The sequence below is a fragment of the Tenrec ecaudatus genome, chromosome 6 (genome assembly GCF_050624435.1).
Source record: "Tenrec ecaudatus isolate mTenEca1 chromosome 6, mTenEca1.hap1, whole genome shotgun sequence".
NCBI classification, from domain to species: Eukaryota; Metazoa; Chordata; class Mammalia; order Afrosoricida; family Tenrecidae; genus Tenrec; species Tenrec ecaudatus.
The window spans coordinates 132,529,585-133,541,820 of NC_134535.1; the positions used below are offsets into that span (position 1 = coordinate 132,529,585).

General features: G+C 43.0%; 7 protein-coding genes, 1 long non-coding RNA gene, 3 other non-coding genes and 5 pseudogenes across 26 annotated transcripts; 8 read left to right on the forward strand and 8 right to left on the reverse strand.

Annotated features, from left to right (window-relative positions):
- The first annotated feature begins 2,093 nt into the window (after positions 1-2,093).
- On the forward strand, positions 2,094-137,212 carry WNK1 (WNK lysine deficient protein kinase 1). Of its 7 annotated transcripts, XM_075552230.1 has the most exons (29): positions 2,094-3,910; positions 48,952-49,124; positions 60,918-61,138; positions 63,770-63,927; positions 87,182-87,270; positions 89,085-89,304; positions 90,308-90,632; positions 91,605-91,792; positions 99,932-100,015; positions 100,855-101,001; positions 102,532-102,990; positions 103,865-104,146; positions 104,282-104,335; positions 104,826-104,923; positions 105,041-105,203; positions 105,511-105,627; positions 105,948-106,121; positions 106,309-106,366; positions 106,500-106,622; positions 107,277-108,688; positions 109,670-109,753; positions 114,008-114,091; positions 114,663-114,723; positions 119,574-119,650; positions 121,530-122,188; positions 124,438-124,640; positions 126,867-127,061; positions 133,363-133,550; positions 134,262-137,212. In XM_075552230.1, the coding sequence occupies exons 1-29, from the start codon at positions 3,095-3,097 to the stop codon at positions 134,577-134,579; spliced, it is 7,230 nt and encodes a 2,409-aa protein (XP_075408345.1). In that variant the 5' UTR covers positions 2,094-3,094; the 3' UTR covers positions 134,580-137,212. The 7 variants fall into 7 exon arrangements, with proteins under 7 accessions (XP_075408345.1, XP_075408346.1, XP_075408348.1 ...); XM_075552231.1 differs by lacking the exon at positions 104,282-104,335; XM_075552233.1 differs by lacking the exon at positions 102,532-102,990.
- LOC142450578 (spermine synthase pseudogene) lies at positions 110,457-112,208 on the reverse strand (annotated as a pseudogene).
- On the reverse strand, positions 136,646-170,818 carry RAD52 (RAD52 DNA repair protein). Of its 2 annotated transcripts, none has more exons than XM_075552239.1 (12): positions 170,666-170,818; positions 157,071-157,172; positions 155,773-155,874; positions 153,548-153,641; positions 153,321-153,388; positions 149,238-149,356; positions 147,631-147,706; positions 140,374-140,555; positions 140,135-140,241; positions 139,492-139,581; positions 138,733-138,945; positions 136,646-138,329 (listed from the first exon to the last, which is right to left on the reverse strand). In XM_075552239.1, exons 2-12 carry the CDS (start codon positions 157,155-157,157, stop codon positions 138,268-138,270), a joined length of 1,200 nt encoding a protein of 399 aa, XP_075408354.1. In that variant the 5' UTR covers positions 157,158-157,172; positions 170,666-170,818; the 3' UTR covers positions 136,646-138,267. The 2 variants fall into 2 exon arrangements, with proteins under 2 accessions (XP_075408354.1, XP_075408353.1); XM_075552238.1 differs by lacking the exon at positions 170,666-170,818 and adding an exon at positions 166,248-166,560.
- Positions 150,418-150,609, reverse strand: LOC142451969 (U2 spliceosomal RNA). The gene has a single exon (XR_012785062.1). It is a non-coding gene; the product is annotated as a U2 spliceosomal RNA (small nuclear RNA).
- Positions 170,819-170,859: 41 nt separating the features above from the next.
- On the forward strand, positions 170,860-177,701 carry LOC142450388 (tRNA (cytidine(32)/guanosine(34)-2'-O)-methyltransferase). The gene is made up of 2 exons (XM_075552240.1): positions 170,860-171,149; positions 176,254-177,701. Exon 2 carries the CDS (start codon positions 176,281-176,283, stop codon positions 177,160-177,162), a length of 882 nt encoding a protein of 293 aa, XP_075408355.1. The 5' UTR covers positions 170,860-171,149; positions 176,254-176,280; the 3' UTR covers positions 177,163-177,701.
- Positions 177,702-197,519: 19,818 nt separating this feature from the next.
- On the reverse strand, positions 197,520-197,625 carry LOC142452058 (U6 spliceosomal RNA). The gene has a single exon (XR_012785122.1). It is a non-coding gene; the product is annotated as a U6 spliceosomal RNA (small nuclear RNA).
- Positions 197,626-244,064: 46,439 nt separating this feature from the next.
- ERC1 (ELKS/RAB6-interacting/CAST family member 1) lies at positions 244,065-723,247 on the forward strand. 8 transcript variants are annotated; one of them, XM_075552242.1, is made up of 19 exons: positions 244,065-244,154; positions 279,594-280,418; positions 343,179-343,595; positions 375,763-375,837; positions 383,473-383,628; positions 387,542-387,625; positions 391,195-391,362; positions 411,853-412,020; positions 438,208-438,345; positions 439,825-439,965; positions 440,954-441,094; positions 449,101-449,294; positions 471,948-472,083; positions 499,427-499,558; positions 528,487-528,647; positions 599,764-599,908; positions 638,342-638,440; positions 678,545-678,733; positions 718,017-723,247. In XM_075552242.1, the coding sequence occupies exons 2-19, from the start codon at positions 279,750-279,752 to the stop codon at positions 718,152-718,154; spliced, it is 3,351 nt and encodes a 1,116-aa protein (XP_075408357.1). In that variant the 5' UTR covers positions 244,065-244,154; positions 279,594-279,749; the 3' UTR covers positions 718,155-723,247. The 8 variants fall into 8 exon arrangements, with proteins under 8 accessions (XP_075408357.1, XP_075408363.1, XP_075408359.1 ...); XM_075552241.1 differs by having other exon boundaries at positions 244,103-244,313; XM_075552244.1 differs by lacking the exon at positions 499,427-499,558 and having other exon boundaries at positions 244,101-244,313.
- LOC142451257 (MOB-like protein phocein pseudogene) lies at positions 288,985-289,953 on the reverse strand (annotated as a pseudogene).
- LOC142450580 (RNA transcription, translation and transport factor protein pseudogene) lies at positions 321,781-334,833 on the forward strand (annotated as a pseudogene).
- On the forward strand, positions 521,367-521,529 carry LOC142451932 (U1 spliceosomal RNA). Its single transcript, XR_012785035.1, has one exon. It is a non-coding gene; the product is annotated as a U1 spliceosomal RNA (small nuclear RNA).
- Positions 723,248-724,002: 755 nt separating the features above from the next.
- LOC142450393 (uncharacterized) lies at positions 724,003-783,051 on the reverse strand. The gene is made up of 3 exons (XR_012784934.1): positions 782,880-783,051; positions 769,286-769,426; positions 724,003-724,180 (listed from the first exon to the last, which is right to left on the reverse strand). It is a non-coding gene; the product is annotated as an uncharacterized LOC142450393 (long non-coding RNA).
- WNT5B (Wnt family member 5B) lies at positions 778,389-905,642 on the forward strand. 2 transcript variants are annotated; one of them, XM_075552250.1, is made up of 5 exons: positions 778,389-778,526; positions 891,330-891,478; positions 893,146-893,393; positions 898,771-899,063; positions 904,122-905,642. In XM_075552250.1, exons 1-5 carry the CDS (start codon positions 778,521-778,523, stop codon positions 904,578-904,580), a joined length of 1,155 nt encoding a protein of 384 aa, XP_075408365.1. In that variant the 5' UTR covers positions 778,389-778,520; the 3' UTR covers positions 904,581-905,642. The 2 variants fall into 2 exon arrangements, with proteins under 2 accessions (XP_075408365.1, XP_075408367.1); XM_075552252.1 differs by lacking the exon at positions 778,389-778,526 and adding an exon at positions 783,801-783,928.
- Positions 826,210-826,520, forward strand: LOC142450581 (thioredoxin pseudogene; annotated as a pseudogene).
- Positions 844,147-847,705, reverse strand: FBXL14 (F-box and leucine rich repeat protein 14). The gene has a single exon (XM_075552249.1). It carries the CDS (start codon positions 846,951-846,953, stop codon positions 845,751-845,753), a length of 1,203 nt encoding a protein of 400 aa, XP_075408364.1. The 5' UTR covers positions 846,954-847,705; the 3' UTR covers positions 844,147-845,750.
- A 43,140-nt stretch (positions 905,643-948,782) lies between the features above and the next one.
- ADIPOR2 (adiponectin receptor 2) lies at positions 948,783-1,010,573 on the forward strand. Its single transcript, XM_075552253.1, has 8 exons — positions 948,783-948,993; positions 986,580-986,836; positions 994,482-994,601; positions 999,172-999,343; positions 1,001,538-1,001,724; positions 1,001,967-1,002,154; positions 1,005,247-1,005,440; positions 1,007,910-1,010,573. Exons 2-8 carry the CDS (start codon positions 986,663-986,665, stop codon positions 1,008,036-1,008,038), a joined length of 1,164 nt encoding a protein of 387 aa, XP_075408368.1. The 5' UTR covers positions 948,783-948,993; positions 986,580-986,662; the 3' UTR covers positions 1,008,039-1,010,573.
- Positions 974,022-974,343, reverse strand: LOC142451685 (ragulator complex protein LAMTOR4 pseudogene; annotated as a pseudogene).
- Positions 1,010,574-1,012,236: the final 1,663 nt, after the last annotated feature.

Genomic DNA, 1,012,236 nt, shown 5'->3' on the forward strand with positions numbered 1-1,012,236 from the left:
GAGCAGACTGCCACCAGTTCTCCCTCCCATGAGCGACTGGTGGGTTCGAACAGCCAACCTTTGGTCTAATTTGCAACAGTTGAGCAAATTCTACAATGCAGCCTCAAGAAGTTCATTAAAAGTATGCTTTTGACTCGATGAAGGTGAGGTGTGGTTTACAGTCATTTCTTCCCTTGCTCACCTAAGTTTAGGTTGGAGATAAAACACTAATTACACCTACCGCGAGACTTAGGATAATTAGATTCATTCGTGGCAAATTTGTGTAAAATAGATTCTCTAAAACAATGAGGCTCTGATATTCTAGTGCTCTAGTTGCCCCCTTAGTATCTCTGGTGTCACAATGGTGAGCTTGCAGCCTCACCGAAAGGTCAACAGTTTGACTCCCCCGGAAGGAAGAAAGGACGTGGAGATCTGCCCCCTGTGAAGATGTGCAGTCTAGGAAATCCTCCGAGGCAGTTCTACTGTCTTCCAGGGTTCTATGATTCAGAATCCATTCGGTGGCACAAAACAACAGTGCGCCAATTAAATTTGACTTTACACTGTTCAAGCTTGCAGCGAAAAAGCTAATGATTATTGGTTAAAATTTTTAAAAAATAAAGTTGAGAAAGCGAACAACCATTGGAATAAAATAAAGCTTTTTAAAAAAATAAAGTGTAGCTTTTGGTAAGCATACAAAAAATGAAACATAAGTCAGCATAAATATTGTATGTATCAGGTGAATATGGACTGGACAGCCAGAGAGATTGTGGGCATTTCCGCGGAAACGAATCTTCTGTCAAGACGCTTCCAAGAGTCTCGCTCCAGGATGGGCTTCGGCTAGAATGTGCGCTTCCGAGCTCGTTCTACAGCGGGCGCTAACGGGAAGCAGCGGCGCATTGACGCTCTGATGCGGTTGCGTACGTTTAAATGCTTCCCGCTCTTACCCGTTGGGCTAATACTTTAACTGCCGCCCGACGCCCAGGTCTGGTTTCCTGCTCTGTCTGGTGCCCCCTGGTGCTCATCACCTCCACCCGCTAGAGAAGCTGCAAGGAGCCAAAGGGGTCCCAGGAGCTAAAGGATGCTTTTAAGAAAAGCGTTCCATTACAACTAACTGTACGCGTCCAGATTTCCCCTGGGTAGAAATTACATGTATACATTCAGCCACCTCTAGAAAACCAGAATGTTGTTTCACTAAGCCAGCACCCAAAAGCGAGATGGAAAATAAGTTTCCACCAACGACAGAAACAGAAGGCAACTACGTTCCCTCAAGTTTGTGATAAGAGTGGCAAAAACGTGTAGACCTTATCTTTTGATGGTCCTCCTCCCCACGTTCTTTTCCTGCAAACAGTCCACCATGATTCTGGATTTCAGTGGGGGCAGCCTATCTCTGAGAGCCAGAATATCTTGTCTTGGAGACAAGCTGAGAATGTGGCCTTACTAGTCATGGAAGGGAGGACAAGATGTCTATTCCTGCCTCCTCTAAGCCACTTCATCAATATTAATCGCATGCGCAATCCTCAAAGTTTCTTCTACCCTACGGAAGGAGTCTTTGGCTCCCCTGGCCCTCTGAGCTCAGGCTGTGGTAGTTATCCTGCTCTGCTCTTCCCATCCACCCCCACACCCCTACAGCCACTCAACACTACTGCGGCTCTCCATGAAAGAACAACAGATCATTTTTCATTGCATGGTAGCCCAAAGACGTAAGACAGCTCTCGCCTCAGCAGAGCATGATGGGAGTCACTCCTCCAGTTCTCCCTCCCTCTTCTTCCTTTTTCCCTTTCTTCCACAATTAATCCCCAAATAATGATTTTCCTAGCTAGCGCTTTCAGGATGCGATTTAGCGACCCACGATGACGCTCCCATCAGCCTTCCACAAGGGGCGGTTTCTAAAGAGAACTACAATTCCCACGAGGCATTAGTCTCAAACGACCGCAGGGCATCACGGAAGTCGTAGGCCCCTTCCTCTTCAGACCCTTTCATTCCTCGCATTCCTAAACTACAAGTCCCAGGAAGCCGCAGCGCTGGTACGCCTGCGCAAGAGCCCGGAGACTGAGGTGGGGGTGGGGCTGCCCCGGGCGGCAGGGGGCGGGGTCGGAGCGGGCTGTGTGGAGGCTTTAGACTCCCGGCGCCATTTAGCGCGGAGAGTTTCCCGGGCGGACTCGGCTCTTCTCTCTCGGCCACTTCGCACCCCCGTCTTCGGTGACAGAAGGCGCCTGGTGGGGGTGACTACTCTTTTTTCTCCCTATCCCCTTTCACCCAGTCCCCCCAGTCCCCTCTACTCTCGGTCCAGAGAAGCAGCAGAGCTCGGGCCCCGCTGTGAGCGGCCCTCCCCTCCCCACCGTTCCCTCCCTCAGTCAGCCCCGGGCACCGACCCGGGAGGAGACGAGGGTTTGCCAGGTCCGGGGCGGGCGGGGAGGCCTTGGGGAAGGGGGGGCCGCTCCTCAGGCACCGGGACTTCGAGGCTCAGGTCCTTCCCTCCGGGCGATGGACGCCCTGTGAGACCGGTCCCCCCCCCCCCCCCTCGCTGGGGGCGCGAGAAGGAGGCGGCGTCTGACTGACTGCCCGGGAGCCCTCGCCGCCGGCTTTGCCCGGGTCTGCCGCCGCCGGCTCCTCCCACTGTCTTTTGCCCCGGAGCTGCCACCGCCGGGGCGTCCGCGCTCGTCCCGTGCTCGCGGCGCCGCCGCCCTCAGGGCCTAGCCCGCCCAGCTCGGGAGGCGGCGGCGGCGGCGGCGGCGGGGAGCTTGAGCCGCCGCCGCATCTGCCGCATCCGCTTCCACTCGGAGCCGCCTCCTGGCCCTGCCCCTCATGACTGCGGCGCCTCCGCTGCTACCGCCGCCCCTCGCCGCAGGATGGATGCGGACCGGGAGGCGCTAACCCTCGTGGCTCGACTCCTGCCTCGCCCGCCGACCAGCCGGCTGCGACTGGGCCCCGAGTCCCGCCTCTCCTCCGGGGCGGCGTGTCAGTGCTGAGAGAGGGGCCCCGTCCGGGGCGACCCGCACCCTCCGGGGAGAGCCGCGGGGGCCCCGCCGAGCCGTCCCGCGCCTCCCGGCCGCGCCTCACCCGCCTTTTCATTCACCCAATCCAGCCGGCTCGCCTCCCGCCCGCCCGCCCGACCATGTCCGGCGGCGGCGGCGGCGCCGAGAAGCAGAGCAGCACCCCGAGCGCCCTGTTCCTCTCTCCGCCGGCGCCCTCGCCCAAGAATGGCTCCAGCTCGGATTCCTCCGTCGGGGAGAAGCTGGGGGCGGCCGGCGCCGACGCCGGCCCGGGCCGGACCGAGGAGTACCGGCGCCGGCGCCACACGATGGACAAGGACAGCCGCGGGGCGGCGGCGACCACCACCACCACCACGGAGCACCGCTTCTTCCGCCGGAGCGTCATCTGCGACTCCAACACCACGGCGCTGGAGCTGCCCGGCCTCCCGCTGCCGCTGCCTGCGCCCCGCGCCCCCGCCGTGCTGCCGCCCAGCGCCCCGCCGGAGCCCCACCGCGGGGAAACCCTGACCGCCGCCGTCGCCTCCCAGGTCGCCCGGCCGCCGCCGGCAGACGCGGGCCCCGCCGCCGCCACCGCCACCACCACCACGACTACTACCACCACCGCCGCCGCCACCGCTGCCACCACCACCACCGCCGCCGCCTCCGCCGCCGCCCCCAGCAGCGCGAGCCCCGAGCGGCCGGCCGCCCAGCCCAGCCCGGGGGCCAGCAAGGAGGAGGCTCCGGCAGGGCGCAGTGGCAGCGGCGGCTCCCGGGAGCCCCCGGAGGACCGGCACCAGCAGCAGGATGACATCGAAGAGCTGGAGACCAAGGCCGTGGGCATGTCCAACGACGGCCGCTTTCTGAAGTTCGACATCGAGATTGGCCGGGGCTCCTTCAAGACCGTCTACAAAGGGCTGGACACCGAGACCACGGTGGAGGTCGCCTGGTGTGAACTGCAGGTACAGCTCCGCTAGTGGCCGGGGGACTCGGGGTGGGGGAGGAGCATGCCTCAGCCGCTGCCTCCAGGGCCCCGGCCCCCTCACTGCTGGAGGGGAGACCGGGGGCGCCGCGAGGAGCAGGAGAGCGGTTTGGACCCCGGAAGGTCTTTCAAGAAGACAGCTGTTAAGTACCTGGTTTGAAAAAAGGGGGCGGTGAATGCCTTCTTCCCAACGTGCGCTCTCCTTGTGGCTATTGTCATGTCTGGCAAGAAACGTGAAGTTCGTGGGGAAGTTGGGGAGTGTCATGTCACCTCCGGCTCTGCAGAGAGGAGCTGCTGCTGGTGTGTCGGAGGCTGTTCCACTAGAGAGGTTAGGTGTATTTTTTCAAACCAGGTACTTAACAGCTGTCTTCTTGAAAGACCTTCCTGGGTAGATGTCCTAGTTAGTTGTTGCACAGGCATTTAATATCAAAGCCTTATTTAAACCACACTTTCCTACTCAGGGCTTGTTGGAGACTTTGGGGCCAGGAAAGCACAATCAGTGTTAGTGTTCCACCTCCTAAGCCTTCTGGTAGCTGGCAATGATCTGGTAGGATTGATGGAAATGACGGTTTTCAGCTTCTATGGGGGACAGTAAAAGTGCCCGCACACAAGTTTGTCAGTGCTTTGAGAGTTGGAATGTCCCCATCATTGTCTTCCTTTTGTAAAAAAATTCCTAAGCTCAACTTTCCCAAGAGTCCAAAGGAGTCAAAGTGTTTCCGTTTTTAACTTCTCAGGGAGGTTTTCCTGGTGTGTCATTCTGGTTGACAAAATATATCCTAGGTCCAAACAGCTGAAAGGGGCCCGCTTCTTGCTTGTCCAGTAGCGGCAGCTTGAGTGAATGTGGCTCTCCTCAGCAGGAAGTGAGCCTAGGGAGAAGGAGTGCTCCCCTGAATGGGCAAGCCAGCTCCCACTCTACATGACAAATGCCATGCTGCTTGCCAAGAAATGGCCCAGCTGAAATAAGGATGTGAAAGTAACCAACTGATCTAGGGACTTATTTTATCCATGAGCTACTGTGTTGACACTTAACCCTTTAATGTGAGCTGCTAAACAACCAAGGCCATGTCTAACATGGAAGAACACCGTTTGTGGAAGTCAACGTTAACAACTTGACAGGCGTGTTAAGAACATAATACATTCTAAAGTGTTGGAGTTAATGATATATAGAACTTCCAAGGCATTGTGAAATAAAAACTAGTCATTCATTCTATAGTCATTTTGAGTTGGGAAGATGGCAGGCTTTTTGAAAAATTACTTATTTAACTAAACTTTATTCCTGATCATCAGCCATATTCAGAAATTTAATTCTTGATTCTGGTGGCTGCTGATCCTGGAATTTAATTAATCTGTTATGTCATATTTGAATAGGTACCTTTTCACTTTTTTTCCCCATTCCCTTTAATCTGTTATACAGAGTCTCCTAAAATTAGACCTAAGTAAATGTTGGCCAGTTTATGGGTTAATTTTGTTATTTGCAGTTGTTTCACTTTTAAGACTTTTCAGAATGTAACTGATATATTTTCCTTTATCATCAGGGACTTTTTTTTGATACTTTACTATCTTGGAGTGAATGATACATTGGAAAAAACTCAATTTTGTTTAAGCTCCGACTAAACTTATTTTTTTTCTTAGAACTCGTGACTCTTGATTTTTAGTTCTCTGTCTAGTCATGGACCTAGTCTGAGGAAACTGATCTTGCAGTATTTTAAAACCAGTTCAGGATTTGACTATGGAGTCAAGTTTGTCCTAGCTTTATTGAGTGGTATCTTGATTTAATGAAAAAACTTGTATAGGTCATTTGACCTGGCAACCACACTTTTTCAGTTTGGTTTCTAAATTATGAACATCTTAGTCCAAGAATTCTTTGTAACAGTAATTGGGGCAGTATTTTACCCCATGGTACTTAACAGCTTCATAAAGTCTTTCAGCCTTTGCCTTTTGATAAAGAAGGACAAGTTTCAAAGGATTACGGAAGCAGTGGGAAGAAAGACAAGCCCTTTTCACTAAATGCATACTTCTGATATACATATGATATGCATGTCCATCTAAAAACACAATGTTTATGTAATAAATGGATTTGTACACATTTTTCTAGACTGGAAACAGTATTGTGTTCGGTTGCTGAGTTAATCTTGGTATATTAAAGCTAGAAGTTCTCCAACTACTTATTTGATAAGAACTTGAAAATCAGAGAGGCAGGTATATGTCTTGCTTAGGTTTGTAAAAAAAAAACAAAACTTAAAACTGGTTAGTATTTAAGAGTGTATGGACCATGTTAAAGTATTAGAAGTCTATCAGATGGCTAATTAGTAAGTCTCAAGGGAAGCAATACTATTTTGGGTTGAAAATGAAGGTCAAATTTTTGGAGAAATCTAGTCCTATAACAGTAACAAATATCAGGCTTCTGTTTTGGTTATTGATTTTATCATTTCAAATGGTGAAATGTGCTTTTTGGGTTGAGGGTGGGGGGATGGGTGAGGGTGGAGTTCAAATCAAACTACTTTCTGCCCAGTTTATTTTTTAGTCACAGATTATTCAAATAAGTCACAGCTGTTTATTCAAATAAACCTCAATTCTCAATAAATAATACCAAGGTAATAGTTTGATACCACAATCTAAAGGGATAACTGAGCTGTTTGAAATGCAGATTTCTCTGGCTGGCATATGGTGTGGCTTAAATTTAATTCTCATTTGCCTTGTACAGAAATGTTACTACTGGACTTTACCTGAGTTTAAACTGTTTGATTGGTAACTTATTTGAAATAATTTTATGTTCCCTCTAAATCAGACAGAGAGGAGTTCTGGTGGCCTAGTGGGTTATGTATTGGGCTGCTAACTGCAAGGTCAGCAGTTCAAAACCACCAGCGGCGCAGAAGGAGAAAGACAAGGCTTTCTACTCTAGCAAACATCAGAAACCCAAAGGGACAGTTCTGCCCTGGCCTATAGGGTCACTCTGAGTTTCAGTCAAATCAGTGGCTGAGTTTGGTATTTTAGTTTTCAAATAGGGCAGAATAGAATTAGATAGTTTAGTTAGGTAAGATTTGATTTAGAATACATGCAGATATTTTGTTGTAAGAAATAACAGTGTGGTCTAGGAGTTGAGGGTTAGGTTTAGGTTGATTTCCCTTCCAACACCGCCCCCCGCCCCCAGTCATACCGTTCCCACTTAGTCTCAGAGATTTTAATAATATTTTCATTTTCCTTTTATTTACCATTTTTTCTTGACCTTTAGTACCACAATTGTTCCCAATATAAGAACTTGTAAAGAGTGCTGTTTTTGAGTAAAGCAAATTAGGAATCGGTTGTTGCCTAAGGATTGGGTTTTCTGATAGTTTTAAATTTTTTAGGTAATGGTTATGCCATATTCATAACTTCTGAAAATGTTAGCATGCCATGAAAAGATTCATTGCAATCAATGGGTCTTTGCTGTGCCTGCCCTTAATTAAACATAAAACCAGTCTGACCTACGGAAGTAGGTGAAAGTAAGCATGACCTGAATTTTGGTTTAAATAGAGCATCCCTTGTGTGTAGTATATCCTAGTAAAGAATTAGACTGCTTGGATTAATATCCTGACTTGGCTACACCATTGTGTCCGTGTCATCTTGGATGATTTATGTGCTAGGTTCCCCTCTCTAAAAATATGTGTAAAAGACATGCCTACTTTATATTGTTTTCATAATTAAGTTACTATATATATCACGAAGGGCAGAGCCTAACACCTATTAGCAATTAACTAAGGTGCTGTATCTTTTTATGGCATTCCTTTTGAGGGTATCCATGAAGATTTTGCTTACTTTTTTTTTTTAATTATCTTGTTTCAAAAAGTTTACTATTGTTAACATTTCTTGTGGGAACATTGAACTCTTGGACACTTTGTTACTGATAATTTCAACTTCCTTAGTTTTAACTGTCCTCTGCCTAACTTGCCAACTCAGACCTGTCACTTTTTCAAATGTCAGTCTTTCTGAATGGTTTCTTTCCAGGATTGCTAAGCTCTTTGTCTTGTCTCCTTTATCCCTTTTAGTGGATTCCACGTGTCCTTCTTATAGTATTTATCTAGTTGAATTGAAATCATTTACGTACTGTGTGGAGTAGTAGTTTTTGAGCAATTTGAACTCATAAATTGGTTCTCAAATAGATGTCAAAAGTTTTTTGCTTTTCTGTTACTAAGTTAGAAATAGTTGTAGCTCTTGACGTTTCATTCATCTTCTTTGCACTCTTTTTAGTCCAGAGCAGGTTAATTATGTACAATTATTTGTAGTTTGCCTACAGTTTATTAGAATATTATAATAAAGTTACTTTGGAGAAGCCAGAATCTTTATAGCCATGGATTGTCAATTTGCTACAAGTTAATTGAATATTTTAAACTTTATTAAAGTTTGGCTTTTAGGCTATTTCTCAATTTAGGAATTTTATCAAATCTTAAAAGGGTGGGGGAAGCAACTTTTTTAACTGAAGAGAAATTGTCTGAAGCTCTTCTTGAGGTTATTTATATTTGAAAGAGGACTGTTGTGCCATTGAGAGGTAACAGGCTTAATTTTGTTTATGGTTTTAAAAAAGATTGGTTATTGATAACTTTATGCATGATAGGGGAAATGCCAGTAATTTCCCTGGTTTTATGCTTTCACTCAATTGATGATACCATATCTCTAACTTAATGTTTATTACAGTATATAGTTGAATATAAGCCGACCCAAATATCAGCCGAGGCACCTAATTTTACCGCAAAAAGTGCATTAAAAATATGCTGAAAAAACCTGGCTTATATGGATTGTGATAGAGTTGTGTGAGCCCCTAATAAAATGTTTTTAAAAAAACCTGGCTTATACACAAATGTATATGGTAATTTTGATTTCTTTTAGTGTTGTGATTTGAGTCTTGGTATTTATAAGATTATGTTATTAAATAAACTGTGCTTAAGGATAAAAAAAAACAAACCTTAAGATAAATCTCTTAGCTATCACTTTTTAAGCTAGCAAATAAACTTGCCCCAGAATTTAAGAATGGTTTACTGCTTTGAAATATGCCTGGTATAATCATATTCAGGTTAGTTTTTTAAAATGACACTGTTATTTCTGTAGATCGCTTTTGAGCAGCCAAGGTTTAGCTGTCAGGCTTTTAGTTTTTTTGTCAGTTTATTCTTGTGTCAGTTAATACATAAAAATAATTAACCACAGACTAATGTATAGACCAAATACTGGGAGATAAAACAAATAATTATTGATAAGCATATTTTCTGTATTAGTAGATATAGGTAAATTGATTGCTTGGGATAACAAGGAGATCATTTTCTTGGCTAATGGGAATTAAGGTAAATTAGGGAAATTTAACAGATAGGAGCATTTTTAAATGGTCTTTGAACTCTCTTCTTCCCCTTGTGCTCAGATGTTAATTGGTCAAATTTGCTAGTAGTTTTCATGGTGGCTTACATGCTGCTATGATGCTGGAAGCTATGTCACCAGTATTTTCAAGTGTCAGTAAGCTCACTTATGGTAGGCAGACCTCAGCAGAGGTCTGAGACAGACTAGAAAGAAAAGCCTGGCAATCTGCTTCCCCAAATTGACCTTTGAAAAATCTATGGATCCCAACAGAATATTCTTAAAAGATAAGGTCCTAAGGAGGAAGGCATTCAAAATATATTCTGGCATCCCCAGTGGTTTCAAACATTGAAGTGATGGTGAAGGTGGTACAGGACCACGCACCATTTTTTGTAAGGTTGTCTTGAGTTGGAGTGCACTCAAGTCAACTAACAACTACAGGGATTAGTTAGACTGAAATTAGGTAAGAGATCATTTTAGGGTGCTAATTGTGGTAATTTTAGGATGGAATCTTAAATGTAGGAAGGAATCTTAAAATAATTAGGAGATAAAAATATTCAGGATTTAGTGATTAATTAGTGTTTATAGGAAAAATGAAACATGGATTAGAATGTGGTGATAGATGGTGATATTAGCTACTTAAGAGCATAATAAGAAAGGGTAAGGTTCTTTTGAAGGAGGGAGAATGTAGAGATCTATTCAGTTTAACGTTGCGTTTGAAGTACCATTCATAAACCTAATCCAATCTGTAGCCAACAGAGTAGAACTACTCATTTTTTTAAATCATTTTATTGGGGCTTACACAACTCTTGTCACAATCCATACATACATCAATTGTGTAAAGCACACATATACATTCGTTGCCCTCATCATCCTCAAAATTCGCTTTCCGCTTGGGTTCCTCGAATCAGCTCCTTATTTGAGTAGAACTACTCTTTAATGTTTCTGAGACTGCACATCTTTATGGGAGCAGACAGCTTAATCTTTCTCCCACAGAGCAACTTGGTGGTTAGTAGTCCAACACTCAACCAATAGCGCCACAAGGGAGGGCTCTGTCATTTAAGTTATTGTAATTGTGAAATAGGGAAAATTTGAATATTAGCTGATGTATTACTGGGACTCAAAGAATAGGTCTGAATAGGTAGATATAAAAATGGATTTTTCTCAAATATCTGTAATAGTTGTAGTTGAAATATGGAACTGGATGAGATTTTCCAGGGAGAGAGAATGTAATGGTTCTAGTGCAAAACAGAAATAGTGGATGGACAAGTAAAAAGAAAAGAGCCCAGCAGTTAAACAGAAAACTTGAGAAGTGGTGGTGTTGCTTACCAAGAGAACACAATTTCGCATGAAAGGAAGGTAGCAGATAGGTATAATTTACCTAGTAGTAATTGTGGAGGGTGGATTTAAGAAGTAGAATGGAAGTGGAGAGAAGACTAGTATTATGGCTCCTGAGATTGTATTTGGCTATTCAGCCATTAAAATTTAGGATTATGTAAGTGGAACGGGGAGGGTTGATTAAGGGAAGAATTCTGTGTTGTTCCTTATCTGTATGGCTACTTAAATTTAATTAAATAAAAACTTTAAATGTCAGTTTCTCAGTTGCATTAGCCACATAGTCGTGTGTGACTAACAACACATTGGGTGCTTAGATTTCCATCACTGCAGAAAATTCTATTAGAATGTCTTGGATTTTTTGGTGTGTGTCTGTGTGTAAGGACCCTGGTAGCATAGTGGCTGTGAGTTGGGCTGCTAACTACAGGATCGGTAGTTCAAAACCACCATCTGCTCCAAGGGGGAAAGAGGAGTTTTCTACTCTTGAAAGTAGAAAGTAGTTACAATCTTGGGAAACTCACAGGAGCAGTTCTCTCCTGTACTATAGGATTACTGTGAGTCAGCATTGACTCCATGAGTTTAGGGTGAGTTTATTGTTTTGTTTTGGCAGGGAGGGGAGGGATTGTTTTAAGTAACAACTTTATTGAGATATAATTCAAATACCATAGAGTTCACTTGTTTAGTTCTTCACAATGATACTTTTAACATTTTAAAAATATATCTTCAATTAATAATAAAAATTTATTGTAAGTACAGTGTTTAGGTAGAAAGAAGCCGCTATCTAAACATACACATGCAAAATTAACAGGTTGTGTTAGTCTGGGTACATTACAGAAACTCAAATGTATAAGAGAGAGTTTTATATAAAGGGTAAGTGCATATCAAGAAAACAGCCCAACCCAGTGCTGCCCAAGCCCACAAGTCCAACATTAGCCCATATGTCCAACACCAATCCACAAAGTCCTTCTCCATCTCACAAAACACATGCAATGATGCCGACTGCAGGAGGAAAGCGGAGTCCGTGAACATGTAAGCATCTCAGTGCTGGCAGGGGTCTCCACACAGCTGCTCCAGCACCCAGGGCTGCATAGGTCCATGTGGCTTCTCCTCAGGGATGTCTTGTAGGAAGTGAGCCTTCCCAACTAAAGCAGGGAACTGGCTGAGGCAGCTGCAACCTGGTCCGACCATCAGAAAGCAAGAGACCCAAGAACTCGAAAGCGCAAGGCTCCTACCAAGCCATTTATCTTTCTACCCTTTAATTAACCCTACATGTGTTTATTGGCCAGGTTGGCACAATAAACATTAACTATCTCACAGGTCAACATGTCACATTTGCTTTTAACTATTTGGTGATCTTACAGTTTTAGAAGAGTAGAAAAATTGCAGTAGGCTTAAGGGAGTGGCTTAGAAAGGTCATTAGGTAGAGATATTAAAGTGTAAGCCACTTAACTTTGACAAGTTTGAGTGCACATGGGACAAGGAAGATTGGATAAGGAGAAATCAAGGATGAGATGGATTGATGAGCAAGGAAAGATCATTAAAAGTTGAAGTATTGAACTAAATTTCATATGCTTTCTCTACCATATTATCTATTTTAATTACTCTTAACTACCACTTCAGTTTTGGTCATTCTTTGTTCATTTCATCCCAACTAAAATTTCATACTTCATATCATTTATCCGCTTATTTCAAGAATCCTCACTTAAGCAATAATCTGTCCAGAGAAATGTGCCGATTCTTTAACAGTGTCTCCTAGAATCTCTGGCATTCACACTACACTTGCATGCTAGTATGTGTGTGTAAGTGTGAAATTACTAATTTCTGTACTTGAAAAAACTCAAATACAAATGAAATTCCATTACAAAGAAAGTACTGCATTATATTTTCTTGGATGTTGTCAAAATGAACTTTTGTGCAACACTTTATGCAGGCCTAATCTTTATGTTTGTAAAATAGTGTTTACCAATCAATTTGGAAAGGCAGCAATAGTTACCTACCTACAAAGAAGCCTTTTTTGTGTGTGACAAGTACAGAGTTCTCTGTATTCACATTTTATTCGTAACCCTTACAACAATATAAAGTAGATATTTTCATATTTTATGTTAAGATCAAACTGACTAAGGTATTTAATTTGTTTAAGATCATACGGTGTATCTAAGTTCTTGTTCTTTGTACTACAAACCAAAAAAATAAGTTACTGTCGAGTCTGTTTTAACTCAAGGTGAATGACTATTTCAGAATCAACCTATGTTCAAAAGGGATTTTGAGAACTTACTTTTTTGGTATTAGGTCCTTAGGTATCTCTGGGTGGGTTCAAACTCCCAGCCTTTTGGTTAGCATCTGAGTTCATAAACCAAACCTACTGTCATTGAATTGATGTCTATGTAAAATGACCCTGTAAGACATAGTAGACTGCCCCCTAGGGGGTTGTAAAGCTGTAAATCTTTACAGAAGCAGACTGGCCTCTGGTGGGCTTGAATTGCTGACCTTTTGGTTGTTACCTGAACACTTGAGCCTCTGCCTCACCCAATTACTCCAAGTCCTTTTGATCATTTTATCAGTTGTATTTTATCATTGAGATTTTTTTATGTGTTCACTGCATAAAACAAAACTACTTACCGAATATACTCGTGTATAAGCCGAGTATTTCAGCAAAAAGTGCTGAAAAGCTGGGGTTCGGCTTATAAACGGGTCAGTGGTAGTGTTAGTAATGCTATGGATGGCAGTGAAGACTCGCTTTGTATGAAAATGACAGCAGTGATGGTGATGACGGCGTCTATGATGACCCCACACCAGCTGAAGCTCTGCACTGGGATTCGGATGATGGTGGGGAATCCAGTTTTGAAGGATTTTAACTCTACATTTTAGCTTGGTTGCTGATTGAGCTCAGGGAATAGTACTCTTAAGGTATCATTGTTGATAACTTATTGTTTTTGTCGAACCTATGTTCCACTTACTGTGCTGGTTTACTAATGTTAAATGACTTGTCCTTTTATTTATGTTTTTTATTTAAAATAAGTATTTAAAAACATTACCCCACTGATTTCTCAATTTTTAGTAATTTTATTTTCATTTGTTTTGATTATTGAAACTCACCAATAGCTTCTGCATTTTCCACCCTAGGCTAATACTCGAGTCAATCAGTTTTTCTGGTTTCCCAGGTAATAATTAGATACCTCGGCTTATACTCGGATCGGCTTATATTCGAGTATATACGGTAAATGGTTTGTTAGCTTAACATTGTACATCTGTAAATTCTATAAAAAAGAGAATAGAGAATTTATTAAGTTAACTTTTTGATGTGTTTAGGGTTTGGGGTAGAGTAGGTTGTGCGTATGGCTGGGCTGTTAACTGTACGGTCAGCAATTCAAAACCACCACCATTCTGTAAGGGGAAGATGAGGTTTTAGAGTCAAAATATGTCAGAATAGATTGATGATTGATGACTGTGAGTTTTGATTTTCTTGAGTTTTTCAGTTGCTAAAAGTGAGGAGTATTTGAAGTACTTGCTGATAAAGTTCAAGTATTGCAGATTTCAGTGTGGATTATAACTCAGTGTAAAGAAGACCAAAGTCCTCACAACTGGACAATAAATAGGTAAATATGATAAATGGAGAAAAGATTGGTTATCAAGGATTATGTCTTGCTTAGATACACAATCAATGCTCTTGGAAGCAGCAGTCAAAAAAAGATCAAATAATGCATTACATTGGCTAAGTCTGCTGCACAAAAATGAAAACAAACGAACCAAATTCACTGCCATTGAATCGTTGCTGACTCATAGCCAGCCATCCTATAGCACAGGGTAGAAATGCTGCACAAGTGTTGAAAAACATAGAGGTTACTTTGAGGATTAAGGGGTGCCAAACCCAAGCCATGGAATTTTCAATGGCCTGATATGCATGTGAATGTTGGACACTGAAAAAGGAAGACTAAAGAAAAATTGATATGCTTGAATTGTGGGGCTTGTGAAGAACATTGAAGGTACCTTAGACTGCCAAAGGAACAAACAAATCTGTCTTGGAAGAAGTTAGACAGAATGCTCCTTAGAGGCAAGGATGGTGAGACAAATTATGTCTCACGTGCTTTGGACATTGTCAGGAGAGACCAGTCCCAAAGTAGAGGGGCATAGACGCATGGGGTATTGATGAGAGAAAGGCCCTCAACAAGTTGGGTGGGCTCAACATATCAATAATAAATGTAAAAACCTCGTTGCCATCTAGTGAATGCTGATTCATAGCAACCCCCTGTGGTTTTCCCAGAGTGTATCTGTTTATGGGAGTAGAGAGCCCAGTCTTTCTTCTGTGAACCTGTGTTTGTTTTGAACTGCTGACCATGCAGAAGCAGTTAATGAGTATCAGAATTCCATAGCATAGAAATTGAATCGATGTAGTTGATAATAACATATGCTCTTGTCTACAAGCTCCAAATAGAATTCTCATTAATATTATATAATATTTTATAATCCTTTTGGAAGTTTAATTTATTTAGCGTTGTTATTAGAATAAGGAGCCCTGGTGGTAGTGTGGGCTAGGTATTTACTAAGGGCAGGATTGGTGGTTTGAACCCTGCTCTGGTGGAGGTCTCTAGCCTTGGAAATCCTGTGGCATTTGGAAACCCTAACTTCTAAACATCACTGAGTTGGAATCACCTTGATGATTTGGTCTTTTGGATTATGGGAATAAGGTGTTCCCTGGATGGTGTCGCGGTTACGTGTTTGGCTGCAAACCCACAACATTATTAGTTTGAAACCACCCCTCGGGAGGAAGAGTAGTCTTTATGCTCTTTTTTTTTGGAAACCCACAGGGGCAGTGTCTATCGTGTCTTGGAGGGTCACTGAGTTGGCATTGACCTGATGGCAATAAGTTTGGTTTGTTTTGGTTCACATCCCAGTTAATAGGTATGAGTAAAATTTCATGAGCCTTAATATATTGTCACAGGGGGCTTGAAAAAACCCTGTGGGGAAAAATGACAAGATAATAGAACTTTTCCATGAGCGTCTTTCATATTTGTGTTGCTCGGGCCTGTCTGGCTTTCTGGGTTTGAGTGTATCTTTACTAAGTGATACCTGTCTGTGTAAGTAAGATGTTATGTGACCCTCTGAGATGGTTGCTGTTTTATTTCGTTAAGGTATTTTATTTGGATGAAAATATTTTAAGACTAGTATTATTTGTTGTTGAGTAGCAGCATCGGGTTACAAAAGACAGGCTTGAGGTTAAGATATTTTTTCTTTTTCCTGATATGTTTTTTCAAAGATAAGCCATGGCATGTTATTAATCTCTAGGATTCGTGATCATTTAAATTTTATAAGTGATAAAAGTATAGCCTTTATGACCTTTTTATCAGTTTAGTATCAGTTATTTGCTTACGTCTACCTGCACAAACTAATAAACATATCATCTTATATGCTTGTTTCTAGATGTTCTTTAGACTAAATGGTTCACTGAGGTCAGTCTCAAAGCGTATTATACCAAAGTTAATTCACATCTGGCACACTAAATATCACCTGAAAATATGCCTTAAAATATGACGGATTAAAAAAAATAATGACAGATTTTTCAAAACAAGCCTGTTGTGATTAGATAAGCTAGATCTGGAGGGATTTTCAGCTTTAGCTACCACACTCCCTCTTTTACCCCCAGATCTAGATTTAGGCTCTCATCCTTCCCTTTACTGTCCCTTCAGGGTAGAGGAGAGACTTTCTTGATACAGCCTTCAAAGTCTGTCATAAAGCTTCTGTTTGCTTTAAATTTTAAAACTAAAAAAAGTCACGGGAGCCTCAGTTGCTACTAGAAGATTTTTGGCCATTTTTGCATACTTCTCCAAACCTCCTCTAGCTCTCATCACTGCCATCAACTCATGACCCCAAAGAGCAGGGCTCCTCAAACTTTTAAAACGGGGCCAGTTTACTGTCCCTCAGACCCGTTGGAGGACTGGACTATAGTTTAGGAAAAAACCCAACTATGAACAATTCCTTTGCACACTGCACATCTTATTTTGAATTAAAAAAAAAAACGGGGCAAAAACACCCAGCGGGCCAGGTAAATGTCCTTGGCGGGCTGTAATTTGAGAACTCCTGCCTTAGAGCAGCAGTTCTCAACCTGTGGGTCGAGACCCCTTTTGGGGGGTGGACCGACCCTTTAACAGAAGGCCCAATTAAGTATTCTGCAGAAGAAAGAAGATGGCTTCTGGGTACTTTGTTCTTTTCTGGAAAATTAGTCTTTCAACTAAAGGAGTGCTAGTGGGGTAATGGTTAAGCACTTAGTTGTTAACTGTTACACATTGTTGGTTTCAACCTACTGATGCCTTCAGAGAGCAGGTAACAGACTTGGCTAACTGCTTTCATTAGCAGCACAATCTCGGAAACCTTAAGGGGCATCCTACCCTGTCCTTTAGGGTCATTCTCAGTGGGAACCCACTAACTGGCGCCCTGTAAAAGCACCAGTTTTGTAACATACTTGTTCTGCTTAACTGTGTCCCACTTAAGGGTGCTAGTTTAACTTTTACTTTTGGTGGGGAAATTGTCTGTGTTGCATTGTACCAGTTGGTTTATGTTTTCATTTAGACATCAGTGAAGGGCAGTAATGATGCTGCTGGCAAGCATTCTAAGACTAAAACATAGCTTTGATTTCTGTGATGAGAATCTTGATTATAAAACGGAAGTATCACCCCAAACACCACTACTTCAGGGTTTCACAAGTCTTTATTGTGTGCATATCTTCTTAGGTTAATGTTTTAGACATTTGTCCTTTCATCAGTAAAAATGACTTCTACAACCAGTATTTTACAAAATATTACAGAAGGTCATTATCCCTCTTAATCTTACTTGAACTCTGGTTTGCTTTAAAAATAAAAAGCTGTTTACTCTGAAATCAATTAAGATGCAACAGTTTTCTCAGATTTGGCCAGTGGGAGCCCCTTCAAGCTGCATCCTGTGTCCTTGATATATTCAGGTCTCTATCATTCTTTCTCAGATTCTGCACAAGATATTGCAGATTCTTCATATTCTTTTCCTACCCTATCCCTGAATCCCATTCTTTCCAAGGATCCCTGGTTCTTTTTAGTGAAAAGGAGTATGGTAATTAAGAAACCAGATCTGGGACCAGGTGTGCTAATGAGACCTGAGTTATTGCTGTTTCCAGGCTCTCTCATTGGAGAGTTGGGAATTGCAGGTTTGTATGTACATGTGTATATGCTTTCAGATTTATTTTCCATCTACTTTATATTTAAAGCCAATTTTAATTCAATATTAATACTCCTGTTTCCATAGTTAGATCTTTGCTAAGATTAGGATCCCAGGTAGCACAGTCCTTAAACATACTGAGAAGGTCAGTAGGTAGAATTTAACATTGCTTCGCAGAAGAAAATACTTGATGATCTGCTACTGTGTATAGATTACAGCCTTTGTAAACTCTGTGGGGTTACTTCTACCCTATCCTAAATCGTCTGTGAAGGATAATTTTTGACTTGATATGTAGGAGCTCTGATGGTGTAGTGGTTACACATTGGGCTGTGAGCCCAAAGGCCAGCCAGTTCCAAACCGTTAGGCACTTAAAGGGAGAAAGCTGGGGCTTTCTACTCCTGTGAAGAGTTATAGTCTCAGAAACTCATGGGGCACTTCTACCCTATTCTACAGGGTCACTATGAGTTAGCATCAACACTGACAGTGAGTTTTGAGTTTGAGCAATGGGCTTAGTTTTTTTCTCTGTTTTCTCTTAGGCTTATTTGGTAAATGAGGGCTGGCCACATCTGACTTCCTTATTACCATGGGACAGGTCAGACCTGCTTTCACCCTCCAATTTCCTTTTCCTATTTTGACACTAATTGGTCATCCCACAGCACCTTGCTTTTATGCTGGGTCTGATAATGTGTTAGTGGCCACACCACTCACAGACAATACAATGAAGGGGGCTTTATTAGGGAATCTAGAGTAGTCCTGATAGCCTAGTGGTTAGGCATTGGGCTAACTGCAAAGTCAGCCGTTCTAAACCACCAACTGCTCTGAGGAATAAAGAAGGAGCTTTCTGTTTCATAAAGAGTTACAGTCTTGGAAACTCATAGGTACAGTTCCTCCCTATTCTATAGGGTCATTATGAATTGCCATGGACTTGTGGCAGTGAGTTTTGTGGTTTTTTTTTTTAATCATTTGGTGGGAGCTATAGAGATGGATAGAGAAAACACATACATATTAAGAAATTTCACTCTGCCACACTGAAGAACCTGAGTGGTACAGTGGTTAAGCACTAAACCCCACCAGTAGCCAGCTACACAGGAGAATAACACTTAGGAAACCCTAAGGAGCAGGTAGTTCTACTCTGTTCTACAGGGTTGCTTTGAGGCAGGATCAGTTTAACAACAACGGGTTCTCTAAGACTGAAAAACTCACTATAAATAGATGTATACATTTGCACAACCTACCTGTGTATTCCCTTGTATGTAATTGTTTCCAGGCCTCTTCCTGCTGCGGGGTGCTAACCCTTCTTGCTCTGGCACTTTCCCTTTCTGGCAGCCAAACTCTTGAAATTGTTGTTAAGTGGGTGGGCCTCTGTGAGATAGAACTTAAATACTACCCAGTCCTGTGCTGTCCTCACAATCTTTGTTATGTTAGAGCTCCTTGCGTTTTTGTATTCTTTCTGACACTGCATTTGGAGGTGTGATGCAGTTTTTTAATTGCAAGGGACTTTTAATTACCCTGAATTTTGTTACTTTGTAGAAGATTGCAATAATAGAAAGTGTGTTTTTTTCCCTTCCACAGCACATCCAGAATCATTCCTTGTTAATACAGATAAATTATGATTCTGATGTTTTAGTATTAAGTTTCATATGCAAAGGATTGGTTCTTTTGTTTGTTTTGGATAGCATCTGTTTTCTACATTGTATGCATCACACTGTTTATTCTCTTTGTGTGAGGGCCAGCTTTAGAAGAAACATCCATTCATTTTGATACAAAACTATTCTAGGGATTGTATTCAGTTAGTCAGCTTACAATGTGTGTAACATTTAAGATTTTACTGCTCATGGTTGCCACTAGCTTCCTGTGGTTCTTGAACCCTGGACATGTGACTAAGGAACAAGATTTTACATTTTATTCAATTTTATTTTGATTAATTTTTTAAAACACATTCAATGCAATTTTTTTTAAACCTCGTCTAATTTGAGCAACTAGACATTGTGAATATACTTATTTGACTAAGTTTTATAGCATCTAAATGCATATCAATTATTTCAATTGGGAAATTTAACATTCAAATTGTTATGTGCTATATATAAAATCAAAACTGAAATTTGAAAACAATACAAAGATGTGAACTTTCAGTTTTTAAGATCGTGATTACATTGTTGAATATGTTTTGCACATTTTGGGTAAACACTAATACTAATTTTACCTGTGGGTTGTTTTTTTTTTTACTTTCCTAAATGTGGCTACTAGAGAATATAAAATTGCACGTGTTTACACATATTTCAGTTACTCTCTGCTGACTTAAACTATTCTATTGAAATAAAATGCTGTAAAAGAGCTGATGTTGCAGTAAGCTAAGTTTACTACTTCCTTTTTAAAGGTATCTTTAGCACCTTCCTTTTTGTGGTTTCTTCATTTGTACCCTTCGGAAGCCATAATTCTTTGGCTGTTGCTGAGCACAGAAATTTAGGTCCTTAAAAGCCTTTTCCTTTTTTGTTTGTGGAGCTTTTAATAACTGAATTTTGTAAAGGTTGGTATCCATACTAGGTAAGAGAACATTTGCTATGTCAGTATTCTTCACATGTCCGACCTTTTGACATTAAAATAAGAGACTCTGTTCTAGCAAAGATTTGCAATCCCCAAACCCTATATGTAGACCATTATGAGTTGTAATGGACTTATTTGAGTGTGGGTCTTTTAGTGTGGTTAAACATTGCCTATTTCAGTGTCTAAAAGTTCCTGTCAACCTTAATTGAAGTTCAGTCCTCCTCTTCCCCTCAGGGATCCATATCTTTTATCTTTTATCCAAATTTTTATCTTTTCTTTTATAATTTGTCAGCATATCTGGATTAGAAATGATAACCTTAGGTTTTGTTCTGAGTACTTTAGTTATTGCCAAGAGCATATTAGAAGTCAGTTATTACTGAGTATATTTAGACTATATACAGTTTAACTACAAAATTTAAGAACTTTGGCCCATTGAATACACCTTGCTAACTGCAAGGTCAGCAGTTGGAAATGACCAGTGACTTGTCCAGAGAAAGATGAGGCTTTTTACTCCCTTAAAGGGTCTCTGAAACTCACAGGGACTGTTCCACCCTGTCCTATACAGGGTCACTATGAGTCGGCATTGGTTCAATGGCATCGGTGTTTGTTTTGTTTCTCAACTACTAAATTACATTAAATTCTTCCAAAATAGTCGTACCTGTACAGTGAGTGCTAGTTGTGCAATGGGTTAAGCAATCAGCAGGTAATCTCAAGGCCAATGGTTCAAGCCCACCAGCTGCTCCATGAGAGAAACATGAGGCTGTTCTGGGAAACTCTGAGAAGTTCTACCGAGTCCTATATACGATTGCTGTGAGTTGGAGTAGACTTGATGGCATTGAGTTTGGTTTTTGGTTTACCTGTCATCTCGTTGCTCCAGATGACACAAATGGTGAAGCACTCAGTTATTAATTGAAGAGTTAAAGGTTTTGAATCCACCCATGGGTTCCACAAAGGAAAGGCTTGGCAATCTATTTTCAAAAGATCATAGACATCTGAAAACTCTGTAGAATACAGTCTTCACTGCTGTAGATTCTGGCTCATAGTGACCCTAAAGGACAGGGTAAAACTGCTTCTGTGGGTTTCTGAGACTTAACAATAGTAGTAGAAAACCTTATCTTCTATGGAGCAGTCTAGTGGTTTTTTTGAACTGCTGACTTTGAGGTTAGCAACCCAATGTGTAAGTGGTAAGCCACCAAAGCTCCATAGAATACAATTCTACTTGGACACAAATAGGTTTCAGTGAGTAATAAAGAACTTGTTGGCAACTGGAGTTTGTGTTTTCTTTTTGTATAGTAAATATAAAAGGGGTGGGGGGTGTGTGAAAAGATGTTGGTATGAAACTTGCTGCTTTATTTTACTAAAGTTGCAATATATTGAAATGCCACAATAATATTTTTCAAACTCTGAATGGTAATTTAATCACATTAAGAGACCTACTTTATTTTCTTATAAGGACCTTTGATACTCATTGATTATAACTGTGCTGATTTGGCTTTATCTTAGTTATAAACTTACTTCTATCTTAGTATATAGTTAAGTATTGTTTCTGGTTGTAACACGTGTATCTTCATGGGTGTCTATTTTTAATAGTTGTGATCTTACTGTATGCGGAAACAAAATTTGCTTGTTATGTTCATAGCAAAACAGTTTTCCATGTTAGAAAGTTGGAAAAAATTACTGTGTTGTTTTTACACTATTGTTATTTTTGATGATTTATAGTATATCACATGCACATGTGACGTCAGTTTTATCTATTTAGATTTTTATACTTTGAGGTTAGAATATAAGCAACACTTATTCTTGAGTGTGTATTATTTTCTCAATTCTGAATAAAAGAAAATCATTAAGTATTTTTGTTTCACAAATGCAAACATGTAGTTAGAACTAGATTTAGGAATTGCTAATTGGTGCATTTGATCATTCTCAACAGTTTAGTCAGGGCTGAAAATATTGGAAAGGCAAATTGTTTATTCCATTTTCAGCCTTTGATCAGATATTTGCATTCATTTATTCACTGTATTTCATATAGCTAATTTGGGGTATTGTCAAAGTACTTTAAAGCAGTAATTTATTTTTAGAACAGTGTTACCGTGGTTGTGGCTTATGAAAACCAAGTGTTAAGGGATTTAATTAATACATTGAAAGTTCTGTGAGGAAGTTTTGTTTTATGTATTGACTAAGCTGGGGCAGGGGGCGGGGATATCTTAGTGTGCTTTTCCCATTTGCCTTAGTGTGCTTTCCCCATTTCCTACTCAAGAATAAAGGAACTCTGGTGTCAAAGTGTGGTTAAAGCACTCGACTGCCAGCCAGAAGAAAGATACAGAAGTTTGCTAAACAAATACTTTTTGAGAAATGAAAAATTGTAAAATATTTAGCTTTTGTAGTTTCAACATAAGATTGCATCACAGTTCTTTTAAAAATTATTTTTGTCACAGACTCAGAAAACTGTGTTTGGATTACAACAACTTACAGTATTTGTTACCCACCAGCGGATGTCACAGATTGGTGCTGTTAAACTTCAGTATCAAGCCGTATCTCATTTTCTGTTGTTGTGAGATGCTGTTGAGTCAGTTCTGACTTAACTGCAACCCATTAGGCAGAGTAAAACTGCCCCAAGGATTTCTAAAACTATCTCTTTGTTGTTAAGTGGTAGTAAACCATTTCCAATTTATAGGACCCTATGTAAAACAAAATGAAAATACCCCATGGGGTTGGCAGCACTATCAAGCCATATTTTCTAGGATCTTCCACTTTTTTTCCTCTTCCCTTCTGTTCTACCAAGCATGGTGTTCTTTCCAGGGACTGGTCTCTCCTGATACCATGGTCAAAGTACGTGAGACGAAGTCTCGCCTTCTGGTACTTCTTTAAAACAGATTTGTTTGTTCTTTCGATGATTCATGGTACTTTGAATATTCTTCTCCAGCACTGGAATTTAAATGCATCGATTTTTCTCTAGTCTTTCACCGACATATAGTAAAATCTGACTCTTCACACATAACTCAAAACTTTTGGTGGTGGATACTTTTTTTTTTTTGGTCGTGGTGGATACTTTGATAGTTGCTTGAGAAGCATTTTAAGTCTCACTTGTTTTAGTGTCCAATAAATTAAGAATTTCACCTAAGAACAGTTACCTACCAACCAATTTACATCTTGGTTTATGTTGTTAGGTGCTGTTGAATCAGTTGAAAGAGGTCTTTTGTAAGGCATATTTGCCCAAGTATCATTTAATGTTTTTGACGGCTGCTGCTTCCATGAGTGTTGATTGTGGATCCAAGTAAAGTGAAATCGTTGATAACTTCTGTCTCTTCTGTGTTTATCATAATGTTATTTATTGGTCCAGTTGTGAGGATTATTTTTTCAGGTATAATCCATATTAAAGACTATAGTCCGTAATCTTCATCAGAAAATGCTTCAAGTCCTCTTTCATTAAATTTTAGAAATATAAATGAGTGAACTGTGGCAGCTCTTTCATTTTCCATGTGAGTAGTATTTGCTTTCAGATTTAGAATTTAAAAAAGAGGGAGCCTTGGTAGTGGTTATATAATGAGCTGGGATCCACCTGGCCAACAGTTTGAAACCACCAGCCCACTCCAAGGGAGAACAATGAGGCTTTTCTACTCCTGTAAAGTGTTACTGTCTCAGAAACCTACAGAAGCTGTTTTATTCTGCCCTTATGATTGCTGTGAGTGAGAATTGACTTGATGGCAGTGAGTTGAAAAAGTAATCAAATTTATATTGTTTGAGTATAACCAAAATGATTTCCTTATTTATCCACCCGTATTTGTTTTTACTCAAACAACCTTATGAACTGATTTGTTTTGTGGATTGAAAGTACTGGACTTTATTTCCCCAAATAGCTACGAGACATTTTCTCCTTGGGTGTGAAGGACTTTTGAGCTTCCCTTTCTTCAGCCCTGCATTTGTTGGCATTGATAGAGACTTCACTAGTTTGAGTCTCCATGGTGGTGTCAAGTAAGCATTGGACTGTTTAACTTGAAACTGGCGGTCCAACTTTACTACCAACTTGTCAGGAGAAGGATGAGGTGCTGGGCTTCCTTAAAGATCTACAGCCTTGGCTGCCCTATGTAAATAGAGTGGTGCAATGGCAAGGAGGTTTGGTTTTGGTTTTCACTAGTTTTATTAGTCAACATAAGGTTTAGAAGTCAGAGAAGTAATAGCCATATAGCTCTGTCATTCTGAGATTTAGCTCTATTTGGAATTTAATTAGAATTACCTGGAATTTTATTGGTAATCATTAACAGAATTATTAAAAGTTAGGTAAAGTTCTTTATATAAATGATTTGAGAAAATATAGAAATTATCATTTAAAATCTGAGCATGGCTATTCATTCCCAAATACAGACTGTTACATTCCCAAATGTAATGTGTTGCATGCACTACTGAGCATAATGGGAAAAGAAAAGTGCCATAAAAAGCTAAGTAGCATGTAACTACCTGGAGAAAAGCTCTTAATGGGAGAGCAAGCATGGTCATTAATCTGATAGAACAGGAAAGGTTGCATGTGTTAAGCTGCAACTGAAATAGAAAATTTAAAATGAGCACTTAAATGCCAATACAGTTTTTTTGTTTTTTAAATCTTTTTATTGGGGGCTCTTACAACTCTTATCACAGTCCATCCATCCATCCATTGTGTCAGGCACATTTGTACATTTGTTGCCATCATCATTCTCAACACATTTGCCTTCTATTTGAGCCCTTGGAATCAACTCATTTCCCCCCTCCCTTCCCTGCCCTCACTCAAGAACCCTTGACAATTTATAAATTATTATTTTTTCATGCCTTACACTGACCAGTGTCTCCCTTCACCCACTTTTCTGTTGTCCGTCCCCCAGGAGGGGGTTATATGTAGATCATTGTGACCGGTTCCTCCTTTCTCCCCCACAATCCCCTTACTGGTATCTCTACTCTCATTATTGATCCTGAGGGGTTTATCTGTCCTGGATTCCCTGTTTCCAGCTCTTATTCTGTACCAGTGTACATGCTCTGGTCTAGCCAGATTTGTAAGGTAGAACTGGGATCATGATAGTGGGGGAGAGGAAGCATTATAGAACTAGAGGAAAGTTTGTATGTTTCATTGTTACTACACTGCACCCTGACTGACTGTCTCCCCCCTGTGACCCTTCTGTAAGGGGATGTCCAGTTGCCTACAGATGGGCAGTTGCCTACAAATGGGTTTTGGGTCTCCACTCTGCACTCCCCCTCATTAACAATGATATGATTTTTTGTTCTGATACCTGTTTCCCATCGACACCTTGTGACCACACAGGCTGATGTGCTTCTTCCATGTGGGTTTTGTTGTTTCTGAGCTAGATAGCCACTTGTTTATCTTCAAGTCTTTAAGAACCCTGGCGCTATATCTTTTGATAACTGGGCACCATCAGCTTTCTTCACATTATGCATCTGCTTTGTCTTCAGTGATTGTGTTGGGAAGGTGAGCATCATGGAATGCCAGTTTAATAGAACAGAGTGTTTTTGCATTAAGGAAGTACTTGAGTAGAGGCCCAATGTCCATGTGCTATCTTAATACTAAATCTACAAATTTATGCTCATAGATCTCTTCCCCATTGCCATATATAAATATATTTACATATGTACATGCTTGTAGTTAGACTTCTATAAATGCTCTTTGCCTCCTAGTTCCTTCCTCTATTTCCTTTTACTTTCCTCTTGTCCCACTACCATGTTCAGCCTTTATTTGGGTTTCAGTAATTCCTCTCGGTTACATTGCCCCTGATCAAGCCCAACCAGGCCTCCAACACCCTTCTCACCATCGATTTTGGATCACTTGTTGTTCCTTTGTCCCTGGGGTTGTTAACACCACTTCCTTTCCCCTGTCTCCCATATCATCCCCACATCCCCCAACCATAGGTCCTGTTGTTTTTGCCTCCAGATTGCTTATCCGGACTATGTTATCTATGTAGAACCACAGAGATAATAATATGCACACAAAACAAGACTGAGCAAAAGAAAGCAACAAAAGAAAACAAAACATGAACAAAAAACTAGCAAAAAAAGAGAAAAGCTTATAAATAGTTCAAGGTAAGTTGACCTTTAGGAATGTTGTCAGTTGAGTCTGATGGGGTGCCACGCCCTGGCCCCACAGTCTATTTTTGGTGCCAATACAGTTTTTTTGGGTTCTTTAAACGTTTTATTAGGGGCTCATACAATTATTATCACAATCCATACATACATCAATTGTGTAAAGCACATCTGTACATTCATTGCCCTCATCATTTTCAAAGCATTTGCTCTCCACTTAAGCCCTTGGCATCAGGTCCTCTCTTTTTCCTCCTCCCTCCCTGCTTCCCCCTCCCTCATGAGCCTTTGATAATTTATAAATTATTATTTGTCATATCTTGCCCTGTCCGATGTCTCCCTTCACCCCCTTTTCTGTTGTCCGTCCCCCAGGGAGGAGGTTACATGTAGATCCTTGTAAATCAGTTCCCTCTTTACAACCCACTCTCCCTCTACCCTTGCAGTATCACCCCTCACACCTCTGGTCCTGAAGGTATCATCCGCCCTGGATTCCCTGTGCCTCTAGCTCCTATCTGCACCAGTGTACATCCTCTGGTCTAGCCAGACTTGCAAGCCAATACAAGTTTTTTTTAAAAAGAATTTCTATAACCGAAATAAGTGCAAAGAGAATTAAAAAGATAGGCTTAGTCTAAATGTAAATTATGGAAGAATGACCTTGGATAAGTCTGTTGTCCTAATAGTATAATATGAGTGAAATAGTATAATATGAATGGTGAAATTATATTAGGCAATTGCCTTATATAGGCATTTTATTTCCTAACAACAATAAAAAAGTCAGATTTTACATTGATTGAGTCTAATTCTTCCAAGTCCCTCCCAAATTATTTTTATAGTGTGTTTGTTGTAGAGAGAGATTACAGGGCATGATCTTAAAACCTTTTTGACTGAGACCTGCTATAAGAAATATATTCCACATCTGTACTCAGTTCATACACCTATAAGAAGACAAAAGTCTCACAAAATACTTCTCTTACCAATGTGGATTGTTTTTCTATTTCATTAAAAAAATTTAAGTTCACATCCCACTCTGAACAAAAACTGTGTTCTGGGTGTACATTTTAAACTATAGATCCTTGTTTTAATTAAATCAAGTAGTAAGTTGTTAATTATCTTTTGCCACAGAATGAAAAGTCTAGAAGTTATAAATTTTCGCTCCTGCCATTGTTCATTAATCATACATGATCTGTAAACATGGTGGCTTTTTTTCTTTGAAGGAACAAATGATTTTATGTACTAACTTAAATTAACACTACTGCCAGCTGGTCAATTCCAATTCATAGCAACTCCATAGGACAGTAAAACTGCTCCATAGAGTTTTTGAGACTATAAATCTTTATGGAAGTATGAACTGCCTCCTGCCCAACAACTCAATGGTTAACCTACTGCACCACCATGGCTCTATAATTAAAGGTGTTAAGTGCCATCCAGTTGGTTCTGATTCTTAGTATCCCAATTTAAAACAAAAAGAAACACTTCCCAGTCCTGTGTCCTCCTCACAATGTTCCTATGCTTGAGCATGTCAATGTAACCACTGTGTCAGTCTATCTTGTTGAAGGTCTAACTCTTTTACACTGCTGTACTACATTTTAGTGAAGTTACCCAGGGTGTGTGTGTGTGTGTGTGTGTGTGTGTGTGTGTGTGTGTTTTAAGGGGTATATTTTTACAGTTGCTCCTCTGTTGGTTTGTTGGTTTTATTTTTGCTTTTTACTAGGTGTCCTAGTAATTGGCATAAAAGCATTAGCCATAATGCAGATTAATAGTATAACCCTCTAAAGCACCTTTTTGATTTGAGTTTTGGTAGATATTTTGTGGAGGGAGACGGAATTTAATTTTTTTTTTTTACGGAATTTAATTTTAAGACATACATAGGTTATTATTTTAAATGTGTTTTTTTGTTTGTTTTTTAAGTTAAACTCTCCAGAATACTCTTCCTTCCATCATTTTATGATTGAATGCTTTGGGGAATTTGTGGCTTTTTAAATTTGAGAATCAAAATAATTTGTGAAAATATTAATACCTATGTGATCCTGGAGAAAGGACACACAGATTTCCCATCTTTGTTTCCTTGATGTTTTATAGTTCAAAGTTTTACATTGATATCTGTGATTAATTTCAAGTTAATATTTGTATATGGTGGTATTATGTGCTATGAGTCTATCTGACTCATCATAGCTACCCTATGGGGCAGTTGAACTGCATTGTCAGGTTACCTAGGCTGTCAACCTTTACAGAAGCAGGTTGTTAGGTCTTTTCTCTCTTAGAGCCAATTGTGGATTAGGGCTACTGACTTGGATTAGCAGCTGAGTGCTTAACCATTTGTGCTACCGCAGCAACCCATTTCTGAGTCGCTTCTGATATTTAGCAACTTTATAGGACAGAATAGAAGTGTCCCATAGGATTTGCAAGACTGTAGGTCTTTATGGAAGCAAACTTACCACATGATATGAGGCATAAATTGAAATTCATTATTGTTACAAAAGATCCAGTTGTTCCAGTACCATTTCATAAAAGGACAATTCTTCACTTAATTGCTTTGAACCTTTGTTGAAAATTAGTTGGCCTTCATTGATTTTTTTTCAGATTTTTATTACCCATTTAAAGTGTATATTCACCGAGTTGTGCAGTTACCACCACAATCAATATCAGAACATTGTAATTGCCTCCAAAAGGAATCTTGTACACATTATCAGTTAATCCTTACTGCTTCTTTTCGATAGCCTTGGCAACCACAGATCTACTCGTGGATTTGTCTCTTGGGCATTTAATATATAAACAGAATCACACACTAAGTGATCTTTTGTAACTGGTCTCTTTGCCTTTAGCATAATTTTTTAAGGTTTGTCCATGTCATAGCATGTATCATAATTAATATTTTATTATTGAATAATGTATAGCATATATATGAGCATGTATGTATGCGCCAAGTGTTTATCTATTACCTATTTCCCTGTTGATGGAGACCTGGATTATTCATACTTTTTGGCCAATAAGAATAATGCTACTATGACTATTCATGTAGAATTTTTAATGTGTAATATACTTTAAATTCATTTTAATGTCTAGTTATGCCCACAATTGTTAGGCGCTGTTGAGTCCGTTCCAACTCATAGCGACCCTATGTACAACAGAACCAAACACCACATGGTCCTGTGCCATGTTCACAATTGTGCTTAATAAGCCCATTGTTGCAGCCACTGTATCAATCCATCTTATCGAGGGTCCCCCTTTTTTCTATTATCACTTTACCAAGATAAGTTCTGTGAATAGGTCATATGTGATCTGGAGATTGTGAGAACAGTACCTTATATACAGCCACCTTAGGTCACACCGCTTATATGAAGTCACAGGCCTGAGCCCATGCAGTTGTTCTGTGCAGCTACATTCTCCTGGTTGATCCCTTCCTACTTCAGCTGTTGAAGCATGGGCTGGACCCTGAACTTAAAGCAAGAGTCTACAGCCCTATGACTTACATCCTTACACACACACACACGTGCTCAGACAAGGGGCATAAGGGTCCCAGGTAATGCATACCCTTAGGTGGCCTCAGGAAGATAGTAGTCCTAGAGGGGATAATCAAGAGTCTCCTCCTATCCTACCTCCTTTCATGATCTCACCACCACCACAAAGCCCTTTTTTTACTTCTGTGATCATCAACATGACACCCTCCCTAACCCTGAAGTGCTCTGAGACTTTAGTCTTCAAGCTGTTCAGGAAGTTGATATCAGAAGAAACAACACCTAGCTGAATCCTAAATTGAAGTCTGAGAGGGTGGCACCATCTCCACAATCAGATGTTCCTGGGGGTGGAGAGGGTCAGGGCACAGGGGTGCTGAATGGAGAGCTTGCTAAGATCCAAGTGTTGGAACAGTTCATTGCTTGCAGGACTACAGATGGACATTTGAGTGAACAAGGAGTGTTAGTGGCACATAACTATCTCTAGGAGTCGAATTGCTGGGTCACTCTTCAATACCTGTCAGTCAATCTGTACCATGTTGGCTTGCTTATTACTGTGATAGGGCTATCTACAGTAGACAGGCTTCAGCAGAATTAGGAAGGTCTGATGATATACCCCCCAAGTAAAACTGGGAATGGACTTGGAGTCCTTAGTGACAAGTTCATTTCAAACAAAAATTAGCCATTGACTAATGGCTAATTTGGATCACACAATATTGCCTTATCCAGTACTGAAAGTTGAACCCCCTACAGTGTTGGAAGGCACTCAAAATATACAGTGGCTAAAACAATGAACTCAAGAATGCAAATGGTTGTGAAAATGGTATTAGGACAGAACAATGGTTTCCTTCTATTAGAATGGGGTCACTGTGAGTTGGAGCCCACTCAACTAACATTGGGTATTTTCATTTTAGAGGTGAAGGGCTAGAAAAGGTCAACATCTAATTTATTTACTCTAGTACTACTCCCAAGGTAGCACTCAGGAAATCACATGATGTATTGCATTGGGCAAATTTATTTTCTGAAGATCTTTGAAAGGCGTTAAAATAACAAAGTGTTGTCACTTTGAAAATAAGTTGTGCCTGACCCAAGCCATGGTATTTTCAGTCACCTCATATACAATTTGAAAGTTGAACAATTAGTAAGGAAGAATTAATGCCTTTGAATTAGGGTGTGGAAGAAGAATGTAAAATATATCATAAACTGCCAGAGGGACAAACAGATCTATCATAGAAGTATAGCCAGAAAGAATGCTCTTAGAAACGAGAATAATGAAACTTCATCTCAGGTACTTTGAACATGCTACCATGCTTGGGAAAGGAACTGTCATTGAGAAAGAGGAATTTCCTCAACAAAACAGATAGACACAATGGCTATGGCAGTGAGCTCAAACACAGCAACAATTTTGAAGATGGCACAGGATCTGGGAGTGTTTTGTTCTAATTGTATGGTTGATATGAGTTGGAACCACTTTGATAGCACCTAACACAAGTGCCTGCCTTCCTCTGAATGCTCAGTTTCCTAGGCCCTAGGAGTTGGAGACTGGATGAAACCCCAAACTATTTCTTCAATTGACTATTGTGCCTAACACTGCAGTGACTAGTTCACCTATGACTGACTGCAGCCTCTTAACCATTCGTTTCCTTTGACCATCTCAATTTATATCAGTAAGAGTTGAGTCTGACATTTCAAATTTCAGCTGCATGTTTTTCATGCAATAATGCATTATTAAATCCTGGATATGTAAAATGAATGAAATTAAATATTTGCATACCTACAGTGTATATGTGTGAATTAGCTGAAGGTTTAAAGAGCAGATCCATTTTCCATTCAACAATACACACACAATTTGTTTCATGTCATTGATTACAATTCCTACAGTGTAATATCATTTATCTTTCTGTCTCTTATTTCTTACTTTTCATTCCTACTCCTTTCCTAGTGTTTTTGAACTTTTGTCTTAAAATGAATCCTGCACTTTTAATTACAAATAGTTGATGGATTCCACCAGTCCCAGAACAGTAAGTCTAGCCTTTTTTTAATGATTTGGGTTTTGTTCCCACATTTTTCTCCTACTTTGTCCAAGGCCTCCTAATATGGTCCCTTTTGAAGAAGTTAGTTGTGACAGCTGGGCACCATATATATCTCATCTCAGAATTATGTTCAAGTATTTCATTAATGCTTTAGATTAGATTGTTTCTGTATGTCTTCTGTTTTCACAATTCTTTGTTCTACCCAGGGAGAGAGACCAATAGTTGTACTTTACATAGCTGCTCATGATCTTTTAAGAACCTAGTCACTGCTCACCAAAGTAGACTATAGGATATTGTCTTGGTGGACTTTCATGTAGCTGAAGTTTGTGTGTACCATGACTATGGTGCTGATTCATTAGGCCCAGTGAGTCATTCCCTTGAGATGTTTGGCTATATCTAAGAAGTTTTCATAACTTCTATGCCCTACCACATTCTTATATATATTTGTAGCAAAGATAAAATACTCATGTAGATATTGCCTGTCAAACATATATATTTGTAGGTACACTCTCCCTCTCATACCTGTTTATGACTATATGCAAGCATCTACTCATAGATTACCACTTTTGCAGGATTGTGTATATAATTGTATTTACCTCTATTGCTTTAAGCTCTTGCACATCTTCCACTGTAAATCTGCTTCATTTTCTCACCATCTGCACTACTCCTTATATGTACTTCCTGGTTGTTTTCATTAAAAATTGATCCTCATTTCCATTCTTATTTACTGTTATTTAAAAAAAAGAATCTTAAGTGTTTTTTATAAAAACGCCTAAAATAATAGAATGTAGAAATGAGATACAGGAATAAAGAAATGTTAATGTAAATGACAATATAAAGTAGGGAATTAGTTAAGAAAAATTATTTTAATGCATATTTTATAATGGTAAGACAATCATTAATGTAATTCATGTGCCTAGCTTGTATACAAAATAATACATAATTCTATAACATTAAAAAAATTAGAACTACAAAGAGAAATGAAAAATCCACAATTATTTTGTAAGGTTAATATAAGTTTTTCAAATATTACCTACTTATAGAGTATCAAGGAGCCCTGGTGGCATAGTGGGCTACACATTGATCTGCTAACCACAAGGTCAGTGGTTTAAACCCACCGACTGCTCAGATGAAACTGGCCACTCCTATAAAAATTTAAGTATTGCTAGTCTCTTAACAGGGTCACTATGAGTCATAGTCAACTCTGGCAGTGAGTTTGATTTGGAGTTTGGTGAATGTGGTCTATTCCTATAAAGATTTACAGTATCAGGTATCATATATAGGGATCGGGATCCATATGAGTCAGAATCTATTTGATGTCAGTGGGTTGGGTTGGGTATTTGTTTGCAGGAAACTCTGGTTCTATTCCTGATTCATAAAATGTATTCACAACCACCACTCATCTCTCATTGGGAGTTGAGCCATAATGTGTTGATGTAATGAACAGGTTTCAGTCATTTCCAGACTAATAGAGATGAGGAGGAAGACCTGGCAATCTACCTTAAAAAATCAACTAAAACCAATGTATCACAGTGGTCCAATCCACAACTGATCATGGGATGGTGTAGGACCAGGCAGTATTTCAATCTGTCATGGAAATAATGTCATGAAGTATCAGGGGCTGACTTGACAGTAGCTAACAATAGCAATAACATTGCCAAACAAAATTGACACGTTGCAAAGTTTTTAGCAATCATTGTTTCATAAAAGTTTGCCTTTATTTTACAACCTTTTAAAATAACTTTAAAAAATTATTGTGTTTAAAATGACAAAACAGAACCAAACCCACTGTTATTGAGCCAGGTCTGACTCATAGAGAGCCTAGGTAGGGTTCCAAGGCTGCAGATACTTAAAGCCAGTAGCTTCATATCCCAATGAGTAACTGGTGTATTTGAACTGCTGACTCTGCAGTTTAGCAGGGCAGTATTTACCTCACAGCATCACCAGGACTCTTTGAAATGATCATAATCTTGCTAACATGAAGTCAATTTATGTGTGAATGGATTGCATTCTAAACGTTTGCAGGTCATTTGACTTCTGAGTTACATAAGCTTAACGATCCCAGGAATACAAATCGTTCCTGCTATAGCCATCAAACATTGATAGCTACATGGTAGAACCTAAGATATATTACATCTGAAAGAAAGAGTAGTATGCTTATCATTGAAAATGCCAAACACTAAATGCTGTACATATGTTGGTGCCCCATTTATTTAGTTTAGATTATCATCTTGTCTTGGTATTTTGATCATCTGACATTTCCGTGTGCCTCTGCATTACCCCTACAGGTGCCTAAACTGCCCTACACAGTCCTATATACAAATCTTTAATTTCCCATACTGCCAACAGTCATTTTTATGGAACAAACTCCTCCATGTTGTTCATACTGCTCTACATTGTCTTTTGTAAACTCGCGTTAGAATTAAGAATGATAACACATCTTGCAGATTCTAAGAAGGCCTGTGTTGAAGAAACGGGTTTAACTTAACTTGCTTCACAGCATTTTTCAAGTGCATTTGGTACTCTTTTGATTCTATGTCTTAACCACGTATTTCATACTAATACTCCTTTTAGTTGTATCCTTGGGAATCACATGTATCCTAAATAGAATTCAGCAGCAGAAGTTTTTTTTTTTTAAAGAATGTCTCTGGTCTCTCTGGCTAGAGTCCATGCCCATGCCCATGCCTAAATTAAGTGCTGGAAACCAAGGAGAGAGATCCTGCTTTTCTTGTAGCTCAGGATAAATACTTGAATAGAGTAAGAAATTATGATTAGCAAGTAGAAAATTTGGGCCTGGTTGATAGGATATTCTACCTAAGAGTGGAATTGCTAAGCCATAGACCAATTGCATTTTAAACTTTTACAGCATCTGCCAGGCTGTTTTTCTTAGTGGCCCGAACCATTTAATATTCCTACAAACAATGAATGAGGAACTGTGTGTGTGTCCTTGCCAACATCTTCTAGCTTTCCCCCACCCTTAAAATAGCCATCTTACGGGGTACAAGGGAGAAAAGATGTAAAGTCTCAGAAAGCCACAGGGACAATTCTGTCCTTTCCTATAAGGTTGCTATGAGTCGGAATTTATGGCAGTGAGTGGGTGTGAGGTGATATCTTATTGTGGTTTTGATTTGCATTTCCTGAATGACTAATTATGTTGATCTTACCAAGTACTTATTGACTATTTGAATATTATATTTGGTGAAATATTTAGTCTGATTCTTTGACCATTTTAAAATTAGATGGTTTGCTGTTTTATTGTTGAGTTGTAGAAGTTCCCTTTATATTCTGCATATTAGACCCAGTGTTTATGCTCTGCCCTACCTTCCTCTTCTTTCTCCCACCCTATTTCCTTTTCTGAACAAAAATTCAGTGTGTGTTTTGGTTCTTTTGGCCTGATATTATCCCGAACTTTTCAGGATTACAGTGTGGAAATCCAAAAAGACTTAGTAATTTGCTTGAGTTCATTTACCTAGTAGACTTAGGTTTAGAAGCCAGGTCTTCTAGGAAAATGAATTGTAGCTGCAGTGTTAGCACTGTACTTAGATTCTAGGGATAAATTTCTTGGGGGGGGAGGGGTGTGTGTGTGTGCCCGCCCCCCCTTGTGCACATTCTCTCTAAACCCAAGAGATATTTTTTGTAAACGATAGAATTGTATGTGTAACGAGTGGGTGGGTTTTAGGTTTTGTGAATATCATAGTGCCACAGATACAGCTATTAAGTAACATACTTAGAATAGGAATCTAGAAATATCAGCAACAGAATTTTTCCATTTGTTTTTTAATGAACATTCAATAAAGGTCTTTCTTGTAACTTAAAGAGAAAGAATTACTACATGAATAGCAAGACCCAGCTGGAAATTTTTGTCTGTATACACACAGTTTCAGTGGTTGATCAATGTGTTTGTTATAAATAGTGGTTTTCTATAACATTTATGTGTAAAGAGCTTTTTTGTTTAATATGGTCTTGTGCTTTTTGGTTATATCATCCATTCTCGTCTGTTTTAAACTTTTTATTTGCTCAAGAGACTCCTATTTTGAAAGATTTTTAAAAAATAAAATAAAGAAATGGATGAATGCCACACTTCATAAATAACCTGGAAGTACTTATTAATGATTTACTCTGAGAAAGATATTGAAGGAAGCAGATGAGAAAGTGTCTATATTTACAGCCTACTTAGTGCAGGACTTTATACTTAAAGTCTACTAGTTGCCTTCAAGTCACTTCTGATTCATGGTGATTCCTTGAGTATCACAGTAGAAGTGCGCTCCGTTCGGTTTTCAGTGGTTGGTTTTTTTCTGAAGTAGATTACCAGGTCTTTTTTGCCAGGCTAATTTGTGTGAACTTGAATCTCCAACCTTTTGTTAGTAGCTGGACACATTCACTGTGTCACTCAGAAGCTGGTACAGTTGAAGTATATACCACTACCACTTCAAGTATATAGCACTATTGATATAATGACCATTCTGTTCTTAAAGGAGTCCTGGTGGTGTAGTGGTCACGTATTGGGCTGCTAGCCTCAAGGACTACAGTTCAAAACCACCAACTATTCTGAGGAAGAAGGATGGGCCTTGCTATTCACTTAAACCCTCTCCTATAGGGTCACTTGGAGTCAGCATCCACTTGATGGGAATGAATTTGGTGTTTTTATACCTTTCCTGATAAATTCTTATCTACTTTTCATCTTAAGTTAGGGTTAGATTTTTTTGACATGAAAAAATTTCTGTAATTTTGGTGATGTGTGAGTCCTTTATTATTCTAATTTTAAAATAACTTCATTCCATCCACACTTGCAGGCATCAATTAGGCATGGAGGGTTTTTTATATTCTATTCAGAACCTGGAGTCAGAATCCCCAGAATGAAGGAAGGCCATCACACTGATTACCTTCTTCACCGCTTAGACTGAAAACCAGGAACTTTCTAAATTGTTTTGGTAATCCCTAATCACTGCTAGCCCCCTACCTCCAGCCTTCTGAAAGTGATTGAGCTTGTCAAGGAAGTGTTTTCTGGAGGAAGAGATTAGCCACATGAAAAGGGAGAGTTGTAGACTAAGGAAGAACAAAGGTCTAAAGCAGCTGTTCTCAACCTGTGGGTTGTGACCCCTTTGGGGGTCAAATGACTCTTTCACAGGGGTCACCTACTTCATAGTAGTAGCAAAATTACAGTGATGAATTAACAACGAAAATAATTTTATGGTTGGATGGTCACCACACCTTGAGGAACTGTATGAAATGGTCGCCGTATTAGGAAGGGTGAGAACCACTGGTCTAAAGGTAAGAGAGTTTGGCACAGTACTGGAACATTAGTACATGTATTAGTTCTGATTAATAAAACGGCTGGTCTCATTTTGTATTAATTGTTACTCTTGTAAGAAAACAATGAGTAAAATAGGAATACATTAAAAACAGGAATACATTTACTTTTAAAGATTAAAACAAACAAAAAAACCCATATGAAAATATTTGCCACAAAAAGTTTCTCCTTACTCCTGCTCTTTTGCTTTCTTCCCGCCTTTGCTCAAAGACAGTCATGTTTGTGTATGCTCGTAGTTGTCTGTTCGTGCATTTATATAAATGTGTCCACATTTCTTAAAAGGTTATATAAATTTGTTCTGTGATATATTTTATTCCCTTAATTCTCACTCATGGTCCAGAACTCTGAGGACAACGAACAACTTTGGATTCAAATACTAACAAACCACTTAGCTAGCGTCTTTTCATTTGTAAAGTGAGCATAATGATACACCTACCTTGTGCCAGATTATTATCCGGGTGAAGAGTACAGAGGACATTATACTTTAAAAAGTAGAGGGTCAGTGAAAAAGAGGAAGACCCTCAACAAGATAGACTTGACAAAAAGTCTGCAACAATGGTCTCACATGTAGCAGCAATCCTGTGGATAGTGCAGAACCCAGGCAGTTTCATTCTGTTGTGGAAATAAACTTGAATAAGTCACTACCAGTAAGTCCATTCTGACTTCAGGATGGAGTAAAACTGCCGCTGTGAGTTTCCCAGACTGTAATACTTTACAACAGTAGAAAGCCCCTTCTTTGTCTTTCTCCTGCCAAATGGCTGGTGGGAACTGCTGAATTTGTGGTTAGCAGCCCAATGCGTAACCACTACCAGGGCTCCCTCTGACTCAAGTCGTACTTAACAACATATCTTAGATGGGTAAAAAGTTCTTGGTAAAGTCAAAGAAAATACTTGTATTTTTAAAAGAACATTTGTGAAGGATTGGCATTAACTTTTTTGGCGGGGAATGGTGGGATTGGGGGATGTTTCAGTTTGCCAGTGAAGCCATCTGGGTCTGGGCTTTTCTTTGCAGCAGGTTTGTTATTATTGTTCCTCTTGATTACTAGTTCTATCTCCTTATTTATTCTAGATAGTATTATTCAGATATTCTCTAAATCAATTTTTATAGTTTTAAGTTATTCTAAGATCTCCCCCCCCCCAGTTTCACCACATTTTCTAATTTGTTGAAGTGCTTTTCATAGTATTCTTTTGTAATAAACCAAAAACCAAAATCACTGTCATCAAATTGGCTGATTTGACCCTGTAGGACAGGGTAGAACTTCCCCAGTGAAGATCATTGTCGCTGGGCCCATCTTTGCTGCTGGTTTCATAGTGCTGCCCTTCTAATTAATTAGTAGTCCAATGAGTAACCACTGTGCCACCAGTGCTTCTTTGTAATAGGCCATTTGAATTTAAATAAGGTTTTTAATAGGTTTTTTAACTTTCTCTTTTCATTTATTTTTGGGAAGTCTCTTATATTTATTTAACTTTTTGTTGTTAATTAGTTGAAGAGTAAATCAGTATTCCATTCAACAATTCATACTTACTTTGTTTTATGCCACTAATTGCAACCCCCCTAATAGAACATCACTTATTCCAAGCCCTCCTTGTGTTTCCCTGCCCTCTGTTCCTCCTGCTTCTGAACTCTGTCCTTAAGAAAAGTCTAGCCTCTTGATCTCATGGTTGATTTTTCTGTGGTATATCTGCCTCCCTAGTGTTATTTATCATATACACTTCTCTTGTTTGCTGAGTATGTGTATTGTTTTATTTAACCCCACCCCCAACCCACCCCACTCTCCCTTTCTGCTTTTTAGGGAGCCCAGGTGCCATGGTGATTACACATTGGACTCTGATCCACAAGGTCTGAAGCTTGTAACCACCAGCCCCTCTTTGGGAGAACACAGGGCTTTCTACTCCAGTAAACATTTACAGTTTCAGAAATCCACAGGGGCAGTTCTGCCCTTACTCTATACGGTCTTTATGAATCAGCATGGCATTGAGTTTGGTCTTTTGGTTTTTGCCATTTGGGTTTATCTCCAACATTAACCCAATATGTACCCATTCTTAATATTTTTAGTAGTTTCCCAAGGGCTTATCAATGAAGATTTTTAATCAATCAATGTTGGGCTTCAAATAATTTTATACCTGTCCGTAGTTTATTGACTTCACAATAATATAGTCTCAATTCCTTCTTATCATTTTTTGTGGAGTTTTTTTGGGGGGAGGGGGGTGAGGTGGAGAGAGTTATAGATTTCTTTTGTAAGTTTTAACACAAGGTCATGTATAATAGTTTAGCCCTGTCAAATTAATTTTATTTCAGTGAAAATCTTTTTGAAATATGTTAATTGCTAAGTGTTCTGAGTTTGGGTATGCAATGGATATTGTAAGTTAACTTAATGAAATGGTTTACTATTTTCTTTTCGTTTTTAAAAAATTATTTTATTAGGGGTTCATACAACTCCTGTCACAATCCATACATACATCAGTTGTGTAAAGCACATTTGTACATTCATTGTCCTCATCATTCTCAAAATATTTGCTCTCCACCTAAGCCCCTGGCATCAGGTCCTCGTTTTTTCCCCCTCCCTGCTCCCCCCTCCATTATGAACCCTTGATAGTTTATAAATTATTATTTTGTCATATCTTGCACTGTCCGAGATTTCCCTTCATCCACATATATGTTATCCATCCTCCAGGGGGGAGGTTATATATAGATCCGTGTAATCTGTTCCCCCTTTCTCCCTCACCTCACCTCCACCCTCCTGGTATCGCCACTCTCACCACTGGTCCAGAGGGGATCATCTGTCATGGATTCTCTGTGTTTCCAGTTCCTATCTGTACCAGTGTACATCCTCCGGTCCAGCCCGATTTGTAAGGTAGAATTGGGATCATGATAGTGGGGTGAGAGGGAAGCATTCAAGAACTAGAGGAATGTTGTATATTTCATCATTGCTACACTGTACCCTGACTGGCTCGTCCCTTCCCTGTGGACCTTCTGCAAGAGGATGTCAAAATTTCCACAGATGGGCCCCAGGCCCTCTCTCCACACTCCCCCTCATTCACAATGGTATGATATCTATATATAGATATCTATTTTGGTCTTTGATGCCTAATACCTGATCCCTTCCACGCCTTGTGCTCTCACATGCTGGTGTGCTTCTTCCATGTGGGCTTTGTTGTTTCTCAGCTAGATGGCCGCCTGTTTATCTTCAAGCCTTTAAGACCCCAGATGCTATATCTTTTGATAGCCAGGCACCATCAGCTTTCTTCATCACATTTGCTTGTACACCTGTTGTTTTCAGAGATCGTGCCAGGAAGGTGAGCATCTCAGACTGCCAAATTGTTAGAACAAAGTGTTCTTGTGTTGAGGGAGTATTTGTGTAGGGGCCCACTGTCCCATCTGTTTCCTTAATACTGAACCTATAAATATATGTAGATAGATCTATTTCCCCCTCATTGTATATAAATATCTTTACATCTCTACATGCCTGCATTTAGGTCTTAACTGCCCTTTGCCTCCTAGTTCTTTCCTCCATATCTTTGTACTTTCTTCTTGTCCCACTATCATGTTTAGCTTTCATTTGGGTTTCAGGAATTCCTCTTGGTTACATTGCTCAAGATTCAGCCCTGCCAGACCTCTTACACCCTCCTTTCCACTGATTTTGGATCACTTGTTTTTCTCATGTTACCCCAAAACTGTCATCCCGTTGTTCTCTCTTTCGGCTTGTTTATCCTTCCGATCCCTTCCAGGTAGACATGCAGCAGCAACAAGATATCTTTTAATTCTGGTGTGGTTTTTGTGCCCCTTAAAAGAAGTTTGGGGGACATTCTGTTACACTCCCAATTTACATACTTGAGACTGGATTTAGGAAGTAATTACAAGTGCCCAATAACTATAAATTATTTAGAAAGAAAGGAATCTGGTAGTACAGTGGGGTAAAGATAGGGCTGTTTACTGCAAGTATGGCTGTAAAAATCCATCAGTCTGGTCAGGCAAAGGTTGACAGTCTTGGGAAATCCTGTTTTAGAGTGGCTGTGGATTCTGTGAGTTGTATCAACTGTAGTGGGCATTGAGAAAGCACACTCCTGTCTTTATTTTGTAAGTGAATTCTGCTTTCATGCTGATTTGAAATAGAAAATCCTCTTGTAACTAAGTGAAAGAACAAATAAAATTGGACCAGATTGGGAAGAAAGGACTGATGGGAAAGGAATGAGGTGGAACCACCATGTCCTTTTCTTTAAAAAACGCTTATTGATGACCCTTCTTTTACTGGAAACAGATACTATTCCAAAATAATATTTAGAAGACTCCATGGAGAAGCAAGAATACAATACCATATTAAAAAATTCCTCCTCAGGAAGTTGCCATGCGTTTCACTTAAGGAGGAAAATTTAACTGATGTAGACTTGACCCTATGTAGGCTAGACACAGTTCCATCTGTAATGGTAAAAATCTGAATTGAAAGTTTATTTTAATCTGCCAATTTGACCACATAAAACATGTGTTTAATTTTCATATTTCAAATCAACTTAAAAGATGCCCTTTTTGATTCTTGCTTAAAGGATTTTTATATGAGGAACATTATTTTGACCTGATTAGTTATTTTTCTCACTTTTCTTCTGGCTTTCAATCTAATTATACTGACATTATCAAGGAGGATTAAAGCTACTTGTAGCTTAAAAAGTCAACAAAATGCTTTTCCTATCATCTTTGAATTGCCATAGGATTATGCAGACTTGAGCAGAGGTAAATGTGCTAACAAAGAACTATTTTAAAACTTTTTTATGTTAACTAAAATCCATCTATACTGGAAAGCAGTTTCAAAATGCACTGTGTTGCTTGAAGACAAGTTTGTATTTCTATACTCCAATATATGTCAACAGTATCATTTTGAAAGTTGCAGTAGATGCCCAGGTTTTTGCTAAGTCAGTATGGTGCTGAAAGTGATAAGGAGGGAGGACTCAAATATTAACCTGAAATATTGTAATCAAGGAGTTCCAGATACTTCTCTACTCACATTTTGCTATGTATGCTTAGTACCACATGTAGTATTAATTTTGCAGTAAAACCTTTAATATTGCTTCAGATACAATGCCACAGAAGTTTAAATGGAGACAAGACTTATGGGGCAGCCAGATCTTAAATCTTGAATACAGGTGTAAGTCAGGTTTAGTTAATGAAAACCATTCTCACACTTGAAGAGTTAAGAAATAGAATGAGATAGCTACATTAGAAAATAACAAGATATTGAATGTTTAAAAGAGAGAAAATACCTATTAGAGAATATTTAAAATAACTTCTTAAAAGAAACTGGTGAGATGCAAATTGTTTTGGGGCCAATATTTCAAATATTATCATTGTCTTTACACACAAGAAGTTACATCAGCAAATACTATACTGAGTCCTGTTCCTTAGACGGTACTAAGATGAACAATTGTTTTGCTTGTTATACTGGTTCCCTGCCCTACCCTCCTAGAGTCTGAAATTGTGCATTATGAAAGGTCATGTGACAGTGATCCTTGGTTTTTTTCATTCAGCCGGTGAAAACAATTTGATGTAGGTGGAAAGGAATGAGTGAAATGACTACAGTGGGTTGGTTTGCATCAGTTCTTTCTTATGCTGAAGGTAATGAATACTGCAGTTAGGATAGTGTGTCCTCTGGGTCATTATCCCTCTCCCCCAACCCCCCCAACACATTCCAGCTTGATAATGCTAGGGGGAGAGAAACCCACTACCATTGAGTCAATTCTAACTCAGTGAATCTATGGGGTAGGGTAGAACTGCCCCCTATCGATTTCCAAGACTTAATCTTTATGGGAACGAACAGCCTCATCTTTTTCTGGTGAGTTCAAATTGCTAACCTTGCGCTTAACCAGCTCCATGTTTAACATATTACTACCAGGGCTCCTTTTTGACTCACAGATACTCTAGCATTTCAAAGCTTTGAAAATTCTTCCAGAGCTTCCAGACAGCCTCATTTTTCTCCTGACATGTGCTGGCTAGTGAGTTTGAACAGCTGACCTTGCAGTCAGCAGCCTAACTTTTACCCCAACAACTCCACCGTCTTATTTTTGCCTTTAACTATGACTAAGTACCTTAGTCATTTCAATTATCCACAATTAGTAACAGAAATATCTACTGAATCTTCTGAGAAGAAAATTATTTATAGGAGCTTTAGAACAAATTCAAGATATATTTATGTACTACATTTATGTACTTTGAGCCAACTTGTTACTTTAACTCTTGGTTCTGTTACGCTCACTACTATATCACCAATAAATATTTACAATATTTTGGCTGAAAGATGGACAGATTTACAAAGGTAAAAGTAAATGTGTGGAAACTAGTCATTAAATTATTGCAGGATTCCAGAAAAGATCATGACCATATGCAATTGGATGATGTCAGTAAAGAAAGTCATAAATATTACTTTGAATAGGCTTGTAACAGAAAGAATTTACAAAAATAATAATTTATAAATCTTGGGCACTTTAAAGCATTTTTGAAAACTTAGAATTGTAAGTATGATAGAAATAAATTTTTAAGTAGATTTTAAATTAACAGCTAAAGCATAATCGTGTACAATGATTTGTAATACACAGTTGTCTTTCACAGCCAGTGGCAATTCCTGGCTGAAATTATAAGTTAAGAGACAGCATTTCATAATTGAAGGTGTATTATGTCTTAAAAACTATATATGGATTCCCTATAGAGAAAATTGGGAGGTTGGTGTTATAGTGGTTCGGAGTTGCGCTGCTAATCACAAGGTCTGCAGTTTTAAACCACTCCTGTTTGGTAGAAAGACGGGGCTTTCTACTCTCATAAACAATTACTGTCTCAAAGGGCCCTCCAAACCCTGCCCTGTGGGGTCGCTATGAGTCAACAGTGACTCAATGGCAATAAATTTGGTTTGGGGTTTATAGAGAAAATTAAGTAGTCCTGATTGTTTTCAGTGGTTAAACCTTTAGCTGCTAACTAAAAGGACAGTTGTTCACTTTTCTCCTGCTCTGAGGAGAAAAGTGTGGTAATCTACTTCTGATAATATTATAGTCTTAGAAACCCAGGGCAGTTTTATCTTTGTTCATACAAGATCACTGTGAAATCAGAATTTGTATGGCAGTGGTGGGTTGCTTTAATATAGACACACACCAAAAAAAAAAACAAACACTTAAGATGTTTTTGTTTTTTTATGAATTAGGGGGTTACATACCATTTTGCATTCAGTGACTTAAATAATTTATCACTTCTCATGGAGGATTGCCCTATTCTGTACCCCCGTCTCCCTCTTTTAGACTATTGCCTTTCCATTCTCCTAACTTTACATTTATCTACCCTATAGTCTATTTCCCCTTCCCTTCTCATCCCTGGTAACAATCAAAATATGTTTCTTACTGTATGAAAACCTTTCTGAATTTTTTATGTCAATAGTCTTATACAATACTTGTCCTTTAGTGATTGATTGAATTAAGCTCACTCAGTATTGTCCTCCAAATTCATTAATGTCCTCCAAATCCATTCATGTCATGAGGTGTTTTACACTCTTTAGTATTGCTTAGTATTCCATTGTGTTATGTACCAATGTTTGTTTATCCATTCTCCCACTGCTGAGGTTTTAAGTTTCCATCTTTAAAGGAAAATTTTAAACTTAAAAGTTTTTAATTTCATGTTTTTATAATAGTGATTGTATTTACATACTTCATAGTCAAACTATTTTTTAAGGAGTGAACAGGTACCATTAAAAATGGTTTCTGACTCCTCTCACCTAATCCAAGTTTCCTTTAGCACTGTTGCTAGGTTGATGTGGGCATATGTATTGTAACTAGAACTGTATGAGCATACCATGATCTGACTTAATCCTTGAAGTAACCTGCTGATACGGCTTGCTGTCTTCTTACCTGATTAACTCTACCACTTACACACTTAAGCAGAGTTGGGTCTTTTGGTACATATGTTACAGCCTCCCATTTCTCCCCTTTATTTTTCTTATACCATAAGATCTAGGATGTCAGACCTTGTCTCTGATATTTATCCTTTCCTATTATTATGTGACACCTTAGGAGTCCTAATGGCATGGCGGTTACATGTTGGACTATTAACTGCAAGGTCAACAATATAAAATCAGCCCCTCTGCAAGGGCTTTCTACTTCCTTAAGAGTTGCAGTTTCATAAATTCACAAAGGCAGTTCTACCCTGTCCTATTGGATTACTGTGGGTGGCAATCAATTTGATGGCAGTGAGTTTGGGTTTTGTTTGTTATTGTGTGATTTAGAAGAGTACTGGTGGGTTACGCATTGGGCTGCAAAACAAAACAAAAAAAAACCACCAAAATCTATTCAAAATTACTAGCTGCTCCACGAGAGATAGATTTCAAATATCCCTTACTAACTGCAAGGTCAGCAGTTTGACACTACCATCCATTCCCTGGGAGAAAGACTAGGCTTTCTACTCCTGTAAATGGTTAACAGTCATCGAAACTCAGAGGCAGTTCTACCCTGTCCTAGAGGATTGCTATGAGGCAGCACCAACTGAATGGTAGTGAGTTTTTTGGTGTCTTGTGTGACACAGTGCACTCGAGTATTTGTTGAAATTTAAAGAAACAATTATAAAGATACATAATAATTACTAGACCTAATGTTCATTTTGTGTGGTACAGACAATAAGAGCAGTTCTCAATATAATTATGAGAACCGATTACATATTGAAATATAAAAATTGACGCTGGAGAATATTATGTTGTATTATGGTTAATGTATGCTAGTTATTTTGAGATGGAATTAAGTTTTAAACTTTCGTTAAAATGGCTAAAACCAAGCTCATTATATATTACCTACATATTTTAAGCTACAGCAACAACCTGTTGCCACTGAATTGATTTTTGACTTATATTGACCCTAAAGGACAAAGTAGAGCTGCCTCATAGAGTTTTCAAGACTGTCTTTGGGGAAGTAGCCTACCACATCATCTACTGTGCCACCAGGACTTTTCTTTAAAATAAATTTTCTTAATTTAGCTCTAATGCAATTGAATAATGTATAAGAGTGGTCTAGACTTTTCTTTTTGTTAAGCAAGTAGAAAACCAGACAAGCTGAAAATGTCTTACTATAGAACATCTGATAATTTGAAATTTAGAATATTGTCTTAGTGTAGTAAAAATAATATAAAATATAATTCAACATGTTCACATGTATAAGTCAGTGATCATAATTATGCTCATCACGTGTACAACCATCATCACTGATTGTTTCCAGATTATTCTACCATTAACAATCTCAGTGTCCCCTGGCCCCCATTCTCCCACTGGTAATAACCAGTAACATTGTTATATATACATTGAGAATTACTACTTTAGAGGGTCACTGTGAGCCAGAATTGATAGAAGTGGAACTTTTTGTTGTTTGATTATTTTTACAGTTTTATTGGCTTGTAATTCATATACCATATAATTATTCAGTAATATTGAGTTGTGAAATCACCATCACAGCCAATTTTAGAAACTTTTCTTCCATACTCATTGTTGGTGAATCCTCATTTCCCCCTAACCTCCTCGGCCATGTCCCTAGGTAGTTATTAATTCAGTTACTGTCTGTAGAGATTTACCTGTCCTGGATTTCATAAATAGGAAGTCATACAAAACACCCCCCCCCCCAAACAAAACAACACAACACAACGAAACAGAAAAACCTCAATCAGAAATAAAGCAGGAAATATTAAAAGCTGAAACAACTTTCAATGGGTCAAACAGGACATCTGGTGATAAGGTGTTCTATTTTTAACCTAACTACATCTACCATAATCAACTTTACAATGCTTTCTGTTGCAAAGCAGTTATTCACATCCCTGGACTATGGTGAGAGGGGGGGTTCATCAGACACTTAATCCACGTGGGGACCAGTATTCAGCGTTTTACGGTTCATACAATTCCCTTCTTCACATAAGGATTTTACTATTTATAATGCTTGGATCACACAGGTTGGTGTGCTTCTTTCATGTGGCCTAAGTTGATACTGATGCTTGCTTGAAGACAAGCCTTTAAGACTAGTAGATAGACACTATTCTTTTTGTTAGTGGAGTATCACTTGGTTTCTTCACACTTTGTTATAGCACACTTATCTTCAGTGATCTCTTCTTAAGGGTGAGTATCAAGTAGGGCCATGTCATAAGAATTACTATATATACTTAAGTATAAGCTGACCCGAATATCAGCCAAGGCACCTAATTTTACCTCAAAAACGGCATTTTAAATGTGCTGAAAAAGTCAGCTTATACACGAGTATATACAGTAATTGTTCTTAATTGGGGCTAGAGTACAAACCCCAGATCCATTCATTTATCTATTTATATATGTTTCTGGTTCATTTGAGAGACAATTGTTATCATTTATGATAGAGGATTTTATAAATAATTTCCATGGGGCATAGGGTGATTCTATTGATGGTGTCATTAATTTCATCAGTGGCATAGAATTTAAAACATTGTTGAGAAAAGGAAATGGTACATGTATAGAAATACTTTTCAGAATGCAGTATATAAATTGTTGACTTGTACATACAGAATAAATGTTTAAGTAACTGGACACTATTTACATGAACAATGGGGGTTAGAGGTTTTTTGGTGTGTGTATGTGTGTTTAGTCTGTATGTTTGTCTGCCTTATCTAAGTGTGATCATGTGTAATTTGTCTATTTGTGACTGACATTCCACTCACTGTAGTTTTCAACCCTCATCCATATTGTAGCATGTGTCAGGACTTCATTTCTCTTGAGACTTGTTTGGAGGTTTTAGCAGGGGAGTGCAGCTACTCGTACACCCTTGACCGAAGGTCGAAGTTCGGTCTTCCTTCTTATCGGGGAAGGTCATCCTCTTCAACCGAGCGCGCAGCTTCGGGAGGGATGCACATGGAGCCGTGAGGGAGGAAGGGGACACCCGCCTAGCCAGCCAGATCAGCCGAATCAACCCTGGCGGTCAATGGGGTGACAGATGTCACAGCCAGATCACCTTCACATCCTCATTTCTCTTTATGACATATTTTACCTATCCATTTATATAGTGATACTTTCCATTAAAATAACAACTATCTTTTAAAAATGCATAACTGAGCTTGCAAGGGTAATCCCCAAGGTCTAGGAATTTAAGAAAAAAAACAACCCTACAAACCAGAATGGGGAAATTGTGAATCAACAAGACTTTTCTGGGAACGTTGCCAATCTTTCAAACGAAGACACTTGTTTTTTACCATCTGTGTGAAGATAGATGAAAATCTCAAGCCCTAGCAGGTATTGGAACTGAGATCCAATAAAATCAGTTTCCTTGAAGTGCTACACGTTTAATGAGAGAACAAACTAAAGTTAAATATTTCGGACACTGAAAAGACAAAGAATGCTTCTCCAGGTTAGCTGAGAATTCATAAACAAGGACTTGTATTAGTGAAATTTATGTGTAGGTATTTTAATTCTAAATCCATACTCAATCCATGGTACTGAATTGCATGTCTTTAGCAATAGGTATCTTATTTTGGAAGTAGAAAGTTAATTACAAAGTGAAACTCAGACACACATCAACAGTAAAGACCCTAAACAATATCAAGTGTGACTCTATAAACCAAAATTCTCTTTAAGCACAGAGTAATCTGTTCTCACCCTTGCCCGATTTACTGATGAGCTATTATTAGTAGCTTATTGTATTAATAGTTGTTATAGTTCCTGTTTTGTTCCAACATTATCGATCATTGTGATGTACTAAATGTTTAGCATCTCACTATATGTCTCATTTTCTAACATATAAAATCAATCTATTTTGGCTTTTGCTTTTAGGATCGAAAGTTAACAAAGTCTGAGAGGCAGAGATTTAGAGAAGAGGCTGAAATGTTAAAAGGCCTCCAGCATCCCAATATTGTTCGATTCTATGATTCATGGGAATCTACAGTAAAAGGAAAGAAGTGCATTGTTTTGGTGACTGAACTTATGACATCTGGAACACTTAAAACGTAAGTCTGTCAATATATTTAAACTTCTGAGAAATTGAGGATTTGAGTTTTCATATTTCAGATCCTAGTCTTTACTTATGTTGTCCAGCCTAGGCAGGAGTATACTAGCACATTTTCCTGCCCACAAAGCCTTCCTGTGAATAAAATGAGTTGATAATTATTTATTGTAAGTATTGAGATAAATTACTGCAGAATAAACCTAGTTATTTTAAGTCATACGGAATATTTTATAAAGAGTGGCCAAGGGCAGAAAACAAATGACAAGGTAGCCCTCTAGTGGTTAAAGTGAGGTTATCTCAAACCCCTGCCACCGAGTGGAATCCAACTCAGTGACCCTAATAGGACCCACTATTTAGGGTTTCTGAGATGATAAATCTTTACAAAAGTAGACAGTCTAATCTTTCTCCCATGGAGTTGCTGGTGAGTTTGAATCACTGACCCAATTCTTAACTCACTGTACTACCAGGGAATTTATTTGAATAAAGTTATTTTATAATCTTGTATTAGGTAGCTTTGCTGTATCTGTGCAACTGATGCATCAAATGCTTACATTAGTATATTGTAAAAATTATTCATATGAAATACTTGTAGTTCCATTTTCTATAGCATTAGAAATTGAAGCCCAAAGCTAATCTCTTTCAAGGAACTCAGCAAGGATCAATTGCAGAATTTGCATGTTCTCTCTTATAGAGAGCTGTAGGTAAAATGTAGAGTACACCTTTGTGATTCCAGGTTTCTTAGAGTATATGTTTGTACTCTTAGAAGAAGCTCTGGTGTAAATAACAGATTGGGATTTTTTTTTTTTACAACAGATGAATTAGAGTTCTAAAAATGGTGACTGTGATATATATTTCATTACTTGCCTTAAAGAGTTGACTGTATATCTTGAATACATTTATTCACTTGTCTATGCACTTGAGAATGTACAGAATTACATGTTGAAAGCCAACTGATCATTTCCTTCTTGCACATGCTAATCTCTTTATCCGACTGCTCTAACTCTGTGGTAACACCGTTTTCATAGTCCTCAAAGTTTGAGTTTTTCAAACCATGTTTTGATTTATCTTTTTCCTCTATACCTACTCATGCTGTGTGACTGGTCTACAAGGATTGTTAATTTTGAAAAATACTTCACTTCAATCCAATTTTATTTCTCATTACTATTACCTTATTTCAAATTTTATTGTCTAAAAATTTTACTATTATACCAACTTGACAACTAATTTTTAGATCCCTAGATACTCATCTATGAAATATGCCAAGGCATTCGACTGTGTGGATTATAACAGCCTATGAACAGCCTTTAGAAGAAGGGAATTACAGAACACTTCATTGTGCTCATGCTGAACTTTTATATGGATCAAGAGGCACTTGTGCAAATAGTAAAGGCATGTGTGGTTTAAAATCAAGAAAGGTGTATATCAGGGTTGTATCCTTTTACCATACTTAGTTAATCTGTATGCTTACCAAATAATCAGAGAGTTGCATTATATGAAGAAGTATGTGGCATGAGGATTGGGGTCAGACTTATTAGCAACCTATGACATGCAGATGACACAACTTGAAAGTGAGGAGGACTTGAAGCACTTGCTGATGAAGATCAAAGATTGTAGCCTTCAGTATGGATTACAATTCAGTGTAAAGAAGAACAAAATTCTCACAACTGACCAATAGGTAGCATCATGATAAATGGAAAAAAGATTAAAGTTGTCAAGGATTTTACTTGGATCCATAATCGGTGCTCATGAAGGCAGCAGCCAAGAGCTCAAATGATGCATTACGTTGGATAGAGCTGTTACCCAAGACCTCTTTAAAGAGTTGAAAAGCAAGCTTGTTACTTTGGACATTGAAAGGAAGACCAAAGAAGATTCGGTAAGCAAATCTGTTTTGGACGAAGTAAGGCGAGGGCTCCTTAGAAGCGAGGATGGCAAGACTTTGTCCTACATACTTTGGACATGTTGTCAGTAGAGACTAATTCCTGGAGAAAGACATCATGCTTAATAAAGTAGAGGGGCAGCAAAAGGGAAGGCCCTCGACAAGATGGACACAGTGGCTGCAACAATGAGTTCAAACATAGGAACAATTGTGAGCATGCACAAGACATACGGTTGCTATGGGTGGAGACCGACTTGATGACAACTAACAACAGAAAACTCAATACTTTCCAGTCACTGACTCATAATGACCCTGTAGTACAAAGGAGACCCACACCTTTCGAGGGGTTTCAAGGGTTTTAACACTTTATGGGTATAGATAGAAAACCTCATCTTTTTCCCTTTGAGCAGCAGGTGGTTTTGAACTGCTTCTCTTGCAATTAATAACCCAGCACATAACCACTACTTATTTAACAAACTCCCCTATCATTTTGGTAAGAACCTTTAAAAAAAAATCACCCCAGCCCATTGAAAGGGATCATGCCTTAAGGAGTCCTTAAAAATCTCTCCCTTACCCCCATGGTTTAATTTGCCATCTCTATGCTGATTTGCTAAATCATGACTTCTATACTGTTTTCCTGAGTTCTAGACCTATACATTTGCTAGCTACTGTAGATATCTATAGCCACTACCTCATTATGACCCAAACTAAACTCCTTTTATATAGTCTCATACCTTCTAGTCTTCTATCTCAGCAAACTGGACCTTCTCTTAAAAAAGAAAATACTACTAAATTGTGGATTTAGGGGTACATTTAAGTTCTCATTTGATATTTTCTATACAATTTGTTCATTGAAAATGATGAAGATTTTTAATAACATGTCAGCATTTTTTATGTGTTCTGGTTCAATTCTAGTATTCTAGTGATCTTTACCCTTTATCTTATCTTTGCTTTAAAATAATTGCTAACTTTGGTCGTGTGTGTGTATATGTGTGTGTGTGTGTGTGTGTGTACGTGTGTGTACACCTTTAGGTAGAGCACTATACTTTTTTGTGTGTAACTCAAAATCCTAAAAGGTGTTCCCAGAATAGCTTCAGTTTAAAGTTTAAAGATTATTTCAGGGCAGTTACTTCAGGTAGTCCTCTGGTCTCAACTGGTTTAATAAAATGCCATTGAATTGATTCTAACTCATGGCAACCCCAATGTGGGTTGCCAGTCTGGTGTTAACATTTAGTTAGTCTTCCAGTTTTGTTGAATAAATTCTATAATTATTCCTATTTAACAATGTATTGGTTATCACTTTTTGTGAAATATTTTGGCACTAAAAGCTGGTTAGTTCTGTTTATGAAAGTGAGCCTTTTTAAAATTATTAATCATTTTATTGGGGGCTCTTACAAATATAAGAATTCATACATCAACTCTATAAAGCAAACTTGTACAGGTACTACTGTTTTCAAAACATCTTTCTACTTGAACCCTTTGATATCAGTTCCTTTTTATTTCCTCCCTCCCACCCTACCACTCAACGAACCCTTAATAAATTATAAATTATATATATATTTTTCATATCTTACATTGTCCAATGTATCCCTTCACTCCAAGTTCTGTTATTCATTCCCCTCAAGGGGGTTATGCATCCATCATTGCTATCAAAAAACAACACCCCCCCCCCTTTCCATACCTTCATGAAATCATTGCTCCCATTACTGTTTCTGACAGGTTTGTCTATCCTGGATTCTGCGTGTTGAAAGCTCTTTCTGTACCAATAGACTGGCATATCCGTACATATGCCAGTCCAGCAGGATTTGTGAGGTAGAACTGGGGCCATGATGGTGTGGGGAGGAATCATTAAAGAACTAGAGGAATGTTGTTTCTTTGGTGCTATACTGTACCCTGGATGAACTGGTCTCTATTGTGTGACCCTTTTTGTGAGGGAGTCTCTAATTTGTCTCCACTCTGATCCCCTCTCTGCATCAATAAAATTGTTTTTGGTCCTCTGATACCTAATTCCTTTGACACCCCATGATCACAGAGGCTGGTGTGCTTCTTCCATGTGGACTTTGTTGCTTCCCTGCCAGATGGCCTCTTGTTTACCTTCAAAGCTTTAAGACCCCATGCACTATATCTTTCAATAGCCAGGCACCATCAGCCTTCTTCACCACATTTGCTTATGCACCCATATTATCTTCAGTTCTTGTAGCTTTTATCTCTGTTAGTTGTGGTGGTTTTAAACTGTCAGCATCACATTTCAATCCTGCATTACCTTCTTCAGTCTCGAGCCATCCCATTTTATTATATGAGACAAACTGGATTCCCTTTAAATCAGTGCTATAGGAATCATACTTGTACATATTTATTTCTCTAAAATAGATAACTAAAATTGAAATTGTAGAGTTAAAATGTATGTGTAGATTTCACTTTACTAGCAGTTCGGAAGAATCTATGTTCCCTTTGTGTGGGCTGGGGTGATTTATTTGAAGGTCCTTAACAAAATGAAATTGTTTAAATATCCATCTATGCTCGTGAAAGGATGAACAGGTAACTTCTGCAAGTGGATAGCTGCTATGAGAATAATGTAAAAATACCTTAAAACTGTCAAACTAACTCTGACACATAGCAATAGAACAGAAAGAACTGCTCTAGGGTTTCCAATTCATAACCCAGCTACTGCCATTGAGTCGAATCCAACCTAATGCTAGGGTTTCTCAGATGGAACATCTTAAAAAGAGGACAACCTCCTAGGAGTTTGAACTACTGACCTTATAGTTACAGCCAGGGCTCCTTAATGTGAAATAGTGAAAATAAATCTAGCTGTGTACTAACCCATTTGGTTAAAAATCGATAGCTAATTAAGAGGACTAATAACAAGATTAGTACAGGAGATAAGGACATTTTATGCCCCCTCCCCCCAAGGGCCGTTTGGATATTTATGACATAATTCTCAGGCCCTACAAAAATCATCAACTTAAGAATTATCCTTCTATAATTAGCCAAACATTTGATTTACTCCCCTCTAATGTGGGAGAAAGATGGGCTTTCTACTCCAGCAGATAGTCTTTGAAACCCACAAAGGCAGTTCTGCCTTGTTCTGTAAGGTCTCTGTGATGACAATGAGTTAATGTAATGGCTTTGAGGAACATGGTGATGTAGTGTGTTCACGTTGAGCTGCTAATAACCACCTATAAAGAGTAACAGTCTCAGAAACACACAGGGGCCATTCTAATCTGTCCTATAGAGTTGCTGTGAGTTGGAATGGACTTGATAGCAGTGAGTTTAGTTTGGGGGATTTGTTTTTTGTGTTCTGGTTTTAATGTGATGGCTGGAATAGCTCTCTGGTGAGATAAGGGATGATACAGTATTGATACTGCTGCTATTCGGCAACTGCTTTTCCAGGTTTGAGGTAGTCAATCAGGTGCAGTTGACTCTTTGAGACGGTAAATTTTCAAAAAGAACTGCTCCGAGCAGTAAGTTGTTCTAAACACTGCTGCATGTGTGTTTCATTACATGTCTCCTCAAAGTGGAAAATTCACATTGCTTATATAATGTTAATAGAATTCAAGCTGTGGCAGGTTGTTGGACCTACCTTTCAGCTTATCATCACTTTTCAGCTGAATGATTTCATGTTTTAGCTCTTTGGCACATCAGCTGGTTCCACATCCATACTGAATGGTTTAGCACAGATGTTTAATTGCATTTGTTTACTTTTCATTTTCCTGAGACTTTATTAAATATCTAAATTAATTTCACACATTCCCTAGTATATTCAATTGTTGTAGAAAGCTTTTGTCCTTTTTGTGTGGGAAAACGCACCAGTTTATTCCTTTTGAGTTGGACTTTCCCCAGCCTTAAATCAGCTTCAAAGGATTTTACGAGGGGAGCTCTACATTCAGCTCTGAGAGGTACTTGGTAATGACCACCATGAAAGGTAAATGACACAGCCACACACTATCATTAAGTTCTCTGATAAGTTTCCCATCTCTGGGAACTGCTTGACTTCATTTCGCAGTTCATAATCAGCATGTTCCTGAGACTTAATTAACCACCGCACTTAACAGTGAAAAATAAGATCTGTCATACTCAGTCAAGATCATTCTTAAACCCTCTGGAGGCTCTTAAACCCTCTGCTTTTGACAAAATTTGTACATGAAACTACTATTGACATCACATTGTTGAGCAATGATGACTGTGCACAGACTTTCTTCTGCATTAGTTAATAATTCAGTCACTTGTATCAAGACGGAGATGATTCAGTTCTTTTTGCGAGCCAACCATGTCTGGAGCTCCACCTGTAGTAAGGTTTCTTAGCTTTCCAAATGTTAGCTCAAGTTTTTTCATGAATAAAAAAGTCTTATAGTGTGCCATGCATGGTGAGGTAGTTAATTTATTGTACCAACCTGGCTGATAAACACATGTGGGATTAATTGAAGGGTGGCAGGATAAATGGCTCAGTGAACCACGCCTTTCAAGTTCTTTGATCTTTTGCATGGTGATGGTCGGACCAGGGTGCAGCTGCCTTAGCCAGTTCCCTGCTTCATCTGGAAGGCTCTTTTCCTGCAAGACATCCCCAAGGAGAAGCCGCATAGACCTACCATAATGCAGCCCTAGGTGCTGGAGCAACCATATGGAGACCCCTTCCAGCGCTGAGATGCTTACACATTCACTGATTCGGCTTTCCTCCTGCAGTAGTATTATAGTGTGTGTTTTGTGAGATTGAGGAGGACTTCATGGATTGGTGTCGGACATATGGGTTAATGTTGGACTTGTGGGCTTGGGCAGCACTGGATTGGGATGTTTTCTTGATGTGCACTTAGCCTTTATATAAAACTCTCCCTTATGCATAAGTTTCTGTGGATTTGTTTCTCTAAAGTACCCAGACTAGCACACATGGTTTTCAGTGACAGCAGTTCCTCTCACTTGTCAAAATATGCGATTGTCCCACAAACGAAAATGGCCAATTGGGCAGTATCGGTTATTTGTGTTCTCTAGTTACAAGTGAGATGGAAAAATTGGACATCTCGAGGAATTTTTCAGTGTTTTAAAGATATATGCTGGTAGTTCGGGAAGGGGAGTGGAGCGGCTGTAAAAAAAGAAAGAAAGAAAGAAAAAGAAATATGCTAAGTAGCAATTCGATGTGAGGCTATACTCCAAGAATAACAACTGTGAAATACTTTTGCTTCAGTGCTCACAACTCTGCAGCAGTCAGCGTGCTCTTGTTTACAAACTCTCCCTCTACAAGCCATCTCAGCTTAACTCCACTCACTACATAACTTTTCTGAATAAAATTGTCTCTGTTACGAGACTTAGTGAAAATGACTTTTTGTGATTCCAAACTCCACTGAAGAGTACTGATTTTGTACAGATGTGTATGGCCTCTCAATAAGTTTAACATTTTGAGCCATAGTGTTGCTCCAGATTGGCTATTTTCATTATTGCTACCGCATCACCACAAATTAGGCACACAAGTTTGCCTCTGACTTCAAGGGGAAAAGATTACTGGGTCACTTCTCTTGGAAAGACACTGAAGCAATTTGTCTTTATAATCGCTTGTAGGATGGCACAGCACCTAAGGTTTAGTAACTATCCAATGTGTGTGGACAGTGACATGATTATTTTGCTTCGATTGCTATTTGGAAGATATCCAGTATTTGTATCAAGTCTTGAAGACGTTTTTGTGTGCTGTAATTTACGTAATCTTCATGTGAAATTTCAGTTTTTGCATGGCTTGTTGATTGTGAATGTGTGGATAAATGTTTAATTGTCTTTGTCGACAAATAAGTACATCATCAATCAAGGGGAGTCAAGGCCATCGGTGTCACAAAGGATCATCTCATCACATTTCTTCTCATTATCACTGCAACACTTTAGTTTCGCCACATGTGTTAACACTTCTGTACCTGCCTGACACTGACTGCCCTCTGAGTCACTGCACTACAGGTTGGTGATCCATGGGCGGCAGACGAGAGACATACGTGTCTCTCCTGTCATGTACTCATATCCTGCCTATCCTCTAATGGACATTCCTTGTCTGTCTTCAAAATATATATTACTAATTTGTGTTGCTATTAAAAAAGCTTAATTTACTGAATTTTGAGTCCTGCCTGCTGTTGCCTTGCTTGGCACGCCCAGACCAAATGATTTAGCAGGGCCATGAGCTAGATGTCCCTCGCCCCTCCTTTAGAAGATAAGCTAGGGAAAGAAACAATGTGGAGAGTTTTGAATACAGTGCAAAAGATTAGTTTTTGCTGTTAATTTAAAAGTAATAGGAAAGCACTTGAGAAGTTTTTTCCCTGTGTTTTTAAAAATACTTTTGTTGAAAATTTATCAGACATACACCAATTTAATAATTTCTACACATACAATTCAGTGATATTAATTACATTCCTTAAGTTTACAACCATTTTCACCCTCTTTTTCTGACTTAATCTTCTCAGTACCCCCCCCCCCTAAGTTTTTGAAGTTTCCCATCAATAGAATTAATACCGTCAATTTGATCCCATATAGATATAGTGGACTCAAACATAGGTTGTGAATATGGCACAGAACCACGCCATTTGTTCTGTTGTGTGATAGGATTACTATGAGTCTTTACCCATTCTAGGCACCAAAGAACAACAAAATCACATGCTTAAGGCAGACTTTTCTTTTTTTTTTAAACTAATTAAGATACACTATTTGGTTTAAAGAAGACCTTGAGATACTTAAGTTTAAAGGTTTTGATTATGATTTAGCTGTGATACAATGTGTTAAATTGAGTCAGAAAACATTGAATTTCTGCTCTGTTAAGTCTATGTTAACAATCCTTTGGAAAGAATTGTCTAATGGTAGTATGGGATCCCTGGATAACACAGATGAGTAAGCACTGTACTCTGAACTGTCACAGCCTTGGAAAAGCTCTGGATCATTTCTACTCTGCACACTTGGGGTCTCCATGATCCAGGGCCTGATTTGCCATTAATTAACAGTAACAATGTATACAAGAGTGATAGGATAGGATAGTTGGTCAATGTTAGCAATCCAAGCTCTTATTTTGGAATAGCTGTATGGCTATGGATTGACTGTCCTTATTAATATAATAGGAATAATACTTGGTAAGAACACTGGTCCTGGTTAAAGTGCTTGACTACTAACCAAAAGGTCAGAGGTTTGAACCCATCATTCATTCCACAGGCAAAAAATTGAGTTTGCCTCAGTAAAGGTTTGTACCCTTGGGCACCCTATAAGCCAGTCTACTCTGTCATATAAGGCCCCCTAGTTGCTGTGAGTTGACGATTAGACAATAATGGATTTAAAGTTACTAGGCATTGGTGGATTAGTGGTTTCTGCTAGGCTACTAACCACAGGTCCCACAATTAGAAAACACCAGCTTCTCTGAGGAAGAAAGATGAAGCTTTCTACTCCCATCTACCCTGACCATATGGGTCACTATGAGTTGGAGTCAACTTGATGGCAGTGAATAAGCGAGGCATTGGACTACTAACCTCAAAATGGACAATTAAAACCCACCCGCCAATTCAGTGAAGAAAGATGAACCTATCTGCTCCTATAAAGATTAAAGTTTTGGAACTCCTACACTGGTTTACTATGAGGATTAAATTAAATGTTGTAGGTGCAATCGAGTAATTTCCAAGATGTAGATAGATAATGACTGATACAGTAGATGCTCATTAAAAAAAACTAAAGAAATGGGTGGATCAGTGATCAGTTTATTGTATTAAGCCAGCACAGCACTCATACTAAAAGCAGGGGGTGGGAGGGCTAGGAAAGGGACAGGCCAATTTGCATCATGAATATAAATATTTTATTGTTTTTTTCCACTCAGATGCAATTGTTTTAACAAAATATTTTATCAAATCTTTTAAATTGAACATTTATAATAAAATCTTACCTGTATCCTAGGAGTGTAAGGTTGGTTTATTGAATGAATCATGTAATTCACTACATTAACAGAATAAAACAAAAAATATCACTTCAGTAGATACAGAAATGATTATCAAAATTAATTGCTTATTCATAATTAAAAATTGTTAGTAAGCCAGGAATTGTAGAAAACATCTTTAATATACAGCATCTATGAAAAACCTATGGACCTGGTGGCATAGTGATCTTATGCATTGGGTCATGAGTTCAAACCCACCAACCACTTTATATTCCCATTGAGATTTACAGTCTTGGAAACCCACTGGGGATGTGCTACCCTGTCCTGTTGGGTCTCTGTGAGTCAAAGTTGACTTGATGCCAGTGAGTTTGGTTTTGGGTTTAATGCCATACCCAACTCTGGATGATTTTCCCAGTAAGATGAGTTTAAGGAGAAAAAAACAGTGATACTAGCAAGGATCCAGCCACAGTAATAAGGCATAAAAACAGGATAAAATTGTGAAAGGCATTAAAACTGGAAAAGAAGAATAAAACTGTCTTTATTTAGAAGATGAAAAACCACAAAGATTCAAGGCAGCAATTAGTTCAAAGTCTAGTGGACCACATGAAATATACACTTAAGTAATGGCCACTGGCCCATAAAAAAAGAAAACCAAAGGATGGCATTTTCCCTAAAACAAAGATGAGAAGACAGGAAGGAATAGAGAATCCAGAGGAAAGGCAATATGGACCCTAGAGTGGAAATAGGGAGAGAAGTGACACACTTGAGGAATACCAGCAGTATAAGTTTTTACATAGAAAACTATGTAGAATCTATGAAACTAATGACTTTTGTATCATTATGAGGTTAGTATGAAAACAATTTTATGATATCTTCACTTAGAGATATGAAAGAAATACAGTAAGTTAGCCACTTTTCTCTGATACTTTATTAAAAACTATATAGAAAATATTCTATAATTATTAACTTTTGATAAATTTGCCTTACCACATCTGTCTGTCTTACCATTCCTCTTAGAATTCCAAAATAGGTTGAAAATACCATTATGTTTCATCCATAAACACCTTAGTATGCTTATCAATATGCATTATATCAATATCAATTATATTTGTGTTTTTTTTTCTCGCAGTAAAATGTTCATGCAACAAAAGCATAAGTCAATCATAACTAAACAACTTGATGAATTTGACAAAGTTCATTCTCTATTGAAATACATTGTTACGAGTCAAAATTGACTCAATGCAGAAAGTTATATATATATATATATTTTGTTTATGTTTCATTCATATTATCTGGACAAACTATTATGGCCCCTTTTAGAACAGTCAGTGGTGGTAGCTGAGTATTATTTAGTCCTTCTGGTATCAGAGTAGATGAGGTTGTGGCTGGTGTAGACTTGTTATTTTGGTGATGGGAAAAACCAGTACCAAAGATGATAATAGTAAGTACAGTTATACCAAAGTAAAAGTGTTTGAGTACACATGGGTGCAGGCAAATTGGTATACAGGTAGATAACATAGGTATAGATGTGAACAAATAAAATTATCTATACCCGTTGTCATTGACTTTATTCCAATTCATAGTTTAGTACATTTTTGTCTAGAGTTTGAAATAGTTATATCTATTTCCAGGATGATCTACCATTATACCAAAAGGCACAGAACCACCAGTGAACTTTTAATCACTTTAGTAAGGACCTAATTTCAGGGAATTCAAATTTTCTTCATTCTCAGTTATTTAATCAAGTACTTAATTATTTTCTACTGTGAAGTATTTGTACTGCTATTTCTGATACAACCAAGTTGAACCCAGTTTTTTAATAAAAAGTATTTAGGAAACTTATTTTCTCTGAATCCCTTTATATGTGTGTGTGTGTATAGAGAGAGTGTGTTTAAAACTATCTCAGTCCCTTTAATTTTGTTAAAAGTATCACTAACTTTGAAGTTTATTGAATTTTAATATTCTAAATTTGATAACCCCAATTCAGATGTCCTAGAATGAAAACTTATTTGATGAACCTTGCCCTTTTTTTTCCCCTCTAGGTACCTGAAAAGGTTTAAAGTGATGAAAATCAAAGTCCTAAGAAGCTGGTGTCGTCAGATCCTTAAAGGACTTCAGTTTCTTCATACTAGAACTCCACCTATTATTCACCGGGATTTGAAGTGTGACAACATCTTTATCACTGGCCCTACAGGCTCAGTCAAAATTGGAGACCTAGGTCTGGCAACTCTGAAGCGGGCTTCTTTTGCCAAGAGCGTGATAGGTATGTTTCAAGTGTAACTTGGAGTCTGACAGGCCTTCGCACCAAGAGTCTTATTATTTAAAAACCAGGCCTTCTCTATATTTTTTTATACTCCAGCCCCCCTCTCTGAATTTTTTTTTCATCTCATAATTTTTATAAGTAAAATAAACCCTCAAAAAAAATCTTTTTGAAACCAGGAAGTGATCAGTTCTACTTATGAGATGTTTGTGGAGTTCTCCATATTTATGCTTCTAGAATCATTATGCAGAATTGATGTTGTATGTAGTTACATAGAATGGAAAAAGACAGTTTTGTTGACAGAACCTAATGGTAGTGATCAGTGTTACTGAATAATTCATTGATACTTGATAGGAGGTACTCTTTAATAATATGGTATCTTATTTCCCATCTAAAAGTAATGAAATTCATATGTAATGTAGTTTCTAAAAGGGTTGTTCAATATATATGTATATTTAAGAATGCCTGCCTCTTAAAATTTTGTGCACCGATGTGAAAAATATAAGTTCATGATCTAAAACAGAATTCCTCAACCTTGGTAATACTGACGGTTTAGACTCAACACATCTTTGTTGGAGAAGGACTGTTTTCCTTGTTAGATAGTATCATCCATGGCCTCTACCCACCAGTAGCTTACCATCTACTATCTCCCCACTGGTAACAATCGCAGATGTTTCCAGCTAATGCCAAATGTCCCATGGGAAGCAAAATCACACCTTGTAAATAGAATCACTGATCTATAGATTAGGACTATCCTTTCAGACTTAGAACTATGTATATACCCCAGCGGTTTTCAACCTATGGATCGCAACCCCTTTGGAGTCGAATGACCCTTTCACAGGGGTTGCCTAAGACCATAGGAAAATACATAAATATTTCACAATATATAATTTCATATTGTTTTGTGATTAATCACTATGCTTTAATTATGCTCAAGTTGTAACAATGAAAATACATCCTGCATATCAGATGTTTACATTATGATTTATAACAAAATTTTATGGTTGGGAGTCACCACAACATGAGGAACTGTATTAAAGGGTTACTGCATTAGGAAGGTTGAGAACCACTGGTGTAACCCATTGACGTTGAATGTATTGTAATTCCTAGAATTGCCCCCCATAGGAGTACTAAGGCAGTAATCTTTACAGACAAAAACCGCTCTGTCTTTCTCTCTACCCGAGTAGCTAGTGTTTTCAAACCTGAGCTTTCTGTTAGTTGTTGAGCACTTAACAGCTGTTCCACCAGACTAACTCTTAGAGGAGAAGGCCTCATTTTTCTCTCACTGAGTAGCTGCTAGTTTCAAACTGCTGACCTTGATATTAACCACCCAATGTGTAAACACTATGTCACTAGGGGTCCTTCAACTACGTACTAGAGAGTAGTAACTAGGAAAATAATCTCATGCACATTAGTTAATTAATTTGAAAAACTTTCATTTTCTAAATGAAAGTGTAATTTAAAAGCTTGAAATCTTCACAAATCTCTGCTCCTCTTCCCCCAAGATAATAATAGCAACAAAAGAAATCCTTGGATTTTTAAAGTAGATTAAAATGCAAGTTTTAATAGAAAGGGAAACGCCTAAGACATTAATGACTTGAATATCTTTATAAAGTGTGGATCTTGGAATTATTATGCAACTTGAATTTGTAATACTGCTTTTGTGTTTCTTATAGAAGATTAGGAAGAATTACTTTAAAGCTAAATTTACTTTTGCTTTCCTTATAGATACATCTTTTAAAATTATCCTTGACATCTTAAAATCTCTGACCCAAAAAAGAATTTTATCTTTTTTTTCTATTTTTAAATCAGAGCCTGCAAACTTGCTTGGGAATCCCTATAATTTGAAACATACACTTTAATTTTGCGGGGAACATTGCAAAACCTGATTTTGTGGTTTTACACATATTGTACTTATAATTCAGTCTCTGTATTTAAGTGCAGTGTGTGTGTGTGTGTACATATATTACTTCTTTTTTAGGATGTTCCTCACTTTATTTCTTATATCTGAAGTAGCCTTATTGTGTACTGCAGGTGTGATGGTAAGTAATATGAAGAAAAAGGGCTCTGGTGAGTGACTTTTTATAGTCAATTAATGTTGTTTTAATATATTTTAAACCTTAATCATTTTACTGCAAGTCATCTTTAAAAGTATAACTGATTGGATAGAGCATTAATGGCAAAAGACTAGCAGTAAATGCTACATACAGTAGGGGGCAGACAGGTATTTTGAGCTTTTTCAACTTAGCATCTTATTTCACAGGTTAATTCCATTAGATTTACTTTATTTTCTGTTAGTCTCTTAAATTTTCTTTCTTTTTTTAATAGGAGTTATTTTAGCTTATTTCTTACCTAAGGCTCTATTTCAACATTGTATCGTAGAAATCCACTTAAAACCATAAACAAACACTTGACTCAGTTCTAATTTCTTATAAAGACGTTGGTGTGGAAGATCTAGCTGACAGTTGGTGGAACAGACGGACTAAGAACACTTCCTCCCTCTTTTGTCTCTCCTTTTCTTTCTTTTTTTCCCCTTCCACTTTCTTTTCTCTCACAGATCAATTCTTCTGCTTCTCATGGTGAGTAATGACTGCAGCTTCTCCCATTGAGTCTGAATCATTCTTTTAATTTTAGGTACCCCAGAGTTCATGGCCCCTGAGATGTATGAGGAGAAATACGATGAATCTGTTGACGTTTATGCTTTTGGGATGTGTATGCTCGAGATGGCCACATCTGAATACCCTTACTCAGAGTGCCAAAATGCTGCGCAGATCTACCGTCGAGTGACCAGTGTAAGTCTTCTCCTAACTGATTAATGAGCTTGAGTGACATCTAACTGAAAAATCCCACGCTGGATAACACCAAACCTTAGTAGACATAATAGGCCATAGTTGAAAGTGTACTGAGATGTTTGGGATTGTTGAGATGCATGCAAAGTATTGCTCATGATATAGTGAAAGAAAACAAAGGATCACAGGCTTACAGATAATCTGGACCCTTCTTGCATTCACTTAAGCCCTTATTATGAGATCTATTTATGTTTAAAATCATGACCTACTTTTAAACCCCTTGTTTATTTAAATAACCTTTTATTCCCTCCCACCATAACATTTAATTTCTGAGGTAAAAGTATGGCTAACTTGAACAACATGAGTTTGAACTGTGTGGGTGCGTTTATACACAGATTCTTTTTTTCCATTTAACAGTTACTGCTACTCAGACAGAGATGGTTAGTCACACAAGATTTTAAGCTAATGTTCACACCCTGGAGCTCACTCACCTCAATGGCAATAAGGGAAAAAAAAAAATCTGCATTTATGTAAGACCAGTTCAAACCCATGTTATTCAAGTGTCAAATGTAAAATGTACAGTGATTTTTGACTGCATAAGAAGTCAGTACCCCTACTCCCATTTTATTCATAAAGTTTTCAAAACTGTGGCCTTTGGGAAACATGTTGCCAGGCCTTTCCTTTTAGTTGCTTCTGGGTGGGTTTGAACCTCTTAACTTTTCTGCTAGTGCACATCAAGCACTTAGACACTTTTGCCACCCTGGAAAGCTCATAATAACCACTAATAAATGTTGGTCTTTATGCATTTGCCTATGAATGCTGAGTAATTGGATACCAAACAGACTAGGAATGAAGTACACATATAACCATATACCTAAGCATTCTTTGCTCCCTAATTTGGAACTGGTAGGTTTCATTGTGTACCAGCAGACAATGACTCCACTGTTTCGTAAGCTGCTGTGGGTATGGTATGACTAGGTGGTAACTGGACTGTTTCCATTATTTAGTGATAAGTGCCTCTGATTAATCTCATGAATGCAGCTCATGATTTCTTTAAACAAATAAAGATTTCTACCTAAAATGTTTCAGATTAGCATGAAACTTTAGTGTTTCTTGATATAAGTGTGACATTTTCTCGTAGTGGCAATTTATTAATGCAGATTATCTGGAAAACTGATATTAAATTTTCTCCCCATTTCATACTCAAAACAAATAAGATTCTCTGGTTAAAAATAATGACTGTGCACTCCCTCAATGCATGAATACTTTCTTTTATTAAATTGGGACTCTATGATGCTCACCCTCCCGGCACAACTGCTGAAGCCAAAGCAGGTGAACAAGTAAATGTGGTGAAGAAAGCTGATGGTGCCCGGCTATCAAAAGAGATAGTGTCTGGGGTCTTAAAGACTTGAAGATAAACAAGCGACCATCTAACTCAGAAGCAACAAAGCCCACATGGAAGAACACACCAGCCTGTGTGATAACGAGGTCCCGAAGGGATCAGTTATCAGGCATCAAAAAACAAAAAATCATATCATTGGCTGCATACCTCCATTATACAATCGCTGAAGACAAACGGGTGCATAAGCAAATGTGGCGAAGAAAGCTGATGGTGCCCGGCTATCAAAAGAGATAGCATCTGGGGTCTTAAAGGCTTGAAGGTGAACAAGCGGTCATCTAGCTCAGAAGCAACAAAGCCCACATGGAAGAAGCACACCAGCCTGTGCGATCACAAGGTGCTAAAGGGACCAGGTATAAGGCATCATGCAATATATATATATATATATATATATATATATATATATATATATATATATACATATACATACATACCGTAATGAATGAAGGGGGAAGTGCAGAGTGGAGATCCAAAGCCCGTTTGTTGGCAACTGGAGATCCCCTCACAGAGGGGTTTAGGAGAGGAGATGGGTCAGTCAGGGTGCGATGTAGTAACCGATGAAGAACACAGCTTTCCCCCAGATCCTGGATGCTTCCTCCCCCCAACTACCATGATCCGTATTCTACCTTGCAGGATTGGGTAAGGCAGAGGTTGTACACTAGTGCATGTGGGAGCTGGAGGCACAGGGAATCCAGGGTGGATGATACCTTCAGGACCAGGGGTGTGAGGGGCGATACTGAAAGAGTAGAGGGTGAGTGGGTTGGAAAGGGGAAAACGATTACAAGGATCCACATGTAACCTCCTCCCTGGGAGACGGACGGCAGAGAAGGGGGAGAAGGGAGACTCAGGATAGGGCAAGATATGACAAAATAACAATGTATAAATTATCCAGGGCTCATGAGGGAGGGGAAAAAAAGAGGACCTGATGCAAAGGGCTTAAGTGGAGAGCAAATGCTTTGAAAATGATTAGGGCAAAGAAAGTGCGAATGTGCTTTATACAATTGATGTATGTATATGTATGGATTGTGATAAGAGTTGTATGAGCCCCTAATAAAATGTAAAAAAACAAATGACTAAGATGAAAAGGTAAAAAGGACACTAACTTATATGATTCAAAAGTGGCCTATGAGGGGCTTAGGGTTAAGAACAGTGCCTGTGAGAGAAATTCAGACAAGGCATTACCAGAAGGAAAGGTTAACATAAATTTCTATGATTTGGTATGGGAGCTACTATCTATTAAACAAATGCATCTTTATTTTCACTCAATTGAGAAGAAAATCTCATTTCTTTGGTAATAAGTTTAATATAACCTAGGAAGTTTAATATCACTATGTATTCATAATATAATGTACAATTAGTGAGTTTTAGTTTATTGACAATGTTATGTAGCCATTACTATTCTAAAAGCTTTGTTATACTACAAAAAGAAACCTCATACCCATTAGCTGTCTCTCCTTTCTTCCCCTTTTCCATAGTTCTCTTCTCTAGGCAACCAACTAATCAACTTCTGTTTCAATTCTGTTTAAGTTCATCTATGTATTAATATTTATTCCTTTAGTAATCCATTGTATAGGCATGTCACATTTTGTTGTGTTTAACAAGTTTTACTTTCCTTTTATTGAGTAGTTTTTCATTGTTTTCTCATTCCTGAACCTTTGGAACCTATTGTTATTGTTACCTGCCATCCACTTGGCCCCTGACCCAGTGTACAATAGAACAAAACGTTGCCCAACCCTGTGCCATTCCCATGATCTGTTGTAGAGCAGACCATTGTGATCCATAGAGTTTTCACTAGGTGATTTTTAGAAAGCCTTTCTTTCCTGGCCCATATTACTCTCAAAGTTCTAGAAACCTGCCTGGCATCATCTATAACAGTGTTTCCCCAAATGGGAGATACCATCCCCTGAGAGTTGGCTGGAATGACCCAAAGGGACTACAAAAGCAGATACATCAACTTTGTCCTGAATTATGATCTATAGTACAACAATTTTTAATTTCTAGGTTGTTTCTGAATGTATTATTTTCTTTTTTTCCTTAAAAAGGGACAGTAGGCCAAATAATTTTGAGGGTCAATGATACAGCTACATCTTAATCTGGAGAGGGATTTGGAACAAGAACAATGAAAATTTTATTGTGCCTTAAAAGATTGTGTCCTGGAGCCTGGTTCATTAAATTTTTGTTTATATTATCATGTAGGCCATGGAGCATTTTAGGTACTCAGTAATACTTATAGGAATTATGACTTAAAGATTCACAAATTTATTTGGTCAAATAAATTCACTGTATAAATGTTAGAAATGTTTTATTTATCCTGTGAAAGAAATAAATGTAAGATGACCTTTGAAATATTAACAGAATTATCCTACTAAAATGAAATTAAGTAGTGGAAAATTCATTGAGCAATTCATTGTAAAGGATGAGAATAACTGCCTACAAATACAGCAGAAAATAGTAACTTTGGCAGATAAAGACATAATTTCAGGACTAAGCATGTAGTTATCTATTCACCTACTACTCTTCTATAGAATTACAACTCTCATAGTTGTAATTTATTTTTTTCTAACAGTTTTATTGGTACTTGTTCCATATGTCATACAATTCAATAGCTCAATCATGTCAAGAAGAGTTGTACGATCATTACTACAATCAATTTTACAGCCTTTTCTTCCTTCCTTGTTCTCATTGTTATTATTGTTAATGTCTTTATTGTGTCAAAAATATACACAACAAACCTTTTCTACTTCAACAGCATGTATAATTCAGTGCCATTGATTATATGCTTCATGTTGTACAGCCATTATTGATATCCTTTTCCAAATTATTCTACCAATAAGATAAACTCAGTGACCCTTAAGTAGTTGTAATTTCTGAACAATTAGTTTCAGTGCCTTTCCATTACTTGCCTAGTTCTTTGTTTTGTGAGTGGTAAATGAATAATGCAAATGTCTAAGTGCTATACAGCTAACTGAGGAGTTGGTAGTTTCCGACCTCCCTCATAAGGCCTGACAACCTGCTTCAGTGTGGTCGCAGCCTCTAAAACCCTGTGGAGCAGGGCTCCTCAAACTGCGTCCCGACGAGGACATCTATCCGGCCCGCCAGGTGTTTTTGCCCTGTTTGGTTTTTCACTTCAGAATAAGATATGTGCAGTGTGCATAGGAATTTGTTCATAGTTTTTTTTTTTTTAAAACTATAGCCCGGCCCTCCAACGGGTCTGAGGGACAGTGAACTGGCCCCCTGTTTAAAAAGTTTGAGGACCCCTGCTGTATAGCACAGTTCCATGCAACTCATGGGAATTGTGTGTGTATGTATGCTTTGATATGTCAAAGTTTCCCCGTAATCTTTACCGTGCTATTTATTATACTTGGTAATTCCTCATGTGTTCAACACAGTGATCCTGATGTTATTTAGCCCATTCTTAAGTAAGCCCCCTCCTGCTCAAATTTAAAACTATGTATTTTGATTTTTTAGAAGAAATTTATATACATAATTGGAATAGGGAAATGGGCAGCATTTTGTTCTTTTTCCAAAAGATAATAAATAGAATGGGAAGAAAACAGTAATTGTTAATAAAAAAAAACTTTGCAAGGTTTAACATTTGATCTGACAGAAGACATGCAGATTTTCACGGATTTAGTCTATTACCGTATGTTGAGGTGCATGAAGAAAATCTGACAGTAATAGAAATGTAAAGGTAGTTTTAAATGACTGTTAGTCACAGACTCCCTGAAAGCATCTTAGGGATACTGAAGTAGCTCCATTCTGTATTTTGAGAACCACAATTTTAGTCCTTTGTTATGCAGAATATAGTCTAAATCAATAGCATCTACATCTCAGAGTAACACTTCAGGGCACTTATTAAAAATGTAACACTTTGGCCATAATTTCCGACCACTGAATAAAAATATGCTTTAAAAAAATCATTTTACTAGGGGCTCATACAACTCCTTTTACAATCTGTACATACATCATTGTGTCCAGCACATTCGTACATATGTTGCCTTCATCATTCTCTAAACACCTGTTTTCTACTTGAGCCCTTGGTATCAGCTGCTCACCCTCCCTTCCCTCCTCCCCCCTCCCCCTGAACCCTTGATAATTTATAAATAGTTATTATTTTATCATATCTTACACCATCCGACGTCTTCCTCACCTAATTCTCTTCTGTCCGTCCTCCAGGGAGGAGGTTACATGTAGACTTGTCATCTGTTTCCCCTTTCTCCCTCACCCTTCCTCCACCTTCCCGATATCGCCACTCTCACAACTGTTCCTGAGGGGCTTATCGGTCCAGGATTCCCCAAATTTTCAGTTCCTATCAGTGCCAGTGTACATCTCCCAGTCCAGTCGGTTATGTAAGGTAGAACTGGGATCATGATAGTGGGGGGGGGGGAGGAGAAGCATTCAAGAACTGGAGGAAAATTGTATGTTTCATTGTTGCTACACTACACTCTGACTGGTTCGTCACCTCCCCACAGCCCTTCTGCAAGGGGATGTCCAATTTCCCCCAGATGGGCCCTGGGTCCCCACTCTGCACTCCCCCTTATTCACAATGCTATGATTTTTTTTTTCTGTCTTTGATGCCTGATACCTGATCCCTTCGATGTCTTGTCATCTCACAGGCTGCTGTGCATTTTCCATGTGGGCTTTGTTGTTTTTCGGTTACATGGCCCCTTGTTTATCTTGCAGCCTATGGGACCCCAGATTCTATATATTTTGACAACTGGGCACCATCAGCTTTCTTCACTGCACTTGCCCATGTACCCGCTTTGTCTTCAGCATTCGCATCGGGGTAGGTTGGTGTGCTTCTTCCTTGTGGGCTTTGTTGTTTCTTAGCTAGATGGCCGCCTGATTGTCTTCAAGCCTTTAAGACCCCTGATGCTATATCATTTGATAGCTGGGCACCATCAGCTTTGTTCGCAACTTTTGCTTATGCACCGCTTTATCCTCAGTGATCTAGTTGGGACAGGCTGTTGTGTTTCTTCCATGTGGGTTTTGTTGTCTCTCAGCTAGATGGCTGCTTGTTTATCTTCAGGTCTTTAAGACTTCAGGTGCTATATCTTTTGGTAGCTGCTTTTTAACAAGGTTCATGTTCCCTTGATAGTTTGAGAAGTATGAGCTGGGTCAGTAATACCTTCTAGCCCCTTCAATCTTACATGCCTTATTTTGGTTATATAAAAGTAGTCTAGATAATGCAATACCAAAATTATTTAAGTGAATCCCTCCTCCAACCTTCGTGAAACTTCTTTGGCTTTATGCATATAATACCATTTCCCGCATTCTGGGTTGCTTTCTTAAAGCAATAACAAGGCAAGCTTGACACTAAAAGCTTGAGAATGTCTTTTAAGTTCATTGGCTGAATCTTCAGTTTTTGAGGATACTTACAGGGGGTGTTCATTTGTGCTCCACTTTTTTCTCTAACCTGTGAAAATTTTTATCTGGGTAGTTTACAGTTCTTTCTTTTGTACTTGTCTCAAATGTGATCGTGACTTCACCATTCCCATCTTCTGGCTTCCAATCAAGAATGAAAAGGGTTTTGTTGGTGTTGAGATAAATGTGGAAGATTTTTATACGTCTTGAAGAATTTTTTTTTCTCTTAAGTTGGCTTTGAATGTGTTTTTATTTTTACAATAATTTTATTGAGGGCACGTACAACTCATCACAATCCATACATCCATCCATTGTGTCAAGCACATTTGTACATTTGTTGATATCATCATTCTCAAAACATTTTCTTTCTGCTTGAGCCCTTGGCATCAGCTCCTCATTTTTCCCTCTCCCTTCCCGCTTCCCCCTTTCCTCATGAGCCCTTGATAATTTATATATTATTTTGTCATATCTTACACTGACCAACGTCTCCCTTCACCCACTTTTCTGTTGTCAATCCCTCAGAAAGAACATTATATATAGATCCTTGTAATCGCTTCCCCCTTTCCACTCCACCTTCCCAGTATCGCCACTCTCAGCACTGTTCCTGAAGGGATCATCTGTCCTGGTTCCTATCTGTACCAGTGTACCTCTTCTGGTCTAGCCAGATTTGTAAGGTAGAACTGAGATCATGAATAGTGGGGTCGGGTAGGGGGAGGAAGCATTTAGGAACTAGAGGAATGTTGTATGTTTCATCATTGCTACACTGCACCTTCACTGGCTGGTGGTCACCCCACGACCCTTCCATAAGTGGGGATGTCCAGTTACCTACAGATGGGTCTTGGTCACCAATCTGTACTTCCCCTCATTAACAATGATTTGATTTTTTGTTCTTTGATGCCTGATATTTGATCCTATCGACACCTCATGATCACATAGGCTGGTGTGCTTCTTCCATGTGGGCTTTGTTGCTTCTCAGCTAGATGGCCACTTGTTTACCTTCAAACCTTTAAGACCCCAGACACTGTCTTTTGATAGCTGGGCACCATCAGCTTTCTTCACCACATTTGCTTATGTACCCATTTGTCTTCAGCGATCGTATAGGGGAGGTGAGCACACAGTGATACAGATTTTTGTTCTTTGATGCCTGATAACATCCCTTCAGCACCTCATGATCACACAGGCTGGTGTGCTTCTTCCATGTGGACTTTGTTGCTTCTGAGCTAGATGGCAGCTTTGAATGTCTTTAACAGCCTAGAATTTTCTTTAAACCTAAATATCATAGAACTCAGGTTGCTTGAAACTTAGTTATTGGTTTCTTTTAAGTTTAATAATTATTTACTTGTTTAACTTATGGATAGTTTATATGTCAGATTCTGGATATAGCAGCGAACAGGTTTATGCTTGTGTCATAGGTAGTGACTGAAAGTCACAGACACTCAGTCATTTGTGGAATGTATGTGTAAATACTGAAAATGTAGAAGGTGAAACACTAATGTCTATTCTTGCTAGGTACAGGGCTGCTAACCTCTAAGTTGGTGGTTCAAACCCACCAGCCACTCTCCTAGACAAAATGTGCTTTCATAAAGATTTGCAGTCTATGTAGGGTTGGAATCTATTTGATAGCAGTAGATTTTAGGTTTTAGGTATGTTTTTAGCTTTATATTCAGATAATGGACCCCAGAATTGGGTCATCTTGAGTTCAAATCACTGCAGTGCTGTTTCCCAGCTGTGAAAACCGGGCAAGTTTTTTACTTCTGAGCATAAGGTGAGTCAGTGCTTTTTGAGGATTCAATGACAAATGCATATAGCAGAAAAGTGGCTGGCATACATTTCTGTCAGTAAATGTGATTGCCATGGTCACTCACCTCATTATGATATGCTTCATAATAAAGTTGTATATTTTCTTTTTAAAAGAAAGCATTTATTTGCAATATTACTTCTTGAAATCACTTTACAAAGTGCTTTACATGCACTCTGTTAATTTTAATATTTTTTTATCTTAAGTAGATAATAATTTCAATTCTCAAGTAAGACCACAGACTATAGTTAAACATCTTGTCCAAGATGATTAAAGAAAGTAGCAGTGGAATAAAAAATCAAGTATCCCTCACATAATATCAATTCAAATTTTAAAAAGTTTGTTTCTCTTTTGTTTTTAAGCCGTTTTTCCTAAACTTTTAGGGGTTTTCAGAAAGTAAAGTTGGGGCATATGAGTCGCACAAATATAGCACTGGTGTCAAAGTCTTGAGCCCTTTGTAAAGGTTCATGAACTGCTCAAGAGAAGAAACTTTAGTTCCATGTTCTACTTATAATCTTGCCCCACTTACCTTGAAAATTTATATAATCGGTTACGAGAAGGCCCAAGTAAAAAGAGTGATGATGGACTTAGCAAAAAAAAAACAACTGTCTGCTGTATAAGGATATAGGTATCAGCAAACAGTGGCATTACATTTTTATATGAAGACATGTTCATTTGATGTTGGAGCAATGCATAAACTTTCGTGTATCTAGAGAGCAATGAGCCTTGGGGAATCATGAGGTAAACTAATAGAGCTAATTTGGATAGAGCTAGCTAGATTTGGTAGGGAGTTGGAAGCGGCTTGTTTTCCAATGGGATCATAAGGTATGTTCAAATTCCTGTAAACTAATGGTTCATACCAGTAAAAATCTGGCTGAATCCAGCCTTATAACAACCAAGTTAAAAATAATGGGATCTTTTAATTACTTTGTTTGTGTAATTTGACTTTGTCACCGATTCTAGTAGCCTTTGGATTGTGAAGTTTGAACATTCTGTCTGGGACAAAGAATGAGAGCAGTTAGGGTAAATTCCTTTTAGTTTTTATATAACAGATTATAATTTAACCCTACTTTTTCACAGAGACAAGTGAGACTGATTTCTGATTAGATAAGGTTTAGAAAGTTAAGAGAAAACTTTCACAGTTCGTTCTTAGGTAGCTGGATGTTTTAGTGCTATCCCAGAGATCTAAATGCACTGGAGTTCACTGAAAAGGTTTTAAAATAAATTAGAATATTTTCAATGATGAAACATACAACTTTCCTCTAGTTCTTTAATGCTTCCTCCCCCCCCCCCCCACCCCTCACCATCATGATCCCAATTCTACCTTACAAATCCAGCTAGACCAGACAATGTACACTGGTACAGATAGGAACTGGAAACACAGGGAATCCAGGATGATGATCCCTTTAGGACAAGTGCTGAGAGTGGCGATACAGAGAGGGTGGAGGGAAGGTGGGGTATAAAGGGGAAACCAATTACAAGGCTCTACATATGACTCCTCCTGGGGGATGGACAACAGAAAAGTGGATGAAGGGAGACATTGGACAGTGTAAGATAATGCAAAATAATAATTTATAAATTATCAAGGGTTCATGAAGGAGGAGGGAAATGAGCTGATACCAAGGGCTCAAGTAGAAAGAAAATGTTTTGAGAATGATGATGGCAAGAAATGTACTTTACACAATGGATAGATGTATGAATTGTGATGAGTTGTATGAGCCCCCAATAAGAATTTTTTTTTAATTTTTATTTTTGCACCCACCCAGTAAGCTTAGGTTGAAAAGGTGAAAGAAAACTTTGCAACTCAAGGGGCTGCATTTTGAAAATCATGTGTATGATTTTCAAAGAAATTTTAGTATACCATTGATTAATATGATGAGGATGGATGTTAGATGCCCTCAAGTCCTTTGGTTACAAATCATAGTAACCCTATGAACAATGAGACACTTCTGAGGTCCTGTGCCAGCCTCAGAATTATTTGTATGTTCAAACCCCTTGATGCAACCACTGTGTCAAAAATCATCTTGTCAAGGGCTCTCCGCATTTTAGCTGCCACAGTGCTTGACCAAGGAAGCATGATGTCCTCCATGGACTGGTCTCTCCTGATATGTTTCCAAAGTACATGAGACAAATCTTGCCATCCTTGCCTCTAGTAAGCATTCTGGCTGTACTTCTTTCAAGATAGACTTGTTTGTTCTTTGGCTGTGGTTCCTTTCCGTATTCTTCACCAGCACCATGATTCAGATGTCTTCATTCTTCTTCAGTCTTCCTTATTCTCATACAGATGAGGCAATTGAAAATACCTTGGCTTGAGACAGGCACATCTTAGTCTTCAAGTAACATCCTTGCTTCTCAACACTTTAAAAGAGGTCTCCTATAGTAGATTAACCTAATACAATGTTGCTCTTGACTGCTACTTCCATGAGCATTGATCGTGTTACCTGTTGAAAGGTTTTACTTCTCTCTACATTGAGCTGTAATCTACACTGAAGACTGCAATCCTTGATCTTTTATCATCAAGTCCTCTTCACTATCAGCAAATAAGGTTGTGTCTTCTGCATATCGCAAGTTAATAAGCCTTCCTCCGATCCTGATGCAACTTTCTTATTCATATCATTCAGCTTCTTTGCTTATTTTCTCTGCATGGATTGAGTAAGTGTGGTCAGTGGATACAACCCTGACATACACCCTTCCTGATTTTAAACCACACAGGAGTCCCTTGTTCTGTTCCTATGCCTCTTGATCCTTGTACAGATTTCGTATGTATACAATTAAATGTTTTGGAATTTTCATTCTTCTCATGGCTATCCATATTTTCTTATGATCTAAACAGTCAAATGCCTTTGCATAGTCAAATAAACACAAGTAAACATCTTTCTGGTGTTCTCTGCTTTCAGCCAATATCCGCTGTTCCACATCTTCTAGATTCGGCCTGAACCGCTTTCATTATATTGGGGGCTCTTACACCTCTGACCACAATCCCTACATCCATCTATTGTGGCAAGCACATTTGTACATATGGCGCCATCATCATTTTTAAAACCTTTTGCTTTCTTCATATATTGTGTGCTTGATGTCCTCCCAGAGCTCATCATGTCTGCTGTCATTAGTGTTTAATGTAGCAGATCTGTTCTTAAGGTGGTCTCAGAATTCAAGTGGGATAGACTCAAGGTCGTATTTTGCCTCCTGTTTTAGTTAGGTTTTTTTTTTTTTTTTTGCTTCAACCTGAACTTACACGAGAGCAATTGATGGTCTATTTCACAATCAGCCCCTGGCCTCATTTTAGCTGCTGATATTGAGCTTCTCTATAGACTCTGCCCACAGATGTAATTTCTGTATGTTCTATCTGGAGAAGTCCACAAATACAGTCACCATTTGTGGTGTTGAATAAGAGTATTTGCTATGACGAAGTGTTGGTCTTGCAAAATTCTATCATGCGAATCAGCAGCTTCATTTCTATGTCCAAGACCATATTTTCCAACTATTCCTTCATCTTTGTTTCCAACTTTTGCCCTCCAGTCACCAATAATTGTCTATGTATCTTGATTGCATGTTTGATCTACTTTAGACTGAAAATGTTGGTAGAATTCTTCAGTTGGATCATTAGCTTTAGTAGTTTGTGCGTAATAATTTGAATAATAGCTGTATTTACTAACTAGATTTCCTTGTTTGCGTATAGGCATTACCCTATCACAGACAACATTGTACTTCAGGATCTTGTAATGTCCTTTTTGACAACGAATGCAAATGTAATTCCTCTTTATTGTCTCATTCCCAGCTTAGTAAACTATATTATCTTAGTAAACTATATTGAATTATCTCATTCAAATTGGCCAAACAGTCCATTTCAGCTCACTAGCATCTAGAGTGTCCATCTTTATCATTAATAACTGAACTTGGAATGTACAAAGTATGAAGCTGTGAAAAATGAAATGGAACGGATAAAGTTCTATTTCATTTTTTCACAACTTCATACTTTGAACATTCCAAGTTCAGTTATTAATTGATAATTACAGTCATCTCTTCTCATTTTGTCTTATCCCATAACAAATGAAGGCCGCAAAAGCTCTACTCTAGTGGTTCTCAACCTTCCTAATGCCATGACGCTTTAATAATGTTCCTCATGTTGTGGTGACCCCCCCCCCCCCCCGTGAAAGGGTCATTTCACACACATGTGCGCGCGCGCCCAAAGGGGTCGCAGCCCACAGATTGAGAACCCCTGCTCTACTCTGTGCACGTCATTATAGTAGACTCTTATTTGATAAAGCAGCTCTTCCTTAGTTGTGTTTTGAGTGCCTTCTGGCTTGAGGAACTCAACCTCTGGCACTATATCTGGCAAAATTTTGATGCTATCCATAAACCTTTCAGTAGCTATTTCTCCCAAAGTAGACAGCATATTAGTTCTTTGTTTTTCTGTTCTTAGGCAGTTTCACTGAAACTGTTCACTGTGGGTGGCTCTCCTGGCATTTGAAATACCATTGACATAGCTTCCAACATCACAACACATAAGCCTCCACAGTATATCAAAGCAACAATTTGCGATTGATTAAAATATCGGTCCCAGGTTTTTGTGCTAAAGAACAATTATAAAATCCTTTTCTTAGAATTTTCCAGAAAAGTTGATTTTACATATCTATACTTAATATTGATCTACAATTAACAAGGCAATAGACTGACTATGGAATAAAAACTAGTGGTATGTAGAACGATGTTCCAATTTTCCTATAAAGCTTATGCTAATGAAAATGAGGGCTCATTTAGAAAGAAAATGTTATGAGGATGATGGCATCAAATAAATGTGCTTGACACGATGGATGGATTGTGATAAGAGTTGTACGAGCCCCCAATAAAATGATTTTTTTTAAAAAAAGCTTATGCTAAATGCCAAGTAGTTTGTGTAGATATTTTATAATTTTAAGTGATTTGCTGTATACATTGTAAAAGGGACTATACAGAGGACTCAGTTGACAACATGAAGGAGGAGGAGTATTCTTTTCACTGGAAATATTCATTAAGTGTTCATTTAACAAGTAACCACTGTGACTAGATTTATTTGGGGTGATAGAGTAGAGAACTAGGTCAAAGTTGCATTGTGGAAACTTTATACACCTGATAGTGGTAATTAAAAGCCCAATAACATGGGCTAATAATAACTAACATTGCACTCTACTTTGGAAAATCTGTATTCTGTTTTTTTGTTTACTGACTAGTCCATTATCCACCAGAATATAGACTTACTGTCTTATTCTAGGTGCAGGCTATATAGCAATGAACCATGCCTGTTGCATACTAGATTATACCTCCCATAAACACCAATTCAGTTAGAGAATTCTGAATTTGAACATGGGCCACAGGTTTTTTCTTTATATTTTTACTAGGAGAAACTCTCAAATTCTTTCTAGGTATGTGATTCTATGACTATTTTGTAGATTCTGGATATTAACCCTTTTTTGAGCAATGTGATGTGAGTTAAATATTGTCAAATAATTGAAGTTGATTAAATCAATTGGTTCAACTGAACATGGTGTAAAGAACAGAGTAAAGAGAACAGAAATTGGCCAATTGCAAATATTCCTAAGGGGATGAAGTATCCATCGGATTCTTGTGGTCACAATAATAGTGCAAAGAAACAATGATTTACAGACAGATCTTTATTAGAGGAGCAATCGGAGTTCTAGTAGCTGTACGGTTTACTGGCAACTTTAAACATTTAATACTCACCAAACCCACGGGTGCAGGGTTCATTCCAAATCATGTTATGGGAGAAGAAGCATTCAAGAATGACTGAGGTTTCGGTTGTGTATCATGGAATTGATACCAATGAAGGAAATCGGGAAGTCTCAACAAGTGCACTAACTTTGTGAGAAAGATGAATTAGAACTTAGACTTGTAAATAGTCATCTGGAAGTGAATGACATTTTTATTGTGTGAGGAGACTTTTTTTTTAATCATTGTATTGGGGGCTCATACAACTCATCACAATCCATACATACATCCATTGTGTAAAGCACTGTACATTTGCTACATTTGTACATCATTCTCAAAACATTTGCTCTCCACTTAAGCCCTTGGCATCAGCTCCTCATTTTTCCCTCTCCCTCCCTACTTCTCCCCTTCCTCATGAACCCTTGATAATTTATAAATTATTATTATTTTGTCATATCTTAAACTGTCCGACGTCTCCCTTCACCCACTTTTCTGTTGTCCATCCCCCAGGGAAGAGGTTATATGTAGATCCCTGTAATCAGTTCCCCCTTTCCACCCCACCCACCTTCCGGAATTGCCACTCTCAGCACTGGTCCTGAAGGGATCATCTGTCCTGGATTCTATGTTTCCAGTTCCTATCTGGACCAGTGTATATCCTCTGGTCTAGCCAGATTTGTAAGGTAGAATTGGGATCATGATAGTGTGGGGGAGGAAGCATTTTGGAACTAGAGGAAAGTTGTATGTTTCATCTTACCTACACTGCACCCTGAATGGCTCGTCTCCTCCCTGTCACCCTTCCGTAAGGGGATGTCCAGTTGCCTACAGATGGGCTTTGGGTCCCCACTCCCCCTCATTCACAATGATAATGATTTTTTGTTCTTCAATGCCTGATAACTGATCCCTTCGACACCTCTTGATCACACAGATTGGTGTACTTCTTCCATGTGGGCTTTGTTGCTTCTGAGCTAGATGGCTACTTGTTTACCTTCAATCATTTAAGACCCAGGTGCTAGATCTTTTGATAGCCAGCACCATCAGCTTTCTTCACCACATTTGCTTATGTACCCATTTGCCTTCAGCGATCCTATGGGGAGGTGAGCACACAATGGTATGATTTTATTTTTTGGGGGGGGGTGTTCTTTGATGCCTAATTCCTGAGCCCTTTGGCACCTCATGATCATACGGGCTGGTGTGCTTCCATGTGGGCTTTGTTTCTTCTGAGCTAGATGGCCGCTTGTTTACCTTCAACTCTTGAAGACCCTATACGCTATATCTTTTGATAGTTAGACTTCATCAACTTTCTTCACATTTGCTGAGGTACTCGCTTTGTCTTCAGTGATTGTGTCAAGAAGGTGAGCATCATGGAATGTCAGTTTAATAGAACAAAGTATTCTTGCATTGAGGGAGTACGAGTGGAGACCCAATGTCCATCTGCTACTTTAATACTAAACCTATAAATATATGCACATAGATCTAGTTCCCCATCCTCATATAAAAATATATTTACATATGTACATGCCTGTATTTAGACCTCTATAAATTCCCTTTGCCTCCTAGCCCTTTTTTCTATTTCCTTTTACTTCCTCTTGCCCCATTATCATGCTCAGCCTTCATTTGAGTTTCAGTAATTGTGAGGACACTTTTTTTAAAATTGTGAAAACATCAAATTAAAGATTATTAATTTTTTCCCACAAACTTTTTGAAGCCCCCTTGTACATTCAAAACTCTTATTTGATTTACAATACAAAATCTCTTTATATAGAACCTACATATTTATACCTACATTATATCTTTGTCCCATAAAGCTACCTTATTTGGGTTTTACCCAATAGAGTTAAAAAAAAAACAAACTTCCTATGTCTTTAAAAAAAAGAAGAAACAACTTGCTGCCGTTGAGTTGGTTCTGATTCCTAGTGACCTTATATGAAACAGGGTAGAACCTACCCCTGGGTTTCCAAGGCTCAATTTTTATAGGAGTAGAAAGCCCCTTCTTCCCCTTACCTCTTTAGGTGAACCTTATGAAGCAGGAAACAGGTACCTGTCTTACTTTTTAAAAAACTTTATTTTTAATTAGGTAAATGGTTACAGAGCAAATCATCTGTTTTACACTCAAGAATTCATACACATCTTGTTTCAACTCATCCCTTTCAATATCCTCAATATATGCATCATCCTTTATTCCACTTCTTGTCTTTCCTGATTTCATTCCTCTTCCTTTCCTACCCCTCCAAACTTGGTCCTCAGGTAAAATGCTGCCTTTTTAAAATCTTTAGTGGTTGCTTATTCTAACACAGAGGTGAATTTCATTCCCTGACCAGAAAGGTGACTAAAGTCCATAGTCTTGTGAGGTCTCTCATGATTTTCAGATCTTTGCTATATCCCCCTGTCCCCCCCAAACACACACGCACTCTATGCAGGATCTTCTAATATGGTCATTTCCAGAGCCCTTAGTAATGGTAGCTTGGCATCATCTAGGTCTTTTGGTTTTGTTGTAATAGAAACTTATTTGCATGGTCCATTAGTCCATGGGACTAGTTGTTCCCATCTGTCTTTAGATTTTCCTCCTTATTTTTCCTTCAAACAGGGAGAGACCAATAGTTGTACCTTAGATGGCTGCTTTAGAGGCTTTTAAGACCCTAGTTCACTGACCAAAATATGATGATGTGGAACACTGTCATTGTGAACTATGTTATGCCAGTTGACCTTGGAGTCCTGAAGACTTGGTCCTGGTCTCCAGGCTGATTAATTTATTCCCTCAAGTTATTTAGTCTTATTAGGTTTACTTAAAAAACACTTGATTTAAAGAGAATACTAGGCCTTGTTATGGACCAAATACCTGGTATCTTAGAGTGCCTGCTTAGTAGCTGAACTGTATTGAGCCAGTCGTGACAAATGCTTTGAGATAGCAATTAGAACGAAAAATAGTCCTCAGAGCAGGAGCTTTCCTACAAAATAGCTTCCAAACCCCCTTGTCTTATATTACTATTGAATAATTGAAGCCTTTGTATCCACTGCTTGAAGGAGAATACAGGCTTACCAAATTACAAGACATGGGACTTTGTTACATACTTGTAAACAGTGGGACCAGGAGTTCTTTTTCTTGTTTATGTGATTTTTAAAGTGGTGATGTTAAGGTATGTCTTCTCATCCTCTAATATTACTTTAAATAACGCTGCTGTGATTCTCAAACTCAGAAGAGATCAGTTATCGAGTTCATTCTTACTCAGAGTGACTTCATAGGGGAGAGTCAGGAAGAAAAACATTACTTAATCATTAGAATCAAAGTAGTTCTTATTGGTATCCTTGGCATCTTCCTGGACGATGAAACTGTAGATGTGCACATTGAGGGAGAAGAGAAAGACTAAATTATACTAATCACAGCTTCCGTGATGTGATTACAATTGGGTTAGAACCAGAAGGCCACCCGCTTGAAGACCACCAGTTCTGCAAGAGAAAGACAAGGCTTTCTTCCCCCGTAAAGAAGTACAGTCTCCAAAACCCACCGGAGCAGTTCTACCCTCCCCTCTGAAGTCACTTTGAGGTAGAATGGACTCAATCACAGTGATCTTTTGAGTCTGAGAATCACAGCAGCCTGTTGTTTAAAGTAATACTAGAGAATGATACGACATACCTTAATATTGCTGCTTTTAAATTATATAAACAAGAAAACCATTATGTAAGCTAAGGGTTATAGTCAAGGTCACACAGACAGTGTTTAAGAGGGTGAACAGAATGCAACTCCGTGTCCTGTGTTTTTTGGGTCACATTATCCTGGGTTTATTATATTTTGGACACTGAACTCAAACTTCCTTTTCTTATAAAAGAACAATTTTTGCATGTTTGGGGGAACAGAGTTTAGGTAAATTTCTAGTGTACACAGAGTTAAGATTCCAAGTTGGTTTTGACGTCAAGGAGACTGAACTTGTGAATGTAGTGGGTGGAGCTCAAAAGGCATATAAAAATCTCATTTTGCCTGACCAGCAGTCTGTTGCTGTTGAAGGAGGAGCAGCACCATTTCCCTGCTGCACGGCATGTAGATTTGTTTGAAGGAACCATCTGGAATAAGTAGATTGTTTCCTGAGCAGAGCAAATCCATGTCCAAGAATTGGGAAAGCATGGCTACAGTGAAACAAGAAACTATGCTTCAGACTGACTTTTATACCTGCCTTCCTTATGCTGTGGGCTAATTTACTTTAATTTGCAGCGTATCTATTTTCTTTTTATTTTCCTCTTATCTGTAACAAGTCTATCTTGCCTTTTCTGATGGATTTTACAAAGAAAGATTTTTACTCAGTATTTGTCATTGTAAATTCTCATTGTTGCTGTTGTCCTCAAAAGGATGGTGTAAATGAGGTATGTAAGCAATTTGCATATATATATATATATAAAAGATTTACTGTTGCCATTTGGTGATACTTGTAGAATGCTTTAATGTACTAGAGGAGTTGACTTCAGAATGCTTTAAAAATATTCAAAGCTCTGTAGGTTAGTTGACTTAGTTTGGGGGTTTTTTGGTGGTGGTGGTGGTGGTGAGGGTGGAGTTCTTTTGTTTGCACAAAATGTTCACAAACATTTAATAGAAAGGGGAAAATATTTGGGGAATTTCTCATGCTATAATCTCTGTAAGAACGTGGTGGGAGGCTTTTCTCTGTTCTGAGTGGTACAGAAAAATAACACTGTCATCCAGGAATAGTTAAAGGTTACCCTAGCTCATTTAAGCAAAAGGAGCAGATGCAAATACTCTTTAAGTGCGGGATTATTGAACTAGAGAATTCCATATTTTGCTTCACTCTTATTTTGCCAGCAGGTTACTTAGATGAATCTTTACTGAGCAGAACATACATGCATAGATCTCAAAAGAAAACATAGAACCTGTAAAATATGTTTATGTGTGTGTTGGTTTTCTTTTGTTTTTGTAGTTCTCTAAGACAACAAAATTTACCTTAATGACAATTTTTTATGTACTCTTAGGAAGTCACAATTGTTAAAAAAATTTTTGCATACCATTTAAGATTGTGCCCAAGTGGCCTTTGTTTTTGTTTAAGAGAAAACACATATATTTCATATAAACCCCAAAATAGTGTGAGGGGGTTATGAGGTGCTTTTAAAGTTCATTAAAATTATAGTAATAATAATAATGAAATGTTATGCATGAACTTTTTTTTCTCATGAACTTTTTAAAGCCCCATCTTACATTAAAATTAACTGCCATTTAGTCAATTCTGATGGGGCAGGGTAGAATTGCCCCTGTGGGTTTCTGAAACTAACTCTTTACATTTACAGGAGTGGAAAGCCAGTCTTTCCCTCTCGAAGCAGTTGATGGTTTTCAGCGGCAGCCCAATGTATAACCAGTATACTACCAGGGCTCATACATTATATTCAAAAATTAGTTGTTTAATGCAGAGAAATGTGCTACTGCTCTCAGTCAAAAATGTAATCTAAAGCTATTGCTGTGGGAAATCCTGGATTTCTAGAGCCAGTGGGTGCTGCCCACTGGAGGAGTAGAATAAGAAAGTTGTAGTTCCTTAACTAAATAGTTTTGTTCTATGTGCTGCATCACTTGTGGGGGGGCTGTTATTTTTTAGTCTTATTCAAAATAGATCAACCATACATTGTCTAAACTGGGCAGAGTAAGACCTGGTGTGGCTAGGTCAGAGAGTAAAAGAAAAGGGGTGATGCAATCACATTAGGAGGATCAGTGGACTAACAGAAGATGATCAACTTCAAGTCCACAAGTAAATGCACTAAAATAAGATGAACTGTGTATCTTTTTAAAATTCCATTCTTAATTGAGAGTTAATGCATATATCACTCCATAGTAAAATCACATCAAGCAGAATTGTACAATTGCTACCAAAGTCTCCAAGCATCATTTTTCTTTCTGGACTCCTTGACATCGTCTCCCTTTTACCCCAACATCACCACTGTACACTCCCTCTCCACCCCGTATTCTACTTGCTGTCCCTATAAGTTCATCAACCCTGGGTTTCATCCAACACAAAGAAAACATAATACAATTTCAAGAGAGTGACCTCCAATGACATAAAACCTTTGAGGTATACCCTAATTAAACTGTTTCTCATTAAAACATTTTCTTAGCCTTCCTTATTAGCCTGGTACTTGAAGTTATGTTTTAAGATCATGTAAAACCATTTTTTATCTATTACTTTTTAAAGCATGAGTTTCTCATCTCTTTAGCATAAGATTCTATTGGTGTGCTGAATATATATATATTTGTATATGTAATTATATTCATTTAAAACAGCTTTTTATTTCTGTCCCAGGTGGCTTTTCTGTAGGTTGTTTTCAAGGTCATCCCCTACATACTTAATTAGTCATCTTTTTTATATTCCCAAAATATGTGTGCTTCTTTGATAAATCTGACTTACTGATGATGACTGATAGGTGAAACTTTTTATGTTACATTTTGGCTCTTGAGATTATTTAGTATCTATGTGGGTAGCACTAAGTCGTTTTAATCTTTTAATACCAGCTGCTAGACTGGTCAGGTGTGTCTCAGTTTTATTGGCTTCCTTGGCACCCACAATCCTTTTTTTTTTTTAAGTAGCAGTAGCAACTGAATGTGTTTAGCATTTGGGCTAGAATTTTCTATACCTACATCTTGGCTATAGAATAGAATCTAGTAGATGAGGTTTACATTAAAAAACAAACAAACCCAAATTTACTACCATTGAGTCAATTTGGGACTCACAACAGCCTTATAGGACTGGGTAGTTTCTGAAACTAACTCTTTACAGGAGTGGATATCCTAGTCTTTCTCCTGTAGAGCACTGATGGTTCCAAACTGCTTACCTTGGGGTTAGCAGCCTAACATACAACTAACTACTATACAACCAGGGCTCCTTGAGCTTATGTAAGGCACAGTTACGGTTTTGCTGCCATGACCTTTTATATCTCTTATTTCAATTTGTATTTCTATTTGTAAAGTATAAAGAAGGTTGATTGTTTATTACTAAAGATAAAAAGTAAATTGCAGTAATTTAGGATTGACAGATTGTCTTGGAAGAAGTATCTTGGTGATTGTTTTTCAAGAGAATTCTTCATTTAGTGTTAGTCCTCTTGTTTTTGTTATTAGTTGCCCTCAAATTAATTCCAACTCATGGCAATCTTGTGTGTGCAGAGTTTTTAAGGCTGTGCTCTTTCAGAAGCGGATCTCCAGGCCCATCTTCTGAGGCACTTCTGGACAAGTGCAAATCACCAGCCTTTCAGCTAATAGTCAACTATTTAACTATTTGTGCTACCTGCTGCCAATTTTAGCCCTGACTTTTATTCTTTTTAGTGATTTCCATTGAGTTCAAAGATGGCCTTTAAGTCAGCTAATTTAATAATTAACAACCTAGGTATCGTATTTTATTCCATCTGGCCTGCATCTAGGAAGGTGAGTTGAGCAAGTATTCATATTTAAAATTCTCATCTTCTAGCAAGGAATCCGAACCTTGGAACTGCTTCTACTTGTCCGTTTCACATGGAATTTAAGTCTCTGTTAAATCCTTTTAGCTTTCTAATTCTATATCAAATCAGAAAAAATTTAAAACATAACCAGTGTCTGCTTTATTAACTTAATATGTTGATTTTTATTGCAGTAAGCCATATTCGTATAAGACTTATGTGCTTGTGGGAAGAACACTCTTTTTCCTCAGCATATCTTTTCAAACAAAGGCCAACTGGGTGAATATTCAATTATACTAAGGAAGAGCCTTTCACATTTTCTAGCAATGGTGAATGTTTAATACATAGTATTTTAGAGTGCTTTCCATTTCAAGGTTTTTATGTTTATGATAGATAAATGAAAAAACGGATGAAAAGTTTTCAGTTTTTTCGACTATCAGAACTTTTAGTGTGTGTCTTCCTCCCTACACTTCCCCTTCTTAAAGCAGTAATTTCTTAAGGCTGGATTTAAACCACCAACTAGCTTGCTCAACTAAATGAACTTCTGCGTCAATTTTTTTTAATGTAAGATTATTATGTGAAGACCAGGCATGATGGAGAAATGTATCTGGATTTGAAAAAATTAAGATTTCAGCAAATACAATAGTGATCCTTCTTGCTATTACTCAGAAATTAGAGTTTATATGTCTTTAGAAACTTATGTAATCACTTCTCTAATTCTTGCTTACTGTGGTTTATCTGTTTATAGATGCATGGTGCCACTTGGCATCATATCCATGTAGCTACTTCAACTTTAATCCATATGGTCACATAGATGGAGTGAGAATAGATAATAAGGGATATTTATCTCCATCTCTCAGTGGCATTTTCTTTTCTTACATTTTGAGTATATTGTCCACACATGGTTGGCAATATTTTAAAGGACTCTATAAAGATTCTAAACTATATTCTTGTAATAAATAGGATTCTTCCAATTATATTTAGTGTTGTTTTCTTCTAAAATTGGAGAGTTTTTTTATGATTCTGATCTGTCACTTTAATTTATGTCTTCAGTTACTGTGCCAAATCAGCCTAAATCCTTAAAACTTCTTCCATACTTTTGGAGTTCCTTAATGAATACTATAACAATACAAAACTTGCCAAAAATGCTGAGCCATGGATTCATGCCACATGTGGGTTAACTGTTCAAAATCAGTTAAATGCTATGTTGACTAATGTGTGAGCAAGCCTGCCTGAACAAAAGATGTTCTAACCAATTAGAACACTTGGCATTCTTGTTAGCCAATAACTTCCTTTCCTGAAACAGCCGCAGATGTTAATACCAGAGTGAATTTTTCCATAGCCACATATAGAAGCCATGGAAGTAAGTGACCCCACTATCTAAATTGTTCTTTGCTGTTTTCTTCTGCAAATTCCCACTACTCAGCTCTTAACCTGCCTGAGCCAGGTTCTGCAGGCAAGTCAGGGAAAAGCCAGGATGGTAAGAAAGCACCCTAATAGAAGGATGGGAGGAAATTAAAAATTAAATTCCAAGGTCATGCCTTCATTAATGTTTCTTTTCCTCTTCTTATGGCTTTCAGGGGGTGAAGCCTGCCAGTTTTGACAAAGTAGCAATTCCCGAAGTGAAAGAAATTATTGAAGGATGCATACGGCAAAACAAAGATGAAAGGTAAATTGCGTCTTTTGACCTTCGTGTTTCTTAAACAAAAACCTAAAATAAGAATGTGCTTTGATTACAGTAATAATCAATCCAAGATGTATGTAATACTTTACTTGTGATTAGTCTCTCTATGCCATATGACATTTTTTAGAAGTAGGAATTTTGTTCATTGAGGTCATATTCAGATTTCATATTATGGAATGCTGTGAAAATGTGGTTCAGTGGAATTTAAGTAAACCAGAACTACTTTAAACATAATAGATTTGCTAAGAACTGCAAAAGGCCTTTAAAAATGTAAATGGAAAAGTGCCATTATCCTTTTTTTGGCCATTATCTTAATTCTGCTTTTCCACAAACTTTTTGAAGCCCCCTTGTATATAGTTACAACATTAGCATGATTTATAAAACTCAAAGAGTTCAGTCTCTCCAACAAAAAAAGATTTGTTTCTTAGTTCTTTACTCATTGAATTCTACAAGGTGAAGTGAAATCTTGGCTCTTTGAAATCAACTAAACTATACAGATCTTGAATTGCTGTCATTATGCCAGAACTGAAGAAGAGCTAAACAACAAAATTCCGTAGAGTAAAAGGAGAAGACTTCGCCTAAGGCTTGGGAGGAGATATGGCTTAGTCATTTGTACTAACCGAGGACTTTTCTCAGAGGAGTGGCAAGTATCTGATCTGCCATATAGCTGATTCATCACCAGTTAAACATGGAAAGGATCCAGTGTCTGTTTTTTGAAAACTAATCGGTCTTTGCTACCCTTCTAACCGCTGCCCTGACCCCCCCCAAAAAAAGAAAGAGTAAACTAGTCATTTCAAATATAAATGGTAAATTGAGCATAATCTACCTCCTGAAGAATGTGAGGGTTCAAATGTATCAGTAACGACTCCCATATCTTCACTTCTCCAGTCTCTTGCTTCTCTCATAACTTGGTTGTTTGGAAGAGCTTTAACATGATGATCTTCAAAGCACTTCAGTAGAAATTTAGTTGGCGTTTCTATTTTTATATGCACTGATTGGAAAGTTGAGCCCTTAATCTTTTTTTTTTCTTCACTATAAACAAAAGAATATTTGTTTCCAGTCTCAGAACATATTACTGTGTTTATTTTCTGGATGGAAAAGTTTGCTAGATTATGGTATTTTGAGACCATTTATCTGAATTGTTCTATACTCAGACTTTTTGCTTAGCACACAAATCGTTGACAAATCGTTGAACGAGGAACTTAAGAGAATGTATGGTTACTATAGTAGAAATTACTGCACTAGAAACTAGAGGTTACTTTTCTTTCCTTTTAAAATGTTTTTCTTGTGAATTAGGTGAAAATTTCAAAAGCAAATAACTGTTAAAACTGAGCAAGATTCTCAACCTTTTTGAGACTACATTTCCTTAATAAGCAGGGAATTATGTCTCATTGGATCAGGTGAAATTACATATTTACGTATTTTTGTTGTTGTTAGCTATGAAGTAACTAACTGGTATTTTTAAAGATATGATATTTATGTGTAGTTTGCTGTCATGGTTACATAATTAATGTGAGATTAAACTTCGAGGTTTGAAAATGACCGTTCTTAGGTCTTTTAAGCATAAACAAGATTAAATTTTGATTTTTTTATAATTTGAGAATAGAACTGTGTAATAACCATTGAAATAAAGCAAAGTAGAAATTGATTAAAGGCATCCCTTATTTTTCCTTTCACGGTCACTTTTCATTTTTTCAAGTAAAACAATAATTAGCCATACTTGAAATATCATCTTTTCAGTCTAATGGAGTTTTGCTTTGTTTTGTTTTTTTTCCTTTTTCTTTCCCTCTCTTTGAAAGATATGCAATCAAAGACCTTTTGAACCATGCCTTCTTCCAGGAGGAAACAGGGGTACGGGTAGAATTAGCAGAAGAAGATGATGGAGAAAAGATAGCCATAAAACTTTGGCTACGCATTGAAGATATTAAGAAATTAAAGGGAAAATATAAAGATAATGAAGCTATTGAGTTTTCCTTTGACTTGGAAAGAGATGTGCCAGAAGATGTTGCTCAAGAAATGGTAAATTAAAACCAATCAGCCATTTGAAAACTGATAAAGATTTATAGACATTGGTATGGAAAAATCATGAGATTGTTTGACAGAAACTCAGTTTATGAAAGTATATTTATGAAGCCCTGTTTATAGTATATCCCACTGATATAAAATTATGTTGATTAATGTTCCCACATTTTGTTACCTTTGAATGTGTGGAATATACTAAGATTTTTTTTAACCATTTTTGGAGGGACGTTTGTTTAATTACTTTTATTTTATGGAAAGATATATGTAGACAGAGAGGAAGATATGGAGGCAAGAAAAGAGAACTCTAGAATTCTGGAGTCATTTTGAAAATCTGTATGGTAATTGACTTACTTTAATATGCCATTAGAATGATGTTTGTTTTTTTAGAATCCCAAATATTGGTATATGAGTCATTCATCTATCTAGTGGGTAAATCCTAATAAGTAAGCAAAGGATCATAAATTATTTTGATTTGATGTAGGTAGCCTTTGCTATATTACTTTAAATGTGTGTGTATGGGGGAAGAATCACATTTTAATAAGGTGCCTAATGTAGCTATTTATGCAAAGATATTAATAGAATATCTTTATTAAAATACATAAGAACCATTAAATAGTAATTGTCTCTGGAAAAGGTCAGATGTAGAAGCCTCACTTTTCATATAAATTACTAAAATTATCTGCCTATTGATGATTTGATAAAGTGAATAGCATGTCTTATTTGGTTTAGGAAGTACAATTTTAGGTGCCCCATTATTTTGTTGTTCTTAGTTAAAAATTAAAGGCACATCACAAGAGTCTTCAGAAAGAAAATGGGGAAATGCATAACAGAGACTTTAAATATTCCACAATTTAGATAACACCAGACCTGGGAGAATTCCTTCTTCATTCTCTCTACTTTTATATTTTGTTTTGTTTCTCCACCACCCCCACCCCCCAACCATTTTCTTCTTTTTCCTGTCTTTTCTTTGGCTTTCCTAATGCACCCTCTTGCCCTGCAGGTAGAATCTGGTTATGTATGTGAAGGTGATCACAAGACTATGGCTAAAGCCATCAAAGACCGAGTTTCTTTAATTAAGAGAAAACGAGAGCAGCGGCAGTTGGTGAGGGAGGAGCAAGAAAAAAGAAAGCAAGAAGAGAGCAGTCTCGAACAACCATCAAGTGCTTCCCAAGCAGGAATCAAGCAACTGCCTTCTACTACTAGTACAGGCATAGCTGCTGTCGCCACCACGTCAGCTTCAGTTTCTACCCAAGTAGAACCTGAAGAGCCTGAGGCAGATCAACACCAACAACTGCAGTATCAGCAACCTGGTATATCTGTGTTATGTAAGTATTTCAGGAACTGCATAAGTATTCTAATGATGTTCCGGTGACTTTTTATCTGCTTATATTGCATTGACTTCTTGACTTTAAATGATGACATAAGGAGGATACAATAAGAAATTTGAAAGGAATGCCATCTAACTTTTCTTTTTATTCTTCATATTTATAACAAATAGAAGAATTGAATATGTGAAAATATGATTAGCTTATAAAGTAATTTAACACATTTGAGCATCTTGGAAATTCCAACATATTATTTTAAAGCTATAATTAATCATGGAAAAGCAATGTCCATAGCTTAAAATTACTTGACATTGAGGCCATTAATCTGGTTCTTTTTTTTTTTTTAAACAAAGCTGAGTTTGCTGTAGGCTTTGAAAAAACTAATGATACGGCTATTTATTGATTGAATTACCTGGAAAACCAGTGGTCTCCAGAGTATGAATTTGGAAGCTGTTTCCAAATTTCCAGTATTAAAGCTGACAGAGTTCCATTTTCTCTCTCTTATCCCAGCGCTTCTCAACGTGTGGCGATCCCTTTGGGGGGGGTCGAATGACACCTTCACAGGAATCACCCAATTCATAATAGTAGCAAAATTACAGTGATGAAGAAGGAACGAAAATAATTTTATGGTAGATTGTGATAAGGATTGTATGAGCCCCTAATAAAACGATTAAAAACATTTAAAAGTTTTTAAAAAGAAAATAATTTTATGGTTGGGGAGTCACCACAACATGAGGAACTGTATTAAAGGGACACAGCATTAGGAAGGTTGAGAACCACTGTCTTACCCTTTACATGATAAGACACTATAATAGCCAAGGAATTTTAAATATTAAAAAATTTTTTCTCAATGCATTTCTTTGTTTATATATATATATATCTACTTAGTATACTACCAGTCATTTTTGTTTAGTTCAGATCTATAGAAAGAAAAAACATCTGAAATGTGAACTTCCTTCATTTCTTCTTCAGCTGATGGGACAGTTGACAGCGGCCAGGGATCTTCTGTCTTCACAGAATCCCGAGTGAGCAGTCAACAGACAGTTTCATATGGTTCCCAACATGATCAGGCACATTCTACAGGCACAGTCCAAGGGCATACAGCTTCTGTTGTCCAAGCACAGTCTCAACCTCATGGGGTATATGCACCTTCAAATGTGGTAAGTAGATGCATGAAAGAGTGAAGACTACAGTGAGAACCAGTAGAGAATCTGCTACATTCAGATCCCATTCCCCCCCCCACCCCCACCATTATCCAAGTAACAGTTTCAGCCAGAAGTCAGAAATAACAAGTGGTGTATTTCTAAAGGAAGTAGGTTGATTATACAATATAATTGTACTAGTTCAGGTAGGGTAAGATAAATTGATCTGTAGAAATTTAGTTCAACTTCCTTTGTGAAGACAACTATGTACAAGATATCAACTAATCTGCATTTGATAGTTGAAATTAAAACAACATAAGCTGAAAAGATACCAGTTTGGGGAGTAAGAGTTTTTTAAAAGCTTACTTGTTAAATTAATTGTTTTCTATAAGATTTCTTACTATATAAGATAAAGGTAAGAACTGCAAATCATTCTAGAATGTTGCATGTGAGTACTCTCGAGGCAAGGAATCCTTTATATGTATGAATTTAATTTAGTGCTTATGTTTAGTTAATCATCAGTTGCTGTGTGTTCCTGCCTTAAAGTCTTATGTTGGACACAAGTTCCTTTCCCAGTACATGTTCATTTGCTTTTTCGCTTTATTTGATATCTTTTATTACTGATTTATTTTTATAATCAATTTGAGGGGATTGTTTCCAGAAATATTTTAGCATATGTGTATAACCACATACACATATTACCCTGTTTCCAAGAAACTGCTCTTGCTTTTCAGACAGATAATGTTATACTTAGTTCTTTTATTCACTTTCTGTGAGGTCTTCAGAAAAAAGGATATATGTTATCCACATTTTTTAAAATTAGAGAATAACTGGTCATGGAATTGAACTTGCTTAGTGATATTCTTAGGTAGGCAGATTTTTCTTCTTTCTCAGAAAGTTTTTGTGAGAATTCTTACTCTTCATTAAATAAAATACTTCCTCTGTTAATTAAGAACATACTTTTGCTGTCTTTGGTCTTTCGTTCTACAACTTGGAATGAAAGCTGTTGGTTTGTTTCACAGTTCATTCATCAGTTTTGCTCTGGCCAAGTCTCAGATGAATGACAATAGTAACACAAGAAATAATACTAATATACTGATTTTTTTTAAAAAACAATCTAAAGGCAGTCCCCAGGTTACAAACATGGACTTACAGACAACTCATACTTGCCTTTCAATGGAAATGTGCCCTCATTTTGAAATGGTTGTACTAGCTCCTGTTAGCCAGAAATTCATCATGATCTCTTTCATATTCTGCATATGTAGCTTTTAAATTATTGAAAGAGTTTTGAGCAATTTCTAGCAGGGAACAACCCAAAACACACTGCAAATAGCAAGCTACCCTATAGGAACTGCTTCCTAGGGGTTTTGAGGCTGTAAATCTTTACAGCAGCTGACTGCCTCATCTTTTTTCCATGGAAGGGCTGCTGGCTCCAAACCTGACCTTGTAAATATGATTACATAAGAACCCTATGTACCTGTTCCAACTTACTACAAATTCAACTGAAAGACATATCTTGGCATAGGTCTTATTTGTAACCTGGGGACTGATCATAATTTACTTTTAATCATATTAGCTAGAGTTAAATGTTATAAGAAGTTATTGGTATGGTCTGACAATATTACTTGTCAGCATTTCTTGTTAGTTTCTACTATTTTTGTTCTAATTTATTTTTTCTGAGTCACCATAACTAGGTTTTTAAAAAACTTTTCATCTTTTCACTTACTGTATCTACTCGAGTATAAGCCGACCCAAATATCAGCCGAGGCACCTAATTTTACCACCAAAAAATGCATTAAAAATGTGCTGAAAAACTCAGCTTAGGCACAAGTGCATACGATAGCACATTGGGGAATGGTCATTTATGGAGATATTAAATATGAGGCATGAACATGGCTATCATTATGAAGACTCTAAAAGCTGACAATTTTTTGCTTTCTAATAGTTTTTAAAAGAAGTATCATATTGAAATATTTAATTTTTCTTATTTTTATAGTTTTACTAAGAACCTATCTTATTCCAGAAAGAATCTACAGTGATTTATAGTAATATTTTAAGGGAAATGAAAAACATGAGACACTAAGCTAAACATAGTTGGATCCCATCCATCTCTTGATACTTATACACTTGCTACTGATGTGCTACAAATTTAGCTCAAAGCATGCCATGCAGAGAGGAAAATACAATTAATTATATAACTCACAATATCTAAAAGGAAATAATAGACTTGCTCGGGACAACCTTACAGTTTTAGACTTAGTGCTTTGTAGCTGATTGAAACTTTTTTGGTAAGATACTTCAAACTTTGTAAAGCTAAATTGAATTTCTAATAAGCAGGAAACATTTTAAAAGTTATTCTTTAGAGATTCAAAATTAAAATAATGCTCCATCGACTTTCTTAGTAAAGGTTCAGAAAAGGCTCAGAAAGTTTTCTATATCCAGTAGTAAATTTCTAGAATGCTAAACCTTTTCCTAGTAGATGACGTTTTACCTTTGCAGGTAGATTGCCACGTATAATAATGATAAGGAAGATACTGTGAGCAACAACTTTTGTTATTCGGTGCTTTCCTAGAGTGCCTACAAAATAACCAAGTCTGAAAATCTTCTATAGCCTATAATGTATTTTAAACTAACATTCTTTCTTATTGATCAACTGAGATTATTAGCTGAAATTCATTGTTTTCCCTATCTGTTCTGTCTTCAGGCAATCTATCATTCTTATTCATACACTCATAACAGTTTATTCTATTACCCTAGAATACTTGGTAATAATTGATTGTATTTGTAGTAGTACCTTAAAAAAGAATATACTTGACCAGAATAGCAGCAGTCTCCCAAACATGGTTTGTGGAGTTAACGCTGTCCTCAGAAAACTTGACTTAGCAAAAATTGGGAATGGTGAACCTTTTCTTTTATGTTAACTATGCCCTGTTATCATTGGACGTTTGGTTATTTTGTTTTCAAGTACTGTGTTTTTTCATGTGTGTTTGTTTTCTGTTTAGCCTCGTCGTGGCCGTAGCATGTCAGTTTGTGTTCCCCATCTTTCTGCTGTTCCCTATCTGTCCCGCATCTCCCCCAGTGCTCCTTCTACCCCACCACCAGTGCTGTCTGCACCACTTCCTCCTTCCCTCCTTCGGACTGCCCCTGAGGAAACTTTTGCCGAAAAGCTTTCTAAAGCATTGGAGAGTGTCCTGCCTATGCACTCTACCAGTCTGCGCAAGCACCGACGCTCCAGCCTGCCCTCCCTCTTTGTCAGTACTGTATGTAACCATAAACTTCCTGAAAAATGAAAAATTATTACCAATGAATACATCCAGGCACCAAGAATTTTAAAACAAATTTAATAAAGACAGGACCAAACCTGTTTATGCTTTTAGGATACTAGTTCTTCCTGTGATAAATGTTTTTGTAATAAGGCTTTGAAAGGGGGTTTTAAAAGCTAGGTAATAAGAGATAGTAGTTATAAAGCCATTGGTATATATCAGTATGTGCCCTATAAAATGTTAACATTATTATATTCTACCTCCTACATATCTTTGTATTTCATGTCCAAGTTTTTAAAAGGATTGATTTTAAATTCATTGCTAGCTTAATCAAAAGCAAAATTTTCCTTTATTAAATATGTACAAATGTTTCTCCTCACTTTATTCAAAAGATACACTAATGAAACTAAATGAATTAATTTTCTTTTCCATAGTCAGTGAATAATTGAGGAATAAAAATTGGCTTTAACTTGCTTACTGCTTAAAATGATGTCAGCAAACTAAAAGGCCGTATAATGTCCCCTCATAGAAATGTTTTTTTCATAGGTTGAATAGGGTGCTAATGAAATGAGCATCCATCATATACATAGTTTGTATGACTTTCTTTGACCCCCCTCATATCTATAAACATTGTATCTTTTTAATTGTTTTAAGTTCTGTGGAACCTTGCTGCTGCTTTTCCAAATAAAGAATATAGTTAAGATTCTGCTCTAGCAACCCCCAAATTTTTTGATTCGTATTTAGAACATTGTTTTGGTTTGGGGATACACCTTGAACAAGCAACAGCGAATTGGATCATTTCTGATTCTACAGTTTGAAACAGCAATCTTCTCTCTGTTCTGAAGAAGTAACTTTTGAGCCATTTTACTAGCTTAATATTAGCCTAACATTTTTAAAAACTAGGAAACTTATTTACTCTTTTAAAAAGAATGAATTATTAGTTTAGTGTGCTTTGTTTGCATCTGGCAAGCAAAGATTCTAAGTTTAGAGTCTTTTGAACTGCTGTGAACAAAAAGTTGTGTTAGATCAAGCAGGCTGTTGTTTATGTTGTCCCTTTCGCCCAATTTGGACACCAAATATCAAAATCAGAAAATTCAGTTATTAAACCCAGGTGCATGTAACGTGTTTCAAGTAGTGAAACTGCTCACTGTATCTAGTGTGGGATAGACAGAGGGGAGATATTATTATCACTATCACCTGTTACACTAACAGAAGATATGCTACTAGTTGATAAAGTAGTACAAATCTCTTTAGAATAGTAAAAATATTTTGGGCATAATTTGAAACCTTGCAGCAATTTTAAATATATATATATATATATAGGAATGTAGAATATTGGAGGAGTTAATACAGTAGGTTAAGTTGAAGGATACATTGTATAAAATAGTTGTGCTTGTTGCCTTCCTTTCACTCCTCCTCTGTCTTTATACTGCTTTACTGTTTATCGTCCTAGAGTGAGCATGCTAACTGTTAGAAAGGAGTTGGAAAGCAGCTCTTATCTAATGCAGAGTTCCACAGACTGGTGACATTGGCCCTGGATGTATTTAGTGGATTTCTACAGTACACTTAATTCATAAAAGTATTGTTATTTTTAAATTAATGATAAATTTGGTGTAACCATTTCATAGGGTTACACAGCTATCCAGTTGTGCATGTCTAATGTAATTTTACATATGAATGTATGAATTACTTGTCTTATTCATGTTGATACAGCCTCAGTCCATGGTGCATCCGTGTGGGGGGACCCCAACATACCCAGAATCACAGCTACTTTTCCAAACTATTCATGAACGTCCAGTTTCTTTTTCACCACCTCCTACCTGTCCACCGAAGGTAGCCACTTCCCAGCGGCGTAAGAGCACCTCCTTCTTGGAAGCCCAAACTCGCCACTTCCAACCCTTCCTGAGGACTGTTGGCCAAACTCTTCCACCTGGTAGCAGCCCAGCTAACTGGACACCAGAGACAGTAGTAATGTTGGGTCCAACTGCCAGTAGAATAACTGGCGAGCCATGTGAGATACAGGTCCAGCCTATGTTTGAACCAACTCAAGTTTACAGCGACTATAGAGCTGGACTAGCACCTCCAGAAGAAGCTCACTATTTCATTCCTCAGGAAACAGTGTATTTAGCAGGGGTACATTACCAGGCACAGGTGGCAGAACAATATGATGGCATTGCATACAACTCATCAGTACTGTCAAGTCCTAAGAAGCAAATATCTGAACAGAAGGCAGTACAAGGGGGCCCTCCAAGTTCTGTCTTTGAATTTCCATCTGCACAGGCTTTCCTGGTAGGACACCTTCAGAACTTAAGATTAGATTCTGCAGTGAGTCCAGGATCTCCCCTCTCTAGTATTTCTGCACCTATCAGTACAGATGCTGCACGTTTGAAATTCCACCCTGTCTTTGTTCCTCATTCTGCACCTGCTGTATTAAGTCATAGCAATGAGGGCAGAAGCAATTGTGTATTTGAATTTCATGTTCACACACCAAGCTCTTCTTCAGGAGAAGGAGGTGGAGTTGTACCTCAGCATGCCTACCGAAATTGGCAGGTTGCAGTGGACTTGAATCAGGACGAACCACCTCCTCAATCAGTTGGATTACATGGCCGCCTGCAGCCTGTGACTGAAGAACAGCATAATTACCGTTTCCCAGAATTGAACATTTCTGTGGCAGAGCCTGCTGGGCAGAACTGGCCAATAGGAAGCCCAGAATATTCGAGTGATTCCTCACAAATTACTTCTTCAGATCCCAGTGATTTTCAATCACCTCCCCCTACAGGGGGAGCAGCTGCGTCTTTTGGCTCTGACGTCTCATTACCCTTTATCCGTCTGCCTCAGACAATGTTACAAGAATCCCCACTTTTCTTCTGTTTCCCCCAAGGAACCACATCTCAGCAGGTCTTAGCTGCTTCATATCCTACAGGAGGATCTGCACTCCGCCCACAGGTTATAGGAGAACTTCCACAATTATTTTAAACTACCTTATTGTGCACTTCTACATTTAAGTTTCTCTCTCTCTCTCTCTCTCTCTCTCTCTCTCCTTTTCCTGAATTATGGATGTATGTGGAACATTGTTTAATTTTATTAGTAGAGTTTTCTCATCTGTCGGGGGGTTTAAACTGCTTGTACCTAAGAATAAAACATGAGACACTACCAAATTTACCTATAATATGTGCAGGCCATTGGAATGCAAATCATTGAAATCTAGAATTTTAGTCATCTTACTCTTCAGAATCACTGTTTCATAACCATTTCTTAAGATATTTTTAACTAGTAGTGAAAATGCAAGTGTCTATAATGTTGGCACTGATTATTTAGGAATAATAATATGAATTTTTTTCCTAGAAAGAAATGTAACTACTTTAAATAATAAATTTTTCCCCTACAAAATAGAAATTTGGAGCAATTTCAGATTACTATTAAGAATACACAAAATCTTTAAGCCAATAAGAAGGAAGGCAGTGTAAGGATTTATCTTAACAATTGAAGACACCTTATTGAAATGGCAACAGTCACATCACTGCATTATTTGTCCAAATCAGATGTTAATCCACAGAAGAAAGATCTAATTCTAATTTTCAGCAACTAAGTTGGAATCTAGTTGGTGATGCTTTTATTTTTGTGTTAAGAATTTTTGGTACAAGTTACAAGCTAAGAAACATTAACTATCTGGGGTCTTGTTTTTCTTAAGTTTATATTCAGTGATTTATGTACATAAGCACATAAAAAAATTTTGCAAAGACAAAAGTATCCAAAATAATCATGAAAGAAGTCAAGACATGGAGTTACTATTGCCTACTTTATATATTCCCTTGATATATTTTGTCAAATGTATGCCTTTTAGGAAATCTGTACAGGAGGATATGCAATTATATATTAAAAACTTACTTGGATTTTGAAACATTCTGAGTCTTTATCAAAAGTACCAGATGTTTTTATGTTTTACCTATATTTTCACCCCTTTAGGATCATAGCAATGCGAGAGAATATATATAACAATTTATAATATTATGAGGAGGGAAAGATCCAAAAACTTGAAAACTGTGTTGTATGGAAATGTATTGTGCTCACATGTCATGATCCCTAGTGCAAATCTTAATATATTGCTGGCCATTCTCCTTTAAACATTCCAAAGTCATTTGAATATAAAACATTAAACAGGGTGTCAATTGTAGACATATTAAAGCATGAATGAATACTTAATAGCAGGTAGCTGCCACAAGTAAGCTTCAAAGAACCCCCTTCTTAACTGAACGGGGCCTTTTTATTTCCTTAACCTACCTGCCTGCTCCATCTTCCTTTCTCATTTCAATTTATTGAACTTTTAGGCATCTTAGTAAGATATAATCTTACCCTCAACACTATTCTCATTTTGGACTGGGGATTTCTTTGTTGTGGGAAACTGTTCAGTGTATTGTTGGATGCTTAATAGGATCCTTGGCCTCTATCCATTAGTTGCCAGGAGCACGAACTCCCCCAGTTTTGGCCACCAAAATAAAGGCAACATGGCACTACAAGAAGTAGCAAAAGCTAGCATTGATTTTTATCAGGTACAGTTTAAAAAAATTATTTCACACTGATCAGCTTGTCACTTTTTTCCTGATAATTACATTTCTAATGACAATTTCATTTGACTCTTGCTAGTATAACAACCAACATTAATTTTGTTTTGTTTTGTTTTTCCTGGGACGTAGAAAGTGTTTCATGATATGATCGCTCTAAATTCTTATTATAAAAAGATGTCCCAGCGACCTTTCTTTCTACATATACTCAATCAAGCTAATGTTTCATTTTGTTCATTCAAATTTGTAGACATTTATTGCAAAAGCTTGTCAACTGTACACTTAACTTCCATGTACTTCTGTAATTTGTTATGTTCACTTCTTTCCTTCAGGTACAGGGGCAGAGCCAGGGTCAGCCCCCCTCAAGTAGCTTACCAGCGATGCCACCTTCTCAACCTATACAACTTCCTCAACAGGTGAGAGCAATGTGTTGCTAGATTTTATGGATTCACAGTGGCTAAAGCACTGTTACATCTGTCATGAATTTGATTCCTGATACTGAATGGCTTGCTAAGTTTTTGAAAGGAAAATTAAGAGTTAATATGTCTCTAGTAGCATTTTAGAAAATCTCATTTTGCTATATATTTTTTAATGTAATAAATTAGATGTACATTAAAGTTTCAAAGAATCGCTATTACTGATCTTTTATAAATTTATTTGTCTTATATAATACTGTAATAAAGAATATCAATTTGTTTTACTTATGTATGTGACTTTTAAATGTTCTGGGTTGCACACAGTTCTTTTATAAATTGAGGGCTTAGTTTTCGTCTTATAAATATAAATAGCATGCTGTATTTAAAGTCAGCCACAGCATAAGAGTATCCAAAACATCACTAAATTGGAAATTATTTATATTACAGAGATTGAAATCTACCCCCCTTGCCTCCCAGAAAGTCAGCTACCCTAATTTTTTTAACCTGACAGTTATAGAATAGTGAGTGCATGCACAAATTTTACAATATAAAAAAGAAATTTGTTTTGGAAAAAGGAAAACGGCACATGTAATTTATATTCTTATTAGTGGCTGATAATAAAAAATAAATCAAACTTGAGGTTGGCAAAACATATGACTAATTAAATTGAATCATTATCATACATAGATTCAGATACCTGTAAGGGAGGCGGATGAGTTGGATTTCTGCATGTCTTGATTACTAAAAATGGACATTTATAGCTCTATGGTAAACATACAGCCATAAAAACATGTTATTATCTTAAAAATGGAACCCTTATATTTTATTGACATACACAGGGAATACAACAGGCAGCCCCTCCTCAGCAGATAGTGCAGTATTCACTCCCACAGCCACCGGTCTCCAGTGAGATCACTGAATGTGTACAGCCAGTGCATCAACCTCAAACTCCACAGGTCTTGCCTCAAGCATCAACTGTAAAACAGGTAAACTCTTAGTTTCTGAAATACTAAAATGAATCCTTATGTAACTTGTCCTTGTGTGTGAATAGGTATTTTTCTTACTGTGAAATTTCTACTGAAGATCATTTATATCACTGAAATAAAATTAACTAAAAGTTGCTTCTTTTGCACATATGCATTGGTTAATATAAATGTGTGCAGACTGACAGTGATTGTCCAAAGATTGTCTAAAATAGATTTGACAAGTAATGAAACTACTGAAGGAGCCCTGGTGGCACAGTAGTTAAGGGTTCAATTGCTGTATGAAAGAAAGGTCAGTGGTGGGAACCCACCAGGGAATAGGCCAAGTTAAAAAAAAAAAAAAAAAGATGTGGCAATCAGCTTCTGTCAGGGTTTACACTTAAAAACTGAAAACACAGGGTAGAAATAGCATGAATGGCATTACGTTGTGGGCATTGCAATGACATGGAACAAATTTATATGAATAGTAAGTAGAAAACTGATGTGCTTTGTAAAAAAACTTGTTTTTAAGATACACATACTAGGAAACCCTAAGGAACCAGGCAGTTCTTCTGCTCTACCACATAGGGTCTCAGTGAGTCAGAATGGCTCCAATGACAAGAGCAGGTTTTTTTGGTTAGGGCTTATGAGTTAAACAAAGGTATTTTGATCTGAATGCTCTGGCTTTCTTTACATTTGTGGTTTATAGCTACTATTCGGGGTTTGCTACTATCCTGCATTTTCATGTAGATTTCTCTACATGAAACTGACAACAGTGACACTTCAAAAATGTCTAACGTCGTCATCGGACTCCCTCATCGTCTACGGCCATTATTCATAAAAATCCTTATATGGACTGATATTTTTATATTCCTATCAGTGCTTTAATCCCTAAAGCCCCCTGGAGGAAGTGTGCTTTTCTGAATGATCTTTGTTCAGATTTTTCCTTGGTACCTTTTGTGCTTGTATGTTTTGGCACAATGTACTGTTATCATATTTCATTGCATCTGAGTTGTGATTCATTTTTTTAAGATCTTTCCATTTTTATAGATGTTAAAATGGTAGAGACCAGGGCTTGCATCCCATAATCAGTGAAGTATGGCAATTATATCTATTTTTGTACAGCTGTGTTAGGTAGAATCAAGAGTTTTGGCAGCAAATCTTATTCTAGTGAGAAGGAATCAAATCTCACTACTGCGTAGAAGTTAAAGATGGAATGCTAGCAAACCTGATGTCTGTGGATTGTGGGGTGTGGAAATAGCTCAGAGCTATTAAAAGAAAACACTCTTAGAATCCTTCCTTTCCTTTTTATTGTTGAACAAAGAAGCATTAGCAAAATATTCTGCAATTCAGAGTGTAGACAGTAGCCAATCTAATCTAGCAACCTTTGTCTCCTGCTATCCTTTCCCTTTTCTTATATTCATATTAGCTTACACTAATGTATGCAGGGGTATTATGTGTTTCATTCTTTTTTTTTTGCTAATATATAAACCTTGCTTTGGCCATCTTGCTTTCTAAAAAAGTCTATATCTTCTTTTTTATTTACTTTCCCAGCTTCCAGTTTCCCAGCCAGTACCAGCTATTCAAGGCGAACCTAAGATCCCAGTTGCAACACAACCCTCAGTTGTTCCAGCCCACTCTGGTGCTCATTTCCTCCCTATGGGACAGCCACTCCCTGCTTCCGTACTTCCTCAGTACCCTCTCTCTCAAATTCCCATATCAACTCCTCATGTATCTGCAGCTCAGACGGGTTTCTCATCCCTTCCCATTACAATGGCAGCTGGCATTAATCAGCCTCTGCTCACCTTGGCTTCATCTGCTACAGCAGCTGCAGTCCCAGGGGGATCAACTGCCGTTCCTAGTCAACTTCCAACCCTTCTGCAGCCTGTGACTCAGCTGCCAAGTCAGGTTCACCCACAGCTCCTGCAACCAGCAGTTCAGTCCATGGGAATACCAGCTAACCTTGGACAAGCTGCTGAGGTTCCACTTCCCTCTGGAGATGTTCTGTACCAGGTATTGTGCTAGCTAGTTCTAAAAAAGGGTACCAGAGGGTTTGGTTCTAATAGTAAATTATCAAGGACTTGAAACCCTAGTAATTGAATATCAGAAGAACTATCAATAACAAAAGTTGCTGGTATCTACTAGAGAAGTGAAAACAACCAATTTCTGGAAAAGGATAAAGCAATCCTGATGATTTTTATCCTCTCTTTATTTCAAGATACTGTATATACTTGAGTATAAGCCGACCCAAATATCAGCCGAGGCACCTAATTTTACCACAAAAACTGCAGTGAAAATGTGCTGAAAAACTAGACTTTCAAATGAGTATATACGGTACTTCTTGGAAGAAAAAAATGTTTCTTTCAGTATTTAGCGTAAATTAACCGAATGCTATGATTAATAGCAGATTCCATAAAGTTACTCTTTTTTTTTAATAGGCAAAGATACCAGCATAATATATTTCTTTTTTAAAAGGCATCCTGGTTTAGATTTAGATTGGCAGGTCATAGATGACCAGATTAACTGATACCTTGAAGATTTTTTTTCCACCGGCCATTCAAAATTGGCTAGAAAATAGATACGGTTCTAGAAGGAATTATTAAATCTATTCCCATTAAAATTATCTCCAGGAGGGGTAAAACCAGCAGTTTAAAGGATGGTTATAGAGTCCTGTAGTCTTATACTCTAAATTGGAACCAGTCTATCATTTAATTTCAAGAATTATCTTTATATAAAATGTTCCTTGAGGTACAGAAATAGAGAAGTTTGACTTCTACTCTTCTTGGCTGTGTGCTCATTTTTCCTTTGCTTGTTTTGGCATGTCTTGCAATTTTGCTAATTTGATGACCCAACCTGCACTGACTCACCTTCCTCATTTCTGTCGCAGGGCTTCCCATCTCGACCGCCACCACAATACCCAGGAGATTCAAATATTGCTCCCTCTTCCAGCGTGGCTTCTGTTTGCATCCCTTCTACAGTCCTATCCCCTCCCCTGCCCGCAGAAGCACTGGCTGCACCAGCTTACTTTCCTACAGTGGTGCAGCCTCATGTGGAATCAAATCTTTTGGTTCCTGTGGGCGGTCTAGGAGGACAGGTTCAAATGCCCCAGCCAGCAGTGAGTTTAGCACAACAAGCCCCCCCTACATCCTCCCAGCAAGCAGCTCCGGAGGTAAATGGAATTACTGCATGTTTCTATATAAAATACAAATGTGAGATTAAAGTGATAAATAAGAATCATTGCCTTCCCTGGTTTAGAATGTATTGGAGACTTTTAAACTAACTTCTGAATGACTTTTTCTTCCAGCAGAATGAAATGCCAATGTGGGGGCCTTGTTGCCACTGGCTGTTCTGTTGGGAAGTGAGTGTGTCTTGGGAAGATTAAACTTGTTAGCACTTCACTTCTCTAGCTAGTACTTTAGGCAATATTCTTACCGTTTCACAGACTCTTGCCATTTGGCAGTTATAAAAGTATCTTATCTTGCTGTGCTCCCAGGAGTCATTTTCGCCCTACTGGGAGAAAGTTCTGAATCATCTTCACACTTTGCTCTGCCTGCCCTATTGCACAGTTCTGGTAAGACGCTGGCTGCATGGCAAGTTGTAGTGTCACACTGCCTAGCAAATAGGTTGGCTGATCTCACCGTGCAGCCTACACAAGATAGTACTGGCTTTAGAAATTTCTTGGAATTTAAGACCACTACCTCTGTGCTGAAAATTAAAAATCACTAGTAAGTTTAGTGCTTCTATGAATTAAGGGAGGGATAAGAAAAAAGATACAAGTAATTTATTGGGGATGATGACTGATGAAAGCTTGTTACTACCAAGATTTCTATTATCTTTTCCATTCACAGAGTACCCAGGGAGTTTCTCAGGTTACTCCCCCAGAGCCAGTTCCAACAGTACAACCACAGCCTACCCAGCTTACCACATTGGTCTCCTCTATAGACAGGTATGTGAAGCTAAAAATCTCATTCTTTGATTATGTATAGGATGGTGTGAAACTTCAAAATAGCAGAACTTTAAGCTTCACTAGAAACCACTTTCTTTTTTTTTTTTTTTTTTTTAGTGCACATTCAGATGTTGCTTCCGGTATGAGTGATGGCAATGAGAACATCCCATCTTCCAGTGGAAGGCATGAAGGGAGAACTGCAAAACGGCATTATCGAAAATCTGTCAGAAGTCGTTCTCGGCACGAAAAGTCTTCACGCCCCAAATTAAGGATATTGAATGTAAGTATTACTGTTTTTTAATGGGTTCATAAAATAATCATCTTCTAATAAAAGACTTCTATTGCTGTTTGACTTTACATTGCTTCAATGGGAGATAAATGAGTAATCGAGAGGCAGATAACTTTTTCAATGGTTTTCTTGCAATACTAGTTTAAGAAAAATAAATGACAGTGGTGCAAGTGTTTCCTCAGGCATAAATTCAAGGGATATTGTGCATTACCACCTCAAACTTGAGTATAACCATTTTCATAATTGAGAATAGCCTTCTGAGATGAAATTTCTCTCTCACCCCCACCTCCCGCCTTAGGTTTCAAATAAAGGAGACCGAGTAGTAGAATGTCAATTAGAAACTCACAATCGAAAAATGGTCACCTTCAAATTTGACCTAGATGGTGACAACCCTGAAGAGATAGCAACAATTATGGTATGTATGCACTTGGATTTCTAAATTCTACCTTAGTACGTGATTTTAATATCTACCACTGTAGGAAAATGTGCTATATTTTGTTATTTGTTCTAATAGTTACATATTTATTTCATTTTAACTAACATATCAAGCTTCTGATTTACGATGGTTTTTTCAAGGGTATATGTTAAGTATTGGAGTTGTTTAAAAAGCAGAATTAATGAGCTACCCAATAAATAGTCATATAATTAGGGCAGATGTTATGAAAGTGGTTGGTGGGTAACTTAAGATATGTGAAGCCTTACGTTAATCAGACTAACATTACATTTCTTTGGCAGGTGATTAATGACTTTATTCTAGGCACAGAACGAGAGTCATTTGTGGATCAAGTGCGAGAAATCATTGAGAAAGCTGATGAAATGCTCAGTGAGGATGTCAGTGTGGAGCCAGAAGGTGACCAGGGATTGGAGAGTCTTCAGGGAAAGGATGACTATGGTTTCTCAAGTTCTCAAGTAGGTTCCCCTGTCTCGAAGTAAAATACGTACAATCAGTTTCCATGCAGAAATACTCAGTGAGATCACCACTTCGTGCCTGTTAACTGAGATGATCAAACATTCTTACTGCCATCGCATGTCAGCATTGATTGCGACTACCGTTTGAGGTTGCATTTGAGAATGAATTATTTTTTGTTTGTTGTAGAAACTGGAAGGAGAGTTTAAACAACCAGCTCCTGCATCTTCCATGCCACAGCAAATAGGTGAATTGCTTTTCTTTCCATATTGGCTTTTATCATGAGGAAGCTGTGTGCTAATAGTGAAACCTTGCATCCTCCTATTGGTAACAGAATAAGTAGTATGATGTTTTTAAGTGGTTTGCTTCTTTTTGGCTAGGTGTCCCAACCAGTTCTTTAACTCAAGTTGTTCATTCTGCTGGAAGAAGGTTTATAGTAAGTCCTGTGCCAGAAAGCCGATTACGAGAATCACAAGTGTTCACCAGTGAAACCTCAGATATGGGTAAGAACTCGATTCCGCCACAGACTGAGGCAAATCACACAGCATCTCTGCTGTGTTTGGAGGTTTGTTCATCAAGCGGTAGTCCTTAGAATAGAGTGATGAGGTTCTTACATGTGAAGGAGGAAAATATAATGACTAGAGGGATTCAAGATTGCCCAAAAAGCACAGTCATGCAGGATGCTGGTCAGCGTGTATTTCTTTCTCCAATTAGTATTATTAGGTAGGCTTTAGGGTTACTCCCTGTTTTGAGGGAATTTTATTTTGTTTTCAGAAATAGATACTCATGACCAAATCAAAAACTGTAGGAGTTGCTGTCAAGTCAGTTTCAACTCATGGTGACTCCAGAGTGGAAGTGTGTTCCATGGGTCTTTCTTTCGAACTTCTGAGCGGGCTCAGATTTCCTGTCTTTCACTGAGCAGCCCAGTACCCACCTGTTGATAATACTCAGGGACAGTTAACTTATTTTGGAAGTTAACCTATTTTGATTTAACTACAGTTTTAAAGTCTCTCGTTTTCTTGGAAGCAACTGTAAACTTTGCCTGGTGTGTGTCTTGTTGGTAATCTAAAAATAGATTGTCAGAGCAGTCTTTTGAATCCACCCTTTTAAAATGGCCTGTTCTTATTTTTTATTGTCTTTTTTTTTTTCTTTTATAGTTGCTGCCTCTACATCTCAGGGCCCTGGAATGAATTTGTCACACTCTGCTTCAACCCTCAGCCTACAGCAGGCCTTTTCTGAACTTAAACATGCCCAAATGACAGAAGGACCCAATACAGCACCTCCAAATATCAGTCAGAGAGGACCAACATTTCCAGTAGTACCGCCTCCCATGAGTAACATTACTGGAGTCCCAACCACAGGAGCAGCCACGGCATCAGTGTCCGTCCCTGCCACTGACATACCCACATCAGTAATTCAGTCTGAGGTTACGGTACCCACTGAAAAAGGGATTACTCAGGTTGTAGTAACTTCAAGTGGTCTCCCTATACCATCTGTGTCTGAGTCACCAGTACTTACTAGTGTGGGTTCAAGCATCACAGCGCCTACTGTTGTCTCAGTATCTGCAGCATCCCAGGCCGTTCTGGCCCCCACATGTGGGAGCACTGCTGCTGCTACAGGCACTCTCCCCTGTGTAACAGTTTCCATGGCTTCCACCCCTGCAGTCAGCAGCACCACTGCCCCAGATGCTAAGCCTCCAGCTGTATTACCTCAGCTTGCTGCAAGCAGTACGACTGGAATAGCCACACCAACAGCAGTTTCTACCATTACTTCATTCCCAAGCATGGCTTCACAGCCATCCCTTCAGCTTAGCAGCAGCAGCTCTGCTCCTACGCTAGCTGAAACAGTGGTGGTCAGTGCACACTCATTAGATAAAACATCTTATAGCACTGCCTCTGGGCTGGCTTTGCCCCTCTCTACACCATCCTCTTCCTCTTCCTCTGGTCCAGGAATTTCTAGCTCTGTTACTCAACCTGGTGGGATACATCCTTTGATTGTCCCGTCAGCTGTGGCTTCTGCTCCTGCCCTTCCCCAAGCAACTGGACCTGTTGCCACACCTTTATTACCCCAAGTACCCAATGTCCCACCATTGGTACAACCTGTTGTCAATGTGCCTGCTGTACAGCAGACACTAATTCATAGCCAGCCTCAACCAGCTTTGCTTCCCAATCAGCCCCATAGTCACTGTCCTGAAATAGATGCTGATGCACAACCCAAAGCTGGGATTGATGACATAAAGACACTGGAGGAAAAGCTGCGGTCTCTCTTTAGTGAGCACAGTTCATCTGGAACTCAGCATGCCTCTGTGTCCCTGGAGACATCACTAGTAGGAGAGACCACTGTCATGCCAGGCGCCCCAACCACTGCTGCCGCACCAAGCAAGCTCATGACTTCCACTGCAAGTAGTTGCTTGCCACCAACCAGTTTGCCTTTAGGAGCAGCTGGATTGCCAGTGGTCACACCGGGGCAAGTTTCTACCCCGAGCAGTTATATTTCAGCCCCAGTCAGCACTACAGCAGGAGTGAAACCTGGAACAACTCCCTCAAAACCACCTTTAACTAAGGCTCCGGTAAGATCCATCGGAGATTGATTTTTAAAGGTGCCTTACAGTAGGAAACTCAATAATTTATTGAATAAATAATTGAGTGCTTTTTCGGAGGCTGTGTATTAGGTATCGTAAACAGTGTTTTTATATTTTTAACAAAGGGTTACTTTTCATGTTGAATTATGGGCTTTTAGAGGTTAATTTTAGTTGCTGCATTATTTGCTATGCATACATAATATTCCGTAAAATGCAAGCATTTCTCCCTAATCTTTAATCCAAAGATTAAATTGCTTCTGGCAGCAGTTCACAATCTTAAATTCTATGAGAATTTTTTTTTTAAGTTTTCTGATGTGTATAAAGGTGCAATTTGGGTGTTAGAAAAATGTTAATTTGGTGATTAAATTAATAGGAAGGAGAAAAGAATGCAATGCGAGGCATAAAATAACTAGTATTTATTCTGTAATTCTGTGGTGGCAGATAGCAAGGCCATATTTTGTCTAGTGTACTGTATAGTCATCTTTCTACATTGCCACTGGTAAATATTCTTTTTATTATAAGATAATACAGAGACTTCACTCAGACTAAAATTCCATCATAGTATTGGATTTCTGATGATCTTTATTAATTTGCCTCTTGCTTAAATGAGGAGACAATGACTTATTAGAAAAATCTTAGCAAAAACCTAATAACACTGTATCAAAGAAGTGCCTTAGTATCTATAATGTGCTGCACATATATGTGATGTATTTCCTATTTTATTTTTAAAATATCCTTTGCTATATTTTACACATTTTATAGGTCTGTCGTAGAGGCGCCTATAATAGTACGAATGGTTCTAATAGCCTTTAAGAGAGTCTCCCCAGAGTATAACCTAGATGACAAACGATATTATGTACAGTTTTTATTCTTATGCTTCCAAATTCACATTAGATTATTTGCTCTTTTAAGTATGCCATCTCTGCTATTCATGTGTCTGGAAACTAAATTTACTTTCATTGTTTATAGGTGCTGCCAGCAGGTACTGAACTTCCAGCTGGCACTCCACCTAGCGAGCAGCTGCCACCTCTTCCAGGATCTTCCCTAACACAGGTGCCCCAAGACTTGGCAGACTTTGTTCTGTGGCCCCTACTCTCTTTACAAAACTTGTTTTAATTCTCCATTGCATGATTTGACTTGCCATTTGGCTTTGACTTAATAGTACCTTAGCTCAGTGGTCTAGTGGGATCAGTTCTCTTTGTTTGAGTCAGAGAATTGGCATAATAGAATCCTAAAAATTTATCTTGTACTTCTTAATACGGTGAACAGTGTCTGACAAAGCCTACAAGTAGCTATTTAAGTAACAACTTCATTCATTGGAACAAAAGAGAAGGAAAGAGACCCAAGAATCGGAGGGAAAAACTGGAATGCAGAACTAATTGTCTTGATGAACCGTTGCTTCCTCTTCCTTGAGACAGGAACAACTAGTTGGGGTTTTTATTTCTTTCCTTTTGTAAAGGTTTGGACAGAAGAATACGTTTATTCAAACCCCGGGTGGAGGGTGTTAAACAAAAATCACATTCTAGGGGTTCATTGCATGTAGCAGCCTTGACTGTGCTGCTGGATTGTCCTTAAGCTGACTTTAAAAAATAAATAAAGACCACCCTAGTGCATCAAAAGAATATATTTTCCATTTGCTTTTTAAAATTAAAGATAATAATTTTTTTTTAAACTTAAGGAATTCACAATCAATTGCCCAACTCATTCAGATGCCATCACATATGTGGACGTCATACATGATGGGTGACGCTCATCTTCAAAGCTTAGTTGTCTTCCACACAGTGTAAAATGCCCACAGTTCCAAGTCTGAAGGGACACAGATGAACTCCTTGGGGAATTCCACAGGACAATAGAGGTGCCCGAGCTATTCTTCATAGAGCGACAGGGCTTCCGTCAAATTGACACAGTTTCCCTGTGTAAAATATTTCCCATCTTGTTTCAAGGCTGTCATTGAAAGGTCAAGAATCAGTCTGAGAAACTACCAGGTGGAGTCTTCTTCTGGAGACTTGGAGATAGAAACAGCTGTCAAATCATTAATCACACAATCAAACATTCTCCCTTTGACATACCTCTTTAGGACGGGAATGCAGTCTGCTATTAGAACCTGAAAGAATTCTCCTTTAAGATTGTCTAAGACTTCACCACATGTTCTTCTCATATATTTCTTACATCCATCAATCACCATTTGGTCAATCTCTACCATCGTGACCGTCTCTGGTTTCAGTTTCACTATTTTACATAATGTGCCCCCATCTTCACCTGCCAGAATCAGTACATCTTTGCTAGTATAAGCTTTTTCACTGCCCATAATGGCCCAGGTATATGCCAAGTCACTGCCAAATTGACATCTCTGCTGAGGATGAGAAGACTATTTCCAAATTACTTGAAGAGTAGAATTTTAATGTCCTGATAAGGTGACGCCTCCTCATACAGCACCTCGTAGATGTTGCACTCCACCAGGCGCTCGTCGATAGTGGGCCAATATCTGTCGATGGCTCGTCCTTGAACAATGAGTGGTAATCACTTCACCCTTGCAGTACTTTCCTGATTCGGTTCTTTCATTCATTCATTCTATTTTGTTCAGAAGACTGTCAAATTCTCTTTTCCCTTGCACATCACTGTCGTAACTGAATGTCCAGCAACACCAATCCGTGGGGGTAAATTCTCAAATTGCCAAAGCTGCCATTTTTGTTGGTGTGGGTTGCTAAGTAGCCATAATCTTTCCAGGTGCACTGACTCAGTCATTCCCTGCTCCTGGAAAATGGACTGCAGGCCTTTGAAAAGGGTTTTTCCATCAGCAGCCTTCTGAGTTCCCTGCCTTGCCCCAGTCCCTGCCCCGGCAGCCCAGAGTTGTCTTCACCGTCACCCTCTTATCCTCGTCCCTGGCCCTCCAGTCCTTTCCAGGGGATCTGCTCCCCCACCCCAACCCCCCGCATTGGGCTACAGGAAGGACAGATTCTTTGATTCTTAAAGAATCCAGACTTAAATGAGCCTATGGAAGCTAGAAGAGTCCCCCAGACAATGCCCATATGTTGCTTTTCAAACCTTGAATTTGAAACTATCCCCTGAAATCACCTTCCAACTAAACAACCGTTAAGCACAGCAAGAAAGATAGTTGGTCACCTTTGAATATTTTGCTACTTTTGAAATGATTATCTGTGTAAATCCAAAGACTCGGAAGCTATTTTGGTCTTACAGTTGAGAAGCTTGGCTGAGGATAAAACAGGGAGACACAACAAATAGAAATGAAATGGCTGTAATAGAAATAGCAAGACTTTAAGCAAAATGTGAAGAATTTCTCTGGTTATGTTTAGAAAATACAGTGGGAGCCATTTTAGCTCTGTATATTTATACCAATTATCACGGTTTTGAAAATTTGGATGAAAGTTTAGCAAAACTAAGATACTTCATAGTTCTTTTGTTTGTAATCTTACAAGTTACCTAGTGCTGCTCTAACAGAAGTAGCATAAACAGTGGCTTTAATAAGCAAGTTTATTTTCTCACACATCATCAGGTAGCTCTGATTCAGGGTGCTGGCTCTTTGGCTTTCTCGCTGTTGACTCTGGTGGAAGGTCCTTGTCTGTTCCGAGCTTCTACTTGAGGGCTATATTTTCTAAGCCATAAGACACAGCATTCATCCTGCGTCATTAACATAACGGAGACAACCCATTCCCAGTGGGATTATCATCACAACATAGTTGGGGTCAGTGGAGCAGAGACCACAAGTAAACTTAAAAACACTAATATTGTTGCAAGCCATCTAAGAAGCATTTGGTTATATAATTCTTAATACCTTACATGAAATAAAAGTTAAGGTGACACTTCTTTAGAGAAATTTTTTTTAATTTTATTTGGGGCTCGTACAGTTCTTATCACAATCCCTACATATATCCATTGTGTCAAGCACATACGTACATATGTTGCCATCATGCTCAAAACATTTGCCTTCTACTTGAGCCCTTAATATCAGCTGCTCATTTTCCCCCCTCTCTCAAGAACCCTTCATAATTCATAAATTGTTATTTTGTCATATGTTACACTGTCTGGCGTCTCCCCCCCACCCTCTTCTCTGCTGTCCATCCCCCAGGGAGGAAGTTATATGTAGATTCTTGTAGTTGGTTCCCCCTTTCTACCCCACATTCCCTCCACCCTCCAGGCATTACCACTCACCACTAGTCCTAAAGGGGTCATCTGTCCTGGATTCCCTGTGTTTCCAGTTCCTATCTGTATCAGTGTACATCCTCTGGTCTAGCCAGATTTGTAAGGTAGAATTGGAATCATGATAGTGGAAGGAAGAAGCATTTAAGAACTAGAGGAAAGTTGTATGTTTCTTCGTTGCTACATCGCACCCTGACTGGCTCATCTCCTCCCTGCGACTTTTCAGTAAGGGGTATCCAGTTGCCTACAGATGGGCTTTGAGTCTCCACTCTGCACTCACTCTCATTTACAATGATAGTATTTTTGGTTCTTTGATGCCTGATACCTGATCCCTTTGACACCTCGTGGTCAAACAGGCTGGTGTGCTTCTTCCATGTGGGCTTTGTTGCTTCTCAGCTAGATGGCCGCCTGTTTGCCTTTAAGACTCAAGACGCTATGTCTTTTGATAGCTGGGCACCATCAGCTTTCTTCACCACATTTGCTTATGTACCCATTTGTCGTCGGCGATCGTATAGGGGAGTTGAGCACACAGTGATATGATTTTTGTTCTTTGATGCCTGATACCTGATCCCTTCAGCACCTCATGATCACACAGGCTGGTGTGCTTCTTCCATGTGGACTTTGTTGCTTCTGAGCTAGATGGCAGCTTTGAATGTCTTTAACAAACAGGTCACACAGGCTGATGTGCTGCCTCCATCCTTATAGCTTCTATTCTTTCTTTTTTAGAGCAGTAAAATAATCATAAACATGAGAATAGGTTTCAAATCATTGTGGAAGTAATGGATTATATGCGACCATTAACTTTTGAAAGACCTTTATAAAAGGCACCACATTGATAGCTGTTACATCCACTTGTTAGAAATCCAATGCAACAAGCTTTGTTTCGTTTTGTTTTCCTTCTAATCTTGTGCATTTCTTTCATTGACTTCCAAAGGAAGTCATCTAGGGAAGTCAGGGGGGTGGGTCATTTCATGAAAAAATATGTGCCTAGGTATCTCTTTCAGTTAAAAAAAAAAAACAAAAATACCTACCTCAGTCAAAAGCTAATATTACAAGAAATAGTCACTGTTGTGTCAATCTAAAACATAAAATAGCATCTCTGTGTAAGTTTACTATAGAGCTGTGTTAACTATATTCGTTTTTGTTTAGACCCAGCAGCCTCTGGAAGATCTCGATACTCAATTGAGAAGAACACTTAGTCCAGAGACTATTGCTGTAACATCTGCAGCTGGTGTAAGTTTCAAAAATTACTAAAATGTTCTTCCCATGACCCTAATGTGTTATATTTCTGCAATAAAAGCTGTGACCTGCTATTAATACATGTAACAACATTTCAGAAAAGAGTCCCTGCTTGTTCCAGTCAACAAAAGTGAGATAGATTAAAGAGATTAATTAATACCCAACAGTGTCATTGTGGGAAAGATCTTATTAGAAAGTCCTTTTTGTTACCCTTTCTTTGGTTGGAAGTATATCACAGATTAATCTTCACGCATTTTGTTTTTATGCTTTGGAAAGGGCTATCTTTTTAAAAATATGCTGTTTAACTTTTTCCATTATGAGATAATAAGGTTCTGATGAAAGTTATTTTCCTATGAATATCCAAATTATGCACAAACCTGTGAGAAAAGTTAAGAAAGTAATTGAGAGTGAAGAGTTCAGATTTCTTTTAAAAGCTGCCTTTACTGACTTTGTTGAATAAAAAGAAAGAAAATGTCCCCAAAATCAAAGGAAAGGCAGCAAGAACAGAAATTTCAGATGGACTGCAGCTAAAGATTTTGTGGTATCTGTGTGTGTGTGTTTGCAGCCTGTGTCTGTGGCGGCTCCAACAGCAGCTGCGGAAACAGGAGCACATCCTCAGAAGGATGGTAAGAAGCAACCTTCTTATATTACTACTTCCAGTCCTGCCTATGGTTGATTATGAAGACACTATTATGCATTCTTGAGACGATAGATGTGTTTTGAGACTTTATTGTTGTTTTAATCATTTTATTAGGGGCTCATACAACGCTTATCACAATCCATACATACATCAACTGTGTAAAGCACATTTGTACATTTGTTGCCCTCATCATTCTCAAAGCATTTGCTCTCCACCTAAGCCTGTGGCATCAGCTCCTCATTTTCCCCCCTCCCTTCCCGTTCCCCACTCCCTCATGAACCCTTGATAATATATAAATTATGATCTTGTCATATCTTACACTGTGCAATGTATCCCTTCACCCATTTTTCTGTTGTCCATCCCCCAGAGAGGAGGTTACATGTAGATCCTTGCAATCGGTTTCCCCGTTCCTACCCACCCTCCTTCCAACCTCCCGGTATCGCCACTCAAAACACTGGTCCTGAAGGGATCGTGGATTCCCTGTGTCTCCAGTTGCTATCTGTAGCAGTGTACATCCTCTGGTCTAGCCATTTTTGTAAGGTAGAATGGGGATCATGCTAGTGGGTGGGGAGGGAGCATTTAGAAACTAGAGGAAAGTTGTGTGTTTCATCGTTGCTACATCGCACCCTGACTGGCTCGTCTCCACCCCATGTTTGAGACTTTTATAACATGTTGTACTCATGACTAGACAGTATGGATATTGCCTAGAACATTGGCAATTTATAAATATTTGATGTTTGTAATTTTTGCGGGGTAGAAGATCGTAATGGTGGTTTTAACACTTTGTTATTGGCTACACCAGACTCTCGCTTGGACAGATTATGAAATCTGAGCATATTTTAAAGATAGGCATGTCACCTCTTGACTTTTGTGACACTGCACATATAGAGAATGAGATAAGTTTGAATGGCCTGACAGTAGACACAGATATAAAAGATTTCAATTAATCAGGTTAAATACTTTTTAAAATCCTTTTTCTAGAGTATTTAGAATTGGCATATTGACGAGAACTTTTGTTGTTTTTAAACTTTTCACTACATTAGGCATCAGTCCCACCTAAGCTCTGTAGGGGCTTTAAAAGTTCATGGGAAAGTTTCATTATCTTTCCATGCTATTTTCCACGCCTTTTTTGTTTGTTTTTTAATGTTTTAATATGTCTGAAAAACAAAGCAAGCAGTGAAATGCTTTTCTCCCACCCTTTTTCCCTTCCACATCATCCTCACTGCTCTATCCTTGCAACGTAATTCATTTTAGTTTTTTCTTTTCCAATAGGTTAAGGTTTACAGAGCACATCATCAGTTTTACATTTAATAATTCCTACACATTTTGCTTCAACTCATCCATTGCAATTCCATCAATGTAATATCATTTATCCCACTTATTCCCTGTGTTTGCTGTTTCTAATCCTTTTTTACTAACCCTCTGAACTTTGTCCTTATGCAAATGCTGTCCTTTGTATGATAAATGGTTGATTATCCAACATTGGTGAGTTCCGTTTCTGATTTGAAGAGTTAGTAAGGGCTATAGTCTTAGGGGTTCCACCATTATCATATAACCAGGAAGCCTGGCATCTCTTATGATTTGGCGTTTTCTTCCACATTTTTCTCCCACTCTATCCAGGACTTTTCTAATGTGATCATCAGAGCAGTTCATAGTAGTAACTGAACACACTCCCCCACCCCCCTTTAGTTTCTGTTTTTTACTGGATCTATTTGTTTGTTGAATTCATTGTATCCATATATCTTAGGTTTTTTTCCATTCTTCTTTCTTCTGGCTAGGGAGAAACGAGTCCTTTCACTTTAAAGGGTTGCTAATGAGCTTCTAAGACTCCAGTTGCTACTTAGGATGTAGAACATTGTCTTTAGGGTGAAAACTTTTTCTTGACACTTTATAATAATTGTCCCATGCAGTATTTGCCCTTTTGTGATTGACTAATTTCACTCAGCATATCTGTCAGGATATGAAAAAGTTGCCCTTTCAAATTGGTGAGTTGAAGATCGGGTATTTCAGTAAATTATTTGAGACAACTCCATATGCTAATTGGAAACAAGCAAAGGTAGATCATCCCTAGCTCAGACCAAAATGATTTTCAAATAAAGATATCATTAAATAATACTTTAAGAAAGCATTTGAGGAATTATTTTTCCTTTTTTTAAACTATCTGTAACAGCAAACTTTCAGTACCGAGCTAAATAGTACATATTTTTTAATTGTTTTATTAGGGGCTCATACAACTCTTATCATAATCCATACATACATCAATTGTGTAATGCACATATGTACATTCATTGCCCTCATCATTCTCAAAGCATTTGTTCTCCACTTAAGCCTCTGGGATCAGGTCCTCATGTTTTCCCTTCCCACTGCCCCCTCACACATGAACCCTTGATAATTTATAAATTATCTGTAAGGGGAGGTCCAGTGGCCTACAAATGGGCTTTGGGTCTCTACTCCGCACTCTTCTCCCCTCCCCCAATTGACTATGATAAGATTATTTTTGTTCTGATGATGCCTGATACCTGATCCCTTCCACACCTCTGGTCTAGCCAGACTTGCAAGGTAGAATTGGGATTAGGAGAGTTGGTGGGGGGGGGGGGGGAGGAGGAAGAGGAAGCATTTAGGAACTAGAGGAAAATTGTATTTTTAATTGTTGCTACATCGCACCCTGTCTGGTTCGTCTCCTCTCCGAGACCCCTCTGCCAGAGGATCTCCAGTGGCCTACAAATGGGCTTTGGGTCTCCACTCCACACTGTCCCCCTCATTCCCTATGGTAAGATTTTTTGTTCTGATGATGCTGTGATACCTGATTCCTTGACACCTTATGATCGCACAGGCAGGTGTGCTTCTTCCATTTGGGCTTTGTTACTTCTGAGCTAGATGGCCGCTTGTTTACCTTCAAGCCTTTAAGACCCCAGATGCTATTTCTTTTGATGGCCAGGCACCATCAGCTTTCTTCACCACGTTTGATTATTCACCCGCTTTGTCTTCAGAGGTTGTGTCGGGAAGATGAGCATCATAGATTGCCAATTTAATAGAAGAAAGTATTCTTGCATTGAGGGAGTACTTGAGCGGAGGCCCAATGTCCTTCTGCTACCTTAATACTAAACCTACAAATATAGGTACATAGATCTACTTCCCCATTCTCATATATAAATACATTTGCATATGTACATGTCTATCTAGACCAATAGTAAGTATTTTAGGCTTTGTAAGCCATTTAGTCCGTCTCTGCCACAGCTACTCAGTGTTCTGGGTTTGCCTATAGATCATAGTTTGCTTACCCTTAAATTAGGGAAAGGTTCTCAGAAATTTAATATCAAACTCAGAAGCCATAATTAATATGAATGTTTTCGTATGAATAGAAAAATGTTCAAAGACAAATGAAAAAGAAGATAGTATATTTCACACACATATACATACTAGTTTTGCTAATATAATAAAGAGTTTTATAATTTACCATGGGCCAAAGGAAATCAAAATATAGAGAAAAAGAGGCTTAAACAAAAATGTCTCTTTTTAATCATTGGTTCACCTCTGTAGAGATCAGTTTGGTAATATCTATGAAATGTTATAAATGGAAATGACTTGGTACTTACCTAAAAATATTTATTAGATTACTTTTATAATATCAAGAAGTTCTGAATGACTTAAGTGTACATCAGTCGAAGAAGTCTGGTGCAATTAAAAATATGTGCTGCTTATCATTACCATGTAGCCATTTAAAAGAATGAGACCAATATGGAATAATCTTTTAGATTATTAAATGAGAGCATCAAAAGCAGGAATATTCTACCAGTGGTTTAAAATAAATATGTGCTGGCATATTTGTACAGTATCTCTAGAAAGAAACTCAAGTTCATGGTTGGTCTTTAGGGAGAATCTAGGTACCCTAAAAGTTGCCTTAAAATGCTTAACTAAGCAATCTGAAATAGATCTTTATCTTATCTCTGAATTCAGTAATAAGTAAGTTCTTACTGCTTATTAATAGTTATTATAGTATCTCTTCATTCACAGTCTACCCACTCCTTGCTTATCAACATAGTTAGGTTCTTGGCTGTTACATGAAAATTGGTTTTATGCAAAAATAAAAGAATGGCATCAGATTGCAAAATAATATTTCATCAATACAAAACTGCCAAATTATATAGCTGCCAACCCACTAAATTCATGGCCCAGTCAAGTTGATAAGTGAGGAGTAAGTATATAATCGTTCTTTCAAAATGTGGCTGGTGGTATCAAACTGCTGACCTTGCAGTTAGCCAAACTCATAACCACTGCACCCTTAGGACTCAGAAAAATGAAGCTTTGTAGTCTCATAAAGAGTTACAGTCTGAGAAACGCACAGTGACTGTTCTACCCTGTTAGATGGGATCGCTAATGCGTTGGTAGATTGAGTCACCTCTGTGGAGATCAATTTGGTAATATCTATTAAAAGTTATAAATGGAAATGACTTGGCACTTCCATTGAGTGTGTGTGTGTGTGTGTGTGTTTTAAGTGTATGATTGCTCTATCAGTAATGTATTCCTTCAGACAATGCAATATTACCTGTACATGTGAAAAAGGAAAGATAGGGAGCTAATGATAAATTTCAGGATTTGATCATTTTTTATAAAGAATGAAAATCTCAAAATGAAGATAGCTAGTTGATATTTTAACTAGAAGTTAAGCAAACAATAACTGGGTTTCCTGTGTTGGACAAAACTTAAATGAAAAGTGGTAAGAAACTTTACTTTTCACAACTTCCATCATCTGCATTTCTGACCATCTGATCTGAAAAAGAAATGCTAGTAAATGCTGAAGAAGAAAAGCTGTTCTCCTCTCTCTTTTTGTTTCAGTTTCTCAAGGCGCAGAAGGCCCTGTTCTAACAACTAGTTCAGGAGCTGGAGGAATTATTAAGATGGGACGGTTTCAGGTAAATCAGTTCCTCTTTTTTATTATACTTCCCTCATTAAGGGGAGCTGTGTATACCATTAGGAGCCCTGGTGGTAGTGTGATTTCTCGCCAGTCTGCTATCCAAATTGCCGTACCTGGAAACCACCAGTTAGTTACTCCTCAGGAGGAAGACTGGGCTACTCTTATAAACAATTGCAGTCCTAGGAACGTTGTTATGCATCAGCATTGACTTGATGGCAGTTAGGTGTGTGTATAATTTAAACGTTGGTGGTGCCATGGAATTAAGGCTTATACTGCTAATGTCAGGGGTGTAACCCACCTGCTGTCCCAGGGGAGAAAGATGAGACTAGACTGCCTGCTTCCATGAAGATTGATAGTCTCAGAAACTTTACATAAGTCACTGAGTCAGAATCCACTCGATGGCAATGATAATTAAAATTATCACCTACCTATTTGGGACATAATTATCAATTTGATGATATATATCCTTCTTTATCTATTTTCCCCGCTACTGAAGGTAATGCATGCAACAGTTTAAATTTGTCTTTCCATTCTAAATAGAATAAAAGGAATATGTGCTAATTGAAGAAGATGTAAAATATTTACAAGGTAGAGGGAAAAAACACTCAGTCCTATTACTCAACTATTCCCAACTTTTCCTCTGTACATATTTGTAGCTAAAATTAACCTGCTTCTCCAAATCAGACATTTTTTCCTTTTGTCTCCCTATCCAAGTAGTCTATTCTATTGCTGGTCATTCATGTTGTTTGTAATTTCTATAACTTAATACATAGTATTAAGCATCCTTGTATATAAAAATGTTTTCCATGTATAAGGCAATATTCTTAAGATAAATTCCAATAGTGAAAGTGCTTAGTCAACATCAGTTATTGCCGTATAATTTTATTTTCCATGCTGGCCCAATTAATGAAGAGTTTCTGACTCTTAGTATAGTTAGCTAGCTAGTTTGTTTTTCATGATTTCACAACTATTTTCCAGTTATTCTTAAGGTAGTCCTTAGGGATACCAGGTGACGTTCTTTCAGTTGGAAATGGGGATTCTTAACACTTTGTAACTCTGTTGAATTAGTAATAAAAATACACATAAGACCCATAACAAGGATCTAGATCTTGCGTTTCGTTAATTACGCCTTCCTATTATCTCGTTATCTTGCATTTACAACAGTGGTAAAAGTTGGGCTATTTTTTCTTGCACACTGATAACTTATATCTGGCAGTAACAAACACAGGTGCAAGGCAAGAGTAGTTTTGGCTGTGATGGTTAAAGTTGTGTCATCTTGACTAGGTCATGGTTTCCTAATGGTGTGACAGTTATGTAATGATACAAGAGCCCTCTATTTGTGAGCTGATTGATTGATTGTGATTGAAACGCTCATTCTCCACTTGTGCATAATGCCAATTTTCATGTGTCAACATGGTCTTAGGAACATAACCATATCTGTAAGTAAGGAGTGAATATGATTAATTACATTGATTTTGAAATTTAGCTTGCATTTGCTTTTCATTTGATTTAATCTTTGTCATTTTTTATTTACAGCAATGTTCAAGATTTCACCCTCCTTTATTATTTAAATTTGCTTGGCTAAGGCATGAGTCTTAATCCTATGCATGCCATGAGATGTGAACACAGATCATTTCGGTTGTAAATCCCTGTTCATGGCAGAGGATATAGAATCAAATCATTTCAATATTAAGCTTAGCCAGCCACTCAGCATCTGCGTTATAGAACAAGCTATTTCTCTGTTAGCGTGTTCCATTTATTTTCACCGCTAAGGCCAGAGCGTGTGTGTGAAGAGAGACTCTGATTAAAATCTCTTTTTAAAATAAATAAATAAATAAAATCTCTTTAATTCTCAACTCAGTCTCTTTTCTTGTTAGGTTTCCGTTACAACAGATGATGCCCCCAAAGAGGGTAAAAAGTCAGAAGATGCAAAATCTGTTCATTTTGAATCTAGCACTTCAGAGTCCTCAGCGCTATCAAGTAGCAGTCCAGAGAGCACCCTGGTAAAGCCCGAGCCTACCGGGATACCCATCCGTGTCATCGCTTCAGATGTGCCAGACGGTGCCCACAAAGCCCCTGCCACAGGGGCAAAGTCAGAAACTGGACAGTCTACCAACATTGGACGCTTTCAGGTAACAACTACAACAAGCAAAGTGGGTCGTTTCTCTGTATCAAGAACTGAAGACAAGATCACTGTGGCAACGACACAGGGGCCCACAGCATCTCCTCCTTATACGGATTTGGAACAAGCTGCTCTTCCTTCTGTGATACCAAAGAAAGAGAAGCCTGAACTGGCAGAGCCTTCACATCTGAATGGACCATCTTCTGACCTGGAAGCTGCCTTCCTAAGTAGGGATTTGGATGACGGTTCAGGTAGTCCACACTCCCCGCAACAGCTGTGCTCAAAAAGCCTTCCTATCCAGACCCTAAGTCAGAGCCTTAGTAATTCATTTAATTCCTCCTATATGAGTAGTGACAATGAATCTGATATTGAGGATGAAGACTTAAAGTTAGAACTTCGTCGACTAAGAGACAAGTAAGTATATTTTCCCCTGTGAGATCATGTGTAATATCTAAGAAACTTTGAAGATGAACTTTTATTTTTTACTTTTACCAGTTTTGCTGACATTTAGTTCACATACCAGACAATTCAGTGGTTTAAATATACTAAAAGAGTTGTGAAATCGTCACCAGTCAGTTTTAGAACAATTTCTTCAATTTTATACTCATTATTATTAGTTCCCCATTTCCCCACAGCCTCTCTACTGCCATAACCCTAAGAAACTGATTTACCAGTTTTGCCTCTGTAGATTAATTTATACTGGATTTTATATTTTTAAAAAACAACACCTAACAATGACCAAACAGTAAAACATTAATAATAATTTTTTTAAACAATGAAAACTAGAACAAACGTTAAGTGTGTCAAAGTGGAGAACAGATGATAAGGCATTGGATTTTAACCTGACTACACTGGCATTAATCCACTTCCCAATGCGCTCTTTCTCGTGGCAACTCTATTCACACCCCTAGGCAGTAGGGATTCTCCAAAGGCTTAATCCATGTAGGGATTCTAGAAATGGATTTCTGGCTGTCCCTGTCCTTCATATCTTTCTTCTGCAAACTCAGTATTTGAGTTCGATTACAGTGCCTCCTCTTGTCCGATCACTTTCCGCCCACGGTAGAACAATGTAAACATACCCAAAGCGAGAAAGAAAACAACAAATCCTAGAGAGAGCGGAAAAATGAAAACTCTTACCTGCTGGTGGGTGTGTAAGTGCATAAAACCATTGTGAAAACGATACGGTGCTGCCTCAAACAACTGGGAACAGAAATCCCATAATCCAACAATATGTCTCTACTGAGTATATACTCCAAAGAAGTAAGAGACACACGTGAGCAGACATATGATGGACTCTGTTCCTCGCAGCACAGTTTACAATAGCAAGAAGTTGGAAACACACACCCCAAATGCCCATCAGAAGAAAGGATAAAGAGGCTCTGGTAAACACAATGAAAGTACACTTCATTCCTTAAAAACTGTAATGAAACTACAAAGCACCCATGATATGGAAGGGCCTAGAAACGGTAATCCTGAACCGAGTGGTAGTCAATCATTAAAAAAGGAGGCATATCTTTTATGAGGCCATTACTGTGAGGGTAAATAAACACTAAGACACGAGCAGACACCTGTTCTCTGCTCGTCAGGTTTCCCACGCAGCGTGGCAGTGGGCCTGCCCACTGCGTATCACCCTTCTGTGTTTGCACAGCTTCATAACCACTTTGACAGAGAAGGCCTCACATCAGCTAGGGTCGGTTCCTCCTGTTGAGACAAGATGAACTTGTGAGGTAGTCTGCAGACCTCCCCTTATTTTTAAAAAATGAACATCATGTCCCTATTTTCTTGGTTCTCCTGTGAGTATTCGCTTCACTGCAATATGCTGGTCTTCCATTTTTTTCAGAGAAAGTGAGAGCCAAAAACTAAAGTTATTTCAGTGTAGTTCATTAAGTTCTCTTACATTCTCATACCATTTCTATTTCTAAAGCTGCTTTGATGCTTTCATGTTATGGTAGCATTATTATTAGAACTTTAATTGTTATTAACCATTCTTAACTATTTATTGATCTACCAGATGAATCTAATTGTAGTGCTCTTGGGTTACATTGTGAGGTTTTATTGGTTATAATTGGCAAATAAGATCAGAGTAACAAATCTTTTCTTGAACAATGAATCAAGAATGAGGAAATCTTTTCTCCTAATATGTCATCAACCATTTGATAGGAACATGTTGGAATTTGGTGTAGAATGTATTGGTAGCTTAGTGGTAGAATGAATTTCCATGCAAGAAACCCAGATTCAGTTCCTGCTAGTACACCTCATGTGCAGCCATCATATATCTGTCAGTGGAGGTTTGTGTGTCTCTGTGATGGTGAATAGATTTCAGCAGAGCTTCCAGTCTAAAGAGTAGGAAGAAAAGACTGGGTGGGATACTGAATAAAAATCAACCAGTAAAATCCTTACGGATCGCATCAGGTCTAACCCACAGTCATTCATGAGGAGGTGTAGGGGAGCGCTGAAGGACTGAGCAACATTTCATCTCTTGTGCATGAGGTTGCCATCAGTTGAGGGCCATCTCACTGGCAGCTAACGACAGCAATGGAAGCTAGTCAACTAGAAAAAGATTCATAAGTAAATACTTGTGAAGGTTAAAAAATATGTTGTTGATTCTTGTTTGAATGAGATGGTTATGATATTTTCGATTTTTGTCTGATTATCTTTTGTAGGCATCTTAAAGAGATTCAAGACCTGCAGAGTCGCCAAAAACATGAAATTGAATCTTTGTATACCAAACTGGGCAAGGTTCCCCCTGCTGTCATTATTCCACCTGCTGCCCCCCTTTCAGGGAGAAGAAGGCGACCTACTAAAAGCAAAAGCAGTAAATCTAGTCGTGGCAGTTCCTTGGGAAATAAAAGCCCACAACTTTCAGGTGAAAAAAAAAAAAATGTCACCAGGTCATGTCTGACTGTCCCATTTGGTCTCTCTAATTAAATTTATAACCTATTGGAGATTTTTCATCTTTTCCTAAATTACATTGAGTTTGAATTTCTTAATGTTCTTAGTTCCATGTCTTCTTTATATCCTATAATCTTTAGTACCTTATTTAGATCTCTAGGAGGAGACTGGACAAGGATACTGGTTTATTTCATTGTAATCCATATTTTTATCAGCTGTTTTCATGTATAGTTTTTTTTAATGGGAAACAAAGTACCACGTAATTAATAGCTGAACAGCAGTCTATATTCTGTTCCACTAAGTGTAGTTGGGTTTTTTTTTTTTAATCATTGTATTGGGGGCTCGTACAACTCTTATCACAATTCATACATCCATCCATTGTGTCAAGCACGTTTACACATTTGTTGCCATCATCCTCAAAACACTTCCTTTCTACTTGAGCCCCTGACATCAACTCTTCATTTTTTACCCTTCCCTCCCTCCTCCGCCGCCACCCCCGCATGAACCTTTGATAATTTATAAATTATTATTTTGTCATGTCTTACTGACCAACATCTCCCTTCACCCACTTTTTCTATTGTCCGTCCCCCAAGGAGGACAATATGAATGGTTATTCTTAAAGGGGGGAAAATGTAGGTATTGCAGTTAACTCCTGTAACTCACTTTTAACCAAATTCTTGCCGAGGAAGGGGGTTGTCTGTTTTTTTCTTTTTCTGTGAATGGGTTGGGTGTAAGTGCAGCTGGAGTAAATGTATATGTCTTAAATATCGGAGTGTCAGAATAGTAACCTCATTGTTCTATATTGGAGTAGAGAACTTATTAGTGATCAAAGAAATAATTCAGTCATAACCTCTTGGTGTAAGACTATATATTGTGTCTATTTGATTGTGATAGATGTTAGGGACTTCAAAAGGTTCATGGGAAAATGGAATGGAAAGATCATGGAGATTGCCCATGAACTTTTTGTGAAATTAATGTGACCTATTAATTTGTTCGAAAGCAGTTGCAAGCTTCTTAACTGCTCTACACTTGACAGAAGCTTTCAGAGATGCCCACACCTTTTCTTTCCTAGTCTTCTACCGCCAGTTCATGCAGCCCATTTGTAGAAACGAGATTAGAAAGAGTATCAACTAACTTAGATTTCTATTTGTTTCGTGTCTTTTTTTTTTAAGGATTTTCATTTAGTAAGGAGCAGAGCAATGAAGTCATTTTCAGCATAACTGACTTAGTAATTGAAAGTCATCTACTAAAAATAATTTTGATGGCAATGGGTGGGTTTGTATATGACCTGATGGATGCTTACAAGAAAATCTGATTGACTAACACACCTTTATACAGTGACCCAACATCCTTTCCAATAGGGGGAAAGCAATCATGAAATTGGAAAATGGAATCCTCTTTTATATTTTAGAGTTCGTCTAGACAGAGGGCAAATGTGACTTCACATAGGTCAAACCATCTGTTGTTTGGTGCCAGCTAGTCGGTTCCCTATATACAACAGAATGGAACATCACCCGGTCCTGCGCCGTCCTCACAAATATTCTTAGATTTGAGCCCATTTTTGCAGCCACTGTATCAGTCCATCTTGTCAAAGGCCTTTCTCTTTTTTGCTCCCCCTCCGTTTATCAAGTATGATGTCCTTCTCCAGCAGCTGGTCTCTTGATAACGTCCAAAGTACATGAGCCCAAGTCTCACCATCCTTCTCTCTAAGGAGCATTCTGCCAGTATTTCTTCCAAAACACATCCATTGTTCTTTTGGCAGTCTTTCAACACCATAGTTCTAATGCATCCATTCTTTTTTGATCTTTCTTAATCATTCATCAACTTTCACATGCATAGGAGGCTTTTTAAATAGGTCTTGTACCCATCTAGGTTATCTGAAACTCAAGAAGTTAGGGCATAGTTTCCTATGAAGCAATAGTCTCAGCCCTGTTGTCACTTGGTTCTCATGTCATTCCTTATATCCACTCATCAGGGGGGCCTTTGTTCTTTAATGAATTACAGATTTTTAAGGGGTTTTTTTTACTTTGATAAACCATGTTATTGGTGTCTCTTACAGCTCTTATAACAATTCATACATCAATTGATAATCTGTCACAGTTTTTTACCCAACATTAGACACTCAGTAAGACTAAAGGTACTTTATTAGGTACATTTGGAAAGGGTACTTGTTTCTTCATGGCACTTTATTTTTTGACAGGTAACCTGTCTGCTCAGAGTACAGCTTCAGGCTTGCATGCCCAGCAGACCCTCCACCCTCCTGGCAACATCTCAGAAACTGGGCAGAATCAGCTGTTACAGCCCCTTAAGCCATCTCCCTCCAGTGACAACCTCTATTCTGCCTTCACCAGTGATGGTGCCATTTCTGTACCAAGTCTTTCTGCTCCAGGTCAAGGTAAGAAGTCAAAGCAGTCATTATTTTCCAAAACCATTGCAATGGAGAGAATGCCAGACCTAGGACAAAAAGCCTGCTGAGTAAATAACCTATTGTTAAGATGGGCTGGGAAACCAGGTCGGGGTCTATATAGGAACTTGCTCAAATGATAACCTTATATACTTGAGTATGAACCGACCCAAATAACACCTGAGGCACCTAATAGTACCACAAAAACTGCATTTAAAATGTGCTGACAATGGATTGTGATATGAGTTGTATAACTCCCAATAAAATTATTTCAAAAATGAAAATAAATAAAAGTTATTTTTAATGTGCTGAAAAAATAGCTTATACCCGAGTATATACAGTAGTTCATTTGGGATTTGGAATATATGTTTTGAAATTAGATTGAGATTTCCTATCCCAGATTCTAAGGAGCTTAACAGTTTCTGAAAGCCAATGGATTTACCTAACTAATAGATAGCAATGTATAGGTAGAAAGCTGTACAATTTTAGTTTTTAGCCATAATCTATGTGACAAGTGGTTTTTCTAATTAAATTAGCAAACAAAACCTTCCTTCAGTGGAAAGTAACATTGGAATGAGAATTAGAAAGTGCTTAGGTGTCTGGGTGAAAAAGAAAGAAAGCAAATATAGATAACTCATTTAGCTTCCTTTGCTGCAAAATCACAGCAATTAGAGTTGAGACTGTCTCTTCACAAGATGGATAGACCTGCGTGGTAAGGAGCACAGACTTGGTTGCGTTATTTCAATGAAAAAAAGCTTCGCTATTCTGCAGTTGGAAGGAATTGAGCCCTAGTATTTCCTGTGCTGCGTATCTGCCCTTCCCCCGGAAGCTTATTCTTCTGTGTGCCATCTTAGTGCATTTCACCACTCCAGCCTCAAGTTTCTAACATCTTGTAGTTGTGTTCTGTCTCTTCTCCTCTCTCTGTTCTTCCCTGTTTTTCCCCTTCTCACAGGCTGTGCGAAGTTTAACTGTGCATCTGAGCAGGTGACATTCAAACCTGGTGGCAGGAGGACCCGATTTCTGAGTACGCCCTGCTTGGCTCTTTGTGTGTAACACCTTTACTCCTTCCTCGTCCTTGTTTCTCTGCTGCTTGCATCTGATGTTTCATGCAGTCCATTTCCATTTGTCTCTTTGTATATCATCTATTCAATGGCTTGGCTGAACTGTTACCCTCAGAAGTTTGGGTCCTCGTGTTAATTATGGTAACAGATGTAGGTTTCTATAAACTTAGATAAATTCTGTAGATTTTTTCTCTCTCCCATAAATCTTTGACAGAGACTAGCTGTGGTGTCGAGACTGCAGACCACTGGGTCATTTAGAATACTGGCACATTGCAGTCGTGTTCAGTCAGGCCTCAGTCTAGCATTGGGAGTGACAGGAAGCAGCATGACTGCTGATGCTTTTAGATCACGGCAACAGGTAAAAGATATACCTTACTTTTCCATCGTTCTCTTTCGGAGTAAATCAAACACCCACACACACATCTTTTTATTTCCTTTCTTCAGTTAAGCCTAAGTATCTACCAGTTGAAAAAATGCTAGACTCTCTTTTCATTGACTACTCCCACCACCATTGCCTCCGATCCCCATTAAGTCAGTAATTCCAAATACAATTTTCAGTGTGGTTATTCTGATAACTACAGTTATCAGAATAGTTTATGCTGATAACCACAGTATTCCTATTAGAAACCAAAGGCCAGCACCCACACATGGAAAATTTTAACATAACTGCTGAGATTCCTCAGTGCTGTCATTGAAAACAAGGCTCACTACCAAGCCACCCAACGTCTCCCACCTTCTCCCCCTCACATGTGAAATGAAGCAGATACCTATCCCAAAGGGCTACTATACAGATCAAATCAACTTATGTAGCACTTGGGCAGCACTCACAGGTCCTCTCTGCTTACCTGGCATGTAGTACTTTTAATATCAAACCTTAAGAACCAGCAAATCATCATTTAGTAACCAATAAATGTCTGATTTTTTTTTAGTACTCAATACTTAGGTAGAAAACTTGGTAGAATTTGGATAACGATCTCTGATAAGGCCTCAAACTTCTGATGTGGTTATTGAAGTGCTTTTAAAATGCATGTACTAAGGCCGTCACTGTTTTGGAGTATGGTTCAGAGGTCTTTGGGCCTCTTTGGTGGGAAGACTATATACTTATCCTTTGTTCTCTACAGTGACCAGATTTTAAAGGAAAGATCTGCCTTTTTGTATTACATTGAATTTCCGTTCTCCACATGTAATACTTCTGTTACCCCTGAATCAATAATGGGTTGGCTCCACTAGAGAGAGGGTTTTTGATTCCTTCCTCCACATATTACTATTTCAGGGCCATTTAACAAAACAAGGGGCAGGAGTTTTGTTTTTAAGTTCGTTCAGTGGATTAGTATTTCAAGCATGTGTGATTTTTGAGGACGTAGAATGGTAGCTTTTTGGACAGGGTCACCTGGGCTAAACATTACTGCTTGCTTTTGAATAAGCATGTAATGTGCATGTCCAGCTAGAAAGATGAAAGGATATTCATAGTGAGAGGTGGCCATTTAGAAGTAGAATGTGACATGCAGGTTCCATAGCCTGACATAACAGAGAAGAAAGAAAAGACTTCTTAGTGAAGGCACCACTCTACATTTATTAACTCCATAAATTCATGTGACACTGTATAAGGTAGAAATGAAAATTACTAGAAAGATTAAGTCATTTAGGTATAATTAGTGAGGCTGTGCTGACAGAAAAGCTCATGCTTTTTCTAATTTACTTGCTGCCTCCTGCAACTAGACCCATTTACCTGAAAGAGAATAATAGGTTACGGGTGCCATTATTTCAATATTAGCGCTTCCTTTTGGTCTAAAATAAGAAGCCCTTTCTCTCTTGAAGAAACATCAGTATACATTATGTAAGCCTCTATAAGCAAATCCCAAGAGACTGACTTAAAGGAAACATGGAAAGAAGATGAGTACTTATAGGGGTAGGTAGCTTACTGGACTTGATTGCATTATTCTGTGCTCTCAAAATAGATCATGTTTGGTAGCACAGCTTAGCTTAATCCTCTCCTTCTGTTCAGAGATTGCTTGGTTTCTACAGTCCTTTTAAAGATTTTTCGGGAAAGTTTGTATGTATGTCTACGTAGTATGGGAAATATTATCACCAAATTAACTTAAAACTGTAACTGGCTACTGTGGTAGGATTACTAATTCATTTGAGTGCTTTTTAAAAACCCAGCAGGAGAAACAGAAAGTGAGACAGGGCCAGTGTTTTAAATTCAAGCAGTGAGTCCTGAGAGGCTACATTTCCTCCCTTTCCCTATCCCTGTCCCTGTCCCGAACTCTGTCTCTTAGGCAGGGCATTATTCTTTCCCATACAAAGATTGAATGTGGGAACTCGACTTGTGTCAGCCAAGTACTAACCTATCATGTTAGGGCTAAGCCAGTTAGCCTCATCCCATGGAACTGAGTGTGTGATGAGGTTAATTATGTCCTACCAATCTGTCTCCCCTCCTGTTTTCTCTTGCTGGGCATGTGTGTGCTGTTTGGAGATTCTAAATATTTTACACTGATGTTTCTTTATCTTTAACACATTGCTCTCTCTTTGTGCTTCAGGGAAGATGGTGAAAAAAGTCTGTCCTTGCAACCAGCTCTGTAGTAATTATCTTTTCTGTTACCTTTGATCCTTGATTGCAAAGCCTGTCATCCATACGTTTTTTGAGTCCTAAAGTCTCACATACGCCTGATTCGTAATTTCCATCTGTTAATCTCCGCACCCTTTTCTAATACTTTTTTTTTTAACATGCTTAATTGGCTCACTACTAGCTACCCTTCCAGACTGAGAATTCACCTCATAGTCAGTGCTCTGCATGATGGCCCCTGTGAGCCTACCTCTGGGAGAGGCAGGGCTTGATAATGCCCATGGATATGTACAGGGAGATCTCTAGCTCCTGGGGGGCGAGGGTGGGGGTGAGGACACAGAATAGAGGCATGTAGGTGCCAGGCATTGGTAAGATGAGCCGTGATCAAAGCCTACCGAATCCATGCCTTCAGAGGGTTTGCATCAGAGGAGCGGTCTGTGAGATTGGTGGAGAAACACTGCTCTGTATTTGTAGAGCTGCCATCTTTTTAAGATGCAGGCCGCTCAGGACACCTCCACGCTTATAGGGAGGGTCAACAAGAGCGCTCTATATACGGAATTCTGAAGTCTGGAAATACAGCATAGCAGGAGGGAATTAAAAAGTGAATATGGATATAAAGTATTTGCTACTTTTCCACTCTTTTCAGTAGAACCATGATTAACCCTTAAGCTGTGGGAAGCCAAGCCTCTCATGTAACTTTAGAATGAAGTCCTCTTTTCCCAGGTGTTGGTTTCTGCTCAGAAAGCAGTCTGTTTATGCCCTTCATTAACAGGGTAGCCTGTTTTCTGAAGCCAGAATAACATTGGCTGTATGCTTGCCCCTCTCTCCTAACATTAGCCTCCCTTTCAGAATCTAGTCTTACAGAATAAAACAAAAGTTGAGATGGCATTAAGTCGTAAAGGGAAAACTAGCATTGGACTAGAGGTGTGACTCCCAGTGTGAGCCCACTGTGAATGAGATGAGCTGCTGCTTGTATTTGGCTTTATTCAGCTCTGCTCCCACTTAGGACAATGTCTGTCTTTGCATTTTCATTGTCTCACTCATCAACAGGCTTACTAAGCAGTATTCATTCCGATAGGATGGCAGTCCTCCTGCATGTGGTAATGCCTGCTTTCTGAATTTCCTCACTTTCCTGGCTGCCCATCTTCACTGCTTGTCCTTCCCATGTCATTTGAACTCACATTTGCTATTTGAGAAAGGCTGTTTCCTGTGCTTTTACTTTTCCAGGTTGGTTTTCTATACGGTAGGGAACTTAGCTATTTCCCTTCCACTGTATATGCACTAGCTATCCCTTTGTGGCTCCAGCGGGCACTAAGGGGTGAGCCGGTACTCACCTACAGTAGTTCCGTATCTTGCCATGGTGGTAAGAAGCATGTGACCCTCCTAACTGCACCTGCACCTCAGAATTAGCTCTTCCTCCAGCACAGGCATGCTTGTTTGTGCCGCTTCCTGCTGGGGGCAGGTTTTACACTGGGTTTAAGACCAGCAAAGGGCTTCTAGATGGTACGGCGGCTTCAGGTGTGCTTTTGTGCTTGAGTGCTGCTTTGACCTGAAAAGCAGGAAAACACGCACTTATTTAGCACCCGGTGCTGCTTGTGTGACTTAAGACCTGTTGGCTCACCACTTAGCTCTGTTAGCTTTTATGGTATTTTGCAGCAATTGTGAGAACTGGTAAGAAAGTGCAGGGTGGGGGGTAGAAAACAAGACAATGACTCTTCTTTCCCTCTTCCCTAACACTTGCCTCCTCGAATAATCTTCAGTGTGCCCTCCAGCAGAACCGAAATCAGGCAGGACACAGACTCCTTCTTTGTCATCAAACCACAGGAATAGAATAACCTTCATCATAGCTGCCTCCCTCTCCCACCTCCCCCCATGCACCCCTGCCTCAGCTGAATGTTCCTGCTTCTACCTCGGAGTGCTTGCTGTTCCGGGAAGAGTGGGGAGAAGGAGTGAGAATCCATGAACCATTTGAAACTGAGGTCATCTTCAGGAAAACCCGATCTTCCGGGGGAAATTAGAGGGTGTCGAAAGTTTCACTTCTCTCAAGAGTGTGTTGGAAAATTCATGAATATGGCTGCAGATAAAAAAACCGTTTGAACAGATCATGCTGCTACTTCTTTTAGTCACGTTTTATTATTAAGAAAGAGCTAAAGAATGTGGCAGTGTCCACATGGTTTAGGAACCTCACCTTCTTCTGGGCCAAGCATCTGTGTTTGCATTTCTTTTGTTCCTACTTTAACCCTGCCCGATACACAAGAAATCCTCTTTTGCCCTGAATGTTACCCAAAAAAAAAAAATCCAGAGCAACTGCCTCATTGACCCTAACTCATCTCCCTCAGCAGCCTGATGCTGAGAAAGTCCTGGCAATCAGTACCAGTACTTTAAGAAGCTCTGTGAGCTGAAGGAGGGCCCTGCTCCTGGTGCCTACCATCACACTGAGTTGCTCACCCTTATGGACCCCTCCCGAAGAGAATCCATTTCCCTTGCCCTTTTATGTCCAAGTAAATTGCTAAGCAAAACCTTGGAATCTTTACTTGCATGGCTTCCTAATTCATTCTCTTCCCGTTCTTTGGCTTGTCATCCATCATCCTAAAGTTTTCCTTCTTCTTAAAATTATAATGCAGCCTCCTTTTAATGCTTATATTGTTGCTTCTTACAACTCTAGGGACCAGCAGTACAAATACTGTCGGGGGAGCAGTGAACAGCCAAGCTCCTCAAGCTCAGCCTCCTGCCATCACGTCGAGTAGAAAGGGCACATTCACAGATGATCTGCACAAGTTGGTAGATAATTGGGCCCGTGATGCCATGAATCTTTCAGGCAGGAGAGGAAGCAAAGGACATATGAATTATGAGGTATGTCTACCCTTTTTGACATTTTCGTAGCAGAATATCAGATTGCATTCATCTGAATCAGACAAATAAACTACCCAGGCTGGTACTTAATATTTTGTGCTAATCACTTTTAGTAGCACATAACTTTTAACACTTGTAGTAAAATAAAATAAAAATTACAAATATATAATTTCACAGTTTGATTTATAAGCTAATAAGAAATATCCGTAAACCTAGCCTTAGGAGTCCTGGTTGGCAGAGTGGGTTATGCACTCGACTGCTTGAAACCATCGGCCACTCAACGGGAGAAAGACAGGGCTTTCTGCTCCTTTAAAGAATGATGTCCTTGGAAATTGAGAGAGGCAGCTTCTATAGGGTCACTTATGAGGATGAGTTGACTCCGTGGCTAAAAGCCATGATGCTTTTATGTAAGCTTCTGTCTACTCCTCATTCCCTATTCCATTAAGACCCTGATCTGTGTGCTTGGGGCACGCACACTCCTCCCATTTCAGTGAGAGTAGTTACTCTCATCTCTACCTGCTTAGTAATTTTCACCTCTACCAGGTAAGTGTAAAGAGTCCATAATTGTTATGGAGGATCTTGTTTTGCTATACCTTTTAAGATCATAACCAGTTTAGTTCTAGAACTCTATTTTAGTGCTACTCACTATACACCCATTGTTGTTAATACCCCTAGCACACCAAACTTCACATCTATTTATTTTGTTTTCAGGGCCCTGGGATGGCAAGAAAGTTTTCTGCACCTGGTCAATTGTGCATCTCCATGACCTCAAACCTGGGTGGCTCTGCCCCCATCTCTGCAGCATCAGCTACCTCTCTAGGTCACTTCACCAAATCTATGTGCCCCCCACAACAGTATGGTTTTCCAGCTGCCCCCTTTGGTACCCAATGGAGTGGGACCGGTGGCCCAGCACCACAGCCACTTGGCCAGTTCCAGCCTGTAGGAACTGCCTCCTTACAAAATTTCAACATCAGCAATTTGCAGAAATCCATCAGCAACCCCCCAGGTTCCAACCTGCGGACCACTTAGACCTAGAGACATTAAATGAGTACATTTGAGGGCAGGATATGGAATGGGCGTGGGTGGGGGGGTGGGAGAGTAGCCTACATACTAACTACTAGTGCTGCATTTAACTGGTTATTTCTTGCCAGAAGGGAATGTTTGTAAACAGCTTTGAGCCCTCAAAAGGGAGTCTCTCCCTCCTCCCCTTCATCATTTATTGGAGTGGGACAAGAAGAGCAGCTTTCTTGTGGTGGGACAGCTTCAGACTATGCTTTCTTGTTTCTCTATACTTAACAGTGAGGGCTACAGCAGAGAATTGGACTTACCATGAAACTACTAGAGAGCTCAATGTAAAACCAGGCCCCCTTGTATTTTCAAGTCACTGGAGCTCTTAATTTGGTATCATCCCAAATCCTTCACTCCTTTAAGACTCTAGATCACACAGCAAAAAACTACTGGGCTCTTTCCTACCCTGCCCTCTCCCTACCACCACCACCACCACTTTTTTTTTTTTTAACTCTTTGGAACCCAGTGAAAAACACCAGAGAACTGGGATTGCCACCCTTTCTTAAGATAGGTCATTAGTGCTTTGAGCAAAAGATATTAGCAGCTTTGACTGCAGCATCAGCAATTAGGAAAAAAGATTACGTTCCCTGCGGACATGTATCTTTGCCATCAGTTTTGATGTGGAAACACTGTGATATATAAATGTTGTTGGACAACAGTAGTTTTAAGAGTAAAATATGAAAGATTTAAAAGTTCAAAAAAAGCTAGCTCTGTCCTTTACTTATTGAGACACTTTAACTTTTTCCTTTGTATTTCCATTGTATTAGATAAATAAATGTGAATGTAAAATTGTATAAATTACTGTACTTGAATACTTCTGTTCTCCCAGTATTGCTTGCTGGATATTTTAGTGCCTTGGACTTCTACTGCTTCTGCCATTAGCATCAATTTCTCATCGGACCCCAGATCAGCAGAGGGCATGTGGAAGGAAATCTTAGGTCCAAGTGACCCCAGCAGTGGATATGCCAAAGGGAAATTGCGAGTTTTCTATTTTGTTTTTTAAAGTCATTCAATAATTTTGTCCAGAGCAGGTGTAAGATGAGTAGGGTGAGAAGTCAAGTTGACATCAAGGGGTGAAAGCAGGAAGTTCTGTTTGGGGAACAGCAAGGACAGATGTTAAAACCAAATGGGGCAATTGAAAAGGTCAGAGGTGATGTGTGTTAAGTGATAGAAAAGGAAAGACTAGAGAAAAGGAGAACACGCTGGTTTTGAAGCTTCATGATGCCTGGCCAGTGACTGCCATATGCCTTACTTACTTGAGCTGGGCTTAAACGGATCAGAGACCTAGAAATGGCTGAACATGAAGGGGGTTGAGGTCGGTTTTAAGTTGGGAAACATGATAGTTGAAGTCACAGGTGGAGAGAGTTGCTCTTTAAAAAAGTTTGGCTTGCTTTCCTGCTATTGCACATGTACCATGCATTTCTCAGCTTGGGGTACTATCCTTCCCTGGAAAGTAGGACCCACATTTGAATTAAAGAGTTGTCAGAAAGAATGTTTATTCCTACCCATTTCCTGTATGATGCCCAAATGGTTGCAGGTTTATAATCTATCATGCCACCTTAAATATTCCTGGAATTGCAACTGATATTCTCACATTTTCATGTATACAAATACTCCCCATAATAACTGCAACCAACCAGTATTATTTAGTGTGTTATGTTTAGTGATGGAAAGTTTTATTATTCACAAAAGCTTTCAGAAAGTACTCCTAATTGGCTGTCCATTAGGATCTTTCTTGTCTCTGAAGATGGAGAAAGCAGCTAGGACTCTTAAGTTTCTTGGGTGCTTCTCTTGACTGAGTTTGGAAATTAACGTGTTTCCAATCTCTGACGCCCCGCCCCCCCCCCCCCCCTCAGTGGCACATCCCAGGAATCACCACAAAGACAGGAAGAGCCTGGTGGCGATCTGGATCCTGTTTGTTCCTTGAGAAGGCCCTGCTTTAAGGCCTCAGAGAAGGTGAAAAAAGCTCAAGGTTTTAGGGAAAGTGACTGTGAAACGTGCAGGGGTTTCAAGCCCTCCTTTTGAAATTGTTTATTCTCTACTTATAATTCTTGGGGAGAGGATAAGAGTAAGGATAGAACAAAAAAGTGAGAAACCAGCCACCTACACGGATGCTTTCCACCAGAGGAACGAGGGAGCCAAATGCAGCACGTTGTTGTTTCATTACTTTGGTTTTAATGATTCTGAGATCTCTTCACTCACATACAAAAAGAACTGGCTTTATTTACTGTTGATTTATTTTTTTTTCCCTCCTGTGGATGAAATAACTGAAGCCTAGAGGAATGAACTAGTGCTACTGAACTGTTTAAATTATTTTTGTGTTAATAGTACACTTTTGAGTATCTTTTTCCACATTAAAAAAAATCTTTCTGAATTATAAATGTTTTCCTTACATTATTTAACAATGTACACTGTTTAAAAAACACAAATAAAATTAATTCAAACCTTGGGGGTTTCTCAGCAGCCGTTAATTGTACATTTTGCACTAACTCTGGGTGTTGCGCTTCTTGTAAGATTGCGCTTGTGCTTCAGTTTGTTACCTTTGTAGACTATTTAATGAGACCATTCAAATAAACCAAACCTGCTTTTGTTGAGCTGTGTGGTTTAATTTCTAGCAAACTAGTCTTAGATGTTCTCGGCGCCTCTCTATTTTAAATTGTATTCCATTTACATCTGGACCCCTGGTTCATTTTTTGTTTTTACCAACAGTTCTGTCCTGAACTAATATTCTGTTATGGACAAGACGACAAGGGCATTTTTCCTGGGGTAAAGTAATATAGACAAGAAGACGGAAAAGTATAACCAAACGAGGTACAGTCAAAGGTCTCTCAAAAGAGGAAGAAACTGGGCAAGCCGTTGTCTCTTTCCTATTCCTAAGGAAAGGTGCCTTCTGAGACGTCCTCACCTTGGGTTCACAGCTCCCCACAAATAGGTCTGTGAGCCCAAAAATGCTTTCAGATTAAAGGCACAGTCCCAAATGCACCTGCAAAGGTAATAGCTGCAAAGTAGTCATTTGAGGGAATTAAGAATCTAAGTAGCCTGGAAAACCAATTTGTTGAGGGCTATAGCTCACATCAGAAATGAGGAATACAGTCAGCTACTATATTTTCTATTAGAAAAAAAGATTTCTTATACTTTCCCAAAATACGGTTTCCATTGTCTTGGATCATTTCATTGGTTTTGTTTTTTTTAAAATAATAAATGCTGGCCTTGAAAGAATGCAGGGTAGGGATTTCATAAAACAGATGAGAAGTGAGGTTCGATGAGTAACCTGTTCTTGGCAGGATGCTCAGGGCTCCTGAAGGACTTTAAAAGCCTGGCGCAGAGTAAAGCAGGTAGAGAACCTTCATTTATTCAGTTAAAGCAAGTGCTTAATAGCATGGCTGTGGGGCAGTCGGCCAACAGTGATTCCCACCATTTCTATCTTTATTATGACCATAACAGGAATAAATAGTAAAAATCCTCTATTGCCTGATAAAAAGTATTTCCTCCTGTCCAGAGCTTCCCAAAGTCAAGTCTTCCTCTGGAAAATTCAGAGCCAAGCAAGGTAAATCCTTAAAAAATAAGCTCATTCCTTAGGAATGATGAGTAATTTCATGACCAAAAGGTATGTTTCCAAGATGACAGAGTCCAGTAACTTCAGCCTCCACTAAGTTGGATCCAATTTCCTTTTCTTCATGTCCTGGTTCTTCGTAGAAGAATCACAATCTCCTGTGGAGATAAAGTAGTTAGAATATGCTCGTAAAATAAAAACTAAATGGACAATCATTTCTTATTTAGATGATACCCTAATTTGTTAGGGCAAGTTACAATCGTGCTCCCTGATGGACCTACTTTTAGTACGGCGAAAGACCCCTCCTTGCAGTCATGCATGTGCTTCCTATTAGTATCATGGACTAAGAAGGAATTGGATTTAAAGTCAGAACTTCAGAGGACGAGTCCTGGCTCTTAATTCATTACCTTCCACTTACACTGCTTATTCCCTTGGAATGAGCTCATCCAACTACTCAAAATGCAATGCCAGTCCTTCACAATTTACAGAAGGAAATCGAGGTTGCCGCTTCCGTGCCCACCCTACCCCTTCAGTGTTTATTCGGAGCCACTTTCTTGTTACCTTTTGGGTATTGGTTAGTGGTGTGTGTTTGGGGATGAGAAGGTCCAGGTTCTGACTGTTGCTTCTGGAGGCAAAGTCTGTCTGAAATTCTGTTCCGCATCACCATGCGGTTCTTCAGGGCTGATGTGGCAACTGTCTGAGGTGGATCAGGTTTAGGCAGGGGTTTGATAATGTCTTCTAAATCTGGAGTCAAATCCCACAATTCAAGGTTGTCTGCAAGGATAGAAATCATAGACAAGTATAGTGTCCCCAGAACATGAAGCAATAGAAAAAATGGTCATAAATTCTATGCCTTAAGCATCCTATGATAATTTTTCAAACTCCTACCCCTAAAAGTAACAAGCGTCCCTAAGTTAGGACAATCAAGGAACATGAAATGTCCTAGCTACTGTAAAATTCTTAATCTTCCTCATCAACACTGGGCTATAAACCAAAGCCAAATTCGCTACCATCAGTCGATTCTGACTCATAGCGACCCTATAAGACAGTAGAACTGCCCCCATGGATTGCCAAGCCTTAACACTTCATGGGAGTAGAAAGCTCATTTTCCTTCCAGTGTGGCTGGTCGGTTTGAACTACTGACCTTATGGAATCTATGCCACAAGGACTCCCACAGGGCTATAGAAAACATGAAAAGTGGGATTTTTTTTTTTATGCCCCCTTTTCAAATGTATTCTGTGAGTTAAAAGTTTGAGCCTCCAGCACAGAAACTTAGCAGCTTTTCATCCATTTGTACTGGGTGACAAGCCAATTACTAACCTAGGAGGGAGTCGTTCTGAGTTGGCGGTTCTGGAGCAGCAGTTCCAGGAGTGCTGTGCTTCAAAGGAGGTGCTGGCAGCTCTGCGACAGCTGACACCAGAGAGGACAAATCACAGAATCACATAACTCATTTCAGAGATTAGGTCTAACTCCCCTCTTGGAATAGTAATTATTTGGGGGAAGCACAGCTAGATAGGACAATTCCTGCCTGTTTTCACTCCCCAAAATTAGTTATCTAAATATTCCCACTGAAGCTGAACTCAATCTACCAAAAGCCCCTGTCTTCTCCAAACCCAGTTGCACTTCATAGGTATCTAAAGATTGCTCAGAAGCAAACAGGCTATTTCTTAAGAAGTTCTACAGCCCCAAATTTCGAGTTGTGGAAGATTTGCTGATGGCCCGCTGCCCCAACAAGAAATATTAGCGTCTCAAAGGGAAGCTGCGTGACGAGTCTCCACTGCGTGCATTTTCTCGAGTTCCTCTGTCGCGCGTGATCCAAAAATCCTGAAGGAGTCTGGCTTGAACCTGGCCAGTGTTACCGGCAGAGGCGCAGATGACTCCATCCGCTCACCCTCCACCTTCACGCTGAACTTCCCCTTCTCCTCACACCCTGACTTTCTAACTGGGAGGGAAGACAAGTGACCTTCCTGCTGTTTCTCCATCTGCTCCCGGAACTGCTGTTGCAGCTGCTTTTGCCGGAGCTTCCGCTGGCACGTGGCATCACTATCCACAACAGAAGAGGCCAGGAACCTGGATCAGGAGAGACACCAGGTAGGATAGAGGGAGCAAACAAGCCAATTAGCTGGTTGTGCAGACAAGAAACCAGGCACCCTACACAATGTGAGCAGGGCAAAGGAGAGGAAGGGAACTTGGGCCCCTTACCTGGAACTGCTGTCCTTATCCCCCTGTATCACACTGTGGCTTGGTCTGCAAGGGGAGGTCACCTCCTGTGGTCTGAGGGCTGCCAGAGCCACGTTCTGTTGGCAGCTGCTGTATCTCGCCTGTTCCACAGATGGTTCAAAGTCTTGTCTCTTTGCTTTAGTTAAATCCACATCAGGAGGCAGCTAACAAAAGGAAAGGGAACACCGCCAGCCGTTACTCCCTCCCCATCTTCTCTACCAGCTCTAGTCTGTCTCTAGAACCCTCCATTCTCCATCCCTTCTAGGTCCTGAGAAACACACGGGATCCACAATGTTCCCAAGTCACGTTTATTATTAAGTGAAACAACTTTAATTACTACTCATACTCTTTTTATTAATAAAGTTTTGACATAAAAAAGGAATATTTCTTTGGTTTTGCCTTGGGGAAAATGGTACATGAAACGATTTGAATCCTTCCTAGGCAACTAGATGCATCTGATGCTGTCTCCTTATCCCTTTATTCATGGAAATGATCGGGCCCTTTTGTGACCTTCAAATGAGAGGAAGAAGGAAATGTGGAAAGCACTTGACTTCTGCTGCCAGCCCAGCTATAGGGAAGCTTTCCTGATTTGGGACAGTCCCTACATTTCCCCAAAGTGAGTAATACAGATTGGGTACTTCTTGGCAGAAGACCAAGAGCTGTACCCCTGAGCCGTGAGCACTCCAGAAACCCAGGGTCTCTCTCTGGGAGCCTCTTCCTCAATTCACATTGATGCTGACAGAGCAACTCTTAAAATGCAGAATGGAGATGACAAAATTTTGATAAAGATAACCCGAAAGTTACAGTGTGGGTGTCTTAACCTACACTGAAAAGTAAATGAGTAGGTTAAAAAGAAATGGAGCTTTGAAAAAATTTTCTAAATACTGACTAGGCCACGAGTTGCTGAGGATTTAGAACAATGAGAGTCCTCTGGAAAACCTGAAGAATCTGCTATCACTGAGAATGTACTCATTGTCAAGTCAATACCAATTCACAGCGGCCTTGTAGGACGGGTAGAACTGCCCGTGAGTTTCTGATACTTTGTTTCCTAAATCACCTAGTGGGGGCTCTTACAGCTCTTATCACAAGCCATGCACACATCCATGTGTGAAGCACATTTGTACATATGTTGCCGTCATTTTCAGAACATTTTCTTTCTACTTGAGTCCTTGGTAATCAACTCATTTTTCCCTCTCCCCCAACTGCTCTCCCTCATGAACCCTTTATAATTTAAGATTTTTTTCCCTTCATATCTTATACCAACTGCTGCCTCCCATCACTTGCTTTTCTGTTGCCCATCCCCCTGAGAGGGATTACATCTCATTCATTGTGTTCGGTTTCCCCTTACTCCCCCTGCCAACCTTCCCTTACCCTCTTGGTATCACTACTCTGAATTTTGGTCTTGAGGGGTTTATCCGTCCTGGATTCCCTGTGTTTCCAGCTTGGATCTGTACCCGTGTACATGCTCTGGTCTAGCCGGATTTGTAAGGTAGAATTGGTGTCATGATGTGGAGGGATGTGGGGAGGAGGGAGCATTAAAGAACTAGGGGAAGAGTTGTATGTTTCATCGGTGCTATACTGCACCCTGACTGGCTCATCTCTTCCTTGTGACCCTTCTATAAGGGGATATCTACAGATGAGCTTTAGGTCTCCACTCCCCCTCATTCACATTGATGATTTTTTGTGTTGGGTCTTTGATACCTGATCCCATCGAAAACTCAGGACCACACAGGCTGGTGTCCTTTCATGTGGGTTTTGTTGCTTCTCAGCTAGATGGCCGCTTGTTTATCTTCAAGCCTTTTAACACACCAGATGCTATATCTTTTGGTAGCTGGGCACTATCAGCTTCCTTCACCATGTTTGCTTGTTCACCCATTTTGTCTTCAGCGATCGTGTCAGGGAAGGTGAGCATCACAGAACGTGGATTATGAGAATAAAATGTTCTTGTATTGAGGGAGTACTTAAGTGGAGGCCCAATGTCCGCCTGCTGCCTTAATACTTAAACTAACTCTTTATGGGAGTAGAAAGCCCTGTCCTGTTCCCAAGGAGTGGCTGGTGATTTTGAACTGCTGACCTTGCGGCCCTACACTTAACCACTAAGTCACCAGGACATACCTATACTATGACCCAATAATTTCTAAGGCAGAATGGCATGTACAAGAATGTTAATAGCGGTCTTACTCAAAATAGCCAAAAGCTTTTTTAAAAAGTCCAAATATCGATTACAGAATGGAAAAAACAAATTATAGTATAGAAATAATAGAAAATAATACTGCTGCACAAAATAGGAATCTGGCACACATGTGGAATGAAATCTAGCCATCAAAGAACTAGTCTGTCATTAGAAATGGCTTTCCTCCTTATGCGGGGAGGCTGAGAGGCAGCGACTGCCAGGCAGAGACTGGAATCTGCCGATTCTTGTTCTAGACAGTGGTCACATGGTCAGACTTGATTTTAAAATTCACTAAGATGAACATTTATGCTACATGCATATATCCGCATGTTGTCTCTATAATTCCACTTGGAAACCTTTCATGAAAAGGGGGACCAGACAAGGATGCCCCGTGTCCCCATTCTTATTTAACATCATACTGGAGGTTTTCGCTAACAGCATAAGGCAAAGGAAATACATTAAAGGTATTCGTCTGGGGAAGGAAGAGGTGAAACTTATCGTTATTTACAGATGATATGATTTTATATATGGAAAGTCCCAAAAGCTCCACAAGGGGAGTCCTAAAAGCAATAGAGCAGTTTGGCAGAGTGGCAGGATACAAGATCAAACAGAAGTCCATCGGACTGCTACACACATCAGCTAAAACTACAGAAGAGATTAAAAAAAAAAAGGTGCTACCCTTCACAATAGCCAAGCACAAATTGAAATATCTAGGGATATACCTGACTAAAAGAACAAAAGATCTATACGGGGAAAACTACAGAACATTTTTACAAGAAACCAAGAGCGACCTCAACAAATGGAAGAATATCCCATGCTCATGGATTGGAAGATTGAACCTAGTCCAGATGTCAGTGCTGCCCAAGGCACTATATAAGTTTAATGCAATTGTGATACAATTACTCTCATCTTTCTTCAAAGAAATGGAAAACTGATTACCAACTTCATATGGAGAGGGAAGGAGCCCAGAATGAGCAGAGAAGGATACAGTGGGCGGCCTTGCTTTACCTGACGTTAGCACATATTACACAGCCACAGTGGTCAAAACCGCATGGTACTGGTACAATGACAGATACTCAGACCAATGGAAAAGAACTGAAAACCCAGAAATAAAATCATCAGCATACAGACAACTGATCTTTGCTAAGGACCCAAAAATATCCAATGGGAAGTGGATGCCCTCTTTAACAAGTGGTGCTGGAAAAAAAATGGAGATGTACCTGCTATCAGACACAAACACAGAGGAGGCACAAATTGACTAGTGGGATATACTGAAAATAAAACATCTGTGTATATCGAAAGAATTCACCAAGAGAGTAATAAGAGAGACCACGGACTGGGAAACAACTTTAGCAATGACACATCAGACAAAGGCCTTATTAAAATCTACAGTACTCTGCTAACTTCCAAAAAGATAAAAATAATTGTCCACTGAGGAGGTGGGCAAAGGACTTGAACAGAAGTTGCACAGGAGCAGAAATCTGACCAATAAACATGAGAAAATGTTCCCAATCATTAGCCATAAGAGAAATGCAAATTAAAGCAACAATGCGATACCACCTAACACCCTCAAAGATAGCCCAATTCAAAAAATCAAAAAGCAACAAGTGTTGGAGGGGCTGTGGGGAGACAGAAACTCTCATTCTTTGCTGGTGAACCTGTAGGTATATAAAGCCACTATGGAAATCGATCTGGGGATTTCTAAAACAGATGGCAATCGAGCTATCATACAACCCAGCAATCCCCCTACTGGGCATATACCCAGAAGAGGCAAGAAACAAACCACGGCCAGACATCTGTGCTCCAGTGTTCATTGCGGCACAGTTCACAATCGCAAGGAGTTGGAAACAGCCCAAATTTCCAACAACTGACGAATGGATTAAAAAACTTTGGTACATACATACAATGGAGTACTACATATCCCTAAAAAGCAGTGAATGTATGAAGCACATCGCCGCATGGGAAGAATTGGGGGAAATCATGGTAAGCGGAAGCCAAGCATACAAGGACAAGTACAACATGAATCCGCTGAGGTAAGCTTAGAAAGAAATGCAGAAGAGGCATAAGGAAAAAGCTACTGTATACAAACATTCCTGGGGTGAGGTCCAGGTAGTATGGCAGGGGCCAGACCAAATACAGGGATACATAAGGTAGCAAATTAAAAAGGAGGGGAAAGAAAAAAAAAGAGAAATGGGAAGTCAGGCAACAGGGCACTAACCCACCCAAGGGGAGGGTATTGTTTTTATCTCCACAGGGAAAGGGACCAGACTTCAACCCAGTGCTCCAAGATGTGACTGCAGCATGCCAGCATGCAGTAGGGAACCAGTGGAGAGGTTTGGGGGCCGGTCTCTATCCCAACTATGTGGACATCTGCCCCTACCCCCAGAAGAACTTATTTCAGAGGACAGCACTGAAGCTGCAGCTCAGGGAGAGGGGCATGTCTGATCAGAGCACACAGGAGCAAGTGAAGGGGGAGGAAGAGAGAGTGGAGCACATCCTGGCCCACCAAGGCTTGACAACAATATTCCTGCTCAGAGCAGCCAATCAAGAGAGACCCTATGGCTGGCCCCATGACAAGACATCCCTCACTGACCTATAGCCCTACAGGGGACAACACTGGAGACACAGTGTGGGAATTGTGCCCGATCTGATCCCACCACACTGAGGCAAACCACTAAGGCCGGGGAACAGAGGAACAAAGTCCCCAGGGAATACCAAAAATAGACTTTGGGCCAGGGCATGGCACCACATCAGACTCGACCGGAAAACACTCCTAAAGACCAACAAACAAACAAAAAAGACCAACAAACAGTCCTTGAACTAAATACAGGCTTTTCTTTTTTGTTGTTGCCATTGGCTTTTATTTTTTATCATTGGCTTTTTGTTGTTAATGTTTTGTTTTCTTTTTTGGTTGCTTTGTTTTGCTGTATTGTTTTTGTGCATGTTATTATCTCTGCAGGTCTGTCTAAATATGATAGGTTGGATGAACAATCTGGAGGAGAAAACAATGGGACCAATGGTTCCGGGGGGGACAGGGGAGAGGGGGAGGTTGGGGGGAAAGGAAGTGGTGTTAACAAACCCAGGAATAAGGGAACAACAAGTGATGCAAATCAGTGGTGAGGAGGTTGTAGGAGGCCTGGTAGGGTGTGATCGAGGGTAATGTAACCGAGAGGAATTACTGTAACCCAAATGAAGGCTGAGAATGATAGTGGGACGAGAAGAAAGTCAAAAGAAATAGAGGAAAGAACTAGTAGGCAAAGGGCATTTACAGAGGTCTAAATAAAGGCATATATATATGTAAATATATGAGGATGGGGAAATAAATCTGTGTGCATATATTTATAGGTTTAGTATTAATGTAGAAGATGGACATTGGGCCTCTACTCAAGTACTCCCTCAATGCAAGAACACTTTGTTCTATTTAACTGGCATTCCATGATGCTCACCTTCCCAACATGATCACTGAAGACAAAGCGGGTGCATAAGAAATGTGGTGAAGAAAGCTGATGGTGCCCGGCTATGAAAAGATATAGCATCTGGGGTCTTAAAGGCTTGAAGGTGAACAAGTGGCCATCTAGCTCAGAAGCAACAAAGCCCACATGGAAGAAGCACACCAGCCTGTGTGATCACGAGGTGTTGAAGGCATCAGGTATCAGCCATAAAAGAACAAAACAATCACTGTGTACAGATTGTGGACCCAAGAGCCATCTGTAGGCAACTGGACATCCCATTGACAGAAGGGTTGCGGGGAGGAGATGAGCCAGTCAGGGTGCAGGGTAGCAACGATGAAACATATAACTTTCCTCTAGTTCCTAAATGCTCCCTCCCTGACCCCACTATCATGATCCCAATTATACCTTACAAATCTGGCTAGACCAGAGGATGTACACTGGTACAGATAGGAACTGGAAACACAGGGAAACCAGAACGGATGATCTCTTCAGGACCAGTGCTCAGAGTGGCGATACCAAGAGGGTGGAGGGAGGGTGGGGTGTAAAGAAGGTACCAATTACAGGGATCTACATATAACTTCCTCCCTGGGGAATGGACAACAGAAAAGTGGGTTAAGGGAGATGTCAGTCAATGTCAGATATGACAAAATAATAATTTATAAATTATAAAGGGTTCATGAAGGAGGGGGCTTCAGGGAGGGAGAGGAAAAAATGAGGAGCTCATACCAGGGCTCAAGCAGAAAGCAAATGTTTTGAGAATGAGGATGGCAACAAATGTACAAATGTGCTTGACACAATGGATGGATGTATGGATTGTGATGAGTTGTACGAACCCAAATAAAATTATTAAAAAAAAAAAACTTTCACAAACAGGAAAAATAGGAGGCTAATTCTAAGAAGTTAGGAGAGTGATTTGGATTAGAAGAGACCAAAGCCCTAGCATGCTGCTAATGTTTCCATATCTGGCAGGTAAAGATCTCTGTTCACTGCTGACAATTTACCAGGCCACGCTTTTAGGATCTGTGCAGTCTTCTGTGTGTGTGTGCTGGAATTCAGTTCGAAGTGAAAAAAGAAAGAGCTAGAGCTTTGAGATGCCAACTCCCACCTCAGCAAGGGTTCCATGAGAAAAAGAATCCCTCAGATACAGAGGGGACGTTGTCAGCCAGCAGCGCTGCAGGGGTCTCCAAGAATACCCCAGGGAGAACAGCCACAGCACACCAGACACAGAACGTGACAGAGACCAACAGCGCCTGTGAACTGAGCGATGCTCAACCCAGACCCCACTCCTCAGAGGCAGATGCTCAGCCCCTCGGTGAGGCTCTGACAGGCTGAAGGAAGAGCTAAGCCTTACAGACTTGTGCTAAAAGGAAAGGCAAGAAGGTACTTCTCTTCTCTGCCTCAGTGTCTTCATATGTAAAATGAGAGGACTGATCTCTCCTAGCTGTACGGTTCAGAGAGGTCTGAAGTATACTTGCCAGACCAGCCCTCTAAAGCAAGTGAGTTCCCCCTCCCGCTCCCTCCCCCACCAACCCCTATCCTCCATATACTCAACCCATGAAGACAAGTCAGGACGAAACAGATGGTCTTGACTCCATCCACCTGTTTCCAGCATACCTGGCGTGGAAGTTTATTTAGCGACCTCAGGTAGTCTTTGTCCAAAATACAATTTCCAAGTGCATTCCCAAAACTCCTATGGGTAACAGATAAAGTAAAACAGGTTGAAAATTGTTATACTGATTCTCAGAGAGCAGAGTTACAATCTCTGTGCAAGTTGCTTAGGAAGTGGACCCTGCTAAAGGAGCACTGCTGGCGCTGTCCAAAAATCACTAAACTGCTAACCCCAAGGTCAGTGGTTCAAACCTACTAGTCACCGCATGGATGAAAGATGAAGCTGCCTGCTCCCATAAAGACGTACAGCCTCGGACCCCCAGTGTATGCTAGTACCAAGTAGGCACTGACTCAATGGCAGTGGGTCATGCAACGCAATGAATGCTTACTGAGCCTCTGAGTTCTTGCCCCATATTAGATGCTGAGAACCCCTCCCCTCAAAGACAGGCAGTGAACATGGAAAGACTGAACAATGATTCATAAGACCCCATACAGGAGCTACCTTTTGAGCCAGAAAACAAATTCCAGAACGGAGATTTTTTTTTCCAGAGGACTGCAGCAATTCCCCAGTAACAGTGGGTTACCCTCTTAGGGCTGGGGGAGAATTCCCCAGTAACAGTGGGTTACCCTCTGAGGGCTGGGGGAGGGGAGCTAAGGGCACACTCTCCGTGAGCAACGTTCTTAGCTTGGAGTAGGGTACATGGACACCCCCATGGGAAACCACAATGCAAATTTTAGTGCATATTTACTCATGTCATCTGCTGATTTGATTCAACCCGCAAAAGGTCTAACCTGTGGGTCGCGACCGCTTTGGAGGTCAAACAACCCTTTCACAGGGTCACCCAATTCATAACAGTAGCAAAATGACAGTGATGAAGTAGCAACGAAAATAATTTTACAGTTGGAGGGGTCACCACCACATGAGGAACTGTATTAAAGGGTCGCAGCACTAGGAAGGTTGAGAACCACTGCTGGACCCAAAAGAAGGTTTTAAAACCCCCCAACCTAACAAGAATATCACATGTTCACAATGGAGACCTGCTCAGTGCATGCAGAGAACGAGGGAGCTGTCCACGTGCTCATATGGAAAGGTCTTCAAGGTACTTTAAGCAACCACACCAAATCCACTGCTGGCTGCCAGGTCAACTGATTCTGGTTCACTGCAACCACACAGGCAAAGGAGAACTGCCCAGAAGGTCTCTGAGGCTGACTGCTTCCTCCTTCGCCCAAGGAGTGGGGCGTGGCGGGTTCAAACCAATGATCTTCCGTTAGATCCCAAAACTTGACCCACTGCGCCACAGGGGCTCTTTTGGGGGATGGGGAGAAAAGTGTGTATCCTGCCACATAAACAAGGGAAGATGTAGCATAAAATAATGCTAGGAAAATACAAAAGGGAGGAGGCTAATAAACAGCAGGAGTAAGACGGCCTTTTTAAAATGTTTTCAGGTTTGAACCCGGAGACAACGAGGGGCTTCAAAGAGTTTGCGGAAAAGTGAAATTCAAAGATACATGAATTTTTCTATTAACTTTTTGAAACTCCCTTATATAATACTTTTCCTTTAAAACAAACGGCTCTACAAGAGACGAAATGAAGCAGGGATACTTTGGCTTACCTGAGAGCTCGCTTCAGCCCATCGGTCACTGCCTCCTTCCGGGCCTTCTCCAAGGACAAGGCCTTTGACTTGAGACCCTCGCTGACACCATAACCCACATCTTCATGGAAGGAGCCGTCCTGAGGGAAGAAGACACGAGTGCTCGCTCCAGCACTGCCTCGCCTTCCACAGCGGTGGTCAAAGGAGCCTCGACCTACACCCAGGGCCTTGGGCGCACACAGTTGTCAGGAAGTTCATGTCCAGAACAGCAGCTTCCCAAGCCCTGTTTCTAGCCACATCTGCCTAGAAATGTGCTTGTGGTCAACATATGCAGACTGCTCTCCTTTGCTAGCTCCTCTAAGGCACAGCGAAACTCACTCTGCCATGTTATGTACCCCAAGTATACAAACCTCTGGGACCCCAAAGAGAGGAAGCAGGTGAAATGCCACAGGTAAGGAACGGATAGAAAGCCTTCATGCAAGTCAGGTGGCATCTACTTTTTGGCTTGATCAAGGTGACAGATAAAAGATAATTTTGATGATGGTGTGACAGGATTTATGGTATAAAATTCTGAAACTTCAAAGAAATGGATAACCCTGTGGTAGCAAAACTCTTTCCATCCCCAGCTACCTAGTTACATGAACAAAGTTTTTCTGTAGTGTTTATAAAAAAATAAGCCAGAAGAGTGTCAATGCTGAATATTTAATATAGAGATAAGTCACCGTCAACTATATATGTATAAATTAGCAAGCAAGCAAAAGCAGCACTAGCTCATTAAGAAATGTATTTTTTATAAAATTTACTTTTAATATTAAATTTTTGATCATTTGATCATTGCATTTATTTTGATATATACTACTAGTATGTGAATATGTGTATATGCATAAAAATGAACAGGTTTTTTATGAAAGTAACTTGTATTCCCTTGTGTGTATAACTTCAAGAAACAAACATATAAAGAAAAGTACCAAACAAACAAGTGGAAAGAGACACTGAGCCCATACATCTGCTAGGTGTCTGCCTGGCACACTAAAGCAGCAGGCCAAAGCATGGTGGGGTGTGAATGAGGTAAACGCCCGTATGGCATGGATGGAGCAAGAAAAGAAACAGGCTGGATGAAGTTAAAATAGTGAGGTTAAAAGAAATAAAGAGAGTTAACCTGAGGCTGCATGACTTACACTCTGACTTTGTAAGCAGACAAGAAATCTGCGCTGTTCCTAGAGGTACTGCAATACCAGGTCGATACATGGAATGGATGAAGCAAGCTCCTATTCCATCTCCCTACTCCAAAAATCTATTTAATATATTGTCCTCTGATAGAGGATGTATCAGATATTAAACTGATAAAGTACAGATACTACACTTGATCTTAGCCAAAAGGGTGAGAAACGATAAACTATTTCAGATTTCCAGTTACTTTAAGGTTTCAAAAGTATTTATAAAAATGTTCCTGGATTGAATTATAATTAGTTATTAACATAATTGATCAGATAATTGTGTCTGTTTGAAAGGATATACGAGGGGAATCCCCCCAAATGGAATCTTTCATCGTATGCAAGTATGGAGCAGCTCGCCCTGAGTGAGTGCGTCCAGGGGCGTTGCCTGGGAAAGCTCTCTCTGGTCACAGTGTGCATTTTTTCATAAAACCAGTTTTGCTCAAACCTTGTTTTTTATGATGGCCGATTTAAGAGAACAGCATGTGGCTAGGAAATTTTGTTTCCTGCTCAGGGACTATGCTGCAGAAACGGTTTTGAACTGCAGAAACACCGTTTACAAGGACAGCGCTATGGAAAATCTCAAGTTTACAAGTAGTTTTCTTGTTTCAAAAAAAAAAGGTGAAATGTTAATTGAAGACAAACCTCGTCCTGGATGTTAACTTCCTGAACAGGACAAAAATGTCAACTTGTAGTGCATTTGGAGTTTGTCAGGCTGTTAATCAAGTTTTTTTATTTTGAAGTTCTGAAAACATTGCGTAACTATGCCACAGAAAAGCAGTGATCTGTGGCAGATGGGGCACTGGTTTTGCCACCAGGACAATGCACCTGTTCATGCAGCCATGTCTGCACCAGTTTTGAGCAAAAAAACCGCATACCTCTCTTGCCCCACACACCTGACTCACCTTACCTCGCTCTGTGTGACTTTTTATTTCTGCGAATGCAGAGGGGCAAGTAAGGACGGCAATTTGATGACTTAGAAGAGGTGAAGAAAAAAATGAAGGAGGTGGTGTCAGCCATCCAAACAGATGAGTTTGAAAAATGCTTCCCAGAATGGAGTCGCACATTTGACAAATGTATTTATTCATTGTACTGGAGAGTAGTTTACAGGTGATGAGGTTGTTTGGTAAAAAAAATTTAAATCCATTGCTTTGAAAAATAAAATCCCAGTTTTTTTGGGTACCCCTTGTATTGTCATCCGTTTAAGAAAATACACATACGCAAGCTATTTTTCAGTGGTCAGAAATGTTACATAATTTTGTCTTATTTGAACTAATATTTCTATTCCACTATCCCATGGGCCTTTATCCTAATAAATATTTATAACTGAAAGTCTTTGATTGGTACTGTACAAGGGGGTACCCCCCCAAAACCCAGAATTTTTGTTTTTAAAACTATGTATTTAAACTTTGTTTACAAAAACAACCTTATCACCTGCAAAGTACTCTCCATTACACTTAATACACTTGTCAAATCTGTGATTCCATTCTGGGAAGCATTTTTCAAACTCATCTGTTTGGATGGCTGACAGCACCTCCCTCGTTTTTTCATCTCTCCTATGTCGTCAAATCACTGTCCTTTCATGTCCCTCTCTATTCGCAGAAACAAAAAAAGAAGCTGCACAGAGTGAGGTCAGGTGAGTCAAGTGTGTGGGGGAAGGATGGCATACAGCTTTCTGCCCAAAACTGGTGAACTGAGATGGCTGCGTGAGCAGGTACATTGTCTGGGTGGCAAAACCAGTGCCCTGTCTGCCACAAATCAGGCCTTTTCTGTCACACTGTTATGCAATCTTTTCAAAACCTCTAAATGGAAAACTGGATTAACAGTGTGACCTGGTGTAATGAGCTCCAAATACACTATGAGTTGACATTTTTACTTGTTTGGGAAGTTGACAGGCGTCCAAAATGAGGTTTGTCATCAATCGACATTTCACCTTTTTTTAATCAAGAAAACCCCTTATACACTTGAGTTTTTCTCATAGTGCTGCCCTTGGAAGCTGTGTTCAACATCACAACAATTTCTGCAGCATTTCTCCCCCAAGCAAGAAACAAAATTTCACACTCACACTGTTCTCTTAAATCAGCTATCACAAAAAATGAGGTTCGAGTGAAACTGGTTTTATGAAAAAATGCACTGTGACCAAAGAGAACCTTCCCAGGTGATGCCACTGGGTGCACTAACTCAGAGAGAGTTGCTCGATGCTACCAAGCAGGAAAAATGCATACCATGAAAGCTCCACTCTACCCAGTGCAATTCCAGGTTTTTTGGGATACCCCCTTCCTACTTCATTCCACTGCTATGTTTTGTTTTGTTTTTTCCACTGCTATGTTTAAAAGGAGCCCTGGTGGTGCAGTAGTTCTGCACTGGGTTGCTAACTCCAGGATCAGCAGTTTGAAACCACCAGCCTCGCCTCGAGATAAACTTCAGACTTTCTACTCCCATAAAGTTACAGTCTCTGAAACCCACAGGGGTAGTTCTACCCTGTCTATAGGGTCCTATGGTATCAACTCGATGGCAGTAAGAGAGAGCGTGGGGGGGAGGGAGGTAGGAGGAGCCTTAACAGCAATATCTCTGATTTATTTTAAAATTTCAAAGTTTAAAAAAAATTCATTTTTTGCCAAAAGAGATACCCTTTGCAGATACTTATACTAATGATGAAAACTCCTAAATGTCATCTTGAAAATGTTAAGGACAGGGTTTTAAAAAATTATTTTAGGTGACACAAGAACACCGTGCTAATGAGCATGGGCTGAGATACCATCTGGGAAGGCCTGTGGCCAGAGGAGCTAGTCCTCTAGGTTGTTTATGCCACAGGGAGGCCAGCTCCATGCCCACTCCCTTCCAGTCCTGCAGCATCCTCCCAGGCAGCAGGTTACTGCCCTGCCCTTACCTTCAACTGGACCCTTACAAACGCGCAGACACCCACGTAGAACTTGCCATTGTTGAGGTCAACAAAGTCTAGACGGGAAAGAGAAGTGGAGGAAGAAACTGACCCTGTGTCTCCCTCACATTCCTCCTGCTGGCAACGAAACACACCCACGAAACCCGATGGTCAGAAATTACACAATACCAAGTAAATGGAATGAAGAAGTCACCACTGTCGAGAAACATACGCACCCACATTCTGCTGTGTGATAGAATGTGCCCAGCCATTGTAACCAAACATCTCATTGGCCAGATTAATGACTCTGTGTCCCTCAATGTAACAGACCTGAGAAAAGTTAAGCAACAAAAGACTGTATTAGACTTGCTTGTCATCTTTAAATGTGGATCAAAATGTACCTATTACAGTCTTTATCTGATGTGGGGGGTCAATGATCCTTCAACACTCCAGGGACATTTTCTTTCTTTCTTTTTTTACATTTTATTAGGGGCTCATACAACTCTTATCACAATCCATACATATACATACATCAATTGTATAAAGCACATCTGCATATTCCCTGCCCCAATCATTCTCAAAGCATTTGCTCTCCACTAAAGCCCTTTGCATCAGGTCCTCTTTTTTTTCCCCCTCCCTCCCCGCTCCCCCCTCCCTCGTGTGCCCTAGGTAATTTATACATTGTTATTTTATCTTATCTTGCCCTATCCAGAGTCTCCCTTCCCCCCCTTCTCTGCCGTCCATCTCCCAGGGAGGAGGTCACATGTGGATCCTTGTAATCAGTTCCTCCCTTCCAACCCACTCACCCTCCACTCTCCCAGCATCTCCCCTCACACCCTTGGTCCTGAAGGTATCATCCACCCTGGATTCCCTGTGCCTCCAGCCCTGATATATACCAGTATACAACCTCTGCCCTATCCAGCCCTGCAAGGTAAAATTCAGATCATGGTAGTTGGGGGGAGAAAGCATCCAGGATCTGGGGGAAAGCTGTGTTCTTCATAGGTACTACCTCGCACCTTGACTGACCCATCTCCTCTCCTAAACCCCTCTATGAGGGGATCTCCAGTGGCCGGCACTTGGGCCTTGGGTCTCCACTCTGCACTTCCCCCTTCATTCAATATGGTGTGTGTGTGTGTATATATATAATATATATATATATTATATATATACATATCTTTTTTTTTCTTTTCACGATGCCTTATACCTGGTCCCTTTGGCACCTCGTGATTGCACTGGCTGGTGTGCTTCTTCCATGTGGGCTTTATTGCTTCTGAGCTAGATGGCCGCTTGTTCACCTTCAAGCCTTTAAGACCCCAGACACTATCTCTTTTGATAGCCGGGCACCATCAGCTTTCTTCACCACATTTGCTTATGCACCCATTTGTCTTCAGCGATCCTATCATGGAGGTGTGCAGCCAATGATATGGTTTTTTGTTCTTTGATGCCTGATAACTGATCCCTTCAGGACCACTTGATCACACAGGCTGGTGTGTTCTTCATGTGGACTTTGTTGCTTCTGAGCTAGATGGCCGCTTGTTTATCTTCAAGCCTTTAAGACCCCAGTCACTATCTCTTTTGATAGCCGGGCACCATCAGCTTTCTTCACCACATTTAGTTGTTCACCCACTTTGGCTTCAGCAGTTGAGTCGGGAGAGTGAGCATCATAGAGTTCCAATTTAATAAAAGAAAGCATTCAAGCATTGAGGGAGTGTCTGAGTAGAGGCCCAAGGTCCTTCCGCCACCTTAATACTTAACCTATAAATATAGACACATAGATCTATTTCCCCATCCTCATATATATATTTGCATGTACATGTCTTTGTCTAGACCTCCATAAATGCCCTTTGACTCCTAGCTCTTTCCTCCATCTCCCTTGACTTTCCTCCTGCCCTACTACCATGTCTGTCACCACCTGGGCTACAGCTATACCTCTTCTCTACGCAACCTTACCCTTGATCATTCCCCACCAGGCCTGCCACTCCCCCATCTCCACGACAGTTCCGGAGGGACTGGTGTTAACAAACACAGGGACAAGGGAACAACATGAGACATTTTCAATGAACTTATTTAAGACCTTCTTGGGAGCCCACCAGAATTACAGGTCTGTCCTGGGGGAGGGACCAGCATAAAAGGGAAGGATATCTATTCACTTAGAATAATACAATTTCCAAAAAGGTATGACTCGCAGGCTAACATATTTTATAGAAGACACTAAAGTTAAGTTTAAAGCAAAAGACAATTTTAAAAGATGGCATAAAGTATTTAACACTCAAAACAACGTTAGTGCCATTTTAGAGGACAACGCAGATTGAACTTTATCTTCTTCCCTTCCCCAAGGGCTTGAGCACTAGGAAATATCCAGAACAATGATCAAACACCTTCTGAACCCATGAGAACCCACCTCAAGAGGATGTCATAAAGACCATGAGTGCTCACTTTCCAGGCATTTAAATGCTCCTACCTTCTGGCCCCCTCCAGCCATGCGACTGCTGATATATTCCGGGCCGAGCCTCTGCCTCAGAGCATTCTGGATGGCCCGGTACTCTTCTGCTGTGTATTGGCACTACAAGACAGAATGAAAATATTACATTGCCATTTCTACCACTCCTTAGATCAGCAATTCTTCAACTTTTTGGTCTCAAGGCCACTTTACATACATTACAAAGTATTGAGGATCCCAAAGAGCTATTGTTTACCTTATCTACTCGAATATAAGCCGAATGGACTATCAGCCAAGGCACCTAATTTTACCACAAAAACTATATTAAAAATGTTCTGAAAAACTCGGCTTATAACACAAGTATATATGGTATATGGGTTATATCATCAGTATGTATCATATTGGAAATTAAAACTGAGCTATTATTAAGGCATGCATCCCACTAATCATCAAAGTACTGATGTGTGTGTTATGCAGTTTTTGGACAACGCCACCATCTACCTGTGGGAGAATGAGAGTAAAACAAGAAAATGATATTTGTACATGATGATGAAAATAATTTTGACCTCATGGGCCCTGAAAGGGTCTTGCAGCTCTTCACAGAGCCCCAGACCACCTTTTAGGACCACTACCTTAGAGGTTACTAGTGTCCTGACAAATTGTCTCTCGCTAGAAGTAGGAGAGTGAAGCGTCCAGCCCCAGAGGCTGTGTGGGCATTTACGGAGGGCAGACCTATGATAACGTCTGCTTCCACTTGTCCTCTCCAAAGTTTAGTACCCTCTTTTCCAATGCAACAACGCCACACACATACACTATTTGTTGTTTTTGTTCTTATTACCTTGGAAGTTTTCTTCTTTTCCTATTTTAGTGACATGAATACTCACAAACTGATCTCTGCTAAAGATGAAGGCAGAATTTGGGTGAGCAAAGCAATAGCCCCTTTTGTACGCACAGACGCTCTACAAAGACCCCATCACTTTGGGTGCCTTGAGAAAGAGAAGTGTGAGGCTGATGAGTAATGGGAAGGAGGGAGATTTCACGTATAGTCTTTGTTTTTGTTGTTAAGTTTTATACAGCGCATGAGTACATTATCTAACCAAAAATAACTAGTATCTAAATCTAAATGTATTCCCCTGTGTTTCCAGTCTTAATGCCAAAGTTCCAAAATTCATCAAAGACTCTCAAATAATGCAGGGAAAGGAAAATCCAATAACAGAATAATAAAATCCGTGCATATACGAAGGACGGTGCTCTACAAATGGCCTCATCATACATTTTCTCACTCAGCCTCATTCTCTCCAGAGATAAAAATTAGTTACCTGCCCAAAGCACAGTACCGAGTGGCCACCAGCAGAGGAAGGGCAACTGTCTCGGCTTCCAATAACTGCTTCCTCCAGTCCAGACATGTTGATTCTTGTGACCTTTAAGTAAATAAAGGTTAAAAAAACACCTAGGGGATGCTTCAAGTGCTAAAATGCCAAGGTCAACTGGCATAACATAGTTCACAAAGACAGCATTCTACATCCTCTTTTGGTGAGTAGCGACCGCTGTGTGGACAGCTGTCTAAGATGCAGCTGTTGACCTCTGTGTTCAGGGCACAGGGGAGTGAGGAAAACTGAAGGCAATGCACAGTGGTCTAGAACCATGTGACCCTCAGCCTCCACAGACCTGACACCAGACCAGGTGGTGCCTGACTACCACTGCCTTTCTTGAGGGGATTAACTCAAAAACAAACTCACTGCCATCAAGTTGATTCCAACTGACAGGGACCGTATAGGAGAGGGGAGAACTGCCATGTGGGTTTCTGAAACTGTCCCTCTTTATAGGAGTAGAAAGCGCCTGGTGGTTTCAAACTGCCGACCCTGTGGTTAGCGGCCAACACCCAACCCACTGCACCACCAGGGCACCCATCATGAACAGGAGAAAAAGTGGAAAAATGTCAATATTTTTGGAAGAAAGGAATGGAAATGTACCCTCTGAAAAACGGTGCCAGATGTATGGATTGTGATCAGAGTTGTACGAGCCCCCAGTACAATGATTTTTTAAAAAGAAAGGAAGAGAAAAATTGTGCCAGAAAGGGAAAACATGGGGCAAGTTTAGGATCTCATAAGACAAAAGGAGAATTTTAATTCAGAATACATCCAACCCATTTCAAAATCCCCTCCAAAAAAAAACCTCTTTCTTGTAAAGAAACCATTTTACTAAATTTACAAAATCATCGGAACTACTCTTGACTAGGTGTTCTTAAATCACCCAATCCCATCCATGAAATGCACAGGCACAAGCAGGCGCCTCTATCCAAAACTATTAAAAATGGGACATGAAACCCAAAATAAACTTGAGCCTAGGAAAATCCTCTCTCCCTAATGAAAGAAACCACAGAGAACTGTTATGTAATACTCAAAATTAAATTATCTAGCCTCCAACAAGCATCTTACCAGAGATAACAAAATACTTAAATTAGAAATGCAGAACTATAAACTCAGACAACATCTTGGAAACAACTATCTGAACACACTACAAAGCAATCAAAAACAAAGGCAGAAGGAAATCTACACTTGAGAGAAGAAAAGAACATCGATTAGGTTTCTGTTTTTCTAGTTTTTACTCAAAGGCCACCAGCTATGGAGAAAAGCTAAACCTCAGAAACCTAGTCTCATAGGCTCAAAAACAAATCCAGGGACTCCACAGCAGCGGCAAAGAGGAGAGAGAATGCTCGGAAAGGCGCGTGTCAGAGAACATAAGCCTCAACACACGTGGGCACTGCCAACCCGGCCGTACAGGGTAGAACCCTAGAAGCCCAGGGAAGGCAGAAACCAGAGCAGAAATGTATACTTCTGCCCACCACAGGTAGAGAGAGTCTGGATGCTGAGTCCAGGCAAGTTCATCAATTGCTAAAAAAAACAAATAAACACAACACTCTAGAAATCTGAACTGATAAACCTGTAGAGACAGCAAGTGGGCTAAAGGTTTCAGGGGGTGGGAGGTGAAGTGTTGAGTGGAGTAAAAGGGAGACGGTGTCAAGGAGTCCAAGAAGGAAAAGAATGTTTGCAAATGGCGGCCAACTACATTTCTGCTCAATGTGGTGGAATTGTGGAATGATACTGTTTGGGTCGAGTCTGAACTAGGCAGACCTGTTTGGACTAAGCTGAAGCAGGCCCGGGCCCTGCACATGCTTCCCTGCACATCCCGAAGGTCAGCAGCAGCCAGAGGCAAATAAGATAACCAGTAAAACCAGATGTTACTGGCTCAAAGAAAGCAGCAAGGAGTCAACAAACAATTCTCCCGGTTTCCAGACCCCATATGCTAACTGCCATTCATTCCTCACCACCCCTTTAAAAGCCATCACCCCCAGCTGCTGAGCACCACTTCCCTGACCTGTTGGCCTAGATCACAGAACCTCGCCTGGGAGCTTCCCCCACCAAATAAAGCTCTCCCTCGACCTGTCATGTCCATCTTCCTCCCTGTTCCTCAGTGTCATGTCCATCTTCTCCCTGTTCCTCAGTTTCGCCTTTACATTGGTGCCAAAACTAGGGAGAAGTAGGGACATGGGCTCTGTGCTGTCATGGCCCTACTTTGGCTGGGACACAGCCCATCCCTCTTCTCCTCTGGAACCTCCAGAGCCTGTCTGAATGAGCGACTTCTGGTCAGTATCTGTGTATGTTTGTTCTGTCTCGTTTGTCTTGTTTGTCGCTCTGGACACCAAGGACCAGCAAACTCATATGGCCATCTTTTCTGTGTCTACTTTGGCTCACGTGGCCTCCAGCCTTTTGTCTCTGTGCTCACCTCCTGGGACTCCTGCTGACAACAGGACTCCAAGCACTAAGCCCAGCAGAGGGGGTCTGAGCCCTTTCTATCTGTGTGTTTTGTGTTTGCAGCTCTGCAGTGCTTTCTCTAAAATGTTCTGCTTCCTTTTACTCTCAACCTGAACAAAGGCCTGACCAACCTCCATTTTTAACGACCATAAAGCAGGCCCCCCTCCCCCTCCTTGGCTTCCATTGTGTCTCTCTCTGATCCAAGGTCCCTGTTTGCCGGTTAAAGCCGCAGGCCTGCAACAGGGAACCTTCCTGTGGGAAGTCCAGGACTCTCCCACTGGGCCCCTAGCTCTGATTGGGATGCTGCTCAGGATTACCAGGCCACCTCCTGACCGACAGGTGAACAGGGACCAGGGGACGCCCTTCTCCTCTGTCCATACCCCCTGCAGTTTGAGACACAATGGGAAATCTTCTGCCCCAATCCCCTAAGGACGGTCCTTTGGAGTGCCCACTGACAACCTTAATGAATTGGGTTTGGCTCCTGATCTCCGCCCTAAATGCCTGGTCTTTTTCTGTAACCAAGTTTGGCCTCAATACCAACTGGACAATGAGTTGGGCTAGCCAGAAAAATAGCACTTTCGATTTTAACATTCTCCGCAACCTCAACAATTATAGTCAACAAACTCACAAATAATCAGAAGTCCTATATGTTCAGGTCTTATTCTCTCTTTGCTCCCATCCCTCTCTACTACCTGTTACCCTGCTCAAGGTCTATTAGCCAAACACTCTTAATCGGGCCCAGACAGTACTCCTCTTCCGTCTCCGGATCCCCTGACTCCTATCTGTGTCCCGTAAGGCTTCCTCCATATTCTGGATACCCCTCACCCATCACCTCCCCCGCTACCCCATCAACTCCCAAAGGCTGAGGCACTGTGCCTCCGACACCATCCCCTCCCCAGAGCCAGACCCCTCAGACTCCCTGGAGTCTCTCCCTCTCTCCCCTTCTCGGCTCCCTCCCTGCTCAGCCTCCTCTGAGCCAACACCGGCAGCCTCAGACAGACCTTCCAGATAGGGAGTCAGAGCACAAATCTATGGTTGCCAACCTGAGACCAGCAGGAGGGAGGAGTCAGAAAGTTCTGGTACAACTTGTCTCCCCTCCTATTCACCCCTCTCCCTATTCTGGCCACAACCAGAGCCCCGCACATCCTCTTCTCCTGATCTACCTGTCTCGCTGGAGGAACCCAAATCTGCACTCGCCCACGGCCTGGTTAGCAAGCGCGTGTGATCGCAGAACCCCCTTGTCTTTGTCCACTCCAGAAAGTGGCGGGAACTGAAACAGTGGTCCGGTTCATGTTCCCTTCTCCCACTGATTTATCTCAGATTAAAAAGCGTTTAAGCTCCTTTATAATGACCCCACTACCTACATTAAGGAGTTTCGATATTTAACTCAAGCTTTTGCTTTGTCCTAGCATGATATTTTTGGCATCCTTCCCTCTACCCTAACCGCAGATAAGAGGGAACGCATTTTTTTTCACTGTTCAGCAGCACCCCGACCAGGTTCATTGAACCAACCCTGACCTAGGCAGTTCCCAGACAAAAACCTGGTTAGAGTTATCAAATTAACAATCAAGCAGGTAGGGGCAGACATGCCTACCATAATAAAATGCTTCAGTGGGTCCTGGCTTGGCTTCAGGCCATTTCCCATATAGAAGTCAATTTTGAAGATCTTAAGATCACTGCAAAAGCCTGACAAGAATCCAGCCACCTTTTTAAGCTGATGCTTTACATTAAAAGCTTAAAAAGACGGAAGAAAGCCCTCAAACCCTGGTCCTAGATTTAGCGAATATGGCATTTAAGGTTTAAACAGCTGTGAGGAGCAGGCAGTCAGCCCATGATGCCTGGTTCTGACAGAAGGTAAATTTTCAACCCAAGCCTTAGCAGCCCTGCGGCTGGCGATTCCCCCAGGCCTCGGAAAGGCAGCGTGGGGCAACCGTGTATGGAACAACGACCACCACCTGGTGCCTGCTTCAAGTGCAGAGACAGGCACTGCTCACAGAAGTGCCCCAGACCTGGAGCTCCAACCAAATCCTGCCCAGTGTGCAGTCAAAGCGGACACTGGAAGTTTGACTGTCCTTGGAAAAGTGACAGGCCCTTTGCGTCTCCACATGAGGGGACTGTCCTTCCAATTCCTAACCTGCCGTTGGCCCTGCTGGGATTGGCCGAAATCTGAGGAGACCCGAACTGGACCCCCATCACCCTCGCCAAGCCTGGGGTATTGCTCAAGGTATTGGGTGAGTAAATTTCCTTCTTACACAGACTTGTCCTCATTTTCTGGGATAAGCAATCCTTCCTCAATCTCAGTCATGGATACTGATGGCAAGCCTACCTGCCCCAGGTGTACTGACCCTTTACTCATTCCTACTTAAAATCCCTTTGTGCCCAGTCCCTCTGTTGGAAAGAAACATTTTTAATTAGTTAGGAACCTCCTTACACCTTACCTGGAAGGACTGGCCCTACAGACCCTGTTGCTTCCCGATGTTAACCCATCATAGAATGCCTCCTTTCTAGCAACCTCATTACTCCTACCCACTCTCCCTGCAACACTCCAATCTCACCAGTAAAAAAACCAAATGGTACTTATTGCTTGGTCCAGGACCTGCGCCTCATTAATGAAGCTGTTACCCCCAAACACCTGGTAGCTCCCAACCCCTATACTCTTTTATCCCACACTCCCCCTTCCACTATACCTTTTGACCATCCCCCCCTAACCCAGCTTGTCAACATTCCTTTGCCTTTACCTGCAGCCCCTCCTAAAACAGTTCTAAAGCAGACACAGCCCAACTCCCTTAACTTCTCTTTCCCTCAAGACACACCTATCTCATTCCGCTGCTATCTGTTTCCCACCCCTACCACTCAGAGTTTAACTCTAAGTCAAAGCTGCCTTTAACAAACTCCGACACGCCCTCCTTCACCCTCACCCCTGTCTACCAAACCCTGCCAAACCTTTTTTACTCTACACAGGCAAAAAACAAAGTATAGCAGTCGGAGTCCTGGCTCAGCCCCTGGGGCCCGCTCTATCCCCTATAGCTTGTCTAAGCAACTAGATATGACAGTCAGGGTGGGCAACCCTGCCTCTGGGCCCTGGCTGCAGCCGCTGCCCTCACCAAAAGAGCCCTAAAGTTACCCCGGGGAAAGCCTATTCCCACAGGCTGCAGGACCTCCTCTCACACAGAGTCCTGCCTTTGCTGTCTCCAAGCCGCTTACAGAAAATCTATCACATGTTTATCGAAAACCCTAACATAACTCTACGCCAGGCTCCCTCTTTAAACCCAGGACCCTCTTGCCTCGGCTCCTAGACTCACTGGAACTTAGTGGTCACTCCTGCCCCCAGGCAGTTGAGGCACTAACACTGCCCCAACCCAGACTCTCTGATCAACCTTATCCTAACCCAGATCTAACTTCGCTTGTTGATGGAAGTTCAGTCGTAGATGCCCAGGGGAACAGCAGGATGTATGCAGTCCTCTCACTTGACCCAGTCTGGAAAGCTGCATGGCTCCCAATAAAAACGACTTCTCAAAAAGTGAAACTTGTTGCTCTCACTTGAGCTGTCCATCTGGCTACAGGAAAAACGGCTAATATATATTTTGAGTCTAATTAGCTCACGTATAGCTAACTTATAGCTCACTGTCATGCCACTGTCTGAAAGAAGCGGGGATTTTCTGACAACCAAAGGGTTCCCCATAGTAAACGGTAACTTAATAGTTAATCTCTTACAGGCTCTTCAGTCACCAGCAAAAGTAGCCAGCATCCATTGCAAAAAAACATCAAACTGGTAACTCTCTTGTGTCCCTCCAAAGGCAGTTAATATCCTTAGCACCAGTCACCCTATAATATCGCAGATATTAACAGCAGATAAAAGAGGACCATGCATGTTTCTAAGTAAAGACTGTTGTTATTGTATTAATGAATCGGGCATAGTTAAACAAAATGTTAAGGCACTCCGCACCAAGGCCAATAAAATAAGGAAACGTCACTGGAGCACCACCAGCTTCTCATGGTTTCCAAAGTTATGCCCCTCATTGGGCCTTGTGTACTTTTGCTTTTAGCTCTTTGTGTGTTTAGATTCTTGCAGGAACGGATGAAAGATATCCACCTGACCTTCAATCAGCTTCTTCACCCTTACAGTCCACTGCCCACAGGCCAGGCCCCGAACCTTCCAACTCTCAATCCCCTTCTTCGCTCTATCTCAGCAGGAAGTAAAGACAGAAAACGTCACCCCATTACCAATATTAAGAAGTTTGGAATGTTTGGGTCGGGTCTGAACTAGCTGGCCCCTGTTTGGACTAAGCTGCACATGCTTCCCTGCACATCCCAAAGGTCTGCAGCAGTGGGCAGCAAATAAGATAACCAGTGAAACCAGATGTTCCTGGCTCAAAGAAAACCTCAAGAAGTCACAAGCAATTCTCCCTCTCGGGCCCCAGACCCCATATGCTAATTGCCATACATTCCTCACCACCCTTTTAAAAACCCTTGGCCCAGCTGCTGAGCACCACTTCCCTGACCTGCTGGCCTAGGTCACGGAGCTCCCCCCACCTAATAAAGCTATTTCTGTTTCTGCTCTCTCTTGTCCTGTCATGTCCGTCTTCCTCCGTTCCTCAGTTTCGCCTTTACAGATATATGTACTAACTACCAATTAATAATACATATAATAAAATAAAACAAAAACATCTGTAAAAGTGAAAATAAAATGTAAAATGTTTTTTAAGCACGCTAGAAAAATATCACAAAATCCAGAACCTCCACAATACTATTTACACTATCCAGGGTATAACACAAAATTATTAGAGAAATGAAAACACTGAAACATGAAAAAAGGCACCTTACTTCTCACATACTTTTACTTACAGCACAGCCATGGAAATAATGGGCATACACATATAATTTGCACGTACATACACATATGAAACGAATACACAAGGAGGTCTCAAGGTTCATAAAAATATATAAGGTGTTATTTGCATAAAATACAACAATCAGTACAAACAAGACCCTGTGGCGACCCAGACATAGGATGTGGTAGGTAAGGACTTTAAAGAAGCCGGTGCAATCGTTAAGGACATAAAACGAATGAACAAATCATTCTGAAAACTCAGCAGAGTATTAGAAACCATTAAAAAAAGAATGAGACAAACACAAATTCTAGACCAACATAAAAATTGAAGTAAAATATTCAGTGGTTAAATTTAATACCAAATTAGAAATTAAAAAGAAGAGCTGCTACCCTGAAAAGCAGATCAATGGAAACCAAGCCATCTGCACAGGAGAGGTTATTGAGAGTGGTGAGAGACTCTGGTTCTGGTGGGACAATGTTAAAAGGTGACTCACATTCTAGAAGAGATAACACAGAGGAGACAGAAAAAATTTTATAGAAAAAAAATGGTTCCAAATTTCTTAAATCAGTGACAAATTAAATTTACAGATAGAAAAAGCTCAGATACCCTACACAAGAGAAATGCCAAGAAAATCTTACCTAGACACATCATAGTAACACTGCTGAAAGTCCAAAATAAGAGAAACTCTTAGAAGCAGACAGTGGCATATATACACCATATAGAGAGTAACTATGATGTAACTGACAGCTCTATTTTACAAGAGTTTTAAGAAACAGTATTTGAGAATACATTTAACAAAAGATATATGAGAGCTCTGCACTACAAACCAGCAAGCAGTACAAAAAAGAATACTAAACACCAAATAAAAGAGAAATACATCATAGTCACATATGTAAAGACACAACATTGTCAAGATGGCAATTCTTTCCAAATGGGCCTACAGATTCAATACTATCCCAGTTGTAATTCCACAAAGCTTTGGGGGAGAAACTAATGAATCTAATGATATGGAACCACAAAGGCGCTAGAACAGTCAAATCAACCTTGGGAAAAAAAATGAATCATCAAGTCAGAGGACCTACACTACTAGACTTCAAAGCTTACTTTAAAGTTATAGTAATTAGAATAGTGTGGTACTAAGATGCTTTTATTGGTGTGATTGAGTCTATTTCAACTCTGGACCCCATGCAGAAGAGAAGAAACCCTGCCTGGTGCTGCGCCATCCTCAGTTGTTACCCTGTTTGAGCCCATCATTGCAGACGCCGTGTCCATCCATCTCATTGAGGACCTGTACACAGACCAACAGGTACGAGTTCTAACAGAACAAGTGGATTCTGAATAGTCACTGCTGTTGAGTCAACCCTGATTCCCACAGCAACCCTAGCGTCAGGGCAGAACTGACCCTTTGGGTTTCCGAAGCTGCACATCTGCATGGGAATAGAAAGCCTCATCTTTCTTTCTGTTGTAAAGCATCAAGAAGTTTCAGACTGCTGACCTTTTGGTTAGCAGCCCAGGGCAAAATCACTATACCTCAAGGCCTCCTAGTGCCAACACAGGATTGACTAATGGATCAATGGGATATAAGAGAGTTCAGAAATCAACCTCCATTTATACAATCATTGGACTTCTAACAAGACCAGAGACGACATAAAAGGGGGTACCCCCCAAAAAAAAAACCTAGAATTTTTTTCCCAAAGCTACGTAATTTTTAATTTTTTTATTTTTTACAAAACAACTTTATCACCTTCAAAGTACTCTCTGTTATACTTAATACATTTGTCAAATCTGCGATTCCATTCTTGGGAACATTTTTCAAACTCATCTGTTTAGATGGCTGACAGTACCTTACCTCCCTCGTTGTTGTTTTTTCTTCACCTCTTTTACGTCATGGGATCTCTGTCTTTTCCTGTCCCTCTTCAGTCAAGGAAACAAACAGAAGTCGCAAGGAGCGAGGTCAGGTGAGTTAGGTCCGTGGCTGTTTCTTGCCCCAAACTGGTGCACTGAAATAACTATGTGAGCAGATGCACTGTCATGGTGGCAAAGCCAGGCCTTTTTCATGGCACACTGTTACGCAGTCTCTTCAGAACCTCTAAATAGAAAACTTGATTAACAGTCTGACCTGGTGGAACACACAAGTCAACATTTTTGTTCATTTGGGAAGCTGACGGACATCCAGAATGAGGTTTGTCATCAATCAACATTTCACCTTTTTGAAACAAGAAAAACACCGATACAATTGAGTTTTTCCAATAGCACTGTCCTTGTAAGCTGTGTTCAACATCACAACAGTTTCTGCAGCAAGCCCCCTGCCAGCCGAAAACAAAATTTCACAGCCACATGCTGTTCTCTTAAATCAGCCATCTCCAAAAACGAGGTTCGAACGTAACTGCTTTTATGAAAAAAATGCACTGTGACCACAGAGAACCTTCCCAGGCAACACAACTGGGTACAGTGAACTTAAGAGTGAGTTGCTGTATGCTCGCCTAGCAGGAAAAAACATGTACTATGAAAGCTCCGCCCAGCAAAGTTTTTTTTTTTTTTTCAGTTTCTTTGGTACCAGCTTATAAGAAGTCTTTCTAAAAAGTGGTGCTGGAACAACTGGATATTTATATGAAGGGGAAAAAAACAATTTTGAACTATACCTCACAGGAGTCCTGGTGGCATACTGATTTACAAGTTGGGCTGTAAACTACACAGTCAGTGGTTCAAACCCACCAGCCATCATAGCCAAAAGAGTAAAGCATGACTTCGAAGGTTAATGTAAGCACCCTAAAATGTTTGAACTTTACTACTTTGCAAAGCATGGAAGAGCAATAGAAACTTTTAAGCTGAGAATGATAAGATTATAATCTTATTGAGGATCTTCAATCAATGGTGTTAGCAAAATTGGATTTCTATTTACAGAAGAATCAAGCAGAGTCCGTATCATACTTCATGTACAAAAATGTACTCATGATGGATTAAAGACCTAAATGCAAACCCTAGAACTATAAAGATCATGGAAAAAGAGAGAGATAAAGTTAAGGGTGCTAACACATGGCAGAAGTATACTACCAAATACAATGAAAAACGCACACCCAGAAAGGAAAAGGGATGACTGGGACCTCCTGAAAATAAGACACGTACAACAGAAATATTTCATCAAAAGACTGAAAAGAGAACCTACAGACGGGGAAAATTTGAGGGGAATGATATATCGGGCAAAAGATTAATCTCTAAAATCTATAGAAAACTGCAGTACCTCATCAAGAAAAGGGCAAACAATCCAATTGAAAAATAGACAGAAGACATGAGCAGACTGTTCACCACAGGAGACCTCCAGGGAGTCAATAACTTATAAAGAAAGCTAGAGATCACTAGCCATTCAAGAAATGCAGATTTAAAAGATGTGATCCCACTTCACATGAGTATTGATGGGAAAGTTAAAAAATAACACCAGAAAGTAACAAATGTCGACATTGGATCCCTCAGATATTGCAGAAAGGACTATCAAATTGTACAACCACTGTAGAAAGTGGTATGGCACTTCCTCAAACAACTAGAAACAGAAATACCTTATCAGTCAGCAATCCCTCTACTCGGTATAGACCCTAAAGAAACGAGGTACAAAACACGAGCGGAGGGTGCATATCCATGTTCCCGGTAGAACTATTCACCGTGGCAAGAAGATGGAAAACACCAAAATGCCTATCGGTGGGAGAATGGCTCCATCCACATAATGGAGTATTACACAACACGAAAGAAGGGTGATGAAGCTGAAATACCTCATGGTATGGACGGAATTGGAGGGTATTACGCTGAGTGAAGTTAGTCAAAACACAAAGGGCATATACTGTATGAGGTGACATTACTAAAACATTAACGTAAGGGTCATCATACCAAAAGAAGTAAGACTGATGGTTCCAAGGGCAGTAGAAGGAAAAGAGGGGGAAGTAGTAAGGGAGAGCAGATAGGTGTCAAGCAGACGAAAGGAACGAATAGCTAAGATAAGGGAGATGGAATAAAAGGGGGGTCAAGCTAATGGGAGGGTTGATAAATGTTAAAATTGTAAAATATAAAGATGATCATCTGACATGTAAACTCCCACCTAATTCACAATAAAAAGTTGTTTTAAAAAAATGATTATAAAATTTCATTTGTGCGTCTGGCCTGGAACTGAATTCACTCCCATGTGACAACTTTCAGCCGAAGGAGACTGGCCTATAAAGCAAGCAGTAATGCCAGGGAGGCAGCAGCACCCATCAGAACATCAGCTATACAGAGCTCAAAAGGGTCAAACTGACTCAAGGAAAAAGCTCAGAAGGCAGGAAAGGATGCTGAAGGGAAGCGGTAGGAACAAGGAATAAAGTGGGGAAAGTGCTATTACATTGCGGGGATTGCAATCAATGTCATAAAATGCAATGAATTATTGAACGGAAAACCAATTTGCTCTATAAACTTTCACCCAAATCACATTAACGTTAAATAAATGATAAAAATGAAAAGTTTATGTATGCCTCAGAAAAGTTCTTTGCTAACAGTGACTAATTGAAGGAGACATCAATTAGGGGTTTCTCTGATAATAGTCCAGACAGGAAGTCAGAAGGGCTCAACGGTGGAAATGTAGAGAAAGAGATGGAGCCTGGCTCTGGATTATAAGTAGAACTGGCGAGACTCCATAAAAGGTGGGGCTCCACTGGTGTGAATCAAGAACAGCCTGATGATATAAGGAGGAGTATATACATGTATCAAGTGTTTTTAATTTACATTTAAGTCCATGCTTCTGCAGTGTGTGTGATCAACAAAAGTTTTAGCAACAGAGCTGAATATTTTAGGATACAAATCTTAAAAAGGCTATCTCCTTTTTGAGGCCTTATGTACCTCACCGCACCTGCCCACTCAGTGGCAACTAACAACTTATTCTCTGAGTAGAATTAACCCTGCGTTCCTCTAGCATTTTAGATATACTCAAGGTCTGCATTGCACTCCATCTTTCCCTTCCTACTCCATTAGCCTCAGTCCTTTGAGAACAAAGGCGGGGCAGGCTTACACTCAGCAATCAAGCCTTAGCACTCAGCAGTCCCCAGCCAGCAGAGTATGAAGAGCATTTTTGCTCCACTTCAAAACTGCCAGTAAGCTATTAAAAATGAATGACTTGAGCGGGAAATGTGAAAAAACTACAAAATATCCACACTGGGCTTTCTGCTCTTGAATAATTAAAAAGATTCTCCTTTTTTAAGGTAAAACCTATCTCCCATATCTAGCTCAGTTACATTTTTCATGCCCTAATCTCCACCTACACCCAGTGCCTGTCACAAGATGACGGGTCTGGGCACCTATTACCCAGCAGTGATCCCTAATGGCTTCTGCTTTCCCAAGAAATGCATGCTAACACTTCTCTGATCATCACCTTTGCACTCCACGGCCTGAGGGGTGCTGACCTGAAACAGAAGACTTTAAAATGGCACGCACTCCTAAAAGATACCAGTTTCGAAGGCACTAACATAGCTGACCCAAGTAAAATTTTCCAAAATTCTCGTTTTAAAGAGTTGGGTGCTTTCGTCTGCAAATTCTGTACAGGACTAGAACCTAAGTTCCCTGGGGGAGGACGGAGGAATGTCATCAAGAGATGGAGAATAAAGAGATGCCAAAACTAGAAACAAACAACCACATATGAAATGTCCAAACGGGCAAATGCGTAGTCAGAGACTGGTAGCTTTAATGTACTGAGGGAAGGAGCAGTGTTGGCGGGGCCAGGGTTTCTCTTTGAGGTGGTGAAATGGCCCGGGATTACATACTAGTAAGAGTTGCACATCTAGTGGATACACTAAAAAAAATATTAAATTGTACATTCAAATGACGACTATCACGGCGTATTAATTATATCTAATTCTTTAGGTTTAAGAAGGCTAACTACATGGCTGAGCTCGGTGTCAACTTCCTTTTAAATTGCGCCTTCCTTTCCCAACCTCACCCGAAATGCAAGCCAGCTACTGACACAAACAAGCAGCATTTACAGAACGTCCCGTTCTGTGCAGTGGGAATGCCACAAAAAAAGTAGGCATCAGCCCCTCGGGAGGTCCGGGGTGGTGGGTGGGTGGGTGGGTGTGTCCCTCCCAACTGGACTATTTCGTCTCGACCTCTGGCCTCAAGATCACTACGCTGGGCTCTACAACACAATCAACCACCGCCCAGGGTCTTCCACTCCGAATCTGAGGAGCCCCGCGCTCCGCATAAGGCCCAGCTTCGGAACCACCCCAAAATGGCCGGTCGCCCCTCACGACTTACGCGCCCGAGGGAGCGCGCGATGCACGCAGGGAGCAGGGTGTCGGCTAAGCGCAAGCGACAAGATCTTAAAACGAAGGCCGCGCAAAGGAGACTGGGAAAGACGTGCCCGGAGACTTCTGGGAAGAAGGTCCAAAATCCAGGGCAGGCCCTGAAACCCCCGCTGCGTTCCTCCTCCCGCGCCCCTTACAAAGGGAGCCGTGGAAGGCCGAGGAAAATGCCGTAAGGCAAGGCGGAAGAGGGAAAGAACCGCAAAGCAAGCTGTCGGAAGCCGTAAAGCGAGCTGAAAATGCGACATTGAGCTCGGGGATCCGCGGGCCTCTCCGCTCGTGGTTCCGCCTGCTCGGCCCTCAGCACGCCTTCGTTTCGCCTCGGACTGCGTCCTGATCGCTGCCCAGCCAGCGCGCCGAGTGGATGCGGTTGAAGGCGTTCGAATCCGCGTTTCCTGCGCCTTCTTCCTACAAAACCTCACTCCATTCCTAGCGAAGTAAGATCCCTGAGGTGGCTCTCCCAGAACCTGTCCTTGCTCAGTTGGGATATTACAAGAGGATGTAGCTCTCAGGTCCCTTCATAGATCCACCCCCAAGCCGGCACAGCGACCTGTGGACGTGTTTGTTCAGCAAGCCGGCTTTCTCCAACCACCAAACGCATCCAGACGTCACCTGCTGGCTCCCGAGATGGGGAGGGAAATCGGGCTGTGGGGACTTGTCGGGAAGGAGACTTAGAATGCCCCTTGGAGGGGATAACATCCCGCTGTTGTTGTTCGGCCCTGTGGCATCCTTTCTGACCCTTAGAGACCCTGAGTACAGCAGGACACACCGCCAGATCCCGAGCCATCTCCACAATTGTCATGTTTCAGCCCATCTTTGCGGCCACTCTACATGCATCTTGGTGAAATTCTTCCTCTTTTTCACTTACCCTGTAACTTACCTTCCCCAGGGACTGGTCTGATATCCAAGTTCATGAGTTCATCCTTTTTTTTTATATACTACTTTTATTGGGGGCTCTTACATCTCATCACAATCCATACATCACTCCATTGTCAAGTACATTTGTCGCCATCGTCATTCTCAAGAGTTCGTCCTTTTTAAGGAGCATTGTGGCTGTACTTCTTCCAGGACACTTTTGTTTCTTCTTTTAGAAATCCGTGGTATAGTTCATATTCTTCGCCATCATCATAATTCAAATACTCTAATTCTTCTCTGGCCTTTCTTATTCTTCGTCCAGCTTCCACATGCATATGGGGCCATTGGAAATACCATGACTTGGAGCAGGTGCACCCTTGCCTGGAAATATTATCGTTGCTCTTGAGCACTCTAACGGGTCTTTGGAAGCAGATTTGCCCAATGTGAAACATTCATTTGTTGACTGCTGCTTACTTGACTGATGATTGTGAATCAAGGTGAAGTTCCATGCTTGACAACTGCAATCTTTGTTTATCTTGGTCCATTACCACTGTGCACATTGATGCAGTTGGGAGGATATTTTTCCTTTTTTGTTTTGTTTTGGTTTGGTTTACTTAGATTTTTGTTTTCTTTATATTGAGTTGTACTCCAGATTGAAGACTATTTTTTTTTTAATCTTCATCAGTAAGTACTTCAAGTATGCTTTGCGCATAGCGGGCAAAATTATATCGTCCGTATATGGCTGGCAGGTTGTTAATGAAGCTTTTTCCATTTCTGACCATTTTCTTTTGCAGATAGTTCAGATTCTCAGATTATTTGCTCAGCATACAGATTGAAGAAATATGCAAAAAAGATAGAACCCTGATGCACACCTCTGCTGATTTTAAACCATTCAGTATCCCCCTGGCACTTGGTCTATGTACAGCTAACTCATGACTCAATTAAGTGTTCTGGAGTTACCATTCCTCAAGATGTTATCCATAGTTTGTTGTGATCCACATAGATAAATGTCTTTGCATAGTCAATAAAATATAAGTAAACATCTTACTGGTACTCTATGCTTTTAGATCCATATTGTCAGTAATGATATCTCACATTCCACTTCTGAATCCAGCTTGAATTTCTAGCAACAATGCTGTAACCATTTTTTAATTGGCTTCAGCAAATTTTGTTTGCATGTGGTATTAGTGATAATTTTTCAATAATTTTCACCACAGTCTATTGAGTCACCTTTCTTTTGAATGGACACAAATATGGGTCTCTGCCAGTCAGCCAGTTAGCTATCTTCCAAATTTCTTGGCATCGACTAGGTTCAGTGCTGTATCAGTTTATGAAAACATCTCAATTGTGTTTTATCAATCGTCTCACTAATGCCTTCCATGCAGCGTAGACTTCCTTCAATGCCATCAGTTCTTAATCATATATGACCTCCTGAAATGGTTGAACATCAACCAGGTCTTTTTGGTACAGTGACTGCATTCTTTCCTTTTCCTATTGATTCCTCATGCATCATCATTTAATGGTTTGTGAATAGAATCCTTCAATATTGGCCAAGATTTGAATCGTTTCTTTTGTTTTGTTTTTAGATATACTGAGCATGATCTTTATTTTGGGTTTTTTAATTCCAGGTCTTTGCACTTATCATTATAATACTTTACTTTGTCTTTTCAACCACCCTTTGACAACTTTTTTTTTGACAATTTCTATTTAACTCTTATACTTCATCTTTTCTTCCACTTGCTTTAGCTACTAATCATTCAAATGCAAGTTCCAGAGCCTCTTCTGACTTTTTGTTTTCTTTCCATTTTTATCCAGTTTTTAAAACTTTTCTGACAGCTCACATCAGCTAGCTGGATTCATTCCAGCTCCTTCACTGGGGCAGCTTTCAGCCTTCCCTTTATCCATCATGGCAAAGGTGTAGAGGCACCTGCTGCACTGAACCTTGAACTTCACATTGTCCTTATTTTTTAATTTTTTTCATATCTTTGACAGATTTGGAGTCCTTTCACCAAACTTTGAGCAGAAAATCCTTGATTTCCTCAATTTTTTGAGGCATGGTGACAAGGTGTGAACCAGCACAGCAAGAAGTGAGGAGGGCAGAAGAGCTGACATTCATTTGTATCTTTTCTTTCTTCCATGTCTTTTTCATGATGTTTTATTTTCTTCATGAGCGATGCTTGTGATGTCTTCTCCCTACTCATCTGGTCTTCGATCATTACTGTGCAATGTGTCAGATCTATTCTTGAGCTGGTCTCCCAAGTTTAGGTGGTATAAACTCAAGGTCATATTTGGGTTCTTATAGTTTTAATTTTCTGGAGCTTCAACTTGCATGTGAGAAATTGATCTGTTCCACAGTCAGCTGCAGGCCTTATTTTGGCTACAAATATCGAGTTTCCCTTATCTTCTCTTCCCATAGATGTAGTCAATTTTATGCCTGCATATTGTCTCTAGTAAGGCCCACATGTATAGTTGCCTTTTATATGGTTGGAAAAGGTACTTGTAGTGAAGTCATTGGTCTTGCAAAGTTCTGTCATGCGAGATTGTTAACTTCATATCTGTCACCAAGGCCTTCTTTCCTAGCTACTGATCTTCACTCCATGTTTCCAGCTTTCTCATTCCAATCACTAGTAATTATCAATATATCTTGATTGTATGTTTGATCTTCAGATTGAAGAAGTGAGCTGAATTCTTCAATATATCATCACTGGCTTCAGTGATTGGTATGTAAAGTTGAATGATAGTTGTAATAATTGATCTTCCTCATAGGCATATAGATATTATCCTATCACAGTCAGCATTGTACCTCAGAATTGATCTTAAAATGTTCTTTTTGACAATGAATGTGATGCCATTCTTCAATTTGTCATTCCCAGATTGATAAACCATGTATTTGTCTGATTCAAAATGACCAACACCAGTCTACTTCAGCTGTCTAATGCTTACAAGAGAAATCTTTGTGTGTTCTGCTTCATTTTTGACAACTTTCATTTTTTCCATATTCATACTTCATACATTTCATGTTCTTATTAATGGATTTTTACAGCTCTCCTCATTTTGAGTTTTATCCCATCGGCAAATGAAGCTCCTGAAAGCTTTACTGTAAATGCCTCCAAGGAAGATCAGTTGATCCTTCCACTCCTTCCAGTCAGCCACCCTGAGAGGCAGGCTTCCCCAGTTGCATTTGGAGTGCTGTCTCACCTGAGAGGGTCATCTTCCAGCACTCTATCAGATAAGGGACCACCGCCATTCATAAGCTTTTCAGTGACTAATTTCTTAGACGTGAACTGTCCATTCCTTCTTCATAGTCTGTCTTAGTCCCTTGAAAATGGTTGTAGACCTTGAAAGTCTGTGAGTTCAAGTCAGTCAAGAGGCTTCTCCTGATTCATAAAGCTACAAGAGTTACTTCATGAAATTTCCTCCTCGGGACAGAATCAAAGAGTAATAATACTTTAGCATTAAAGAAGAAATCTTCTAACATACCTAGACCCTTTTCATTGTTTCCTGAGGAAAACTTAGTATCACAATGTGTCCTCCTCAAGGGTAAAAACTTAATTTGATTTTTCATTGTTGACCTGGATGTTTATAAATTTTAAGGAAGACTTTGTGCATGTTTCAAGTATAAACACATCTGGACTAATTTTAGTACTGGTGGGGTGTGGTTACATGTTGGGCTGCTAACTGCAAAGTAGCCAGTTTGAAACCACTCACTTCTCGGGAGAAAGACAGGGCTTTCTGCTCCATCACGGTCTTGGAAGCTCACAGGAGGAGGCCTACCCAGTCTTGTAGTCACTGTGAGTAGGCTTCAACTTGACAACAGGAGTTCGGTTTCTGAATTTGGTATGGTTTTTATTTTTGCTGCTTTTTTGCAAGTTTGAAATTATTTACAAATTAAAAGTTTAAAATACTGTCTGTATATGAAATATGATTTTAAATTTGTATTGTATGTATATGTTCCTTTTCTTTAAAAATCCACAAAAATTGAAATATAGACTTAACCATATGACCCAGCAATTCCTTATGCATTTCCATCTGCCTCCACAGTAAACAAGGATTGTCTTTATTATCAGAAAAAATAATAATTTTAATGACAGCTGAAGCATTTTTGTTTCTACTGGCATATGTCTTCAGTACCAATACCTGTGGAACTAACACCTGTGGTTTTTGAACAACTTCCTTCTGAAATGCTCAGGTTTTTAAAATCATACTGTGTCCTAAGCAGAATCCTTTGAGGTGGAAACCGAGCATTTTGATTCATACTTCACAGCAGAATACTATTCCATAACCTTAAAGCACACTCCTGTGGGTTGTCCAGATTCTAACTCTTCCAGGACAGCTGGTGGTTGTTAGTGTGAATCTGCCTTCAAGCATACCCTCACATCTTGAAGGCAGACATACTAAAAATTAATTCCTCCTACCTGGGATGTCATCCCAGTGCAATGAGAACCAAATAATTTGCTTTTAAAACCAAAAGGGGAAGGAGGTCCCTAGGCCGAGAGGTTCAGATCCAGTCCAGACCGTTCCAGAGTCGCAGTGAGCCGCACTGCCAACTGCCTCGTTCCACTAATCCTGACGCTTGCTCGACAGGCATTTGTGTCAGCCAGGCCACAAACTGAAGCCCTTCGATTTTCTTTTGTGCTTTCGCTACCTCCTTCCTCTCGCACTAAAAAGTAAACTTACTGTTGGCAGGTCCCTGGACCAGCAAAAGTGCGTGACATGGGGCGGACGTCAAAGGACAAGCGGGACGTCTATTACCGCCTGGCCAAGGAGAACGGCTGGCGGGCCCGCAGTGCTTTCAAGCTCCTGCAGCTGGATGAAGAGTTCCAGCTCTTTCAAGGGGTGGTGCGGGCCGTGGACCTGTGCGCAGCCCCCGGCAGCTGGAGCCAAGTCCTGAGCCAGAAGATTACGGACGGACACGTGGTGGCTGTGGACCTGCAGGCGATGGCCCCGCTTCCAGGTGTGGTACAGATCCAGGGCGACATCACCCAGCTGTCTACTGCCAAAGAGATCATTCGGCACTTTGAGGGCTGCCCTGCCGACCTGGTCGTGTGTGATGGGGCTCCGGATGTGACTGGCCTCCACGATGTGGATGAGTACATGCAGGCCCAGCTCCTCCTCGCTGCTCTGAACATTGCTACCCACGTTCTGAAACCAGGGGGCTGCTTTGTGTCCAAGATCTTCCGAGGCCGGGATGTGACGCTGCTCTACAGCCAGCTACGCGTCTTCTTCTCCAGTGTGGTGTGCGCCAAGCCCAGGAGCAGCCGCAACTCCAGCATTGAGGCCTTCGTTGTCTGCCAAGGCTATGACCCGCCCGCGGGCTTCGTCCCAGACCTGACCAAACCCCTACTGGACCACACTTACGACCCAGATTTCAACCAGCTAGACGGCCCCACCCGCATCATCGTGCCATTCGTGACCTGTGGGGACCTGAGCGCCTATGATTCCGACCAGAGTTACCCCCTGGACCTCGAGGATGGCTCAGAGTACCAGTACACTCCACCCACGCAGCCTCCCATCTCTCCACCGTACCAAGAGGCCTGCACGCTGAAGAAGAAGGGGCAGCTGGCTAAGGAGATCCGCTTTAAGAGTCCCTATTAGCAGAGTAGACATGTTGCCCCAACCCATAGCTGCCCTACCATGCCACACCTAGCTGGCCTTTCAGGTGGAAGACAGTGATGTGAATTGTCATAGTAACACATTAAGCTGGTTGAACTCAGAAGCTGTTCGTTGTCAGGAGAGCCAGAATTTGTATTGATGAACTTGGTTTCCAATATTCTAATTTCCAATACCGTCATCTCATCAAGAGAGCCTGAACCTGTAAGCAGTCCCAAGTGGAAATAGCAAAGAAATATTGCAAACAAAACAAAAACTGTTGTTTTTGCACCACAGATGGAATTTTAGAGTGAGATCTTGCCTCTTGTCTAGATAAACCTTTCCAGATGTGTCCTATCATGTCCAGAATTTACCTCCGAAGTAGAGGTTCTGAACCAGGATAAAAGTTGAATATTCATGAACTTGCTGAAGAAAAATATTACGTCTTGATCGTCATTAAGAACTGAATTCCATTTCACTCCCAATTATGGATGCTGGCAATGAGTCGTAGTAATAAAAGTACTACTTGCAACCTTCTCACCTATGCAAATCGAGTCTTTTCTAGGTTACATTGTAGGTTTGGCAGGTATTTCCAACTGTTCTTCACACTCATTACTCTTACTTTGAATCCCTGTCGACATTGTGATTTGAATACTAACAAAGAAATCCATATATCACTATAAATTTTAAAAACCAGAAAGGAGGAATGTTCAGAAGGCAAGGTGGCAATCTGAAATATTTCAAGAGATTATTGATCTTTTGTTCCTGTAGCTCTTTGGTATCGTGGCACACGAGCAACTATGAAGTCTCCCCATCGCTCTATTTTTCTCTCCATCCCACCCCATCCTTGCTTCTACTGATTTAGCAGAAATGAACTTAATGGTCATTCTAAGACTAGTGAAAAATTGATAACCAACTAGCCACTGTTCAGGGTTTTTTTAATACCCCAAAACATAGTATATGTGGATTGTTTTGTTTTTTTAAAAAACATTTTATTAGGGACTCATAAAACTCTTATCACAATCCATACATACATCAATTGTATAAAGCACATCTGTACATTCTTTGTCCTCATCATTTTCAAAGCATTTGCTCTCCACCTAAGCCCTTTGCATCAAGTCCTCTTTTTTTCCCTCCCTCCCCACTGCCCCCTCCCTACATGTAGGTTTTAACTCCAGCAATAAGCCAAAAGATTCTTGTAAATTTTTTTTCTTGTACATTCTGTGGCCAGTTTTTTATCTAAACAAGCAATTTTGATAAAAAGTAGTAGTTATCCAGTAGAAATCTTCATGTTATGTTCCTTCAATAATTATTCACGGAGCCCACCCTGGGCATAATGTCTAAGCGTTAGGTTGTTGTCAATCCCATCTGGGGTAGATCTACCCTACTACAATGTGAAATATCTGTATCTAAGATAACGCACTTCAAGGGTGGGGGTTTAGCTGGATGCGAGGCAGTTTGGAGAAGCCCTGGCTCTTCCTGTTACTGCCAAATCAGTCAAGGTATAGAATGAAGTGGACCCTTTTCCTGTGATGTATCTTCGTATTTCTAGAAGTCCTGCGAGACAATAAAGTGGCAGAACAGACGTGGGTCAGCACAGAACCTGTTGGAAGAGAGAAACCAGACCAGGGCTGCCACATAACTTTTGATATTTTAATTTCCAGAGCTTTTTCATTTACCTTCCATTTCAGTAAAAGGAATTAAAGAGTCTGGTTTCGCAAGAAGTGATTGTGTGCTCATAGACCTTCCTCTGCTTTCATGCCATTGACTTAAGTGTATTTTCACCTTGAGGAAACCCTTACTTTTGCCATTGCCATAGCCTAACTGATCATGACAGCCCATGAGAAGCTAGATTAGAGAGTACAACTATTGAAAATAAGGAAGATTGTGATGGTGAGTTTATGTGCCACCTTGGCTAGACGATGATGCCCAGTTTGGTCAAACACTAGTTAAATGTGGCTGTGGGAGTGTTGTGTAGATGTGATTAACATTTAGAAGCAGTTGATTGTAAGGAAAGAAGACTACTCGATGATGTGGATAGGCCTCATCCAATCAGTTGAAAGTTGTAAGAGCAAAACTGAGGTGACACTGAGAGGAAGGAATTCTGCCTCGAGATGTGGAAATTCTGCATGAGTTTCCAGGCTGCCACCTAGCATTAGATGTTAGACTTGTCAGTCCCTACAATTATGTGAGTCAGTGTTTTAAAATAAATCTCTACCTGCCTTTCTCTTTTTAACAGTTGTTTCTCTTGAGAAACCTGACAATAGTAACTAAACATTTAAAAATATAGTAATAAGAGTGCTTATATGTGCCACATCCTGTTTTAAGAAGTTTGCATGTATGAATTCCAGCATTCTAAATGAAATGCTTTTTTTTTATTGAAATGCTTTTAAAATGGAGATAACCTCATGAAGTAAGAGCTACAATATTCATTGAATGTAAAATGTTCTAAGTTTTAAGGTTTACCATCATTTACCACCCAGAAGGAGGAGGGAAAAACCTCCCAAGCAACAAATACTTTTTTTTATATATAACTAATCCAAAAGTTACTACTCCACTGCTGTTTATAAAGGAGCCCTGGTGGCACTGTGGGTTAGACATTAGGTTGATAACAGTAAGATCAGAGGTTCAAACCCACCAACCACTCCATAGGAGAAAGATGAGGTTGCCTGCTCACCCTGAGTCAGAATTCACTTAATGACAATGGATTTGGCTATTTTACATAGGAGCTCTGGGAGGCTCAGTGTTCGACTGCTCACTTAAAAGTCAGCATTTTGAATCCCACAGCCACGCCAGGAGAGAAAGGATGAAGCTGTCTGTTTCTGTAAATTTCATTGATGTTGTTAACAGCTGCTGAGCCACCCGTGTGGTAGCCCCATCCACAGTGGAAGGAAACCCTGTTCTTCCCTGCACCATCCCGCAGCAGATTTCACATCAGACCACTGTGATTCATAGGGTTCTTATTGACTAAATTTTTTATTAAATACTTTTACTGGGGGCTCTTACATCTCTTATCACAATCCATACATTTTCCAGTGTGTCAAGCACATGTGTACATATGCTGCCAATCATAATTTTCTTTTTTTTTTTTTTTGCATTTTTCCAAATACACATTTTTAAAAACATTTTATTAGGGGCTCATACAACTCTTATCACAATCCATACATATACATACATCAATTGTATAAAGCACATCTGTACATTCTTTGCCCTAATCATTTTCAAAGCATTTGCTCTCCACTTAAGCCCTTTGCATCAGGTCCTCTTTTTTCCCCCTCCCTCCCCACTCGCCCCTCCCTCAGCCAATCATCATTTTCAAAGCACTTTTTCCACTTGAGTCCCTGATATCAGCTCCCCATTTCTTCCCCCTCCCTCTCCTGTCCACCCTCCCTCACAAACCCTTAATAAGTCATACATTATTATTTTTATATCTTACATGGTCCTCTGCCACCCCTAACCCACTTTTCCACTGTTCATCCCCCTAGGAGGGGGTTATAGGTTGATCCTTGTGATCGATTCCCCCTTTCTCCCCCCACCCTCCTCTAATCCTCCTGGTATCTCTACTCTCCTTGGCCCTGAGGGGTTTACCTAGCCTGGATTCCCTGTGTTTCAGGCTCTCATCTGTAGTAGTGTGCATGCTCTGGTCTAATCCAATTTGTAAGGTAGAACTGAGGTCCTGATAGTGGGGGGAAGGAAGCACCAAACAGTTAGAGGAAAGTTGTGTGTAGTTGCCAGGCCTGTCTTCTAGTTCATCTTAGTCTGGAAGCTCTGCTGAAACGTGGTTACATATTATATAAAAAATGCATACATACATATATAGGGAGTGAAAACATGGTAAAATGTTAACAGTTGGAGAATATGAGTGTAGGGTTTATGGATGCTCGTTGGACTACTGCAACTTTTTTGTTGTTGCAACTTTTCTTTAAGAATGAAACTGTACAAATGAGATGCTTTTAAACATAATACTTGCCTTACCCACCTAACAGAATTTGGGGAAGATTGAAGTCTCTTGAGGAGAGGAGCTTTGTAAGCTAAGTATTACAAACATAAGCATAATTATTGCTACTGAAAATAGCTTTAAAAAGTATGGAGCACTCTACAAATATAAAATGATTGTTTTTACTGCATTTTTGTAGCTTCTACTGAGAATAAGTTTAGTTCTATATCCATTAGCTCAATTCTTACTCCTTTGAGAGAAGGGTTTTTACAGTCAAAAAGGATTACCTCTTGGTTTTATAGCTTCAGGAAGGTCAGTGATCAATAGTAACTTAATTGCCTTATTTATTACAGAAAATCTATGCCCTGAAAAAGTATCTCTTTGTTCTGCATTCACTGCCTGAGACTAAATGGCCTCCTAGTCCCTTTCTAATACTGAAATGTCCCAATTCAATGAAAGCAATTCAGGAAAGCAGTTGGTGGAAGGGTTTGTACCATGCCCCATATCATTCCATATTTGGATATATGATATGCTGAGCCATTGCTTGCTGCACCTTAATGGCTATGTACATGTGAAATTTGTACTAAGTCTCCAATTTACAGAAAACAATGTACTATGGATGGAAATGCTCCACTTTAAAACCACTATGTCAGCGAATAACTGGGCAGAATACACCTTACTATGTTGTAACCAAAAAAGAAAAAGATAGGCATTCTCCCTTCAGGAGCTCCCAGCCGAAGCATGATGCTACTTTCTTTGATACTATGTGCTAACTGATTGAACTACAGGAGACCGCACATAGTAGGCACTCAATAATATTGAATAAATAAATCTTATGTACATAAGGGATTCTACACATTTGTTGCATCTCCTTTTTAATCATTTTATTAGGGGCTCATACAACTCTTATCACAATCCATACATACATCAATTGTGTAAAGCACATTTGTACATTCATTGCCCTCGTCATTCTCAAAACATTTGCTCTCCACCTAAGCCCCTGGCATCAGCTCCTCATTTTTCCCCCACCCTCCCCGCTCCCCACTCCTTCATGAACCCTTGATAATTTATAAATTATTATTTCCTCATATCTTTCCCTGTCCGACATCTCCCTTCACCCACTTTTCTGTTGTCTGTCCCCCAGGGAGGAGGTCACATGTAGATCCTTGTAATCAGTTCCCCTCCTTTCCCCTATTTCTGATGTGTTTCATCTTTTGCCTTATCCACTAAACCTTAAGAAGTAGCCTTTGGGGAAAAAATAGATATGTAAATATATACGTATATAGAAAGGAGCCTTAGTGGGGAGTGGACTACACATTAGGCTGCTCACTGTGTGATCAGCATTTTGAAAGCCCAATCTTTCTCCCTTGGAGCTGCTGGTGGTTTTGAACTGTCAACCATGTGAATTGCTGCCCACCACTTAACCACTACTCCATCAGGGCTCCATGAGTAAGAGTTACAGGAGAAAGATAAACTTTCTACTCCTGTAAAAATTTACAGCTAAAATAAAATTTTAAAAATTTTAAGTTACAGCCTCAGAAACTCAAAAAGGCAGTTCTACTCAGCCCAATAGGGTCGCTATGAGTCAGAATCTGCTTGATGGCAGTGAGTTTATATATATTAAAAAGATCAAGTATCAGCAATTTCAGGGTCAATCTGTAGCTGAACTAATCCATTTTATAAATCCATTGTATTGTAAGCTATCATCCATAGGAGAAAGGTAGGCTGTCTGCTCCCTTAAAGATTTGCAATTTCAGAAGCCTTATTGAGGGTCACTATGAGTTGGAATTAGCCTCATGAAAGTAGGGTTTTTTTGGCTTATCATTTATTCTAGCAATGATATATACAGATATATCTATAGCCCTGGCTTGTGGGGCAGTGGTTGAGCATTGGGCTGCTAACTGAAAGGTCAGCTGTTTGACATCACCAGTTATGACAAGGCAGTCTGCGCCTGTAAAGATTTACAATTCTATGTTACCCTGTAGAGTAATCAGAGTCAACATGACAGCAATGGTATACCTATCTGTATACATTTGATATGTTGGATTATCCAGACTGCTTGCTTTCCTTTCCTTCTGAATGATGATTTGGCTTTTCCATAGCTCATTAAGACCTTTGCCAGAAAGTCGCCAAAGAAGGACAACTCTTTTGCAATAGCAGTTCTGGTAAAACACTAAGTAGGTTGACATCATTGCCTTCAATATCATCTGAAAATTATCTGTAGATTTCAAGTCCGTGAAATATCTGTTCCCTTTGGTGCCAAGTAGAATCAGGAGTTGGTTAAATACAATTGATCTTGGGTTAGCAAAAAGAATCAGTGGAAATAATTTGCCTATCATTGGCAGAAAGAAAAGCTTAGGCACTATTGTTTAAGTTTTGAAAAAAATATCTGGAAGAATTTGGGCTCTGTGTTTGGTATCTTTTCAGTCTTTCTCTTTAACAAATACTTTAGAGCAACAAGTGATCCAAAATCAGTGGCAAGGAGGGTATGAGAGGCCTGGTAGGGATTCAGCAAGGGCAATGTAACCGAGAGAAATTCCTGAAATCCAAATGAAGGCTGAGCATGATAGTGGGACAAGAGGAAAGTAAAAGGAAATAGAGGAAAGAACTAGGTGAGAAAGGGTATTTATAGAGGTCTAAATACTGGCATGTACACATGTAAATATATTTACATAGAAGGGCAGGGAAATAGATCTACATGCATATATTTATAGGTTTAGTCTTAAGGCAGCTGATGGGCATTGGGCCCCAACTCAAGTACTTACTCAAATGCAAGAACACATTCTATTAAATTGGTATTCCATGATGCACACCTTCCTGACACGGTTGCTGAAGAAAAATGTGTGCATAAGCAAATGTGGTGTAGAAAGCTGATGGTGCCAGGTTATCAAAAGATATAGTATATAGGGTCTTAAAGACTTGAAGATAGACAAGTGGCCATATAACTGAGAAGCATCCAAACCCACATGGAAGAAGCACACCAGCCTGTCTGACCACGAGGTATAGAAGGGACCAGTTATCAGATATCAAAGAACAAAAAATCATTATTGTAAATGAGGGTGAATGCAGAGTGGAGACTCAAAGCCCATCAGTACGCAACTGGACACCCCCTTACTGAAGGGTTGTGGGGAGGAGATGAGCCAGTCAGGGTACAGATGAAACATACAACTTTCCTCTAGTTCTTAAATGCTTCCTCCCCACCCACTATCATGATCCTAATTCTGCCTTGCAAATCTGACTAGACCAGAGGATGTACATAGGCACAGATAGCAACTGGAAACACAGCGAATCCAGGACAGATGACCCCTTCAGGACCAGTGGTGAGAGTAGCGATGCCTGGAGTGTGAGGGAATGTGGGGTGGAAAGGGGGAACCAATTACAAGAATCTATGTATAGCCTCCTCCCTGGAGGATGGTCAGCAGAGAAGAAGGCAGGGGAGACGTCGGACAGTGTAACATGACAAAATAATAATTTATGAATTATGAAGTGTGCATGAGGTAGGGGAGAGTGGGGAAGGAAGGAGAAAATGAGGAGCCGATATTAAGGGCTCAAGTAGAAGGCAAATGTTTTGAGAATGATGATGGCAGCAAATATACATATGTGTTTGACACAATGGATGTATGTAGGGATTATGATAAGAATTGTCTGAGCCCCCCATAAAATTATTTTTAAAATACTTCAAATATATCTATTTACATGCAAGTATCCTCTTTAAGACTGAATTCCTGGTAGGAATTTTGTCTGGTGCTCAGCCCAGAGAAGTTAACCCTTAAACATCTATTATGAAAAATAATAATAATAAACTATTAATGCAAGGATCACTTTTGTCTGTTCAACCCTCCAAGGAACAAATCAAAACCAATCTGTTGGCATCCAGTTGAATGGCCCTGTAGGAAAAGAACTTACTTAATCTATGCCGGTGAAATGATGTAACTATTTTATCAGTTAGAGTCGTATCTGTTTACGTATCCCAGAAACCCTATTAGCTACCTACCACCATGGCCTTCTAGTTGATTCTGACCTATAGCAGCCCTCCCAGACAGAACAGGAGCCCCAGAAGCATACTGGGTTACATGTTGCCCTGCTGACAACATGAGGCTTCTGCTCACACAGAGTTACAGTCTGAAACCCACCGTGGCAGTTGTACCTGTTCTGTAGGGTCTCTATGATCCAGATTCCACTCGATGACAGTGATGAGATAGAACAAAGCAAGAACTACTACTCTGACCTCACTCACTACTAACTAACTACTACTACTAACTGACCTCACAGTTAGCAGTCCAATGCTCAGCCCACTGTGCCACCAGGGCTCCTTTAGAAACTATGGTGGCCAAACAAAATGGAAGTCAATTTTTCTCACTTGGTAGGGTAATAAGTCTAAAGCAGGTATTGAAGCTTCTTAGAGTCATTAATGTCTCACCTCTCATCTTTTGGACTTGCCATCTTTTTTTTTCTTTTTAAAACCATTTTACTGGGGGCTCGTACAACTCATCACAATCCATACATCCATCCATTGTGTCAAGCACATCTATACATTTGTTGCCATCATCATTCTCAATACATTTGCTTTCTACTTGCGCACTGGGTATTGGGCTTGCCTTCTCACCAGGTGACTGTTTGCCTTTTGGTCACAGTATGGCTGCTCCATCTCCAGTCTCACATCCATGTTCCAGACAGCAAATAGATGAAAACACGTTAGCTGAGCCTGGTTCGTATAAGAAACTTCATCAAGTCTTATACTTATAACTCAGTGGTCAAAATGGTGTCACCAATTCACACATTGTTAGGTTATCCAATAAGCAAGGTAAGCATAGATTTACTTGTGCTTACTTACTAAATCTGTGGTGAAAATGTGAAGTTCTCCATCACATCCAAGATTCTGCTTCTCAGTATGCCTGGCATCTCTCTCTCTCTCTCCCAGTCCCATAGCACTTTCCTAAAGAATCAAAGCCTCTTTTGAAATTTCTAACCACTGACAGGGAGGGAGTACCCAGTAAACAAGGTTAGCACAGGTTTACTTGAATTTATTAATCTGTAGTGAATAGTTTCCAAATGTCAGTGAGTAAGGACACATAAGCCGTTAAGTTAAACTAAAAGCAAATGCAATTTATGGAAGATTCAAACCACTTAGAAGAAGAAGAAAAAAGAACCAGATCACATCCTATCTCCCAAAGTGGAATCAAGTGTGCTAACATGGAGCAACATTAAAGGCGCTAAGTGGAGCAACAGAGGCATCTTTTTGAAGTAAAATCAAGAACTAAGGATGCACTATTCTATTGGAAATTGCAAGATCAGAGAAGCCAAAGGCAAGATAACTCAAAATAAAGCCTTCACAGTGACTGGTTAGAAACACAAATGTCCTCTATTTGCATTGGTTAGTTTAAATACCCGACTAAGGCAGGTTTGACAGATTGGTCCCCAGGGAAGTAGCTTAAAACATTTCCTGCAGGCGCCTGAGGAGATCTCTGATAGGGGTTTTGCGTCAACAACCTCCTGTAGGAACACTTTTTCCTTATCTTTACTTTAACCGCATATATACTTACATCTGTCTAAGAGCTTGATGGCTGCAAGAGGAATAGGCAAAAGCTGAAATGGAATTGTGGCTCGGAACTGTCGCCCTCATTCTGGTATGTCTTCACGTAGCAGACAGGGCCACCAGCGCACCTCCAGAAACTACAGGGCTAAGCCGAATGGAACCTACAAGGGTAAGAAGTCTACAGCTGGTCCTGAAGCTTCACGAAGCCATTCGTGCCTCACCTCGCAATGGTTCACTACAGATCAGTAAATCTGTACTTAGCTTGTTTATGGGAAAATCTGCTCCTGCAATCACCCCCACCATTCTGAACTACAGTAGGATTCGGTAGGTAAGAGAGAAGGGCAGAATAGTTATTGAGTCAGGCAACTGGAAGTGCCTGCCAAAATCATTTAGAATGTCTATACAGAAATCGTCTTTCTTCTTTTTCTTATTCCCCAGACTACTCCCTTTATTTCCATGAGCTGCCATCATGACCTTCCTCCACAGCAACAGCGGGTCAAACAGAACACCGCTGTGAGGGTGGTGCAGGACTGGGTGGTGTTTCGCAACCCACTCAATGACATAACATTACCCTAGCAATTAACCTGATGTGTTGAATGTATAACTATTTTGGTAAATTCTTAAAAATTGTGCACTTTGGCTTTTTGTATGTAATCATCTTTATTGAGGTATAATCTGTTGCCTTCATTTCCTACTGCTACTATAACAGAAATGGATAGCTTTAATAAGCATGCATTTATTTTCTCACTACTTAGGAAGCTGTAAGTCTGAATCCAGGACACTGGCTTTTTCTCTGGGGAAGATTCTGTCTCAGTTCCTGTAGTCTATAGGGATCACCTCATTTTCTTTCTTTTTAAAAAAAATAAATCATTTTATTGGGGGCTTTTACATATATTATAGCAAAGCATACATCGTTATCTCAAGAGGACATGTACAATTATTGCCTTCAACAATTTCAAAACATTATCTCTCTTTTGTTCTCTTTGACATCAGCTTTCCTTTTTTTTTCCCCCTTCCCTCCCCTACCCTGCCAACCTGGGGACCCTTAAATTAAAATAATGCTAACAATAATAAGTAGCTGTCTTGATAGGCCAACAAGTTTGGGAAAATGTATTTTAGGAAGGTAATCAGAATAATAGATTTCATGGACATATTTCATGGAAAAAGAGGGAAAGCAGGAAAAGATAATGGGTACAGAGAAAAGGAGGGACAAGAGAGACAAAAGATTTGGGTATGACTTCAGTGTGGGTGTTGAAGTTCTGTTGCTAGTGCACCATGTATACTGCAGAGGGGGAAGGAGGGAAACCCTTGTTTATGCGAGTGTGCCAGAATCTACAGGCCTGCCTGTGTTTGCCTGTGGGAAATGCATATTCTCAGGGGGGTGGGGTCACAACATTGAAAGAGGAAATAGGGAACTAGGAAAAAAATAAAACGTATTATAATAGAACAAAGTACAAAAAAAACCCAAAGAATATATAATAAAAACTAGAACCACCTTGAGGGCATGGATTCCTGTGCATACACGTGTGTAGGTTCAGGCTCCCATGGAGGGGAGGGGGAGGCATCAAAGAACAAAGCTGGAAAGAAGGAGGAAGGGAAGAAAATGGTGATAAGTGAAGTTTAGGTACTAATTACATCTGCTTCCCACTCAGTCTGTTATCCATCAGAATCCCCAGAGGTCAGCAAGGTAAGAAGTTTGACTGGCTCAGTTGCCTCAGGGGCCAGGAAAATCAGCTGTGCTGGGGAGGAGCTGGGCTCACAGAAGCAACCCACGCCCCATCAATGGTAAGCAGGAGTCTGTCAGCAGGTGGTGTTGCTCTCCACCTTAAGTCGGGTCTACTTGGCTTTCAGTTGAATTTCTCACTGTCAGGAAGTGGAGGATAGCCCTCCTAGTGAGTGGAACCTCCGGTAGTTTCTGAAGAGCTCTTCCTCTTTTTGTTACCTGCTTCTTGCCATGACATGAAGGTACCATCATTTGCTTATCCATTCTCTAATGAACTAGTATATAGACCCCTCTGGAGCAGTGGATTTCACATTTAACTTGGAACCGCACGGTGGTCATTGATTCAAGCCCACTGGTTCAAGCACAGCTACTCTATGGGAGAAAGAGGAGGCTTTCAACTTCCATAAAAATGTATAATTTCTGAAAGCCAGTTTTGGTCTATCCTATATAGCCACTATGAGTCAGAATCAACTTAGTAGCATTGAATTTGAGTTGACTAATTATAAAAAGCGCTGATGATGGCAATGTGTTTGGTTTATGAACATCCATAGTAAAGTGAAATTTCTTAGTATGGCTCTCCTAGATCTCTGTAACTCCCACCAGTTAATTGGGTGAAGCTATGAAAATCGGACACATGAAACTGATAAAGGGAACTGGTCGGCTTTGCCGTGCCCTTAGTTTTAAAAGTGATGCATCCCAGAAACCAGAAGAAAGAATTTTGGGGACCATTAAGAAAGAAGAACCAGGAGTGGAGTATGTTCAAGATTTCTTCTTGTCTGAGCGCAGAAGCCATGCCACTTCAAAGCGAAAGCCTGTGTTAAAGAGACCATAGGACAGAGCAGAGGAGCGGCACCCAGGCTGAGAGTGTGAGCAGAGCCTTCAAGTCCTAGAGCAAGTTTTTGTGTAGACTTGTTTTTCATTTCTTTTAGGTAAATAAGAGTGGTATGGTTATGTTGAAAGGCAAGTAACTTTATAAGGAACTACCCAAGTATTTTCCCAGAGTGACTGTACTGTTTTACCTTTACTAACAATTTATGACAATTTCTCTTATTCTACATCATCATAAACACTAGATATTATCAATCCTTTTAAGATCGACCTTTAAAAAATCTTTTTATTGGTGGTTCTTACAGATCTTATAACATTCCATGCATCAGTTGTATCAAGCATATTTGTACATGTGTTGCCATCATCATTTCCAAAACAATTTCTACTTGCGTGCATGGTATAAGCTCCTCTTTTTTCCCCTCCCTCCTCTCCCCTCATGAATCTTTGATCAATTATATACTGTTATTATTATTTCATATCTTACACTGTCCATTGTCTCTCTTCACCCACATTTCTGTTATTTGTCCCCTTCGGGGTGGGGGTGGGCTATATATCCAACCTTCTGATGGGTTCCTCCTTTCTCCCCGTTCCCCCTCCCCAACTATCTCCCTACTCTCATGATGTCTCTGCTTCCATTACTGGGGTTTATCTGTCCTGAATTCCACGTGTCAAGAGCTCTTATCTGTACCAATGTGTGTTCTCCAGTCTAGCCAGATTTTTTTTTATTTGTTTTTTAAATTTTATTTATTTATTTATTTATTTAAACAATTTATTGGGGCTGATACAATTCTTTTCACAGTTCATACATATACATACATCAATTGTATAAAGCACATCTGTACAGTCTTTGCCCTAATCATTTTTTTCTCTTTTCTTCTTTTACATTTTATTAGGGACTCATACAACTCTTATCATCATCCATACATATACATACATCAATTGTATAAAGCACATCCATTCATTCCCTGCCCCAATCATTCTCAAGGCATTTGCTCTCCACTTAAGCCCCTTACATCAGGTCCTCTTTTTTTTTCCCCCTCCCTCCCCATTCCCCCCTCCCTCATATGCCCTTGGTAATTTATACATCGTTATTTTGTCATATCTTGCCCTATCCGGAGTCTCCCTTCCCCCCTTCTCTGCTGTCCCTCTCCCAGGGAAGAGGTCACATGTGGATCCTTGTCTAGCCAGATTTTTAAGATAAAACTAGGTCATAGTAGTGGAGGCGGTGGGGGGTGGAAGCATTCAGGAACTCAAGGAATGGTGTGTGATTTGTTGGTGCTGTACTACACCTTGATTGAATTATCCCTTCCTTATAACCCGTCTGTGGGGGGATATCTAGCTGTCTATAGTTGGGCTTTGGGTCTCCACTCTAACCCTCTAATTTGCATTGATATAGTTGTTTGTTTGGGGTATTTTTTGGGGGGGGCGATATTTTGATACCTGATAGCTGATCCCGTTGACACACAGCTGATCCCCTTGTGATCACACAGGCTGGAGTGCTTCTTCCATGTGGGCTTATTTGCTTCCCTGCTAGGTTGCTACTTGTTTAACTGTAAGCCTTTAAGACCCCAGATGCTGTATCTTTTGATAGCCAGGCACCATCTGCTTTCTTCACCACATTTGCTTATGCACACATTTGTCTTCAGCAATCGTGTAGGAAAGGTGAGTATCAAAGAGTGCCAGGTTATCAGAACAAAGTATTCTTGTGTTAAGTACAGCCTTCAGTAGAGACCCAAAGTCCCTCTGCTAAGATTGACCATTTTAATAGATGTATCAGGATTGATCATTTTAATAGATGTATAAGGAGCCCTGGTGATGGGCATAGTGAGTTATGCGTTGGGTTGCTAACTGCAATGCCAAGAGTTCCAACCTTCTAGCCACCCAGAGGAATAAAAATGAGGTTTTTGCTCCCATAAACATTTTCAGTCTCAGAAGCCCAAAGGGGATGGGGACTACTCTGTCCTATAATCAACTATGGCAGTGACTAGTGAGTGGGTGGGTATGTAGTTAATTGTTTATCAATATGGTTTTAATAGACTTTTCTCTAATGATTAATGATAATGTTTTGTTATGCTTATTTGTCACCCTTATATATTCTGTAGTAGAATATTTGTTAAAATTTTTGTCCATTAAAATATTTGTCTTATTATTGAGTTATACAAGTTCTTTATATCATATCAAATTCTTTTTTATGTCATTTTGTTGAGAGTACTTACAGATAGAATAACATTCAATAGTTCAATCACATCAAGCAGTATTGTACAATTGCTACCAGTCAGTTTCAAAACATTTTTTTTCTTGAACGCCTTGATATCAACTCCTCTTTATCCCCTCCCTCTGCCATCCTCCCCCACCAGGAATGCTTATTTATTTATTTTTGCCGCATCTTACACCACCCAATATATCCATTCACACACAATTCTGTTGTTTACTCCCCTCAAGTGGGATTATATTCATCAGTGCTATCAGGTCCCCCTTCCAGCTCCGCTCACTTCCTGTTCCCTCAGGGAACCAGTACTCCTGTTACTGGTACTGAAGGGTCATCTAGCGTGGCTTTCATGAGTCAAACAATCTTAATCATACAAATGAACATATGCAAGCCTAACATGGTTAATGAGGTAAAACAAATAAAAACCATAATAGTAAGGGGAGAAAATATTAAAGAACGAGAGGATAGTTGTGTGTTTCATCAGTGCTATACTACACCCTGGATTTATCATCCCTTCCATGTGGCCATTCCGAGAAGGACTGTCCAGTTATCTTGCAGGTGGGTTTGGGGTCTCAACTTCATCTCCACCCCTACACATCGATTTTGTTGCTTGTTTTTGAACTTCTGATATCTTTTCCCGTCGATACCTCATGATCACACAGGCTAGTGGGCTTGTTTCATATGGGCTTTGTTGCTTCCCTACTAGACGTCCACTTGTTTGACTTCCAGCCTTGAAGACGTATGGTAGTTACATAATTTCATGTCCACTTGATAGAGTGAAGGGGTGGAATCTAGTCTGTTAATCAGGTCATAGCCTGATGATGCCTCCTGGTGGGCATGGCTTCTTATGAGGATTCTGGGAACTTCTCTCTCACTGCTTCACATTCCTGCTGTTGAGACACTCAGATGGAGGAACCATGTGCAGACCCACACCAGCGCCGAATTGCTTCCACTAGCATTGGATCTGCAAGACTTTCACCTACAAGTCTGTGATCTTCTAGCATTTGACATTATTGCAAGTTCTGCGTGAGTCTGAACAGGAATTTATGAACTAGTATTGCATATATGGCCTCATATTGGACTTATGGACTTGATCTGGACTGGACTGGGATGTTTCCTCAATACGCAATTGCTCTTTGATATAAAGTTCTTTCTTATACATATACATGAGTATCTTTGTATTTGTTTCTCTGAAACAAGACCTAACACAAGACCCTAGACGCTATATCTTTTAATTACCAGGCACCATCAGCTTTCTTCACCACATTTACTTATGCACCCATTTTGTCTTCAGCGATCATATCAGAAAAGTGAATCTCAAATTCTTGATTAGACAAATATTTTTCAATTGGGTCCTGCCAATGTTGTTGCCAAATCCTGATGTGGGCCTAAGTGCAAACTACGAAATCTATTTCTAACCCTTTTGTGAATTGTAAGTATCTTTATGGTTTAAATACTGTTGGCTGGGCTTTCAGTTATTTGTAGTTTTAATATATTCTGGTACATTATAACCTCAGGGCAAGATTCAAACATTAGTTTCTTTCTTTCTTTTTTTTAAACATTATTTTCTATAAAAAGATTAAATTCTCACTTCAGGGGTAGATAGTCTGAAATCATGTAAAAAGCATGCATTTTTAATTCAGGCAGGTTTGCAACTTGAGCAATTTACTTTAAGCTTCTGAACCTCAAGTTCCTTATTCTTAAAACTGGATTTAATACCTACTAGTCAGAGTTGAGGGATTAGATGAATTACCGTACAACACACAGCATGATATCTGACATGGAATAGATGTTCTAATAATGTTTACTGTACTCTTCCACATTTTCACATGTTAAAAGCTCATATGATAAAAAGAGAGATGCATAAGAATTTCATGCAGACAAAGTCCTTATTTGGGCAAATCTTAACAAAGAAGACAATTTCAGAAGTTAAGATATAGATATCTTTATATTGAAAACTTAGAACAAGCGAAGAAGGAAAATAACATTTTTATTATTATATTGTGAATTACCATTTAGCTTAGACCTTGGCAAAATTGGCTTCATAAAAGTTAATATGCATATTAATTTCCTTCTTTGGATTATAATAAAGTTCATTTGTTTGGAGAGGGAAAAGCAAATTATTGTGTTTATTAATTTCACGTTGGGTAGTGCCCAGCAGGGTGCTTCTTTTCTGTCCAAGGGAACAGCAGTTGAAATGGCCACTGGGAGCTGGAGGGTCCACTTATCAAGAAGGCTCACCCACATCTCAGCTGAGAGCTCAGTTGGCTGGGGGCTTGTGACATTGACGCCTCTCCATAGGTGTCTTTTCACAGTTTGGGATTTCTCGTGACATATGACTGAGTACCCAAGAGCGCCTGTATGACTTAGCCTCAGAAGTCACGCAGCATCTACAGTCACATTTAAAAAGGAAAAACAGAGCCCCACCTCTAAGAGAGCCGTGCCAAGGTCACATTGTAAGAAGAATATGTAGAAGGGGAAATATCATTCTGCCCCGGACTCCTGATCATTTGTATTCGGAAATGAAGTGGCTGGCAAGTCTGCTATGTGCTTCACATCTCAAGCGGGCTGAAATGTAAAGGAGTGGGGTGGTCCGGAATGGGAGTGGTGATTCAGAGATCCTTTTATGTAAAATGGAGCGGGGTGGGGTGACTGAGTTATATGGCTTCAGGAGGTTGGGTGGCATTTTTCTCAAGCATCTCTGTGCTGGTTTTAGTAACTGGGCCAGGTTCCAAATCAGTCAAACATTCTGCTTTTAAAAATTCTCCCATGATTCCCAAGGGCTAGAGCATTCTTTCTGTTTCCTGTCCTTGTCTATTGTCTGACGGCAGCTGCACTGCTTATCAAGCCACTGCCACTCAACTCCTCAGAGAAAGATGCACTCAGGCGTACGGTTTAATTCCCACAGGCATCCTGAGAAATGAAAAAAGTGTGACCGACATTAATGTTTACCATGTGCCAACAGTGGGCTAAGAGCTTAACATGGAGAATCTCATTTAATCTTCAGATGACTTTTAAGATCTAGACACTGTTGTTAACTCCATTTCACGGATGAACAAGTACGATGCAGGGGACTAACGAGGAGCTGGAAGACGGTTGTTGAGAGATGACTGTTGTCGTTAGGTGCCTCAAATCGATTATGATTCCCAGGTACCCTGTGCCCAACGGTAGGAAGCACAGTCCTATGCCGCCTTCAGTTAGTGAGCTTGAGCCCGTCATTGTAGCCGCTGTGTCAGTCCAGCTCTTGAGTGTCTTCCTCTTCACTGACCTTCTGCTTCAGCAAGCAAGATGTCCTCCTGCAGAGAGGAGCTCTCCTGACACTACATCCAAAGTACGTGACATGAGGTCTTGCCATCCTCACTTTTGAGGAGCGTTCCAGTCGCGCTTAGTTGAAGACAGATTTGTTTGTTCTTTAGTAGTCCACAATGCACCCTGCGACATTCTATTTCAAATGCATCAGCTTCTCTTTGATCTTCCTTCTTCATTGTCCACCTTTTATATGCATATAGACTATTGAAAATGCCATGGCCTGGGTCAGATGCACGTTAGTCTTCAAAGTGAAATCTTTGCTTTTCAACACTTTAAAGAGGTCCTGTGCAGAGATTTTCCCTGTTCAACACATCATTTAGTTTCTGGACTGCTGCTTCCGTGGGTGTTGATTCTGGATCCAAACAGAATGACATTCTTGATGACTTCGCTCTTTTCTCCGTTTGTCGTGAAATTGTCTGTTGGTGCCATTTGGAGGATTTGTGTTGAGTGGCAATCCATAGTAATGGCCGCAGTCCTTGATCTTTATCGGCAAGTGCTCCACATTCTCCTCACTTTCAGCAAGAGATGTTGTGTCATCTGCATATTGAAGGTTATCAATAAGCCTCCCTCCACAGTGTAGCACTGATGAAACACACAACGTTCCTCTAGTTCTTTAATGCTTCCTCCCCACACTATCATAGCCCCAGTTCTACCTCACAAATCCTGCTAGACTGGCGTGTGTACAATTAAGAGCTTGATACACAGAAAGCATGATAGATAAACCCCTCAGAAGCACTAATGGGAGTAACAATTTCATGAGGAAGGGAGGGGGAAGATGGGGAGAAGGGGGAACTGATGGCATTGATGGATGTATAACCCCCCTCGAGGGGGACAAATGAAAGAACTGTGGGTGAAGGGATACATTGTATGGTAAGAGATATGGAACAAATATATTTATTTATTTTATCTTTTAGTATTTATTTATTTTAAGCATTTTATTAGGGGCTAATATATATATATTTATTAAGGGTTCACAGGGTGGTAGAGTGGGGAAGGGTGGGAATAAAGAGGAACTGATATCAAGGGGCTCAAGTAGAAAGAAAATGTTTTGAAAATAATGATGACAGCATCTGTATAAATTTGCTTGATATAATTGATTTATGGATTGTTATAATATCTGTAAGAGCCCCCAATAATAAGATCAATAAAAAAAGAAAAAATAATCATCTTCCCTCCAATCTTGACGCTGAATTCTTCTTAATCTAATCTAGTTTCTTGGGTTATTTGTTCACCATGCAAGTTGAATAAGGATGGTGAAAGGGCACAACCCCGATGCACACATTTCATGATTTTAAACCATACAAGCATCCCCTTGGCATAGATTAATGAGTCCTTGCTGTGCTTTAATAGCTTGTTGAAACATCTCAGTTGGTATTACATGAAGTCCTAGAGTCTTTTTTCATGAGCGTAGCGTGGACATCTTTTTTTAAGAACCATTGTTTCTGAATCACATGCTACCTTTTGAAATGATCGAACATCAACCATTCTTTCAGATGTAGTGACTCTGTGCATTCCTCTCATCTTCTTTTGACCCTTCAACATTCTAATTCGAGACTGGCATTTTTTCTTCAATTCTTTCAGCTTGAGATATGCTGAGTTTGTTTTCCTTGCTGGCTTTCTCCAGGTCTTAGCACATTTCATTATAATACTCTACTTTGTCTTCTTGAGCTGACCTTTTGAAATTTTCTATTCGGCCCTTTTATTTTGTTATTTCTTCCATTTGGTTTAGTTAATATTCATTAAAGAACAAATTCAGAGTCTCTTCTGACATGCACTTTGGACTTTTCTTTCTTTCTTGTCTTTTTTTAAAAAACATTTTATTAGGGGCTCATACAACCCTTATCACAATCCATGCATATACATACATCAATTGTATAAAGCACATCTGTACATTCTTTGCCCTAATCATTTTCTTTCTTTTTCTTTTATTACATTTTATTAGGGGCTCATACAACTTTTATCACAATTCATACATATACATACATCAATTGTATAAAGCACATCCGTACATTCTTTGCCCTAATCACTGTCAAAGCATTTGCTCTCCACTTAAGCCCTCTGCATCAGGTCCTCTTTTTTTTTTCCCCCCTCCCTCCCCGCTCCCCCCTCCCTCATGAGCCCTTGATAATCCACAGATTGTTATTTTGTCATATCTTGCCCTATCCGGAGTCTCCCTTCCCCCTCTTCTCTGCCGTCCATCTCCCTGGGAGGAGGTCACATGTGGATCCTTTTAATCAGTTCCCCCTTTCCAACCCACTCACCTTCCACTCTCCCAGCCTTGACCCTCACACCCCTGGTCCTGAAGGTATCATCCACCCTGGATTCCCTGTGCCTCCAGCTCCCATATGCACCAGTGTACAGCCTCTGCCCTATCCAGTCCTGCAAGGTAGAATTCGGATCATGGTAGCTGGGGGGAGGAAGCATCCAGGATCTGGGGAAAGCTGTGTTCTTCATCGGTACTACCTCGCACCCTGACTGACCCGTCTCCTCTCCTAAACCCCTCTGTGAGGGAATCTCCAGTGGTTGACACTTGGGCCTCGGGTCTCCACTCTGCACTTCCCCCTTCATTCACTATGGTATATATATATATACAAACATACATATATACACACACACAAACATATATACATATATACACACATATGTCTTTAATGACCGTTTGCTCTCCTCATTTATGATTCTTTTTGTCATGCTATAGCTCATCCATTCTTCAGTCTTTAGTATTCAGTATATCAAATCTGTTCTTGAGATGTTCTCAGAATTCAAATGAGATATACTAAAGGTTATATTTTGACTCTCAGAGACTTGTTTTATTTTATTTTGAAATATGGAATGCTTCACGAATTTGTTGTCATCCTTGCGCAGGGGTCAGGCTAATCTCCTCTGTATTGTTCCAATTTTAGTCTATGTGCTGCCGAAGCGAGCACGACTTGTTTTCATTTGTATCAGCTTTAATTTTTGAACTTGCATAGGAGCCATTGATGATCTGTTCCACATTTGGTCCATGGCCTTGTTTTGGCTAGTGATATTGAGTTTTTCCTTTGTCTTTCTCATCTGTAGAGTCAGTTTGATTTCTGTGGGCTCTACTTGGCGAAGTCTGCCTGTGTAATAGCTATTTGTGGTGTGGTCAAAGAGTATTTGTAATGAAGAAGTCTTCGGTCTTGCAAAATACTAAAAAGCGACATGCATCTTGGCTTCTGTCACCAAGGCTAAATTTTCCAGCTACTGCTTCTTCCTCTTTGCTCCCAACTTTTGCATTCCTTTCACCAATAGCTACAGTTTATCTTGATTGCATTTTGATGAAATTCAGACTGAAGAAGTTGGTAGAATTACTCAGTATCTTCATCGGTAGTTTTAGAGGTTGAGACGTAAATTTGAATGATGGTTGTATTACCTGGACCTTTCAGTAGATGTGTAGGTAGTATATTATCTCAGACAGCATTGTACTTCAAGACAGCTCTTTAAATGTTCTTTTAAACTAGAAATGCAACCATTTACCTTAAATTTTCTATGTTCTTCATAGTAAACCTTATGATTTTCCAACTCGAACTGGCCAATACCAGACCAATTCAGCTTACTGATGCCGGGGATGATGATCTTTATTTGTTCCATTTCATGTTTGATGATTTCTAATTTTCCTAGATTCAAACTTCTTACATTCCACATTCCGATTATTAATGGATATTTGTAGGTGTTTTTTCTCATTTTACGTCAGGCCTCATCAACAACTGAAGATCCCCAAACCTTTAGTCCATCCACGTTATTAAAGTCAACTCTACGTGGAGAAGGAAGTTCTTCCCCAGCTGTATTTTGGGTGCCTCTCATCTTCTCGCACTGTAGCTAACAGTGTTTTGCTGCGATTCAAACGTTTTCAGTGGTTAACCCCCCGAAGTTGGCAGCCTGTTCCCTTCTCTGTAGCATGTTCTTCGTCTGGAAGCCTCACTGAAACCTGTGTGCCAGGGGTGACCTTACAGGCTTTTGAAATACTGGTGTAGAGCGTCCAGTATTACAGAGACCCTCAAGCTTCTACAGTTTGACAAAGTGACAGGGCCGGTGAGATGATGGTTTAGACTAAGGTCATTAAAAACAAGAAATAAACGAAGGGAAAAACTCAACAGCAATGACAAGATAAAACAGGAAACGCTTCATCTAAAAAGAAGCAGAAAATATTGCAAACTGAAACAACTTTAAAATGGATCAAAAAGGGCAATGAAATGATCGGGTGTTACACTTTAACCTGACTCCATCTGCCATCATTGACTTTACAATGCTCTGACAGCGACGACGGCAGTCACATCCCTGGACTGTGCTCAGAGGGGAGTCACCAGAGGTTTCAGCCACGTGGGGACCTGAAAACTGACTGGAGGCTTCCAGTGTCATTCATCGCCTTCTGTGCTATGAGAGCTAACGACTCTTAGATTGGGGCTAGAATGAAGTGGAGCCCCAACCCATTCACATGTGTCTGTGCTTGTAAATGTCTTTGATCCCTTTTAAAGACATCGTTGTCATTTGATGACAGAGCATCATACATAACCCTTTCTCCCGAACCCCACACCCCGCCCCACCGCCCCAGGTATAGTGTCTGTCATTAATGTAGCCAAGGGTATAGAGTTTAACACACTGTTGAGAAAAGGAAATTATACAAATATAGGCTGGATTTTCAGGCCACCAGTTTAAAAAAATTACAATGATATGTTTCCCCATCAGTTTAGCAAAGACAAAAGGAGAGAGAATATTCAGTGCTGGCAAAAGTATTATGTGAAAGCAATGCATCCTTTCTGAAAGGCAAATGGAATATTCTTTAATCGAGGCCTCTTTACTTCTAGGAATTTGTCCTAAGGAAAGTAATTAGAAAAGTATACTGAGGTAGTTTATTGTGTCAACCTGGCCTATAAACACATGTGGGGTTAATTGAAGGGCGGAGGGATAAATGGCTCAGGGAGCCTCGCCTTTCTAGTTCTCAGGTCCCTTGATTTCTGATGGTCAGACCAGGGTGCAGCTGCCTTAGCAGTTCCCTGCTTCAGCTTGCAAGGCTGAGTTCCTGCAAGACATCCCCGAGGAGAAGCCACATGGACCTACCCCGATGCAGCCCTGGGTGCTGGAGCACCCGTGTGGAGACCCCTGCCAGGGCTGAGATGTTTACAAATTCACTGACTCGGCTTTCCTCCGGCACTCGGCATCATTGTATCTGTTTAGTGAGATGGAGGAGGACTTTGTGGATTGGTGTTGGAAATATGAGTTAATGGGTTAATGTTGGACTTGTGGGCTTGGGCAGCACTGGGTTGGGATCTTTTCTTGATGTACACTTAACCTTTATATAAAACTGTATCATACATGAGTTTCTGTGGATTTGTTTCTCTAAAGTACCCAGACTAACACAGTATACAAATATATTCTCCCACACATACAAATGGAAGTTATTTTCTGTAGCATTGTTTGAATAGGGAAAAAAATGGGAAAACTACAAAATCGAGAAACAGATTCTAATCAAGCATAGTTTTATGAATTAATCTATTTGCTAGTTCATAGTAAAAAGCAAATAATAGAGCACACATGAAAAAAATTTAAATACCTACAATTAGCTGAAATATCTACTTTGCAGATTGAATTTCATATTTGGAACTATATGTAGCTGACTCATTCTACACAGTGCTTGTAACAACCAAAGAACATGTCCCCCTCTTCTACCAACTCTGAGAGCTCCTGGAGTGTCATCACAATCTTCTCCAAAATCCTGTTCAGAAAGAGAAACATTGCCCAGGAGCACAGTTAAAATCAGTGGGCCCTTTGTGGTCATCCCACAGAATCCAGGCTGTGAGGCCGGAGAATTAGAGGAGAAACGAAAAGAGAAAAAGATGGCTAGGATTCTGATTGTGTTTCTTCCCTTCTCCATATTTTCTCCATTACTGTTAAAAAAAAAACAGAGAAGAGAGTGGGGTGAGGTGGGGTGGGCAAACACAGCAACACCGCTGTGGAAAGTCATTCATACCTTACAATGTTTCAGGGATTGTGCTAGACCCTGAGGATTTATCAGAGAACCAGACCAGCGTAATCCCGGCCCTCATTAAGCTAACAGTTGAGCAGGGAAATAAGTAGATTATAAGAATGCTGACAATATGAAAGGGGTATGCTAGCCTACTCTGGTTTGGTAGGCTTTCATGTGCCATATGAACCAGACCTGAATCCTAAATAGGAACTAGCTAGACAGAGTGTTCCAGGAAGTCAGAAGAACAGATTCAAAATCTTGGAAGCAAGAGAAGACTCAGTGAATAAAAATTCAAGTATTGAAGTATGCTGAAGAAAACTCAGTAGTTGGATAAATTCAGTTTGCTATAAAAGAGAGTTCTAGTGGGAGAGAGATTGGGCTTTCTACTCCCTTAAGCAGTTAACAGTTTCAGAAACCCTAACGGTGTCGCTATGAGTCAGCATGACTCCATAGCAGCACACTGAGAAAGTTTGGAGTTTCTCAGAGAGGGAGTGCAGAAAGAGAGGAGGCTGGAAAGGAATATAGGGGAGCCTATAATCAGCTGGGAGTTGAATATGTCCCAAGTATGTCACGAGGATGTCACTTAATAGTTTATTTATGAATTCTTCAAAGTACTCATGATGACCCCACTTTATGTGTGAACTTATTGTCTGTCTTTCCCCGTGAGGGCAGGATGTTTGTATGCCTTGTTCTCCAGTGTCATAATCTATACTGGCACATAATAGAAAGTCGTTAAATATTGGTAGAATGAATAAAGGTTTAGTGACTCTTGTCCGCTACTTGTCCGTCAGCTTGTCGGATTGTGGTGGCTTGCGTGTTACTATGATGGCAGAAACTGTGCCACCAGGAGTTCAAATGCCAACAGGGCACTTGTGGTGGACAGGTTGAAATGCGTTTCTAAATGAAGAGATAGCAGAAGAAAGTCAGGGCAATCTACTTCCAAAAATTAGCCAATTAAAACTTTATAGATCACAACAGGATAGTTGTGTGAGGCCAGGTTGACTGGAGAAACAATTCCAGAGACACTCAAATGTATGTAAGAGAGAGCTTTATATCAAGAAGTAATTATGCATAAATAAAACATCCCATCCCAGTCCAGATCAAGTACATAAGTTCAATATTAGCCCATAAGTCTGGTATTACCCAATGAATTCCTCTTCAGACTCACACAGCACATGTAATGATGCTGAATGCAGGAAGATCACAGGCTGGTGGGTGGAAAGTCCTGTGGGTCCAGGGGTGGTGGAAGCATCTCCAGGCTCTGGCTGCCATCAATGTGGCTCCACGTGGCTTGTCAACAGGAATGTGAAGCAGAGAGTGTGTGTCCCGCCTCCTGAAAGGAAGAGAGGAAGTCCCAGAATTCTCATGAGAAGACCATGCCCACAAGGAGGGGTCACCAGGCTGTGATCTGATTGACAAGCTAGATTCCAACCTTTCATTCTTTATCCTTTTTCTCCCTGCATTCTTATTTATTAAGTTGACATGAAATTGTGTAACTATCACAATATTGTACCAGATAGTGATGGAAGATGGTCCTCGTTCATTGGGAGACACTCACAGCTGCAGGAAGCTTCATCATGAATGGTGGCACAGGGCAGGACTTTCATTTTGTGGTCTGTGGGGTCACTGTGACTCAGAGCCCACTGGATAGCAAATAATAACAACAAAGTCTGGCAGGAGTGAAGTGAAGAAACAGTATTGCCAATAAGTTTACGCAGTGTCTCTTCCTCCTGTTTTCTTGATTCAAACTGCACATCAGTGAGAACTGAGAAATACCTTCTTATTTCCCACCTCCGCCTCTACTTCCAAATAAAATCCTAATCTAGCCTTTACATGTAGAACCGTGTTCATTTTCGGATTGTTTTACTATCTTATTTTGCTCACTAGGGAACTGGATTTTCATTCTCCGCAGGTTAATGGCTTTGCAGTCAGAATGTTACCCAGAGTAAAATGAAAAGCAAAATGTTTAAAACCAAAAATGAAGTAACATTTCTTTTTTTCTCTCCCAAAGACTTACTAAGATTCTTGTTTGAAAGACTGGTCTATTAAGAGTAGTGGTTGGTAAAGATAATGATTTCTTAGGCTAAAATGACAACGGAAAAGAAAGAGTAACAAATTAGGACTGTGGAACATTGCTTTAGAAAGCCAGTTGGGAGTGGGCACTTGCGAGGAGGTGGTTGCAAGTGGTAGTTTAGAATAGCATTTGGTAGTAGGTGGTCCACGAGACAAGGCAATAGCTGAAGAAAGTGAACTAACAACTGAGCTATTTTGGATGGCCTGTTACAGCAATTTTGTTGTTGTTGTTGTTGTTGGTTACAGCAATTTAAATGTTTTTTCCTTGTCAGGGGAAGCCAGCCCCTAACACATCATTACGGGTCTGGTAGGTGCAATTGTACAGAGATAAGTAAAGATCATAGTAAAGTTACAGAGAGCATGAGAGATAGAAGTGAAGTATTGAAATAAATGGAGTCAGACACAATTCATAGTAGCATGCTCACCTCGCCCCACTTGGTGGTCCACGTGGAGGGAGAGAGACCTTTAATGCTAGCCCAGGCTTTTTATCTTCTCTGGGGACATGCAAGCCCCCTAATTACAGGTGAGGACATACGTCACAGGGAGGGGTTGTGCTATAGGTAATACAGTAATGAGAGGGGGTGGTCTAGGGACATACATGCAATACCTGTGATAAGATGGGCAGATAACTTAACTATGGATATCACAGAGTCAGTTTGGCCTGTTCCCTGACTCAACTGATAGAGATAATTATTGGTAGGGTGAGGACACTTGGTCGCTTGGTCGCAGGCCTCAAGGAGGAATAGTTTATTGTCCCCAGTAGCAGAGAGCGAGGCCTACCCTGTAGTCTGGTGACTAACTGCCCTCAGGAGGATGTCTGTAAGCGTCTGACCTCTCCCCACATCTCCTCTCCCTATTCTTTTCTCTTTAAATTTTCTTTATTTTGTTGATGAGAATATACACAGCAAAACACACACCAATTCAACAGCGTTGACATGTATAATTGAATGACACTGATTTCTTTCTAGATGTACAACCGTTTACACCCTCCTTTTGGGAGTTGTTCCTCCACCATTAACATAAATACATAGACCCCCAAAGTTCCTATATAATCTTTCTAATTGCTGTTGTCAGTTTGATCAAGTACATAAAAGAAAGTCGTTAAATATTGGTTGAATAAATAAAGGTTTAGTGACTCTTGTCCGCTACTTGTCCGTCAGTTTGTCGGATTGTGGTGGCTTGTGTGTTACTATGATGGCAGAAACTGTGCCACCAGGAGTTCAAATGCCAACAGGGCACTTGTGGTGGACAAGGTGAAATGCATTTCTAAACCAAGAGATAGCAGAAGAAAGTCCATTATAAACCCAAAACCAAACTCACTGCCATTGATTCTGTAATGCCTCATAAGGGCCCTATAGGACAGGGTAGAACTGCCCTGTGAGTTTCTGAGACCAGTTTTTCACAAGCGTAATAAGTCCCATCTTTCTCCCATGGAGCTGCTGATGGTTTTTAACTTCTGACCTTGCAGTTAGAAGCCCAATGCATAGCCACTATACCACCAGGGCTCCTTTTTTTTCTTAATCTTTCAATATTTTAGTAAAGTGTTCTGATGAACAAAAGCTTGTTTTTATTATGTCCCAATTATTTATATTATTTTTTAAAAAATTATTATTAGTCGGGAGTAAATATATCTAGCATATCATTCCATAGTTAATCATGTCAAGCAGTATTGTACAATTGTTAGCACAATCAGTTTCCAAACATTCTTTTTCTTTCTGGACCCCTTGACATCAGCTCCCTTTACCACCTTTATCTCCACCACCTCTGTACCCCCTCCCCTCCCAAAGCCCTTATTTTACTTGCTGTCCCTCATAGGTTCATCAGTCCTGAGGTGCATATACCAAAAAGCAGAACGGCATAGAACACAACTTCAAGAGGGTGACCTCCAATGACATACCACCTCTGAAATGCACCCTAATATCAACAAACAAAACACAAATACAGAAAATGTTAAAAACCAGATGACGTCCAGCCTTCCTCACAGGGGGAATCAACTGACAAAAGTTTTAACTGTTCGAGGCAGATGTATGTGTTTGCTCTTCAGTCCCCATCTCTCCAATGCCCTCTGCTTAGCTGCCCCTTCCCTCCCATCCCTCAGCGTGGAGAGCGGAGTTCACCTAGGTTGTTCCACAAAGGAATCTTAGGCGCCCGCTGGCATCCATAGCCTTCTGCAACCTGCCAACGCTATGCTATCTCCATCCCCCTTTCCCTCTCTCTGCTGTACCCTCAGGGAACCATGACTTCTCTAACTATTTCTGAAGAGTTTTCTATCTTGACTTTCATGTCCCGCAGGATCTTAAATATACAAACGAACGTACGCAAATCTAACATGACTAATGAGGTGAAATAAATAGAAATCATAATAGTAAGAGGAGGAGATATTTAGGAACTAGAGGACAGTTACATAGTTCATCAGTGCCCTACTGTACTCTGAATTTATCACCCATTCCCTGTGGCCCTTCTGAAAAGGATTGTCCAATTATTTTTCAGGTGGATTTTAGGTTGCCGCTGTATCCACGCCTTCACATCTATTTGATTGCTTCTTTTTGAATTTCTGATACCTCTTCCCACTGACACCTCATAATCACACAGGCTAGTGTGCTTCTTCCATGTGGGCTACGTTGTTTCCCTGCTAGATGGCCACATGTTTAACTACAAGCCTTTAGGACTCCAGATGCTATATCTTTTGATAGCTGGACACCATCAGTTTTCTTTAGCACATTTGCTTATGCACCCATTTTGTCTTTATTGATCACCCTGTCAGGAAGGTCAGTATCATACAATGCCATATTATTATTATTTTTTTTAATTTTAACAATTTATTAGGGGCTCATACAATTCTTATCACAGTTCATACATATACATACATCAATTGTATAAAGCACATCTGTACAGTCTTTGCCCTAATCATTTTTTTCTCCTCTTTTCTTTTTTTTACATTTTATTAGGGACTCATACAACTCTTATCACCATCCATACATATACATACATCAATTGTATAAAGCACATCCATACATTCCCTGCCCCAATCATTCTCAAGGCATTTGCTCTCCACTTAAGCCCCTTGCATCAGGTCCTCTTTTTTTTTCCCCTCCCTCCCCTTTCCCCCCTCCCTCATGTGCCCTTGGTAATTTATACCTCGTTATTTTGTCATATCTTGCCCTATCCGGAGTCTCCCTTCCCCCCTTCTCTGCTGTCCCTCTCCCAGGGAAGAGGTCACATGTGGATCCTTGTAATCAGTTCCCCCTTTCCAACCCACTCACCCTCCACTCTCCCAGCATCGTCCCTCACACCCTTGGTCCTGAAGGTATCATCCACCCTGGATTCCCTGTACCTCCAGCCCACAATGCCATATTATTAAAACAAACTGTTCTTGTACTGAGGTAAGATTTAAGTAGAAGCCCAAAGTCCATCTGCTTCCTGTTGCATATGCATCCATATACATATATAAACAAATACACACAAACACACACACACACACACACACACACACACATATATATACACATATTTTCCCTTCTACCCCGTTATTGTATTTACCCATTGTTCACCGCTCAGTAATTCCTCTCAACTACAAATTGGTTGAACAAACAACTAGATAAGCCATACTCCTTGCTGTCAACTTTAGAACACTTACTGTTCCCCTGTACCCTATCATTGTTGGTTCCTTACTCATTTCACTTCCTTCTCCTCCCCTCCCATGCCCCACTGGACCCATTGGTCCACTTGCTGTCTCTGTAAGATTGCCTATCCTGAATATTTTGTATAGATAAACACCAAACAAAAACATATGGACAGTCACAAGTCGAACAGGGATCATGACATAGAACAAATGAATATGAGGGGTACCCCCCCCACACACACATGAAAAACAAAGAGGAAAAAGCTCCACAGCATGGAGTTTTTGTAGTATGCATTTTCCCCCACTAGGTGAGCATTGAGCAACTCACTCTGAGTTAGTGCACCCAGTGGCATCAGCTGGAAAGGTTCTCTTTGGTCATAGTGAATTTTTTCATAAAAGTAGTTTCACTTGAACCTTGTTTTTGTGATGGCCAAAGTATGAGAACTTTATGTAGCTGTGAAATTTTGTTTCCTGTTCAGGAAAAATATTGCAGAAACTGTTCTGATGTTGAACACAGCTTGAAAGGACATCACTATAGGAAAAACTCAAGTGTACAGTGGTTTTCTTGTTTCAAAAAAGGTGAAATGTCGATTGATGACAAACCTCTCTCTAGACATCCTTCAACTTCCCCAAAAGACAAAAACTTCAATTCATAGTGCATTTTGAGTTCTCTCTACCAGGTCAGATTGTTGATCAAGCTTTCTATTTATAGATTCTGAAAAGATAGCGTAACAGTGTGCAACAAAAAAGGCCTGCTTTGTGGCAGACAGGAGACTGGTTTTGCCATCATGGAAATGTACCTGTGCATGCAGCCATCTCAGTGCACTAGGTTTTGGCAAAAAACAACATGCCTCTCTTGCCCCAAGCACCTTACTCACCTGACCTCACTCTTTATGATTTATGCTTGTTTCCATGAATGAACAGGGACATGAAAGGACAGTGATTTGACTAGAAGAAGTGAAGAAAAAAATGAGGGAAGTGCTGTCAGCCAAGCCATCCAAGTGGATGAGTTTCAAAAATGTTTACAAGAATGGAATTGCAGATTTGACAAATGTATGAAGTGTAGTGGAGAGTCCATTTTTTAGGGGTGGGGTACCCCTCATATGTCTGTGTTATATATAGCTAGGGACATGTTATAAACCATCCTTTCATTCCATATTGATAGTTTTTAAGAGAGCATAATTCTCAAAGCATGCTTTTTTTAAAATTAGTAAGCTAAACTGTTGTTAAGTTTTGAGAATTCAGGGAATATTTTGGGTTTAAGGTTTAAAGATGCTCTCAAATAATAGTTTCAGGGCCTCAGCTAGCCTTCAAAGGCTCTAGAAATTCTGGATTCCATGAGAATTTTAATTTTATTCTATATTTCTCTGGTTTTGATTAGGATTATTCTATGAAGTATTTGTAAGGGAAGCAGGGCATCACCCATTTCTTGGAGGCAGTTGTTCATGGAGGTAAGAAACCACACATTCCTTATCTCCTTTCTCTGTGCTTCCAGGTTGTGATTTGGATAGCTTATAAGACCCCAGGCACTATGCAATGAGTTAGCCCTAAATATATATTGAAACCAATGAACTTAATGTCTCATGAAATAATAGACCCTAAATCTTCAAACCAAGAAAACAAATTCCAAGAGGTGTTTTGTTGTAAGTAAGTAGCCTCAACAGCTACTCTGTTTTTTAAAGTTATGGTTGTAAATATAGCTATTGAACAACTTTTGTCAATTCAACTTTGTACAGGTGTACAACTTACCTAAAGAAATGATAATAATTGGCTGCACTACTATATTCTTAATCAATGTGTTTTTTTCCATCACTATTAATGACTTCTGTCCCTGTCTCTCCAACCTCTGGTTCCTATTAATAAATTTTGGTCTCCATATGTTTACCTTTTCTTGTCTTTTTATGAGTTAGGTCATACTGTGCAAGATATTGCATACCATCTCAGAGATATTGCAGATTCAGTGCCAGACCACTTCAATAACAAAGATACTGCAATAAAGTAAAGCAAAGGTTTTTGGTCCCTAGTTCATATAAAAGTATGTTGACACTATACTGCATGATTGACAGTTTAAAACTTCCTCAGGAGAAAGACTAAGCTTTCTGCTCCCATAAAAGTTAGAGTCTGAGAAACCCACAGCAGGTCGCTATACATCAGCACTGACCCCATGGGAGTCAGGGAGTCAGTGAGTCAGGGAGTCAGTGAGTCAGTGAGTCAGTGAGTCTATGAAGGAGCCTTGGCAGTGCTATTTGGTAAGCGTTGGACTGCTGATAGCAAGAAAACCTTGGAAACTGTCTATAGAATTGCTATGAGTCAGAATCCACACGATTGTAGGGGTTGGGCTTAGATGGATCGTCTATTATGTGTGTGATAGCATTGTGAAACTGTTTGAGATATTGTGAGGATTACCAACATCTGTCGTAGAAACACAAAGTGAGTATCTACTGTTGGAAAAATGGCACTGATAGACTTGCTTGATGCAGGGATATAACATAAGTTCAATTTATTTTTAGAAATGTAATATTGATAACCCTTGGTTAGCAATAAAGTGGCTCTCCTGCTCTCGCTCCCAGGCTCTTCCCATGAGGACCACCAAGCGGGGCTGAGGTGACCATGCTACCATGAAAAAAAAAGTAGTATTTGTGAAGCACGATACAGTAAAGTCCAATAAAACAAGGTATACCTACATTTATTCTTTTGTGATTGACTTATTTCCCTTAACATAATGTCTTCACGCTCTGTTTATACTGTAGCATGTATCAAGACTTCATTTCTCCTACTAGTTGAATAGTATTCCTTTGATTGTATGTGCCACACTTTGTTATTCATTCAGCTGTTGATAGGCATTTAGATTGTTTCCACTTTCTGGCATTTGTGAATTGCTCTGCAATAAGCATTGGTGTACATGTCTCTTTTTCTGTCCATACGCTCAAGTCTTTGGGCTATATACTTAGGAATGAAATTGCTGAGTTATGTTGTAATTCTTGACCTTGAATATATCTTATTTGGATTTAGAGACTATCCCAAGAGCAGATTTGATGCATTGAAGACCAAAGACAAGAGGCATTGTGAGATGACATGAAGAACATCATGCATGAATAAAACAACTTAAAAGACAGAACAAAAGAGATGACCAAAGTGGGTGTCAGAAGATACCCTGAAACTTGCTGGACAAAATTGTGATGAGCTGATCAGAAAATTTGAAAGGGTTGCTCAAGAAGACAAACCAAGGTATCATAGTGAAACAATGTGGAAAGACTTGGAGGTAGAAAACCAAAAGATGATAACAAACTCAGCATTTCTGAAGCTGAAAGAACTGAAGGAAAAAAAATCCAAGCTTTGAAATGCAATATTGAGGGATTCCTTTTTTTCCCCTTTCATTTTATTGGGGGTTTATACATCTCTTATCACAATCTATATATACATCCATTGTGTCAAGCACATCTGTACATTTGTTGCCATCATCATTCTCAAGTCATTTTCTTTCTACTTGAGCCCTTGGTATCAGCTCACTTCCCTCTCCCCCCAACCTCCTTCCCTCAAGAACCCTTGATAATTTACACTGACCAATGTCTCCCTTTACCCACTTTTCTGTTGTCTGTCCCCCTGGGAGGGGGTTATATATATATATATATCATGGTGACTGGTACCCCCATTTCCCCCCACCTTACCCTTACCCTCCTGGTATCGCTACTCTTCATTATTAGTCCTGAGAAATTTATCTGTCCTGGATTCCCTGTGTTTCCAGCTCTTATCTGTACCAGTGTATGTACTCCGGTCTAGCTGGATTTATAAGGGAGAATTGGAGTCATGATAGTGGGAGGAGGAAACATTAAAGCATTAAAGAACTAGAGGAAAATTGTATGTTTCATCAGTGCTATACTGCCCCTGGCTGGCTCATCTCTTCCTGTGACCCTTCTGTAAGGGGATGTCCAATTGTCTACAGATGGGCTTTGGGTCTCCACTCCGAATTCCTCCTCATTCACATTGATAGGATTTTTCTGGGTCTTTGATGCCTGATACCTGATCCCATCGACAACTCATGATCACACAGGCTGGTGTGGGCTTTGTTGCTTCTCAGCTAGTTGGCCACTTGTTTATCTTCAAGCCTTTAAGACCCCAGACCCTATGATCTTTTGATAGCTGGGCACCATCAGCTTTCTTCACCACATTTGCTTATGCACCCTTTCTGTCTTCAGTGATCATGTTAGGAAGGTGAGCATCAGAGAATGCCAGTTTATTAGAACCAAGTGTTCTTGAGTTGAGGGAGTACTTGAGTAGAGGTCCAATGTCTGTCTGCTATTTTAATACTTAACATATAAATATATGTACATAGACCTATTTCCCTATCATTATATACAAATATATTTACATATGTACATGCCTGTATTTAGACCTCTCTGAATGTCCTTTGGCTCCTAGTTCTTTCCCCTATTTCATTTTACTTTGCTCTTGTCCCACTATCATATTCAGCCTTCATTCAGATTTCAATAATTCCTCTCAGCTACATTACTTGATCTTGCCCCACTCGGCATCCTATACCCTCCTTGCCATCAATTTTAGTTCACTTGTTGTTCTCGTCCCTGGGTTGGGTGTTGAAAAATTCTATGGGCAGAATATTGAATGGTGCAGGAAGCATCAAAAGAAGATAGAAAGAATTCATTGAGTCACTGCACCAAAAATTAATTGGTTGAAAAGGTTAAAAAAAAAGCAAAAGAAAGAATTGGTTGCTATTCAACCATTACAAGAGGTACTATATGTTCAAGAACTACTAGTATTGAATGAAGAAGTCCAAGATGCATTGAAGGTATTGGCAAGAAAAAGGGCTCTGGAATTGGCATTATGCCATTAAAAATGGTTCAACAAACTGATTTTATGCTAGAAGCACTTAATTATCTTTGTCAAGCAATTTGAAAGATAGCTACTTGGCTAACTTACTGTAAGAGACCCATATTTTAGGCCATTCTAAAGAAAGGTGACTTAACAGAAGGCAGATTATTAATACTACATGTAAGTAAATTTTTGCCTTAAGATAATTTAACAATGGTTGCAACAGTCTATCGACAAGAATTACCAGAAATTTAAGCTGTATTCAGAAAGGGCATGGAACGAGGGGCATTTTGCTGACATCAGATGAATCATAACTGAAATCTGAGAATACCAGAAAGATGTGTGTGTTTTGACTGTGCAGACATTCAACTGTGTGCATCATAACAAGCGATGAGTAACACTGTGAAGGTGGGAATTCTAGAGCATTTCATTATGCTCACGTGGAAGAGGAAAATAGACCACGAGGCAGTTATTATTGCATAAGAACAAGGGGATATTGCATTGTTTTTAAAAAGCAGGAAAGCTGTGCATTAGGCCGGGTTGTATCCTTTCCCTATCTTATTCACTCTATATGCTTAATAAATAATCCAACTGGACTATATGAAAAAACAAAATCAGGAGTGGAGGACAGGTCATTAACCACCTTCGATATGCAGATGAGTGAGTAAGGCTTGAAGCACTTGCTGATGATGATCAAAGAACACAGCTTTAAGTATATATGACAACTCAATGCAAACAAAAATCTATACAACGGGACCAATGGAACAACCAAATCTGTCTTGGATGAAGTGCAGGCAGAATGCTTCTTAGAAGTGAGGATGACAGAACTTTATCTGAGGTACTCTGAACCTGTTAGTAGGAGGGACTTGTCCCTGGAAAAAGACATCATATTTAGTAAAGTTAGAGGTCCTTGAAAAAGAGGAAGACACCTGTGATAAGTAGGATTATTGTGCCAACCTGGCCAATAAACACATGTGGGGCTAATAAGGTTGTAGTTTAATGAAGGCCAAAGAGATAAATAGCTCAGCGAGTCTCGCCTTTCTGTCTCTTACTCTCTGCTGGTCAGAACAGTGTGTGGCTTCCTTAGCTAGTTCTCTACCTCAACTTGCGAGCTACACTACCTGTAGGACACCCAACCTGTGGATTGTGTCGCTATAGTTTGAGGTTCCTTCAAGAACTGCTTTGCCACACTGCTGGTATAAATTGACCTGGGGGCTGTTGGACCCTGTCATCTGGCTGACTGTTGGTGACTTGCCCTGCTGTTTGCTACCTGTGACCAGACTGCCTGTACTGTTCTACAGAAGATTCAGCTGTCTCTTTCCTTGAGTTGAAGGACTGCCAGTGTATTAACTGTCTCACAGAAGTGAGCTGAACTGAGCCCTCTGTACTGCTCTGTGGACTAATTCGCTGTTTATTTCTTATAGCTATCTATCTAAAATCATAAGTGTCCTGGTTTTGTTTCTCTAGAGAACCCTGTCTAACACAACACCCCTCCCCACCAAAAAAAGGAAAAAGAGAGATGAATTAACACAGTGGCTGTAACAATAGGCTGAAACATAACAAAAATTGTGGGGGTGGCACAAGACCAGGCAATGTTTCATTCAGTTGTACACAGGACCACAATAACTTGGCAGTACCTAACACAATAAAAATATAGTCATTCTATTTTTAGTGTTTTTTTCTTTGAAGCCATCACAGTGTTTTCCACAATGGCTATCCCATTTTGCATTTCTACCAGCACTGGGTAAGGGTTCTAATCTCCTTACATCTCTGTTAACGTTGGTTATTTTCTGTTTTTTGTTTGTTCTTTTTAATTTTAGTTATCTCAGAGGGAGCAAAGTAGTATCTCATTGTGGTTTTGATTTGCATCTTTCTGATGACTAATGATGCAGAACATCTTTTCAGGTATTTGAATGTCCTCTTTGGTGAAATGTCTATTCAAGTCTTTGTCCATTTTATGTTTATGTTATTTGTCTGTTCGTTGTTGAAGTTTTATATATATTTTGCTTATTATATTCCTGATAGATATGTGGTTTCTGATCTTCTTCTAGCTGGTAGCTTGTCTTTTCGCATTTTTGGTAATGTTTTAATGTTTTTTGATGAACTAAAGTTTTACATTTGTATAAGGTTCTATTTATTTATTTTGTGATTGTTCTCTATTTTTGTGATTATATTAAATAATCTATCGTTGAAAACTGGGCCTGAAAGTATGGTGTCTACATTTGCTTCCAGGAATTTTTTTTTTCTTCCAGGAATTTTATGGTTTGGGTTTGCTCCTTAGGTTCTTTATCCATTTGAATTAAATCTTGTGTATGGTGTGAGGCCTGGGTCTTGTGTGGATAGACTAGAGAAACAAATTCATAGACACTCATGTATATAAGAAAGAGCTTTATATATAAGAGCAATTGAGTAGTGAGAAAACATCCCAGCCCAGTCCAGATCAAGTCCATAAATCCGAGATTAGCCCATATGTCTGATACCAAGCTATAAATCCCTCTTCAGATTCATGATACACATACAATGACACAGAATGCAGGAAGATCACAGACTAGTGTGTGGAAAGTCTTGTGGTTCTAGTGGCAGTAGAAGTATCTCAGCGCTGGCAGGGGTTTCCATGGGGCTCCTCCAGCTCTCATGGTTCTGGCTGCACCAGTGTAGCTCCATCAGACTCATTGTCAGTAATGTCTCACAGGGAGTGAGCATGTGTCTCACCTCCAGCGAGCTATTTATCTCCTTAGAGCCTCCAAATGAGGTCCTAAAGCTGCGGCCTGATTGATTAGCTAAACCCCACCCCATTCACTCTTCAGTTTCAAGTTGACAACAGATTACATAACTACCTCAGTCCTGTATCACTGTTCTACAGGCGGAAATCAAATTTTCCCAGCACCATTTATTGAAGAGAATCATCTTTCCTAGTTGAATAGACTTAGCACTCTTGTCCAAAATCAGTTGGCGAGAGATATTTGTGTTAATTTCTACCTCTCAAGTCTATTTCATTGGTCTATTTGTCCATTGTTAACTGGTACTCAATGGTTTTAATTATTGAAGCTGTACCAAACCAAACCAAAATTCACTGATGTCAAGTCAATTCTAACTTAGGGACCTTTCATAGAGTTTCCAAGGCTGTTCATCTTTTCAGAAGCAGATAACCTCACCTTTCTCCTGTGGCACTTCTGGTGAGTTGGAACCATCATCCTTGTGGTTGGTGGTCCAATGCTTACCTGCTAGTCCCATCAGAGCTCCTTCACTGTCACTGTTCATTATGTTTGAAATCAGGAATTTGAGTATTCTTCCTTTGTCCTTCTCTTTTAGCATTGCTTTAGCTGTTTGGAACCTCTTGCCCTTCCACATAAAGTTGGGGATTGTTTTTTCTATTTCTATAAAGAAGGCTATTGGACTTGTTATTAAAATTCTATTGAACCTATAAATCATGTTAAATAATATTGACATCTTAACACTATTACACCTTCCCATACTTGAACAGGGAACATCATTCCATATATTTAAATCTTTTTTCATATCATAGTTTCATAATTTTCTCTTTTAATTAAAAAAATTAATCATCTTATTAGGGGCACCTACATCTCTTATCACAATCCATACATACATCAATTGTGTGAAACGCATTTGTACATTCATTACCCTCATCATTCTCAAAACATTTGCTCTCCACTTAAGCCCCTGGCATCAGCTCCTCAAGTTTCATCATTTTCATTGTATCTGTGTAATTGCATATGTATTACATCCCAGGTAAAATTTATTCTGGGTATTTTTTTTTCTCTTCGATGTTACTGTACATAGAATTGCTTTTCTAGTTTCACTTTCAAATTTCTCAGCACTAATGTATAGAAACCAAACTGATAATTGTTGGTTGACCTTGAACCCTATACTTTTGCTAAATTCTTTTAATGCTAAAAGTTTTCTTGTGAGCTCTGGGACTTTCTGTGTACAGGATCATATCATCAGCATAGATAGATCATTTTACTTCTTCTTACCCGTTATGGATACCTTTGATATCTTTTTCTTGTCCTGTTGCTTTGATTAGATTCCCAATACAATATTGAATAGAAAGGATGACAGTGGGCACCCTTGTCTTGTTTCTGATTTCAAGGCAAAAGCTGTCAGTCTCTCGTCATTAAGTATAACAATGACTATTTGCTCTTCATATATGCCCTGAATCATGTTGAAGATTTCCTCTTCTATTCCAAGCAAGAGTATTGGATTTTATCAAGCTTTTCCCCCCCCATCTGTATTGATGACCATGTGGTCTTTTTCTTTGTTTTCCTAATACTGAACCATCCTGAATTGCTGGAATAAATCCCATTTGGTCATGATATATAGCTCTTTTAATGTGCTGTTGGATTCTATTTGGAAGTGTTTTGTTGAGGATTTTTACATCTACAGTTATAAGAGATTGGCCTATAGTTTTCTTTTTTGTGCTGTCTTTCTTTGGTTTAGGAGCTCTGGTGGTGTAGAGCTTACATATTGGGTTGCTAATCACAAGGTCAGCTGTTCAGAACCACCAGCCGCTCTGTTGAAGAACGATGAGTCTTTCCACTCCCATATAGAGTTACAATTTCTGAAACCCACAGGGGCAGTTCTACCCTGTCTTATAGGTTGCTACAAGTCAGAATTAACTCGCTATTAGTGAGTTTGTCTCATTGGGGTATTAGGATTATGTTTGCTTCATATGAAAAATTTGAGAATACTCCTTCCTTCTCTATCTTGTGGAAGAGTTTACACAGTATTGGTTTTAATTCTTCTCTACATGTTTAGGAGCATTCCCTAGTGAAACTACCTACTCCAGGATTTTTTTTATTGTTGTTATTCTTGTTGTTATTCTTGTTGTTGTTATTCTTGTTGATCAGTGGTTAGATTTCTTCACTTGTTATGAGTCTGTTGAGACTTTAAATGTTCTCTTGAGTCAGTTTGGGGAGATTGAGAACTTTGAAGAACTTGTCTATTCAAGTTATCCAGCTTATCCAGTTTGTTGCCATGCATTGTTCTAATACTTTGTCAAAATTATCTTTATTTCTTTCAGGTCAGTTGTAATGTCTTTTAATGTTTATTTTAAGGATTTGCATCTTTTTTTTCCCTTTTCTTTGTCAATCTAGCTAAAGATTTGTCGATTTTATCAGCCTTTTCCAAGAACCAATTTCTGATTTTATTGATTCTTTTCTTGTTTTCAATTTTATTTATTTATGTTCTGATCTTTGTTATTTCCTTTCTTCTGTTTAAACTTAGTTTTCTAAATCTTGGAGTTCTGGAGTTGTGCTATTAATAAAGCTTTTTTTTCATGTAGGCATTTCTTGCTGTAAGTTTCCCTTTGAGTACTGCTTTCACTGAATCCAATAAGTGTTGGTATGGTATGTTGGACTTATCAACAGATTTAATCAGTCAGAAGAAAGTATCAGTGAATTAAAGGGTAAGATAGTTAAAATTATAGATGTTGTGGTACAATGGATTAAAAACAAAACCCATGGTGCAACTATATGCTGTTTTTGTTTAAACATTTTATTAGGGGTTCATACAATTCTTATCACAATCCATACATATATCAGTTGTGTAAAGCACATCTGTACATTCATTGCCCTCATCATTTTCAAAGCATTTGCTCTCCACTTAAGCCCTTGGCATCAGGTCCTCTTTTTTCCCCTCCCTCCCTGCTCCCTCCTACATCATGAGCCCTTGATAATTTATAAATTATTATTTTGTCATATCTTACACTGTCTGATGTCTCCCTACACCCCCTTTTCTGTTGTCCATTCCCCAGGGAGGAGGTCACATGTAGATCCTTGTAATCGGTTCCCTCTTTCCAACCCACTCTCCCTCTACCCTCCCAGTATCGCCACTATATGCTGTTTTTAAGAGACACACCTTAAATCTAAGGACACAAATAGGTTTAAAGTGAAAAGATATAATGAGCATCTCTAAGTATTATTTGCATGTCAGAAATATATGCCTGCTTGCATGATACATGCTGAGGCAGTAGTTCCCTCTAAAGTCAGGCTGTATACATGTATATGTAGAAGTGGATTTATGTACATAAGTCACCCATTTATTTTCATAGATTTTTAAAAATTGTTGCATGTGCCAATTAGAGATTTTTAAATCTTGGCAACAAGTTGGCAGAGTTGTTGGCCATTTTTCACTGCTGGCCTTGTTAGCAGCCCAACGTGTTCCCACGCTGCCACCAGACTCCCAGTATTAATGAATAACTAATACATTAATAGTTGCTGCACATAAATATAGAAAATAATTAATTTTGCTAGTCTTTCTTGTAAAATTTGGTGCAAAGTTTAAAAAACATACTACCAAGGAGAATCATAGAATATGTATTCTCTGCATAACTGGTTTAATTATTTTAGAAAGCTATTTGATAATTTTTATTAAAAGCCAAAATATACCTTTACCTCCTAATCCAATAATCCCATTTTGGGAATCTATGCAAAGGAACTGATTATAAAACATGGGAAGGAAAAATATTTATAAAACATGGGAAGGAGATGTATACATAAGACGGGAAGCAGCCTAAATGCTCCATATTGTTTGAACATTCATTCATTCACTCAGAAAAGTGTTTTTGTTGTTGTTGAGTGACTTTCATGTTCTAAGCACCTGGGGTACAAGGAAATAAAAGAGAGTTCTTGCTCCCATGGAACTTCATCTCCGTGGGGGAGATAGAAAATAAGCCAATTGACAAGTGTACTACATACATATATATAATAATGACATGCAGAGAATGTCGAAAGAAGAAAAATAAACATTTTTAAAGTGACAGGGAGCGCATGATTGCATAGGGAAGCCAGGCAAGTCTTCACTAATGGCGACGTCTGTGCCCTGAAGGGTGTGAGGAAAGCAAGCCTTGGAGCGACCAGGCAGCAGGCCGTGCCCCTTAGAAGGAGCGGGGTTTGAGGCAAGAGCATGGCGGGTAAGTCAGAGAAAGAAGACAGTGCCACTGGAGCAGAATGAGGTCAGGCAGGGATCCAGTGGTGGGTTTCTAAGAGAATGTCTTTTGCTCTGAGCAATATTGGAAGCTACTGGAGAATTTTGAGCAAAGAAATGACATAATGATACAGCTTTTGAGTCAGTGGTAGGAGAAAGCATGAGGCCAGTTAGGAACTTACTGAAATAATCCAAGTAAGAAATGATGGTGGGTTGGGACAGTATGGTAATGAAATAAGTGGTAAAAGTGCTTGTATTCTGAAAGTAGATCAGATAGAATTTATTAGTAAACTGAATGTCAGGTCTGAAGGAAAAAGTTAAGAAGTAGTACTCTGACATTTTTGACTTAAATAAGAGGAAGGATGGCATTGCTCTCACTGGGTTGGAGAAGATGTGGGAAGGAATCAGAAGGCTGGGTTTGAACATGTTAGATGTCACATGCAGTTCAGAGAGCTAGCAGCAAGTTTTAGTGGTCTGCCTATACACCTTGCCTGTACCACTTCAGTGTGCTTCTGACAGCAGGACCTTCAACTGCCAGCACCTCCCTTTTCTGGCCTGGGTGCTTTCCCAAACTAAGACAACCAGGAACAAACAAACAAGCAAAAGAGGCAGGGAGAGTTTCCCCTCTAATAAGGAGAGATACTTAAAATATGAGCCTTTTCTTACCCGCTGCTTTCTGCCTTTTGAGTTCCTTCGTTGCGCATATGATGATTGTTGGTGTAGCACTCCTTAGACAGAGTCCACAGGAATTAAAGAGAGGCCAATGCAGAGCCCTTGGTTATTTTGTTTTTCTTCAACTTTTTATTGATTTAAAATTTTACAGAAGCTCGCCCTGTGGTCTCTGTGGATCTGTGTCTTGCTTTAACAGTGTTTGAACGGAACAGATCCAGGGATTCCCTGCCTCCAACCTTCGACCACTCTCCGGTTTCCTTTCCTGGTGTAACCTTCGGGACCATCTTCTTAACCATCCCCTCTTTTAAGGGACCAGTTGACACTTTTGTGTGTGGTGACCTCCAAACCGACCAGTCATGAGCCCTTGTTTCGTAGCATGAACCAATCCTAGCTAGCACTTACTTCTGGAATGCCTTTTCCGTGAGACAGGCAAACCCTTCCTAATGAAGCCACTGTATGTCATGTGTTCTACTTAAAGTTGAAAGATGCCTATCTGGTTCACTGTCCAATGATGATCATAGCTAACACTGCCAAGTGCTTTTTATATAACACCTAACCCTAACCAATAGTAGCCAAGTCAAATCCTGATTCAGAGCAACTACAAAGGACAGAGTAGACGTGCCCTATTGGCTTTCTAAGCATATACATCTTTATGGAAGCCGACTACCACAGCTTTCCCTCACAGAGTGGCTGGTGGGATCAAATCAACCACCTCTCAGAGAGCAAACGAGCGCTTAATTACTATGCTCCCAGGGCTCCTTTATTATATAATAAGTATTTACTCTTCTAAGCACTTTTCTCATTTAATCTTATCAGTAGCTTTATGGCTAAATTACTATTATTAGCTGCACCTTAGATCAGGTCACGGTATGAACCTGGACAGTCTGACTACAGAGCCTTTGCTCATACTACTGTGCCACACTGTAGTCCAAGATTTGTGATTCTATCATTTGAAATGATGGAGTCCCTGGGTGTCATGAATGCCTAAATGATGGATCACGAACAAAAGAGTTAGTGTTCAAACGCTTCCAGAGGCGCCTTGTGAGACAGGCCTGGGATCTGCTGCTGAAGGGTCCCAGTCTTGAGAACCCTATGGAGCAGGTCTACTCTACACACCTAGGGTCCTCATGAGCCAGAATCACCTTCAGGGGAATGAATACCAACAAATTTGAAATAAAACCACAACTCTAAACTTTACTTATGTTGTGGAACATCATTTTCAACCATGCAACACTGGCATTTTATCAGGTGGCAAAACTTCCAATAAAGCGTCAGGATAGATACCGTTCCTTCTTGCAATTTTGAAAATACTTTAAAGTAGGTGTCTTCAAACTACGGCCCGCAGGCCACATGCGGCCCACCAAGGACATTTATCCGGCCCGCCGGGTGTTTTTGCCCATTTGTTTTTTTATTTCAAAATAAGATATGTGCAGTGTGCATAGGAATTTGTTCAGACCCGTCCAACAGGTAAACTGGCCCCCTGTTAAAAAAAGTTTGAGGACCCCTGCGATACTTGAAGCCAGTTTAATCATTTAGTCATTATGAAAATAAAATAGCTAATCAAGGAGGACCTAAAACTATTTTGTCAAAATGCTCATATTGCCTTGGGATAATCTTTAACCTTCAACCAGAAAATCTCCTACAGTCTTAAAGGTAAACAACATGGACAGTGTAAGATATGACAAAATAATAATAATCTATGAATTATCAAGGGTTCATGGGGGAGAGGGGAGGCAGGAACAGAGGCGGGGAATATGAGGAGTTGATACCAGGGGCTCAAGTAGAAAACAAAAGTTTTCAGAATGATGATGGCAACAGATGTACAAATGCGATTGACATAATGGATGGATGTATGGATTATGATAAGAGTTGTACAAGCCCCCAATAAAATGATTTTGAAAAAGTAAACAATGGTTTAGCTTCAGGAGCAAAGACTGTCTGCCTTGGGCATTGTGCTCCTTTCAACTCCATCAATATGGGATGAAACGGAGGACAGCATCTCAAAAGGTTAGGTAGGAAACGTGGTCGGGCAGGGCAGGGTGTGCACGTTGATGGGGAGGGACAACTGAGAGAAGAAAGATAAGAACGACAGTCACGACTTGAAGAATGTAGTCAAGGTCACTGAACTGTATATGTAGAAATTGTTTTTAGTTGTTGTATGTTCTGTTGTGCATCTTTTTATTTATTTATTTATGTTATTTTTAAATCATTTTATTAGGGGCTAATACAACGCTTATCACAATCCATACAGACATCAATTGTGTAGAGCACATTTGTACATTCATTGCCCTCATCATTCTCAAACATTTGCTCTCCACTTAAGCCCCTAGCATCAGGTCCTCATTTTTCCCTTCCCTCCCTGCTGCCCTCTTCCTCATGAACCCTTTATAATTTATAAATTGTATTTTGTCATATTTTTCCCTGTCCGATGTCTCCCTTCACCCACTTTTCTGTTGTACAGTCCCCAGGGAGGAGGTCACACGTAGATCCTTGTCATCGGTTCCCCTTTCCAACCCACTCTCCCTCTACGTTCCCAGTATCGCCACTCACACCACTGGTCCTGAAGGGATCATCCGCCTAGGATTCCCTGTGTTTCTGGTTCCTATCTGTACCAGTGTACATCCTCTGGTCTAGTCAGACTTGCAAGGTAGAATTGGGATTAGGAGAGTGGGGGTGGGGGGAAGGAAGAGGAAGCATTTAGGAACTAGAGGAAAGTTTTATTTTTAATTGTTGCTACATCGCACCCTGTCTGGCTCGTCTCCTCCACGAGACCCATCTGCCAGAGGATCTCCAGTGGCCTACAAATGGGCTTTGGGTCTCTACTCTGCACTATCCCCCTCATTCACTATGGTAAGATTTTTTGTTCTGATGATGCTGTGATAACTGATTCCTTGACACCTTGTGATCACACAGGCTAGTGTGCTTCTTCCATTTAGGCTTTGTTACTTCTGAGCTAGATGGCTGCTTGTTTACCTTCAAGCCTTTAAGACCCCAGATGCTATATCCTTTGATAGCCAGGCACCATCAGCTTTCTTCACCACATTTGATTATTCACCCGTTTTGTCTTCAGAGGTTGTGTCGGGAAGGTGAGCATCATAGAATGCCAATTTAATAGAAGAAAGTATTCTTGCATTGAGGGAGTACTTGAGTGGAGGCCCAATGTCCTTCTGCTACCTTAATACTAAACCTATAAATATAAGCACATAGATCTATTTCCTCATCCTCAAATATAATATATTTGCATCTATACATGTCTTTATCTAGACCTCTATAAATGCCCTTTGCCTCCTAGCTCTTTCCTCTATTTCCCTTGAGTTTCCTCCTGTCCCACCATCATGTTCAGTCACCACCAAGGTTTCAGCAATTCCTCTTTGTTACATTACCCTTGATCATGCCCTGCCAGGCCTCCCACACCCTCCTCACCACCAATTTGGATCACTTGTTGCTCCCTTATCCCTGGGTTTGTTAACACCACTTCCTTTCCCCCCAGTTTACCCTCTCCTAAGTCCCCCCGGAACTGCTGGTTCTGTAGTTTTCTCCTCCAGATTGTTCATCCAGCCTATCTTATTTAGACATACCTGCAGAGATAATAACATGCACAAAAACAAGACAGAGCAAAACCAAACAATATACAACAAAACAACAACAACAAACCAATGACAAAAAACAAAACACAACAAGAAAGAAAAGCTTGTAGTTCAAGGATCGTTTATTGGCCTTTAGGAGTGTTTTCCAGTCCAATCTGTTGGGGTACCACTCCCTGGCCCCAAAGTCCACCTTCAGCATTCCCTGGGGACCTCCCTGCTCCATTCCCTTGTTGTTCTGTTGCACCCCCTTAGTGTTTTGCCTAGGTGTGGCAGGTTGAGATCAGATGAAATTCCCACACTGTGTCTGGTGTTGTCCCCTGTAGGGCCATGGGTCAGTGAGGGGCGTCATGTCTCATAGTGGGGCCAGACATGTGGTCCTCTCTGTGGACTGGCTGCTCTAATTGGGATCATCGTCCTCAAGGCCTGGTGGGTCAGGGTGTGCTCCACTCTCTCTTTCTCCCTCTTCATCTGCTCCCATGTGCTCCAATCAGATATACCCCTCTCCCGGAGCTGCAGATTCAATGCCGTCTTTTGAAATAAATTCTTCTGGGGGGAAGGGGAGGTGTACACTTAGTATTTGGCATTGGGGCTAGCCCCCTGTGCATCTTTTTAACAACACAAATGAAAGAACTCATTAAAAATATAACTACTATGTCAGCCAGTATACCTCCTTCATTTACAAGCTTTATACCAGAAGTAGGTGAAGTCAACTGAAATTTTGGAAGAGGAGAAAGGCAGGCACACAGAGCATAGTGCTGACTTTATTCCATACCAGCTACTGACACATTTCAGTGCTCAAATTGGCGATGAAACCCCTCTAAGAGAATTGCTGATACCCACAACTTATACTTTCAGTCACTCTATACTCTTTTTGTAGCAACCAGTCAAGCTTTTGACCAACAAACTTCTCTGGTCAAGGTCCCCAATGATTTCCACTTCACTAAATCCAGTGTCAATTCTTAATTTTCCTCTGTGACTTAGCAGCCAACGATATGGTCATTAGTCGCTGTTCTTCCTCATCTTGCAGGTTTCTAACCATAGAAAGTTTCTGTGTTTGGACTTCTCTACCCACATTCACACATTTGGGGCTCACATCCTACCTCCGGAACCAGCTGGAGTCACACATTCCGCTGCGAGCATTGCAATCAACTCGATGGCACTGAGGGAGCTCTCCAGGCTCAAAGTTACAAATGCTGTGGTATGGTCAGGCATTGTCAGGGCTCTGAGTCAGTGCCGGCTCAATGACCTCTGGGATTGGGTAGACCTGCTACTAAGGAGCCCTCGGCTATAAGTCTATTCAGGAGCAGAAAGCCTCATCCTTTCCCCTCAGAACAGCCGGTGGATTCAAATTGCTTATTTCCTGGTTAGTAACCCAATGCCACCAGGGTTTCTTTATGATACGTTCAATAGCTACTTTTTTTGTTGTTGTTTTTGCGCACTTCCCATTAAGAAATAAAGACTTGTGTTCTCTCTCGGCAATCTCTGTGACTATTTTGACCAATGGCAGGAATTAAATTATACCGGTTTCTGGGTCTTAAGAAACTAGCAGCTTCTGCTTCACAGCTTTTGGAACCTGTTGGGAATCTTGAGCAACCATGTAATTAATCAGTGATGCTAGAGAAGTCACATGCAGGCATTTGGACAACAGTTCCAGCTGAGTCCAGGCTTCCAGCCATCCTGCCAGGGTGCCAGGTCAGAGAGTAAAAGCTACCTTGGACCTCCCAAATTAGCCTGCCTGGCAGATGGACACCATGGAGTAACCCAGGGTGATGCTGTAGAACAGAAGGCTTGCCCAGTTGAGATAGACTCACACTTCTGGTTAACAAACCTGTAAGCTGTAATAAAGTAAGTTTCAATTACTACAATTTGGAAACATCTGTCATGCTGCATAAGATAAATCAGGACAAATGCCATCTTTCTTTTTGCCAAGGAGTCACAAATTGCCTGAACTTCTCTGAATTTCAGACTTATACCTAGCTTCATCTCTAACATTCTCATTTGAATATGGTCTCATTTTGCATTCTCACAGAAGCAGACTCTAAGACAAGATTTCAAGTGCCAGTACTTTATTTGGGAAGCAATCCTAGGTAATTCCAGTGGAATAGTGAGGAAGTGAGACAGAGACAGAATGAGGACAAAAAAATAGCATCTTAACCACCCAGTACCACTAAAAAATGGAGTTTAATACCGTTAGTGAGCTCAGGGAATTAGTAGGAATCATAGTTTTTTAATTCACAGGGCGATGAAGTAGGACTATTTATATATTACCCCTTATCAGAAAAATCAATTCCCATCAAGTCAATTCTGATGAATGGTGCCTCGTTTATTTGAGAGTAGAACTGTGCTCACTGGGGTTTTCAGTGACTGATTTTATTTTTTAAAAATCATTTTATTGATGGCTCATCATACAACTCTTATCACAATCCATACATACATCAATTGTGTAAAACACATTTGTACATTCATTACCCTCATCATTCTCAAAACATTTGCTCTCCACTTAAGGCCCTGGCATCAGATCCTCATTTTCCTGCTCCCTACCCAATTCCCCCCTGCCTCGTGAACCCTTGATAATTTATAAATTATTATTTCGTCGTATCTTATACTGTCCAATGTCTCCCTTCACCCACTTTTCTGTTGTCCATCCCCCAGGGAGGAGGTCACATGTAGATCCTTGTCATCGGTTCCCCCTTTCCAATCCACTCTCCCTCTACGTTCCCAGTATCACCACTCTCACCACTGGTCCTGAAGGAATCATCTGTCCTGGATTCCCTGGGTTTCCAGTTCCTATCTGTACCAGTGTCCATCCTTTGGTCTAGCCAGACTTGCAAGGTAGAATTGGGATCATGAGAGTGAGGGGGGTGAGGGGGGGAAGAAGCATTTAGGAACTAATGGAAAGTTGTATTTTTCATCGTTGCTACATCACAACCTGTCTGGCTCATCTCCCCAAAACCCTCTGCCAGGGGATCTGCAGTGGCCTACAAATGGGCTTTGGATCTCTACTTCGCACTATCCCTCTCATTCACTATGGTAAGATTTTTTGTTCTGAAGATGCCTGATACCTGATCCCTTCAACACCCTTCAACAGCACAGGCTGGTGTGCTTCTTCCATGTGGACTTGTTTCTGAGCTAGATGGCTGCTTATTTACCTTCAAGGCTTTAAGACCCCAGATGCTATATCTTTTGATAGCCGGGCACCATCATCCTTCTTTGTCTCATTTGCTTATTCACCCATTTGTCTTTAGCGATCATATCATGGAGGTGAGCATACAATGATATGATTTTTTGTTCTTTGATGCCTGATAACTGATCCCTTCGGCACCTCGTGAACACACAGGCTGGTGTGTCTTCCATATGGGCTTTGTTGCTTCTGAGCTAGATGGCCGCTTGTTTACCTTCAAGCCTTTAAGACCCCAGATGCTATATCCTTTGATAGCCAGGCACCATCAGCTTTCTTTACCACATTTGATTATTCACCCGTTTTGTCTTCAGAGGTTGTGTCGGGAAGGTGAGCATCATAGAATGCCAATTTAATAGAAGAAAGTATTCTTGCATTGAGGGAGTACTTGAGTGGAGGCCTAGTGTCCTTCTTCTACCTTAATACTAAACCTATAAATATAAGCACATAGATCTATTTCCCCATCCTCATATATACATATATTTGCATCTATACATGTCTTTATCTAGACCTCTATAAATGCCCTTTGCCTCCTAACTCTTTCCTCTATTCCTCCTGACTTTCTGCCTGTCCCAATATTATGCTCAGTCCCCACCAGGATTTCAACAATTCCTCTTTGTTACATTACACTTGATCATGCCCTACCAGGCCTCCCACATCCTCCTCACCACTGATTTGAATCACTTGTTGTTCCCTTGTTCCTGGGTTTATTAACACCACTTCCTTTCCCCGCACCTCCTCCTTTCCCATGTCCCCCCGTAACTGTTGGTCCCATTGTTTTCTCCTCCAGATTGTTCATCCAGCCTATCTTATTTAGACATACCTGCGGAGATAATAACATGGACAAAAACAAGACAGAGCAAAACCAAGCAACAATATACAATAAAACAATAACAACAAACCAATGACAAAAACACCAAACCAAAACACAACACAACAAGAAAGAAAAGCTTGTAGTTAGTTCAAGGATCGTTTATTGGCCTTTAGGAGTGTTTTCCAGTACAGTCTGTTGGGGGCACCATGCCCTGGCCCAAAGTCCATCTTCAGCATTCCCTGGGGACCTCGCTGCTCCATTCCCTTGCTGTTCTGTTGCACCCCCTTAGTGTTTTGCCTAGGTGTGGCAGGATGAGATCGGATGAAATTCCTACACTGTCTCCAGTGTTGTCTTTTGTAGAGCTATGGGTCAGTGAGGGGCTTCATGTCTCATAGTGGGGCCAGACATGTGGTCCTCTCTGTGGACTGGCTGCTCTAATTGGGGTCATCCTCCTCCAGGCCTGGTGGGCCAGGATGTGCTCCACTCTCCCCTTCTCGACCTTCATCTGCTCCCGTGTACTCCCATCAGATATGTCCCTCTCCCAGAGCTGCAGATTCAATGCCACAGTGACTGATATTTCAGAAACAGATTGCCAAGTTTTCTTTTGAAAGATCATTTGACTGGGCTTGAACTTTTCTGTATGCAACATATCCTATTAGCCACTGGGACTCCACTAATTAGAATATGGCTTCTTCTTCCTGAGTTTCATTTTGAAACACAATAATTCCTATTGTTAGCTTACACAAAAGTAGCATATTGTACACTTTTGCATTCAGCCATAATCCCTATAAATCACTCTGCATCTGTCTATAGAGATCTTTCTTATTTTCAGTTGTGTGTATGCATCACATTTCCCCAACGGCATTTTTAGTATTTCATGCCTTCAAATAATATTTCAGTGACTGACTTTGTATATGTGTTTTAGAAAAATTATCATGAAAACATAGCCATTTTTAAAGTTATGATAAAAGTGGCATAACAGCCGCCATCTAGCTCAGAAGTAACAAAGCCCACATGGAAGAACACACCAGCCTGTGTGATCATGAGGTGCTGAAGGGATCAGTTATCAGGCATCAAAGAACAAAAAATCATATCATTGTGTGGTGCACACCTCCATGATATGATTGCTGAGGACAAATGGGTGCATAAGCAAATGTGGTGAAGAAAGCTGATGGTGCGCGGCTAACAAAAGGTATAGCATCTGGGGTCTTAAAAGCTTGAAGATAAATGAGCGGTCATCTAGTTCAGAAGCAACAAAACCCACATGGAAGAAGCACACCAACCTGTGCAATCACAAGGTGTTGAAGGGATCAGGTATAAGGCATCATCAGAACAAAAAATCTTACCATAGTAAATGAGGCAGGGAGGGAGAGTGGAGACCCAAAGCCCATTTGTCAGCCACTGGAGATCCCCTTGCAGAGGGGTCTCGGGGAAGAGACAAGCTAGTCAAGGTGTGATGTAGCACCGATGAAAAATACAACTTTCCTCTAGTTCCTAAATGCCTCCTCCTTCTCCCCCCCCCCCCCACTCTCATGATCCAAATTCTACCTTGCAAGTCTGGATAGAGCAGAGGATGTACAGATAGGAACTGGAAACACAGGGAATCCAGGGCGGATGATCCCTTCAGGTCCAGCGGTATGATTGGCGATACTGGGAGGGTAGAGGGAGAGTGGGTTGGAAAGAGGGAACCAATTACAAGGATCTACATGTGACCTCCTCCCTGGGGGATGGACAACAGAAAAATGGGTGAAGGGAGACGTCAGACAGGGTAAGATATGACAAAATAATAATTTATAAATTATTAAGGCCTCATGAGGAAGTGGGGAGTGGGGAGGGGAAAAATGAAAATAAAAAATGAAAATAAAGCCAAGGGCTTTAGCGGAGAGCAAATGTTTTGAGAATGACAAGGGCAATGAATGTACAGATGTGCTTTACACAATTGATGTATATATAGATTGTGATTAAGAGTTGTATGAGCCCCTAATAAAAATAACAAATTTACTATCTTAACTGTTTTAAAATGTGCAATTCAGTAATGTAAGTATATTTCCATGGTTGTGTAACCAGCCATCTATTTCCAGATCATTTGTATATCATCTCAAATAAAAACTCTACATCCATTAAAAAATGTGTAACAGTAGAATTGCCCCATGTAATCTTGCCCCTCACTCAAAATCCCTGCTACCGAGTCAATGCTAACTCATAGTGAACTGATAGGACCGACTAGAACTACTATTGTGGATTTCCAAGACTAAAGCTTTATGTAGCACTAGAGAGACTTATTTTTCTCCCATGGAGTGGCTGGTGGTTAGTAACCCAATGTGAAACCCATTAAACCACCAAGGGTCCTTTATCTCAGTGCCTAGCAACCGCTGCCATACTTTCTATTTCTTTGCATTTATCCTTTGTAGGTGACTTTGTAGGATAAGCCAGGGGTTGCTAACCATGAAGTCGACAGTTCAAAATTAACACCAGCTGCTTGGGTTCTCCAGTGAATTCATCTGCCGCATTAAGAGTTACCACCTTGGAAACCTAGATAGAGTTGCTCTGAGTTGAAGGAACTTAATGGCAATGGGCTTAGCGAACTCAGACACATGAAATCACGCAATAGTTGTATGTCTTGCATCAGGTTGCTTTCGTTTAACATCATACATGCCTTCAAGGTCCATCTTTGTTTCTGATTTTAAAGGGAATGCTTTCCATAGTTTTACAATTAAATTTAATGTTTGCTATAGGTTTTATTTAAATAGTTTGTTTAAAATTTTTATTGAGATATTCTTCATGTATGATACAATTCATGGTTTAAAATACCATATATTAAAAAGAGTTGTGCAATCATCACAATCAATTTTGGATCATTTTCTTCAATCTTGAATCCATTGTTATTAGCTTCCCATTTCTCTCCCATCTCCCCTGTTGCAACCCCAAGGATCTGTTAACCTAATTACTGTCTCTATTTAGCTATCCCACTCATCCCTTCTTCAGTCCTACATTTCCACAGAGGTTCATTGAACACCATTGTAGGAGTGTGTATTAAATTCAGGTGACTGTGGGACAATGCTATTTGGCAGAAACTACTTGGATTTGGTTATACTGTATTTCATATAGAGAAAATCATATCCACAAACAAACAAGCAAACAAACCCATCAGCAACAACAATATAAAACACAGAGAAACTTCAACCCACAGGAAAACACATGGATCAAAAAGGAAAACAAATCATAAAATGTTAAATTTTAAGCTTACTATATTCACAGTAATCAATTTTCTTTCTTTTTTACATCATTTTATTGGGTATTTGTACCATACACCCATACGTTGCATCAAGCACATTTGTTGCCATCATCATTTTCAAAACATTTTCTTTCTACTTGAGCCCTTGGTATCAGCTCCTCATTTCCCCCCTCCCTCCGCCACTCACCCTACCTCATGAACCCTTGATAATTATAAATTATTATTGTTATTTTTTCATGTCTTACACAGACCAATGTCTCCTTTCACCCACTTTTCTGTTGTCCATACTCCTGGGAGTAGGTAGATCACTGTGTAGATCATTGTGATCAATTCCCCCTTTCTCCCTGCACCTTGCCCTTCCCTTTCTGGTATGGATACTCTCAGCATGGTCCTGAGGGGTTCATCTCTCCTGGATTCCCTGTGTTTCCAGCTCTGATCTGTACCTGTGTCCATGCTCTGGTCAGCTCTGATCTGTGCCTGTGTACCTGCTCTGGTCAGCTCTGATCTGTACCTGTGTACCTGCTCTGGTCTAGCTGGAGTAATCCATTTTCTAATGCATTCTTTCTGAGGACAGAACTATTCACATTTATGGCCAAAGGGCTGAGGGAATTCAGTGGAGACTTAACCCATATGGGGACTCTGCAGATGGATTTTGTACCATCACAATCATCTGTAAACAAAGTGCTCAGAATTTAAGGTCTAATACAATTTCCTCCTCTGGTCTTGGATTTTATTATTTCCAATTCTTCGATCACATGGGCTGGTGTGCTTTTTTCCACGTGGACTTAGTGACACCTCTTTCAGATGGCTGCTTGTTTTAAGGAAAATCTTGAAGACCCAGATTCTACTCTTCCCACTAGCTGTGTATTATATGCTTTCTTCACCACACTTTGCAATAGTACCCATATGTTCAGTGATCACTTCATGAGGGCAATTATTAAGTAGGGCCAAATCATAAGAAGCAAGTTTTCTTACATTGCTTAGGGCTTACATTTAAGTGCAAACTCAAATCCCATTCATATAACTAAGGTTTATATATATCTTTGGCCCATTTTAGAGGCAGCATTTTCAGCTTCTTTAGAAATAATATAGGTAACCTGCAAGTGACACTTCATATTTCTAATAGTATCATTAATCTAGTCAATGGTATGTCATTCAAACTACTAGTAGAAAGAGGAAAATATACATATACAGAATACTATTAGACCAGTGGTCCTCAACCTTCCTAATGCCGTGACCATTTAATACAGTTCCTTGTGTGTGTGATGACCCCCAACCATAAAATTATTTTTGTTGCTACTTCATAATTATAATTTTGCTACTGTAATGAATTAGGCAACCCCTGAGAAAGGGTTGTTTGATGCCCAAAGGGATCATGATGCACAGGTTGAGACCCACTGTATTAGACTAAAATGCACAAAACGTTCACTTACACAGATTAAATAGTTAAGTGACTGAATACACACTGTTTGGGGAAAAAAAAGAGTTAGACACAAGGCAAAACGTTTTATAACACTCATTCACCAAAGTAAGATTATGCCTGCAAAACGAAGACATATCACAAAAAAACAAAGAAAATATGGAAATAGCAAATATGCTTGTCTTACATTGTCAAGTATTGGTAACCTTTAAAGCAGGATATTTGAACTAAAGTCCAATTCCTAAAGCCACACCATTGGGATAGTGACATTGGGAAGGTGGTACACTTTGAATAGCCAAAATCTAAAGCCCAGGCAGTCTGTAGCACAAGGATCGGATTGTGAAGGGCAGAAAAGAAATTCAGTTAAAAATGCATGACCAGCCACATGTTAGAGTGGATTCTCCCATTGGTGGTCTAGACAAGTAATGTTGAGAATTTTCTCCAGGAGTAGGCTGCCCCTCCCTAGCTTACCTACTAACAGATGTGAAGTCACCTTCTCAGGACATAAATTAATAAATATCCCCTCCTTTCTGCTCCTAAATTTTCTTTAAAAAATCATTTTATTGGGGGCTCATACAACTCTTATCACAATCCATACATACATCAATTGTATAAAGCACATTTGTACATTCGTTACCCTCATCATTCTCAAAACATTTGCTCTTCACTTAAGCCCCTGGCATCAGCTCCTCATTTTCCCCCTCCCTCCCTGCTCCCACTTCCCTCATGAACCCTTGAAAATTTATAAATTGTTATTTTGTCATATCTTACACTGTCCAATGTCTCCCTTCACCCACTTTTCTGTTGTCCGTCCCCTAGGGAGGCGGTTATATGTAGATCCCTATAATCGGTTCCCCCTCTCTACCCCACCCTCCCTCCACTCTCCTGGTATCGCAACTCTCACCCATGGACCTGAAGGAATCATCCATCCTGGATTCCCTGTGTTTCCAGTTCCTATCTGTACCAGTGTACATCCTCTGGTCTAGCCAGATTTGTAAGGTAGAATTGGGATCATGATAGTGGAGGGGCGGGGAGGAAGTATTTAGGAACTAGAGAAAAGTTGTATGTTTCATTGTTGCTACACAGCACCCTGACTGATTCATCTCCTCCCCTCTATAAGGGGATGTCCAGTTGCCTACAGATGGGTTTTGGGTCCCCACTCTGCACTTCCCCTCATTCACAATGATATGATTTTTTGTTCTTTGATGCCTGATACCTGATTCCTTCGACACCTCGTGATCACACAGGCTGGTGTGCTTGGACATGAATGAATAAATATCCCCTCCTCTTCTGCTCCTAAATTTTCATTGAGATTCATCGAACTTCACTGTAATACTATCTGTTAAATTGCGGAGACTTTAAGACATTGCTCTATGGCAGGAAATATTTGGACCTCTCCCAGGCCCAGCTAAATGAAATACTGATTCTAGCTGAGGTGGGGCTACCTCTGCAGAATGTATATAGCTTTTTATTAAATAAAGGAAGTTCTATAATTATTTTGCTAAGTACTTTAATCATAATAGGCATTAAATTTTATAAAATACTTTTCTACATCTATTGATATGATTGGATTTTTCTTTAATATGTTAATGTGAATTACAGTGGTTGATTTTCTAATATTAGATCACCTTTGTACACCTGGGTAAACTCAAATGATTATAATATGCTATCCTCTGAAGATGTTATTAACTTCACTGAATGAGTTGGCGTGGGAGTGTTTTCTTTCTCTTAAGACTATGCAAGAATTTGAATAAGTTTGAAATGAGGTATTTCATGAAAATTTCATAGAACTGATTGGCAAAACCATCTGAACTTTTGTCTTACCTTGGTGTATGGATAAGTTTGCTATCAGTTTAATTGTTGTTTCTTTGTAAAGTACTCTGAAGTTTTACCTTACTAATTTTGGGGGACTCTTTTTTTAAAAAAATGTTTTATTAGGGGCTCATACAACTCTTATCACAATCCGTACATACATCAATTGTGTAAGGCACATCTGTACATTCATTGTCTTCATCATTTTCAAAGCATTTGATCTTCACTTAAGCCCTTGGCATTACCTGACTGATTTTAAAGACGATTCTTTGTCTTTGATTGTCTCAGTTTACTGTGCATCTAAGGTAGATTACTTTTTACTTATCCTACTTAGTATTCGTAAGATTCTTGATATGTAGGTTTATGCCTTTTATCAGTTTGGAATGTTCTCACCCATTATCTCGTTGAATATAAGTTCTTTCCACACTCTACTCCTTCTGGAACTCTGGACAGATTTAAAATAGAAACTACTTGTTTGTCTGTCCTGCTTGTCTTTTGTGTGTGTGTGTTTAGTTTGGTTGTAATATTAATACTGAGTTCTAACAAGTTCAACCTCGATTTTTGTTTTTATCTCCTTGACTTTTTAATCCTGCATTTAGGTAATTTCTTTTGCTGTATCTTCTAAGTCATCTGGTCTTCAGATGCCTCTTAACTTAAAATGTTACTGTAGTTATATTACTATTAACTTAAAATTTTACTATACTTATGTTAAGTTGGTGGCAGAGATTGATAGTTGTTTCCTAAAGTCCCCTTTGTCCTTATTATTTCAGAAATAGAACTTTTCATTTTTACTTGGGCACAGGACCAGAATAAAGGCTATAAATTTAAAATACACCTGAGCTAGGAATCCCTGCATCCTAAGTACTTCCTTTTGATGAAGAACTGCCTGGTCCTGCACCATCTCCACAATTGTTACTATGTATAAGTTCATTGTTGCAGCCATTGTGTCCATCTATTTCATTGTGGGTAAGGCCTTCTCTTTAGCTTTAGAGTTATGTGTTTTTTTCTCTGCAGTAGATGGCCCTGTTCAGCTTCAAAACATGTATCTTCTGCCAACTCTGAAAACATTTCTTCGAATACTTTTTGGCAATTTTTGATCAATTTGTGTGTGTGTTTTTTTAATAATCCTGTCAGACTGAAATTTTATTTCTTTTATAGTTTCTCTTAAATTTTCTCTCATAGTTTATTTTTTTACATGTCTCTGTTCTTTGAGATTTCATAGATTTTATCTTTCACATTTCATTAATTATAATTTTGGCATAATTATAGTAACATTTAAATTTGAATATCTTTTATTCTAGAATTGATATTTCATCACAGTATGATATTTTTGCTTCATAGGCGCAATATAAGTCTATTAGATTACTGATTAGTTTTTGCTTGTTTTGAAGTTCTCTGAAGAACTTGGCTTTATGGCCACATTTTCTGTTTATTCTTCTCCCCTTGCCCCTCCTTAAAGATCTAATGATCTTTGATTGTTCATATTTAAGATAGGAATATTAATGATGATTAAGAGTCTTGTGAACTTGTGAAGGTCTTATCAACTTACCTAACTTTACTTTAGGAAATCATCTATCGTGTCAGAATGCTTTATTGTTAAGCATTAACTTTCTGACTCATAATAACCTTTTATTTCTGGGTTTCTGGGGCTGCAAATGTTTACAGAAGTAGATTGCCTCAGATTTCTCTCGGAATGGTTGGTGTGTTTGAACCGTAGACTTTGCAGTTAGCAGTCTAATACTTACATAATAGCACCACCAGGACTGCTCCATATGTTGCTGCTGCTACTGGATGTCTTTGAATCGGCTCCTACTCAGAGAGACTCTGTGAGAAAAATCCTGCTCACTCTTGCAGTCACCTTGCCATTTCATCTCCTTGAAGATCTCCCTCTTTTTCAATGATCCTGAACTTTACCATGCAAGATGTCCTTTCTGAGAAGCCTTGGTAACATAGTGAGCTACAAATTGGGCTGCTAACTGTAAGGTCAGTAGTTTGAAACCACCAGCCTCTTTATGGGAGAAAGATGGGCTTTCTACTCCTGTAAAGATTTACAGTCGTGGAAACCCACAGGTGCAGTAATCTATTCTATAGGTTTAGAATCAACTTGATGGCAGTGAGTTCTGAGTTTGATTTCTCCTGATAACAAGTCCAAAGTACATGAAATGATATCTCACCATCCTTGATTAGCAGGAACATTCTTCTGCCTGTACTTTTTCATAAGAGATTTGTTTGTTATTATTGAAATCCATGGTACTTGTAATATTCCTTGTCAACACCATTGTTCAAATGTATCAAATCTTCTGTGGTTTCTCTTAATCACTGTCCAACTTTCAAATGTATATTGGGTGATGAAAAATACTATGGTTTAGGACAAATTCACTTAAATCTTCAAAGTGACATCCTTGCTCTTCAACAATTAAAAAAGGTCTTGTACAGCAGATTTGTCCAGTGCAACACATTGTTTGATTTCTTGACTGCTGCTTCCATGAGCATTAATTGGGATCCAAGTAAAATGAAATCCTTGACAACTTCAGTCTTTTCTTTATGAATCATAATGTTGGCCCAGTTGTGAGGATTCTTGTTTTCTTTACATTGAGTTTCAACCCATACTGAAAGCTGCAGTCTGATTTTTATCAGCAAATGCTTCAAGTCCTCTTTGCTTTCAGCAAGTAAGGTTGTGTCTCTACATACTGCAGCTCATTACTAAGTCTTGCTCCCATCCTCATGCTGAATTCTTCATATAGTATAGTTTTCAGATTATTTTCTCAGCATTCAGATTGAATAAGTATGGTGAAAGGATACAACCCTGACTCACATCTTTTCTAATTTCCTGTAGCATTTCCTTGTAGATTGCCTTTTGATCAATGTACAGCTTAACCTTTGCAAGAACACAATAAGGCATTCTGGAATTCCCATTCTTTACAGGTTATTCATAGTTTACCATGATCCACATAGGTGAGTGCTTTTGCATAATTAATAAAAAAACACAAAAAAAACCACACTTCTGTTTTTCTCTCTTTCAGCTAAGATCCATCTGATTTCAGCAATGATACTTCTCATATTACATCCTTTTTCAAATCCAGCTTGAATGGCTGGCAGCACCCTGCTGATGTACCGCTGCAACTGTTGTTGAAATATCTTCAGCAAATATTACTTGTATATGAAATTAATTATATTATTAGATTATTTCTGCATTCTGTTGAGTCACCTTCCTTTGGAATGAGCACAAATATGAATCTTTTCCAGTTGGTTATCCAGGTAATTGTCTTCCAAAATTGTTGGTATATGAAGAAGTATGCATTTTCTCCCATTAGGTGAACATCTAGCAACTCATTTTGAGTTAGTGCATACAGCGGCATCACCTGGGAAGGTTCTCTCCGGTCACAGTGCATTTTTTTCATAAAAGCAGTTTTGGTCAATCCTCGATTTTTGTGATGGCCAATTTAAAAGAATAGCCTGTGGCTGTGAAATTTTGTTTCCTGCTTGGGAAAAATGTCACAGACACTGTAATGATGTTGAATGCAGCTTACAAGGACAGCATTGTGGAAAAAACTCAGGCATATGAGTGTTTTTCTCATTTCAAAAAAGATGAAATGTCTATTGATGACAAACCTCATTCTGGATGTCTGTCAACTTCTCCAAACAGATGAAAATGCCAGCTCTTAGTGCATTTGGAGTTCATTCCACCAGGTTGCACTGTTAATCAAGCTTTCTATCTAGAGGTTCTGAAAAAATTACATAACAATGTGTGACAAAAAAAGGTCTGATTTGTGGCAGGTAGGGACTGTTTTTTGCCACAACAATGCACCTGCTAATCCTGCCATTGCAGTGTCAGTTTTTGGCACACACACACACAAAATTATCTTGGCCCATGGACCTGACTCACCTGACTGTACTTCATGCAACTTCTGTATGTTTCCTTGAATGAAGAGGGACATGAAAGGACAGTGATTTGATGACCTAGAAGAGGTGAAGAAAAAACTGAGGGAGGTACTGTCCACCAAGCCATCCAAACGGATGAGCTTGAAAAATGTTTCCAAAAGTGGAATCATACATTTGACAATGTATTAAGTGTAATGGAGAATACTTGAAGGTGATGGTGTTGTTTTGTAAAAAAATTTAAATACATACTTTGAAAATATATTCCATGGATTTTTTTTTTTGGGGGGGTAGCCCCTTGTAGACAAGTGTTTCCAGTGGTTCATGAACTTGAAGTGTTTTGTTATTCTGTGAATTTCTGGTGACTTGATTTTGGTTAATGCCTTTATTGTAGCTTGTACTTCTTCCTTCAATTGATCATATGCTAACTCTTGAAATGTTTGAATATTGACCAGTTCTTTTTTGAATAGTGACTAGATATTCCTTCTTTGTCATTCAATATTTTGTCCATTGAATCTTTCAGTATTTCAACTCAAGCCTATTTTAAAAATCATTTTATTCAGGAATCATACAACTCTTATCACAATCCATATATACATTGTGTTAAGCTCATTTGTACATTCATGCCCTCATCATTCTCAAAACATTTGCTCTCCACTTAAAACCCTGGCATCAGCTCATTTTCCTCCCTCCCTCTCCCTCATGAACCCTTGATAGTTTATAAATTATTATTTTGTCATATCTTACACCCTCCAACATCTCCCTTCACCCACTCTTTTGTTGTCCGTCCCCCAGGGAGGGCGTTATGTGCAAATCTTTGTGATTGCTTCCCCCTTTCTACCCCACTCTTCCAGTATCGCAACTCTCACCACTGGTCCTGAAGGGATCATCCACCCTGGATACACTGTATTTCCAGTTCCTATCTGTACCAGTGTACATCCTCTGGTCTAGCCAGATTTGTAAGGTAGAATTGGGATCATGATAGTGGGGGAGGAGGAAGCATTTAGGAACTAGAGGAAAGTTATGTTTCATTGTTACTACACTGTCCCGACTGGCTCATCTTCTCCCGCTGCAACCCTTCTGTAAGAGGATGTCCAGTTGCCTACAGATGGATTTTGGGTCCCCATCCTGCACTCCCCCTCATTTACCATGATTTGATTTTTTGTTCTTTGATGCTGGATAACTGATCCCTTTGGCACTTCGTGATCACACAGGCTGGTGTGCTTATTCCATGTGGGCTTTGTTGCTTCTGAGTTAGATGGGCGCTTGTTTACCTTCAAGCTTTAAGACCCCAGATGCTATGTCTTTTGATAGCCGGGCATCATCAGCTTTCTTCACCGCATTTGCTTATTCACCCGCTTTGTCTTCAGTGATCATATTTGGAAGGTGAGCATCATGGAATGCCAGTTTAATAGAACAAAGTATTCCTGCATTGAGGGAGTACTTGAGTGGAGGCCCAATATCCTTCTGCTACCCTAATACTAAACTTATACATATATGCACACAGATCTATTTCCACATCCCTATATATAAATATATTTACGTATGTATATGCCTTTATTTAGACCTCTATAAATGCCCTTTGCCTCCTAGTTCTTTCCTCTACTTCTTTTTACTTTCCTCTTGTCCCACTATCATGTGCAGCCTTCATTTGGGTTTCAGTAATTCCTCTCGGTTACATTACACTTGGTCACGCCATACCAGGCCTCCCACACCCTCCTCACCACTGATTTGGATCACTTGTTGTTCCCTTGTCCCTAGGTTTGTTAACACCACTTCCTTTTCGCCCACCTCCCCCTCTCCCATGTCCCCCCAGAACTGTTGGTCCCATTGTTTTCTCCTCCAAGTTGTTCATCCAGCCTATCGTATTTAGACAGACCTGGAGAGATAATAACATGCACAAAAACAAGACAGAGCAAAACCCAGCAACAAAAGAAAACAAACAACAAGAACAATCCAGTGACAAAAAAATTAAACAAAATACAAGAAAGAAAAGCTTGTAGTTAGTTCAAGGATCATTTGTTGGTCTTTAGGTGTGTTTTCCAGTCAAGTCTGATGGGGCGTCAATGCCTGGCCTATTTTTGGTATTCCTTAGGGGCTTCGTTGCTCTGTTGCCCTTGCTGTTCTGTTCCACCCTCTTAGTGTTTTGTCTTGGTGTTGGTGGGATCATATTGGGTGAAGTCCCACACTGTGTCTCCAGTGTTGTCCCCTGTAGGGCTATGGGTCAGTGAAGGATGTTGTGTCTCATAGTGGGGCTGCCATATGGTCTTCTCTGTGAATTGGCTGATCTGAGCAGGAATATTGTCATCAAGGCTTGGTGGGCCCGGATGTGCTCCACTCTTTCTTCCTCCCCCTTCATTTGCTCCTGTGTGTCTAATCAGACACGTCCCTCTCCTGGAACTGCAGATTCAGTGCCGTTCTCTAAAATAAATTCTTCTGGGGAGAGAGGTAGGTGTTCACGTAGCTGGGATTAGGGCCGGTTTCTCAGACTCAACTCAAATCTTGACATTTTTTCAATTCTTTCAGCTTGAGATATACTGAACATATTCTTCCTTTTTGGTGTTCTCATTCCAAGTCTTTGTACATTTTATTATAATACTATACTTTTGTTTTCCTGAGCTGCCCTTTGCAATTTTTTGTTCAGTTCTTTTCCTTCATCACTTTTCCCATTTGCTTTTGCTACTGTATACTTAAGAATAAGTGTCAGAGTCTCTTCTGACATCCACTTTGGTCTTTTATTTTTATTCCCTTGTTTTCTTCATGTATGTTTTTGATGTCACTCCACAACCCTTCAGGTCTTTTGTCATTAGTGGTCAATGCACGACACCTATTCTTGATATGTGCTTTAAAATCAGGTGTGATATACTGTTATGATGTTAATTTTCTTCAGTTTCAACCTAAACTTGCATAGGAGCAGGTAATGGTCTGTTCCACAGTCAACTCTTGGACTCTTTTTACTAATATTGACTAAAATTTGACAAAATTCTCCATCATCTTTCCACAAATATAGTCAATTGGATATGTGTATTCCTGTTGAAATCCATATGTGTAGTTGCTGTTTATGTTGTTGAAAAAGTATTTGCAATGAAGTTATTCATCTTGCACTGTTCTATCATGAAATCTTTAGCTTTATTTCTGTCACCAGAGTCATATTTTCCAACTACCAACCCATCTTCTTTTCTATTTCAATCATTATCAAAGCATTTTGTTTGCATGTTTGATCAACTTCAGACAGAAAAGTTAGTTGGATTCTTCAATTTGAATAGAAGTTATATTAACTGGTTTTTTTTAAAAATCTTTTTATTGGGGCTCATAAGGCTCTTATCACAATCTGTACATACCTCAATTGAGCAAAGCACCCTTATACATTCGTTGCACTCGTCACTCTCATAATTCACCTTCCACTTGGGTTCCTGGAATCAGCTCGGTTTCCCTTTTTTTCCCCCCATCCCCCTCCCTCCCCGATCCCACCCCTGGTCCCTTGATAAGTTTATAAATAATTATTATATCTTATCTTACACTCCCCGGCGTCTCCCCTCTAACTGGTTTTTCTTTTAGGCATACAGATATTATCCTATCAAATATAGTATCATATTTAAAATAGATTTTGATTTGGAAATGTTGATGGCAATGTTTGTACAAGTGTGCTTAATACAATTAAATGATGAATTATTATAAGTTTTTAAGAGCTCCCCAATAAAATTATTAATAAGAATATAAATCTTAAAATGTTATTTTTGATGACATTCCTCTTGAATTTGTGATTCCTGGCATAGTAAACCATGATTGTTGGTTTCAAAACTGCTAATACCAGTCAATTTCAGCTAATTCTTAGGATATCAATTTCTGTACATTCCATTTAGTTTTTGATGACTTCTAATATTTCTAGATACATACTTCATAATTCCACATTTCTATTAATGGATTTCTAAAGTAATTTTCCCCCCTCATTTTGAGATATGCCCCAACAGCAAATGAAATCCTTATTGCAACCACCAGGCTGACTACTTTGAAATGGCAGCTCCTCCTCAATAGTATTTTGAATGCCTTCCAAGCGGAGGGGCTCATCTTCCAGCACTGTATCTGCTCTCTTGTTTGTATCTCAAAATCACAGACTTGTTTAAGCACCTTTGGGCTAGAATGCCTTCCCTGGCTCTAGTGTTCTCTGCACCTGTTCTATACTATGGCTTCTTTTGCTTTGTTTAAATAGAAAAAAAAGTCACTTAAGAATTTTCCTGTATGCCATATTAAAAAATAAAAATCAACGTCCTGTATGCCATATTAAAAAATAAAAATCAACGAATTGTCTTTTCCCCTAATGCCCCCTGTAATGGGTTCAACAGTGTTCCCCAAAGATTCTTATCATCCAAAACTTGTGAATGTGATTTTATTCAGAAATATGGCTTTGTATGCACGCTGTCATCAAGTTAAGATGAAGTCATGCTGAATTAAGCTAAAAAACAAAACAAAATTATGTCATTGAATTGATTCTTATAGTGATCCTCTGTAGAGTTTGGGGGCTGTAAGTATTTATAGGGGACAGATCTCCTCACCTTTCTCCCCTGGGAACGGCTAGTAGTTTTGAACTGTCAACCCTGTGGTTAGTGAAGAAACTCAAGAGAATGCTATGTGAGCACAGAGACCTTTAGAGTGATGTGACAACAATTCAACGCATGCCAAGGATTTCTGGCATCTAACAAAACAAACCCCCCCCCCCCCAAACAAACAAACAACCCAGGGTAGTGACTCGAAACAGATTTTCTCTTAGATCCTACAGAAAGAACCAATGATGTTTTGATTTTGGCCTTCTAATGTTTAGACCTTGGAAAGAAGACATTTCTATTGTTGTAAACTATTCCCACCCATTTGTAGTACTCTGTTATAGCAGACTGAGGAACCTAGTACGCCTTGTTTTCATTTTCCATTTTGTAAGGATTTTTATCATTTTTATTATCATTTTAATGAGATCCACAGGAAGTAGAGGTAATAAATGTATGCTGTTAGCCAACTTTCATAAAAAATCCTAAATGTAGAGTCTGATAAAGATTCCTGGGGCACGGTAGAGGATAAGAAAAACAACAGTCAATACTGTGGCAAAATAAAAAGAAATCTTAAACGCTTTCACTTGGCTATCCAAGATACAGCAATTGGTCTCTATTTTCCTGATCCAAGAGAAGTAGGGGAGCCAGGAGTAGGAGGAAATGGAATACATGCCTGATTGCTTCTATGAATTATTGCCTTCTGCTTATGAGTCAAGAAGAATTGGATGGTACCTGGCTATTACTGAATGTTCAGATAGAAGAATCTACAACGCATAATCTTAAATCCTCAAGGAGCCACTGAGCCTGGACGAACCCCTAAAAATATTGCCATGAGAAAAATCTTTAAATCCTAAGCCCAAATAGCCCCTGAAATTTTCTTTCAAGCCGTTTAGCCTAACTAGTAAGAATATCTGCCTTGAACATTGTACTGTTTTAAGAACTTTCTATATGGGGTCCAACTGACAAAAGCAACCAAAAATATTAGCTAGGAAGCTTAGTGGGCAATGAGTTTATATTCACAGGGAGGGACCACTCAGAATAGGAGGGTGAGAATGGCTGCACACCGTGAAGAGGGTCATCCGTATCACTGTGCTGTGTATGTGCGTGCTTTCACGTGTATATTCTCAACAGCAGCACAATAAAGTACGGGCAGGATTGCGGTGAATAATGTAGTGCTTAGCATGTTAACTCAGTTTAGGCATATAGCAGGGCTCAGACATCTAGTTAAAACGCCCCTTTACAGTTGAGAAAAGTAGGAGCCAGAAGTAATTTGCCAAAGATCCCACAGTTAGACACTGACAGAATGCAGAACAGAAATATGTATTAACTCCTGGTGTACTTTTCTTTCTACCTCACACTGGAGGGGAGCGCCAGGATCCACGAATCAAGGTTTGATGAGATAGGCGTTGACAAATAGTCCAAAGAGGCTTTTTGCTGGGTAAATAGCTAGGTGTCCAAGAGAATGCAGTGTTTTAGGGTGATGATTCGGTGACTTTACAGTCCTCTGACAACACAGAGGCTAACAATTGGTAGCCATATATGGAGGTAATGAAGGGGAGACTGTACAGCAGGGCCCGGAAATAAGTGTATGATGAGCCTGGTCAGGATGACAACAGGATTGGGTGAATGACTGAAATACTGCAGACAGATGGGAAAATACTAGTGAGATTCTGAAAACGGATTAAGTACAGGAGGCTGGAGAATGAGGATGAGGGCGGGAGGGGTTAAAGCTCCTTCCTCTCAAGAGCATGTTACATTATTTGAATAAACATTGGAAGATGGGAATAAATTAACTCACATCATCCTGTTAATGCCTGCAACTACCCTTTTTTCCCCATGAACCCGTCAAAAACAAACAAACCCCCAAACAAAAAAAGATAAACCAAAAATACAACCGGGGACCAGTAAGAAGACTGAGTTGCCTGAAACTAGGCACCAGTTGCCTGGCTTCCTCTCCCGCTGTGAGGTCCAGATGAAACGGCATCTGGCACATGGCAGGCATGAGCGTGGGCATGGATTTCGTCCACACTCCGCTCTCCCCCTGGCATAATCGCTCCAGAAAAGCCCACGTACACTGGCCCGTGTCCTCCAATGCCCACATTCTTCCCTCAGAACCGCGCGGACAGGCCTGCGTTCATACATTCCGCAGAAGCTAAGGGGGTGGTGGTGCGGAAACCCACCCTCCCGACAGAGGACGCCGGCGGCAGCAGTGGGAGTCCAGCCGCGCCTCCACGGGCAGCCTGGACCGTCTCCCGAGCGGGCGGCGGCCCCACGCTCCGTGTAACGGGCCTCGGGAAGGAGGGGTGGGGCTTCTCGAAGGTTGGGGGGGAAAGACGTTTCGACTCCCCAGAGTTTCCAGGCCACCGCTTCCTACGGGAAGCACAAGGAGACAAACGCCTCCTTTCCTCACTCCTACCTACCGCCTCTCCCCAGAGCCGGCTCCGGCGATCCCGGCCGAGGCCACGGGGGCCCTGTGGGTGGCGGGCGGGCGCGCGAAGCCGGGCGTTAGTGTGCACCCGTAGGTCTGTGTACGTGCTCCGCGCTCTGGGTGCCGCCGAGTCGGAGCCACCTCTCAGCTAGTCCCCCGAAGGCGCCCGAGGCCTGCGGGCGGCCGAGCGAGCTCCCTCAGGGGCGGGAGACGAGCCAGGCGGGAGGAGGAGCAGCGGCCGCTGGCGGCGGGGCCCGGGCCGGGGGCGGGGCTAGGTGTCTCGCGCAGGGGGCGGGGCGCGGTGACGTCGGCGGGCGCCCGGGCCGTGCTGTGGCGGTGGCGGCGGCGGCGGCGGCGGCGACGGCGGTGGTAGTGGCGGCGGCGGCGAAGGCGGCGGTGGTGTCGGGGCTCCGGCGGCGGCGGCAGCCCAGAGGAGGGTGAGGCGGCTGTGCTGGCGGCAGGTCGGAAGTCAGGCGGGACCCAGCGCGTCCCCGCCTGTCCCTGGCGCCGAGGCTTTTTGCCTTTCTTACCCGGCTGCTGCTTCACGGCCCTGGCTAGGGCAGGGCAGCGCGCCCCCGGGGAGGGCGGAGCTGTAGGTGAGGCTTCGGGACCCCTCCCCCTCCTCTCTACCGGGGGTGGGGTGGGCTGGGGGGATGGGGACGTCCGGGGAGAGGCGGACCCCACCCTAACGCACCGCTGCCCACCGGCGGGCTCCACCCTTACCGAGTTCCGAGACCGGGCGGGAGCTGAGGCTAGATGAGGGGAATCCGGGGCCAGAGGTGGGTGGGAATGGGAAGGTGGGGGTGTCTGGGCGCTTGGAGAAAGGAGGTTGGGAGGTGTACTGGGCTTGAGGTTGTGGGAGAAGCAGTGGGGAGACGGAGAATTTGGGGAGCCATGTGGTTGGGGCGCGGTCCGGCTGGATCTGTGGGTTTAGGTGACCGATGTCAGATGTTGGAGATGAAGATTCCTTTTCCCGCGCGTGTGTGTGCGTGAGTGTGTGTGTGTGTGTGTGTGTGTGTGTGTGTGTGTGTGTGTAAAGGTGCAGGTGATGAGAGGTTGAATTGCACAAGGAAGATGATGCCTTTGAGGCAGCTGCAGCAGCGATTGCACTGGGTCTCCCGTCTCCACGTTAGGATTTTGGGTTATTTTTCTTACTCCGGTCGGGCGGCCGGGAAGGAAGAGGATCCTCTTGCTTTGGCTGGGTGTGGGTAAACGGTGAGCATGGATAGATTTGAAGTTTTACACCCAGGCAGAGTGAGATCTTGGGTTAGACAACTTCATTCTGGCAGCAAGCGTTCGGGAATAGGTCGCGTTACATTTAGTTCCTTGAAGGTGTTGTCTTCCAGTGTTCTGTGACTAAAAGATCTTTTTATATCACATTATTTCTCAGCTTTATCCTGTCTTTTTAAACGAAGGCACGAGAATCAGGTGGTTGCTTTGTAAGTCCTATTTCTGAATAGTAGTTGCAAGTGGTTGTGGTTGACTGAATACCTAATGTAAAATACCGGAACGTTTCAAAGCATGGCTGTTTTTACAGCTCTGTTCCCCAGCTCAGCCCAGTAGACCTTGTTATTTAGACAGTTTGATTTCAACACTTATTGGAAGATATTTTTATTTCCCAGGTGAAGGCATATGTAATCTTTATTACATACTGTGAAAATGAAATAGAATACTCTTTTGGGGGTAGGCTCTTAGTTCTTCAGAAATGTTCTTGGAGTCAGGGTTTTTAAAATGCTGTGCTACAGTCCTCGGGGCATGGTACCTGTCACATGGAAGGACCGAAGGGGTGTGTTTCTAAGAGCAAATGACGTTCTTCACATCAGTGTTTCACAATAATCAGAGTCTTCTTTCTTGCTCCCTGCTCCCTATTAGGTTACAAGATTCACTGACCTTACCTATCAGTGTCATTTAGCGGATTTCTTGCTCAGAAAAGTGGCCCACTGATGGACATGTATTATGTAATGCATTAAAGTAGGCACGACTCAGTAATTCATCGATGGAGGAAGACAAACTGTTATGAGATGAAATCTAAGCAGTGATGTTCCCCAGGTTTACCCAATTGTTTTTTGAAAATTGGCCAGAGAAATGTTTGCTGGGTAAACCCCACCTCCCCACCCCGGAGAGAAATACAGATGTGTTTCAGTAGTTGTAAACCACTGCCTTTCTACAAGCCTACTTAATGGGCAGACTGTTCGCTTTTGCCAGATACCTATGCATGTACAGACTACTGGAAACAGGTTCATAGTAGCTATGAAGTGAGAAAGGATATGATTCCATTTTTAAAGATAGAAAATTTAACTGTATTCAGACTGGTTGAATTATATGTTGGTTCAAATGACTACTTTTTATTTTGGGTTAGTTATTAGAAAAAAATTTACCATATCCACTTTTGACTTATCAATTATACTTCGGCTTCCTTGGGTACACATGGAGGCATATGTGAAATAAGATACCAGGTGAAACCTTGTATACGCCTAGCATGGGCATTCCATTGCTTATAATAACTCAAAACAAAACAAAAATAAGCAAACACTGCCATTGAGCTGATGCTGACTCTGACAAGGCTTTCAACTCCGGAAAGATGTACAGTCTTGGAAACCCACAGGAACGGTTCTCCCCTCTTCTTTGGGGTTGCTATGAGCAGATGGCCTATGGTGGGATGTGATTATTGTACTTGAGATCCTCTGATTTTGGAGACAATAGACAGGTGTGGAAGGGGAACAATAACATTAGGGAGGTCTGCACTCCTAGGGATAATTAGCCATTGGAAATGAAAATGACAGAGTTTACCTAAGGACAAAGTTCAGAGGAGGTCGGATAGGAGGAGGAATAGAAACAGCGTATACTGGAAGGAAGTGGGATAATTGATTTGTAGGAATTTCAATCAATTACATTAAACAACGTGCATGAATTTTTTAAAACAGAAGTGTGATCTTTTGGTTATTAGCTAAATACATTGCATTGTATATTAAAAATTGACACCCAAATCACACACTGCCATCAAGTTGATTCCAACTCACAGTGACCCTGTATAGGGTGTCTAAAGAAGACTGTATTTCTTTATGGGAACAGACAGCTTTTTAAAAAAATAAACTCCTGGGAAGTGGCTGGTGGGTTTGAACTGCTACCCTTGTGGTTTGAGATCCAGTGCCTAACTCACGATGCCACTAGGGCTTCTTAAAAGTTGATAAATGTTATGAAAATAAGTAGGAGATGGGGATAGGCAATGAATGTGGAATGGGATGGACTTGTGGAAGTCTTTACTCTGAAAAACAGGGCACTATTTCAATGAAGAAATGATATAAACTGATTTATGTTTTAAAAGAATTGCTCTGGATACTGTGTAGGGACTTAGAATCAAGGACGCTAGTCAGGAGGTACATCACAATGTTTCAGACCAGAGTGACTGCTGAGGTGAGGTGGTGAGCAGTGCTTGGATTTTGGGTGTTCCGAAGATGGCTGCGCTAGTGTTTGGTGGTGATCGATCAGGGATGTGAGCAAAAGAGGATGAAGTTTCCAGTAAATGAGATGGAAAAGATTACTGTGAGAGTGACAGAAATTCAGGGGAAATACTTGGGATATAGTGAAATTTGTTGTCAGCTTCTATGTGGTATTTAAAATAAAAAATGAGTGAGCTTATCAGGGATTAATTTAGATAAAAGATCGCCACATCTGAGGCTTCAGGCACTGACTCATTATTCATTTATCCATTCAACAGTTATTTATTGAGTATGAGTCTGGGTACTTTTTTTTTTTAGGTATTGGGTTACAGCTGTCAACAGACCAATCCTGATCTCACTGTCATTGAGTTGATTCCAACTCAGCAATCCTACAGGACAGAGTCCAATTCGCCATTAGGTTTTCTGGGACTGCAAATCTTTGTGTGAGCAGACAGCTTTATCTTTCTCCCATGGAGTGACTGGTAGGTTTGAACCACCAACCTTCCATCTAGCAGCCCAGTGCTTAACACACTATGCCGTCAAAGCTTGTTGGCAGTGAACAAAGCTGAGAAAAATCCCTTCATGAAACCTACCTTCTAGATACGGTAGGGAGTGAAGAGGAACTCAGTGCAAAACAAAATAAATAAAAAGAGGCCATTGAATTAGGAGGAAAGCTGGGGGATTGTGATACCCTGGCAGAGAGAGAGAATGACCAACTGTGTCATTGCTTAGAGATGTGTCAGTGTTGGTGAGGAGAGGACGCTGCTTGATTAGACTGTCTAATCGAAACGACGATGCTTTTCAATGTGAGGTAAATGATAAAAGTATAAGACTTAAAAAAAATTTCTCTGGATTGATGAAAAACAAAAAACTTGAAAATACAAGATTGGAGGGAAGAGAGAACGGGGAGGGAGGGGAAAAAATGAGGACCTGATGCCAGGGGCTTACGTGGAGAGCAAACGTTTTGAGAATGATGAGGGCAGTGAATGTACAAATGTGCTTGACACAATTGATGTATGTATGGATTGTGATAAGACTTGTATGAGTCCCTAATAAAATGATTTAAAAAAGAGAAAATAATGATGGCAACATATGTACAAGTATGTTTGATACAATTGGTATATGGATTGTTATAAGAGCTGTAAGAGCCCCCAATAAAATGATCTTTTAAAAAAAAGCTTGATTTTTTTTGGAGAACAAAATAGCTTGGAAGTGTATGCTTGTACTGAGGAGAAGCAGATGACTTTTGGTTGTTCATAATTTGATGGATACTTATCTTTTAAAAAATAGCTAATATATGCACTAATCAGAAGGAATACATGAATGTACAGGAAAGAGAAAATCTCTCCTCTCCTATCCAGATCTCCTTTTAGGAGGCAGTCACTGCTTTTAGCTGTTAAATTTTCCTGCCTATGAAATTCTGTGCATCTGCAAGCTATAATATGACACCTAGCTATTTTAGAGTTGAATAAATATGAGCTGAAAGGTGTAACAACTATTTCCTATATGTAGAAACATATACATAATGGGTGGGGAGGAAAGACTGGTGGCCAGGGTTGACCAGATTTAGGGTTCTGGTTCACCCCATTAATTCAAAGGGCGGAAGAGCTCATTCTCTGTACGCAACTGAAACTCATCCCAGTATACCTTTCCAGAATCTAGACGAAAAGACAGGTTTATATTTATATAATTTATTTCTGTAACTTCAAAAACTTCAGATTATTATTTTGTGACAGATATTTTAATGGAGTTGGTATTATTTTAATCAGGACATGTATTTTTATTTCCAATTCTGAAACTGCCATCAAAAAGAATCTAGCTACATAGCAGACATCTCCTGGATTGATTGTACTGTTTCCGCTAACCGTTTGCTAGTTAGTTCACATGGAAGTCCCTAAACCATATTGCATTAGGAAAATACATGAAGATTCCTGTCAAATTATGCATTTGACCTCAGCCTAGTGGTTTGCACCTTTTTTGGTTCTAAATTATGGAGTAAGTTAAAAATGACAGGCGGGAGCAGTGATTTAAAAATCTAAGATGAAGAGATAAATTCAGGATATTTTATGGAAAATGACATGATAATTCTCGAGACTGGTTTTTGCCTAGTTGACTCATTCACTTCACTTAAGGGAATCGTAGGGTAGGTGTGGCACTTGGGGAAAAAAAAAAGCTGTGAAATGGATTGTAGTAGTAAGTGTACCACACTGCTTGATATGAGTCAACTATGGAATGGTATGATGTCTAGATTAGCTCCTTATAAAATGATTTGGGGGTGGGGGCTGTGGTAAAAATATATATAAGAAAACATTTGCCACTTTTACCTTTTTCTTTAAACATGTATTATTACTGGGGCACTAAGTACTTTATTGTACAGCTATCTTCACTATCTGTTTCTAATCTTCCTCCCAAGGTGCAACTCCCCCAGCTTGCCCTCTTTGGTCTCTGTGCCTTACATCAGTGTCTGTTTGAAACTCTTGTTCTGATCGCAGCCATCATCCTAGTTTTGCTCAGTTGGTTTTCAATGCAGGACGACCCAGGTGATTAGAGCAGATAGAACTTTGTTCTCTAGATTTTCATTGGCTGCTTTTTGGGAACTAGATCTCCAGACCCTTTTTCTGAGGTTCCCCTGGCTGGATTTGAACCAGTAACTTCAGTTTGAGTGCTTAACTGTTTGTGCCATCCGAGGACTTCAAACTGTGGCACACCTGGTTTTATTGTGCTTTGGGGATGGTGCGATTTTAATAAGCCGAGTAAGTCTACTGGCATCATTTTTCCAACAGTAAGTGCTCACTTTGTGTTTCTTTGTCACATTTGGTAATTCTTAAAACATTAAAAAAATTTTAAGTGTAAACACAGATTTTATAAGCACTGGTAAACCAAAACATTTGTATGGCTTGCCTCATACAAATATTTGCTTTGCTGAGGTAGTATGGGCCTGATACTGCAATGTCCCTGCAGGTATACCTTTATCTCATTGTGGTTTTGATTTACATGTCCCTAATGATGCATTAATAAGGTGGAGCAATGGTTAAGGACTCAGCTGCTTAGTGTTCTGAATGCATTAAAAAGGCAAACCCATTGCCTTTGATTTGATTCTTCCTTAGAGCAAGCCTGTAGGGCAGGGCAGAACTGCCCAGTGGGTTTTCAAGGCTGCATGCCAGGTCTTTTTTCCCCTGGTGCCAGCTCGTGGGTTTGAGTCGTCCTTTTTGACTGTCTGCTGATCATTTAACTGTTGTGTCACCAGAGCTCCCTAGATCACAGCCTGGAAAACGCTGTGGGGCAGTTCTGATATATCACATGGGGGTGCTGCGAGTGGTAAACTACTGGATAGTATCTAAAATGACGATAACAGTGACGATCTTATGATGCTGGGCGCATGTGGCCTTGTTGACCACATATTTGTATATCTTCTTTGGTGAACTGGCTAGTCAAATTCTTTGTACCCTTTTTGGTGGGATGTTTCTTATTGTTGCTAAATGGTCAGAGTTCTTTGTATGTTCTGGAAATTAAACCCTAATCTGGTACATAGCCTATTGCCATCGAGTCAATTCTGATTCGTAGGGATTATGAGGCTGTCATTCTTCTTGTTTCCCCCCCTCACAATCGGCTGGTGGTTTGAATCGCTGAGCTTTAAGTTAGCAGTCCAAAGTTTACCCACAGTGCCATCAGGACCCCGTCAGGGCTTCTTTATTAAATGCTTTCCCAGTCCAGCGCTCATCTCTCTACCTTGTTGAGTAAGTTCTTTGATACACAAAATTTTCTAAGTGAAATCTAACTTATCTTTGTTCCTTGTGCTTTTGGTATCCAGTCTAAGAATCCGTCAAAAACGGGATCCCCCAAAGCATTACTTCTTACCTCTACACTTTGTAGAGTTTTAGATTTTACTTTTATTTAGACCCAGGATCCATTTTGAGTTAAGTTTTGTGTATGGTGTGAGAGATGAATCGAGCTTCGCTCTTTTGCACGTGGAAATCTAATCTTCCCCGCTAGTACTATTTAAAGAGATGGTGACAGAGAATCACTGCTGTTGGGAGTCTTATTTTATGGGTATCACTTGCCCTCCTTCTCTGCTGTGTTAAGAGGGCAATGTAGTTGTTTTTTTTAAAAATCATTTTATTGGTGGGACTCTTAAAGGTCTTGAAGCAACCCATATATCCATTGTGTCAAGCACATTATTACATATATTGTCATTATTCGTTTCAAAACATTTTCTTTCTATTTGAACCCTTGGTATCAGCTCCTCATTTTATCCTCCCTCCCCCACCTTCCCACCTGCATGAACTGTTGATAAATTATTATTATTTTCATATCTTTCAGCATCCACTGTCTCCCTTCCTCTTTGTTTCTGTTGCTGGTTACCCTGGGTTGGGGTGTGTGTATTATATGATCACTTCCCCCTTTCTCCCCCGGCCTTTGCCCTACCCTCATGGCATCGCTACTCCCTTTATTGTTCCTTAGCGGTTTCTCTGTCCTGGATTCTGTGTGTCAAGAGCTCTTATCTGTAGCAGTGTACATGCTCTGGTCTAGCTGGAGTTAAAAGGTAGAACTGGGGTCATGATAGTGGGGGAGTAGAGAGGGGAAGCATTAAGGAGCTAGAGGAATATTGTATGTTGCATTGGTGCTATTTTGCATCCTGACTGGCTTGTCCCTTCCTTGTCTACAGATGGGCTTTGGGTCTCCACTTCGCCCTCTTTTGTTCCCATTGATTTTATTATTTGGGGTATTTTGATGCCTCATGATGACACAGGCTGGTGGGTGGTTCTTTTTATATGAATGTGTTGTAGGTGAATAGAAAGGAAATATACCTGTTAAAAACAAATAAGGTATCTTTAATTGAATTAATATGGATGATTGGGGTCAAGAGTAAAAATATATGAAAAATGTAAGTTATAGAATCTTCGGAAGGAAATTTTCTTGCATAATTTCTAAACATAATTCAACCTAATTAATAAACTATCATTGGCTAGTAATGCTACAGGAATTGATTTAGTAAAACTATTGGTTTCAAGTATAATTACTTAAAAATTATCTTATAAACAGGTAAAATAATTTTGTGATAATTTGCTTAAAAAGTTTCTGGATTATTTTTCTCACTGTATAACTTTGGCCAAGTTATTTTATTGTCTAAAACTTAATTTATCTATAAAATGAGACGAATATATCAATTTTTCATTGTTGTAAAGCGTAAATTCCCAAAGTTATATGACCTACTGCCCCCTTTTCTGGAAAAAAAAAATCACTCAGTGCTCCCCTGGCAATTAAAAGCTTTTGTACTATAGCCTATAGTCTAGGAAAAAGTGTGGGAAATTGCTTTTGTCGCTCCTTTGGATTGTTCAAGCCCCTCCCCCAAGGAGGTGGGACGATATTGTTCACATTTGGACACGCTGTGTAAAGAACAAGTGAGATAATAAGCAAAGAACTTTTAAGAAAGTGTTTGAATCATAAGAAATATTCAAGAAAAGTTAACGGCCATGATAGTGGGGTAAAGACAGTGATTTAGGGTATTGTGGAACCCCAACCATCGTTATCAAACGGGAGAATAGCACCTGCCATTAAACAAATTTTTTTTTTTTTCTGGGGAGAAAGATCCAACCACTGCCATCCAATTGATTTGACTCATAGCGACCCTGTATAGAATTTCCTAGGCTGGAACTTTGAACGGAGAGCCTCATCTTTCTCTTGCAGAGTGGCTGGTGGTTTTGAGCTGACCTATGCTTACCTAACAGAGCCATCAGTGCTCCTTAGGGTGGAAGGAAGGAAAGTGGATACCAAAAATTGTAGGGCAGTGCTATTCATAGGACTCTCTTTGATGTTGAACTGCCCTATATTGTTAATGTTCAATAACCATTAGTCACTTGTGGCAATCGAACATTTGACATGTAGCTATTGCGAAGGAGAAACAGAATTGTTAACGTTATTAAAATTCATTTAAATAGCTACTGTGACAGACCTGTTGAATAGTACAGTTAATTATACAGTTTTAAACTCTTGAATTGAATATTGAACTCTAGCAGTATTTTAACATAGATTGTGTAAAAGGTAGTTTTAGAGATCTTGACAAGGAAATCGTGATCAAGATCTGGTGTTGATTGACAAAGTCGTATCAGAAAAATCCAGTTTCATAGAATTAACATTCCACTAAATCTTTTCATGCTACTTTTGTGGGAAGTCTTTTTTTTTTTAAATGCCTTACATTTCATGAGTGTTCTCTACTGTGCAAGTCATAACTATAAGTAAATATTTTATGAGTGGTTGAAAGTACAATTTCTTGAAATAAAGACTTTCCAAATGACTTCACAGGAGACTAGAAAGTGACTTTGGAGAGAGTGAATTTGAGGAACATCCATGTACATTTTGAAGTGATCCATGATGTTGGCAGGAGTGATGGGGTAGACGATAGTGATATCTGTACCCTAATCATCAGATGCTCATGTTCTCACCAAGTGTTGGAATGATGATCATTGCTTATAGTGAAGAACCAAACAAACCTAAGCCAACCCAACCTACTGTCATGAAGTCGATTTGAATGGAGAGTGACATCGTACAGGATTTCTGAGACTACATCTTTCCAGTAGCAGACTGCTTTATCGTTCTCCCTTGGAGCAGCTGGTGGGTTTGAACTGCCAACCTTGTAGTTACCTGTCCAACACCTAACTCTAGTGAAGAAGAGGAGGTAAAAGACCATGTTGTTGAAGAGCATGAGAATCAGATTGACAGGGATTTTACAGGAGGATTCAGGAGAATACCAACTTGTATTGCCCAGTTTGAGAAGACTGACTGGGAAAGGTAGTTGTCATTTAAGGCAGTGAGGTAGTGAGAGCCTTCTCTGAAGTTGAGGACTCTTATAGGAGTCATTTGTAATGGAAGGTAGGTCCACAAGAGCCCCCTTTTTCCTTTTCTTCACACTATTGGCTTCTTTCTGTCATCCTTTATGTTCAGATCTCTATCATCCAACAGAAATGTCCTCTCCAATTTATACTCTCCCTAACTATTGTTTTAACATGCCAATTTGAATAAATGGTGTAAATCCGCTGCATTAGAGCCCAGGTGGTTTAGTGAGTTATGAGATTGGCTATTTGCAAGGTCAGCAGTTCAAAACCACTAGCCCCTTCAGGGGAGAAAGATGAGGCTGTCTTCTCTTATAAACAATCACAAGCTCAGAAAATCACAGGGGTAGTTCTCCCCCATCCTACAGTGTCACTGTGAGTTGAAATCCTCTTGATGGTAATGCATTTGGTTTTGTTTGCTATGCTGCCAATTTTTTTTACCTGCCATTTTCTTCTCAACCTATTTCTGTCTTCAGCAATTCATTGAAACCGCTTTGCTGGCATTTCTAATGCCTCTAAAACCAAGTGCTGTTTTTTGATCCTCATTTTATTTAACTTCTTAGCAGCTGTGTCAGCGATCTATTATCCTATAACAAATTGGTCCAACATTTGGTTGCTTAAAATAATAAACATGAAAAAAATCCCACATTATGTCAGTGTCTGGGTCAGAATTTTGGTGGAGAGCTTCACATTACGTTGCAGTCACAGTGTTGTCCTGGGCTGCTGCCATCTCAAGACTTGACTGGAAGGGTCTGCTTCAGAGCGCACTTGGCCATCGTTGGCACGCTTCAAGTCTATGCGGGCCGTTGACTGGCAAAATCAGTCCCGGATCACTTGAGGGTCCCTTTAGGGTCCCCTCAATATGGCACCTTCTGCAGGTTCCTGCCTCTGTGGGGAGAGAGGAGATGTTACCCAGGTCTTTTTAAACTTAATCTCATAGTAATATTGAAATGTATTACTTTTGCTGCATTCTCTTCTGAAGATGCGGGACAGAAGGTCCAATACATTTCAGGAACTCTGGGATTCTACAGAATGGAAGAGGGTGGTGGTTTTTGGACAGAGGATGTGGATCATTCTGAACCTTTTCAAGCTTGCTCACCACTGCAGTATTTGACCCAGTCTGATTCTCTTCTCTAAGAAGCTTGCTCTCCTTCTGAGGTCTGCAGATTGTTCTCTTCTATTTTCTCTCCTGGTTCCCTGGATTCTCATTTTCAGTAACCTTTGTTGAATCTATCTGTAAGTGATTTCCACCCCTTCTGTGCTAGTTTGGGTACTTTAGAGAAACAAACCCACAGAAACTCATGTATAAGAGAGAGTTTTATATAAAGGTTAAGTGTGAATCAAGAAAACATCCCAACCCAGTGCTGCCAAAGCCCACAAGTCCAACATTAACCCATATGTCCAACACCAATCCACAAAGTCCTCTCCATCTCACAAAACAGACACAATGACGCCAACTGCAGGAGGAAAGCCGAGTCAGTGGATGTGAAAGCATTTCAGCCCTGGCAGGGGTCTCCACACGGCTGCTCCAGCACCCAGGGCTGCATCGGGGCAGGTCCATGCGGCTTCTCCTCAGGGATGTCTTGTAGAAAGTGAGCCTTGCTAGCTAAAGCAGGGAACTGGCTAAGGCAGCTGCACCCTGGTCCAACCATCAGAAAGCAAGAGACCTGAGAACTCGAAAGGCAAGGCTCACTCAGCCATTTATATCCTCAGCCCTTCAATTAACCCCACATGTGTTTTATCAGCCAGGTTGGCAAAATTAATTAACGAACTCACCTTCTATTTAATTTTTGATCGGCAATGCCAAGTTTCTAGTTTTCTGTCATCAGCTGGTACCTATTTGCTAAGTCTAAGGACCAGTATATCCAAATTTCTGCTCAGTATTCCTATTTAGATGTCTCTTACACTCAGCACATCTAAAACTGAATATTGATTTCTCCCTTTCTTGATAAACGATGCCACAGGTTGATCAAGCCAGAAACGCATGTGTTCTTGATGCCTTCTCTTCCACTTTTCCATTTTACTATTTTCTTTACACTTTGGAAAAGTCATTTCCAGTGATCGTATGAGTTTTTGAAAAAAAATAGTGCATCCCCAGTCAGGGTCTAAGCATTGTTGGGTGTTTGCTCAGTGATTGACAGGATCAGAGCTCTGCTTTAGAAGCCTGTGCTCTCACTGATAAAGTGGCTCACCCAGTAAGGAAACCAAATCCTCTGTTTCTTTGGACTTTGTTTGCTGTGGTGAATCCCATGATGAGTAAAGAGCCCTGGCGTTTGCTGGTTACAGTGTCCAATGGCCAATTGAAAGGTCGTTGGTTTGAACTCTGTAGTTGCTCGGCAGGAGCAAGATGGGGCTGTCTTCCCTCCTGAAGATGGCAACCTTTGGAGTGCCAGGGGCTCTTCTGTCCTAAGGATGCCTGTGAGTTGGAATAGGTGGCAGCAGATTTGATAGGATGAGTAGGTAGTGGTTTTCATCTGAAAGCCCCTTTACATGGATATATTATATTTCTCTTTATTGTTTGAAAGGCATTTAATCAAAAAAGAAAAAAGTTTGAACAGTAGTTAAGCATGTCTGAAACTTTAAAAACCTTAAGACCTCAAAAACATTCCATGGAAGGAATAATTTCATGTTGAAGTCCTTTTTATTTTTCAGGGTGACACATATCTGTAAAAGTATAAAGTACAAATGCATAATTTAGTAGATTATTATAGAACAAACTTGACTAGGTTCTCCGATGTAGCGTTTGGTTTGTGAGATTTAGATTTGTTGTGTAGCGTTGTAGTTTGTTCATTTTCATCACTGGTAGTGTTCCATTGAATAAGCAGATCAAAATTTATCAATTATATTATTGATGGAAGATCTAGACAGTTTTCAGTTCCAGGGTGTCATGAATTATGGTACTATAGACATTCTAGTACATATTGTTTGGTGTATACATATGCATTGTTGATGGAATCATAGACAGGCATGTAAGTATTAGATTATAGGATACAAATACATATAATTTTAGTAGCTATTGCTGGACAGTGTTCTTAGGTGTAAATGTATATTCCCCAAGGAATTTCTTTCATCTTGTGTGCTGTTGCTGCTGCTGTTCTGCACTCCTAAGAGTTGTAGCCAGATTCCTCACTTCCCCCCAAGGACCCCTGGAACTCAATGTTGAGATCTATGTAATGAGTTTTCTGTTTATGCTCGTATCTATGTGTATTACTATGTTCTTTTTATAATTTTATTTATGTTCTTCCTTCTTTTTCTTAATCCCTTTAACCCTTCCTTTCTTTCTTTTCTTTTTTTTTCTCTACATTTTATTAGGGGCTCATACAACTCTTATCACAATCCATACATATACATACATCAATTGAATAAAGCACATCCATACATTCTTTTTTTTTTTTTAACAATTTATTGGGGCTCATACAATTCTTATCACAGTTCATACATATACATACATCAATTGTATAAAGCACATCTGTACAGTCTTTTCCCTAATCATTTTTTTCTCCCATCCGTACATTCTTTGCCCTAATCACTTTCAAAGTATTTGCTCTCCACTTAAGCCCTTTGCATCAGGTCCTCTTTTTTTCCCCCTCCCTCCCTGCTCCCCCCTCCCTCATGAGCCCTTGATAATTTATAGATTGTTATTTTGTCATATCTTGCCCTATCCGGAGTCTCCCTTCCCCCCCTTCTCTGCTGTCCATCTCCCAGGGAGGAGGTCACATGTGGATCCTTGTAAACAGTTCCCCCTTTCAAACCCATTCACCCTCCACTCTCCCAGCATCGCCCCTCACACCCCTGGTCCTGAAGGTATCATCCACCCTGGATTCCCTGTGCCTCCAGCTCCCATATGCACCAGTGTACAACCTCTGCCCTATCCAGCCCTGCAAGGTAGAATTCGGATCATGGTAGTTGGGGGGAGGAAGCATCTAGGATCTGGGGGAAAGCTGTGTTCTTCGTCGGTACTACATCGCACCCTGACTGACCCGTCTCCTCTCCTAAACCCCTCTATGAGGGGAATCTCCAGTGGTCGACAAATGGGCCTTGGGTCTCCACTCTGCACTTCCCCCTTCATTCATTATATATTTTCACACATATATATATATATTTTTGCTTGATGCCTTATACCTGGTCCCTTTGGCACCTCGTGATTGCACAGGCTGGTGTGTTTCTTCCATGTGGGCTTTATTGCTTCTGAGCTAGATGGCCGTTTGTTCACCTTCAAGTCTTTAAGACCCCAAACACTATCTCTTTCGATAGCCGGGCACCATCAGCTTTCTTCGCCACATTTGCTTATGCACCTGTTTGTCTTTGGCGATAGTATCATGGAGGTGTGCAGCCACTGATATGATTTTTTGTTCTTTGATGCCTGATAACTGATCCCTTCGTTACCCTCCCTTTCCCCCGACCCGGCTTCCCCATAACCATCAAAGTCTGCTTCTTTTGTGTGAAAACCATGAAACAATGATAGTTCTATAGTGCTCTCATACATTTGTTTTTATGAGATTGAGTAATGTTGCTCAGTATAATATCTTCCAGATTTGTCCATGTCATGAGGTGTGTGGTAGATTCATCATCTTCTCTAGAGGTGCATAATATGCCACTGTATGTTTGTAACAAAATTGATTTACTCACTCCTCTACCAACATGCATTTCTATTTTTCCATCTTCTTGCTCTTGTGAAGGTATGCTATGATAGCATGGGTGTGCATATTCTTTATTTCTTTATGGTTGGGTATATACTGAGTAGAGAGATTGCTGGATAATACGATATTTCTAGTTCCATGTGTATGAGGAAGTGATACACTGCTTTCCACATCAGTGATTGTACAGTTTTAGAGTCCCACCAGCATTGTATGAGTGCTCTTATCTGTCTACATCCTCTCCAGTACCTGCTATTTTCTGTGTTTTAAAATTTTGCTATCGCTGTTTGCGTGAGGTGTTAGTTTTTTTAATTTCCATTCCTTCTACCCTCCCAGCATTGCCAGTCTCACCACTGATCCTGAAGGGATCATCCACCCCGGATTCCCTGTGTGTCCAGTCCAACTGGAGTTTTTAATGTCAGTGTAAGTCAATTGATGTTTTCTCTATGAATAGTTCTTTTAGAATGAAAATAATTCTCTCTAGAAGAACTCTTTTACTTTGGACACATCTTTTACTTTGGATGTATAAATTTAGATAAGACCAGTTTCTAGAAAAGGACGTGGACATCAGCGAAAACAAGTGAAACCGTGGATGAGAGGGGTTGGCACAGTAGTCAAAGCAGTAGACTCACTATGCTCATAAAGAGGGCACAGGCTACATTTTGTTCTGTTTAAGGGAGGTTGCCATGAGACAGCCAAAGCCAGCGAGACGGGGTTAAGTCAGTGGCAACTAACAGAACAATGCCTTTACATCCTAGTTAAGAACTCTTTCCTGTGGTCTCTTAATACCTTCCAGAAGTGCCAGGGCTGTACCTTTCTTACACAATTCACCTGTTACTGATTTTTGTATATGTTATGAAGTAGGAGTTAGGGTTCATTTTTACCCTCATGTAATAGTTGATTTTCTCAGTGCTCCTTACACACAATTTCTTCCTTTCCTTACTGATTTATAATAAATTAAGGATCTCTCTTCTGTTCCATTTGTCTGTCTTACTCCATTTGTAAATCATGAAGGGCTGTTTCCAAAATATATAAAAAAATCTCTTACAACTGAGTAAGAGAAACAACCCAAAGGAAACATGGTACAAAGTCGGAATAGACATATCACCCAAGATGTTATAAACATGGCAAGAAGCACATGAAAAAATGTTTACCCTCATTAGTCATTACTTACTGTCATCGAGTCCACGTCGACTCACAGTGACCCTATAGGACAGAGTAGAACTGTCCCTGTGGGTTTATGAGGCTTTAACTCTTTCAGGAGTAGAAAGTCTCATCTCTCTCCTGAGGAGCTGCTGATGGTTTGGAACTGCCCACCTTGCGGATAGCAGCCCAACACATAACTACCACATCACCAGGTCTCCCTTTTAATTGTAGTCAGTAGGGAAATGCAAACTAACATCACAATGTGATACTGCTGTGCATCCAGTAGAATGACTATAATTAAAAGATTATAATCCAAGTATTGGCCAGGATGTGAAGAAACTGGAACTCTCTTACATTTGCTTGTGGGAAATAGAGTGTTATAGCCATTTGGAAAATGTTTGGCAATTTCTTACATTAACCGATCTGTACTGTACTGCACGGCTTCAGCCATTCGACTCTAAGCACATTTCCACAAAAAGATTTGCATGCAGCATTTTTCATAGTAACAAAAACTTTAGACAACCCAAATGCCCCTCAGCTGGTAAAGTGATAAAATACAGTATTTTCATACAGAGCTATATTACTCAGAAATAAGGAACAGCCAAAAAAAAACAAAAACAAATCCAACTGGATGTCAACAAATCAATTCTTATTTATAGCAACTTGATAGACAGAGTAGAACTGCCCCATGGGCTTTCCCTGACTGTAAATCTTCATGGAAACAGACAGCCTCATCTTTCTGCCTCAGTGGGATGAGTCTGCTGACTTCTTGGTTAGCAGCCATATAATTTAACTGCTGTAGCACCAGGCTTCTTTATAACTGAACAAACCACTGATACTTTTAACAATATAAATGAACCTCAAAAATTTTATACTGTGAAAAAAAACTTATTAGTTCACAATTTCATTTACATGAAATTGCTAGAAAGGGCAAGTCCATGGTTGCTGGGCCTGGGAGTAGGAGTGGGAATTAGCTGTATATGTGCATGAGAGAATTTTTGGAAGTGATAAAAGTGTTCCAACATTGCATTATAGTGATAGGGCCACTAAGAATATACTAAAGCTCATCAAACTACACACTTAAATGGACACGTTTTATTATGGCATATAAATGATGACTCACTAGAGCTATTTAAAAGAACTGTTTTGCCTATTTTTGACCTCTTGAATTCCTATAAATGTCTTAGAAAAAGAAATAATCTTGGAATTATAATTAGGGTTATGAGTCTGTAGATTAATTTGGATAGAATTATTTCTTTATAGTATATTATTTTTAATCATTGACTATGGTACTTCTGTAGTTTTTATTTCTCAGCAATGTTTATTAATTTTCTGTGCATTGTTCTTACATTTTTTGGTTAAATTTTAGAAGTCCAATGTGCTATCCATTGTGCAACAGAGCCAGATCATTTTTTGGTTAAATTTTAAAATATTTTGTTTCCACTTGATATTGGCATATGAAAGTAAAATAGATTTTTGAATATTGTACTTTGCCAAGTCTTATGAATTCTAATAATTTCATTTTTAGAGTCTTAGAAGATTATATATAGAGATAAAATGTTGCTTGTCAATAATTATGGTTTTGCATCTTTCTTTGCATTTCTTACACTTTTTCTTGCTTTAACTCGCTGGCATGTTATTCAATAAAGTGTTGATAAACTCATTCCATCGAGTCAATTCTTTTAAGTAATAAATGGCCTAAGTCAAAAGTAAAGAGGCCAGATTAGGCCATTTATTATTTACCAGTCAAACAAACAAACAAAAACAATAAATCAAAGTTGCCAGCTCCCTGAGATCCTTGCCCCCACACACCAGGAAAGCTAACATCAAAACCCACGGAGCCAATGTAGTGAGCTGTGGGGTGCCCTGCTGCTTTGGAGTGAATTCTTGACTGCCCCTCAGGAGGTTTTATTTTAGTGCAGCTCTGTTCTGAAGCAAACAGCCCCAGGAAGCCATGGGAAACACCTATTTCATGCCAGGCTCCAAGGAAGACAAAGAGCTGGCCTCGGGAGTAGCTCCTGACAGGCTTCCCATCTTCTGTTCTGGGAATCACAAGGCCCTCTGTGCAGTCCTCCAACAAGCTGCTGTCCAGGCCTTTGCCTGTGTGGAAATGTGTCAGAGTGCATCGACACCATGGCCAAGCTGCTGTTCAGGCCTTTGCCTGTGTGGAAATGTGTCAGAGTGCATCGACACCATGACCAAGCTGCTACCCAAAGGGTATTTGCTGTAGTTGCTTTTGCACATGCCCTTTATGAGTTTAGGAACACTTCCTTTTTTTTCCTCTCGAATTGTTAGGATCTTTAATAATTAATAACCATAAAATATTTATTCTGGATATATTGAGATGATCATACATATAATTTTTCTTTTACTGTTAATGTGACTAATGAGGTAGATTTAAAATTTTTGACTGGTTTAAGAATTTCTTACTGTTTTTTCCTTTAAAAGGTTTTATGTACTTGGAAAAAATTGATGTCTTTTTGTTCTCTGGCCTGGTTTCCGCCTTATGCCTACAGAATTCACTGTAATTGACCTTTTCATACAAGAAAGACTGTTCTGAACTGCACTGACTTTAACTCCTGCTAGTTAAAGATACAAGTGACTCAACAGGATACCTTCTGAAACAAATAGTAGCTACCCGGTATATTTTCCTGTCTTCCAGAATAGAGATATTTTTTCTTTCTTTAGCTGCCCCATATGGGTAGTTTTTCCACATTCATGCAATATTTGCTTCTCTTTCAATAATAATCAGATAATTTTGTTTATTTAAAATAGTTTTCATCCTGTTTGTAAACTGATGTATAAATATAGATTGACCTTTATGATTTTTCCCCTCTTGACATTTAAATAAAAAGTAGTTTTGGATAGTTACCAGTTCACTTGATATTTTCTAGTGCTTATCTGGTTGGCAGTTTCATGGTATTGCCAAGTTTCCGAATCCTTTCCGAAACAGTTTACGGTTCTGCTTCCCTTCTGCTGTCCAGTTGACTCGGACTCCGAGCAGTCTTCAAGGACAGGGTATATGTGCTCCGTAGAGTTTCTGATGTGGCGAACATATATACCATATATACTTGTGTATAGACCGAGTCTTTCAGCACAAAAAATGTGCTGAAAAACTGGGGTTCGGCTTATATACAGGTCAACGAGTGCCCATTATCTCGCGGGTGATTGCCGTTTCTCCACTGTTCATGGGCTGACACTGCAGGGCTTTGAATGTTTGTTTACTCACATCTAACCAATCAGAGCCATCCTATGATGTGTATCTTTGAATAAGCCTTTTAAAGACTGTGTGCGAAGGATGTGGCATGAATGGATGTCATCTGGTCAAGCACGACTAACAAAAGGAGGAAATCTCATGAAACCTGACATAGAGTTACTAGCAAAGTGGGTTCGAGATGCATGGGAAGACATTCCAGAAGACATGGTGCGACGTGCCTTCCAGAAATGTAGTATTAGTAATGCTATGGATGACAGTGAAGACTGCGCTTTGTATGAAAATGACAGCAGTGATGGTGATGACAGCGATCTCAGTGAGGACAGCGTCTATGAAGACCTCACACCAGCTGAAGCTCTGCATTGGGATACAGATGATGATGAGGAATCCAGTTTTGAAGGATTTTAACTCTTTACATTTTAGCTTGGTTGCTGATTGAGCTCAGGGAATAGTACTCTTAAGGTATCATTGTTGATACCTTATTGTTTTTGTTGAACCTATTTTCCACTTACTGTGCTGGTTTATTAATGTTAAATGACTTGTCCTTTTATTTAAAATAATTATTTAAATATATTACCCCACTGATGTCTCAATTTTTAGTAATTTTATTTTCATTTGTTTTGATTATTGAAACTCACCAATAGCTTCTGCATTTCCCACCCTAGGCTTATACTCGAGTCAATCAGTTTTTCTGGTTTCCCAGGTAATAATTAGGTACCTCAGCTTATACTTGGGTCGGCTTATATTCAAGTATATACGGTATATCTATTTATGTCTATCTATCATTTTATTCGGGGCTCAAACAACTCTTATCACAATCCATACATTCATCCATTGTGTTAGGCACATTTGTACATATGTTACCCTGATATGGTAAATCTTTTTTTAAAAACATTTTATTAGGGACTCATACAACTTTTATCACAGTCCATACATACATCAGTTGTATAATGCACATCTGTACATTCTTTGCCCTCATCATTTTCAAAGCATTTGCTCTCCACTTAAGCACTTTGGATCAAGTCCTCTTTTTTCCCCTCCCTCCCCGCTCCCCACTCTCTCATGAGCCCTTGATAATTTATAAATTATTATTTTGTCATATCTTGCCATGTCTGGCATCTCCCTTCACCCCTTTTCTGTTGTCCGTCCCGCAGGGAGTAGGTCACATGTAGATCCTTGTAATCGGTTCCCTCTTTCCATCCCACTCACCCTCTACCCTCCCAGTATCGCCCCTCACACCCCTGGTCCTGAAGGTATCATCCACTCTGGATTCCCTCTGCCTCCAGCTCCTATATGCACCAGTGTACATGCTCTGCTCTATCCAGACTTGCAAGGTAGAATTCGGATCATGGTAGTTTGGGGGGGAGGAAGCATTTAGGAACTGGGGCAAAGCTGTATTCTTCATCGGTGCTACATTGCACCCTGACTGACTCATCTCCTCCTCTAGACCCCTCTGTGAGGGGATCTCCAGTGGCCGACAAATGGGCTTTGGGTCTCCACTCTGTACTTCCCCCTTCATTCACTGTTCGTAATGGCATAAACTGCTAGCCTTTGGATACCTGTAATTTTTCATTTAAACTTAAAAAAGTTTTCATTTTGAGAATGATGAGGGCAACAAATGTACTAAAGTGCTTGATAATTGATGTATATGTATGGATTGTGATAATCGTTGTATGAGCCCCCAATAAAGTGATTTAAAAAAGAAAAAAAGATCTGTCTAAACAAGATAGGCTGGGTGAATAATCTGGAGGAGAAAACAACGGGACTGACAGTTCCAGGGGTACATGGGAGAGGAGGAGGTGGGGGGAAAGGAAGTGGTGTTAACTAACCCAGGGACAAGGGAACAACAAGTGATCCCAATTGGTGGTGAGGAGTGTGTAAGAGGCCTGGTAGGGCATGATCAAGGGTAATGTAACCAAGAGGAATTACTGAAACCCAAATGAAGGCTCAGCATAAATAGTGGGACAAGAGGAAAGTCAAAGGAAATAGAGGAAAGAACGAGGAGACAAAGGGCATTTATAGAGATCTGAAAATAAGGCATGTGCATATGTAAATATATTTATGAGGATGGGGAAATAGATCTGTGTGCATATGTTTATAGGTTTAGTTTTAAGGTATCAGATGGATATTGGGACTCCTCTCAAGTACTCCCTCAATGGAAGAATACTTTCTTCTATTAAATTGGCATTCCATTGCTGAAGACAAAGGGGGTGCATAAACAAATGTGAAGAAAGCTGATTGTGCCCGGCTATCAAAAGATATAGCATCTGCGGTCTTAAAGGCTTGACAGTAAACAAGCGGCCATCTAGCTGGGAAGCAGCAAAGCCTACATGGAGGAAGCACACCAGCCTGTGTGATCTTGAGGTGTCGAAGGGATCAGGTATCAGGCATCAAAGAACAAAAACTGATGTCATTGTGAATGAGAAGGAGTGCGGAGTGGGGACCCAAAACTCATCTGTAGGCAACTGGACATCCCCTTACCGAAGGGTCATGGGGAGGAGACAAGCCAGTCAGGGTGCAGTGTAGCAGTGAAGAAACATACAACTTTCCTCTAGTTCCTAAATGCTTTCGCCCTACCCTACTATCATGATCCTTCTACCTAACAAATCTGGCTAGACCAGAGGTTGTACACTGGTACAGATAGGAACTGGAAACACAGGGAATCTAGGACAGATGATCACTTCAGGACCAGTGGTGAGAATGGTGGTACTGGGAGTGTGGGGTGGAAAGGGGGAACCAATTACAGGGATTTCCATATAACCACCTCCCTGGGAGATGGACAGCAGGAAAGTGGGTGAAGGGGGTGGGTAAGATATGACAAAATAATAATAATTTATAAATTATCAAGGGTTCATGAGGGACGGGGAGTAGGGAGGGAGTGGGAAATAGCTGATACCAAGGGCTCAAGCAGAAAGCAAATGTTTTGAGAATGATGATGGCAACAAATGTACAAATGTGCTTGACACAATGGATGTATTTATGGATTGTGATAAGAGCTGTACAAGCCCCCAATAAAATGATTTTTAAAAAAGGAAAAAAAGCTTTCAGGCATGCAAAAATATAGAGAATTATATAATTAATTATATAATTAGTACATGTGTACCCATAGCCTAGTTTAGAAATAAAATTGGAGTTGAAACTCTTTGATTATAAATATCTTCACTTACTAGCAGATGATGTGATACTTAATCTTATAGATTATTTTATAGGGGACTTCACCAAGTTGGTAGAAAAACTATAATATCTTGTAGTTAAGTTTAATTTTTTTTAACTTAAGACCCAAGTTCTTTTGGCCCAGGATTCTAAAATTGTCCAACTCTTAGGAAGGTGATGTGATGCTTATAATATTAATGTATGTATACACTATCATCTTACTCTCCAAGCAGGATCTGGGGTAGGTACCTGCAACATCAAAACATTAATATTTCTGTCTATCAGTTCCTGGTCAGTGTTTGCAATCAGATGAGCTACAACATGTTTAGATTTTCAGAGATTTTTGGAATTTGTGGATAAGGAATTGTGAGCGAGGATATATCTATTTCAGTTTCATCCATCTGGAAGGATTTGTCAATATTTGGTTTAAGCATAATATAGTATGAGTGTGTGATATAAAATGCAAGATGACAATTTTAGAAGTCAGGGGATACCAGTGAGGACTGGAGGCACAGGGGAAACTTACTCAAGCTTACTCACTTGAAGTAAGTGGCACTTTGATGTAAGGAGAGACCAACTGATTAATGACCTTCACTTTCACTGGATTATCTACATGAGAAGATATTTGTCATGGTGAGACCTTTGCTAGAACTTAAAATTAACTTACTGATAAAATTTAGTAAGAACTAGAATTAACTTGATTGGGATAAACATGAGGTACCCTTTTGTAAAAAATAAAAATAATGAAATGATCACTAATGACAAGTTTTAAGATGCCGCCTTTTTGATTAGTAGTGTCCCTTTGATTTGATAGCATCCCTTTTTGCTTAGCAGAGGCGTTCTTTCAAGGAGATTGGTCACTGAAAGAGTAGTACATTAGCCAAAGTTTAATGGCTTTTGATCTCTAGTCAGTGTAGGAAAATCAGACAGAGGCCATACAACCTGATGCATGGTGCAACAAACTGATTACAGTCAATTCTCGTTATTCGTGGTGGTTAATGGTAGTTAAATTCTACAAAGCTACCATGGATATTGGATTAGAAAATACTGAAATATTGCTCTGCGGGAAAATGGAGGGTTAGATTCTTGTGAACCTCTGTTTATAGCATTTCCATCTTGTGATCAATATAGAACCCTTGTTTGATGTGTTTTTCTGATTAAAGATCCCTTATTTAATATATATTACTGATTTATTTAAATTCGTGTCCAACAGAACTGTAATTTATGTCTGAATGAAATTTATGTAGCACATTTTCTCTGTAAAGCATGTCACAGCCTTGCTAACTACAAGTTAGCAGTTCAGTTCCATCAGCTACTCTGGAGGAGAAAGATGAGGCTACTTACTCCCATAAAGATTTTTTATTTAATTTTTAAAAATTTTGTCAGTGAAGTAGAGGGGGTTACATTTCTGATCATCATTTTTGTCGTCAGCAACTTAAAACTATTCATCAGCTCCCTCAATAGTTTGCCCTGTCCCCAACTCCCTTTGATTTCTCTTTGTCCTCTTGTGGAATACTGCCTTCTCCTTCACCCAAGTTAACCACCCACTTGCTTCATCCTCCCTCCCTTGTTGCCATAAAGATTTACAGACTTTCTAGGAAAGCTATACGTCTGAATCAATTCAATGGCAGCGGTTTTGGCTTTGGGTTTTATATAGCACTTCAGGCTATGTTTGGTGGTAAATTTAAACAGCAAAGTCACAACAAAAAGAATTAAAACGTGAGAAACTTTCCAATAAAAAGCCAGAGAGCTGAAACAAGAAAGACACTAGAGCAGTGGTTCTCAGCCTTCCTAATGCTGGGACCCTTTCATACAGTTTTTCATGTTTGGTGACCCCCCCAACCATAATATTACTTTCGTTGCTACTTCATCACTGTAATCTTACTACTGTTATAAATCAGACGACCCCTGTGCAAGAGTCGTTCAACTCCCAAAGGGGTTGTGACCTACAGGTTGAGAACCGCTGTGCTAGAGTGTTGCCTTGTTTGAATCTCATCGGGGAGTGTGTGCTCAAAATTTTCACCTCTCTGTACATGTCCATGAATGACTGTGGAAGTACCCAGAGTTGATTGAGGGGTTATAAATAAATTTTAGTGCATCGGCAAAAGTGGGTAGGAGCCCTGGTAGCATAGTGGTCATACGGTGGGCTGTTAATTGCAAGATTTGAAGCGTAAAGCCTCCAGATTACTCTGCATGTTACTTCTATAACAAGTTAAGGTCTTGGAAACTCACAAGGGCAGTAGCTGCCCCAAAGCGTTGCTATGAACCATCATTGACGAAATGGCAGTGAGTTTGGTTTTTGTTTTGGGAGGCAGATTCATAAGTGCAGAACCTGAGAAGAAGAGATTCTATATTTCAGTTACGTGCTAAGAGTGGAAGCAGAGACACCTAAGCTTATGTTTTAAATATCTTTTCAACCTAGTACTATTTCCAGAATTGTTAGCAATCAACAACGAGTTTGACTACTGACTGAAAGATTCTAGGTTTGAGTCCACCTGGAAGTGCCTCAGAAGAAAAATCTGGTGATTTCTTTTTTCTTTTTTTTGGTTTTTTTTTTTCTGGTGATTTCTTTACAAAAAAATTAAACTGAAAACATTCCCTATGGAGCATTATTCTATTCTAACACACTTGGGATCACCATGAGCCAGAATTGATTCAATGGCAATTGGTTCAAGGTAGAATAACATGGAAGTCTTTATAGTTTATAGACTAAGGCCTTTTTTTTTTAATGCTCACTTTCTTAAAAAAAAAAGTTGAAAAAGCATATAAGCGGGAAGAAATGGCTTCCATTACCATCCATACAGAGAAACTTGTGAGACCTGGAAGTTGATGAGGCTGACTTATTTTTCCAGGTCTCACAAGCTTTCTGCCTTTGACCAGGGTGAACTATTAATCCTTTTCTTTCTGTGAGTGGAAAATATTTGAATAGGTTCAATTTTTCGCAGGTTTGACCATAATTCTTAGGTATATATAAAACATATGAGGTAATGCCTCTGTATAGGAAACATATGAATGTGATTTTGTACAGAAATAGAATTGTAATATGTGCATTCTTCTATAATTTGTTGTTCCCATTAAAATATATGCATGTAAATTATTGTTACCTAAATTTTAACCACATTGTGTTTTATAGTTTGGAGAGATCATAATTAATTTAACCAAACTTTTATTCATGGATAGTTAAGTTCTCTCACTTGTTCTTGCTGATGCAGTCAACAGAATAATATCCTTGAATCTGCCTATACATCTGACCGGGAGTATTTTTTAAAAGTGAAATTTATAATCAAAGGGTATGCATATTTAAAATTTGGATAGACTTCAAAATTGCCATAAGGTTTAAAATTTTTATCTTCACAGCTTAGACAGTAATTCTATATATGCACAAATATATTTAAAGAGGATCGGAAATGTTTAGAGTACAGTTCTTCTGGTTAAGAACTCTCCTCAGTCATGCTTACAGGCATGTCTCATCCTTGACTTTCAAAGCCCCTTGTCCTGTTTCCCACTCCAGCAAGTATGACAAAGCTCCTTTAGAACTGCTGATAAATACCCAAAGGGAATGTCATTCAGGTAAACTTCCATCTGAAAGCTCTCAGCTCTAGCTCCATGGGGCAGTCAGCCTACCTTCCTTGATTAAGTGCTGTGGGCACCCCATTATCCAAGTGAGCCTCTTGCCTGAAGTCGCTCAGCTTTCTTGCTCTGTGGGCTAGCAAGCCACCTCTCTACTCCAGCTCATGCTTGGTTTTGCTGCTTTCACTCAGTACTGCTGCTCCAGTGCCACCGTTCTCTGTCTCCTGGATCAGAGAGGCTCTTCTAGGTTTCTCAGATCCCAAATATGCAGTCCACTTCTGGTTTCTTCTTTCCTTTTTAAATCATTTTATTGGGGGCTCATACAACTCTTATCACAATCCATCCATCCATTGTGTCAAGCATATTTGTGCATTTGTTGCCATCATCATTCTCAAAACAGAGTCGTAGAGAGCTATAATTAACTTTTTAATCTGTAAAAAAAGAGTGAGAGACTGCTGTCTGCAGTTGTATGTTATGCTTGTAGCTATTTGTGGGAAGAGTGAGAATTAAGGGTTAGCGTACTATCATTGTATGTGGAAGTATTTTTATTTTTAGACACCTGAGTATACCCCAGAACTCCCAGTGAGTATATTTGGTGTCTGTGGGTGGTGTGAATGGCTTTTTCACATAACTTCCTCTCTCAGTATATGTTAGAATTGATGCTTTTTTTGTAGGGAAAATGATTTGGTGATTTTCTGATATTTTTCTTTTTGTTTCTTTCTTGGCCTTTCCTTCCTTTTTGTCCTCCCTTCTCCATCCATCGACAGATCTACCTATCCATCTGTCAAATAAGTTTAATGTGTTCTCTATGCCAGCTAGAATATAGTGAGAGCTGCAGACTAGTGAGCCAGATGCATGTGTAATTTTCTTTCTTAGAGTTTATGTATACGGTGTAGTAAGAAACAGAGGCCAAATAGGTAAGGTAATTATAAAATTGTGATAAATCCCTGGTAAGGGAATAGAAATAGCATTAAGTGCTCTCTGTGTATCTAATCTAAAGAGCCCTGGTGGGTCATTATGCATTGGCATTGACGTGATGGCAGTGAGTTTGGTTTAGTTCATAGTTCTAATCTAGTGGCATGTAGTGGTTACGAGTTGAGCTACTAACTACAAGGTTAGCAGTTTGAAACTATCAGCTACTCCATGAAAGGGAGAGGAGACATTTCTGTTCCTGTAAAGATTTATAGTCTCAGAAACCCAAGGGACAGTTTTACAACTCTGTCCTGTAGGGTCACTAAGAATTGGAATCAACTTGATGACATTTAGTGTAGTTCTGATCACCGATTCTGCAGTGACTGTGTGCATTATTATTATATTGCAAACCACCTACTGTTCTCTTTGTGGTAGAACTGACTTGTAGACAAGCAAAAGATGACTTGGTTATATATTAGAAAATGAACATCATATACCTGTACCTATAACAGTGTAAAAAGTACAGGTATAGGTAGGTGACTAGTGTGAATTAGTTGAATATGTTGGAAATGTAGATTATTTAGCTCATACCAAGATGAGTGGTGATACTGTTTAAATTAGCTTAAAGGTGATGGAGGAAAAAGGGTTGTATTATGGAAATATTATAGAGGAAACCATTAAAACAACTAACGATAAATTATAACCCAATAAAAATTGGGAATGAAACAATCATGAATTAAATTTCTCACTTTTTAAAAATCGTTTTATCAGGGGCTCATACAACTCTTACCACAATTCATATATACATCATTTGTGTAAAGCACATCTGTACATCCCCCTCCCTCATGAGCCCTTGATAATTTATAAATTATTATTTTGTCATATCTTGCCCTGTTTGATGTCTCCCTTCACCCACTTTTCTGTTGTCCATCCCCCAGGGAGGAGGTCACATGTAGATCCATGTAATCGGTTTTCTCTTTCTAACCCACTCTCCCTCTACCCTCCCAGTATCGCCACTCACACCACTGGTCCTGAAGAGATCATCCGCCCTGGATTCCCTGTGTTTCCAGTTCCTATCTGTACCAGGGTACACCCTCTGGTCTAGCCAGACTTGCAAGGTAGAATTGGGATCATGATAGTGGGGTGGGGTGTGGGGGCGAGGAAACATTTAGGAACTAGAGGAAAGTGGTATTTTTCATCGTTGCTACATCGCACCCTGTCTGGCTCGTCTCCTCCCCGAGACCCCTCTGCCAGGGGATCTCCAGTGGCCTACAAATGGGCTATGTGTCTCCACTCTGCACTCGCCCCCTCATTCACTATGGTAAGATTTTTTTTGTTCTGATGATGCCTTATACCTGATCCCTTCGACACCTTGTGATCACACAGGCCGGTGTGCTTCTTCCATGTGGACTTTGTTGCTTCTGAGCTAGATGGCCACTTATTTACCCTCAAGCTTTTAAGAACCCAGATGCTATATCGTTTGATAGCCGGGCACTATCAGCTTTCTTTACCACGTTTGCTTATTCACCTGCTTTGTCTTCAACAGTTGTGTCGGGAAGGTGAGCATCATAGAATGCCAATTTAATAGAAGAAAGTATTCTTGCATTGAGGGAGTACTTGAGTGGAGGCCCAATGTCCTTCTGCTACCTTAATACTAAACCTATAAATATATGCACATAGATCTATTTCCCCATCCTCATATATAAATATATTTGCATATGTACATGTCTTTATCTAGACCTCTATAAATGCCCTTTGCCTCCTAGCTCTTTCCTCTATTTCCCTTGACTTTCCTCCTGTCCCACCATCATGCTCAGTCCCCACCAGGATTTCAGCAATTTCTCTTTATTACATTACCCTTGATCATGCCCTGCTAGGCCTCCCACACCCTCCTCACCACCAATTTGGATCACTTGTTGCTCCCTTATTCCTGGGTTTGTTAACACCACTTCCTTTCCCCCCAGTTCACCCTCTCCTAAGTCCCCCCGGAACTGTTGTTCCTGTTGTTTTCTCCTCCAGATTGTTCATCCAGCCTATCTTATTTAGACAGACCTGTGGAGATAATAACATGCACAAAAACAAGACAGAGCAAAACCAAACAACAATATACAACAAAACAATAACAACAACAAACCACTGACAAAGAACAAAACACAACAGGGAAGAAAAACTTGTAGTTTAAGGGTCGTTTGTTGGTCTTTAGGAGTGTTGGGGCACCATGCCCTGGCCACAAAGTCCACCTTCAGCATTCCCTGGGAACCTTGCTGCTCCATTCCTTTGCTGTTTTGCTGCACTCCCCCAGTGCTTTGCCTCGGTGTGGTGGGATAAGATCGGGCGCAATTCCCACACTGTGTCTCCTGGTGCTGTCCCCTCCCCTGTAGGGCCATGGATCATTGAGGGGCGTCACGTCTTATACTGGGGCTGGCCTGTGGTCCTCTCTGTGGACTGGGGTCATCGTCCTCAAGGCCTGGTGGGCCAGGATGTGCTCCACTCTCTCTTCTCCCCCTTCATCTGCTCCCATGTGCTCCAGTCAGATATGTCCCTCTCCCGGAGCTGCAGATTCAAATGCCGTCCTTTGAAATAAATTCTTCTGGTGTGTGGGGCAGGCGGCCACTTAGTATTTGGGACTGGGGTCAGCCCCCCAGACCTCTCCACTGGTTCCCTACTCCACATCAGAATGTTTCATTCACACCTTGGGGCACTGGGTTGAAGTCTGATCCCTTTTTCCCCCCGTGGAAATTTCTCACCTTTTTTGAAGGAACTCAGGAATACCTGTTTAAAGATTATCAACCAAGAACTAGATTCACTTACTTATTTTATATTTATTGAGGACTTTTATTTGGTGAGCTTCATTTTTGGTGCTGAGATAGAGCAAGGAACAGAAAAAAGTAAAAATACTACAATCACGGAAATTTCTGGGACACTAACATTAAATGCAGTAGAAATGAAACAAATTGTATTTTATTTGGTGATACGCTATAGAGGAATAGCTTATTTATACTAAGAGAATCTGTTTTATGTTTCTCACACACACACACACACACACACACACACACACACACACACACGCACGAAGGGGCCTTAAAATTTTTGTGGAAAAATTGAATGAAAAGTAAGTTTTACACAACATTCCTTTAGTTCTTCAACGCTTTCTTTCTCCACCTCCCCACTGTCACAACCCCTGTTAAAAATCCGGCTAGACCAGAGTATGTGCACTGGTACAGATAAGAACTCTCGACACACAGAATTCAGGACAGATAAACCCTTCAGGAATAGTAATGGGAGTAACGATGAGAGTAGAGGGAAGGTGGGGGGAGAAGGAGGAGAAAAGGGAAACTGATTACAATATCGATGTATAACCCCATCCCCAGGGGAACAACAGAAACATGGGTGAAGATATGAAAATAATAATAATTTATAATTTATCAAGGGGTCACGAGGGTGGGTAAAAAGAGGAACTGATACCAAGGGCTTAAGTGGAAAGAAAATGTTCTAAAAATGATGATGACAACATATGTACAAATGTGCTTGATACAATTGATATATGGGTTATTGTAGCTTTAAGAGCCGCCAATAAAATGATTTATATATATCTATATATAAAGAAAAGGTGTGTTTTTCCATGAGCTTTTAGAAGTTCATACCTATCGTTATATGTCTGTTAGTAATTTTTAAACTTTAGTGTGGCAAAGAATTACCTGTAATGCTCCTTAAAAATGTAGATTCCTGTACCCATATTGATTAGCAGATCTTGTATTGGGGCTAAGGTTGCTTAATTTTAAATTGCTTCATGTGATTCTGCTGGTAGTCTATGAATTATACTTTGAGAAATCATGGTATATTGATCCTTTTTGAAAGTGAACCATGCTCCTGCATGAAAATAGCACATTCTAAAATTGTCTTTCAAAAAGGCCTGCATAAGCTAAAAGAATTAATGTCCTTTATCTTTCTAAGAAAAAAATACATATAGCAGACGTGTGGTAGAAACTTACTGCTTGTGTAGCATCCATTTGGCTCCCCCCTGTGTTGCCTTGAGAGCCTTGGGGTCAACAGGGAGCCTGTGCAAGCAAGCTGATAGCTCATGCTGCTGGTGTGCTGCGAATAAGAACATTCTTCATCCGGTATTCTACTTAGGAACAAGTATTAATTTTAATTTGTAAGTAGGGTAAAATAAAATCCTAGACTCTTCTTGACAATTTATACCTTTACCTCATAGTAATGTATTCTGTCAATAACCCATAGAGGGACTCTTAGTGCTGTATTCTGTTTATATTTTATTTTTAAAAAGAAATAAGTATATTGCAACTCATCAAACTGATTTCACAACCTCCTAATGGGTCATGACCCACATTTTTTAAAAATGACACAAACAAACATTGATTAGTGGACATAGGCAACAGGTTAGACAGTTGCTATAATTCAGATGAGGTATGATGGCTTACACCAAGGTAATTGTGGGAATGGAGGAAGAAGATTTAAGTGGATATACATCTTAATAATTGATGACATATACAGGATGAGGGAGATGTAGGTCTCTGGCTTGAGCAGCTAGAGCCCTTGATTCATGGAGGCAGGAGTATGCCACCATGTTCTTTCTTGTTTCCTGTGCCGGAACAGACGTGGAGGCATGGTGAGTGAGTGCAGGTGACATGTGTGAGTGGAGAGAATTAGGCGGTGGGATGGTGCTGGTGGTCAAAAGGGAAGATGAAGGCTGGAGATAGAAGTTTGACATCTTCATCATATAGATGGTATTTGATGCTCTGGGAAAAGCAGCCACAACTTTCCAAGTATAATATTGTAGCCCCAAGTACTTTGGACATATTATCAGGAGAGACCAGTCTCCGGAGAAGGACTTCATGCTTGGTGCAGAGGAGGGGCAGTGGGAAAGAGGGAGCCCCTTGAGGAGATGTATTGACACAGTGGATGCATACATGGACTCAAACATGACAGCTCTGAAGGTGGCACAGGACTGGCTGGTGGTTTGTTCTGTTCACTTAGGCTCGCTATGAGGCAGAATCGACTGGACGGTATCTAACAGCAACAACAATAATATTTAATATGAAAATAATGTGGAATTTGGTTATAGAATTCTTAGGATGACAAACATTTAAGGGAAGAATGTGCAAAGGGGTAGAACTCAAAGGAAGGAGAGTGTGAGAGAACAAAAACCAAGGGAAGAAGTGTTTCAAGAAGTAGGAGTGCTTAATTAAAGTGGGAGACTGTCTATATACAGAAGGGACAAAGTTAACAGGTAGGAAAATGTATCATTAAGATTTCTTTCTTAGAAAGTGTGGCTAGCTAATCTAGTAATATAAACCTAAACTTCAGTGCCCATTTTAGGCATTTGATGGAATGGGAAGCAATTCGCCTGTGCAAGGGATTAGCTTTAACTCCCGTCCATCAGAAAACAAGTTAAGAATGGGTGGTGATTTAAATAAATTTGTGGCAGGAGGAAATTGAGGTAGTTTTTGCCTTACTCTGTCTATTTCTCTGTGACATGGGAGGTGCATGAGATAATTTGCTCAAAGTGACAAGCATAAGGGGAAGGTGTAAAATGACTGTAAAAAATACTGGGTAGTTAGAGAGCTAACTTTTAGGACCTGGGAGGCAGAATTCAAGGTTCACTTGAAGTTGGAAATCAAACCTCAGAAGTGCTTCATGGTTTTGTTGAGCAGCAGCCAATCAGTGAAGGTGTTACTACTTTGGGATTAATCAAGGGCAAGGGAGTTTGGAATGTGTGAAAATTTCAAATGTTTATGGTATAAGTGATACACTTTTTAGAATGTAATATACACTATTTAGTGTATAATATACACTATTCGTTTTTTAGTAAAGCTTATAGTTTGGTGAGTTTTGAGACATGTATCCACCATCTCCCCAGTCAATGTAATAAATATGTTTATTAACCCCCCCACCCACCCCAACAGTTTCTTCCTTTTCTTTCAAGATCCATGCCTCCTTCCTCACTGCAACCACTGAGTTTCCAGACTTTGTATAAATGGGATTATGCTGCTTCAGGAGGCTTCAAATAGCTCATGGAAGAGAATTCCATTACCTTCTAATACTATTTTTTCCATGAACTTTTTGAAACCTCCTAATGTGTTTTTTGATAAAATTTTTTTTGTCAAATTGTTTAAGTCCAAGAATTATTACTACATACTATTGACACACCACCACAACATAATTACTGTGCTTTCCATAAAAGAGGACTTCAGTCTGAGCGTGTGGATTTCCTTTCCCTTTTATTTAAGTGAATGTAGTTCCAACAATAAGGAAGACTCCATATGCAAATGCCATTTTGGATCTGAAAGTGACTTGAACATGAGTGATCTTGCTAATGCTGAGCTTGATGTGAACCAAGTGTGAATTTAGCCTGTTCAGTGTGATTAAGTTAACGTGATTTCATGAAAACAAGTTCTGTACAAAAGCACTCTTGGAATTTTTTGTGTGGTTCTTAAAAGTTTGTTTTAAATTACTACTGTCTATTTTGTCAGTTTTACTTATTTTGTTCTTTTACCATCTCAGAAAAGATTTTCTTCTACTTAATAGAAAAAGATTATTTATATTTTACAACTTGGAAAACCCAAGTTTGTACCCTCAAATTTAGATTTAGACTGCTAGGTTAGCAGGACACACTGCTTTAAACAGAAAAGTGGTGGAAGGCCTGCCTATCCTATGGCTAATTAAGCTGTTAACTTTAGATGCAGATAGTATGTGCTGTACAAAAAACCTTAAAGACTCTGGAGTCAGGCCACCCTAATTCTGAATTTATTAATTTATAACTTAATAGCTGTAGATAGATCAATGAATCTCTATAAAGTCCAATTTCTTCATCTGTAAAATACAGATAGTACCAGTATGCTATAGGGGGATTGTAAATAATAAGTCTTTCAGAACTCATAGCACAATGGCTAGCATATAATAAGCACTCTCTAAATAGTAGCTTTTGCTATTATTCAAGGGATTTTAGTTAATGATGGATACACTATTTTAAACAACATTCACTTTACTTTAAAAAACAATTTTGCATTCTTTGAATTTTGAAATAGAATTAAACTTAATAATATATGGAGTGTTACTTGTTACCTACCTTACACTCAAATTATTCATTAAAATAAATTTTTGCTTCATGAACCAGGTTTGTCTCCAAAAGAAACCTACTAACATTGTCATTAGGTGCCATTGAGTCTGTTCTGACTCATAGCAACTCTGTGTACAACGGAAGGAAGCACTGCCCCGTTCTGCCCCGTCCTCACAGTCGTTCTTATGTTGAGCCCCATCGTGTCAATAATCCATCTTGTCAAGGCCTCCCTCTCTTTCACTGCCCTTCAACTTCACCAAGCATGTGTTCTTCCCCAAGGACCGATCTCTCCTGATATCATGTCCAAAGTACATGAACAAAGCCTTGCCATCCTTGCCTCTAAGGAGCATTCTGGCTGTTCTGAAACATTGTCAGGTACTGAAAGGCTAGTGAATAGAAGTAGGACATTATTAGCTAGTGCTAGAAGATTAATCCGTCAGGTCAGAAGGCACTCAAAATATGACTGAGGAAGAGCTATGTTCTCAAAGGAGAGTCAGTCAGAATAACATGAATGAGGCCTTAATTTGCTGATGGGACATGACCCCCAAATGAGAAGAAACTGCTGGGAAAAGCTACTAATAATTGGACTTTGGACTAGATGAAATATATGAATCTAGGAAAGTTAGAAGCCTTCAGAAATGAACTAGAATGCATAAAGATCGATCCTAAGCAATAGTGAGCTGGAATGGACCGGTATTGGCCATTTTGAATCAGAAAATCATGGCTTGCTATGCTAGGAATGACAGTCATAGAAGAGTGGCATAGCCTTCACCATCAAAAAGGACAGACATTTCAAGATCTCTTTTGAAGTACAGTGTTGTCTGTGATAGGATGACTGTATATATTCAAGTATAAACGACCTGAATATCAGCTGAGGCACCTAATTTTACCACAAAACTGCATTAAAATGGGCTGACAAACTTGGCTTATACTTGGAGTATGTGCACTCTATCTATAGTAACATTACTGGCAGGAGCTCAGTGATTAGATTTGGCACGGGTTGGAGTTGTCTCAGCTAGGCGAGAATTGGAATCTTTCTGAGAGCAGAAAATCTCATCTTTCCCCCATGGGACTGCTGGTGGTTTCACACCACTGACGCAGGCATGACCTGCTACACCCCCAGTGCTCATTGCAAATGACAATGATGAGCCTTGCTATTAGGGCATGTCTTCTTTCTTTGTTGCTCTTCTGCAAATTGTTTAGGTTATTTACGGTCCTTTACTCCCTGCATTTGAATTTTTTAGTCACTTTGCTGATTTATGTGTTGCAGCGTTGAGAGATTTTCATTGGGATTGTTCTAAGTGGTTGGAAGAGGGGAGAACTTGCACAGTACTGGTCTTCTTGTCCATGAACATGGATTTTGCTCAAGGACTCTTTCATGTGTTTCAGTTAAATTTTGTAGTTCTTTTTTTCCCTAAAATGATCGCATGTTTTTGCTATATTTATACCAAAATGTTTAAATGGTTTTGTCGCCAATCTGAATTATTTTAATTGAAATTATAAATTGCTATTCGTAACATACAGAAAAGGTTTAGTATTTATATATTTATCTTGGTTTCAGATCAACTTGTTGAGTTCTAATTTTAGTTTGCATAACAGGACTATTGATCATAGGTTTTCCAGTCAGAAAATCATATATGCATGAAGATTGAGTTTTCTGTCTTCCTCATCTATTTTTATGCCTCTTGTTTTTCTCTTTTAGTTGCATAGTATGTTTTGGGATTCACTTTTGAGACTGAAATGTTTTCTAAATAGTCTTTTCTACACATAAATTGTGCTGTAATTAAATTGTGAATGCATGAATAAGTAGATGTTAGAAGGGGGAGATCATTTTCAAGTGGGGTTAATGAAAAGTTTCTGTTGAAGATTTACTGTGTGATCTTTTCATTACAGATATGGCATAAGATATTTCTTCAAGATTGGACCGCTGAGGACCTGTCATTTTTTATTAGCCTTGAGCTAACTCATAGCCATAGAGAAACTTCACGGAGTCCGATTTTGTTTGTCTGCTTTTACACCTTTCCTGGCACCTAAGCTCACTGCGCAACCATGTATGGAAGTGCTCGCTCAGTTGGGAAGGCGGAGCCAAGCAACCAGAGCCCTGGGCGTTCACCGAGGCTGCCACGCTCCCCTCGCTTGGGTCATCGTCGAACCAATAGTACAGGGGGGAGTTCTGGAGGCAGTGTTGGAGGTGGCAGTGGGAAAACCCTTTCAATGGAGAACATCCAGTCCTTAAATGCTGCCTATGCAACATCTGGTCCTATGTATCTAAGTGATCATGAAAATGTGGGTTCAGAAACACCCAAAAGCACCATGACACTCGGCCGTTCTGGGGGACGTCTGCCTTACGGTGTTAGGATGACAGCTATGGGCAGTAGCCCCAACATAGCTAGCAGTGGGGTTGCAAGTGACACCATCGCATTTGGAGAGCATCACCTCCCTCCTGTGAGTATGGCATCCACGGTACCCCACTCTCTTCGTCAGGCAAGAGATAACACAATCATGGACCTGCAGACACAGCTGAAAGAAGTCTTGAGGGAAAATGATCTCTTGCGGAAGGATGTAGAGGTAAAGGAGAGCAAATTGAGCTCATCAATGAACAGCATCAAGACCTTCTGGAGCCCAGAGCTGAAGAAAGAACGAGCCCTGAGAAAAGACGAAGCTTCCAAAATCACCATTTGGAAGGAACAGTATAGAGTTGTGAAAGAGGAAAACCAGGTTAGTCACATATGTACGGCACCCTGCATTGGCTGGATCCGTACACAGGAATGATGTGAGTCATTCTTTGTCTTTCCTTCTTCCTTCGGATTCTCCTTTCTTGGATCATTATTTTCTATTACATCTTTTCTGTTCTCTATTTCTCAGCATATTACAGATTTGGTCTCCTATTTTCTTCTCCCTGTTTGCTTTGTCAGCTTGTTCTTCAGTCTAGCTCTTTCCTTGTCTGGCTTTCAGCCCATTTTAATGTCTTTCAGTTCTTGTGAGAATATAATTCCCCCCACAGTAGCATCCATTACCAAAATTACTGAGGCTTGTGGTGTAGTATTTAAAATTTGCCATAATAAATACCAATAGTCAATTACACCAAAAAACTACCAAAAGACAAATCACTGTTTTTTCTTTGCAGAAAGGAAATTAATCTTAGAAAGTTAATATTGATGAAATGAATCTTTGAAAGTGAATATTGATTATGTATATATTTATTAATTACCAGCAAACGAGTAGGAGTTGTTTCTGTGGACATTTATTTATTATTTTTAAATAATTTTATTGGGGGCTCGTAAAATTCTTATCACAATCCATACATACATCCATTGGGTCAAGAATATATGTACATTTGTTGCCATCATCATTTTCAAAACATTTGCCTTCTACTTGAGCCCTTAATATCAGCTGCTCATTTTCTCCCTCCCTCCCCACTCCCCCGTACCTCATGAACCCTTCATCATTCATAAATTATTATTTTGTCATATATTACACTGTCTGACATCTGCCCCCGCTTTCTTCTCTGCTGTCCCTCCCCCAGGGAGGAGGTTATACATAGATTCTTGTAATCAGTTCCCCCTTTCGACCCCACGTTCTCTCCACCCTCCAGGCATTGCCACTCTCACCACTGGTCCCGAAGGGGTCATCTGTCCTGAATTCCCTGTGTTTCCAGTTGCTATTTGTGCTTATGTACATCCTCTGGTCTAGCCAGATTTGTAAGGTAGAATTGGGATCATAATAGTGGGGGGAGGAAGTATTTAAGAACTAGAGGAAAGTTGTATGTTTCATCGTTGCTACATCGCACCCTGCCTGGTTCATCTCCTCCCCACATCCCTTCAGTAAGGACTGTCCGGTTGGCTGACATTGGGCTTTGGGTCTCCTCTCTGCACTCACCCACATTTTCAATGATAGGATGTTTTGTTCCTTGATGCTTGATACCTGATCCCTTTGACAACTCGTGGTCACACAGGCTGGTGTGTTTCTTCAATGTGGGCTTTGTTGCTTCTGAGCTAGATGGCCACTTGTTTATCTTCGAGCCTTTAATCTTTTGATAGCTGGTCACCATCAGCTTTCTTCACCACATTTGCTTATGTACAAGTTTGTCTTCAGTAGTTGTATCAGGAAGGTGGGCACCCACTGATATGATTTTTAGTTATTTGATGTCTGATAACTGGTCCCTTCTCCACCTCGTGGTCAGCCAAGCTGGTGTGCTTCTTTTGTGGACATTTATTGATATCATGAAGGATGCTTATGTAGATGTTTTCTTTGGATTCTTTAATTCTTCATATTTAGGGTGCTGGAAAGGCAACTTGATATAGTTGGTTCTAGAATATAATGGAATTAATAAGTTATTATAAACTAATGCTATTGTATTAGGTATATGCAGCATTTGATTTTTGTCTGTACTTTTCCAGCTTACATTTTGCTGTTCAGTAATAGCTGTGTCACATTCAGTGACGTATTTTATGACCAAAGATTTGATCAATCCAAGTTTTAGTAGTTAAAATTTGAAACACGAGACATTTAAAAAAATGTACGAGCTTGAGTCATTTACTCATTTAAAAAACTTCTCTTGGACTCTTAAATGGAGAGTTTCAAAGTTGGTGGTGGTTAGGTTTGGACTCACAGGAAAGACACACTGCCCGGTTCTGTAAAATAGCCTTGGGAGCCCTCCAGAGCGGTTCCCATCTGTCTTCTAGGATGTCTGGGAGTGAGACTCGACTTCAGGACAGTGTGTTACCTTTCAGAAAGAGATTGCCAGTATGTTTTCCTTTGTAAAGTAATTTGGTATATGTTGAATCAGCCTCCAGTGAGTTGGCTGGTGATGCTGAAAATATGCCCATCACTAAGATGTTGTTATTATCAGATGACTCAGAAATGTCCATTTTAATGAGGGGAGAAATTGGTGTACTTCTTTATTTTGAAATAATTGAGGCAACTGTCTATACCTGTAGTTAAAAAGGACTGTGTGTGTGTGTGTGTGTGTGTGTGTGTGTGTAGTTGGGGCCAATTTCCTTTCTAATTATGCAGCTACATTCAAGAGCAAAATATTTGAATATTCTGAAAAGACTATTGCAAATACCCAGCAATTCGTCCAATGAAGTGAAACAGTCCAGAGGATGATAATACCAAAGAACCAATATGTGCTGAAGAAGAGCGAACATTGCCTTATCTAGATTCCACCCCTTGCCCTAATTAAACACCAATTCTGGCAGGAGTTTTTTCTTCCTGCACCCACTATAATTACAACACAATCCTAAAATTGTATAACTTTGGTCCAAAAAAACGAAGGGTGCAATTTTAAAGTAGAGTGAACACTGGAATGAGATACAGAGACAGAAAATGCTAATGAATAGATTATAGTCAGCCAGCAGTTTGCCCTAATTAAACTCTGCATTCATTATACCCTCCACAGCCCTCAGAGGTCAGACATCTTCTACTTTATAAAGAAGATTGGTTTAATAGGATTTACAGTAATTAAGCAAATTTCCCATTTCAGTTTGAGACTAGGGATTTAGGCTCATTTTAAATGTTTAGTGTGATTGGGCCACAGAGATCTTGGACTAGACACCTATCAAATGTAAAAATACATTTGCTTAGCATTGCCTGATTGTGTGCTTTATTATTAAGTCTTTCTAGACGATTGTTTCTAAAACATCCAGCTGCTTTTATGCTTCACGCTACTATTGTTACTGGATTTTCAGATACTAATAGTTGGAGCGATTGAACAAGGAATATTTTACCAGGGAAGGCTCTTCTTCTTTTTAAATATAGGGAAAGGGAGATTTTAGGGGATATTTGCTTGATGAAGAGGAAAAAATTAGCTGTGAGCTTGGTTTGGTTTTTAGAGTCTAGACTTCTATTTTTTCATTTTTGAACTTGAAATTCTCTTAATTTCTAAAGAAATAAAAATCAGAAAACAAAATTCAGAATCTTAAATAATCTGGACTCAGAAAAAATAGTCACAAGTCAAAACTTTAAACTCACTTGCCAGCCTTAACTTTAAACATGATACATTCTGCTTGCACCAAATTCCAATGAAGGTTTGAAAATATTATTAAAATCAAACTTCCCACTAAGTTCAACATACAGAGTTATTAAAAGATATAACCAAGAAAGAAGTGTGTCAAAACTTGTCCCTTCAAATGGGTGCATAAGCAAATGTGGTGAAGAAAGCTGATGGTGCCTGGCTATCAAAAGGAATAGCGTCTGGGGTCTTAAAGGCTCGAAGGTAAACAAGCGGCCATCTAGCTCGGAAGCAACAAAGCCCACATGGAAGAAGCACACCAGCCTGTGTGATCACGAGGTGTCGAAGAGATCAGGTATAAGGCATCATCAGAACAAAAAAATCTTACCATAGTGAATGAAGGGGGTAGTGCAGAGTGGAGACCCAAAGCCCATTGGTCCGCCACTGGAGATCCCCTTGCAGAGGGTTCTAGGGGAGAAGACGAGCCAGTCAGGGTGCGATGTAGCAAAGATGAAGAATACAGCTTTCCTCCAGTTCCTAAATGTTTCCCCACCCCCACCTATCATGATCTGAATTCTACCTTGCAAGTCTAGCTAGACCAGGGGATGTACACTGGTACAGATAGGAACTGGAAACACAGGGAATCCAGGGCGGATGATACCTTCAGGGCCAGCGATGTGAGTGGTGATACTGGGAGGGTAGAGTGGGTTGGAAAGAGGGAACCGATTACAAGGATCTCTATGTGACCTACTCCCTGAAAAGTGGGTAAAGGGAGATGTCGGACAGAGCAAGATAGGACAAAATAATAATTTATAGATTATCAAGGGCTCATGAAGGAGGGGAGAGCGGGGAGGGAGGGGAAAAATGAGGATCTGATACCAAGGGCTTTAATGGAGAGCAAATGTTTTGAGAATGATGAAGGCAATGAATGTACAGATGTGCTTTACACAATTGATGTATGTATGGATTGTGATGAGTTGTATGAGCCCCTAAAAAAGTGTTTAAAAAAAAACAAGCTAAAAAAAAAAAGAGTTGTATGAGCCCCTAATAAAGCGATTAAAAAAAAAAGATAATGGAGAAATAATGACCAAAAAAAACCCCAACAAAACTTGTCCCTTGCTGGTTACAATAAAATTTTAAATATAAATAATCCCCTTTCCTGAAAAAGGGTCAGTACATCAAATAAGTTTGGGAACCTGTGTTGTAGATATTGATTGGTGGAGGGATGTATTTTCTAGCATTTGATGGGTGAGCAGTTTTACCAACGACTCTTCACCATGGTTAGAAATGACCACTGGGAGGCTGGCATGCTTTTTGCGACCTCTAAGGTCTTTGAGCTGTTTAGAATGTCTGACATGGTTTGGCTTACTGTGGCACTTTGCAGAAAGCCTTTCCATACATCCAGCTTCCTTGTGTCTCTCCCCTCCCTCCTTTCCTTCCTCTTTGCTTTCTTTCTTTATGACAGCTTTATTGAGATATAATTCAGTTCATCCTGAGAAGTATATAATTGTTTTCTTTCTTAATCTAAGTCAAGACGGATTTTCAGAAGTAGTAAGAAGTTGCCTTGGGAAGTTCTTATGGAGTGACTGACCTAATAGAAAATATTATTTAAAATATTTTACTTGACTGTGTTTATTGCACTCAAAACAGTGGGTGGAAGGCAGGCAGGCAAGAAAAGCAAGTGAGTTTATGTAGAAGGACTAGCTCAGCTTGAGTAATAGGAATTGAGAGAAAGGTGTATATCCTAGAGAAATTTTCAAAGAAATATTTGGATACAGACTATAAAGACCAGCAATAAGACGAAGACAAATTTTGACATTGAGATGGGAAATGGTTTTGCCATTGATTGAAAATGGAGAGAGATTAGAAGTTAACACTAAATTTAGAATAAGAAATGGTTTATTAATATGTGAGTGGAAGTGTTTCATAAGCACATGGCAGTGGATTAATGACTGTGTGACCTTAGGCACACAGGTAGATGTTATAGAACGTGTGCTTCTGAATGTACAGGAACATACTGTTCTCATTGATTCCGCGTCACCAGCTGCGCGTCTGCTTGCGGCAGTGTGCAATGAAGAGGAAAGAGCCGCTATTAGATGGTACGTGTTTTGTGTGAATTTTCTCACCAGCTCTTGTGCTTTTGTTCTCGCTCTTTGTTATGGTGGGTGATTCTTTCAGCTCTCGAAGATCACTATGACATTTAAAAAGCAATAATTGTTTATATTTCTGTGATAAGCCAGCTTTTGCTAACAATCGATTGCCATGGAGCTGGTCCTGACTTGGCCTTATAGGACCCAGGAGGTCTCCCTGCTGCAATCTTTGTGGAAGCGTACTGCCACATCTTTCTCCAATGGAGAACTTTGGGTTTGAACTACTGACCTTTCTGTTAGCAGCTGAGCACTTCACCACTGTATCACCAGGCCTCTTCTGCTGATAGATCAGTGACTTATTTCATCTTAACAAAAGCTCCTTGGAGACCGTGCACTTCTGCAGGATGAATCAGGCTCTGAGTAAATTTGTCAACAGAGAGAAATAGCCCAGAAAATGTGCTTTCACTGAGCAAATGATTTGACTTTGTATTGAAAATGTTCTGTTCTTCTCTTATGGCCAAGATTAGAAAGAATTCTGTGAACTGTATTTTTCTCATTTTTTTCTGCTGCCATATGCGTTCCAAAGAATATTCTATTTTTCTTTCTGGAGTTGGATAATTAGTCCTTATCATGTATCTACTTCTTTTATTTCCCAAGCAGTAATGCTTGTTGGAATCCCTCTTTTATAATTCTTCTGCATGAACCTCAGGTACCTCAGTGATATCCTCTAGCAATTTTCAAACTTTCTGTCCTCTGACCACTTATTAAGACCTTCGAACAACTTTTGTTTATGCAAGCTGTAGTTATCATATTAGATATTAAAAGAGAAATTTTAAATTTATTTAAAAATAATAATCCATTAATTGTTAACATAAATAGCTTTGTGAGTATCTCCAGTGTTTGGCTTAATAGAATAGCAAATCCACTTTCAGTGAGTTGATTCTGACTCATTTAAACAACAACAACATCAACAAAACAATTCGCTGCCATGAAGTCGATTCTAATTCATAGTGACCCTTGAGGGAAAAGTAGAATTGCCCCTTTGGGTTCTGAGAGTGAACAGCCTCATCTTTCTCTCACAGAAAGATTACTGACTTTGAACCCCCAACCGTGCAGTTAGTAGATCAATGAGTAGCTTTCCAGCGCTCAGTAGGCCCTATGTAAGGTTTCCAATACCATAACTTCACAGAAACAAACAGACTGCCTCATCTTTCTTCTGTGGAGCAGCTGGTAGGTATGAACTGCCAGTCTTGTGCTTAATGGCCCGATGCCTAACCCATAGTGATCTTATAGGATAAACTTAACACTACTCCTTAGGATTTTGGACGCTGTCATTCTTTACGGCAAAACTGGGTTTGAACCGTTGACCTTGTTGTTCATCTCCCGATGCTTTACCCACTGTGCTACCATTGCTCCCGCCAGTATTCTGTTTTCGGGATTCAGCCTTACCACTTTTGTGTTGCTGGTTTTCATGGAACAGATAGTATTTTCCTTCTCTGGTCGGTTTCTACCTGCCTCAGATGGCCTCTTCTGCATATCCACTGCCCCTTTTCTGTTGACTCGGGTTCTGACTCGCAGTCACTCCATTCTGTAGAAATTATCTTGTGAGTAGTGCCAATGCTTAAACATTGTAATTCTTTGACCAAGAATGTCTTGAATGTGAGATTCTATATAACCACTGTTAGTAGAATTCTGAGAGAGAGAGAGAGAGAGACAGACACACAGACACACTAGTATTGGCAGGCAGTACATAGCAAGTCGTTTTCATGGAAAACTTTATATAGCTTTTTATTACCCACTTTGTGTTTGGAATGACCTCAGTGGCAGTGGGTTTGGTTTCTGTGCTTGAGGAGTATATCATGTTCTTTCCCCATATTATGAGGCTTTAAAAAAATTACTCAATAATTTTATTGGTGGCGGGCTCTTACAGTTCTTATGACAATCCCATCCATCCATCCATGCATCCATCTATGCATCCATCTATGCAGACATCTATGCATCCATCCATCCATCCATCCATCCATCCATCCATCCATCCATCCATCCATCCATCCATCCATCTATGCATCCATCCATCCATCCATCTGTGCATCCATCCATCCATCCATCCATCCATCCATCCATCCATCCATCCATCCATCCATCCATCCATCTATGCATCCATCTATGCATCCATCCATCCATCCATCCATCCATCCATCCATCCATCCATCCATCCATCCATCCATCGTGTCAAGCACATTTGTACCTATGTTGCCATCATCACTTTCAAAACATTTTCTTTCTATTTGAGGCCTTGATATCAGCTCCTCATTTTTTCCCTCCCTCCCACTACCCTCCCTCATCATGAACCCTTGATACTTTATAAATTATTATTGTTTTCATATCTTACACCAACTGCTGTATCTCTTCACCCACTTTTCTGTTGTTTGTCACCCTGGGGGTGGTGGTGTTATATGTCGATCATCGTGATCGGTTTCCCCTTTCTACCCCCACCTTCCCCCTACCCTCGTGGTATCACTACTCTCATTGGTCCTGAGGGGATTATCTGTCCTAGATTCCCTGTGTTGTGACCTCTTATCTGTACCTGCCAGATTTGTCAGGTAGAATTGGGATCATGATAGTGAGCGGGTGTTGGGTGGGGGGAAGCATTAAAGAATTGGAGGGAAGTTGTATGTTTCGTTAGTGTTTTATTTTATCCTTGCTGACTCTTCCCTTCCTTGTGATCCTTCTACAGATGGGTTTAGGGTTTCCATGCAGCCTTGATTCGCATCAGTATGATATTTTGTTCTTGGTCTGTTGATGCCTGATACCTGATCCCATTGACACCTCATGATCACATAGGCTGGTGTGCTTCTTCCATGTAGGCTTTGTTGCTTTTCAGCTAGATAGCTGCTTGTTTACCTTCAAGCCTTTTAAGACCTCAGATGCTATATCTTTTGATAGCCCGACACCATCAGCTTTCTTTGCCACATGTGAAGCTTTCTTATATCTGAGTGTTAAGTGCTTTTGTGCAGCTCAAATAACTATTACGCATGTTCTACATGGATTTTTTTGTATGTGCAATTTCAGGCTAATTTATTTAATCCTTTTATTGGGGGCTCTAACAGCTCTTTTCACAATGTATACATACATCTATTGTGTCAAGCACATTGTACATATGTTTCCATCATCATTTTCAAAACATTTGCTTTCTACTTGAGCCTATGGTATCAGCTCATTTTTTTTACCAAACTGTAAATTCTTTTATTAACAGGCATTATAAACAGGTAACACTAATCTTATTTAAAAACCATGAGTGCCACACCAGTGAATGAATATACAGCTCATGAATAACTTAAAAAGTATTTCCCATTTTAAAAGGCAACACACAGCATACAAAAACCTGTACTAAACAAAGAAGCTATAATATGGGTACATGATTGATGTGTCAAATTATATACAGTACATAATTAATGCTAATTATGTGTCCAGTACATTTTGCATGACTTCCTTCATGCTTCACTTTCCCCAGAAACTGAGTTCTGAACTTCCTCTTCTAAAATTGGTACAATCAGGTTATCCTTGGACATCAAATTATATTTCATCACAAATTTAGTAAACCAGTGACACAAAAATGTTTCATTTTCATATTCATCAAATATCTGCCGGTGATGAAAATAAGCATGCGAAAATATTCTATAAATCCTATGGCATACTGATCCTAGTTTTGCTACCGAAGATTCCTTTATGCTAACCCTGCTAGGAAAATATTTATTGCTATTCAGAAGGCAGGCAGCACCATCAAGTGTGTGCCTAGTGTAGTCTATAGCAGGACACTCTTTTGGAGTTTTGTGAGCTGCACAAAGAAAAATCCACTGCTCAGTTGCTGTCATCTGAGTACATGTATCTGGATGGCACTCACTCTGAAGTTTGACAGCAAGTCCATTTAGCTCAAGGCAGAACTGCCTTAAATGTTCATACTTCCATACACCTTCATCTTGGCCTTCAGGTGGTTCAAGAATTTTGTCAATATTGGAGCAATCTGCCCTTATGTTTTGTTGAATATACTGCTGAACAGCCAATGTACTGTCCATCTCATCACAGGATTCATCAGGCCAATTATAGAAATCCTGAGCCTTGGTGCCCGGTCTGTTTCTCCTCAGCACTGCTGTCCCCTCTGCCATGACCATAGTGCCAGAGTCTGTGTGGCTGGAGTCGGTACCCGGATGTAAGGCTCAGCTCATTTTTTTAACCTTGATTTTTTAAAAAGGTTTTTCTCCATAGTGGGAAAAAAAAGAGTTGTATTTTTTTTAAACGTTTTATTAGGGGCTCATACAACTCTTATCACAATCCATACATATACATACATCAATTGTATAAAGCACATCTGTGCATTCTTTGCCCTAATCATTTTCTTTTCTTTTCTTTTTTTTCCTTTTCTTTTAAGAGTTGTATTTTTATTTCCTGCTTCATCTAGCATAGGATACAGACTCCATGGGTGGTTGAGGAATTTGCTGCTTACTGAAAGATTGAACATTCAAGTCCACTCAGAAGTGCCTTGAATGAAAGACCTTGGGGTCTACTTCTAAAAGATAAGCGAGTGCAAGGCCTGTGGAACAGTGTTCTGCCCTAACATCTATGGGCTGCCAGGAGTCAGGACCAACTTATTGGGAGCCAGCGGTTTAAGCATAGATAGGATGAAACTTCAGTAACAGTATTTTGTGGACTGTCACCATCTATTACATAATATATTTTACCTTCAAGCAGGGCCAGTTAACCGCCATGTTTTTCTTCATGCTATTGGATTATATGATGAGGAAGGAGCCTTTATCCTAAATGGAGAAGATATTTCTTTCTTTCTTTTTTTTTTTTTGAGAAGATATTTCTTACGGTTAAATTTCTTTGTTATTTTTTATTGAGTTTTTCTTCCATGTTCTGGGAAAGCTCAGTAGAGATAAACATGTGTAATTCAAGTATTTTCAAAGTGAAAAATAGAAGTAAAGGTACTTTCTGCTTGGTATACCTGTGTTGGTAAAGAGTTTGGGCAGGTATTGCTATTTATTATTCCTTAGTACACGAGCATAATTTCTGTGGGTTGTTTGGGGTGGTACAAACAATTAATTACTTGACTACCAACCAAAAGATTTGTGGTTCAAACCCATCCAGAGGTGTTTCAGAAGACCGGCCTGGTAACAGATCTGCGTACAAATGCTCACAGCCTTGAAAGCTATGCAGCAGTTCTGCTTTGCACCCATGAGTTGGAGGGGACTCTGCAGCAACCAGCAACAGCATCATATTTGTTGTTGGCCTGAGATAATGGTATTAAAATGAAAACAAAGTTGCCATGTTAGTTATTCATACACACTGAAGTACAGTATGCCAAAAAACATTTTAACACCATTGAGTTTTATTAACCTGGACTTCTTACATCATATATTTTACTTCAAAGAAAAATGCTTTTAGGAAAAATGAAAACTAGTGTGTAAGGTTTAAAGTTCATTGAGAAATTGGGAGACTACTGTATATATTTGTGTATAAGCCAAGTTTTTCAGCATTTTTTAATTTAAAAAATTTAAAAAATATTTTTAAATCATTTTATTGGGGGCTCTTGCAACTCTTACCACAATCTATACGTCCATCCATTGTGTCAAGCACATTTGTACATTTGTTGCCATCCTCATTCTCAAAACATTTGCTTTCTACTTGAGCCCTTGGTATTAGCTCCTCATTTCCCACCTACATTTCTGCCCCCCTCCCTCATGAACCTTGATATTTTATAAATTATTATTATTTTGTCATGTTTTACAGTGTCTGATGTCTCCCTTTACCCACTTTTCTGTGGTTCGTCCCCCAAGGAGGGGGTTATATGTAGATACTTGTGATCAATTCCCCCTGTCTCCTCCACTTTCCTCTACCCTCCCGGTGTCACCACTCTCACCACTGGCCCTGAGGGGTTCATCCGTCTTGGATTCCCTGAGTTTCCAGTTCCAGTCTGTACCAGTGTACATCCTCTGGTCTAGACGGATTTATAAGGTAGAATTGGGATCATGATAGTGGTGGGGAGGAAGCATTTAAGAACCAGAGGGAAGTTGTGTGTTTCATTGTTGCTACGCTGCACCCTGACTGGCTCATCTCCTCCCCGCTACCCTTTTCTAAGGGGATGTCCAGTTGCCTACAGGTGGGCTTTGGATCCCCACTTTGCACCCCCCCTCATTCACAATGATAGGATTTTTTGTTCTTTGATGCCTGATACCTCATCCCTTTGACACCTCATGATCACACAGGCTGGTGTCAGCACATTTCTAATGCAATTTTTGTGGTAAGATTCAGTGCCTTGGTTGATATTTGGATCGGCTTATACTCGAGCATATATGGTATATTAAGAAAAACCATTTTCTTTTCTCATGGATTAGTTAAGCTGGATAATTAGTAACTTTTTCTTGCCACGTGGCCGTGCATCATGGGTATTAGGGACGTAGAGTCGGTGCCACGTGTTAGGAGAGAAGCATCTTGACAGTGCTGCTTTCACGAGGGCTTCCAGCCGTCCCTGTTTTATCCTTTTATGGGGGTACCTTTCTTAATTCACAGTGGTACGATGTACACGGCATTGTCATGGGACGAAGCAGGTAAAAGAAAATCTACTTCAATTGTAGCAGAAGGGTTTCTGGCTTTTTCTTGGTATTTCTGATGATAGGTACTTACTCTCAAGGCACAGTGGCACACATTTTGAAACCACCGGTCATTCCTTTGGAGAAAGACGAGACTTTCTATTCCTCTGAAGCATTTCTTTGAGTCCTCCAAAGCCACAGGGTTCTGCCCTGACACAATGAGTCTGAATTGACTTTCCCGGTAGCACTGAGTGAATTTGAGAGTGAATGGGGACAGAGGCTATCTCTGGCATTTAGGGTGGAAAGGGTCAAGGATTGTTAGCTATTCCTTAATGCTTAGGATAGCCCTGCAGAGTGAAATATTCTCCTTCATTCCATATGAATTTTAGGTGTTTCGTGAGACACTGTGTTAGTCTGAGGAGGCTGGAGAAACAAATTTATGGACATTCATATGTGTATAAGAAAGAACTTTGTAGAAAAAAGCAATTGTATATTGAGAAACATCTCAGCCCAGTCCAGATCAAGTCCATAAGTCCAAGTTCAAAATTAGCTCATAAGTCCAGTACTAATTCATAAATTCCTCTTTAGACCAACGTAGCACATGCAGTCGTGCCAAATGCAGAAAGAAAGATCACAGGCCACTGGGTGGAAAGTCTTGTGGATCCAGTGGCAGTAGAAGCATCTCAATGCTGGTGTGCGTCTTCATGTGGCTTCTCCAGCCTCATTTCTCTGGCTCCATTAGCGTACCATATTTGGCTTTTCAGCAGAAAGATGAAGCAGAGAGTGTTGGTCTGCCCTTCAGTGAACTATTTTTATATCCATCAGGTCTCCAAATGAGGTCATCACGCTGCACCCTAATTGATAGATTAGACTCCACCTTTTGCAAGCTGACATATAACTGCCACACATAAGTGAAAAATCTGCACTTAGATTTTAATTTCTTAAATGTGCACTTTTTTTAATAGGCCATTTTATTGGGGACTCTTGCAATTCTTATAACAATCCATACATCAATTGTATCAGCCATATTTGTACATATGTTGCTATCATTATTTTCTAAACATTACTTTCTATTGAACCCTTGGTATCAGCTCCCCCACCTTGTGACCCCTTGATAAATTATAAATTATTATTTTCATATCTTACACCAACCACTGTCTCCCTTCCCTCAAGGTTTCTGTGTGTGTGTGTTTGGTTGTGTGTCGATCATTGCGATCAGTTCCCCTTTCCTTCTCTCCACTCCTGGTATTGCTACTTCTAATTTTGTTCCTGGATTCTGTGTGTCATGAGCTCTTCTCTCTTATCTGTACCTATGCACACAGACTTTTAAAGACTTTTAAAAACTGTTTTGCTGAGTTTTTTAGCAGTAGTACTACTGTGTAATACGGAAGATTGTACTTGGTTTTGTTTGGAGCTATACCTAGAATTTCCCAATATGGAAAATCACTTGAACACAGCTTCGCATTGATTGGTAATATAGCCACTTACTCTGCCTGCATTTATAGGTATGTATGTTTCTTGGTGTAGCTGTGTACCAGCATTTACTATTGATAATGTTATTAGTTATAAATAATTTCTTCAGTATAGTAAAGGATATGTTACACAGTTTATTTTACTCACATTTTTATTTGTTATAAAAAAACGGGAAGGGTGTTGAGGAACTTGGGAATCATGGTGCAATCAATGGCTAGGACACTTTAATTTCAAATCTGGATACCTGCATCTCATTTGATCTCGCCTCTGCCAGTTATAACTAGGTGTGTGTGAAAAAGGCTTTGAAGCCACTTCTGACTTCCTCTGGCTACACAAGGGAGAAGGAGCTTCTAACTCCACACACTTGCCATAAGGCAGAGACCAGGCATCCCCTCACCCTCCTTCCTTCCTTACCTATTCTGACACCATCCCTCCCTCCCATGACACTTGACTTTTCTATTTGATTTAACAAGCCATTGCCATGGCTACACAGAGTTCACAGACAATACTCAAAATCATGGGGGATTATTAGGGATGTTAACAGGTCACCACGTGTCAGGATCAATAAACAGTAAGAACACAGGCATTGGTCCATAACACATCGCTTGTCAGCCAGCAGTTGTCTTTGGTCCTCCGCGTTTCTGTTACATGGTCTTTCGGCCTCTGCCTCTGTAGGCCAGGAAGCCTGCCCACTGCTCTGCCTCACAGTCTCCTAGTCTCTGCATGGCTCCTCTGCTCTGTTTCATGGTCACCTTGCCTCAGCCTCTGGTCTCAGTGTGGCATGGCCTCTGCTGCCTCCACCATTTAATGCAGAGCTATCCCATGTGCTCCACTGGTGTTTCCTCTTCCTTGATTGTCCCAGGAATTCTCCTTTTTTGCTTCTGAGAGCTTTTTAAAAGCCAGGGGATTGACAACTAAACTGACCAATCCCTCTATTAGTGTTTCACATGCCTTATTTACATCTCATCATTTGGAGATTAGAAACATGGATAGAAGAGTTATAGTTGGGGCAGGAGGAGGGGCATTGGTATTAGGGAGCAATCAGTAGAGTTGATTAAGATGATGTATATACATCTCTTTTTAGAAGCGGTTTAACTATGGAAATGTATCATGTGAATATTATATCAAGAGAACTACTTGATATAAACTACTGGGAAAAAAAGAAAACAGACCAATTATCATTGGTGAAGGAGGCATTGCTTAGGAGTTCATTTTAATGGTAGTGGAACAACTTGGAGAGAGGGGCCTTATCAATAAGGTTTCACAACACAAAGTATAATCAATGGCACTGAATCATACATATTGAAGTTGTTGAATTGGTGAATGTTTTGTGTATATTTTTTGCCATAATTGAAAGAAAATGACATGAATAGCAATGAGTGCGAGGGGCAGGGGAAATGTTCTAAAATTGATTGTGGTAAAGAATGTACAAATCTTTGGTATGGTTGAGCTATTGAATTGTATGCTATGTGGATGAAGTCCAATAAAACTGTTTTAAAATAAAGAGCTATAGTAGGAAATTTTACTCCATCACTGCCTTTAATGATGGGCATGTTTTTAGTTTTCTTAATGGTTAAACTTAGAGGCTTGGCTCAAGTGGCCCCTAGAGATTCTCCTTGCTTCTAAAATTATTTGATTTTGCCTATGTCATTTATCCTAATGGAATTCTCCTAGATCCTTTTAATCTTGATTGTTGTGCCCAAATACTGATTCATATAATCAAATTTGGTACTTCTGGGAATGAGAATTAAATGACTATTGAAATTCTTTTCAAGACAGGCAGCATAAATTCAGCGCTTATGTATAGATGAACTTTCAAGTGAGTTTTATGAGTTATCAAATGGAAATAACACTCATGGTTATTGTGATAGTTAAATGAATTAAAGTATTTATATATATATAAATTATGGGAAAGACTACCAAATATAATGTCTTCAATTAATGTTTGTTACTTTCTAATTCAGTCTTAACTGAATTAGAATTAAAACTCAAAGGTTTCATAAATACAAATAATATGCTAATAACATTTCTGAAATATTCTAAAAATGAGCCTTTTATGAAATGGACCTTATAATCTGCAACCAGATAGCAACTAGTAGCATGAGATGTGTAAAGATTTTCCAGAGAGTGGGTCACAAATAGGCTTTATTCACTACTAGTTCAGCCTTAGTATTCCTGAAGGAGTTACCAGGAACTTTGAGAAATTAGCTCTCAGTACTTTCAGTTACAGTCATTTCCATTATTTAACATTTTTTTATTTCCACAATGACTCATCCATGACTTATAGAGTGCATTCTCAAAGGAATGTAATACAGCTGGAAATAAGTTTTTTTTTTAATTGCCCTATTTTCTTTCTGTGGTCAGGGGGATCCTGCCTGGCTACTTAGGTCCAGAACTCTTCACAAATAATTTTCGGTATGTGCTTTTGTCTGAGGAAAACCTCTACAAGGCAGTAGAGATGTTTAAAGAATGAGCAGCATAGATGCTTACATTCATTTATTCCATTTACCTTAAACGGTTAATTTATATACTCTGCTGTCGGTGTTCTTTTTCCCTTTTTCATTAGCTGATCCCATATCTAGTAAGCTATGTCACTGACCAGGTGTGTTCCCATCATTTTATTCCTGTTATTCTTTTGGTGTTTGCTAATGTAGCACATGAAATCGGCAATGGGAATTCAGACAATTACATAGCTAGGAATCGGTGAGTTTTTATGACTGGGAGGAGCTACACCAAAGAGGAGGGTGAGAATGATTGCACAATGCAGAGAATGTACCGTATATACTTGAGTACAAGCCGACCAGAATGTCAGCTGAGGCACCAAATTTTACCACAAAAACTATATTTAAAATGTTCTGACCAAGGGAGTGAGGGACGATGCTGGGAGAGTGGAGGGTGAGTGGGTTGGAAAGGGGGAACTGATTACAAGGATCCACATGAGACCTCCTCCCTGGGAGAGGGACAGCAGAGAAGGGGGGAAGGGAGACTCCGGATAGGGCAAGATATGACAAAATAACGATGTATAAATTACCAAGGGCACATGAGGGATGGGGGAGCGGGGAGGGAGGGAAAAAAAAAGCGGACCTGATGCAAGGGGCTTAAGTGGAGAGCAAATGCTTTGAGAATGATTGGGGCAGGGAATGTATGGATGTGCTTTATACAATTGATGTATGTATATGTATGGATTGTGATAAGAGTTGTATGAGCCCCTAATAAAATGTAAAAAAAGAAAAGAGGAGAAAAAAAATGATTAGGGCAAAGACTGTACAGATGTGCTTTATACAATTGATGTATGTATATGTATGAACTGTGATAAGAGTTGTATGAGCCCCAATAAATTGTTAAAAAAAATGTATGAACTCAGCTTATACCCGAGTATATACGGTAATCTGTGTCACTAAGTGATAATCTGGATGTTGAATCAACGTATGTTTTGTTGTGTATATCCTCAACAACTGAAAACATGGAATTAAGAAAAACAACACGTAACACTACAGGTGATGTTCCCTTCATCTGAGTGGACTTCTTGGAAAAATTGAGAAGACAAAGGAATTTTTCTATCAAATTTTTGAAGCTCCATGTAGATCACCTGCTTTTGTGCCCTTAAAATGCTCTGGAAGTTTTGTTCATGAAAGTGATGTATATAAAAAAAAAGCAAGTGATGTCTAACAGTGAGACTGTTGGTGGATACATCTATAATAGGGCACTGAATATAGAGACAGCAAAAGTGCTAATAATAACACACTAGAGACTTTCATGTACATTCTTGCTAATCCTCACAACAGCCCTGGAGGTAAGTGGTATGCCCTCATTTATAGGGGAGGAAACCAAAGAACAAGAGAGTCACCTGTTCAGGGGTCACATCTGACAGGTGACAGACCCAGAATATGAATTTAGGACTGTTTGGATTATATCACGAGATGCCATGGCATTATCAAATAAGAACAACTCGGAGATGTAGGTACTGTGTTTTAAAGATTTATTGAGAATTTAACATGTATTCAGTTAATTATTAAATATAAAAGACAACATTATGATCCCTTGTGTTTTACCTGGAGGGAATATAAAAATAGTGCCCTCATGGGGTGCAAAGTCTTCAGGGAAGAAGGAAACAAGGAATTAAGAATTAGTAGTCATACTGGACTCACTGCCATTGAGTCGATGCCGACTCAGCAGCCCTGTGGGACAGAGTAGAACTGCCTGCCTCCATGAGTTTCCAAGACTGTCATTCTTTACGGGAGTAGAAAGTCCCACATTTCTTCCAAGGAGCAGCCGGTGGTTTCAAACCTCGGCCCTTGCAAATCACAGCCCAGTGCCTAATCACTGCATCACCAGAACTCCTATAATCAAGGAAAATGTCGGGAAAGAGTTGTGGGTGATCATTTGAGCAGTTAGTAAAGGGGTAAATTAATTAATCAGTCTGTATCAGTGGGTGTAAATGACACGTGGGGATGTTTGATTAGACAGAAAACTTTAGGCTCATCAATCCTAGACTTGGATTTTACACACAAGATGAAATAACAAACCAGCAAACAACAGGCAGTGACAATGAACATATAGAAAGCTTGCATGGGATTGCCCTGGGTGGTCCAAACACTTAAGCACTTGACAACTAGTTAAAAGACTGGCCCTTTGAACCCATTGAGAGTTGTCTTGAATGACAGGCCTAGGGATCGAATTCTGTAGAGCATGAATTGGAATCTCGTTGGCACCTAACAACAACAGCATGGGTTTGTCAAAGACAATAAAACAAGATAATGACCATTTACTATTACTGTCATTTCAAAAAGGAAGGATATTATAACATCAAAGAAGTTGGCGTTGCATAATCTTAGACTAAATGATCTTCTGAAGCAAACACTGAGCATAGTCTAACTTTGTAGGTACAGTTTTATTGGTAGAAATCTAGTCATGGACTTTTGTCTAAGAAGTATCAGGATACTGAACAGCACCACTGTCCTCACTGCCATCGAGTCGATGCCAAGGAGACTCGGCAAGGCTGCAGGCCAAATCCAGCGGACAGGAGTGTACTTAGAATGGCTGTTAGATTTGTAAGTGGTTGGGGCGGGGAATCAAAAGAAGAATAATGTTTGTGACATGCAATTATGTGAAATTAAAATTTCAGTGTACACAAAGTTTTATTGACCATAGCCTTGCTTAAAAAAAGCAAAAAGCTTATTAACTCCTAACTGGGTCTACGACTGCTTTCACAGAGACCATATGTCCTCCTAAACCTGAAATATTTACTATCTGGCCTGTTGTACAGTTTGCTAACACTTGGCTTAGAAAAAAGAATATGTAGCAACAGTTAACACTCGTGGTTTTGTTTTTTAACATGACGAAGAATCAGGCCCCGTTTTAGGTGCTCTCTATGTATTCTTAGTAATGGTAAGAACATGATGAGATTTATATACTGTTTTCATACTGGTGAGGAAACCAAGGCTCAGAAAGATTAGGTCACGTTTCCAAGAGCATGCCATGCACACGGTGACTGAGGTTGGATTCAGGCCCTGAGAGCCTCCCCAGTCACAGCCTGTGCACGCTCTCCTTGTTGTTAGCTGATGTGAAGTCAGCCCCCAACTCACTGCAAACCCATGCCCAGCGGACACTGGGCACACCCCTCACATTTGTAACTTTTCCTGAAAGTAGAGGGTATAATTAATCTTGTGCTATGAATACTCAAAATCTCAGCATCGAGTAATTGAAAAAGAAAACCTAACACCAAACCCGTGACCACTGAGCCGATCCCAACTCCTGGTGGCCCATTCTAAGGTCACCAGTAATAGATTGTATTTTAAAACTGCTTTCTTACATTCTAGTGACTGTCTAAAACGATGATTTAACTAAATAAAGGGGCAGGGACTACACTTTTTTTCTGAACTAGACCTCAAGTCTTGAGATTTGAACTAACATCCAGGTAATTTTGTGATCTGACTTCAGAAACCTGTTATATGTGAGACGGGTTTGATTTGGCATAGGGTTATAGAGATGTTAGTACGCTTAAGACTCCTGTTCCAAATCTACTTACCTACCCCATACTTCACCTGATTAAAGCACAATCCCGACAGCTGGTACCAGGATGGTCTTTTGGGTTGTTTTGGTTTCTTTTGCCAAGGGTTGCTGAGGAGGTGTTAGAGGGCTGAGGAGGTGTTAGAGGGCTGAGGAGGTGTTAGAGGTTGATTTTGAAATTGCTCATTTTTACTTTTGCATTTATGATACTTCTTTGTTTGTTCATTTTGAAAATTTCAGTACATGTCATGGACTAGACATACAGTACAGAGACACCTTGCAGTGCTTTTCATCACAGAAGAGGTTAAATTAGTGTTCACGTTGATTTGTTTCAGTGTGTGTGTCTCACAGGGTGGTGGGGGTGCTTTGTTTGCTGTTCTGTTGCTTTTCCTAACTGAGATTAAGTGACCGTGTTGGTAGAATTACCGTGCTGGTTGCTTTTCTTTTTCTTATTCATTCCACTTATAATCCAACACTAATTACTTTGAAAACTGTTGCTTATTATAAGGATTATCTGGAGTTAAAACCTAAAACATGAATGTGTTAATAGTCCTTGCTAGCTACTGTCACTTCTTTTTCTTGTGACAGATGGCATTCCCTCCTGGTTGTAACTCAGTGCTGCTTTTTCCCTCCAAGAATGAATACCATGTGTTCCCGTTTTGGCTGTGGCTATATTTTGCCCACTCACTGGCTTCTGAGGAACTTGAAATTGGCTGTACTTGCTGCTGGCACTTATGGCAGGAAGTGGGTCCAACTGTGACTCGCTATGCCAAATGTTCATTTATTAGAAAAATTATAGCTTCCTTAGATTAAACCTTATTTCTTTGTTGCATCAAGAGGAAAGCTGAATTTTATTAACTTTTTAAAATGTGTTTTTACTTGATGATATACAGTAATTTTTTTGGGTGGCATATTTATTTCAAATGTTTTAAATCTGACTTTAACATGCTCTAAGATGTATATTAGATTTCAGTCTATATACGATTGAATAGATCTAACTGCACTGAATATATTTGTGAAAGGGATTTGTATCACAGTTTCCAGAAACAATTATAATTGTGATATGTGGTTTTGGACTTTGAGTTTATATTTGGTACATGTGAAAAACAGTATTTCTCAATTTTAGCTTTCTTGTTCACAATTTCACCTGTCCTTTGAAATAAATGGCATTATTTTAGACTTTGAACAAAACTATAAGTCTAAATTTGAGCTTGGTTAGTTCTGTGAAAACACTATATACATTTGAGGGGACTTCAAAATATTTGTGGAAAAGTAGAATTAATAATAAAGGAATTTATCTTTTAATTCTATTTTCCATGAACTTCTTGAAGCCCCCTCATAGTTGGAAGTGTAAGGTGTTTGACTTTAAAATAAATGCTTGCCAGTTCAGAGTAGATAAACTTAATGGTTCTTTATTTTTGGCAGAGAATATTTTAATTAAAATAAAGTTAAGCAATTATTTGCATATTAACTCATCAGTGTTGGGATTTAGAATTTCTATCTTTGGCATCAGATTCTTCTATATTTGGCTGAGGTCACCTATTTCAGGAATGCTGAAAGTGTTGCTCACTAAAAAACAAATCCCTAAATTCATCCTTACTATCGTTGTACCTAGATCATTGGCTCTCAGTTTTGGTTTATGGTGGTTCACCAGAGATACTCGTTTCAAAAATGGCTAGGCTTTCCTCCCTCTCTCCTCAGAGAGCCTGATTTTATTGAGTCTGGACTGCGGTTCTTAAGTGTAGGACCATTCGAAAATGAAATAAATTTGCTGTCATTGAGTCGATTCTAACGGCTAGAGACCTATAGGACAGGGTAGAACTGCCTTGTGGGTTTCTAAGACTGACTCTTTTTAAAAAATCATTTATTGGGGCCTCGTACAACTTTTATCACAATCCATGCATCCATCCATTGTGTCAAGCACATTTGTACATCATCATTCTCAAAACATTTGCTTTCTGCTTGAGTCCTTGGTATCAGCTCATTTCTCCCCCCTCCATCCACGCACTCCCCTCCCTCATGAACCCTTGTTAATTTATAAATTATTATTATTTTGTCATATCTTACACTGTTCGGCATCTCCCTTTACCTTCTTTTCTGTTGTCCATCCCCCAGGGAGGAGGTTATATGTTGATCCTTGTAATCAGTTCCCCCTTTACACCCCACCCTCCCTGAGACTGTGACTCTTTATGGAGGTAAAAAGTCTTTTTCTCTCATGGAGCAGCTGGTGGTTTTGAACTGTTGACCTTTCAGTTAACAACCCAGTGCATAACTACTATGCCACCAAGACTCATTGATGAGAACCATTAGCTACCACACCCATGAAACCTATTTGCCAGCCTGTCTGTTGAAGTGGTGGTGGATGAGGGACTTTCAAAAGTTTGTGGGAAAGAATTCTTTATCTTTTCACTCTGTTTTTTTTTCTATAAAAATTTGAAGCCAGCCCCCTTGGAGATGGACATTTAACAGCACTTTACAACTTGAATAAATCGAAGATGCTTTGTAACGGGAATTTGAGAGTAGAAGTAGAAACTTGGGTGATGAGGTTATGCTAACATAGGTGATATAATTATTTCCAAGGATAGCTAGGAAGAGGAATAAACAGCAGGAGTTTGTCATATTTGTATCATAATATGGAAGCTATAGAGCTGTTAAGAACGATGAGGGAGATGACAAAGAAAGCCTATCTCTGCTACTGAGAAAAGTTAAAGCATCGGAAACCCACACGATCAGCTCTACCCCCTGCCCAATAAAGTTGTTATGAGTCAGCATTGACTTAATGCTGCGAGTTGGAGTATAAACGGGATTCAGAGACAAGCCCTGGTGGGATTCAGAGACAAGCCCTGGTGGGATTCAGAGACAAGCCCTGGCTTCTGGGAAATTTGCCTTCTCCAAGTATTCTTGTTAGCTGCCATTGAGTCAATTCCAACTCATGGTGTTCCCCTGGATAACAGAACCTGTCAGGCACTGGCAGGCAGAGTCTAACCATCTCATGGAGGCTCTCCCTGCCCTGGTTGCCTCTCGCTTCGCCAGGCATGAAGTCCTCTGGCAGCAGTTGATCCCTCCTGAAGACTTGCCTAAAGCAGCTGAGTCAGTCAGTGTTGTGTGCGCCTTAAGGTTTTCCCAGGCTAACTTTTGGAAATAGATGGCTAGGCCTTTCTTCTGAAATTGTCTTAGTCTGGAATCTGCTGAAACCTTTTCACCGGGGTGACCCTCCTGATATCTGCAGTCCCAGTGACATCTTAGCAACATGCAAGCCACCCCACACAACAAACGCCAGGCTGAGTACTAGTCTGAGAGACTAGAGGCAGTAAAACGGGTTGACTGGGAAGGCTCCTTTTTACACCCAGACCTGCCTTGTATCAAATGGATCAAATTCCTTTGATTAGCTTCAGTGAGTAAATATCAGCTGACATTAAAACATCAGATTTCTTGACCCCCCTCCCCAGAATTTCTGGTTGACCAAGAGTTTGTATTTTTTTTTGTTTTGTCCTTTAAAAAAATGAGGTGGAAATATATGTATAACACACATTTGCCAATTAAACAGTTTTTACACACAATCATCCTGTGACATTGATTATGTTGATCACGGTGTACAACCATTACTGTTCTCCTGTTCCCAGTTACTTCACATAAAATTATTAAGGGAAACCCAGGGCCCGGGAGCAGTTCTCACCCTCCCTTCAACCCCCAGCGCCTTTTTTCATTGTAGCTACTGGTAAGCATCGATCTCCCTACCTTTATTTAATTGATGTGAGTGGGATCACACAGTATTTGTTCTTTTGTGACTAGCTCATTTCACTGAGCATACTGTTTTCAAGTGATCTCAGCGTATCAGGACTGTATCTTTTTCTTTCACTGAAAAAAATGTTTCATGGAGTTTTTGGTTACAGTTATAAAGCAAGTTAGTTCCCATTTGACAGTTCCTGAACCAATTGCTCGGTGACATTAGTTATGTTGTCTGTCAATGTTTTCTTTAATTTTATTCTGTTTAGTTTCCTTTCCAGTATTCTGGGTTTCCCTGCCCCCTTATCAGCTCATCTTTGCATTTGAGTAATTGTTGACCTTTTGGCCTTACATTGCTGATTTGTAAATGGGGCATCAATCTTAGAGGTAATAACCATTTGTTTTACGGTATCTTGATTTGGCTAAAAGGTGATCTCAGAGGATGGCTTGGTTTGAGGAGAACCAAGTTCATGGCAGTGGGGATATGGTACAGGAGTGCTGGTGGCACTGTGGGTTAAGTGGGTTGCTAACAGCAACTCATGGGGAATCTGCATAGACCAGAGTCAAACCTTCAAATGAAACAAGGGCATGCTACATGATTTAAAATCAGAAAAGGCATGTATCAGGGTGTATCCTTCCACCTTACTTATTCAGTCTGTAAGTGGAGCAAATAAAGTGAGAAGCTGGACGAGACGAAGAAGAATGCAGCATCAGGATTGGAGTAAGGCTCATTAACAACTTGCCAAGTGCAGATGACACAGCCTGCTTACAGAAATCTAAGAGGACACACTAGGTGAGGATCAAAGCCTACTGCTTTCATTTTGCATACACCTCAATATGGGGAAAGTCAAAATCCTGACAATAGACACTTCAGGATAAACGGAGAGGAGATTAAAGTTACCGAGGATTTAATTTTACTTGGATCCACAGTAAATGCTCATGGAAGCAGCAGTCAAGAAACCAGACCAGGTATTACTTGGAAACATCTGCACAAGACCATTTGTGTGTGTTTTTAAAGGGCATTGGGTATTTTAATGTTACAATTTCCATGTTAAGTTTTTGAATGAAAAATAATTTTATTGGAGCTCTTACAGCTCTTATAACAATCCATACATTAAAATTAGTGTTATTTTCATGTCTTACAGTCCGCTGTTTCACTCATGTTTCTGTTGGTTCTCCTTCCCCCATGGGGGTTATATATTGATCACTGCAATCAGTTCCCACTTTCTCCCCTCACCTTTCCCCTTGCCCTCAAGGTATCACTATTCCCATTACTGTTCCTCAGGGGTTTATCTGTCCTGGATTCCATGTGTTGAGGACTCTTACCTATACCAATGTACATGCTCCCATCTACCTGATTTGTAAGGTAGAACTGGGTCATGATAGTGGTTGGGATGTGTGTATGTAAGCATCAAAGAACTAGAAGAAAGTTATGTTTCATCGGTGCTATACTACACCCTGAATGACTTGTTCCTTCCTTGTGACCCTTCTGTGAGGGCATGTCCAATTGTCTACAGATAGGCCTTGGGTCTCCACTCCAACCCTTCTCATTTGCATTGATATCAATGATTGTTTGTTTTGATGCCTGATACCTGATCCCGTCAACACCTCGTGATCCCACAGGCTGGTGTGCTTCTTCCATGTGGACTTTGATGCTTCCCTGCTAGATGGCTGCTGCTTCAAGCCTTTGAGACCCCAGATGCTATATCATCTAATAGCTGGACACCGTCAGCTTCCTTCACTACCTTTGCTTATGTGCCCATTTTGTCTTCAGCGATTGTGTCAGGAAGGTGAGCATTACAGAATGCCAGGTTATTAGAACAAAGAGTTCTTGTATTGATGGGGGGCTTAAAGTAGAGGCCCAATGTCTGTCTGCTACATTAATAAACATATAATTATATGTGCATAAACCTATATCCCTGTCATTATATATTAATATATTCACATGTATCATACCTATTTCCTTTTACTTTCCTCATGTCATATTATCATGTCCGACCTTCATTCAGCTCTCCATAATTTCTCTCAACTACACTACACTTGATCAAATCCCACCAAATATTCTATACCTCCTTGTCATCGATTTTAGATGTCTTACTCCCTTGTCCCTGAGTTTGTTGGCTCCCCTCTCCCTTTCCCCCACCTCCTTCTCTCCCATATCCCCCCAGAACCGTCGGTCCTGTTGTTTTCTCCTTGGGATTGTTTATCCTGCTTATCTTATATAGATAGATATAGGGGAGGGGGCGGAAAGAGAAGGCCAAAAGAAAAAAAAATTTAAAGTCTACAAATAGTTTCATGCCAGTCTGAAGATCTCCTTAAAGTGTTAAAGAGTTAGTGTGAGGACTGATCCAAGTCGTGCTTGATCCAAGCCATGGTATGTTCAATTGCCTTTATAGGGGGGTGGGGGTGGGGGCTGGGTAATGTATACAGACCGGAGAAGAATTGACGAATTTGAATGTTAGTGTTGGCGACAAATATTGAAACAACCATGAGTTTCCAGAAGAACAAACAAATCTTTTCTGAAAGGCTTACGTCCAGAGTGCTCCTTGGAAGCTAGCAGCAAGGTACTTTGGACATGTTGCCAGGAGGGATTAGTACTTGGGGGAAGTACATTTTGCTTGGTAGACAGTCAGCCCAAAAGATGAAGGCCTTCAGTGGGTTAGATTGGCACAGTGGCTGTAACAACTGTCTCAGCCATAATAACTTTGAAGATAGTGCAGATGAGGCAGTGTTTGGTTTTGGTACATAAAGGGTCACTCTGAATTGATGTCAACTGGATGGCACTTAATAACATTTAGAATGGTAAGATCTTTTATCTAGTAGGTGATCCTCAAATTTAAGGATCAGAGTCACCCATAGACTTACTAAAACAGATTGCTGACCCCACTCCCAGAGTGCTTCTGTAACCCTGGGCTCCTGAAAGTGCAGTAGTTAATGGTTATCTACTAATTGATCTGCTTGAAACCACCAGTTCAAAATTGGAAGTACAGATTATAGCCTTGAAAAGCTTATGGGAAAGTTGTAGTCTGCCCTGTAGGGTTGCTATGATTTGGAAGCAACTTGACACACAATGACATCACCCTGGTACGGGCCCCAATATTTTGTACATCTAGCAAGGTGAGGCTGATGGCCCAGGACCACACTAGAGAGAACACTAGTCAACCAAAATAGAAACTTAAAAAATCAGATTTAGATTTATTATCTGTACATATATCTTAGCCTGGGTTCCCTAGAGAAGTCAAATCAATGAAGCTATATATTCACAGAGTGGTTTTATCAAGAAAATGTCTCTTACAGGAGTAGAGGCAGGCAAGTTCCAAATCCATGGGCCAGATGTCAGGCTTGAGGGTTCTCCTGACTGGCATAGTTGCAGAGCCTGGTGAATCCAGGATTGGCAGGTGAGATAACACATTCTGAATGCAGAGGCAAATGAATTCAAATCACTTGGTCAGGCTTCTGGATGCAGAGGCCAGTGACTCCAAAGTTAGCAGGTATGTAGCAGGCTGCTGACAACACCCAGGATTGGCAGGCATAATATAGCAGGCTACTGGCTCAAGTTCAAAGGTCCAGTGATCAGCAAAACCAAGCAAATTTTCCACAGTGTTCCAGTTATACTGGAAGTAGGCCATACCTTCAAGGCGATCTCTTCATGGTGGATGACTGACTGGTCTTAACTGTTAAACCACTGAGCATCCTGGCGCAGCCTAATTGACACAAACTCTTTTTTTTTTTTTTTGACACAAACTCTTAACTATCAGGAAATGTATGTAGAAACGTTTAAAAGTGATAGACTACATATAAACCCACGTTTCTATTATCCTGAATTAGCAAATATTAATGCTGTGCAGAGGAAATAATAATTATGAATTAATGTTTCCTTTTTGATGACAATAGGGGATCGCATTTTTATCATACTTTATGAGGAGGAAAAGACACATTTGTCTAGTTTTCTGGACTTGAGATCAGCACTCTAGACTAAATTGGTATAATTTTGAATATGTTTTTAAGGCAACAGTGTAAAATAAGAAAAGAAAAAAGCAATAAAATGCTATGTTTGAGAAAAACATTAAAACCGACTATATATGCCTATTAATTGTCAGATCTAATCACCTGGTTTTTAATTTTTGAATAATTTACTTTATTTGAATAGATCACAAAAGAAATAACCTGACTTCATTTAACTAGAACCTGATTGGAGGAATATGCTATTGTATATTATGATTTAAGAAATTTGATAGTGTCTTGAAAATGCAGGAGCTCAGAATCTCAGTAGCTTATTACATTATTTGTAAAATTTTAAGACAGTTTGTTTTCTTAAATATACCTGATATTCTGCAGAATACATGGGTCGGGAAGAAGAGGCTTTAATGGGCATGGTTCAACCAGTAAATATTGAATTTTATATTTAGTGTACCAAATTTCATTCTGTAACAGCTAAAATGGATTTGACTAATCTTGCCTAGATATTTTTTTTCACACTGAAGTATACTAATTAAAAGAAAACAATTGTATTGGGACATAATCCCCATATCATGTAATTCAATAGTTCCATCATATCAAGAAGAGTTGTACAATCATCACCACAATCAATTTTAGAACATTTTTCCCCTCGTACTCCTTGTTATTAGCTCCCCATTTCCTTCCAACCTCTGCTGCCATGCCCCCAAGAAACCATTAATCCATAGATTCACCCATTCTGGATCTCATGTACTGAAAAACATACAAACACCAAAACCAAACAAAAATGCTAACAAGAAGAAAATAAAATAGAGAAAAACTTCGATTGAAAAGAAAGCAGAAAATATTAAAACCAGAACAACTTTAAAATGGGTCAAAAGGGAGTTCAAATGATAAGGTGTTAAATTTCACCCTGGTGCATCTGCCACAATGCACTCTGCATGGTAGCAATTGCCTAGATTTTTGTTCTGCTTTAAAGTAGGAGCTTTCTTTTATACTTGCATTTGAAAATCTGTTCTTTAAAATAGGCCTGCCCTGCTAGGTAATCTCAGTAATCGTAGCTCATCTTTCAGTTTTCAAATTTTAGGACTGCCATCAACATGTGCTGTTGACATTACCTCCAGTGCCCTAGTCACATAGATGAAAATATCTATATATCTATAGGTTGTTATTGTTAATTTGATAGGATCTTGAGATTTATTGTTTTTGTAGGTGTCATCCGGTCGGTTCCGACGCATAACGACCCTGTGCACAACAGAACAAAACACTGCACGGCCCTGTGCCATCCTAAGAATTGTTCCCATGCTTGAGCCCAGTGCTGCGGCCATTGTGTTAATCCATCTCATTGAGCGCCTTGCACTTTCTCGCTGCCCCTCCACTGTAGCAAGCATGATGTCCTTCTCCAGGGACTGTTCTCTCCAATGTATGTAAGATGAAGCTTTGCCATCCTTGCCCTCAATGGAACATTCTAGCTGTACTTCTTCCAAGACAGATCAATTTGCCTTTGTAGCTGTCTGGGGAACTTTCACTATTCTTCTCTAGCACCACACCTCAGATTCATTGATTCTTCCTCAGTGTACAACTTCCACATGCTTACAAGCCAATAGAACATCCTGTGAGTTGGGTCAGGTGCATCTTAGTCTTCAAAGTTACATCCTTGCTTTTCAGTGCTCTCAAAAGGTTTTGTGCAGCAGATTTCCAAATAGAATCCATCTTTTGATCTCTTGATTGCTGTTTCCATGACCATTGATTATGGATGCAAGCAAGACAAAATCCTCGACAATTTCAACCTTTTCTTCATTTACTATGATGTTACCCATTGGTTCAGTTGTTAGGATTTTGGTCTTTACCTTGAGTTGTAATCCATGGTGAAGGTTGCAATCCTTGGTCTTCAACAAGTGCTTCAATTTCTCCTCACTTGTAGCAAGCAAGGTTGTGTCGTCTGCATTACCACAGGTTGTTAATTGGTCTTCCTTCAATCCTGATGCCACGTGCTTCTTCATATAAGCCAGCTTCTTTGATGATTTGCTCAGCATACGGATTGAAGAAGTAAGGTAAGAGGATACAGCCCTGATGCACACCTTTCCTGGTTTTGAACCATGCAGTATGCCTTTGTTCAGTTCACCCAACTGCCTCTTCATCCGTGTACAAATTCCTCAGGAGCACAGTGACAAGTTCTGGAATTCCTATTCTTCTTTATAAATTTTTAACTGGATTCCCTGTATTTCTGGATAAAGATATGAATATTCAAAAATGAAAATTATTTTCAATGTTTTATACTCTTCAAGAAGCCCTGTTGACATTGCCATGTATTTTTTGGAGTGATAGCTAAAAGGTTGGTGGCTCAAACCCCCCAGTTGATCCCTGGGAGACAGACCAAGCTCTCAGACGTGGAAATCCTGTACAGGATCTCTGTGAATTGGAATGATAATTCCCAGTTCAGTTAGATCTGCCAATTAATTACTGACTTCCTTCTTTTTAGAGGTTTACTATAAGACCAGATGCTTTCTAGTATCCAGGAAAATTGTGTCATAAGGAGCTTCACAGAGCAACTATACTTGGTCAGAGAGCTGCGCAGGTGCATAGGCTTTGTCTTGTGTGCTACATGTCGCAAGCCCTTTAAGACTTGTGTTTTTGCCTGTTGTTGTGTAGCACTAGGATTTCTATTTTTGTTACAAAAAAGTCACTTAGTTTGCACCTTGCCTTCTTGACTGCCATGTTTGTGTATCTAACCTTAGAGCAAAGTTCAGCATTTAAGCAAAGTGGTGGCAGTACCAGCTGTTTTGCTTGTGGTATGTTGCTGTGTCATCCGGGATGGAATGCTTTTTGAGTATCTGTTTGGTGAGAGAAGAGAGGTCTCACTGCGCTCACTCGCACAAGATGACCCTTGTTTTCTGTATACTCTCCGTTATAACATGGCATTGTCTGTCTAGCCAGTCTATCAATAAGTATTTATTGAGTACATTCTCTGAATGCCTGCAGCGTGTGTTGGGGGCTTTGAGGGATTTAGAAAGACACAGTGGGGAGGAGAGAAAGAAACAGAGCGACTTTGAGGAGTTTAAAATCGTGGTAATGTGGAATGTAAGTGCTCTGTTGTCTCACTAAGATAATGTTTGGAAGAGGGTGAGTCTGTGGCAGGCGTCCTCAAGCTATGGCCCGCGGGCCACATGCAGTCCGCTGAGGACATTTATCCGGCCGGCTGGGTATTTTTGCCCTGTTTCAAAATAATATATGTACAGTGTGCATAGTAATTTGTTCATAGTTTTTTTTTTTTAAACTATAGTCTGGCCCTCCAACAGGTCTGAGGGATAGTGAACTGGCCCCTTGTTTAAAAAGTTTGAGAACCTCTGATCTATGGTCTTTGAGTTACACTGGCTTCAAGTATTGCATTACTTAAAAGAGTAAGCAGAGTTTCCTCCCTGAGATGCAACTTGTTGCTGTATGTGGAATATTATTTAAGTAAAGTTTTTTTTAAGGTTTGGTATTTCCTGCCCCTTCCTGTCTTCTGGACTTTGTTTGTGGGCACATGCTGCCATTCTTCTACTTTCTCTCCTGTGGTGCTGGTCTCTGGAACTGATTGTACTGAGGAGGACATGCCTCTGGTGTTATTACTCACTGTATTGGCTCGTCTATTGTTTGCCTGAAAGTTGATCCCTGGGTGTTTCCTCTATTTTATTTTATTGTATTTTAATTTTTTTGTAGGCTTCTGTTAGAAACTTTTTTTTTTTTAGAGTGAGCTAGATCTGCCTCTCTGTAACTAATTACTTGACATTTGGCGTAGGTGTTCAGTTTGGAATAAATTGAATGCTTCTAGAATACTGGTGTAATCGAAAAGGAGTTTATCAGATGGATATTCAACAGCCCTAGGAGGCCTGGAGAAGTAGGGCTGAGACTTAACTTCGAAAACACTTCATATGAGCTGTTGTGCCACTGAAAACTGGGGACACTCTGTCACCTTGATGCCACTTCTGAGTCAAGAACTGACCTAGGATGCTGTCATGACCTCGCATGGTCTCCTTCCTCCGGATGATTTGTCTGTAACTTTGTTTTGTCTTTGCCCCTTTTAAAACTTAATAAATGTTCTCCTTAAATTATATTTGAAATTAAGTTGTCTTTTGAACCTTAAAACAAGTAACATCAGAAAACAAGATTCCAAAACTATCTCTCCTGCTGGCATCTCTGGAGTGTCTAGGAAACTTCACACACACCCACACACCCCCAACCCCCTCCCCCCCTCACATTTCCACAGACTCCTCACAAGGGTAAGCTCTCTTGGAATTACGAGCCTGTGTTTCAGGGCTTTCAGAAACTTTCTAAGTCCTGGGAAGTCTTGCTGTGTGTTTTCTCAGCTGTGCTGTAGCTCCACCTGTAACTGCGATGTACCAGTCTGTCACCAGTCATGAATCTGTAACGGTTTCCTTTGTTTCAGGCCTTATTTAGCTAGTGCCCTCTCAGTCCTTGGATGTAATTATGACCTTATGCTAATGACCTTCCTTGTCTGAATTGTATGTCTGTGTCCTTGTTTTGTCTTTGTTCCTTTTAAGACTTAAATGTTCTTGAAATTTTTTTTTTTTAAAGACAAAACCAAAAGGAATGGACTTTGTATTCACTGGGAAACGTCTGCTGTTCCTCAATACAAAGGCTGGATTCTTTTACACAGTAAAAATGAAAATGGAATCTCTTTCCTGATGATATTCTGCTCCATATCCATCTTACTGTGGGTTGTGTAGGCCTACAAGAGATTCTTGGAAATTGAATCCACAATTTAAAATTTTGGAAAACGACTTATAAAATGGGGATGTCTTGAAATACAGAAAACTACTTAAAAGATTATGAGCAGCTGTGAATTAACAAGGTATTCACTATGATGATGGCAGATGATGATAACGATGATGGTGGTAATTATAATGGCAATTCATTGAGCCCTTATTATAGGTTAGAGTAGTGTTTCCCAAGGTGGGTGATACCACCCCCTGGGGAATGCTGGAATGATCTGGGAGAGCTGCAAAAGCAAATACTTATTTCATCCTGAATTATGGGCGATAGCACAAAAGTTTCTAAATTGCCAGGGGGGCGCTGACTAATTTTTTCCAGAAAGAAGGGTCATTAGAACAAGGACATTTGGCAACCTATGACTTAGAAGTTTCACAAATAATGATTCTAATTCTCATGGCAGTATTGTAAGACTGATCATAAACTCCTACCACTGCTGTCTAATAGATTCTGCCCCATAGTGACCCCATATAAGACAAAGTAGAACTGCCCCAAAGGTTTTCTAAAACTGTAAGATAGATTTTAATACCCCCCTAAAAAAAACACGGAAAAAAACCAACCCCACCAAACTCAATGGCATCCAGTTGATGCCAACTCATATTGATCCTATAGGGCAGGATAGAGTCCCTGTGAGTTTTCCAGGATGTTTATGGGAGTAGAAAGCCCCGTCTCTTGCCTGAGGATCTGCTGGTTTGAACTTCGGACGTTGCAGATCCTAATAAAATATATTAGGAAAAGTGTAAGCAAATAATTATTTTAATTGGAGTAGAAAAGTCTTTACAGTTTAAAAATGTGGACTGAATCCTGTCTCTTTTTTTAGTTAAAAGAACTTTTTATGGACTGCATCTTTTTTAAACCTAATTTAACAATGAAGTTAACACTGCCCTTGAAATTTAATCGGAGGTTGATCAATAGGGAAGACTTGCTACCTAGTTTGCTCTGGTTATGTTTAGAGCATTTTGTAAAATTAAATTTGTTCAATGAATTTGATACTTTGAAGATTTCAGCTTGAAGCATCTGATTATAAATTTGTAATGACTAAAACTCTATATTTCATCTTTTCAGCACTGTAGTTCAAATGTATAGGTATTTTTCCCAAGAAAGAGGGTTTGTACTTGCAACTTCTTTTTTAAAAAAAATCATTTCATTAGGGGTACATGCAACTCTGATCACAATTCATACATACATCAACTAGATAGAGCACATTTGTGCATTAATTGCCCTCATCATTTATTGTGCATTTCTTACAAATAAATATATGCAGTATTTTTTTGTAATAAAATGTTAGCCAAAATGAGTTTTAACATTTTCCAAATCCTGAGTGATGGGACCAGATATTTCTTTGACTTTTCTCCTTACAACAATACTGTCCACTAACCTTTGTTTTTGTTTTAAATAATGTCATCCCAGGATTCCCCAAATTTAGCTGCCGTTCCTTGTTTTCCATGGTGCCGCCATGCACTGTAGATTTAGTTTGCGTTTTCTGAAGCACATTGGTGGATTTCTTCTTTCTTTTTCTGGATGTACCCTACTGTTGATTCATTGACATGGAACCATGGCCAGCAACACTGCAACTCACGCCGGAGTGAAGCTTATCTAACACGTACACTTGTATTTTCTCCACATCGCAGCCTTCTTGTGCGTTAGAATACTAAAGAGCACTGTCGCGCTACAGCGGGGGTCACATTAAATAGCTAAACCAGCAACAAAACCCAGAAATGTAGACATGTGACTGCGATAGTTTATTGTGCCAGCCTGGTCACTTCATGGGTTGAGTGCATGTCTGTGTTTGGTTTGGGATTTCTTTTTCTACGTACACATATACCTTCGTAATATCATTGTATTAGTGATATAATTTTATTATAGGAAAGTTAGTGATTGGGAGAGCCAACTGAAAAATACGCAACTTTGTAACCAGACCAAGTAGAAGTAAAAGATGGTAGTTATTCTTTTTTTTTTTTTTTAACCCTCACCCTCACCCTCACCCTCACCCTCACCCTCACCCTCACCCTCACCCTCAAGCAGTTATTCTTAAAGCCCCAGGCCAGGGGGTCATTGCCGCTGGTGGCTGACCTTGTAGATATTAAAGACACTGAAAGTAATTGAGTAGTCGTGTGCCTGCAGTGTAAGACAATGCAGATGGAACAGGAAGTGCAGCCTGTCCTGAATTTAGGACTGTGGTAGTGAAGTCCCGGGGGGAGGGGCGGGTCCTCCTGTATAGGGCACCCTGGATGCAGTTGCTCATTTGAAAATGTTCTTATACATCGACCTGGAAGGATTCCAGCCACGCTGAGGACATTGTCCTTTCCTGCCGAAGGCTGTAATTCTCCTCTGCCCTTCATACCTCCCTTGCCTAGGAAATATTGCATGTGAACCAACGCAGCCTTGATATACCGCATATACTCAAGTATAAGCCGACCCGAATATCAGCCGAGGCACTTAATTTTACCACAAAAACAGCATTAAAAATGTGCTAAAAAACTCTGCCTATACACGAGTATATATGATACTATTTACCCAGATCATGCATGAGCTAATTCACATGGTAAAAACACAACAAGACAGACTGCATGTGGATCTTCAGTTTGCCATTTCTACTCTGTTCCGTTTTAGAGTAGCTCCCATCTGTTTTTTAGAGCAGTTGCCATCGCTGGTTGTGTCAGCTTGACATTTTGATTCAAAGATCCTATTATAGTTTTGTTCCTAATGGTAAGCAGTGACTTCAGAGTTCCTAAACAATTGGCATAACTTCTCACTGGAGCGCTTGTTGGTTAGAGTTTAAGGAGATCTTAGTTTCTTTGTTATTGTATCTGTAGACTCAGTGTATGGTTTTAAAATGATTTCTCTTGCATATGGAGATCACATTTACATTGCTGCCTAGAGCTTACACTTAAGAGCGTTTTGAACTTGATTAGAACCTTGATAGCCCTGAGCAAGGGAAGGGCTTTTTCACAGCTGACTTTACATATAGACCAAATTTCAAGTAAAATTATGGAATAGCTTTGAAACGTCCCTCGAGATTGTGCAAGGGAACGTCAGAAAGCTGGTGGAAAAGTTCCATTACCATTGAATTTTACTTTTACATCACCATTTTGAAGCTTCCTTGTGTATTTGAAGCCTGAAAAACGTTCTTTTTGTTGACGTGGTTAGTTGGCATCTAGTAGGTAGTAAACATTTAGTCTTAAATGTTCATGCAGTTGCAACTGGTTTCTTCACTAGAGACAACTGCTGAGGGACTGAATTTGAAGTACGTGGAAGTGCTTATAGTCAGAGTAGCACTGTGAAGAATATTGATTTGTAGTGTTTAAGAATAATTCATTTACTGCCTTATCTCATAAGCACAACTGTGTCATGTTCAGGAAGCAGACATCGTATTTTAGCAACATTGTTTCTTTCTCTAAACATAAGGTAGATGTCCTCTTAATCTGTAGTTTTTTTTCTCATTAGAAAGTGACAAAGAGATATGGCAAAACATTTGAAGAATGCATAAATGTATGTATAAATGACTGTAATTCTATCTGCTACAGACATCCCCAATGGGGATTATACTTTCATGTGTTAATTTGAATGTACACACACATTTTCTTTATGTTACTTCTTACATTGTAATATGAGATGAATATTTCTCTGTGTTGTTCAATGTTCTGCAGAAACACCATTTATAATGATTACCTACAATAATGCAGGACTTTTAGCCATTCTTCTGTTATTGGATATTTGGAACTTTTCTGTTTTTGTTATCATATGTAATGCAGGCAGTCCCAGCACTCTAATGTGTTTGCTTTATGAGGAACTGAGTCTAAGCTTGTGTGCTCTTTGCTTTTTTTTTAATGTCCTGGCATTAGTCATAATGCACTATGTTGTAATGTGTAATTTTGTTGTTACCTTCAGGTGTTTGCTCACAAAGATCAGTGTTAGGATTTATTGTTCAAAGTACTATGAAAACTAAGAAAAGAAAAAAAAAGAAGCCCTGAAACAAAGCATTCAACTTATGTCATAACTGACAGATGATGGACTTGTTGAAGTGGATTTTTTTAAAACATTTTATTAGGGGCTCATACAACTCTTATCACAATCCATACATATACATACATCAACTGTAGAAAGCACATCTGTACATTCTTTGCCCTAATCATTTTCTTTCCTTTTTTTTTACATTTTATTAGGGGCTCATACCACTTATCACAATCCATACATATACATATATCAGTTGTATAAAGCACATCCGCACATTCCCTGCCCCAATCATTCTCAAAGCATTTGCTCTCCACCTAAGCCCTTTGCATCAGGTCCTCTTTTTTTTATCCCCTCCCTCCCCGCTCCCCACTCCCTCATGTGCCCTTGGTAATTTATACATTGTTATTTTGTCATATCTTGCCCTATCCGGAGTCTCCCTTCCCCCCCTTCTCTGCCGTCCATCTCCCAGGAGGAGGTCACATGTTGATCCTTGTAATCAGTTCCCCCTTTCCAACCCACTCACCCTCCACTCTCCCAGCATCTCCCTTCACACCCGTGGTCCTGAAGGGATCATCCATCCTGGATTCCCTGTGCCTCCAGCCCCCATATGCACCAGTGTACAACCTCTGCCCTATCCAGTCCTGCAAGGTAGAATTCGGATCATGGTAGTTGCGGGGGTGGAAGCATCCAGGATCTGGGGGAAAGCTGTGTTCTTCATCGGTACTACCTCGCACCCTGACTGACCCATCTCCTCTCCTAAACCCCTCTGTGAGGGGATCTCCAGTGGCCGACACTTGGGCCTTGGGTCTCCACTCTGCACTTCCCTCTTCATTCAATATGGTGTATATATATATATGTATACACACTAATACGTATACACACATACATATACATATATATATATTTTTTTGCATGATGCCTTATACTTGGTCCCTTCGGCACCTCGTGATTGCACTGGCTGGTGTGCTTCTTCCATGTGGGCTTTTTTGCTTCTGAGCTAGATGGCCGCTTGTTCACCTTCAAGCCTTTAAGACCCCAGACACTATCTCTTTTGATAGCCGGGCACCATCAGCTTTCTTCGCCACATTTGCTTATGCACCCATTTGTCTTCGGCGATCCTATCATGGAGGTGTGCAGCCAATGATATGATTTTTTGTTCTTTGATGCCTGATAACTGATCCCTTCGGGACCACTCGATCACACAGGCTGGTGTGTTCTTCCATGTGGACTTTGTTGCTTCTGAGCTAGATGGCCACTTATTTATCTTCAAGTCTTTAAGACCCCAGTCACTATCTCTCTTGATAGCCGGGCACCATCAGCTTTCTTCACCACATTTAGTTGTTCACCCACTTTGGCTTCAGCAGTTGAGTCGGGAGAGTGGGCATCATAGAGTTCCAATTTAATAAAAGAAAGTATTCATGCATTGAGGGAGTGTTTGAGTAGAGGCCCAAGGTCCTTCCGCCACTTTAATACTAAACCTATAAATATAGACACATAGATCTATTTCCCCATCCTCATATATATATTTGCATGTACATGTCTTTGTCTAGACCTCCATAAATGCCCTTTGACTCCTAGCTCTTTCCTCCATCTCCCTTGACTTTCCTCCTGCCCTACTACCATGCTCCATCCCCACCTGGGCTACAGCTATACCTCTTCTCTATGCAACCTTACCCTTGATCATTCCCCACCAGGCCTGCCACTCCCCCCTCTCTACCATTTTGGGTCCCATGTTGTTCCCTTGTCCCTGTGTTTGTTGACACCACTTGGAGTGGATTTTTACCATTAGTCAGACACTATGTATTGTTATGGCAATCTTTGTTAAAATTTTTCACATATAATTATTTTCTGGTGATGTATTGCTAGAAAATTAATGTGATCAAAGTGGGGCAGACGAGTCACATTCAGGCATTTGCTTGTAATGAGGAAAAAATAACCACAAATTTCTATATTTGCTTTTTTTTGGGAGAGAGAAACAACATTGCTAAAATATGTCTGTTTCCTGAACTTGACACAGTTGTGCTTATAAAATAAAAATGATTAAATTCAATATTATTTCTAAAGACTATGTATTTTCCTTTCCCCTAATTTAGATCAGCCCTGATATATAACCAGTGTAATGAATTAACTTGTTATACATGGAAGAGGGAACTGGCTATGAATTAAGTTTGGAAGAAATGAGGAAACAATCATTGACATTTCATAGAGCTCAATTCTTTTGCAAACCATTGTGGTAAAAGGCTGTTCTAGTTTATTTATTGACAGATTATGTTCCAGAAAGTTGGGACCACTTTATTTGATCACTCAGACTCACTGCCGAGTCAGTTCCGACTCTTAGTGAACATATATGACAGGGTAGAACTGCCCCTATGATTTTCTGACACCGTAACTCTTTACAGGAGGAGAAAGCCCTGTCTTTCTCCCATGGAGCCAGGTGGTTTTGAATTGCTGACCTTGTGGTTCGCAGCCCAAATCATGACCCCTGCATTACCAGGCATCCTAGTTGATCACCAACAATTTGTAAAAGTGTCTTTCTCTTCTGTTAATATATAATGCTATAAATTTTTTGTTTATTTTTAACGTTATTTTATCTGCACTCATTTGTTTACATTTGTGTTCATTAGCCATCTGGACACAGTTTATTAATGGTATATTCCTCTAGGACAGCGGTTCTCAACCTGTCGGTCACGACCCCTTTGGGGGTCAAATGACCCTTTTACAGGGGTCACCTAACACCATTGGAAAACACATACTTCCAATGTCTTAGGAACTGAGATACCGCTCCTTTGTCCATCTCCAGGTGGGTCTGTCCACATGCAGATACGCCCACATAGGAGTACCTGGCGGGAAGACTGTTACCCATGCTACACCGTGCTTAAAGACAAAATTTCATTTATGTGTCACTAGAAATAAATATTTCACAATATATAATTGCATTTGTTTCTGTGATAAATCACTATGCTTTAATTATGTTCAATTTGTAACATGAAAACAAATCCTGCCTATCAGATATTTATATTATGATTCATAACAGTAGCAAAATTACAGTGACGAAGTAGCAATGAAGATAATTTTATGGTTGGGGGTCACCACAACGTGAGGAACTGTATTATAGGTTGAGGAACGGCATTAGGAAGGTTGACAACCACTGCTCTGAGGTCTCTATGACTTGGAATCAACTTGATGGCAGTGAGTTTTGGGTTTAAGAAAGGAAATTATTGGTATTTCGTTAACTTGTACAATCTATTTATGTGGTGAGGATAAAGCGTTTTATGTTACATTTGTTGTAAATAGCAATTTTGAATGTTCACCCGAGGCTTTTGTTTGTTTTGTTGTTGAGAATAACCACAGTGGAACATAAACCAATTCAGCAATTTTTGCAACTGTAATTCAGTGACATTGATTACATTCTTAAATTGCACTATCATTTTCATAAGATTTTTGATGTATACAAATTATACAAATACCACATTTTTCTTCATAATTTCTCTTTTGCTTAGAAAATCAGTCTCTATTCCAAGATTATAAACTAAGCTTGTCTATTCTAAGATTGCTAAATAATTTTGTATTTTCTTATTTTTTATTTTGTAATTGAATTTTGCTCTTCGATCTGTAACCTTTTTGGAATTTTATTTTTTATATTTGTGCGAGGAGGACATATTGTGTTACTTTCTCAGTATTGAATAACACTAAATACCACTATGAATGATCAGTCCCTTTCCTGGTGCTTTGTGGCACTTTTTATTATTAGGTCTTAACAAAAAAGCCAAACTTACTGTCATCGAGTCAGTACTGGCACATAGTGACCCTGTAGGACATGGCAGAACTGCCCTTCTGAGTTTCTAAAACTGTAACTTATTACAGGAGTAGAGAAAGCTGTTTTCTCCACCTGGCTCATAGAGACCCTGTAGGATAGGGTAGAATTGCCCTTGTGAATTTGCAGACTGTAACTATTTGGGGAGTAAAAAGCCCCATCTATATCCAGTAGAGTGAGTTTGGAATGCTGACCTTGTGATCAGCAGCCAATGCCTCTATTCAGTCTGGTGGTGCTCTGGTTAAGCGCTCATCTGTGAGCCTACCAGCCATTGCACTTGCATTGCTACTGCTGGCTATGTGCCTAAGCCAAGTAAACGTTTCTCTCAGATACTTACAGGAAGATAGCTGAGTGGTTGTTACCCTGAAAGGGATGCTCAGTGACATTTCATATTCTCTTTACAGCGGCTAGAAGGCCTGACTGCATCAGGATCAGTGTTGTCTCTGCGGCTTGTGGGATGACCTTCTAGCCAGTGATTTTTGTTAGTTTGCTTAAGGTTGCAACTATGTAAACAATGGAGAAAAGAGCTACGTTGCGTCAAAATCACAGGGTTTTCTTTCTCATGACAAATTAAGTTGGCTTTGCTTTAATTATTTCTAATTCTCTTTTTGATATGCTTGTGTGGAGGAAAATGAAATACAACATTGAAGAAGAAAATCTAACCAGCTCTGTTGTATTGAAATTAGTACTTTTTGAGACTTTCTCTTAGTATCTTCTTTTCATAAGCTATTGATTATTTATAAATAATTACTTTTCATGTCATTACTGTGCCTGGGTCTATTTGTGGTAATAAGCCCAGATATTCTTAAATTCTGTCTAGTGCAGCTGAAAAATTTCAGGGACACAGCTTGATATGTGGCTCAGCTGTCCCAATAACTTGTCTTAAAAATTAAAAGGTTTGCAAAGCCATGCATATTTTATGCCTTAGATCAGCGATTCTCAACCTGGGGGTCATGACTCCTTTGGGGGTTGAACGACCTTTTCACAGGGGTCGCCCGATTCATAACTAGCAAAATGACAGTTACGAAGTAGCAACAAAAATAATTTCATGGTGGGGGGTGTGTGTCACCACATGAGGAACTGTATTATAAAGGGTTGTGGTATTAGGAAGGTTGAGAACCACTGCCTTAGACAATGGCTGTATTTTTCAGTTAGGACATAATTATGTACATTGGAATATCCTTTTCCACAATAACTTTGGAACTTACACTCCGTCCTCTTAAATTTTAGAATTTGCTTAACAGGAAGTCAACAGATAGCAGGCTGTATGTTAGAAAGGCTTTAATTATATCTTCTTTTTCACATATTTTAAAGTTGTATGCTTTTGAGTCAGTTTTGGGTTGCATATGATGTAAAGGAAATTTTGAGAAATTAAATAGGAGCTTATGGTGAATCAGTACTTGTTACTATTTTGATAACTCAACTAATTAAGAATGATAGTTGGATTTGGAAGATTTGGTGTGAGAGTAATCACTTGGAAAGGTTAATTTGTTTGTTATGTGTGGTGGCATCATGATTACGCGTTGGGTGGCTAACCAACCGTAAGGTCAGCACTTTGAAACCAGCAGTCACTCCGCAGGAGAAAGATGAAGTGTTCTCTCTCCTAAAGAGTTAGGTTCTTGCTTTAAAGGGTTGCTCTGAGTCCGGACTAACTCGAGGATAGTGAGTTTGTTCCGTTTCCGGGGTGGACACTGACAAGTGAGGTTCCCTGGTGGAGTGGGGGGTTATTCGTTGGGCTATGACCCAGAAGGTAAGCCGTTCAAAAGCACTAGCAGCTCTGGTGGAGAAAGATGGGTGTATCTTCTCCTGTAAACATTTACAGCTTTGGGGACACGTTGGGATGACGCGGCTCCATCCTGTAGTGTCGATGCCAATCTGCATGGACTCTTGGCAGTGAGGGGAAGTGAACAAGTAAGGAAATAGGGTTTTGATAAGTAATTGCATTTATTGAACACATTTGTTATAATAATGGGTTACTGCCTGTTTCCTATGCTGTGGCAGAGCACACCAACCATTTGTTGTCTATCTACGTCTGTGTGTTTAAAACATTAATAGATGATGTGGTCCATTTCTTTTGTCTTTAGCTTATGATTTCTTCTTTTGGATAAACTGAGCTAATTGATTTATGACCATGATTATAATTCTTATGATGAAGTAAATTTTGGTTATAAAATTATAAGATTAATATTGCACAGTGTAGTATTAAATGTGTTCTTTTGTTCTTCTCTTTCCTATATGATGTGAGTGAAGAAACGTTGCAAATTGTAATCTAGATGAACCAAAGGGACTACTGATGTCCAGTAAAGAGGTTTTGAAAAATTTGCAAGTTGTTGTTGTTGTTAGGTGCCATTCAGTGGGCTCTGACCTGTAGCAACCCTGCGCACACACAACAGAACCAGGCACTGCCTGGTCCTGCACCATCCTCGCAATTGTTCTTTTGCCTGAGCCCATTGTTGCAGCCACCGGTGCGACCTTCCTCCTTGTCAGCCCCTCCAGGGACTGAGCTTCCCTAAGCCTGTCATCATTGCCTCTAACGCTCTGGTTCTCCACCTTCCTCATGCCACGGCCCTTTCATACAGTTCCTCATGTTGTGGTGACCTCCCACCATAAAATTATTTTCATTGCTACTTCATAACTGTAATATTGCTACTGTTATGAATTGTAATGTAAATATCTGATCTGCAGGATGTATTTTCAGTGTTAGAAATTAAACATAATTAAGGCATAGTGATTAATCACAAAATAATATGTCATTATATATATTGCGAAATTTTTTTTTAAATTTTGTAGTTAGTTCAAGGATCGTTTGCTGGCCCTTAGGAGTGTTTTCCAGTCCAGTCTGTTGGGGCACCACGCCCTGGCCCCAAAGTCCACTTTCATCATTCCCTGGGGACCTTGCCACTCCATTCCCTTGCTGTTCCGCTGCACTCCCCCAGTGCTTTGCCTTCGTGTGGTGGGATCAGGTCAGGTGCAATTCCCACACCGTGTCTCCGGTGGTGTCCCCTGTATCGCCCTTGGTCACTGAGGGGCATCATGTCTCATAGTGGGGCCAGCCATGTTGTTCTCTCTGTGGACTGGCTGCTCTAATCAGGAACATCATCCTCACGGCCTGGTGGGCCAGGCTGTGTTCCACTCTCTCCTCCTCCCCCTTCATCTGCTCCTGTGTGCTCTGATCAGATATGTCCATCTCCTGGAGCTGCAGAATCGATGTCGTCCTTTGAAACAAATTCTTTTCGGGGGAGGGGCAGGAATCCACTTAATTTTTGGTGACAACTAAATGAAAATTTGTCTTGAAGCATGATGTGGCATGGGTAACAGTCTTCACACCGGATATTCATATGTGGGCATGTTTGCATGTCGGCAGACCCACCTGGAGACTGAGGAGCGGTGTCTCAGTTCCTAAGACATTGGAAATACGTGTTTTCCGATGGTCTTCTCAGGCAACCCCTGTGACAGTCATTTGAGCCCCCCAAAAGGTTGTGACCCATAGGTTAAGAACTGCTGCTCTAAGGGGTACTCTGGTCATACTTCTTCTAAGACAGGTCCATTTGTCCTTTTAGCAGTCTATGGTATTTTCAGCCTTCTTCAGCACCACAGTCCAAATGCATCAATTCTTCTTTGGTCTTCTTTATTCAGTAACCAACTTTTACGTGCATAATGAGGCAATGGAAAGAGTGGAACACATCTTGGTCCACCAAGCCCCAAGGATGATATTCCTGCTCAGAGCCGCCAATGTATAGAAGACCATTGGCTGGCCCCACCATGAGACACAACGTCCCTCACTGGCCCATAGTGCTTCAAGGTATAACACTAGAGGCACAGTGCAGGAATTGTGCCTGATATGACCCCACCACACTGGGGCAAGGCACTGAGAGTGTGTAAGGGGAGCAAAGCCATGAAGTTCCCTGGAATTATCAAAATAAGACTTTGGGGCCAGGGCATGGCACCCCATCAGACTCAACCAGAAAACACTCATAAAGGTCAGCAAACAGACCTGGAACTATTTATAGGCTTTTCTTTTTTGCCGTTCGTTTTTGCTGTTGTTTTGTTTTGACTTGCTTTTGTGCTTATTATTGTCTCTGCATGTTTATCTACTCAAGATAGGCTGGATAAACAATCCAGAGGAGAAAATAACCAGACCCATGGTGGGGCTTGATTAAGGGCAATGTAGCCGAGAATTACTGAAACCCGAATGAAGGTCGAACATGATAGGACAGGAGGAAAGTAAAAGGAAATAGAACTAGGAAGCAAAGTACATTTATAGAGATCTAAATACAGGTATGCACATATGTAAATATGTTTATATATGATGATAGGGAATAGATCTATGTACATATATTTACACATTAAGTATTAAGGTAGCAGACGGACATTGGGCCTATACTCAAGTACTCTCTCAATGCAAGAACCCTTTATTCTATACCCTGGCATTCTGTGATGCTCACCTTACCGACACGATCACTGAAAGCAAAATGGGTGCATAAGCAAATGTGATGAAGAAAGCTGATGGTGCCCAGCTATCAAAAGATATAGCGTCTGTGATCTTAAAGGCTTGAAGGTAAACAAGTGACCATCTAGCTCAGAAGCAACAAAGCCCACATGGAAGAAGCACACCAGCCTGTGTGATCACGAGGTGCCGAAGGGATCAGGTATCAGGCATCAAAGAACAAAAAATCATATCATTGTGAATGAAGGGGAATGGAGTGTAGACCCAAAGCCCATCTGTAGGCAAGTGGATATCCCCTTACAGAAGGGTCAAGTGTGGAGGAGACGAACCAGTCAGGGTGCACCATAGCAACAATGAAACATACAACTTTCCTCTAGTTCCTAAATGCTTCCTCCCTCGCCACTATCATGATCCCAATTCTACCTTACAAATGTGGCTAGACCAGAGGATGTACATTCGTACAGATAGGAACTAGAAACACAGGGAATCCAGGATGGATGAACCCTTCAGGACTAGTGCTGAGAGTGGCGATACTGGAGGGTGGAGGTAGTGTGGGGTGAACAAAGAGAATCGATTACAGGGATCTACATATAACCTCCTCCCTGGGGGATGGATAACATAAAAGTGGGTGAAGGGAAATGTCGGGCAGTGTAAGATGTGACAAAATAATAATTTATAAATTAACAAGGGTTCATGAAGGAGGGGGGAACAGGGAGGGAGGGGAAAAATGAGGAGCTGATGTCAGGGGCTTAAGTGGAGAGCAAATGTTTTGAGAATAATGAAGACAACAAATGTACAAATATGTGTTACACAATTGATATATGTATAGTATGTGATAAGAGTTGTATGAACCCCCAATAAAATGATTAAAAAAAGATTCAAGACTGACAAGAAGCAGTTGACTGGCTTCTTTGCTTAGCTGTTAGACTCAAGTATGGAGATGATGCTGAAAAATACAAGGACCAACAGTACCTGATAATTCAAAGAGTGCTTATAATGTAGCCCAGAATGCAGGGCCACTGATAAAATTGGATGTAAATAACCCTGACTTCAAGGCTGGTGTAATGGCTTTGGCTAACCACCTTCAGATTTAGCTCCATGACCATTACTTGGTGATCCTAAAGGCAATTCGGAGTTCGGTTCAGGAGCACCTGATGCAGGGTGCAGCTGCTAAAGTTCATTGAACAGAAGAGGGATTGCCTATTGCTTTAAATGAGCATAGTCTTGGTTTTGACGCAGGAGATGCAGTTCTTGACGAAGCTCCTCAGATTCTTCAATTGCTGTATGAAGAAGAACTCAGCTACAGACAAAAATTACTTTAGCCATAGTCGCTCTTCAGTCAATTATTGAGGATCTAAAGACAGACCATAGACTAGCAAAGTAGGAACACGAACACTTTAAGATGCCAGCTTCTCACCTAGGTAGTACACTTCTGCCACATGTTTGGAAATGTCAGTTTTGAGGGAAGAATCACAGAAAATAGGCTGTATTCTAGATATTTGCCATCATTGCTTTTTTTTCTTTCTAATCAGGTTTGGGCAAGTGGACAAAACCCCCCAAAACTTGCCTGTGTCCATCCATTGATTGCAGAGATACGTCTCAATGTTTTGCTTGGAAAACCATGTGTGTTAGTCTAGGTAGACCAGAGAAACAAAATTCACACTCATATTTTATGAATTTTATAGAAAGGATAATTGTACATTAAGCATCCCAACCCAGTCCAGTCTAAGCCCATAAGTCCGACAGTAGCCCCTATGTCTGACATTGATCTACAAAGTCCTCCTCAAACTCACAAAATACACGCAATGACACCCACTCCAGGAGGAAAGGTGAATCAGCATGTAAGCATCTCAGCGCTGGCAGGGGTCTCCATGAGACTTCTCCAGCACCCAGGACTGCATCTGTAAGTCCATGTGGCTTCTCAGGGATGTCTCACAAGTGAGCCCTACCAGCTGAGGCAGAGAACTATCTAAGGCAGCTGCATCCTAGTCCAACCATCAGAGAGCAAGAGACAAGACAGGCGAGGCTCACTGAGACATTTATCCCTCTGCCCTTTAATTAATCACACATGTGTTCATTGGCCAGGTTGGCACGAGAAACCTTAACTATCACACCATGCATATATGAAATGCAACCGTAATAGAAATACATTTTACCTTACCTGTGTGTGATTATTTGAGTAATGGCTATTGTACCTTAGCACGTAGTAGGTCCTACAATATTTCTTCAGTCAGAGAATGATTACTCATGCTGCAGTATTTTTCTTCTATTCTTCATTGGTTGGTGAAGCTTATTTCGAACAGCTCTGCTTCCCTGTCTTTCCAGGCAGACCTGTCTGAAATAGGCTCTTCGTGTTCTTGGTACATGGAACTCCCAAGATGACCAGCATTCTTTCAGAATCTGTCATTCTCCTGTTAATGAAACCGGCTGTCGGGTTCATTTTGCTTGGATAAAATACTGTCCTAAAGTTGTTGGTTCCATGTTTTTTGCACTGGTCTCTAGATTGAGATCTTTTAGTATCACACATTTGTTTAATAAATATATGTAGGGAAATGTAGATTATTTTGGCTTTTAAGTATTCAGGGCCCTGATCTCTAAAGTAATATTACAGAAATCTCTTGAGAGTAAAACTTTGGTACTAAGATGAAAGCCTTGTGCTGTATCTACTCGTGTATAAGCTGAGTGCTACAGGGCATTTTTAATGTAGTTTTGTGGTAAAATTACCGTATATGCTTGTGTATAGGCCGAGTTTTTCAGCACATTTTTTGTACTGGAAAACGGGTTCAGCTCATACATGGGTCAGTGGTACCCCAGCGAGGTGTAACATCTTGCGGATGATTGCCATTCCTCTGCTGTTCATTCAAAGCCCCGCTGACATTGCAGGGCTTTGAATGTTTGTTTACTCACATCTAACCAATCAGAGCCATCCTATGATGTGGACGCAGAAGCACCCGTAGTGATTCCCTTAAACCGGCAGCTGAACTGGTAAGGATGTGTCTGTGGCTGCGCTCCATCTCTCCCCTCTGGTCTCTGTGTTAATTCACATCCTGCATTTCCCACCCTAGGCTTATACTCGAGTCAATCAGTTTTTCTGGTTTCCCAGGTGATAATTAGTTATCTCGGCTTATACTCAGGCCGGCTTATATTCGAGTATATACGGTAGGTGCCTCGGCCGCTAATCGGGTCAGCTTATACTCGAGTATATACAGTATTTTGTGCAGTTCTCAGAAAAGAATGTCACAGGGAGTAGGGTGAGAGGAGAAGCAATAGAATGCTTTGCACTGTTTTCTGTTTCTTCTTGGATTCATTTTTCAGAGAGAGGCCAGAACTAGAAAATTGGGAAAGAAGAGGTAGGAAAGAACAGAGATGGAGAAGAGGCATTTAGGTTTTGTTAAATTTCATGGGTGGATGTCTTTATTTAAAAAAATTCTAAGCCTTAGAGAATGAATCTTGGGCTCTGCTAAAACACTTTCATAATTCAAACCTTTCTTTGATAATGTTCTGTCATTATTCCTTCTGATGGAATTGAATATACAACCATTTGGCTTTTTGGTATGTGAAATCGTAACATTTCCTCCAAAAGTTTGTGTTACATGATTTTTGGTACTGTAGCTATAAATGCAGGCTAGATATCTGACCCTTCTTTTTTATTTCCTTTTCTGAGATTAATTTTTATTTTAAAACACAAAAATTCTAAATGTAAATGTTAAAAGCTACAGAAGAACACAAAGCGTACATTTTAAATATTATATAAAGATAATTATTGCTAACATCTTACAATATTAATTATATCGTGTGTGCATATATATAGAGTTACATGATTCTGAACAACTATATGTCAGTTTATTTTGTACTTAATATATTGTGGGAAATTGTCCATGTCGTTATAAAACCTCCTATAACATAATTTTAAACAGCGTCCTAATAAAAGCAAGTATACATGATAGGGAAAGTTGATGATACACTGTGAAGTTCTGTATGCAATTTTATTTTTGTGACTGCTTGAAACATTTTTACACAATGCACAAGGAGAAGGAAGCACTTTATTACAGTGAGAAAATGTGTTTTCGAAACATAACTGTTCCTAAGTAGGTGGATAGATAACTTGGTGTTTGTTTATGTTAATGACATCCCTCTCTTCAAAATACTTTGTTGTATTTTGGGGTTTGGACGTTGAAAGGTAATCTAGTATACACTGAAAGGTAATCAGACGTTGAAAGGTAATCTAGTATACACTGTATATGAGGGGGTACAACCCCCCCCCCCCCAGAAATTGTATTGGGTGGAGTGGAGCTTTTGTAGTATGCATTTTTCCCACTAAGCAAGCATGGAACAATTCTAGCACCTTACTCTGAGTTAGTGCACCCAGTGGTGTCCCCTGGGAAGGTTCTCTGTGGGTACAGTGGATCTTTTTCATTAAAACCGTTTTGCTCAAACCTCATTTTTTTTGATGGCTGAATTAAGAGAACAGCCTGTGGCTCTGAAATTTTGTTTCCTGCTTGGGAAAAATGCCGCAGGAACTGTTGTGAAGTTGAACACAGCTTACAAGGACAGCGCTATGGGAAAACTCAAGTGTATGAGTTGTTTTCTCGATTCAAAAAAAAGTGAAATGCTAATTGGTGACAAACTTCATTCTGGACATCCATCAACTTCCCAAATGGATGAAAATGTCGACTCATAGTGCATAGAATGAACTCATATTTCATTCCAACAGGTCAGATGGTTAATTAAGCTTTCTATTTAGAGGTTCTGAAAAGATAGCTTAATGGTATGTGACAAAAAAAAAAAAAAGACCTGATTTGTGGCAGATGGGTGACTGGTTTTGCCACCATGAAATGCACCTGTTCACACAGCCATCTCAGTGTGCCAGTTTCTGGCAAAAAAAACCCCACAAAAAACAGCATGCCTTTTTGCCCCATGCATCTTACCTGACCTCACTCCATGCGACTTCTTTTTGTTTCTGCGAATGAACAGGGACATGAAAGGACAGTGATTTGACAACATAGAAGAGGTGAAGAAAAAAAAAAGTCAGCCATCCAAACAGATGAGTTTGAAAAATGTTTCCAAGAATGGAATTGCAGATTTGACGAATATATTAAGTGTAATGGGGAGTACTTTGAAGGTGATAAATTAGTTTTATTAAAAAAATTAAATACATAGCTTTGAAAAAAATTACGTTTATTTTTTGAGTAACACTCCAGTTAGAATCTGGGAAATATTGTGTAATACTCATATTGTGTAACACTTCAGTTAGAATCTGGGAAATACTTGTAGTAATCAAACAATAATTTTTATGCAGCAAACTTATAAATATTTGTCGTATATAGGGTTAATAGACCAAAAATTGCCTCATTGCAGTTGGGTCAAGTTTTTCCATTATAGAAACTATGAAAAAGATAGTGGGTCTATTAGAACTATTTAAATCTTAAAATTAGAGCTACACATATCAGTGTAGTTTTATCTCAAGCCCACATTATGTTGGGAACAAAAGCAAGTTGCAAAGAAACCTGTGTACAAATAGCACACTTTATATGAATTTTAAATGAAGAATAAGGAAGAGCGAGCAATTAGAAGCAAGTAAGGCAAATAGTTGGTAGCAATTTCTTGACCTTTTCATATGTTTGAGATATTTCTTAAGTAAAATATTCAAATGGCCTGAAGGAGTCTTTATAAACTGAAACTTGTATTTTAAAAACTTTTTAAAAAGATACTGTATTTTTGTTGAAAGTGTACACAGCAAAATTGTTTGCCAAAAAAACTTCCTGCACATTTTGTTCAGTGACACTGGTTGCATTCTTCACTGTATCCACTTGCTCGGATCCAGTCCTCCTCATTCTGCTCCCAGTAATACAGTGTCCCTCATGAGGTCTCATGTTCGCTTCAGAGTCTTGTTGACTGTCCCGTCTCCCATAGATGACTTTTTAATTATTCCTCACAGGTGATAAGTCTTTGTTATTAGTTAACTTGTTATTTTAGTATAAGGCAACTTCAGGGGAGAATTTTGGTTCAAAGGTATCTCAGGGAAACAGCCTCAGATATTTCTCTAATCTCAAATTGCTCAGTAAGTTTGGATTTTAAAAATAATATGAGATTCTTTTACAGTTTTTCCCCATTCTCTCAAAATCCACCTATTGTTGCCCTGATCAAACTGGTTGGGCCTGGTCACTGGGTATTATCTGGTTCTTCTGCTCTCGGGGAATGAAAAGATAATAGGTGTTTTCCATGTACTTTTTGAAGCGCCCTTGGTTCATGTAGACAATTAGTTCTGTAGAGTAATTTCTTTGAGCCTTGGGTTTCCTTTCAGAAATTTTGAGGTCTGTATTTTGGAGGTTAGACCTTTAATCAGAGGGTGTTTTAGAAGATTTTGTCCCCAAGGTTTTAGGTTATCTTCCTACTCTGTTGATAAAGTTTTTCTTTGAACACAATGATTGGATTTTATGAGGTTCCCGTTATGTAATTTGTTTTCTCTTATTTGTGGTTTTAGTTGTGTTTGATAATCTATCTTTAAATTCTCAGAGTTTTGACGGTAGGTTTTCCCTGAGAACATTGTAGTTTGACCCATTCTGTGGTAGTTTTTGTGTATGGTGTGAATTGTGGTCCCATTTCATTTTCCTGTATGTGAATATCTTGTTTTGTAAGCACTGTTTTTTGTGAAATTACTTTGACTCCTTGTCGTAAATCATTGCTCTGAGTTATATTACACTGCTCTGTGTGTATATTGTTAAAACTAAGGCCAGACGATTTCCATTGCCGCAGTGTGAAGCTCCTTGGTGGTGGTTCTTCAGTATTGTTTTGGCTATTCTGGGCTTCTTTCCTTTCCGTGTGAAGGCGATGATGGGCATTTCCATCTTAGTTAGAAATGCTGCTGGGGAAGAGACGTGACAGAAAGAGAAGAATTTCTAAATTATCAAGGGGACATGGGGAGGGAGGAATAAAATGAAGACGGATACTAAGAGCTCAAGCAGGAAGAAAATGTTTAGAAAAACATGGCAGCATAGATACAGATGTGTTTGACACATGGATGTATGTATAGATTGTGATAAGAGCTGTACGAGCCTCCAATAAATATTTTTTAAGACTAAAAATGCTGCTGTGATTTTTATCAGGATTACCTTGTGTGTATAATCAATATCTATTGAATAAGGTATCTTTATAAAAAGCACACTTACAGCAGTGTGACCAGAAGCTCGTAGGAAGCCAACCTTGGGCTTTCCCTCGGAGTAGTGCTCACACGGTGCTCATGCTGACTCTAGTAGAACCACCATGAACAACGAAAACCAGTCCTGTTCTTTTATTCAGTCCATACAGTCTCTCCTTTCATCATGTCCAAGATCTTTCTGATTTTTGCCTATGTTTGAATAATTATTAAGGGCTTTCCTTTTCAGTCTCATCAGAATCTGGTTAAACTTTTAAGCCATTGTGGCAGTTAGATTTTTTTTTTTTGTCAACTTGCACTTGTGTAGGCGTGGAGTCCAACCTTTCAGTCAGGTCACAGCTAGCAGATGTCTCCTGGAGGTGTGGCTGTTTTATAAGAGAGGCACTGGGGACCTCGTCCAGTGGGCTGCTTAGCCTTGGAGCGTACTTCTGAGCCTCTCTGCCATGTTCACTGACCTTGGATCCATGTGACTTTGTATCTGCCGACCTGTGATCTCCCGTCTGAAGAAGGCTCCGCCTGGCATTGGACGTATGGACTTGATTTGGACTGGGCTGGTATACTTTCATGATATTAAGTTATTTCTTGATACAGAGCTCCTTCTTATACAGATATGAGTGTCACTGGTTTTGTTTCTCTAGACAAACCAGCCTAACACAATTTGGTACCATGGCATTGGGGTGCTAGAGAAACTAATCATGAAGATGCAAGTGGAGGCTTGTCTGACCTCTGCCTCATGGAAATTGTGCGAAATTAGGTTTTCTTTCTCTTTCTGATGGCCAGAGAAGATCAGTTATGGCCACACACTTTACTCAGTTGATTTCTGCAGAGGGCATAGGACGTGAAACTTCTGATTCTTAGAAGCTGCCTTTGGTTATTCCTCCATTTCCTATGAAATGGAGCATAGGAATGTAATGAATCAAGATGTGGCTCAGGGAAGGATGGCTAGTAGTGGGCCAGGCCCTGGTTTGTATAGTCTAGATAAGAAAAGACTGCATTTTTAAAAACCGTTTTTTGGGGGAATATCATGCACACATCACACACTTCAGTATTTCACTTGCATCCAAAAGAGTTGTGCATTCACGACCACATCATTTTTGTACATTTTCTCTATTCTTGTACTTATTGTTATTAGCTTCTCATTTCCCCCTAACCTCCACTGTCATACTCCCAGGGAAGCATTAATCCAGTTACTCTATAGATTTACCTATCTTGGATTGCCTATATCAGAAAACATTAAAAAAACAAAGCAAAAACCAAACAGTAACAGAGTAAAGTGGTCGGAAAATTGTGTAATAGAATACAGTAGCAGGTAAACGTGACTACAGTAATATTTTCAGCTGCATCTGAAAAAATTCCCATATATACTCATGTATAAGCCGAGTTTTTCAGCACATTGTTTTAAAACATTTTATGAGGGGCTCATACAACTCTTATCACAATCCATACATATACATACATCAATTGTCTAAAGCACATCTGCACATTCCCTGCCCCAATCATTTTCAAAGCATTTGCTCTCCACTTAAGCCCTTTGCATCAGGTCCACTTTTCCCCCCTCCCTCCCCTTTCCCCCTCCCTTATGAGCCCTTGATAATTTATACATTATTATTTTGTCAATCTTGCCCTATCCAGCGTCTCCCTTCACCCCCTTCTCTGTTGTCCGTCCCCCAGGGAGGAGGTTACATGTAGATCCTTGTAATCAGTTTCCCCTTTCCAACCCACTGACCCTCTACTCTCCCAGCATCGCCCCTCACACCCCTGGTCCTGAAGGTATCGTCCACCCTGGATTCCCTGTGCCTCCAGCTCCTATCTGCACCAGTGTACATCCTCTGCCCTATCCAGTCCTGCAAGTTAGAATTCGGATCATGGTAGTTGGGGGGGAGGAAGCATCCAGGATGTGGGGGAAAGCTGTGTTCTTCATCAGTCAGCATATTTTTTAATGCGGTTTTTATGGTAAAATTAGGTGCTTTGCTGATATTCGGGTCGGCTTATACTCGAGTATATATGGTGTATCATAATTTTATGATGGTTAAAGTATACATAGCAAAAAGTTTGCCATTTTAGGTGTGCAGTTCAGTGATGCTACTCACTTTCAGCATGTCGTGTGACCCGTTTCCAAAAATCGTACAAAACTCGCTCCGTACCACTTCAACACCAGCTCCCAACCCCAGTAACTTCTCATAAACTCTCCTCTCTTCTTGATAGTTTATGTGTTTGTCTGTGTCTTATTTTTATCATAATGTATTCTAGTTGCATTTATGTATCAGAACCTTATTTCTTTTCATGATAGAGTATTCTACTGTATGTATATGTCACATTTTGTTAATTTGCTCCCATGGTGATAGACTCCACCCCCACCCTTTCTGTTGTGAGTAGTGTGCAGTAATGCTGTAACAAATATTGGTGTACTGGGCATGACTTTTGATCATGAAAAGTTAGGAGTTCAAGAGGAAATCTTGGTTGCAGTAGGATAGCTTCACGACGCGTAGGACACCTGGATGCTGTTTCTCTGGTTGTTTAATGAGGCCATTTGACTAAATCCTGTGAATAGGATCCTTAAAGTATATACTGGAATTTTTCAGGTAAAAGTTTTCATGTAAAAACTTGTCATTATACAGTAGGCTTACATCATTAGAGAATGAGATGGCATTCTCTTCTGTGTGCGAATCAGACTCTGTCTTTGGCTCATGTAGTGGAGCCTCATGCCGTATGAAGAAGAGCAGCACCCATGGGAGTTGAGATGCGTTGCTCTGGAATTCATCTGCCGTGATTTGCCTGTTGTAGTCTGTCAGTTTTCTAGTGTAGTCAATGTTATTCTGATTTGCTTAATAGCTATAATTGATTTTATTAGAAAGCAACATTACTACAATGTAAGTCGTGGAGAAAAATATGAATATTTTTGGTTGGCTTATTCAGGCTCACTGATGTTCTTTGTTTGTATTTTATGCTTTTCTTCTGTAGAAACCTGTTTCGTCTTCTCTACTAGAGTATTCTTTATAGAAATGATTTTGTTTGGTTTCATCTTTATTTTTTAAAAATTTGTGGTAGTTTATGTGAAAGCCCCTTAAACCTGTGCGTGAGTGCTTTTCAGTTAGTGGTGACATCATGGTCTCTTTGTTTTCTCCCTCAGCATCAATCTTCCTTACCTCTCTCTCGCTCTGGAGGGAAAGGTGGGGAAAGACAGTTAAGAGCATCTGATAAGATTTGAGTGAGTGTATGGTACTTCACTGTTGTCACAGCTTTGTAGGACACATGGGGTAGGGGTGGGGGGGGCTGCAGCTGCTCTCAGCAGGGACTCCCTCAGACAGCCACGCTTCTTGCCTCTAATGTGCCTTCATTCAGCAAAACCCATTCCTAGTAACGGTATTGCCAAGATGAGCTGTTAACATCTCATAGCGAGTGTTCTCACCTGTATCCTCTTTCTTCTGCTGTTGATTCATTTGTTTTAGAATTTTAGTGACTAGCCTTGGGGGGGTCTTGTGTCTCTCATTTATCTCTGAAACAGGTATTTGAAAATGTTAACTTATACGGAATGAAGCAAGAAATGTTATTTTTACTATTGGAGTTTCTGGCTTGGAGTAATATCTTACTTTTCTTCTTTCTGTGTTTTTCTTTCTCCACAAATTCACTCATTCCCTAAACCTTTTCTTTCTTGTTTATCCGTGTGTTAGCAGGACTGCTTGTGGTGAAATTAATTCCCGGGAAGGCTGCCTTAGAGCAGGGCTCCTCAAACTGCGGCCCTCTGAGGACATCCATCCAGCCCGCCGGGCGTTTTTGCCCCGTTTGTTTTTTTTTAACTTCAAAATAAGATATGTGCAGTGTGCATAGGAATTTGTTCATAGTTTTTTTTTTTTTAGACTGTAGTCCGGCCCTCCAATGGGTCTGAGGGACAGTGAACTGGCCCCTGGTTAACAAACTTGAGGACCCCGCCTTAGAGACTTGAACCTTAACATTTACGTGTATTGAGGAGTGTTACCTACGAGGTTGTGATTCAAACCCACACGCTGCTCAGTCGGAGGCTGCCTGCTCCCAGCAAGGGAAGTCTTGGGAACCTTGGGAGCCATTTTTACCATGTCCCTCTAGGGCAGCTATGAGCAGGAATTGTCAGTGACAGTAGGTCTGTTTTTGGTATAGAGGCTGTTGCTTCTTTGGGAGGATTCTTGACTTTTGTGTGAGAAGCCCGGCTTTGATTCTTGACCAGTGTACCAGCTGTCTCTCGTCCGTGGTTTGCATGTTTCTCTGATGTTACACAGGTTTCAGTAGAGCTTCCAGAAGACAGAGGCCTGGGGATGTTCTGGTAAAAGCAGCCAGGGCCGGGGAAACCTATGGATGCCATTGTTTTGATTCACAGCTGCTCATGGGGAGGGTACGGGACCAGAATGTGTTGGGTTTTTTCCTGCAGTTAGGTGCTGTAAAAAGTGATAACACCACCATTATTACCACGTTCTCTTCCTCCTCTTCCACTACCTCCACCACCGCAGTACTGTAGCTCCATTCTTATTCCTTCTTCCTTTGATAAACTGAAAGAAGAAATCTATCTATGATGTTGGTTACTTATTCGTTTAAGCAATTCAGCAAACCTGTTGTTGTCTTGAGTATCATCTGTGTCTTAGGCATGGGGCAATATGATAGGGATGCAAAGAGAAAGAAGAATTGATATTTGCCTTCAAAGGGTTTGTGTTTTGATGAAGGAGCTAAAGAAATAAAAATTATAATGTGATATTATGAGGGCCACAATAGAGAGACATTGTAGGCATAATGGGGAAATGCAGGGCTGAGGTACGGTGAATGATTTTTGTTTTTTCCAAAGTGTGGCCAAATCTGGCCATCCTTACTTTTTTTTTTTACATTTTATTAGGGGCTCATACAACTCTTATCACAATCCATATATATACATACATCAATTGTTAAAGCACATCCATACATTCCCTGCCCCAATCATTCTCAAGGCATTTGCTCTCCACTTAAGCCCCTTGCATCAGGTCCTCTTTTTTTCCCCTCCCTCCCCATTCCCCCCTCCCTCATGAGCCCTTGATAACTTATAGATTGTTATTTTGTCATATCTTGCCTTATCCAGAGTCTCCTTTCCCCCTCTTCTCTGCTGTCCATCTCCCAGGCAGGAGGTCACATGTGGATCCTTGTAATCAGTTCCCGCTTTCCAACCCACTCACCCTCCACTCTCCCAGCATCGCCCCTCATACCCCTGGTCCTGAAGGTATCGTCCACCCTGGATTCCCTGTGCCTCCAGCTCCCATGTGCACCAGTGTACAACCTCTGCCTTATCCAGTCCTGCAAGGTAGAATTCGGATCATGGTAGTTGGGGGGAGGAAGCACGGTGGATGGATGATTTTTCTATGGCCTTTGTCACTATGGTCCTATAACTCACATTAAATGATTGGGTGGAACTATGCTAATAAAGTTACTGTGACTTAAAAGGGGATTGGCCAGCTTGCTATTAATGCAAATTATTGGAGAAGGGAGCATTTAAAGGTAGATGGAGCCCTCAGAAGGAACTTGGTCCATTTTGCCACCCTATTTTAGCCTTAGAACGAGTTTTCCCAGAGGTAGAGAGAAAGGACAGTGACCCAGAAGAAGGGTCAGGAGCGGAACACATCTTTGGACCCAGGGTCCCTGTATGGGAATCTCCCAGACCCAGCAGTGACGTGGAGACAGCTGTCACACTGGAGAAGGTGAAAGATGTGAGAAACAGAGGTGGAGAACTGGCGGCAGCACAGGCAGCAGAACCAGGATACAGCATAGTGGACCTTCTATTCTAGTCCATGGACTAAGACAGCGGAGTCAGCCGAGTGCTTTTGGGCAGGGGTGTTGGCAGCATCGAGGCCCACTATGCTGTTTGCTGATTCTGCTGCCCAATTTCTCTGTCTCTGTGTAATGGGTTACCAGCTGGTTTACGGGAGAAGAGGCTTTCTACTCCCATAAAGACTTACAGTCTCAGAAACTCATGGGGCAGTACTGTTCTGCCCTATAGGGTCACTGTGAGTTGGAATTGACTCCGTGACAGAGAATTGGCTTTTTTGAGACCTTGTCCTACTTACAAGCAGCTTATTGTTACTTGAGTTGTTTTTTGGAGTCCATAGGCCCTTGAACTTCCCTATTTTGATATTATTGCCATTTAGTTTTTTAACTTCAATTCTGGGCTGTCATAACAGAGATGGATTATGTCCACTGTTGATAAAATCCTACTGCCAATTGTGATGTTCCCCAGGGATATTTTGTCACTTAGATTTCTATACAGGGTTCTTCTGAGAGGACAAAGATCAACACCATTATTTTTCCTGAATTTAATAGCACAGAGTAGTTGCTAGAGTTCTAGCATATTATTTGTTCATTTACTGGACTTGACTTATTTTTAAGAAGAAAATAAAATCTCAGTAACGTCAATGAAAATGTCAACCGCCTTAAAACATGCTTGTGAGTTTTAATGTGGTTCTTTCTTGCATTTTAGTTAATATCTCTAATTGGTGTGTAGACCAGTATGAATAGTCTGATATTTGAGCATTTACAGTGTGCTTTGTCCCTGCTGCCTACTGGACTGATGATCAGGAGAAATAATTTATCTCAGAGGTGGTTTTCTGTACTCATGAAATTACTTACTAAATTTTTTCTCCTAAAATAATAGAAAACAGAATAGCTTATTTTCATAAAGCTATTATTACTGACTTTGGAGTCCAGCTCTTAAAATGATCTTATAGGTTCTAAATCTAAAATTTGTTTGAATATATTATACATATAATAACTGCTTTGTTATATATGTCTTTTTTCTCTGCTTTGAATATTGCTTTTAGTTTAACATTGAAAATATCATACAGTACTGGTCTGTGAAGGCATGCATATAACTAACCTGCGTTTCCAAATTTGTAACTATAATTTTGGACAAAGACTATATTTGCCTGTACTTTTTGTGTTGTCATAACTGTATGAAAGATTCTCATTGACTGTTAGTTATCTAAAAATGACTCCCTTCTATAAAGGAAAACATTGGATAATCCCAGTATATGGCATTGACATTTTTAATAAGGATTATGTTTTATATTTTGGCCACTTTTTTTGGGGGGGGGAGAAGAAGTAGTTTGATTTTAAAATAAGATTATTTTTGTTGGCTTGTGACTAACTTGGTGGTGCTGTTGGGCAAGCATCGGACAGCTGACCCCAAGGTTGGTAGTTCAAACAAAGCAAGCTTTCTGTGGGAGAAAGATGAGGCTGTCTGCTCCTGAAAGACTTACAGCCTTGGAAACCTTATGCAGGGTCACATCCTACTAGATGGCAAGTGGTTTGGTTTGGGTTTTTGAGAATAACTTGTTAGTACAATGAAAGCAATTTACTCTATTATTTTATAGGGAACAGGGGAGTCTTTCAAAGATCTTAAACTGAACCTACTATCTAGGAACCATTTACTTTTACAATAGTTTCTTTGTTATGTCAATCTTTTATATGTGCCTCAGATGAAAAGCTCAGTCCTAGAAAGTTCATTGAGGACAGAGATAAATTATGGATCAATCTGGTGAGCACAGATCAGAGAATCAAATAGCCCGAGGAGTCAGAAGCTTTACTCTGGTGACTTTAATAAGAATTATAGACACTCTTTTGCACCTTACATTATTTATTTATTTTAAAAAATCATTTTATTGGGGGCTTGTACAACTCTTATCACAATCCATTATATCCATTAGGTCAAGCAAATTTGTACATTTGTTGCCATTATCATTCTTAAAACATTTGCTTTTTACTTTTTAGTTCTTTGAGCCCTGGGTATCAGGCTCCTCATTTTTTCCCCTCCCTACCTCCCAACCCCCCATGAACCCTTGATCATTTATAAATTATTATTTTGTCATATCTTACACTGTCCGACGTCTCCCTTCATCCACTTTTTTGTTGTCCGTCTCCCAGGGAGGGGGTTATATGTAGATCATTGTGATCGGCTCCCCCTTTCTCTCCGACCTTCCCTCCACCCTCCTGGTATCGCCACTCTCACCACTGGTCCTGAAGGGATCATCTGCCCCAGATTCCTTGTGTTTCCAGTGCCTGTCTGTACCAGTATATATCCTCTGATCTAGCTGGTTTTGTAAGGTAGAATTGGGATCATAATAGTGGGGGGTGGGGGAAAGCATTTAAGAACTAGAGGAAAGTATGTTTCATTGGTGCTATACTGCACCCTGACTGGCTCGTCTCCTCTCCACAACCCTTCTGTAAGGGGATGTCCAGTTGCCTACAGATGAGCTTTGAATCTCCACTCTGCACTCCCCGTCATTCACACAGATAAGATTTGTTTGTTCTTTGATGCCTGATACCTGATCCCATCGACACCTTGTGATCATCGCACAGGCTGGCGTGCTTCTTCCATGTGGGCTTTGTTGCTTCTGAGCTAGATGGCCACTTGTTTACATTCAAGCCTTTGAGACCCCAGACGCTATATCTTTTGATAACCAAGCACCATTAGCTTTCTTCACCACATTTGCTTATGCACCCACTTTTTCTTCAGCACTTGTTCCAGGAAGATGAGCATCATGGAATGCCAGTTTAATAGAACGAAGTATTCTTGCATTGAGGGAGTACTTGAGTGGAGTCCCAGTGTCCATCTGCTACCTTAATACTAAATCTATAAATATATGCACAGAGATCTATTTCCCCATCATCATACATAAATATATTCACATATGTACATGTCTGTATTTAGATCTCTATAAATTCACTTTGTCTCTTAGTTCTCTCCTCTGTTTCCTTTTACTTTATTCTTGTCCCACTATCATGCTCAACTTTCATTTGGATTTCAGTAAATCTCTTGGTTACATTGTCCTTGATCTAGCCCTGCCCAGGCCTCCTACACCGGCCTCCTCACCACTGATTTGGTTCACTTGTTGTTCCCTTGTCCCTGGGTTTGGTAACACTTCCTTTCCTCTGCCTCTCATGCCTCCCCCACTGTTGTTTTCTCCTCCAGATTGTTTATCCTGCCTATCTTATATAGATAGACCTGCAGAGGAAATATGCATAAAAAAACAAGACAGAGCAAAACAAAGCAACCAAAGAAACAACAACAGCACAGAACCAATGACAGAAAAAAAACAAAATCCTGTAAATAGTTCAAAATCTGTTTGTTGTTGACCTTTAGGAGTTTTTACTGGTTGAGTCTGTTGTGGTGCCACGTCCTGGCTCCAAAGTCTGTTTTTGGTACTTCCTCGGGACTTCCTTACTCTGCTCCCCTTGCTGTTCTATTGCATGCCCTTAGTGTTTTGCCTGGGTGTGGTGGGGCCACTTTAAATTAGTAATAAAGTTAATGTATGTGTACTTTTCAGATAAACTGTTCATAACATACTGCTTATATTGGCGCAGTGCTAGAACTTTCTCTTACTCTCATCACTTTAGTAAGTGGTGCATTGACTTCTCTGTGCGTATATAAAAGTGTTGTTTGTCATCATGACCATTTTCATGTTTCTGTGATATTCCAAAAATAGGGTTAGCAACATAGTTTTGCCCTTTCTGATATTAGGAAAAATTGGATATGTTTTCTTGCTCCAAAAATCTGATAGGTTATTTGTTGGAAATGTTGCTCTGAGAGATTCCGATAGTTATCTAACCAGCATGAAGGGCCGTTGTGCCCAATTGCGGTTGCTGTGCTGGTGTATTATTTTCCTAATAGGAGTCATAGTGCTTGGCATAGGTGTAAGATTTTCATCATCATCTTTGTTAATAATACCCTATCATTTCATTGAGACATGGTTTGGTGTAATAAGAGCACAACCCTTGTAGTTGGTAAAAGCAGTAGGCTCTTGGGTGCCTGTATAAAGTTAGAGATGTGAGAATTGTGAGATCAATTTGGAGGTGCCATGAACAGAATTCACAAACAGAGCATTTCTTAATGCCATGCAACTAAGATCCTCCTACATGCTTCAATGTGTCTGTTTTTGGTGAAATATCTGTAACTTGTGTGAATATGCTTACTTTATCTTGCGTATGAATATATATTGGTGAATATATATATATATATCCCAGCCGCTTCATTCTCCATCCAAGGGCGTTAGCAGGCATTCTTGTAGAGAGTAAAACCAGCATGAATAATAGCCTCAAGTAGGGATGCTGATTCATATTTCAGTGGAGAAAATGACTGCTAGTCTTCTGGGCGCCCAGACCAGCATTGTTTGAGTCCTACACCATAGTAAAATGGATGCCAGTAGGGCTGGACAGTAGACCCATTAGTAATTCTGTTTCTTTTTTCTTTGCCCCAAATAGTAATTGTCCTATTTAACCTCATCAGGTACACTAAAGTGTCTGTGAAGTTATGAGTGGCAGTCACACCTATTTGTCCTGAGTTGAATGAGTTGGTGATGAATGATCTAAAAAGGGAACAATTGATTGTATCTCTAATCCGTTTCCTGTTGAATTTAACTTATGGTATTCCTGTTGGGGATGAATTCAGAGTGTCTAGATATTTTGACTCTTAAAGGGGAAAAGGGAGGTTGGGGATTGGTTATTAGCTTCAGAAAATTAACATTTGGATACATCTTTTGTTTAGTGACAGTGACAGTTCAAAATGCACTTTACAAACAACTATGAATTAAAATAGCCTGTAATATTTTAAATTTATTCTTTGTAAGGTGAATAGTGCTTTTCAATTGTTGAAGAATACCAGCATTGAAAGTCCAGTACTTTAAAAGTATATTCTCTAAAACAAAACTGTTAAGGAAAAGTTAGTATATTTTAATTAAAAAAAAAGCTCTGTAGAAGTAAGCGTAAGTAACACAATTAAAAATGTCAGGCTTGGATGAATACTTTTAATAGACATAGCATTGTTTAGTTATTAGTGCTATCATTGTGTAACTTGGGTCCAGCTCAGCCTTAGTTTGTCATTTATGAAATAAAAATATTAGTATCTGTGTCACAGTTAGCAGTGAATGAACATTAAAGCAATTCCACAATCTAGAATATAGAAAAAGTATTCTGTATTACTAATTATGGTTAAGCATGAATACTTAACGAGTACCCTTGGATACAGAGCTAAGTGTGATCATCTGAAGTAAATACTGACTCTTATGGGATAAGTTTTCTTTAAATATTAGTGTGTATTATTTAAGGTGTCTAGTACCCGAGAGCTATCTTGTGCTTTTGATAGTCCTTCGTACTTTTTGGTGGCATTTTTTAGTGAATGTGCCCTTATTTCTATAGTTCTTCTTTGTCTTCCTTTTCCCCTTTAATTCAGTTTTATGCATTACATTGTATTAATTTTATGCAGTTGTCTTTATTATGTTTTATGCAAAACGAGAAGCTGTTAGTTGATCTAAATTTCTTGCGTCCTACTGAGGTATTGACATTTAACTTGAGGCATTGACATTTAACAGATTATCTCCTCTATTTTGAAAGGAAATGTAAAAAACGAGGTCCTGTGAATCCTCAGTTGCTGAGTGCAGGGTTCTGAGAACCCTTGTGACTACTCTGACTCCTCAAAGGTCGAGAGACTGCATCTGTTTTGCTCCTTGGGAAGGAACGCTGACGTGGAGCTTTCCTTTTGTCTTGGTTCTAGCACATGCAGATGACAATCCAGGCTCTCCAGGATGAGCTGCGCATCCAGAGGGACCTGAACCAGCTGTTTCAGCAAGAGAGTAGCGGTAGAGCTGGTGAGCCGTGTGTGGCAGAGCTGACGGAGGAGAACTTCCAGAGGCTCCACGCTGAGCACGAGCGGCAGGCCAAGGAGCTGTTTCTTCTCCGAAAGACTCTGGAGGAAATGGAGCTGCGTATTGAGACTCAGAAGCAAACCCTCAGTGCTCGGGATGAATCCATCAAGAAGCTTCTGGAGATGTTGCAGAGCAAGGGACTTTCTGCCAAGGCAACCGAGGAAGACCACGAGAGAACAAGACGACTAGCAGAGGCGGAGATGCACGTTCACCACCTAGGAAGTCTTTTGGAGCAGAAGGAAAAAGAAAGCAATATGTTGAGAGAGGTGAGTGACCACTTTCTAAGTCTGTCTGCCTGAACATCTGATTGGATGTCTCTGATTAGTCCAGCATTTGTTCTATAATGTTATTCAAAGAAATTTTCCTTTTGTCTTTAGTATCTCTCTCATTCCTATTGTGACTTTCTTGTGTGGGGCAATATTGTCTGATGTGAGGACTTCAAAATGCTTATGGAAAAGTGGACTTGAAAGATAATGGAATTTCCCATGAATTTTTGAAACCTCCTGTAGGATGATTGGATAAGTTTCTGAACCTTCTTTTCCCTTTCTGATTTCTATAGACTCATTTGTTGGTAGCAGGGCACATTATTTTATTTTGTTATACATATCTGGAGTTACTCAAAGATGTATATAACAAAGCCAGAATCTAATAGCTGGCTATGGCTCCGTTTTTAAAAATTAATAATGGAAAATAAGTATTTAGTAGGTATTTGCCTCTGTTTAGGGGTGCTTGTCCTTGTCAGCTGTAATGGTTGGACGTCTTGTGGTTTCCTGGAAACCATTGCCACCTGTACACGATGCTGTGGTAGAAATAGCTTGCTGCTGTGCAGGCACAGCTAGAAAGAATGCTGTAGAGAATATTCTAGGAATATAAATTCCTAGAAATGAATCTGCCTTTTAGAGAGGAAACCCAGACTTTAGCTAACTACTGGAATTATTTGATAATTTTTCACTTTTGTAGTTAATGCTTCATTTTGAGAAAGCATAAAAAATTAACAGCTAGAGCAAACTTCACACGTATTCAAAAAGCAACAGGTATATGGAGAGAAAAATCTCTGTTGTGATAGTATGCATCTAAATAAATCCTTTTTAAAGGTGATGTCTGAAGAAGAAAATTAAAGAAATGGAATACTCTCAAAGTGGCAAAATTAGCAACTTAAAAAATTTCACAATTTCTTTTTTTGAAAAAAATCAAATATTTATGTATATGATGGTATTTTTACTTTTATGTTTTTTTCTCTGAAAATAGACTTTATTATACAGAAATCATTACAGTGAATTACAGGTTTACTCACATTAGAAAATATGTGAGCAAGAACTTAAAAATCCAGAGGATTATTACTTAGTGATAATTATTGTTGACTTTTGAGGTCATTTTACTATGTATCCATTCTTCCATTTTCACTTTTTCTTTCTTTCAAGCTAGGATATGTGAACTATATCTAATAGAAATTTCTGTAATAATGGAAATAGTCTACATTTCATCTATCCAATATTATCATATGACCACTAGGCACATATGGCTGTTGAGCACTTGACATTTGGCTAGTGCAATGAAGGAAATGAGATTTAATTAACTTAGGTTAACTAAATTTTAATGCAAACATCTATATGTAACTACTGGTTACTGGTTTGGATAATGCAGTAATACATAATATAATGTTGCCTGGCTTTCTTTCTTAGTAATTTGCGTTAATTATTTTTAGTAAGTATATTTAGAGTTAGATACTTTGACTTTATAATATTTTATTACATCTATTTAACATCTCATAAAAAATTTAGACCACAATTAACATTTTAGTATCATGGAATATATCCTTGAATCTAACCCAATAACTGACAGCATCTAGTCTATTTGGACTCATAGTGACCCGATGCGTAAAGGCCTTCCAAGGCTATAATCGGCATGTGAGCAGCGGATAGGCTCATCATTCTCCTGGAAGTGGCACAAACTTCGGAGCTAGCAGTGCAATGCATACCCAATAGCACCAACAAGGCTCCATCGAAACTTTGTATTCCTAACCGAACCAAAACCATTACTGTTGAGGCAATTCTGATTCATAGCCACCCCGTGAAGTAGAACTGCCCCATAGGGTTCCCGCGGCTGTTCTGCTCTCAGAAGACCGTTCTCCTGCAGAGAGGGTGGTGGGTTCAAACTGCTGACTTTGTGGCGTAGCCACCGAGCCACCGAAGCTCATAGCATAGCTCTACATTCATCTATGTTTTTCTTCTTTAGGATGAGTGCCTCGAAATGAATTAATGCACTCAGAGTGTGTACGTTTCTAAAACTTTCCGGCCTGCAGAGTGGTTGGATGAGTTAGTCTTCGCGGGAGCTTATACTGTGTTCTTATGACTGATCCACAGCTGTGGATTTGTAGTGTACCTCAAGTACCTTTTCAGAGAACTCTGCAGAATGGAGGTTACAGGTACATACTGAGCTTCATTCAGTTTGCTCTAAAGACTTTATATTTTAATAAGACAGCTCAGAAATAGGCCACATTCTAATCATCTCAGTTAACACACAACATGAAGTTGTATGGGCATCATGATAAACTTGAATCTTACTCCTTGGGTTATCCTTTTATTTTATTTATATTTTTTCCTTGGGTTATTAAGATAAACCTATGTCGTTAAAATTAATAAATACACAATAGGTGAAGATTATGGAAAATCACAATATTATTCTGGCATCGAATAAAAAATATGGTGAGTTTGGAAAAGTAGTGGAAAAAGTGAGAACTCAATCAGAAGCTCTACAAATATCAAGTCCCAGTTAAGTACATAATGTGGAAAGAAGTGCAGACTTTACTATCACACCATCACATAATTTTTACTTATTATTAGTAGCACGGCATCATCTAATAGGAAACAGAGTCAGGCTAATTAAAATTATTTAAAATCAAGAGGAAATGATTGCTTCAAAAAACACATTTAATTAAAAAAAGGAAGAGAGAAACTTTTAGAATGCCTGTTCTTTCTGTTTCTTCGACTTGCCTTTAAGGCTTTACTCAAATTTCAGTTCATTGAAACTTCTCTGTGCTAACCGTGTTTTGCATGGATACCAACTGTTGTTATAATAAGCTGAAATGTAGGCAACAATATTTAAACCTGAGCAGACTTTTCATTATCTTCAGATGACAGAGTTAGTAACTAGATGATACAGTAGAATAATGGGCCCATTCATAGTAACAATGATGAAAACCATGAAATACCTAGATTTAAGCGTATTAAGGATTGCAGAGTTTGTCAGTAGGGTTGTTCTTGGTGTTTGGGGCCAGGCAATTCCATTGTGTTGGGGAACATTTAGCATCCATGGTCCCTGGTGGGGACAGATCGTAGTTCTGCACTAAGCAGTGTAACCACTAGAAGTTCCTCTCACACGTTAGACCCACTGCCATCAAGTCAGTTCCAACTCAGAGGCACCACGTAGGGTTTCTGAGGTAGATCTTTCCAAAAGCAGGAGAGCCTCATCTTTCTTCAGTGGAGTGGCTGGTGGATTTGAACAGCTGATTTTACGATTACCTGACACTACCCTCTAGGACTTCTTTAAAACTCTACTAGAGATACCTAAAAGACATCCTACTAAATAAAGGAATATTTTTTATTCTGATGTCTTAGTCTTTGCTTATTTGAGAATTTTCTGTTCTAAAGAACTCAAAACTTCTTTTCTCAGGGACTGACAGCATAAAAATGGGTGAAAGGTGACAGCGATCAGTGTAAGATATGGAAAAATAATAATTTATAAATTATCAAGGGCTCATGAGGGAGGGGAAAATGAGCTGATATTAAGGGCTCCAGTAGAAAGAAAATGTTTTGAAAAGGATGATGGCAACATGTAAAAATGCGCTTGGCACAATGGATGGATGTATGGACTGTGATAAGAGCTGTAAGAGCCCCCCATAAAAAGATTTTAAAATAACAAACAAATTTCCTTTCTCAAGACCTACCTGGTTGCTTAGAGATTCCCAGCTCTGAACGCCAAGTAAGACCCACTAGTCACTCTGGAAGAGACAACAGGCTTTCTGCTCTCATAACAGCTGGATAGCTTTGGAAACCCACAGGGCTCTTCTGCTCAGTTTTATAGAACACTGGGAGTCAGAAGTGACCCCAGGCAGGAAGTGGTGAATCAGACTGAGTCAATTGAAGCAGTGGGTTTGGTTCAATAAGCTGTGTGTATTGGCACCCCCTTGTGGTACTGAAAATGGCAGTAATAATCCTTGAGTAGTTGACACAGTGAGAGTCAGAAACATACCTTTGAAAGAGGTAATACAAAAAATGATGTATTTTAACAGGAATATGATGTGTTGAAGACAAAATGTTTTTCTTTGGTTCTTGACGCTTCCCCAAACCTCCCTTTGATGTCTCCACTTTTAGCCATCCTAAAACATATACTCAGGAGAGTAGATTGTTTTAGTTTGAAAAAGAAAGTTTTAAACACAGATATGGCTTGAATTGAGTTGTTTATCCAGATAGTCAGTCCCCCAGGCTACCTTAATTGATCCAGAGATGTTAGGTTTATTCCTTAATGTATTAGCAAGTTGGAAGGGGTGGTACAGTTCATGACTAGCTGAGCCCCAGGCAGTTTACAAGGCACAGGTCTGAACTGGATGCTGACAGAACTGTCACGGCTGAAGCATTCTCTAAAGCAAAAGCTTCAAATAGCTTAAAGTGAAAAGTGTAGTCATAGTTTCTTCTGAGCTGGACGTGTCAAGACCATGGATGGAGACAATATTAGGTGATCCTGAGAGAAGATGGAGAGATTGATGAAGGGTGATGTGTATTTTGCTCTCCAGCTAGGGAGGCCACTTTTCCTTAGCCAGGAATGGGAAGACTAACGTAAAGGTATCAGTATTTCACGTCATGCTAGTGCGGTGGTTCTCAGCCTGTGGGTCGTGACCCCCTTTGGGGTTGAACGACCCTTTCACAGGGGTTGCCTAAGACCATATTTCCAATGGTCTTAGGAACGGAGACACTGCTCCAATAGTTGTCTCCAGGCGGGTCTGCCCACATACTACGGGGGTCACCACCACAGAGAAACTGTATGAAAGGTTGAGAACTGTAGCAAGGTTGAGAACCAGTGCTCTAGTGGGAATAATCTTAACATGTACTAATGATTTTGTAGTATATCTGCAAGAGAAACAGTACAAGAGCATTTGGTTAAACGGATGAAGATGATATTTTTAAATCCATTGATATTAAAAAGGTGCTGTATTGACACAAAATTAGAGCGCTAAATCAATGACGCAACATAATATTAAGTATATGATGAATATTTATGAATAATGACCATTCACTTGGAAAAGAGTTACACCAAATTAAATTCCAGATAAAATACATGGGTAAGTCAAAAAGTATTGCTACAAAATATCATAGGCAACTTTATTAAACAACAATTTCAAAACGTGAAGAAGGTATTGGTTTTGAGTCTCACATCCACATAGGTGTAGACACTTCTGAAGGCGATGCCCTTCCCCACTGAATTCTGCACTCTTTGATTTGAACTATGTCAACATGGCAGGTTCAGTATCTTCAAGGAACATAAATAGTTTATGTTTTTAAACTTTCAGTTGCCCTTTGAATTTGGGGAGTAAAATGAAGTAGAAAGATCGGAGCTGTGGGGTAGATGCTGTAACGTTTCCCAGCGAGAATCGCACCAGATAGCTCTTGCTACTTCCTGTCCGAGGGTGAAGAGGTGCATTGCGATGAACCATTCCTTGACACAGCTTGACTGACCTTTTCCTCACTAATGCAATTGCCTATTTTCTTAAGACTTCTAATAAACCCCTATAATTATCCCTTTGAGGTCCCCCAAAACATTTGCCTTTGAACCGACCTCTTTGCCTTGAATTTAACTAGCCCACGATCTCCCTGAAAGCCACTGTTTTGATTGAATTTTGCGTTTGAAGGCACTCTAACGAGAAACTAACACCAAATAGATCAGTGAGATAATGTGTCTTCAGCATACAGTGATTACCAAAGCACGTTTAAACATGTTTTGTTGGTTATAAACCCATGCATGTAACCTGGATCTCTTACAGCAATACTTACTCTCCTGACAAGCTATTTAATATATAAACAAAAACCCTAGAAGCGTAAGTGCAAAACTTATAGTTGTCAGATAGGAAAAAATTCACAACAAGGAAAATTTTAAACTTGTTCATGTTAGAAAATACAGTTAACTCAGTTGCAATGATAATTTGGGTAAAGTTTTGTGACATGTAGTCAGGGTAATACATAAAAACTGCTTCCAAAATAGTAAGATGCTGGAGCCATTTGGTGTACACTACCTTCCCTTTTCTCACTTAATCAGCAAGTGTTTATTGAGCTTCTAGTGTGTGTCTGTAATATGGAGAAAGAAAGCCACAGGAAGGACATGCCCCGCATATTTAAGCTGGAAGAATTGAATTAAAAAAAAGCCTTGATTTGCAATATTGATGAAGTCTATGGGCAAAATAGGAGCTCTGATTGTGGCGGTGTAGTGATTAAACATTATGCTGCGGTCTTCAAGGTGGGAAGTTCTAAACCACAGCTGCTCCTCAGGAGAAAGATGGCCTTTCTACTCCTGTAAAAAGTTACAGTCTCAGAAACTCACAGGGCAGTTCCACCCTGCCCTATAGTTGCCCTTAAATGGATGACAGTGAGTTTGGTTTGGTTGGTGGGCAAAATTGCACATTGTAGAAAACATCAAAAGACTAGTACAGACTCAGTGTACCAGAAAGAACTGGTCAACATCTAGCCATTTCAAGTGGTAGTTTATGATTTAAGAAAAAAGATCTTGAAGGAAGAAGTCCAAATTATACTGAAGGCATTAATGAAAAACACCAATTGAAATGTTTCAGTAAGTAGATGCAACATTATGCCAAGAAAATCAGAAGACGACTTCTTGGTCAAGTGACTGGAATGGACCCATCTTTGGGCCCACCCCAAAGAAAGGTGCCACAACAGAATGCGGATCTTCTCCAACAATCGCATTAATAGCACATGCAAGTACAATTTTGCTGAAGATCATTCAAAACTGGTTGCAGTGAAGGCTGTGGATGGGAGTGGAGGCCTGAAAGACAGTTGCATGTATTAACTGGTACGTCCCCTCTGACCATAGTCCAGGGATGTGCTGTCATACAGAGAACATTGTTACATTGATTATGGCAAGGGTAGGTTACAATGTAACACCTTACCATTTTATCTTCCTTAGCACCCATTTTAAAGTTGTTTTAGTTTTTTTTATTTTCTGTTTTTTAATTGGGGGCTTTATTTGTTGTTGCTTGTTTTGTGAGATTTTCTGTCTATGAGATCCAGGATAGGTAAATCTGTAGAGATAGTAACTGGATTAATAATACTTAGCAGCATGGCAATCATAGGTTGTAAGGAAACGGGGACTTAACAATAAATATGAGAAAGAAAAAATGTTCTGAAGTGGATTGTTGTAATGATTGCATAATTCTTCTTAATATGATTGAACTACTTAGTTGTATACGAGGGAGCACCCCTGAAGACCGGAATTGAGCTGGGCAGAGTGGAGCTTTGGTAGTACGCATTTTTCTGTGAGGCGAGCATCATGCAACTCACTCTGAGTTAGTGCGCCAAGTGGTGTCTCCTGGGAAGGTTCTCTGGTCACAGTGCATTTTTTCATAAAAGCAGTTTTGCTCAAACCTTGTTTTTTGTGATGGCTGATTTGCGAGAACAGTGTGTGGCTGTGAAATTTTGTTTCCTGCTCGGGGAAAATGCTGTAGAAACTGTTGTGATGTTGAACATAGCTTATAAGGACAGCATTATAGGAAAAACTCAAATGTATTGAATAGTTTTCTCATTTCCAAAAAGGTGAAATGTTGTTTGATGACAGACTTTGTTCTGGATGTCTGTCAACTTCCTGAACAGATGAAAATGTCAACTTATAGTGCATTTGGAGTTCATTCTACCAGGTCAGACCGTTAATCAAGGTTAATCAAGCTTTCTATTTAGAGGTTCTGAAAAGATAGCATTACAATGTGTGATTAGAAAAAAAAGACCCGGTTTGTGGCAGACGGGGCACTGGTTTTGCCACCACAACAGTGCACCTGCTCATGCAGCCATCTCAGTGCACCAGTTGTTGGCAAAAAGCAGCCTGCCTCTCTTGCCCCATGCACCTGACTCACCTGACTTCGCTCCATGTGACTTCTTTTTGTTTCTACAAATGAAGAGGGACAAGAAAGGACAGCGATTTGATGAAGAAAGGGAGATGCTGGCAGCCATCCAAACAGATGAATTTGAAAAATGTTTCCAAGTCTGGAACAGCAGATTTGACATGCATGAAGTTTAATGGAGAGCACTTTGAAGGTGTTAAGTTCATTTTGTTTAAAAAAAAATTAAATACATAGCTTTGAGGGGAAAAAAAATTCCATTTTGGGTGGTACCCCTGTATGTGGATGTTTGCCAGTAAAACTATTAAGAAAACTAACAAACAAAACAGCGGTTGCAGCAGTGCACTGATAGAGAGCTGCCAGACATTCTAAGTGGATCCAAATGAGAATATGGAATTTATATCAACACTAATGTCAGCTGAATCTTGGCTGAAAGCACAGAAAACCAGAAAGATGTTTGATTGTGTGTGTGTGTGTGTGTGTATTGTCTCTTCAAAGGTAGTTTGTGGATCTTAACAAACTGTTGATAAGAGTGCGAATGGAAATTCTGAAGCACTCTGCATCGACCCAAAGGCAGTCGTTTGAACAGAATAAGCGGATATTGTGTGGTTTAAAATCAGGAAAGGTGTGCGTCAAGATTGTATTTTTTTAACCATCTGTATTCAATTTATATGCTGGGTAAATAATCTGGGAAGCTGGACCATGAAGAAGGTTTGAAGACTACTCATTAGCAATATGCAGATTAATACAACCTTGCTTGCTGAAATTGAGAGGCCTTGAGACCCTTGAATTGTGAAGGCACTTGAGGCTAATGAAGATCAAAGTCTTCAGTGTAATATGGATTACAACTCAATGTAAAGAAAGCAAAAATCCTCACAATTAGACCAATAGATAACCTTACGATAAAGGAACGATGGAAGGATTTTTTGTCTTACTTGGATCAATCTCGTGAAAGCAGTAGCCAGGAAAGCAAAGGGCTTCTTGCATGGGGTATATCTGCTGCAAAATAATTCTTTCAAGTGTTAAGAACATAGATGCTGCTTTGAGGACCAAGGTGTGCTTGTCCTAACCCAGCGTCCTTCCTATTGCTTCACATGCATATGGAAACTAGACCGAGAACAAGGAAGACTAGGTAAGAATCGATGCGTTTGAATGATCATGTCGGGGAAGGATAATGAATGTACTGTGAGCACGAAGAATGGTCACACCCCTCTTGGAAGAAATACAGCCAAGCTGCTGGAGTAGGAGCACGGTGAGACGCCATCGCCCTTACTCTGTGGACCTGCCAGCAGGGGGACCAGTCCCTGGAAAAGAACATCATGCAAAGCAGGTGGTCAGTGAAAAAGAGAAAGGGGCAGTCTGTTCTGTTTCACATTGAGTCTGAATCGGAACTGCGCCGACCAGTATGCATTTGATAGCGGCACAGGCACTGGGTGCACATGTTTTTCTCTCAGAACACATAACCTGTGCCTTCCTGCAGCGTAAATCCTAGCGGAAGATGGATAGCAAACTCAGTAAACTCCTAATTATGGGCTGACAGAAATAGTGGAGTGCTAATTATGTTGGGGGGGAGGAGGAGTTTCTGTTATAGAGTGCTCCTGAGGGAAGAAAAGGAGCCAGTTTGGTTGAGAGACGGGGTAAAATTGTTTCCTGCGGAAGGATTCACAGTTTCAAAGGAGTTTTGAGGGAACAGGAATGAGCCTTCTATAAGGGCATCCGGTCTAAGCCTTAGACTCTAAGGAGATGAGGGAGTGGTTAGAGGTTGGTGACATAGCCAGGGGCAGATTAAGTCCTCCCATTCATTCATCAGACTTTTCTTAGCCACCTACCCTGTAAAAAGGTACCCTGTCTCACAGTGGTTAAGCACTTGACCTCCAGTGGAAAGATTGGTGGTTTGAGTTGGGTGACAAGTCCTGACCATCTGCTCCTGTAAAGCTTCCCATTGAACCCCCTGTCATGGAGTTGAGCTGGTTCCAACTCAGAGTGGCCCTCTAGGCTAGAGTAGAACTGTCTCATAGGGGTTTCAAGGCTCCTCCAAGCCTTTAGGACAGCAGACCTGCCACATCTCAGGCACACAGAATGGTTGGTGAGTCCAAACCATAGGCCTTTCAGTGAGCAGCTGTACCACTGTATCACCAGGGCTATTTTGCATTAAGATTACAGCCCAGCATCCCTGCAACGCAGTCCCTCTCTGTCACATTAGGTTTGTGTGAGGGAAAACGGGCTCAGTGCCCCATAACTATTACAACAATGCTGCGAGAGGCCCTTGACTAGGGGTATAACATTGTGTGGGTGGGAATCCATGTTCTCTGGAGACCGAGGACTAATCTTTCATGATCCTTGCTGACCCAAGAGAAAGCTTAAAGTGTTCAATCAAGAGTGTGATACAACTCGTTCCATTTAAAAATTAGTGTTGAGAATAAATGGAAGGGGAAGGGTCAAGAGTGAATAAATAAGTAATAAGAAATTAAATGCTCTAAGGAGCCCAGGTGGTGTAATGGTTATGCACTGGATTGCTAACTGTAAAGTCAGCAGTTCGAAAGCACCAGCCAGTTCCTAGGGAGAAAGATGAGGCTTTCTACTCCGGTGCAAAGTTACAATCTCGGAAACAAGGGACAATTCTATCTTGTTCTATACTATAGAATCTATAGGGTCGCTGTGAGTCAGAATCGACTCACTGGCAGAGAGAAAGTGAATGAAAAGGAGCTCTCATGGCTCTGTTGGTTAGGCATTGAACCATTAACTGCAAGGTCGGCAGTTCAACCCCACCTGCCACTTCACAGGAGAAAGATGAAGCTGTCTACCCTCATAAATATTTATGATCTTGGGAACCTTATATGGGTCCCAAACAAATCAGAATCGACTCAGTGACAGTGTGTTTCTTTTTGTAATCTAGGTCAGGTGCATGGTGACTTACAATAGCCTGTTAGAAATGATATCTCTAGTGTATTAGGAAAGGCCAGGATAATTGTGAGTTGGTAACACCAGGTCCTCTGGAGGCTTAATGTTTTATTGGCATTATATTCCCACTATAAAAAAATGATAACCCTACGATTCTGTTTTTACCCACTTTGAACAATGTGAAATTGGGCTAAGTTTTACATGTGATAGTAATTTACAACCCGACAGCAAGCTATCAGTCCTGATGCTGTTCATTGGCCTATGTAGCCACAAGAATGGTTTTGACTTAATTTTGTCATCTTTTGAGCTAGCATTGTTATTCTTTATGTTGTTATAAAGTAGGTCTTTACAAATATTTCATGAGGGAGAATTGAAGCAAAGAGTGACTTAGGACAGTTAGCAATATGTGATGAAACTTTAAAAGTAGAGCCCTAAATCATTAAAATTCTACAGGATAAAACTTAATCTAAAAATGAAATTTGTAAAGGTCATATGTGGAGGCGTTTTTCCTCTTTTTCGCTAGCACATGAAAATGGGGAGTGTTTCGAAATTAATGATACCATAGGTTTGATGGAGCATGGTAACATTAAAGTTGCATTTCCATCAGTAACATTGGCATTGTTGTTCCTTTTTGCTTGTGAACATGATTTTGTAGTTAATAGGTAAATAACAACCCCCCAAAAAGGGGAAAAAAGCCAAATTTCAATTAAGCATTACTTAAAAAAAAGTGCTGAATAAAATTGTTAGGCAACTGTATATTCTTCTAACAACATTTCTTATTTTGCTGTCCCACTGTCCTCTGATTTATAGAAGAGTGGGGGCACCCAGTGGACAAGTCCAGAAGTACAGTCGGGATTGGTTAGTCAGTGCATGGGACTTGGGTTTAGTGAAGTTTCAACAAGCTTTATAGGTGATTCTAGTATACACCATAAGAACCTGGGTGGCACTCTTTGGCTTTGGGTTAGTAACCTCAAGGTCAGTATTTCAAAGCCACTAGACGCTCTGCAGGAGGCAGATGAGACTGTATGCTCCTGTAAAGAGGAACAAACACCGTGGGAACCCTGTATAGGGGAGTTAGAATAGACTTGATGACAGTGGGTCTTTTTGTTTGTTTTTTGTTTTATCCCATATTTACTTGTTTAAGTAGCCCTGGGGGTATAATAGATTAGGTGCTGGATTGCTAACTGCAAGGTTTGTGGTTCAAACCCACCAGCCACTTACTGGGAGAAAGATGAAGTTGTCTACTCCCATAAAGGTTTACCATCTTGGAAACTGTAGGGAACAGTTTTTACTTTGTCCCTTAGGGTTGCTTTGAGTTGGAACCAATTCAATAGTAGTGGGTTTATGTGCTGCTTTATATTTTAAAATATAGGTAGATGCTTTTGTGATGGATAAAAGATATAAATGCTTTAAGACCTTATCCATGCTAGTTTTTCTTGTCTGTGTATTATTTTAATCAGCAAACCTTGTGTCTACAATTGCTGCCATGTTTTGGTTTGCAGAAATATGTGTTTGAGTTTGCTTTTGTGTGCGTGTGTATATTTGAGTTTTTAAAGCCATAAGATTTGCACAGATTTTAGGCTAGGAATTCCCCATCAGACTAACACATCTAAGGCATGGCTATTGGCATGATATAAAGTACAAGCAGAACAGATTTGGAATAGAGATTTTATTAAGCAATAAGTGAAAAGATAGGCAAAACTAAAAAAGAAGGGGCTCACATTTAGTTTGATCTCTGAGATCTAGATTTTGGAAAACAAGAACATCTGTATATGCTATTTTTTTCAAGTTTCTCTCGCTCCTCCATTTAAAAAAAATTTTTTTTTTATTTTAACAATTTATTGGGGCTGATACAATTCTTTTCACAGTTCATACATATACATACATCAGTTGTATAAAGCACATCTGTACAGTCTTTGCCCTAATCATTTTTTCTCTTTTCTTCTTTTACATTTTATTAGGGACTCAAACAACTCTTACCACAATCCATACATATACATACATCAATTGTATAAAGCACATCCATACATTCCCTGCCCCAATCATTCTCAAGGCATTTGCTCTCCACTTAAGCCCCTTGCATCAGGTCCTCTTCCCCCCCCCCCATTCCCCCCTCCCTCATATGCCCTTGGTAATTTATACCTCGTTATTTTGTCATATCTTGCCCTATCCGGAGTCTCCCTTCCCCCCTTCTCTGCTGTCCCTCTCCCAGGGAAGAGGTCACATGTGGATCCTTGTAATCAGTTCCCCCTTTCCAACCCACTCACCCTCCACTCTCCCAGCATCGTCCCTCACACCCTTGGTCCTGAAGGTATCATCCACCCTGGATTCCCTGTACCTCCAACCCTCATATGTACCAGTGTACAGCCTCTGTCCTATCCAGCCCTGCAAGGTAGAATTCGGATCATGGTAGTTGGGGGGAGGAAGCATCCAGGATCTGGGGGAAAGCTGTGTTCTTCATCGATACTACCTCACACCCTAATTAACCCATCTCCTCTCCTAAACCCCTCTATGAGGGGATCTCCATTGGCCGACACTTGGGCCTTGGGTCTCCACTCTGCACTTTCCCCTTCATTTAATATGATATATATATACATATATACACATACATATATACATATATACACATACATACACACTTATATCTTTTTTTTTTGCATGATGCCTTATACCTGGTCCCTTGGGCACCTCGTGATCGCACTGGCCGGTGTGCTTCTTCCATGTGGGCTTATTTGCTTCTGAGCTAGATGGCCGCTTGTTCACCTTCAAGCCTTTAAGACCCCAGACACTATCTCTTTTGATAGCCGGGCACCATCAGCTTTCTTCACCACATTTGCTTATGCACCCATTTGTCTTCAGCGATCCTATCATGGAGGTGTTCGCTCCCCCATTTTTCTTGTGTCATTTTAAAATTCATTTCCATTTTGACAAGGTAAGTTTTCTTACAACTAGAGACAGTAAGGGGTCAAAATGCAATGCTGGTTGACATTTGACTGAGTTGAAGAAAGAAGCACTGAGTGAGGGTTCTTCTCGTTTTCCCCAGTCCCCAGGGGTGGATTATGTACTGAACAAGGTGAGCACGCACAGGGCATCAACAGAACAGGGCAACCAGTTGTCTAACGAAAAGTCCATAGATGTCCAGCAGACTGGACACAAGGAAAATCGTGTGCACAGTGGAAGGGAATTGGCAGGGCACTCAGGGGATGTACCAGTTAGATGTGAAGTTTATGCAGGTCACGAGAGCACGCGTGTGCAAGACTGAGTTAGGAGGTTCCTACCATTTCAACACGTTCATTGACATCTGCCTTCCTCATGTGTAATTGAAACTACTTACCGTGGTGGGTCTCTTGGGAGTGTAGTATTTCTTCTTAATAAACAAGAGTGGGGGTGGGTTGTTGAGTCTAAATTTTGCTATATTCACCCAGTATGCAATTGTATCTAATCCTAACCCTAAAGAGACCCAATACCCCTCAGCACATTATCACTATTTCAAGAAAGGCTAAATTCATGATCCTTATTATGTAGGGAAGTAGATACTGTTTGGCAACTCAATTGTAACAAAAATCATAAAATCAATTACAGGATCATTCTTTGTAAGAGCAAAGAATAAAAAGAAATATTTTTATTTTAACATGTTAGAAATAGAAGATTTACCTAAAAGTAAAATATAGTATTTGGTTGTAATATTTAATTTTCTGATCATTAAATTTTATTTTGTGTCATCTTTTCATTAATTCATTTATAATTTTAGTGGGTATTGTAAAACAGGCATCAAAATTGAAGTTCTGAGCCATTTAAAGCAAAATTGGAAAAAGTTAGTTTTTCATTGTGAGTGATCAGAATTTTATATTGATTGTTGAAATAACTCAGTTTATGGATTCATTTGTTGTAGGTTATGTTGAATATTATTTCCTAGAAAATATGGTATGTAGTAAAAATCTTAGTACCTTACTTCCACTAAAAATACTATTATCCAGTTTATCTCATTCCACTAAGCTGGCATACTACCTTTGTTTGTCATTTTGTCATGCTGTGATGCTGGAAGCAAAGTCACTGGTGTACCTTCAGAGTCACCCAAGGTAGACAGATATGGGCAGAGTTTCCAGACTAAGAAAGCAGACTACAAAGGAGTCAGCTGCTATCCACTTCTGTGGGACTAGCCACTGAAAACCTTACGAGTAGCAGTGGGACATTGTCCGATTGCGTGCTGGAAGACGGGCCCCCCACTTACAACTGGGGAAGGTGCTCACTTACAACTGGGGAAGAGCTGTCTCCACAAAGCAGTTAGCTTTAAGGATGCCGATGGCACAACACTGTCAGGACCTGTATTTTCTCATGGGGTGTGACTCAAAACGAGAAAAGAAATGGCTACACAAATCCAGTAGTAATTGGAATGTGGAACATGTCAAGTAGGAATCTAGGAAAATTAGAAATTCCCAAAAAGGAAGTGGACAATATAAAGATCAATAGTCCAGGCATCAGAAGCTGAAATGAACTGGTATTGGCCATTTTGAGCTGGACCATCATCAGGTTTACTGTGTCGGATGTCACACATCCACGAGGAAGACTGACGCATTCACCATGAAAAAGAACATTTCAAGATCTACCTTAAGTATGTTATCTGTGAGAGGACACGATCTGTATACATACAAGGAAATCCAGTCAATACAACTATTCAAATTTTGGTGCCCACCACTAAAACTCGTGGTGAAGAAATTGAAGAATTCTTACAGTTTCTTTAAGATATAAAATTGATCAAACATGCAATCAAGAGACAAGATAATTATTGATGGTTGGAATCAGACAGAAACAAAGTAACAGAAGTTGGAATGTACTGCCATGTTGAAACAAAGCTGGAGATCCCATGATAGAATTTTGTAAGATCAATGACTTCTTCCTTGCAAATAGCACTTTTCACAAATAGTGTCTGAGTGGACCTCTCCTGATAGAATACGCAGTATCAAATTGACTACATCTGTGGTTTGCAGAAGATGATGGTGAACCTCAGTATCAGCAGCCAAAATGAGGACAGGGGCTGACAGTGGAACAGACCGTCAGTTGCTCCATATTTAAGCTTAAGAAAATTAAAACAAGACCACAAGAGGCAAAATACCACCTTGAGTATATCCCACGTGAATTTTGAGGACATCTCAAGAATGCATTTGACTCATGAACACTAATGACTTGATGGGCTGTGGGATGCCATCAAGAACATCATACATGAAGAAAGCAGTCATTAAAAGCCAGGAAAGAAAGAAGAGAACCAAGGACATTACAATGGAATGTGCAGACTTAGCATTAGAGAACCAAGAAGGAGGAACATGCTCAGCATATGTTACACTGAAAGACCTGAAGAAAGCAAACCAAGTTGCAATACTGAAATATTCTATGAGCTAAATATTGAACGATGAAGGAGGAGTCAAAAAACGAGATGGAAGGAATATAGAGTTAGAGTGTCAAAAAGGACTGGTCAGCATGTAACCAATTCAAGAAGTAAGTAGCATGTGATCAAGAACGTGTACATCTGTGGATGTCTAAGATGCACTGAAGACATTAATGAAAAGCAAAGTACCAAGAATTGATAGACTGACAATTGAAATGTTTCAATAAGCTGATGAAACACTGGAGGCACTCACTGGTCCGTGCCTAGGACATTTGGAAGACAGTTCCCTGGCCAACCAAGTGGAAGAGATCCATGTTTTTGTTTATTCCAAAGAAAGGTGACAGCAGGACATGGAAACTATTGAACTATATCATTAATGTCACATGGAAGTAAAGTTTTGCTGAAGATTAATCAACAACAGTTGCAGCAGTATACCAACAATGAGCTGACAGAAAATCACGAGAGATTCAGAAGAGAACGTGGAATGAGAAATAGCATTGTTGACATCAGATGAGTCTTGGTTGAAAACAGAAAATACCAGAAAGATTTTTTACTTGTGTTTTATTGACTATGCAAAAGCATGTAACTATACAGATCATTAAAAAAAAACAATAAAAACAACAACACCAACCCAAGCAATTGTGAAGAAAACTGATGGTGCCCTGTTATCAAAAGATATAGCATCTGGGGTCTTAAAGGCTTGAAGGTAAACAAGCGGCCATCTAGCTCAGAAGCAACAAAGCCCACATGGAAGAAGTACACCAGCCTGTGTGATCACGTGGTGTCGAAGGGATCAGATATCAGGCATCATCAGAACAAAAAAAATCATACCATTGTGAATGGGGGGGGGGGGAGTGCAGAGTGTAGACCCAAAGCCCATTTGTAGGGCATTGGACATCCCCTTACAGAAGGGTCTCCGGGAGGAGATGAGCCAGTCAGGGTGCGATGTAGCAACGATGAAACATACAACTTTCCTCTAGTTTCTAAATGTTTCCTCTTCCCCCACTATCATGATCCCAATTCTACCTTACAATTCTGGCTAGACCAGAGGATGTACACTGGTACAGATAGGAAGTGGAAACGCAGGGAATCCAGGGTGGATGATCCCTTCAGGACCAATGGTGTGAGTGGCGATACTGGGAGGGTGGGTTGGAAAGGGGGAACTGATTATAAGGATCTACATGTGACATCCTCCCTGGCGGACGGACAACAGAAAAGTGGGTGAAGGGAGACGTCGGACAGTGTAAGATGTGACAAAATAATAATTTATAAATTATCAAGGGTTTATGAGGGAGGGGGGAACGGGGAAATATGAGGAGTTGATGCAAAGGGCTTTGGTGGAGAGCAAATGTTTTGAGAATGATGAGGGCAATGGATGTGCAAATGTGCTTTACACAATTGATGTATGTATGGATTGTGATGAGTTGTATGAGCTCCTAATAAAATGATTTACAAAAAAAGAACAAAAACCCCACAACTATAGGTAACACTGATAAGTATGGACATTTCAGAACTCTTCATTGTGTTCATGCTGAACCTGTATTGTACATGGAAGCAGTAGACAGCTGTTTGAACAGAATGAAGAGTACTGCGTGGTTTAAATCAGGAAAGGTGCATCAAGGTTGTATCCTTTCATCACACTATTCAGTCTGTATGATGAGCATCTATTCAGAGAAACTGCACCATATGAAAAAGACTGGCACCATCATTAGAAAAAGGCTCAAAAACCTGCTATATGCAGGTGACAGAACTTGTTTGCTGAAGTTAGGAGATTTGAAGCACTTGATGAAAGCTACAGGAACTGTAACTTTCAATATGGACGACAACCCAGTGTAAAGAAAACCCAAATCCGTACAACTGGACCAATAGATAGCATCATCATATATGGACAAGAGATTGAAGTTGTCAAGGATTTCATCTTGTTTGGATTCACAATGAACACTCATGGAAACAGCAATCAAGCTATCAAATGACCCATTGCACTGAACAGATTGGCTGCATAAGATCTCTTTAAAGCATTACAGAGCAAGGATGTCACCTGGAGGACTATGGCACACCTAATCCAAGCCATGGAGTTTCCATCCGCCTCATGTGCAAGCTAGACTTTGAATAAGGAAGGCTGACTCATGGATTATGGTCCCAGTGAAGCATATTGGCAGCCCCGTGGTCAGCCAGAGGGACGAGCAGCTTTGTCATGAAAGAAGCTGCAATGCTCCTTAGAAGAGAGGATAGCGGTATCAGAGGAGATAAGCCCCTGGAAAGGGCCATCAGGCTTGGGAAAGGGGCCGTGAAAACGAGGAAGACCCTTGAGGAGATGGACTTACATAGTGGCTGCAGCAACGGGCTTAAACGTAACAAGTGTGAGGAAGTGGTTCCTCCTGTTGTCCTTAGAGTTGCCATGAGGCAACAACTCTTGCATTCATTTGTTATTGTTATAGTCACATTTTCAGCGAAGTTACATCATGGAAAAAGATGCACACATCTTACAGTGTAAGGAATGGGAGCAAATGGGACATCTGATGAGTGCTTATTTCATTGCACCTGCTCTCCGCTGGCCCGACCGCCAGCGCCTTCATGTTTCTCTAATCTGGTTTCCCATACTCTGTGGAGGTTTGAATCTGTGAAGGGATTTTGCAAACAATCTGGGATTTCTACCCCCAAACATGAAACTGCTGGAGAGGGCAGGGGGAAGGTACATTTCAGATTTATCGCTTTGTACTAGTCAGTTACAAATATCTCCTTTTTCATAGTTGTGTAAGTAAAAGCTGCCTTATTTTTAAAAATAAAACCAAAAACCAAACCGAACTCATTGCCATCGAGTTGATACCCACTCCTAGAGACCCTATAGGACAGGGTGGGTCTGCCTGCGGGTTTCTGAGACTACTTGTATACGGGAGTAGACAGTCTTTCTCCCAAGGAGTGGCTGGTGCTTGGTTTCGAACTGCTGACCTTTTTTAGCACAACCCAGCAGCCCAAGAAGTAAACACTGTGCCACCAGAGCTTCCTATACAAAAGAAGGCTCGACTAAAGAAAGGGAGAGCATAGCATTTGGTGTCTAACCTGTTCTTAATAAATGAGAGAGAGAAAATGGCAGTTAAGTAAATCTACCATAGTTGACAGTTATAACAAGATCCTGGTAATTCTAGCTGTACCTTTTCCTTTTCTAGTTAATGAATGAAAAACGTCAGACCAAAAGGAGAGGGGAAAAAAAGAGCAAGTAGCATATTCTACCATTTGTTGAATGGTACATTCATTTCTGTTCCCAGTGTCTCTTCTTTATTAACAGGGTATGAGCCAGAGGCTTGATGTGCTCAGTGGGAAAGGGGAATTTCTCAGCTCACTGACTGGAAGATGTGATCATAATGAGCTTTAATGTGTAGGCCTCTGAATGCAAACCTGTTTCAAATGATAGGCTTTAAAATGTCTTAATGGGAAAGCTTATGCCAGTGAATGATTTAAAGTGTTCTAGTTCCTTCTTGTATGCAGAGAAGGACACCCACCCCCACACACACCCACATACCCTATATACCTATATAGAATTGTTTATATTTTGCTTCTATGCTTGCTAGGGTTTAAAATGAAATTGTAATAGTTTCATCATAGAGTAAAGCATTTTGAAATTATTGGTAACACTATTTAGGGAAGAGGTGTCATAAAATTAATCCAAAATCTTAATTGTGAGGCATTCCAAAGAAATACAATTTTCCCCCGAGAACAATTTATTTCAGAGAACAGCACTGAAGCTGCAGCTTAGGGAGAGGAGCATATCTGATGAGAGCATACAGGAGCAAATGAAGGGGGAGGAAGAGAGCGAAGCACATCCTGGCCCACCAAGCGTTGAGGACGATATTCTCGCTCAGAGCAGCCAATCCACAGAGAAGACCATATGGCTGGCCCCACTATGAGACAAGACATCTCTCACTGACTCTTAGCCCTACAGGTGATATCACTGGAGACACAGTGTGGAAATTGTGCCCGATCTGATCCCACCACACCGAGGCAAAACAGTAAGGGAGTGCAACGGAACAACAAGGGGAACAGAGCAACGAAGTCCCCAGGGAATACCAAAAATAGACTTTGGGGCCAGGGCTTGGCACCCCATCAGATTTGACCGGAAAACACTCCTAAAGGCCAACAAACAGTCCTAGAACTAACTACAAGTGTTTCTTTTTTGGTTGTTGTTATGTTGTGTGATTTTTGTTTTATTTTTGTCATTGGCTTTTTGTTGTTTTCTTTTGTTGCTTGGTTTTGCTCTGTCTTGTTTTTGTGAATGTTATTATCTCGCAGGTCTGTCTAAATAAGATAGGCTGGATGAACAATCTGGAGGAGAAAATAATGGGACCAACAGTTCTGGGGGGACATGGGAGATGGGGAGAAAGGAAGTGGTGTTAAATCCAGGGACAAGGGAACAAGTGATCCAAATCGATGGTGAGGAGGGTGTAGGAGGCCTGGGTAGTGTGTGATCAAGTGTAATGTAACCTAGAGGAATTACTGTAACCCAAATGAAGGCTGAGCATAATAGTGGGACAAGAGGAAAGTCAAAGGAAATAGAGGAAAGAGCTAGGAGGCAAAGGGCATTTATATAGGTCTAAATACAGGCATGTGCATATGTAAATATATTTATGTATGATAACGGGGAAATAAATCTCTGTGCAGATATTAATAGGTTTAATAGTAAGGTAGCAGGTGGACACTGGGCCTCCACTAAAGTACTCCCTCAATACAAGAATACTTTGTTCTATTAAACTTGTGTTCTATGATGCTCACCTTCCTGACACAATCGCTGAAGACAAAGCGGGTGCATAAGTGAATGTGGTGAAGAAAGTGAATGGAGCCTGCCTATCAAAAGATACAGCGCCTAGGGTCTTAAAGACTTGAAGGTAAACAAGTGGCCATTTAGCTCACAAGCAACAAAGCCCACATGGAAGAAGCACACCAGCCTGTGTGATCACGAGGTGCTGAAGGGATCAGTTATCAGGTTTCAAAGAACAAAAAAATCATATTGTGTGCTCACCTCCCTGATACAATTGCTGAAGACAAATGGCTGCATAAGCAAATGTGTTGAAGAAAGCTGATGGTGCCCAGCTCCAAAAGACATAGCCTCTGAGGTCTTAAAGGCTTGAAGGTAAACAAGCGGCCACCTAGTTTGGAAACAACAAAGTCTACATGGAAGAAGCACACCAGCCTGTGTGATCATGAGATGTTGAAGGGATGAGGTATCATGTATAAAAAAACAAAAAATCGTATCATTTTGAATGAGGGGGAGTGCGGAGTGGGGATCCAAAGCCCATCTGTAGGCAACTGGACATCTCCTTACGGAAAAGTCTTGGGGAGGAGACGAGCCATTCAGGGTGCAGTGTAGCAACAATGACACATAGAACTTTACTCTAGTTCCTAAATGCTCCTTCCCCCCCACCCCCATCACAATCCCAATTCTATCTTACAAATCTGGCTAGACCAGAGGATATACACTGATACAGATAGGAATTGGGAATCCAGGACGGATGATCCCTTCAGGACCAGTGGTGAGAGTGGCGATACCAGGAGGGTGGAGGGAAGGTTGGGAAGAAAGGGGAACCAATTATAAGGATCCACATAAACCTCCTCCCTGGGGATGGACAACAGAAAAGTGGGTGAAGGGAAACATCGGACAGTGTAAGATATGACAAAAATAATAATTTATAAACTATTCAGTGTTCATCAGGGAATGGGAGTGGGGAGGGAGGGGAAACAATGAGGAGCCGATGCCAGGGGCTTATGTGGAGAGCATATGTGTTGAGAATGATGAAGGTAACGAATGTGCAAATGTGCTTTACACAATTGATGTTATGTATGGAGTGTGATAAGAGTTGTATGAGCCCTCAATAAAATGATTTAAAAAATACAAGTTTAATCCTTTCAAATAGATACAGAAATATCAAGGACACTCCCCCCCCCCCACCGTGCACACAAAAGAATCTTACATAGTTTGTGGTACTTTATTCCTAGATCAAGACCACTTGAAATCAATAAAATTCATTTTACTTTTTCTTTTTAAAGTTTCCATTCATTTCCTGACCATATATTTTTGACCTATACACTGGGTGTCCAGTGGATCACCTTGTCAATGTGGAGACGAGAATGAGGACAAACTGGCGAGCAGGAGGAGTTTGAAGTCTGTTCACGGCTGGGTGAAACTATTTTGACCTGAACGTGTTAGGTGTTGAAGTGGAAAAGAAGAGATGGAAGCAAGAGAGTTTTGGAATTTCTTTAGTATACTGCAAAACAGATGAGGAAGATCATGAAATAGCTTAGTAAATTATAAAGTGAACACTCTTGTAATCACCTCAGTCTAGAAATAGAACTTTAATCCAAAAGCCCTCCAAGCACCCCAACCCAGTCATAGCTCTCTCCCTTCCTTCTGAAAGCAAGCACTATTTTGACTTGTAAAGTAGTTGTGCCTTTTCTCTTCAGGTTATTTATCAAATCTTTTTACTATTGTATACACTCAAATATAAGGCAACCTGAGTATAAGCCAAGGTACCTAATTATTACCTGGGAAACCAGAAAAACTGATTGACTCGAGTATAAGCCTAGGGTGGAAAATGCAGAAGTTATTGGTGAGTTTCAATAATCAAAACAAATGAAAATAAAATTACTAAAAATTGAGACATCAGTGGGGTAATGTATTTATTTATTTTAAATAAAAAATACAAATAAAAGGACAAGTCATTTAACATTAGTAAACCAGCACAGTAAGTGGAAAATAGGTCAACAAAAACAATAAGATATCAACAATGATACCTTGAAGAGTACTATTGCCTGAGCTCAATCATCAACCAAGCTAAAATGTAAGTTAAAATCCTTCAAAACTGGATTCCTCGTCATCATCCGTATCTCAATGCAGAGCTTCAGCTGGTGTGAGGTCATCATAGACGCTGTCCTCACTGAGATCGCCGTCATCACCGTCACTGCTGTCATTTTCATACAAAGCGCAGTCTTCACTGCCATCCATAGCATTACTAATACTACATTTCTGGAAGGCACGTCGCACCATGTCTTCTGGAATGTCTTTCCATGCATCTCGAACCCACTTTGCTATTAACTCTATGTCAGGCTTCATGAGATTTCCTCCTTTTATTAGTTGGGCTTGACCAGATGACATCCATTCATGCCACTGACCCGTGTATAAGCCGAACCCCAGTTTTTCAGCACATTTTTTGTGCTGAAAAACTCAGCCTATACACGAGTATATACGGTAATAAGGAGTCCTGCTGGCACAGCGGGTGACATGTTGGGCACTTACCACAGGTCAGCCATTCGAGCTCACCAGCCATTCATTGGGAGAAAGATGAGACTTTCTACTCTGGTAAAGATTTATAGCCTTGAGAAACCGTGAGTTTCTCCAGTGGGTAATTCCTCGGTTTTTGCCTTTGCACCATGAAAGAATTCATGCCGAAGTCCATTTTGTGATCCAGGTGGGTTTTTATGACAGATAGGACAAGTTTCAGCTTTTACTGTCTCAAAGGGGTTCACAACGGGACACGAGCACCCTTGTGGAAAAGAGCACCCACATGTGTGGAACTTGGGGGGGGGTTGTATCCCAGGGACTGAGGGTTTGAGGAAACAAGGGCCAAGAGGCTGCGGAGGCCAGAGAGCGAGGGGACAAGAGAGATTGTGGGCCCCAAGCAGGCCTGGAGTGTTTCCTGAGTGGGCACACCAAGGTGGTGGTGGTGGTGGTGGTGGGTGTGGTGGGTGTGGTGGTGGGTGTGTGTGTGTGTGTCCCCAAACTCTGACCTGCCACTGACCAGGAGCAGGGTAAAAGAGGAAGGCCATCCCACAGCCAGGGTATTTCAAAGCCTCTGGCTGGGGAGATGTAGTTGATGGTATTGGTTGACCCCATTGGCTGGGTTAAGCCCACCTGGGTGATGTCATGAGCCTGGACTTAGTTTGACCCACTTGGTTTGGGGGCTTGAGGATGAGCATTCTCAGGTTGGGGTCTTCATAGGTGTCTGATTGTTGCCTGATTTCTTTCCAACCTCCTCTATGGGGGCCTTTGCAGGCTACCTAACAAACCCAAAGGTGAGGCAATGCTACTCTGTCCCACAGCGTGGTTTTGAGTTGGCGTGAACTCAATGGCAGTGAGTTTGTTATGATACACTTAAGAACGAGCCCCCGTGGGGCTGTTGAGTAAACAAAAGGTTGCTTCACTTGTTCAGACTCACTGGCTGCTTTGCAGGAAAATCGAGACTGTCCTTCTGGGAAGTTAGCCAGTGTTGGGAGCTTTTACGGTGGGCTGCTCTGAACCAGAATCTCCTTGATGGCGGTGGGCTTGAATTTTTAAAATATTATAGTGCCATTAATCTCGATTGCATTGTGTTATGTATATGCTGTTAGTATTCTGTCTAAATATTAGTTATTAATTTGTCTGTCTTTTAAAACACGTCTTCTCAATCTTACATTTTTTAGATTTTCCCTCAGTTCTCACATTTTTTTCTTCGCAGAATTCAGAGATTTCTGTTTAATATTCTGTCATCTTTGTGGTTTCTGAATGTATTTCAGGTGATTGATTTTCCTCTTGGTTCTGGCGCTTAAACAACTCTTATCACATTATAAGGAGGGGGTCAAAAAGTTTGTGGAAAAATGGAATGAAAAGACAGTAGAATTTTCCCACGAACACAAACTTTGTGAAACAGCCTCATACTCAGCAACCTGATGAGTTATTTCAATGGGAGGGTGCAGAAAGAAGCCAGATTAAGTTGCTTTCCTCAGGAAAGGAATCTTGTCAGAAATATTTCCCAATCAATTAAAGTGAGTCAGTAGGGGATGTGAACGAAAGCAGCTGTCTTCAAGCTGAGCGGTGCATGTGTGGGAGTTAACAAGGACTTTCCAGGTATCTGGGAATAGTCTCAAAGGAAGTTCCAGGGTCTTAACTTCTGTTCATCCTATCTCCTACATTTTAGCTGGCTGAAAATATACCTGGGAGTTCTTTTCTGTTTCCCCTTTTGTAACTGCGCTCTGCCCACTTTATTCAGGAAGAATACATCCTCTTCAGCACTCAGCTGTTTTCTGGGAACCGCACGGATCTCTATGCTAGGTCAAACCAATGGCTGTTGATTTGATGACTTTTTACGTGTCAGAGTAGAACTGTATTGCATAGGTTACTCCCCCCTCTCCACTCCCCTGTAGGTTGCCAGGCCTTTTGTCTGAAGTACTTCCAGGTAGGCTCAAATCTTCACCCTTTCGATTAGCTTCAAATTCACGAATTATTTACACCACTCAGGGTCTCCAAGATTAGGGCAGAATCCCCTTAATTTTTCTACTAAAGTACTGTGGATATTTTCTGCTGTGTACTTTTCACATATGAATTACTGTTATTTTAAAACGTCCTTTATTCAATTAGCAGACAGTACTACTGTGTGCTGGGTGTTTGGTTTGTGCCAGGGAAGAACAGTGACAACAGATCCTTCTGGATGGAGAGACGAACAGTAGACAAACCTAAGTAAACCATGTGCTATTGAAAAGCATACCAAGCAGATAGCAACCAAAAAAAAGCAGATGTGGCCATATTAATCTCAGAAAAACTACACTTCCAGGCAAATAGCATAAAGAGAGATGAAGATAAACATATATGCACCCATGAAAGACTATCGAATCAAATCTCACAAAATTTGGAGAAAGATGTGGATAACTCAACAGTAAAGGAAATTTCAGTATGCCACGCCCAAGGAAAGACAGATCATTAAGAAAGACACTCTAATAAAGACACAAAACAAAACAGCACAGTCAACAAACTTGACCTTCTAGACATATGAAGAATACTCCAACAAGAACACAGTATACATTCTTCTTTAATACATATGGATCATTCTCAAGAATACACCATGTTCTAGGCTACAAAGCATGCCTTAACAAATTCAGAAAAATTGAGATTCTACTACCTTTTGTTACAGATCACAGTGCTATAAAGCTAGAAATTAACAGTAGAAGGAACAGAACTATAAAAACAAATACATGGAAATTGAATAATAGTCTTTAAAAAAGACTGGGTAATAAGTCAAATAAAGAATGAAATAGAATTCTTGAGACAAAAACAAACTATAGCATATCAAAACTTTTGGGACTCAGCAAAAGCAGTAGTCAGTCAAGGTCAATTTTTAGCAATCAATGTACACATGAAAAAAGGAGAAATTCAGAATCAACAGCCTAACAGCAAAAAAGACCCCCCAAAACCTCACTGCCATCGAGTTGATGGCAACTCATGGTGACCCTATAGGATAGAACAGAACTGCCCTTGTGCATTCTGAGACTTTTAATTGTTTATGGGAGTAGAAAGCCCCTTTTGTCTCTCTTGGAGTGGCTGGTGGTTTTGAACTGCTGACTTTGTGGATTGCAGAGCAACTCATAGCCACTTAGCACAGCGCCTTCAGAAATTGGAACAAGGGCAACAACATAAACCCTTGAACAACCGAAGAAAAGAAATCATAAGGATCAGAGCAGACATAGATGAATTGGAAAACAACACAATGGAACAATCAACAGGACAAGAAATTGATTCTTTGAAATGATAAACAAAATTCATAAACCATTGGGAAACTTAACAAAAGATAAAAAAGATGCAAGTACCTAGACTAAGATGAAATGGGTGAAATAATAACAGATCCTCGTGAAATAAAAATAACACTAATATAAAAAAACTGTCCAACAAATTTGATAATCTGGAAGAGATGTGGTAGCTACTTAGAAATATATCATCCATTCACACTAATGCAGACAGATATTGAAAATCTCAATACACCCATAACAAAAAAAATAAGAGAAGGTTATTAGGAAAACAAAAACTCAAATGCCAGCAAGTCAATACCAATTCATAGTGAGCTGTGTTATTTTGGTTGATGAAAGAAACAAATCCAGAGACACTCATAGGTGTTTAAGAAAGAGCTTTATATCAAAGAGAATTGTATATTAAGTAAACATCCCAGCCCAGTCCAGATCAAGTCCATAAGTCCGATATTAGCTCCTATGTCGGATACCAGTCTGTAAATTCTCTTTAGACTCACACTACACGTGCAATGATGCTGAATACAGGAAGCTCACAGGCCAGTGGGTGGAAAGTCTTGTGGATCCAGTGGTGGTGGAAGCCTCTCAGTGCTGGCGTTGGTCTCCACGCGGCTCCTCCAGCTCCAGGGCTCTGGCTTTCATCAACATAGCTCCATGTGGCTTGTCAACAAGAATATCTTGCAGGGAGAGAGGCAGAGAGAAGTGTGTCCTACTACCAGGAAAGAAGACCGGATTTCCCAGAATCCTCTGGAAAAGGCTGTACCCACACAGAGGCCTCATTGACTGTAACCTGCAGCCCTTCGCAAGTTGACAGATTATGTAACTGCCACAAACCACCCCTTGTCACCTTGACACTCTTATACAACTCTTTAGCCATCCATAATTTTAATAAAACAATAATAAAATAATATTTATACTCAACAGAATAAAACTAAAAAGCATACAATTCAATGTGTGTCATGCTCATTTAAACACAATCTGTAAGTGAACAAAACAATATTCTCCCCCCACAATGTTTATTTATTTATTTTAAAAATAATTTTATTGGGGCCTCGTACAGCTCTTATCACAATCCATGGTGTTAAGCACATTTGTACACATGTTGCCATCATCATTTTCAAAGCATTTTCTTTATACTTGAGACCTTGGTATCAGCTCTTTTCTTCCCTCTCACACCCACCCTCCCTCCTTTCATGAACCCTTGATAATTTATAGATTTTTTTTCATGTCTCATACTGACCTCTGTCTCCCTTCACCCATTTTTTTTTCTCAAAACAATATTCTATGCTAAACAATTGTAATTAAGTGAACACCTATACCATAATCCTATAAATATATTCCCCCACCTATGAAAGTTTGTAAGCCAGCCAGTTCATGCCTTTATCCTCGGTATTGTGGGTATCCAATTTCTATACTGCCCATTTGCATCAACCCCGTGCTCTGAAGAGACAATCATATTCTTTGACGTGAAGTATCTTCATTCCAGTTGGAATCTTGTGAGTCTTCATCCATAGCAAAGTCAAATCAGGACAGACCATTCATTAAGTCAGCAGCAATGTGCACCCCTTCACAGGCTCAAAAATCTTCTCTTCATCTGGTCAACTCAGTGTGGGCCGCCTCACTTAGCCTCACCAGGGTGCTCATTTGCTGCCTGGCCTTTACACCATGGGCCCCATCACAAATTCTCAGCAACCTATAGGACAGGGTAGGACTTCCCCTTTGAGTTTCTGAGATTGTAACTGTTTGCTGGAGTAGAAAGCATTATCTTTCTCCCTTGGAGACTGGTGGCTTCAAACTGCTGACCTTGAAGATCACAGCCCAACGTGTAACCACTGTACCACCAGGGCTCTGTTACTAAGAAACTTCCAACTAAAAAAGTCTAGGACCACATGGCTTCACAGGGGAATTTCTACCAAGTATTCAGAGAAGAGCTGTCACCAATTATACACAGACTAGCCCAGAATATAGAAAAGGACAACAAACTCCCAAACTCATTCTATGAAGCAAACATAACCCTGATGCCCAAACCAGGCAAAGACCCCACAAAGATAGAAAGCTACAGACCAATATCCCTCATGACTATAAAAGCGAAAATCCTCAACAAAATTCTGGCCAATAGAACCCAACAACATACACACACAAAAAAATTTACCATGACCAAATGGGATTCATATCAGGGATGCAAGGATGGATCAACATCTGAAAAACAGTCAATGTAGTCTGTCACATAAACAAGACAAAGAGCAAAACCCACCCAATTTATAAATCGTGTGCTGTTCTGAAATGGCAAATGCTGAGAAGCAAATAAAGCTTGGTTGGGGGATTGAAAATGTGAGTCAGAGGCAAGTTACAATCTTAAATAGAATGTAAGAATGGGATTACTTAAAACTCCATTGATACAGGGTGGGTGAAATAAGTTTAGAAAGGGTAGACCAGGAGTTAGGTTTTAGACATGTTAACAGTGTGATATCTTAGATATCTACATTGAGATGCTAAGAAGGTAGATGCATATACGAGAGTAGATTTCAGCAGGTTTACCTATGGGAATCATTGTGTGGATGGTGAAGAAATTCATGAGACTGGATCAGATCACCGAGAGGAGGAGTGTAGATGGCGAACAAAGGAGTGATGTCTGGGGTACTCTTAAAGGGTTGGGAAGAAAGGAACCATTAAGATAGGCAAGCTGAAAAAGAGTTATGATTTGAAAGCCAAGGGGAAAGAATACAATAAGGAAGAGGGTCTGATGAGGAGGAGAGTAACAGCTGTGTCAGTGCTGCTGCTTCAAATGCAGACTAAGATGAGTCATGGGATTTACTACTATGGAGGTCATCAGTGGCTCTGGTGAGTTGTTTTGATTATTTGATTAAAAATCTCTTTCCTTCACTAAGACAAGGTACAAAATTATTTTTTTTTCTCACTCTAACCCCCAAATAGAGCATAACTCCCAGCTTCAACAAATAGATAGGAAGGTTCCAGAATCTTTGTAGAGCTGGAGAACGGGGTTCAGAAATTCTTGAGACAAGAAGAGCATTGCAGATGAAACCACATATATCTCTCAAACTTTGTGGATGTTTTCCCTTCTGTATAACCGTAATGCCCTTATCACAACTAATGAGCCCACTCCTATGGGAAGTGCATTTGAAAGAAAACTTGAAGGAGATGAAGCCAGCCGGCAACTAGAGGAAGAGCATTCAGATAGGCAAGACCCTGGTACAAAGATTTTAGGACCTGGAGGCTGCATGGTGTATGAGAGGTGGATATTTTTCCTTTTAATCTGAAAGATTTTTATTAACTTGTTGAGGAACAGCAAGGAGACCAGCCAGATTGGCTGACACAGTGACTGAGGTTTCAGGTGGTAAAAGATGAGGTTCTCTGGGCTAATGAAACAACTTTGAATCAAATTGGGGAGCCTTGGCAGGACTTGGAGCAGAGGAGCGACAGGATACAATTTTTCCTGGGTCACTCAGACTATTCTGTTATTCTGATTAGACTGTAGAGAGATCAGAGACTATGAGTGCATTTAGGAGGCTGTTGCATTAAAAGATAAGTCTTTGCAATAGAAAAGTGGGTGAAAGGAGATGTTGGACAGGGCAAGATATGATAAAATAATAATTTATAAATTATCAGGGTTTATGAGGGAGTGGGGAGCAGGGACAGGTGGGGGGAAATGAGGAGCTGATGCCAGGGGCTTAAGTGGAGAGCAAATGTTTTGAGAATGATGAGGGCAATGGATGTACAAATGTGCTTTACACAATTGATGTATGTATGGATTGTGATAAGATTTGTATGAACCCCCAATAAGATAATTAATTCATGGTGAACTCCAGGAGGTAGCAGTGGAGATCGCAAGAAGTGGATAGATTTGGGATGTTTGGAAGGTAGAATTAACAGAATTTCCTGACTGGGTGGTTATGACTTGTGAGGGCAAGGGCAACAAGAAGAAGACTTGGATTTTGGACTTGAGTAATTGGAAGGCTGGTCTGAAGTCTGAGGTAGTTGCTGCACATACAGTGAGCTACTCAGTTGGCTGGAGTTGGAGCGAGGTAGCAGAAAGGATGGTGCGTATGCATAGTGGCTTAAGCCATGAGCAGCCAGATGGGGAAGGCGGGTGTTCATTCAATACTGGTCGACAGTTTATAATTGTAGGACTGCTCATTTGGAAAGAGGGAGCTCAATTAAGTTTGCAGTTATGTTTTCCTCAACTCATTCTGCCTTGGTAGGCACGATGAATTGATAGGTGAAAGATATAGTTAGAATATTGTTTTTCAAATCCTTTTTGTTTTGGTAGATCCATTACTAAGATGGAAAATATTCATCTGTGTGTTTCTGGGGGATACTAGAGACTGACCCAGAATACTTTGGAAGTACAAGGGTGCCCAGAATTCCAGGGAATTTGTTATTATTTCAAAATTCCATTTTGAGTTTCCATTATTGAAACTTCTTTTTACTATCTCAGAGTTATTCAGACATCTGACAAGAAAATAGTCTAAGATGGTCTAGTAACTTTCTGGGAACTTGGGTGTGATCCTTAAAGATTCTAATTCTGAGTTCACTAAAATTGGGTTAAAAGCCTAGCTGAACTTTTTCCTGCCTTTTTAAAAAGCATGAACTACTAAGGGAATTGAATTGCCAGTCTAATCTTCTTTCTACCTAGATAGCCCCACTGGAAAGAGATTTTCATCACAGGTAACCAGGTGGTTGCTACTCTAGGGGTTGCCTGCTCTGGAAAGGCTGTTGTCAACACAGCTGTTTTCAGTAGCTTTGTGCAGTGCAGACTGATTGTCTGCTTTTATTTCTCCCTTTAAAGAGGGAACATTTCCAGTCCCCCTCCTTTGGATCATTTGGAGTTCTGATTATACATCGTGGAGTCATGTGGAAGATTGACACACCAATCTGGAGACCGACTACTGTCCAAACTGTTATGGCAGCTGAGGTCTGGGTGGCTGATTTTAAATCGCTCCGTGTTCAGAGACAGGGAAGGCCAGGCAGACAGAAAGATGTCAAAGGGTCTCAGAAGGCTGGTGTCCTAGTTTTATAGTGCTGCTGTAAGAGATATATTCTAAGCAGACAGCTTAAAAAATATTTCTCATAGTTTAGACGGCTCGGAGTCTGAATTGGCTCAGGTCCTAGGAGAAGACTATCTCTGCTTTGGAGGAAAGTCTGTGTCTCTGAACTTCTGCTTCTGGCCAGTCTTCATGTGGCCTGGCATCTTTCTTCCCCACCTCTGCTTCTTAGCTTGATTGATTAATGTCTTTTATATCTCAAGATAGATGGAAGATACAGCCTACACTAAACCTTTACATGACAGAGATAACCCATTTCCAAATAGGATTATAATCATGGTGTTTATGACATATTTGTGGGGGGCACAGTTTAATCTATAACAGCTGGAGTAACCATCTTTTATATAAAACTACTCACTTTCCCTACCCTTTCTAACCAAATGAGTGAGAAAAATGGGCATTTACTGTCTGGTTTTGTTTCTCTTGCATAGGAAATACATCGGAGATTTGAGAATGCTCCCGATTCTGCTAAAACAAAAGCTCTGCAGACTGTTATTGAAATGAAGGTAAGTACGAATCTAAGGATCTTATGAGTCAGTTTACATTTTTAAATGATGGGTGTTACCTTTCACGTGTGAAAGGATGTGTGAAAAGCGAACACAATAAAATCCCACTTATTTTATAGATACGGGAACCTAGTAAGAGTTAATACAATATACATTTTAAAAGACCTTCTATTTCCTTTGAGTTGTAAATCATAAACCAAATTGTATCAGAAAATGTTATTCAGAATTTGTGTAAATCAATTTTTCTTAATTATTTTTCTCTTAACTTTTACTCGTATAAAGTGACAGGCTCATTTATTTCTGGGTTTTTAGTTATTTTTATTTTTGGGGAGAAGAAAGTCTGACAAATAACAAGTCTCAATAAACATAGTTTGTGTATCAGTAATAGTTGATCAAAGCAGCCAATTCAGCTTTCACGTCAGATAAGCAAAATGCTTTCACTAGGAATGGTCACCATACATAGTGGAAGTGCTGATTACTAAGTTTCCATTTTGTTGCACAAAATGTTCAAAAGACTGTACACAAGGACTGCGGTTTATTAAAAGCAATAATTTATGCAGCGTCACCAAGAACATTCTTAAAACAATTGTCAAGAACGGTTTTAAAATTTTAATTTTGTGAATGTCTAACAGTGAAGAATACAATAATTTCTAGTGTGGTGTGGGACCATCGCCTTGACGTGTGCTAAAACATTAATCACCTTCGCACCTTTTGTGCAAATGTTAATACCATGGCAAAGGTTTGTACTGTACTAATATTATGTAACTAGTTTTCACCACATAGACCACTTTTTGTTTTTTAATGTAAACGCTTTTTATTGTGAATTGGGCAAAGGTTTATAGAGTTTTCCATTCCATAACTTTCATATAATTGATTACAACCCCCACAATGTATTATCAGTGTTTCTGTTAGGTTCCTTGGCTTTGCATGAGAAAGAATTCACACTTAAGCCTAGCTTGTGATCCAAGTAAGTTTTTATAAATGACAGAGGTTTAAGGTTTTACACAGGGACCCTCAGGGCACTTCATACCCACCCGAGGAAACCTGGGGCCAGAAAACCCACAGCCCAGCCAAGGAGCAGCTGGCAAAGAGGGCCAGGGCTTTGGATTCTGGCTTTTCAGGGCCCTCTGCTGGGAGGCCTGGTTGACAGTACTGCTGACCCCATTGGCTGAATTAAGTTCACCTGACCCAGATTGGGGCCCACCCAAGTGTACCTCCCACCTAGGTGTACTGCCCCTTCCTGGCTGGGAGCCTGGATATGGAGCATGCCCAGTGGATACCCTGGTCCCTGTTCTGCTACCTAACATTCCCCTTATAGAGCTGTCTATTATTTGGCTGAAAACTCAGGGGTGAGTTGGAAGGTGACTAAGGGACCCCAGAAAACCAGGCACCATCATTGGGAAACATCTGCTTTAAGTTAATGAAAGGCTTACCGCTCTTTCATGTGATGCATATGGTGATGAAGAGCTCGCCGATCCGGAGTTAAACTTCCTAGATTCAGAGTCCCACTTCACGGACCAGTTAAGTTACTGTAACCTCTCTGCCTCAGTTTTTTAAATCAATAAAATGGCAATGATGATAACACCCATTCTCTGGATGGTTTTAAAGTGTAAATTAAAAAAAAAAAGTAAAACACTATGACCAGGACCCAGGACCTGGCAAGCATTCAGTAAATGTTGGCTGCTGCCTCAGCTGTTAGTTTTACTAACATGTATTTTCACAAAGCTAAAAACATCCGCCCTACCTGCTTTCGACTTCTTATGCCCAGAGCTTGGCACTACATCTGCATTTAGGACCTTTACTTAATATTTGTTAATACGATGGGAATATTTATTTATTGGTATATGAATCATGTAAACAAATGCCTCTCAAGCACAGGTAGGAGAACTAGCCTTCTTTGCTTCTATTGTTTACGTTTTCATTCTCACTGGAGAAGGAATTTTACCAAATAAATTCCAAATTAGCGGATTCTGGGTTCTTTGTAGTTAGATAATTAGTAGTCTTGACAACCATCTTGTAAAGAACCTTTTAGAAGAGTTTAATTCCCATCCCACAAGTATACTTGCACATGTGATCTTCGGAATGAAGCACATGAATGTGTGTGGAGTGAGAGATTTCTCCTTCCCTGGGCTTTTGGCAGCATGGGGTGTGTAATGGCATTTATTAGCAATGGAGCTGTTGTTGTAGGCTGCACCGGCCTTCTGCTAAGAGGCCCCATTGGATACTGTTGAAATCATAACTGTAACAGCTGAGTTATGAGTGTGGCATGAGCTTGAGAAAAGTATGTTCTAGAATAGTCTTTGGGGGAAATGGGAAGATGTAGTTGATACAACAGTAATCTGCACGGTAATGCAATTTTATTTCTCCTCTTCTCCCACCTTTCCTATTGTTCTGCCTGACTGCCTCCTTCCTCCTTCCCACTCACTTCCCCAATTTTGCCCCTCTTTCCTCCTCTTCCTCTTGCTTCCCTTTCCTTCAGCAGAAGGAGCCTTGGGGATGCTGTGACTTTGACCCTGCAAGGTCAAAGTCAACCTGCAAGGTGGTTCAACTTGCCAGCTTCTCTGTAGGAGAAAGATGGGGCTGTCGGCTCCTGTAAAGATTCACAGTCTTGGGGACCTTACGTAGAGCTCCTGTGAGTTGGAATTGAATTGATAGTGCTTTAGTTTGGTTCCCTTTAGCAGTAGAGGAATAGAATTACTACTGGTCTAGGGTAGGAGTTTGCTAGTTAGATGTGCTAGTTAGGAATGCATGTGAACTGGGGGTGATGGAGAGAGAGAGAGCGAGAGAGAGAGAGAGCGAGAGAGAGAGTTCTGTAGTTTGGTGGTCAATTCTGGAATGGAGGCTGGCTATGGAAGAAGAGCATTTAGATTGGGAGAATATGCCCTAGTTAAAAAGTGGAGAACTGTGGGGTTACACAGGAAGTAATGGGAAATGAGATTCCGACCACCCTGGACAGGGTGATTGTTATCACCCGTTGTCTCAGAGTCCAGTCTTCTAAACTGGAGAGGGGAAATAGGAGGATGAGAGTATTGGAATTAAAGAGGTTGAGGGAATGGGGGCATTGAAGTCCTAGCACGATGGTAAGATTAAAAGAGAAGATTGGCAGCCAGATGCCAGACTTCATAAAATGGGCTGAATGAGTGAGGGAGAGTCTCAGAGGCAGCAGAGAGGAAGGTAGAGTGAGAAAGACAACATCATTGTGGAGCCAGGACACCACCAGGCCTTTCCTCCTGCTCCTTTGTGTGCTGGGTACAAGTGGGTTTTGCTTGAGAGTGTTCAGGGAAATTATATCCTTCAGGAAAGAAAGGTTTTCCTTGGGGCAAGAAAACCACCTTTGTAAAAAGGTTGAGGATTTGGGGGATTTATCACTAAGTAGAGAATTTCCAGAAGCTCAGTGGAATTGCTTGCTCCATCGTAAGAGAGCTAGTGCCGGGGAGTTAGAAAACTACGCTGATGAAAGATTTGATTGGTTACTACATATCCTAGGGGAAAGTAGCGTGGTCCCAGGGACAGTCGTTCCTTAAGTAAACCCAGCTGGGGTTATTGTTGAGGTGCTGCTCGACCTAGCTGAGAGTATTGGGTGAATTTCCTGACCTGCTTCCAGAGAGAAGTCTGGCAGATTTTATTTCTAGGTAGCCAGTGCCAGCCACATGCTTTTCAGAGTTGTAACCATAGGCTCTCTTTTGGGCAGGGGGGGAGCATTTATGATGCAACATTTGGTATTAGGGGTGCTGATATGGAGAAGAGCTGCCTTTCTGTATTGGGGATGACAGAGAGGATGAAATGATATTTCACGGCAAGGCCTTTCATCTGGGCATATGTTGTCCAGTGAGTGTTGAGCTGCTGGTGTATGCGTGCCCTAGTGACCCCACAGGACAGAGTAGAACTTCCCCATAGGCTTTCCGAGGCTGTACTCTTTATAGAAGCAGACTGCCACATCTTTCCAGCAGAGTGGCTGGTGTACTTGAACTGCCAGCCTTTCAACCGTCAGCGCCCCCTTTTCTCTCTTAGCTGGCGATGATGGTGTCCTGTGTGGAGCGATTGTGCTGGAAACAAACCCTCCTCTGTATTCCCTTTCATTACCAGCAGGCCAAGGTGTGTCACAGGAGGACCCAGGTTTTACTTTCTTTGATTTGCAGGCTGTTGCTGTCTCAGTTGATCCAGCTCCTAATGACTTCGCAGGACAGAGCAGAACTTCCCCAGAGGGTTTCCAAGGCCGCGGTCTGTGCGGACGGACTCAGGCTTTCTCCCTCTGCTGCTCTGTGGTGCTGGGGAGGAGTGGGTTGTGATGGAGAGAGTTCCGGGAAGTTACAGCTTTCTCCTTTGAACACCTAGTGAGCGGGAACCGACGACCTTGCAGTTGGCAGCCAAATGCTTTATACAAGCAGCACCAGGGGTACTTTAATTCCTTTATTCCTATGCCGATGCCTCATATTCTAGTCGTTCTGGAGAGGCTTCATGCTAATGGTTCCACAAGGATTTATTGTATTTAAATGCAGATTCTCAGATAGGGCAGCTGAAACAGCTTATTCTTTGAGAGCCAGGAATTGCTTGAGGCTCACCAGTTTTACATGATGAATTAAAAATCCTGTTTCAGGTTTAGAGTGTATTAATTAAGTACATTTACTTTTGAACCAAATGTTGTTTTATTTGCCTAGCTAAGTAATGGAAAATTTTTGGTGTGATACACTTAAAGGTAATGCAGTGAACAAGGCTGAGGAGCTGTCTTCTCCCTTGAACCTGATAATAGCTAGTTGCGGTTGTTTTTTTCCCTTTGAGTGCTCTAGGTAACAAGAGCAGGGAAGTCTAAAAATAAATTCTTGGAGTAAAGTGGGAAAAGGAATCATTCTCTCAAAATGTTTTCCGAAAGTGTCAACAGTTTCTCTGAAAGTAAAATGAAGTTGTGCTTAATGTATACTCTTTTAGATCTCTCTCTCTTAGGTTTATAAACATCTACACTTAGGATATAAAAGTATTAGTTCTGTGTAGGAGTTTTTCTTAATTGATAGTCTAAGGAGCTCCAAAGCTCTGGTGGCATAATGGTTACACATTGGCCAACTAACTGCAAGGTCAGCAGTTCAAAACCAGCAGCTGCCCCTTGAGAGATGCTGTTTACTCCCCAGAAGAGTTAGTCCCTCCATTGCAGGCTAAGTTCTGATTGTAACTCTGCTCATGCAGACAGATATGTGGCCCCTGCTCACCCGCTGGAGCTCTCTCAGAGAAAGCCTTCCTCCCTCCTTTCCCTCTTCTCATCTCCAGCGAGGTCGCTTTTATCAGGCATGTATAATATGAATGCTTCCAGACCTGGATTCAATAAAAAGCCATGGGCAGTCTCTCTATCTGTTTTCAGCACTATATATTTAACCTATGAACTGAAGATTAATAAACATGTAATTGAAGGAAACTTGAAAAGCAAAAAAAAAAAGGCAGTACAGTCTTGGAAACTGGGGGGCAGTTCTACCCTGTCTTAGAGGGTTGCTGTGAGTTGGCATTGGCTCAGTGGCAGTGAGTTTGGTTTTGGGTGTTTTGAGGAGTCCTAGGATGGTACAGTTGTTAATGCTCGACTGCTAGCAAAAAGACCAGTGGATTGAGTCTACCCGTGACGACAATGGAGACAGATAAAGCATTCGGATTCCATACAGATCAGAGCCTTGGGAATCTGGTAGGGCACTTCTGGGCTCTGCTGTGCGCTGGAACCCACTTGTTGGCAGCGGATTTTGATGATTGTTGGCACAGAGGGTTTCACATTGGGCTGCTAACCTCAAAGCCAGCCGTTTGAAACCACCAGTCACTCTGTCAGAGAAAGATGAGGCTTTCTACTCTTGTAAAGGTTGACAGCCTTGGAAAACCACCGGCACACTATTACTCTGGGGGGAGTTGCTGCCAGTTGGAATCAGCTTATCTTAGTTGTGGTTACAATTTCTTTTTTAAGAACGATACGAAACTAGTCCAAAGGAGTTAGCAATTGAATAAGTCCCCAAAGTCCACCTCTAGCAAGATGCTAGTCTTCTCCATCCACCATCCCTTTCCCCCGAATGCCCCCCTTGACCATATCCCTTCCCATTTCTGAGTTTGGGAATTGCTGCAGTGCCCCCACAGAACTCAGGAAAGTTTGAGGGATGGTGACTGTCCCATCCAAATTCCGAAAGTCAGGCAGGGAGGGGTAAGTCAAATGCTGGGGCAGAGCACACACTCCACTCCCGCTCTTAGAGCTGGTGATGAGATCACCTCCTCTGTTTCTCAGCTGGCTCATTTTCTATGCAGCAGATGGCATTGTAGGGAATCCTATTCACAATAACTTACAGGTAAATTCCATCCGTCTCTCCCCCCACCTTCTTTACCAGATCCATGTGGGAGTGATACGGTGCAATCAGGTTTCACCCAAGTGTGATGGTCTATTTTACATCCCTGGACTGTATCTTAGTTATGCACATATGACTGGGGGCCTCTGGCAAGATGTTCCCAGTAGGCATTGGCCTCCTACAGATCTTAATCAGCCAGGCTCTTTCCCAGGCCACTTGAGAAACAGCTGTTCTCCTCTCAGCTGTAGCATATCATTCCCTACATTTATGACAAGCAGCAATAACCAGGATAACCATTAAACAAAGAATGGTCTGGTTCACACCCTCTATTAAGGTCAGATCTTAATCTAAGGTCAGATCTTAATCTCATCCTCTTCCTGTTGTTAGTAGATAATGTCTTCAAAAATGGGACTATAGCCCCAGGTGTGTGAAATTAAGAATTATATCACATAAGGGATTAGGGTTGGAAAGGCTACATTGAGCATAATTCACTGGTATTAAACTAGATATTGTTACAAAATTAAGATGCTCAGTGTACATGATGTTCCACTAGGACGTGATTTTGTTGATGATTTACAAGGACAGTGATAAAAAAATTATGAAATAGTTAAAATGTGTGGAGAAACATAGAGAATAAGATTTCCAACATTAAAAAAAACCCCAAAACCCTCAATCTAATTGCGGTTTTTCCTCAATGGGGATGTTATAAAATTTTTATTATAAAAATTGTTATGAACATTTAAAAATAAATCTTCGAATTCTTTTCACTCTTTCTGACCCTCTCTTTAGGAGTAGAAATATGCCTTACATGGGTCACCAAGTAAAATGATAGAATATTAGAGCTAGAAAAGATTTTACTGTAAGTTTTACACACTTTTTAAACAAAAAAATCTGTCCACCAACAAGTCCAGAGAAAACCAAATTTTTATTATATGTACTTTTAGATAATTGTTTAAACTTTATTTGAAAGAGTTCAAGACTAATGGAAGAAATAAAGCAAAAATCGTATTGGAGTATAAGATTTTTCCTCCTTCCACCCAAATGGCCATAATGGGTGTAGTTTAGAAGTAAAGCATCAATGCCATTTTTCTGCATCTTTGATTGTTTTTATTAAATATAACATCTTTACATGCAGATTGTTTTTTTTAACTTCTGTCTTTGTGCATGTGAGGAAGTCAGGGCTTCCTACTCTTAAACAGCTAAAGTCTCAGAAACTCAAAGTAGCCATTCTGTTCTCTCTTCTGGGGTTGCTATGAGTCAGCATTGACTCTATGGCAATGAGTGAGTTGTGTTTGTGAATACTTTAATAACTAAAATATTTTATTGTCCCCAGGATTCAAAAATTTCTTCTATGGAGCGTGGGCTCCGGGATTTGGAAGAGGAAATTCAGATGCTGAAATCCAATGGGGCTTTGAGTACTGAAGAACGAGAGGAAGAAATGAAGCAGATGGAGGTGTACCGGAGCCATTCAAAGTTTATGAAAAACAAGGTAAATGTGTGTGATACTGGGATTCTTAAAACGGATTTGGAAGGAAGTGGGTGTTAACAAACTCAGGGACAAGGGAACAACAAGTGATTCAAAATCAGTGGGGAGGAGGGTGTAGGAGGCCTGGTAGGGCTTGATCAAGGGCACTGTAACCGAGAGGAATTACTGAAACCCAAATGAAGGCTGAACATGATAGTGGGACAAGAGGAAAGTAAAAGGAAATAGAGGAAAGAACTATGAGGCAAAGGGCATTTATAGAGGTCTAAATACAGGCATATACATATGTAAATATATTTATAACGATGGGGAAATAGGTCTGTGTGTGTATATATATAGGTTTAGTATTAAGGTCGTAGATGGACATTGGGCCTCCACTCAAGTACTCCCTCAACTCAAGAGCACTTTGTTCTGTTAAACTGGCATTCCATGATGCTCACCTTCTCAACACAACTGCTGAAGACAAAGCGGGTGCATAAGCCAATGTGATGAAGAAAGCTGATGGTGCCCTGCTATCAAAAGATATAGCATCTGGGGTCTTGAAAGGCTTGAAGATAAACAAGCGGCCATCTAGCTCAGAAGCAACAAAGCCCACATGGAAGAAGCCCACCTGCCTGGGTGATCACGAGGTGTTGATGGGATCAGGTACCAGGCATCAAAGAACAAAAAAATAATATCATTGTGAATGAGGGGGAGTGCGGAGTGAGGACCCAAGCCCATCTATAGGCAACTGGACATCCCCTTACAGAAGGGTCTTGGGGAGGACACAAGCCAGTCAGGGTGTAGCGTAGCAATGATGAAACATACAACTTTCCTCTAGTTCTTGAATGCTTCCTCCTCCACTATCATGATCCCAATTCTACCTTACAAATCTGGCTAGATCAGAGGATGGACACTGGTACAGATAGGAACTGTAAACACAGGGAATCCAGGACAGATGATTCCTTCAGGACCAGTGGTGAGAGTGGCCATACTGGGAGGGTGGAGGGAAGGTGGGGTAGAGAGGGAGAACCAATTACAAGGATCTACATATAACCCCCTCCCAGAGGGTTGGACAACAGAAAAGTGGGTGAAGGGAGACACATCGGACAGTGTAAGACATGAAAAAATAATAATTTATAAATTATCAAGGGTTCATTGGGAGGGGGGGAGACATAAGGAGCTGATACCAAGGGCTCAAGTAGGAAGTAAACATTTTGAGAATGATGGTGGCAACAAATGTACAAATGTGCTTGACACATGGATGGCTATGGATTGTGATAAGAGTTGTATGAACCCTTATTAAAATTATTTTTTTAAAAAGGGGGTTTGGAAAGTTGCTGCATTTTATAATTATTACTAGGAATTTTTAATTTGAGGCAATTCTATGCTTCTAACTATGTAATATTTTAGTTTAACATATCACATATGCCAGCACCTCCAAAATGTTTCAGTGGAATGATTACTAGGTGGATTTTTCTCCTTTCTTAACTTGAGAGATCAGACATCTCTACCTGTTGTGAAGTAGTTAAAAAGAATTAAAACCCAGAGAATAACTCCCTCCCCCTGCCACACACACACCCTTTCCCCCTGAAATGGGTTAAATGAAATCATATCCTTGTTTCACACAGTTTCACAAAGGGAGGTCCTTTGCTCTATCCCTGGGAGAAGATCTATTTGCTGTCAGGCCTATTGCTTCCCACAGAGCTTATGAATTTACTCTTTAGCTATCTGAGTGGGTGGCCTTTGGCTCTATGAGGTGGTATCCCCCCCAAAATTAGAAAAGAACTCTTTTGGGAAGAACTTTTGTAATACACATTTTCCCTGCTAGGCAAGCATCTTGCTCTGAGTTAGTGCACCTAGTGGTGTCACGTGGAAGGTTCTCTCCGGTTAGAGTGCATTTTTTCATGAAAGCAGTTTCACTGGAACCTTGTTTTTTGTGATGGCCGATTTAAGAGAAAAGCATGCGGCTGTGAAATTTTGTTTCCTGCTTGGGAAAAATGCCATAGAAACTGTTGTGATGCTGAACACAGCATACAAGGACAATGCTATGGGAAAAACTCAAGTGTATGAGTGGTTTTCCCATTTCAAAAAAGGTGAAATCTTGATTTATGACAAACCTTGTTCTGGATGTCAACTTCCCAAACAGATGGAAATGTCAACTCAAAGTGCATTTGGAGTTCATTCCACCAGGTCAGACTGTTAATCAAGCTTTCTATTTAGAGGTTCTGAAAAGATTGTGTAACAGTGTGTGATAAAAAAGGCCTGATCTGTGGCAGAGAGGGGACTGGTTTTGCCACCACAACAATGCACCTGCTCACACAACCATCTCAGTGGTCCAGTTTTGGGTAAAAAAAACTGCATGCCTCTCTTGCCCCACACACCTGACTCACCTGACCTCACTTGAACAATGGCCTTTTGTTTCCGCAAATGAAGAGGGGTATGGAGGGACAGCAATTTGATGAAGTAGAAGAAGTGAGGGACAGAACGAAGGAGGTGCTGTCAGCCATCCAAACAGATAAGTTTAAAAAATGTTTCCAAGAATGGAACTGCGGATTTGACAAATGTAATAAATTTAATGGAGAGTACTCTGAAGGTGATAGGTTGTTTTGTAAAAAAATTTACATACATAGCTTTGAAAAATTCTGGTTTGTTTTGGGTACTCCCTCATATACGAGGGGGCTTCAAAAGTTTGTGGGAAAATTCAGTGAAAAAAATAATGGTGTTTTCTTACAATTTTAAAAAATAATTAAATCATTTTATTGGGAGCTTGTACAACTCTTATCACAATCCACACATACATCCATTGTGTCAAGCATTTTTGTACATTTGTTTCCCCCTTCATTCCCAAAACACTTGCTTTCTACTTGAGCCCTTGGTATCAGCTCCTCATTTCTCCCCCTCTGACCCTGCTCCCCCTTCCCCAATGAACCCTTGATAATTTATGAATTATTATTATTTTGTCATATCTTACACTGTCCGACGTCTCCCTTCACCTACTTCTCCGCTGTCTGTCCCCAGGGAGGAGGTTATGTGTAGATCCTTGTAATCTGTTCCCCCTTTCTCCCTCCCTTCCATCCACCCGGTATCACCACTCTCACCACTGGTCCTAAGGGGTTCATCTATCCTGGATTCCCTGTATTTCCAGTTTGTATCTGTACCAGTGTACATCCTCCAGTCCAGCTGTAAGGTAGAATTGTTTCCCACAAATTTTTGACGCCCTCTCACCTGGTAGAACAGGTACCCCTGAGACACATTTGTGTGTGTTTATAAAACTTAGTTATAATACCACTTCCCCATATTTAAAGTCATTTGGGTCTAAAAATTAGTTATCTGAGTCTATAAACTGTCCAATAAACTGAAGGATTTGTATTATTGCACTTACCAGCTTATCATTTTGCTGTGTATTATTTTAAAATTAAATTGTGACATTTTTGCTAGAAACTAAATGTTTCTAGAACCCAGTTGTATTAATTACTTCCTCAATTCCTCCCAACAGAAAATGGAAACATTTCTAACAGTGTCATAGCTCCCTTTCCAGGCCCCGGCATCTTACTCTGGCACATGTCTCTGCCATCGGTGTGTCTGTAGAGTATTTCTCTGTTATTTTAAGACTCTGTTATCGTTGAGTTCTTTGGCCAATTTCATAATAATTTTACAAGTAAAAACAAATACCCAACTCATTCTCATACCCCACTTCATAATCTGATGTTAAAATAGACTTCATTAAATTCACTATGGTTGTGCATCCTATGGGCTGATTAGCATTCCAGTCCTTTAGAAACCCAGTGGAAATAGAGAAGCCATCTAGAGAATTAGGGGAACAGATTTCATTGCGTCTTGTGAGTCATTATTTCCAGTAACTGCACTGACTAAAAAGCCGCTAACACGAAGACCTACGTTGATATTTGAGTGAAAAAGTTTAACAATGTCGTGACAGGTAGAGCAACTGAAGGAAGAACTAAATTCGAAAGAGGCTCAAGGGGAGGAGCTGAAAAAGAGAGCGGCTGGTCTTCAGACTGAGGTCTTTGCCGTAAGATTTATGTCTTGGGGGCCCGCAGGGGACCCTGCAAGCCCTGGCTTCTGGGTGCCTTACACTCTCGTTCTCTGTGGTTGGCACTTTGCCCAACACTAGTACTAACCAGCCTGCTCTGCTGCTTACCCTACCCCTTCTCACCATTTTGACCTGTGTCACTTTGTGTGCAGTGAGCCCTCCACCTGCTCTTCAGAGTTCTGTACCGAATCCTTTATTGTTGCGTTTGCCCCTCTATGAATGGTACTTCAGACTTTGTTTTCCTGCACTTCTTTTCCTGTTACTAGAAACTTGCTGATTTTTGTGAATGGTGCTGGTTGTTTTTTGTGTGGTACCCCCTCTCCCTGCGTAGATACAGGGATATGTATATGTTCCCAATGCATCACATGTATTTATTTAAACTAGAAGTTCATGAATAAAATGCTTTACCGTTTTGTGTAGATCTTAAGTCCTCATTAAGTGATTTTGTAGCAAATGCTTTTTTTTTTTTTAAGAGCAGATGTCTGGAAAGTAGTTATCTTATCTAGAGTTCCCTAGTAAATTAGAATTATCACGAGACTTTTGAAACTTTCTCAAGTCTAGTTCATTCTTCTGTGTAAGTAATGAACTAAAATTTCCATCTCTACGCATAATGAAAAAATACCTGAACACCGTATCACTTTTTATAAGCACCTTATAATGTGCTGAGGTAGATATAAAGTGAGGTTGGTAATACATCTTCCTCAGCAGACGAGGAAACTGAGTTAATAGATGGCACTCAGCAAAGTGTGTAGGAGGCAGAGTTTGATTTCATGTAGGCGTTCTGGTTCCAGAACCTACGTTTACACTACCCTGTAAAAAGCTGAGAGGTGCGAGGGGGCGGCCTCTGTCTGTAAGCCTTGGACAGGCAACCACAGGGCCGACAGAGCAAGCCTACCAGCCACTCCTCAGGAGGAACTTGAGACTGCTCCCTTAAAGATGTCCAGCCGCAGAAATCCCACTCAGGACTGTTGTGAGTTGATTCCACGACTATGGATGGGTTTTGTTCTGTTAAACTTCCTGTATTAGGCTATGCAAACAAACAGTTGTCAAAGTGTCAGGGAAAACTGTTTCTGAAAATAATTCTGGCCTAAGGTTAGAGCTCTGGCGATGTAGTGGATTATACACGGGGCATCTAATCCCAGGGTTGGAGGTTCAAACCTTCCAGCCGCTCTGCAGAAGAAAGTCTTTCTGCACCATAAAAATGTACAGCCTCAGAAAACGCCAGGAGAAAAAAAAAAAGAAAAGAAAACCCCAAGGACAGGTCTACTCTTGTCCTATAGGGTTGCTAAGAGTTGAAATGGACTCAATGACAGTGAGTTTGGGTTTTGCTTGTTAAGACTAGAATGGAGCATTAAAAACAACCATACAACAAAAAACAGCAAACCCTACTTTTATGTGTATTACTTATGGACCATTTTATAGTATAGATAAAATAAGTAAAAATATTTTGCCTGCAAAGGTCTAATTTGGTTTAATAACTTTTCTCATAGCGTTTATTAAATATTTCTATATCGTGTCAGACAGCAGGCTAATCATTTTCCATACATTTGTTCTGTAAGCCCTGAGCAATGGAGTGGCATTGGTATAACCTCTCCACATTACTGCTTAAGATCTCCAGCTTAGGCAACTCTGTGGAACATTTGCTCTCCGTATATGGTAGTTTCGCATTGCTCCAGCTTTAAGGCCACTTTAGCATTATTTGAAAATTATTCAATAATACAGAAAGTTTAGTTGCCTTCAAGTCATGGCTCTGTAGCCGAGAAAGTGATAGCACTTTGAGTGTTTCTTCTAACTATTCATTCAGACAATCGATGTGCTTTAGTGCAGTGTTGGGAGGGAATAGTAATCTGTCTCTTGGTTGGTGACGTAATCTCCCCAGAGGTCCTTGAGCATTCATCTCTCACAAGAGAAAAGAGTAGCCTCTTACCTTCCATGAATGTTTTTAGTATTCTTAAAATTTGTGCATATAATAATAATTGTAGCATGAATTATAACTATAAAGAGCCATTCCAGTATATAAAAAGGCAAACTGTATTTTAACCCTTACACCTCAGATTATTTGATGAAAATACTTAGAGAGAAACAACGAGAGCGTCTGACTGATAGCCATTCTATTGGACAGAGAGCGCTGCCCCCTAGGGCTTCACGGTGCAGCCTTTCCAAGAGCAGCCTGCCCGGTCCTCCCGCAAGCTGCTGGGTGTGCCAGCCCGAGGCTCTGATCGCTCTGCCAGGCGAGCGCTCTTTCCTGACCTCTGTCAAATTTTCCTTCTGAAAACTTCACCTTGCCTTTTCAGAAGTGTGAACCTACCCTCTGAGGGAAGAGAGATTATGGAAAAGCAGATCTGACTTCTGTTTGTGTGACATACATTTAGGATGTATTTCAGATGTTTTTTAGGAAAACAGAAATGTCCAGGAGATGTTTGAAATAAAGTCTTCTCTAACTTAAGAGAGAAATGTATGGGAAGATAACTTTGGCATTGTTGATTTATAGATTACTTTGTCAGAAGCCCAAACTTCAAAGTACTCATAAACATTTGCTTAGAATGAGATTGTATGCATGCATTCATTATTTATGTCACATGCTAGTAACATACTTAGTTACTAGTGACATGTAGGTGACAAGATTTTGTAGATGGAAATTTCATTTTTAGTTCAGTATCCTTAGTCAGCTCATTATTGAGTCTTTAAAATGTAAAGTAACATAAAAATTTTATAACAAACAAAATTTCTTAATTGTATGTACATTAAAAATAAAATATGTACATTTATTTTCACAAATGAGTACTTTTCACCAAGGATCAATATAAAGAATAGAAAACTTATATTTATATGTTATTTAATAATGTTTTATGAAAACATTTTTTTAACATAACATTAGCTCTTTTATTTAAAGAAGATTTTTGTGTGTGAATTAGATGAGGTTTTAAAACTTACTCAGTTTCTGAAACGCATTTTTATAATGGCAGCATCAAACATAGCTTTTATGAGATGAATTTCATGTAAACTTCTGAGGACAAAAATAAAAACAAACACAAAAATCTCGTGAAAAAGTGAAAATGGAACAACCATAAAAACCCAAACCAGCCAACCAGTAGCAGCTTCTTTTGAAGTTACTTCAGCAATAGTAGGTTTCTGTGTTTCCTTTTTGTGCTATTGCTTACACTGATTCTACTACATTAGATCCTTCATGTTCTGAAGAGGTCTGACTTAATCAAATAAATGAACATGGTTTTAGCCACACAGTGATGTTTAGATGCTTAATGATTTAATTGAATCAAGGTTTTTTTTTTTAACCTCTATTTTCCTAGAGGTTTCCATTAATACTTAGCTGATGCAATAAAAGAAAACTAGAAAATTTCCTATTTGTTGAATAAGCTTTGTTTGGGGATATGTATCTAAGGCTAGATGGTGGAAAAAATGTCTTTTCATAAATTGAATTCTGCATTTAGCTTCTTTGATATCTTGCCAACCATCAGCTGTAGCTTGGAGGAGCTTGTTTTATTTCTTCCTATCTTACAGTGCTTTCTTGTTCTCTCTAGATTGGTCAGGTGAAGCAGGAGCTGTCCAGGAAGGACACAGAACTCTTGGCCCTACAGACCAAGTTGGAAACGCTCACGAACCAGTTCTCAGACAGTAAGCAACACATTGAAGTGCTGAAGGAATCCCTGACTGCTAAGGAGCAAAGGGCTGCCATTCTGCAGACTGAGGTAAGGCGGAATTCTGGTATTTGTGGATAGGGAATTCTTTGGTATAATAGTGAATTCTTGTGTGTGCCAACTGTACTGTTTGTTACATTTAGAGTTAGAAATAATTTTATAATTCTTTGGCAATGTAATAATATAGTAAAAGATAGCCATCTTATTAGAACTAGCTAAGTAAAACTGGTGCAGTTTACATACATTTTTAATTCTTTGGACTTTGTGTTAGTCTGGGCACTTTAGAGAAACAAATCCACAGAAAATCATGTATAAGAGAGAGTTTTATATAAAGGTTAAATGTGGATCAAGAAAACATCCCAACCCAGTGCTGCCCAAGCCCACAAGTCCAACCTTAACCCATTAACCCATATGTCCACCACCAATCTACAAAGTCCTCCATCTCACAAAACAGACACAATGATGCTAACTGCAGAAGGAAAGCTGAGTCAGTGGATGTGTAAACATCTCAGCGCTGGCATGGGTCTCCACACGGCTGCTCCAGCATTCAGGGGTGCATGGGGGTAGGTCCATGTGGCTTTCTCCTCATAGATGTCTTGCAGGAAGTCAGCCTTGACAGCTAAAGCAGGGAACTGGCTAAGGCAGCTGCACCCTGGTCCAACTATCAGAAAGCAAGAGACCTGAGAACTAGAAAGGCGAGGCTCACCAAGCCATTTGTCTCTCCACCCTTCAATTAGCCCCACATGTGTTTATGGGCCAGGTTGACACAATAAACTACCTCAAGCTTCCATCAAGTTTTGACTTAAAAGTATATGGACAGCCCCTGGGTCTGAACAGTATCTGTTCCTAACCCTATCTTTAGGAGTGTGTAGGTTAGGTAGCTCAGACAGATGAGTATGGTTTCTGTTTAGCTTTATGCTAGTGCAGAGATTCTCAACCTGTGGGTTGCAACCCCTTTGGGGGTCAAATGACCCTTTCACAGTGGTCACCGGATTCATAACAGTAGCAAATTTACAGTTAAGAAGTAGCAGTGAAAATAATTTTATGGTTGGGGGCAGGATGTCACCGCAACATGAGGAACTGTATGAAAGGGTTGCGGCTTTAGGAAGGGTGAGAGCCACTGCCCTAGACCATAGGTTCCAACACTTATTTGGCCTACAGCCCCTCCTTTCACAAAAAGTACTACTCGGCCGCCCCTGATAACAAAAACGTTTGTGCTATAAACAGTAGTTCAGGATAAAGTGCACCCATCTGCTTTTGCAGACCACCTGGGTCTTTCCAGCACACCCCTTCCCCAAGGGGCAGCACCCCCACTTTGGGAAACATTGCTCTCGATCACTTTAGCTCTGATGCACAGATTGTTAGGCAGTGTGTCTTTGCATCCTGCTTGAAATAAAGATTGTTTGTTTTTAAGAAGTAATAGGCAGCACTAGATTGTCCCCCCTGACTTCTGGTAGGAATGCTCTAAAAGAATTCCTAATAGATGAGAGTCTTATTTTCAAGGGGACTTCAGAAAGTTTGTGGAGAAAATTCATGATCTTTCCATTCCGCTTTTTCAATAAGGAAAGGGATTGATGGTACTGTTAGGGTTTGCTGTCTGCATTTAAGTATTTAAAAAACTCGTAAAGTAAGAGATTTATGAATAGGTAAGTAGTTCTTTTCCACAGATGAAAACAGTTTTTGTTCTTGCTGTAAGCCAGCTCACAGGTGATGAAGGACCTGGTCTGATGGGGAGAAAGAAAAGGAGAGGGAAACGGAGGAACAGAAACCCCGTGGGCGTAGGAGACCGCAATCTCTGTAAGAAGGAGCAAGAGAAGGCAGAGCGAAAGGACGGAAACTTTATTGCACATGATGTTTTATTTTTGTGCAGTTTGGGGCCTTGTTGAAAATGTTTGTTTTGGATAACGTTTATAATGCTATATACATTTTGGTGACAGAATCTACTCTCATTTTATCCTGTCTGCTCCGTTCTAATCTCACAGGTTAGTTTATGTGTAAATTCTTGAGCTGCAGTAGTGGATCAGGCTCGGGCTCTGTGGAGTCATATTTACTTGTTTTTGAACTGGAATTTACTTCTCAGGCGTGTGTGATCTTGGGACGTTACTTAACCTCACTGTGTCCCACTCTCCATATCTGTATGATGAGAATAGAAGTGCTTGCCTCTTACAAATACTGTAAAAATTAAACTATATTCAAGGTACCTGCTTGGTTAACAGTAACACTCTTGTATGCTAGTCATTTTCATTCTATTAAAATTGGCTAACATATCTAAGCAGTTAGGATAGGATATTGTTAGAGAACATGGGTTTTCTCTTTCATTAGAATAAATTTTATTTTTTAAAATCCGATCTTTCATGTTTTATTAAACCAATTGTACATTTTATTCAGTTATTAATGTAGAATAATCTAGAAATGATTTCAGCAAAGTTGTTTTGCCGCTTAATAAGGATTTTTTAGTTGAGATTTAATACATATATCATCCCATGTTTCAGTCACATCACGTGGAATTGTACAATTGTTGCCACAGTCAGTTTTGAAACATTCTTTTTCTACATGAGCTCCTTTGACCCTTTTACCCCTCCACCACTACCGTACCCCCTCCTCCCAAATCCCTTATTCTTCTTGCTGTCCTTATAGTTTCATCAATCCTGGGTTTCATCTACCAAGAAATGGAAGAGCATATGACACAGCTTCAAGAGGGTGACCAGCCTCCAGTGTCATAACACCTCGGAGATAGACTCTACTATGAACAAAGACCAGACAAAGCAATACAAACCAAAAATACAGAAAATGTTAGAAATCAGATCAGGTCCAGGCCGCGTCATAGAGTGGATCCTCTGACAGAGGTTTATACCTTTGATCATCTAGACTCCTTTCCCTCCACGCACTCTGTTTAGTGCCTACTTTCCTCCCATCCCTGAATTTTAGACAGGGGGAGTTAGTTGTCTGCAGTCTTATTTCCTAGGTAGTTCTCCCACTGTCATCTTCTGCACACAGAGTATCACAGTTTAGACTGATACTGATCCCTCTTTCGACTCCGGATTATGTGGATTCCGTCCTTCGGTGACTGATGATGATGTGTTTCTTCCATGTGGACTTAGTTGACATCTCACTTAGATGACTGCTTGTTTAACCTTTAAGACCCCAGACGCTATTTTATCTGAGAGTAGGGCACCATCTAAATTCATCACATTTTGCTATAGCACCCATATCTTCTGCGTTGCTTTCCTAAGAGTGAGTATTGAGCAGGGCTGTGATGTAAAAGCTAATGGTTCCTAAGTTAGAACTAGGATTTAGTACAAGCCCCAAACCCATTTCCAGATCGATGCTTTAAAATTTTTATTTTAATGTGCTGTAACTTGGAAATTAATACATATGTCATATCATTCTATCATGTAATCACATCAGACAGAATTGTACCATTGCCTCCATAGTCAGTCTCCAACATACTTTTCCTCCCTGTACTCCTGGCCATCATCTCCCATGTATCTCCCCACCCCGTCTATCCCCCGCCCCTCTTGTTCTGTTTGTTTTTCCTAAAGGCTCAATGTGGGTTTCATTTACCGAAAAACAGAGAAACAACTTCGAAGTGACCCCCAATGGCGATGCACCTCTGAGGTACACCCTACTATGAACAAACATAAGTAAGATAAAACAGAATGTCCTTCACAGGACTGCCGGACTAACATGTAACTTAATATAGCACATTAAGTGTTGATGTGCCAAGACCTTTTTTGCCCACCAACCAACAACAGCACACCACTCTGGGTACTGCTGTCTTCTGTCTCCTCAGAAACCATGTATTTTCCGACTTAAGTCGCCAGGTTGCAAGTGTGTCTGAGGTAGACTCCAGTTCACCCAGTGGAATTCACATGGGGTCTCACCAATGCAGATTTTTCACAGCAATCATTGTGTGTGCCTGCAGTACTATTAAAGGGTCAGAAGAGGGTGCCAATGGGTTAGAGGTGAGCCTTACTTTCAAGTGTGCTTCAGATAGGAGCGGCAGGTGTGTGAACCGAAGAAGCAAGCAGTTGGTTAATGATAATGCAAACGTTTAAAAGCTTGTCACAGTCTAATAAATGACTTTTTCCTGTGGGAATCCATCCTTCTCTTTGGACCCCTCTCAAATAATGTCCTTATTAGCTAGGTCTCACCCAGATGGGCTTGTGAGTTCTTGCATCACAGAGAATAAAGTCTGTGTTTGTGGTCACTCTTGACTAGCTTTTGTATTTGTTTTTAGCCATTTTGGGAGTAGCCACGTCTGTCTCCGTGATTACCCCTGTAAGTTACTAGAACAACTGCTTTAAGCAGCCATCGCATCTCAAAAGAACACTGTGAAGCTAAGTACCTTTTGAATTGATGATTATTGTTAGCATGTTACCTTAAAATACAAAACAAAAATCAGTTGTCAAGTGCTTCTTGACAAGTTCTTTTGTTCCCAAAGCATCTTTCTCCTGTTAGATCCAGTAAAAGGCAGTTTGGACGTGCCTTTGAAAGTTCTAATGTATTTGTATATCCAAAACAAAACAAAAAACTATAAAGAGTTATCAGCCACTCCTTGGGAGAAAGATTGGACTTTATACTCCAGTAAAGAGTTACAGTCTTAGAAACTCACAGGGGCAGCCCTACCCTGGTCACTATGAGTCGGCATCAACTTGATGGCAGTGAGTTTGGTTTTGGGTAAAAGGAGTTTTATAGGTTTCTTCTATTTGATTTGCACAGTATTGCTATAAGTTAGGCACTGTAAGGACTTTAGACAAAATAAAGGCTTTCTTTTGTAGTTGATATGTTAGATCTCTCTGGGGAGAGAGATACCTCAATCCTTGGCTCCGCACAAGAAAGAATTCACGCCGTAGCCTGGTTTGTGATCCAAGTGAGTTTTATAAGAGTTAGAAGAAGTTTCAGGTTTACACAGGCACCCACAGGGCTCCTCATGAACGTGTAGCCTTCCTAGAAACCGGTCGGCTCTGGGCTCCTGCTTTTTCAATTATTCTGCGGAGAGGCCTGGTGGACAACCCTGGTTGACCCCATTGGATGAATTGAATTCACCTGGCCTAGGTGGGCCAATCCAGGTGCAGCACCCACCCAGTCGGGAAAACCTGAACCTTCCTGGTGGGAAACCTGAACCTCTGAGCATGCGCAGTGTGCCACTCCTTATTCCAGTAGCTTGGAGCTCTGGGCATGCATAATGGACGCCCAGCCCCTAAGCTACACTACCTAACAGGTACTTATATAGACTGCTTATTAGAATACAAATTTTGATTGTCATGTGAGGTCACAATCAGTATTAACTCTGGGACTTTTACTATTATAATATTTTCAGGTTTTTCTCCCGGGTGTTCCCTTTCTTGTTCCTATGTTGATACCATCCTGTGGACCTCAGTTAAGTTTCAGCGTACCTTTACATTAAAATGATGTAGACCTTACTGAGGAACCCTGGTGGTGTAGTGGTTCTGTGCTGGGCTCTGATTCAAAAAGTCAGCAGTTCAAAACCTCCAGCTACTTTGTGGGAGAAAGATGGGGCTTTGTACTTCCTTAAAGAGTTACAGACTCAGAAACTCATAGGGGCAGTGCTACCCTGTCCTATAGGGTTACTGTGAGTTGGTATTGACTTCATGGTAGTGAGTTCGATTTTTGGTTTTGGTTTAAGATCTTCCTGACTTTGCTTTCCTGGCTATCTACTGCCGGTAAAAATGTTAGAAAATACCTTGAGTGGGATATTAGAAATAGAACCCCCCATATATAAACCTTAAAAAATTAATAAGTATGATCCCATCAGATTGAAGCATTTGTAGTTGACAAAGAACACTACTGACTATGTACAAATGTGCTTTATACACTTGATGGATATATGGATTGTGATAGGAATTGTATGAGCACCCAATAAAATGACTTAAAAAAACAAAACAAACAAAAGAACACTGCTGACAAGAGTTAACAAAGGGTTGTCAGATTTGGAGAAGCTATTTTCAGTGTCTGAAATAAGGGTTTGGAATGTAGACTAAAAGAGATGCTTGCAATAAGAAAGACTGGAGGGAGAAATTTGAATAGGCATTTAACATACAAGGCCATCTTGTTAACAAAGATATCGTGAGATACCTTAATTTCACTGTAAACTGTTGTTGCGAGGTGGCTTCAACCGTAGCCCTCCTCTGGACAACAGGAGGAAGCACTGCCTGTCGGTGCACCGTCCTCACGGTTGTTCTCAACATCCCAGCCCCCCTGTGTCAGTCCATCTTGTTGAGGCCTCCTCCTTGTACACTGCCCTTCACTCCACTTGAAGAAGGACAAGGACCGATCTCTCCTGATAACATGGCCTACATACATGAGAGGTATGTCAGTCTGGGTAGACGAGAGGAACAAATCCATGGACACATGTGTATAAGAAAGAGATTTATATACAAGAGCAATTGAACATTGAGACAACATCCCAATCCAGTGCAGATCAAGTCCATAAGTCCGATATTAGCCCATATGTCTGATACCAATCTATAAAGTCCTCTTCAGACGCATGAAACACATGCAGTGATGTCGAATGCAGGAAGATCACAGGCCAGTGGGTAGAAAGTCTTGTGGATCCAGTGGCGTTGGAAACATCCCAGCACTGGCAGGGGTCTCTGCATGGCTTCCCAGGGCTGTATCAGGGTGGGTCCATGTGTCTTGTCAGCTGCTATGTCTCCCAGGGTGTGAGCAGAGAGTCTCTCACCTCCAAGGAGGAAATACCAGAATTCCCAGAATCCTTAGAGGAAGGCTATGCCCACACAGAAGTCTCATTGGCTATATCCTGATTGGCTCTACCCCTACATGCTTAATCTTTAAATTGACAATTATGTAACTACCACAGAGTCTTCACCATTCTCACTTCTAAGGAGCATTCAGACTGTACTTCTTCCAAGACAGGTGGTTTCTTCTTGTGGCAGTCCACTGCGCTTTTAATGCTCTTTGCCAGCACCATGATTCAAGCGTTTCAATTCTTCAGACTTCTGTATTCAGTGTCCAACTTTCACAGCCATACAAGACTATTCATAATATCCAGGATCAGGTCAGGAGTACTTGGCTGCTCAAAGTGACATCCTTGTTCTTTGAACACTGTAAAGGGGTTTGTGCAGCAGATTTGCCCAATGCAGTAAGTAGGTCTCTGGATCACTTCACTGCTACCTGCATGAGTATTGATTGTGGGTTCAAGCAACTTCAGTCTCCTATTGTCAGTATGTTATCTTCACAACTAGTTAAGTAGGTAACATCATGATAATTAGTTAACTGAAAGTGCACATTTAAAAGATCACGCAATATGATATGTTATTTATCAAATTAATAAAATACGGAAAATGAGATAGCCAAGTACTTGTTAAACTTTCTCAGCAGTCTACTGGCAGACATTTATTAGAAGGGTTATTACAGCATTATTTGTGGGAACAGATAATGCGGGGCAGACTCAATGCTCATGAGTTCTTGTTGTTAGGTTCCATGTGACAGAGGAGAACTTCCCTATGGGGATTTTCAGGCTATCAGCTTTATGAGAGCACATCGCAGTGTGTCCCTCCTCTGAGCGGTGACTTGGCTACGACCCCTCCAGTCCTTTGGGCAGCACCTGAGCACATAGCCATTGAGCGACCAGTGATCGTGACTGTTCACTGATAAGGATTTGGATAAGTCAGATGTAATGCATGTGTACCACACAGTGATTTGCCGAAGTCACAAGCCTAGGTTCACGAATAAAAGTAAAAAGCAAGGAGTTTGAAGAATGATTTGTTGTCGGGTGTCCTCAAGCAAATTCAGGACTCTTAGCACTGTGTACAACAGAATGTGCCATCCACACAGTTGTGGCTGCGTTTGAGCCCCTGTCCAGCCTCTGTGTCGATCCATTTCCTTGAGGCCTTCCTCTATTTCTACCGTCCACTGCGTGTAATGTCCTCCTCCACTGACCAGTCCCTCCTGGAGCCTGTCCAGCCTCTGTGTCGATCCATTTCCTTGAGGCCTTCCTCTATTTCTACCGTCTACTGCGTGTAATGTCCTCCTCCACTGACCAGTCCCTCCTGGAGCAAAGTCTCTTCATTCTCACCCACAAGGGACATTCTGGCCATACATCGTCCACCACAGATGTGTTTCCTCACAGTCCCTGGTATGTCCGGTCCTCTTCACCAGTGCTGTAATCCAGAGCCACCCGCTCCTCTTTGGCCCTCCTTCATCGGGCAGCTTTCACAAGCGTGCGCGGTGATAGGAAATACCATGTGCTGAGTCAGGCACATCTCAGTCTTCAAAAGTGACACGTGTCATTCATGTAAATTAAAAACATGTTCTAGTGGGCTTCAAAATGTTCATGGAATATTCCCTTATAGATAAAAACGGAAGGTGCACGGGCCCGCGCACATGTAAAACGCAACCTCTATTCTTTAAAGATCTGCCATTACCCAAAGGAAGGTTTGACCTTTGCTCCTGGGTCCTGGGTAGTAGTCTTTTAGTTTTTGAGCAATTGGAGTGCCCTTGTTATTAATTTATACTAAGCATCGCTTCTTGGCCTTTTGGCTAAGATCAAGTGTAAATTATACTAAGTAAATGACTCACGATAAGGGCTGCCCGTATCAGAAGGATTTACCATGTGATTTGGGTTTGGAGCTTTAATACATGCTTCAGTCTGAGCTGCAGGAATTGGGGGTTGAAGATCAGTTACATGGACAGTGGTTGCAGCATCATCATGTAGGCATGATTAGTAAAACTCTCTCAGGCGACTTTCAATTGTCAATATTCACAAATCATTTTGCCAGCCTGGAGAGATAGCCTGATTTCAGTAGGAGAGGACAATGGAAGCTCCGTGTTGGGGGAACCCCCACCCCCACCCCTACCCCAACCTATGAATCTCTGGCTGATTGGTATCCTTTTACTATTATAAGACTGTAATTACAAGACAGTGAGCTTGTTTGGGGGACTTTTCATATTCACATCTGGTTCTCTGAGTTCTTAATCAAATGGTCAGGAGTTAGGGCGGCTTGAGGAATTCCGAGCTTGCTGATGGTGTCCGAAATCTTGGACAGACCTCGCAGACTGTGTCCTTAACATATAAAGTTTGCCCTAACTCCAGGTAGTTGGAGTCATCTGCATATGAATATTCAAGAATAATTATTAGACACCGAAAAAGGCAGAGAATTGAAGGAAAATGGACATGGGGATTGGAAATGAATGGAAAAATAATAGTAAAATAAAAAAGTAGGGCTTCACATGGATCAATCATAGTTTTAAATTAATTGAGAAGTAGGAATGATTTGATATTTCAGATTTATAAAGAAGCAATAATTCTGACTAACTTCTGGAAGTAAACTGATATAATTTTTATTACCACATTGATTCTTAGATGTCCTTGTTTTTCCTTGTGCCTTCTACCACTTCTCCCATGACAATGTCAACCAGGATTCTATACTAGAGTTGTCCTGAAGGGCTGCTATTTTTGGAAACCAAGAGGCTTGGATTTCAGTGGTGACATGTGGATAGCAGATATGCCTTAATCCCAAATGAAATAGGACTTTGAAACTTAAACCTCTGCATAAATCCAGGACCCTGATAACAAAGGATAGAGCAGAAAACATTGCTGTTACCAATATTGGTTGAAAGCGACTTCTGGAATTTGCTTTTCATGCAGGTTTGAGTTGAATAGACAGGAGTGCTTCAAAGAGTGTGTGGAAAATATCCTCTTTTAATTCAAAATTTCCAGGAGCTTTTTGAAGCATTCTTATACTTTTAAGTTAGTCTCCCCACTCCACCACCATCTATTCACACCCCCTACCCCACTCCACCATCGAGTCAATTCTGACTTATAGTGACCTGTAGGACATAGTAGAACTCCCCCTGTGAGTTTCTGAGACTGGCTCTTTATGGGAGTAGAAAGCCCTGTCTTTCTCATCTGGAGTAGCTAGTGGTTTCAAACACACAACCACTGTGCCACTGGGAGTCCATTAGACTAGCAAATGTTAATTATTAGATATATGAAGGAAAGATTTAAAACATCAGCAAAGACCAAGGCACTGTAACACCAGACTTATTTTTAAGAGAAGCAAACAGAGTTTCAGGCATTAATTAAAATACACTATTTCAAATGTCAGAGTAGAGAAAGATCCAGGGAAATTAGTAATCTGATTTGTGCAATAGGAGATTTTAAAATACATGACCGAATAAAGAAAAGTTAACAGACCTGGAAATAGAAGGTCTGATTTATGTCTATGGGAGCTTAAAGGAGGAGAAAAAAGATATTGGTGGCAATTTTAAAGGAGATAATTGCAAAAAATTCTTCTGAATTGTTAAGAGGCATGGGTCTTTCTATTTAGGAGTAAAGTATTCCTGAGCAGGAAAGTATTCACAACCAGAGAAAAACACATTTAAAAGCCTACAGAGAGCAAAGATAGATTACGTACAAAAAAATTAGCAATTATAGGAATAGCTTACTTTCTAACAGGAGTGAAAACATGACCCAACAAAAGCTCCAAAGTGCACAGAAAAAAACAACAACCTGACAACTCAAAATTCTGTATCCAGCGAAGCTATCATTTATCCATAAAGATATATTAAGATATTTTCTCAGATTACCGAAAATTGGTAGTGTTTCATGCTCGTGAATCCACATAGAAAAAACTACCATGGATGTACTTTAGAAAGAAGGGTACTGTGTATCCTTAAGGAAGGGGTAAGATTCAAGAAGGAATAGTAGACAAGGCTTTATATATAACAAGTAGAAGAAAATAAAAAACCATTAGTTTGGTACAGACCTAACAGCAATAGTCCATTAAAGTCAAAACTTCAAGATCAGTTAAGATTTATGCACTAAAGGTGATTTTTAGGGACATATCACAAAGGAAGAATGCTTGCTGCCTCTGCTTATTAATATAGAGTTGGTAGATGTCGTGTTGACTAGGGCCCCAGATGACTTTTCTTCATATCCGAGAGAGTAGAACACTCCACAGGGTATCCAGGCTATACCCTTTCAGGAAGTCAGACTGTTTTCCAAAGGGTCTCTGGGTGAGTTTGAACGTCAAACCATTGGGTTAGTAGTTGGAGCACTTCAACATTTTGCTTAGTAGACCAAAAACTCACTGCCTCGATCGAGTTGATGCTGGTTAATAGTGATCCTATAGGACTGTAGAACTGCCTCAGGGTTTCCAAGACTAACTCTTTACGGGAGTAGAAAGCCTCATCTTTTTCCTGTGGAGCAGCTGGTGGTTTCAAACTGCTGACCCCTGTGGTTAAGCAACTCAGCGTGTAACAACTGTACCACCTGGGCTTCTTTTTGCTAGGTGGTAGAGCAGGTGAAATTCTATCTAGGTGGTTTCTGATCATAAAGAGAATGCTCGCAGGACCAAAAAGGCTGGTGAAATGTGCATTTCAAAAGTGGTACAAAGAAAACGATGCTCCAATTATATAAAATGAGAAACTATAGAAATCATCAAAGTGAAGCTCAATGACCGGCAGAATTGACTCACCTGGGAGATTGTTAGAAACATAAAATTGAGCCTTACCTCAGGCCTACTTACTGACTCAGAGGCTGCTTTTGAACAGGCTCTCCAGTTTGAGAAGCCCTGGAGTTTGTCTTTTGGCTAGGACAGTATAAATTCTAGATACAAATAGTCACTGATGTGCTACTGACTGCAATTGAGAAAATCATAAAAATGAGAGAGATTTCTGATACTGGCTGTGTGCGATGTCATTTTGGTTAAAACATAAAAGATTGCTATCTCTACATGCAATCTAATAGTTTCCCTGCATGTGATTTTAGACGATGTTAGGAGGCTTATGAGCAAGTGGAAGGCGATAAGTATGACCATATATACTCGAGTATAAGTCTACCCAAATATCAGCCAAGGCACCTAATTTTACCACAATAACTGCAGTAAAAATGTGCTGGAAAACTTGGCTTATACATGAATATATACAGTACTGTAAAAGAAAAAAGTCAGGTAAATTTGATATTTTTCTTTGGTAGCATTTTAAGACTGGTGGATTAGGAATGTATGAGAGATGTAGTCGATTTGTACTTTTTTCAAGGAAAGACAATTAAGTGAGGAAATGTAAGCTACATTTCTGTAAAATAACTTTCCCCCAATGGTGGCGTTTAATACTATAAGCTAAGCTACGTGGAAGTTTATAGTAGTAGTTATAGTTCATATCTGTAGCGGTATAACCTTGATCCTTGCCTTGATAAATGTTTTTATTAATGCAAAAAGGATGAGGGAAGATAATGTGTATGTTGGATGAGAAATACAGCATCCCTAAAGATCTTTACAGAACACAGTCTATCTAGAAGGATAAATCAATAGAATGACTATTAAAGCCTATATTTGCCATCTCTCCTTTTCTCCAATGAAAAGCTGGGGTGAGGTGGGTAGAGGGAGGGGGAGGGGGAAATAAAATCCATATAAAAATTAAGTAAGACAAAACAATCTACCTATGTAAGTAGTTCTTCAGTGTCTGGTTAGAAGGTCTCCCCTTCCCCAGGGGTGGGAATGTATGCACTGTTTGGTTGTTTCAAAAATGTTTAAACTCAGGAGGAAGCCATTAGACTGCACCTAAAATTCTATTTCCATTTTGGAGTTTTGTGTTATATATGAGGCTGCACTGGCAAATTTAAATGCCGCGACATCTAAAGAATCAGAAATATGGCACGATGAGGAACAGTTGAAGTATAGCTGACAGAAAAAAATACTTTTGGGGTCAAATGAGGGTCTTGCATGTATTTTAAAAGCTGTTATATGCATGAGAGTGGCCTTGGACCAATAGATGAAATTACTGGAAAACTCTTAAAATATATATATTTTTACTTCATGATAATAGATGACTTTTTACTATGCTATCAAAATTAAGAGTGTAGCATGCTGCTGTGGTAAAGAACCACGTATCTGGTTATTACTAGAAGTAGTCAAATGCTAGAGAGAGCTGAAATTCACGCAGTTTTTCCATAATATGTATTTTCCATAAAGTTTTTAAAGACGTTTGAACACTACTGTTTTTTACCATATAAGCGGATCTTTAAGGGTCCTTTAAGAGAGCAACTGAATTCACGGAAAGATCCAGCTTAAATAGGAAATCTCCTTAAAATCTTCAGCGCTGTAGAGCAGGTTGGATTAGGAATAAACATTTGGCCCTTTCATTGTGGAGGTGCTGATTAAAGCCTTAAGAGTGAATTGATTTCTCCAGGGGAAATGACACAAAGCAAGATTTAAACTGAGGGAAATGACAGGTGAGCCACTGAACAAAATGGGAAAGGTTATAATCAGAAAGTTAGAAAGTGGGGGAGGTCATATTGGCAAAGCCAAGAAGTGAAGTAAAAGGAACAAGCCATCGCTTTTGGATATCTCCAAACTTATGGTCATCCAGTCACTGCTGACTCATGGAGACAGACCCCCGTGGGTTTCTCCCAAGGAGCTGCTGCTGGTGACTTCAAACTGCTGACCATGTGGACTGCACCTCAACTTGTGACCCCACAACTTAGGGGGACAGTTAATGATTACCACTGATATGCAGTTAGCTTACTAATGTAAAAAGAAAAGAAAAACCGGTTAAGATAGATTGAGATCATCATTTTGTGATTAGGAGTGAGCGAGGCCAAGACAGCAAGGTTGCCATTTTTCTGTTCACTTCCGCATGTAGCGAGCCGTGTTCTGTTTTTGTTGAAGTTGGCATAGCCTGTTTCCCACAGGCCTTGATGCTTGGCATGCTGGGTGGATGCCGTCCTCTAGCTTAGTTGATGTGAATAAGCAAGGCCTTATTCCTTCTGCCAGGAATGGTGTTAGGGTGATGACTGTGCGTCCTGCTAGTCTGTGAGGGCTTTTCCTGAATGTTTTTTTGTGGTTTGTAAAATATGGACCTCACGCAAAATTAGACTACAAATTTAGTTTGCCCCAAACCAAAAGATCAATGTAGAATTCAAAGTAATTAATCTAGTAGTAGCAAAGTGGTTTTGTGGTGGTTTTTATCTTCCATCTCCAGACCAACACATTTAAATTCTGCATTGCACGAAACATTTGACCAAGAATAAGTGTATACAAGTGACTTAAATTCGAATACTTACAAAAGGAAAGATCTTTTAGTAAATTGGGTATGGGCTTGGAAATTTCTGTGGCTGGTATTTGTGATAGGATAGCTCTTAAATCAAAGGCTACATGTCCAGCCACAGTTAACATCAAAGGTTTCTCTTTTGTAAGAAGAGTTTTTATTTCATTATGTCTTCTACTTACCAATTCTTATGGATCCCTTATCTGACATTCCCTTAAAATGGGATGCAGATATTTATGACTGCCTAGCATGGACACATTTCCGGGCCATTGAAGTGAGTCAAGTATCTGTCTCATATAAAAGTGCATGCGGTTTGGATATCAGGGTACTTTTGAGAAAGAAGTTGCATGTGGGATCTCCAGGTCCTATCTATTGTGATGTTGGGACCATTGCAATGGAACACGCCTTTAAAAATGATGAGGGATGTTTTCCTGATGATAATGAACCCTGACTTGTAGATGAAAGCGTTTCTTTTTTTGGTTTGAACTCAGTGCTGAGTAGAAATGAGAAACAAGGAAAGTAGGCAGCGAAAACTTCTCTACAGGTAAAATGTCTAGGGTTCTGTGTCTGTAAAAAAATTAGTGTATTTAGAAACAAGTGATCTAAAATTAGTGGCAAGGAGGGTGTGAGAGGCCTGGTCCGATTCAGCAAGGGCAATGTAACCGGGAGAAATTACTGAAACCCAAATGAAGGCTGAGCATGAGAGTGGGACAAGAGGAAAGTAAAAGGAAATAGAGGAAAGAACTAGGAGATAAAGGGTATTTATAGAGGTCTAAATACAGGCATGTACATATGCATATATATTTATATAGGATGGTGGGGAAATAGATCTACATGCATATGTTTATAGGTTTAGTATTGAGGCAGCAGATGGACATTGGACCTCCACTCAAGTACTTCATGCAAGAACACTTTGTTCTATTAAATTGCCATTCCATGATGCACACCTTCCCAACATGATCACTGAAGGCAAATGTGTGCGTAAACATATGTGGTGAAGAAAGCTGATGGTGCCCAACTATCTAGAGATACAGTATCTGGGGTTTTAAAGGCAGGTAAACAAGTGGCATCTAGCTCAGAAGCATCAAAACCCACAGGGAAGAAGCACACCAGCCTGTGTGACCAGGAGGTGTAGAAGGGACCAGGTATCAGACATCAAAGAACAAAAAATCCTATCAGTGGGTGCCTACCTTCCTGATATGATCACTGAAGACAAATGTGTGCATAAGCAAATGTGGTGAAGAAAGCTGATGGTGCCTGGCTATCAAAAGATATAGCATCTGGGATCTTAAAGGCTTGAAGCTAAACAAGCGGCCATCTAGCTCAGAGGTAACAAAGCCCACATGGAAGAAGCATATCAGCCTGTGTGACCACGAGGTGTCAAAGGGATCAGGTATCGGGCATCAAAGAACAAAAAGTCATAGCATTGTAAGTGAGGGTGAGTGCAGAGTGGAGACCCAAAGCCCATCTCTAGGCAACTGGACACCCCCTTACTGAAGGGTTGTAGGGAGGAGATGAGCCAGTCAGGGTTCAGGGTAGCAAAGATGAAACATACAACTTTCCTCTAGTTCTTAAATGATTGCTTCCCCCCACTATCATGATCCCAATTCTACCTTACAAATCTGGCTAGACCAGAGGATGTACACTGGTACAGATAGAAACTGGAAACACAGGGAATCCAAGACAGATGATCCCTTCAGGACCAGTGCTGAGAGTGATGACACCAGGAGGGGAGAGGGAGGGTGGGGTTGAAAGGGGGAACCGATTACAGGGATCTACATAAAACTTCCTCCCTGGGGGATGGACAACAGAAAAGTAGGTGAAGGGAGACATCAGACAGTGTAAGATATGAAAAAGTAACAGTAATTTATAAATTATCAGGGTTTGTGAGGGAAGAGGGAGTAGGGAAAGGGAGAAAAATGAGAAGCTGATATTAAGGACTCAAGTAGAAGGCAAATGCTTTGGGAATGATGATGGCAACAAATGTACAAATGTGCTTGACACAATTGATACATGTATGGATTGTGATAAGAGTTGTAAGAGCCCCCAATAAAATTATTGAAAAAAAAAGAGTGTATTTAGGTGATGGTAGGTAAAATAACGTTGTTTTTTTTTAAAGTAAGTTTTCGTTTGGGATTGTATTATTTGCTAGGCATTTGTAATGTGGAAATATACTGTATACAAGTTACAGAGTTGTAAGTAGAAATTAGATGCAAGTGGTTAGCACGTGATTGCTTGATTTTAAAAATTTCTATAATGTGTAATTTCTGAGGAGTTCCCAGGTGGCACAGGTGATTACATGCTCAAATACTAGCCAAGTGACTGAGAGTTAGCACCCTCCCAAGGTGCTTCAGAAGATAGGCCTGGCCATATACTTGCAAAAGGTCGCAGCTTCAGAAACCCCATGAAGCAGGTCTGCTCTGTACCTATGGAGTCACCCCCAGTCTGTATCAACTCCACCACAATTAACAACACATACTTTTTCCAAGATCCTGACCTCCTTAACTTTGCAGAAGGGTCAAAGGGTTCAATAAGTGCCCTCATTACTCACCATGACTGATGCCCTGTAATGGATTCAGCTAAGCTAAGAGGAACCAAATCTGATACTGTCAAATAGGATTAGTAGCCTTGCAGGCTGGCTTGAGCTGTGCCTGAATACCAAGTGGCTAAGGGCCAGTGGGTCCTTTTGGCATCTTGAACAGCCTGGTTGTTGAATTAATATTCAACAATGGTCTTTGCTTTCTGGTGTCAGGCCTTTCCACATAGCTGAATCAGTATTCAATCTGCTCTGATATTTCTTTATTGGACTTTTTTTTCTTTCTTTGCAAGATGGAGTGTTTCTGATTTTGAAAGGTAGACAAACAATTGAGAGTTTTGTCATCTTGCACTTTAGGAAAAAACATTAGGTAGTTCATAGAATTCAACATTGTTTGCAGTGGGTTTTATTCTTAACCAACGTTGGTTGAAGTGTTTCATGCTGAATCTAGACACCCCAACTGGAAAGTTTAGTGTAACATCTCATGTATTCACAGATCGTGGACTCACTAACGTCCTGCTCTTTGATCAGGAATAAACATTTTGTATTACTGTTTAGGTTGGCTACCCGGACACATGTGACACTAGCTTACTATTCACAGAATACCCAAACATCCAAGGGAAGAACTAATTTGTTTAGCTTTTGGATTTTGTTCAGCAGCATTTTATTGTTTTATGCCTCTTTATCCCAAAAATGGAACTCACTGCCATGGAGCCCGTTCTTCCTCCTGGGGACCCCATGGGCAGAGTAGAACTGCCCCCTGTGGGTTTCCAAGACTGCAAATCCTCATGGGCGGAGAAAGCCTCATTTTTCTCCTGCAGAGAAGCTGGTGGGTTTGATCTATTGACTTTGTGGTTAGCAGCCCAATGTGTAACCCACTATACCTCCAGGACTCTTTATACTTTAGTATTATTTTTATTAAGAAATATCTTCGGCACATAAAAAATAGCTTCAACAACAAAAGAAACATTTTATAATGGTGTCTTGATATGCAGACGCTTACAATTTTTACCTTTGTATAGTACTGTTCTTTGTGATGTATCCTTTATGTGCCATTTTAAAGAAAAAAATTCTTCCATGCCTGTAAAGAGGAATGGATGTGGGGTGGCCTTTGACCTCCTCAGGCTTCACACAGGGAGAGGAGGAGAGTTGGCCCCTTGAGCACCAGCTGCACAAGGCTGATTCCTTTGAGTTTGAGGTCAGACAAGCTGCCGTCTTCCAGCCTTCTTTCCAGTTCTGACACTCACCATTCCTCACACAGCACGTTCTACTTCTCATTTGGATTTGATCACTCAACTCCCAGATGACACTCATGGCTATTGGGTTTCGAGAGGAATTGCCGTAATAGGTTACATTTGGGTGAGAAATGTCCTGGATACAGTTAATTAGCCGGGACAGACTTTTCTCTCGGCTGTGCCAGCAAGCAGGCCTCTCTTTGGCTTCGCCTTTGTCCGCTTGGGCAGTGTTACAAAGCTCTTTTAAAAGGCTGTCAATCAATGCTCAAAGGCACAACACAGCTCTGCCATATGCATCAGCCTGAAGGTACTCAGCTCAGCAACCCTAGCTTCCCCAATTCCATGCCTGGAGATGCCCTGCTCCACAGCCAGCCTCCTGCCCTGAGGGGCTTCAACTTTCTCTGTAGGTTTGGGAGGGGCACTGCTCTGTCTCTTGCTCTGGCTCTTGGGTGTGTTGCTGCTGCTACAACAACTGTCTCTTGGGTCATCTTACTGAGTTATGTTTTTATTCTCAGATATTTGTAGCTTTCTAGTTTCATCTTTTAAAGATACCTATATCTGTCTATCTATATCTGCATTTAGTGTCTTTATGTTGCATAGAGTTGGATAAAGAAAACTATCATACAGAAGTGAAAAGTTGTAAAGCAGACATGAAGGAAAGGTACCAGACGATAGAGGTGAATGATAAAAAAAGGATAGTTGATTTTTATGAATCGGCGCTTATACTGTGGACAAAGAATAGATTGAGTAAGAATAAATAAGATTGAGAGAAACAAATAAGCAGTATTTGATTTAGAAAAAGCAATATTTAGAATACTTAGGTGGACTTTTCTATAGTAAGGCTAGTCATATATGATATTGAAATAGAATCGGCGTTAAATTAGAGATAAAAGGGTTTTTATTGAGAAGGTATGGTAGAAACTTGTGGTGCTGATTTACAAATGGGAACTACAAAAGATTGCTTCCTCCATTACTTGCGTATGAGTGTGTTAGACCAAGTTGACTAGAGAAACAAATCCAGAGACACTCATATGGAGGAAAGGGATTTTTATTAAGAAATAGTTAGGTATCAGAAAAACATCCCAGCCCAGTCCAACTGAAGTCCAAAGGTCCTCTTCAGATTCTTGCAGCTATATGCAATTATGCAAAATGCAGGAAGATCACAGGCTGGTCGGTGCAAAGTCTTGTGGATCCAATGGCGTTAGAAGCATCACAGACTTGTGCAGGTCTCCGCTTGGATCGTAAACCGGAAGGTGAAGGCAGAGAAAGTGGCCTGCCTCTAGAGAGCCATTTATCTAGGTGGCACCTCCAAATGCGGTTATCAAGCTGCGACCTGATTGACAGGCTCAATCTCACCCATTATCTTCTTAAGGGTGCCATGTTGGCACAAAAAAATTCTTAACTGTCACAGTGAGTCTTGACAGAGAAATAGAAATGTGGTTAAACAAACAAACAAGCACAACAAACCCAATGTGGTTGACATTTAATTGATTATTACTTGATGTTACCTGTTTTTTGCATTTGAATGTATAATAGAAATTTTAAATTACATATGTGGCTAGCATATATGCCTTATATGTGTGTAAGACATCCCTGTCCTTGGTGAAATCAATCAATCAATCTAACTCTCTTTTGCTGCGATCAAATGTGTACATGTTAGTGGAATAATTATTCACTGGTGGAAAAGGAGAACATACACATAAAGTTAATGTATAGGGATACATGAGGTAACCAAAAGCTGAGTCAAATTAGTTGTCAGTGGATTGTAAAATATTAGATTTCTAGTTACGTCAATGTTTTGTTCAATGAAACCTGTTCAGTGTCAGGGATACAAGTAACTAGATAGCTGACTTTAGCTGATAAGTCTTGAGATCTACAAGTAGGCCTTTGCTTTTGCCTTATATGGAGGCCTACGTGCATGGTTAGATTCTCTGTCCTAAACGCATTACACCGTAGGGCTAAATTGAACCTAGTGCAGTAAGTGTCATACTTGTGATGGTTGTGTTTTTCCCCCTCTGGTTTTAAGTTTCTAGAGCAGAGATACCATCCTGCTGAATCAGAAAGTCTGTGTTTTAGTAAGTCTTCCAGGTAATTTTGATGGACACAAAGAGAAACTTTTTTTTAAAACCATTTCACTGGCACTTCATCCATATGTCCTACAGTTCAATAGTTCAGTCATATAGTTTAATAGTGCAATTATTACCACAATAAGTTTTAGAACATTTTCTTTTTCGTGTACTCATTGTTATTAATGTAGTTATTTTTTAATTGTGTAAAATAAACACAACAAAACATTCCCTGATTCACCAACTTCTTAACTTGTATAATTCAGTGTCATTGATTTTACTGTTCGTGTTGTGCAACCATTATTGATATCTTTTTCCAAATTTTTCCACCACTGTTAGCATAAACTCATTGCTCCCTAAGAAATTTTTATAGAATAGAAAACTCAACTTCTTTATAACCTCTTATTTTAATTCTCCATTTTGTGTCATTGATTCAGATCTATATATTCTCATAATCAATGTCACTGATTTAAAATATATTATTATAAAAATGCCCACAAAGTTTCAGACTTTAATTTCTAAATGATGACAGTTACATCTAGAGTAGTATCATATTTGATTCTAATTAAATGCTTACCAGACAAGTAGCATTTGGCCACGATAGACATCTGGAAGGAATTACATTAAGTTCTTTGCCTTTAATCTTTTGCACTGTTGTCTACGTTTGGAGGTGGACGCTCTCCGGCTGCGTTTAGAAGAGAAGGAGACCATGCTGAATAAAAAGACAAAACAAATGCAGGACATGGCTGAGGAGAAGGGGACACAAGCAGGAGAGATCCACGACCTGAAGGACATGCTGCATGTGAAGGAGCGCAAGGTCAATGTTCTTCAGAAGAAGGTAGGAGCCCATGGTACGACTTAGGATCATTAAGGTATACCTCAGAGCGGTCAGAATTTCTTTTCATCTCCACATTTTTGAGGTTAGTGGTCGACTATGTTTGCTGTTGATAGTTATAACTACTTTGCATACTTACTTAAACCGTTTTAAGTAGACATTATTAGTCTTTTCAGTGGTGTTTTCCGTGCTGTTGTTTCTGTTAGGTACCTTGTTAGTTGCCTGAGTGCTTGCATTGAATTTTTCTCTCTTCTGTCTTTTATTGGAACGATAGTGGCAGGATGGTTGCAGCTCCATCTTTAATAACATGACAAGTTTGAAGGGAAAAACAGGGCTGTAAATGTGTCAGCAAAGGGAAGAATTCCTTCCCTTTCTTGCTTTAACCATTAGGAAGTGAAGTACGGTGTGCTCTTGAGATAACAGTTGTACTAGCCAGTATGTATTGTCCATACCTGTCAGGTAATATTTTAGAAGAACTTCTCATCCCATTTTTATTATTAACTATTTTTAGTAGTTTTATTATCATTTCATCTAGATGTCATACAACTCAGTCCTAGAAGAGTTGTATAGTTGTCACCATATTCAGTTTTAGAACATTTTCTTCTTCCTTATAGTCATTGTTATTCATGTAATTTTTTTCCCTGATTGTGGTGAAAATATACACACCAGAACATTCTCCAATTCCACAACTTCTACTTGAATAATTCAATGCCATTGATTATACTCTTTGTGTTGTATGACCATTATTGATATCCTTTTCCAAATTATCCTACCACCACTGACATAAACGGAATGCCCCCTACACAACAACTTTTTCCCCTTCGCCCGTGGTAGCCATTGGTCAAGCTTGGTTTCTTTTCTTCTCATGATTTTCTTAGTATAGTATTCACGTGTCATACACTTCCATGTTTAAATTGCTTTAACAATGAGTTGTATGCACATCAGCACAATTAGTTCTCGGGCTCTTCCCTCCTCCTGCATTCTTTGTTTGCTCCCCAAATCTCCTCACCCTCCCTCTCTCCCACCACCCCTGCCTTTCGCCCCCAATAAACCATTGCATAAGTTATTGTCTATGCATCTACTCCTCGGTGCTTCACAAACTGGGAAACCCAACAGAAACAATAAAAACACAAAAAATAAAATGGTGAGGATAAAATAATAATAATATAAAGATAAAAATACAAATAATGAGTAAAAGAAAAGACCAATATTTAAACAGCCAGGGAAGGAATTTTTGTCATGAAACAAACAAGAAATATTTGAACCTAGAACAAATTCAGGTGGGGTCAAGAGGGAAGTCGACTGAGCAAGTATCAAGTTTGATCCAGCATAATCAAGTTTGCAGGGATCTCTGTGTGATCCGTGTGAGTCCCTTGCCTGTGGTTAGAAGGGGTCTGCCCTTAATCTGACTCGATACGCTTTCGATGGGTTTTGATCTCCCACTGCCCTTCATAGCCTTCTGTAAATTGGGTGTTTGCAATTTAACTTTTGATACTTTTTTCTTTGTCTTATTTGGGTTTTGTTATTGTCATATTTCACTCACATAAGCTAGTGTGCTTCTAACATGTGAACTTAGTTGACTCCTCACTTAGATGACTGCTTGTTTGAAGTACATGCCTTTAAGACCCCAGACACTATTCCAATTGATAACAGGGCACATCTGCTTTCTTCACCCGCTTTGCTGTTACACCCTTATCTTCAGTGATCATTTCCTGAAAGTGAGTATTGAGCAAGGCTATGTTATTAGAACTAACTGTTCTTGGATTGGGGCTAGAGTTAAGTGGGATCCCAGAATCCATGTGCTTGTCCATGGGTTATGCCTGACTGGTTTACTTTGGCAAAACAAAACCCCCTAAGACCAACAAAATTAACAACAGCAACAAATCAACCAGCAAACAAACAAAAAGCAGAAAAACATTGTCAGTCATGCCCCCTGGGGTATAAGGTGATTGCATTGACAACATCAACAGTTTTTTCCAGTGACACGGAACTCCAGACACTGTCGGTATGAGGAGTCTGTGTGAGCACAATCTACCGTAAGCCGCCCTGCACAGTTCAATCTCCCAATCAGCTGAGCTCAGTTTACTCTGAGCATGGGGATTGGTTCAAAGGCAAAACATCCTGGATCAATTCTTTCAAGTGCAAATCCCTGCCCAGCAAATAAATACCTGTCATATCAATGCAAAGGGGCCATCTAGGTATTAAATATATGGTAATTCTGGGACCCTTTCCAGTGATCACCCTCCACGCCAGTGGTCCCCCTCAAGGTCCAGTGACTGTCACTTCCACAGCCTGGGTGGCCACTCTCTGGTTCTACTCCCATCAAGAGTACCTCAGTCCTCAGTCTAAGGCTACTGGCTGCTTCAAGGCAGGGCTCAGTTCATTCGGTTGAGTACTTCTGGGGGATGCCATGCTGTCTGAAAGGCCAGTGTCAAAGGGCATCATGGTGTTTAGTCCATGGCATGGTTTATTGAGGGCTGGATACAAACATATTCATAGTGTCTGATCAGGAACATAAAATCTGGTCTTTATTTTGTTACAATAGGTTTCTCTACAATCATTGCTTATCATCCCTTCCCTATGTGAGATTGCTCCTCCTCATTCACTTACCGAACACTCACCAACAGAACTATCAGTGTCTCCTCCAAAATGTAGATGCTCCCCTCCCCTGCTCTGAACTTGGTTCTCCTTCCAGCCCTGTGGAGGACCCATTGATATGTCACAGCCTTGTCTCAATGTTGTATAGCATCTAGTGGATGTTCTCCCCTTGCCCCCCTTTGGGAAGGAGTAGGCCCAGCCATGGGAGGTCTCCTCTTTCAAGGTGGCTCTTGTGAAGTACATGTAAGGGAGGTAGTATACGGTTCCTGGTCAGTAGGACGCCTTCTCCCCTTTTGTTCAGGAATTGGTCCCTAAGATTTAATTGGCATCTCTCCTTGTAGTAGTAGACTCACAATATTTGTCCTCTTGTGATTGACTTACTTCACTCAGCATAATGGTTTCTAGGTTCTTCAATGTCATGTAGTATTTCCCACTTTTATCACTGTTTTTAGGAATGCATAGTGTTCTATTATGTGTATGTACTATAGTTTCTTTATTCATTCTTCTACTCTTGAGCATTTGGGCTGCTGCCAGTTTCTGACTATGAGAGAACATATGTTCACTTGTGTCCTATCTCTTCTTTCTTTAGGGTATATGCCTAATAGTGGTATTGCTGTCTCAAATGATAGTTAATTCCCACTTGCTGTATGTATCGCTGTATCTTTTTTCACAGTACCTATAGGTATCTACAAGTCCACTGACCATGTCTACGAGTTCCAATTTTTCCACATCCTCTCCAGCATTTGTTGTTTTCTGTTCTTTTGAATTGGACTAGCATTTGGGGTGTAAAGTGGTATTGTGATTTTAGTTCGCATCTCCCAGATGGTAGTGATTGTGAGCATTTTTTATGTGTTTGTTAGCCGTTTGCACTTCATTTGGTGAACTGTCTATTCACGTCTTTCCCCATGTCTTGATTGGCTCGTTTGTGATTTTCGTATTGAGCTCTTTGTAGAGTTTTATATATTTTGATAATTTGTCCAGTGTGTCTTTGTTAAACATTTTTTCTGATTCTGGAGCTCTCGTTTTATTCTCCCGATGAAGTCCTTTGACGTGCATAAGTGACGTCATTTCAGCATGTCCCAGTCATCCAGCTTGTCTTCTCCGGGGTGTGCCTCCTCATCATGCTTGGTTGTCTGTGTGTGCCCTGCAATGGGCCTTTTTCCTTTGTTCCAGCCTTCTCACTGAAGATCCTGACAGCTTTGCATGGATCAGGATGGTCCTTAATCCATCTTGAATTCATTCTTGTACATGGGGAAAGACCCAGCTTTTATTTCATTCTTCTACTTGTGGAAACCCAGTTTGTTCAATACCATTTGTTGAAGAGGCTGTCTTTTCTCCGTTGCTATTTCTAGGTGATGCACTTAAGCCTGGGTTTCCTGTTCCGATCCCTTGGTCTAGCTGTCTCTCATTGTAGCAGTACCAGGCTGTTTGGACTACGGCGGCTATGGTTTCAGGTTTCTAGGTCAGGCAGTGCTAGGCCTCCTAGTTGGTTCTTCTTTTTAAGAAGTTCTTTGCATTTCATGAGTATTTTGCCTGCCCACATGAAATTGGTACCATATATACTCGCGTATAAGCTGACCCGCATGTCAGCTGAGGCACCTAACTGTACTACAGAAAACTGCATTAAAAATGTGCTGAAAAACTTGGCTCATACATGAGTGTCTATGGTAATTGGTTTTTTCTATTTCTTTAAAGAATTTATTTGGAATTTAGATTGGCATTCTATTGTTTCTGTAGTTCATTTTAGGTAGTATTGACATTTTCACAATATTAAACTAGCCATTTTTATTTTTAACTTCTAAGGATTGCATAAAATTCTTTACTCAAATTTTTTACTTAAAACTCATTACTCAAAAAAAAAAAAACAACACCTCACTACTTTTCGATCCAGCTTTTCTGGTCTGTACATAGGATCATATATGCTGCAGTTTATCTTGGTTTGCTTTTCATGTGCTGTGTATGACATCACAAAAGTTCATCACTCTAAATATGACTTGACTTACTCTTCAGTTATTGACATTTCAATTTTAAAAGCCAAGTTGTTAGGTGAAAATGGAGGATAACTGTAATTGATCACAAAATAGAAGATGACTATATCATTTTCATAACTGCCAAACCACTGAGAGACTAGTGCAGCGGTATCCTTCCAGAAACATTCCAATTACACTTACGCAAGCAAAATTCTATTTATTTATTTAGTTTTGCTTCCCTACCTTTTTTTCTTAGTTATTATTATGGATATATTTGATAAGCAAGCAAAAAATATGTGTGTTTAAACAAATGGTGTCATTCCTCACTGTCAGTTCCTTTTTAATATTTATCAAGTAATTTTTTAAGCTACTGTAACATTTCAAAAGTTCTCTTTTAGCCTGTGTACTTCTATTAAAGTGTGCTCAGTACCACTCTGTCTAAAATAATAATATATACCTTAGTAATTAATGAGGAAAATACCTTGTTACTCTTTTGTTGGAGCTATTTTTCTTTGCCCGTTTTTAAAATCCGGAGTTTGGAATCAGCTTGTCTCCTCTCTTGGTCCCACTTCTTTCCTGCGCGCTTGTTGTTGGGACTGCATGATATTTGCAGAACGTATTAATGTAGGCAGTTGCCTTTTCAGGAGCTCAAGTTTTGTGTTCGACCAGACTTTTAAAAATGATCTTATACATTTTAAAAGTTGTTTACTAGGTCTTCTGTCTATTGCAAGTAATGGACAATTCTTCTCTGAATCTCCTCCTTCTTGCCTGTTAGCGTGCTGGTTTGGGAAGCTTGCCATTCCCGAGTCCTCAGGTTTGTGATTAGTTGCCATACTGATTATTTGAGGGGTTAGATCGATATTTTCGTGATTATTTTGCATTTTCTAAGTGTACGACAGGATCATTTTCAAATAGTCATGTTAATGTCTTCGATTTTAATATGTTACCTTGTTTCTTTCTCTTGGCTAATTGATTGTATATGATCTTTAACCAGACCTCTGCCTTTGGCTTGATTCTGACTTAGAGCAATTCATAGGACCGAGTGGCTTTTCTGACAGGTCCCATGGTGGCAGTCTGTTTTTCTCGCAGCTGTCAGCTGCAGTCACCAAGCAGTTAGCACCCAAGTGCTCACATAGCTATTTTGCTACTCGGGCTCCTCTGCTGGCTTACAGGCGCTAAGTCTTAGTTGAAGGTTGATGATGAACATCTTTGCTTTGTGTGTGGTTTGAATGTGCTTGCTTTTCATTTTCTCTCTTAAGTACGATACTTGCTTTAGGTTAAAATTGATATATCATGTTAAAAGATGTATTTATATATCAGATTTTTTTTCAAGGATTGAGACTTTAAAAGATAAAAAAATTATCTCACATCTTTTTGGCAATTATGAAAATTTTAAAAATCTTATAATAACATGGCATTGAAATAATAGGCTTTGTAATTCTGGACTTTTCTTTCATTTTCGATCCACTTGGTCATTGATTATTTCTCTCCTTATTGTGCTGCTTGTGCATGTAGCTATTATTGGGCACAATACTACGTCAGAGACATCTGAACAGGTAACATTTAACCAGTTAAAATCTATTAATTTATTTTAATGTGATTGCTAACAAATCATTAGCATCTTGAGTTTTTAGTGTTTTCCTAAAGCTTTCCTTTAATGTGGGATGTTTCTTTTAGGATCCTAATCGAAATGTTAGTATCCTAAATTTCCTTCAATATTGTGGTGATGGTGGAGGTGGTGAGTGGTGAGTTAATACACTTGGTGACATGTAATGCAAGTCCTGAACTCACTGTGATGCACAGGCAGTTTCACTGCTACATTAAGAACATCAGTGTGTGTTATAGGCCAAGAACACCTAAAATGTAGTGACATGATGAATTATTGCTTTTGTTAGATCATATTCTTAGGGCATGCTTTGTCTTTTCAGACATTTATTTTCTAGCCTCTTTTCCATTTCACTCTCGTTGCATAGGGCTACATCATTTGAAATCAAAATGGAGAAAGATTGCACGAGTCTTTCACTATCACGGAACTTTGCCTTTAGGGTCATAAGAACATGAGAGCAAATTTCTAAAAAAGTCTCCCAGTGATTAACGTCACTGGGAGAAAGAGTTAGGAACCAGTGGCTGCTTGTAAGTGAGCCTTTCTTATTACACGAGGGTTTTAAAAACTAAACTTTTTAGTAACTCTGAGTAGAGAGAGGTTGTTAGAATTTACTTCATTGTTCTAAAGATTCATGGTTTGTAAAAATAGAACCCTATGCTAGTTGATTTACATCTATAGTTTTGTTTAATCCTTACAACCTTGCAGCAATGTTTTTTTTAGTCCTGGCAGTTCTGTCACCAATGTATTTTAGAATATAAACATGTAAATATATTTTACTGTGTACACACACAGGTATCTACAAATAAGTGGCTCTGGTGGCATAATGGGTTAGACATTAGCAGCTAATCCCAACACTGATGTTTCAAACTCACTCACTGCTCCTCTGGAGAAAGAGGTTGGTCTCTGCTCTTATAAAGATCCACAGTCTCAGAAATGATATGAGTCAGAATCAATTCGATGGCAGTGGGTTTAGTTGGGTGTGTGTATCACTTGCAGGCTGTAACTGAAACTAAACTTTCACAACATATGCTTCGCCTTACTGCATCAGATGCACTCTTCTACTGTCGTTCATTCAAGGAAATAAAGAGATGCTAGCCCTGACTGACTACTCTGTTGATTGTCATAAAACACCTTTTCACTTGGTACCGCATTTCCCAATACCACTCACTCTTAAACCCCACCCTCCGCCCAAAGCAGAATCAAGCAAACAAAATAAGACCGACAACAACCAAGACAACACAGTTTATGTTAAGAGGGGGACCATTTGTAAAATTGTGTTTGACTAGAAAATGGTAGTTTCAGATTTCAACATGAGGTTAGTCTTTCTCCAGAGTGCAGCTTCTCCTACTGGAGCAGCTTTCCCATGGGAGCGTTAGACTTCCAGTGGGCTTCAGAAAGGTCTCAGAAAACGGGAATGAAAAGATGGTGGAATGTTTCACATAAACTCTTTGAAGTCCTGGTGTATGTGTTAAAACTGTGTGCCACTAAGACACATCGTAGGATATTATCTGTACTGTCTGCATTGAGCCTGTTCATTCTCACAGGCCGCAACAGAGGCCAGTAACTGTGCTGTTTCAACTAAGCTCTCCTTCACTGCATCGCCTCCATTTCCTCACGTTATAAACAGTGATTTGACTTGAAACAGCAATAGATAATGACACAAATACAGTAGAATCATGTGCTTCTTATAAGAATAGCTTTATATCTGTGTGCTATATTTTGTGTTTAGGATCTTTGTGTTTTGTCTGTAGAGGTTACTGTGTTAGCATGATCAGAATCAAATTTATGATATATTTCTTGGACAAATGTTTGCTGATACAATAAGCAGTTTACAGCTTTCAGTGGATGTGTATAATTTTCTTTATATTACAATGGCCATTAAAAAGAGCAGTTTGCATTTTAGGGTGGAGTAACAACTTTTTCCACACTTTTATTCAAAGATGAAGATGTCTAAACCGCATTTGTTACTTACACGCTAGCCATAACTTTAAACATTTTGTCAGATCAGGCAAGGAAAATTGATGCTGATAACTGGAACTTAGTTAGAATTCAATACTAAGTCTTTGTTTTATTTCTTGGTGGGAACCCAGTAGAAAAGTATACTATGTGGAGACAACAGCAGGAGAGAGACTGACAAATTAAAAAGCCTTAGAATTAGACTGTGTTACTTGAGCATTAAGAATTCAGACTGAGTTTTGTGTGTGTGTGTTAATGATTTTTGTCTGCTCTGTGGGGTGCTCGAGAATGGCCGTGGCAGAGAAGACGTTTTTTGGTTTTTTTTAAGCCATACTAATGTCTGGTGCTGAAGCCTCATGTCTATCAGAGACCCTAAGAAAAAAAATAATTACTGTTCTGTTTTAGGATTGGTTTGGATCTCTTTGGAGGAATGTAAGCACACTGTCTTATAAAGCATTTGGCATTGGATGCCTTGTTTGCCAGTGTGCGTCCCACCTTTAAAGAGAGTGACAACACAGCATCCTCCCAATGTAGGGATCCAGGTACAGTTTGCACATACTTAAATGTAGAAACAACCTAGGCCATACTTCCTTTTTTTTTTTTTTTTTAAGTGTAGGCAACCTTGAATAAGCTACTTAGGAAAACTGCCCTCCCCACTCCTCCCAGGTCAGAAACCGTTCTTCCGCTACTTAAGGTTTAGAAAGTAAAGTAGCAGAGCACGAATTTTCTCACAAACAGACTTTACTGGTAAGGAAAGGACAAATGTAGAGTTATTTCTAACAACTTTAATCTTTAAACAATTGCTTATAAGCTGACTAGATAGCAATAGGTCTAAATTGATGGATTTCATTTTGTGATTTGCATTTTTTTTCCTGGTCATGCCTCCTGCTTTTTACTTAGTAGGACACAGAGTTTTGAGATCTCTATTGAGAATGAGTTTTGAAAAATAATTTGGGTCAGCAGTGATAAGTCCTCCAACCGTGTGTGTCCCTGAAATGGCACTCCACCACTGTTGTCCGCCTCCCAGAAACTCACGCTCCCAGTCTAGTCATGAGAAAAACTGCAGACTAGTCCACATTGAGAAATATCCCATGAAGCCCCTGACTAGGCCGCCCTAAAATGTCTGTATTGATACTTTTAAAACATTAATTTAACAGCTACTTAATTTAAGAAGTGGGATTTCAAATAGGGTTGGGTTTATCTGGAATATATTTCCTGATATATTCCCTCTGTCCATTCCAAACATGATTTTGGTGCTTATGCATGCATGCAGGAATAATGGAATCATATCATATGGGTGAAGCAACTAGTTAAGCACTAGGCTACTCGTTGAAAACGTGGCAGTTCAAACTACCAAGTGGCACTTTAGATCATAGGCCTGGACATCTGCTTCTACAAGGCCACAGCCATGAAAACAGCCTTGTTCTAATCCGCACGCACTGTGTCCCTGAGTTACAATTGACTAGATGGCCACTAACAGTAGCAACATGCATGTGTTCATAGAAATGCATACAAGAAGAGCAATACACATGGAAAATGTGAAGAATTGTCCATCCTCAGTGCAGTTAGGTAAATGTAAAATAAGACCATGTTGAGATACCAATTGATACTTGTAATTTTACATTAAATTGGCAAAGATAAAAACAATACAAAATGGTGAATTTTTCACATACTGTTGTTTGAATTATTTAAATTTGTGCTTCTGCTTTGGAAAACACTCATCTTGTTAATTAAACACTAGTACCCCTTGGCTCCGGGAAATGTATAGGAAACCTCATAGTAACCATTTTGATTTTAGAAAGCCAAACATTTTTATTTTTAATAATGTACAATAACAAGAATGAACAAGCAAGGAACAGTCGACGTGAATGAACAATACCCAATAGTGAAATGCAACAATATAGAGGAAATCTTAGAAACACAATAAGGGGGTGTTGAGGGGGGGGCAAGTCATGAGAGATACTAATATTTCTCTAAGCTGAACTATAAGCAAAACAAAGCTTTAGGGCCACATGTAGCTAAGGAAATAGGATAAAATTCAGGAAAAGTCATACAAGTTTTTTTCATGTAATGATGCCTGGATTGTGAGCCACATGAACGTAACTCTCTCTGGCTTTGTCAGGACTTCCACTACTCAGCCAGGTTTCCAAGCAATGTATACACTTGAAAGTCCTACAACAGTCTGTATTTTTCTTCTTTTATCCCTTTTACCAAGTAATTTCTAGTTCCACAATAAAATTATGTTCATGCACAGTTCCCAGAATTTCTAATTTTCCTAAACAGCCTTCATCATGCATTCATTGTAGCACTTCCTGCCTTATGCTAGAAACTGTGCTAAGACGGAGACCTTGTGGTCTGAGATCTCCTGAGTTCTAGAGTTGAAGAATGTATGATAGAAGTACAAATGGTATAGATGAGGGGATACCCCCCCCAAAAAAAACCCTTAATGCTCATTTGTTTTTATGGTATGAGGGGAATAGTACATTTGGAGTTTGTTCCACCAGGTCAGACTGTTAATCAAGCTTTCTATTTAGAGGTTCTGTGAAGATTGCATAACTGTGTGTGACAAAAGCCTGATTTGTGGCAGACGGGTGGCTGGTTTTGCCACCATGACAATGCACCTGCCCATGCAGCCATCTCAGTACACCAGTTTTTAGCAAAAAAAAAACAAACCAAAACAGCATGCCTTTCTTGCCCCACTCACCTGACCTCACTCCATGCAACTTCTTTTTGTTTCCGCAATTGAAAGAAGGACATGAAAAGCCAGCTATTTGATGACATAGAAAAGGTGAAGAAAAGAATGAGCGAGGTGCTGTCAACCATCCAAAAAGATGAGCTTGAAAAATGTTTCTAAGAATGGACTCACAGATTTGACAAATGTATAAACTATAATGGAGAGTACTTAGAAGGTGATAGTTTTAGCTTTATAAACAAAATTTAAATACATAGTTTTGGGGAGATTGTTTTTTGGGGGGTACCCCTCATACATTTTCACAGAAAAAAGTGTTATAAATTTGACCTGAGGAAAAGGAATCTAAGAAGTCAAAGAGTTTTCTAGGTAGGTGGGGGTGGTGGGGGAAGTATGTTCCCCGCAGAGAACAGTATGATAAAAAATGGAGGAGGGTAATTTCCCGCAGTGCCATGCCCTGGAGCTAGACCTCTGTTCTTCAAACATTTTGAGATGTGCTTCTTAGAACTCTATGGTAGGGGTGTGTCTGTGAGGGCTTTTCTTTCTTACTGTGTAGTTTGAAATTTGTATATACTGAATTCTTAATGTAAATAATTTTAGTGAGTATAGTCATCTTTTTGCCCCATTAGTTTATCTTGCAAGTGAATAGATTGAATTCAACTTCCCACCCCCTTCTTAGTGCTAGGAGTGTTTCACTGGAAAACCTTAGGAATTTATCTGCAATGGAGGTATTGAAATTGGTCTTTTAAGTATAGCTTTAGCTATCTGTTGAAATGCCTCAGTAAACTGTTTGGCATTTAACCTCGTTTTCTTCTTCAACCAGACACTGCTTACGACACAGGGACATAGTAACTCTGCTTTCATCACTTCCTTGGTCTTTGGTCTCTTTACTTTCTAATTATTACTTTAATAAATATTTATAGTAGAAATGCCGTTGTAATGTTTAAGGAGGAATATTGAGAACACCGTGCGCCTTTGACTTTCATCTAGATACACACTTCAAAAATCTTTTTCGTTCCCTCTGTGCCTAATGGCTGGATTGTGAGTCACAGACCTGGTGTGTTTCTGGTTCTCTCTGGGCCTCCAGAGTCCAGCCAGAGCCTCCTCGTTTCTAGGTAGTGTGTATTTTTGCATGCGCTGGCATAACCCGGTGCACAATAGCAGACGGCCAAGCATGCCACACAATAGGATTAGTATTGGGCTCCTCCTTCCCAGGGCTCTCCCCTATGGCTTGAAGTAGTCTTGTGTTACAGTAAATTTCTTATCTTTATAATAAATCACTGACCTGGAAAATGTAATTGAGCATTTGACTCTGAGCTGCATTCATACTCTGTGTTAAAATTGTACAGCTTCTTGCTTGATTGATTATAAATGATAATGTAGCTTGGAGTGTAATTTGCTTACGCAGATGCTACCAACATTCCCTTCTATGCTCCGTAACTTCTGTTTATTTCACTTTGCTTGCTTCCCCAGTCCCCTGGTTTTGGATATTTAGAGTTTTAGATTTAACTGTAGCAGAAAGCTGATTTATATTTATATAAAATTAGAAGAGATTCTTTGTTCTAGGCTAGTTTCTACAAGTTTCCTCTGTTATTTTATTTGGGACAGGATCCGAATGACTGGGTTCTCTATATGTTTTGTTTTCTGTGGGGTCTTGGGTAATGTGCTTGTTATTTCCTTTACCTTCCTCATAAAAAGAAAAGGCAAGTATATTTTAGCATACAAATACCATAAAACCAATTTTTACAAAATTGTTTAGAGAAAATGGCTATTTCATTTTTTAAACACCATTTTATTGTTACCCAGGCTTTATTCTGATGTTTTCCAAATTTTATTCTTTTTAAGTCACAACCTATTACTGGCCAACATTAGTTAAGAGAAGGTAGGACTCAAGTCGGTTGAGTCCTAATCAAATTTTGAGTTTGAATTTATTTTATTTGTCTTTCTTGCTTAATAGAACTCAGTTTAATATGATATTTTTGCTTCAAAAATAGATGTAGACAAATCTTTGAAATATTTTGGGGGAAAATCTAGGCTGCACTCTAAAGTTAAATTGATGATGACAGGATTTTTACTGGTAGTAAAATTCTCTGTGCGAATTTATTTTGCTTCATGCAACATTTTCCCTTCTTATGAAATAAATCTTTAGGAAATAAAGGGTTAAGTATGGGAAGTTAGATTTAATGTCTAATGTAAAAAATTGACTATTTTAAAACAATGTGCATCTTAGCACAAATGATAGTGATTTTACCATGATTAAAAATTATTTTCTTTTTAAAAGGGATCTTAGTTTAACCTTGTTATGAAATACTGTAAAATTATTGAGTGCATGTAGCATGGTCCTTCTACTTCCAGCGTACTGTTCTCCCCAATTAAAACTTGAATAATGTCGATAGAATAAGCTTCAGGTGTGATTCATATGGCAGCAGTGATAGCACGGCTTATTGGTAGATTAAAACAAGAAAATCTAACTCCTTGCTGTGAGGTTGATTCTGACTCATAGTGACTCTATAGTAATCCTCTAGGACAGGGCAGAATTGCTCTGTAGGGTTTTCAAGGCTCTAATTTGAATGTAAGGATTGGCTTCTCAGTTTCTGCCAGATGCACTGCTCTGATCAGTACACCGGTGTTGCATTGGACCTGTACTGGTGGCATTGCATCTGTGCATTGCTTTGGGTAGTAGCGACATCTTAACAATACCAAGCCTTCCAGTTTAAGAACATGTTGTTGTTGTTTAACGTGGGCTTTTTGTTTATTCATATCTCCTTTTCTTTCTTCCAGCAATGTTTTAGAATTTTCAGAGTACAAGTCATTTACCTCCTTGGTTAAATTTACTCCTAGGCAGTTTGTATTTTTTAGATGCTATTTTAAATGAAGCCATTTTCAAAATTTCTCAAGTTGATTATTGCTGATATATAGAAATAGGGATAATTTTTGTGTGTTGATGTATATCCCTGCAATTTGACTCATTTTGTTAGCCATAGTAAAGCAGGCTTCTTGTGGAATCTTTGGGGTTTTCTGTACAAAGCAGGGTGTCATCTCCAACTAGAGAGCATTGTACTTCTTCCTGCCAGTCTGACTACCGCTTACCACCCTCATTTGTCCTGGTAAACGAACTTCTAGTACAGTGGTGAACAGAAAAAGATAAAATTTTTGTGCATTCTATATTTTAGGAGGAAGACTTCCAAGTGTTTACCATTAAGCATGATGTTAGTGGTGAACTTTTCATAGATGGATTTTAAGAGGTTGAGGAAGTTCATAAGAAAGTTGAGTTTTATCTCATGATTTTTCTACGTATGATCATAAGGTTTTCCGCCCTGACTCTGTTAGCGTGGCGTATTACATATTGAACCTGTCTTGCGTTTCTGGGCTAATGATGGCTGTCTTCTGAAGGAGCCTTGTATGTTCCTTCTGTAAGAGTTAAGAGGCTTGGTCCACCAACGTTGTCTTGGATACACAAGGAATGAAGAGTGGGTGTAACTTAGGATAAATGCTTGATTTTCAAGTGTTAATGGATAATGTGAGATATGACTCTTGACTTGAAGGACTTATATTGTAATACTTTTTATAACAAAATTAATTTGACTCCTGTTAAAACATAATTTTGAGGGGCTTTTTTAAGCAACGTGGAACCCTGGTGGTAAAATGGGTTCCCAAATGGATTGCTGACTACGAGGTCAGCAGTTCAAAATCAGAGCCAGCTGCTCTGAGAGAGAATGATTAGGCTTTCTACTCTTGCAGAGTTTCTGTTTTGGAAACCCATGTGGGCAGTTCTCTGTCTTATAGGATGGCTATGAGTCAGAATTGACTTGATGGAAATTTGATTTTTTGAGATTTAAGCAACTCAGTGAAAATTTTGAGGATTTATGTTTATTTTTGTCTCCTTTTTGGGTGTTTTTAAAAATATATCAAGAGACTTATTTAAATATTCCCAGAAAGTTATAAGATCTATCTCGTTCAACTTCTGTAATGAGTGATCATACTTTTTCAGAATGGATAGTCGTAAACACTTAATAGGGAAGAACCTGGTAGTAGGAGCTTATTAGAGTAATAAATGTGTATGTAATTGTCCAGAAAATTTGGGAGTGGGGGAGGAAACCTGCTTGATAGAAGTAGGTCTTTGAACTTGTTCTTTGCCATTCAGTCCTGGCCAGTGAAGTGAGATCAGACTAGATCTGAATTTGTACAATGTAGGTGTACCAGAATGGGAAAATGATAGGTTGACTTCTTGCTAGAAACTTACTTTCTTTCCTAGAAAACAAGAGCAGAGTATGTGTTGCGTAGCAACCATGACCAGCAGCGGTGAAAAAAGTGGTCTTGACCCAAAGATGTTGGTGATGCTGCGATTTATGTGTGTGTCACTTCTTCACAGTTCTGTCAGTAACTGAGCTGTGGTATCAGGCTCCTGAGCCACTTTACTTCTTTGGAGTCTCCATTCCAAAGTTTCAACCCATAATTTTTTTTAATTCTGATCCAGTCACGTTTTACAAACCCGAGTCTGTTCTGATCTTGCTGCATTGGCCATGTCTGAACCAGTTTGAAGCCCTGGGTCAAGGTTTTGAAGCACAGTCATTATATCCATATATGTTAAAACGGTTTATAACTTGACTTAAATTAACTTGGTTTGCATTCTCCCCTGTTGCAATTGCTCTTTGGCGAGGAGCCCATGTACCTGTCAAGTGTCGTTGAGAAATTAAAGTAATTAACCACCTGAAAAGTTATTAAATCAAGCTTTGATAAAGAAACATCTGTGCTCATCCTTTCTGCTCACACCCATATGTATATCCTGACCAGAAAATAGCTGCAAGCATTAAATACACATTTTGTTCTTTATCTCCTTTCTTCTCATGACTGCCAAGACTTCCTCCCTTTCTGCTCGTTTTTGCTTTTTTCACTAGAGAAGTTTGCTAGGATGAGAGAATCATTCAAATTTACTTCAAAACATTTTCCAAGTCATATAAGAGCTCCAGTGAATTATATATGAGGGTCTCCATAAAGTTTCTGGGGGCAAAAGGTCTCTAAATGGAATTATTTCATGGACTTTTTGAAGCCTCTTTGTAAATTGGTAAGGACTGGCATTTAGGGCTGTCTTTCCTACTCCCACCATTGCCACGCTCCAATTGCAGTATTTTTATGAAGCAGTTAAGGTAGAAACGTTCAGTGAAACGGACTTTTTAAACATGTCGTGTATTTGGAAAGGGTACCACCAAGCTGTGATTTTTCATAGTCCTAGTGGTACAGTGGGATGAGTGTTGGGTTGCTAACTGCAAAGTTGGCAATTCAAACCCTCTGTCTGCACCGTAGGAGAAAATTGAGGCTGGCCGCTCCGGGACATATTAAGTCTTGGGAAGCTCTACCTAGGATCATAATGAGTCAGAATCAACTCAATGGCAGTGAGTTTGCTGGGTTTTTTGCTATCTTTTTGATACTGTGATGAAAGCTATGGACTCCCTTCTGTGTAAAAATGCACATAGCTTAATTAGGTGAACGGTGATGTCATGTCACACCACTCAGGAGCCACAGCACTTCCCCCTTCAAAACTGTCATCATCCATGAAACACCAAGTTGATGTACAAGGACTTCTCGGTTTTACAAAGCCATACAATTATTTCTCTACATCTAGATACACACTCGCATTACTTTCTTCATTTCAAATACAAAATACACTGAGTGAAACTCCCAGCTCATGTTAAGTACAGCTTAACTAACTGTAGGGATGCTCTGATGAGTGCCCTGGATTCTTACTCTGGGTCGAAGTACTCATTCTCCTTGTTGCTAGAGTTACTGCCAACTGAAAACCCTTTGCTTTGAGTTACTGTGGAGTGAAGGTGCTTGATAGAGATTTCTTTGCCCCAGTCAGGTTCCTCTGTGCCGTAAAACTAGGGCTGGCTAACAAACATTTATTGAAGTGGTTGTGAGTTTAGATTAAAAAAAAGAGAACCCTTCCACTCCCTTCAGCCCTTATATTCAAGTCAGTTTTGAAGGTCTTGCTTTCTCTGCATATACTTGATGGTGCCAGTCTTTCTTTGGCCTGGCAGAAATCCCTCAACGTCTATGGGGGCATGATTGTGTAGTCACGAGCCTGTGGAAAGTGTGTGTAAATACATAATCCACTACACTCCTTGTAGAATCCTCTGCAGATTTCCCATGCTGACAGTGCCAACGTTGTTGATGGTAGGAGCCCTACTGGTGTAGTGGTTACACGTTGGGCTGCGATCCGTGAGGTCAGGAGTTTGAAACCACCAGCTGCTCCAAGGGAGAAAGACTGGGCTCTCTACTTCCGTAAGTCTCAGAAACCCACAGGCGCTCACCATGGGTCAGCATTGACTCGATAGGAGCCAGTTGTGTTGTTGTCATTGATGTTAGAGGTAATAAAACAAATAGTGGACCTTACTTTTGAAACTGAGCATTATGTGTTTACTTTAATAATTTCCTGTTTTAATTGGATCTCTTATCACTAAGAATTCATGAGCTGTTCAAACTGAAACCCTTCTGAGTATCTAGGCAGCCATTGTCGTTAATAGTAAAAGCCGATCTCAGAGATCATGCCACCTGGATTCCAGACCACCACAGCTAAGCTTGTCTTCCATGATTTTTTTCAGTTTCCTAATACATATAAAAGTTATGTTTATACAATACTGTAGTCTCTAACATGTGCAGGGTTGCGTCACTTTACTATTGTACAAAACCTACTGTTTGTTAAAAACACTTAACAGTAGAGGGCAGTGACGCAAGGTGTGTTTGTACAGCTTCGGGCAGTGCCAGTGACACAGCGGATAGGAGCTGAAGCCCCAAGTGCATTCTCATGATTACTACTGCCTCCCAAGGTTGCCTATGTGGACTTAATGTGCCCTCCTTGTCTTTTGAGCAATTCAGTACAGGGAGGTCTATCAGGATATTACATATACCCACCAGATGCGAAGAGAAGGATGTGCGCTCTTTCTGTAATTGCCTACCAAGCTGATCTTGACTGGTCATGATCTTTGAGCTTACCCAGCTTTTGTCTCATTTTTACAGGGTTTTTTTTTTTTTTTAAAGGGGGCCTAGGTCCAGGGTCCACCCAATGAGAAAGTCTGTTAGGGAACTTGCTTTCCTTCTCTAGCAATTAATAAGTTCTACCTGATGACTTCTGACTGTAGGCTTCTACAGTCATCTGACTATAAACTGAGCTTCCTAGCCCCAAAGTCAGTGGATTGAACCCAGTAGCTGCTCCAAAGAAGAAAAATGAGACTCTCTTTTCTGTAAAGATTCAAACTTCAAGGGGCCAGTTGTACCCTGCCCTTTAGGGTCACTGTGAGTTGAAATTGGCTCCGTGGTAATGAGAAGCCCCTGCCTACATCAGTTTAGTTGATTTGGAATAGTTTTAACGACTAACGTGGTAGTATGCTGATTATGTTGAATAATTTTTAAATGTACTCCTTTTTTTCAATCATATAGGAGCCTTAGTGGTGTTGGTGGGTATATATTGGACTGCTTAACCATAAGGTCAGCAGTTCAAAACCACTCAGTAGGAGAAAGATGAGGCTGCCGGCTCCTGTAAAGATATGAAAAGCCTCAGAAATTTTATATATACTATAGGACTAGTAAAATCCAGTAGGCAACCAAATCAGAAATAATTGATTGCCAACAAAAATGTTTCTTGAGCTATCAAAGGTAATTAGTATGTAGGAACTCTACAAAACCCCAATTAAGTTAAAAAGTTTAGAGTTTTTAATTACTTCCAGGGATGTCATTGGCTTAGATTAGTGGTTCTCAGCCTTCCTAATGTCAGGACCCTTTAATACAGTTCTTCATGTGGTGACCCCCCCCAACCATAAAATTATTTTCATTGCTACTTCATAACTGTAATTTTGCCACTGTTAGGAATCGGGTGACCCCTGTGAAAGGCTCGTTTGGCCCTCCCCAAAGGGGTTGCGATCCACAGGTTGGGAACCACCGGCCTAGATGATGTGAATTGTGTCTTCTGGAAACACATGATTGAGAAAGTGAAAAATAGAGTTTGAACAAAATCTGTTCTTTCGGGTAAATTGTATCTGTATCTCTAAGTACATGTCCCTGTGGTTGAGAGTGGTAGGCAATTGACTAGAAATCAGTATGTTTGTGAATTTTTCCTGTATGGATTTTGTTAATTGCCATAGTTCCTGAATAGTGAGCTGATTATGACCAGTTCCTGCCGAGTGCCCATGTACCATTTGATACTGACAGGTATTTCTAATCGATAAGATAAAGGCTCCATAGAGCCTCTCTGAACAGCGTGGTTCACTCGGTAAGTTTGCTGCTGCCAGCTGCTTGAAACACCTGCAGAAGGCACCCTCAGAGAGTTCCCTTTAGAGGGGGTTTTACGTGAGCGAGCCAGGTGATTGCGTTTTCCCCTAGAGCTGTGTCCTAGAGGAAGTCGCTCACCTCTTCTCTCCTGACGAGGGCCTCAAAGCCAGAGTCATCAGTTCCACTTGACTAGGAATAAATCACCCACAGGGAAACACGGGAGCCCTGACAACTGGACATGTTGATAAAGCCCAAACAAAAGACGTCGGTAAATCTGTGCCTGTGTGGACCTGGTGTGCAGATCTGACTCGTTCAGCATCGAGCATCACTTCAGCTTAGTGCCTCTGGTGTCTTCAGCTTTCCCTTGAAAAGAAAAAAACTATTGTAGCAGAAGGCAGGCTCTGTGTAACATTAGTAGGCAGTTTCTACTTCCTTTCCAACCCAGAAAATGGACCTTTGCTGCGGGCAGAGAGGTGATCATTTTAAGGAAAATGTCTTTATTTCAAAATAGTGATTTTAAAAACAGGCCATTCCTGAATTCTTAATAACTAGATAGATCTTCTAATGGTTAGTAAACAAGAAATATAAACCAAATCCACATTTACCTCCCCTGCCCACGCTTCTCATTGAGGATGTGCAGAAGTACATTATTTTATGTAGCAATCATTCGTAGTTTCCAATGTTGGAAATAAGTTATTTAAGTAAAAGAAGGGAAACTTATAGCCATTTTATTGTCAGGTATGGCTTGGTCTCCATGTTTGTAAAAAAAAACCTAGCTTTTGTATTTCCCTTGAAGAACAGACTAAACAGACTGTTTAAATAACTGTTACTGAAACGCTGGTATCAAGTATCTTTTGTTCTGCCCACAAGCTTTAGTGTGTTGTGTTTGGGTATGTCTCTCAAAAAGATGTCCTTTTATCCCCTCTCAGAAGGGCCACAAGGAAGAGACGAGCCAGTCAGGGTGCAGTGTAGCACTGCAGAAACATACAACTCTCCTCTAGTTCTTTCATGCTTCCTCCCCTCCCCCCCCATCATGACTCCAGTTCTACCTTACAAATCTGGCTAGACGAGAACATGAACCACTGGTACAGATAAGAGCTCTCAACACAGGGAATGCTGGACAGATAAAACCTCCCAGGACCAATAATGAGAGTAGTGATACCAAGAGGGTAGAGGGAGAGTGGGGGGAGAAAAGGGAACTGATCACAATGATCGACATATTAACCCCCCACCTACCCAGGGGGATGAATGACAGAAAGGTAGGTGAAGGGAGACAGAGATCAGTGTAAGAAATGGAAAAAATAATTTATGAGGGAGGTAGGGTTGGAAAAAAATGAAGAGCTGATACCCAGGGCTCAAGTAGAAAGAAAATGTTTTGAAAATTATGATGGCAATGTTTGTACAAATGTGCTTGACATATGAATGTCTGGATTGTGATAAGAGCTGTAAGTAACCAATACAATTAAAACAAAACAAAAAAAAGGTGTCCTTTTGTATTTTCAGTGGTTTGATACCGGAATCCTTCTTCTGTGATTCAGTTGACAGAACATGGGGATACATTTTTGCTATAAGTGATCATAGTAATACAGACTTTATTAATAAACACTATATTAAGGAGCCCTGGTAGTGCTATGGGTTAGATGTGTTGGGCTGTGGGTCAGACTTAATTGGCTACTCTGTGGGAGAAAGATGAGGCTGGCTGTACCCCTAAATCAGGCGTCCTCAAACTACGGCCCACGGGACACATGCGGCCCGCCGGGTGTTTTGGGCCCGTTTGGTTTTTTACTTCAAAATAAGATATGTGCAGTGTGCATAGGAATTTGTCCATAGTTTCTTTTAAACTGTAGCCTCGCCCTCCAATGGGTCTGAGGGACAGTGAACTGACCCCCTGGTTAAAAAGTTTGAGGACCCCTGCAAAGAGCAACAGCCTCAGAAACTGTGTCAACTTGATGGCAGTCAGTTTAGTTTTTCTATTTAGTAAGAAAGATCCCTGTTAGCACAATGGCTAAGTGCTAGACTGTTAACCAGAAGGTCATCAGTTCAAATCTATAAGCTGTTCTGGGAAGCAAGGTGTGGCAGTCTGCTTCATAAATTTACAGCCTTGGCAGTGTTACTCTGCCCTTGAGGGTCACTAGGAGTCAAGATCAAATTGATGGCAATAGATTGGTTTGTTTGTTTGTTTTAAGTGAGGATTAGTTTATGGAAAGATGCTTTGTCAACTTTTTGTGACTCACCATAAAAGTTTCAATTAAAACTGACTTCCAAGGGGATCTGCTGGGTCAATTCAATTCAAGGCAGAAAGGTCAGCTAAGAAGGTTATGGTGACTTGTTTTTTGAATTCTAAAAACAAACCAGCAAATAAATGCAAATTCACGGCCATCCAGTCCATGCTGACTCATTTCATAGTGACCCTACAGGACCAGGGTAGAACTACCCCTGTGAGTTTCTTTACAGGAGTAGAAAGCCCCGTCTTTCTCCAGAGGAGTAGCAGTTTTGAACTGCTGATCTTGTGGCTCACAGCCCAACTGTAGCCACTGAACCACCAAGGGCTCCTTTTTTGGAAATTACAAGGAAGTAATATGGTTAGATTTTCTCAAAGGAGATGACAGAGCGAGGGGCTTATTGTGAGGAAGTTGTTTTTGTTTGTTTGTTTAAATGAAACTTGCATTGGTGTTAAGAAGGCTTAGATTCATAATCAGCACACAAAGAAGCAGCAGTCAAGAACTCAAATGAGGTGTATTGCACCGGGCAAACTCCAGATGCACTGCCCGAGTCAAAGCCAACATGTAACCTAGCAGGCAGAGAAAGAACTGCCTCTGTGGGTTCCTGAGACTGCAAATCAGTATGTGAATAGAAATCCTCATCGCTCCCCCTCAGAGCAGGTAGTGGTTTTGAAGTTCTGGCCTGGCCAAGCTTTTAACCCATAAACTGCTCAAATCAAAGCAGCCACCTTGGAGACGAAGTATGCCCAACCCAAAGCATGGTATTTTCAATGACTTCATTGCATGGGAAAGCTGGACAGTGAATAAGGAAGATTGGAGAACTCAGGCCTTTGAATTATATTGTGACACGCGGGAGATACTGTGGGTTGCCAAAGGAACCCTGGTGGTGTATTGGGTTGCTACCCATGAAGTTGATGGTTCTCGCTCACCAAATACTAAGGGAAAGATGAGGCTTTCTACTCTAAGGATTTACCACCTCAGAAACCCACAGAGGCAATTCTATTCTGAGTCTTAATTGACTCAATGACAGTGAGCTTTGCGTTTTAGACTGCCAGAAGAGCGGGCAAATCTGTTTTGGAAGCAATACAGCCAGCATGTGCCATAGAAGGGAGGATGGCAAGACAGCTTCTCACACACTTTAGACATGTTATCAAGACACAGCCACCCATGGAGAAAGACATCAAAATGAGGAAGACCTTAAACAAGATGGATGGACACAAATGGCTGCAAAAATGGGCTCAAGCATAGCAGTGATTGTGAGGATGGCACAAGGCTTACATTGTTTCATTCTGTTGCCTGTACGGTCTCTGTGAGTCAGACTAACGGGACAACACCTCGCAACACAAAGAAACGAAAGTCCAAGCCTTAGGGTACTTGTGATACTGTATCCTGAATTTACCATAGTTCTTCATTGACCCTCTAGGACAGCGGTTCTCAACCTGTGGGTCGAATGACCTTTTCACAGGGGTCATCCGATTCATAACTGTAGCAAGATTACAGTTATGCAGTAGCAATGAAAATAATTTTATTTTATTAGGAAGGTTGAGAATCACTGCTCTATAAGAAGTTAAAGCAAAAACAAAAAAAACTTCATCGGTGGAATGAAACAGACCTTAAAGCGTTAGTACTAAATTGATTAATTCAGGAAATGTTTGAAGGTTGGTTCCTGGTTTGGGGGTGTGTGGAGTTGTACATCTTTTCTTAGCAGGAGTATATGTGCATGTCTAAATATAGTTAATAATGGATATTTCCCGAGATTAAACTTTTAAAATATTCATTTACTAATTAATGAACCAAAATTTACCTTAAACATTTAATGCCCAATATGAAGATACAAAACTGGTTTAGGAGTGCAGGATCCATGACTACTTGTGGAGACATATGAGACAAGCAAGTGATGAAATTGGGGACTAGGCTATATATGTGGTTAGAGTTAAATTCATGTGAAGGTAGTTATAGAGTAATGTGTAATGTATATCAAGGAGCTTTGGTGGTGCAGTGGTTAAGAGCTAAGCAGCTAATTGATTGAAAGCTCAGTGGCTAGGACCCACTAATGGCTTTAGATAGAAGAAAGTCATGTAGACTTGCTTCTGTGAAGCATAGAAAGCCATGTGGGGAAGTTCCTCTCTTTCCTGTAGGGCAGTGGTTCTCAACCTTCCTCATGCCGTGACCCTTAACTACACTTCCTCACGTTGTGGTGACCTCCCCCAACCATAAAATTGTTTTTGTTCCTACTTTATAACTGTAATTTTGCTATTGTTATGAATCAAGCGACTCCTGTGAAAGTGAAAGAACCACTGCTATAGGGTCATTCGGGTTGAGAACCGCTACTATAGGGTTATTATGTGTTAAAAACCAACTTTACAGCACACAGCAACATATATGTACTAATGTACAATAAGATCACAGTATTTCAATAGAAATGAAAATAAGAAAATCTTATCAAAGGAAGTAATACTTGTTATTTTTCAAAAGTCACATAGAATAAGCCAGCTAGTTATTTATTAGCTTAAGAGAAAACTATATATCAGTCTACTTCATTTTTCTCCATAGCATTTTCTGCACATGGTATATCCTAGTCTGTGCTGTTTAATCTGTTTGCCATATTAGAATGACAGGTTGATACAGGCAGGTATTTTCTATTCTGATTAATTCTGCATCTTCAAAACCTAAAAAAGTTTCCGGCCCATAGCAGGAACTCACGTAATTGTAGAGTAAATGGATGAACTTTCTAAGATCTAGAACAGTTGACTTGGTTATAATTTTCTCTCTGGAATTTAAATACCTGATATTTTTGCTGAATGGTTTTCATCATGTATACTTGAATACATTTTGGCACAGTGGTTCAGTGCTCTGTTGTGAGCTGAAAGGTTGGCTGTTTGATAGTAGGAACAGTGGAATTCATTTTTTACAATTTCAAAGATTTACATAAGGATTTACAATCTTAAACAACAACAACAAACAACCACAGCCTTAGAAGCGCAATCAGCTAGATGGCAGCAGGCTTATCTTGTGTTTGTATAGTTTAGTTCCATTTCCACTTTGTTTTCAAGTCCATCCATATCATCTCTTGTTGAGCTGGTCAGAAAACTCCAAAATGACAGCCATCAAGTCAAAGCCGACTCTAGACAAACCTCTAGGGCAGGTTTCTGAGCTGAGACGGTCACTATGTACAGGCGTGGAAAGCCTCAACACTGTTCGGAGGAGTAGCTCAAACTGTTGACGTTGAGGTTAGCAGCCCAACATGTAACCACTATGCTACCTGGACTCTTTGCTTGCTTGGACAGAGCCTCTCAATTGGTCTCTATGTCAATCTCCTTAAATTTCTACTCCCTGCCCATCAGTATGATCTTTCTAAAATACAAATCTGACCAGACCCTTTCTTTGCTTAAAACTTGATAATAGTTGCCATCTCTCATAACATTTGTGCTTCTTAGGATGACATGAAAGGCCGTTCACAGCTTGGCTTCAATGACAGAAACTTACTGTTTCATCATATAATAACATAGTAGGAACAGCAGAATTCATTCTTTCTTCTGAGACTAGTATCTGGCCTATAACTGTTGTTCTGTAAATCCTTTTTTGGCAAATTAATGCATGTAAATGTTTATGAAGGGATGAGTTACTACAATATGAAATTTCATTGAAAATTCTTGCGGTGATAAAAATTGTATAAAAATGTGACTTAACACCTAGCATTTAAGAACAATCTTTCCTTTATGTAGTTAGCTTGTCATTTTTACTGTCTACTGGTTACATTCTGTGTCTTCCCTTGATTTTTATGTCTAGGAAACTGTTAGGCTCAGTTTACTAGAGAAATCAGTCCAGCGACACTCCTATATGTGTAAGAATGAGCTTTATCTAGAAGTAATTTTGTATCAAGAGAACTCCAGTCCAGCCCAACTTAAGTCCATAAGTCCAATAGTAGTCCATAAGTCCCTGCTCAGACTCACGAAGCCACACGGAATGATGCAGAATGCAGGAGCATTGCCAGCTGGTGGGTGCGAAGCTCATTGCTGTGGAAGTGTCACAGGGCTCTGGCATGTATCAGAGTGGCTCGCCAGCAGGACGGTGAAGCGGAGTGAGCGAGAGAGGGGAGGTTCCCAGGGCCCTCCTTTTGAGAAGGCCACACACACAAGGGGATGCCATCAGACTGTGACCTGATTGGCTAGACTCTTCACCTACACTTTGACATGAAACTATGTAACTACCACAGAAACCCTCTTGGCATGTAGAATGCCATTAAGAAAAATTGTGTGTGTGTGTGTTTGTTGTTGGGTGCCATCAAGTTGATTCCAACTCATGGTGGCCCTGTGTGCAGCAGAACAAAACACTGCTTGGTTCTATACCATTGTCATCATTGTCCTTATGTTTGAACCCTTTGTTGCAACCGCTTTTGCTGGGTTTTTTTTGTATTTTAAAAATTTTGATAATGCATTCTTTTTTTTAATCGTTTTATTAGGGGCTCATACAACTCGTATCACAATCCATACAGACATCAATTGTGTAAAGCACATTTGTACATTCATTGCCCTCATCCTTCTCAAAACATTTGCTCTCCACTTAAGCCCTCTGCATCGGGTCCTCTTTTTTCCCTTCCTTTCCCACTCCTCCATCCCTTATGAGCCCTTAATAATGTATAAATTAGTATTTTGTCATATCCTGCCTTGTCTGACATTGCAGCCGCTTTTGTATGCTTTTTCTCTCTTGCTATAAATCCTAGATATGAAGTCTTGCATGCAATTATGAAACCTTTCGAATTAAATTATTTCTACAGAAAAGACACACACAATTTTGCTCTACTTGTTTCCATCCTAAAACGTGGCGATTTCTATTGCTTACCATTTTCTTCTCCCCCCCGCCCCCATGTGTACTCATACTCAGATTGAAAATCTCCAAGAGCAGCTGAGAGATAAGGAGAAGCAGATGAGCAGTTTGAAGGACCGCGTCAAATCCTTGCAGGCTGACACCACCAACACGGACACGGCCTTGACCACGCTGGAGGAGGCTCTTGCAGAGAAGGTGGGTGGCTTAATTGAATCTCTTCTGCTTTCCCATTAAGCCAAACGTCTTTCTAGTGAGGGGGCTTGGCTATAGAGTACAGAAGAAATCCCTTTGGACAAAATGGAAAAGAGCTCTTTCATGCTACTGCTGGCACACAGTGTAAGGGGAAAAGAAAATCCTTTTAGTTGTGCCAGTTTAAGCATTAGCTGCTGGGCAAGATGGATTCCACCCTAGCAGGCAGTGGCAGCATTTTTAAAGAATAGGTTCTCTGTTCTCCCATTTGATCTCTTCTGAAGAAAAATTAAAATGTAAAATAATTTATATGATCATCTAGAATTAAGGATATGGGAATTTCAGACACTGATCATTAGGAAAAGATACAGAAATAGACATATGTTTTTTCTACTCTGTAAAGAGTGACAGATCTGCAATGGATGGTGTATGGATTGTGAGAAGAGTTGTACGAGCTCCAATAAAATCACTGAAAACAATAAGAGTGATGGATTTGGAAGCACAGGGGCAGTTCTACTCTGACTTATAGGGTCTCTATGAGTCAGTATTGATTTGATGGCAGTGAGTTTAATTTTGGTATAGCTATATGTATTTATGTATGTTTGTGGACTTTAATTGTCAATACTGCCTAGGTATTGTTTTTTGAGGCTTGGCTTTGTTACTGCATTTGGCTTTTATGAAGTAGTCTACTTTTCCAGACTGACTAAAGAAATGACCCAATTGCCCAGTGTTAATGTCTTGAAAGAAAGTTTAGGATATCTACTTTAATTGGATTTAAAAAGAACAACAAAAAACAAGGATAGGATCACTGTTTTAAGTCTCAGATTCAGAATGCCTTTAGGCTGCCAAAGATCAAGAAGTAATGCCCAGAAATATACTCAAATTATGTCAGCTTTTAAATTCCCGAGTGTACGTTGAAGGAAGTCTTAATGGTTCTTTGCTTTACCCTATTTTATACTTTCAGCTCAACATATCATACTTCTATTCCTTTGTTTTTTTGTGTGGTGAATTTTGTCTTGGTTCCAGTGGCATCAAAGAAGTAATTGTGCCCATTATTAGGGTGTATGTGTGTGTGTCTGCGTCAGAGGGCTTCAATAAATTCATGGGAAAATGTGATTGAATTACTAGAATTTTTCTAAGAACTGTTTTGAAGTCCCCTCATATATGAGTATCTTAATAAGTGTTTGTGGTTTGGACTATTTAGAAATTAAATCTATAGATTATATTATTTCAAAAGAATACTTACGTATACCTAATAGTTGGAGAAATGAAGTGATAGAAAACCCTTAAAGATTCCAAAGATTAAAAAGCCTGGTCTTTGTGTGGCAGTCTGGAAAGAAAGCGAAATACCCTGAAAATCCATGATTGAAACTTAAGATTGTCTCTCTAATGGAGGCGGAGACGCATGCACTGCAAGCACAATTACGGTTGCATGATGTCAGTACCAAAAGAAATGTCCTCATGTATTGTTTGCTTTCTTATCAGGAACGGACAATTGAACGCCTAAAGGAGCAGCGGGACAGAGATGAGCGAGAAAAGCAAGAGGAAATTGATAATTACAAAAAAGATCTTAAGGACTTGAAAGAAAAAGTCAGCTTATTGCAAGGCGACCTTTCCGAGAAAGAGGTTAAGATTCCCGGAATGGAATTGCTTAGTGTGCTTAGGGGTTGAAGCGGGAATGGTGTGTGTGTTGGAGTGTTCGGTGTCCACATAATACAATTTATGTGAAAATAGAAGATTCTTACAATTCTTATAGGAAGCTTTTTGTGATGACTTTAAAGCTGTGTAGGGACATAATAGATGGAATGGTTTACTTCCTAAGCTTTATCTCCTTCACATTGTTATGAGTTAGTATCTTTCTTAGCATTTTTATAGATCCTGGAATACAGGAAACCCAGTTGAATTTGGGGGAAATATTGCACTAATGGTTAAAAAGGTGACAGACAAAAGGTGGGAAATTTATTTACAACAGCTTTTAAAGCGCTTCTGGACTTTGGCAGAGAGATCATAAGTGAATTAATTACCTTTAATGACCTAATAGACTTTGATCTTGATTTTGGAGAATCGTGTAAATGTGACTTTTAAGTAGCAAAGATACTTAAAACCGTGTGATCACATAAAAATGTATGAGCTTTAGGATCTTTCTCTGAATTCTCTAATCTTTTTAGGAAAATTTATGGAATTTCAAGTTCTTAATAGAATTTCTAAAATAAGATTTTTCTTTTTATGTTTGAGTTGGTGAAGGTTCTGATATAGGCTGCTTACATTCATAAAGCTTGAGTTTTTATTTCATGGGAATGGGAATGCATTGATAGAGATCTTTGAATAACTATTCAATTGGTATTTCTGGGAAATTCATCTTATTTCCCAGAATTTAGTGTAGCTTTCCATATGTATTTCAGATGGGTTTAGGATTTGATACTCGTTTTTAAGAGGGATAGGCTTACTTTTTCTTCAGAAAATTCCTAAAAGAAAAAGAAAGTTCCTATAGTTTTGTATTTTATGAATGTGTTCGGTGTGGTAATGAAAGAAATGACCAACCACCAGGAGGATGAAATGAACTCTCCACTTTACGTAGCCAGTGTTTATTCTCGGTGCACTTGGCTTCTTGCAGGCTGCGCTTTTGGATCTGAAGGAACATGCTTCTTCCCTGGCGTCATCAGGACTGAAGAAGGACTCGCGGCTGAAGACGCTGGAGATTGCTTTGGAGCAAAAGAAGGAGGAATGCCTGAAAATGGAGTCACAATTGAAAAAGGTTAAAGAAAGACTTCCCATCATCTTGCTTTGTTTTAAACTAGAACGTAGTAGAAAACTGCAGGCAGTTCAAATGGAGTAAATTACGGTTGGAATATGAATCCTCCAAAGTTTAAAATACCCATTTATACGTTTATTAATCATCCCAACATTTTACCCTACTACATTTTATTCATGAGATTCCTAAACGCTTTAAAAATTGCCAGTTTAGAGGAAGATTCTAATGTGTAGCTCCCTTACGTATCAAATAAGAGACCATACCATGTGAAAATCTCAAATGTCTGATATTTTTCTTTCATTAGAATCTGACTTTCGGAGAAGGTCATGTAACAGTGATAGCCACCCAGACATGGTATAGTTACCATATTTCTTTGGTTCATAATAATTTTAGTTGTAGCTAATGCAAACCGAGTAAGTTGGCTACTCCTCACTAAAGAGGTAATTTCCCATTTGACAGCTGGCCGTTGGTGGTGAAACTGTTAGATGTCTGTGTTTCAGCTGTAACCCACTGCTGTTATACTTAGATTCCCTAGTGGTGCGGTGGGAAGGTGTGAGAGAGGAGACGTTTATATGGTTTTAAGATTAAACCCCCAGTCTTTATGGGCTGGAGTTCCTGGCTGTAATCTTCACACATGTCTGAGCTTTTCACTCCCCACACGACCCCTTTTGTGAAACAGAAAGGCTAGGTAGAATAAGGTCATTTCTTCTCAAGACTCAGCTTTGGGAGCCAGAGTGAGGCAGGGATTTCTCAGCCCTCCACCTTGAGGGCTTGGTACAACTTTCCTACAGGTAAAACCCACGGCAATGTGAGGGGGCTCCCTAAGAGTGTGGCCCCAGGAGTGTCTCTCTCCCAGGCTGTCCACAGCCAGCGTCCAGCAGTTGTTCAATGTTACAATTTTCAGTTTTCCTTCCAGCTGCTTCTGCCACACAGTTAGTTGCCATTATCATTCTCAAAACATATTCTTTCTACTTGAGCTCTTGGTATCATTTTCCCCTCCCTCCCCAACCACCTCTCACGCACCCCTGATAATTTATAAATTATTATTTTGTCATGTATTACATTACCCAACGTCTCCCTGCACCCTCTTTCCTATGAGGATATTTACCTGAAGTCATTTAGAATAAAAATTAAAACAGTGACATAACAAGAACATAGCTTATTGCTTACATTTGTGAGTCAAGATTAGTTTTATTATCATGGAGGTATTAATTACAAAATTAAGTATTGATTAATTAGCATATAATATATCAGTAAATTACTTACTCCAAGGGATTTGAGAGATCAGATCACAAGGTTGGAACTTGAATTAACAAATGAAATTGAGTATTTTACCGTATTCTCAGAATGTTGCTTATTTTTACATTTACACTGGAACTTGCTTCCAATGGAATGAAAATCCTTTGACTTCAGAAATCCTTCTTAGAATAAATGAGAACATATTTCTTGAGTTGCAGTTAAAGTAGGAGGCAGTAAAATGTAAGAGACAATTGTTAAATATGTTTCAGATTTTACATCACTAGAGTATAGAAATAGTTCCCTAATATGTTATTTTAACAGCAGGGCAAGTATTGTGTGTTTTTATTTAATGCAATTTTAATTTTTATTAGTTGATCATTTGGCCTAGAATTTTAGCGTCTTTGTCTTAAATATTTGCAGGGGGGGTCAGTTATTGCTAGTTAGTAGATTGACATGATCATCAGCATATTTCTTACTGAAAACCATAACTGCCCTAATATTCGAGTCTTTTCAAAAGACTGCTCATCACTGAAATTTTCATGTGTAGAAAATTGACAAATTAAAGTAATTTTTTACCTGTTTATAGCTTAGGATTATATATAATATGTACTGAATTTTGATACTTTGTCTTAAAGTAAACTTGGAATTATTACGGAAAACTCAACTCTTTAATTATAAGAATTTTTAAAAATGCTAAAGATTTTTTTCTTTTGAAAGAAATTTCAATTTCTGATCTCTGGTTGTGGTTTAGTAGTTTGTTTTTAATCTTTCACCTTTCTCTCATCCATTTTCTTCTAAGCACTACCTGGTTCTTCTAGAAATACTGTTGACTCGCTCATCCAAGTAAAAAGACGCCATAACCCCAGGCTGCTTTCCCATCCTTTCTTTTGTAGGTTCCACAGCTGTCTTGCACTACTCCTAGGAAAGGGAATAACTGACCTTCTCTCTTTCTTGAGTAGGAATTCTTTATCTGAATGACTCCTTTGTGACATATATTGAGATGAATGCAAATTGGGAAGTTTCCGTGGGCTTTATTTTGTTCTGTAGGGACTGCTTTATCAAAGGTTGCCCTCTCTCTTTGCTATTGCATTTGCCATGGTGTAGCTGTTAAACCACTCTAATTTAGAGTAAAGGAACTCTGGTGCCGTATTGGGTTAAGCACTGACTTTATGTTAACCACAAGGTCGGGGTTCAAACCCACAACACTGTATGGGAAAAAGAGGGGGGCTGTGTGCTGCAATAAACACGCAGTCTCAGAAACCCAGCAGAGGAAGTAGTTCCGCTCTTCTTATGGGCCGTTGTGAGTCAGAATGGACTTGGTGGCAGTGAGTTTCAATTGAGAATTTAAAGTAGAATTTTGCTTAAATGTTGAAAAGATTTTCTGCTAATAAAATCACCTCTAAAAGGCACTCTTAGAAACTGTGGATTTTTACAACTTATAATTTCTTTTAAAAAAACTTCCATAAAAGATGTAATCTTAGAAAATATAGCTCTTACTTCCACAAAGCAGTTACCAAAAATTTATATAAGTATTTCAGTTACTCAAGGTACTTTGTGTCAAAGCTTTTCTAAGTATTCCTTGAATATACATATTTCCTTTTAATAATTTTCAAACACTATGAAGGGATTAAATAGGTATTTATTGTCTATTGCATAAGGAAAAATAGAACATTCAAACTTTTATATTTTTAATGTGTAGTCAACACACTTACACATCCATTGACTTTAGAGATTCATGAGAAAAACTTAAACCCTTAAAATTGAGTTCTTAATTACCAAAACCACTTTAAATGTCAGAATGTATTGAAGGTGGTATGTTACCATTTGCAATAGGATCCTGAATAAAAATTCCTTTCTCAGTTCTAGAGTAGCTCTTGATTTCTGGACTTCACTTGTCTATCCCATATTATCTTGTAAAATTCCCAATCCTTCGATCAGGAGTGGTACCAGGGTGTGGCGGTAGTCATTTTCTTAACCGGGCTCCCTGTTTCTGGCGTCACACAGGTAGTACCTGTATGATTCTCTGTGCTTAGGCCCATGTGACTCTCACTGGTCTGGTAGAGCAACAGCAGTATGTGGGAGAAGGAAAAGAAAGAGTGTAGTGGGAAGTAGCCTCAGCCTCAGTGCTGCCGTGGTAAGATCAGATGTGAATCTCTAACAGTATCTTTAGATATTATCATGGTGAGATCAGTAACAGTCTATTGGTAGGTCAGTACTTCTTACTAGATTCCAAATAACTATTGGTTTATAATAGTTTGACATACAATGAATTTGCAGAAGCCTAATTTTAAAAATTTTTAACTAATCTATTTGGAAACTATTTCTTCAAGTATTACTAAGATTGTTATAATATTTAAGTAGAGAAGACTTAAAATTAAGAGTATCTGAAAATTTATTTCAGCTGGATTATAAGAATTGTTTGATAATAAATTATATAATTAATTGGCTCTTAAAAGGATTTTGCTTTCCATTACTTTCCAGTTGACGTTCATTAGCACCGAGAGTTGTCTAACAGCCTTTAGCACTGTGAGACCTTCTCATGCGTTTTCTGTAGTGACCCAGAAATGGCCATGTCTCATCTGGTCATCTTTATAAAGGGGGTGAGAATCACAGCTAAGCCAGGAGTGCTACATCTATTATCTGCTGTAGTCAAGGAGGATCATAGAGATTATATCTCTGAATCTCTGACAGTTCTGTAAAGTTGACATTTACAGAGGAGGAAACTGAGGTCGAGCTAAATTAAATAGCATTCCCAGAGATGCATAACTGTCAAATTTGGGGGCCAGGATTTTATGCCCTGTCAGTCCTATCATAAAGTTTTTGCCTTATCTGCACTGGTGTTTGTAGCAAGAGGCAGAGGGGTTGTAAAATAAGGGTTCAATAAAACAAGCAAAAATTAATTGCAGCGAAACCTTAGAGGAGGTAGATCATGGCTTCTAAATATTAGTACTATTACCTGGACTATGTGGTCTCTCATTATAAATAGATGTTATGTCATTTACTGGGCAAATTGATGAAATACAATGCAGAATGCATTTTCTTATCTAATTGCTGCCCAGGTCATTTGTGCACCAAGCCACCTATAAAATTGTGTAACCTAAGGTCCATGCAGCAGAGAACTAGAACACAACCCAGCACTGATTTGCCAAGCATATGAATGAGCAACCTTGCAGTTATATCTGTGGCCTCAGTTCTCTAGGTAACTGTAGTCCCTCAGGATGGTTATGACACCTCACTGTAATGAGAGACCCTCTGCCAGAATCACCCAGCAAAGTCCTTCCTGGCTCGTGGCTCATAGGAACTCAATATGGTGAGTTGATAACCTGGTAGAAAGCCACCGCAGAAGCCGAGTCACAGACTTGGGTGGCAGCTGCGTTCTTAGACAAGCAGACATCGGTAGATGAAATTGGTCACATTAGAAAGTATGTAGAAAAATAATTTTGAGCACAGATGGTTTCTATAGGTCTCCCTAAACATGACTCCTGAGGAAGGTGTTGAAAGCATAATTTAAAAGGGAAGCTGTGCAGGAAAGGAAGATGACGAATGTCATGAATGTGGGAAATTATTCTTTTATCTTGCTCCCAATGAAACTCATCCCGGAATGACATCTCTGCACCTAATCAATGGGGAAAAGCGTCCAGCACAAGAACCGTGTCTCAGAGTCAGAGAACACACACAGAGCCCAGCGATCCACCGCCTGCAGACAGTGCCCGTCGAAGAGCCAGCGCCGTTGTGCAACAGACAATTCATAATGGAAAGGAGCTTGACAGACATTGTGACCATGCAAGAGGCTTCCCCCACGGGTCAGCCATCAGTGCACATCTTAGAACACGTGCGGAAGAGCAGGCTTACCGAGACTGTGATTATGGGAGAACCCTTAACCCAAAAGCACCTCCTTAAACAGCAGATTCACACCGAAGAGACACTCTCTGACTCTAGTAATGCAGGGAAGCCTTCGGACGGAAGACAGTGCTCATGAAATGTCAAGGTGAAACCCCAATAAATTTGAAAATGAGACGACTCCATCATATTTACACCTTGAGTCTACATGTCACATAATTCATCTTTTTCAATTTTTTTATCTTTGTCAATTTAATGAATGATGGAAAATCTTCTGATAAAAAGCAAGAAATATGATAAATTACCCAGAGTCAAAATATAGTATATATCAAGGATTAATAAAGGGATTAAGCTGTGAATATAATAAGAAATATATGCTAAAGTTAGCCATCAGTTTAATTAGTGGGAAATTCATGTTTTCATGTAAATTTAATATGAGAGCAATCGTGTGCTACACATGCCAGGCATTTTTGAAGAAGACTGCAGAAGGAATAAGCACTCATGCATAAAGTATATACTTAACTCACTGTGGAGGACAGTTATAATGCTATTGAAAGTTTAAATAGGAGACCAGGGTAATAATTACAATTATACGTAACTTCCTGAGACAAAAATCCCAGGCTCATTCTTACACAGATTGCTCCCTGAATAGAGTAGTTTGAAAGAGGATGAACTTTCCAGATCGTTGGAGAAAAGGCACTGAAGTAGGAGACCTTATGCTCTACTCTATGTGTAGTACAGAAATGCACATTCTTTCTGGAAAGACTATGTTAACTCACACCGTAATTTAGGCACAATTTTATTCTATTCTCTTTCTCAAAGAATAAGGGACCATGTGATGAGGCGTGGAGCTTCAGAATTTATACACGATTGTGTATATTATTCAGCTAGTCGGAATATTCAGGTAGTCGGAATATAAACAGTTTAATTATTAAAATATATACAAATGTCTATCATGTTTTTAACTTTATATTTGAGAAATGTATGTACTAGTGTTTATGTCCTATGTTTGGGACAAGATGCAGACAGAGAAAAACAAGGAAGGAAATCCAACCCAGAATATTCTACTACCATCGATTAGGTTCTGACTCCTAGTGGCCTTTAGGACATTTAAGAACTGCTTCTGCCTTTGTAGAGGTCTAGATAAAGGCATGTACATATGTAAATATGTTTATATATGAGGATGCGGAAGTAGATCTATGTGTATATATGTATAGGTTTAGTATTAAGGTAGCAGATGGACGGACATTGGGCCTCCACTCAAGTAATGCCTCAATGCAAGAATGCTTTGTTGTATTAAACTGGCATTCTAAGATGCTCACCTTCCCGACACAATCACTGAAGACAAAGCGGGTGAACAAGCAAATGTGAAAAAAGCTGATGGTGCCCGGCTATCAAAAGAGATAGCATCTGGGGTCTTAAAGGCTTGAAGGTACACAAGCAGCCATCTAGCTCAGAAGCAACAAAGCCCACATGGAAGCACACCAGCCTGTGCTTCACGAGGTGTCAAAGGGATCAGGTATCAGGCATCATCAGAACAAAAAATCATATCATTGTGAATGAGGGGAGGAGTGCAGAGTGGAGAGCCAAAGCCTATTTGTAGGCCACTGAACATCGCCTTACAGAAGGTTCTCGGGGAGGAGCTGAGCCAGTCAGGGTGTGATGTAGCAATGCGGAAACATACAACTTTCCTCTAGTTCCTAAATGATTCCCCTACCCCTATCATGATCCCAATTCTACCTTACAAATATGGCTAGACCAGAGGATGTACACTGGTACATACAGGATCTGGAAACACAGGGAATCCAGGACAGATGAACCCTTCAGGACCAGTGCTGAGAGTGACGACACCAGGAGGGGAGAGGGAGGGTGGGTTGGAAAGGGGGAACCGATTACAAGGATCTACATATAACCTCCCTGGGGGATGGACAACAGAAAAGTGGGTGATATGAGACATCGGACAGGGCAAGATATGACAAAATAATAATTTATAAATTATTAAGGGTTCATGAGGGAGGATATATAGCGAGGAGGTAGGGGAAAATGAGGAGCTGATGCCAGGGGCTTAAGTGGAGAGCAAATGTTTTGAGAATGATGAGGGCAATGAATGTACAAAGTGCTTTAAAAAAAAGAAGCCACAGTGTGGTAGAGTAGATTAAAGAAAAAACACATTCACATGGAGAGCAAATGTTTTCAGAATTATGAGGGTAATGAATGTACAAATGTGCTTTGTACAATGTATATGTATGGATTGTCATAAGAGTTGTATGAGCCCCCAATAAAAAAAACTGCTTATGGGGGTTTCCAAGGCTCTAAATACTTAGGGGAGCAAAAAGTTTCATTTCTCTTCTGACGGTGTAGTTAGTAGTCATCATATTTGGAGTTTGGAATTATTGGTGAAATTTTAGTTTATCTTTGATTAATATCAGAATTCAGTAAAATCTCTCATTATAGGTCTATTATTTGAAAGTCTTTTCCATTTTGATTATTTCTGAAATAGAATTATCCAGATAAACTCTGGGTAATGGATGCAATAAAATATTACTGTGTAGATTAAATACTTTACTAGTTCAACGAATACCGGAGGGCTTCAAAGAGTTTATGGAAAAGTGGAAAGAAAAACGAATGAAATTTTTCTGTGAAGTTTTTGAAATCTCTTACAAAGTGTAACTAATATTGTACCTCTCAAGGTCATTGTGGGAGTGCTTACATATACTATGGAAGCTCATAGTATGTTTTCGATTCTAAATTATTTTTAAATCGCTTATCAACCTATTTCTAATTTTTAAAATTTCAATTCCATTTGGAAAAGATGAAATAATCTGAAGTTTGTATATTTTTCAGGTGACTATTTGATGATCATATTGGAACATGGCTTGTCTGTTGTCTGTATATGTGCATCTGATAGAATTGAACACTTTCCTTGGTAGGCACATGAGGCAACACTGGAAGCCCGAGCTAGTCCAGAGATGAGTGACCGAATACAGCAATTGGAGCGAGAGATCACCACGTACAAAGATGATTCCAGCAAGGCACAGGCAGAAGTTGACCGTCTCTTGGAAATCCTGAAGGAGGTGGAAAATGAGAAAAATGATAAAGACAAGAAAATAGCTGAATTAGAAAGGTAAGAGGAGGAAGTTTAATCAGGGCTTACTAGGTTACAAGTATTGAAGTAAGATGTCAAAAGTCTGTACTTTGGGGGAGAATATTCTTCAATGTGCTCAATTTAGGTTGCTGTTACTCCATTGTTTACTTTTTAGTCAGAATCGGTGCAAGTTATTTTTTGTTGTATTCTCTAAGATGTAATATGGAATTGGGAATAAATGGGGAGTTGAGAGACTTCATTATAATTGGTTGGCACATAAAGTGTTCAGTGATTATGAAATTAAAGCTTTCTACTGGTTAATCAAGAAATAGTTACTTGCTCTATGTAATAAGCAAAGGAACCCCAAGGTCAAGGAGCTAATATTTTATCATTGATTCAGACCTTATTTGTTGAACTGATGCTCCTTGGGGCTATGAAGAGTTGGACTTTACATAATTTGTATTGTGAAGACATACATCACAATTGGAAGAAGGAGCATTAACTTTTATGTCATTTTAGGAGACTTGGATGTGATTTTTATGGAGCTCTAACTTGGAATTTTTAAAACTTGGCTGTTTCAGCAGATTCAACCAGACAGCTTTCAGAAGTTTCTTTGTCTTAAAACTTTTTTTTAAAGATTATTTTAAACTAAAAAGACACATACCTCTTTACCTCTCTGGACCCTTTACATGTCATATTTTACATAAATTCACAAGTGCAAAGAAGCAGCTCTCCCACTAGAACTTCATTAAGCAGTTTTAAGCACTCACATTCTTCTGGATACACAGGGCTGACTGACCAAATGAAGTCACCGTTCCATCCAACTCCGGGAGTCTGATCTTCAGCAATCATTGATGCTCATCCTCTGGAAGGTTTAAGAAATGTTCAACAATTCCTTCCAGAAACTGTTTCTTGAATTATACATGCTGAGAGTTACTGGTAGACTTCAGTATTCTCTTCTAGAAGTTCTTTCTGTCTGTTTCCATAGAACTTCGATTTTCAAGAAATCAATACAATCCAACCCTCCCAATTGTCCTTTACTTGAACAGCACAGGATGATTACCTTCTCACGTATTCTTATTTTGATATTCGTTCTGATCATTTTTGATCATAAGGTACATGATCAGAGCTGTACCTTTAAATTAGAATTAATGAGTTACAGGATCCTCAAATACGATAGCGTACCTTTTTCTGTTGCCTTCCTCCTGCTTCGCACTTACCTCTCCCTCTGCCCCACACAAGCAAACATGCTACGTGAATCTATACCTATCTTGGGTGCGGACCTGGGATTTTAAAATAGGGTCCTTTGATTGCTCCTTTGGTATATTTTCAAGATGAAACTTCACAAGAAGGCTCATCTTTTCAGTTTAAATTTTTTTCCTATGAGAAACCTACATATGAAACTATTGCTATTCCAGACCGCTTATATGAAAGCATTCCTGATTAAGTTTTGGCCATGACACTGATTTTGTGAGATGAACATTATTTGAAGGCGAATAAGAAATAGGACAAAATCTATATTTGATATCGAAAGCACACAAAATAGTGGGTCCTTTAGCTGCAATATTTTTCACTTTTTGAAAAAGATTTATAAATAATTTCTTCCCACAGACTATAAGATTGAAAGAGCACTGCACAATTTGGCCTGCTGGCCACGGAACGCTGTCATTTTTTCATAGAATTGGCCCAGTTTTTCTTGGCTACTAAAAACAGCAGCAGCTTAAAAATATTCTCTAAACTCAGTTTTTGCTACCAGCTTTGTAACTTGTTATTTGGTAACTTGCTAAGTATGAACAAACAAGAGATTCATAGCAAATCCTAGAATTGTCCTTCGGAAAGAAACCTTGGCGTGTCCTGTGGCATTTTGTGTAAGCAGAAACCAGGAGCCTGCGGAGTTAACGGGCACCGCTAGTCACTGTTGTTTGAAACTTCTCTACTCGTGTGGGATTTACCTTCTGCCCAATCTTCACCCAAGGTCTTCAGCAGAAATGGCCATAGTTAGGCATGGCTAGCAAGTCAGATTTTAATTTCTCTGGTGTCTTTGAATGTCATTTTTATTAGCTGACTTCTGCCTATTCTAGGATACAACCCGTGCTTTTTGCTTCACAGAACAGTGGGGATTGCATTCCACCTGTGTTCCCAGATTTAGTATTAAGATGCATGTGTCTGGCTGCTGTGTTTCTTACTAACCATGTGCTTCTTGTGTTGCCATTTCACTGTTTCCTTTATGTGGGTGTCCATCTCCCTGTACTTTATCATTTGAATTTGTTCACCTTTCTTTTCATTTGTTTGGTCATGGTCCTATTCCATTGGGGGTTTTGGTCTTTCTCTGTGTTTATTTGTGTGTGTCCCCTTTCCCCCGGCCATGCTGTTTCTCAGAAAGCCAGTCTCCCGCAAACTGTACCCTCCACGCCAGGTTTCTGTCCCTGCACCGTCAGGGGGGTTTGTTTGGGACTTCCTGGGAAAGTGAGTGTTCAGTAAGGCTACAGTCTTAAGCTGTGAACTGCTGCTGCTGCTGCTGCTGCTGCTCTTGCTACTGCTGGGGCTTGCTGGGAAGTTTGCTTGATCAGAATTAAAGAGCAACCAGTAAACTTGGAACCTCAGCGGTACAGTGCATATGGATAAAACCAGTCTGTATGCTCTCTGGTAAGGTTGTGATGTGCTGGATTATAATTGTGTTAGTCTTTCTTTTTAGCCCATCTTTTATGTGACTCTTCTTTTGCTGGGATATTCTTAAAGTAGCCACTTAATAGTGCAACATGTAATTCAGCATGCCTAATAAATTAATTTCCAAGCTCAGCAACCTGCAAAAGACAAAAGTAAAAGGAGAATGTTAAAATTATCCAACTAAAGAAACTTTAGTATTCTTACGAAATTCTTAGTGAAGAAGTGCAGAAGGTATTTTCTTTTTTCAAATATGTAAGTATTTTAAAGATGTTTTCACAGTAATTGTGAATTAGATGAAGGTTTCCAGAGTTGACCATTTTTCCATTCAGCAGTTTGTACACATTTTGTTTCATCTCTCTGATTGGGATGCCCACAATGTAACATCCCTGTTTCCTGTTTCCACTTCTCCTTTTGTCATGGTACTGGACTTTGTCCCTGGGGAAATGCTACCTTCCCAGTGTTACTGTTTGCAGAAAGTTTTGAAGCGCCCTGATAGATGTTTGTATATGAGCAAAGAGAACTTTTCTGTAATAGTTCTAGAAATTATGAAGCATACCCTCTAGGGTTAAATTTAATGGCGCAATTAAGGTGTTTTGAGCTTTCAATTTCTTTTAAAAGATTTCTGAAACTTTATGTAACAAAAATAGAACCATTTTTTGGGGAATTAAAAAAAATTGCTAGAAAGACAGATTTCCCAAAGAGTTGAAAACATATTTTTAAACTAGTGTTCTAGGCAGCATTATTCACAATAGCCACAAGATACAACTCAAGTGTCCATCAACTGATGAATAGATTTCTGAAATGTGGCATATACTTATAATGGAATATTACTCAGCCATACGCAGAAATAAGGTTCTGATATATGCTGTGACATAATTGAACCTTGGAAAATTATGATGCTTGAACTAAGACAGAAAAAGACAAATATTGTATGATCTCATTTTACATGAACCATCTAGAATAGGCAAGTACCTAGAGATAAGTGCTGATTAGTAGTCATGGGGAAGGAGTGCTGTAGGGAGTTGTTGCTGAGGGAGTATTGAGTTTCTCTTTGAGGTGATGAAGATATTGAAAGTGGGCAGTAGGGACAGTTGCACAATATGGTGAATGTAATTAACTCCACTGAATTGTAAACGTTAATATTTTAAATGGCCTTTATTTATTTTTGGTTATATGTGTTTTTAAAAAAACCTACATTTGAGTCCATGCTGACTCATGGAGACCCCTTGTGGGTTTCCGAGACTGTCACTATTTATGGGAGTAAAACCCCCAGTCTTTCTCCCATGGAGCTGCTCGTAGTTTTGAACTACCGGCCACGTGGATCCCAACCCGATGAGTAACCACTACACCACCAAGGCTCCTTTCTGAATGTCTTTACCACCATAAAAAAATGTGTTCACTAACTTGAATCATAGTTTATAGGTTTGTAATTTGAATGTTTGGCTTGGTAGTCTTAGATTTAATAATAGCTGTTTTCTTGCAAAATGGAAGTCGTATTAGAAGATGATTTTTTTCTTCTCTTTTTGACTAAAATTTTTTTCCTCTATTGGTTCGTGAGAATCTGACCTCTTAAAATTGTTTGTTATTCAAAAGGAAGCTTTCCTGACCTCCCTTCAGCAGTAGTGCCCCTGTGTTTTTCCCTGTGCTTTTCCTGGGCTCTCTGACTGTGCCCTATGACGGCATACGTTGACTGCCCTCCTCCTTTTCCAACCTCCCTTAGATCGTCCCTTCAGTTATCAAACAGATGGAAACGCAGCAGCCACTTTCACACTGATTATATGTAAAATGTTTTTATGTTCATTATGTGTAAACATTTTACTTTTCCTTTTATAAAGTAATATTAAAGTAATGTGCACAACATTCTTATATAATTGAATGGTATTACTTTTAGATATCAGTAAAACAGAGTATACTTTTTCTCACAATGAAATATTCTATTGTTTTTTACATTTTAATGTCTCTGAAATTGGGATATATGTACAAGTAATGGCATGGCATACTTGAATTGGTGTAATTTTTCTTTGTTAGTGGTACATACAGCAATAGTTCTTTTTTTAAAAATTTTAAATCATTTCATTGGGGGCTTGTACAATTCTAATCACAATCCATACATAATAGTTCATTTTCTGTGCTTAACGGATTGATTTGAAGATGCATGTGAAGAGAGTTAATACAATTGTTTCATTGAATGTGGGAGAGGAAGAAAGTAGTATTTCAAAATTAACATTTTTATCAGATATTCCATTTTAAATGTGTATCTAACTGTGTATTGATTATTTTAATTAAACATTTGCCTGTTTTAGAAGTTTATGTATTATAGTTTTAAAATTTTTAAAATTGTTTTCAGTGGAAAAAAATGTTGGGCCTGTGTTTGGAATTATTTTATATGTGTAATCAGATTATACTTAGGTATTTGATAGCATAATATATCTTGAAAATGCAATCCTAATTATTTAATTAGCATATTTATAATGGTGTTTTCTAAAAATATTTAATTGGTATTCAACTTAAATTTTTCTAAGATCTGCCATGAAGAAATTAATATTGAACTATTTAAGAATTGGCATAAACTGCTCTTCATTTTTTGAGGAAAATGGGTTCTTTGAGAATTTTTCTTTCAAATGTTTGGCGAACCATCTTTGATGGATGTCGTATAGCGAGAATTAGCAGTCAGTACAGTTGCAGGAGAAAGGGGTGGCTGCAGGTGGTGGGGAGTGAGGAGTCCTAGTGCTTTCACTTGAGTAAGAATGAAAAAGAAAAAGCAACAGATAGATGCCAAAGTTCTAGAACCAAAGATGACTGGTTCTTTAACTGATCCTGCTTGCTTCAGCTGACATCCTTTCGGACACTGCTTGTTTCTTTTGGCTTCCTCCTTGATCAATTTCACTGATTTCATTTTCTAGGAATAAATAACACAGCTTTGTATAAGCCAATTCTATTAGAGCATCTTCCCAAAGTTTCTTGTGGGCATAAAACCCTATCATTTGTTACTACAGTCTAATAGGACCTGGTGGTTAGTGGTTAACTACTGGCCACCTTAAATTTTTACTTAAAAGCTGTTGTAAATTTTAGAATTCTATACAGTGCTTCCATGTGTAGATCTTTTCTTTCTAAATGTATTCCCCAAGAACTGTTGTTTGAAGTGAGAATGAAACATGGCTCATTGAGCAATAAAATCAGTAAAAAGGTAATTAAAGTTGCTCTCTTCTTGTCAGGAAGGGGCTTAATATTTTTCATGTATTTTTCTTAGCTTTTATAAAACTTTGTGTCTGTAGGAGTTTCCATTCAGTGTCATTATTGCTCTAGAATTACTGTAACTTCCTTTATCATAACCAAGGAAGATTGAAAAGACCACTGGGGACAAGAGATTGGTCTCTTTTTGCCTGTAAACACTGCCAGCATCTTGCACTGTCTTACATCTGCTAAGTGCCCATGAATGCTATTGAGTCCTAAAGATGTATCATGGACATAAAAAAGTGTGCCAGGTAAGAGGTGAAGTGTCGGCAGATCTGCATTCTTCCCCTGGATCTGCCACTTCACTGTGTGATTGAGAGCAAGTGGTGTTCTTTTTCCTCTCCCTGCTGAGTCTCCTCCTCCACTGTTCTCACAGTAACTACCATAGATACTCGGGTATAAGCCGAGTTTTCCTGGCACACTTTATAATGCAATTTTTGTAGTAAAATTAGGTGCCTCAGCTGGTATTCGGGTCAGCTTTTCCTCGAGTAGATGCGGTATTGAAAACTCTGGTCTTGAGTACAGAATTAGACCTTTACTAAAATTTAGAAAAGATTGGAGTACAAATAGAAATGGTTCTTGCTTTCAAGAAACTCACTCTTTGCTTTCTTCATGTAAGATCTAGAAAACGAGGACAGCCCAGGTAGCTGTAACCATGAGAAGTAGGAGCTATTTAGAGGATAATACCCATTTCAGTGAAATTGATTAACTTGTGACAAAAGAAAATGGCCTGTTATTATAAGAGGCAATAATGAACCCCAGGGCTTCATGCTCCGTAGGAATATTAAGCATGTTACTTTGCATCTCCTGCTGAGCAACATTGGGAATGAAATTATATTTATAGAGCCCTATCTTCTTGTTCATTATTGCTCTTAGATTGCACCATTTGGAGTGGATTTTGGTAGGACTTGGAGTGAGCAAAATTGACTGTGATGAGAAGAAAAATTAAAATACTGTTTGTATTTGAGAAAAGATTTCAGATTCTTCCAAATAAATTCAAGTTCTGTGTTCTATACAGTAACTGAAACAAACACTTTTGCACTTTCGCTCTCAGCTGAAACTTGGATATTCTTAGTGAAGTGGTGTGTTGTCCATAAAATACAACTGGCTAACGTTGTAAAGTCACATAATGCCAGTTCTAGCTACTAAATGAGAAGGGGAGTTTCCAACCCATTTCTTTTGTGTTTAAGAAATGGATTTTCCCTGTGTTCCCTGAAGTGGTCAATTTTAGAGACAGTGTTTTCCTTTGGAACCTCACATTGAAATAGATGGTGTAATCTAATGAGAAAATCTACTTCTGAGTTGAAAATCTGAAATTACGAATTTTTAGTATCTGTACAGAATCTGTGTGACCCTCACCTGTTCTCTAGTCCTGTGCTTTGTGTTTTGTCTTTGTTCGTAACGTAATTTCTGTATATTGTCCTCATTAATTCTTTCTAACTTTCTCTTTCACACTTTCCCTCTGGATTTGCTGTTCTCTTCAGTCTCACCTCAAGGTGAGTATGCTTGTATTATTAAAACAAATCATTGTATACTACTCTTGTCTTGGGCTAATACAGAGAAGAAATGGCTATTTAGATGGGAAGGGGAGTGGCTCACCTCCTCTTCCTTTCACTCTGTGTGTAGGAAATGGGGTTTCTCGCTGTTCCAGGAAATGATCAATGTGACAGGACGTAGTCCAGGAAGGAGATGTCTCAAAATCCAGTTATGAATGAGTGCTACATATTTTGAGGAGTTACTAGATTTACCAGAAGAGCAGACTCAGAGCTCTGTGCTTCCAAGGACAGTGAGAGGACTGAGAGGAGGGAAAATTAGACTGACCTGGTTCTGATGGTGAGAGAAGGGGAGATGAGCCATCAGGGGAACAAGGAGGTGGCAAACCGTGTGTGCAAAGAACCTTTAAGTTTTTCCACTGAGATGAACCGTCGTGTTCCACCAACAGCCCTTTCCACCCTTGTTTTGTGATTCTGCAGACCAGAAAGTAGCACTAGTGATAACAGAGACAACACCACTGCTGTGTATCTATGCCACATGTACTGTGGTGGGAGTTTTATGTATTTTATTTTTGTTCGTCATCTCAGCCTGATACTACGTAGAAGGATTCATTATTTCTACTTTTTAGTTAAAACAAACTAACAGATACGTTGCACATTCAATAACTTGCCTATTGTTATTAGTATGGTAAGTAAGTTAGAAACACTGATCAAAATGATCCCCAAAGCTACACTTTTTTTTAAGCTGCACTTAAAAAAAAACAATAAAATAACTACTTTTACACTGGAGGCATGACCATGTAAATTAAGGGGTAAGAAGAACTCCTGCTGGAGTTAAGAAAATGAACTTGCTAGTGATAACACATAGGTTTTTTTTCTGACAGCTCTGTTCTACCTGTAATGATAATCATCTATAGTTGGTATTTATAAAGCACCTATCTCTCTGACTCTCACAGTCAGCATATGAATTATACAGAGGGAATGATGATTCTTATGAGGAACTAAGACTAGAGGAAGAGATTTTTAGAGTGTTTAAATTGAGGAACCCAAACACTTTCTGAGGGGGAAAATCTGTACCTATGACTGATTTAAAAATAAGGAATTTGCGTGGACTGTATGTATGTTGAAATAAAACATGAACCCTCTCTCATGACTGGTCGCTAACATAATTCATAAGGGGGGGGGGTATTCTGCATTGTTAGTGCCAGAGACGTCTTAGTTTTCTTTTACTTAAATTTGTATAGAGCTTCCATTGGAATTAAACTATGTCACATAAGAAGCCTTACAGTGGGAAGAAAAAAAAAAGAAATAGCAGCCTTACAGTGTTGGCAGTAAGAGTAGGAGTATGAACACTATAGTTTCGAAGGGATTTATTTCCCGCCCAAGTGCTTTCTCTACATCTGTAAAGTATTCGTCATTAGTAGGAAAACACTGTAAGATTGTTGCCGTGCATGCGGAGAACTTTGATCTCTTACGTTTCTAGCTGGTTCATGTGTTGGTGGAAAATGCTACCACTTTGCCCTGTATTTTCTCCTTTGTACGCCTGAGTCTGGTCTGTCTCTCTAACTGAAACCCTCTGAAGACCTCTCGAAAAATCGATGCAAGTCATTGGTTACACATAATTCTTTGCGTTACAAGGTGTGCTATAGTATCGTTAGCATATTTAGTAGCTTTAATCATAGTTACACATGCCATTAAACGATGCCTATTTCTCACATGTTTGCTGTCAATGAATACGAAACAAAAATGGTTTTGTTTTTTTCTAACACCTTTGTCCAAAGGCATAGGATCTCTGGTGGCCTTGTGGGTTAAGTGTCGAATCGCTAGACTGCAAGCCTGGAGCTCAAAACCACGAGGCACTCTGGGAGAAAGATGAGGCTTTTGCTCCCATCAAGATTTGCCGTCTCGGAAATCCGGTACAGAGTCTCTGTAGTGGGAGCCTACTCGAGGACAGTTGGTTTGGGCTTACCATTCAAGAGGTGAGGCTGTAAATGTCCACCCCTTCACTGTTTCTCAGCACTAAGCTTTAAATAATAACTAGCAAACAAAACCCCAGACTCACTGTCACCGAGTCAGTGCTGACCCATCCAGAGCCCCTGTGTGTTTCTGAGACGGTAAACTGTTTCCAGAGTTGAAAGCTCTTTTTCCCATGGAGCTGCTGGTGGTTTCAAATTGCACAGCCACTACATCTCCAGGGCCCCACAAGCTTTAAATAAGAGCTCTCGTTATTATTCCTGAAATGCACACAGTGCCCACCCAAACCAGCCAACCAACCTATTGACCTGTGTTTTAATTAGTAGTGACTCTTGCAGATTTGTTTTCAAAACAACTCTATAATCTAAGCTATATTTCCTACCAACTGCATTAAAACCAGAGCTTATCTATGTAGTTGTAGAGTAAAAGTTAAAATTTATTTTGTTCAAACACATTCCCATTCTATAAGTCTCTTTAAAAAGATGTATTTATTGATTTCTGAAATCGATCTTGGTCAAGTGGCAATTTCTTTCATCGAACGTTTTTAGTAACATTTTCCACACTATTGACTGACTTCAATACAAAAAGATACTTGTTACTAAACCCTCATAAGATTACCATTTACCAAAAAAAAAATAGAGATATAGTTGTATTTTTAAAGTACATAGTTATTTTCTTTCTTTTTTTAGCCAAAATATTTAGAACTTTCTAGAGCCTGGGTTCAAAGTTTCTAAAGTATTCCCCCTGGGAGGGCACTGGAACAGTCTGGGGGGCTGCAAAATCAAGGGCCTAGCCTCTATCCTGGGATTATCTAGGTTTGCAGCTTAGTAGTCTAACACAGTGCAAAAGCTTTTAATTGCCAGGGAGGTGCTGAGTAATTTTTCTTTTTTTCTGATAAAGGGGTCATAGGGTTGGGAGCCTATACTCTAGAGAGTTCTTAACCCTGTATATAGATCAAGGATGGGCCATATGGATTTTATAACATCATTCAAGAATCATACTGGACAAATGTTTACCCCTGTTATGTGGTTGGGACGGCTTCTCCCTGGTGAGGCACGTAATGTTGGCTGGCATTGATGGTGCCATAGGCCTTCTATGGCCCGAGTACCTGCTGTTTCCCACCTCTGTTAGAGATCCATTTATAGGGGTTGGCTCATGTGCAGGAGTGTATATATGGCCTTGGAGAATGGTCTGTTATTAATAGCATTTTTTGCTCTGCTTTTCATTCTTTTGGCATTCTTTGTTCCAAAAGTGCATTTCCTTTCAGTGAACAATATTGCCTTGTGTTTGGTGGATCTGTTTTAACAATAGCTCACACAAAGGCAGAGGACCCCTAACAATGTTGATGTGCATACTGCCCCTGTGATTAAACTACATTATCAGTATTTATGACATGCCTGCCCTAAAATTCTAGCACACACACACCCGTGTGGTCCCACACACATGCCTTCTCCTCTGTTGTCAGGTGAGAACTGCCCGTTTGACAGCTTTCAGGAGGGGAATATTAGGTGTGTTGCTCTGTTGATTCATCCATTTTCAGCCCTGCTCAAGGAAAGTTCTGTAACATGACAAATATTTTATTTATTGGATAATGTGCTTTCTTTGACACGGTACTATGGGCACCACTTTTCAAACTTTAATGTTATGGAAATCCAATGGGACTTGAAATTCAGTCTTGAGTTTTGATGGGTTTGGGCTGGGGTTTTTGTTTCTGTATTTCTAAAAGCCCCCCATGTGGTAGCGATGTGTTGTCAGCTTAGCCTGATTGGCAGAGCTTTAGAGCACTGGTAAAGAATTAACTTGTTAGGAGTTAATTGCTTTCTTTTCCTTCTTCTTTTGAATTCACAAGCATGGAATATTCTTATCCCTGTTGATTTCACTAACATGACAGCCTGTGTGAACTTACTATAGAAATCTTTCTCCTCAAGTTCAGCACACAGGGGCCACCCTTTGCCTCAGTTACAGCACTTCTGAGGGGTTTTTATTAATCATTTTATCAGGGGCTCATACAACTCCAATCACAATCCATACATACATCAGTTGTGTAAAGCATATTTGTACATTCATTGCCCTCATCATTCTCAAAACATTTGCTCTCAATGTAAGCCCCTGGCATCAGCTCCTCATTTTTCCCCCTCCCTCTCCACTAACCCCTACCTCATGACTGTCTGACGTCTCCCTTCACCCACTTTTCTGTTGTCCGTCCCCCAGGGAGGAGGTTATATGTAGATCCCTGTAATCGGTTCCCCCTTTGCACCCCACCCTCCCACCACCCTCCCAGTATCGCCACTCTCACCACTGGTCCTGAACGGACCAGTGTACATCCTCTGGTCTAGCCAGATTTGTAAGGTAGAATTGGGAACATGATAGTAGGGGGAGGAAGCATTTAAGAACTAGAGGAAAGGAGGGAAAAAAAAAAGAGGACCTGATGCAAGGGACTTAAGTGGAGAGCAAATGCCTTGAGAATGATTGGGGCAGGGAATGTATGGATGTGCTTTATACAATTGATGTATGTATATGTATGGATAGTGATAAGAGTTGTATGAGTCCCTAATAAAATGTAAAAAAAGAAAAGAGGAGAAAAAAATGATTAGGGCAAAGACAGTACGGATGTGCTTTATACAATTGATGTATGTATATGTATGAACTGTGATAAGAATTGTATGAGCCCCTAATAAATTGTTAAAAATCAAAATAAATAAATAAATAAATGTACATAGGAAAAAAAAGATCTTAGATGAACTGAAAAGAAAAAAAAAAAAAGAACTAGAGGAAAGGTGTATGTTTCATTGTTGCTACACTGTACCCTGACTGGCTTGTCTCCTCTCCGCGACCCTTCCATAAGGGGATGTCCAATTGCCTACAGATGGGCTTTGGCTCTCCACTCCGCATCCCCCTCATTCACAATGATAGTATTTTTTTGTTCTAATGATTCCTGATACCTGATCCCTTCAACACCACTTGATCGCACAGGCTGGTGTGCTTCTTCCATGTGGGCTTTATTTTGGCATAGGGACAAAAAGCAAGTCAGATTACCAGGAGTTTAGAGTAAAATACACTGTTTTCATTGGCACCTATTACCTTGTCACTTAAATGTATAAAAACATGTTGAGCAATATAAAAGATGACAAATTGAGGGTGGAGCAAGAGATTCACAGATTTGAAAACAATTGACTACTTAGTTTCACTGCTTAAATATAGTATTTGGACACCTTCCTTTAAAGCCTCCAGTTCATGATATCATTCGTACCTGTGCCTTCATGCTCTCTAGATGAGATTGGGGGAAACAGATGGAGACATCTGGCAGTTGGGAGATCTCTATCTCTAAGGAGTATGAACGGATATATTTGCATACACATTGGCTGTGCCGTCTCCGCAGGTGAGGTTGTATTTCACTTTAGCCATCCAGCTTTTGTCCGGGATGTCAGACTTAAAGAGCATGATAGCCAAAGAAGATCCCACAACTAGTATTCCTTTTTGCAAGCAGATTTCCTATTTAAGGAAAGTTGAATAGGAAGTTGACCCGACTTCTGTCATGGACAGGAAGAAATTTATTCATGACAGTTTTTTTTAACGTTTTATTAGGGGCTCATACAATTCTTATCACAATCCATACATACATCAATTGTGTAAAGCACATCTATACATTCATTGCCCTCATCATTTTTAAACATTTGCTCTCCACCTAAGCCCTTGGCATCAGGTCCTCTTTTTTCCCCCTCCCTCCTCGCTTCCCCCTCCCTCATGAGCCCTTGATAATTTATAAATGATTATTTTCACTTTTTATTTTTCCCCTCATTAAACCAAAGTCCAATCAAACTCACTGCCATAGAATTGATTCCAATTTCTAGCAGCCGTTGTAAGACAGAGTAGAACCGTTATTTAGGGTTTCTGAGGCTGTACATGTTCATGCATGAAGACGCTGTCATCTCTCTTCTGAGGGGGTTAAGTTTGCAGTAAGCAGCTGAATTCCTAACCACCAGGGATTCTGGTGAGGTCTCACTGTCATGAGATTTTCATTTGTTTCTGTTGTGCTTAGCACTTGTTGCCAATGGCCACCGATTTTTTTAAGATGCTAGATAGCTTTTTAGTCTAGAAACATGCAAAATTTATTGTTTTTATGAATTTTTAACTTCAAAAATAACTTGAGAAGCATGTTAAAAACTTAACTACTGTATATACTTGTGTATGAGCCGAGTTTTTCAGCACATTTTGAATGTAGTTTTGTGGTAAAATTAGGTGCCTCGGCTGATATTCGAGTCGGCTTATACTTGAGTAGATACAGTACTTTGAAGGTGGTGGTGGTAAAAATTGATGCCCTTCAAATATGATTTTGAAATTGAGATGTTAGAAGGAAAATTCTTAGCAGATAACTTTCTGATAGAACTAGAAGCAAAACCTGAGTTTGGGATGTATTAATCACAGTGTAGCTTCAACAACTTTATGAAAAATACCTTTCTTTGTCTTTCATTCCATTTTTTCCATGAATTTTTTGAAGCTCCCTTGTATAATCGGTTCAACACTTATCGAATGTGTTATGAAATGAAAACTCACCACAGACTCTTTTACCTAATTTTAAAAGAGATTAATTAAATACAGACCATGTCCGCTTGCTTACTTTCCATGATTAGTGTATCAGTGAAACTAGGGTGCAGAGATAAATTACTCCGTATCATTTTCTTTCCTGTCTTACTGAAACAGCTGTCTAGTTACCTCCTCCCCATTCCTTCGCCCACACACTCTACTTAGGATTTCGACTATTTTCATAAGTTTTGGAACCTGGTTATATCACCTTCCCACCTAAAGTCTTAGGAGTTAGGATAAACTCTAAATCCGTGCTGAGCCCCTGCTGCCGTTTGTTCTGCCTCGCCTCCCTCTGCTGGGCTCCTCCTATAGACATTCTGCCTGTGGTCAGGCTGAACTGCGACGTTTCCCTGCAGCGTGACGGACGCACTGCCTTTTGCTCAGGCCTCCGTTCACAGGCTCCTTCTGCTTAGTGCCCTGGCAAAGTTTAGCTAGTATTTTCCAGAAAGCTTTTTTTTTTTTTATCCACACCAACCACCCTACCACCAGACTAGGCTAGGGGCCCTTTTTGTCCACTTTCATTGCACTTGAGCATTTACTTGCCTGGGCGGTACTTGAGCGTGGCAGGTGTTTTATTCATGAGTTTACGCTCCAGTGTTTGATACATACGAATGAAACAGAGTGGTTCAGTGTGTATCAGAACAGAGTTGTGCTCGTAGGGTTTTCTAAAGCAGATTTCTTAGAAGTCAGTGCCAGGCCTTTCCTTTGGGGGGCCTTGCGGCAGACTTGATTCTTCAGCTTGGGCTAGCAGCCCAGCTCATTGACTGTTTGCACCGCCCTGATCTGTAAGAGGGGTGGTTTATCCAGTACTTGTCTATAATGAGAGAGCCTGCAGGCCATCAGTGCTCAGACATACGTGGACTTTCTTACATCTCAGAGCCGGCTTCCCTCCTGAGCAAAGCCGTGATCATGTGTTTGAGTCGGTGGATGAGAGACTGTTCTACTCTCTGATAAAGTTAATCTTCTTTACCGGTAGCCCAGCATTTGGTCTGTTTTTCTGACAACCATTGGACCTTGAGATCATTAGGGAATTTTCCCTAGATGTAAAATTCATTAGTGATAAAATTTTCCTTTTCCATGTAAGAGACCTGAATCTGATTTTTGCCTAACGGCCCCTACGTGCTGGCAGCACCTGTCTGTTAGGGTTGATTTTTATTGTGATGCTGCTGAACGGGTTCAGACGAGCTTCCAGACTAAAAGGACTAGGCAAAAGGTCTGACCATCCACTTCAGAAAATTGGCCAGTGAAAACTTTACGACCCCGGTTGCCAAGTTAGCATGGCATGGCAATAGATGGGCACTTTTCATTTATTGTGCATGGGATCACCATGAATGACGCCAGCCCATAGGCGGCTAACCACAACTTCTTCCTGCCTCAACGATTTCTTCCTTTAACTTTTTTAGAAGGTTACCCACAAGAAGTAAAAAATAATGATAGTGCCTTGCAATTATGTAATGCCTAATAATAGCTTATGGGAGAAAGAGGAGATTTTCTACTGGAGAGTTATATTCTCAGAAAAACTCACAGGGGCAATTCTTCCTTGTCCTGTAGGACAGAGTCAAAATCGACTCGTTGGCATTGAGTTTGGTTTTGTAATAACTTGCAGTACACTCTCACATTCACTGTCCACTCGAAATGATGAGATGGGTTTGGTGAAGAGCTAAAGGCACATCCTGTCACACTCAATCCTTCCAAGTGGAGAGAAAGTGTGAGCTTTCATAAGGCAGCCACTTCCCACCGCCTCACTGCCAAGTCACTTCAGACTCATAGCACCCCTGTAAGCATATTAAATGCCGGTAACTTTAGGGTTGAAGCCTGCTTTTAGAACGAGTCAATTGAAAGCATAAAATGTTTTTCAGAATGCTAAGATCATTGGATGTGCTGCCCTTTTAGAAACAGAGGGTGTGTGGGAGTGGGGGTGGGGTGGGATTGAAGAATGAACTTGCTTGCAAACAACGGAAACTAGGCAGTTAACCATGCCAGTAAAGTGCTGGTAAAGGTCACCACTCTGTAGAGCACTGTGTTTCCAGCTTTCTAATTTATTTCTCTGTCTCATGTAAGCCATCCTCATACAGTATTTAGTGTCAGAACTCGCCAAAGAACCGTTTCCCCTCGGCACGAGTATAGCAGAAAGGCAAAGGGTGTGGCAGCTGCAGTCAGACAATTAGATTGGAGTACCAGTCATGCAGTTTGAGGCTAATGATCAGATTTTCTTGAAGGTTTGATCTTTTCATATATAAAATGTAGTTAATAAAATCTAATTAAAATGTTTTGAGTAAGGAGATAAAACAATGAGATGATAAAACATTAAGGTGCTTGGTATATAAACTCAACTACGGCCATTAAGTCATTTCCAATTCAGGTGACCTTAAAGGACAAAGTAGAACTGTCCCTTTGGCTTTCTCAGACTGCCCGTCTTGACAGTGGTAGAGAGCCTCATCTTTCTCCCATAGAGCACTTGGTGGGTTCAAACAGCTGACCTTATTGTTAGCAGCCAATAACCCACTATACCACTAGAGCGCGGTATATAGTGAGCACTATTTTATATAGGATAATGTTGGACTTGGATTTAAAGCAAAATAAGTATATAGAGTAGAACTGCCCCTGTGTGTAAAAAACCGTGCCTTTCTTTTGAGTAGTAGGCTTTTATTTTTATTTTTTTTTATTTTTTTAAGGGAAAACAGAAAGACACTATATTTATTCCATTATAGATCCCAAAAGCTCTAAGTTGGTGTTTCGAGACAGGATTTTTCTTGGACTCTGTTTCTATACCACAGTTTTAGAATATGGATCTAGCGTGTATCATGTCCTTTTGATCTAGTTTTTTGTTTGTTCTTGCAATCAGATTTTATGAATTTATTTTTGAATATGAGGAGTACTAGATTATCATCTTTGGGGAAGGAAACAGACTTTTTTTTTTTTTAAAGAAAAGCAACTCTAAAATTATATTGGGCCATTTGAGAATACAGTAGGGGCTTCCAAAAATTTATGGAAAAGTTCCATTAATCCTCAATTCCATTTTCTCACAACCTTTTTGATGTCCCTTCATAGACTTCTTTTCTCCTGGTCTGCTGCCATTGTGGGCGAGGCCAGTTCTGTCGTTTGGGGAATTGTGCAGCTGTGTGGCTAGAGTCAAGTCTGCCTCTTTCCTGTGCACTTAAGTATCTGGAAGAGGTTGTCACCTGCCAGAAGTTCGCCACTGTCATTTGGTAACTCTGGAAGATGCTTCACAGCTCTGACCACCCCTCTGATACTTCGGGCCCATTTACTCAAGTCATTTCCCTCCAGTAAGTCTTTGAGCTCATTGGAAGCTTCACAAACAACCTGTATTCTCCCTCCCCTTTTTGTTTTGCCTCTTGTTTTTTCACTTCCTCCTTTACCTGGCTCAATTTCATGGTCCCAACACTATCATCTCTTTCTTTCTCAAATTGATGTTTTTCATTCATTTTTTAACAGTTTGATTGGTATATAATCCACATTTTATGCAATTCAATAGTTCAGTCATACCTATAACCATTTTCTTTTAAATACTCTTACCTTCTTTCATTCTTCTGTCATATGTGCCTTGGTAAAACCCCACACCTGGTTTAAAAATAAAGCAACAAACCACTCACCTTTACTGAACTGGACTGAAAAGCTGCAGAATGCTAGGGAAAATATCATATGTATGGCCATTAACCTCCATATGTTCCAGTTATACAGATAGTCCTGATACCTGTTACATTGGATTTCCCATTCCCAGTCCCATTCACTAGCCTGGCTTCTCTGGTCAAATCCCTCTCTTCCCACACGAAGCTGCTGATATCATGTCATATTACACAGAGAAAGTTCGAGTAATCAGATGTTACCCAACACATCTTTCTACCATTAAATCTACAACTTCCTCCATCTGTATCTACTTTTTCACCGTTGCAATAAAAATTTCAACTGTCAGTTGGCCATTCTTCCAAATTACTCAACTTTAGGACTCTATACCCTCAGTTCAAAACTTTTTTCTCTCCGGATTCTCACAGAGGCTCTGGTGGCAGTGGTCACATGTGGGGCTGCTCTCAGCAGGGTCAGCAATTCAAAATCACCAGCGCCTTCTCAGGAGAAGGAGGGGGCTTTCTTCTCCCATCAAGAGTTCCGGGCTCAGAAACCCGCAGAGGCAGTTTTACTCTGTCCCCTAGGGTCGCTGTGAGTAGGAATTGATTCAGTGCAGTGCCTGGGTGAAACAACATGTCTTAATGGCGCCCCTTCTAGCTCCCATCCTATTTGTCGTTCCCCTTCTCAGCAAAACTTGTTACAAGAATTGGCTTCGTTGGCTACCTGTGTTTTCCCACCTTTCTTCGATTTGTCAAATCGGGCTTCTATCTGTCACTCCCCTGAAACTGCTCTTGTCAGGTATTAGTAGCTACCTTGCTAGATCCACAAGTCATCTTTCTGTCTCCTGGTCTTGCCTTATGTATGTTTCAGCAGTATTCTATACATTATTCTATACCTGGACTAATGTATATTGTTTTGGCGTAGCTGACACATTTTTCTTTTTCCTCTTCTCTAATTGTCATTCATTCTCAGTCCTTTTGCACCTCCCACCCCTGCTGTGTACCACACTTGCTGCTAGTCTCATCTCTGAGCCGCTAGATGGAACTTCAAGGAGATGGTGTCACTCCTTGATTAGAAGCCCTGCTATACTCTCTTCACATACTTGGAATGAAACCCCAACTCTGTAGCTTACAAGACACTGCACCATTGGACTTTTTGTTCCCTCTGTCACCCATCTCCTACACCTTCCCTTCCCCTTACTCCGCCCACTTCAGCCAAGCTGCTTCTGTGCCCACGTCCCTTGTGCTGTGCTTCCCTTTCCTCTTCTCCCAGTTTTTTTTGTTTGTGTTTTTAATCATTTTATTGGGGGCTCATACAACTCCTATCACAATCCATATAACCATCAATTGTGTCATTCATTGCCCTCATCATTCTCAAAACATTAGCTCTCCACTTAAAGCCCCTGGCATCAGCTCCTCATCCCCCCCCTCCCTCATGAACCCTTGATAATTTATAAATTATTATTTTGTCATATCTTACTCTGTCTGACATCTCCCTTCACCCACTTTTCTGTTGTCCGCCCCCCAGGGAGGAGGTTATATGTAGATCCCTGTAATCGGTTCCCCCTTTCTACCCCACCCTCCCTGTATCGCCACTCACACTACTGGTCCTGAATCCTCCCAGGATTCCGTGTTTCCAGTTCCTATCTGTACCAGTGTGCATCCTCTGGTCTAGCCATATTTGTAAGGTAGAATTGGGATCATGATGGGGGTGGGGGAGGAGCATTTAAGAAGTAGAGGAAAGGTGTATGTATGTTTCATTGTTGCTACACTGCACCCTGACTGACTTGTCTTCTCCCCACAACCCTTCTGTAAGGGTTGTCCAGTTGCCTACAGATGGTCTCTGGGCCCCCACTCCGCACTCCCCATCATTTACAATCATATGATTTTTTGTTCTTTGATGCCTGATACCTCATCCCTTTTGACACCTCGTCATCACACAGGCTGGTGTGCTTCTTCCATGTGGGTTTTGTTGCTTCTGAGCTAGATGGCCCCTTGTTTACCTTCAAGCCTTTAAGACCCCAGACACTATATCTTTTGATAGCTGGGCACCATCAGCTTTCTTCACCACATTTGCTTATGCACCCGTTTGTCTTCAGTGATTGTATCGCGGAGGTGAGCACACATGATATGATTTTTTGTTCTTTGATGCCTGATAACTGATCCCTTTGGCACTTCATGATCACACAGGCTGGTGTGCTTCTTCCATGTGGGATTTGTTCCTTCTGAGCTAGATGGTTGCTTGTTTTACCTTTAAGACCCCAGATGCTGTATCTTTTGATAACCGTCTCCCAGGGTTTTACCTGGCTCACTTGTTTACAACCTCCACAGTGGTTCATCAGCTGTGTCTTTCCTGGCCATTGGCACATCCAGCACCTCCAGTCCATTGCCTGTTTTAGGATTGTTTTCAGCACATCTCTCACTCTCTGAAAGAGCCCCTGGGACTCATTGGTTGAGTGCTCAGCTGCTTCACATGACAGTCTGCTTCTGTACGATTCTCTACAGCCTTGGGCAGCCTGTGGAGTTCCCCTCTGTCCTGTAGGGTCGCTGTGAGTTGGAATCAGCTTGGTAGCTATGTGTTTGGTGTTGGTTTCATCACGGTCTGAGACACTTGCTTGTCATTGTTATGCTGTCTGCCTCCCTCTTTCACAGTAATGTCTGCGAGGGCTGGGACCCTGGTGGTCTTGTTCAGTGTTCTAGTCTCTCCCTTAGAACTTCATGGCACCTAGTAAATAGCAGCTGGATGGACAAATGAGATAAATTCTGAAAATTTAATAATTTGCTTGAGAATGCTTACTGCTTTGAAATTCTAATATGTACAATATGTGGCTTCACCATCATTACTAGCAGCTGGGATTTTATTAGGTTACTCTTAGTCTTATTAGTTTTTCACCAGCTGTCCCCTTGTGCTCTGCAATACCAAAGGCTGGCTTCCTAAAGCAAAAGGTTTCCCAACAGCAGGGATTGACAAATGACAGCCTACTCGTCTTTGTGTGACCTGGAAACCAAGAATGGTTTTTGTAGCTTTAAAGTAGAGGGGAGTAGTGGGACAGGGAGAATAATATGTGAGGAATTGCATATCACTAAACAACATAAAATATATATTATCTGGCCCTTTACAGGGAGAGAAAAAAAGTTTGCTGACCCTTGCTACTAAGTCCTACTCTTCATTGCCTCTCTGGCCCTTGTCAGAGCGCTTACTGCTCAGTCCATGCCAGTCACACGAGCGTCTTGCCAGTTGCTAAGATACACTCCACATGCTTACCTCGGGATCTTTGCGTTTGGCATTTGCTCTTTCTTCAGTCTGTGCAAGGTTGTGCGGACTCCTGTACTACTTTTGCAACTGTTTGAAATACTACTTTCTTGAAATGGCTTATCTTGAGCATTTTATTTAAGGTTGCAACCCTAACACCCAGTGCCTCAAACCGTATCTCCTTTCTTCTTTTACTCTTCGTTTTCATTGACCTTGTTGCCATCTGAATTACTGCGTGGTTTTCTTACAGTCTCGGTCTTCAGTGAGGCCAAGGGGCTGTCTGTTCACTGCCGTAATCCCAAAGTTAGTACCCAGCACACTGCAACTTTTATTTAAATATTTGTGGGATTAATGGCAATAGAAGCATTCTGAGAGTCAACATTTCTAAATACTTGGAAACATTCTGTCGAGACCTGTAATATTGGGGCACTGTCATGAGAAGCCTTGCCTCAGATATATGGAGATAAAATGAACTCTGCCTGGAAGAGCGCAAGACTTTCTGTAAGAACACACATGGAAATAAATGAAATTAAAGGGTAGGCTGGGACAAATGATCATTTCATTATCTTGTTGATTAATAAATTGTTGAGTTTATTATTTGTAATATTTTTGTAGATGTTGAAAGCCTTTCTAGTAATACTTTTTTAAACGATTTGTTAATGCGTTTATATTTTATATTGATGTGTTTCTTTTCCCCCTTTGCCCCTTGGCTTGTTGTTAATATTATATTACTAGGAACACACGCTCATAAAAGTACACTCCTTCTTGAAGTGACTATCCTCAGTGCACGAAGCGGCAACGGAGGTGGACATAAGTGAGCCCGCTGGCTGCTTCCCCGTCGCCTCTGCACTCCCCCTCCTCCACCTACTCTGACGCCCACTGTGCCACGGCACTTGATTTCTGTGCTGGGTTCGATGAATTTCAGGCTGTACTCACAATCAGGGGTCTATTAGAGAAGTTTCATGGTTCACCACAAGTCAGGATCAGCAAGCAATCAGGGTGCTCCATAGCAGCGTCTCTCCTCAGCCAGCAGTGAGGTCGCTCGGGTCTACAGCCTCTTGGCCTTACAGGCCAAGAAGTCAGCTTGCCTGTCACTCTGTCTCACAGTCCATAGTCTGTGGCCAGATGAGAAGGTAAGGTACCCCGTAGTGTCTGCAATATTCCTCTGAGTCTCCGTGTCACTGTCTCGGGCGCCTCTGGTCTTCATAGCCTCTGCCGCTTCAGACAGAGTTCTTGGATGTGTCTCAGATTACTCTTAAAAGGCCAAAGCATGACTTTGATTGAGGTACAGTTGTCTGTTTGCAGACCCTACCCCCAGGAACACCCTCTTGTGAAGTAGTTTAAAGAAACCTCTAAGGAAACAAAGGATGTGGCTTGATTCAGGATGTAGCCCACCGCAGTCCACTAGCAGAACGCCCTCCAAACAGCGATCCTAGCCCCAGACAGTTTCTGTAAGGTACTTTATTGACAGGTAGAATAATGCAATTCTTTATTTGAAGCAGAATTTAGGTATATGGGTAGGATTATGAAATGTCATACCTTTTTTAACAAACTGAATGTGAATATGTGTTTTACATACAAGTTATGGACAAATATAGACATATAAATATGTAAGAGGTACGGAGTCAAAGTAAACACTGTTTTTATGATGTATTAAGAAATTGCCATGCACTATCATCAAAATACATGCTGAAATAAAAACCCGTCTTCTTGATTTCTTTGGAAACAGTTTCCTGCTGTTGGTGGGAGGACTCTGGGAGTGTTGAAGGTGCTCTTGCAGCAGGAGCGTTTGCTAGCTCTCAGGGAGGGCTTCCTCAGTGTGCCGGTGGCGCCAGTCTATGCTCACTGTGTCTTTCCGATGCTTGGATGGGAAAAGCTTTATTTTTCCCTTCTTTGTCAATAGGCAAGTGAAAGACCAGAATAAGAAGGTAGCAAACCTGAAGCACAAGGAGCAGGTGGAGAAGAAGAAGAGTGCACAGATGCTGGAGGAGGCTCGGCGGAGGGAGGACAATCTCAATGACAGCTCCCAGCAACTGCAGGTTAGACCCCACGGAGGCTCTGGAAGGGTCCTGAGAGGAGATGTGAGCCACACTGCATGTTGCTTTTCCCTTCCTCTTCCTCTTCCTCTTTTTTGTCTATCTAACCTTGCTAGCTGCCTTCCTTCTGCGCCAACTGTGTAGCAATTAAGGAATGACTTGAATAGAAACGGCAAGTTTTATTTCACAGCTGTCTGACGGCACCTCAGTGTAGGAGACAGTTTATCTTGATATGATTTGATCACACTTGAATGGTAAGTTTGACTATCAGGTGGGTTCCATTGACCTTAAGGATAGTCAGTATGATTGTTTGCCGATTCTATTCATTGAAGTGTTTTACTAATCTCTTTCTAGCTTCCCTTTTACATTCTTTTGTTTTTTCCCCCTCTTCCATGTATTTCTACTTCCTTATTTTAAAATTTTAATTTAGAAGAATGCATGATGATCTGTTACATATGAAGTATCTCTTTTTTCTCTTCAATAAAGAGTGATAGCTACTTGATAAGTACGTGTAATTATTAACATTGTAAGCTAAACCAGACTCGGTAGCAGTAGTAGGTACCATATTTGAAACTGGGCTCTGATCATTCACTGCTTCTTCCCTTCACTGGAATAATGTGTTCTACTGGATTTTACATAGGAGGTGGGTGCTCCATATTTTGCCATGAGGGAATAGAGTGAAGGAAAAGAAATTGGGTGCCTTGGTTAACACCAAGGCATGACTTTCTCAGTGCCTAAACCATGATTTTTACCTAGGTCTAACTGGATCTATTTCCTTTTTTCATTGTCTTGACCATAATATTTCACAACAAAGGTTTAGACTTTTATATGCAAGCACCATAAACTTGTTGAAATTATCTGAAAGTCCTGAAAATATTGTTAAACTACTGTTAGATATTTTTCTCATTATAACTCCTAATTAGATATGATAAATGCCGTAATTACATAAGCATGAAATCAAAATATTTACTGCAAAGGTTTTGAGAATTATTATCTAGAAGCCTTTTTAGGCTTTAAAACAATTTCATGAAGACATGACTTTTATATGTTTATTCCTCTTTTATATAACCCTTTCTAACTATAAAACGAATATTCATTATAGAAACTACATAAAGGTCCTCAAATGCACCGACCTTGTGAAAATGTAGAGTACCAGTTTATTTCTCGGCTTTGCCAGCACCAAGTATTGGCAATTTCTCCTCTTGCTGCTTTAAATTTTTTTCTGGGGAAGGTGTTGAAAGAAGGGCGTTATCCTCATGCTGAAATAGTTTGTTTTACTCCAATATTTTTTCTAATTGCATTGAGATTGGCTAGTGTTTCATGTTTTGGATTTCCTTTTGTTTAGTGTTGGGTTTGTTAACCACAGTGACTTTTCCCTCCTGACGTTTTGCTTAGCTTGGTGCCATTTTGAGAGCATCTAATTATTTGCTTTTAAGTATTTTCAAGTTGTTTTGTGCTTTTGTTGCTGTCATTTTACTCTTCTAAACAGATCTAGAATTTACTCTAAATTATTCTAGGGTAGTTTGTGTGGTGTATGATTTATTTTTCTGTGTAACTAACAATTTCACTTGAAAATTAATAGGAAATTATTGCATTACTCCCAAGTTTGAATCTCTATCTTCATATTTTATGAAATTGTTGAATAGCAGACTCAGTAGAATTTCAACTTCTCTTTTTGCCCTCGGGTCACATTATTTTTAATTATAGGAAAGACTTTATTTTGTGCCAATGTGAGCCTGTCTTTAGATTAGCTCTTAACTGCATCATTTGTCTCCTCTCCCCCATTTAATGTTTCTGAGACTAGTCTACCTTTGTAAACAGGTGTTAAGATAACAAATCTTATTAAAAATATTTTCATATTGAGAGATAAGACAGGCTTTATTATTGACTTATATTTTAGGTATAGAGATAACAAATGTAGATGACAAATGTTGACTAGTGAATTGGTTTTTCTAAGGTATCTCACTAAGTGAGAGCCATATATGCATGTTACACATAGATGTAATTTTTAAAAATATATAGTAAAAAGAGCACAGTGCTGCAAATTGGGATAGTTAATATCTGATCTCAGTTTGTTTTAATTAATAAGCTCTTCTTACTTAGTCTAAACATATTTTTTTAACAGCCAGGAACATTTTTAGCACCTAGATTGTAGTCTCTACGTATGAATGCCAGCTAAAATAATTTAGAAATTCTGTTTTTTTGCCTCCCTTGAAAAATAATTTTTATATTTTCCAAGTAATATTTTACACTTTAACTCTTCTGGTAGTGATTTCTTCCGTTTTTTAACCCAGATTTACCTGTCTTTGCCTTTGCTGTTTAAAAAATTAGAGTTATCTTAACATTAAAAAATTAATGTCATTGTAATTTGCTTACATTCTTCCAAAGTTTTTCTAATGTATACATTTATATACACTTGGTTTTTTGCTTCATAAGAACTTATGAGGGAGCATCAAAAAGTTTATAGGCAAATGAAATTAAGATAATGGAATTTTCCCATGAGCTTTTAAAGGCCCCCTGTGTCATTGACTATTTCCATAAAGTATGTATTTTCACAGTGGTTTATATTTAATCCAGTTTCAAAGCTTAATAGATGTTCTTCTTTTGCTGAGCTTATTTATTCTCAGTGTTTACTGAATAAATTATTAATTTCCCCATTGGCTTATTTCTTTTGGGGATTCCTCAGGACAAAATTATTGGGTCCAAATTATGGAATGTTATTCCTGTCCCCAAACTTCTATACAGAGAGACTGAGCTCAATTATCTTGCATCCAGCAATGTAGTAACATCCCGTTTTTGCCTATAGTGACGGAGTCTGTTTTGTTTTTTTGCTCATTTCATGCAAATTGTGATATCTTCAACTTGCTTCATTTCTTTAATGAAGTTATGCAATTTTACAGATAATGATTTATTTTCTGAAATTCCCTGTCAAATTTTAATTACATTTCTTACCTGTAAAGAGAATCTGCATACAGTATCTATGTTGAGCTGACAGATTCTGTGTTTAAGTTGAGTAGTGATGCATGTCATATCTATGTTTGCCTTTTGGGTTATTTTCTTGTTGATACTGTTCATTAATTTACTCAGTAAACTTTTCCTTCCCTTTTTTTGAAGCTCCCTAATGTGCTTGCTTTATAATTTCAAGCCTGTTTTTCATTTATGTCCAGTCTTCAAATTTATGAATGTATGTAAAAAAATATTACTACAAAATCACAGAACCTTTTATTAAACATAAATATCAAAATGTGACCCAATAGCTTCTCTGCATCTTAGGTCTGTATTTTTTGAAAGATGATGTTTTCATCTCTAGCCCTAACCCACTAACACACTGCCCTTCAGTCAATTTCAACTCATAGCAACCTTAGTGCTGACAAAGAGCATTGAAAATCCACGGACTGCCAAAAGAACAAACAGATCTATCTAGAAAGAAGTTCATGGCAAATGTTTATTAGAAGCAAGGATGGGGAGACATGTATCAGGAGAAACCAGTCCCTGGAAAAGGACATCATACTTGGTAAAGCAGAAAACTCACTGCCAACTCGTAGAGTGGATTCTGATTTCTACCCCAACACCTACAACCCTCTAGGACAGAGCAGAACTGCCCCGGGGGTGTGCCAGCCTCTAACTCTCTAAGGGATGTGAAAGCCTCAGCTTTCCCCCGCAGCATAGCTGGTGGTTTCAAACTGCTGACGTGGCAGGTAGCAGCCCAACGTATTTGGCCACAAGACCCTGGCCATTTGAGGAACAAAAAGAAACATAAAGGACCCGTGTCAGGGCTGTAGGATAGGTAGTGTAAAGTTTCCCGACTACATTCTCTTAGGATAGCCCTTGCGCACTCTCAAACAACGAGCAAGTCCATTGCGGTGGTGGGGAGAAATTTCTCTAGATAACCTTCCTGACCTGTCACCCATGCAGTTTTTTCTTGGAACTTCTTCCTAATAAGTCTTCATGATGAACTTTTGTCTTTTTGAGAAAATCAAGACTCCTTTTCCAAACCTTCTGAGCTGACCCCTCTGCCTTGAGTTGACCAGACCCAGCATATTTCCTTGGAAGCCGTTGTTTTACAACTGAAACTTGCTCTCAAGATTGTATTGGCAAGTTCAAGAATTGTCCTTGCTTTTGGTTCATTCCATAAAATCATCCACATTAGTTTTGATCTTGCTTAAATTACTGATGGAAAGATTAGTTCTTTGAGCTAGCTGGTATTCATACAATGCATTGGACACCCTTAGAGTCAAAAGCTTCCTGAGTCTAAGATGTTTGGCTTAAAATTGAAAATGCTACCCCACTTAAGACTCCCAACCCCAGTAGCATTGTATCAGTGGTGATTAATTCTACGTCTTTTCCCACCCATTTTTGAACTTCAGCCACAGTTTATTTGTTGAGGTTGATATTCTACCCTCTCTTGGCTCATCTTTCAGGTCTTCATGGCCTACTAAACATGCTTGTTCTAGAAATCATTGTTTTAAAATGGGGTGATGTGAGGCTAGGCATAGTATTCCTGTAAACTTTTGCAACACTTCAGTGATTTGGGAAAACGTCCATTTAACTTTCATTAAACATTTTTTTATCTTAGCTCTGACTTCAACATAGTTTTTTCTATTGCACAAAAATTTTCTTCCTAATTTTTTGAAGGTACCTTATGGAGGTTCAGTATATTGTGGAGAGAACTTGTCTGTAGCTATCCACTGATTGTAGAGAAATGTTTATCCATGTGTGGGTTTAGGCCAAGCAAAACATGTCTCTAATCAGTGGGTCGCTGCAGACAAGTGCTCACAGTAATACACTTGTCTGAACTCAGTAATATACTTGTCTTAATCTGCATAGGATACCTTCAAAATAAAGAAAAGAATCAAAGAAGAGGATACTCTTGTGCTGCAGGATGAAAGTGACAGTGATGTCCGAGTTCAGATCTGTTCCTGTGAAGACTTGCTGTCTCAGAGACGCAAGGGAATCGTTCTGCTCTGTCCTGTCAGGTTGCTGTGGGTCATGATCAGCCCAGTGGCAGTGGATTTGGAATTTTTAGAATGAGTTTACTGTGAGAGTTTGGTTTTATAGCATATTCAGTCAGTCAGCACCAGCCCAAAGGTATGTTCATTTCTTTTTTAAAATTATATCTTTATTAATTCCTCAGTATGTTAAAAATGAATGCTATCGGGAATAAAATGTTTACATCTGTAACAACAGCTGTTCATAGGGTTGGACTATGTTATCAGTGTAATTTAGAAAATACGCGAGATTACAGGCTAAGCCTATAGAAGGGAGCACCATTTCATTGAGAGAGAACCTGTTTAATTTTCCTAATAGCATTCTGTGAGAAATGTACTGAGTGGGATTTCACTTAGAGCAGTGGTTTTCATTCCAGGACAGTTTGCACGTGACATTTGGCAATGTTTAGAGACGCTTTTAGTTGACCTTTCTTGGGTATGCTGTCGGCCCCCAGCACGGGAGGTCCGATTTAGTTGTGCATTGTGACCTGCAGAACTGCCACCCACGACAGAGATTGCTTCAGGCCAAAATAGGAGTAAAGCTGGGGTTTGGAATCCCAGTGGAGGGCCTTTCAGTGCCAGTTGTTTGTTCAAAATATTACCGTGACTACAGTTGTCTTTATTAGTTTTGCAAAATTATAAGACACATGATACCACTAAAACCAGTCCTGTTTTATGTAAAATTTTATAGTGGCACTGGATTATGTAACACTGCTTAGATACATGCTTCTCTGGTGTTATAATTCGATGTCAAACTGTACTGGAATTGTGATAAGTGAGTAGTTTCCCTAGCTTTTGCCTCAGTTAGAGCTTTTGGGAATAAAACTCCAGATTGGCGTTAATGTGCCAGTTTGAAGGTTTTTTTGTGTTAATAGTTACAAAAAGACAGTGTCCTAACAGTATTTCATTTGTTTGTCACAATGCGGTAATTAAATCTCTTTGGTTCTGTTTTCTTCGTTTCAATAGAATAGTACAGAAAATTTATTAGTATCTTTTTATTTTAGATTTTCTTATCACCACAAAAAAAATTTGGATATATGAGTATGTTTAGATCATCAGTTGATGTTTTCTTCCTATGGTTATTCTTTTTCACTTAATTTTTCTTCATGTTTTAAAATATTTCTACTTTTATATGTGGTAGTAGTAGTAATCAGAAACATAGTGAATTTATTTCTGTTTTGAGAAAGAAGTGCCATATATCCATTATTCAAAAAACAAAAACAAAACTAACACTGAGTTGATCCAATCCAGAGGGACCCTTATAGCATTTTCAGGCTGTAAATATTTACAGGAGCAAACAGCCGTATCTCTCTCCTTCGGAGGAGGTGGTGGGTTTGAACCACCGACCTTGCAGTTAGCAATGAAAAGTTTACGTAACAGTGTCACTGGGGATATTCATAGCTACCCCGAAAACCAAACTCATTGCTATCAAGTCGACGCCAACTCATAGAGACCCTACAGGACGGGGTAGAACTGCCCCTGTGAGTTTCCAAGACTAATTGCAGGATAGAAAGCCCATCTTTCTTCCTTGGAACAACTGGTAGTTTGAACTGTCAACCTTGTGTATCACAGCCCAGCACATAACCACTGTGCCATCGGGGCTCCTATATTAATGACACTAGGATTTAAATACATAATCTTTAACATGTTATAAAAGAAGCCATTTATGTTTAATATTTTGAACTTTGTTAAATAATGAATATTTAATTTTTATCTGATGCCATCTTGACATCACAGGGTCAATTCCATTGTTAATAACCACATTGTAAATCTGTTTTCTTTTGTTTATGAGGATTAAGACTTAGTTTAAACTAGATGATTTATTTTTACTTCTTACTATCCGGTGACTTTCAGAGTTGCTGGTACAGTTCCCCAATGGCTTAATTCTTTTAGGTAGAAGTTATAGTGAGACAGAAAGCTACTACTTTTTTGTTTTACTTTTATTTTGAAACAATAATTTTTTAAAGGTACACAAAGCATACGAGGGTACCAAAAGAAAACTGGATTCCCCACTCCAAGCTATGTATTAAATTTTTTTTTACAAAGCAACCGTATCACCTTCAAAGTACTCTCCATTACACTTAATACATTTGTCAAATCAGTGATTCCATTCTTGGAAATATTTTTCAAACTCATCTGTTTGGATGGCTGACAGCACCTCCCTCCTTTTTGTTTTTTTGTGTTTTGTTTTTTCTTGTCAAATAGCTATCCTTTCATCATGTCCCTCTTCATCTATAGAAACAAAAAGAAGTCACTTGGAGTGAGGTCAGGTCAGTCCAGTGGGTGGGGCAAGAGAGGCATGCTGTTTTTGCCAAAAATTGGCACACTGAAATGGCTATGTGAGCAGGTGCATTGTGGTGGCAAAACCAATCCTCTGTCAGCCACAAATCAGCCCCTTTTTGTCGTACACTGTTACGCTATCTTTTCAGAACTTCTAAATAGAAAGCTTGATTAACAGTCTGACCTGGTGGAATGAACTCCAGATGCATTCTGAGTTGACATTTTCTCCCGTTCAGGAAGCTGATGGACTTCCAGAACGAGGTTGTCATCTATCAACATTTCACCTCTTTTGAAATGAGTAAGCTCGTGTACTTGTTTTCCCACAGCGCTGTCCTTGTAAGCTGTGTTCAACATCACAACAGTTTCTGCAGCATTTTTCCTGAGCAGGAAACAAAATTTCACAGCCACATGCTGCTCTCTTAAATCAGCCATCGCAAAAAACGAGTTTTGAGCAAAACTGCTTTTACGAAAAGATTCACTGTGACCAGAGAGAACCTTCTTAGGCTACGGCACTGGGTGCGCTCACTCAGAGCAGGTTGTTTGATGCTCGCCTAGTGGGGAACATGTGTACTATGCAAGCTCCGCTCCACTCAGCACAATTCTGGTTTTTTTAGGGCTACCCCCTTGTACACGTAATGAAATAACGTAATGTGATCATCTCAAGAAATTAGAATTATCACTAATATCGCAACAGTTTTAAGTGTGTTCCTTCCAAATCGTCCCTTCTTTTCCCTTCCCTCCAGCAGAAGTGAATATTATGACTTCATGGTTCATTGCTTTTCTTTATCTCTGCATATACTAAATAAAAAGTATAGTTTAGTTTTGCATATTTACATAAATAGAAACATAACTGTATTCTTTTGTATGATCTTTCATGACTTTGTTCCACCTCATGTGTGAGGCAGTATTTGCTCATTCATTGTCCTTGCTGCTCTACTTTTTTTACTCCAGATTTCATATTTTATCTTGAGAATGTTTTGAAAAGACAACTCATTTCTTTCCAATTTCTCATTTTTTTAAATAATTCCACTCTAACCAAAACTATTTCTTTTTGGCAGAAAGTAAGTCTGGAAGTAACTTGTTATTCTGTTCTTTGTTCTTGGCTGAAGGCATTAAAAGTGTTTCAGAGAGATTAAGCACATTCTTTATATATGAAATAAAAATGATACCTGAAAAATTGATGATTATCTAGGGATCCCAAACTTCCAAACACATTACCCACATATTTCATGACTTTAGTCGTGGACTGCTCTGCTTTAGATGTCACATGACCACGTGACTGTGTCAGATCTTACTATGAGCTGCTGTAGCAGCTGTCGTTCTTGGAGTGTCACACGGACTGTCCTTCAAAAACTTCATTGGGAAACTTTCTCTACCTTCCAACCCCGATCTTGCACCTGCAGATTTCTTTGCATTCCCAAAGCACAGAGAACACTGGAAAGGGACACGGTTTGAATCTCGTGAGGATGAAGACAACCTGCCTTCTGATGTGGCGCAAATCGAAGAGCACTGAATTCTTTGGAGAGGAGCTGAGAGATGGAAATCCTGCCTTTAGAAGTTTACAGACACCGATGAAGGCTATATCGACAAACTAAGAGATTCGCATTTTCATTTTTTGTTTGACATTTTAATTTTGTGGCAATACTCTTCACTTATTTTGCTACACAGAATGGGAAGAGTATTTTCATAGTCTTTTTAGAAAGCTATGGATCTTCTTTGTGATACTTAACCAGAACTTGACAAGGGATTCGAGGCCATAGAATGTATAGTCTGGAAACGCTGTGGAGCAGCTCTGCGCTCTCCCACAGGCTTGCTGTGATGGGGGAATTGTTGTTTAGTGGCAGTGGTTGGTTGGTCGGTTTTGAGGGTTAATACAATGTGAAATCTGAAACCTTGTCAATGAACTTTTGTACTGTTATGTTAAAATCTACTTGGTCAGTCGTGTACTTACAATAGATCTTTTTATCCATACTGATTAAAAAAAATAATTTATTAATCTTCTGAAATATATTAGTTTACCAGCTATGTAGATCTTCTTCTAAATATCGGTGTATTTTATTCTGTGATATAAAACCAACCGTGAATATCATCATAGACCTCATTAGGAAAATCTCTAAAGTATTAGGAAGGTGTCACATTTCTGGTATCAGATTACACAAAAATAATTTTTGCTCGATAGCCCGCGTTTTATCATTGGCAGTGAATGGTATCAATTGTTTTCCTTGATGTGTGATAGGCTCAGTAGGGTCATTAAAAAAAAAAAACTTAATCCAACTAGACCTGAGTACGTACATTGGTACAGATAGGAACTGGAAACACAGAGAATCCAGGACAGATGAACCCTTCAGGACCAGTGGTGAGAGTGGAGATACTGGGAGGGTGGAGGGAAGGTGGGGTAGAAAGGGGGAACTGATTAGAGGGATCTACATATAACCTCCTCCCTGGGGCACAGACAACAGAAAAGTGGGTGAAGGGAGATATTTCACAGTGTAAGACATGACAAAATAATAATTTATAAATTATCAAGGGTTCATGCGAGAGGGGGGAAATGAGGAGCTCATACCAAGGACTCAAGTAGAAAGAAAATGTTTTAAGATGATGAGGGCAACGAATGTACAAATGTCCTTCACACAATTGATGTATGTATGGATTGTGATAAGAGTTATATGAGCCCCCCCCCCAAATGGTTTAAACAAACAAACAAATAATCCTTAATATTCAAATTTGAAAATGTGGCTATTTCCCTTAAGGAATGGGTATTGTAATCAACACTTTCCTTCTCTAGTATAGGACTGGCCAGTAGGAAGTCTTAAGTCTTACATATACCTGTAACATGCTGAGTGATACTAAAGACAGAGAGGCAGAAACTGCCTTAAATATTAACTGAAAGGCCTTCTGGGTAGCGAAGTACTGATCTTTCATTGGTCTTTTCAAGGAATCAACATTTGTACATATGAGAAATCACCTTGATTCAAACATTTTTTAAATCACTTTATTGGGGCTCATACAACTCTTATCACAATCCATACATACATCACTTGTGTACTGCCCCCTAACTGGCTTGTCTCCTCCTCATGACCCTTCTGTAAGGGGATGTCCAGTTGCCAACAGATGGGCTTTGGGTCTCCACAGTCCCACTCATTCACAATGATATGATTTTATTTTTGTTTTTTGATGCTGGATACCTGATCCCTTCGACACCTCGTGATCACACAGACTGGTGTGCTTTTTCCATGTGGACTTTATTGCTTCTGAGCTTGATGGCCGCTTGTTTACCTTCAAGCCTTTAAGACCCCAGATGCTATATCTTTTGACAGCCAGGCACCATCAGCTTTCTTCACCACATTTGCTTATGTATCCATTTTGTCTTAAGAGATTGTGTCGAGAAGGTGAGCATCATGGGATGCCAGTTTAATATAACAAAGTGTTCTTACATTGAGGGAGTGCTTGAGTGTAGGCCCAATGTCTATCTGCTACCTTAACACTCAACCTATACATATATGCATATAGGTCTATTTCCCCATCCTCACATATAAATATATTTACCTATGTGCATGCCTTTATTTAGACCTCTATAAATGTCCTTTGCCTCCTACTTCTTTCCTCCATTTCCTTTCACCTTCCTCTTGTTCCACTATCATGTTCCACCTTCATTTGGGTTTCAGCAATTCATCTCGGTTACATTACCCTTGGTCACGCCCTACCAGGCCTCCTACACCCTCCTCACCACTGATTTGGATCACTTGTTCCCTTGTCCCTTGGTTTGTCAACACCACTTCCTTTCCCTCCACCTCTCCATCTCCTATGTTCCCCCCTGAACCATAGGTCCCATTGATTTCTCCTCCAGATTGTTCATCCAGCTTTTCTCCTCCAGATTGTTCACACAGCCTATCTTTTTTAGACACCTGCAGAGATAATAACATGCACAAAAACAAGACAGAGCAAAACCAAGCAACAAAAGAAAACAAAACAAGCCAATGACAAAAAAAACTCAACAAGACAGAAAAGCTTGTAGTTAGTTCAAGGTCTGTTTGTTGGCCTTTAGGAATGTTTTCTGGTCGAGTCTGTGGGGCACCAAGCCCTGGCCCCAAAGTCTATTTTTGGTATTCCCTGGGGACTTCCTTGCTCTGTTCCCCTTGCTGTTCTGTTCCACGCCCTTAGTGTTTTGCCTCAGAGTGTTGGGATCAGATCGGGCTGAATTCCCACACTGTGTCTCCAGTGCTGTCCCCTGTAGGGTCAGTGAGGGATGTCTTGTCGTATAGTGGGGCCGGCCATATGGTCTTCTCTGTAGATTGGCTCCTCTTAGTAGGAATATCGTCCTCAAGGCTTGGTGGGCCAGGATGTGCTCCACACTCTCTTCCTCTCCCTGAGCTGTAGATTCAGTGCTGTCCTCTGAAATAAATTCTTCTGGGGGGAAGGGTAGGTTCTTGGGATTGGGGCCGGCCCCTCAGACCTCTCCACTGGTTCCCTACTCCATGCCGGCATGGCTCAAACATTTTAAAGCTTATAATATAAATGGGCATTAAGAGGGAGAAAGAAAAAGGAATTGATTAAACTGAGGAAAGAAGTAATATATATATGAATATGAAATGAAAATAGATGACAAGGTTTCCATGAAACTTTAAGGGGCATATGACAAAGGTGGCAGATGAAATCCAAAGGGACAGGATATACTTTTAACAAATGTGCTGAAACAATTGGGTGACAGTTTGAAAATGGTAAAATAATGTCTACACATTCCACTGTACATAAAGTTCTGAATGACTTGGTCTTAAAAAATATATGATCGAAACCATCAAAGCATTAAGAGATAACAGAAGCGTATTTCGATTGAACCATGATCGGCAGAAAGGTGACTGAAAATCCAGAGGCAATAAAAAAAAGGATTATAAATTGGATTGCATGCATTTTTGAGGAAACTGCATCCCTGAAAACACCAAGAGAGTCAATTCACAGCTGACAAACTGGGAGAGCCCATGCCATAGGCATAATGCTTCCATTACCTATAAAAAACTTACTAATACCTCCATTGCGTAAATACTTCCTAGTATCTCAATTACATAAAAAACTTATTCATACCGCCATTTCATTAAAAAATTTGTTTTTTACATAAAACTCTTACTAAGGGAGAGGAGACTAAACGTAGCTGATAGCAAAAGGGGAAAACAGACACTGACAACTCACCATCAAAGATACTAAAATGATTTCAAGCAAAGGAAAATGTGTGCATTTGCTCAGTATTAGATATAAATGAAAAGAATGCTGATATAGCATTTCTTTCATAGTAGATTGATAAAAATTCAAAACATATGACAACACAGTCTGCTCATGAGGTGGTAGCTTGTGGGAATACATTGCTTGTGGGAATGAAATTAATTACAATTCTTCTAAGGGAAAAGTTGGCAACAGCTAACAAAACTACATATATAGTTACATTGTAACCCAGCTCTCTCACATCTGGTGGCTTACTGTGAGTTGTAATCAACAGCTGCACAAGAACAGCAGCAACAAACAACAAATCACACTCCTAGTAAAGCATCCTGAAGATACAGTTATGACTATTCTAAAGTACAGGCCAGACCATGCATTTCAGCATTGTTTGTAATTTCAAAATAGCAGAAATGCCTCAGGAGAGTAGTTGACTCAGCTGTGGTACATCTGTACAGTGGAGCAGAGCCAGCTTGAAAATGGGAAAGAGTTCTAATGAACTCATTATGGAATTATTTGTAGTGACAGAGGGGAAAGGTATAATCTGTACTAGTGTACCCTTTATTGTAAGAAAAGGAGGGCGTATAAGAAAATACTTATCTGCTTTTTGATAAGAGAAATATAGTAAGGATGAAGAAGCTGAATAGTTACCAGGTGCTAAGGAAAGAGATGGAAACCCCCTTAAAAACAAAACTACACTGTCCTTTTGACTTAGAGTGACCGGTGGTAGGGTTTCCAAAGCTGTTCAAGTTTATAGGGACAGATAACTTACCTTTCTTCCACAGAGCAGTTGGTGAGTTGAACCCTCAACCTTGCAGTTAATCCTCACCAGTCCAGCGCTGCCCGACATTACCACCAAGGCTCCTAAGACATGGAAAGGAAGGGGGAATGGGATAGGGTACTTGGGGTAAGGAGAAAGTGAGGCTTTCCGTGAGAAAAACGCTCCATAGCGCCAGCTCTTAGAACCATTGCACCATATCACACATCCTGAAAAATACTGAGAACTAACCAGGGTACGGGGGAAGCACATAAAGGAATGGAAATACTAAACTGTTTTATGAATAATGAATCGCCCTCATGAGAATGGGAGAAGAGAACTGATTCTAGGAGCTTTGGAAACCTGACCTTCCCAGGCTAAATCAACTCTCATTCTGGCAGGAGGCTCTGTGGCAATACTGATGTCAAAATTGACAATAGTGATAGACTTGAGAGGCTCAAAAGGAAACAAACAAAAATAAGGTTTGAGAGATTTTTAAGCAGATTTGAAATGTGGACACTGAAGGAGAGGGACGAATCAAGGATAAAGATGATTCCTTGCTGGAGAAAGGGACACGTCAGTTTCAACATGTGAGATATACAAGGAAGATGGCAAACTGCCAGCGGGATGTGCACATCTGAAGTTTAGAGAAGTCTGGGGTAGCTAGAGACTGTGTGGAGGCGTCAGCCCAAACATTTAAGTCCGTAGGAATAATCATACAAGGAATAATTGTCATACAAGGAGAACATCTGGAGTGCACATGAGAGTAGAGGTCAGGATCTTCAGCATTTCGAGATCAGGTGGAGTGGGAGAAGGGAGGCTAAAATGAGGAGATCCGCTAGGGTATCAGAGGTAAAGGCAAGTCCGGTGTAGCCACTGGTGAAGTTCTGCCCCGACCTGTAGGGTCACGAGGAGTTGGAATCGACTCAATGGCAGTGAGCTTGGAGCTTGGACTCAATGGCAGTGAGCAACATGAGGCACGAGAGATGCTTTCTGGCCAAGCGAGTAATCTGACTGACATCAGTGTGGCTGACAGGCTGATAGTGGTGGCAGCAGCGTCAGTGCTATTTTCATACTTTACTATGACAGTGTCTCTTCTGTTTATAATCTGCTTTCAATTTTGCTCAGTCTTATGCTTTCCTTACTCAAAAAGTTAAGCCTTACATTATTTTCTGTCTCACAGAGACCCATAGGACAGCCTCTCCGCCCCCCCTGCCCCCACAAAGTTTCCAAGGCTATGCTCTGAACAGAAGCTGATTGCCACATTGTTCGTTTTCTTATGGACTCAAACGGCTAATCTTTTAGTTACCGATCAAAGTGCTTAGTCACTGCACCCCCAGGACTCCTCTCCTATCCTGTAGACTCATCAACTTCAATTCTGAAAACGTTTTGTTAGTATTTGATAAAGGCTATCTTTTACTTCAATTCTTTCAATTGGATTTCTGAATCGTCTGTTGTTACCTATGGTTAATTGTATTGAGCGCCTATCCTGGACTCGGTGCTAAGTGCTGTGAGAATGAAGAGATAAAGAATTGCCCAGGAAGATAATATGCTTATTGTAGTTGTCGTCTGTGTGTGGTGGCCATGTCAAAGGAGGATGTGCTAAAGTACAATTCATAACTAATTGCTGTAGGGTCAAGTAAAATGAGAATCCCAGCAATAGGAGTCTCTTAGAAACATTATATGAAAATACAATCTCAGCCAGTTTGACTGATGATGATTTGGGGTTTTAGAAACCCCTACGATTGAATACGTGCTCATAGTTTAAGGTCCAGCTCAAATACTTCCTCTCTAAATCCTCATAGTTAAGTACAGCCCTCTGTTGTACTTTCACAGAAATTTGTTCACTCACTGATGTGGGGGCTGAATTTTATCTTGCCTATTTTGTATAGGAGCCCTGGTAGTGGTTGTGCATTGCGCAGCAAATAGCCAAATAGACAGTTCGAAACCAGCCGCTCCCCTTAAAAGCTAGTGTCTCGAAAACTCGAAGGGACAATTCTGTTCTGTGTTTTAGGCTCACTATGAGTTGACATCAACTGGATGGCAGTGAGTTTGTTCTTTTTGTTTTGTTTTATCTTGTCTGAGTCTATTTCCCCTTTATGCTTGAGTTTTGGGATCATATCTTTGCCCTTGGTTTTAATTGGTTCTCCATCAGTGTTAATTGATTTAACAGTACGAATAGATGTAGCATTGGGCTGCTAACCAGGAGGTCAGCAGTTTGATACCACCCAGTGCTCCAAGGATGACTAGGCTATCTACTCTCCTAAAGAGTTACAGTCTTAGAAACCCACAGGGGCAATTCTCCCCTGTCCTGTGGAGTTGCTGTGAGTCAGAATCAACTCGATGGCCATGAGTATTTTGACAGTAGATGTCAAGAACTATCCGTCATAAGCATCTAACCTGGCTGTTGGAATCTCCTATCAACCAAACCTTTCAAGTGTTGCTCTGAGCGCCTACTGAGGTGAGATACGCATGCCTGCTGTATTCAAGGATGGTTGATAGTGTCAGGAATCCTTAAACATGATTTACTACTGCTTTCCTGTATCCATCAGCTGGTAGTTGGAAATCAGTCTGGGCTTTCTTCTTCCCTAAACCATTACCATCTTGGAAGCCACAGGGGGTCTTCATGAGTCGGGGGCAGTAAGTTGGTTTGGTTCCTAATCAGTGCTTTTCTCCCTCTGCAGAACTTTTTTCTATAGATTTTCAATTTTGCCATCTAAAGACTTTGGTTTAAAGTTAGTCTTGGCTTGTGAACCTCTTCCCTATTTTAATTTTTTTGTTATGCATAGTTTCTCCAGCCTGTGTGTTTAATTATGTAAACTTTATATGTTTCTATGCATAACTTCATAATTTGTCTGTGTGCTTTTTTTATTTCCTGTCCTGATGAGCCATATGGTTAAGGGCTACTTTAAAATTGTTTATTTTCCACCTTTTAGAACTTTATTTTAAAAGTGGGCAGTGTAACTATTTTTTAGTAAAAGTTTTTTAAGAATTAAATTTAGTTACTATAAATTAAAAAGAAAATCTTGAATGATGATACTACATTCATCATCCTAATAAGTACTCTAAAATCTCGCAGGTTACTTTTAAAGAGTAACCTTTCATGCATTTCATGAAAGGAAATACCATCTTCCCTTAGTTGAGTATATTTGCTTTATATCTCTTTGAACTTATGAATCTTTGAACTTAAATGTGACAAAGCCATGAGTTTTAATTGCATTCTAGCAAGGCACTGAAAAGTCTAGAGCAAAAGGGGTCTCCTATCACTAATGGGTTAGGGCTTTGTTTTTAGTATATTTGTAACAAAGTATCTGGAGTTTAACCTTGGTGGAAAACTGTCAGAGAGATTAATGGGGCTGCTGACAGCTTGCTGCTGCCCTTTGAGACAGCTCTCCTGAGATTCGCAAACAGTAAGAAGAAAGCGCAAGGGAAAGAAGAGAGAGAGAGACAGAGAGAGAGAACAGCCTTATATATATTTAGGCATACCCTCTTAGATGCAGAATAATTTGTGCTTTACATGAAATTTTGATCTACTTTTTAAAGTTTCTTGCTTTGTAATAGAGATATTTTTCCTTTTTGAAATTATGAGTACTTACCTTCATTTCCAGTTGACCATGGGATAAATAAGAATATCTACTATTTGTAGTCCCCTGGAAAGCAGATGAAATTAAACATGGAAAGTCTGTTCAGGTGAAGCACCTACTCAGATTGTGGGCAGGTGCCCAGTGGTTTAAAGCTTTCGGCTCAAATTGTACTTAGAGAAAAATTGTAAAAAGCTCTCAAAACAATTTTTAAGGTATGTTTCAATATTTGAAATATGCTCTGTAAATACTCTTCCCTCTGGTAACAATTCAGTTACAGGTGATAGCCAATGAAATTTATGACTACTGTCTGTTCGGTAGTTGAAAAACCATCTCCGAAAATAGCTACCTGTGCTATTAGGAGTCAGCCTTCCCTAGTGGTTTTGGTTTCACTCGATGATTTCTCATTAGACGGGATTGATGGTTTTCTAGAAATTAATCTCTCAGCTCCCAGAGAATTAATGTTTGGGCACACTCACCTTTTTTACAAACAGTGTTTTTAAGGTATATAATAACCTGTACATATTTAAATTGCACTATTTACACATTTTGATATATTTATATAATCATGAAATCAACCAAGGAGAGGCATTACAAGACAGAGTGACAATATAAATGTTTCCTGATTTCTTATGTTTTCAGGAGCTTAATGCATTTGTTAGATACATTTTTTACTAGTACACATGACTGTGTATAGATGTACTAAACGAATAGCATGGGTCCTTTCTATAATTCAAAGCCATACTTAATTTTAGCAATGGAAGAGTAGCTATAGGTTCTGAAGCTCTGTAGACTATCAAGGAACAGTTAACAGCTTTTTGTAGAGGACAAATAAATAAAATGTGTGCGGGGGGGGGAGCTAAAAAAGAAATTAATTGTATTCAAATTAATTTTTTACTGGTAAAAGTTAAATTTACTCTTTTAAATAAAAGAGAAGGCAGTATTATAAAGAATAGTAAAATTATTACTCATGGAAATGTTCCCCCTCTCTCTGCTTCCCTTTTCATCCCTGATTTTTTATTTTTACATTTCTTTAGGATTAAAAAAAATCATTTTATTGGGGGGCTCTTAGAACTCTTATCACAATCCATACATACATCCATTGTGTCAAGCACATTTGTACATTCGTTGCTCTCATCATTCTCAAAACATTTGCTCTCCACTTAAGTGCTTGGTATCAGCTTCTCATTTTTCCCTTCCTTCTTCCGTCTTCGGTCCCCCCATGAACCCTTGATAATTTGTAAATTATTATTTTGTCATATCTTAACACTGTCCAGTGTCTCCCTTCACCCACTTTTCTGCTGTCCGTCCTCCAGGGATGATGTTATATGTAGATCTTTGGGGAAAAAATTCAATAGTGTCTTTAAAATATGTTGCATTGTAATACGATTACCGCCAGAGAAAACAAATAAGCAAACTATAAAATAAAGTTGCAAACAAGAACAGCAAAGTAATACATAGCAGTTATCTTTGAGTGTGGGATAATGATCTTTGTTCTACTTTTCTGAGTTTTCCAACTTTCATATAATGAACATATAGTACCTTTTGAATGTTGTTTTTTGAAGACAAAAGTGTATTTTAAATGAGGATCTGATGACTTCTGCATTTTTCTTAGGAAAAAAATCGGTCTCGTATTTCATACTGTGTTAATAATCTTGATTTACTAAGTTCCCCTTTACCAGCGTTTCCCATATTTACTGACGGACATTTTCAGTGTTTCACCCAGAAAGCCAATAGTCTTTATCCACAATAGTCTTTAGCTATTCATGCCCTTCAAATCTTTAATCCCACAATCCTTTCTGTGACTACCTGAGGAACTTTGAAAGAACGTTGGATTGATCCAGTGTGTAAACTCAGGCTGTTTCTGACAGTGGAGCATAGCCCTATTCTAAGGGAGCATTTGTCTATATCCTTTGAGCTACTTCGAAGACCAGCTCCCATAAAATGAAATGTAATTAAGGATGTATTTGAGACTGAAAGTCTTAAAAATATACTACTGAATCTCAGCTCAGTAAGATGAGCGCTATAATCTTTCCCTGTGTTCTGTTGTGGGAACTTGTTGGTGTGCCTCTGAAAGGTGAAGTTTCCAAAAAGATTCACTTTACTTCTCAAATGGAGCAGAAGCAGACTGGCATCATTCCTTCCCCAGGACCTCAAAAGCACAGGGCAACTTCATGTGGGCTGCAGTCCTTGTTGACTGCTTTAGGTAAAAGATCATCTTTGACAATTTTGGTAAAGACTGAGAATATGTGCTTGTCCCATTTGTGTGCATTCCATAGCTACAGAAACTGTCTCCTTTAAAATTAAGTCAACTCCATCCCTTGCCCATGTTTCTGGTGCCCAGCTACCAGAATTTTCAAGACAAGAACCTGACCAGTCTATATAGAAGAGGTGTTCCCGACAGTCTGTAAAAGTTGCTTATTTAGGTAAAGCATGATTGTGTATACTTATGTTTTTATTTCTGCATCTGATGTGTTTTGATTTTAGTATATATGTGTGTATATATATATATTCCTGGTCTAAATGGTTTTAGTTTTAAATTTTTTAATAAATTGTTTGGGGAATCTTACAGCTCTTCTAACAATCCGTACATCAGTTGTATCAAGAACATTTGTACATATGTTGCCATCAACATTTCCAAAACATTTCCTTTCTACTGGAACCTTTGATATCAGTTCCCTGTTTTCGCTCTCCCCGACCTTGATTTTAGTTTTTAATATGGAAGTTATAGTCAAACTCTACTCTAATGTGGGAGAAAATATTTCAAGGGCTTTAAAGAGAATGGAGATTTGAATTATCTTTTACGTTTAACCCAGAGCATTTCTTTTATAGTAAAAGTAGTTGGTGAGTACCTAGATTTTGTCTCTGAATTAGGCTAGTTTTCTTTTCTTAAAATTGATTTCATTGGTGCATCTGGCTTCAGTTTTTGTCCCACTACGGGTCTGAGCAGTTGGTAATTGAATTCTAGCATATTGAATGATTTTAATGAAATCTAAGGCATGTGTATGCATGATTGGAGGATGGAGAAGAGGGTGGAAGGATAAGCAGTGGGATTGAGGCTAATGCAGAATTACCATCTTTCTTCTATTAACGATGGTTAGAGACAGTTAATATTAATTAATGTTCTTCAGAACATGTTAAAGTCCACTGTAAGTGTTTATTCCAAATTAACAGCCTCTGTCCCTGGTAGAATGTATGTTCTGTTGATCTCACAACCAGCTACAGGTTGAGATGTATCCCCATTTTGTGGAAGTTCTCTAAGGTCTAACATTTGCATTTTATGCATGTTTGGGTACCATGCAATTTTAAGAAAGTCCCACAGCAAAAGCTGTATCTTTGTTGTAAAGGTCTTGTTATCTCAATGTGTACTTTTCTCTTCTCACAGCATTTTGACTTCATTGATAATACAGTTTTCTTATACTGGAACGACACTGTTGGGTGCTATGGTAACAATCTTCTAATATGCTCCTCAATCAACTTTAGCTTATGGTGGAAACTACCACATGCTCTTCTCTAGTCCTCCATTGTTATTAGTTGAGTCACTTCCAACTCGTGGCAACTTCATGTACAGAAGATCAAAGCATTAATCAGTTCTGCTCCGCTGGTATGTTTGAGTCCATTGTTGAGACTAATGTGTAGTGCCTTCCTAGGGGACTCATGGCTTCTAATAATCTATTTGAGAGTGTTCTGTTGTGATCCTTAAGATTTCCAGTGACTAATTTTTAAAATTAGATCTCCAGGTCTTTCTTCCTAGTCTGCCTTAGTCTAAAAGCTCTACTGAAACCCATCTACTGTAGGTGGCCCTAGTAATACATGAACTACTAGTGACAGCGTTGAACATCATGCCAACACGTAAGGACACCACAGTACAGCTAACAGGAGGGTTGTAGACTGGTGATAGGAGACAGCAAAAGTGATGGTGTGTGACTTCTGAAGCTGGTTCATAAGAGATATTGCTGTTTCTGTCTTGCTCTTTTGGAACACATGCTAGCTGCCATGTTATAGCAGCAGGAAGACAGTCCTTGATTCGCCAGAGACCTCTTGCCAATAGCTAGCACCACCTTGCCAACCAGGTAAATGAAAGTGGGTCATCTAGGCCTACACAGATTTCAGAAGTTTGCAGCCTGGCTGCCATTCCTGACCACAGCTCCACAGGAGACCTCAGGATCAGCACTGTGTGACTAAGCTGGATTTGAATTCCTACCCCACAGAGACTGCGAGATTCTGAAAGTTCACAGGAGTTTTAGACTGCTAAATTTGGAGGTAATTTGTTACCTAACAAAAAACAACTAATACCAGTACTTGGTCATAGACATTAGAGTGATTTGCTATTTATGTTGGGGGGGGGGGCTGGTTTCCCTCCTAAATCCACAGTTTGATTCTCTTTGTTGGCAAAAGAGTAAATGCTATTCAAATTTATTTTCTTAATGTTAGCATTATGGTAATTTTCATGGTTGAGTACAGGTAGAACTTTTGGCTATATGTGTCAAAAGTACTATCACCTTGTTGGTTCATATTGGCTTACTGATGGGACACAAGCTAAATGTAGCCTTTAATAGATACATTTTAAATATAAAATTGCTCTAGGCAGTGCAATGAAAATACAATATAACCAGGTAAGGGAATCAGTGAAATTCATTTTAATGTAGTTTACTAAGTCCAATATATTTAGAATATCATTTCAAAATCTACGCAACATAATTATTTGAACTATTTTGCATTCTTTTTTATACTAAGTCTTAGAAACCTAGTATGTATTTATAACTGTATTGTTTGGACTGGGCAAAAAAGTCTTAGGTAGCCACATTTGGCTAGCAGCTATTATCTTGGAGGGCCAGATATATTTTTAGTGAAGAAATGAAGACTTTTAAGGCAGTAGTAAGTCAGGTATGCATGTAAACGGCAGGAATGCTTTTCTCAAACCCAGATGGGATGTGTCTCACCTGAACTTTAATCTCTTAGCTACATATAGTTCCATAAATCAACCTCCTACTTCTCAGATACTTTAGACCTCTCAAGCCTGTACTTATCTCAAGCATAGAATGGATTGAGCATATCAGAGGTTCTGTGTAGAATTCACCAAGATCACAGACTCATAATGATCACTGCTTCATGGTTTACCCTGAATACTGGTGAATGTAGACTTCTTTGGAAAGAGAAGATAGTGTTTAGAAATAAAAGGACATGTTCAGGGTCTGCGACTGTATCTTCATTTGATCTCATTATTCCAGTCACCAAGAAGCCTGGGATTCAGGCTTAGTTGCACCAGCTGGGATCCGAGCCCCGTGTATCAAGTCTGTAGCATTCCATGAGTTTTTAAGAATAGTACTTCATCAACTGACATCTTTTTGGCTCTTGTATATTCAAGGAAGGTGGTGGTAACTGTTGCTTCATCTCTGAAAGTTTAGACATGCATGGAACAGATACGTTTTCCTCATGCTTCCAATAAAAATATGACATTTATGTCAATTTAGGGCATGCAGTTTTGTTTCGTGTTGTTTTTGCCACCTGAATTATTTTTTGCCAATTGAATTCTGTGTCAGATTTTATTACCAGAGTCAGATAAAAGCCTTGGGGGGGGGGCAGGTAAGAGGGTGGGTAGGGAGGAAATAGTTTGCACAGGGAAAGGGATCGGGAATAATTTTGTAAACTCTTGCTTTTGTCTCATTTCGGACATCTGCCATTTGGGTTATTTAAGCTTTAGGACTCTTCAGGATTAAAATAACCACAAGCTTGAGTGTACCATATTTTTAAAAGTCCCTTTTTTAAAGGTGTCCATATTAGGGTTACCCCTAATTACCAAAAGATTTGAAAAGAAGTTCTCAGCATAATTCTGACACTATTCTTACAAATTATTGCAGACATTCACAGGACTTTTGAATTAAAAGCTGAAAGGTAACTTGCCCTTCATACCGCTGCGACTCAATCAGATGTCTTTCTTTAGCACTGTCTGGAACGGTGTTTGCCTAGACTTCCTCTCTTTTCTTCTTTCCCCCCTCAAACGTGCAGTCGTAAAGAAAGCCGTGTGTGGGACTCTCTGACGCTCGCGTCTCTCAGCTGATTGTTCCTTGTGTGCCCTTTCCCTTCCCTACTTGGAGACACTTTTCTGTTCGAGGAGCTTTTTGCGGTCTCTGTCCAGTTGGAGCCTCCTGTAACTGCCTTGCTGGGGAGAGGGCCCACGTGGACAGTGGTGCGTTGGCTGGATCTCGCTGCACCCGTCTGCTGGAGATGACGCATTACTTTTCCATTTACTGACCTTTGTAGGGTCCTCACACAACCTGAACTTCATCATCCTTCCGGATGAGTGTGAATCATACATTGTATTTCTGTCTCCATTCCTTGGAAAGAGGGGAAAACAATCGTCCTGGGAATGCGGGAAGGTGCATCGGGATGCCTTTTCCGGGTTTTGTCCCAGTTGGAAGTCGCAAAGGGATTGGATTTCATTTTGGCTGCTACTCCTTCAGCAATGGCCTCAAAAGGGAAAAAGAGTTAAAAGTTGTTTCTGGTTTCATAAGTGAATCCCTTTCCCCTTAATGCATTGTTAACTCATATGCTTGGAGTATCAGTATCTGAAATAATCACCCCATTTGTTAATAGTCACCTGTCTCACTCTTAGGAGCCGAGATGGTGCTGTGGGATGAACATTGGGCTGCTCAAAACAAGGTCCTTGGTTCAAACACACCACCTGCTCCGCAGGAGAAAGATGAGGCTCTCTGTTCCCACAAAAATCGACATTCTCAAAAACCCTGTAGAGCAGTGGTTCTGAACTTTCCTAACACCGCGACCCTTTACTACAGTTCCTCGTGTTGTGGTGACCCCAGCCATAACATTGTTTTCATTGCTATTTCATCACTGTCATCTTGCTATGGTTATGAATCAGGCACCCCCTGTGAAAGGGTCATTTGACAGCCCCCAGATTGAGAACCGCTGCTGTATTGGGTCACTGTGAGCTGGAATCACTTTGAGGCTGTGGGTGTGGTTGATTGGGAATCTTCCTCTTAGAAGCCCTTGTGTGGTGCAGATGATTCCCATGCTCAGTCCCTACCCAAAAGCTGGGAGGCTGGAGTCCACCCAGAGGCTCCCTGGAAGAAAGACAGGGTGATCTGCTTGGAAAAGTAACATGCACAGCATCTAGCTGAGTGTCACTGAACACCCTTGGGCTTGCCATGAGGAGGAATTGACTGGAGGTGAGCTGCTGAAGTGTGGACTGGGTACCTCATTTTATCTAACTCTGGCTCCTGTGCCCTAAGACAGCCACTTGTGGTAGTTTCTTTTACATTGATTTCATCTTTCTAAATGACTTTCCTATATTGTTTTGATCTCTTCCCTGTCTGGGCATTATCTGGTGATAAAAATCAGACAGTGAGAAATCAGCCCCTTTGTACATTTCTCCATTTCCATCTTTTTTATATAGTTTATCAATGTTTATATTATTGTACCTGAGGCACAGAGTATATATGCACTCTAATTACAACTCCATTTCGTTTTTCTGGCTAGTAATAATAACCGTGAGTGTTTTGCTTAATTTGTTATTTGCACAGTCATCACCTGTTTATTCCCAAATGTGTTGCTGGAGCGGTGCAAAATTCCTCCCCGTCATCCTCTAGAGTCTCCTCAACTTATGTCTGCATCAGCCTGCCACTGGAAACCATTTCCTGTGTTTCCATCATCTCCTCTCCCTTATCTTCTTTGCTTGATGTCACCCACAGGGTCCCTTCCCCATCATGGGTGACAGCCCTTCCCTCTACATCTAAGGCCTTCCTTTTTCTAGGTTTACGTCTTTATTATAGAACATGTCCCTGTTTGTTCCCGAGAGTCTGCGATGTAAGGTACCATTTTTGAGCCTACACTTGAACCTCCTCCTTGACTCATACCTTTGATAGCATTTTTCCTTTGAGTTTTAGAGGCATTCCTCTATTGTCTTCTGGTTTCCCACGTTGCCAATGAACTCTCTAATTCATTTGATTTTTGATCCTCTGTAGCTGACCACTTTTGTCCTTTCTAAAGGCTTTTAATATTCTACATGTGTGCTTTGTTTTGAATAGAGGACCCATACTGTGCATATTAGTAAGTACAGAAGACTATTTTCAATCTTCATTGAAAGTACTCGGAAAACAAAGAAGAATTATACATGTGACCTGGCAGTGTGTTTGAGAGACCATTGTTTCTAGAGCTGTTTGCTTCTTGTGCTGCCTCTTTCTTTTTCTTCTTTTAATAAGAGATCCAAAGTGTAGGTTAATACAAAGGAAACTTCCTTGGTTACCCTTATCGAGCACTAATCTACCACTAAAATTGCAAAAGCAAAATTGGAACAAAATTTTACAGAATAGATGGGTTTTCTGATGAAAGTGATGGGGGTATTTGCTATTTTATGTGACTGCCCTGATTAAATAGAATTTTCCTAGAGCAGATGGTTCCCGACTTTGTTTTTCAGATGGAGGTGTTATGCCATTTATAGTATCAGAATATGATCATTTAACAGTCCTCTCCGTTTATGTGTAATTCCTCTTGGCTCTTATTCTTATTCCTTACCACGGAAAGAGTTGTAAGGCAGGCTCTATCATTACAGCCATATTTTCCATGAAATGGTGTGCTCAGGTTTGCCGCTAGTGGAGGTGGCCTTCCTTTTGAAAACTTGCACTGATCTTCCACATGATAACAAACTGCCAATCATCCTCCCTCTGGTAAAAGGGTTTTTTTTAAATTTCCTGATAAATTTGCAAAGGTATTGTAATTGCGTGTCTGCGAAGTTATCTGGAACAACTGTTTCATCTGCAACCAAAGTTTTGGATCAGGATAACAGAAGCCTCTCAGGAGACACCCAGAAGAGCTCTAGAGGGAAAGATAATGTGAGACTGGACAAAAACATAATACTGAGCCGTTCATAGCCGGCTAACACAGTGTTTCTTTTTGCTTAAAACAAAGTGATTGCACTTTAATTCCGTGTTTCTACAAGTATTGTCATTCACTAGAGGATTTGAGAAGGCTGAGTGAGCTTATCCTCGCAACTGCCACTTTCCTGATAATCCTTTTGTTGTGTTTTGTTTTCCTTGAGTCAGAAGGAATCACCGAGGCCCTGTTTTTCCTGGCATCATTCCTTGGCTTTCTGCTCAGCATCTGTTGTAGAAACATCCCTGTACTCTGCAGCCCTTGGCAAGTCAACTGGAAGCATGAAGATTTTGACAGAGAGCATTTTTTTTGTCTAGCAAAATGGCCCTGCATGAAACAGATCCTCACTTAAGGGGCTAGATCAGAGTGTATTATAGCATTGTATCTCTGAAGAATGAAGACTTTCCTGGGCTTGCAAAGGGACGAGACCTGCCTCATCAAAATGTGACATTCTTTTTCTAAGTCATTTCTAAGTGAGGCAAAAGAGAGAGGCAGCTATTGATATCCTTATTAGGAAGAATGCTAAATATTAAATGCTGTTTATCCAAAGCTGGGAGAGAAAAACCTGACTCATCTCTGACAGAGAGCAAGTTCTAGATTCTTGAGGTCCAAGTTTTCAAATGGCTTTCTTTTACTTTGCAGGTAATAAAACTTAACTGCAATGTAATGAAATGAGAGGGGCAGAGATAGAAGACAAAGGTCCTTTGCTCACCGTAAGATTCTGAAAGTTGCGTCACCCTTGGTTTTACCTTTAATAGGCAAAAAGCTGGGACATTATTCTTGATTGTGTTTTTACAATAATTTAAAGAGACGGTGCTTAGAAAGATCCATTTAATCCAGTTCTTCATCCTACTTGAAATTGACTTTGTTCTTATTAAAGGTCTCTCCTATCATATACTCCCTTAAAGTCTTGTGGGGTTTTGTTTATCGTTCAGACAGAAAGCCATGTTCAAGATCCCATATTTTTTAAGCTTCTATGAAGAAAAACATCAGCGTCAATTAGACTGGTATGGTTAATTAAATTGTTCTTAGTCAAAACAGCCACTTGGATCCAGCTACAATTTTTAGTGTTCTTGTATGAGATTAAGGAAAGACTTCAATTTCTTGAAATCATCAAGACACATCACCTTCTGTTTCATTTCTTTAAAAAAAAAAAAAAAAAGAATCCACTTGCCAGCATTCGGTGAAGAATGTCACGTAAAAGGTCACGCTGTTTATTTTGTCATCTGGGTTTGACTTTGCAGCCTACCGGCTGTTTTGGTTTGAGTCTGGATACAGACAGAGGCGTCATCAAAGCTGACTAAGCACCAATTAAGAAAGCGGTTCAAAAACAGTTTTGTGTGTGTTCCATAATCTCTCCCTTGCGGCTTGCGCTCTCTAATGCAACCCATTTTATTCCTTCCATCACAGATCTGCCTGGCTTCACTAACTTGACTCTCTGCTCTCCGTAATAACGCTGCTGCAACTTCCTCTACACCTCTTCTTTCCTGGTTTTATTCTTTCTTCTTTGAAGGTAGCTCTTTTGCCTTGCCTTACTTCCGAAAGGCAGAACATTTAGTAAGCAAATGGACCTTTCTTGGTAAACAGGCTCTCCCTGGATTGACTAAGTCGTCTGCCTCACCTAGTCTCCCATCGCTTTCCAGGGCAGCCTACGTAAGAAGGATGACAGGATTGAAGAGCTGGAGGAAGCACTAAGAGAAAGCGTGCAGATAACTGCAGAGCGGGAAATGGTGCTCGCACAAGAGGAATCTGCCAGGACCAATGCTGAGAAACAGGTCTGGATTTTACATAGTTACTGGTGACGATGCTGGGTAAACAAGAGGTAAAACCAAACCAGTATAGCGTAGGGAAACTCGATATAGTGTAAATTTATAGGGGTTCCAAGGCATTTCATCAAGTGTAAGTATTCTGATTTTAATAAAAATGGAAATATAATTGCAGGAGACTGATCACTGACTCATGTTTCAGAGGGTCTCGCCATTAATAACTGAGAGCTGGTTTCATCCATGTACTTTGTAACATATGCTCCAGGAGCACAATGGGTTAAGCATTGATCTGCTAACCTCGAAAGGCCTGTGAAACAATTGTACTCTGTCCTGAAAGATCACTATGTTTTGGAATTGACGTGAGGGTACCGGGTTATTATGATCATGTGTCTACTGAAGTGGAACGTGTCTGCTTGTTACAAGTCTGGGCACAGCCCTGATTTTAAATGGAATGAAAAGTGTAAACATTCCTGGCTCAAAGATGTTCATTTCTAGTAGAAAGTAGTTTCATTATTTTTCTACACTACCTTTTAAAAAGGACAAGTAAGGCTGTAAGGAGTCAAGGTTAATAGCAAGGATGAGGCTCTAGCTAACGTGACACCGGAGTGCTCCTGAGTTGCTGCTATTTGTGACATACATCTTACATATTTTTAGTTACAGTTGGTTTGAAATGGGTGAAGTAGGTATTTTCATTTCTGTTTTTAAAAAAATCTTGTTTGACGGTAGAATAGCTTCCGATGAGAGATGTGAATAGATTATGAGAGGTGTGCAGCAGCGGGTGCTTGTGAACAGCTGACCTTGTGGTTAGCAGCCCAGCACAAACCCTCTTCTCCACCAGGGCTTGTTTGAATAGTAAGAAAGAACAGTACATTTTCAAATCAGACTAAAGATAATGTGTACCAAAAGGATTCCCTTCATAGCTGTGTTAGATGCAAATAGAGGGTTCATTTGATGTCAAGTACAAAAAAGACAAACTGACATTTATTAGGAAACTTAAGATTGAGTTTTGGGGGGTGTTTTGTTGTTGTTTGTTTGTTTTGCCTATATTTGCATACAATTAAATATAGTGGGGGGGGCATGGAAAAAGGAGCCCTGGTGGAGCAGTGGGCCCCTCACTATGCAGGAGAAAGACCAGGCAGTCTGCTCCCATCAAGATTTCCCACAAGCAGTTCTCCTCCGCCCTGCAGGGCCCTTGATTGGAAAGGTCTCCACAGCAGTGGATGTGGTTTGAGGTATAGCTGTGTGGGAGAACTTCAGAGAAGGGAGGGCGAGATCATTTCAAGGTGGGAGAGAGTTTCCTTTATCTTGAGTTCACCCTTCCTATATTCGTGCTCTTTTTTGGCAAAATGATTCCCTCCCCCCACCAATTTTTTTTCTTTCTGCAAAGATTTCTTACTGTTTGAGCCTCCTTATTTAGACAAGTCTTATGTATCAGAGATCTTGCAGGGATTTGACAATTAAAAGTAGATCCTGTCGTTATGGAAGATAGACTGCTGTTTTGCTTTGTTTTTGTTTGGGTTTGTATTTTAAGCTATTGTAGTACAAAGTAATGTTTAATTTATTTTTAATTGCATTCTTTGTTTTCCCCTTCTCTCTTCCTGGCTTACCTTGTTGTCCACCATCCTGGTACTCACAACCTAGCTGTTCTGTTCCGTGAACTATTGTATGAGACCTATCATTTGAGGCTTTAAGTGGTTCACAGTATAAGGAGAGAGAAAAGTATGTTTCTATGTTTGTGCTACTGAAGGTTTATATCATCTGCCCCTTTTACCCACTGTTCCCTCCTCCGCGTGTTTTCCGATGTTATATTTTTGTTTCTAGCCCTGCCGTTAATTTTACAAGTGTAAATTACTTTTACCCACTGAGATAATCCACAAATAGTCTTTTGAAATACTTGAAAAGGATGGTGTTTTGGGGGTTAGGAACATTATTTTTAGCATCTTGCTCAGGTCCTGAAATTAAATATAGCCCCTGTCTCTTGCTTAAATGTAGACGCAGAGAGAAAAGTGCTCCCTCTGCTAGCTCGGGAGGCTGTCAGCCTCTCTTGATTTCCCAGAGAGCAAAGCTGTTGGGAATCATTCCCTTTGTGAAAGTAAGACACAGAACACTTTCTGAGGAATGAACAAGGAGTGGCTCCAAAAGGAGAATATTTCTTGAAGCCTTTCCCATATTTCCACAGGATCCTCTCACAGTCTCCTCATTCCCAATCGGTGCTGCTCTGAAGTGAACCCAGGCCAAGAATTTAGAGACGCTTGTGTAGTGCTCCAGTGGAGGGCGATGGTCTCTATCCTGTCTTGGCCAATGAACAGACGAAAGTGAATAACCCCCATGGGCTCTTCCACTTTCGTCTGCTGCGGTCCGCAGAGAGGGATTCTTGTCTACAGATTTTCTCTGCTCACACTTTGGCAGGTTTTGTGTTTTGTTCAATGAGAGTCCATTTTCTTAAAATAAGTATAAATCAAATTTGTACTTTAAAAAAGTGTCAGAATTGCCAGGAGGTCGAGGAGAATTAGTCTAAATTCAGCAGAGCTGCTCTGATTTCACAAGAGTTTTAAAAGTGTGTGTGTGTGAGTGTGTGTCTGTGTGTGTCTGTGTGTGCGTGTGTGTTTTCTTTCCACTTGAAAGGGATGTTTCAAGTATTCTCACTGGTATTCTTTGGAGATAAAATTATTTTTGAGGCACTATTTTCATCTAGATTTGCTGATTATGGTTTTAAAAAATTCCTGTAAGTAACTATACTCTGTATGTGTTAGTTACTCGGCTAGATTTATAGCATTTTTTTCCTACCCCTCCCCCGACCAAGATTTATATCTTATTCCTAAAGAATATTTTAAAATGTTTTGAAAAGTGTTAAAGGAATATCCTATCAAACTAACTAACATTTGTATATAAAAGTTCTGATATTTTTAATAGTGGAACTCAAAAGTGCCATTTTGACATTATTGGCCTTCTATATTAAGTAGGAATTCTTGATCTAGTCATAGAGTATCATAATGGTTTGGTTTTTTAAAAAAATATCATTTTATTGGGGGCTCATACAACTTTTATCACAATCCCTACATACATCAATTGTATAAAGTACATTTGTACATTCATTACCCTCATCATTCTCAACACATTTGCTCTCCATGTAAGCCCCTGGCATCAGCTCCTCATTTTTCCCCTCCCTACCCGCTTCCCCCTCCCTCATGAACCCTTGATAATTTATAAATTATATTTTGTCATAGCTTACACTGTCTGACATCTCCTTTCACCCACTTTTCTGTTGTCCATCCCCCACGGAGGAGGTTATATGTAGATCCTTGTAATCAGTTCCCCCTTTCTATCCCACCTTCCCTTCCACCCTCCCGGTATCGCCACTCTCACCACTCACTGGTCCTGAAGGAATCATCCATCCTGGATTCCCCATGTTTCCAATTCCTGTCTGTACCAGTGTGCATCCTCTGGTTTAGCCAGATTTGTAAGGCAGAATTGGCATCATGGTAGGAGAACTGGAGGAAAGCTGTATGTGTCATCGCTGCTACGCTGCACCCTGACTGGCTCGTCTCCTCCCCGCAGCCCTAGTCGTAAGGTATCATAATGTTTTATATGTGATTTACTCCATCATTTACAGGTGACTTAATATGTGTATGATTAGATCTTTTTGTTTTTAATGATTTGTTAAATTCTTTATTGACTACTAAGTTGTCTTGTCATTTCTACAATCATGTCACCACGATAGCAAAGACTTTTGAGTTTTTTTCAGGTGGAACAATTCTGTGCTGGTCTGATATTTATAGTAAAGTATATTTTATTGATTTTTATCAAATGGTATAACACTCAGAAAAATGAAATGACAGTTATATTTTGCTTCATCTTATTCTACACACCCTTGTTGAACACCTTATGTTTTCCCCAAGCCAGCTAAACACACTGGAAATAAAAAGGCAGTGAGTAACAGCCTCTACGTTCATGTAGCTCCTAGTTAACTGACGAATGAGCCTCTCTAGTTAAGGTTAGTTTGATAAGTGCCATGATAAGAACCAAGCCAAAACTGAGTCACCAAGTTGATTCTGACTCATAGTGACCTTCTGTAGGGTTTCTGAGACTAAATCTTCATGCGAAACAGGCAGCCTCATTTTGGGCTGGGGATTTGAACTGCTGATATTAGGTTAGCAGCCCAACACCTCCCCACAACCCCAAGAATGCATTATGAGAAGAGACAGGAGAGACCTGTAATCCACATTGGAAAGGTTGACGGGGGCTTCCTGACTGATGCCTGAGCTGAGTCTTAAAAAGAAAGTACTAGGCAGAGAGGAGTGGACAGTGTTGCCCATGTAGAGCGTCCAGTAAGAATAAACTCTGGAAGCATGCAGGGAGGTTTAAATGGAAATGGCAGAAACTGAGGGAGGAAGCTAGAGAAGGAGCAGTCAGACACAGGCGAGTAGAGAACCATGGACGACTTCTAAGTAGAGAATATTTATACATGAGTTGGTCTGCACATTCATTTGCTATTGACTCATATTTGTATTGATCATCACACTGGCGATCCTGGATCTGTGACGGTGATGAGGAAAGCAGCTGTCGTGTCTGCTCAAGAAGTGCTTTCAGTTGTGTGAGAGGCACACATCTCAAGTCAACAAATAAAAAGCGAATTATAGCTTCACAGAAAGTACTGCGCAGGAAAAGATCAGGCTTTTCCTGCAAGAGACAATAAATACTTTGCTGGAGGTTGCAGGGATTTGAACGTACTGTGTTTTAAATTAAGTGCTTTCAGAAGGTTCTCTGATTAATGGCATTTACCCTGAGTACTGAAGGATTAGGACAAATTTGTCATATGAAACATGGGGCAGAATCACCGCTTACGACACCAGTATGGTTAGAGAGAGCTGGCGATACTGGATGAACATGTGATTGGTGGACAGGAACAAGGTGTAGAGGGCCTTATGTAAGTCTTGTTTTTATTTTTATTTTTAAGTGGGGTAGACATCATTGAAGGGTGTGAAGCAGTATATAACATTATCTGATCATGTGTTTTCCAAAGATTCCTCTGGCTGCTAGGGCAGAATGCCTTATGGGATCTCTCCAGTAGAGTCTCACACAGAGGGACTCTGGGTACAATAGAAGGAGACACTGCCCAGTCCTGCACGACCGTCACCATCTTACAGTGTTTGAGCTCATTGTTGCAGCCACTGTGTCAGACCATGTCAGTGAGGGTCTTCTTCTGTCTCACTGACCCTCTGCCAAGCAGGATGGCCTTCTCCCAGCAACAGGTGCTTCCTGATAACACCATCAAAGCCCTGCATGTGAGGCTAACTCTCACTCTCATGCTTCTGAGAAGCAGTCTGGTTGTGTTTCTCCCAAGGCAGATATCTGGATGCTTCGGTCAGTCCAGGGTGTAGGCAGTGTTCTTTGTCAGCACCTTAGTCAAATTCTTTAATGCTACAGTGCAGGCCGGTTTTCACCTGTATATGAGGTGATGGAAAATACCATGGTTTAAGCCAGCCTTACCTTTGTCTTCAGAATGGCATCTTTGCTTTGCATATTTTACAGAGGGCTTTTGCAGCAGTTTCGCCCAACGCAAACATCTTTTGGTTTCTTGACTGCTGCTTCCATGGACTTTGATTGTGGATCCAAGCAGCGTCGGTCTTTCTGGCTTGATCGCGAGGCCGCCTGTGGGTCTCGTGTGAGGATTTTTGTTCTCTTTATGTGGAGGTGGTATCTGTTCTGAAGGCTGCAGCCTTGATCTTCAAGTCCTTTGCTGTGGGCAGGGAAGCCGGGGTCGTCTGTGTGCTGCTGCAGGTTGTTTAGGAGCCTTCCTCTCAGCCTGACGGCACCTTCTTCCTCCTACAGCCCAGCGTCTTGGATTCCGCACTCAGTGTACAGGTTAAATGAGGGCGCAACTCACACACACACACACACACACACACACACACACACACACCTTTCCGGGAAAACCCATGAGAGCGTCCCCCTTCTTTTTGAATCCCTGCCTCTTGGTACGTGTACAGTTTCCCATGAAGACAATTGCTGAGTGGTCTGGAATTCCTATTTTCACAGTGTTAGCTGTAATTTATCGTGCTCCACGCAGTACAATACTTTTGCTTCCTTGGTAAAACAGAAAAAGATCCTTGTGGTTTTCTTTGCTTTCAGACACGCTCTGTCTGACACCAGCAATGGTGACCCTCCTTCTTCATCCTTTTCTAAATCCAACGGGGGTTTCCAGCAGTTTGCCATCAAGATACTGCTGCAACCCGCTTTTAAATTCTCTTCAATATTTTACGTGTGCGTGATATTAATGAGGTTGTTCGGTAGTTTTCACAGCTTGTTGGGTCGCCTTTTTTGTGGCGCGGGGGTTAGACACATATCAGTATCTCTCCTGTTTGGGTAACCAGGAGACTGTCTCTCACATTTCCTGGCAGAAGCTGGTCAGCATTTGCAGCATTGCATTCATTTGTTGGGACGGTTCAGTTGGTGTCTTAGTGCCAGCAGTTTGGCTTGGACTCCTCTCTGCACTGTCACTCGTTCTCGATCGTATGCTAGCGCCTGAAATGGTTGAATGTCCACCAGTTCTTGACACAGTGATTGCATTCCTTCCATCTTTTTTTGATGCTTTCTGGGTTTATTGTTCAATATTTTGCTTGTAGGATCTGTCAGTATCACAACTCCAGGCTTGAACCTTGTTTCCACATTTTTTCAGCGTGATAAATGCCAAGCATGTTCTTCCCTTTTGGATTTTGAACTCCAGGGTTTATGTATTGTATTAAAATACTTCCTTTTTTCCTCTTGAGTGTTCCTCTGAAATCTTTTCACCCCCCGCAGTACCCTTTAGTTATTCTGCCTTCAAGAGCAAGTTTCAGAGTCATTTCTGACACCCTGTCTTTTTCATTATCTGTTGCTTTTTTCAAGTGTGATATTACTGATGATAAGATATTGATAGGATATACACAAAGTCTTGTGGACTTCTTTTAGAATTTCCACACGAGCAATTGCTGGTCTGTTTCATAGTTGTTTCCTGACCTTGTTCTAACTGATGATATTGAACTTCATCATCTTTCCATTGATACAGTCAGTTTATTCCTGTGTATTCCATGTGGTGAGGTCCATTTTATAGTCTCTGTTTATCTTGTTGTAAAAGGTATTTCAGTGTTGAAGTTGTTGGTCTTGCAAAACTCTATCAGGCAGCCTCTGCCGTTTCTGTCACCAGTGCCATATTTTCCAACTAGTATCTTGGTTTCCTACTTAGGCATTCCTATCAGTGCATCGTTTTTCTTGCCATGTACATTGTGGTGTAGGTGAAAGTGTGTGAAGCAGATTAGTTGCCTTTCAGCAGCATTGGTTGTGTTTCCCCCAATGTGTCAGCATTCTCTCCATTTCCATCTAAGTCCCGTTTCCATCCAGGTAGTTTCCTGACCCTTCCTGCCTTCTTTACACTTTGCTTTTGGAAAAATGTGGCCCGTTTTTTTCTTTTCCGTACAGTTGAGTGTTGTAAGGACCATGCTCCCCCAGATGTTACTGTCCACTCTGCAGCCCTCTGATGTGGCTGAAAATGATCTCAGGGAGTGGAGTCCATCCGGGTCTGAAGGGTGTCTAGGGGTCATAGTCTCCAGGGGTCTACTAGTCTTTACCAGACCAGAAATCTTGCCTTTTTCATGACTTTGACTCTCATTCTACCTCTTTCTCCCACTCTGGTATCTTCTGTGTTGAGCCTGGTCAGAGTGGTTGTTGATGGCAGCTGGCTGTCACCTGCTTCTTCTAGTTTCAGTTAACGGAGACTGTGATTCCTGTGGTCGGTTAGGCTTTTGGACTGTTTCTTTGAGTCGATGATTTTCTTCACTCTTTTTGCTCTGGATAGAAAGAGACCCAATAGTTGCATCTTCAAAGACTGTCCATAACTTTTAAAACCCCAAATGACCAAAATGTGAAGTAGGGACACGAGGTGAGTACACACTGTTGGGGAAATGGCGTCCGTAGACTTCCTGAGGCAGGGTTGTCACAACCTTCCATTTGTGTAAAGTCCCAGCACGTTGCCAAAGCAGGATACAGGGCATTGTCTCTGGACTGTTAGAGCAATGACTTAGTCTTTCCCGTTGTGGACTTTTACTCTTCAGTAATGCCCACTGCCTTCCTTTGCCTCAGGTATGCTATGGCCACCTCTTCCTTATTGTTCGTCACTTTGCTTTCCTTCCCCAACTTACTACACATGCACTCTCGAGTTATCCGTTTCCTCTCCCATCCCCTTCCATCCCTGATAATTGTCAAGAAGGATTCTGTGAGTAAATCTTTCATGACTTTTTATAGTAGTGCTCTCATGCAATGTTTGTCCTTTGGTGCTTGACTTAATTCATTCAGCAAAATGTCCAGGTTCACCCTGGTTGTCAGATGGTGTGAAGATTTATCATTATTCTTTAAAGTTGCATAGTATTCCGTTGTGTATGTCTTGCAGTTTGTTCATTACCTGCTGATGGCACTTAGGCTGTTTCCATCTTTCTACTTCAGTGAATAATGCTGCTATGGACACAGGTTGTGCATTTGTGTATTCCTATAATAGCTATTATTTCCCTAGGAGATATATATATATGTATATATGTGTGTGTATATATATATATATACCTAGGAGTGGGGTTGCTAGATCATATGATATTTCTATTTCTAGCCATATTAGCTTCCATATTGATTATAGCATCTTACATTCCTACCGGCAATTTCCTCACAGCCTCTTCAGCATTTGTTTTTTCCTGTTTTATTTTTGTTTGTTTATCAGTGCCATTATTTCAGTGCACATTTCAACTTAAGATGGTATTTCATTGTAGTTTCTATTTATCTCTAGAATGGCCTATGATCACAATTATCTCTTCATGTTTTTGCCTATTTTATCTTTTTGTTATTGATATGTTAGAGTTTTCTATAAAATTTAGACATTAGACTTTTATCAGATAGGTAGTTTTCTAAATAACCTCCTGTGCGCATGCACGCCCCCCCCCCCTCCAGTTTTCTCTTTTTACTCTTCTGGAGAAGACTTCTGATGATTATAAAAAACTATTTTTAAGAGACTATAGAAAACAGTATTTTGAATTGTTACATGTTTTTAATTTGGCGTTGTAATCTCTAGGTTAATAAATATATACTGACTTGGAAAATGAAGCCTGTACTGTTTGTATTCATGGCTAAAAATTCATGACTGTTTTTCCATTAGGTTTGGTAAAGCACTTGGTTATATGAACAGACAAATTCAAAGACTGAAAAACTATACATTTAAAAGATTGGATTCAAGCAGACCTCAGAGGTATTGTGGATTTGCTTCCCGTTCATTGCAGTTAAAGCCAGTCACAACTTTTTTTGTTTCCCAGTATATAGAAAAATTATGTTTATACTGTACTGTAGGCTATTAAGTGTGCAGTGGCATTGTGTAACAGGTTTGAAAGATTTTGAGAATGACCAACATGTGACGCAGTCATGAAGTGAGTGCACGCTGTTGGAAAAGGGCATCGACAGACTTCCTGATGCAAGGCTGTCACAGACCTTCCACTGGAAAGAAAAAAGGTGTATCTGCAAAGTACAAGAACGCAGACTTCAGGAAAAATAGTGTGTCTGTGATATTTACTTAGACGTGACTTGCATTTTGTTGGTAGTTGGTTTTAAAGCAGTGTAAGCAGATTGGAAAAATGACGTTTGGAAATCAACCTTATGCCAGGCTTGCTCTTCAGTGGGAGAACAGAAGACCTGCTGTGCAAAACTCCAGCCCTACTGTGGTTGATCTGAAAGTCTTTGCTCTGAACTTGCAATGAGCTGGGTCCCAGGAACACATTTAACAATTCAAAACATTCTACAGAGCAGATAACAAACTCTGTCTCATTAGTATGAAAAGCTTATTGATCTTGTGTCACTTCCTTTTAGTAGGATTGGCTGGTACTGGTTATCGATGGTAAATGTGACATTGGGGTTTCCGATAGATGTCTTATCTCTTTTCTGCCCTTGTCGTCTGTATAAGGCTGCTCTATATAGTGCTATATGTTGACTAGCATTTTGTAGTTTAGAAAAATTTCTTCTTGATAGAACTTAAATTCTTTCATGACTTAGCTGTGTAAATCTTAAAAGCAATTTCTGTGTCAGTAGTGATGGAAATTCTTGAGATGAGTAGCCGAGGAGTTATAAAATATGAGGGGCCTCCAAAAAAATTGTGGGAAAATTTCCATTATCTTTTAAAATTCCTTCTTTCCCTGAACTTTTTGAGCCTCCCTCCCCACCCTATTACAAATGCAAACCCATTTCTCCACACTGTATGGAATCGCTCAGTCTTTTTAGGGAGGCTCAGTTCTACGTTAGGAACATCAACTGTGCTCAATCACAGAGTTCACTACTGTCTGCAGCAGTCATCATTTCTGGTCCCTGTTAAAATTGTAGCTATCTTGTTCAAAGATAAAGTTACCTTTAAAACATTAAGATACTATAAAGCATGGACAAAACATGGATAGTGCATTTTTTGATATCTCAGTGACCTGAAGGGATATGATGGTTAAGTTCACAATCATTCCCTGTCTCTCTCTCTCTCTCTCTCTCTCTCTCTCTCTCTCTCTCTCTCTCTCTCTCTCTCTCTCTCTCTCTCTCTCTCTCTCACACACACACACACACACACACACACACACACACACACACACACACACACACACACACTGTGTAATGAACCGAGTAAGTTTCATTGTAGACCCTTGCTCAAATGTCAGGGAGTTTGCATCTCCTTTGTTATGGTGACTGGTTATGAAATCAGTCACTTGACAGACTCTGAAGTGAGACTGCTGGAAATACGTCATGTCTGCCTTCCTGCTGACAGCTGGCTACACAACAAACCCCACTAGAGCCATTCTGCAGTCGACAAGGGACTTCAAAGGCCAACGCGGCTGCCACTTCAAAGAGAACTCTGCCATCTCTGGCGTGTTGAGAGAAGAAGTTAAATGGCTGTGCCCGGCCATCGCAGAAATCTCATGTTTAGACTTTTCATTCTTTTGATCTTGGCAAGATGTATGGAATAGAGTCTTAGTTTGAAGAAGAATACAGTCTGTAGTAATGGCAACCCAATATTAGTATGCATTTCAATATCCTTATTAATGGGCATTGCCCAAATATGTTCCAACAACTATGTCTTTAAAACCGCAAAGGTTTCAGAGAATGCACGTTCAAAAGGAGAGTCGAAATTCCATTTTATTGTTGTAGCCACCTCACAAGCCAGATGGTGAATAAAGTGAAACTTGCCTTTTGTTTTTAAAACTTTCCTTCCATTTCTCCTTAGGAAGTTTCTTCCCTTTTAGTAGCATCAGACCTTGGAGATTGATATTAAAAATGGCAGAGAACTTAACCCTGCAATATCAAGGCCAATTTGTGTGGTTTATACGGACATTTATTCCATTTTTTATAACTCTATACTTTAAATTTGAAACTATCCTGCACTGTTTAGAATCACTCAGCCAATTATACTGGATTCAATTTTGAAATAAGTACATTACCTTTTTAATTTTTAAAAAAATATGAATTTTACTAAAGCTTTTAATAAAACCTTAAGATACTAACACAAATCTTTAAAAGTAACAAGTGAAAAGATAGCAGTATAAATGCTTTTTTTATATCATACTGAGCATGATAAAAGGATGTAATAGAATCATTTTTGGTGTACTTGAAAAAGAAAATTTTTTAAATTTAAATTAGTATGGCAAAGAAAAACGGAGATAGTATCTGTAATATGAAGTGGGAGTATAGAAAATATTTAGAATTTAAAATCTTAATCATTCGTGACATTTTCCTAATTGGTTTCCCTTCTTGCTATTTTAGAAAACTGAAGCTTAGGTTCTTTCCCTTGTTCTTCTGTTTTCTTATTTCTCTTAAAATGTCTCCTTCAGTGTTGATAGAAGCTTTAGCTGTGATGTCATCCTCTATAATTTTGCCAGATGGGGTCAGTAGACAACAACTAAAGCAATTCCGAAACAAAACCAAAGCCCCCAAGAGACAATCACATGCCAGGATGCAACCAAGGCTTATGTAGGAACCCAGCTAACTAGTCTGTATGAGTCGCTCCTGAAAACAGTGCGTTTTGCTTGTCACTTTTTGTTGGTATCGTTCTTTTTGAACAATTTATAAAGTAGCAGGTGATTATAGTGTCTTAAATGTTCAGGAAACATCTATGCCTCTATGGGTAGGTTTTGCCTCTCAATTTTATTCAATAAAGAGGCTACCTTTAGGTTTTTAAAGATTATAAACAAACGAAAACAAAAATGCACTGCAGTGGCAAGGAAAACATCCCCAAGTCAAACCCCAGAGACGAAAGCCCGAAATCTTTTGTTGTTGTTGTCATCAAAACATAGTCATTGTACATGTTTTTTTTTTAAAGTTAAAAAGGCAAGCAAGAATTTGAAAAAATCCATTGTCCCACAGTGAAGTAAAAACAAAGAAAAACAAAAACTGATACAATTTTGTGTCCATCTTGAAAGCCCGAAATCGTAAGGACAGTAGTTTTCTAAAGAAGCTCAAGGTAGTCGTTATGTTCCCATCTAAATGTACCACTGCACAGGGAGCACTTTTGGAATGTGTGTGGAAGATCTGTAACAGATGATATTTAGTTTGCTTGTAATGAATTCTTGGGGTGGTTGGCCCTTGTTCGCTTATCTCCTACTGAGAAGTTTGATAAACCAAGTTATTGAGGATAGAGGCAGTCATCCAAATTATGGCTGGAGGTGAAGCCAGGAGAGCCAGCTGGCTCCCCGCTGGTTTTATATGCAGTTTATGTTCTCCTTGACTGCACCTTCCTGGAGGTTTTCAATGTAACATATTTTCTGGAGAAATATGCACAGTAGCATGTATTCTGCACAGCAGATAGTGTGGGGTGGGGGGGGTGGCATGGTCCAAATTATTTTTTAGTTTCAGTTTCCCTTCCACTTATCTCCATTCTTTTTAATAAATGACTAAAGGTACAATAAGGGGTACTGTAAGGTGCGTTGGATCAGAAGTTAAATGATAGGGATTTTATTCTTCCTTTTATTAGGTGTGATTTGAAGCAAATCCCATCAACTCCATCAGCCTCAGTAGTCTCACCAGTAAGGAGGAAATTAATAACCCACAAACACCTATTCACTATATCACACTGAGATAAGGATTTGAAAGTATTTTGATAGGCTGGAAAACACAGTGTACAGATGTTGAGCCTTCTAGCAAAAAGAATCTATTTCACTCATACGCACGAATAATCCATTACCCAGAGACACACACACATGCCCATGAGTTCCCTTCTGATATCCTTGAGTTGCCAGACACTGTATCACAATTTCCCCCTTCCTTTGACTAACAGTGATTTTTTTTCCAGCAGTTTAATTAGCATGTCATTCACATGTCATACAATTCAGTAGTTAAACCACATCAGGAAGAGTTGTACTATAATCACCACAGTCTGTTTGAGAACAGTTTCTTCATTCTTGTCCTTGTCGTTTTAATAATAGACCTTTGACTAGGCCCAGTAACTGTCATTTCATTTGCTACTAAGAGAAAACTTAGCAGAACTTGAAATTCTAGAGAGTGCTTGTCATTGCACCTCTATTGGTATTTATTTCCCCAAATAGCTGATTTCTTAGAAACTCCTCTAATGAAACACCTCTGTGAGAGAAAGATGAGGCTTTTTGCTTCCATAGAGATTGACAGCCTGGCAGTTCCTCTCTGTCCCGTAGAGTTGCTTGGAGTGTGAATGGACTCATGATAGTGAATCTGCTTTTGTTTTGCTCTAATAAAAAAGTTCTCAGAGCCTGATGCAGAAGAAAGTGTGAAGCGATCATTTCTGCACCTTTGGTGAGAAGCCCCGATGCCACAATGCTTAAGTGCTGAACTGTTAACTGAAAGGTTGGCAGTTCAAACCCACCCAACAGCTCTTGAGGCTGTACAGAAGAAAAACCTCCTCTGTCTCCTGGACTCACAATGAGACACCCTGCACCACCACCACCATGGGCCCCACCCACCACGTTGGCTGCGGCTCCTGGAGGGAGGAGCACGTAAGCTATTGTTTAGGTTTTCCAGGAGAACCAAACAACTGTAGAACTGTATGTGGCTCCAGGAAGTTATTAACTTTGGGCTACACTGGATTGTGGCCTAGCTTGTTTATTGCTGAAATAAGCAAATTATAGGACGTAGTTCATCAAATGACAGCCCTCTGACAAAAAGGCTTGTTTTCAGTGCTTTCATTTAGATTTCCATTTCAGTAGTATGTTGACAAGAAGGCATCTAAGGGGCAGAATTGGCAGTGAGAGAAGCATTGGCCCTCTTCACCCTGTTCCCAGCCCAGTAACAGGATGGTGAGAGTCGTCACAGCCGGGTATCATTTCCTTCCCTTGGTAATGTGGGTGATATTATTTTTTCCCAGCTCCGCTTTGCAGTCATGAATGCTTATTCTAATATTTATCTACCCAAGCCCCTCTAAGTTGGTGATAAAAACAAAAAGAAAGAAAATTGAGAGGGCTGGAATTAGAGGCATTTTTTTCACACTGCCTTGGTTCCACTCCCTTTAAAATTCATCTCAGTTGCAGGTTTGTTCGCTGCCACAGCACAATGTACAGAAATAGAAAGGCAGTCCCCACTGAAGGATAGCAGCCTGCTAATGAGCATTCACCTCCTCTCCAAGTCAGCCTTAACTCCATCGTTGCTTATAATCCATGTGCTTTCACAGAAATATCCAACATTATGAAGTGTTTTGGGGGAATCTAAACCATATTTTGAGAGGTGGTGAAAACATTTGGTAAATTCCCTAGCCAAGGAGCACATTAATTCCTTAGAGTGTCATTTGCAGATTTTTATTGGTTCTCACAAACCTTTGGCAGTGTTGACCTGATGGAAAAAATACAGCAATATGTAAAAGGTAAAGAAATATTGTACCTGAAAAAAATTCATTTTTTTTACTGTGAATTAGGTTGGGGCAGTAGGGATGGCTGGAGGCAGTGTTTACATTTCGGTACAGGAACTCTGTTTTCAAAAGTTCAAACTACAAATCAGCCCCTCCCTGTATTCTTAACTCCCCCACTACCCCCATTTTCTCCTTTTCCTCTGTGGACCCTTACCCTCCCTTTTACCCGTCAGTACCTGCCAGCCTTCTGGTCTGTGCTTTATTGTCCCTCCCTTGTCCCTTCCTTCCTTGGGAACATCCCAAATCTGTTCCCTTTGGTATGCCAGCCCTTGTCTTCGTTTTTATCCTTACAGTAGGGTCTCATACAAGATTTGTCCTTTCGTGATGGATTATCTTACTCAGCATAAAGTTCTTTATGGAGTGGAGTAGAAAGCCTTGCCTTTCTCTCTCTGAGGCACTGGTGGTTTTGAACTGCAGACCTTGTAGTTAGCAGCCCAAAGCATGACCACTACTCTATGAAGGCTCCTTCCACAAAACTTGGGTGGGGGAGGAGGGGACGACACATGGACAGACACAATAATCACTGCAGTTGAGTCTATTACAACTCAGAGTGACTTTGGGCAGAGTAGAACTGCCCCTGTCGTTTTCTGAGACTGTAAATCTTTGTGGGAGCAGAACGCCTCATCTTTTTCCCATGGAGTGGCTGGTGGTTTCAGACTGCCAACGTTGAGATTAACAGCCTAACTCGTAACCAGTACACCACCAGGATCCTTCAAGGAAACTAGCCAACTTCACTTTGCCTCTCATCTTGGAGTAGTTTATTAGTGCCCAAATGTAAGCTCCTCATTTAGGCTCCACTGCACCACTCTTATTCTTCCCAGCCCTCTGCACTCCTCTGTTCCCGCCTGCATGTCCCTCCGGTTGCTTTTAAGTGCTCAGCATCAGTTCCAACTCATAGCGCTATCATAGGGTGGAGTAGAGCTGCTGACCCGTAGGATTTCCAGACCTGAAGCTTGACAAAAACAGATTCCCACATCTTTCTCTTCCAGAGTTGACAATGAGTTCTTGTAAATGTTTTTTAGTGAGTTCTTGTAAAATGATTTTTTTACATTGCTTTGAGGATAAAGGTCAAAGTCCTTGTTGTGTACAAGAGCCCTCTTGACTCAGTCCCTTCTTCACCCTGTTCTCAGGGTTTGTGTTGGTCTTTTTAAACATCTCTTTTTGTGTAGGCCCATATTTTCCCAGCCCTTCAACTGTGATGCCTTTTCCCTCCCCATCTGGTCTTTGACTTTCTTGGGGAAATTTTGTCTGGGCCTGTTAAGGTTAGACTGTTTTACGTCAGGGCCTCTTATTATTCTCATGGCTTCCGGTACTGTCTTGTGTAATACTGTTCATAATATATAATTACATATTTTATTAATGAATGACTATGTTTATCTGGGAGGAGCTCTGCTGGCATGGTGGTTTACATGTGTTGGTCAACAGTTCAAAACCACCACCTGCTCCCAGGGAGAAAGAAGAGGCTATCTCCTTCCAGAAAGAGGTATAGCCTCAGAGACCCTAGAGTCCACCTGCCTCATAGGCTTGCTATGAGTCAGAACTGATTCTATAGCATTTGGTTTAGTTTTTGGTTTTTATACCTATCTGGTGGTGGTATGAAGTAAATGTTAGAGTGCTAAGCCTAAGGTCGGGGGTTCAAACCCCTCAGTTACTCGGAGGGAAGCTAGCTATATAGAGTTGCTGTGAGTCCAAAGTGGCCTCATAGCAGTGGGCTTTTGGTTTGGTTCCTCTCTCTCTCTCTCTCTCTCTATATATATATATATATATATATACACACACACACACATATATATACACACACACATATATACATACATACACATATATGCATATATATACATACATACATACCTATCTCTGGACTCACACCTCAAGCTAGGTAGTGAATGTGTCTTTTGTTTTCTCTCATACACTTAATGCATAATAAGAAGTGCCTAACTCATGGTTAGAATTAAAGAAATATTTTTTGGAGAAAGGGAGAGAGAGTTTACAGAACATTCTAGAGAGAGAATGGAAGCGATTCCCCGAGTGACTCATTGGATATTGTCAGTGCAGAGCTGTTGTGGGTGAGACCTGCATAGGATAGCACCACGTCACTGACTGAGTACAGGGGTGTCAGGCTGCCCATTTGGAATACCAGCTCGTCTCCTCTACCTACAAGACCTAAACCCGTGTTTTCTTCTGTAAAAATGAGGATAAAACTTAACTTATTGAATAGTTGTGAAGATTTCTTGATTCAATCCATGTAGAGCACTTAGAACAATGCTTTCAAAGGATTGGCTTTTATGGTTTAAATATCTTTGTTATTTTAGTAATACAATAGCCAAAGCAATTGCATACTCATAAAATACTGTGCTATTGGTGTACGCCATGTCAAAGGTAAACATTACTGTACATTAGCGAAGAGTGCATTGGGGAAAAGAAATAGCTAGTGTAAATACTGGCATAAATCTGTGTTTCAACCTAAACAGTCAACCCATTGCCAACAAGTTAATTCTGATGTACAGCAACCCTACCTAGATTTTCTGAGACTCTTGAGCCTTTGGGGAGCAGGCGTGATTTTTCTCTCTGGAGCAGCAAGTGGATTTGAACTGCTGACCTTGCAGGTGGCAGCCCAGTGCCTAATTCACAGCACCTCCAGAACTATGTTCAGAAATGTAAATTCAAATTCTTATTAGCATTGATTCTGAGATACTTAAATAAAAGTTTCCTAGGAGAGGATGATGGTTTTTGTGTTTTGTTTTGGGTTTTTTTTTTTCTTCTTACAAACGTGAATGCTTAAAAATGCTCTTCAAACTCAGAAGCTTGGTAACTTTTTATGTTTTTTAGCTTATAAAGAATTTTAGAATTGCACTCAAGTTAAGAAAAAACTAGTGGGCCTCAGGTCACAGTCTGACATACATGATGAATGCCGGATTTCCGGCTTCTCCTTTTGTACTACTCCCTTTTCTGTAGAATCAGTCTCTTCCGTTGGGGTCCTGGGGCTCTTAGCCTACAAAGTAACTACGATAGGGTTTTCCATAAGTGTCTTAGAAACTTCAGAAAGTAATATTTTTAGTTGTGGAAGAGAAGAAGGTGGGAAACTTGAAAGGCAGGCTTTGCTAGCACCTGAATCACTCTAATGCTGTCCTATGGAAACTGGGTCCGTGGTAAAGTCATAATTCGCCCCCTTCTTGTTCTGAGTAAAGGTTTATTAGCTTGTGATTTAAGCAAACCATCTGGTTCTATTGGCACGGCACACTGTCAGGCCCATTGCTTTCTCCTTAATATGTTACTTGAGGCAGTTAAATTACATACTTGAATCCCAGTTCTGGCTGGGTTTTGGTGTATGTGTTTCTTAAAACATCTGCTTTTGAAAATCTCTGTGTGACCTGGAGCATATTTTAAGCTGTGGAGCATTCATTGTTTGGTGTGTGGTTTATCTCTCCTCCTACTCAGCTTTCATAACCTTCATTTCTGGGGGACTGTGCCCGATAGAACTACTGCGATGTGGTAGGCACGTAATGGAATACATGTCCCAGTGTCTCGAGCCGAATGTGTTCTCTTGGATTGCAGGAAAATAACCGACAGTGAAGTAATTCAGTTTGACCTTGAAACTTTTTTCCTGGCTAAGTGCCAGAACTCTAATCAGGTGATTAGTTAGAAATCTTGGTTCATGGTACTGTACTTGCCTTGAATACTAACCTGCTTTAACACGTTTCTGTGGATGTATGTATAATCTGAGGCAGAAAGTCCTTGGCTAGCTGGAACTTAATTAGATACGAAAATTAAGTAACCTTTCAGACACATACTCAAAAGTAAAAGTTGTAAGTGCAAGGTAAAACATATCCACACACGTGGCAGACTGCATGCTGGGAAAATAAACTCTACAGAAACAGTTGAAGATGATTGATAAAATGTGTGTTTATTAATTGGCAAGAATGTAAGAAAATCTCAGGCCAGGGGATAAATAGTTAGGGAATCCAGAGATAAGGACTTGATAAACTCGTGAACTTGAACACTGGGTGTGTGTGTGTGTGTGTGTGTGTGTGTGTGTGTGTGTGTGTGTGTGTGTATCTTGGCAAGACAAAAGAAAAAGTTTAGGGCAGCCCAATCTGATTAGGCATTCCTCCTCCAAACACATAAAGCTAGAACTTTACAAGTAGATATGCCGTCATTTTATGACTAAATTAGAAATACATATTTCCCAGCTTCACTAGAAGCAAGGTAAACAGTCGCAGCTTGAGTGCTAAGTTAGAGAGAGCTCTCATGCATTTGTAGTTCCATTAACCATTCTTCTTATCCCCCTCAAAACAATTAATTTGGGGGTTATAGCTTCAAAATACTCCAAGATTGGTCTTGTTTCTAGCTTGAAGGGGAACCCACTTTCATTTAGGCTTTAAATTGTTTTCACAAACTACCAAGGAAAACTATCACCGTTAAAAAAGAAATGGGGTGGGGGGAGACCTACAAGGAAACTAAATATGAGTGAGAATCAGCAGAATCAAACCTGAAAGAATTTGCATATTAGAAATATAAGATATTTAAGTAATTTTAATATTTAAAGAAATGAGAAAGACTTGAAAATACGAATAAAGAACAAATGAGAAAAAGAGCTAAGTAAGGCTAGAAATGAAAAAATATATAATACTTGTAATGAAAAACTCATTAAATGAATATCCCATAACCAGGATGACAGTGAGTGATCTGTAAGTGAAAATTAGAGATATACTTAATGGATCCCATTATAGGGAAAACGAGGAATGGAAATATTAAAGCGAAGTTAAAAGACATAGATTATAAAGTAGTGAGAAAGTTTAGCATACTATATAACGAATTGAAACTTTATGAAAGGAAGTGAACGATCACATAGTAAAGTTAGTATTTAAATTGGTAAAGGCTGAGAGTTTTCTAGAACTGAGGGAAAACATACATAAAGATTCATGAAGCCCAACAAACCCCAAACAAGATTGGAAGAAGGGAGGGGGGAAAGAGGAACACATTTGGAAGCATAAGTATCTTTTTAAATTTAAACAAAATAAAAATTTACTTAAAACCCAAAAAACAAACACAATGCCAAGTCATTTCCAACTCATAGCAACCTTCTAAGACAGAGTAGAAATGCCCCTCTGGGTTTCTGAAGCTGTAAATCTTTATGGGAATAGAAAGTCTCCTTTCTCCAGAGGTGTGGCAAGTGGTTTCAAGCTGCTACCTTAAAATTAGCAGCCCAGTGTGAAGCCCACTGACTGCCAGGGCGCAGAGCTGTCTATTTAGACCAACAGAACGGAGACAATCCTCAAAACCAGACCTTCACTAAGCGAGCTTTGAGCGATGAGAAGATGTGTGAGAACAAGGAAAGAAGCACATAATTTAAACAAATAGGAAAATAAGAGTGGGGGAGTTTTAAAAGGGGGTGAAAATACACGATAGCAATAGATTTAAGTCAAAGGTGGACATGAAATTATTTTTAAGTCCTTATATTAGGAAAGAAAAGAAAAGCTATTTTAGGCTTTTAAAGCTCAAGTACATTTTAAAAGTTTCTAGGATAACTAAATAAATAGGTACTTCCATTAGTAGAAAAAATGGAATGAGGAATTCACCGCCACACCCCCCCAAAAAAAAAGAAAAGGCAGAGTGCATACAAAGCATTACAACACACTCACACACTCACACACACACACATTCACACACACTCACACACTCTCACACACACACACTCACACTCTCACACACACTCACACACTCTCACACACACTCTCACACACACACTCACACACTCACACACACTCACACACTCTCACACACACTCACACACACACTCATACACACTCACACACACTCACACACACACTCACACACTCACACACTCTCACACACTCTCACACACACACTCACACACTCACACACACTCACACACTCACACACACTCACACACACACTCATACACACACACACACTCACACACACACTCACACGTACTCACACACACACTCACTCACACGTACTCACACACACTCACACTCACACACACTCACTCACACACACTATTAACAATAAATCCAAAAATATCCATGGTTTCAATTCATATAAATCAGCCAAGTAATGATTTAAAAGATTTGCCTGGGAATTGAGAGGAAGAGACCCAGTCACCCCTAAATAAATGAAACCTATTTGACATTACTAATGAGTAGGGAAATGTAATTAAAATAATATGTACCTCATTTTGGGAGAATTTAACATTTGGACAGTATGCACAGAGCGCAGCGGGAACTATAACACACTCCTGATGTTCACCATGAAATGCAGCGCTGCAGGGAATCAATCCAGGAGCTGGGCAGAGTGGAGCGCGAGAGCATTTATTGAAGACTATTCAAGGAGACGGAGTGGAACCGGTCTGGCAAAATCTGCCTTCCGAGCAGCAGGTCTCGGGTGTTTCAGAGCAGGGCTTGGATCAGAGGATCTTTCTTCTGCAGTAACCTAACTTGAGACAGGTCTTCCAGTTCTCAGGTAATTCTCTCTGGAGGGCCTAGTCCACATTCCAACCACAGGTCTGGCTAGGGAGTTTTGTCCTTCAAATAGACAAATTTCCAAAAGGAAGCCGCAAAGGTTTGCCAGTTTACCATGAATTTCTAAAGAGCACAAGCTGGGCCAGCGTACAGCATCGCTCGTGTGAGTGCACATCAGCGAAGCCATCTTTAGAAAACAGATTGACATTCTTAAGTCAATCGTCCCATAGCGGGGAAGTTTGTATCAGAGAAATTCTTGCACACATAAGCTGTGATGTACCTGGTCATTCATTTTTAACGTTAACTTTTTATTGAGAAACAATTTACATGTGATAAATCCAACCATTTTAAGTGGCTCAGTGACTTATAGTAAATTCAGAGTGGAGAAGCCATCAGCACAATCTAGTTTAAAACATTTCTCCCAATACTTACCTGGCAGGGAGACACCATGATCGCGAAGGTGGTTTTCCCAGGGCGAGGCTCACCTACTGCACTCCGAATGTGCTGACCCCTGCCATTTCCCCAAATGCGGGAGACTCGGCTGCATCATCTGTGGTCGTGGGGGACTGCGTTCACACTCGCCCCTGCTAATGTGTTTGCAAAGAAAGGCCTTCCAGCTCCAGAGGCTGTTGTTTTGCTTTGTCGGTCTGCCGTTCTGTAGGGTAGCGGTTTTGCAGGCATAGTCTGTTTGTGCTGTTGCATGCCCTGCCGCTCGAGGCAGGCGGTGCCGCTGCTGAGCCTCGCCACTCGTGTTACACACGCAAACAGCCTGGATTTGGGTCAGTTTCCACTTAAAACTTTAAGCAGATGTGTATGTGTGACACGCCACTTGGGTGACATGTTCCTGTTACTTCAGAAGTACGTTAGGTAGTTCCGTGGACTGAGTGGCATTACGGCACCCCAAAGGCGTAGGGAGGTGGCATTAGTTCCTAGGGTCTTCAGTGTGTGAGATGACTATTAGTATATTCAGGTCAGAAGTTTATACTAATACCTTCCACTTCAGTGTGACACCAGGAGGCTGGGAGCCCTGTTCCCCTAGTTAGTCCACGTTTGTATCTCTCTCTCCTAGGTTGACAGCTCAGATGCCAAGTTGTTCTAATGCTGTCTTCTAATACACACGTCTGAAAAGTGGTCCTAGACAACTACGTCTGTAGGACGTACCAACAATAACTCCAAAATAAAGGTTTTCTGCAGTCTTCTGACTAGAAAAAGCTCCACTAACGGAGTTAAGAGAAGTGTCTGGGAGTTCTGTGGGACTGTATGTTAGTTTGATAACGCAGTTAGATTTAACTTTTTCTATACACAATCAATGTTTTTCATTTTTTTGAGTATGTAGAACACTTCCAAAACCAAAAACCATACTATAAAAAGGTAATACTTAGCAAAGGGTCGGCATTATTTCTACAGCTTTAAACTACGTTCCCCTAGATGAAGACATTTTAAAATTATCTTCTGGTGTTTCCTTCCTGAAAAGTACACATGGATTAATAAGTGCACACTTGTATTCCCTCTGCTTTCTTAAAGGTAGGACACTATGTACATTTTTCACTTCTTGCTGTGCTCTCTGTACCCCCAACCCCTACGAAACCATGTCTTAAAATAACACCAATCGCCAGTCCCTCACATTTTGAGTATGTATAACTCAGTTGTGTATATGCATGATCAGACTAGTTGACATCGGACCATTCATTTTAAGAGGTAGCATATGATCAACAACCAATGGTACTGAACAAAGAAGTTCAAACTGTACTGTAGGCATTATTCCAAAAAGGCTCAAGGCATCGAGAGTATACCAATTCATGTGTTTCACTAAACTGATGAAGCACTGGTTGTACTGACTAGTCTATTGTAATGAAATTTGGATGACAACTACCTGGCCAACAGACCGGAAGAGACCCACATTTGTACCTATTTCAAAGATAGGTAGTCCCACAGAATTCAGAAATTATTGAACAATATCACAGCCTAGTAAAATTTGGTTGGCGATCATTCAACAGATTTTAACAATACATTGACGGAGTTTGCACAATTCAAGTCAGGTTCAGGGAAGACGTGGAACAAGGGATCTAATTTCTGCCATCAGATTAAATTTTGGCTAAAGCAGTTGTTGTTACTAGATGCTATTGAGTCCATTCCTACTCAACGCAGCCCTCTGTACAAAAGACCAATAGTCTGCCTGCTCCTGTCCCATCCTCAAAATATTTGTTTGAGTCCATTGATGTAGCCACTGTAACAATCCATCTTGTGGAAGGTCTTACTCTTTTTCATTGCCCCTCAACTTTACTTAGCATGATGTCTTCCTCCAGGGCTTGGTCTCTCCTGACATGTCCAAGGTACCTGAGACAAAGTCTTACCATCCTTGTCCATAGGAAACATTCTGGCTATACTTCTTTAAAGACAGAGGTCTGTCCTTCTGGCAGCCCATGGCACATTCAGTATTCTTCTCCAGCACCATAGTTCAAATGCATTGACTCTTCTTCAGTCTTCCTTATTCAACGTTCAACTTTGAACTTTCACATAAAAAAACAACATTTCTACCATCTCAAATGGCCTTACTTACTTGTATAATAACAAATACCATTCCTACCTTCAGTACAGACAACCACTTATCTGTTTCTTTTCTGAACATTTTACATAAGTGCAATAATGCTTTCTGTAGAGTTGCTTCTTTCATCAGCATAATGATTTTGAGGTTTGTTTCCATGTTATCGCAGACACTAGAAGTTTATTCCTGTTTACTGCTGGATTGCATTTCATGGATATGCCACGTTATTTGCTTTGTGTGCAGCTGATGGCAACTTTTATTTCATTTCACCCTCACAAATAAGCTTCTCTGAACATGTACATACCAGTCTGTGTGGATTTATGATAGCCATGATTTTAAAAATAGATCTATTGAGAAATAATTCACGTACCATACCATTCACCTGTTAAACTTTGCAATTCAATAATTTTTAGTATCAACAGTTTCATGACCCATCAACAAACTAATTTCAGATTATTTTTGTTCTTCCAAAAGAAATACTATCCCCATTCGCTGTTAATTCTCCATTTTCCCTAATCTCCAATCCTAATCAACCACAAATCTTTTTCTGACTGTAGTTTTCAGGCTTCATCCATGCGTCATGTGTCGGTACTTGCTCCTTTGTATTGATGAGCAGTATTTCATTGTATAACTATACCACATTTTTTTCCCTTTTGTCAGTTGATGACCATCTGGGTTGTCCCTACCATGTACAGACAATAGGATTGCTGGTACACAGAATCACTACACTTAACAAACCAATTGCCCAATTTTACATTCTGAAGAGCAGCTTCTCTGCATCACCAACCCTTACTGTTGTCAGTCTTTAAATAGCCGTGCAGTAGTATCCCACTGTGGTTTCCATTTGCATTTCCCAAGTGACTAGTGGTGTTGAACAGCTTTTCATATGCCTATTGACCATTTGCATATCTTCTTAGGAGAAATGTATATTCAGATCTTTTGTTCATTTTCCTATTTGAGATGCAAGTCTCTCATTAGATGTATTTTCTCCCCATGTTATAGGTTATCTTTTCGCTTTCCTGATATTTACAGCAAGAAAGTTTCTATTTTTATTAAGTACAATTTATTTTTATTTTGTCACCTATGGATTTAGTGTTACATCTCAGAAATCAGTGATTGTGAGAAGATTGTGAGAAGTTACTTCTGTGTGTGCTTCAGAGAGTTTTTATTGTTCTTACTTGGGCATTCAGGACTTCAGTGTATCCAATTTGAGGGGGGTTTGTGTGTATGTGTAGTGTTAGATCAACATCATTCTTTGTCACAGGCTGCCCAGTTATTCTAACACTTGAAATGACCTTTCTTCCTCATTTGACCCCTTGCCAAAAATCAGTTAACATAAAAGCTACAATTGTATTTCTGGACTCAGTTGTTTAATGACATTGTCTATCTCTATGCTAGTATAACCCTTTCTTGGTTACTAAAGTGTACTTTTGACGTTGATGATTACAAGTAATTTTCTATTGCTAGATGCTTTGATTTTCTAGCAGTCCCCATTTATTTCCACCTTTAAGTTAAGTGTCAGCTTTTCAGTTTCTGCGTATGATAGTCAGTTTGGGCTTTTCTTGCAGTTGCACTGACTCTATGGATCAAGGTGGGGACTATTGCTATCTCAACAATAATCAGTCTTTTGGTCCATGAATATGAATGTCTTTTCATATTTTTGAAGTCTTTTTAATTCTTTCAATAATGTCTTTTCATTTTTGGAATAATCAACATTTGCTTCTTTTATTTTATTTTATTTTATTGTATTTCATTCTGTTGGATGCTATTTTAAGTGATTTTTCCCCCTTAATTTGTAAAAAATTTTTTGCCCTAATTAGTATTCTCTATTTTACCTCTCTGGATACTAATATCTATTGCAGCGGCTACACAGAACAGACAAAAATCTTGAGTAAAGTGTATACTAAAAAAGTCAACAAATTTTAAGGGGATGCCCCATTGCCCACAAATGGCCTTTGGCTCCCCACTCTGCACTCCCCCTCATCCACAATGATGTGATTTTTATTCCTTGATGCTTGATACCTGATCTCTTCAACACCCTGTGATCACACAGGCTGGTGTGCTTCTTCCATGTGGGCTTTGTTGCTTCTGAGCTGCATGGTCGCTGGTTCAACCCCAGACGCTATATCTTTTAATAGCTGGGCAACATCAGCTTTCTTCACCACACTTGCTTATGCCACCATTTGTCCTCAGTTATCGGATCAGGAAGGTGAGCACACAATGATATGAGTTTTCTTTCTTCGACGAGTCGGTCAGGGGGCAGTGTAGCAATGATGAAACATACAACTTTCCTCTAGATCTTAAATGCTTCCTCCCCCCAACTATCATGATCCCATTTCTACCTTACAAATCCAGCCGGATCGGAGGATGTACACTGGTACAGATGGCAACTGGAAACAGGGAATATAGAAGAGAAGAGCCCCTCAGGACCAGTGGTGAGAGTGGTGATGCCAGGTGGATGGAGGGAAGGTGATCTACATATAACCTCCTCTCTGGAGGTCGGTCAACAGAAAAGTAGGTGAAGGGAGGCATTGGACAGTATAAAATATGGCAAAATAATAATAACTTGGAAATTATCAAGGGTTCATGAGGGAGCAGGTAACGGGAAGGGAGGAGAAAAATGAGCTGATGTCAGGAGCTCCAGTGGAAAGCAGATGTTTTGAGAATGATGGTGGCAACAAATGTGCAAATGTGTGCTTGACACAATGGATACATGTAAGGATTGGATAAGCGTTTTAGGAGCCCTCAATAAAATGATTTTTTTTTAAGTCAACAAATTGTAATGGCTGTGAGAAATGTTCAAGGTAGAGCTGGTTGTCAGGAATGTTTTTAAGTTCTTTCAGGTCTCCTAATAAGTGACCAAAGGAGCATACCATCCACTGTAAACTTCCCCCGGAAGGCACTCAGCTGAGATTCAGTGGGTCCGCAAACCGAGCTCCGTGAAGAAAATGCCTAGAGGCGCCCCATTCCACTGTCTCAGGCAGAAGCCTCTCAGCTCTATTTTCATGGGTCAGCAAGCTCGGCTTTCCCAAATAGGTGCCCAGATGCACCCCACTCTGCAAACCAGTCTCCTGCCCCAAAGCACTCAACTTTACCGGCTCCCTGGCCTGAGAAGTCACCACTCTGTTCCTTGGGCTGGCTCCTGGTTCTATTGCTGCTCCTCTGATCGTGTAACTGTCATCTGAATCCAGGAGGTTCACTGCCCAGAGGACTGCTCCACTGCTGGCTTTTACTGGTAATGAGATCCTTCCTCCTGTTTCTCAGAGGGCTCGTTTTTTATACACAGCAGGCTAGCATTCCAGAGAATCCTGTTCACAATGACTCACAGGTGAACCCTATTAGTATCTTCCTCCACCTTTTTACCAGACCCATGCAGGCGAAGGTCATTTGGTGGGAGTTTGAGACTGGCTAGAACTCGCTAGAGACCGACTAATTCACCACCCCTGCAAAATGCATATTGCTAATATATAGGCAATCAATTTTGTCTATTGATCATATATCCTATGTGTTGGTATAACGTTTGTGAACTCCTTGAGATTTTTCTTTATGTAAGAGCATGTCATTTTCAAATATAAATCATTTTATTAATCTGCAGTGTGATGCCTTTTACTTCTACCTCGCCCAATTTTTATTATTTATCTTATTAAGGATATTGGATATGTCGAATCCTTTTTCTCCATATTGAAACTGACATGCTGTTTCAACCTTGGTTCTGTTAATGTCATGTTTGGGGGGGGGGCTTCAGAATGTTTGTGGAAAGTTTTTGTTATCTTTTAATTCTATTTCCCACAAACATTTGTAGCTCCTTCACACCATAGAGATGTTTACTGTCAGTATTTAGCAGCTGTTGCCAGTCGATATGGAAACTGTGTTTAAAAGCACTAACATTTTGGGGTCTGTTAATAAACTCAGAGTTGTCATTCTGCAGTTTTACTTGTAAAGTTGTTGTTTTTTAATCACATAAAGTGGGTTTTATGTAGGAATCAATTATGACAGATAGCCGATCTCTACCTGTGTTTGCCTCAACCTCTGAAATGGTGTGAGCAAGATAGCTGCGTAGTCAACAGCCTAATTTAAACTCAGGTGTATTTGACTGGTTGTTCACTTGTTTGGGTTACTTTTGGGTAATAACAAACATCTTTGTCAGCTATTAGTGGATAGAGGTTTCTGACTAAACTTTCTGTTTAACTGGTTTTAATTTAGAGACTACCCAGGTTAAGTTGAAGTAAGTACATCCCTTCTTCTGTTAGTTTCTTTTCTCATGGCATTATGTTGTCTTTCTCCAGTATTTTGTTTCTTTTTTTACTGATCTATCAAGTCTTTTCATGTCATTTTTTGTTATTGTTAAGCATTCTACTTTTTAGCTGGTTTCTTAACCCACCCACCCCCCACCTTGCATGCCCTTTTTAAAAACTCTTTATCTGGGTTTTGAACAAGAAAATATCTTATTTATTTAAAATAAAAGTTAAGATTCAAATAGGAATTTCACCTGTTTTATTTTAAATAAATTCTTTTTCTTGGTAGAACAAGCAATCTTGGTTTAGTGGGAACAGGAAATACTCACTTATATGTACATGGAATCCTCTATTAGTCAAGTTTATATCTTTTATTTTATAAAATCCTTAAATAAATACGTGTTCCTTATATTTTTATTTGTGTTACATTCTTTTCATGGAAATGTCTTCCTCAGTTTCAGAGAGCTTCCTAAAAGGGGATTGTCTATGGGAGAATATGATGGTTTGAGTGGATGACTTATATGCCTTTACATGTGTCAAAAAGAAAACGAAGTTTTTCAGACCTAACTGAAAAGAAATGTAGTGTGGGATCATCAGAGATCTCTTCCATTATCTGTGTTATATTTTCCATAAAAATACAGACATGTTGTGGTGGTCCTATGGATTATCTTCAACTGTGTGGACCCTGGTGTCTGCCCATGGTTTGGGGTCTCTGGCTTTGATTATTCAAGATGTTCTCTGTTTCCCTTTTACCTCTGTCCCAGGTGGAGGAGTTGCTGATGGCCATGGAGAAAGTGAAGCAGGAGCTAGAGTCCATGAAAGCAAAGCTGTCCTCTACCCAGCAGTCACTGGCAGAGAAGGAAACGCATTTGACCAATCTCCGGGCAGAGAGGAGAAAACATTTAGAGGAAGTTCTGGAGATGAAGTAAGTGTTGATAATCTAACTTTTCAAGCATCTATTCAATAGAAATACTTTTCCTCTCTTTTTTCTTCTTTGTTTATTACACTTCCTACACTTAGCCTCATTTTTTAGCAACGTGTTTTTCTCACTCTCCAGAACAAATGTAGTAAAAATTTGGAACAAACTGTGGTCAGGTAGAATGATTTTTGCCTCCTCTGAAATGAATTCTAAAATCCTCTAGACTATAAGTATCTTTGTCCAGTTGTCTCTCTAAGGTTTCTAAAACCTTTAAGAACGTGTAGGCAAATTGATGAACTCACTGGATAAGGATTTTGACTCTGAGGTGTAGGCAACGCTTTATATCTTTTACTGTAAAAATTCCAAAAGTACACAAAGCTAGAGTCCTAGATACCTATTCCCCAGACCTGTTATTACACTTTTTAGGCAGTTTTTACATAATTTTTACTTTCACCCAAACCTTGCTCTGCATCATTTCCCTACTTGTCTCGTCATGTGGTTCCCTAGGATTATAATTGGTTTTGAACCATTTCATAACTAGTACATCATAGATGCTTGATTTTCTATTAACATTTAAAAATATTCTGGTTTCCTTCCCCTTAGTAAAACGAATGTTTCTTCCCTTAAGCTCTAATAGCATTGTCTTTTTTTCTCTTCTCACACTCCCACTTAACTAAAGATGTGTATAATCTTTTTTTTATTATCGATAAATCTTTTTATTGGGACTCATACAACTCCTATCACAATCCATACATACGTCAATTGAGCAAAGGACCCTTATACATTCGTTGCCCTCGTCATTCTCAAAATTCACCTTCCACTTGGGTTCCTGGAATCAGCTCGGTTTCCTTTTTTTCCCCCTTCCCCTCCCTCCCCGCTCCCTCCTTCCCCCTGGTCCCTTAATAGTTTATAAATAATTATTTTATCTTATCTTACACTGCCCGGAGTCTCCCCTCACCCACCCTCCCATTGCCCATCTCCCAGAGAGGAGGTTACACATAGATCCCCGAGATCGGTTCTCCCTTTCTACATGCCCTTCCCTCCAGGTGTCTTTTTTTCTCTTCTCACACGCCCACTTAACTAAAGATGTGTATAATCTTTTACTGAGCCCAAGTCTGTCTGGCATTTCTTAGTTACCTTTTCTGACTCTAAGCTGTTTATGTTTTTGTTGTCTTCTCTGTCTCAGAGGAGATAGTCTTTCATCTTATAAGGCGGGTGTTAGTTTCTTTATCTGTATTCTATACTCTTTATCTATATTCTATAGAATATCTACATTCTAATACAATCGCCCATCTTTGCAATAATCAGTTTTCTCTCATCTAATCAATTACTCCCACTAGTTCATTTTAATACCTGCTTCTCTGCATAAATACAGTCTTCCTATCGTGAAAAAGGTCAAAAGATGCTGGTTCTGAGGTGTAGGCAGGTTTTCTCCTCCTGGTTAGTACTTGCAGCTAACTCCTTCTCCTCTTTTTCTGCTGCCTGGAGTAATAGGGAATACCTGAATTATATAGGAACAGCGGAGCCTGCCTTGATAACTTGGAATGATATATTCAGGTGACGTGACTATTGATTTTGTGACGGGAACCCAAGAGTTGAAGTGAGGAAGTCCTTGTGAGTGTCATCTTCCTTTATGGAGTATTAGGCCCAGTGAGAGGTTGAGAGAATCTGCCCTTTTAGAAACACAGGTCTTCTTTTAGAAGTAATTATTTCCATGATTCCAGAAATGTTTATATTCTGGGAGAATGAGAGGGTTGGAGTTCTGCATGTCATCATTAGAAAAAAAGTTTGTGAGTATGTTCTTTAGGAATAAATTAGTGGAAAAAGTGTAAAGACAAGGATCCAAAGTTTCCTCTTTGGGAAGTGAACTAGAGGAGAGAGTAAAATCACTGGATGTGAAGAGATCTCAACACTTCTTAGAACCAGGAGGGTGATGAGGTTGAGAAGAAGGAAATTGGGAATGGTAGTAAAGGAGATGATACACATAGCAGACATGGGCCTTGTTAACGAGCAATAGGCTATAGGTTGAACTTGACTTTCTGTATCAGATCTTCCTCCTCAGTTCAAATAGCCTTTTGTAACCAAGCAGTGGTATGGTGAGTGTTCATAGGAATTTTCCTTTATTGTGAAAACTCTGAGAAGACATAACAGGAATTTTTTTAAAGAATACTCAGCTTCAAAGCACAACATGAAAATTTCATTTGAGTTTAATGTACCACAGTCCTAAATTATTATTACAAACTTCCCTCACAACCTAGGTTTTGCATTATATTTCACCAAAAAAAATGCTGTGCTTAGCAAACTGCTGTTGGTAAAATAAAAAACACAGGGTAAGAAATTGGGTAAACAATTTAAATATGTCTAGAACTTTATAAATGGTACAGAATTTCTAAAGACAAATACTATATAAAGGTTCTGGACGTTCAGAGACGTGGCTGGACCAGATGACTTACGTCTTAAACCATCTGTATTTGTTCAGGATGTTGTACTGTGGCATCATGATGTTGTTAGGCACTTTTTAAAAAACATTTTATTAGGGACTCATACAACTCTTATCACAATCCATACATACATCAATTGTATAGAGCACATCTGTACATGCTTTTCCCTAATCATTTTCAAAGCATTTGCTCTCCACTTAAGCCCTTTGCATTGAATCCTCTTTTTTCCTCTCCTTTCTCTCTCCCCCCCCTCCCTCATGAGCCCTTGATAATTTATAAATTATTATTTTGTCATATCTTGCCCTATACAGCGTTTCCCTTCACCCCCTTTTCTGTTGTCTGTTCCCTAGGGAGGAGATCACATGTAGATTCTTGTAATCGGTTCCCTCTTTCTGACCCACTCACCCTCTACCCTCCCAGTATCGCCACTCACACCCCATCATCATATACATATTTGCATGTACATGTCTTTGTCGAGACCTCTATAAATGCCCTTTGCTTCCTAGCTCTTTCCTCTGTTTCCCTTGACTTTCCTCTTGCCCCACTGTCATGCTCCGTCCCCTCCTGGGTTACAGCTATACCTCTTCATTATGTTACCTTACCCCTGATCATTCCCTACCAGGCCTGCCACTCCCACCTCACCACCAATTTGGATCCCATGTTGTTCCCTTATCCCTGGGTTTGTTAACACCACTTCCTTACCCCCACCTCCCCCTATCCCAAGTCCCCCCGGAACTGTCGGTCCCGTTGTATTTCCTCCAGATAGTTCATCCAGCCTATCTTATTTAGACAGACCTGTTCAGATAATATGCACAAAAACAAGACAGAGGAAAACAAAGCAACAGTATACAACAAAACAACAACAAACCACTGACAAAGAACAATACAAAACAACAAGTAAGAAAAGCTTGTAGTTACTTCAAGGATCGCTTGCTGGCCCTTAGGAGTGTTTTCCAGTCCAGTCTGTTGGGGCACCATGCCCTGGCCCCAAGGTCCACTTTCAGCATTCCCTGGGGACCTTGCCGCTCCATTCCCTTGCTATTCCGCTGCACTCCCCCAGTGCTTTGCCTCGGTGTGGTGGGATCAGGTCAGGTGCAATTCCCACACTGTGTCTCCGGTGCTGTCCCCTGTAGCGCCATGGGTCAGTGAGGAGCATCATGTCTCATAGTGGGGCCAAGTCAGGCACATTTTTTAAAAGTTTTATGTCATGCAGATTGTAACATCTCACATTTTAAAAAAATAGTTCTGCTTTAATTTGAACTTGCATTTTGTGCTTATGTCATCTTTCATTTTCATACCTTGGTAAAATGTTTCTTTAAGGTATTTCCTTTTAATAAATTATCCCAACGCATTAGGATTGTCCTCTGTCCAGACACATGCTGTCTTGTGCTTGCGTTGCTTTGCAGACCAGCCTCCGTGAGTGCTCCTTGAATAGGGAGCAGCTTTTGGTATCCTGTTCTTTCCTCTGAGAACAGGGAATTAAATCCCCTAGGATTTTTACTATGACTATTTGTAACCATTTTATGACAGTTTGGCATAGAAATATAAAATAATGATTGGTGAAGCATTGATTAAAAACTAGATGATTAACTTAACTGTGATTGTATACAGACACTATAAGTGGACTATTGTGGGTACTGATGGAGTAAACTTTCCATTTCTTCTAACTAAATAGCTGATCATTGCAAGCGTTTTCCTTCTCGGTTCTGGACTCTTCCTGTCTCCATATGTTGAACAAGTTTTGCTCATTATCTGGGCTGGGCTGGAGTGCAAGCCTCGATTTATACATCTTTCCTCAGAATTGATTCATTCTGTTGTCAATTTACTCGATGGTTTGTTGTCTCCAAGTGGTTCTGCATAGTCTCTGCCTCGAATTACTTCAAGTGTGGGTGAAGAACATGTTTGCTGGGATGGAAGAGCCTGCGTCTGCATTCGGACTCTGGCCCGCATTAGCCCGGTGCCCTCGGCAAGTCCTTAACCTCTCCACGCCTCACTCTCCTCGTTAGGGTAATAATGGCCCCAAGGTTCCCGTGACACTTAAATAAGAAAATGACTTAATGCATGGAATTGATAACCGTGCCTATCATAGTAAGCACTTAATAATTAACTATTATTAGGTTGCTGTTAAGTATTTCCTGTTGAGGATTTATGGAAAAACAGAAACCTATTTAAGTAAAGTGTACAAGGATTAAGACAATAGCCCACTTGTGGCCATTGGCATCGACTACCAGTCTTCACTGTGTATTTTCATGACAGGATTTACCATTTTTAAAAAGATTGTTTAATCACTGACACTTGAAGAAGTAAAGAGACTTGTGTGGTATTGTCAAAGAAATTGGAATGTAGGGAAAATAAGGGACACAGTGTACCGAGGCAAACACATACATGCTTGTAAATGCCGAATGTGAAAGGAGGAACTTTCTTTACTCAGAAAAATAAAAAGCACAAGAAGAGTCTAGGTTTCCAGTACAATCCCGACCTAGTCAAACAAAGGAATGACCTAATAGTTTTGAGGGACTGCATGCACGCGCACACGCGCACACCCTTTCCCAGCATTCATGATTGTAAATTCTGTGTGTCTGTTACAGCTAAATGGTGGCCATGAGTTTGGGGAGATGTAAAACTGTTCCGTTGGTGACCTGCCAGGAGTTCATTAGAAACATTTGGGTTGTTTAGCCAACCCTGAAGAGAAGGAACATTTTTACTGGCAGATCCCCCAGTGGTTCTTGGTTTCCTTAGGCTGTGGTTTTGTTAGCCATCATGTCTGACTGCACTCCCATGTTAGCCTCTTTTGCTGAAGAATGAAAGGGGGGAGCGGAGGGAGAGGAATGATGAAATACAACTCCACGGACCGTAGTAAGTTTTAAGTGTCGGTTCAGATCGTGAAGTTCCCATCCAGCGGTCTGCGGGAGCTGGTGTACGCTACATTGCCTCGCACTCAGCCTCTTACTGCATGCCCGCCCTATGCTGGCGCTCAGAAGAAGCCGCAAGGCCTCTCTTCTGTTACCTTAAAAGACAAACAAATGAAAAAAAAATTTTATTTTAACTGAATTAGGTGAAGAGTTAGAGAGCAAAGCAGTGTCCCATTCAACAGTTCATTTTTAATACAGTTTTTATTAATCTGTGAATATGACTACCATGAGTTTGTTTGGAGGAGGTTTGGAAGAGCTCTTCAGTTTCATTGAGAATCCAGAGTGATTTCCTCAATAGCATCCCCTTTCCAAGGATCCCTGGTGGCACACTGGGTCCAGCATTGATTGAGCTGCTAAACTGAAGGTTACTAGTTCAAACCCAGCAGTCACTCCACAGAAGAAAGTTGTGACAGGCTGCTTCTGTAAAGATCTATTACCCCAGCAACCCAGCCGGCAACTCTACCTATAGGTTCATTGCGAGTCAGAATTGATTCCATAGCCAGTCTTATCCTGAGCCACTGTGCCAAACATTATTATTAATTGCACCTACGTGCAATCAATAATAAATTAATTAAATAATTAAATACTTTGATTAAATTAAAGTGTTGCAATTACTTAAATAATTAATGCGTTGTTATTGATTGCACCGACCTCTGCCAGTGGATCTGCATTTAATGGTTGTCAGGGTTGGTTGGTGGGGGCTATTGTGGTGTTCTCGTGACTTGTCTTAGAGAGACTGGGGCTATGAAAAATTGTAACCATTTTGCTTTGATGTAAAATTGTGAACATTTGTTGAGTCCTTCAAGGTGAAAACCAACTCTTGGAGAATTGAATTGGAATTAAAAATACTCTTCACACGGTTTAAAAAACAGCAGCAACAGGCTGTCACGAACTACAGACAGTGCTTAAAATTCCCTGGAGGTCATTGAAGTTGGCAGAGAAATCCTAATCCCCTTGGGCTGAGTTCTAGACACTTGGGATGCCCTTTGGCTAAATACAAGGTCTAACTTTTCACAGACAGGAAATAAATCTTTGGATGTACCTAAGAAGAGTACAGAAGTTGGTCTGAATTTTGACATTTAAAAATCCTTTCATCCCCTCACAGAAGGGTCACAGAGAAGAGATGAGCCAGGCAGGGTGCAGGATAGCACGGACACAAACATACAACTTTCCTCTAGTTCTTTAATGCTCCCACCCCCGCCATGACCCCAGTTCTACCATACAAATCTGACTGGATTGGCGTATGTACATGGGTACAGGTAAAAGCTGGGAATACACAGAATCCAGGGCAGATAAATCCCTCAGGAAGAGTAATGGGAGTAACAATACCATGAGGGTAATGGGGAGGTGGGGGGAGAAGGGAGGAACTAATATGTTTAACACCTCCCCACCCCCACAGAAATGTGGTTGAAGGGAGACTGGATGGTGTAAGGTATGAAATTAATAATTTATAATTTTGCAAGAGTTCACAGGGTGGGCGAAGGAGGGAAAAGAAGAGCTGATACCAAGGGCTCAAGAAGAAAGACAATGTTTTGAAAATGATGATGGCAACATATGTACAAGTGTGCTTGATACTATTGATGTATGGATTGTTATAAGAGCTATAAGAGTCCTCAATAAAATTATTTACTTTTTAAAATCCTTGTCTTTTAAGAGAAAAAGTAGACTATGCTTTGAATTATTTTAAGAGAGTGATAGAAACTAGCTATTGGGGTGAAAAATCAGGCTATTTGAGAATAATATAGCCAAGTGATTAATCTGTTATACCTTAAATAATTGGAACTATCTTAAATTATTTTAATCTTTGGATATCTAATGATGTATCAGGTTTATGTTAAAGTTTATGATAAGGTTGCTGACATTTAACTTTTCATGTGGAGATTTATGATCCAGTCTCCCATATTAACCATAAAATGGAAAAGATGCAGATTCCCTCCCAACAGTTCAGAGGGAAAATAGATTTGAAATGCATTTCAGGTACAGAAGAATGTATATACTTCTTGCACAGACATATTTATTTATACTTCCACCAAAATTCGTGCCAGGGACACGATTCCAATGCAATGACCGAGTAGACCTGCCCTATAGGGTTTGCAAGGCTGTAAATCTTTATGAAAGCAGACTGCCACATCTTTCCCCTGTGGGTTAAAACCACACATCTTTTGGTTAGCAGCTGAGTACTTAACTAGTGTGTCACCAGGACTCCTTACGAAGTTAGACCTTGTAATTTAGCCAAAAGGCATCGCAAGAGCCTGTAATTTAGCCTAGAAGCCTTTGAGTCACTGCCCATATGAAAAAGAGCTTATTGCAGTCAGATAAATTTATTACAGTGGACCAAAATACATTTAAAAATTGGGGGGTGGGAATCCACATAAGTTAATATAGAACTGTCCTTGAATTGAACTTGGGGATGGTGGCAGAATTTGATATATGGTTCTGATACAAACAAGTAACACTGATGGAGACTAGTCTTAATTAAAATTAGACAGCAAAGTTTATACCTACAGTCAGCTGTCCTTTGAAAAGTATTCTCTAGTCTCCGTTAACTCCCTGATTCGGCTACTTCTCATCCCACCCTAGTATCCAGCTCTCTTAGGTTGTAGCTTCTATGGTCTGAACATCCTTATGCCATCTGAACTTGATAGGTCTAGTTGGTACACTGACTTGTTATAGGACGCTAGTGAAATTGGGTTTATTAATAATTATTTGTTTGGGCCCTTCTCTTCCTGCACCTGAACTCGGGCCATCGTGCGTGTGCAGCGTCCTATAAGATGGAGCAGGCATAGCACATCTACATGCCTTCCCCTTTCTGTTCTCTTGTTACCTACATTTGAAATCAATTACAAAAAGCCGGGAAAGTTTCTTGCTTCTCTTCCTAACAGCCTAAAGCAATACACCTTTTGACCTATTTAGGATTAAATGTAACTTCCAAGCAGGTTTTAAAAACCGTGCTTTCTAAATCAATCCTATTTTCATACAAAAAATCTCAAAGGTTAAGAGTAATCTCTAAGCTGTAGATACAGAATTTAAATTTTCAGATTTCTCTCTTTTGTCGTTTTTATACATCTTTGTCCCTGTAATATGTATGAAAAACTGCCCTTACCTGGACAAGTTTGAAATTAAGAATATCTCATTCTCTTTCTCCCAAGGGGAATAATGTAGATAATTTTCTTTCTTCATTCTCTCTCTCTCTCTTTTTCATTAAAAAAAAAAAAAAAATCCTTCCCCCTCCCAACTTTCAGGTTGGTCATATGCCTTTAATACTTTTTAAATAATCTGTTTACTTAACATGCAAGTATTTTGTTTGTTTTGTTTGGCTTTTACTTTCAGACCCTTCCCTTTCTTTTTCCTCAGAGACTACCTTATGGGAAACTACTCACTCTATAAATGGTGAAAACTTACCTCAAGTTCTATCAGAATTCTGATTTAAGAGTATTGTAGCATGCCATGTAGTGAAGAATGTGCTTACATTTTGAGTCCATTGGTTTTGTTATAAAGTAGGAATAGTCCTACATAGACATTTTACAAGATTGTTGTAAGGATCAAATTAGATAAGGTAATAAAAACCATTTCAAATTGGTATAGATAAATATTTGCAAAACATGATCTACAACAGCTAAAAATCCGATTTGTGTTTTCTTCTTTGTGACTGGAGAAGCTGAAGTAACCGAAAAGCTGACCTTTAGGAGCAGACACAGTGCCCTACCATAAGAGCTGGCCTAGATCCAGTTCAACAACATTAAAGTAAAATCTCAGTAAAATTAGAGAAGACCGAATTTGGAGGATGTATCCCACCATGTTCTAGAAGCCTGGACTCTACTGTAGACTGTCAATAGGTCAGTTCTAACAAAGGAGCAAACTATACAAGTTCAAGATGATGATCAATTAATTGAATTATTACTAGAATAAAAATAGGCACTCTTCAGAAGGTACAGAAATTGAGACTCTTGCACTACTGCTTCACATTTGTAACTTTTTGGTAGAATTGTTTTAATTACTATATGTAAAAAGCAGTAGTAACATATGACAAATAATCAAGAAAAGAAAAACATTCGATAGATATCAACTTGGAGAAGTCCTAGATGTTAGACAAGGAGACAGAGACTTGACAGTCACTCTTATGCTTCAGACAGTTAAAGAAAAATATCTTGATGATGGAACAGATAGAAAGTCTCAGACAAGAAGGGAACTTAATTTAAAAATATAAAATTCATAACTAAAAAGTACAATAGAAATGAAAATTTCATTGTCAGAAGAACCAGTGAACTTTAAAACAGTTGGAGCAAAATTATTTAATCTGAAGAATAGGAAGCAAGAGGAGAGTTTTATAAAATGAACAAAGACTCAAGGATTTTTTATAGGATAACACATATGGGCTAAGATAGAAATACCAGAAGGGTATCAGAGAAGTGGAGGAGGAGGAGACATTAAAGTTTTTTTTAAAAATTAAGCGCGAAAATATCATTAAAAAAGCAACCTCCAACTTAGACTTAAAAATCCAAGCAATTCAATGAAACCAAGCAGAATAAATACAATGAAAACCATACCAAAAAATAGCATAATCAAATTTCTGAAAACAAAATACAAAGTGGAGAAAGCAACCGGACTTTTCTTTTTTGGGGGAGGGGGGGACAAGGGTTGCATACAGAAAAACAAAATAGAAATGGTAACTGAATTTTTATCAGAAGAGTAAAGGTCAGACCAAAATAGATCTCTTAAAGTACTGAAGAAGATCAACTGTCAGTCTAGAATTCTATAACTAGCAATACATCTCTTACAAAACTAGAGTAAAATAAAGAATTTGGGAAAGTAAAAATTAAAAACAATTTGTCTGTATAAATTATTCTCTGTAAAGAATACTATTCATTATTCTTCCAGTTAAAGAAAAATTATACCAGATGGGAGTGTGCATCTACAGGAAGGATTATAGACCACCAAACATGATAAATTAATATATGAGGGGGCTTCATGAAGCTTGTAGAAAAATGGATCTAAATGATAATGGAATTTTCCATAGCTTTTTAAAACCCATTTGTATATTAAAATTTTTTTCCTCATAACTTCTTTTAGTGAATGTTTAAAGCAAAAATAAAGCATGGTCATGTTTATAATGTGTATAAAAAGTGAGAGATGTGACATTAAACAAAAGAAAGAGCAAGGTATTGGTATAGGTGGTTGCATTTGGGAAGGGGAAGTACAAGGGGTTTTGAAAGTCCATGGGAAAAATATCTAGTGAAAAGATCATGGAATTTTTCCATAAAGATTTTTAAGCTCTCTCTGATGAAGTATTTGGTATGAAGTGATACAATTTCTAAGGTCTTTAACAATTTAAGGTTGCATATTGTTGGTCATAGAGCCACTACCAAAAGTTAAAAATAACAACAAAACCTGAAAAAAAATAGAGAAAATAAGATGTAATACTGAAAAGGAGAAAAGTTAAGTTTCATTATCTTAGTTGCTGTATTAAGAAACTAGGATAATAGAACTACGTAAGTAAGCCAAGGTATAAAATAAAGGAAATAATTAAAAATAAGAGTAGAAATAAACAGTACAGAAATTTACAAAGCCAAACCATGACTCTTCAAACAGTTACTAAATTTGACACTATCCTGGCAAGACTAATCAGACAGATGAATTACCAAGAACTCTAATGAAAGAACCGGAGAATGACAGGGCTTTCTACTCAGATGCAGTTAGTCTCAGAAGCCCACAGGGGCAGGCAGTACAGCCCTGCCCTATTGTTCCCTGTGAGTCAGCCTCAGCTTGGTGGCAGTGAGTGAGAATGAAAGAGAGGCTATCACTCTATTACAGAGGCATGCAAAATGACAGACAGTATTTCTAATAACATTATGCCAATAATGTATATAATTATACATTTATTTCAAGTATACGACTATACATTTATTGAAAAAATACATCGTGAAATAGCATTTGTACTAAAACCCACCTAGGGTGTGGGAAGAGAAACAGCCAAGAGCTTCAGAAAATACCAGTCTTACAGAAATTCTTTCAGAAAATCTAAGTGGGTAAAGTACTTAGCTCCACTATTGAATCAGTTGCAGCCCATAGTGACCGTCTATGGTATTTTCAAGGCTGGACGACTTGATGGGAGCTCTTCCCTGTTTCACAGAAGGATTCATGGGGTCAGTCCCTGTAGGACACAGTAGACCTGGAGGTTTGGAGCCAGCACAGACAGCACTGTGCCACAAGGACCGTTTAAGCCATTATAGAAGGCTATAGCTTTGTCTCCTTTTTTAGAAAAATCTTAACTGGCAGTTTTATTGTTTGTTTTGGTCAGGTCTTATTTAATATTTTTCTCCATTAATTATTGAGCTATCTTCGAATTTTGATGCAGAGAAATAACTCCCATGTATTCTGAAAGTCCTGGTCCCAGAGCGTTTCTCTCTACCCCATGTCACTTAGGCGGTAGTGGGTTTGGTTCATAAGCCGAGTGAGGATAGTCATTGATTTCACAAAAATTGCTCCCCCCCCCCCGCAAATTTTCACAATAATTCTTCATTTTTCCAGTTTAATTTCGCAGTATTGTGTTGTGCTAAGGGAACAGTCCAGAGAAGGAGAACAGGAAGCATAAATGCAACAGTAGAAATTTATAAAAATTGTTCACTAACCGGGCCTGCCATAATTGGATTGTGAGTTATTTTATCTCTGGCTCCCCTCAAGATGATGTCACCATTTCCAAGTATTTCTAGACCCTTTTTTTTTTTTAATGAGAAAAAAGATCTTTCTCAGAAGCCACCCTCCCTTGCTTCCTCCCACGGTAGACTTCTTAATATCCAGCTGGCCAAACTAATGTGCATTCTCCCTCATTAGGAATTCCTGTTGGGAGCATCCTCCCTTGACGCAGGCTAGTCGGTGTCTACCCTTGAGATCTGGACATGGATTTGGTTTCTCCATGGTGGTCGTGGTGGTTTTTGCTTTGCGTTGTCCTGTGGACGCTGCAGAGAAAGAGTGGGAGGTAAAAATAAGTTTGTCAGTCAGGCATCCAACAGGGGATTTTGCTGTCAAAATGGGCCCCCTGTGTCAACAAATTTCTTGGAATGGAGAGAGAAGATAATGTTCCATCTTTACTTCGGATACGTTCTCTTTTAGGAGAACTTCTATTACATTCAGTAAAGCTTTTTTGAAACTGTTGTGTCTGCAGACTTCACCATGTGAAGTCGTAGCGCTTCGCTTTCCCTCGGGGATTGCAGTCCGTGTGGTTGTCATCATGGATGGTGTGCTCCTCTGCAGGGACGCTTCCCTTGAACACTGTTCTTCCTGATCGGTTTCTAGGCTCGGGCTTCTGTGTCCCCCTCAGGGACTACTGATGTCCCAGGGCTGGTCCTGGTTGCTCACCTCCAGCCCTAGTCACTGTCCCATCTCTGCCAGTACTCAGTTCTTCTGCTGCCCATCTTACAGATGAAGCAGTCCTTTGCGACTTTCCTTTTTGTCTGGCTGCTTGCTTTCATGTTAGATTAGCTCCATTCCCCACTACTCTTGAATTCTGGAAGCTTCCTCAACCTTATCTAATAAGGTCTATAGCCCAGGGTTTTTTTTGTTTATTTGTTTGTTTTTTACCCCCATGAGTCTTTTCAGGTTAAGCTCTAGCCGGGCTCTGGCATAGCATCCTGTTGTCATTGTGGACACTTTGCTTGGTTTAGATCATACAAATTCTTATTTTCTGTTTTCTGATGTTGGAGGAGGAGGGGGAGAGTTCTATTATGATTGCTTAATTAGTTCATGATACTGATCAAAAGTGTCAGCTTCAATTTAAGCCAAATTTATTTTCTGTTTCTATTCTCTTTTTTAAAAATCATTTTATTGGGGGCTCATACAATTCTTATCACAATCCATACATACATCTATTGTGTCAAGCACATTTGTACATTTGTTGCCATCATCATTCTCGAAACATTTGCCTTCTACTTGAGCCCTTAATATCTGCTGCTCGTTTTTCCACTCCCCCACCTCATGAACCCTTCATAATTCATAAATTTTTATTATTTTGTCATATGTTACACTGCCTGACATCTTCCCCTGCCCTCTTCTCTGCTGTCCATCCCCCAGGGAGGAGGCTATACGTAGATTCTTGTAATCAGTTCCCCCTTTCTACTCCACATTCCCTCACCCTCCAGGCATCGCCACTCTCACCACTGGTGCTGGAGGAGTGATCTGTCCTGGATTCCCCGTGTTTCCAGTTGCTCTCTGTACCAGTGTACATCCTCTGGTCTAGCTAGATTTGTAAGGTAGAATTGGGATCATGTATTCTCTTTGTTTTCCCTACTAATTTTTACCTGCCTTTATTTTTGTCTGCACACATTTCCTTTAAGATGTTTACAGAATCCATCATGTGCATTTTAGACTATGGTGGGAACATGTTGCCACTGCTTATGGATTGGGGTCAGTTCCAGTCCTCCGAGCCCGAAATTTTATGTGGAAAGTCTGCAGAGGATGATGATGAAAAGCTGTGCCTGCCCCGCCTCATCTCTGTTTCTGAAACGTTATTTTGTTCTCTCAAATCTATGTAAGATGGAGCATTATTTCTGCCTAAAACATTTGTCTTTACCCAGACTTTATGTGTGTCTTAAGGAGTGAGTTTATTTTTCCAATATGCTGTAAAAGGGTGGGGGGTGGGGATGGGGGACGGACAACTTTCTTTTCCCAGCCAGCTCTTGATACCCAGCTCCTGTTGCTTTGGCTCAGAGTTCCACTATGGCTCATGATAAACACCTTCGTATCTCATTATATCTTAAACTCCATAAACTCTCGGAGCAGACTCACAGAGGGAGTGCACTGTACTATCTAAATGAGCCATGACAAGCCTGGGAGTGGAACTTACTGCTGGGAAGTAGACCAGGTGGTATTAAAGGAGCTTGTTCCATGTGGTAATTGCTCAATTGGTTAATATTGCAGGAGAAACTGGGGGAGGTAACTTTTTTTTTTTACCAGTTTCCTGGAGCGATGGCTCAGTCACACTTCTGCTGTGTATTTTGATCTCTCTGTCAAGGTGTACTGGGGAATATTTTTGTCTGATTGTGATCATTTGGTTTTATTTTGATCTTACCGCCAGCTTTACTGTGTCTAAACCCTTCAGTGCTTCAAGGCTAGCACGCAAGGTGATGGGGTCAATTGTTGCTGTCCTATTAGTAGAGCCTGCAGCTCTACTTGTTAGGGATGATGAAGCCTTATGTTATAGTGATGAAGTAGTATGGTTAGGAGCTGTCAATAATTTCCAGATGTTGTAGAGGGTCTAACCAGTGAGTTTCTGGACCAGGACAAATGTGCTTGTTCAAGTTGGGTCAGTGAAATTTAGGAGTCTGCTTGTCCCCATTTTATGATTAAATTATTGTGTTCATTTTTGGAATTAGTGTTCAATTTTTCTACTTGCTAGAAAGTATCCCAATGATTATGCATCATGTATAAGCTTGTATGTACACATCATATGCAAGCCATGGAACTACTGGGGCCTGGTTGTAGTTGGGTTTCACATGTGAGTAGCAGGGATGAGTCTGCTCTTCCCAGTCACCATTGGGGCAGTGCTGGCGGACGTCAGCCGGAGCAGCTCCAGAAAGCATTTCTAGCATGTCGGTGCTCTTTAGGGTCCCAGCACTGTATCACTGGGAAGGAAGCTATTTTAGCAGATCTCAACAGCTGTCAGGTTCCGTGGATTGATGGGCTCGAAAAGGAAGATAAGTCAATTTGTTGTCTTGTTGGGTTTTTTCCTTTTTCCTAAAGATAGAGAATGAGGTCGCTTAATGTTGTACCAATATATGAAGGAGCAGTAGCTGACTTTAATAGACATTGAATAAAATACATTGTATTGACCATGAGGTGTATCAACATGTATTTTCTTTTCTATTTTTTTATTTTTGCATAGAATACTCGACTGAGTCCATTACATACTGAATTTTGAGTGAAGTAACTTCTTCCCTTTACAATTAACTTTTTAAAGTGTTATTAGCACATAATTCATATCTCATACTATGTTTTTGTTGTTGTTGCTGTTTTGTTTTGTTCATTTGATTTTTGCCAAGCTGCTGCTTTTTAGCGTTGGATGCATCCCCATTGCATCTCAAAGTGAGTACATCTTGTTTTCAGTTTTAAAGCATGGCCTGTCCCAGAGCTGTTTTCTTTTCTTTCAAACTTACACCAGAACACCCTTGTTTAGATAAGCTGGTGATCCCTTTACGCAGCCCAAGTTTTTCCCATTTAATATTGGACATTTTTTCACTTGTGTTTTTAGATCCGAAGGATCATGTCCTGTCTGGTGTTCCTCCCTAGCTTTTAAAGCACATTTGTAAAAAGGAACTTTCAACCTGGAAAACACTATATATTTCATTGACTGGAGCCGAACTGAAATACAGGTTAATAAAAACACTGAATGAAGGAATTGTGGTGTCTCATTGCACACTATTGTAGATGCAGTGTAGTAGGAATAGCAGTAGCTTTGACTCCTTGTAAATCCCAACTGAATACTGGCAACATGGTTCCAAATCTCCAGCGATAAATCCCTGAGGTCTCATTTGCATGACTGGTCACTGAGCATATGTAAGATCTTATTTCATTATTTTAAAAATAGCAGTATTGCTCCTCAGGTAGGGCGGGCAAGGATAGAGGTAAGCTGAGAGCTGGAGGTAAGGCTGCTGAATTGTACGGACTGCTTTTGCAGCTGAAGTTCTGTCTCTTCTTTAGCGACCCATTTTTTTATGAACTGTAGAGATTACCTTATGGGTAGATTTCCTTGGATCACAGTATTGTAACATATCAGGATCAAATAAAGGCCTGATGTGAAGAGGGGAGAGGTCAAACTTAATTTTATTCGGATGAGGAATTTTAATGAAAAGCAAAAGCAATTTATGCCCTACATGCACAAAATTAAAATACATGAAAATTCTTCACACTTAAATATGTTGAATCCTATCTTAAAACTATCTGAGAAGAAGTCAATTTCTTCCCTTTTTTCCCCTATCCTTTTCTTCACAATTAAGGGGGTTTATTAGGGAAGTTACTAGGTGACCACAAGGTAGGATCAGTAAAGAGTAGGGAAGCAGTCACTGGTCCACAGCAGGCCCGCTCCTCAGCCAGCAGCCAGGTCTCTGTGCAGTGCTCAGTCTTTCGGCCACAGGATCCCTTGGCTTTCTTCTCCATGGGCCAGAAAGCCAGCTCACCTGGCTTTCTGTCTCAGCAGTCCCACAGCCCGGGCCAGATGAGCGGTAGAAGGGACTCCAAGGTCTTGGCATTGGTCGTCTAAGTCTCCGTGCCACAGTCTCTGGTGCATTTGGCCTCAGTCAGCGGCTGCTCACTTCAGATAGAGGTCTTGGACGTGCTCTTCTAAAGATCCCGGGCTTTCTCTCGCTCTCTTAAGTCACTTTATAGTAAACAGGGCAGAGGTTCCCAACCTTTCTTAATTCAAATGCCATTATTACCTTTTTCATGAGTTCCAGTGCTCAACAGCTAATCTGAAAATTGGCGGTTTGAATTCACCCAGACTTTAATATAGTTATTTGGCAGACTATAGGCAAAGTGGGTAAATTTTGCTAAGTTGTTGGAGTAGCTGTCTCATAACCTACGTGAAGGGGACATCGCATGGCCTCCTAAGAGCAGTGACTGTCAAACATTCTAGACCCTGATACTATTGATAAAAATATTTTACCTCTCTCTCTCTCTCTCTCTCTCTCTCTGTCTCTCTCTCTCTCTCTCTCTCTGTCTCTCTCTCTCTCTCTCTCTGTCTCTCTGTCTCTCTCTCTCTCTCTGTCTCTCTCTCTCTCTGTCTCACACACACACACACACACACACACGTAACTAGAGCATCTCACAAAACAAGACTGCTGTGTTTATCATTACTTTCACCTTACCCCACTCCTCACTTACGCCTAGTTGGGTTCCAAAAACCAGGTTGTTAAGAAAGCCAGCAGTGGAGCACCGGTGGCGTAGTTGTTACGAGTTGGACTGTGATCCAAAAGAGAGACAGCGGCATATGAGAGTGGAAGGACCACATCAGATCACAAAATAGAGAATGACCATCTCATCATATAACTGCCTAATCTCAGCATTGTGTAACTGCCGAATTACATCACTGCATAACTACCAAACCACTGTGAATCATGGCCTAGCACTAACCTTAATCATCAGAGTCAGCATTGCTTTTGCCTCAGAGCTCTGCATTTGTTACTGCCAGATGTATGTGGGTAATGTGCAACTTAGATTTTTTACTATTATTGAAAGTGCAAAAGTCACATAATGAAATGATCAATAAGTGAGGGGTCAGATTTATTATTTCACTTTTACAATTTCTGTTTTGTTACTTTAAAAATGTTATTACAGTCACTGACATTTTTTAGCTTTTTTGTTTGTTTAATTTTTTTTAATGTCTTCCTCAAGACCCACTAAGTTGACAAAGACTGACTAAGGCCAGAGATTTGGAGAGCAGACTTGTTTGAGTATTGCCCTCATTATATTCTAACTTTGTGACCATGGGCAAAATCTTTTTTTTAATCATTTTATTGGGGGCTCATACAACTCTAATCATAATCCATGCATACATCCATTGTGTCAAGCACATCTGTACATTTGTTGCCATCATCACTCTCAAAACATTTGCTTTCTACTTGAGCCCTTAGTACCAGCTCCTCATTTTCCCCTCCCTACCCGCTTCCCCTTCCCTCATGAGCCCTTAATAATTTATGAATTTGTATTTCGTCATGTCTTGCACTGCATGGGCAAAATCTTTAACCTCTAAATAATGTCCCTCTTCTGTAAATGAGGATTAATAGTAGTACATAGTTCTGAGGTTAAATAAGTTAATTCATGTAAAACACTTCTTGACCGTTCATTGTTGTTGTTATTTCTAGAATCTCTGTGAATAATCCTAACTAGGACAGGTGGAGGAATGAAGAAAAGCAAGTGTTCCAAGCTCTTATGTAAATGAATTTTACTCCAGGACTGAAATCTTGGACAGATAGTTTTGTGTGTCCTGCCAGAGATTTTATTATCCATTTGATCTTTTGAATTTTGATCCAGTTGAAAGAGATGAATAGGGAAGTAAGAACAGGGACATAAAAATATTATCTTTGCTACCAATAAAATTGACTAGAGGACATGCCTTTATATTTCCAGCCAAGTGACCTTGTCACTATTTCCCTTCTGAACCAGGCACACCTACCCAATGGCACAACTGAGTACCTGTCGGGCTCTCATTACACCGCACAGAGCTGTGTGGAGTGCTGTTTAAGACCAAAGGAGTTAGCAGAAAAACCCAGTGACTAGAGGGAGGTTAGGGAAGGGATTCGGAGAAGAGAAGATCAGCGTGAATAGGGATCTAAAGGGGACAGGGCTCAGTTTATGGAAGGGTGTGAGGGAAGCCAGTGTGCTTGTGTATGGACGTGTGTTGGAAGTATTCAAGATGTGTGAAGAGGAGGATAGGGTTTACATCATGAGGGCTTTGCGGGTGTGTCAGGCAAGGGTGGTGTGCAAAATCCTGAGAGCATTTGCTTGATTTTTTTGTCTTTTGCCTCATCCTTTGAAGTTGAATGTACAATTTTTATTTAAAATACTATGCTAAAAAAATACTATGCTGACTTCTTGAATGGTCTATTTGGAATGAGATAACACTTTCAGCTGCATACTGTAGTAGGTTGATTATTACCATCGTAAGCCTAATGTGGCAGAGGCTACAGGATTGTAGAGTCCATTGCAACAGCCTACCATAATATAGCTGTGAGCTTCCGACAAATGTGGGATTTACCCCCCCCCCTTTATTTCTTTCTCTGGTTGGGAGATGGGAAAGTTCTATGAGACTGAGTTAGCAACAGAGAGATGCCTGCAATGCCTTCTTGGAAAATAGCTACCATATATACACCATATAATTTAAAAATTAGACAGTGACAGTCCAGCTTTAACTCATTTTAAAATTAGGGGCCTCAGCTTATAGTCGAGTACCTAAGGTAATTAATTCAATTTGATAGTCACTTCTAACCTAGATTCATGGCTGCCCTATTAAAGGCAATCTCTGTGTTACCTGTGAGCTTCAGAAAATTCATTTTCTATGTAACGTTTTTCTGATGTTCTGGTCAACTAAAACTGAACCTGTGCAACTTAATTTATTTTTATACCAGAAGCCCTTGGGAATGATAACTCTCCATGGCATAAAACTTGCAAGCACTGGTTTACTTTGTTCCTTGTTTGTTAAAAAAAGAACAATTGCTTTCAGGATAACTTGCAAGCAAGAGCTCCTGCATGGAGTCCATTTGAGCTTCCAGCAGCCCTCCCGGGACAGTCCGACACTGTGCCAGCCTTCCAGGGGTGCACGTCTTTCTCCTGTGGAACCACTGACGGTTCCAGCCATGGGCTTTTCACTTGCAACCAAACGCTTGAGCCACTGTGCCTTCAAGGTTCCTTGTCACAAGGATTGTTTATACCTATGGAAGTACACGAGCCGCCAATCAGTGTTTTCAATAGCTGAATGAAATCTGATCAGTCTACAGATTTTCCATCGACCGTACACGATTGCATATCTGCTGTGTGACACTATGACCCCATCCTTAGCTAACCTACTCCAGATTTCTAATTGCCTTGTTTGAAAACTGTATACAGCCTTTCCCCCAACATCATCTTACCTTTTGCTTTTCAGTGAAGCAGCATTTCCTCATTTCCTGCTGCTTGTAACTAATACTTGTGTTGTTTCCTTAAGGGCCACAGGAGACATGGGGCTCGTGATAGCTGTCTGAAATTAGGTATATGATTGGATACCCTGCTTGGAGTTTTTGCTATGAAGTTAGTACTGCTGAGGACCCATCAGTACGTTGAGCTCAGTGTGTAATTCCATGGTCTTTAGAATGGTCACAAAGTTGTGCAGCCTTCATCACTGTCACGCTCCAGATAGTTTGCATCACACCGAAAAGAAAGCCCAGGTAGGGTCTAGTCACGCTCTCAATGAGTACTTTTGACAAGTTACTTCTATGCCTTTTAGGATTGTCTTTGATTGCACTTGTTGAAAATCCTGATGACATCCCCATTCCTATAAAAGTCCAAGAAAATCTTAGTAGAACAGAGGTGTATTTTTCTGACTGAAGAACTATAGAGGTAGGCAGTCTAGGGACCAGAAGGAGCTGGGCTCTGTTTTCTACCATGCTTGGTACATGGCTTTCCTCGCCATATTAAAAAGGCAACAGTAGACCTCGTATGCATGTTCCAGACTATGGAAAAAAAGACATGGATGAGGGACCCAACTGAATCTAATCCTTTTATCAAGACTGAGCAATCACTATCTCCAAAACCACCGATAGATAACCACCTGCTTCTAGTGGCCAGCACTGCCCAGCATGCCCTTCCTCCCAGCTGCAAGGGGACCTGGAAAGTCCTGATTCAGCTGGGAAGCGCCTGCTCAACTTAAAATCCAGATTGTGTTAATAAGCAAAGAGGATGGGATGGATGGGAAGTAGCAGTGCTGCCACACTGGCTCTGTTTAGAAATTTATTCTAACTCCGTATTGCCTTACGCACCACACTCTGAAGTCTAGATATAATTCCAGTTCCAGTATAAGACCATAAAAGACAATAACCCTTGAAGAAGAAAAAAAGCGAATATAATCCAAGCCTTTATGCAAAAATGAATTAAATAGATAACTGAATGAAATGTAGAAGAAGAAATCAGAAAGGGTCTCTTTTCCCCCGTGACTATTTTAATAGCATTTTGAAATGTCACATATTCTAACATGTATTCTCTCTTTCAAAATCAGGAAGGTGATTAATTCCCTGTAGAACTCAGTGACACTTATTTACCTTCCTTGGGCCTCTGATTTTTTTCTGAGAAAGATGAGGCTGCTTGTGTCTTTAAAGATTGACAGTTTGGGAAACCCTGTCAGATTGGAATCAACGTAGTGGTAGAGGACTTGGTTTTTGGTTTGGGCCTTTTACTTACCTATAAGATAAGTAGGATATTTGCCTTAACAGAAATGTAGATGAAGAACGTTTTAAAAATTAAGTATATGGTCATAAAAGCAACAGAAAATGGCCTTATATTTATTAAAAGAATGTTACATTTACAAGATGCCTTTTTAAAAAAATCATTTTATTGGAGGCTCGTACAACTCTTAACAAATTCATACATCCATCCGTTGTGTCAAGCACCTGTGTACATTTGTTGCCCTATCATGCTCAAAACTTTTGCCTTCTACTTGAGCTCTTGGCATCGGCTCCTCATTTCTCCCCTCTCTCCCTGCCCCACCCCAAAGAACCCTTGATAATTTATAAATTATTATTATTTTTTCATGTCTTACACTGTCCGACGTCTCCTTTCACCCACTTTCTGTTGTCTGTCCCCCAGGGAGGGGGTTATACCTAGATCCTTATCAGTTTTCCCTCTCTATCCCCCCCTCCCTCCACCCTCCCAGTATCATCCATCCTGGATTTCCTGTGTTTCCAGTTCCTATCTGTACCACTGTACATCCTCTGGTCTAGCCGGATTTGTAAGGTAGAATTGGGATCATGATAGTTAAAACCACATTTGACACCAACTAGAGTGACTATTGTTTAAAATAGGCAGGTGGGGGGCAGTGGGTAGGAGGGGTACAGCACATGCAATGATGTGAAGAAATTAGAACCTTCGTGTAGTGGTAATGGGAATGTAAGGTGGTGCGGCTGCCTGGGGAAAATGATTGGATAGTTCTTCAAATAGTTAAGCAGTCTCATCATAAACTCAGTGGTCATTGAGTTGCTCTGACTCTGAGCTACCCTGCAGGACAGACTAAAACTGACTAATAGTGTCTGCATAGCTAGAATCTCCACAGCTAAAGCCAACTGCCACCTCTTTCTCATAGAGTAGCTGCTGGGTCAAACCATGTTTGGTTGGCCACTGAACGCTGCGCCACTACCCCACTAGGACTCCTCAGACTTTCCGCTCGATGCAATAAGTCCCGTGTAGACATATGCCCAAAAGATTGGAAAGAGGGGGGGCTCAAGACACTGTCTACTAGGGTTCATAACATACAATAGCCAACTGGTAGGAACAAACCGGTTATCCATCAGCAGATAACAGGGTGTTTATGGAGTATTATCCAGCCCTAAATAGAAATGAAGTTTTGATATATGCTATGACATGAATAACCTTTGAAAACATCAAACCAGGTGAATAAGTCAGACAAAAGGTCAAATATTGTATTATCTCAAGCATGGGAAATCTCAAATAGGCAAATACATCAAGATCAAAGTCTGTTAGTGGTCCGCAGAAACAGGAGTGCTGAGTTTCTCTTTGGGGTATTAAAGGTTTTGTTTTTGGTTTTTTTTTAATTACAAAGGTAAAGCCTATACAACACAGTATATGTAATTAATGGCACTGAACTGTATACTTAAAATGTAAATTTGTAATATATTTTACCATAATAAAATTTCTAAAAAATAAAAAGAATGAATGCCTTTAAGAAAAATGTTGGTACAATAGTAGAGGTAAGAAAGGATACACCAGTAAGAACGTAGAAACGGAACTACTCTCACAGCGAGTCGGAAACTCATAAGGCCAGTTCTACCCTGCCCTACAAGGAAGGGTCCCTGTGGGTCAGAATTGACTCAATGGCAGTGATTTTGGTTTGGGGTTTATTTTACGTATGGACGTCTCAGTAAAGTATTTCCAAGTGAACTTGGTCTAATGTGGTAAGAGGCTTTTCTTCTTTCTTGTGTCTTTGTTGGATTTCAGTCAGCAAGCCATGCTCAGAAGCTTTTAAAACATGTATCTGTGACCCCTTCCAGTTGTATCTTCAGACTCACTCCCTGCCTTGCGTATATCCGTGGCTCTTCTAGACTTCATACATGGAGAGAGACGGGATAAGCAGATGGTGTGATTGAATTTATAGAAAGACAGAAAAATGTATCAGGGGTTTTACCCTCATCATGTTGTAAAACAGGTAATAATCATATTACCTCAACAATCATAAATCTAACGGTTTAAAATAGAAAATAAACATTTAAAAAACTCATGAGCACTTTCAGACTGAGCATTGGCTACTATGAAATACAGAAGATACTTTTTTTGACCCATTTCCAGTAAACCTTTAACCTACTTAGGAAAGTACTTGAGGCTCTGTTTTCTCCCTGTTACACGTTGCAAAGGATCCCACAGCATGCTGGGATAGCTAAGGAGACGTTTCTCCAATGCACTGTGCACTTTTCAGTTAACCTGCTGAGTTGTGTCTATTCAGAGTTCCTTGGGTTTATTCTCAGGCTTGTTTATCCCAGTTGCCCCTGAAGTTCTAATGATGTGTTTTTACTGCTATGTAAAACCAGTGATGTAATTGTGTTAAAAAAATGTTTCGATGAAAATAAAGGTAAATGCTTTGGAAGGAGGGTATAGTAAGTTACTAAAAAGTTGCTATTTTCATCTGAAAGCGAGCTGCTTCCCGGTGTCTTTAGAAATGGAGGTGCTTCAAACGTTTGGGGGAATAGAATTGCAGGAGACTGAAATTTGTCTATGAAGCTTTTTGAAGCCCCTTCTTTCGAGTACTTTTTACAAGCCAGACTGGAAAGTACATGAAAAAAATTCAGTGAGAAATTTGAATCATCAGATCATAGTAAAAATCTTTGAATGTCTCCTATCTCAAAAATCAGCAAAGCAGTGAATATATGTTTTTACTTAAAATGTTTAGTATGTCCAGTTTTTTAATTTAAGGTGCTGTTCAGTTGATCATTTGCCAGACTACATGTCATATAGAAGGGTTTCTTCTGTTGTTTTAGGAACTCCAAAAGGTAGAGCTGTCATAGTCATGTTAAGTGTTGAAATTATTCATATATTGTCAAATGTTGTCAATAGTAAATAACTAACTGAAAGGGGCAGCCCCTGTCCCAGGATGCCACCGTTATAAGATTTAACAGAAGTGGAACTGTATTTAGTGCCCTGAGTTTGCTTTCAGTTCCTCAAAGATTTGATCAGACTATTTTAATATTTTTTTGAAATTCAAAAAATATCAATAATTTTTAAATAACTGTCCAGCCTCAGAAACAACTGCTAATAAACCTTGGGAACTGTCTGTCGCTGCCTCATGATTCCGACTTGCCTGGGTTTGGTATTTCATCAAAATACCTGTCAATTGGAATTAGAGCCCTCTGGGCACAACGAGGGTAGACTTAATTATTGGATTACTATATTTAAATCAAAATGAAAAGCTCGTACAAAATTTTGTGCCCAGAGACTGAAAAGAAAAAATGTGGAGCTGTTTTTGGAGTAAAATGTCATAGCTTTTGTGGCTAATGAGGCATGAAATAAATTGGCAAGCTCAACCCGCTCCCAGTACAGTGGTACAGTGTGCATTTTCTAATTCCCAGCCCTTGGGATTTCAGTAAAGGTCACAAATTAAACAAAGTCAGGATTAATCAAAACTACAATCAAATAAAACCCAATCATTAATCCTCCCCTGGGTTACAATGGCGTGATTGTGTAATTGTGTGAGCAGCACTGGAGAGGCCTCTTTTGTAGTCTAGAGGAAAATCAACATTGAGGTGTCAGGCAGAAAAATGAAACCCTGCAGGTGAAGCTGTCTCTGGAGCCAAGAGAAACTGGCAATTTATGCAGAGTTGCAAGTGAAACTTCAGTGTATTCAAAGGGGTGTTGGCACTGAGCTGCAGAGCTCGGGGGTCTCTCGGTGGGGCCCTCCACAGAGATTATTAGTTCATGGGCCGCAGCGGGCCCTGTTGCCGAGAAGCTCCGTGTTTGGGTGTAGCGGATCCAAGCAACAGTCGCTCCTAGGTTGGCTGCCAAAAATGTACTGTGTAATTCTCAGCTTTCTGTGGTTGTAAAGGAGGAGGCGGGGGCTGGGGGAGGCATAATAGAAAAGCATTTCCTCACTGGGAATAATTAGTGTCAGGATATGTCATCCCCAACAAAAAGGGGAGAAAGGTTTGCAAAGAACAGGGCCTTCAGCCCATATTTCTCCTATGAGCCTGACTTCTGAACTTCTTTAGGGATAACTGTCTTACTATTTCTGCTATTTTTCATTCGCATTAGTCATCTTTTTCTTTTCTCAGTCCATGGTCTCAAGTCAATATAACTTATATTGCCTAATTTCAAAAGTTAATTTGGTCATTATCTTTTAAGAATCAGTTTTGAAGTGAAATTCATCTCATTGTTTGTTTTAAGACTCGAATTTGCCTCTGTTTTTTGGCAAGTTGGTTTCATATACCAAATGAAAAAAATTCCAATTCATCCACCCTATGGTGAATTAAATATGTTAATTAATTACAATTCAAAGCAGGTGATTCTGGCCAACAGGTGATACGGTTCAGTGACTCTAAAACAGAAATGTACAGATTTTCTGTTCCTTACATTGCTCTCTTTTTCCAGTAATATTCTAAATTCTTCATGTATGCAAACCACTTTTAGGTGCTATATTATTCACATGCCCTTCCTTTCGAGTAAATTACCATGTAATGTCCATCTGCAGCTATCAGCCCCATAAGCTTTTGTTACTAAAAGGATCACTTAGACTTTATGGCAAAACGTAATTCTAATAATGTATCATTTTATATTTAGATTCTTATATATTACATTTTGATATTGAAAATAATTCATGAGTCCGTCATTAAAAAATAAAGCTCTCAGAATTTTAATAATTTTACTCTTATTTCCAAACCTTTGGCCATCCCAAAATAATGTACTTAACTATGTTTGTAAAGAAAGTGGGTGGGGGAGGCATAGTAGAATAATGTTTTGACAACCTATGTTTCCTAGCTTATTTCCTGTGTTAGGCAGGGTTCTCTAGAGAAATGAAAGCATGACACAAGTTTGTTGTGTGTACTAAGAGGATAGGTTGACACAGCGAGAAGGACTAGAACAGCCTAATTCAGCCACACAGCAGCACAGAGGGCTCCGTTCAACTCACTTCCATGCAACAGTTAATACACTGGAAGCCCTTCAACTCAGGAATGCTGCTGGGTCCAAGGTCAAGGAAGCCCACAGCAGAGTCCTCCTTGGGGCAAGGCAAGAGGAGTCTGCCCTCAGGCAGCAGGGTGGGTCCCCAACAGTCAGTAGCTCAGGAGTTTAGGGAAGCAGGCCCAGAGAGGATATCAAAAGCATGCAATTCAAGTCGACAGAATCCACAGCCTCAAGCGCAAGCAATGCATGCACTAGCGGCATGGCAAAACAGGTCTCGAAGGAACTTCAAGCTCTAGCAAAATGATCCATGGGTTGGCCCGGCACACAGATAGTGTAGCTCACAGGTTGAGGCAGAGAACTAGCTACAGCAACAGCAGGCACACTCCAGCTTGCTCCAATCACCAGAGAGCAAGAGAGGGGGGATAGGCCTTACAGAGCCATTTATCTCTTTGCCCTCCAATCAAACTGTGACCTGATTAATCCCACATGTTCCTGTTAGCCAGGTTGGTACAAAAAAAAACACCTATCTTCACAGTCTGCCCCTTGCCAACTTGGCACCTGTACACAATTCTTTAGCCATGTATAATTTCCAGACATTAATGAAATCACACCCCTAGCATCATATATCTATTATATATATAAATGAAAACACACTGAATCTAATTGTATCTGGTACACGTGCATGAACAAAGGAAAGATACTCAATAAGCACATATAAAGAAGATAAACTGACAATCACAAACCTCACTTTTACAATTGATCGTATGGTCATAATTGATCGGCAGAACTACTTTCTAATACCCATTCTGTATTACCTTTGCCCTTAGCAAGCACGTCAGCTGGCCGTGGTTCTTTGCCTGGTGGGGTGACCCAGATCTTCATTCCTGAGGGGTCTGGGCCATTAGACGTCCTGTCAGAATTAGGTTGCTGTAGTTTAAGATTTACTTTAATCACAGAGCATGGTAGTATTAAGAGACGGCCTAAGGGATCTCCTGGATTCCAGACATATTCTTTAACTCCATTGTGTAGCACCAGTCCAATTTCTCCTTGGTAATCAGGATCAATCACAACACTCAGTAGAGTGACACCCTTCCTGACCTGTTGATCCAAAGGCATGAAGAGCCCAAAGTGGCCAGGGGGCATTCTCAGCTGCCAGTTCAGTGGAATCCGTGCTGTGTTTCTGGGTGGGAGAGTTCCTTCCTTCGGGACTAGGACCTCCAGGCCGGAAGCGCGTAGTGGATTACTAGGAGGAAAATGCTGCAAGTGGATTACTAGGAGGAATATTCACCCCTTGGTTCCTGGACCCATGAATCCTGGCTATTGGAGACACAGCACCGTATATTGGCCGCTGGTTTAGAGCGTAGACAGCTTCTTGGAGAACATTGCCCCAGCCCCACAAGTTGTTGTCACCTAGTTGGCGCCGTAATTGTGTCTGTAGGAGCCCATTCCATCGTTCTATCAAGCCAGCTGCTTCAGGATGAGGAGGAACATGGTACAACCAGTGGATTCCATGGGCATGGGCCCATTGCCACCCTTCATTTGCAGTGAAGAGAGTTCCTTGATCTGAAGCAGTGCTATGTGGGATGCCATGCCAGTGGAGAAGGCATTCTGTAAGTCCACGAATGGCAGTTTTGGCGGAAGCATCACGTGCAGGGAAGGCAAATCCGTATCCAGAGTAGGTGTCTATTCTTGTCAGAATAAAACGCTGTCCCCTCCATGGATGGAAGTAGTCCTATGTAATCAACCTGCCACCAGGTGCTGGTTGATCTCCCCAAGGAATGGTCCCATATCTTGGACTTAATGTTGGTTTCTGCTGCTGGCAGATGGGACACTCAGCAGTGGCAGTGGCCAAGTCAACCTTGGTGAGTGGAAGTCCATGTTGCTGTGCCCATGCATAACCTCCGTCCCTGCCGCCATGTCCACTGTGTTCATTGGGCAATGTCAGGAGTGGCAGAGGAAAGAGAGAGACTAGTTTCCACAGCACGTGTCATCTTCTTATCCACTTGATTGTTAAAGTCCTCCTCTTCAGAGGTCACCCTTTGGTGAGTGTTCACCTGAGAGGATTATCCTTACTTTCTTGGCCCATTCAGAGAGGTCTAACCATATACTTCTTCCCTATACCTCCTTGTCACCAATGTCCCAATCATTTTCCTTCTAATTCCCTGACCATCCAGCCAAGCCATTAGCCACAGCCCATGAATCAATATACAATCTCACATCTGGCCATTTTACCTTCCAGGCAAACCGAATGGCCAGGTGCACTGCTTGAAGTTCTGCCCATTAGGAGGATTTCCCTTCACCACTGTCCTTTAGGGAGATCCTAGTTCATACATGGATCTTCTTAGTTGCCTCCTAAGTGGTCTTGTCTCATTGAAATACATTCTTCACATTTGGCACAAGATGTGCTGAAATCTCTACTTAAAATTTCTCAGTGTCCCCATTTTGTTCCTCCCACCATCTCCATATATTCACCTCTGACAATAAAATCTTGGAAATAGGATAGATGTTACCTTCATAATCTGTCTTCTGCTGTGTACTACCTGTTTGTATCACTCTCCGTGCTATGCAGTATTTCATTGTACGAATATGTTACAGTTCATTTGTTCACCAGCCAGCTTGCTGATGGAGTAGTGGTTACACATTGGGGGATCCACAAGATCAGCCGTTGGAAGCTACCATGTCCTCTGTGGGAGAAAAATGGGGCTTCTACTACTATGAAGAGTTACAGTCTCAGAAACTCACAGGGCTAATTCCACTCTGTCCTGTAGATCGGGTTTTGTTGTGTTTTTTTTAACCAGGAGTGGTGGCATATAAAATATATAAACTTCTAAATTCTCATATTATGATAACATGCTAATAAAAGCAATTGTAAGTGTGAACCTAATGGAATTCTCAGGACGTGTGTAAGATTACCCTGAAAATATACTAGTGAGAACTTGGGTGTAGTAAAGAGAGGACACAGAGTAATAGAATATTTGGTCTTTGGAAAAGATGGTCCATTGGAAATGTAGAAATAAGTCTATATGTTGGAGTCTGTGAGGCCGTTGCTTCCCCAACTTATATTCTGTATAAATCGGGGAAGGTAATAACTTGTGTAGGTGCCTTTACACGTTGTCTCTGCTGTTCTACTTAGTGGCTTTACCTTGTGGGGAACCATGGGCTGGGTCCAAGTAAACCACAAACCTCCCTGCCATTGAGTCAATACTGACTCATAGTGACCCTATAGAACAGGGTGGAAAAGGTGGGTCTGAGATGGCAGTAGTCCGCTGCTGAGATTGCACTGTCATGCCCAGTTGAATTTGGCTTGCCTAAAGTGGGCAACAGACAATGAAGCTATTCATTACTACAGCAGAATAATGCATACAAAGCTGATAAAAAGGCATCAGGGTACAGTTTTGACTGTTGTAATTCAAGTCTTGCCAGAATTTAACAGACTATGCATTTGTAAAATTTTATTTTTGATTTTGCTGGCCCAGCAGATGCATCAAGTGCTGTTGAAGAAAGTGTAACCGCCTACCCCAGGGGTCCTCACACTTGTTAAACAGAGGCCAGTTCACTGTCCCTCAGACCCGTTGGAGGGCCAGACTATAGTTTTAAAAAAAGGTGAACAAATTCCTATGCACACTATACATATCTTATTTTGAAGTTAAAAAAACGGGGCAAAAACATCCAGCAGACTGGATAAATGTCCTTGGCGGGCCGCTTGTGGCCCGCGGGCCAGAGTTTGAGGATCCCTGGCTTACACACATATACTCATCTGAAGGCCAGCTGTAGCCAGGAGGATGGGTGTTTGAGCTCCTGCTGATCAACGCGCAATAAGTCATGGAGACATGATTTGAACTGTCCACAGAGGTATATGATAATTCAGTTTTTTCTCTTGCCAGCTATTTCTGTTTCTTCCTGTCACTATAAGAACTCTAGCCTTATGTGTTAGTCTGGGCAGACTAGAGAAACAAGTCCATAGATACTCATATGTATAAAGAGCTTCATGTACAAGAGCAGTTGAATATTGAGAAAACATCCCAGCCCAGATCAAGTCCATAATCTGATATTATCCCTTGAGTCCTATAACAATCTTTAAAGTCCTCTTCAGACTCACAGAAACACATGCAATGACGCCAAATGCAGGAAGATCACAGGGCAGTGGGTGGAAAGTCTTATGGATACAGTGGCATTGTAAGCATCTCAGCGCTGGCAGGGGTCTCCGCGTTGGCTTCTCCAACCCCAGAGGTTCGGCTCCATGAGCCTTTCTCCGTGTGTCTTCTCCACATGGATGTCTCACATGGAGTGAGAAGAGAGAGAGTATGTCTCCCACTTCCAAGGAGGAAATACAGTTGTTCCCAGAATCCTCAGGAGAAGACCATGCCCACACTGAGGCCTCATTGGCTATATCCTGATTGACAGACTAGACTCCACCGCTACACTTTTAATCCTCAAATTGATACCAGATCCTGTAACTGCCACACCTTAGGACTTGATAATATGAGAGAAACTTCTCCTGAGACTTGAACCAAGACGAATGAAGCGAATAACACTGGCGGCTTTGCCAGGGAGCAGTTTTACTCTCTCGTAGAGGGTCACCGTCACCGCGAACCAGAATTGTGAGACAGCAGGTGGTTGACACATTCTGTTTCAATGTATTTACCACTCTACGGTCTGCCGGTTTTTATCCTTTGAAGCTGTTTTCTTCCTTATGGTCTGTGATGTCTCCCTTTCAGACTTGGGACTTACTTGTCTTTACTTGTTTAGTCCTCTGTCACTTCCCTCTCGACTGACTCATTCTGTGTTTCAGTTATTTATCTGTAAGTCTCTTTCTCTTGCTTGATTCTGTATAATCGCTACTCTTTTTAACTCCTCATACCTAATGCACGTCCATCTGCGAAGGCATGGTATTTGTGCAAGTGAACTCTTTCCTGTTTCTTCACTGCTGGGGTTCCCCAGGGTTGCAGCCAGAGCCTGATCATCTCCCACTGACAGCCTTTCCTTCCTTGTCTGACTGGGACTGCTCAAAGACCGCCTGAGTCCCGCATCTCAGGTGCACCATTTCTAACCATGTCTTCTCGGCAAAATAGTTAGGATACTCTTTTCCTTAATTTCCTCTGTTTTCCTTAAAAACCACCTCCTATTATTACAGAGATATAATGAATTAACACATATGCCTGTAGAATAACGCCAGGCGTCTAGAATGCACTTAATGTCAGGTAACACTCTCATTTATGTTCCTTCTTTAGCCTCAGCTGTCATTTATGTATCTTTGACCTTTTAAGCCTCAAGCCTTTTCTCCCGAAACTTCACAGATTTACATTTTTATGTGTCCATTAAGCATTTTCACCTCAGTGTCCCAAGGAAATCTGAAACTCTTATACGCACAAAACTTGACTCGTCATAATTCAAAGCAATGTCTCCTTGATTTCCCATCTTACTAAACGGCCCTAACCTCCATCCTGAGGGTGTACTGGGTTAAGCGTTGGGCTGCTGACCACTGAGTAAGCAATTTGAAACCACTAATTGGCCTTTGAGAGAAAGATACGTAGTTCCACTCCTGTAAAGGTTTATAGGTTTGGAAACCCTTAGGAACAGTTCTAGTCTGTGGTGGCCAGAATCAACGTGGTGATAATGAGGATGCTTCATCCGTTTCTGAAACTAAAACCGTGGTTTTTCCTCCTGCCCACTCCACTCCCCTGGCCCCTTGATGCCCTACTGTGCTGCCCACTCTCACCCACCCGGCCCAGGCTACTGACAGAGGAAAGGACAACTGAGTTGGATTTTAAAGATTGAAGGGAAGAGTAAGCTACACCATGGCTTGGGGTGAGCATGGTAACTGTGTGAAGGAAGTTACTTGTTGCAGACAGAAGACATTTTAAGAGTGAGCTTTGTTTGGGTGCATGGTTCTTTCTTCGTGGGTGTAGTTGAAACAGAAAGGGCATTGTAGGTCGGTCTTCAGCTTTCCCAAAGGCATAGATAAGTATGGGCAATAGAAATTATGACTGGTTTGATGAGATTAGGAATGGAAGTTGGAAGCAGCTACGAAGACGTACATATATATTACCAATGTGGTTGTCATTTTCCTTACATGTAGAACCTGTTCTGCAAAGGAGTGAGAATAATACATGTATCTTAGAGATAAGACTTGCAGTAGTGGGGGAAGTAGTCGAGAGATGGCAGAAACTCTTGAGTAGGGTGGTGCATTCGAGATGGCAAATCTCTCATCAGCCGAACCTCAGAGGATTACGGTTGCTGGTGCCCTCTGGGACTGTCAATACCATCTGTGTTAGGACTGTGGACTGATTTGAAAGGTGGACCTCCCCACCCCCGACACCTTTATGAAAGGTGTAGCCTTGGGCAAATTAGTCTCTTTGAGCCCAGTGTATTGCATATGAAAGTGGGTGAAGGGCAATGTAGGACAGTGTAAGACATGATAAGCTATTACTAATTTATAAATTATCAAGGGTTCATGAGGGAGGGTGTGTGGCAGAGGGAGGGGATAAATTGAGCTGATACCAAAGGCTCAAGTAGAAAGCAAATATTTTGAGAATGATGATGGCAACAAATGTGCAAATGTGCTTGACACAATGGATTGTGGTAAGAGTTGCACGCACTCCCAATAAAGTGATTTTTTTAAAAAAGAGTTACAGTTCTAAGGGCTCACACAGAAAGCAAATGTTTAGAAAATGATGGCAGCATATGTACAAATATGCTTGATACAGTTGATGCATGGAATGTTATGAGAGCTGTAAGAGCCCCCAATAAAATAATTTTAAAAAAATAAAATGAGCATCATAATTCACAAAATTTTCATCAGTATGAAATGAATATTAGTATGTGAAAATAAGAATGCATGCTACTTAGGTGCTTGGTGTATGTTGTTTTTTAAATTTTTATTATGTGTCGTTTTTTCCTTCATTTCCATCTTCTTAGTTTAAACTTAAGGAAACTGCTATTCATAATGTCTAAATGGTTTATGTAGTCCAAAAGCTAGTTTCCTGGCAAAACTGGTAGTAGACCGATAACTTGTTAACTGCTTGGGTCTTTCTACCACATCAGGCAGTGTCTGTAGTCATTTCTTACCATTTTCTTAGTTTTCTGTGATAATAAAAAAATGCCTAGAAACTATTGGTTCATGATTTTCATCTTAATGGGATATAATACTTAAAATTACTAAGAATTAAGCTTTTTGCTACACTAATTAGCACCTCCAGAAAGGTCTGGCCTGGGCCTGAGAAAGCCTGCGTTGTCATCTTCCACCTGTCTTCTCTTTCACCGGGCTGTATAATCTCCCAAATCGGCAAAACGACATGTAAAATAATCTGATGGCTAACAAAAGAGAGCCCATGCTGATAGGTGTTGTATATTTTGTGAGGAATGTGGGTGTTCAGCTTTTGTGTAATAATCAACTTTTGACCAGAAAAAAATAGACATGGGTATGCAGCAGCTGACGCTTGTATAATTTTAATGTCAGCCATACTTGATGAGCTGAAGTATGAGGTTGATGATACAAAAAAGAAAGCTTTCAACCAGAAATAACACATTATAGAAGCACTTGCAATTTTTTGACTTCATTTTGAATATTAGCTTTCCCTTCAGCCAATAATATAGTATCATTGTAAAGTTTACAAAATAAAACAACCTCTTATATACACATGCTAGGTTTTTCAAAGCATGTATATGTGTGTATAAATAAATGATTTTCCGAGTTAAGATAGATGATGGTCGTTGTGATCAGTTTACTGTCACATATTTGGAAAGGACTCTCTGTGTAATAATTCCGTGAGTTCTGAGAATGTTGGCAATTGCTTGCTGAATTCTTAGAAGGAAAACATAGTCACACCTAGAATATACTCTTTCATATATTATACCTAGGAATAGTTTCCTCGGTGTTTTTTAACTAAATATTTCTCTTGAAGTATGGATGAAAAAACAAGTTCCACATGAGCAAAACGAAGCGTTCTGGAGTTCCCATTCTTTTCAAGGTTGTCCATAATTTGTTATGATCACACAGTCAGATGCCTTGGCACAGTCGATTAAGCACAAGTAGGCATCTTTCTGGTCTCCAGAGTGCACAAGCTTAGCATACTGTATATACTCGTGTAAAGGCCTAGTTTTTCAGCACATGTTTCATGCAGTTTTTGTGGTAAAATTAGGTGCCTCTGCTGATATTCGGGTCAGCTTATACTCGCGTATATACGGTACGTTGAGCCTGTTGTCAGGCGAGACCAGACCCTGGACAAGGACATAGTGCTTGGTAGGGTGGAGAAGTGGAAAAGAGAAAGACCCTCAACAGGATGGATGGACACCGTGGCTGCAGCAGTGGGCTCGGGCACAGAAACAGTTATGAGGGTGGCCCAGGACCAGGCAGCGTTTCGTTCTGTGAAGCATGGGGTGGCCGTTAAGTAGTAGGCACCAACTCAGTGGCATCTAACAACAGCAGTGTGGGTAAAAATATTATTTGCACAAAATTAACCATGCCACAGTTAAACAGGGAAAAGTTAAAGGTTTTCACACACACTCAAAATTAGAAAAGACATTGGGAAAATAGTTTGCTTTGGAAGGCTGTTTTTTCTCTCATTCTTGTTTTAAATGTGAGACATAAACTGCTCTTTTTCTTCAGTAGGGTTGTCTCTGTCTACCTCGAAGTCTACTTTCACCAGAATTTTGCTACTGCTTCTTTGTTTTCTAAATTCTGAGCCTCCCTCAACCTCAAACCCCAATTCTCAGCAATACATGAAAGGTAGAGGGGGTGGGGGTGGAGGTGGGGCAGCACCCTTTTCTCCCCCCAGCTCACATATTGACGTTCTTGCTTTGAGTCTTGATGATCCTGCATTTGAATAGTGTCCTTTTAGTGATATGTGTAGTGTCTGCCTGTCATTCCTTGTGTTGAGTTGAGAGAATTGACCTAACAGAGTAAAATGAGCAAAAAGTGTCCATCTGCTATGTATTGGCTTCTGTTGAGAGAAGGCACAAAAGCCAGGAATTAATGAGTGGTTTAGTCTTCTTCCAACCTTGGCAACTAACAGACGTACTGATGAGGTGATAATGAACTCAAAAGTCAGCCCTACTGGCTGGGTGGGAAAGGAACCCAGGCAGCAGGCATGCCTCGCTCTGGCAGGCCAGGAGATTCATGTTTTAATAGAATTCACATCAAGAGAGTTAACAGGAGGCTGCATGTCACAAGTGTCACCTGTCACTCTTGGATAGCAAAAATGTATGCTGCCTTGATTTCTACGTAACGGCTCAGCAGTTTTCTTTATAGACACTCACAGGGGCGTTGTCGTCAGAAAGCATGGCAGCAGGACTTGACTACCTGGTGTGGCGTCTGTGTCTGGGTGGTACACACACCTTGCTCTTGACTATTAATCCGAAGGTTGTCGGTTTGAGCCTACCCAGTGTCACCATGGAAGAAAGGCCTGGCAGTCTGTGTCTGTGAAGATTGCCCCCAAGAAAACCTTTCAACCAATTCTACTCTGTCACACAAGAGGTTGCCGTGACTCGGGATTAGCCTAGCAGCAGCGGGTTTGAACACACACACACACACACACACATATGTGCATATGTTTTCACACACATACCCTTTTATTGGAAAACATTATTTGGTACCTATAGCATGCATAATGAGATATTCCAGAAATGCTAGCACATCCAACTTACTTGATTTCAGAACCATTTTCTAACCATCCCAAGTGAAAACACTGTCAATCCTTGAAGGAATTCTGGCTTTATTGACAGTTATCACTGTCAGTTAACCCAAAGCTACAGCAAGCTTAAACAAGTTGGCCTTTGGCTCAGTCCCAGCTCTTCGGACCCTCTTAGAGAGTAGGACTGCCTCAGAATGTTTCAGTGCTGTGATCTTAGCAGAAGCCAGTCTGCAGAGCGGCAGGTGGGTAAGTTCATGGGAAAATGGAATGAAAGATAATCGGATTTCCCCACCAACTTTCTAAAGCCCCCACATATAGGATACCTAGAGTAGAAGAATGTTTAGAGCCCGAAGTTCATTACCGGTGTCGAAGCCTGGGAGAAGGGCAAATAGGGAGTTACTGCTTAAAGAGGACACACTTTCTATTTGGATGGATGAAAGGGCTTTGGAAATGATGGTGATGTTTGCACATTCGTGTAAATGATTAATAAACTAAATTATCAGCTCCACTGAATTGTACACTTAAAATTATAGTAAATTTTATCTTATGTACATTTACTATACATTTCTTAATCTAAAACAAATGGGCAGAGTTAAGATTCCTATTTAGAATACAATGATGCAAAAATACAATAATAATACATTTTTATTGTGTTTTACATTAAATGTGTACTTTGTTAATTTATGGAAACCTCACAGCACCCTGAGAAAGAGTTGCCTTCCGTTTTTTCTAGTTGAGAAAATTGAGGTGCTAAGAAAGTGAGTAATTATCCCAGTTATACTGTTAGTGGGAGGAAGGAGGAGCTCAGACCTTTGTTCTTTTCCTCCGTAATGCCGCCTTTCCAGCCCTGACCCAGTTAGGGTTAGGGGGAATGTGAACGATCGAATTCAACAAAAGGCAAGAAATAATGAATCAGAGGATCTCAGAGATGAGGCTGAAGAAATTTTGAGGAACAGAATGTACAGAAGATTTAATGACAATGGGAGATGTGGGGCTTGAAGGAAAGGGAGGAGTCAGAGATGATTTAAGCTAAAAGCTCCCATGACTTTTGACCTCAGTTTTCTAGTGTGCTTCGCTTCCCCCTTTAGAAAGATTCTGGGGAACAGTTTAACAATTCCCAGTGGAAGTAAATTCTAAAAGCTGAAACGGGGATGTTGAAACGCTCGAGCCAGCAGCAGTGGACACAGCCTGGAGGCTCCATGCACTGTCCTTTGATGACTGAGAACCAGTCTCCTGTGTTAGGTCACTAGGAAAAGCAGCTTTGCTTTTTTTCAGGATCAACATTTTCTATTCTCTCCTGAGATGACTGACATAATATACAACACGGTGGAAAATCTAACTGTAGAAAAAGCGTAAGCAAAGCAGTGTTCTCTCAACCTTACTCTGGTCCCACTTCCTATGCTGACTCCGTTTTTCCCTCTACTATTGCCCTCATTTCTCAACACTTTTGGCGTATGTTGGTCTCTCATGTTGGCGCCTTGCTACACAGGGCTAAGTTTCGCTGCCGCCTTCCCTCATTCTCCCCCCAATTTTCATGTTAACATTATTTTAGTACTCCTCTTTTGTTACCTTGTCTAACTTTAATTCCTACATTTCAGACTTTGGTTGCTGTTCTGTTAAATTTGTGTGGGGACTTTGTGACTAGCCACAATCTAAAACAAGGTTGTCCATAATGGTAGACAGATGGCATTAAGCATTTAACACATCTCGCCTTGCTGTACAATACAAAGAGTGAGCCTTAATGTAAACTATCGACTTTAGTGACATACCAATATTGGTTCAGTAATCATAACAAATGCACCACAAGATTGTACAACGTTAATGAGAACTCAGATTGTAAACCTAACACTGCGCTGAAAAATCAAAGTCTGTTTCTCAAATGAAAATAGAGAAAGGCTATCAGCACCTGCTCCCTCTCCTGTCCTCGTCCCTCGTCCTCCAGCTTCTGGTAACAGTGAACCTTTTCTTTATTTATGTATTTTTATTGTAGAGAAGACAGAGAGCAATACTTTAAAGTTAAAGACTTGTCTTTTTGTATTTTTGGAAAATTAGCAAATACCTCCTCAAACATTATTTCTCCCATTCCCTAGAGCTGTTTTTTCTTGCAATTCCTTGTAGACTTACATTCGTATATCTAACTATTTATTTCTTCATCTCTTTCTTTTCCTCTTTCATTCATTCCCCCTTTCTAATGTTATCCCTCTGTCCCTCAGTTCTGGATCTCTTGAGTCTCTTTCCCAAGTGCCTTACGTTTCTTTTCCTAGTTGGTGTCATAGCTCTGTGTTCTGAGCGAATTCCTAGGACTGTTTGTCCAGATCACTGATTCCCTTCATTTATTTGTGTTTCCTCCATTTCTTTTTTTTTTTACATTTTATTAGGGGCTCATACAACTCTTATCACAATCCACACATATACATACATCGATTGTATAAAGCACATCCGTACATTCTTTGCCCTAAACATTTTCAAAGCATTTTCTCTCTACTTAAGCCCTCTGCATCAGGTCCTCTTTTTTTTTCCCTCCCTCCCCGCAACCCCCTCCCTCATGAGCCCTTGATAATTTATAGATTGTTATTTTGTCATATCTTGCCCTATCCGGAGTCTCCCTGCCCCCCCCTTCTCTGCCGTCCATCTCCCAGGGAGGAGGTCACATGTGGATCCTTGTGATCAGTTCCCCCTTTCCAACCCACTCACCCTCCACTCTCCCAGCATCGCCCCTCACACCCTTGGTCCTGAAGGTATCATCCACCCTGGATTCCCTGTGCCTCCAGCCCCCATATGCACCAGTGTACAACCTCTGCCCTATCCAGCCCTGCAAGGTAGAATTCGGATCATGGTAGTTGTGGGGAGGAAGCATCCAGGATCTGGGGGAAAGCTGTGTTCTTCATCGGTACTACATCGCACCCTGACTGACCCGTCTCTTCTCCTAAACCCCTCTATGAGGGGATCTCCAGTGGCCGACACTTGGGCCTTGGGTCTCCACTCTGCACTTCCCGCTTCATTCAATATATACATATATATATACATACATATATATACACACATATATATATACACACACACATACATATATCTTTTTTTTTTTGCATGATGCCTTATCACTGGTCCCTTTGGCACCTCGTGATCGCACTGGCTGGTGTGCTTCTTCCATGTGGGCTTTTTTGCTTCTGAGCTAGATGGCCACTTGTTCACCTTCAAGCCTTTAAGACCCCAGACACTATCTCTTTTGATAGCCGGGCACCATCAGCTTTCTTCGCCACATTTGCTTATGCACCCATTTGTCTTCAGCGATCCTATCATGAAGGTGTGCAGCCAATGATATGATTTTTTTATTCTTTAATGCCTGACAACTGATCCCTTTGGGACCACTCGATCACACAGGCTGGTGTGTTCTTCCATGTGGGCTTTGTTGCTTCTGAGCTAGGTGGCCGTCTGCGACATACTTTGTAAGCTTTTTATTGAAGTGTACTAAACCTATAGAAGAGTATATGTAAGGTCAGTTCAGCTCACTCCCTCTTCACAACCTGAGAAAGTTATCCAGTTGGGATGCTCATCCAGAGACCATTATACCAGAAGTCTTCCATGTGCTCCGTCCCAGCCAGTACACCTCTGAACAGTCGCTGTTCTGACCTCTAAACGCATGTACTGATTTGTGTTTGCTTTTGTCTTTCACAATGCGCTTTGGTAGTGCTGTGGGTTAAGCACAGGGCAGCTAACCACAGTGTCTGCAATCAGACCCTGTTGCTGCTCCATGGGGGTGTGAGGAAGCTCTCTTTTCCCATAAACACTTCCTCTCCGAAATCCCAGGGAGCAGGTCTGCCCTGACAGAGGGCCGCGATGAGTCAGAATCGACTTGAGAGTAGTAAGTCTGGGTTTGGGTTTGTATTATATGTACCGGTAAATTGAATGATTAAGTCAATACCCTTTTAAAATCGCATTTCTTTCCCTTTACACTATGCAAGTTTTACTTAAATGGTTACATAATTAAGGGCTCTCTCAGTCTCTCGTGTGTTTGGGACCTCCCTAAGTTAATATTCAATTTCTCATATTTTTAGTACTCTCTTTTTTATCTTCGTTTGTTTCGAGATGCATTCCTAGACTTTGTTTTGCAGTCCTTCTTTTGAAATTTTTCAGAATTTGGCAATCAACATTTTAATTTCCTTATAATATGAATATTCTTTTTCACAGCCTCCTATATTTGTTTTATTGCTTTAATGCATTGTTGAATTTCTCTTGGAGAGAATTCATTAGGTCTTTTTAACACTTTCTTCCGTTTTCTGAATTATTTGTTTCTCCTCGCCCTTTGGAGTTAGATTTATTTGTTTGCTCGTGTCTTTCGGAGGTTTTGTGTGTACGTCTGATGATAGTTCATCTTTAAGAAGAACTAGACTGATTCTAGGAGCACTGTTGGTGTAGTAGCTGAAGCACTCCGCTGCCAGCCCACCATCCGGTCCACAGGAGAAAGATGTCGCAGTCTACTTCCATAAAGATTTGCAGCCCTGGGAATCCTACAGGCAGCCCTACACGGTCCTACAGGGTAACCATGAATCAGAATCAACTCAATAGCAATGGGTTTGGGTTTTCAGGGTTGATTGTGATAATATAGTTTGGGATTCCTTTGTTGGTGTTTTTGTAGCTTTACTTGCCCGTTAGCCTGCTCTGGATAATAGTGGTCTGACCTGCGCATACATACTTGAACTTATCCGTGGTACACATTCCTTTAGGATGAGTGAGCACAGATCACACTGTTAGGTTGGAGACATCCTCCGAAGAGAAACTGAAGGAGGATTCGCTCTGTGAGAGAATTTTCTCTCTGATATAAACAGTCCTAAATCTCCCCAAATAACGTATTTGGTGCCACAGAGATAATCCCTGTAGGTCTCTTTGTTTCTTTGTTACAGGCCAGGAATAATCTGTTGCTTATCAGAGAATAGGAAAGTGAAGAGAGGCAAATGTTGGAACTAGGTAATGCAGTTAAGGTAACCAAATGTCCTGCTTTTGGAAGGACAGTCCCGATTTTTAACAATTTGTCCCTTGTCCCGCAGCGTTCTAAAAAAATCCCAACTTATGGAAAGAATGCAGGACAAGCTAGGGTATACGGTTTTCGCCTGCCATGTGGCTATTTTGCCAGGATAAGAGTTTTATCAATGGTGTCCTGCTTTACCAATGTTAAAATCTGATCACCTTTAAGTTAAGTACCCAGTTTCCTATAGCCTATGCAGGGGAAAGCTATTGTAGTTTAGCACAGGTGGGTGCCAGGGTCTTACTTAGGTTCTTAGAGATTCTAGATCTGGAGTGTATTTCGTAGGGTGGACCTTTGGCATCCTGATGGATTGGATATTGGGACTGAATAGAGTCTGGGACAGTTCATTAGTTGGTCTTGCTGTGATGATGTGCCCTTGCTGGTCCAGATGTCTGCACAGGCCAAACTGGTGACAGCTACTTGGTTCCCAATATTCCTAGTTTCAGTCAAATAATCATATAACGGTTTCCTCCTGCCAGGCAGATGAAACCAGAGGGGCTTCTAGGCATCATGCTATGCTAGAGCCAGTCCTGTCCCAGCGACCTCTGCTGCTTTTGAATGTATGAACTGGCTCCAGAGTTAAGCAGTTGCCTGAATGTGCAGAATACACAGTCTGGTCTGCATAAATGACAATGCAGTCTGCATACATGGATCCTTGCATGGACGTTTGGCCCATTTTTTTCAGTTCTAGAAGATAAGGTTGGCAAATTCAAATGTTTTGAAGGATCGCCAGATAAATTATTGATGTGAGGCACCCTAAAGGCATTCTAGTTTGCTTAAGCACAAAAATAAATACCATACCTATAAATAAAACACTTAAAAATGTTAATCATTTTACTAGGGACTTGTACAACTCTTATCACTATCCATACAAACATCCATTGTGTCAAGTGCATATGTACATTTGTTGCCATCATCATTCTCAAAACACTTGCCTTCTACTTGAGCCCTTAATATCAGCTGCTTGTTTTCCCCTACGTCCCTACTTCCCCCTACCTCATGAACCCTCATCATTCATAAATTGTTATTATTTTATCATATGTTACACTGTCCAACATCTCTCCACCACCACCGCCGCCGCCTTCTTCTCTGCTGTCCCTCCCCCAGGGAGGAGGCTATACTTAGATTCCTATAATCATTTCCCCCTTTCCACCCCACGTTCCCTCCACCCTCCAGGCATCGCCACTCTCACCACTGGTCCTGGAAGAGTCATCTGTCCTGGATTCCCTGTGTTTCCAGTTCCTATCTGTACCAGTATACATCCTCTGGTCTAGTCAGATTTGTAAGGTAGAATTGGGATCATGATAGTGGGGAGAGGAAGCATTTTAGAACTAGAGGAAAGTTATATGTTTCTTTGTTGCTACCCTGCACCCTGACTGGCTCATCTCCTCCCCAGTGAAGCTCTTTCTTAATCCATTAATAGCAATATTCACCATTTTCCTGTGGATAATAAGCTGTAAATTAATTATCTAATACTCTTTTATTTAGGTTATGGTATTTTCTAGGCCGTGTTACTTTACCTATATTGCCATTTTATTCCTTTATTCTGTCACTCTCTCAACTGTTGTTCTTTTAGTAGAACAAACACATGAACTTAAATTATTAGAAAATCAGCATTTCTGTTTTCCCTTGAAAAGTGCTATTTCTTTCTTGGGAATAATGACACTCTGAAGTCAACACTCGTTGACTTAGAATTGTGAGTAAAATCTAACTGTGTAAAATATATAGTATTCTGAACACAGCCACTTTAATTTGCTGGTTAGGAAATTTCATTTGCAGTGTCCTATGTGGCAATAGCCATGTTTTTGTTTTCCGGACAGCCTAAACGTTAGAACCCTTGAAAATACTTCCTGACTCACAGTTGGGAGATTGAGTTGTCCTTTCTGTTGTGAGCCCATAGTGCCGCAATTTGTCCATAAAATTCATATGTCACCCACTGGCATTGTATCTAGTAAGGCATTCATGTAGATTTTATGTGACTTGCCGAAGAGAAGTTGGTGATGATTAGAAGAGTAGATGAGGACTCAAAGGTTACAAAACCAGGACTCTAGGTAGGGGTCCAGGTAACAGCAGTTAATACGTTTGCACATCCTTCCAAAGCCCGGAGGGCTGCTCAGACTGGCAGAGATTATCAAAGAGGCCAAAAGAGAACATTCCATTTGGTAGGCGAATAAAAGAAAGAGACCTTCCATTGTCAGTTTTAGAGGCTTTGTAACTAACCTATAAAATATTACTGATAATACACACTAAGATTAGCCATAACTGTACATACGGATATAGAAGTAAAATTATCCACATTGGTAACCCATCGGATTTTATCATGGTTAGGCATTGGTATAATTGACATGTCAGGCTTAAGACTCTTTCAGGATTACATACTGTCAGAGGAGTTGGTAAGGGGTGAGTGGACCATTTACCCACCTTTTGAAACATATGAAGCAATCCTGTTTTAGAGAGGTAAGTGATGCACTGTTCAGCAGTGTTCGAGTTAGAGGTAGGTCGAGGTAAAATAGCGGAATCCTTTCTGGTACATCCACAGCCTACTGACTGGCCGACACTCGTTGGGAATAGGAAGTCACCCATTTACCGCCTCCTTACTGATGCAGTTGACAAACAAGGCATCTGAGGCAATCTGTGCCCTGCTTTGCTGACCGTGTGGACATCCTCCCCTCTCCCTAAACCCCGGAGAACAGGGATTAGATTGCTGGGCGAGCTGGTGAGTGAGCAGTGGCAGCCATACTCAGGACAGCCTTGTGTGTCAGCTTGCATTTGTATGGAGGAATGTAAGCTATGAAAAGTGAGTTTTCACTGCTTTGCATTTCTTAGCCATACTTGGAGGTCACATTTTTGGACATGAAATAAATCCGTAATTGCTGATTTCTGCCTCATTAAGGATTAAAAATGGGTTTCTGTAATTGCAGATAACTAAAGCCTTCGTCTGCCAGGTGCCTCATTTTCATTCTAATTTCCCTCCCTAACAGAAGCTCCCTTTGATTTCTCATATTTCAAAATGATTGTCCTGAGAACAGTGAATTCCATAAAATTCAGGAACTAACCTGTCTGGGCCCTGGGCAACTTTAGCCTCTTTAAGAAATGTGTGGTAGCTGATCTTGCTTTGTGTCAACACAGCCGCTTTGGGTCCGTGTTTCTGCCAGTGTCTGAGAGAATCAGAGCTCTGTGCCCATGTTGTAGCCACATTGGTTTGGACAGGATGTGGGGATCCAACTGAAGATTCCCTGAGTTATAAACTAGCCTAGAGACAAAATTACTCAGGAGAGAAATTCAGTTGTTTAGTTCACTCAGCCACTGCTTCTATTGAGTGTCTGCTGAGTGCCGGGAAAGCTTCTAAAGTAGACTTGAATGGAGCTTATAGGCTATATTTTTATTGTTATGAAAATATAAAGAGCATAGCATTTGCCAGTCAACATTTTCATACCCACGGTTCAGTGAGACCAGTTACATTACTCACGTTATACAGCTATCATCAATAACTATTGCCCAGTCTGTCACCCATAAACAAAACTCTATGCTCACTTCCACCGCCCCTGCTCACCCCGAGAACCACAGCTGAATTCTCACATTTCTGCCTTTGTCTCTTCTAAGTACTTCTTTTTTTAAAAGTCATTTTATTGGAGGCTCTTACAGCTCTTACAACATTCCATACAACAGTTGTATCATATGTTGCCCTCATTTCCAAAATATTTTCTACTTGAGCCCATGGTATAAGCTCCTCTATTTTCCCCTCCCACCCTCACCCTTACGCCCTCATGAATCCTTCATCAATTATATATTGTTATTATTATTTCATATCTTACATTGTCCATTGTCTCCCTTCACCCACATTTCTGTTATCCATCCCCTTCGGTGGGGGTGGGATGGGGATAGGTACTTCTAATTAGTGAATCAAACTGTCCTTTGTCCTAATTTTACCCAGTATGTTTTCAAGGTTCATGCATATTGCAGCGTGGGTAAGGACTTCATTTCTCTTTATGAGGGAGTAGTTTTCCATTGTGTAGATGTATATGTACCACATTTGGCCTATCCATTCATCTATGGATAGACATTTGGATTGGCTACTGTGAACAGTGGTACAGTGAACACTGGTGTGTACATGTGGCTCCTTTGATTTTTTTTAATAAGCAAGGAATTTGAGGCTTTGAGCTCAGTCTGGCATACTTTAAGTAAATTCTGTTGACAAGCTTGTGTCTCAATTATTGTAAATAGGTAGTCACAAGTTTGAACTTTAGAAAAATATTTATAAAGATTTCTTCTTATAGTTCACAAAATAGCAGTTTGTGCCAGTTACAGCTGTTGGGGGGAGGTGTTTATTGATGAAAAGGCATGGTTTTTGTCTGCCCTGATCTGTGGAGAAGAAATACACAAAAATCAGAAGTTATAATATACAAGGAGGCTTCAAAAGTTTTGTGTAGAAAAGGATTGAACTTTTCCCATCAACGTTTTGTAGCGTCCTCATACTGTGATAGTAACTGAAAAGAGGTCTTGGAAAAGGCCCCCGGGAGGCCTGATGAGAGAGAGGGACCCCAGTCTACCTGGAAATGTAAAGGCAGACTTCATAGACTCCCCCGCTGTCCCTGAAAGGAGAAATCAGAGAAGAGGCTGTTGAAAATATCCTTAACAAAATAAATAGCATATGAAACGTCACAGAGGTTGGAAAGTTAAAGTATCTTTAATTTTTACTCTTTAGGCATAGGAAGCAAGGATGAGAAAGACGCAGTGTGTATTTCAGGAAGACCATGCTGGCTCTGATACGGGGTGACTAGAATGGGAAGCTTCTAGGAAAGAGAATTAAGGAATCGACTCTTTGAGTCCTGTTAGGAATACTCTGTGCATTTAAGAATTCAGCACATTCTTGAGAACTTTAATGAAAGAAAACCATGACTGTGTCACCTGCCCCTTTTGCCCATTTCATGTGCTGTGCCCACAGCTCCCACCAGCTCCATTTAGGCAGCCCTGGTCACTAGGCAGCTCTGAAATGTTTATTAAGAAAATAGCCCTGTTTGGGCAGACGGCAGTTAGAGCACCTGGACTGAGAGCAGACTTTACAACTCTTCTGGGGATCTCTCGTGGAGCCAACAAGAGGTCAACAGAGTCCTATGCAAACACGCTTCCCAGGCAAATAAATGGCCATCTCTCTCCCCCTACCCCTACCCCACCCCACCCCACCTCCGTGCTGAAAAGAGCGTTCTATTTGTCATAACTGGTCCTTCCTCCTTTTGCCTAAAGCCTGCCTCTCTGAGTCTAAAATAGTTCCCGGGGCTTTCAGCCTTTGTCTCAATGTTTATTTAGCTCTATTGTCCACTGTTTTCAAAATGGAAATGCCCCATGCAGTCGCCGTGCTGCTTTCAGCACGCCAGGAACGTGCTGCCAGCCACGCCGGGAACGCTGGAGTGGCCACAACAGCGAACCTGTCTACTCTTCCCGGAAGCATGCAGTTGCTTGCGGTATTGTTAATGAATCATTATTTTAGGAAGTTACGTGGCTGTTATTAGCTCATCATCCTCATTGTGAAGTCCTTTCAGTACCATGTCTGCCCTCTCTGTGCGACCATCCATGTCCGGCTCACCCCATCCCTCTTGCCTAAGCCATAAGTACTTTTATTTCTTTCTGGACAATACTAGAAAGATTAACACACCATATAATTCTTGTTACTTCAGCGCCCCTGTGCCACCATCTGTACCGTGCGCAAACATGCCGAAAGAACCATATTCTGACGTATGGGGGCTTTCCTTTAAATTGGCGATTTCATATGTAAAAACGTCTGACATTCATTTATAAATATACTGTGTTAAATTATGTCTATAGGACTGAGAGTAGGGACGGGTTTCAGGGACGATGTCTTCATTTCTAAGTTATCAAAACCAGCCCTATGGTGATGGTTTATTAAAATTGACCTTTACGGTGAGCACGCACTCATTTCTGTCAATGTTTCTGTGAGGATTAAGGAGACTCTTCCTATATTTTGGATGCATTACTCTCTCTGCATCGAGTCAAGAAGATGCTGGTTGCTCTGAAGCGGAAAGAAGAGGCTCTGGAACCGTCTGACCCTGGAAACCCCTTGCAGTGCGTTCCAGTCATCGTGCCTAGCAGAGCCACAGCCCCGCCAATCTTGGAAACAGCAACTGGCATCTGTTCAAAGCACAGCTGCAGAGACGTATAAAACTATAACGCTACAGTGTAATCGGCCTTCCTTTCAGCTATCAAAACTTGAGCTCTCTAGGAAAACTACGCGTAAGAACTTACTTCCCGTGTGCCAGATTCACAACTGCAATACCAAGAAAACCAGACCCACTGCCCCCGCGGTGTTCCGCAGTTCTTTAAGCCTTCCCATCTTAACAACAACCCCAGGAAGCTCAGATATCTGCATCACCATCGCGTACAAGGAAAATTGGTTCGGGCAGTTACTTTCCTAGGGTCGCACAGCACTATCACGGCTGGAGGTCAAAGCTCTGGATTTTTCTTCTTTTACTCTTTAGTCAAAGTTAAGTGTAGCAAATATGTACATTATAGTTGGGATAAGTATGATTTATATATTAAATAAGATTAGCTAGATGTACCTTGAGTGGAAAACTTAAATTGTATTTTTAATCTATTTTTAATGTATTTTTTCAGAATTTTACTTAGAAAGCATAATAACTATAGTATTAATTTTATAAAATAATAAGTGGTGATGGGTTTTCTTAAACTGAAAAAGTAATAAAGCCTAGAAGATGCCAAAATATAGCCAAAAGTCAACTGGTTGGAAATAATCTTTATCACTAATAATCATAAACATAATTCTTGTCCTATTTATGTGTTTGTATGTGTATCCATCCACCACTTAACTGTCAGTTTGTCATACTGTGATGGCTTGTGTGTTGCTATGCTGGAAGCCATGTCACCACTGTTGCAGATACCAGCAAAGTCACCCGGGGTGAAGAGGTTTCAGCAGAGCTTCTAGACGAGGAACACACTAGGAAGAAGTGGTCTGCCTCTGATGGATCAGCCACTGGCAACCGTATGAATAGCAACGGAACATTGTGTGATACACGCCTGGAGCATGAGCTCCTCAGGTAGGGAGGCCTTCAAAACAGGGCTGGAGAAGAGCCACCTCCTCAAAGTGGAGGCCGCCTTAATGTGGGCTGAGCAATGTGTTGGGGACCTTCACCTGCTGATAAGTGGCAGCTGAAAATGAGAAACACCTGCAACATCCATTTGTTATTGGAAAGTGGAATTTATGAAGTAGGAATCCAGGAAAGTTAGAAGTTGTCAAAAATGAAATGGAACACCTTATGATGGATGTCCTATGCATTACTGCACGGACACAGACTGATACATACAGTTTCCAGGCCAGAGTAACAAATGAAGAGGAATGGTGGCATATCCATCACCAAAAGGAACATTCCGGAATATGTCTTGAAGTAATACTGTTGCTGTCTGTGATAGGAAAATACCTACATGCTCTCAAGGAAGATCAGATAAGACAACTATGATTCAAATGTAGTAAAGAACCCTACCAACTTAGTCACTCGGGAATGAATGCATCGTGCATTCAAGACGCATCCGTAATTACTGGCAACTAGAATGTGAAAGTTGGAAACAAACAGGAAGGGTCAGTGGTTATAAAATCTGGCCTTGGTGATAGAAAGGAAGCTGGGGACCACCAGGGAGAATGCTGCAACATCAAAGACTCGTTCACTGCAGAGACCTGTTTTCAACGACATAAATGACCATACACACATGGACCGCACTACATAGAATGCACGGGAATCAAAATGACTGCCTCTATAGGAAGAGCTAGAGACGGAAGTCCAATCGCATCAGCCAAAATAAGGCCCAGGGCTGACTGTACATGAACACAATTGCTCCTATGAAAATTCAGGTTGAAGCTGAAACAAAGCGAGTCCAGGGGAACCGAAACACAACCTGGAGTACGTTCTCTCTGAATTCCGAGACCATCTCAAGCACAGACTTGATGCATTGAACAGTAATGACGGAGGATGAGCTGCGGGATGACATCGAAAACATCACTCATGAAGAAAACAAAGATAGGAAAGAAAGCAAAGCCAATAAATGGTTTTCACAAGAAACTCTGAAACTTGCTCTTCAACGCAGATGGGAGAAATGAGCATCTCAAGAAAACAAAGTTTGAACATTTTAATAAAATGTGAAAAAACTTGGCATTAGGAACCCGAAGGCGAACAGCATGCTCAGCCTATCGCAAGGTGAAAGAACTGGGATGGGAAGTGCCAATACTCACTTTCACTCTTAAACCAAGCCTTGCAGCTAGGGGCAGGTAACAAACCTCTTCCCTGGTGATGGGCAGACGCCACCCCAGACTGGCATGGAGGGACCAGTAGCAGCATGGTGGCCGATCAGGTTAGTGGCTGTCGTGGCAGTTTAGGGAAGTGAGGCAGAGCACGGCTACCCCTGATGCCTCAATGTCAGCTAAGTCATTTCAAGTTTGGAGCGAAACCTCCTCCACGTTGGGCTAGAGAAAGATAGGGAGGGTCGGCCTCGGTGCAGCTTTTCTCTGTATTTGTAAGACACAGAGGACTGATAACATTTTCTAAGAGCCCAGGACAGCAGTTTATGTTTAAAAATAAAAATCTTACCACTAACTCTAATAAGAGAAAATGTTCTGAGGGTTTTCCTTAGGAGAAAACCTGCCTCTTTTTTTGTCCCCTCCCCATTATGCCCTTTATATTTTTCAGGGCCAATTATGATATTTATTAATCTTCATAGGTATTTTTTATATGGCTCAGTGTTAGGTCTGAGGGAAATTACCATAGCAAACTCAAAAGAGATGATTCTTTCAGGACAGCCCAAATCTTCATGGTTTAGTTTATAGCACCTTAGCAAAATCCTTCTTAATGTAATATTGAATATGAAATAAAAATAAAGGATGTAATAAGAGATTAAGCAACTTGCCTCAACTGAAAAAGCAGATAGTTTCTGATTGACCCTACTGGGAGAAGCAGGTAATGACCAGTGGTTCTCACCCTTCCTCACACTGTGACCCTTTAATACAGCTCCTCATGTGGCGGTGACCCCCAACCATAACATTACTTTCGTTGCTACTTTGTTACTGTTATGAATCATAATGCAAATATCTGATATGCAGGATATATTTTTATTGTTACAAATTGAACCACAGCTGAATATAAAAAGACTGATCAGCATCCAGATTAAGTTCCTATGGTACAGGTATATATTTCTTGCAGATGATTTTACAGTATATAATTTTACATTTATCCAGTATTTATAATTCATGAAGTGTCATTTTACCTCCAATACTACTGCTTTCCACACATGTACATTGTCGTGCCAACTTTCTCACATACTCTTGTATTTGTTCTGGGTGTATGTTATGGGGTTGGCACAATGATGTCATCACGCCAGGTATCTGCATGTGGGCAGACTCACCTGGAGACTGATAGAGGAGCGATGTCTTGGTTCCTAAGACCATCAGAAATAAATGTTTTCCGGTGGTCTTAAGCAACCCTTGTGAAAGGGTTGTTCAACCCCCCACAGGGGTTGCGACCCACAGGTTGAGAACCACTGCTCTAGGTTGTAGGTAGTGGAATGTGAGGCAGATTTATTCTTTCGGGCGATGGATGGTTTCAAAGGATTTCTGATGTTTCCTTTTGTTGGAGTCCAGGAAAGGCGTTTAGTAATAAAATTTTGCCAAATGCAATTCTTTGTTAAGATTCATTCGTGGCTTCAAAAAGTTCATGAAGTGACTTCAGAAAGTTCATGGATAAATTCCATTATCTTTCCATTCCATTTTTCCACAAACTTTTCAGTCACCTTGTACCTTCTTAAAATACCAGGCTATAAGGTGCCAAAGGGATCATTTATCAGGCATCAAAGAACAAAAAATCATAACATTGTGAATGAAGGGGAGTGCGGAGTGGTGACCCAAAGCCCATCTGTAGGCCACTGAACTTCCCCTTACAGGAGGGTCTCGGGGAGGAGACAAGCCAGTCAGGTGCAGTATAGCAACGATGAAACATACAACTTTCCTCTAGTTCCTAAATGCTTCCCACTCCACCCCCACCCCACTATCATGATCCCAATTCTACCTTACAAATCTGGCTAGACCAGAGGATGTACTCTGGTATAGATAGGAACTGGAAACACAGGGAATCCAGGACAGATGATCCCTTCAGGACAAGTACTGAGAGTGGCGATACCAGGAGGCGAGAGGGAGGGTGGAGTGGAAAGGGGGAACCGATTACAGGGATCTACATATAACCTCCTCCCTGGGGAACGGACAACAGAAAAGTGGGTGGAGGGAGACGTCGGATAGTGTAAGATATGACAAAATGAGCTGATACCAGGGACTTAAGTGGAGAGCAAATGTTTTGAGAATGATGAGGGCAATGAATATACAATGTGCTTTACACAATTGATGTATGTATGGATTGTGATAAGAGTCGTATGAGCCCCCAATAAAATGATTTTTAAAAAATACCAGGCTATGTTTTCATGCCAGGTTATTTTTCACTTTTTCAAAGTCGGCTTAATTTATTAGTAAAATGTACCAAACCAAAAATAAGCGAATTTGAAAAAGGAATATAAGGTCATATCATGGTTTCTATCTAGAGAATTTTTTTTCTTGGCTTCCGTTTTAGGAAAAATCACTCTATTTTGATGGCCCTTAAATGTATTTCCTAAAATGAGGAGCTGATACCAAGGCCTCAAGCAGAAAGCAAGTGTTTTCAGAATGATGATGGCAACAAATATACAAATGTGCTTGACACAATGGATGGATTGTGATGAGTTGTATGAGCCCTCAATAAAGTGATTTTTTTTAATTGCAAAAAAATTGTATTTTCTACAGAATACTCAGTAAGTTTGTGATTGATACTGATTTTAACATTAATCATGTAATGCACCCTCGTTGCTGCCAGGTTGAGAATCCTTGAGTTCTAGAAATGAGCCTTATTTTCTTCTTCTACAGGTTTCTCATACTTATTTCCAATTTATTGATTCTGTAGAGTGTAATTCGTTTATATTGCAAATTACTTTTATAGTGTGTTGTCTATAGTGTTTATTTACACTGCTGGGCAGGCTACAAAGGCTGGGTTGGGGTTTCCAGGTGAGAAACAGCCCCGTGAGCGTATGTGTACAAGGAGGGCTGCCCCTGCCTCCTTCTGCCTTAGCTACCTACCTTTTCTAGCGAAACATGAGCCAGAAGTTAAGAAAAGCCATGTCTGTTCCTCATTTCTAGAAGTTTTAATGTCTATTAACTGAAGAACTTTTGGTACTGAATTCTTCTTTGGAAAATTGTTGGATATGTAGCTAATTGCAGAAAAATCAGCCTAAGGAGGAGAGGGGTAATACGCCAAGATTTCCTCATGAAGACCTAGGTCCCTGGAGATGTGAAGGAAATGGTACTGCCATCTGCGTGTTTCAGTGTTTTGTAGTCATTTCTTCTTCTTTAGGAGGAGCCACTGGAAAGCTCTGAGCTGCGAAATGTCTGATCCAACCCTTGCCATTTACCTTAACTTCCAGTTGCTAGGCTTAAATGGTTGAAATGAATGTGTGCAGTTCAGTCATTTAACAACGTGGAAAACGTGGAGAGACCAATAAGCTAGGCTGCATGAGGTTTGCTTTTGGGCTGTTTATCATAAGGGAGTGTAGTCAAGTACTTCTACTTTCTAGGTCTGTGCTTGGCTTATGGGTTCCCATCACTAGCGCATCAAGTACGTCTTTATGAACTAAAAATACACTCTCCTCAAGCCCACGTGGACCAGAGGATTTGAGTTCGTTCTATGGCCCTCCTAAGAGAGTCCTGACATTTCTTTGTCTTCCGTGTTTCCATAGCAACAGCAAGAGGCATTGTGAATATGTGACTGGCCGTTGGCTCACGGGCACCTGTAAATCAATAAAGTGAGATTGATTCGAATTAATAGCTTTTTGTCTGGCTAAAACCTGTGTCGGATCTTGGCTTATGAGGAGTGCTTTTGATCCCTAGATCTGTGGTTTTGTTTGATTTAGCTGCTTTCAGCATTTTATTCTAGTAATGACCCAGCACAAGCCATAGCTTGGTGATCGTACACAGAGCTTAAAGGCAAAGACTGTGAGGAGTTCGGCACACACACAGCCTTTACTGTGGTTATATTTTCAGTGTTGGTCTAAAGCATACATAACTTCTGCAGAAATAGCACTGCAGCATTGACTGCAGTGTAGGTAACCCCAGTCAAGGAAATGACCTAAGCACTGTTGTGTCGCATGATACTCCTAACTCATGCTCTTTATTGGGTTATGTGGAGGGGAAGTTGAAGGAGCCCTAACCTGTTGGTTAGGCATTGGGCTTCCAAAGCAAGGTTGATGGTTTGAATCCACCAGCCACCGCTCTGTAGGAAAAAGGTGAAGCTGTCTGCTCCTGTAAAGATTTATTGTCTTGTAAACCCTGCTCCGTCCAAAAAGGGTCTCTTTGAGTTGAAATAGACTCATTGGCAGAGGAGTTGGTTTAGACGGAGCCAGGTCAACAGCCCTTCCCTGTCTTGTTTTGGCTCCAGAAGGAGCTCTTGTTGCCTTATGAGGTTTATGGCTGGGAAAAGGGCTGGGAAGAAAATTGGACATTGGAAATATTATTTTCTGGAGAGTGGAGGGAGTGTAAATAAAGGAAGGCTGAAACAGGAACATGAAAATGAGAATGGAGTTATTGCACTTAAGTTTATTCTATAGTTCTGACACCATAATAATTCACCCAGATGGGCTCAGTTTTAAATTTATTATTTAGTATTAAAAGGAACAGGCCTGGGGCAAATGCAGACCCTCATTGAGAAACAGTGGTGGGTTGAGATCTGTTGTATTTTTTAAAGTGGTTCCAGGGCTGTCCAGGTGTCCTGATTTAAAGGCTGCTTCTTGAGTCAGGAAATTGTATCTTGTTCTGAGGTTTATTGTAATAAAGTACACAGTCCTAGGGGATGGTACTGCTGGCTCCATGAATCACTTTGCAGGCTGGCTGTACTGACCCAAGTCCCATGATTTATTTATGCCATGACACAGGAGGAATGGCAAATATGTAAGCCACACATGGTCTCTGGGATGGGCCTTTAACTGGGAAACTGTCGTAAATCCATACGGTGAGATAGGGCAGGGCCAGCAGCAGCTCATGTCATGTCCAAGAGATCTCTTCCTATTTTATAGGGTTGTGCCACTCAGTATCTTCCTTGAAATGAAGTGTCCTTGGCCTTTTTGTATGCTATGGTTTAGTCCATCTAGTCTCTGATTCATTACTTATAAATCTTAAATTTAAAAATGCCCCAATAAGTAAGTAAATAAATAAAAACCTCTGAAACTTAGGACCAATGTTTTCTCTGGGATTTGCTTCCACAGACTAGGATATATATGGATTTTTAGACAGTTGACCATTATGCTTTCAAGCAATTTTGTTTTAATTTTTAAGAATTTATGCATTGAATTACTAAGTATCAGTTATCCTCATAAGACACGTTTTGCGATAAGATTAGAATTCTACCCAGTTGTTAAACTTCAGTTGATCCCTCAGAACTAATGAAGAGATTCTGTTGGAATTGCATTTAGAATGTATATCATGTAGCCAAATGTTGAGCCAAAATGCACCACAATATAAATTGTGTTTTTCATTTTAACGTATTATTTATTTATTTTAACTTTTACATTTGAAATGATTATAGGTTTGCATGCAGTTGTCAGCAGTGTATAGCTTACCAGCCAAGATGCAGTGACTTGTACAGTCATAGGATCAGGGAACTGACACTGACTGAGTCAAGACACAGAACTCTTCTCTCAGCACAGAGTCCCTCACGTGCCCCCTCCTTAGAGCCACACCCACCTCCCTCCCACCTACATCCAGAACCCTCAAAATCATTCATTAGTTCTCTGTTTGTATAATTGTATTATTTCATGACTGTTACTTGAATGAAGTGATACCAAGTGTTGCCTGCTGTTATTGGCTTTTTCTCTCTGCATCATTATGTAGACCTCTGTCTAGGTTCTTAGAAAAAAGGAAAGGGAGCGTGTGCCTTTTTATTGCTGACAGGGTCCCAGGGCATGGGTATGCTGCAATAAGCGTAGCCAATGACCCGTCAAAACCTAGCTGCCTTGTTTCCAGTTTGGCTAGTGCGGATAAAAGTGCTATAAGCGTTTGTGTACAGGTTTTTCTATGAACTTAAGTCTTTTGTTTGTTCCCCGTACTCCCCCTCCGCCCCCCGATAAATGTCCTCTTGTGTAATTACTGGGTCATGTGGTCACTGCTTGTTTAATATTTTAAAGAAACTGCCAAACTTTTTCAGTGTCCCATTTTACATTTTCAGCAGTAATGTATGAATGATACCATTTCTCCCCACGTCTGCCATATTTGGTGCTGTCACTAGTTTTTATTGTAGCTGTTTTGATAGGTCAGTAGTGATATCTTGTCGAGGCTTTGATAGGTCAGTAGTGATATCTTGTTGAGGCAGGCATTTCTCTGCTGGCTGATGGTATTCAGCATAGTGTAACATGCTTCTTTGATGTCTGTATATCTTTTTCCATGAAATGCCTCTTTGTATCTGCCCATTTTCTAGTTAGATTCTCTACTTCTACTATTAAATTTTGAGAGCTGTATTCTAGATACTAGTCCTTTGCATGGTTTGCAAATATTTTCTTCTAATCTGTACTTTTCATTCTCTACACCGGCTCTACTAAATGTGGCTTTAGTTATTTGAAATTTTTAAGCCACATGTTTCGTTTATTTCAGTAACTACACATATTTCACATACGTTGTACATGTTATAAAGTGAGACCGGCTCCTGGGGAAGGAGAGCATGCTTGGTAAAGTGGAGGGGCAGTAAAAGGGGAGAAGACCCTCAACAAGACCCTTTGAGGGATCAAACTACCCTTTCACAGGGGCATAACAGATGCATAGCAGTAGCAAAATTACAGTGATGAAGTAGCAACAAAAATAATTTATGGTGGGGGGCACCACAATATGAGGAACTGTATTGAAGGGTCGCGTCATTAGAAAGGTTGAAAACCACTGGTCTAGAAGAGAGTCGGGATTGAGCCCAGCTTGCTTTTCAGGGCTCAGGGTGCCCTTGTTAAAAGAAGGCAGTTAATACTGAACCGAGCCAGCAAGGGCAAGAGGGGTTAGACAGTTGTCCATTTAAGTGGGAAATATTAAAAAGGCACTGGGAAAGGAAAAGATACCATATATTTTGGGAACATGAGAATTTTCCAAATGTCTGGAGCATCAGGCCGGAAATTTTAGCTTGATGCCAAACTGAAGATGATTTGAATGCCATCATGGGTAGTGTGTGGACACATATGTTACCTTGTGAGCTTATGCAATGTTCACCAAAGAGTCAAAGATTGGTGAATCTTGGTGGCTGGAATATACATATAATTTATTATCTTAATCTAGAAAACGCCAAATTGAGATCTGTCGGTAGATCCCCAAATAAGTTCTTGAATGTCACACCTTCAGTCTTAGGCTCTTAAAGTATATGCCCTCAGGTATGTTCATGTACACACAGTGATCACGGAACTTTGAGATGGTAAAAATTATGTGCTTTACAAGTAATTTATTATTACTGATTCCAAGGCTCTAACAATTGGAACATATTCTGTTCATTTTGTCACTTGCTATTTCTTTCAATGGACATGAAATAGAACTTATTTTCATGCTTTCCTTTAAAGCTAATCTGTGTGTGCTCTAGAATTAAGTTTTAATTCCCTTTTTTCTTTTTAAAGTGTCATCTGAGGAACCACTTAAGCATATGTATTCCATCTAGTCTGTTAGTTTTCACTGTGATAAAATAATTGAGCATGGGAACATCAATTCATTTACTAGTAGTATTTTGGGCAAATAATGAATTCTCTTAACTTAAGAGACATTGTTATGTTTTAATCCCTGTGGCAGTTCTTAAAATCAGTCTAATCATGGAAGAGCCATTGAAGATCCATATTTGTTATTTGTACTCCTAGGACTCATTTCGTAAGACTATGTTATTCAAAATAATCAAAACTTAAGGTTTCACACCTGTCCACTTTTGAACTGAGAATTTAAGAATAGACTTTAGACATGATGCAATTTAAAAGTTGCCTTAAATAAAATATCTAGACACATTTGCATATCTTAAACATTTGTACTATTGAATTGTATGATATGTAAATTATGTGCCAATAAAACTGTTATAAACTTTAAAAATTGGGAAGAATACTTTTTAAAAAGTTATATTATAGGTCTGTGGCACTGTTATTCAGTGTACTTGGACTTAGGAAAGAGCTAATTAAGCCATAGCACCTTGGCCACAGTTTTGACAAATGGTTGTTTAGTGTGGAGTCAGGATAGCATTTCCAAATATTTTAAAAACAATCATGTGGAATAGTGATTACATTTCTCTTCTGTGGCCTGAAGGGGTAGAAGTAAGGAGTTTATAGAGAGCTAGCTTTCAGGATCAATTGTACAATGCCGTAATTTCTAAGAGCTAGGTTCTCAGAGCTGCTTTGGGACAGCTGGAGCTCCATGCCATTAACTGTGGTCAGGCTTAGGTCGGGGGGCCGTTTGACGCAGTGTAATAGAAGAAAATCAAGCAGGGATTTTGGTGGATGAATGTGATGAGCCGTAAGGTCTCTTACTGTGTGATTGTAAAAGACTAATGTATGGCCTCTTTCCACTTCTCCCTTGCCCTTCACTCCTCACCCCTTTTCAGTAAAGCTCCTACTCGTCTTTGAAACTACTTTCCAAAGAAATCAATGATATTCTAAAGAAAAGTCCAGTAGAACTGTTGCATTCTTTGGACTCTCTGTGTCTACTTTAAAGTGTTTGATCACTTACTACATGAACTCAAGTATAAGCCAACCCGAATACTGAGGCACCTGATTTTACCACCAAAAATGCATTAAAAATGTGCTGGGAAACTCGGCTTATCCACGAGTGTATACGGTATTTCTTGAAGCTTCCTCTTTCTTCAGCTTCGAAAACCAAACTTTGTCCTTGGTTTCTCTTGCCTCTAAGAATCCCCACCCCAGATTCTTCACTCTTCTTCCACCAGCATTGCACGCCCCTCCTTTGACCTTAATGTTTCCATGCATTCCTGTGATTTCAAATGTGTCCCGCCTTCATCTGTAACTCGGGTCCTGACTCTAGGAGCATCAGTCCAGCTGTCTCTTTCGGATGTTTTGCAGACATCTTCATTTCACAGAGTTATTGTAAGGATGAAATTAGGAAACCCATGTTGAGGGCCTCAAAGAGGAGCTGGCACGTTAGTCACCCTGCAGGCAGGATTAATGGTGGTGAATTTCCCCCCAGTTCACGTAAGCTTTTATCCAGTCTGTTTTCTTACAGTAGCAGCATCTCGCAAGATGATAATTGCTGTCTCACACAAAAAAAGACAACCTTCAAATTCCACAATCATGGAACAGATTTGGAGTTTTCACTAAAGAGTCAGCAAATACGTGGGGTTTATGAGCTAGTCCATCTGTGGCAACTACCCAGTTATCCTCCTGTGGCCCCAAAGTAGCCATAGATAGTATGTGAACAAATGAGCGTGTCTCTGCTCCAGTGAGACTTTTTATGATGTACACTAAAAACTGAGTTTCATATGATTGTCATAGCTCGTCCTACTCTTTATTTTTCAGTCACTTAGCTCATGGGCAACACCTATGCTCTTACCAAGCTGAACTTGACCTGAAGGATAATCGTTTACCAACCCTAAAGGATAATAGTTTACAATATAGCCGCCTAATTAAAGATGGAAGGCCCTAATGGAAGATGAGGTTTTGTGCTGCTAACCTCAGGTTGATGGTTCAAACCCACCAGCCACTGCATAGGAGTAATGTGAGGCTATCTGCTCCTATAAAGATTTCTAGTCTATGAAGATTTTTCTAGTCTATGGAAAATCTACCCATAGGGTTGCTGTAACTCAGAATCAACTCCATGGCAGCACACTTTGGTTCTTTTTAATGTATTTAATATTTCATTATTATATTATATTGTATTATATATGCTATATTAATAATATTACCCCTAAATATAAATCATAATAGACTTGTTGACAGTGGGTTTTGAGTTTAATTAAAGATATGTATACCATAAAAAAATTCACACTCTTTGGCTCAGGGCTGCTTACCTTATTTGTCCATAGAAATCTTTCTCATATAAGACATTTCTTAATATCTTCTACAATATTTCAATGAAATAGGATTTTGTGAAATGTTGGCTAGCTGTGGGTGCTAAAGGTAGAACTTTGAGCTGTATACCACACTACAAGTTAAAAACTTGCATGAGAAAGTGCCTCTTTCTTTCATCGGGTGCGCTAACTGGTTAAAGCCCGAAGGAAACTTTGGAAAAGACAGTTTAGCCTTTTTTCTTTTAATTATCCCTAGAGAGAAGACATCAATTAGGCACTTCAATTGAGTCAAAGATTGATTTGAGTTAAAGATGAACCTGATGCCACTCTGGCTGTCAGTCATAGTCTTATAACATAGAACAGAGGTCATCTAAGATAAATACTCTAGTAAGTAGAGAAAAAGATGCAAAAGCCATAAGGAATATAAGCAATCCTAGATAATGGTTTCAACAACTTAAAAATTACTAATCGGCTGATATAACCATGCTTGCGGAAAGCTAAGAGAACTTGGAGCACTTACTGATGGAGATCAAAGACCACAGCCTTCAGCATGGATCACAACTTGATGTAAAGAAAACAAAAACCTTCAGAATGGAGGGGTTGCTAACCTCAAGGTCAGTAGTTTGAACCCACCAGCTACTCTGAAGGAGGAAAAAAATGGGGCTTTCTGCTCCCACGAGGATTTATAGTGTCGGGGACACAAAGGGGCACTTCTGCTCTGTCCTACAAGTCGCTGTGAATGGAATCAACTTGATGGCAGTGAGCTTGGAGTTCCAGGACAAAATCTCAACAACCCTTACATCTTCGGTCCTCTCTCAGCAGTCCTAGTCATTGATATAAGCCTTTGGCCCAGCTTTCACAGGCTTCATGGGCAGCTTGAAGACTCTGAGATAATTAGACATTGCACAAGTTTCTGCTCCCCACCCCCCACCCTGCTCCCCCAGGCAGCATATGACAAATCCAAAGATTAGATGTTCTCTATGTTGGCTATTTTGCGAAATCAGGACACTAACCCTCGATTGTGCCATGATACCACTGGCATTCTGCTAGCAAACGTCAGAGCAAGCAGACTTGGAATGCGGCTGGAGCAAAGGCAAGCAAGCCAGCTCCGTACATGGTGTAGACAGCTGGTAGGGACACGTTATCCATCTAGGACTGGGAGAGGTTAAGTAAACAGTGAGACAGTGACAAAGTACAGGGACTAACTGCTGAAACCATTCAGTAATTTTTTAAACAGACATTTAAGTGATAGTAATCTGGAGTTTGAGTTCTGAGCAATGATGTAAGACTTTCTATCCTTTGGAAACAGATTTCCAAAGGAGAGAGGATAAGGTAAAGGATGTAGTCCAAAATTATGAATGTTTAACCACAGGTGGGGTTTGTTTATTTGTTTAAGGAATTATATGTCTTCATATGGAGCATTTGTACTCTGAAATTTCTGTTCCGGTTACATTACCAAACAAGCCAAAAGGAACATACTCCGGTGTAACAGTACGGCCAAATGAAGGAAAAAGCCAGTCTAAGTCTTTCTATATCCTCGCCTCACCTGTTGCCTTGATTAGGTTCTGGAGAGCGGGCTATTGTGTGAGAATTGAGGATAACCACATCAGATCACAAGATGGAGGATGTAACGCGACTATTACATAGCTGTCAGACCATTGAGAATGGCGATCCAGCCAAGTTGACCTAAGCTTAACCATCACAGCTTGCATTGTTCTTGCTCACACCTGGACATTCATTGCTGCCAAACATATTTCATTAAGGCAAAAAATAGTCGGGAAGCATTTTTCACTATTGTCATAAATGCAAAATATCAGATAATAAGATAGTTGATAAATGAGGAAAGTGGGGTTTACATACCATATATTGCTCTGGGACCATCACTTGGCTTCATCTCTTGACGCTCATGCTGAGTGGTTGTTTTGTGGGGAGGCTGCCCCCAGATCGCCAACATAGATCAGTGAGATTCCGATAGATTGTACAGGATTTGAATACGTTCCCCAAACCACTCCCTTGATTTACCAGGGTCTTGCTGTAAAGGAGAAACTGTATCCCCAGTAATCCACATTCAGAAGGTAAAGCCCACTCTTCTGTTTTGTTTTATGTATCTTTGAGGACGGTTTGTATACAAAATCTGAAACAATGTAATAGCCTATACAACTTTTAAAGGCTTCTTTTATTGTCACATAATTCATATATCACACATTTCAATAGTTTAATCATACTAAAAAAGAGTTGTACAATCATTACCACAGTCAATTTTGGAACATTTTCTGCTTTTTTTGTGTGCTCATTGTTAGCTCCCCATTTCTCCCCACCCACCTCAGCCAGTCTCCACATATTTACCTATCATGGATTTCATACGCGAAAAGCATACAAAATAAGAACAAAAAGAAGAAGAAAGGCCCAACTGCAATGACAAAACAAAGGAAAAACCTCAGTCAAAAAGAAAGAAAATCTAAAATCTGGAATAAAAAAGCAAATAAATAACTGGAACAGATTTAATACTGGGTTTATGGGATGCATCATTCTGATGCATTTTGATTTCCTGAATAAAAATTACAGAAACCATTTACATTTACTTCTTACCATTGACGCTGACTTTTTATCCAAATTTATTTTGTTCTAATCTCGAAATTCTTGATGTGGTATACCTGTCTCTATACATGTGTCAATTTACCTCAAACATAAATTGAGTATTAGTTCCAGTAAATCTATTTCATTCATGAAAGCATAGCTTCAGTTGTATCAACATAGTCAAAAAGGTTTTAGAAAATAAGCATCAAATGTAAAGACAAATAGGGCAGTGGAGTTTGAATCAAGGGACCCTTACAATATGTCGAACCCAATATCTCAAGTAATATTAAATGCTGTAAATTTTATATAAATATATTGTATGACATAGCTTCATTTATAAGTTTATAGTATATAATTATGTTCTTTTTAAATAAATCTTTTGTAATGAAAATATACGATTTTATTCACATATCAATTTGGTGTGTGATCATAGAGGGTGGTAAAATATCACAAAGCAAGTATTATGCTTCTATCTCTCTTACATAAACGTTCAAGCTGGCACAGTAATTTGCTCTCTCAAGTTGTCGGGGCTGGCGTCATCCCTTGGTATTGCTTCACATCACAGCTCTCCACCACACTGCATCCCAACCAGCAGGCAGGCAAGAAAGGGAGGGCATTACGCTGCATGAGGAATAACCGATGTGGATCAACTTTAAATCAAATGGAAAAGCATAGGCTATCCAAAACAAGAATAGAGACAGTCATACTCAACACCGCATCAGATAGGCAAAACTCCATTGTCCTGGGCTATGTGAGATTTGACTGTGAAAGTAGTACGTCGTTTTGTCAAGAAAATAAGAATGTTACAACTCAGCACCCAGCTGAGCCTCAGAGGAGTCACCAAGGCAGTTTTACCTTCATTCCCTAGGTGTTGCCCTTGGGAAGGCACATTTGGAATCCTTTCTTGGGGGTTGCTTTCAGAGCCAGCTTAAAATAAGTCTTGGAAAATATACGTGTATACTTAACGCAGAGGGTAAAAACTATCCCCCGGAGTCATTGTCTGTGCTCCAGACTTGGTGTCAAATATAAAATTCAATCTAATGGAAATACTTGTCACAATTCCAAATGCTTTCAGTTATATAATAAACTTTGAAGCCAGTTTCAAAGAGAAATTTGTCAGCATTATTAGAATAAATATATAACTTCCTGAACTGAATTCTCTGAAGAACTTAGTTTTCATTTGGAACTGTAAATATACATGGATTTGTTTGTCTCTTTACATTAAAATAAACTTTAAGAAGGAGGCGACTGGATAGTTTGCATTAAGATATTTTTGAAGGCATATATAAGATAAATATCTTCATTTTTTTAAAATCATTTTATTGGGGGCTCTTACAACTCTTATCACAGTCCATACATAGATCAATTATATAAAGCACATTTGTACATTCATTACCCTCATCATTCTCAAAACATTTGCTCTCCATGTAAGCCCCCAGCATCAGCTCCTCATTTTTCCCCTCCCTCCCTGCTCCCGTCTCCCTCATGAACCTTTGATAATTTATAAATTATTATTTTGTCATATCTTACACTGTCCATCGTCTCCCTTCACCCACTTTTCTGTTGTCCGTCCCCCAGGGAGGAGGTTATATGTAGACCCCTGTAATCAGTTCCCCCTTTCTACCCCACACTTCTAGTATCGCCACTCTCACCACTGGTCCTGAAGGGATCATCTGTCCTGGATTCCCTGTGTTTCCAGTTCCTATCTGTACCAGTGTGCATCCTCTGGTCTAGCCATATTTGTAAGGTAGAATTGGGATGATGATAGTGGGGGAGAGGAAGCATTTAGAAACTAGAGGAAAGTCGTATGTTTCATCGTTGCTACAATTCACCATGACTGACTCATGTCCTACCCGCGACCCTTCCTTAAGGGGATGTCCAGTTGCCTACAGATGGATGGGCTTTGGGTCCCCACTCCGCACTTACCCTCATTCACAATGATAGGATATTTTTGTTCTTTGCTGCCTGATAACATCCCTTCGGCACCTCGTGATCACACAGGCTGGTGTGCTTCTTCCATGTAGGCTTTGTTGCTTCTGAGCTAGATGGCCGCTTGTTTACTTTCAAGTCTTTAAGACCCTAGATGCTTTCTTCATCTCATTTGCATATGCATCCTCTTTGTCTTCATTGATCATATCGGGAAGGTGAGCATCATGGAATGCCAGTTTAATAGAACAAAACATTCTTGCATTGAGGGAGTACTTCAGTGGAGGCCCAATGTCCACCTGTTACCTTAATACTAAACCTATAAATATATGCACATAAATATATTTCTGCATTCTTATATATGTAAATATATTTACATATGCACATGCTTTTATTTAGACCTCTATAAATGCCCTTTACTTCACAACTTAGTGAGATTAATCTTTCAGAAACACCACAAAAAGCTCTGTAATCAAATATATTTTCTTGGATGAAGCTTATTTGATCATAGGAGTTAGTTTATTTGATACTTTTCATTCTCGTGTGGGCAAAGTGACTCAGAATTTACATTAGTCTTAATGAAATCGTTTATTTGGTTGTCAATACATAGAAATTTGAATCTGTTAAGCCTCACTTTGTTAACAGAAAATTTAGCTAAAAGTTTTCATTTACTCTTCATACATAAGGAATTTGCTAACATTTTGGCAAAAGAATATTGTCAATAGAAATTTAAAAAGGCGTCAAGTTTGTTGTGTGGCATCTAACATTAAAATGTATGTAGAAATCCCAGCTGTAATTATTTAAGTATATATGTTGTTTTGCATCTTATGTAGCTTCTGTAATAGGCTGTCAGGTTCTAAGAGGTCATTGTTTTGTGTGTCCGTTGTACTTAGCCTAAGACCTGGCGCAAAGGAGGCACTGATCGAATTTTTTATTTTGGTAACTTTTCCTTTGTTTTGTTTGTGGCAGTAGAATTTTTTTCTCTTTTCTTCCCTTAAGAAAGTTTATGTAGAAATAACCCACACACTAATCTCCATGTAGGCATTTTCTGGCCCTTCTAGATCAAGGTATAATTTTCAGTGAGGATCCGTTTGAACACATTGTGTATGGCACAGCTGTTTTCATTTTTGGAAATACAATACCCAGGTGAACATTTTCATATGCACAATCAGTGACAGTAATTACTTTATCATGCAGTACAGCCATTAAGAATGTTTTGATTTTTCCCCCCCATCTTTTTTAATAGAAGCTCAGCCCCCTTTAGCAGAAACTCTCTTCCACCACCACCACCACCCGTCACACCCATAATAGCCACTAATAAACTTTGGGCTCTAAACATTTATCTGTTCTTGATATTTCATATACATTGACTCATTCAATATTTTCCTTTTGTGACTAACTTATTTCAGTCAGCAATAATGTTCTCAAGATAGGCAATCGTTCCAGGTCATCTTGGGTCGTAAGAATAGTTCATGCTCTGGACTTAAATACAGTTTAGCATGGAGAAATGCCTAGGACAATACTTCTCTTTCTCACTGCCATCGAGTCGATTCCAACTCATAGTGACTGTCCAGGAAAGGGTAGAGCTGCCCCACGTGAGTTTCTGAGACTGTAACTGTCTATCAGAGTAGAAAGCCTCTTCTTTCTCCCATGGAGTGTCTGGTGGTTTTGAACTGCAGACCCTGCAAATCGCAGCCCAACTCCTAACCACTACGCCACCCGGGCTCCAGGACATTATTTAGCAAAGTCTATTAGATTACTTTTCTAGGTGGCTGGCTTTTGTGACTTGCTAATAATATTTCTTGAGAGCTTTTAATTTTGTTGTCAGGCTCTGTCCAATTTTACACTGCTATTGGGGAGCCCGGGTGTCACTGCGGCTGCTAACATTGGCTGCTAATGATAAGGTGTGCAGTTCAAACCCACCAACTGCTCCAAGGAGAAAGACAATGCTGTCTGCTCCTCTGAAGATTGGCAGCCTAGAAACCTATGTCTTAGTGTTGCGTGACAGCCTAAAAGAAATGCAACCCCTCCCTCCCTGTGAAAGAAGTATTGATTCATTAAATCTCAGAGTAGCTTGAGTCAGCAGATTCACATTCAGGAATCTTAAAAGATTTTATTTTTTGCAGAAGTGTCTACTTCCTTAGATACTTTCCCATCCTTTCCGTCTATCATCTTATTCAACATCTTAATAGAGTCAGGAATTAATCGGGTTTGCAGTAGGCCTCTAAGCACTTTGAATGTACTAAGATTAAATGTAGAAAGTTTCACCTTAAAAAGAGCCACATAAAGAATAGGAACAAGGCCAATCCCAGAAGAGCCCAACATACAGGATTTTTTGTTTGTTTTCTGTGAGAAAATTATCATGCAAGCATTGAATAAAATTTGATTAGTATAAGGTCTACTTGGTTGCATTTCAAATAGATCATGCAAAGATTAATCATAAATTTTATTTCTCTTTTTATCTGTTTAGGTAAACGGGCTTTACTAACCTGGCTTTAGAGATAGTAGACAATGAAGGACTTTATTGGCCTTTCAAATCAGTTTTTAGCCAATTGACTTTAATTTGCTGAGTGTCTACTTAAGGTGAAGTGTTTTTATATGGAGAGCACAGGGAAGTTGAGACAAGATTCCTGTTCTCAAGAGACTTACACCACTCTAGTTGAGTACACAAGAATCAAATGCATAAAAGTTGTTGCTTTAAACAAACTCTCCTTACTCTGACTAGTGTTTCTCCCAAAGCAATGTAGTGTATTCTTAAATAGTAGGCCAATGTGTTTGACGTGGCAGGAGAGGTGATGAAGATGACATCGGAAGAGTGGACAGTGTAGAATGGCGATGGGATCAAAGAAGAGACCCTAATTGAAAGGATGATAGTGACCATGGTTGCAGACATTCAGATTCAAAGGAAGTGGGCTCATTGGAAATCATAGAAAGAATTGGTAAAACTTGAGTATTGGCTGTGTGGAGCAAAGAAGGCTTCAGATCATTTAAATGTCAGCTTAGGACCCCAGGAGTGGGGATGGCTCTAACATACCAATACTACTAGTCTCACTCTTGCTTTTCCTCCATCTCTTTCCTGATGTTTTCATGGATGGTAAATGATTATGCTATCATTCCATTTGAAAACACCCATTGAGTGCACAAGCAAATGTGATGAAGAAAGCTGATGGTGTCGGCTATCGAAAGATTTAGCGTCTGGGGTCTTAAAAGGCTTGAAGATAAACAGGCGGCCATCTCGCTGAGAAACAACAAAGCCCACGTGGAAGAAGCACACCAACTGACCCTGACACGGTCTCTGAAGACAAAGCGGATGCATAAGCAAATGGGGTGAAGAAAGCTGATGGTGCTCAGCTGGCAAAAGATATAGAATCTGGGGTCCTATAGGCTGGAAGATAAACGAGGGGCCATCTAACTGAGACACAACAAAGCCCACATGGAAGATGCACACCAGCTTGTGAGATCACAAGGTGTCAAAAGAATCAGATATCAGCCATCAAAGACCCCCCAAAAATCATAGCATTGTGAATAAGCGGGAGTGCAAAGTGGGGACCCATGGCCCATCTGTGGGAAATTAGACATCCCCTTGCAGAAGGGCCACGGGGAGGAGATGAGCCAGTCAGGCTGCAGTATAGCAACGATGAAACATACAACTTTCCTCTAGTTCTTGAATGCTTCATTCCCCCCACTATCATGATCCCAATTCTACCTTACAAATACGGCTGGACCAGAGGATGTACAGTGGTACAGATAGGAACTGGAAACATAGGGAATCCAGGACAGATGAACCCCTCAGGACCAGTGGTGATACTGGGAGGGTAGAAGGAAGATGAGGGAGAAAGGGGTAACAGATTACAAGGATCTCCATATAACCTCCTCCCCGGGGGACAGACAACAGAGAAGTGGGTGAAGGGAGACGTTGAATGGTGTAAGATATGATAAACTAATAATAATTTATAAATTATCAAGGGTTCATGGGGGATGGGAGAGCGGGGAAGGAGGGGAAAAATGAGGAGCTGATGCCAGGGGCTTAGGTAGAGAGCAAATGTTTTGAGAATGATGAGGGCAACGAATGTACAAATGTGCTTGACACAAGGAATGGATGTATGGATTGTGATAAGAGTTGTACAAGCCCCCAATAAAATGATTTTAAAAAGCAAAACCAAAAATCCACCCACTTAAAGGAAGAGGAAAGAACAGCATTCCCTTATTCGTACTACTTGTTCTGCCTTGGATTTCTCTGAAGCACAGATAAACTTACGAAGGAATCCTCCTCAATTTGTTAACCATCATCATTCACTCTAGGACTGACTATAAAGACCGCCCCTTGCTGCCCGAGGTGATCATATCGTGGTGTTCTCAAGGATGAGGGAATTATCAAAGGATTTGGAGCTGTTGCGTGTGATATTTACCTCCTGGGTCTGAAATTTGCCCAGAAGGGGGGAAAGGGAAGAGGGGTGGTCTTTCTGTTTCTTGAAGCTCAAACGATGCCGCAGCAGAGGATTTTTAAAAAAACATCTTGATGCTATTAGCATTTGCAGGTCAAAGGGCAGGTTCGACTGGCCTAGTTGTTTAAAGCTTCAGGGGTAGGGTGAATAGGCCCGCTTAATGACTTAAAATTGAGTTTCGGCTGCTGCCTACTCATTATGCAACTAATACAGCATGTTAGTCCTGCAGCAGGGGGTTACTAATCACTCTGAAAGGCTCTGTGTCCACATTAAAAAAAAAACAGCTGACGTGAATAGAGCAGAGAGAGTAATTTGACCGGAAGACCATTGCATTTATTTGGCTTTGGGCTTGTGGCACATGTATATTACCTTTCATATCTGATGTGCTTGTATTACTCCTGGGGGCTCATGGGAAATGAAATCAGAATGTGCTTTACTAGTAAATACTCCTTTTCTGTGCATAGTCTTCAGTTAGTAAAGGCTCTTACAGTCAACTATTAATCCTCATTAAGGTTATTTTCTTTAAAATAGTAAAATTAGAATAGTTGTGTTTACAACATTGGCTCAGGTAAAAAAAAAGCTATTTGGGGCCATTTTTATTTTCTACTCGATAGTTTCATATCTCTTGTTTTTTCTCCAGTAAATGGATTATTTTCTATCAGAAAATATCCTTCTAACCAAGGAGCAATTTTATTAAGAGTAGGTGGTTACTAAAATAAGATTCATTTCGCATGGCTTTTCTTTTTCCATTCTGAATTTCATTCTCTGAGAAACAAGCCGTTCTTAACGAAATGTGTTGAGTTTAGACACTTTAGTTAGTATTCTATAAGACTTAACCACATAAGTTCAACTGTCCTTGTGGGGTTTTTTTCTACCAGCCATATTAGGGGAGCAACAGTTTATCTTACTCCCGTAAAATTAAGGTTGTTAATATGTATTAGCTTCCACATTCTGGCCTATCCTCCACGTGGTTTTTGTCAAGTTATTCTTCCTATACTGTCTGATTTCACCAAAATTATAAATAAGAGAACAATACTACCTTTGTACCTTTTGAAAATAAATCATTAAAGTTAATATACTCATGTTAGTGTATAAATGTTATATATATAATATGACATTTTCTTCTCGATGATAAATTCTCCTTTTTAGATACTTCGAAGGGGCCTTTAAAAAGCCCATGGAAAACTAGAATGAAAAGATGATGAATTTTTTATGCATGCAGAGATCAGTTTGAAGGGTATGCTTTCCAAGTAGGAAGGATTAGTAGTATGATAATCTGTTAGGTTCAGAGCCATAGGTATGGGAAAAGGAAGTTTGATTCAGGACAATTTATTGCATATTGCCAATAATAATAAAAAGTTAATGATAGCATTAACATCATAAAATTTCACTTTGATTTGTTTGAAAAATAAAGATTTCAACTTACATATCTTATTCACCAGGCATTATTCCTGTGGCTCAGTCTTCAATGCCACATGGTTTATTTAAAATTGAGAGCCAAAAATTGTTACCTGGTCTATCACATTATGCTTGAGGAACTTGACATGTTACTCCAGAGCTTAGCTTGTACCCAACTGAAAACAGTTTGGAATTCAGTCAAGATGTGTCAACGTGGAATACATTTACTATTTTGTTTATGCTGCGTTCCTTAAACACAGAGTAGCACTCAAACCCCATCACCCTTGTGCTTTATGTTCAACAAAGATGGTGGTGACACTCCATCGCATTAGATCAAGTAATGTACCTTTCTTTCCTCTTCTCTCTGCCTGCCACTAGGCACTTGAGTCAGACTAATGGCCCGCAGAAACGCAACACCCTTATTGAGAGAGCGCATTTCTCATTCCATCTTTGTCAGTCTTTGAGCGTCCCACAAGGGAACAGATGACAGCAATCAACAGGAAACTCTGCATAGTGAGACCATCTTGAACTCCTTCACCTTTAAGCTCATTTCACCACTTAACATTTTTTTTTCAAGTGGTTCGTGGATATATTTAGACTGTCATTATCCCCTTGGTGTCGACTGGAGCCTCGTGTTGTAAGCCATCTGCCATTTCTTAGAATTACGTGAGTGTGGAGACAGTGGAAAGTGATACTGAAGTGAATGAGAATCTCCTCTTTACCCGTCCCGGCAGCAAAGACCAGTTAAACCCATCTTCATTTCCATGAGATAAACTGCTGTGCCTCTTCCATTTGTTAGTATTGCTTGCTCCGAGTTCAGGATCCGTAACCACCCAGAGTAAAAGCCTGGGCCTGGGAGAAGACTCCAAAGATCGCCTTCCAGCATGTGGCTAAACTAAAACTCTTCCACATGAGTGCCATTGGAGCCTAATTATCTTAACGAAAGACAGGCACCAGGTTAAACTGGGATAGTGCATTCTAGTGCATTGTCAGGTTCAGCATTTCCTCAGGTCAAAAGCTCAGGCCACTTAGCCGGTTCCTGTAAATCAAGTCTCATCTTGCAGATGGCCTGCATAAAAGATGAGCTCCTGCAGAATACATCTTGTACTATGAGCCGAATTGTTCACCAGCTTCATTCTGAGTTTGCCCTCCTAAATCCCCCCCTGCCCCTTTTTTGTAACCCTCTGGCCATGAACCATAAAGCAGTTAGCTAAACCACAAGAAATATATAAAGTTTAAATTACTGTTTCAAAGTGTGTCGCTCACTGCCAAAGAAAGCCACAACGGGAAACTTACTTGATTGATGAGATTAAAAACAATTTTCAATGTTCTGAATGCCCCTGGGACAGATGGCTGTGTTTCTGAATCCTGTTTATTGAAATTTACAATCTGTTACACACTTTATACATGAAAATGTTTTCCATTTTAGCATTACTGCTTTGCCTCGAAGCTACAGAATCCTTATCAAAGGCATGCGCTAAATGGATGGAAATGTGTAGGTGACAGGATGGATGCCTTGTACTGAAGCTAAAAGTCGCAGGCCTGGTTGACATGGTATCGTGCACTGCATCTGTCTGTAGGGACGCTGCATGGAGATGGCACGAGAGCAGCATGACAGAGACATCCGGAGTCAGAAAGACCTGACTGGAATTCCTGGCTGCACCGTTTGTCCCAAGTGTGAACTCGGGCAGGCGCTGTAAACTCGCTGCAGCCTCACTTCATCACCCTTAAATGGAAGTAATAGTAGTAGAGACTTCAAAGACTTCTGCAAGGATGAGATGAGCCTTTGCATTTGCTTCCTTTTTCAGGCAAGAAGCCCTTCTCGCTGCCATCAGTGAAAAGGACGCCAACATCGCGCTTCTGGAGCTCTCCTCCTCCAAGAAAAAGACCCAAGACGAAGTGGCCGCGCTCAAGCGGGAGAAGGACCGTCTGGTGCAGCAGCTCAAGCAGCAGGTAGGACTGAGCGCTGCCGAGGGTCCCATGGAGGCGGTGCCGGGCGACTGCCGGTCACACCGTTCTCTTTTCACTTGATTTCTCTGCCAGCTTGAATGCGCAGTCTTGAGGCGCTGTGGTCTTAGGTCTCGTATTAGATCTCTAATGACGATACCCAGTTCATTTTCAGTGGCAGTCATGTGTCTGCTCTGTCCAGGAAGCAGAGCTAGCTGGGTGAGAGGGCTCCTTGGAAGTTGTCCCAAGACTTGAGACTCGAGTTTGCTTTAACTTTGTTCAGTGGCTGGAGGACAGGAATGACATCCAGCCCACCTGAAATGAAAAAGCCTTATCCTGCTTAGATCCAATTAGATATCCCGTTACAGCAGGCTTAAAATTGTTTTCACAAAAGCTCTGAAGGAAAAGGCAGAGTTTTGCCTTTCTCGCTCCCAATGTAAACTTTGCCTAAATTTAACGCTTCACGTGTGTACAAGGCTTTTAATCTGAGGAACAAAAGCTAAACATGTCTCCTTAGATAAGGAGAATGCTGGATCATTCCATACTAAGCCCGCTTCTTTGTCACGCATCACAGCCAACCCCTGCACTGTTCGCAGTGTCCTCTGCCCTGTCCTCCAGTGTCTTCTCCCACGTTCACAGTCACATTTCCTGTGCTTTGGGCTCACTGAAATTGCTTTACTGCCTAAAATCGTGAAGTTGGAAAGGAGCTTCTTGGGTGCAGGCATGTCTTCTTTTCTGCTCTGGGAGACCAGGGACCAGTTTGATAGTGTTCTTGGGAAATATTTAACGTTCAAATGAACAGGAATCTGTATTTATACCATAAAGATATTCTCTCTGTAAAACAATACTAAAACTGCTTAGAAATAGGCTTTATTTAAGTGGCTGACTTTGCAGATAAAATGACAAAAAGATATTCCTTTTCTTCAGATGGCCTCCCAAAATTAACTCCCTGCTCACTTACAAGTTAGAGAAAAATGATCCCAGGTCCTAAACTACTTTATGGAGCCCTGGTGGTGTAGTGGGTATTTTAGGTAGCTAGAAACAGGGACCCGGGGTGCCCCTTTCCATGCCTGGAGTCCCTCCCCCCTCCCTTACAAGAGGTTGGAAGAGAACCAGGTGAAGCTCAGCCAGCCGTAAAGGCTAAGGGGCATGCGCCAATTCAAGCCCAAGCCAGGTGGGCAGTACACCTGGGTGGGCCGAAACTAGGCCAGGTGAGCTTGATTCAGCCAGTGGGATCAACCAATACCTTCCACCATGTCTCCCAGCCGAAGGCCCCAAGTACAGGGACCTCACGACCACCTTCCTCTAGTCTGTGCCTCAGGTCAGTCTGGCCTCCATGTGTGAATGTGGTACGGGTGTGCAGTCCCACGAGGCTGCCCATGTGCAGTGACTGAAACCTGAAACTTCCCTTCCTTTACAAAAACTCACTTGGATCGCAAACCAGGCTTCGGCTTGAATTCCTTTTCATGCGAAGCCAAGAACCCAGGTATTTCCCACCTGAAAAAACCTAACACGTACAAATTAGGCTGCTAATCGCAAGGTCAGCAGTTCAAAACTACCAGCCACTCCTTGGAAGAAAGATGAGACTTTCTACTCCCTTAAAGAGTTACAGTCTTACAAATCCCTGCCCGATAAGGTCCCTGAGGGTTGGAATCGACTTGGTCATAGTGAAGCTACCTTATCGAGGACATTGGTTTAATTTTGGGCTGCTTAAGTAAAACCAGGGGTCCCGGGGTTACACTCTCAGTAGAGGCAATCTAGGCAATCTTGTGGGCATTCTACCCGCTCAGTCAGGTTGCTGCGAGTGGAAACCAGCTTTACACACAACAGCTATAGTATGTGAAAAGGCGTGGGGTGGGGGGGATATTCCTTATTAGTAAAGACATATGTCTGCTGGTTGAGAATCAGATTTGGCTTCTTAGAGAAAACAATCGGAAACAAGGGGCTGTTGTTGAGGACGGAACTCACCAGCTTGTGAGTCTATATTGTCGACAGTGTTAGTTCTCTTAAGTCGGGAGGCCTGAATGCTGTTAGAGGTGCACGGTGGGAGCAGTCTGTGGTCTTTCCTTCTGGGGGCACCAAGCAGAATAGACTGTCTAGCAGCCCAGAGTACTGCATCTCAGCCACAGTGATTTTGATTCCTCGAGCCTCTAATTTATATCTTTTCAGTTATAAGGAAATTAATGTATGCACTTACAACTTTAGAAAGCAGCAACTAAAAAATTCAGACGCTTAAAATTAAAACAACAACAACGAAATCCACAGCCTCTTTGCATCTGGGAGCACTGGCAGCATAGTGGGGTGGCTGCTGAACACAAGGTCAGCAGCTCACAACCACTAGCTCCTCTCCTCTGCAGAGGTGTCCTGCTTCCGTAAAGACTTAGACCAGAGGTTCTCAACCTTCCTAATGCCGCGACCCTTTCATACAGTTCCTCATGCTGTGGTGACCCCCACTGAGGTAGTGAGTTTATTGGGCCACCCTGGCCGATGAACACATGTGGGGTTAATTGAAGGGCGGAGGGCTAAATGGCTCAGTGAGCCTCGCCTTTCATGTTCTCGGTCTCTTGCTCTGTGATGGCCGGACCAAGGTGCAGCTGCCTTAGCCAGTTCCCTCCTTTAACTGGCTGGGCTTACTTCCTACAAGACATCCCCAAGGAGAAGCCACATGGAGCTACCCTGATGCATCCCTGGGTGCTGGAGCAGCCGTGTGGAGACCCCTGCCAGTACTGAGATACTTACACATTCACTGACTCAGCTTTCCTCCTGCAGTCGGCATCATTGCGTGTGTTTTGTGAGATGGAGGAGGACTTTGTGGATTGGTGTTGGACAAATGGGCTAGTTGGTTAATGTTGGATTTGTGGGCTTGGGCAGCACTGGGTTGGGATGTTTTCTTGATGCGCACTTACCCTTTATATAAAACTCTCTCATACATGATTTTCTGTGGATTTGTTTCTCTGAAGTACCTAGACTAACACATCCCCCAACCACAAAATTATTTTCGTTGCTACTTCATCACTGTCATTTTGCTACTGTTATGAATCCGGCGACCCTTGTGAAAGGGTCGTTCGACCCCCAGGTTGAGAACCACTGACTTAGAGCATCAGACACCCACCGGGGCAGTGCTGCTCTGTCCGAGAGTCACCGAGAGTCAGAGTGGGCTTGGAGGCAGTGAGCCGGAGTTTCTACATCTCGCTGTGTGCCTGAGTAATCTGTGGCGCTGCATGCGGATAGAGAGGGCCCATGTGATTCCTCGGCAGCCCTTCCTTCCTAGCGGGGCTTTTCTTTCTCCTTCCCGTGCCCGCTCCCGACACCTCTGGGCTGCTGCGAGCAAGAAGGAATGGGTCGTGCCAGAGACACGCTGGATCTGTGATTTCTCTAAGCATGTGTATTAAAGTCCAGACAAGGGAGCAGCCTCTGGGAAAGAAGATCTGGCATCACTGTTGTTTTCATCCAGGGCCGCAGTCCTTGAATTGCTGGAATGTGTCTCAATCTCAAGGCCATTTCCTAAAGAAGCAGTCAGCAAGGACCAGGTTTTCCCATCAGTGGAGCTGCCACTGTCTCGTAGGCTATTGTCATTCATGTGCGGTGCCCATTGTCAGGAAGGAGTGGAGCAATAGGGATTAACGGATGTGGAGGACACCCTCTAATAGCAGCAGTCCCAGTGTGATACCCCACAGCACCCCACCCCCACCCCAGGGTAGGTTTTCTCTGTACCTCACTCGTGGCAGAGCAGCGTTGGAGGGAGTGCACCTGAGGAAGAGGCAAGAGCCAGTTCAAAAAACAAAAACTTGCCTAACCAAGTCCAGATGTGCATTGGCGGGTGCCAGCCAGCGTGTTCAGCCTTGAAGTCACGAAGAAGCCCCTGCTGTGCTTACCGAGCTGCCACACTGGACTCCGTGTAAACGCAGCTTGAACCCTGCAGCGCATTAATGCATCTGCTTGGCCAACACGGGCAGCTGTCACAAGATGGCCTTTCTCTCCGCCGTGTGTTCTTCTCTCCACCTAGAGAGTTTTACAGCCGCCGTATTGTCCCTGCCTTTAGGGCGAGGCCTGGCTCTGCCAAAACTGCGTGCTCTGCTGTTCCGGTGTGTCATGACAGTCCAGACGTTTACTCTTGTTTTGAAAAAGCAGCCCGTACAGCGTCAGAGTAAAGGCTACAAACTTCAAGTGATTTTGTCTGAATCTAGACAGGCTGGTTTGAAAGGAACAATTTTGTAATCCCCTGCATCAGGATTCACGGTCTGTCTTAACTAGTCTTTCATTCCAGTGCTTTCTAGACATGAGGGATATCAAAACCCAGCACTTGCCATAAAAGAAACTTCACAAGTCAAATGCTGGACGTGTCAGTTCTGAGCACTTGGCCCACTCCGAGTACAGAAGATTGTCACTGGCCTTCCTGCCTTCGTGCTGACAGCCTCGGCAGGTCATCCAAGCGTGCACTGACTTATTTGCCCATTCATTTCGGATTCATTGAGTTTCTCCTTCTTGCCAGATAGTGTATTAATGAAAAGCAAATGTTCTTCCTAGTGGCAGCCTGGTAGAGAGCTCATTGTACTTAGGTTGGAACTCTATCTATTCCCTTTAACTGGTTGGACAGATTGCTTTTTGGTGATTCACGTTCCTTGGCTATAAAATTAGGATAACGTTACTACCTACGTCACAGATTTCTTGAAATTAAGAAAAACATCAAACACCAAGTGCGTAGGTGTCCACTTCCATCCTGCGTCCAGATGCTCTCTCTGCAGCATTTCTAGGTGCTTTGTCACACAGAGAAGTTAGACTCCCTTTCTATTATGCAGGAGAACAGAGCAGAAAAATCTATCATCACTTTGTCAGACAGTCTCAGATTGCTCGATGGGTCCCCTTTTAAGAGCTGTGAACTAATTTTAGTTGATCCATCTTTCCCGAGCACATGGTCAGATCCCGGTAGCTGAGCTAACTGGATAGGCCTGAAGAATCCTAAAGAGTGTGTTGTTTCCTGGGGGAAGGGATGCTCAGATGACGACTTTTCCCCAGCTACAAAAATGAGTTAGCCTTGATCCTATTCCCATCAGGGAACTTCAGAGACCAGGTGGATAGTTATCTGCAAAGAGACGCAAGCCCTCCTTGAGAAGAGTAAGCAGTTAAGTGCAGACCTGGGTAATGTGTTAAGGTGCCCAGGGGTGTAAACTGCAGACGGGTGTCTGTCCTGCAGGAATACTGATTGTCCAGCAGATGCTAGGCTCAAGATGCCTGCATCTGCCTGGCGTGCCTGTCCTTTGGTGCTCCTTATAGTCCATCTGTTCAGCCAGCCTCTCTCCAGTTGTCCTGACCCGCAGGCTGATGCCACCACACTCTTCAGTCAAACATCTTTGTATACTTGGTTTTTTATTGTGGTAAGATGTATTTTGCCTGTTTTAACTTTTATAAAACCACTTGGTTCTTAATGGAAAGACATTGCTTCACTATTGCCCCTGAGTACTTCCGGTAGATGCTGTTTGGTTGGTTTGTTTTTTTAAGTGAAATGTATTTTGAATAACTGTTTAATTAGGGCTTCCCACTCTATACGTGACAGTCTTTAGTCGCTGTGAGCAGCTTCATGTGATACCTTGCTTCATCAGGACTGGAAACAACCCTGCCCTGGGCCTAGGAAACTAGACTCTTCCTGCAGCCTGGCAGTAGCACATGCACACCTCGCTGTACAACCCACGTGGTATCCACGCTTTCACATTTTTCTTCAGACCTGTTAAAAAGCAGTGACCCCAGTAAGAGTATGCTGTGCCCTGTGCACACATCCTGCTCTGAGATACTGGCTACGTAGCCCTGTGACACAGACACTGGCCTTTGCTGCCTTCATTTTGGATGATTTCACTCTCTTGTTAGTGAAGAGCTGTGTTTACAGATTAGTTCCTTTCTCGTTTTGAATTCTGGTCCTCTTTCTCACCTGCCAAAGGGCTGGCCATTGGCAGACCTTTCAACATAAACGTGTATCTGTCTTTTTCTCCTCATAGTAATGAGAGCTACTCTCCAGTACACCAGCAAGGTGTAGTAACTGTGAAGTGTTCTGGTTGAAAAGACACTCTTATCAGAACCCCTGTAGGCCTTGGAAATTTTCAAATAAACTGTCCCCTGGACAAAATATTTTAGTGTTTATTCATGGTCCAAAGGATATATTTTTGAAACATCAGTGAATTCCATGTGTTCACTCCCAAGGGTTAGAACAACACCAGCAGCAAAATATTGTCATTTGTTCCCATGTGGGCGCCCTTTTTTTTTTTTAACCAGTGTCTGCATTTTTTATATTAATTCTTCCCCGGTTCAGCTCAAATCATTTTGCTTTTGAATTGTGATATCTTTTACCTATTTTGTTTGACTAAAGAATATACATCTGTCGTTTGGTGTCTCCAAAAGGCAGTTTGTATCTACGAAGTGCTAGAGAAGACCTGATGCAGCGTCATTCTGAAGACGATAAGTATGAGATGGAGACATCGCCCAAAAAAGCTCAGCCTGGCTTATTTAAATTCTTAGCTCCGGATTCTGCCCTACTCGTTGGAGCATCATTTAGGGACCACAAAGTTAGAGCAGAAAATTTTATTGGATTGGTCCCTACCAAATAGTGTGAAGATGCTCTTAACAATCTACTGACTGAACCTAATTTCATAAACCTTGCCATGTTGGGCTTATTATTTTGTTTTATGGATTTTTAAAAATTGCTATATGAAAAGTCCTAAGTTGTGAAGAAAATACATACACACACACATATATATAGGTAGGCTTCTACTCATTTAAATCGATTCCTTATCAGTGAAACCCTGGATGGATGTTTGCTGCCAGTAAGAAACGTGGGGATTGGCCTTGAAAGCCGCATCCATAATGTAGAATCTTGAGTTGTGTTCATTCTGTATTGTAATACTGAGCCAGAGAAAGACATTTTCCAGTTCATTAGCCGCTTCCTACAGCAATCCTTCCTTCTTGTTCCCTCTCTTACTTTCTGAATCAACAGAGGGCTGACCAATTCTTCTAAGGAGGGTAGAGTGACAACCCTTAAACTTAAGGCACACTGGGACAGAGTGTGCCTTGCTGACTGTTGTATTAGGATACCTGGAATTTAAAAAGATATCCTGAAGTAAATTGCATAGTTAGGATATTCTAGCCCATGATTCCCAGCAGGGTATTCATATTTATGGCAAATAACAGTCTCATAGGGAAGGTGACCACACACACAAATATTATTTCTAGTCAAGTATTTACTATTTAAGAACTCTGTTGTGTGATGTTTGAGTCTTATTTTTCACTGTTGATGTGTTATGATACATGCTGTCATTGTCAGTGGCCGTGAAGCACCGCCCCCACCAGGAGGGCTGTGACCTGCAGGGTTTCCACTGGCTGATCGTCACAAGACGAGCACCAGGCCTTTCTTTGTAGTTTGGTTTAGTTTGGCTCTTCGGAAACCTAGGTAGCCTGATGCAAGCCTTCCTGATGGATGAGTTTGTAGGTAGCCGTGCTCGAGATGTGTTGGGCAAGATTCCAGCCCAGGTCTCTGGCATGGACAATAGACCCACCAGTGTCCCCATATGTGCAGAACCAAACCAAGCCTGCATTCATCAATCTAAACTCCTAACAGCCCTGCAGGACTGAGTAGACCTGTCCCAGGTGCAGACGGGCCCCATCTTCCTCCCACAGAATGACTAGTGGGTTCAAATTGCTGGTGTTTTGGTTAGCAGCTGAGTACTTAACCACTTACTGTTTCACTAAAATCCCAAACTAAACTCACTTCTATTCAAGTTATATGCTGACTCATGGTGACCTTATAGGACAGAGTAGAACTGCCCACTTGGGGTTCTAAGACTGTAAACCTTTACAGCAGTGTTTCTCAATGCCGCAACCTTTTAAAACAGTTCTTCGTGTTCTGGTGACCCGTATGTGGGCGTATCTGCATGTGGGCGGACCCGCCTGGAAACGATAGAGTGATACCTCAGTTCCTAAGACCATTGGAAATATAGTCTTAAGCGAACCCTGTAAAAGGGTCGTTCAACCCCCTAAGGGGTCACGACCCACAGATTGAGAACCGCTGCTTTACAGGACCAGAAAGCTTAATCTTTTTTCTTGCAGACAGCTAGAGGGTTGAATATTAGTAGCCACCGTATAAACTATTCCACCATGGCTCCTATTTTGCCAGCAGGACTCCTAATAATATGTGTGAGGTATCTCCAGTGGGTAATGCCTCAGTTCTTGGCTTTGCACAAGAAAGAATTCACGTTGAAAACTGTTTTGCGATCCAAGTGAGTTTTTATGAAGGACAGGAGAAGCTTCAGGTTTGACAGTGTCAAAAGAATACATGCCATTTAGGAGCGGGTGCAGGAACAAGGGCGCAGGAGGGGGTTAAAAAGAGGCCGGCCTTTCCGCCATTGCTGCTGGGGTATTTCAGACTTCTGGCTGGGGAGGCATGGTTGAAGGTATTGGTTGATCCCATTGGCTGAATTAAGCCTACCTGAGTGTGGTCATGAGGGCCGCCCAGGTGTGCCACCTGGCTTGGAGCCTGCATTGGACATGCCCAGTTTGGAGCTCTTTATGGGTGTCTAATGGTGCCCAATTCCTCCCCAACCTCCTCTGTGTGGGGGCCTTCACGGCCATAGGAGGGGCAACGCCCTGTCCCTGTCCTGGCTACCTACCATATGCATGTGGGAAGTACTTGTGTTTAGTATTAATAGATTTGATTCTGTAGGTAAATGTCCGTAAACACATACAAGTAGGAGGGGGTGGGGTTGAATTAAAAAAAAAAACAAGCACTGAGCTATGCTGTCTTTGCGGTGACCATGTTAGTGTCTCTCGGTGCATTTAACTCTGTAAGCATGAAGCATGCCATTGAAATCTGATTTTGGCCAATGTGTCCTGACCCATCGCTTCACCGAATGGCACAGGGTAAATCAAGGTTGATGCCTACTGCGGAATGTATTTCTAAAAAAGGATGGGGGCCTGAGGAGCCAACCCCAATCTCAACTATGTGGACACCTGCCCCTCCCCCAGAAGAATTTATTTCAGCGGACAGCACTGAATCTGCAGCTCCGGGAAAGGGACATGCAAATGAAGGGGGAGGAAGAGAGAATGGAGCACATCCTGGACCACCAAGCCTTGAGGACGATAGTCCTGCTCAGAGCAGCCACTGCACGGAGAGGACCATATGGCCGGCCCCTCTATAAGACAGGACATCCCTCACTGACCCATAGCCCTACAGGGGACAACACTGGAGACACCGTGTGGGAATTGTGCCCAATCTGATCCCACAACACCAAGGCAAAACACTAAGGGGGTGCAATAGAACAGCAAGGGGAACAAAGCAACAAAGTTCCCAGGGATTACCAAAAATAGACTTTGGGGCCAGGGATTGGCGCCCCTTCAGACTGGACCGGAAAACACTCCTAAAGGCCAATAAGCAGTCCTTGAACTAACTTAACTACAAGCTTTTCTTTCTTGTTTTTTTTTTTATTCTGTTGCTTGGTTTTGCTCTCGTTTTTGTGCGTGTTATCTCCGCAGGTCTGTCTAAATAAGATAGGCTGGATGAACAATCTAGAGGAGAGAACCACGGGACTGACACTTCCGGGGGGGATGTGGGAGATGGGAAAGTGGGGGGAAAGGAAGTGGTGTTAGCAAACCCAGGGACAAGGGAACAAGTGATCCAAATCGGTGGTGAGGAGGGTGTAGGAGGCCTGGTAGGGTGTGACCAAGGGTAATGTAACCGTAATGTAACCAAGAGGAATTACTGAAACCAAAATGAAGGCTGAACATGATAGTGGGACAAGAGGAAAGGAAAAGGAAATAGAGGAAAGGGCGAGGAGACAAAGGGCATTCATAGAGGTCTAAATAAAGGCATGTGCATATGTAAATATATTTATATATGAGGATGGGGAGATAGATCTATGTGCATATATGTATGGGTTTAGTATTAGGATAGCAGAAGGATATTGGGCCTCCACTGAAGTACTCCCTCAATGCAGGAATACTTTGTTCTATTAAACTGGCATTTCATGATACTCACCTTCCCGACACAATCGCTGAAGACAGAGTGGGTACATAAGCATCTGGGGTCTTAAAGGCTTGAAGGTACACAAGCGACCATCTAGCTGAGAAGCAACAAAGCCCACATGGAAGAAGCACACCAGCCTGCGTGATCATGAGGTGCTAAAGGGATGTTATCAGGCAGCAAATAACAAAAAATCATATAACTGTGTGCTCACCTCCCTGATACAATCACTGAAGACAAAACGGGTGTATAAGCAAATGTGGTGAAGAAAGCTGATGGTGCCCGGCTATCAAAAGATGTAGCGTCTGGGGTCTTAAAGGCTTAAAGGTAAACAAGGGGCCATCTAGCTCAGAAGCAACAATGCCTACATGGAGGAAGCCTGTGTGATCACGAGTTGTCAAAGGGATCAGATATTAGGCATCATTAAAACAGAAAATCATATCATTGTGAATGAGGGGGAGTGCAGAGTATACAGAGTGGAGACCCAAAGCCCATCTGTAGGCAATTGGACATCACCATACCGAAGGGTCACAGGGAGGAGACGAGTTAGTCAGGGTGCAGTGTAGCAACGATGAAACATACAACTTTCCGCTAGTTCCTAAATGCTTCCGTCCTCACCCCCCCCCTTCACTATCATAATCCCAATTCTACCTTACAAATTTGGCTAGAGCACAAGATGTACACTGGTACAGATAAGAACTGGAAACTCAGGGAATCCAGGGCGGATGATCCCTTCAGGACCAATGGTGAAAGTGGCCATACAGGGAAGGTGGGGTAGAACGGGGGAACCAATTACAGGGATCTACCTATAACCTCCTCCCTGGGGGACAGACAACAGAAAAGTGGGTGAAGGGAGATGTCGGACAGTGTAAGATATGACAAAATAATAATTTATAAATTATCAAGGGTTCGGGAGGGAGGGGGAAAAATGAGGAGCTGATGCCAGGGGCTTACGTGAAGAGCAAATGTTTTGAGAATGATGAGGGTAACGAGTGTACAAACGTGCTTTACACAATTGATGTCTGTATGGATTGTGATAAGAGTTTTATGAGCTCCTAATAAAATGATTAACGAAAAAAGAGAGGATGGGACGGCAACCCAGTCTTGAAGTACTCTTGGAGGCTCCTCTCACTTAGCTCAGGAGGCAAGAAGGGCCCCTCAGATGTATGCGTACAGCGTTCTCATGACATGATTCCTTCTACCAGTCTTACATGAACCAAAAAGCATGCCCTGACTTAGGGGCTGCTGACAGTCATGCCTGTTCTGCTGCTTTGAGGTAAACTCTGTGTCTAATGTATGTTGCTTATTTGTTCCGTGTCCCCAGCCTACGATCCTGGACACGAATTCTGAACTCACCAAAGAGCCTACCCGTACTATTAAAGCCAGCTTAAAGTTAGAGAAAAATAGTAAAGCTGTTTTACGTTCTGTTTAAAAAGCAATGATAGAGTAAAGCTACAGAGAGTCGTAAGTGAATGAAGGAAAAATGAATTATCAAGGTAGGGCAGCTTAGTGCTGTAGAAGCTGTGTGTGGACAGGAAATGTCATCGCCATCTCCCCATCGCCCGGAAGCAATTTAATTTTGAAGAATGAACCAGATTCGGGGAGCCCTCATACTCCTTTGTCACCATGCATTTAGTGCCAGGTACCCTTGCGTGTCTGAGAAGATATCCTCAGAAAACATGTGCATCGGACACCGCGTTATTTCCACTTAACAGAGTCCACGTTCTCTTGCATGTTTCTCCTGTGTACACAGTTGTCTGCTGTCAGCTCTTCTCTGTGACATTATTTCTGGACGGCGACTTATTATTTTATACTCATGGAAGTTGAAACCTCCTAGCCAGCTAGATTATACAATACTCAGAAGCTGACACAAGAGAAATTATTTTCCAGTCAATAGCCCTTACTGACTTAGATAAAAATGTTATTATCTTTTTAGGATTCTCATCTTCCTGAATTCTAGATTTTTAAAAATTTATTTCTAAAATACTTTTCTTGGTGGCTCTTAAACACTTCTTATCATAATTCATATATTCAACCAGTGTGCCAAGCACATTCACACACATGCTGCCATCATCATTTTCAAAGCATTCTTTTCCCACTTGAGCCCCTGATATCAGCTCCCGATTTCTTCTTCCTCCCTCCCCACCTACCCTCCCTCAGAACCCTTTATAAATTATAGATTATTATTTTCATATCTTACATCGTCCTCCGTCACCTCTTACCCACTTTTCCCTTGTTCGTCCCCCTGGGAGGGCTGTATAAGTTGATCCTTGTAATTAATTCCCCCTTTCTGCCTCCACCCTCCCCTAATCCTCTTGATATCTCTACTCTTATTATTGGCTCTGAAGGGTTTATCTATCCTGAATTCCTTATGTTGCAGGCTCTTATCTGTAGCAGTGTGCACGTTCTGGTCTAATCCGATTTGTGAGGTAGAATTGAGGTCATGATGGTGGGGGGAAGGAAGCACCAAAGAACTAGAGGAAAGTTGTGTGTTCTATCGGTGCTATACTGCACCCTGACTGGCTTATCTCTTCCCTGTGACCCTCTATGAGGGGACGTCCAATTGACTACAGATGGGCATTGGGTCTCCGCTCCATGCCCTCCCCTCATCCCCTCATTCACATTGGGTATGATTTTGTTCTAGGTCTTAGATGCCTGGCACCTGATCCCATCAACACTTCATGATCACAAAGGCTGGTGTGCTTCTCTCATGTGGGCTTTGTTGTTTCTCAGTTAGATGGCTGCTTGTTTATTTCCAAGCCTTTAAGACCCCAGACGCTATATCTTTTGATAGCCAGGCACCATCAGCTTTCTTCACCACATTTGCCTATGCACCCATTTTGTCTTCAGCGATCATGTCGGGAAGGTGAGCATCACAGAATGCCAGATTGTTAGAACAAAGTGTTCTTGTGTTGAGGGAATACTCGAGTCGAGGCCCAATGCCCATCTGCAACCTTAATTCTTAACATATTGACATGAGTGCATAGTTCTATTCCCCTCTCGTTATGTAATATTTACAGATGTACATGCCTGTATTTAGACCTCTTTACAAGTCCTTTTCATCTCCGAATTATTTATCCTGCCTGTCTTATCTACATAAACATGCAGATACATTAATAAGTGCAAAAACCCTGCAAAGCCAAATAAAACAACAAAGGAATTCTAGATTTTTATCCATCAAGCCTTCAGTGCATGTACTTTTTCCTCTTCACCGCCACCAGCACCAAGAGCAGCCCGATTGCCCCTGCTGGAGGCATCCAGATTTCTTTGAAAGGAAGTGGATGCAAAGCATTCTCCATTCGTGGTCTGCCTCTGCGATTGCCTGCCACCTCCTCCTCTTAAGCTATTCTTTAATCTGCACTTCAACACTCATCTTCAGAGTTGACAATTTCCTAGCCATGAAGTCAACTTCTCTTTTCTTATCATTAATAAAGTCAGCCTATGCTTTATTTCAGTCACCCAGTCACCCTCTTTGGGGCCAAAGTGAAAACAAATGAGGGGGAGGAAGAAGGGGAGGTGAGGAAAGACAAAGTGTTCATGCACTGCACTGCAATTGTTAACTGTTGTTGTTTTTTATTCTAAGCCAAGTTGGGTGCGTTGTTGTGACTCTCCCCCTGACCGCCCCAATGTCAGAATTCCCGTTCTCTGAGTGCTACTGTCTCGCTGCTGCCAGTTTGTGTGAAGCAGTGGTGCAGTGGAAAGAACACTAAACTGACTCTCAAGAGGTCTGGAGCTCTAGCTTCAATGTGTTGATAACTAAATATGTAACCTTGAGTAATGATAACCGTGTAGGCGAATGCACACACTTTAACGGTGTACAGTGCACTATTTAAATGCATTCTGACACCTCACCCTAGAGCTCCATGGGCCAGGCAGGTGATAATTCAAGGAAGACATGAGTAAAGTGGAGTAGTACAAGCAAATAGGGATGGGCTGGTGGCCTTGTGCTTTGTCTACAGAGGACAGCCGCTTCCCTCCCCCAACCCCCACCCAACAGTGTCATTGACATGTCATTCACAGCCCTTGACTTACTTGAATGAGAGTGTACAGTGTCATGAAAGGGAAAAAAAAATGCCCTCACCCAATGCAGTCTTCCATTCTCTTAAAACTTCTTCATAATATTCCCGCATGATTGTTCTGTGTCCTTCAAGAAAACCTATCACAGCCATTCGCAATCCAAAAAAAGTCACCATACCCCTCTGAAGTGACCTCTTTTACATCTTACTGACCTTCTTTAAAAATCTTTTGATGGCTCTTTACGACTGTTGTTTTATTGAGCATCATTTCTGTGAACTGCTCTTAAGTTTCAGTGTTTTGGGAATGTCCCCTGGAGTTGTATTAAAATTTTATTTTAGTCCTGACCTCACAATAGTTTTCTTCCCTTGAAACAGAAAGCACCTATTTTTTTTGAAAGTGACCTAATTAGACCAAGGCTGAGAATACTTCTCTGTAGCCCTCCTCTGATCACTGAGACATTTTCAAACATGGTTTGCTTGGCGTAAACTTGGAGTGCTCCTAGCAATACGTCTTTACTTGCCCGATTGTTCTTAAAGAACACAATGTACAGAGAAGACCTGTTTTATTAGTTAAACTAGACCGTTGTTCATTTTTAAGAAGACTAAAAGTACTATTTTATTTGAAGGGTTAAAAGAGTTTGAGGATTCCATCTAAAAGTCCATAAAACTTTGAAATTCAGGTCAACCTTTCCCCCGTTTTGATCAAGATTTTTCTAGAGATCTTTGATTAAAGTGTTGAACAGTAGCAACCAGGCACCGTTTTTCTGATCTCATGGCAAAGGAGGCGGTTGGGTAGTTGTTCATGGTGGCAGTTAGCCTCACATTCCATATCCCATTTCACACTCTCCTCCTTCTCTGCTGTTCTCAATGAATAAAGACCAGTTGATCCTTTGATGGCCACTTATAAACCAAGCATCCACCCCCATCCCCGAAAATCTTGACTTTCCTACTTCTCTCTTGATTTCTAAATGTTGATAACTGACATTTTTTCATTGTAAACGAGGTCAAATAAGGTATAGGCTGTCTACCTTACCCTCCCTAGCCTTATTCTTCCTCATCTGTAGTACTAGTCTTTAGATATTGAAAAACCAAAAGAATGACCTGTATCTGTAGTATTTTCAAAATAGGCTTAAACGAATCAATCATAAACTATATGGAGACATATATGTAAGGATTATTCTAATCTGTCTTTAGAAATTTGCTTCTTTTCTGAAATATATATTGCATTTTGAAGTTCAAAAATAGATCCTAATTACTCACCATTTCCTTAAAACCATTTTTTAATCCAACAAAGAAATAGATCATATTTTGAAGGGTTCTGCATGATCGGAGCAAGTAAAGTCCAGAAATTGGGATCTGTTAGGAAATCTGCCTTCCACCCAGTCTCCATTCATCCATCTGTTCCCTCTCTTTCGTCATCAATTCCAGATGTAGGAAAATTCTTCACAAAAATTTGGTAAGAGTCTTCCTTTCCATCTCTTTTAGTATCAAATCTAACTTTCCCTTCCTATTGTCAAATCTTCTGCCTTTTATCATACCACGGGGAATTCATAAACCCTCTGTTTTTCCTGATCCCTCTTGAATTGTCTGGCTGCATTTAAATCACTGTTGGTCTCCTGCGCCCAGCTTGTGCCTCTTCCACCCCTGCTTCTTCCTCTGTGTCTGTCAGGTGGCATGATTTATGCTGCGTGTCCTGTGCTCTTTGACCTGGCTCTGAGGATCTCAATATGTAGAACTAGAAAAATTGGTTTGAGGGTATATGCCTTGGTTCTCCCACCCCCTCCCCAATTAAGCTTCTCGTTATAGAAACCAGTAAAACATATTTAGCCCACATTCTCTGTTCCCTACTGCCTTGTCTATGAACTGGTACATACATGCTGTCGACCTACATGTTTTTCATGCTGAAAGCGAAACCATGTGTTTCAAAGGAGAACTGTGCTGCATGGAGCTTTGTGGCTCTTTGGCAGGTCTCCCTACCTCGGCATCTTTTTACTATGTACCTAGGTAGAGTCACACTTCCAGCCTTTAAGTTATTCGCTGAGGACTTAACCATCTATGCCACCAACTCCATATTCAGAGGCAGGAGAACGAGTATGAGGTAAACTAGGGCCCTAGTAATCACATGGTCTTTCGGTAAGTAAGCTGTTAGGATGACTAAATTGGCCTTTGAATGCGAGTGAGCATCTGAAAATGCTAACATCAACAAATCACCCTGCACCATTATATGTAGTCCTTACCACCTACGACAAAATGCTGTCATGAAAACGGACAGCCTTGGGGGAGGTCACTGTGATTTGAGGACTGCCGGAATCTTAGACATTCTTGAATGGATCAAAGGACAACAGTAAGGTGGAGAGGAAGGTAAAATGTTATGTTAATGTTTTAGGAACCATATTTCAAAATCAATATTTTAGTAACCCTATATTCTCCATCACCAACTATTCATTACTCTCACATATACATATGTACATTTTTCGGGTCCCCATAAGATTGTACAGCATTTATTTAGATACCTGTTAGCCACTAGCATTTTTCTATTAAGCTCAAGATTTAGGAAAGTCACAATGTCAAGGGGAACTTATAAAAATGAGATATTTGGAAAACTGGTCACTGAAAAGCCCTCAGAAAATGGTGGGTGTTGAAGAATAAGAGGGGATACTCCCCCACCAAAAAAAAAAAAAACCCGAGATTTTTCTCCTCCCAAAGTTAAGTATTTAATTTTTTTCATAAAAAGCTTTATCACCTCCAAAGTACTCTCCATTACACTTAATACATTTGTCAAATCTGTGATTCTATTCTTTTTTTATTTTATTGGGGCTCATACAACTCTTATCACAATCCATGCATACATGTGATTCTATCCTTGGAAACATTTTTCAAACTCATCTATTTGGATAGCTGACAGTACCTGCCCATATTTTTCTTCACCTCTTTTGTCATCAGATGGCTGTCCTTTCATGTCCCTCTGTATTAACAGAAACAAAAATAAGATGCAAGGAGCCAGGTCAGGTGACTAAGGTGAGTGGGGCAAGAGAGGCATGCTGATTTTTGCCAGAAACTGGCACACTGAGATGGCTGCGTGAGCAGGTGCATTGTCGTGGTGGCAAAACCAGTCCCCCATCTGCCACAAATCAGTCCTTTTTTGTCACACACTGTTATGCCATTTTTTTCTAGACGTTAGAACCTCTAAATATAAAGTTTGATTAACAATCTGACTTGGTGGAATTAACTCCAAATGCATTGTCCCCTTCATATCAGAAAAACAAATGAGCATCATCTTGATGTTGGATTTCACTTGATGAGCTTTTGGGGGGCAAAGTGATGATGGTGTTTTCTACTGGCTTCATTGATGTTTGCTTTCAGGGTCATAAGAACAGCACCCTGTCAAGGTGCGGGGTAACATACAATTTTCCTCTAGTTCCTAAATGCTTCCTCCCCCCTACTATCATGTTCCCAGTTCTACCTTACAAATCTGGCTAGACCAGAGGATGTACACTGGTACAGATAGGAACTGGAAACAGGGAATCCAGGACAGATTATCCCTTCAGGACCAGTGGTGAGAGTGGCGATACTGGGAGGATGGGGGAAGGTGGGAGAGAAAGGAGGAACTAATGACAAGGATCTACATATAACCCCCTCCCAGGGGATGGACAACAGAAAAGTGGGGGAAGGGAGACGTCAGACAGGGTAAGACATGACAAAATAATAATACTTTATAAACTATCAAGGGTTCATGGGGTGGGGCAGGGAGGGAGGGGGAAATGAGCTGATACCAAGGGCTCAAGTAAAAATTAATGTTTTGAGAATGATGAGGACAACAAATGTACAAATGTGCTTGACACTAATGGATGGATGGATTGTGATAAGACATATAAGTCCCCAAGAAAATGACTTAAAAAGAAAAACAGCGCCCTGTCTCATCACCAGTAATGACCTTGGGAAAAACATTCTGGGTCTCTTTGGAGCTGTTAGACTGTCATGCTTCCAGTCAGTTCTCTTTTTGCTGGACAGTCAGAACTAGAGACACAGTTCCCATAGGCTCCCTCCTCATTTCCAAATCTACCCTTAAAATTTGTTGAAGCCAACCTCCAAGATTGTCCAGATAACTTCCCCATCTCTTCAATGGTCTGTGGTCAGTCTTGGAGCACATTTGCACGCATCTTGTCAACATTTTCCTCTGGGAAGTTGATGGACATCCAGAGCGAGGTCTGTCATCAGTTGACATTGCAACTTGTGTGAAATGAGAAAACCACTCATACAGCTGGAGTTTTTCCCATAGTGCTGTCCTTGTAAGCGGTGTTCAACATCACAACAGTTTCTGCAGCACTTTTCCTGAGCAGGAAACAAAATTTCACAGCCCCACGGTGTTCTCTTAAATCAATCATCACAAAAAAAAATAAGATTTGAGTGAAACTGCTTTTACAGAAAAAATTCACCGTGACCAGAGAGAACCTTCCCAGCCGACACCACTGGGTGCACTACCTCAGAGCGAGTTGCTCTAGGCTAGCCTCGCAGGAAAAATGCGTATTACAAAAGCTCTGCCCAGCTTTTTTCTAGGTGTTTTTTTTTTGTGGGGGGGGGGGGGAGAACACCTTGTAAACCTTTTTAATGATTTTTTGGGGGGTACCACCTTGTAAACCTTTTATGCTTAAAGGTTTTATTCTTTTTTCATAAATTTATACAATAGAAGGACATTTAAAAATAATAGTAAAGCAGAAGTGTTTACCCCAATGCATTATTGAGCTGTGGTACTAAAATAATTCTCTTTAAGGTAGAGAAAGTTTAAAGTTTATAGTATTGCTGCTCTTGTCCTGGATGGGGTGTTCTAAATTGGATATGTTTTTTTTCCCGGACTTCTATAAAATTACAACTTACTAATGGTCAAATCTAAAATTATAGGATCTCTGAAAGCACTTTTGAACATGCACATTCAGGCCCTCCTCCCTAGTTTCTAACTAGCTGATTCATCAGAAATAGACAAGAGCTGAATGGATATTACTGTATTTAAATATGCATGTGCTCCTCGGAAGTGAAGCCACTACAAAACTAAACCGTCTCCAGAGACCAGAATCTAAAATACCCTTAGGACCTAGTTACTGAATCTTTGTTACATTTCAATTATTGGTCTGAATCCAATGAATGACTGCATTGCACCAGATGTTTCTAGTCTCTTCTAGTCAACTTAATTTCAGGATCTACTAAAAGGCAGACCCTTTAAATCAGGTTAATCTTTTCTATATAATTTTCTTCTCAGTTGCCTGCCTGCTACCCCACCCCACCCCATCACCTTTTTAATTTAAAGTAGCCAGGTAGAATTTTAGGGTGTCAAACCCAGGGTTTTCTTTCTTTCTTTCTTTGTAGTTTGTTCTTAATCTAGAAGCTCCACTGAATCTTATATTTGAAATGCCAGTGGCATAGTTTCCAGCATCACAGCAACACACAAGCCCCCACAGTATAATATTCTGCCAGACAACTGGTGGGCTTGTTGTACTAAGAGCAGTCCACAAGTATTGCTACTGGGGGTTCAAGATCAAAACAAGCATGTCTCCGCATCAGTGGATGCATGTGGCCAAGTCCTTTCAGTGGTGCACTTGACTTAGCCAACTGAGATGCCTTCAGAGAGACAGCGATCAGTGTTAAGATATGAAAATAATACTTTATAATATTTCAAGGGGCCATGATGGTAGGAGGGGGGTGGGGGGAAAAAAGAGCAACTGATAACAAGGACTCAAATAGAAAGTAAATGTTTACAAAATAACAATGGCAAAATATGCTTGATATAATTGATGTATGGATGGTTATAAGAACTATAAGAACCCCCAAAAATTATTTCTGAAAAATAAAAATAAAATGCTTTCAGGAAAAAGATCCAGTCAAAACCATGCGTTCTCTACTAGGTCAGATTAATTCAAGGCAGAGGTGTCAGCTCAGAAAGTCATGGCAGCTCTTTGGGGCTGTACCAAAAGTAATCTACATTGATTTTCTCAAAGGGTACCAGACAAGCACAGAGACTTACTATGAATATTTTTTAAGAAATTTGAAAAACTGCACTTGTTAGGGGAAAAGAGCTAGGAAAGTTATATTTAGGGAATTCCGCTGTAACAATAATGCAGCTGCTTGGTTTTTTATGGTAACGGGTTGTCATACAAGAATTTACCTCACCACCTGAGAGCCTTATCTTGCCCCTTCAGACTTTCTTGTTTTCCAAGCTCAACTAACATTTAAAACTAACACAATCTGAGTCCTTCGAGGATGCCAAAACTGCTTTTTTTAAATCATTTTATTGGAGGCTCTTACAGTTCATCAGCATCCATATATACATCCATTGTGTCAAGCACATCCGTACATATGTTGCCATCATCGTTTTTGATACGCTATCTGTCAAAACACCGCACTTTCAGAAGTGGATGGTGTCACCATTGGTTATTTTTTAAATAATGGTTTCTGTGAATTTTATAGCAATACTTTTTGACTTACACTGGTATTTCAGAGGCACATAATTTGGTTGCTAGTTTTATATGTTCACAGATAGAGAAGAACTTTCACCCAGGATGGATCATACCAAGAATTTTATTTAGATGATAGTTTAGAATTTATATATATTTTTTTCATTTAAAGTTGAGCCTGAAATGGATTATGATTTGGGACAATGTTAGAAATGAGACTAACAATCTATGGAATGGACCTTTATTCTAGGGGAGAGTGAACTGAGTGATGACCTCCCAGAAACCTCTGTCCATGTCTTAATAATATTAATTTTAAAAAGAAACCATCTGCCATCAAATCAATTCTACTCATAACATTAGAATCCCTTTGACTTTCCAAGGCTATAAATCTCTGCAGGAACAAAAAACCTCATCTTTCTCTAGAGGAGAAGATGTTGAGTACAGACTACTGACCTTGCAGTTCCCAGTGCATCATCTCTATGTAACCAGGCCACCTGTCTTCATCCCTGCTTTCTGTTCATATCCAGGGATTAACAGTATTATTGGCGAAAGGACCTGTCCCATAGAGCCTCAAGAGCTATAAGAGAATAAAATTAAGTTGTTAAGCCACAAAGGCTGTAGTTGTTTACAGCAGTCACAGAAAAGCAATACGTGATATGTGACAAAGCTGTGTCCTTCATATTAATAGTTTAACTTGTATATCTTTAGTGTTCTGTAGTACATATAATTAGAACTGGTTGGATAAATATTAGTACTTTACCTGTGGTTTCCTCTGGGATTGTAGATAAGGCCGTTGGAATTAGCTCATCAGGAGCAGAATGGTTAAGATAGCCAATTTTGTATTATAGCTACTATTCCACACATTAAAAACGAAACAAAATAACCTAAACTGAGCATGCCAGCATTTTATTTAGGGATTTATGTAGGAATCCCAGAGGAGAAGGAGTAAGAGAAAAAGGCTCAAAGAATATTTGAAGAAATTATGGCCGGATGAGAGATAGTAATGGCACACCCAAGAAACTCAACAAACTCTAAATAGGATACACCCAAGAGTTCCACACTAAGATACGCACTCAGACTGTCGGAAGCCAAAGTGAAATCCTGAACTTGGCAAAAAAAAAAAAAAAGCAACTCACCAACTTCAAGGGATCCTCAGTGAGATTGCAGTAAGAACTGTTGTCTCTCAGAAACCATAGAAGACAATGACATGGCATGCTTAGAGAACTAAGAAAGAATGACAACTACAGAAACCGTTCTGCTTTCAACTGTCAAGTGTTTTCAGCCATCAAATACCATATACACTCAAGGATAAGGCGTGTTTTCCAGCACATTTTTAATGCAGTTTTTGTGGTAAAATTGGGTGCCTTGGCTGATAATTGGGTCAGCGTATACTCGAGTATATACAGTAGTTATTATTTATCAAGTTGAGGATGTTCCCTTCTGTTCCTCTTGTTCTGAGCTTTTCTATCTTGAATTGATGTTGAATTTAATATAGTCATGTGATTTTCTCTCTTGGCCTATGTAGTAGATTACAAGTGAATTATTCTTAATGTGAACTAACTGCATCCTTGAAACAAACCCCTGGTAGTCGTGCTGTATTGCAATTCTTTCTATATGTGTCTGAAGTCTTTGTTCAAGATTTTTGTCCCATATTCATGAGGGAAATGCGCCCCCAAGTCTTTAGATGCTGTTCAGACCGTGTTTGGTTGGTTGGTTTCAGATCACTGGTTTTTCTTCTGTTCAGAACTCCACTGTTAGACCTGTTCACTGAGCTCTTTTAGTGCACTTTTTAATTTTAAAGTATCTATTTGGTCTTTTTAATATTTTTTAATCTTTTGTTCTTTTGCTGAAGTTGTTCATTTTATCATTTGTTTGGTGTATTTTTAGTTGCTCATTTAAACGTTTGTAATGGCTGCTTTGAAATCTGTCAGATAATTCTAACATCACGATCATCTAAATGCTGTGTCTGTTGATGGTCTTCTTTCAACTTGAGACCCTCTCATTCTTTTTCAGTTTAATTTTTAAAATTCTTTTGAGAGCGTCTCATTCTTGGTTTGACAAGTGTCAAGTGACTTTCTTTTGGAACCTGGTCATTTTGACTATTGTGTAACTCTGGATCTGATTAAACCTTTCTGGCTTTCTCTGATACGTCTCAAGCAGAGGAAAAAGGAGGGACACTGCTTCCTTCCTGCCTGGTGTGCAGGTACAATTTCATGGACACACCACGACCACCTCTCCATTGACGTTGTCCTTGTTTCTCTTGAAACTCACAGCGGTGAGGTCAAGTGTCCACCAGGAGTGCCTCATTGCTGCTCCCAATAGGGCTTCCACTGGCAGCCCGAGAGCAGAGAGTAGAGACTGACCTCGTCACCACGAAGCAGCAGTGAGAGTCTCGGCTCTTTGCTTGGCTACCTCTTATAACCCAGTAGGAGAGGAGCACCTCCTTGCTGCCAGGTGGAAGTGCAATTTAGGACCCCACCTGGTATCCACTGACAGACACTAGATGGAGGTGAGGCCTCATTACTGCCCAGTGGGAATGAGATACCATCTTCATCTTGGGCCTTTTGTGACACCACTTCAGTTGAGGGGTGGGATGTTGGGGACACCTCTTACAACATAGTGCAGAGGAAAATCTGGGTATACCACTATCATAGAGGATGGCCATAGTTTTTTCTGTGTTTTTGTCTAGACGAGAGTTCATGTTTTCTGCCTTAGGTGTCACATTTCCTGGTTCTTGGACTAAAAGGGGCAGGGATGTTTTTGTCTGTGCCCATAGCATTTGCAGGTGTCCACTTACTCTGCTTACATGAGTAGGAGGCAAAAAGAAAATGTCAGCTCCCAGGGTCCCAAATCAGCCTACCTTCTCTGTACCTCTTTTAGGTCTTGTTTATGGGGTTTTTTAAAGATCTTATTTATGTTATTTGTAACATCACAAACTGTTTTTAGTTGTACTTAGTGGGTGGAATAGAGAAAAACACATCTACCCCATCTTTCCAGAATACAAAATTAATAACTATCATTTTTAAAATTCTTTATTAATCACTTTATTAGGGGGCTCTTGCAAATCTTGTAACAATCCATCATTCAATTGTATTAAGCACACTTGTACTTATGTTGCTATCAGCATTTCCAAGGCATTTGCTTTCTCCTTGAGCCCTTGGTATCAGCTCATCTTTTTCCCCTTCCTTCCTCCACCCTCCCACCCTATCACTTATTTTTGAAGGAGGGTTTAGGCAAAATTTTGGTTTGTTTTTCTTTAGGAAAACAAAAGGTGTGTTTGTGACTTAGATATCTAAGGAGGTTGAACTTTAATGTTCAGACAACTCCAAAATTTTTTAAACTGTAAGTTTCATCACTACCCTCCACCACAGCACCAGCCACATATCTAATACATTTTAGGAAAACATACCTCTAGTAGCAGATGACATTTGCTAAATAACATCATTAATTAATTTCACTTTAAGTTCCTTTAAGTGGACTTTAATGAGTATCAATTCCTTATTAGAATCCATCTTGAAAGGGGAAAAACTATCTTTAAAAATAAAAGAATCTATCTTGAATAGACTTCATGTGTATTTTTAGAAATCAAACTTTTTCAGATACCTAAATTTTTCAAGTAATGAAAGTTGCAATCATGCTTAGATGAGATCATTTAAGATATTTTTTATAATTTAACCATGTTTATATAAAAACAGGTATTTTCTTTTTTCCTGTATACATAAAACTAAAAGCAATTTAACTCATTTCTACCAAAAAACAAAAGAAGAAGCAACTTTGCAGACTAGAAAAAATACCAAGCATGCACTGGTCATTGTGTGCCAATTTTAACAATTTAACTGCTTAGATAAGTTTTCCAAACATACATATACAGAGAAATCATTTTATAATGGATTTTCAGAGAGCAGGAGAAAAAGGTGGTATTGTAGTGTTTGGCCTTATATCAATTGTTTTTGGTCTGAATGGTTTCCAGTAAGAGTCTGAATGCTTTCATATCCCTTGGGTTTATTTAAAGATTCTTCACTGTACGTGCACATGAGTGTACACTTTATAGTTCGCTTATTTTTGAGTCAATTCCAGTCTTTGCTTTCCCACACATGAACCATGATTTTGAAAATAAAAGATAAATTTTCTCAGAACGTCTCTAGAGAGGATATATGTGTTTACATTGCTTGGATCTCTTGAGGATCACAGCTCTGTTAGCTGCTCTTCAGCAGGAGAAAAAATATAAATTAAAAAATTTTTAATTAAAAATGTTAAAAGAGTGTAATGCTAATTAAACCACATTGAAAATCATTCCCCGGAAGGTCTGCTGTTTTTGTAAGTGTGAAGAGGTGTGTGTCACTTCTTCACACTTATCCGTGTGACATTTTCATTGTGTGTTCTGTCTTCAGAGACTCAGGAATGGACAAACCTCTGTGACAGATGCTGGCCTTTCTTCAGTGGGTTCAGCTAATGCTCACCTAAACACACCAGGGGCTTTGCAGGGATGGTGTGTGGCAGTGACCAGGCACAGTGACTTCATGGTACTTGATGAGCCTTTTCCTTCCGAATGTGGAATTGTATCAGGACAGACAAGTTGGTCCGCAAGATACTTCATTACTAGGTCTTAGATTTGTGGCCTGGTTTTAGGGATGGCTTTGTGGATCTGGCTCTGACTTGTTCACCAGGGTGCCCTGCAGTTGGCATTGCTACAAAACAGGACAGTCTTAAAAATCAGGATTGGAGTAGAAATGTTCATGATTTTACAGTGCTAGATATATCTTTATCTCGTGCGACGTGGGAGTTTTCTGGAGGCTGTTTTCATCCAGAAATGATAAAGTGTGCGTAGCACACAAGAGGTTGATACCAATATACAAGTTCATTGGCATCCACCACTAAGATTCCCATATTTTCTCCACAAGCTTGAAGGAATATCTTCTTTAGCACTGAGAAATCTATTGTCTTTGAAAACCCTCCCTGCTGTACATTCCGTCTTTATCTGTGTGTGCGCGCGGCAGGAGCGGGGCTGTGGGAGGGGCTGTTCAAAAGTTCATGAGGGGGGAATGGAATTTTTTTTTTTACAAACTTTGTGAAAAACCCCTGCAGAATCACAATATCTACAAAAACCATCCTAAGAGCTAAGGAAATGGGCATGATTAGTTAGAAAGGGCTAGGTTCCTAGAAACAAGCACACTGTAGGGGGGCGTCTCATGAGAGGAAAAAAGCTTGAGTAGAAAAAGACAATAGGTTCAAAGAACAGATGTCCCAGGCACTTAATGCCTTACATGTGGTGTAGCTAAGAATTCTGTGAGATGCAAAGAGAAAAACGAAATGAAACTGAAAAAAGAAAAGCAGAAACCGCCAAACCCTAAGTGGATATATGTTATCTCAGTTCTTTTTTATTTATAGGAAGAAATATATTTCTGTGTGAGAAAGGCAAAGAAAAAGAGTATAAAATACTGAAGTCCTAGGATTCTAGAGTATTTGTTTTGAGACGAGTATACGTAACTTAGTAAAACTTAGGCTTTTGCCTGGGATTAGATGATTGTGTCAATTGGTTAAAATGTCTTACTGTTTTTGATTGGCAAAAAACTCACTAGGTTAGCTCTGGATTTCTCATATGCATGTGAAATTCTGATTGGCATATAGATCTTATCCTTAATATAAATAGAAAATAATAGATTCTTAGATAAAGGAAGTGACTTGAAAAAACTTTTCAGAACATGAATGCCATGGCTAAAAAAATATTAAGATAGTTCTTCATATTTCTAAAAAGTTGGGACCTACTAACCTAATATCACTTTGTTTGGACTATAAAGGGGATTTCTTTAACTCCACAAACACACGTTGATGCTCTTAAATACACTTAATTTCACTAAGACATGAGGAGATACAAAGATGAATGAAACTCTGTCCTAGTCTGCATAAACTCACATCTGTCGAAAGAAAAGGTATGTAAACAGATTATTAGATTTTTGACAGAGATTCCAACCAGCGTGGAAACTCTTTTGTTCTGCCCTTTGAGACGCTGGGTGAGCTGCTTCCAGCACCTCTCCGCATTTGTGATGCGTGCTTGAACTCGGAGAAGAGAAAAGAAAATACTCAGGTGTCAGAAGCAAAGAGGGGGTTGAAAGACAGAGATGGGGCTTGTGAGCTAATGCAGCAGCAGCCTGGGGAATTCTCCAGACTCCTCTAAGGAGGAGCTGTGCTTTTAGGGGCTACACAGGGAAAGGAGGTGTTGGGACAGAGGACATCTCTGCTGAAAAATAGGACAGAGGGCTGCAACCCAAGGGAAAGCAGGACTAATTCATTCAAACCTCGAGCACTGGTAGATGTCAGAGAAACTTCTCTCTGCCACCATTCTGGAAGGAAAGGTACGCTCTAAGATACCAGCATCCTCAAGCCTGTAACTCTGACAGCTTTTGAGTACAAATTTATACTACCTTTCCGTGTAGGAAGTTCTTACCTGAAGTATTGGTATATAAATACCCCTTCAGAGCCTACAAGAGTCAATGCCAGTAACACGAATACATCACAAGAAAAGAAAGCTAGAGGCAAATGTCCTTTATAAATGGATGTAAAAATCCTCCACAAAATATGACCAATCCATTTTGTTTTTAGGTTCCATAGTTATAAATTCATCAGTTCGATTACAATATACCCATAACCCCCAAATCAGTGCTCCATAGCACTTGTGCAGTCATTCACCCACTTGCCCAGGGTAACACAATGTTGAGCCGTTTAACCCAGACATTCCCAGCTGAAGTCCAGCAAAGGGACCCTCAGCCTTCTTGGTTCCGCTTCACCATGAACAAGTGTCCACACCATCTTTTAGGGCACTTTGGGGGGTTTTGTGCATTTATTGTACTTTTTGTTAGTAATTTAAATGGTCCTCAAGCAGAGTGTTGTTGTGATGTGTAGTGTTGCTGAGTGTAAGAATCCTGAAATGTGCCTTGCAGAGAAAATTATGCTAAATTGGCTTCATTCAGATATAAGTTCTGATGCTACAGACCTTAAATTCAATGCTAAGGAATCAATATATACTAAACAAGGTATCGTTAAACAGAAACACATGACAGGGTTGTATTGATAGATTGACAAAATGTTGTAACCAGAGGACCACGGGGATGTAACCCTCTATTTCTTCTGGGAGCAGAGGTTCAGTATTCACTAAGTGTTTGCGGCAACTTTATAGAACATGATGAACATAAACAACGAGAACTGACTGTAGTAGCAAACCTAATTCAACGGCACACAGAAGAAAGATAATGTACCATAATCAAGTGGAATTTATTCCAGGAATTCATGGTTAATTCAGAAGAAGAAAAATAATCAATGTGTAATACAGCCTGTTAATAAAGCAGAGGACAAAAGTTCCATGATCATATATATAAATAGATCAGGAAAAAGCATTTACTGAAATGAGAGTGGTGGTAGGATATGACCAGTTAGAGATGGAGTCTGGTTTGTTGTGTACTACTGAAGGCACCCTGCTGGTTTAGTAGGCTATGCACTAAACTGCTAACCTATCAGGTCAGCGGTTCAAACACACTAGCGATTCCACAGGAAGAAAACGGATGTCTGTGCCTGTGAAGAGGTAAAGTCTCAGAAACCCAAAAGGAAAGTTCTGCTCTGTGCTGTGGGGCTCCTCTGAATCAGATAGCAGCGTGTTTGGTTTGTTTTTTTATGGATGGGAGACTGTGTTGCCAGGGGAGAAAAGTTATGTGAACTAGAAGTGTCAGGAATAGACTTTCGTAGTAGGAGTATAGCCCTCCCGGCAGTACAGATGAAGCAATGCATTCAATTACAGGGGAAAACTAGAAACATTGTCAGGGCTTTATAACTTAATTAGATAGAGATATTAATTGAGACTAAGATCAAGAATGATGCTGATATTTTCAGATGGAGCAACTCAGTCAATGATGTCTGTGCTCATGGAGATAAACACCCCTCAAGGGGAAAAACCCTGAACTCCCTGCCATCCAATCGATGCTGACTCATAACGACCCTGTAGAACAGGGTAGAAATGCCCCCGTGAGTTTCCAAGACTGAATTTTTACAGGAGTGGGAAGCTCCATCTTTCTCCCAGAGTGCACCTGGTGGTTGCAAATTTCTTACTTGATGATGAGCAGGCCAGCACTTACCCACTCTACCCACAGGGCTCCTTTAAGAAGCCTAGGTGAAGGCTCATACCTCAGAATTGTGGGAAGACCAGGGAAAGAAAGGCAGAACCAGTGCCCTCGGCAGGGTGCTGCATCGGACATCACGTTGTCCTCTGTAGTCCTTCATTAGGAAGATGTGTTTGCTGGCTATTGGGATATTTTCTTTGGTGAAATATCCATTCTTTGCCCATTTTGCTATTGAGTTATTTATTAATTTTTGTTGTCAAATTTTTATATATTTTTTGGTTGTTGGAACACACTGAACTGCTAACCTCAGGAGAAAAGATGAAGCTGCCCACTCCATAAGGATTTTAAGTCTTAGAAACCCAAAGGGGGATTTCTGCCCTGCCGTATAGGGTCCTTATGAGCCAGAATTGACTCCGCGGCAGTGAGTTGAGTGTTTCCAAGGGCCTTTTCCCAGTAGGTAGCTTGTCGTTTCACTTTTTTTTTTGGTGGAAGTCTCGATGAATGAAAGTTTAAATTTCTATGAGGTCTCATTTGTATGTTTTGTCTCTTGTGGTTTCGCGCTTTTGTTATTGTATTAGGTAATTTATTATTGAACGTTAGCGTAGCAGCATTGCCCTTACTTTTTCTCCTAGGAGTTCTGTGATTTTATTTTGCTCAGTTAGGCCCTTAGCCTACACTGAATTTGTTTTTGTGTGTGCGGTGAGATAGATATGGATCCTATTTCCTTTTTCTGTGTGTAGAAATTTATTTTTCCTGGCACCATTTATTGAAGACATTCTTTTCCCTTTATCAGTTGGACATAGAGCCCTTGTCAAAAAGCAGTTCATCATAGATGTGTGGGTTTAGATCTGGATTGTCCTATCCTGCCCTGCCCTGTCTGTCTGTTGTTGTAACCTCCTGTGCTGATTTGATGACTGCAGCTGAGTGCGTTTCTAAATGAGGAAGTAGGAGTCCTTTCTTCCCTGTCAGCATTACTAGCTACTCAGGGCCTCTTGCTGTCCCATAGGTAATTGAAGGTTGGTTTTCCTGTTTCTGTAAAGAACGCTGTTGAAATGTGCATCAGGATTGCATTGAATCTCTAGGTCACATTAGGGAGCATGCCATCCTTGCAGTCTTAAAGCCTCCAATCCCTGCTCACGGAGCACCTTTTCCTTTATTTGTCTTCTTTCAGTGGTGTTTTATAGTTTCTGTTGTATAAATCCCTGATACCTCTGGTTTGATTAATTCCTAGGTACTTTATTCTCATGGACACTACTATAAATGAAATAGTTTTCTTGATTTCCCTTTCAGATTTGTCATTGCTGGTATATTGATTCATTCTTATTGCTGTTGATACTGACGTTATACACTAAAAACTTGTTAAGTTCCTCTATTAGCTCTAGAAATTTTCCTTTTTTTAAAAAAAAATGGCATATCATCCCCAAATAGATAACTTTACTACTTCTTTTCCAGTTAGGATACTGTTTATATCTTTTTCTTGTCTGATTGCTCTCACAAGGACTTCTAATCCATTATTGAATAGACAGGTGAGAATGGGCACCCTTGTCCTGTTACTTAGTTCAGGTTCAAAGCTCTTGGTCTTACCCCATTAAGTGTAATGTTGGCTTTTCTGAGTCCTAGTGAGGAATTTCTCTTCTATCCCAATCTTTTTAAAGGGTTTCAGCAAGAAAGGGTGTGAGATTTTTATCAACTTTTTCTGCCTCTCTATGAAAGATCGTGTGCCTTTTCCCCCTCTGTCTCATTGATGTTGATATATTACAGTTATTGATTTTTTAATCTTGAACAATCTCTGCCCTCCTGAAATAAATCCTACTCTCTAAATATGCTGTTGGGGTCTAATTACTAATATTGTGTGGAGAATTTTTCTATCAACATTGATAAGACACATTGGTAGTTTTCTCAGCATGTCCTTGTCTGGTTTGGGGATCAGGGTTCCGTTTACTTCTTAGGATGACTTGAGGAGGATTCCTGTCTTGATCTTTTGGAAGAGTGTACTGTATTGGTGGCAGCATATGCACAAGATGATAGCTAGGTTGCATTTAAGTCTTGAAACAGTAAATGGGTAAAAAGCATTGCTGCTGCTCTTAGGTGCTGTCTAGCCCATTTTCAACACAGCGTGATGCCCTGTGACCGAGAAGGACGGCCTCGTCCCCAGTCTGGTATCTCGATAGAACTGAGGCCTTGTCTGTCTCCCACAGACCAAACACTTAACCTTTGAACCAAGTAGTTCTTTCTTACTGGTAGAGACGGCTCTCCAAATGTTACATTGTGAAATAATAAAGTGACAAAAATACAGGACTAACAAGAGTAGGAGATAGGGTTACTTTTACTGATGCAATTACTTAACTTTTATACCATGTCAGAGGACAAAAATATTCCAAAAGTAATGATAAAGTTTCAAAGCCAGTGTGTCATGGATGACCTGAATTCTTATTGTTCCTGGAATAAAAATATGACAAGTAGGTGGCTTTAGATAATAGACATTTATTTTCTCAGCATTTGGGAGACTGGGCATTCAAACTCGTGACAATGGCTATAGGGATGTCTCTCAGCACGCTCCAGCTCCCGCCCGCGCTCTCAGCTCAGTGGCCCCAAGATCTTCTGGGGACCAGATTCCCCAAAGCAGATTATAGAAACAGCAATAAGGATTAGAATGCCACTACATATTTGGGAGACACATTCCACCTACGAGAGATGGGGAGATTTGTTGGTTTCTAAGTTGCAGCACCTGAAAATTCCTCATGATTTCATATTTCTTGGAAGTTTTTGTAGAAGAGAAAGCTTCTAAATTTCATCTCTACTTAAAAATACTGATCAGGCGGAGCATACGGGAGCAGATGAAGGGGGAGGAGGAGAGAGCGGAGCACATCCTGACCCACCAGGCCGTGAGGACGATGTTCCCAGTTAGAGCAGCCAGTCCACAGAGAGGACCAAATGGCTGGCCCCACTATGAGACATATTGCCCCTCACGGACCCATAGCGCCACACGTGACAACACTGGAGACACAGTGTAGGAATTGTGCCTGATCTGATCCCACCACACCAAGGCAAAACACTAAGGGGTGTAACAGAACAGCAAGGGAACAGAGCGGTGAGGTCCCCAGGGAATGCCGAAGGTAGACTTTGGGTCCAGGACTTGGTGCCCCAACAGACTGTACTGAAAACACACCTAAAGGCCAACAAACAGTCCTTGAACTAACTATAAGCTTTCCTTTCTTGTTGTGTTTTGTTTTTGTCATTGGTTTGCTGTTGTTCTTTTGTTGTATATTGTTGCTTGGTTTTGCTCTGTCTTGTTTTTGTGCATGTTATTATCTCCATGGGTCTGTCTAAATAAGATAGGCTGGATGAACAATCTGGAGGAGAAAAACAACAGGACCGACAGTTCTGGGAGGACATGGGAGAAGGGGAGGTGGGGGGAAAGGTAGTGGTGTTAACCAACCCAGAGACAAGGAAACAACAAGTGATCCAAATCAGTGGTGAGGTGGGTGTGGGAGGCCTGGTAGGCATGATCAAGGATAATGTAACCACAGAGGAATTGCTGAAACACAGGTGGTGACTGAGCATGACAGTGGGACAGAGGGAAAGTCAAAGGAAATAGAGGAAAGAGCTGGGAGGCAAAGGGCATTCATAGAGGTCTGGATAAAGTCATGTACATATGCAAATATATTTATGTATGAGGATGGAGAAATAGATCTATGTGCATATATTTATAAGTTTAGTATTAAGGTAGCAGAAGGACGTCGGGCCTCCACTCAAGTACTTCCTCAATGCAAGAATACTTTATTCTATTAAATTGGCATTCTATGATGGTCACCTGCCCGACACAACCGCTGAAGACAAAGCAGGTGCATAAACAAATGCGGGGAAGAAAGCTGATGGTGCCCGGCTATCAAAAGAGATAGCGTCTGGGGTCTTAAAGGCTTGAAGGTAAACAAGCGGCCATCTAGCTCAGAAGAAACAAAGCCCACATGGAAGAAGCACACCAGCCTGTGCGATCACGAGGTGTGGGTGTCGAAGGGGTCAGGTATCCAGCATCGTCAGAACAAAAAATCTTACCATAGTGAATGAGGTGTGGAGTGGAGACCCAAAGCCCATCTCCTTATAGAAGGGTCTTGGGGAGGAGATGACTCAGTCAGGGTAGATGTAGCAATGATGAAAAATACAACTTTCTTCTAGTTCCTAAATGCTTCCTATAACCTCCTCCCCCACTATCATGATCCCAATTCTACCTGGCACATCTGGCTAGACCAGAGGATGTACACTGGTACAGATAGGAACTGGAAACACTGGAAATTCAGGGCGGATGATCCCTTCAGGACCAATGGTGTGAGTGGCTGGACTGGGAGGATGGGCTGGAAAGGGGGAACTGATTACACAAGAACAGAAAAGTGGGTGAAGAGAGATGTTGAACAGGGTAAGATATGACAAAATAATAATTTATAAATTTTCAAGGGTTCATGAGGGAGGGAGGGGAAAAAATGACCTGATGCCAGGGGCTTAAGTGGAGAGCAAATGTTTTGAGAATGATGAGGGCAATGAATGTACAGATGTGTTTACACAATTGATATATGTGTGGATTGTAATAAGAGTTGTATGAGCCCCTAATAAAACGATTAAAAAATACTGATCAGGACCAAAACTTAACTACCAAATTGAATCATTCAAAAAGCAAAATTAAACCCTAAGACAAACTTCCATTAAAGGCCTTACATTGCCAATCAAAAAAAAAAAAAAACAGGCTGTGAGGCCATCTGACTGTAAGCGCCTTTGGGCTCAGCTGCACCCAGGTGTGTCTGCTCGCCACATTGCCGCCCCTTCCACCTCAGGGTACCAGGTGAGCTACTCTCAAAGCTGTCCCACCAAGGGAAAAAGAATTTTCCCAGCTAAAGAGCAAAGGTAATCTTCACTCAAATGTGTATGATGAGAATAAATGTAGAGAGCAACTCAAGAATAGTTAATGATGTATCTTTTTATGAAATTAGTATAAAACAAGCAATTTGTTGGGTTTTTCTTTTTAAAACATCATTTTATTGGAGGCTTTTACAATTCTTGTAACAACCCAGGCATCAATTGTATTAAATATATTTGTACATCTGTTGCCATCATTTTCAAAACATTTTCTTTCTATTCCAATCCTTGGTATCAGCTTTTTTCCCCCCTCCCTCCCCACCCTACCACTCTTATGAACCCTGGATAAATACTAATTTGTTATTTTCATATCTTACACTTTCCGCTGTCTCCCGTCACCCACATTTCTGTTGTTCATCCCTCTGGGGAGGTGGGGGCATTTATGTCAATCATTGTGATTGGTTCCCCCTTTCTCCCTGTTCTCCCCCCACCTATCCCCTCCCATTCTGGTATAGCTACTCCCATTACTGTTCTGAGGGGCTTATCTATCCTGGATTCTGTGTGTTGAGAGCTCATATCTGTACCAATGTACCTGTTCCGGTCTAGCCAGATTTGTAAGGTAGAACTGGGGTCATTATAGGGGGGGGCAGCACTAAAGAACTAGAGAGTAATATTTTGTGTTTTGTCGGTGCTATACTGTACCCTGGCTGACTTGTCCCTTCCTTGTGACCCTTCTGTGTGGAGATGTCCAATTTTCTACCGATGGGCTTTGGGTCTCCACTGTGACTTTATACGAGCATTGCCTCACCTAACTATAATCGAGAAGGATTATTATGCTTTTTACAAGGATTGTCGGTGGCACAGCGGGTAAGCGCTCAGCTAAGATAATCTGTTTTAACCAGTCTGTTTCTGCTCTAAGGAGTAAAGATGATGCCATCAGCTGCTATATATATTTAATATATATATATATATATTAAACCCTATGGAGGGAAACCTGATGATGGCGTAGTAGGTTACTCCTTGGGCTGTTCATCCCACGGTTAGCAATTTGAAACCACCAGCTGTTCCACCAGAGAAAGATACAGCTCTCTATTCCCATAAAGAGTTACCATTTTGGAAACCCACTGAGGCAGTTCTGCCCTGTCTTATAGAATCATTATGAATCAGAATTAACTCCTGTAGGTCAGTACTACTCTGCCCTATATGGTTACTTAAGATTTGGAATCAGATTTATGATTAGGGTTAGATTAATTGTTGATGATATTGATATGTATTTTGCATATCAAATAGCAAAGTAACAGAGTTTAAAATTTACTATGATAGTCGAGATGTAATAACTATATAATAAAATAATTGTTCTTTTATTTTTATAGATAATTATAACTGGAATTAACCCAAATTAGTAAGGTGAAATTTTAGTCATGAAAAGTTTTCTAAAACATCTCAGAAGTTGTCATCCTTAGTTCTCAACATTAGTTTGAAAAATTTGGCTCATTATCCGAAACTTAAAAACAAAGATTAGTGAGCCGCTAGAGAACGCTAGAATTCAAATTTCAATGCTGTGCTGCGGCTGTTAGGTGCCATGGAGTCTCCTCTGCCTCATAGCAAATCCATGACAAGCCAAACCAATGCTGCCCCGGCCTCCCAACTGCTGCTCTGTTTGTCACAGCCAGTGTCAGTCCATCTCCTGGAGGGTCTTCTTGTTCCCTAGCACACGCCTCTGACCCAGAGTGTTTCTCACTGTGACTCAGTCTGTGTCTGAAATACAGTTTTTAGCACCTTGTTTTCAGCATCAGCTGTTTGGTCTTAAGAGAAAACAAGTCACAGGATAAGCAGTGATTCCCTTCCCTCCAGGAGGGTTGCGTCTCCAGCTGCTTATGGACATGCATTTATATCTAAAGAGGTTCATTTGCCCGGTTTTGTCCGCCTCCTTTCCTTTCCTCTCCTCTTCTTTCCTTCCTTCTGCCAACCTGACTCTTTATGGCTTTGAGAACACAGGAATTCAACGATCTGCACAGGCACATTCCATAGAAGCTAGCTTTCCGTCGTGAACGTGAAACATGATGGACTGACTCCTTTGGCCTTTTGGCCTTATCTCGAGAAGAACGAAGTACAAGAGCTCCTTGAGAGGCAAGGGTCATTTCTATGGGCGGTGTCACAGCCAGTGCTCTGTGAGCTCTGCGCTGCTTATGTCGAGCTCAACAGCACGCCTGCACAGAGTGGACTTTTCAGCACATTTCCCTACACTGAGACTTTGAGACTCTGCATGTCTTTCAGAAAGGGAAATTAAGTTCCTATAATTATTTCTTCCTTCGCCTATCTGGATCAAATGAGTAATCTTTGGCCTTCTCAGCCTACTATAATCAGGTCCTTCAGAAAAGCTTAATACTCATTCCCAAGAGCCACGTGGAGTAAATTCTGCTTTGAAAACAGATGTGTGTGCTTTGTTAGCATTTAGGAACCCCCGTGGCACAGTGATTATGAGCCGGGCTACTAAGCAAAAGCAGAAGTTCAAAGCCAAGTAGGCGCGCCTCGAAAGACAGATGGGGCTTTTTATTCCTGTAAAGACTTACCGTCTTGGAAACCTATCAGGGCAGGTTCTACCCTGTGCTGTAGGGTCACTGCGGGTCAGAATTGATTTGCTAGCAGTGAGTTTGAGTGGTTTTTGTTTAGTTGACTGGGGTTTTTTTTAAAACATTTCTTTTAAGTTTTAAAACTTAAAGTATAAGCCAGGTACTACAAATTAGGTGTCTTGTGTTCTAAGAAAGTAACTCACCGAAGAGTATGGTTTCTTAACCAAATGAATGACGTGCAGATAGATGCTGTACACATGCTCTGGCTACTCCTGTCTGCCTTTTCCTCTGTCCCCTTCCGCAAGAACCACTTTGCAAGACTTTCCGTTTGTCGTGTGACACCACATAACCTAAGAAAAATTACCCTACATATCTTTGAGTTCACTGTAGGTCATCCCATAGAAGAGAAATTTGTTATCACATACAACTTATTGCTGAGTGTTTTCTTTGGTATCACTATACATTGGAGGGAAGAACTGGCTTAGAATTGGACATACATATTGGGGGGGGCGGTTGAAACGACTTTATGGGGCATTATAATTAAACATCTAATTAACTGCTTACTGTGTAGCCAGTTAAAATTCTATTTTAGAATAATATCTAATAACATCAAAAAGTGTTCATAATAGTCTTAGCTAAAGTGTTTGAGCATTGATTTTTGCCAGCCACCTGTTTAACTCAGTTGAATAGTCCTCAAAACAGCCATCTGAGGAGAGTATACTGTTATACCCATCTCAAAGATGAGGAAATTGAGGCTCTGAACATTTAAATAGCTCCACAAGGTTAAGATAGCTGGTAAGCAGGAGGACTAGAATTCATACCTAGGCAATTTATCCCCAGAGCCCTTCCAGTCTCAGCTATCATGAAAAAATAAGAAATAAAAAGCCAAAGAAAATGTGCTTGGTACACTTGATGTATGGATTATTACAAGAGCTGTAAGAGCCCCCAATCAAATTACATTTTAAAAGTATTTTTATAACATGTGTTGCCTTTGGATTCCATGCTGTGTGTCTTCTCAGCCTTGTGCCCTTCAGACTGAACACATGCTCTAAGATGTTGGGTGCATCTTTTCATTTATTTATTTTTGAAATCACTTTATTGGGGCCTCTTATGAGCCTATACATCAATCCATACATCCACCGTATCAAGCTCACAGTACATATGCTGCCATCATGCTTTCCAAAGCATTCCTGCTGGAGCCCTGGGTCGCAGCTCCTCGGTTTATCAAGGACGTCACACAGGATCACCGGCCGAGTCTTCCGATTTGATCAATACGGAGTGAAGGGCTGCAGAAAGGGGAAATGCGGCCTGGGTTTGAAGGGGGGGATTTCCCAGTCTCTGGCATATTTTCCCAACCTGGACTGCTTCTGGAAGCATTAAAAAAGAAAGTTAATGAGTTTGACATGTGTAGCTTCTGTCTGATCACTTTACTGAACCTTGTTGAAACTTGTCATTGTTTTTCAGTTGTTTCTAAATCCTTTCTCCATAAGCAATGGTACTCCCCTTCCCCATACTTGGGGTCTTGTATGTCAGGGGTGTCAAACTGGTGGCCTCGCAATGTTCTGAAATAAAATGAAAATAGAAAAAATTGTTATGAAGAATAGGGGAGATGGAGGCAATACCATACACACACACACACACACACACACCCTTCCTCGTTAACCCTTTTAACTGCTGAAGACGAGTGTGCACGTGGCCCAGGGCCTTCCTTCCCTGGGGGCCCGTGGACGTGGATAAACGCGCTGACTCGGTTCCAGCGACGTTTGGAAGCGAGGTGTCTGCCACTCTCAGTGTCACGTCATGCAAACAGATCCCAAGAGCGAGAAGGTTAAAAAGAGCGCTCTGGGTGTGCTGTGAGGAATCCCACCTCGCGGCAGCGCTGGTGAACGTGTTAGAGGGAAGCCGTGACGATTGTGCATCACGTTTGTCAGCTGTCCAACATTTCGTGTGTTTTATTAGTTACTTTGTTATATTTTCCCGTCACAACATAAGAGGTAAGTGAAAACCAGTAGGAGGAGAGTGCCGGCAAGTTTCAGGTAAAAAAAGAATTTTCATATTTTCACAATTTATTTAAAATGTAGAATTTTTTAAAAAACATTTTATTAGGGGCTCATACAACTCTTATCACAATCCATGCATATACGTACATCAATTGTATAAAGCACATCTGTACATTCTTTGCCCTAATCATTTAAAAAAAGAATAATTTTAGTTTTATAAAGCGTTCCATTAGGGGAAATTGCCCTTTCATCAAAACATTCCTGAACCAACGTAAAGACCTAAACGTTTCCCCTCAATACAGGTGGAATTCTTTCTTTTTCACTGTCTTAATGCACACAGGATTAGTTTTATCTTCTTAAAAAAATGAGCCTCGGAAAGCACGTGTTACTTTAGAGTGTCTCATAGAAAGTCTGCTTAAACTTAACCTTCAGACTCATTTCTTCTTAGACGCAAAACCGAATGAAACTAATGGCTGACAACTACGAGGACGACCACTTCAAATCCTCCCATTCCAGTCAGACCAATCATAAGCCCTCCCCGGACCAGGTAAGACTGTTCTTGAATGTTCTGTTAATATATGTATATGCTTTCATTTTTATGTATTTTATGCTAGCATGTCGCATATCCTAGAAGTAGAAATTACATTCTAAGATAACATTAGAAAAATTAAAATGAGTAGCTAATTCAGTTTCTGAAAACTCGTTCAGTTTTCCTTTTATAAAGGAAAAATATTCAGATTTAGGTTTTCTATAGACAGGTGCTACAGCAGAGTCCTTTAAGGACAAAATCTAAAGATTGATGATGATGATGATGGAGTCCTTGAATTGGGCTACAGAAAAAATATTAACCTCAGTGATGTATACTAGTTTATAGCAGTTCGATCTTCTTATCAAAGAAACCATACCTTGTTAGATATAACTCAATGATTAGTAACTTGTTTATTAATAATAACTTCTGTTTAATTGCAAACTAAAAATTTTATGCCCATTCCCACTTAAAATGGAAGATTTAAATGTAGGCTCCTAAATCCATGTTCTTGGTGGCTCCCTCCAGTGTATGCCATTCGCTAGGAAGATGGTTGCCGTCGGCAGTGCAGCAGAGGCACTGATGAATCTGAAGGGAGCCGTGTCCAATACCAGCAGTTTGGACGAAGGGGGAGCACTTGCAGGATCTCAAAAGTGATGGATGGTTTCGCATAGTGAATGGATTACCTCATATCCCATTGCCAAAAATCAGATTTCAACATCTCCATCACACCCAGCCTTAAAATATATGGCTGAGGGGGAGAAATAATGGTGAAGTAACGATCTCCATATGACTAAAAAGTCAAGGAAAACTCCCCTGTGAACCATCTTCACTACACGACATCTGTAGCCTTGTCTTAGGGAAGCAGTAGGAATGTTGCAGAGGAAAGCAGCAACGATAAGCAGATTGCAAGTTTTTCTAAGATCTAGGTGGGCTAGCCCGACTCTGATGACACTTACTAAACCAGTTGAAGCAAGCCGTGTGTGTTCGAGGGAAAGCAGTACCAGTCTTTAATTATGGGCAAAACAAAAAGCTATCTACTTAGTGCCCACTACCTTTCCCTGCCAACATGTCACTTTGCACTCTCTGCCTCATACCCGGAATTAAAGTTATATTCTGGGCGTGTACGATGAACATTGAATCCTTTCCCTTCCAACAGATTTTGATAATAGATAGAGGGGGGATTGAACGCCAGGGATTGGAGCTGGAATAAAGTTCGAAGAAAAGGGGAAACCTAAAGAAAAGCTTTCGACTTAATAAGTTTACCCAGATACAGCCCTAGGCTAGAGACGACCTCTTGAAATGCAGCGTAAGTACAGAGTAGAATGACAAACTCATTCCTGATTTTCAGAGGGAATTAGAATTAACCATAAAAAGAATCAAGAAATTAGAGTTCATTTTCTTCTACTACATGATGCTTATGCCTTTGTTTTAAATACTAACCGACTCTTTTTCATTCCCATGCTGCTCTGGGGCACTGTCCCCCGTGTCATCTCTCGCAATAGGATGAGGAGGAGGGTATATGGGCATAGCCAATCAGATGCTCTTAGTTCAGCCATTTTGTTCAGAACGGTGAGAAACCGCTTTCCTTAACTTTAGAAATGTTGTTGTGGCTTTGGTTTGTTTGTTACTTACTGTTTTACACCATCGCTATCACGTTGTGTTTCTGTGGAATCCCTGAAACCTTTCAGTGTGCTTTTTTGCCTTTTTCACCTGGTTTTTGTGTGCCTTGCTGTGCTTGTGACATAGTGGGCTTTCAGTTTTGTGCCTCTTTTTGTTTCTTGTTATGTGTTAATGATCACTTATATAATTTCATGTCATGTTTTTTTTTCTCTTTTTGAGAACTTCCAGGGCATGTATCTCAATTTCTCCAGCTGTGGTTTTATTAATAAATTATTCTATCTAGGTGATTTTTTTAATACTGTTCTGATAAGAATTGTAGTCACGACGATCTAACTGGAAGTATAAAAATTGATCACATACTTTACCATTAGCCGCAGTTTAGGATATGCTTTTTATGAAAGTTCATTTTAAATACAGAGTCTTTTTGAAAAAAATCTGAACTGTGGACTAAAACTTCCTTTTGTTTTGATCTGTGGAAGAATGCTCCAAGTTCCCAGAGTCAATCATTCCTATGGGAACTCTACCTAGAGCGTTGAAATTACTTTGAAACCATCTCTAAAAATAAGGAGGAGCACAAAACGTCTGGGAAGACTTTGCTCAGCTGGTGTGCAGCGCTCTCCCCTCTCCTTCACGGATGGCTGCTGCGTTCACCGGTTGCCAGGACACTGCCAAGAGTCTCCTTTGCAGGCCAATTGGCTGGAAAATACAGTCCAGCTGTGGCAATATCGCCCTTTGATTTGATGCCCTGGAGGTTTAACTAAGGAAATCCTTTTCTTAGAAAAAATAACAATTATGATTAATAAGTTCACACATATTGGTGGTCTTGCACTTTCTGGATTCACTGGCTATTCCGTGAGCTCACTCTCGTGGCGCCAGTTTGCCCTGAGATGTCTGTATCTGGTGTTCAACCGCTTAGTGATGAGGTTGCACGTGGCCCTCTCACTAGTGAACACAGCCAAGAAGGATGATGAGGTAAGTTGTGGAAAGGGACACACGCCTCCAAGATGGGAAGCTTTCCAGATGTGAACGAAGGTGGCAGGTGCAGTGGGACCCCTAAAGCTTTGAGAGTCTGCATGCCGCATGCCAGAGAACGCTAGAGCCGAGCAAATGACTGAACTGTGTCTGTGTCTACACGCCATGGGAATAGAGGTCTGCCTTCACGAGGCATGCGGGGGCTACACAGTAGTTGAGCATCGTTCACCAGTCTCTTACTTAGAAAGGAACTTGTTTCTGCCTTGTCTCCTTTGGCAGTGCTTCAGCAGGAAATACCCCTACACATCTATGAACAGGGTTGTATTTTGATAGCAAATCCTTTATCTAGCCAGTGACAGGAAGCGCGTTGGGGTTCTGGGAAACAGCTCCTTGGTAACATCAGCAGCAGACTGAAAAGCTAGCAAACCCTAATAGAGACTTATCCTCGATGACTCTGTTTTCTGTGGTAATAATAACTCAGCAAATAGCTGACATACTGTTGATGCTGCTTTTCCCCGTTTTTACACTGTTGAGTCTATTGCCAGCTGCCTTGAGTTTAACATAGTACAATCACAGATGGCCATCACTGGAGTGTCTGTGACCCAGTGTTTCAAAGTTTGTAAACTGCTACAAGCGTCTTAAGAGTTTTATCTAAAGAAATGTACAAGTGACCCTTATAATTTGAGAGGTCTCAATTTGCTATCCAATGTCCTTCACTTGTTTCCTTGCTAATTCTCTAGAAGACAGATTTTTCCCAACAAAATATTAAGCTTTTGAAATATGTGGATAGATTATTCCTAGCAAAGAATGTAAATAATACTCTGCAACTAAAGCAGTGTACAAGACAGCAGTGGGAGCATGGGTATTCCTAGATAAAGTCGGTACTCAGCTAGGAAGAGAATCATAGAAGTGGAGAGCAGAGAGGGGTCTTGGAGCTAGGCCACTTCGTGGAAACGGGGAGAGTGTAGAATGGCAGCTTGGGAGCTAAAATGCTTGTGTTCAAGTCCTAACCGCACCACTTGGTCCCTGTGACCTTGGTGTTCTCTGTCCTTCAGCTTCCTCACCTGTTGTGATAAGTACATCAGTTAGGAGTGTTACGGCCTGTGGAGGCAGACTGCCTGGCAGCTCTGAACTCAGTTTCTCCACTGACTTGATAACCAGGGAGAGACGCTGAACTCCCAGAACCCCAGTTTCTTTACTGTGTTAGTCTGGGTGGACTAGAGAAACAAATTCATAGACACTCATATGTGTATAAAAAAAGAGCTTTAAATAAAAGATCAATTGTATTGAGAAAACATCTCAGTCCAGTCCAGATGAAGTCCATAAGTCCGATATTTGCCCAAAACTCCAATGCCACTCTATCAGTTCCTCTTCAGACTCACGCAACACGTGCAATGACGCCGAATGCAGGAAGATCACAAGCCAGTGGGTGGAAAGTCTTGTGGATCCAGTGGTGGTAGAAGCATCTCAGCGCTGGCGTGGGTCTTCACATGGCTCCTCTAGACCCAAGGCTCTGGGTGCCATCAGCTTAGCTCCATGTCTCTTGTCAACTGGAAGGTGTAACAAAGAGTATATCTGGCCTCCAGTGAGCTATTGATCTCCTTCAAACCTCCAAATGAGGTCATCAAGCTGAAAACTGATTGACAGGCTAGACACCACCCCCTCGCAAGTTGACAGATCATGCAACTGCCACATTTACCTATAAAATGAGCTTATTAATATCATCTACTTCATAGGCTTTCCAAAAAGATGAGAGAAGTTATTATATGTAGACGTACTTCACAGCGCCTTCTCCGTGGCAGACTCTTTAAGTGTTTGCTGTTCCTATCTTTTCAGTTGCTCTTGCCCACTTACATCCATCTCCGCCCAAGAAGTAGCCAGGTTTCAATAAATGTTGGTTAACTTATAGTCGGGGTCAGCACCTGACCCGGTGCCCTCATTTTGTAGGGGAGTGCAGATGAGCAATTAGAAATTATGACTTAAGATCCCCAGGCATTTCTGTTGCCTGGAAAGAGGAACTAGTAGCTGACAGTGGGAGGGATATGCACAACCTACTAATGATTAGATCCTCCTTTTTCATGGCCAAAAGTTTAATCTCCTATATGGTGAAGAATTTTTCCCTTGGGAAAGCATCTGGAATTTTACAAAGAAACTGACGCCGCCCTCCTGAGACACAGAATGTCTGAGGCTAAGGGTGACTGCCACTTATCAAGAAACAGCAGTCCTTTCCCTGTGGCCTCGGCCTGCAGGAAAGTCCCTGCGAGTGTCAATCAGCTAGTGTCCTCTCTCGTGTTTCCTTCTACTCTTTTCAGACACTGCTTTTCTGAATTCAGTAGTGAGGATGTTGAATGATGGTTGTGTAACCAGCCATCTAGCAAGCCCATTGAGTAAATTCCCGTGTTACAGCACATTTCCATGGCAGTGGGTCTCATTACCAGCAAATATGGTGGTGATGCATTAACTAAGACCAGCCCATCGAAGGCAGAGTGCAGGCCCTCTATGGACAGAGGCTACTGTGTGTACTGTTAGAGTCCCGTCACCCACAACAACAGGGCCTCGTGAAATATCTACTACCTGACGGAACGTACTTCTGAGTCCACGAAATCCAAAGAGCCAGTAAATTAATGTTTACATTGACATCAAAAGCATTGCCTTAGCTTCCCTTTAATGTCACCATTTCTGGCCAGTATCAAAAAAACAAAGTTCAGAAGGGGAGATAAGAGAAGTTGCTCTCAAGAAAAGGAAACCTGAGAAATGTTGAAAATGTGAAAAAGAGGCATCATTAGGTCTTAGATTTGGCCCCTATAAATTTATCCTAAATAAAATGGAGTATAATTCAGAAATACCTTTAGTTGGTTGATTGAAACCCTTTCAGGTTGCAGGTCTTCCTATCTTAGTAGCCTGTGGTGGTGTAGTGAGTTACAAGTTGGGCTGCTAACCACAAGGGCAGCAGTTCAAAATCACCAACCGCTACAGGGGAGAAAGATGAGGCTTTCTGCCCCCACAAACAGTTACATTCCCCGAAATCCACAGGAGCAGTTCTTGCTCTACAGGGTCTCTGTGAGTCATGATTGACTCGATGGCACTGAGTTTGGTTTGGGGTTAAGCTTATAAACAAGTCAGTATAATGAGAAAAAGTAGAATGAGAATAGTCAAATAATGGGGAAAAATTTAAAAGCAAATAAAAAATAAGAAAGCTAAACAATGTCACTGATCATTATTAGAATGAAAATGGATTTTTCTATGTATATTTCCACCAAAAAAACAAGTAATTTTTTAAAATGAAGACTTTCAATAAGAAGCTTTTCTAAGGGGGAACCGATTACAAGGATCTCCATGTGACCTCCTCCCTGGGGGACAGACAACAGAAAAGGGGGTGAAGGGAGACGTCGGACAGGGCAAGATATGACAAAATAAGAATTTATAAATTATCAAGGGCTCATGAGGGAGAGGGGAGCGGGGAGGGAGGGGAGAGGGTGAGGACCTGATGCTGGAGGCTTGGGTGGAGAGCGGGTATTTTGAGAATGATGAGGGCAATGAATATGCAGGTGTGCTTTGCACAGTTGATGTGTGTATGGATTGTGATAAGAGTTGTATGAGCCCCTAGTAAAACGATTTTAAAAGGGGGGGGGGAATGCATATGCTTAGGGAAGGAGACAGAAAAAATTAATGATGTGCCAAGTAACAGAGGAGATAATTAGTTGTGAGACAACCATAACCTCAAGCACGGGAAATGGAAACTCCTACAGATAACTGAATAACTGGATCCAGCTCTGTTAAGAGGGATTGAAGGTAAGCTTCCTTGCCTCAAATGCCTGCTCAGAAGGAGGACTATATTTTGTTTGTTCTAACATTCAGGGCTTAGTTAACTGATGAATGGCTTATTGAAGATACAAGAGGGGAGCTGGGATGGAAATGGGGTGCTAATAATGAATACAAGAAGGAAGAAAATGTTTTTGATTGTAGTGATGAATATACAACTCTTTAATATGACTGAACTATGGATATGTATGCTACATGAATTATATGTCAATAAAACTATTTTTTAAATTAAAAAAAGAGAGAAGCTTTTCTGAAAATCTTGCAAAACAAGTAGAGGGGTAGCAACATATATGAGGGATACCCCCAAAAAAGGAATTTTTTTCAAAGCCATGAATTTAAATTTTTTTTACAAAACAACCTTATCACCTTCAAAGTACTCTCCATTACACCTAATACATTTGTCAAATTTGCCATTCCACTCATGGAAACATTTTCCAAACTCATCTGTTTAGATGACTGACAGCACCTCCCTTGGTTGTTGTTGTTTTTTCTTCATCTCTTCTACATCATCAAATCGCTTTCCTTTCATGTCCCTCTTCATTCGCAGAAACAAAAAGAAGTCGCACAGTGTGAGGTCAGGTGACTGAGGCATGTGGGGGTAGAGAGGTATGCTGCGGTTTGGGTTTTTTTTTCCCCATAAACTGGCGCACTGAAATGGCTGCATAAGCAGGTACATTGTTGTGGTGGCAAAGCTAGTCCCCGTCTGCCACAGTCAGGCCTTTTTTGTTGCACACTGTTAGGCAATTTTTTCAGAGCCTCTAAATGGAAAGCTTGATTAACAGTCTGACCTGGTGGAATGACCCCAAATGCACTATCCCCCTCACATCACATCAGATTTTGGAGGGGTAGGACCTCTTAGGTTGGTTTATGTGTTATAGCCCGACTCTCCTTAGTATTGAACCTCATCTTCTGCTTCTGTATCTTAGGGGTGTTCCTAATTGCCAGTCCGTCGGCTCCAGCTCACAGTGACCCTGCGTGTCAGTCTGTCTCATTGCGTTTCCCTCGCCTTCATCAAACGTGCACTTTACAAACATGGTGCCCTTTTCTAGCAATTGATCTTTCCTGATGATGTTTTCAAAACAAGTCAAGGTCTCACCAGCCTGACTCGATTTCTTCTAAGACTGATTTGTTTCTCTGAGTAGGGTAAATGCAGGGTTCCTTCAAAATTATACACCCCGAATACATTTTTATCTTAAGAAGGCATACCTTTCTTGTTTTCATAGTATAGTGTAAGTTTTGATCATTTTAAACGTGGCTGGCTCATGCTTGACCTTTATGTATTTTCTTTCACTGTCATAAAAAAAAAGTTGACTATAAATTCCTGTATTGAAATGTATTATTTCCATTAGTTTTTGTCTCTTTTAAAAAAATCATTTTATTGGCTCATACAGCTCTTATCACAATCCGTATATACCATATATACTCCCGTATAAGCCTACCTGAATATCAGCTGAGGCATTTAATTTTACAACAAAACTGCATTAAAAATGTGTTGGAAAACTCAGCTTATACACGAGTATATATGGTATATCCATTGTATCAAGTACATTTGTACATATGTTGCCATCATCATTTTCAAAACATTTTTTAAATCATTTTATTGGGCGCTTGTACAACTCTTATCACAATCCATACATCCATCCATTGTGTCAGGCACATATGTTGCCATTATCATTCTCAAAACATTTTCTTTCCACTTGAGTCCTTGGTATCAGCTCCTCATTTATCCCTCCCTCCAATCTGAACCCTTGATAATTTGTAATTTTTCCCCATATCTCACACTGACCAGTGTCTCCCTTAACCCACTTCTCTGTTGTCTATCCCCCAGGGAGGAGGTTATATGCAGATCCTTGTAATCGGTTTCCCCTTGCTATTTCACCTTCCCTCCACCCTCCCAATATGGCCACTCTCACCACTTGTCCTGAAGGGATCATCTGTCCTGAATCTGTCGTGATCACACAGGCTGGTGTGCTTCTTCTATGTGGGCTTTGTTGCTTCTGAGCTAGATAGCCAGCCTCTTGTTTATCTTCAAGCTTTTAGGACCCCAGACACTATATCTGTTGACAGTCAGGCTCCATCAGCTTTCTTCACCACATTTGCTTTTGTACCCGTTTTGTCTTCAGCAATTTTGTCAGGAAGGTGAGCAACCTGGAATGCCTGTTTAATAGAACAAAGTGTTCTTGCATTGAGGGAGTACTTGAGTGGAGTACTCCCTCTGCTACCTTAATACTAAACCAACAATATATGCACATAGATCTATTTTCCCATCATCATATATAAATGTATTTATATATGTACATGCCTTTATTTAGACCTCTATAAGTGCCCTTTGCCTCCTAGCTCTTTCCTCTTTTTCCTTTACTTTCCCACCATAATGTTCAGCCTTCATTAGGGTTTCAGTAATTCCTCTCGGTTACATTACCCTTGGTCACGCCCTACCAGGCCTCCTGCACCCTCCTCACCACCGATTTGGATCACTTGTTCCCTTGTCCCTGGATTTGTTAACACCACTTTCTTTCTCCCTACCTCCCTCTCTCCCATGTTCCCCCGGAACTGTCGGTCCGGCGGTTTTCTCCTCCAGATTGTTCATCCAGCCTATCTTATTTGGACAGACCTGCGAGATAATAACATGCACAAAAACAAAACAGAGCAACACAACAACAATCAAAAAAGAAAAGCTTGTAGTTAGTTCAAGGACTGTTTGTTGGCCTTTAGAAGTGTTTTCCGGTTGAATCTGATGGGGTGCCAAGCCCTGGCCCCAAAGTCTATTTTTGGTATTCCCTGGGGACTTCGTTGCTCTGTTCCCCTTGCTATTCTGTTGCACCCCCTTACTGTTTTGCCTCAGTGTGGTGGGATCAGATCAGGCACAATTTCCACACTGTGTCTCCAGTGTTGTCCCCCATAGGGCTATGGGTCAGTTAGGGATGTCTTGTCTCATAGTGGGGCCAGCCATATGGTCTTCTCTGTGGATTGGCTGCTCTGTGTGGGAATATTGTCTTTAACGCTTGGTGGGCCAGGATGTGCTCCACTCTCTCTTCTTCCCCCTTGAATTGCTCCCATGTGCTGTGATCAGTCATGACCCTGTCCCTGTGCTGTCCTCTGAAATAAATTCTTCTGGGGGGAGTGTCCATGTAGTTGAGATTGTGGTGGGCCCCTTAGACCTCTACACTGGTTCCCTACTCCATGGCGGCATGTTGCATTCACCCTTGTTACCCTTCTGTAAGGGGATGTCCAATTGTCTACAGATGGGCTTTGGGTCTCTACTCCAGGCTACCCTCATTCACCTGGATATGATTTTTTTGTTCTGGGTCTTTGATGCCTGACATCTGATCCCGTCAACTCCTCATGATCACACAGGCTGGTGTGCTGCTTCCATGTGGACTTTGTTACTTCTCAGCTAGATGGCCATTTGTTTATCTTCAAGTCTTTAAGACCTAGATGCCATATCTTTTGATAGCCGGGCACCCTCAGCTTTCTTCACCACATTAGCTTATGCACCCATTTTGTCTTCAGTGATCTTGTCGAGAAGGTTAGCATCACGGAATGCTGGGTTATTAGAACAGTGTTTTGCTTTGAGGGTGTACTTGAGTAGAGGCCCAATATCCATCTGCTACCTTAATACTTAATATATAAATATATGTACATAGATCTATTCCACTATCATTATTTATAAATATATTTACACATCTTCATGCCTGTATTTAGTTAGATCTCTGTAAGTGTCCTTTGCCTCCTAGTTCTTTCCTCTATTTCATTTTACTTTCCTCCTGTTCCAGTATCATGTTTGTCCCTGAGGTTTCAGTAATTCCTTTTGGCTGCATTGCCCTTGATCAAGCCCCACCAGGCATCCTATGCCCTCCTTGCCATAGATTTTAAATCACTTGTTGTTCCCTTGTCCCTGGGTTGGTTGACTCTTTTCATTAGTTTTTCTAATCAAAATGGAAGCTAGATTTTTAATGGCTTTCATCTAAGACCCTTAAAGTAAACAAATCTTGGTGATTTTCTGGCAAAGAAAAGTATTTTTGAAAAAAAAGATAAAGTAGTAATAGTATTCTAAATATGTCCTAGTAGTAATTGGCAACATTTTTATAAGTTAATGAAGTAAAGAAAGAAAATCTGTTTTTCAAGCTTTCAAAATAGAAAAAGACCTATCATTGAGTTTTTGTTGAGCCTTTTGTTTTCTGCTTGGGAGCTGGGCTATTTCTTTAACTTGCTGGTTTATTGGCATATTAAAATTTTGTGTTGTTTGATCTTGAGTTGAACAGCTTAGGATTTGAAAAGTTCTTACAATAACTACTTGTTCTTGTATTTATACCATTGTATTTGTTATTTGTAAAATAACAATTTGTTATTAGTAAAATTGTATTGTATTTTTATTTGTAAAAAAGAATTTATGATTTTTATATAAGTTCCCATTTAGAGTTTCCTTTAATAATGGTACATACTTGTACTAGCTGCTGTAATGGAGAGCTTTCATGAAGATTATTTTCAGTAAATTAAAATAAATAATTTGAAGGACCACCTTTTAGAAATTGGACCAAGAAAAGCTCTATGAACAACAGACTGTCTTTTCAGTACCTTTACTAGTTTCTCTTAAATATCATCCTCTTCTCAATGATTTATTTTGAAAAATTTCCAACAAACAAGAAAGAATTGCACAATGAAGGGTCCTAGTACTCACAACTTAGATTCAACAATTAAGCTCTTGTTATATTTAGGTTATCACATCTGTCAATTAAAATCATTTTAAAATATATGTATTTTTCCACATTAATTGCAAACAGCTCTATACTTCATGTCTGCCATTGAGTTGATTCTGACTCATAGCAACCCTAGGGGACAGAATAGAATTTCCCTTATGGATTTCCAAAACTATAAATCTTTGGAAGGAGCTGAAAGCCCCGTCTTTTTCCCAGAGTGGCTGGAGGTCTGGAAGTATGAACTTTGCTCTTAGTTGCTCAGCATGTAACTCATTATACCACCAGGGCTCCTGGTCCTTATGTTTGAGTATACCGACACCAAGCCCTCTGCCATCAAGTTGACTCCAACTCATCGGAACTCAATGGAAGGTTTCTGAGACTGTAAATGTTTACAGGAACACATAGCTTCATCTTTTTTTCCCTTGGAGAAGCTAGTAAGGTTAATTGCTGGCCTTGCGGTTTACAGTCCAATGTCTAACCCACAGCGCTCTCAGGGCTCCTGATATAGCCGCACATACTGTTACTCTAGACGTCTCAGAGTAGATGAGATGCTATGATAAAAATACAATAGTTACGTCAGGAAGTTTCAGCTTCATGGGACATTGTTTGCCCTCTGATACTTCCTATGAAAGGAAGAAGAAAAATTACTTCCTAGTGGCAGTGACATATTGGGGAGGTCCCCCGGGTTAGGTCTTAGAGGGGAGAAAAAAAAATCAGTGTATTAAGTATTATTAAGATAGGTTCCATGGAATGGTAACAAAAGAGAGTAAATCAAGAAGGACAATTCTAAAAACACGTGACTTTTAATCACTTCTGCATTTTACTACTCTCCTTTTAGATTTACCATAGGTCATTCGCCAGCACCCTTTGCAGCATAAGATATGATTCTATTGCGTTCTGTTACATTTGTTTAGAACAATAATTCCCTTGTGAGGACTGGGAAAGAGTGGGGCTGCTCCTTACTCTAAAGATCTTCAGGGCTGTTAGGGAGTATCTGTCTGCCTAGCATCTTCATCATAAGTAGGAAATTGGAAGCGACCTAGGCGGCCTCTAGGAAGCTCACTGTAATCATCCCTTCTCTCTCATTTCTTTATCCCAGAAGTGAACAAACCAAAATATCTTGTAGCATTTTAAAGAGAACTAAACATTTAAGTAATCCTCTGTGATTTTTGCCCCAGCGTTTGCTGAAGTCGTGTATCTTGAGAAGAGCTGAGGAGATAGATGTACTCCACAGGCCAACAGTAACTTACTCACTCCTAGCCAGGGAGGATGCCAGGGCAACTGGGGCCCTCAAAGGGCTTTTTTTTTTTTATCTTTTAAAGCTAGGAAACATTTGTTCTTTCTCTTCAATTGATGCTTATTTCTATTTCGGTTTTAGAGTAGTACATTACTATTTACACTAGGACTGTTCAGATTCCCTGCTGCCAGCAATTATTAGTATTTGATATCTCTGTTAGCTCATGTACTTTGGGCACATATCAGAAGAGACCCGTCCCCAGAAAAGACTGTCGTGCTTGGCAAATAGAGGGGCAGAGAAGAAGAACACTCTGACAGAGTGGACGGGCACAGTGACTGCAGCAGTAGTTTCAAACGTAAGAGCAATTGTGAGGATGTGTTTTGTTCTTTTGTCTAGAGCAGTGATTCTCAACCTTCCTCATGCTGCAACTCTTTCATACAGCTCCTCATGTTGTGGTGACCCCTCCAACCATAAAATTATTCTCGTTGCTACTTCATCACTGTCATTTTGTGACTGTTTTGAATCAGGCGACCCCTGTGAAAGGGTCGTTCGACCCCTAAAGGGGTCGCGGCTCACGGGTTGAGAACCGCTGGTCCATAGGAAGCGACTCAGTGGCACCTGTCAGCATTTCTACTGGATAAAGAAAGGTCACTCACTGTTCCACAGGATAGTGGTGGGTGTGTCCTGTCGGTAAGGTGCTGTGCTAGACTGAGCCGTATTGCTGGGAGAGCCCCTTTTGGCATAATTAGCCCTCTCTTCTGTGAGGCCAGTGATCCTTTGCTGCTACAGTGGCACCTCTTCCACTCTGCGTTCCTGTCTTTCCCTGCCCTCAGCAGCAGCCCTTGGAAAGCAGTAGCAAAGAAGCATACTTTCTGCACCACATTCTCATAACCAGACCAGACCCTGAGTCTGACTCCATCAGAGAGAAGAGGTACCAGTCGGTCGCCTGTTTATCCAGCTGATCTTAACAACAAGCGTGAGTGGAGGAGAACATGAAGAGGCTTCAAAAACCGTCAGTCCTCAGGGCACAAAGGCCTCTTTCCGCCTTGATGTGTTTTTACTTTCCAGAACGACCGCGAGCCATTTAGATTTGTCTGCATGTCATGGAGAGAGCCTTTAGCCCAGCCTTTCAACCCTGGCACAGCAAAGTTGTTTTCCTCTGAGAATTCCTCTTAGCATCAACTCATTTTTCTGGCTCTATCTCATTTAACTTTTAAGGTGCTTAGAGTTCAATTATGTCTGGTTTCCTTTTGCTTAACAAAAATTGCCCAAGAAAAATGTAGACATGGTATACTAGAAAAAGCATTGACTGTGGGTCAGAAACTTCAAGTGAATTAAATAACCTCTTGGCTCCTCAGTTGATTTGTCCCTAAAGTAGGTTTGATTAGAACTGTTTTGGTTCTGTGTGTTTTTAACACTGTACTGTGGTTTGGGTGACAGTTGGCTGAGCAGATTGGTCGCTGTGCATTCGCGGCATGGATTTCAGCCCTTCCAGTGCAGCAGCACGCGTCTCCTGTCCTCCCTCCACAGCCTTTCCTGCCTGCTTAGCGGTTTCCCTGGACAGTGGTGCCCTTTCCTCTCCTATGCTTACTTATTCTAAGGAGTGAGCGCCTCCAACACGTCGCTGCTCACCTTCTAATCCTATCTACACCGAGCTGAAAGTTGCGCTATGAGGTTTCACTTCTAGGTCTGAAGGTTATCCAAGAGCTGTCATTTCAGGGGTTTCACTAGTCTCTATCAAATCAATAAGCCCTGGTCGTTTTAATGAGCCTTACTTCTGCCCCATGTTTTTCTCCCACATTATACAGGGCCTCCTCTTGTGATCCCTTTCAGACAGGTTGACAGTGGTTGCTGGGTACCATCTAGTTCTTCTGGTCGCAGGGTCATGGATGCTAGCTAGGTAGGGTTCACATGGGCCTTTATTCCTTTGGACTAATAGTTCCATGTGTCTTTGACTTCTTTGACTCTTATTTGCTCCAGACAGGGAGAGACCAGTAGGTGCTGCTTACAAGTTTAAGACCCCTGTCACTACTTACCAAAGTAGGATGTAGAACATTGTCTTTGTAAACTGTGGTATGCCAGTTGATCTTGATGTTGCCAGAGACCAACAGTCCTGAGCCCACAAGCTGAGTGACTCATTCCCTGGGGTATTTGGTTATGGCCAAGAAGTTTTCAGAACGTTTCTCCTCATTAAAAAAACCAAACAGCTCACTGCCATCAAGTCAATTCTGACTCATAGGTTCCCAAGGCCATCAATCTCTGTGACTCGGAAGCCTCACCTTTCTTCCAAGGAGCAGCTAGCTGGTTCCCATGGCTAGCCTGTGCTCAGCAGCTCAACCCATAACCCACGAAGCCACCAAAACTACCTCTGTGTTAGGCTGGGTACTTTGGAGAAAAAAATCCATAGGAACTCATGTATAAGAGAGAGTTTTATATAAAGGTTAAGTGTGCATCAAGAAAACATCCCAACCCAGTGCTACCCAAGCCCACAAGTCCAACATTAACCCATATGTCCAACACCAATCCACAAAGTCCTCCTCCATCTCACAAAACAGACACATTGATGCCGACTGCAGGAGGAAAGCCGAGTCAGTGAACGTGTAAGCATCTCAGCACTGGCAGGGGTCTCCACATGGCAGCTCCAGCACCCAGGGGTGCATCAGGGTAGATCCATGTGGCTTCTCCTCAGGGATGTCTTGCAGGAAGTGAGCCTTGCCAGCTAAAGCTGGGAACTGGCTAAGGCAGCTTCACCCTGGTCAGACCATCAGAAAGCAAGCAACCCGAGAACATTAAAGGCAAGGCTTATTGAGCCATTTATCCTTCCACTCTTCAATTAAGCTCACATGTGTTTATCGGCCAGGTTGGAACAGTAACTACCTCACCTTCTGACCCTTACATGTGCCACTACTGGAGCCCTGGTGGTGTAATGGTTATGCATTGAGCTTTGATTCTCATCGTCAGCAGTTCAAAACCACTAGCCGCTCTGAGGGAGAAAGACTGGGCTTTCTACTCTTGTAAACAGTTAACAGTCTCAGAAACCCACAGGGGGTCACTATGAGTCAACATTGGCTAGGTGGCAGTACATTTGATTTTTTGTTTGTTTATTCCCCACTCTATACACAAATATATATATATTTAGGGCATATTAAGGCACTGATAAAATGATTGTGAGAGTCATTTGTAAATTTGTAATTTGCTATGCAAATACTCACTCAAAACTCACTACCTTCGAGTCAATGCCGACTCATAATGACCCTTTAGGACAGGTTAGAACTGTTGTGGGGTTTCCAAGACTGTAACTATTTTGGGGGGTAGAAAGCTCCATCATTCTCCTGAGGAGCATCTGGTGGTTTTGAACTGTGGACCTTGCAGATCTCAGTCCAATGTGAAACCACTGTGCCACCAGGGCTCATCATGCAAATGATACATATTATTTTCCAACCTACATATACCCCAAAACAAACTCACTGCCATCAAGCCAATACTGACTCATAGGACATCCAGCTCCATGGGGGGACGTGGGGAAGAGATGGTCTAAGGAGTATTGCCGGCAAATTGGATTTCCGTTTATGCAAGAGTGAAACAGAACCCATATCTCACTACATATTAAAACATGAACCTAAGATGGGTCAAGGACCTTATTGAAAACCCTAGAACTACAAAGATGAACAATTGAAAACTAGGGACAAACTTAGAGGCCCTAATTCATGGCGTAAATATACATCAAACGTTGCAAAACCACACAGCAAAAGACAAACTAGATGACTTAGACCTACTAAAACCAAAACACTTATATCAATCAAGAGTGAGAACCCACCAACTGAAGAACATTTTTAAACAATGGCATCAGATAAGGGCTAATCTCAAAAATGTATAGAAAACTTAAAGCACCTTAAGAAGAAAAAGACAATTCAGTTTAAAAAATGAGCATATGACACATAGAGACAGCTCCTTGAAGAGTGGCCAATAAACACATGAAGAAATACTCGTGATAATTAATCATTTGAGAAATGAAAGTCAAAACAATAATGAGATACCACCTCATCCTAACATTAATAGCAAAGTTAAAATGTTAAAAAAAAAAAAAAGCCTAGTTGGAAATAAAATATATAAAAATGTTTACCTAAAATATCTGTTTTATAGCTCTGGGGCAGGGGGTCACCAGCCTAGAAGTAGCTCATATTCCCTTTCATGTACTCTTTTTCTTAAAGGCCAGAGCCCGAATGGCCATCAACAGAGTGGTGTGTCTAGTCCAGTTTCCCTCTAAAGCCCGTGGCTGAACTCACCGTCCGCTCTGCCTGAGAGAGATGCAGCAGTCTCCTCCGATAAAGATGTACAGCCTTGAAAGGCCTGTGCAAAGTTCTGCCCCTGCCTATACAGATGCTGTCAGTCAGAATCAATTTAATGGCAGCTGGTGGGGTTTGGAAAAGCAGATAAGACAGCTCCTATACCCATCGCATCTCCATGATTTACCATCTCTCCTCTCTGCCAGTCAGAATTTACTCAGACTGCCAACATTACTATATGGACACTTTATATGACACCTGGGTGCTTTGATAGATGTATTGTTGATATTATGTAGATATACACTAGAGCTTTTGCTTAAGGATGTTGAATTGAGACTAACTACCTAAGTTGGAAAAGAGAAGAGAAAATAATTGTCCATAATAGCCCCACTGTGGTGCAGTTTGCTGATACTTTAGTGTGACACCATCTAGCATTACTGTTTTTATTAGGAGCTGTGGTGTTGTTACAGTTGTGGTACATGCAGAGTAGTATGCCTTCAAGTTTCTGCTGCATTCCTTTTTATTCTGTCATATAATTTAATGTTACATCCTATCTATGCAACTAATAAAATATACTTCATTCTGGTCCTCTGCAGGTTATATTGTGTGTGTGTGTGTGTGTGTGTGTGTTAATAGCCTTTCAGCTTGATGATAAAGAGCATTCCCTCTAGACATAATTTGAATCCAACTCTAGAGTAGGTAACTGTGTGACTTACCACAGATCATTCAACAACTTCTCAAAGCAGTACGCTTCTCTGTTGTTAAATGGCACTAATAGAACTTTGTCCATAAAGTTACTGTGTGGATTGAAGGCAGCAATGTATTCGGTGTCCTTAGCCTGGCACACAGGAAGAGCTCAGTAACTGCCAGTGCCAGTGATAGTGACGGTGGTAACTAATCATGGATTTATAAGGTCAGTTGTCACAACTGTTCATCTCTCCTGCGATGGTCATCTTTCTTTATTGCACAAGAAACCCAAAGCCCTTCAAATCCTCTTTTCTGTAGGTAAACGCTCATTTTTAACAGATCTAAAAGAAATGAAGGTTTTGATCTGAATCTCTGGTTCAGCAGTTTGTGAATTTACTAAGACTTCTAGAGCAGCAATGTTGATAACCTCCCTAAGAGACCCAGAGGCATGGTGGGTTAGCCACAAAAGTAAATCTGACCTGATTACCTGTAAGAATCACCTCACGGTGACAGGTGGACCTTTTCCTATATGTTTTCTGACCGAAAGATGATTGTCAGGCAGTAGAAAGAAGCTACCACACTCGTGCCAACCTTCTGAGCAATTCCTAATGGGGGTGATAATATGAAATTTGATGGTAGCAGGTTCTTGGGTCTGGATATGGTGTAAATAATTTGAAACAGAGAATCTCTATCTTACTGCATTTTTAAGATATCTCTTACAGTGTTCCACAAATATAGTCTACATTTTTATCATTTCTGTGAAGTGATTTAAGGTGACATTGTTTTGTGACTCACTGATTTATGCTTTAAACTGAAAATAGCCGAGTGGTTTTTGCATCTCTGGAATGTACTTTCAGATCCATGAGTACATATTTATTAGTAATTATGAACAGTAGCTAAATGAGGAAGCATTGTCTTCCTCCTCTTTGTGGTGGGATTTTTTATTTCGACAATAAAAATACTCTTGCATGTATACAAGATAAAATTCCTTATGTCTTCATTTTAGTCATCTAAAAATAGGGGGGCCCCACAGAGGTCAGGAAATATTTATTGAACAAAAACTATAGATGAGCTTTTACCCTTCAAAAAGGTTGTGTGCACTAGTAGTAGACATTTTTAATCTTTTATTATCCCCCTGAGCTCTAACAGATTATCCTATAACCTGACATCACTCATGTGTTATCAGTTTCCCAGGCTCATGTTCATTTCCATCAATGTCTAATGCACTATGTAGTAGGTTATTAAGTTCATCAACCACCTCCATCACTGTCATTTGGAGGGACCCTTTTTTAATACCAGTGTTGAGCTCAACACTGCCCATTACATGAGCATTTTGGGGAAGATGTGATTTGACGTGACTTCGTCTTTAGAAATATTAAACAAAAATCTTGTACTTTTATTCTTGTTCTACAGCATTCTTTTCATTAACTTGTCCTTCATTTCCCACCAATTTGTTATTTTCGATGCATTCTCTATCTGTAAGATGCCCGTCTGCTCTGGGTTAAAGACATATTTTCTTGGACACAAAGCTACATCATCAACCAAAACAAAAGAGCCAGTTTCCCTTGATGTGCCTGCCTCCTCCTCCCTGATCCGGGATGACGAGGCTAAAGTTTCCAGCTGGAGCTGGCAGCCAGCATTTCTGGGATAAATTAAATGAGCACTCTTGATTGAGGTGTAGCTGGACTGTATCACTGCCTTCCTATAGTCCAAGGAGATCAAAGCACAGCGCGAATAGAGGCTCAGTCCCTAAAATACTCAAAACAGATGACAGGTTCTTTTTAGTGAAAATTCAGGGTTTAAGGCAAAACACTTGTTAGCAAAAGTTCATTTCTTTCTGTTGCATGATAGTCGGACTGGACAAGTACCACGTCCTTCCTGGATTTCAAGACCAGAACCACAAACGTTTCGCATGAGGAGGGATTTGGCAAGCCTAGAAAGCTCTTCGGCCCTCGGGTTCCTTTTCATCTGAATATGAAATACGTTCAGATTTGGGTTTTGGCGGCTGGGTATCAAATGAAAATGCCTTTAAATTTGACTCCAAGTCACTTTGGTGGTCGGTCGCTCTTTACAATATGACGTTCGCGCGGTCACTGCTTCGAGGAACCGAACCAGGGTGGTGGTACCCGGACAAATTCACAAGCCCCTGCTCCATCACTCCTTCGTCACTGACATCGACCTTCCAGTTCCTGTGGCATCATTTCACAAGTGCGGCTTGAGACTCCGGTTGTTTTGTTTTAAATTTGACTGAAATGAAACGTAAAATGTGCCAGCTCCCCATAGGGAAGTAAACAATACATGTTTCAAGACCATGAAACCAATTGGAAACAAAAACTGGTCCCCAGCAGAGAAAGCTACCCGAGTGCGGCAGGAGGACCCCGTGGGGTCAGAGCGGTCACACTTGAGCTGACTGGAGGAGGAGGAGGAGGAGGAGGAGGCCATGGCCAGGCAGCTAGAATCTTGGGCAGCGGACTTAGCCCTTACAGCGATCCAGAGCACAACCAGCATGACAATTAGCGGGCGCCCTGTGCACCGTGCACAGAGTTCCGTGACAATTACCTGTTGCCGTCTAACAGATTAGTGGCCGCATGGTGGGTTACATGTCGGGCCACTGAGGGCAAGGTGCTGGAAGCCACCAGCCACTCAGAGAAAGATGAGTCCTTCTACCGGAGTCACCAGCCTCGGGACCCCAGAGGGGCAGTTCTGGTCTGCCCTGGAGGGTTGCTTGCCGTGAGTCAGGGCTGGAGATTGGTGTGTAACAAAATCCCCGCAAACTTGGCAGCACAGAACAACAGGAAATGGTGATCACCTCACAGGGCTTCTAGGGGTCAGGAAATCAGGAGCAGCTTGGCAATCCTTCTCACTTTGTGGATTTCTTTTACAACCACAGCAGGTGGATCCTGAAAAGCCAGCCTGCCACTGGGATTTGTAGAGGATGGAGAGGCAGAGGAAGAAGACCGAAGAGAAGACCAGTTAGGGGCTGTTTGTGTTTTGCCCCAGAGAGTACTGCTGAGGGCCTGAGTGGGTGCAGTGTGGATTGAGAGAGAGAAGTGGGGCTGTATTCATTTACCAGAAGCTGTGGTCTTTCCAAGAAATGTCCCAAGTGGGTTCCAGGCGTCTTAGTTTAGAAAATAGAGAGCACAGTCTGAAAGCCCAGTTAGGGTCAGAAAGTGAGCCTACCACAAGAACTGTGAGGATAGCAGCAATGCACTAAAGTCTGTGGGTCGGGGTGCGGAAGCAAATAGAGCCACTTAGCTCTTAACCACATTTGTACATTGAGTTACCTCTCAATTTCTCATTCAGAAGAATCGGGGCAAGGGGGAAACAGATAGCTGTCCCAGGTGATCTTGGAAATTCCTTCCATTGCTTACATTCTGCCCTCAAAATTACTACAGGATGCTGTGTGATCCAGTTGATGTTTTAAACTTACTTAATTCCCAGTCTATTTGGCTCAACACAAATATTTCACCTATTCACAAACACTGAAATCCAAGTTTTACCAATATCAAAGGACTTTCACTGAGTATTTTTTGGAGCTCATATTAAATCCAATTAAATTTCTTGATCAATTTCTTATGCATATAATTCCAAGTGTCCAAATTGTCTTATTTTGTTAAGACCATGTTGTATCCTATTCATCCTTCATGTATATTCAAATTTTATTGTAACTCTAGAGATTTTGCCCATATATCAAATTTTGCTAATTAAAAGTTTATGTGGCTGAGCTTTATATTTCTCTTACACATACAATTTCCCATGGAGCCACTACTTTTTTTGTGTGTGCTGATATTACAATAATGTTACCAATGATAGTCAATGAAGTAGAGTTTTTGAAAAATAGTAATTATTATTTATTTCTTAATCTATGAGAAAAATATGAGCGATTCTTATTCCTCCCTGATAGTTCAGTCATCTGGGATTGGTCTATTGCAAACTATTTTTGTAAAGGTTCAAATAGTAAATATTTGCAAACTGCACACCCAAACCCATTGCCACCGAGTGTATTCCAATCCCGAGTGACCCTATAGGACAAAGCAGAACTGTCCCATTTGGTTTCCAAAGCTGTAATCTTTACAGAAGCAGACTGCCACACCTTTCTCCCAGGCACTATCCTGTCTCTGTCAGAATGACTCAACTTTGCCCTAAAGCTGCCAGACACCCTATGCAAACAAGTGAACATGTCTGCATTTCTAATACAACTGTATTATGAACACTGAAATTTGAATTTCATAAACCATTCCCACATGTCACGAAATGGTCTTTATATTCAGATATTATTCCCATTTTACAGATCATGAAGCAGGTGTTTGGAAATGCAGTTCTTGGAGAAGTTTAGTGTATGACAACATTATGGGCTATAAAACGTGTTTAAGATACACTATCCCTGAGGTAACTTGTTCCAGTTTTCCTAGGAGACCTTGGAGTTGAGCCAGGGAATCTGTCTCCAGAGCCCTGCCCTTCCCCCCTGCACTCTGTTATTCCACTCTGCAGTGCAATGCTGCAGAGCTTCACGGGTGATTGGTACAGCCTAGATATTGCATCACATACAAAATAAAAGGTGCAGATGTGTCGCAGGCGAGGGCAGCCTTTGGGTGAAGAAAGCTGCTGCTTGCCATAGCCTCTGCAACCTAGCTCTTCTCACTTGTGTCTCCAGCCGAGGACCTGCGTGCTTCTGGCAACATTATTTGAATGGATCGTATGTCTGGGCCTGGCCACAGCCAGACACGTCACCCGGCACTACAGCATGAGGACACTCATGTAGACATTAAACGTTGTACCGTGAGGTGCTGAGATGCCACAGCAGCTTTCCCAGGGAAATGTGCGGGTAGATGAAGCTCTTACTTGAGATCATGAGACACCGAGGGACCATGTTGGGGACACACACGAGTTCATAAGAGCAGATACGGCAAGCAGCTGTGCTTCCCTGGAAGATACAAGTTGTAATTGATCCAAGAGATGCCTGGGTGTGGGAGTTTCCGTTCAGAGAAGCCTGGTCCCAGCCCATCAGATATCCTTCCTGAGTCTGATGCTGTAGTCTCACAGAAGGAAATAACAGGAGTGTGGAAGCAGAGCAGGTTAATAGAAAGAGGGAAAGAGGAGAGCCTGCAGATCCACAGAATGCACAACATTGACCTCCCCAACCTGTCGGAGTCACCTCAGGGCAGCTTGGCAGTGTCCTTTGAAACGGTTCAGTTGGGGGAAGATGTGTGAATCCTGGTGTAGTCGAGAGATGACTGACAAGTGTATCAGACCAGAGAGCATGAGATCTTAGATATCCTAGGCAGCAAAGACGTGACTTCCCTGAGGATGTTTCCAGAAAGCCACTTTGTTGTCAGCAGCCGTCTCTAGAAGATGATGATGATGACTGCTGAAGCTCACAGGCGGCTTCGGATGCAGACTGTGCCCCCAAAGCTGTGATTGGCTGCATGCGTTTGGACAGCTTGCTGGGAGAGCGCTTTTCTTCTGTTGCTTGCTGTTACCGTCTGTGACATCAAACACACGTTCTCTGGGAAGAACCAAGGAAAAGTCCTAATAAGACAAAGCTATTCAGGTTAACATGGCAAAGGAAAGGGATACTTCGGCCTTCTCTTGCCCCTTTGCTTGATCATCTGGAGTGGGCATTCCTGTTTCTCTCTTTCCTTCTATTTCCTGTCCACTAGGAATTGGTAAGTGGGCCCCTGCTTAGTGTGTTGGGGGATCTGTCAGCATCTACAAGTCAGGTAGCTTTTTCATGAGTAGGACAAGGTCGGCCTAGAAGCTGGTGGATACAAGGAATATAAAGAACAGTCAGGGTGCGAGGTAGTACTGACGAAGAACACAGCTTTCCCCCCAATCCTGGATGCTTCCTCCCCCAACTACCATGATCCGAATTCTACCTTGCAGGACTGGATAGGGCAGAGGTTGTACACTGGTGCATATGGGAGCTGGAGGCACAGGGAATCCAGGGTGGATGATACCTTCAGGACCAGGGGTATGAGGGGCGATGCTGGGAGAGTGGAGGGTGAGTGGGTTGGAAAGGGGGAACCCATTACAAGGATCCACATGTGACCTCCTCCCTGGGAGACGTACGGCAGAGAAGGGGGGGAAGGAAGACTCCGGATAGGGCAAGATATGACAAAACAACAATCTATAAATTATCAAAGGCTCATGAGGGAGGGGGGAGCGGGGAGGGAGAGGGGGAAAAAAAAGAGGACCTGATGCAAAGGGCTTAAGTGGAGAGCAAATGCTTTGAAATTGATTAGGGCAAAGAATGTATGGATGTGGTTTACACAATTGATGTATGTATATGTATGGATTGTGATAAGAGTTGTATGAGCCCCTAATAAAATGTAAAAAATAAAAAGAATCCTTACAAACCATTTTTTAAAAATTCACTTTACAGCTAAACCAGAAGCCTAACTGAGCTTCATTGGATTGTGCAGATGAATGTTGTATGTCTAGATAAACCCCCATTTCTGGTTCCTTCAGATTTTATCCCCCTAGCCTTCTGAACCCCATCTTTTTACTTGCTCATATTCCGCTGTTTTCCTGTGAGGGTCTGTCAGCTATCAGAATGCTGGGGTGTGATTTTTCTGTCCAGTCCCGTCCGGTCTGGCCTGTTTCCCCCTCGCCAGTGGGATAGCTCCCTTCGGCCGCTGCCCCTGTAAGGTGCTCTTAAGTCAGCACCTACTGAGCCTTGCACTGGAGCAGAGGGAGGGCTGGGCGCAGGGCCCTTCTTCCAGAGATGGAGCCTTGTGGACAGGTGCTGTACCTGCAGACCATGGGCCTGACATGCTCCTGGTTTTTCGATTCTGAGTAGCCCTACTGCTAACGTTTAACATATGACATCAGTCACAGCTCACAGGATTTCTGGGTATTTTCTGCGCCAAGTGCCCTCTGCCAGTGTGACTTTTCTATCGTCCTAGAGTGGGGACTAGTAGTAGTGAGATGGGGAGATCAGTCAGGGCTTGCATGATGCTGAGCTGTTTAAACTTTCTGAGCGAGCAAGCGATTAATTCAGTGACAGCCTGGGAGCTTTCATTTTCCAAGAAAGGAAGTGGTCAGAGGAAATGGTCTTCCTCGTTTTCTATTTTTCCCAAATCTTCTTTTCCTCCCAAAGCCTGGATTGCGCCCAAGGTGCAAGGGGTGATGTCTGGAAACCGTTAATCCATGGGATTTGTTCATGGCGCATAAATGTTCAGAAAGAATTTGCTTTCTAAACATGATCTCCTGATTGATAATGGCAGCCCTAAATCTAGGAAGAAGAGCTCTGTCACAGCAGCCAGCCCCCCGTTTTCCTCCTCGGATACATGGAACTGCCGTGGTGTGTGTGGACTCAGAATAAGTAAAACACTTCTTCATGGGGACAGGTCAGGGGCAGGGGGCGGAGGAGAGAATATTCGGTCGTGGGTAAAAGCCCAGCGGCCTGGTGGGGGTGGGGTGGGGTAGGGGTGGCTGTATCCTCCCTGAGAACCCAGCTTTATTGCAGTTTATAGAAGTGAAAGAAACACCTTCAGTGCTGCCCCTCTGGGTGCTAGTTCGAGTTCTGGAATTGCTCTGTCCTCATCTTCCGAAGCATCTCTACCTCCTCTCACCGTTCTGCGGCTTTCCCACAGCACTCTGCTTGCAGACCGGGTAGCTGTGAAAATTGGCAGAGGGCCGTTCTGGGCAGGCCTGCCCTCCCTTCTTGTCCTCTCACCCATGCAAGCACACACATGTGCAGTTCTTATCCACACCAAATCACACGTTTCTAACTGGCCAGTGTGTTTCCTGGCCATTCTCAGCTTTTGCATGAAGAGAACAGATTCATACAGGTAACTTGTCTCACCAAATAGCAACTTGTATGTGTACATAGCTGCCAATAACGTTTCTGTTCTCCACTAGATTCCAGGTGATGGCTAAACTCTACTCTCCTCCCACCTGGACCCTCTTAGCTCCTGTCAGGCTCTGTTTAATGCAGAGCTGTTTCTGCCAGACGCAAAGGACAGAGTGAGGCTCTGGCCACAGCCTGTCTGTGAGCAGAGAGCTGATTTTGAGGCATCTGCAGGGCCTGTGGTGTTTGATTTGACGTTAGAATTGAAATAATGTGACTAATGACAGGTAAAGTGCCTCAGTGGCACAGTGGGTTAAGCACTGTGCTGCTAACCATAAAGTTGGAGGTTCAACCCCACCAGCTGCTCCTCAGGAGAAAGACGAGGCAGCTCCAGTGAAGATTTATAGTCGCAGAAACTCTAAGGAGCAGCCTTGTCTGTAAGTGGAAATCAACTCGATGGCAGTGGGTGGGAATGACAGTGCTTCTGTGTACTTGTAGCACGCACCCCCGAACTTGAAAGAACTGCTAATCACAGAAGCGTCTCCTCTGGAGACTGGACTCCACTTGGGAGCCTTTGTGCTGAAAACGCTGTCAAATCGCGTGGTTGCTAGGTTGTCTTGGATGATCCTTTTCTTCCTTCCTTCCTTCTTCTATTGTTTATTTTTGCTTACTAGTGAAGATTTTTGTTTATATTGAGGTGTGAGCCACACTAAAGACTGTAGCCTTTAATTTTATTTTTTTCCCTCTCTCTCTTTTTTAAAATCATTTTACTGGGGGCTCACACAGCTCTTATCACAATACATCCACCCATCCATTGTTATCAAGCACATTTGTACATTTGTTGCCATCATCATTTTCAAAACATTTCCTTTCTACTTGAGTCCTTGGTATCAGCTCCTTAATTTTTCCCCTCCCTCCCTCACGAACCCTTGATAATTTATAAATTGTGATTATTTTTCCTTATTTTACACTGACCGATGTCTCCCTTCACCCATTTTTCTGTTGTCCATCCCCCTGGGAGGAGGTTATAGGTAGATCATTGTGATCGGTTCCCCCTTTATCCCCCCGCCTTCCCCTTCCCCTCCTGGTATTGCTACTGTCATTGTTGGTCCTGAGGGGTTGATCTGTCCTGGATTCCCTTTGTTCCCAGCTCTTATCTGTATCCATGTACATGCTCTGGATCTAACCAGATTTATAATGAAGAATTTAGGCTATGATAGTGGAGTGGAGGGGGAGTATTAAAGAGCTAGAGGAAAGTGGTATGTTTCAGCAGTGCTGTACCGCACCCTGGCTGGCTCGTTTCTTCCTTCTGACCCTTCTGTTAAGGGGCTGTCCAATTGTCTACAGTTGGGCTTTGGGGCTCTACTCACTAGCCCCCCTCATTCACATTGATATGATTCTTTGATGATGGTCCTTTTCTTCATGTTCCCGTGAACTGAGAAGGAGTCCCTGGAGAGGCGTCCCTTGTGATCTAGGTCACATTCTTTGTTAGGTTGTTCCTTGTTGATGGAGATACTATCAAGGTCTGCAAGTTTCTTCTGCTCACTTCCCAGGCAAATCCATTGCCTTTCCTCCTCCACTCGCAACTGTGATTGGTGTCTTCCATTAGACAGAGGGAAATGAGCTGCTATTATCGTGAGGGGTTATTATGTTTGCCCAGCAGGCAGCAAGCCTGTTGCTGTTTTCCAGATCCGTCTGCCTAGCAGACATATAATAACGCCAAGAAGTGCGGTTGTGCTTGGCTGTAGCAGGCAATTACAGCAGGGCACTGGAGACACCAGGCCTCAACGGATCCAGCAGGTCGGCAGTCTTCCGTGTCAGCATGTGAGAGAGTACGTGGGCATTCAGGGGATGGGGGCCACTGCTTTTGCTTATGGCCAACTGCCTACCCAGTGTTTCCGAGCTTTTAGGCTTGCCAACTCAAACTCCTTTTTAAAGTCAGCCTCTCTCCTTCATACTTGGTCTGGGTTTTGGTTTTTGTTTACCCCAGGTGTAATGTCTCCACCCATCACCCCACCCCATGATTTCTCATTTATAAATAGATACAAGGGAGCTTCAAAAATGAATATGTAAAAGATCATGGAATTTTCCCACAAACTTTTTGGAGCCCCTGCGTGCAGCTTGGCCCTGGGACTTGACTTGAAGTACCCTGGGGAAGTCGTGCCACTATTGTACACCCCCAGCTTTTTCACGAAAACAAACGAGAGATGTGTGGAGAGACAGGCCATAAGTTGAAACCGAACTGAGGAGGTCTTGCCGTCATGTTTTATGCTGAGCAGCAAACGTGAGCATGACATTTCTGAATCGAGTAGAGGTGTGGCACTTTCTGAATTCTGATGCTTGTATCTCACTGTCTAATCCAGCTATCCTGTAGGTCCTTTGCTTGGTTGGCAGGTAATCACATCTGTCCCTCGTAGCAACATTCTGTCGACTTTAGGCTTCCCGCTTCCCACCCTGCCCTCCTCTGTCCATGCACCAACTGGCGCACACAGTCCTGCGAGCGCATGACCTCATGGTCATGCTCCTTTCAAGGGACCAGGTATAAAAGCAAGTGCTTTAGATACCAGCAAACAGCACAGGAGTTGATGTGCTCACTGGAGTCCCCCACCCTCCACTCCCGTTACGCATCACTCAGATTTTAGTGGCATTTGTTTTCATCATAAAATGGAGTCATTTTTACTCACCTCCCCGACACAATCGCTGAAGACAGAGTGGTGCATAAGCAAATGTGGTGAAGAAAGCTGATGGTGCCCGGCTATCAAAAGATAATAGCATCTGGGGTCTTAAAGGCTTGAAGGTAAACAAGCGGCCATCTAGCTCAGAAGCAACAAAGCCCACATGAAAGAAGCACACCAACCTGTATGATCACAAGATGTCAAAGGGATCAGGCATCAAAGAACAAAAAATCGTATCATTGTGAATGAGGGAGAGTGCGGAGTGGGGACCCAAAGCCCATCTGTAGGCAACTGGACATCCCCTTATGGAAGGGTCACGGGGAAGAGACAAGCCAGTCAGGGTGCAGTGTAGCAACGATGAAACATAACTTTCTTCTAGTTCCTAAATGCTACCCCACACACACACTCTCATAATCCCAATTCTACCTTAAAAATCTGGCTAGACCAGAGGATGTACGCTGGTACAGATAGGAACTGGAAACACAGGGAATCCAGGACAGATGACCCCTTCAGGACCAGTGGTGTGAGTGGCAATACAGGGAGGGAGGGTGGGGTAGAAAGGGGGAACCGATTACAGGGATCTACATATGACTACCTCCCTGGGGGACAGACAACAGAAAAGTGGGTGAAGGGAGACGTCAGACAGTGTAAAGTATGACAAAATAATAATAATTTATAAATTATCAAGGGTTCATGAGGGAGGGGGTGTGGGGAGGGAGGGTTTAAAATGAGCAGATGCCAGGGGCTTACGTGGAGAACAAATGTTTTGAGAATGATGAGGGTAACAAATGTACAAATGTGCTTTATACAATTGATGTCTGTATGGGTTGTGATAAGAGTTGGATGAGCCCCAATAAAATGATTTTTTAATAGAGTCATTTTCAATGGAATGACGATTGACTAGGTAGAGTGCAGGTTAGTAACTCTGTAGTTGAGATTTCAAGATTGACTTGGTTCAAAACTCTGTTGACTTTTTCCTTACAACCTGGAAGACCGCATCTTTCTCCTCTGTATCTGAGTTACAAAATGTTAGTTGCTAACAGGCCAATTCAGATTCGCGGTGACGCCCTGTGTGCAGAGTTGAACTGTTCATGGGTTGTCAGTGGCTGAGTTTTTGCAAATAGATTGCCAGATCTCTTTACCAAGAAACCCCAGGGTACACTTGAACGTCCAAACCACTGTTCCAGAGTTGGCAATACCACCCCTGGGATGCTGGAGCGATCCAAGGGAGCTGCAAAAGCAAAAATCGATGTTTTATCCTGGATTATGGGCAACACTACCCGTGTAACTGAGATTTTTTTTTTCTTGAGAAGGGGTCAGTAGGTCAAACAAACTTGGTAACCTGTGGTTTACAACAGTGATCTACTAGTTATGCAGCCTTTGGTTTTGCATCGGGTTGTGCACTAGACTGCACCCATGTTATGAACGATTATCGTTTGAAATCTTTAATGAAACCCTAATCCAAGTGCTCACGGCCATCTACTCAGATCCACGAGCTGCACCTTAGGAGAAAGATGTGGCTTTCTAGTCCCGTTTAACACTCACAGCCTTGGGAGCCCAGAGGGGCAATCCTATCCTGTCCCACAGGGCTGCTATGAGTCAAAATTGACTGGGTGGCAGTGAGTTTGCATTACCAAGTTAAGTACATGACTGAGAGAATCTGATCGCAGGAAAAAAACAAACTCACTGCTGTCAGGTCAATACTGACTCATGCTGACCCTACACGATAGGGTGCAACCGCCCTGTGAGTTTTGAGACTGCCTCTCTTTACAGGAGTAGAAAGGCATTGGTTTCAAACTGCTGACCTCGCAGTCAGCGGCATAATATGTTACCACTGCATTACCAGGGCTCCTTAAATTCTTTAATACTTATATCCAAAAAAGATTTCTGGCAGATGACAGTGAAAATTAAATAAATCTCCAAACAGTAGATAAAAGAAAGGAAAAAACTTAGCAAAGGAATTTCCGTGTATCCAGTTGCAAAATGAAGATCATGGTCATGGTTTCTCTAGAGGAAAATGAGTTGGGCTATGCTCTACAAGGTCCACAGTTCAAAACCACCAGCGACTCCATGGAAGGAAGACAGGGCTTTCTACTTCCATAAACAGCTAGTCTTGGAAATTCTCAGGGGCAATTCTGCCCAGCCCTATAGGGTCTCTATGAGTCAGCATCAACTCAATGGCTAGTGAGTTGGGTCATCTCAAAAAATTGTGAGAATTAATGAGTTCTTTTAATGGATGGGTTCAAATGAAATGTATATGAACCGTTGAATGTAAAATTGATGATCTGCTCTGTCAACCTTCACCTAATTCAAATAATTTTTTTTAATTCATGGATGATGTATTGTAAAAGCACCTGGAGTGGAGCGCTCCCATGATCTTCCAGTTCCATTTTTCCCCCACAAACTGTGTGAAGGCCCTTCATATAACATTAAATGTAGTGATGTAAGGAGGGAAACATTAGACAGTGTGTAGTCATGAAAGAAATGTTTGCTCTGCTGAGGTGGTAACTTAGCATGCTTCCAGAGAAATGGGCAACAGGTTCTAACCTACTAAACAAAGAGGAAATGGCGTTTGTTACCCTGCAGAAAGGACTCCTACCTTTCTTCCTTATTTCAAAGCCTGCAGCCTCTCAAGCACCTGAGGACTGTAGCAACCCAGCAAGTCCTTTTTCATCGCGGGTCTTTGCGGAGAGTTTCCCATCGGAAGCTTGTGTTTCTGCTAGTAGTATCAGTAATCATCCAGTTAGCACTTGTCCATCTCAGTGCCTAAACTTTCAACTCCTCAGGGTAACTGAGTATTTTTTAGGCCTCTCATTTGCACAGTGGAACGAGAAAGTTCAGTGAGCTTGATTTCTTTTTGATAAAAAATGCCTCGTTAATTAAACTAGTAATAATAGTTGGTCATGTATCCAAAAAACTGAAATCCCTACCATCAAGTCAATGCTAACTCACAGCGACACCCCCACCCCCCACCCCCCGAGGGTTTCCAAGACTCACTGTTTACAGGAGTAGAAAGCCCAGTCTTTCTCCCACAGAGCTGCAGGTGGTTTTGAACTGCCAACTATGCAGATCGCAGCCTCATGTGTACCCACTCCACCACCTGGGCTGGGTTCTGCCTAGTATAGAACAGTTAGAAATTCTCAGTGCTACATAAATATACATGTTTAGACTGTGGTGTCAGTTCCTCAGCTCCCTGCCATTGAGTTGATTCCAACTCAAAATGACCCTATAGGACAGGGTAGAACTGCCCCTGTGAGTTTCTAAGACTCAAGATTTATGGGAGTAGAGAGCCTCATCGTCCTCACGAGGGTGGGCTGGTGTTTTCAAGCTGCTGGCCTTGAGGTTAGCCGCCAAATGCCTAACCACTACTCCCCTGGGGCTCATTACTCTGAGGTTTTTGCTCTGAGTTTTTTGGTTTGTTTTTGTTTTATTTCAATTTTTGGTCATTGTTTTTCATGTTTCGTTTTTGTTTTGGAAGAGAACTATAAGATAGTCACAGGCTGTAACATCTGTTTGGAAATCACAGAGAGACCCATGAAAAATAACTATGAAGGGAGGATTAAGACTTTAAGTTCTGGTGTCTTTCCTGTATCTTTTAGGGTTTTCCCAGAAATTTTAGAACCTTGTTGACTTACCACTAAAAGTAAAACAACGATATGCTCTAATAGACTTTTAAAAATTTGAGTATTGCCTTCTAACTAAGCACAAACTCAGACTAAAGCCACTGAAATGTTCTGGATTCTCAAGGCTAACAATAAGACATGCTGCTGATGGGCTTAAGGAGCCCTACTGGTGAGAGCGGTCGAGAGCTCAGCTCCAGCCCGAAGATCAGCAGTTCAGACCCGGCTGCTCCTCCACAGGAGCTCATATGTGTCTCCGAAAGATCGTAGCCTAGCAGCCCTGGTGGGGCTGCTCACCGCAAAGTCGGGTCGAAACCGCCAGCCAGCCCACGGAAAAGAAAGACTACCTGCTTCCATAAAGGCTTCCAGCCCCGGAAGCCCTGTGGAGAGCTTCTGTTGCACTCTGTCTGCGAGGGCTACTGGTGGTCAGAATTTACTCAGTGGCAGTGAGACGGGTCTTTGGTTTAAGGACCATAGCACCAAAAATATTTTGGGAATCCATTAATTCTCCTTTGTCTGCACTTCACTTAAGAAAGGCACAATTTTTAAGAAATTTTAGAAACCATTAAGAATGAATAACTTGCTGGACTTCCATAAACTTAGATTTAGAGAAGTCAGACTTAGCTTTAGATCATGTTAAAGGGATATATTTAGCAACTTCAGTGTTTATCCAAAGTAATCTTATAGATTAAAATTCAAAGATAAATCATGAATTCATGCATTGTAATTCCAACATTAAACATATTAGTTACATATTTCATGATTTTTTTAATGTGGAGACAAATCTTATTTTTTTAATCATTTTATTAGGGGCTCATACAACTCTTATCACAATCCATACATACATCAATCATGTAAAGCACATCTGTACATTCATTGCCCTCATCATTCTCAAAACATGTGCTCTCCACTTAAGCCCCTGGCATCAGTCCTCATTTTTACCCTCCCTCCCCACTCCTCTCTCCCTCATGAGCCCTTGATAATTTATAAATTATTATTTTGTCATATCTTGCCCTGTCTGACATCTCCCTTCACCCACTTTTCTGTTGTCCGTCCCCCAGGGATGAGGTCACATGTAGATCCTGGTAATCGGTTCCCTCTTTCCAACCCACTCTCCTTCTACCCTCCCAGTATCGCCCCTCACACCACTGGTCCTGAAGGGATCATCCACCCTGGATCCCCTGTGTTTCCAGTTCCTATCTGTGCCATTGTACATCCTCTGGTCTAGCCAGACTTACAAGGTAGAATTCGGATCATGATAGTGGGGCGGGGAGGAAGCATTTAGGAACTAGAGGAAAGTTGTATTTTTCATCTTTGCTACATCACATGCTGACTGACTCGTCTTCTCCCCTAGACTGCTCTGCAAGGGCACCTCCAGTGGCTGACAAATGGGCTTTGGGTCTCCACTCTGCATAACCCCCCTCATTCACTATAGTAAGATTCTTTTGTTCTGATGATGCCTGATACCTGATTCCTTCGACACCTCGTGATCACACAGCCTGGTGTGCTTCTTCCATGTGGGCTTTGTTGCTTCTGAGCTAGATGGCCGCTTGTTCACCTTCAAGCCTTTTATACCCCAGACACTATCTCTTTTGATTGCCGGGCGCCATCAGCTTTCTTCGCCACATTTGCTTATGCGCCCATTTGTCCTCAGCGATCGAATCATGGAGGTGTGCACCCAATGATATAATTTTTTGTTCTTTGATGCATGATAACTGATCCCTTTGACACCTTGTGATTACACAGGCTGGTGTGTTCTTCCATGTGGGCTTTGTTGCTTCTGAGCTAGATGGCCGCTTGTTTACCCTCAAGCTTTTAAGACCCCAGACGCTATATCTTTTTATAGCCAGACACCATCAGCTTTCTTCATCACATTTGCTTATTCACCCGCTTTTTCTTCAGTGGTTGTGTCAGGCAGGTGAGCATCATAGAATGCAAATTTAATAGAAGACAGTATTCTTGCATTGAGGGAGTACTAATGTCCTTCTGCTACCTTAATCTATAAATATAGGCCCATAGATCTATTTCCCTATCTTCATATATAAATATATTTGCATATGTACATTGCCATTATCTAGACCTCTATAAATGCCCTTTGCCTCCCAGCTCTTTCCTCTATTTCCCTTGACTTTCCTCCTGTCCCATTATCATGCTCAGTCTCCACCTGGGTGTCAGCAGTTCCTCTTGGTTACATTACGCTTGATCATGCCCTACCAGGCCTCCCATACCCACCTCACCACCAATTTGGATCAATTGTTGTTCCCTTGTCTCTGAGTTTATTAACACCACTTCCTTTCCCCCCACCACCCCCTATCCCATGTCCTCCCAGAAATGTCACTCCCCTTGTTTTCTCTTCCAGATTGTTGATACAGCCTATCTTATTTAGACAGACCTGCGGAGATAATAACATGCACAAAAACAAGGCAGAGAAAAATCAAGCAACAATATACAACAAACAACAACAAACCACTGACAAAGAACAAAACAAAACACAAGAAAGAAAAGCTTGTAGTCAGTTCAAGGATCGTTTGTTGGCCTTTAGGAGTGTTTTCCAGTCCAGTCTGTTGGGGCACCACTCCCTGGCCCCAAAGTCCACCTTCAGCATTCCCTGGGGACCTTGCCGCTCCATTCCCTTGCTATTCTGCTGCACTTCCTCAGTGCTTTGCCTCTGTGTGGCAGGATCAGATAGGGCACAATTCCCACACTGTCTCTGGCGCTGTCCCGCGCAGGGCCTGTCAACTACAACTGGAAGTTAGTCTCAGGATATGTGAGTTGATCTGTAATATATCTAATCAGTGTGTTGCAGCCAACTAACCATATTTTAAGTATCTAACATAGACAGTGGAATAGGAAGAGGAAAGCAGGCCATGTAATTGACTGGCTTGGGAAACTGTTGTTCTGCACATAGCCCATCCTGGTATTGAAGTCACATGTTCAAATCTCCTCAGTAAATCAGTTGCAGAAATGGAACATTATCAACTCTTCACTCAGTGTCTGTATCAAACAATTAGGAAAAGCTCATGTATCGTAAGGCTGTTAGCCATGTAGCCTTACTTAGAGGTAGAAAGGTGGTTAAAATAAACATCCTCAGAAGTTCACTGCTCTTCTGTCGTCAGATGCCATCGAATGCTGCTCTCGGAAACCCGTTTGGGTTAGAATACATAAGCGACTACACCCTTGCGAGAAGAAACAAAGCTCTCAGTACTTCAACCCAGGTCTCCCACATCCCTTTTTAGAATTTACACTCTTTTCCTTAACATATCTAGACGTGGGAAATTACTGACATCTTGGACATTATATTTAATCCAACCAATGTTATTCTTGACAAATGCATTTTTTATCTTCCTTTTTCCTCTAGTGAAAAAAGAAAGATAAATAATCATGATTCTGCATAGCAGTAGAACCAATGTCTCCTGACCATATTCCGAATGGGTTTTGGTAGGATTCCCCTTCCCTATGTCAAGTCAACAGACTAAGATACATGTCAACAAAAGACATAGCTTTTGGTTCACGGAAGATATTCTCCTGTGCTCTGCAAGTGTCTGTCTCTCTTCTCTCTTGAGATTAAGCAGGAGCCATTCTACCTTGTGCAAAATGCAGTTCCTTTTCTAACTGGCCTGCTCCAGTCAGGAGATAAAGTCACTTCCCCAAGTGATTGACAGGGGTAATGTGCCCCAGCCAGGCCAACATTATCTGAACGGCGCATCAAATGAGTTTTCACTCCAGAAAAAAACTTTTCGAGTTACATGTTTCTTTACGTTCTCAGTTGGTCTTGAAAGAATTTCAGACTACCAAAAACAGCTGTCACGTTTTCCAGCTGCATGCCCGCACTAGATGCCTCTACATCCATTGGGACGTTATCATTGGGAGAGCAAAGAACTGTTTCGTTGTTGTTTCCCGTCCCTAGCTATGCGGTGGTAAGCCAGGATCCTTGTCAATTCCATTTTGCAATAGAGAATTTGAACTTTCCACGACTGCCGTTTATTACATTGTTCCTGCCACAAAAGTATGTGGTCATACTTTTTTCTGCCAGTTTTATGCGTCAGTAGGTGCACTGTCATGGCGGCAAAAACATCCCCAGACTGCCACAAATTAGGCCTTTTTTGTGTCACAGTGTTAACACAATCTTTTCAGAACCTCTAAATAGAAAGCTTGATCAACAGTCTGACCTGGTGGAATGAACTCCAAATGCACTGAGTCAACATTTTCGTCCATTCAGGGTGTTGACAAACCTCCAGAATGAAGTTTGTCATCAATTGACATTTCACCTTTTTTGAAATGAGAAAACCACCCATACACTTGAGTTTTTCCTTTAGTGCTGTCCTTGTAAGCTGTGTTTAACATCATAACAGTTTCTGCGGCATTTTTCCCAAGCGGGAAACAAAATTTCACAGCTGTTCTCTTAAATCAGCCATCACAAAAAATGACATTTGAGTGAAACTGCTTTCACAAAAAAATTCACTGTGACCAGAGAGGACCTTCCCAGACAACACCACTGGGTGCACGAACTCAGAGCGAGTTGCTTGATGCTCATCTAATGGGGAAAACGCATACTGTGAAAACTGCTCTACACAGCACAATTTCAGGTGTGTGTTGTGGGGGGTTTGATACTCCCTCGTGTGTTTATATGTTGTTGTTAGGTGCCAGTGGTCGGTTCTGACCCATAGCCACCTGATGCACAGCAGAATGGAACACTGCCCGGACCTGCACCCTCCTCACAGTTGTTGCTGTGCCGGAGTGCCCATTGTTGCAGCCACAGTGTCGGTCCATCTCCTGAGGGCCTTCTGCTTTTTCACTGCCCCTCTGCTTTACCGGGACTGGTCTTTCCTAATAGTATGTCCAAAGTATGCAAAACTAAGTCTTGCCTTCCTTGCCTCTACGGAGCACCCTGGCTGTGCTTCTAAGATAGATCAGTTTGTGTTTTTAGCAGTCCTTGGTACATTCAATATCCTCCAGCACCTTAATTCAAATGCATTGATTCTTCTTTGGTCTTCCTTATTCAAACGTCTAACTTTGACATTCCTAGGAGGCAATAAAAAATACCATTGCTTGAGTCAGGCGCACTTTAGTCCCCTTGCTTCTCAACTCAGAAGAGGACTTGTGCAGCACGTCTTTTGATCTCTTGACTGCTGCTTCATGAGCAATGATTATGAATCTAAACAAGAAATAAACCTTAACTTCGACCTTTTCTCCATTTATCACGACGTTACCTATTGGTCTAGTTGTGAGGATTTGGGGTTTCCTTCCATTGAATTGTGGACCACACTGAAGGCTGCAATTCGTGATCTTCATCAGCAAATCCTACAAGACCTACTCACTTTCAGCAAGCAAGGCTTGTGTCATGTGCAAATCACAGGTTGTTAATAAGCCTTCCTGCAATCCCGATGCCACATTCTTCTTCATCTAGTCCAGCTTATCCTATGATTTACACAGCACACAGATTGAATAAGTAAGGCGAGAGGCTACAACCCTGTGCACACTTTTCTTGATTTTAAACCATACAGTATTCCCTTGTCTGTTCATTCAACTGCCTCTTGATCCACATGAGCACAATGAAGTGTTCTGAAATGCCCTTTCATATCAGGGTTATCCGTAGTTGGTTATGATCCACACAGTCAAATGCTTTGCCATGGTCAGTAAAACACAAGTAACATCTTTCTGCTATTCTCTGCCAAGATCCATCTGACATCAGCAACGATATCCCTTGTTTCCCGTCTCTTCTGAGTCCAGCCTGAACCTCTGGCAGCTCCCTGCAATGTTCTGCTGCAACCATTGGTGATGATTTTCAGCGAACTTTTTCTTATATGTGCTAGCAAGGATACTGTTCTATAATTTGAGCAATCCATTGAGTCACACCTTTCATTGAAGTGGGTGCAAATATGGATAGATCTCTTTGAGTTAATTGGCCAAGTAGCTGACTTTCAAATGGCCTGGCATAGACGAATGAGTGCTTCTAGTGCTTCAGCGCTTGTTGAGAAACACACACATACACACACACACACACACACACACACACACCAATGAGTCTGTTGAAGAAGACAGAGAGGGACAAGGTTGAAATTTTTTAATGTAGGACTATCACCTGGCATTTGGCATCTTAGGGTAACAGAGTCTGGAAAGTTTAGTCTCTGAAGTGCTACGTGAACACATATTTTAGGAAACACTGCCTCTAGATTGCTTTGAAAGACTGCATTTTGGAATTCTTTCTAAATTTTTAGAAAGATATGCATTTATAGTAAGGAAGAAAATATAATATGGGGAGAGGTTAATACTGTTTGTTTAAAAAAGAAAGAAAATTTCCAAGTTCCCCACCCTCTAAATCCTCCCCTTTCTGGAACCACCTGCCTTCTGCGAGTAGTGATGATAATGGTGTCTCTCACAGATAGGAGTTTCCAACAAAGAGCTGGGACCAGGAGCATGCTAATTTGGGGTTTCTTGTGGCACCTGAACAGGAACCCCGGTGGCATAGTGGATTATGTGTTGGGCTGCTACCTGTAAGGTCAGTAGTTCAAAACCATCAGCCACTTTGTGAGAGACAATTGAGGTTTTCTATTCCCATAAAGAGTTACAGTATTGGAAACCCACAGAGGCAGTTCTGTCTGATCTTACAGGGTCCCTGAGTCAGAATTGACTCTGTGGCAGTGAGTTTAGGGGTTAGGGGGGTTCATTTTTACAACCTGGAAGCAATACCTAAGTGTGTAACTTTCACCCTGATAGAGAGGGGGGGAGGTGTGTGTGTGTGTGTGTGTGTGTGTGTGTGTGTGTGTGTAAAACAAAAAAATAAAGCTAACTTGACCCCTTCTGATTGGACTAAGCAGGCCCCAGCTTCCACAGTTTATCATGCTGTGTAGACGAAGCCCTGTTAGTTTTCCTTTCTCTTAAGGGAGAATATAAACTGATCCCTTTAGTAAGCCACACTCAAACCAAGCTCCCTGCCAGCAAATCAATGCTGAGCCATGGCCGCCCGATAGGACAGGCCAGAACTGCCCCTGTGGGTTTCGGAGACTGTCACTCTGTACAGGAGTGGAGAGCCCATCCTGTTTTGACACTAAACTTGTGTTCTTCATTCTCTTTACGATCACTATTTCATAGAAACAGCACCAGAAACAAAGAACTATAGGGTATTTATGATGCGGTCATGAGAAGCCATGTTTTCTGGGTCTGTTATGCGAGAGCTCCAGTGTAATGTTAAAAGAATCATGTGTCAAACTAAGTGTGAGGTGTGATGCTGTTCAAAGTGGATCATTCAACATTTAGAAAGAGATCAGGGAACCCTGGTGGCGCTGCGAGTTAGAGGATGAAAGATGCATCCCTGTGCTCCTGTCCAGATTCCGACTCAGAAACCACAGCGAGCAGTTCCACCCTGGCCAAGGGGTCACCTGAATCGGAATGACTCAGTGGTAGCAGGTCCGATGGTTGTTCTTTATAAAGGAACCTGGAAGAAAATCACCACAGTGTCGTAAATGAGTACTTTTTCCTTCCTGGTTGTCAGACGTGGGACTCTGTTTTGCTTTCATGATCAATACCCCCCCAAAAAAATCTCTGAAAAAGCGATGAGGGGAAGCAGTGGGGGCCAGCTTCGGATCAGGCCTAGGAGGAGTCTGCTGCTCTGGGAAGTGATACACCAGGCCTTGTTTCTGTTGTGACTTGAAGATTACGGAGTTCTGTATCCGTCAGGTGGGTCAGCGGTGTCCTGCTGATGGGCAACGCCAGCCTGATGGCATGCAGCAGGTGTACACCTCTGCCTCGTGAGCCCCGGGAACATTCTGAGACCCCAGCACTCTGGCTGGGCTCGGCAGCTCCCCCAGCTGCTGTGGATCAGAGATGCTGGCTTCCCCTTCAGTGTTCAGAGACAGGAGGTCTGGCTCAACTCGCCCCAAACACTCCAGAGACCTGGCAGAGATGGTCGCAAGAACAGTCAAATGACTTTCTGGGGCAGAAGTCAACAATTAGTAAGTGTGCTTGCAAAGGGAGCCCCAGGGCTGGTTACTCATCCAGGGCACAGAGAAGAGAGTACCTGCGGAGCAGGGCTGTTCCTAAAGAAAAGCATGGGGCCGGCCGCTGTAACAGTCGAGAGCATTGCACAGAGGCCTTGGCTGCGAGTCAGGTGTTTGGTGTGTTACATAAGAATGTGTCTGTCACTGTTACTACAGCATCTCGGGAAACCGCCGTGAGATGAGTGAGGGAGCTGAAGCCAGAATGAGGCAACTCTCATAATGAGTTCACTCATCACATCCCTTGGCCAAGACAAACATGCACACCTACTCCCGAGACAGAATTTTTTCCTTATTTCCATTCCTGGAGGAACACATGAAATGTGGGTAGTCCAGGCTTCCAGATGAGCAACTTTCACTAACAATTTTTTTGTAGCCGACTCATAAATAAACGAAAAGAGAAGTTGTGAGGCAGCTAGAACCGTTCTGTGCCGGGAATGTCATTTCTGTAACAACAAGCCAGGCACATGCTTTCTCTTCAGTCTAAATACAGAAAGCTTGGCCTCCTATTGCTGTCCAAGCTGCGTTCTCTCCCGCCTCCCACGATGGGGGCTGGGTGTGGCAGTGGGAAAGTGTAGCAGTACAGGGGCTGCGGCTTTTCCTCATCCTGAGGTTTGGATAGGGATGAGGAGCTTTGACTAGGGTGTCATAAAGAAGATGGGAACTTCGTCTTTCAGGGTGACCTTGACTTTGTATGTATTTTTTTTTCAACCTCAGATCATCCAGCCCCTCTTAGAACTTGACCAAAATAGAAGCAAATTAAAGTTGTATATTGGACACCTGACAGCCCTCTGCCATGAGCGAGACCCCCTGATCCTCCGCGGCCTCACACCACCTGCTTCTTACAACTTGGACGATGACCAGGCAGCTTGGGAGAACGAGCTGCAGAAGATGACCCCGGAGCAGGTAGGTCTCTCATTGAGCTTTCCCAAGCGCCTGCTCAAATCCACCTGCTGTTTGGGGTGAGGCTCTCTTGGGGAATCCTGTGTTCAGATGTAATATTCTTGAACCTAATGTCATTGAATCAATTCTGGCTCATGTCAACCCCATGGGACAGAGTAGCTCTGCCCCCATAGGATTTCCAAGATTGTAAAGCTCTATAGAAGCAGGCTGCCACATCTCTCCCACAGAGTAGCTGTTGGGCTGGAACTCTCAACCTCTTGGTTAGCAGCCACACACTTTAGCCATTGTGCCATTTCAGGATTCTTAGTCGTGGATAATTTTTCCACAGATGGTAGCTATTACTGCTTTGTGGAAGTGCCACTTAACCTCCCCTCAGTGTGACTTGCTCGGGTATCAGAAAAGCCTACTTTTGAAGGGAGTAGGTTGAGGGTCGCAATAGCTGAAGGAAAGTGTGAGTTGACTTTAGGGATTTTTGACAAGTCCAGTATTATGTATCATCCATTGTCGCTGCTGTTGCCTATAGAAATCTAAAGATGCTTTTTGTCAAGGAAGAGAAGAGAGATGCTAGTCTGGGAATGAAAATCATGAATAAGGATAGGAAACAGACATGAAAAATAAGGCAAAAAGAAAAAGAGAGGAATGCGTATGATGTGCAGCTGAAGTGCCACTAAAAAACTATTTAAAAAATTAAAGAAAGGAATGAACACTGAGAAGTAGAAATAGGGAAGAGTCTCTTGTTCCTGGCACATGGTTTTTGCTTCATATCATAAAAAAAGAGTGCAGGGTGCTGGTGGTTTTGTGTGCCATCCCCTCGTGGCTGCCCACCCCCTCCTCCCCCCGAGCTCCTGCAGTGTTGAAAGCAGGAAGATATTCTCTAGTCCTCTGTCCTACCTTCAAACCTTGGCAGGCTGCGCACACCTGCACCACAGAGGGAGAGCTCCTTCAGGTGGCCTGCTCTGCCCCCAGTGTCTCTCACAAACACTCCCTGGAGGAGGCCTGTGGAAAGAGTGGATAGCGAGGGTGGGAGCCCCTTGAATCTGTGATTCTGAGCGGTTGATCTAGCCCAGATTTTGAATTGTAAGAATTTCCTTAGGTCTAGGTCTTTCTTCCTATCCACATTTTGAACTGTTGCTTGCTCAGCCTCGTATGGGCTTGCCACTCTTGAATTCAAGTCTCAGTGGGTTAAGCATTCCCTGCTAACTCTAAGGTCAGTAGTTCAAACCCACCAGCTGCTCTGTGGGAAAGAGGTGAGGATTTCTCTCCCATACAGATTTATAGCCTTAGAGACCCTAAGGGGCAGCTCTGCTCTGCCCGATAAGGTTGCCCTAAGTCAGAATCAACTCAGCTGCAGAAAAACCTTTTAGCTTTTGCTCTGGGCTTCAAAAAACTAGGGGATTGTAGATCATCCAGCCTTTTGTAGTTGTTGTTTGGATGAGAACATGGTCTCTTAGAGCTTTATTCTAAGCAGAAATGGAATACCTTATAAACTTGGATTATCATCATCTTGCAAGGTAAGTGCACAAATTGTGTTATTTTAAGATTTCCAGCATCTCCTGGGCTTAACTCACACAGAGTTTGTACACGTTTATACAAAGCTCTCTTTATCCAGCATCTTCAAGCTACGCTTGTTTAAACAGCTGCAGTGTCTTGAACTTATGCTTCAGTATAGTTGATGTCTATTTCTGTACAGAATGCATCTAGAAGAGACAAACAAAGCAACTCGTTGCCTAGCTAGTCCCTTGATTTGTACTTGCCTAGAGAGATGCTGCGGGCTCTTTAAAATGCCAAGGAACCACGTAAAAATAAAATTCAGTGCATGTGTTCAAAGGAATCATGCCACGTCTCTCAGCGCGCGTGCGCACACACACACACGCACATTCACGGAGGTGGAGTGGCCTAGTAGGGCTGGGAAAGGGACACTGACACTGGAATCAAATCTGGGTTCAAGGCCCAGCTCGGTCCTATTCTGAGTTTGGGACCCAGAACAATTTCATCACCTTTCCCCCCTTAACCTCTCTGAGGCTGTTGTTCCAACCCTAAAGCAGGGTTGACCATCCTTGCCCTTCAGAGTCGCACAGGGTTTAATGAGCACACCTCCCCCGAGTCACCCAACACGGTCACAGACAGACGTTCTGAGCAGCGAGCGGAAAGGAAATGAATGGCGTCACCATCGTATTCATCGTAAATCGCTTTATCAAAGCGTCTCCCTGTAGACTAACTAAGCTTGCTCGATTCTGCAAGCTGGGGTTGGGTTTCTTTAGCTTTGTTTCTTTTCAAGACAGCTGTACTTTTGCTGCTTATTCTTTTATAGTCGTGGTATTATATCATAAAGAATAAAAACAGTGAATTCAAGTAGATTGAAGACCAAAGCTTTTTTAACAATCCCTATAGCTAAGAAAAGGGTGAGGTTTTTGGTCACAGTGATCACACTGAGAAGTGGACAATCATTACTAGGCTCTAGAGAGAGCCGAGGGAGGAAGCTGGAGTGAGCTCCTACCATGAGGTTCATGGAGGAGACTTGATGATTTCATGTCCTTTCAGTCCTGGCCAAAGTGACACTGATTCACCTCGAGTAAAATGCTTCATTTTCAGGAGTTAAAAGATTAGTTAGCCCCGTGGAAACATTAATATTGGTTTGTTTTTGTTTTGCTGGTTTAATTAAGCTTCCTGGAACAGTTTAATGATCATTGTAAGACAACTAGATAGCATTCTAAGTTGCCCAGGACCACTCCAGCAGAAATACTACAAAATTAGCATGTGGAAGTGTACTTTCTCACAGTTGGGAAGCTAGAAGTCAGTTGTGATGGAAAGTTCAAGTCCTCTCACTAGAGTTCCCACACTGCACTTCTTCTGACTTCTCCTCATATCTGAGATGCCCTCCTGCCACGCTTTCTTGTCAAGTTTTGTGCAAAAAAAGCTTGTTTAATGTTTCGATAAATCCCTCATTGATACTAGCTAACACAGAATTAACATTTACCCAAGGGGTTGAGTCATCAGTTCTTTAAGCCAAATATTGTGGGGTATTTTCAACTGAAACTCTTCAGACCAGTGCCTTTTCCCTGTAATATAAATGCAAGCCCATCTTGGGTTTAAAATCTCCCAAGCAGTTATTTTATAGAGATCAAGAATGTCCAAGGGTCCTGTGTGCTTGGGAGGGAAGCAGTGGGTTCAACATGAACATTATGTACTTTTTCACAAGGCTGTACTGAACACATGCTGCACATCGATTCCTTAATTTCAGAAGGAGGCAGCAGGGTGGGGCGCCCCAGATATTTGCAGGTGCAGACCGCGGAGAGCCCACGCTCACATGTCGACTTTCTCATGGCTGCAAACGGCAGCATGCAGCTTTACAATGCGGTGAGGACACTTTTATAAGTCTCCTGTGGGCATCTTACTCGTGCTGCTGGGCTCTGTCACACAGCTTCCCTGCAACAGCAAACTTCAGCCTTGCAGCTTGTCGCCAGTGCATTGCTCAGACAGTTATAAAATGCATATGGTAACCAGCTCAGGCACAGCGTTGCTCTTGAGTCAAAGTTTCTTAACTCACAATTGTGCCTGTACCCGCACTGACCACAGTGAGGGAGAGACTGTCTAGGTTTGGCCGTGGAGCCTTCACGGTGTGGTGGTAACACAGTGGCTACGACTTGTAGGATGAATAATTCGAAGCCACTGGCCACATCACAGGGGAAGGATGAGACTCACTCCCATAGAGCGACAGTCTCGGAACCCACGGCCCGATGGGGTCGCTGTGCGTCAGAAGTGACTTGATGGCCGTGAGTCTGTTGTTGTGTTTTTGTTGGTTTTTAGTTTTGACCTACAGTTCATTGTATTCACCCAGCCCTTTTTTGGTGGTGATTATTGTTGTAAAATTATATATAGATATATAATCTAGCATTTATAAGTTCACCGTTTTTCTTATTACAGCTTATTGACACCAGTTACATTGGTAAAGCTAATGTATCAAAAGTACTTAATGTTGAAAAACTCCAATGAATTGATTTTTTTTCTCCATTGGTGCTTTGGGTGTCCTATCTGTGTATCCATTTTCAAATTCAAGGGTCATGAGGATTTATACTTTACTCCTCTTCTAAGAATTATATTGTTTTAGCATTTACTTGTACATCATTCATTCTATTTTGAGTGAATTTTTATATCTAGTAGCAATCTATCTGTAGATTTTACCAAAATATGTTGCTCAAATACTAAATCCAGGATGTTCCAACAACTAAATCATTCATCCATGTCAGATTTGAGATACTTTATAGGAGAAAAGTATTTTTTTTAAAAATTTAGTTGTTTCAAAATATTTTCTCTTTAGGATAATTATTTTGTCTACTTAACAGTATTTGTTCTTTAATGTTTGATTATCTAAGATTAGAAGTTGTATCATCAGTATTACATTACTACAGCTTTAAGTTAAGGAACTGGCTTGGTTCAGAAAGATAATATGAAGGTGCTTCAGAAGTTGATGTAGCAAAAATCCACTATCTTTTCGTTCCATTTTCCCACAAACTTTTGGAAGTTCCCTCCTAAATAATAAAAAAAACTCAGTAGTTGTTTTGTTTTTAAGATTGTTTTATTGGTGGCTTTTACAGCTCTTATAACAATCGATACATCAGTTTGTACATATGTAGCCATTATTATTTTCTAAATATTTTTTCTTCTTTTTTATTTTCTAAACATTTACATTCTATTTGAGCCCTTGATATCAGCTCCTTTTTTTACCCTCCCTCCCCCACCCCACCTTCATGACCTCATATCTTACACCAACTACTGTCTCCCTTCCCCTGAGATTTCTGACACTCCCCTCCCCACCTTCCTCCTACCCTCTTGATATCGCTGCTCCCATTTCTGTTCCTTCGGGTTTCATCTGCCCTGGAGTCTGTGTCCTGAGCTCTTATCTGTACCTATGTACATGTTCCAGCTTAGCCCACAGTGAAAGAACCGTATTGGGGTCGTGATAATGGGAGGTGAGGAAGCCTCAAGGAACCAGAGGGATATTATGGGTTTGATTGGTGCTATACTGCACCCTGGTTGACTCTTCCCTCCCTTACGACCCTTCTGTGAGGAGATGTCACATTGTCTCCAGATAGGTTTTGGGTCTCTGCTCCAACCCACCTCGTTATCAACAGTGTTTTTTGTTTGCTTATTTGTGTATTTGTTTGTTTCGGGTCTCCTGATGCCTGTTACCTGATCCTGTCGACACCTTATGAACACACAGGCTGGTGTGCTTCTTCCCTGTGGGCTGGTTGCTTCTTTGTTAGATGGCCACTTGTTTACCTTCAAGCCTTTAAGACCCCAGACACTGTATCTTTTGATAGCCCGGCATCGTCAGTTTTCTTCACCACATTTACATGTGCACCCATTTTGTCTTCAGTGATCATGCTGAGAGAGTGAGCATCATAGAATGCCAGGTTGTTAGAACAAAGTGTTCGTGCATTGAGGGAGAGCTTGAGCAGAGGCCCAAAGTCAGTCTACTTCCTGAAAGTATTGCCATATAAATATGCCTATGTCAATACCTCTATTTTTATGAATTAATATATTTACATAAGTGCAGACCTATGTTTTTACCTCTATCCATCGCTTTGCTTCTTAGCTCTTTCCTGTTTCCTTTAACCTTCTTCTTTTCCCACCATCACGCTAGCCGTTCAGCCTCTTAGTACCATATATACTCGAGTATAACCTGAGTTTTTCAGCACATTTTTAATACCATTTTTGTGGTAAAATTAGGTGCCTTGGCTGATATTTGGGCCAGCTTATACTCGAGTATGTACGGTAATTCCTCTCAGCTAGATTGCTGTTGCTCCAACACCCCCAGGATGTTTCCCTGGTTGTTCCCCTGTCTAGTGCATTGTCTTTTCACTCCATTTTCCCACAAACTTTTGGAAGCCCCCTCTTAAATAATCAAAACCTCGGTTTTCAATCCTACTTCAGGGAGTGGTTCTAGAGCAGTGCAAGAGGAGAGCTCAGAATCCCCAGAAGAACTTTTGTCCTTCGTGAGTGTCGCAATCGAGGAAGAATGAAGTGAGAAACCTTAAGATGGAGCCGATCGTGAGCTCCCAGGCAGTGTCAGGACACACACACATTTAATTGGGAAGGTCGTAGTATCCTGCAAAATTAAAGCAAACCAGACGCTCGGCAAAAACATCACTTTCTAGTCTTAAGATCTGGAAGAAATTTCTTCCTGTGGGAGAAAGTGTAAGCAGCCTCTTCCTTTTCTTCTGACATCTCGTAAAATATACCAATATCATATTACCAAAGTTCATTTCAGTAAAAACAATTCTAGAGAAGACCCTCAGTAGTACTACCCAAACACTCCAATAACCAGTGTACACAGGGGCTTCAAAAAGTTAGTGGGAAAATCCCATTACGTTTTAATTCTATTTTTCTTGGAAATTTTTGAAGTCTCTCATATTATTGAAGGAATACATTTTTCAAGGCTTTGGTGGTGGTGGTGGTGGCGGTGGAGAAAAGGTGGGGGTGGGGGTGGAGGTGGTCGTGGTAGCTAGGTGCGGCCAGGTCAGCTCTGACTCAGAGGAGCCTTATGTATAACAGAATGAAGCATTGTTGGGTCCTTGAATATTCCCTAAATAATAGTTGTAGTAATGATTTCCGTTATAAGGATTAATACCATACTCACCCCAAGATGTTGGAAATTGCATACGTCTAACTCTTGCAAGATGCTAGTCTGCTCTGTTTGTCCCTCCTCCCACTTGAGTGGATTCCCTCACATCGCTGGGTTCTGTGAGTCACCACAGTCTCCCACAGAACTCGTGAAAATTTGAGGAAATGCCTCACTCGGTAGTGCTTGCAGTTCAGTCCAAAGTCTGAAGATCAGGCAGGGGTAAGCCAAATGCTGGGGCCAAAGGACTTGGTCCACTCCTGGCTCTTGCCAATGATGACATCATACCGCCTGCTTGGCAGTGGGCTCACTTTATACAAAGCCGGATGATACTGTGAGGAATCCTGTTCACAATTACTCCCAGGTGAATCCTATCACTATCTTCCTTCACCTTCTTACCAGACCCCTGCAGGGAAAGGTCGTTTGAGGGCAGTTACATGGTACAATCAAATTTAACTCAAATGTAACCATCTGTTTCCCACCCTTGGACAGTACCTTATTTATGCACATATAACCACATATGGGGCCTCCTACTAGTCTTAATCAGCCAAGCTCTTCCCAGGCCACTCCAGAAAGTTCTTTGTCCCCTCAGTTTTCGTATTTTCCTCCTTACATCCATTGTGAGTAATAGTAGCCAAGATAACCATTGAACAAAGAGTGTGGTCTCCTTCACGCCCACTACCAAGGTCAGAACTCAGTCTCATCCCACTCTTGTTAGCAAATACTGTCCTCCAATACGGGCCCAATTGTTGTATGTCACATATATGTAACTGTATTAGTTGGGTGTAACTCAGAGTAGTCTCAACAAAAGAAGAAATTTCTAAGTTGAGCTTTCAGGCTCAGCCATTATGTGACTCTAACCACCTGTCACAACAAGAAATGCCTTTCTATGCCCAGTCAACTCTCAGAACCAGCAGATAAAATTAAAAATAAAATGTTAAAAGTTGTTTTATGCCATATGTTTAAGGTAATTTCTTCAGTGGTCATAGATTACCAAACAATCGCAATAATGACGATTAATATAAACTTAATACTGTCATAAAAGGTTCATACCATTTAGAAAATGGTGTAGAACAGCAGTAAGTTTCAGACTAGCAGACATATAGCAGAGTGCGTTCTGTGTCACTTTTAAAAGCAGTCATATGCTTCACAGGCCAAGTTTATCTGCCCATTCTCCTTTATCATGGCTAAAGAATCTGTAGTTGTGGCTGGTAGGACAGGGGCCAAGGAGTCATTAAGAATAGATGGAATGGTCAATAGGACCTTGGCTGACATGTTTGACAGAGATGGGACGGGAGCCTGTATATTTGATGGGACCTGCCAATAGTTGACCTGTTTGGCCAAAGATTCAACTCAAATGGCCAGCAGCATTTCTGGCAGAGCCAGAACTGATGACTGAAGTGGCAGGTGTGGAACCAGTAGATCAGGGTCAGGAAGGCAGCTTGCATGGTTGGGAGATTGGTTACATATAACGAGATTGAACAAATAAGTAAATATGTTGAGTATAACGAGAGCCTAATTTCTTACAATAGAAGGAAGTCATGAATGATAAAGACTGGAGTAAATATTAGAGTATTAGATTATTATTATTGGCAAAGATGAGTGAGAACTTCCTGTGTCGCATCTATTTGTTGAAACATTGTAACTCATATTCCATCAATTCCTAGGACCCTGTTTTAAGAGGTTTTTGTGTGGGGGTGAATTAGGCAAAAGTTTACAGATCATCAATTTAACATTCAGCACTACACCTGCATTTTGTTTCAACATATCCATTGCAGTCCCCTCAGTGTACCATCCATTATCCCACTTCCTCCCTGTGTTCTTTCTTTCCATTCTTACATCTTTCTGAGCCCTCTGAACTTTGTTCTTGGGAAAATGCTGCCATTTTGACTTTAAATGTTGGCGATTCTAAGCTGAAAATGGATTCCATTCCAGATCTGAAGCGTGACCCTGAGTCGCATTCTTGGGGCCAGTGCCTTCAGTCAGCTGGCACCTCTTGTTGGTACGATGGCTCTGTGGTCCGTACTCCACCTTCTTTGGATACTTCCTGAGTTGCTCAGTACCATCTGCTCACAGACTCCTTCAGTGTGACAACACAAGGCTGAAGCTGCCCGTCCGTGCTGTAGCTGGAGAAACTCCTAGCAGGTTCTTCTTTTCTGCTTTCCAGTTCCAGGTTCCTTCGCAGGTTTCATGATAAAAGGTTACTTTTGTCCTCTCAAGCTGACCTCTGAAACCTCGGCTCTCTGACTCCATCATTTCCTGTAGCTAGACTCCATTCCAGAGCAAGGTTCAGAGTTTTCTGACACTCATTTTTGCCTTTTCCGCTTTTTAACGTTCTTGCTTTCTTCTTATGATGTCCTTCGTGTTACCCCACAACTTATCTGGTTGTCCCTCGTCAGTAGGCCCCGTCTGCTCTGGAGATGGTCCCCAAATTCAGGCAGACTATACTTGTCCTTTGGCTTTTGTGAACTTGATTTAATTTTCTAAAGCTTCAACTAAATACTTAAACTTACATCTGAATAGTTGCCAGTCTGAAATGCAGTTGGCCCATGGACTTGATCTGGCTGATGATGGAGAGCTTTTCTATCGTCTCTTTTCACAGATGGAGTCAACTTAATTCCTCTGATTCCATCCATTGAAGTCCATGTGTGTAATCATCATTTATGTTGTTGAAAAAAGATACTTGCAAAGAATAAGTCCTTGGTCTTGCACAATTTTATCAGTTACCATCCTGTCTTCTTTGTATCCGTGTTTCACATTCCAGTTATAATCCGGCTAGACCAGAGCATGTACACGGGTACAGACAAGAGCTGGAAACACAGGGAATCTAAGACAGATAAACCCCTCGGGACTGATATTGAGAGTAGCCATACCAGGAGGGGAAGGGGAAGGTGGGAGAGAAAGGGGGAACTGATCACAATGATCTACCTAGAACCCCCTCCTGGGGGGTGGACAATACAAAAGTGAGTGAAGGGAGACATTGGTCAGTGTCAGACATGAACAAATAATAATAATTTATAAATTATCGAGGTTTCGTGGGGGAGAGAGTGGGAGAGGGAGGTAAAACAATGAGGAGCTGATACCAAGGGTTCAAGTGGAAAAAAATGTTTTGAAAATGATGGCAATAAATGTGCCTAACAATGGATGGATGAATTGTACAAGCCCCCAATAAAACAAGTTTTAAAAAATTAAAAACTATGTACAGTCTCAGGAATCCACAGGGCAGTTCGTCCCTGTCCTTCAGAAGCACTGCATTAAATGGCATAGAAGGGTACTGGTCATAGCTGACCTCTTCTGGCCTCTCCATTGCGATGAGGTAGGGGTCAGACATGCCTCCATGAGCTAGTCTTCGTTACCTCTTCTGAGTCTAACCATTCCTGCCGCAGCCCTCGACTTCTGTGCTGGAATCGAAACTCATTGCAGTGGCCATACAGAACTCACAGACAGTACTCACCATTAAGGGGGTTGATTAAGGAAGTTAATAGGTTACAAGTCAGAATCGGCAAACAATAAGGATACAGTATAGGTTCACAACAACACCACTTTTCCACCAGCAGCCACATCTCTCTGGTCCTGAGTCTCTCACTACATGGTCCCTTGGCCTTTGCCTCCGTGGGCCAGGAAGAGCCAGCCCACCTGTTGCTCTGTCTCACAGTCCCATAGTCTCAGGCCAGATGAAGGGAAGGTACCCCCTAGTCTCGACACTGACCCTCTGAGTCTCTGTGCCAATCTCGGGTGCCTCTGGTCTCGGTGACCTCGGCCACTTCAGACAGAGACCTTGGGTGTGCTCTCCTACTGGTGCTGCAATTTCCCCTAGTATCCCAGATGGCTCTTGTACACTGAGGAATGGCTTGGATGGAAGTGGGATTTTTCTTTTCGCCGACCCTGCCCTCTAATAAACTGGTCTTAAAGATGTCCCCAAAGAAACAACGGTTTGGCTTGGTTCGCATCCTCTCCCGAGGTCAGGACTTAGCCCCCACCTTAATCCTGTAACAGAGAACCCCTTCCAAAAGAGGGTGGGTCATAGTCACCACATAAAGAATTAGGGTTAGAAGAGCCATATTGATTAGCTATATCTCAATCACTATGAATTGGAATCATTGGAATTGGCTCGATGGCAGTGGGTGTGGGTGAGCTTGTTGGGGTGACATTAGGGGTGGCGCTTACATGTGAATGACAGTCCTATTAGCTGGTCTTCCGTGTCGGTGCACAGGTATGAGCCTGTCACTAATAGGGCCGCTGTGAGTCAGCATCGATTCAATGGCTATGTGAAGAGTAGTAATTACAAGGCTGTACTTCTGGAAAGATCTTAAAATGTTCCTTTTGACAATGAATGTGACATTCTTCCTTTACAATTTCTCATTCAAAATAGCCCATGCCAGTCCATTTCAGCCGACCTTCATGCATTCCATGTCCTTTTTGACCACTTCCAACTTGCATTGATTCATACTTACCATATTCCACATTCTAATGACTGTTGGGTGTTTGTAACGGTCACTGCTCATTTTGAATCATGCCACAGCAGCAAATGAGGTCTCCCAAACTGTGTTCCTTGCACGTCTTTAAGCCAACGCTTATTTTGAGGCGGCAGCTCATCCTCAGTTGTACTTCGAGCGCCTTCCACCCTGCGTGGCTCGTCCTCTGGCACAATACTGACAGGGCACCACTGCTACTCTGGAGCTCTGTACCGGCCACTGGCTCAAAAGCAGGTCGCCAGGTCCTCCTTCTGTCCTTCTTCGTCTGGAATTTCCACTGAAACCCATGTACCTCCATTGACCTGGCTGGTGTTGAAATGCTGTCACAGCTTCCAGCCGTCACAGCCACAGGCAAGCCGCCACAGTACAATAAACTGACAGAACTGGTTGATACTAACCATGGGACTAGCCATGAGCCACATACGTTGCTAAAACTACCTTACTTCCGCAGCCATAGACACACAAAATTCTAAATAGAACAGGAAAAAGTGGGCTCCATCAAATTTTTACTTTCTGTTTATCAAAAGACTGAGGAAGGAAAAAAATTGTGTGTGTGTGTTTTTATACACAATATTGAGCAAAGAACATGTCATAAAAATATACTTTTTTAAAAGAATATACTTGTAAATCTATAACAAAAAGATAAAACAACACGCTTTAAAATATTGTTGGAAAATGTAGACACTTCAAAATAAGCTTATGAAACTAAGTTTAGGATCATTAATCACCAAGGAAATGCAAATTAAAAATACAGTGAAACAGTACTACAATCCCACTACGGTAACTGAAATGAAAGACTGACAACATAAACTGTTGGTAAAGATGTGGAGTCGCTTCAACCCTGGCACCTTGCTGGTCAGAGTGTAAATGGTTTAACACTTTGATACGTTGTGAGGGGGAGGCAGGCCTGTAGATGTGGATGAGGGGACTTAAAAATGTTTGTGGAAAAATCCCATTATCTTTTCATTTTATTTTTCCACAAACTTTTTTTAATCGTTTTATTAGGGGCTCATACAGCTCTTATCACAATCCATACATCAACTGAGTAAAGCACATTTGTACATTCATTGCCCTCATCATTCTCAAAACATTTGCTCTCCACGTAAGCCCCTGGCATCAGCTCATTTTCTCCTCCCTCCCCGCTCCCCCTCCCTCATGAACTCTTGATAATTTATAAATTATTATTTTGTCATATCTTTCCCTGTCTGACGTCTCCCTTCACCACTTTTCTGTTGTCCGTCCCCCAGGGAGGAGGTCACATGTAGATCCTTGTAATTGGTTCCCTCTTTCCAACCCACTCTCCCTCTACCCTCCCAGGATCACCACTCACACCACTAGTCCTGAAGGGTTCATCTGCCCTCGATTCCCTGTGTTTCCAGTCCCTGTCTGTACCAGTGTACATCTTCTGGTCTAGCCAGACTTGCAAGGTAGAATTGGGATCATGATAGTGGGGGAGGAGGAAGCATTTAGGAACTGGAGGAAAGTTGTATGTTTCATCATTGCTTCACTGCACCCTGACTGGCTCATCTCCTCCCCGAGACCCTTCTGTAAGGGGATGTCCAGAGGCCTACAAATGGGCTTTGGGTCTCTACTCCACACTCCCCCCTCATTCACTATGATATGATTTTTGTTCTGATGATGCCTGATACCTGATCCCTTTGACACCTCATGATCGCACAGGCTGGTGTGCTTCTTCCATGTGGGCTTTGTTGCTTCTGAGCTAGATGGCCACTTGTTTACCTTCAAGCCTTTAAGACCCCAGACACTATCTCTTTTGATAGCCGGGCACCATCAGCTTTCTTCACGACATTTGCTATTCACCCACTTTGTCTTCAGCGGTTGTGTCTGGAAGGTGAGGATCATAGAATGCCAGTTTAATAGAAGACAGTATTCTTGCATTGAGGAAGTACTTGAGTGGAGGCCCAATGTCCTTCTGCTACCTTAATACTAAACCTATACATATATGCACATAGATCTATTTCCCTATAACATAGAAATATATTTATATATGTAAATGCCTTTATTTAGATCTCTGTAAATGCCCTTTGCCTCCCAGCTCTTTCCTCTATTTCCTTTGACTTTTCTCTTGTCCCACTATCATGCTCAATCTTCATTTGGGTTTCAGCAATTCCTCTTAGTTACATTACCCTTGATCATGCCCAACCAGACCTCCCACACCCTCCTCACCACCGATTTGGATCATTTGTTTTTCCCTTGTCCCTGAGTTTGTTAACATAACTACCTTTTCCCCCACCTCCTCCTCTCCAATTTCCACAAACTTTTTATAAAGCCCCATGTATTCATCAAAATTCCTCAAATAGTGTAGGTAAAGATTTGTATATATTTTTGTGTGTGCAAATAATACTTTAAAACAAAAAATCATGACCCACCTCCTGTCTACGTTTGAACTGGCTAAAGCAGTTCAGGTGAGTGGCAGATTCCATGACGGGGCTAAAAGTGGAATTTCAACCTTGAGTCTAGGCAGACATATGGATTACGAACGAGTTCCATTCCTAAGTCAAATTTTTACATAAATCAGAACAGTTCATATTTAATATCAGTTAGTCAAATGTTTGTTTCACTGTCTAGTCATTTGCCATGTACCTTTCTAGGTATGAAGAAACACTTGCACGTACACTGAAACATGTTTGACATCATAGACAATACAGTGATACTATTAATAATATTTTAATATGCATTGCAAAGGAGTGCCCACTTGTTCTTATGAACCATTGTCTGTGCTGTGAACTTGCAATGGCAGTTCTACATCAGCCAGAAGTTCATCACCAGGGCCTGTGATACACACTCTAATCTTTCCCCACTATGAATGCCAGCCTCCATCAGAGTCTGACCCAGACTGGAATGAGCGCGCATCTGCCAGCACACTCGGGGGGAGGTCACTGAGCTTTGGATTCCAGGTCCCTTTCCCAGCACTCCGTCCCATTTTTAATTTTCAGGAAGTATTGTTTGAAAACTTGGCTCAGACCTGGTCCTCTCCTTGGATTCCTTCATCCATTTGTTTTCTCAATTTTGATCAATTGCTCTTTGGCTTGCCCCCCTCTGCTTTCCAGGGGACGGATTAGGGTGGTTAATAGTAGGGCAGCCCTGAGCGTGGAATCTAAGTCGTCTCCCTGGCTCAGGGAATGCATCCATCACGGGCCATGCCATCCCTCCCTCTGGAATGCGTCTGCACAGATGTTGGTACCAACAAGTAAGCCGCGGGGACACGTGAGCTGCGGCGGGCCAGGGGACCCGGGGAAGAAGAATGGTTCTTTGTGGGGCAGCGCACTTTGTTCTAGTTCCCAGCCTGACTGTTTCTGATCTGGTTTTCTTCTGTGTGTGATGTTTGAACTGGTTTCCTCGGCTCAGAGGCCGCACTCTTGTCCAGAAAACCAAGAACAACAGGCTGAGAGGGTCTGAGGGAGGCAAGGCCAGCCGGCCAGGAAAAAAGAAGGGCTGAGCCACTAAGAGAAATGCGCGTCTGTCTCAGGACGGGGCTGGGGAGGGGTGGGGGATTTATGAGAAGAACACTATGATGTAGCCTCGCTTTCTTTCTCTGCTCTCACAGACTCTGGCGCCTTTTCCTTCCTCCAGCAGCTGCCATGAACCTTTTTTATGCAAAGAACAAGGTATCTTGCCAATTGGATGTTGAAATCTCTGGCAGAGAACCAGTTTAGAGAAGGGGGAGGTAGGGACGAGCTGGGCAGATGCATGTACTCCAAGAGAGGGTCCAGGGCTGCCGGGGTGATGGGGCACAACCAGGGCTGCCGAACTGCAGCCCTCCTCCTGATAGAAGTGCCCTCTGCGACCAGGTGGGGACGGGAAGAAGGCAGGAGGAGTGAGCACTGCTCTTAGACCTGCCCAGGAGTGCATAGCTACCGCTCTCGCCGCCACCGTGAGACTCGCGCTGTGCTGTTTTGACGCACACCTGGATGCAAACGCTTAAATACTGGAAAGACCACCGGCTCTGTGCTAAAGGACAGCAATGCTGTGGAGGAAAAAAAAACAGGCAGCAGGGGAGCGGAGGAAGGAGCGAAGAGAACGAAGAAACGGAGGAAACTAGGGAGGCGCTTAGGAGCCTCCCGCCAGAGATCTGTGAAACAAAAGACCATCTGGTTAAAAAGATCCCTCCCGCCATTTTCTTCTGTGGCTTGTCTCAGAGAAGGGGAGTTCTGCCTGTGATCCTGTCTCATCTACCAGCCTGTCCCTCCATTTCTTCCTTTCCTCCCCACCCCTCTCTGGTGCCTAGTCTCAACTCGCCAGGACTGTATAAAATTGAACTTAAAACACCCGCTCTGAATTCAAGTCCTCCTGGGTTTTCATCTTGACAGCAAAGAATGCAAGATCCTCTTTTAATCTGGTTTTTGTCAGCCTTACCTTGCACTGGGGTCCTTTGATGAAGTATTTATAGGGAGTCCTCTACATGACAAAGCGCTATACGTATAGAAATCTCCAGGTTTTCTTTATCTGCCCTCATTGCATATTTCCCTTGGTGTTCTGAGTATTCCCATGGGCAAAGAAGGTTCCTGACTCCCTGCAGGAGCAATTGCTTTATACACCACAACCCCAGGCAGCGGTCCTGGGAGCATGGGGCTCGTTGGAAAGGGCCACATGTCGGAGAGTAGCTGGGTTGCTTGTCTGGCTTGGCCTCCTGGAATTGTGCAGTGGGACAGTTCCATGCTCCCTCCATCTGCTCTTGGCCTGCGGGGAGCTCGCCCCTCCCTTGGCTGCGGCTGGGAGTTGAGCCCCCCTTCCTTTTCAGCATCTCCCTTGGGAGGAGAAATAGAGAGGAGCTGGTGAAGTTTTCTTCTCCTTTTAAACAAGTAGGGCGAAACTACTCAGCACCATCGGCTCTCCTCGTGCCTGGCTCCTGCCATGTGGAGATAAAGTTGTGTGGTGCCCTCTGAGCCCTGGCATGTCATGGTTTTGCCCACTCTTTCGGTGGGGGAGGGGGGTTCTTCACAGTGTGGGGATCTGTAAGCCTTTATTTATCTAGCCAGTCTGGACTGGGCATGTGCCTGGGGCCTCCCCCTCCCCCTTCTTAACCTAACTAAACATGGACTGCACAATCGTGAGCTGTAGGAGGCTCTGGAGACAGCTTTCTTCCAAGCCCAACCTTCCCCAAGAACTTGCCCACCACACCACGCCCTTCCTTCACACTCAGCAGTCCAGAACTCCTAGCAAGCCACTCCTGCGCCAGCCCCTCTCTTCCTCGAAGCCAGCACCGTCAGATGCCGTTTTCCAGAGTCATCGTCCTCCATGAGATGGCCACTTGAGGTTCTTCTGAGATGCCCAGGAGGTCACCAGAACTTGGGGAAAGAATGGGACTCCTTCCGGGACCCTTCTGAAACACTAAACCAAGAATGTGAATCACATCAAAGAATCATTACATCATCTTACAGCAAGTCAGGAGACCCTGCCCAGGGAAAGGGTCAGGTTGGCACTGACAAAAAGGAAAGGAAAACCAAGCCAGATCGATCATTCTCTGTAGGGGCCCCTCTCTCCCTGCTACTCGGTCCAAGAACTAGCTGGCCATTGAGCACTGATGCAGGCCTGGGGAAGTGTCCTTCTCCCTTCCTGGTCGACCAGAGAGATTGGCTGGACAAAGCTGCCTCTTTGTGCTGGCTGAACAGTTGGACCGCAGCTGCAGCAAAGCCACTTTCTTACCACCTTGACAAGTTTCCACATTAGATTTCTATGCGTTGCTGGAGTTCTTTCTTTCTTTCTCTCTTTCTATCTTTCTATCTTTCTCCTTTCTTTTTTTTAATCCTCTCTCTCGACATGTTTCAGTTCTGAAAGCAAACAAAATACCTTGGGCTGGTTAGGTGACCTGGTAGTGTCTACTATTCCCATAACCTTGCTGCTGTTCTGAGGAGACTTGCCCCAGTTTTGATAAAGATGAGCCTTTGATAAGAATGTCCTCTCATTTCACTTAATACTTTTATAAGAGAGAGCGTGAGATCAGCTTAGACACCCTCAGTAGAAGGCTTGCCTCGCTGGGAAACCTGGTTCTTCGCTCATAACACCCCACACTTTACAAATCTTTGGACGCATAACATCTAGAGACCGTCCCATCCATCTCTCTGCCGCAGAGCTCTGCTTTGTCTAAGACTCCACCGACTGGCCTGCTCTTTTAGTGGGAGGAGGCATCAGAGTCGGCTTGGGGTTCCAGCATTTTCACATAAACAATGGTTCACCATTCTCCTGGCACTTGAAGTTTGCTGTATTAATGGGCCCATCAAACAATTGTAACTCTCCTATTGGCTTTGGTAGGTTTTTCTGTTTTCCCGATTCTTTTGATCTTGTATATGCATGTTTTCTCGTTTTAAGCCCTACTCCCTCTCTGTCAGTTCTCCCCCTCTCATTCAGAGAAGGGATAGTACCTATATTGTTCAGCCTTTCAGGAGAGAAAGTAACTTCAGCACAAAATGTCCCACTACTCTCACTCGCTGCCACCAAGTCGATTCTGACTCCCAGGGACGCTGTAGAACTGGTGGAACTTCCCCGTGGGTTTCTGAGACTGTAGCTCTTACAGCAGTACAAAGCCTCATCTTTCTCCTGAGGAGCAGCTGGTGGTTTCGAACTGCTGACCTTATGATTAGCTAGCCACTGCATAACCACTGTGTCACTAGGGCTTCAAATATCACATAAGGGGGGGGGGGGAATGTTTGTTTTCTTTAGCTCAGCTTGGAAAGGATGCTTTAGGCAGGAAAACAGCCAGCATGTTAGAAGTGCCTGGGCATAAGTAGCTTACAAATGAGAGCATTAGTAGATTAGTGACATCTGAAAATTTAAAATAGAATCATCAGAAGAAAGTAAAAGTTTGTGCTGGTACATATCCAGTTACGTAGTAGAAACCGGATTGTTGCATCCATCTTTCTTGCCTGGTTCCAGCTCCTGCTACCTGTAGGGAGATTAACCTGGAATGGCAGGTGTTAGCAACATGTGGTCTGGTCCTGTAGATTGCCCCGACCCCACTTCCACACTTCACTCGTGCACTTTTCTTTTCCCTGGGTTATTGGATCTCCCAGTTGTTGGCTTTCCTGAGGTCATGATGGCCACTGTAACCTTCAGAAGAATAAGCAGCAGCAGTGACTGTGACAGCCATCAAACTACTGGCACCTAGCTAGCCAGACCAGATGTTGTCCAAAGCTTTCCTCTGGAGAAAGGGAGACTTTTTCTCTTTACAGAGAGTATGGGAATCAGGAGACAAGGGCTGGGCCCAAGAACCACACACATTCTGTTTTCCTAAAGCGAATATTTTGTCAATCTTGCCACGTTACCTTTGGGGGCCTCAGTTGCTATTTATAAGGTTAAAAATTGAACTGTAGTTTTTGAAGCTCCCTGCTAGGTTAATGATTTTAAATTTCAGCACTGGCCTGCTTTGGGTCTCAAACTTTCAGCCTAGTAGGTCCTCTGTTATTTGTCTGAGTTGAGGTAGCAGGGAAACTAAATTCTGAGTATGGGAAACTAAATTCTGAACTTTATTTTTCTACAAATTTGCTGAAAACCTTAGCTGTTTTACCTCCTTTGGAGCTAGGGCGTTGCTAATGTGACATCGCAGAGTTATCTGTATCAAGGAAATAGCAAGGATCATGATTGGTTTTTGTTTTTAACCTTTGAAAACTAAACCTAAAGATGTATGGTTTAGCTCCCCTAAGACATAGGGCAATGCAGTGAAAACTACAAAACATGACTGGCAATACACACATCCCTGAAAATCAATGATGAAACCACGAAGCACAGTTGGGCCATTACATGGATGAACCTAGAGAGTACGCTGAACGAAGTTAGCCATCACAAAGGCACAGATATTGCACAAGACCACCACTATAAAGATATAACCGAGACAGAGACTTGGATACCAAAGCGAGCAGACGCAGGAAGTTCCCAAGTATGCAAAGCCACTAGGGAAGCAAAACCACTGACACACGTGTGTGTTGTGTGTAGAAAGAGATTCCTCTCAAGCAATGGCTTGCACAGTCTTAGAAACAGGTAAGTCCAATCTGGTTCAAGTCAGGCTTCTCCTGACTCGTGGAAGCTGAGGAACAGGAAGCAGGATGACGAGGCAGAGACAGCAGGGGGCACTGGCTGGTGGATGCAGAGGTCTGAGAGTTGGCTGAATGAGTCCACTGTTGGTAGTCCGCTGACGCTCCAGGAATTGGCAGGCAACACAACTGGAAATCAAGGAACCAGACGCAAGATCCAGCTTCAGCAGAGGGCCAAGTATCCAAGACAACTCAACTCTCCCAGGTCTCCCTCTCTCTCCTACAGAAAGGCTTATGACACCAAAGAGGTGTCATCAGGTTGTGATGCAGCTGATAGGTTGTTCTCTGCCACTCCCCTTACCCAGCAATGTTTAGTCGGCAGTATCCCTAAGTGTCACACCAAGAGAGGGAGACCAAGGGGGGGAAGATTAAGCTATGGACCAGAGGGTTGACAAGTATTGACCTGGGTGAAAATAGAGATAGAGAGCCATAAGAAAGAAGAGAGATCTGGGAGGGGCTGTGGGATAGGATATGGGACAATTGGTAGGGTTGATGAAAGCTTTCAATGTTGAATGCAGAATGAATGGTCTGAAATGTAAGGATACCCCCCACACCAATTCACAAGAAAAAAAATCGTTGAAAAAGTATATGGGACAATTTTGGTAAAGGCTATAACATGTACACATTTACAATAGTAACAGCTAACGCATAAGCTTGTATAGGTACATGTATATATAGCTGTACATAGGTGTTTCTTTAGATGTGTGTGTGTGTATATGTGTATATACATTTGTGCTGCATATATATTCATGTATAAAACACAGTACTTAGGGGCTTAATTATAGATACTTCCTAAATAACCAGACACCTCTTGGAATTGGATTACTGGAGTTGAGGGCTTAGGACCATAGCCCTGGGAGGGCCCTCGGCCCATTGACATAACATAATTCATAAAGATCCTGATCTGCAACCTAGTTTAGTGAGTCACATCTGGGTGGGCTCTTAGAAACTTGTGAATGACTATCTATGATACAACTACAGTTCACTCTGCACCTGGGGCAAAAGAGACAGAGAGAAACGAAAGACTGGAAGTAGAAACTAGTCTGTAAGAAACTAGTCTCCATGAACCACGGCCTTAAGACCAGATGAGCTAGATGGTGCCTGGCTATTGTCACCAACCACTCCATTCAGGGACATACTTGATCTTGGACAGAATGGGCGGGGGTGGGGAGCGGGAATCTTAGAGTAAAACTCAAATTCTTAAAACACGCCACACTTACTGTACCATTATTGTCTAGAGGAACTCTGGAGACTATTGCCCTGGGGTACGGAGGAACTGGCACGGGAGCCCCATCTCACCTATTTTGGCTACACAGAGGAGGAGGAGAACCTAACTCCACACCAGCCTGAGACTGATGGCCGCCAGGCAGACCAGACATGCCTGTGCTCGAGCCCCCCCCCCCTGCTGTTCCCTGCTCTGATAGCAACAGTTCCTTCTACTCTGCTGGATGCCACCGTCCATCACAGTGACCACACAGAGCTCAGGACAGTAGAGTATGGCGTGTGTACAGGAAGCTAACAGGTCACCACAAGCCTGGATCTGAAAACACTAAAGATCGGACCTCACAACCAGCAGCCAGGTCTCTTTCTGATCCTCTGGGTGTCAGTCTCTCAGACATTGTGGTCCTTTGGCCTCTGCCTCTGTGGGCCAGAAAGTCTGCCTGTGGCTGCTTCACTGTCCCATGGTCTCAGGGGCACGGCTCCTCTGTGCCTCCTCGATGGAGCTCCCTTGCGCTCCCAGTCTCTGTGCCTCTGTGGCTTTCCCTGCCGCCACCACTCGGGGATCTTGTGTGAGCTCTGCTGGTGGTTGGCCGTCATAGGAATCTCTAGTCCTGCTTCCGAGGTGGCTTGTTTACCCAGGAGAATGAGAAACTAATCACTCCTCGGGTTAGAGTCCTCATAACCTTAGTTGCATGGTCCCACCATGGAAATGCATAGAAGAGCCATAAGTAATTAATTTCACTTCACCACTGAAACTCTTTAGAATTGGAACCCAAGCCACACCCAGAGGTCACTTATCAGCCAAAAGATAGAGTGACTCATAAAGCAATAATCTCCCACAAGGGCTGCACTCCACTAAACTGTCACCTAAATGAGACCGCATGGGCAGCCTTCACCCCAGACCAAAGACGAGAAGGCAGAGGAAACTAGATTAATGGAATCAGAGCAACCAGAATGGAAACAAGCAGAATGCTGAAACGAGAAAAGTGTAAGCACTGCCACTGAAAAATATACATCACCAAAACCAAACCCACTGCCGCCAACGCAAAGCGACCCCGTAGGACACGCCAGAACTGCTCCTGTGGGTTTCCGAGATGACAGCTCTTTGCAGGAGTAGAAAGCCCAAGCTGTCTTTGTGGAAGCAGGCTGCCACCAAGCAGCTGGATGGTTTGAACTGCCAACCTTTGATTTACCAGCTGAAAACAGAACCCACGGTGTCTCCAAGGCTGCTTTCAATCGATCCATTACAACCCAGAAAACCCGATGGAGTTCTGCCTTGTAGCACAGGGCATCTGCACAAGTCCCAGACAACACCAGCAGGAAACGCATTCTGACATCGTCCGACACAGCAGTTTCTCACTGGGTAGGGGGGAGACGGGGCACTGCCCAACAGCCATGGCATGCCCGATCAGTAGGGACAGAGCCCAGGACCGTGGTGGCAGATTCTCCCGCCTCATGCACATTCCCTTGCTCTGCATGGCCGGCAGCTCAGGTGGGTGGACAGGAAGAAATCTTCACGACTCAAGCTGCAAACTCAACCTTGTTTTAAATCAGCACCCCGCTGAAAGGTCAGGGGGTAAATCGTTACAGTGAAAGTTCCCTGAGCGCAGCTTCAGTTTTCCCCAGTACTGACTGCCAGAGGAAGTTAGTACAGAATAAGGATAGCCATCATGCGTGGTGATCTCTCTAAACTGATACTTTGTGTGTTTTGTCCAGTAGATATGGCAAAGTACATTCTAGCAGTTGAGTTTTTTAAAATCATTTTATTGGAGGCTCTTAACAGCTCTTATAACCATCCATATATACATCCATTGTGTCAAGCACATTTGTACATATGTTGTCATCATCATTCTCAAAGCATTTTCTCCTGGAGCTCTTGGTATCAGCTCATTTTCTCCCTCCCTTCTCTCCCCTCCCTCGTGAACCCTTGAAAATTTACAATTTTTTTTTCATGTCTCATACTGACCACTGTCTTCCTTCACCCACTTTTTTGTTGTCTGTTCCCCTGGGAGGGGATTATATATCAATAGTTGTGATCGGTTCCCCTTTCTCCCCCACCTTCTCCCTACCCTCCTGGTACCACTGACTCTCAGTATTAGTCCTGAGGGGTTTATCTGTCCTGTATTCCATGTGTTGCGAGCTCTTATCTGTACCAGTGTCCATGCTCTGGTCTAGCGGATTTGTAAGGCGGAATTGGGGTCACGATTGTGGGCAGAGGAAGCATGAAAGAACCAGAGGAAAGTGTCTGTCTGGTCAGTGTGTTGTGGGATCTAAAGGAGGAGGTTCTCTGCCTTCTTAGCCCTCCGTTCAGGCCTGACCAAGACAGACCCATGTCAGCTTGACTCTTTGGAATCGAATCGCTCCTTTCAGAAAACTACAGCAAGCCTGTCTGTTTACAGCCAGGACCCATGGTCTATGCATGCTGAGACCTAGCTCTTAAAAACCCCAAGTTTAGATTCTTGTCTGCTGAACCCAAACGAGGCATCTGTATAATTTCCTGTCCACCACCAAACCATCTGCAGAGAGGAATTAATCTGAGTCACTGCCAACCACAGCTGAATGTATTCAGTGACTCCCCTCGTAACCACCCTTCCTGATACTCATCAATACATCCTCCCCTTCACCTCATCCTTTGTGATTGTGAATGGAGAGTTGTTTACCTTGACAGAAGGACAAGTCTACAGAATTCTTAGTTATTTTCTTTCTCTTAGGAGTCCTCGTATCGTGGATTTGCAGTAGCTTGACGTGACTGTGGAGAGATGTCAAGCCTGCTCTAAAGCCTTGACCAGTGCTAAGCAGTACAGTTCTCAGCAGCTTCCCTGAATCAGCCAGCCACCCTGTCACTCTGTTCCTGCACCCAGCGCACTGGGTGCTCCTTGTCATCGTTCATCCTGCTCCTTCTCTGTTGTCTAGTGTCTGACGGGAATCCTAACTTGGAAAGCAGGAAGGAGGCTTGGATGGTTTCCCCCGTAGCCAGCTTTTCACAGCAGTGCTTTTGTTTGGGTAGAGTTGCAGAACGGCGTCTCTGGGCGTCCTCTGTCCATTTCCCCCAGAGCAGTGGAGAGGCATTCTCGTCTGCCCCTCTGCTGCACACAATTCCCGGGCGTGCTGCTTTGAGGGCTCAGATTGAGTTGCTGTTGCATTTGTGATTCTTGGCCTGAATCCCTCTAGAAATCACGTTATTACTCTAAGTTCAAGGAAGGCTGGAACCGCTTCTAAGAACAGAATACATTATAATAACACTTGAGCAGACAAAAGCAGAAAATAGCTGCCAGAGGCCACCTTGGTGTCCTGTCCCTAGCGCATAGTCCATCATTTGTGGAGTCCAAGCGCAGAGCAGGGCAGTGCGGTATATGCAGTGTGTGGGTGTTCTCCAGGTAGACGAGAGAAACAAATTCATAAAGGCGCCTATGTGTATAAAAAGAGCTTTATATAAGGAGCGGTTGTACATTAAGAAAGCACCCCAGCCCAGTCCAGATCAAGTCCATAAATCCCATATTAGCCCATATGTCTGATACCAATCTATAAGTCCTCTTTGGACTCATGAAACACAGGCAATGACACTGAATGCAGGAAGATCACAAGCCAATGGGTGGGAAGTCATGTGGATCCAGTGGCGTTGAAGCATCTCAGCGCTGATAGGGGTCTCCACATGGCTCCTCCAGCTCCCAGGGCATGGACTGTATCAGTGTAGCACCACGTGTCTTGTCAGTAGAGCATCTCTCAGGTAGTGAGAGAGACAGAGAGAGAATATCTCCCCATCTTTAAGGAGGCATACAAGAGTTCCCAGAATCCACCATAATTGACAGTCTAGAGTCCACCCTTCACTCTTGATCCTCAAATTGACAAAGGATTATATAACGATGACAGAGGCTTCCCAGGGTCCATGGAAAATGAACTAAGAACTCACGGAAGTTTCCCACAAACGTTTTGAAGGCCCCTCCTCTGGTAGAGTCACGTCTAGCAGAGGTCAGTTTTCACTTGGAGGTGCCTCACCTTTGATCTTTGGAAAGCTATCGTTCTCCAGGATTAGCATCTATTCCTTTCGATGTTCATCGGTCAGTCATTTCTAGATCGTCTTGGACATTTTTTAGATCTCTGTGCAGGATATTGTGCTAGACAGCCCTGTATCTAGAAAAGAATTCACCAAGGAGTAGGCCGAGTATTGGAGACATTAAATTTAATCAGGCTTTTAAACAAATGCAAGAGACAGTGACCGCTGTCGCCGTGGTCACCTCTGAGTAGCAAAGACTTCACCAAGAAATAGGACGACTGTGCTCAAGCCTGAAAGATGAGTGAGATAGAGAAGTGTGTCAGGGGAAAGACTGTCCCCAAACCAAAATAGGGGAGACCCACATTAAAGACAGTCCAAAGCCCGGGGAGTGACAAGTATATGCCAGGAGATAAAACTGGACAAGCAGGAAGGAGCCAGGTTGTAGCTGCCGCTCCCAAAGTGTGCCTTTTATAGATGATGGTTGCTAAGGGCCACCAAGTGGGTCTGCCTCCTAGTGGCCCTGTGTACCACAGAAGGAAACTGTGCCCGGTTCTTCGCCAGCCTCAAAATCCCTGCTGTGTCCAAGCCCATGGTCGCAGCCACGGTGACAGTCCATCTTGTTAAGGGCCTGCCTCTGTTTTGCTGCCCTTCTAGCCCCTGTCGAGGGACCAGTTCCTTCTAGTAACATACACAAAGTATGTGAGAGAAAGTCTCGCCATCCTCCTTTCTGAGGAGTGTTCTGGCTGGCTGTCTTCCTTCCAGGACAGATTTGTTTATTCGTCAGGCAGTCAATCGTCTCAATATTTTTTGTCAACAGCATATCTCAAATATATCATTTAAGATATTAGAAGATGAGAAGGGACCTAGTCCAACCGTAGTTGTAATTTTAGAAAGATTATTAAATGACAAAGTAATCCAGCTTGGTAATTCTAGAAAGGTTACTCTTAGACCGGAGTTGGAGTGGTCAGGAGGCTGTAACAGTAGCTCAGCCTAGGTGGCCTTCATGGCAGGAGATCTGAAATGAAGAAACTAAATTAAAACATAGTCTGGAAAGGACAGTCACAAAACAACTGGCCAGTAAATGTCATCGTCCTCAGTCTCTGACTTCACAACTGCACATGAAACAATCCTGTCATGTTGGCAGAGTGATCTGTAAAGTTGAAAACTGATAACAGCCGTTCTGCAGGAGTGTGGTCATATGTCAGAAGAGGTGTGCAAAGGGGCTGCAGAAAGCCGTGGTAAAATCCATTATATTTTTTAATTCCACTTTTCCACAAACTTTTTGAAGCCCCTTCATATATCGTCTTTGACCCAAGAGTTTTAAGAAAGCAAGTATAGACATCCAAAGGCTTAGCACAGCAAAACTCAGTGTGTTCATATTTATTGTAGTGAACGAAGTTTCTAAAGTGAATTAATCACATTAAGAAATAGCCATAAAATGGGATTCCAGTGCAGTCTGTTTAGACATTACATTTTAGAAGAATATTTGATCACATGAAGAGCCATTTATGGTAGTTATTAAATGAAAGCAGTAGAACATTTACAAAGACATGTGTATCAGTCATTTGAAAAACATGAGTTTGAAACTCAAGACAGAAGGGAGCTAGGGTTACAATTAAATTGACAAATTATACTAAGGTGATATTCATCAAAGGGTTATTATACTATTCTCTCTTCTTTTGAATATATTTGAAATTTTCTGTGATAATTTTTTAAAGACCAAGACTCACCTCAAAAGAAATCATTAAATTGGCAGAGAAAGTGGATTAAGTGTGTGAATACCTTAAAGCGCACCTCAACAGTAAGTTAGATAAGCCTAATAAGAATGTTTCTGCTGTTAGCACCCCTTTGTAAGCTGGAATAGAAAAGGGAACCCCAATAAAGTACAGAGAAATTCCCTTCGACCTTGGAAGGCCCCTCCCATGGCAGAGCGAGCAGGCGGAAGAGGAAGCCCCTTCATCACGACAGATGAGAAATACTTGGGCAGGCGGAGAAGAGGCAGAAGAACGCGTGGGTCCTTCCAGCTACAGAAATCAAGAGGGAGAAATGTTGAGAAGGAGCTGACGGTCAGTGTCAGATATCACCCGAGGGTCAAGTCGCATGAAGACGGAGCAGTGTGGACATCCTTGGGCATTTGATTTGCTCTTGTCCTAAAACACGACGTAAATGTTTTCTACATGAGAGAAGCAGAGCACAGGCCCTACGTGCACACAGCTCACAGAATGTCTGCATGGCAGATGATGAACTGGCTGCTTACAGGAAAAGCAGGACTTTTTCCAGCACCTCCGATATTCCTGTCTTGCCTCTTTGCCCTCACTACCACATTCTCCAAGGGCTCTAGATTTGGAGATAGTTTTGCCTGGGTCTGAACTTTACAAATACGGAATCAAACAGTATGTCCAAACTCACTGCCATGGAGTCGATGCTGACTCATAGGAACCCTATAGGACAGGGTAGAGCTACCCCCTGTGGGTTTCTGAGCCGGTAACTTTACGGGAGTAGAAAGCCTCGTCTTTCTCCCTTGGAGCGGCTGGTCATTTCATAACCACTACGCTACCAAAGCTCCCATACAGTATATAGAGAATACAAAACAGTACGAAGAGTATAAAAGTATGGGAATCTGACTCTTTCGGGTAGCATCATGTTTCTGAAATGCATCTGTCTTGTTATACATAGTTACCTGCTCTTTTGTTCTCACGACACCATATTATTCTACTCTATCACTGAAACACCACTTACAGAATTTGCCGGCATCCACGTGCGTGGTTCTCAGGCTCGGACTCTTGCAAGTAGGGCTGCTTGTCCCTGTCTTCAGGTGGGCTTACACATGCCTAGAAATCCAGTGGCCCAGTCAGAGTGCACAGTCCACTTCAGTAGTGACTGCCAGTTGGTTTGCCAAAGTGGCTATAACCAGAGCAGTGTATTAGCGCTACACTGGGTTCCATCTCCGTGGCAGCACTTGGTACTGTCCATTTTAGCCATCCTGGTGGGTATAAACTGATACCTCATTCTGATACGGCTTGTAGCTCCCTCACGACTAAGGATGCTGTGTATCTTTTACATCTTTGTTAGCCATTTCATCCACTCTTCTATAAAGTCTTATTTAAGTAGAGTTTAAAGTCTATTTATTTGTAAAGGTTTCTTTCAGTCTCCTGTCTGTGTCACTGTTACTTGCCGTGAGGCGAGTACTTACAAGTCAGCCCTGTCTGTCTCCAGGATATACTTTATAGAGGACCTTCGTCACCTCTGGGCTGCTTTTTCGCCTTCTTACTCGTGCCTTTTAAGAAAAAGACAGTCTTCATTTCAATATGTTCCCATTTGTGATTTTTACTTTGTGGTTAACATTCTTGTGTTTTATCTTAAGATGTCTTTGTGTTGCATAAAAAATGTTCTCATGTTTTCTTTTTGGCTTTGTCTTCTTACCTTCTGCAATTATGATTGATACAGAGTTGATTTTTTAATGATAGGAGGTAAGGGATCAGACTTTTCTTACACCCACTGCATTTACCACATTTATGTATCCAGGAACCCATTTATACGTGGTTATATACATGGCTTTTTCCGGGTTCTCTTTTCTGTTGGTCTGTGAGTCTGTTCTTGGGCTCATAGCACCCTATATTAATGACTGTAGCTTTTAGTCTTTGTAGTCATGCTCTTCAGGACTGTAATCCTCTCAAAGCTTTGTTTTCCAAGTCCTTTTTTTTCTTTTCGTTTCTACCTACGTTTTAGAATGAACTTGTCCTTTTATAAACACTCACACCAAACAAAACAAAACAAACCTGCCAGGGTTCTTATTTAGATACATTGAGTCTATTTTGATCAGTTTGGAGAGAATTAACACCTTTACTCTATGAAGTTATCCACTCCGTGATCATATTATAGTCTTCCAGTTATTTAAGCCGTTTTAAATTTCTCTAAAACAATGCCTTGCGGTTTTCAGTGCAGAGTTCTTGTCACAGTGTCATGGGGATCGCAGCAACTAACGTCTCGGGTACTGAGGGAGTGAGAAGCCGTGAGGACGAATGTGTAGACCATTCCACACGAGCTGCTTGGTGAAGAACGATAGAGATTGCCACTCGCCCCAAAGAAATGCAGATTTGAAAGGTCTTTTCAGGAGTTCAATGTTCTCATAAGCCATGGCAAAGACTGCGCCAGGGGAGTGGCTGGAAACGCAGAGTTGATTGAAGGGGTGGCTGGAGGAGTAGCTCCGAGCCTGGAGAAAGAGGAACCGGGGTACTGGTGTAGGGTCACACTGAGGTAGGAAGTTTGCTTGATACCTCACCTCAGTCGCCATTTCCTCCGACTCACCAGGTGCCTGGGTGCTGATCTCGTGGGTGCTGTGGCCCTGCCTCCGACAGTGCCAGCCCCCAGGAGCGGGTGCTTGCTTAGGACCCTTGCTCTCGTAGCCGTCCTAGCCGAGTGTTGGCGCCTCGCTGGAGCAGAGCTGTGGCTTTCTGTCTCCTCTGCTGCAGGGGCAGACTGTGCATCTGTGATCCTGAGCACTCCTTCAACCAGCCTACGAAGGAGGCGGGGCAATTAGGATTTGGTTCAAAGAGACGTTTCCTGTAAATGTTGAGGTGTCCAGGAGACTTAAGGACCATTTTGGTAGCAGGTACTTTATATATGCTTATCCATAAGGTTTTCAGCAGCTAATTCCTCCGAAGTAAACAGCTTATTGCTTCTTCAGAGTCTGTTGTCAGTCTTGAAGCTCTGCTGAAACCTGTGCACTTGGGGTGATCCTGCTGGTATTTGAAGTGCCAGTGGCATAACTTCCAACATCACAGCCACACACAAGCCCCCACAGTGTGACAAACCGACAGACAAGTGGTGCTCCATAGAGATAAGGACAGTGAGACTTTGGACGTGTTGTCGGGAGAGAGCAGTCCCTGGAGAAGGACATCGTGCTCGGTAAAGTGGAGGGGCAGCGACAGAGAGGAGGGCCCTCCAGGAGGTGGGTGGACACGGTGGCTGCCACGGGATGGCGTGGGACTAGGCAGGACAGGGTTGCTGTGAGTCGGAACCAATTCAGTGACACCTAATAACCATAACACTATGTCAATAAATAAATAAATTTTAAAAACTAACACTATGTCATAAACATTTTCATTAAAACTTTTTCTTACATTCAGCCTAAAGGGCCTTTCTTTGGGGCAGTTAAGACCAAGAATATCTTGAGTTAGATCTGGTAGGTTCCACCTCAGAAGCTGCAATATACCTTTCCCAACCTATCCAGAGGACTCACCATAATCAGAAACCATGCCCAAACTAAAGAAATAGTCTAAAATAGAAAGGTACTAATCCATTTCAAGGTGTTTTCACACCTGCGCTGTGTAACACTTCTGTGTAAGTTTTCACATTGCCTTTCTTGCCCAAGTGGCCAGAAAGAAGTTGACAACATATTTCTCTACTTGACTCAGAACTGCTGAGAGCTCTGCAGTTCAAAGTTAGCAGGCTAAAAAATCCCCATTTTAAAAGTAGCCCCAGTTTCACAGTGGGTTTTTTTTTTCAAGCCAAGAAATTTTAGCATATAATAGATCAAGTGACAATGGATCCACCCTTGGTCAGCAGTGCCTACATTGAATACTGCCCTTGCGTGAAATGCAGACCGGTGCCATCCCTGTAGAACAGAGCAAGGCCACCAGATGGAAAGAACTAACCCCACCTCTCGCCTAATGAAGAAGCACTTCCTGTGCCAACACCTTCCCCACAGCCAGGCACCAGAGCCCTACAGCCTACTTCCGGGGCTTTCCTTTCCTTCTCCTGAACTCTCTCCCTTCCCCTTCTACTCTGCCTCCAGTAACAAAGCACTCCCTACCCTTCTTCCTCTTCCTTTGCCCTTCTCCTTTGGCCCCTTTGTAAGGAGCAGTCGCCTTGTGGTTGAGGTCGTATCTTTAGTTCTTCTAATCCTGCCTCATGAAAGGATCCTTTCAGCTTCTTACTCGAGCTTTCCCCTTTTCTTTGTTACCCTTTCCAGTGGGTTTCTCCATGTTGCTCAGGATGAGGTGTCTGAAGTTGAACACTGGCCTCCATGAAGCTTCCCTGATGCCTTGCAGTGGAGTGAGGGTCCTGGGGGTGGGGGGTTGCCCAGCCAGGAGCCATGTCCATCACTGTGCAGCCCCAGACCCTAGTGTTCCTGAAGACCAGCCAACACCGGGTGCTGTCCTCCGTGCCGCAGACCAATGTTTCCAAAGTGAGCAAGACTGGCCCTTGGGGCCACTGGAGCACTGGGGGGAGGCTGCAGAAACTGACACCAACCCTTTACCCTAGATTGTGGGTTAGAGGACAAGTCTTTAGTTGCCAGGGGTGCCCTGTGTAATTGTTTTTGAAGAGGGCAGTAGACCACATAATTTAGGGAACCTGTGCGTTTAAACTCACGCCCTTTTTTTCCATTTGCACTGCTTACCCCCCTCCCCCCTTTATTTAAGGAAATGTAAGGTCTCTCTCTCCAGCTAGATTCCAACCTCAGTCCTTGGCTCCGCGCGAGAAAGATTTCACGCCGAAGCCGAGCTCGTGATCCAAGTGAATTTAATGAGAGTTAAAAGAAGCTTCAGGTTTTAGGCGGCACCCATAGGATTCCTTTGACCATGCGGCCTGGCAGAGACTGCCCCAGGTCACACAAGGATCTCTCTCCTCCCACGAAGAGGACCAGACAAGCTCTCTCCCTTCCGGTCCCTGCCTTTTTAAGGGTTCCCGGGGGAGGCGTGGTGAACGACCCCAGGTTGCTCCCATTGGCTGAATTGCAATCACCTGGCCCAGGTGGGCTGCTCCAGGTGTAATGCCCATCCATGCCCACCGGCAGGAAAACCCAGCTTTGTCGAATGCTGGCTCTCCTGGGCATGCGTAAATGGACTTCCCGATTCTAACAGAAACTGCTTTAAATTTTTAAAAAATTTTATGAACTACAATTTTTATCTCTTTTCTTTTTTTTTAACAGTTTTATTGGCACTTAATCCACTTATCACACAATTCAGTAGTTCAGTCCTATCAAGAAAATTTGTAGCATCATTACCACAATCGATTTCAGAACATTTTCTCCCCACACCCAACTCATGAGTAAATTGTCTTTTTTTTTAAAAAAAACCCTCCCGTCCTAGTGCTCCCTCCCCCTCCCACCTTCACTGTGTAGTCCCGAAGTCCCCACCCCTCTGCCCGCTAGAAACCCTCTCTTCAGGTATTATCGCTGCATCCTTTCCTTGGTGCTTCACAAACTGGGAAACCCAACAGAAATGGTGAAGAACAAAAACTAAACAACGTGGTAAGGATAAAACAGTAGTCAAATTGTTAGGTAGGATCGAGGGGGTTGCCCCCCCCCCCATGCCTGAAGACCCCCATAGAGGGGCTAGGAAGACAATCAGGTGAGCCCGAGCTAGCCATAAAGACTTTTAACTGGGCATGCTCCAATTCAGGGCCCCCACCCCAGCCAGGTGGGGTCAACCAGTACCTTGGACCGCACCTCCCCAGCCTGAGGTTTGAAAGACCTTGGCGGCTGGAGAGCCGGCCCTTCTGTCCTCCCTCTGGACGCAGCTGGGCCGTGCTGCCGTCTCTCTGGCCTCAGATCAGCACGTGTGGGCACGCAGTCCCACGAGGTTGCCCGTGTTCCGTGGTGAGCCTAGCGCGGCTTATGCACGACTTGGCCCACTTCCCCGAAGTAACGTGTACTCTGGAGACTGTACCGCCTGAAACGTCTTCCACCCTTTATAAATAACCACTTGGATCACAAACCAGGCTTCAGCGTGAAGTCTTTCTCGTGCAAAACCAAGAGCTGAAGTGTACTTCCCACCTAAGATAGCTAACAATATAAAGATAAAAATAGAAACAATGAGGAAGAAGAACCAGCATCAATCAATACTTTAAAAACCAAGGAAGAAGTGTTTTTCATGGAACAAGCACGAGACCCTTGCACCGAGAACAAATTCAGGTTGGGAGGGAGGTCAACTGGCCAAGGGTCAAGTCTGATCCAGCCTAATCAGGATGACCATGACCTCTGCTTGCTAGTAAGGCTGTTCCAAACCCTTGTCCTTGGCTGGAAGGGGCTCTTCCCACAGCTTCATCTGACTGGACACTCTGCAGATGGGGTTTGGGCTCCCAGTGTTCCCCACAGCCTTCCACAAACTGGGTGCTCACAAGTTCAGCCCTGATACTTTTCCGTTCCTCGTATTTAATTTATTACCAATGGAGTTCATCCGTACATCATATCATTGCACAGTTCAATCATGTCGAGCAGAATTGAACAATTGCTTCCAGTCTCCAAACATTCTTTTTCTTCCTGGACTCCTTGACATTGTCTCTCTTTTATCCCTGCCCTCCCCACCCCCTCCCCCCAAAAAACAAACAAAAACCCCTTATTCTTATTTGCTGTCCCTATAGGTTCACCCGTCCTGGGTTTCATATTTCACTGACTCATTTCGTGCTCTGCTACCAAATGAACACTCTCCAGGAAGCATTCTTCCCCTGCCTCTCCTCTTTCTGCGCAGAAAAAGGAGTAAATAGCTTCCCACTCTAAAGTCAGGAGCATCTTTCCTCAGATACCGCTGGGTATTCAAAACACACGGTGACTACACTTTTTCACTCCCACATGCTGCCTGTGCGCACACGCTCACACTTCTTACTGGTATTTCTGTAGCACGTCTCCTAGAAAGAAGTGCCATGATTCGGTTAAATCTGGTCGATGCAGGCAGACTCCTCACAGAGCTGTAGCCCCACTGTCCTTGCATGAGGGTCCCCATTTCCCGCTCCTTCTCTACGATCACTGCCATCCGTCTTTAAAACTTGCCAGTTGAAGATAAGAGGGTTCCTACAACTCTGACCACAATCCATACATCCATCCGTTGTGTCACGCACATTTGTTGCCATCATCTTTCTCAAAACATTTGCTTTCCACATGAGCCCTTGGCATCAGCTCCTCATTTCTCCCCTCCCTCCCTCCCTCCCTCCCAAACCCTTGATAATTTAGCAATGATTATTTTTTGTTATTATATTATGTCTTACACTGTCCGATGTCTGCCTTCACCCACTTCTCTGTTGTCCATCCCCCAGGGAAGGGGTTATAGGTAGATCGTTGTGATCGGTTCCCCCTTTCTTCCCCCACCTTTCTCTTGCCCTCCTGGTATCACTGCTCTCGTTGTGGGTCCTGAGGGGTTGGCATCTCCTGGATTCCCTGTGGTTTTTATGTGTTTGCTAGCCTTTGGTATTTCTTCTGTGGGTTTTATGGTTCATATCTTATACTAGTTGCCTTATTAGGTTATTTGATCTTTTAGGCTTATAGCACATTGATCCTTTCTCTTTTAGTCTTGAGACCTGCTTGTTATAAATGCATTCCAAACCTCCATTCGTGTGTTAGTTTTTATCTCTCCTATAAACTTCCAAAATTCCTCTTTAGTCAAACTTAACCCTCCCTCCTTTCTTTTTTTTTTTTTTTCCTTTTAAGGGCTTAGGGATTTAAAAGCACTTACCCATTCCCCAGCCGAAGAGTACGATACTATGTCCCTAATTCTACTGTAAGTCACTGATTCCAAATACCTGATCACATGCTAAATTGTCCGATTTTAACAATAATACAGTATTCTTTCTAATGAGTGTGCTGTTGAAGTTCACCATGCTTTGGTATCTGTTAAAGCAAGTTCCTTATCATCCTTGCTTTTCCAAACCCTCTTCCAAAAAAAGCCTTTGGGATTTGGCATGGAAATGTATTTCCAGTTTACTCCTGGGTGAAAACAAAATAATCTAGATCATATCGTTGCTGTTCTGTTTCTAAAAATTACACATGTATAAAGTCTCTAGGAACATATGACGAAACAGTCACCGCTGGCCTGCTCGTCTCAAGGTTGGCGATTTAAACCCACCAGTCGCTCCGCGGGAGCGGAGTCGCTCGGCTCCCGTCACGACAGTGTATGCCTGGAAAGCATGTCAGGTCACTGCAAGTTGGATGAACACTGGCGGTGGGTGGGCTTCTCACTGGGCGATGGCGGTGGTACAGGTCTTTTTAATTTCCTCCTAGTGCTGTTTGCTTTTCTGTAATACATAGGTAGTAATTTTTAAAACAAGGAGAAAGAACCTGAAACACGGTGATTACATGAAAATATATGTGTTGGTAACCTCATGATTATCCACTTTAGGTCACAGAGTCTAAGTGTTATGAATTGCTTATTCCCCATGGGATATAAACATGTGACTAGCGGAGAGTGAAGTATAAACTACAAGAACAGCCTCGTACAGAAGATGCCCGGGAAGAACTGGGTTAAGGGACCGAGGGCAAGCATCTTCCCACCTCCTCACTGAGGCTGAGAGTCAGCCGATTCACCAAGCAGCGCTTCCGGACTATTTCCTGTTTGCTGAAGTACAAGATACACCTGGCTTCCTGGTTTGCTCCATGTCAGAGATTGAGTCATATGACCTAGCCAGCCCTTGTGATGTACCACGAGTTGATGTGGTCTAAATCCGGCCCTCACATGTCTTATCTTTTGGTCAGCATGCAGCAAAGAAGGAGTGCTAGGTCTGTTTCCAACTCTTTGATATTTTGGACAAGCGGCATGCTAATTTTTGGCTCAGCAGAGCTAGATTTTATCAGCAGGGAAGAAAAATGTGGTCCTCTCTGCTTTTCCCCCTGTGTGCTCTTTGTGGTGATCTCATCTAACAACTTAACCTCTTTAATAACTTCCCCAGAGCAGTAACAACCTCGCAGATGAATGGAGCTACATGTCAGACATCGCACGGAGCACTGCCTAGCGCGTTCACGTTCAGTCCGTGAAACAGCCCCATCTTACAGGTGACAGGGTTGAGGCCCAGAGGAGTCAAGCTCCTGCAAACGTTGAAACCCAGGCAGCGTAACTCCAGAGTTCACATTCTTTTTTTTTTATCATTTTATTGGGGGCTCATACACTCTTATCACAATCCATACATACATCAGTGTGTCAAGCATATTTGTACAATTGTTGCCCTCATCATTCTCAAAACATTTGCTCTTCACTTAAGCCAGACTTCATGTTCTTAATTAACTTTTTTTAAATAATTTTATTGGAGGCTCATATAACTCTTATCTCAATCCATACATACATACATTGTGTCAAGCACATTTGCACATATGTTGCCATCATCATTCTCAAAACATTTTTCTACTTGAGCTTAGTATCAGCTTCTCATTTTCCCCCTCCCTCCCTGCCCCCTTTCCCTCACGAACCCTTGATCATTTATAAGTTATTATTATTTTGTCATATCTTACACTGTCCCGATGTCACCCTTCCTCAATTTTCTGTTGACTGTCCCCAAGGAGGGGTTATATGTAGATCCTTTAAATCAGTTCCCTTCCTACCCACCTTCCCGGTACCTACCCTCCCGGTATTACTACTCTCACCACTGGGCCTGAAGGGATCATCCATCTTGGTACAGTTCCTATCTGTACCAGTGTACATCCTCTGGTCTAGCCAGATTTGTTGGTTTTTTTAATTGTTTTATTAGGGACTCATACAACTCATCGCAATCCATACATACATCAATTGTGTAAAGCACATTTGTACATTCATTGCCCTCATCATTCTCAAAACATTTGCTCTCCACATAAGCCCCTGGCATCAGCTCCTCGTTTTTTCCCCTCCCTCCCTGCTCCCCACTCCCTCATGAACCAGATTTGTAAGGTAGAATTGGGATTATGATAGCCAGATTTGTAAAGTACAATTCGGATCATGATAGTGGGGGAGGAGGAAGCATTTAGGAACTAGAGGAAAGTTGTATGTTTCATCGTTGCTACATCGCACCCTGACTGGCTTGTCTCCTCACCGAGACTCTTCTGTAAGGGGATGTTCAGTGGCCTACAAATGGCTTTTGGGTCTCCACTCCGCACTCCCCCTCATTCACGATGGTAAGATTTTTTTGTGCTGATGATGCCTCATAACTGATCCACCGACACCTCATGATCACACAGGCTGGTGTGCTTCTTCCATGTGGGCTTTGTTGCTTCTGAACTAGATGGCCGCTTGTTCACCTTCAAGCCTTTAAGACCCCAGACACTATCTCTTTTGATAGCCGGGCACCATCAGCTTTCTTCGCCACGTTTGCTATTCACCCACTTTGTCTTCAACAGTTGTGTCGGGAAGGTGAGCATCATAGAATGCCAATGTAATAGAAGACAGTATTCTTGCATTGTAGGGGTACTTGAGTGGAGGGTCTAGCCAGATTTATAAGGTAGAATTGAGATCATGATAATGGAGGGGAGGGAGCATTTAAGAACTAGAGAAACGTTGTATATTTTTTTATTTTTAAGTTGTATACTTCATTGTTGCTACACTGCACCCTGACTGGCTCGTCTCCTCCCCTAGACCATTCTGTAAGGGGATGTCCAGTTGCCTACAGATGGGCTTTGGGTCCCCACTCTCCACTCTCCTTCATTCACAATGATAGGATTTTTTTGTTCTTTGATGCCTGATACCTGATCCCATTGACACCTCGTGGTCACACAGGCTGGTGTGCATCTTCCATATGGACTCTGTTGCTTCTGAGCTAGATGGCCACTTGTTTGCCTTTAAGACCCCACATGCTGTATCTTTTGATAGCCGGGCACCATCAGCTTTCTTCACCACGTTTGCTTATGCTCCCGCTTTGTCTTCAGCAATCGTGTCGTGAAGGCGAGGACCGTGGAGTGCCAGTTTAACAGAGCGAAGTGTGCTTGCTCTGAGGGCGTCCGTGATAATTAACTTTCACACGCAGCCTCTCATGTTCTTCCTTCCATTCCTAAAACCTGTTTACTTCCGGGATGTTTTTGTCTTTTTCTTGTCCAATTTCCTTTGTTAGAGTTTTTCAGAATTATTCACGTCCCTCTCCCTTAACTCCATCTCCTGTCTGTCCTACCTTTGAAAAGTCTCAGCTGTGCCTGCCGCGCTCCGCAGCCCGCAGCCCCCAGCCCTGCCTAGTTTTCACCCTCCCCGGCTCCCCACAGCACTTGGAACAATAGCCTCTCGACGTATGTACTCTTCCGTTCAGCTCTGCACATGTTTTCTTATCTTCTCAGTTATCTAAGACAACAAAGCTGATCGTGTCACTAGACTATTTAAAATGTCACGGACTTTTTCGTTTTTTTAAACAGTGCATCTGAACTCTTTGACTTTGCATACAGTGTGGCCCAAAACTGCCTCTTCAGCATTATTTCCCATCACTTTCCACCCAGAGCCCCGTAAGGAACTTTTGTCTCCTAGATCCCCATTAAGCCTCATCTCCTTCTTCCTCGAATCTGCGTTTGCTTCACGCACTTGTAAGCCCTGTCTCCTTGGCTCCCCCAGGACAAAGGCCTGCGCAGCCTTCCAGACCCAGGTCACATGTTGATTTGTCAATGCTCGTCTAGCCCCTTCTGGGAAGAACCGACCATTCTCAGGTCTTCTTCTGCAGCACATGTGTGTGCCTTAGTTACAGCCTTTACTGCACTGGGTTGTAATAGAGCGTGTATGTGCTTGTCTCCTCTGAGAGCCTAACTAGGTCTTCATTTAGAACAAAATTCTTTTTCTTCAATACCTGTCACATAATAAGCCCATGGAGTTAATTCTAACTCGTCGCCACCCGATAGGACCCAGTAGAACTGCCCCCATGGTTTCTTAAGGCTGTGATATTGCAGGAAGCAAATTGCAGTATTTTCTCCTACCTAGTGATTGGTGAGTTTGAACCTCCGACCTTTCTGTTTGTACGCGAGCACTTAACCACTACACCACCTCCATCAATGTCTATTAAAATGCATAGAAGAATGTCCAAGAGGAATTAAGAACAATAGGAATTTGAAAATAGACGTCCTCCTAAACAAACAGAGAAATCTTGTGTTTCCCAAAATCATCTCGTCAGCTGAATTAGCAGGCCAAAATAGGGTGGTCTGATATACTGAATCAAAATAGTACTCAGCACAGAGATAATGAGAATGTGTGTGCGCTGTGAAGAATGCAACCAAGTCCAGAAATGATGGAGTGTGAACCTAAGCCACCATGGACACCTTCATTTAAAAGAGGAAAATGTGGAGTTTTGTTTTAATGGAACTTAGCAAATAAGGGAAATCCTTCAAGGTACAGGTTTCCCTAGGTAAAGGACCATTGTGCCAGGCAGCAATAGCAAGATCAAGACCCTAGCCAAATAGCCCAGCCCCCTTCTCTACTTCCAGTGCATGTGTGTGATACTGTAGTGTGGCAGAGCGAACATCCCAGCTGGGATAGAGGCCAGGGATGGGAGTTCCTGTTCTGCCTTGGACCAGTCACTGAACTCTTTAAGCCTCAGTTCATGGAGAGATACTTAGTATTAACGGTTTTCTACTTTTGGTGCTTGTGTTAGTCCTGGTAGACTAGAGAAAGAAACCCAGAGACACTCATGTGTGTAAGAGAGAACTTTATATCAAAGAGCAATCGTACATTAAGAAAACATCCCAGGTCAAATCCGTAAGTCTAATATTTATGTCACTACTAGTCCACAAAGTCCTCTTTAGGCTCACACAGTCATGCAATGATGCTGAATGCAGGTTGACCACAAGACAGTGTGTAGAAAGTCTTGTGGGTCCATTGGTGGTGGAAGCATCTCTGCGCTGGTGTGGGTCTCCACGTGGCTCCTCCAGCTCCAGGGCTCTGGCTCTATCAGCATATCTCCACGTGGCTTGTCATGAGGAACATCAAAGCAGAGTCTCCTGCCTCCAGGGAGGAAGACAGGAGTTCCCAGAATCCTCAGGAGAAGGCCATGCCCACACAGAGGCCTCATTGGCTACGGCCTGATTAACAGGCTAGACTCCACTCCTTCTCAAGTTGACAGGAGATTATGTAACTGCCACAGTGCTCTTGATTATAATGCTGGGGGACTTTCCATTGGAAGTGCCCTGTTTGTGACAGTGCCCTGTTTGGTGAGCACTAATTCTTAACTCGGTACAGATGGGATCGCTTCATTGATCTGAAACCACATCTCCTTTCTCTTTCAGCTTCGGAATGAGTTGGAAAAAGGTGAGCAAGACAGTGCTGAACTGCAGGAGTTTGCCAATGCCATCCTCCAACAGATAGCAGATCATTGCCCGGACATCCTGGAGCAGGTGGTCAATACGCTGGAAGAATCGTCCTGACCCTGCAGCCAGATAGCATCAGCCAGGAGCCAAGAAAGATGCGGGACGAGGAGCAGGCACCCAGAGACTTCTTGGCACCAGGCAAACACTACAGACTCCATCCTCTTGCTCAGTTCTTCCAGAGCGATTCTAGCACCACTTCTGCACCTGTCATCTTACTCTGCCTTTCAGCTTTGGAAGTTGTCTCTACACAAATGTTCTTGGCGTCGAGGATGGGTAAGTGGCTGAGTCTCTGTGAATAACTCCCATCCACTCCTCACCTGTGGAGACCTGTCGAAGCTGATTTCCCCCCTTTGACAGACATGGGGCACAGAGACCCCTTGGACCTTCTGTCCTTCAGCACAAGGCCTACATCTGGAATTTACTTGGAACTGAACACATCGAGAGAATGCTTCTCAGTGGACCGGAGACCATGTGCTAACGTCCAAGTGGGTGCTTTCCCTAGAAGCAGGGCAGGGGTCCCAGAAAGAGAGAGTATGAAAAAGAGGGAGGCCAGAGCCAAGAAAAGAATCAGCTCTGCTTTCCCCTCTCCCCTTTACTTATTTCCTCACGTGTAGTATTTCATGGAAGCCAACTGTTTCACAGGCAGGCTCCACGGCCGAAAAGCGCTCATTCCCCCCATGTGTTGTCTTGACCCCAACCCTGTCTGGCTCAACCTTTCTTGCTCTTCTCATCCAGTCTCCCCATTGTACTCAGCTTGCCAGCGAAAACACCTCAAATGGAGAGGCAGAGCAGAAGGCCTTGGCATGGGAAGCGCTGCAGTCACCACCTGGGGTTTTGCCCTGCACAGGAACACCAGGCTGACCGTCCCTCTCAGCATGCACGCAGGGCCCGTCTCCTTTCCCATCGCCCCCGTTTCAGAGCGCCCACAGCCCAGTGGTTGCTGAAGTGTCTACCCACCTTCCTCCTGTGAGCTGGACCCCTGACTCGCTCTCCCACAACCACAGCCACACACTCTCCTTGTCCCATCTTTCCCACTCAGAGAACACGGGTGGGCTGCCTGCTGAGTCAAGTCACCGGGCGGGGCACCCAGCCTTATGAAAGTCTGTCCTCAGTGGAGGAGAGGAGGCGGCGTCCCCAGTTGACTTAAAGTCGTGAAAAGCAATACCCAGCCCTTCTTCATCTTAACAGAGAAGTCAGCATTTCTGACTGAATGGGAGGGGTTTCTCTGTGGGGCGAAGGCCCCGAGTCCTGCAGGGTCCCATCCAGTGACTCCAGATCGTGGCAGGGGTGGGGAGCCGACGCTGGATGAGTGAGCCATTTAAGAAGCGATGAGTTTCCACTTGTAGGTAGTGTTTTCTCATCACATCTCTTTGGCCCTGATGGAGCCAGAGCAGTTCCACATTACAAATCAGAAAGTTCACCCCAAAGTTGGAAATCCCATTGAAGCTGTTGGCATTTTGAAGGGCAGCCTTCGCACGCATAGCCAACGGCAGTGATGAATAAATAATCAGGCCCCAAGGAAGAGATCGCTGTACCCAGAGCTGGCCCTATGACCACCTCTGCCACCAGACATCCACCACCACTCACATCTGCTGACAAAGAGTTGCTGGCCCGCATTCTCTTGTCTTGACATTTCCCTCTCCTCACCGCACAGTTATTTACCCAAAGAGTTTCATGTTGCCTGGAAAGGCCCCGCAGCCATCAGTCCAGTATCTTCCCACCATCAGCCCTTAGCCGTCCCATTAACGTAAAGGGTCAGAGTGCCAGCTGCCTGTTTCCCTGCTATAAACCAGCCGCTCCCTGCGAGCAGAGCAGCCGTGGAGAGGTCCTTATCGAAGGTTTCCATGGATCCTGCTCATAAAGCCTCCTCCTGAGCTGCTTCCTGACAGTGAGGCTGGTCACAGGGCGGTGCAGGGCTGGTGAGTAAATGGTGGTCATTTATGGCCAATGACCTCAATTCCATTTATTTATTTGCACCGCTCATAGATCATGTAGAAAGCCCTCAGTCCTGCAGGGCTGAAGATGACCGTTTGCCCTAACCTGTTCAGATGCACAGAACTGAAGTGGGCCAGCGCCTGGAGCAGGGCCACAGCAGAACAGACAGCAGCAGTAGGCTGGCCTGGCACTAGCGGGCTGGTCTCCGCCTGGCCTGGCAAGGAAGGGCATCCAGTCGGCCTCCTGGACTCTGCCCATCAGATGTTCTTTGTCATCAAATACAGTCCCAGCCCTCTTGTCCACCTCTCATGTGACTCTCACGATCTCCTTCCTCTCTCTCTCTCTCAGTCCTCCCCCCTCACTTCCACTTCAGTAACTCACAAACGTAAGGAAGCCATCTGTGGCAAACGCTCCCAAGTAGCACAGTGTCTGCGACAGACAGCATCTGCTTGGGCTCTGAGCTGTAGCAGGGGACCTCCTTGATCCTTCTTGGGTGGCGATCCTGACATCTCAACGATGGCCTGGCCCTGGTTAAAGCAGGCTCTGGCGAGCACTGAATAGCGTGCAAGGGCTGCCTGTTTATTTAGGGGCAAATCCAGCACCATTTCTAGCCTCTAGAAGGTCTTGCAAGTGGAGTTCATATCGTTCGTGGGGCACAGTTCCCATCGCACCGGCACTCCGCAGCCTCTTCTAATGGCCGTGGTGTCCGGGCCCCTCTCCTGCTGCTTTTGCGCTGCAGCCTCAAGAAGTCCCTGCAGATGGCCTGCCGTGTGCCCAGTGCCTCCATTCCTTCAGAGTGGGCGTCACCCTCTGACCCTCTGAAGGTCCGTGCCCCCTAATCCAGCCTCCTCCCCCCCCCCAGGGACTCATCCAGTTATTGATGAAGTATCTGAACTGAGATTTTCCAAGGACTTGGATACTGTTTGAAATGGAAAAGTTTTAAAATAGGCTTTAACCTATGAAGACGCCTGAACGGGAACCCCCAGGTCCGTCTCGGCTCTGACCTTTGACCCTGCACTTTACAATCTAAAGAAGAGCTGCATGCTCCTCTCTCTCGCTCGCTCGCTCCCTTCCTCGTAGGCGTCGGAGTAATAATAAAGCCCGCTGGATGCAAAGCTGCCTTCAGTGCAGCCAGGGACGCCATGACTGCCCATTTTGTCAATAAATGTCTGCTTTCCCCTGAGGGACTCACAGGTGCCCGGGGGGCAGCGGGGAGGTCATCACAAAGTTTTAGTCAACTGCTGAATTAGCCCCCCACCCCCATCCCCATTTGTGGTCAGGATTGGCACTTGGATTTGCTGCTAGAGAGTCCTGCTGATTCCAGAACCATCCCATCACCTCCGCCCGTCCAACCAGAGAACTTGAGCACTGGGCCCATTGACCGCCCTCGGGTGCTCTGAAGAAAGAGTAAAGAGTAAAGCCCTCCTGTGCCACCTCCTGACTCCCAGGGGCCTGTATCCGCCACATCCGTGCCCTCCGCGCCAGCCTCCACGCCCGCCAGCTCGAGTCTGAGCGCTGGAGAAGGAGATGAGGACAGAGTAGACGGCAGCCCAGCGAGCTGCCCTTGGCGGATCCTGCAAGGCCCACCCATCCATCACTGCCAACCCCTGGCTTCTCAGGACAGTGACTTGAGCCCGGTGATGAACTGTCTGGAAAAGAACTTGGGGTTTCCCCCATATGAACTAAGAGAACATTTGGGGCAAGAAAACAATCTATATCCATCACAGGGACATCTTTCTGAACAAAATGGCTGTCTTTACCAACTCTTTTTAATCCAACAAAAAAGTTCCCAAACTTTTTAGTGTCAAACTGTAACCAAGTGTCTCCTGGTTTTCCCCAACGTGTTTGGCGAGTGCTGTGACCCTGTTGTAGGTGTTTCGCCTCCCGACTCTCTGGGGGAGAGGCGGGGTTAGGGATTGATTTGTGGGGAGTGGGGTTTTTGTCCCATCCCGCCTCCTCTCTGGTTTCTCTCCGCTTGTCGATAATTGTCCGTGTGATTCAGAGAATTGGAGCTGTTATGTCGTGTCCATTGTTGAGATGATCTAAAAAAAAATGTTAAGTAGTTGTAGAACTGAAATATTTCAGAGCTGTGTTTTTAAAAATGCAAACCAATATCATGCTCATAAAGGAATTCAAGCTATGGGGCAGCCAGCTCCTCCTCCTCCTCCCCAAATTGGCATAGGTGGAAGCTGGCTAGCCCCCCGGGAAACCCATTGCCCGACCTCCAGGATGGGGACTGCCTGGCTGAGAGACACAACTGCTGAAGCAAAGGCCCTTGAGCAAACAGGGTGGAGGTCAGGGGTGGGGGTCCCACTCGTTCCAGAATTCTGAACATCCCCAGAACCTCAAAGTCCATCCCCCGAGAGTCACCCTTGCCACCTCATTGGTCCCAGCTCAGGGTACCTAACTCCGTGTCGTCACCTGGGCTTGACTCCAAACCCCCAGCCCGCACAGACCACAGACCCTCCCTCCTGCCCACTTGGTGCTATTATCATCCAGTGACCCGTCCAATAGGGGCCCCGCCCTGGCCAACCTGGAGCCGACAATCCAGGTGGAACGAACTGTACCAGGATCTCAGTTCCTCTTGGCTCCAGTCCCTAGAGTCTGCCCCTTTGAGCTTTCTTGACCACAGATCTCCCAAGCGATCCTCCTTGGCACCAGAGATGCCACGGCCAAGAAGGAAGTGAAGCCAGAGCCTCCGCCCAGGCCGAGCGGGAGCACCCACGCCAGTATTGTGTCCATCCTCAAGTGCAGCTCGACCTCTCTGAGGGCAGTGCCACCACCCCCAGTCTGGCTGGCCTGCCCAGCCCCTCCAGGCCTCGCCTGGGAGCCTGCCAAGCACCTCAGCTGTCAGGACAGGGACCTGGGGTACCCTGGGACGGGCTCCCCAAGGCTTCAGCAGAGACGTGCTGCACTTTAGCGGAGGTGCCAAGGAGCACTGGGTACTTGACTCCTCGTAGCTTGAGTTCCTTTAGGTCACAGTAGCAGCCTGATGGGCGGTGTCTGAGGCAAACGCACCTGCTGCCTTCAACCGTGTGGATGTGCGCGTGTGTGTGTGCTTGCTGGAGTCGTGTTGCCGACAGAATGACACTACAAAGAAATGTGTTATATTCAACTTTGCCTTGATTATTATTGTAAACACTTTGTTCATCTTTGTTTTCTTTTTTATTCACAAACTAAATCCATCAGGAAATTATAAAGTTATTTAAAAAGCACGTGCTGTGTCCTCCTTCGAGCCTCGGCTAGGTGAGTGCTGAAAAAGAAACTTCCTGCGGAAGCCAGAGAGGCTCAGGGCTGCGGGGTGCGAATGGGTGATTGACAGGCCCCTCACCAGACTGGAACAGGGCTGGTCCTCAGGCCTAGTGGGGTGATCTCGGGGTGGAGGGGAGCAAGCTGCCTCTAAGTTACCCTCTCACCTTGGGACTGGAGCCCCTTAAGACCTTTTGAAGTCGAATCCCACCATCCCTTCCTCCCTCCCTAGCCTCTGAGGCAGCTCCTGCTTCGACCCTGTTCCGGAGCTGAACAAGAAGCCCAAGCGCCATGGCAGAGCACCTGGCACAGTCACCCCGGACAGACAGGCTGTGTGGTGGGAGTGGAGCTTCACCAGGTGTCTTCTCCCGCCCGCGTGCCGGAACGTTGGGCCATGCTTGTCTCCGCCCCAATGCTCGATGCGGAATTGCTTGGGAGGGTCTCTTGGATGACAGTTAGATTCCTGCAGAGCATCTGTCTGCCTGCTTCGCTCCGGCCCACCCCTGTGTTCACTGGCGTTGGCCTCTGCACCTGGGCACTTAGGACGGGCCATCCGAGGCGTGAACAGGGCTGCCTGGCAGGCTCACAGAATGCTCAGTTCCCAGCCCTGTCCCACCCTCACCAACCCAGCAGCTGCTCAGAAGCTCTGCCCAGTGGAGGGGCACCTGGGAGACAGGGACAACTTTGAGGATTCTGAAAAGGCAGTTCTACTCACAATTCCATCCTCAATGTGAAGCAGGAGCAGCTTTGCCAGCCGAACGGGTCAGATGACGCACACGGCGATTGCCACCACAGGCAGATCGCTGCTGTCAGGGTACATTGGTCGGCCGTTCCCGGGGTTTTCCATTCACTTCTTCAGTTCACACTGACTCTGTGGTGCAGGCACGTGGGCCAGAGACCTCGGGTTCAAGGAAACAGAGAGGAGAGCTCTACATTGGGAATGCGACCCCTTAACTTGGGTTTGTGTTGTTGGGAGAAGGCGACTCTCCCTTTGGCTCTTACAGTGGGCTGTGTCAGGGCAGGCTCCTGAGGAGGCTGGTTCAGCAGCCACAGGCTTCCCGGGGTCTCCTGGGAAGAGCCCTGCGCTCGTGGGCTGGAGCCATTGGCTGCCCGTGGACCTCTCAGCCTGCCCATGACATCTGGCCTGTGAAGTGAGCCAGGGTGTGTGTTGGGGCAGGATCCAGCGGCCCCAAGAGGAGCCGTGGGCTACTCAATGAAGCGGGGCGCTGGGTATGTGGGTGCTAGCATCCTCGGGGGTTGGTCTTGCCAAGTGTAGGGTAACTCATGTCCCCTCCTCCCCCTATCTAGAATCCTTCTAGAATCCTCTGTAATGTTTATCAGTTTTAATCACAAACCAAACTCACACTGCCCTTGAGTCTGTTCCGACTCAGCAGGCAGACCAGCACTGCCCCTGTGGGTTGCTGGGTCGAGTGCTTAGGGTGTAGTGTGAACGCCGCCTCATTCTCCGACAGTAGCGGGGCTCCTCAAGCTGCTGGCTTGCCACTAGCACCCCAGCGACAACGTTCCTAACCCGCTGCAGCAGCACGGCTCACGGTCCTGGAGTCAGTTCCAACTGAGAGCTACTCTCCAGGACAGCCCCGAACCGCTCCTCTGGGGTTTCCGAGACATGTCAGTCGTGACAGGAGCACACAGCCTTACCCTTCTCTCTCCCTCAGAGAAGCTAGTGGGCTCCAACCATGGACCCTCTGGCTCGCGGCTCCTGCACAGCCCACCAGGCTCTTAGGCGGGTGCTGTGTGATCAATACCGTTGGAAATGGCTTAATGCGGCACGCCTTTGGTCACATGAATAGCAACAGCAAAATCGTTTTGCCAAATTTACATTGAGTTACAGCATTAGCCTGCATTGCCCCCCCTCGTTTAATTACCTTGACATTTTCAAAAGTGACCGCAAAATTGTAGCTAAAAACTCCAGAATCGCTTGACAAAATCGGTGCCTATAAAAACCAGCCACCTGCACCTAATTGACCATTTTAAAAATGCATCTCAAGACATTTTTGAAAATAAAAAGCCAGCCCTGGACAAGTGGTTTGCGGGAAGAGGACCCTGTGATTGAAGGCGTCGTGGTGATCGGGTCGCAGTGGCTGCTCTGCCCGCGTATGGGAAGGTTGGTTCAAGACGATCCACAGGAATACTGATCACTGTCAGCCGGACTGACGGAAAACGTTGCTACTAGTAACCACAGGGCAGCCCATCGCTGTGACGTCACTTGCCCAGCCTCCCAGGGGAGCCTGCACCACACGTGACCCTCGTCAGGGACTCACTAGTGCTCCACTGAGTGTGCGCGAGCGCTCCCCAAAGACGTGCATCAGCCTCGCCCTTCCCGGCTTCCTGCCCAGCCCTCACGGGTGCGCCTGGGACCCGGATCCAGGCAGTAGATGGTGCCGTCTTCTTAGCCCACGTGTTCTGGACCAGGCCGGCGGTCTGCTCCGGCACCACGGTGGCCCCGGAACCCCTACGGGCCATTTCCACTCTGCCCTGTGAAGCCTGTGAGATGACCCGGCGGCGAGGGGACGGGTGTCCTCGGCACCAGGGATGGCACATATCGTGGCCCCTGTTGATCGCATAGTGGGCTACGGGTTAAGCGCTTGGAGGGTCTTCGCTCATTGAATCTTCATAATGACCCGGTGCGGCCGCTACAGTGATTCCAGGGGTGTCTGACACCTTCCCCAAAGGCACACAGCAGGGCCGGGGCGGCTAGGAGTTGACACCAGCCTATGTTCCCACCATCACCACTCTCAGCACCGTGCAGGACACTCACCCCCCATAAAGGGCGTCCTAGGAACAAGGACAGGCGGGGACTGTTCTTCACAGCTCCGGGAGCCTGACCTTGAGAGAAGAATTGCACGTTGCAGCAGAGGCTCAGGGATGAGGTGGGGCAGAAGAGATGGCAGGAGCCAAACAAGGTGGGGGAGGGGGAGTAGGCAGGTGTTTGGCGATTGCTAGGGGTCCAGTTGGGGGGGCGGTGGAATCTCAAGTATTGCTTGGCGTAAGAGGAAGGAAGAGACATGGTAGCAACAGAAGTGGCCTGGAGTGGCCGCCTGTCTATACTGTGGTTTGGAAAGGCCAGGCAGCCGGACAGAGGGGGGCCTCACACCATGGTGGCAGCTCAACGTTTTCCCACCCTGGAGCTGCCCCAGGGAATTTCCCAGGTTTACCCAGAGAGCCCAGAGGAGAGGACAGTACAGAGACTATTTCTGGAAGATCTAAGTGGGCCAGGCACGTGCCCTCTTCCCGAGGGTGAGCTCATTAACCCTTCGGTTACTCTGTGAGGTGGGCGTGGGTGGAGCTCGGAGCTGCAAACCAGAGGGCCAGTCCTTGGGACCCCCACCCACTGCCCTGGGGAGAGAGGCTGCTGTCAGCTTCGTACTTCCTCACCACAGCAACGAGTTTGGTTGGGGTTTCAGTGGGTTTTTCAGATACACTGAAAAGCAGCAGTCGAGCGTCCCCAACATCACACCACCAGATGGCTGTCATTGCTTGGTAAGGAGGCAGCAGAAAGAGGAAGACCTTCCAGGCGATGGCTGGACCTCGTGATGGCATGACGGGCTCAAACACAAGACCAGCAGGGAGGGTGGCACGGGCTGGGCTCGCTGTACCCTTCTGTTGCACATCGCGTGGCTCTGAGTCGGAGCTGACTTGACCACAACGACAGCCCCGGGCTGCTCGCCGGCTAGGGAGACGGTTTCGTGAGGTGGTTTATTTGTTGAGTCAGATCAGGTGGAGCAAGTGCCCTGCAGCTATTTGTTGAGTCAGGTCAGGTGGAGCAAGCCACCTCTTTCTGAACGCTGGGCCTGGGAAGAAAGGCACCTCTCGCTTTGCCTGGTGTCAGGTGCTGGCAAGCCGTGCACATGGCAACCATGGCCAACAGGACGAAGCACCAGCCGCACAGTGGCTCTGTTTGAGCCCGTTGTTGCAGCCACTGTGTCAGTCAGTCCATCTCCCTGAGGGGCTTCCGTCCCCAGTGAGAACACTGACCCTCCACTTGACCCAGCCTGATGGCCTCCCCCAGGCCCACCTGATCACAGGCCCACCACGTCGCTGCTCAGGGCCATTCTGCCTGTGCTTGCTTCCCCACGACGTCCATTCTCCCTCCGTCTCCTCGACTTGGCCCAGAAGCCTAGAACCCGGAAGCTGGGACCATCACCTTTATCGGAGATGCCCCGCTCGGGCCAGAGTCTGCTTCAAGAGCTCCTGCCTGCTGTCTGAGATCTACTCTATCTCATGGGGAAACTGAGGCCTGGCATGGACGGTCTCTTAGAGACAGGAGGGCAGGAAGAACTTCAGTCTTCTCTCTGCGTTGCGCTCCACTCCCTCCTGGGCCTCCCAGCTCTGCCTCTGAGGGCCTCTGGCCGTCCCCTCAGGAGGGTCATGTGCCAACAATCCTATTGTTTCTGCTAGGAGGAAGCCAGCACCCACATGCCCATCAGCCTGCTTCTCCCTCCGGGACGTTCCCCTCCCGCAGGGATGGGCTGCTGAAGGAGAGCTGCGTCTGCCGCCCAGAAGTGGCTCCGAGAGACCTGGCCTGCGCTGGATTCTTCTGCCAGGACAGCCTGGGGGGTGAGCTACAGTGTACAGCCCAGGGTCTCCGGGCCCCCCCGCGAAGTGCAACGCATGCGGGAGATACGCGGGAAGTCCCCATTGTCTCAGAAAAGCTGACTCAGGCCCCGTGTTCCCCCACGTGGCCTGCTCTTCTCTTACCCCCTCACTGACCCAAAGTCCCCCAAGAGCAGGAAACAGGTCTGCTCTTCTCTGGGCCAGGGCCTGGGCGGCCAGGCTGTGTGCACACCAGGGCCCGCCACGTGATGAGAACAGAGTGGCTCCCTAAAGCAGCCGTTCTCAACCTGTGGGTTGCTCGTGACCCCTTTGGAGGTCGAACGACCCTTTCACAGGGGCCGCTCGATTCATAACAGCAGCAAAATGACAGTGATGAAGAAGCAACGAAAATCATTTTACGGTTGTTGGGGGAAGGGGGTGTGTCACCGCCACAAGAGGAACTGGATTAAAGGGTCTCGGCATGAGGAAGGTTGAGAACCCCTGCGCTAGAGGTTTCCCACTAGCTTTGCACGGCGGGATACTCGTGTCCACAGCTGGCCCAGTCGGAGCTGGTGCATTGGAAGTGGATCAGTCCCTGAAATAGGAGCGTGGGCCTCTTAGGAACCTTCACTTCCCCTCTAGGCAGGACCCGGCTGGACAGCCCTATCTGATGTGCTGGGAAACCCCGCCTGAGGCGCCCCTCTCAGGCCTGCTTTCCCAGCCAGCGTCCTGCTGGCTCCCTCCCAGCCGGGGCCTCTGCCGGTGTCTCCTGTGCAAACAGCTGGATGGAAGCAACCCAGGCTGGACCTTGGAGCCACGGGGTCCTGTTTGAAGGATCTTACTGTGTTCTCTTGATGCTTCCTCGAGCCAAACCTCTGTTCAAGTCCTCCTTCCCCCACCTCTCCGTCTCGGGAAGCTGGACCCTGGCCCACAACCCACTGCCCATCTTTTTCTGTGGAGGGGGGTCTTGCTGCTGCCGTACACCCACTCCATGTTTGGGGAAATGCTCGGGACTGAGGTGCAGCCAGTCTCTCTGAAGATCTTTCTGAGTGTGTGCGTACAGACAGTCACACAGCCTAACTCTGTGTACACACACACACACACACACACACACACACACGGGCTTTGGCCAAGTGTGAGGGTCTCCACGTTATGAAGGAAATGAGTAAACAGCTTCAACATTTTTGAACCTCTCTGAGGCTTGCAAAGAAGGTGTTAAGAGCACAAGACTTAAATCTTAAACTCTCTGAGAAGCCAAACAGCCCAGTGGGTGGCTCTTGCCAGCTTGGACAGAGCCTTTGGGGTAATGCTACACTAAGCTAATCCAGAAGGGATCGGACGGAGGAAGACAGCAGGGTGGACGCGAGCCAAAGCGCCCCACCTAGGAAAGGCAGGGTAGGGGCAAGGACTCTGACTCAGCCCCCGCCCCCTGCATCCCCAAGCCCCGCGAGGTCTGCGCAGGGACCCAGGTGAGGCCTTTGCATGGCTTGGTTCTTTGGCCTACCTTTCCTCACACAGTGTCCTCAGCAGCAGAGGCCTCCTCTGCCCCTAGAGACCCAGACGGGCTGTGACGGTCGGTCCTGGATGGGAAACCCAGGCCTGACTTCCACGTCCCACCTATAAGCCGGGAGCAGTGCCAGGAGCTCCACCCCACTGAGAACCCCAAGTCCTGAGACCTGCCCCCCACCCACCCCCAAGGTCCTCATTGGGTCCCTCCTGGGTGCAGAGTCTGTGCTCCATACTGCGTGAAGCCAGTGCCACGGAGGGGACCCCGTGTGTGTCAGACAAGCCTGGGATCCACGGGGCTCCCCAAGGTGGGGGTTGTGGAAGCAGATGGCCAGGTGCCTCTGCAGTGGCCTGGACCCTCGGCCCTTCTGGTTAGCAGCCAAGCCCGTGAGGGCTTCCTGTAGGAAATACCAGGACACAACTCAGGCCCTGGTTTTGTGAAGTGTTTTCCATCCGAAGTCCGGGATCAACAGGGAGAATGTCATTCTGGGCAGGATCTGAGCATGGGCGGAAGTGCACAGGGAACCTGTTTCCTCCAATCCCCCTTCAGCAACAAGGGTCTTCCCTCAGTGGCCACCCCAAGCTCAGGCATATCTCTCTCTCTCTCTCTCTCTCTCTCTCTCTCTCTCTCTCTCTCTCTCTCTCTCTCTCTCTCTCTCTCTCTCACACACACACACACACACACACAGTGGTCACCCCAAGCTCAGGCATCTCTCTCTCTCTCTCTCTCTCTCTCTCTCTCTCTCTCTCTCTCTCTCTCTCTCTCTCTCTCTCTCTCTCACACACACACACACACACACACACACACGTCTGGCTCCTGTCCTGGACTGGGTCCATCTCCCGAATGCTCAGGAGCCAATGGGAGGGCTCTGCACCACTGGGGTCTCCTGTAACTTGGCTACTCGACTTCGCAAGGGTCTCCCTGCCCTGCTCTGACAGAAGAGCCCCAAGGACAGGAGCTCTGTGTCTTACCTGCTCTCAGTTGCCCTGTGATGCCTTGTGTTATTCCAGGTTGACTAGAGAAACAAACTCGACACTCATATGTGTATGGGAAAGAGCTGTATATACAAGAGCAGTTGAATATTGAGAAAACATTTCAGCCCAGTCCAGATCGAGTCCATAAGTTCAATATTAGCCCATAGTCCAATACAAATCTATAAAGTCCTTCTCAGACTCACAAAGCACAGGCAATGACGCCAAATGCAGGAAGATCACAGGCCGGTGGGTGGGAAGTCTTGTGGATCCAGTGGCGTTGTAAACATGTGACTGCTGGCAGGAGTCTCCACGTGGCTTCTCTGGCTCCAGAGCTCTGGCTCCATCAGCCTCTCTCCATGTGTCTTCTCCATGTGCCTTGCAGGGAGTGAGCATGTGTCCCACCTCCAGCAAACTATTTATCTCCTTAGCGCCTCCAACTGAGGCCATCAAGCTGCTACCTGATTGACAGGCTAGACTCCACCCCTGCTGTAGTTTATTGTGCCAGCCTGGCCGATAAACACAAGTAGGATTAACTGAAGGGCAGAGGGATAAATGGCTTGGTGAGCCTCACCTTGGTTGTTCTGTGCCTCAGTTTAAAGGGGTACACTACCTGTGGGATGCCTAGCCTGTGGACTGTGTCGCTGTAAGTTGAGGTCCCTTTAAGCCCACACGATTGGAATGTTCGTCTCTGGAGCTGGGGACTGACAGTTGATGACAGTTGGGGACCTGCCTTGCTGTTTGCTGCCTGGGTATATATAGCCCAGCTCTCTCTACAGAAGGGGACTGGCACCTGGCAGCTCTCAAGTCTTGAAGGACTGTTAGTGTCTCACTGCTTTATAATTTAACTGTTAATTTCTTGTATTATCTATCTGTATATAATTTAATGGTTTATTTCTTGAATTATATATCTATCTTTATAAACATATTTATATATAATTACTAGCAATCTGGTTTGTCTCTCTAGAGAACCCTGTCCAATACAACCCCTTCACTCTGAATCCTCAAATTGACACCAGACTATGTAACTACCACACACCTGGCGCGAGAACCTTTACATCCCACAGCTGATAGGCGCCCTCCTTCCACTGCGCAGCACTGAGTCACCTCTGAGCTCTTGGGCTTGAGAGGAGAGGCCCTAGAAACAGCAGCTGTCTAAGGAGGCCGTAAGGGGAGCCTTGGTGACCGGACACACGACAAATACCTTTTCTGGCCATTTTAAATTGCCACTTGAGAGACTTACTGAAGAAAACTAAAGATGTTTCTAGTATGTATTCGTCCCTTCAGTATGAATTACACCTCCACAGAAAGATGACCAAAGAAAACCTTCCTTTGGAACCAATCAGTTCAATTACCTGATTAAACGGCTCTTCAGGAGGCTTTCAGTCACTGGGATCCTTCACTAGGATATCACCAGGCCTTGCTTCTTTTTATTTTTTATAAATAGTTTTATTAGGGGCTCATACAGCTCTTATCACAATCCACACATACATCAATTGTGTAAAGCACATTTGTTTATTCATTACCCTCATCATTCTCAAAACATTTGCTCTCCACCTAAGCCCCTGGCATCAGCTCCTCATTTTTCCCCTCCTTCCCTGTTCCCCCTCCCTCATGAACCCTTGATCATTTATAAATTATTATTTTGTCATATCTTTCCCTGTCCCATGTCTCCCTTCACCCACTTTTCTGTTGTGTGTCCCCCAGGGAGGAGGCCACATGTAGATCCTTGTAATTGGTTCCCCCTTTCCAACCCACCCTTCCTCTACCCTCCCAGTATCGCCACTCACACCACTGGTCCTGAAGGGATCATCCGCCCTGGATTCCCTGCATTTCCAGTTCCATCTGTACCAGTGTACATCTCTGGTCTAGCCAGTTTTGTAAAGTAGAATTGGGATCATGATAGTTGGGGGGTTGGGGGAAGCATTTAAGAACTGGAGGAAAGTTGTATGTTTCATCGCTACATCGCACCCTGACTGGCTTGTCTCCTCCCGGAGACCCTTCTGTAAGGGGATGTCCAGTGGCCTACAAATGGGCTTTGGGTCTCTACTCCGCACTCCCCACTCATTCACTATAAGATTTTTTGTTCTGATGATGCCTGATGTCTGATCCCTTTGACACCTCGTGATTGCACAGGCTGGTGTGCTTCTTCCATGTGGGCTTTGTTGCTTCTGAGCTAGATGTCCGCTTGTTTACCTTCAAGTCTTTAAGACCCCAAACGCTATATCTTTTGATAACAGGGCACCATCAGCTTTTCTTCACCACATTTACTTATTCACCCACTTTGTCTTCAGCGGTTGTGTTGGGAAGGTGAGCATCATAGAATGCCAATGTAATAGAAGACAGTATTCTTGCATTGAGGGCGTACTTGACTGGAGGCCCAATGTCCTTCTGCTACCTTAATACTAAACCTATAAATATCTGCACATGGATCTATTTCCCATCCTCATATATAGATACATTTGCCTAGATACATGCACCAGACCTTGCTTCTGAGCCACTTCATGGTGGACTCAACTCCAGCCTTTCCGTTAGCAGCCAAGCCTGCAACCACAGCACCGCCCAGGATCCATGTCAACACAAGGGCTGGCGTGATCAGCAGGTATGAACTGATAACTAGCTAAACTATACTTTATTAACTGTCAAAGCTTCACACCAGCCACTTCACCGTGATGAAGAAGGGAAGATTTTAACCAACTTCTGCGCTCAGAAATGAATCAAAGGTATGGCTCATGACTGGTGACAGGGGACGCAAAACTTGGAATCAAAGTGGGATCTGTAGGAAATTGTGGCCATGATGATGGGGACAATACTGGAGAGACCATGTCTAGAATTTTACAAGGCTAAGGCCAGTGGATTCTTCATTGCAAACGCCTTTTGTTCAATGGCACACACGATGACTGCACAACTACATCTGTGGAACGAGACCATGGAGAAGCTCCAGGTCTTCCGCTTGCACAAGGCCAGGGACTAGCTGCAGAACAGACCATCTCTCATTCACGTGCAAGTTCAAGTTCAAGCCAAAGAAAATTAAAACAAGTCTGTGAGAGATCAATACAACCTTAAATAGATCCCCCCTCCTGCACTTAGAGAACATCTCAGTATAGATTTGATGCATTATTAAACATTAATGACTGAAGACCAGATGAGCTGTGGATGACATTAAAGATATCACACATGAAGAAAGCGCAAGTTCACTAATGAAGACCGTGAAAAAAGAAAGCACAAAAATGAATGTCAGAAAAGACTCTGAAACTTGCTGTTGAACATAGAGTAGCTAAAGGGAAAGTAAGAAATGATGAAAGAAGTTGGAAAGATTTAAAAGGGCAGCTGGAGAAGACAATGTAAAATATTCTAGTAAAATGTGCAAAAAATCTAGAGTTAGATGACAAAAAAAGAACACACCAGCATTTCTCAAGCTGAAAGAATGGAAGGATAAAAAAAAAAAATGGTGGGGGGGAATGAGGCCCAGGGCTTAGGTGGAGAGCAAATGCTTTGAAAATGATGAGGAAGACTCACTCTCTCTCTCACTCTCTCACTCACTCATTCTCTCACTGTCTCACTCACTCAGTCTCTCTCACACTCTCTCTCACACTCACTCTCACTCCCTTACTCTCAACTCACTGTCTCACTCACTCTCTCACTCCCTCCCTCACTCTCTCACTCTCTCACTCACTCACTGATTCACTCACTCTCTCACTCACTGACTCACTCTCTCACTGATTCACTCACTCACTCTCTCACTCACTGACTCACTCTCTCACTGATTCACTCTCTCACTCACTCACTCTCTCACTCTCTCACTCACTCTCTCACTGACTCACTCTCTCACTCACTCACTCACTCACTGACTCACTCTAAAAAAAAATTTAAAAAAAGAAAATGATGAGGACAATGGATGTACAAATGTGCTTTACACAACTGATGTCTGTATATGTATGGATTGTGATAAGAGTTGTATGAGCCCCTAATAAAATGATTTTTTTTAAAGAAAGAGAGAGAAAGCCCAAGTTGTAATGCTGAAGAATTCTAAGGGCAAAACTGAACCATGCAGGACTCATCAAAAGAAAATGCAGAGAATACACAGAGCCACTGATCTCAATAGGTGACGCTCAACCATTTTGGGAGGTAGGATTTGATCAAGAATCAAAGGTATTAAAGGAAGAAATTCAAGCTGCACTGACTCATTAGCAGCAAAACAAGGCTCCAAGAATTGATGAAATGCCAGTTGAGGTGGAAGCGCTCCTTGTCTATGCCAAGAAATTTGGAAGACCACCAACTGAGAGAGATGTATGTTTGTGCCCATCCCAAAGAAAGGTGGCCCAACAGAATGTGGAAACTACTGGGCAACGTAACTAATGTAAAATCCTGCTGAACATCCTGCCCCTCTCCCGAGAAGAATTTGTTTCAAAGGACGACATTGATTCTGCAGCTCCGGGAGATGGACATATCTGATCAGAGCACACGGGAGCAGATGAGGGGGCAGGAGGAGAGAGTGGAACACAGCCTAGCCCACCAGGCCGTGAGGATGATGTTCCTGAGTAGAGCAGCCAATCCACAGAGAGAACAACATGGCTGGCCCTACTATGAGACATGATGCCCCTCAGGGACTAAGGGCGATACAGGGGACAGCACTGGAGACACAGTGTGGGAATTGCACCTGACCTGATCCCACCACACCGAGGCAAATCACTGGGGGAGTGCAGTGGAACAGCAAGGGAATGGAGCGGCAAGGTCCCCAGGGAATGCTGAAAGTGGACTTTGGGGCCAGGGCATGGTGCCCCAACAGACTGGACTGGAAAACGCTCCCAAAGGCCAGCAAACGATCCTTGAACTAACTACAAGCTTTTCTTTTGTGAAGTGTTTTGTTCTTTGTCAGTGGTTTGTTTTTGTTGTTTTGTTGTCTGGTTGTATACTGTTGCTTTGTTTTCCTCTGTCTTGTTTTCGTGCATGTTAGTGACTCCACAGGTCTGTCTGAATAGGACAGGCTGGATGAACTATCTTGGAGGAAAAACAACGGGACCGACAGTTCCGGGGGGACTTGGGGTTGGGGGGGTAGGGGGGTAAGGAAGTGGTGTTAACAAACACAGGGACAAGGGAACAACATGGGACCCAAAATGGTAGTGAGGGGGGAGTGGCAGGCCTGGTGGGGAACGATCAAGGGTAAGGTTGCGTAGAGAAGAGGTATAGCTATAGCCCAGGTGGGGACGGAGCATGGTAGTAGGGCAGGAGGAAAGTCAAGGGAGATGGAGGAAGGAGCTGGGAGTCAAGGGGCATTTATGGAGGTCTAGACAAAGACATGTACATGCAAATATATATATGAGGATGAGGAAATAGATCTATGTGTCTATATTTATAGGTTTAGTATTAAGGTGGTGGGCCTTGGGCCCCTACTCAAGCACTCCCTCAATGCATGAATACTTTCTTTTATTAAATTGGCACTCTATGATGCTCACTCTCCCGACACAACTGCTGAAGCCAAAGTGGGTGAACAAGTAAATGTGGTGAAGAAAGCTGATGGTGCCCAGCTATCAAAAGAGATAGTGACTGGGGTCTTAAAGGTTTGAAGATAAACAAGGAGCCATCTAGCTCAGAAGCAACAAAACTCACATGGAAGAACACACCAACCTGTGTGATCGCGTGGTCCCGAAGGGATCAGTTATCAGGCATCAAAGAACAAAAAATCATATCATTGGCTGCACACCTCCATGATACGATCACCGAAGACAAACGGGTGCATAAGCAAATGTGACGAAGAAAGCTGATGGTGCCCGGCTATCGAAAGAGATAGTGTCTGCGGTCTTAAAGGCTTGAAGGTGAACAAGCGGCCATCTAGCTCAGAAGCAATAAAGCCCACATGGAAGAAGCACACCAGCCGGTGTGATCACGAGGTGCCAAAGGGACCAGGTATAAGATAAGGCATCATCAAAAATATATATGTGTGTGTGTGTTTCTATATATAGATGGTGTGTGTATATATATACCATATTAAATGAAGGGGGAAGTGCAGAGTGGAGACCCGAGGCCCAAGTGTCGACCACTGGAGATCCCCTCATAGAGGGGTTTAGGAGAGGAGATGGGTCAGTCAGGGTGCGATGTAGTACCGATGAAGAACACAGCTTTCCCCCAGATCCTGGATGCTTCCTCCCCCAACTACCATGATCCGAATTCTACCTTGCAGGGCTGGATAGGGCAGAGGTTGTACACTGGTGCATATGGGAGCTGGAGGCACAGGGAATCCAGGGTGGATGATACCTTCAGGACCACGGGTGTGAGGGGCGATACTGGGAGAGTAGAGGGTGAGTGGGTTGGAAAGGGGGAACTGATTACAAGGATCCACATGTGACCTCCTCCTTGGGAGATGGATGGCAGAGAAGCAGGGGAAGGGAGACTCCGGATAGGGCAAGATATGACAAAATAACAATCTGTGGATTATCAAGGGCTCATGAGGGAGGGGGGATCAAGGAGGGAGGGGAAAAAAAGAGGACCTGATGCAGAGGGCTTAAGTGGAGAGCAAATGCTTTGAGAGTGATTAGGACAAAGAATGTACGGATGTGCTTTATAGAATTGATGTATGTATATGTGTGGATTGTGATAAGAGTTGTATGAGCCCCTAATAAAATGTAAAAAAAGAAAAAATATCCTGCTGAAGATAATGAAGAAGAGAGTTGTAGCCGAACCTCGACACGGAACAGCTAGAAATTCAAGCCTAATTCAGAAGAGAATGTGAACTGAGAGATGTCCTTGCTGATATCACATGGCTCTTGGCTGAAAGCAGAGAAAATACCAGAAAAATGCTTGCTTGCATTTCATTGGCTATGTAAAGGCATTTGATTGCATGGATCCTAACAAACTATGGGTCACATTGAGAAGACTGGGAATACCGGAACCCTTCAGAGTCCTCACGAGGAACGTGTACGTGGACCGAGCGCCTTGAAGCTGTAGCCTCTCGCCACACGTTTCCATCTGTACACTGAGAAATGACCCAGAGAGACCGGGACTACAGGAAGAGGACCAGCCTCCGGAGCAGAGAAAGACTCAACACCCTGCACTATGCAGGGGACACAAGCTTACTTGCTTAAAGCCAAGGGGACTTGAGATAGCTACTGAAAAAAATCAAAAATGTGTTTTAGCATGAATTCATCCCTTCAGTATGGATGACAGCTCCACAGAAAGATGACCAAACAAAACCTTCCAGCGGAACCCATCAGTAGGATAACCTTCACGATAAGTGGATCTAAGACTGAAGGTGTCGTGAATTGCATTTTACACTCAATGCTAAGGAAGCAGCAGTCAAGACACCAAAGCTTATGGCGTTGGGCAAATCTGCAAAAGAGCTCTTTATTTTGTAAAACCAAAGAGGTCACTTTGAGGACTCAGATGCACCTAACACCAGCCATGGTGTTTTCAATCGCTTCCTATGGATTTAAAAGCTAGACAATGAATAAGAAATGATGGTGAAGAATTGATGTATTTGAATTGTGGGATTTGGCAAAGAACATTAACGATACCATAGACTATCAGAAGCAAAGGAGTCCCGTGGTGAAGTGGGTTATGTGTTGGAGTGCTACCCACAGGTCAACAGTTCAAATCCACCAGCTGCAAGGCGTCTGTTTCCATAAAGGTTCAGTCCAGATAAACCCCTCAGGACCAGTAATGAGAGTAACAATACCAGGAGGGCAAGGGAAAGGTGGGGGGGAGAAAGGGAACTGATCACACTGATCTACATATAACCCCCCTCCCAGGGGGATAGACAATAGAAAGGTGGGTGAAGGGAGACATTGGTCAGTGTAAGAAATGAAAAAATAATGATTTATAAATCATCAGGGGTTCATGAGGGAGAGGGTGGGGGAAGGAAGGGAAAAAATAAGGAGCTGATACCAAGGGCTCAAGTAGAAAGAAAATCTTTTGAGACTGATGATGGCAACAAATGTGCTTGACACAATGGATGGATGGATTGTGATAAGAGCTATATGAGCTGCCAATAAAATAATTAAAAATCAATAAAGGTCATCAAATGAAATTTTAAGAAGTGGGGTTCACAGTCTTGGAAACTCTGGGGAGTGGTTTTGTTCTGTCCCACAGGGTCACTTAGAGTCAGGCTCTCTCGTTGGCAGCAAGGTCGTTGATGGCTGGAAAAATGAATAAGCTCCATCTTGGAGACCGTACAAACTAGAATGCTCCTGAGAAGCAGGAGGGTGAGCCGTGGCCTGGCATGCTTTGGACATGTTCTGAGGCAGGACCACTTCCTGGAGAAGGGCATCCTGCTTGGTAAAGTCGAGGGTCTCGGTGGAAAGGAGGGAGACGTCACCAGAGTGGACTGACACCTTGGCTACAGCAGTGGGCGCCCACGCAGCCAGAGACCCACTTGAAGGCCTTGGCCCAGAATTTTTGCAACCTTCAGGGGAGGGCCCTGTGGGACTCCTGGCATCAGATGCTTGGCAGTGGGTGTCTGCAGATCTGACTGACAGTTCCTGACTATCTGCAGTCAGGGGCTCGCCATGTCTGCTCCTTCCTCCTGCAGTCTCTTCAGATTCTCATCGCAGGGAGCAAGGTGTTTGGCGTCAGCCTAGCCAAGAAACTGAAGGACTGACCAGTGGTGGCTCACAGGGGGATTTGTGACTGAGACCTGGTCACCTGGAGAGGAAGGAGCCTCAGTGGCTCTCAAGCGAGAGAGGGGGGCCGTGCACCTCTCAAGGCCTGGCCGGGCTGATTTCCCAGCAGTTGCCCCATTTTCTTTCTCGCTCCTCTGTTTTTCTCTGCCTAAAATGATCCCACCACAAGAATGTTTTCATCCTTTCCTCCATCTGTCGGGAGCAGGATCCGGAAACCGCAGGGACTGGAAACTGCACTGGCTGAGGGCCGGAGTCGGCTATATTGGGGTGCCGGCCGGGCTGGTGGTACGGCCTGGTCTATACCCAGCCAGGCCCGGGAGGAATTGTTCCGGTGCCTCGTGGGCTCAAGAGCCAGTTCAGGCTGGCGAAGGCATACCCTGACCCGAACTCCTTAATTGATGCCCTGTCGCTGTCTGTCTCCCCCCCCCCCCCAGCCCCGTCCCCCCACCACCACCCCAGGCTTTTCTTGGGACGCCTCTGGAGGCTTGCTGATACGTGCTTGTTTCCAGGTTTGCGCGCGGGTAACCTTCCTTTCCAGGACAGACCTAGGTGGAGGCCGCTCGCCACGTAGCCGCCGGACCCCTCCCACGCAGCGTGGCCAGCAAAGCTGTGGGCGGCACGTGGCCACGCGGGAGCCACCGGCCTCTCTCTCCAGAGGAAGCACCCCTGGCGCCACCGCCGTGTTGTCCGCGTGTAAACATCAGGAAGGTGTTATTGATGTGCGGACATCCGGTATCCTTGATCAGACCCCAAGCTCTGCAACGGGTCGGAAAGGAGGATTTAAGAAGCGCGCGGGGAGCCTCGGAGCTGGCCCCGACACGTGTCGCTGGGGATGGTTGTCCTTACATCACCTGAGCCAGGTGCTGCTCACAGCATCCTCAAGCTCATCAAAATGGGAGGGAAACCGAGGCTGCAGGGGTGGGGCTGCAGAGCGGACCCCCCAGCAAGTCCCAGCCCCCATCTGCCTGGTGCCAGACAGCCTGGCCTTCCTTCCTCGGCCTCCCACGGCTGCCCGGCATGGAGCCTCCGCCCAAGCCCCTGCCTTCTGGGCCGCCTTGGAGACAGGCGCCCTACTCTAGAATCGCCCCAACGCCCCTGGGAGCCAAGACAAGACGCTGAACTGAAGGCCTGGCCCCTGTGCCTCCCGCATCCCAGCATCCGCGGGCCTGGCGCCTTCCCGGGCTCAGCTCTGTCTATTGGAAGGCTCTGGACAGGAAGGTGCCGCTCTAACCTCCTCCCCCAGCAGGCAGCCTGCCTTCCTGCCTGCCTCTGGACCCAGACTGCGGGGCCTTGACCACTGTTGAACCGCCCTTGTCCACTCGGGGAGTACTTCTGAATGCTGCTTCCATCCCTACCCAGGGAATGAATGGCGATCGAGGATTGGCGGAATGGCACCGCCTGTCACTGTCCTTTGTCTGACTTAGTGAGCCTTTCTGATCAGGAAAGGCTACGTTTTATTAAAGGGGTCCTGGTGGCCTAGTGGTTATGAGTTGGGCTGCAATCTACAAGGGCAGCAGTTTAAAACCACCATCTGCTCTTAGGAGGAAGACGCCCTTTCAATTCTCAGTGGCAGCCCTGGGGCCTGAGTGCTCGCCAGGAGTCAGCATGGTGGCCTCGAAGGCAGTGAGTTTAGTTTGGGGTTCACCCCCTCTTTGGCGGGTTCACCGTAGAGTTCTCACCTTGCATAGGGCTCTGCTTCAATTCTTGGTCAAGAATAGCCCACCCACTGTTGTCATGGTATGGTTGGAAGGGGTGCCAGCCCCCATCACTAATCAGGGGTTCAGTAAGCACAATTGTATGGTTAAGATATATATGTGTATATATTATATTGTAGTCATTGAGAGCATGAGTGATAGAAGACAGAGTCAAATAATAGAGTCAGATACATTTCATGGTAGCATGCTCACCTCCTGGATGGCCATGATCTTACCAGCCAGGCCGCACATAGTGTGGGCCAAGGCGAGATGGGGCAGGGACCTAGCAGGACGCTCTAGGACCCGGCAGGAGGCTCAAGGACCCCATTTATTGCTAACCAAGGGTTATATCTAGTTAGGGGGGGCGTGATTACAGGTAACTACACATCACAGGAAGGGGCAGTACCATAGGCATACACATCATAGGAAGCAGATGTACAATGGGCATAGGCGTAACAGGAAGGGGATGGGCTAGGGCTGTACACATGATAGGAAGGGGAGGGAAGGGGTACACATGTGACAAGCAGGGCCGACCCTAGATTCATGATGGTGGTCTAACCTTGGTCACCCTTGGGTGGGTTTGACCTCTCTGGGGTCTCCTCCAAGGAAACAGACAACTACTATCCTTATCAGAAGGGAGTGGGCGCTACTTGTTGTGGGATAAACAGTGGTGTCTGCTTGCTCTAGACGGCTGATAGCTCTTGGAGAGAATAATGCCTGATCTACTTCTGATGACCTCCAAGTGTATGGTCACTCGCAAGCAGCGAAGTTTGGTGTATATTTGGGGGAGACAATTTGGGAGAAATCCTTCTGTTTCCCACAGTCGTGGCGATGTTGGGACGTGTAGCAGAGTTCAACAGAGCTTCCAGACCAGGACAGACGAGGCAGCGAGTCCTGGGGCTCCGTGTAATCAGCGCTCTGACAATCAGCCAATGAAAACACCACCGACCACAAGGGGCCCAGCTGCAGCCCGTCACAGGCGATGGGCAGCATTTCATTCCCGTGTGCCCAAAGGCTCCCTGAGCCAGGGGCCGACACAGCAATTTTCCATTGAGAGCATGAGAAAGTAGCAGTGGGGCCACCTCGATCCACCAGCCCTCCCCCTCGCTAAGGTGGCCAGTTCTATTTTTGAACAGCCTTTTCTGCTCGGCCAGCCTCCCTCTGGCTCCAAAGCCGACAAGAAGGGGTGTGAGGGATCATCCTGCCCAGTCCTCTTCATCTTAAGTATCTTGTTCAAGGTCATACCGCCACTCAGCCCAGGGCTCCCTCCATCTGAGCTCCCTGGGCCTTGGGCAGCCGGCCTCGGTTAAGTTGGGCACCGGTTTGTGTCTCCCCACTATCACTAGTTCTTCCTCCTGCTCAGGGAGGCCCCCGTCACGGGGCAGCCGAGAGCAGGCCTCCTGTAAGCTGCGTCCAAGAGTTCATCCACTGGGAGACAGACGCAGGCTCTCCACCTCAACGAGAATCAGTCTGCGTCCCCCAAACAGCAAAGGTCCCCCGAGGAGAAATGTTCCAACAAGAAATGGAAGCCACTTTGGGACCCGGAGGGAAGGGAGCCTCGGACCTTACTGAATGAGCCGGTTCTGTATGGAGGCAGCAGGACACTGCAGGCCTCCCTCTGCTATGACCTTTCCAGGGTTCTCAAATTGCCAGCCACCGCTATGTAGCCATAGAAACCTTTGGGGAGCCAGAGGGGGGTTCACTCACCCCCCACCTTGCGACCACAAAATATATCTGCTGCCTAGGCTTACATCAAATTCAATTAGTGCCCCGACCAACACATTGTTAATATTATCTTCAAACTCATGCACAGCCTTTGAACACTGGCTTAAGAAACAACCCAGATCTCTGGTGTGTTATGATATCTGAAAGCTCCCAATCAAATAGTTTGTTTTAAAACAATAAAATGAATTAAAAAAGAAAAGGCCCAGATCGCTTCTGAAAGTAGCCTCTCCACGCAGTTACCAGGAATGCAAGGTAGACTCTCAAATGCGCTGTCACGCTCTGTGAGAAAGGGGATTTTAACCAAGATGCTTTTGCATTTAACGTCATGCCTAAAGAAAATGCCAGCCCCGTGTCTGGTGACGACGGCCTGACCTGGAGGCCCGCTGCCTGGATCTATGTCACTCGCCTGCCTTGTTCTTTGCAGCTCCCTGCCAGTCATTAAAACCCCAGGGTGGACCCTGAACCTAGCCGACCTCACCTGTGTCCACGGGGTCTTCAGTGGTTGTGATCTTTGAGGTACAGATCGCCAGGCCTTTCTTCAGAGGCACCTCTGGGTGCATTCGAGCAGCCAACCCTGTGGCAAGTAGCTGAGAGCATAACCATCTGCGCCCTTAACAGCTAGCGCTAGCCACACCAAAAATGCAGACTGACTGCTTTTAAGCAAACCCACTGGAGCTTCTTGTTGTTGTGTGCCCTCTTCTAGAGCCTGGCTCAGAGCAGCCCCATGTGACAGCAAGTGCAACACCATTGGCTTTTCTAGGCTGAAATCTGGGGGCAGCTTGTCAGGTCCTTTCTCCCGTGAAGCCACAGGATGGATTCAAACCACCAACCCTTCAGGTTCAGCCTGGCATTAAACTGTTGCTGTCCAAAACCACGTTCATCTCCAAGTTCGTGACTCTGGATCTGTCTTCTGCCAGACCAGATGACAAGCGGCATGCTAGAGGGACAGGGGACACAAGGGATGCTAAAGCGCTCATCTTTAAGACGCATGTGGCTGAATCCCTTCTTACACCTTCTTCCCAAGGACTCCACAGGGTTTGCGGCCGGGGGGAGGGGGGAGGGGGAAATGCTACAGTCTGATTCTTGATGTCCAGAGCAAGAACTAACGAATTCCCCTCCTCACTCACTCTCCCCCCGAAGCACATGCGGTCACCTTCTAGCTGATTCCACAGGGCCACTGGGTTCAGGCAAGCCTGGGGAGCAGAACAGACAGGCAACGGTCCCTACAGACCATCTTTGGAACTGGCTCATTCGGCAGGCATCTGAGTTCACAAACACTTCCCTCCCTCAAAGCCTTAGTGGGACCTGTGCTGATAGCAGTGAGGTCAGGGCCACTCAGAACCACAGCCCCAACCCTTCTCCCTGCCCCCCACTACCTCTCCAGCGACCCTTTCCACAGCCCCCTCTTCACGGAGACAGCTGGACGGCCGCAGCTGTAAGCACTGGAGTCGGAATTCATTCCACATGCAGACTGAACACTGCAGGAGTCACATGGCCCTCAAGCCCCAGGGGGACCGGACTGGAGGAGCTCTTAGTGGTGAGGACAGGGGTCGGAGGACCGGCTATTGCTGAGGGAATGCCAGTGTTGGGACCCCGACAGCGCCAGCGTCTTCACAGGAAGTGGTGGTTGTTAGGTGCCGTCCGGTGGGGACCGACCCATTAAGACCCTGTGCATAAACAGAAGGAAGCACTGGCGGGCCCTCGGCCTGAGCCCATGGACGCAGGCAGTGTGTCCATCCATCTCCTTGAGGGCCTTCCTCGCTTTCGCTGCCCCTCTGCCTTACCAAGCAGGATGTCCTTCTAAGGGACTGGTCTCTCCCGACAACATGTCCAAGTACATGAGACAAAGTCTCACTGCCCTTGCCTCGAACAAGCGCTCTGGCTGCACTGCCTCCAAGAGAGAAGAGTCTGTCCTTCGGGCAGTCCGTGGTACTTTCTTTTTCCTTTCTTATATTATCCTCATTTCCCCCCTCCCTTCTCCCCCCTCCCTCATGAACCCTTGATAATTTATAAATTATTATTTTGTCATATCTTGCTCTGTTCAAAGTCTCTCTTCACCCACTTTTCTGTTGTCATTCCCCCAGGGAGGAGGTTGCATGTAGATCCTGGTAATCGGTTCCCCCTTTCCAACCCACTCTTCCTCTACCCTCCCAATATGCCACTCACACCCCTGGCCCTGAAGAGATCATCCGCCCTGGATTCCCTGTGTTTCCAGTCCCTGTCTGTACCAGTGTACATCCTCTGGTCTAGCTAGACTTGCAAGGTAGAATTGGGTTGATGATAGTGGGAGGGGGGCGGGGAGCATTTAGGAACTAGAGGAAAGTTGAATCTTTCATCGTTGCTACATCGCACCCTGACTGGCTTGTCTCCTCCTCGAGACCCTTCTGTAAGGGGATGTCCAGTGGCCTAAAAATGAACTTTGGGTCTCCACTCCGCACTACCCCACCCCCCATTCACTATGATAAGAAATTTTGTTCTGATGACGCCTTTGGCACCTCGTGATCACACAAAGCTTCTTCCATGTGGGCTTTGTAACTTCAGAGCTAGATGGCCACTTGTTTACCTTCAAGCCTTTAAGACCCCAGGTGCTATATCTTTTGATAGCTGGGCATCATCAGCTTACTTCACCACATTTGCTTTTTCACCCGCTTTTCTTCAGTGGTTGTGTTGGGCAGGTGAGCACCATAGAATGCCAATTTAATAGAAGAAAGTATTCTTACATTGAGGGAGTACTTGAGTGGAGGCCCAACGCCCTTCTGCTACCTTAATACTAAACCTATAAATATATGCACATAGATCTATTTCCCCATCCTCATATAAATATATTTGCATATGTACATACCTTTATCCAGACCTCTATAAATGCCCTTTGCCTCCCAGCTCTTTCCTCTATTTCCTTTGGCTTTCCTCTTGTTCCACTATGATGCTCAGCCTTCATTTGGGTTTCAGTAATTCCTCTTGGTTACATTACCCTTGATCACGCCATACCAGGCCTCCTACACACTCCTCACCACTGATTTGGATCACTTGTTGTTGCTTTGTCCCTGAGTTTGTTACCACCACTACCTTTCCCCCACCTCCTGCTCTCCCATGTCCCCCCGGAACTGTCGGTCCCGTTGTTTTCTCCTCCAGATTGTTCATCCAGCCTATCTTATTTAGACAGACCTGCGGAGATAACAACATGCACAAAAACAAGACAGAGCAAAACCAAGCAACAATATATAACAAAACAACAACAAACCACTGACCAAAAAATCCCCAAAACAAACCAAATCACCACAGGAAAGAAAAGCTTGTAGTTAGTCCAAGGACTCTTTGTTGGTCTTGAAGAGTGTTTTACAGTTCAGTCTGTTGGGGTACCTTGCCTTGGCCCCAAAGTCCACCTTCAGCATTCCCTGGGGACCTCACCATTCCGTACCCTTGCTGTTCTGTTGTACCCCCTTAGTGTTATGCCTTGATGTGGCAGGATCAGATCAGGTGCAATTCCCATGCTGTGTCACTGGGGTTGTCCCCTGTAGGGCTATGGGTTAGTGAGGGATGTCATTGTCATGTCTCATAGTGGGGCCGGCCATGTGGTCCTCTCTGTGGACTGGCTACTCTGATCAGGAACATCGTCCTCAAGGCCTGGTGGGCCAGGATGTGCTCCACTCTCTCCTCCTCCCCCATCATTTGCTCCTGTGTGCTCCAATCAGATATGTCCCTCTCCCGGAGCTGCAGATTCAATGCCATTCTTTGAAATAAATTCTTCTTGGGGGAGTGGCAGGTGTCCACTTAGTAGTTGGGATTGGGGCACAGCCCTTCAGACCTCTCCACTGGTTCCCTACTCCACACCAGCATGTTGCATTCATATCTTGGAGCACTAGGTTGAAGTCTGGTCCCTCTTTCCCTGTAGAGATATAAACAATACCCTCCCCTTGGGTGGGTTAGTGCCCTGTGACCCCGCTACCCATTTCTTTTTTTTTTTTTTTACTTTCCCCACCTCCTTTTTAGTTGTCTACCATATGTATCCCTGTATTTGGTCATTCCCTGCCATATTACCTGGTCCTCACCCCAGGAATGTTTGTATACAGTAGTTTTTCCCTATGCCCCTTTTTCACTTTTTTTTAAAAGCTCACCTCAGCGGTCTCATGTTATACTTGTCCTTTTGTGCTTGGCATACTTCACTTAGCATGATTTCCTCCAATTCTTCCCATGTAGCGATGTGCTTCATACGTTCATCACTGCTTTTTAGCGATGTGTAGTACTCCATTCTACGTATGTACCAGTTTTTTGATCCACTCGTCAGTTGATGGAAATCTGGGTTGCTTCCAACTCCTTGCAATTGTGAACTGTGCTACGGTGAACATTGGAACATAGATGTCTGTCCTTGGTCTGTTTCTTGCCTCTTCTGGGTATATGCCCAGTGTGGGGATTGCTGGGTCATATGTTAACTTGATTTCCATCTGTTTTAGATATCGCCAGATTGATTTCCATAGTGGCTGTATGTACTTACAGGCCCACCAGCAGTGGATGAGAGTTCCTGTCTCCCCACAGCCCCTCCAACACATGTTGCTTTCTGATTTTTTGAATTGGGCTATCTTTGAGGGTGTTAGGTGGTACCTCATTGTTGTTTTAATTTGCATTCCTCTTATGGCTAAAGATCGGGAACATTTTCTTATATGTTTGTTGGCCATTCAGATTTCTGCCCCTGTGAAACTTCTGTTCAGGTCTTTTGTCCACCTCCTCAGTGGGCAGTTAGTTTTTTTCTTTTTGGAAGCTAGCAGAGTATTGTAGATTTTAGTAATGAGGCCTTTGTCTGATATGTCATTGCTAAAAATGTTTTCCTAGTCCATGGACTCTCCTATTACTCTCTTGGTGAATTCTTTAGATGTACACAGGTGTTTTATCTTCAGTATATCCCATTTGTCAATTCGTGCTTCCTCTGTGTCTGTGTCCTTCTCTATTTCTGATAGCCTATGTATTCCCTGTGCCAAAATTCTCAAGTTGGTCCCAATTCCCTCATTGAGGGCCCTAATAGTTTGGGGTTTAACTTCAAGGTCTGTGATCCACTTTGAGTTTATTCTTGTGCATGGAGTGAGATAAGGGTCTTGCTTCATTTTTCTGCAGGTAAATATCCATTTTTTCCAGCACCACTTGTTAAAGAGGGCATCTGCATCCCATTGGATATTTTTTGGGCCCTTATCAAAGATCAGTTGTCTGTATGTTGATCATTTTATTTCTGGGTTTTCAGTTCTTTTGCTCTGAGTATCTGTCATCGTACCAATACCATGCGGCTTTGACAACTGTGGCTGTATAGTATGTGCTAAAGTCAGGTAAAGCAAGCCCCCACGGTGTCCTTTTCTTGAGGAGTTCTCTGCTAACTCTGGGCTTCTTCCCTCTCCATATGAAGTTGGTAATCAGTTTTTCCATTTCTATGAAGAAAGATGAGGGCAATTGTATTGGGATTGCATTAAATTTATATAGTACCTTTGGCAGAACTGACATCTTGACTATATTGAGTCTTCCAATCCACAAGCATGGGATCTTCCATTTGTTGAGGTCCCTCTTGGTTTCTGGTAATAGTGTTCTGTAGTTTTCCCCATATAGATCTTTTGTGCTTTTAGTCAGGTATATCCCTAGACATTTCAATTTGTGTTTGACTATTGTGAAGGGTACCACCTTTTTGATCTACTCTTCTGTGGCCTAATCTGATGTGTATAACAGTTCGATGGACTTCTGTTTGTTGATCTTGTAGCCTGCCACTCTGTCAAACTCCTCTATTGCTTCCAGTACTCCCCTTGTGGAACTTTTGGGATTTTCCATATATGAAATCATATCATCTGTAAATAACGATAATTTCACCTCTTCCTTTCCCAGACGAATACCTTTGATATCTTTTTTTTTTTCCTTATTCTGTTAGCTAAAACCTTCAGCATGATATTAAATAAGAGTGGGGACAAAGGACACCCTTGTCTGGTCCCTTTTTTCAATGGGATTGTGTTAGTCTTTTCTCCATTGACTACCATGTTGGCTGTTGGTTTTTCATATATAGCTTGTATTCTCTCGAGGAATTTTCCTTCCATTCCTATCTCCTCAAGTATTTAAAACCAGAATTGGTGTTGGGTGTTGTCAAATGCTTTTTCTGCATCTATCAATATTATCATGTGGTTCTTATAGATTTTCATGTCAAAGTGACGAATAATATTAATGGTCTTTCATATGTTGAACCATCCCTTCATCCCTGGTATGAATTCCACTTGGTCATGGTGAATTATTTATTTTTATATATTTTTATATTCTGTTGGCTAGTATTTTCTTAAGGATTTTTGCATCAATGTTCATTAGGGATATTGGTCTGTAGTTCTTGATTCTTGTGGGATCCTTGCCCAGTTTTTGGTATCAGAGTTATACTAACTTCATAGAAGGAGTTTGGGTGTTTGCTGTCTTTTTCTGTGTTCCGGAAGAGTTTGTATAGGATTGTTGTTAGTTCTTCCCTAAATGTTTGGTAGAATTCTCCAATGAAGCCATCTAGTTGTTATAAATTTTGTGCCAGCATATCAATCCTGAGTCTCTCTTCCTTTCTCAGGTGTGCATGTATTGCTATGAAAATTCCTCTGATAACTGCCTTTGCTGTGTCCCAGAAGTTTTGGTATGTCATGTGTTCATTCTCATTGGTTTCTAGAAATTTCCTAGTTTCATCTCTGATTTAGACCAGTGCGCACTCCTTTTGCAGTAGAGTTACTCATCCTCCAATTGTTTGCTCTTGTTTTCCTTGTCGTCCTTTTGTTGATTTCCAGCCTGATGGCACAGTAGTCAGAGAGGGAGGTCTGTATGATTTCAATGTGCTTAAATTTATGTAGATTCACCTTATGCCTGAGCATGGGGGTCTATCTTCTAATATGTGCCATGTGGGCTGAGAAGAATGTGAATTTCTTGTATCTGGATGGAAAGCTCTGTAAATATCTATCAGGTCAAATTATCTAACGGTAGTGTTTAGATCTCTAGCCTCCTTGTTAAGTTTCTTTTCCTGTGATCTATATTTCTCAGAAAGCGGTGGTGTATTGAAGTCACCCACTATAATTGTTGAGGCTGTGATTTCTTTTTTCATCTTTTGGAGTATTTGAGTATTCAGCGGGTCGCTCATTCGGGGAGTATATGTTTACAATGCTTAATGGTTCTTTGTCTACCATTCCCTTGAGCATTATATAGTGTCCCTCCTTATCTCTTTTTATGATTTGCACTTTGAGTTTCAATTTTATCTGAGATTAGGATGCAACTCCTGTTTTTTTGAATTGCTGTTTTCTTGGTTTGCCTTTCTCCAACCTTTGATTGTCAGCCTATTTTTGTGTGTAGCCTTGAGATATGTCTCCTGTAGGCAGCAGATTGATGGCTTGTGTTTTCTAAGCCAGTCTGCCTTTTAATGCCTGAGTTCAAGCCATTGATATTCAGGGTTTTTATCTCCATCTGTGGACTCTGCGATGTCATCTTATACCTTTTGTATTGATTGTTTCCCTACGTTCTTTTTTCATTAGTGTGTTGTGTATGTGTGTGTGTGTATCATTATTGACTTCTTTCCATCCTTAAGCATCCTTAATGCTATCTTGGGGTCTGTTTTCTCTTTGTTGCCCTCTGGGTGAGGTTGTTCTATGTAGTGGTCTTTTATTTATGCTTGGTGAATGTTGTTCTGCCCATACTGAGTCAGCAAGGATCTTTTGTAGGGCTAGGTTTCTTCTAACGTATTCTTTGAGTTTTTCCTTGTCTTGGAAGACTCTTACTTCTCCACCTATCTTGATCGAAAATTTGGCTGGGTAGAGTATTCTTGGGTTTGCATTGTTTTCCTTCAATTTTTGGAATATGTTACTCCACTTTCTCCTCTTCGTCATAGTTTCTGATAGGTCTGAGCATGTTCTCTTTTTTTAGCATATTCTTATTTGTTTGTTTTTCCCTAGCTGCTCTCATTATTTTCTCCTTTTCCTCAAAGTTGGATAGTTTAACTGTTATGTGCCTTGGTTTCTTCTTCTTGGGATTCAGTCTACCTGGTGTTCTTTCAGCCTCCTGAATGGTTGCCTGGGTTTCCTTCATTAAGCTGGGGGAGTTTTGCTCCAAGAATTCTCTCACTATTGTTGCAGATGACTTATTTGTTGTGTCTTCCTCTGGTAAGCCAAAAATTCTAATGTTGTTCCACTTCATAGCATCAGACATAGCTCTTAGGTTTTCTTCAGCTTCTGATGATCTTATTAGATTTTTGTTCACATTTGTTAAAGTCTGCTTGGCTGTCCTCCAAGTCACTGATGTAGTTCTCTGCTTCCTCCAGTCGATTCTCGAGGTTCATGTTTCTGCTACTGGTTTTTGTTATCTCTTCCCTAAGCTCCTGTATTTCCCTTTGGTGTATGGCCTTTATCTCCTCTATCATTTCATCCTTTTTCTGTATTGTTTCCCTCATATCCTGTATGACTCCAAGCTGCATTCTGAAGATTTATTTCTGTGGCAGCTCAATGTCTGCTTCTTTTATGCATGTCATTATGTTTGGGACATCGTCTGCCATTGCCTTTTGATTCTCCTGTTTTTTCGTTGAGGTTCTTGAGGTTGATGGCTATTTGCCTTGCGTTGTTTTAGAGGAGCCAGGTGCCATTTTCCAGGGAGTTGAAGAGCACTGGCTCTCTCTGGGAGACTTGTAGGAATGCTTCTTCGAACTGCCTATAGCTAATTTCACTATGGAATTAACCTATCACTTTATCCTCCTGTGGCTTCCCTCTCAGGGACTGCCCCAGAAGGCTGGTGTGTTGCCTACTTTGGTGTTGCAGAGGTTGGGCAGAGGTTCCTTCAGCAGCTTGGAATGTTGACAAGTGTTGGCCGAGCTGCCTTAGGCCACCAGGCACACAGGCAGGAATTCCCCGGTAAGAAGTTAGGCAGAGTATCCCCTGGTAGAGGCCGGCAGGGCTTTACCCCGCATCAGGCTAGCTGCATAGGGTGGAGCTCACCTGGCTGTGTGTGGCACAGGCATAAATGCTCTAGGCCAAGGGGAGTGGTCTGGAGGTCAGCAGTGGAGTGTGAGAGAACAGAAAAGGGACAAAAAGGAGAAAAAATTTAAATGTAAACCCACTTAGACTGTGGGGGGTGGAGGGGGATATAGAGCATAGAGAGAAACAAAGTAACAATGTAGCTGAGTCCCCATCCCTGCCTGTGGAGCTGCAGGGGTTTAATCCCTGCCCCGAGGCAGGCAGCGGCAAACTGTGGCTGTGCTGAGATTAAGCCCTTTTACGGGCTCCAAATGGTCCCGGCTCAGCAGAGACAGTGGCGGGGCTAAGGCCAAACCCTAGCTGGCCTCCACTGTGATAAGCCAAAAGCTCCCAGCCCCTCAAAATCTTGTGGGTCTGTGCCTACTTATCTTTATGATATTCCTCCTGCATTCCAGCAGTGTTGAATTTCCCTCTAAGTAACTCTCCTGGGAGTCCCTCTGGTATGTGCTACTCTGTCGCCATTTTCCCGGAAGTGTGTCCAGGGTACTTTCAGTGTTCTTCTCCAGCACCACAATGCAGATACATCGATTCTTCTTCACTCTTCCTTGTTCAGTGTCCAACTTTCACATGCATGTGAAGCAATGGGAAAGACCAGGGCTTGGAACAGGTGCACCTTAGTCCTGACAGTAACATCCTTGCTTTTCAATACTCCAGAGGTTGTGTGCAGCAGATTTACCTAATGAGACTTGTCTTTTGATCTCATGACTGCTGCTCCCATGAGCATCGATTGTGGATCCAACCAAGACGAAATCCTTGACAATTTCAACGTTTTTCTCCATTTACCATGCTGTTCCCTATTGGTCCATTGGTGAGGATTTGGGCCTTCTTTACATGGAGTGGTCATCCATACCAAAGCTATAATCCTTGCTCTTTGTCAGCAAGTGCTTTAAGCCCTCACACTCAGCAAGCAAGGTGGTGCCTTCTGCATCTGGCAGCTTGTTAATAAGCCTTCCTGCAGTCCTGATGCCACCACCTTCTTCATATAGTCCAGCTTCTCTGGCGATTTGCTCAGCACATAGATTGAATAAGTAGGGTGAGAGGATACAACCATGACACACTCCTCTCTTGACTTTATACCATGCACTAGTCCCTTACCCTGTTCTCACAACTACCTCTTGATCCATGGACAAGTTCCTCATGGGCACAATGAAGTGTTCTGGAATTTTCATTTTTCTCAAGATTATTCACAGTTTGTTATGCTCAACACAGTCAAATACGTGGACATGGTCAATGAAACACAGTAAACGTCTTTCTGGCATTCTTGCTTTGAGCCAAGATACGTCTGACATCAACAATGGTGCTCCTTGCTCCATCTCCTCTTCTGAATTCGGCCTGAACCTCTCTGGCAGCTCCCTGTCAATGAACTACTGTAACCGTTGATTGATGATCTTCAGCAAAATTTTACTTGCATGTCATATCAATGACATTTCTCGACAGTGTGTGCATTCTGTTGGGTCACCTTTCTTTGGGATGGGTACAAATATGGATCTTTTCCAATCTGTTGACCAAGTAGCTATCTTCCGAATATCCTGGCATAGACGAGTAAGTGCTCCAGTCTTCATCAGCTTGTTGAAACATTTCTATTGGTATCAATTCCTGGATCCCTGTGTTTGGCTAATGCTTTTTAGAGCAGCTTGAACTTCTTCCTTCAGCACCATTGGCTCTTGCTCATATGCCACTCGCTGAAATGGTGGAATGTCAACTAGTTCTTTTGGGTACGGTGGCTCTGTGTATTTTTTCCATCGTCTGTTGATGCTTCCTACATCATTCACTATTTTGCCTATAAAATCCTCTGATTTTACAACTTGAGGCTTGAATTTTTTCCTTAGTCTTTCAATTTTAGATAAACTGATCATGTTCTTCCTCTTTGGTTTTCTAACTCCAAGTCTTTGCACATTTCATTATATTTTCCTTTGTCTTCTTGAGCTGCCCTTGGGCATTTTCTATTCAGCTCTTTGACGTCCTCATTGCTTCACTTGCTCGATGATTAACAGCGAGTCTCAGTCTCTTTTGACATCGACTTTGATCATTTATTTCTCTCCAGTCTTTTTCATGTCCTCTTGTTTTCTTCGTGAATGATAGTCTTGAAGTGCACCCACAGCTCATCAAGTCTTGTGTCATTAGTGTTCAACGTGTTAAATCTGTTCCCAAGATGTTCTCAGAACTCAGGTGGCATAGACTCAAGGTCGTGTTCTGGCTCTATGAACTTGTGCGAATTTCCTTCAGCGTTACCCTGAACTTACATATGAACAACTGTTGGTCTGTTCTACTGTCAGCACTTGACCTGGTTTCAGCTGCTGATATTGAACTTATCCACCTTCTCTTCCCACAGCTGTGGTCAATTTGATTCCATGTGTATAGTCACCTTTTGTGTTGTTGAAAAAAGATATTTGCTGTGAACAAGTCAGTGGTCATGCAAAATTCTACCATGTGATCTCCAGCTTTGTTTCAACCACCAAATCCATATTTTCTAACTACTGTTCCTTCCTCTTTGTTTCCAACTTTTGCATTCCAATCACCAGTAATTATCAATGCATCTTGATTGCATGTTGGATCAATTTTCAACTGACATAGTTGATAGAATTCTCCAATTTCTTAGAATATTTCTAACCAGAGAACCAAGCACAGCACCTCAGCAGACCAGCACAATATGTTAACTGTGGATTGTGAAGATGCGTTCATTACCGAAGGTCTTTGCCAGAGTGAATGTGATGAGGCTTTTATCCCAAACTAGTGGTTCTCAGCACTTTTAAAGTGTTTTAAAGTGTTAAAAAGCAAAGAAGTAACGTTGACGATTAAGATGTGCTTGACCCAAGCCATGGGATAGCCAGTCGCCTCAAATGCATGTGAAAGTTGGACATTGATTAAGTAAGAATGAAGAAGAATTTATGTAATAGAATTATGGTGCTGGCAAGAATCTTGACGGTGCCATGGACTGCCAAAAGAACACACACATCTGTCTGGGAAGAAATATAGTCAGAAAGCTCCTTACAAGCAAGGACGGTGAGGCTTTGTCTTGCATACTGTAGGCATGATGTCAGGAGAGACCGGTCCCTGGAGAATGACATCATGCTCGGTAAAGTCGAGGGGTAGGAGAAAGAGGAATGCCCTCAGCAAGGTGGACGGACACAGTAGCTGCAGCAATGGGCTCAAGCATTGGAACAATTGTGAGGATGACGCAGGACTGGGGTGGGCCGTGCTGTTGTACGTAGGGTCACAATGATTCAGAACCGACTCAACAGCACCTAACAACAAAACGATTGTTCTCAATTTGCTTAGTCTGTTAGCTTGCCCAGGGTAGAAAGACTCACTCTCTGGCCACTCTATGTTATACCCACCTCCACTTCCAAGACTAATAAACCCCACTATTAGCTTCCTATAGTGACCCACTCAGTGTGACCCTCAGGAGCACTGGTCACAACAACCAACTTTTACCACCTCTTGATGAGTGTATCAGATTAGAATCATTGTCCCTGAAAACGGTGTGACGATCCTCACACTCATTCCACATGGGCTACCCTGCTGAGGTCAGCCAAAAACACCTTATTCTGTGATGTTGCAGGAGCCTTGGTGACCTAGTGGTTGCACATGGGGACACTACCTGCAAGCAGTGCCGTGTGAGAAAGACCAGGCTGCCCACTCCCACAAAACGTACAGTCTTGGAAAGCCACAGACGTGGTTCTGAATCAACCGGATGGCAGCGAGTTTGGTTGGGGTACTTTATTGAATGTGGAGCATGTTAAATAAAAAATGCCTGAATTTGCAATTTCTTCATCACTAGTTTTTGTGGTTGGTGCATAAATTTGAATAGTTGTATTGATTCGATTTCCCTGTAGACAGATAGATAGAATCCTATCAGTATTATACTGATATACAGACAGTATTGTACTGATATACAGACAGTATTGTACTTCAAGATTGATTGTGCAAAATGAATGCAATCCCATTCCTCTTGGATTGTGTTATTCCTAGCACAGAAAATCATATGAGTTTGGGATTCAAGATGGCCAATACCAGTCCCTCTCAGCTCACTTATGCCTAGGATATTGATCTTACATGTTCCATTTTGGTTTTGACAATGTCACACATTGCAAGTTCTGATCATCAGCAGATTTTTGCAACTATTTCTTCTTACCTTCAGCAAATGAAGATCTGAAGGCTGGGCTCCCAGAGGTTTTACTCCATTCACGTGACCACAGTGGACTCCATCCGAGAACGCAGCTCCTCCTCATTCACATTTCCGGTCCCCTCGGTCCCAAGGGGCCCATCCTCTGACACCATCGCTGACATTGTTCTGGTTCCATTCAGTGTCCAACAGTGTTTCAAAGTAATGCATAAGCTTTCCCGTGGCTTTTTCCCCCAAATTGGCTTCTTCCTTTGAAGTGGGGAGCTGAGTCCTCCTTTGCTGTCTGTTGTTAGTCTGGAAGCTCCACTGAAAACCGTTCACTTTGGGTGACCCTGCTAGTATTTGAAATACCAGTGACATACCTATATACTCGAGTATAAGACGACCTGAAATTTTCAAACTAAAATTTTCAAAAATTTTTCGGGTCGATTTATACTCGAATATATACGGTAGCTTCCAGCATCACAGCAACACATAAGCCATCGCAGTATGACAAACTGACAGAGGAATAAAAGCAATGGTAGCTGGACTGAGTCTACCAGCACCCTCAACTGGGACTGGATTGAGGTCAGAAGATTCTGATGACTGCCCAGGGGGTAGATGGTTGGTATCCAGTTGTGTGAGTACGTGGTTGCTCCTTGCCACCACTTGGCCATTCGGAGAGGTGAAATGAACTTAGAAATATACATTCAATGTCAACACCAGGCTGTTGTCGTGGGTGCCGTCAAGTCAGTTCTGTCTCATAGCAGCCCTGTGACCACAGAAAACAACACTGCCGGTCCTGTGTCAGCCTCACGTGGTTCCCATGTTCCAGCTCACAGTTCCTGCCACTGTGCCAGTCCTTCTCATGAAGGGCCTTCATCTTCAGTGGTTCCTCCACTTTACCAAACACGATGTCCTTCTCCAGGTACCAGGCTCTCCTGACAGCATGTCCAAAGAACATGAGAAAGTCTTTCGCCATCCTTGCCTTGTGAGGAAGTGAGTTTATTGTGTCAACCTGGCCGATACACACACGTGGAGTTAATTGAAGGGTGGAGGGATAAATGGCTTGGTGAGCCTTGCCTTTTCTAGCTCTTGGGTGTCTTGCTTTTTGGTCGCACCAGGGTGCAGCTGCCTTAGCCAGTTCCCTGCTTCAACTGGAAAGGCTCACTTCCTGCAAGACATCCCTGAGGAGAAACCACATGGGCCTACCCTGATGCAGCCCTGGGTGCTGGAGTGGCTGTGTGGTGACCCCTGCCAGCACTGAGATGCTTACACATTCACTGACTCGGCTTTCCTCCTGCAGTTGGCATCATTGTGTGTGTTTTGAGATGGAGGAGGATTTTGTGGATTGGTGGTGGACATATGGGTTAATGTTGGACTTGGCTCGAGCAGCTCTGGGTTGGGATGTTTTCTTCATGTGCACTTATCCTTTATATAAAACTCTCTCTTATTCATGAGTTTCTGTGGATTTGTGTAAAGTATCCAGACTATCACACCTTGAAGGAACATTCTGGCCTGATTCTTCCCAGACAGATCTGTTTGTCCTTTAGACAGTCCACAGGATTTTCACTCTCCAACACCGCCCTGCTCCTCAAGTATGGGAGAGCACCATGAAGTAGTGTGGAATACTGTGAGAATTACCAAAACGTGACACAGAGACACACACTGAGCCCACTGTGGGTAAAATGGTGCCAGTAGACATACTCCCATAAGGGTTGCCACCAACCTTCCATTTGTGAAAAACACCCTATCTGCAAAGTGCATTCAAGTGAGATACAATAAAATGGGATATGCCTGTGTACACACACATGCTTAGAAAATTCTTGACTAGGGGAAGGGAGCAGTGAGCAAACAGTGCCATAGACAGGGGAACAACTAGGGAATTAGTCCTCAACAACTAGGAGGATGTAGAGATCCTGGGGGTGTCAGAGCAACACCTGGCATTCTGTGATGCTCACCCTCCTGACACGATCACTGAAGACAAATGGGTGCATAAGCAAATGTGGAGAAGAAAACTGATGGTGCCAGGCTATCAAAAGATATAGCGTCTGGGTCTTAAAGGCTTAAAGATAAACTAGTAGCCATCTAACTGGAAAGCAACAAAGGACACATGGAAGAAGCACACCAGCCTGTGTGAAACAGGATCAAGTATCTGGCATCAGAAGACCCAAAACCAACAATCGTATTGATGCGAAGGAAGTCGATCAGAGTGGAGACCCAAAATCCATCTGTAAAATTATTAAAATAAATAAAGGCAAGGGGGAAAAAAACCCATCTGTAGACAATTGAACATCCCCTCACAAAAGGGACACAAGAAAGAGATGAGCCAGCTAGGGTGAAGTATAGCATTGACAAAACATACAACATTCCTCTTGTTCTTTAGCGCTTCTTCCTCCATACTCTCATGACCCCAATTCTATCTTATAAATCCAGCTAGACCACAGCATGTACACTGGTACAGGTAAGAGCTCTTGACACTTGGAACCCAGGACAGATAAAGCCTCCAGGAACAGTAATGGGATTAGGGACATCATGAGGGTAGGGGCAAGGTGGGAGGGGGGAAGGAAGCGATCACAATGACCAATGTATAACACCCCTTCCCCAAGGGGATGCCGTGGATGAAGGGACACAGCAGTCGGTGTAAGATATGAAAATAATAATAATTTATCAAGGGTTCATGAGGGTGGAAGGGTGGGTGAGGAATGGAAAAAATGAGCTGACACCAAGGACTCAAGTAGAAAGAAAATGTTTTGGGTTTTTTTTTTAAAGAAAATGTTTTTAAAAGGATGATGGCAACCTATGTACAAATGTGCTTGATACGATGGATGGATGGATGGATGGATGGGTGGATGGGTGGGTGGGTGGGTGGATGGGTGGATTGTTATTAGAGCTGTAATAGCCCCCAATAAAATGATTTATCTAAAAGTTTCAAATGATATGATATATGTATTAACTTCCAATTAATACTAAAAATTAAATTAAAACGCAAAAAATTCTTTACCTGTTGATGGGCACTTGAACTGTTTCCACTTCTTTGTTATTATGAAAATGCCTCATGCAGGGCGGGGTCCGTGTATCTGTCCCTGCTTTCCAGTCTTGGGGTTCACATAGGAGGAGATTGCTGAAGCCTAGGATAGTTATTGGAACCTTAGTGGCACCCCGGTTAAGCACTTGGCTGTTTACTGAAAGGTCAGCTCCCGTACCGTAAAGAGTGCAGCCTCCAGAACCCTGTGGGCCATTCTGCCGAGTTCCAGATGGTCGCCGTGGGTCAGACGGGACCCCTGGCACCTAATGAGCACATGGCAATTATGTTTAACTTCTTCAGGGACCACTGAGCTTTTCCAGGGCAACTGCACCATCTTCCATTCCCACCTCCGGTCACAGTCTGTGGGACCCCAAGATCCAGCGACATAAGGACAAGGGCATTCACATGGACAATGTTTTGTGCCCCACGCTGGGGAGTAGCAGCTGGGGTCTTCAAAGCTCTTGAGCAGCCCCATCGGTTTCAACTGTTGGTCTCTCCCATGAGGAAAAAGGAGTTAGGAAAATTGGAAGACATATGGAAACAATTGGGCAATGGACTGACCCGGAAACCAGCACTCGATGGTGCCTGGCTATCCAGCAGCAAATGCTCTGAAAGGGGTGGCGGCAGAAGGTCCTGGGGAGGGTGGAAGAAACAGGTGCAACTAAAACTCAAAGTCATCAAGGCTCCAGGCTTCCTGGCTGGATAAGAACTGGAGGAACACCCAAGACCATGACCCTTGGTTCCCTTTGGAACTGAGCTCACTCAGTGACTTGATTTTTCAGCCAAACAACAACCCACTGCCCTAGAGCCCATTTCGACCCACTGTGACCCTAGGGACAGATGAGACCTGCCCGCTTTGGCTTCGCAAGACTTTACATCTGTATGGGACCAAACCGCTTCAGCTTTCTTCTGCACTGCGATCGGTAGGTTGGAACCTCTGACCTTGCAGTTAGCAGCTCTGTGCACAGCCCATGATGCCCCATGGCTCCGTTAGCCAAGCACAGACAGGGGCGTAAAGGGAACAGTTACACTAGTGAGGTAGGCACACCTTAGAATCGTCAACAATTTCACATCAACAGAGCAGCAGGTTGAGAAGGACTCAGGAAGTAGGAGGCATGGGAATAGGACCCCCCGGTGAGATGAAACAAAGACGTAGATGCATTGTAGTATGAGACACTGGCTCATTCTGTAAACCTTGACCCACTCACAATGAGTCTCCACAGAAGCCATCCTCACAGGTGTCATCTCCTTGTGGTTTTGATTTGCATTTTCCTAAAAACTCATTACATTGCCCGTCATTTCATGTGCCTTCTGGTTATTTGCAGATCTTCTCTGGAGACTTGTCTAGTTAAGTCCTTTGCGGCAGGTGTTCTTGATCTACCCTGAATATAAAACCATCCACACGAGATCAACGATTTGCAAATATTGTCTCCATTTCTGTAGGTCGTCTTTTCACTTCCTTGATGATGTCTGTGTTCGTCTGGGTAAACTAGAGAAACAACTTCATAAACACACAGAGGTATAGGGAGAGGTTTATAAAGAAGAGTAATTGAACACTGAGAAAACATCCCAGCCCAGTCCAGATCAAGTCCATAAGTCCGATGTTAGCCCATATGTTCGATACCAATCTATAAGTTCCTCTTCAGGCTCACGAAACACATGCAGTGACGCCGAATGTTGAAGATCACAGGCTAGTGGGTAGAAAGTCTTTGGAACCAGTGTCATTGGAAACATCTCAGCGCTGGCAGTGGTCTCTGTGGCTTCTCCGAGGTCTGGTTACGTCCATGTGGTTTGTCTTCTGCAATGTCTCTCAGGAAATAGCAGAGAGAGAGGTGGTGTCTTCTGCCTCCAAAAAGAAAGTACCAGATTTCCCAGAATCCTCCGGAGACGGCCATGCCCACAGAAGTCTCATTGGCTGTCTCCACCCCTATGCTCTTAATCCTTTAATTGACGCCAGATTAGGTGACGACCACAATGTCCTTTGATGCGCAAACGTTTTTAATTGAGAGGAAAATCCGATGTGCTTTATAATTAAGTGGATTGATCGCACTTGTGGCTTCATGTCTAAAGACTCTTCGTTTAGCCCTAAATTTAGAAGTTTTCCTCCTATGTTTTCATCTAAAGGTTTTATGGTTTTATCTTTTACACTTAAATCCATGGTTCACTTTGAATGAATTTGATGTCTAGTGTGAGGTTTAGATTGGGGTTCATTTTTTGTTTTGTCCAATTGCTCCAGCACCACTTGTTGACAAGACTATCTTTCCTCCAATGACCAGGGCTTTTGTGCCTTGGCCAAAAACTTGCTGGGCATATTTGTGCTGGTCCGTTTTGAGGTTCTCCATTCTGTTCCGATGTCGAGTAAGAACACACCAACTTGCCTATTCTAGCTAGGTAGGAAAGGTTAAGGAACCTTGGGGCAGGGGCGTGAAAAGGAGTGCTGATTGTGCAGTGGGTTAAACGTTGGCATGCTACCCAAAGGGTTGGTGGTTCAAATCCATCAGCTGCTCCTTGGGAGAAAGAGGAGGTTGTCTGTTTCCTTAAAAAGTTATAGTCTCAGACACTCTGAGGAGTCGATTTGACCCGAGGACAGTGGATTGGGCTGGGGCTGGGTTTGGGTGATGCCTCCTGGGGCTGCTAACCCAAAGGTTGGTGGTTCAAACCCACCCAGCTTCTCTATGGGAGAAAGGCACTCTGCTTCTGTAAAGATGACAGCCCTTCTCTGAAAACAGCATCCTGATGAAGCAGTCCAGCTCTGTTGCATGAAGCTAATGTGGGTTGGACGAGATTAGGCACCACCCAACAACAACATAGTGCATTCTAACATTGACTGGAGGAAGGCTTCCCACTGTAAGCCGCTAAGCCAGTGGTTCTCAACCTGTGGGTCGCGACCCCTTTAGGGGTGGACCAATCCTTTCACAGGAGTCACCCGATTCATAGCAATAGCTAAATGACCGTGATGAAGTAGCAACAAAAATAAAATTAAGATTGGGGGTGTCACCACAACATGAGGAACTGTATGAAAGGGTGGAGGCCTTAGGAAGGTTGAGAACCGCTGCAAAGCGAAGTGGATTTAAATGCAGCAGCCACCTAGATTCCATGCTAGGCTGAGACCAAACACAGGAAAGCTCACCTAAATTGGGTGATTAGGTACCTAGGGAAAGCTGTGCCTTGTGGGCCCACTCCACAACCTGCCCCAGCCTTCTTCATCAAGGACCTGGGGCTATAATGAGTGGGTCCATGGGACCGCTAGGGGGGCTCCCCACCCTGGGATGGGGTGGGGTTCTTTGCCTTTCTTTCCCGGTTTAGTAGCGTTGAGAAAGGACATGAAACTCACCTCAGACTCTCAGCCACCCTGTAGGACAGGGCAGGACTGCCCAGAGGTAAACCTTTATGGGAGCAGAGAGTCTCATCTTTCTTCCACGTTGCTGCTGATGGGTTTGAACCACTGACCCTGTGGCCATGGACCCAATGTTCAACCCACTGCGCCACCAGGGCTCCTGGGAAGGGAAGCGGTAGGACAAAAATGAAGAGCGGCCCTTACTCTGTATCTGTTTTTATCTTTAGATTGTCATTACTATGATTTCCTTCTTGCCATTTAGTTTTTGTTCTTCATTGTTTCTGCTGGGTTTCCCAGTTTGTGGCGCACAGAGGGAGTAGATGCATAGAGAGAATAGCTAATGCCGGGGTTACAGGGGGTGGGGGGGTCGGAGGTGAGGGGGATGAGGGAAGTTAGAGAGCAAACAATGAATTCAGGAGCGGGGAGGGAGCAATAGAACCGATGTATATACAGCTCATTTTAAAAGCAATTTAACCATGGAAGTGGATGATACATGAACCCTATAGCAAGAAAAATAATAAAAAGAAAGAACCCAAACTTGACGGATGGTGACCATGGATGAAGGAGGAAGAGCTGTTGCTTGGGGGCACTGAGTTCTTGGTGGCGGAGTAACTTGGAAAAGGACATCAATGAGGGATGTACAGCATGAAGCGTACTGAATTATACATGTAACGTAGGTTGGATTAGAGAGTGTTGTGTGGTATATATTTTTGCCACACTTAGAACCACAAAAACTCCTTGAATAACACGATGAGCCCAAGGAAGAAGAAAGGTGTTCTAAAATTGACTGAATTGTGTGACATGTGGAGCAAGCGCTAATAAAGCTGTGGTTACTGTGAGGAGTAGCTGGTGGTTTTGAACTGCTGGCCTTGCAGATGCCAGTCCAATGTGTAACCCCAGTGCCACTAGGGCTCCTTCAAGGGCTTCCTCAGCACAGGTCCATTCTACATTAGATTGGGTTCTTACTATTGTCCTGTTGTGCTACTCAGTCTCCTGCAGATGTCCCCCCTGGACTTCCTGGTATGACACCCCAGCCCAATATATAGAGAAGCCGCATTTACATGGCACAGGGCAGCTGGCAGGGCAACTGCCTTAAGCAGCCACAGAAATGATCAAACCTACCAGCTCTTCCTAAGCCCGTTCCGAACCCATGCCCAGGACACGGTGATTCTGACACTGGGCTCTGCCCGCGAAGGTGCTCATTGCTCCGACTCCAGGAAGCCATCACCTGTCCCGCCCCCGGCCCCCATCCAGCCTCCAATCCTGAGCCCACTGGACAGAAGCGGTGTCTGCAGGTTGGGCCTGGCTCACAGGCGACTCGGGGCCTCTTCCTCTTCCCGAGGACCAGAGGCTCCTGGCTTCCCTTTTGCTTAGCTGCCCTTGAACAAAAACACCACCACCTCAACCGCCCAAGGGGGACGGATGACAGAAATGTGGATGAAGGGAGACAGAGGTTGTTGTAAGATATGAAAATAATAATAATAACGTATAATTTATCAAGGGTTCATGAGGATGGGAGGTAGGGGTGGAGAGGAGGGAATAAAGAGGAGCTGATATCCAGGGCTCAAATAGAAAGTAAATGTCTAGAAAATAATGATGGCAACACATGTACAAATGCGCTTGATAGAATTGATGTATGGATTGTTATAAGAACTGTCAGCGCCCCAATAACATGATTTTTAAATGATGTCGTGCATGCCATCGTGGTACTTGATATAGTTAAAAGAAACAGCTACTTTGAAAATAAAGCACAGCACCACCGACAAACAAATCAACAGCCGGCCCAGAGCCACCCATCGGACGCCCCTGTGGGCTTCAGAGACTGTAACTCTTTTTTTTTTTTTAACATTTTATTGGGGGCTCATACAACTCTTATCACAATCCATACATATACATACATCAATTGTGTAAACCACATCCGTATGTTCTTTGCCCTAATCATTTTCAAAGCATTTGCTCTCCACTTAAGCCCTTTGCATCAGGTCCTCTTTTTTTTCCTCCTCCCTCCCTGCTCCCCCCTCCCTCATGAGCCCTTGATAATTTATAGATTGTTATTTTGTCATATCTTGTCCTATCGGGAGTCTCCCTTCCCCCCCTTCTCTGCCGTCCATCTCCCAGGGCGGAGGTCACATGTGGATCCTTGTAATCAGTTTCCCCTTTCCAACCCACTCACCCTCCACTCTCCCAGCATCGCCCCTCACACCCCTGGTCCTGAAGGTATCGTCCACCCTGGATTCCCTGTGCCTCCAGCTCCCATATGCACCAATGTACAACCTCTGCCCTATCCAGTCCTGCAAGGTAGAATTTGGATCATGGTAGTCGGGGGGAGGAAGCATCCAGGATCTGGGGGAAAGCTGTGTTCTTCATCGGTATTACATCGCACCCTGACTGACCCGTCTCCTCTCCTAAACCCCTCTGTGAGGAGATCTCCAGTGGCTGTCAAATGGGCCTTGGGTCTCCACTCTGCACTTCCCCCTTCATTCACTATATTCTTTTTTTTTATGATGATGCCTTATACCTGGTCCCTTTGGCACCTCGTGATTGCACAGGCTAGTGTGCTTCTTCCATGTGGGCTTCATTGAGAGACTGTAACTCTTTTAGGAATGCAGAAAACCCTTCTTTCTCTGTGGAGCAGCGGGTGGATTTGAACTGCTGCCATTGCAGTTAGCAGCCCACAATGTAATCACTGGACCAGCAGCAAGCCTGCTGGCACAGGGAAGTGGTTGAAGGAGCAGAAAAAACCACAGGAGGAACGGTTCTCTGTTGTCCAAGCAGCTGGAAGAGATGAGGAGGTAGATACAGGTATCCTGGAGCTTCTTGCCCCCAACCCCAAGATCCCAATTTGTGTGTGTAGCTCCAGTGACTCAAACATCCTCTGTGGTACCCATCCACCTGACAGGACTGGTCTCCAATAAAGTCTCCCTGGGGATCTGTGGCTAAGACGGAGTCCAGGCACGTAGGGGGCTAGGGTGTGGCTGGTGGGAGGACCTGTGTTGGGAGAAGACGCCATCGGCAGCCTCACCCAACCTCAGGGCCCCCTTCCTGGGAGTATGGATTCCCTCAGTAGTGGTGGCACTCAGGGTCCAAGGCCTCATTGGGACTCTCTTCTTTGCCCAAGTGGTCACTCTCCTGCCTCCTCCCATCCGTGGTCCTCTGAGAACAAGGCTGTGGTTCCACTTGTTTCCAACAGGGCAGGGACTCAGAGCCCCCTCCTGGTATCAGCTGGTGAGGACAGATCTGCCCTCCGAGCTTGGGGCCTCCTATTCCCCCTGGTGCCCACCAGTTTCCCCCACACACCCCCAAGTCTCTTGGGTCACATGTACCCCTTCAAGTCTCCCCACTGTCCCAGAACTCCTGGCTCTTAAGCTGCTGCTCCCCAGAAAAAGAACTTCCCTGCCTCGCCCCATCTTGGCCCCAGGACCAACCTGCATGACTCACTCCCCTCTCCTGGCCACATGAAAGGCACCGGGGCCATTGCTTGTACCTAAGTCAATATTTATGTTCTCGGTATTTGTAGCAAATGAGTGTCCTCCGTCTGTCTGGGTCACTGTCATCTGTCATCATGGCAAGCAGGGCCCTGCAGAGGGTTCTCTACGTGCAAAGCAAGAGGTTTAAAGTCACTGTTGGAGCCAGGTTTGTTCTGACTGTGTTTAATTGTTACACTGAAAGCATCTTACACACACACACACGCACACGCATACGCACACAGAGCAGGGAAGAAGCCCGAGGACACAGGGTTGGCATTGAGATCACCTGGGCAGAACCATTGCTCCCTGGGCCCTGTCCCTGTGAGGTCCTGTAACCCAGGTGGACTCCAATGAAAGAAGTAGGACAAGTGGCTCCTGGCTGTATGCAGCGGTGGGGGTGGGGGTGGTAGTGGGGGTGGGGTGGGGGTGGGGTGGGGGTGGGAGTGGGGGTGGGGGTGGGGTGGGGGTGGGGGTGGTACAGCAGATCTGCCCTAGTGAGTGGGCTGCTGGGTGGCCAGATCTAAACAGACTGCGATGGTTCCCACCAGCTCCCCACCTGTCCCGGACCTTGACACATCCTCTTGCTCCGATACCTGATTTTCTACCACTGGGGGATCGCTGGAGTGGATCGTGCTTCCAGAAATCCCTGCTTAAAATGCAGCAGAGACGGCAGCCGAAGAATCATACAGGGAGGTGAAAGAACAGGTATAAACGAAAGAAAAAAAAAGCAAAGCCCACCCCAGTGTGATCTAATCACATCTGGCTTATAGTGGCTCCGTGAGACAGTGAACTGCCCCATGGAGCTTCCAAGGAGGTAGATATTTATGGAAATAGACGGTCACATCTTCCTCCATGGAACTGAGGGGCAGGTTCAAACCAAGGGCCTTTGGGTTAGCAGCCATCCCCTTAACCCCTGCATGACCTGGGTTCCTTCCAAAAGCGGCAAAGGGACCGGAAAAGGAAGGGCACAGACACCGGCTCTGCTTCTCTCCCAGGCTGGGTGTCTTGTGCCTGGGGTGGGGGGAGGGGGTGCCCTGGTGTGTCTCCCAGCCACCGGTTCAGGTTTGGGGCTCACAACTCTGTCAACACCGTGAGTATTCATCTGCTTGCTTTTTTTCCAACATGGACGGTGGGCAAGGCCCATATTTGAAACTCGAAAGGGAACACTGCATGTGATCACGTCCTAATCTCTTTGCTAATCACCCCTGTCAGCCAAATTCACTGGCTCCCGACAAGAAATATTAAAGTCTAACTAACATTTGTGGAGTCTATGGTTTTTTAGTGGTAGAATTTTGCCTTTCGTGTGGAAGACCTGGGTTCGATTCCTGGTCAATGCACCTCAACAAGGTATAGGTGAAATGCTTTAAATTTAATATTCTGAATGTTGAACAAGGCCCGTTGCTACACCATTGTCCATTACTGTGGTGGTGAGGTGCCATCGAGTCCATTCCGCCTCGCGGAGCCCCCATGCGTTACAGAGTGGAACTGCACTCCCATGCACAGTGGTGATTGGAATGGCCGCCAATCACCAAGATCTTTCTGAGGGGGTGAGTTTGAACCTGAGAGCAATGGAGTGCAAGCCATTAGCATCACTGAGGGCCCTAATTGTCCACTGCAAGGATACATTGTATCACCATTGACCTTTCCTCATTGGACCATTCTAAAGCTAAAGGAGATAGGAATTGTCTAACAAAGCAAAGGGTAAAGCTCAGAGAGGGGAATTCAGTCAGTTTCTAAAGCTTCCTGACAATAATTACAGGCCGTGAGACAAACTGTTACTTTCAGATGTTTGGACTAAGTGTGAATTTCCTTTATCATCCTTTTTAGCACCTTTTAGCACCAGTTTGCTCTCAAACACAATGACTCCACCAGGCTTTCACTTTCAGTTCTGGCTGAGAGCCTTGTCTCTGGGTCCCTACCAAAGAGGGACAAAGCAGGCTGGAGGGAAACACTGCAGATTCTAGGTCCACGCCACCCCTTGCAGTGTACCTGCAGGAGCTTACCTGAGGCTGTGGTGTGGGGCCGCATCTCCTCTACAGGCGAACTTAGGACCTTGATGGCCATTCCTATCAAGTCCAGCCTGACTCTTGGCGCCCCCATGTGTGTCAGAGTAGAACTGCACCCCATAGGGTTTTCCATGGATATTTCAGAAATAGATGGGCTTTTTGATCCAAGATGCCCCTGGTTGGACTCAAACCTTCAACCTTTAAATGAGCAGCGTGTTAGCCAGGCAGGGAGTGGGTGCTGGACCCTTGTTGCCTGACTGGCTGAGGTTCAAACTGGGCTGCGGATTGGAATCATTTGCAGGGACTTGAGAATCACAGATTCTCCACACCCTCTCCTACAACTTCCCCCTACACACACAGAGAGAGAGAGAGAGAGAGAGAGAGAGAGAGAGAGAGAGAGAGAGAGAGAGAGAGAGAGAGAGAGAGAGAGAGAGAGAGAGAGAGAGAGAGAGAGAGAGAGAGAGAGAGAGAGAGAGAGAGTTGCAGCCTTGAAATGATAGCTTTTGTCTCCAGGAAAAGCGATAAACCGATAAACCGTTCAGTCAACATATCAGTGCCTAGGGAAGGCTCTGATCCTGTGGGGTCACTGTCCCTCCTCCCGCAGGAGCCCCCAGGCTGCTGAGGTGACTAACCTCCACCAGCCTGCTTCTCTCTGAGCACACTTCTTTCTCTGCACTGGCGACCTCCAGCCCTCTCCCATCCTTTAGAACAGGAATCACACACACACACACACACACACACACACACACACACACACACACACACACACTTTTCTTCTCTCAGCCTTCCAGCATGCCCGGGGCTCCCTTGTTGTGAAAACCATATCACTTGACCCCGGTGCCCCTTCCCTGCCCCCCTCCCCCCCCTAAGCTTGTAGGTATTATCTGCTTGTCTTGCCGAGTTCTCTGCCAGCACTTCCCGCCTTGACCCCGGGCTTTAACCCCAGGCCGTCTGGCTTTCATATCTATCAGTTCACTTTGCTGAAACTGTGGCTCCCTCCACCCTGACCTCTAACCCTATTTCCACTTCCCTATTTATTGCTGTCAGCACTTGAATGCCCCCATTGACTCGCAGAATGAAATGTCTCCTACCCAAACCTCCATCCTTGATTCTCTCTCTCTCTCTCATCAGAAGCTTGTTTGGTTCTTGAAGGAATCGTGGGGTTCCTTAGTCAAGCCCATGCTCTTTAGAGGTAGGGTCGCTGAGGGGCCAGCTCAAGGTCCCTGAGCTTCAGGGGAACCTAGACTACCACCTCCTAGTCCAGAGGGGTTTACACTGCCAGGGCTGTGATACCAGGGAATGGGTTGCTGGGTTGGAATTCCATACGCATGTACCAGAACAAGAGAGCAAAGCTTCCTGGGGGCAGGCATCTCGTCTCCATCGCCTTCGTATGTCCATTAGTGTGTTGTTGGGTGGCATAGTGAATTATGCCTTGGTCTGCTAACTGCACGGTCAGCAGTTCAAAACCACCAGCCGCTCCGAAGGAGAAAGATGAGGCTTTCCATTCCCATCTCGGAAACACGCATGTTCTATAGGGTCACGATGAGGGCTGTGACCCTGGCCTTTTGGGATACTGTTACTAAGAAACTCACTGCCACTGAGTCGATGCCACCAAGAAGCGACCCCGTGCCTGGTGCTGCGCCATCCTCCCAAGTGTTGCTACATCTGAGCTCGTTATTGCAGTCACAGTGCCAATCCTTCACAGCGAGTGTCTTCTGCTGCCCCTCCACTTTACCAAGCTCAATACCCTTCCCCTGCGACTGGCGGCTCCCTGTTAATAACATGTCTACTGTATGTGAGATGAAGGCTTGCCCATCTCGATTTCAGAGTATTCTGGCTGCACTTCTATGACAGGTGTGTCTGTTTTTCTGATATTCAAGTGTACCGATGAGCCAGTCTCCCTGGTTCGTCAGTCAAGCCCTTAAGGAGTTTATTCATGGAGCCATATTCGTGATTGCGTTTCCATTTCCCCGTCAGGAATATTGGCAACACTTACCGAGGGGATGACAATGCTGGCCCGTTTCCGTCTTCAGGGGTCTCCAGAGTGTGCTAGACCGTGAGTGTCCCCCTTCAAATGGTCATTCTAGGTGTTTGTACAACAGTCATCGAAGGAATAATCGAGGGCCCTGCTTGGTTTCTAGTAGAAAAAAGAAAGGGCAAAGAATGAATCTACAGAAGTTCAAGGGCAGACAAGGACATGAGACTAGTCAAATGAAACGCCAGGGCATCTCCATTTACCAGTAATAACCAGTATTGGTTATTGAGCGGGCCCTAAGCGTGAGTCAGAGTCCGGGTTTATTCTCCATCCGCTCGCGTCATTTTCACATTCCTCTGACGCAGCAGATCTTGCCACCATCATCTTTCCGATGAGAAAACAGGGTGGCAGAGATTCCATGAGATCTTGCCCATGATCACACAGGTAAGACGTCTGGCTCTGACCTGTGCAGACCGACATGAAGCTGGCCTACTTAGGAAGAACAGTGCTAGACCACCTCTGCGGAGCGGCACTATGCTCTCTTTGGGGGAGAGATGGCTACTGGCTACCAAGATGGCAAGGTGGGAAGGGTAGGGTCACCATCCTGCTGACCGGTCTCCATTAAGATATATGCATAGCGTGTAAAGTCGACATTCTGTGCACGGATGCACGGTTAAAATTGCCACACTCCTCCTGCCCTCCCTCCTTCTGCATTAACACCCTTCCCTGCCACTGGCGTCTCTGGTGTCCCTGTGTGGAGCACATGGTTAATGTCTTGGCTGCTAAGCCAAAGGCTGGAGGTTGGCATCACTCAGAGGTGCCTCTGAAGCAAGTTCTGGTGAGCCCGTTGTCCTTCCTTGTTACCTGCATTTGTTTTGCTCACAATCGTCCTGTGGCAATGGGTGGCATGGCGACCATTTTAAAAATGAGGAGAGCGATGGTTGGGGGAAGAAATAATGACACAATGCTGCCTGCATGTCAGCCGGCCTGAAAGCAGCGGTCCAAGATACCTGTGTCTGACTTCAGAGTCACCCCGCCCGCCAGCTACAGATGGCCGCTATCTTGAAATTGGCACTCTGACACAAAACAGCTTTTATTCGCACTTTAATACAAACTGGAATGCATTTGTATTCCCTCACTTCCTGCACAACAGTGGGTTACTTACAGAAAGGGAGGTGGGAAATGGAGTTGCTGGGGGGTGCACATGGAGTGTGCTTGGCTGATGACCAAAGGGTTGGAAGTTCGAGTCCACCCAGAGGGGTTTGGGAAGTGAGACTCAACAGTCCTCCTCTGAAGAACCAGTCATTCTCTCTCTCTCTCTCTCTCTCTCTCTCTCTCTCTCTCTCTCTCTCTCTCTCTCACACACACACACACACACACACACACACACACACACACTACGGTTGCCACAAGTCATTTGACTAGATAGCAACTGGCCAGACTGGAAATCATTCTCTGCAAGACTACTGAAAACATAGTGCCATTGTATCTTCCCAGGGCTGCTCTTGAGAAATTGCAAATTTCTCTTATTCATTGTGCTTTGGGTGTGGCTTCCCTTTTGCCTTCCAGCGGTCTGCAAGATATTTGTTTTGCCTCTCTTTCTAGTGATGTGATTTGGCACCGGTCTGCTTTTATTCGCTGTGCTGGGCATTGGCCCGTTTGGGTTTGTGCATGTCATTCTATTGCATTGTATTCTCATTGTTGCTTCCCATTCAGCAAACTAGATACAAGCCGTTCAGTGCCTGCGGTTCCATATTTCACGATCAATGAACATTCTCATTATTTCCCTCCTCGTTGTTCTCTTATTGATCTCCTTGTCAAAGATCAGCTATTGGAAGCTCTGTGCTCTAAAGTGCAACCCCTGCCCTTCCCCCCATTCTGTGTAAAGAAGAACGAGGAGAACAAAAGATGCATGGAAATAATTAGTCTAATGAACACCTCATGCAAACACCCGCCTCCACTACCCTGAGACTAGAAGAGCTAGATAGTGCCCGGTTACCAACGGTTCTGGAAGGGATCGCGTTAGACGTTCTTGGATAGACTGGGGAAGCAGATGTGGAACAAAATGGGAAATAATCAAAAAGACCGGGCTTACTGGTCAGCTTGAGGCTGGCGGCACCCGGAGACTATGACTCTCAGTCACCCTGCAGGTCTGGAAATGAACTCACCCTGTGACTCAGATTTCAGCCACATAATAGACAGGTCTATAAGGGGAACAATAACACTAGGGAGGTACACACTCCTTAGAATCAACAGTCTGAGAGCAAAAGGGCAGCCTGTGCCCGAGGGCAATGTTGGAGAAGAGGCAGCATGGGAATGGAAGTCCCAGGGAGAATGTGGGATAAGGGACGTCACATAGTGGAGCTGACCATCGGTGACGGGAAACAAAATGTGTGTGAACTGTTGAATGGAACACTGTAAACCTTCACCCGATTCACTAGAAAACGTTAAAAGAGAAGAGACATTCTGTGGAGCTGAGGTAGTTTATTGAGCCAACCTGGCCAATAAACACATGTGGGATTAATTGAAGGGCAGAGGGATAAATGGCTTGGTGACCTTGCCTTTCTTGTTCTCGGGTCTCTTGCTTTGTGGTGGTCAGACCAGGGTGCAGCTGCCTTAGCCAGTTCCCTGCTTTAGCTGGCAAGGCTGACTTCCTGCAAGACATCCCTGAGGAGAAGCCACATGGACCTACCCCGATGCAGCCCTGGGTGCTGGAGCAGCCGTGTGGAGACCCCTGCCAGGGCTGAAATGCTTACACATTCACTGACTCAACTTTCCTCCTGAAGTCAGCGTCATTGTGTCTGTTTTGTGAGATGGAGGAGGACTTTGTGGATTGGTGTTGGACTTATGGGTTAATGTTGGACTTGTGGGCTTGGGCAGCACTGGGTTGGGATGTTTTCTTGATGCGCACTTAACCTTTATATAAAACTTTCTCTTATACATGAATTTCTGTGGATTTGTTTCTCTAAAGTACCCAGACTAATACAGGAGCATAGTAGGACCCTGATACAGATAGATCATGATGAGATGAATTCGAAAAGATTCCATGGGACTTGTTTGGTTTGTTTGCTTGATTTCTAACATTCCAATACTAATCCGTGACCCCCGTGGAGAGGCCCATGAGCATTTGTTGTTATCACCTCTAACATAGCTTTCTTCTTACCAGCCCTCAGGATCCCCTGTGACCCAGAAGTCCCTGAGCATCTCAGCTCTTATGAAGGTCATCTGTGAATGAGTTAGATTCGACCCTTTTTAAAAATGACCTTTATGTTATCAAAGCAGTGATTTCTATGTTTCATCCAAGTAACATGCATGCACTAAACATGGAATCGCACAGTCAACAGTGATGGAGTGCTTGGGAAATAACTCACAGGGTATAACTTCCCCCCGAGGATTTCTGAGACTGTGTGGGAGTAGAAATCCTCAGCCTCATCTTTCTCCCACAGGGCAGCTGGTGGTTTCGAACTACTAGCCCACACACGACCCACTCTACCCGAGGGGCCCATGTGGGAAGGAGCTGTAGGAATAGGGAAGCCCTGGCTTTCACGCAGCTCTGGTCTAGGTCATCAGGCTGGTTTCACCCAAAAGCTTTGTGAGCATCCCACATGAGCCTTTGAAAGGAACCGCAGAAGCAGATGGGGTGGAGTGAGGTTTCCCCAACAACACCGGAAGCCCTTCCTCCTGGCCTGGGGGTGGTGACAAGGTTAGTGAAAAGCAACAGTCCCTAGCACGAACTGGAAGTCCTGGGGGTTGCTGGGACCCCCTGGGTCTGGTTCCACTCGCAGAGACCCTCTGTGCAGCAGAACGGAACGTGGCCCGGGACTGCGCCATCCTCACAAGCGTCCCTAGGTCCGAGCCCATGGTTGTAGCCCCTGTGTCCGTCCATCTTGCTGGATCCTTTTTATATGCTGCCCATCTGCATGACCAAGTATGATGACTCTTCTCTCCTGAAACATACTTGCTTCTAAGGAGCATTGTGGCTCTCCTTTGGGCAGCCCGTGCACTTTCAGTATTCCTCCCAGCACCATCGTCCACATGCATTCGTCCTGCTTCGGTCTTCCGTAGTCAAGGTCCAACTTTCACCTACACAGGAGGCCGTTGAAGAGACTGTGACTTGTGTCAGGTGCCCCTTAGTCCTCAGAGTAGCATCCTCTTCACCGCTCTGAAAAGGTCCTTGGTGCCAGAGCACCTAATGTAGTGTCATTTCATCTCTCTCTTTTCCCCCATTTAATTTCTTGATGGCTGCTTCTAAGAGCATTGACTGTGGATCCAAGCAAGAAGAAATCCTTGACCACTTTAATCTTTTCTCTGTTTTTTATCATGACGTTACCTGCAGGTCCCGCTTTGAGGATTTGGAGTTGCTTTATACTGAGTTGTAGAAGGCACGTGCTCCGAGCCCCCTCACTTCCAGCAAGCAAAGTGGGGGGAGGGGAGTCATCTGCTCTGATGATTAGCTCGACATACAGATGAAAGGTGGCCGTGAGAGGATGCAGTCCTGATGCACCCCTTTCCTGATTTTAAATCATGTATTTAAAATCAGCATTCCCTTGTCCCGTTTGGAAGATTCCCTCCTGGTCCAGGTACCTGTTCCGCCTGAGCACACTGAGGTGTTCTTGAATCCCTCTCTTTCTTAATGGCACCCATAGCTTGTTGTGATCCACACAGTCAGATGCCTTTGCACAATCAACAAAACGCAAGTAAACATTTTTCAGGCAGTCTCTGCTTTCAGCTTAGACCCGTCTGATGCCAGCGGCGGGATCTCTTGTTCTGTGCCCTCCTCTGACTCCCGCTTACCTTTCTGGCAGCTCCCTGGCAATGAACTGGCAGCGTGCAGAGTCCCTCAAAGAAAACCCAACTCACTGCCCCGGAGTCCATTCAGATTCACAGGACAGGGTAGAGCGACTGCCTCTGCTGGCTTCCGAGGCTGCAACTCTGTACGGAAGTAGAAAGCCTTGTCTTTCTCCCGAGGAGCAGCTGGTAGTTTCAAACTGCCAACCTGTGCATAACCACGAGGTCACCAGGGCTTAGAAATCCTTGGTGGTGCAAGGAGTGGCACGCTCAACTTCTAGCTGAACGGCCAGCAGCTTGCACACGCCCATAGGAGCCGCTGAAGACAAGCCTCGTCTTGTTTGAAAGGTCACTGGGCAAAACCCTATGGGGCAGTTCTACTCTTGGATCTGCCAAGAACCGCTAGGAAGGCACCTGGCCATGACAAAAAAACATGCTGAAGGACAGAAGTCGGCTAAAAGGACAGCCACTGGGATCTTAAGGAAGTGGCCGAGACTCGGTTCTCTTTGACTCTTTTAGGCAGGGCTTGTTAGACTCTCTTGACTTGGAGAAAAGGAGTTATGGTAGTACAGTCTGTTAAGCATTGATCTGCAAGGTTGGGGGTTCAAACCCACCAATTTACTTTGTGGGAGAAAGACGAGGCTGCCTGCTCCTGTAAAAGCAGTCATGGTGGCATAGTGGTTACACCTTAGGCTGGTCAGCACAAGGTTAGCGGTTTGAACCTGCCAGCTGCTTCTTTGGGGAAAGATGAGGCTGTCTAATCCCATAAAGAGTTGCAGCTTCAGAGACCCATAGAGGCAGGTCTATCCTGTCCTGTAGGGTTGCTATGAGTCGGAATCCACTTGAGGGCAGTGAGTTTGGTCTTCGGCTCTTGCAAAGGTTTGCCGTCTCAGAAGCCCTCCAGAGCAGCTAGCCTCTGGCACAGGGTCGCTCTGACTCGATGGCAGGGGGTGGGGTTTGGGCTTTGGTCTGACTTGTGAGGCTGATGGCCTCCGAGGGAAAGAGCAGGAGGAAGAAAGGGATTCGCAGTACAGCGAGCAAGGCTTGTTCGATGTTTCCAGAGCTCCCCCAGGCCACCCCCCCATTGTTTCTTCTTGCCTAACCACAAATGCCAGGCTGGGGTATGCTTTATTTGGGGGGAGAAGGCAAGAGACCCCACCCAGCAATCACAGACAAAACACGGTGAGGTCTGTCCGAGTGAGTTCCCACCCGTACTTGCCTCTGGGGCTGGATATAGCTTCCCTGGTTGTTTAGTGACTCAAGCAATGGGGTGCACACCACTTCCCTTGGGAATCCGGCCCAGGTCTCCTCTGTCTCCTTCTTGAAATGTTTTCCCAGCTACTCAGCCGCAGGCGTCTTTCCTGGGGGCACTGTAGCTTCCCTCACTGGGCCACAAGTTTTGACTCATCTTGGGCAGAGATGATGGATGGGAGGTGCCCGGGGTGGGGGAAGAGGGGGTGGGTGCTGCCATCTGGCTACCTGCTCTCATCCCAAGTCCTGAACTGGACCGAGCAAAGCTACCCCTCTGTTGATCCTTCTGGAGCAGGGGTTCTCAACCTTCCGAATGCCGCGACCCTTTCATACAGTTCCTCATGTTGTGGTGACCCCCAACCATCAAATTATTTTCATGGCTACTTCATAACTCTAATTTCCTGTTATAAATCATCATGTAAATATCGATATGCAGGATGTATTAGGCGACCCCTGTGAAAGGGTCGTTCCACCCACAAAGGGGTCGTCGAGACCCACAGGTTGAGAACCGCTGTTCTAGAGGTTTGCCTCCACTCTTCCACACTCTCCCTTTGGACTCTCCCTTCTAGAGTCCAAACTTCCTGAGGGTGGGAAGGGGTCTTAGCTCTGCGCGCTCAACAAACATGCGTTGAAGTGAATCCCCAAGGGTTCTGGGTTGCATTCTGGAATGATCAGGGCCTCCCGGACATGGGCTTCCTCTCAGCCTCCTACAAAAACCCTAGCCCCTGCTTTATTCTGAGGAGGAGAGGAACTGAGCCTCTTTGTACTTCCACAACCTGGATTCAAAAGCTTTGATGCCTTCTGGAGACCCACTCCCCTCAGGGTCCCATCTGCCCCCTGAGTGAAAGCCTTGAACTAGCAGGCCTGCAGGACTATTAAGGGCCATTCATCTACTCTTGCTGGACCTGGTCTAGTAAACCCCATTCACTCTGAGGTGAGAAAAGTCACAGAGCACCTCCGGCCTAAGCCAGCACAATTCCAAGTAAGCCTTTCCCTCTAATTAGCCCGGTATTTGGCTATAACGGAGCTTACTTTCCTTATTGTAAAACCCAGCGGACAATAGCGCCTTATTGTCCAAGCAATGTGTTAAGGTCCTGGTCCCATCCAGGCGCTGACCCTCCCCACTGCCCCTTCCCCCACTGAAAGGAAGCCATCACCAAGGAAGGGAAAGGCTGTCACCTTGCCGGGTTACTAATTAAAAAAAGACAAAGCCTTGGCTTATGACTGTTGATTTCTTTCTTTTTTCTCACTGCGCTAAGGCCATTTCTGTAGCAGGGCCACCTCCTATACACTCAGGGGAGGCCCTGGGTATTCAGGGTGGAGCAGATAAAGCTGTGGCCATGGTGCTGGAGCCCTGCTTCAGTCTGCAACAGGGGCCAGCTGCGGAAGTTGAGCTCCTGCCTGCCTCCTGTGGGATTCTCCGAGTCCCCCAGAGGAGCCCCGGTAGCTCAGTGGGCCAAGTGTTGGGTGACTAACTGAAAGGTGAGCAGTTCAAACCCATCAGCAGCTCCTGGGAGCCAGGGTGTGGGAGAAAGTAGAGGCAGCCTGTACATAAAGGTTTGCAGCCTCGAGGTCCCTGTTGGGCCGTTCTGCCCTGTCCTCTAGGGTCACTATGAATCAGGAGCCACTTGGTAGCTGTGAGTTTGGACCGTTCAGCGTCCTCTTGAGCAACTCTCCCAGGAGGCTGTGAAGTAAGTAAGGGGTCAGACCTGAGACCTTGGTATTTAAACTTCAGTCTTGCTTGAGGCCAAACACTGGAGTCTAGTGACCCCTGTTAGTGGTTTCAGGCTGATCTTGTCACTTCTTATGCCTCAGTTTTCCATTAAGAACCCCCTGACAGAGCTCCTCTGGGAGCCTTCTTTTCTCCGTGTGGCCCCACTATGTCTGGTTTCCAGAGGTCTAAGGGCTAGGCTAGGGGCACTCTGGGAGGGAGGGGTGCCTCTGGTTTGTAAACTGGAAATAACACTTACCTGACCACTCCACACTTTGGGGGATTCGAAGGAAGACAGGGGGTGTGGGGTGGTGTGTGGTGTGTGTGTGTGTGTGTGTGTGTGTGTGCTGTGCGTGGGCTAGATGTAAATGCCTGGTATCCTGGTGTAACTCTCTCCTCAGAGCCCCCAGCTCCGCAGCTGGGGAGGTGGGTGCTTGTGCAGGAGTGCCAAATGAGATGCAGGGTCCCTGGACGCCCGGGCCTGGCTGCCCGGGCCCCAGGAGGTGCCCCAGGTCCTCAAAGGAGGGGCCCGTGTTCCCGGAGGCGGTGGGTGTGCGGCAGGCAGCGCTGAGCAGGGGGGCTGGCCCGAGGGCCTCCTGGGTTGGCCAAGGCTCTCGGCGCGCACCCGGGAGGCCACAGTCAGGGCGGCTCGGCGGAGGGGGTGAGGGAGAGCGGCGAGTGTGCCCCGGGCGGGGACAGGCAGGTGCGAGAGGTCACGGTCCCCGCGGCTGGGAGGAGCCCGCGGGAGGGGTGCCTCGGCTCGGCGGGTGGGCAGGAGCGAGCCGGGGGCCGGCGGGGCGGCCGGGGGCGGGGAGGCGGCGCGGGGGGCGGGGCGCGCGCGGAGCCCCCGGAGCCACTCGCCCGGCGCCGGCCCTGCACTCCAGCCGCGGCCGCCACCCGCCCGCAGCCAACTCCGGGCCCAAACTTGCCTCGGGTCCCGCGCTGCACGGAGGAGCGCGCCGCGCGCCCGCACTCCCGACGGCGGCCCGGCCGAGCGCGGAGCCCCGAGCCTGGAGCCCCGGGCCCAGCGGTTCCCTCCTGGTCGGGCGCGGGCTCCGGACGCCCGGACCCCCGCCACCGATCGAGCTCCGGGGGGTCCCCGGCGCGGCGCGGGGAGCCGTCCGGGATCGGAAAGGAGCGCGGAGTCCGAGGCCCGGGAGTGGCCGGCCGGCCGCGGCGCGACCCGCGCAGGCTGCCTCCGGCTCCGGGGGGTCCGGGCCGACGCCTCGGCGGGACCCCAGCAGCGGGGCGCCCCCCGCCCGCTCCGCCCGCGCCGCGCGTCGCCCGCGGATGCCGAGCCGGGCGCGGCGGCCCGAGCGGGAGCCAGCGGGGTCTGCCCTGGGCCGCACCGGCGCGGCCGGCTCCCCCGAGCGCCCCCCGGGCTCCCGCGGGCCGTGCCGGGGCGCGCGGCGGCGGGCGGCCGAGTGGAGCGCAGCCGGGCAGCGGCCGAGGCGGGCGGAGGAGAGCGGCGAGCCGGAGTCGGCGCGGCCCGGCCGGCGGCGGGCCATGCAGGTAAGCGCCGGGCTGCCCCGCCGCCCCGACTTCCCCGAACCCTTCCGACTTGGCGTCCCCCAGGCGCTCGGGTGGGGGTGGGCGCCGCGAGCCGCGCGGGTCCGGAAGGGAGCGGGGGCGGGGGGCAGGGGGCGGCGGCCCTTTTCCCCTCGAGGAGACTCGGGGCTGCTTGGCGAGGCGCGGGGTCTGCCCAGGCGGCGACAGCCCCGTCAGGTCGGGGGGATGGGAGCGAGGCCAAGGAAGGGTTTGCTCGCGGACCCCAGCTTTGTTGGCGGGCTGGGGCGCAGCTGCCACCTCCCCGCAGCGAGCGGCGAGCGGCGAGGACGCGCTCGGGGCCGCGGGCAGGTAGTGGTTGACTTCTCGCCCGCCCGACCCCGGGCAGCTCGGCCACTGCGGCTTCTCGGTCCCCGAGGGGTGACGGACCCAGAGGTGGCCCCGGGGAACGGCTGCCCCCGGGCGAGTCGAGCCGGGGACGGTCCTCGGCACTGCCCTGGGTTCTGGAGAAGTGTGAGCCCTCGGAGCTTCCCGCCCTTTCCCAGGGTCGCCCGGGCGCAGCTGGAATCCTCCGCGCTGGGCTTCCATCCGACTGGGACGCGGACCCCATCTGGATCATTTTAACCTCGGGGAGAAGTGCTCGGTGCCTGAGCCGCTGCCTAAGCGCTGAGCAAGGACCTGCAGCCGGGAGTGGGACTCAAGTTGTCTCGTGTCTCTCTGCGTGCCGACATCCTGGCCCTGGGGGTGGAGGGGTGGTGGGCAGGGACCCCTTCCTCCAGCTTCTCCCGGGACCCTGGTGGATATCTGCCAGGCTCCAGTCAGAGCCAAATTTCCTAGATATTTTCCGCCTGCAGATCGTGGTGGGAGAGCGTAAAACGCCCCTAGAGAAAGATGGGGCGCTCTTTTTCAGACGGGGAAACAACCGGCTCAGGCCAAGGGTGGGAACGGCTGCTCTGTTCTTGGAAGGTCTGGTCCCCTTCTTTCTGGGGTCCTTCTGCCGGGCTCTTGCCACCTGGCCACGCTGGCAGCCGCCTTACCTTCGGTAACTGCCACCCTACCCTGGGCAGAGTCTCAGCCTGGTACTTGGGGGGTGGGATCAATTTACAGAGTCCCTGATCTGCTCCAGACTACAGGAATGAGCCCATTTGGCAGGTTGAGGACACATCTGTCCCCACACAGATACACAGGGCCAGCAGCACCGATCAGTACCAGCGTGCATTCACATGAGTGAAAGCTTAGAGTGACACCTTTTATGACTGGCCCTAAGGTGACATAGGCCCAAACCCACTGCCACTCATTCCAAGCCATAGCAAGCCTATAGGAGCACAGTGGAACTGCTCCTTAATTAGGGTTTCTGAGATGCTAAATCTTTACTGGAACACACAACCTCGTCTTTCTTTCTTTCTTTTTTTTACATTTTATTAGGGGCTCATACAACTCTTATCACAATCCATACATATACATACATCAATTGTGTAAAGCACATCCATACATTCTTTGCCCTAATCATTTTCAAGGCATTTGCTCTCCACTTAAGCCCTTTGCATCAGGTCCTCTTTTTTTCCCCCTCCCTCCCCGCTCCCCCCTCCCTCATGAACCCTTGATAATTTATAGATTATTTTGTCATATTTTGTCCTATCGGGAGTCTCCCTTCCCCCCCTTCTCTGCCGTCCATCTCCCAGGGCGGAGGTCACATGTGGATCCTTGTAATCAGTTCCCCCTTTCCAACCCACTCACCCTCCACTCTCCCAGTATCGCCCCTCACACCCCTGGTCAGCCTCATCTTTCTCTTGTGGAGTGCTGGTGGGTTTGAACCACCACTGTGTTGCTTAATGGTACAACACTTAACACAGTGGACCACCAGGGCTCCCTTCCAGCCTGTGTAGACCCCCCCCAACAAGCCCTTTCCCATACCTTGCTGGGGTCTGAACGGGATACAGATTCTTATCCTAGGCAAGACTGGCAATTCCCGGGCATAGATGAGCAGACGCCAGGCCCGGAACTTGTGCCCGCATGTCTGTCCAGGCACACACACACACACACACACACACACACACAAGTCCTGGCAAACAGCGACTGACCTATTAGAGGTGGAAGGCTCAGTGGTGGTTTTTCCTCCATTTCAACATAGTGTCTCTTCTTTCTTTGACACAAGATTTGTGGTTATAAATAGCAAGTGGAGGAGGTGTGGCTCTTCTGAAGGAAGGGCAATGCTGAAAGGGACCTCTTTTGTACACTTGTGAGAGGAGCCACTTCAGGGGGGTTTGTGGGGGGTGTCAAGGAGCTCTGGGAAAGAGGCATAAATAAAGCCAGATCTGCGCCTCAGAAGATGGAGCTACAGCTGACACCCGTGTAGGTGATGAAGGGAGTAAAGGGACCTTACCCAACCCATTGCTCTTAAGCTGATGCCAACTCATAGCAGCCCTGAATAGGGTTTCTGAGGCTGTCAGTCTTTGTAGGGGCAGAGAGTCTCCTCTTCCCCTCCCCGTCCCACCCTCCAGCAGCAGGTGGTTTGAACCACTGACCTTGCACTTAGCAGTTCAGCACTTGCCCCTGAGAGCTCCAAAGGGACTAGATCAGTGGTTCTCAGCCTGTGGGTCTCAACCCCTTTTCGGGGAGGGGGGGAGGGGGGGAGGTTGAAGGACCCTTTCACAGGGGTCGCCCAATCCATAACTAGCAAAATGACAATGATGAAAATAGCAACGAAAAGAATTTTATGGCTGGGGGTCACCACATGAGGAACTGCATGAAAGGGTCACACATTAGGAAGGCTGAGAACCCCTGGACTAGATGGATAAATAACTGAGGGCGCAGTGATAGACACCTGGCCTTTGAATCTTTTTCTTCTTAAAGAGACTCAGAGGGCCTGTCTGCCGGCCAGGCTTGGAGACCACTGGTTCTCTTCCATCTGTAGATTTCCTACTTTCCCAAACTCTGATTTCTCATGGCTTCGAGTGTGACTATAAAGGGAATCCTGATGGTACAGTGTTTAAAAGCACGGGGCTGCTCACCAGAAGGTCAGTGGCTTGGCTCCAGTAGCCAGCTCCTGGGAGGGAGGAAGTTGTGGCTCTCTCTGTGTGGAGAGTCCAGTCTCCGGGGCCCTATGGAGACAGGTCTCTGTCCTTGAGGGGTGTTATGAGTCAGAACTGATTCCATGGCCTGTCGTTTTTGTGTTTCCTGTGGTTAAGGGTCTGGCGTATGTGTTTGTGTGGGTTTCCCCAAGGTATCTGAAACCAGCCCTCATCTTGTTCACGTGGTGGTATAACGTTGCCATGGGTTTCATAGTGGCTTGAGCTAACCTTTTCCTAAAAAATGTTTTCTATCCCCAAAGCATAAGTTCAAGGGCTGTTGCCAAATTGCTGGGAGCCATATGCTGTATAGGGAAAGAAAGAAAAAAAGCCCTAGATTGTTCTTCACCTGCCTAACTTCCTCTCCTCTGACTATAGTAGCAATGGAAAGAATTGTTGTTGGTGATTTCAGGCATCAGATGGATTTGTTCTCATCTTTCCTTCTAAGGATAATCCTGTGGTTTCTGGACTGCTGTGGCCTGGCATCCCCAGGAAGTGACAGTCCTTGCCCTCTGTGTTTGCAGTTAGGCTTTTGTTTTCAAAGCGCCTGTCATTTTTCTCCTGAGTCTTTTGGATGGTACCTCTGTTCTAGCCCCAGGACCCAAGGCATGCGCAAAATTATTTATGCTGTTGTTTTGGTAACTCTTTGTAAGCCTCACTTCTCAGGAGCTTCTAAACCATCGCCCCTGGACTCCATCGGAATCCCTGAGTGGTGAGAGAACCGGGAGGAGCGCCCTGACCCCGGACTTAAGGGCTTCTTTTGGCTAGTTTCTACTGGACATCTTCAAATGGTATTCAGGAGTCCAGAAAAATCCAGTAAAGGGATTGGGGCTCCAAATGGTGGTGAGGGTGTACGGCTCTGAGGGTTCTTCATCTGAGGCTCCTTTTAAGGTGGAAACCACCTCCTACTCACCCCTGAGGTTCAGTCCGTCCACTGCCAGCAGCCGAGGGGGGAGGGGCGGGGCGCGTGCTGACACTGCAGGCAGGTGATTGCGTGCCCCGCCCGGGCTGCCTCCACCCGGGGCAGGCTCTGTTTACCTGGCTAAATTTAAACCTCCGCCCACCTCCACCCCGGTTTGACCCCCTGGCTCTGGTCTCGCCGCTGGGCTGGCTGCCGCGGCTGCGTTTCCTGACTTCTGCTCCCCTGTGGTCGCAGTTTGGTCCCTTTGTGCTGCCCGAATCCTCCTCTAGACTTTCCGAAGTTGCTGGCTCTTCTCCGCGCTTTCTCCGCCCCCAAGGCTCATTTCCTCCACCTCCTTTTCTTCCTGGGCACTTTGGACGGGGGACCTACCTGGCGGGTGAAGGTGGGGGCACTAGATGATGGTTGCTGGCACACACCAGAGAGCTCCCCTCCGACTCCGGCGAACGCTGCGCAGGGAAGTTTCCGCAAACCTAGGCGCAGGCTGCGCCTTAAGGTCCTCAGGGGGCTGTGCTGGAACCCTTGCCCAGCCCAGCCGGCGGGATCCCGGAACCCCTGCCGAGAAGGGACCCTGCCGCCGCCGCCACCGCCGTAGCCAACGCGCAGCCCTTAAAGGGACAGGGGCGTGTTTTCAGAAATCCGTTTTTGCACACCCCAAAGTCTCCAAGCCGTCCGACCCCCAAGGAGCCCAACCTGAGGGTGTGCCTTGCATTGTGCATCCCTGTTCCTCTAGAGGTTTCGCTGTGGGGCTGACTTGGGGGTGGGGGCGGAGGCACATTGTAGTTTCTCTTCCTGGACCCCTTTGTTCTCTAAAGGTGCGTGTGTGTGTGTGTGTGTGTGTGTGTGTGTGTGTGTGTTGCATCAGAGTGGGAACAGTCTGTCATTTTAAACCGTGTGGGCTATTTCTGGGTTTGGGAATCCGTCTGGGGGAGGCGGCCAATCCGAGGCCCGGAGGCTGGTCCCCGCAGAGGGGGAGGCGCGGGTCTGTTGCTTTCACAGAGTTACTGTTTTCCTGCACTGGGGGCTTGCAGGGCGGGTTTGTGGTTGAGCGGGAGGTTCAGGCTTGGGGCTTGGGCCTGTCAGGGGCCTCTGTGGTTAGCTGGCACCCTAGGGATTATGAGGAGGCTCTGTCTTCTCTAGCTCCAGCTGCGGGGGGGGGGGGGGGGGGGGGACGGACTTGGGGCGGGTGCCTGAGTTTCTAGGTTGAGGCTCCAGGACTCCATTGTTAAACTGGCCTAAGGGTCGGTCTCTCTCTCTCTCTCTCTGTCTCTCTCTCTCTGTCAGCTTCCTTGAATTCCAGAAATGCTAACTCCTAAAAGATTCCCCTTGGCCTGACTCACTTATAAAGGAAGAGCCAGGGTTTCTCAAAGCGGGACCGGCTTGGAAGAGGCAGTGGAGAGAACCATTCTGGATTCACAAAGGTTACTCTCGAAGGGTCATTTTAGGGTGATCTGAGACTGTGCAGTTCTAGGCCTGCTGGGGAGGGAGAAAGGGCAAGGAAAGCTTTCTGCCTGCAGTTCCTGGTGAGCCTGCTCTCTGCCCAGACTACTCTGCCCTTTGGGGAGGTAGCGTAAGAATCTATGTTCCTGGTGGCTGTGGCTGCACTTGTAGCTTCTCCGGGATCTGGAGACCAGAACTCTCGTTTTCTCTAGGTTGCACTTTCCGGCAAAAGGATCCTCCAGTGCTTATTTCTTTTCCTGGTAAATGCCCCAAGGTGATGGGAAGTGTGCACCGTTCTGGGCTATGGTGCCATAGGCACTCAGCTGTAAGACGGTCTACCCCCCATTGACTTCAAGTTCATTCTGACTCAGGATGGCAACACTACATGGTTGTGACCTTTTGAAAGCAGGGTGCTGGCCCTTTCTTCTGTGGCCCCTCTAGGTGGGTGTGACCCGCCACCCTTGGAATGAGCAGTACAAACTTGGACGGGTACAAACTGGTCTAGGGTCACAGGCTGATGCTGGACCAAAACTTACTGCCAAGGGAGTGCTTCTGACTCACAGCGTAGAACTGCCCCCTTTGGGTTTCTGACACTGTAACTATGGGATTAGAAGGCCTGCCTTTCTCTCCTAGAGCCACTGGTGGTTTCTAACCTAAGACAGTGTTTAGGAGCTGGGTGCACAGACTGCTGTACCCCCCCCCCCCACCGGGCACCTTAGACTGACAGTCTTTTAATGTACTCATAAGTTCTGGGTGCCCTAGGAGACCCCCTCTCCCCGCCCCAAATCCATGCGCTCACTTTATTGCGACAGTAGTTTCCTTGCAGGCGTCTGGACCCAACGCAGTAGCTTCGAGGCATGCCTTTATGTACTTACTCATTGGGAAGTTGTTTTTTTCCCTGAGATAATTTGAAATAAGGAGTTACAAAATCCTTCATAGGAATCTGGTTTGTGGTCTGAGACCTGCCATCGAGGCGATTGAACCTTGACAGAGATCTTGAATACACGAGGCAGCTTCAAAACGTTGATGGCAAAATCCCATTATCTTTGAATGCCATTTGCCCCGCAGACCTTTTGAATCCCCTATTAACCTTTAGAATGAGAGGCTGTTCGTCACCCGCAGGAGCCGGTGAAGGAGGGAGGAAGGAGCCTTCTGGACCAGTCCCGGGAGAGATCTTGACACAGAGGCAAAAACAAGGACTCTGGATTCTGAGCGACCGTCTGACCTGGAAACCCAACTCTACAGCTTACCAGGCTCTCTGTGTAACCTCGGGTGGGATGGGGCAGTGAACCTGACTTCTCTGGGCCTCCGGTCTCAGGTGGCTGCTGCGGCGCCTTGTGATGCCCGAGGACGAGGTTAAGGATCGTGTAGGTCAGGCAGGGAACCTGGCAGGCTGGCTGACTGGAGAAGCATTCGTGGTGGCCGTGGCCCTGACAAGGGCCTCATGGCAAGGCAAACTGGACTCTTGGCACCCTGCCTCTGGTCCACTTTGTGTCTAAAGAAGGAGACTGCTTTGAGTGGGACGTGAGCAGCACACCCGCTGCTTCAGCAGCATGGGGAGACCAGAGCCAATGATGCTCCTGAACAACTGTGTCCAAGGAGCCATAGATGTTTCGATCATAACGTTGATGGGGATAGAGGTCCCCGTTCACAGAATGATGGGGCGAGGGCGGCTGTTCAGTCGGCTGTGATGAAGAGAAGGGAAGGCGAGACACAATGGGAACCTCAGTCGGAGAGGTAGAACCAGACTTGGCCAGGACAGTTGAGAAGGAGGCGGGCTTGCTCAGCCCCTCTCAATCAGGCCTGTTGTTTCAATCAAGTGCTGACACTCTCTCTGTGTTTGGAAATGACGCTCGGTCACAACCCGCTGCATGTTCTTTGTTTTAAGGAGGTGCTGGTGGTAGTGGTTGTTGAGCTGGCCCTGGCTCCTGGGAGACCGTAAGTCATTCCGAAGGCAGTGTTGCCCAGTCTTGGGGTAGCTTCAAGGCTGTTGGTGTGTTTTGTCACTTGCTGTGACTCCTGCCAATCCATCTCACCGAGGGTTGTCCACTTTACAAGTCACCATGCCTTTGGTGGTAGTTGCATGATCTGTTGTCAATTTGAGACTTTTAAGAGTGAAGGGGTAGAGGTTAGCCTGTCAATCAGGTCACCACAGAGATAAATAGCTTCCTGGAGGCAGGACACATACTCACTCCCTTTACTGACGATAAGCCTGATGGAGCTACACGGATGCAGCCAGAGCCCTGGAGCTGGAGGAGCCACGTGGAGACCCACGCCAGCACTGAGATGCTTCCACTGCCACTGGGTCCACAAGACTTTCCACCCACCAGCCTGTGCTTTTCCTGCAATCAGCACCATTGCATGAGTTGCGTGAATCTGGAGAGGACTTTGTAGATTGGAATTGGACATCTGGGCTAATATCGGATTTATCCACTTGATCTGGACTGGGCTGGAATGTTTCTCAATATTCAATTGCTCTTGTGCATATGAGTGTCTCTGGATTTGTTTCTCTAGTCTACCCAGACTAACACACCTTTTCCCTAGGAACTGACCCGTCTTTCCTCATAACCTATTCAAAGGAAGCAAGCTGCAGGGGTGTCATCTTGCTTCTGAGGCGAATTTTGTTTGTATTTCTTCTTTTATTTTTGTAAATCATTTAATTAGGGGCTCTTACAGCTCTTATCACAATCCATACATTCTTCCATTGTGTCAAGCACATTTATACATTTGTCGCCATCATCCTTTTCAAAACATTTTCTTTCTACTTGAGCCCTTGGTATCAGCTCCTCAGTTTTTTTCCCTTTCTCCCCACCCACCCACTATGGTGAGCCTGTGATAGATTATAAATTATTATTATTTTCATATCTTAAACTGACTGTTGCCTCCCTTCACCCACATTTTGGTTGTTCATCCCCTTTGGGGGGGGGAAGAGTGTTATACATTGATCATTTGGACTGGTTCCCCATTTCTCCCCCCACCTTCCTCCTACCCTCATGGTACCCATACTCTCATTACGGTTCCTGAGGGGTTTCTCTGTGTGTTGAGAGAGCTCTTATCTGTACCCATGTACATGCTCTGGTCTTGCCAGATTTGTAAGGTAGAACTGGGGTCGTGATAGCAGTGGGGAATGGTGGTGGAGCGGAAGCATTAAGGAACTAGAGGAATGTTGTATGTTTCGTCGGTGCTATTACTGCACCCTGGCTGACTTGTCCCTTTTTTGTGACCCTTCTGTGAGGGGATGTCCAATTGTCTACAAATGGGCTTTGGGTCTTCTGATGCCTGATACCTGCTCCTGTCGACAGCTCGTGATCACGCAGGCTGGCGTGCTTCTTCCGTGTGGGCTTGGTTGCGACTGCGTGGCTTCTAAAGCTGACCTGCTTGTTGTTTTGCAGGCTCGAGGCTGTTCGGTGTTCTTTGCAGCAGGTCAGTGTGACTGCATCGGTTAGTCTCCCGTCTTCCTTTTTCATCGTCCAGCTTTTGCATGCATCCGAGGCGATGCATAGGACTTCAAGCCAGACTTCCTAAATCAGCAAAGCGACCTCTGTGCTTTGTACAGCGCTAAAGCAGCCTTTGGCAGCCTGTTTGCCCCGTGTAGCCAGTGCTTGCTTTCATGGACTCTGATTGTCCGCCCCTGATGTTGTGAGAGTTGCCAGGATTTTAATGTTCTTCGTGGTAGGTGGGGTCCGTCCTGAAGGTTGCAGACTTTGATCTTCAACAGTAGGTGCTGTAACATCCATCGGCTGCATTTGCATCGATATGGCAGGTCCTTAAAGAGGCTCTCTCAAATCCCTGCGCTGCGGTGCTTCCCTGGACAGTCCAGCTTCTTAGATTTTTATGGTCAGTGTTCAGTAAGATGTGCCTTCTGCGAAAGAAAATCTAGAATCCACTTTCCGTATGAGAGGAAAGAGCAGATTTGAGAGTTTTCTTTTATTCTCTGGCTTAGATCTGTCTACTGCTCTTATGGATAGGGCAGTGGACCTGGGAAGGGAGGGGGAAAAATGTCAGGGTTTCATGTTCAGGTACCCAGGAACCTCTACCTGAAGGAGGAGAGAGCTGAGATGAGGGAGTGAGGGAGGGAGGGGAGGACTGCAATAATATTAGAGAGTGGACAGGGACGGTTTGCCAACTTGAGAGTAGGTGCCCACTCACTTTCAAAACTTCAGTCACAGAGTTAACCCTTTCTTTGTTCCCTGGCACTCCATTTGGTTGGGGACCCCCCCCCCCCAGCAAAGAAGGGAGGCCCCCTGCCTTCCCCATGCTGGTCCTTCTGGGAAAGTAGGTAAGGGCCGCGGCTAGAGGGTTGGCTCAAAACCTACAATGTATGGCACCTCCGGGCCTGTGGGTCTTGGCCGCGCTCTTCACTGAGGTTCTGTGAGAGAATGGCTGCCCTACCAAGGCTGCTCTTACCCGATGCCCTCCCAGGTGGCACGACAGCCATGCCCTGAGACTCTGCTTTCCAACGGAAATTTTATTAACACCGTTTGTGCGTCCTGCCAGATACGAATAGGAATTTTTCACCAGCCCAGAGAACGCCCTCCTTCCCTTCCATGTGACTTAAAAATAAAACCCCAAGACCCACATCACCATCTACCAAGCCCTCAACAGTTTGTCTCTTGTCTCCCTCGCCAGTCCTAGTTCTTGCTCCCAAGTCCTGCCACCCAGCCCCCCCCCCCACACACAACACCCCATACTGTGTGAACATGCCACACACCTGCAGGGCCATCGCGCCTCCTGCCCTCCTGCCTGGCTCCTTCCCACACTCGGGTCTCAGTTTCTAAAGTTGTCTAGAGTTACCACCTACCTTCTGAACAGTTCCTCTGTAGCAATTAGTGACATCTGTAAATAGTAGTTTACTGGTAAATGTCTACCAATATGTGTGTTTTCCACTACGCCCTTCAAGCCTAAAACAGTTTCTGCACTTAGAAGATGCTCAATAAATATGCCGGCCATTGGATAGCATTTCCCTGGGTAGAAAGAAGCCCGTTTTGCTATCTCGAATGGTTCTCTGTGGGTGATTAGTTATGCCTATCACAGGTATTCACTCATGCATGGCCAGGGTGCTGGGATTTAAGATCTACTTCTGGAACTCTGGGACCTTTGGGGCTAGGATGCTGGTATCATCTCTTACCCATCTCTTTGGTCTCAAGTTACCTTGGATGAGGACCCTTTAGATCTTCTGGAATCGTGTTTACAAAGGACGAATAGGATAAAGCGTTTGCCTTCACCTCCCTGCGCAGTGCTGGGTAGTAACTATTTCGCCGATGGTACTGATGGGTGAAGGGCAGGGCTCTCGTCTGTTCACGTGGGAGACTAACACCAGAACAGTGGACCCTCTCCTGGTCCCACTGCCCTTCACCCTCACTCCGCTGCCCCCACACCCACATCGGGGGTGGGAGGGGGAAGCTAGTGAGGCTGTGGTAAGGGAGAGTCTTTGCATATTGCAAGGTAATTATCAGCACCCCTGGGTGCCATGAGCATTCCTGTGTGACCGTCAGAATGTCTCTAGGCATGGCCAAATGTCCCTTGAGGGGCAGGGGTGGTTCCCCCTGGTCGGGAACCACCCTTCCTAAGTGTCTGTCACTGTCATTGTTGCTGCCTGTCACTGCTCACTTGATTGGTGTGGTGGGGGCCCCTGATACCAGGCTCAGTGGGATTTCACCATTTTGATCCGTAGGGTTGGCTTCGTGGCTGTGGGCTACCTTCTCCTGCACTGGAGACAAGCCTCCTGCCACCGACACACCACTGCCCTTGCTTCACCTGGGGGTGACCCATTTGCGTCTTACTTCCACACGGGGTCGGATGCAGGAGTTTTCTCACCCGATGTGTGCCCCTGCCTCTTCGTGCCCACCGCAGGGCACCTCTCACCCTGTTCCCCGAAGGCTCATGCCACCGCTCCCGTTCAAAAGGTCTGAGTGAGAACAAAACAGAACAGACTCTTTGAGCGGTTCGAACTCTGGAATGATATGCTGTCTGGATTAGCTCCTGGTAAAATGGGGTGTGGTGTGTGTGTGTGTGTGTGTGTGTGTGTGTGTAGGGTTGAGTGACTCCTCCTCCCCCTACTGAATAGAGAGAATATTATCCATCTCAGGAGTTAAATCCCCTTCTGGATTTGACCCTCCAGCTACTCTGCACTTCCATCCCTCCCGTCACTCCCCTGTGTGGCAGCCAAACTGGAATCCCGACCTCCTCCTTCTTACTCGTGTATTTGCTCCATTGGGAATCCCTTCTTCTATTCCTACCGCTTGTCTTCAAGGCACAGATCATCCCACCTCCCTGAGCAGATCCATTGGAAATGATCTTCTCTCACCGGGAGCAGGCTCCCCACGGGCCTCTTACACTGGAGTCCTCTTTACACCAGGACGAGTGCCCCTCTCCCGTGCTCATCGCCCTGACACTTGTTGCCTCCTGTACTTTATTGTGATGGTTTGTGTTTGGGTCTGATCTTCACCATCAGATCCAAGCTTTTTGAGAGCACTGGGCAGCACACATCTTTGAATGCTTACTGGCCCTATCACAACACCGTGGGTAGTCAAGGAACACTGGCTGAATCCATGGCTGAGCTGTCTCCTCGGGCAGTCGGGGATCAGAGAAGGTTCCTCAAGGACTCAACAGTTAAGCACTTGGCTGCTAACTGAAAGATTGTGTCTTGAACCTACCAGCCGTGCTGTGGGAGGAAAGACCAGGAGATGTTCCCCCAGAAAGATTACGGTCTGGGACACAGTGGGGCGCTTCTGTTCTGCCTTTCAGGGTCACTATGAGTTGGAATCAACTCAGCTCACAAGAGCATCCCACAGCCGCTTCTAGAACACAGCCGCTTCTAGAATGCTGCAGAAATGACCTCAGAGAAAGGAATAGCTATCCCACTGTTGAAAAAGAGGGAGTGAGGTGTCCTGTAGAGCAGAGGCTTAGTTGCTTCCTGGGTTGTAGATTAAAGAGCATATCCACCACGTGGAGTCTTTCCCAGCAGAGATGTCCAAGCGTTTTGAAGTCGTTGCTGTCTTTGTTTGACGGCGACCTGCCATGGTGTGGTCCGTGGTAGAAAGCGCATGGTCTTAGCAGTCGTTCCCACCCTGACTGACCTTACCCAGCTCTTTAGCTTTGCAGGGCTCCAGTTTCTTCCTCCATTACTCAGGATGATACTGCCCAACTCACAAGGTTCATCTGAGGATCCAATGCAATAATTTATGAGAGCGTACTTCCTCCTATGGGGCACTCAGTAATTGTTAACTCCCACCTCTATCTGTTGACTGAAAAGTGAAAGAACCAATGACCTGTCCAGAGTTTGGCTCAGAGGAATTGAATGCTTCATAATTTGGTTTTCTTCTAAGAATCCTAGTCTGAGGGTGGCTTCACGGATGGCAGGTGGGTCCCTCCGTCATCTCTTTCTCAGCTGTGCCAACAGCCAGAATGTTTTCACTGATGAAAGATCAATTTATTGATGAAAGATCAATTTATTGTGGCAGTCAGTATTCTTTAAAACCGAACCTCTCGTGTTCCAGACTTGTCACCCCTCACTTCCCTGTATTTCAGACGAGCGAGAATTCCTGCTTCATTGTTTCTCCTGTCCTTGCTTTTCTGGGACTCCCTCTGTCTTCTGTTTCTTCCTCTTGATAGTCTCTATTATTTCGGGTAGGCCTCAGGTGCTGCTTTCCTGATCACTGGATGTACATGAATTATACCGCTCAGGTCAGTGACTTCCAAGGAGTTTCTAACCCCCCTTTGAGAAGAATGGTCTTGAATTACCATATGTCCTCAACACCAAGACACATCTGAGAACAGAGTGTATTTTAAAAACAGTGATCATACCTTAGTGAATTAGGAACGTTTTTCCTTTTAAGTGTACCAAATAAACGGCACCTGTTACAAATGCATGGTGCCTTGATGTGGGTGAAATAAGACGATGGCATTGACTTTTGTCATGTCCTGGTGACCATGGTGGCGTGTTCCCTTAGAAATGTGTTTTAGCCAGACAGAACGTTAAAGAGTGTCACCTTCATGGTGAACAGCCATTGGCCAGCTAGGAGATCTGAAATGCTAGACAGAGACCAGAAGTAACATGGATGCTGAATCCCAGTGCTTGAGGGCACCTGGCCTTCCCATGGCCACCTGGGATTCAGAAGTCTGGGATTTCTGCCTCCTGTGGTAACAGAGATCCTGGGCAAATCAATGAACTGCTCGAAGTCTCTCTTTCCTCATTTGTAAATCGAGCCAGATGAAATGAAACGGGAAGCGTTTGATGATGGTATATAACAAATAGAAGGCATGATTCCTACCTGGGTGGTGTGGAGAGGGGAAACAGGGCTCAGAAACGACTTTAAATACACCGGCAGAACACAGCCCCAGGTGACTCGACCGCGATTCATCACCAGGACTTAGCTCCTTGCTTGTCTGTTTCTAGGAAGGCGTCTTTAAAAGCTGTTGAAGCTTGTCTGGTAAGGCGATAGCGTGCCCTAAAGAATCAGAAGAAAAAAGGGCACATTCTATCATTAAAGTCTAGGGAGTTCCCCACCTCCCCCTTTCATTTTATAAATCCGTGTCTCACTGCCTTGTCATTAGATAATATTCCGGGTAAAACAGGGTAACATTAACATTCTCATGAAAGAATAAATTGAACTTCTATACACAGTGCTGAAGACATAACTTTGTAGCCCCACAGGGGGCTCCCAAACTCATCAGCTTTGTGACTGCCACACGGAGACGACCTGGAGCAGGTCACCTAAACTCTCTTGACCTGTTTCCTCATCTCGTATAAGCCTTAAAGGACTATTAGCAGGATTCAATGAAATTCGTGGGAAGCGCTTAGCAAGGCCTGGCACACGGCGAGCACTCAGGAGAGGTTCATTCTAATTATGCTTCTAAACAACCACCAAAAATGCGATTGTGCAATTTGCCTGTGGCTTCGTTCTGCTGCCACCATCAAAAGCCTGCTGCTGGGGTCTGGGAAGAAGGGGTAGAGCTGGCTTCCTCTCTGGGCTTAAACATGGTATTAACATGTTACCCAAGCATGTCAGTTCTACAGTCATCTGACCTCACTCTCACGGCATCTTCAGACACATCCAATTTGCCCGTCTTGCAACCAAATCAAGAGAGAGGATCTGCTCCCAACCCAGCAGACAGCGGTTGGAGATTTCAAGTGAGGACCCAGAAGGGGACTGGAAACCATCCCACGTGCTCTTGCATCTCATTTTTAAAACCCGGACAGTCTGCCCTCAAAACGTATGCAGTGGGGAGATGGCGCCCCACTAAAGTCCCTGGCTCCGTACGAAACACAGACTTCGGAGAAATGATCATGACCTTACGTCCATGTCTGCTTGCACTGGGGTGTGTGTGTGTGTGTGTGTGTGTGTGTAAGGAAAATCTTAGGGTGAAAACTCACGCACTTCATATAGTCCCCCTCACTGTAGCTCTTTCACCACCTGCTGCTCTGTGTGGCCGCATCTTAAGCTTTCCTTGTAATCTGTCTCATTGAAGTATAACTTGCGTACAGTAATAGTGGACAGGTCAGGACATTCTGACAAAGCTGTCCACTCTTGCTACCCACATCCCCCATCAAGCTATCCAAGATTCCTACTCCGCCAAAGAATTCCCTTTACCTTTGGCAGCCGCCCCATGCCGCCCCACCCACCCCAGATCTGATTTCCATGACTTTGACCCATTTTACCTTTTCTTGAATGTCAGAGAAGTAGAATTAGATGAAAGAAAGTCTAAAAGTGTCGCTGCCAGGGCTCCCGTTCATAGGTGCAGGGGTGCATTCCAGGCGAAACCTGTGTAAACCTGTCTCCGGGGCCCGGGAATGGCTTGACGCGGTCTCCTTGGGCATCTCCCATCGACACAGTGGCTCTCAAGGCTGCCTGTTGCGCCAGCTCACGTCCAGGCCGAGAGATCAGCTGACAAGGTGATGGCAGTTGTGTGTTGTGTTTTCTTTCCCAAGAGGTCATGTTGGTAGATTTTCTTGGAAGACACAGAGCACTCACAGGGGTGCTTTATGAAGAAAGCTCCGGAAAATGGAAAACCTCTGTGATGGTCAAGAGAGTGGTGTTGAGGAACTGTTTGCCCATCGTGACAGCACACCTGCTCATTCTTGGAGGGTCGCAAGGGCTGTCCTGTGGCAGTTGTGTTGGGAAGCTGCCCCTACTTTTCTACGGCCCTGCTCTTGCTCCTTTGAATTTCTTTCTGTTCCCACAACTCAAAGACCATTGAAAAGGAACGTGATTTGAGCCGGGAGGACGTCAAAGAGCCATGGAATGTGACGGAAAGGGAGAACCCACAGTTCTTTGGGGGAGGGGCTGCAGAGAGGCAAACACCCCTCAGAAACGTGTAGACCCGGAGGGAGGACACAGTGACAATAGCTTCCCTTTTTGATATTTCTGTTAAGTAACAATTTCTCGGATTTTGTAGCTGCACTTCTTGGCTTGCCCTTGTATAAGAATGTCGCTGTTCTTCATTCCTTTTGCTCCTTGGTGCCCGGCTTGTGCTCAGCAGGTTGGTGAGACGCACACATGCTGCTCCACGTATCAGCATGGATCGCTGGGTTGAGTACCGCTGAATGATTGTGCGACAATTGATCTGCTCACCGTAGTTATTGCCACCCCTGTCTTTTATTTCGGATGTTTAATCTATTTACATTTATTCTATTAATTTTGTGTTTTGCAATAATTTTACCCTTAGAGAAATGTTGCAAAAATAACACAGAATTCCTATATACCCTTCAAACAATGACAAAACCAACCCAATTGCTTTTGAGCCTATTTAGATTCATAATGACCCTCTATAGGGTTTCCAAGACTGTAAATCTTTATAGGAGCCCATTACCTCATTCCCTAATTAATAGCTATATAGCTCTGTCACGCCTCCAAATGAGGTCATCAAGCTGCGACCTGGTTGACAAGCTAGACTCCGCCCCTTCACAAGTTGACAGGAGATCATGTAACTGCCACAGCAGATCTGCTGATAATGAATTCTTTCGACTTTTATTTGTCTGAAAATAAATGTTCTTATCTCATCCTCATTTTTGATATCATATATCATATTGCTAGATATAGAATTCTGGTTTTCTTTCAGCACTTTTACAATGTTGGTTGTAGTTTTCTGTCCTCCATTGCTTTTGATGTGAGGCTGGCTTTTCAAAAAGTCTTTGTTCCTCTATGTGAATGTGTCTCCTGACTCCCGGTACTTTCAAGACTGTGTCTGTCTTTCGGCAGTTCGACTACGCTGTGCCCAGTGTGGCTCTGTTTATCCTTCTGGTTCGATCTGTAAACTGGTGTTTTTCATCAGACTTGGGAAGTTTGGGCCTTTCTTTTTTAAGGAAAAAATGGCTTTATTTAATTATTTTTATTATTATTTTTAATCACTTTATTGGGGCTCATACAGCTGTAATCACAATATGTACATCCATCCATTGTGTCAGTATTTACATCTTACAGGACGTTCCATGGGTGGAAGCTGCAGTCTCTTCTCCATTACCCTTTAACTCACACCCCTCTCTTTTTGTTCTTTTTTAAAATAATACTTTTATTGGGGGCTCTTACATCTCTTGGGGCCTTTTCTTCTTGAGGTTTTTCCCCACTATTCTACTCATATTCTGATAATGTCATACTGATGGATGCTGCTCCTCGGGTCCCTAAAACTTGGTCCCTTTTGCTTCACTTCACTCTCTGTGCCTTAGACGAGGTGATTTCTATGGCGTGTCTAACTGTTCACTGGCTTTTTCTTTTTTCCCTGTCATGTCCACGTGGTTGTTAGTTTTATGCAGTGAGTTTTAATTGTCTTTATTGTATCTTTAACTTCTATTTACTTTGTCATTGAGGATATACACAGCAAACCCCAAACCCAAACCCATGCCCACTGCCTTCAAGGCCATCCCACCCACGCATTGGACCCTCTAGAAAGAACAGAACCACCGTTTGGATTCTGAGGCTCTCGCATCCCTCCGAAGAAGAAAAGGACAAGGTAGAGTGACCAAGTTTCATGAGTTGCTTTCTTGACCAGAGCAGACAGCCTTATCCTTGTCTATGAAGTGGCTGCTAGGTTTGAACACTAACTGAAGAGTTTCTAGGTGGACAATTTAGTGATTCTGAGAAATTTCTTTAAGTTACACGTCCATTCTCCCCCTCCTTTCCGCAGCTGTTCCTCCCTCGTTAACACAAAATCACTTCCCTCTGCAGGTCCTGTATACCCTTTGAATCGCTGTTGCCAATTTGACCTCCTCTGGATACTTCTCAAAAGAGCCTAATGCTCAAGGCAGACATAGTTTTCTCTTTTACTGCTATTGAGTCAATTCTGACTCATGGTGACCCTATTGGACATAATAGCACTGTCCCTATGGGTATCCCAAGCTAGCGATCGTTGCAGGAACCCGATCTTCCTCCTGCTGAGTGGATGGTGGTTTCAAACTGCTGACCTTGCAGCTTGGCGGCCCACTGTGTAATCCATTACACCACCTCAACTCACAGAGCTTTGCACAACTTGTAGGTTGTGCAAAGACTTTAAGGGATATTGTTAGTTTTAGGTTTAAAGGTGGCCCCAAGGCAATAGTTTCAGGGATTCTCTCAACCTTGAAATTCTGTTCCATACATTACCCCCTTTCGATCAGGATTCTTCTTACAGAAACTCTAATCAAAAGATTCAGTAATAGTAGCTGTGCACTCTTCTTATCCTCATATCTTGATAATTCGGTAACTTTTCCGTTAGACTGATCCGTACTTCCGCTCTAACGGCAAAGGAAGCAGTTGCTCGTGCAGGCAATCAGCCACAGCGTCCGTATTCTTCCCCGACCCTAACTTTCCTCCTTCCTCTGTTGCTATAGGTAAATAAAGACCAACTGTGTCTCGGAAGGCCGCTGGCAAGCCTGTAAGACCCCAGGCAAGGCACAGTGAACTAGGAGGTAAACCAGAAGCCCTAAACATGTTATTACACCAATTAACCAGGATGTTCCATGAAACCATGACCCGAAACCTCCAAACCGAGGAGCCAAATCCCATGAGGTGTTTGGGTATATTTAAGAAGCCTGAGCTGGGACTCTCTCTTTTGGTAAATGTATCTATCACACAACTTCTGCGGATTTAATTTTTTACACGTATATAACTTATTGGCAGCAATTATAGCCATCAGCTGTGTTACCCCTACCCTTAATCAACGCGGGCTTTTCATCATTAGTAACCACTGCGTTCCCCTCCTCCCACTCCTGACGACCTGATGAAATTCAGGCACTTTCCATTTCCCTTTTCTTCTCTTGTTATACAAGTGATGTCGTACACTAGTTGTCCTTTTGTGATTGGCATATTTTGCTCAGCATCATGTCTTCAAGCTTCAGCTATCCTATAACATATGTCAAGACTTCATTTCTCTGGCCGGCCCCACGATGAGACTCGACATCCCCCACTGCCCATAGCCCTACAGGGGACAACACTGGGGACACAGTGTGGGAATTGCGCCTAATCTGATCCCACCACGCCGAGGCAAAACACTAAGGGCGTGCAACAGAACAGCAAGGAGAGCAGAACAACGAAGTCCCCAGCTCTTGGCAGCCCATCAGACTCGACCAGAAAACACTCCTAAAGCCAACAAACAGTCCTTGAACTAACTACAAGCTTTTCTTTTTTGTTGTGTTGTTTTTTTGTCACTGGCTTCTTGTTGTTTTCTTTTGTTGCTTGGTTTTGCTCTGTCTTGTTTTTGTGTATGTTATTATCTCTGCAGGTCTGTCTAAATAAGACAGGCTGGATGAACAATCTGGAGGAGAAAACAACACGACCGACAATTCCGGGGGAACACGAGAGAGGGGGAGGTGGGGGGAAAGGAAGTGGTGTTAACAAACCCAGGGACAAGGGAACAAAAAGTGATTCAAATCAGTGGTAAGGAGGGTGTAGGAGGCCTGGTAGGGCGTGATCAAGGGTAATGTAACCCAGAGGAATTACTGTAACCCAAATGAAGGCTGAGCATGATAGTGGGACAAGAGGAAAGTCAAAGGAAATAAAGGAAAGAGCTAGGAGGCAAAGGGCATTTATAGAGGTCTAAATAAAGGCATGTACATATGTAAATATATTTATATATGAGGATGTGGAAATATATATGTTCATATATTTATAGGTTTAGTATTAAGGTAGCAGATTGTCATTGGGCCTCCACTCAAGTACTCCCTCAATGCAAGAACACTTTGTTCTATTAAACTGGGATTCCATGATGCTCACCTTCCCGACACGATTGCTGAAGACAACGCAGGTGCATAAGAGAACATGGCGAAGAAAGCTGATGGTGCCCGGCTATCAAAAGATAAAGCATCTGGGGTCTTAAAGGGTTGAAGGTAAACAAGCAGCCATCTAGCTCAGAAGCAACAAAGCCCACATGGACGAAGCACACCAGCCTGTGTGATTAAGAGACGCTGAAGGGATCAGGTGTTGGGCATCAAAGAACAAAAAATCATATCATTGTGAATGAGGGGAAATGCAGAGTGGGGAACCAAAGCCCATCTGTAGGTAACTGGACATCCCCTTACAGAAGAGTCACGGCAGGAGACTAGCCAGTCAGGGTGCAGTGTAGCAATGATGAAACATACAACTTTCCTCTAGTTCCTAAATGCTTCCTACCTCCACCCCCCCACTATCATGATCCCAATTCTACCTTACAGATCTAGCTAGACCAGAGGATGTACACTGGTACAGAAAGGAACTTGAAACACAGGGAATCCAGGGTAGATCATCCCTTCAGGACCAGTGGTGAGAGGGGTGATACTGGGAGGGTGAGTGGGAGGGGTGGGGGGCAATTATAAGGATCTACATAAAACCTCCTCCCTGGGGGGTGGACAATAGAAAAGTGGGTGAAGGGAGATGTTGGACAGTATAAGATATGACAAAATAAAAAATTTTAAATTATCAAGGGTTCATGAGGGAATGGGAAAAATGAGCTGATGTCAGGGGCTTAGGTGGAGAGTAAATGTTTTGAGAATAATGCGGGCAATGAATGTACAAATGTACTTTATACAATAGGTGTAAGTATAGATTGTGATAAGAGTTGTACATATTTTTTGAATTGTACATCTTTATATAATATATGTACATATGGATTGTGATAAGAGTTTACCAATAAAATAATTTAAAGGGGGGGCAGCATTCACCCAAGGACAAAATTCAGAGGGTTAGAAAAAAAAAAAGGAAAAGGAAGGGTGCAAACCAGAAACAATTGATGGTAGATTGAGGAGATTCTGATCAATAAGCTGAATCAGAATGTATACGAAACATTGAATGTAAAACTGTGGTCTGTTTTGTAAACCTTCACGATCAAAACTTTAAATAAATTAAAAAATGGCTTCATTTCTCCTCTTGTATCCGTGGGGCTTCAAAATGCCTGTGGAAAGAGTTCATTATTTCTTCCTTCTATTTTTCCACGAACTTTTTGAAGCCTCCTTCTAAGTATGTCCCACAATTTGCTTCTCCATCCATCCACTGATGGGCATTTAGGTTGTTTCCACCTTTTGACCTTTGTCAGTAGTGTTGCGAGAAACATCGGCTGACACGTCCCCTTTTGAGTCTGTGCTTTCACGTCTTTGTGGGTCTATTCCTAGGAGTGGAATTGCTGGGTCATATGGCAATTCTGCTTTAAACTTTATTTGAATAATTCCATACTATTTTTTTCACAGTAGCTGTACTATCGTCCCCTTCCCACCAATAATTGACAAGGCTTCCAATTTCTCCACTGCCTCACCAGCATTTGTTATTTTGGGTTTTATTGCTTTATTTTTATTTTTAATCTTTTTGCCGTAGCTCTCCTAGTGGGAGTGCCATGGTGTCAGGTTGTGGTTTTGATTTGCACCCCTCTGGTGGTGGATGAAGGAGCTTTGGTGGTGCAGTGGGTTAAGCACTGGACTGCTAGCTAAAGCTCAGCTGTTCAAACCCACCAGCCACCTCACAGGAAAAAAATGAGGCAATCCACTTCCGTAAAGATTTCAAGCCTCCGAAATCCCAAGGGCTAGTTCTACTTCGTCCTAGAAATAAGGTTACTATGAGTCAGGATCAACTCAATGGCAGCGGACTTGGCTTGTTTAGAGTCACTATGAGTTGGTATCAACTTGTCAGCAGTTTTGACGGCTCATCGGTGCTAAGTACTTTTTCATGCCCTTGGCGACCTTTTGAAAGTCTTCTTTGGTGAAATGTCCACTAAAACTTTTTGTTCGTTTTATGGTTGTATTACTTCACTTTTTGTTGTTAAGCAGTAGAACTGATAGATATATTTTTCACTAAGTTCTTATCAATTCCAAAGATAGTCTCCCACTTGATAGCTCATCTTTCATGCTTTCGATAAAATCTTTTAATGAACAAATTTTTTTTAAATGTCGAGCTATTGTTTGTACCTTTGCTGTTATTTAGGGAATGCATTATTGAACACTAAGCCTGACAGCATTGCCTTTGCTTATTCCTCTGAGGATTTTGTGATCATAGTCTGCACAGTTAGACCTTGAATCCCATTTGAATCTGTGTCTGTGTATGAGGTGAGGCAAGGATCCTGTTTAGTTTCCCCAGCACTATTTATTTGATGAGTGAGGTAGATAGTTTATTGTGCCAACCTGGCTGATAAACACATGTGGGGTTAATTGAAGGGCAGAAGGATAAATGGCTCAGTGAGCCTCGTCTTTCTAGTTCTCGGGTCTCTTGCTTTGTGGTGGCTGGACCAGGGTGCAGCTGCCTTAGCCAGTTCCCTGCTTTAGCTGGCAAGGCTGACTTCCTGCAAGACATCCCTGAGGAGAAGCCACATGGACCTACCCCGATGCAGCCCTGGGTGCTGGAGCACCCGTGTGGAGACCCCTGCCAGTGCTGAGATGCTTACGCATTCACTGACTCGACTTTCCTCCTGCAGTCGACATCATTGCGTCTGTTTTGTGAGATGGAGGAGTACTTTGTGGATTGGTGTTGGACATATGGGTTAATGTTGGACTTGTGGGCATGGGCAGCACTGGGTTGGGATGTTTTCTTGATGCACACTTAACCTTTATATAAAACTCTTATACATGAGTTTTTGTGGATTTGTTTCTTTAAAGTACTCAGACTAACACAAAGAGGTTCTCTCCGCATCAGATAAAATGGACCCACCTGGTCAGAAACCCATCAACCACAGGCTTGTGGGTGGATTTCCCTGATCCTCAAGGCTGTTGTGACAGTAAGCTGTTTTGATTACTGTAAGGATCTAGTGTGCTTTAAAATCAGGAAGTGAGTCCTCCTACTTTATTCTGCTCTGTCTGCATTATTTTAGCTATCCGGGGCCTCTCACCATTCCATGTAGCCTGGAGGATTAGCTTTTCTCTTTCTCCAAAGCATGGTGTTGGAATTTGGGTTGAGATCACATTGAATTTATAGATCAGTTTGGGTAGGATTGGCACTGTAACAAGCTTAATATTGAGCCTCCCTATCCATGAACATGGGCCATGTTTTACATTCATTTAAGTCTTCTTTAATCCCTTTCAGCAGTGGTTCATAGTTCCCATTGCATCATCCTTCATGGCCCTGCTAGATATTGTATTCCCTTAGAATCAGCAATTCTCAACCTGTGGGTCGCGACCTCTTTTGGGGTCAAACGACCCTTTCATAGGGGTTTCCCAATTCATAACAGTAGCAAAATTGCAACTATGAAGTAGCAACAAAAATAATTTTATGGTTGGGGGGTCCCCACCACATGAGGGAGTGTATTAAAGGGGCATGACGTTAGGAAGGTTGAGAACCACTGGCTTAGATGCTGTAGTAGATGAAGTAGTTTACCTAGTTACACTTTCAATTTCTCACCTTGTATATAGAAACCCAACTTATTTGGGGGTGTTGACTCTATACCCTGAAACTTGACTAAGAAGTTTCCCCATTGACTCTAGAAGTTTTCTTGTAGATTCTTGAGAATGTTTCTCTCTATGGGGGTCATATCATTTGTCAATAAAGATCATTTACTTCTTCTTGTCCACTCTGCCCCTTTGATGTCTTTTCTTTATCTTATTGCCCTGACGAGGACTTCTAATAACAATGTTGACTAGAGATGGTGAAAGCTGGCACCCTTGTCTGGTCCCTGACTTCAAGGGGAGAGCTTCCGATCTCTCCCTATTAAATATAAAGCTGGCTGTTGACTGTTCATATGTGTCCTTGGTTGTATTGAGGACTTTTTATTCTACCTTTGAAATTTTTTTAGTAGATATTTCTCTGCTGAGTGTTCTTTTTCACGGTTTCCTTTTACTTCCAACATTATGTGCTTGTTGTCGCCGTTGAGTTGGTAACAGCACGGGGCAACTTAGTATGCGCAGAGAAGAGCACAGAGTTGTCAAGACTGTGGCCCTTTGGAAGCAGATTGTCTGGTCTAACTCCTGAGATGTTTCTGGATAGGATCGAACCATCAATATTTTGGTTGATAATCTAGTGCCTAACCATTTACTCAATCTAGTGACTCATATGCTCACATTAACTTAAATATCGTTGTAGCAGGTGTCTTCCAGTCTTTGACAGCTTAGTTCAGCATCTTGACATTGCTGAGTTTAATTTCTTTTGGCTGTTTTTCTCAGGAATCATCTACTGTTTCATGTTTTGGGTATTTTTTTATATTATTGACTATTGGACACTGTGGATAACATGTTTCAGGGACTCTGGATTTTGATATCATCCTCTGAAGGGCTGATTCTTGTTTTGGCAGATAGTTCAGTTATTGACTACTCGCTTCCATGACTTAATTTTATCAGTGAGTCAAAACCGCCATGTGCAAGGGTTCCCTGTGCTATCGCAGTGTGCATCAGTACTGTATTTCTCTTTATGGCTGAGTAATAATCTGTTGTATGGCTATCTCACATTTTTTTATCCTTTCATCAGTTGATGGACATTTGGGTAGCTTCCACCTTTTGGTTATTATGAGTAGGACTGTTGTGCATATTTGTATAAAGTTTCTGTGTCGACATGTTTTTATTTTTCTTGGACAGATACCCAGAGGTGGAATTGTTGGGTCACATGGTGACTCTATATTTAATCTTTTGAGCAGTTGCCATGTAATTTTTCTTTTTCTGCTTTTTTTAATAATTAAAATTTATTTAAAAGTCATTTTATTGGGGGCTCGTACAACTCTTATCACAATCCAGCCAGCCAGCCACGTGTCAAGCACATTTGTACATTTGTTGCCATCATCATTCTCACACATTTTTTTTCCTACTTGAGCCCTTGGTATCAGCTCCTCTCTTCCTCTTTTTCAGACAGCTACAGAGATTCTGTTACTCACAGTTCACACACACAGCACTAAAATGGTCACAAGGGTACCTTGGGAGGGGGCTGGGAAAATCATGAGTGGAAGAATCCAAGCTTTGTCTTATTCGAAAACAAAGTACACTGACATCAGCCGGCTGGTACCTTTGGTGACCCAACCAGTTTGCGGAGCCAGTGACTAGTGAGTGGCAAGGAGGAGTTAGAAAATGCTGACTTTGACAAGAATGCCATCTTGTGAAAGGATGCCCAGCTTGCTGGACTGGGGATGTGGCTGCAAGGCTGCTGGCCCAGTGGCAGGACTGACAGGTGCCCACCTATGCCCAAGGCTCCCAGAGTGTGTGGGCATTTCCCCCGGGGCTCTGCAGCCCAGCACTTGGGCATTGGCTTGCCCAATGTGCGTTCCTGCCCTTAAACCCAAGGCTGTGGTCACTGTTGGCCCAGGGATGGGCTTTTTGAGATTGTATCTGCCACCAGTGAAAGTGTGAAACATGTCGTGTAGCTCACACCTGACTGCCACATCTGCGTTCTTCTTCAGTCGCAGAAGTAACCTGAATGGATTCAGAAAATCTAATCAAGCCATGATCGTTCTTACGAAATTTGAATCTTCTTAGAGAGTGTTTAGCTATTTGTTTTGTATCCTGAGCAGAGAATGCTCGTAAGGTAAGTGGTGCCCAGCTGATGATTAGAATTTTAGGATCCCAGAAACCTTTGGGCAGCTTGCTTATGCATCAAAGCCCCACCTGACTGTTGACGTGTTAAAGGGAGGAGTAATCCAATGAGGCCCCTAAGTTAGAACTCAGGGACTGGGTGGGTGTTCAATTCCACAGCACCCTGAATTCTGTGTCCTCACTGTCTTTGAACAGCTCCCGAAGTTGAGAGGGAGCCGTCAGTCCTCTGAAAACAAAAGGAAGCGTTTATATCATGAATGCCCGGAGAATGTCTTGTAGAGAAATGGGGATTGAAACAATTCATTTGCCTGGCATGGCCTCTCTAACAAATTCGAGCTCATTGGAGAGAAACCCACTGGGATGGGGCTATTAAGGCCTGGCTGAGTATCCTGGAAGAGTCAAGTCCGGGTGCCAGGCGACTCTTCCCACCCACTGGCAACTGTGTAGTTTATGGGAATCATTTCCCAAGAGCAGGTGATAATATAATAATGCTTTGCATGTGTGTGAGACCCCCAAGCAAATTTGTTTCTCTCTGCCCCGGTCAGGATGCTTTGGGGTGTTTGGATGAAAGATGAGGGAGCCAAGCCCCGATGTGGCTGGCGAGAGCTGGGTGTGAGATCTAGCTGTCTGACCTGAGCCTGTGTTTCCCCTTGTGTGCTCGACCACTTCGCTGGGGCGTTGTGACGTGTTATACGAAATAAGATATAGACATGCTATCTGAAATCACGTACTTGGCAGCCGCATGTATTTCTACAAATAACAAAGTACCGGGGGAGTCGCCGTTGATTTTCTTGCCATCTCGTTCCCTGGTCTCATTGGAAGGGGCAGAGCGCCGGGAGGTGCTCGGGAGCAGGAAGGAGGGAACTTTGGGGAGGGCTTCAACCTGATCCACTCTGGGGCCTCCCGGCTGCTTCCCTGTGGCCCTGTTCACTCCGCTTTCTGCCTCGCATGTGACTCCGCCAAGTGATTGCCGTGGTCTCGGGAGATCTATGAATCCTGTGTGCCTCCCTGGCTGTCACTCAGAACTGCAGGGGCTTGTCAGCAGGGCAGCGCCGCCACAGATCCATTTCTCCCTGGCTGCGTCCCCGGGGGACTCATTTCCTGGCCACCCCGTATGAAACAGACCTCAGGTCCAGGATTTGGGAGGGCACACCAGGTGAAGTGATTTAAATGAATTCCTGTGGGGAGCCGTTTCCCTCAATGTACTCTGCCCTTTCTGCCCAGGTGACATAGCAGCTCTTTTTAGGCCAGATAACTGGGACCTGGGGCCCACACCCACGCCGGCAGCTCAGCGTGTAAAACTGGACTGTTTGACTGTTACAGCAGCGGTCAGAGCGGGAACCCTCAAATCCGGGGTCGCAGGAGCAGTGTGTTGTTGGCTGCTCACCCCCAGGGTGGACCCCATCGGAGGCACGGAATGTGGGAGCCGGGGCCTGGGGGAGAAAACACTGCATCCCTCCATCCACAACTGAGGGAGGAGCGGAAAGTGGTTCCTAGCAGAGGGCGTTGGCGAGAGGAGGACCGAAGATCGAAGGCATAACCCTGACTTGAACCATTAAAACTTTGTCGGTTGAGTCCCCGCTTCTGATGCACGCTGGACCTGATCTGGGTTCCAACATTTTCTGTATTTTTATTTGTTTTGCTTTTGTTTGTTCGTATTAGGGTATTCCTCAGAGGTGTTATGTCATTGGACGTCACCCTCAAAGAAGTTGTGTTCTGTTTTTCTGCGTTTCCGTATAAGACACCCAGGCTTGACGAACCCACAGGGACAGCAAGTAGCATAAGGGTTCCTGGGGGGCGGGGGACAGGGGTGGTGGTGGGGAAAGGGAGACGGTGTCAAGGAGTCCAGGAAGAAAAAGAATGTTTGGAAACTGATTGTGGTAGCAATTATATAATCCTGCTTGGCGTGATTCAATGATGGAACGATATGATCTATGTATTAACTCTTTAATTAATAAAACACTTTTTTTAAAAAGGAAGAGGAAAACATGCCGTCCTCGATAAACAGGAATGAGCTGCAGCTGGGCTCGACAAGTCATCTCAGTGTGTGCGAGACTCATCAACTCCCTCCTCCGCTGCCTGCAGAAGAGCGGGGCATTTCATACCAATTAAAGATGCATTTAATACCTTTCCAAAAAAAAAGAAAGAAATCCCTGTGGAGACGTGGGATTTGGCGCACATTGGGTCACCGCAGAAGAGACTGGATGGCAGCAGGCTTGGCTTTGGGGCTCTGGAAATAAACACGGCTCTTCGAAGATGTGACAAACAGTTCGCTACTCAACAGACAGCAGATGCTGTCATGAAAAGGGTCCTTTGGGTTCCGATGACTTCATTCGAGAACTATTTATTTTGTGTCTTTGGTTGCAAGATGCCGTGTGAGGTTCTCCTGCACACAGACGTGAGGGAGGGAGCAGGCAGTGACCGGCGGGTGGGGTAAGAAGGAGCAGGGCACCCAACAACCCCACCCACGGCGTGGGGAGCCAGGACTTACGCCGGAAGCTCTGAGGAGGCCACTTACCTCGGAGCCCCAACTTTCTCAAGATGGGCTTTGTCAGATTTACCTCAAAGGTTAATGCTAAGGTTCAAAAAAATTCAAAAGTATTTTCCTTACTGCCTTGAAACGGATGGTGGTAGCAACACTGCTTGCTGTGATGGAACTCTGAAATGTGATGCTATCTCTAAGAGCTCCCAATAAAAAGAAGATTTTTTTTCAATGTTTGCATATAATTTCTCCACATGGCTACAGTGTTGTTGAGGCACGTGCCTGTATTAGCTATGGGGGCTTAGCTACTTAACAAATGGGATTCTTTGGTAGCTCTTTCCCTTTGTTTCTTCAATATTTGTTTTGAACGTTTGCAGAATGGGTTCGGTTCCCACTTCCCACTTCCTGTAGCAGCTGCTTGCTGACACCATGTCAAGTGCGGAGTGCGTCCACATTCTCATTGTTTCCACTCTCCCTGGTCTCTTCCCATTGCTCCAGCTCCTGTCCCCTTCTTGTCTCCTCAGCTTTGCTTTTGGGTAAATGTTGACTGTTTGGCTTCTTGGTGTGTAAGGGACCCATGACAAGCTTATCCCAACCAACTCACTGCCGCCCAGGGAAACTGTCTCACGGCAACCTTTCAGGACAGGGTGGCGCAGCCCCAACTCTTCCCAGGTGTAGAAAGCCTCCTCTTGGCCCTTCGGAGCAGCTGCGCTGTCCAACCGCTAACCCTCGTGGTTAGCAGCCGTGCGTAACCACTGCGCTACCGGGCTCCGGCACCCACGGGTGACTTGGTCTATGTTATATTCCATCCGGTTGTTTGGCTGAAGGTTGAGTTTTCCGCTAAAAGCGTCTTAGGGTGGTGGTCTCAGGGATTTCCCCAGTCTCGGAGAGCTATTTCTTTCAGCCTCAGGGCTCCGTGTAAAATGCTGAGACACTCAAGGCAGCAGGAACCAAGAGTTCATTGACTTGACTTTGCCCGCTGTGTTTATTTTCTGTTATCCCACCAAAAGGGAGAGACGACAGCGGCAACAACAAACAGTCCAGTGGCTAACAACCCGTGCCTTGAAGACAGTCCTGTGAGGCCTGTGAATAAGGTAGCCGTGTGGTCAGGGGACCAGTCCCTGGAGAGGGACACCATGCTTGGGAAAGTCAAGGGGCAGCGACAGAGAGGAAGGCCCTCTGTGAGATGGCCTGACCCAGTGGCTGCACCAATGGGTTCGGGCACAGGAACAATGGTGAGGGCGGCCTAGGACCGGGCAGTGTTTCCTTCTGCTGTGCGTAGGGTCGCTTTGGGTTAGGATGGACCAGATGGCACCTAACAACAACAATAAAAACACCAACACCAACCAGTCTCTATTGTGTCTCGATTCTTTCATCTTATCCACAAGATGTGTCTGTCTCTCTTGCTTCCAGTTGCGTGACTGGCCTGTGATAAGTCACAGCTCATACGAAGTCACCCAGTTCAATTACCTATGCATGTCCTCTTTCCTTGGGGCTGCTGAAGCTTTTGGTTGTTGCTTTGGAAGAGAATAGGGAATTTTGATCGTTATTCGGATGACAGACAGTTGATGCACTAATACAGCATTTACATTCTGTGACACTGCGCCCATGTCTCTCTGTGCACCGATAGTTTTGTGTTTCAAGCCATTGGTGCAGAGAGTCGTGGCGCCATCCGTTTAGGGCATTTTAAATGGTGATGCTGCTCGCGTGCGTGTGCAGTGCCCACAGTGTGCAGTACTTAAGTGAAGGGACGAGAGCATGAACAACTATGATTAAGTCCTGTCAGTCCGAGGCACAAGTCATCTCGTGGCATGACTGCTGTTGGAGGGACAGCACTGTCGTTTGTATTCATAATTCAGAGCTGTCACGCCGTGATGATGAGCTCTGTGTTTGGGGACCATCGTGAGTGTCTACGTTGGTTGACCGATGGTAGCTTCCTAAGGATTAGATGCTGTAAGGAGGATTGTGTGCTGAGTCTTAGTTTAGTAGGAAAGAGTATTGAGACAATGGAGTCCGTTCTGTGACCCTATGTGCCACGGACCGAAACACTGCCCAATCCTGCGCCCGCCTCACCATCACTGTCGTGTCGGAGGCCACTGAGGTGGCCACTGCATCCATCCATTTTGTGACGGATCTTCCTCTTTTTCACTGACCTTCCACGTTGACCAGCATGATGTCCTTTGTTGGGCACCGGTCTCTCCTGATAACATGTCCAACTTACATGAGACGATGTCTTGCCATTCTTGCTTCTAGCATTCTGGCTGTACTTCCAAGACAGATTTTGGTTCTTCTGGCAGCCCATAGTACTTTCACTACTCTTGGCCAACACCATGATCCAAATACATCAATTCTTGTAGTCTTCCTTGTTCATGGTCCAACTTTCACATGCATAGGAGGTCATGGAAAATACTGTGGCATGAGTCTTCAAAGTGACAGCCTGGCTCTTCGACACTTTAAAGAGATCTTGTGCAGCAGATTTGCCCAAAGCAATACATCAGCTAATTTCTTGACTGCTGCTTCCATGTGAGCACTGACTGTGGATCCAAGCAAAATGAACTGTTTGACAGCATCCATCTCCTCTCCCTGTATCATCCTGTTGTCTACTTGTCCAGAGGTGAGGATTTGTGTTTTCTTTACATTGATTAGCAATCCATACTGAAGGCCGTGGTCTTTGGTCTTCCTCGTCAGTTTTTCAAGTGCCCATCTCTGTACATCACAAGTCGTTAGCATGCCTTGTTCCAATTCCAGTGCTGTGTTCTTCTTCATATCGACCGACTTCTGGGGTTATTTGCTCAGCATACACCGATGGAATAACTATAGTAAAAGGATACACCCCTGACACATACTTGTCCTGATTTAAAACCATACACAATTCCCTTGTTACCTTCTCCGTCTGCCTCGATCGATCCACAGGTTCTGCAGGAGTACAGTGAAGTGTCTGGGATTCCCATTCTTCTCAGTGTTCTTCATACTTTGTTATGATCCGTACAGCCAAACTCCTTCCTTTGTGTAAACAGTAACACACAAGGAACCCTCTCTCTGGAATTCCCAGACAAGATCCACTCGATGGCAGTGGTGACACCCTTCATACCGCATCCTCTTTTGAATCCGGCTTGAATTTCTGGTAGCTCCTTGTCAATGTCATGCTGTCGCCATTGTGAATTACCTTCAGCAAAATATTTAGTCGCACCTGATATTGATGATATTGTTTGATCATTTCCACATCCTGTTAGGTCACCAGTGGCTCTGAGCATTCCTTCAATTGTCTTTTCTATGAAACAGTTTTATTAGCATCATCCCCATGTCAGACGATGCAATAACTCAACCATACCAAGAAGAGTCATGCAATTATCCCCACGTTCAATTCTAGAACATTCTCTTCTTCTAGTACTCATTGCTGCTTGTGTAATTTTTTCCCCATTGTGGCAAAAATATACACAACTAAACATTCTCCAATCCCACAGCTTCTACATCCATCGTCTTTTGTTGCTTCATGCGTTGTTCAACATTTGGCCCATGGAGACCTTCAATATGGTAAATGGAGACTTGAATATTTTTCTCCAGTTCTTTCAGCTTGAGCATTGCTGAGCTTCTTCTTCCCTTCTGCCTATTTGACTCCAAGGCTCTGCAAATTTCATTCTAGCACTTGGCCTTCTCTAGCTGCACGTGGAGAGATTTTCTGTTCGGCCCTTGTGCTTCATCATTTCTCCCATTGGCTTTACCCACTCTATGTTTAAGAGCAAATTTCAGAGTCTCTTTTAACATCTACTTTAATCTTTTCTTCCTGTGTTATCCTTTTAATGGCTTTTGCATTCTTCGTGTACGACGTTCTTGATGTTCCGAGATTAGAGTCTGGAAAATAGAAGATTACTGAAATCGGAGGTCAGATAGCAATTAGAGGGACGCACTGGGCCTATAAAAGTAGCCGAGATGTACAAGATAGCACAGAGGCGCGCTTCGTCAGACAGTCACTAAGAAGGCCTGGGAGGTGAATAACTAACTTAGAGTCTGAATGGAAAGGGATGGAAATGGATTCCTCTTGGGACGGAGGACATTCGCGATGGCTAGCCCGAGTGCGCGTGAGAGGCAAGGACGGGGAGACTTGGTCTTCTATACTTTGGACGTGTTGTCAGGAGAGACCAGTCCCTGGAGCAGGACCTCATGCTTGCTACAGTAGAGGGGCAGCTCAAACGAGGAAGGGCCTCGAAGAGCTGGACGGACACCATGCCTGTGGCAATGGGCTCGGGCACGGGAGCACTTGTGAGGGGGGCACAGGACCGGGCAGCGTTTCCTTCTGTTGTGCACGGGGCACTGGCCGGAATGGAGTCAATGGCCCCCAACAGCAACCCAAAACAGCCTACCCAGGAAAGGAGCCTGGGGGTGTGATGGTTAAATCCTTGGCTGCGAACCAGAAGACCGGCAGCTTGAACCTCCCCCGGTGGTTTCTCCACAGGAGAAAGACCTGGGGGTCTCCAGCTGTCTAGATGACAGCCTAGGAGGTCCCTCTACTGTGGCCCGTGGAGTGGCCGGCCACGCCACAGCCCCTAACAACAGTCTGCCAGGGAGCTGGAACGATGGCACCAGAATTGAAGAAAAGGTGTCGGTGAAGAGAAGCGTGGAAACCGGGCACTAACTTGATGGGGACAGCAGAGTCCAAGCGAAACTCAGAGGCAGGTTGGAAAGGGGCCGGAGATGTGTGTGGGGAGCGGGTGCTATCAGCAGAGCGAGGTCCCAGAGGCTCAGTGACTCTCTGACCGTTCACCCCGAGTGGACAGATTTCAGATGGCCCACTCCTCGCTGTTGAGTCCGTTTATCTCGGTTGGAGATAGGCATGAGCCCTTCTCGGGCCCAGGTTAGTTATCGGCATGGTTTGCCCTTCCATGGTCCCGCTCGGCCTTCCTGCTGGTCCCTGGTGACTTTGATCTCGTCCCCGGCCAGCGTTCCTTCTCAGGTCCCTTGGTCACGGCGGGCATGGCTTTCTTTAGCTCTGAGGGAGAGGCTGGGCTCCGGAGGCTCCTGATCCCTACATTGGCCTTTCCTTAGGCCCAAAGAATTTCTGGGAAATTGCCTCACTTTGCAAAGGAGTTCATGCATTTAGGATCTTAAAAACAAAACAAAACTCTGGCCCAGGTTTTCTTGGTTTTATCTTTCAACCCACTAGGTTTCCTCTCCCTGGACTTTCTTCTCCTTCTTCGTTGATTTCTTCTTCCTGTTTCATTTCTCTGTCCACTGAGGGCCTTGGGCCTCATCATTTTTGCCCTTCATCATTTTCATCACTCTTTCTTATGGTGGTGCCAATTCCAGTTTCACTCCCGTGTCAGGGTGTGCGGAAAGCCCCCCCTGGGGACGCTGGACCTACTGGGCTGGGGGGTGGGGTGGGCTGCAAAAGCAGATCCTCACACATGATCCTAAAGCTTTTAATTGCCCGAGGGCTGCTGGGTAACTTTTACTTTCTGAAAGGAGGTGGTAGGCCAAGTAAATGTGGGAACCGGTGGACGATAAAGGAAACCCACTGACTTTCAGATTAGTCCCGTTCCAGCCCTCGGGCTGATTCTCAATCGATAGGCTGAAAGGTGGGCTCAAATCATGAATCCAGCACTTTCCAACACGTGTTTCTCGCTAGAGTTTAATAGGTATTTGGTTAAAAAAAAAAGGTTGGGGGTTGTATAATTAAATAAATACTGAGTGCTGGCTTAAGCCAAATTAAACACATTTTTCTGAAAACCACAGGACTTTAATGTGTTAATAGGCAACGTGAATTCCTTAAGGAGGGGCGCTGCCCCATAGTTATTTGAACCCTTGGGTTTATTCAAGGCAGATCACTGAGCTCATTCGCCCCGCCATATTTAGTAGGTGAGCATACTCCAAAGTAAGCGAGTCTGAGAAGGTTACTCTCCTTCCGTGGCTGCGTCACGGCTGTGTGGTTGTGGCAATCCCCGCCCAGCTTACGTGAGGTGTGTGTACTTCCAACGATGCAGGCCGTCAGGGTTTGGGCTCCGCTGTGAACCGATGCCGAGGGGAAACGGTTCGGAACGTTCCCGGGTGGAAATAAGAATGAGATGCCGGATCCCGTGAGGTCACCGCCAATTTAAGCCCCTTCTGCAAGGGAAATATGAACAGCGCCGCGGTCCCGAGAGCTTCAAAGCTGGACGGTCACTTCTTAGAAAGGAGTTCAAAGCTCTTCCTGATCCCCTTCCATTTCTGACCTCTGCCCCAGACAGCCCTCCCATCACAGCCTTGTCGAGCCTCTTTCCTTCTCCTGGGCGCCAGCCCGGGCTGCCGTGCCTGTGGGCCTTTGCACGTGCTCCTCTGTGCCCAGGAATGCCCTCTGTGTCCTGCAGCCTGCCAGAGTCATTGCAGAACCCCCCCACCCCCCCACACTACTTTCTTCTTAAAGCGCCCAAAGACACCTCTCTCTCTACACAGTCGTTCTGATTTGGGCTAAAACTTAGCATGCCCCTTTAACGGGCTTGTCTTCAGTTTATCTCCTGTGCCAGCCCTCGCAGGCAAAAACCAGACTCCAATGCAGGCCCCTGTCCAGGCAGGGGCAGCATGCTTGGCTCCGAGCAGGGCCTTGGTGAACCTAGTTCCAGGAATGAGCCCTTCGTTTAGCTAGGGAGGCTCAATGGTGAGGGGGGGTCAAGAGAGCCACCAGTGTGGGGAATCCAGTGGGAGCTTTCGAGGCACAGCTTAACGGCAATCACCATCATCCTGGCAGGCAAGAACGGAGGAAAACTCTTCCAGGTGTTGGACAGAGGTCTGGAAGGGAGACGATGGAGACATGACAGAGGAGCGGTGAACAAAGAAGGCAGAAGAAATTATGATCCTGGGCCCAGTGGGGAAGTTAGGTATGCTGGAAGGAGAGCAGTGGTCTGAGTAGGGGAGAAAAAAAAAAGCAAGTGGGGGGGGGTGGGGGGGCAAGGCTTTGAAGGTGGAGGAGTGTAGGGCTGTGGAGGGAGGGCCTTTGCCGGCTGAAGCAGGCCCCGTGCCCATATGGCCTCCAGCTGCCGGGTGGTTTTCTGGCCAATACCTCACCCAGATGTTTGCTCAGTGCCCGGGCCAGGGTCTGGCTGGCTCTCAAACATGTGAATAACTGAAGCCCTGTCAGGGAGGCTGTATTTTCAGCCAGGGGCTCTGGCTGTGGTAGGTGATGACCCTAATCGGCCAGAGGGTTCCCGGAGTGGTAGGACGACGTGGCCGGGCCGGCTGAGCAGGACTGAGCTTTAATTGTGACTTCTTTCCTGACAGCCCACGACAGGCTGGGAGAGCCACCTGCCCTTTCTAGAGCACGCGGCACCCGCTGTAAGCTAAGGCAAATGGTACATTCCCCACGAGAGACTGAACTCTAAAACACGACCATGGGGCATGTTCCGGCTAAAATGCCACGCCAGCATGCTGACCATACTAGGCTTGTCCAGCTCACTGCTTGTTCGTATTTCCTAAAGTATCCACAAAAGAGATTGAACTCGGGAATGATAAATGGCTTGAATCCCAACTCACAGTCATTTTAAAAAGAGCATGCCCTCAAGGGAAACCCAAGGTTGCTTTTCAAGCTTCCAGTACTCATGAATTGTGATCAAAGCCTTATCTGTGTTGGAACGGCGGCTTCGACCCAGACCCTCCTTTCTTGCATCTGAAATGGACTTAGTTGAAAATGCACGCCTGTTGCCTTCTTCCTACTGCTTCTGTTTCCTGGAAGGAAACGCAGCAGAAGGCCAGCCACCACGACAAACACTAATAGCGAGTGTCAGCGGTAGCAGCAACTTCAATTAAGTTGCAGTGGCCCTGGTTGCAGATGTGAGGTGGTCTTTTTCTGAGATGGATCTTGGAGATGGTTCCCTTCTGGGGCAGTGGGAAGGGGGAGGGAGGGAGGGGAGAGCCAGATGAGGATGGCCCATATTTCTCCCTGATGAGAAGCCGTGGGTTTGAATACCCAGGACATTAGAGCCACTTCATTCAATCCCTAACGATGGTTACAGGCAAGGTCACAGTCAAAAGGGCCTCCGTGTGGCTTTTATTCAGTGGCTTTTACTCACGGGGTGCTCCTGGTCATCAAATGGGACAATAGAAAAGCCGGGTCTTGGGAGGGGCGAGCGGGGAGGGAGGGGGAAAAAAAGAGGACCTGATGCAAAGGGCTTAAGTGGAGAGCAAATGCTTTGAGAATGATTAGGGCAAAGAATGTACAGATGTGCTTTATGATAAGAGTTGTATGAGCCCCTAATAAAATGTTTTTTAAAAAATAAAATGTTAAAAAAAAAGAAAGAAAGAAAGAAAGAAACCCACCTTAAGCAGAAAGACAAAAAAAAAAAAAAAAAAAAGAAGAGTTGGGTCTTTTCCTGTCGCAGCTCGAGAACTTACCACTCCTTGGACCGAAGAACTCTTAGTCTCGGAAAGAAAGACATGGAAAAAGACCTTCAATTGACTTGATTACCTGGCAGATGCATGAACGTGTGTGTGTGTGTGTGTGTGAGTGTCTAGTTAAGGATTTAAGGAGTCCTGGTGACGTAGTGGTTATGTGTTGGGTGGTTCACTGCAGGGTCGGCAGTTTGGAGCCACCAGCTGCCCCTCTTGAGACAGACAGGGCTTCCTAAACAGGCCCAGGCTCAGAAATACACAGGGGCACTTCTACCCTGTCTTACAGTGTTGCTATGAGTCGGAATCGACTGAATGCCAGTGAGTTTGGACTTAAGGCCTCTACTGTATTTTACAGCTCCCTGATAATGTGCCTGTCTTCCTCCTGAAGCTGAGGATGCTCCTGGATGTTTGTTTGGTCGTTTCAACTCTGTGTTCTCCGTTTCTAGCTCGCGCCAGCTCTTTAGTGGTGTGTAGACTGCACGAATTGGTGAGCGCACCGAGTGTGCTTGGATTTGAATGGTCACCCAAGAAACAGAGCTCAACTCTCCTCCCAGGAACCCGGTTCCCTGGTGAAACTTCCCTGAGGCTTCTAGCTCCGACTGGGGGGGGGGGGTGGGGGGCACACATGATAAAATCACCTAAGGAGGTGATTTGGCCTCCTCAGAGTGCTTTGAGCTCTTTGAGATTTGCCAGATGAACGCTAACGCTTACGCTTTCTCTCCGGGTCCCTTTGCTTCAGTGCAATGCTCTTCCTGCTAAAACCACTCCAGACTTGTAGACTTGGGTTAACAAGAGAGAGAAATCCATTGTTACATGGGAAGAAAATCACTCGAAACCAAGTGTACATCTCCCCTCTCCCGTTTGTTTCTCTCGAAGCTTAGCTCAGCCCTCTGCAGCCCCCTCGCAGCTGCCCAGCTGACCTCTGTGCCCTGTCTGGGCCCTTCCCCTCTTCCTCTCTCAGGCCTTCCTGAGGCCCGGAATTTCAGGGCCTCTCCGTAGGCTCTCGTTTTCTTTGTTCTGTGCATTTTAAAGATGTAAATGCATCTCTATTCTCTGTTTAGAGATGACTCCTATGCCTTAATCTCTGGCCAAGACTGCTCTCCCAAGTCTCAATTCGACATCACTCTCTGTCTGAGGAAGCCCAGCATGTCTGAGACCAGCCCACCATTCTCCAGCAGACCCCACCGTCATCCTCTGTGACTGGTTCCACATCCCCTTCACGACTGGGCGTGTGTTTTTGAGCTCTTGCGACATGCCAGGCACTGTTGCTCCAGGGGCCAGATCCGCTGGTTAGCCCGGTGATCCAAGCCTCCCACAGGCCGTGTCTAACTGTTTCCCTTTGGCTTTTATTTCCTTTGCCATTGCCTTTCCCGCTCCTCCGTGTGCAGCCTTCTCGGTCTTCTTGGGGTACACTTAGCCCTCTGGGCTCTCTTAGCACCTGCACGGTTTCAATTAGTGCTGAGGCTACTGCCGCTAGCCCCACGAGACCAGCTGGACCGTGCCCATCTTTCTACCCTCGGGCTTAGACTAGTGCCCGAGGGTGTCTATTCCAGGCACCACAGGAGGGGCTTTGGAGCCCTGCTGGCAGTGGGCTATGTGTTAGGTCTAACTAACTGCTAGGTCAGCAGTTTGAACCCCCCAGCTGCTCCACAGGAGAAACGTGAGGCTTTCTGGCCCTGTAGTTCCCAGCCTCGGAAACCCCCAGGGACGGTCCTATGCTGTCCTACAGGCTCGCTCCGAGCCAGATGGCAGTAAGTCAAGCAGTCTAGTTGGTGCTTTACAAATGCCATCTTGTTTCATTGAGATGAAGCCACAGCCCTTCGCTCTTGTTATTGTGGTCGGGTACCACGGGGTAGAGTTCGACTCACATCCACCCCATGTGACACTGCCCACTGGGTGGGTTTCCTTGGTCTTCTGTGAGATGCTGGGGGGCGGGGGGTTACAGGGACCAACCTTTTGGTTAGCAGCTGAGTGGCAGCACCGGAACTCCTTACTCATAACCTGTGAAGGAGGTTTTCAGATGCCCATATGAGAAGACAGTGCGAGCCAGTGCTGAGAGAACTTGCTCATAGCAGTGACTCCCTCCCTCTGCCTCTGGGATGCTTCAAGATAAGCCTACCAGGATGGTAAAACTACCCGATCACCTCGCTCAGTCGCACTTTATTTGCATGGTACCCCCCAACAAGGGACAGGTGGTTCCGAAGAGTAAGCCTTGGTGCCATGGGTCAAGCTGACAGCTAGGTTGCTGGTTCAAGTCCACCAGACATGCCACAGGAGAAAGGAGGCTGTCTGCCCAGCCTTAGAAACCCTTTGAGTCAGACTCAGCTGGGTGCCAGTGGGTGACCCACCACGTACTTTAGGCAGCCAAACCGTCGACTGTGCTGGCGCTGCCGAATGTCAACACTCGACCTGCTCATGCCTCCTCCAGAGGTTGTCGGTCCGTCCAAAATAATAACACAGAGCAGAGGTATTTATTTAAAGGGCCCAGATGTTTGGAAGCTTCCGTTTTCATCCCAACTCTTAGCGGTGCCTTGCTGCGCCGTGAGGGAGTCAGTGCACGAGGCGGTTCTACGGAAATGCCTCCTGTGAAAGCTCTAGAACAATCAGTTCTCTTGCCACTGGCATGCTCGCTTGCACGGACGCGGCTCAGGACGATCACCGCTTTACAGACGTGTCATCCGCCCCTTCTACGGCAGGAGTCCCAGCACCAGGGCAAGCTGAGTTCACGCAGTGTCCCAGCATGAACTGCTCTAATACCAGGTTTCAAATATGACCTAATGGCTGAGAATCCAGAGGAGGGGGTGTGAGCTGGCCTCCCACATGCCTCGTCCCGGGCCCAGCTCACCCGGAGGCATCTTGTGCGGGGGACTCGGCCTGGAGACCTGACTGGGCTCTGGCTCCAGCTGTCGGGGTGAGAGGGAAACAGAGGAACCACATTTCAGGGACGGCGTTTCAGCTTTGTCCTCTGAACTGCCTCTGTTATTTTATTTGATTTCTTTTCAGCTTGATGTTTTACTTGGATCGGGGCCTTGCCTCTTTACTTCTTGTAAAAGGCTTCCTCGTTCTTTGTGGCCTTCCCTTCAGGGCTGTCCTTTCCGTGATCTGTCCTCCTTGAACAGCCTCTCCGGCGCCTCGCCCTCACCCTCACCCTCACCGAGGGGCCCGCGAGCGTCCCCATCGATCCCCTGTGCGTCCTGCAGCCACACTGGCCCCGCATCTTCCAAATTTGTGCACGCGCGCGCGTCTCACATGCTCACTGACCTTCCCTTCTTTGGAAAGGCCGAGAACATCATGTCTTCCACCAGGGCTCCTTCCTGACAAAGCTGGGGCCGCAGAGCCACGGTCACACCTGCTCCAGGTGAGCCCCCGATGTCACTGGTCGCCGAGTCAGTTGGTGAGCCAGGCCCAGGCTTGGGAAGGTGCTGGCGGGGCTTCTCTGTGCCAGGGTAGCGAGTCACATGTCATCCAGGACTACCTGAAAGATACTAGATAGGTGTGGGCATCCGTCCCGAGCGGGCGTTCCGGGCGATGTTGATCCGCACTGGACTGCCTGTGTGACACGCAGCTATGGCTATGGTAATGGTCTTGGAGGGAATCTGCTATCTGAATTCTTACGCATACCAACGTGAGGCGATGATACCTAAGGAACAAAACCCACTGCCATCGAGGCGATGCGGACCCACAGCAACTCTGTCACAGGTTCAGAGACCACAGCTCTGGACTGCAGCAAACTGCCCCGTCCTTCTTACAAGGTGTGCTAGTCGGCTAGACCAGAGAAACAAATTCATAGACACTCGTGTGTATAAAAATAGTTTCATATACAAGAGGAATTGAATATTGAGAAAACATCCCAGCCCAGTCCAGATCAAGTCCATAAGTCCAATATTAGCCCTTATGTGTGATACCAATCTATAAAGGCCTCTTCAGACTCATGAAACACATACAATGGTGCCGAATGCAGGAAGATCACAGGCCAGTGGGTGGGAAGTCTTGTGGATCCAGTGTAAGCATCTCAGCACTGGCGGGGGTCTCCACGTGGCTTCTCAGACTCCAGAGGTCTGGTGGTATCAGGGTAGGTCCATGTGGCTTCTCCAGCTCCCAGGGTATAGTGCCATGTGTCTTGTCAGTAGAACATCTCCCAGGAAGTGAGCAGACTGCGCCTCCGACTCCAAGGAGGAAATACAGGAGTTTCCAGAATTCTCAGGAGAAGGCCAGGCCCACACAGAGGCCTCATTGATTATATCTTGATTGATAGGCCAGATTCCACCCCTTCATTTATAATCCTCTGAAATTGACACTAGATTATGTAACTACCACACCAGGATCGGCTGTGGGGTTTGAACCACCAATCTTAGGGTTAGCAGCCCACCCCCTAACCCACAGCACCACCAGGGCCCTTTCTATACAAGATAGGAAAGGGCTTTTCCCAGAATTCCAAAGACTCTCTATGGTCTTCTACAGTATAGTACTAAACTCTTGCTGATTGAATCTTACTGGACTGGATTTTCTTCTGGTAGCTAAACTGATTTTCATCATCATGATATGTATTTAATGGAATTTGACCTATATTACTTCTGCCACAAAGAATTCAAAATTACCCACTGGAGTTAATGTGGTATGAAGAAGTCAAACTCTCTCGTTCTCCGGAAATGGATGGGCGAGTCTTTAATGAAAGATGGAGTCAGTAATTTTGGTGGCTTACAGTGCCACATGCCGAGCCATTGGTTGAGAGCAGAGTCTCTGAGAAACAGTGTTGGAGTGAAGAGAGAGAGGAATTGGGCATTAAGTACGGGATTTGTCCCTGGCTTTGTGAACCTGGGCAATTGACCCAACCCCTCTCACAAGTGTTCCCTTACCTGGAAAACCGAGGGACTGGGCTGAGTAAGTGATTTCTTCGGAGCATAATTTAGGACCCCTGGGAGCTGCTTGCCCTCACCCTATTTGAACTGCATCATGATGTTATTTGGGAGCCCGGGTAGTGTGGTGGTGATGCATTGGGCTGCAGTTTGCAAGGTCAAGTTAAAAACCACCCTCTACTCCTCAGAAGAGAGATGGGGTTTCCTGCGCCCATAAAAAGTTAATAGTCCTGTGGCAACTCACACGGGCAGTTCTACCTTGTCCTATAGGGCCCATGGCAGTGAGTTTGAGTTCTGAGTTTGATGATATTACTTATTACAGTGTAACAGTTCCATTCATGGAAAATGGAGTTCTACTAAAAAAAATTTTTTTTAAGTTGAAAAAAAAAATTGGAACTAGATCACCACTCCCTTTAGAGTTTTGTGCAAGTGCCCCCAGCTGGTTAACAGGCGCCACTGTCACTGGAAGGTGAGATGTTGCAGTCGATGCAGATGCACCTGGGAAGAAAGGCCTGTCATCTGCTTCTGAGAATCAGCCTCTGGAGACCCCCAGGCACAGCCCGCCTACCGGTGCCTCCGTGACGTGAGCCGGACGGACGGGCAGATGGACGCGCGGGAAAGACACAGCAGTTTGCAGCTTGAGTCAAAGCAGCAAGGCGGCCTCAACTTATCCTGTCTCCATTTCTTGCCTTCTGGCCCTTCACATCTTCCCTTTCTTACTTGAAGACAGTCATGACTGTTTGCGAAGGGACCCTTTCCTTTCATCGTTTTCCTTCCATTTATTTGATTTTCCTAGTTCTCTTTCCTTGTACCCAACACCAACCCCCCTCCTTCTCCTTCTCTCCCAATCCTTCCATAGTGAATGAAAAATAAACGTCTTAGTGCTTGCTGTTGAGCACAGTTCACCCTGGAAGTGTGCTGAGTGCTTCCGTGAGAAACTGCCCCACGGACAAGAGCCTCGGCAAGAAGCAGCCACTTCCCTCCACGCGGCCTCCCTTTCCCTTTGGTGCCCTCAGCGTGGTGGAGAAATCGGGGTACCTGGGCCCACTTGGGAAGACACCAGGCCTGCTCCCAATCCCTCGAGTGGCACTGTTTCTTCCTGTGAAGGAAGAGTTTTTCATAAGGTAGAGATGCTGCGAGCTGCCAACCCTGCTGTTTGTTTTATGGGTAGTTGAAATTAGTGTTCTTCTTCCTCTCTGGTCTGAACCGCTCCTGGCTTTGTCTAGAATGGTTTGTGGCCCAGGGAAGACCTGTTGTCTTAGTTGGCGTGTGTTCCTCTGATGTTTGTGCGGTAAAGGAAATACTGGTGTCACTCACAGTGGGAAAGTGAGACTGGGAGGGAAGGCAGCCAGTAGAGGGGGTGGCGTGTCTACTGGCTACTACGGTGGGCTTTGGGAGCTTAGAAATAGGGGGCACTTGGCCAGGGTCGAGCCCCAGAAGGCGCACAGCTATAGAGCCGGGAGCTGGAGGTGTTATATGCTAACCCTGTCTGTTTCTGGTTGCCGGCTCTCCTGGGATCATCAGTTCCCTAGTACTTAATTCCTGGCCAAAACCAAACCCATGCCTCCCCACGCCCCAGGGCGTTTCTGCCTCAGAACTGCTCTTTATGGGAAAAGGCAGTCTCATCTTCCTCCCAGGGAGTGACTGGTGAGCTTCAACCACCACCGTCATGGTAGCAGCCCGCTGCCTCACCCACATGGCCACCAGGCTTCTTTAATTCCTACAGGAAGAGACAAAGTGGTCAGATCCTCAGACAAAGTGGTAGAGGAGTGGCCAATGACAAATGGATCTCCTATGGCGAAGGTTTGAGGTCCCTGGACAGCACCAAGGTCACGTCCTCCCCTGGCAATCAGTACTTGCTCAATCGGAGCTCAACCTACTCTCCGTGCTCCCCCCGTGCATTCTGCCGGATTTTAGAGGCAAACAGAAAAGGGAGGCAAGAGGTGGGCAACCAAGTGAAGCCAAAGAGAAAGTGAGCAAAGAGCAGACTAGAACCCAGGTTTCTTATTTGACCTCACTTCGTTCAAGCCGGTGTGAAATAATCAGTACGTCTCGGAAGATGGGATCATGGAGACCAAGCAGTGTTCCTTCTCCTCTTTCTTCTCTCTTCATCTTCATCCCGTGAGTGGCTGTGGGAAAGATGGGAGAGTGACTTGCCTGACACGGGCAAAGCATGCATTGTCAGATGGCTCCGCTCCGTCTGTCCGTCCGCCATCGGAGGAATGAATTTCCCATGCTCTGAGTGCGCTGGGTTGGGCTTGTCTGTCGTTGATCATCCATAGTTGTTCTTCTGGACATTAGACTGGGCAGCCCTTCCCTTGCTAGGGTCCTGTGTGCATCGAGCTTGCGGTGTGTAGCTCTGAGAACAGAGTTTTGTAGGGTAGTGGCTGTTCGCGAACACTTTTTTTTAATCAACAGAATGCGTGTACACAGCACAATTCCACAAGTACATAAATCTTTGAGAGGGCTTCAAAAAGTTCATTGGAAAATTCCATCATCTGTTAATTCCACTTTTCCATGCCCTTGTGGAAGCCTCCTCATGGATGTAGTTGTTGTTGTTGTTGTTGTTAGCTGTGTAACTTAGTGGCGCTCATGATAAAGCCACACCCAGGAAGTGAAATGTCGCTCCATCCCCAGGTCTGTCCCTGGCTCAGACCATGGTGACCTTTAGGCTTTTCATGGACTGATCTGCAGAAGTAGATCGCGATGGGGCGTGCATAGGATAGATAACCACAAGATCAGCAGTTCGCAACCACCGGCAACTTCTCCGGAGAAAGACGAAGCTTTCTACTCCTGTAAGATTACAGTATCAAAACCCCACAGAGGCAGTTCTACTCTGTCCTATAGGGTTGCTTTGAGTCACCATCTACTCCATGGCAGTGAGTGTGATTTTGATGTGCTTCTTAGTTTATCTTTGTCTGGAAGTGCCCCTGAAACCCAGTCAACACCATACATAGCAACACTCAGGCGTCCACTGCAGGGTGGGTGGTGGCTGCCTGTGCAGTGGATTGGCCAGAAGTGACCCCTGGTCTCCCACAAGGAAGATGAGAGAAATCTACACTAAACTGTCAGTGTCTCATGTCAACCTATATAGTGCTTTTTAAAAGGCACTTGAGTATGAATTTTAATAATAATTGTCAGGGGAAGCCAGCCCCTAACACATCATTACGGGTCCGGTAGGCGCAATTGTACAGAGATAATAAGTAAAGATCATAGTAAAGTTACAGAGAGCATGAGAGATAGAAGAGAAGTATTAAAATAAATGGAGTCAGACACAATTCATGGTAGCATGCTCACCTCAGCCCCGTTCGATGGTCCATGTGGAGGGAGAGAGAGATATTTAATGCTAGCCCAGACTTTTTATCTTCTCTGGGGACATGCAAGCCCCCTAATTACAGGTGAGGACACACGTCACAGGAAGGAGTTGTGCTACAGGTAGTACAGTAATGAGAGGGGTGGTCTAGGGAAGTACACGCAATAGGAAGAGGAGGGGTTGGGGTATACATGTGACAAGATGGGCGGATCCTAGATTTAGGATGACAGCTTAACTTTGATCTGTTCTCTGGATCTCCATAGGAACCATTATCAGTAGGATGTAAACCCCACCTACAGGAATCAAGCTAATGGTCTCAAGCTTCAGGGAGAAGTAATCCATTGTCCCCAGCAGCAGCAGGGAGCAGGCCCACCACTGTGGTGTGGAGAGACAGCAGTCTGGCAGGGACTCCCTTCAGGGAAGATGTCTGTAAGCATCTGACCTCCCCCCACAAATAACAATACATTTTTTTAAACTTGGCATATGTTTGAGAATGTACATTGTTTCTTAGCCTTTGAAATGGTTACCTCGGAACCAGGGACCTGGCATTTAGCACAGAGTGGCTTTTACGGAGTCTCTCAGGGCAGTGTTAGAGATCGTACCTGTTTGCAGTCATGGCCAACGTTTTCCTCGGTGCAGGCGACACCAACAGGAAGGACGGTTCCCAGCACCTTAGGAACCCAAGACCTCAGAGCCCAAACCCATTATCTGTCTGCACTCTTAAGTTCTGTAACCACAGGTGCTTCTAACGAGGGGATGTCAGAGACCAAAACTTGCTTGCCCGGTAGAGCCCAGAAATGCAGCATGCAGGGTGGTGCCCGTGAGCTGAGAAGGAGTAGGATTCAGGTGGAGGTTGGCAGCGATCGAACGTCCTAGGTGGGCATAGGCTATATATGCAGCGGTTAGTTAGTGTTAGTGAAGGGGACGCTTTTTCAGACCTGCTGGAGGTCGGCTTCATGTACACGACACTCATTGGTGGGGCCTCGACTCCACGGCAGGGCGTCAGCGAGCACTCGTTTGTGTGTACTGACTGTACCATGTGCCTTTCGACAGGTGGTTACACCTGTGGATGCACATTTCCTCACACACACCCCCCCAAAAAAAGTTTCCTCACTCCCTTTGTTAATCTGATGCAGGGAAGCCGATCATGTAAGTAATGCACCCAGAACACTTCAATGTGATTCATGCTCTCACTCACTACCATCGAGTTGACCCTTTCCATTAAGGAAGCTGTAAATCTTAAAGGGAGTAGAAAACTTGGCCCTTCTCCTCCCCAGGTGAAAACACCCATTCATGAACTCTTGGGCTTCTTTGGTTACTAAGGTGTACCAGGTTCCCCCAACTGTCTTGGGGTCTCAGCACATCTGGTTCTTCAAAAAGGCCTTTGCGCAGGACCCCAGCAGAGAACACAGTCCGCGTACAGGCTGGGGCGCGAGGGGCGTGGCCTGGGAGGAACCACGCCCCTCCGTGCTGCAGCTGGCCGGGGTTGGGGTGGAGAGCCGTGGGGGCTCCTCGGATGCCGTGCCACGGAGTTGAGACAGACGTTTGGAGATTCGAGCAGGGACCTGGGAGAATCGGATTTGTACTGTTGGAAAGTGGGTCACCACTGGCAATGATGGGGATGGACTTAGGGATTGGGGAGGAGGCACGTCAGACTCTGAGAAGCGGAATTGCTGGGCTCGGAGTGTGGTGGGTCTAAGAAAGGGTGAGAAATGAGAGGGCGGCATCCTCCCTAGCTCCCGGTCTGTTGTTTGCCCACGTGGGACTTTTTACGGCGACTTCATGGGGAGCTGTTTAGCTTTGGGTGTACGCACTTGGGCTGGACATGTGAGGACCATGGGACCATGGGCGCATCACTTGGGTGATGCGTCACCGAAGAACAGTCGTTCAGAAGCTTTCAGCGTGCAAGCCATAGTTTAGGGGTACCAAAAAAATCCCATCAGTCCTGGTTTTTATTGGGGGGAGGCATTCTTTGGTCGCTAGACCAGAGTAAATTTAAAAAACCCACACTCGCTGCTATGAGACCATTCTGACTCCTAGTGACCCCGTAGGGCAGAGTGGAACTAGGGCAGAGTGGAACGTCCCCTGGGGTTTCTGAGGCTGTACAGCTTCATGAGAGCGCAAGGCCTCACCTCTCTCCCACAGAGCAACGGGTGGACTCAAACTGCTGACCTGCTGGTTAGCAGCCCACTACGCCACCACGGTGCCACGAGGCTCCCTGAGAGTAGCGCGGGGTCCCCCAATTTAGGCTCCAACGCAGCTAGGAACTTCCAGCAAAGTTATCATCACAATTAAGGTAGTTACGTGCTGTGTCTCCTCCACGGGCCTGTAGGTTCCCTGAAGCTTGTGTTCTCCCTTGCCCACACAGGGGCGGGCACCCTGGTAGAATCCCAGCACAGACCGTCATGCTTGTCAAACGAATGCCGCACCTTGGGACTAGGAGAGCCTCGGAAGGAGCAAGAGCGTGCAAAGAAGGGCTTGCCGCCCAGAAGCGCTCCCATCAGGGGCTGGGGGCACAGCAAGTAATGGGATTTCTAGGAAGTTCAGAGCAGCCAGACCTTGAAGGGTGAAGAAAGTTCTCCAACCAGATGGGGAGGGAAGCGCATTCTAGGTTATGCATGCAAGAGAGATAGGGGCACAAAAGAGCGGACAGGGTCACGATGAGGCTTAAGGGCGTGGGGTGCGGGGCCTGGACTGGGCAGGTTTACAGTACTGTAGTGAGGTGCTTTGGGCAAAAGGAAGCCCTTGGAGGCTTTTAAGCAGGATCGGGTTGTGATCACATTACATTCTTAGGGTGGAAGCTCGGGGTAGAGAAGAGAGGTTGGGAACCCTTTGCAGTTTTGGCAGGGATCCAGGTGATTCTGATGTCGGGGCTGAGGGTGGGGGATCCAGAGACCACCTGGAGAAACAATGGTGTGGATAAGAGGCAGGGGAGGCACCTAAGGAGGCCAGGGCAGGGAGTCCCACTGAGAGCCGATGGGGCCTACCCCAGCCAGTCAGCCAGTGAGTCTTCCAAGCCTTCCTTTGAGTGAGCTGACGCTTAGGCCTCAGGATGCTGTGCAGCCCTGTCCCTGGCCTGCTTTGGCGATTGGACGAGCGCCATCCACAGGACCCCCTGCCTTACGCCAGAGACCAAAATGGTGTCCTGGCGGTCGTTTCAGTGCCAGGTGAGGATGATTGTGGCTGCTGGGAAGGTTTGGGTAGGAGCTTATTTGAAAAGCCAAGGCCTTCTCTGACAAGCCATCGCTGGCGAGAGTCCGGGTGTGTCTCAAATGTGTGTTGGGGTCGATCTTAAATCAACATGTTGGTCCATACTCGGTCCGGTGCCCTGTTCCGTTCCTCTTGTGACCCCGGTCACCCGTCCAAACCCAACGGTCACAATGGTGAAGCAGATCGATAGCAAGGGAGATTTTCAGGCCGCCTGGAACAGTGCCGGCAAGAAGCTTGCAGTGGCTGACTTCTCAGCCACGTGGTGTGGGCCTTGCAAAATGATCAAGCCTTTCTATCGTTCCCTCTGTGCGAAGTATGGCAATGTGGCCTTCCTTGAACTTGATGTTGCCAGGATGTTGCTTCAGAGTGTGAAGTCAAATGCACGCCAATGTTTCAGTTTTATAAAAAGGGACAAAAGGTGGGTGAATTTTCTGGTGCTAATAAGGAAAAACTTGAAGCTGCCATGAATGAGTTAGGTTAATTATGCTTCCTGAAAATGTAAGCAGCCATCAGCTGTGTAAACCTTTTTGTATTTACAAGGAAGAAGAATCAAGTATGAAGACTATATGCCCAGCTACCATCTGATGATAAATGACAATAAAATACTAATTCTACCCTTAAAAAAAAAGTCAACATGTTGCCCCTGAAGGGAGCGGAATAGTTCTCAGCACATCATCTGAGTCCAACCAATTAAAAAAGTTATTGCTTCTCGTTTTTATTTGCCCTTTAAAAATCTGTGCAAACACATGTGAACAGGCTCCAGGCTCTAAAAATAATATTTTTGTGTGGACAAATACAGACACATGAGCCAAACCCCAAGGGAGAAAAAAATTCATAGTAAAATACAAACAAGGATCTCCCACCATTTCAGCCTCCTGTGCTCTCCCGGGCTCCTTTATTTCCCTTTGAGATCAAAGCAGTTCAGATTCTCAGGGGATTCCGATTAAGAGTTAAAAGAAACGTTATCTTTGTATCTCTCTGTGTATCTATATCTCTGTTGATCTACCTGCCCGCATGCCTATCTGGAGGCATGTCTGGTTGTCTCTCTATCATCTATCTGCCCTAGTCCTGAATGCTCCAGCCATAAGCAATTGACCTTTGTGCATGTCTGGGGTTAATGGTACTTTGAATAAACACTAACACCGTGCCTCTCAACATCCCCTAGGAAGCCCCTGCCCCCTTCATTGGTCAGTGTGATAACACTGTGCTCCCAGCTCCTGCCGCACCTCTAAAGCCTGCAGCTGAAAGACTCTCCCCAGATTCCAGTCCGACCCTCCCCGCCCCAGAGCACACTGAGGTCTTTACGCCACGCGCTGGGCACTGCTGGCTCCCGTCCGTGCTCGCTCAGTGCCCAGTGCCTAGTGCCTAATGCCCGTAGCAGACAGCCGGGGAGCTTACAAAGGCACCTGGTGCTTTCCCACTCGGGAATCAGTGTGGAGTGTGTCCCTGCTCTAGAGGGGAATGGGAGGGGTGCTGTCTCCAGGCTCCTGTCTTGAAGGACCTGGTAGTGCTTGGACCCCAGGGAGCATGACAAAGTGGCCTGGGGGACAGTGGTTTGCCCATTGGGTTGCTAACGGCAAGGTCAGCACTTCGAAGCCACCAGCCGCTCTGAGGGAGAAAGAGGAGTCTGTCTGCTCCCTCTAAAGAGTTCGTTTCGAAAACCCACAGGGGCAGTTCTGCCTTGGTCTTGATTTAGGGGTGTGTGTGTGTGTGTGGTGTATGTGTGTGTGTACTCAGATATTCTGCCTTGGTCTTGATTTAGGGGTGTGTGTGTGTGTACTCAGATGTTCTGCCTTGGTATTGATTTAGGGTGTGCGTGTGTGTGTGCCTCAAATTGTACACAGTGCCTCGGCACCGCCCCACAGGTTTTCTCAGCTTACACTCAGCCTAGCTCTGAACAGCAGAAGGAAGTCTACGGATTTCCTTTTCTCACAAGCCTTCTTTTTCCTGACACAACAAAATCTCTGCAGATGAAGCAGGGGACCATTCAAAAGGTTCTGGTCAGGGAACGAAGGAGGAGGAGGCTTAGCCTCCCTTGGAGAGTTTTTGCACGGCCTCTGCTGGGCAGCGGAGGGACCGGAGGACAAAAGGCAGGGCCGCGGTGCCCAGAAAGCAGCGTGTGGGGAAAGTAGGTCAGTGCCCTGCTCTTGCCCCCTCACGCCCCATACTTTTGAACCAGTGCAATCAGGTTGAAACTGCCATCGAGGGCGGCCTCTAGGAGGTGGGGCAAGAGACCAGGCACAGAACAAGACCAGGTCACCATGCCCTGAACCGCTGCTGGGGGAAGTTAAAGGGAATCCAGTACTATCTCTAGATAAACCTCACTTGGGCCTCCTATCCCTCCCCCAGCCGCCAGCAGGGTTCCATAAAACAGCAACCCTTAAGTGTTTGGGTTGGGTTTTTCTTTCTTTCTCCCTTCCTCCGCAAACACTCCTGAGACAGCCTCCCATGGGCACGTCCAGATTACAGGCTGCGGCGCAGAAAAGTCAGGTTGTGGGTTGGGAGCAGTTCCCAGCGAAACTCCACTTTTCTTCCCACTCGAGAAACCCTGCCTCCTTGAAGCAGGTGTGTGTGTGAGGTGGTGCCCGGGCCTACCACCGACCTGTGAGAGCTGCCAAGGAAGGTCAAGGTTGTAGCAAGTGAGCAGCTGCCCTGACGTCACACCGACTCCTGGTTTTCAAGCATCACCTGTAAAGGTTAGCATTTTAACCATTAGTAATGAATCCCGGTAAACCAGCGGAAGCTGTGGCTGTCAATGACTTTGTAAGGGGCTGGTGGGAAGGAATATCTGTTGGTCTTTTTATAGGCTCTTAAATTCGTCTTCGCTCTGTAACTGATAAAGACAGACCCAGACCCTGTCTGTCCTGCCACTTGGCTGTCAGCACTCTGCGGATAGACTTCTAATATTTGCCAGGAGGGGCTGTAAGAGACTCTGTAGCAGAGGACCAGGGAAAGAGACCAGGCTTCATGTGGCCTGACTCCCTTCGCCCCTCGGGGAGCCCGACCCCAGTCTGTGCTGGTGAATTTTCTTTGCAGGGTCTTGCACCATCAGGAGTGAGAGACTCTGTGGGTTGTGCCATCTCATTGCTGTTGGCAGTCCCTCCCGAGAGCTGGGGCTGGCTCCGGAAGTGCACCTGGCTCGCCTGAGGGGTTACAGAAGGCTGGGGTTTGAAGAGCAGGGTATCCTTGTCACCCACACTTTCCTATTCCGGACGCCTTTTAAAATAGGGATTAAATATTTTTTAAATTGTAGATGTGTTTTCAAATGAAGATTCACACCACAGTTTACGTTCCCATTCAACATTTCTTTACACGGGTGGGTCAGGAACGCTTGGTTACATTGTTCTCCGCCGCCTGTGAGCCTTCCGTCTTCCTGCTGTCATTGTTTCTACGTGTCTAGCTGTTTCCATCATCGTTTTAAAGGAATTGCAGACTGTTTGGTATCACATTGATTTTTTTAAGGTACTCAGTACTCAAGAGATGATATTCCTTAGCCATAGAAGAAGGGTAGGGGGAAGAGGGGAGAGATGGAAAGAGGGGGAACTGATCCACACAGAACCACCCACACACACCCTCCAGAGGGAAGAGCAACAGAAACCATGGGGGACGGGAGACAGCGGTCAGTGTGAGATTTGAAAATAATAATTTTTAATCTATCAAAGGGTCATGAGGGTGGAGGGGGGGAGGGGCAAGAGAGGAGCTGATCCCAAGGACTCAATAGAAAGTAAATGTCTAAAAAAAAATGATGGCAACATAGGTACAAATATGCCCGATGCAATCGATGTCTGGATTGTAATGAGTTGTGAGAACCCCCAATAAAATGATCTTTTGGTAATAAAAAAAGAGAGAGACGATGTCCTTTATATCGTGAGCCACTTTGTGATTCAGCTAGGTGACCTGAGGGGCTAGGTTCAGTTCAAGATGGAAAGGACGATTGTGGGCAATGGTTTGGGGTGGTTTTCTAGTCTCAAGAGACCCCTTAAGTCTGTTTTTGTTTGTTTTGTTTTTAATGGATGGGTTCCACATTTCCCTCCCCTTCTATCAGAGCGCCTCCATCGTGGCTCTGAGCACAGCGGTTGACAGGGGCAGGCAGGGCACATCTAGGTCTGGGCTCAGGAAAGATGCAGCCATAGCTCCCGTGCGCCCTAGTCCTGGGGATTAGCTTTTACTCCAGTCTCCGGCTTCTTTCTCCTTTGCTCTGCATGAGTAGAGATCAAGAAGTTGTGTCTTAGATGGCCACTAAAGTTTTTGTTTTTTTTAAAAATAAAGATTTACATGCACTTTTAAAAAACAGCTTGAAGCAAGCATATTTTAGTTTTTAAAAAATCATGTAACTGAAACTGTGGCGGAGATGGCCCTCCTGTCCTGGTGATGCTGATTATCTGGCCACTCCTAGTTGAGGGGAACAGGAGGTAGGGCTGAGATGGCTGCAGAGAAGTATCGGGGATGGATTTGAGGGCAGAGCAGGGAACGAGAGCTGCAGAGTTGGGGGAGGGGCATCTGGGAGCATCTGTGGAGGCTGAATTGAGAATGGGAGGCATGACGATGGTGGCTCAGAGGATTAGATGAAGGCAGTGGTAAACATGCCCACATGATCGAAAATGTGTTGTTGTTATTTAATCATTTTATTGGGGGCTCCTACAACTCATCACAATCCACACATACATCAATTGTGTAAAGCACACTTATACATTCATTGCCCTCATCATTCTCAAAACACTGCTTTCCGCTTGGGCTCCTGGAATCAGCCCCTCATTTTTCTTCTCCCCCACTTCCCATATATGAAGCAGTGTAAAAGGTCTAAATGAAAAAAAAAAAAGACTACATGATCTGCGCAAAGGTTAGGTACGGACCTCAGATGCAGTTAGGGACAGACCTCAGTTATGGTTACGTATGGACCTCGGTTACGGTCAGGTGCGGACCTCGGTTACGGTCAGGTGCGGACCTCGGTCAGGAACAGCGTGTGAGAAGCAGCTGGAGAAAGCTACCGGGAGGCAGGCGAGGTTCCACTTCTCCCTGCAGGCACCCCATGTGGTGTGCTCTGGGGAAGCTAGAAGGTTCCTCCCCACTATTGGCAGAAGGCCACATAGACTCTGGACAGAAGCCGTGGGAACATCCTTCTCTGCATCCTCGGTACACATTTTTCTTGGCGAATTCGAAAGCCATCGGCTACACTTATTTCAACATTCTACTTGCGGTCCGCTTATTTTCTGAATGGAAACTTAGTAACAAAGCAGGCCTTACACCAGCTTTTTTTTTAATTGGGGGCTCATACAACTCTTATCACAATCCATCCATACATCCATTGTGTCAAGCACATTTGTACATTTGTGGCCATCATCTTTCTCAAAACATTTCCTTTCTACTTGAGCCCTTGATATCAGCTCATTTTCCTTCCCCACCCTCCCTCTCTCCCTCCCTCCATCATGAACCCTTGATAATTTATAAATTATTATTTTTTCATGTCTTACACTGATTGATGTCTCCCTTCACCCACTTTTCTGTTGTCCGTCCCCCAGGGAGGGGGTTCCATGTAGATCATTGTGCTTGGTTCCCCCTTTCTCCGCCCACCTTTCTCTCTCCTCCTGGTATCTCTACTCTCATTATTGGTCCTGAGGGGTTCATCTGTCCTGCATTCCCTGTTTCCAGCTCTGAGCTGTACCCGTGTACATGCTCTGGTCTAGCTGGATTTTCAAGGTAGAATTGGGCTCGTGATACTAGGGGGCTGGGGTGGCACTGGGCTTTTAAGCTACCTTTGTGATCAAAGACCTACAAGCGTTGGGATGCCCTGGAAAGTCCGAGCTGTCTGGTCACCCCATTTTCAGATCACATTTTACCATGTCCAAGTGGCTGCTGCTGCTTTTTCTTTTTTTCTCCCCCAAATTGGTTTTGCGTGGAAGGGCCATTTTAGAACAACTGGTAGTTTGTTAAATATAGTGCCTTAAGAGGGCAGAGAAGAATAAGCAATACTTCGAATACCAAGATAATGGTGATTAGCAGAGGACAGGAGGAGGTGGGCATTCCGAGCAGTGATTTGGAAGTCTGTCCAGGAGAGGAAACCCACAGGGGAGGGTCCACCTGTGCTGTAGGGCCGCCACTGACTTGATGGCGGGGTTTCTGAGGGAGTCCAGGAGAGGGAGCCTAGGGCACAGCTCTCCGTATGTTGCCTGCCTTAGGCAAGAAGTCCGACTGATATGATAGACTTGGCAATCGAGAGACCCCACTGTCGGGAGGGTTCCCTTTAAAGTAGGACCATAGTTCATCTCTCTAAAGAAGTTTGTCTCTGTCTAAAGTAGGGTTAAGATGACTCCCCTCTGGAGAAACCTGTTCTAACGGTTTGGGGATCACCAGCAGACGTGACTGAACAAGCTGGGCTGTCGTTCTTTCAGAGAGTGTGTGCTGACTTGTGGTCTAATTTAGGGCACCTATCTGAGCCTCACCAGGAGTCCTGGTAGCCCCGCGGGTTGTGCGGTGGGCTGCTGTGGTTAGTAGTTCGAAACCCCTAGTCGCCCTGCAAGAGAAAGACGAGACTCTCCCATAACAAGTTACAGCCTCGGAAACCCACAGGGACAGTTCTGCCCTGTCCCAAGGGGCGCTCTGAGTCGGAATCGACGGGATGACAGTGAGTTTGAGGTTTTTTTCTTGAGATCTCATCCTCTGTTCTAACACCCGCCAAAGGAAGTGTGAAAGCCAACACAAAATAGTCATGTATATCTGTGTTAGATGTTAAATGGATTTCAACTCAGTTCACTGCCAGAGCCCCTTCTGACTCATGGCAACACTGTAGACAGAGTGGGGCTGCCCCTGTGGGTTTCCGTAACTATGGGAGTTGAAAGCCTCCTCTTTCTCCCACGTAATATATATTGTATGTGTCATGTTTCCGTTTCTCACCCTTCGCCTGCTCTTGATGGAGAACTGAAAACTCAGCAGGGCAAACTATCAATAAGACATCTACACTGATGAAAACAGATCATGCTTGTGTAGTTAAAAAATGATTACTTAGCCTGGTCTTTAGTTTGAAATATATGCCGACTTTTAACTTCCAGAGCTGCCCAGCCTAATCCTTGGTTATTCCAGGATGAGTTTAGGAATGTGTAGTCATTTCCCTTTTACTGGGTATTTGCAGCTATCCCTAGGAGCTCGGATTAGAAGGGTGAGCAGTCCTCAGGGCTGACCTGCAGGGCTCACCTTGACCAAGGGGTCCCCACTGCCCATTCATGTGCAACTGTCAGCAGAGGGGGCCTTCCTCATAGACAACCCCCTTTACCACAGTGTACCTTTGAAAACGAAAATTCTAAATGGATGAATGAAAGCAGTTTACGATTTATAATTTTTCCACCCTTCACCCCCTGAGAGTAAGCAACTAGCAGGTTCATGGATGTTTGCTCAGGGCTGAAGGGAAGGGTCAATGTGTGTAAATAAGGAGGGTATCTGGCCGGGTTGGGAACATGACCTCTTGCCCTCTACAGCCTGGGAAGCACTAGTGAATGCCCCCAATTTTCACAGTGTGGGGATGTGGGGAAGCCCCTTCCCTCTGCGAACAGAGCGGGGTTAGAGGTTAATGAATGAGTGTTCTCCCCACACATAGGGTTGCATGCCACGATGCTTTTAGAAACCGGGGCTTAGCTGGGCTCAGAATAGGACCTGCATATTGTTTCCGAGGCCTCTCCATCTGTGTGCAGCACGGAGTTCCAAGCTGACAACTTTCGGCCAGGGAAGGGCGTGAGGAAGGCTCTTGTGGCTGGAGACCTGGACGGCCAGTAGAGGCTCAATATGTCTAAACACAAGACCAAATGGGAAACAAAGGGCCAGTGGGGAGGTCCTTGCTGGCCCCTATTCTTCTCTAGTAATCCCTTCAAAAATAATTGCAGCCCCAAACCTCTGGCCTCCAGCACATTTTCCACTTGATTAGAGGTCTTTGTGGGGTAGGGAGAGGGACCTGCAGACTTGTACATTGTGCTGGGGCCTAAAGCATCCAGCTGGGATTTTTTTCCATCAAAAGGGGATTTTAGTAAAACCATTATCAGGGGCTTAAAGGAGGAAAGCTGTTGAGCAGCCAGTGAGGGGGTAGATTAGCATCCGTGGGGCTTGTGGTGGCCCAATGGAAGGGTGGGAAGGTGTCTTTGCCCCTCGCATGCACACAAGCTCCTGAGCGCCCCGCAGGTCCCTGGCAGGTGCAAGGGTGCAGTGAGCATGGCAGCAGGAACTAACGGAGGCCAGGGCTTGGAAATGGCATCTGGGGCATCCGTGGGGTGGCAGCACCCATCAGGGTGGACTGTAGGTATTGTGTGGTCACTGCTGGTGGGTCTTGTATGAGGGCAGCTGACTGACTTTATTCCATGTGATGTCCGTCCATGTCAACCTGGGATCCTCCTGGCAGTCTCCGCAGATGCCAATAAGAAATGAAGAAATGACATGCAAGGGCACATGGATTTGTTATTTTTTTGGAGGCTGGGTCGGGGGAAGGGCTGAGACAGGGAGGCAAGCCGCCCTCTCCTGCGTGGGGATGGGTATCGAGGCCCCATGGATTGGCACCCTGAGCTGTGGGAGCCCCCTGGGGGAGGGCTGGGGGAAGGTTGCCTGGAGGAGAAGCTTCTTGGGATGAACTGAGCTGGAGCCTGTACCTGGAGAAGCCGTGATGAGAGTGCTGACCGCAAGTCCGAGCGTGCGAAGCACTCGTTGCTGTGTGGGAGAAATAAGGCTTCCTACTTCTATGAAGCACTACAGCCCAGAAGCCCACAGCGAAAATCCTGCCCTGCTCTGCCCGTAGGGTCCTTGTGAGTCAGAATCCACTCGGTGGCAATGGAAACAACACCTTCTTCAGCAGAATGGAGCACAGCCTGCTGAGTCTTAGAGAAGATCTCCGTGGAGGGAGGAGGTCTGAGCAGCCAGGCTTCTGCTGCCTCAAGGGCCCCATGGGGAAGGCTGCACATCAGCCTGCACTGGAAACCCTGTTCTCTCTCTCTGCATTCACTGTGCCTTCGTAGCCTGTTTCCCCCTGTAAATCGGGGATAATGGGTAAGACCCAACCTTCCTTCTGGCTTCTGTGGGCATGTGAGGTGATGGTAGCCAGGGAGGGTCAGGCCGTGGGTGGCAGCTTGGTTTCTTTGAGCAGGGCATCTTGGGACTTGGCATGGCTGTCACCTTACAGAGATCTAGCTCCTTAGTCACTGGCTCAGGTCATCCTGGCAGCTCTATTAGTTGGAAGTCAAAATTCCCCAAAGATAGAAAACCTATTTCCTGAAGACATGGGCCAAGCCCCAGAGAGCTGTTCTTTAGAGACTGCAAGTCAAAGAACCAGCCTTCTAATCCCTCTGAAGGACCACCGTTAGCAACTGCTAAGGGGACTCAGTGTGCAATTCCTCTCACTGGACTTCCCGTGAGCCGGAATCCACTGCATGGCAGAGGTGTGGGGAGAGGGGGGCGGGGGGTGATGTCTGGCTGTGTGGGTTCTCTTCCTCTGGCTGCTCCGCCAGATGCGCGTCCTCCTCCCACCTCCACTGCGTGTGGAATGATGCAGGCGCTCTTTTCTTTCCGCTACTGCCTCTGGGGCAGTTTTGTTTGGATTACGTTGTTTTTTCCTGAACTATCCTCATTCAGGATGGTCCTTAAACGAGGGTGCCTTTCGACTATGGTTTCTGTGAAGTTGTCTGGGGAGATTTCCCTGCTCCAGTGAAGGGCTCGTGGGGCGCTCCTCGAGTGGTTGGTAAGCTTTGTCCCTTGGCCCTAAGTTCCAGAAGCTTGTGCTTTCTTATATCCTCTGCCCAAAAATGATCCCTACTGAGCTAATAAACCGTGACCAGGTCAGCCAGTGAGGCTTGGGGGAACTATCCACAGGGGTACCCATCCCTGCCCCCACTTATTCCATGTTCCCATCCACTGTCCTCAGACACAGCTCTGATTTCCTGAGGCCAGATCAGGCAGTACCAAGGGGGGAGAGTCCCCTCCCCGCCAGCCTGTTCCTTACTGTGAGCACTCAGGGAAACTGGCCAAGTTCATGCAGGCGGCTTTTCTTTAATTTAATTTCTGCACCCTGACCCTGATAGCTCTTCTATGGAGGAGGAATTTAGGTCAGGTAAGCAAACTGCATTCTTTCTCGGGCCTCTTACTTCCCGTTTCTCAGATACTTTTGATTTTATGACAATGTCTCTTACCTGGCAATAAAGACATTTGATAAAAGAAAAAAATTAAAACTCCTAAAATTTTTAAAGCATTTTCCTCAAAGGACCTCTAGCTTTTTCAGGACCGACCATGCACTTAATTTTTGCTATTAAAAACAACATTTCCCCCCTCCCCCACATAAAAAAGATTAATTTTTAAAAAAACATCTCCATGGATGATGAAACTCATTCCCCATTTGTCCTTCCAAACTCTCCAAATGGGGCGGTGTGACGGGAAAAGGGTGGGGGTGACCTGAAAGAAGAATGGAAAGGATGGTGTTTGGTTCTTGCAGCCTGTGCACGAAGCAGAGCGCGACTAGCTGAATCAGGGTACCTTTGTGTGTGCGCGGGGGGCAGGGGGTCTGCTGCTTTGTGGCCCTAACAGTTCAACTCTAATCTTGTCAGCCGTGAGCTCCATGGATGGAATCCTCGGAGGCCAACTCTTATACTCCAGGGAAATTCTTTTGAGACACAGGACTACTGGGGAGTGGGGGGCTATGGTTCTCCTTTGGAAATACAAGCACACGCACACACACACACACACACACAGACACACACACACAGACACACACACTCACACACAGACACACACACAGACACAGACACACACACTCACATACACACACTTACTTACAGAGGACACAGTCCTTGCCCTTCCATGTTATGTAAATTTGCCCTCACTTTGAAAAGACTAAATCAACCCTCACAGCAAATTATTAATCATAAGCTCCTGCACTCGCTGCCTTTTCTTTCGCTTGTGTAAGACCGGGGCAGAGTCTCTGCACCTGCTCTGACTTAATAGCTTCAGATTCGATCAGGAACAGATCTCTTTGGACATCCGGAACTGCGTGGTGCCTCCAATACACAGACAATGCTGCCGCCTGCTGACCAAACACAGGACCTACACACTTTGTGGATCCATTTCCTCGGTCCACATTCTACTGTGTCAAGCTTTGCATTAAACACTCAATGTATTGCTTTTTTACTGGTCCTTGAAACAATGTTTATAAATGTGTTTAAAGCAACACACACCCCAAAAAAAACACACACACACACCAAAAACAAAAAACGCCCAGCCCAGACTCTGTGATTTCAGATAGCAGGAGGGTAAATGGTATGTGGGTGTGAGACTTTTGATTTGGGGAGATGAGGGGTGATGGAGGGGCTCAAGGAACAGTCCAGAAGGAGACAAAGGTTTTCACACCTCTCCAGAAACCTATCTCCCTGCCAGAGTCCATTCTGACTCACAGCTACCCCATGGGACAGAGTTGAACTGCCCCTGTGAGGTTTCTCAGTCTGTAACTAGAGTAGAAACCCCCCTCTTTCTCCTGAGGAGCTGGCTAACCTTGAGGTTAGCCCAATTCGTAAGCACTATGCAACCCGGCCGCCTTTTCGATCATGGGTGGTCCTTGGCACCTACCTTCCTCATCCAGACAGACCTATTTTCATTTCTAAAGCAAGCAGCGGTGAAGCTGCTGATTCCTATCTGGTAGTGAGTATCCGCTCCAATGAATTTCTGCAGCTCCTTTGAGAATGGCGGTGCTTTGGTGTGGGGAAGGTAGGCCAGCCGCCTGCCCTTGGGTCACACCGGCAATTGAGTCCTGTTCACTCTGAGCACACTGGCAGGGCATCTCAAGCTTACAGTCAGTCAGTCAGGGCCCTCTGCTCACACCAGCGGTCTAGAGCCGTGTGGTGAAGTCCAGGCGGCCACAGAGCTGAGCCCTGCCTGCCTGTCTTCCACACGCTTTGTCTGATGTTGTGCATTTGAAACAAGCTAGAATTTTGTATTTTGTAAATGTTCGAGGGCGCTCTGGTGGCATAGTGGGTTAGGCATTGGGTTGCCAATCTTAAGGTGAGCAGTTCGAAAGTACCAGTTGCTCTGTGGGGATGACGAGGTTCTCTACTCTGGTAAAGATTCATAGTCTCAGGGACCCACAGGGCAGTTCTGCTCTGTCCTGAAGGCTGCTCTGAGTCGCAATGGTCTGGATGACCATGAGTAAGCCTGAGAAAATTTGAACTGCTGCTAGAACTGATCACTTTAATTTTTATGGACTTTCATGCTATTTATATAAGACACACCTACTGGTCTTTTTTTTTTTTTTTTTTTTGTAGTCCCAGCAGGTTTTGATATATAAGGGTTTAAAACAGAAAAAAGCTGTTAGGTTGTCTTGAGAACATGATAAATTTGAGGAGCTTAGCTGTTGTAATTTCCCCCTTATTTTACCAATCTATCCAATTTTAAGCAGCCCTATAGTGGTTATGCATGGTGCTTGCTGCTAACTGCAAAGTCAGAAGTTAGAAAGCACCAGCCACTCCGCTGGAGAAAAACAGGACTTTCTACTCACATAAAGAGTTATAAGTCTTGGAAACTCATTGGGTGGGTGGGGGGCAGTTCTACTCTGTCTTATAGGGTCACTATGAGTTGGCATCGGCTCAATGGCATTGAGTGTTCGTTTGGTCCAATTTTAAAGGTTAAGCGCCAGGCTACTAACCACAAAACCTTCCATTCAAATCCACCAGCTGCTCCTTGGGAGAAAGATGAGGCTCTGGGATCCTAGAAAGACTTACAGCCTCAGGGGCTCAAGTAGAAAGATGTTCTGAAAAAGATGACAACATAGGTACAGATGTGTTTGACAGTGGATTGTGACTGTTAAGAGCCCCCAATAAAATTAAAAAATTAAGATTTACAGCCTTTATTAAAAGTTAAAAATTAATTAAAAATTTAAAAATAAAGATTTACAGTTGCGGAGAATGGACTGGATGGCTTTGAGTGTGGGGGTCCAGTTTTAGCCTGTGTGGGTTCTAATGATCCTAAAGGGTCTCGGGGTTAGGTTTTTGGTTCCTTCCTGTCTGGACAGTCGCTTCTCAAAATGCGGGAAGCAGGCAGCTATTCCGGCAGCAAGCGTGCACAAAACCAGTCTGGAGTGGGGATTTCCTAAGGAGAAAGAACATGTACTTTTCTCCTCCTCTCTTTTTAGACGAGGAAAACAGCCCTTTCCGTCGAGTCCTTATACTATTTACGATACACCGCTCTGGCAGCAAAGAGCTATTTCCCAACAGTTGGATTCGTTTCTTGGGTCCTTGAGCCGGGCAGGAGTTGCTGACAGGCAGCTGTGTGCAGGCCTGGCCTCCTGGAGTGGAGATCACTTCCATCAGAACTCATCAACAGAAGAGGGAGCCTGGTATTAACGAATTAGAACCTTTGGCTCTTCCTGGACAAGAGAGTTGTGGTGTGGAAACCATCTGAGAAGTCCAGGCTTTTGAGCCTGGAATGAAAATTGCTTGTTTTCTCCAACTCACTTCCTACTTTCTAAAGGGAGGCCAGGCCCCGTGTCGAGTTGGGGGGCCAGTGTTTGTCCTGATAAACCTGGGCTTTCCAGCACTTGGACTTCACTTCACTATCCATGACCAAGCAGTGCTTCTGAAACGGGTTCAAGCCCTGGGACGCCACCAGGTGACAGACCTGATACTACTGGGTCCTCTGGTCCCGAGAGTCCATTTGTCACCTTGCACGGGTATTTTTCTGCTTCTGAGTACCATGATGGATGTCTGGGGGTTCTAGTGAAGAAAATGTGCATGACATTAACGACTATCAAATGGTAGCTGTAAGCATGTTTTTAATCACCCACCTTGCGGAAGAGGGGGCGGGGCCATGATTTGCAGCGTCTCCGGGGAAGGTCTAAGACTCAGTGGGTCTCAACCTTCTTCATGCCGCGACCCTTTCATACCCCTCATGTGGTGGCGACCCCCAACCATAACATTATTTTCACTATGTCCTCACTGTCATTTTACTACTGTTATGGATCAGGCGGCCCCTGTGAAAGGGTCGTACACCCTCAAGTGGGGTCATGTCCCTCAGGTTGATCCCCCTGGCTGTGGTCATTTATGGCCTTCAGCAGCCTTTGCTCAGACACAGACTCCTCGTATCATTGGCGGGAGTGGGGGTGGGGGGAGAGTCTTTCCCACCTCGTCACACCTCTGGCCCCCAATTATAAAGCGGTATGCACACCATCTCCCAGATCTTGGGGGCACAGAACTCTTAAGGCGGAGCAACTGAACGCTCCTCTGGCTAGATAACCTCAGCAGACCACAGCCCGAGTCCTGACACGGCCTCACCTGGCTTGCTTTGCGGTGGGCTCTGGAAGACCGCCGGTTTCTTCCCTGGGCAGTGGAGGCTCATCCTTCCTATTATCACCCAGAAAAGCAAGCCCACAGGGACACGTGCATTTGTTCTGTGAGCAACTAAAGTAGAAAAGTAGTAAGAACATAATCACTTGTCTTTAAAAAAAAGAACAGACGTGTCTGCATTTCCTGGTTAACAGCGAGCTGAGGACTCCGCTTCTACTTTATTTGGGGGTGCTTAGTGTACCCCACTCCAATGCCACACAGTTAGGGACTCCAATGCCCTCTCTCCTGAACCCCATAATGGGACGACGTCGTATCACAAAGTGCCAACTGTTCTGGGTGTGGAAAAGCGGCTCGGCCAGGCTGTCAGCGTGGTCCCTGAAAGAGAGAGAAACCACTGGTACTGGTCATTGGTGGACACGTGGGAGCAGCAGCCACCTAGGAATGCCTCTGCTCCTCCATCTGCGCAGCTCTGGTTCCAGCGGTGCACTTACCTTTGACAGGTTGTCCGCACGTTCGTAACAGCTGACACGGATCCAAGTACGAATCAGACTGCTCGCAAAAGCAATTTAAAAATACCTTGATGTGCTACTTGTTTCAGTTAAAAGTACACTGCAAAAAAAAGGTAACTATGTGGTCCGACCTTTGGGACCGAATCCCGAATCCTGCGTATCCAAGAGCCACATTCTTGCATCAAAAAGCCTCACCCCTCTGCCTCCTCCTCAGCAGCACTTTTAGATCTTGTCCTCAACAAAAGGGATAGAATTAACTTTTAGGGAAAGGGGGCAGCGATGCTTGGTATTAGGAAGAGAGAGGCGAGAGGGGACCACTAGATGGCTTACTCCAGCCCCTCTCTGCTGCGGGGCCTGTCCCTTTCCTGGGACAGGGAAGACAGTGGTGGAGGTGGCAGAAGGGCCTGGTTTTTACAAATCTCATCTTTTAATCAAAGGGTTCTTTCTCTTAGGGAACACCGTGGTCTTTGGGCAGGGGCTCCTCTTTTCTTCCATGTACACACCTCCCCCCTTCGAAGACTTGAGTTCAAATTCTCTTATTTCGAAAACACAAAAGGCTGTACCACGCTGCCAGACCATCTGCCTGGGAGTGGGCTGCAGAGAATACTGGGATTGAGGTATCGGGCCATGCCCGAGGTCACCTCGCCCAGAGCCTGGGTCCTCAGAGAACAGCACTGACCTGGAAACAGGCAACTCCCAAGAAAAGGCACAAACTCGCTTTTTCCGACACCGCTGTCGCTGTTGGTTTGTGAAAGATGAGAGACTGCGGCTAGTTTTGTGTTTTCCTAGCGAAGGTTGGGCTGCTACTGGCTTTTTGTTTTGGTCAACAGAACAGGTCCGAGGCCTTGTCCCTGTAGCTCCCCCCACCCCCAACCCCCTCCCCCCATGGAGAAATTCAGCAGGAAGGAGCCAGAAGGAGCCCCTGGCTGGGAGGACTAGGCAAAGATGCCCCTAGGGGGCTGCAGAATTCACCACAGCTGAACCTGCCATTTGCATTTCTAGATGATCTTTTATGGTATCTCCATGAAAGGGTTACTGCCAGTGAGGCTGAGGTGGGCAGCCCTCTCTCCAGACGGCCCAAACTGCTCTGGCTGAGGTTGATTACTTCTGGGCCATAAGATTTTGCCAGAGTTTGGTTTGGGCTCTTCAGTTCTAAAGTTTCAACAAATGCTTGCACCAGATTCCCGTCCTCCCTTTTTTTGGGGGGTGGGGGTGGTGTTCTTCTAAAAATTGCCTTTCTACAATTCAGAAAACATTATTTGGGTACCAACTTTCCTGGAAGGTTTTCTTCTTTGAAGCATTGCATCCCATCTTCTCCCTGGAGGCCCACCCCCCTCCCTTTGAAGCAGAGCCCATGGGCCCTGGATGCCGTTCATTCACTGTTGTGTGGGGGCCAGCGGACTGGAAACCCAAGGTGTGACGTGGGGCTAACTTAAGAGAAGCAAGCTAGGCTTCAGAACCAGCCCTCAGGGCCGTGAATGGGGCTCCTTCCCTCACTGCCGGGTGACTTGCAGCAAGGGGACCTCGCCTTCTCTGGGAAAATGGGACTCGTTTCAGGAGGTTGCTCTCGGAGAAGGAAATTGCTAACTAAGGATCCCGCCCACCAGATTCTCAATAGGTATTTTCTCCCTCACCCCCAAAAGGTCGAGGGGGGCAGTCAGTTGGCCTTGACTGGAATCGAGGAGTGGTCTGTTCTTTTCCAGAGAAGCTCCAGACTTTCGTGTGTCCCGTTTAAGGCAAGGTCACGAGGCCCGTGCACTTAACTTTCAAACATTACTCTGCCAACCGTTAGTCAGGCGTGTATTTAACTGTTAAAAAGTCAAAAGTGAAACCAAAAATTAAAAAAAAAAAAGGCAGAAAGCTCTTCAGGGTTATAGCTGGCAGGTCTGCCCTGTGTATTAAAATGAAGAATTTGAGCTTAGAGCCTGGCTTGGGGAGACGCTCATTTTTGTTGGCGGAATGAATCTATACAGTCATGCCAGCTCTGGGAAGAAAAGACAGGCTTAATAACCTCTCTTGCTTGTGTCGCCTTGCGGTGTGTTGTATCAAATTCGAAATTGGAAAGCTGACCCTAATCCAGAGTCCCTACTTCTTGCGTGGGGGCTCACACATCATTTTCTTTTGTTGTTCTTCTTGGGGCATTAAGCATTATAACCTTAGGGGAAGAAAGAGCTCCACACCTTCCCTGAAGAAAGGGAAGATGGATCTAGTGTCAGGCTCAATTAGACCCAACGGTGACGGCTCTCCAAAAGGAACAATGAGGCTTTTGTGACATGCTCCAGCCCAAAGCTTGGCAATGTTTCAAAACCACCTTACCCAGAGAAAAACCTGGGCTCTGGCCCTCTTCCTGGAAAGAGGGGCTCCATCCAGGAAAGTCCGATCTTCCCAGCTCTTGCTGAGATCTGTATTTGTCGATTTTAAAAAAACAAAGCTCAAAACAACTAGGAAAGACCCTCTTGTGAAACTAGCAATATCTGAGGGGCGAGGCAGTGACACACGGGTTTTCCACAGCACAGCCACAGGGCGTCCTATGATCGAGTCATTGTCTACCAAAGGGAGACTGCTACAATCACTGGTGTTCATTCATTCAGCTGCCCCGAATTCCGTCTACACATCCTCCCCAGAGGGGAGGGAGGGAGTGGCCAAGCTCGGTAGGAAGAGCTTAGATGCAAATGAGGAAGGACTCTGAGCCAACCTACCCACCCCCCCAGTGCTTAAATACAGCCAGGCCTGGAGGGTAATGCTAAGAGGGGCTGACCTGCCCTCCTCCCTTCCACTGGGACCCCTACTCACACTGGGAGATTCAGTATGCATGACTGAGCGAAGAGATGGAGCCAGGGCAGCGGGCTTTTAACTTTTCATAACAATGGCTTCAGTCCCCTCCACCTCTCACCAGTTCACATCCTCCCCACACCCACTGCGGGGTGGGGTGGGGGTGGGGGGACCCATCTTTCTGACCCACTTCCACAGTGCATGACTCACTTTTTCAACATTTCCTCTACATTTCTTTTTCCACCTAGACAAAACCCAGCCATTCCCGGGCCTTTTATAATCGAGGCGTTTGTGGGTGTGTGTTGTTTTGCTAGTGAGAAAATTTCATTTTGTTCCATTTCTCTAAATGTCTGTCTTTGACAGTTTAAAGCCAAAAGTTATGTAAGCCTGAAGTCAAATCACATTTCCGGGGGGGTGGGGGGTGGGGAGGAGTCAAACCAATACATTAGGATGTGAACATTAAACAGAATAAACTTTTAACTGTGAGCTTACTACCACACATAGGATACACCAAACTGTATCTTATTTTTTTACTTCAGAACACACAAACAGCACGCCTCCTACATTGGCATGTACCCAAACACACGATGCCTTCAAAATAATTCACAGATACAAGATTTTTTTTCTCAAAAACATACTTCATATTTCCTCTTTTATTATATAAATATCAGTTTAACCTTTTACTGTAAGAATATAAACGTTTTAAGAGGATCTTTGTTATTATTTATACAAATTCACAAACAGTACAATAAACTGATAAAGGTCTCTGGGTTTTCTTAACTCCATGGTTTCGCCTGTTGCTGTGGAGGTTTCTAAGAAAATCAACAACAACAACAACAACAAAAAATCCAACAAAAATATACATCCTAAGCAAAAGTGAATTTTTCTTTCTTTTTCTTAAAGCCACAAAGTTCCAACCCCCACCAAAAAGAAAATCGTCTAGTCCTCTGTTTAGAAACAATGTTTTAAGACCCACCAACTCCATTTTATTAAGGAGAGAGAGAAGACATGAATCTCAGTCTCCTCCTTCACATTGCCACCCCGGGCGCCTCAACTTCCCGCAGGAAGCCTCTCTGTGTGACCTTTTCGTGGGGAAACTTGGAAGAGGGTGAGGGAAGGGCAGAATTTGCATATATAATCATTTTCAAGACACCATCTGCATCTCAAACTAACAAAAAGAGAAACAGTTCAACTCTCATTTTTCCCACCCATTTGTGCTATAAATTAAGAGGGGAATCAGAAACACCACTGAGTCCTCAAATCCCAACGGGTAGAAGAAAAAGAAAATTCTAGCCAGCATGTGGAAGTGGGACACCCTAGATGTACAGGGGGCAGGGAAGAAGCCAAGACCAAAGGGGGCGGGTGGGTGGGAGACGTACAAACCCAATGGGCATCTTTCCAGTCTAGGCACAAAAATATTTGTCTCAAAATATCGCTCATGTTCAATTCCAGGGCTTCAGAGAAAAAAGTAAACCAAAACGAGGTAGCCAGATATATATATGTGTGTGTGTGTGTATACATACATACACACACACATATAACATAAGATATATTCAGCAGAAAAAGAGTACTTAAAAAGAATGGTGATTTCATTTTTTTTTATAACGAGGGCAGTAGAAGAAAACAAGAGAAAAAGAAATGAGCCTGACGCCGAGTGTTGTGAAAGGAGACTCGAGGAGGAGACTGGGATGCGGTACAGAGTGGCAGCGGGGTGAAAAGGCGGCTGTAGTTGGGTTTGCTTTTTGTACACTTCAAAATAAAAACCAGATCACAGTATTCAAATGAAAGCTTAAGTGAAGGCAGACATTTTCCTCAACTCCCCAGGGCTGAAAGGACGTCACCGGCCCTCCCCCGCCCCCACTCCCAAACGCAAGGCAGTGGGGTACCAGTAGCTGAGTGGGGCTTCCATCCCCCCTGCAGAGCAGAGTGCGGGCTGGGGGTGGGGGAGGTCAGTAGCTGAGGCCCTCTCTCCATCCTCAGGGACAAGGAAGGTGCAGAATGGGCCATGGCCGGGTGCTGGGAGGAGAAACTGGGCCTGAGGCCGTGTCACTGGCCCCCCCTCAGCCCAGCCACCGCGGTGCTGTAGGAAGTGTGCCTTGTGCCGTGAGGGGGGGGCGCTAAGAGGAGGGGGTGCTGCTGCCCTCACCTGACCTTCTCACTGTCCGTCATCTGCCAGAGTCCCAGGTTGAGTACCTTGAGGCAGGGCAGCTGCGTGATGCGCTCCAGGCCGCGCTTGGTGATTCGAGTACAGCCGTACAGGTCAATGCCCGTGAGCTGGCTCAGGTGCTCAGCGATCAGCTCCAGGCCCTTGTCTGTGATGCGCACGCACTGGCCGATGTTGAGCGTGCGCAGCCCGTGCATCTGCCGCACCATGCGGTTGATGCCATCATCACTGATGTGGCAGGAGCAGAGGGAGAGGGACTTGAGGCCGTCCAGCCCCTGGGCTATGTAGGCCAGACTCTGGTCCCCCACCTTGTCACAGAAGGACACGTCCAGTCCTGAGAGGCGCAGGCTGCCCATCGCCAGATGCATGATGCCCGTGTCGCTGATGTTGTCGCAGGACCGCAGGTTAAGGCTGCGGAGGCTGCCCATGTGCGACAGGTGCAGAAGGCCGGCGTCCGAGATGCCCCCGCAGAAGCTGAGGTTGAGAAGCCTCAGGCCCGTCAGCCCTCGGGAGATGTGCTTCAGGGAGAGATCTGTGAGCTTCTGGCAGTCTTGCAGGGTGAGCTGCTCCAGGCCCAGGCAGCCCTCGGCAGCGCTGCGGGTCATGCCGGCGAGGTGGCCGATGCCCACGTCCGAGAGGTGGCGGCAGCTGCGGAGGTTAAGGCTCTTGAGACGCTGCAGGCCCCAGGCGATGAGCAGGAGGCCGGTGTTGGTGATGTTGCTGCAGCCGCCCAGCTCCAGCACCTCCAGGCCCTTGAGGTACTGGGCGATGCGGCCCAGGCTGCTGTCGGTGATCTGCTTGCAGAGGCTCAGGTTGAGGGCGCGCAGGGAGCCGATCTCCTGCACAAACGCGTGGCCCAGCCCGTTGTCCGTGAGGTTGTAACAGCCACTGAGGTTGAGGCTCTCGATGTTGGCCATGCCCTGGATCACGTAGCTGAGGCTGCGGCGGAGGCTCAGGATCTGCACCCGGCGGATGCCCCGGGCCTGCAGACTGGGGAACAGCGAGGGGTTGGCCCGGCGCAGGTGCAGCTTGGCCTCCACCCCCCGCCACACTGACTTGTGGTAGGCGGCGTCCCGCCAGGCCGTGCACACCTGCGCCGCGCGCCCCTTGTCCCGGACGTCCAGGTAGCCGAAGATCATGGCCAGCAGCTCGGGAAACAAGCACGAGATGTGGGTCTCCATCTTCCTCCTCCCCCCTCCGCGGCACTGGGGGGGAGGAGGCGCGGGCTCCGCGCTGTCCGCCCCGGGCAGGCGAGGAGTGTGGTTCGCCCCGGCCGCCACCGCCGCCTCGGGCCCAACGGACAGCCCCTCCCCGCCTTCCGGCTCCGGCCGCCGCCGCTCCTCCTCCGGGCGCGTCCGTCCGTCCTTCCTTCCTGCCTGCCGGCCGGCTTCGCCTCCCTGCCCGTCCCTCCCCCCGCCCCGGGTGCGCTCAGTCCTCACATCCCAGGCGGGGAAGGCGCCCTCGCACTCACTCCCGGGCTGGAGCCGGAGCCGGAGTCCGAGCGACCCGGCCCGCCGCCGCCGCCGCCGCCGCCTCGGCTCTACCCACGCAGCGTCCGGGCCGCGCCGCTCCGCCCGCTGCGCCGTCGCCGCTCCCACGCCCCCTGCGGCATCCTCCGCCTCCCGCCGCGCCGCGCCGCGCCGCGCGCCCCGCGGGCTGGGCGCACTGGGCTCCGGGCGCCGCGGAGGCTTCCTGCTGCCTTTGTCTCTCGCCGCCTTTCAAACCTCCCAGCCCCGGGCCGCCCGCACTCGGCCGCCCGGGCGGGGGGGCCAGGCGGCCAATCCGGGCCGCCGGGCGCGCGTCCCTGGCCCCGCTGCCGTCCGCAGGCCAGCGGGCGCCGCCGCCCCGCTCCGAGGACGCCGCGGCCGGAGCGCGGCTCGCCGAGGACCCCGGGCCAGCAGGCGGGCCGGCCGCTTGGGAGAGTCCGGGACGCAGCCCCGCGCTCGGCGGCCCCGTCGCTCGTCCCCGCCTCCCGCCCGCGCTCCCCCCCGCGCGCGCGCGCGCAATGGTACGAGCCTGCGCTGCCGGAACTGCGAGCCGTTACCCTGGAAACCGGGCTCTTCCCGGTCGGGTCGCCCGGGAGTTTTAACCCTCTGGGCGCCACCGGGGAGCAGCTGTCAGCTCGGCGCTTCCCCACCCTTCTGGTGGTCGCCCCAGCCCGTTAGGGAGCCGAGCCCTCCCTGGGCCACGCCCCAGCCCTGTTCCCTCCCTCCTCCTTTGCCGTTCGCAGAGCGTCTTCCCTCAGTTTTACTCCTACAACCCCTTACTCTTACTTTCCACCGTTCTTATCCTTGCCAGACCCTCCTCCTCCTCCTAACAGTATGCAATGAGCATCGCCCCAACTCCCCTTCCTTTTCTGCTGCCCTAATGCCCCTTCACACGTCTGTGCCATCCCCTCCTACCCCCCCCCCCCCCATAAGGCTCTTGCCTCCCAGTACTTTCTTCCCTAGCTGGTGCCTTGCACTGGGGGGTGATGCAGCTTCAATTTACCTACGATGGAAGCGTTTAATAATGCCCATCCTGCCTAGTAGTCTAGCGATTGCTGGAATTATCCAGCACTACTTACTTCTGTTTGCTCCCAGATGTGTGTGTGTGCGTGTGCGCGTTTTCCTTCATCACCAAAACTTTGCTGCACTTCTTGCTTTCTTCAGCTATGGGACTACTGGGGTCACCAACAGTATTCCTGGTATCCCCTAAACCTACTTTGCTCTTAGAGGGGAGTGGCTCTCCCTAAGCGATTTTATATAGACGTAAATGTCTGCCTTGATGCTACGGGTAGTCTGTGTGCATGTGTGATTCCAGCTTTCCTGTTTTTATTGAGTAGAGTGACTGCAGGAATTGACGTAGGGTACCCCAGCCGCTGTCTGTTGCTTCGTCAGCTGTTTTCTGAAACTAGAGCAATATCCATTCCAGAATATGGCTTAAATGTCCACATGGAGCGTAGCATTTCAAAGTTTCACGATTAACTCCACCCCAAACCAATTGTTTGGGTCAGGAGAAATGAAAGTCTTTTTTAAACTAGTTCCAATTAGATGTAAACACAGCTAGAAATCAGACAACTTGATCTATCTATCAGAAAAGGAAAATGGTGTCATTGCTTCTTTGAGGAGCCAACCACGCATTCACAAACAGGCATGAGAACATTTCACAGCAGAGCCGCCTCTCCTACGTCAGGAGATGCAGACGTAAAAATTATTACAGGCTTGCTCCCTCATACCTTCCGTTTGGTGTGAGATCCGTAGATGCTTATGACCTTCCTGCAGTTGTTGACTTGACTGTACTGTTGACTAACAGTAAGTGTCACAATGCTGGGGCGGATCTGGCCATGTATCCTGGTCACTTTCCTCTAAAATTTTACCTTAATTTCTACATCAAAGTCACTTTTATATTTCCCTTTTCAGGATGTTGGTGTGTTTGTGTTGATGCTGAGGTCTGTATGCAAAGCACCTGAATCCTATTTGAAATAAAAGAACCCAAAATGCCCCAGGCCATACCTTTTTTTTGGGGGGGGGGGTTGTTTGTTTGTTTTAAGAGAACCTGACTGAAAGAGAAGGGCCTCCTTGGCCTTTCTAGAGGAGATGATTCGGAAGAGTCATCTAGCACTTTCTCTGAAATTTCCATACTTAAGTAGCTTCTAGCGCACCTTTTTCTTAAGTTGAATCCTGGAATTTAATTAGTATAGAGCCTTTTATATAAAGCATTCAACGATATTTTACAAGAATTTTCAAGATACCCAAGAGAGTATTATTTCCCCCTTAAGAGAATTTAAAAGGAAGCGGCATTGAAGATTACCAAGTGGGTAGCATCACCCACCACACACTCTCCACCAGCCCGGGGAGGGGCAGCCTCCCTCAAGGGCTTACCTGGGTATATCCTTGATATTGAGAGTGCCCTATGGGGGTGCCTAGTCCGAAGTCTTGCCCTGCCCGATATTGTAAGCTCTTCTGTCTAAAGTAATGTGTGTGTCCTGCTCACGTCCAGGATCTCAGTTGAGGAGTCCCACTTGTAACCCTAATGGAGTGCTCTTCCGCCAACCGAGTTCTGTGGCATCGCCTTTGGTCCCCGTGTCCTTTCTAAAACTCTAGCTCAGCAAACCCTGGGACCCCATTATGACATCAGGCTAACAGTCTCTCTCATCCAATGATAGGTCTCTGTAGTTGTCTTGTCCTTGTCCCATTGAAGACTTACTAATTATTCACTTAAAAAAGAGGTGGGGGCGGGGGTGACATTGCAGAAAATGAACATTCCCAGAGGAAAAAGAAGGGTGGTGTCCAGAGTCCTGTGCTGTCTTGAGACCGGTCTGAGTGTGTGTCCTTATCTAAACCACGGACTAGTTAACCTCCAGGAACCTCCTGTTACACTGTACATGGTAACGAACCGAGAATTGGCCCGTCTGTGTCCTTAACCCTGAGGTTCTTCCTCATTCAGGCCCAGCATGAAGACTGTTTGCAAAAGATGTACGCCAAGCAGGTGCTCAAGAAAAAGGTGGTGGTGGTGGTGGGGGATTTGCACCCCTGAAGAAAATCCCGTGGCTTGTGTTCAGATTTTTAAGATGATGATTATGGGGTTTTTGGTGGGGGGTGGGGTTTACATCTTGGCTTTGGACTGCCAACTCTGCATGCAACAGTTCAAACCACCCAACAACCCCAACCACCCGCAGATGTCATGGGGAGGCTGAGATGGCTGCCTCTGAGTCACCAGGTTGCAAGCGGGATAAGGCTGCGAACGTCTGTGTTTAGACTCCGAAATGATAGCCCTGAGTGGAGTCTCTCCAAAACTTAACCAAGAATTATAAAGAAACTGGATTTTTAGATGGGGTGTGTTTTTCACCTGGGTGGGGCCTGGGAAGACTGAGGCCCAACCCAAGCTCTGGCTTAGTTAAGGATGTGTACTTCCTCGTCCGGAAACAGAGCTGCTGTGAAAGATCAGAAGAGAACCGCTGGTCATAGTTCCTCTTTCAGGAGAGGTGGGAGCGAGGACGGTACAGATGCCCGCGCACAGCTCCCAAAATGGTGGCCAAGCGTCTAGCTTGTGAGATTTGGATCCAAGGAGTTAAACAATTGTTTTGGTGTGTATGTTGTCTTTGTAAGTGAGTTCTGCATGTAGCACAGTGCCGTCTACGCAGTCTCTGAAGGCCGGGTGATTCTGATTCCAAGTCAAGGTGGGAGAGTTGACTCTAGAGTTGACTGTGCCACAGGGTTTTCATGGAGTGTTATTGGCATATAACCCACTTATCGCACAATTCAGTAGTTCAGTCACAGCAAGAGTTGTATAGTCGTCACCATAATCCATTTCAGAACATTTGCTTCGTGTTTACCCTCATGTTATTAACCCCCCCCCCCCCGCACCCCACCCCAGCTTCCCCGATGTGGCCGTGTTCTTTGTGGAAGCAGACGGTCGGATCATTGTTCTGCAGTGCCGCTGGGCAGTGCCCCCAACCTGTAGGTTAGTAGTCGAGCAGAAGCCGTTTGCACCACCCAGGGACTATGTCATAGGCACTCTATAAATGAACCGAAATGAAGGAGATTCATAATGGTAATAATCAAAACAGCTTCATGAAACATTTCATATCTACAATTATCCAAGAGTTCTGCCCTCCCCACCCTCCCATAGCAACAGATGCCTGAGGTTTATAGAACCATCCCTGTCCAATGATAAGCTCTTTGAGAGCGACACCTTGCTATTCCTAAATATTTCTAAGAATGAGAGTAATCTGGTGAGTCCCTTCTAAACGAAACTCACTGCCACTGAGACTGTGATGACTCTAGGACAGGGTGAAACTGTCACGGTGAGTTCCCAAGATGTAACTCAATAGAATAGAAACCCCTTTCTCCTGTGAAGTTGCTGGTGGTTTCGAACTGCTGACCTTGCAGTTAGCTGCCCAATGTGTAGCTGCTATTCCACAGGGCTTCTGGTGAACCTCTACGTTAGAGAATATCAAATAAAATAAAAATAAATGCTTAAGGAGCGCAAACGTTAAAAATAAAAGATGTTTTAAAAAGTGGGAATTTTTTTCTTATGTCCACAAAATTGCCAGAAACACCCCTAACCATTTTTTTACTCTCTCTCAAGTATTAGTGTGCCGAACGCAGTAAATACAGACTTAGCATCATCTTTATTAGACACCATCCTGAAACTAAGGACTTAGAATCTGGCTTCATTAGGATGACTATGTGATCCAAACGGTAAAAATCAGGAGAGTCAAAAACAAAAATCATACCAGCTGCCAACAAGTTGCTTCAGCGTCTTGGCGACGCCGGGTGTTTCAGGATAGAACTGCACCCCACACAGGTTGTCCACAGCCTTCGTGTTTTGGAAGGAGCGCTGGTGGGTTAATACATCAGACTGCTACCACCAGCAGCTTCTCAGACAAGGCCTTCTCCTCACATAAAGAGTTACAACCTCAGAAACCCACAGAGGCAGCACCACCCGCCTTCTCGGGTCACCCTGCGTCTACACCGATTCCATGGTAGTGAGTTTGAACCTTTTGGAAGCGGATCACCAACACTGTCTTCGGAGGTAGCTCTAGGGAGATTCGAACCACCAATCTTTTGGTGAGTAGCCTAGTGACGGGGAGAGGAGCATGTGTTAATAATCACGCCTAGCTGACAGAGCAAACATAAATGGCCGCTCCTTGAAATAGAGTTACCGTTTAGAATGGCAAATTCACAATCTCAGTGTTAACTCTAAGGTGTTTTTATCATCTCAGCCACTCAACCAAAGGGTTATAAACAGAGTCATAGAATAACCCCAATTATCACCTATTGTGGGGTGTGGTTGGGAGGTGCTGTTGACTGGATTCCAGCTCACATGATCCTGTGTGCAACCCACGGAAACACTGCCCAGTCCTCTGCCATCTTCCCAGGGGTCCTCATGTTTGGGCTCACTATTGCAGCCACTGGGCACGCCAAGCTTTCTTGTCGAAGGTCTTCGTGTTCACTACTCAGCCACTCTACCAGGCACGATGTCCTTCCTTCTGCCGGGATGGTCTCTCCTGACAATATGTCCAAAATACGTGAGATGAAGTCTCGGCCTCCTTGACTCTCAGGATCTTTCCGCCTGTACTTCTTCCAAGATGAATTCCTTTGTCCTTTTGAGAGTCCCTGGTACTTTGAAGAATTCTTCACGGGCCTCAGTTCAAATGCATGAACCCTTCTACCATCTTTCTGGTTCAGTATGCCTCTTTCATATGCATATGAGGCGATTGAAAATGCCATGGCCTGGGTCATGCTCTTCAGAGCCTTCCAACACTTTAAAGAGGTCTCTGGTAGCAGATTTATCCTGCTGCTTCTTACATAATAGGTAGATGGGACAGTGCACATCTGGACCACAGCACAAGAGCTGTATCATAAATAGAGCCCTTGCCAGGGCTCTGAACACTTAGAAAGGTGGGCTTTTAATCCATTCAGTTATTCCAGAACTATCACCACCAATTACTCTGCCTGGCTCCGTGGCGTGAACAACGGTGTCTGGGGACAGTGAGCGCCATCAGTGGTAGAAACGAACCGTGTGTGGGGGCTGATGGTGGGCAGGCTATCGCACCCGACAGAGATTTAGTAGGGACTCTGGTGAAGGTGTCTCTTACTTGTTTAGGTAACATATGCACAGTATACTGGCAACCATAAAAGAGGAAGCTTACAAAAATTCATGGGAAAATGTTTTTTTCCCCCCATGAACATTTTGAAGCCCTCACGGATTGTCAACACTTGGTCTGGTTCTTCCATATGGAGGGATTGGTTTGGTTAGGTTAAATTTTAAAAAGCATTTTTCAAAGTGCCCCCCCCCTCAAGAATAAAGAGTCTTTATCCATGGGAGGTACAGAAAGCTCTCTACTGGTAACAGGAAGGTGGGTGGGTCCAGCCCACTCAGCAGTGCCTCTCTAGAATGAAAGGCCTGGCGGCCTGATTCCCAAAGGAAAAGTCTGGAGAGAAGCCAGGTGGACGGCAGTTGTACTCTGACACACACAGGGTCACCGGAAGTCAGAGTGGCCTCCAGGGCAACTTTCCTCACGCCCACCTCCCAACCTCTCATGGATCTGGCGTTGGCATTTAATCCTGCAAGTCCGAAAATGTCAGCGCACGCTTTGGGCTCTGCTGCTGACTGTTTTTACAAACAAGATCCCCTTGGGAAATAGCTTGTTTTTGTGAGAGCTGTCTTTTGCCCAGTTTGCCCCTCTCTTACCACAGGGCCTTTTCCAGGCGGAAGTGGAGGAAAGGAGTCACTCAGAGGGCTTTGCTGGCCCCTCTGGAAGCCCCTGGTGGTGGGTGGTTCCCATGGGTGTGCCTCCGGCTACCCTGGGGCCCTGGCGGGCTGTGCGCCAGCCCTGGAGGCCTCCACCTGGAGACTGCTCCCAGAGCTTGCTTTATGCCAGCCTTGGAGCCAGGAGGTGGGCATTTGCATACTCACCCTCCCATTATAGCTGCATAACGTTGGCAAAGTGAGTAAAATTCTTTGCCTCCTGGGTAAAGTGAAAGTAATTCCTGCCCCCAGAGCCGTTGTGAGAGGAAGGGGGCACAATTCATGCGTAAGGAAAGGCCTGGTGTGGAACCGGGCCCTTGGGAAGGATGGGATACATGTCCTTTATTTCCTTTATAGCTGCACGGGGTGGAGGTAGGGGTGTTAGCTAACACAAAACTCCACACTGACGTGCCCTCAAAACGGGCAGATAAACATTTCAGTTAAATATTTAATTGATTTTTAAATTTTCTGGTCTTAAAAAATATCCAGGTTGAAGGAGCAGAAACATGAATGTCTAGGAGAATACGAAACTGATCTCTCAGGGGGAACAGGCCGATCTGCGTGCTCCTCACTTCTCCGCGAGCTGGGAGTTGCTCTCTTGGGTTGGGCAAGTCCCTGGAGGCAGAGAAATAGCCCTTCCGCCCTGGTTGGTGCCTTTGACCTATACCTTGACTGACAGCTCTCTCACTGGCCCTTTCATTTGCTTCTAGCTGAGTGGTTTCAACTTCAGCATAAATCAGAATAACAATAAAAGGTTAAGGCACAGTTTAAAAAATTTACACAGACAAGTTTACTGAGTCTCCTAGGCCTTACAGATTCTGACCCAAAGGTCTGTCGTGGAACCAAAGATTTTGCCATTTCCGAGTTCCCAGGGGATGCTGGATGCTGCCCATCCTGGCACGAGGGGTAGGACCCCACCATCACCAGTTGAATCCTGACTCAATGGACAACTGTGTCCCCTCTGCCGGGTTTTCAGGTGATTTTTCAGAAACAGGCCTTTCTTCTGGGGCGCCTCTAGGTGGACCTGAACCTCTTCAGCGACCCCTCCGTATTTTAACTGTTTGTACCGGTGGGGACTCCAGAATGATTTTGTAGTAATTTCTTTTTCTCTCTCTTTTTGGAACATCATCTCTTCTGATACAAAGATTGATTTTTTCCTCTTCTGTGATAATAGAGAAAAGATAATTGATTTTGTAGTTGGATGGATTCTGGGTTAAAACCTAAATTCTGGGGACGGGGAGCGGGGAGGAAGGGGGAAAAATGAGGAGCTGATATTAAGTGCTCAAGTAGAAAATGTTTTGAGAATGATGATGGCAACAAATGTGCAAATGTGCTTGACACTATGGATGGATGGATGAGTTGTGGTAAGAGCTGTAGGAGCCCCCAATAAAATGATTTTTAAAAGCAAAACCTAAATTCTGTCACCTAGTTGCCCTGTGAAAAATGACTCCGTTAAACCAAGTTATTTCAATCACTTGGATCCTTGCATTTGCTCTGTAAAAGGAGATAGTTTATCCATCTCGGGAGTGTTGAGCAGATTGAGTGGAATGAGGCGTGGCACCTCCGAGTACAGTACCTGACCAAAGCGACCTTGTGGGGTTCTGAAACTGCCATCGTTGGCACCTGCAGCCTCATCTCTCTCCCTCGGAGCAGCTGGTGGGTTCAAACCACCGACCTTTCTGTTAGCAACCCAACTGTGGACCAGTCACGGTACCACCCCCGGGCTTCTCCCGCAGCACAGAACATCGATTTAACCTATGGGCTACGGAACCAGGCTCCAGGCTCAAATTCAGGCTCTGAGAGTTCCGTCTTGGGCAAGTTACCGCCTCTCCGCATTACGTAGTTTCCTCATCTGTCAGATGGAGACAGTACTGGAGGCTTCTTCACAGGCCCCGAAGACTGGCAATTGTGAAGCCTGGATACGTTCATAAATGTAAATACCTTGCAAGCCTACCTAATGCACAGTCAGTCCTCGAGCAACATGCTCTGCTTCGCTGTCTGGGAGCCCCGGCGCCAGCCTCACCGTCAGCAGTGAAGGCACCAGCTGTTCCCAGGAGAACCACGGGGCTTGCCACTCCCGGGAGCAGTTACAATTTTGGAACCTCATGGCGGCACTTCTACCCGATGCTTCCAGGGTCGCTGTGAGTCGGCATCGATTCGATGGCAGTGGGCTTGGTTTTTGGCTTTTGAAGAGCCCTCGTGATGCAGTGGTTACCTGATGTGCTGATAACTGCCGGGTCGGCAGTTCAAACCACCAGCCCCTCGGAAGGAGAAAGACGGGACTTTTCTCCGAAGGAGGACAATGTGGCAGTTGGCTTTCAAAAATAGTCCAGCCTCCGAAACCCAGTGCGACAGTGCTAATCTTGAGTTGTAACCAGCTCCGTGGCAGTGGGTTGGGTTCCGTGGTGCCCTATTGGTGTGAGGTCACCATTCTACCTTGTTCGATCCTGCTTCTGTTCAATGTCACACACACTGGTCCGTAGAAGCAACGGGGAACAAACAGTGAATGATATAAGGATGTCCTGGCTCTGGGGAAGTCTGCCTTTCATGTGAAACATTTAAAGACTGGCTGATTTGCCAGCCAAAGTAGGTGTGTGTGTGTGTGTGTGTGTGTGTGTGTGTGTGTGTGTGTGTTGCACAAGAAAGACAATGCAAGAATCAGTGGGGGAAAAATAAAAGAAAGAAGGTGTGGGGGTGCCTTTTGGGTAGGTAGCCTTTCGACACCTCCAGGTCCACAGCTGGAGGCACACCTGGCTCTGGCAAAGGCATGTGCTTGTGTGTAATCGTGTCGCCCCCTAGTGGTGACTTCCCTCTCAGCGGGCTGCTCCAGATGAGATTTGGTGAGACTCACCGAGGAACCGTGCTGAGGCAAGAGAAGTGTGGCCGGGAGCAAGGCCCTCATGGGGTGATCTGAGCAGAGGGCCACGTGCTGCCAGGAGTGATTATTCATCTAGCCTGGCACAGGGACAGGCAAGGAGGAAAGGCAGCCAGGCCATCACCAGAGAGGCCCCAGCCTGCCCACCTTTTATCCATTTTCTATTTGTGCATGGGACGTCCCTGTCTCTGGGGCTCACTGCAGAGGTTCAGTGCTAGGGCTGAAGCGTGGGTGGACAAGGGATATTTTTAGACCGCGTCAGTTCCCTTTTCTGAGCAGGGCACAGGCGCAGGGACTTCCTGGGCCGCCTGCATTCCGAACTTTCCCCGCCTCCGGATAGAGGGCTGACTTTTCTGCTTCTCTGCAGCCTGGCTAGGGTTCTCTCTGCTGGGCTGGTAAAGGCGGTTTTTATCAGGCTCCACATAGGTTTGTCATCTCCTGATACATATTTCAAAAGGCAAAGAGGGATCAAGATCCATCTTACTCAGAACTGGTTTGTAACTCCACATTAGGCCTGGGACCCTGCTGTCGAAAGCCCACTGAGCTGGGGTTCGAAGGTTATTCCTTTTTTGAAAAGATGCTGGCGGTGAGCCAGACAGTGCTGGAAACTCCTATTTGCATGGACCCGAGCATTTACATCTCTTGTGTAATGTCAGACCCAGAGGAGTATTAGGGAACAGGCTTCTATTGCAGAGTTCACAGCCAGGCCCTCTCTTCTGCCAAGAGGTTAGGGTTAAGGGTTTAAAAAAACAGCCAGAATCTCAAGAGCTTGAAAAGCCAAGGCTTCGCCCTGGAATGTTAACCCTTGACAGCCCAGAAAAGATGGCTCTCTGACACCCAAAAGGTACAGATCAAATATTTATATGATAACGGCTGCTGAATTACCAGGTATCCCTCTAACTGCCAGCCCAGGTCTTGGGGATCCTGATAAGTGTGTCATTTACCGTTTCTGTAACCCTGCCCTAATTTTTCTGGCCCTTGTCTGGGGACCTCGAATTCACTGAGGTTCTTTGCTTGTTGGTTAATTTTTGTTTTTTAAGCTTCACTTTCAGGTCCCTGTGGCAGTCACTTTCTCAGGTAATCAGTGGTCTACGAAGCAGGCATCTGTTGGAACCAGAGGAGCCCCGGCAGTGCAGTGGTTAGGCATTCATTCCACTGTGCACCAAAAAGGTCCGGGGTGGGAGGTCCCCAGGTGCTCCCCATCTGCTTCCAGAAAGACTACAGCCTTAGACACCCTATAGGGCACATTGGGTTCTGGTTTTGATGTTTCAACAATCTGAATTCCCTGATTCAGCTGGTCAAGGACATCTTTTCATGTGTTGCCCTCATAGCAAATGGGAGCAATTAGATGCCACTGGCCTTGTGACACTCGGAAAGCAACGAGCAGGCCTTTAATGACAGAGCGTGTTTTATCCACGAAGACCATGCGCCCTCAAATGAGGAAGTGACTTTTTCCGGGGTCCCAGGACTGAGTGTGGCTGCCTTTCATCTCACCTGCTGAACAGGGGGGCACGCCGGGGCCTGCATTATTCGCTCTCACGGCCTTTATGTTTCAACGGAACGCACATGCAATCTGAACATCACAAGACATCGGCAACCCTACGTAATTGCTTGGGGAAAGATTGGTAGTTCAAATCCAGGCAGCGGCTCTGTGGGAGAAAGACCTGGCAGGTACAGCCTCGAAAATCCCTATGGGGGCAGTTCTACGCCGTCAGCCAGGGTCACTGTTAGGTGACAACTGGGCGGCACGCAGCAGCAATATGTGGTCATCTGAGTAGGACTGTGATTGATACACCTGGGCAGGCCTGGGAGAGGAGAGATTGTAAGCAGCGTTATTACGGAGTGCTTTGAAACACTATATAAATTGGCACGTCGTCTCTGCTGGCTGAGCCACAGCTGGATGGGTTTGCAGCGTGCTCGCACCAGTCACAAGCCTTAGTCCCTGACTCACCTCTGTGGGAAATGCACGAGGGATTCTCAAACCAAGAAGACCAACTGACCACTGCCAATTCGATTCCGACTCTTCGTGACCCTAACAGGGCAGGGTCCCTGTGGGTTTCAGATGCTAGCGTTCTTTATGGGAATAGAACATCTCTTTCTCCGGCCAGGTGGCTTGGTGGATTCAAACTGCTGACCTTGTGGTTAGTAGCCCAATGCATGACCTACTAGGCCACCAGGGCTCCTCTCTGGAGATACTAGTAAAGTTTAATCGGTGTTTGCTTCCTTTTGCTGCCCTTCATATCCTGACCACCGCAATATTCCTGATAAGTGTGTCATTGACATACTTGCATACGTTATCATAAGGGATAGAAAGCTGTGACCTTTTGAGTTTCTGTGCAATGAAGAGGGGCTGGCTGATTGCCCCCCATCTCATGTGAGTATAATATGACTGTTTAAAGCATGTTTTCATTACTGACCACCATAGAGAACCACGTGGTCGGCATGAGATCATTTTAAATTATCTGTGGTTCTGGGAGAAACTGGTTGTGCTGTCCCAGTCTATGGGTCAGGTTCCAAACTTGGGTTTGCCCCCTACCCCCACCCCATTCCTTCAAGATAAAAATCAAGTTTTATTTTTTATCTTACTCATGCGTCATCTATGGTAAAACGGGAAAAGGAGACATTGAAGAGCAGGGGAATCTAACATGGAAAATAAATGTCTCTCTGAAACCTTTGCAGTGCTATGCAAGAGAAGGCACCCGGATTGCGTATAAAAGTAAAACGGCTTCACACCCTGCTCCTAAACATTAGGATGCAAATATGTGCCCAAAGTAGGGCACGCCTGAATGTTTCCTTAAACACTGGGGATCTTGACGATCCCTAAACAACTAGGAAATTCTGCCTTCAGTGCCTGGCTGTGTGCCTGCTTGGAGAAGGCTCCTAGGGCCTCCTTACCAAGGTAAACGGTCTTGAAACATCAAACAGCAAATCAAGAGTTTTTTTATAAAGGAGGAAACACTGTGACAATGTATAAAAGGTATTTAGGAGATCCCGCTGGCTTCCCCTCCTGCATTTTTCTGTAGCATCTCAGTTTTCACCAAGCAAAGTTGGGTGGGCCTTGACCTGGTGGTGGTTCCATTGGTGGATGCTGAGGTAAAAAGCCACCAAAGGGCCTCTTTAAGAGGTGTGTGCTTTAGTCTGTGTTTTGGTCCAATTTTTTTTAAAGTTTCCTAGGCCAGAAGGTCAAACGAGTCCAAGGAAATGGGCTTTGATGCATTCAGATGATCTGTCCAAACAGGGTCACCAGACAGGTACGGATCCTGCAGCAGCTGCTAGCCAGAAGGCCAGGGGTTGGAGATTGGGCCCCACCCATCAACCTCACAGCCCTCCCTGCCTCTGATGACCACACCCTCCCTGGATTTTCGGGAGCCCAGAATCTCTGCTGAATCAGGGCAAGCGGTTTGAAGGATGGGGATTTCAACCCCTGGGACAGTGTATGCAGTCGGCACTCAATAAATACTCCCTCTAAGCCCGAATGATCATCTTCCCTGCTTGCCATCAAGTCAAGCCATGTGTCCCCTGGAGGGAACCTGGTTACTCTCTCTGGGGAAGGTCTGTGCAGGGTGGTGGGAGGAACATTGGCTCCGTGGTTCACTGCTAACCAAAGAGATGGCAGTTGGGACCCACCCGGTGGGCTTGGGGGGAGACCTGGTGGCTGAGTGGGTTAGGGTGGGACTGCTAACTGCAAGGTAGCAGATTGAACCCACCAGCCTTTCCTCCAGGGAGGAGTGGGCCGGGGGAAGCTGAGGCTTTCTATTCCCATCACGAGTTCCAGTCCCCGAAACCCATGAGGGCAGTTCTAGCCCGTCCTCTCGCGTGTCTCCCAGTGGGCATCGATTCCACAGCGGGGAGCTTGAGGGCAGCCCCTGTGGGAGAAAGGTCTTGTGCCTGGAAAGATGGCAGCCACGAAAACGCCACGGAGCAGCGTCACTCTGTCCCGAGTTGAAAATCTGTCCCTAGCAACAACAGGGCAGTGGGGGTGGGGGGCAGTGGGAGCGGAGAAAGAGGGAAGATGCCCCGTGATGAATGAGGGTCGTGATGAATGATAGGACAGAGCACAGACACACCTGTCTGGGCCTTAATCTCTGAGGGTATTTCTGAAAATTGTGGAAATGGGATCTTCAACCCATTGCTGCACACCCTTCTGTGCTGTTCCCCCCCCAAACCCAACCCGGCCCCTGCGAGCCCAAGTACAGGATGCCCGGGTCCTTTCCCATCGCCTCTTTGGTTGTTGATCTTGGCCTTTAAGGGTTGGTCCGGTGATTTCTCCGGACACAGACACGGATCACATTTCACCACCGACGTTTGTTCCCCCGGTGGTCCGGCCATCTTCAGCTGCACGTTGTCATTGGGCAGAGTTTTTGCGTGGGTGCCGCCCCCATCTCGGAGGCCCTGGGTCGTGTCGCCAAGGCGTGATGGTGAAGGAAAGCATGTGGTCCCCTTGTGTGCCTTCAGCCCACCCAGGAACCAAGCCAGGCCACCCATTGTCTGTAGGGCGTCCTGGTGTCACGTCCAGCTGGATTGGCCTGTCCCTGCCTGCCATCCCGGACCCGCAGGAGGAGGTCCTGGCCCTGCCCTCCAGCGTTGCCTACCTCGGAACTCTGGCCCGTTTTTGCTGGTGTTCTGCTGTGCAGAGGAGCCGCACTGGAAGTCCCCTCGCTGCCGGTTTTGTACAAGGCTTTTTGAAAACCGAAACTTCTAAATGTGCTAGAAGTCAGCAGGGTTGTTATTGTTGCGTTGCTAACAGAAGCTGGCAGGAAAGAGAGGGCGGGCTATTTTTCCATTCCTTGACTCAGTGCATACCCCCCTCCCCCCCCCCCTACCCCACCCCTGCCCGGCTCAGGGTATCACCTAGACGCGGAGCAAGGGTGATTTCAGGACAGGGCCCAGGCCGCAAAGCTTGGTTAGGTTTGGGAAAGTGGCAGGAACAACCCCCTCACCCCACCCCCTTAAAAAACAAAACAGAAAATAGCCTTCTGATTCAACACATCCGCTTGTCTGTGTGACTTCAGCGCGGATCTGGTTACAGGGTTTCTTCGGCAAAAACACATTTACGCTCTAGAGGTAGCCGGGCAGAGGCAGTGCCTCTCTGGCCCTTGAGTCTGAGGACCCGTCTGCCCGACACATCAGCACCAGCATGGTTTGTTCAGGCCCCGCTGTAGAATCTTTATTCATGACGAAGGAGAAAGACGCTCCCAACTGCCCAGCTGGGTTCCCGGGTCCTGGGTGGAATTTGTAACCCTTTTGACTTCTCAACGGAGAAAATTGGATGCGGCTGTCACAGAAAGCGAATAAATATGGAGCCCCACAATGCCATGCGTGCAGCTACTTTTATTCCATTGAATTGAGCACATAATGAGCGGCAGGCCTGCTCTGGGAGGCGCGAGCTGAACCAGCGCTGGGCGTCCTGCGATTCCCAGCCAGTGTTGCTGGTGGCACTGTGTGCTTCAGGCAGCGGCTGGCTGCAAGAGGCCGGCAGTCACGGCTCCTCCCGTGCGACCCCACGGCAAGCGTTCTCCTTTGAAAGCTGGATGTCCCGTGAAAGAGGAAGTACGAACCCCTAAAACCAGCTCTCAAAAACGTAGGCCCTCGCTAATCCTCCGAGAAGGGCCGTTGAAAATGAAGTAACCCTTTCCCACCTAGCACGTGGCCAGACTTGTTCGTTTTATTCTTTAAAGGAATTCATTGTAGTTATCATCCTTCATTAAAAACGCAACCTCGGTTGGGAGTTTTATTAGCCTTTACTGTCATTAAAGTTTAGAAATCTTAAAATACCTTATTTTGGAAGAGTTAATGAATTGCCCAATAAACTTAATGATCCCAGGGAACCCGGTTGGCTGGCTGATTCATAGATGCTGGAGATGTTTGAGCTGTCGGGAGCCTGCGGCCCAGCCCCTTCGTGTTCTGGTTGAGCAGTCTGGAGCGCGGAGAAGTTGTCATGGGTCTCCTGTCTGGCTTGTTCAGGGTCACGTGGTTCTGCTGAGCTGGACCAGCATTCGCAAAACATGATATGCTGCTAGTTAGATGATGCCGTGGGTTCATAGGAGCTCCTGGGTGTTGTACACGGTTACTGTACTCCACAGCCAACCGAGAGGTGGACGTTCACGTTCACCTTGAGCTGCCGCAGATGAAAGGCCGGGTGATGTGCTTCAGAAAACCCCACTGAGGACTATTCTGCTCGCGCACATGGGGGTAGCCCTGAGTCAGAATGGCAACTGAGTTTCGGCAGGTTAGGCTCTTCATAGAGGATAGGCTGTTTTAAGAAAAATATCTCAAGGGTGTTATGTTTCGGCATCTATAGACACACACAGAATGTCGTAGATCTCTAAGAGTGGAATGCAGGGATTGTAATTGCCCGATTTACCCCCTTCCTCGTGAGTGAGTAGATGGGTTCCTTTGTACCTCTTCAATGGGGATCATACTTCTTCCACAATTCAAAGTAATTAGTTCTCTGATCTCCTGACTTAGAAACCATTTGAGCAGCTACAAATAAAAATGAAGCATGTTTGGCCTAAAGGGCGATTAAGAAAGGGCTCAATTAAGCCTGGAGGGGCTGGCTCAGTTGTAAGGATTCTTGCCTTCTAGATGGGAGGCCTGGTTTTAATTGTAGGCCATTGCATCTCTTGTGTCTCTATGCCATCTCTGTCATTGGAGGCTTGTGCATTGCTGTGTTGCTGGGTAGGTTTCCATGGAGCTTCCAGACTAAGAGAGGCTAGGAAGAATGGCCTGGTGATTACCTTCCCAGACCTCATAGATCACCTTCCCATGCATGGGGTCTTAAAGAGTCATGGCAGCCAACAATAACAACAGTATAGATAACTCTGGGATACCGGAGACTGAGGTAACTTCTAGGCGAATTGTGTTAGTTCAGGAATCCTGGCGGCCCTGTCAGGTAAGCACTGGACTGCAAACTGCCAAGTCTGTCCCATTCAAACCTACCAGCTGCTCAGATGGAAGGCTGTCTGCCCCCGTCAAGATTTATAGCCTCAGAAATCTGTGTGGTCACTGTAGAGACAAAGTTGGCAGTGAGTTTGGTTTGGTTTGCTAGCTTCTGTAACAAGAACAAACTGGAAATCAGCTCAAAGTCACAGTGGTTTCTTTGTTTGCCCATGTAAAAATCAAAAGACATGCTTCTTTGCTCTCTGAAGGTTCTCTCCCGGGTGAGACGCTGAGGGCATGTGATGACTCTTCTTCCATTCTGACTCTGAAGTGCGCCCTCCTTGTCTGCGATGAGCTAAGAGAGGGAATCAGAACATGGGAGATTCCTTCTCGGAGGGTTTTAAGGCCCTGGGAGTTCTTTCCGTGTGTGTGTGTGTGTGTGTGTGTGTGTGTGATCCAAGTGAGTTTTTATTAAGGATAGAAGTCTCGGGGCATTTCACACCCGCACCTTGTGAGCGGGGAGGGGTGGGGGAGGGAACCCCGCAGCACAGCCGGCGTGAGGAGCAGCTGGAAAAGAGGCCCGTGGTCTCGAAAGTTCCAGCCTTTTTAGAGCCTTCCACTGGGAGGCATGATCGGTGCTGGTTGACCCCCTTGGCTGAATTAAGCCCACCTGGTCTAGATTGGGGCCCACCCAGGTGTACCGCCAGTCTAACTGTGCGGGCCCTTCCAGACTTGGAGCCTGAATTTGGAGCATGCTCAGTAGACACCCAAGTCCCTGTCTGGCTACCTAACATTCCCCACTGAAGGAGGATGGACCCAAATCTTTGGGGTACTGGGTGACGACATCTCTAGCTGCTTCCTGCTGGCAAAGGGGCACAGAGTGGGACTTTGGGTCCACTCCCTTCCTACCCTGTTGGAAGGGGTTGTCCACTCGGCTCTGGAAGTTCTGGACATCACTTCTACCCACATCTCATAACTAGAAATCAGTCATATGGCCACTTTTTTTTTTTTTGTCATAGAGCCTGGGAAATAGAGTCAAGCTGTATGTCTGTGAAGAAGAGAAAATATTTTCGTGACCACAACAGACTAAACAAAAGGCTATCAGAGCCAAAGTGGGAGATATCATATGAGGGTGAGGGACTTGGCTGTAGGTTTGTGTGTACACACATGTCCTCCCCCCAGGAATCCAGCACTCCAACTCCCTGCCATTAAGTTGATTTCCACTCCTAGTGATCCTATAGAACAGAGAGTTTCCAAGACTGTAACTCTTTATGGGTGTAGAAAGCCCAACTTTCTCCTTCAGAGCAGTTGGTGGTTTTGAACTGCTGACCTTGATGGAGGTTATCAGCCCAGCACATAATTGCTATACCACTGGGGCTGTTAGGGATACAGAGGTTAACTCTAAATACAAAAATACAGAGGTATTTTTTGGGGGTTAAATTTTTAATAAAAGCACTTCTACTAACTCATTCTAAATGGTATATGTACTTCAAGTGACTCATTTTCCCCCCATCATGGTGGATAGTATTGATTGCAATAAATGATTTCTGATCAATGGCATATTTTTGCTGGGTGACCAGCTTCTATGGGACTCGAACCTAATGCGCCCTTGGAGACGAGCGTGAACACCTTAGTGGTAGAAAACTACTAAAAAAGAAAGAAGGAAATGAAACTTGACCCATGGGTGAAAGAGGAAGCGGTTTTGTTTAGGGAGCTCCGAGTTCATTTTAAGGGTCATGGAACAATTTGGAGAAGGAGATCAATAATGCTTGTACAAGGGCACTGAATTATACATGTAGAAACTGTCTAATTGGAGAATGTTTGTTGAGTATATTTTTGCCAAAATTTGAAAAAATACATGAATAGCAATGAGTATGGGGGGGAAAGTGTTCTAAAATTGATTTTTTTTCTAAAATTGATTGTGGTAAAGATTGTACAACTCTTCTGGATATGGTTGAACTTTTGAATTGTGTGATATGTGGATGAAGTGCCAATAAAACTGTTTTAAAAAACCTTAATGGGCCACCTCAAAGCCCCACACAGATTACCATTGAATTCTACTTCAGTTCAGTAATGACCAGGGTCAAGTAGGCAGAGACTTGCCTGCGGACTTGAACTGGAGATCTGTTCCTGTTCCTGACAGTTACCGTTCCCCTGTCTCCACAGTGCGCAGACCACACCTCTTCTCTGCCCGCCTCCGCGGGCTGATGCTGCTCATGTCTGTCCTGTATCGTGCCTCTACTGCCTTAGACCTCCCAGCCTCTAGCCTCTCACACTCTACTCTCCGTCAGTAATTACTGCCAGCACAGCATTGCCCAAGCTTTTCTAAGTACAGAACTGATGATGCCTCTCCTTTTTACATGCGTGGACCGCCCTGCGGATTATAGAATAAAGACCAAGCGCGGTGTGGTCTCCAGCGCCTTCATGACAAGGCCCAGTAAGAAGATCTGGCACTGCCAAGAACTCATGACCTTTGTGTTTCTAGGATTTGGACTTCAACGGTGTCTGTCTGTCTGTCTGCCTGCGCCTGCCCCTTCCTCCCATAGCTGGATATGAGACTGTGTACACGAGACACTTGGGATTCTCGTGGGTTTTCCAGGGTTCTCCGTGCCTTTGCTCAGCAAGAGGGCTGTGTTCTCTTGCTATTTGCCAGCCTGTCTTAGGAACAAATTCAAAACCACCCCTCCCATGAAATACCACCTCGTTGGAATTACGTCTTAGTCTTTCGTAGGTGCTTGGGTTTCCATTCGTGCCTCCAGCACAACACATCCCTCTGTAAATATCGTCATCTTGCACAGGTCTGACTCGCTCCTGCAAGATTATAAGCCTCCTCAGACTCACCTTTAAGTAACATCTAGTAGATGCTCATTAACTTCCATTGATTTAAATTGGATTTGCAGAAAGAATTCCATTTATATTACTTTCGAGCATATTTTTAATGAGTCTGAATTTCATCCTTTACTCTGAGTAGCAAATACAACATACTTCCCATTTAGTTCTGGCACCCCATTGGTCAAGTGTTCATCAAAAGGTCAGTGGTTTGAACCCACAGCTGTTCCTTGGGAGAAAACTGTGGCACTCTGCTTATGTAAAAATACCTCAAACAAACAAACACGGCCATTGAGTTGTTTCTGACTCACAGTGGCCTTAGAGCACGGGGTAGAACTACCTCGGTTGGTTTCCCAGACTGTAATTCTTTACGGGAGTAGAAAGTCTCCTTTTTCTCCCAAGGAGTGGTTTTGAACTGATGACTGTGCCGTTAGGAGCCCAGTGTGTAACTAAGGGAGTCACTAGGGCTCTCTTCTTAAGGCAGTTCTACTCTGTCCAGTACAATCACTATGAGTCACGAACTACTCAACAGCCTACCATCACCACCAACTCTACCTCCACCATCTCCATCTCCATGTCTACCTCCACCACCACCACCTCCACCACCTCCACCACCACCTCCACCACCTCTACCTCCACCACCACCTCCACCACCACCACCCCCTCCACCTCCACCACCACCTCCACCACCACCACCTCCACCACCACCACCACCTCCACCACCACCACCTCCACCACCACCACCACCACCATCTCCATCACTACCACCACCACCATCTCCACCACCACCACCACCACCACCACCACCATCTCCACCACCTCCACCTCCACCACCACCACCACCTCCTCCACCACCACCACCACCACCTCCTCCACCTCCACCACCTCCACCACCACCACCTCCTCCACCTCCACCTCCACCTCCACCACCACCACCACCTCCTCCACCTCCACCACCTCCACCTCCTCCACCTTCACCACCACCACCACCTCCACCACCTCCACCTCCACCTCCACCACCACCTCCACCACCTCCTCCACCTCCTCCACCACCACCTCCACCTCCACCACCACCACCACCACCACCACCTCCACCTCCACCACCACCTCCACCTCCACCACCACCACCACCACCACCACCACCACCTCCACCTCCACCACCACCACCACCACCACCTCCACCTTCACCACCACCACCACCTCCACCACCTCCACCTCCACCACCACCACCACCTCCACCACCTCCACCTCCACCATCACCACCACCACCACCACCACCTCCACCACCTCCACCACCTCCACCACCACCTCCACCTCCACCTCCACCACCACCACCTCCACCACATTTAGTTCAGATCATAGGAAATTGCTTCCAGCGTCATCGCAGTGTCCCAACCCGGTGTCATTGAGTCAGTTCTGACTCACAGAGTGCCTGCCTTCCTCTCGTTATTAACTGTGAAGGTGAAAGGTAGAGCTTGTTACTGGAATGAAGAAGTTTCTCTTCATAAACTTTTAGGCGGGTGGTTTGTGGATCTTAGCCCATGGGATCGCTTTGACCCGGGGTGCCCACAGTATGTTACATATACATTTATTCTCGCCCGCCCCGCCCCACGTGTAAATCATAGGTTTCAAGTGGAGCTTTTGGCTTTCGATGAGTAATGACTTGATTCCATGCCTGCTTCTCAGTCTGGACGAAGCCTGTCCCAAGAACTCTCCATGATGGAAACGCCGCAGCCCCCAGCTCCTTGCGGCCACGGAGCTCTTGAAATCTGGCCATGCAGCTGAGGAACTGAGCGTTTTTCACTTCCATTAGTTAAAATTTAAGTTTGCCCTAAAAAAGAATTAAGTTTACATATCCACCTGTGGCCAGTAGCCAGTGCCGCCATGCTGTGTTTCCCAGAGGAGAGGCTACGCTGTCACATTCATTTACTGCCATCTCCCGTATAGCACAAGGTACTCCGTAGGCCCTTAAGAAATATTTGCCCAGTGGGGCGCCCTTGACCTACATTGAGCACTGGCTGGCTGCTGGGTGCTCGCAGACCTTCCTTGTGAAACCCCCATTTGCTGCAGAGCTCCCTGTTGGGGCCGGACAAAGGAGGCCCCATGGCGGCTCCAGGCTTGGCTGCCATTACTGCCGTCTTTACCAGGAAAACAGGCAGCCGCAGGAGCAGTTTGGAAAGAGGGCTGGGAACCCTGTGGCAAGAGGCCTAGCAGAGCCATAAACGGAACTAAAGAATCTCAGCGGTGAACCAGAAGCCTCTTCAACCTGCCCGGGCCTGTGCTTGGTGATCATGCTTTTTCCTGAAGCAGCCACTAACATTGTTTAGCTCCACAAACAGACCCACAGGCCTGGCCTGACGGTTATAGGCAGGGACTCTCATTCTGGCCGGGACCCTCGAGCTTCTTAGCACTGCCTCAGGGAGACAGGAGGAGCTCTGGCCAGCCTGGCTCTGAATGCTTTTATCCAGTGAGGAAGGAGCCTTCGTTTGTGGTGCCTGAGTGGGAGCTGACGCTTTTGCCTAAGGTTTTAATTAGAAGCCCTTTGGCATATCTTCTCTCTGAGAACTGAGGGACCCGTACACAGCACAATCCGAGGGCCCGTTTGAGACACTGGACCAATAGCTGGAGACAGCATCAGGCACACCCACCTTATTTAGAGTGACTTGTTGTTTCTGCATGAGCAGTACAGGGAGAATTAGCTTGCGCCCCTTTCCCCAGTGGCGATGGATGAAGGCTGAAAGACAGCCTTGGACACTCTTGTCTTTGAAGGTTCTGAGGACCCAGGGCTTCTACATACTGGAATGTTTACCTCCTTGTAGGCCTCTTCCTTTTTATTCCGCTTGTTCATGAAAATGAAATATCTGTACCACCACTTTTCCAACCGGAAGTGGACCCTTAGGTTAAGCAGAAGGTTGGCAGTCCCTGACGATTTCAGGAGACCCAAGACGACTGGAATAAGCTGTGACAATGAACTTCCCATTCCAAAGCCACTCCCTAGGATGAAGGGACATAATGGTGTAGGAAAAATGGATCCATATACCTGCTTTTAGAAAACACCGTATATGAAAAATTAAGTTCCTAAGTAGCGAGACTTGATTATTCATACAGTGAAATGACTATTACACATGTATGTATATATATATATACATGTGTATCTCTGTAATGTATCACATCCATTGCTGGCCAGTTGTATTCAACTCACAGTGACCGTGTGGGGCGGAGTGGAACTGCTCCATCAGGTTTTCAGGATACTCACCTTGTCCAGGTCGGCAGGTAGATTAGAGAGGCCACCATCTCGGCTCTCTGTCCACTGCTTGGCCACTGGCCACCATGGATCCTTCTAGAGCTTTTACAATTATTTTAACTTATCAGGATACAGGAGCGGAGGGGGAATCCTCTCCTCCGCGCGGACTGAGACTGCACTGGACTTTTGCTTGGCCCCGTGGAGTAAGTCTTGCTTCTCCAAGTAAGACGTGGAGTCACTGGGGGGGCACCCACTTCTGGGAACTGCCCTGGAGTTTGGGAGATTTGCCCTGCCTGCCTTGTGGAATTTGTTCCAGAAGTGTCTGACTCAGTTGCTTTCACATTACAGAGGCACCAGATGCTGGAGGTCTGGAATGCCTTTTTCTCTGAAACATCTACAAGAGCCAGATGGGAAGGTCTCAGGATCTATTTCTGTGTCCCTGCCCCCTGCACTAGGAGCCCTGGTGGCACAGTGGTTACATATTGGGCTACTAACCACAAGGTCCAGAGTTCAAAACCACCAGCTGCCCCGTGGGCGAAAGACAGGAGGAGGGGCCTAAAGAGTGACTGTGTCAGAAACTCACAGGGGGCAGTTCAACCCTCAGCCCATAGGGCCATGATGAACCGGCACCAGATTCGATGGCAGTGAATTAGGTTTGGTTTGCCCCTGCACGAAGGAGTCCTGAGTAGCAAGCTCTGTGGTTCAAACCCACACGGGGAAAGTGGGTCACCCTCGGTCATCCCCATAGGGGGGCTACGAGGAGCGCCTCCAAGGGAGGGGGCCTGGTTTGAGGTTGGCTCTTTGATGAAGTCTGTTTTGCTTTCTACAGGCAGTTAGCTCCACATTGTGGATGCTCTCTGTTCCTACCTAGGTTACAGTTGAATCTGTACGCAAGTGGAAACAGGCCGGCCCGGTTCCTACCGAACACCCGTGAGTCGAATGTTTCACACAGACAAGGGGGCTTCAAAACGTTTATCAAGACATTCCTACGGAGATTTTCAAGCCCCCTTGGGTATAGTCTAGTGTCGATGGACTTTAAATAGCAATTAAAGGAACCCTTTCAGGGACACTCAAACATCCCTAACCCCCCCCCCCCGACAGTTTGAGGAGCGTCATAAAGGAGTGCCCCGTTTGCATTGTGAACCATGGTCTGTACCTGGAATTTTTATGCAGGGGTGGGAGGCCATTCTTATCTACAGGTTGTGCTGATTATGGTAAACCAGGACCACCTGTCCTTCCCGCATGGTCCAAAGCCCACTGAGGAATGAGACAGATGCATTGCTAGGCTAGGTTAATTTGAAGTCTCATCCCCCCTACCCTGCCTGGCCTCCAGCCACACACTGCTCCTGTGAAGCAGAGAAAGGGAACATCACAGCTCAGGTGGGAGAGGGGCATCCCACATGGCTCCTGCAAAGTGATGTGATAGAAGCTGGGACACTCCCCAAAATACCTTTTACATGTTCATCTTTACCAACTGGAGATCACACAGAAGCATGCCATGCCTTAGGGCTACGAGGATTCATAGAGCAAAGCTTGGAAGTTAGAGCCAGAGAGAGAGAGAGAGAGAGAGAGAGAGAGAGAGAGAGAGAGAGAGAGAGAGAGAGAGAGAGAGACCAGGAGGCTGAGCCAGACTCTTGGGAGAAGTAATTAAGGCTGGCAGGGAAAGGCTATGTTAATTGAGCTGAGAAGAAAGATGAGCACCTGGGGGATTTTTTCCCTCGAAGCTGTGGAATTTTCTGATAAAGTCTTGGGCACATGACTGCCTTCATCTTTGGTCACTACCTAATTTTTTTTTCTTAAAGGAGAAAGCTATTTATGGAGGGGAAACTGCAAGAGAAAACTAAACAGTAATAACAGGGAAGAGTGGGGCAGAAGGTGGTTTTGCCAGAGCCTCATTTCCTGGAGTGAGAAAGAGGAAACAAACTGCCGAGCAGCTTTTGTGAGTAGTTCAATCCAGGCCAGGCAGCGCGGGAAGGCAAGGCGCCTGCCTGTGTGGTTCCCATTAAGGCCCGCCCTCCCCCGCCCTCCCCCACCTCCAGAGCCACCTGCCTTCAACTAGTTATGCCATGTGCTGTTTCTGGACCGAAAATTCGCAACATTCTTTTAAAGCAGGGGTTTTGTTCTGAGAGTAAGGGCCCTCTTAGAAGTGTGTGTGATGTTTTCCATAACCCCATCATGGTACTTTCCATGGAGAAAATGTGTCCCGATTCCAACCATTAGACATAAATGACTGTACCTCACCCAGACTCTTTGTTGTGAATTAGGTAAGGGTTGACATGCCAGACCGTCACCTTTGTCTTCAGCAACGTATGCAACCTCTCCACGGCTTGCCCTGTTTTTCGGCCCGCCTCCTTCTTGTAGTTCATGGTCTTTGCCTTCACCAAGGGAACACCTGTCCACCTCTGCCCTTTACTTCCTTCCCCTCCTGTCCTGGGGACCATCAAAGTCTGTTTCTGTCTGTAGGAAAGCCTTTTCTAATTAAAACAAAAACACACCAGTGGTCTCATACAAGATTTGCCCCTCTGGGTTTCCACGGCACGAGATGTTTCACCGTTTCATTGTTGTTCCGTTCTGTGCACGCACCCAAGTTAGACGCTCGTCAGATGTGAACGGCGTTCCCTCCCGTCTGTGGGGATTGCTGAGGTGTCACGTGGAGGGGTGCCGAGAAGAGCACCGGACTCATAGGCACCACGATGAATTGTTAGAAACCGAACTTCCAGGTCGCCGTTACCCAGGTTAAGAAATAGAACATTGTGGACCCCAGAAACTCCGGGCCCTTCCTGATCCCAATTCCTTCCTCCCTCCACCTTTGAAGAAACGACTTGCCTGCCTTGCTCCTTCTTTTCTTTATGGTTTTACTCCCTTTCCAAATAACGAAAGCGCCAAAGCCAAACCCACCACCATCGAGTTGATTCTGACACATAGTGACCCGATAAGGAGTTTCTGAGACTGTCGATCTTTCTGAGAGCAGACAGCCTCATCTTTCTCCCTTGGGGTGATTGGTGGGTTTGAACTGCTGACCTTATGGTTAGCAGTCCAGTCCCTAACTGACAGCCACCCAATATAGTGTTCCACCAGTGGAAGCACAGTTAATACATTCTCTTGTGATTTGCTTCTTATCATCATTATGCTTGCCAGATCCATCCATGTGGTTGTATGTAGCTGTGGCTCCTTTCCTTCATTGTAGAATGGCTCATTCTAGTAATAGCAGGCTCCGTCAAAAAGTCTTGCTAAGAGACTTCCAGTTCCTACATGTGTGGGTTTGTTCCAAACAAAGTGTGTTTGCACATGTCTCTGAGATCAGTGAATGGCTGCAGGTGAGTTCTACCAGGAGTGCGGGTGATGGGTGTCCCTGAGGGGCAAAGGACGGTCATGGGTGCTTATTATAAAGAAGTTTTAAGAGAATGAATAAGAGCACTGGTGAGAAAAAGACCAGGAAAATTGCACCAAGTTATCCTCCACCCCATCCCCTTCACCCCCCGCACACACTCCCTTTACTCATCCTGTGAAGGCAGTAAGAGCGGTCCGATGGGAATTCACTGGGACAGCTCGCTTCAATTGCCCCACAGCCCTGAGTGTGCTCTTCCAGGTGGCTTTTTGTTCCCCAAACCCCAAGAACGTTTAAGAAACACAGAGTGTGAGTCTCCCAAGGATTCCCAAACTGCAGTTTTGGGTGTGGTGTAACTCAAGAGAGGGCAGAATTCTTCGGTGAAGGGTTAGAAAGATGGGCTCCCACCTTCAGAAGGGTCTAGTAGAGCTCAGGGTCTGAGCCACCTGGAAGTGTGCCTTCTCTCCCTCCTTGATGTGTTTCCAAGACTAAGTAGATTAAGTCCAGGCTCGCCCTTGAGACTTGGTCATTTCTGCTGTGTTTGCTTTTGAGTGTCCAAAAGCAGGTAAAGGGAAGGAAACATCGCCATTAGCTACGTGGTGGAATTAGACCTGCGGAGAAGTGACACGGTGTGGCTTCTTGGCCAGTTTTTTTCACTGTGTACTCAGCCCTGTAGGGTCCCTGTGACTTGGAATCGACTCAACAGCAAAGACTGGCATGATGAGCGCTGATGAACTGGAGGCGGAATGAGAGGGAGAACAGGTCAGGCATCACTCCGAAAGCTTTCGTGCGAAAATAAGTGGTAAAATTGGCTTTTCAAAAAAGGAACAGAAGTGAGGAAACACCATGGGGCGGCGAGAAGCAAGACAAACAAACAAAAAGAAGTAAAACATTAACAGCAAATGTTGATGAGATTGGGGAGAAACTGGAACCCTCGTCCATTGCTGTGGGAATGTGACATGGTACAGCCGCTGTGGCAAACAGCTCGCTGTTTTCTCAGCATGTTGAACACAGAAGCAACCTACTGGAAAACCCCAAACTACTCCATCCCCCAGCAAAGCTGCCAGATCACCCAGCAATTTCACTTTGAGGTATAAATCCAAGACACTTGAAAGTAGTGAGAGACATGGACACAGATACTCACTGCAGTACTGTCCACAATAACCCAAACATGGAAACAACTGCATTGCCCATCAGCACGAGAGTGGATCAACAAAAAGCACACACACACACACACACACACACACACACGGAGGAATATTACGAAGTCTTCACCAGACACAAAACAGATGCCAGCTCAGTGCCCTCAAGTCGATTCCAACTCATAGCCACCCTAGAGGACAGGGTAGAGCCGCCCCTGTGGTTCTGAGACTGTCACTCTTGTCAGGAGCAGAAAGCCTCGTCTTCCTCCCACAGAGCTGCTGGGGGTTTTGAACTGCTGACTTTTCAGATCACAGCCCAACTCGTAACCACTCTGCTACCAGGGCTTAAAGAGAAATGAAAAGAGGGGGAAAAATTAAAAGCCTTAAAGAGAAATTAAAATCGGATACATAGCGTATCGTGGATGAGCTTTGGAAAATGCTGAGTGAAACGGGTCTGCTGGGAAAGGCCAGTACTATGTGATCCACTGATATGCAATAGGCAGATGTAAGGAAATCAAAGATTCTTAGTGAAACGAAGGGGTGAGAAGGAAGGAAGGGAGGAGGGTGCCTGTCTCAGGGGCCGTGAGTGTCTGCGAACAGTGGCGGGTGTGTTGGATGAAGCTAGTTCTCGTGGCCCAGGAGAAAGGCAGTTGATATCACTGAGTTGTAAGAATGGACGTTGTGCTGGTGGATGTTTTGGTGTGTTGGTTTCACCACAATGAAAGAGAAAGCGCGAGGAAGAAAGAAAACAAAGCCAGCCGTAATAATCAAAATAATGTGGTACAGATTTATTAGCAATTGCTAACATTACTTAACATGACCAGTTTGCCAGGCACCGCTCTGAGGGGTTTGCACGCATATTAGATATTGAATTGTGTGTTTCCCCCCCGCCCCAACTTGACCGGGCCCAATGTGACCTAATGCAATTATGCCACATTTTGTGAGCCGATGCAATGTAGTCTATGTATTCTATGTCCTAATCCTTGTGATGTTAATGAAGACAGGATTAGAAGCAGGATATAAAGTATACATACCAAATGTGCTTGACACATGGATGTATCTACGGATTGTGATAAGAGTTGTATGAGCCCCCGAGAAAAAATTTTTTTTAAGTGTCCATACATAGATGGTAAGGATATATTGCTCAGCAATAGCTTCAAGTTTTGATATTTTTGTTTAATAAAGTATCTGGGATTTTTGGTAGCGATGCTTTTTGACTTAACCTCGTGTATCACAATGAAGTATTCCATGCACTGCATTAGTGATGGACACCTGTAGTATTTGTGGCTGTTATTAGCAGCGCTGCTGTTCTTGACATGAACCCTGATCCACATTGGGGTAGATGTCTCTAGGGCAATGAATAGCTGGGTAATCAGAAACATTTTTTGTTTTAATGATAACAGCTTTATTACGATATAATTCACATACCATGCGATTCACCCATTTAAATTGTACGATTCAGTGGATTTTATTACATTCACAAATTATGCAACCATTGCTGCAGTCAATTTTCAGTAGCATTTAAAATGTGTATATTTATATATAGTGTATATCTGCATTGCTAATTACAAGGGTCCACATGCATTGGCCATTAGAGTAGGAATACAAAATAGAATTAGTGGATCCATTTATTCATTCTAGAGACTGTGCTTAGTTTGCATATGCATGCTCAGGTTCCTGGTTCTAAGACTCTAGAGGTCAATAGCCCTTAAATTAGAAATCATTGACTTAAGGCATTGACTTGTAGAAATGAAAATACACATGTGCTTAACTTGAATGACTTTAACTCATTCCATATTTCAATGGAAGGGTTTATGACAGTGAGTCTCAAATGTGTGGGAATCAGATCCAACTGGGGTGCTCTCTAAGATAGATCGCTGGGTCCCATGTCCATGCCCCCCCCCATTGTAGAGTCAGTAGGTCTAGAGTGAAGTTGAAATTTTGTATTTTTTTGAAATTTTGTATTTTCAACAAATTTTCATGTGATGCTGATTCTGTTACTCTGAGACCACATCTTGAGAACCCTGGTAAATGCCTGTTACCTTGGAAATTAGAGAATTTAGAGAAATTAGAGAATTGCGTTTGGAAGAAATCCGACAGGCAGGATTGGAACACTTAGAAGTTGTTGGCGAGGGAGGAGAGTGATGAGGTTTAGCGCTCAGAGTACAGAATGGGGGTAAAGAAGAAGTTCAAGGAATATGATGAAGACACAACCAAGAGGCCTTCGTCATTCACTTGACAAGGATGGTAAAGGACATCAGGGCATTACTATGGATTAAAATTGCATCCCCTAAAAAAGAGATGTTGAAGTTCTAACCCTGGGTACCTATGGCCTCGTTTGGAAGCGAGGGCACACTGGTACAAGGTTGGCTCTAACCTAGTCTGAGTGGGTTTCTGTAAAAGAGGGAACACACCGAGAGACAGGACACTCATGAAGATCTGTCTCCAAGCCCAGGAGTGCTCAGGAGTGCTAAGACTGGAGGGAGCCTAGCCTGGAAGCCCCACTGATTTGGACTTCCACCTCTCGAACTGGGAGATGTTACATTTTTGTCCTTCTGATCCACCTAGTTGGTCCTTTTCTTTTTTTAAATCATTTTATTGGGGGCTTGTATGGCTCTTATCACAATCCATCCATACATCCATCCATTGTGTCAAGCACATTTGTACATTTGTTGTCATCATCCTTCTCAAAACATGTTCTTTCTACTCAAGTCCTTGGTATCAGCTTCTCATTTTCCCCCTCATCCCACCCCACTATCCCTCACAAACCCTTGATAATTTATAAATTATTATTTTGTCATGTCTTATACTGACCGATGTCTCCCTTCACCCACTTTTCCATTGTCTGTTCCTCAGGGAGGGGGTTATATGTAGATCATTGTGATCTGTTCCCCCTTTCTCCCCCCACCTTCCCCTTACTCTGCTGGTATTGCTACTCTCATTATTGGCCCTGAGAGGTTTATCTGTCCTGGATTCCATGTGTTTCCAGCTCTTATCTGTACCTGTGTGCATCCTCTGGTCTAGCCAGATGTGTAAGGTAGAATTGGGATCATGATAGTGGGGGGGTGGGGAAGCATCAAAGAACTAGAGGAAAGTTGTAAGTTTCATTGGTGATACACTGCACCCTGACTGACTTGTCTTCATCGTCTCCTCCCCATGACCTTTCTGTAAGGAGGTGTCCAGTGGCCTACAGATGGGTTTTGAGTCTCTATGATTTTTTATTTTTTGATGCTTGATACCTGATCCTATTGATACCTCGTGATCACACAGGCTGGTGTGCTTCTTCCATGTGGGCTTTATTGCTTCTGAGCTAAATGGTCGCTTTTTTATCTTCAAGCCTTTAAGACCCCAGACCAGTGGGTCTCAATCTTCCTCATGCCGCGACGTTGTAGTGACCCCCAACCATAAAATTATTTTCATTGCTACTTCATCTCTGTACATCTGCTATTGTTATGAATCAGGCGACCCCTATGAAAGGGTCGTTTGACCCCCAAAGGGGTCGCGACCCACAGGTTGAGAACTGCTGCTCCACGTACTATATCTTTGGACAGCCGGGAACTGTCTGCTTTCTTCACCACCCTTGCTTATGCTCCCCTAGTTGGTTATCTTCTTGTTGTAGCTTCGCCAAGAAACTAGTACAGAAACCAACCAACCAAACGGAGCTGCAGCCGCTGCTGAGTTGATGCCCATGTGGAACGACCCGTGCATTTCCGAAGTGAGCTACGCTCTTTAGGGTTTCCAGGAGGCCAAAAGGACACCACTGTCTCAGTCCATGAAGAGCACTGGAGGTCAAGAAGGACACGCCGGATTGGGAGGAAAGAGCATGATACATTTATTTGTTGGCTCGTTCAGAAGACTCAGTCACTCCATCGTTGTGTCATGGTCAGAAAGGCTGCACTCCGGGTGGCTTGCTTTGTTGGTGTCGGGTACTATCAAGTCGTTACTACCCATAGCAACCCCACGCACAGCAGGAGGAAACACTGCCTGGTCTCCTGCCATCCTTACAAATGCTTCTGTGCCTGAGCCCACTGTTGTAGTCACCGTGCCAGCCCTCCTTTTTTACCGCCCTTCCACTTTGCCAAACACGATGTCCTTCTCCAGGGACTGGTCTCTCCCGACAATATGTCCAAAATATGTACGACTGAGTCTTGCCGTCCTTGCTTCTAAGGAGCATTCTTGCCGTACTTCTTCCAAGACAGGTCAGTTTGTTCTTTGAGAGGCCCATGGTACTTTCAATATTCTTCTCCAGCCCCACAATTCAGATGTATCCACCTTCTTTGGTCTTCCTTATTCAACATCCAACTGTCATATGCACACAGGTGGTGGAAAATACCACAGCTTGGCTGAGACGCACTTTAGGCCTCAAAGTAACATCCTTGCTTTTCAAGATGCTAAAGGGGTCTTGTGCAGCAGATTCACCTAATGCAACACATCTTTTGATCTCTTGACTGCTACTTCCATGAACAGTGACTGTGGATCCAAGCAAGACAAAATCTTGGACCACGTGAGCCTTTCCTCCATTTATCATGATGTTCCCTGTTGGTCCAGTTGTGAGGATTTGGGTCTTTTTTACATCGAGTCAGAATCCGTGCTGAAGGCCGCAATCCTTGATCTTCATCAGCAAGTGCTTCAAGTCTTCCTCACTTTCAGCAAGCAAGGTTGTGTCCTCTGCAAAATGCAGACCCTTAAGAAGCCTTCCTCCAATCCTCACGTGACATTCTTCTTCAGATGATCCGGTTTCTCCAATGATTTGCTCAGCATACAGATGGAACGAGCTTGGTGAGAGAACACAGCCCTGACGCACACCTTTCCTGATGTCGATCCAGGTGGCATTCCCTTGTTCTGTTAGCACAGGTCTCTTGATCCATGGACAAATTCCTATGAGCACGATGAAGTGTTCTGGAGTTCCCATAATCCCCCTAAGTGTTGGGCCTTGCTCTTTTAGTGTTGCCACCCCCCCCACCCCCCCAGAACTGGAAGCCCGTCATTATGAAAGTTTTCCTTGGTGATTGGTATTGAATGAGTAATGGAAATTCAGTCCAATCTCGCTCCCACCCTTCCAAAAGCAAATGATCATTTTCTGTGTTTAATCAAACTCATTTCATTTGCTGAAACCATCCTTGCTCTTTTCTTACTATTGAAACCCCACACATTCTTTAAAAAATTGTGGGCTAAGTGAAGGTTTACAGAGCCGATCATCAGTTTTATAGTCAACAATTGATGTACAAGGGGATCCCCCCCAAGACACCAGAATTTATTTTTCAAAGTTCTGTATTTAAAATTATTACTATTTTTTTTAACAAAACAATCTGATCACCTTCAAAGTACTCTCCATTACACTTAATACATTTGTCAAATCTGCAATTCCATTCTTGGAAACATTTGTCAAACTCATCTGTTTGGATGGCTGACAGCACCTCCCTCATTTTTTTTCACGTCTTCTACGTCATCAAATCATTGTCCTTTCATGTCCTTCTGCATTTGTGGAAACAAAAAGACATCACACGGAGTGAGGTGAGGTGAGTCAGGTGCGAGGGGCAAGAGATACATGCTGATTTTTGCCAAAAATTGGCACACCGAGATGGCTGCGTGAGCAGGTGCATTGTCGTGGTGGCAAAACCAGTCCCTCATCTGCCACAAATCAGGCCTTTTTTGCCGCACACTGTTACCACAGTCTTTTAAGAACCTAGTCTACATTGAAAGCTTGATTAACAGTCGAACCTGGTGGAATGAACACAAATACATTACAAGTTGACATTTTTGTCCAACTTCCCGGACATCCAGAACAAGATTTGCCCTCTGTCAACATCTTGCCTTTTTTGAAATGAGAAAACCACTCATACACTTGAGGTTTTTCCCATAGCGCTGTCCTTGTAAGCTCTGTTCAACATCACTACTGTTTCTGTGGCATTTTTCCTGAGCAAGAAACAAAATTTCACAGCTGCATGCTGTTCTCTTAAATCAGTCATCACCAAAAAAGCGAGGTTTGTTCAAGTGAAACTGCTTTTACAAAAAAATTCACTGTGACCAGAGAGAACCTTCCTAGGTGGTGCCACTGGGTGCGCTAACTCAGAGGGAGTTGATGCTTGATGATCACCCAGTGGGGCGGGGTGGGGTGGGGGGACAAACTATGAAAGCTCCTCTCTGGCCAATTCCGTCTTTTGGGGGGGTGGGTACCACCTCATATATGTCGTTTCAATTCATCCCTTGCAACCTTTTCAATGTAACATCACTTTTCCCACTTGCTCCCTGTGTTTCCTGTTTCCATCCCTCCTTTCCTAACCCTCTTAACTGTATCCTTGGAGAAATGACCTTAAGTGGTCCATTATTCTAATACTGGGACGAGTTCAGTTGTAGGGTAACTAAGGGCCAGAGAGAGTTCTCCCCGTCTCTATCCTACCAGTGAACCTGATCTCTTGTGATTGTTGAATTTTGTTCCACATTTATCTCTAATTCTATCTTGAATTTTCTAATGTAGTCAGAGCAGTTGGCAGTGGTACCTGGGCACCATCTCAGTTATTCTGTCTCAGGATTGTGGAAACTGATGGCTCCATTGTCCATTAGATGATCATTGGACTATAATGGTGTCCGTATGTCTTTCAATTTTCTTTACTTTTTTTCTCTCCAGACCGGGAGAGACCAATAGTTGTACCTTAGATAGCTGCTCATGACCTTTTTTTTAAAACTTTTTTTTTTTAGGAATTAAGTGAAGGCTCATAGATCATAGTTTCCCATTTGTCCACGTTCTGATTCAACTCATCCATTGCAGTCCTCTCCATGTACCTTTGCTTATTTCACTTCTTGTGTTTCCTGTTTACCACACTTCCTTCTTTCCCAAGCCTCTGAACTTTGTCCTTGGGGAAATGCTGCCCTTTTGATCTTAAATGGCTGATTATCCTAATGTGGAAGTGAGTCCAGTCCCACACCTGAAGGGCGAGGGCCATCATCTTGCGGGTAAAGCCCATACATTCTTCAACACCCAGCTCAAATCCAAATCTCTATCTTCACCCTCCTGGATCCCCTAGGACAGCGGTTCTCAACCTGTGGGTCGTGACCCCTTTCAGGGGGTGGGGGGCTGTCGAACAACCCTTTCACTGGGGTCACCTGAGACCATCAGAAAACACATATTTCCAATGGTCCTAGGAACGGAGACACCGCTCCTCTGTCTATAGGTAGATCCGCCCACATGGAGATAGGCTGATCTGGTGAGAAAGAAGCTATCTCAGCCTTGGCACTGACCTTGGCTTTTTAGGCATACTGTCGCAATGTAGTTTACTGTTGCTATATTAAGGCTGTTACCCATGCTACACCATGCTTCAAGATCTGTTTTTGTGATTAATTACTATGCTTTAATTATGTTCAATTTTTAACAATGAAAATATATCCTACATATCAGATATTTATATTAAGATTTATAATAGTAGTAAAATTACAGTGATGAAGTAGCAATGAAAATTATGTTATGGCTGGGGGATCACCACGACATGAGGAAGTGTCTGAAAGGGTCGCCGCATGAGGAAGGTTCAGAACCACTGCTCCAGAACTTCTTGTGACTACTTCTCAGCGTGAGTTCTTCCTGTTTCCCCCAATAAGGCACAAGCGCCTTAAAGAGCAATGGACTGTTTCACAGTGCCTCTTAGAGCTGACTGTTCTTCACGTCTTTCAGGAAAAGGCAGAGATAAGGCTGCAAGCAGAATCTCAGTCTCCATCAGAAGCTTCCAGCAGATTCTCAAAGAAGCGGGTCTATAGTAGAAGCCTCGCTGTGCCTCACAGAAGCCAAAAGGAAAGGTTGTTTCACTGGCTTGCCTCTGCTTACCCTGTTGGCTCCAAGGGCTCTTCTTCCGCTCCTCTTCCAGTGGACACGTGCTTTTCCAGCGCCCCTCAGGCCAATTTCATGGAGCTTATAAGAAAAGAAACAAAAACACAAACAAACAGAGGAGCACAGAAAGTTCTCCAAGTTATATGCAATACTATGTGGGAAGCAAGGACTGAGGAGCATGGAGGTGGGGCCATTCTGCGGACAGGCTGGTCAGAGACAGGGTCTTTCCGTGTGTTGCCCCCACGAGGGATGGCCCTGCTCCGGATGGTCCTGTCAATCAGGAAGGGGGGTGGGCCAAGGCACAAAGGGGAGAAGCAGCGTGGAGACTGGGTAAGGACCCCTGAGTGGTTCGGGGCTTCTGAAGCACAAAGTGGAAAACAGAAGAGGGTGGAAAGGGTCAGATTCTGGAAGCCCTCTGCAATGGGAGCTCTCCTTCCTCCTTTAGGAGATGGGATGTCTTTGAAGGGCTTGAACCAGAAGGTCGAATCTGAGTTTGAAGAAGAGTTGCATTCTGAAATTGATCTTGGTGGTGAGCGTACACCTCTTCTTAATGGGAAGCGATGAATGAACCGCATGATGCCTGGACTAGATGTCGACAAAACTCCTAAGGAGAGTTGCTCACGTGTTTTACATTATTCGTCTTGGCCACAAAGGTGTAAACAAAAGATGAATGGGAAAGAACAGGTGTACCATCTCTGTATGTCGGCTCCTTTTTCGAGGGCTGCTCTCACAGAAATACCAAAGGCAGACAGTTTTAACAAACAAATACATTCTTACAGGCTGAGAGGCAACAAGTCTCAGAGGAAAGAGCTAGCTCTCTCGCTTTCTCTCTCTCTCTCTCTCTCTCTCTCTCTCTCTCTCTCTCTCTCTCTCTCTCTCTCTCTCTCTCAGCTCTGGAGGACTTGGGGGAGAACCTAGCTCCTGTCAACATCTGTAAGTCTGGGGAGAATGTGCCTTGGTGTCACTTTCCCCGGTCTAGGAGGTTCTGAGTGCAGGGACCCTGGGTGCCCCACTCCCAGCTCTCCTTTCCTGTTGGTACCAAATTCTTCCTTTGCTCGCTTCTCTCTCCTTTGATCTCTCATAAGATACAAGGTGATGCAGACCACACCGTGGGGAAATTCGCTTTTCAGCAGATCAGGGCTATGATTTGCATCCGATCACATCCTGGGGACGATGGTATCATTGCCCAGCTGCAGTGCTACTGAGAACCATGTCTTAGCCAAGCTGATGCATATATGTGGGAGACATGACTCAACCCATGACACCACATGCTAGACTATTAGTCAACCGCAGACAAGAGTCCAAGTCCTGATGCATGCTGCAACGTGGCTGAACTTTCAAAGCATGATACCGAGTGAAATAAACCGGATACAGCAGGATTGCTACATGAAATATCTCAAAAAAGCTCAACACTCACGGCCATGGCGTCACTTCTGACTCCTAGTGCCCCTGGAGGACAGAGGAGAGCTGCCTCTTTGGGTTTCCGCGGCTGCGAATCTATGGGAACAGGAAGCTTCAGCTTTCTCCCAAGGAGCGGCTGGTGGGTTTGAACTACTGACCTTAACCTTTCAGTTAGCAGCTCAACACACAGCCCACTCCATCACCAGGTCTCCATGAAATATCTAGCACAGCAGATTCCTAGGGACACAACGTAGATCAGAGGTGACCAGAGGCAATGGGAGGGAGGACTCGGGATGATTGCATTGTGTGTACAGTTTCTCTTGGGGGTGATGAAGTGTTGGGAATCAGTAGTGATGGGGGTGGCACAACATTATGGATTTCAGTAGTGCCACTGAGCCGAGTACTTAGAAATGGATAAAATGGCAACGATAAATCGGAATACAAGCTCTGCGGTAGCTGTATTCACGGAGAGGCAATGCAGTTTAAAGCTATCAAAGGTGAGCCTCTGTTTTAAGGTCAACTTTTCATTTTCTCCCAAACTTTACATTTTTTACATACCCCTCTGGACCCTCACCAGGGCCAGGCCAGGCGCCTGGATCACCCACAAGCTTCTCATGGGAAGCCAGGGCCCATCCTCCCAGCCCCTTGGCTCAGCCTGCTTTTGTCTCTTCATCCCAACATAAACACTAGCTCTTGTAAACCACTGCCCTGCTTTGATGTCTCCAACGTTAGCCCAGCCTCGCTATTCTCAACCCACAGTGTCACTTTGGTTGCAGCAGGAATTTGGCTCCCCACTCCGCCAACAGAGCGCTTCCCAGTGTTTTTGCATTCAATCCTGATAACGTGGTAACTTTTGCGACTGGCATGTTTGTGACAGGCATTGCTTTTTGCGCTACTTCCTGTGTTTCAGGATGTTGTGGTCCTCTGGCAGGCAGGCTGCAGCCTGAGGAGTGGGGTGATGGAGAAGAGAAACATTCCGTCCGACGACGTGGGGAGGAAGAATCAAGGAAGTAATGCATTTGTTTATCTGCGTAGAAAGGTCTGGCGTCCAAATCAAGATCTGCCACCCAGGAGCTGTGTGAGCAAGTTATTTAAACCTCTTTGCAAAAACCTACTTTCCTTGTATTCACAATATTCAAAGTGAGGGCCCTACTAGGATGCCCTACACAGGGTTTTACAAGGAGCCCTGGTGGTGCTGCGGTTAAGCGCTCAGCCACAAACTGCAAGGTTAGCGGTACGGTCCCACATAAGCCCTTCTCAGGAGAAAAGACCTACTGGTATGCTCTTGTAAAGATTAAAAGTCTCAAGAACCCGATGTGGGCAGTGAGACCTCGGCCCTGGGAGGTCAGAAGTCTATTTGAGGACACCTACCAAGCCAGCGCCACGTCGGACTGTGGTGAAGGTTAAGGGCGAGAAGCGTGCGGTGCAGAGCGCGTCCTTGGTGTCTCACAGCGGTTAGCTAGTATGACTGGTCGTGGACCAAGAGCCGTGCATCCTGCCTCCATAAAGTGAACAAGAGCCTTGATGGACTAGTGGCTACATCATGGGCAGCTAACTGTATTGTCAGCAGTTCGAGACCAACAGCCACCCCTAGGGAGAAAGATGAGGCGTTCTGTTCCTGTAAGGAGCCCCAGCCTCAGAAGCCCACAAGGGCAGTTCTACCCTGCCCTACAAGGTCACGGTGCATCTGCCCAGACCTCCATGGTAGGCGTACGCATTGAGTGTGAGCCAGAAAGTGAGGGCGTGGTACAAATGGTTAGCACTGTTAACCAAAAGGTCGTAGTTTGAGTCCACTCAGAGGTGCCAGCTTCTGGAAACTCACCTCGTGAGCACTCTAGGGAGCACAGCTGTCCTTGGACACATGTGAGGTTGCCATGTGTGGGAGCCAACCTGACTGCCACTGGTTACATGAAATCATTCTAGGCACGAAAACAAGCAAACCCACTGTCATCGAGTCAATTCCAACTCATAGTGACCCTATAGGTTTCTGAAACGGTAACTCTTTATGGGAGTAGAAAGCCGCCTCTTTCTCCAGCAGAGCGGTTGGTGGTTTCGAACCGCTGACCTTATAGTTAGCAACTCAGCAAGTGACCACTATGCCACCAGAGCTCCGTATTGGGCACAATGGGGCAAAGAAGAAAAAAAAGGTTTCCCTCGGGAGACTTTGATTGACTAGAATAGTAAGAAACTTTCCATAAAACGCGGCCCAAAGCAGCACGTGTGGGGTAGGGTGGTGCTGACTCTGCATGTCTTTATAAACAGTAAGGAAATCCCCGGGAAATGCAGAGAATTTTAATGAGGCTGGATTGCTCAAGGACACACTCATGGAGGAAGTGAATCTTGAGTGTGGACTTGAAAGAAGTGAGATGTAAAAAGTAAGTAAGCTATGGATGCTGGTGTCCTTGAAACGGTATTGGAATTTGGCCTGGTTATGGGACGGCAAGGAGCCCCTGGTGTTTATGCATTGGCTTGCTAACTGCAAGGCCAGGCCAGCCTTTCGAAACCCTCTTTGTGGGAGAATGCCTGGGAGACCCACAGAAGGCGTTCTAGCCTGTCCTATAGGGTCGCTGTGAGTTGACATCGACTTCATGGCGGTGAGTGTGGTTTTGGGTGCAAGGACAGCCAGGTTTGTTGCAGGAGTCGACGAGTAGAAAAGAGATATAATATTGGGAAATTCAGGGTAGAATGGTTAAAGAATTGGGAATCGATCACTGTTAAGTCTTCAACCAAAGGGATCTGATGCTTTAAAATTGGCATTTTAGTGGAGAGACTTAGGGATGTTGTGGTGGGTTAGGCTGCCGAAAACGGCTCTGGTATTCCGATCAATGGCGGGGGTGAGCAGGTAGTTGGAGACAGGGAACAAGACGTACATTTTAGGAGGTGTCTGTCAGTGCTCTGAGGGACCCACAGAGCCCTTCTCTGCTCTGGTGGACATGGCCCCCCACCCTGTGGAAATCAGTGAATCCCATGCCAGTCCTTCTAACTGCAGGTGGGGGGGGGGCTCACAAAGGAGGGAGGCAGACCCTTTTCAAAGACTGCAAGATGATTTTTTACTGTGTTATGCCAGGAATGTTACTAAAATTGCAAATGCATTTTTAAATTACGCATTCGATAGGTAGCTCCCGTTGGGAGCCTTGCAGAGTCCCAACCCACACTCTCCTTCCGGGTATGAGGGTGCCTCTAGGGGGAAGGGTAGCTGTGGGATGATGCCCCCAGTTCCGGTGCCTTACCCAGAGTCCCCAGGCTCTGGCTTCCAGGTCGGAAACATCCAGGTGTGGTGTCTATGAACAGGTAAGGATCTGAAGTCAGCCCCCTGCCCTGCGGGATGGTGTACTCATTCGTTGGGGGTCCCTCTCTGAAGTGTGAGAGGCTGCCCCCTTAAGGACAGAGTAGCTTGAGAGCTTAACTCTGGGCTGGATCCCTTAAGGGGAAGAAAACTGGGGGTGGGATGGGGGTGTGTGAATCCAACCAGAAAAAGGGCAAGAACTTGGACTTTCTCTTTCACACATGTGCCCCTGGAGCCCTTGGGTGGCACAAATGGTTGATGTGCTTGACCGCTAAAAGGTAGGAGGTTCAAGTTCACAAAGAGGTCTGGTGGCCATCTGTAGTAGTTATATAATCTGGTGTCAATTTGAGGATTGAGAGTGTAGGGGTGGTCTCTCCTGTCAATTGGGATATAGCCAATGTGGCCTCTGTGTGGGCATGGCCTTCTCCTGAGGATTCTGGGAACTCTTGTATTTCCTCTTTGGAGGCCAGAGACACTCTCTCTACGATGACTCCCTGAGAGATACTCATAGACAAGATACATGTAACTGCGCTAGAGCATTGCAGCCGGAAAAGTCATTTGGAGACCACTGCCAGCACTGAGATGCTTACACCACCACAGGATCCACAAGACTTCCCAACCACTGGCCTGTGATCTTCCTGCATTTGGCGTCATTGCCTGTGTTTGGTGAAGCTGAGGAGGAATTTATAGATTGGTATCAGACATATGGGCTAATATTGGACATAGGGACTTGATCTGGACTGGGCTGGGACGTTTTCTCAATATTCAACTGCTCTTGTATATAAAGCTCTTTCTTCTACACATGAGTGTCTCTATGAATTTGTTTCTCTAGTCATCCCGGACTAACACACCATCTACTTATGAAAAATAAAATGAAAAAAAAAACAAAAACAGCCCTTGCAAGCCCCCTGGGGCAGTGCTCCCCTGGGCCACTCGGAATTGGAACCAACTCGGGTACAACGGGGCACTGCATTCTCAGTATAGAGAGGTGACACCATCCTACCACATGGTGGTTTGGAGAGAACCCAGTGCCATCGAGTCGATGTTGACTCATAGTGACCCTAGAGGACAGGGTAGGACTGGCCCTGTGGGTTTCCGAGGCCGTAATTGTTTACTGGGGGGTAGAAAGCCCATCTTCCTCCCTCTGAGATGCTGGTGGTTTCAAACTGCCAACCTTTCAGTTAGCAGTCCACCACCCAACCACTGCCGTGCTAGATAGTCAGAGAATGACCTTCCCCGAGGACTTTACAGTATGTCAACCAGCATTCCTTATATCTGCCTCCTTTTCTTCATCGTATTCGCAAGACCCAACATAGTTCTATGATCCAGGTGGTGCAGCGGTCAAGTGCTTGACTGGAAACCGAAAGATGGGTGGTTGGAACCCACCAGCCGCTTTGCGGGACACAGATAGGCTGTCTGCTTCTGACATGTATGGATGAAAACCCTTTATATGTGAGCACAGTGCATGTAGCCCTGGAACCCCTAGGGGGCAGATATGCCGCCCTCTGTTGGCATCGACTCCATGGCCACAGGCTGGCTTTTGGTTTTAGCATAGATTTGCTCGCTGTCCTATCCCCAGCTTTTAGAAAAGCGCCTGGCCCAGACTGGGCACTCAGTGCATGCTTGTTGCACAAGTGTGCGGGGGGTGAGGGAATGCATGCATGAGTGTGGAGTCTAGCAGAGAGATGCCTGAGCAGCTCACTTTGGCTGAGATGGTCTGGATTGAGGATTTTGTATCTTTACCCTCCCCCAGCAATCCCCCCCCCCCTGTCCCCCAGGCCCATTACCAGTAAAGAGTAGAAGACGGGTGCTCCCGCCTCCCTCAGCACAGTCTTGGGGGCGCTCGCTCGGAACGTCAGTGAGGAAATCTGTAGCTATTGCAAGGGCAGCAGCAGGAATGCTCTCGTGCCCACGGGGCGTGGAAGAGACCCTTCTACACACAGAAGAGTCCCCGCTGGTTGTTACCTGAATCCTGCTCATTACTCCCTCACCAGCAGGGGCTTTCAGGGAAGGACTGCCTGCTCTTCAAGACCCAACAGGGCTTCCCTTCCTGCCCAGTGCCGTGGGTGGGTGGCTTCCACACTGCTCACACTAATGAGTCTGATCCTTAGCATTGACCTCTGTGACTACCTTTCTCCCACCTGCTGTGTCCCCTGCGCACCCCAGTGTGATTGGGAGAGAGGGCAGCCAGCTGCCTGGCATCAGGCTCTGTCTCCACTCACAGGGTGGACTCAAGTCTGTCTGCCAGGCAGAGGTGGGAGGGGCCTGGGAAGAGGTTGAGTAGCCTGTGGCGTTCCATTCCAGGCCCCACCCAGCCGGAATCAGAGAAAGAAGCCACTGCACTCACTATGTTAGATCCTTTCCCCTTTGGTATCATTACATACGACTTTAATGGGCTCAGGGTTTGGTGGAAAGACTCGGGAGGTGACAGCGGTTGCTGGGAGGGGGTGCCCTTCATCTCTGTTTGTGTTTAGAAGGCGGGATTAGCAGCTGGGCCGGGTTTGAGTTTGGCTTTAGCAGCCTGCCAGCCTGTCACTGGGGAGTCAAAGCTGCAGGCACCCTTTGGGGACCACCTGCTCCTGAACTTGACTCAGAAACGGCTACCCCCACCCCTGTGGCCTCAGGTGGACCTGTGACTTGCTGGAGCAGAAAGATGTAACCGGGGCCTGGTGAAGGGCTGTGACAGGCGGGACGTGGGTGGGTGGGTGGGTGTGAGGGCAGCAGCTAGGGGATAAGAAATATCATCAATTGGAAAGAGAACTGGGCTATCCAGCCCAGAGAGGCTATATGGTGTCTGCATGAGGCAGGGCGGTGGGGAGGGAACTGGATGGGGTGGGTGGATCTGGAATGGGGGGGGGTGCTGGGGGGTGGGGAAGCAGGAGGTAGGAGACCTAAAAGGAGCAGGCAGCTCAGGACCCTTGGTCCCTAGGAAGACCGGGTAGTGGGGTTGAGGCTGTTTGGACAAGGAAGCTCTTTGAAGCTTTTCTCTCATCCTCTCTACTTGGGACCTGGTCCCCTCCCCTCCATAAAGCCATTAGCTTCTGGTGCCAGCCCTATCTCTGCTCCATCTCTCTCCCTCTCTGTTCCAGTCGGCGCATTCACAGACCTCCTGCCCCGAGGGATGGGGGAGGATTTATGGTGGGTAGAGGGTCGAGGGGGAGGAGGCGTCCTTTAGGGAAGGGGAGGTCGGTGGGAGAGTCGGCTGGGCTGGGATCTTTCCTGAGCTGGCTCTGCATGACAAAGGGGACGGAGCAAGTTTCTTCTTTGATCTGCACCCTGCGGGGCGCCACACACCTGCCTGTTGGTGCCCCCCGCCCCCTCCAGCTGAGGCCCCGGGGAGGAAAACCAAAAGGGGACCAGGCTGAGTCCCGGCTTCCTCGGATCCTGTTCGGGCCACCGTCCTTGCTTGGTGGCCCCAGGACAAACATAATTCCTAGGCTTATGACCCAAAGCACCTGCCGCCCCCTCCGGGAGCGCCTGTAGGAGGCCCAGAGCGGCGGGACCGGCGTGGTGAGCTGGGGGTGGGTGGGTGCGAACGCACGTCGGGGAGTGTTCGTGTGTCCAGTCTGAAGTGCTAAGGGGCCGTGGGAAGAAGCCTCCTTGGGGGGGGTGGGGGTCACGCCACACATGGGCGTTCAGGGGGAAATGAGGTGGGGGTGGGGTGAGTGGAGGGGGCGTGTGTTGATAGACGCCTCTGCGATCGATCTGTGAGCGTGGATTTCCGGCAGATTTTTTTTAAGGACCCAAGGCGAGAGCGACGGCGTTCATTACCAAAAGTGCAAGACCGCGAACGCGCGGCTGTGGGAAGCCCGCCGGTGTGCTGTCGGGGCGGGGTTGCTGCTTCTGGAAGATGCGTGCGCACGCGGAGCCCGCCGGGCCCCTGTGCACCGCTCCTCCGTGCCCCGAGGGGGACGGAGCCCCGGGCGCCCCGCGTGACTCTGGCGACCACGGTGCGCCCTGGCTTAGCAAAGCAGGGGTGGGGGTAGGAGGGGTGGGGAAACAAGGTTGGGATTTGGAAACCTTGGTGAGAGCGAGAAGGGAGTGGATTGGGAGGACACCCCTGATAGGTGTAGCTAAACCCAAAGCCCTCTTGCGTTTTTCCTCCCGACCCTGGAGGGCCAGATGCCAGAGAAGTGCATCCCTGGGCCAGGAGGGGACAGGATGGCCCTTCTCATTTCGGGGTTTTCAGGGTGAGGGGCTGGCAGGCAGGCATCCAAACAGCGCCAGTTAAGTCCGTGTGCAACACACTCTGCCCTTTTGTCTTGGGCTCCGCATCCAGATGTTTACTTGGAATGAGGGTCTCTGGACCACAGTTTCGGATAAGAGGCACAGTAGGTCCATGGTAATAAGATAAGCAGTAACAGAAGTGGGGTCCCATTGAGGGGATCAGAACTTGGCTCCAGGTCTACCCCAGCTCGGCCTTTGAATTTCCCCCCACCCCACCGTGCTCACTTGGTCTGCCCTTATCTGTCAGTATTCCCAAACGGATTCTCCCTTCCTTTTCTGCCTTCTCCAGGGAGCCCCCTCTTGGAAGCTGTCTTTCCCCGGGGTCTTCCCAGGACGCTGTCGTGGGGTGAGGCCGACCATGCCTGGCCTGCATCTGCTCTTCACGGCCGCTCTGCTCTCCAGCTGGGCGCAGCTTCTGGCGGAAGCCAGCTCCTGGTGGTGAGTGCTGCTTCTCCGGCCCAAGGCCGCCCTGTTCTGGGACGGGAGATGTGGAGATAGGTCACCTTCCCTTGTAAACATGCCCTTATTTCTTGGGGTAGTAGGACTCTTCATTATTCCAAGCTCCCAGGGACAAAGGTTAAAGGACATCCAAGGTTATCCAGGATAAAGGACCCAGAACTTGGGCCTTTTTTCTCTGAACCTGCTCCCTGCATCCCCGTGGGTTTTTTTTAATTAATAAATCTTTTTATTGGGGCTCATACAGCTCTTATCACAATCCGTACAGACATCAATTGAGCAAAGCACCCTTATGCATTCGTTGCACTCATCACTCTCATAATTCACCTTCCACTTGGGTTCCTGGAATCAGCTCGGTTTCCCTTTTTTCCCCTCCCCACCCCCCGTGGGTTTTTAGAAAGAGCTCTTTTGTTGCTATCGGATCGATAAGAATATTGATATCTTTTTTTAAAAATCATTTTATTTGGGGGCTCTTACAGCTCTTATCACAATCCATCCATCCATCCATCCATCCATTGTGTCAAACACATTGGTACCTATGTTGCCATCATCCTTTTCAAAATATTTTCTTTCTACTTGAGCCCTTGGTATCAGCTCCTCATTGTGATCCCCCACCCTTCACCCCAGGCACGGAGAGTGGGGCGCCTGTTTTAAGAGCCTGAAGATCTGCAGGGTCAGTTGGGGCATTCTTTCAAGTTCTTAAGACTTCTTGTCACTGTCGGGTCAGCACTGGAAATGGTAGGCCACCATCAGTTAGTTTGCGTGGTCTGTGCCCCACGCACATTTTTACTCAGGTGGCAGAGTTCCCACCCTCTCATTTAACTTCAGACTCTGATCCCTGGTGGCGGAGGAGCCAAAGGGAGCTCCCCAGAGCGGATCAAGAGTAGAGATATGTAGTGTGAGACACGGAAGTGCAAACACGCAGGTTACGTGATACATGTACTCTGGACTCCATTGTCAGGGCTGAACAGGGTTTCTATGTAAAGGAGTCGATTGCTTTTTATAACACATCCTACACTTTGGGTGAAACAGAAGGAGCCCCGGAGGTATGGTGGTTATGAATGGGGCTGCTAACCACAAGGGCAGCAGTTCAAAACCACCAGCCAGCTCTGCAGAAGAAAGATGGAGCTTTCTACTCCTGTAAAGAGTTAGTCTTGGAAACTCACAGGCAAGGTTCTACCCTGCCCTGTAGGGTCTCTGAGTCCGAATTACTCCATGGCAGTAAGCGCTGGAGTTTTGGGTGAGACAAAACAGAGTATTCCTACTTGAATACATCACGTGTCTTTGGCCCTCTGCCACCAATGAACAGCCCACCCTCCCTGGCTGCCACCCACTTGCTCCCACCCTTCAAGACCCGGTTCAGATTCTGGCCATCTCTTTGTAAAAGTGGGCCTTTGCTCCCCAGCTATCAAAGCTCTTTCCCCGCCTGCCTGCCATGGATCCAGACACTCCTGCCTGCTTTAAGCTCGTGGCATCTCACAAGGCCTGTATGTTCATGTCTCAATTTCCCTACAGCACCCTCGGAAGGCAGGCATTGCCTCACAAATGGTTCTTGCCATGTTGGGGCGCAGGTGGCCTGAGGGCCCTTGTGCGGCCCGCAGGGCTCAGCTCACCCCCTGGTTCTCTCCCTCTCGGAACCACTGTTGCAGGTCGCTAGCCATGAACCCGGTGCAGAGACCCGAGATGTTCATCATCGGAGCTCAGCCTGTGTGTAGTCAGCTGCCGGGACTGTCCCCGGGCCAGAGAAAGCTGTGCCAATTGTACCAGGAGCACATGGCCTACATCGGGGAGGGGGCCAAGACGGGCATCAAGGAGTGCCAGTACCAGTTCCGGCAAAGGCGGTGGAACTGCAGCACAGTGGACAACACTTCTGTCTTTGGGAGAGTCATGCAGATAGGTAAGGAGCTACCCACACATGGCTGGGCCGAAGGAACGGTGCTGGCCCGGCCAGCGGGCAAGGAAGCTCTGTCAGGTCTGGCAGCACCACCGTGCACTGGAAGGGGCGTCCAGGAACATGTGCTCCTGATAGGCTTGGAAACAGTAGGCAAGGAGAGAGAGAGCACTCACATAAGAAAAAGAGCTATCTCTGCTAATGTATGAGAGAGAGAGAGAGAGAGAGAGAGAGAGAGAGAGAGAGAGAGAACTCACATAAGAAAAAGAGCTGTCTCTGCTAATGTATGAGAGAGAGAGAGAGAGAGAGAGAGAGAGAGAGAGAGAGAGAGAGAGAGAGAGAGAGAGAGAGAGAGAGAGAGAGAGAGAGAACTCACATAAGAAAAAGAGCTGTCTCTGCTAATGCATTAGCCATGCCAGGCGGGTGCTCCCGAGCTTCCTCTCGCCCTTCATGCGAAACCGAGCTTCACCCTGGGTCGGGCTGCCTGTGACTCACTCTGCGAGGGGGTCGAACATCTGAGTCCAGTTAGTGGCTCAGGAAACCCGCCGCCCACCACCTCTGCCCTTTGTCTCTCAGCACAACAAGGGCCTTCTTTTAGGGCCTTGGCTCCAGAGCCGAAAATCCCAGCCCTGAATGTCTGTAGGCTTTTTGGTCTCTTTCACTTGGACTCTTGGGAGAGAGCTGAAACTCCGGGGCCAAATTGATGATAGCTGTCATTACCCCGACCCAGACCCAGTCCTGGCTTTTTCATTTGAAAGGGGCTGTGTGGAATGTGGGGGCAGGGGACAGACTACAGAAGAAAGATGAGAGGACCCTGGCCCTCCCTGGATGCCTGCCCTGCCCGCTCTGCTCCCACAGCTGCTGGGGGATGCCTGGGCCACCACCCTCTTGCTCCGCTGGAGGTGTGATCTGGGGGCTAATTGTTTTAGGTCCTTTTGAAATGCAGTCCGTCCCTCCCTGGCAAGAAATTGAGAAATCCGGCCCTATTCTACTGGGTCTGATCCAAGGGGCCATAAAAGGAAGGTGTTCACAGCCTGCGGCCTGCCTGGCTCACATTCTCTGGGGACAGATTTCTCTCAAAAGACAACATTCAGGAGCCACCGGAAGCTGGGGCTGCCCCCAAAGACGTGATTTCAAGCACAGAAAAGGGTCTTTGTACCTCTGTGTGCAGGACGCTTGGAAGTTCTCCCCACCCCCACTTGCTATCATTTACTCCAGATGTCTTTTCAGTATCCGCTCAAACTATATTAAAGCACGTGCTCATCTCTGACACCCTTGTTGGGCCGCTTTCCCAAAGAGTGGGCCTGGGAATTAAGTGAGCTTGTTAACTGATCAAGTGTTCTTAAATCCACTTGGTATTTATCCCTTGGCCTGGGTGAAAGCCTTAGCTTTCCTCCCCTGCCCTGTTTAGGTAACTAGAGAGGGAACAGTCTCCAGTGAATTCCAGGGACGGCTATGACACACTGGAACATCACGCAGACCTCTACAAAGCCGTGGCAGTGCTGGGGGTCGCGTGTTGGGCTGCCAAGCACAGAGCCCGTGGTTTGAACCTGATGGCGCTGCTTAGGAGAGTTAGACAGCCACACCCTGTAGAGACTTGCAGCCTCAGACACCCTCGGGAGCAAGAGCAGTTCTAGTCTTTTTTTTTTTTCCTATTTTGTTCTATGCGGTTCGACTACAGGTCAGAACTGGTCCGATGGCAGGGGCTTGGTTTGGTTCATATACGCCTGCAAGTCCCTAGGCGTGGTACAGATGGTTAAACAGGTTTGGGTGCCAACTGAACCGTTGAAGGTTGAGTCTATCCAGAAGCTCCTTGGAAGAAAGGCCTGGCATTCCACTTCTGAAAGAACTCACCAGTTAAGACCTGCCAGAGCCCAGCTCTTTTCTGACCCAGCATGGGGGTGCCGTGAGCTAAAGCTTACTGGTGACAATTGGTTTTCACTGTCCAGCTGCCGTTGAACCTTTTCATGTCTTATGTTATTTGGGAACAGCCCCCAGAGCAAGACTGGCCCTGGGGAAATAAAGAGGTTGGCCCAAGTAGAAACTTCCTTGGGAAATTCAGCTTTGTAAGTGCAGTTGACTTGTGAAAATCAACCATATCTGTCTGTGTATCCTATTCGATGACAGCATGGGACCCATATCTTTGTCTTATTTTTATGACCCCTGTTTTTATTAACTCCCCTGCAGGCTTATGCTACCAGGGAAGCTGCCCTCCACCCCTTCCCCTGGGCCCAGAGTAGCTCCTGGTGAGTCTTCTCAACTGCTCCCTTGCATATGACTCCCCAAAGATTCCTTTTCTAATCTATGCAGCTGCAAAAGCCAGCCACCAGAGGGTATCAGAGCGGCCTTGGCCCTTCGGGGAACCTCTGCCCTGAGGAACATGGAGGCCCCTGCCTGGAATTGTGTCTTGCCCAGAATAGAGAGGTCATGACACTGGTGTGCTGTCTCCTTGTAGGGTGGGGGGTGGGGAGGTAACTCAAGGGGATTCTCTCTAGTGGCTCCGTGGTGGCTGGTGCATTAGCCTTTATCCTTAAGGTGCTTGGAGTTTCAACCCTGAATGGGTTCCCATGAAGCTAAGCTCCTCGCTTGGCGTATCCATTCTAATGCCCCTGATTACCTCTAGCTCCAGGCCCTTTATTAGTACCAATGAATACAAAGGTAATTTTTTACTAATACCCGGCGTTTACACAGCCAGGCAGAGTTTATCCCTTCCGTCCCCCATCCAAAAGAGTTAGAGATGGTGACAGCATGAGACAGCTGACGCATCTGGGGACAGATCGGGGTCCTGGGGCCCCTGGCTGGGCTGGAACTGTCAGAGCACATCATGGGTGGTGTACACGGCCGATGTTCGGCTGCAGGCACATTATCTCACCAGGCGTGCTGTGCACCGGGGGCTGGTTCCTCTCTGAGAGGCATGTTTGTTAGGGAATGGCAGACGAAATGGACATGTGTAACTCAGGAGAGCAAAACGGAGAAGGCATCTCCGTTGTTTTCAAACACCGAAGGTCTGTCCGTTGGAAAAGGGTGGAGAGGGTGGATCTCCCCAATCTCCGTTGTTCAGCTTATAATCAGAAAGGCATTCTGGGATTCGAGTCATTCAAAGAGACAAAGCTGGACTGGGTTGCTGGGGGAACTTTGCCAGGTTCTCTGAGGAATGTGAGTAGATGGAATGCAGATCTGGAGGATGCCTGCGGAGGCTTCTTCCTGCTCCTGCCTGGCTGGAGGCTACACTTTTAGGAAGACTTCCCAGGGCTTACTCTCTGCCTTCCTACCACTCTGGATACTCATTCCCATTGTCTGCTTCTCCCCCAGACCACTCCCTAGTCTCCTGGACTCTTGCCTTCAGCCCTGGTGACTGAATCATGGGTGTAACATCCTACCACTATCGGGGTTTTCTTAGGCTGCTTCCGTCCTGCAGCTGACCAGAAGCCAGTTAACAGAAGCTGATTCACCCCGGGTGTGCTCTGGTCGCAAACTTCACTGTGTCCCACCTAGATACGCAAGAAAGAGGCCAAGGTGGGAGGTGACTCTAGACCAGTGGTTCTCAACCTTCCTAATGCCACAACCCTTTAATACAGATCCTCATGTGGTGGTGACCCCCAACCATAAAATGATTTTTGAAGCTACTGCATCACTGTCATTTTGCTCCCGTTATGAATCGGGCGACCCCTGTGAGAACCACCTGCTCTAGACCTGTTGGTGGATTGCAGTGGGCTTTCCTCTCCACCTGCCTCACCTCTCCACCTATGGGGTGTCAGCTTCTGATCACAAGGCACAGGAAGGGAGGAAATGGAGCCCAGAAGTCGCCACCACCCGGCACAGCCTCTCAGATCCGGGCTGACTTCCGGTATTCTGCCTTCCATCTGTGAGTCCTTAGGAGAGTTGGTTACTCCAAAGGCTTCCTCGAGCTGCACCTCTGTCCCATACAGCCCGGCCTTGCTCATTGTAGTTATGCGGTTCTGGTTACAGGCACAAGCGTTGGCCACCATCCCCGCCGTCGAATCTAAAACATTTTCCCACCCTGAAAGGATACCTTATCCCATTAGCAGCCGCCCTCCATTCTTCCTTGCCCCGGTCCCGGCAGCCTCTCAGTCTCCTTGCTGTCTCTGGATTTGCCTCTTCTGGACACTTCGTTGAATGGGACCCCACCCCGCGTGGCCTTTCCGATCTGGCTGCTCCCGTTTAGTGAACTATTTTCTAGGTTCGGCCACGCTGTGTAGCATTTATCAGCACACCGGTCCGTTTCACGGCCAAGTTATGTCCCGCCACACGGCACACCACGATGCGGTCACCAATTCGTTCAGGAGTGGATGGGCGTGTTGGTGATTTCTGCTCTATGGGGCACATGGCGTGGGAGTTGTGGAGCTATGTTTCCGTTGATAGTGGGTAGAGTAGAGTTGCGGGGGCACTGGCCATGTGGTGGTTTAGGAACCGCCAGACAGCTGCATAAAAGTGGCTGCGTGATTTTGCATCCCCGCCCGAAATGCAGCGCACTAGGGGTCTCAAAAAGCAGCGACTTGTCAGCATCCTCCCATCTCTTGGCCACAGACATCCGAGTGGGTGTGAAGGAGCCTCTCCTTATGGTTGTGATTTGCAGGAACCTGATGGCTAAGGAATATTCTTTTTTTAAAAAAAAACACACTTTTTTTTAGTAGAACGTATGTCCTGCAAGTTTCTACGCAAATTCGCTGCATCAACTAAGAGGGATGGAGTTGCGATGTTGCTGCTGGGGAATCGCCCGGCTGTTGACCAGAGACCAGGCCGAATGTCTGACACTGTCCATGCGATTGATGTGACCCCTCAGAGCTCCCAAGTCAGAGGCCGTGCGGACCCTGAGGAAGGGACAACTCAGGTCCCTGGGCATTGGGCTTCTGGTATCCCTTCTGCTGCCGGGCTCTGCCTCCATCTAGCTAATGGTCCCCAGTAAAAGGGATAAATGTGTGGCTCGCAGAGTGGTGACAAATCCCGTCTGGGAGGAAGACATTTTTGCTTAGGAGACAACATTCGATGATCGGTTGGTCCCTTAGGTGTTGAGTGGGTCTCATTCTGTGGATCCTACGTGCTCCCCAAATTCTTGAATGCCTTCGCTCTCCTCTCTGTTAGGACCTGCCTCCTGAGGAACCTTCTCGGGAAGGGATCTTGGTGTAGACCAGGGCTGGGGATACTCGTTTTAGTCCGGTCGTCTCCTAGGGCAGGGCTGGGGCCTGTCCACAGGAGTGACCCACCAGCTAAGGCCAGCTTGCTAGAGAGAGAAGTGGCTCACACGAGCCCTGTGGACATGGGAGGAAGGCACTCCGGTGCTGGCGCCTGCCCGGCAGAGGCCCAGGTGTGAGGGCCGGGAGCAGGGTGGAGCCCCTTCCTGACCTCCCCGTTTCTCCTGCAGGTAGCCGAGAGACTGCCTTCACCTACGCCGTGAGTGCCGCGGGGGTGGTCAATGCCATCAGCCGGGCTTGCCGCGAGGGCGAGCTCTCTACGTGTGGCTGCAGCCGGACTGCTCGGCCCAAGGACCTTCCTCGGGACTGGCTGTGGGGTGGCTGCGGGGACAATGTGGAGTACGGCTACCGCTTTGCTAAGGAGTTTGTGGATGCCCGGGAGCGGGAGAAGAACTTTGCCAAGGGGTCAGAGGAACAGGGACGAGTGCTCATGAACCTGCAGAACAACGAGGCTGGCCGGAGGGTAAGATGACCTCACCCCTCACCTCCAGCCACTTACCTCTAATCCCTGACCCAGATGCCCACCTGGTGAGCGAATCCAGCCCATTTCCTGATGGACACGGGTGATGGTGCATGCGTCCGCCTTACTACTCCCTCAGAGCTTGCGCGGGGCGTCGGTCCCCATGGACCTTAGACGGATGCTTGGGCTGGAATTCTAGACTCGCGGAGCCCTTCTTGCCTTGGCCTCCCCCGCTGTGTAGTTGGAACAAATAAGCCCACTGGGGGGCTAGGCTGTTAAACCTCGTCCAGGGTTTATGATTTGTTAAAGACGCAGGTAGAAACCAGAGCTGACTTTTAAGAGCTGTTGTCTATCGTACGTATCCAGGACCCCAGCCAGAAAGCCTGTCCGAGCCCTAATGACAAACACACGTGTGGGTCAGGCATTCCTAACATCAGCGCACACACGGACGTACGCATGTAAGGGACTCCCCATCTTCCAAAAGGCTCGCGCTTACATCTGACCCGCCTCAAGGACGATGTGGTTCTCCTTCTGAGTCTTGATTGCAGTAGAAATGGAAACACGATTTTTCTGGGGTGCGTTTGGTTGGCTATAGGAGCATATGCAGAAGACAGGAGCCCCTGCGTGGTGTCAGCGGTTACTCCAAAGGGTGGAGGTTGAAACCCACCCAGCGGCCCCTCAGAAGAAAGGTCTAGTGAGTTGCTTCTGAGAAAATCAGCCGGGGAGAGCGCTGTGGAGTTGGCCTGAGTGGAAGTTGACTCAGCAGCCTCTAGCTCTTGCTGTCCCACTGCAGGGGGTAAGGGCATCCGCTCTGCCTGGCAGAGAGGGCCTCTTCCCTGCCTACACCTTACTCAAGAGTGACCCCTCCTCTGGGCTCGGGCTGAGGGCTCTCCTTGCTTTGCTGCTGGAAACCGGCTGCTGGCAGCTCAGGGATGGAGGGCCGGGGGGGTGCAGCCAGATCCCCCTTAGGAAGTGCTGAGGGCCAAGTGCTGGATGGTGGGATCCTCCCAGGGCCAGGTACAGCAACCTCCCCAGAGACGGCACAGAGTTGGCGCTGCGCTAGGCCGGCCACCTGTCACAGGAGGCTGGAGAATGAAGAAGCCAGGAGAACTACGGCTACTTTTGTGTGTACAGCTCAGTGACGTAAACCATATGTTTCAAGTCATGCGTGCATCACCGCCCTCTGTCTCCAGATGTTCCCATCATTCTTCATAAGAGAATTTCATAGTTTCTTCATAAGAAGTCAGCTCAGAAGGTTCACGTTGGGTCTCGGTGACTCGGCGACAGGATACGGCTATGTTTCCATTGCAGATCAAGACTGTATCTCTGTACATTGGGACAAGACTTCATGTGTTGTAGGGACATACATCAAACCAAAGCCACCAGAGAGGTTCAGATCTTTCTATATTGACTTGGTAGCACAAGGGACAGGAGACTTGGTGGTATGTTGGTTAAGCGCTCAGCATTAACCAGAAGATTCTTAGTTCAAACCCCACAGCGACTCCACATACGAGAGAGGTGGCAGCTTGGTCCATAAAAGATTGTTGCCTTAGAGACCCTCAGAGGCATTCATTCTAAGTTGTACGGTGAGTTACTTGGATCACTCGGCGTTGGATTTAGTGTGGGTGTCCGGGGTTCTAGTCAATGCTCTGAACTGTGGCTGCTATCATATAATGTGGGGCTGAGAGACTGCACCCATCTCAGATGACCTTCAGCTCTGGGCTCCTGGGTCCCAGGGCTTCACCCCCATCTGACAGTCTGTTAGACGGAGTCTTCTGATGCCTAATCCGAAGGAGCAGAGTAGGAGATTAGTAAAGGGATGAAGAGCCTCACTTTATGTCTGGAATGTCCAAATTCCACCCACTTCTTAAGATCCCAGTTCAGATACTACCTGGTCTTTAGGGCAGTCAGTAGTCTGGCTCATGCACATGTGCTGGGAGCGCATGCTGTACCCTCCTCCCTGGCGCAACTGCTAACAACCCATGCTTCTTTGTAACCCCCACCATTGCGTAACATAGGTGGGTACAGAGAACATTCTGTATTGCCTCCTGGTAAGAGGTCACACTCACCGGAGGCTGTTTGGTTGCCTATGTCTGCTTCCAGCTCTCCTTGTGGAATTGTGGCAGATGGTGACTGGGCATCCGCTCACCCTGATCTGGGCCCTTTGGAGAGAAGGAGAAAACAATCTCCCATCTCAGTGACAGTCTTGACCCCACTTCTGCTGGCTCCTCATTTTATTGCCCTTAATTGTTTGTTTGTTTGTCCTGGGCCCTTATCTCAGCAGCTCCTTCCCTTCCATCTGCTCTGTGTCTCTCTTACACACCTTTCCTGTCTTCCTCTGTCTGCCACCCTGCCTTCTTGGGGTGGGGTTGGGGGTGGGGGCTTCCTCCTGTCTCCACACCTCTTCCCTTTATCTTTCCCTTTGCCTCTGTCTGCTCCACTTTGGGTTGGGACATCTTTTGGTCCCTCTTAAAAATAAAAATCTTCTCTCCAAGGAACAGGCCTTGGCCATCAGTCACCAAAAGTGTTTGCCTCCCACCTCCTCACACCTGCCTGGAAAGTCCTCCTGGAAGGACTGGATGGGCGCATGGATGGGACACCCCCTAGTAGCCCCCCACTGCTCCCTTCTACTTTTCCTTCTTATAGCAGACTCCCTGGGACCCAGCATCTTGATCAGAGACTCTTCTCTTGGCTTTGCAGAGTCTCTAGCAAAATCCGTGGTATATCCTGGTGGCCAGACTCGGGGCTGGTGCTGTTGGGCCACTCACTCGAGGGTCCCTAAGCCTTTTCCAAATAAAAGTGGCCTCATCTTCCAGACATTCCTGCCTGTTACTAAGCTCTTGGTGGTGAGGGTGGGGGTGGGGGGCAGGGGATGTAGAGTATTTTGTGGCTTTTTCCGTTAGTTGCAAAGCCGAACCTCTGAGATTCTCTCTCTTTCTACAGGAGGATCTCTCTCTCTCTCTCTCTCTCTCTCTCTCTCTCTCTCTCTCTCACACACACACACACACACACACACACACCATATTATCAGTAGTAAAAGATTCAGGAAGGAGATACAAGTAGCCTGCCTACAATATGTCTCTGAGAGGGATGGTGGAAGACAGGTCCCCAGCAAGGGCCCTGGAAAGCTCTCTCAGGAACTGGCTTCCATGGATCCTTGCTTTGGTTACCCACCCCACCCCGTAGCCTCCCTGAACGTCCACTCCCCCTGGAGATGCTTATCCTGTCCCCTTAGTCACTTAGTGGCCTGCCAACCCAGGGACACTCAGGGACACTCTTTAGACTGTTAATGCTTCCTCCTTTCAGCAGGGCCAGATGCTGGCCAGCCCTGCCTAAACCAAGGACCATTTCCAGAGGAATGTCAGGCCTCCACAGAGCAGACCCAGACCCCAGGGGATTTGTGGCAGAAGGATAATTGCAGGCTGGGCTTTGAAGTGCCTGTTGGAATGGGGTGTCAGTTCCTTTATGCTGGTGCCTGGAGCTTCCAGGCTAAGTGCTGGTGCCTTTAACCTTGGGGAGGGGCCTTTTTCCTTCTGTGGACCTCAGCCATCTGAAAACTCTATGATTGGACTGCATTGGACGCCCTCCTGGGTGGTCCTGGCCAGGTAATTGAGCCTCCTCCCCTGGGGTCTTTCATTTCCCTGTCATAGTATGGCAAGGATAATTTCATACCAGAAAAAAGGAAATGAAAAAAAAAGATCACGAAGAGTTTTGACAGTAGTCATTGGAGCTGGCGGTGACACTATTTCTGGTACCTGCCGTGGTCTCTGCTGAGAGCTGGAGAAAGATTGGTCTGGGGGCTCTTGAAAAGAATGCTCAGAGGAACCCCTGAAATGAGGCCTGACTCCAGTAGCTGTGGCCTCAAGGCGGCCTCTGCGTGGGCTGGCATGTTGTGCGGGGGGTGTTGTTGGGTGCCATGAAGTTGGTTCCGACCCATAGCGACCTTATACACCGCAGAACAAAACCCTGCCCCATCCTCACACGGCTCCTCTGCCTGAGCCCGTGGACTGACGCTGTCAGTCCATTTCCTCGAGGGCCTTCCTCTTCCTCTCTGCCCCTCGACCCTACCAAGCATGATGTCCTTCTCCAGGGACTGGTCTCCCCTGACATGCCCAAAGCCCCGAGCCACGTCTCGCCATCCTTGGCTCTGAGGAGCACTCTGGCTGTACGTCTTCCAAGACCGATCGGTTTGTTCTTTTAGCAGTCCACGGCGCTTTCGGTACCCCAATTCAGATGCATCAGGTTTTCTACGGTCTCCTTTGTTCAGTGTCCAACTTTCACACGCATGTGCATAGGAGGCCTCTGAAAATGCTGTGGCTTGGGTCTGGCGTGCCTGAGCCCCTCAGGGGGACACATCGGCTTTTCAGCTCTCTAATAAGGAGATCTCGTGCAGCAGATTGACCTAAGGCGACGACTCGTCCATGGCCTCTGCTTCCAGGAGCACTGATTATGGATTCAGGATTAACTGTATGGAATAGGTCGCCACAGGGTCACAGAAAAAGGGACCATTTGATTCTTGGGGTGATTTGGCCAGGTTTGTGGGGATTGCTGTGGGCTAAAAGGGGCCACACCAGCGGCTTCTTTGTAGCCCTGCGATCCAATCCGATGCTCTCTTCTGATTTGTGCCCCATCTTAGGTAACACCTGGGTACCTTGTCCTGGCTTGGCTTCCTTTTGTTTGCTTGAAAATTTGATCAAGATGAAAGTTCTCACCTTCTCCTCCTCCCCCCTCCCCCCTCCCCCACCACCTCCAAATGACTCCCAGGTAGTGACTTATACTAGGTGTTAAGAAGACGGACATAAAATAGAAATAGACGTGCCCCCCCTGCTCTTGTAGCTGAAGTTGCATTGAACCCCCCTCCCCCAACAAGTGGTGCCCACCCTTCCTATTGGAGCAATTTGAGGATTATGGGGAAATTTTTGTATATTTGGGGGAAAAAAAGAAAGAAAAAATGTCTCCTTCAACCCCACCCTCCACCCTGCACCCTGATCGGCCCCTCCTCTGTCCTTGGCTCATGGCTACCCTGCTGACCCCATCTCTCCTCCCCTCTCTACCCCCCAGGCAGTGTATAAGATGGCAGACGTAGCCTGCAAGTGCCACGGCGTTTCGGGGTCCTGCAGCCTCAAGACCTGCTGGCTCCAGCTGGCTGAGTTCCGCAAGGTGGGGGACCAGCTGAAGGAGAAGTACGACAGCGCCGCTGCCATGCGCATCACCCGCAAGGGCAAGCTGGAGCTGGTCAACAGTCGCTTCAACCAGCCCACGGCGGAGGACCTGGTCTACGTGGACCCCAGCCCGGACTACTGCCTGCGCAACGAGACCACGGGCTCCCTGGGCACCCAGGGCCGCCTGTGCAACAAGACCTCAGAGGGCATGGACGGCTGTGAGCTCATGTGCTGCGGCCGCGGCTACGACCAGTTCAAGAGTGTCCAGGTGGAGCGCTGTCACTGCAAGTTCCACTGGTGCTGCTTCGTCAAGTGCAAGAAGTGCACCGAGGTGGTCGACCAGTATGTCTGCAAATAGTCGCTGGGGCCGCCCCGCACAGAGTCTATATTATATAAATCTATATAAATCTATTTTATATTTGTATAAAGGAATAGATGGGGAGGGGTAAATAATTAAAAGAAGAGAATGGAAAGGAAAAGCTTATTTAAGAGATACTGGAGATCTCGGAGGACCGGGGGCTGGGCCGGTCCTCGAGTCTTGTGGGGGTAGGGGTGGTGGAAGGGCTGCCTCCTCCCTCCTCACCCCGCCAACCCCCCGGTGGAGATGCTCAGGTTGGAGGGCCTTGGAGAGGTTTGCTGTCTACACTCGTTGCCCGAGGAGAGAGGTGGGGGTTAGATGGAGGAGTCATTGGTGGGTGTGTGACTGCTCTGGGACCCCAGGCATGAACACCCCCCCCCCCCGCCTCCACTTGAGGCCCCGTGGAAGGAGGGAGGCAGGAGCTCAGCCTGAACCTGCATGTCTTCTGGCCCCGGGTAATACTGACAGGTTCAGGAAGAGGCCTGCTGCTTCCTCACCTGGTCATTTCCGCACGGGTTTGCAGAATCCACAGTGCCGGGAAGGGCTCCTTGAGCCACATGAGTGGTCTCAGGCTGTCTTCCACCAGGCGACCACACACCTGAGGAGGAGGGGGCCTCGTCCCCCACGCCTCCGTCACTCCTGCCACCAGGACCCTGCACCAAGGGGCAAGGGGGTCCTCCGACCTGATGGTTTGAGGCAGGACGTGGTCCTAACTGGTTATGCCTGGGCTGCAGAAAGATGCCCAGGCGCCTCGCGGGATGGAGGGACATTGCGCTGTCCTCTCGCCCGGGGAGAGGACACTTGTGATACTGCTGCTGTCACCTCCCTCGTTGAGGGAGGCCTTGAGGACGGACCACCCGGAGGTGTCGCAGGGCCCGGCCTGGCGGCGCGGCTGACCTGGCTCAGTCTCCTCATCTTGGCTCCAGATGTAGTTTCACTGCAGCATTAAACACCCTTCCCTGCGTCCTTGCGACTGCTCCTTATTTGGACACTGGCTCCCCTGTCGCGAAGCTCCTTCTGGTCTCTGTCCCCGAGAGCCCTGCGTGTCTCAGAGAATAAGGTTGCCCGGACTTTCCCCAGCTCCAGTCTGGTGATTGGAGAGAGGGCCGGGAGAATCCTGTGGGAATAAAGTAAGATCATGCAGGAAAGGCGCATCCCCAGATTGGACACAGTGTTTAGCAGTAATACACAGGTGGTGTAATGAGTCGGCACCCACTCAACTACTTACCGAAAGGTTCGGAGTTCAAACCCAGCCAGAGGAGCCTCAGAAGGAGGGGTCGGGGTGTCTGCTTCTGCGGGGTCACTTGTCTTGAAAGCCTTTAAATGTAAGGAGCAGTCTGACCAGCACAGGGGTGTTGGGATCCGGTCGAAAGCAACTTAATAGACAGCCTTACTGTGAGGTGCCCCACCTGTCACATTACACCTCCCCCCCACCCCCCGGAGGTTTCCTTTCCTTGTTGCCCACTATTTGCCGCTGCTGAGTTAGCCCTTGGTGAAGCCTGGATGGGCCAAGGGGTGCTCGCTGCAGGTGTCCCTGGGCTGCCCCTCCACTTTGGAACCCCAGCATCTGGGCCTGGCAGAGGGAGTGGGCTCGGCTCAGGGAGAAGGGCGCCGCCCCAGCCTGCGCATGAGCTAGGAACCACAGAAAGACGCCGGATTGCTTCTGGAGACTTGATTTCTGGATAAGGAAGGAGATTAAGGCATCAGCTTGGGTTCTAACGGGCAGCTGGTTTTGTAAACCGGTCTGTCGGAAGAGCTTCTGCCCTCGGGTTATCAGTGAACTGGGGGCTTCGGTTCGGAAACAAGAACCCACCTGAAACACATCAAATGACATCAGGCTTGGGGCGGTGGGGGTGTGAGCTGGGACTTCACAGCAGGAGCCCCCATGGCGTGGTGGCTTACAAGGTGGGCTGTGAACGGCAGGGTCAGTGGTTGGAGCCCACGGTGTTGGCTGCTACCCGTGAGGTGGGCGGCTGGAACCAGCTCCCAGCGGCTTTGCAGGAGAAAGATGGGGCCGTGTGCTTGCTTCCGTAAAGATGCACCCGGCAGAACGCTTCTACTCTGCCCCATGGGGTAGCTATAGGTTAGGCCCAGCTTCATGGCAGTGAACTTGGTGCTTTTCGGTTACTCACCCACTCACCCAGATTCCATTCATCGCTATTTTGTAAGCTTGTAACTGTGAAATCAGGTCACTGAAATGTCACACAGGCCAACCACGGTCATCAGGAGTTTGAAACGCTGCCCGGCATGGCGTGTTCCTGGGTCGTGGTTCTGGAAGCCCCAAGGGTGGCTTTCTGCCAGGTGTTCAACATCTGCGCGCGAAAGCCCACGGCATCCTTAGAGACCTTAGGGAAACGGTCCACAATCCCAAACGTCACTTCCATATTCATAAAGGGAAATGGATGATCCCTACACTATCCAGAGACTTCTCCCAAGTCAGGGAAAGGAGAGGAAATTAACCCCCGCCCTCCGGGAACAAGCCGTTTGTTCAAATACCAATGGGTTTTTCCCTTAGTTTGTTTGGTTCAGGTCCACCGTTTCAAAACTAGTTTGGGATGAAGTTTTCTGCGACTGCCACATGCTTGTTGAATCCCGAGAGTTCCCTGGGAAGGGACAAGTCACGTTGTGGGAACGTGGCCGCAGAGTCTGTAGACCGGCCTGAGAGAATGGAGCGGTGGGACAGCAGAGCCAGGGGCCACAGCGGGCTCCTGGGTTTCCAGGCGAGGCCTCGCCACTCTTGAGCAGATCCCCAACCTTCACGTGCTTGCAAGAATGCGGTCGTCAGCCCCCAGCACCAGGTGCTTTCATGCCGTCGCTTTAGCATCCAGCCTGGAAAGATGTGTTTTTGTTTTTTTTTTTAAACAATTTATTGGGGCTCATACAATTCTTATCACAGTTCATACATATACATACATCAATTGTGTAAAGCACATCTGTACAGTCTTTGCCCTAATCATTTTTTTCTCTTTTCCTTTTTTACATTTTATTAGGGACTCATACAACTCTTACCACAATCCATACATATACATACATCAATTGTATAAAGCACATCCATACATTCCCTGCCCCAATCATTCTCAAGGCATTTGCTCTCCACTTAAGCCCCTTGCATCAGGTCCTCTTTTTTTTCCCCCTCCCTCCCCATTCCCCCCTCCCTCATGTGCTCTTGGTAATTTATACATCGTTATTTTGTCATATCTTGCCCTATCCGGAGTCTCCCTTCCCCCCTTCTCTGCTGTCCCTCTCCCAGGGAAGAGGTCACATGTGGATCCTTGTGTTTTCTTAACAGGGACTGGGGAGGACTCACTCTGCGTTGGTGGTCTGCGGGGACATTTGGGGCAATGGGCGCCTGCAGGCCCGTAGGCAAAAAGAGCTAGCTCAAGAGCTTCAGGGAGATAAGAAGCTAGGCCCTGACTGCAAGCTCTTGGCAGCCCTGTGCAGGATTTCTTAGAATCTGCAAGTTATTATAACCTGCATGCCGCTGTGGAAAGATCAATGCCCTCGTTGAGTGTCATGCCTGGACCAAGCTGTCTTAGTCATCCCAGGGAGCCTTTTTGATCAGCAGGGAAGGGCATTCTGGCACAGAACAAAACTGATTTGCCCAAGGAGGGCCCACCCTCTCCATCTGTAGGAACATGCCCGCAGAGCTCAGCCTTGAATGATTATAAAACAGCTGCCGCCTGAGTGGCAAGCTCTCCTGGGTCAGAGGAGGATGTGCCTCTCGGGGTTTTCGGTGGACGGTGCTTTGGAAATGGATTGCCAGGCCTTTCTTTTGAGGTCCCTCTGGGTACACTCAAACCTCTCACCTTTGGGTTAGCAACCAGAGCATGTGAACTGCACCCCAAGCCAGGCACTGTTTACTTAGCTGTCTGTATACGTCCACCTTTCTTCCTTTTCTTTCTCTCTTTCTTTCTTTCTTTCTTTCACCGGGGGGCTCATCCCGCTCTTTGATCTCACAGTCCATCTGTCCATCCATTATGTCAAGCACATTTGTACATATGTTGTCATCATCCTTTTCAAAAACATTTTCTTTTGACTTGTGTTCACCTTGTATCTCAAGGTAGGATTAGGAGAAAGGCTTGCCGCTCTTTAAAAGTCGGGGCGGATAGTGGGAGTGTTTCAAGGAAGCACTCAGAGCTCCGCTTATGGTGAGGAGGCCCGGAGGAGCCATCTAGTAAATGTTGGCCAGCTGTCTGCAAGGTTAGTAGTTCAAGCCCACCAGCTGCTCAGCCGGGGAGGGAGAGGGCTGCTCCTGTAACGTTCTGCAGCCTCAGAAACCCGCGAAGAGTCACGAGGAGTCCCACTCGACTGGGTGGCAGTGGGTTTTGCTTGTGTTTTGTTCATAAGAACATCCTGAGCAGTCTCTCATGAGTCTGGATTTTTAAGTCCTAATTCAGAGGGCTCCTTTATGGAGCCCTGGTGGAGAGTGGTGGCGTAAGGGTTAGACATACCTTAGACGCACCGGCCTCTGTTGCAGTCTGCTTTGTGAAGATCTGTAGCCCCAGGAGCCCTGTGGAGCAGCCCTGCCCTGCCCTGTCCTATCGTGCTGCTGTGAGCCAGGATGAGCTCAAAGGGCAGCAGCATTTAGCTACCATCTGCTCCACGGGGTGAGGAGCACAACTTGCTTCTTGTGCTAAAACCTCCAAATTGGCTATTGCCTTTGAAATTCTGCCCTGCTTCTACTCTTTAATCTTGAGGATCCTGCTAGCCAGGCACCCTGTGGTTGAGATTGCGCGTGGCCTGATAGAAACTTTACAGCTGGACAAGCTTATCAAGAAAAGCCCACGTCTTGGGCAGAGAGTCACACCGCCCAAGAGGAGGGAAGCATAGCTGTTTCCATCTTAAAGTGGGCGCCTCTGAAACTTCGCCAGACTCTGGCCACATGCATTTTGAAAGAACCTGTGTGTGTGTCTCATGGACACTCAATTCCCAAACGACCCAACCTACTGCCATTCAGCCAACTCATGGAAACCCTATGTAAGCTTTCCAAGCGAACTATTTAGGGGAACAGGCAGACCCATCTTTCTTCCTCGGAGTGGCTGGTGGTTTTGAACCCTCTCCCTTTGAAGTTGGCAGCCCAGCACTTAACCCACCTTGCACATGGGCAGAGGTTTCCTTTCTTTGGGGGAGGAGTTGGTGGGGAGGCACCCGAGGCATGGAGTGTAGAGAACAAGCTAAGAGAACTGTCGCTTCCGGCTGAGCTGCTGCAGGACGTGGATGGTGTAGCTCAATGTGAAATCTGCCTTTCCGTTGGCTGGTGAGGACACTCCTTATTTCTAGACGGACCGCCGAGAAGGTCCAGGTTGCTAAGAACCGTTTGTTGTTAGGTCTAAGAATCCCTGCATTGTGTGTAGATGAACATGCTATGTAAAGGATGCTTCAACCCCTGATTTTTCCAGAGAACTCTGGGCACAGGACACTGGGCAGCATTTGCCAACACCTAGCTGGAGTAAGAAAGCACTCGCCCAGGCAGGAGGGTCGGACAGACACCAGGAACTCTGGGAGAAGACTGAGTGCACTCATTTGCAGCTCCTTGCTTTCTGCCTCCTGCTGCCTACCTTCAGGGGCAGCCACCACTTGCCTGCAATGCCACCGGGGAGGCAGCAACGCAAGAGGCAGGGGCTCGTGGGTGCTCTGGCGTGGGTTTGATAAATAACGGGGGGCTCAGAGGTAGAATGAGTTTAAACAACTCTCTGTGAACGTAACTGCCCCATGGGCAGGTCCGTGACATGGCTGAGAGTGTTGGTGAGGTGCCAGTCTCGCCAACTTAGTGGACTCTTGGCAACCCAGTGTGGGAGGGACCAGAATGCCATCTGCTTCCATACCATGCCTTTGATGAGTTGCATATCAGAACGTCATGACCCAGTTGGCAGTATTGGCTGGTCTTCAGAAGTAGATAAGCAGGTCTTTCTTAGCCTGGAAGCTCTGCTGAAACGCGATCAACATCAGAGAAACACGCAAGCCTCCAGTAACAGATGAGTTGGTAGCTGCACCTTAGGGTACACTGAGCTGAAATTGAACTTGGGCCTCCTGTAAAACTCAGCTCACTACTATTGTGTCGATATGGACTCACAGAGACCCTGTAGGACAGGGCAGAACTGCCCCTGTGAGTTTCTGAGACGGTAACTCTTTTTTATTAAAATCATTTTATTGGGAGTACCTACAGATATAACAATCTATCACTCAATTAGACTGAGCACGACTGTACAATTGCTGCTACCATCTGCTTCAAAACATTCCCATTCTTCTCAAACTCTTTGATATCAACTCCCCTGTACCCCCTTCCTCCCCACCTTTACCCCCAGGAAGCCTTGTTGTATTATTATTATGAGACTGACTTTATGGGAGTAGAAAGCCCTGGAGAGCAGCCGGTGGTTTTGAACTGCTGACCTTGAAGTTAGCAGCCCAATGCACAACTCCTGTGCCACCAGGGCTTGGCCTCCTGTAGGGGAGGTGAGAATTTTCCATGGAACCACCATATCCCTCCCAAGTCATACCAACGCCCTAGCAGAAGCTCAGCGCCCCACAAGCGGGGAGTCCTCGGGTGCCCCCTCCCCTTTGTGCAGCATGTAAACTTGTACCCCCCAAACAAACGGCCTCTGCCCTTGAGACAGTGTCAAAGCGTAGTGACTCTACAGGACAGGGGAGGGCTGTACCCGCTGATTTCCGGGGCTGTACCCCACCTTTCTCCCATGATCATCCTCCTGATTGGCAGGCCGACATGTGGCCCAGCGCATCACTCAACCGATATCAAACCAAAACCACACTCACTGCCGCTGAATCGATACTGACTTGTAGGGATCCCACAGGACAGGGCAGGGCTGCCCCTGTGGGTTTCTGAGACTGTCACTCTTTACAGGAGTAGAAAGCCCCGTCTTTCTCCCTCAGGGCGGTTGATGGTTTTGAACTGCTGACCTTGAGGTTAGTAGCCCAACGTGTAGCCAGCGTACATTACTGAAACAAACAAGACAAACTCAGTGCTGTCGGTGTCAACTCGTAGCAACACTCCAGATGGGGGCAGACCTGCTGCTGTGGGTTTCTGAGACTGAAACCCTCTGTGGGAGTAGAAAGCCCCGTCTTTCTCCCTCAGAGTGGCTGGTGCTTTCGAACTGCTGACCCTGCAGTCCCAGCTCAACACATAACCACTAGGCCAGTAGGGGTTCCTTAAAGTTGTACAGTGGTATGAATTTTCTTCCTCATCTTATTTTCTACATGGAAAAACAAAAACAAGACACTAAAGAACCCGAATTGTTCATGGGAGGGAGAACATGGTCCTGATCCAGCCTGCCTCCGGCTTGTAGGGATTATCCCAGTGCCCACACTGGGTTGGGATGCAGTTCTTATATTGTGCCACACGGTGTCGCTCTCTTACCAGTTCTAACCAAATGTGTCCGTGGACTCACACTTTGAAACCCCATTTTGCCATGGAGTTGATGCTGACAAAAATTGGGCGGTAGGTAGGGCCTTGTGGGTGCATGGCAGCACACAGACTCTGACAGCCGTGAGCATAGGTTCTAGATTTGCATTTGCACAGATTGGGAAAAGGCAGGGCAGAGTTACTTTCCTCTTGTTAACAAAATGGAAGCTGGAGGGTGTACGTTCAAAAGGAGGCACAGGTGAGCAGGGCCGGCTGTGTTCCAGGCTCTGGCTTAGTCGTGGTTAGGTTTGTCCCCTGCTCCGTAGGAGTTTCCCGAAACTTTGCATGCTCAGCTTGCGTGCTCAGAGGGGATCATTAGGCAAGTGGGCAGTAATTATAAGTACATGTATTGAGTGCCTGCTGTATACCAACTCTCCCTTTCCTGTGTTACGTATGATTCTTTGGCGCCGTCTGCAGGTTACAGAGGAGGAAAGGGAGACTCCGTGGTTAGCTAGCATGCCTTGCCTCGCGGAGCTTGTAGTGGGTGCTGCCTGACTCTGGCGTCTTCGGTTGGCTCACTGAATTTCTGAGTAATTGAAGAATCTAGTTACCCGAAACAAGAGGTACCCATTTCTCTCTCTGCTACCTCTCAGGGCTGGATGGGACGATAGATAATCTTCCCATCTTACTGCAATTAATTTTGAATAAGAAAAGCAAGCTGATATTGGCACCTGGCAGAGGGTACTCAGGGATCCCAAATCTAAAATAACAGGACTGTCCACACCGGAAAATCATGCTGCCAGTGAAGGCTTATCCTATGGCCCACACGAGTGTACTGAAGCAGAAGGAAACACGCCGAGCTCAGAGCACTGAATTTACCTAGGACCATGGTGCTCAACAGGTGTCTCGAACCAGACCCTGCCTCATGGCCGGTTCACATCACCGAGTCATGGGCCTCTCCACACAGACTCTTCCTGCAGACTGACGCGGGACGCTGCCTCCACGCTGCCTTCCCCGGGTATTCTGCGTCTGAGCTTGGAACAACAGTGAATGGTGTTGTCATTCAGACCAAGAAAAAAACCAAACGCACTGCCATCAAGTTGGTTCTGACTCGTGGTGCCTCTAGAGGTCAGGGTAGACCTGCCCCTGCAGGTGTCCGAGGCTGGAACTCTGTACGGGAGTAGAAAGCCCTGTCTTCCTCCCGAAGAGCAGCGGGTGCTTTGGACCCCGTGGTTAGCAGTCCAACATGCCACCACGATGCCACGAGGGGCACTTACCTTTCAGAAGTACCCTGAAAACACAGGGAGGATCATCCATGGAACTTCTCAACTGCTCATCCAGCCTCTTAAATCCCCATGCCAGTCCTTCATTCCCCACACAAACACAACCTCTGTCCCAAGATGAGGCAGACCCAAGAACTTCCAAATGGAGTGGCAGGCTTCTAGCCCCTTGAAGTCTCTGTTCCTAAACTTACTCAGACAGTACTGTAAGTTAGGCATTGGATGGACCACAAGGTCAGCGGTTCAAACCCACCAGCCTCTGCGGAGGAGTAGGATGAGGCTGTTGAGCCTCAGACACCCTACACAGGGCCGCCGTGATTCTGAATCAACTCACTGGCAGTGGCCTGGGTTTATCCTTAACTGGGCACTGGTCTGGGCTGTGGTGCTGTCTGCAATCCATCTTACATTGTGCTGGAAGGAGAGGCCAAGGCGCTGTTGGCCAGGAGGGAGAAGTCGAGATCAGGGTTGTGAGCAGATGTCCAGGGAGACCACCCTGCCCGGCTGTGGCTGCTGAGGGTGGCAGAGCATCAGGAGCGGGGCCAGTGGCTCTGGTCTCGCCCTGTGAATTCTCACCTGGGCTTTCAGATTGGGGAAGGACGGTGGAGTAACCAACACCTGCCTTCCCCTTCTCTACCTGCGATGGGAGAACCAGCCTAGGTGAACGGGAGATGGGGTTTCTGTTATGGGATCTTGTTGCTTGTTCAATCACATCGAGCAGTCATGCACACCTGCTACCACAATCAGTTACAAGACAGTCTCTCCCTTTTCCAATTCCTTGACTGATATCAGCTTCCCCCACCCTCCATTGGCCCTCCCAGAAACCCTTATTCTGCTTGCTGTCTCTGTAGGTTCATCAGCCCATCTTTCTTCCCCCAAGTGGCTGGTGGTTTCGAACTGCTGACCTTGCGATGAGCAGCCCAGCGAGCAACCCCATGGTGCCACTAGAGCTCCTGTAGTAAATTGACACAAGCCCTGTATTCTATGATCAGAGGAGGGATTTTTTTTTTCTCCCCAGCCAGCCAGCCTGTGCCCTAAGCTTGGTCAATGTCTCCAGCTTTGGCTGGATGCCCTTGGATGGTGCCTGGCAAACTCGGCCTTGACAGACTGCACTGCTGGCAGTGGACAGACCTGATGGGAACACCTCTTGAGGAGCCTCTGAAACATGCCCGAGCCCTTGCAGGCCAGAGCAGGCGAAGCGGCCAGAGCACAATTGCACACACTCCCTGGGCTCAGCCCCAGCCTTGCTGACAGCAGCCAACTGGGGCTTCGTGTTCTCTGAGGGCAGTCCCTGGGGCCGGCTCTCTTTCTCTCTCTGCCCTCAGCAGTCCTGGACTTGACCTTGGGCGCCGAGTTGAGGACGGATCCCCAGACAAACCTTGTTAATCTGCAGAGAAAACATGCCTGTGCTTTGGACACGCATAGCGACCTGGCATCTTAATCCCAGATCGGGAGGCCTGTACTGTGGCCCATTTACACAAGAACCTCGAGCCAACGCTTAGGCTCGCCGCAGATGCCCCAAGCCCCACCTATGCCGAACACTGCACTGATGCAAGGGTTAGCAGTCCGAAGAGGGGCAGGAACCTGGGGGTGTCTGTGACTGGCTACTCTCTCAGGTCTGCTTGGACCGTTGTGACCTGGCCTGATAAGCACAGGTGACGGCCTTGTCTTCTAAGCCCCTTCCGACAAAGACGTGGCAAACGCTCTCTCTGCCATTTATACTCTTTTGGTCCATTTTGGCTTTTGGTAAACGAGAGAGCCAAGCTGAAAATTAAGCATGTCTTTCTAATCAGGACCCCTGATGGCGTGGAGCTGCTAACAGAAAGAGCAGCGGTTCCCAGCCCCTAACCGCTCTGGGGGAGGAAGGAGAGGCTCTCTGCTCCCACAAAGACACAGCCTCGGAGATCCACAGGAGCATTCTTACCCTGTCCCACCGGGGTTGCTGTGACTTGGTGGCGGTGACTTTGGTTTTTGGGGATTTCTAATCAGAGTAGGCCTCTGTAGCACCCGGACAGGTGACTGGGGCAAGTTAAAGATTTCATTCCCTAGAGAAGTTTAAGAAAAGATGAAGCATTTAGAGGCTTAGGATAATTTAGCGGACTCTGGAGACGGGGAGTAGACGGGTTATTCTCTGGAGGCTCATTTCAGGTGCAGGACTCTGTGAGCGCTGCCTCGCCCGAGGGAATTAACCAGCCTCTAAAAAACATCAGCAGAGACATGGGATTTGACATGGAAGACCCAGCTTCCCAAACAACCAGCTGAATGATCTCACCCACGGCCACACGGCTGAGTCCGACTCCCCGCGCCCCTGCATAGGCTTTCGGAGGCTGTGTATCTTCACAGGAAGTACAACCTCATCCGTCTCCCTCAATGCAACTGGTGGCTTTGAACCACTGACCTTGCCGTTAGCAATCTGGCGCTTATCCCACAGATAATGAATGTGAAAGCTTCCTGTCAGATAGAAACCTTTTTAAAAACTAGGATATGGGCATGCATATAATGAGTTTGTCTCCAGACAAGATCCAAAGAGATTTATATATAAAATTTTCTCCCCTGAAGATATACAAGCTTAGAGCATGTAAGAGTCTCAGAGTCCCCTCTTGCTTAAAGCCATTCGCCACGGCAAGGGATCTAGCACTGCTTACCTGGATTTTCATCTCTCTGGTTGCTCATGTACCCAGACACCCGCCCTTCTCTGTGGCACCTAAGTTTTCCTGCGAAGGCCATTCACTGCAAAAGGCACGCTGCTACCCCCTTTTCTTTGTCAAGGCCTACGGGAAACAGGAGGAGAGCAGCCCTCTCCTTGGGCCACCCCCACCCAAGCCCCACGGAGCACTTCCTGCAGTGGAGGCCACAGCTCCACAGGCACAGAGACGCTGCCTGACAAGTTTGGGCTGGACCCACCCCATGAGCTCACCATCAGCTGCAAGATGATCACTCACGAGGAGCTGATGGCCTCCTGGACATGGTGGTTCACTGCTGTGAACCCCCTGCCCAGCGGGGTCTGGCTGAGACACTGGGCAGCCTCCACCAACATTCTCAATGGTGGCTGCTTCAGAGACCAGACGGGCTGCGGAATGGAGGGGTACCTGCCATGTGGGTGACAGAGCCTCAGACAGCCTCCTCCTCTGCCCCATGGCCGAGGCTGCTCAACTGCCAAGGGCCAAACATCCATCCCCTTCAACAGCAAGAGCGACAGGGAGAGCTGTTCCCGGTCAAGGGAGTGAGGGTGCTGCTGATGGGAGAAAGATTCTGCAAAGCATTCTGGGGGTTACCTGCCCTCCCAGCAGTCCCTGAGCGGTGCAGACAGTTGACACACTTGGCTGCCAGCTGAAAGGTTAGGGATTTGAGTCTACCCAGAAGCGCCTTGGAAGAAAGGCATGGAGATCCCCCTCTGAAAAATCTACCACCGAAAGGCCCCTCTGCACAGTCCCCCTGGGCTGGCGTCCATTTCCTGGCCCCTCCTGGTTTTCCGCTGTCCTCTTGGTTCCAGATCACCCCGCTTCCTGCTCTTTCTCCTACTCCCTGGCCTGCATTCCTGGCTGTGGCAGCCTCGCCAGGGGCTGAGCCCCCCACAGCATGCCTTCTCCCTGTTCACAGCAGCTCCGTGACGTGGGATACAGGAAGAGGGGTCCCGGATCTCCCGGCATAAGGCATTCTCTGAGTGATGCATGTTTACGCATGGCAGGACCACTGGTGCCATCCCACAGTCCCTGATTTCAGGGACACAAGAAGCCCTTCTGGGCTGTGCTGTGTAATAAAGATCAAACATGAGCTCAGTATTTATTTTTTGGGGGGAGGGGAGGATGCTTTCCAATTCTGAACAATCAACTCCACAAATTCTTGTTCTTTTGTTTTTCTGAGAACAATACCCATTCATGACTTGGGGACATTCTGTACAAGCCATTTCTGGCTGGTAGTCACCGCTCTCATGAGAGGGCGGAGGGGGCACCCGTGATTAAACACCCTGATCCCTGTGTTAGCCAGCAGTGCGTGAACACACAGAAGCGACCGGTCCGCACTTGTCCCGAGGAGCGAGCATGCCCCGAGCATGTGACAGGCACCCGTCCTGCCAGCCTCCGCTTCACTCTGTGCCGAAGAACATGCAAAGGTCACGGTGCCCGGGGTGTCCCCGGAGCTGGCATTACAGCGCCCGGCCCCCTGGACTTGCTCCCGGCCGGGCCAGACGCACAGTCCTTATTCACGTTTCTTATTGATTCTATTCTCAGCGCGCTACGTGATGACTGCCGTCATACAGGGTCTAAATGCATAGATCTTAGATGATGGGGCTCCCGATGCCCAAAGTGCTTTGTAGAAGCTTTGTCACCTTGAATTACAACGTCACCAGTCACACTTGGGTTAGCAACGGCATGGAAGCCTTCTTTTGTCTGTCTTTCCCCTTAATTACTGATTTCCTTCTCCCCCAAAGGTTTACTGAGGTAGGTTAGCAAACACTCACTATCACAAGCCTGTAGTTAAAGCACCAGAAAGGTGCACAGGCTCTGAGATGATGAGGACCGCCGGTGAGCACCGAGGACCGCCGGTGAGCACCGAGGACCGCTGGTGGAGGGCTGCACAGCTGGTACAGGGAAGCCGGGCAGAGGGGCCAGCACGGAGCACAGTGGCTGACCAGCTTAGCTGCTGAGTGCAAGGTTGGCAGTTTGAGCCCACCAGCTGCCCTGAGGGGGGAAGATGTAGTAGCTAGTGTCTATGGAGATGGACCGCCCTAGGAAGCCTCTGGGGCAGCTGGACAAGCTGGACTCGACAGGACAGCAGCAGGTTTGGTAAGCTGGACTTAGGAAAAGGGTTTTTGTTGTCACTCCAGAGATATTATTTTTTACTTTTAAAAAAATCATTGTATTGGGGGCTCTTACAGCTCTTATCACCATCCATCCATCCATCCATCCATTGTGTCAAGCGCATTTGTGCACATGTTGCCATCATCCTTTTCAGAACATTTTCCTTCCATTTGAGCCCTTGGTATCAGCTCATTTCCAGAGACAGTCCTATGAAGAATAATAATCTGTGGAAACGCTGCACCCTGGTTTTGCAGACAGCCACTGTGGTGCCTCCCCTTCTGACGGTGTCGCAGGTGCAGTCCACCCCCCTTTCACCCCTCCTGGTGCGCAGTAATACACCTTCAGATACTGCCCAGGACAGACAGTGCAGAAGAAACAAAACCCGCCTTCTGGAGAGAATCCTTATCACTGTTCCTGTTTAGGACTCAGTAACACAGGGGAATTGTGCGGAGATCAGAGTGTCAAGTTCTTCCATCCTCCCAGTCCACAGAGTTCTAGGCAGAGACAGAGGCAGATTAAGTTTGTGTGGGGCCTAGGGGGTGGGAGCTGCCAGCAATTCAGGCTGGATTCAGAAGAGGCTGTGGAACAAGGAACATCATTTTTGCCGTCAGATGGATCTTGGCTGAAAGCAGAGAATGCCAGGAAGATGTTTACTTGTGTTTCATTGACTGTGGGAAAGCATTCGAACTAAACAAATAAGCCTGATCTTGAGAAGAACGGAAATTCCAGAACATGGTGTTGTGTCCCTGAGGAACTTGTACCTGGATCAGGAGGCAGTTGTACTAATACAGCAAGGGAATATTGCCTGGTTTAAAATCCAAAAAGATGTGTGTCCAGGTTGTAGCCTCTCACAATGCTTAATTTGATCTGTATGCGGAGCAAATAATTAGAGGAGCTGGATTATATGAAGAAGACAGTAGCATCAGGATTGGAGGAAGACTTATTAACAGCCTGTGATGTGCAGATGCCACAACCTTGCTTGTTGAACGTGAGGAGGACCTGAAGCACTTGCCGATGAAGATCAAGAATTGCAGCCTTCAGTATGGATTGTAAAGAAGACCCAGATCCTCACAACTGGACCAACAGGCAACCTCATGATAAATGGAAAAAAGGTTGAAGCGGTCAAGGATTTCATCTGGCTTGGCTCCTCCATCACTGCTCATGAGGTCAATCTGCAGCACAAGACCTCTTTAAAGTGTTGAGAGGCATGAACATTACTTGGAAGACTGAGGTGTGCCTGACCCAAGCCATGGTATTTTCAAGGGCCTCCTGTGCATGTGACAGCAGGCATGGGCTAAGGAAGACTACAGAAGAATCTATGCATGTGAATGATGGGGCTGGTGAAGGCTCTTGGCAGGGACGGCCGATAGAACGAGCAGATCGGTCTGGGGGAAGCACAGCGCGGGGGCTCCTTGAAGGCAAGGTTGGTGAGACTTGATCTCACATACTTCGGACATGTTGTCGGAAGAGATCAGGCCCGGGAGAAAGATAGCATGTTTGGGGGGGAGGGGAGGACTGTGAAAAAGAGGAAGACCCATGACAAGGTGGATCAACATAGCGTCTGCAACATTAAGCTTACACATCAAAGCACTTGGGTGGATGGAGCAGGACTCGGTGTCTTGTTCTGTTGCACGTGAGGTCGCTGGGGGTTGGAACCGGCTTAATGGTACCTGCCGACATCAACGGGGGAGGGAGACAACTTTCAAACACGGCAGGCCGGTCAGGGAGCCCGAAGTGGACACTTGATGACTCGGTGGAAAATCCAGAAGAATCCAGAACGGGCCACCAACAGGCCATCTAAAGAGCGTTGGCTCCTGCTTCCTAAGCATGCCCACTGCTTCTTGCCTCAACGTGAATTTCGGAGTTTAGTAGGGTTCTCTCAGGGGGTCCCCATGCCTGTTCTCTGGGACCCTTCCAGTCACTTTAGTTGCTGTGGTCCACCTGTCTTGGCCCCTTCTGCATCTCTTTTGAGAATTCAGGTTCTTCTTCCTTTTTAAAAGAATCATTTTATCGGGGGCTCATTCAACTCTTATCACAGTCCATCCATCCATCCATCCATCCATCCATCCATCCATCCATCCATCCATCCATCCATCCATTGTGTCAAGTACATTTGTACATTTGTTGCCATCATCATTCTCAAAACATTTGCTTTCTACTTGAGCCCTTGGTATCAGCTCCTCATTTTTTCCTGTCTCCCCACTCCCTCCTCCCTCATGAACTCTTGATAATTTATAAATTTTTATTTTGTTATATCTTACCCTGTCCAACCTTCATCCACTTTTCTGTTGTCCATCCCCCAGGGAGGAGGTTATATGTAGATTCCTTTTAATCAGTTTCCCCTTTCTACCCCACCCTCCCTCCATCTTCCTGGTATCGCCACTGGTCCCGAAGGAATCATCTTCCCTGTATTTCCTGTGTTTCCAGTTCCTATCTGTACCAGTGTACATCCTCTGGTCTAGCCAGATTTGTAAGGTAGAATTGGGATTATGATAGTGGGTGGGGAGGAAGCATTTAGGAACTAGAGGAAAGTTGTATGTATCATCATTGCTACACTGCACCCTGACGGGCTCGTCTCCTCCACACGACCCTTTTGATTTTTTAAATTTTGTACACCTTCTTTGATCTTATTGATTTATTTTTAAATCATTTTATTGGGGGCTCGTACAATTCTTATCACAATCCATACATACATTCATTGTGTCAAGCACATATGTACATTTGTTGCCATCATCATTCTCAAAGAGACCCTTTTGTAAGGGGATGTCCAGTTGCCTACAGATGGGCTTTGGGTGCCTGGCAGCACAACCCAGATCCATCATGCCACCAGGGATTCTATAGTGCCAAGCCCAGGAGGGAGGACTTGGCTTGTCCCACTCTGCTCTGGGTTTGGATGGCTCACTAGCCAAGAGCGGAAAGATGAGGAAGGCCACTGTGCTATCAAGAAAGGGGGACCGCTGCATCCACCGTCCCATTCACAAGGCCATCAGTGGAGTGGGCTTCAAGACGCATGCTCCTAAGGCACTCAAAGAGACCCAGAGACTGTCCACGAAGGACACTGCGACAGCCCCCGGGCAGGCTGGCCCCAGGCTGGATCTAGTGCCTGGCCCACATGCCCTCCATGCACTGCTGTCCAGAAAGTAAGGAAAGTGAGGATTCCCCAACCCGCTCTATAGGCGGGTCACCTATGCATTGGCATGTCTTTCGAACACGCACAGGAGGTCAGTGTGGTGACTGAACACGGTCCTCCCGACCCATCTTCCCATGGACGGCAGCACTCAGCCTCTTACGGAGACACTCGTCCACGTTCCCTCCCGCTGGGGAGAAGCCTTCTCAGAGCAATCGGATCCCTTTCTCCCGTGGGGCAACGATCATACCTTACATCTGCATGTGACCCCAGGGGGCTCCAGAGTGCTTCTGTCCACACAGTCGCATGGCCCTTTCCTCCCCTTCCCGTCTGCTGCCTCTGCTCCTTCCCCTCCAATTCTGCCTGTGAACCCAGTCTCAGCTCTTATTCATATGCTAGAGGCGAGGGGTCAGGGTGCTTAACAGCTCCCCCCTTCTCCCGCCCCCCGCCCCCTGTGGAGATAGGCGTGTGTTTTTCCTGGGGACACCATGTGATACTTGAAGCTTGATAGAAGCAACAGTGGGGACTCGTGAGTTGTCTCTGTCCTGGTGAGGGGCCAGCTCCTGGGAGGAGCCCTATGGGTTTATGTAGTGACTCACTGATTATAGGATGCTGCTTGTTAAAGACACCACCTGTATCTGTTCACCGTGAATCACCAGGACCAAGCACAGCACTGACAACAAGAGCCCAGGAAATATTTGTGGAAGAAAGCGTGGGGAGGCGGGGGGGGGGCAGGAAGAGGGACTGCGGGGGAGGGGGGCAGATGAGAGGAAGTTGAGGAAGGACAGAAGGACAGAAGATGGTGGGGAGGAAGGAAAGAGTGTGCTTAGGGGTAAAGGGGCTCCAGGGAGGAGGCAGTCATGAGAAGGGCCAGAAACGCCACGTGGGGTGGCTGTAATAGACAGAAATTCATTCTCTCACAATTTGGAAGATATAAGTCAAGGCTCATGTACCAGCTCTAAGAAAAGGCTTTCCTCTCTCTGTTGCCTCTAGGGGAAGCCTCGTGTCTCTTCTCAGCCTCTGGCGCTTCATTTCCTGGCGATTCTCGCGTGGCATGACACCTGGCTTCCCCCGACTGCGCTTTCTTGATTCTGTGCCTCATCTGCGCTTTTGTAGCTGCAGGGACATGTCCCCGGAACATGACAACGAAATCAGCTCCGTTCCTCAATGGCATTATGGCCACAGAGGCAGAGGGCGGCGTTCCGACCATCTCTTGGGAGTCACACACGTCAGTCCTCCCCGGGGTGGAGGAGACAGGGGTGAAGAGAGGCGCCACGCGGTCTGCAACAATGAACTCGGATCCTTTGTGTCGTCTGTAACCTGTCCTTCAAAAAGTCACCCTCAAAGCTTAAACACTATTTTCTGCAGACCGTTGACCCTGTGGTAGAAGAGATGGGCGAGGCAGTAGAAATAACCGAGTATGCCCCACTCTACCCACCAGGGGAGAGAGAAGACATGAACATGATGTGCCCGTCAAGCCCTGAAAGAAGACACAATAGCAAATGCAAATGATGACGTCCGCGTGCATCTCGTCCATCGGTCTCTGCCAACCTGGCGTGCTGAAAACTGAGGACTTGGAGCCCTGGCGAGGAAGATGGCAGCGTCCTATCTGGGCTACAACGCCATGCGAGGAAAACCAACCTCCTCACAACCGGACCGATTGGTGACATCCATGGCAAGGGGAGTAAAGATGGAACTCTTCAAGGACTTGGCCTGTCTTGTGTGAATCCACCATCGATGCTTAGGGAAGAGATCAAATGGTTCATTGCATTGGGCACACCCGCTGCACGTGACCTTGCTAAAGTGTTGCAGAGCAAAGATGTGACTTTGAGGGCGTAGGCGCACCGGACTCAAGTCATGCTATTTTCAATCGTCCCAGAAGCACGTGAAAGTGGGACATTGGGTAAGGAAGACTGAAGACGTGGAATTGTGGAGCTGACAGAGAACACTGGAAGTGCCACAGACGGCCAAAGAATAAATCAATCTGTCTTGGAAGAGGGAGAGTCAGCACGTTCTTGGCAAGGCTTCATCTGACGTATTTTGACCATGTTATGGAGGCTGGTCCCTGGAGAAGGACATCAGCTCGGGGTAGCAGAGGGACAGCCAAAAGGCAGAAGGCCCTCAACGAGGATCTTCGACAATGGGTTCAAGCGGAACCATGGTGAGGATGGCACAGGAGTGGGCAATGTTGTGTTCTGGTGAACGGAGGACCCCTATGAATCAGAACTGCCACCTGTCTCTCTGTACCAGAAATCATGAGGTCACAAGGATACCTGTAGAGTTCATTCACCTATAGAGTTCACTCTTGAGTTATCCTTTCTGCTTCTCTGATGCTGAGAAACTTGAGTGTCATTACTGAGTTTCTAAAAGGAGTTGGAAAGAGTGAAAAAGAAGGGATAGCTGGTTGTGTCTCTAGATCCCTAAATGGCTGCTCACCGAGGGCCTCGGTTAGAGACCCTGTAAGCAGGCCAGCTCGGGATGGGGCACTCCCGTCAGGAAAGAGTCCGGACATTCCAGAGCTTGAGACTGGATTCCAACAGGTCCAACGAAGACACCCTATTAATACACACCAGGGCAAGATTGAATCAAGGACACCAGGAGCCTCTGAGTTTATATTGAGACGTCACAGTCCATCTGAATCAACTGTGGACCCCAGCTATGGACTTGACCTTCGGGGAGATGGAGAAAGGTTAAAAAATGGAGAGAAGTTAATTTATCATCACTTAGAACAGTGGTTCCCAACTTTCCTAATGCTTCATATTGTGGTGACCCTCCCAGCCATAAAGTTATTTTCATTGCTAATTCATAACTGTAATTTTGCTACGGTTATGAATCGGGCGACCCCTGTGAAAAGGTCGTTTGACACCCCCCCAAAGGGATCATGACCCATAGGTTGAGAACCGCTGACTTAGAAGCATTAACGAAGATAGCTAGAGCTATCTGCATAGACGTTTCCATCAGGCAAAAAGCAGCAGAGTCAATGGTAAAAAACAAAGCTGGAAAATCTTTGCAACATATACGACAGAGTAGAGATCTTCATGTCATGCAGAGCACACGTAGAAGCCAATGATACAGTCACCACTCCAATAGAAAAGTGAAAAATCAGAAGCCGAAGAAAGTGCCTGGTTTGCACACATGCAAAGGTATGGAACCTTATTACCATAACTATATCTGAGATCATTTCTCTGCCGATTTTATGAGTAAAGGTCTGACTTGTTGTTTTTTTCAGAAGAGGAGGACACTGTGGGGAGACAGGAAGTCCATGCATTGTGAGCGTGGTGGGAATGGGTCCAAATCACACAGAAGGCAAATGCTCGGAGCCGCCAACATAAAAAGGTCCTCGTCCTTTTGACTCCAGGGAACTCGCCTCTAGGGAGCCACACATCCACGCGGACACAAGGCTGCACGTGCAAGAGATTCCCTGCCGTGTCACGGGCAGCAACACATCCGGGGGAGCCTGCACTCCTGTGTAGAGAGAAGGCTCGTGCCCACTTGCTGCACTTGGGCTGACGGTGCGGCTGCACACTGGGCTCAGAGAGAGCGGCTGGCCCGGGGATGGTGGCTGAGAACCAGGCAGTGCTTTGTTGTGTCGTGTCATTGAAGGGCCGCTGTGAGTCGAAACTAACTTGGCATGCCCAACAACAACAACAACAACAACTCTGCAGCCATCGAAGAATGAACTAGAGCTATGAAAAAGCAACTGGACATCTCCTTACAGAAGGGTCACGGGGAGGAGATGAGCCAGTCAGGGTGCAGTGTGGCAACGATGAAAAATACAACTTTCCTCTAGTTCCTAAATGCTTCCCACCCAACCCCCGCACCCCACTCTCATGATCCCAATTCTGCCTTACAAATCTGGCTAGACCAGAGGATGTACATGGGTACATATAGGAACTGGAAACACAGGGAATCCAGGATAGATGATCCCTTCAGGACCAGTGGTGAGAGTGGCGATACCGGGAGGGGGTAGGGAAGGTGAGGTAGAAAGATGGAACAAATTACAAGGATCTACATGTAACCCTCTCCCTGGGGGACGGGTAACGGAAAAGTGGGTGAAGGGAGACGTTGGACAGGGTAAGATAGGACAAAATAATAATAATTTATAAATTATCAAGGGTTGGTGAGGGATGGGGTGGGGAGGGAGGGGAAAATGAGGAGCTGATAGCAAGGGCTCAAGTAGAAAGAGCATGTTTTGAGAATGATGGTGGCAACAAATGTACAAATGTGCTTGACACAATGGATGGATGTGTGGATTGTGAAGAGAGTTGTACGAGCCGCCAATAAAATGATTTTTAAAAATCAAAAAAAAAAAAGAAAAAGAAAGAAAAGAAAAGCAACCTATAGACAGACAATTCTGCAATAATGGTGGTCTACAAGATGGTTGGGTGGGCACATGGGCTGAGTGGGAATGTGAGGACAGTAGGGGTGTACACATGGATTTATGTCGGTTCCACAGTGAGTATTCATTCATGTGTATTCACCTTTGCTACCTAGAGATTCGTGAGCATGGTGGAACATCCGGGGCCCAAAGTTATGAAAAGGTCTTAGACATAACAAATACGTTGAGAAAATGAGTCACGGGCTGGGGGTTGCTGAGGCCAGGGTCTCAGAGGACGCTGAGGTCAACTGCTAACAAGGTCCACCTAAAAAGGACACTATCCTGCTTGAGGGTGCAGTGACTGGGTCTTCAAGGCTCATGAGCAGCCGTCTGAGGTGGTCATTGGTCTCTCCCCATCTGGAGAAAGAAGAATGAAGACAACGAGAGGCCCATGGAAACAATGAGTCCAGTGGGTCAATGGACCATGCAAACATCCGTCTCTGGGACCCTGAGACCAGAAAAACTAGATGGTGCCCGGCGACCACCACTGGCTGCTCTGAAAGGGCAGCATTTACTCAAGGACCACATTCCGAAAGGTTAGGAGAGGAAGAAGGAGGAAGTGGGAAAAGTGTGGGAATTGCAGTCAGTGACATGAAGCAAAGAGTGTGGGTTTGATCTGGCCTGCAAACCTTCTCCCAATTCACAATAAAGCAATCTTCTGAAACATGAATACATTCTAAACAGGGCTGATAGAATCTTAAAACCAGAATGTTGCAGAGTCAGGGGTGGGGTGTGTGTGGGGGGGCGATACAGAAGGATTTCTCCCAAGCTGTCTCCCCAAATATATGCCAAACAGCTGCTTGCGAATGACCATACACTTGGAGGTCATCAGAAATAGGTCAGGGGTTATTCTCCCTGAGAGCTATCAACCATCTAGACCAAGCAGACACCACTGTTTATCCCACAACAAGTAGGGCCCACTCCCTTCTGATAAGGATAGTAGTTGTCTGTTTCCTTGTAGGAGACCCCAGAGAGGTCAAACTCTCGCCAGAGGATGACCAAGGTTAGGCTGCCACCCTAAATCTAGGATCCGCCCATCTTGTCACATGTATACCCCCAATCCCTCCTCTTCCTATTACATGTATGTCCCTAGACCACCCCTCTCATTACTGTATTACCTGTAGCACAGCCCCTTCCTGTGACGTGTCCTCACCTGTAATAAGGGGGCTTGCATGTCCCCAGAGAAGATAAAAAGCCTGGGCTAGCATTAAAGAGCTCTCTCTTCCTCCACGTGGACCATCAAGCAGGGCTGAGGTGAGCATGCTACTATGAATCATGTCTGACTCCATTTATTTTAATGCTTCACTTCTATCTCTCATGCTCTCTGTAACTTTACTATAATCTTTACTTATTATCGCTGTACCATTGCGCCTACCGGACCCGTAATAATGTGTTAGGGGCTGGCTTCCCCTGCTCAGGTGATATGTTGAGAAAAAAACAACACTGCATCTTATTTACAGACACCTGCAAAACCTCACTGTTATCAAGTCTATTTTGACCTGTAATAACCCTACTGGACTGAGCAGAACTGCTCCTTGGGGTGTCTGACTGTCGTCTCTAGAGGCTCCCACACCCCCATCACTCTCCCTTGGAGCGGCTGCGGGGTTTGCACCACTGAGCCTATTTATCAGGTGAGTGCCTCACGCACAACTCTGCCCTGGCTCCTTGTTTGTAGACACAGATAGACATACATGCATGCAAAAGTATACAAATGTTACTGAAAGGGATACAGTCATTTCACAATGATTCACCTCTGGGAGGAGGAGCCAGGGAGGAGGACAGGCTGTAACGGCCATGGACTATTTTAACTTTATCTGTCACATTTTACTTCATTCATGTAAGGAAAACAGAAAGTCAGAAAGAAACAGCTAGGACTCAATGTTCTTATCAATTCTGGGTGGCGGGGACTTGCTCTATTACAGTCATGCTTTTCCATCATTTTCCATAGAGCATGACACAGATCGGTGCTATAAGAAAACATTTTTGTGTCCAGAGGCGCCTGTGCTTGTTGATGCATTTTGGCTCTGGAAAGAGAAGCAACCGGACAGAAGATGACATTGGAAAGGGGCGCGAGGAAGTGGGGGGTCAAGGGTGGGATGGAGATTTATTTTTATAGCACATTCTTTCCCCACTTAAAAAAAAAATCCCAAACCATTTTATTGGGAGCGAATCCAGACATCATCCCATTTCATAGTTCAATCTCTCACTGTTGGTATCATTTAGCATTTGACGGTATGACTCAACATAATCATGAAAAATTGGCAGGATGAAGAGCACACAAAAAGTGCACAATAGCCTTCTGAGCTTAGTGAATCGGAAGCCCGGTGGCACAGGGGCGAAAGGTCAGTTTCAACCTGCCAGCTGCTCTGCGGAAGAAAGAGGTGGCAGGCTGCTCCTGAAAAGATCACAGACTCAGGCGCCCCACGGGCGCTTCTGCCCTGCCCTAAAGGGTTGCCACGAGTTGAAATAGACTCAAGAGCAGTGGGTTGTTTTTTTGGTGAACACAAACCAACCAGGCTGCTGTTAAGCTTCTTAGGGAAGACGGGGCTTCTTCCAGTCCTTTGAGGTCTATGCCTGTGGACAGTGGGTAAACGCGGAGGACAGTGAGGCTGCAGGAGCGAGAGATGAAGGGGAGGCCCAGGCAGCACAGAGGCCCATCCAAAATGCCGCTTCTGCCTACAGGCAGCGACTGGGAGCGCTGCTAGCACCGGGGACCGGGCAGCAAAGAACCCTGAAATTGGAAATGTGCAGTGAGGCACAGAGGAGGCTTCCGCAGGCAAGCACACTTGCGGGCAGCCTGCTGGCCGGACGTCTGCTTCAGAGTCCTCGGCAAGAATGCCCCAACAGGCTGAACGGTGAAGAACAAACAGACAACAGTGGAAGCAAACGGAAAACAACAAGCGACGCCTAAGTGATGAAGGCCGTGGGGTTCAGATTTCCTTTCCCCCAGCTGGAAACGCCCCGGAGACCTATTTTTGTGCTGGCCAGCAAAGTACACGCAGGCACGCTCACATGCTCACTTATCAGCGGTGAAACAGGTCACTGTTTTATCAGGAATACCTGCTGACAAGAACAAAAGGAGACAACTTCAACAAAACAACCCTTTAACTTGAAAACCACCAAGGAGCCCGTGCCCAAATCCTCCCACCCCAAACTGCCCGTCGCTGATGCCAGGTGGAGGGGGTTACCCAGCTTTTGACCTTCTAACCAGTGGCCTCCTTGAGTTTCTTTCCGAGGGCCGAGCCAAAGTATGCCAGGGTGTGCACAGCGCAAGCTCTGCGCTGTGGGGAGTGGTTACCGCTCTGTCTTTGGACTTTGAACCGAGTTATGGTCCTGGAGCCCTGGTGGTGTGTAGGCTAAGCGTTGGGCTGTGGTTGGCGGTTCAAAACCACCAGCAGCTCTGTGGGAGAAAAAGACTGGGCTGGCTGCTCTGGGAAACAGTTACAGTCTGGGAAACCCACAGGGGGTCTCTCTGAGACAACGTTGACTCGATAGCAGGGAGTGTCATCTTAAACCCACTCAGCCCCTCCTTGTGAAAAAAATGGTAATTTGTTCCTGCAATGCTGTCTCACACATACTAGGGAGCAGTTCTACTCCACGCTATGGGATCTCTAGGCGTCAGAAACAACTGGCCGTGGGGGAGGGAGTGATAGTGGGTGTTGTTAGGCTCCCGCCAACAGAGTGGAACACTGCCCCCCAGTCAGAGTAGAACACTGTCCCCCAGTCCTGGGCCACCATCACCATGGTTGCCAGGCTCGAGCCTATGGGCCAACTCATCTCATGGAGTCTTCCTCCCTCTACTGTACTCAGCGTGCTGTCCCCCAATAACCAGTCCCAAGTATGTCAGACCAAGTCTCCCCACCCTCGCTTCTAAGGAACATGTTGCTGTACTTCTTTATCATCTGGCAGCTCACGGGTCTGGTCACTGTTTATCACCGATACCAAATCTCCTCCGCAGGCCGAGGAAGGACTTGAGGAGGCCATGCTTGGGGTCAGGTGCCCCTTCGCCCTCACACATGACACCCTTGCTTTTGAACCCCCTAGCGAGGTCTTTGCGGATTCCTTGTTGAACTCTATGGGCAGTGTGTGTGGATCCACGTGAAATGAAATCCTGACAGCCTCCACATTCTCTCGGTTCGTCACGACGTTGCTTCTTAGGCCGCTGGTGAGGATGTTGTCTTCTTTATGCTGAGGTGTGATCCATACTGAAGGCAGTGCTCTGAGACCTTCATTCGTAAATCAGTGCTGGGAGCGCTTTCAGCAAGCCAGGAGGTGCCCTTTGCATACTGCAGCCTGCTCACCGGGCGGATTGTTCACTGATCTTGTTGCTGCATTCTTCTTCACGTAGTCTGGCTGCTCAGTTTGTAGGCTGAACACCTTGAGCAGAACTAGGGCAGAGGCAGTCCGGTCCCTTGGAAAGGGACTGCTGCTGCCTTTGCATGAGTCAGGTACGGGTGTCGTAACTTTCTGTAGCAATGGCCCATTAATTGCTGCGGGCCCCGACTGTGACCAGCCCACTCCATTTCTACCGTTGCTTTGGAAATAACAACCTGGACGAGAGTCAGGGTGTCCTATGGTCAAGTGACTCAATACCCTCTGTGAGAAGGTTCCCGAGTTGTCTCACCGAGGCCTGTCTTCTGGGCCCTGGATCCTGCACCAATGCCACGGGGCTAGTGGCGGACCAAGTGCCTGGAAACAGGATTGCTGTCAGAGCTGGACTTGAATGGAGGAAAAACTGAGGTCGGAAAATGGAGCAAAATAACTCTCCTAATCTGACTGGATCCTCGGCGGTGAAGAGCGCTGATGTCAGTTGTCATTTACTAGGCCGGCCACCAGGAGCTCTGGTTCAGGGCAGAGGACTGGGGAGAGGGAGACTGACAGTAATGGAGATCATTGGACTCCCTTACAGGGCAGTTGTTTTTTCTCTTCTGTATCAGCCTCCGTGGGACGCTGATAAGCTCTTAGAAACAGCCTGATCCCTTGCACAGGCCAAAGACACCCGCCACACAGCTGCTCTTTCTGTGCCAACGGGGTTGCAGTTTCCTTCCTGCCCAGGCACGAAGGGGTATCTGACTTCTTCAACACGCTTGTCGGACTCCCTTTCTGGAGGAACTTGAAGCTCTGAGTCAGTGGTTCTCAACCTTCCGAATGCCGAGACCCTTTAATACAGTTCCTCATGTGTGGTGACCTGTATGTGGGCGGACCCGCCTGGAGACGGGTAGAGGAGCGGTGTCTCGGTTCCTGAGACCATTGGAGATAGGTGTTTTCCGATGGTCTTAGGCGACCCCTGTGAAAGGGTCGTTCGACCCCGACCCACAGGTTGAGAACCGCTGTTCTAAGTGGTTAATGCCGCATACACTTCTGAGAGTGGAATCTGAAGGAGACTGGCTGACCCAAGACAGAGCGGGGCCTCTTGGGCCCTGGAGAGCTTTATTGGAGATCCTGCTTGGAAGCCCAAGAGTTCATCTTGGAGAAATCGTGTGATCACCGTCTCTGCTTGGCTGGCTCTCAGCGTTCCCTCCGCCTGCCTCTGTGTTTTCTCGCATCTGACTCTCCACCGCGCCCGCTGGCTGGAGCGCTCAGGTTCTCACCTCTGTTTCCATCCTCTCCGCATTCACGTTGGAGGTCCGTCCTCCTGCAGTCAGGGAGCAGACCCCGGAGAGTCTCCATTCCTCCCTTCACCATACAGAGACTAAACGCATACGTCAAAATCACCAACGCGTTAGACTACATCCAACTCACGGAAGAGATTATGGACATCTCATTCGAAAAGGCTTTCCTCGTCCAGTGTAAGCCTCTCCAACAAGGTTAGACTTTCCCCGACAACTTTAACTTGTGGATACGTTATCAGATGATGCTGAGTCATACATCTACCGAGAGCCAACACCCTGGAGGCTGGTGAAAGGTTGGCGGCATTTAGAATGTAAGTGCACTGTTCCATTTACCTTGTTTTCTTCACGAGCCACGATGTCTCCCGCTTGACGTTGGAGTAGCACAGCTTTTCCCTAAATTGAAAGCATTTACTTTTTACCCTTTAAAAAAAACAACAGATGGATTTTATTAGCATATATTCTCCCCTTGCTGTTGCCAGCTGGAAAAGCTGGATGTGCATGGAGCGCCGCATTGCCATCGGGCCGGCCCCTGGTCCACAGAAAGAAGTACACCGGAAACGTCCACCTAAATCCTGGTGCTGTCCTGATGTCTCAGGGACGGGCACCCGTCCCTTCTTGGTCCATGAGAACTCAAACCAAACCAGCCATCCAGTGGATTGTGACTCACAGTAACACTCCAGGACAGAGCAGAACTGCACCTGTGAGCGGTTCTCCCACTGAGCAGTCAGTGGGTTCAAACTGCTGATCTTGTTGTCAGCAGCCCAATTCATAGCCCACTACACTCCAAGTGCTCCTTGGTTCCAGAGGCCTGGATAATTTCTTAGCTTCCTAGTCTAGGTCTCTAACTTCCTACTGGGACTTGAAAATGTAGGAGAGGTATGTCTGCCTAGCATTGGTTCCTGTAGGCACCCTCTACAACTGTATGGGAGGTTATCAAAGCCATCCCACCACCTATTACATAGCATGGGATGTGACTAGGCTGGTCAACTCACAGTGACTTGATAGGACAGAACAGACTGCTCAATAGGTTTCAGAAACTGTCCGTTCTTCAGGGAGCACACAGAGCCAGCTGTTTCCCACAGATTAGCTGTTGTCTTTGAACCACCCATGGTTTGGTCAGTAGCCCATCGCCTAGCCCAAACAGCACCACCAGGGAACTTCAAAGTTACCAGGGGTGGGGAGGATGCCCTATACCCATTAGGCCTGCTAAGCTCTGAGAAAGTGAGACAGAGATAGCCAATAGGCTTCTCACCCTTGCCAACGGAGGCTGCATGCAGGGTACAGTCAAGCAGAACCATCAAAGGTCAGGGAAAGTGGGGTGAGTTTGGTTGATTGTTCCCGGTCCTTCACTCCTTCCCTGAAATCAATCTATCTATCTATCTATCTATCTATCTATCTATCTATCTATCTATCTATCTACCTATCTATCAATAATCTATCTATCTATCTATATCACCTATCTACTTTTTGCCATGTGACTTTGCAGTACTTCCCATTATGCTGTAGTTTTCGGTGCCCTCAAGTCAATATCGACTCATAGTGACCTTGTGTGAACAGGGCAGCACAGGGGCCTGCCAGTGCCAGCCTCACCATTGCTCTGTTCAAGTCCATTGTTGCAGCCGCTGGGTCCATCCAGCTCCTGGAGGATCTTCCTCTTTTTTTTTTTTGGTGACCTTCTACTTCACTAAGCGTGATGCCCTTTTCCAGGGACCGTTCTCTCCTGATAACGTGTCCAAAGTATGGGAGACAGTCTTGCCATCTTTCCTTCTAAGGAGCATTCTGGCTGTAGTCCTTCCCAAACAGATGTTTGCTCCTTTGTCAGATTTATCGCTCAATATTCTCTGCCAGCACCATAATTCAAGAGCATCAGCTCTTCTAGGGGCCTTCCGAATTGTTGTCCAATTCTCAGATGCAGATAAACCAATGGAAAAGACCACCGCTTGGGTCAGGGCACCTTCGTCCTCAAAGTGACACCTGCGCTCTTCAACACATGAATGAGGTCTTGTCAACAGAGTTGCATAATACAATATGCCGCTTGCTTTCTTGACTACAACTTTCATGAGCATGGATGTGGATCCAAGCAACATGAAATCCTTGACTACACTGGAATTTACACTTCTATCCACTGACTTTGAGCTTGGTCACATGACTTGCTTTGACCAATCAATTGTGGGTGGAACTAACCAATGTGCCAACGCACCAGTTTCAAGGTAAGACCTTACACATTTCCACCAACCATCTTGGACTTTCTGCTCTCTGCCATGGAAACAGCATGCCCCACAGAGCTGTTTATCTTTTGGCCTAGGATGAAGATAGGAAACAGATTGCACCCCCCTGAAGCCTGGAGCCCAGCTGAACCCAGCTAATGTGAATTCAGTCACAGCCAACCAATGGCTTTGTGAGCATGAAATAAATGGTTTTTATAGGCCATTGAAATTTGGGCATGACTTCTTTTTTTTTAATCGTTTTATTAGGGGCTCATACAACTCATCATAATCCATCCATACATCAATTGTGTAAACACATCTGTACATTCATTGCTCTCATCATTCTAAAAACATTTGCTCTCCACTTAAGCCCCTGGCATCAGGTCCTCATTTTCCCCCTCCCTCCCCACTCCTCCCTCCCTCATGAACCTTTGATAATTTATAATTTATTATTTTGTCATATCTTTCCCTGTCTGACGTCTCCCTTCACCCACTTTTCTGTTGTATGTCCCCCAAGGAGGAGGTCACATGTAGATCCTTGAAATAGGTTCCCTGTTTACAACCCACCCTCCCTCTACCCTCCCAGTATCGCCACTCACACCACTGGTCCTGAAGGGATCATCTTCCCTGGATTCCCTGTGTTTCCAGTTCCTATCTGAACCAGTGTACATCCTTTGGTCTAGCCAGACTAGCAAGGGAGAATTCGGGATCATGATGGGAGCGGGGGAAACATTTAGGAACTAGAGGAAAGTTGTATTTTTCATCATTGCTACATCGGATCCTGACTGACTCGTCTCCTCCCCTAGACGCCTCTGCAAGGGGATCTCCAGTGGCCGACAAATGGGCCTTGGGTCTCCACTCTGCACTCCCCCCCTCACTCACTATGGCAAGATTTTTTGTTCTGATGATGCCTAATATCTCATCCCTTCTGACACCTCGTGATTGCACAGGCTGGTGTGCTTCTTTCATGTGGGCTTTGTTGCTGCTGAGCTAGATGGCCACTAGTTTACCTTCAAGCCTTTAAGACCCCAGACACTAAATCTTTTTTTTTTAAATTTTAACAATTTATTAGGGGCTCATACAATTCTTATCACAGTTCATACATATACATACATCAATTGTATAAAGCACATCTGTACAGTCTTTGCCCCAATCATTTTTTTCCTCCTCTTTTCTTTTTTTACATTTTATTAGGGACTCATACAACTCTTATCACCATCCATACATATACATACATACATCAATTGTATAAAGCACATCCATACATTCCCTGTCCCAATCATTCTCAAGGCATTTGCTCTCCACTTAAGCCCCTTGCATCAGGTCCTCTTTTTTTTTCCCTCTCCCTCCCCTTTCCCCACTCCCTCATGTGCCCTTGGTAATTTATACCTCGTTATTTTGTCATATCTTGCCCTATCCGGAGTCTCCCTTCCCCCCTTCTCTGCTGTCCCTCTCCCAGGAAAGAGGTCACATGTGGATCCTTGTAATCAGTTCCCCCTTTCCAACCCACTCACCCTCCACTCTCCCAGCATCGTCCCTCACACCCTTGGTCCTGAAGGTATCATCCACCCTGGATTCCCTGTACCTCCAGCCCTCATATGTACCAGTGTACAGCCTCTGTCCTATCCAGCCCTGCAAGGTAGAATTCAGATCATGGTAGTTGGGGGGAGGAAGCATCCAGGATCTGGGGGGAAAGCTGTGTTCTTCATCTGTACTACCTCGCACCCTAGACACTAAATCTTTTGATAACTGGGCACCATCAGCTTTCTCTATCGCATTTGCTTATGCACCTCCTTTATCTTCAGCGATCATATCATGGAGGTGAGCACACAATTATATGATTTTTTTGTTCTTTGATTTGGCATGACTTTTTATACAGAATTATTATAACAAACCTACCCTAGATGGCAAATGAAAGAGTTCTAATTTCAGCATGTTGCATTCCATTAGAGTTGAGTTTCTATTATTAGCAACAAGTTCCAATGCAGAAACTGTTCCTAAGCCTCTAGGATATGGTCAGGATTCTTTGGTTAGTCACGACCAACTCCTTCTTCCTGAAGAGAATGTATCTCAAACAGAATCTATTCCCATAATTATAACATCAAGACAGCAAATATTAAACAAATAAACACAAAATGATAATTTCTCATGAATCCACAGCATTATTTTGGACTTTACTTCAAATAGAATGTTTCTTTCTAACTTTCCTGGAGTTTTGTCCTGGAATTAAACTCTTCAGGACAGGAAACCTGAAAACTGTGGATCAGCTTTGATATCAGAATCTAGGAAGGGGAGAATAAAGGGCAAAAATGGAGGTCCAACCATGGGCAGGTGCAGGGCTCCAAGAAAGAGCATGTGTTCGCAGGGGTTATTCCATGGCGTGACCTCTAATTGCTCCAGGGAATCCTTGATTGTCATATCCTTTCCATCTATTGGCACTATATTTATTCTTGTAAGAATTTATATTAAAAAATTTAAGCATGGGGGGAGCGGGGAGGGAGGGGAAAAAAAAAGAGGACCTGATGCAGAGGGCTTAAGTGGAGAGCAAATGCTTTGAGAGTGATTAGGGCAAATAATGTTAGGATGTGCTTCATACAATTGATGTATGTATATGTGTGGATTGTGATAAGAGTTGTATGAGTCCCTAATAAAATGTAAAAAAAGAAAAGAGGAGAAAAAAAAAAGAAAATGATTAGGGCAAAGAATGTACAGATGTGCTTTATACAATTGATGTATGTATATGCATGGATTGTGATAAGGTTGTATGAGCCCCTAATAAAATGTTTTAAAAAATTTAAGCACAGTTGCTATAAGCTGCAGTTGTTGCTAGGTGCCGTCAAATCGACTCCAGCTCCTAACCACCTGCCTCCTCCTTACAGGCCCTGTGGAGCCCATTGCCATGGTGCTGGGCCATCCGTTGAAGGTCTTCTTCTCATTTGCTGACTCGCTAGTTTATCAAGCATCATGTCTGTTTTCATGGCAGGATCCCTTCTGATAACATGTCCAAAGGCTGTGAGAGGAAGTCTGTTCACCCTTGCTTCTAAGGAGCAGTTCCGCTGTACGTCTTCCACGTCAGATCTGCTCCTTCTCCTGGCGGGCTGTGGTCTAGTCAATATTATTTGCCAACGCCATTATCAAAGATGTCAGTTCTTCTCTGTCTTCCTCATTCGCTTCCCATCTTTTATCAGTGTCGGAGGCAATGGAAAACAACAGGGGTTGGGTCAGGCTCACCTCAGCCCTCAAACGGACTCTTCACTTTTGAACTACATTTCGCAACCGATGTGCAAAATGCAACCTGCCGCTTAATTTCCTAATTTTTTATCAAAGGAAACTTTTATGTTGAAATGACTATAGACTTACAGCAAGTTGCAAAAATAGTGGCAAAAGTGCCATATACTCTTCACCCAGTTTTCACAACAGGAAGCTCTTACACAATTACAGCATAGCTTCCAAATCAAGAGAAGGACAATGGCACAAAGCTGTTTGCTAGAATACAAGCCTGGTTCCGTGTAACTAGATTTTACATGCTGGAGGACAACATCGAGCTCAGAAAAAGTATAAAGGGTAGAACTGTCCCGGTGAGTTTCCGAGATGGTTAACTCCTTACGGGAGTGGACATCAGGGACTATGAGTCCTCCGGCTTTATGGTTCTCTAGCCACAGTCGGAGAGGCCCTCGGGCTGCTGACCTGTGGCTTCTGCAGGGGTCCTTGGGTAAGGTGACCAGACGTCCCTCTTTGGGTGGGACAGCCCCACTTTTTAACAATTTTTGCCGCATCCCGCGGCATTTTTTAAAAGTCCCGATTTTTGGAAAGAATGCACGACAAGCTAGGGTATACGGTTTTCGGCTGCCATGTAGCTATTTCACCAGGATGTGAGTTTTATTAGTGGTGTCCCGCTTTACCCATGTGAAAATCTGGTCACTTTATCCTTGGGGGATGCTGTATAGAGAGTCCTGAGGGATCTTGGCCACTAGCGCAGGGGTGTAAGGCTATGTGTAAGTGACTCCTACATGCAGCCTGCTTTTCCTGGCCCAGGATCTGGGGCGGCTCTGCTGCCCATTCAAGGCATACTTTTCCAGCGGTGACATGGGCTACAATTTGGGTTGGGATTTTCATTCTTCCTCTTCCTTCTGGCCCTCGGAACTCTCGTGGCCCTAAGGGAACGCTGAATTCTTGGGGCCTTTATGATTTGGAAGGAAGTAAAGAGCATACATTTTTTCTTGTTCGTTCAAAGAAATAGAATTTGTTGTTGGTTTTTTTACAATTACAATGTAGCCCTTTCAAAAAATGTATTTATTTTTTAAGCCCATCCCTGTCCATCTCGATCTAGTTTATTCCTCATAATAGTATGCACCATAACAAGGTGGACACATATCATATTTTATGTATCCATTTCCCTACTGAGGCAATTTAAAATGTTTCCAGTCTGGTTTGATCAAAGATATCCTGAATGTTTCTGATCCTGACCTCTTGATTTTCTAATAAACCCCATAACCGTGAGTGTGATCTGTGAGCTCTGTATGACCATTGGCACAAAGATCGAACTCAGCCGAGAAGGGGAGAGCGGTGCGGGAGAGCTGCTTGGTGCCTGACGTAGTAAAAATGCTGGAGGATGGAGGCAGGTCTAACATCTGTCCCATTGGCTTTGGCCTTGGGCTGATGTCGAGGGTGATTCTCCCCCTCTCCCTCATCTCACCCGTGCCTTGCTTGGTGAAGTTAGAGGAGATTAGAGTAGACACCACCCCGACACCAGTCTTACAGGTAATGATCACCAAACCCTACCTCCCCGCCTCCTCTAAACTCACTGCCGTCCAGTTGACCCATAGTGACCATTAGCGACCCTACAGGACAGGGTAGAATTGCCCCTGTGGGTTGTAACTCCTTACTAGGAGTAGAAAGCCTCATCTCCCTCGGAGCAGCTGGTGGTTTAGAACTGCCGACCTTGCGATTTGCAGCCCAACGGTCAACCACTATGCCATCAATGCTCCTTACAGGTAGTCATAGCCCTTTCAAAAATCTTAAACTCTTCGTGGATCCAGCCGGAAAGGCAGATGGATGGTGTTCAGGGAACAGGGCGGTTCTTGGTTATCTGTGAATGAATGAGGGATGTGTTTATGTTTCTGAGGATTTGAGATTCTCAAAGGAGCCTGTAAACCTCCGCTCCCATCCCCCACCCAAATGAAGAGCAATTCTATTTTCCTTGCTTCATTAAGCTTCTAGAATAGTGAGAGTCCTTTGTGACATGGCTAATGCTTAAGTGCTTGGGCATTTGAGTCATGCTGCCTGTATTGAAATCCTGGTTCCTGGTTCTGCTTTGTAATAGGCGTGTGAGCCAAAGAAGTCGCCACCGCCTCTCTGTGCCTCAGCTTCCTCCTCTGTGAGGCAGGAATAACAATAGCACTATGCCGTGAACTGTGACAAGGGTTACATGAGCTAGTGCACAGCAAGAACTCTGAGAATGCTCCGCACATAGTAGACAGTCTATAAATGTGATTATTATAACTATAATTATTACATACAGGTGGCATTGATGATGACCAAAAAAATCAGGATGATTTAGACCTTCCTTAAGCCGCTTAAGAGGGAATGAAAATGATAGCCACAAGAGATGCGGGGTGACCAGGTGGTCATCCGGGGGAAATCTTACCTAGCTCCTCCCTCTCAGTCCAGCTCCGAAGGCTGGCTAGCCTGACCCAGCCACTGAGATGAGGGCATTCGGGCTGAATTGTGGTGGCAAGAGCCAGCTGTTTATTTTTAAGATTGAACTACATTCATTATTCCGGTTCTGTGTGTTGGTGTGGGGTAGAACTGACTCAGGACGTCACAGGATGCACCTGCTGGAGCTCTCTCACTGTCAGTGGTAAATGGGGAGTGTGGACTTTGGATGAGCTGTCCTCAAGTTGATCTGCCCTGTGTTCCAACAAATTGCCCTGACCACTGAGGGAACCTTATCTCTACCTTTGGATCCTCATTGCTACGCCAGTGGAATTAATTGAGATTAGAATTCCTTCACCTCGTTTCCGAGTTTCTACGGCCAAAGTTTCTTCCAGACAACTAAAGTTCTAGGAGATCTGTGGTCTGACCTTGCTTTGGTGAATTTTCTCCAGGAGAGCTCTCACCCCATCTATTATTTGGGGGTCTCAACTTCGTTCTCTCCCTCCCCTGCACAGAGAACTACCAGCCTCTTCTGGAAAGCTGCTTCCTAGGACAATGGCTACTTTTCCTCCTGGATTCTCTCTGGAAACAAATGCACTCTTGCACCCTCTGATCCAAGGGTGTCGAGCTGAAGTGGTGGAAGGCGATTGTGTCCAGATGCCGTCTCCCAGGTTTAAAGTCTGACTATGACCCCTAGTCCCCCCGCTGTGGTGCCTTTCAAACGTGATCCACAGAGGCAGGCCTGTCGATCTACTTTGTGGGGCCCGATGCAATAGGGAAACGAGGGGCCATTTGTTTGAAAAGCCGTCACAATTTTGAGACAGGGACAAGAGCGCATGACGTCACTCCTGGGGTCATGCTTCTGGGGGCAGGACCCCGAGCGATCATCGCACAGGTCTCACACCCATGAAGCCTCTCTTGCATGGAACCCAACACATTGGCATTTCTGAAATCTGATGAGTAAAAATTCCATTTCTGGGGCCTCCCCGAGAGTGAAGGAGTCCCTGGAGGGCACGGATGATTAAGTGCTGGGTTACCTGCCGATGCACTGACAGTTCAAGACCCCTCCGAGGTGCTTCGGAGAGCTGCTTCTGAGAGGGCGCCGTCTTGAAACCCAGTAGTTCTGCTCTGCCCACTTGGGGTCACCATGAGTTGGCGTTGACTTGACAGCAACGAGCTAACCACCACCACCACCACCACCACCACCACCACCACCACCACCACCACCACCACCAACAACAACAACAACAACAACAACTGGAAACCAGTCCATCAGAATCTCCGGGACAGCCTCTGGGAGTCAACATTTTTAACCAGCTCTCCAGGGTTGAATTTGTACACAAAAGGCGGACACCCTGTGCACCTAATTTCTTCATTGGCTTGGGAATGAGAATAAGAAACCCTGCCCCTTAAAAACACCTGGCTCAATTACCTGGATTCTGGACCCGAGGCCTGGAGAGCATCTACCTTGCACCTCCTCCCCTGCTTCAGCTTGCTCTCTCTCTCTTTCTCTGTAATCATTTTATTAGGGGCTCATACAGCTCTGACCATGATCCATCCATCCATCCATCGTGTCAAGCACATTTGTACCTAGGTCGCCATCATCATTTTCCAAACATTTTCTTTCTACTTGAGGCCTTGGTATCAGCTCTTTATTATTATTCCCTCCTTCCCCCGCTCTCCCTCCCTTGATAATTTATAAATTATTATTATTAATTTTCATGTCTTACACTGATTAATGTCTCCCTTCACCTACTTTTCTGTTGTCCGTCCCTCTGGGGGTGGGATTCTATGTAGATCATTGTGATAGTTTCCCCCCCCACCCCCCTTCCCCTCCTGGTATCGCTACTCTCATTATTGGTCCTGAGGGGTTTATCTGTCCTGGATTCCCTGTGCTTCCAGATCTTATCTGTACCCAAGTATATGCTCTGGATGAGCCAGATTTGTAAGGTAGAATTGAGATCATGATAGTGGTGGTGGTGTGAGGAAGCATTAAAGAACTAGAGGAAAGTTGTATGTTTCATTGGTGCTATACTGCACCCTGACTGGCATGTCTCTTGCTTGTGACCCTTCTGTAAGGGGATGTCCAATTGTCTACAGATGGGCTTTGGGTCTCTACTGCGCCTTCCTCCCCATTCACATCGATATGACTTTTTGTTCTGGGTCTTTGATGCCTGATACCTGATCCCATTGACACCTCACGATCACAGAGGATGGTGTGATTCTTCCATGGGAATTTTATTCTGCACATGCCTTGGGCTGGTGGTTGACATGTCCTAGGCATTGCTAGACTTGGTTCACGGCTATTGTGGTCGTGACCTTTTGGAAGCAGATTGGCGAGTCTTTCTTCTGAGGCGCCTCTGCGTGGCCTCAAACCGCTACCCTTTTGGTTGGTAGACTGGCACTTAACCATTTGTGCCACCCAGGGATGGACACCTCAAGGCACGTGAAATGCGTAAAACAAGAGAAAGTTTTCTGAGAGCGGCTGTTGGACGGCAGGAACACTTTCCCCAGAGTAGTTACATGGTTTGCCAGAGCCCCCTGTCCACCCAGAGTCCCAGTTTGCTTTAGCTCTGAATGAAACCAACAGAGCAAGAGAAACACGAGAGAAGCAAACACGTGGCAAGACCTGGATCTCAGAGTTCCAGGGTCAGTGATGATTTCGTCACCTCCACTGGAATTCAGATCAGTCCCCATTCTTCCACAGTAAACGCCCAGTAGGCCTTGAACTTCCCTTTGCACATATCTCTTCACTGCATGGCCACACCAAGGTCTCAGGACTTCACCCTGACTCACTCACTTCTGAGTTTGCCATACATCCTCAAGGCATTTCAAGATGAATAAACCTCCTTATATTATGAATTTTAAAGTTCAGCCCAGCAAATAAAATGTTCTTTTTTTTTTGGCTCACAGTTTTCTGTGTGTGGGTGATATGATTGCTGAAGCAGCCACTGAGGGAAACAGATGCGGTCTTGAATTTTTTCCTGAGTAAAAAGCTGATGGTTTTTAACTAACAGGTGCTTCTAAAGTACTTGAGAAATGATTTCCACCACCCCCCTTATTGATTTTTACCTGTGTCCTGTTTTTTAGTGTTTGTGCCTTCTAAACAGGTGGCTTTACCATTCTCTGTATTCTTAAACTAATGAAAACTTTCGGGTTTCTATTTCCAATCTCACAGCAAAGGAGAGACTGAGCGGAAGGAACCCTTGATGACCTTGAACCCTGGAGGACCTAGCATTTTTTTTTGACAAGTTACTTGGATCCAAGAATAGATCAACGATCCATACACCTGAATAATAAGAAAGAAAATAACCCACATTTTAAACATAGGCCAAAAAATGAGACTGGACCCATTATGACAGGAGTATCAAAATGGCCACTAAACACCTGAAAAATCTTAACACCACAAAGCACGTTAAAATCACAGAGACTAATGAATGAAGGGGGAAAGCAGAGTGGAGACCCAAAGCCCATTTGTTGGCCACTGGAGATCCCCTCACAGAGGGGTTTAGGGGAGGAGGATGTAGCACCAATGAAGAATACAGCTTTCCTCCAGTTCCTAAATGCTTCCTCCCCCCAACTACCATGATCCGAATCCTACCTTGCAAGTCTGGATAGAGCAGAGGATGTACACTGGTGCAGATAGGAGCTGGAGGCACAGGGAATCCAGGGTGGATGATCCCTTCAGGACCAGGGGTGTGAGGGGCAATACTGGGAGGGTAGAGGGTGAGTGGGTTGGAAAGAGGGAACTGATTACAAGGATCTACATGTGACCTCCTCCCTGGGGGACGGACAACAGAAAAGGGAGTGAAGGGAGATGCCGGACAGTGCAAGATATGACAAAATAATAATTTATAAATTATCGAGGGCGCATGAGGGAGCGGGGAGTGGGGAGGGAGGGGAAAAAACAGGACTTGATGCAAAGGGCTTAGGTGGAGAGCAAATGCTTTGAAAATGATGAGGGCAAAGAATGTACAGATGTGATTTACACAATTGATGTATGTATATGTATGGATTGTGATAAGAGTTGTATGAGCCCCTAATAAAATGTTAAAAAAAATCACGAGACACATCGCTAGCATACCTCCTGTTGTTGTTAGCCTCCAGGGATCGATTCCCGCTCATGGTGCTTCTATGTGTGCAGGACTGACCCAGAGGGCTTTCAAGGCTATGTCCTTTTGGAGGGAAACGGCCAACATGCCCACTAAACCACCCACTGCCGTTGTCGTTCTACCTCACAGAGACGCTTTCAGGCAAAGTGGAGCTACTCTTTAGGGTCCCCAAGGCGGCACAATTGTATAGGAGCAGGGAACTCCATCGTTCTCTCTCTGAGTGGCTGGTGGGTTAAAAATCTGACCATGCCAAATACAATAAATAATGTTCGGAAACAATTTCCAAGTGTCTCGTTCAGTTAAGCCTAAATCGATCCTATAACCCGGCTATTTCACTCCTAGATATTTCATTTCAAAGGAAATGGAAACATATCACCTCTCAAAGACAAGACTTGTGCATGGATGTTCCTAACAGCTTCATGAAACAGCCCCCAATGAAACTACCCAAGCAGTCATCAAGAGATGCGTGGATAAACTGTGGAAGGTCCATCCGGGCATGGATCATTCCTTCGTAACCGACTACTGACATCTACAACAACATAAGAAAATATCCTAAATAGTTTGTTGAGTGAAAGAAGTCAGACACAAAGAGCATCGGAGCTATGGATCCACTGATTTGAAATTCTAGAAGAGGCAAAAATAAAATACGAGGGGTACCCCCAAAACTCCAGAGCGCTGTCCTCGTAAGCTGTATTCGACATCACAACAGTTTCTGTGGCATTTTTCGGTTCTCTTAAATTGGCCATCACAAAAAAATGAGGTTCCAGCAAAACTGCTTTTAAGAAGAAATTCACTGTGACCAGAGAGAACCTTCCCAGGTGACGCCACTGGGTGCAGGAACTCAGAGCGAGTTGATGGGTGTTCACTTAGTGGGCAAAAATGTGTCCTACAAAAGTTCTGCCCAGAACTTTTTGCCATTTTGGGGGTGGGGTGTTGGGGGACAGATAGCCGGTCAGTGTTTGCCTGTGGCCAGGGTTAGAAGGGGACCTCTTAACTCTAAAGGAATTTTGGAGGTGTTGGGACAGGCTTCTATTTTAATTAAAGTGGTGCTTACATGCAAACATAAACATTTCCTCAATATCATTTGAATTATATGCTCCAAACATGGATGTATTTTATTGCATGTCAAGTGTTCCCCAGGAAAGCCGGTTTAAAAAAAAAAGACATTAAAAAAAAGCTCAGAGAAGACTATGGCACACATCCATGTACACTTCACTTGGATTAAGAAATGTTCAACATTTTGTCATTTGCCTCTTCTTTTGCCTTATGAAACAGTACAAACAAAGCGAATTCTCTGTTGCTCTCAGAACTGTTCTCCGACTACCCCCACTGGCAAGCACGTCATAAGGCTGCTGTGCCCTCCCTGCCCATTGAAACCATCTTTTCACAGCCATCGTCCTTTGGGTGACGAGGGGGCCAGCACTTACTCGGTAGCGCATCGGCCGCAGTTAAACAGTGAGTCAGGGAGCCGGCAGCGGTAATGATGTTCCGTCTTATGTTCATTCCCCAGGGCTGTGTTGCCTACCCTGTGTTTGAGAAGCTGCTAAAGTAATTTATATAATTATCAGAGTGTTTAGACTGCTCTTTACCCTCAGTTTTAAACATGACACACAACTTGGCACAAATGGGAATTTAGGGTGTTTATGATGTGCCCCCAAGGTTTAAAATTGGCTGCTCGTAAACTTCCAGGACCGAGATTAATGTGGTTTTTACAACATGGGGATTCGATAGCAGTGCTTTGTTTAATTTTTACTTGCAAGAACAGCAGAATACAAGTATTTATATATTTCCCTCTTGTTTGCCATATAGATTTCTAGGCTATTTTCAAAGCAACTTAACTGCATTGAGTCTCAATTCTTTGAAGCTTAATCTGCTGCCTGGATTTGACTTTCCCCCTTCTCATATGTCCCTGGGGACACAGTGGGTGGACCACTGGGTTGCTGATGAAAAGGTTGGTGGTTAGAAACTACCAGCTGCTCCCAGGGAGAAAAATGAGGCAGCCTTTTTTTTTTTTTTTTTTTAAAGATTCACCGCCTCAAAGACCCTATGGGGGTAGTTATATTTTACTCTATAGGGTCACTGGAATTCAGAACTGACTCAGAGCAGTGGAGTGGATCAAGCAACAAGAGGGGCTGAGTGGACAGTCCGTGACCTTTATTTTGGTTTCTCTACTCTCATGGTAAGGAGCCCTGCCTGGTGGCCTGGCCCAGTGGGTCAAGCCTCAGGTGCCAGGCTCGAGGTGTGAGCTTGAACCCACCACGTGATCCTCAGGAGCAAGACGAGTCAGTCTGCTTTTGTGAAGGTTTACAGCTTCGAGAGCCCAGTGAGGCAGCTGTGCTCCGTCCTCGCGTGTTGTTCGGAATCTGCTCAGTGACAGTGAGGTTGGGTTTTTGATTGTACTGGGCAGTTATGAGTCATACTCAGCTTCACGGCAGGGGCTTTTGGTTTCTTGTGGCTCATCTTACAGATTGTACCGAATTTTCTCCCTCAGCCCTGTTTATATTTTTATATTTCTAAAACTGACAGAGAGAGAGAGAGAGAGAGAGAGAGAGAGAGAGAGAGAGAGAGAGAGAGAGAGAGGAAGAAAGAGCTCAGTTGGTTCTAAGTATTTTCTGCCATTAATTTCCCTCTGTAATGTTTTTTGGTTGGAAAGTCACAGACGGAAGACGATCAATTCTTGTTTTCACTTGTACTGGTGTCTCAGTTGGTGTCTCTTTCATCCTCTTGTTTTGCAACACATGTTCTGATTAGAAAAATACACAAAAGAATTTCTCTCTTCTTTATGGTAGAAGCCACAAGAGCAAACCAGTTCTGAAATGAAGCTTAAATTCACAGTAGGATCTAGAGCCCCCTCCCCTTTTTTCCTTTCAGGATCTGAAAGCTGCACTTTCATTTGGTAGAGTGGTTCTGACACGCCTTCAGTTCTTATTGGCCATTGTCTTGTCAATCATAGTGGAGGCTAAGTCTGCTCCCCAGAGCAAGTGCCATGTCATCGCACTGATTGTGTTGTCATTAAAGGCTTATTTGGGGGACAGCACCGCTCGATTATCCATGTTGCCAGTGATGCAACCCTGTTGTCAACAACTGATGAGCCATGCCACGGGGCACTTGTTGGACAACTTGGTGACTAGTACAGGGTGTATGCGGGAAGGGAATCTTTTGTTGTTGTTCCAGAAGACTCAGGTCTCTAGAGAGAAGTGCAAAGCTGTGACAAACGGGAGGTCAGGGACTCTAAAGAGTCACATCTCACAGTGGTAGAGACAGAGTGTCCTGAACTCCCTTTGGCTTCTGTATGAAGAGGAACATATACTGACGTTTGGGGTGGGGGAGGGGGGTAGCCTGAACATTCTACTTTGGAACCTTTTGTGGTAGCATTTAGGTAAGGCATATAGGGAAACCAGCTGTGAACATGGCTCAGGGCGTGTCTCTCAGGCCACAGGCAGAGACAGCATCCTCATGAGCTGAGTAAGTGTGTGAGCATTTTGAGAAAAGGAAGTTTGGCTTATCATGGCGAGCGTCAAGGATTGGCAGCAATCATCCAGGAATGGGGTCAAGGTCCAACCCTGAATCACATGGGGGTCTAAACCTCTGGCGGGAAAATGATCAGGCTTTCAAGACAGGAGGACAGACTTTTCCATTGGTGGCCTCTTAGAGTAAAGCCTTCTATTTTGTAAAGCAAAATCCTGAAGCAGAAGAAGTGCGGGAAAGATTTGAGATCTTTGATGAAACTTTTTATTGTCTTCTTGTTTACAAATTAACCCAAACCCACTGCCATCAAGTCTATTCTGACTCATAGTGCTCCTGTATAGAACCTCATTCTTTTTCTCCCACAGAGAAGCTGGTGGGTTTGAACTGATGACCTAGCAATTTACAGCCCTACAGGTATCCCATAGCATCACCAACGTTTTCTCTTACTGAGCCAGAGAATCTTGTTTTTTACTTACTTTTGATCTATGTGAGTTGGAACACTGGGTCAAATTTGCTGTGTAAAGGTGTCTGTGTTCTGTTTCTAATATCCTGTGGAATGCTTGTATTTTTCATTTCAATCTTAAAAAGTTTTATGGAAACATACCGTTGAGGAGTCATGGTGACTCAATGGTGAAGGGCTGGGCAGCTAATGCAATGCTTCTGGTTCAGCCCCACTTATAAACTGGACAGTTGGCTTCATGGAAGAGACATCAATCTACTCCTGGAAAGATTATAGCTTAGGAAACTATAGTTCAGTTCCACTTTGTCATTTAGAGTTGTTATGACTTGGAAATGACTCAATGGCATATAACATCATGTCATTATTGCTAGGTCTTCTATGAAGTAGTCATTCCACAAGTAAGTTAAATGAAAAAACAAAAATATTTTCTCTTGTAGGGAATTAGCTATTTTAAATCTAGTCCTTATAATGCATACCAGCTTTACCTTTTCAAAGCATTGGTTCTGAAATACCAGTATTAAGATCATCTTATTCTTTGTGCTTTTAGTAACTTTAATCACTGGTTAGAATAAACCATTTTGCAGGATGAGGGTTTTTCTCCCATTATCAGACTCCTGCTCGGATAGGAGATCTGGGAAACTTTTCTAGCATCCTGCGTTTTCTTTTATTGCGGTCCAGTGGACCAGGTGGAATTCACCAGCTGCTCCCGGGCAAAAAGAGGAGACTTTCTAATCCCGCTTAGTCTTGGAAAACCACAGTGGCAGTTCTGCTCTTTCGCATAGGATAATTATGAATTGGGATCAACTTGATAACAGTGAGAGAGTGGTTCAATGGAAAGACAATAAAACTAATTCCAAGTTACCCATGTACATAGGATTTCTGTAAGGTCTATAGATTTCCTTTAATCAACAATAGTTTTGAGAGTTAAATTCCTTCTAACAATCGATGTGAAGGAAACTTTTTTCCCGACGCAGAACAACTCCTATACTTCCTTTTTCTTTTATATGATGTAAGCAAACCTGTTCTTAATTTCTTTAGAAATTAGATTTAAGCTTAAATCTCACGTGTCCAAAATAATTAAATCTAGGTAAATGGGCACAAGTATTTAAGGCATAACTCATTCGTCTGTGATCTGCCATGATGTTAAAGATCAGTCTGAATTATATTTTTTTAAATGATTGCGGCAGTTCATCCTTTTTAGAAGCAATAGGGCACAGATCATAACACGTAAGGATAACATGCAAAAGGGCAAGAGTTGGCTAATACGGTCAGGTTTATTTCCGATGACGCCCAACTTTAAGTTGCCATCGGTAGAAAAACACGCTCCAGAGGACTACATCCCTATTATTTTGGCTTTCGCCCAAGCTGTGTAACCCCGTATCCATAGAGACCGGGAAAAGCGTCTGCATGCCGGGGAAGTCCTGACCTCTTCTGCTCTAAACGGTTTCCCTTTTTGGTGGGAGGAGTGGAAAAAAGGGGGGAATTTGTGTGAGTGTCAGCGAGACGTTCTTTGGCTAGGTCCTTTGAAGCCCAGTCCAGATTTTGGTGGAGTCCCTGGACGAACCACAACTCCCAAGATGCACCAGGATCCAGGGCGGTCAGCGGGGTCGCTTCCGGTCTAGGGCAGCGCGGTTGCGCACGGGGTGTGGTCTTATTGGCTCAAGCCGCCTCGTGCGACGTGCGTCAAGGCGACGTGCGGTCGTGGGGCGGGGAGACGCGGCGGCGGCGGTCGCGGCGGCGCGAGGCGAGCTCATATGCGGTATCGCGGCGGCGGCAGCGGCCACAGCTCCAGCGGGTTGGGCCCCCTCCCTCCTCCGTTCCCCCCCTCCTCCCCCCTCCCCCAGCCGCGGCTCTTGAGGAGCCCCAGGCCGGCGGCGAGGCGGCGACAAGTTCCGGGTGAGGGTCTCCGGAGTGTGAGCGGCGTTTCGCGGGCGAAGCGGAGGAGAGCTGTGGTCCGAGAGGTGAGAGCCGAGGTTGCGAGTGGCCCCATCGCGGGCCGGAGGGCGCGCGCGTAACAGCTCTCTACTCGCTTCCCAAGCCCTGACCCGCGCTCCCACGCAGCCGGTGGCTCGAGGGGTCGTCTGCTAGGGCCCTGGATCGAGGGGTCGTCTGCTAGGGCCCTGGATCCCCCCTAACCCTCTTCATCCTCTCTCACTGGGGCTCGGCGCCCACCGCGCCCCTCCCGCGAAGGGTCGGAGCCCCGCGCGCTTTCCGCGCCCCGCACCTTCGGGTGCACCTGCCCGCTTTCCTCCCGCGCTCATTTCCTCAGGCCACTTCCAGGAATTCCTTTGGTGACAGGCTTCTGGGGGGGGCGGGGGGGGTTTGCCTGGCACGACTTTTACAGCGAGTGGGTAGGAGGCGGCGGCGCCGTTTCTCGCAGGTGGCGCGACCCCCCACCTTCCTCGGCAGGGTGTGCCCAAGCCCCCGGCTTTTCTTCTGTCGTTGCAGTTTGGGGATACTAAGTGTCAAAAATCAGTTTTTCAGAGGGTCTCTGAGGGCAGTCCAGTTGGGTACTAGTTTCGTAGACACGTAAAAGACACCAACAGAAAGCCCTGCTAGCTTTCGACGCCTTTGAGAAGCTCGCTTTTGGAATTTGACAACTTCCCGAGATGGTCCAATAGGGAGTTTGAGTAAAACGAGTCCAGTGTTCCACGGGGATCTTACAGGGGGTGTGTATATGGGAGCTTCATGGCAAGTTGTCAGCCTATTTTTAGTAGAATGGCCTTTTAGTGCTTTGTTTTTTGACTCTTGATTTCCCAGCCCTCTGCTCTTATCCCCATCCTCAAACAATCCTTTCTCCTTGTCCACCCAGGAAACCGGGGTAAAGCTGCAGGCAATCTTGTCATGACTGTGAAATCATTTGATGTGAAACTTCTCCATGAAACTTTTAAGGATTCTTTTCAATCCCAAGCATTAGTTTTTGTCAGTTCTTGATGGGTTATCTCACCAAACTTTGCTCTTTAGGAAGTAGTCCATTAATGTTTTGCCCCTATCTCTCAAGTTTGCCGGCGGAGTGCTGATTATGATGATCTGTAACTCAAAATCTCATCATTAGGTGAGACTCAGACCGGGTGGCAGCGGCTTGGTGGGGAGGTAACAGAATTGAGGCATTTTTCAAATTAACGGGAAAGGCAGATTTATTTTTGCCTCTTTGTATAATCATCTAAAATCAGTTTGTGTCCCTATGTAGACTTGAGCTATTCAACTGATTTTCTTGACTTGCTGGGGATTTCCCAACACTAGGACGTTGGTGTCTTTCTATCCCTAGGCGCATTGTGCTTATAAATGAGGACGTTTGTCACGAGCAGTGGTATCACTTTAGTGTATGGATTCTGTGCTGCAAATTCTGTTTTCCAAAATGAAAATAATTTAGCTGTATTCTTTATTTCAGGGGTTGGCAAAACAACAGCCTGCAAACCAAGTTCTGCCTGCTGCCTCCTTTTGTAAAGAAAGTTTTTATTGCAACATAGATACATTGCATTGGTTAAGGTACTGTCCGTGGTTGCTTTTGTGGTACCAGGACAGTGCAGAAACCCATCTGGCCCTTGAAACTTGAAAATAATTAGTCTCTGTTCCCTTAATAAGGAACCCTGGTGGCAGTCAGTAAGAATTAGACCAGAAGTCCTTAAACTACAGCTCGCTGGCCACATGTGGCCTGCCGAGGACATTTATCTGGCCAGCCAGGTGTTTTTGCCCCATTTTGTTTTTACTTCAAAATAAGATGTGTGCAGTGTACATCGGAATTTGTTAATAGTTTTTTTTTTAAATACTATAGTCCGGCCCTCCAATGGGTCTGAGGGACAGTGAACTGGCCCCCTGTTTGAAAAATTTGAGGATCCCTGAATTAGACTGTTACCTGCAAATTGGCGGTTCAAACCCACCAGCCACTGCTCCATAAAACTTAAAACCTTGAAAACCCTACACAGGATCTCTATGAGGTGAATTGACTTGATGGTAGTGGGTTTTTTGGTTTCTTCTTAATAAAAGCTTGTCATCCCATTTCTTTATTTTACTGCAAAAAATTATTGCCAAGAGTTAGAATGAGTTAGAAAAGTATGATATATGTAAATAGCTATCTAGCTATCTATATCCAGAATCTCGCCACTTAAAGGGATTTGCTTTTGGGATTTTAGTACCTTTGGTGATAATCTTTATGTAAATAGGCTAAGGTGTGAGTTTTTAATCTGCATTAAAAGTATAAAATTATCTTAATTTAGCTTTTGAATGCGTTTATACATTTTTTCCTTCACCATATGTGTGAAATTACCTTGTATGTCACTTATGACTCCAAGTTGACATCAGTTTTACTTTTCCATCCTTTTTCGCCACTCAGACCAATATTTGGATCTGAGGGTAAGAAATCTGGAGGGTCCCCCCCACTCTCAGCAGTTTTACTGAGCTGTAATCCACATAGCATATACAATTCAATAGTTTAGTCACATCAGGAAGCATTGTTACACTTATCACCACGGTGAGTTTTAGAACATTTTCTTCATGTTTGTACTCATTAGCCCCCCATTTTCCTCCAACCTCCCCTGCCTTACCTATAGATTTACCTATCGTGGATTTCATATGAGGGAAAACCTTACAAAAGAAACAAAAGAAAGAATAACAAAGTAAAACAAAAACCTCAACTCGAAAGAAGAAACTTAAAAGAACAAATGTAGATGGGTCATAGGGAGATCGAATGATAAGGTGCTAGATTTTAACCTGTCAACAACAATCCACTTTCCGATGGGCTTTGCATGTTAGCAAGGCCATTCCTATCCCTGGACCAGAGCCAGAGGGGGTTTACCACGAGCTTACTGCACATGTAACGTCCTTTACCCCCCACCCCCCACCCCCCGCCTGCCTTTAATCGGAACTAGCTTTAAAATGGGTCTAAAGGGAGATAAAATTATAGGACTTTACATTTGACCGCACTACATCTGACATAATCGACTTTGCCATAATGGTCCCTGTGACAACAGGGCTATCAGATCCCTTATCTATAACCAGAGAGGATTCACTGACACCTGCAAGTGCATTTTGGGCTTCCACTGTCATCTGTAGCAGGGGCCCTCAAACTCTTTAAACGGGGTCAGTTCACTGTCCTGCAGACTTGTTAGAGGGCTGGATTATGGTTTTTAAAAAAACTATGAACAAATTCTTATGCACACCGCACATCTCTTAATTTGAAGTAAAATAAATAGGGCAAAAAACACATGGCGAGTTGGATAAATGTCCTCGTCGGACCGCATGTGGCCTGTGGGCCATAGTTTGAGGACGCCTGACAGAGCCTTCTATAAACCCAGGTGTTGACAGTGTAAACTCTGCTGCCTGTCCTTCCTTTAAATTTGCATCATTTATAATCTTTGGATCACACAGGCCAGAGGGATCTTGAGTGTAGACTTAGCAGCTAAGTCTACTCACAGCCGACTTAGATGGCTGCTTGTTTTAAAGCAAGCCTTTAAGACCACAAACACTATTCTTTCTGTTAGTGGGGCACCATACAGTTTCGTCCCTGTACTATTCTACAGCATGGTTCTCTTCAGCGAGCACTTCATGAAGTTGAACATCAAGCAGGGTCGTGTCATAGAATTGTTCTTTGCAGCTAGAATTGAGTAGACAAGCCCCAATTCTCTTCATGCATCTATGGTTTAGATAGATCTTTGGTTCACCTTAGAGACATCATTTGTACTTTATGATAGAGAACATTATCAACCAACCCCCCGGGGGCGTCACTTCCACTGCCATCAAGTCAATGCTGAGTTACAGCAGCTCTCCAGGACAGGCTAGAACTACCCCCAGGGAGGGCTTTTAAGGCTGCAGCTTTCATTCTGGTTCTTTAGAATTTATTTTGGCTTGAACATGGCTCTCTTTTCTTCCCCACCCACCCATTCTTCCTCCCTCTTCCCTTTCCCGCCCTCCATGCCTGACTCCGCCTGTCCCTTGTCCTTCAAAGTCTTCAGAGTCTTCTGGTGTAATGCATTTGTACTGTCTGTATTGTAGATCTTACTAGGAAACCAGGAAGGGGCTCGGTGAAAAAGTTTACGCGATTTGCTTTTCCAGTCAAGGTTTTTAAAAAAAATGGTGTCAACGGTCAACATTTACTGAACACTTCTTTTGTTCTAGGTCATTGCCCAGTACTTTCACATGTGTTTATTTACTCCCCATAGCATCTCTGTGAGCATATGCCATTGTCATCCTAATTTTACAGATGAGGAAGCAGGCACAAAACACTTTTCTGCTCATGTTTTATGAGTAATAAGTGCTGGAACTGAGAATTAAATCCATATTGTCTGATCCCAGAACCTAAGCTCTTAACAATATACTGTAGAGCCTTTCCTCACAAAGTTTAGAGATAAGAAGGTAGAAATTCCCCTTAATGCCCCTTCTCCAGTTTTACTCTTTGTTAACTATACGAGTTTAATACAGATTTTTATAGCTCTTTATGCAGATACAGATATTTATTGCACATCCATGGATGCATTTTTCTCCCTTAAAAGATGTCAAACTAATAATGATTCAATAGCGTATGCTTTTGTAGTTTTTAAGACATAGTACTTATAGGCTTTTTAATGTCATAAGTACTCTTCCATTCCTCTAAACCTTGTGTGAATTAGGTGAAGACTTACAGAGCAGATCCTAGCTCTTCACGTAGCATCCTCCTTGGAAAGCTTTGCTTGGGAGGTGCTCTTTTCCTCTGCTAAGTGTCTTCCCTGAAGGCATGTTGACTTTCTACTGGACAGCCATGCTATGTTGTGTCAGACAGTTCTAGTTTTTTTCTTTATTTGTGGACCTGGAAAAGGATTCATTTTGTTTTTTCCTCTTCACACATGAATTTCGATTTCTTGAGACTAATTGCTAGTCTGTTTTTTTTTTCTTTTGGTCCAGAAGAGAGAGTTACTCACCCATGGGATCCTTACCACTGTCTGTTTCCATGTGTTTCCTCTTCTGCACTGCGCAGAGGGTAGCCCGGAGTGCCCTGCTCAGCCGGGCTCAACAGTTCCTGGCGAGAGCTTTGACTTCCTGCTCCTGCATGGGCATGCTGTTCCAGTGCTGTATACCAACCCATTCACCATTAACATGCCCCTCCTGTCCGAAACTAGGACTTTCCCACTGGATTTTTTTAAAAAACATTTTCCTTCTCTCTTTAGCTTCCAGACCTTCCAGACTGTAATCTTTAGCTTCTGATTCTCCATATTACCACACTCTTGCCTATATCAAGACCTCTGAAGGCTTGCCTTGGACTTTTTTCTGCAATATCTGAGGACTCATTGTTCTGGAGAACTGATTCAAAGTGTGGTAGACATCCTCATGCTTATGTCTTAAGTATGGCCGGGTTTTGAAGAAATTTCTCAAGTTATGATTATAGGAAGGAGTCCTGGTGGCGTAATGGGTTACACATTGGGCTGCTAACCACAGAGTCCGTTTGAAACCACCAGCCGCTCTGTAGGAAAAAGATAAGGTTTTCTACTGTAAAGCTCTAGCTAGAGTGCAGGAAACCCCAAGGGGCGGTTCAACTCTGCCCTATAGGATCACTGTGAGTCGGAATAGACTGGATGAGAGTGTGTTTAAAAAAATAGTATTTTAGTTTTTTTTATGGCTTTGGAACATTGAGCTGTTACCATTTTTTAGTGTTTGTTCCTGCTGCCATGACTGCCCCATGACTGACTAATTTTTGTTAGTAACAAAATTGTTGATCATAGTCATGAGCAATAACGGAATGATCTCTGGTACCAGATGATGAGGTATTCATTCAATGAACAGAAGGATCTTTGTTACTTTGTTTTGGTGGGGCTGCAAAATTTTTGCACAAAGGAATTAAAGTTAAATGAGAAGAAGCTAATGAATCCCCCAATCTGAAAGTAAGCTTTATTAGTATTATTTTAATTTCAAGCCTTCCTTAGGGTTTTGTTGTAAGTAGTCCCCCTCCAGTGAAGCCTTCACGGTCATGTATGAGGTGAGTCACTGAGAGGCTCAGCACCTGTTTTTGCTTTTTGTTTTGGGAGCACTCGTAACTTTCCCCCCAGTTCGTTCTCGTGTTTGGAGCACTTGTGTCCCTGTGGTATACTGTATTAACAAGTCCCTTGCTGCTCAGCATCATCCTCAGATTCTGAGTTGTGTCCTGCTTCTCCTCTTCGTCTCAGGAAGAGTCAGAACAGCAGCCAGTCGAGAAACACGCTCGTGTGACAACTTTGGCATTTTTTGCATCATTCCAAATGTAGTTAAAAGGTTACATCGTAGTTTTATTTGGCTTGTATTACTACAAGGGGTACATGAAATTCTGAAAATGTGTACTCACTTCAATCTTGTGTTTTATTTTTGGTATCAGTCTTAGTCTAAGGGTTTAAAGTCTGTGATTGTAGCTCGGAGGCAACCTGGATTGTCAAGGAAGAGCTCTGGCAAATGTGGATCGACAAGGTTCTTATTTCTTAAAAAGATAAACACCCCAAAACTCACTGCCATGGAGTCAATGCTAATTGATAGTGACCCTATAGGACAGGGTAGAACTGGCCCTGTGAGATTCCATGACTAATTCTTTACGGGAGTAGAAAGCCTCATCTTTCTCTTGAGTTGGCGGTGGTTTTGAGCTACCGATCTTGTGCGTAGCAGCCCAATGCATAACCAGTGTGCCACCAGAGCTTCTCAACTAAGTAAAGCTTTCCAAAATGTCCTTCTAAGATCCTGGTTCCAAATCAGCGTGACTGTAGGACAGCAGGTAAATCAGCTCCTTGCAAAGTTGTTGAATGTTCTGAGTAGCAGTTACCGTAACTAGCACCAGCTTTGCCGCATCTTTGTTGGTTGTTCTAGGTGTAATTTGAACATCCCATTGGATTTGTGCTGATTATACTGCTGTAGAAACTTCAGTGTAGACTGATGGGTGTCATTTGACCAGATTCTGTAACTGCAGCAGGTCAGTGGGCAGCTTGCTTCTGTGGGTCATCTTGCAGCTGCAGGCTGCCTCTCAGAAAATCCACACCATCCACATCTCTCTGTGGGTCATCTTGCAGCTGCAGGCTGCCTCTCAGAAAATCCACACCGTCCACATCTCGGCTGGCTTGGAACTGAGCTTTCTTCTGCTACCAGAAACACTATCTTGGCTGTTAAGTGTGCTTTTAAAAAAATTAATATCCGTGAGTAACTTTCCATGTTATCTGCTCTTTTTTTTTTAAAAAGTTCTTTAGATTTTATTAGCGGATGTGCCATTTAATGTTTCCCCTATTGCTGGATATTTACATAAGTTTATTGTATTTAATATATATGCATTGTATTTATAATATTTACATGCTAATACATTCTTTGGGACCCTGGTTGTGTCGTGGGTTCCAGGGTAAACCAGAAAGAAGGTCAGTAGTTGGAAGCCACCAGCTGCAACTTGGGAGCAAGATGAGACTTCCTTTCTGCTGCAGTCACGGAAGCCCTCAGAGGGACAGTTCTGCCCAGGCCTGGAGGGCTGCTGTGCCACGGAACTTGACTTGATGGCAGTGAGTTTGGTCTATGGAATACCTTCTTATAGGTTAATGTTCTCGTAGTCAAATTCTGAGTTGAAAGAAACACATGTTTTCATTTGGTAGGCGTTATCAGATTGTGCACATGAAAGATCACAGCAATGTAAATACTTGCCAGAAATGTGGGCAAGGCGGGTCAAACTTTCTCAGGTCACCTGCTTAAAAGAATTTCTGCTTATCCGATAGATGGTTAGTGTGTTTGATCTATCTCAGTGGCAAGTGTGCTTTATTTTGATAGCATTCTTTTAATAACTCAGTTTTGGATGACTTTCTTTGGGGCATGCTTTCCAGAGTTCTCCTTTCTAGGATGCTCTTAGACTGAGTTCTTGCTCTATTTAGATTCCCCCCTACTGGACCCTTCACCGCGGATACATTTGCCATGCTTCACCAAAAAGAAACTGGTGGCACGCTTACGCCATTGTGACTCTTCGTGGCCCTGTAGGACAGAGTAGAACTGCCTGTAGGATTTCTGGGGCCGTAATCTTGATGGAAGCAGACGGCCACAGCTTTTGCCCGGGGAATGGCTGGTGGATTTGAGCCACCGACCTTTGGCTTAGCATCTGAGAACTTTAAACACTACACCGCCAGTAAGACTCTATTTTTCTTGAGGGTAGGAAACACACTTACTTCCTATCTGATAGTGATCCTGGGCATTTTTTTTTTTTAACCTAAAGTGGATCATGTTGTTTTGGTCTTACTGCCAAGTGAAGTGTTTCAACTTGGTTTTCAAAGTCTTTATGAAATGCGAACTTGGAAAGCTGCAGTTGGAAAATGCCATTTTTGTGGATGCTCTGTATATCATACTTTATTTCCAAAATAAACATGATGGACTGCTATTTGTTAGAAATAACTCACCTGTTTTAAGTACATTTTGTATTTGGAAATTAGAGGTTAAATAGAGGATTTATTTTGTGTAAATTGTAGTTTTGAATTTCCTGGGTTGGAGTATACCATGTTTTAGAAGGAATATAAAAAAGGTTGACCATCAAGTCAGTTGTGACTCACGGTAAACCACGTTCTGGGACACACAGTATTTTCAGTGGCAGGTTCTTGGAAGTAGGGTGCTAGCTCTTTCTTCAAGCATATGGGTAGGCTCAAACCTTCAACCATCGAGATAGCAGCTGGGCACAGAAACTGTGTACCTCAAAAAATGTTACGTAGCTCCACTGAGTTAGATATCTAGTCTTGGGAAAACTCTTGTGGAAAAGGATACTTTACGTTGTTTTATTAATTTTTTTAAAGATCATTTTATTGGGGGCTCTTACAGCTCTTATAACAATCCATACATCAGTTGTATCAAGCATATTTGTACTTATGTTGCCATTGTAATTTCTAAACATTTTCTATTTGAGTCCTTGGTATCAGCCCCCCCTAATTATTAAATTATTTTCATATACCAACTGCTGTCACCCTTCACCCACTTTTCTGTTGTCCATCCCCTGGGGGGGGAGGGGATTTATGTGTCGATCATTGTGATCGGTTCCTCTTCCCCCACCATCCCCCTATCTTCCTGCTAACACTACTCCCATTTCTGCATCTGAGGGGTTAATCTGACTTGGATTCCGTGGTCAGGAGCTCCTAACTGTACTAATGGACATGCTCTTGTCTAGCCAGAAGTGAAAGGCAGGACTGGGGTCATGATAGTGGGGTGAGGAAGCTTCAGAGAACCAGAGGAATATTGTGTGTTTCATTGGTGCTATACTGGGTCCTGGTTGACTCATCCCTTTCTCGATTTCATGTTTTTTAATGAGGACTAGCAGGAAATAGAATTTTCTTTATAGCTGACTTATGTAATACATTTTTAGTGAACTGTTTTTTACAATATCCATGTACTAGAAAACAAAAGAAAGTTTTGAAGAGGCATTCTTTAATTATCTTTCAAGTTTTGTCCATTTAAGCCTTTTCTTTTTAACATTTTATTAGGGACTCATACAAGCCTTTTCTTTTGGATGTAGTTTTTGCTGGAATACATAATTTGTCATCATCTGTCACTTGATGGCATATTCATCTAATATCCTATATGTCCTGAAATCATAGTTTAGTGAACATGATTTCATAGTTACATCTATGCACACATTCCTTTGGTTAGAGAGGAGGTAGTGATGGTGGTAGTGAAAGCTTATGAAACTTTCTAGTAGAATGCAAACAGGGCTGGTTTTTTTTTTTCCCCCTGAATTTTAGTTTTATCCTATTTCATTCCAGGAAAAAAAGTTTTTTTTGGTAGCTTAAAAGGATCCAGAAATATAATAAAATATGTATAAAAAGGAAGAATCAGGAAAAGAAAGAAGCATGTATTCAGTTCCTAGGAAGCAACATAGTTCAGTGATTAAAAATATTATTTGAGTTTTCTTGTCAGTAAAGGTGAAAATGAAAATATGGTAAAGTACATAACAGTGAATTGGAAGGGAACCTCTGCGTGTTACAGATACTCCCCTACTAGCTGAAAGGAGCCACCCAGAGGCTCCTTGTGATATAGGTCTGGTGATCTGCTCTGAAAGGTCAGCCTTTGAAAACCCAATAAAGCAGCTCTACATGGGTCGCCATAGTCCGAGTAAACTCCATAGCAAATAACAACATGTGCGGAGGAGGAAGAGAGATCAGTTTTGGGGGATTAAATTTGGCAAGGAACTATTTTTAAGAAAGCAGCAACCATAAAAGGAGAGTTCTTTTTGTTTGTTTGTTTTAGAGACATTTGTTCAAAAAAAGGTTCTAGGCAAAACATTAACGTTCAAGCCAAAGAAAGAAATTCTGTATGGAAATTGGTTTAAAATCAGGCCATGGAGTAGATTCCAACTAAAATTCTAATGTCCCTGCCAATTCTAATGTTGAATTGATTGCAACTTATAGCAACCCTATAGCCTATAGGGTAGAATGCCCCTTTGGGTTTCTGAGACTTTCAGTCTTTATGGGAATAGGTAGCCTCATCTTGCTCCTTCGAAGTGACTGATGGGTTCAAACTGCTGACTTTACATTTAGCAGCCAATAGGAAGCCCAGTATGCCATCAGGACTCCTTCCAACTCATTTTACTGCTATTGAGTCAGTTTTGACCCAGCTACCCAATAGCCCAGGGTAGAAACTGCCCCTGTGGGTTTCCGAGACTGTAACTATGGGAGTAGACAACCTCCTTTTTCCTGAGGAGGATGGTGGTTTCTAACTTCTGACCATGGAGTGCGCAGCCCAACATGTAACTAACTACTATGCCACTAGAGTCAGCCTTTCCCACGCTTAGTGACCCTACATGAGAGAGTAGAACGTCCCTGTGGGGTTTTCTAGACTAAAATCGGCGTGGGGCTCGCGTGGTGAGTGCGCTACTTGTTGGGCTGCTTGCTAACCACAGGTCAGCCGTCAAAACTACCAGTTACGCCATGGGAGAAAGATGAGGCTTTCCAGTCCCATGAAAATTACAGTGTCTGCACCCCACAGGAGCAAGTTCTGCTCTGCCCTATCCGGTCATTATGACTTGGAATTGACTGGGTGAGTGAGGCGGTGTAATGGGTTATGCATTGAGCTGCTAGTTGCGAGGTTGTCAGTTTGAACTCACTGAGGTGCTTGTGCAAGAGAAATTTGAGGCTGCCTACTCTTGTAAAGATTTACAGTCTCGGAAACCCTAGGGGCAGTCTGTTCTGTCCTGCAGGCTCAGTGTGAGTCAAAATCAACTTGGTGGGAGTGAGTTTGTGTTTGTGTATAGGTGGCTACTAAGTTTGAAATGAATAATTTAGGGCACATTACTAAAAGGAATTATTATGCTGAAGGATATGGAGGTTAGGAGCATTTTCCAACAATTATAAATTGACAGATTGCTTTTAAAATTGTATCACTTTGCATTCTTTATCACTAGCAAATGAGAATTTGCTCACTTCAAATCTTATGATTCATAGGGTTGTCAGAAATTTACATTTTTACCAATCAGATGGGTATTAAATGGTATCACATTTAAAAAATTAATTATGAGATTGGGCTTATTTTTAAGTAGTTGAATGGCCATTCAGGTTTTCTTTTCTTTAATTGACTGCTGACTTCTTCCTTTCCCTAATCGGGTTGTCTTTTAAAATAGATTTTAGGAACTTACTGTATATTCTGGAAATGTCTGTTAAGTAGGAAGTGGGATACACATGTTCTCTCAGTCCATGTGACTGTTAACTTCTTTTTACGGTTTGCTTTGTTACAGCGAGTTTTCAAATATGTCCTATTTTTTCCTCTGTACCTTATTTAAATAGATCTATTCCATACCCAGCATCTTTAAGATATCTTCACGTATTTTTTTCTAAATGTTTCTGACTTTTTTTTTTACAGCTAGTTTTTGATTCCACCTTGAAAAAAAATACTGGTGTTTTTGAGACAGGGATATAGTCTAACTTTTTATATGCATAGCCAGGTACATCTGCATTGCTTACAGTGTGTTTTAAATCTTGAATTGTAATTCTCATAAGCAGGCACAGTTTCAGCTTCAGCACAATAATAGCCCTTATGTATTTCACCTGGTCCATATGTTCCATTTTAAGACCTCTCCAGTTTATGACGTCTGGGTCATAGTAATGTGGTTAATGGATTACCTCGTCAAGAAATAGGACCTAAAGGCCTGGGTAGATAACAGAACATGTTAGGCATATTTCACCCGAACGTCATTTTTCTCAAGCAGTTCTAGAATAGGTTTCAGACAGTTTGAGGATATACCCTGACAAGAAAACATATTGGTAATGTTTTTGCATCGCTGATTAATAAATACAGGCTTTGGAAATTAATCAGCTGGTGGCTTATTGATATCTTGTTCCCAAAATTGATGGGATTTAAACATTTTTAGTTATCCTGTGTTCTAGGGGAGAAAGAGACTCAAAAATCAAATATACATTATAAAGACTCATTAAATCTTAGGAGACACAAATGCTCTGGATGGATTTAGGGCACTCACTGCAGCCTGTAACCTGAAAGTCTGATGCTTATAATTTAACCTGTTAGCACAGATAGCTTCTGAATTTTGAAGCTTATAATTTTTATTTTAGGAGAACTGTATAACTAAATTTGAGTCTGAACTTCTAAAAATGAAAGTGCTACTCAATTAAAGAATGAAAACTTTTTTCCTCCACATGAAAGGATTATTGTGGCTTAGCATGAAAAAAAGTTGCTACTTAGTCCTGCCATTAGTTTTATATTCTAGGGTTTTCTTTTTCTTTCATTTTGGTGGTTGAAAGAAGGCCTTATGATTGAGTAGAACACAGCCAACATTGAAAACAGCAGTTGGAACCCTCTGGTGAAAGTACGGATTTTGAAGTTCGATTCAGATTTGAAGTCAGGTGTGCGTACCTAAAAGCTGTGTTTTTGATGAGGTATTTGAACCTTATTTTATCTGTAAATGAGACCCTGTTCCATGAGGATTGTGGGAATATTAAATGAGGAAATGAATGGGTGAAGGGCCAGCTATTGGGCCTAGTTCAAAGTTACCTTTAAGTAAGTGTTAGTAGGAATTCACCTTTTCTTTTAAAAAATAACATAGAGGAAGAATGAACCACTTCTATGTGGGGGGAGAGAGTGGTATCATGGAAGAGACCTAAATTGGGTCTAAATTCTTTATTTTGTAATTTTGAAGAAATTATCTAGTTATTCCCTCAGTCGTGTCATTTGTAAATAGTTTATAGTTTGGCTCTGTGGCTGTGACTCTTTGTGCACCATTATGGTTCATGCTGATGGACTCTGATGGAGATGTCCTGTGTAAGACTTAATAAACGGGTCTCTATAAAATATCTTTGGATTTGAGATCTCTTTAAAGTGTTGAAAAGCAAGGATGTTACTTTGAGGAATAAGGGTATGCCAGACCCAAGCCATGTGAAAGTTGGACATTGAATAAGGAAGACTGAAGAAGAATCCGCATGCATTTGAACAACGGTGCTGGTGAAGAAGATGGAACCAAATTTGCCTTGGAAGAAGTACAGCCAGCATACTCACTAGAAGCCAGGATGGGGAGACTGTCTCACTTACTTGGGGCATGTTATCAAGAGAAACCAGTCCCGCGAGAAGGACATCCTGCTTGAGAAGATGGAGGCAGCACAAAACCAGCCTCGAACATAGGGACAACTCTGAGGGTGGCATAGGGCTGCTTTGTGCTGTTGTGCATAAGGTTGCTTTGGGTTGGAACGTAGTCAGTGGCACCAAAGAACAATACCACTACCATCGCCCAGATAATCATTACCCCAATCGAGATCTAGTCCTGTCATCTCCAAAAGCTCTAGTTTCCTTTTGCAGTCCAACCAGCATGGAGACATGCTGGCTCCAGGAAAACCATCGGTCAACATAAATTAACGTTGCCTCTTAGAATTTCATGTATATAGAATATGCAGCAAGATCTGTCTTAAGATCTGGGTCTTTTCACACACCATGCTTTTAAGATTCACTTTTGTGCATTATTGGGCAGATTTAAGCACCGGGCTCCCCACCCCAACACACACACACACACACACACACACACACACACACACACACCACCACCACCCCCACCCCCCCCCTTCTTTTCTTCCTGCCAAACATAACACCTGGCTCAGTCCCTGACACCATTTCTGCTTAACCTGTGCAAAGGATTGCATTTGTTCTCTTGAATGTTCTGTTAATTGATGCCAAAACATGATACAAAAGCAAGGCCACCGCTGTCCTAGACTAAAATCTCATGGGAGCAGATTGCTTCATTTTTCTCTGGAGGAGTGGCTCATGGATTTGAAAAGCCAACCTTGTAGTGTATAGTCTGATGCTTATCCCACAGTGCCACCAGGACTCCTTAAAACATGTTGTCAGAGTGAGATAGACAGTTCTTCGGGGTTTGGAGAGCTTAAGTTGTGCTGGATGTGATGGTCTGAGCTGAGGGACACAGCTTATAAATGGGATGAAATTGAAGGATGGCTTATTAGCTAGCCTTTGCGTCCCCGGGTTTCTGAGAACAGAAGACAAACTTTAAGTACAGTTATTAATGGAACTGTTTCAATGTGGTGTGGGAAAAATTAGTGTTATTCTTTAGTTATTATGTCCATATTGATATATTTGAATTTAAGCTTTGATTCTTTGTAGTGTGCTAGTTCTAGTTGTGACTAAAAGGCTAGTGAATAAGAAATAGTGCTTTGTAATTGCATTAACACTACATTGCAGAAAGACCATGACATTTAAAGTTTAGAAAATTACCTTTGACTGAATTCTTGAATTATATGTGGATGAAGGGCCATTAAAACTGTTAAAAAAAGAAAAGAAAAATTACCCTTAAAATTATTTTCTTAGAGTGTTCCCTTAAGAGTATTTTGGGGAAGATGCATCTAGAAGGTACATGCATCTCACTTGACCAAGTGCAGTTGTGGACTTGAATTACATTGCCAATGTTTATCAAGCCTTATTTTCTAAAGATTAATTTTCTGTAAAGCCCCAGCAGTTCTTCTTCCAGATATGGCCATATGAGCATTGCCTTTGTATATTTTGTCTAGTGTTGCTAGTTATGTTACAGAAATATCATGAATCTCAGTCCGGGGGCTAGAAGTCTGAATTCAGGGTGCTGACTGTGGGACGAGGCTTTCACTTTCTACTGGCTGTGGAGAAACTTCTTGTCCGAACTTCTGTTCCTTGGTTGCCTTCATATGTCTTGGTCTTCCTTCTTCCTTCCTCCCCTCCCAAACTCTGCATCTGTCTTGTTAAATCTCTTTTGCAAAATACACACTTTATATGCTTTACCCCCTAATTCTGCCTCTTTAATGTAACAAAGACCATCATTCTCAAATGGAGTAGTAGCCACAGAGTTTAGAATTTATGACATATCTTTGGGGGGGCATAATTCAGTCCATAACAATAACATTTCTTAAGATTTATATATTCAACTTTAATAGCTGTCTCTACTTAGGTTATACTGCCTGGGGCATGATGTTTGGGTTTGATTAAAATTCCACTGACGACTTCCAGGAAGATGGCCGAGTTAGCTCCCCTTCTCCTTTTCCCTCTCAGGCTCTCCAAACAAGATCTTGACTCTTCTGAGATGTCTCCGAACTCTGTCTGTCCAATTAGCAAGAAATGTACACTATCCTGTAAGACCTTGATTTACTACCTACAGCTGTGCTGTTCCTCCCAACCGTGTTACCCTGACAACCTGGTAAAGGTGTATCGCTGGCTGGAGATCCGGCGCAGAGCTCGTCTTCCCTTGGTGGTGGATACCTAGCCAAGTCAGTTTCTGAGGACATCCTCAGCCAATGGCAGCAGAATGGAAAAGATGCTTGCCGTCACATCTTCTAGCCCCAAACATTAGAAATACAGTCAGGGTGACCCCAAACAACAGCAACAAAAAAGAATTATGTACAAATTGTTTATAATTTCTCTGTATGGAGACATAAAACAACCAATAAAATAGCCAGTTACTGAGGGGCCAGCCCCAATCCCAACTACGTGGACACCTGCCTTTCCCCCCAGAAGAATTTACTTCAGAGGACAGCACTGAATCTACAGCTCCGGAAAAGGGACACATTCTGATTGGAGCACATGGGAGCAGATGAAGGGGGAGGAGGAGAGAGTGGAGCACAGGCCTTGAGGACGATGTCCCTGCTCAGAGCAGCCAGTCCACAGAGAGGACCACATGGCTGGCCCCATTATGAGACACGACGTCCCTCACTGACCCATAGCTCTACAGGGGACAATACCGGAGACATAATGTAGGAAGTGTACCCGATCTGGTCCCGCTAGCCACACCAAGGCAAAACATTACAGGTGTGCAACAGAACAGCAAGGGAATGGAGCAGCGAGGTCCCCAGGGAATGTTGAGGTGGACTTTGGCGCCAGGGGTTAGTGCCCCAAGAGACTGAACTGGAAAACACTCCTAAAGGCCAACACATAGTCCTTGAACTAAGTACAAGCTTTTCTTTCTTGTTGTGTTTTGTTTTTGGTCATTGATGTTGTTTTGTTTTATATTGTTGCTTGGTTGTGCTCTGTCTTGTTTTAGTCTATGTTATTATCTCTGCAGGTCTGTCTAAATAAGATAGGCTGGATAAACAATCTGGAGGAGAAAACCACGGGACTGACAGTTCCGGGGGACATGGGAGAGGGGGAGATGGGGGAAAGGCAGTGGTGTTAACAAACCTAGGGACAAGGGAGCAACAAGTGATCCAAATAGGTAGTGAGGAGGGTGTAGGAGGCCTGGTAGGGCATGATCAAGGGTAATGTAACCAAGAGGAATTACTGAAACCCAAATGAAGACTGAGCATGATAGTGGGACAAGAGGAAAGTTAAAGGAAAGAGCTGGGAGGCAAAGGGCGGTTACAGAGGCCTAAATAAAGGCATGTACATATGTAAATATATTTATCTATGAGGATGTGGAAATAGATCTATGTGCATATATGTATAGATTTAGTATGAAGGTAGCAGAAGGACATTGGGCCTCCACTCAAGTACTCCCTCAATGCAAGAATACTTTGTTCTATTAAACTGGTATTCTGTGATGCTCACCTTCCGACACAATCGCTAAAGACAGCGGGTGAATAAGCAAATGTGGTGAAGAAAAGCTGATGGTGCCTGGCTATCAAAAGATACAACGTCTGGGGGTCTTAAAGGCTTGAACGTAAACAGCGGCCATCTAGCTCAGAAGCAACAAAGTCCACATGGAAGAAGCACACCAGCATGTGTGATCACGAGGTGTCGAAGGGATCGGGCATCATCAGAACAGAAAATCATTTGGTGAATGAGGGGGGAAGTGCAGAGTGAGGACCCAAAGCCCATCTGTAGGCCACTAGGGTCTCTGGGAGGAGATGAGCCAGTCAGGGTGTGATGTAGCAATGATGAAACATACAACTTTCCTCTAGTTCCTAAATGCTTCCCTCCCCCACTATCATGATCCCAGTTCTACCTTAAAAATCTGGCTAGACCAGAGGATGTACACTGGTACAGATAGGAACTGGAAACACAGGGAACCCAGGGCGGATGATCCCTTCAGGACCAGTGGTGTGAGTGGCATATTGGGAGGGTAGAGGGAGGGTGGATTGGAAAGGGGAGAACCGATTACAAGGATCTACATGTGACTTCCTCCCTGGGGGACGGACAACAGAAAAGTGGGTGAAGGGAGAAGTCGGACAGTGCAAGATATGACAAAATAATAACTTATAAATTATCAAGGGTTCATGAGGGAGGGGGGAGCGGGAAGCGAGGGGAAAAATAAGTAGCTGATGCTAGGGGCTTAGGTGGAGAGCAAATGTTTTGAGGATGAAGGCAATGAATGTACAGATGTGCTTTACACAGTTGACGTGTGGATTGTATGAGCCCCTAATAAAATGATTTTTAAAAAAGCATACAAAAAATACCAGTTACCAAAAACAAACAAATAATAAAACTCCGAGCCTTTTGGAGACGGAGCACTAAATGTTTTGATTATGTAAGTTTCATTGTTAGAATGCTGTGTTTGTATTATAAAGCACACGTTTATAAATATGTTTTTATTTATAATACAAATAAATGCATTTTGTTTCATTTAGTTCATTGCTGGATCTTAGTTCCGAGGACAATGCCTGGCACAGAGCACATACTAAATAAAATTTGTTAAATGTTGAGTTCAGCTTTATTACTGGATCATACTTGAAACAGTTTCTTTTTTTTTTTTTTGAAACAGTTTCTTGTAGCAAAATTTAAAATAGTCAATTCATGGACTGTAGATAAAAGTTTTAAGCATTCTTAAAATTGTGAGTTAGGTGGAGGTTTACACAAAGTAATTAAAATTTTTACTACTCACTGAACTATAGTAACAGGATTATTTTGCTTGTATACCTGGCTTTCAGAGAATTGATATGTAACATGTGGTTTAAATTTTGGGCATCACATTTGTGGTTTCTGTTGAATGATAAACTTGTAGGCCTTTCTATCTGCTTAGATTTGTAAGCTACTAGATTAAATGTAGCCCATCTGTTACAATACTACTTTGTGGTGGGATAAACTGACTTATTTTCAGCTGATGGGAAACAAGTTGGTTACCTTATACTTCTCAAGATGGTCATATCACACTTTTGAATTAAGACCCCAGACCTTTAGACATCCACAGAAAATCTAGCCTTTCCCAACACCATTTGTTATTATAAAGTTTATATCTTGACTATTTTTTGAGGTGGTGATAATTAAAACAGAAGGCCTTTTGCTAGAGGATTTTTTTAAATTTTGAAGTTATAAAGTTTATGGTATTGGTCAGCTTTTTAAACTCCCTTTGTTGAGGTATAGTTTACTCTCAATGTAATTTAAAAGGATGTACAGCTTTATCATTATGGACAAACATTGCTGAAGGATTTTAAATGTCTAAAGTAGACTGACTAATGCCTAGTAGAAAGGCCAAGTACCAGTTGCTATCTTTTTGCGACTTTGAAATGCTTATGGGAAGATTCACTTTGAGTGTTTCCCTATGGATACATGAGTTCAGCAGTGTTCCACCAAACTTTGCTTCATATCACAAATATAATTTGCTTAGGTTCTATTCTGGAAGGTTGGTCAGCGGGGTAGGACAGGAACTTAGAACAAGCTCCTTGTGATTTTGTTTGAAGGCTGGCCTGTTTTATGCTAGGAAGGAAAGAAATAGTGTAAATGAAACAAAATGCTGTATCTTTATAACTGCAAAATAAACTTGAAAAATGGCTATTTGCTATGTTAAGGGCACCCAGGTGGCATAGTGGTTGTGTTGGACTGCTAGGTCAGCAGTGTGAAATCAGCCACTCAGGGGAAGGAAGGGAGGCTTGCTTCTCTCATAAAGAGTCCCTGTCGTGGAAACCCACAGGGCAGTTCTGCCCTGTCTTACAGGGTTTGGTTGACGTGTAAGGCTTTTTCATGCTTATAGCAGTTCATACTGTGAGCCTGAAGATTTGATAAAGTCTGTTAAAAATGTGGTTGGTGCTCCTTCATTTATCAACTGTGCTTTTTTAAAAAAAGGGTGATAATGTAGCAACATACGATGGGAATTTTCCCATTTTCTTAGATGTTTACCAGTTAAACATCTTATTGATGTATCTACTGTAGAAATATTCTGAGTATTGGGAAGAACTCCAATTTTTTCTTGGGGGCTCTTAAAGCTCTTACAACAATCCATACTTCAGTATTATCAAGCATATTTGTACATACATTACCATCATTATTTTCTAAATGTTTATTTTCTAGTTGAGTCCTTGGTATCAACTCCTCTTTTTTACACCCCCCCAATTCCTTGATAAATTATAAATTACTGTTTTCATATCTTACACCCACCACTGTTCCCCTTCCCCTGCAGTTTCTTTCTCCCTCCTACGCAATTTTCCCCCTACCCTCCTGGAATCACTACTACCATTTCTGTTCCTGAGGGGTTTATCTGACTTGGACTCTGTATGTCGTGAACTCTTACTTGTATCTGCGTACATGCTCCTGTCTAGCCTGTAGTGAAAGGCAAGATTGGAGTCATGATAGTGGTGGGTGAGGAAGCCGCAAGGAACCAGAGGAATATTATGTTTTATTGGTGCTATACTTCACCCTGGTTGACTCATCCCTTCCTTGTGACCCTTCTGTGAGGGGATGTCCCATTGTCTACAGATGGGTTTTGCTCTGACCCCCCTTGTTCTCAACAACATGTTCTTTTGGTTGGTTGTTGGTTTTGGGTCTTCTGATGTCTGTTACCTGATCCCGTCAACACCTGGTGTGCTTCTTCTATGTGGGCTGGTTGCTTTTCTGCTAGATGGCTGCTTGTTTAACTAAAAGCCTTTAAGACCCCAGATGCTGTATCTTTTGATAGCGGGGCACCATCAGCTTTCTCCACCACATTTGCTTGTGTACCTACTTTGTCTTCAGTGATCATGCCGGGAGGGTGAGCATCACATAATACCAGGTTGTTAAAACAAAGTGAAGAACTCCAATTTTAATAAATCCTTTTATTGCTTCTGGTATGTAGCAGAGATCCATGTTCTTTGCTTTTTCTTGCCTTTCTTAATGTCTTCTACACTGTTGTAAAGTACAGTATTCTATCAGAGTCAAAATCTTGGTTTTGACATGTAAGTGTTCTCTTGCATTTTTTGAGAGCAGCAGCATATGGCCCATTCAGACACGGGGTTGTTGATAAGCGCATCGGCCTGGGTTTTAGGCAGATTAGGTTGAATCCAGACTCTACCACTTATAAGCTATATTTGGATTGAACCAAGATTATGAAAACCTCTGGGTGTTTCATCATCTTCAGAATTGGGGAAATAATAGTACATTTGCCCCAGGATTCTTTTAAGGATTAAATAGATAAGATAATCCACAGAATATATTCCTTGTATGTAGTAAGCACTGAATGTACAATAGCTGCTCTTAATAGTATTCTCCTCCACCTCCAGCAAAGAATTTTCACCCCTGCTTTCATCCTGAGCCATGCTTGGTGTTGTGGATACAACATTTCACAGTTAGGAGAGGAAGGCAGGCAAGATGTAAATAGATAACATGCAGTAAGTTGTGACCCTTTCTATAGCAGAATCATAAATGAAATAAAGAAGTCGATGTTTTAGGCAAGTCTAGGGAAATTTCTACCCCTGAATTTGCTTAATCTTGAAGTGCAATTAGAATTTCCCCACTTATTTATTTGAAAAATATATACTGAACACCCGCTGTGTCAGTCACCGTTTAAGGTGCTGAGAATGTAGGACACAAGTGTTCAGTCTAATGAGAAACGACCAATGAAAATATTAGACAGACTATGAGAGAGATCAGAAGGCGATGTAATAAGTGTCTGAGGGGTTGTCAGTCAATGATTCTTTGAGTCAAGTTGAGGTCTGCAGATAAGAAGCGGTCGCCCATGGAGATCACAGGGATGAGCATTCCAGGCTTGGGGAAACGGGTGACTGCAAGTCCCTTGGGCTTTGGGAGTATTGAGAAGCAGACAGCAGATCTCTGGGTGTCTGTCTCGTACTCACTCTGTACCTGCCTGCACTTTCCTTTTCCTTCAGGTTCTATAATTTCTTGCAATGGCCACACAGACTCAGACAATATTTATGATTAAAGGGTTTATTAAGGAATTTAACAAGCTACAATGAGCGTGAGAAATGCTCAGGATCCGTTGTTCAGTCAAGACATGTTACAAAGTTCTTTCAGGGCTGCTAATAAATGCCGCAAAGGTAAGCTCCTCTGCTCTATAAGTTCAACCCAGAGGCACTCGGCTACAGCTGTTAAGGGCCCAGAGGCGCCCTACTCCAACCTGAGGACACTTGGCTCCAGCTCTGTGGGTAAGCAAACGTAGCTTCCCCAATTAAGTTCCCAGAGTCACCCCCACTCCACAAGCCAGCCAGCCTCCTGCCCCAAAGCCCTCAGCTTTACTGGGGGCTGGGAAGCCCACCATCTTCCCTCATGCTCTGGTGTTTGGTTCTGTTGCTGCTGCTTTGCCACTCCTCACATGTCACAGCTGTCTTCTGGATCCGGGAGGTTCACTGCGCAGGGATGATCTCACTGGCTCTTGCTGGCAGTGAGATCCCTTGCTCCTGCTTCTCAGAGGACTCATTCTATATCCCGCTACCCAGCAGGATAGCAATCCAATGAATCCCTGTTAATTACTCACAGGCGAGTCTTGTCAGAATCTACCTTCTTACCCGGATCCATTCAGACAAAGGTGGTTTGGTGGAAGTTACAGAAACAGACTAGAAAAGACACATTAAATAATTCCCTGCCCCTGCATGACTGGAATATATAATGGGTATGAGGAAGAGTAGTGTAAAATGCAGTCAGGGACAGTCAGGGAATAAGTCAGGTAAGACCTTGTGAGCCTCTGCAAGGAGTTCAGGTGCAAAGGAAAGCCCTTGGCGGAAAGTAAGCAGGGAGCATCTTTTAAAAAAGTGCACTGTGTCTGTTATATGGGCAATGGAATCGAAGGCAAGGAGTGGAGTTGTATAACAAGGTTATGAACCAGAAGACCTTAGTAAAACTCAGAGATGCTGGTGACAGAGATAGGCTAGAACGTGATCGTGGAGACATGTGGGCTGATTGGGTATGTATTTTGAAAGCTGAATCAACAGGACTTGCTGATTGCATATGGCCAATGAAAGAAATCCTAGGACCTAGGACTTGAGTGATTACAAGATTTTTAATATAGTTTACTGAAACATGAAAGACTGGAGGGGAGAGCATGTATGCTTGATAGGATTTTCACAGGCTGTGTTTCGTTTGACATGTGAACCTAACATCCATATGGGGATTTTATACTTGGTAGAAGTTATGGGAAAGAACTTTGGTGGTATAGTGAGTCATGCATTGGGCTGCTAACCACAAGGTAAGTAGTTCGAAACACCAACCACTCCGAGAAAGATGAGGTTTTCTACTCCAGTAAAGATGAACAGTCTCGAAAACTCACAGGGTCAGTTCTACCCTGTCTTGTAGGGTCACTGAGTCAGAATTGACTTGATGGCAGTGAATGTTTTTTTTTTTTAATTTTTGAGTGGTTATAGGAAGCAGCCTTGGTGCACTGTGGTTAAGTATTCAACTGCTGAAGGTTGGTAGCTTGAACTCACCAACTGCTCCATGCAAGAAGGATTTGGCAGTCTGCTTCTACAGAGGGCAGTTCTACTCTCTCCTGGAGGTCACTATGACTCAAAATCCATTTGATGGCAACAGATTTGCGTTGGTTAGTAGGTTATAGTAGTTCTCTGGAGTTATGAGAGGCCAGGGATACACATTTGAGAGTCACTGACTGACATGTATTTGCTTAATGTAGAGTTCATAAGATGACGTTGACAATATGGACTTCACAGGTACCTTTGAAGCCTTTGTGCAGTGGGATTGGAAGCTAGATTGTTTGAGGTGCATGAGATAAAAGAAAGAATGCAAGGTGGAGAGATGGAGATAGTGACCATAGGCTCCTCTTTGAGAACTTTTCTTGTAAAAAGGAGACAAGTGATATATCCATAAGTATGGCCTCGATTTGAGTTATGGTACTATAAATTTTATCCAGTTTTTACAGGTGGATATTTTTCCTCTTGTGCATTAAGAGACCCTTAGTCTAGGGAAAGTGGCATTCCAGGTCATTAGAAATTATTGAAACTGGAACCTGTTTTTTAATTTACCCACTTTGGTACCAAGTATAGGTTACTTATCATAATAAAATGCCCCTTATTCTGAAACATGACATTAGTTAGTTCAAGTTCTGTCTACTTGTTTTTGAAACTATTCCAAGATGAAGGATATGAACTTTCTAGATAAGATGTACATTTTACACAGATTTCTCAGTTTAAAATGCCCTAACTACATCCTCTATGCAGGTTCATTTAAAACAGTAATGCTTTGAAGTTCATTTTGAATCATAACCCAGCTCCGTAGAGCCCGAGAACTACAGCAAGATATTAAAGAAACAAGTACTGTGAAAGCTGCCTTTGGTAGATGAATAGAGCATGGGCTATGGACTTTGTTGGGTGGACGTTTACAGATCAATTTGGTTTTCCATTCAACAAGTTAGGCACATTTTGTTTTGTAACCTTTGCTATAATTCCCTCATGGTGAAACAAAATTCTGCTTCTCCCCTAGGCTCCCATTTCTTTAGTGCCTGTTTGTTTACTGCGGGAATGCCTTCTGAAATCTATTTTTGAGGACGTTTCCTTTGTCTCCTAGCGTTGCTTATTTTGAGGAATATTCCTCATGAGAGCTACTGTACATTTTATAGGTCTTCCTGTTGGTGGCTGCAAGGTGAGCCACAGGGTTGGGTTTCAGTTCCGGGCTTAAAGGGTGGCTTGAGGTTGTAGTGTTGGAGGTTCTCTCTCAGGTGAGTGAGTCTGTTCTTATAAAAATGGTTTTAATGCTGCTTTTTTTTTTTTTTTTTTGGGCCTGGACCCTGTTTGATTTACTTTCCTCTGGTGTGATTATCATTTTTTCAGTGCATTCTCCTTAATATCTCATAATTCCCCAAAAAGTAGCTGAAGAGTTTTTTACTAAAGACATGAAAGTTTTATCAAAACACTCCCTCTCCACTTGCCTTCCACAATTCATTCATTCACTCATTCATTCAACATTAATCGATCAGGTACCATGACATGTTTTCACAAGAGGAAGCTAGTAAGAGACATTTTGTTTTATAGGTTATTGTTGAAATAAAAGCCAAGTTATTGTTCTTAGAGCAGAAATGTTGAATGTTCCTAAATAACCTTTAATAAAGGCATTTAACTAGAGGTTAGTAACTTTGACAGATCTTCTATAAACTCTGAAATATATCAATATTTAGCTAGAAGCAACTCATTTGAGCATATTTAGGTACCGATAGGTATAGCTACAGATTAAAGTTAGCCATTACTTTTTAAGTTTTTTAATTTTTTAGCTATTAATAAAAGTTGTTTGGGGGAGGAAGGGGGCACATCAGGTTTATGTTTATTAGTGGGGAGGAAAGGAAGGACTGAAGCATGAGGGCAGACCCTTGGCCATCTCTCTCGTTAACGTTGCACAAGGCTCCCAAGCCTTTGCCCTTCCAGGTAAGTAGGAGGTAGGTGAGCAGAAGCCTTAGCTGCAGCACAAGGCCAAGGAGGAGGCAGAGGGTGCTAAGCATTTCTCCTCACACGTGGCTCATGGGCCCAGCCCACCATCTCCCACCAGCCTCTGCAGCAGGCTGAGATGTCAGTGGGTCCCGACCTTGGTTCTGCCTCTTTACAAACATCTGCCCCTTCAGAGTCACCAGCAGAGTGTGTTCTCCAAAGGACAAGTTCATGGCATGGTACAGTCAGAAACCATATGTGGTGCTGACCAGCTCACAGAAGGCGCTGGCTGCCTGCTCATTGGTCTGTAGGTCCCCAGACGAAGCCAAGCATTGCACCTTCGCTCAGCATCAAGTAGTTCAACTGTTCTGGGATTCCCTCTAGCCCCTGGGTCAGCGCACAAGCATCGCAGTTTCAGGTACTGGGGCTCTCCCTACTACAAGAAGTTTCCAAATAGAGCTCCAAAGTACGCCTTTCCCCAAACTCTTAGGAATAATTTTTGGGAACCAATCACAACAATTGACCTATTAACCCCCCACCCCCAGGGGGACAAACAACAGAAAAGAGGGTGAAGGGAGACAGCAATCTGTGTAAGACATGAAAAAATATTAATAAATAATCAGGGTTCATGAGGGAGGGAGGGGAAAAATATGAGCTGACACCAAAGGCTCAAGTAGAAAGAAAATGTTTTGAAAATGGTAGCAACATATGTGCAAATGTGCTGGACAGATGTGCTTGGATGTATGGTATGGATGGATTATGACAGCTGTAAGAGCCCCAATAAAATGATTAAAAAGAAAAAGACTATCTTTTGTAGTTAAATCCTCTCAAATGAAGAGAAGGTTTCAGATTTTAAAGAATTATCTTTCAGGTTGGGGGTGGGGTGGGATGCAGCCAAAAAAATTTATAAAAGTAAAAATTTAAGTTGCACTTGCTGTGGAGCAGTGGACTCGCTTGTTCTTTTTCTACATCAAGACCTAGTAAACCAGTAAAGATTAATCATGTCTCTAGCTATCCAGAGCTTCAGTAGGATTTTCAGGGGGAAAAGTAGGTATGAAGGGGCTTCAAAAAAGCTTGTAGAAAAATTCCACTCAATTTTTCCTACAGACTTTTTGAAACCCTCTGGTGGAGTGTGCATAGTAGAGGTAGCCCAAACCACCGCCATCAGATTGATTCTGCCTCATGGTGGCACACAGCGGATTCCTGAGGCTTTGTGTGTCTTTGTGGGAGCACAGAACCTTACCTTTCTCCCGTGGAATGCTGGTGGCTTTGAGCCACTGACTGTGTGTGGTCAGTAGCTCGGCACTATCCAACAGGGGCACCAGGGCTCTTCAGAAGAGTGGTAGGTATTCCTTAGTAGTCTTTATGCTTTAAAAAGCTTACCAGCTTACTACGTATTTTACTTTACGTAAACATGTAAATAAATATCAATACGCTCAATACATGAATTATGAACTTAGGTTCTTTCGTAATCCTTATAAGGATACATGAATAGATGGTTATTTTTATACTGTTAAACAGTTCAACAAATTGTCTTGCATGTCTTCATTTTCACAAGTACATTTCTGGTTTTATTTTTTTGTGTGTGAAATTTCTGGTTTTCAACTAATTAGAAAAACTTAAAAATATTTTATTGGGAGCTCTTATATAATTACAATTTTATAAATTCCATTAGATCAAGTATAGTTGTACAATATAAAAACTTTTTAACACAGTATGTCTTTGATGATTTTTATTTTGAATAAAGCTTAAGTACAGTGATTTTTAAGCCTGATGATCAGTAGAATAACCTGGACAGTTTTAAACAACATTCTTGCTTTCTCATTCCCTCAGAAACTTAAAGGGATCAGAGTATCTGAGGGCGAGATCTGGAAGTAGGCATTTTTTAAAGCTCCTCAGGTCACCATAGAGGAAACCTGCTAGTGTAGTTGGTTATGCATTGGGCTGTCAGGTTTCAGTCACAGTCATTCACAGAGGCAGAGCCATAGGTCAACATTTTGAACCCACTAGCTACTCTGGGAGCAAGGTGAGATTTTCTGCTCCCGTAAAGCTTTAGTCTTGGAAATCACAGGGAGCAGTCCTTCTCTTTCTGTAGTATCAGGTCACAGTGAGCTGGGATTGGCTCAGTAGCAGTGGGTTTAGTTTTGGTTTTGATTTTTTTCAGGTTAAGTACTGAGTAAATAAGTTTTGGAATCGCACGTAGAAGTGTTTTGTTATGCCAAGCTACTGTTAACTGTGAATCTTAATATGTTGGGTATGCTGTCAGGAACCATTGCTCAGAGACTCTGAAAAGGAGCCATGTTGGCCCAGTGGTTACACCTTGGGCTGCTAACCTCAAAGCTGGCAGTTTGAAACCACCAGCCAGCACTTAGATCATGTGAACATTGCTTACTTTGTGTACTTTCTACTTCAATTAAAAAAGAAGAAAGAGGCACTAAATACTAGCGTATGTTTTGCTAAAATGCTGTTTTATTTTCTAGTTCATGAAACTTTAATTTGGTGTGTATCTTTTACTTATAAGCTGTTAACTCTGTAGTCTCTTAACGGAACATGATTTTGGAAATATGAATTAAGAAATAAGAATTTCTGCCTAGCTTTCCATCCAATGGTAATTTGCCTTTTTAAGTAAAAAACTCTATTCTCTTAATTTATTTAGAAAGTAAGGGTCATGAGTTGAGCTTTTCTTTATGCATCTGATAAAGTTAGAGGGGTAGCATGGGTAGAAGAGCGAGCTCTCAGAGCTGCACTGACTAGATGTGAATTCTAGTTCATTAGTTAGTAGCTGTCTGCTGATACTCAGACTTTGTCTTGCTTTATCTCCTCATCTGTAAGATGGAGATTTATCCCTATGTGATAGGGTTTAAGATAGGTGATAAAAAAATAGATGAGTTGATTCTTGTTTGGCTTTTGTAAGGAACAGTGGCTAGCATGTAGTAAGTAGTCCTTAAGTTATAGCTGCTCTTATTATTGCTTTCATTATTATTACTGCATCATCCCTATCATTTGTTAAAACGTTGGTGAGTATTTTTTGGGAGACTTTGTGCACATTCATGGAGTTGGGGTATTTGGAAAATTCTGTGGAACCTGTGATTGTATTTGTTATAATTGAGGCAATGTCAAAATTAAAATCACAAAGGAGTGAAGTGCTATATTGGATTACTATAATCCAATTTAAACATGCAAGATATAATAGATATAATTAAAAAAATCATTTTATTGGGGGCTTGCACAACTCATCACAATCCATCCATCCATCCATCATGTTAAACACATTTGTACATTTGTTGCCATCATCATTTTCAAAAACATTTTCTTTCTACTTGAGCCCTTGGTATCAGCTTCTCATTTTTCTCCTTTCCTCCCTCCCTCCCTCCCTCCCTCCCTCCCTTCCTCCCTCCCTCATGAACCCTTGATAATTTATAAATTATTAATTTTTCATGTCTTACATGGACCAATGTTTCTCTACCCACTTTTCTGTTGTCCATCCCCCTGGGAGGGGGGTTATATGTAGGTCATTGTGATTGATTCCCCCTTTCTCCCTACCTTCCCCTTACCCTCCTTGTTTGGCTTCTCTCAATCTTGGTCCTGAGGGGTTTATCTGTCCTGGATTCCCAGTGTTTCCAGCTCTTATCTGTACCTGTGTACATGCTCTGGTCTAGCCAGATTTGTAAGGTAGAATTAGTCATGATAGTGCAGGGTAGGAAGCATTAAGAACTAGAGGAAATTGTATGTTTCATCGGTGCTATACTGCACCTTGACTGGCTCGTCTCCTCCCTGTGACCCTTTTGTAAGGGATGTCCAATTGTCTACAGATGGGTTTTGGGTCTCCACTCCGCACTCCCTCTCATTCACAGACACGATGTTTTGTTCTGGGTCTTTGATGCCTGATACCTGATCCTATCGACACGTTGTGATCACACAGGCTGGTGTGCTGCTTCTTTGTGGACTTTGTTGCTTCTCAGCTAGATGACTGCTTGTTTATCTCAAAGCCTTTAAGACTCCAGATCTTTTGATAGCCGGGCACCTATCAGCTTTCTTCACCACATTTGTTTATCACAGGATGCCATGTTAATAGAACAAAGTGTTCTTGCATTGAGGGAGTACTTGAGTAGAGGCCAATGTTGGTCTGCAACCTTAATACTAAACCTGTAAATGTATGTACATAGATCTGTTTTCCTATCATTATATATATATTTACATATGTACATGCCTGTATTTAGACCTCTATAGATGCCCTTTGCCTCCTAGTTCTTGCCTCTATTTCCTTTTACTTTCCTCTTGACCCACCATCATGTTCAGCCTTCATTTGGGTTTCAGTAATTCCTCTGTTACATTGCCTTTGATCAAGCCTGACTATTAGTCTTCCTACACTCTCCTTGCCATCAATTTTAGATCACTTGTTATTCCCTTGTACCAGGGTTAGTTGACAGCTCCCTTCCCTTCACTGCCTCCCCTGCTCCCCTGCTCCCGTGTCTCCCCCACACACTAACCATTGGTCCCATTGTTTTCTCCTCTGGATTGTTTATCCTACCTATCTTATTTAGATAGACATGCAGAGACAATAATAAGCACAAAAACAAGACAGAACAAAACAAAGCAACAAAAGAAAAAGAAAAGCCTATAAATTGTACCAGGTTTGTTTGTTGATCTTCAGGAGTATTTTCCTGTTGAGTCTGATGGGGGCCACGCCTTGGCCCCAAAGTCTATTTTTGGTGTCCTCTGGGGACTTCATTGCTGTGCTCCCCTTCCTGCTCTGTTGCATGCCCTTAGTGTTTCACCCTGGTGTGGTGGGCTCAGATCGAGCACAGTTCCTGTACTGTGTCTCCAGTTTTGTCCTCCATAGCACTATGGGTCATTGAGGGATGTCGTTTCTCATGGTGGGGCCAGGCATATGGTCCTCTCTGTGCATTAGCTGTTTTGAGCAGGAATATCATCCTCTTTTACTGCCCCCTTGCAGGGAAGCCCGTGAGCCGCCCCCTTGCAGAGTATTTCAAAAGAGACTGATTTTTATAATCACCCCCCCAAATAAAACAATAACTCGGAGCTATCAAGAGCCAACAACTGCTGAAGTAAATAAATATGATAGTAATGTCTATCCTTCCCATGCCTGTAATTATTTTAATAAGAAAAAATTACTGTGCCTGTTATTCTTTTTAAAAGCAAAGAGTTAAAACAAAAAAGAAAAGAATTACTGTGAAAAAAACATACCTAATAGCAAATTATCTGTAAACTATTTTCTTTAACAATGCAAGACTATCTACCTCTAGGACATTCAGTGTCAGCTTTAAAACTGATTATTAGAAGAAGGGAAAAAGCTTTAAAACATAGAAAATAAAAGTATTAACAACAAATTGTCTTGCGGGGTTAGAAATAGAAAAGGAATTTGAAGTTAGGCTTTTAATTTTCTCTAAGATGCTGAATAATGAGAGAGCCAATGGGAACTACTGAATTTCGAGAGTACCTTATCTGCTAATCTTATGAGTCGGTGTATTCTACTGTACTCACCCAATTTCAATGATTACGTTCTATGAATACTGCACTACATGACAGAGATTATCAACAGAAAATAAAATAAGAAAATAGTACACATGTTTTTTCAGTTCCTAAACTTCCTCTTACAATTCCACTGTTTTCTCCTACCTCTAGTGTACAGATTCAATAACGAGTGAATAATTATACCGATGATGTTTACTAAACAAGGTACTCATTTTCTATGTTGGTTGGTAAAACATGCTTTGTGCATGTTTTTGAAAATGATGATGGCAACATATTTACAAATGTGCTTAATTAACACAGTGGATGTATGTATGGATTGTGATAAGAGCTGTACGAGCCCCCAATAAATAAATACAAAACTACAAAAAAAAAGATTCTGTCTTTAACAGATGCTTCCTTTTATAGATGAGCACAAGACTTTCTCTGAGGCAGCAAGCTACTGAAATAACAGGTCTTTATTACCCACCCCCCCGCTTTATGTCATTTTGTTTGATATTTAAAGGTACCCTTCAAATACAGAAATTTATAAATTACAAACATACTCACCTAATTAAACCATGTGTGCTTAATTTTGATTTGGGAAATTTAGAGTAGCTCTGTATGCAGAAGGCCTAGTTTCATTTCCAGAGTGGGAGGGAGGCAGCATGAGCAGAGTGGAAAAAGATGGAAGGACCTGAGCTTGAATTCCATTCTTCTCCTTAAAAGCCTGTCTGAGCCTCAGGTTCCTCAGCTGCAGGAGGGGGATGTATTGGATCTCTAGGGTAGTGAGGAAGAATAAATGAAAACAGAGACAATTAGATACATGAAGGAAGCTTCAAAAAGTTTATGGACAATTTCTGTTATCTTTTAGTTTCAATCTTATGCAAATTTTTGAAGCCTCCACATATTTCTGTTAGCCATTGTGGCCTTGATGTGCTAGATTTCCCATGTGCCTGAATATGCATATTTGCTCCTAAGACATAGAGCTTGGGTATATTTCAGTGTCTCTCTCATAATTGAAGCCCCTTCCCCTTAGAAAGCAAGAATTCAAAATACTTGTTTAAGAGTATTAATAAGCATTCTAGGTGCTAATTGTTTGTGCGTGTTTTACTATGAAGTCATGCCTGGACTGTTGTATGAAGAAGAGACTGTGGCTGTAAGTCTAGAAGTACATGGACTACTTGGGGAGCTATTATCAAAATATAACAGATGAGGAAAAGAAATAGGAATAATTGTAGGAATGCTGCAGTGTTTGCTAAAGGATTGGCTATAGAGATGTGGGAAGAAGTGGGAATTGGGTGGCTGCCAACAATGGCGTGTAGCCCCATCCATTCAGGCAGCAAAGCCAGAGTTACTCTGTAGCTGACATTGTAGACTGTAATTTGAAAGGGCATCCCTTCCATCATTAAGTAGGAAAACATAAGGCAAGTAAATACTGTCCAACGGTGACAGGTTTAAAACTGCTAGACGATCTGTAGGGAATTCATTTTGCCAGAAAGTATGCCTTTGGGACAAATAACCTTGTTGAAACTAGGAATCCCTGGAGAATATTATAAAACAATAAGCCTCAGGTTTGATGGAATGACTGTGCTGCTAAGAGCTTTAGTCCCAGGTAAATCTTTTTTAAATGGACCAGTCTTGGTAAAAGTGGATATAATATATAAAATAATAGCATAAAGATTAACATGAAGGGAGAGGGAGCATTAGAACTGATTGGTGATTTAATACAACTCTTTTACAAAGTGATGTCACCATGGAAATGTGTGATATGTGAATACTATACCAAGAGAACTTCTAAGAAGAGAAAGCAAACCTGACCATGGGTCAAGGAGAAAGAGTGGTGGCTTAGGGCACGGAGTTTATCTTAATGGTGATGGGATGCTTTGGAAAAGGATATCAATGATGGTTGTACAACATGAAGAATATAATCAGGGGCACTGACTTATACATGTAGAAGTTGTGGAATTGGAGAATGTTTTATTGTGTACATTTATGCCACAATTGGGGAAAACCATGAAATAACGAGTACAAGGAAGAAGAAAATGTTTTAGAATCGAATGTGGTGAGAACTCTGTAACTCTCCTTGATGTGACTGAATTGTTGAATTGTATGACGTGTGCATTAAGTGCTAATAAAACAAAAGGGAAAAAAGGTTAACAGTTTAATGTCTTCTTAAACGTGAATTTTCTGTACTAGTAAGAATATTAATGGTTGTTGAATTTAGAATGGAAAGTCAAAGTATTGTGAGATATCCTGGTTCTGCTTCTTGCTAGTTTTTAAATTTCTACCTCAAGAGTCTTCAGGTCACCCTCTTAGATGGCTAATTTCAGGAAAGAGAAAGCATTCAGAGACAGCAAGTCTAGGTTCTGAAAGGGATGTATAAAAGTAGGAGAAATAAGATAGGGTAGCAGCCTCTTTTAAGGATTGATTATCAAGTCTTGTGAAGAATGGAAAATTTGATTTGGTAATGTTACTTTCTTATTTAGAAAGATTATAGTAATTCTAAAGGCATTTGAAATTTACCGTTTTTTGAGAACTTCATTTACAGATTTAGTTGTGTTAGAAGGTTGACGACGGCCCTCAGTTTTGTCCAGTGGCAGGTGTTGTGGTTACCTTGTACTGCGCTAAAGCAGATGCCACCAGTAGTTGACGCTAAGAAACATCAGCCTAATTTCTTAGCACCGGAGACTGAAAGTGCAAATCAGGGGCTCAGGTGGGTGGATCCTTTTGTGAGATGGTTCATTTCTGGTATCTCTTGGCAATGCTTGGTATTACTTGGCTTATTGATGATCCTCACACGGTGCCTATATTCCCCTTTATATTTCCCTGTGTCCTTCCTGTTCTTTTTGTCACTCAGAAGTGATGAGATTTAGAACCCACCCTACCTACTGAAGTATGACCAGATTAATGCAGCATAGAAAACTCTTGTTTCCAACCAGGATCTTATATTTTAAAAAAAATCATTTTATTGGGGGCTCGTACAATACTTATCACAATCCATACATCCATATATTATGTCAAGAACATATGTACATCTGTTGCCATCATCATTCTCAAAACACTGGCCTTCTACTTGAGCCCTTAATATCTGTTGTTCATTTTCCCCCTCCCTCCCCACTCCCCCCTACCTCATGAACCCTTCATCAATCATAAATTATTTTGTCATATGTTACACTGTCCGTCATCTGCCCCCACCCCCGCCCTCTTCTCTGCTGTCCCTCCCCTAGGGAGGAGGCTATATGTAGATTCCTGTAATCAGTTCCCCCTTTTCTACCCCACATTCCTTCCACCCTCCAGGCATCGCCACTCTCACCACTGGTCCTGAAGGAGTCATCTCTCCTGGGTTCCCAGGATCATATTTACAGGTATAAAACAATAAAACCTAGTTGCTGTCAAGTCACTTCTGACTCATGGCAACCCTTGTGTTGTAGAGTAAAACTGTTTTCATAGCTGTGAGTTTTCAGAAGTAAGTTGCTAGACCTTTTTTCCAAAGTGCCTGTGGGTGCTTGAGAACTGCCAACCTTTTGATTAGTAGCTGTCTGCTTAACTTTTTATGTCATCCATTTATGGGTGTTGGAGGTAGGATTTCAATGCAGGTTTTTTTTGGGGGGGATTCAATTTTTTCAAGTTTCTTAAAAATAAATATGTATGTAAACCCACTGCCATTGAGTCGATTAGAAATCACAGCGACTGTAGGGCAGAGTGGAATACCCCACTCGGTTTCTGAGGCTATAAGTAGTTAGGGGAATGGAAAGCCTCATCTTTCCTCCTGCAAAGCAGCTGATGGTTTCAAACCTCCGACTTTGTGGTTAGCAGCCTAATGTGCAACCAATTATGTCACCAGTGCTCCTCAAGTAATGTTAGAAATGGGGACATAGGTTGTAGTGTATGTCTAAGTTAAAAAAGAAATGTTCATTTTCCTGTTGTGCTTTATATGGGATAACCAAACCGCCAAGTCAAGCTCATTGCCTGTAGCCGATTCTGACCCATGTGGGAGGGAGGAGAAGTGCCCCATGGGTGTCCACAGCTGTAAATCGTCTGGGCTTGTGGGCTTGAATCTCAGACCTTTCAGGTAACTGGCGCCCAGTGTTTTACCCAGAACCCCTGGGCTCCTCACGGGGTAAAATGCCTATACTCAATGTTTCTGCTAGTGAAGGCCTATTTATTTTAGTTTTCAGCACGTGGGACTATCTCTTTATTAAAGCATTTAAAATTAAAATCACTGGACTAAATGTGTGGTTCAAAATTCAAAAGTCACTAAAGGATGTACAATATCCTGCACTTGTTCTTATGTACCCAGTTTCTTCCTCAACTTCCTGAGATGTGTTAAATAAACACCTTGACTTTTTAGCACTTCAATTGCACACACTTATTTCACAATGCAGTTTTGCACAATACTAAGAGCATTTTTATTTATACTTTACAGGAGAGCTTGAAACAATATGAACTTCGAAATAATGGTCATCCCAGACCACATCCAAATCTAACTTAAGTAGAAACATTACAATTTGCTCAAAGTTTAAAGGCTTGATGGCAGCAATCAAAGAAGGCAGAGAGTTAGGTTTACTTTATATAACTGACTGGAAAATACATTCAAAACACGGCAAATAAACTTTAATTTATTCTGTGCCTCCTGTGTCTGGAGGGAGGAGTGCCCGATTGGGAGGGGTGGTTGCCATGTCCAGATAATCCCGTTTGGAGCTTATGTGATTGAAGGGTCCCTTCCTGCCCCACATGGTGTTGCCAATTTCAGTGTCGCTGTGCAGCTGGCTGGGCAGCAGGTTTCCGCAGGAGCACTTGTCCTTTCGGTGGTGGCGGCCATTTCTGGTGAAGACTCCGCAGGTCTTCGCCCGGTGACCAACTTCTCCGGTTCCTTCTTCATTTCCTCTTGGTGACACGCGACTCCACCGCCGTCTTCCTCCTCCGGCCCCAAGGCTGCTTGCTCTGAACCCCGACCTCCTCCTCTGCGAGCATGAGAACCGAGTCCACCACTACATAATTAAAACAAAGTATATGTCATTGGAAATATTTTTAGCTTTTCTTACATAGTGTGCAATATGAATTATAAGTTGTTGTCAGGTTATATTTGCATATGCCGTACAGAAATTTGTTGCTTTAAAGTAACTGCAGTTATAGCTTTTATGTATTTTGAACTTTACCTCACCGCCCTGACAATTACAAGAACACTGTGGGAGAAAGACGAGGCTTTCCGCTCCTGTAAAGATTCATAGCTGTGGAAACCCAAAGGGGCGCTCTTTGCTTAGGGCGTCTGTGTGCAGGATGAACTGAATGGCAGCGGGTTTGTCTTGTTTCAGTCTTCTGACAGTGTGCCACTGCCTTGACTGTGCTGATTGGATGGTGGGCCTTCATAGCAAAGAGAGGGGTTCCTCCCACTTTATTTTTCCAAGATTATTTTAGGTAACCTTGGACTTTGCCTTTCCCAATAATTTTATGTTTCTAAAAATCCTTACTGGAACCATGATAGGAATATCATTAAATTTTGTACATCAATTTGTGAAGGATTGGCATCTTTATTACACCGAGTCGTGTAATCTAGGAACATATATTGTCATTTGTTTAGATCTTTGATATTTCTCTTCATCTTTTGGAATTTTCGGTATACAGATCCTGTACATGTTATGTGTAGGCATAAATATAAGGGAGCTTCAAAGCGTTCATGGGAAATGAAATGAAAAGATAATGGAAATTTTCCTAAAACTTTTTTTATGAATTACAGAGCAGAGACTCATACACATTTTGTTTCAGTCATCCGTTGGAATCCCTTCAGTGGCCATCACTTATCCCACTTCTTGTGTTGTGTTAATGGAATTTCCCCACAGACATATAATTTCTTTGGCGAAATTATAAATGATTTTGTGTCTTAAATTGTTTCATACTAATTAGAAAACTTTGTTGATAGGTATGTATACTGATTACAGGACTTAAAAAATCATTTTATTGGGGGCTCTTATCACAACTCTTACTTATCTTCAAAAGTTGTATACAGCTCTTATAACAATCCATGCATCCATCCATTGTGTCAAGCACTTTTTTTTAGAGGATGATACTTTAAGCTTTATTTTTTAAAATATTTATTATTTATTGTATTTGTTGAGAATATACAGAGAGCAGAGCATACATGAATATAACATTTTCTACATGTCCAGTGACATGGACAGTAGATTTCATTTTAATGATCACGCCGCCACATGTACACTTTGTAAAGAGTTGTTTCTACAAGTTCTGCAAGAGTTATTTCTTACTGAAACTTGTTCTTCCTATCTCAGTCTTTACTACAGGGTTCCTTTACCCTTTTGGTTCCTGTGGTGTTCCACAATGATGTGTCCTGAGATCTCTTCTCTCCTCACTTTCTTCACTTACATACTTTCATGGATTTAGATCCATTCTTAAAAATAAATCACTTTTTGGGGGGCTTGTACATCTCATCACAATCCACACATACATCCACTGTGTCAAGCACTTTTGTACATTTGTTTCCCTCTTCATTTTCAAAACATTCACTTTCTATTTGATCCCTTGGTATCAGCTCTTCATTTTCTCCCTCCCTCCCCCTCCCCCATGAACCCCTGATATTTTGTAAATTATTATTTTGTCATATCTTTTACTGTCCGACGTCTCCCTTCATCCACTTCTCTGCTGTCTGTCCCATCATTGTGATATTTAAATGAGATTTGACATATACAGCCCAGTTATAATGCCTATAGTCTACCTATATTCATTTTAAAGTTATTTTTTTAATTGGAGAAGTGATATGGTATGTAGTAAACAATAATAACAAAGTGGAAAATCATTCGTACTCCAGACTCTCCCTTCTCTACTTCTGTAGCATTCACACGATTTTGAATAATTTTCAGTAACTATTCTGTGAACATTTACACTTATATATGACTATGTTTTTACAGCCTGTAATGGGAGCATCTCATACGTGCACATCTCCTTTTGTATATTTCAATAGATTTGGTTGATCTTTTCTATTATAAAATATAATTTGTTCTTTTTAAATACCTTATTCTATCATTCTTACTGATGGCTGAGTATCGGATTGTGTTTGAATACTATAGTTAATATAACCAATGTTTTCTGTCAGCACGCATTTCGTGCATTTATTTAAAATATATTTATTCAAAGCTTTCTTCTCTTAGGGTCAGCTCACTGTTCTGAAAGTACATCCTCCCAAGAAGGGACCGAAAGAAAGACCTGTGTGTAAGAAAGGCTTGGGTATCCCATGAACGAAACAGAAGAAAACCGGTTGCGGTGCAGCGGGACTCCAGAGCCAGATATAAGGCTCAGAAAAGGGCACCAGCTTGATGGTTCAAGGAGAAGTACGAATGATGACCACCAAGCAGGAGCCGGGGAGCCCCTTCTAGAGGCGCCTGTTCTTCCTTCCCATCAGAACAAAGTAAGTCAAGGTGGAAGAGGATGGTAAATGCAACAAAAACAACTGTATGTATGCGAGTATAAGTCGAGGCACCTACAGTTTTTTTTACCACAAAAAAATTAAAAAAATCGGGGGGGGGGGGCTTTTTCAGCTTTAAAAATGTGCTGAAAAAAACTCCGCTTCTACTTGAGTATATATGGTATGAGGACTGTATAGATAGAGTGGTGTCAGAACTTTTACACTTCCAATTTTTATTGTTCAGGATAATCTTACATTTCATTCTTAAATTAGGTAAGGCATTATTTAATTTCATAGTTATGTCTTTTGCTAACACTTGCAATCATAAATGGGAGATTTTTAGCTAGCATAGAGCCTCTCTAATCTGACCCAGCTTCAGTAATGATTTATCAGTTAGTGTGTGTGTGTGAGTGTGTGTGTGTGTGTGAGTGTGTGTGTGAGTGTGTGTGTGAGTGTGTGTGTGAGTGAGTGAGTGTGTGTGTGAGTGTGAGTGTGTGTGAGTGAGTGTGAGTGTGTGTGTGAGTGAGAGTTTGTGTGTGTGTGTGAGAGTGTGTGAGTGTGTGTGTGAGAGTTTGTGTGTGTGTGAGTGAGTGTGAGTGTGTGTGTGTGTGTGAGTGAGTGAGTGTGTGTGTGAGAGAGTTTGTGTGAGTGTGAGTGAGTGTGAGAGTTTGTGTGTGTGTGAGTGTGTGAGTGAGTGTGAGTGTGTGTGTGTGAGTGTGTGTGTGTGTGAGTGTGTGCAGTGGTGGAGGTGGTAGGGGTTTAACATTTCCTTTCATCCTCCAGAGGAAATGCCAACCTTTAAATGATGTAAGCTAGGGGAAAGGAAAAAGGAAGGGGGGTTGGTAGGGAGGGGAAGGGAGAGGATCGAGGGGAGCAGCTATCAGAGAGTGCAAGAAGAAAGAACTACGTGATGTGATTGAACTGTGAAGTGTGATGATATCTGTAAGAGCTCCCAGTAAAATGATTTTACATAAATAAATGATCTAAGCAATAATACCCAGAGAACAAAAATAGAGATCTCTATGAATCGCATCAAAACCTGTTTCAGACGTTTTGTTATATGCTTTATAACCTTAGCATTCTTGTATAGCATATGTTCAGTGTTATGACTTGGACCCTTTACTTGGCTTACCAGCTTCACAGCCCCTAAGGGTTGTGCTTGCTGTACAGGTAAAGGATTACTGCCTGAAACCCCGAGGCATCTTGTCCTTTCAGGTGCTGTATGAAGATTTCATGAGAGAAGCTGAAGGTTCTGTCTTTTATTCTTGGTAATAGTTATAGTCTTAACTAGATTGTGTTACAGAAGTTCAAGGTGTTTGTGTGCACACACGCGCACGCACACACATGCTTATACCTACAACCACAGGACAGATTGGTAGGTTATAGGATTTTTAAAAACTTTCTGCCTATAATACCGGTAAGTATAGTGTAATTTTGCCTTTTGTGAGTAGGATTCTCCCCTTCTATGCAGGACAACCAGTCTGAGTATGGAAAATGAGTGACATGAGTTCCCTAGCCAACCAACCAACCATCCAAACAAACAGACTCACTGCCCTCAAATCCATGCCGACTCAACAACGCTCTAGGACAGGCTAGAACCTCCCCCGAGGGTTGCCAGACTAACTCTTCAGGGGGTGGGAAGCGCGCTCTTGCTCCCCAGGTTTCCTGGGGAGGGGGGCAGAAATGTCACCATTAGTAATAGGAAGAAGATGGACCAAGATAGTGAAAGCAAGGGTAGAGATGCACGTTTTAGGCTTGTAAAAGATACAGGTTATTTATTTCCATTGGATTTGTTTTTGTTACGTGTGATATAAGGTTAATAGAGACTCTCATTTTCTTTCCAGTTATGAAAGGACTTCTTATCAATTTTTGATATCAAGACATTTTCTTTAAGATTTCTAGAATAAACACATTAACTTATTCTGAAATCTGCCCATACATAATTTAAAGAGCCAGTGTAGATTAAATAATTTGTCTGACAGTGTGTGGCATGGAGTGTGTTACCTGCATGCTTAGTGAAGGTTATATTTAACCATTTACAATCGATGCTTGTGCCTGTGGAATCTAAAGGATTTTAAAGCTTGAAGAAATTGGATACTGACATTTGATTGAGGTTAGAAATGACAACAGTGTTCTCTTTATGATCTCGGGTGTCTCATGTTAGCTACGAGAATGACAATGAAGCATCATCCCGAGTTCAGAGTTTGCCCACCCAGTCCTTTTCAATGAGGCTCACATGAGTTGATTTTGTTCCTCTGCACATTTGTTTATCATCTTCACTTGATGAAGATACTAAAGAATATTTACAGTTTTTGTTTCACTAAACAACCAAATAGATGTGATTTTAAAAATTCTTATGAATTGATGATACCAAAAAGGCAAATCCTTCCTCCCCCAAGGTGGGCGAGGGGAAGCAAACTAGCACACAGCAGCCTTATGTAGGGTTTCTACGACTGAAAATATCTTGCACGGCAGAGAGCCCATTTTTTTACCTTTGCAGCAACTGGTGGGTTTGAAGAGCCTTCCAGTCAGCTATTGTAACAGATCTTCTGTGAACGGAGTCGAAGAGCGAGAGGGAACTGATCCATAGATCATGTGAAATGCTAGAGCTGAAAAGGCCCTCTGAAATCATCTTGTTTACCTTTCTCAGTTTACTGAGAAGGAAATTGTATATTTTTGTTCCTAATAGAAATTCGTCCTTTGTTTTTCTTTGGAGTGCAAGTTCTTTTTTTTAAAAAAGCAAAGGTGGTGTCAGACTAGATTGGCATCTTTGTACACACTGTTTACCTATTGTAGGAGCTGTTTCAATAGAACATTCATTGTTGGATTAGTTAGTAACAAAACTTTTCTTCTGCTCTAGCCCATCAAAATTATTGCAACCTCTACTTTTGCTACAGTACTGCCCCTTGCTGCTAATTTTAGGGTTAACTGCAGAGTATAGGTTTCCCCTTTTCAGAAAAACAAAACAAAAACTTTAGCTCTTCCCTCTTCCCCACAATTTTAAAACAAAAACACAACTCCCTCACTGCAAGAATACTTTGTCCTATTAAACTGGCATTCTATGACGCTCACCTTCCTGACACAAGTGCTGAAGACAAAGTGGATGAATAAGCAAATGTGGTGAAGAAAGCTGATGGTGCCCGTCTATCAAAAGATATAGCGTCTGGGGTCTTAAAGGCTTGAAGGTAAACAAGCAGCCATCTAGCTCAGAAGCAACAATACCCCCATGGAAGAGGCACACCAACTTGTGTGATCATGAGGTGTCGAAGGGATTAGGTATCAGGCATCATCAGAACAAAAAAATCATATTGTGAATGGGGGGGGGTGGGGAGAGTGCAGAGTGGAGACCCAAAGCCCATTTGTAGGCCACTGGACACTCGCCAGAGGGGTCTCGGGGAGGAGACGAGCCAGTCAGGGTGCGATGTAGCAACGATGAAAAATACAACTTTCCTCTAGTTCCTAAAGGCTTCCTCTCCCCCCCCTCCCCCACTATCATGATCCCAAATCTCTTGAAATTTTTCTATTTTGAGTTATAGAACTTAACTAGAGTATGGGGTTCATTTAAAATCTGCTCCCTTATGCGCCCTAAATGCCAGTTGTGCATTGGGTGATAGAGAAGACCTTTTCAGAGAGTTGTACTGTTTTTTTTTTAAAGATGCCTTTTAAAGTTTTAATTAAACTTAACTGAAATTATGGGTTTGCAGCATTAAGATAGGGTAGTAACATTCATCACAGAGGCCTGTCATTTGGTATTGATTGTTTCCAATCATTTAAAAAAACTATTCTTCCTTAATCCTAAATTTAAATTCTTTTTGAAATGTCTAGTGTTGTATCGGTTGAAATGAATAGCCTGCCTCTAGGCAAATTATATTTGCTTAGATAGTTTATAATTAAGAAACATTTCGTGAACTTTCAGACAAAAATATAAAAGAAGCATTTCATAACAAGCTGCCCTGCTCTTGAGTTCTCTGAGTTTATTTCGCATCTGAGTTTCCAAGGTTTTGCGTGGACTAAAGAGAGCAGCCTGTGAGGTGTCCTACTTTTCCTGTGCTCCACATTCTTTGTCATGGGGGAGTCAGAACCAGCTTTTACTCACTCAGCCTAGGAATTATTTTGTTTAATTAGTTTACTGAAACCAACTCGGTAAGAATTCCACTGTGTTTATTGAATGAAAGCTAACTTATAAAGAGATTCTTGTCTGTCAGTCATTTTATTTTATTTTTCTGGGAAAGTCTACCTAACAAATTTAAGAGTAGAGAATTGCTAGTAGGAATAAAATGAATGAGGTGATTTTAAAATTCTTTTCTATGCCACTTTAATAGAGGTAAATGGTGAATACAGGTTAAGAGTATATGAGGAGGGAAGGGGGAAAATGAGGATCTGATACCAAGGGCTAAAGTAGAAAGCAAATGTTTTGAGAATGATGAGGGCAACAAATGTACAATTGTGGTTGACACAATGGATGGATATGTGGATTGTGATATATCTATGAGCCCCAAATAAAATGCTTTTTTTAAAAGTAGGCTTTAAAATGTTTGTAGGAAGATTATGTTATTACTGTCTTTGATCCCATTTTTACACACACTCTAGGAAGCCCCTTTACCTCTTTCTAGGCAGAGCAGGACTGGATGTTCCTGTAGGTCAGCGGCTGCATTTACCTCGCTGCACAGCAGCAGAGACAGATTTCTTTCACGCAGTACTCTCTTGAGCTGTCGTTTTTGGGTAGATAGCGGATTTCTACTAATAACTGCATTTATGTTTGTTAGCTTTGTAAGTTTACTACTACTCTTGCTATAAGCCTCAGATTTCGGAATTTAAGGTTAGATTCAGCTTGTCGACTGGCTTCTTTACAAAAAAGATCATCAGAGTTACCTGTTGATCAAACAAGCTCAATGTACTGCGTCCTGCAGTAAACACGAGCACACCCCTCAGGAGTTTGAGCAGTGTCTCAGTAACGAGACAATGGGTGGATAGTCTCAGTACAAGAGCTAAGTGTAGGCCGGTCTATCAATATAAGGGTCTTGTTGAGATGAGCAGAGTGTCATGATGTGCTACAGCAGGTCTTCTTGAGTCAGTGTTTGTTTGATAAGGGAACAGATTTACCCAGCTGAACCATTTATTCTAGAAAGGACTTAGTTGAACAGTTGGGTTTTTTTTTGTTAGATTAAGGGAATGTTTGAAAAGTTCTGGAAGCTAATCATGAAGTCATTTGCTGGTTTGTGTTATTTTCTCCTGGGTGGAATTTCCATGGCTCTAGTAATATTAAAGCCATGTCGATGGAGGGTCCATAGATCTTAGTCCTCATAATGAAGCTGTATGGATTCAGAAGGGCTCTGCTCTAAACCGTGTCTGTAAAGGCAGACTGATGTCCATCAAGGATACGCAGGGCTCACCTCGAGATGTTGACCATGTCCTGGATAGTTTTCTCATATCCGGGGATGGCGGTATGATGGCACCTTTCTTTGGCAGTTTATCTACTGACATCAACCAATATTGAAAATGCTATTTATGTCTTGCTACTCTCTTGCATGTATCCTATGCTTCAGCTGAACTTTTCCCCAGTGTGATTTTTCTTCTTTCTCTCTTTGCCATTCCTTTATCCCAGAATGTAGTTTGGAGTCAATTTGAGCTACACAGTCTCTATCTTTGAACTATGCATTCCTTTTTTTATTACAGTTATTCATGTGACTACTCAGTTCTTTAAAGACTGATTATGCATTATTCATTTTATTAAAATCCTCTCAAATATCTATTTTAGTTAGTTCTGTTGGTCAGTGATGGGTTAAATCAGATGAAGCATCTCATAGGTTTATGAATTCTTTTCATATTGGACTTATCTTTTATCTGTGTGGTTTTCTGCCTTCCCAAAGGCAAAATATACTCTAGATTGTCGTTTTGGACAGATAATCAGAGTCAGCAGTTACTGTGTTTTGAAAAGAAGTGGCTTCATCTCTAACGCTGTCTTCTTGCAGGTCGACTTCCTGAATGTAGGAGAGGGAACTGAGTGTCTTTGTACTCAGTTGAGCACCGACCTCCCTTCAAGTTTAAATGTAGTGTGGTTTATTCATATGCTTTTAGTTGGACAACTTCAGTTTCAATTTCATAACCCTTTCCCACCTTAGGTTTCTCCTGAGTATTGTCTTGGTAAGGGTTAATGGTATGATAGTGCAAGCCGAGTATAGCATGTATTTAGTACTTGTATGTGGTTCTTTAAATGTAGATGCAAATTAGTGTTGTGTGAGATCATAAAGTGTAGTGGCTACTGGTTGCTAGATGGGAAGTTGGAAATAACAATTTCCACTGATGAAAAGGGCTATCATGGAAGTCAGGACTCTGTGCCAGCTTTCTAGAATTATCAGTAAGTGCGTGGCATACACCAGGGACGCACTCCTTGTCTTCCTTTTCATTTTTAAAGACTGGTTATTCTTTTAAAAAATTTTTCCCCAACAGTTTTACTGGGACATAATTTACATATCACACATTTCAGTAGTTCGATGGCGCAGTCATATCAAGGAGAATTGTACAATCATCACCCCATCAAATTTTTAGCATTTGGAAAAGCATTTCTTTTTTTTTTAAGACGGCAACATCTACTCACAAGGTCAGGCCAACCTTAGGCAGGCAGTCCAGGGGAGGACAGGTGTGAAAGGCCAAAAGCAGATGATTACGGAAATCTCTTAACTCTCTTGGTGGGTCATACTGTTTATTCTAGATTGCTTCTGTTGACCCTAGGACCTAACTAGAGCAAGCTCCGTGGTACCAGGACCAACACACTGTTACTTAGCCCTTCGGACTAGTGGACAACTTGTCCCTTCCCCAAACATTCTGGTCCCTTTCCAGCCTGGATAGATGTCCCCAGAAAAGTGGGGCAGCAGCACACCATCAGACTGACTGAAAAGATGGAGTAAGGGCTGGTCATGTGGAAAAATAGTCCCACTGACCACCCTTGGGAGTCAGATCTACTCTTAGCTCTGAGTCGGGAGCATAATGAAAAACTCTGATGTTAAAAGATTCTGTAACTCTCGGAAAAGCATTTCTTATCCTCTTTTCTAGCCATTGTTTAATCCTGCTACCTTTCCCCTAATTTTAGTATATGTGCTGCCAAAGCGAGCACCTTCTCCCTAATTTATAATCTTCTGATCCCTAATTAGCAACTCCTTGATGCTTGAAACATAGTGATAAGACTATGTATCTAATACGGTATTAGAAGACTTATAAGCTGATTATAAGTTGATAACCTTTTAGTGCTTGGCATATGTTGAGAATTTAGCAAGTATTACTTCTCTCTTTTCCTTAACACCCCCACCCCAAACTCACACACATCTCCCCAAGGACTTATAACACTATATTTCAGTTATTTGTATGTGCCTTGTGGTAAGATACTTAGAATTTTCCCCTTCACTGATTTCTTGAATTTTTATAATACTACGTGGTCTTTGAAAATAACTCTTGATGCTGTTGTAGTAGATGGGTTATTTGATTGCCGGGAAGCTTGGGAAACAATCATCTTTTAATATTCATAATTCTACAATAAATTGATACTTCTCCGGGGCTTTGTTTTGACCTTATGAGAGAGTTCCTTCTGAGTGTGTTGATTGTTTCACGTGACTCCAGTGTCTGACCATGCTTGTCTCTGATCACCTTGCAGAGTTCGGAGGCACCCGAGTGCAGAGATGAAGCCTCTCAGGAAGATGAGAGGTTTATGGGCATGTCCCCTCTCTTACAAGCCCATCATGCCATGGAGAGAATGGAAGAGTTTGTTTGTAAGGTAAGACGGCAATTTCTTGTTGTTTTCATGCTATTTATCCCTCTACAGAAGCCTCTAAGAAGAACAGTAGTTCCTTAGGCTTTGGGACAAAATGAGAGCATTTTTATGATTTTAACCCTGCAAAGCCCAGTACATGTATGTGCCTGGAGCATACTTGACAAAGTTTTGATGAAACTAGCATATCTAATAAACACGTTTTCCTGATGCAGGTTGATCATTGTCATGGCTTGTTGATTGATAGTCATGTAAGGCAGGGCGAAACAATTGAGGGTAGTTGATGTCGAGACTTAAAGGGAGATAAATGAGGAGCTGATGTCAGGGGCTTAGGTGGAGAGCGGGTGTGAGAATGATGAGGGCAATGAATGTACAAATGTCCCTTACACAATTGATGTATGTATGGAGTGTGATCAGAGTTGTATGAGCCCCCAATAAAATGAGTTGAAAAAAAAGAGGGGATATTAAAATGCTATTTTAAAGACCTTTGAATCTAGTCTTTGTTTGACTAAGATGGCAGATGTACTGTGCTCTGCCTGCACACACACACATCCCCCCGCCCCCACTGGCCTGGATGCTGTTGGTAATTATACCACTCTTTATAGAAATCTTCCATTTTTTAGCACAGTGTTTTCATTTCAGCTGGTGTATTTTCAGCCTCTAACATTTTTCTTCCAACTCAATGTCTGATTCATCAAGACCTATTGTGGTTTTGTATTTTCTCCACTTCCCCTTAAAATGATGACTAGAATTGAGGTGGTTTATTTCGGGGAAATAGTAAGACACTAGTAAGTTTATAGGCACTTTGCTAAATTATTCAAAGAGCAGCTTGCAGGTATGAGCTGAAGTCAGTTTATCTATGTGTGAATGCACATGTAAATTCTGTTATGAAACATTACTGGTGAATTCTTAATCATTTAGAGACATTTTTGTGATGATACCAACTTTTTCATGGGTTTTATGAAATTGAGACTTGGTAATGCATGTGCTGATACAGCCTGAAAATGAAATGTAGATTTTCCTACAATCAACATGACGTTGGAAATAATGGGAGTCATTTTGGTTTAAAATGCTACCCTTTGGACCAGGAGAGAACAAAACATGGTCTGTCCATAGGCATTATCTTTTCAAGATAAAGAGCGGTGGTGGTGGTGGTGGTGTTTGTAAAAGTCTGGGCACATAGAGCTCAAGTAAACAAGCCCACTGCTGTTGACTTGATTCTGACTCATAGCAGCCCTGTAGGATAGAGTAGACTGTGCACGCACCTTTAGTCTTCAGAGACGCTAACTATTTCTGGGTTTTCTCGTAACTCCCGACCTTGCGATGAGCAGTGCGACATGTTGAAGCCACTGTGCCACTGGCTTGTTGCATAGAGGACCCTTCACTCTCATAATTACGGCCTCAGGAGTATTCTTAGAACAAACCCTCCCTGCAGTTGACTCATAGGGACCCCTAGTCCCAGTGCAATCACGGAAGTGCAACTCCTTAGCTAACTCTGTAGAAGAGACTGTTATTGAGAAGCAATGGGGGGAAATCACTCTTGATGTTAATAGATACATTGTTGATAGAACTAGTGGAAACTCAGCAGGATTCTTTGACTCTCAGAGGAGCACATTTGACTAGTTTGGGGGCGTGGGGTAGCATAAGAGCACTTTTCGTAGGCTTGTACACCCGCTGTTTGGGCGTCGTCTTCTACCTCTTAGGAAAGAACGTTCTCCCCAGTGAAACAGGAGCAGCGTTTTGAAGCGCAGTCTCACCAGTGAGTGCGTTTGCCACGTTCAGACTGAGCAGGAGTTAACTATTCTGGTGCTCTCCTTTCCTGCCCCACAAGCTCTAGGGAGATCTTAAAGCTACAGGCACTTTAAAGGAACAGTGCCGTTAGCAGTCGGCATATCCGAATTAGTCTCCGGAGTTACTCCTTGTGCGCTAGGAGCAGGGATGAAGTGGCAGATTAGCCCCAGCAAGGCAGGCCTCACGTCCTGAGGGCAAGGGCAGAATGGCGATAAAACGATACGGAGTGTGTTCTTGATATGATAGAGCGTTTGGCAAGTCACACCTACTTTAAAGTCAGTGCTCCTGCTTTCTTTGGAGCTGGAAGAAGTATTGTACGGATTTGGTTTTTTGACAAATGTCAATAAGGAAGGCTTAAGAGAGCAGAGAGCTGGAAGGAACAGAATAGGTACAGTAGTAGCTAGTGAGTAGTGGCAGGCCCCTTGTCTAGTAGAGAAAGAATCAAGTTTCTAGGGCTTGCTGATGTTTGTCTCAAGATTCCTGGGGGTCTGGGTCTCACTGTGTGAAGCGGAAATCTCTTGATTTGTAGCCTGGATCCGTGTTCTGTAGGGTATGAGGCTAAAGGACTGCCGAGACCGCACTGCTAGCTGGAAGGCAGACCTAAAACTTTCCCTGATCTGTCTTTGGTGAGCCAAAGCAAATTAGTTCAGGATTAAGTGGCCCTTGCCAGGTAAACTCTGAGGTGAGTGATAGTTACAAAGCAGACCATGAGGGTTGATAATGTCTGGAGGAGGATGTTCTGATTCTTTTGAATCACTGACCTTCTGGTTTGCAGGCCAGCAACTGACCTCCAGGAACACATGGTGGCTGAGGGGCTTGAAGGACAAATAGCTCTTTGCCATTTCTCCATCACTGAAAAGATTACTCACTCAGTCTCAGGCAGATGATGGCCTCTGGCCAGATGTGCGTGCCCGCTTTGGAGTGGATGAGCCCTGGTGGCGTACTGGCTCCCGCAGCTTGCAGTGAGCCGCTCGGTAACTGACAATCAATAGGTGGAACTCACCAGCGACTCCAAGGGTAAAAGATGAAGCAAGGCTCTTTGTTCTAGTAAAAACTTAAAGTCTTATAAACCCAAAGGTGCGGTTCTACTCTGCCTTGCCGTGTCCCTATGAGTTGGACTCTACTTGATGGCAGTGGATTTGGGTTTTGGGGGGAGGGGGTGGATGCTAGAGATTTATGAAGTGCTTTGTGTTATCTCACCTGACCCTTTCTTATGAAGGAATTGAAGTACTATTACCCTCATTTTCTAAGTGAGGAAATTGAAATCCAGAGATGTTGAGATTAGTCAAAGTTTATGCAAGTTGATGGCAGAGACCCAAGATTTTCTGGCTCCTCTGCTCCTTTGTATGTTGGGCTGCTAACTGTAAGGTTAGCAGTTCAAGTCACCAGTCCCTGCTTTGCAAAAAAATGATGGGCTTTCTACTCCTATGCTAGTCTGTGTACTTTAGAGAAACACATCCACAGAAACTCATGTAGAAGAGAGTTTTATATAAAGGTTAAGTGCACATCAAGAAAACATCCCAACCCAGTGCTGCCCAAGCCCACAGTCCAACCTTTACCCGAATGTCCAACACCAATCCACAACGTCCTCGTCCATCTCACAAAACACACACAATGACACCAACTGCAGGGAGAAAGCCAAATCAGTGAATGTATAAGCATCTCAGCGCTGGCAGGGGTCTCCACACAGCTGCTCCAGCACCCAGGGCTGCATCGAGGTAGGTCCATGCGGCTTCTCCTCGGGGATGTCTTGCAGGAAGTGAGCCTTGTCAGTTGAAGCAGGGAACTGGCTAAGACAGTTGCACCCTGGTCCAACCATCAGAGAGCAAGAGACCTGAGAACTCGAAAGGGGAGGCTCACCGAGCCATGTATCTCTCCGCCCTTCAATTATCCCTACATGTGCTTATCGCCCAGGTTGGCTCAATAAACATTCAACTCTCTCAACTCCTCAAGAGGTAAAGCCTCAGAATCCCTCAGTGTAGTTCTACTCTGTCCTAGTCCTTTAGGGTCACTGAGTTGTCCTCAACCGGTGTCAGTGTGGTTGGTTTCTGTGTGGTGTTCTTTTCTGCGTGATTGCATGTGCCGTGTGGAAACAGTAGAAGGGGGAGGAGAGATCTTAGGGAAAGGTACAAAAGTGTGATTCCATGTGCACGCACGCCTTACTCACGGTTCATGCCCGCCATTGACCGCCTGCATTTACAACCACAAGCAGTCAGCCTTTTGTCTGTGTGCATGAACCACACATCTGTCAGTAATGAGTGCTCACATGCAAGGCAGAAGTAATGCTGGCATGGCGGTTACGGCCTCAGGATCTTATATGCCAGTAAGTGAGGGTGAGTACCGTTCTTCCCCCACACCAGGAGCGTAGAATAGAAAATTGACCATATTTAACACAGCAGGGGCACTTCAGAGGCAGAGCCTGGTTTGGTGGGTGAGAGAAGGGGACAGGTAGCCAGAGTGAAACAATGCCTGAACTGAAACCATTCAAGAGGGCATGTGCCCGATACAGTTATTTACTTTGTCTTTTTTATTTTGCTTCCCTAAGGAGGTGGCAGGTCTTCATCTACCTTTTCCTTATCTTAAGAAAACCTACCCATTTAAAAAATACCTTCTTCATTAGTTTTTAAGAACTCATGAGATAGGTCATTACGCTTTTTTGGTGTTTGCCTTTTAAAAAATCAATTATTTTTCTTTTATTAAAGTAGTGTTGTAAGAGACGGTTGTCTGCAACCAATGTTGTCGAGCTGACAAAGTGACAGACGTTTGATAATATGTTTCCTTCTAGGTGTGGGAAGGTCGGTGGCGAGTCATCCCTCATGACGTTCTCCCCGACTGGCTCAAGGATAACGACTTCCTTTTGCACGGACACCGGCCCCCTATGCCTTCTTTCCGGGCCTGTTTTAAGAGCATTTTCAGAATACACACGGAGACGGGCAACATCTGGACACATCTCTTAGGTATATAATATCGGCTGTGTAATGAATGGTGATTCACCTGTTTTCTTTTTCTAAGGATTTTGTACAGTTTTACTTAGAGGAGGAAAACATTTGGAATTTTACCATTTTACTTCCTGAAGTTCTAATGTTAAAAATTCTCACAGGTTTACTTTGTGGTTATCCTAGTTTATACTGTGGTTTTACTTGCAGCTAAATCATATTTTTTTCTACTAGATTTTCCGGTAAAGGAAAAGGTTCTATATGAACTATACTATATTTTAACGAGCCGTTAGATGAATTTGTTCAATAATAGAAATAAGCGGATTTTAGATATCATTATTTGGACTATTTATAGTTAATTTTTCATTGACTTTAAGTAGATTGTGATTTGCAAAAAGCTTTTCCACATCATGATTAGATTTTAGAGAAAGAATTCACTGGGAAAAGAGTAGTCTTTGCAACAGTGGTACTGGGACTATTGAACTATTAGATATCTTCATGCAAAAGAACGAAGCAGGGCTTTAATTCACATAGTATACAAAAATCAACTCAGAAGAAAACTGATGTAAATGTTGTGACTTTGGATTGGGCATCACTTGCTTAGATATGTCAGTGAAAGCATAAGCAACCAATAAATTTTTAAAATTTTGTTACGTAGTCCCCCCTCACCTGCCCCCACAGTGTCCAGAAAAAGAAGTATTGGAGGGGGTGTGGAGGTTAGAACCCGCTTATATTGCTGATGTTCATGGGCAATGGTGCAGTCCCTACTGCAAACCGCTCAGCAGGTCCTCAGAAAGCTAGACAGGCCTCTAGCACGTGACTAGCGATTCCACGAATACCAACGCTCACAGTGCAGACAAGTGCGCATGGGCTACACGAGTCCTACGATGGAATGTTGCTTAGGCATAGAAAGGAATGGGGCCTGGCACTTAGTATATCACGGGTGAATCTGGAGAACAATGAAAGATGCCACACTTAAAAGACAGCATATTATATGATTTGATTCTGTTAGCATGGAATGTCTAGAAGAGGCCGAGTCAAAGCAACAGAGTTGCTTAGTAGTTTCAGGGGTGGAGGGGGGGCGCTTGGGGGCCTGGGGTGGGCGGAGGGATGTGACATCTATGGGTACAGGGTTTCTTTTTGGGATGATAAGAGTGTTTTGCAGTGAGCTCCATGACAGTGGTTGTACCACCTGTGACTACTAAATCATTTCTGGTCTGACCCCCTTGGAAGAGCCCTGGTGGTGCAGTGCAGCTGCGGGGCTGCTGGCTTTCGAGGTCAGCTGTTTGAAACCACTAGCTGCTCCGCGGAGAGAGACCATGTTTCTGCTCCCATAGAGAGTTACAGTCTCAGACACTAAAAGGGCAGTTCTGTAGGGTTGTTATGAGTCAGAATTGAGTCGATGACAGTGAGGGGAACCCCGTTTGACCTGCACTAGTTATCTCACATATCATACCTGTTACGTCCCCCAATTTCCTGCCCATTAGTATAGTAGTAAAAATAGAAAATCAAAGCAACTTTTTGCTAACTTCCAATTCCTAGGTAATTGGTTTATTAAATGCATGAACAAAAATCACTCAGCAAGTGTTAACTTTTTGATTTCTGTAACCCTTTCCTAAGCAGTTACGAACCTGGTGTCTTTCTATGGAGAAGAACAGTTTAAGACCTGGATATGGAAAGGCTGAATAGGCGTTTTCTCTCTCTAATAAATTTCTTCAATCTGTTGGGCCAGCTGGCGAGGACCAGAGAAGCATAATGCCCTTTTGCTCCTGCTGAGGAAAGCAGCAGTTCTTGGCAGAGTTCAAGGGTGTTGAGATGGATCGCAAAAGCAAAGAGGACCTCTGAAGGCTGGACTACAGCGCATGTGCCCCGAACCTTAGGAATTAAATTTCATAAGAGGAAGTGGCACTCTTGGCTCCTTCTGATGCGCGCGCTTCCGTCAGTAGTTTATCGTGCTCTGTACATTCAGTTTGTGAAGCTGGGATATATGGGATACCAGCCCTGTGTGAGATGCAACGAAAGTTTGGCTAAGCTTCAGGCATTGCAAGCGCTGATTGTCATGTAACTTTCAGTTCAGGTTGTCAACCGCAGTTGAGGGTTGCTGCGAATCAGAATCGACTAGAGAGCAGTGTGGTTGGTTTTGTAAACGATTGAAAGCGTAATGCTGTGTTTTCAAAATGATGATCCTTCTCTGCCCTTTGTCCTTGTTTCCTAGGTTGTGTATTCTTCCTGTGCCTGGGGATCTTTTATATGTTTCGCCCCAACATCTCTTTTGTGGCCCCTCTACAAGAGAAGGTCGTCTTTGGCTTGTTCTTCTTGGGGGCTATCCTCTGCCTTTCTTTCTCATGGCTCTTCCACACCGTCTACTGCCACTCGGAAGGGGTCTCCCGGATCTTCTCCAAGTAAGTGTCTATAAAGGCTGTGTTCTTATCAGTCATTTAGAGTCATTGGGTTAGGAAAACCATCTCCAGCAGAATTCTTGATACCTTTTAATGGGAAGCATTTTTTGTCTTTTTAATTAAGCAACCCAGTTTGCCTCTTAGCCATTATCAATAGCTCACACCATGGGGAGTTAATTGAAACCTGCTGTGGGGTGTAATTTTTATGATTAAATTACCCCCCCCCCTTTTTTTTTAAATTCCAGACTAGACTACTCTGGCATTGCTCTTCTGATTATGGGAAGTTTCGTTCCTTGGCTGTATTATTCCTTCTATTGCAATCCACAACCTTGCTTCATCTATCTGATTGTCATCTGTGTGCTGGGTATCGCAGCCATCATCGTCTCCCAGTGGGACATGTTTGCCACTCCTGAGTACCGGGGCGTAAGAGCAGGTAAGGACACGTGGAGGTTTTATACTGGGCGTTTGTGTTTCACCAGTCATGTGTTTGTCAAGCATGGCGCTGCTGTCAGCTTGCGAAGGAAGCTAAGATGAATAAATCATAGTTCCTTTCCCCGAGGGGCATTTAATGTTAGTAGCGAGTCTTAAAGTACTTGGATGGCGGGGTGATGGTTAGCTGTATTAAAACAATCCTGATACATTCTGGTCGGTATCGTTTATGGTTTTACACTGTCCAGAAGGTGGTGGCTCCGTAACCTGTGTAAATTAAACAATTACTGGGTGTTTCTCTCAGTCTAGAAGATATTTTAGTTCAAGGGCTCCAGCAGAAAGGAAAGGATGATGGCAACATATGTATAAATGTGTTTGATACGATTGATGTATGGATTGTTATATGAGCTGTAAGAACCCCCAGTAAAGTGATTTATTAATTTTTAAAAGAATATGTTTTAGTAGTGATTGGTTCCTTTTGTTTCTGTGTTACAGTTTGCTTTTAAAATGTGTCATCTTTAGGTGTCGTTAGGACTTCATTATCTGCTGACCGTGCTACTCTTTATCCCTGTAGTAAAAGAGGTTTTTCGATTTAAGATGATGCCTATTTCCCCGGAGAGGCTCTGGGAAGGCAGGCACTGTCTGTGGAGCCTTCTTGTAGGAGTGTGGAGTTAGTCTCGATGTACTGGAGAGACTTGAGGGCGCTCTCTCCGGCTTCATCTTCCCTCCCGTAGTGAGTGAGCAGTATTCAGAGCAGCACTTTTCTCTCAGCCCACGCTCTGGCTGGGGATGAGCAGTGGACCCAGCTCTAGGTTCATCCCTTGTCCTGAATGCTGGTGTGGCCGCACGTGCAGCACTTGGCCTTGGCTTCCTTCCCTAACTGCCACTGAGCCTGTGTGAGCACATGAGGTACGAACGGGCTGATGAGAGCTGAGCGCCCACCCTGTTCATATTCCACAAGAACCAAATTCCCGAGTTCTTGCCTGAAGGAGTGATAGGCAAGACCAGTAGCAGTCTTTGCTTAACATACGAGGGGGTACCCAAAACACCTGGGATTGCGCTGGGGGGAGTGGAGCTTTTGTATGCATTTTTTCATTTTTCCTGCTAGGCAGCATGGAGTAATTCGCTCTGAGGGCGTGCGCCCAGTGGTGTCACCTGGGAAGGTTCCCTCTGGTCACAGCGCATGTTTTTCGTAAAAACAGTTTTGCTCAAACCTGATTCTTGTGACGGCCAATTTAAAAGACAGTGTGCAGTGTGAAATTTTGTTTCCTGCTCAGGAAAAATGCTGCAGAAACTGGTGTGATGTTGAACACCGCTTACAAGGACAGCGCTATGGGAAAAACTCAAGTGTACGAGTGGTTTTCTTTTCTTTTAATTATATTTTACTTTATTGTGCTCTGCAGATACTGCTTTTAAAAAAATCATTTTATTGGGGGCTCGTACAACTCTTACCACAATCCATCCATCCATCCATCCATCCATCCATCCATCCATCCATCCATCCATCCATCCATTGTGTCAAGCAATGAGTGGTTTCTTGTTTCAAAAAAGGTGAACTGTCGATTAATGACAAACCTCATTCTGATGTCCATCAACTTCCTGAACGATGAAAATGTTGAATCGTAGTAGTACATTTGGAGTTTGTTCCCCTAGGTCAGACCGTTAATGAGGCTCTCTATTTAGGGGTTCTGAAAAGATTGCATAACAGTGTGTGACAAAAAAGGCCTGGTTTGTGGCAGACGGGACAGGTTCTGCCACCATGAGAATGCATCTGCTCACGCAGCCATCTCTGCGCCAGCTTTTGGCAAAAGCAGCACGCCTCTCTGTAAGGGGCACCTTGCACCTGCCTCACCTGACCTTGCTCTGTGCGATTTATTTTTGTTTCCGCAAATGAAGAAGAGGGACATGAAAGGACAGTGATTTGATGAGGGAGAGGTGAAGAAAAAAAATGAGGGGGGTGCTGTCAGCCATCCAAACAGATGAGTTTGAAAAATGCTTCCAAGAATGGAATCACAGATTTGACAAATGTATTAAGTGCAATGGAGAGTACTTTAGAGGGGATATGGTTGTTAAAACAATTAAAAAAAAACACATAGTTTTGAAAAAAAAGTCCGGTTGGGGGGGGGCGGGGATACCCCCTTTTATAGACGGGAAGAACAAGCGAGAGAACAAGATGTGTGTTTCCATATCTTGGTGGTCTTCTCAAGAGCAGTTGTTCGTTGCTTTTGCTTGAGGCAGTTGCATCTCATGGTCACACCAAATAGGAGGGTTTCAAATTTTGCCTGCTCGGTTCTTTTTGTGTGACCAGCGTTTTCACTTTCCTTTCGTCTTCTTGACACTTACCCTGATCTCTGAGTATGCATGTCTGCAGGTGTGCCTACGTTTGTCATTTACAAAGCAGCCATCTAGAGGACAGCTTGTCTCCGGTGTCCAGATGTAGCCGCAGTTCCGTGCTGCTTTAGTGACACCCGGAGCTCACGGCTGGTGTCCATAGGCTTTAAGAAACCACCGCAGTCTGTCACAGCTCTGAATGTCTGTGAACATGAGTTCTTAGATCCGTCATTCACAAATGCTTCGTAAGCTAAAATCTTAACTCTCTACTTTCGACAGTCGGATGTTTTATTGAGACTGACTTAGTTGGTCCATACTTCCCTCCCTGCATTCTGTGATCATTTCTCCCCTCATCCTTCGGTCCCACCTTCCCACAGGAAGCTACCTCGAAGAGGAGATGTAAATATGTGACATTGCTTTTATTAGAAACAATCTGGGTCTGTCCAGAGCGGCATGAAGAGAGCTCTAAATAGCCTCCTGGAGCTGTCCTTCCCAACCCTGGCGACCTCACGACCAGTGCTGGAGGTGCGCTTAAGCCATCTCTCAGCAGGAGGTCTCTTGCTTTCTTAAACAGCTGTTAGAGCTCAGTCCTGCTGCCCGTGGGAATGTCCCAGAGTTCGGAGAACCCCCTTTCCTTTTAGACAGCAAGCTGAGGTTGCACCCTACTTTGAAATCGATTTCATGGTTCATGGTTCTGTGTTGTTTCGGAGATGTTCTAGTCCTTATTTCTACCTTCATTAATGTTTTGGGCCGTGTGCTTCTTAGGAGTGTTCCTGGGCCTGGGCCTGAGTGGGGTCATACCTACTTTGCACTATGTCATCGCGGAGGGCTTCCTGAAGGCGGCCACCATAGGCCAGATCGGCTGGCTGATGCTGATGGCCAGCCTCTACATCACAGGCGCCGCCTTGTATGCTGCCCGGATCCCTGAACGATTTTTTCCTGGCAAGTGTGACATCTGGGTAAGTGGCAACAGGGGTGATTAAGTGTGTTTCCATATCTGTTTGTTACTAGGTTGTTGGTAGACAGAGAAGTAATGCCAGTGAAGGGAGTCCAGATGCAGACTTGAATGATAATGATCGGTAATGTGCGAGGGACTTCCAAAACTTTCTTTACCTCTTGATTCTAATTTTCTAAGCCCTCTCTTCGCACTGATAATCCTGTCCCCAATCAATAGTTGTCCTCTAAATAATAATAAATAGTTGTCCTCTAAATAATAGTTGTCCTCTAAATAATACCTATTTGTTTTACAGATTAGCAAAGTGAGGTGTAGGGAGGTTAGGTTAGGTAACACAAGGGCTCACAGCTGTTAAATGGTGGAACTGGAGTTGGAAGCAGGCCAGTTTAATATCCAAATGTGTGCTTCACATCGGCAAGTAGTTAGCCATTCCTTGTCCCAGTTTTCTCTTTTTGAAATGAATGTGAACGGACCAGATGTTTACAAATGTTCTTTTTGTTACGGAGTTTCAGTCATTTGTGTTGGGAAATTGAATGTGATTGAGTGTTTGGATGGATGAGGAAAAAAATCTCAGAACTCAAACTCACTGCCATTGAGTCAGTTCTGACTTAGACCCTTTGGGTTAGGGTGGAACTGTCCCTGTTAGTTTCCTAGACTGTTAACCCTTTACAGGAGTAGAAAGCCTTGTTTCTCCCATGGAGCTGCTGATGGTTTCGAACTGCCGACTCTGTGGTTAAGCAGCCCAACGCATAACCACGACACAACCAGGGCTCCTGGTTAGACAAGAGGCAGAGATAAATGGATTGTGGTTAATGCTAAGAGAGGAGGCAGGAGCGGAGATAACATATTAGAGATGATAGATGAAAAATTGTACACCTGAAGAGGGCATAATATATTTTCAACAGTAGAGAACTGAACGTGCTTTAATATGAAGTATGACTATTGATATTCTGTTATTCAGTCTATTGCTGATTATTATAGGCTAAGCTGACCATTTAATTCCTTCATGTCTAGTTCAGCTACCTGTGAAATAGGGATAATGATGAATTTGAGGAATATTTTGAGCTTAAAATTAGCTAGTTTATCTTTCTGAGATTGTCTCAATCGTAATTTTAACATTGGTATGAAGAGATTTTTATTCCTGGCCCCATTTTATTGATAAAAATAACAAATTTAGTTTGTACTTTTAAAGTTAATACATTTCCTTTGATAAATACTGCTTTCCCACTGCACTTTTTAATGTTGAGACTATAATGAGAGCTATAGAATTTTTGAAATGATATTAGGTATAGTTCACTACCGCTCCTGAAATGTGACATATCATTCAACCAAGACAAAAACCCAAATCCCCTGCTATTAATTAATTCAAGCCTGACCTTAAGGACAGGGTAGCACTGCCCTGTGAGTTTCCGAGGCTCTTAGCTCTCTATGGAAGTGGCACGCCTCCTGTTTCTCCCGAGGCGCAAGTGAGATCAGAAATATCACTTGCCTGTGGACCAGCTTCTGACCCGAGCAGGTAGGGCAAGTGCTGCCTTCGTAGTCTTTTGTTAATAGAATGTAGTCCATGTCATTCCAGAATCTTAAGAGCTGAAAGAGACCTCCAAAAACCTAAACTTGTTGCTATCAAGTTGGTTCTGGCTCATAGCAACCCTGTAGACTGACTGGAACTGTCCCGTGGGGTTTCTGAAGCTCTGAAGCAGGGTTTCTCAACCTTCCTCGTGCTGCGCCCCTTTCATGCAGCGCCTCATGGGGTGGGGACCCCCAACCATCACATTATTCTCGTTGCTACTTCATCACTGTCATTTTGCTACTGTAATGAATTGGGCAATCCCTGTGAAAGAACCATTTGGCCCCCAAAGGGGTTGTGACCCACAGGTTGAGAACCGCTGCTCTAAAACTTTTATGGTTCAAACGGCTAACCTTGCTAGTAGCTGCTCACTGCTAACCATGTAATTTTAACCTTTCACCCAGTCCTTGAAAACAATTCTCTGTGTATTCATAAATCAAAAAAAAAGGGCAACATATTTAAGTGACCTTGTGGTAGTTTTGTCCATGCAAGGGACAAAAATGTCTACCAGCAAAGAATATGGAGGAGAATCCCCCCAACGCCTATGTCCATCTGTAGTCCACTGCTAGGAATGGAGAAATTCTTGGGTTCTTTTCGGTGTGTCAGTGAGAGGGCTGACACGTACACGATTTGCCCTTGAGCCCGCCCAAGATTGCGGGAGCAGTAGAGAGGATTTCATGTCGCGTGTAGCAGCCCCTGTGATTTGCTGAGGGACAGCTGACCGGTAGCTCAGCAGAATGTGATACTGCCTAGTGGAGGTTCCAGGGACTTGGGACACCTGAATTTGATCTCTGTCACAGCCATTTCCTACCCTCTGCTCAGCCTAAACCAGGATTACATGATCTGAAGACTCTTTCGCAGACCTTTAATAATATATGGGTCTCCCCCTTCCTCCTCTGTCTCCAGTTTCACTCTCATCAGCTGTTTCACATCTTTGTGGTTGCTGGAGCTTTCGTTCATTTCCACGGCGTCTCCAACCTCCAGGAGTTCCGGTACATGATCGGCGGGGGCTGCAGTGAAGAGGATGCGCTGTGATACTGACCAGTGGCCGGGGACCGACCCTGCCTCAGGGCCCGCAGCACCTGCAGGCCTCCCTTCTGGTCCGTGATGCCAGTACCAGAGGAGCCCCATGCCTGGACAGCCTCGTGGGCTTTGTGATACCCCAGGGGCATACGACTGAAGAGAGGGGAAATAAATCACACCTCAGGATGGACTGCATCCGTTTGGAGGACAGGAGGAATGGCCCAAACGCACACTTTGTCCGGGGTGCACAGAAGGAGGGCTCTGCGAGACCCGGGCAGCCTGGCTTCTGATGGGGAGCTATTTATCGGAGGACATGGGGAAACAGGCGCACTGGTGGTTTCTCTCCTCTCCCTTTCTCTCCTAACACAGTAATACAAACCAATTTAGGTGAGCATTTATATCCTATTAAGGGGTGGGAGTGTGATTTTAGACGATCTTTTGGGAGAACAAAGAAATTAATGTAAATAAGATTTCTAACTTACCGTTTAAATAAGAATTTATATAAATGTTTAAAACACAGGGACGGGGAGGGAGGGAACATTTTTGTATAGGTCGAAACATTCAAGTACCACACACTGTTTCAATTTTGCACAGAGTAAAGGAAGGAGGTCAGGTGATAGCCCCAGAATGTAGACTGCCTTGGTTCACCAAGGTGCCTTCCAAAGGCTGACATAGCTTGGGCCCTAGTGGGCAGAGGGTGCAGCCCCAGCCCCAGCCCAGGGATCTCATGACCACTCTCACACCTGAGAGCTGAGACCTTTGGAAGTTTATGAGGGAGAAGGAAGTAACATGGTATGTGTTTCCCAGTGGAAGTAGCATGTGAAGGGCTAACAGGAGTGAGCTGGTTAGGCATTAGTTGAAGTACTGTTTGAGAGATGATTTATTTTCTAGACTCTTTCTAGAGAGGAGAGCCACCTGCTCGGGAGGGCCAGTCGGTTGTGTTGGCATCCTATTGAAAGTTGTGCTCATTCTGATGGGTGGAGAGGCGTACTGGTTTTCCACACCCTTACTACGGAGTTCTGGAACCCTCTCGGTAAAATCACTGCCCAAACAGCCCTTCCTCCTCCTGCACTCTATTTTGACCTCTCCTTGGTACCATGGTTCTTGTCAAGGCGGGGGCCAGCCACCAAAGGGATTCTGACTTGGCCAGATGCCTCTTGAGCTGATTCGCACAGGAACAGATTGATTGGCACATAGAACAGATGGGTTTTGCTTCTGGTCAGCCTTCTCCAGGTCTCCTCGACCAAGAGGACCAGCAGGATTGTTGTAAAGCGGAGTCCAGCGCCCATCGTGGAGCAGAGGGAGCGTGCTGGAAGGTGGTGGGTGGTGTGGCCCAGTGTCCTAATAGAATTCTTAAGGCCATGTCTTTGAAGAGCCGCTAGGAAACAAGATGACTGGCCTCCCAGCGGATGGCCTGTTCATGGTGTCAAGGAGAGTGGCAGGGGAGCGTTCTGGCTTAGAGTTCTGATCTTGGCTCTCGGGAGGGCGGGCACTGAGTCTCCAATTGTTCGAGTGCAAGGCTCCTGGTGAGTAAGCCATGTCCCAGAGCTGCTGGGTGCGAGCAGGATGGCGCCGCTCCAGGCGTGAGGGCTGAGGGTTTGAGCCCACCGGAAGGGTCTTGACCGTATTAAGGATGGGATTTTCTCCGTTTATTTTTCTCCCCTCCTTTTCTAATCTCCAGCAAAAGCTGGGAACTAGGAAGAAAGAATTCACAGTAGAATTTAAGAGTATTCTGGTCCCGATAAAGGTCACTGCCCTGGGTGCTAGGTGGAGTGAGCGCAAGGCTCTGGGTGAACTGGTGCAGCGGCCGACAAAATAAAGAGCAGTATTACTGTAGCTGAGGAAACGGTCCACAGGAGAGTGGCCACCAGGAAGAACACTCACTCGGTTTCACGGGAGCAACAGTACCTATCAGAGGTAGACCTGCTCTCCAGGCCTGCACTTTGGGACCCCCATATGTAATGCATCCCTAGAGGACGCCAGCAGAGAGAGCAGACTCCGGTCCCAGGTACCCCACCCCCCACTCCCCACAGGAGCAGAATTTGCTTCAGCACAGCACAAACCCTTAGGAAAAATGAAGTCAGCACCACCAGTGCACAATCCAGTCAAACCTCCCTCTGCTAGGTGTGAGCGCTAACCTCGTGTGCGTGTCCATCTAGGTGTGTGTGTCTGCGAGCGCCTCACGACCAACAGCCTCACGGTGCGCGCGGCCTGGCAGTGCTGGCTGAGAGCTCTCACCAGGCTGGCGCCTGAATGCCTTACTCTCAGCAGGCAGAGGCTGGCTTGCTCTGTGCACATTTTTAATTGTTTTCTTTTGGCTGTAGGCTGGGTTGGACTTTGACAGATTCATTCTTTTCACCATTAAGCAGTGGCCTTTTTCAGTATTCCCCCTTCCCCTTTATAAATTGCTGAAGCCACAAAGCACATTTTGCGGGGGGGTCATAGATTTGGGTTCCAGAAGGGTTGTCTGTGTGATGGCCCCATTCGCTGTGGGATTTCCCTACTTGCTGTCTTCTCAACTTCTTCTAATAAAAAGAACCAAATGGAGTATGGGCTTGTGTGTTTTTCCTGCCTCAGCTCTTGCTTGGGGCTGAGTCCTTTGACGGAGGCCCGGCTCCAGGCACTGAGGCTTCTTCCCAGTCTCCGCGCCCCTCAGGCGGCTTAAGCCCCATGCACTCCTCCTCTCCCTACGTGTTTCCTGATGCTTTCAGTGCAGCTGGGGCCGGGTTGTGTGTGGAAAGAATTCAAGTCAGTTCTACACTTTCTAAATTGTATAAACCTAATCCCTAACTAATGAACCCTTTCTTCCCAGGGCTGTGTTAAAGGCCTTGTTACCTGTAATTGTAACAATGACTGAAGGAATCCGTTTCACTGTCACACAGGTCACACACGTTACAGATGAGCTCGCCGTTCCTCTGCTTGATCCTGACTGGAGGAGGCCGTTACTCTGAGGCCCTCTTGGCGGCCAGGGTTCTGGGTTGATTGGTTCTATCGATCCCGGCTATGTAAGAGCGGGGAGGAAACCCCAACCCCTTGCCTTAGGTCAAGTTATTCATTTTTGTGGGTTAAGTTCCTGCCTTTGGACATTGTGTCCGATTCTGCATGTTCATCTTTAAAGCTTTAGGAGTGGCCCACGTGCTCTGTAGAGCCCTGGTACTGTCTGTCCTTCGTAAAGAACCCGCATGTTGTCGTGTGGCGCCCGCCCCCCCGCTGAAAGCCGTATATATGCATCCTGTTTCTCAGGGGATGTCCTGGGGATGCTGTCGAGGGAATACAAACATAGCAAAGTTAGAATTTGGACGTGGTAACAACGGGGGTGTAGGGAGGCCTCTCGACACTCTTCTTTAAAACATCCCAGAAGGAATGGGCTTCTTTGCTACAATATTTTGGTGCGAGCAGGTTGGGTCCCCCTCGAGTGTGGGAGCACCATTTAGGAATAACATGGGCTGGCAAGCATCAGGCTGAGGACTGCTCATCCAGCCCGTCCCTGCCTCTGCAAAATGGGTGGGGTTGATGCCCATCCTGCCGGTTGCCTGCGACACGGGGAAGAGGTCATTTGCCCATCCCTCTCTCCTCACCTGTTTTCTTTAAAAAACTGGAAGCATGCCCTTTGCACCGGCGCTGAGATGCAGTGGCTGGTAAGCAACAGTTGTTCCCCAACCTCCATAGTGATCCACTGGCTAGTCTGCCAAATGCTTGCACTGAGACCGCTCTTTCGTGTCTGTGCCCCACCTCCCATGTTTACATCTTGGACCTTAAGATAGGTCCCTGCCCCCCTGAAACTAAAAGACGTTGAAGTGGTTGATGAAACACTTGACCCGAAAGTACTTCCATGTATGCAGAATTCCTAGGCAGGCTCAGCTAGGACATGCCTGCTTGGTTCGGGGCAAGGGGGTTCAGGCAGCAGTGCCGAGTTCTTGGTCATTCTAAAGGTGTACAACGTGTATAGGACTCCCAAATTCTCTTCCTTTCCCGAAACCGCTGCCGTTCCTTCCTCTAAACTCATGATCAGGTCCTTTAGCTTGAGCGAGGCTGCCACCTGGTGGCCTACGGGGAAAGAACAGGACTCCAGCCAACCTCTGGAGGCAGGACTTGCGTTTGTTCCAGGAGAGAAGCAGAGCTTAAGTTTGACAGTAGGGTGCCCCCCCCCGCCCCAATCTTTCTGTGTTTGTGGGTTTTAGAGACCACTCTTGGCAGTGCGGACGCGTGG

What these genes read in the sequence shown, in the direction of transcription:
- ADIPOR2 (XM_075552253.1), top strand. Translation starts at nt 986,663, where the DNA reads ATGAACGAAACAGAAGAAAACCGGTTGCGGTGCAGCGGGACTCCAGAG. An exon ending in GTACCGGGGCGTAAGAGCAG is followed by an intron (nt 1,002,155 to 1,005,246) that starts GTAAGGACACGT and finishes TGTGCTTCTTAG; the next exon opens with GAGTGTTCCTGGGCCTGGGC. An exon ending in CTGGCAAGTGTGACATCTGG is followed by an intron (nt 1,005,441 to 1,007,909) that starts GTAAGTGGCAAC and finishes CTCTGTCTCCAG; the next exon opens with TTTCACTCTCATCAGCTGTT.
- LOC142450388 (XM_075552240.1), top strand. Translation starts at nt 176,281, where the DNA reads ATGGGGCGGACGTCAAAGGACAAGCGGGACGTCTATTACCGCCTGGCC.
- ERC1 (XM_075552242.1), top strand. Translation starts at nt 279,750, where the DNA reads ATGTATGGAAGTGCTCGCTCAGTTGGGAAGGCGGAGCCAAGCAACCAG. An exon ending in GGACCAATGCTGAGAAACAG is followed by an intron (nt 499,559 to 528,486) that starts GTCTGGATTTTA and finishes CCTCTGTCCCAG; the next exon opens with GTGGAGGAGTTGCTGATGGC. An exon ending in TGCAGCAGCTCAAGCAGCAG is followed by an intron (nt 599,909 to 638,341) that starts GTAGGACTGAGC and finishes ATTTCTTCTTAG; the next exon opens with ACGCAAAACCGAATGAAACT.
- FBXL14 (XM_075552249.1), bottom strand. Translation starts at nt 846,953, where the DNA reads ATGGAGACCCACATCTCGTGCTTGTTTCCCGAGCTGCTGGCCATGATC.
- RAD52 (XM_075552239.1), bottom strand. Translation starts at nt 157,157, where the DNA reads ATGTCTGGACTGGAGGAAGCAGTTATTGGAAGCCGAGACAGTTGCCCT. An exon ending in CGGTACTGTGCTTTGGGCAG is followed by an intron (nt 155,875 to 157,070) that starts GTAACTAATTTT and finishes TCTGTCTTGTAG; the next exon opens with TGCCAATACACAGCAGAAGA. An exon ending in TAAATAAACTTCCACGCCAG is followed by an intron (nt 140,556 to 147,630) that starts GTATGCTGGAAA and finishes TCCTTTTGTTAG; the next exon opens with CTGCCTCCTGATGTGGATTT.
- WNK1 (XM_075552230.1), top strand. Translation starts at nt 3,095, where the DNA reads ATGTCCGGCGGCGGCGGCGGCGCCGAGAAGCAGAGCAGCACCCCGAGC. An exon ending in ACTGGCTGTTCTGTTGGGAA is followed by an intron (nt 104,336 to 104,825) that starts GTGAGTGTGTCT and finishes TTCCATTCACAG; the next exon opens with AGTACCCAGGGAGTTTCTCA. An exon ending in TTGGTCTCCTCTATAGACAG is followed by an intron (nt 104,924 to 105,040) that starts GTATGTGAAGCT and finishes TTTTTTTTTTAG; the next exon opens with TGCACATTCAGATGTTGCTT.
- WNT5B (XM_075552250.1), top strand. An exon ending in GCGGAAGCCAGCTCCTGGTG is followed by an intron (nt 891,479 to 893,145) that starts GTGAGTGCTGCT and finishes CCACTGTTGCAG; the next exon opens with GTCGCTAGCCATGAACCCGG. An exon ending in TGGGAGAGTCATGCAGATAG is followed by an intron (nt 893,394 to 898,770) that starts GTAAGGAGCTAC and finishes TTTCTCCTGCAG; the next exon opens with GTAGCCGAGAGACTGCCTTC.